At 41.5% G+C, this 1,153,433-nt stretch overlaps 2 protein-coding genes across 2 annotated transcripts; both read left to right on the forward strand.

Moving 5' to 3' along the window:
• Positions 1–150,629: 150,629 nt before the first annotated feature.
• MYRIP (myosin VIIA and Rab interacting protein) lies at positions 150,630–878,196 on the forward strand. The gene is made up of 18 exons (XM_063452086.1): positions 150,630–150,974; positions 276,767–276,889; positions 483,346–483,567; positions 688,489–688,625; positions 702,777–702,857; positions 719,636–719,733; positions 723,701–723,781; positions 726,180–726,329; positions 736,546–736,723; positions 760,764–761,398; positions 776,004–776,240; positions 804,966–805,028; positions 827,180–827,368; positions 864,520–864,681; positions 866,344–866,448; positions 871,405–871,465; positions 874,630–874,748; positions 875,711–878,196. Exons 2-18 carry the CDS (start codon positions 276,780–276,782, stop codon positions 875,741–875,743), a joined length of 2,661 nt encoding a protein of 886 aa, XP_063308156.1. The 5' UTR covers positions 150,630–150,974; positions 276,767–276,779; the 3' UTR covers positions 875,744–878,196.
• A 140,235-nt stretch (positions 878,197–1,018,431) lies between these two features.
• On the forward strand, positions 1,018,432–1,025,646 carry EIF1B (eukaryotic translation initiation factor 1B). The gene is made up of 4 exons (XM_063450643.1): positions 1,018,432–1,018,697; positions 1,023,336–1,023,499; positions 1,024,359–1,024,460; positions 1,025,313–1,025,646. The coding sequence occupies exons 1-4, from the start codon at positions 1,018,667–1,018,669 to the stop codon at positions 1,025,355–1,025,357; spliced, it is 342 nt and encodes a 113-aa protein (XP_063306713.1). The 5' UTR covers positions 1,018,432–1,018,666; the 3' UTR covers positions 1,025,358–1,025,646.
• Positions 1,025,647–1,153,433: the final 127,787 nt, after the last annotated feature.

The raw sequence follows: 1,153,433 nt of genomic DNA on the forward strand, positions 1-1,153,433 counted from the left end.
TTGTCCCAGTAGTAAAAATAAATATGTGAGTCCTAGATGCCCAAATAGAGAGTATAACTTTTGCCCATATTGGTCTTGTGTGGGGTGGGCGACTTGGGGACAGACAGTAGACAAGGACATGATAGTGACTAAGTTGCCGACTAGCCCATATTGTAAGTCTATGGAATGCAACCCAGTCCATATACTTATAAATAACCCCGACAAGTTCTTAGATAAGTATGGCAATTTATTTGGGTTTCAAATATACGGGACAGGTTTAGATCCTGGGACAGTATTATTTATAGGGATAGAGACTGATACGGTATCCTCCCAGACTCATCAAGTATATCATTCCTTTTATGAAGAGATGAGTATAGATAATAAGATCCCCCATAATGCTAAAAACCTGTTCATCGATTTAGCTGAAAGTATTGCCGGTAGTCTTAATGTTACCAACTGCTATGTGTGTGGAGGTACTAACATGGGAGACCAATGGCCTTGGGAAGCAAAGGAGGTAATGTCCGGTTCTGAGGCAGTTGACCAACTAATATCTACACAAGCCGATTATCATATGAGTGTTAGAGGTAAATCTGAGTGGAGATTAAAGACCTCCATCATAGGTTATGTTTGCATAGCAAGGAAAGGAATAATGTATAATACTTCTGTAGGAGAATTAACTTGTCTAGGGCAAAAAGCTTATGATGATGATACTAAAAATACAACTTGGTGGTCGGCTTCAAATGTCTCAGAACCATCTAACCCGTTTGCTAGATACGCCAATTTAAAGGATGTGTGGTTTGACCTATCTATCACATCTACCTGGAGAGCCCCAGCAAATTTGTAATGGATCTGTGGTAAGAAAGCCTATTCGGAGTTGCCACAGGACTGGGAAGGGGCATGTGTGTTGGGTATGCTCAAACCATCCTTCTTCTTGTTACCTATTGAAACAGGTGAGACTTTAGGTGTTAAAGTATATGATGTGAATCATAGGAAGAAAAGGGGACCCATAGAGATAGGCGCCTGGGAAGATAATGAATGGCCTCCCCAGCGTATTATAGATTATTATGGGCCAGCCACGTGGGCAGAAGATGGTACCTTTGGTTATAGAACCCCTATTTATATGCTCAACCGTATTATAAGATTACAGGCGGTGGTTGAGATTATTACTAACGAAACATCACAAGCGCTCAATCTCCTAGCGAAGCATAATACCAGGATGAGGACAGCAGTATACCAGAATAGATTAGCCTTGGATTACCTTTTGGCAGTAGAGGGAGGTGTATGTGGGAAGTTTAACCTAAGCAATTGCTGTCTTCAAATAGATGACGAAGGGCAAGCAATAGCTGAGCTTACTAGCCATATGGTTAAACTAGCGCATGTGCCTACTCAGGTATGGAAAGGGTACAATCCAAGTAGTTGGTTTGGTAGCTGGTATGAATGGTTTGGAGGGCTTAAGGCAGTGGTAGGTGGAGTCCTACTGATTTTAATGTTGTGTCTACTCCTACCGTGTCTTATACCCTTAGTAGTTAGGTCTGTGCAAAGCCTGATAGAAAATATAGCAGAGAGGAAGGCTGCTGCACAGATAATGGCAATATATAAATATAAGGCTCTAGATCAGGGAGAACCAATGCAGGAAGATGAATGTTGAAGATTCACATCATAAGATAAGTCTGGTCTGGTTCAAGGTAACTTGCGGTGTAAGCAAACTAAGGTTAAGTGATGCCTCAAGTAATTGTAAAATATCAAGAGGCATCAAAGGGGGGAATGTGGTGGAATCTCGGTAAAAATAAATTTAGTAGGCCGAGATTACCACGTGGCATGTGTACGTGCATATGCTGACGTATCGATCAGTTGGTTGCACGTGGCAAGATACGATCAGTAGTGTACGGAGCATGTGCAAGAATACAGGATATAGTATTCCCCTCCTCCATTGTGCTGGACAGGCCATGCGGTCAAACAGGAAGTTAATTCTTATTTGTGTTGATTGGTTAAGAGAATGTGCGGGTGGAGCTTAATATGGGAGGAGTTATGTGCCTATATAAGGAGCCTGCACTATTGTCCGGGGCTCAGAACTTGTGGTATTTTGGTGACGCTAGTCCCTCTGAGTCCCGATCGGTGATCCAATAAAGAATCTCTTCCTTCCTGAAGAAACCTGTGTCCATCTCTCTGTGCTTGGCTTCCGTCAGTTTCTCCGGTATCAAACTACCAAATTATATTCCCTCTTGTTAAAGAACTAGTGAAAATTGTGGAACCTATATGCTAACTTTACCTGAATTATTTACTAAAGTGAGAATTCTTTAATTTTATTTTATTTAAAGTTTTTATTTGGTTTTGATAAGAAAAAAATAATTACATACATTATATATTTGCCATGTAAATCATGTAACAACAAACCTGACAATGTAACACGATATACAATTCAAAGTACAAAGGTACAATTAATGAAAGTACAAAAAATGGACACGGTTCTTCAGCATTACAGACATGGACATGTTACACTGGAGATTGAAACAGAATGATGGATGACCATAGGGGACAATCATAATAGGCATCATGAGTATTTATTGGTATAATTCCACTTTACAAATGGTGTTCTACAATAACTCACATGAGACTCGGCTTACAAAATACAATAAAAAGCACAAACAGATAAATCTATCATAAGGCAAGAGCTTTCAGACATCACTATGTTGTGTGTGGTGAAATGTGCACCCAAGGTTAGATTTGGTCAGGAGTAGGGTCATGCATTAAGGGGCTTTGTGGAGAGTCCCTCCTGTACCTGTCCCAAGGTTCCCATATTTTTACTGCTTCTACTTCTTTTTTTTTTTTTAGATATATATTCTTTATTTACATTTTTTCTTTTTGATTACACAAAAAAAGAATAACAACAAATATTACAGGACCAGACATCGACATAAAATGCACCTTTTCTTCAATTAATCTATCTTCCTTTTAGTGTGCATTATAACAAATATCAAATACAGACAGTAATGAAAGAAAATGTCAGTCAGAGTCCACATAGTCTATTATGTTATAGTTATTTTTCAAATACAACAAATAGAATAAAGAACAACATTTTTTTCATTTGCACAAGGGCGAGGGGACCATTGTTTGAGATTGCTTATCCAAATATCTATTTAATTTTTTTGAAAAGGGAGAGGTTATTCAAATGTAAATCTTTGCCAAAGACACTTGCATTATGATTTGGCTTTTGACATGTGCCCAAGAAGTAGCTTGATTATCTTTCCAGGAGCGGGCAACTAGTATTTTACCAGCAATAAAACAATGAATAATTAAGTATTGATCTAATTTTCCTAAATTGGGCCAGTCTAGATGGCGTAGGACCACTTTTGAGGTTTTAGGGAGATTTTTGATACCCATATCTTCCAGAAAAGCAAATACCCAAATCCACATGTTCTGAATCCCTATACAGCTTCACCAGATATGTCTGTAAGTACCCACCGTGTGATTGCATCACCAACAGATGTTAGAATATGTGGGATAGATCCTATGCAATGTTTATGAATAGATTTCCAGATAATGGTTTGTACTGGCCCCGAATATATTTGTATAATGTTATCATATCCCCTCTCAGGCGCCGTTTTTCCAAACTAAAGAGATTTACATTTTTCTAACCTTTCTTCATAACTAAAATGCTCCGTTCCTTTTATCAATTTTGTAGCTCGTCTCTGCACTTTTTCTAGTGCCATGATATCTTTCTTTAGAACAGGTGACCAAAATTGCACAGCATATTCAAGGTGTGGTCTTACCAGCGATTTATAAAGAGGCAAAATTATATTTTCATCTCGAGAATTTATGCCCCTATTTATACATGACAAAACCTTACTGGCCTTAGCAACGGCAGATTGACATTGCATATTGCTACCTAATTTGTTGTCTATAACAATTCCCAAATCCTTCTCGTGTGTGGTTATCCCTAGATCACTACCATTTAGGGTGTAAATTGCTTGTGCATTCTTAACCCCGAAGTGCATAACTTTGCATTTTTCTACGTTAAATTTCATCTGCCATTTTAGTGCCCAGTCCCCCAATCTATCCAAATCCCTCTGCAGCAAGGCAATATCCTGCTCACATTTTATTACTTTACAAAGTTTTGTGTCATCTGCAAACACTGATACATGGCTTTCAATGCCCATTTCAAGATCATTTATAAATATGTTAAATAGAAGTGGTCCCAAAACAGAACCCTGAGGGACACCACTTACCACTTTTGTCCAGCTTGAAAATGTACCATTTATGACAACTCGTTGTACTCTATCCTTAAGCCAATGTTCTACCCAAGAACAAGAATATTCATCTAGACCAATTTCTTTTAGCTTGAAGACTAACCTATTGTGAGGAACCGTATCAAATGCCTTGGCAAAATCCAAGTAGATCACATCCACTGCAACACCCTGATCTATATTTCTACTTACTTATTCGTAGAATGCAATTAGGTTAGTTTGACATGACCTATGTTTCATAAAACCATGCTGATTATTGCTAATAACACAGTTCTTCCCAATGAATTCCTAAATATAATCCCTTAATAGCCGTTCAAATAATTTCCCAGTCACAGAAGTTAAGCTCACAGGTCTATAATTTCCAGGAAAGGATTTTGAACCCTTTTTAAATATAGGAACAACATCTGCCTTCCTCCAATCCTCCGGTACAATACCTGAAACAAAAGAATCTTGAAAAATGAAATACAGAGGTTTACTTATTTCCCCACTTAGCTCCTTAAGTACTCGTGGGTGGATACCGTCAGGCCCCGGAGCTTTATTTACATAAATTTTCTTTAATAGCTGTAGCACCTTGTCTCGATTTATCCAATCACAAGTTATCTGCAAGTTTGTTGCAGCAATCATTTGCATATCTCTTGCCATAGGATCCTCATTAATATATACTGAAGAAAAATAGTTATTTAAAATGTCTGCCTTTTCCTGGTCTTCATTGACCAATAGACCCATCTCTGTTTTCAGTGTACCTACACTTTCATGTTTTTTTTTTTTTTTTTTAGAATTAATGTACTTGAAAAAAATTTGGGGTTGGTTTTGCATTCTTTGGCTATCAATTTCTCCTTTTCTAGTTTAACCACTTTAATTGCCTTTTTGCAAGTATTATTGGCTTCCTTATAACTTATATAGGATGCCTCTGATTTGTCCGATTTAAATGCTTTAAAAGCCCTTTTTTATTTTTAATCTCTTGTTTTACTTCTCTACTAAACCACAGTGGTTTTAATTTGTTTCTTTTATATTTATTACCCAATGGTACATACTGTGAAATGTACCGTTCTAATATTTGTCTGAATAGTTTCCATTTATCCTCAGTGTTTTTATCACTAAGGAGTTTATGCCAGTCGATATGTTGTAGAGCCGCCCTAATCTTATTAAAATTGGCTTTTTTAAAATGATATGTTTTAATATACCCACGTGCTTTTGCTTTTTTGAGTTTATTTGAAAAGTTACCATATTGTGATCACTATTTACCAAATGCTCCACTACTTGAATGTTGGCTAAAAGATTAACATTGTTTGTTATAACGAGATCCAGACAAGCATCCTTTCTAGTTGGTGCTTGTACCAGTTGTGACATAAAGGTGTCATTAAACACATTCAAAAAACGGATTCCACTAGCTGAAGTACTAGTCCCTCTATCCCAATTTATGTCCGGGTAATTAAAATCTCCAATAATTAACGTGTTACCCCTATTTGCAGCTTTACCAATTTGCTCTAACAGCAGTTCTTCCTCATTAATATTTACATTTGGTGGTTTATAACATATCCCAACCAATAACGTATTTCCCTTTGTTTTCCCCAAGCAGATATCTACCCATAAAGCTTCCACATTTTCCTCGTCACACTCCACATGCCTAAGATTTGACTTTAACTCATGGCTGACATACAAACATACCCCACCCCCCTTTTATTTCCTCTCCTTCCTAAATAACGTGTACCCATTTAAGTTAACTGCCCAGTCATGTGTCTCATCCCACCATGTTTCTGTTATGCCTATTATATCGTATTGTTTAGTGTATGCTAATGCCTCTAGTTCCCCCATTTTGTTATATAGGCTCCTTGCATTAGTACTCATACATTTAAGATTACCATGAGTCATTTGTACTTTTTGTGAATTATCAATATTACATACCTCCTCTGTTCTGAGCCATAGGCGTGCGCAGCCTATTGCCTTAGGGTGTGCACCCTAAAGCACAAACACACACCGCATGTATGTATATATATATATTTTTTTTTTTTGTTCTGTTTTGTTTTATATATATATATATACATATACATACATACACACTGCTATGTGTGTTTGTGTGTGTGTGTGTGTGCTGTTAGTGCGCTGTGTGAGGGTGCTGGTAGTGTGCTATGTGGGTGAGGGTGTTGTTAGTGTGTTGTGTGTGAGGGTGCGGTTTGTGTGTGAGGGTGCTGGTAGTGTGCTGTGTGTGAGGGTGTGTTAGGGTCCTGTTAGTGTGCTGTGTGAGGGTGCTGTTTGTCTGATGTGTGATATGTGTGTGTGTGTGTGGGTGGGTGCTGTTTGTGTCGTGTATTTGTGAGTGTGCTGTTTGTGTGAGGGTGCTGTGTGTGTGAGGGTGCTGTTAGTGTACTGTGTGTGAGAGTGTTGTGTGTGTGACGGTGCTGTATGTGTGCTGTGTGTGTGAGGGTGCTGTATGTGCGCTGTGTGTGTGCTGTAGTAAATATCCCCCCTCCCTTCTTACCTTATGATAGGGAGGGGAGATCCTTGCTGCCATGTGCCATCCCTGGTGGTGTGGTCCAGTGTAGAGTATACTCTAGCCTGCGGGGCTAGAGTTCACTCTCGCGAGATCTGAGCGTTGCCACGGCAATGCTCAGATCTCGCGAGACGAACCTGGCAAAGCTTCTGTCTAGAGCTCCCCGGGTCCTCTCCTGCCTCCCTCTATGCTGCTGTGGGCCGGTGAGGTAGATCTTTGATCTCCCCGCCGGCCCATGGAGGCTTAGAGCAGAGCCGGCACTCAAATAGTGCCGGCTCTGCATGAGCCTACAGGGGAGATCCGGAGATCTCTCCTGCCGGCAGGGTCAAGTCCTGGGGAATAAAGTGTAAGAACTCTCCCAAGATTCCCACCCCCCCAAAAAAATTATATACACTCGTGTGTATATATACGTGCACACACACACTGACACACACACATATATATACGCGTACACACATACTCACAGACACACACACATACACTTACAGACACACACATACTCTGACACACACCCACACATACATTCACAGAAACACACACTCACACAGACACACACTCACATACTCAAACACACACATACTTAGACACACACACACTCACAGACATACTTAGACACACACACAGACATACTTAGACACACACACAGACATACTTAGATACACACACAGACATACTTAGACACACATACTTAGACACACACACAGACATACTTAGACACACACACACACACACAGACATACTTAGACACACACACACACACACAGACATACTTAGATACACACACACAGACATACTTAGATACACACACAGACATACTTAGACACACACACACAGACATACTTAGACACACACACACACACACAGACTTACTTAGACACACACACACACACACACATACACACACACATACCTAGACACACACACACACAGAGAGACACTCACAAATTATTATTTTTTTAATTAAAAATTGTCCACCCAGCCTCCCTACCTGGAGTGCTGGCGTGGACTTGTCCCTGGGGTCCAGTGGGTCGGGTGCCGGTCTCCATCTCAGCCGCGTCATATTCCGGCTCCGGCATCAGCAAACGGCGCGCGGCGAGAGGAAGCAGACAGCACACAGCTCTCTCGCCGCGGCTGAGATGGAGACCGGCGAAGGGGGGGGGGGGGGGGGGGTCCATTACCTCTTGCCCTCCCCCCCATGACAGGGGGAACTCGGAGGGCATTTGGGGGTGGCAGAGTGCCTGCAGGAACGCGTGGGAACATTGTTCCCACGCGTTCCTGCAGGACTCACAGGCGTGCCGCGGGGATTAGGGTGTGCCTAGGCACACCCGGCACACCCCGTGCGCACGCCTATGTTCTGAGCTTACCCCTTCCCCCATCTCCACCCCCTTTGTTCTGAGCTAAAGCCCATCTCATTTCTATCCTATCTCCATTTTCTAGATTGCTTTGACCCTCGCCCCCACTACTAGTTTAAAATCTCCTCCAACCTTCTAGCCATCCTATCCCTCAGCCCAGCAGACCCTCTTCCGTTTAGGTGCAATCCATCACGACTATACAGGTTGTACCCAAGTGCAAAATCGGCCCAGTGCTCTAAAAACCCAAAACCCTCTTTCGTGCACCAAGACTTCAGCCACGCATTGACCTCTCTAATCTCCCGCTGCCTTTCTGCTGTAGCGCGCGGCACAGGTAATATTTCTGAAAATATTACCTTGGAGGTCCTTTTATTTAGCTTACTTCCTAGATCCCTGAACTCACTCTTTAGGACCTTCCATTTTCCTCTGACTTTGTCATTGGTACCAATATGGACCATGACAGCTGGGTCATCCCCAGCCCCTCTCAATAATCCCTCCACTCTGTCGGCAACATGCCGGACCTGAGCTCCCGGGAGACAGCAAACTGTCCGGTTGAGTCGATCAGAGTGGCAGATTACCCTATCTACTCTCTTAATAATAGAGTCCCCTACCACCACAACCTGTCTAGACTTCCTTACCCTCTCAACCCCACCTGTACTAGAGGGGCTGTTCCCACGGCTGTTAGAAGGAACATCTTCCTGCAGTACAGCTACTCCTGAGCTGATGCTCCCAACATCTTCACTCAAACGGGCAAATCTGTTAGGGTGCACTAGTTCAGGACTAGCTAAACCTTTCCTCTTCCCTCCCCTTCTGCTTCCTCGCCCCACTGTTACCCAGCTATGTGCCTGTTCTCCAACTGTCTCATCTCCTCCCACTCCACTACCTGCACCCACTAAACTCTGCTCAGTGAGCAGCAGACTCCTCTCAAGATTATCAATCTCCCTCAGTGTTGCAATTTGCCTCTCCAGATCTCCAATCCGAGCTTCCAGAAAAGCCACTCGCTCACACCCACCACAGAGGTATGGACCCTGGACAGATTTATCCAGGCATGCATACATGCAGCAGGATACACTGAGTAAAACTTGTAATCTTGCTAGCAGTCATCCCAGTTACAAAAAACACAAGTGAGCAAAAACAATATTTACCCTCTTGATTTCAACTCCTGTTGTTTTAACTCCTACTTTAACCCCTTAAAGACAGAGCTTCAGAAGCTTGACTTTCACTTAATGACACAAGCATTTTTTGCATTGTTTTGCTGTTTGCGTTCAACTGCAACTTGCATTTTAATAATTTATTGCACCGACGCATATTATATACCGTTTTTTAAAGGACAGAAAGGGCTTTAATTTGATGTAACATATATTTACATAAATGCTTATTTATTATAAAAAAATACAGAAAAATGCAAAAAAATGAAAAATCTTGATTTTTTTAAACAGTTTTTGCAATAATAATGTGTGCACAATTAGTGCAGGTTAAGGAAAGTAATTAAAAATAAATTCATTTAGTTGTTCTGATTTACAGAATATATAATGTGTCTGGGATTTTACGTTTTTTTTTGGTAGTTACAGGTCACAAAGCACAAGGAGTAAAATAAACTTTTAATGTGGAGCGATTTTAGAATTTGGTATGTTTCTCTTGTAAGCTTAATAGCCATGAAAGACAAAAACAAAATTGCCACACAAAAGTATATATTTATATAAAGGAGACACCACAGGCTATTTACCTAAGGTTGTTTTGACACTTTCTACGTAGCCATTTTACCGCCAACCTCTGCTAAATATTGGAGTAAAATTGTGTTTTTTGGGGGTTTTGGCACAGAAATTTATAACAAAGAATTTCTCATGTGTATTTTGTAAAGTTGGTGTGTGCTATTCCTGTACAAAGTTTTATTATGTGTTCAGTTACTTCTGCTGAGTACAACGGTACCCCCATTGTATGTCTTTGGCACTATTTTGTGAAGCTACAGTGCCATATAGGAGACCTGTCCTTTTCAGTATTCACAGTAGAATTTTGAGAGACGGATTTAATGAGCCTATGCTTCCATTTGGGGTATTATAACAGTTTGACTGTTCAAAAAAAGCCCACAAAGGCCTACCATTTGTAAAAGTAGACACTCCAGGGTATCTCATAAGGTGCATATTGTGCCTTAACATGCCCCCATTTTTTTACCATTACATGCCAAAGTATGTGGTAAAAAATAATTGTGTGCATTTTTTACATACGGATTGCATTTTTGCTGGGCATTTTGTATATTTCATATGTGCCACTAAGTTCAAACCCCCCAAATTATGCTCAGCTAAGTCTTCTGAGTAAAAGGACACCCCCATTGTATGTCGATGGCACTATTTCGTGAAGCTACAGTGCCATACAGGAGACCTGTCCTTTTCAGTATTCACAGTAGAATTTTGAGAGACGGATTTAATGAGCCTATGCTTCCATTTGGGGTATTATAACAGTTTGACTGTTCAAAAAAACCCCACAAAGGCCTACCATTTGTAAAAGTAGACGCTCCAGGGTATCTCATAAGGTGCATATTGTGCCTTAACATACCCCCATTTTTTTACCATTACATGCCAAAGTATGTGGTAAAAAATAATTTTGTGCATTTTTTACATACGGATTGCCTTTTTGCTGGGCATTTTGTATATTTCATATGTGCCACTAAGTTCAAAACCTCCAAATTATGCTCAGCTAAGTCTTCTGAGTAAAAAGACATCCCCAATTAATGTATTTGGCACTATTTTGTGGAGCTACAGTGCCATATTGGAGACCAAGCCATATCAGTTTTTACAGAACTTTGGATTTTGACGCTGGGCCTATGTGCAATTTCCAAGCATCTTCGCAGGTTTTAAATTCAAACTACCCCACAAAGGCCTACCATTTCTTAAAGTAGACACCCCAGGGTATTTCAAAAGGCATATTTTGAACCTTAGCGTGGGATAATTTTTCCGCTAGCTTGTACCAGGTGTAGTGGTCATAAGCGCTTTTTCTGCCTTTTTGACACACAAAGTGAGTTTGCACAGTATATTTTGCAAACCTTATGTGTGCTACGACTGTATAATACTTCATATGTTGCTCAGCTATGTCAGCTGAGTACAAAAATACCCCGTATGTACCTTTGCCAGGTATATGTGGACATCATAGAATCTATAGACAAGTATATAAATATAAAGAAATCACTACAATCAATAATATATAAGTGACAGAATATATACTTATCTCAGTATTTCAAATGAGACAGCCTCCCAGGTCATCACCCAGATCGGATGACCTTTACACAGCAAAATATAGAACAACAGGAATATTTGGGATACGGCTGAGAGATCTATAATTGAAACATAAAAGTGTACATAGTGTAAATCTACATAGAGTAATTAGTAAGTGATCATGAAATGCACTCACGAGATGTAGATGAAAAGATAGCGTTTCAAAGGTGCCTCCCCCGGTAATGATGGGGGGCTGATGCCTTTCTCCACTTGCTCCCGATAATAGATGAGAAAAACAGGACTTCCAGGTGGTGGAAAAAATAAAACAATTTATTTAGGATGAAAAAAATCCCCCAGCAATAAAAATAGGAATACAGGCTTTAAAAAGAGGTCCTACGCGTTTCGTTCACCAATTGGAACTTCCTCAGGGACCAAATAAATTAAAATTACATGTAGAAATCACAGACATGAAAAAATACAGCCTACTCCCACCCTCCCACCAGTCCTGTTTTATAGGGCTAATCCCTGAGTTGATTGATGATCATCTGGGCGTTCTCCTTTCTTTCCTCCCTCATTGGTGGAACAGTGGGTCATCTCCAGCTGATTTCTTTCAGTATTAGTTGAATTTCCCGGGTTCTGTATCGGCCGAAAACCGGAACCGGAAGTGGACCTTCACTTCCGCGTTCCACTGAATCATGCGTTCCAGCAGTGGAATTCAAAGAGGTTAGGATATGTAATAGTGTGGCCATCTAGTGGTCGCCAGAAGAACAGTCCCAGAGAATAGGATTTTTAAATAGATATGAATCTAACAAGAAAAAACATAATGATATCGGCAGCAAAAAGTGGAAAATAGATTTATGCAACGTACATTGCTTATACACCATGAAAATCAGTACAAAACACAATTCATATATAATTTAATATTGGAATATATAGATTTGAGAGAATAGTACTACATCTATGTAGATAATATTTACTAAAGTGCCCTATTTGTGCTCAAATGTATTAGATTTTATTTGGTATTGTTTAAAGTTATAAGATATACAGTTTGAATTTAAAGTTATAAGATATACAATTTGAACAATACTATATGTAAATTTAGAAGATAATATTTGTGATATACACATCTACCCTCAGGATACTCTTTATATATAAACGTGTATTAGTCCCGGTGAGACACCATTAATTGGGAAATAAGAAGTAGTGGTGATAATAGATATCTCCTTATCAAGGAGGTATATGTAGAATTATAATGTAGGGGCTTAAATCAGATGCCCCCATAGGTGTCAGTGCAATTTTAATATAGGTTTAATAGGAATAGCCCAGAAATATACTATATATAAATGAAAAATATATTGAATGCATCTACCTTAAGTGTGTCTTTCACACTGATGATATTATGGATTAAGAGAGATAAACAGATATTAATCTATGAACCACAAAACCACTGTACTTTATAGGAAACAGATAAGATCTATGTCTACGTTCAATCCCATAGGTTCTAATGTTTGTAATTGATGAATCCAAAAGGTTTCCCTTTGGGATAAGTTCTTAATCCTATCGCCCCCACGCCAATGGTTCTAATGTTTGTAATTGATGAATCCAAAAGGTTTCATGCCCCATTGGCGTGGGGGCGATAGGATTAAGAACTTATCCCAAAGGGAAACCTTTTGGATTCATCAATTACAAACATTAGAACCTATGGGATTGAACGTAGACATAGATCTTATCTGTTTCCTATAAAGTACAGTGGTTTTGTGGTTCATAGATTAATATCTGTTTATCTCTCTTAATACATAATATCATCAGTGTGAAAGACACACTTAAGGTAGATGCATTCAATATATTTTTCATTTATATATAGTATATTTCTGGGCTATTCCTATTAAACCTATATTAAAATTGCACTGACACCTATGGGGGCATCTGATTTAAGCCCCTACATTATAATTCTAAATATACCTCCTTGATAAGGAGATATCTATTATCACCACTACTTCTTATTTCCCAATTAATGGTGCCTCACCGGGACTAATACACGTTTATATATAAAGAGTATCCTGAGGGTAGATGTGTATATCACAAATATTATCTTCTAAATTTACATATAGTATTGTTCAAATTGTATATCTTATAACTTTAAATTCAAACTGTATATCTTATAACTTTAAACAATCCCAAATAAAATCTAATACATTTGAGCACAAATAGGGCACTTTAGTAAATATTATCTACATAGATGTAGTACTATTCTCTCAAATCTATATATTCCAATATTAAATTATATATGAATTGTGTTTTGTACTGATTTTCATGGTGTATAAGCAATGTACGTTGCATAAATCTATTTTCCACTTTTTGCTGCCGATATCATTATGTTTTTTCTTGTTAGATTCATATCTATTTAAAAATCCTATTCTCTGGGACTGTTCTTCTGGCGACCACTAGATGGCCACACTATTACATATCCTAACCTCTTTGAATTCCACTGCTGGAACGCATGATTCAGTGGAACGCGGAAGTGAAGGTCCACTTCCGGTTCCGGTTTTCGGCCGATACAGAACCCGGGAAATTCAACTAATACTGAAAGAAATCAGCTGGAGATGGCCCACTGTTCCACCAATGAGGGAGGAAAGAAAGGAGAACGCCCAGATGATCATCAATCAACTTAGGGATTAGCCCTATAAAACAGGACTGGTGGGAGGGTGGGAGTAGGCTGTATTTTTTCATGTCTGTGATTTCTACATGTAATTTTAATTTATTTGGCCCCTGAGGAAGTTCCAATTGGTGAACGAAACGCGTAGGACCTCTTTTTAAAGCCTGTATTCCTATTTTTATTGCTGGGTGATTTTTTTCATCCTAAATAAATTGTTTTATTTTTTCCACCACCTGGAAGTCCTGTTTTTCTCATATGTGGACATCAGAGGGGCACATTTGGGACATAGTCATTCCAGTTTTTTTCAAACTTTACATTTTTACGCTGTGCCCATGTCCCATTTTAGAGTATTTTACCAGGCTATATAATTCAAACTACCCCACAAAGGCATACCATTTCTTAAAGAAGACATCCCAGGGTATTTCAAAAGGCATATTTTGAACCTTAGCGTGGGATCATTTTTCCGCTAGCTTGTACCAGGTGTAGTGGTAATAAGCGTTTTTTCTGCCTTTTTGACACACAAAGTGAGTTTGCACAGTATATTTTGCAAACCTTATGTGTACCACCACTCTATAATACTTTATATGTTGCTCAGCTATGTCGGCTGAGTACAAAAATATCCCTGTATGTACATTTGCCAGGTATATGTGGACATCGGAGGGGCACATTTGGGACACAGCCATTCCATTTTTTTTCAAACTTTAAATTTTTACGCTGTGCCCATGTCCCATTTTAGAGTATTTTACCAGGCTATATAATCCAAATACCCCATAGAGCCATACCATTTCTTAAAGAAGACATCACAGGGTATTTCAAAAGGCATATTTTGAACCTTAGTGTGGGATCATTTTTCCGCTAGCTTGTACCAGGTGTAGTGGTAATAAGCGTTTTTTCTGCCTTTTTGACACACAAAGTGAGTTTGCACAGTATATTTTGCAAACCTTATGTGTACCACCACTCTAATACTTTATATGTTGCTCAGCTATGTCGGCTGAGTACAAAAATACCCCCGTATGTACCTTTGCCAGGTAAATGTGGACATCGGAGGGGCACATTTGGGACACAGCCATTCCATTTTTTTTCAAACTTTACATTTTTACGCTGTGCCCATGTCCCATTTTAGAGTATTTTACCAGGCTATATAATCCAAATACCCCATAAAGCCATACCATTTCTTAAAGAAGACATCCCAGGGTATTTCAAAAGGCATATTTTGAACCTTAGCGTGGGATCATTTTTCCGCTAGCTTGTACCAGGTGTAGTGGTAATGAGCGTTATTAAATGTATTTTTTTACTTTTGAAAACTTTTTTTACTTTTTTTTTTTTTTTAAATTCTTTATTTTTGCGTGCAAGAGATAAGCAGATGCGATTACATTTGCAGTGCCCCAACGGCATACACTCATTGTTATACATAGGTTGTTAAGTTAAGAGGCATAGCATAGAGTTACTGTGCACATTTTTATATTGTCACGATATATAGTCGAGTATGTGTCGCTTGTGTGAACTTGGTGTAAGCATGTAGTGAGTCAGCGCTTGAAATCAGTCACCCCGAGCCATCAGAGATTGGTACTCCCATGTGTGCATAGCAATAAGTGGTCGAGTATAGTGCTGTGTTGTATGCATGGATACGGCCTTGTGTAGGCGTTTAATGTGAGAGTGTTCCCCCAGGCTGTGTACATATGAGGAGACATGTCTGCTGTCTTGAGGGTAAGGAAGAGGTCATCAGTGACATGCAATATCAGTCCTCAAGCACTCTGTGGTCCCCACATGGTACGGGAGGCATAGAGACTGTAGTGGATAATCAGCAGTTAGCGTCTCTGAGCATGTTCAGGATGGTTGTTGCCGGTATATCGGCCTCGGCTTGGCATGTGGAAGTCCTTAAATGTGGGTGCATGAGGTGACATTAGGTTGCTCACGTGAGGCATATTCGCCCATAGTCCCCTTGATCTGTAGCTTGTTGTTCTCCCTCCATGAGCCTTTCCCCATCCTGCTGCGTGTCCATAGTCGTGGCTTGTTGGTGGTCTTGGGCTGCTGCTGGATATGGGATGCTGTTTGGTGGGTTGATTGATGGAGGGGGGGCGTTGTGTTTAGGGTTCCGGCCCTCGGTTCTGGCAGAGGGAAAGTAGCTCTGCGCATGGCGCAGGTGGTAGTAGCTATGGTGCCGCTTTTCGCTGTGCCTCTCCCCCCTCCTTCTCCCATCTGCCACTGGGGGTAGGTGTCTCTTAGGGGCCCCGCTCTGCCTACTCACTGTGAGGTGCCTGGCATGTCTGTTCTGCGGGGATCAGCAGTCTGTGTCAGGCGCCATGAGGCAATGTTGTCACACGCGGCCTCCGCCATCTTAGATTCCGGCCGTCTCTGCGAGGACTCTGAGTGCGGCCACGGGGGGCGGACCGGGATTACCCCCCCGGTCCATGGGGGGGGGATCAGGGCCAGGTCCGTTCCAGTGCAGCGTGGCTATCGGGCTCCGGGTGGCAGCATAGTGGAGCGGCGGCCGTCCACTCCACCCACCGCCCAGAGAGCTCCCGCCCGTTGCGGAAGAGAACTCCCCTCCGGGGGACTAAAACCCATCAGGCAAGCCTCTCCCCGGTCCGGTGGCCCCCATCCATCGAGGGTCGCAGTGATGGGTACGTTGGATGAGTTTAATCTGCAGTAGTAGTGGGCTTATAGGGTCATTGTGTGCGGGAGCTGATCTTCCCTGCGACCGCTCCGCTCGGCGGTCCGGCCCCGCCCCCTCGGCGGTCCGGCCCCGCCCCGAAAACTTTTTTTACTTTTTAAAACTATTTTTTAAACTTTTGTTATGCTTATTAATTTTTTTAAAGTTTCTTAAACTTTCGTAAAGCTTTTTTTTACAGATTTAACATTTTTCTAAGCTTTTTTTTTTTTACCGTTAACCCCTAACTAGCAGTAAGCAGCACTAACAGTAAATTCCCCATTTTCCCATAACTCCCACCCACCCCAGCTAGCAAAATATTTAATTATACAATATTTAAATTAGTTAATTAAATAAATTTAACCCCTGAGGGTTAAAAAATAAATAAAAGTTAATCGTCAGGGGTTAAAAAAAATTAGATCACAGTATAATACTATGATCTGTATTTTGATCACTGTAGGCAGTGATCGACTGGCAGGGAAGGGGTTAATTTTTATTTGGACTGGGTAAAGGGTTTATTTTTTTTAATTTTTTACTTAAACGTTATTAAAACTTTTTTTAACTTAATTTTTTAACTTTTTAAAGCTTATATTAAAACTTTTTTTAACGTTAACCCCTAGTTAGCCTAATACTAAATCCCCCAATTCCCCACTAACTTCCACCCTCCCCAGCTAGCTAAATTTATAATTTTAAAATATTTAAATTAATTAATAAAATAAATTTAACCCCTGAGGATTAAAAAAAAAAGAATTAACCCTCAGGGGTTAAAAAAAAAAAATCAGATCATATTAAAATGTAATCCCTGCCAATTGATCACTGTAGTCAGTGATCAATTTGCAGGGAAGGGGTTAATTTTTTATTAAAATGGGTAAAGGGGGGTGGGATTTTAAATTTACTTTATTTTTTTTACACTAGGGGGCAGGATCAGCACTGATCCGTCTCCCTGCACTTCACAGTGAACCCGTAAGTGCAGGGAGGCGGAAGGTAAGTATACACAGCACATGTGCTCGCTCTGACATGCTGTCAGAGCGGGTACATGTGCTGGGGCAGCCGGATTCGGCTCCCGGTCTGCCTCTAATACAGAGGCAGACCGGGAGCACCATTAACCCCACGATCGCCGCGATTGCGGCGATCTGGGGTTAATTTTACCGCGTGACGGACGAGGTCCGTCACCCGTCGTTAAGGGTATCCCCTGGATGACGGACCTCGTCCGTCACCCGTCCTGAAGGGGTTAAAGAGACTACTTGAAATAGCCTACTTTCAAGCAAACTCCAGTGAGCAAGCTCTGTGAGTCAGTAGTGGGTTTATATTGGCAATACAAATCCCACACAGGTGGAAATTAAGGGACACTCCCCCTAATTAGCTCAGCAGCAGCACCCACAAGGAGGGGAATAGAAACAACAAGAGAGGGGAAAAAAAGGAGGGAAAACGTTTTAAATAAAATCAGCAAGGAGAAATTATAGAAGAAAAAAAAAAGGGACAAAGTTTAAATATATCCAACAAAGAAAAAAAAATATATGAAAAGGGGAAAAAAGTTACAAAAAATTAAAATAAATCAAAACAGCAAGGAGAAAAATTAATTTAAAAAGGGTAAAAGTTAAAAATAAAATACAATAAAAAAAATAAAAAAAATGTAAACCTGCTTTTTTCCACTTGGTATTGACTAATACCAACCACAGTCCACCAGTTCTCCAACAAACTCATGTTGTTTTAACTCCTACTTAAAAGAGACTACTTTAAATAGCCTACTTTCAAGCAAACTCCAGTGAGCCACAGTACTATGTGTGTAGATTGTGAATAAAAGAGGCTGTATGTGCCAGTACAGTTAGTTCTGCTTGACCTCAAAACGGAGTGTCGTCTCGTTATTGGGGGAATTGGATTGTATGCTGATTGCCAGGGGTGTAAGCTGATTGTATGCTTTTCCTGTTCAGCTGTTTACAACATTCATATGCTTGAGAGCATTCATATGCTTCTCCGGTTCGGTGGTTGTCGTGTCTGCTGCAGTGCTTGGAGTCCTCAGGAAGCGCTAGGAGCATCCTTCAATGGAGGTACCCAGTCGGGGTGCCCATTGATCCGTTACAGTAGTACTTAGGAGCTGGTGTGTTTCTGGGTGTAGTGTTAGTGTTTGTATAATATTTTAGCATTTTAATACAGGGATGTGCTTGCATGTAATGTTTGCATTTGTGTGCAGAGGTGTGTTTGGATGTAGTGTTGGATTTTAATTACAGATGTACATTTTTGCATTTTGAGTGTTTGTATATAATTTTGGAGTTACAGTTAAGGGGGGGGTTTATGTCATGTTTGTATTTGCAGGAGTGTGTGTTGTGTGGGTATTTGATTGCTGGGATGTCTGTACATGTACTGCCACATACATACTTACACATTAACAAACAAAAACACACCGACACATACACAGTCATATACACAAAAACATACACACACAGACACACACACTGACACAGATACACACACCGTGACACACAGATACACACACTGTGACACACAGATACGCACACTGGCACATACAAACACAGATATACACTGGCACATACACACAGACATACACAACTTGACACACAGATACACACAATGACACATACACACAAAGATACACACACTGGTACACAGATACACACACTGACATACAGATAAACAAACCTTGACACACAGATACACACACCTTGACATACAGTGTGTATCTATGCGTGTATGTGTTTATGTATCTGTGTGTCAAGGTGTGTGTACTCAGGTTGTGTGTATCTGTGTGCCTGTGTGCATCTGTGTGTCAAGTTTTTTTTTCTGTGTGTATGTGCCAATATGTATCTATGTGTCAAGGTGTGAATCTGTGTGCCTGGGTGTATCTGTGTGTCAATGTGTATATCTGTGTGTATCTGCCAGTGTGTATATTTGTGTGTCAAGTTGTGTATCTGACGGTGTGTATCTGTGTTTGTATGTGCTGGTGTGTGTCTGTGTGTCAAGGTATGTGTATCTGTGTGTGTGTGTGTGTGTATCTGACACACATATACACACACACTGGCACATAGTGGCACATAGATACACATACTGACAGATACAAACACCTTGGCACACACTCACAGATACACTGACACACCCATCCACACAAGCTCATACACACACTGACACACACAAAAACAGATACACACATAGTGACACATACATACAGCTTGACACACAGATACACAAACTGGCACATACACACACATTCACACACATTAATAGATATACACACTGACACAGATACACACACACACACACAGACACACACACACACATAGACATATACACACATTTTATATTTGCTGTTCACTTACCTTTTTTCTTCCTTCAGTGCTGCAGGCTGCTGGTTGAGGATGGTGTGCCAGGTTGCCAGCTGCTCACTCCCCGCTGTGCTCCCTCTCCCTATGGGATTCTGTGGAACACCAATTGGGAAATGTTGCCCTAGATCATGATTGGTACTTTCCATGCAGCACCAAACGTCATAGAGACACATTCTTTGAATGTGTGTGTGCCAACCCCAGAGAACAACACCTGAACGACACACTATACATCACTGGCAGGGAATGTAGACAGACCTTTGAGTTCCACTTTAAGCATGTTTTGTTAGTTTGATATATTAAACAAATTGTTTCACGAATGATACCCATGCACTACAACCACCTCTATAAGCTGAAGCAGTTATGGCAACAAGAATGCCCTTTAACCCTTTCCCCTCGACTGTCCCACAGGGTGAGACATTTTAATTTTCTCATTCCGATCATATGTCCCACCTGGTGAGCATATGAGTAGCATACAAGTTTGACGATCGTACGGCTCACCCAGAGGAACATAACTTTATCCGATAAAGGTGACTTGAAAAAAATGCACCCACGTAGTGATTTCTATAAATAAATTTGGTGAACGACACTGAAATGTTATCCGAGTGGAAAGGGCTAAACAGTGGGCCTAATTAATACCATTGTCTATCTATTGTCCTTTGGGTGTCACTTTTTGATGGTAATGGATTCCATGCAGTCATCACAATTTTTATACTTGCCTTTCCCACATATATGAGAAAAGAAGACTAAACTGATCTCAACATCAGTTATAATTGTAAATATAAGTAATTTCAGAAGAATTGGTCCAAGCATTGTATTAAAAAAAATTGCACTTGCAAATAAAAACAAACTTATAATAACACACACTTCACATTTTGAAAAATTGAAGACTTGTTTACATCAGTCACATTTATGTTGACTGATAAGCCTCCAAACTTGAAATCAATATGTTTTGTAAGATATCTTCTGTAAATGCTATACTATTATAAAATGACAATTACAAAAGACAAGTATTCATATCTTGCGTTATACCACAGCACTTAGTTAATATATCAAGCCAGCTTCCTTCTGGTAGTTATAATTTTTTTTATTCAAAAGTAAAAACATGTTTACTAAAATGAAAAAGGATGTAGCACATATAATTAATAATATAGTTAATTAACAGCTGGCATCTTTTTTCCCTTTTATGAATACACATCTTAACACACAACATAAGAACCTGTGCTTTAAAAACAAGATACACAAAAACCTTTGATAAAAGTACTCCTATTTGATGAAATTCATTGGGTATAATTTCTCAGTCATGATAAAGATACAAAAAGCTTCAATTCTTCTGATGGACAGATACGGAAAATGAAAAACATTTCAACTGTAATTACAATGCATAAAATATTGAGTGTACTGCTTTCAGAGTTGAAAATGCTATGAAGAGCAATCTGCATCTCCTCTGCATTTTCCATAATTTTCAAAACTACAGAAGTATAATGACATATTTGTTCTTTTTGTTATTCTGTAATCCTTTGGTTCTTTTGAAACCAGTCATCCACAGCTTGTGTTTATGTAAGCCATTCAATATTAGGACACTATGTCCAACAAATACACTTTGTATTAAAATATAGAATACATTTGTGTACATGAATACATGTAATTTTCTCCAATTTTTATATGAGAAACAGAATCAAATAGTTAAAAGTCCCCTAATGTATACTTAACCTTTATTGCTTATTATCAAACTCAGTTTTACTTACTATTCAGCTTTTAACACAAAAATAGCAGTAAAGCGCTGGAAGTTTTAGTGCAGGTAGCAAACTCTGAAATTAGGGATCCCTCTAAGCCCCAACAAGAAGTGAACAAATAGTAGAAACAACAACTTGCTCTAATATAAAAAAAGACTAATAAAACAAATTACTAAAATAAAAAAGGGAACAAAAAGATACTATATAGATACTGTAGAATATATAAAATGAAATAAAATAACATGCAATAAAAATAACCAAAGGAATATAGTCCACAAATTCTTCTAATGGTCTGAGTTATTTTGCAGCCTTTGAGGATAGAAGAGAGAGAAAGAGGAATACTAATAGTGTAGTATTTAGTATACTTTATTACTGGCAAACAACACAGTGCTTAAATGTCAACTCACATTTTTTGGAGCTTGCTTACCAGCTCCAGTTATATCAGCATGTAGCTCTAATAATCCCACTATTGGATATAGGTGTAGGCAGAGACATTCATGTAGGCCCCAGTAAAACATAGAATGGCAGAATAAAATCCAATAGTGCAATATTATAACTACAGGGTACATAAAGTGTCAAAGTATAGAAATCGTACACTCACAACTGTAGAGCATTGTATTAAAGCTACAATTTTCAGGTATAAGATGGTGTAATCCCCACCCATGGATATAGCGTAACATTTTTATCCTTACCAGCGGCCATGCGTCTGTGTACCTGACTCCTGCAACATGTTGGTGGACACTGGCCGCTGAGGATCCATGCCAAATTATAGCCCAACGTCCGCCCACGGTGGTGACAAAGTCGGAGGGCGTGTGACGTGCGGGCACATTCTGGGTTCAAAAGCCGATTTCGGCCAATCGATGTGTAAAAGGTATATTTAAACGCATTTTTACTTCTCCTCTTTGCCCTGTCGTGGTTTCCCTTAGTGGTTGCCCGAGAATGTGTTCCTGAGCATTTATTTCTGGTTATTGACTTTGGCTTTGTTTTGACTTCCCTGTATTCTGGTATTCTTGACTTTTGGCTTTCCCTCATCGCTGTGTCTCTTTCTGTGTCCCCGACCTCAGCAAGTATTCTGACTATTCTCTGGTAAGTTAAGTCTGGCCATTCTAAGGCCTGGTAAGACTTTACCTTTTAATCCTAGGTGTGCTGGATCAACTAGTAATCCTGACATATAGTTAATACACTTGCTCTTCACACATATAAGAAAAAGGAGATGGAATATAGTGCTCTCTGCATAATATTATATATGGATAGAATATAAATTATACTCACAATTTTGTGAGCAATGGATTTGCTCAGTGTTTGCAGCATAGATGGAAAAATTCCCACCAAGGATTTTGAAAGTAATAGCCCAGGAAGTTGTGCTTCAGGTAATGCCAGGAACAATGAAAGAGCAAAATAAATAAAGGCTAGCAGATTCAAAAATAGAGGAGCCTCAGTGCTTTATTGATAATAACAATACAAATAATTCACCAACGCATTTCACCAATAAGGTCTTTTCAAGTAGCTACTTGGAAAAGTCTTATTGGTGAAACGCATTGTTGGATTATTTTATTATATAATTTATATTGTTATTATCAATAAAGCATTGGGGTTCCTCTATGCCTCCGTCTCAATATGGTTTAAATGCCAGGTCTTAAAACCTTTGTTGCTCAATTCATTGATACTGGAAAGGAGATGCTCTGTTCTTTCTCATTATTGCTTTTTTGGTCTACAAGATTTGTAGGCACCTATGATAGACACTGGGACAAAGCCCAGGAAATGTTCTGATCGAATTGGCCAATACTTCAACATGACCCCCTTCTGAAAGACAACATTTTTACACATCCTTCAATGACTTTTTGAGGGCCCAAAATCTTGGGGATAACTTAACCCACAGTCACTTGCAACCAGAACAACCCACCACTTTGTGGCTTCAAACAACGAAAGGAATTTATAAATGTGGGCATTGCAAGGCGTGTGATTTCATAATCCCCACAAAATTGGTAGTCAGCCAACACACTTCCAAGGAAATTATCATCAATGCCTTCATTTATGGCAGCTCCACTTACGTAATTTACCGCATTACATGTATTTGTGGTTAACAATTAGTGATGTCGCGAACATAAAATTTTCGGTTCGTGAACCGCGAATGCGAATTTCCACAAATGTTCGCGAACCGGTCGAACCACCATAGACTTCAATAGGCAGGCAAATTTTAAAACCCACAGGGACTCTTTCTGACCACAATAGTGATTGGGGGGGGACTACTCTCCTTCCCCCCCCACCCAGCCCCCACCCCTGAGCGGCGGGTGGGGGCCATAAAGATAATGAGGGGGGGACCTACTGTCCTCCTCCCAGGTCCCCACCCCTGTGCGGCGGGTGGGGGCCATAAAGATAATGGGGGGGCTACTGTCCACCTCCCCCAGGACCCCACCCCTGTGCAGCGGATGGGGGCCATAATGATAATGAGGGGGAAACGACCTACTGTCCTCCCCCCCAGCCCCCACCCCTGGGCGGTGGGTGGGGCCATAAAGATAATGAGGGGGACCTACTGTCCTCCCCTCTCCGGCCCCCACCCCTGGGCAGCGGGTGGGGGCCATAAAGATAATGAGGGGGGGACCTACTGTCCTCCCCCTCTCCGGCCCCCACCCCTGGGCAGCGGGTGGGGGCCATAATGATAATGAGGGGGGACCTACTGTCCTCCCCCCCCGGCCCCAACCCCTGGGCGGCGGGTGGGGGCCATAAAGATAATAAGGGGGGACCTACTGTCCTCCCCCCCGCCCCAACCCCTGAGCGGTGGGTGGGGGCCCAAAAAAAAACAATAAGTGGGGGACCTACTGACCCCCCGGCCCCCACCCCTGAGCGGTGGGTGAGGGCCCTAAAAAAAACAATAAGGGGGACCTGCTGGCCCCCCTGCTCCCCACCCCTGAGCAGTGGGTGGGGGCCCTAAATACTAATAAGGGGGGGACCTAATGTCCTGCCCCCTGGCCCCCACCCCTGAGCGGCGGGAGGGGGCCCTAAATACAAATGGGGGGACCCTAGTCACCCCCCCCAAAAAAAATGATCCCCCTACCTACCCCCTCACCCTAAAAATAATGAGGGGGGACCTTTAACTAAGAACCTGTAAAAAAAATTAGAAAAAACAACTTACCATTCGATGTTTTATTTCTTCTAAAATCTTCTTTTTTCAGCCCCAAAAAAGGGCAAATAAAAAACCATAACAACCGACACAATAAAAAAAAGAAAAAAAAGAATCCATCTTCACCCATGGAGGGCTCCGCGCAGACTGAGCTCTGCAGGGCGGGGGAAGGCTTATAAAGCCTTGCCACGCCCTGCAATTAGGCTAAGAACACTCTGATTGGCTGGTTTAAGCCAATCAGAGTGCCCTTTGTCATTTTACACAGCGTGGGAAAATTCCAAAGAACTTTTCCACGCTGTGTAAAATGACACAGAGCACTGTGATTGGATGGATTTCAAGCCATCCAATCACAGTGCTCTGTGTCATTTTACACAGCGTGGGAAAGTTCTTTGGACTTGGTTCTTTCAAGCCATCCAATCACAGTGCTCTGTGTCATTTTACACAGCGTGGGAAAGTTCTTTGGAAATTTCCCACGCTGTGTAAAATGACAAAGAGCTCTCTGATTGGCTTAAACCAGCAAATCAGAGTGTTCTTAACCTAATTGCAGGGTGTGGCAAGGCTTTATAAGCCTTCCCCCGCCCTGCAGAGCTCAGTCTGCGCGGAGCCCACCATGGCTGAAGATGGATTGTTTTTTTTGCGCTCGTTTTTTTTTTTTTTAATTGCGTCGGTTATTATGTTTTTTTATTGGGTCTTTTTTGGGGCTGAAAAAAGAAGATTTTAGAAGAAAGAAAACATCGAATGGTAAGTTGTTTTTTTCTAATTTTTTTACAGGTTCTTAGTTAAAGGTCCCCCCTCATTATTTTTAGAGTGATGGTGGTAGGTAGGGGGATAATTTTTTTTTGGGGGGAGAGGGTGACTAGAGTCCCCCATTTGTATTTAGGGCCCCCACCCACCGCTCAGGGGTGGGGGCCAGGTGGGGGACATTAGGTCCCCTCCTTATTAGTATTTAGGGCCCCCACCCACCGCTCAGGGGTGGGGGCCGGGGGGGACAGTAGGTCCCCCATTATTGTTTTTTATAGGGCCCCCACCCACCGCTCAGGGGTGGGACCGGGGGGGGACAGTAGGTCCCTCATTATTGTTTTTTTTAGGGCCCCCACCCACCGCTCAGGGGTGGGGGCTGGGGGGGAGTAGGTTCCCCCCCTTATTTTTTATAAGGGGCCCCCACCCACCGCTCAGGGTTGGGGGCTGGGGGGAGGACAGTAGGTCTTCCCCCTCTTTATTTTTATGGCCCCCACCCAACGCTCATGGGTGGGGGTGGGGGGGAGGACAGTAGGTCCCCCCATTGTGATTTATAGCCCCCACCCACCGCGCAGGGGTGGGGGCCGGGGGGAAGGACAGTAGGTCCCCCCTTATTGTTTTTTTAGGGCCCCCACCCACCGCTCAGGGGTGGGGGCCAGGTGGGGGACATTAGGTCCCCTCCTTATTAGTATTTAGGGCTAGTGTTGTCGCGAACCCGAAATTCTCGGTTCGCGAACGGCGAACGCGAACTTCCTCAAATGTTCGCGAACCGGCGAACCGCGCAAACCGCCATTGACTTCAATGGGCAGGCAAATTTTAAAACCAACAGGGACTCTTTCTGGCCACAAAAGTGATGGAAAAGTTGTTTCAAGTGACTAACACCTGGACTGTGGCATGCCGGAGGGGGATCCATGGCAAAACTCCCATGGAAAATTACACAGTTGATGCAGAGTCTGCTTTTAATCCATAAAGGGCATAAATCACCTAACATTCCTAAATTGTTTGGAATAACCTGCTTTAAAACATCAGGTATGATGTTGTATCGATCAGGTAGTGTAAGGGTTACGCCCGCTTCACAGTGACAGACCAAACTCCCCGTTTAACGCACCGCAAACAGTCCTCTATATACAGAGTAAACATGGCTCCCTCTATATACAGAGTAGCATGGCTCCCTCTGTATACTGTGTAAACATGGCTCCCCTCTATATACAGTGTAAACATGGCTCCCTCTATATACAGAGTAACATGGCTCCCTCTATATACAGTGTAACATGGCTCCCCTCTATATACAGAGTAACATGGCTTCCCTCTATATACCGTGTAGACATGGCTCCCTCTATATACAGAATAACATGGCTTCCCTCTATATACCGTGTAAACATGGCTCCCCTCTGTATATAGAGGGAGCCATGTTACTCTGTATATAGAGGGAGCCATGTTTCCACTGTATATAGTGTAACATGGCTCCCCTCTATATACAGAGTAACATGGCTCCCCTCTATATACAGTGTAAACATGGCTCCTCTCTATATACAGAGTAACATGGCTCCCCTCTATACAGGGGCGTACCTGGAGCATTTGGCACCTGGGGCGGATCCTTTATTTGGCACCCCCCTCCCCAACTTTGAAATGTAAAAAACAGCTGCAATTTTTTTAAATGTATGTTTATGCAGTGTGTATAGTGTGTAAAGTGTGTGTATATTGTGTGTATAGTGAGTGTGTATAGTGTGTACAGTGTGTGTATATTGTGTGTATAGTGAGTGTGTATAGTGTGTGTGTATAGTGTGTATAGTGTGCGCAGTGTGTGTATAGAGTGTGTATAGTGTGTGTATGCAGTGTGTGTGTATAGTGTGTGCATAGTGTATGCAGTGTGTGCATAGTGTGTACAGTGTGTGTGTATATTGTGTGTATAGTGTGTGTAGTGTGTGTATAATGTGTGCAGTGTGTGCAGTGTGTATGTAGTGTGTGTGTATAGTGTGTGCATAGTGTATGCAGTGTGTGCATAGTGTGTACAGTGTGTGTGTGTAGTGTGTGTAGTGTGTGTATAGTGTGTGCAGTGTGTGTATAGTGTGTATGCAGTGTGTGTATAGTGTGTATGCGGTGTGTGTATAGTGTATGCAGTGTGTGTATAGTGTGTGCAGTGTGTGTATAGTTAGTGCAGTGTGTGTATAGTGTATGCAGTGTGTGCAGTGTGTATGCAGTGTGTGTAGAGTGTGTATAGTGTATGCAGTGTGTGTATAGTGTGTGTATAGAGTGTGCAGTGTGTGTATAGTGTGTGCAGTGTGTATAGTGTGTGCAGTGTGTATGCAGTGTGTGTAGTGTGTGTATGCAGTGTGTGTAGTGTGTGTGTGCATAGTGTGTACAGTGTGTGTATAGTGTGTACAGTGTGTGTGTATATTGTGTGTATAGTGTGTGTATATTGTGTGTAGTGTGTGTATAGTGTGTGCAGTGTGTGTATAGTGTGTATGCAGTGTGTGTCCCCAAGCCCCTAGTCACACAACCAAATCAAAAAAAGCCCCTACCTACCCCCCTCACCCTAAAAAATAGTGAAGGGGAATACAATTACTACCCTGTAAAGTAAAATTCAACTTACTATTCAACGTCTTCTTCTTCTAAAATCTTCATTTTTTTAGCCCCAAAAAAGGCCAAATAAAAAGCCATCATACCCGCCGAACTTAAAAATAAAATAAAAAACCCGAGCACAAAAAAAAATTAATCCATCTTCACCCATGGAGGGCTCCGTGTCAGTGTTTATCAGGGATCCTTAGGATAGGTGTCAATCCATATCTGCCAAGTGACCCTATGTAGGGGGAACAGTCCCTATTCTGCTCTGTGTCAGTGTCTGGAGGGAGTATCTGCAGTAACACAGAGTGTCTGGGGGGAGTATCTGCAGTAACACAGAGTGTCTGGGGGGAGTATCTGCAGTAACACAGGGTGTCTGGAGGGAGTATCTGCAGTAACACAGAGTGTCTGGGGGTAGTATCTACTTGTAACATTTATATGCACTAAAAAAAAAAAAAAAAAAAAAATTAAAAAAAAAAATGGTTGCAGCTTCCGAATTAATCTAAAATGGATGCTGTCCTCCCCCTCATTATTTTTATGGCCCCCAACCAACGCTCATGGGAGGGGGCGGGGGGAGGACAGTAGGTCCCCCATTGTGATTTATAGCCCCCACCCACTGCACAGGGGTGGGGGCCGGGGGGGGGAGGACTGTAGGTCCCCCTTATTGTTTTTTTTAGGGCCCCCACCCAATGCTCAGGGGTGGGGGCCGGGGGGGGAGAGTAGGTCCCCCTTATTTTTTTTTAGGGCCCCCACCCACCGCTCAGGGGTGTGGGCCAGGGGGGAGGACATTAGGTCCTCCCCCTCATTATTTTTATAGCCCCCACCCACCGCTCAGGGGTGGGGGCCGGGGGGGACAGTAGGTCCTCCCCCCTCATTTTTTTATGGCCCCCACCCACCGCTCAGGGGTGGGGGCCAGGGGGGGACAGTAGGTCCCCCTTATTGTTTTTTGGGGGGCCTCCACCCATCGCTCAAGGGTGGGGGCCGGGGGTACAGTAGGTCCCCCCATTGTGATTTATGGCCCCCACCCACCATGCAGGGGTGGGGGCCGGGGGGAGGACAGTAGGTCCCCCCTCATAATTTTTATGGCCCCCACCCACCACGCAGGGGTGGGGGCCGGGGGGAGGACAGTATGGCCCCCACCCACCGCTCAGGGGTGGGGGCCGGGAGGGACAGTAGGTCCTCCCCCTCATTTTTTTTTATGGCCCCCACCCACCGCTCACGGGTGGTGTCGGGGGGTAGGACAGTAGGTCCCCCCATTGTGATTTATGGCCCCCACCCACCACTCAGGGGTGGGGGCCAGGCAGGGGACAGTAGGTCCTCCCCCATCATTTTTTTATGGCCCCCACCCACCACTCAGGGGTGGCGGCCGGGGAGGACCCCCTCATTATTTTTATGGCCCCCACCCACCACTCAGGGGTGGGGGCCAGGCAGGGGACAGTAGGTCCTCCCCCCTCATTATTTTTATGGCCCCCACCCACCGTTCAGGGGTGGGGGCCGGGGGTACAGTAGGTCCCCCCATTGTGATTTATGGCCCCCACCCACCATGCAGGGGTGGGGGCCGGGGGGAGGACAGTAGGTCCCCCCTCATAATTTTTATGGCCCCCACCCACCACGCAGGGGTGGGGGCCGGGGGGAGGACAGTAGGTCCCCCCTCATAATTTTTATGGCCCCCACCCACCGCTCAGGGGTGGGGGCCGGGAGGGACAGTAGGTCCTCCCCCTCATTTTTTTTTATGGCCCCCACCCACCGCTCAGGGATGGGGGCCAGGGGGGACAGTAGGTCCCCCCTTATTGTTTTTTTGGGGGCCCCCACCCATCGCTCAGGGGTGGGGGCCGGGGGTACAGTAGGTCCCCCATTGTGATTTATGGCCCCCACCCACCACGCAGGGGTGGGGGCCGGTGGGAGGACAGTAGGTCCCCCCTCATCATTTTTATGGCCCCCACCCACCATGCAGGGATATGGGCCGGGGGGAGGACAGTAGGTCCCCCCTCATAATTTTTATGGCCCCCACCCACCACACAGGGGTGGGGGCGGGGGAGGGAGGACAGTAGGTCCTCCCCCTCATTATTTTTATGGCCCCCACCCAACGCTCACGGGTGGTGTCGGGGGGTAGGACAGTAGGTCCCCCCATTGTGATTTATGGCCCCCACCCACCACTCAGGGGTGGGGGCCAGGCAGGGGACAGTAGGTCCTCCCCCATCATTTTTTTATGGCCCCCACCCACCACTCAGGGGTGGCGGCCGGGGAGGACCCCCTCATTATTTTTATGGCCCCCACCCACCACTCAGGGGTGGGGGCCAGGCAGGGGACAGTAGGTCCTCCCCCCTCATTATTTTTATGGCCCCCACCCACCGTTCAGGGGTGGGGGCCGGGGGGGAGAGTAGGTCCCCCCTTATTGTTTTTTTAGGGCCCCCACCCACCGCTCTGGGGTGGGGGCCGGGGGGGGTGCAATGTTTGGCATTTAGTGAATATTCCCCTATGTAACAATGTTTGGCATTTAGTGAATATTCCCCTATGTAACAATGTTTGGCATTTAGTGAATATTCCCCTATATACCAATGTTTGCCATTTAGTGAATATTCCCCTATATACCAATGTTTTGCATTTAGAATAAAAAAAATAATAATAATAATAATAAAAAAAAATGATTGCAGCTTCCGAATGAATCTAAATTGTATGCTGTCTAGTAGGTGGGAGGGTCTGCTATGGAGGGTCTGCTGCTGATTGGCTGTAATGTGTCTGCTGACTGTGAGGTACAGGGTCAAAGTTTACTCAATGATGACGAATAGGGGGCGGACCGAACATCACATGTGTTCGCCCGCGGTGGCGAACGCGAACATGCTATGTTCGCCAGGAACTATTCGCCAGCGAATAGTTCGGGACATCACTATTTACAATACATTGGTAAGACTTACCAACAAGTGTGTTGTAGGATTCTGCAACATGTCAACTCTGTGACCAATTTTAATATGGACACCACTGTGGCTAGACATTTACAACTCAAACATGCAGCAGATTCAGGAGTACTTAGGTTTCAAGCAATTAAAAAAAAATCTTTGAACCACCGTAAAGGTGATATTAATGTAGCTTTCTTAAGGGCTTAGTCACGTTGGATTTATTATTTTAAGACCCTTTCCCCCAAAGGATTAAACAAAGAGTTTAACTTTACTTTAATCCATCCATGATGAGTCCCCCTTATTTTTAATTTATGTTTTTCACCCCTCATGGGCATTGTTACATATCATTTAGGCCACCACCTTTTTTCTCATTCCCCTTTGGTACGGTTATTTTACCATCTTATCAGTTGGGTCATAAGGTTATTATCTTAGGATCGTTATTAGACTTGATCCAACAATTTAATCAGTTAGTGATGCTATCAGTAATTGTTATCCTCCACCTATGGGGCATTGAAAACCCAGTTGCTATCACGTGAAGTGTATATATAGCATTATGAGACACCACATGCGTTATATACCCCATAAATGTGGGCTTTGTCACAGACGTATTTAACATTAACAATGAGGAACCGTGGGAGATAGAGGGCAACCCTACCTGGTACCATTGTGTATATCGGACTGGCTGGAGATGAAACCAGTGCTAAAAACGGACGGGCAGTGGTATAACGCCATTATGCTTGATTTGAAAGCAGGTGGGAATCCCATCTTCGTGAGTGTAAGTAGCATATATTTCCAGTGTAGCCAATCAAAATCCTTTTCGGCATCTAGTGCTAGCAGTATACCTGCTTGGTGTGATTTGTTAGCCCTAAATAATGAATACATAACTTTTAATAATATGTTAAAAAGTGGTCAACCCACCAACATAAATAAATACCAATAGAAACTTGTTATAGTTCCGGTGAGAGACAATGTCCAACACGATAAAGTGTCCTAAATATAGTGGTCTCAACAGGAATGTCTATAACAGATATTTCAGCGTGAGGGGGGATGTAAAACCCAAACCTGTAGACCCCCACCACGTCTACTGGTGGGGGTCTACAGGTTTGGGTTTTACATCCCCCCTCACGCTGAAATATCTGTTATAGACATTCCTGTTGAGACCACTATATTTAGGACACTTTATCGTGTTGGACATTGTCTCTCACCGGAACTATAACAAGTTTCTATTGGTATTTATTTATGTTGGTGGGTTGACCACTTTTTAACATATTATTAAAAGTTATGTATTAATTATTTAGGGCACTCATCTCTTTCTGTTTTGTTCCTTACTACCCTGGTAGTTCTTTTAGGCTTCCTCTCTTCCTCCTTTTTTGTTTGATTTGTTAGCCCATTCCACTAAGTTTAGGAAATGCCCAGTATTGTCCCCACCCTGTCTCCCTTGTACAAACTCTGCTTGCTCCTTCGAGACGAGGTCTGGGAGGATTGTTTTGAGTCGGGAAGCTATGAGTTTAGCATAGAGTTTTGTGTCTGCATTTAATAAGGAAATTGGTCACAGGTTTGCGCAATGTGTGGGGGGTTTGTTGGGTTTGGGTAATGTCACGATATGCACTTCTAACATTTCTTTGGGCATAATTCCAGATAATTTTATGCAGTTAAATAATTTAGTAAGGGGTGAGGTTAGTTGGTTCACTAATTTAATATAGTAGTAATTGGAGTGACCATCTGGCCCAGGGGCCTTATGCTTGGGGAGGGAGTTTATCGCTGCTGAGACTTCTTCCTCTGTAAATTGACTTTCGAGGGAGGAACATTGTGCTTGTGTTAGGCTAGGCAGAGGGGCCTTCTCTAGGAAGAGGCAAATCTCCTCCTCGGTTGGTTGGTGTGTATTGGGGTCTGTCTCTAGTTGGTATAGTGATGCATAATAATTTGCCAGTTCGTTCACTATATCTTAAGGATTGTACAACTTATCCCCACTTTTAGAGGTTATGTAGGGGATTTTAGATTGCAGTTTTGTTTGTTTAGCTTTCCTGGCTAAAAGTCTGCCTGCTTTGTTGCCCATAACGTAATAGGATTGTTTTAAAAATCTCAGATGTTGTTCTGTTACTGTTAAATGTAAGTTGTGTAGGGCTGCTCGTAGCAACATTAGTTGTTTGTGTCTGCTTGACGTGGGAGCTGCTTTGTGTGTGGTCTCTACCTTAGTCAATTCTTGTTCCAGTTTGCTCAGCTCCGACTCACGTGAAATCTCCACAGATGAATGTGTGACCTTCTTTGTGTTGTTCAATTTTCCAAAATGCCATGGTAAGGAAGGATTTTTGTGCGTAGAGTGAGACTATTGTAACTAGTGATACATTTAGTGAGCCCACGATATCAACAATCTCCCATCCTTTCTAGCATATTGTTTGGATGGGGTGAATACCCAGTCGCTGTAAAAGTATATTGATACCCCTTTGGCCTTGGTTTTGGACATTGCATGGTAGCATTAGGGGTATAGTTTCATATTCAATTCAGGGGGATTCTTAACACAGAGGTGAGTCTCCTGTAAGCACACTACTGCTGCCTTGGATTTTATCATATCCTGTGCCATTAATCTCCTTTTGTGGGGACTATTGAGGCCTTTGATGTTTAATGTAAGTATGGTAAGAAAGTTAACCATTCTCCCAAGATGTGAATACGCTGTAGAACACCCATATCTTGGGGTAGTGTCCGTGGCTCATGAGAGAGTGGACGGATCCAGGGGGGGATAAGGAAGAAAGGAAACGCTGAACTGGGAAAGAATTTTAGAGGGGGAAAAACTAAAGTATGTACAAAGTGCTGTAACATCTTTTAGTGCTATACATGGATGAGGAGTGAGCAGGAAAATAGTCCCAAACCCTCTCTCATTCTGGGGTCGCACCTGGTTAAATGAGCCGAGTCTGTACAGCCTTCCCATTATACATTTATACATATATTGTCTCACCCCGATAATCTTGTGTCTGTTATCTAACATGAGTTTGGTTATTTATGGTTGCAGCTCTTACTGACACCCATATTATTGTACTAGCAATATCATGTGCTCTATTGCTGCCTGGAGGTTGATGTATAGACCGCATCATAGGGTTCCCCCCTCGCACCTTAATGGTGGTAAGTGAACCGGTCTCCCGCCATCTGTCCACCGTCTCACCTCGGTTCCCCATGGGGCCATGTTAGTCTCCCTTCCCTACTAGCTTCTATAGGTAATTATATGGAGTACATGTAGTGCAGTTTACATTATATACTTATAAGCAATACCAAAATCAGTTTTCCTTCATACTCACTGTAACGGATCACCTGGCACCCCGACTGAGTACCTCCGTTAACCCCTTAAGGACACATGACATGTGTGACATGTCATGATTCCCTTTTATTCCAGAAGTTTGGTCCTTAAGGGGTTAAAGGATGCTCCTAGCGCTTCCTGAGGACTCCAAGCACTCTGGCAGACACCACAATCACCGATGCAGCATATGAATCTTATCAAGCATATGAATGCTGTAGACCGTTGAATAGGAACCATACGAATAGGCTTACACTCCTAGCAGTCAACTGGAACAGCATGCAATAAATCTTTCCCCCAATAATGAGACGACACTTCACTTTGAGGGTAAAACAGGAACTCTGGACTGGCTCATCCAGCCTGGCTTTTATTACACTTGTACACTTACAGGCCACAAACAGGGGGAGGCATAAAATAACCAATCACATACATGGTTCAACCCACACATCCCCTCCCCTCAGATAACAGTAAACCCAATTATACGGTACACATTTTTAGCCAAGTTCTGGATGTACCCCAAAACAGGGGGTACACCTTTAAATCCAGCATCGCTGGATAGCCCTTATTCAGGGAGACAACATATCCAAAAATCAATTCATTCGGATAAACGGTTCGGGAGATATGGGGTTCCAAAGATTTGACCGACCGCATGGGTAAAGTATCCGAAAACAGTTCCATGCATTTTGGCCCTGCGGTCGGTCACAGACAAGGGAATGAAAACAGACGAATTGCCTGGGTTATGGAGCCTAAGGGGGATTCGAATGAATCCCCTAGTTCGTGGCGTTCTTTCTACCGAACGGCGGGCCGTTCGGTAGTTCCCATACGAACTTCTGGAAGTATGGAGGTCTCAGCGGTGTTTGCCTAGTCGAGTGTCCGATTTTAGTTCCAGACACTCGACGGCAAAACACCGCTGTTCAGGAGTTTAAGATGGCCGCCGCCACGTGTTCGTTTCCCGAATGGCGGCCACCCAGAGGACAAAGAATACATTACACTGATTGCCAATTACCCGTTTGCAACATTGTTCCAAACGGTAATTGGAGGCACACTCATTCCTGGGTGGTCTGGTTGTTCGGTAGTTTCACTCAGTATAATGAATGGAGTGATTCTACCGAACAATCAGGTGAATGCTGCATACATATAACCCAGGTTAACTGAACACATTATAACATATGTAATATTAAAGGCAGTATACTGTAATATGCTCGACAGTCATAAAGGGATAGTAGTCACAATATGTCCACAGATGATTTTAAAAGGGCCAGCAGCAGCAATATAAAGTACAACATGCCCAAATATAGTTCTTTAAACGTACCAATTTTCCAGGGGCCATAGTCAGCCGGTAGGAGGCAGGCAGCCAGGCCCCTCCAATGTCCAGTGGCGAGGCGGGTTCCGCCACATTTCTCCCCTTTTCCATTAAGACTATCCAGACTCCAGACCTCCAGTCGGTCTGGGGCTCTGATAGTCGGACGGCCTTTCTCACAGGGTATAGTTGTCCATATGGCCCCCTGCCACTTGTGCTCAGTTGTAGGTCCATGCCTTGGGGAAAAATTACCCAGGGTTTCTTCTCCCCTGGTTAAACAAAGCTGCCGCTGGGGAGAGGGGGTAACAAACTCCTCTCCCTTACACACTTTCAGCCGCTGGGGAGAGGGGGTAATAGGTTCTTCTCCCTGCGACACCCTCTCTTGTTGTAGTGGAAAACCGACTGTTCCCCCTTCCAATACTTTGCCTTGCTGTGGGGGACCAGGGCAGACTGTCCCTATCCCCAGTGGTGTGGGTGCAGAGACTACGGTCCCATCTGCACAGTGGTGGGGCTTACTGTCTCCCCTTGGTGTGCTAAGCTGCCGCTGGGGAGAGGGGAGGACAGGCTCCTCTCCCTGAATCGTAGACTGCCGCTGGGGAGCAAGGACGGCCCCTTCAGTTCCCTGTAACTTGGGCACAGAGACCACGGTCCCATCTGCGCTGGTGTGGGGCTTACGGTCTCCCCTTGGTGGGTTAGACTGCCGCTGGAGAGAGGGTGTAACTGTCAGGATCGGGACAGGGATCCAACACGCAGAGTACAAACAGGTACAGGATACGTATACCGGACCTTAGAATGGCCGGACTAACGTACGGAGAATATAGAGAAAGTCAAAGACAAGCCGAGGTCGAGGGAACGAGAAGACAGGTAAGCGAGGAACAAGCCGGGTCAAGGGTAACAGAGATAAACAGAGTAAGTCAAACAAGCCGGGTCAGAACCAAAGGGATAACAGAAATACAAGAGCACTGTGTGACTAGGCAGACTAGAACCACGACAGGGCAATGAGCAAATGGGAGAAGCAAGTTTAAATACCCTGGCTCGGAAGGGTAGACACGCCTCCGACAAGTCCTGATTAGTCTCTGAAGGATTGACTGACAGGTCGTTCCGGGTTGGCGTCATGACGTCGGTTTCCGGACGTCATGCTAGAAAAGGAAGTGAGTCCCTCGCGGCCGGCGTTTACGTGACCGGATGGACCACGAGGAACAGAGGAAACAGCCCGTCCGGACGGATGGATGTCTAAGTCTCTACCTCTCTCGGAGGTAGAGACTTCAGGTACCCTGACAGTACCCCCCTCTCAGATACGCCCACCGGGCGGAAGGAACCGGGACGAGATGGGAAGCGGGAGTGAAACGCCCTGCGGAGACGAGGAGCATGAACATCCTCCTGAGGTACACAACTCCTCTCCTCAGGACCATATCCCTTCCAATCGACCAGATATTGTACTCTCCCCCGGGAGATTAGAGAATCGATAATAGAGTTAACCTCATACTCCTCCTGACCCTCCACCTGAACAGAGCGAGGAGAGGATGATGTGGAGGAAAATCTGTTACAGACTAGTGGTTTCAACAATGAAACATGAAATGAGTTAGGGATGCGTAAGGCAGTTGGAAGAGCTAGACGATACGCAACTGGGTTAATGCGAGTTAGCACCCTGTAAGGTCCAATATAACGAGGAGCGAACTTCATGGAAGGCACTTTTAAACGGATGTTTCTTGTACTCAACCATACTCTATCACCTGGAACAAACACCGGAGCCGCCCTTCTACGTTTATCAGCGTGTTTCTTAACCAGCATAGAATTGTGCAGAAGAATCTGTCGAGTCTGATCCCACAACTTCCTCAAATTGGCAACATGAACATCAACCGACGGCACCCCCTGGGAAGAAGAAGCCGAAGGGAGAATAGATGGATGAAAGCCATAATTCATGAAGAAGGGGCTTGAACGAGTAGAATCACAAACGAGATTGTTGTGTGCAAACTCCGCCCAAGGAATCAAACCAACCCAATCGTCCTGGTGTTCGGAAACAAAACAACGTAAATATTGTTCAATCTTTTGGTTGGTGCGTTCAGCAGCTCCGTTAGACTGAGGATGATAGGCAGAAGAGAAATTCAATTTGATACCCAGTTGAGAGCAGAAGGACCTCCAAAAACGGGAAACAAATTGGGAACCTCTGTCAGATACAATTTGGGAGGGTATCCCATGTAATCAAAAAATCTCCCTTGCGAATATCTCCGCCAATTCAGGAGAAGACAGGAGTTTAGGCAGAGGAACGAAGTGAGCCATCTTGGTGAATCTGTCAACCACGGTGAGGATAACAGTCTGTTTTTTAGAGATAGGTAAATCGACAATAAAGTCCATAGCCAAACAGGACCATGGCTTCTCTGGAACCTCTAAGGGGTGCAGAAATCCACAGGGAAGGGTATGAGGTTGCTTAGTACAAACCTCACATGCACCAATGAAATCTTTAATATCCTTCCGTAAATCAGGCCACCAGAAGTCCTTAGAGATCAAAGCACATGTCTTGCGAATACCAGGATGTCCAGCCACCTTGCTGTTGTGGAAACATTGCAACAGTTCCAGTTGTAGAACAGGAGGAACGAAACGTCGACCTTCAGGAGTCTGTTTAGGAGCTAGATGTTGCAGTTTAATGATCTCGGCAAGTAACGGAGAGTGAATCCTGAGATTCGTGTTGGCGATAATATTGCATTTCGGAACTATAGAGGAAAGAACCGGTTCAGATATAGTAGAAGGTTCATATTGGCGAGACAAAGCATCGGCTTTGGAGTTCTTAGAACCAGGTCTATAAGTAAGCACATAATTGAAGTGGGTCAGGAATAAGGACCAACGAGCTTGTCTGGCGGACAGTCGCTTAGCTTCCCCAATATAAGACAAGTTCTTGTGATCCGTTAAAATAGTAACAGGATGTAAGGTCCCCTCCAATAAATGTCTCCACTCCTTTAAGGCCATAATGACCGCTAAGAGTTCCCTGTCGCCAATGTCATATCTACTTTCAGGGCCAGACAGTTTCTTAGAAAAAAAACCACAAGGGTGTAGTGGTTTATCCACCCCTAACCTTTGCGACAGAACAGCCCCTACGCCTGTCTCAGAGGCATCGACCTCGAGTAGGAACGGCAGAGTCGTATCAGGATGGACTAGAATTGGAGCAGAAGCAAAAAGATCCTTGAGAGTCTTGAAAGCAGCGAGAGCTTCATTAGACCAAGTCTTAGTGTCAACCCCCTGTCTGGTCATATTGGTAATAGGTGCAATAATAGAAGAGTATCCCTTAATGAAGCGCCTATAATAATTGGAGAAACCAATAAACCTCTGAATAGCCTTGAGTCCCTTAGGCAAAGGCCACTCTAAAATGGACTGGAGTTTGTCAGGGTCCATCTTAAAGCCTTCCCCAGAAATCACGTATCCAAGAAAGTCTATCTGAGACTGGTCAAAGCTACATTTCTCCAATTTACAGTATAAGCCATGTTGCAGGAGTTTGTGTAATACCTTTCTGACCTGTCTGTGGTGGGTCTCAACCTCTCTAGAGTGTATCAGTATGTCATCCAGGTATACAATAACACAATCATGTTGAAATTCCCTAAGAACCTCATTAATCAAATCCTGAAATACTGCAGGTGCGTTACAAAGACCAAAAGGCATGACCGTGTATTCATAATGCCCATAACGGGTATTGAACGCTGTCATCCACTCGTGTCCTTGCTGGATTCTCACCAAGTTATATGCCCCTCTGAGGTCCAACTTGGTGAAAATTTTAGAGCCTTTCAGACGATCAAACAGCTCGGTAATCAAGGGAATCGGATAGGCATTTCTGATGGTTATCTTATTCAAACCTCGGTAATCAATGCAAGGTCTTAGTGAACCATCCTTCTTTTTAACAAAAAAAAAACCAGCCCCGGCAGGAGAAGAAGATCTCCTAATGAATCCCTTGTCTAGATTCTCCCGAATATACTCCTCTAGAACTGAATTCTCCTTAGTGGATAGGGGGTATGCATTGCCCCTCGGAGGCATGGTACCAGGTAGTAAGTTAATTTTACAATCAAAGGTCCTGTGTGGAGGTAGAGTATCAGCATTCTTTTTGTCGAATACTGCTTTTAAGTCTAGGTACAGGGGCGGTATCTGTATCTCTGTAGACTGGGTAGAACTACCTGGTGTGTTAATTACACCCAATGGGGAAACCCTCCGTAAACAATTCTCCTGGCAACCCTGGCCCCATGAGAGTATCTCCCCTAACTCCCAATCAATAATAGGGTTATGTCTTTTTAACCATGGGTAACCCAGGACTATGGGAACAGAAGGGGATGAAATAAGCATAAGCGATAAGTTTTCCTCGTGTAAGATACCAACAGTTAAGCTAACTGGGATGGTCTCACGAGAGATAACAGGCTCAAGTAAAGGTCTACCATCTATGGCCTCAACGGCCAAGGGTGTATCCCTTAACTGGGATGGGATAGTGTGTTTAGTAGCAAAGGCTTCTCAGCAGCACCGGAATCTATCAAAGCCATGGTCCTTAGTACTCCCCTTTCCCAAGTTAAAGAAACTGGTAGCAGAAGCCTGTGATCTTTATAATTATGCGTAGAGGACAAAATAGAAACACCCAAGGCCTGTCCTCTAGAGAAACTTAGGTGCGAGCGTTTCCCGAACGATTAGGACAATTCAGGCGTAGGTGACCTCTGACTCCACAATACATGCATAATCCCTCCCTTCTCCTGTACTGCCTCTCCTCCTCTGAGAGGCGAGTATTGCCTATCTGCATAGGTTCAGGACATAGTGAGGTAGTGGAATCAGGACTTTGAAATGCGGGAGCTAATTTACATGAAGGTCTAAGGTTCCTCTCTCGAGTGTTCTGTCTCTCTCTTAAACGCTCATCAATACGAGAAATGAATGAAATTAAATCCTCCAAATTTTCAGGAAGCTCTCTAGTAGCAACCTCGTCGAGGATTACATCTGATAGCCCATTCAAAAATACATCTATATATGCCTGCTCGTTCCACTTAACTTCTGCCGCCAAAGACCTGAACTCTAGTGCATAATCCACAAGAGTTCGGTTCTCTTGTCTCAGGCGCAACAGTAATCTAGCTGCATTGAGCTTTCTACCAGGAGGGTCAAAAGTTCTTCTAAAGGCAGCTACAAAGGCATTATAATTATATACCAAAGGGTTATCATTCTCCCATAATGGGTTGGCCCATCTCAGAGCTTTCTCAATGAGTAAGGTGATAATAAATCCAACCTTCGCCCTATCTGTAGGATAGGAGCGAGGTTGTAATTCAAAGTGGATACTGATCTGGTTAAGGAAACCACGACACTTCTCAGGTGAGCCACCATAACGTACTGGTGGTGTAATAAGGGAAGAGGCACCTACAGTGGCTACCTCTAGGCCTGAGCTCACAGGAGAAATAGAAGTAGTACGCGTCTCCTCTGGCAGGTTATTAGCATGAGACAATAACGCCTGTAGTGCTAGCGCCATCTGATCCATTCTGTGCTCCATGGCTTCGAACCTAGGATCAGAAGGACCAAGCTGACTGTTTGTACTTGCAGGATCCATTGGCCCTGTCGTAATGTCAGGATCGGGACAGGGATCCAACACGCAGAGTACAAACAGGTACAGGATACGTATACCGGACCTTAGAATGGCCGGACTAACGTACGGAGAATATAGAGAAAGTCAAAGACAAGCCGAGGTCGAGGGAACGAGAAGACAGGTAAGCGAGGAACAAGCCGGGTCAAGGGTAACAGAGATAAACAGAGTAAGTCAAACAAGCCGGGTCAGAACCAAAGGGATAACAGAAATACAAGAGCACTGTGTGACTAGGCAGACTAGAACCACGACAGGGCAATGAGCAAATGGGAGAAGCAAGTTTAAATACCCTGGCTCGGAAGGGTAGACACGCCTCCGACAAGTCCTGATTAGTCTCTGAAGGATTGACTGACAGGTCGTTCCGGGTTGGCGTCATGACGTCGGTTTCCGGACGTCATGCTAGAAAAGGAAGTGAGTCCCTCGCGGCCGGCGTTTACGTGACCGGATGGACCACGAGGAACAGAGGAAACAGCCCGTCCGGACGGATGGATGTCTAAGTCTCTACCTCTCTCGGAGGTAGAGACTTCAGGTACCCTGACAGTACCCCCCTCTCAGATACGCCCACCGGGCGGAAGGAACCGGGACGAGATGGGAAGCGGGAGTGAAACGCCCTGCGGAGACGAGGAGCATGAACATCCTCCTGAGGTACACAACTCCTCTCCTCAGGACCATATCCCTTCCAATCGACCAGATATTGTACTCTCCCCCGGGAGATTAGAGAATCGATAATAGAGTTAACCTCATACTCCTCCTGACCCTCCACCTGAACAGAGCGAGGAGAGGATGATGTGGAGGAAAATCTGTTACAGACTAGTGGTTTCAACAATGAAACATGAAATGAGTTAGGGATGCGTAAGGCAGTTGGAAGAGCTAGACGATACGCAACTGGGTTAATGCGAGTTAGCACCCTGTAAGGTCCAATATAACGAGGAGCGAACTTCATGGAAGGCACTTTTAAACGGATGTTTCTTGTACTCAACCATACTCTATCACCTGGAACAAACACCGGAGCCGCCCTTCTACGTTTATCAGCGTGTTTCTTAACCAGCATAGAATTGTGCAGAAGAATCTGTCGAGTCTGATCCCACAACTTCCTCAAATTGGCAACATGAACATCAACCGACGGCACCCCCTGGGAAGAAGAAGCCGAAGGGAGAATAGATGGATGAAAGCCATAATTCATGAAGAAGGGGCTTGAACGAGTAGAATCACAAACGAGATTGTTGTGTGCAAACTCCGCCCAAGGAATCAAACCAACCCAATCGTCCTGGTGTTCGGAAACAAAACAACGTAAATATTGTTCAATCTTTTGGTTGGTGCGTTCAGCAGCTCCGTTAGACTGAGGATGATAGGCAGAAGAGAAATTCAATTTGATACCCAGTTGAGAGCAGAAGGACCTCCAAAAACGGGAAACAAATTGGGAACCTCTGTCAGATACAATTTGGGAGGGTATCCCATGTAATCAAAAAATCTCCCTTGCGAATATCTCCGCCAATTCAGGAGAAGACAGGAGTTTAGGCAGAGGAACGAAGTGAGCCATCTTGGTGAATCTGTCAACCACGGTGAGGATAACAGTCTGTTTTTTAGAGATAGGTAAATCGACAATAAAGTCCATAGCCAAACAGGACCATGGCTTCTCTGGAACCTCTAAGGGGTGCAGAAATCCACAGGGAAGGGTATGAGGTTGCTTAGTACAAACCTCACATGCACCAATGAAATCTTTAATATCCTTCCGTAAATCAGGCCACCAGAAGTCCTTAGAGATCAAAGCACATGTCTTGCGAATACCAGGATGTCCAGCCACCTTGCTGTTGTGGAAACATTGCAACAGTTCCAGTTGTAGAACAGGAGGAACGAAACGTCGACCTTCAGGAGTCTGTTTAGGAGCTAGATGTTGCAGTTTAATGATCTCGGCAAGTAACGGAGAGTGAATCCTGAGATTCGTGTTGGCGATAATATTGCATTTCGGAACTATAGAGGAAAGAACCGGTTCAGATATAGTAGAAGGTTCATATTGGCGAGACAAAGCATCGGCTTTGGAGTTCTTAGAACCAGGTCTATAAGTAAGCACATAATTGAAGTGGGTCAGGAATAAGGACCAACGAGCTTGTCTGGCGGACAGTCGCTTAGCTTCCCCAATATAAGACAAGTTCTTGTGATCCGTTAAAATAGTAACAGGATGTAAGGTCCCCTCCAATAAATGTCTCCACTCCTTTAAGGCCATAATGACCGCTAAGAGTTCCCTGTCGCCAATGTCATATCTACTTTCAGGGCCAGACAGTTTCTTAGAAAAAAAACCACAAGGGTGTAGTGGTTTATCCACCCCTAACCTTTGCGACAGAACAGCCCCTACGCCTGTCTCAGAGGCATCGACCTCGAGTAGGAACGGCAGAGTCGTATCAGGATGGACTAGAATTGGAGCAGAAGCAAAAAGATCCTTGAGAGTCTTGAAAGCAGCGAGAGCTTCATTAGACCAAGTCTTAGTGTCAACCCCCTGTCTGGTCATATTGGTAATAGGTGCAATAATAGAAGAGTATCCCTTAATGAAGCGCCTATAATAATTGGAGAAACCAATAAACCTCTGAATAGCCTTGAGTCCCTTAGGCAAAGGCCACTCTAAAATGGACTGGAGTTTGTCAGGGTCCATCTTAAAGCCTTCCCCAGAAATCACGTATCCAAGAAAGTCTATCTGAGACTGGTCAAAGCTACATTTCTCCAATTTACAGTATAAGCCATGTTGCAGGAGTTTGTGTAATACCTTTCTGACCTGTCTGTGGTGGGTCTCAACCTCTCTAGAGTGTATCAGTATGTCATCCAGGTATACAATAACACAATCATGTTGAAATTCCCTAAGAACCTCATTAATCAAATCCTGAAATACTGCAGGTGCGTTACAAAGACCAAAAGGCATGACCGTGTATTCATAATGCCCATAACGGGTATTGAACGCTGTCATCCACTCGTGTCCTTGCTGGATTCTCACCAAGTTATATGCCCCTCTGAGGTCCAACTTGGTGAAAATTTTAGAGCCTTTCAGACGATCAAACAGCTCGGTAATCAAGGGAATCGGATAGGCATTTCTGATGGTTATCTTATTCAAACCTCGGTAATCAATGCAAGGTCTTAGTGAACCATCCTTCTTTTTAACAAAAAAAAAACCAGCCCCGGCAGGAGAAGAAGATCTCCTAATGAATCCCTTGTCTAGATTCTCCCGAATATACTCCTCTAGAACTGAATTCTCCTTAGTGGATAGGGGGTATGCATTGCCCCTCGGAGGCATGGTACCAGGTAGTAAGTTAATTTTACAATCAAAGGTCCTGTGTGGAGGTAGAGTATTAGCATTCTTTTTGTCGAATACTGCTTTTAAGTCTAGGTACAGGGGCGGTATCTGTATCTCTGTAGACTGGGTAGAACTACCTGGTGTGTTAATTACACCCAATGGGGAAACCCTCCGTAAACAATTCTCCTGGCAACCCTGGCCCCATGAGAGTATCTCCCCTAACTCCCAATCAATAATAGGGTTATGTCTTTTTAACCATGGGTAACCCAGGACTATGGGAACAGAAGGGGATGAAATAAGCATAAGCGATAAGTTTTCCTCGTGTAAGATACCAACAGTTAAGCTAACTGGGATGGTCTCACGAGAGATAACAGGCTCAAGTAAAGGTCTACCATCTATGGCCTCAACGGCCAAGGGTGTATCCCTTAACTGGGATGGGATAGTGTGTTTAGTAGCAAAGGCTTCTCAGCAGCACCGGAATCTATCAAAGCCATGGTCCTTAGTACTCCCCTTTCCCAAGTTAAAGAAACTGGTAGCAGAAGCCTGTGATCTTTATAATTATGCGTAGAGGACAAAATAGAAACACCCAAGGCCTGTCCTCTAGAGAAACTTAGGTGCGAGCGTTTCCCGAACGATTAGGACAATTCAGGCGTAGGTGACCTCTGACTCCACAATACATGCATAATCCCTCCCTTCTCCTGTACTGCCTCTCCTCCTCTGAGAGGCGAGTATTGCCTATCTGCATAGGTTCAGGACATAGTGAGGTAGTGGAATCAGGACTTTGAAATGCGGGAGCTAATTTAAATGAAGGTCTAAGGTTCCTCTCTCGAGTGTTCTGTCTCTCTCTTAAACGCTCATCAATACGAGAAATGAATGAAATTAAATCCTCCAAATTTTCAGGAAGCTCTCTAGTAGCAACCTCGTCGAGGATTACATCTGATAGCCCATTCAAAAATACATCTATATATGCCTGCTCGTTCCACTTAACTTCTGCCGCCAAAGACCTGAACTCTAGTGCATAATCCACAAGAGTTCGGTTCTCTTGTCTCAGGCGCAACAGTAATCTAGCTGCATTGAGCTTTCTACCAGGAGGGTCAAAAGTTCTTCTAAAGGCAGCTACAAAGGCATTATAATTATATACCAAAGGGTTATCATTCTCCCATAATGGGTTGGCCCATCTCAGAGCTTTCTCAATGAGTAAGGTGATAATAAATCCAACCTTCGCCCTATCTGTAGGATAGGAGCGAGGTTGTAATTCAAAGTGGATACTGATCTGGTTAAGGAAACCACGACACTTCTCAGGTGAGCCACCATAACGTACTGGTGGTGTAATAAGGGAAGAGGCACCTACAGTGGCTACCTCTAGGCCTGAGCTCACAGGAGAAATAGAAGTAGTACGCGTCTCCTCTGGCAGGTTATTAGCATGAGACAATAACGCCTGTAGTGCTAGCGCCATCTGATCCATTCTGTGCTCCATGGCTTCGAACCTAGGATCAGAAGGACCAAGCTGACTGTTTGTACTTGCAGGATCCATTGGCCCTGTCGTAATGTCAGGATCGGGACAGGGATCCAACACGCAGAGTACAAACAGGTACAGGATACGTATACCGGACCTTAGAATGGCCGGACTAACGTACGGAGAATATAGAGAAAGTCAAAGACAAGCCGAGGTCGAGGGAACGAGAAGACAGGTAAGCGAGGAACAAGCCGGGTCAAGGGTAACAGAGATAAACAGAGTAAGTCAAACAAGCCGGGTCAGAACCAAAGGGATAACAGAAATACAAGAGCACTGTGTGACTAGGCAGACTAGAACCACGACAGGGCAATGAGCAAATGGGAGAAGCAAGTTTAAATACCCTGGCTCGGAAGGGTAGACACGCCTCCGACGAGTCCTGATTAGTCTCTGAAGGATTGAGTGACAGGTCGTTCCGGGTTGGCGTCATGACGTCGGTTTCCGGGCGTCATGCTAGAAAAGGAAGTGAGTCCCTCGCGGCCGGCGTTTACGTGACCGGATGGACCGTGAGGAACAGAGGAAACAGCCCGTCCGGACGGATGGACGTCTAAGTCTCTACCTCTCTCGGAGGTAGAGACTTCAGGTACCCTGACAGTAACCAGCTCCTCTCTCTGAACTGTAACCTGCCGCTGGGGAGAGGGGGTAGCAGGCTCATCTCCCTGACACTCTTTCTGCTGGTGGAGAGGGGGACCAGCTGTCTCCCCTTTCAATATTTTGTCCTGCTGCTGGGGTGCGAGACTGACGGTCTCTGCTCCCTGCAGGACACTCTGCCGCTGGGGAGGAAGGATGGCACCTTCTGCTCCCTGGGGTACACACTGCCGCTGGGGAGCGAGGATGGCCCCTTCAGCTCCCTGTAACTTGGGCACAGAGACCACGGTCCCATCTGCGCTGGTGTGGGGCCCTTGGTGTGCTAAGCTGCCGCTGGGGAGAGGGGGTAACAAACTCCTCTCCCTTACACACCTTCAGCCGCTGGGGAGAGGGGATAACAGGCTCCTCTCCCTGCACCGTAGACTGCCGCTGGGGAGCAGGGCTGACCCTCTGTACTCCCTGTAGGCAGAGCGCAGAGACCACGGTCCCATCTGCGCTGGTGAAGGGCTTAATGTCTCCCCTTGTTGGGTTAGGTTGTCGCTGGGGAGAGGGGGTAACAAACTCCTCTCCCTTATCACCTTCAGCCGCTGGGGAGAAGGGATAGCAGGTTCCTCTCCCTGAACCGTAGACTGCCGCTGGGGAGGAAGGACGACACCTTCAGCTCCCTTTTTGTCCAAATCTGCTAGGCGCTGCAGGAAATCTGCCGTTGATTTCCTTATGAACTGCACAATTTTCTCAGAGGGGTTGGGTCCAAAGAAAGCCAGCCGTATGGCAACCTGTCTGTCCAACCGCTCCTGAGTGTAGCCAGGCGCCATGCTTGCTCTGCTAAAGTTGCTTCTTTTGTGGATAGGGGCGCTGTACGGGTACTAGCGTTGCCCTCACTTTGTCCAAGCGAACTGTGTCTCCGAGCTGCTTTACCTCACACTAGGACGCCATCCCACCGCTTGCCACCAATGTAACGGATCACCTGGCACCCCGACTGAGTACCTCCGTTAAAGGATGCTCCTAGCGCTTCCTGAGGACTCCAAGCACTCTGGCAGACACCACAATCACCGAACCGATGCAGCATATGAATCTTTGAGGGTAAAACAGGAACTCTGGACTGGCTCATCCAGCCTGGCTTTTATTACACTTGTACACTTACAGGCCACACCCAGGGGGAGGCATAAAATAACCAATCACATATTTGACCAACCGCATGGGTAAAGTATCTGAAAACAGTTCCATGCATTTTGGCCCTGCGGTCGGTCACAGACAAGGGAATGAAAACAGCCGAATTGCCTGGGTTATGGAGCCTAAGGGGGATTCGAATGAATCCCCTAGTTCGTGGGGTTCTTTCTACCGAACGGCGGGCCGTTCGGTAGTTCCCGTACGAACTTCTGGAAGTATGGAGGTCTCAACGGTGTTTGCCTAGTCGAGTGTCCGATTTTAGTTCCAGACACTCGACGGCAAAACACCGCTGTTCGGGAGTTTAAGATGGCCGCCGCCACGTGTTCGTTTCCCGAATGGCGGCCACCCAGAGGACAAAGAATACATTACACTGATATTTGCCAATTACCCGTTTGCAACATTGTTGCAAACGGTAATTGGAGGCACACTTATTCCTGGGTGGTCTGGTTGTTCGGTAGTTTCACTCAGTATAATGAATGGAGTGAATCTACCGAACAATCAGGTGAATGCTGCATACATATAACCCAGGTTAACTGAACACATTATAACATATGTAATATTAAAGGCAGTATACTGTAATATGCTCCACAGTCTTAAAGGGACAGTAGTCCCAATATGTCCACAGATGATTTTAAAAGGGCCAGCAGCAGCAATATAAAGTACAACATGCCCAAATATAGTTCTTTAAACGTACCAATTTTCCAGGGGCCATAGTCAGCCGGTAGGAGGCAGGCAGCCAGGCCCCTCCAATGTCCAGTGGCGAAGTGGGTTCCGCCACACTCACGACCTGATTGGTCCGAGCAGACATAATAGCCATATTGTATTATCAGTTTGAGTATATTCAGGATGACACATTGGTGTCCTTTCAAGGCCTTGGAGGATGGCATGAAATCAAGTCCTGGAAAACTTATCAGTTTGAGTATATTCAGGATGACACATTGGTGTCCTTTCAAGGCCTTTGAGGATGGCATGAAATCAAGTCCTGGAAAACTTATTGGGCTTTGTTAGGCGAGCCCGGCATCTGCCACTCTCCGTGCATGCGTTTCGGGGATGCAGTTGTTGATCCACTCGGGGTCCCCATTGGGAATAGGCCCTATTCTTTTAGTAGTCGAATTCCCACCTCTAGTTCATTGGCAACGTGGGTTTTGTTGTTGCTCCAGATGAGTAATTTAGTCGGGTAGCCCCATCAGTATTGAATGTCATTATTCCTGAGAGTTTTAGTGATGTTAATAAAATCTCTTCTCCTGCTCATTGTTGGTGCCGATAGATCTGCATACAGCTGAATGCCAGAGTAGGGTTCAGGCAGGTTAGGTGTTTTTCTTGCCGCCAAAAGCAATGATTCTTATGTCTTGTAATAATGGAAACGTGCAACCACATCACGTGGTGTTTCTGAGCGTAGTCTCTGCGGTCTTGGCAGACAGTGGGCTCGGTCCATGACCCATTGAGAGTCAGCCAGACTGGGTACCAGGGACTTGCCCATTGTTGTTAGGTATCCTGATAGCTGGTCTCTTGTCATGTTCTCTGGGATTCCGCGGAAGTGGACATTGTTCCGCCTCGAGCGGTCTTCCATGTCCACTAGTTTCCTCTTTAAGAATTGGTGTTCCTCTGCTAATGACTGAACGGTGTCCGCTAGGGCATCGTGCACCGAGCATATGTCATCAGTGCGGGCTTCCAAATTGTTTGTCCTTTCTCCCAGATCAGCAATCTCCTTTTTATGTCATTAGTTGCTTTCCTTTAATCTGATTGAAGAGTAATTCTGAACTCTTGTAGCATCGCATACATCTTTTTTTTCTGTGACCGGGACATCCGTGTATTGATCTACATTAATGGTCTTGTTGTGAGTTGGAGGCCTGCGAGCCATCCAGACCCTCGCCGCCATCTTGCGCTGATCGCGGCTTGTCTTTTTAAGCGTGGCGGATTTGATCTGTCAATTTAGTTTGCTTCGCCGGAGCCATTGTAGGTAGATTGGGGTATCAGGTAATTGACTTGCCATTTTTCAGGGTTATTTGCTGCTATTAAGTCTCGCTCTGGCTGTTTTAGATCGGGAGCTCTCACTCCATGTGTCCGTTCACCTCAGCCCCTGGCCACGCCCCCCACTAACATTTCATAAGAAGTGACAGAGTTCAAAGTGGTTGTTTAACCCCTTAAGGACCAAACTTCTGGAATAAAAGGGAATCTTGACATGTCACACATGTCATGTGTCCTTAAGGGGTTAAACCTTTTTGATGTGGAGTGTCTAAATCAAATATCCATTTCATTTCTGTTTGCCCCATTATTTTTTAACTATATCGTTTCCCCTCCAATTTGTGACAACTTTTTGAATTTCCTTAAACTGTATTTGCTTGGGGTCACTGTTCTGGAAGACGATATAGTTTAAAAAAAATGGCGCAAACAGAAATGAAATGAATATTTGATTTAGACACTCTACATCAAAAAGGTTTAAACAACGACTTTGAACTCTGTCACTTCTAATAAAATGGTAAAAGTCAATTTGAAGGAATTTTTCTTTTATTTCCAGTGAGGTATTGTGATAGGATATATATATCTTTATGTACAAATTTTTATTCATATACACTGCTCAAAAAAATAAAGGGAACACTTAAACAACACAATGTAACTCCAAGTCAATCACACTTCTGTGAAATCAAACTGTCCACTTAGGAAGCAACACTGAGTGACGATAATTTCACATGCTGTTGTGCAAATGGGATAGACAACAGGTGAAATTTATAGGCAAGTAGCAGGACACCCTCAATAAAGGAGTGGCTCTGCAGGTGGTGACCACAGACCACTTCTCAGTTCCTAGGCTTCCTGGCTGATGTTTTGGTAACTTTTGAATGCTGGTGGTGCTTTCACTCTAGTGGTAGCATGAGACAGAGTCTACAACCCTGTCAGGGACCAGGAACCAGAGAGAGACAGAACTAGATGCAAAAACACCTTTATTATTAAATAACAAATACATAACCAAAAAGCAAAGTCCAGGAATCAAGCAGGGGTCAGTCACCAGAGCGGGTAGTCAGACAAGCCAGGATCAGGAGCACGGAGAGCAGCAGAGTCAGGAACAAGGCCGGAATCAGGAACCAGGAACAAACAGGAAACACAGGAACAAGGAGACTTCTGGGGAACAGGAAACCACGCAAGGGCAAGGAGGTTCTGGGATTTGCTGCTTAAATAGGCTGAACTGATTAGCAGCAGGGTTGATTACTACTCTCAGGTGAGTAACCGTGGCAACATACTGAAGGAGCTGATAGTAATTACAGCTGCAAACTCAGTCACTGAAACAGAAAGGATTGCTGTTTAAAACAGCAAAGAAACCCTGACAAACCCACACAAAAGGCTCAGGTAGTGCAGCTCATCTAGGATGGAACATCAATGTGAGCTGTGCCAAGAAGGTTTGCTGTGTCTGTCAGCGTACTGTCCAGAGCATGGAGGCGCTACCAGGAGACAGGCCAGTACATCAGGAGACGTGGAGGAGGCCATAGGAGGGCAACAACCCAGCAGCAGGACCGCTACCTCCGCCTTTGTGCAAGGAGGAACAGGAGGAGCACTGCCAGAGCACTGCAAAATGACCTCCAGCAGGCCACAAATGTGCATGTTTCTGCTCAAACGGTCAAAAACAGGCTCCATGAGGGTGGTATGAGGGCACAACGTCAACAGGTGGGGGTTGTGCTTACAGCCCAACACTGTGCAGGATGTTTGGCATTTGTCAGAGAACACCAAGATTCGCAAATTCGCCACTGGCACCCTGTGCTCTTCACAGATGAAAGCAGGTTCACACTGAGTACATGTGACAGACGTGACAGAGTCTGGAGACGCCGTGGAGAACGTTCTGCTGCCTGCAACATCCTCCAGCATGACCGGTTTGGCAGTGGGTCAGTAATGGTGTGGGGTGGCATTTCTTTGGGGGCCACACAGCCCTCCATGTGCTCGCCAGAGGTAGCCTGACTGCCATTAGGTACCGAGATGAGATCCTCAGACCCCTTGTGAAACCATATGCTGGTGCGGTTGGCCCTGGGTTGCTCCTAATGCAAGACAATGCTAGACCTCATGTGGCTGGAGTGTGTCAGCAGTTCCTGCAAGACAAAGGTATTGATGCTATGGACTGGCCCGCCCGTTCCCCAGACCTGAATCCAATTGAGCACATCTGGGACATCATGTTTCGCTCCATCCACCAACGTCACGTTGCACCACAGACTGTCCAGGAGTTAGCAGATGCTTTTAAGTCTAGGTACAGGGGCGGTATCTGTATCTCTGTAGACTGGGTAGAACTACCTGGTGTGTTAATTACACCCAATGGGGAAACCCTCCGTAAACAATTCTCCTGGCAACCCTGGCCCCATGAGAGTATCTCCCCTAACTCCCAATCAATAATAGGGTTATGTCTTTTTAACCATGGGTAACCCAGGACTATGGGAACAGAAGGGGATGAAATAAGCATAAGCGATAAGTTTTCCTCGTGTAAGATACCAACAGTTAAGCTAACTGGGATGGTCTCACGAGAGATAACAGGCTCAAGTAAAGGTCTACCATCTATGGCCTCAACGGCCAAGGGTGTATCCCTTAACTGGGATGGGATAGTGTGTTTAGTAGCAAAGGCTTCTCAGCAGCACCGGAATCTATCAAAGCCATGGTCCTTAGTACTCCCCTTTCCCAAGTTAAAGAAACTGGTAGCAGAAGCCTGTGATCTTTATAATTATGCGTAGAGGACAAAATAGAAACACCCAAGGCCTGTCCTCTAGAGAAACTTAGGTGCGAGCGTTTCCCGAACGATTAGGACAATTCAGGCGTAGGTGACCTCTGACTCCACAATACATGCATAATCCCTCCCTTCTCCTGTACTGCCTCTCCTCCTCTGAGAGGCGAGTATTGCCTATCTGCATAGGTTCAGGACATAGTGAGGTAGTGGAATCAGGACTTTGAAATGCGGGAGCTAATTTAAATGAAGGTCTAAGGTTCCTCTCTCGAGTGTTCTGTCTCTCTCTTAAACGCTCATCAATACGAGAAATGAATGAAATTAAATCCTCCAAATTTTCAGGAAGCTCTCTAGTAGCAACCTCGTCGAGGATTACATCTGATAGCCCATTCAAAAATACATCTATATATGCCTGCTCGTTCCACTTAACTTCTGCCGCCAAAGACCTGAACTCTAGTGCATAATCCACAAGAGTTCGGTTCTCTTGTCTCAGGCGCAACAGTAATCTAGCTGCATTGAGCTTTCTACCAGGAGGGTCAAAAGTTCTTCTAAAGGCAGCTACAAAGGCATTATAATTATATACCAAAGGGTTATCATTCTCCCATAATGGGTTGGCCCATCTCAGAGCTTTCTCAATGAGTAAGGTGATAATAAATCCAACCTTCGCCCTATCTGTAGGATAGGAGCGAGGTTGTAATTCAAAGTGGATACTGATCTGGTTAAGGAAACCACGACACTTCTCAGGTGAGCCACCATAACGTACTGGTGGTGTAATAAGGGAAGAGGCACCTACAGTGGCTACCTCTAGGCCTGAGCTCACAGGAGAAATAGAAGTAGTACGCGTCTCCTCTGGCAGGTTATTAGCATGAGACAATAACGCCTGTAGTGCTAGCGCCATCTGATCCATTCTGTGCTCCATGGCTTCGAACCTAGGATCAGAAGGACCAAGCTGACTGTTTGTACTTGCAGGATCCATTGGCCCTGTCGTAATGTCAGGATCGGGACAGGGATCCAACACGCAGAGTACAAACAGGTACAGGATACGTATACCGGACCTTAGAATGGCCGGACTAACGTACGGAGAATATAGAGAAAGTCAAAGACAAGCCGAGGTCGAGGGAACGAGAAGACAGGTAAGCGAGGAACAAGCCGGGTCAAGGGTAACAGAGATAAACAGAGTAAGTCAAACAAGCCGGGTCAGAACCAAAGGGATAACAGAAATACAAGAGCACTGTGTGACTAGGCAGACTAGAACCACGACAGGGCAATGAGCAAATGGGAGAAGCAAGTTTAAATACCCTGGCTCGGAAGGGTAGACACGCCTCCGACGAGTCCTGATTAGTCTCTGAAGGATTGAGTGACAGGTCGTTCCGGGTTGGCGTCATGACGTCGGTTTCCGGGCGTCATGCTAGAAAAGGAAGTGAGTCCCTCGCGGCCGGCGTTTACGTGACCGGATGGACCGTGAGGAACAGAGGAAACAGCCCGTCCGGACGGATGGACGTCTAAGTCTCTACCTCTCTCGGAGGTAGAGACTTCAGGTACCCTGACAGTAACCAGCTCCTCTCTCTGAACTGTAACCTGCCGCTGGGGAGAGGGGGTAGCAGGCTCATCTCCCTGACACTCTTTCTGCTGGTGGAGAGGGGGACCAGCTGTCTCCCCTTTCAATATTTTGTCCTGCTGCTGGGGTGCGAGACTGACGGTCTCTGCTCCCTGCAGGACACTCTGCCGCTGGGGAGGAAGGATGGCACCTTCTGCTCCCTGGGGTACACACTGCCGCTGGGGAGCGAGGATGGCCCCTTCAGCTCCCTGTAACTTGGGCACAGAGACCACGGTCCCATCTGCGCTGGTGTGGGGCCCTTGGTGTGCTAAGCTGCCGCTGGGGAGAGGGGGTAACAAACTCCTCTCCCTTACACACCTTCAGCCGCTGGGGAGAGGGGATAACAGGCTCCTCTCCCTGCACCGTAGACTGCCGCTGGGGAGCAGGGCTGACCCTCTGTACTCCCTGTAGGCAGAGCGCAGAGACCACGGTCCCATCTGCGCTGGTGAAGGGCTTAATGTCTCCCCTTGTTGGGTTAGGTTGTCGCTGGGGAGAGGGGGTAACAAACTCCTCTCCCTTATCACCTTCAGCCGCTGGGGAGAAGGGATAGCAGGTTCCTCTCCCTGAACCGTAGACTGCCGCTGGGGAGGAAGGACGACACCTTCAGCTCCCTTTTTGTCCAAATCTGCTAGGCGCTGCAGGAAATCTGCCGTTGATTTCCTTATGAACTGCACAATTTTCTCAGAGGGGTTGGGTCCAAAGAAAGCCAGCCGTATGGCAACCTGTCTGTCCAACCGCTCCTGAGTGTAGCCAGGCGCCATGCTTGCTCTGCTAAAGTTGCTTCTTTTGTGGATAGGGGCGCTGTACGGGTACTAGCGTTGCCCTCACTTTGTCCAAGCGAACTGTGTCTCCGAGCTGCTTTACCTCACACTAGGACGCCATCCCACCGCTTGCCACCAATGTAACGGATCACCTGGCACCCCGACTGAGTACCTCCGTTAAAGGATGCTCCTAGCGCTTCCTGAGGACTCCAAGCACTCTGGCAGACACCACAATCACCGAACCGATGCAGCATATGAATCTTTGAGGGTAAAACAGGAACTCTGGACTGGCTCATCCAGCCTGGCTTTTATTACACTTGTACACTTACAGGCCACACCCAGGGGGAGGCATAAAATAACCAATCACATATTTGACCAACCGCATGGGTAAAGTATCTGAAAACAGTTCCATGCATTTTGGCCCTGCGGTCGGTCACAGACAAGGGAATGAAAACAGCCGAATTGCCTGGGTTATGGAGCCTAAGGGGGATTCGAATGAATCCCCTAGTTCGTGGGGTTCTTTCTACCGAACGGCGGGCCGTTCGGTAGTTCCCGTACGAACTTCTGGAAGTATGGAGGTCTCAACGGTGTTTGCCTAGTCGAGTGTCCGATTTTAGTTCCAGACACTCGACGGCAAAACACCGCTGTTCGGGAGTTTAAGATGGCCGCCGCCACGTGTTCGTTTCCCGAATGGCGGCCACCCAGAGGACAAAGAATACATTACACTGATATTTGCCAATTACCCGTTTGCAACATTGTTGCAAACGGTAATTGGAGGCACACTTATTCCTGGGTGGTCTGGTTGTTCGGTAGTTTCACTCAGTATAATGAATGGAGTGAATCTACCGAACAATCAGGTGAATGCTGCATACATATAACCCAGGTTAACTGAACACATTATAACATATGTAATATTAAAGGCAGTATACTGTAATATGCTCCACAGTCTTAAAGGGACAGTAGTCCCAATATGTCCACAGATGATTTTAAAAGGGCCAGCAGCAGCAATATAAAGTACAACATGCCCAAATATAGTTCTTTAAACGTACCAATTTTCCAGGGGCCATAGTCAGCCGGTAGGAGGCAGGCAGCCAGGCCCCTCCAATGTCCAGTGGCGAAGTGGGTTCCGCCACACTCACGACCTGATTGGTCCGAGCAGACATAATAGCCATATTGTATTATCAGTTTGAGTATATTCAGGATGACACATTGGTGTCCTTTCAAGGCCTTGGAGGATGGCATGAAATCAAGTCCTGGAAAACTTATCAGTTTGAGTATATTCAGGATGACACATTGGTGTCCTTTCAAGGCCTTTGAGGATGGCATGAAATCAAGTCCTGGAAAACTTATTGGGCTTTGTTAGGCGAGCCCGGCATCTGCCACTCTCCGTGCATGCGTTTCGGGGATGCAGTTGTTGATCCACTCGGGGTCCCCATTGGGAATAGGCCCTATTCTTTTAGTAGTCGAATTCCCACCTCTAGTTCATTGGCAACGTGGGTTTTGTTGTTGCTCCAGATGAGTAATTTAGTCGGGTAGCCCCATCAGTATTGAATGTCATTATTCCTGAGAGTTTTAGTGATGTTAATAAAATCTCTTCTCCTGCTCATTGTTGGTGCCGATAGATCTGCATACAGCTGAATGCCAGAGTAGGGTTCAGGCAGGTTAGGTGTTTTTCTTGCCGCCAAAAGCAATGATTCTTATGTCTTGTAATAATGGAAACGTGCAACCACATCACGTGGTGTTTCTGAGCGTAGTCTCTGCGGTCTTGGCAGACAGTGGGCTCGGTCCATGACCCATTGAGAGTCAGCCAGACTGGGTACCAGGGACTTGCCCATTGTTGTTAGGTATCCTGATAGCTGGTCTCTTGTCATGTTCTCTGGGATTCCGCGGAAGTGGACATTGTTCCGCCTCGAGCGGTCTTCCATGTCCACTAGTTTCCTCTTTAAGAATTGGTGTTCCTCTGCTAATGACTGAACGGTGTCCGCTAGGGCATCGTGCACCGAGCATATGTCATCAGTGCGGGCTTCCAAATTGTTTGTCCTTTCTCCCAGATCAGCAATCTCCTTTTTATGTCATTAGTTGCTTTCCTTTAATCTGATTGAAGAGTAATTCTGAACTCTTGTAGCATCGCATACATCTTTTTTTTCTGTGACCGGGACATCCGTGTATTGATCTACATTAATGGTCTTGTTGTGAGTTGGAGGCCTGCGAGCCATCCAGACCCTCGCCGCCATCTTGCGCTGATCGCGGCTTGTCTTTTTAAGCGTGGCGGATTTGATCTGTCAATTTAGTTTGCTTCGCCGGAGCCATTGTAGGTAGATTGGGGTATCAGGTAATTGACTTGCCATTTTTCAGGGTTATTTGCTGCTATTAAGTCTCGCTCTGGCTGTTTTAGATCGGGAGCTCTCACTCCATGTGTCCGTTCACCTCAGCCCCTGGCCACGCCCCCCACTAACATTTCATAAGAAGTGACAGAGTTCAAAGTGGTTGTTTAACCCCTTAAGGACCAAACTTCTGGAATAAAAGGGAATCTTGACATGTCACACATGTCATGTGTCCTTAAGGGGTTAAACCTTTTTGATGTGGAGTGTCTAAATCAAATATCCATTTCATTTCTGTTTGCCCCATTATTTTTTAACTATATCGTTTCCCCTCCAATTTGTGACAACTTTTTGAATTTCCTTAAACTGTATTTGCTTGGGGTCACTGTTCTGGAAGACGATATAGTTTAAAAAAAATGGCGCAAACAGAAATGAAATGAATATTTGATTTAGACACTCTACATCAAAAAGGTTTAAACAACGACTTTGAACTCTGTCACTTCTAATAAAATGGTAAAAGTCAATTTGAAGGAATTTTTCTTTTATTTCCAGTGAGGTATTGTGATAGGATATATATATCTTTATGTACAAATTTTTATTCATATACACTGCTCAAAAAAATAAAGGGAACACTTAAACAACACAATGTAACTCCAAGTCAATCACACTTCTGTGAAATCAAACTGTCCACTTAGGAAGCAACACTGAGTGACGATAATTTCACATGCTGTTGTGCAAATGGGATAGACAACAGGTGAAATTTATAGGCAAGTAGCAGGACACCCTCAATAAAGGAGTGGCTCTGCAGGTGGTGACCACAGACCACTTCTCAGTTCCTAGGCTTCCTGGCTGATGTTTTGGTAACTTTTGAATGCTGGTGGTGCTTTCACTCTAGTGGTAGCATGAGACAGAGTCTACAACCCTGTCAGGGACCAGGAACCAGAGAGAGACAGAACTAGATGCAAAAACACCTTTATTATTAAATAACAAATACATAACCAAAAAGCAAAGTCCAGGAATCAAGCAGGGGTCAGTCACCAGAGCGGGTAGTCAGACAAGCCAGGATCAGGAGCACGGAGAGCAGCAGAGTCAGGAACAAGGCCGGAATCAGGAACCAGGAACAAACAGGAAACACAGGAACAAGGAGACTTCTGGGGAACAGGAAACCACGCAAGGGCAAGGAGGTTCTGGGATTTGCTGCTTAAATAGGCTGAACTGATTAGCAGCAGGGTTGATTACTACTCTCAGGTGAGTAACCGTGGCAACATACTGAAGGAGCTGATAGTAATTACAGCTGCAAACTCAGTCACTGAAACAGAAAGGATTGCTGTTTAAAACAGCAAAGAAACCCTGACAAACCCACACAAAAGGCTCAGGTAGTGCAGCTCATCTAGGATGGAACATCAATGTGAGCTGTGCCAAGAAGGTTTGCTGTGTCTGTCAGCGTACTGTCCAGAGCATGGAGGCGCTACCAGGAGACAGGCCAGTACATCAGGAGACGTGGAGGAGGCCATAGGAGGGCAACAACCCAGCAGCAGGACCGCTACCTCCGCCTTTGTGCAAGGAGGAACAGGAGGAGCACTGCCAGAGCACTGCAAAATGACCTCCAGCAGGCCACAAATGTGCATGTTTCTGCTCAAACGGTCAAAAACAGGCTCCATGAGGGTGGTATGAGGGCACAACGTCAACAGGTGGGGGTTGTGCTTACAGCCCAACACTGTGCAGGATGTTTGGCATTTGTCAGAGAACACCAAGATTCGCAAATTCGCCACTGGCACCCTGTGCTCTTCACAGATGAAAGCAGGTTCACACTGAGTACATGTGACAGACGTGACAGAGTCTGGAGACGCCGTGGAGAACGTTCTGCTGCCTGCAACATCCTCCAGCATGACCGGTTTGGCAGTGGGTCAGTAATGGTGTGGGGTGGCATTTCTTTGGGGGCCACACAGCCCTCCATGTGCTCGCCAGAGGTAGCCTGACTGCCATTAGGTACCGAGATGAGATCCTCAGACCCCTTGTGAAACCATATGCTGGTGCGGTTGGCCCTGGGTTGCTCCTAATGCAAGACAATGCTAGACCTCATGTGGCTGGAGTGTGTCAGCAGTTCCTGCAAGACAAAGGTATTGATGCTATGGACTGGCCCGCCCGTTCCCCAGACCTGAATCCAATTGAGCACATCTGGGACATCATGTTTCGCTCCATCCACCAACGTCACGTTGCACCACAGACTGTCCAGGAGTTAGCAGATGCTTTAGTCCAGGTCTGTGAGGAGATCCCTCAGGAGACCATCCACCACCTCATCAGGAGCATGCACAGACGTTGTAGGGAGGTCATACAGGCAAGTGGAGGCCACACACACTACTGAGCCTCATTTTGACTTGTTTTAAGGACATTACATCAAAGTTGGATCAGTCTGTAATGTGTTTTTCCACTTTAATATTGAGTGTGACTCCAAATCCAGACCTCCATGGGTTGAAACATTTGATTTCCATTTTTACATTTTTGTGTGATTTTGTTGTCAGCACATTCAACTATGTAAAGAACCAAAGTATTTCAGAAGAATATTAAATTCATTCAGATGTGTTATTTTTGTGTTCCCTTTATTTTTTTGAGCAATGTATTTTAAATACTGTTCTCTATATGCCCTTCTCTCTAAACAATTGGTTTGTTTTAAGTTATATTCCTGACCTCTTAAATGCACAGTGCTTTTTATACTGAGAGCCCAGTTATCTTTGTCTCTCAAGGTGAACAAGCACTTGCACTATTCGTTATTGGACGATAACGAGGATAACGCACTAGGAATTTGCTCCATTTTCCTTTCTCTTTCTTGAGTATCTGGACGTCCACATAGAAGAAGTTTGGTATTATCTATAAATACCCCTGCGTTTCGGACTTGAACCTATCCTCCCCAGGCTCTAAGCCATGTGAGTTTGTTACATTTGGGCTTCTCTACTATTTACAATATTTAGATATACTACACCATATTGTGCCCATTTATCTCTTTCTCTAGATATCAGACATATAGAATTTTTGTTTCCATTATTTTAAGGGTAAGTGTTCTAAAATCAGCGCTCCACTGGGTTTTCTTTGTTGTGACAGATTTCTTTCACTCAAATCACTCCACACTTTTGCATGTATTTTAAAATTAATATATATATATATATATATATATATATATATATCTCAAAATACACGTAGAACAAAATAATATATCAATATACATAAGTATATACGTATATATCACTATATATATACCTATATATAAATAAAACTAATGTTAAAAAATGATATACATATATATATGTGCGTATATATATATATATATATATATATATATATATATATATATATATCTTCCACTGGTACCCTGCACACACACTTCCAAGTATAGAAAATTGCCTGGTGCAATATAGCCATAGCCAAAATATTACAGAGATTAATGGAAATAAGGCTTGCACTCACGGTCTTTTAAGGATAAAATGTTTCTTCTTTATTCCAAAATAGTTAAAACATGTTAGTAGTCATGTTATATATATAAAAAAATACAAAAAGTGCTGCACTCACTGTATCAACAGGTTAATGCCCGGTGCTGATCGGCAAAAGTCCTGATGAAAGTCTAAATGTTTAGACTGAAATGTTGAAGTCTTTTTACTTGGAGCATTAAAAGTAAATTTTTACTTAAAAGAAGACCCTGGAGTGCGATCTACTTCCTTGTCTATATATATAATTCCCAAGTTTATCAAGACATTTTGCAGAAGAACTTAAGGCCATCTGTCTACCAGCTGAAGCTCAACAGAAGATGGGTGTTGCAACAGGACAATGACCCAAAGCATAGAAGTAAATCAACAACAGAATGGCTTAAATAGAAGAAAATACGCCTTCTGAAGTGGCCAAGTCAGAGTCCTGACCTCAACCCGATTGAGATGCTGTGGCATAACTTCAAGAAACGATTCACACCAGACATCCCAAGAATATTGCTGAACTGAAACAGTTCTGTAAAGAGGGATGGTCAAGAATTACTCCTGACCGTTGTGCACGTCTGATCTGCAACTACAGGAAACATTTGGTTGAAGTTATTGCTGCCAAAGGAGGTTCAATCAGTTATTAAATCCAAGGGTTCACATACTTTTTCCACCTGCACTGTGAATGTTTACATGGTTTGTTCAATAAAAACATGGCAACATTTCATTATTTGTGTGTTATTAGTTTAACCCCTTAAGGACACATGACATGTGTGACATGTCATGATTCCCTTTTATTCCAGAAGTTTGGTCCTTAAGGGGTTAAGCAGACTGTGATTGTTGTGACTTAGATGATGATCAGAACACATTTTATGACCAATTTGTGCAGAAATCCATATCATTCCAAAGGGTTCACATACTTTTTCTTGCAACTGTATATTTATAATGTGTGTGTGTGTATATATATATATATATATAATAATTCTACATATATATTTATGTAATCATTTTACATAATTAGGTCATTTTATTAATTACAATTTTACCACATGACAGGAGGCATCCTATTTTGCATTAAACTCTCTTTACTAACTCACACAGCAGTAAAGAAAAGTGAACCATTAACCAATCAAAATGCAATAGGAAGCATAGTATTCACAGTGATAAGGCTCCTCCCCCTCTTTCTTTACTGCTCCATCAGCAGACAGGTCAGAGTTTTTGGCTCTTCCCTTAATTGTATTGAATTGTGTTACCTTTTATGATTTCTCCTTATCTTTGGATGTTTATCTAATAGGGTTTCTTTTCCCTGTCTCTTAGGACTTTCTGTTCCCCCCTTTTTACATTATACTGTCTCCTCTCAGGAATTCTTCCCTGCTGTTCTTTCCTTCCCTGCCCTCAGGGACTTGTATTTGTATTTTGGTATCTTTCCCTCAATATATATTTTATTTATATTTTATTTATATTTATCTTGACTTTATTTTATCTTTGGTTATATTATTTTCCATCCGTTTTTACTGGTCCCACGGCACTTTCCAATCTCACTTTCCCCGAGATCGGATCATTGGTTTTATTCATGAGGGTAACACTCACCCTCCACCCTAACCATTCTCCTCGCGGCCTCTCAGCCGCAATCACTAGCCGTCACGGCGGGAATCCCCTTTCCCGTCTCTCCGGCGGCCATATTGGATCTCGCGTCTCACAAGATTTACGTCCGCCATCTTAAGAGACCCGTGATCTCCGTCATTTTGGCTCCCGACCGCAAATACATAGCACACCATCCAGGCAGGGGTCAGCAGGTTAGTTTTTTTTTTTTTGCATATCTAACCTACTATAACGGCTGTCAGTCCCATACAGTGGTGGACCACTATACCCTTACTGATATTAGGTGGATTTTGTGCCACCTTCCTATATATATAACTGGGTGAGGCCCTTTCAGTATTGCTGCTTTCAGGTGGATTTTGTGCCACCTATATATGTATATAATCAGGGGAAGCCCTGTAATCTTTTATACAGGTGGATTTTGTGCCATCCTCATATACATATACATACCTGGGTGAAGCCCAGTGCAAGAACCCAATCTACCCTGCTGGGGAAGCTGGTATTCTTATACCACACACTTGGATTTTACATACCCACCCTGCTGGGGTGCTTACAGTCTTATTTTATATATACTTATACCCTGCTGGGGTTCTACAGGTACCACTGGTGCCATCTCCTACTGTGATCCACACCACAGACTGACCCCTAGCCCAACGTATACCCTGTGCCAAACAAGATTCTAATCTATACCGGTCCTGCTCCTAAAACACTATGGAAACTTCCCAAAACCCTGCAGATTTTCAGGCTATGATTACTGAAGCTGATACCGGAGAAACTGACGGAAGCGAAGCACAGAGAGATGGACACAGGTTTCTTCAGGAAGGAAGAGATTCTTTATTGGATCACCGATCGGGACTCAGAGGGACTAGTGTCACCAAAATACAACAAGTTCTGAGCCCCGGACAATAGTGCAAGCTCCTTATATAGGCACATAACTCCTCCCATATTAAGCTCCACCCGCACATTCTCTTGACCAATCAACACAAATAAGAATTAACTTCCTGCTTGACCGCATGGCTTGTCCAGCACAATGGAGGAGGGGAATACTACATCCTGTATTCTTGCACATGCTCCGTACACTACTGATCGTATCTTGCCTCGTGCAACCAACTGATCGATACGTCAGCATATGCACGTACACATGCCACGTGGTAATCTCGGCCTACTAAATTTATTTTTACCGAGATTCTACCACATTCCCCCCTTTGATGCCTCTTGATATTTTACAATTACTTGAGGCATCACTTAACCTTAGTTTGCATACACCGCAAGTTACCTTGAACCAGACCAGACTTATCTTATGATGTGAATCTTCAACATTCATCTTCCTGCATTGGTTCTCCCTGATCTAGAGCCTCATATTTATAGATTGCCATTATCTGTGCAGCAGCCTTCCTCTCTGCTATATTTTCTATCAGACTTTGCACAGACCTAACTACTAAGGGTATAAGACACGGTAGGAGTAGACACAACATTAAAATCAGTAGGACTCCACCTACCACTGCCTTAAGCCCTCCAAACCACTCATACCAGCTACCAAACCAACTACTTGGATTATACCCTTTCCATACCTGAGTAGGCACATGCGCTAGTTTAACCATATGGCTAGTAAGCTCAGCTATTGCTTGCCCTTCGTCATCTATTTGAAGACAGCAATTGCTCAGGTTAAACTTCCCACATACACCTCCCTCTACTGCCAAAAGGTAATCCAAGGCTAATCTATTTTGGTAGACTGCTGTCCTCATCCTGGTATTATGCTTCGCTAGAAGATTGAGCGCTTGTGATGTCTCGTTAGTAATAATCTCAACCACCGCCTGTAATCTTATAATACGGTTGAGCATATAAATAGGGGTTCTATAACCAAAGGTACCATCTTCTGCCCACGTGGCTGGCCCATAATAATCTATAATACGCTGGGGAGGCCATTCATCATCTTCCCAGGCGCCTATCTCTATGGGTCCCCTTTTCTTCCTATGATTCACATCATATACTTTAACACCTAAAGTCTCACCTGTTTCAATAGGTAACAAGAAGAAGGATGGTTTGAGCATACCCAACACACATGCCCCTTCCCAGTCCTGTGGCAACTCCGAATAGGCTTTCTTACCACAGATCCAGTACAAATTTGCTGGGGCTCTCCAAGTAGATGTGATGGATAGATCAAACCACACATCCTTTAAATTGGCGTATCTAGCAAACGGGTTAGATGGTTCTGAGATATTTGAAGCCGACTACCAAGTTGTATTCTTTGTATCATCATCATAAGCTTTTTGCCCTAGACAAGTTAATTCTCCTACAGAAGTATTATACATTATTCCTTTCCTTGCTATGCAAACATAACCTATGATGGAGGTCTTTAATCTCCACTCAGATTTACCTCTAACACTCATATGATAATCGGCTTGTGTAGATATTAATTGGTCAACTGCCTCAGAACCGGACATTACCTCCTTTGCTTCCCAAGGCCATTGGTCTCCCATGTTAGTACCTTCACACACATAGCAGTTGGTAACATTAAGACTACCGGCAATACTTTCAGCTAAATCGATGAACAGGTTTTTAGCATTATGGGGGATCTTATTATCTATGCTCATCTCTTCATAAAAGGAATGGTATACTTGATGAGTCTGGGAGGATACCGTATCAGTCTCTATCCCTATAAACAATACTGTCCCAGGATCTAAACCCGTCCCATATATTTGAAACCCAAATAAATTACCATACTTGTCTAAGAACTTGTCGGGGTTGTTTATAAGTATATGGACTGGATTGCATTCCATAGACTTACAATATGGGCTGGTAGGCAACTTAGTCACTATCATGTCCTTGTCTACTGTCTGTCCCCAAGTTGCCCACCCCACACAAGACCAATATGGGCAAAAGTTATACTCTCTATTTGGGCATCTGGGACTCACATATTTATTTTTACTACTGGGACAAATATATTTATCGTTAGACCCATACGTCCTCTCCCATCTAAGATCCCCACATACATTCCACGGCTTTCTACCACTTGATATCGCCTTACACGCATCAAATAGCAGAACACCCGAAGAATGTACGGATTCTAACACCGTCTTATTAATTAGGGTCCCCTGAGGATCTCCATTCCTGAGAGTCAACCAAATTGTACGAGGTTGATACTCTGGACTGAAGCACTTAGGTTCTCCTACTCCTAAATGGCACACACTATATTCTATATTAAGGTATCTACATCTTGATACATCTCCTTTACACTCGTATTGTGAATGCCAAATTAGGGTTTGGGAAATATGGTTACCTGTTCTCGTAGTCTTAATGCATACCTCACAGCTAGGAGTGTCGGTACCTCTACCTTCCTGAATATAAAAACACACATAAATAAACACTATCAAAAACACATCTTTCGTCGTCATCCTCAGTCTTCGTCCGTGCGAAGGCACCTCAGCTTCCAGGATGTAAGGGCTGCAGGGAATGGAGTTCTGCTCGTCTTCACAGGAGTCCCTTCGAGACTTTCCCTGGCTTATACACTATATGTCGGTGAGCGGACAGGCTTTATTATGGCCGTCTAAACACTCACTTCACCAAATCCCTGTAACAATAAAATTTATAATCCACAAGGTTCCTCGTTACTCCGACTGAGTAGTGCGTTTTAACCGGATCTTGCAGGGATTCTCTGGATCTGCTGTAACTTGCCAAGAATCGACTGCTGCTGGTTTAACCCTGGAGTGATGTATCCACGGAGTCACTTCGGCTACTTTTATCGCTGTAGGGGTAGACAAAAGAACAACATAAGGACCTCCCCACTTGGGCCCTAACGGTACATTATTCCACTCTTTAATCCACACTTGGTCTCCTGGATGGTAACTATGAACAGGGGGATAAATATTTACAGGTAATCTATCTTGTACCCATTTCTGTACCTCCTCCATAGTCTTACCCAACTCTACAACCTGCTGCCGGGTAATTCCTTCTCCCAACTGACTCAAATCCCCCCTTAAGTTACCAAGTACGGGAGGTGGTCGCCCATACATGATTTCAAAAGGAGAGAGGCCCATCCTTCTGGTAGGGGTACTGCGGATTCGCAATAGAGCTATGGGTAAGAGAACGTTCCACTTAAGTTGGGTTTCCTGACACATTTTAGCCAACTGATTCTTAATAGTTCTATTCATTCTCTCTACCTTACCAGAACTCTGGGGTCTATATGCAGTATGAAGCCTCCACTTTATACCAAGCATATGAGTCAGTTGCTGTAGGCACTGGTGAACAAAAGCTGGACCATTGTCCGATCCTATAGAGCAGGGTAGTCCATATCGGGGTATTATTTCTCGTAACAGGAATCTCACAACTTCTCCTGCTTTCTCAGTACGAGTAGGACATGCTTCTACCCAGCCTGAATAGGTGCACACAATTACCAGCAGGTAACGATGTCCACCCGACTTAGGCATCACTGTAAAGTCAATTTGTAAATCGGACATGGGGAGTCCCCCCATAAACTGGACTCCTGGTGGCTTTACTGGTCCTTGTCTTGCATTATTTTTAGCACACGTTACACATCTTTGTACAATGGCCTGAGTCAAGTTGGACAATCTTGGTATGTAGAAATGTTTTCTGAGAGATTCTTCTGTGCTGTCTCTCCCAGAATGTGTCCCGTTGTGATAGTTTTGGACAATTTCTACCGCTAGTGATGCTGGAATGACTATTCTTCCATCTTCTAACTGATACCATTTGTTCTCCAAATACTTTCCAGGTTCAGTCTTTAACCACTCCTCTTCTTGAGCTGTATAAACTGGAGTCCATTGAGACAGTGGAGTTGGTATTAGAGCAGCTATATGCCCTACATACTCCTGTCTTCCTGATTCAGCGGCACGCTTAGCAGTACTGTCTGCCATCCGATTTCCCTTGGTCACATCACCATCTCCTCTCAGATGCGCTCGACAATGTATGATACCGACTTCTTTCGGCTCCCACACTGCTTCCAATAGTTGTAGGATTTCAGCTGCATACTTGATTTCTTTGCCTTCTGAATTCAATAGTCCTCTTTCTTTATACAAAGCTCCGTGGGCATGAGTGGAGTCCGTGTAGATGTTCACTCTTAAACCTTCAGCCAATTGTAACGCTCGTGTCAGTGCTATCAATTCTGCTTTTTGTGCTGATGTTCCTTTCGCTAGTGGCCGAGCTTCTATCACCTTGTCTATTGTTGTTACTGCATATCCTGCATAGCGGATCCCTTCTTTCACATAACTACTGCCGTCGGTGTAATATTGAACATCGGGGTTCTGGATGGGAAAATCACGAAGATCTGGTCTACTTGAAAATACTTCATCCATTACTTCCAAACAATCATGTTGACTTTCAGTAGGTTGTGGCAAAAGGGTAGCTGGATTTAAGGTGTTTACAGTCTCTAAATGCACTCTTGGGTTTTCACACAACATTGCTTGATACTTGGTCATACGGCTATTACTAAACCAATGATTTCCTTTGTAATCCAACAACGTCTGTACTGCATGTGGAACTCGTACATAAAGTTTTTGACCCAGAGTGAGTTTATCGGCTTCAGCTACTAGCAGGGCGGCTGCAGCTACGGCTCTTAGACAAGGTGGAAGTCCGCTGGCCACTGCATCCAGTTGCTTAGACATGTAGGCAACAGGTCTTTGCCATGATCCCAAGTACTGTGTCAATACTCCCACAGCCATTCTTCTTTGCTCATGTACGTACAGGTAGAATGGTCGTGTGTGATCAGGTAGACCTAATGCTGGGGCACTCATCAAAGCCTTCTTCACATCTTCAAATGCCGTTTGCTGTTCTTGAGTCCATAAGAAGGGGTCGTGCTCTGTACCTTTGATAGCTGCATACAGAGGTTTTGCCAGTATCGCATAGCTGGGAATCCATATCCTACAGAAGCCTGCTGCCCCCAAGAATTCTCGCACTTGTCTTCTATTCTTGGGTATCGGTATTTGGCACACAGCTTCTTTTCTCTCTGGCCCCATAATTCTTTGACCTTCAGAGATATGGAATCCCAGATATTTGACAGTTGGCAAACACAACTGAGCCTTCTTTCTAGACACCTTGTATCCTGCCTTCCAGAGAATGTGTAGTAGATCGTGCGTTGCTTGCTGACATATTTCCTTTGTAACTGCTGCTATCAACAAGTCATCTACATATTGTAACAATACACACTCTCCTGGGATGGACTCGAAATCCAGTAGATCTTGACTTAGAGCTGAACCAAATAGGGTAGGTGAATTTTTAAACCCTTGGGGCAGTCTTGTCCAGGTCATTTGGCGTTTTGAGCCCGTTACAGCGTTCTCCCATTGGAAAGCGAAGATACATTGACTTTCTGCGGCAATTCGGAGGCAAAAGAAGGCATCTTTGAGGTCTAAGACTGCAAAGTAAGTAGCCCCGCCCGGAATTAAAGCAAGCAGGTTATATGGATTGGGCACGACTGGATGTATACTAACAACCGCATCATTGACTGCTCTCAAGTCCTGCACAGTTCGATACTCATCTGTACCGGGCTTTTGAACAGGCAGCAATGGGGTGTTCCAGGGGGAAGTACAGAATTTTAGGATACCATACCGTATGAACTTATCCAGATAAGATTGGATGTTCTTCTTAGCCTTCTGCGGGATGTGATATTGTCTTAGGCTCACTGGATAAACCCCAAGTTTTAGTTCGATTTTAATAGGTGGAATATTGCGGGCCAGTCCTGGTGGGTTGTTCTCTGCCCAAACTCCTGGTATGTTGAATAAGGATTCATCACTCCTAGGGTTTTGGATAGTCAACGCTGTATAAAGTCGCCACTCTTCTTCCTTTGGTACGGATAAAGTCATAATACCTGAAGGTCCATTAAACTTTAAAGATGTTGTTCCATTTGGTAGGAACGTAATCTGCGCTTGTAATTTAGATAGCATATCACGTCCCAGCAATTGGACTGGACATTCAGGCATATAAAGGAATTGATGTTTTACTACGTGGCCTCCCAATGTACAGAGTCGACTTTTAAGAACCGGTTTTTCAGCACTTCTTCCAGTTGCTCCTATCACAGTAATAGTCCTTCCAGATGGAGGAGCAACTAGATTAGTCACCACCGAATGTTCAGCACCAGTGTTGATCATGAACGCACTCCTTTTTCCCCCTATTGATACATCGACCATAGGCTCCGCTCGACCAAGGGGGATGGAGCCCGGTCGGTATCAATAGTCCTCCATGACCGTGTCAGCCAATCCTACAAAGTCCCTGCCTTCTCTATCGCGGGACCTTTGCGCTGCTGGGAAATACCTATCTTCCTGTCAGGGTACCTGTGGTCTCTACCTCCGAAAGAGGTAGAGACTTAGCTGTTCCCCCATCCAGACGGCCTGATGGCTCCCTTCCCCGCGGTCTATCCGGTCATGCTAGGCCGGCCGCGAGGGAGTGACTGCCTTTTACAGCATCTAGGCAGGAAGTAGTCATCAGGACACTCCCCCGGAACGACCTGTCAGTCAATTGCTGCAGAACCAATCAAGACGCCTTGGAGGCGTGGTTACTGCTCTGAACAGGGTATTTAACAGAGCTTCTTTCAGTAGCTCATTGCCCTGTCGTGGTTCTAGCTTGTTCTAGTCACTCAGTGCTTGTGTATTCTATTATCCCTTTTGGTTTTGACCCGGCTTGTTTACCTTACTCTGCTTATCTCTGTTACCCTTGATTCGGCTTGTCTCTCGCTTACCTGTCTTCTGTTACCCTCGACCTCGGCTTGTCTTTAACCATTCTATACTGTACTACTTACGTTAGTCCGGCCATTCTAAGGTCCGGTATACGTATCTGGCTACTGTTTGTACTCTGCGTGTTGGATCCCTGTCCCGATCCTGACATTACGACAGGGCCAATGGATCCTGCAAGTACAAACAGTAAGCTGGCTGCTCCTGATCCTAGGTTTGAAGCCATGGATCACAGAATGGATCAGATGGCGCTTGCGCTACAGGCTCTATTAGCTTGTGCCAATAACCCACCAGAGGAGATACGTAATACCCCTGTTTCTCCTGTCGGTTCAGGTCTAGAGGTAGCCACAGTGGGTGCTTCTTCTCACATTACCCCCCCAGTACGCTATGGTGGGGCTCCTGAGAAGTGTCGTGGTTTTTTAAACCAAATTAGTATCCACTTTGAATTGCAACCTCGCTCTTATCCTACAGATAGGGCAAAAGTAGGATTTATTATCACCCTACTCATTGAGAAAGCTCTGAGATGGGCCAACCCACTATGGGAGAACGATAACCCATTAGTTTATAACTATAACGCATTTGTAGCTGCTTTTAGAAGAACATTTGACCCTCCAGGTAGAAAGGTTAATGCAGCCAGATTACTGTTGCGCCTGAGACAGGAGAACCGAACACTGGTGGATTATGCACTAGAGTTCAGGTCTCTGGCGGCAGAAATCAAGTGGAATGAGCAGGCGTATATGGATGTATTTTTGAATGGCCTATCTGATGTAATCCTTGATGAGGTTGCTACCAGAGAACTCCCTGAGAATTTAGAGGATTTAATTTCGTTCATCTCTCGTATAGATGAACGTCTAAGAGAGAGACAGAACACTCGAGAGAGGAACCAGAGACCTTCTTTTAGGTTAGCTCCCGCTTTTCCAAGTCCTGACTCCACGATATCTTTGTTTACTGAACCTATGCAGAAAGGGTATACCCGCCTCTCTGAGGAGGAAAGACAGCACAGGAGAAGAGAGGGTTTGTGTATGTACTGTGGGGCCAAGGGTCATTTACTCTCGAACTGTTCTAACCGTCCGGGAAACGCTCGCACCTAAGTCTCTCTAGAGGACAGGCCTTGGGTGTTTCTATTTTGTCCTCTACTCCTAATTATAAAGATCACAGGCTTCTGCTACCAGTTTCCTTAACTTGGGGGAAGGAAGTAGTAAGGGCTATGGCATTGATAGATTCCGGTGCTGCTGAGAATTTTATCGACCAAGCCTTTGCTAGTAAGAACAATTTCCCATCCCAGCTAACGGAGACACCTTTGGCCGTTGAGGCCATAGATGGTAGACCACTACTAGACCCTGTTATCTTTCGTGAGACCATACCCATTGAGTTAAATGTTGGTATCCTACACGTGGAGAAGTTATCTCTTATGCTCATTTCGTCTCCTTCCGTTCCCATAGTTCTGGGGTACCCATGGTTGAAAAAACATAACCCTATTATCGATTGGGAGTTAGGAGAGATACTCTCGTGGGGCCAGGGCTGCCAGGATCGGTGTTTGTGCAAGGTTTCCCCATTAGCTAATATTAACATACCGGAGAATCCCACTCAGTCCACAGAAAGACAAATACCAGACCTTTACCTAGACTTAAGGGCAGTGTTTGACAAGAAGAATGCCGATTCTTTGCCTCCACACAGGTCATTTGACTGTAAGATTAAGCTTCTACCCGGCACTATGCCTCCGAGGGGCCATGTATATCCTTTGTCTGTTCAGGAAAACTCAGTTCTAGAGGAGTATATTCGGGAGAATTTAGAAAAGGGATTCATCAGGAGGTCTTCTTCTCCGGCCGGGGCTGGGTTCTTTTTCATTAAGAAGAAGGATGGCACGCTGAGACCATGTATCGATTACCGAGGCTTGAATAAAATAACTGTCAGAAATGCCTATCCTATCCCACTGATTACCGAGTTATTTGATCGTCTTAAGGGCTCCAGAATCTTCACCAAGTTAGATCTCAGAGGGGCTTACAATTTGGTGAGAATCCAGCAAGGTCACGAGTGGATGACGGCATTCAATACCCGGTATGGCCATTACGAATACACTGTTATGCCATTTGGACTCTGCAATGCGCCTGCAGTATTTCAAGATTTGATTAATGAGGTACTTAGGGAGTTTCAGCATGATTGTGTTATTGTTTACCTGGACGACATACTAATACACTCTAAGGAGATTGAGACTCACCATAGACAGGTCAGAAAGGTATTACACAAGCTGCTGCAACATGGCCTATATTGCAAATTGGAGAAGTGCAGTTTTGATCAGTCTCAGGTAGACTTTCTTGGATACGTGATTTCTGGGGAGGGTTTTAAAATGGATCCTGTAAAACTCCAATCTATTTTAGACTGGCCCTTGCCCAAAGGACTCAAAGCTATCCAAAGGTTTATTGGTTTCTCCAACTACTATAGGCGCTTCATTAAAGGATACTCCTCTATCATTGCGCCTATTACCAATATGACCAAACAAGGGGCTGATACTAAGTTCTGGTCTAAGGAAGCTCTTGGTGCTTTCAAGACTCTCAAGGAACTTTTTGCCTCGGCTCCCATTCTAGTCCATCCTGATACGACTCTGCCTTTCTTGCTTGAGGTCGATGCCTCTGAGACAGCAGTTGGGGCTGTTCTGTCTCAAAGGTTAGGGGTGGATAAACCGTTACACCCTTGTGGTTTCTTCTCTAAGAAATTTTCTGGGCCTGAGAGCAGATATGACATCGGGGAAAGGGAACTGTTAGCAGTCATTAAAGCCTTAAAGGAGTGGAGACATTTGTTGGAGGGGACCCTACACCCTATTACGATTTTGACGGAACACAAAAACGTGTCCTATATTGGGGAGGCTAAGCGCTTATCCTCTAGACAAGCTCGTTGGTCCTTATTCCTGACTCACTTCAATTATGTACTGACTTACAGACCTGGTTCTAAAAACTCTAAAGCCGATGCATTATCTCGCCAATATGAACCTTCTACTGTACCTGAACCAGTTCTTTCTTCTATAGTTCCGAAATGCAATATCATTGCTAATACGAATCTCAGGATTCATTCTCCATTACTGGCCGAGATCATTAAGTTGCAACATCTAGCACCTAAACAGACTCCTGCGGGTCGTCATTTCGTTCCTCCTGCTCTTCAACTGGAACTTTTACAGTGTTTACATAATAGCAAGATGGCGGGACATCCTGGTATTCGCAAAACTTACGCGTTGATCTCTAAGGACTTCTGGTGGCCTGCTTTACGGAGGGATATTGAGGAGTTCATCGCTGCATGTGAAGTTTGTACTAAAACCAAACAACCCCATACGCTTCCATGTGGATTCCTGCACCCCTTGGAGGTTCCAGAAAAACCATGGTCCTGTTTGGCCATGGACTTTATTGTCGATCTACCTATCTCTAAAAGACAGACTGTTATCCTCACCGTGGTTGACAGGTTTACTAAGATGGCACACTTCATTCCCCTGCCTAAACTCCCGTCTTCTCCCGAATTGGCAGTGATATTCGCTAAGGAGATTTTTCGCCTACATGGGATACCCTCTCAAATTGTATCGGACAGAGGCTCCCAATTTGTTTCCCGCTTTTGGAGGTCCTTCTGCTCTCAACTTGGTATTAAATTAAACTTTTCTTCTGCCTATCATCCTCAGTCTAACGGAGCTGCTGAACGTACCAACCAGAAAATTGAACAATATTTACGATGCTTTGTTTCTGAACACCAGGATGATTGGGTCGGTTTGATTCCTTGGGCGGAGTTTGCACACAACAATCTCGTTTGCGATTCTACTCATTCAAGCCCCTTCTTCATGAATTATGGTTTTCATCCGTCTATTCTTCCTTCGGATTCTCCTTCCCAGGGGGTGCCGTCGGTTGATGTTCATGTTGCCAATTTGAGGAAGTTGTGGGATCAAACTCGACAAATCCTTGTGCACAACTCTATCTTGGTTAAGAAACACGCTGATAAACGTAGAAGGGCGGCTCCGGTCTTTGTTCCAGGTGATAGGGTATGGCTGAGCACGAGGAACATCCGTTTAAAAGTGCCATCCATGAAGTTCGCTCCTCGTTATATTGGACCCTACAGGGTGCTGACCCGTATCAATCCAGTTGCGTATCGTTTAGCTCTTCCTAATACCTTACGCATCCCGAACTCGTTTCACGTTTCATTGCTGAAACCACTCATATGTAACAGATTTTCCTCCACAATAGCCCCTCCTCGCCCCGTTCAGGTGGAGGGTCAGGAGGAGTATGAGGTTAACTCTATTATTGATTCTCGAATCTCCCGGGGGAGAGTACAATATCTGGTTGATTGGAAGGGATATGGTCCTGAGGAGAGGAGTTGGGTACCTCAGGAGGATGTTCATGCTCCCCGTCTCCGCAGGGCGTATCACTCTCGCTTCCCATCTCGTCCCGGTTCATTCCGCCCGGTGGGCGTATCTGAGAGGGGGGGTACTGTCAGGGTACCTGTGGTCTCTACCTCCGAAAGAGGTAGAGACTTAGCTGTTCCCCCATCCAGACGGCCTGATGGCTCCCTTCCCCGCGGTCTATCCGGTCATGCTAGGCCGGCCGCGAGGGAGTGACTGCCTTTTACAGCATCTAGGCAGGAAGTAGTCATCAGGACACTCCCCCGGAACGACCTGTCAGTCAATTGCTGCAGAACCAATCAAGACGCCTTGGAGGCGTGGTTACTGCTCTGAACAGGGTATTTAACAGAGCTTCTTTCAGTAGCTCATTGCCCTGTCGTGGTTCTAGCTTGTTCTAGTCACTCAGTGCTTGTGTATTCTATTATCCCTTTTGGTTTTGACCCGGCTTGTTTACCTTACTCTGCTTATCTCTGTTACCCTTGATTCGGCTTGTCTCTCGCTTACCTGTCTTCTGTTACCCTCGACCTCGGCTTGTCTTTAACCATTCTATACTGTACTACTTACGTTAGTCCGGCCATTCTAAGGTCCGGTATACGTATCTGGCTACTGTTTGTACTCTGCGTGTTGGATCCCTGTCCCGATCCTGACACTTCCCTAACACTTCCTCTGTTCCCATTGCTCCCTCTATTACCATTACTCCCTCCGGGGCCTCCTCTACCTCTCGCTCTGCCTCTAAAGTTTCCGTAACCTGCCCTGGGTTGGTCTCTCTCGTACTGCTCTCTTTGCGGACACTCGTTCCTCCAATGCCCTTCTTCCTTGCAATACGCGCACTGATTCCTACTCAAAGGCTCCCTATTCCATCTACTATCGCCTCTATCTGGGCCCCGTCTATCTACGCCTGCGATCGCTACAGCTAACATATCAGCCTTTTTACGCATCTTGCGCTCTTCCTCTTTCTTACTTTCTGTTTCCCTATTCATATACACTTTATTCGCTACCTCCATTAGTTGGGTGATAGACATTCCTGCAAACCCTTCTAACTTTTGTAGCTTGCGCTTAATATCTCCGTAAGCTTGGCTGACAAAGGCGGAGTTCACCATTCGGGAATTATCTGCGTCTTCCGGATTAAAGGGGGTATACAAGCGGTATGCCTCCAATAATCGGTCATAAAAGACACTGGGCGCTTCATCACTTTTCTGAATCACCTCAACTGTCTTCGACAAATTAATGGCTTTCTTTCCTCCGGCTTTCATGCCAGCAATTATAGCGTCTCTATAGGCTCTGAGTTGAAACATATCAGCACCATTTACATTCCAATCGGGATCGGTGTTGGGATAATGTGTTGCGGCCCATGCTGATGGATTGGCTTGGTTCAAAGTACGGGCTTTATCCTCTAGCGCTTTAATGGCCGCTTGATTTATTCTTGTCCTTTCCTCATTGTTAAACAAAGTCATTAATAACTGCTGGCAATCAGCCCATGTCGGGTTATGTGTCTGTACTATTGAGGTGAACAGATCAGTCATAGCTTGTGGTTTCTCAGTATACGAGGAATTGTGGGTCTTCCAATTTAAGAGATCGGTTGTTGTGAATGGGACATATACAAAGACTGGGTCAGCATGTGCCATTTGACCTGCGGCATCGATATAGGCTGACCCGGGATTCAGACGAAGAGGCATCTGATAGTGCTTTAATTGTTGGGTACCGGTCAGTTGTCGGGTTTGTATGGGGCTACGTAGAGGGGCGTCAGTTATGGGTTCCGGTCGGGGAGAGATAGGGTATGAGGATGTGGGAGCTTGGTTTTGGGAAAAGGTAGTAAATAAAACACTTCGGGTCGAGCTAGAAGAAGCTTGACCGGAAGTCTGAAGTGGCGCCAAATCAGGATATTCAGATCTAATGGGGGTTGGCTCTGATTCCGGAAGGGGAGATTTAGTACGAGAGGGGGTGGATCCTGTACTGGAGGAGGAAGCGGAAGTGGATGAGGGCAATGAGGGAAGGGTTGCAGGACTTCCTGCATTTGCGTCACTTCCTCTTAAAGGAAAGTAAGGGGGCGGCAAAGGGATCTCGGACTCAGGGGGCGTGTCCAAAATGGGCCTAACACCAGTCCTAGTGGACAAACAAGTTCTAGCCACCATGAGGCGACACTGCTCCTCGTGGCACGTCTGGATCCATTTTGGCGAGTCATTTACGGCCTGTCTCCAACAATCAATATAAGGAAACTGGCCGTAAAGTTCAGGCCTACCCGATACAGCCACGTGTAAGCGCTGTACCAGAGTTGGATCCAAACTGCCACGTGGCGTCCATGCCGCAACCAAAGTAGGCCACTCCCTAGTACACAAAGTGACCAAACGTACAGGAGACATTTTAACCCCAAAATCACAGGTTTTGAATCCCTTTTTAAAATTCTTCACCATACAACCTAAGGGATCCGGAATCGTTGACTGCGACGCACCCATACTTAACAATGGAACGTCGTCGACAACGAATACTATACACCCGTACTATTCAACAGTCACACCCGTTTCCTCTGGCAACAGCACCACGTGGTACGGTTACCAAGTGAAACGTATACAATAACACAATAAACACTCAGGGAATTCCCGTACACACACAGCTGTTACACCAGTCACTAGATAATCAATATTATGCCCTTTGGCGAAACTATACAGTCACCCACGCTATAATTCTCTATATACGAATTACCCGTCTATAACACACCCCAGTAACATCGTCTTTTACAAATAGCGGTTACAGTACGGTTAGCATAGGTCAAAGCACAAGTTAAGGTCACAATACAATTATTAGTGGTTATGGTGTTAAACATGCAATAGACGACAATGATTAGTACTTATATACAGTGTCAGTAAATATACAGGGTTATGGTACCGTGCACTATAATACAGCAACACACTATTAACACTCTCGCTAGACGGCTGAGCTCGCGCTATCTAACAAGATATACACTTTACTAAACAATCTTTATCACATTTACAATTCCCAACTAAACTATTGGCCAGTACCTATATACACCCGTTTTGGTTAGCCACACTGCCCAAGCACCACATATAGCGAGCTAGAGGACCGAATTTACACAGGCGCCTCTTAGTCGATTACTATCAAAAGTCTAGTGGGTTCCAAATTTACACGCCTTCCCACTTAGCCAAGATAGGTTGAGAGCTAGCGAACCGAATTTACACAGGCGCCGCTTAGTCTCCCGGTCCCTCCGACCTAGCGAACGTAATATACACCCTAGAACGCTAGTCTAGACAAGACACCGGTGTCCGGCTAGGGCTATTTACACAGGACCCCGCCTGACTAACCAAATCAAACGGTCTGACTAAAGAGCGTTCGATTGAGCGGTGCGCCTTCGCTCCTTCCCTCCGACAGAGGGGGCAGATTCCATACACAATTCAAACCCCTTTTGGGCCTACCGCACAATCGGTATACCCCTAGTGGGTCTGCCGTCTAAACAGCAGTTGTCTTACCTCCTCGTTCCTGAACCTGAGTTCACACTCATCGACGGGGACACCCCAGCACTTCTTACGTAGAGGCCGATGATCTCCTGGACAACAGACCAGTGGCGCCGAGACGAAGGGAGGTCCACGCAGAAGTTCAGGGGTGCAGCCGTAGAGAACGTGGGCAAAGATAGACCGTCTCACGCCTCTGCCTCTCAGCTACCGTTGAACGATGAGCTTCCCGGCCAATGCACCAAATGATACCGGAGAAACTGACGGAAGCGAAGCACAGAGAGATGGACACAGGTTTCTTCAGGAAGGAAGAGATTCTTTATTGGATCACCGATCGGGACTCAGAGGGACTAGTGTCACCAAAATACAACAAGTTCTGAGCCCCGGACAATAGTGCAAGCTCCTTATATAGGCACATAACTCCTCCCATATTAAGCTCCACCCGCACATTCTCTTGACCAATCAACACAAATAAGAATTAACTTCCTGCTTGACCGCATGGCTTGTCCAGCACAATGGAGGAGGGGAATACTACATCCTGTATTCTTGCACATGCTCCGTACACTACTGATCGTATCTTGCCTCGTGCAACCAACTGATCGATACGTCAGCATATGCACGTACACATGCCACGTGGTAATCTCGGCCTACTAAATGTATTTTTACCGAGATTCCACCACATTGCCATCTACGCATCTATGGAGAAGGCGCTTTACAGGGTCATGACGGCATCAGCTGATCTTACCATGTCTTCCACTAAAACCCCACAACATGACTACGATTCTGAGGCTTCAGAATCGCAGACACAAGCTGACCCACGACCTATCAAACGCCACTGGAAGGGTGAAAAGGGGAATGTTGTCCCGGGCAAAGGCAAGGCCCCAACCAAAGGCCATAAGCCGAACCGACCTACCCCCGCCCCACAACACTGCTACTCCTCAGATGAGGGGGAAGATCACTCGCACTCCATGGCTGTACTAGACGAGTGGAGGGTTGCAGATTCCGACTCACATGACGATGAGTGGGGCTCGGACGCCGGATCCCATACCGGTTTTTTACGAGGCACATTCCTGGATGACATCCAACTACCAGATGACCTTGCGTCTGCCCAGGAAGAGGGGGAAGCCATCCTGGACCCCACTGGGCAACGCCTCTTTGACCCTTGTAATATCAGACATCCACGCTTGGCGGACTGGACCCCCCCCCAAACACCTCTCCAAATTTATGCACCTGTGGCTCCGCAAACCGCTGTACAAAACGGTGCGTAACCGCCTACGCTCAGAATGCCCTCGCCCTTCGCTCCCTGACCATGTAGCTCAGACCCCCGAATTTGACTCATGACCACCTTCATGTCTCGGTGGTGCCGTGACCCCCGAAGAGGCGTGGAAAAAGGATTCCACGGAGTCCAGGACAAATTGCTGGACTCCATTGGCCCTCTACGCTAAAAAAGACTGGACATACCCCATTTGCAATACTTTGGGTTGTCTACTATTGCAATTGGTATGCCATCATGGGGGTAATTCTCATTCCTGGGCTACCAATACGGTCTCAAAGGCAACGTAATCAATCTGGCGCATTACAATGTGAAAAAACTGAAAAATTTAACACGCTATATTTGACCCTGTAACATCTCAAAACATCATAAAACCTGTACATAGGAGGTGCTGTTTTACACATGAGACATCGCTGAATACAAATATGTGTATTTTATTGCAGTAAAAGCAAGCAGTATTATGACATTCACAGTTAAAATGTCACGTAGAACTAAAAAATGTTTAAATATTCTTATTTTCTCCCATTTTTTTTAAATTTTATTCATATTCAATTATGTTTCATACCTAAATATTTGATGTTAAATGAAAGCCCTGTTTCCCCTCAATAAAAATATATATAGTAAGTGTGGGTGCACATAATATGAAAGAAGTGAATTACGCCTGAACAGACATATAGCGCAAATTCCAGGTTTTGTTTACATTTTGTTTTGATCACAACGTGTACATTTAGCTCAGTCCTTAAGGGGTTAAAATGGCTTGTGTGAGTGCTCACTTTTCTAGATATAGAGGACAAAAATACAAACTATGTAAACCATAGTAACATCTTCAGGACTCTCTAAAACTCATTATATACTGAGATATTAAAACCGTTTTATTTGTTACAGATTATATATATTGGAAAGAAAATAATCTGTGAAAAAAAGAATAATTTATGTAGCAATACCCTACATTATCCAAACAAAATGTAATTTAAATCAGTATGGTTCAATAAAACAAATAACAAAAAGAAGAATGCCAGCACAAAGCAACAAACAAATAAATAAACCGTGAAACTTGTTTTCATTATGCAGCATATTAAGCACATAAATATTATATGAACCAGCTCCAGAAATCTAGGCTACAATATGTTGCCAGATTAGAAAACAAGGAACTAAAAAGAGACTAATTTATGATCTATGTAAAAACATATATGAAAATTGTATGCTGAAGGTACGACAGACAGTCTTGCAAAGGGACGATAATCCAGAATCAAAACGAGCCCCAATTTTCCGTAACATATTTAAGAAACCAGTGCTAAATGTGTTATAATGAATTTATTATTATTATAAATATATATTAAGCACCAACAAGTTCCGCAGTGCTGTACAATGGGTGGACTAACAGACACATATTTGTAACCAGAATAGTTGGACACGCAGTAACAGAGGGATTGAGGGCCCTGCTCAATGAGCTTACATGCCAGAGGGAGTGGGTTATAGCTACACAAAAGTTGTAGTTGTTGAATAAAATATTGTATTTCCGTAGAACGTAATATTACAATATAGCCTAGAATATTTGAATACTGATGTAACAAGGAACAGTGATCACAGGCACATTTTCTTACTCTTGCTTAGAAAACGAAGAAATACTGTCAAATACCTTAAATATAGAGATTTTTTGCACTTGCACATTTAACTTCATATTGGATTGACAGCGTGTATGTTTGTGAGTTCCATATTAATGTAATACTGACATAACTAGAAAACATATCAGGACCCCAGGCTATGTTTGGCTGTAATGGAATTGCTTGCAAGGTCACTGCCAAAGAATCTTTTCCAATATCTAGACCATGGGTCGTCAACCTGGTCCCTACCGCCCACTAGTGGGCGTTTCAGGATTCCAGGTGGGCGGTAGGGATTTCCAGGTTGATCGGGCGGGCGGGCGCGAGCCGGCGGTACCCGTGCGACTGGGTACCGCCGTGACCATTTGCGGCCCCGGCCCGCGCGGCAAACCGCCGGGGCCGCCTTCCAAAGTGTCCATCGGGTGGCCCATGCTGTCAGGGCCACCCGATGGATGCGGATTGTAAGGGGGCCCGGTCAGCGCTGGGCGCTTTAACAGCGCGACCGGGCCCCCTGTGATGACATCAGAGCTGGGAGGAAGTGATTCCCCGGTCACTCCTCCCAGCTAAAACTGAGAGCCGCGCGGGAGGAAGCAGTTCCCATCCACCTGAGCCACCACTGGACCCCAGCAAAAGTCACCCTCCTGCACCTTAAAGGTAGGAAACAGGAGGGTGACTTAAATATAATGTGTGTGTGTGTGTTTGTAGGTATGTCTTGTGTGTGTGTATGTCTTGTGTGTGTGTGTCTGTCTGTATGTGTCTTTGTATGTATGTCTTGTGTGTGCATGTGTCTGTCTGTATATATATGTGTGTGTGTGTCTGTATGTATGTATGTATGTGTGTCTTGTCTTTGTATGTATGTGTCATTGTATGTGTGTCTTGTGTGTCTGTATGTGTGTCTGCATGTGTGTGTGTCTATGTATGTCTTATGTGTGTGTCTGCATGTGTGTGTGCATGTCTGTGTGTGTCTGTTTGTATGTGTGCCTGTCTGTTTGTATGTATGTGTCTTGTGTGTGTGTGTATGTGTGCCTGTCTGTGTCTTGTGTGTCTGTAGGTGTGTATGTGTGCCTGTCTGTGTCTGTATGTGTGTCGTGTGTGTGTCTTGTATGTATGTGTGTGTCGTATGTGTGTCTTGTGTGTGTGTGTGTGTATGTGTCTGTCTGTATATATGTGTGTGTGTGTGTCTTGTCTTTGTATGTATGTGTCATTGTATGTGTGTCTTGTGTGTCTGCATGTGTGTGTGTGTCTATGTATGTCTTATGTGTGTGTTTGCATGTGTGTGTGCATGTCTGTTTGTGTCTGTTTGTATGTGTGCCTGTCTGTATGTATGTGTCGTGTATGTGTGCCTGTCTGTGTCTTTGTGTGTGTCTTGTGTGTGTGTGTGTGTGTGTCGTGTGTGTGTCTGTATGTGTGTCTTGTGTGTATGTCTGTATGTGTGTCTTTGTGTGTGTGTCTTGTATGTGTGTCTTGTATGTGTGCCTGTCTGTTATAGTGGACTATAGTAAGTGGGCTACCTAGCTCAGCCTTCCTACTGGGCATTGCTATAAGGACGGTTAAAAAATAGAAAAAAGGGGAAAAAAAGGTGGGGAGGGGAATTGAGGAGGGAGAGGAGATGAGCTGATGCACAAATGAGAAATCATATTATGCGCAAACAGAGAAGTCGTCTGAATATCACTGAAAGAGACCTTCGTTTGTTCCTTACGAAAATCGAACCAGATATCAAATATTTAGTCTCGCAGCATCAACCTCAAGGATCTCATTAATCACTAGTAAAGGTAATTTCAATTTACTTTATTGTTTTCTCATGAAACTTTATAAAGTTAAAAACCTTATAAACCTGCATTAAGTAGAAATAAAAAGATAAATGTACGTACATTTATTTTTTTTTTTAAAACACCCTCCTTTCTTAAAAATATTCCGCATTTGCGCGAAAACTGGTGGGCGGTAAGGAAATTTTTTCAACCAAAAAGATGCATTAGTGGGCGGTAGGTAAAAAAAGGTTGACTACCACTGATCTAGACTGATTTTTTTTCTCCGTAGAAGTGGAGTTCAATTCAAAGTCTCTGAAAGGAATGGAAAAAAAGCAGACAAACAATGTAGTAGAATGAACAGCATGATTAGCTTTTATTATATATTTAATCACTGCTGTTAGCACATATACATGGTACTAAAACACCTCCACAGAGATCAACTATATTGCCTAATCATTTGCCATTTAAATGCCTTCATTAGCACAGTTCCAGATCTACGTAAACTAGTATAATAAACTATTGTTGTTCTAGGCAATCTCTTTAAAATACAGTAATATATCCATATATAAGGTGCAGAATAGTGATTAGCCCTTTCTCCTCCCTGTAACTAGACAATACATAGTTCTAGGAATACAACTGATTTTAATGGGCCAAACTCTGCCTTTTATGCACAGACCCCAGCAGGGGGGTCTCTATTGTATTCAGCACAAGCCCCTCCATGGAATCTCTGGGCCTGGGAGATAATTGCGTTAAAGACTGGTATGCTAATTATCTCCCAGGAACAGAGAGCCAAACACAAAAATATAAAAATCAGAAAAGTACCCCCAAAACATCATAAAAACATAAAACAACCCCACAAATAATACATCCACAAATAGCCCCGGTGTGAGTTCCCATGTTCTCCAAATAGCGCTCAGATCCATGCAGTGTAGGGGAAATGCCACCATGTTAAAGTTCTAACCAGTTGCTCACATGGCCCTATGCCCAAAATAGTTCCAGGGCGATTGGCGCTTTTACAGGTCAACTTTCGGGAGCTCAAGCGGCCACAATACGGGGTGCTCCATCTGGCTACTAGGTAGCACCCAGGGAAAGCTACTAATGGCAGCTGGGCAGGTTAGCTCCAAAATAGTGTCCCAGACATAGTCGGTGGGTAGAAGGCTGGCTTCCACACTCCTCTGCTTTTCACAGTCACCTATCTTGCTCCAGGATGGAGAGGTTCCAGGAGGACCCCAGTCAAGCCACAACGGCTGGGGCAGAAATGCTGAGGTTTTCCCTTGTTCCAGCTAGGAAGTGGTCCTTGGCGGGGGTACCTAGCCATGGTACAGGGACCTCCGCTACAGATGTAATCATGACAAATTGCAGGGTATGTTCCTGTACCCATGATAAACTCTATATAACATGTCTTTAACTAGTCAGAGGACAGATACATCAAAATTTTAATATTCTTAAGGGAGGTATACAGCTGCATTAATTGGTTGCATAAAATACTCTACGTTGGGGAGTTTTTACAGAGGTCACCCCTTAGGCCAATCAGAGTTACTCACCTATTTAACTTATCCCTGTCTTAAACACTTAGCACAGTCACATATATGGTGAATGTGATAAACAGATTAATATATTGAAATATTAGTACATTGGTATTGTAATAATAATTGTTTTCCTTATCTCCACCATTAGCCAAGTGTACCAAATATCCCTTGTTCTTCCTGTTGGTAGGTTGTATGTGTATATTTTATGCAAACATATAAAGTGAAAAAGAAATTAATCCTATTTAATAAGCTATAACCTATATTCATTATCATAAAAATATTCATTTTATCCATGCAGTCCCAAGGCTCAGCTAGGTTGCTAGTTTTGTACTAGTTCAGTTATGAAATGTCTTAAAATTTGGAGATTTATAAGATGAAAGTTGGAAGGAATTATTTATTAATCGGCACATTCTCACAGAACATGATCATTGCAGAAGGTGCTTTTCTAAGAATAATTTTTTTCCTAATAACAAGCTGAAATCAATAATTCAGCTTCCACAAACAGCCTTGACTCCCATACTCCCAAAAACAACCACAGCTTTTACATACACAGCCTTGCACGCACGCACGCACGCACTCACGCACATACACAACCTTCCAAACACATGGCTTCCACTCATACATTCTCCACACATAAAACCTCATTACACATACACAGAATACCCACGTGCAACCATCAACGCATGCAGATTCGTGGAGAGATAGTGGGGAATTTTAGTCAAGTTGAAAATGACACAGGAAAATAAAAATGGCAGAGAACTAGTGAGACAGAGACAATAAGTTAAATAACAGAGACACGCATGTATATGTCAGATAGAAAAACACTGAAAGAAAGAAACTTAGAGAAAAAGGAAGAGATATTGTCAAATGAAGAAACTAGGCGAATGAAATAGGAAGAGGCTAAAGAGACACGTAGGATGCATGAAGGTGTGGCAAATTCTATTTTTGCCTACAATGATAAAAATCCTTCTATCAGGCCTGTGTAGTGGTACTTATGATTGTTTTCCTGAATTTTGATTAAAAACATCACAATGTTAAAACCAGCTCAGAATTATCATTTGTGAATGCCTTATTTTTTTTTCACCTCAGTTGTCAAGTCTAATTAGAAAAATGAAAAGTAACAGATCAAAGAACACGGTGTAGTTAATAACAAAAAAGTTAAGTGGGCAGCAACATACATATACAAGCGACTAAATTTGAGTGTAAGCTCACGATATAGAATGCATGTGCGCTCCTAAATAAACAGTAAAAATAACCAAAATTGTACAAATATAAATATATTTATTATTAAATAATAAATAAAAAGATAGCTAGATAGATCTATAATTGATTAGATTAATATAATATATGATATAATATAGCTATCTAAGTATGTAAAAAACACACAATGATATAAAAATGAAACAGAATATAAATGAGAGAACTCAATAAAAGTACCTTACCTCGGTGGGGGCCCCCACCGAGGTATAAACAAGAGGAATACTCGGGAGCAGGACGAAGTCCGACGTGTGAGGTGTGTAGTGCTGGACCGCGGTCGGTATCTTCTAAAAAGACCGCGGTAAGCAGAAAAGGCACTCCAACAGGGAACACGTTGCACCACGGTCGGTGCCTTCAAAAAAGACCGCGGTGTACGGAGACCGGCCGGCGGCAAAACACGCTTCAAGTTGACAATCACGGGGATTCCTGCACCCAACCTCTTCCTGCAACAGCTGATCAGGGTGTCGAGCTAACAGCTGTGGCTTATCGACGCGTTTCGTCCCGCCCACGGGACTTTCTCAAGATGCAGAAACAGCCACAGTTCGAACTTTAAATACACCCATCAATTAGCCATTAAGTATAGAATAAGTAAACAAATAAAATTAAATAAAGATGAATAAAGATAACAACGAAAATAATAAGTGAAGCTACCCATAAAGCACACAGAGGAAAAGGGTAAACCCCTAAAACATCTATATACAAACATAAATTTATTATATAAAAGGCAAAAATGTACCAATAAGCACCTATAGTACAGAACCCATGTTACTTAAAGGGACAGATACTGATCGTGTATATAAATGACAATAAGCTTCAAGAGCGATCTAAAATCACCAGTACTTGTAATATGTAATATATCTCTCATGGTATTTACACAAAAATATCTGTACCAAACCAAAGAACCGACATAGAAATATGCAGATATAAACAAACAGACGAACCGGATGGTAGAGACCTTAGAATAAATCTGACTCTTCATAGAAGACACAGAAGAAAGGTATAAGCCCCTAAAAGTTATTTCTACCTTTTCAAAAAGGGGCCAAAAATTACAGCAATAAATGACTATAATACAGAACCCATATTATTTATAGGGGCAAACATACGTTGTGCATAGGGGTTTAGAGGTTTAGAGCGCGATCTATAATCGCAAGTGCTTATGGTATATACCCCATAGTATTAGCACAAAAACATCTGATCAGGACCCAAAACCACAGAACCAGCATAAAGGTATACAAATGTGAATGAACAGAAAAAAAAAAACAAAAAAAAACCTAATAATAAAGCCCTTAGAACAAATCTAACTCCTCATTCAGGCCGTTAGGTGTCATGGTATTCAACCTAAAAATCCACATGGATTCGCATTTAATAAGTTCCCTCTTCCTTTTAGCCATATCCTGGAATGGGGGAATATGCGTTAGGCCCAATAACCTAATGCCAGAAGGATTATTATCGTGAAAAGTAGAAAAGTGTCGAGCTACTGAAGATTTGCAATTATTACGAATTATAGCTGTTCTGTGTTCACGGAACCTGCATTTCAAGGGTCTTATTGTTTGGCCCACATACTGCCGATCACAGGGACAAATTAACAAGTATACCACAAAGGAGGTGTTACAGCTGATATCCGATTGAACAAAAAAGTATTCAGAACTGTTAAAGGGGCTGAAACTCGAGGTAGAATGCCAAATATAGCCACATGTCAAGCATTTAGTGTGACCACAGCGTTTACTTGTGAAGCCCTTTTTTGTCAGTGTCGTTTTCCTCTCTTTGTGGCATTGCAATTTGGAGGGTGCTAGAGTATTCTTCAAGCTAGGTGCCTTCCTGAATGTGACTCTTGGTGAATCCGAAATGCAAAAAGATAGCCAAGGATCTTTCCTCAAAATGGGCCAATACTTATGAAAAATCTCGATGATATCATCAAATGCTTTACTAAAAGAAGTTGTAAAGATAGGTGTTGTACCCTTACCCACTTCCTTGGTGCTGATGTTAAACTTAGCTGTCTTACATTTCAGGACTCGAACATTGTCCAAAAGTTGGAGAATCATATAGTGCTCATCTGTGTGTGATTTCTGCTCGTGATATGCACTTACGAGGGATTGCTTAGGGCTGGGAAGATCCATAACATGATTCCCAAGGGTGGAGGTATCACCATAATTATGCCCTTTCAGATAAGCGTTCGTATCTTATGCGATGGATAGGACTTTTCAACGAAACGTTGACATAGAACAAAGGATTCTCTTTCATAATCAGACAAAAACGAACAGTTCCGTCTGATTCTGATGAATTGTCCCAGGGGGATGTTATGTATCCATGTGGGATGATGACAGCTATTGGCATGTAAGTAACCGTTCACATCCACACTCTTTTGGAAAGTTTTGGTAATGATTCTGTTTCCAAGACCTGTAAGAGTTAGGTCTAGAAAATCAATTGTGGACCTGTGTTTCTTATGCGTGAAAGAAAGACCCCATCTGTTGTTGTTAATGTAGGTCATAAAGTTGTCTATATCTTTCCAATCACCCCTCCAGACAATTAGAATGTCATCGATAAATCTTCGATACAGGGCGAGCCGCTCCATCCAGTGTGGTTCCGCAAAGATCATTTCTTGTTCCCAGTGGCCCATAAACAAATTTGCGTAGGAAGGAGCGAAACTCGCCCCCATCGAAGTTCCCTTTTTCTGTATGAAGAACTTTCCATTAAATTCAAAATAATTGTGTTTCAGCATGAATTCAGTGAAACTAATAATGAATTGTGATTGTTTCTCTGGAAGGAGTGGATCTGCTCCTAGATAAAGAGAAAGGGCTTTTAGGCCCAAAGTGTGGTCAATGTTTGAATAGAGGGCTGCTACGTCTATCGTTAGCCAACAATATTGTTCAGACCATTCAATCTCCTTAACTAGGGACAACACATGTCCTGTGTCTTTCACAAAAGATGGCAAATGGGGAACATATCTTTGTAGATGGAAATCAACCCACTTGGAGATAGGTGAAATCAATGAATTTATACCCGATATTATAGGGCGGCCTGGGGGATTGGTAAGGGACTTATGTACCTTAGGCAGGTAGTAAAAAATAGGAATCTCTCCTTGTGCTGAAAGAAAAAAGCTCCTTTCTTTTTTGTCAATAGCACCACTCAGTGAGGCTGCTTCTATGAGGTCTCTCAGTTCACCCCTAAAGCGCAAAGTGGGATCACTTCCCAAGACCTCATAATAATCTCTATTTTCGAGTATTCGCTCTGATTCCTTTAGATAAGCAGCTCTATCCAACAAAACAATCCCCCCTCCCTTGTCCGCCCCTTTAATGATGAGGTTGTTATTAGTTTTCAAACTAGTGATAGCTGCTAATTCAGCTTTATCCAGATTACTGCAAACTCGATCTTTTCTCTTTTTAAGGTTATTACAGAGAATTCTCAGGTCGTTCAAGACCAAATCATAAAACATTTGGATATACGGCCCTTTATCTATCTGGGGATAATACATAGAAGGGGGTTTAAGGCCAGATGGAATAATGGCCTCTATAATGTTCGATGTATCCTCATACTGGCTTGATGGCCCTTCCTGTTCATCCAGAAGAGAAATTAAATTATAGAAGACAATTTTATCCTGTGGGGTATTAAAGGTTTTAGGGCAAACCTCCACGCCTTTAGAATCTCTGATGTTGAAGGATCTAACTACAGTCAGTTTCCTGACAAAGTAGTTAAGGTCCTTAAACAGATCAATGATATTAGGTAATCTGTCTGGGGCATATTTCAATCCTTTGTTAAGCAAGGAAATTTCTCCTATGTTGAGAGTATGGGAGGATAGATTGAACAGACCTCTCAAAGACATCTCATTTTGGCTGGACTGTTCCTTCCTTCCTCTTGTTCCCCTATGGGGGCCCCCCTCTTTTTGTGCATGTTTCTGAACATTGGGAAAGTTCTCTCCCCTACTGTTTGAGGGGGGGCCAGCTCTAAAAAATGATCACGTGTACTAGGACCATTGCTCCTATAAGGGAGATTTTGCTTGGGTTTGGCACCTAGATCAAGAACCTGATCAACTCCCCTCCCAGACCCCTCCTCCCTAGTGTTATAATGTAGATTATTTCTTCCCAACACAGTATGGTTCGGGTTGGGTGATTCGCCTTTATTACGTGAAGACGTGGGGCGGTGACTCTTCCTATATTCAAACTTAGTCCCAGTGGAAGTAGATGAACTCAGGTCATTTTTAACTGTATCAGCATAGGACCTATATTTCTGTCTCTGAATCCCTTTAGAAGGGGAATATGAGTGGTGGAAACTGGAGCGTTTTACTGATGACATAGGCTGACCCTTATTAATAGGGGTATGCCTAGAATTGTGTTTTCTCTGCCAGTTCCTTATCTGCCCATTTTGGTAATCAAGCTTATCCCTTTGGAACTTTTTGCTTTTACGTTCAGTGAGATCTTTCTCAAAACTGATCAGTCTACGATTAGTATCCTCATCTAATTTTGAGATAGCGGTAGGCTGTTGCTGGGTAGAACTGATCTTATCCTGGAGGTCATTTATTTTATTTTCAGTAATAGCGAGCCTCGACTCCCTATATCTGATAAGAATATCTATCAGTACGAATGAACAAGAATCAAGGGCGTTCAACCACTCCTGTTCCAGAGGGGTATTGTCGTTAAAAAATGGTTGTTTGTCAAATCTTAAACCCCTGGGGATACATTTATTTTCCACATATTTTTTCAAAAGAACACTATCCCACCAATCCCTCATCTCGGTCTTGAGAGTCTTCTCTAATTCAAAGAAAAGTTTATGTATATTAACCTCAGTAATTGGGGCAGTTTCTACATTCTCTGGATCTCCTACATTTAAGAGATTAACTCTCCTATCAATCCTATCTTTGACACTATGGAGATTCATTATAGAGTTCTAAATAATATAAATAAAAGGAATTGAATAAATCCGTATACGAAAAGAAAATTATATATCTAAATGGGTAGCTAAACAATACACCTCGAACATGCGCTTATATAGTAATATATGAAAAGTAACAGATCAAAGAACACGGTGTAGTTAATAACAAAAAAGTTAAGTGGGCAGCAACATACATATACAAGCGACTAAATTTGAGGGTAAGCTCACGATATAGAATGCATGTGCGCTCCTAAATAAACAGTAAAAATAACCAAAATTGTACAAATATAAATATATTTATTATTAAATAATAAATAAAAAGATAGCTAGATAGATCTATAATTGATTAGATTAATATAATATATGATATAATATAGCTATCTAAGTATGTAAAAAACACACAATGATATAAAAATGAAACAGAATATAAATGAGAGAACTCAATAAAAGTACCTTACCTCGGTTTTTTATATCATTGTGTGTTTTTTACATACTTAGATAGCTATATTATATCATATATTATATTAATCTAATCAATTATAGATCTATCTAGCTATCTTTTTATTTATTATTTAATAATAAATATATTTATATTTGTACAATTTTGGTTATTTTTACTGTTTATTTAGGAGCGCACATGCATTCTATATCGTGAGCTTACCCTCAAATTTAGTCGCTTGTATATGTATGTTGCTGCCCACTTAACTTTTTTGTTATTAACTACACCGTGTTCTTTGATCTGTTACTTTTCATATATTACTATATAAGCGCATGTTCGAGGTGTATTGTTTAGCTACCCATTTAGATATATAATTTTCTTTTCGTATACGGATTTATTCAATTCCTTTTATTTATATTATTTAGAACTCTATAATGAATCTCCATAGTGTCAAAGATAGGATTGATAGGAGAGTTAATCTCTTAAATGTAGGAGATCCAGAGAATGTAGAAACTGCCCCAATTACTGAGGTTAATATACATAAACTTTTCTTTGAATTAGAGAAGACTCTCAAGACCGAGATGAGGGATTGGTGGGATAGTGTTCTTTTGAAAAAATATGTGGAAAATAAATTTATCCCCAGGGGTTTAAGATTTGACAAACAACCATTTTTTAACGACAATACCCCTCTGGAACAGGAGTGGTTGAACGCCCTTGATTCTTGTTCATTCGTACTGATAGATATTCTTATCAGATATAGGGAGTCGAGGCTCGCTATTACTGAAAAGAAAATAAATGACCTCCAGGATAAGATCAGTTCTACCCAGCAACAGCCTACCGCTATCTCAAAATTAGATGAGGATACTAATCGTAGACTGATCAGTTTTGAGAAAGATCTCACTGAACGTAAAAGCAAAAAGTTCCAAAGGGATAAGCTTGATTACCAAAATGGGCAGATAAGGAACTGGCAGAGAAAACACAATTCTAGGCATACCCCAATTAATAAGGGTCAGCCTATGTCATCAGTAAAACGCTCCAGTTTCCACCACTCATATTCCCCTTCTAAAGGGATTCAGAGACAGAAATATAGGTCCTATGCTGATACAGTTAAAAATGACCTGAGTTCATCTACTTCCACTGGGACTAAGTTTGAATATAGGAAGAGTCACCGCCCCACGTCTTCACGTAATATAGGCGAATCACCCAACCCGAACCATACTGTGTTGGGAAGAAATAATCTACTGTTACGGTACCACCTTCCGAGCTCCAGACACAGTCGTTAGTCACTTGTATTCCCGGTTCCCCCAATAACGAGACCAAGCTCCATTATGAGGGTAAAACATGAACTGAGGACTGGATCAGCCAGCCTGCCTTTTATTTGCATTTCACACACACAGGCCACACCCAAGGGGAGGCATAAAATAACCACTGGCATCGATGGTACATCCCACACATTCCCTCCCCTTGGTGTGACACATAATCCTATTATACATACAGTTTGAAATATACTTTTATCAACTTTCATAACTTCAAATCCATCCATCATATTCACATAAGAGGCACATATTCAGATTCAGCATACTTAAAACATAAACATTCTCAAAAATCACATCAATCCCTTCAGTGAATAAAAAGTTACGCGAAAGTCCGTTTATGACCGACCGCAGGTACCTTTTCTTGCCCAAAATAGTTCCCTGGATTCGGGCTGTGCGGTCGGTCACTTGCTGGCCTAAAAATGGCTAAGTCCCGTTCGAGGTGGGTCGGTACTTCGACTTTCGTTGAACTGTCGAAGTATCGTCGATAGTACTGGTCGGCAGGTTCGAAGTTAAAATGGCCGCCGCCACGTGGTCCTTTGTCCGATGTCGGCCACCTCGAGGACTTTGGTAGCTTGGGCGCTTCATTAGTTTCCGCTGTACTTGAAATGTCATTTGTACAAAGTCACAACCCTTCGCATAGTCTCTCAGGGACCATAAGTACTGGGCAAATCAGACGAACCCAGTAGGTTTAGTCCAGACGGATGGGTCTGTCACATGGCTCCCTCCTTGTGGAACACTCCGGCAGACCCGGCTTGACCCTGTGGCGGGTCAACTTGGGGATGACCGGACTTAGGGAGAATAGGGACGTCGGTTTGCCGGGATAACCCATCCGCATTCCCATTCTGCTTACCGGGCCGGTAGCTGATAGTGAAATTGTAAGGCTGCAATGCCAAACTCCACCTCAGCAGTCTGCCATTGTCCCCAGAGACCCGGTTAAGCCAGACAAGGGGGTTGTGGTCTGTTACGAGGGAAAATTCTTGTCCGTATAGGTAAGGGCTCAGTTTCTTCAGTGCCCAGACCAGGGCTAAACACTCTTTCTCTACTGCCGCATAACTCACTTCTCGAGGTAGTAACTTTCTGCTGAGATATGCGACAGGGTGCTCTCCTCCATCCTCCCCGACCTGGCTCAGCACAGCCCCCAGTCCATACATGGAAGCGTCTGTGTGGACAAGAAAACGTTTGTTAGGGACTGGGGCAGCCAGGACAGGGGCATTCACAAGAGCCTGCTTCAGGGCCTGAAACGCGGCTTCACAAGCTGGAGACCACAGGACCTGCCTAGGTAAGTTCTTTTTAGTCAGGTCAGTCAGGGGCTTGGCAATCGTGCTGTAGTCGGGGACAAAACGTCGATAATACCCTGCTGTCCCTAGGAAGGCAAGCACTTGGGTCTTGGTGATAGGTGTGGGCCAGTTAGCTACCGCTTCCACCTTAGCAGGTTCGGGTCTCTGGCTCCCACAACCCACCCGGTGACCCAAGTACTGCACTTCTGCCATGCCTAAATGGCACTTGTCTGGTTTCAGAGTCAGGCCGGCGGCCCGAATCTTGTCCAGCACTACCCCTACGTGTATTAGGTGGTCTTCCCAAGACTCACTGTAGACCGCGATGTCGTCCAGGTAGGCACATGCAAATCCCTGGAAGCCATCGAGGAGCCTATCCACCATACGCTGGAAGGTAGCCGGAGCATTCTTCATCCCGAATGGCATAACCCTAAACTGGTATAGGCCAAACGGGGTGACGAATGCCGACTTGGGGATAGCATCCTCGGCCAGGGGGATCTGCCAGTACCCTTTACATAGGTCAATGGTGGTCAGATAGCGCCCCCTGGCAATGCGGTCTAGTAACTCGTCTATCCGGGGCATCGGGTAGGCGTCAGTGGTAGTCCGCTCGTTGAGCCGCCTGTAATCCACACAGAACCGGGTGGTCCCATCTTTCTTGGGTACTAGGACTACGGGCGACGCCCACGGACTATCTGAGTGCTCAATAACCCCCAGCCGGGTCATCTCCTGTATCTCCTTCCGCATTCCTTCTCGGACTGCTTCCGGGATACGGTATGGGGGTTGTCGTAGGGGGTTTTGTCCGGGTGTCTCGACCTTGTGTATAGCTAGGTTGGTGTACCCGGGTTCTTGGGAGAACGTCGCCTGTTTCTCCCACAGAAGCTGTCTGGCCTGGGTTTTCTCGGCCGGGCTTAGTCGGTCACCTAACTGTACGAGGCTAGTAAGGTCGGTCTGGGGATCCCTTTCTAACAGGTCAGGTAAAGGTAAGTTCTCTGGGTCGTCAGTAGCTGGGGCACAAACTGCTGCAACATCCTCGGGTCGTTCCTGATACTCCTTGAGCATGTTCACATGAAAGGATCGTTGTACCCTTTCATCCGAACAGCTGGCTATAAGATAGGTAGTATCACATACCTGAGCTAACACCTTGTACGGGCCCTGCCAAGATGCTTGCATCTTGTTTGCCTTCACAGGTTTGAGCACCAGGACCTTCTGCCCAACCTGGAAGACCCGCTGTCGAGCGCCCCGATCGTACCATCGCTTCTGTCTCCCCTGGGCCGCCCGGAGATTTTCCCTTACCATCAGGGATAGTTTCTCCATGCGGTCCCGGAGTTCCAGAACATATGGCACTATGGGGGTCCCTTCTTGCTCCGTCTCCCCCTCCCAGTGTCCTCTAATGAGATCTAGGGGTCCACGAACCCTTCTCCCATAGAGTAACTCAAAGGGGGAGAACCCAGTCGATTCCTGGGGCACCTCTCTGTATGCAAATAGCAGATGAGGCAGGAATCGCTCCCAGTCTCTGCAAGTGTCAGTAAAGGTCCTCAGCATCTGTTTGAGGGTGCCATTAAATCGCTCGCAGAGACCGTTAGTCTGTGGGTGATATGGTGAACTAAGTAGCGGGTTGATGCCGCACACCTTCCACAGTTGCTGGGTGAGCACAGCGGTAAACTGGGTTCCCTGATCAGAGAGGATCTCCTGAGGGAACCCGACCCTAGTAAAGACTTTAACCAGGGCATCAGCAACCGTCTCTGCCTCTATATTAGACAGCGCTATGGCCTCTGGGTAACGGGTGGCGTAGTCTACCACAGTAAGAATATATTTCTTACCAGATGGACTAGCCCTGGCCAGTGGACCCACAATGTCAACGGCTATGCGGGAAAAGGGCTCTCCAATGATAGGCATCGGCTGTAGCCTAGCTTTTGGATGATCTCCTCGCTTACCTACCCGTTGACAAGTGTCGCACGTGCTACAATACATCCGCACATCTCGGTTAAAATTGGGCCAGAAAAAGTTTTGGGTGATTCTATGGGCTGTGCGGTGGGAACCTAGGTGACCTGCCAATGGTACGTCATGCCCAATCCGCAGAATCTCCTGCCGATACTTTGCAGGTACTACTAGTTGTCGTTTCTGCGGAGGGGCATTCGGTTTCGGGGAAGGTTTCGGGATCCTGTACAGCCTATCCCCCACCCACTCGTAGTGTTCCCCACCTACTCCTTCTTCCCCAGCGTCGGCCCTGGCTCTGTACTTGGCTAACGTCGGGTCCTCCCTAGTTTCTTTCCCGTACATTTCTGGGGTATCCCAGCCGAACGGGGCCTGGTCTAAGGTACAAGTCGGGGTAGAGAGTCTTACCTGGGTCTCAACAGCAGGTGGGCCGGCCTCAGTGGCACGGGTCTGGGCACGGGTCGTAACAGCGTCCACTGCAGCGGGGCCCATGGGAGCAAAGGCCGAAACCAGGGGGGCCAAGTCGTTGCCAAGAAGAACATCAGCGGGTAAATCCTTAATGACCCCCACATTCACGTGTCTAGCGCCCACTCCCCAATCCAAATGTACCCGGGCCACGGGTAGACGAAATACTGCACCCCCGGCTACTCGTACTGCCACGGTATCCCCGGTATGTTGAGCTTCGGACACTAGGTGCTTTTGGAGCAAAGTCAGGGTTGCACCAGTGTCTCGTAGCCCACTGGCTTCCTTTCCGTTGACCTTTACACTCTGTCTGTGGTGTTGTCGATTGTCCTGGTGGGCAGCCTGAACAGGGTCCGCCTCATGTAATATGCCCCAGCATTCCTCTTCCTCTACACAGTGGACTGCTGGAAGAGGTGCTGGGGAAGGGGCCCCCGTGGGTTTCCTCCAGGACTGGTTCCTGTTGGCACGGTTCATCGGGCACTCCTGTCGCCGGTGCCCTAGCTGATTGCACAGGAAGCACCGAAGGGGTTCAGAGTACTCTCGGGCGTTAAACCGGGGTGGACGTTGGTACTGGGCAGCCGGAGGGGGTGCGGATTGTCTGTTTATGGGAGGCTGATACGTGGCAGCGGCTGGTTGGTATTCCGCTCGGGCTGTGGCCTTGGTGATGGAATTGTCCAGTCTGCGAGCGTCAGTGTACTCATCGGCCAAGCGAGCCGCCTCGTGTAGAGTGGAAGGCTTACGGTCTCGTACCCACTCTCTGACCCCTGTCGGCAATTTGTCGAAACAATGTTCCAATAAAAACATCTGCAGCACCTCTTCTCCCGACACCGCCTGGCATCCTGCCATCCAGTGGGCGGCTGTGCGATGTACCTTGCAGGCCCATTCCACGTACGAGTCCCCAGTTGTTTTTGCAGTGTCCCGGAACCTCCTCCGGTATGCCTCGGGTGTAACGGCATACCGGGCAAGTAAAGCTTCCCTGACGGTAACATAATCCCCGATCTCCTCATCCGGAATAGCCCGAAAAGCGTCGTTGGCCCGGCCGGATAACTTGCCGGACAGTATAGCAACCCAGTCTGCCGGGGGTACCTTGTGCAGAGCACATTGTCGCTCAAAATCCGCAAGGTACCCGTCAATCTCTCCTTCGGTCTCACTGAAGGCTTTGAAGGCCGCAAATGGCACTTTCTGTTTGTCCCCCGGGTTTGCTGTGACTGGGGCCGCTGCAGTACCGTTTTGGCGTAGCAGGCTGGCCTCCACAGCGGCTTGAACCTGGGTGATGATCTCTGCGGAGGGGTTGGGGCCATAATGGGCCAGCCGAATTCTTACCGCCCGGTCAAATCTTGCCTCCTCGGGGGTTCTGTCGTCTGGGCTGGGTCCATTGGTTCCCTCTGCCGCTGGTACTCCATCCATTTCCAGCAATAAAGCAATAATGTCCCTCTTCTTGAGGTTACTGGCCTGTCCGCCCCTTTGTTCCAATAAGTCTTTTAAGGTAGCTCTTCTCAGGTTTTGGTATTGTAGTTCCATTTTATTCTTGGTCGTAGCGGTTTCTTTGGGCGTTGAAGATCATCCCGTCGCTTGCCACCAGTTGTTACGGTACCACCTTCCGAGCTCCAGACACAGTCGTTAGTCACTTGTATTCCCGGTTCCCCCAATAACGAGACCAAGCTCCATTATGAGGGTAAAACATGAACTGAGGACTGGATCAGCCAGCCTGCCTTTTATTTGCATTTCACACACACAGGCCACACCCAAGGGGAGGCATAAAATAACCACTGGCATCGATGGTACATCCCACACATTCCCTCCCCTTGGTGTGACACATAATCCTATTATACATACAGTTTGAAATATACTTTTATCAACTTTCATAACTTCAAATCCATCCATCATATTCACATAAGAGGCACATATTCAGATTCAGCATACTTAAAACATAAACATTCTCAAAAATCACATCAATCCCTTCAGTGAATAAAAAGTTACGCGAAAGTCCGTTTATGACCGACCGCAGGTACCTTTTCTTGCCCAAAATAGTTCCCTGGATTCGGGCTGTGCGGTCGGTCACTTGCTGGCCTAAAAATGGCTAAGTCCCGTTCGAGGTGGGTCGGTACTTCGACTTTCGTTGAACTGTCGAAGTATCGTCGATAGTACTGGTCGGCGGGTTCGAAGTTAAAATGGCCGCCGCCACGTGGTCCTTTGTCCGATGTCGGCCACCTCGAGGACTTTGGTAGCTTGGGCGCTTCATTAGTTTCCGCTGTACTTGAAATGTCATTTGTACAAAGTCACAACCCTTCGCATAGTCTCTCAGGGACCATAAGTACTGGGCAAATCAGACGAACCCAGTAGGTTTAGTCCAGACGGATGGGTCTGTCACATCTACATTATAACACTAGGGAGGAGGGGTCTGGTAGGGGAGTTGATCAGGTTCTTGATCTAGGTGCCAAACCCAAGCAAAATCTCCCTTATAGGAGCAATGGTCCTAGTACACGTGATCATTTTTTAGAGCTGGCCCCCCCTCAAACAGTAGGGGAGAGAACTTTCCCAATGTTCAGAAACATGCACAAAAAGAGGGGGGCCCCCATAGGGGAACAAGAGGAAGGAAGGAACAGTCCAGCCAAAATGAGATGTCTTTGAGAGGTCTGTTCAATCTATCCTCCCATACTCTCAACATAGGAGAAATTTCCTTGCTTAACAAAGGATTGAAATATGCCCCAGACAGATTACCTAATATCATTGATCTGTTTAAGGACCTTAACTACTTTGTCAGGAAACTGACTGTAGTTAGATCCTTCAACATCAGAGATTCTAAAGGCGTGGAGGTTTGCCCTAAAACCTTTAATACCCCACAGGATAAAATTGTCTTCTATAATTTAATTTCTCTTCTGGATGAACAGGAAGGGCCATCAAGCCAGTATGAGGATACATCGAACATTATAGAGGCCATTATTCCATCTGGCCTTAAACCCCCTTCTATGTATTATCCCCAGATAGATAAAGGGCCGTATATCCAAATGTTTTATGATTTGGTCTTGAACGACCTGAGAATTCTCTGTAATAACCTTAAAAAGAGAAAAGATCGAGTTTGCAGTAATCTGGATAAAGCTGAATTAGCAGCTATCACTAGTTTGAAAACTAATAACAACCTCATCATTAAAGGGGCGGACAAGGGAGGGGGGATTGTTTTGTTGGATAGAGCTGCTTATCTAAAGGAATCAGAGCGAATACTCGAAAATAGAGATTATTATGAGGTCTTGGGAAGTGATCCCACTTTGCGCTTTAGGGGTGAACTGAGAGACCTCATAGAAGCAGCCTCACTGAGTGGTGCTATTGACAAAAAAGAAAGGAGCTTTTTTCTTTCAGCACAAGGAGAGATTCCTATTTTTTACTACCTGCCTAAGGTACATAAGTCCCTTACCAATCCCCCAGGCCGCCCTATAATATCGGGTATAAATTCATTGATTTCACCTATCTCCAAGTGGGTTGATTTCCATCTACAAAGATATGTTCCCCATTTGCCATCTTTTGTGAAAGACACAGGACATGTGTTGTCCCTAGTTAAGGAGATTGAATGGTCTGAACAATATTGTTGGCTAACGATAGACGTAGCAGCCCTCTATTCAAACATTGACCACACTTTGGGCCTAAAAGCCCTTTCTCTTTATCTAGGAGCAGATCCACTCCTTCCAGAGAAACAATCACAATTCATTATTAGTTTCACTGAATTCATGCTGAAACACAATTATTTTGAATTTAATGGAAAGTTCTTCATACAGAAAAAGGGAACTTCGATGGGGGCGAGTTTCGCTCCTTCCTACGCAAATTTGTTTATGGGCCACTGGGAACAAGAAATGATCTTTGCGGAACCACACTGGATGGAGCGGCTCGCCCTGTATCGAAGATTTATCGATGACATTCTAATTGTCTGGAGGGGTGATTGGAAAGATATAGACAACTTTATGACCTACATTAACAACAACAGATGGGGTCTTTCTTTCACGCATAAGAAACACAGGTCCACAATTGATTTTCTAGACCTAACTCTTACAGGTCTTGGAAACAGAATCATTACCAAAACTTTCCAAAAGAGTGTGGATGTGAACGGTTACTTACATGCCAATAGCTGTCATCATCCCACATGGATACATAACATCCCCCTGGGACAATTCATCAGAATCAGACGGAACTGTTCGTTTCTGTCTGATTATGAAAGAGAATCCTTTGTTCTATGTCAACGTTTCGTTAAAAAGTCCTATCCATCGCATAAGATACTGAACGCTTATCTGAAAGGGCATAATTATGGTGATACCTCCACCCTTGGGAATCATGTTATGGATCTTCCCAGCCCTAAGCAATCCCTCGTAAGTGCATATCACGAGCAGAAATCACACACAGATGAGCACTATATGATTCTCCAACTTTTGGACAATGTTCGAGTCCCGAAATGTAAGACAGCTAAGTTTAACATCAGCACCAAGGAAGTGGGTAAGGGTACAACACCTATCTTTACAACTTCTTTTAGTAAAGCATTTGATGATATCATCGAGATTTTTCATAAGTATTGGCCCATTTTGAGGAAAGATCCTTGGCTATCTTTTTGCATTTCGGATTCACCAAGAGTCACATTCAGGAAGGCACCTAGCTTGAAGAATATTCTAGCACCCTCCAAATTGCAATGCCACAAAGAGAGGAAAACGACACTGACAAAAAAGGGCTTCACAAGTAAACGCTGTGGTCACACTAAATGCTTGACATGTGGCTATATTTGGCATTCTACCTCGAGTTTCAGCCCCTTTAACAGTTCTGAATACTTTTTTGTTCAATCGGATATCAGCTGTAACACCTCCTTTGTGGTATACTTGTTAATTTGTCCCTGTGATCGGCAGTATGTGGGCCAAACAATAAGACCCTTGAAATGCAGGTTCCGTGAACACAGAACAGCTATAATTCGTAATAATTGCAAATCTTCAGTAGCTCGACACTTTTCTACTTTTCACGATAATAATCCTTCTGGCATTAGGTTATTGGGCCTAACGCATATTCCCCCATTCCAGGATATGGCTAAAAGGAAGAGGGAACTTATTAAATGCGAATCCATGTGGATTTTTAGGTTGAATACCATGACACCTAACGGCCTGAATGAGGAGTTAGATTTGTTCTAAGGGCTTTATTATTATTTTTTTTTTTTTTTTTTTTTTTCTGTTCATTCACATTTGTATACCTTTATGCTGGTTCTGTGGTTTTGGGTCCTGATCAGATGTTTTTGTGCTAATACTATGGGGTATATACCATAAGCACTTGCGATTATAGATCGCGCTCTAAACCCCTATGCACAACGTATGTTTGCCCCTATAAATAATATGGGTTCTGTATTATAGTCATTTATTGCTGTAATTTTTGGCCCCTTTTTGAAAAGGTAGAAATAACTTTTAGGGGCTTATACCTTTCTTCTGTGTCTTCTATGAAGAGTCAGATTTATTCTAAGGTCTCTACCATCCGGTTCGTCTGTTTGTTTATATCTGCATATTTCTATGTCGGTTCTTTGGTTTGGTACAGATATTTTTGTGTAAATACCATGAGAGATATATTACATATTACAAGTACTGGTGATTTTAGATCGCTCTTGAAGCTTATTGTCATTTATATACACGATCAGTATCTGTCCCTTTAAGTAACATGGGTTCTGTACTATAGGTGCTTATTGGTACATTTTTGCCTTTTATATAATAAATTTATGTTTGTATATAGATGTTTTAGGGGTTTACCCTTTTCCTCTGTGTGCTTTATGGGTAGCTTCACTTATTATTTTCGTTGTTATCTTTATTCATCTTTATTTAATTTTATTTGTTTACTTATTCTATACTTAATGGCTAATTGATGGGTGTATTTAAAGTTCGAACTGTGGCTGTTTCTGCATCTTGAGAAAGTCCCGTGGGCGGGACGATAAGCCACAGCTGTTAGCTCGACACCCTGATCAGCTGTTGCAGGAAGAGGTCGGGTGCAGGAATCCCCGTGAGTGTCAACTTGAAGCGTGTTTTGCTGCCGGCCGGTCTCCGTACACCGCGGTCTTTTTTGAAGGCACCGACCGTGGTGCAACGTGTTCCCTGTTGGAGTGCCTTTTCTGCTTACCGCGGTCTTTTTAGAAGATACCGACCGCGGTCCAGCACTACACACCTCACACGTCGGACTTCGTCCTGCTCCCGAGTATTCCTCTTGTTTATACCTCGGTGGGGGCCCCCACCGAGGTAAGGTACTTTTATTGAGTTCTCTCATTTATATTCTGTTTCATTTTTATATCATTGTGTGTTTTTTACATACTTAGATAGCTATATTATATCATATATTATATTAATCTAATCAATTATAGATCTATCTAGCTATCTTTTTATTTATTATTTAATAATAAATATATTTATATTTGTACAATTTTGGTTATTTTTACTGTTTAATTAGAAAAATGTCCTCAACTCCTGTGTCTCTGAAAATATTTGCTGATAAATAAATTATTAGTTTGGCTTTTTTACATTTTAATAACGCATAAAGCCGAAACTTAAAACTAATTTGTATACAATGTGTAAAAACTGCACTCGCTGCACAGAAAATCAGAAATAATCCTTAGACAAGTGCATTGTACATGGATAAACAAAACAACTCTGACGTATTATCTTCAATGAAGGTTATTGACTCAATTCAACACAAAAATTATAATTTTACATTGAGACGGAATTTTATTGGAAATAAGTAATCTCAATAGGAAATAAGTAATACATCTCTTTTCATAACACAGGTTAATAATTACCATTGAATAATTTAACATAAAACGTTTGTAGAAAATTGCTATGTGAATACAAAGACAATGGGAGTAATACACTAAGGTCAAAATTAAGAGAAACTAATTTAAAGCAAATCAAGTACTAGAATTTGGAAGAAATCCTCAAAATTAATAAAACCAAAATTTGCCTTAACCCCTTAAGGACCAAACTTCTGGAATAAAAGGGAATCATGACATGTCATGTGTCCTTAAGGGGTTAAATAACTTGAGTTGATATGATTTAGAGATTAATTGGCACAAATATGACCCAAAATGGGTGGACTTGCTAAGAAATTACTATGGAGTGAAATGTGAAAAATTCCCAAATTAGTGTCACAGTTTAAATTTAAAAAAAGCAAATGGCTTTGGGATGTATTCACAGTGATCAGGCACTGTTTTAAATACACAAAATAAGAAAAGTAATTAGGAAATCCTAGGATTACCTATTAACTAGAGCCAAGAATATGTTGAAATTGATCTCTCTAACCCATCAATCTCCACCCAATGTTCGAATAGTTCCTGGCCATATGCGATGTTCGGTCCGCCCCCTATTCGTCATCATTGTGTAAACTTTGACCCTGTACCTCAGTCAGCAGACACATTCCAGCCAATCAGCAGCAGACCCTCCCTCCCAGACCCTCCCACCCAGGGCTGCCATCAGAAATTTCGGGGCCCCTGACACAGCTCAAGGTCTGGGCCCCCCGGCGCCTGCACCCGAGCCCCCCCCCCGAGTCCGCCCACAGGCATGCAGTGTCTGCAGGGCCGGTGCAAGGATTTTTGCCGCCCTAGGCAAAAGTAAAGTTTGCCGCCCCCCCATGTGACATCACAGTGCGCCACCCATATGATCTGCCATGTTAACTAACACAGTGCTGCAGTGCCGCCGTGTTTACATTAAAAGGCCTGCAAGGACAGGCTATAGACACCAGAACCACTACATTAAGCTGCAGTGGTTCTGGGGACTATAGTGTCCCTTTAATGTGAGGTAAATTAGAGATTAGTGCCACGAATAATATACTAGATTGCCTACTTACAACCAGATGAGGATGATGATGGGCTTCAGCTGCCGTCTGGCTCCACTGGTCTGGTGTAGAACAGGCTCTCTGGAGGCGGTTTGTAACTGTGGTCACAAAAATCAATGTTCTGGGAGAATGGGAAACAGCTCCATTTTTTGAGGGCCCTTTACACAGGGGGGGGGGATGTCCTGATGTGTGTAAGGAATGCATTGTGTGAATCTGTGTTTGTATGTGTAAGGGCTGCAAGGTGAGTTTGTGTATGTATGGGATGCAGTGTGTGTGTGTGTCTGTAAGGGATGCACTGAGTGTGTGGAAGGGGTGCATTGTTTGTTGCTGTGTGTAAGGGATGCATTGCTTGTGTATGTGTGTCTGTGTGTAATGCATTGTGTGTTTTTCTGTGTGCAAGGGGTGCATTGTGTGTGTGATGGATGTCAATCTCTCCCCATACCCCCGTCAATTTCCTTCTTCTCCCCCTCCCTCTCATTGCCTTCTCCCCCCTCCAATTTCCTTCTTCTCCCCCTCCCTCTCATTTCCTTCCTCTCCCCCTCCAATTTCCTTCCTCTCCCCCTCCAATTTCCTTCCTCTCCCCCTCCCTCAAATTTCCTTCCTCTCCCCCCTCCCTCAAATTTCCTTCCTCTCCCCCTCCCTCAAATTTCCTTCCTCTCCCCCCTCCCTCAAATTTCCTTCCTCTCCCCCCTCAAATTTCCTTCCTCCCCCCTCAAATTTCCTTCCTCTCCCCCTCCCTCAAATTTCCTTCCTCTCCCCCCTCCCTCAAATTTCCTTCCTCTCCCCCCTCCCTCAAATTTCCTTCCTCCCCCTCAAATGTCCTCCCTTCCTCTCCCCCCACTCCCTCAAATTTCCTCCCTTCCCTCCCTCTCCCCCACTCAAATGTCCTCCCTCCCACTCCCCCCCTCACTCAAATGTCCTCCCTCCCACTCCCCCCCTCACTCAAATGTCCTCCCTCCCTCTCCCCCCCACTCACTCAAATGTCCTCCCTCCCCCCTCACTCAAATGTCCTCCCTCCCTCTCCCCCCTCACTCAAATGTCCTCCCTCCCCCCTCACTCAAATGTCCTCCCCCCTCAAATGTCCTCCCCCCCCTCAAATGTCCTCCCCCCCTCAAATGTCCTCCCCCCCTCAAATGTCCTCCCCCCCACTCAAATGTCCTCCCTCCCCCCCTCACTCAAATGTCCTCCCTCCCCCCCTCACTCAAATGTCCTCCCTCCCCCCCTCACTCAAATGTCCTCCCTCCCCCCCTCACTCAAATGTCCTCCCTCCCCCCCCTCACTCAAATGTCCTCCCTCCCCCCCCTCACTCAAATGTCCTCCCTCCCCCCCCTCACTCAAATGTCCTCCCTACCCCCCTCACTCAAATGTCCTCCCTCCCCCCCCTCACTCAAATGTCCTCCCTCCCCCCTCACTCAAATGTCCTCCCCCCCCCTCACTCAAATGTCCTCCCCCCCCTCACTCAAATGTCCTCCCCCCCCTCACTCAAATGTCCTCCCCCCCTCACTCAAATGTCCTCCCCCCCCCCTCACTCAAATGTCCTCCCTCCCCCTCACTCAAATGTCCTCCCTCCCCCTCACTCAAATGTCCTGACACCCGGCGGGCGCGCGAGGGAGCACTCTCCCTGGCTGAGTGCTTCCTCTTCAGCTCCCTCGCGCGCCGCGTACTGATGCCGGAGCCGGAAGATGACGTCATCTTCCGGCTCCGACATCAATACGGTGCACGAGGGAGCTGAAGAGGAAGCACTCAGAGGAGAGTGCTCCCTCGCGCGCCCGCCGGTTGTCAGCAGGGTCAGCCTCTGGGGGGCCCTGAGGTGACCGGCTGCTGGGCCCCCCAGGAGAAGAGGCTGGCCCAGTGGGTACATACCGGGGTCGCAGGGCCCCCTGCGACCCGGTATGTTCCCACTGAATGTGGGGCCCGGACGACCTGAGCAGTCCGGGCCCCCCAGGACCGCCGGGCCCATGACAACCGTTGCGGTTGTCATGCCCTGATGGCGGCCCTGCTCCCACCTCCTGGACAGCATCCATTTTAGATTAATTCGGAAGCTGCATTCTTAGTGAGAGGAGGGACAGGGTAGCTGCTGCTGATTTAATAGGGAAATTGATAGCTAGGCTAGTGTATTCAGTGTCCACTACAGTCCTGAAGGACTCATCTGATCTCTGCTGTAAGGACAGCACCCCAAAAAGCCCTTTTTAGGGCTAGAACATCAGTGTGCTTTTTTTTCCCTGTGTAATCTAATTGCAGTTGCCTGTCTGCCAGTGTGTGTGTCAGGCTCACAGCATATACCGTGCCCACTTGCCCAGTGCCACCACTCATATCTGGTGTCACAATAGCTTGCATTTAAAAAAAACAAAAACATTTTGGACTGTAATATAATAGCAGTCAGTTTCCTTCACACGTCTGCATTTCAGGGCCTGCCAGGGCACAGTGTCACACCAGTGCAACTCATATCTGGTGTAACAGTAGTGTACATTTAAAAAGAACAACACTTTTTTGACTGTGAAATAATAGCAGTCAGTTTCCTTCACACGTGTGCGTTTCAGGGCCTGCCAGGGCACAGTGTCACACCAGTGCAACTCATATCTGGTGTAACAGTAGTGTATATTAAAAAAAAATAGAAATTTGACTGTGAAATAATAGCAGTCAGTTTCCTTCACACGTGTGCGTTTCAGGGCCTGCCAGGGCACAGTGTCACACCAGTGCAACTCATATCTGGTATAACAGTAGTGTACATTAAAAAAAATAGAAATTTGACTGTGAAATAATAGCAGTCAGTTTCCTTCACACGTGTGCGTTTCAGGGCCTGCCAGGGCACAGTGTCACACCAGTGCAACTCATATCTGGTGTAACAGTAGTGTACATTTAAAAAAAATAAAATAAATTTTGACTGTAATAGATTGAATAGCAGTTAGTTGACTGCAAGCGTGTGTGTCAGGCATACAGCGTCTACTCTGCCAACTTCTGCCAGTGCACAGTGCCACTCATATCTGTCGTCACAGTTGCTTGCACCCATAGTACCACTTATCGAAAAAAAAATGACAGGCAGAGGCAGGGCACCCCACAGGGGCCGTCGTGGTCGTGGTGCTGTGATTCCCTTTGGCCCTAGAATAATGCCCAGTGTTCAAAGGCTACAAACCCTGAACTCGAAAAGTTCTGAGGACATAGTTGACTGGCTAACACAGGACACCCAATCTTCTACAGCTTCCGCTCGGAACCTTGACGCACCATCCTCCTCCAGCTTAGCTTCGGGCACCTCTCAAGTTACCACTCGCCCGCCTGCCGCCACCACCAACACTAGCACCACAGCCGCTTCACTTGATCTGTCAGAGGAGTTATTTACACATCAGTTGGAAGAAATGAGTGATGCGCAAACATTATTGCCAGAGGATGTAGATAACAGGGATATGTCTCAGTCAGGCAGCATGACACACATGGACGTACGGTGTGATGATGATGATGTTGTACGCGCTGCTGCTTCCTTTGCTGAGTTGTCAGATACAAGTGAAGTGGTTGATGATGACGATGCATCCGTGGATGTCACGTGGGTGCCCGCTAGAAGAGAAGAATAACAGGGGGAAAGTTCAGATGGGGAGACAGAGAGGAGGAGGAGACAAGTTGGAAGCAGGTGGAGGTCGTCGCAAGGAGCTAGTGGCACAGTCAGACAGCATGCATCGGCACCCGGGGTCAGCCAGACAGCACGCGAATCAACGCATGCTGTTGCCACCACCAGAATGCCGTCATTGCAGAGCTCAGCAGTGTGGCATTTGTTTTGTGTGTCTGCCTCTGACAACAGCGATGCCATTTGCAACCTGTGCCAAAAGAAACTGAGTCGTGGGAAGTCCAACACCCACCTAGGTACAACTGCTTTGCGAAGGCACATGATCGCACATCACAAACACCTATGGGATCAACACATGAGTACAAGCAGCACACAAACTCAAAGCCGCCATGCTCCTCCTGGTCCAGCATCCTCAGCCACGTCAACCACTGCTGTCCTCCTTGCCCCCTCTCAACCATCCGCCACTCCGTCTCTCACCTTGAGCAGTTCCTGCTCATCTGCCCACAGTCAGATGTCTGTCAAGGACATGTTTGAGCATAAGAAGCCAATGTCACAAAGTCACCCCCTTTCCCGGCATCTGACAGCTGGCTTGTCTGAACTCTTAGCCCGCCAGCTTTTACCATACAAGCTGGTGGAGTCTGAGGCGTGCCAAAAATTTGCAGTGGAAAATACCCGTCCGAAATTTCTTTGCACAAAAGGCAATCCCCAACCTGTACTCGATTGTGCAAAAGGAAGTAACGGCATGTCTTGCACACAGTGTTGGGGCAAGGGTCCATCTGACCACGGATACCTGGTCTGCAAAGCATGGTCAGGGCAGGTATATCACCCACACTGCGCATTAGGTAAACCTGCTGATGGCTGCCAAGCATGGAATGCATGGCTCTGCAGAGGAGTTGGTGACACCGCCACGACTTGCAGGCAGGCCTTCTGCCACCTCCTCTACTCCTCCTACTCCATCCTCTTCCATAACCTCCTCTGCTGAGTCCTCTTCTTCTGCTGCGTCTTGCTCCATATCAACGGCACTCCCCCAGCTCCCCAGGTAATATTCTACATCCCGGATACGGCAGTGTCACGCCGTCTTGGGGTTGACTTGCCTGAAAGCAGAGAGTAACACCAGACCAGCACTCCAGTCCGCCCTGAATGCACAGGTGGATCAGTGGCTGACTCCGCACCAACTGGAGATCGGCAAAGTGGTTTGTGACAACGGAAGAAATTTGTTGGCGGCATTGAATTTGGGCAAGTTGACACATGTGTGTAATCTGATCGTACAACGCTTTGTGCATAAGTACCCAGGCTTACAGGACGTTCTGAAGCAGGCCAGGAAGGTGTGTGACCATTTCAGGCGTTCCTACGCGCCCATGGCGCACTTTTCAGATATCCAGCGGCGAAACAACATGCCAGTGAGGCGCTTGATTTGCGACAGCCCGACACGTTGGAATTCAACACTCCTAATGTTCGACCGCCTGCTCCAACAAGAAAAAGCCGTTAACGACTATTTGTATGACCGGGGTGCTAGGACAGCCTCTGCGGAGCGGGGAATTTTTTTGCCATGTTACTGGACGCTCATGCGCAATGACTGTAGGCTCATGCGTCCTTTTGAGGAGGTGACAAACCTAGTCAGTCGCACCGAAGGCACCATCAGTGACATCATACCATTTGTTTTCTTCCTGGAGCGTGCCCTGCGAAGAGTGCTGGATCAGGCCGTAGATGAGCATAAAGAGGAAGAGTTGTGGTCACCATCACCACCAGAAACAACCTTATCAGCATCGCTTGCTAGACCTACGGCAATGCTGGAAGAGGATTGTGAGGAAGAGGAGTCAGAGGAGGAATGTGGCTTTGAGGAGGAGGAGGAAGACCAACCACAACAGGCATCCCAGGGTGCTCGTTGTCACCTATCTGGTACCCGTGGTGTTGTATGTGGCTGGGGGGAAGAACATACCTTCAGTGAGATCACTGAGGACGAGGAACGGGACATGAGTAGCTCAGCATCCAACCTTATGCAAATGGGGTCTTTCATGCTGTCGTGCCTGTTGAGGGACCCTCGCATAAAAAGGCTGAAGAAGAACGACCTGTACTGGGTGTCCATGCTACTAGACCCCCGGTATAAGCAGAAAGTGCCTGAAATGTTACCGAATTACCGCAAGTCGGAAAGGATGCAGCAGTTCCAAAATAAATTAAAAAGTATGCTATACACAGCGTATAAGGGTGATGTCACAGCACAACGGGAATCTAACAGGGGAAGAGGTGAAAGTAATCCTCCTCCTCCCACGACCACGTCGGCAAGGACAGGATGCTTTACAGACGTGTTGTTGATGGAGGACATGCGGAGCTTTGTAAGTCCTACGCATCACCACAGCCCTTCGGGGTCCACACTCAGAGAACGACTAGACCGACAGGTGGCAGACTACCTCACCCTAACTGCAGATATCGACACTCTGAGGAGCGATGAACCCCTTGACTACTGGGTGTGCAGGCTTGACCTGTGGCCTGAGCTATCCCAATTTGCGATAGAACTTCTGGCCTGCCCCGCTTCAAGTGTCCTGTCAGAGAGGACCTTCAGTGCAGCAGGAGGTATCGTCACTGAGAAGAGAAGTTGCCTAGGTCAAAAAAGTCTAGATTACCTCACCTTTATTAAGATGAATGAGGGATGGATCCCGAAGGGACTGACAGCGGGCGATACATTCGACTAAAAAAGGCCTGATGAGGGGGACGTAACAGGGATTAAACTGATAAGAATAGTACTACTTTACACACCACTCCTATCTGGTGGCATATTAGATTGTATGCGCAGTGCCCCAAATTTGAAGTAGGAGGACCAACCAAGCATCTTTTTCCATCTCCCGGTTCCTAAAATCGATGCCATATACATGTCCCCTGATAGGGGACGTAACAGGGATTAAACTGATAGGAATAGTACTACTTAACACACCTTATAATAACGCAGAGAGAGGCAACGCAGAGAGAGGAGTCTGAAGAAGAGGAGTCAGAGGAGGAAGGTGGCTTTGAGGAGGTGGAAGACCAAACACAGCAGGCGTCCCAGGGGGCTTGTTGTCACCTTTCGGGGACCCTTGGTGTTGTACGTGGCTGGGTGGAGGAAGAGACCTTCAATGACATCAGTGAGGACAAGGAACGGGACATGGCTAGCTTGGTATCCAACCTTGTGCAAATGGGGAGTTTGCGGTTGTGCAAATGGACTGTTTGCGGTTGTTTGCGGTGCGTTAAACGGGGAGTTTGGTCTGTCACTGTGAAGTGGGCATTACCCTTACACTACCTGATCAATACAACATCATACCTGATGTTTTAAAGCACGTTATTCCAAACAATTTAGGAATTTTAGGTGATTTATGCCCTTTATGGATTAAAACCAGACTCTGTATCAACTATGTAATTTTCCATGGGAGTTTTGCCATGGATCCCCCTCCGGCATGCCACAGTCCAGGTGTTAGTCCCCTTGAAACAACTTTTCCATCACTATTGTGGCCAGAAAGAGTCCCTGTGGGTTTTAAAATGTGCCTGCCTATTGAAGTCTATGGCGGTTCGCCCGGTTCGCCCGGTTCGCCCGGTTCGCTGGTTCGCGAACATTTGCGGAAATTCGCGTTCACCGTTCGCGAACGGAAAATTTTATGTTCGCGACATCTCTAATGAGGATACCTGCAGGTTCCTCACTCTAAATCCCTAGTTAATAATAGATGCTGAGTACTGAATTGATTTAATTTTATTTTAGTAAATTATGGAGAAAGAGATCATGTAGGAAACAGGTATGCAGCCGTGACTTACCAACCCTGTGTTGTCATGAACTGGGGCCTCACAGCCATGTTCTGTCTCCTTATTAGTTCTATGGTATTTCAAAGCTGTGCTAAGGAGAAAGATAGCAGATAATAAAAGGATATTGACAGGGTATGGGGTTGAGTGTACTCACACTGATCTTTGGCTGAGCTGATTATGTTGTCAGTGTACATCTAACAAGGAAGTTTCTTTGTGAAAAGATGGTGTGTGGCTAAGGGGGTGGAGTTACACTGCAAACCTATTTTATTTTTTAATCATTTTTAGATTTACTAAAGAGTCTTCATTCAATCTTTTCATTCAATATTTTAAGACACCTATGGCAATACACCTCAATACAGAATGCACTTGTCATGGTTGAATATATTTATCACGTGTTATGTGTTAAACTTATATACGTGTGTATGTGTATATATATATATATATATATATATATATAAATATATATATATATATATATATATATATATATATATATATATATATATGTGTGTGTGTTTGTATATTGTATTTTTTGTAATATTGTATCCTATTGTAAATGGCAATGTTTTGTGGACCCAGGGCATACTTGAAAACAAGAGAAATCTCAATGTATCCATCCTGGTAAAATATTTTATAATTAAAATAAAATAAAATAATTTGTGAGAACAAATACAGCATGAATATGAGGCAAAAACATATATGAGGCAAACATACATTCTGTAGGTGTGAAAAGTGCCTGAACCTTTTACTTACAAAGTTTTTTGGGTTTTTTTGTTGTTGTTGTTTTTAATTAGTATAATATGTATTTGAAATATTTGATGCATGGTTAGCCTTTATAAAAAGTACATTTATGTTTAAATTACTGTTTAAAATAAAATAAGAAAACAAAACTTGTGCGGGTCTATTTAGTCATATTTTTTTTTTATTTAACCTTTATGATTTTAAAAGAATACAGTAGAAGCAAAAAAAAACAAAACTATTTTTGTTACATACATTAGGTACAGAAGTTGCAATTTTAAGAATACAGCTTCTAAAAAATGTTTTATATAGTTAATACAATAATTTGTATTTGGGGACATATCCCTTCCAAACACAGGTAGTGAGTATGCAACTCCTAAAGGGCCTTCAATATATACAATGTATTACACACAGATTGACGCAGGGGTCAAGTCCTGGGTAAAAAAGTGCAGGAACTCACCCAAGATCCACTCCCCGCCCCCTTCCCCCCACCCCAAAATAATGATACGCTTGTATGCAGGGGCTGAGTAAGGGCACGGGGCTGAGGAGGGGGACAGGAGCTGAGGAAGAAGGACAGGAGCTTAGGGGGGGGGGGGGCATGGGCTGAGGAAGGGGACATGGGCTGAGGTAAGGGATAGGGGCTGAGGAAAGGGACAGGAACTGAGGAAAGGGACAGGAACTGAGGGGCTGAGGAAAGGGACAGGAACTGAGGGGCTGAGGAAGGGGACAGGGGCTGACAAAGGGGGCGGGGGCTGACAAAGGGGGCAGGGGCTGACGAAGGGGGCAGGGGCTGATGAAGGGGGCAGGGGATGACGAAGTGGGACAGGGGCTGAGGAAGTGGGACAGGGGCTGAGGAAGGGGGACAGGGGCTGAGAAAGGGGGACAGGGACTGGGGAAAGGGACAGGGACTGAGGAAAGGGACAGGGACTGAGGAAAGGGACAGGGGCTGAGGAAGATGGGCAGGGGCTGAGGATGAGGGGCAGGGGCAGAGGAAGAGGGGCAGGGACTGAGGAGGGGGACAGGGGCTGATGCTCGTATGCAGGGGCTGAGTAAGAGCACTAGGCTGGGTAAGGTGGACAGGGGCTGAGTAAGGTGGACAGGGGCTGAGGAGGGGGACAGGGGCTGAGGAGGGGGACAGGGGCTAAGTAAGGTGACAGTGCTGTGGAAAAGAGACAGGAGCTTAGGAGGAGGAGGGAGGCATGGGTTGAGGAAGGGGCCATGGGCTGAGTAAGGTGGCAGGGCTGAGGAAGAGGGACAGGAGCTTAGGAGGGGGACAGAGGCTGAGGAGGGGGGCAGGGGCTGATGAAGGGAGCAGGGGCTGAGAAGGGGACAGGGCTTGAGGAGGGGGACAGGTACTGAGGAGGGGGGGGGCAGGGACTGAGGAATGGGACAGGGACTGAGGAGGAGGACAGGGACTGAGGAGGAGGACAGGGACTGAGGAGGGAGACAGGGACTGTGGAGGAGGACATGGACTGAGGAGGAGGACAGGGACTGAGGAGGGAGACAGGGACTGAGGAGGGAGACAGGGACTGAGTAATGGGACAGGGCTTGAGAAGGGGGACAGGGCCTTAACTAGGGGGACAGGGACTCGGTAAAGAGACATGGACTTAGGAGGGAGACAGGAACTGAGGAGGGAGACAGGGACTGAGGAGGGAGACAGGGACTGAGGAGGGGGACAGGGACTGAGGAGGGGGACAGGGACTCAGGAAAGGGACAGGGACTGAGGAAGGGGGGCAGGGCCTGAGGAAGGGGGACAGGGCCTGAGGAGGGAGACAGGGCCTGAGGAGGGGGGCAGGAACTGAGGAAGGGGAACAGGGCCTTAAATAGGGGGGCAGGGACTCAGGAAAGGGACAGGCCTGAGGATGGGGGCAGGGAATGAGGAGGGGGACAGGGACTGAGTAAGGGGATAGGGCTTGAGGAGGGGGGCAGGGACTGGGGAAAGGGACTAAGGAGGGAGACAGGGACTGAGGAGGGGGGACAGGGCCTTAAATAGGGGGACAGGGACTGAGGAGGGGGGCAGAAACTGAGGAGGGGGGACAGGGCCTTAAATAGGGGGACAGGGACTGAGGAGGGGGACAGGGACAGGCCTGAGGAAGGGGGACAGGGCCTTAAATAGGGGGACAGGGACTCAGGAAAGGGACAGGCCTGAGGAGGGGGACAGGGACTGAGGAGGGATAGGGCTTGAGGAGGGGGACAGGGACTGAGTAAGGGGATAGGGCTTGAGGAGGGGGACAGGGACTGGGGAAAGGGACTAAGGAGGGGGGCAGGAACTGAGGAGGGGGGACAGGGCCTTAAATAGGGGGACAGGGACTGAGGAGGGGGACAGGGACTCAGGAAAGTGATAAAAAACAAACAAAAAAACCTAAAGTGCCCCCCCCCCCCTCCCTGAGGCTTACCTTGGGCCAGGAGGGGTGGGACAGGATCTGGAACCTGCAGACTGCAGTCAGTGGAGTAAGCCGGCCTCTCCTGATGATGTCAGGAGGAGGGGGCGTGACTTCCTCTGCTCCCCAGCGGTCCTGTGAGAAGAGCAGAGAAAGTCACGCCCCCTCCTACTGACATTATCAGGAGAGGCCGGACGACTCCACTGACTGCAGGGGGAGAGGTGAGTTTAAAAATCCGAGTCCCCAGTCAGAGGCAGGGGATTCGGATTTGTCCTCCCCCTGCTCTGGCAGCCGCTTGTGCCAGCCCTGGGTCCTGCAGGACTAGTAATGGGAACGGCGTTCCTGCTGTGGAAAAAGTGCAGGAACGCCATTCCCACGCGTTCCTGCAGGACTCGAGCCCTGGATTGACGCAACAAAAGGCGTAGGGGACAAGGTAAATTAGGTTTAACAAGTTAAATATCATTTTGATTTTGAGTTTGGGAGAGATCATTTACAAAACCTGTTTGCACTTTGAACATTTTATGGTATTAGCTTCACAAACAGACTTGAAAAATGCAAGCCAGAATTAATTTGAGCTCACAAATAGATTTTTAGAGCAAAAACAGGTGCTATGCCATGGCAAATTGCTATAAAAGTAGCAATCACCATAGAACCAAGTTGAATGCGTCTTAACTTTTAACTCTTCGCCCCAGACAAAGCACTTGTTATGCTTTGATGAACCTTCAACATAAATAAACTCTTAATTCTTTGAACATGTGATTGCAAATCTCAAAAGAGTTCTAGCTCATTTAGAATCAATACTGTGACCTAGCGTACAGCTTAAACAGGTCAAGAATCCTTTGTAAGTCGTTCAAGAATTCTTTTGGCATGTGATGCATTGATTCCAGAAAGAATGTGATCTTCAGAGCAAACATGTTTAAATTACATCTCCATGTTTGCTTTGTAAAAGTTTTCTTTATAACCTAGAAGTTAGCATTTTAGATATTAAGAAATTATGTTTTAACTGAATAGATTATTCATTGAATATTAATTATAAATAATGTCTAAATATAAATAGTTTTTTAAATAAAATAACTAACATGTCACATATGTCATATGTAAAACCTATTATGAGACTTGCCTTTCATCCACCTTACCAGAGGTAGATGTTTTTCTATTAAAAAAGCAGATGCAAGCTGCATTGAGTGAGGAAATGAACACAAAATAAGTGAAATTAAATGCATACAGGATTATGTACTATAAGGAGAATTCAAACTGAATTCAATCAGATGTAAACAGAAAAAAGTATAATCACTAAAGATATAAGAAACGTATAGCTAGAAGTGATCCCAGGTGTACTTCACAACCACCTAGAAAAATATACAACTAAACAAAAAAGTGGAAAACACCCAGAATACGTAATATAAATATAAAATGGAACAACCTGAATTCAAGTTGAATATCCGTGAATATGGTCTGTATAAAAAAATCAGACAGCTAACATAGCGTAAAATAGTATAAAGAGAATAATATAAATAAATGTTAATATAGATACACTCACAAACAAATGTGAAATCAGGCTTGTCACCCTCTCAGGGGTAATATGATGGATATGAGCTTGTATATCTTCCAATGAAGCCAATGAAGCATATAGAAATAAAGGAAATCAGATATAGTGAAATTTGTTATAATAATACAAAATCACATTTATTGGTTGCCAAACGCGCATGCATGAACGTAAAAGACCGAAACCTGGAAAGGGCAAAAAGCATAGGGCGAAAATCGCCTGAACAACTGGCATATATGAAAAAATATAATGATATAATATATAGTGTGGTGCCATCAGGGTAGTATATACACTATGCAACAAAACCTAATAACAGGGTAGATACAAAAACTGTTTAATGTAGATAAATTAAAATATCTATACATATGAAAATGAAGTGCATATGCATAGAGAATACCTGTATAGAAAATTACTGAAATATTTTCCACTATTAAATGGATTGTAAAATTATATAATAAAATTAATATAACTCTCCATACATATAAAAATATATAAAAAAAAATATTCTGACATGTATATAAACATATTCACATGTATGTGTATTAAATATTCTAACATGTATAAAAATATATATTCATATGCATGTGTATCATACTCTGCTGCACCACACTAAGTAATACATACCAACACCCACTTAAGAAATATAGTCATAACATCCATAATATATAAAAATATATTGAACATAATCGTGAATAAAGTTAATATATATATATAATGCATACTTATTAGAGAAACAAAAAAATAAAGTATATACACTAAGAGAATACACGTATACTGAGATAGTTCCAGGTGAACTTCACAACCACCTGTGGAAATATATAGCAAATAGACAAAAGTGGAAACCACCCAGAATACGTATAGTGGATAAAATACAAAAGGACAACCTGATATAGGTCAAATTTCCTTGAATGGAATCTGTGTGAAAATTGAAAACACTTTCATAGCGTAAAAAAGTAAATATAAGTAGTGTTTAAAGTGAGATTAGAAATGCACTCACAAACAAACGATTATTCAGGCCTTTCACCCTCTCAGGGGTAGTGTGATGAGTAAAGATATCCTCCGACACGATATATGTGGATGTAAAAAATGCAATATAGTGAAGTATGTTTAGAAATATATAAATTCACATTTATTCATTGCACTTACAAATTAGCAGCATAAAAAAGGCATCTCTCCATAAACATATGGAACTCCTGGTGATGATAGTCGAGTATCCACAATCCAGAGTCAGGGAGAAGATACAGCATTCAGATAAAAATAAATAAAAACAAATATAAGTACATCAGAAGTATGATAATATCCAACGCGTTTCGTCCTATTGGATGTCGGACTTCTTCAGGGATAATTGTGGATCCACTTCTGAGGGTCTTTATACCCTTCAACATCATCTTCTTGATCCGGTACACATGTAATCAAACATGCGTTTCACTGTGAACCGCAGAAATCCAGCGCGGAATACAAGGAGCTTCTCAAACAGTTCCGGGTAATAGTGCGCATGCGCGTAATGACCGCGCATGCGTCAACTAAAAAGACCATTGCCTGTAGGGGACAAAAGGCATAGAAAGGCGAAAAAACGCCTGAGAACAAAACCGAGCACATATTGCTACAAATTCTAATAGAGTGGCCAAATTGCCTAAATATTACAGCATACATTCTAGATATATCTCTGAATCTCAATATATATACACATTTTATTTGTATTACGAACATGAGCACAAGATTAATATAAAATATACTGCATAATATAAATTATATATGTATATACAATCATATGTAAATATAAGGTTATAGATAAGGATGGATATAGAATCCAACTAATATGAACCCAATTAAAGGGACATATAGCCCCATAATAAGTTATTGGTGTGCAGGAATTAATGAATGTAAATTTAATTATAGGGTTCTTATATGTGAAACAGAGTTGGGCTCAATTAAAGGGTCAATTAAAGGGTCATGTATACCCGTCATATGTTATTGATGTGCAAGGAATTATGGGTGTAGATTAAATTGATTGTAGGGCTTCCTATAAGTGAATCAGGAAATTAAACTATAGTAAGGTATAAACATAAAAAATAATAAGCATAAAAAATATAAAAAATATAAAAAATATATATTCCACATATTTACATATAGGTTAATATATACATATAAACAAAGAAAAGAAAAACCATGGCATCTTATTGAAGAGACTTCGACCACGAAGAGAACCCTTAAGGAAAAATGATTAGATGAGACCCTGTAAATCTATTTCTTGGTTAAGTCCCACATTCAAGGTTTTTAGATTGAAAATCCACCAAGCTTCCTTCCTAATTAGCTCCTGCAGTTTGTCTCCCCCTCTCCATCCTAGTTGAACTGAGTCTATTCCATAAACTTGCAGAGTGTTCCAAGAGAATGAGGGACAAGAATTACAGTGTCTTGGTACACTATGGTCAATTTTATTTTTGCGTATGTTGTTGTGGTGTTCCAATATTCTGATGTGTAACTTTCTGGATGTGCGTCCGACATATTGGGCACCACAGCCACATTGCAACAAATAGATTACAAAAGTAGAAGAACAATGAATATAGTTTTTTATTTTATATGTTTTTTTCGTGTATGTACCAGTGAAATCCTGGATTTTCCTTTTGAGGTGTTTACAAGTAGAACAGTGGCCACAGCTGTAAAACCCTTGTATTTGGGTCTTAAGAAAGTTATTACAAGAAGGAGTGGTGGGCAATAAACTGGGTGCCAATTTGTTCTTTAGATTGCTAGATTTTTTATAGATTACTGTAGGAAAATCCGGTAATACATCTTTTAGGATCTCATCTCTCTTTAAGATGTACCAATGCTTTTTAAGGATTTTTTCTACCTGTCTAGCTTGGGAGTTGTATTGTGTGACAAACGCAAATTCAAATTTGCTATTAGTATCTTTTTTGTTGCTATTATTCTTTCCTCTATCTGTATTGTCACTTTTCTCCTTATTTTTATTTTTCCATCTGAATCTATTTTTTATTTTTTGCTCAGCTGTTAATAGTTCCAGACCCTCTTCATTTTTGTTAGTTAGCAATAATAATCTGTCAGAATTTAGTACTTCAGATTTAGATGTCTCCATTTTTTTCACATTATACCCTTTGTCAGTATATCTTTGTTGTACAATCTTAGACTGTTCTAGGAACATATGGTTGTCTGTACAGTTCCTTCTGAGCCGGGTAAATTGGCTCTTAGGAATGTTGGAGAGCCATGGAGGGTAATGAGTACTGGAGTTCTCGATGGCTGTGTTGCAGTCTGTGGGCTTGAAATACGTCTTGGTTTTTAGTTTATTTTGTTCTACATATATAGTTAAATCCAAGAAATTTATAGTGGAGTTACTGGATATCGAAGTGAATTTTAAATTATATTCATTGTCGTTAACTTGACCCAAAAATAAATTAAGGTCTTCTATAGAACCATCCCAGATGATCAGGACATCGTCGATGAAGCACCGCCACAGGACCAAACCACCCCCACCATGGTCCGCCAACTTGATGTGCTGTCGCTCCCAATGGGACACATACAAGTTGGCAAAACTGGGGGCAAATTTTGTTCCCATGGCGACGCCGCACCGCTGAAGAAAAAACTGACCATTGAACCAGAAAAAGTTTTTGGCGAGTACAAATTGAATACAACTCACCAGAAACTCAATCTGGGCTTCCTCTAAAACTTGTGGTGATCTAAGGGTATCTTGAATGCAAGCAATACCTTTCGCGTGGGGTATATTAGAGTATAGGGCTGTAATGTCTGCTGTCGCTAGAATATAAGAGGATTTCCACTCCATAGATTGTAAATCTTGCAGAATATGCCTGGTGTCTTTGATAAAAGTATAGTGTAATGGGACATAAGGCTGTAAAAATAAATCCACATATTCTGATAATTTGCATGACAAGGAATTGATTCCACTGATAATGGGGCGTCCTGGGGGTTTTTGAGTGTTCTTGTGAATTTTTGGCAAAAAATAAAAAACTGCCACTTTGCAATTTGGGTTAAAGATGTATTTAAACTCATCCTGGTTTATAATATGATTATTAAGACCGGTGGTCAATAGTGTATGTAATTCTGCCAAAAATTCAGAAGAAGGATTTTTTTCCAAAATTTGATATGTGTTAACGTCATGTAAGATATTATAAGCTTCCTGTAAATAATAAGTTTTGTTCATAATAACAATCCCCCCTCCCTTGTCAGCTTCTTTTATAACCAAATTGTGATTTTCTGTAAGTGTGGTTAGAGCTAGCTTTTCTTTTTTGGTAAGATTGGGTTTAAATTTACTGTCCACAATTTTGTTTAAATCTTCCTGTACCAAGTCATTAAATACCTCCAGGAATTTCCCCTTGGCCGCCCATGGAAAAAAATTTGATTTGGGTTTCAAAGAGGTATGAATGATTTTCGATTCCGTATCTGGTACCTTGTTCTCTATATTTGAGTCTAATGGAGTTTTACTTAGATATGGCTCTGAGTTGATCAAGTTCATTTCCTTACTTTTAAAGAATCTCTTTAATGTTAATTTTCTTAAGAATTTCTGGTTATCTAGATAAAGGTTAAAGGGATTACAATTGGAAGACGGGGCAAAATTCAAGCCTTTCTTTAATAATGACAGTTCTTGCGGTGAAAGGGATATGTCAGAAAGATTAAAGATGCCTTCAAATTGGTTTAATTTTGTCTGTGTGAGAGGTGGAGATGAGGGTCCTCCTCCTCCACCTCCAAGTGTGGTCTTTTCTTTGTGGGAGATTTTAAGTGCTGGAATCTGTTTTGAGTGTGTATAGAAAACTGGGTTGGATTTAGTTTTTGGTTTGGCTCCTTGCCTAAAAAAACTTCCTGGTTGTTTTTAGAATATCTGGAATGATTGGGAGAATAGCTACCTGCTGTTCGTGTGGGGTATTTTTTATACTGTGTAGGATTGACATTATCATGTGAATTTTTTCTAAATTGAGGTTTAGAGAATGAATTGGAATTAGAGTTGGAAAAACGTCTTGTGTTTAGTCTTTTTGGATTGGGATCTTTGAATCTAGAGTTAGGTTGATTTTTATACGAGTATCTAGAGTGCCCCTGTTCAAGTTTTTGCCTGGGCCAATTTCTTTGATTGCCTTTTTGGTAATCATCCTGATCCCTCCTAAACTTGGTGGACTTAGTGTTTGAAATTTTATCATCAACAGCTTTTATTTTCTCTTTTAAAATTGTGTAGTTGTTTTCTACTGCTTTAAGTTCTACATGCAAAGAGAGTTCATTCTCTATTTTGTTAATTTCATCCTCTAGTGATTTCAAAGATCTTTTTTGGTAATTAATTAGACCAGTCATATATTTTTTTGAGCATTCATCATTGGCATTATGCCAGTCCTGCATTAGTAATTTATCCTCTAGGCCAAAAGCTGGCATTTTAAGTATTCTTAAACCACGTGGGATGATATCGTAAGCTAAATACTGTTCTAAAGATGTAATTTCCCACCATTTGCGAGTTTCTTTCTCTAATAGACGTTCCAATTGGATAAATTTGTGGTTTAGGGAACTGTCTATAGATTTATTCCCCCCTCTAAATAAGGTATCAATCCTCAGTTTTCTGTCATGTCTCATCTCATCATAAACATTTTGTGCGGTTGTGAAGTTCACCTGGAACTATCTCAGTATACGTGTATTCTCTTAGTGTATATACTTTATTTTTTTGTTTCATTATTTGGTCACTTCACTATTGTATATCACTATTGTTATGGCCGCACAAAATGTTTATGATGAGATGAGACATGACAGAAAACTGAGGATTGATACCTTATTTAGAGGGGGGAATAAATCTATAGACAGTTCCCTAAACCACAAATTTATCCAATTGGAACGTCTATTAGAGAAAGAAACTCGCAAATGGTGGGAAATTACATCTTTAGAACAGTATTTAGCTTACGATATCATCCCACGTGGTTTAAGAATACTTAAAATGCCAGCTTTTGGCCTAGAGGATAAATTACTAATGCAGGACTGGCATAATGCCAATGATGAATGCTCAAAAAAATATATGACTGGTCTAATTAATTACCAAAAAAGATCTTTGAAATCACTAGAGGATGAAATTAACAAAATAGAGAATGAACTCTCTTTGCATGTAGAACTTAAAGCAGTAGAAAACAACTACACAATTTTAAAAGAGAAAATAAAAGCTGTTGATGATAAAATTTCAAACACTAAGTCCACCAAGTTTAGGAGGGATCAGGATGATTACCAAAAAGGCAATCAAAGAAATTGGCCCAGGCAAAAACTTGAACAGGGGCACTCTAGATACTCGTATAAAAATCAACCCAACTCTAGATTCCAAGATCCCCATCCAAAAAGACTAAACACAAGACGTTTTTCCAACTCTAATTCCAATTCATTCTCTAAACCTCAATTTAGAAAAAATTCACATGATAATGTCAATCCTACACAGTATAAAAAATACCCCACACGAACAGCAGGTAGCTATTCTCCCAATCATTCCAGATATTCTAAAAACAACCAGGAAGTTTTTTTAGGCAAGGAGCCAAACCAAAAACTAAATCCAACCCAGTTTTCTATACACACTCAAAACAGATTCCAGCACTTAAAATCTCCCACAAAGAAAAGACCACACTTGGAGGTGGAGGAGGAGGACCCTCATCTCCACCTCTCACACAGACAAAATTAAACCAATTTGAAGGCATCTTTAATCTTTCTGACATATCCCTTTCACCGCAAGAACTGTCATTATTAAAGAAAGGCTTGAATTTTGCCCCGTCTTCCAATTGTAATCCCTTTAACCTTTATCTAGATAACCAGAAATTCTTAAGAAAATTAACATTAAAGAGATTCTTTAAAAGTAAGGAAATGAACTTGATCAACTCAGAGCCATATCTAAGTAAAACTCCATTAGACTCAAATATAGAGAACAAGGTACCAGATACGGAATCGAAAATCATTCATACCTCTTTGAAACCCAAATCAAATTTTTTTCCATGGGCGGCCAAGGGGAAATTCCTGGAGGTATTTAATGACTTGGTACAGGAAGATTTAAACAAAATTGTGGACAGTAAATTTAAACCCAATCTTACCAAAAAAGAAAAGCTAGCTCTAACCACACTTACAGAAAATCACAATTTGGTTATAAAAGAAGCTGACAAGGGAGGGGGGATTGTTATTATGAACAAAACTTATTATTTACAGGAAGCTTATAATATCTTACATGACGTTAACACATATCAAATTTTGGAAAAAAATCCTTCTTCTGAATTTTTGGCAGAATTACATACACTATTGACCACCGGTCTTAATAATCATATTATAAACCAGGATGAGTTTAAATACATCTTTAACCCAAATTGCAAAGTGGCAGTTTTTTATTTTTTGCCAAAAATTCACAAGAACACTCAAAAACCCCCAGGACGCCCCATTATCAGTGGAATCAATTCCTTGTCATGCAAATTATCAGAATATGTGGATTTATTTTTACAGCCTTATGTCCCATTACACTATACTTTTATCAAAGACACCAGGCATATTCTGCAAGATTTACAATCTATGGAGTGGAAATCCTCTTATATTCTAGCGACAGCAGACATTACAGCCCTATACTCTAATATACCCCACGCGAAAGGTATTGCTTGCATTCAAGATACCCTTAGATCACCACAAGTTTTAGAGGAAGCCCAGATTGAGTTTCTGGTGAGTTGTATTCAATTTGTACTCGCCAAAAACTTTTTCTGGTTCAATGGTCAGTTTTTTCTTCAGCGGTGCGGCGTCGCCATGGGAACAAAATTTGCCCCCAGTTTTGCCAACTTGTATGTGTCCCATTGGGAGCGACAGCACATCAAGTTGGCGGACCATGGTGGGGGTGGTTTGGTCCTGTGGCGGCGCTTCATCGACGATGTCCTGATCATCTGGGATGGTTCTATAGAAGACCTTGATTTATTTTTGGGTCAAGTTAACGACAATGAATATAATTTAAAATTCACTTCGATATCCAGTAACTCCACTATAAATTTCTTGGATTTAACTATATATGTAGAACAAAATAAACTAAAAACCAAGACGTATTTCAAGCCCACAGACTGCAACACAGCCATCGAGAACTCCAGTACTCATTACCCTCCATGGCTCTCCAACATTCCTAAGAGCCAATTTACCCGGCTCAGAAGGAACTGTACAGACAACCATATGTTCCTAGAACAGTCTAAGATTGTACAACAAAGATATACTGACAAAGGGTATAATGTGAAAAAAATGGAGACATCTAAATCTGAAGTACTAAATTCTGACAGATTATTATTGCTAACTAACAAAAATGAAGAGGGTCTGGAACTATTAACAGCTGAGCAAAAAATAAAAAATAGATTCAGATGGAAAAATAAAAATAAGGAGAAAAGTGACAATACAGATAGAGGAAAGAATAATAGCAACAAAAAAGATACTAATAGCAAATTTGAATTTGCGTTTGTCACACAATACAACTCCCAAACTAGACAGGTAGAAAAAATCCTTAAAAAGCATTGGTACATCTTAAAGAGAGATGAGATCCTAAAAGATGTATTACCGGATTTTCCTACAGTAATCTATAAAAAATCTAGCAATCTAAAGAACAAATTGGCACCCAGTTTATTGCCCACCACTCCTTCTTGTAATAACTTTCTTAAGACCCAAATACAAGGGTTTTACAGCTGTGGCCACTGTTCTACTTGTAAACACCTCAAAAGGAAAATCCAGGATTTCACTGGTACATACACGAAAAAAACATATAAAATAAAAAACTATATTCATTGTTCTTCTACTTTTGTAATCTATTTGTTGCAATGTGGCTGTGGTGCCCAATATGTCGGACGCACATCCAGAAAGTTACACATCAGAATATTGGAACACCACAACAACATACGCAAAAATAAAATTGACCATAGTGTACCAAGACACTGTAATTCTTGTCCCTCATTCTCTTGGAACACTCTGCAAGTTTATGGAATAGACTCAGTTCAACTAGGATGGAGAGGGGGAGACAAACTGCAGGAGCTAATTAGGAAGGAAGCTTGGTGGATTTTCAATCTAAAAACCTTGAATGTGGGACTTAACCAAGAAATAGATTTACAGGGTCTCATCTAATCATTTTTCCTTAAGGGTTCTCTTCGTGGTCGAAGTCTCTTCAATAAGATGCCATGGTTTTTCTTTTCTTTGTTTATATGTATATATTAACCTATATGTAAATATGTGGAATATATATTTTTTATATTTTTTATATTTTTTATGCTTATTATTTTTTATGTTTATACCTTACTATAGTTTAATTTCCTGATTCACTTATAGGAAGCCCTACAATCAATTTAATCTACACCCATAATTCCTTGCACATCAATAACATATGACGGGTATACATGACCCTTTAATTGACCCTTTAATTGAGCCCAACTCTGTTTCACATATAAGAACCCTATAATTAAATTTACATTCATTAATTCCTGCACACCAATAACTTATTATGGGGCTATATGTCCCTTTAATTGGGTTCATATTAGTTGGATTCTATATCCATCCTTATCTATAACCTTATATTTACATATGATTGTATATACATATATAATTTATATTATGCAGTATATTTTATATTAATCTTGTGCTCATGTTCGTAATACAAATAAAATGTGTATATATATTGAGATTCAGAGATATATCTAGAATGTATGCTGTAATATTTAGGCAATTTGGCCACTCTATTAGAATTTGTAGCAATATGTGCTCGGTTTTGTTCTCAGGCGTTTTTTCGCCTTTCTATGCCTTTTGTCCCCTACAGGCAATGGTCTTTTTAGTTGACGCATGCGCGGTCATTACGCGCATGCGCACTATTACCCGGAACTGTTTGAGAAGCTCCTTGTATTCCGCGCTGGATTTCTGCGGTTCACAGTGAAACGCATGTTTGATTACATGTGTACCGGATCAAGAAGATGATGTTGAAGGGTATAAAGACCCTCAGAAGTGGATCCACAATTATCCCTGAAGAAGTCCGACATCCAATAGGACGAAACGCGTTGGATATTATCATACTTCTGATGTACTTATATTTGTTTTTATTTATTTTTATCTGAATGCTGTATCTTCTCCCTGACTCTGGATTGTGGATACTCGACTATCATCACCAGGAGTTCCATATGTTTATGGAGAGATGCCTTTTTTATGCTGCTAATTTGTAAGTGCAATGAATAAATGTGAATTTATATATTTCTAAACATACTTCACTATATTGCATTTTTTACATCCACATATATCGTGTCGGAGGATATCTTTACTCATCACACTACCCCTGAGAGGGTGAAAGGCCTGAATAATCGTTTGTTTGTGAGTGCATTTCTAATCTCACTTTAAACACTACTTATATTTACTTTTTTACGCTATGAAAGTGTTTTCAATTTTCACACAGATTCCATTCAAGGAAATTTGACCTATATCAGGTTGTCCTTTTGTATTTTATCCACTATACGTATTCTGGGTGGTTTCCACTTTTGTCTATTTGCTATACTTATTAGAGAACCTACAAAGAAAACAATGCTGTTAAATAAGACCTTGTAGATCAATTTCTTGGTTAAGTCCTAAACTTAAGTTTTTTTAGATTAAAAATCCAAAAAGCTTCCTTTTCAGCTAACTCCTGCATTTTATCTCCTCCCCTCCAACCCAATTGGACCGAATCAATTCCAAAGGCTTGGAAGGTATTCCAGCAAAATAAAGAACAAGAATTACAGTGTTTTGGTACACTGTGGTCAAGTTTGTTTTTCTTTATATTATCAAAGTGTTCTAGAATTCTGATATGCAATTTTCTGGACGTGCGGCCCACATATTGGGCCCCACAGCCACATTGTTGCAGATAGATAGCAAAAGAAGAAGAACAATGGATATGTTTTTTTATAGTGTAGATTTTTTCAGTATATGTTCCCACAAAATTATTAATTTTCCTTTTTTGGTGTTTACAGGTAGAACAACGGCCACAACTGTAAAAACCCTGTATTGGGACTTTTAGAACATTATTATAAGAAGGTGTTATAGGCAATAAACTGGGCGCCAATTTGTTTTTTAAGTTAGTTGATTTCTTGTAAATTACTGTTGGAAACTCAGGTAACATATGTTTTAAAATATCATCTCTCTTCAAGATGTACCAGTGTTTTTTAACTATTTTTTCTACCTTTTTTGCTTGGGAATTGAATTGTGTTATAAAAGCAAATTAAAATCTGTTGTTAGTGTCTTTATTTCTATTTTTTATGAATTTATTTTTCAATTTATTTTGAATAGTTGTATTTTCGCTCCCATTTTTATTTTCCAAAAATAGTAATCTATCCGAATTTAATATCTCGATTTCTGTTTTTTCCATTTTTTTAATATTGTAACCCTTATCTGCATATCTTTGTTTAACGATTGTGGATTGTTCTAGGAAAACTTGGTTGTCTGTACAATTCCGTCTGAGCCGAGTAAGCTGGCTCTTGGGGATGTTGGAAAGCTAGGGGGGATAATGAGTACTTGAGTATTCAATTGCTGTGTTACAATCGGTGGGCTTGAAAAAAGTGTTAGTTTTTAACTGATTTTGCTCTATGTATATGGTCAGGTCCAAAAAGTTTATGGTTGAATTACTAGACACGGAAGTAAATTTTAAATTATATTCATTATCATTGACTTGACTTAAAAACAAATCAAGATCCTCCAAAGTACCATCCCAGATGATTAATACATCATCTATGAAGCGCCGCCATAGGACCAAACCGCCCCCATCGCGATCCCCCAATCTAACATGTTGTTGCTCCCAGTGGGATACATACAGATTGGCGAAACGGGGGGCAAATTTGGTTCCCATGGCGACGCCACATCGCGTGAGAAAGAACTGACCATTAAACCAAAAGAAGTTCCTCGTAAGAACAAACTTTATACAGCTAATTAGAAACTCAATTTGGATATCCTGTAAGCCTTGTTGGGACTTAAGTATGTCTTAAATACAAGAGATAACCTTTTGATGAGGGATGTTGGAATATAAAGCTGTAATATCTGCAGTAGCTAGAATGTATGAGGGTTTCCAACATATAGTTTGTAAATCCTGTAAAATATGTTTCGTGTCCTTAATGAAGGTGTTGTATAAGGGGACATACGGTTGCAGGAACAAGTCCACATACTCAGATAAGTTGCAAGACAGAGAATTAATACCGCTGATAATAGGACGGCCGGGTGTTTTTTTTAACATTCTTGTGAATTTTCGGTAGAAAATAGTAAACTGTCACTTTGCAGTTAGGGTTATAGATGAATTTAAATTCATCCTGGTTGATGATTTCTTTCTCCAAACCTGTTGTTAATAATGTGTTTAATTCTACCAAAAATTCAGAAGTTGGATATGTATTTACATCATTTAAGATATTGTAAGCTTCTTGTAGGTAATAGGATTTGTTCATAATAATGATACCTCCTCCCTTGTCGGCCTCCTTTATAACCACATTATGGTTCTCTGTCAAGGATTTTAATGCTAATTTTTCTTTTCGAGTAAGATTGGGTTTAACTTGTTGTCTGAAATTTTATTTAGGTCCTCCTGTACTAGATCATTAAATACTTCCAAAAATTTACTCTTTGCTGCCCAAGGAAAGAAATTAGATTTTGGTTTTAAAGAGGTATGTATAATCATGGGTCCTGTATTAGTAACCTCATTAACATTATTAGTTATACTTGTAGAACTAGGTGTATTTAACTCAGCATTAGTCATGTTTATTTCTTTACCTTTGAAGAATCTTTTTAATGTTAGCTTTCTAAGAAATTTTTGGTTATCCAAATAAAGATTGAAAGGGTTACAATTAGAAGCGGGGGCAAAATTTAAACCTTTTTTCAATAATGACAATTCTTGTGGTGAAAGAATTAAATCAGATAAATAAAAAATACCATTCGAATGATTTAATTCTGTCTGTATGAAAGGTGGAGTGCAGACTCCTCCTCCTCTTCCACCTCCAGGTGCGGTCTTTACTTTATAGGAGATTTTAGATTTTGAAATCTGTTCTGTGTATGTATTGAATATTGAGTTTGGTCTAGTCTTTGGTCTCGCTCCTTGCCTAAAAAAACTTCCTGATTTCCTTTAGAATATCTAAAATCATTTGGAGATTTTTTTGATTGATGACTGTTAGAAGTGTGAGGGTGAGATTTTGAATTATATGTAGAGTTAGAACTATCTTGTAGAGTTCGATTAGAATAGGAATTAGAGTGGGAATAGGAATTAGATATCGAAAACCGTCGTCCAAAAGATTTATTTGGCTGAGAGTTTGTAAATCCAAAGGTTTTTTGATTTTGGGCAGAATAATTATTAGAGCGCCCAAAATCCTTTTTAGATTTGGGCCAATTTCTTTGGTTTCCCTTTTGATAATCATCTTGATCTCTCTTAAATTTAGTAGATTTTGTATTTGAAATGTTTTCATCCACAACCTTTATTTTATCTTTTAAGATTTTGTAATTATTTTCCACCGCTTTGGATTCTGTATGTGTAGATATATCAATCTCCACTTTATTAATTTCTTCCTCTAATAATTTTAAAGATCTCTTTTGATAATTAATTAGGCTAGTCATATACTTCCTAGAACACGCGCATGCGTTTTTCAACCCGGCACTATTGTGAACAATCTCGGACATTTTCGCGCTGTTTATGCGCTCCACGGATGAAATGCATGCTAAACGCCAAGTGTTCCGGATCAATGGAGATTAGTTACGGTATTTATACCAGTGAGGATGAGTATGGAGATATTACTGAAGAAGTCCAGCACCTTATCGGACGAAACGCGTTGGATCTATCTCCTGTGTATTTTATTCTTAATTTTATTTGTATTTTATTGTTTGTCCGGTTTTTGTCTGCCTCTATATTATTGCTCCTGGATTCCTACTGCAAGATATCTAATACCATCATTCAGGAGTTACATGATTATATGGAGACATGCTACTTTTATACCTTCTATGTCTAAGTGCAACCAATAAATGTGATTTTGTATTATTATAACAAACTTCACTATATCTGATTTCCTTTATTTCTATATGCTTCATTGGCTTCATTGGAAGATATACAAGCTCATATCCATCATATTACCCCTGAGAGGGTGACAAGCCTGATTTCACATTTGTTTGTGAGTGTATCTATATTAACATTTATTTATATTATTCTCTTTATACTATTTTACGCTATGTTAGCTGTCTGATTTTTTTATACAGACCATATTCACCTATATTCAACTTAAATTCAGATTGTTCCATTTTATATTTATTTTACGTATTCTGGGTGTTTTCCACTTTTTTGTTTAGTTGAATTCAATAAGAATTTTACATTTAAGGCCAGAGTAGACAATATTAAAGCATAGCTGACTTAGAGAATGTTTTCCAGTTTGCTATTTTCACCTTAAATTTGAAATTCTATTTGAATTCACTTTGGATTTTCCCTTTAGTGAATAACCCTGATATTCTTAATAGCTGCTTGTTGTTTTCTTCCAATAAGAAGACATTTGCAACTGAGTTCATGGTAATTTGCAGAAAATACATGAGATATATGAAATACATGAGACTGTGCTTGAGACTCCTATAAAACATACTTTTAGGAGTAATATGCTCTATAAATTCCCATAACATAGCTCATCTTCTAGTTTATCCACACACATCCCCCATAAAGGTTGCATTAAGTATAGTGATTAAAGTCTTAAATATGTATAGAAATGCATGCAGGGGAGGTCATCCCTACGTGGGGATGGTGTCCTCAAGGAGGGCAAATGAAAGAAGACTGGAGACAGAGGATTGGCGGGCCAGAGGTGGGTGTTCAGAAGAATAAAAAAGATGAGGGCATGGCAGGATCAGAGGTGGCCGGAGTATATTATGTATTTTAGGTAAGAATATTTTAAAACATTAGATTGAATACATTAGAGTTTAGCAACCGGTGTGCCACAGCACTGTGCTAGGAATGCCGCTACCACCAGATGTTCTGGATGTCTCGCTGTGCAAGAAGAATGGCTCCTGTGAGCAGTTCTGTAGTTCTGTGCTAGTTGTACCTCTGCTGTGCAAGAAAAATGGTTCCCAAGAACAGTTCTACGGCTCTGTTAAAAATTGTTAGACCTAGTACCGGGAACACATAGTATACACATAGTATTCTAAGTGCACATTCAAGACAGGTAAGGAGTTCACAGCACTTTTCCCAGGACTAGTTGAATGTTGTGTAATATGTATTAATGGGCACACTGACTTGACTGTGATATTTATTAATGGGCACCAAAAATTTGATATTTATTAATGGGCACACTGACTGTGGTATTTGTTAATTGGCAAACTTTTGGTGGTATTTAATAATTGCAAACTTACTGTGGTATTTATTAATGGCCAAACTGACTGTGTGATATTTATTAACTGGCAAACGTACTGTGATATCTTTAATTGGCAAACTTACTGTGGTATTTATTAATGAGCAAACTCACCGTAGTATTTTTTTATGGGCACCTGGCTTGGCATATGTTTATGGTAAAACTGCCTATGGCATGTTCTGTGGGGCAAAGTGACACTATTAATCCTATTTTTATATATATATTTATATATTGTTTGTGGAGTGGAGCAGAATTTTGGAAAGACTTTTGGTGTGCCTTGGGTGAGAAAAGGTTGATGAGCACTGGAATACATAATGTATCTCTGTGATATATGATGTAGTCAATGCATTTGCAAGTGATTTATGTTAAAGGGACATACATCCCTTGACAATTTATTTTTAAACCAACAAGCAAAAGCTTTTACACAAATATACAAACTAAAATAAAACAAAAATGTTTGAAAAGTATGCAATAAATGTTGATGAACTTACTATAAACTTTGTCAGTTTGCTTTTTCTGGCATGCCTATAAGCTAGGGGAGTTTCTTCGGTTTCCCTTCCTTATATCCTCCCATTCCACTCCCATTTCCCCATCTATTCATGCTCTAGTGTCAGTTCACATAAATTTACATGGGCGCTCGTGGCTTTTGCAAACAGGAAAACAAAGGTACTAGGAGTTAGGTAAACAATAGTAGCGAACTGCTTCTCTGCATCTTTTTTTTTTTTTTTTTTACCCGCAGTCTTGGTCTTTGAAATTACTGTATGACCTTTTAATTTGCTGTTTCAGTCATCGTTACTGTTCCATTTAGGAATTTTCTTCAGAATTATTAATAATTTTTAATAGTCCTGAAGACTATATGAACATTTGTTTAACCCCTTAAGGACCAAACTTCTGGAATAAAAGGGAATCATGACATGTCACACACGTCATGTGTCCTTAAGGGGTTAATACTTCAGAGACATGCTATGCATCAAAATGTAGGTCTGGGTCTTGTGATTCTCACAATATAAAGCTCTATAAAGCTCTTTTTAAATACGACAGTTTAAAGATGGCAACCGCCAAAATACTCTGACCTGTGCCCAGGCTGCAGCAGCAAGTGATGTCATAGACAGGGCCTGCTAATGTTTTTATAAATGTATGTTTTAACCCCTTAACCCCTTAAGACCGCAGCCAAATGTACAAGTTGTGAACCAAAAAAAATGTAAACAAACCACAGATTTTGACTATATGTCTGTTCAACAATAATTTACCTCTTTCATATTAAATGCACCCACACTTATTATATATCATTTTGTTCAGGGGAAACAGGGCTTTCATTTAACATCAAATATTTAATTTCTAAACTGCGACTGTGCCTTCATTTTTAACCCCTTAAGGACCAAACTTCTGGAATAAAATGGAATCATGACATGTCACACATGTCATGTGTCTTTAAGGGGTTAAAAGTGTTTGTGCATGCTGGTTTAAAAAAAACAAAAAAAAAAAACAACTGTCAAGTGATGCATGTCCCTTTAAATATATATGTATATGGAAATCATTATTATCTAGAATTATTTAGTACAAGACAGCAAAAGAACAAAATTATTTATATGAGTTGAATGATTATTGTTATGCATTTGCTTTATGTAAAAATATAATGTGTTTTTAACCATGTTATTTTAAATTCAGACGTTATTGTAGAACACTAAATAAATGCACATGATGCAGTAAAACAATGATTATGTTGCACAGCAGGTTTACTTGCTAACACCATTTTTTATGTTGTTTACATTTATTAGTCTAAAAAAGGCAATTATTCTCTTATTTTATTAACTTATACCAATTCCAAGAAAGAGCTACTTTCTTTTCTGGATGCAAATTTAATCTAATATAAAAGAGATTTTATGGAATCTATTACAATCTATTACCGTCAGTAATGTTCTTACCGTGCTGTAACCAATAGCAGATTTTTAATTTCTTCCTAGAGACTACTGTCTAATAAAACAAATGTTTATTGTTTTCATTATACCATCAAGAAGTCTCTAATTGCTTGAGTTTGGTGACAGAGTTTGCATTTGTAAAGCCACCTTAGGATAAAAAACATTTTATGAAATCATGTGACAATGGTTGTGTTATGGATTTTCAAAATAGCATATGGTTTATGGCAGGGAGAGAACATCTTTATGGTTCATCTTGTTAAAGCATCTGACAAAAATCCATGTTTCATTATTTCAAATTGGAAAATATCAGTAAGGAGGCTTGCTTCCTGATGGTTTGTTTGGCAAGCGAAATAGCAGGTGTAAAATATTTTCTCATGAGATTGTCAAAATTACCTTGTACAGATGCAAAAAGAAGTCAATGTTCAAGAAATACTTTTTTCTAGACTGGAAATTGGAAGAGGATATTAACAAGAGAGAACCCCCCCCCCAGAATGAATAAGTTAGTTTTAGAATAAGTTAGTTTTAGAAGAATGAAATATGATTAGAATAAAGCGGTCATAATAAATTTTTGATTTAGAATTTTTTATTGGATTTGATCTTAAAGGAACACTATAGCGTTGGGAAGGCAAATTTATTTATAACTCTCTAGTGTCCCCTTACCTATGTTGGTGTCCCCTTTGTAGGTGTCCCCCCCAAGGTAAGCTTTACTCACCATATTCCCGTGGCATGCTGGGCTCCATGTCGACACTTCTCCTCTTCAGCTGTGATCATCATAGTTGATATCTCAACCTTTTCAATGATTCAATCAATGATTCATCAATCAATTATTCAATCAATGATTCATCAGGAAACTTACACATTGTTGTTACTCTACTTATTTAGACAGATGCTGGTACTGAGGTGACTTACCCCTCTCCCCAAATAAATTACTTTCAAAAATGTATCGCAAAAAACAAATCAAAGGGCTTTGAAGGGACACTCATAGTCCTGAGCGTGCACCCCGGTCTGAACATCAAGGTGAACCCCACAGAAGATACTCCATTCTGGGACAACAGGCACAAGCACCAAGCCTACAGATTTTCAAGAAACACCAGGGACTCCATTTACACCCAAGCCCACAAAAGGGGTGATATTATTCGGCTGAGATATCATTCAAGGACTATTTAAAAAAAAAAAAATATCCTTTTTATTTTCAATTTTTGTGATACCTTTTTCGGTTCGGATCGGTACAGTTTGGAAGGTTTTGAATGGTCCAGCCTATTCCAGCGAGCGTTTCCACTGCAAGTTGGAACGCCTGGAGGCTTTGCGTGGTTTACGCCAAATGCCTAGTGTGGCATCACACTAGGGCGACAACATACGTGACGCTACAAATAATAATAATGGAGGTCATCCAGCAGCTCGTCTTTGCTCTATTTGGCTTTTGGTCCTTTGAAATCAATGTACATGTTGCACTTTATGAGAGAAGGTTGCGAGCGGCGAAGAGAAACACAGCAGAAAAGAGAAGAAAACTTATGGCTTGGGTCTTGAGCCGGGAGGAGAAGTACACCTTTGTGTGGCAAAGACAAAGACGGCAGCGCTATAGGGTAAGCAACTTTATGCCATTTGTCATGTAGTTCTGCACGCATTAAAAAATAAAAATAATACAGAATATGTAAAAAATCGAATATAAGATGGGAAGGATATACATTATGTATTTAACAACATACATGTTGCACACATTTGTAAAAATCAAGAATTACACCTTATACATAAATACTCCTTATGTTATTTATGTTGCTCGCTTTTATACATGATGCTATCTGTCCGTGTAAAGTATTTTATGTTGTATTATTAGTGATATGGTAACATCTGTCCTTTTTTTTTTTTTTAGATGCTTCTCCTTTTGTCAAAACAGCGCCGCCGACCAGTCATTTGGGTTCTCCGCTGCGCCAATGAGTGGTGGGATGTGACCGTCCCTGGATTCACACACACACAGTGGGTGCACAATTTCAGAATGTCGGAGGAAACATTTTTATACCTTTGTGCAAAGCTACGTCCAGCGATGGAGAAGCAAACCACCAACTTCAGAGCCTGTTTGCCTGTGAGGAAAAGAGTTGCCATTGCACTGTGGAAGCTGGCTACCAACAGTGAATACAGAAGTATAGGTCATCCTTTTGGTGTCAGTAAATCATCAGTGTGCCGGTGTGTGCAGGACTTCTGTAAGGCTGTATGCACATTGCTAGCTCCTGAAATTATTCATTTTCCGGACTGGCAAAAGCTTAAAGACATGGCTGACTACTTTGAGAACAGGTGGGGCCTTCCACAGTGTGTTGGTGCTATTGATGGGTCACACATACCAATAATAGCCCCACAAGAATACCAGACTGACTACTTCAACAGAAAAGGCTGGCATTCCATCATCCTCCAAGGAGTAGTGGATGGAAAAGGACTATTCTGGAGTGTGAACATAGGAAAGCCTGGGAGCTTGCATGATGCTCGGGTTCTACGACTGTCCACATTTTGGGATTGGGTTGGCCAGGGAGGCCTGTATCCTGTTTGCACTAAGAACATTGGGGGGGGGGGTGAATGTTGGCTATTATGTGCTCGGGGACTCTGCCTACCCTTTACTGAATTGGCTCCTGAAACCATTTCCTGACAATGGCCGCCTGACACCAGAACAACAAACCTACAACAAGAAAACATCCAGGGCACGGGTCGTAGTTGAAAATGCATTCGGAAGACTTAAGGGTAGGTGGCGTTGTCTTATGAAGAGGAATGACAGTGACATTGCACTTGTCAAATCCATGGTGCTTACTTGCTGTGCTCTTCACAATCTTTGTGAAAGACATGGAGAAGACTTCCACCAGGATTGGAATACGTCTGCAGAAGAGTCAGGACGGGTAATTACACAGGATAGCGAAGAAGAGTGCAGTGAAATACGTCAGGCTCTCATGCGGCACCTCAACATTTAATTTCTTACCCTGGTTTTATTAACGTTTTATTACGGTTTTATTAAAGTTTTAAGAACGTTTTAATAAAGTTTTACATTTAATCAGACACACACAAAAAGTCTCTCCTGTTTTTATTCAACTAAAAAAGTGATCTTTCAAAATATACTTACAAGTACAGAGTAAAACAATATATTTACAAATAAACCTTTTTTACAAAAAACAAAAATAAAGAAGTGTACAGGTCCTGTGCTAGCTGAAAGGCACTACTGCCTGGGCGGTGACCTGGGATCACGACTGCCTCCCAGCACTTGAACAAGCTGCCCAAGGACACCAAGGAAGGCCTGGTTGAAGGTAGCCAACTGCTCCATTTGCTGCCGGGTGATTTCTGCCTCCTGGCGCCTCGCTTCCTGGGCATCCTGACGCAGTGCCTGAAAGTGCCGCTCAGAAAGGTTCTCCATCCTTTCCTGCTGCCTTTCCTCTGCTGCCCGCATATCCTCCATGACTTTGCGCAAATCAGGCTGAAACCGTCTCCTATCACCTGGAATATACAAAAGACCATAATAGTGTTTTTTTTTTGTAGCAATTGGTACAAAAAACAGGTGGATATATATTATTTAACGTAATGTAAATAAGGAAAAGATGTAACACATAAGAACAGTATAAGCACAAAGTAAAATAAACACACTAAACACAATATACTTAAGATAAGCTCAAAATACAATGCAATTTAAATAGCAGTATATACAGACAGTGTACAATTATGATTATGGATTTAATTATGCAAACAAACATATGCTTCTACAAATGCTTCTACATATAGAAGCATTTTGAGTGAGTTCACAGTTTGCTGTAAATTAAAAGTTAGGAAAATGCACAATTACAATTTTCACTCTGAACATCACGTCTTACCAGTGTGCCGGGGTGCATTGGGCATACTCTGTGTTTGGGTCTGTGGTTGGGTCGGTGTTGACGTCATCGTACTGGTGCTGCTGAACGACGTTGATGGACCATCGTCAGAAACATAAGAAAAGCTTGAGGTATCATTGGAGAGTCCTTCAACTGTATCTGAAAATGCACAGATCAATAGTTCAGTACACTGTACAAATAAAATGTGTTTTTTGGTGCAAATAGTTAATGGTTTTGTGCAGTGAATCTATAAATGGTTAGCAGAGCGAAAGCCAATGCAAAGTAGGAAAAAAAAATCTTACCAATGGGTTCTATCATGGATTCGAGAAGTGCAGATGCAGAGTCCAGACCTCCCTCCCTGCCTTGGTTTGCCGGCCTATGACCGTAAATGGCATCCATGGCGTCGTACCAAGTACTTCGACTGTTTCCACTACGGCTGTTGGCATTTTGGATCTGGACTACCCGTATGGGTGGGAACAGTCTGATATGTTTCAGATAATGGCACAAGATGAGCTAAAACCAGCTTGAGATCTGAGCGGGGACCCACCGAAGGGCAGACTATTTCAGCTGCTGCCTGTTCTCAGTATACTTTTGCTCCCTGTTTTTTTGCTCTCCAGGAATATAATATGTATACCAAGATACAGTTTAATGTCTTCAGAGTACACTAGGGCTTTAAGAAGCTTGGAAATTTCCATCCACACACAATTAGGTAGCCTTTTATATACCGTATATACTCGAGTATAAGCCGACCCGAATATAAGCCGAGGCCCCTAATTTTACCCCAAAAAACTGGGAAAACTTATTGACTCGAGTATAAGACTAGGGTGGGAAATGCAGCAGCTACTGGTAAATTTCTAAATAAAATTAGATCCTAAAAAAATTATATTAACTGAATATTTATTTACAGTGTGTGTATATAATTAATGCAGTGTGTGTGTGTGAGTGCTGTGTGTGTGTATGCAGTGTGTGTGTATGCAGTGTGTGTGTATGCAGTGTGTGTATGAGTGCAGTGTGTATATAATGAATGGAGTGCAGTGTGTGTGTATGAGTGCAGTGTGTGTATAATGAATGCAGTGCAGTGTGTGTGTGTGCATGAGTGCAGTGTGTGTGCATGAGTGCAGTGTGTGTGCATGAGTGCAGTGTGTGTGTAGGAGTGCAGTGTGTGTGTGTAGGAGTGCAGTGTGTATGAATGCAGTGTGTGTGTGTATGAGTGCAGTGTGTGTGTGTATGAGTGCAGTGTGTGTGTGTATGAGTGCAGTGTGTGTGTATGAGTGCAGTGTGTGTGTGTATGAGTGCAGTGTGTGTGTGTATGAGTGCAGTGTGTGTGTGTATGAGTGCAGTGTGTGTATAATGAATGCAGTGCAGTGTGTGTATATGAGTGCAGTGTATATGAGTGCAGTGTGTGTGTGTATGAATGCAGTGTGCATATAATGAATGCAGTGCAGTGTGTGTATGAGTGCAGTGTGTGTGTATGAGTGCAGTGTGTATGCAGTGTGTGTATAATGAATGCAGTGCAGTGTGTGTATATGAGTGCAGTGTGTGTGAGTGCAGTGTGTATGAATGCAGTGTGTTTATAATGAATGCAGTGCAGTGTGTGTATGTGCAGTGTGTGTATGTGCAGTGTGTGTGTATGAGTGCAGAGCATTGGTGGGGGGTGGGCATTTTATTAATTATTATTTAATTATTATTTTAATATTTTTTTTAAATGTTATTTTTTTTTATTTTATTATTATTTGTATTATTATTTTTATGTTATTATTTTAATTATTTTTTGTTTTATTATTAATATTTTTTCGTCCCCCCTCCCTGCCTGTTAGCTGGCCAGGGAGGGGGGCTCTCACTCCCTGGTGGTCCAGTGGATGGGCTGTAGGAGGGGGCTGTCAGGAAGCTGTTACTTACCTTCACAGCAGCTCCTGTCAGCTCCCTTCTCTCTTCTCCGTCCGTGCAGCTCCCAGGTCAGCTCCCTCTGCAACTCTCGCGGCCGCGCGGAGCGTTGCCACGGTAACCCGTGGCAACGCTCTGACCCCGCGGCTCTCGCGAGAGTTGCAGAGGGAGCTGACCTGGGAGCTGCACGGACGGAGAAGAGAGAAGGGAGCTGACAGGAGCTGCTGTGAAGGTAAGTAACAGCTTCCTGACAGCCCCCGGTCCATGTCTGTATTATGGCAATGTAAATTGCCATAATACAGACAACTGACTCGAGTATAAGACGAGTTAGTGTTTTTCAGCACAAAAAATGTGCTGAAAAACTCGTCTTATACTCGAGTATATACGGTAGTTTAAATGGGGATAGGCAACTTTGGCACTCTATCTGCTGTGGACTACATCTCCCTTGATCCTTTGCCACCATTATGGCTTTAGAGCCTCATGGGAGATGCAGTCCACAAAATCTGGAGTGTGAAAAGTTGTCTACTTCAATCTATGCTATCATGACAGTCTTGTCTGTTAGATAACTATCCCAAAATGTTAAGCCTCTTCTTTAACAAGCAGGATTTTATTGTGCTATTGTTGCTAAAATTACTACATATTGATATTTTGAGCTGCATGTAAGTTAACATTCAGACATTCAATATATGCTGTTATTTTATCTGGATATTTAAATTTTTATATGCAGCTTCAGGAACACATACCAACATCTAGTCAAAGTCAAACCATTTCAGTGTGTGCTCATTTAAAACTGGCTCATTACACTGAAAATGAGCAAACGTGTATATCTTGCAAAGCCTAGCAATAAAATGGCTAATTAGCTGAAGACAGTCTGTGAAAATGTCACCCAAAAAATAAACAATAACAAGTGAGACAAATAATAATATAACAACATTCTGATTAACAACTGATTAACACCTACTAATTAAATATTTTGTTCATATATGATATATATACATATATCAAACTCAGGCACCTGTGGGAAAACCTCCGGACAAACTGTATGTGTCACCTCAGTTTCGAAAAAAGGTATTAGATATGTTCCATGACAACCTCACAGCGGGCCATCCTGGAGTCCATAAAACTCTCTCTGCCATCTCCAGGAGATTTTGGTGGCCTGCTCTTAGAAACGATATAAAAGATTATGTTGGGGCATGTCAAATATGTGCCGTTTCTAAAGTTCCTCCTAGGTCACCTCCTGGACTGTTACAACCACTGCCCATACCTAGTGCTCCATGGACCCACTTGGCCATGGATTTCATTGTGGATCTACCCAGTTCAAACGGGTTTAAAACAGTCCTTATGGTTATTGATAGATTCACGAAGATGGCACATTTTGTCCCACTTAAAAAATTACCATCTGCTCAAGATCTAGTTCAAATATTCTTGAGAGAGATCTTTCGGTTGCACGGTGTACCCAAAAGCATAGTATCTGACAGAGGTACCCAGTTTGTTTCTAGGTTTTGGCGTTCCTTTTGCAAACAATTGGGCGTCGAACTCTCCTTTTCGTCAGCATATCACCCTCAAACAAATGGAGCAGCAGAGAGGGCGAATCAGTCTTTATAAGCCTATTTACGCTGCTTTATAAATGCCAATCAATCTAACTGGTATGAGCTCTTACCCATGGCTGAGTTTGCCAGGAACAACGCCACTCATGAATCTTCTAATCATAGTCCATTCTTTGTAAATCAGGGTTATCACCCCGCTGTTTTTCCTTCTGCATTCTCAGACACGGAAATCCCTGCTTTGAACACCCGTTTAGAATCGATTCATGATACCTGGGATTCCGTCCATTCAGCTCTGCAAAAAGCCTCATTACGAGAAAAGGTCCAAGCTGACAAGAAACGGGGCGCTAATCCTGTCTATCTTCCAGGTGACAGGGTGTGGCTCTCCACAAAACATATCAAGCTTAAGGTCCCGTCCATGAAATTTGCCCCTCGATACATAGGTCCCTTTCGAGTTACCCAACGTATTAATCCAGTGACCTATTCTTTGGCACTACCGGCTCATATGAGAATAGCGAATACTTTCCATGTGTCTCTGCTCAAGCCCCTTACTTGCAATCGCTACACCAGGATATCCACTCCTCCTCCGCCCTTGGTAGTGGGTGATCAAGAAGAATACGAAGTCCGTTCTATCATGGACTCCAAATTATCCAGAGGTGTCTTGTCCTATCTCATTGACTGGAAGGGTTATGGTCCCGAGGAACGTTGTTGGGTTCCTGCTGACCGGGTCCATGCGCCCCGTCTTATCCGGTCATTTCACAACCGCTTTCCTCTTAAGCCGGGTCCTTCCCGCCCGGTGCGCGGTCTTCGAGTGGGGGGTACTGTTGCGGTCACCGGCCCGCCGAGCCTCACGGTCGTGCCCGACCGGCACGACCGCACCGACTACACGAGCTTACCTGCTCGTCGGCGAGCCGGGAACCGCGCACTTAGTTCTTCCGGGCATCACGCCTGAATCCAATATGGCGCCGACCACGTGGTCGCGTCTATGGATAGCCCCGCCCCCGAGAATTATACTAACGTGTGCGTGACGTCACGACGTCAACGCACACGCACGTTTTGGGGTCAGAGGTCGCCCTCTGACCAATCACAGCCTAGAGAGGGGTATTTAAACCTCTAGCTTTTCCCAGTACTTTGCCCTGTCGTGGTTTCAGTTTCCTGGTTTCCTGAAAGTGCTATTTTCGTGTTTCTGATTTCCTGGTATCCTGATCCTTGGCGTTTCCCTGGTTATTCTGATCTCTGGTTTCCCTGACTTGGCTTGTTTAATCGGTATTGAGTATTTTCTGGCTTCCTTGACCTCGGCTTTCCCTTTGACCATTCTCTGTCTCTAGCGTATTAGTCCGGCCATTCTAAGGTCCGGTTTACGCTCTATCCTGTTATTTTTCTTTTTCTTACTTATGTATATGTTTACATAGTTTCTGCGTGCTGGACCTCATTACTAGCCGTGACATTAATCCTGGTTATTCACTAAAGTGAGAATTCAAAGACAATTTCAAATTTAAGGTAAAATAGTTACTCTGGACTTAAATTTGAAATTCACATTGAATTCCCTTTGAATTCTCACTTTATTAAATAACCCTGAATGTTTGACTCAGCTATGGAAGTTGGGCAATGACAAGCCGGCAAACTGTGAACACGGTAATTGATCAAAACATAATTGTGCACAGCGAAAAAATTATTTTTAGCTGAACCATTTTCTTGAAAATAGATGCATTCTTGGAGGGAATCCAGAATTTCGTCTGTTTGTCAGTTTGGCTTTGCAAAATTTTCTTACCGAAAACCACATTTAGAAACAAATCAGACAAACCAAAATGAAACGAAAATGGATGTATATATTTTGCAGCACTCTGACAGAAAATTTTTCCAGCAATTTGGTTCATAGATCAAATGAGGAAAAAGTAACCAGCAGAGAAAATAACATGAGTATAACAAAAAACAAAACAAAAAAAACCTATATTTATATTTGTATTAAATATATCATATACAAGTATAGAAATATTGCAATGTTTTTCTACTCATTAATTTATCCCTCTCTTGCTCACTTCTCACTTAATCCAACTAAAATTAACATTTAGTGACTGTCCCCTAGCCATCAATCATGTTTTTTTACCCATCAATCATCTTTTCTGGAGTCACGGATGGAATTCAGAATCATGAATCATATGTTTGGTCATTGCACAGCTTGTTTGGCTTGTGATTTGGCTACATTTCAGCCTGAAGTTCAGGAATTTAACTGATCGCCTGATTGGACAAGATTTGAACCAATTACAGTACAAACGAAATGAAAGTCCAAGTTTAAATCACAATATGGTGGTCAATAACCTTAAGTGTATCTGTTCTGCTTCATGTGCGTAGGTAGAGGGTAACTGTGTATAGGCATAAAACCGTTACCATTGATAAACCCACCACTTATTCACAAAATGAACCACAACAGAATTGCTTTGGAGTAAATATGCCACAGCTTTATTATAAATATATAAATATTAAAACTTCAACTTAACATAAACACTATATTCATAATTACTCAGTAAATAGATATGTTACTGAGTACTACCTTGCCAACCAAACATAACTTAGGGCAGCTGCCCCTCCCCCCTTGTTCCAACCGGTACAAGGTCTTTTCTTGGGCCTTCCATTTCATAATGCTAACCACTAGCCACTTATTATGTTACGTAATGTGACCCACGTACCTCTTCCTAGAACGTCCGTCTTGGATTTCCGAATTAAAAACCTCACTGCATCCACTTCGCCAAAGACCTCACCAAATAACAAACCCCCAGGGACCAATTTGGATGGGCTCATAAGCTCGCCTACCCACATGACCCCGAAAAAGACGAAGGAGAACGCCAACCGAAATAACACGACCTTAAATGGGGAGAAACAAACTAGTGGCAGAACTGTAAACAAGCCCACCATAAGAGTGCCTGAAACCGACCTCCGAGAATCCGAAAGCTTGGGCCGCTTACGCCATCCCCTCATAACCAATGAAACCAGAACATCCTTTGTGATTTCCGAAACCCTTGCGAGCTTAAACCAAAGGCTCAGTCCAAACAACTTCCCAAACACAGCCAAGGAGGAACATCCCGAAGCTTCCAAGAACCAAATTAGCTGTAACAAACCTTACACACGCTCACCATCTAACCAAAAACAACCGAGCTGCCTCTCAAATTCTACCCACTCTCTCCATGCTTTACCATAATGCTGCCGAGTAGATTCTGAGACCAAAACCCAGATCCAAGGCAATATTCAGTCAGCCCAAGGCCCCACATGTCCACTGGGCATGGAAAGCCTACCTCGTCCACCCCTGGCGCCGCCGCCATAAATTCCGCCACCAAAAATGAGAAAGAGCATACACTGTAACATTAACAACCCCAGGCACATGCACAGCCCTACAATACACATTCAGAAGCAAACAGCGCAGCACCTGGCACCGTAGAAGACGAACTACTGGAGGGGAAGAAGCAGACAAATTGTTGATGGCCTGCACGACCCCCATATTATCACATTGGAAGACCCTCCTTCAATCCCTGAGAAGATCACCCCATGATAGGAAAAGCTCTAAGAAAACAAAGTTCTTAGTCAACCCTGCCGAATACCAAGATTCTAGCCAAGATTCGACACACCAAAGATGGCCCTGAAACTCAACGCACCTGTGGCATCGGTGAACAGATGGAGTTTGGCATTGGGCACCTCAGGTGCCTGCCAATATGACAGACTATTAAACCCGTCCAAGAAAATGGACCAAACCTCGCGCAATGGGCAAGTGATATGCAAATAATAAGTCCACCCCTGCGGTCCTTCCAATAGGGATAGATGGGCACACAAATTGCAGCTTACCCAAGAGCGAATGCAGGTGTCATAAATCAAATCTCCCAGAGGAACCCTGCGGCAGAAACCAAGCCGCACAGTTCCAAAACCTTATCCTCTGGCAAACGACATTCCCCAGCAACTGAATCAATTTCAATCCCCAAGAAGCTCAAACAAGTGGAACGACCTGCCGTCTTGTCCGGGGCAATTGGGACCCCGAAGAACCGAGCAACCGATTTCAGTTTTCGGAGAAGGTGTGAACACACATTCGAACCAGCAGGACCAGCACACAATAAGTCATCAATATAATGCAACAGCGAGTTACACGCTGCCCCTTCCTGCACCACCCATTCCAAGAATGTACTAAAGCATTTAAAATAGAAGCAGGAAATCAAACAACCCATGGGCAAGCACAGGTCCATATAATAACAATCCTGGAAGGAACAACCAAATAGGTGATGGCAATCAGGGTGGACTGAAAGCAGCCGAAAGGCAGCCTCTATATCCACTTTTGCCATAGGAGCCCCTGGGCCTGCCACCCGAACCATACGAACCTCCGTGTCAGTTGATGCATATGACACCGTACACAGCTCCTCATCAATATCACTATTCACCGAACCTCGGAAGAGGCAAGACAAATGGTGAATCAGCCAAAACTTACCCAGCTCCTTCTTAGGCACCACCCTCAATGGGAAGACACATAGGTTAGGGAGTTGCGGGTCCGAGAACGGGCCAGCCATCCATCCAAGAGACAGGTCCTTATTAAGCTTGGCAACCACCACCTCGGGGTGATCCTGAACCGACAAATCCCAGAAGAATCCCTCACCCGATGGGGAATCCAAAACCCATCACGGAAACCCCTGAGGAGTAGCTTTGCTGCCCTGCAGTTCCTATAACGGCTTAGCCACGGGAGCATCGTGTTGGCGTCCACTGGTGTCCTCGCCTTTCGAGACCACGGTATCCCCATGCTCACCGGCCTTACCCCTCTTGAAACTGCAGGAGGTTGAGTGAGAACCCCCACACCCGGAGAATTCATGCTTAAACTTGCAACTGCTCCCACATTTACACTGACTTTCATTGTATTGCCAGCAGCAACCAGTGCGCCTGGGCAAGGCCGATGCAGAGGAGTGTCCCACTTCGCCACCCCCCCTGAGAAAGGATGACATAGCACCCTGATGCGAGCCCGGGAGACTCATAATGGCCAGCCATAAACCAATATCCATTTGATCCCAACCAACGGACGGGCGAAACTGCTTATCATTGAGGTGATGGCAATCAGGGTGGACTGAACCCTCCATATACCCAACATGCAGTTCAGACCGTCTCCCGATAACAAAACAGGGCAAAGCATTTTTCAGGTGCCTTTTCCTCTATAATACTGGAACGTTCTGGGGATCTTCCGATACTGGAACTTGTCCTTGTCGGAGTCCTTAGACTCCTTATCAGGAGGGGGCCTGACCAGTACATATAGGCCGCACCACGGGAGCGAGAGATTCTGAGACCACTGAGGCAGAGGCTAATGGCGTCCCACCCGGAACGGGCTCCCCCCCAGAAGAAGTAACCAAAGAAGGGTCCCACCCCGCCCTAACCTGCGCAATGAAGGGGCCACTGAATTACTCTCCCATTTATCCAAGAGCCCCCTCAGACACCTCATCAATGAACCACAAGCCTCAGAACTGACCGGAGTTGCAGAGCCATAACCACCTCCATCGGGAGCGATACCGGTGTAGCACTTAATGAGGCCTGGAACATGACCCGGTCGGGAGCCACCTGGGAGAAAGAACAGGTGAAATCACATTCCTCCCCCCTGACCCAGAATGGCAGGCCCACCCCAGGAAGGCAAGGGATGCCGATAGGTCCAGTCAACACCCACCAGGGAGAGAAGGAGGCTAGCAGAGCTACTACAGGAAGAGGTAGGAGACAGAGGCCTCAAACTACTCCCAGCCACCACTCCCACTTCAGGAGGGGAGGCCTCTGCCCCCCAGGAGACACCCTTGAGCCTACTCACCTGCCTGGAGGCCATTCCACCACTCCGCCCGCCTGGGCCCGGGGACCCATGTTGAGGGTCCGCCAATGAAGACAAGGCCTCCGGAAAACCTGCAGCAGCCGCGGAAGGAGATTCAGCCTGCACAGGAGCACTACCAGTCTGCATAGGTGCGGGCCCGCTGGCCTGGGAAGAAGGACTGCGTGGGGCTGGAGATGCGGAGGATAAGCGGCCGCGGACAGCAGCACACAAGGGAGGTGAAGCACTCCTGAGCCCAGGAGGTCCCGTAGCTTCTCCTTGAGGGGCAAAACGTTCCGGTGGCCAAGTTCGCCTCTGGGAACATCCGCTACCGCCGGAGGCCTGAAGACAAGCCAGCTGAGCCTGCAAGTGCAGACCCCATCTTATAAGGCCTCAGACCTGAGGGCAGAGAGGACAGCTTCGATATCCACACCCTGGAAGGTATAACAAGTGCAGGAACCAGCAATTACCAAGCTGCTACCAACTGATAATTAATATGGCTGCTATCCTGTAAGATGGTAACCTATTTAAACTATCCCACCCATCTACCCCTTACTACTCCACCCACTGTCCTAGGACCACTTTACCACATTCCTCTGTATACACTACCCTCACACTCACATGTCCCTGTTCTTCCTAGGCCTTGCCTGGCTCCTCATGGTCTTACAACTTATTCTGCTAAAGAGTGTACAATTCCATATTTATATTGTGCTAGCAAAATTGGTAGCAAATGTATCGAATTTTGAAAAAATTCTAAATACAAAATGGCTCCTCCAACACCTGTAAATCATTGCCTATATACTGAGGATAGGTAAGCTTATAAAACTCTGAAAAACCTCTCCGGGAGTTCTCCTGTTTAGTTCAGGAATTTTGTAGGCAGTAACAATGCTACCAAAACTACTTGATAATAGTGCTGTTTTCTATCTGGTTCTCACAGCAATCAACCAGACACTTGATGGAGTGAGCGAGGAATATAACTTTATTGGGAAACACCTGATACTTGTACACACTCTGGTCTAAAATGTATATACACGAGAACCACTCACATATTGCCCATATTGCCCATTTGTTCTCTATTGTTCCTATTGTTCTACTGTTCCGTGGCATTTGATAGTCTATTGTGTTCAGATTGTGTAATTTGATAGATATAATTTCACTCTCCCCTTGGCTACCCAGTTATTTCCCTTAATAGTCAATTGAACTCCCTTAAATCCTATTCTACATGTTATTGGATAGTTTTCTTTCTGCCTCCTCCATGGTGTGAGTGTCAGGATTACAAGTTGATCCAGCACGCAGTACTGTGTCACACTGAGGACTAAGGATAATATATAACCAGACCTTAGAAGGGCCGGACTTAACATCTCCAAGAATAGTCAAAATACTTGCCAAGGTCAGGGACACAGAATCAGACACAAAGATGAGGGAAAGCCAAACGTCAAGGAAACCAGATATCAGGGAAGTCAAAATAAAGCCAAATTCAAATACCAGAAAATCAAGATCATGAACGCACTCTCGGAAAACCATAGGCATGAAACCATGACAGGGCAATGAGCAAGAGGAGAATTGGGTTTAAATACCCCTCCTGTGGATCTGATTGGCTGTAACCAGCCTTTGACCCCAAAGGCAATTACCAGGTTTCCATGTGAATGATTGCTGCTCAGCACAACTTTTCCTGTCAGGACAGTAAATGCCATTAAGCACATTTTTATGTGCGGATGAATACGTGACAGTAAGTTTGGAAAATTCTGGTCACCAGGAGTAGAAGCGACAAATTATGAATTTGCCACCTGATGCCACAATGTCTCACTAGCCATGGTAGGTGGGGAGCTAATGTGGCTACATTAAAACCTTCAAGTGGCGGGGAAATGCACCAGGAATTTTATGTTTTTGGGGGGGAAGCAGAGGACAACCATTATAAACAAACATTGTTTTTCATTAGTAAAATAACAAGAAACAAGAGCTTTTAAATAAAGAATATAAATGTAATATGGACTGGTCTAGCACTGGTCAAACTTACCATTTCCATGCAATTCCAACACTCATGCACATCCAAATCATACATTATCTTCAAATGCACCTCGAAAACTTACACCCTATATAAAAAAAAAAAAGTGACATAACATTCCACTAATCATATTTTAATGGTATTTAAAATCTAGTCTTCCTAACCTATGGACATTTTTACACATGTACATAATTTAGAGAGGTGATGTGCTTTAAACCAGGAAACAACTGTGAAAGGAGGACATGAGGTAAACACAGAATTAGAGTACAAACATACACATAACTAGAGAAATAGGTCCACAAGACTGGGAGAGAAAATGAAAATAAAGAATTTTAAAATAAAACTTAAAGCGTTGAGGTGGAGACAAAAAAATGTGAGTAGGTAAGTCAACTTAGGATGAAGGGCTCACTGAAGATCTGTAATGTGTTCTACTATGGAAGCTATTCATTCCTCCCTAACTGGACCACAATGCCTAGAATTCTACGAAATGGTGATCCATTCCCTGGCCACATTCATCCTTTTGAAGGTGGCCCGAGGGCACCTGTAATCCTGCTCCCCTGAAAAAGTATTTCCCCTGATGTGTGTGTGGGGATGTATGAGTAGGTATATATATATATATATATATATATATATATATATATATATATATATATATATATATATATAAGTTTTTTTTGTGGAGGCTTTAACTGTATAGATGTACATGGCCAGGAGTTTATATAGGGTGTATGCATTTGTCACTATGTGTGTTTTGCAGGGTATGCATCTGTTTATATCTGTTTATATATGCAGAAGTAAAGAGTATTGTGTAAGTTGATGGGTCTATTACTTATCTTTGCTGGATGGATGTAGGGTCTATGCAAAACTATTTTGTGCCCTAGGCAAGACTAGCCACTTACGCCACCCACCCAAAAACAAAAATTGCCAACTTTGTCTCTTTCTTCCCCTAGCCCTTTGTGTGTCTCACTTTCCATTATTCAGCCAACTTTGTGAGTCTCTTTTTCACCACAGCCTTTCTGTGTAGCTCTTCTCTTTCTCTTCACAGCCCCTCCATATGGCTTTTAGTCCCTTTCAGCCCCTCTGTGTGTCTTTGCCCCCCAGCCCCTCTGTGTGTCTCTTTTTCCTCCCCAGCTCTTATATGTGCCTTATTGTCCTCCCCAGCTGCTCTCTGTGTCTCTCTGTTCCTCCCAGCCTCTCTGTGTGTCTTTGTCCCCCTAACACCTGTGTGTCTCTTTTTCCCCTTCTCCTCAGTGTATCTCCCCCCCCCAACCTGTGGTTTTTTTCCCCCCAGACCCTTTGTGTATCTCTCTTCTTTTCCCAGCCCCTCTGTGTGTCTCTTTGTCCCTCCCAGCCCTGTGTGTCTTTTTGTCCCCCAATCTCTTTGTGTGTCTCTTTTCCCTTCTACAGTTCTACAGACCCTATGTGTGTCTCTTCCCCCAAGCACAATTGAGGGTCTCTTTCTCCCGCCCAGCCCCTTTCTGTGTCTTTCTTCTCCCCCAGCCCCTCTGTGTATTTCTTTGTCCTTCCCCCAAGCCATCAGTGTGTCTCTTTGTCATCCTGCTAGACCCTCACCATGTCTATTTCCCCCCTAGCCCATCTGTGTGCCTCTTTGCTCCCCCTCAGCCCTCTCTGACTCTCATCCCCCCTTAGCCCTCTGTATCTTCCAACCCCCTGAGCCATCAGTGTGCCTCTCCCTCCAGCCCTCTGTAGGCCTCTCTCCCCCCAGCCCTCTGTTGGCCTCTCTCCCCACCAGCCCTCTGTGGGCCTCTCCCCCCCAGCCCTCTGTTGGCCTATCCCCTCCCCCCCAGCCCTCTGTTGGCCTCTCCCCCCCCAGCCCTCTGTTGGCCTCTCCCCTCACCCCCAGCCCTCTGTTGGCCTCTCCCCTCCCCCCAGCCCTCTGTTGGCCTCTCCCCTCCCCCAGCCCTCTGTTGGCCTCTCCCCTCCCCCCCAGCCCTCTGTTGGCCTCTCCCCCCCCACCAGCCCTCTGTTGGCCTCTCCCCCCCCACCAGCCCTCTGTTGGCCTCTCCCCCCCCCAGCCCTCTGTTGGCCTCTCCCCCCCCCCAGCCCTCTGTTGGCCTCTCCCCCACCCCAGCCCTCTGTTGGCCTCTCTTCCCCCAGCCCTCTGTGTGCCAACTGCATGTTGTGACCAGCAGTAAGGGAGCGCCATGTTGTAAGCTCCCCTGCTGCAAATCACCCAGGCATTGCAACATGCAGGCTAGTCCGCCCTATGCGGCTGCCTAATCCGTCTAGCGGTCATGTCGCTCCTGGATGTCTGGCTGAATGTCTGGTTTGCTATCCATATACCATGATTATCAATCTTACATCGCACATTCCCATGGAATGCATTATACCTACAGTAGTATAGATATAGTATAGTATATTGAGTATAGTATGATACAAATGTATTTGTTTGTTTAATAGAATCTTTATGGTAAATTAATGCGAGTTAACAAGACATAAAAATACACACAGGTGGAAGTACAAAGTACAACAATATCCATGTACAAAATTCAAGAAGATAAAGTCAAACATATGTCTTTACAAAACAGTAAGCTGGTGAGCATTCTCCCAGTCATATAGCTAAAGCATTGTAATATTCCCAATAAGCAAATGATAACAAACCCAATAAAACACGATGAAATAGTAATAATTATAATAAAAACTAAACAAGAGTAAGTAAATGAAGAAATTGTCAAGTGGGTGACAATTCTAGATGTTGATGAGTACACAGAGCACAGAGGATGTGCAGAATATCTGTATAAACACACACACTTGTAGATAGAGAGTTAGAGATATATAGAGAGAGAGATAAATAGATAATCAGTTTAATGAAACTGTAACTCAGACACATCTCACTCACATGAAATCCATAATTACAGTATGGATTTCAATATGTTATTATATAAGACAACGATTATAGATTGCCCTATTATATTGATTATGTATAGATTATACGTCACATACACACATCTATTAGTATAATACAGAAATAGTATATATCCCTTAATCTCTATCACGTTATCTGTTCCCAGCCCAGTGAGATGTACAGAGCACGAGTCTCTCCCTGCACAGGGGTTGGCACTGACTGTCTGGCACATCCCACTCTTCGTACTTTCATACCAGCCGCAGTGATTGGACGAGGGTAGCCAGCGGGGCGACTTCCAGTAGCCGGCCGGCCACCGCTGTGACTCAGCTTGGGAACTTGTCTGCACCCCCCAAAACGCTGACCCGGAGCAGTCGCCAGCCTCGGGGACAGGGCGAGAGAAGGCAACGCAGTGCGCACACACACAGCCTTTGCACAGCCAGCCAGCCAGCCTATAATCTGTACCCAGCACAAACCAAGCCTGCTGGGAGAGCTGTAACCTCCCTACCATCCATCCCTTCATCCAGCTGCAAGCCTCTGTCTGTGGAGTATAGAGCTCAGCATCCTTCATCTGCCCAGGATTTCAGGACTGCATTTATAAGCCATTCTAACCAAGGTTCATCTGCTGACTAGAGCTGGCACACAGGTACCATTTTCATTTTGCCTTATCCCTAGGGATATCTGCATGCAGAGGGGCAGGTGTCACCGCTCACCAGTCCTCAACAGGGGCTGGCAGACCCCAAATGTTTGTGATGTTTACTTCCCTTCAGTCGCGTTACATGGTAAATATATCTTAGTATTTTACACCTTTAAACCATCATTTACATTATAAGGTTAAATACATTTTAGTTTATTAGAACCCTAAACCATCAGTCACATAACATTTTTAAAATATGTCCCAGTGTATTAAAACACAAAACCATAATTTACATTAAAATGTTAAATATATACCAGTGTATTAGAACACCAAACCTTTTTTCTTATAGAATGAAGCCATGTTGCTATGTCAAAACAAGGCTAAAATTTGCCATTTAATTTAAATTTTTTACAATTAAAACAGTGGTGGGTTCTGCAATGCAACACACAGCCCTCAACATTCACTATGGCTTTATGCAGCAATGCACAACTTCAGGAATTACCAAGAGGTTAACCCATTCATTGCCAGACCCTTAAGCAATACCCCAGGCAACTGAATAGTTCAGAATCAATACTAGAGAATCAGAGTAGAATTGCAGACTGGAGTAGAAAATATATTATTAATATTATTTTTATTATCAATACTATTATTATTATTGTTGTTATTATTCACTATTACAGTATGAGCCTTATTTTTAATTGCTGCACAGATAGGTTATATTGTTAGAGGTGTAAGTTGACAGTGCTGGCATAGTGAATGGCTGTCTGGAATCTGCATTCAGACCAGTGCTGTAACATGACAGAGGACAGAGATGGATGAAACAGGAATATAATATGGTGATGATTTTAAGTAGAACAGTGTACATTTCAGTAACAAAACACAAACCGCAGTCACTGGCAGCTGTTTCAATTTGTAAACAAACAAAACAGTATTTAATATTGGTTTACTACATACCATAGGGCAAAGGATATTTTTGTTTTATACATTTATAGTTATATTCCTCAATTTGTACATCATATCAAATTTCAGAATTTTATAAATTAAAAGCGAGCATATGCTAAAATATGGGTCATAGTGATTGTTGCAATTTATATTTGTATATATTGCCACTGGTTTCTATAAGATACATTGCTCTAATATATGCTACAGCTGGACTGACTAATTATCCATTACTGTAATTCTTTTAGATTGTAAGCTTCTTTGAGCATGGTCCTCAATAAACTCTTATCTCCAGTTACCATTTGTTCTAGTTTGTAACTTGATGTTATACCTTTATGTTATAATTGTAAAGTGCTGGATAATTTGCTAATGATATACTAATAATAACGATGAGTACTATCATTAATCTTTATAAAGTGCTAACATATTTTAGAGCACTCTACCATAATTGAAAGGTGTTAATAGTCCTATTGATTAGAAGTACTGATAGAGCACCTGCTTTTTGCTTATGCATGGCGTTTTCTAAACTGGTGAAAGGTATCTTAGGCTATCGGTTTAAGACATGATATTAGTTGTGGCAAATTCTACTATAATTATTATTATTATTATTATTATTATTATATTATTTATAGAGCGCCGTCAAATTCCGCAGCACTTTACAATGGGTGGACGAACAGACATGTAGTTGTAACCAGACAAGTTGGCCTCTTGACAAGTTGACACACAGGAACAGAGGGGTTGAGGGCCCTGCTCAATGAGCTTACATGCTAGAGGAAGTGGGGTAAAATGACACAAAAGGTAAGGATAGTATTAGACTAGTGACAGTTGCAGAAGAGGAATCAGTTGGGAGCTATTAAGAGTTTAATTGATACGCTTTTATGAAGAAGTGGGTTTGTAATGATTTTTTGAAGGAGTGGAGACTGGGTGAGCATCTAACAGAGGAGGGAAGCAGTGTGTGCTTGTAATGGAATAGTTTTCACATTCATTGAAATCAAGAATGAACAATGAAATGTAGTATATAAATTTACTACCCTCAAATAGTACTCTGGAGGCCTTTAAATATTGACATCTATTGTTCTCTGTATAGATTATTTGTCATCGAGAGCAGTCCTGGTTAACTTTTCCACCATATCAACCATAGATCTCTAAGATTATTTTGTGTAAGGTCTCAGTTTAAATTAATTACCGTATATACTCGAGTATAAGCCGACCCGAATATAAGCCGAGGCCCCTAATTTTACCCCAAAAAACTGGGAAAACTTATTGACTCGAGTATAAGACTAGGGTGGAAAATGCAGCAGCTACTGGTAAATTTCTAAATAAAATTAGATCCTAAAAAAGTTATATTAACTGAATATTTATTTACAGTGTGTGTATATAATGAATGCAGTGTGTGTGTGTGTATGAATGCAGTGTGTATATGAATGCTGTGTGTGTATGCAGTGTGTGTATGAATGCAGTGTGTATATAATGAATGGAGTGCAGTGTGTGTATATGAGTGCAGTGTGTGTATGAGTGCAGTGTGTGTATAATGAATGCAGTGCAGTGTGTGTATGAGTGCAGTGTGTATATAATGAATGCAGTGTGTGAGTGCAGTGTGTATATAATGAATGCAGTGCAGTGTGAATGCAGTGTGTATGTATGAGTGCAGTGTGTATGTATGAGTGCAGTGTGTGTGTATGAATGCAGTGTGTGTATGCAGTGTGTGTATGAATGCAGTGTGTGTATATGAGTGCAGTGTGTGTATATGAGTGCAGTGTGTGTGCATGAGTGCAGTGTGTATATAATGAATGCAGTGCAGTGTGTGTATATGAGTGCAGTGTGTGAGTGCAGTGTGTATATAATGAATGCAGTGCAGTGTGTGTATGAGTGCAGTGTGAATGCAGTGTGTGTATGAGTGCAGTGTGTATGTATGAGTGCAGTGTGTATGTATGAATGCAGTGTGTATGCAGTGTGTGTATGAATGCAGTGTGTGTATATAATGAATGCAGTGTGTATGCAGTGTGTGTATGAATGCAGTGTGTGTATATAATGAATGCAGTGCAGTGTGTGTATGAGTGTGTGTATGAGTGTGTGTATGAATGCAGTGTGTGTGAGTGCAGTGTGTGTGTGTGTGAGAGTGCAGTGTGTGTGTGTGAGTGCAGAGCATTGGTGGGGTGGGCATTTTATTAATTATTATTATTTAATTATTATAATATATATTTTTTTAATGTTGTTATTATTTTTTTCTTATTATTATTTTTTTATTTTCTTATTATTATTTTTTTATTATTTTTTCGTCCCCCCTCCCTGCTTGTTAGCTGGCCAGGGAGGGGGGCTCTCACTCCCTGGTGGTCCAGTGGATGGGCTGTAGGAGGGGGGCTGTCAGGAAGCTGTAACTTACCTTCACCGCAGCTCCTGTCAGCTCCCTTCTCTCTCCGCCGTACGTGCAGCTCCCAGGTCAGCTCCCTCTACAAGTCTCACGGCCGCGCGGAGCGTTGCCACGGTAACCCGTGGCAACGCTCTGACCCCGCGGCTCTCGCGAGAGTTGCAGAGGGAGCTGACCTGGGAGCTGCACGGACGGAGGAGAGAGAAGGGAGCTGGCAGGAGCTGCGGTGAAGGTAAGTTACAGCTTCCTGACAGCCCCCGGTCCTTGTCTGTATTATGGCAATGAAAATTGCCATAATACAGACAACTGACTCGAGTATAAGACGAGTGAGTGTTTTTCAGCACAAAAAATGTGCTGAAAAACTCGTCTTATACTCGAGTATATACGGTATATATTTAAATGTTTTTAGAGTTTAGAAGCTAAGCAGACCTGTTTTAAGGTCAATCTACACTTAAAGAACTAGGAAAATGGAGTGAAAATCCAGACTACTCAGAAAGGTTAGGCACTAGTGAACTTAAGTTTTAGGAGCTGCAGTGTATTGGATCTCTCAAACTCAAGGTACTAGAGATCTCAGATTGGTGTTGTAAGACACCTGCTAATGACTTGGGATGGTCGAAAAGTTTATACTTGAAACCTTATTAAAAAAAAAAAAAAAAAACTATAACAGGGCATAGTAGTGTTGAGAGGTATCTCCCATTGATATATGAATACAATTGCCATAATTTCCTGCCTGGGATTATGTGAGTTGTAGTTCAAGATCCATAACCGTAAAAATATTTTTGCTGCCTCTTGTCTCATATGTTCAGAATGCAGACACTTGTAAAAAGAGCTGGGATCTGTCACTTCTCTGGAATTTTACACTATTGAATAAAACATAGAAAATTGTCTTTAACATGTTAATATTTTTTTGGTTTAACTTTTGCATGCTTTGTATTCTTTTAAATTTATTTTAAATATTTAGAAACGTGCTTAATCCAGTTCAGTTCTGGCACAGTCAAGCACACATTGCTCTGGAGCACGAGAAACAAAAACAATGGGGATTTATGTATAAAGAGCATTTTGTACCTGCTTATGTCTTTTTGTAATGTGTTTCAATTTTGCTCCACTTTTAAAAAACATTTTTTTGTGTTACAAATTTCCTCTTCCTCCGATAGCATCACTTTCATTTTTTGCTTTTTTTGTTTTCAGTCTATATATAAAAATAAAGGGTCAATTTCACACCCATATTTTTCTAAAATGTTGTAGTCAATTTGGTGGACCCAGGAAAAAAAATCTTTATTTTTTTAAAAAAGATTTTGAAAATTAAAGTACAATACAGCAGTGTATTACTGTATAATAATATGAATATGAACTTAATTAATAGATACACTTGTGCACAAACAATAACAAAAAAACACCCATCATTAAAAATCAAAGTGTTTGCTGGAGAACTGGACTACATTTATAGTTATATCAATATTGAACTTAATCCTTAAATTAAGGCCTTAATATAAAGCAAGTGCAAGTGTATGAGTCTCCTCAAGGCAATAATGGTTGAGCCTCCTAATATCTAAATTCCAGATAAATGTCCTACTCAAAGGACCACTATAGTGCCATGAAAACAAACTAGTTTTCCTGGCACTATAGTGTTAATAGGTCCCCCCCACCCTCATGGCCCCCCTCCCGCCGGACTCTAGGGGAAGGAAGGGGTTAAACGCTTACCTTTCTCCAGGCTCCCTCTGCGCTGGGGACTCTCCTCCCTCTTCCGACAAATGCACATGCGCGGCGCGAATTCAATTAGTCCATAGGAAAGCATTTCTCAATGCTTTCCTATGGACGTCAGTGTCTTCTCACTGAAGCGTGGAAGCGCCTCTAGTGGCTGTCAATGAGACAGCCACTAGAGGCTGGATTAACCCTAATGTAAACATAGCAGTTTCTCTGAAACTGCTATGTTTACAGCTGCAAGGTTAACACTAGATGAACCTTGCACCCAGACCACTTCATTGAGCTGAAGTGGTGTGGGTGCCTATAGTGGTCCTTTAAACTTGATTCCCTAAATGGAGAGGTGCCTAGAGGCTATAATAAAGAAAATGGAAAACATTGTTTCGATCAGTGTTTCCCAAACCGCAAGACCCATCAACAGTCCAGGTTTTGAATATAATTGGTAAATACATAAATCCTGTACTGTTGGTGGGCAATGAGGACTGGTTTGGGAACCACTGATTTAGACAATATGTCCCTTATGGTATGCACCCAAAATGCAGGAGGTTGACACCATCTTTTAATTTCCAGTATCATTGACTTATAAGATTTAATAAGTATTGGCTTTTTTTTTTTTTATAAAACCACAAAGGGAAAAGAATGGCTAGAGCACCAAACTAAAATTGCCTACTCAATTTGAGTTCTTAGCTCTGCCTTACTTGGTAATACCTTAGAATACATAATCTAGTTGCTAGTTGAAACAATGTATCCAGAGCATTAACAATGTAGGACTGAAAGGGATAGGAAGCACAGATGGGTCATCAAAGTATGCAATCCTTTAATAGTTGAATCCATGAGGAGTACAACTAAACAATGCTTCAGTCATATGCGTTTGAGCATCCACCTATCCTGCAGCTATCTGCAATTACCTTATAATCCCTAGTATTAATGATCAATAAAATAAACGTTTGGTAGATGTTAACTTCATCACTCAGCATGAGATAACAAGGAAATGGATGAACCAAACTAAAGCAGCTAATTTATAACTAGTATCATACAATAACACATAGTTACATAGTTTCATAGGCTGAAAAAAAACCATGTGCCCATCAAGTTCAGCCTTCCTCACATCTGGCTTTTGCTGTTGATCCAAAAAAAGGCAGGGGGAAAAAAAACAGTTTGAAGCACTTCCAATTTTGCAACAAACTAGGGGAAAATTCCTTTTAGATCCCAGAATGGCAGTCAGATTCATACTTGGATCAGAAGCTATTACCCTACAGTTGAAAAATGTTATATCATTGTCCGAGAGTGTGTTCCTGAGCGTTTATTTCTGGTTTTTGACTTTGGCTTTGTTTGACTTCCCTGTATTCTGGTATCCCCGACTTTTGGCTTTCCCTCATCGTGGTGTCTCATTCTGTGTCCCCGACCTCGGCAAGTATTCTGTAATCCTGTTTGTGAATATATTTCCACACAATGTATTGCCCCCTGATATATTAGTATAATGTTATCATATCCCCTCTGAGGCAACGTCTTTCTAAACTAAGTGGTTTAAATTTGTTAACCTTTCTTCATAGTTAAAATGTTCCATTCCTTTTATAATTTTGTAGCCTGTCTTTGCATTCTTTCCAGTGCCAAAATATTCTTCTTTAGAACAGGTGCCCAAAATTGCACAGAATATTCAAAATGTGGTCTTACCAGTGATTTATAAAGAGGCAAAATGATATTCTCATCCTGAGAATTAATGCCTTTTTTATGCATGACAATACCCTACTGGCCTTAGCCACTGCTGATTGACATTGCACATCGTTGCCTAGTTTGTTGTCTATAATAAATCCCAAATCCTTCTTGTGTGTGGTTATCTCTAATTCACTACCATTTAGGGTATAAGTTGCTTGTGCATCCTTTACCCCGAATTGCATAACTTTCTCCTTTCTACATTAAATTTCATCTGGAATTTGAGTGGCCAGTCTCCCAATCTAAATCCTTCTGCAGCAAAGTAATATCTTGCACGTATTGTATTACTTTACAGAGTTTTGTGTCATGTGCAAACACTGAAACATAACTTTCAATGCTTTTTTCAAGATCATTTATAAACATGTTAAAGAGAAGCGGTCCCAGAACAGAACCCTGAGGGACACCACCATTAATGTTAAAATGTACCATTAATGACAACTCTATGTACTCTATTTTTAAACCAATGTTCTACCAGAGAACAAGAATTGTCATCTAGACCAATTTCTTTGAATTTGAACACTAATCTATTGTGTAGAATGGTATCAAACGCCTTGGTAAAATCCAAATAGATCACATCCACTGCAACACCCTGATCTATACTTCTACTTACTTCTTCGTAGAACACAATCAAGTTAATTTGACATGACTAGTGATGTACCCAACCGTTCGCTGGCGAATAGTTCCTGGCGAACATAGCGTGTTCGCGTTCGCCACGGCAGGCGAACACATGCGCGGTTCGATCCGCGCCCTATTCGTCATCATTGAGTAAACTTTGACCCTGTACCTCACAGTCAGCAGACACATTCCAGCCAATCAGCAGCACACCCTCCCTAGCAGACCCTCCCACCTCCTGGACAGCATCCATTTTAGATGCATTTGGAAGCTGCATACATTTTTTTTTTTTTTTGCAGTGCATGGACGTATAACAAATGAGCATGTGGCACCCCAACGGCATTCCTCATGCTTTTCAAGTAACAATTGTAACAATAGGGTATGTTAATACCCTAGTCTGCGCGGAGCCCTCCATGGGTGAAGATGGATTAATTTTTATTTTGCGCTCGGGTTTTTTTATTTTATTTTTAAGTTCGACGGGTATGATGGCTTTTTATTTGCCCTTTTGCGGCTGAAAAATGAAGATTTTAGAAAAAAGAAGACGTTGAATAGTAAGTTGAATTTTACTTTACAGGGTAGTAATTTTATTCCCCCCTCACTATTTTTTAGGGTGAGGGGGGTAGGTAGGGGCTTTTTTATTTGGATGTGTGACTAGGGGCTTGGGGACCCCTAGTCACCTTTGATGGGGGAGGGGGGATTTTCATTTAGGGCCCCCACCCGCAGCTCAGGGGTGGGGGCCGGGGGGAGGACAGTAGGTCCCTCCCTCTTATTGTAACTTAGGACCCCCACCTGCCGCTCAGGGGTGGGGGCGGGGGGGAGGACAGTAGGTCCCCCACCCATTATTCTTTTATATGGCCCCCACCCGCAGCTCAGGAGCCATGTTACTCTGTATATAGAGGGAGCCATGTTTACACTGTTTATAGAGGGAGCCATGTTACTCTGTATATAGAGGCAGTGGCGTACTAAGGGGGGGCGGCGGGGGCGGTCCGCCCGGGTACCACTCACTAGGGGGGTGCCCGGGGCGAACTTTCACAGGAGTGGTGAAATGCCGCCCTGTGTCTTGTGTAAAGGGACCGGCCGCTAATAAGACTATCTACCCGAGTGTCAGGATCGGGACAGGGATCCAGCACGCAGAGTACAAACAGTAGCCAGATACGTATACCGGACCTTAGAATGGCCGGACTAACGTAAGTAGTACAGTATAGAATGGTCAAAGACAAGCCGAGGTCGAGGGTAACAGAAGACAGGTAAGCGAGAGACAAGCCGAATCAAGGGTAACAGAGATAAGCAGAGTAAGGTAAACAAGCCGGGTCAAAACCAAAAGGGATAATAGAATACACAAGCACTGAGTGACTAGAACAAGCTAGAACCACGACAGGGCAATGAGCTAATGAAAGAAGCTCAGTTAAATACACTGTTCAGAGCAGTAACCACGCCTCCGAGGCGTCTTGATTGGTCCTGCAGCAATTGACTGACAGGTCGAGTGTCCTGATGACTACTTCCTGCCTAGATGCTGTAAAAGGCAGTCACTCCTTCGCGGCCGGCCTAGCATGACCGGATAGACCGCGGGGAAGGGAGCCATCAGACCGTCTGGATGGAGGAACAGCTAAGTCTCTACCTCTTTCGGAGGTAGAGACCACAGGTACCCTGACAGTACCCCCCCTCTCAGATACGCCCACCGGGCGGAATGAACCGGGACGAGATGGGAAGCGAGAGTGATACGCCCTGCGGAGACGGGGAGCATGAACATCCTCCTGAGGTACCCAACTCCTCTCCTCAGGACCATATCCCTTCCAATCAACCAGATATTGTACTCTCCCCCGGGAGATTCGAGAATCAATAATAGAGTTAACCTCATACTCCTCCTGACCCTCCACCTGAACGGAGCGAGGAGGGGCTATTGTGGAGGAAAATCTGTTACATATGAGTGGTTTCAGCAATGAAACGTGAAACGAGTTCGGGATGCGTAAGGTATTAGGAAGAGCTAAACGATACGCAACTGGATTGATACGGGTCAGCACCCTGTAGGGTCCAATATAACGAGGAGCGAACTTCATGGATGGCACTTTTAAACGGATGTTCCTCGTGCTCAGCCATACCCTATCACCTGGAACAAAGACCGGAGCCGCCCTTCTACGTTTATCAGCGTGTTTCTTAACCAACATAGAGTTGTGCACAAGGATTTGTCGAGTTTGATCCCACAACTTCCTCAAATTGGCAACATGAACATCAACCGACGGCACCCCCTGGGAAGGAGAATCCGAAGGAAGAATAGACGGATGAAAACCATAATTCATGAAGAAGGGGCTTGAATGAGTAGAATCGCAAACGAGATTGTTGTGTGCAAACTCCGCCCAAGGAATCAAACCGACCCAATTGTCCTGGTGTTCTGAAACGAAACAACGTAGATATTGTTCAACTTTTTGGTTAGTGCGTTCAGCAGCTCCATTGGACTGAGGATGATAGGCAGAGGAGAAATTCAATTTGATGCCTAGTTGGGAGCAGAATGATCTCCAAAAACGGGAAACAAATTGGGAGCCTCTGTCAGAGACAATTTGGGAAGGTATCCCATGCAACCGGAAAATCTCCCTGGCGAATATCTCCGCTAATTCGGGCGAAGATGGGAGTTTAGGTAAGGGAATGAAGTGAGCCATTTTAGTAAATCTGTCTACCACAGTGAGGATGAAAGTGTGCTTTTTAGAGATAGGCAAATCAACAATGAAGTCCATTGCCAGACAGGACCAAGGCTTTTCAGGAACCTCTAAAGGGTGCAGAAATCCGCATGGAAGCGAATGGGGTAGCTTGGTCTTGGTACAAACTTCACATGCCCCGATGAATTCTTTAATATCCTTGCGTAAGTCAGGCCACCAAAAATCTTTAGAGACCAGCGCATAAGTCTTGCGGATACCAGGATGCCCAGCCACCTTGCTGTTATGGAGACAGCGTAGCACCTCCAGTTGGAGAGCGGCAGGAACGAAGTGTCGATCCCCAGGAGTCTGTTTGGGTGCCAAATGCTGAAACTTCATGATCTCAGAAAGCAATGGAGAGTGAATCCTGAGATTCGTGTTCGCGATGATATTCCCCTTAGGAACTATGGAGGACAGAAGTGGTTCAGTTATAGTGGATGGTTCATATTGACGAGACAAAGCATCGGCTTTAGAGTTCTTAGAACCAGGTCTATACGTAAGTACATAATTAAAGTGAGTGAGGAACAAAGCCCAGCGAGCCTGCCTGGCGGACAAGCGCTTAGCCTCCCCAATATAAGACAAGTTCTTATGATCCGTTAGGATAGTAACAGGGTGTAGTGTCCCTTCCAGTAAATGTCTCCACTCCTTTAAAGCCTTAATGACCGCTAACAGTTCCCTCTCCCCGATGTCATATCTGCTCTCAGGCCCAGAAAATTTTTTAGAGAAGAAACCACAAGGGTGTAACGGTTTATCCACCCCTAACCTTTGAGACAGAACAGCCTCAACTCCTGTCTCAGAAGCATCGACCTCGAGCAGGAAAGGCAGAGTCGTATCAGGATGAACTAGAATGGGAGCTGAGGCAAAAAGTTCCTTGAGAGTCTTAAAAGCACCAAGAGCTTCCTCAGACCAGAACTTAGTATCAGCCCCTTGTTTCGTCATATTGGTAATAGGCGCAATGATAGAGGAGTAACCCTTAATGAAGCGCCTATAGTAGTTGGAAAAACCAATAAACCTTTGGATAGCCTTGAGTCCTTTGGGCAAAGGCCAGTCTAAAATAGATTGGAGTTTACCAGGATCCATTTTAAAACCTTCCCCAGAAATCACGTACCCAAGAAAGTCTACCTGAGACTGATCAAAACTGCACTTCTCCAATTTGCAGTATAGACCATGTTGCAGAAGTTTGTGTAACACCTTTCTGACCTGTCTATGGTGAGTCTCAATCTCCTTAGAGTGTATTAGTATGTCGTCCAGGTAAACAATAACACAATCATGCTGAAACTCCCTAAGTACCTCATTAATCAACTCTTGAAATACTGCAGGAGCATTGCATAGTCCAAATGGCATAACAGTGTACTCGTAATGGCCATACCGGGTATTGAATGCCGTCATCCACTCGTGACCTTGCTGGATTCTCACCAAATTGTAAGCCCCTCTGAGATCTAACTTGGTGAAGATTTTGGAGCCCTTAAGACGATCAAATAACTCGGTAATCAGTGGGATGGGATAGGCATTTCTGACAGTTATTTTATTTAAGCCTCGGTAATCGATACAAGGTCTCAGCGTGCCATCTTTCTTTTTAATGAAAAAGAACCCCGCCCCGGCCGGAGAAGAAGACCTCCTGATGAATCCCTTTTCTAAATTCTCCTGAATATACTCCTCTAGAACCGAGTTCTCCTGAACAGACAAAGGATATACATGGCCCCTCGGAGGCATAGTCCCGGGTAGAAGCTTAATTTTACAGTCAAATGACCTGTGTGGCGGCAAAGAATCGGCATTCTTCTTGTCAAACACTGCCCTTAAGTCTAGGTAAAGGTCTGGTATTTGTCTTTCTGTGGACTGAGTAGGATTCTCCTGTATGTTAATATTAGCTAATGGAGAAACCTTGCACAAACACCGATCCTGGCAGCCCTGGCCCCACGAGAGTATCTCCCCTAACTCCCAATCAATAATAGGGTTATGTTCTTTCAACCATGGGTACCCCAGAACAATGGGAACGGAAGGAGACGAAATGAGCAGAAGAGATAAATTCTCCACGTGTAGGACGCCAACATTTAACTCAATGGGCATGGTTTCACGAAAGATAACAGGGTCTAGTAGTGGTCTACCATCTATGGCCTCAACGGCCAAGGGTGTCTCCCTTAGCTGGGATGGGAAATTGTTTTTACTGGCAAAGGCTTGGTCGATAAAATTCTCAGCAGCACCGGAATCTATCAATGCCATAGCCCTTACTGCTTCCCTCCCGCAAGTTAAGGAAACTGGTAGCAGAAGCCTGTGATCTTTATAATTAGGAGTAGAGGACAAAATAGAAACACCCAAGGCCTGTCCTCTAGAGACTTAGGTGCGAGCATTTCCCGGGCGGTTGGAACAGTTTGAGAGTAAATGACCCTTAGCTCCACAATACATACACAAACCCTCTCTTCTCCTGTACTGTCTTTCCTCCTCAGAGAGGCGGGTATACCCTATCTGCATAGGTTCAGGAAGCAAAGATACCGTGGAGTCAGGACTTGGAAAAGCGGGGGCTAACCTAAAAGAAGGTCTCCGGTTCTTCTCTCGAGTGTTCTGTCTCTCTCTTAAACGTTCATCTATACGAGAGATGAACAAAATTAAATCCTCTAAATTCTCAGGGAGTTCTCTGGTAGCAACCTCATCAAGGATTACTTCAGATAAGCCATTCAAAAATACATCCATATACGCCTGCTCATTCCACTTGACCTCTGACGCCAGAGACCTGAACTCTAGTGCATAATCCACCAGTGTTCGGTTCTCCTGTTTCAGACGCAACAGTAATCTGGCTGCATTAACCTTTCTACCTGGAGGGTCAAATGTTCTTCTAAAAGCAACTACAAAGGCGTTATAGTTATAAACTAATGGGTTATCGTTCTCCCATAATGGGTTGGCCCATCTCAGAGCTTTCTCAATAAGTAGGGTGATAATAAATCCTACCTTTGCCCTATCTGTAGGGTAAGAGCGAGGTTGCAATTCAAAATGGATACTAATTTGGTTTAAGAAACCACGACACTTCTCAGGAGCCCCACCATAGCGTACTGGGGGGGTAATGCGAGAAGAAGCACCCACTGTGGCTACCTCTAGACCTGATCCGACAGGAGAAACAGGGGTATTATGTATCTCCTCTGGTGGGTTATTGGCACGAGATAATAGAGCCTGTAGCGCAAGCGCCATCTGATCCATTCTGTGATCCATGGCTTCAAACCTAGGATCAGGAGAGGCAAGCTGACTGTTTGTACTCGCAGGATCCATTGGCCCTGTCGTAATGTCAGGATCGGGACAGGAATCCAACACGCAGAGTACAAACAGTAGCCAGATACGTATACCGGACCTTAGAATGGCCGGACTAACGTAAGTAGTACAGTATAGAATGGTCAAAGACAAGCCGAGGTCGAGGGTAACAGAAGACAGGTAAGCGAGAGACAAGCCGAATCAAGGGTAACAGAGATAAGCAGAGTAAGGTAAACAAGCCGGGTCAAAACCAAAAGGGATAATAGAATACACAAGCACTGAGTGACTAGAACAAGCTAGAACCACGACAGGGCAATGAGCTAATGAAAGAAGCTCAGTTAAATACCCTGTTCAGAGCAGTAACCACGCCTCCGAGGCGTCTTGATTGGTCCTGCAGCAATTGACTGACAGGTCGTTCTGGGGGAGTGTCCTGATGACTACTTCCTGCCTAGATGCTGTAAAAGGCAGTCACTCCTTCGCGGCCGGCCTAGCATGACCGGATAGACCGCGGGGAAGGGAGCCATCAGACCGTCTGGATGGAGGAACAGCTAAGTCTCTACCTCTTTCGGAGGTAGAGACCACAGGTACCCTGACACCGAGTTTCCCATCCAGCAGCAGCAGGGTCCTCTGTTCTCGCGATCCGCGAGAGCGTTGCCGTGGGTTGCCATAGCAACACTCTCGCGGATCGCTGCATACACTCTACACACACTGCATACACTGCACACACACTATGCACACACTGCACACACTGCACACACTCTACAAACACTGTACACACTTTGCACACACTGCATACACTATGCACACACTATACACACACACACTACACACACTGCATACACACTGCACACAATATACACACACTACACACACTGCATACACACTGCACACACTATACACACTGCACACACTATACACACACTGCAAACACTATACACACACTGCACACACTGCATGCACTACACACACTGCATACACACTATAACACACACTATACACTATGCACACACTATACACACACACTATACACACACTGCATACACTATGCACACACTGCACACACTGCACACTCTATACACAGACTGCACACACTATACACACACTGCATACACTTCATACACTATACACACACTGCATACACATACATTTAAAAAAATTGCAGTTGTTTTTTACATTTCAAAGTTGGGGAGGGGTGCCAAATAAAGGATCCGCCCGGGTGCCAAATGCTCCAGGTACGCCCCTGTATAGAGGGGAGCCATGTTACTCTGTATATAGAGAGGAGCCATGTTTACACTGTATATAGAGGGAGCCATGTTACTCTGTATATAGAGAGGAGCCATGTTTACACTGTATATAGAGGGGAGCCATGTTACTCTGTATATAGATGGAGCCATTTTATTCTGTATATAGAGGGAGCCATGTTTACACTTTATATAGAGGGAGCCATGTTACTCTGTATATAGAGAGGAGCCATGTTTACACTGTATATAGAGGGGAGCCATGTTACTCTGTATATAGAGGGAGCCATGTTATTCTGTATATAGAGGGAGCCATGTTTACACGGTATATAGAGGGGAGCCATGTTACTCTGTATATAGAGAGGAGCCATGTTTACACGGTATATAGAGCCATGTTACTCTGTATATAGAGAGAGCCATGTTACTCTGTATATAGAGGGAGCCATGTTATTCTGTTTATAGAGGGAGCCATGTTTACACGGTTTATAGAGGGAAACCATGTTACTCAATATAGAGAGGAGCCATGTTTACACTGTATATAGAGGGAGACATGTTACTCTGTATATAGAGAGAAGCCATGTTTACACTGTATATAGAGGGGAGCCATGTTACTCTGTATATAGAGGGGAGCCATGTTACACTGTATATAGAGGGAGCCATGTTACGCTGTATATAGAGGGAGCCATGTTTACTCTGTATATAGAGGGAGTCATGTTACTATCTGAGGTGGTTAACTATGATTGGCCCTGGCATGTTTGTTAGTCTGGCCTGCATGGTTGTCTGGCATGAATAAAAGTAGCATGTTTCAACTATATTAGTAGTTAGACTAGTGTGCACTAAAACATGTGCAAATGGGGAGTTTGCGGTTGTGCAAATGGACTGTTTGCGGTTGTTTGCGGTGCGTTAAACGGTGAGTTTGGTCTGTTACTGTGAAGCGGGCATAACCCTTACACTACCTGATCGATACAACATCATACCTGATGTTTTAAAGCACGTTATTCCAAACAATTTAGGAATGTTAGGTGATTTATGCCCTTTATGGATTAAAACCAGACTCTGCATCAACTATGTAATTTTCCATGGGAGTTTTGCCATGGATCCCCCTCCGGCATGCCACAGTCCAGGTGTTAGTCCCCTTGAAACAACTTTTCCATCACTATTGTGGCCAGAAAGAGTCCCAGTGGGTTTTAAAAATCGCCTGCCCATTGAAGTCTATGGCGTTTCGCCCGGTTCGCCCGCTGGCGAACATTTGCGGAATTTCGCGTTTGCCCTTTCGCGAACCGAAAATTTTATGTTCGTGACATCACTAGACATGACCTGTGCTTCATAAAACCATGCTGATTTTTGCTGATAACTACGTTCTTCTCAATAAATTCTTGAATATTATCCTTTAATATAGTTTCCAGGCCAGGATTTTGAACCCTTTTTGACATAAAGCTAGTTGTTACAGACTGTCCTGATTGCTCAATAAAACATTGCATTCAGAGCAATATTGGTCTATATTGGGGTCTTTGAAAACAATACAGGGGGACCTAGAGTTCAACTCAAATAAGCTATCCTAGAGCAGCTGAATAAATCTAAATTGAGATCTAATATCTGACTATCACAGATTCTGATCTGCTCTACTAGGTCCTCAATTAAAGGCCTCTGCACAAGTCCATAACCAGCCTATCCAATACCCTTATAACACCCACATTACCTCACAACATGCCCAAATGTGATAACGTGAACGGTATGATCAGCCCGATGCTCATTTTGGCACTCAACTATGACTAATTCAGTCATAAAAGTGATCTAATGTCATGTAAGAATGATAGTTCAATAATTTGAGACAGATGCAATAAGAAATCCTATCTATGATACATAGTAGGCAATGATGAAATACACACAGTCAGTTAGGTGCAGTGCATGTATACAATAAGAGGAAACTAATTTTGGAAGCTGCCCCAGGGAGAGACTGGTCACTGTTAAAAAAAATAAGCAGTGACAATGACCACAAACCAGAAGGTGTACTGCTCAGCACGCTGTAGAAGTAGTAGAATATTTTAAGCTGACTAAATATTTAAGTATATTTGATAATTATCTGATAAAGAAAAATGCATCTCCTCAAATACTCACAATAACCATTTGTACCAAATCCCTTACTTGTTGTTTTCCCAAACAAAAATGGAATTAATTGATTAGCAGCAGTTGATCAGTGTTTTAAATGAGAGAGCAGAAATGGAAACAGGTAAAATAGTACTTCTGTAGGTGTAAAGGGAACTGAAAAACGTAATCAAATTAATAAAGCTTATATTGACTTTCTTAAATTTCCTGTAATGGGACATGACCACCATATGTCAACTGGGGTGCTTTTGCCAGACTCCGCCAGTGGTCAGAAGCATGAGGACAAGGTATCTGTAAATGAGAGGAAGTCATATCCTAACTGAAGAGTAAATTTTTAAAGGGACACTCCAGGCACCCAGACCACTCCTGCCCATTGGAGTGGTCTGGGTGCCAACCCCCACTACCCTTAACACTGCAAGTGTAATTAGTGAAGTTTTTCATTGGCGGAGCCTGATCCAGCACCGAGGGATATCGGCGCTGGATATAGGTATATCACTGAAGGGGTTTTAACCCCCTCAGCAACCTGAGATGGGAGGTGGGAGGGAGAGGGGACCTGCACTAACAGGAAAACAATCAGTTTCCTGGCACTGGAGAGTCCCTTTAACAACTACTACAAATGTGGTATTTTGAGTTATTTGGTGTTCTTTGGTGTAACCACTTTATATAGGCAGGGCTTAAAGTAAACAGAAACAGGCCAAGGTCATGGGAATCAAGAAGTCAGACTAGTCGCAGTCGGTAAAATGAGCCAATAGGTTGATACAGGCAGCTAACAACGCTTAGTTAGGACAAGCCGAGGTAAAAAATCAAACAAACAGACTGACAAAGTCCCATGCAGAGTAATTTAATTCAAGTTCAGCTCTGCTTGGTAGATATTGAAACAATTTGTTATGCAGAGGGCAGGTCAGAATGGGCAGGAAGGACAGTAATAACTGGTGATCTATCCCACTCCTTTCTTGCAGCAAACATGACACTTTCTCTGGGTCTTCTTTTTACATGGTGTGGGGGGGATTCGGGAAGGAAAATGTTTGTCACAAAGACTTTGGACATCTCCTGATTTAAAGTAGGAGGATTGGGGAGGTGGGTAAATAACATATGGGATAAAAGTTTCAACATAAATTCAAGGTAGGGTAGGGTTTAGTTATGGCTTCTTTTTTGTAGAGCGCATAGGAATTTAAAATTGCAGTCTTGCTCATATAGATTGCAATTTTCTTGTACCAGGTCCTACTTTTTCGGTTCACCAACGGCTATTCAATCTTTCTAATTTGCCTGCTGCTGCAGGTTCACAAAGAGCACACAATGCAATTGCAGCAGCAGGCAAGTTGGTTGAGCAGTAGTTGGTCAGATACAAGTAGAATCTGACCTAATATTGCTGCAGCAGCCAGATGAAAGAAGTGAAACCTTCTAAAAAAAAGATACACCATGTAAGCAATAATTGAGTTTCATTAAATATAATACGATTTTAAAAAACAAGAAGTGAAAATGTAATTGCAGTTATCCTTTAAGACTGAGAATGTTTGGGAAGCCCTAAAATGAAGGGACAATTGTGGCTATAGTGCAAAAAAAGCCAACTGTCAAAATCATTTTTTTTTTTTATCAGAGTTATATTAAGTGGCAGAAGCTACCAGACTTGTGCATGGAAAACATTTTTTCGGTTCTTTCAAACATTTTAGTCTCTGTAGAATTTCAGTTTAAGTCCGATTCCAAATTCTGTGAGGTGGTCAAACTTGCTCAATTTGTCAAAGGCATTTGATTAGCAGTACACGTCTGCTACAGAGTCTCATGGCTGGACTGGGGATACAAAATAGCCTTGGAAAAAAATGTGTACCAGCCCCATAAGTCATTGTGCCATGTAGTGTGGGTATGTCTGTATGTGTGTGTATATATATATATATATATATATATATATATATATATATATATATATATATATATATATATATATATTGTCTTTATTATCTTTTTACCTTTCTGATGAATGGTCCTGTAGTGAACTAAAACGTCAACCTTTTTGTATTGGACGACCTGGACATACACACACACACACTTTTTTTTCAATCCAATACAAAAAAATGCTTTATTATATATATTATTGGTATGTTTATTTTTTACACTATATAAATATTGGTCCTTTTAGGATAAAAATAAATCCATTAACAGTAAGCATACATACATGCAGGTACAGACAATGTCACTGCCACAAGTTAATTTATACACAGGCTCACAGACAGACAATCTCATTGATACACATAAGCTCACTGACAAAAACACAAGCTCGCTGATGCACACAAATAGGCTCACTGACAGATCATCTCACTAACAAACAGGCAAGCTTACTGGTATACACACAAAAACTTACTACAGACAAACTCATTGATATACAAACAGAAGCATACTACAGAAAAACTTACTGTCACATACACACATGACCACTACAGACAAGCTTACTGAGACATACAAGCTCACTACAGACAAGCTCACTGTGAGTGACGCACATGCTCATTAAAGACAATCTAACTGACACACAAACACTGATACATACATGCTCACTACATACAAGCACACTGACACTCTTACATGCTCACTGCAGACAAGCTCTCTGATACACTTACAAGCTCACTGCAGACAAGCTCACTGACACACACATGCTCACTGTCACACATGCTCACTACAGACAAGCTCACTGATGCACACAAACTCACTACAGAAAAGCTCAGTGACACACACATGATCACTACAGACAAGCTCATTGACACACATAGGCTCACTACAGACGAGCTCACTGACACAGATATTCTTACTACAGACAAGTTTAATGTCACACACATGCTCACTACAGACAAGCTCACTAAGACACACACACATGCTCACTACAGACAAGCTCACTGTCACACATACAAGCTCACTACAGACAAGCTCACTGACACACACATATTCTCACTACAGACAAGTTCACTGACACACATACAAGCTCACTGCAGACAAGTTAATTGTCACACATGACCACTACAGACAGGCTCACCGACACATACAAGCTCACTACAGACCAGCTCAGTGACACACACTTATGCTCACTACAGACAAACTTACTGATACACACACATGCTCACTACAGACAAGCTCACTGACACATATGCTCAGTACAGACAAGCTCACTGGCACACACACACAAGTTCACTCACTAGCAGGCAAACATACAAAACCACTATCATGGGCTGAAGCTTACCTGGCACTGAAGGCTGTGGGAGCACTGGTAGGTGAAGTTGCTATTTTCTAGCCTCTTACTGTCAGCGAGGTCAGCAGATTGAGTGTGAAGATGAAGCTTAATTGTGAGGGTGGAGCTTGCATGTGAGAGGCAAGGGGTGTAGCATGGGCACCAAATTGCTGGGAATTGTGAAGAGAGACTTATAGATCCCCCTTTGCCCATAGGGAGCCTAAATGTAACCGCACCAGTCCCCAGGCATATCCCTCCTTAATTCCCTTAGACTGACACAGGCTTTCACAGCCGAGGAGGAAATCATTTAAAGGGCATTAACATAATGATAGGGCCATCTGACTGGCCCCAGGTGCTGCAGTCCACCGGGAAATCTCCCGGTAACCCGATGGGCCAGTCTGGCCTTGCTTAGCCTCTGTGTGTATGGTATGTATTAGGCAGCGTGAATGTATGTATTGGGCTGTGTGTATGGCTGCATGTATTGTATGTGCGTTTTTATATTGGGCAGTGTTTCTCTTTTTTCCCCGTAATGTCTGCTCATTGTGTCTCTCTCCTAAAATATCTCTCAGTCTGTCTTTGCTTTTTATCCTTTCCAGAATTGTCTCCTTGGTCTGTTTCCATGCCCTAAATGTCTCCCTTGTCCATCTCCTTTCACTAAATGTCTTCCCAGTCTCACTTGTCCATCCCTCTTCTCTACATTTCTCCCTAGTCTGTCTCTGCTTCCTAAATGTTTTCCCAGCTTGCCAGACATTTTCCACTAAATGTCTTGACCTGTCTCTCTTAAACAAGAACAGGCAAGTAGACACTTGAGAGTCTATTCACTAAACACTGATTTGAAAGAGCTTTTAAAATGTAATTCATAATAGAAGAGTTGAGATGGTGACTTCATGCACTTCTTCTTTATTGGCCTAATTGTTGCAAGTCACATTTCAATTCATTAATGAATAGACAGGAAAGAGAAAAGAATAGAAAATGACAAAATACATTAACAAGATTGATTTGTCACTATGTGAGAATTGTTGGAGATTCAAAATTATTTCAAAGTTAATTTCAAATGTTAGGTCAAAGTAGCCAAATGTGGAGAAGGTTTCCATTTTTATTTTTGTTTGTTTGTTATTTTTTTGTTTGGGGGGCGGGAGTGGGGGGGGGGGGGGACTGTTACATGACAAATTCACTTTTAATTCCTAACCATCCTTACTTTAGTGAATAACTATATCTGAATAAATAGAGACAGGCTAAAGGGAATCAGTGGCATAGCATGAGCAGAGAAATCCTGAACATAGAGATTGCAAGCTTCAGGAAAGAGAACCAGAGGAGAATGATTGGGATAAAAGCTAATGAGAGAGAGAATACACAGATTGTCAAGAGAGAAGAATGAGCACTGTGGAGAAAAAAAGGAAAGACGAAATAGCTGATTTAAAAGAATTCTCCAACACAGCTACAGTCACAGTTCAGCGATTGTTGCTTACACTTTGCAATTTGTTTTTCAGTTCACTGCGGTCCCGAGTTTCGTGAATAAACTTCGGAGAGAATGTAGTTGGAAAAATTAATCTTTGGTTAAGGCAGTAGGAAGGAATGCCTGCACACCAACATTGGGAGGTGTGAGATGGGATGGTTGGGTGAGCTTGAGACAGGGCACAATGTGTGTCACCAGAGTAATACTCAGGGCTCGAGTCCTGCAGGAACGCGTGGGAACGGCGTTCCCGCACTTTTTTTTAGTGCAGGAACGCCGTTCCCGTTTATGGTCCTGCAGGCACTCAAGGGGCGGCAAAATATGCCGCCCCCAAATGTCCCCGTGTTCCCCCTGTGGCCGCCTAATGGCCACCTGAAGGACCCCCCCGGCCGGCTCTTGTCTCGCTGTCAGACGCGGCGAGGGAGCTGTGTACTCTCTGCTCCCTCTCGCCGTTTGCTGATGCTGGGAGCCGGAATATGACATCATTTCCGGCTCCCGGCATCAGCAGGCAGCCCGCGCGGCGAGAGGGAGCATAGAGAACACAGCTCCCTCGCCGCGTCTGACAGCGAGACAAGAGCCGGCCGCACTGAAGCCCCACTGGACCCCAGGGACAGGCCCATGCCAGCTCTCAAGGTAGGGAGGCTGGGTGGACATCTTTAAATAAAAAAAAAATATACAGATAATTTTTGTGTGTGTCTGTGAGTGTATGTGTGTGTGTCTGTGTATGTGTCTGTGAGTGTATGTGTCTGTGAGTGTATGTGTGTGTATGTGTGTGTGTCTGTGTATGTGTCTGGGAGTGTATGTGTGTGTGTCTGGGAGTGCGTGTGTGTGTGTGTATGTGTCTGTGAGTGTATGTGTGTGTGTCTGTGTATGTGTCTGGGAGTGCGTGTGTGTGTGTGTATGTGTGTGTGTCTGGGAGTGTATGTGTGTGTGTATGTGTCTATGAGTGTGTGTGTGTATGTGTCTGTGAGTGTATGTGTGTGTGTCTGTGTATGTGTCTGGGAGTGTATGTGTGTATGTCTGTGTATGTGTCTGGGAGTGTATGTGTGTGTGTCTGTATGTGTGTCTGGGAGTGCGTGTGTGTGTGTGTATGTGTCTGTGAGTGTGTGTGTGTCTGTGTATGTGTCTGGGAGTGCGTGTGTGTATGTGTGTCTGGGAGTGTATGTGTGTGTGTGTGTATGTGTCTGGGAGTGTGTCTGTGTATGTGTCTGTGAGTGTGTGTGTGTGTGTATGTGTCTGTGAGTGTATGTGTCTGGGAGTGTATGTGTGTGTGTCTGAGTGTATGTGTGTGTCTGAGTGTATGTGTGTGTGTCTGGGAGTGTATGTGTGTGTGTCTGTATGTGTCTGGGAGTGTGTGTGTCTGGGAGTGGGTGTCTGTGAGTGTATGTGTCTGGGAGTGTGTGTCTGTGAGTGTATGTGACTGTGTGTGTGTGTGTGTGTCTGAGTGTATGTATGTGTGTACGTGTGTGTCTGTGAGTGTGTGTGTGTGTGTCTATCAGTGAGTGAATGTGTGTGTGTGTCAGTAAGTGTATGATTGTGTGTGTTTGTCGGTGAGTGAGTGTATGCCTGTCTGTCAGTGAGTGTGTATATATGTCTGTCAGTGTCTGTGTGAGTGTATGTCTGTGTGTGGGTGTCTGTCAGTGAGTGAATGTATGTCTGTCAGTGAGTGAGTGTATGTCTGTCAGTGAGTGAGTGAGTGTATGTCTGTCAGTGAGTTTCTGTGTGTGTCAGTGAGTAAGTGTGTGTCAGCTTGTGTGTCTGTCAGTGAGTGAGTGACATGAGAGGGCAGCAAAATGGATCTTTGCCTAGGGCGGCAGAAATCCTTGCACCGGCCCTGCCAGAAGGTGGTCCTCGAGGAGTGAATACTGTAAGAAAAGCTGGCAATATGTTCTTAATGTGACAAATGTTTTGACCAGGGCTCGAGTCCTGCAGGAACGCGTGGGAACGGCGTTCCTGCACTTTTTTTAGTGCAGGAACGCCGTTCCCGTTTATGGTCCTGCAGGCACTCAAGGGGCGGCAAAATATGCCGCCCCCAAATGTCCCCGTGTTCCCCCTGTCATGGGGGGCCCAAGAGGTGGCCTAATGGCCACCTGAAGGACCCCCCCGGCCGGCTCTTGTCTCGCTGTCAGACGCGACGAGGGAGCTGTGTACTCTCTGCTCCCTCTCGCCGCGCCGTTTGCTGATGCTGGGAGCCGGAATATGACGTCATTTCCGGCTCCCGGCATCAGCAGACAGCCCGCGCGGCGAGAGGGAGCATAGAGAACACAGCTCCCTCGCCGCGTCTGACAGCGAGACAAGAGCCGACCGCACTGAAGCCCCACTGGACCCCAGGGACAGGTCCACGCCAGCTCTCCAGGTAGAGAGGCTGGGTGGACATTTTTAAATTAAAAAAAATATATACAAATAATTTTTGTGTGTGTCTGTGAGTGTATGTGTGTGTGTCTGTGTATGTGTCTGTGAGTGTATGTGTGTGTGTCTGTGTATGTGTCTGGGAGTGTATGTGTGTGTGTCTGGAAGTGCGTGTGTGTGTGTGTGTGTCTGGGAGTGTATGTGTGTGTGTATGTGTCTGGGAGTGTGTGTGTGTCTGGGAGTGTATGTGTGTGTATGTGTCTGGGAGTGTGTGTGTGTATGTGTCTGTGAGTGTATGTGTGTGTCTGTGTATGTGTCTTGGAGTGTATGTGTGTATGTCTGTGTATGTGTCTGGGAGTTTATGTGTGTGTGTCTGGGAGTGCGTGTGTGTGTATGTGTCTGTGAGTGTATGTGTGTGTGTGTCTGTGTATGTGTCTGGGAGTGCGTGTGTGTCTGGGAGTGTATGTGTGTGTGTGTGTGTGTCTGTGTATGTGTCTGGGAGTGTGTCTGTGTATGTGTCTGTGAGTGTGTGTGTGTATGTGTCTGTGAGTGTATGTGTCTGGGAGTGTATGTGTGTGTCTCTGAGTGTATGTGTGTGTGTCTGAGTGTGTCTGGGAGTGAGTGTGTGTGTCTGTATGTGTCTGGGAGTGTGTGTGTCTGGGAGTGTGTGTGTCTGTGAGTGTGTGTGTGTCTGTGAGTGTATGTGTCTGGGAGTGTGTGTCTGTGAGTGTATGTGAGTGTGTGTGTGTGTGTGTCTGAGTGTATGTATGTGTGTGTACGTGTGTGTCTGTGAGTGTGTGTGTGTGTCTGTGAGTGTGTGTCTGTGAGTGTATGTGTCTGTGAGAGTATGTGTGTCTGTCTGTGAGTCTGTGTGTGTGTCTGTGAGTGTATGTGTGCACCTGAGTGTGTGTGTACGTGTTTATATATGCATACAAGTTTTGTCTTTTTCTGTTGGTGGGGTGAGGGTGGAACTCAAGTGAGTTCCCACACTTTATTCCCCAGGACTTGACCCCTGGTAATACTCATCCCTTTTTCCACTGAAGGAGCTTGTCTGACTGGCTCCTAACCTACAGGATCTTGCAGGTAGCACTACTGAAGCACTCTCTGCAGGGTCCTAGTTTATGCTGCACTGCACAAGCGCATTGAATGATCACTGTTGGAAAAGGAGCAATGATGGATTGTCAGTTTTCACGTGATGAACACAGGGATCGTCTGGTATTTAGCTTTTGCTATTTTGAAAGCTTTATACCAATATTTTATTATGCTGCAGGTGTAAATTTACTATTCTCCAATACCACAAGCCAAACAAGTAAACCTCACAGATCTTTTAAAAGAAACACAAGCGTAAATCTTTTTCTTGCTTGTGCTGGTATTTACATGCTTATAGGGTGCATTTGTATATACAGACACTCCTCACTTGCCGACCGGATTCCATTCCTACAACCCGATCTTAGAACTAATTGGTCGGTAAGTGAGGAGGTAAGGGATTCCCTGCTCTGCTATGTTCTTCTATGTTCAGGGAAATGTCCTTGAACATAGACAAACTCAACAGAGATGGGAATCCCTCTAATCTATGTTTGGGGACATTTCCCCGAACATAACTTAAGGGATTCCCCGCTCTGGTGAGCATGTCTGTGTTCAGGGACATTTCTCCGAACATAGACGAACACACAAGAGCAGGGAATCCCTCTAATCTATGCTAAGGGAAATTTCCCCGAACATAGATTAGAGGGATTCCCTGCTCTGTTGCGTTCGTGGATGTTCGGGGAAATATTCCCAAACATAGAAGAACGCAGCAGAGCAGGAAATCCCTCTAATTCCCACGACGGCTCGCACTTATCACCCAGCGAGAGAGCTGGTCGTAAGTGCAAGCCGTCGTAAAGCAGGTAGGTAAAACGAGGACCACCTGTACTTTATATGTGAGATTCATGTGCTTCTAATATTTATTAGTCATCTCCAGAATCCCAAAGCAGCTACTAGGATCCATTCATTTTAATTTTTTTTTGCACTGACACATTTATTCACAAAAATGAAAATTCTAATTAATTAAAATCCAAATTGCAAAATCTAGGCTAAAGTAGTCAAGCTGTGCCTCTAGATAAGAGGGGTAGTATTTACAGATCAGCTTTGTTTGCCTACATTTTTCTCTGTGAGACAAAATTATCTGCAATTCAGTTTAGCAGATATTCCTTAAAGACTCCATGGATTCTATATGCTGCCACATAAACAAAAATAGAAAGCCCAGCATGACAGAGTGCATAATTCATAACAATTCAGCATAACATCAGCCTTTAGTATAGCTGAGATAAAAGCCAAACAAGGACATAATTTCCTTTAATCAGGTTGTTCTAGCTCTAGCACATACAGTGATTGTGCAACTACTTGCAAAGAGAGGATTGTTACATTAAGAGCAAAGGTTCTTCAAATGATGTTTTACATTAATTCACCCTCTTTCCAGGTTGTAAGTTAGGTTGTAAATTACCACAGATCATATATTTGCAAAATATTCTACAATAATAGGTTCACTTTAAAGAGGGACTGTCACATCCTTACTGTTAAATTTATACTCAATTGGCAATTCATTAATCCCAGTTTGTAGTATAGAAAATAAGATAAAAAGAAGTGTTTATTATATATAACAAATAAATAAAAAAAAATATTTAAAAATATACATTTTTTCACCCCTCTTGGGTGGTATATATTCGTTTTGTGTTCCTTATTCTCTGGTCCTCTACCAGAGGCCTGTGAGTCGGAGGGTTCTTTCTGCACAGTATCTTAGCTGTTCCTAGAACTACACTTCTTCTGGTCAGCGATCTCAGATGTCCCACCTGGAATCTGTTGAAGCCACTGCCTCAACTTGAGGTTCACAGCTCTGAGCGCTCTGTTGTGGCTGTGACTGAAAGATCAATATTAATATTTTAATTAATATATTATAATAATTAATCAGTAATTAGCAACATTAATATTTTTTTATAATTCTTGGTACAGTGGTCAAATATGTGGATAGAAAATATACAAAACATGTAATAGAAAATGTATATTTAATATAATTATAATAACAAGCAAACAGATGCTTGCAGAATGTCAATTTACTACAATAATTATACAATACAAAACTACAACATATTACTTACAAAAGGCTGGAACAGTTGCTAAATGTTACAATGGAATCACATTGGTACAATACAGAACATGAACAAACTTACACAGGCCCCAGCCTCTTGGGCTGGGGCTAAACAGTCAGCTGCTACATTCTTAGGCAAGGGAAAAGCAAAAAATAGACTGAATCCTTCCTACATCTGGTTTTTATTCATTGTTTTCCTAAGTAGGCAGGCCTGTAATGTCACTGCCAGAAGCAGATGGCTTAAAGGGACACTATAGCTCAATAGCTCAATAAAGTGGTCTGGGTGTCAGGTCCCTCTAGGGTTAACCCTGCCTGATGTAAACATAGCAGTTTCTGAGAAACTGCTATGTTTACATTTGGGGTTAAGCCAGCCTCTAGTGGCTGTCTTGCGGACAGCCACTAAAGGCGCATTGGCAATGATTGAGGCACATTATGCCTCAATCACGCAGAGCGTCCATAGGAAAACAATGAAAAATGCTTTCCTACGGACACTTTGAATGTGCGCTCGGCAGTGCCGGCATGCGCATTCGGCACCGGTGACGTCAGACAAGAATGCTGACGTCGGCGGGGGAGGAGAGGTAAGGGAACCCGGCGGGGGAAAAGGGTGAGTAGCTGAAGGGGTTTTAACCCCTTCAGCCCTGCGGGAGGGGGATCCTGAGGGTGGGGGCACCCTCAGGGTACTATAGCGTCAGGAAAACCAAGCGGTTTTCCTGACACTATAGTGTCCCTTTAAGGAATCCTACACACTGCTCCTAATGGTGCCTCTAAAGCATTAACCTCATTATGCTTTATTTTATAACAAAAATCATTATATTAATACCATTACATGCTCCTATCACAACTGGGACTACTACCGCTTCACTTTCCACATCCTTACTAGCTCTTCTTTCACTGTTTGGTATTTGTGTACTGCAGTGGCAAATGGCTGCAATGTTGCTTTGCCAAGCATAATGGCTGCTGAATATCAGGCATTTTTTGCAATACCAATTGTGAGTTAAAATTACATTATTAAACCTACTTTTTTTTTCTTTTTTTCTTAAGGTGAGAGAATTTAGCTTTATAATGATTGTTTTTCCTTTTGCAATCTTGTGTTAATGAAAAAAGGGTATATGCAGGAGTAGATGTGATTTTTAAGTTGCAAAAAAATGATTTAAAAAAATAATAATTACTTAATAGTGAGTGGGCAATTGAGACCCGTTCCACCAAGAGAATTAGGAAGCTTTCCCACATATCTAGTCTGTACCATCTTTCAGTGTGAAACAACTGCCCTATCTGCTTATACCTAATGCGTGTGCATAGGTAGCGGTATAGCCAAACCACAAGATGTCTGGCAGAGCAAAACCACTTCAATGAAATGCATTCGAATAAAGTACAACCACCACCACATTTTAGAATACTTTTAAAAATTTGGAAAAAATATACTTTGCATTTGTAGAGGCACGAGACATAGTCACACAGCAATACTCTGCCAGGTAGGGCAAAACCACTACAATAAATGGCATTTAAAAAAAAAAAAATGGTGAGCAGCAGCAGGAGTAATTTTAATTTGAAAAAAAGGAGATTTAAGTTAAAGGAAAAAGTGAGTGGGCAAATGATAACCCACTCACCCATTTCACCCTGAAAAGAACAAAGCTTTCATGCACATCCATCAGTGTGGAAAAACACATTTACCTGTAAGTTTATAGTAAGTGTGTCTGCAAAGGTAGCAGGCTTTGCAACACTACATGACTTAGGAAGTCAGCGTGAAACCACTACAATGCATCACCACCACATTTTGGAATAGTTTTTTTTCTCCTACAAATAGTTAAAAAAACACCTGCCTCTAACAATTTGCAAAACATAAGCAGTGACACTAAAGCATACTGCTTATCAAAGATACTCTCTCTTTCCCAAGAAATATATGAAAAAAATCACAAATCAGTAAAACAATCCTAAATCACTAAATCAAATTTTGTGTAAGTGGCACTGGCATTAGCTGGAAAAGAGTAACTTATTTATTTATTTATTTATTTATTTATTTATTTATTTTTTAAATCACCGGTAAGGAGCCTGACTGTCCTTGTCCAACCTGCCTCTGTAATCTACTAGCACTATCCTTATCAACCCTGACACTCATTGCTTTGCCTAAGGGTGGTAATAGTGGAGGAAGTACCGTTGGTGGGAAGTGGTGCCGATTTAGATAGAGGACCAGTGGACCTTCTGCCTGTGATAGTACTTTTTTTTTCTGCTTCTTCTCTCGGTAATACAGACTTTCAGTGTCTTTTCAGATGTACATTTAGGTTCATACTAGCACTAGTGAGATGATCCACCACTGTTTCCTAACTCACTTCATTGCTGCACAATTTGCACCTTGCAAATTTCCCTTCCCGGAGATACTCAATATGATCCCAAACTTTGCCTCGGCACAATACATTAGTCTCAACCCAAAAGTGAACAAAACACTTGCCCCCTGGGTGTTGAATCTGACATAATGGACATACTATTCTTACTATCCTTAAACTAAATACTACTACTTATTGTGGTCGTACTTCTGTTGATGGCAGGGGGCGTTAACAGTCTTTATGGGTGAGGAAGAGGTGTTAAAAGATGAGAGGCCATGAGACTATTGCTAATGATAATTTAAAGAGCACAACTCTTACCCTCCCTAAATTTCTTCTTGGGATTACGACAAACTTTTGACAATGATGGGGTTGTTTTAATAATAATATACATGGGGTATGAATGTGTATTGTGTAAAAAAAGCTAACACAACTTTAAACCAAAATAGATGTTTGTGTTGAAAAATGTGTTATTTCTTGGTGGATTTTCTACTGCCGTAACAAGATTGTGCTTGATTTTAAGATTAAAAGCTACACTACCCACGGCACACAGTAGACAGTACACAGTTAAAGATTAAAAAAGACTTTAAAAACGAATTCTGCAATAATGCTTTACCTTGAAAAAAAATCTCCAAGTCAGCAATGTTTTCAGTTTGGGTGTTTTGAGCTAAGATTTAAATTTATTTTATTATTTTATTTTTAATTAAATTATTGAATTGTTCTCACTTTACGATTAACCCTGCAATTATATCTACTAATACAATGGGATTTATGTGCTTGAAGGTCTACCAAAAGATAAAAATAGTATTTCTTTAATATAAATTATCATTGTCATATGTCATACAATGTTTCTGCCCCTCTCTAGGCACCTTCAAGATCTTACCACAATTCACCATTTTCCATTGCCAATGTTATTTCACAAACGAGTCACGCTTATCATTTTTCAAAAGACAGTTGTGACAGAACAGAGTGAAGTTCTATTAATCTATCTATATGAAACAAATATGTTAGAAAATAAATAAGAATTGCAATTGCTACTTTTGTTTGTTTGACTAAAGATGTTCTCATCTCATTTATGACAAATTCCTGTGAAAGGTCTGATGTTTTTTTGTAGTTCACCACCGTATAAAAAAATCACATTCTTTGTAGACCTTGTTTAAACTGTCCAGCTATTATTTTGCTTTCTCAATTATGCTTAGTTGATAGTTATTAATAATGATATAAATTATATAATTTTAAAGACTCAAGTAAACTTCACTGTAGATACACACTTAGCGTTTTCAGGCACTGTTTGATATTTGACGTATATTTTGGTCTTTTCTTATCATGAACCAATAGTCAACTTTTCTTGTCTCTCTGAGTAATAAAAGGACATGTAACTGTGAACTGTGTAGTATGGGAAAAGAAAATGTTTATTGGTCCTAAAGAGTTGTTTCTGTTATTGTCGTTTCTTTCTCTATTATTGTTCATTATCAGTTTCATCTTCTTTATTCTTATTCAACCCCCAATCACTAAGAAAGTATTAATAATTTTAGAGCTAAAAAATATCACCTATCGGCAGCAATCAACAGAACAACAATAAAACAAATCAAGACAAAAATAATAATAATTAAAAAAATTGTCTTGGCGGTCTAACAAATCCTAAACAAAGCTTAGGAGGCAGAGACATGAGAACAGGAACCATTTTCTATGTACAAGGAGCTTCTCTCTTTCCTTTCCTTTTATTTCCTTTCCTTTCCTTTCACTTCTTCTTCTTAAAATAAACTATTTAGTTATTTTAATATTTCTTTAGAGTTTTAGATATTTTTTCTTATGAAAATAATCTTTTATATTACACTTTGTAGATGATATTGGTAAATTATACAATTGTTGATAATATTTATTGAATAATTGGCCTATGTCTTCTGGATTTAGATAAACTATATCTTCCTGTTTAATCGTGGAAATGGTTCTCTATTTTCTTTTTTTATGAAGTTTATTTGATAGTATTTTATCCCCTTTATTTCCTTTGTATACCAGGATATTTTCAAGGCCTGGATTGTTTTATTTATTTTTTCAACTAAAAGTTTATTTATCCTTTTTTCAGATCTGATATGTCATTTGATCTGAGACAGTTGGGTTTTGTTTATTTAAATAAATTTGTTGATATAATTTGATATGAAGATCTGTTAGTTTTTAGTTTGTGCCCCTAATTTTATAAGGTGTCCCCTTATTACTAATTTATAAACACACCAGATTAGAAGGTAAGAAAGTTTTTCAGATTGAGTTTCTAAAAAATAATATTCTGTCATCTTTTTAGTGTATTCATAGTTACATAGTTACATAGTTACGCAGTTACATAGCTGAAAAGAGACTTGCGTCCATCAAGTTCAGCCTTCCTGACATTTGCTTTTTTCTGTTGATCCAAAAGAAGGCAAAAAAAAAACCAGTTTGAAGCACAATTTTGCAACAAGCTAGGAAAAAAATTCCTTCTTGACCCCAGAATGGCAGTCAGATTTATTCTTGGATCAAGCAGTTATTACCCTACATTGAAAGATTATATCCTTGAATATTCTGTTTTTGCAAGTATGCATCTAGTAGCTGTTTGAACATCTGTATGGACTCTGATGAAACCACTTCTTCAGGCAGAGAATTCCACACCCTGATTGTTCTTACAGTAAAAAAACCTTTCCTGGGGGGCGGGGCCTGACCGGGGAGCTGAGCAGACACGCTCTCTGCGAGCTCCCGAGCCTGGGCCCGATTTTCGGCGACAAACAGAGGAAATCCTGCCTGAATCGGTCCTGCCTGCACAGCAACCGGCACTATGCAAGCTGGGGTACAGAAGGACACCTTACAAGCCTGTACACACGCTGAGAGACCGGGCCGGGAACTTGGGGCCTACCACGCATGGGGGATGGGAGAGACGGCCGCTCTCCCGACCCGCCAAAACAAGCAGCCCCCGCAGCATCGGGCCTTCCAACCCCCCCCCCCCCAGGACCAGCGGGGGTTATCCTGGTCCACACAAGCGTGTACCCGAAGCCTGAACTAAGCGCAATGGGTGAGAACAGCCGAGAGCGCGAAACACGAAACCAAGCGACCGCACCTAAGATGGCGACAGCAGGCCCAATTATGGAACAAGTCTTCACCCAGCCTCTACATGAGCGGCTAGACGCACTGCTCGACCGGTTCTGGAAGACATTGGACGAACGGATGGCGCACCAAACCTCTAAATACACGGAAGAGGTGAGGCAGCCCCAAACTGCGAGGCAGAGTGGGCAGACCCCAGGAACAACCGCCACACACCGACGGGCGGTACACCCACCCGGGCAGGGGAACGTTAGGAGACTCCCTCCTATACACCGACCACATCGCCGGAGAGCCGCCCGCCGCAGGCGGCGGATGACCACCAGGACCCTCCAGAGGGCCCACCATGGGAAAGACCCGGCCCCGAGAGGCTACCGAGTCTGTGGACACAAGGTGCCAACCCCACACTAGGGGGAAGCCCCCTGCAGCAACCACTTCCACTCCTCGTTGACCCATCTGCAGACGCTGCCGGCAATCCTACCCAGAGGGAACCGGTGCGACTCATGCTTACCCGGTCATGCAAGCAGAGCTGCCAGGACGGGCATCGGGTGAGGAACCCCAGGAACCAGCAGGCTGCGGCCCCCACTTAACAATCCAGCCCGCGACGCAGAAACTGCAGTTTGACCAACCGAACTATGGACTTTAAAGCATCTACTAACATATATTAGCATGACACAGTACGTAATCTAGCTCTGTCTCAGCAACCATAGTGGCCATGCAACCTGGCATAGAGCAGTGAGCTTTGTTCGTTTTTAAGTGTGATAAAATATGCAGTGGTACTAACGAGACGCACTAAAAGATTATCCAACCAAACGCACAACAGTAGGGTTATGCTACAGTTATTATATATATTTGCATGTCTATAACTTAAATGTAGCCTTATCGTTTTAGTTTTACACTGTCTCCTGCTACCCAGCATGTACAGCTCTTACTTAGTGGCAGCCCAGAGAGTTAATTCTCAGCTAATCGCATACGGTCATATCTCTACTCAGCCGATGCTGATATAGACAAGCTAGATTAACCTATTGGCATCCTTTATAACTATAATCTGCAAGGAACTCATGCAACATGATGTTTTACCTGTTCTTTACACTATACAAATTAGCCTTACTGTGCTTTTTACATTATAATAAGTGCTTATGGTATTGCCGTCTATGTTACCACTATGCATGCCACTCTGCTGTCTCTTATTCTGTAACACTCTTGGGCTCGGATAATTATCCTCATGATGATCCTTAAGATTTTCCTGTTATTAAGCCTGGTGCAAATTCCCAGCGTGTTTTTACCCATGTTTTACTATACCAATTATTCGCCTGATACTGCCTAGAATCTGCGCTATTACGCCATGTATATCATCTATAATGTCCATCACCTTGACTTCCTCACTTTGTTCTGTACCCTTTAAGTTAAGCTTGTTTATACAATATAAAATGAGGCTGTTAAATATTCTGCAACTGAATAACCGTTTGAAGCAACCTTACCAATATAAACATAAAATGAGGCTAGCACCATCTAGAGATGATTTACCATGCATTGTATTACTCCCGACTTGTTTGAAACTTTATTGTCTCCCTTCTTACATTCTGTATCCACATACCTTTATACCTCAATAAAAAAGAAATTTACAAAAAAAAAAAAAACCTTTCCTTTGCCTTAGACAAAATCTTCTTTCTTCCAGTCTAAACGCATGACCTTGTGTCCGGTAATGTAAAGTCCGGTTTGTAAATAGATTTCCACACAATGGTTTGTATTGGCCCTGAATATATTTGTATAATGTTATCATATCCCCTCTCAGGCGACGTTTTTTTAAACTAAATAGGTTTAAATTTGTTAACCTTTCTTCATAGCTGATATGTTCCATTCCTTTTATTAATTTTGTAGCCTGCCTCTGCACTTTTTCTAGTACCATAATATCCTTCTTTAGAACAGGTGCCCAAAATTGCACAGCATATTCAATATGTGGTCTTACCAGTGATTTATAAAGAGGCAAAATGATATTCTCGTCCCGAGAATGAATGCCCTTTTTCATGCATGACAATACCCTACTGGCCTTGGCCACTGCTGATTGACATTGCACATTGTTGCATAGTTTGTTGTCTATAACAATTCCCAAGTCCTTTTCGTGTGTTGTTATCCCTAATTCGCTTCCATTAAGGGTATACATTGCTTGTGTATTCTTTACGCCGAAGTGCATAACATTTTTCAACATTAAATCTCATCTGCCATTTGAGTGCCCGGTCCCCCCAGTCTATCTAAATCCCTCTGCAGCAAAGTAATATCTTGCTCACATTGTATTATTTTACAAAGTTTTGTGTCATCTGCAAACACTGAAACATGACTTTCAATGCTGTCTTCAAGATCATCATAAACATGTTAAATAGAAGGGGTCCCAGAACAGACCCCTGAGGGACACCACTTGCCACCTCTGTCCAGCTTGAAAATTTACCATTAATGACAACTCTATGTAGTCTGTTTTTAAGCCAATGTTCTACCCAAGAACAAGCATTTTCATCTAGACTGATTTCCTTGAGTTTGAACACTAATCTTGTGTGGAACTGTATCAAATCCAAATAGATCACATCCACTGCAACACCCTGATCTATACTTCTACTTACTTCTTCGTAGAACTTCATAAAACCGTGCTGATTTTTGCTGATAACCATGTTCTTCTCAAGGAATTCGTGAAAATTATCCCTTAATAACCTTTCAAATATTTTACCTGCCACAGAAGTTAAGCTCACAGGTCTATAATTTCCAGGCAAGGATTTTGAACCCTTTTTGAATATAGGAACCACATCTGCCTTCCTCCAATCCTCCGGAACACTTCCTGAAAGAAAAGAATCTTGAAAGATTAAAAACAGAGGTTCACTTATTTCTACACTTAGTTCCTTAAGTACACGTGGATGGATACCGTCAGGCCCTGGAGCTTTGTTTATATTAACGTTCTTTAGTTGCTGCAGCACCTTGTCTTGAGTTAACCAATTACAATTATTCTGCAAGTTTTTAGTAGCAATCATTTGCACATCTATTGCCATGGGTTCTTCCTTTATATATACGGAGGAGAAATAGTTAAAATTCCTGCCTTTTCCTGGTCTTCATTAACTAACACCCCCGTTTCAGTTTTTAGTGTACCTACACTTTAATTTTTTTTTTTTTTTTAGAATTGATGTACTTAAAACATGCTTTGGGGTTGGTTTTGCTCTCTTTAGCTATCATTTTTTCATTTTGCAGTTTAGCAAGTCTAATTGCCTTTTTGCACGCATTATTTTCTTCCTTATGTCTTTTGTAAGATGCATCTGATTTGTCCGATTTAAATGCTTTAAATGCCCTTTTCTTATTTTTAATCTCTTGTTTTACTTCTCTACTAAGCCACATTAGTTTTAATTTGTTTCTTTTATATTTATTTCCCAATGGTACATACTGAGTAATGTACCTTTCTAATATTTGTTGGAAGATGATCCATTTATCCTCAGTGTTCTTTTCACTAAAGGGTTTATGCTAGTCAATATATTGTAAAGCTTCCCTTAACTTATTGAAATTGTCCTTTTTAAAATTATATGTTTTAGTATACCCCATGTGCTTTGGTTTTTTTGAGTTTATTTCAAAGGACACTATATTGTGATCCATAGGCGTGCGCACGGGGTGTGCCGGGTGTGCCCGGGCACACCCTAATGTAGGGTGCCCACGTGTCTCAGATTGCCCAGACATTCTCACATTTTGTGGGTCCACCTTAATTTTAGGACAATGCTATGTCCCTGAAAGAGCTGGACTCATTATAAGTGAAGAGGGGGCCCGCTGGCTTCCCCACTATGCCAGCGCCGCGGGCCCCCATTTGCTGCCCGCCGGTGGAGATATCCCTCTCTCCCTCACCTCCCAGCGCTGCAAGGAAGTGAGGTCACACGTGATGACATCACTTCCTCCCAGCGCTCTTTGCAGACGGCCGCGTGGGAGGAAAGAGAGAGGAGCTCTCAGGACCAGGTAAGTACAGATGTAATGCGGAATTAAAGTTCAGATCAGTCTGTCCTTTTAAAAGGAGATTTACTTTTACAAGGTTGTTTTAAAGATAAGGCACGTTATTTCGTAAGATAAATTGTTTATGAATCTCAAACAAATTGTTTTTTTTTTTCTTTGTGTAATTAAATGCTCTTTGGTTTCCTGCAACAGACTGTGAGAAATTAGAATTATTTATTAGATAACATGAATTATGTACCTCAATGTGATATAAATACTTAGCTGGGCAAGGATTTGAGTGAGATTTTGAGGAAACTAGATCACATGTGATCCCTATGCAACAGGTTCTCAAAATACCTGACATTTAGTGTGAAACTCTTTTAAATATAAGTTGCTGTGTTTTATAAGCATATGATTCATTATTCTGTGAAAAGAACATCTTTATATTTTTTTGCCCACAGTATTTTCCTTACAAGTGTACATGGTGATGGAGCTTTTTCTACTGTCTAAAGGAGTATTGTAGTTTGGGTTATATATATATATATATATATATATATATTTAGCCTGTTTGTAAGTGAGATTTGTGTGCTCATTCTCATAATGAGCCCAAGTTAGAGTCTCTTGCATGAAAATGTGAAGTTTGACAAATTGCATTTAGCATACGTGTTGCAAAGGGGAGGCTTGATGGGCTGAAGACCTGGATATGTACAATTTGTATATTTTATCAGGCAGGCACTTATCAAAGCAGCCACCTTTTCACACACGACGTGATTGCTCACAAAAGCCACAGAAGCTGTTCAGAGTTTTCTGGTACACAAACAGATTAAAGTGAAAGGGAGCTGTTTGTGGTGTAGTCTGTGTGTAAAAAGGTCTGTTTGTGGTGTACTATGTGTGACTAGGAATTGTAGTGTGTGTGTTTGTATGCACTTCCATGTACAAGAGCTATAGAGAGAGTGTATATAAGGGGTTTGAGATTTTGTATATATGAGGGTGTGTGTGTGTGTGTGTGTGTGTGTGTATGTGTGTGTATGTATGTATGTATGTATATGTAAAAAAAGGAAATTAAGATAGCACTCTCAGGACTTTTCTTGTTGTATGTATATGTGTGTATATGTGTGTATGTGTATATATATATATATATATATACACGCGTGCCGCGTGTGTGTTTGTACTTTAGGGTGCACACCCTAATGCTATAGGCTGCGCACGCCTATGTTGTGATCACTATTTCCCAAGTGCTCACCTACTTGAATGTTGGTCAAAATATCAACGTTGTTTGTTAAAACCAGGTCCAGACAAGCACCCATTCTAGTTGGTGCTTGTACAAGTTGTGACATGAAGGTGTCATTTAACAAGTTTAAAAACCTAATTCCCTTTGCTGAGCTACTAGTCCCGCTGTCCCAATTTATGTCCGGGTAATTAAAATCTCCAATAATTAACGTGTTACCCAGATTTGCAGCTTTCTCAATTTGCTTAAACAGCTGTTGTTCCTCGTCAATATTAACATTAGGTGGTTTATAACATATCCCAACCAATAGTTGATTTCCCTTCTTTTCCCCCAAGCAAATATTTACCCATAAAGCTTCCACATTTTCCTCATCGCATTCCATTTGCTTAAGATTTGGCTTTTATTCAATATCTTTTTAATGTTTTAAGAGATTATTATTTAAGCGCCAGTCGGATGTAAATTTTTTAAAATTTCTAAAGGATTTTTCTCTTTTGGGTAATTTTGTATTGATTTCTCCAGTTCTGTATTAGTGGAATGTGGTGAAAAAAAGGACAATTGCTTTTCAATCTTGGCGTCTTTTTTATCTTTTTTTGTGGGAAGTTTTTTTCATCCGTTCTTTTGGATGCCATTTTTATTTGTATTTTTAAATCTCTATTCCTCTTGTTTGTTATGCTATTTGGTTAGTCGCTGGGGTGTAAAAAAATGCTTTTTTTCCTTTTTTTCTTTCCCTTTCCTTCTTCATTATTCCCCCTTTTCCCTTCTCTTTCTGTCTATCGTTCCTTTCCCATTCGTTTTTTTTTTCTCCTTTGCCCTTTCTTTGTAATTAATTCCTTCCTTGCTTTTTATGGCAATGTAAGGATTAAAAAAATCAAGAGGAAATAATTATTTAGATATTATATTTGGTTAACATTGCAATTTGAATTAATACTTCTCTATATTTTTCAGATCTTTCTTTTTTGCCTCCTTTATCTTCCCTTTCTTTCACTTTAAGGGAGGATTATTCAGAGGTCTATTTCAATTAGCTCCTTTAATTAATTTTTCCTAGATCTAGATTAACTCTTTATATATATATTTTTCCCCCTATGGCTTATGCTTTGTTAATCTAGTTTCAATTAATGAGTTAATTTTTCATTTGCAGTTAGATTTTTGCAAATGCATTTATATGGGAAGAACATAAATTATACAGAGAAAAAAAATCCCCCCTCTCCCTTTTTATATATATATATAACAGGAATGTATCAGTTTGTATTTAGATAGATTAAGATGTTCACTTTTTTTTTTTTAGAGACCAGTATGTATTCAGTGTTTATGTTTAATTAAATTGCACATCTGTAACCTTGTGACCTCGGGTATTGCTCAATCCGCGTCACTCCTTTCGTCCCTGTCTGACACCGTCCTCACAATTTCCTAGCACCAGGGGGAGTATTCATCACTTCAGTTCCACCCCTCCACGGGCACGACGGCGTCACGTCATCGCTCCGACCCCTGGTCCTAAAGAGTATTAAACAGTGAGAATGAAGATCAATTGATTTATGGATGATTATTATTGATGACTATTATTATAGTGCCACCATAACCCAGTTTTATATTAAACCACTCAGCCAATAACTCAATAACTCAGCCAAGTTGTACAAAATTATAGAAGTGTAACTTCCACAATAGCATTATGCTGAGCCTAGGAGACCCCAATTTGTGTCAAATTTCTTTAAATCAATTTAACAAAGAAAAGTGGGATAGCGTTAAGGGCATGCTTGCACCATAACCACTACAGTTGGCTCTTTGTTCAATTTATTTTACAAAGCAACAAAAGAGAGATACAAGCCAAGAGAAGGATTGTAATCAGGACATAGACTGTCCCCATCTTTAAAGCAAAGGAAGCTCCTATGAAAATGAAGCTATTGATTTAGTTTGTTAAATTAGAACAACTGATCAAAGCGCCATCTGAGAAAAAGGAGCGGCGCCCAGGTCAGAAATCAAATTGTTTAAAAATGGTTTGACTACTTATGATGTGAATGGTGAAGGGGCTCTTGGCACTCCTGGCACCATGATGACTACAGCAAGCTGTAATGGTTAGAAACACACAAAGCACCATAACAACTTATACTGATTATGGTGCTAATGGGCTGTTGGTGCAGCTCTGCTAGTTTTGTCACTGTTTTCAAGTAGTTCAATAAAAGCTTATTGTTTCCCTGGCACTATAAATCTACCCACTTTGCCATTAATATAATAATATGGTTTCCCTTGTTATTTAGCAAAAACATTTGTATGGGTTTAGTGACCACTCCAAGGACCATAACTAGTACAATACATTGTTGTGGTTATGGTACCAGGAGTGCCCTGGCACCTCCTCATTGTAAGAAGTCATAACATTTTAGAATTGTTTGATTTCTTACCAGAGTCTGCCAAGTGTGTCTCCCCATCACTATTTTCTACAGAGAGCCGAAGGTTCCTTCTTAGTAGCATTCATTAGCTATCCTGAGCTAAGTCCAAAGTTCAGGACTGGATTACAGGCTAGCATCAGCTGTTCACGTTCAGCCAAATCAGCTAAGCTATGTGTCACCGGCTGTAGCTCAGACAGAGAGCTTCTAGCAACTTATAGGGAACAGTGGAGGCAGGGAGCAACATCGATGGATCCCAGGTAAGAAGTTAAACAATCATAAAAGGACATTCCTGGCACCATAATCAAAACAGCACACTGAATGGATTGTTCTTTTAACATGATTTACAAGTGCTGAATAAACATTAACTCCTGATTGACGTGACAATAACGTTGTACAGTTTCCTATCTTGGCCAAAAAGTGCAGTTATCCAGGACCAGAAATGACCAAGTCAGAGTCAAAGTTTCAGACTCCCAAGACAGACGTCTAGTAACAGCTCACAGAAGCAGAAGGACACAGGCGACACTCCAGGATCAAGAAGGTAAATTTATTTCTGGATACACCACCTCATAAAGTGCAAAAATGCAATGTTTCGGCTCAACAGAGCCTTAATCATGCATGTTGCACTTTGCACTTTATGAGGTGGAGTATCCAGAAATAAAGTTACTTTCTTGATCCTGGAGTGTCGCTTGTGTCCTTCTGCTTTCTAAAACTATAGTGACCTTGTGCCACCGCTCCCCCCCCCCCCTACTCTTTTTCTCCCTCTTCCATGGAAGTTAAAGGGTTACAAACTCATCTTATTCCAGTGCTGATGTCTCTTCACACTGGCTCTGTCTCTGCCTCCGCTGACATCAGCACAGAGGGGGAGTAATGCGTATGCACGGCAAGCGCTGCACCCCATATGAAGGCATTGAATCTGTACTTTCCTATGGGAGATTTGAAGATGCTGGATGTCCTTATGCAAAGCGTGAGGACATTCAGTGCTGTTATATGGAGTTAAAGGACCACTATAGTGCCAGGAAAACACTTGTTTTACTGCTACTATAGTGCCCTGAGGGTGCCCCCACCCTCAGGGTCCCACTCCCGCCGGGCTGGATGAAGAGGAAGGGGTTAAAAACGTACCTTTCTCCAGCGCCGGGCTCCTTCAGTTCTGGAGACTCTCCTCCTTCGGTCGTCATCGGCTGAATGCGCATGCGCAGCAAGAGCGTGTGCGCATTCAGTCAGTCCATAGGAAAGCATTCTCAATGCTTTCGTATGGACGCTGGCATCTTCTCACTGTGAAAATCACAGTGAGAAGCGTGGAAGCACCTCTAGCGGCTGTCAATGAGACAGCCACTAGAGGCTGGATTAACCCATAGGTAAACATAGCAGTTTCTCTGAAAAAAGGTTAATCCTAGGTGGACCTGGCACCCAGACCACTTCATTAAGCGGAAGTGGTCTGGGTGCCTATCGTGGTCCTTTAACCCCTTAAGGACCAAACTTCTGGAATAAAAGGGAATTGTGACATGTCACACATGGCACGTGTCCTTAAGGGGTGAAATAGCAGGAAGCACTTCGAATTTCTTTGAAACTGCATTGTTTTAGATTGCAGGGTTAAGGAAACAGGGATACTGCACCCAGACCACTTCAATGAGATTAAGTGATATGGGTGCCTATAGTTTCCTTTTACCAATACTTATTTATGAAATAACAAATTGACATTTTGGTGTTAGCATTAGACCTTTAAACACATATTGATTGCATATATGCTCTACTTAAAGAAAAATATATTTTTTTTCTGACTAAGTAACCAAATGAATGTGATTTATTGCACAGCCAGAGTATTGTTATATGTCTATCAACAAACATAATTTCACAAATCACAAAATCTACAATAGATAATATAGCGTGACTGTAACAACATAAAAACAAACATCTAAAAAAGTAATCTTGGGGTTAGAAAATAATAACATCCTCTCTAATTGAAGTGTTCAAAAGAACAAGTCAGCTAGAATGTTCTTGGTATTTCAATAGACTATACAGTAATCACTTAGGTGGCCTGTAAATCTATATCTCTTATTTAAAATCTGCATGCGTAGCAGCAAGTCTGTGAGTTTGATTGCCCTCAACAGTGCTCTATTGCATTTATGTAATAAAAAGAAGTGAAGTAATTGTGAGATTGTGAAGAATTATAGCTTTTTCAATTTCTCTCTAAAGGTCAAAGTCTCAGTTGCCTGTTCATTCTACAATAATCAATCTTTAAGCTACTTAAAGAATAAAGAATAACTGTCACCAAAATAGTTTTTTTTTTTTTTAAATTAAGAATCCTTCCATTCAGTGAATGGAACCCATAATGTATCTTAAGGCTTTCTATGCAAATTAGACACAGATACACACATCTACACAATGTATCTTACAAATATACATAGTCACATCATACAAAAAATACACATGGTTTAGTTTATAAACAAACTAACACAGTTACTTAATCCATATTACAAACACACAATCCAGTTTACAGATACACTCACTCGACGTTATTTAAAAGTTGTCTCTTTTAAATTTGCAATTTTTAAGTAGGAATCTAAAACAGGAGTAATCCTTGGAGCACTAAAAACTGTGGACAAGAGATTGGTATCTGTTTATTAATTGAAAAGGTTAAAACCAGTTGTTTGTTTTTCCCCCCTGTGTGCTGCTGACGTGTTAATTAGGGGATTGGTCCCTTAATTTCCACGTGTGTGTTTTTTTTTTATACCTAAATAAACCCAGACCTGACCCACTGAACTTACTCACTGAAAGTTGCTTAATTAAACAATGGCATTAGGGCGTGCTATTCCATCCTGCAAAAGTGCCCTAACAATTGTGCCCTCTCGGGAGCCAGTGTACTTACCCTCTGTGGCGGTCCCAAAATTTTGTTATTTTGAATGTTCTGCTTGGCATTTTAACTATGAATGTCACAATACTGTTAGCTTTTACTACAATAATATACACATATTTATGCTGAGATGTTCCATGAGTACAACAATGCCCCCATGTACATGTTTCATACTGTTTTGGAAATTTAAAGGTTAGATTTTCATTGTTTTTCACATTAAATTTTGCTAGAGAGGTTTTCTGGGCCCATGTAGCCTCTGAGACTACATGGCAGCCCAGGAATGAAAATTACCTCCATCATGGACACACCATTTGCAAATGTACACAACCCAGGCTCTTCAAAGTATGATATGTCCAGTTTTTTTAGTAACCACTTAGTCAGAAAAACTGGCCAAAGTTAGTGTTTGTATTTGCTTTTTGCATTTTATTACAGAAAAAAACACACTTTCTTTTATGATATATAAAGTTAATACATTGCTAAACACAAATACACACACCAATCAAGCCATAAGACTTGCTTGTTCCACAGAAATCTCACTTCAACAGTGCTCTTACTACTGCAAGGGATTCTGGGTAGGTGTATGCAAATGAGCTCAACAAAGAACCCAATTTTTGACTCATAATTCCTCATTATACATGAATTCCTTGGAGAATGTGTCTGCTGTATACAACAGCTTTGAAACACAAATCAGGAAGAGAAGCAAAGCCAGCGCACCACTCGTGGACAGCTGTTTCGTTGTTAATCAGCATGAGGCTGGTTACTGCACCAGGGTCTGACCCTGGAGTGCGGTAGCGTTTAGCAGCCCCAGTGGTTCTCCTGAAGACAATGGGAGACTGTAAAGGTTCTTCGCCATTGTTTCCTGCATGAAGGAGAGGAGGTGGGTGGCCAAACCACAGCATGCATGGATTGGTGCTTGTCTGCAGTCAAGTATTGTGGTGTGTGGTTGGTCAAATTCCTATTTTTTATCGCTGACTCTGCTTTGTAGCTAGCTTCTGCCAGAAAGCGACAAAGATCTCATCCAACCGCCTCAGGCTAGTCTCCAGCCAATCTCTTGTGTCCAAAGCTGATAGCGCGTCCGCCAGCTTGAGTCAGGTTACAAGGTAGGCTTTAGTGTGTCAGGACACTTGCAGTGTCCCAGTAGGGAGTATTTAAGGCCAGTGAATAGGTATCTGGCTGACCCTCACTGGCAGGGGGGGGGGGGGGGAGAGGCAACAGGCCCCTTTGGCCATTTCCTCCCATCCACAGACAGGCCCCAGAGGAGTTCTGAGTTTAGTGCACCGATCGGGAAATCGGGAAGCGGGATGTCTCAGTTTGTACATGTGGTACTTGCTGATTGTTGCAGGCACTGGTAGGTCAAGATTATTTGATGAGGAGTCGGTAAATTATTTGATTTTTGGAGCTTTCTCTTGGAGCTCGCTCCTAGTGCGTCTGCTCAGAGTGGTGGCTTGACCCCGCCTCCCTAAAAAAATGTAAATACATTTATTCTTAAAAAATAAATACATTATAGTTTATGTACACTGAAAACAGAGATGGGTCTGTTAGTTAATGAAGACCAGGAAGAGACAGAAATTTGAAATAACTATTTTCCCTCAGTATGTATTAAGTAGGAGCCTATGGCAAGAGATATGCAAATGATTGGTGCAAATACACATGAAGAATAATTGTGAATGGATGACTCAAGACAAGGTGCGGCAGCAATTTAAGAAAATTAATGTAAACAAAGCTCTCGGGCCTGACAGTATGCACCCACGAGTACTTCAGGAGCTAAGTGGGGAAATACGTAACCCTCTGCTTTTAATCTTTACGGAATCTTTTTTCAGGAATTGTACCAGGGGATTGGAAGAAGGCAGGTGGGGTTCCTATATTCCAAAAAATGGGTGCCTCAAAATTATAGACTTAACTTCTTTGGCTGGGAATATTTTTGTGTTGGGTATTTGAATGGTTATTAAGGGATAATATTCAGGAAATCATTGGGAAGAACATTATTATTGTTATTAGCAAAATCCGCATGGTTTTATGAAAAATTTCATACTAACATAATTGCATTCTATGAAGATATACAGGGAGTGCAGAATTAGGCAAATGAGTATTTTGACCACATCATCCTCTTTATGCATGTTGTCTTACTCCAAGCTGTATAGGCTCGAAAGCCTACTACCAATTAAGCATATTAGGTGATGTGCATCTCTGTAATGAGAAGGGGTGTGGTCTAATGACATCAACACCCTATATCAGGTGTGCATAATTATTAGGCAACTTCCTTTCCTTTGACAAAATGGGTCAAAAGAAGGACTTGACAGGCTCAGAAAAGTAAAAAATAGTGAGATATCTTGCAGAGGGATGCAGCACTCTTAAAATTGCAAAGCTTCTGAAGCGTGATCATCGAACAATCAAGCGTTTCATTCAAAATAGTCAACAGGGTCGCAAGAAGCGTGTGGAAAAACCAAGGCGCAAAATAACTGCCCATGAACTGAGAAAAGTCAAGCGTGCAGCTGCCAAGATGCCACTTGCCACCAGTTTGGCCATATTTCAGAGCTGCAACATCACTGGAGTGCCCAAAAGCACAAGGTGTGCAATACTCAGAGACATGGCCAAGGTAAGAAAGGCTGAAAGACGACCACCACTGTACAAGACACACAAGCAGAAACGTCAAGACTGGGCCAAGAAATATCTCAAGACTGATTTTTCTAAGGTTTTATGGACTGATGAAATGAGAGTGAGTCTTGATGGGCCAGATGGATGGGCCCATGGCTGGATTGGTAAAGGGCAGAGAGCTCCAGTCCGACTCAGACGCCAGCAAGGTGGAGGTGGAGTACTGGTTTGGGCTGGTATCATCAAAGATGAGCTTGTGGGGCCTTTTCGGGTTGAGGATGGAGTCAAGCTCAACTCCCAGTCCTACTGCCAGTTTCTGGAAGACACCTTCTTCAAGCAGTGGTACAGGAAGAAGTCTGCATCCTTCAAGAAAAACATGATTTTCATGCAGGACAATGCTCCATCACACGCGTCCAGGTACTCCACAGCGTGGCTGGCAAGAAAGGGTATAAAATAAGAAAATCTAATGACATGGCCTCCTTGTTCACCTGATCTGAACCCCATTGAGAACCTGTGGTCCATCATCAAATGTGAGATTTACAAGGAGGGAAAACAGTACACCTCTCTGAACAGAGTCTGGGAGGCTGTGGTTGCTGCTGCACGCAATGTTGATGGTGAACAGATCAAAACACTGACAGAATCCGTGGATGGCAGGCTTTTGAGTGTCCTTGCAAAGAAAGGTGGCTATATTGGTCACTGATTTGTTTTTGTTTTGTTTTTGAATGTCAGAAATTTATATTTGTGAATGTTGAGATGTTATATTGGTTTCACTGGTAAAAATAAATAATTGAAATGGGTATATATTTGTTTTTTGTTAAGTTGCCTAATAATTATGCACAGTAATAGTCACCTGCACACACAGATATCCCCCTAAAATAGCTAAAACTTAAAACAAACTAAAAACTACTTCCAAAAATATTCAGCTTTGATATTAATGAGTTTTTTGGGTTCATTGAGAACATGGTTGTTGTTCAATAATAAAATTAATCCTCAAAAATACAACTTGCCTAATAATTCTGCACTCCCTGTAAGTAGAAGTAAAGATCAGGGTGATGCAGTGGATGTGATCTACTTGGATTTTGCCAAGGTGTTCAATACGGTTTACCGCAATAGGTTAGTGTTTAAACTAATGAAATTGGTCTAGATGAAAACTCTTCTTCTTAGATAGAATACAGCTTAAAGACAGAGTACAGAGAGTTGCCATTACTGGTAAATGTTCAATCTGGGCAAAAGTGGTAAGTGGTGTTCCTCAGGGTTCTGTTCTGGGACTGCTTCTATTTAACATATTTATAAACGATCTTAAAATAGGCTTTGAAAGTTATGTTTCGGTGTTTGCAGATGACACACATGAAAAGTAATAAAATGTGAGCAGGATATTAGTTTGCTGCAGAGATATTTAGATAGATTGGGGGACTGGGCACTCAAATTATAGATGAAATTTAATGTAATGTAGGTAAAGAATGCACAAGAAATGTATACTGTAAATGGTAGCAAATTTAACAACACATGAGAAGGATTTGGGAATTGTTCTAGACAACAAACTAGGCAACAATGTGCAATGTCAATCAGCAGTTGCAAGGTATTGTCATATATAAAAAGGAGCATTCATTCTCAGCATTAAAATATAATTTTGCCTCTTTATAAATTAGTAGTAAGACCACTGTTCTAGAAGGATATTATGGCACTAGAAAAAGTTCAAAGGCGGTTATAAAGTTAATAAAATAAATTTAACATTTTAGTTATGAGGAAAGATTAAGAACTTTAAATCTGTTTTATTTAGAAATATGGTAGCATTATTTAAATATATTCCGGGCCAATAAAAACCATTTTCTGGAAATCTATTCATAAACATGACTATACATATGACATGCATTTAAGCCACCTTTCTAGTGGGAAATATGCACCAAATCAACCCAAACGCTGCAGATCGACAATTGGAAACCTCACCAAGTTCGCAGGTGCCCTTTTTATTCCCGGCGACCACAAAACCGGCGCCGAGGATCTTGGGCCTACCACGCAGGAAGTCCGCGGCTGACACGAGACGTAAGCTTAGAATCAGCCGTCGACTTTTTTACCATGAGCCTAATCAGTGAACCTCCCAAAGATACGATGGGTCGCAAAAATCTACGACTAACCAGCCGACATCCAGAGACAACCAGGACATCAGGCAAATGCTTACCTCGGTGCCGCGCACAAAAGAAATAGCGCCCTCACGGCCTGAGGCCCAACTCACTCCACCTGTGGAAAGAATCCAAGATCTGGGGTCCCTGCTATCAGCGGACAGCAATGCTCTGTCCACAAAGGGGGACATATACAACTTGTTCCTTCACATGCAGAAGCTATTTACTACTGATATAACAGCAGTGAAAACCGAGATACAAACGGTAACCACCAGGCTTCACATCTCAAGGCCGACATAAACACCTTGAAACAGGGCATGGACAGCCTTGGGGACACTGTCCAACATCTCAGCTCCTCTTACTCCCACTTATCAAGCTGAATGGAGCAACTAGATGACAGAAGCAGGAACAGAAACATTAAGATACGGGGAGTCGCTGACACGCTCCCCCCTGAGGAACTTCCACATTTCATCAGGCGCCTGACTGCCTTTCTGTTACCTAACAGATCAGCCAAACAATTCTCCTTTGATGGAGTGTACCGCATTGCCAAGTCTCCCCAAGCTCCAGTTGCCTCGACCCAAACTTCATACTATGTTCTCAGTCATATGCCGATAAACAAATAATTCTTACAGCCCTGAAGGAGAAAATGCCACTGCAATTCGAATCACACTCGCTCACCCTCTTCCAAGATCTCTGCAGAGCCACGCTACTCTGGAGAAAAACAATGCAATGCCAGAGCCATCACAGTCACTAAGGTTGGGAAACACTTCAAGGCCACTGGTCCGTCGGACTGCACAGCCTTCCTACAGGCACTGGGCCTATCAGCACCACCTGCAACGCAACCATCACCGCCTACCTGGGATGAACAACATTACCCCGTTCGTACCCGAGACAAGGCAGGATACTGACACTTGACTGTCATCATATACCTTTAATCGCTAAGTTTTCTTTTTTTCATTTTTGCCCATTTTAGCCCACACAGAAAAAGGGTTTTTACTGTATGTTACTACACAGAATTCGGGTTTTATGCATTTTATTTACTTTTGCTATACCAGTTGTTATCCGTAGATACCTATCTGCTCCCCTTTGTGCCACATTGGTCCGCTCTCTGCTGAGCGCACTTAATTACACTTGACGAGAGGTTGTAGCCTCCTTATCTGTCTATACTTTCCTTAAATCTGTTTATTGTGCTGCCAAACTCTGAAATATCTCCACCTTCCCCTCCCCCCCACTCCCCCAATCCCCCATAGGTTAGGGGACCCATAGATAGGTCAGGAAAATTATAACGGCACCTATCGCTCCGACTAATATGCCATCCTGACTCGATGATAGCCTACGACTAGTCATTACTTTTAAATAGGGTGTCCATCATTGACATGTTATAAACCTATATGTATATGATGTACCGTTGAATATCATTATGTCACTTTGTCTTGTTGATTTATGCTTCAGACCCGCGAAAATAAAGAATAAAAAAAAAATTCTAGTTTAGAAACAAAAAAAGCATCCAGATTTTTTAAAATTGAAGCAGAATGTGACAGAACAACAATTTAGTCAGAGCATTACATAGATATTTTACTGTATCCTTTTTTACAATTCTTTTGGTACATCATTCATTAGTTGTGAGCTATAAAAGTGTACTTAAAAGATTACTCCACACACTATGACCACCTTTAGTGATTCAAATTGGTCATGGCGACTGGAGTCTGGATGTGCAGAAATTTGCTATGAAAGGAAGTTAAGAAGTTAATCCCTCTGTTGCTGGAGGTGTATCTTACTTCTGGTGGTGTTATTTGGGTGTCATTAGCCAGTCTGAATCTAGAGTTCCTGGCTGGATCATGGATTACAGGCATATGTTTATGCACATACATTCATTGTCTGAAAGTGTGCAGCCAGTTAATATTTGCCAGGATCACAGCATACATCGTGTGCAACTAACTCTACAGAAGCCGGATGTCATAAATCCTGCAGGACCCAGGTAAGAGGGCAAATTGTTGCAAAATGTTTTTCCCTATTACAGGGAAGTTGGGCCAGGGTACTCTTCACATAATGAACACTACAGCGGGCTGTTGACAGCTAATTCACTAATTAAAGGTCAAAATCATGTATATTGTTTGGCGTAAATTTTACTAATTGATTTTGATTTCACTACATTTCACTGTTTAGTGAGTAGAACACTAAATATATTATGTCATACTGTTACATTGTTCTGGGCAAACGTCCCAGAAACTAATTGCACTCAATGATATCAGAATTTTATAATTAATTAATACAGTTAAATTAACATTGGCAGAATGCTACTATGCAACTCTGTAAGAAAACAACAGGCAAAGTATTATTCTGGGCATTTAAGTTTTATCAAGAAGATATTGATTCTTAAAGCAAACATATTTTTTTTTTTAGGTTTCAATTTCTTTTCAATAGATTCAGTGGTGTGAAATGATGTTTCTTAAATGTCCCTGGTCTCTCTCATCTTCTTTTATTCCTTTGCCCTAGTTAGAACAATACATGGATTCTCTCTGGAACCAGGCCACTAAATGCATTGGGAACATTTCATATTCAGTTCTTACAGCTTACTGATTGACTTAATTCTCTCTGAAACAAAATATAGATACTAGAGAAGAATTCTATTGTATTGAGTCTAATAGTAATTAATGAATCCAGCGGCAAGTTGTTACTGGAAGTCAAATCTGTGCTAGTTTATTTACAAATTGGAATTATCATAGAAAATTTATTAATTTCCCACTAAACACACAAATTATTGTATTTTTATTCTGTGGTTATAAATGCACACCTTTCTCAAACACTGTATATCACTGCACAATGGTCGGTGTCACGAACGCACTCTACTCCAAGAGTGTGCGTGACGTAGTTGTGGTGGTAAAAGGGTTAAAGTTCACTATTTGTCTGCACTAGACCGGAAATAATGACAAAATCCCCCTTAACACTACCCACACTTAAACATAATAATATAACTAATACTATTTTAACGCTGCCACCACCAAGAAAATTTATAAATGGGGTGCCTTGGTCCCGCAGGTAAATCAATAATAAAAACCCACAAAATATTACTTATCACAATATATATATGTAATTGCAAAATATCAATTATTCTCTTCAGGTAATGCGATTATTAACCAGACAAAGGCAGAATTTAATAAATGAATGTTTATTATAAGCAAAAAATAGTCACAGTGCATATAAAAATATATGCTAAACACATTATTTACGCCAACAACAGATACAAAAGGATAAAATACAGAAGTCCTACTCACTTAGGTTTTCAAAGTACAACTTCTTCCCAATGGGTCTCTGGCAAGGAAGGATGATTGTGACTGACTCAAAATTAGATCTTGGCCCCATGCAAGTACACCAACACCCCTCCAAATAATTGGATATATACCCTGTGGATTATCAAGTCTTACCCAGGGGTGGAGTTAAGGCGTACTTACAGAAATAATAAGTGACCACCTCCTTTGTTCCAGACCAACGTCAGTCCAAATGGAAACATTTGGATCTATCTTCTCTTATGTACCCGCAACAGAAATAATAATTGCCTCTATGAATTTGTTATTATTTTCCCATTCTGTACATATGTTGCATGCCGACCTTGCTATCCAATATGATGAATATCACAATTCCTTCCCCTATGGTCAAGTAAGGCCACTCATGTTTGGGCGTGTTTAGAAGATGGCGTTTGTCACATTCCAAATATAACAAAAAAAAAGGCCTACCGGTAATTATTATTCTGTGGTGTAAATACCGTATATACTCGTGTATAAGTCGATCTCATGTATAAGTCGAGTGCAGTTTTGTGACCAACAATTGTGAAATATGCTATGCCTCGTGGATAAGTCGAGGGTAAAACTTGGGGCTATGAAATTCTGTGATTTTTATAATTATATACACACACACTCATACAAACACACACACACTCTGCATTATATATACACACACTCATACAAACACACACTCTGCATTATATAAACACACTCTGTGTGTTTGTGTGAATGCAGAGTGTGTGTTTGTATGAGTGTGTGTGTATATAATGCAGTGTGTGTGTAGTGTGTGGGGGGAGGGCATTTTTATTATTTTAATTTTTTTTTTATTTAAATATTCTAATTTTTTTATTTTAATATTATAATTATTTTTTATTTTAATATGTTTTATTACATTTTTCCATTTTATTTTATTATTATTTTTTTTTTTTTTTCATATTAATGTTTTTTATTTTCCAATGAAAAGATAACGTAGGGATACAGAAAAAAGAAAGGGGAAGAGGGGGATGATGCATGACAGAGGAATATCGTACATTGGACAAGTTATCACATTCGAGAAGTTATCATATGAATTCGGAAACAAATGGATGCCATAGTACATCCCATTACAATGATACATCATGTTATACCAGTGCATATGCCTATTTGAGTTACAAGTCCAGGGTGAGTTTCAAGTAGGTTATGTAATTTATTCATCTACACGGTCGTCCAACCTCGCCAGTCGAAGTTAAATAGATAACAAGTTAACAAGGTTGACAGGTGTTTGTGTAGTCAAGTGTAGTATGAGTACTAGATCTTTGTGAGTCAGGTGAGTCAGGTGGTCTATCACCATGTATGTGAAGTCTAAGCTACTGTCTTGAGGGCAGACCTTTTATATCGGTGTTCCGTATGTATGTCGAGATTCTTAAAATCTCAAGTGATGTGTTGAGTGTAGCAGCCAGGCCAAGCCGACCATGTCTCTTCCAGTTGTTTCCTCTTCTGGTATGTTTCAGAGGATAGTAGTTCAAATCTGTAGTATTGGGGTGTCTTCTCCATTAGTTCTCTTTTTGTAGGGCAGTATGAACTTTTCCAATGCGTTGCTAATAGATTTCTGGTTGCCAAAATGAGTATAGTAGCTATTCTTCTGGTGTCTATGTCCCAGGAATCCGGGAATAGTAGCAATAATCCTATCAATGGTGTGATGAGGTGCCTGGTAGGTGTCAACTTGTTCAATAGAGTTTGCGTATGATCCCATAAAGGTTTGATATCTGCACATTCCCACCATATGTGGGACATAGTGCCAGTTGAGTTGTTGCATCTCCAGCATAGGGGGCTAACATTGGGGAATATAGTATGCAGCCTGTGAGGGGTGAGGTACCACCTATATACAATTTTTTTTATGTGCTTCCACATGTGATCCGCATGATGTAATACCTTTTAGGGCTAATAGAGATTTCAACCATTGTTCGTTGGAAAGTTTTGGCATCTTCTCCTTTACCCATTGTGTAACGTACTTAAAGGCTTGGGGTGGAGAGTACTCTAATAGGCTTTTATAGCATAGGGACAAAGTTTTAGGTTTTGTCGGTGTATAGTGGCATCTCTTAATCAGCATTTGTGTCAGATTATTAGTCGCAGTTTTGGTTCTTGGAGTCGTAGCTACTTTAGTAAGGATGATGCTTTTCAACTGTAAATATGCGAAAAGGAACGAGTTTGGCAATTGGAACTTTTGTTGTAGATCTGGGAAGGGCATTATTGCTGAGTTAACGCATTTTATTTTATTATTATTTTTTTTATTATTTATTTATTTATTTATTTGGTGTGTACTGTGCAGGATGGGGGCTGGCAGGAAGCGTTTACTTATCTTTCCTGCAGCTCCTGTCAGCTCCCTTCTCCTGCGTTCCGGTCAGCTCCCCTGTAAGTCTCGCGGTCTGCGTGCCGCGCGGAGCGTTGCCACGGTAACCTGTGGGAACGCTCTGACTCCGTGGCTCTTGCGAGATTTACAGGGGAGCTGACCAGAATGCAGGAGAATGGAGCTGCAGGAAAGGTAAGTAAATGCTTCCTGCCAGCCCCCAACAGGACCGCCGGGCTTGTAATGAGCCCGGCGGTCCTAGTCTGTATTATGGCAATGTAAGTTGCCATAATACAGACATTGACTCAAGTATAAGTCGAGTGGGGGTTTTTCAGCACAAAAAATGTGCGGAAAAACTAGACTTATACTTGAGTATATATGGTATGAATGTTTTTTTCCTTCCTTTGCATGTGATCCTGGAACAAGGCTAATGGTCATTAGCATATCACAGAGAAATTAATTCATCAATTCAGGCATACAAGTGTAGAATCTCACACCTTGCAGAGCCTTGATGAATCACATCCATATGGTAAAATCCTTTTCACATTGCTATGCCATTCATACTACCCCTTCTGTCATCTGACCTCTGTGGGGGTCCCAGCTTCAAAAGATATAACCCCTTTTGACCTCCATACAATCAGATTACCCCTTTTGACATCGACAATACCACCTCTGCCAGGTCGGCAGGTCATTAATGCACTACACAAATTACATTAAAGTACAATATTCCATAGTGTAATAATACATTATGCACCCATGCCGTGACAGTTAGTACCGCATAATTGTCGCCACCACATAATCGTTGCACCCTGGTTTTTCAGTAAAAAAAATTCATCGAGTAATTGTCACATGATATATTTCTGTTTTTCACGCTGCTTAAAATAAACAGAGCAGCAATGTATGTATTTACCAGTGGCTAGTGATGTCCCGAACAGTTCGCCAGGAACTGTTCGCTGGCGAACATAGCTTGTTTGTGGCGAACGTGGCGGGCGAACATATGCAATGGTCGGTCCGCCCCCTATTCGTCATGGAGGTGGGAGGGTCTGGGAGGGGGGGAGGGTCTGCTGCTGATTGGCTGGAATGTGTCTGCTGACTGTGAGGTACAGGGTCAAAGTTTACTCAATGATGATGAATAGGGGGCGGACCGACCATCGCATATGTTCGCCCGCCACGTTCGCCACGAACAAGCTATGTTCGCCGGCGAACGGTTCCTGGCGAACTGTTCGGGACATCACTACCCATGGCATATGGATACGCATTTACTACCATATCTTTCGCGCATTGTGAGCCTAGAATTCTCTGTGTACGCACATTGTCAGTCACAATTGGGAGACCGAGATCAGAATCAGAATTTATGTAATGCATTAGAAAATATGTATGTTCTCAGCAATTATGTGATGATATCAGTAACTATAAGGTTATCCGCAACTGTTAAAAGTCGTACCCCACTTTATCCAAATAAATTTGGCATAAAATCTGCAACTATTATGCAGTGAAATACAATTTGTCAATGGAGGAAGAAGTGTCAGTGTTATTAACTACAGTGAGCATTCTTGGGAATGCAAATTGAATTTATAATATTAATAGCACTAATTGAAAAATTATATATATAAATAAAAGGGGGGGGGGAGAATTCAGAAAAGTTAAAAAAAAATCATCTATGTCCTGCGTACAAAGAGGCAAAAATGCCTCTATGTAGAGGCATTTTAAAAATGTCTCTATGTCCGAGTCAGTTGGTTGAGTGCCATCCTGCTCTTCTTTTAAGTTATAGAATTTTTTGTAGTAATCAGCAAATTCATTTGCTATGTCTTTTGGGTTTGAAAGTTTGCCTTTTTAAGCTGAAGTGACATATGCTATTTTAGAGTTGAAAGTTCTGTCCCTACTCTATTGCACTGATTAAATTGTCTTTGTTTAAGTTTGTGAAGTAGAAAGCTTGTTTTCTAAATTTCTAGTTCCCATAAGCTCTCCCTAAGTTTTGTGATTTCTTTTTCTCTTGTTAGCTACAACGATTTTGGTAGGAGGCACGTTTTATCAGCACTCCCCAAATATACGTTTTGTGGGCTAACCAGTAAGTGTAAATAGAGATGTCAGATATTTGTTCAGTTCAAAGTAGTCGATTAGTTCTTCTTCTACATCACACTATCTCAGAATCTGTTAAAAGGTTTTCATAAATTCTCCTTTCATGGGGAATGATTTGTGAATGGTGAGGATTATAGGAGCATGGTCTGACCATGAAATTAGCTCTACCAGTAGACTTCTCCAGTAGCTGCAGGGAATTGGAATGAACCAAGAATTAGTCGGTTCTAGAATACGAGTGATAAGTATTACGAGTGGTATGTATAATCTATTTTGGACAAATTCTGCATGCATCTACCAAATCATTAGCGTGCAAAACCTGCTGTGCTGTGCTGTGGCTACCGCCTGTCACTGTGTTTAGTGGCGGAAGTAACACAGAGAGGGTACTGGTGCGATCATTTTTGACCCTTCTATCCCAAGGGTGGCCGAAAGGTAGATAGCCAGGTGGCATACAACTCCCACTATGCTTTCCAGCTGGGGCTCTGCAATTTTTCCATCCTTGCAGGGTTGTATTTATTACTGAGTAATGTTTGTTTTAACGTAAGTGTGACGGACCGCCTACCACTCCAACTGGGTGCCTCTGCCAATCGATGCTTCCTAGGATCCCCGAATACTTTCAAGCACTCCACCAGACACCATAGTCACCGCAGACCCTTAGCCGACGTAGCTTGGCTGGGGTCTCGCCGTCCTCCACCCACCCTGGACCCAAGTCAGGGATCCAGCTTCCAGTGGGTAGACCTCTCCTCCTCCAGAGAGTATAGCAGGATAGCTCTTACAAGAGCTAGTGATATAGCTGGTATAGCTGTTCCCTACAAGCTCTGTGTTGAGGGTGAAGTAGTACTGTTTATTGGCTGCCACAACTGGCCTTATATGCAAGCCCCCATGCAAGGGGTTTTCCATAACATATTCCATGGGCATTCCCCACTGGACCGGAGAGGTGATTCTGACAAAGTACACACTGCAATTACATTGGCTCTCAGGTCCAGGACACTCCGACACAAACAAGATAATCCCTCCCCTGTGCCTGAGAGATAATTGAGTCAGGAACTGTACTAAACTCAATTATCTCCAGGCACAGAAAACATACATTTTACAATAACCTGTAAGTACCCCCAAAATACATGTAAACCCCACAAATATCCCCTGATAGCCCCGAGCTGGGGGACCAACATATCCAAAAATCACCCAGATCGGTTCAGGGGTTTGGGATTTCCATGGAAGTCATAATTTTGATTGACCGTGCACATGGTCCTATGCCCAAAGGGAATTAGGGCCAATGGTCGGTCTCTCTGGCATGCAGGCCCCTCCAAGAACACGTGGCAGAGGCATTTCTGCCACACTAAGAATGTTTGTGTATGGAGTATATGTATTAATGTAGGGGTGTACGAATGTTGGCATTTGAATGCAAGCATGCCTTTATGTGTCGTGGTGGTGTTTTAATACAGAGGTGTATTTGTATGTAGTGTTGACGTTTGAATGTAGTGTTGACGTTTGGATGCAGAGGTAAATTTGTGCATAATGTTGACATTTAAATGCAGAGATGTTTGCACATATACACATACTCTGATACACATATACACACACACAGATACACACATATGCAGATATACAGACACACACATATACATACACACACTGACACACATGCAGACACACAGATACACACAGAGAGATACAGATATACATACTAACACATAGATACAAAGACACACACATACAGATACACACTCATTTACACATTCAGATACACACACTGATACACCAACATATACAGATACACTGACAGATACTTATACATGCAGATACATACACAGACAGATACATACAAAGATAGGCACAGATACACACACACACACACACAAATCACAGTCTGTCTCCACCTCTCCTCAAGGCTCCAGCTCCTCCCCTGCATGGGCTGTAAGCAGTGATGAGGAATTCGCAAGGCAGCAAAGCTGTGGGAACTTGGAAGCCTACTCCAAAGGGAGTAGACAATCAGACCCCATTGTGGCCCAGTCTGTTGGCTCTGCCCCTGCTTCTTTCTCTGTGAGAAGAATGAGGTGGGGGCCTGATTGACCTCCTGCTTGTCTGCACTGACACAGCACTTGCCTGACCCATCATGATGAAACTCCTGGCCCTGTGCTGGGCCCCCCTAGTGCTCTGGTCCCTGATGCAGTAGCAATGGCTGCACTGGCGGTAGTTTCACCAATGACTGTGTTAGTGTGGTAGGCACTATAGTATCAGCTGCTGAGAAGTCTAGCCCTGCATCCAGCAGAAAGTTGATGTCATCTCCTATGACCAGTACTCCGACTACTGAAAGACCAATTAAAGCTTAGATTCATGTTGAGCGCTTGGTTGTCACGGGGTCCAAAAAGGTGTATCACTGTGTATGGCAAGACATTTATATAAAGCTGTAACATCAGGTACCTGCCTTCTTTGTCTCTTTTTTAAAGTTACTAACGAATCAATGTTCCCTGTTTCTTTTTTGAAGTGCAAGAGTGGAAATCAAATTGAAGTGTACAGACTTTTTGGTCTATGGCCCCACTGAAAGTGGGTTTTCTGGGAAAAGACAAAAAGTGCCAAAGCTTCAGTTGCCTCCTATAAGGCTAGTCTCCCCTACTGTGGTGGATTTAGCCCTTTAGCATTAAGTGATGCATTAAAGTATTATCCGTCATTTCCATTTGCTGAGCCCTGGCTAGGTAGTCAAGTATATGAGGAGTCACAAGGCTCAAAAAAAAATTGGATGTCCCCACGCCCACTGGGTTTGTCTCTGACACAGAACAGTAAATATAGACTTTTCTGATATACAGTTTCATATATCTGTGGACATATACTTGCCATATACTATGGTGTGTTAATTAAAAGTTTATGGCCAAAATAACCACACTGGAAATAACTCTCCATGTTGGCTTTCAGTTCAGCTACATTACGTTTGAAATTTGCGTGGAATTCCTGGCAATTTTCAAACTAGTGGATAATTCCGTTTGTTTTATGCGGCATTGTGTCAAGCTCCATTCATCGAAAAAACAAGAATATAGTAACATACCCCCAACAACAGCATCCCAGCATCACACTGGTGGGAAGGGTGGTGATCGTCTGAAGAACTGGCAGGTCGGCCTAGCATGAATGAATACCAAACTGCCTGCCAATTAAACAGTACAGTCCACTAAGGGAGGATCAGGCCGTGAGCGCTTCTTCATCACCCACTGCAGAGTCCTAGTGCCCTGAGTGTAGCGTAAGGGCATCGAATGACACGCTCACACTTTACTTTTTGGAAACAGATTTTGTTGTTGTGGTGTTTAGGCATTATTGTATATTTCCTTAACTGAGAGATTTACAGTTTGGCAAAGTATGAACATAACATTGCTCTCTCCGTAAGGAAGAACTCCTCTGCCATTAAACAGTTGTGCAATAGCGATAAATAAATCAGTACATAAATTATCAGAGACTACATAAATTATCAGAGAGAGGCGATACAAAACAAGCTTAAAAATTGCGAAGGAATGAGTATGAATGTAGGGGACTGTAAAATGCGTAACTATGCTTGCCATTATCTATTCAAGGAAATTTGGGGTTGATTGACATATTCAAAGTAGATATGTTACATTTATGCACATTTATGCAAATAAGGTTGCAATCATATGACACATAATTCATTAAATTAATTGGAAAACACAACCTGCTAGATAAAACTATTCAGGTTTAACTTATTTATAAACAGCAGTCATAGGGCAAATGTCTCAAAATAAAACCTTCTCCATGAACATTCATTTTTTTTTTTTTTTTTTGTAAATCTTTCTTTTATTATGGCATATGCGTTATGGGATACAAAATAGAAAGAGGAGGCATTTTGGGTTACATAGGTTAATAATGACAGGTTCGAGCGTGGTGCACTCCTAAGAAAGATTGCCATATTTTTGTGTTTTATAACGTCATAGGAACAACATAGTAATACAGGCTTGGTAACATTTGTGAATCATATGAACACACAGAGGGTTATTAAGGCTCAACAGAGCTGGTATAGTGGGCAGGTTTGTCCACGCAAAAACATTCTGTTTGAGAGTGACCCTGATTGCAGCTACTGGGCAGTTTTGGCTCTCAGGGTTGGGTACACAGAATAATATCGTGATCTGGCATAAACATTTAACCCATTCAGCAGTACTGTGTCAGGAAGGTTAAACATGAGTTACAGTCTTCAGCTTAGCGTTTGTTATGAGTCAGTAGCGGAGTCGCCGTATTTAGGGGGTAACAGGGGTATCTTAGCTTAATCAATACACAGGTTATTAGTGTTTAACTAGATAGAAGGCACAAAGACTACCCTAACTGCAGGCATATAACGGTTTCTATTAGTACCGTTATGACAGGCTAGACAAGCTAATCAAGCTAAAAGGCATGTTGGACTAAGTTGGATGCGACCCTGCCGGGATAACAATCCTGCTACCCCTAGCCGGATCAGTATCAGTAGTTCTATAACTTCATGTTAGAAAAGCTAATTTGTGCAGACTGCACTACAGCACCCGATGCATGATAGCCTTCGTTGCTGAATCGCCTATCTTCGATGGGGTTTGCGGATGCAATGCGTCTCTAGATTATACGTTAAACATACATAAAACAAGTTAGTCAAAATGCTGGGTCAGACAGTACAGTATCTTAATTGCATTATAGCTAGCAAAACCAAGGTAAGGGATTAAACCGAAGCAGATTAAAGGTAACGTTAGCGACTCTAGACGGCCATACAATTACAGCAGTGTTAAAGCATCCCAAGTACTGTTCGGTGTCTAGACTGGTGGCTGGGATGCGGGTTGTTGAGACATTTCACCCGATGCCACTGGGATGTTTCCGGAGGCAGACCACCCCGTGGTCCGGCGCGGTGCTCTCAGCATCGTGTCTCCCCGGATTCTCCTGATTCCCTGCTCTCCGCCCGCTCCGTCCGGGTGCTTGGTGTCTGGGGACCGTGTGTCTTCGGCCCGAGGCCTTAGTAGGGGTTCTTGCCACAAGTACATTGACCCCATCAACAGGGAAGTGGGCCTGAGGGTTTGTCTGTGCTCGGCTGTCCCCTCGGGTGTATGGGTGGCGTGGGAGGGTTACCTCTTGACGAACCCCCAGCTCGGAAGAAGAGCATGTGGCCCCTTTGGTGGCTGGGTGCGTTTGGTGGTTTGTCCGGAATGTGCTCAGGAGCTTGCTTGGGTTGGGTCCTGCCTCCGCCCCGTGTTTGCCGACATGGTTTGGTGAGGCCTCGCCTAGGCTGTGTTTCCGTTGGGAGGCCGCCTTTACTTTCCATGGGGGGATCACCCACATATGGCGCCGGGTAGCCGGGCGGATCCAGGCCGCCAGTTCTCTTATTTCTCGTTTGTAAGGCTGTCCCTTGGTATTGTGCCCCCTCCACAGGCGTGTGCATAGCTGGTGTAGGAACTCCAGGGCGTCCCTGGGTGGCTTAAGAAGTGTGCACTGCGAGGTTCCTGCCATGTGGCTGGGCCCAGAACATCCGGAGTCCAGCCTTGAGTGGGTAGCTGCAGTTGCTGAATCTACGTATGTCCCGTTGGTGGGGACCGGGATAACCCCCGCCGGTCCATAGGGGGGGGAACGGAGGCACAAACCTTGTCTCGTATCTTGCTTCAGCGGCGAGAGAGCGGCCGTCTCCCTCACCGCCGCCATGCTCGTAGGCCGCAACCTCATGCGGGTTGGGACCGGTGCAGAGATCACCTTGCTTGGTGTCTACACGTAGGTCTCGGTAGCCCCAGTCGTTTGGGAGTCGCTAGAATGTGGTTCACAGCCTCAGTTTGTCGGTAATCATCGGTGTGCACGGTGAAAAGCTGGAGCAGCAGCGACATGCGACTGCTCCGTTCCGCAGTCAGGCCCCGCCCCATGTGATGCTTGCTTTGCTTATATGTCTTTTCCTACACCTGCCCTTTATATAAAACAATTAATTTAATCCCTTCCTGACATTAGGCATCCATTTTTAGTGCCCCCAAACTGACATTTGAGCTGGATGCAGTGCTCAAACTGAGCGGTTCATACAGCTCTGAAAAAGGGAATTATATCTTCAATTGATTGCATTGCACTGTGAGCAGGTTTATTGTCTGGACACACAAATAACAATAGATACCTGGGCCTCCCCTCTGTCCGCTGGGGACATTATTAGGGGCCACAGACTAACAGATGAGCTGTACTCAATGCTCAAGCTGAGTGGTGCACGTAGTGCTTTAAAAGGAAACTATATAGTGTTAGTAAAACTTGTTAGTGTTCTTCTACCCCTGCATCCCCTTGTGGCTATCAAACGGTTAAACAAAACTTTTTTCACTAAACTTATTCCAAGGCTGAGGTCCCATTGCTGGCTCCGTCATCGCCTTCTCATACACCATCGCAAGGGGGAACCTAATGTGTGGCGAGTGAAACAATGCTTTGCTATAGGGATTTAGAAGACATTGAATGTCATCATGCAAAGCCATCCAGCAGAGGAAAGCCAGGTAGCGCCTCTAGCGACTGTCTTAAACCTGCAATATTGTGGTTTTTCTGAAAATGCTAAGTTTTCAGCTGCAGGATTAAGAGGACTGGGACACTGCACCCAGAACATATCAATGAGATGAAGTGGTGGGGGTGTCTATAGGAATACGTTATAATGTGAACAGTTGTGAAGTGTAAATTTAAAGTGCAAGCTCTACCACCTAGGTGGAATCCCCACAATCACACCAAATCCCCACAATGAACCATAAATCATACATGTATACATAAGGTTGAGCAAAAAAGAGGAGACAATTACAATAAGTCTGAAAGGAAGCACAAGGAACAAAATAATAGTGCAGTATTGTCTGTGTGATATATATATAGATAGTGGTAGGAATGACACTCACAAGTGTACAGCCAATATAAACATATGGCTCAAAATGTAACTGCAGTGGGGCATTTAGCAGAATGTCCCCAATCCTACTTCTGCCTGACTTTATATAACTACAATGCCATAGAGCAGCAGAGTATAGACCACAGAAGTTAGACAAAAGTGATACACTCACATGGTCCGAGGAGTAATAGTGCCCTTCAGAAATACACTTGGAGCACTCTGGAGTCTTGATTGGAGATAAAATATTTCTTCTATATTCAGTAAAAAACAAGAGCGAACAATAAATTACAAACAAATTCTTCCTGAATTCTTCCTGAACTACTGAAAACAGCCAGTAAATGACAGCAACATATCGCTTGCTATTGTATTAACTAGGAAATCGATTTGCTGATATCAGTACTGATATTAGCAGAGGGTTTTCTTAGGGTTAGGGGGTGGGATATTGCTTATGGGAAGGGATAGGGTTAGAGTTAGGGTAGGGTTAGGGTTAGTTTTAGGATTGTGTTAGAGTAAGTAATGCTATTTTAGGGTTAAGGATAATGTTAGGGTTGGTATATGGTTAGCATTAGTTTAAGCATTGGGCTAGGAATAGGGATACTATAGCATTAGGTGGGAGTTGGTAATGGGTAAACACTACCTGGCAAAATGTAATTTAAATTTTAGACTTTTGAGGCATTTAACGATCAGGAATGTATTTCAAGTTATTTTCAGGAATACAGGAATGTATTTCAAGTTATTTTCTTTAGTTGCACTGGTTGTGTAAACATTAATATAAGTAAATATGTGAAAAAAATATTTTTGTCAATTTCTTTCCCATTTTTACTATTTTATTCACATTTAATGTTGTGTTAGGTATACATATCGGATATTAAAATAAATAATTTTTTATTTTTTATTTTAAATCAATATATTATATGTATGAGGCCCTTAGAGAGTAACTTTTACATTGTGGTGGAATAAACACAAAGTGCAGATTTAGGTTTTGTAATGGTTGAGAACTTTGATAATTTCCACTGTTGATAAGGGCTTAAAACTTGATGTCTGTGATAATTTATTTGCAAGAAAAAAAGATACCAGTAGTCTACCAGCATTTTCTATTCACAATTGGAGTACTCTCCTTTACTGCCCAGAGTCAATGCAAAATCAGTATTAGCTTGGTATTAACTTTTGAGGGTCAGAGGAGGTAAAGAGGCAATTATGAACCTCAAATCAACTCATTTCAGTTTAAGTTGTCTTGGTGTTTAGTGGATGTTACAGACGCTAGCTTAGTGATTCACTTTATGACTGAAAAGGAAAGTGCACAGCAAAAATACATTTCAATGCCTCACCTCTAGAAGTAAGAAGGGTAGGTGCTTGGTGTATGAGTTTACCTTTGACACAGATCTCTGCAAGTATCTTCTTGCTTCCTGGGTTGTGATTTGTAGGGTAATACATTTTGATGCAGTACTCAGTCTGCAGTCTGGCTGTACACCCACTGTAAGAATGGTAAATGCCATGCCCAACCTGTTAAGAGACACATTAAATGGTTAAAACGCAGTTAAATAAAGATCCAGTTATACCAAGGTTAGCCAAACTAGGTATAAAGGTAAGACGATCAGTTATCTCAAGTCGATGGAAAAGTCATGGAAATTATATTTGCTAATGTTATGCTAGAGAGAGAAAGTAAAAGGGAGTGAGAAGTATAATTTCTGTTGACTGCTTAGTCAAGAGATAATCCGGATTGGGTAACGGGAATAAAATATTTGCTGAGAAAATAAGTTAAAAAATATTGGAAGATAGACGATTAGAAGTTAGTTTTGAAGGCTGGATCAACATTTGTTTTTCTTTTGAAGAGTGATAATTGCAACTTACATGTGATTATTCTTTGTATTCAAGCAGAACAGCTGTTCAGTTTTTTTATCCATGCAGATTACTCTATATAATAAGCATTTACAAGATGCAGAACTATTTTTGTTAGTCTTTTAATTTACTGAAAATTGTACACCAAATAATACATTTATCGCCTCTATACTTTTGATTAGAAAACACAAGGAATACTGGGAGTCAAGAAACCAAAACAGAAAAGGAAAAAAAAAGGGGTGGTGATAAATTAAGGGGAAAACCAATGGGGAGAGGTGCCCCCATCCCATCTATAAATATTCAAGCATTAGACATCTAAATATTACAAAAGTTAATATCTGATTCATGCTAGTTGGTAATAAACTCCAATTATAACATCAAAAGCTTATGAGAAGATTGAAGGGAAGCCCTCACCTTGTCATTTTTTCCATTAGACACGTGTCTCTAACCCTATGTTCCACAAAAGAGCAGTGATTAGGCTCTAGTTATTGCCTCATCTCAGCTTTTGCCCTCCTTACTGTTGGAGTGCATCTTAAAATGTAGTTTATCCAAATTGTTAAGGAACATTCATGGTGACATTTTGGCAGGTTTGTGGAGTAGTTCACCCAACAAAATCTTTACTGTAGAACACAAAGATTTCTTAATCTCCTATTGTGCCCATTAGAAAAACACTCCATCCCAGTAGCTCTGTCTTACGTTCAGAGATTTTCTAACACATAGACCCCAAAGTCAGTTCACCAATGTTTGGATTCTCTGCATTCTCTCTTTCCTCTGGCCACCTTTTACTTCAAGAAGGTTTGCCATGGTGGCCGGTAATAGACTAAGAGCATATAATAGTAGTAGTTATAGTATGTGGGAGTGTTCCTTTAAATTCATATTGTACTGGTTTCTTTCATATAACTTTCTTGTTTCTTTCATATAACTTTCATTTCCATACATTCCAGTGATACGATAACTTTATTTCAGTTACTTGTTAAAAAGAGTAGATAATAAATAATAAATTGGGGGTGAAGCCGAGCCATCAATGGTGCCCAGACCTGAGCTCTCTCTCCCCTGGGTATTGAATCAGTTAACAGCAGCTCTAACCAGAGAGCATTGATCCCCAAAAAGCTCCTACAACAATGAGACATCGTCTGCCCTTCCTCCTTGCACCATGGGAGGCACCAAAAAGCACAAATAGCTTACCCCATCGGTAGCCACGCTCTTCCAGAAATGGGAGCATGGTCGGCCATCTTCCCCCCACAGCCTACCTGACACAAGCTCAGACAGCGAGGCACCTGTTGACCCCACAGCTCCCATTACCAGGGGTGATTTGCAGAGGCTGCTAAAAGAAACATCAGCTGACATAAATGCTTAGACGGCCTCCGAGCTGGAAAATCACATTGCAGGCCAGAGAGGCAACGTCAAAGCCCTATCCACTCGCACCAGTAAGGCCAAAACACACATCACAGGCCTCACCCATACTACCAAGGCCCATCAACAAGAGATACATGCCATGCAAGACAGGATCCTGCAGTTGGAAGACGGGCTAGAGGACTTGAATAACAGATCATGCAGGCACAATTTAAGAATTAGGAACCTGCCTGAAACTGTAGCGCCAGACGCCATCTTACCAAATGTCATGGAAATCTTCAGATCTCTCCTACCTGATGCTTCAGAGCAAGAGCTTGTTGTTGAAAGGGCGCATTGGGTCCTACGTCCTCCACTACCTGGCTTTACCATCCCAAGGAACATCATGGTAAAACTGCTCCTCTTCCCTATCAAGGAGAAATTAATGGCTGCGGCACAATATCACCCACCGACATACCAGGGCCTACCCCTGCATTTTTACTTGGACCTGGCCCCATCCACTCTGCGCAAACGGAGGGAACTCAAACCTAGCACGCCATGGGGCCATTCCTTTAAACTGATGGGGAAGAAGGACACGACCGAAATGTCAGACTTCGAATGCCATCTTTGACTTTCTCTGATCCACCATCCTTCAACGGAAGCCGCGGGCCTGAGGCAGAACCACTGCCACCTCACCAGGCTCAGAGGAAGCACAGTGTCACACTATTCACATATAACTTACTATTATTGTATTAATCATATATAGTTAGTACTATGTTTATAATATAGAATATTCATGGATATAATATCAATGAAGAAAAGTCATATTATTTACTGGTTAATGTCGGTGGAATATGTGTAATCATAAAGGACCACTATAGGCACCCAGACCACTTCAGCTTAATGAAGTGGTCTGGGTGCCAGGTCCACCTAGGATTAACCCTTTCTGTTGTAAACATAGTAGTTTCAGAGAAACTGCTATGTTTACTTTAGGGTTAATCCAGCCTCTAGTGGCTGTCTCATTGACAGCCGCTAGAGGCACTTCCACACTTCTCACTGTGATTTTCACATTGAGAAGACGCCAGCGTCCTTAGGAAAGCATTGAGAATGCTTTCCTATGAGACTGGCTGAATGCGCGCGCAGCTCTTGCCGCTGACGGGGAAAGGAGGAGGAGAGTCTCCAGCACTGAGGGAGCCCAGCGCTGGAGAAAGGTAAGTGTTTAACTCCTTCCTCTCCATCCAGCCCAGTGGGAATGGGACACTGAGGGTGGGGGCACCCTCAGGGCACTATAGTGCCAGGAAAACGAGTATGTGTTCCTGGCACTATAGTGGTCCTTTAACTACAGTTTCACACAAGAAAACCAGACAGGATCACCAATGACAGATAACACTTAATAACACTTAATAACAGATAACACAACAAGTAATTCATTTTACTTTCTAAAAACTAATGGAATCTTACAAAGTTCCATTGTAAAGAAGGGTGAAATTAAGGTCAGGACGTGTCAGGAAACTAACATATGGCCAATAGTGATGTCCCGAACGGTTCGCTGGCGAATAGTTCCTGGCGGACATAGCATGTTCGCGTCCGCCACCGCGGGCGAACACATGCGGTGTTCGGTCCGCCCCCTATTCGTCATCATTGAGTAAACTTTGACACTGTACCTCACAGTCAGCAGACACATTACAGCCAATCAGCAGCACACCCTCCCTAGCAGACCCTCCCACCTACTGGACAGCATCCATTTTAGATTTCGGAAGCTGCAACCATTTTATTTATTTTTGTCAATTTATTATTATTATTTTTTAGTGCATATAAATGTTACAAGCAGATACTCCCCCCAGACACTCTGTATTACTGCAGATACTCCCTCCAGACACCCTGTGTTACTGCAGATACTCCCTCCAGACACCCTGTGTTACTGCAGATACTCCCTCCAGACACCCTGTGTTACTGCAGATAGTCCCCCAGACACTGACACAGAGCAGAAAAGGGACTGTTCCCCCTACATAGGGTCACTTGGCAGATATCGATTGACACCTATCCTAAGGATCCCTGATACACACTGACAAGGAGCCCTCCATGGGTGAAAATGGATTATTTTTTTTGCGCTCAGGTTTTTTATTTTTTTTTTAAGTTCGACGGGTATGATGGCTTTTTATTTGGCCTTTTTTGGGGCTGAAAAATTAAGATTTTAGAAAAAAGAAGACGTTGAATAGTAAGTTGAATTTTACTTTTCAGGGTAGTAATTTTATTCCCCCTCACTATTTTTTAGGGTGAGGGGGGTAGGTAGGTGCTTTTTTATTTGGTTGTGTGACTAGGGGCTTGGGGACCCCTACTCACCTTTGATGGGGAGGGGGGGAATTTTCATTTAGGGCCCCCACCCGCCGCTCTACACACACTATGCACACTCTACACACACTATACACACTCTACAGACACTGCATACACTGGACACACACTATGCACACACTGCACACACTCTACACACATTGTACACACTATAAACACACTCTACACACTATGAACACACTATACACACACTGCACACACTCTACACACACTGCATACACTATACACACTCTGCACACACTGCATACACTATACACACACTGCACTAACTATACACACACTGCACACACTATACACACACTGCATACACCCTATACACACACTGCATACACACTACACACACACTGCATACACACTATACACACACTGCATACACACTATACACACACTACACACACTATGCACACAATATACACACACACTGTGCACACACTGCACACACTATGCACACATTATACACACACACTACACACACTGCATACACACTGCACACAATATACACACACTGCACACACTATGCACACACTGCACACACTATACACACACTGCACACACTACATGCACTACACACACTGCATACACACTATACACACACACTATACACACACTGCATACACTATGCACACACTGCACACTCTATACACACACTACACGCACAATATACACACACTGTACACACTATACACACACTGTACACACTATGCACACACTGCATACACTATGCACACACTATACACACACACTACACACACTGCATACACACTGCACACAATATACACACACTGCATACACACTGCACTCACTATACACACTGCACACACTATACACACACTGCACACACTATACACACACTGCACACACTAAATGCACTACACACACTGCATACACACTATACACACACACTATACACACACTGCATAAACTATGCACACACTGCACACTCTATGCTCACACTATACACACACTGCACACACTACATGCACTACACACACTGCATACACACTATACACACACTGCATAAAGTATGCACACACTGCACACTCTATACTCACACTGCACACACTATACACACACTGCACACACTACATGCACTACACACACTGCATACACACTATACACACACTGCATACACACCATATACACACTATACACACTCTGCATACACACTATATACACACTATGTACACTGCACACTCACTATACACACACTGCATACTCACTATACACACACTGCACACACTATACACACACTGTACACACTATGCACACACTGCATACACTATGCACACACTATACACACACTACACACACTGCATACACACTGCACACAATATACACCCACTACACACACTGCATACACACTGCACACACTATACACACTGCACACACTATACACATTGCACACACTATACACACACTGCACACACTACATGCACTACACACTGCATACACACTATACACACACACTATACACACACTGCATACACTATGCACACTCTATACACACACTGCACACACTATACACACACTGCACACACTACATGCACTACACACACTGCATACACACTATACACACACTATACACACACTGCATACACTATGCACACTCTATACACACACTGCACACACTATACACACACTGCACACACTGCACACACTGCACACACTCTACACACACTGCACACACTATACACACACTATACACACAATATACACACACTGTACACACTATACACACACTGCATACACATACATTTAAAAAAAATTGCAGTTGTTTTTTACATTTCAAAGTTGGGGAGGGGGGTGCCAAACAAAGCATCCGCCCCGGGTGCCAAATGCTCCAGGTACGCCCTGTATAGAGGGGAGCCATGTTACTCTGTATATAGAGAGGAGCCATGTTTACACTATATATAGAGGGAGCCATGTTATTCTGTATATAGAGGGAGCCATGTTTACACGGTATATAGAGGGAAGCCATGTTACTCTATATATAGAGAGGAGCCATGTTTACACTGTATATAGAGGGAAGCCATGTTACTCTGTATATAGAGAGGAGCCATGTTACTCTGTATATAGAGGGAGCCATGTTATTCTGTATATAGATGGAACCATGTTTACATGGTATATAGAGGGAAGCCATGTCACTCTGTATATAGAGGGAGCCATGTTATTCTGTATATATAGAGGGAGCCATGTTTACACTGTATATAGAGGGAAGCCATGTTACTCTGTATATAGAGAGGAGCCATGTTTACACTGTATATAGAGGGAGACGTGTTATTCTGTATATAGAGGGAGCCATGTTTACACGGTATATAGAGGGAAACCATGTTACTCTGTATATAGAGGGAGCCATGTTATTCTGTATATAGAGGGAGCCATGTTTACACGGTATATAGAGGGAAGCCATGTTACTCTGTATATAGAGAGGAGCCATGTTTACACTGTATATAGAGGGGAGCCATGTTACTCTGTATATAGAGAGGAGCCATGTTTACACTGTATATAGAGGGGAGCCATGTTACTCTGTATATAGAGGGGAGCCATGTTACACTGTATATAGAGGGAGCCATGTTACTCTGTATATAGAAGGAGCCATGTTATTATGTATATATAGAGGGAGCCATGTTTACACGGTATATAGAGGGAAGCCATGTCACTCTGTATATAGAGGGAGCCATGTTATTCTGTATATATAGAGGGAGCCATGTTTACACTGTATATAGAGGGAAGCCATGTTACTCTGTATATAGAGAGGAGCCATGTTTACACTGTATATAGAGGGAGCCATGTTATTCTGTATATAGAGGGAGCCATGTTTACACGGTATATAGAGGGAGCCATGTTATTCTGTATATAGAGGGAGCCATGTTTACACGGTATATAGAGGGAGCCATGTTTACACGGTATATAGAGGGAAGCCAGGTTATTCTGTATATAGAGGGAGCCATGTTATTCTGTATATAGAGGGAGCCATGTTTACACGGTATATAGAGGGAAGCCATGTTATTCTGTATATAGAGGGAGCCATGTTTACACGGTATATAGAGGGAAGCCATGTTACTCTGTATATAGAGAGGAGCCATGTTTACACTGTGTATAGAGGGAGCCATGTTACTCTGTATATAGAGAGGAGCCATGTTTACACTGTATATAGAGGGGAGCCATGTTTTTCTGTATATAGAGAGGAGCCATGTTTACACTGTATATAGAGGGAGCCATGTTACTCTGTATATAGAGAGGAGCCATGTTTACACTGTATATAGAGGGGAGCCATGTTACTCTGTATATAGAGGGGAGCCATGTTACACTGTATATAGAGGGAGCCATGTTTACTCTGTATATAGAGGGAGCCATGTTTACTCTGTATATAGAGGGAGCCATGTTACTATCTGATGTGGTTAACTATGATTGGCCCTAGCATGTTTGTTAGTCTGGCCTGCATGGTTTTCTGGCATGAATAAAAGTAGCATGTTTCAAGTATATTAGTAGTTAGACTACAGGGAGTGCAGAATTATTAGGCAAGTTGTATTTTTGAGGATTAATTTTATTATTGAACAACAACCATGTTCTCAATGAACCCAAAAAACTCATTAATATCAAAGCTGAATATTTTTGGAAGTAGTTTTTAGTTTGTTTTTAGTTATAGCTATTTTAGGGGGATATCTGTGTGTGCAGGTGACTATTACTGTGCATAATTATTAGGCAACTTAACAAAAACCAAATATATACCCATTTCAATTATTTATTTTTACCAGTGAAACCAATATAACATTCTGACATTCAAAAACAAAACAAAAACAAATCAGTGACCAATATAGCCACCTTTCTTTGCAAGGACACTCAAAAGCCTGCCATCCATGGATTCTGTCAGTGTTTTGATCTGTTCACCATCAACATTGCGTGCAGCAGCAACCACAGCCTCCCAGACACTGTTCAGAGAGGTGTACTGTTTTCCCTCCTTGTAAATCTCACATTTGATGATGGACCACAGGTTCTCAATGGGGTTCAGATCAGGTGAACAAGGAGGCCATGTCATTAGATTTTCTTATTTTATACCCTTTCTTGCCAGCCACGCTGTGGAGTACTTGGACGCGTGTGATGGAGCATTGTCCTGCATGAAAATCATGTTTTTCTTGAAGGATGCAGACTTCTTCCTGTATCACTGCTTGAAGAAGGTATCTTCCAGAAACTGGCAGTAGGACTGGGAGTTGAGCTTGACTCCATCCTCAACCCGAAAAGGCCCCACAAGCTCATCTTTGATGATACCAGCCCAAACCAGTACTCCACCTCCACCTTGCTGGCGTCTGAGTCGGACTGGAGCTCTCTGCCCTTTACCAATCCAGCCACGGGCCCATCCATCTGGCCCATCAAGACTCACTCTCATTTCATCAGCCCATAAAACCTTAGAAAACTCTAAGTCTTGAGATATTTCTTGGCCCAGTCTTGACGTTTCAGCTTGTGTGTCTTGTTCAGTGGTGGTCGTCTTTCAGCCTTTCTTACCTTGGCCATGTCTTTGAGTATTGCACACCTTGTGCTTTTGGGCACTCCAGTGATGTTGCAGCTCTGAAATATGGCCAAACTGGTGGCAAGTGGCATCTTGGCAGCTGCACGCTTGACTTTTCTCAGTTCATGGGCAGTTATTTTGCGCCTTGGTTTCTCCACACGCTTCTTGCGACCCTGTTGACTATTTTGAATGAAACGCTTGATTGTTCGAAGATCACGCTTCAGAAGCTTTGCAATTTTAAGAGTGCTGCATCCCTCTGCAAGATATCTCACTATTTTTGACTTTTCTGAGCCTGTCAAGTCCTTCTTTTGACCCATTTTGCCAAAGGAAAGGAAGTTGCCTAATAGTTATGCACACCTGATATAGGGTGTTGATGTCATTAGACCACACCCCTTCTCATTACAGAGATGCACATCACCTAATATGCTTAATTGGTAGTAGGCTTTCGAGCCTATACAGCTTGGAGTAAGACAACATGCATAAAGAGAATGATGTGGTCAAAATACTAATTTGCCTAATAATGCTGCACTCCCTGTAGTTTGCACTAAAACATGTGCAAATGGGGAGTTTGCGGTTGTGCAAATGGACTGTTTGTGGTGCGTTAAACGGGGAGTTTGGTCTGTCACTGTGAAGCGGGCGTAACCCTTACACTACCTGATCGATACAACATCATACCTGATGTTTTAAAGCACGTTATTCCAAACAATTTAGGAATGTTAGGTGATTTCTGCCCTTTATGGATTAAAACCAGACTCTGCATCAACTGTGTAATTTTCCATAGGAGTTTTGCCATGGATCCCCCTCCGGCATGCCACAGTCAAGGTGTTATTCCCCTTGAAACAACTTTTCCATCACTTTTGTGGCCAGAAAGAATCCCTGTGGGTTTTAAAATTCGCCTGCCCATTGAGGTCAGTGGCGGTTCGCCCGGTTCGCCGGTTCGCGAACGTTTGTGGAAGTTCCCGTTCGCCGTTCCCAAACCGAAAATTTTGTGTTCGCGACATCACTAATGGCCAAAATTGCAGACGCTCCATCTGGCTGAAACCAAAGAAAACCTTTGAAAAGTGACATGTCTGTGATGGACGGTTAGCCATAAAGATATCCCAGATGACGTCAAACGCATCACGAAATACAGTTAACCCATTATACAAAAAGGTAAATGGACCTCCTGACAAGAATTGTCAGTGATGTATTTGCACCATCTACTGACCAAAATCTAGATGATAGAGGGAAGACACGCCCACATTTCTCGATTGGTCACTATCAACTAGTGACGTATTGGAATTTCTCCTTTAAAAATTAAGGACAAAGAAGAGCAGGGACTCATATTCAAACTCTCAAAGACTCAAGACTCACCCTCACTGAAACTCACATCTGGAGCCAAAGCTGGACATACCTAATTCTTAGTATTTTCTTTTACAACGAACACAACTTCAGAACTCTGAAAACTTTTCTATTTTCATACAATTCTCTCATCATACTTGCATTCAAAATTCCCAGGACATATCTACACATCTGATAGAAAATCTACAACCTAACTGGTAATTATGCTAGTTTTTATTTAATTCAATTAAAATGAAATCAATTGATTTTACTATAAGGCAGAACATACTTGGATAAAAGCTGGTGATTCCAAACATTAAGGAGTCATGATTCGTTAATAATATATAGAATTCGGAATTCCATTCCTGCAGTTGGAGCAATGAACTCTATATTACTTTTAACTTTAAAAATAGAATACCAGGCAATTATCCAGATATATTAGCCTATGTAATTTAGAAATAGTAAGTCTTAATTAGGAAAGTTAAAATTCAGCAAATGTAAAATCTGGTTAGAATTAGTTGTAAAATTGCAATTTAATAGGATATCTTGTCTATGAGAATTGTAGCCAGCAGTGGAAGAGTTAATTTAGTGTGATTTGACAGTCACCCAAAGTTTTTATTGCTTTACACTGTGCTGTTGTGAGATGCTGTTTTCTGTGTTAAGTTGATTTCAAAGTAAAATGTCCTGTCGTAAATCTTGTTGAAAACTGCATACAACTGTTGCATAAAACTGTTGCTATTTAGCTGTCTAATTGTGTTAAACCACTACCATATTGTATACTTATGTTATACCTAAATATTCAGTGATATTATCACGCATGTTACATATTATTATTATTATTGTCACAATAAATAATATTTTTATAATTAATTTGTGATTAATGTGTGAAATAAAATCTTCTAATGAAACGTACTCCAGGATCTAGGAGAATTAAAATAGTGGGTAATTCTCAGCTTTAAATCATTAATCAGGGAAACAGTGCCAATATATCATTTTTTTAATATAATAAAAATAATTACATTAATATTTGATAATTTTTAGGAAAATATTATTTTTAATATTTATCACCCCCTAAATATCCTCACAACAGGGGGCCACCTGAACTTACCTGACACAGATATGGCAACCCTTCACTGGACTGGCAGCTCAAACTGTGACCCTAGTTCAGGTTATATGATCCCCCTATGACAATGTATCTGCCCTTTCACTATTAAGCTATGGTTATGGTTTTTGTTCATGGTTACTATATATGCCCATAAGGGTAACACCGGGAGTACATACCCCTCATGGCCCTGGAGCTTCTTACCTATGCCCCATATGTTTTACTTGCTGGATGGTGGGACCCTATAGAGGGTCCACCATCCACTGCCAACATTAGTTCGCGAGGCTATCACCCGCTGCTGGCCCCACAACCCGAATCCCCTTACCATGTACTCCCCCAGGTATCACATTTCATACAGGCCTAATAGGGCACCACCATGGGGACACTCACCACTAACCAATACCGGCCAAGGCAACCCCCCTATGGGTTAAGGAGCCCCTAGCCTGAGCTGTACCCTAATGACCACCCAGGTACTTCCGTACACCCGCAAACTCAGTAAGGGCAAGAACCACTGCAGGATGCACTTGGCGAGGGCAACAGAATTTTACCACAGGAAGGAAAATGTAGCATATGCCTCTGTGAATGATTTTTGATGTTTATTGTCCTCATCTCATACGATTGACATGGTTATGTGTGCACCACTTACCCCGTAGGGTAAAGGCTTGGTGCAAATGGTAATCCCGCACCCACGGTTTAGCAACCCTCACCGGTGACCCTTTCCAATGATCGCGAGATTAAAACCCCCTTTGGAAAGTGGAGATAGGTCCAGAGGGACAACGCGGAGGTCCCTACTTAACCCTGCCCGCCATAACTGCAGGTTAACGAGGCCCTAAAACAGGCCTACACACGCTACTAATGTTAAATTGCTAGACCATAAAATGAATCGCCATGACAACTTGACATATCTTGCTTCCAATGGCTATTATGTGACAACCCCACACAGGATGACTCTTCTCCATCAACTCTACTAGGAAAGACGCAATCCCAGGGGGGAGGGAAGGGATCACTACGTGCCTTACTTTGAGTATTTGATGAGTGTGGTGCAGACGGGGAGAAGGAGTATTGGTATGTACAAACAAACTACTTTCCGGCCGGCATTACTCCGTCCTTACTAGACCTGGCTACTCTGTTACAAGACCAGGTACACCCCTCTGACTTCCTGCTACCACCACCTCTATAACCCATCTCTGTTCTACTCTCTTTCACCTCCTTCCTCCCCTGCCTGTCCTCTCTTCTCCCTCTTCCCTCCACCGCCCCAACCACTTCACTTTCTACCCCTTCTGGACTGCCTCGGCACCAGAACATCTCAGACCTCTCACTGCAACACATAAATGGCCACAGCCCAACCCAGTAGGAACACACCACCTAGCGTGTCTTCCCTGCGCTGTGTATCTATTAACTGTAAGGGCTTAAACTATCCATCCAAAAGGCACCAATTGCTACGTTGGGCAAACAGAACTAGGGCACACATTATCCTGCTCCAAAAAACTCACTTTACCCAGGCCAGACTGTTCCTTCTCCTGAGCCGATATTACAATAAATACTTCTTGGCCAACTCACAGAGTGGCAAACAAAATGGTGTGGCAATCATGCTCCATAAATCTTGCCCCCTGGCGGTAGAAAGAACTATATCGGACCCACAGGGATGCTATGTCACCATAGCGGGCAGGATAGGATCCCACAAATTTACCTCCATTTATGCACCATCGAGCTCTTTCTGGTAGAACATACAAGCCCATGTCCTGCTCTTTGCCTCACACCACCTCATCGCAGGACACCCTCTCCCCTTCCACAGATGGGCTCGAGGCCCAAATACATCCTCTCTACCAACCCCCCACAGCTAAGGCGGTAAACTCCTCCATAACTTTGTGTCTCGCACGCACCTGATAGACGCAGATCTCAACACCCTACTTCACTAGATTACACCTTCAATTCACACCCTCACCAATCCCACTCACTAGAGGCTTCTTTTTAATCTCCCCCTTGTTGGCATTGTTGCTCAAATCCACCTCCATAGGCTCCATAACTTGGTCGGAGCACGCCGACATAACCATGCAAATCACGTTACCCAACATGGCAAAAACATCCTGGCACCTCAAACTTACACTACTACATAACCCGGCAATCCGGGAATCCATATCCCAAGCCATCTCAGACTATTAAAATCTGAACAAAAACTCAGTATCCTCTAAGAGCATTCTGTGGGCTGCCCACAAATCAGTCCTCATGGGCACCCTGAGTAGCTTAGCCTCACACAACAAAAAGCAACGTCTAGAACACCTTAAAAAATATTTTGTTTGAGCTTTGCACCCTATGAACCAAATTCAAGCGCAACTCTACATAAATAACCAAATGCCAAAACACTATCAAAGAGTTCATGGCAGCTGACTCTGCAAAAGCTCTCCAGTGGACAAAGCAGCTCTACTATAAAAAAAATCCAACCTCAAACATAGAGCAGCTCATAAACACAGACAAAATCAAATCCCCTGAGGGCAAAATTCAAGAACTACATTTTTGAATATTCAGTTTTTCATGGCTATGAAACTGGTTATTTCAAGAATGTGGAAGAAAAAAACAGAAATCCCTCTGATAGCGGTAGTGAATCAAATACATTTTTAGTGTCTGATGGAAAAGGGTTATTTCTTGGCTTTTCAAAAATTCCTTGGCTTAGTTTTATCCTGATAGGACTGATGTTTAATTATTTATCTTTAAAGATATTTTAACATAATGTGAAGGGACCCACACCTGGTTGCGCAGGTTTTGTCTTTGTTTTTGCCTTTTGAGAGAATATTGCTTCATATGTAAGTTATAATATAAGATTATATCTTGATCATTTACAGATGAAAAAACAGTTTATGGATCTTACTTATGAATTATGTATTTGTGTTGTGTGGTTGGATGACTTTGTTATCCAACTTTGTATGTGAAAACGTAATTAGAACAATTACTTGATAAAACCCTTTCCTTCCCAAGCTGATACACCCCGACCAAGTGGGGTTCATACCCACAAGACAGGCTAACAACAATACCAGACGGATGTTTGACCTCATATGGTACGCAGACTTCTGACTCATCCCCAGTAATCCATTCCATCGACGCTGAAAAAGCTTTTAAAAGATTACTTTGGCCCTTCCTCTTCGCAACCATCAAGAATCAATCTCTCATCAGCCCTTGCTAAGCTTTAACCCCATGGTGATTTTATTCTGTTCGTGGGATCTGGGGATAGTTTGAATTTGCGGGTTCTGTTCAGTATAATAGGAATTATGTATTTTTATGTATTTTTACTGTTGTTGTAAATGGAGATATTCCCTGTACCTGGAGATAATTACGTTAACACACCCACTTAAGCCAATTATCTCCAGGATAGAGGAGAAGATAGACCGGCTGCACAGCCTAAATCTGTGGAACTGTTTTGGGCAGGAAAGCTATGCTTGCAATCATTCAAATAGGACTTCCATCTATCTTTTGCACCATTGGCCCAATTTGTATGATTTTTACATATGTTTGTATACTGTTTATGCTGGTTCAGAATATATAATGTTTTATGTGAATTGCATGTATGGTTTGGAAGTTATGAATATTGTGTAAAACTGTATATTTTCTGCCTATGATAATTACGTTAACCCATTGTGTTCAGTAATTATATCACAGGCAGAAGGGAGTGTTTGTGTGCCTTAGCTGGGAGTGTCTGACTGTGCTGTAATGTTTTGATTGGCTATTGTAACTGCATGTCCTGTGTACCACAAGGTCCACGTGGGTGGTAACCTTGTGGGAACACTTGTATATAAATGCCAATAAACCCTCAGACTGCTGAGTTCCTGTTTTACCCTCAACATAGAGCCTCGTCTCATGTGTGGGGGAAAAGGCTGCATCTACACTGGGGATTGCTATACACTGTATACTCCCTTGGCTATAATCACTAAGCTCTTTTAAGAGCTTGTTTCTGCTTCGCTCTCTGAAGGAAGAGAGATTCGATCTGCAGTGCTTATGGTGTCAAGTGGAGTGTTTGGAGCCCTCAGGAAGCACTAGGAGCATCCATCAATGGAGGTACCCAGTTGGGGTGCCAGGTGATCCGTTACAGCCATCCATTCTGTGACACCCTGGCGCCATTTCTTTATCAATTCCCTTCTATGCCCATATCCATATCCTCTGTTTCCCTAGCCGGCATACGCTGCTTTCCCGTTTTGCCTACTGCTTTCTTATGATGTGTATTCAAAACATTCTCTGCTCCCCCTTACATGGCCTGGTTACCCATTCTATTTGCTCTGTATTTTCTGTCTTTCAATAACCACCATCACTGCTGCCATTTTGTGTCCATGATCATTTGTCCCGCATTGTTTAACCATGGCAGCATGTCTGTGCTTAAATCAATACAATGCTGTTAGAAGGGGACGTTACACCACAGAGTTGCATATTTAAACCAGTCATGGAGTTGGTGCATACCTCTCAGCATGTCAAATGGACTAATTTTAGGGGTGTGAGTGGGGGTGTGGCCAGCAGTGGCGCTATTTTAGGTGACTTACTAAGAACAATTTATGCAACTAAAATGTCAAACAAGAACAATGTATCTTATATATACAAAATGGTTTTCTGCATATATTTATTGTCGTTTTAATACTGCGAGTATTAATGCTACAGAGCTCTGGTATATACTCATACAACCCAAGAAAAGAGGGACAGAGGGATAGAAAATAGGGACAGATGGATTTGAGCCCAAAAATATTGACTGACCCTCCTAAATAAAGATACTTGATAGGTAAATAATGTAATGTAATCAGCTTGTCTGCCATATGAAATAGCACTATGACCAACAATTCAAAATAATGTGCCTGTGACCCATGGACCTGCAAGCATTTGTCTCCTGAGACTGTGTGGAATTATCTAAAAAAAACTTGGATAAAAACCTTTTGAAGAAAAACTTGTTTTTCTTTTGTGTGCCTTCCTTTACAAATAATCATTCATTCAACATGCAGTGAGAGGCGAGAAAGCAAATCTCATCTTCCTGTATGTTTAACCCCTTCAGGACCGCTGACGGTTCAGGACCGTCAGCGGTAAAACGTGCGTTTGGACCGCTGACGGTCCTGAACCGTCATAACGGTCTGGGGCTACTTACCTGATCGCCGTCGGTCCCCCGGCGGCGATCAGCGCTCCTCATGGTCCAGGGGGACTGCCTGTCTGCCCGGGCAGTCTCCCCTCGGCAGATCAGGACCCTGCGGCCATGTGATCACTCGATCACATGACCGCAATAGGTGTCCATGTGTCTGTAGGCAGGGGGACTGTCTGCGCTGACAGGGAGTCTCCCTGCAAGTGGAAAATAAAAAAATAAAGTTAAAAAAATAGCAATCAATGTAAAAAAATAATAATATGTATATATATATATATATATATATATATATATATATATATATGATATATATACATGTATATCTATATATAATATATGTATATGTATCATATATATAATGTCATACTAAGTGTATTTTTATATTTATATATACGTATATTAATATAAAAATACACTTATATTTAAATTTACACACAAATATATACAATATATATAATTACTATATATATGGTATATATATATATATATATATATTATAAAATACAAATAATATGTTAATAAAAATAAATAACAAAAAATGTAAAAAAATTTAATAATTAAAAAAAAAATATATATATGCAATTTTATTCTAACAGTATTTTGATATTGATATATATATATATATATATATATATATATTTATATCAAAATACACTTAGAATGTAATGATATATATATCTATGTATAAATAAATAAATAAAAATAATATGAAATATACATATGTCCATATACATAATTACATAAATAATGTCATAAATATACACGTAGACGTCAAATATATAAATATGTATATATATTAAAATTCTACGTGCGTATTTATGTAATATTTTTACCTAATTAAGTAATTTTAATGATTGCAATTTGAGGGACCTGCCTGCCAACCCAGGCCGAAAGTCCAGATAATTTAATTTGCTAGCACTGTGTTTAACCCTGTAACTTTCTATGACACCCTAAAACCTGTACATGGGGGTACTGTTTTACTCGGGAGACTTCGCTGAACACAAATATTAGTGTTTCAAAACAGTAAAACATATCACAGCGATGATATTGTCAGTGAAATTGAAGTTTTTTGCATTTTTCACACACAAACAGCACTTTCACTGAGGATATTATTGCTGTGATACATTTTACTGTTCTGATACACTAATATTTGTGTTCAGCGAAGTCTTCTGAGTATAACAGTACCCCACATGTAGAGGTTTTATAGTGTTTGTGAAAGTTACAGGGTCAAATATAAGGCTTGATTTTACTTTTTTTTTTTTATTGAAATTTGTCGGATTGGTTAGGTTGCCTTTGAGAGCGTATGGTAGCCAAGGAATGAGAATTAGCCCCATGATGGCATACCATTTGCAAAAGAAGACAACCCAAGGTATTGCAAATGGGGTATGTTCAGCCTTTTTTAGTAGCCACTTAGTCACAAACACCGGCCAAAGTTAGCGTTTTTTGCATTTTTAACACACAAACAAATATAAATGCTAACTTTGGACAGTGTTTGTGACTAGGTGGCTACTAAAAAAAACTGGACATACCCAATTTTGAATACCCTGGGTTGTCTACTTTAAAAAAATATGTACATGTTAGGTGTGTTTCGGGGATTTATGACAGATAACGGTGTTACAATGTCACTATTGATACATTTAAAATATATATATATATATTGAAACAGCAATTTCCTACTTGTATTTATAGGCCTATAACTTGCAAAAAAAAGCAATAAAGCATGTAAACACTGGGTGTTTTTAAACTCTGGACAAAATTGTGAATCTATTTAGCAGTTTTTTTCATTAGCTTTTGTAGATAAGTAAAAGATTTTTCAAGTGAAAGTCCAAAAACATGTTTTTTTTTTTTAATTTTTCACCATATTTTATTATTTTTTTTTTAAATACAATATATGACATAATACAAATAATGGTATGCAAAGAAAGCCCCTTTTGTCCTGAAAAAAACAATATATAACTTGTATGGGAACCGTAAATGAGAGAGCGGAAAATTACAGCTAAACACAAACACCAACTGCTCTGGTCCTTAACGTACAAACATCGCAAAAACAGGCCGGTCCTTAAGGGGTTAATACAATTGTTGTGTGATCTGACCAGGCTACAAATTCTGTCCATGCCTCTCCACATCTAGAAATCAATTGTAATCTAACAAAAATAAATTTGTTTGTAAAGTCTTTATTCATGGGGTTTTGACCTTAACAGATATAATAGACTTGTTTCATGTTTAGAGAGCCTTGAAATGATGTCCTAGTAAATTAGAAAACCCATGCAGTGCCCTACATATGGCTTATATGTGTACGTAATTATTTAAGGTATGTACAAATGTGCATACCCATGTGCAGCATTTGTTTGTAGTTGCTTGAATACATATGAGCAGGGCCAAACTTGAAAAAAAAAAATTGGCCCGGCAATTTTTTAAGTGTCATAGTTCTGCTTTAATATATATTTAAAGGTACACTATAGCATTAAGAATATCAACATATATGTGTAATGCTATATTGCTCGCCTACACTTTTAGTTTGATGGAACACTATAGTTAGTGTTACCAGAACCACTACAGCTTAAAGTAGTATTTCTGGTGTCTATAGCATGTCCCCACAGTCATAGCATTGGAAACACTGCCTCTTCAGAGAAACGGCTAAAAACACCTCAATTTGATTTCACTAGAGGTGCTCTGCATGGAGACACTGAACTCTCCCCAAAGAGATGCATTAATTCAGTATGCGAAAGCGTTGAATTGACTGAGTTAATCGAGTTTAATTATCAAAATCACTTTTAATCTCCAAAGAGAGTGGGTGCTGGTTCCCTATTGTATTCCAGCACTACAGCACTATAGTGTTTGTATTCATGACACTATAGTGTTCATTTAAGATCCCTCCAAATCTAAATAAAATATGGACAGAAAGCTTTTATTTTTTTTATTTTATTTTAGTCTGTAAATGGCATTATATGGCATCAGTCTATATTTCTCTTCTCGGTACTATGTGTGCTCCCTTTTTCTTTTTTTAAATCTCCAATATTTTGACTACTCTAACCTGTGGTGAGTTTATCTGTTACTTATTTTTCTTAAATGCGTTACATCTGATATGATTGTAATCTCCAATTTAATGCAAAGTAGGTTAGTTTTGCTTTATATTCCCATTCTGTCCTTGGTGCTAAATATTTTAGAAAAATAAATATTCATTTACTGTAGAGAATGAATGCATCATTTAATGTATCAAATGTTAAATAATATTCTGCACAAGAAAATCAGACATACTTGAATAGGCAGTTTAGTATAAACACATACTCTTATAATATTGTATATTCTATTATTTTATAGATGTGTTGCTAAGATATCAGGTACTTATTCAGGACACAGGGTTGTTGCATAATATCTAAGACCTTATGAGAGTTACAGTGCCCTGTCTTCCAGTAACGAAGCCCACCTGATCATTGTGGATGATGTGGGTAAAAATTGACTCAACCTCTTGGCGTAGATTTTAGCAAAAATTTTTGTGTTTTTGTTTAGGAGCGTAATTGATCTAAAATTGTGTCTAGATATGCATTAATATTATCTTCTAGAGGTTGGTGAATGGTTACATCTTTGTTAAGATTGTAGAGGTCAGCATAGTACCTGGCAAACTCATTACTGATTTCTCGAGGTATCATGCATTTTTCCCCATTTGGTTTAAGGAGGTATGCTATTTTTTGTTTGGCCTGTTGTTCCCCTAGCCTAGAGGCTAAGAGCCTGCTTGCATTGTTGCCTTGCGTGTAGTTTGTGGCTTTCATTTTTTTAAGATAAAAGTTTGTGCGCTCTAGAGCATGCTGGTGGATTTTCCTGGTAAGGAACAGAATTCTATCTCTCATCTTAGTATCGGGAGTTATTTGGTTTTGCATGTTTAGGTGACACAGTTCTTGCTGCCATTGTAATAATTGGGTTTGTGTTTTTTTGGTTTTTTTTAAGTAGGACGCCTGCCTAATGAGCAAGCCTCTAATTATTGATTTTTGTGCGACCCAAAGGATACTGTCGGGAGTGTCTAGTGTAGTGTTTGAAATAGTTTTGGAGGGCTGTATTCAATTAATTCCTGAATTGCGTGTTGTGGAGTAAAGAAATGTTTAGGCACCATTGGCTACTGTGTTTAAATTCATGTACACTTATGTACACTTAAAGGACCACTCTAGTGCCAGGAAAGCATACTCGTTTTCCTGGCACTAGAGTGCCCTGAGGGTGCCCCCACCCTCAGGGACCCACTCCCGCCCGGCTCTGGAAAGGGGAAAGGGGTAAAAACTTACCTTTTTCCAGCGCTGGGCGGGGAGCTCTCCGCCTCCTCTCCGCCTCCGTTCCTCCCCGTCGGCTGAATGCGCACGCGCGGCAAGAGCTGCGCGCGCATTCAGCCGGTCACATAGGAAAGCATTCATAATGCTTTCCTATGGACGCTTGCGTGCTCTCACTGTGATTTTCACAGTGAGAATCACGCAAGCGCCTCTAGCGGCTGTCAGTGAGACAGCCACTAGAGGATTAGGGGGAAGGCTTAACTAATTGATAAACATAGCAGTTTCTCTGAAACTGCTATGTTTATAAAACAATTAGTTAACCCTAGCTGGACCTGGCACCCAGACCACTTCATTAAGCTGAAGTGGTCTGGGTGCCTAGAGTGGTCCTTTAACAATCTGGTTAAGGGAATTCCTTTGCAGGAGGAACCCATCTAACCTGGAATAGGAATTATGTATTAGTGAGAAGAAGGCATAGGATTTTTCGGTTACGTGTATAAGTCTTCACACATCAAAGTAATGATGCATAGCTAGGAGTTTTTGGATTGCCTTGCTTTGGCATTTCAGGGTTTGGTATCTAACACTATGAGGTGAGAGAGTGGTGTCCATCTGGGGGTTCAGAACGTGATTAACCCCTTCCCGACCACAGACGGATCAGGTACGTCTGGCAGAAAACGGTCCATAATGACCTTGGACGTACCTTGTACGTCTGCACCTATTTTGAGCTCTGGAAGCTCTGATAGTATAGCAGTGATGCTCTGCATGTGCTGAGTGCCTTGAGGGGTCCTGGCACTCAGTGCATATATAATAATAAATATAAAATAAATAAAATGATCAATATTAACTCCCCCACCTCCTTTTTCTAAAGGCAGTGAATCATGGGGCTTCTGGGGGCGTCCCTAGCATGCCGCATCATAATCACAGCTTGCCCCATTAGCAATTTCATCCCAAGTGTGTTTCCCATTTCTCTGATTAGTGTGGATCTGCCTCCCTCTCTTCACTTGTGTTTTAGTGAGAGAGGGATAGAGATCTGTGGTTTAGCTAGAGAGATTTAGGTATTTATAGGTAGGGATTTGTAAAATCTTGAGACCCAAAGGCTCTTTTCAGAGCCATTAACCCCTGTCTTGCCAGTGATCACTATAATCACTGGCTCTTGCACAGCAGCACTTTTCTGCTGTTTGTGCCTTTTTTTAGGGGTTCATTTTTTGTGATCTTTTTTCTTTTTTGAGACCCAAAAGCTCTTTTCAGAACGATTAACCCCTGTCCTGACAGTGATCACTATACAGTGACAGGTCACTAAGTAAAGTGATTGTGATCATGTCACATGGGTCACGGAAGTAAACCAGCGCTGAGCAATCATATGCCACCCTTGCGCTAGAGTCTGATGCGTCTATGTCAGACTCTGACCCTGATTCTGACCCTGCCAGGTGCTCAGATACATCATCACTAGATACAGTGTCTACTGCTAGTGATGTATCTGGTGATGTCGTATCTGTGCCTGCTAGTCCCCTGCCAGAAGGAGACGTGCTGCTCCAGCTGGCAGAACTGCTGAGGAGTGGGTAGTGCCTCATTGCCAGAGGCCAGACATCCCATCCTTTACTGCAAATCCTGGCATTAATTTGGATGTCACAGGATTTAGCCCTCAGCAGTTTATGGAGGTGTTTCTGGGTGATGATGTATTGGGGAACATTGTCGCCCAAACTAATTTATATGCCCATCAATTCCGAGCTACAAATCCGGACTCTTTTTTGGCAAAGCAGCAATGGGCCCCCATTGATGTGCCAGAATTTAAAAGATTCTGGGCATTGACTATGCTGATGGGCATCATAAAGAAGCCTTCCATCTACTCCTACTGGAGCAGTAGCCCCATCTGCTCTACCCCCATTTACTCCCAATGTATGGCGAGGAAGAGGTATGAAATGATTCTGCATTTCATCACTTCAGCGACAACAGCCTGTGTACCCCTAGGGAGCATCCCCAGTTTGACAGGCTGTATAAAATCCGCCCCCTGATTACCCACTTTGCTGCCAGGTTTGCAGAGGCTTATACACCTGGAAGGAATATATGCGTGGATGAATCCCTGATGAAGTATAAGGGAAGGCTGGATTCAAGCAGTATGTTCCTTCCAAGCGCTCTAGGTATGGTGTAAAGATGTATAAGCTCTGTGATAGCGAGACTGGGTATACTCAGGCCTTCCGGGTGTACGAAGGAAAGGATAGCCACCTTGACCCTCCAGGTTGCCCCGAACATATGGGAAACAGTGGTCCATTTTTTATTTATTTTTTAACATTTGCCATTCAGTTTTTTTTTTTGGTGTCTGTTTTTTTTTTGGTGGGGGTTTGTTACATTTACCCCGTGTATTTACCCCGTGCATGGGTGTCCTTAGGAGGCCTTGCAGAAAACAACCCTGGGGTGTTTTCTTGCAACAACCAACAACGGGCTCTCCTAAATCACAGTTAAAAAGCGGTGTTACCTCCACACACGTTCTTCAACTTTTTTTTATTTTTTGTCTGGCTAAAAAAAAGTTGCATCAAAGCACTCCACATGCAATACCTTGGGGTGTCTACGTTTCAAGTATGTACCCTTTCGTGGCGATATATAAAACTGGGGTATGTGATAAGCCCCAAGCTAAAGATAGGCCTATCAGAAGAAATACTCTCAATTTCAACGCAAATTGCAAGTCATACAATTGTAACCGTACCTCCCAAAATCCTGGCAGACCTATGCATGGGGGCATGGGTGTCCTAAGGAGGCCTTGCAGAAAACAACCCGGGGTGTTTTCTTGCAGTAACCAACAACGGGCTCTCCTAAATCACAGTCAAAAAGCGGTGTGCGTGTGTAAAATTGAGGATTGAACAGTTACCTCCACACTGTGAACAGTTACCTTTTTCACTGTTAAATGATGGTATTTAAATTGTTTGGAAATGGCCTTATAACCCTTCAGAGTTTGATGGGCAGCAATAACTGCTTCTCTAAGATCATTGCTGAGGCAAACTGCTAAAACTTTGGCTTTTATAGAGGTTGTCACACGTGCTGATTCAACTACTGTGGGGTGTCAACTTTTCAAATATATGCATGCTCATGGCAAGAAAATACATTGGGATATCTGATAAGGCCAGCAACAGGAAGATAGGCAAACAAGATATGTAAAATTTGAAAAACGCATATCAGACATTTTGCTTTGCATGGGTGGTATCGCTGTACTCGGGAGATGATGCCGAGTACATATTGGGGTGTTCTTTGGCAGTAACACCTAACAGGAGCTTAGAATCTATGCCCAAAGTAGAATGTGTGAGTGAAAAATAACACCACAAAAACGTTTGACAGAGACTGGTGGTAGAATTAATGCATGTAAAGTGTTGCAATGCCACCATGTGAAATGCCCTAGGGTGTGTACTTTTCAAAAACATACAGTTTGATGGAGGTGAATTACATTGGCCGGCTTCAGACATGTTCCAACTGGGACATGGGTGCATTATGGCCAGCTGTTTTTTTTTTTCATCACATTTTACTTTTTTTATTCTAGTAAATTATATGATATGATGAAAATAATGGTATCTTTAGAATGAACATTTAATAGCGATAAAAAATGTATATAATATGTATGGGTACAGTAAATGTGTAAGAGGCAAACCACTGCAGAAATTTAAAAAGAGCCCTGGTCCTTAACGGTAATAAAATTGAAAAATGGCCTGGTCACTAAGGGGTTAAAGTCACCACAGATGACAATTATTCCCTGCTGTATCACAGACACTTTTTGCAATATCTTGTGTAGGAAATTTTGTTGGTTCGTGTTGGGGGCATACAGATTTACAATGGTGTTGTCAGGATCGGGACAGGGATCCAACACGCAGAGTACAAAGAGTGGAAAGGTACGTATACCGGGCCTTAGAATGGCCGGACTAACGTACCGAGAGTAAAGAATAGTCAGAGGCAAGCCGAGGTCGAGGGAACGAGAAGACAGATAAGCGAGAGACAAGCCGGGTCAAGGGAAAACAGAGAAACAGGGTAGTACAACGAGCCGAGTCAAAACCAATGGAGCAAACTAGAATACCAGAGCACTGAGTGACTAGACAAGCTAGAACCACGACAGGGCAATGAGCTGAAGTAAGGAGTAAGCTTAAATACCCTGGCTCTGGATGAAAATCACGCCTCTGACAAGTACCGATTGGATATCGGACACTTGAGTGACAGATTGCTCGTGCTAGCGTCATGACGTCACGTATTGAGCGTCCTGCTAGAAAAGGACGTGGATTCCTCGCGGCCGGTGTTTAAGTGACTGGATGAACCGCGAGGAACGGAGGAAACAGCTCGCCTGGACGGATACACCACCAAGTCTCTACCTCCCTTAGAGGTAGAGGCCTCAGGTACCCTGACAGTACCCCCCCTCTCAGATACGCCCACCGGGCGGAATGAACCGGGGCGAGATGGGAAGCGAAGGTGAAATGCTCTGCGAAGGCGAGAAGCATGGACGTCCTCCTGAGGTACCCAACTCCTCTCCTCAGGACCATATCCCTTCCAGTTGACCAGATATTGCAATTTTCCCCTTGAAACTCTGGAGTCAATGATGGAGTTGACCTCGTACTCCTCCCGACCCTCCACCTGAACAGGACGAGGCGAGGAGACCTTAGAGGAGAATTTGTTGCAAATGAGGGGTTTCAACAAGGAGACATGAAAAGAGTTAGGAATGCGTAAGGCAGGTGGCAGAGCAAGGCGATACGCAACCGGATTGATACGAGTGAGAACCCTGTAAGGGCCTATGTAACGAGGAGCAAATTTCATGGACGGAACTTTTAGGCGAATATTCTTAGTACTCAACCATACCCTATCCCCAGGAACAAAAACAGGAGCCGCTCTTCTGTGTTTGTCAGCGTGTTTCTTGAACAGCGAGGAACTATGTAATAGAATTTGTCGAGTCTGGTCCCATAATTTCTTCAGGTTGGCGACATGATCATCAACCGACGGTATCCCCTGAGAAGAGGAAACCGAAGGAAAAATCGAAGGATGAAAGCCATAGTTCATGAAGAAAGGGCTAGAGCGAGTTGAATCGCAAACAAGGTTATTGTGTGCGAACTCCGCCCAAGGAATCAGACCGACCCAATCGTCCTGGTGTTCGGAAACAAAGCAACGCAGATACTGTTCGATCTTTTGATTAGTACGTTCAGCAGCTCCGTTAGACTGAGGGTGATAGGCAGAGGAAAAGTTCAATTTGATGCCCATTTGAGAACAAAAGGATCTCCAGAAACGTGAGACAAATTGAGAACCTCTATCAGAAACAATCTCTGAAGGGATCCCATGTAGACGAAAAACTTCTCTCGCAAAAATCTCCGCCAATTCAGGAGAAGTCGGAAGTTTAGGTAGTGGCACGAAATGGGCCATCTTGGTAAATCTATCCACCACCGTGAGGATAACAGTCTGTCTTTTGGAAGCAGGCAAATCAACGATAAAGTCAATGGACAAACAGGACCAAGGTTTCTCAGGAATGTCCAAGGGGTGTAACAGGCCACATGGGGGTGCATGAGATAGTTTAGTCTTGGCACAAGTCTCACAAGCTGCAACGAACTCCTCAATATCCTTACGAAGTGAAGGCCACCAGAAATCCTTGGATATCAGAGAGTACGTCTTGCGAATACCAGGATGACCAGCTATTTTACTTTCATGAAAACATTGTAAGAGCTCCAGTTGAAGTTCAGGGGGAACAAAGTTTCTTCCCTCAGGAGTGTTTCCGGGAGCTAGATGTTGTGACTTCAAGATCTGGTCAAGTAGCGGGGAATGAATTTTGAGACTGGTATTAGCAATAATATTGCATTTGGGTACAATGGAAGACAAAAGTGGTTCAACTGAAGCAGAGGGTTCATATTGGCGAGATAGCGCATCGGCTTTAGAATTCTTTGATCCAGGTCTGTAAGTCAGAACGTAATTGAAATGGGTAAGAAACAACGACCAACGAGCCTGCCTGGAGGACAGACGCTTGGCCTCTCCGATATAGGACAAGTTTTTGTGGTCTGTCAGGATGGTAACAGGATGTAATGTACCTTCCAATAAATGTCTCCATTCTTTCAAAGCCTTGATAACCGCTAGTAATTCTCTGTCACCAATGTCATACCTGCTTTCAGTACCGGTCAATTTTTTAGAGAAAAATCCACATGGATGTAATGGTTTATCAACACCCAACCTTTGAGATAGAACAGCACCTAAACCAGTCTCTGATGCGTCTACCTCGAGCAAAAATGGCAGAGAAGTGTCAGGGTGAACTAAAATTGGAGCGGAAGCGAAAAGCTCCTTGAGAGTCTTGAACGCAAGGAGAGCTTCAGTAGTCCAATTCTTAGTGTCAGCCCCCTGTTTGGTCATGTTAGTGATGGGTGCAATAATGGAAGAATAGCCCTTAATAAAGCGCCTATAATAATTGGAAAAACCAATAAATCTCTGTATGGCTTTAAGACCTGTGGGTAAAGGCCACTCTAGAATGGATTGGAGCTTATCCGGATCCATCTTAAATCCCTCCCCAGAGATCACATAGCCGAGAAAGGTTACCTGGGTTTGATCAAAGCTACATTTCTCCAACTTGCAGTACAAGCCATGCTGGAGAAGCTTGTGCAAAACCCTCCTGACTTGTTTGTGATGAATCTCAATGTCACTAGAATGAATGAGTATATCATCTAGGTATACAATGACGCACTCTTGCTGAAATTCCCTAAGAACCTCATTAATCAGATCTTGGAATACTGCTGGCGCATTGCATAACCCAAAAGGCATGACAGTATATTCATAGTGGCCATATCGAGTATTGAATGCCGTCATCCACTCATGTCCCTGCTGGATTCTCACCAAGTTATATGCCCCTCTGAGGTCTAACTTGGTGAAAATTGTAGAGCCCTTCAAACGATCGAAGAGTTCGGTGATCAAGGGAATCGGGTAGGCATTTTTAATGGTTATCTTATTCAAGCCTCGATAATCAATACAAGGTCTCAAAGAACCATCTTTCTTTTTAACAAAAAAAAATCCAGCCCCGGCAGGGGAGGAGGACCTCCTGATGAATCCCTTGTCTAAATTTTCGTGAATATATTCCTCTAGGACTGAGTTCTCCTTTATAGATAATGGGTATACATGACCTCTGGGAGGCATGGTACCAGGGAGTAGGTTAATTTTGCAATCAAAGGACCTGTGTGGGGGTAAGGTATCGGCTTTCTTTTTGTCAAATACTGCCTTTAAATCTAGATACTGAGACGGAATTTGTGTCTCTGTAGGATTGTCAGAGGTATTAGATGTATTAGTTAATCCAAGAGGTAAGACCTTCCGCAAGCATTTTTCTTGACAATTCTCTCCCCACGAAACTATCTCCCCTGATTCCCAATTAATAATAGGGTTGTGTCTCCTCAGCCAGGAGTACCCCAGAACTATGGGAATAGACGGAGAAGAAATGAGCATCAAGGATATATCCTCTTTATGCAGGATGCCAACAGTCAAGTTAATCGGTATGGTCTCATGAAAAATAACAGGCTCAAGTAACGGTCTACCATCGATGGCCTCAACAGCCAGAGGTGTCTCTTTTAACTGGGATGGAATAGCATGCTTGGCAGCAAAACCCTGATCTATAAAGCTCTCAGCAGCTCCAGAATCGATTAGTGCCATAGTCTTAACTACTCCCTTCTCCCACTTTAAAGAAACGGGTAACACAAGCCTGAGCTCCTTGTAGTTGTGAATAGAGGACAAAGTAGAAACACCCAAGGCCTGTCCTCTAGAGGAACTTAGGTGCGAGCGTTTCCCGAACGATTGGGACAATTTAGGCGTAAATGACCCCTGACTCCACAATACATACATAAACCCTCCCTTCTCCTGTACTGTCTCTCCCTTTCAGTGAGATGAGTACTGCCTATCTGCATAGGTTCAGGAATACGTAAGTCTTCGAACTCAGAGATTTGAAAGGTAGGCGCTAGTTTAAAGGAGGGTCTACGGGTCCTATCTCGAGTGTTCTGCCTCTCTCTTAAGCGTTCATCAATACGAGATATAAAAGAAATTAAATCCTCCAAATTTTCAGGGAGTTCTCTAGTAGCGACCTCGTCAAGAATTACATCTGATAACCCATTCAGAAACACATCTATATAAGCCTGTTCGTTCCACTTAACTTCTGCCGCCAAGGATCTGAACTCTAGTGCATAATCCACAAGTGTTCGATTGTCCTGTTTAAGGCGCAACATTAATCTAGCTGCATTGACCTTTCTGCCAGGAGGGTCAAAAGTTCTTCTAAACGCAGCTACAAAGGCATTATAATTATAGACGAGTGGATTATCATTCTCCCATAAAGGATTGGCCCATCTCAAAGCTTTTTCAATGAGCAGAGTAATAATAAATCCAACCTTTGCTCTATCTGTAGGATAAGAGCGGGGTTGTAGTTCGAAATGGATGCTAATCTGGTTTAGAAAGCCACGACACTTCTCCGGTGACCCGCCATAACGTACTGGTGGGGTAATACGGGAAGAAGCACCTACAGTGGCTACCTCTAGACCTGAGACTGCAGGAGAGATAGAAGGAGTACGTGTCTCCTCAGGTGGATTACTAGCACGAGACAAAAGTGCCTGTAGTGCCAAAGCCATCTGATCCATCCTATGTTCCATGGCGTCAAACCTGGGATCCGAAGAACCAAGCTGACTGTTTGTACCTGCAGGATCCATTGGCCCTGTCGTAATGTCAGGATCGGGACAGGGATCCAACACGCAGAGTACAAAGAGTGGAAAGGTACGTATACCGGGCCTTAGAATGGCCGGACTAACGTACCGAGAGTAAAGAATAGTCAGAGGCAAGCCGAGGTCGAGGGAACGAGAAGACAGATAAGCGAGAGACAAGCCGGGTCAAGGGAAAACAGAGAAACAGGGTAGTACAACGAGCCGAGTCAAAACCAATGGAGCAAACTAGAATACCAGAGCACTGAGTGACTAGACAAGCTAGAACCACGACAGGGCAATGAGCTGAAGTAAGGAGTAAGCTTAAATACCCTGGCTCTGGATGAAAATCACGCCTCTGACAAGTACCGATTGGATATCGGACACTTGAGTGACAGATTGCTCGTGCTAGCGTCATGACGTCACGTATTGAGCGTCCTGCTAGAAAAGGACGTGGATTCCTCGCGGCCGGTGTTTAAGTGACTGGATGAACCGCGAGGAACGGAGGAAACAGCTCGCCTGGACGGATACACCACCAAGTCTCTACCTCCCTTAGAGGTAGAGGCCTCAGGTACCCTGACAGGTGTATAGGATGTCATTTATAAGTCCCACAATTATTACATACTGTCCATTGGTATCAATGTCTTGTGTAACCAGGGAGAATGATACAGCTGCACTAATCAGTATGGCAGTACCTTTGGATTTTGTTGCGGAAGTAGCATTGAATTGATGTGGATTTGTAGGTTGTAGTATGGCCGGGTGGTCACCAGTTCGAAAATGTGTCTCCTGCAAACATGCTACATCAGCTCCCTGAGACCTAAGCTCCCTAGTAAGTACATGGCTTTTATGTGGGACATTCAATCCTTTAACATCAAAAGAGCAAAATCTCATGGAGGGTTATAGCAAAAGTGTTTTAGTAAATGTGTGTGCGGCATAGCTTTGATGGGGTCCGTTGCCCATCCCAGCTTTCTCCAGCTAGGCAACAGGGTCTCCCTGTGTATCATAGGTAGCACTCGACTTCTGACGTGTGTCACAAATAGTTGAGTAGCGTTATGGACTGTACAGTCATTTTTGGTGTGACAATCAATCAGTGAAGGGCTCCCCACATCGGGAAAGAAACAGTTTCTTTCTCAAGGGAAAGAAACAGTAAAAAACATGACATTGTGGCACAGTTAAAGTATGCAGCATATTGTAGCATGTGACAGCATAAGTAAAAATGAAGAAACATAAACATAACTGAAACAATAGTAATGCCAGTAAGATGGCTTGGCTCTGCCTGGCAGTGCCATGGGGGATAAAGCTTATGGCTTCAACAGGATTCAGGCGCCCCGCCGCACCGGCCCATTGAGCAAAGATTATTTTATGTGACCCATTGCAGTGACTGTAAAGGGGGAAGTTGGAGGTGAACTACTTAATAGGCACAATTTCAGTGGAATAACAAAAACATATCAGTAATTGCATTTAGAAGGGTATCCCCAGTCACATTTACACATAACATAATAATGGAACTATGCGTTCAGTGTTGTGTGTTTCTTCTTGTTTTTTTCCCGTTTTTTTTTTCTTATTGTGTTCTTAGTGTTTATGGTCCCCTTGTTGTTTGTCTGTATATATATATATATATATATATATATATATATATATATATATATATATATATATATATATATATATATACATATATATATATATATACATATCGTGTTTTTTTTTGTTTTTGTGTTTTCCCCCTTGCAAAGGTGTTCCGTCAATATTAATACCAAAAAAGGAAAGGATAGAAAGAAACAGATTGTAAGCCCTGGTACAAGAGCCCATAGAGTGTTATGGAACCAAGTAGGAAAACTGAGATAGTCAATGGAAGTGTACCCTTAAGTGTATTTTGGTTACTTGCGGGAACTGAGCCTGTTGCCGGTTATTTCCTAGCTCTCTTCCACTCCGGGGATAGTCGCCTTGCCTCCGGTGATCTTCTTTGTGGGGATGGGACGGCTATACCCCAATCTCATAGCAGGAGTCCTTCCACCGGTGTTGATACGGTGAAGTTCTTGCCTCCGCGTTGTAGCAGTAACTTGACTGGATATCCCCAACGGTAGGCAACATGTTGATTGCGTAGTTGTTCTTTGATGGTGTGGAAGTCCCTCCAGCATTTCAAGGTTTCTGGAGAGACTGCTGGGGACACAAACAAGGACATCAGGTTCTCCCATTGTTTTGCAGGCCCCAACTCTATGGGATGGGACTTTTTTTAGCAGTCTCTAGCGTTAAGTTACAGTGAGCAGCTACTGGTTTCTCACTGTGTAGTATGTAGGCCCCCATTCACAACATTGCAGCTGGTGGCATAAGAGCATTTTTAAAAAATTGGCCATTTAAAATGTGTGTGTAACCCTGTTTATAACAGCATAGTGCGTTATTGCACCTCTATCAGGAAGTAACATTCCAAATTTTTTGTTATTATAGGAACAGAGGAAGAAAAGATGTTTGAATAAATATATATATATATATATATATATATATATATATATATATATATATATATATATATATATATATATAAATTAATTACTTATCTAAGTCAGCTACAGTCATTGGAGAAAGGTACATAATATCAAAATATAATAGTACAAAATATCAGGACATGATAACAATCATCTATTCCTTAACAGGTATTACATTTAGGTAAATACAACCTCAGATGAACAACAACACTTAACATATTACACTGTTTCATGATTTATTTAATAAAAATAAAGCCAAAATGGAGAAGCCATGTGTGAAAAAAAGTACACCTTATAAATCAATCGATTTTAGAACCACCATTAGCAGCAATAGCTTAAAGTAATCTTTTTCTGTATGACATTATCAGTCTCATATCGTTGTAGAGGAATTTTGGGCCACTCTTTTCTGAAACTTATTTATGCAGAGCTCTCTTAATATCCTGCACAGCATTTAAATTGGGTTGAGGTCTAGACTTTGACTGGGCCATTGCAACACTTTGATTTTTCTCTTTTTCAGCCATTCTGTTGTAGATTTGCTGGTGTGCATGGAATGATTGTCCTGTTGCATGACCCAATTTCAGCCAAGCTTGAGCTGTGGGACACGTGGACTGTCAAGGGTCTGGTCGGGAAGTGGTGCTGACCAGAAACCCAACCTCTATAGGTTGGAACCCATAATACTAAAAAAAAAAAAAAACACAAATCAAGGCAAAACATTGGTGTATTGATATTTACAAGGAAGACAAAATCAAAAGGGAAGCAGTTAGCTCATGTACTTAGACTGTATGTAGGACAAAAGGACCAGACAAACAACATATTATCAATGAACTGGCAAACAAGAAGGGGTGAGGCTCAACTAAATAGGGAGAAGATAATTGCAAAGTAAGGCCAGATGGGAACTGAGACAGCTATTGCACCAGTCTGTGAGATACTGCACAGTGAGGTGCATTGTGAGATACTGCACCAGACTGAGAGTAAATAGAATTGTGACATGACCTTACATTTTACGCTAGAATACTATAGTATACAGAGGAGTTCATAGTTGACTCAATGCCCTCAAGGTTCCCAGGTCCTGTGGCTACAAAACATTCCCAAATCATCACACCTAAACCATGGTGCTTGACACTTGGTATGAGTTGTATGCTGTGTTTGATTTTTGCATTGTAGGCAGACATCTCCATTTTGGTCTCATCTGTCAATTTACATTATTCCTAAACCTAAGCCATGCTGCCATGTTCTAATTAGAGAGAAGATGCTTTCTCCTGGCTACCCTTCCAAACAAACCATACTTGTTCAGTTTTTTTCTAATTGTAATGAAATGAACTTTACAGGCAGTTAGCATGCTAAATGTTAGAGTCTGAGATGTAACTCTTGAGTTTTTTTGCAATTTCTCTGAACATTGCATGGTGTGACTTTCAGGTGAGTTTGCTGGGATGTTCACTCCTGGGACGATTGCCCACTGTCTTGAATGTTTTCCGCTTTTGAATAATATTTTTCACTGTTAAACGATGGGATTTAAATTGTTTGGAAATGGCCTTATAACCCTTCAGAGTTTGATGGGCAGCAATAACTGTTTCTCTAAGATCATTGCTGAGGCAAACTGCTAAAACTTTGGCTTTTATAGAGGTTGTCACACTTGCTGATGAACCATTCATCAAGGGAATTTGATTGGCAACACCCATCTGCTACTAAGCCTCCTACTTCCTATGGAAGCAGTAAGGGTGTACTTTTTCACATGTGCCTTCTCCATTTTGGCTTTATTTTTGTTAAATAAATCATGACGCAGTGTAATATGGCATGTCTTGTTCGGCTGAGGTTGTATTTACTAACTTTTAATATCTTCTAAGGAGCAGAAGATTATGTCCATATATGTAAGACCATAGAATTCAAAGAGAGTGTACTTTCTTTTTACCTTGACTGTATGCATTCAGCTCAGCTACTCTGGCTTTCAAATTGACATTCACTTTGAATTCTCTCTTTAGTTATTAGCTCTGTATATGTTTGCATCTCCCTGATGACGGAAATAACATTAAGGTTCTTGAGTGTTACATACAATTAAGAAATAAAAAAAAATGGTAAGAATTAATGGCAAACTAGACAACAAAAAATATAAATGCAAAAACACATTTTATGTTCGTTACATCATAAAAAATGAAAGTGTTTTATTTGTTTGCTTGTAACTTTGCTTGTAGAAAGAATAGAGATCCATTGCCAAGTTTGCAAAAAGCTGTTGAAAGGTAATTGTTTAATGTAATACTATTGCACACGCATCTCTAAAGTATTGGGAAAGCAATCAGATCTCCAAGATGCCCAGGAGGCTAAGCTTGATCTATGGAAAGAATTATATTTTTTACACGTTTTGGTTTTCACTTCGCCCAAGTGTTTTCACTATATTGCTACTGTAATGTATATTTGCTTTAGAGCTTTATTACTTTGTGTATATAGTAGCTTGGAAGAAATAGATGAAGGACCTATGAGTATACTTTATCCCACATTAATTCACTATACTGGAGTACATCTTGAACGGACTCTGATACAATTAAATAGCCAAATCAGTGTTGCAGTGGGCACAAAAACACAACTTATTTTCTCATTTCTAAAATTGTATATAGGCAATGGTATACATAAAAACATAATACACAATACATAACATGAAAAATATATATATATACATTTATTTATTTTATTTCTTTAATTAAATGTCATCATATAATGGGATAGGCATAAATCTATATTAGCTATAAAATAAGGCCAGGGACTAATTAAAGTATTTAGAAAATTGGGCAAACTAGATGAACCGAATGATTCTATGTTTCTATATAATTGACAACTTTTAACATGTATTTGTTGTTTGTGGCATTTAGGTACATTACAGGCACCAATACACTTTAGGTGTAATTTGAATGTTGATGTTGATTTCCCAGGGGATCCCAAACACAGAGATGTGGTCTGGGTGTCTATAGTGTTCTTCTAATGATGTTTTTTTTTTCTTGCAAACTGGAAGTGTCATATAGTAGCAACAGTAGAATCAATTAACAAAGTAAAATTAATTGAGGTAGATTTCAAAAGAAAAGAAAAGATAATCTGCTTAACCAACAACATGTTTCTATGTGTGTACTACTTACTTTTTTTTTCTTTTCAAAAATCAAGTTGGGTCAGTATATAGAGATACTTGATCAAACCTCTTTGAAATATCTCTCTGTCATATCTTCTATCATTAGTTACCCAAAAGCCATATGGTATGTTTTACGGTACATTATATTAGTCGAAGTTGCAGAACCAATTAATGTGTCGATAATAGATCCTTGTGAATTTCTCGTGTCAAACCATATGTCAGAATGTCTGTGGTAACAAGAAGCAGTGGCCTTGTTTGATTTGTTTTTTCTGTCTTTTTTTATTTTTTTTTATTATATTTATTTATTGTGCTTGGTCACTTGATTGATGTCCTTGTAAACGCAATTTGTTATTAAATTGTCCGGTATTTTTCAGCACCACTGTCCTTTTCAGCATCACTGAGTCACTTCCACTCGCCCCTACATTTATTATAGGTTATAAATATTTTTATAAAATATGTCATGTCACTGTCAGTATTGTAAGGCATTTATTTATTGATTCTCTGGAGGCATCATTGATAATTCAAACTCAATATCAGCAGGTTGAGCGCTCTTTTTATGACCTGTGCATAGATGGTAGATGATAAATTGTGCAAAATGCTGCATGAAACTATGTGGGCTAAAATTAATTCATCATCAAAGTCAGGCCCATATATATATATTTTATCATTAATTTTACACTGTATTTTTATTTATTTATTGCATTTTCTTCAGAGACATTGCTAGGTGGGGGGAAAACAGGGACTTCATACTAAGGATAAATTGTATGGCTTCTCTGACACATATTGACTGAAACACCTCTTAAAATTGCTCCCTAACCCCTAAGGGGCACATTTTCAGTTTGCTTGTTTTGTACTTATAGGGACACTCCAGAACCATGAAGCACTGTTTGCTGAAGTACTTTATGTGTGAAGAGTGTGTCCCCTTTTTTCATTTTACAAAAAGTACAGAAGTTGCATTCAATTAAACAACTGGTTGTCTGGTTATGTTACTTTGTGGTTTGTTTTTTTTAGCTCAGTGGAGCTAAATTTAAGAGGTAGGCAATTGATCTGAGCAGCTGCCTTGCAAAGACTTCTCATTGAGCAGTATTGTAAAGAATGCAATTGGACAGCCACATAAACCTATTTAAATTGAACTAAATTGGAGACTAAATGAGAACATTTTGTCTGACGCAGAGAGTGTAGCGCTTTCTGCACAAGTACTTACCCAATATTTCGAAACCAATGTTTCCCCTGATATATCCCCACTAATTACAAGGGAAGCGCATAAGTGCATCATCAGAGGACATTATATCATGATCTGCACACAACGTATAAAAAGAGAACACCAGACACGGAAATTACCAGACGAATAGCGGGCTTAGGGACTAAACACAAACGAGAACTGACAGAGGAGGTATATCTACAACTGGCTGATGCACGCAGACAACTCAGAGACCTGCTCTCCCAGGAACTTCTCCATATGATTCGCAAGCTCAATAGATACTTTTTCGAGTACTCTAACAAATGCTGCAGACTCTTGGTGCGCACCCTGCAACAGAGACAGAGGCAACGCAATATCCACAAAATTAACAACCACGATCGGAGAGAAACGATATTTCCGGGCGAGATCCTATGGGCATTTAGGGAATATTACACTGGCCTATACAATCTGGCCAAAACACCCAGGGAACCCACATCCTCGCAACATCGGCACAAGGTTCTGGGCTTTCTCTCCCGGCATGTCGTGTGTAAGCTCACCCCAGAAATGACTGAAGAACTAGAGCCACCCCTGACCCCTGAAAAACTGTCCGCAGCCCTCAAACTATCCAAAGCCAACAAAACATTGGTTTAGACACCCTATACGCGCCTTCTCAGATACCCTATTACCACACGTACTAGAGGGTTTGAACTCTATCCTGACCGGGCTACAGTTATCAGATGACTCACTTCAAGCAATAGTAATGGTTATACTGAAAGAGGGGAAGGACCCCGCTTGTTGTGCAAGTTACCGCCACATATCACTTGTGAACGTAGAATTATTTGCGAAAGTCATGGTCTTACGCTTGTCTAGGGTGATGCCTAGTCTTGTCCACCCAGATCAGAGAGGCAAGGGATAACACCATCAGAGCCCTCAACATCATTCACTCTGCTTGGTTGCGGGGAAGGGGGCTGGTCCTCTCCACTGAAACATAAAAGGCATTTGACCAGGTGGGCTGAACCTTCCTGTCAGGATTACAGTTGATCCAGCACGCAGAAATGTGTCACACCTAGGACTAAGGGTAACATCTAACCAGACCTTAGAATGGCCGGACTTAACGTACCTAAGAATAGTCAATATACTAGCCGAGGTCAGGGACACAGAATGGGACACAGCGATAAGGGAAAGCAATAATCAAGCATACCAGAAGTCAGGGAAGTCAAAGCAAAGCCAAAGTTAATAACCAGAAACACACGATCAGGAATGCACTCTCAGATAACCATTTAAAGGAAACAATGACAGGGTAATGAGGAAAAGGAAAAATGTGTTTAAATAAGCCTCCTTCAGATCCGATTGGCCGTAACCGGCCTTTGACCCCAGAACGTGTGTGCGCGTCTTTTGCGTGATGTTGTCACGTATTCATCCGCACATAAAAATGTGGTTAATGGCATTTACTGTCCTGACAGGAAAAGTTGTGCCGAGCAACATTACTGTCCTGACAGGAAAAGTTGTGCCGAGCTGCAATCATGCTCATGGAAACCTGGTAATTACTTTTGGGGTCAAAGGCCGGTCATGGCCAATCAAATCCACAGGAGGGTTTTGTGCTAAACAGCAATCAAGTACATGTAAACCTGGTAATTGCCTTGGGTCAAAGGCTGGTTACAGCCAATCACAGCCAATCAGCTCCACAGGAGGGATAATTATGGTTTCATGCATATGGTTATCCTGATATCAAGTGCATTCCTGATCTTGATTTTCTGGTATGCTTGACTTCTGGCTTTCCCTCATCTTTGTGTCTGAGTTTGTGTCCCTGACCTCGGCTAGTATTTTGACTATTCTTGGAGACGTTAAGTCCGGCCATTCTAAGGTCCGGTTATATGTTATCCTTAGTCCTAGGTATGAGACAGTACTGCATGCTGGATCAACTTTTAATCCTGACAGATGTCACATGCATGTTGACATCGTCATTACCGTGAGTGGACATGGGGCTATGAAATGACGGGGATCCGCAGTGGCCGGTGTCGATCAACATGTTGCAGGAGTCAAGTATACTGGCACCGGGCTGCTGAGCGGCACTTCCGTTATTGTGACGAAGGCAATTACTATCGCAGATATCACAAGGTGAGGATGATTATGTGACACTTCCTCGATGTCACTTTACAACATATGAGATTCAGTTCCCATATGCGCATCTTGATATCCTCCTTCTATATGACCCCATCTGCACGAGGGGTCAGAAAGCAGAAGAACAAAATTTGGGTGTGACAGTTATTTTACTTATCTAAAATTTGGGTGTGACAGACAATCTATAAATGTAATAATGAGGGGTGGTGAGGGGACAGGAGGGCGGGTATCAGACTTTCTTAGCAATATTAGGGCTTGAAAGTTTGGAAATCAGGCTGTTGAATAAAGATATGTGAGTGTCAGATAGGCTTGCAATAAAGCTGAGGGAGGGGGATATGTATCTAGGCACAGAGATGAAGGGATGGTAATTCAAATAGAAACAAACATATTAATAAAAGAAGGGAGGGGTCAGAGGTCAGTCAGAAATCAGAAGGGAAATAGAGGAATGCATATAGGTGAATAAAACAATTATATACAGGGCTAGCAAAACTACACTTTAGCATGACAGACAAGATATAAAGGCAAGAAAATATACAATGCACACAGGGTATATAAAATAAAATAAATGCACAGGGTGGTTAAATTAAATATAAATGATGCTGTGCAGGATAGAGTCTTAGTGTGGTCTTCCAGAACGCTACCTTTGCTTATTGCAGACAATCAGCTGATGGAGCACTGAGTTTCTTACAGTAATATTGGGGCTTGAAAGTTTGGAAATCAGGCAATAGCACCCCATTTACAAAATAGAGTGAAAAACATGCATATTACCTGTTTATAGCCTTTATTAAGTAGTTACTGTGCCTGGAGTGTCCCTTTAAACAATTGCATTGTATCCCATTTTCAACTGGAATCCAGCAGAGTATTTTAATGCTTGCTAAACCCTCAATTGTGAAGGTTATCAACCCCGATTCATACCCTTGTACTGCATTTTATGTAATAAAAAATATTTTGCACTCTTTAGGAAGCTTGTTTTCCTCAAAATTAAAGTCATTCCAATAGTTTATTAGCTGAAGCTTCAATAAATTAGTGCTTGGATCCCATGAGGCTAGTTAATTTCAAATTAGAGACTAATTCTAATAATCTAGGAAAAATATATGTACTGGCTGCTAGTAGAAGAAATTTGATTCATCCTTGATTGCCCTCTTGGTGTGTTTATCTATCAGGTTTATTCACTAAAGTATTAAATAATTTATAGTAAATTAAATGTGAATTTATCCATTTAAACCAAAATAGCTGAATTTCAAAAAAATATTCCAAGTCAGCTATGTTTTAGTTTAGTTATTTGGCTTAATATTTGAAATTCTCTTTGAATTCCTTTATAGAATGCTGCATACCCCTATGTGCCATGCATTTGTATTTAATATTGATCAAAAATAATGAACTAAGTAAAAAAAAAATTTTTTACAAATGTATTTGTGTTAAAGTCAAATATACAATTAGGCAGTAAGGGTACCATTGATAGTTTTGCAATGGGACATTGTGTGATAAAACAGTGGCTATACACATTCAGTTTCTTTGTTGCACGTTTCATAAGAGAAACAGATACTGCACTTAGTTGCTTTACAATTAAAATAATAATAGCATGTGCCTAGTACTCCAAGTAGTTATCAATACATGTTTAGTGATTTTCTTGGAGATGTGGGTAGAGTTAATTATATCATGTATCTTCTGACCTGGTTGAATAGAATTATGTCCAGTATAGTGGCCTGTCGGTCTCTCATTAAAGTTTTCAGTGGGGCAGATTGACCTTCAATTAAAACCTGACATTGACGGAAATAAGGAGAGTGTGGGAGAACGTCAAATTTCAATCTCCCCGAAAGTAACATTGGATTATATGTCACAATGTATTATAGGGAGATCTCAGATGAGAGTTGATATTTGTGTTTAATGTTCCTCCACAATTGTAATGTGGGGTATATGGTTGGGTGCCAGTCCCTACATAATTTTGGTATAGGGGCAGTTTGCCAGGGTAGTGAATTTAATTGAATGGCCAGGTGGGACGCCTCTGCATGTAGCCAAATTTTTAGTGTGGTTTATTGTGAGTTCTAATCTTCCAACAAGTTATGTATCCCCAGTCCACTCCTTTCCGTTGATAGTGAAATCACTGACAGTTGAAATCTTGGTTTTCTTCCTGCCCAAATGAAGTTGGAGAGAATGGAATTTAGGGAGCAAAATAAGGAATTTAGGATGTAGATAGACAGTGCTGAGAACAGGCATAACAGTTTAAGTAAACTGTTGAGTTTTAGTTCTGCCTATACATGAGATTTTCAATGGTCTCCAGCCTCCCAACTCAGTTCTCATAGATTGTAGTTTAGTGAAATAGTTCATAGAGCTTGGAGGTATCTTCAGTTAATTTTATACCTAGATAGGAAGATAGTTTTTCGATAATTGTATTTTGTCCCAAAACATTTTCATCTCTCTGGGGCTTTACAAAGCGTTATATATTTTGATTTATCATAATTGATCAAGAAATTAGAGTGGAAGCCATATAATGTCAACTCTTCGATAAGTGCTGGAAGGATACTAATGGATTGGTTATATAAATGAATAAATTGTCAGCTTAAGCTGAAACTAAACATAGTGACTTAGCTCCCTGTATATCATATATGGAGGGATTTGATCTGACCGTGTTTAATAGTGGCTACAATGCCAATACAATTAATAATGGTAATAATGGGGGGCGTGGCCTGGCGGTTGAGGAAGATGGCTGCTTAATTCATGTACTCCCTGCTGGCTCTGCTTTAATCCTCGTCTGAAACAATCACAGACCATTGAAATTGGTAACACTCACTGGGCTTCGAATGCCCAGAGGGGCACAGGACACCCTGAGGGGCTCTGCTACCTCCTTGCTCCAATAATATTTGGTAACCCTGGCGGACCTCATGTCACAGGCCTTAACCCCTTAAGGACACATGACGTGTGTGACACGTCATTATTCCATTTTATTCCAGAAGTTTGGTCCTTAAGGGGTTAAATGACTTGAGAGGCCACAGTCTTTCCTGTCCCCCGTCCCCGTCGTGGGATGGTGAACGCTCAGAACAACAACACGCTGCTTATCCCCTTCAAGGTACAGGGGACACGCAACTGGATTGGGTCATGCTGCTGAAAAACTTACCAACAAAAGCTGACCTCCGACAAGCTAATACAGACATGTGCAAGTCTATCACGGTGGAGCTGCATGCGCTCCGTGAGGATATACAAGGCCTCAACCAAAGAGTCTCCCAAGTGGAGGTGGACTGTGACCACTTTTCCAGTGCACAAGCTGCCAACACTGATGCCCTGTGGCTGCAGAGGGCCCAAATGCGCCAAATGTCCCACCACATCGAGGATCTTGACAACAGGGGCAAGCAACAGAATATACGGGTCAGCGGCCTACCAGAGGAGCTGGACTAGGCCATACCAGTTAAAGAAACTCTGAAGGCAGTCTTCAATGGACTGCTCGGTAGATCACCTGATAGCCCTATGGAATTTGTTCAGGCACACAGAGCACTCCGGCCCAAGGGCCCTCCTGAAGGCCCACCGCGAGATGCCATATGCTGCTTGGCCAACTTCCAATTGAAGGAAGACATTTTGCAAAAGGCCAGGGTAGCCCTGCGGCTTAGACATGAGGGGGCTGACATTCAACTGTTCCCAGACTTGGGTCCTGCCACCTTGACCTACAGGCGAGATTTACTCCCCCTAAACAGGGTTTTACAATCTAATAAAATCTGCTACCGCTGGCAATTTGGTGAAGGATGTCGGGGACATGGTGACTCTTATGGATGAATTACAACTCCCTGCGGTTTCCTCTCCATGGCCGGACCATCTGACATTTTACTTACCTGCTCAGGATACCACCGCAATAGCGACAAAAACCACCTTGGATACGGCAGTCATGAAGTCAGGCTGCCCGACCCACGGGTGCCCCTTAAAGTGCTCCATTCTATGCACGGACGGCACCACCCTGGCGCCACCCTGGCACCACCCTTCCCCTCCCCTGCGGGTTATTTCATTCCAGTCCTCTGTCAGGATCGGGACAGGGATCCAACACGCAGAGTACAAAGAGTGGAAAGGTACGTATACCGGGCCTTAGAATGGCCGGACTAACGTACCGAGAGTAAAGAATAGTCAGAGGCAAGCCGAGGTCGAGGGAACGAGAAGACAGATAAGCGAGAGACAAGCCGGGTCAAGGGATAACAGAGAAACAGGGTAGTACAACGAGCCGAGTCAAAACCAATGGAGCAAACTAGAATACCAGAGCACTGAGTGACTAGACAAGCTAGAACCACGACAGGGCAATGAGCTGAAGTAAGGAGTAAGCTTAAATACCCTGGCTCTGGATGGAAATCACGCCTCTGACAAGTACCGATTGGATATCGGACACTTGAGTGACAGATTGCTCGTGCTAGCGTCATGACGTCACGTATTGAGCGTCCTGCTAGAAAAGGACGTGGATTCCTCGCGGCCGGTGTTTAAGTGACTGGATGAACCGCGAGGAACGGAGGAAACAGCTCGCCTGGACGGATACACCACCAAGTCTCTACCTCCCTTAGAGGTAGAGGCCTCAGGTACCCTGACATCCTCCCAATGTAACCACTATCTCCCCGTCCTATTGCTTACTCAATGCTGGAGATTCGGGGATATTCTCCTGCCTTACAGTACTGAAGCTGACCCCTGGGGACACTAAGCAGGTACCATGTCTACATTCCTAACTCAAAAGGAGGATTGCCTCTCCTCTTCCTCTGTCTGCACTGCACTCTTTAGGGGGCTTATCAAGTTCCTACGTATTATGTATCTCCTAGGGGCACCCTGCTTATTTCAGGTGGTGCAGGTTTAGCGACCAATGGCCCCTTCTAAGGCAAGGTTCATAGCTGGATCTCTCCTACACACAGGGTTGGGGGGGGGGGTCGGGTCAAATAGATTGCAGCCAAGTAGCAGGGTGGCCTCACTAGACATACTGCCCACATGTTGAGGGCCCTACCCTTAGATCTGGGACTAGTTGGTGGGAGTGGGAGTGGGAGTGGGGGTAGGGGTGGGGGCGATCCAGCCTGCTCAAATGATCCTGGATATGGGCAGATGGGGGAATCCTATATACCTTACATGGGTTATGTACTCACTTTAACTGGGATCTGGGACTGAGAGGGTTGCAGCACCTGCCTAACGTCCTTATTTTGCCACATTTTCTCAATTTTTCCTGTAGTTTCATGTTTACCTACATGTCTATTTTTACACTAGTTATACTATTGAGGTTGAATTTAGCACTGTTGGGCCCTAGGGTCATTTTACTGTGTTTAGACGAAGATTAACGATGTGACTTACAGTTTGAACAGAGAGCCGCAATAAGGAGTCGTGCATGTACCGACTGGACTCCGCTTGCTCTGGACGGGACCCCTTTATGATTGAAACAGAGTTGGGAATGCCTGTCCCAGTCGGGGATTTCTGACCCCAGACACCTTCTCCCATTGGAGCTAAGCGTCATTGACCAGGTGCGCGACACTCACTGACCACTGGTGGTCTCGGAGTTCACTGCTCCTCAATGCTTCTACTCTCACTGCTGCAGTGGGTGGCTGTGTGCTGCCAGAAGCGCACTTAAACACTGTACTATTCCACCTCATTTACTTCCTTGGTCTATTTCCCTACTGTTCTTCCCCCCTTTCCCATTCTCCCCTGCTCCCTCCCCTTCCCACTGCCCCCCTGACCATCCGACTGACACGTACATTCCTCTTGCAGCTGCTCTCATGTCACTAACACCAGCTTCCTTAACCATATTGTCCATAAATGCTAGGGGTTTGAATAAACCTGAGAGACGGACGGGGGCGCTAAGGGATTTCCACAACAGGCGAGCCTCAGTTGACTTTCTTCAAGAAACACACTTTTGGGAGGAAATCAGACCCAAAATGACAAATCACCATTTCCCACGGGGATACTTTAGCGACTTTCAAGGGGGCAAAGCCAGAGGCATGGCAATCCTCATACACAGGCGGATACCATTTGTGGAGGAGGCGGTTATGACGGATGGAAACGGAAGGTTCCTATTCCTGAAAGGCACAATAGCGAGTCACAAATACACTTAGGTTCTTCTTCCAAACTCTTTGCCGGTTACACTGAGGGTACCCTGATAGTGGGGGGGGGATTTGCCCCTTGACCCAAGATGGGACTCGTCATCGTGGGTCTCCCATTTTCCAACCCAACACCTAACAACCATTAGGGCCCTTCTAGCTAGACATCACCTAATTGACTGTTGGAGAGCTCACCACCCAGACGAAAGGAACTACTCCTTCTTCTCTCACCCCCACAAAGTTTACTCTCTCTTGGACTATTTTTTAATGACGCACTACCACCTCCCGACCTTAACTCACGCTGACCTGAATTTCAGACCATGCCTCGATGACGATCACACTCACATCCCCCTTATTTAGACACACTAAGACTAAATGGAGGCTGAATAACTACCTGCTTTCCAGACAGGACATTCTGACGGATGCAGGGCAAATGCTTCAAAACTATTTTACAGACACCCCGGACCAGACCTCCCCCACGCTCTTATAGAAAGCGCACAAATGTGTGATGAGGGGCTTTTTCATCTGCAAAGGTGCTGAACTAAAGAAACAAAACGAGGCGAGCATGACGACCCTCATACAGCACATCAGACAGTTGGATACCCTCGATAAAAGGCTTCAGACCCCAATGCAACAGACACAAGACACAGCTCCTACAACTGCGACGGCACAAGACTTTCTTTTCCCTTCATGGGCATAAGAGTGGGAGATTACTGGCCAGGATGCTGCAAAAACGCAGACAGCTCATGTACATTAGAGACAGATCAGACACGCTCCACCACATACCGAGTATGATCCAAGAGACGATTCGGGCTTACTACTCCGATCTATACAAAACCTGGTAAATGCCCAGGTCCTGATGGCCTGCCTGTAAGATATGATAAATGCTTTGCTGAAACAGTATATCCACACATGCTCAAAGCTTTTAATGCCATAAGAGAGGGTCATCCCAAGCAATCCCTTGCCACCGATTCCCCAAGCAATCCCTTGATGATCACGATCATCCCAAAGGAGGGCAAAGATGAAGAGCACTGTGGGAGCTTCAGGCCAATCTCTTTAATTAATTGCAATCTAAAATTACTAGCTAAGATGCTTGCTATGAGCCTTGCCTGCAGCTGCACCTACCCTCTCTAGTTCACCCGGACCAGGTCGGGTTTGTGGCGGGACAAGAGGTCCGTGATAACACCATCAAGGTGCTCACCCTACTGCATGGGAAACGGGATGCTTCGGAGGGCCTTCTTTTGCTGTCCACGGATGCGGAGAAGGCCTTTGACCGGGTTTTGTGGGACTACTTAGTCCGCACTCTGGCTCACTTGGGCTTGGGGCCATAGAAGCACTATATGAAAATCCAACCGTGCAGATATTAGTGAATAGGGCTTTGACATCGGATTTCTTGATACACAATGGCACGCGCCTGGGATGCCTCTTGTCACTGTTGCTCTTCGTCCTTGCCCTAGAGCCGTCTTTGATGGCCATAAGACATAATCCAGACATCCGAGGCGTAGGCACAGGAGACACACAGCACAAGATAGAGGCCTATACTGACTATTTCCACGTTTTTGTAACAAACCCAGAGGTCACCGTGCCCAATGTCCTTAAGGCCTTGTGGGAATTTGGGGCACTCTCAAACCTGAATATTAAGTTCTCCAAGTCCCATATATTAAATGTAAATATCCCTGTGGAGTGAGTGGAACCGCTTAGACAGAGCCACTTGTTCCAGTGGATGGACCATAAGATCCGTTACCTGGGCATCTGACTAACGAGGCTTGCGAACTGACCTGTTTAAGGAGAACGTTTCCCCAATGTTGGACAGGTTTATAGAGGAAATGAAGGAATGGGCATATCCACACATCTCTTGGTTTGGATGGATACAGGTCACAAAGATGAACTTTCTTTCCAGACTGTTATACTTATTTCAGACTATCCCGGTACTGATCCCTAGACCCTTCTTTAACAGTCTGCGAACTGCTTTAGGGACTTATGTATGGGATTGGGAGGAGGCATGAACTTCGATCGACTCACACAACCCAAAGACCGGGGAGGAATGGCCCTACTGGACTTTCATCTGGATTATCAGACCTGCCACTTACTGAGAGTGGTCGAATGGTCTCAGCAGGTAGTCTCTAAGCTGTGGAAGGGGCTAGAGATGGATGAGGCTAGGAAACAGGTTGCTTTAATACCTTGGCTGCCAAGATCAGAGGATGAACAGAGATACTCAGCATGCCCAAGAGACACTCTTCAGGTCTGGCGTTGCATGCTGCCTAAATACAGCCTTGGATTTCCTGTCCCCATTACTACGCCTGACATACAACTCAGACTTTCCACTGGGACTCGATCCTAAGGCCTTTAGAGATGTGATTAGGGACCCCCTTCCCAGACTCCACCACATTACTTCACCAGACGGACTTAATACCTTAACCGACGTGACACAACCCACCTCTCCAACACCATTACAAGCCTTTAAGTACAACCAGATCAGGAGCTACGTGGATACTCTCCCAAGAGGGCAAGCACACGTAAGAGACCCAAACTTTTTGGAAAATTATGCATGGCTTCGAACTCCTTACGTCATCATCATGGGGTATCTTTCCTATACTCCATGCTACAACTCTGAACCCGCGCTGAACACCCTAAATTTATGAGCAAATGAAAGACAATACTGAATCGCAAGTTCAGTGACGCCGACTGGGAAAAAATTTGCTATCTGACGCACCACTGCTCGGTCTTTAGCAAGACCCAGGAGACTGCCTACAAGCTCCTGACAGCCTGGTATCGAACCCTGGAGGCCCTGAGGCAGTGGCGTACACACAACCCATGGGGCCCCGGTGCGAAAACTGATCCGGGGCCCCCCCTCCCCCCTCCCCCCTCCCCCCGCGCGAGCGCTTACTCTGTGCAGGCTGAGGCCGCAACACATGGCGGCGGGCACCTGGTCGCAGGGCTGCGACCCGTGCGACCGCGGTATGTATGCCAGTGCATGCATAAACACATACACTTAAAGTACCACTACAGACACCCAGATCACATCAGCTCAATGAAGTGGTCTGGGTGCCAGGTCTCTCTAGTTTTAACCCTGCAGCTGAAAACATAGCAGTTTCAGAGAAACTGCTATGTTTCACTGAGGGTTAATCCAGCCTCTAGTGGCTGTCTCATTGACAGCCGCTAGAGGATTTTCTGCGATTCTCACTGTGAAAATCACAATGAGAAGACGCTGAACGTCCATAGGAAAGCATTGAGTAATGCTTTCCTATGGGCGGTTTGAATGCGCGCGTGGCTCTTGCCACGCATGTGCATTCGAAGCTGAGAGGTGGATGGGGACGGAGAGATCCCCAGCGTTAAGGGAGTCCGGCGCTGGTGAAAGGTAAGTGCTTAAGACACACACACACACTCTCACGAACAGACGCACACATTTACTGACAGACACACACTCAGTGACAGACGCACACAAACATACTCAGTAACAGACACACACACTAACACACACACTAACACACACACTCTAACACTAACACACAAACTCACTAACACTAACACACACACTCACTAACACTCTAACACTAACACACACACTCACTAACACACACACTAACACTAACACACACACTCACTAACACTAACACACTCACTAACACACACACTCACTAACACTAACACTCACTAACACACACACTCACTAACACTAACACACTCACTAACACACACACTAACACACACACTCACTAACACACACACTCACTAACACACACACTCACCAACACTAACACACTCACTAACACACACACTCACTAACACTAACACACACACTCACTAACACTAACACACACACACACTAACACACACACTCACTAACACACACACACTCACTGACACTAACACACACACTCACTAACACTAACACACACACACTCACTAACACTAACACACTCACTAACACACACACTCACTAACACTAACACACACACTCACTAACACTCACACTCACTAACACTAACACACACACACACACTAACACTAACACACACACTAACACTAACACACTCACTAACACACACACACTCTAACACTAACACACACACTCACTAACACTAACACACACACTCTAACACTAACACACACACTCACTAACACACATACTCACTAACACACTCACTAACACACACACTCACTAACACTTACACACTCACTAACACACGCACTAACACACACACTCACTAACACTAACACACACACACTCACTAACACTAACACACTCACTAACACAACACACTCACTAACACTAACACACTTGATGTAGATTAATTTAGAAATAAACAAATATGTTTAAATGTCTATCTGTTCCTGTCCAAATCTGAGATGATTAAATTGCGTATACGCAGAAGTAAGTTCACACTGACACATGGAGTTCAGGTTAAAAGCACTTCAGAAAATTTAATGCCATCTGGTTGGAAAACAGTTATGCAGACCTTTTTATTATTAATTGGCTCAGGGATTTGAGTGACTAGCTAGGTGTCCTCCCACCGGGAGGTGGTAGGTTTACTCGGTGGAAAGGGGGGCTTGAGCGTCATTTTACACAGTCAGTGATGTCAGTCTCATGATCAGGTGCAAGGTTCTTTTATGAATAGAACATTTCATTAGTACAGTGTTCTCATGGCCTTGGCTCTGGCCTTGGTTATACTTTGTTGCATGTTACAGGAGATTCAATAATTCCGGAGTCAGCTATGTCTTTATAGAAAATACAGTCTCTGTTCATTGTATTAAATGTTGCTGGGAAATTCTGTCATGTAATGTAGTTTAAGATGGAGAATCTGTCAGGTAATGAGGACAAAATGGAGGGTTTGTTACAGTGTGAGGTTAAAATGGAGTTAGTACAATAATTCAGTACAAGTTCAATAAAGATTTTTAATAATTCTACATCAGTCCCCCCTATGAAATGTTAATATTCTAAAAGATAAACTTTATTGGTTAGTTTCAGAAGACAGGTTAGCCCAAAGGCACAAAACCCTATGAAGTAACGGTTCTTAAAGTCTTCTTAGTTCTTCAGAGGGACATCATAAATAGACAAGCTTACATTACCATATGGTCCTGTGTTATCTGGAATATAGGCACAACAAGTCATGGTGACAGGTAAACGTTGTTGGTTGCAATAGATATAATAAATGCAAATCAAAATATTATTATTATTAGCAGTGACGGTTGGGAAAATGGACTCAAACTTTCCTTTTACTGCAAAATCATCTGGTACCCCCCTTGGCACACCTATGGCATCAATATATATATATATATATATATAAACTTTCCCTTTAGAGGGGTGCTCCTCTTTATGTTCTGAAGCATGAATGTGGTGTGTCAAGAGTACCTTGTCATGTATTATGTGTATGGACATAATAACCTTGGCTAGGGCGCATTTGCTTATGCATTGTAGTATTAAACTTGTCCCACGCTACATCAGCGTGGGTGGACTCGGATCATTTAGTCAATATTAATATCACCACAAACTCAGGATGGGCAAATAATCCTGAGGGAGCTTGGCGTTTGGATCTCTTTAGCTTCACGAGGTCTCCTTTTGGGGTCCTCGGCTTTCCATCGATGGCAGGTGGTCAGGCATTATTATGGCCATCAAACACCTACTTGTTGGTATCTTTTTTTATTATTTTTTTTTAACAAGTCATTTTTTCTTTAGAGTCAAAAGTGTGTCAAAATCAACAAATGTTACTTCTCATGTTGCAGAGAGAGAGAGAGAGTCTTGAATCTGGAACAATGAATCCACTGAGTGATCTCTGCAACTTTCACAATGCACTATTGGGTATATGGTCTTGGTTGTCACATTGATGACTGGCTAGGCTTCTGGCCATCCTGACAAAATGTCTATTATAACTAGTGCATATTTGACCCAGCAGCTCTTTGTCACCTGGATTCTTGAAAGGGATATTGAGAGTTAGCTAGGTGCTAAGGATTCTCCTCCTCTTCTGCCTGAGCTGTCCTTGGCACAAATAATACAGGATCGGCAGTAACTGATGATTAGAGGAGTAATTCTAGGTGCTTTAGAGTATTTAGAGATCAAAGAGTTCATGAGAGTCTTGGATAGGTATAAAGTTCCATGGGCTCACTGCCCAGTACATGTTTTTGGGTAAACAGAGCTTGAGAGTGTTGGAGTACAGCCCATCTTCAAGGGTTGCCCCTTTCTGTTTTTCCAGCTTTGTATTTCTTCAGGGTCAGCAGCTGCTTGTCATTCTTTCAGAAGCTTGAGATCTGTAGGTAGGATCTACATGGTGAGTATAGAAGTTTCTTTAGCGGACACCATTCTGTCCACTTCCCTTGGTGCACTTGTGGCTTGGTTGGCAGCTTTTAGTCAGCTGAGTGGTGCTTCTTATCTTCCAGATTGATCCAAAATAATGTGCTGCACCCAGGGCATATCTTGAGTCAGTGTAGGTATTGGCATGTCTTCCTTCAGGCATTTTGTATGCCACTGAGAAGGCTGTCAATTCAGCGTCTTGAGCAGATGTGGGTGAGGAAAGTGAAGATGCTTGACGTACCTGATCTTCTGTAGCAACAGCAAATCCAGTATGGTACCTTTCCTCTTTATCCGCAAACAGAGTGGAGTCAGGATCTGGTAAAGCTACTGCATGCTCTGTTGAGAGGTGTCTTGTTTCTTCTTTCATCTGTTCAAAGCAACCATGAGGAGCAGTAGAAGAGGTTTCCTCACCTATTTCTGTGTGAGATTGGGGGGTATTTATCTTTCTATTTACAGTTCTCTTGCTGACCCCCCTCTGTAGAGAGTTGCAAATTGATTGTGTTTCATGTGTTCTAATGAGTCAGGTTCCTTTCATGAGATTTCTGGGGACTTAGTGAAGAAAAAACATGAGGGACAGCCACCTCCCTTACAGGTGTCTTACTTCCATGGGAATCTGGGTCAGGACCGCACTATTTCCTTGAGAGTGCCCAAAACAGTTCTTTCATGTCTGAATAATTTTTCGTTAGTGTGGTATTCCCCCCTGGGAAGTGGCGGAAGAGTGGCCAGAGCAACTTTTCTTCAAAATATAATGTTGTCAGGTAGAGGCAGAGTTGTCTATGAGCGGAGGAAGTTGGTAAGGAATAAGAAGGGAGGAAGCATATAAAGGATATAGATATGGTGGTGGGGAGATGGAAGAATGAGTAGTGGATAGAGTGAGAGGGGAAGAAGGTGGAGTAGGAGGAGAAGGTGGAGTAGAGGGAGGAGTAGGAGGAGGAGAAGGAGGAATAGAGGAGAAGGTGGAGTAGAAGCAGAAAGTGGAGTAGAGGGAGGAGTAGGAGGAGGAGAAGGAGAAATAGAGGGAGGAGTAGGAAGAGGAGGGAGGAGTAAGAGCAGGAGGAAGGAGGAGGAGGAGTAGAGGAGGAGTAGGAGGAAAGAGGAGAAGGTGGAGTAGAGGGAGGAGTAGGAGGAGGAGTAGAGGAGAAGTAGGAGGAGAGAGGAGAAGGTGGAGTAGAGGGAGGAGTAGGAGGAAAAAAGTGGAGTAGAGGGAGGAGTAGGAAGAGGAGGGAGGAGTAAGAGCAGGAAGAAGGAGTAGGAGGAGGAAAAGGTGGAGTAGAGGGAGGAGTAGTAGGAAGAAAGTGGGGGACTGTAGATGAAGGGGAGGGATCGGTGGGAGGAGTAAGCAGGGGTGGGCAGGTAAGGGAGCAGACAGGTGATGTAGCAATGGAGGGTACATCAGAAATCAAGAATAGGTAGAAATGCAATGGAGGCTGCAAATAGCCCATGTACAACAACTATTAACTGGCCCTATGCTTTCCCTAGAGAAAAATAATAAAAGGCTAACATGCTCATCTTGTCTCCACAAGCCTCGAACGTTTCACTCCGTGGGTGTCCAGCAGCGGCTAGCCCACCACATCTCCCACACCAGACTTGTGCCCGTGGAGACAGACGCTATCCCTGACTCTCGTTCTTTATTTTATTAATTTATATCTAACATCTCAAAATGTAATTCCTACTTATATCACAAATATACATTATCACAATTTTATGTCTCGCAAATGGGATAAACTTTATTCTACTCTTCACTGATAATGTATATTTAAAACATACAAAATAGACAAATAACATTGCCTTCTGCAAAATAAATGGAAAAGATAATGGAGATTTTGTTAAGCTTATAAATGGCTATACATTAATTCACATTTCTTGTTCTCCAGTTTCTGGCTGTTAATGACAATGTACAATGTAATAGAGCAGCAGGGAATGCTAGCAGAATGCTTGGTTGCATAGGGAGAGGTATTAGCAGTAGGAAGAGGGAAATGCTCATGCCATTGTACAGAACACTGGTGGGACCTCACTTAGAGTACTGGATACAGTACTGGAGACCATATCTTCAGAAGGATATGGATACCTTAGAGAGAGAGTTCAGAGAAGGGCTACTAAACTGGTTCATGCATTGCAGGGTAAAATTCACCAGGAAAGGTTAAAGGATCTTGACAGGTATAGCTTGGTGAAAAGACGAGACAGGGGAAATATGATAAAAGTATTTTAAATACATAAAGGGAAACAACACAGTAAAAGTGGAGACTATATTTAAAAGAAGGAAAACTACCATAACAAGAGGACATAGTCTCAAAAATAGAGGGACCAAGGTTTAAAAATAATATCAGGAAGCATTACATTACTGAGAGGGTAGTGGATGCATGGAATAGTCTTCCAACTGTAGTGGTAGAGGTTAACTCAGTAGAAGAGTTTAAGCATGCGTGGGATAGGCATAAGGCTAAGCACTTGCTGCTAGTAACAGATCTAGAATTAATATACTATAATGCCCAAAGTCTCAATTCCTATGCATATGCAATAATAAAATATCTGGGCTTACAACAAAAATTATGTTAGTCAGTCTTTAAACTTGGCTTATTCATTTGTTAATAGTTATGCTTATAATGTTAACAGGTCAAGAAATCTTTGTTTATTAGAAACTTTTTATAGTAAATGTTCTTTAAGATAACCCCTCTTCCAGCATTGCATAGTAATGCAACAAATCACACTTGCCTTTAAATTTTTAACTCGTCCAAATTAATTCTCTATTCCTGCATCAGATTCACTTTCCTAACCTTCGTAATCAACACTGAGCTACATCGCCGACTCCCTATCTTATACACCAGTCTTGGAGAAAATACTTTGCACCGCGAAAGGAAATACAGCCTCAGAAAGGTGGAATGTAATCTTGTGAGCTAGTCTCCCACACGATCCTATCAACTTCAATTGAAATAACAAAATACACAATTAGAATATTTTCTAGCAAAAATTCCATTGCTAAGTTCTGGATAACTCTACGGAACACAAATCTGAATCGCACTGAGTCGCAATCACGCCCCCCCCCCCCTCCTCCCTCCCTTGTCTCACAGAAGGCAAAAAGGGAGGGGGAGAAACAAGAGGGACTGCAAGCATGACATTTTAACCATGTCAGTGCTGGAAAGACAGTTACGTTACAATTATTGCAAAGCAAAGAGACTCAGTGAAACTCAATACAAAACCCCCACCCTCTACCAGGGTAATGGCTAACACAAAATACAAAAACAATTATTATAATATACATATATTCCTAACCCTTTGTGATTTAGTTCTTCCTCAACCCAACCTTCTTGCTGAATAGCCTTCGCTACTCTGTACCATGCTTCAGCTGTCTGTAATAAATCATTATTTGCAAGCTTGCCTTTCTTCTCTGTCAGTAACCTACACCAGCTTTCTGGTTGCAATCTTCCACATGTAGGCACAGCAATTTTACATACTTTTGCAATCTTTTCAACACCTTTAACCATCTCCTCACCCTCTCTGTCTTCAACTAAATCACATGCTAGCCAGCCCTTACTGGGCTTACTCAAATCCTGCCCCATAATCCCCTTTCCCCTACACCAGCGTCCTAGATATAGGGAAAGATAAGGAAAATTGAACAGGAATGTCTACAATGCTCGACTGCCACTTTAATGTAGGTGGGTCCTACTCAAGTGCGTCTTCCCAAAATGTAGACTAGTCACTGAATCCGCCTACCCGGGGTGGTAGACACGGATTGGAGCGAGGTGAGAAGTGTGTGACCAATCACTTCTCTGTTAAGAGGAATGGGAGTGGATAGTATAATAGTATAGGAAGTGTAGAAAAGATAAAAAGGTAAGGAAAATCCTTAGAGACAGACACAGGAGTTTGAATGACTCCTAATTAAACAAACAAGACAACAATACAATTGAAATACAGTGCATGCATCACAGTTCAAATAAAATCAACAGTAATCCCTTTCCTTTACTCGTGTGCTTACTCCAAAGTCACCTCCCTCAATCTCGTAGTGTCTCACTACCAGCGGCCAAGGATAACAGCTAACACCGGTCCGAAATCCATATGCCTCCCTCGTTACAGCAGTCCACTAAAAGTGTCTGCGCTACCCTCACCCTTGTAGTGCCCCTATGAGACCCACTCATAAGTCTCACTACTCCGTGGTGATGAAGACAGCAATGCCTGCCCGAATTCACGCACCACAAATAACAATTGGAATGACTCCAGCCTAGCGCTCAAAGCTGGAGGGTACCACCTCTCTGCAAGCAGAGTTATGTGCACAATGAGGCTAGCTAGGCTATCAAAGTGACACCAGAAGGATCCCCAGGAAACTATGAGTCTACACAATCTCCACAGATCCAACACCCCTCTTTTTCCATACAGCCACAGCCACGAGGCTCCTAAAAGAGGTAAACAGGCAAAGAAGACCCCCAGGAAAACTTCCACAGGTCCACCCCCCTTTTTCCCTACAACCACAGCCACGTGGTTCCTAAAAGGAGTAAACAGGCAACAGAAGACCCAGGCAAATCCCCTCAGGTCCACCCCCCTTTATCCCAAAAGGGGTAAAAAGACAAACAGACAAACAGAAGACCCAGGCAAGTCCCCTCAGGTCCACCCCCCTTTATCCCAAAAAGGGGAAAACAAGCAAACAGACAATCAACCCGGGCACTTAAGCTAAAATAGGCCAATACAAACACACCCAGGCAACAGATAGACTAAATGCAGGTAAACAAGTGAGTAACGAGACACCGGGCAAGATATTACCTGTCTTTGATGTCCTCCCGGGAAGCAGTCACAGACACGTGGACGGGTCAATCAAAGGGGCCGGAACATACCGGTGGCTCTGCAGAAGTCTCTACCGTGTACTTGGAGGTGATCAGTCTCCTTTCCTACCCCCAGGATTCCCCCGTCCAACAGCATCTTCCTTAGGACGGCTCACCGGCCAGACATAGCCCGATGCCCCACGTTGGGCGCCAAATTGATGTAGATTAATTTAGAAATAAACAAATATGTTTAAATGTCTATCTGTTCCTGTCCAAATCTGAGATGATTAAATTGCGTATACGCAGAAGTAAGTTCACACTGACACATGGAGTTCAAGTTAAAAGCACTTCAGAAAATTTAATGCCATCTGGTTGGAAAACAGTTATGCAGACCTTTTTAAAGGCAAAATGACATCATCATTGAATATCAGATAATAACAAATAAACATCATTAATTTGATTAAATGTTATGTGACTATATCAGTGTCCACCCATCAATGTTATTAATTGGCTCAGGGATTTGAGTGACTAGCTAGGTGTCCTCCCACCGGGAGGTGGTAGGTTTACTCGGTGGAAAGGGGGGCTTGAGCGTCATTTTACACAGTCAGTGATGTCAGTCTCATGATCAGGTGCAAGGTTCTTTTATGAATAGAACATTTCATTAGTACAGTGTTCTCATGGCCTTGGCTCTGGCCTTGGTTATACTTTGTTGCATGTTACAGGAGATTCAATAATTCCGGAGTCAGCTATGTCTTTATAGAAAATACAGTCTCTGTTCATTGTATTAAATGTTGCTGGGAAATTCTGTCATGTAATGTAGTTTAAGATGGAGAATCTGTCAGGTAATGAGGACAAAATGGAGGGTTTGTTACAGTGTGAGGTTAAAATGGAGTTAGTACAATAATTCAGTACAAGTTCAATAAAGATTTTTAATAATTCTACATCACACTCACTAACACTAACACACACACTAACACTAACACACTCACTAACACTAACACACACACACTAACACTAACACACTCACACTAACACACACACTCTAACACTAACACACACACACTCACTAACACTAACACACTCACTAACACACACACACTCACTAACACTAACACACACACTCACTAACACTAACACACTCACTAACACTAACACACTCAAACGTTTTTTTTGTGTTTTTTTTTAATCCCCCCAGCCTCCTTACCTGTGGGAGAGCTGGGGGGATTCCCTGGGGTCCAGTGGTGTTGCTGGCCAGGCTGTCACCCGGCTGGCGGGCGCGCGAGGGAGCACTATCCCCTGGGTGCTCCCTCTTCAGCTCCCTCGCGCGCCGCGTACTGATGCCGGAGCCGGAAGATGACGTCATCTTCCGGCTCCGGTTTCAGTGCGGTGCGCGAGGGAGCTGAAGAGGGAGCACCCAGGGGACAGTGCTCCCTCGCGCGCCCGCCAGCCAGCCAGGTGACAGCAGGGCCAGCCTCGGGGGGCCCGGAGGTGGCCGGCTCCTGGGCCCCCCAGCAGAAGAGGCTGGCCCTGTGGGTGCATACCTGGGTCGCAGGGCGGCCGGGCCCCCTGGTGGGCCGGGCCCGGTCGCAGCCGCGACCCCTGCGACCCTGGTATGTACGCCACTGCCCTGAGGTGTAAGTACCCAAATCATTCAGACCGGTGCTGGATATGTGGTTAAGAGGCCAGAGTTCTTTATCACATCTGGTGAGAGTGTAGGAGGATTAGACCATTCTGGAGGCTGATCCAGGACATGATAGAACTCTTTACAGACGAGCCTCCCCAACATGACCTAGTTTTTCTATTGCTACACCACACTAGGGCCCCTAAGTCAGCATACAATAAATCAATCACGATCAGGAACCTGAACATTGCTAAACAAATCATTCCCCAATTGAGAGTTGTCCATTCACCCTTATTTGAGATATTGGGTTAGAATATAGTGCTCACATTCAGCGTCTTCACCTCTCTGCAAACCCTGAAGTCTGCAAGAGCGTGTTTTAGATATGGCTAGTCCACCCGGTCAAAAGTATTTTCTGCATCAGTGGATAGAAAAAAAATTAAATAGAATAGAAATAAAATGTTAAATGATTTCACAAAAATCATATATGAACTAAAGGGTGAAAGGATATATACTACTGATCAAAATGTTGGCAGCAACACAAAATAAGCAAGCGACTTCAATGTAAACTACAACTTTATATATCAATCTGTGTGCACTCTGATAATACTCCAAACACAATTCAAAAATAAAAAACATTTAATATATAAGTATAAGGAAAGGTTAGTGTAAAACCAAAAAGACCTAAAAATAAAAGGTCTATGTAAAAACATATACAAGTTATAAAAAACATAAACCACATATAAATTAACAAACAAAGCTCCTGTGCTACTGAAAAATGTCTAAGTAAGTAACAATCCGACAGTCCAGGTGGAGCTACAGTATTAAATAAATTGAAACAGCATATACTAGCTCCACGTGGGCTGTAATCAGGGCTTAAATACTAAACATCAAAACCAGTAGATGTGTAAAATAAACACACATAAAAACAGTAGATGCTGACACTGTCCCCAAAGTACCTCCACGGAAAAAGTTTGGGTAGGCGTTAATGTAGTTATGTAGTAGATACCATGGACCACAAGGTTATGTAGCTTCACTGTAGATAAAGTCAATACGTCCAGACAAGATCTATGTCTGACTGCTAAGATGCTCCAACAACAGGACCAACCGGGGAAACCATATATACATACAGCATTCTAACTGTTATAAAGCAAATGATACGGCCGGTAACTTCGCAAAAGGCCACAGCACTTATCTAAAGGGAACACCAACCAACCAAATTACAAAAATACTTAGATCCAAAAGAATGTCTACATGTTTCATCTCTGTAGCGAGACTTTATCAAGTCCGGGCACAATTGGGCTCTAGTATATCCCTGCATGGGTACTTCTCGAACCAAAAAAAATAAAGACAAATAAAACAATCAATCCTGACCAACAATAAAAAAAACTCATATAGATCATAACAACAAATACTCAAATTAATCCCATTGCTAAAACCGTTATGAAGGAATACATATTTAAATCAAGATTCAAGACTGCGTATTTACTGCTTTTTTCTTAAATGAAGGGCACTACAAAAATTAACAAATCATGAGTACCAAATGCTCAAATAGGTCCTACAGATATAGATAAATATTCACAGCTAATCATGTGTTAGGAGAGGAGTCTTCAAGAGATAAACTCTTGATATAAGAATATTGGCAAGGCCCCTTTTATATTAAAAATTGTCTTCACACAATAAAAACTACTGCCTACACTCAAGGTTAGATCTGATCTAACTCTTCATTAAGGCCATTAGGACTTAAGGTGTTAAGTTTCAGGATCCACTTTGACTCTGCTCCAATTAGTTCTCTTTTCGTTTTTGCTGTATCTCCCAACACGGTTACCTATTTGATCCCCATTATGGGAAGATTCAAAGTGTCAAGGCACTGAAGACCTTCTGTCTTTATGCAGAATAGCCAGGTAGTGCTTTCTGACTTAGCATTTAAGGGTTCTAAAATTCTTTTTGTCCTTAGTATTATATAGGATGATGTAATAATCCTTAAAAGCCATGCTAATATCATTGGTTTCATGGTATATGTGATCCTCAGTTTTATGATATATTTGACCCTTTTTGTTTTGAATTTTGGGTATAAAGATGAGTTGGTAATGTTGCTTAAGCAAGGTCTTTAGCACAGTTGTTTCCTGATCTTATGTAGTTTGTTTTTGTGATGAAACAAGCTTGTGTTGCCCGTTGTCCAAAATGTGGTTCAGGGAATTATGCAATGCTGTCAATTTTGCTAAAGTGTCATTTGTAAAGCACTTATTGTGGTGTTCTAATCTATGTATCTGTGAAAATATTTTTTGAGTGTGCTGTATTCGTTTTTTTTTTTTGTGTTCTGACCCAAGTTCTATAAATACTCCTCTGATGACACTTTTATGTGCCTCCCATAATAACATGGGTGAGATATCCACTACATAATTTTCAGTAAAGTAATTGTGAATAGCTGTTTGGACATTGTCTCGGGTGGCAGGTAATGGTAAAGTATATTCATTCAAACACCATAAATTCATGTTATGTGGGGTTATTTGAAGGGACATCATCGTCATCATGGTTCTAACTGCATGGTCTGAATGCACAATGGGAAGAATAGTGTGAAGTGTAGAAGGTTTAAGTAGTAATGTGATAACATTAGCATGTCAATGCATGAAAATTACTTTTGAGCATGAGAGTAAAATGTGGAATCACATGTGAATGGGTGCTGCTTCCTCCATATGTCTGTGAGCTGTGATGTATGAAAGAGATGTCTAAGCTTGTGTTTCTGATGTGCTTCTCTGTGCAAGGACCCTAAAGATTTATCTATTGGTTGTCAAGATGAAGTCTCCTCCTGGGATCAATATACTGTAGTGAAAGTATTCCACAGCTTAAATAATATTGTAAAGCGCTACGGAATCTGTTGGCGCTATATAAATGGCAATAATAATAAATAAAATAAATAAATGATTTTCCTAAACAGGAGCACTTATTAATATGAGGCAAATGTATATTTACAAATGTACTACTGGGAGGCATGCAGACTTTAACCATAACATAACTGCCTTTGCTATTTTTTAGCTAGTCTCAGTTAAAAAGGTGCTGAATGTAAAAAGAGAATTTGTTTTTGTTAAGAGAATATTGCTATAATATCCCGTTGGGAAGTCTTGATTTTGAATGAGTGGCGCTGTTGTGCCTCTAAAATCACAGATGCATCTGTTAAACCACAGATGCCTCTAATATTTAAAATTCTCCTAGGGCCTTTGTTCTCTTTTCAGGTTGATTTAAACATAAAATAAACATATTCTGCATAACAACGTCCTCTGTGAGGACCTCCAGCGTTGCTCAATTCCCCATAGGAAAGCATTGAAAGCATTTTCAATGCTTTCCTATGGAGAGGTCTGATGCACATGCGCATTAGGCATGCACGCTTGGTCTCCCCCGCCGGATGACGGCGGGGGAGGAGCGTGAACAGACCCAAAACCACCGCCGAGGGACATCGGTGCATAAACCTTCTATTCGGCCACCACTAACCAATGCTCACAAGCAGAAACAGCTGCATTGGGCAGAAAAATACATGAAGACTAATTTTCATACAGTCCTGTTCACTGATGAGTGCCGTGCTACCCTGGATGGTCCAGATGGATGGAATAGTGGATGGTTGGTGGACGGCCACCCTGTTCCAACAAGGCTGCGACATCAGCAAGGCGGTGGTGGAGTCATGTTTTGGGCCGGAATCATGGGAAGAGAGCTGGTCGGCCCCTTTAGGGTCCCCGAAGGTGTAAAGATGACCTCTGCAAAGTATGTGGAGTTTCTGATTGACCACTTTCTTCCCTGGTACAGAAGGAAGAACTATGCTTTCCCTAATAAAATCATCTTCATGCATGACAATGCACCATCTCATGCTGCAAAGAATACTTCTGCATCAATGGCTGCTATGGGGATAAAAGGAGAGAAAGTCATGGTTTGGCCTCCATCCTCCCCTGACCTCAATCATATTGAGAACCTTTGGAGCATCCTCAAGCAAAAGATCTATAAGGGTGGTAGGCAGTTTACATCCAAACAGCAGCTCTGGGAGGCTACTCTGACATCTTGCAAACAAATCCAAGCAGAAACTGTCCAAAAACTCACAAGTTCAATGGATGCAAGACTTGTGAAGCTGCTATCAAATAAGGGGTCTTATGTTAAAATGTAACGTGACCTGTTAAGATGTTTAAAAAGTTAAAATGTTGTTATAAGTTTGATTGAAATAGCTTTTGATTTCAGTAAATATGCTGCAAACACAACAAATGACAATTTTCAGTTCTTTACAACCTATAATAAGTGTTTTGAAACTTACTGTGCATAATAATTTGGAACAGTGCCTTGTGGGCTTTTTATGTTTTCAAAAAAATACTGTTATCATTAGGAGGTTTGTTCAATAAAATTTCAATTGTACTCTTAATAGTTAATAACATGAGAAATATGCTGACTGTTATTTACATCAATTATTTAGGTAAATGAGAAAAATATAATTTGCACAATAATTTGGAACGGTGTATACATTTATTAAAACAAAAAGCATAAAAAAACCTTACATGTAAGCAGGCAATATGCTGTGAAGATAAAATTCTTTAGAATCAGATAAAACATAATGCGTTTTGGCTATTCAGCCTTCCTCAGGTGTAGATTCTTGCTGTCCATACTCCCACTATTTAAATCCAAATTGTTTGTCCCAAACAATGGTAGTCCACTGACTCCTCCTTCCTCCTTTCCCAGAAGGATCGTCGGTTTCCGGACACCATTTTGGTATACCCGGAACTCCTTTGTCTCCCCTGCCTAGGACCATTTCCCTCTTTGGTTGCATTTCTGCATGTTGCGGATCCAACAGAATTTGCTTCATTGTGTCCTGTTCTGGAGAGTTAGCTCAAGGCTTTGTTTGTTTTTGTGTTTGTGGAGCAGAGTCTCTCATTCTCTGCCGCATATTCTGCCTGCGTTAAGCTTCTGGTCACTTTATTGACCTCCCACTTGAAGCTACAAAATTAGTTTGCTATTACGTTTAGTGTTGGCCAGGCCCCTCCATCCTTTATCTTTTAATTTGTGAACACTGCCTAATTAAGACACCATATTAGAACCATTCATTTCTGTTTATTTTTTTGAAAACTAATTGAAATCTTGATTCTTGAACAATAACTCCTAGAGAGCTGTCACACAGATTGTATGTGATGGATTGACACTTTTTTTTAATCAAGTCAATTTCAAACCTTATAAAATGGATGACTTGATCACAAAATAACTTCACAATGAAAGCATTTTTTTTCATTAACCCAAAGATCTTTTACATATATCTTATTCTGGGTAATTAATAAGGTAGAACTATGCATAACAATGTTTCTTCAACATACTAAACAAGCAGGATTGACTTGATAAAGCACACAATTCCCTAACTCCTTCTACAATGTGGACTAGGCTAACCAGAGCTAGACTTTACCACAATAGAGAGACGTCTGTTAGAAGCTGCTTTGTTAAACAAAAATACTCGTATTTATGTACCACAAGTAATGTTGTTTCATGGTGCCTATGTCCTAAAGTGCCAAACTTCTCCATAATTTACTCCTTTATGTGTGATACATGGAGTTGGTGCTCAAAGAGTGCTTGTGACTTCAGTAGAAGGGCACTACTGACGTCTGGAGATTTGCAGAAATAATTTTTTCAGTTATCAACTGAATAGATGATCAAATGTTATCACATTTTTGCTTTAGTAAAACTGTGTATCCAAATTGGAAAATTAATATTGAAGGGTAGTAGTATTTAATAATTTGATCTCTAACAAAGCACACCAGTCTAAGAAAAAAAAGAAATGAGAAATCTGACATTCAAGCTATTTTTGTGGCTGCTAATGGATTTGATTGTGCAATATATCTCATATCCATTATTTATCATGTCTAAAATTAGCAGAAGTATTTTTGTTTTTCTCAAGGTATGCACAGCTGATGGTAGAATATATCCAAGTGTGATTTACACGTTCTCTTAATTGCTTTGCTTTTAGGATCACAGTAGACATGGGTAGGAAACTGGATCTTTCTGGGCTGACAGAGGATGAAGCTGAGCATGTCCTTCAAGTCGTTCAGCGAGACTTTAGCCTTAGGAAAAAAGAAGAAGAACGATTAAGGTATGATAATTTAAAACTTGTGTCCTTAGTTCTTTGCTCTAGACCAGTTATGTTCAAATGTGCTAATCCAGCTGCTGTGCAAATATACTTTTCGTGGATATCACAGGATTCTGGGTAATGTCTATAAAAAGGACCGCAGTTGGGCATACCGGATATAGATCTCTGCTTAATAAGTATATCATGAAAAAATGCACTGAAAAAAATCTACAAAGTATAAAATCTATGTATACTGCTCTATGCGTTGACAACAATCAAAATCTTTGTCTTTGTAAATGTTTGTGCGCATAATGATTCTGAATATTTATTTTGACCATTAATTAGAAGACACACTTTTATTGAAACAATGTTAAGAGATGACGGTATCACAGGCAGATAATGGTCATAAAATCAGTTGGGGTGCCATGATGTTTACATCCATAGAATATGAAAAAACACTTCATAAATCTTGTTGGTGGTTAAAAACAAACTATTGCTATTTATCAAATGTATAGAGAAGCACGGTGTCCAGAGGTCAGTTTAACTCTTCATCAGAAGACTCTTAATTTTTTTAAAGAAAAGCAATACATATACTATATACAGATTTTATGTATAATTGACATCATGACATAGCATGCAAACTGATTTAAGGTGTGATGTGCTTAAGAGCCATGAGGGCTCATGCATGTGTAAACTATTTTAGAAGGAATAGCTTAGTATGCATGTGTTCCTAAGGAATTTCTCTGCAGATGCATGATCATGAGGGCACATGAGCATCATAGGGCAAATTATGCCGCCTTGGACCCAGAAGTTTACTAAGGTGTGGGAATGAGGTACTGGCACTTTCAAAAAAGTGACAGTTCTGTTTAAAAGAGCTATTGTAGTCAACATCTAAATCAGTTTTATCTAGAACAGTGCAAAGTTAAGGTCATACAGTACTTTAATGCTATACTTTATCTTCTCCTTCTTTTAACATAGCACTGACCGAGTTACTAATAATGAATAATGGCTATATGGATAAGATGTTGAGAACAAATGATCATTTGTAAAAAAAAAAAAAAAGAAATGCCCTGACTGAGTGTATCTCGGATATGCTCAATCTGATAGAGGTGATTTGTGAAGTGTCTTATTTAATCTCCACTATGAGGCCTGGGCTGGATGTCCTGTGTATAATAGTTCAAATGTTTGACATTGTCATACTCAGTCACTACTCAAAGTAAAGGTAGGGGTCTGACTTTGTAATGAACAGCTTGTGAGTTATATACCTGCATGGTGATATGTTTTCTTATTGTGCTAAGCAAATCAAGTAGGTTGTTAGTTCAAATCCTATATTGCAACGTTTTTTCTGATCTTTATATTTCCACACATGTATTGCAATTCATAAGTATGTTCCAATTTAATTTATATTTATATAATATTATTATTTATTTTGTAAACGTTCTTATTGATAGTTGGACAAGCTTCACAAATTTCACCTACTGAGTTTCTGTGAAGTGATCATGCAAGAACAAATAGGTTTACCTACTTTTGTATTAGACCATGTAAAATAATATAGTTACTGTATGTGACAGCTCAAACGTTGTCCAAAAATCATAACAAAATATGTATATATATATTTTATGCTCATACAAAGAATGGAACATCGGCTTCCGCGATGAAAAACAAAAAAACTTAACCAGTAGACTATAAAGAAACTTGTATAGCAGCAATTCTTAGTTCCAATACCAGTACTGTGCACCTGCTGATAATGTCATCCAATACTAGCACTGTGTACCTGCTGAAATATGTCTTCCAAATCCAAAGCACTACCTGTATGCTAAAAGTGTGTACTTTGTAGCACTATATTCCTGCTAAAAATGTATCTTAATCCAAGCAGTGTAAATTTCTGCTGAAAACTTGTCCCACAATCCCTGCACTGTGTATGCTGCCAGACTATCCCATGTTTTTAAGTACAGTTGTATTATTTTCATCTCCTGTATCCTCTAATCTTTTTTGTGGGTTTCCATTTGTGCTAATATCATATTTTGCCAAAATGTATTATACCCGAGCAGTAATAGTGTAACTCATAAGTGCCCTATAATCTTAAAACGTCACCAGCACCAAAGGTTCACATAATAATTTTAACACAAGTTTATAGTGTATGTTTCTAACTACTACCAATTTGAATGCAAAAATTACATTATCTAATTTAATTACACCATTAAATGTATTTAGCCTTTATTTTAATTCTACTCCTTTCCCCAATATTCAACCACCTACCAGAGCTACCTAAACATGCCTTATGAATCATACATTTATAAAATGTATTCTTAAGGTTGAAAGAAAAATGAAAAAAAAAAAAAATCAAAACAGCTAGAACAATCTCTTTGTCTACTGTAGTCCAAAGTATAAGTGGATAAAATAGCACTTTCATTAAAAAATAAATTAAATTAAAAAAAACAAATGTCTTTTTAATGTAATTGCAGAACTCAATAAGAACTGCATCAGTCCAGGAGTGGTTACTTCCACTGTTTACTTATTGATTGTACTATGTTCAAGGGTCATGTATTCATAAAGTATTTGCTGCCAGTGGATTCTGAAAGTGAGTACTCATTTAATGCTTTGACTAATAACTAGTGATGTCGCGAACATAACATTTTCGGTTCGCGTAACGCGAACGCGAATTTCCGCAAATGTTCGCGATCCGGGCGAACCGCCATAGACTTCAATAGGCAGGCGAATTTTAAAACCCACAGGGACTCTTTCTGGCCACAATAGTGATTGAAGGGGGGGGGGGAGACCTACTCTCCTTACTGTCCTCTCCCCAGGCCCCACCACTGTACGGCGGGTGGGGGCCATAAAGATAATGAGCGGGGGGAACCTAATGTCCTCCCCACCACGCCCCCACACCTGTGCGGTGGGTGGGCGCAATAATTATAATGAGGGGGGGGACCTAATGTCCTCCCCCCCGGCCCCCACCCCTGGGCGGCAGGTGGGGGCCATAAAGATAATGAGGGGGGGACTTACTGTCCTCCCCCTCTCCTGCCCCCACCCCTGGGCGGCGGGTGGGGGCCATAATGATAATGAGGGGGGGGACCTACTGTCCTCCCCCCCCGGCCCCCACGCCTGGGCGGCGGGTGGGGGCCATAAAGATAATGAGGGGGGGCCTACTGTTCCCCTGGCCCCCACCCCTGAGCGGTGGGTGGGGGCCCTAAATACTAATAAGGGGGGGCCTAATGTCCTCCCCCCGGGCCCCCACCCCTGAGCGGCGGGTGGGGGCCCTAAATACAAATAGATTGCAAGCCATCCAATCACAGTGCTCTGTGTCATTTTACACAGCGTGGGAAAGTTCTTTGGAATTTTCCCACGCTGTCTAAAATGACAAAGAGCACTCTGATTGGTGGGCTTGAAATCCATCCAATCACAGTGCTCTGTGTCATTTTACACAGCGTGGGAAAGTTCTTTGGAATTTTCCCACGCTGTGTAAAATGACAAAGAGCACTCTGATTGGCTAAAACCAGCCAATCAGAGTGTTCTTAGCCTAATTTCAGGGCGTGTCAAGGCTTTATAAGCCTTCCCACGCCCTGCAGAGCTCAGTCTGCGCAGAGCCCTCCATGGGTGAAGATGGATTTTTTTTTTTGCGCTCGTTTTTTTTTTTGCGTCGGTTATTATGGTTTTTTATTTGGCCTTTTTTGGGGCTGAAAAAAGACGATTTTAGAAGAAAGAAAACATCGAATGGTAAGTTGTGTTTTTCTAATTTTTTTTACAGGTTCTTAGTTAAAGGTCCCCCCCTCATTATTTTCTGGGTGAGGTGGGTAGGTAAGGGGATAATTTTTTTGTGGGGGGGGAGGGGGTGACTAGGGACCCCCCATTTGTATTTAGGGCCCCCACCCGCCGCTCAGGGGTGGGGCCAGGGGGAGGACATTAGGCCCCCCCCTTATTAGTATTTAGGGCCCCCACCCACCGCTCAGGGGTGGGGGCGGGGGGGGACAGTAGGTCCCCCATTGTGATTTATGGCCCCCACCCACCGTGCAGGGGTGGGGGCCGGGGGGAGGACCTGCTGTCCTCTTTTTATGGCCCCCACCCACCGCGCAGGGGTGGGGACGGGGGGGGGGGGGAGGACAGTAGGTCCCCCCCTCATTATTTTTATGGCCCACACCCAATGCTCACGGGTGGGGGTGGGTGGGACAGTAGGTCCCCCCTTATTGTTTTTTTTAGGGCCCCCACCCACCGCTCAGGGGTTGGGGCCGGGGGGGGGACAGTAGGTCCCCCCCTCATTATTTTTATTCCCCTATATAACAATGTTTGGTATTTAGTGAAAATTCCCCTGTATAACAGTGTTTTGCATTTAGTGAATATTCCCCTATATAACAATGTTTTGCATTTAGTGAATATAGGGGAATATTCACTAAATGCAAAACATTGTTATAGAGGGGAATATTCACTAAATGCCAAACATTGTTATATAGGGGAATATTCACTACATGCAAAACATTGTTATATAGGGGAATATTCACTAAATGCACAACATTGTTATACAGGGGAATATTCACTAAATACCAAACATTGTTATATAGGGGAGTATTCACTAAATGCCAAACATTGTTATATTCCCCTATTTGGCATTTAGTGAATATTCCCCTATATAACAATGTTTGTCATTTAGTGAATATTCCCCTATGTAACAATGTTTGGCATTTAGTGAATATTCCCCTATATACCAATGTTTGACATTTAGTGAATATTCCCCTATATACCAATGTTTTGCATTTAGAATTAAGAAAAATAATAATAAAAAAATAAAACAAAAATGATTGCAGCTTCCGAATGAATCTAAATTGTATGCTGTCCAGTAGGTGGGAGGGTCTGCTAGGGAGGTTCTGCTGCTGATTGGCTGTAATGTATCTGCTGACTGTGAGGTACAGGGTCAAAGTTTACTCAATGATGATGAATAGGGGGCGGACCGAACACCGCATGTGTTCGCCCGTGGTCGCGAACGCGAACATGCTATGTTCGCCAGGAACTATTCGCCAGCGAATAGTTCGGGACATCACTACTCATAACAAATGAATGTTATTTAACATATTCTTACTCTTGGTTATTTTATTTTATCTCTCAATTTCAATATCAAATATTCATGAACATATGATCAATAATCACATGTATTTATAGTGTATTTTTCTGTCATACACAGGATCTTTATCATGCAACGCTTCCTTTTACATATAAAAATATTAACCCGAATAGATGATCATGATAGACTGAAAAAAGAAACGTGCTATACTACGAGTTTATTTAATAAGCACCAACTTGTAGTTAACTAAACTTAACTTTGGTTATCTCCCACAGCTGATATAAACTGCTTGTGGCATTTGTTCATGGCCCATTATTAGAAAGTCCAACTTGCAGTTTCCAAACCATTTCTGCCACTACCACCCATTCCACTTATTCATGTGGTATTACTTGCAAAGTATACATGATTGGAAGTGAAGACATGTTTTTAAATTATTTTAGGTATTAATATTTGTAACAGGCTTATTCAGAACTTCCCACACTGTTTGCAACCATGGAATTCTTAAATAAAGATGCTCTAGAAAGTTTATGGACATTCTGTGTAGATCCGAAAAATAAAGACTAGAGAAGATCAATAAAGAAGTAGACGAGGAGGTGGAGAAAATTGAAACCTTTAAAACAGAAAGCAGCTTTGAACAGCTGGAGGTCAAACTAAAAAACCAACTGGATAGGTTTCAGTCCGCAATTAAAACTCGCAAACACTCTAAGTTTATACGGGACACCAAAGACTTTCAGACAGGGAATATCTATCAGAGATCTAGACAGAATAGAAGGGTGGAGTTTGACCAATTTTCCACCTCTGAATACGATTCCAGTGGCTCTGAACCTGAACCTAGCTCAGATAGCTCCATTACTGCATCAGATTCTAACCCCAAGAGCATCTTAAAGAAGGGTATCAATTTTTTAGACAGGACCAACCAGGACATAAGACCACAAAGAAACACAAGAAGCAGATCCACAAGAGGGTTCCAACGGAGGAAAGCTTATTGACCCAGGAGAGTCAAATTATTAACCTTTCCTCCTATCAGCTCACTACTATAGAAACGCAGCTTCTGAAAAAAGGTCTATCTTTTGTCCCCACACCTAAGTTCAACAAATTTAACTGGACTAAAGATATCCATCTGTTCGCTAGGAAGCTAGCCTTGCATAAGTATCATTGCATACAAAAAACTAAACAAGCAACAAGACTAGGCCTAGAAGAAAGAGATATGAACTTGCTAGATAATCTGGTGGAATTACTCAACAGCAACGATACCTCCAGAGCACATTTAGCTCCATACACTAACCTGAAACCGAAAAGCAAATTCACACCGTATATACCGGAATATAAGTATATCGATCTATTTGTTGAACTGTCCTGCAAAGAAATAGAGACTATGGATATTGAAGTACAACCAGGACCCCAGTCCAGTAATCTAAGTATCCAAGAGACCAGAGCATTAGCCAAACTTAGAAAGAATGACACCATAATCATTAAACCATCCGACAAAGGAGGCAACCTGGTAATTCTAAATAGGACGGAATACGTCAAAATGGTACATAGACTACTGGATGATAGGGATACATACGTAGCATTAGCTGCAGACCCTACCAATAGATTCCTGGTGGATCTTAAGAATATTCTTGACCAAGCTCTTCAAAATAAACTTATAAGCTTAGATGAACACAAATTTATGCTAAACAAAAAACCTACCATAGCCACTTTCTATGCATTACCTAAGATACACAAGCAACAGGAAATACTCACTGGGAGACCGATTGTATCGGGTAACAACAATCTGACCCAGAACTTCAGTGTATATGTTGAACGTATTTTAAGTGGTCTTGTCAAAATTCTCCCTTCTTACCTAAGAGATACAAAACAAACACTGAAAGCACTTAACAGTCTGACACTGCCCACGGGGGCAAAGCTATGTAGCCTGGACGTAGAAGGACTCTACAGCTCTATCCCTCACAAAATAGGCCTGAACAATGTTCAATACTTTCTCCAGACACGAGATACATCTCTGGGTGACCATAACCAATTCGTACTACAACTCCTACAATTTATCCTTACGCACAATTATTTCCTCTTTGAAGGTACCCACTACCACCAGGTGAGAGGAACTGCTATGGGGACGACCTGCGCCCCCTCATATGCGAACCTCCACCTGGGGTGGTGGGAGGAAAACATCGTGTTTAGCCAGCAGTTTTCGGATTATCATGCATACATCAAACTCTGGAAACGTTATATTGACGATGTGCTGATTGTGTGGACAGGCTCAATAGAAAAGTTTGAGGATTTCGTGAAAGCACTGAATATTAACAATCTGAACCTTGGACTGACATATGAGGTGGGGGGGAAACAAATTAACTTTTTGGACCTGACTTTAAAAACCACCGATGAAGAACACCATATCTCTACGACCCTGTTCAAGAAACCCACAGCCACTAACCTCCGTATATATTAAAGAAGAACCCATGGCAATAGATGTGCAAATGATTGCTACTAAAAACTTGCAGAATAATTGTAATTGGTTAACTCAAGACAATGTGCTGCAGCAACTAAAGAAAGTTAATATAAACAAAGCTCCAGGGCCTGACGGTATCCATCCACGTGTACTTAAGGAACTAAGTGTAGAAATAAGTGAACCTCTGTTTTTAATCTTTCAAGATTCTTTTCTTTCAGGAAGTGTTCCGGAGGATTGGAGGAAGGCAGATGTGGTTCCTATATTCAAAAAGGGTTCAAAATCCTTGCCTGGAAATTATAGACCTGTGAGCTTAACTTCTGTGGCTGGTAAAATATTTGAAAGGTTATTAAGGGATAATATTCAAGAATTCCTTGAGAAGAATATGGTTATCAGCAAAAATCAGCACGGTTTTATGAAGCACAGGTCATGTCAAACTAACTTGATTGCGTTCTACGAAGAAGTAAGTAGAAGTATAGATCAGGGTGTTGCAGTGGATGTGATCTATTTGGATTTTGCCAAGGCATTTGATACAGTTCCACACAAAAGATTAGTGTTCAAACTCAAGGAAATCGGTCTCGATGAAAAGGCTTGTTCTTGGGTAGAACATTGGCTTAAAAACAGAATACAAAGAGTTGTCGTTAATGGTAAATTTTCAAGCTGGACAGAGGTGGCAAGTGGTGTCCCTCAGGGGTCTGTTCTGGGACCCCTTCTATTTAACATTTTTATAAATGATCTTGAAGACAGCATTGAAAGTCATGTTTCAGTGTTTGCAGATGACACAAAACTTTGTAAAATAATACAATGTGAGCAAGATATTACTTTGCTGCAGAAGGATTTAGATAGACTGGAGGACTGGGCACTCAAATGGCAGATGAAATTTAATGTTGAAAAATGCAAAGTTATGCACTTCGGCGTAAAGAATACACAAGCAACGTATACCCTTAATGGAAGCGAATTAGGGATAACAGCACACGAAAAGGACTTGGGAATTGTTATAGACAACAAACTATGCAACAATGTGCAATGTCAATCAGCAGTGGCCAAGGCCAGTAAGGTATTGTCATGCATGAAAAAGGGCATTCATTCTCGGGACGAGAATATCATTTTGCCTCTCTATAAATCACTGGTAAGACCACATATTGAATATGCTGTGCAATTTTGGGCACCTGTTCTAAAGAAGGATATTATGGCACTAGAAAAAGTGCAGAGGCGGGCTACAAAATTAATAAAAGGAATGGAACATATCAGCTATGAAGAAAGGTTAACAAATTTAAACCTATTTAGTTTAGAAAAACGTCGCCTGAGAGGGGATATGATAACATTATACAAATATATTCGGGGCCAATACAAACCATTGTGTGGAAATCTATTCACAAACCGGACTTTACATAGGACACGAGGCCATGCGTTTAGACTGGAAGAAAGAAGATTTCGTCTAAGGCAAAGGAAAGGTTTTTTTACTGTAAGAACAATCAGGATGTGGAATTCTCTGCCTGAAGAAGTGGTTTTATCAGAGTCCATACAGATGTTCAAACAGCTACTAGATGCATACTTGCAAAGACAGAATATTCAAGGATATAATCTTTCAATGTAGGGTAATAACTGCTTGATTCAAGGATAAATCTGACTGCCATTCTGGGGTCAATAAGGAATTTTTTGTCCTAGCTTGTTGCAAAATTGTGCTTCAAACTGGGGTTGTTTTTTTTTTGCCTTTTGGATCAACAGCAAAAAACAGGTGTGAGGAAGGCTGAACTTGATGGACGCAAGTCTCTTTTCAGCTATCTAACTATGTAACTATGTAACTAACAGTTTCCTGAACTGGCAAAGCCACCACCCTGGGCCTCTGAAGTATGGGATACCAGTAGGACAATACCTTTGTGTTAGACGTAACTGTTCCACTATAGATGAGTTTAAAACCAAAGCTAGGTCATTGAGGGTACAGTTCAAGGCGAAGGGGTATTCTAATAGATGCCTTAAAACCGCCTATAAAAGAGCACTAATGACCGATAGATCAACTCTCCTAGAGGACAATACTACTAAGGACACGACACAAAACCTGATTAGATGTATTGGTACTTTTGATAATGGATGGGACCCAGTGAAACGGATACTGGAAAGGTACTGGCCCTTGATTTATCAGGACCAACATCTTAAAGAGGTTCTAACCCCACATGTGTCACTTACGGCCAGAAGAGGTCGTAACTTGAAGGACCTATTGGTACCAAGCCATCTTTCACTACCAAAAGTAGAAAACACATGGCTAAGGACTCCAGCAACCGGCACTTTTCAATGTGGAAGATGTAAGGCCTGTAAATACATCCGTAAGAAATCAAAGACTTTCTCGGATTCAACTAATACACAGACACACACAACTGAGACCTTCTTTAACTGTCAAACAACAGGATTGGTCTATCTCTTAACCTGCAGTTGCAATCTAAAGTATGTGGGCAAGACCTTTAGACCATTTAAGAAAAGAATTCTAGAGCACGTAAATTCCGTAAACCCCTCTAGACAAACTGATACGGTCATCTCTCGACATCTTAAACTAAGACATGATGGCTCAGCACACGGCCTACGTTTCAATGGCATTGAAAAAATCAAACTAGGACCTAGAAAGGGAGACATAGACGTTAAACTACTACAACGGGAGAGCTACTGGATTTTTACATTGAAAACCTTATCTCCCAATGGCCTAAATGAAGGCTTTTCCTATACCCCTTTCATCTGATATATGAAGTATGGTCAGGGAGAACCCCAGTTTCGTATTTTACGAATTAAATGGGTTCTTCACTCTAAACCATGTATTCTCCAATTTATCGCCTATTTCTATTTTTTGAGCTTGCCTTAATAATAAGATTATTATTAAAATGCAATCTGTATATATTGTAAATTTTGTAAATATGTATATACGTTCTACCATAACCACTGTTCCTCTAAGATCCACAACTGGCATGTCCCTAGAAATAGAACCACATTAAACCCCTCCTCTATATTAATCCTTAGCCTCCACACAATCCACTTACCATATAAGCTTAAAATGACAGTCGAAACCTGAGGACCAGTACATGACAGGAAGGATTAGGCACATACTGTCATAGTGATAGCAACCTAAATTCATTGAGGCATTTAGATCTCCACATGCATAAACTCGTCGTGACTTCTTTCCCTAATATCCTGAAGGGTTTGAACTATCGACATAATGATGCCGACTATCCCAAATGACCTTTCTCCTGGTCTTTGCTGATCATAGGCCAATTAGGCCATGTGACGACCTATATCACCTCCCGCAGTAAATAAATTTCGACCGGAATAGCATTGGTACCTGCTAGCCCCATCGAAACCGGGACTCTCAGCCGAGCTTTCCAAGCTATACATAGCCATGAAATAATTGTATCCTAACAATAATGCGAACAGCTAACATCGTTATAGCTGTTACGACTTTTAGCAATAAAAATCGCTAGTTCATGACTATTTTGAATCACAATGATATACACCAAGCTACGAAGTCTCATTAGTCTTCAGAGATGTGCTCTGCTAAAGCCACATCGGACCTATTTAAATCTGGGTGCCTAGGAACCCACTCGACACCCAGATGGTTAATCGATACGGAAAGGCTCATAATAACCCTTATCATGGGCGTGCAGACTACGGGAGTTTGTCACAGATACCTTAAGGGATGCTAACTACCATCACCATAAGTACTGGGTGCCTGGGAACCCACTCGGCACCCAGATGGTTAATCCATACGGCAAGGCCCAAAGTGAACAGGTCTTGGCATCTCGCTAACAGATACCTTAAGGTGATTTGAACTTATTATCGTAAATACTGAATAAGGCTCACTGGGCATTTCTCTATCACGTATAACCCATCACCTCCTATATTTTACGTTTAGGCTTTATGAAGAACTTCTATCTCTTATTCATTCTGGGATGATAAACATCATTTTTCACGCTCGGCTTTTTAGCAACAATGCAAAGATACATAATCCGTATCTTCATAATGCACACCGTAAGAACGGAGCCGACCATGTTCCCAGAGTTACGATATGTGAGTCCCAATATTCACTGTAATGTCGTTATACAGCCACCTTCTCTTAGAGACCTCTGTATCAGGGAATTTACCCGGCACTGAGAGTGTTAATACAGGCTGTTACCGAGATAGATCAACACTGACATTGGATTGGTTAAGGGAGGCAGCTCATTTACATACCACCACGTGGGGTTTTGGCGCCGGAATGGTCGGACTACCGGCTTTCTGATTGGACACAGCTTAGAGGTTCAAGTAATCGACTACATATAAAAGGAGACTATGGACTAGTCTCCAGTCAGCCCCTGACGAAGGTGCATCTAAGACAGCACCGAAACGCGCGTCGGGCTCTTTGGGCTCTTTTCTCACGTACACAATTTGTTTTCACCCTTAGCTATCTATCACCATGTGCAGGCAACCAACATTCTAAGTATGGTTCTGCACATGGAGGCACTTTAATTATTTCTTTCACCTCCTTTCTCTGTTGGGTCACTATTGTATATTAGAGTCTACCCAGGGATTTCCTCTGGGGGTTATGGGAAGAATTTTTTCAAGCATGTTGAACTCATCTTCTCTATAGCTATGTTAACCATATATAGGTTAGCACTATAGTGTAATAGCAACTAGTTATAGGTGCAGTTACATGCTATCCCAAATGCCGTATCTGGGCGTATGTTTGATTTAACCAGTTACCCGTAGCCGTAATATTTTAGGCTCTGTCTGTACTGGCATCAACCAATAGCCACACGGCATTTACCCATATGACAGACTCTTCAGTGACCTCTCTTGAATACCTGGGTCAGCTATCTGACAAATTACCTATGGTTTACACTCTAATCCACTGGACTTGACCATGCTAAATTGCCGATTAAAGTCAGTATCCAGTTGTGTTTGTGAGAGTGATTAGGATATTAGGTATCTTGGGAACTAATGGAGGTGAGCCATTAGGGCTAGATAACACTGTGTGTTGGTTTAATCAACCTATCCTATTTCAGAGTACACGGTAATCAATTTGTATATATATTCATTTATTCATTGATTTATCTATCGACTTTCTCTCCAGGAATATACTCGACTAGTCTGGTTCATTCCAGCCTCTTCGAGTATTATCTCCCTTTTTTCTTAAATAAAGGATCATGGATAGATCAAACGATGAATAGATCATTTTACTCCATTCAGCAATCCAGGTTTTTGCCATTTAAAAAAAAAAAAACAACAACTTTGTGCAGTGTTGGCAGGGAGAATGGTTTGTCTTAATACATTTTTATTCACATATATAATAAAAAATAGAATTTCCACTTTTTTATTTATTTATTATTTTATACATCAAAGGGGATAAATTGTGCAAAATATTGTCAGACTTATAATAGACTGATCATTGACATTAGTAAAAATTCACAGAAAAAGAGCAGACTAATCATACCTCCCAACATTGGGAGGTATGGAATCTGGATGGGCAGGCTGGCCTTCAGGAGCATTGCCAATGATACAACTTGTGCCACTGGCGACATCGATAATGGGTGGACCTGCCTAGAAAGTGAAGGGACTGAGGAGACAGCCTGGGATCAAGCAGTACAAGTGTCTGATGATTCACTCACAGTTTGCTGCTAAAGGACAGTTTCCTGGTGTCCTTCGATGTAGGTCATCAGGGAACAAAGTCAGAACAGAGTGACATGACCCTGAAATTGGGACTGTCCTGACAAAAACTGGAGAGTTGGCAGGACTGACATTATTCGGTGACACGGATAAATATCCTCTCTTATGTCTTCTTACTGCCTTGCAGTGTATGAGACGCTCTTGGAATTTGAGTCTGGTTCTAGAATAACATGACTATGCAATCCAAATTTTCATTCCATTTACTTATAAATAACACCAGTTTTTGATTATCGCATAGTAATGAAAAATGTTGTGGATGAATGTTGCCGTTTGAGAATGTAGCAAGCTTGACACTCGTGTAGACATGAAGACAATATTTATTTTTAACTCAAAATAAGCTTCATGTCTGCCACTCACTCTTAGCACTGAATTGTGAGAAAGTGGGGACATTAGAGATCTGTCAAATAATAATTGCTGTTGAGCAATATTTTAACATATTCTCTGCAATGTGTTGCGTCAGTGAGCATGCTATCTGTAAAAAAAAAATGTTTTAATCATATGTATTCTGCATCCGGGAAGTGATCAGTAAGAAGAAAATACTATACTAGTTAACCTTAAATGTTACTTATTAATCAAATGACAAGATTATAATAAGTGGCTTACACAATAGTCTAATTGGTCGACAAAGAGTCAGTGTCAGTTTCTGAATTCATTCACTGGTGCATAATTAATTGCGGTGTAATTTATACGATTATTGGAAAATGCTGGGATTTATACCATGCAAGTGATTATTTTTCTTTTATTTAAACTGTATTGGGCAAGGAGTAATAAACAGAAGATACATTCTAGAACAGCACAACATTGAGATTTGAAAACCTTTAAGAAAATCCAGTTCAATATCTCTGAACATTATAGTCATCATCAGTTCAGTTTCATGCCCTTTGCTGGCCTTCCTTAAGCCTTCGTGTCATGTACCTCTATGCCTGTTTCAGCTTAGCAAGAAGGCAAGGGGTAGATTTGATATAAATTTAAGATGACATTAAAGTCAATGATGCTAAAACATTTTTGTTCCAGAACAAAAAGTATTTTAGACAGCAGAAAATCTTTTATTATTCCTTATATCAGTTTAATGCCAATCTTTTAATATATTATGTTCTAACATATATACTAATTAGTTTATTGCACTAAACAAAATTGTAGTGAATTGAATACCAAATGGCAACATTTAGGCTAAGCTTTATAATGTGTTACTATAGTTGAGTTTAAGAATATATTCAAATACATTTTTTTAGCCTTTATTTTTCAGTTTGTTTTATTTGTTCTGTTTATAAAATTACCAAATTGCCAAAATGTTTTACTGTGCATGACTCGATTTGCCAAGGCTTTATTTACACCAATGACAAGTGGTGTGTTTTATGAATGTCCTAAGCACTGTCTTATCTTGCACTCACTTGCAGGGAGGTCTGGTTAGGACTGTATATGTGAATGGTGAATGGTCACTCTAAGCCTATCATAACTTTGCATAATTGGAAAGTTAATGGTGCTTAGATTACCCATTAAGAGTGATTTAGAACTGTAACAATTTGTATAAAGGCAGCCCTTCAAAGGTGGCCTCTCAAAAATGTAAATTACTTAACAGGAATGCTCAGTAGTACTTCTTGCCTGATATAAATTGTCTACAACTTGTGCACACACCAGACTCACAGCAGTTTAACTTATCCTAAATTAAGATTCTAACTGCTCCTTGTGGTTTATGGGATCAGGGTCAGTGCAAGGATTTTTGCTGCCCTAGGCAAAAAACATTTTGCTGCCCCATTCGCTTCACAGTGGTCCTGTAGGTTACACTGAAAGCCACTTGCAGTACCTTTGCCATTGGAAGTGCATAGCACTTGCCACTTATGCGCATCAATGAAGAACATTGGATTGGACCAGCATTGCTCCATCAGTGATTTTGTGCAAGGTAAGGAGGAAAACAGTGGTTGGAAAATTTCAATAAATGTAAGTGACCCCCCCCTCCCTTTTAATTTTTTTTGTAAAAATAATAATTTCATGGGTGGGGGGGGGGGGGGCTTTAATCTATGTAGGGACAGAGACACTATAGTATTCATAATACAGGTTTATATTCCTAACAGTATAATGTTAGTGTTTGTTTCTTTAAAAACAAACTTATTCACTCACTCACACTCAATGGTCCACCAAATCCGTGACCAACGCACCCACAAATCCACTGACTCATGTAGAGTGAGACACACACTGACTCAAGCAGACATACACTGACTCATGTAGACTGACATGCACATTGGCCCGATCAGACACACACACACTGGCCCAACTAGACACACACATACTGACCAATGCAGGCGCACACACACTAACCCAGGTAGACACACACAAACACACACACACACACTAACCCAAGCAGACACACACAAATAACCCACGCAGACACACACACACTGCCCATGCAGAAACACACACACTGTCCCATGCAGACACATACTGACCCAAGAAGAGACACACACTGACTCAAGTAGACACTCACACACACACTGACCCAAACAGACACACACACACACAATGACCCATGCAGACACACGTACACACTAACCCAAGCTGACACACACACTGACTCAAGCAGAGACACAAACACACACTGACCAGAGCAGACACACACACTGACTGAACCAGGCTGACACACATTCTATAAAACACACACTGCAAGGTCCCCCCTCTAACGTTAATTTAATTTTGGCTCTCAATGTGTCTCAGGCTTCTTCAGTGCGTCTTGCTGCCTTCACTCTCTCAGCTCCGCCCCCGATGGAATGTTACTGCCATGTTAGATATGTGTGGGGGCGGGCTCTAACTATGCACACTGAGGTCGATGCCATTGGGCACTTTTCTGTAGCTATGTAAGTGCTCCCTAGTGCCCTGTAGCATGACCTGTGACACACAATGCATAATAAGTCCCACATAGAGGGGCTCAAACCAGCATTAAAGCTGCTGCCAGTGGCCCCCTTAAGCAGTTCCCTTGGTGGCTGCCTAGTTGGCCTATAGGATGCGCCTGCCCTGTATAGGATTATTAGCATTTTTTTACAATAAAGACATTTTGACTGGATTGATGATGGAGGAGCTGTCTGTGGCTGCAGGTACACTCGCTAAACAATGCACATTCAGGGAACTTTATACATAAGTACGGTTTTATTTTTCAAATGTGTTCTCATGCATTATCTATATGATGTATTTAAAAATATGGGATCAAATATAGGCTTTTTACACATTCTGATTTTCTTGATTTTTAAGTTGGGTGCTTACATGTATTTGGTCTGTTTTCCAGTTATACATAATTAAAAAAGGGGCCCATTTTCACATTCCAGTTTAACTTTCTTTAACACCTTCCAACATTTCAAATGGACAGATAGACACTTTAATTGAGGGATGTGAATGCTGGTGTGGCCAAGGACAGTGCTGTTCTGAGAAAATGTAGGTGTCTTACTAATAACAATTTATGTCACAAAAATCTAATTTAAAACAATGTATCTTATTTAACGATACTCATTACTAAACACATTAACTGTGGTATAAAGGGACACTATAGTCACCAAAACAACTTTAGCTTAATTAAGCAGTTTTGGTGTATAGAACATGCCCCTGCAGTCTCACTGCTCAATTCTATGCCATTTAGGAGTTAAATCACTTTGTTTATGGACTCTAGTCATACATCCCTGCATGTGACTTGCACAGCCTTCCTAAACACTTCCTGTAAAGAGTCATCTAAAGTTTATCCTTCCTTTATTGCATGTTCTGTTTAATTTTGATTTTCTTATCCCCTGCTATGTTAATAGCTTGCTAGACCCTGCAAGAGCCTCCTGTATGTGATTAAAGTTCAATTTACATAGCAAGAGATAAAATTGTTTCAGGTAAATTACATCTGATTGAAAGTGAAACCAGTTTTTTTTTTTCATGCAGGCTGTGCCAATCAGAGCCAGGAGAGGTGTGGCAAGTGCTGCATAAACAGAAACAAAGTGATTTAACTCCTAAATGGCAGTGTATTGAGCAGTAAAACCTGAGAGGCATGATCTATACACTAAAACTGCTTCATTAAAGGGACACTATAGTCACCTGAACAACTACAGCTTAATGTAGTTGTTCAGGTATTATCTATAGCTCCCTGTAGGCAATCTGATGTAAACACTGTATTTTCAGAGAAAATACAGTGTTTACATTGATTGATAGGAATACCTCCAGTGGCCGTCACTCAGATGGCCACTAGAGGGACTTCCTATCACGCAGGGCCCTAAAAAGGCCCTGTACACGTCAGACGTATTAAAATACGTCTGACGTGTTCAGGAGAGAGAAGGCACTGTGTGCGCGCCTTCTCTCTCCAGCCTGTCAGCGGAGGAGGGGGGCGGGCAAAGACCGCGAGCTGAGCTGTCACTCAGCGGCATGAATGGACAAAGGGATTTCAGCCAAATAAACAGGGACACTTTGGATGTATGTGTTTCATAAGCACTACATTATTGGCATAGTAAGGGAGTTGTAGTTCAAGTATCACCTTTCTATTGTAGAATGTCCTATCACACTTGCGCATCTGTTCTAAACATTTTAAATACATTGTAACAAAATGGCTGCCATGGTTAGATTCCATAATCTACCAGACACTGTATAATGTCATATTTTTTTCCACACGCACAGGAAATGCTGCATTAGCATGAGACTGCTTTTTAAATTGATCAGTGTGCTGTCACAATCGAATCGGGGATGTAGATTAAAATATGACAGAATCATATGTCTGTGAGTCACATACTGTAAAGGAGACCAACAAACAGCTTTTGTTTTTATGACCTGTTATCTAAACAGATAATTAGTCTACCAATTTCCAGAGCATCAACAACTGCCATCCATTCTGTTCTTCTCTGAGTAAATGTTTAACATTCATATGCTGAACGATTAGAAAATTGTTTCAGAGAAATTGGTGCACCAGTGCTGAACAAAATACTCAATCTTACATTGAAATTGCAAAAAACTAAACATATACTGAGGTGGACAAATGAGAGGGGATTAAGCACGAGTTTTTTTTTATGTCATTTATTCCTCACTTTTCTGTATCAAATCATCTTTGTGACATCATCAGTAAGGTATAATATGTGTTATATTGTAGTAGTATACACCTCCTGACAATTCTATTACCTATGGGACCGTACCAGTTTAGAGTGTGATTCATCAGTGATACATGTGAGAGTATGGGGGGAATGGGGGGATACCTCCCCATAATCCTAGATTTGATGGTTTGTGTCCTGTTCTGCTATTTTAAGAGTTGTCCCCTGATATCCCTCATCTCGTGACATTAAATGGGGTTGGACTCTGCACTCCCATTTACAAGCTACACAAGGTTGTGCTCTATCTGGTTTTCCCTTTTTTGCAAAGATACAAACTATGATTAGCCTGTCCTTTTTTTGTTAAATATATTTTATTTTGGCAAAATGAAGAAGAAACTAATAGTGTAACATATGAAAAGCACAAAGTAAATCAAAATACATGCAAAGTGGAAAACTTTACAGTATAGAAAGTATATATGAATTAATATAAATAAGGGATAACCTGCACTAGATGTTTTGGACTACATCTCCCTTGATGCTTTGCTAGCATTATGCCTGTAAGAGCATTATGGGAGATGTAGTCCAAAACATCTGGAGGGCCGAAGGTTCCCCACCCCATAGGTGAAATGTGAAAAAAATGTTTACAACAGTGTAAACTTTGTTTTTGTCAATCTGGGCACTGTCATGAGAGGAAAAAAACAACTAATATGCAGCCACTCACAATACTTTATAATGAACTCCTAGTTTAGTTATTATTGACATTTTCAGAGGATTACATTTTCCTCTTTTAACGACAGCTTGTTGAATTATGATATGGACCTTTCTGTTTACCAAATATGGTTTACTGATAACAAACGTATGCTATACATGTGATTCAAGAAAAAAATCAATGCACTGCAGGCTGTTTTACTGACAATTTAATTATATAATGCTTTAAAATGTTGTTTTATGATGGGATTACAATAGCCAGGGAATGCTGCGAAGGAGTAATCTCTGCTATAGATGGTTGCAAGGACTTTGTGCAATTAATTCTGCCTCAAGAGTTTCTGTTTGGTTTGTAAAGAACACAATACAAACAAAATTCTGAGCACTGCTGTTCTTGGTTTCCTGTGCCACCATATGCAGCAATGTCTGCTCATAGTCATGGCAAACAGGAAGCAGCACATTTCCTTTTCCCAAAATTCTTTTGTATTTATTACTGTTTTTGTTGTGTTTTTATATACATCGTGAATTGCTGGTAGGAAAGCAACGTAAAAAAACAACAAAGAAAACAATGGAACTGTAAAGAGTCTCTATCATAATTTGCAAAGACCCCTGATGGTGACATCGCCACTGAGAATCCAGTGGCCTGGAGGGGGTGGGGCTGGTGGAAATGACAAGGATTGATACTGGTAGCTCCCCCTAGTGCCAACTTTGACAGATGTAGGAAAAATACTGAGACAAAGAAGTCCCTAATTTTGTTTCAACATATGTTTTGACTGGATTGAATTTATAGAGAATTTCCAACACAGTCAATCTGAGTATTTCAGAAATATTAATCTTAATCTTAATAAAATACTAATTTTGGTGGTGGGCTGTGGAAGGGGGGTGGGTGGGGAAGGTGCAGCTTTAATGTACAGATTGAGTAAACTGAGATTGTATTTTATTGATAATTAATACATTTTGTGAGTGGGCTTCTGGACCCCATAAAAAGCGATAGAAGTATGTGGTTCGAATGGGAGGGTCTATCACTGCTGCTTGTCATGAGTGCTGCATATTTTCTACTGCTGCTTGATGATGCTTCAGCAGATGCTAACACTCCCATTGTTGTTGCAGACTAGAGATTGATGTTAATAGATACCATAGGTTACTAGAATAGGTTAAGATGCTACTTTGCAAATCCTAAAAAAATGTAACACATTGTCTCCTTTGTTCTAAAGTAGCATATCTTCCCACTCGAACACTTCTTTCATAGGGATACAAAGATCCATTTAATCTTTTCTGGCTCTTATACGTGAATTGGGTGTGGGTAATATTGTGTTACACATTTTATTTTAGTGTGGTACTTTCACTGCTGATGATGGAGAGCCAGCAGCTGCCTAGTAGAAGCTTCTATTAGCCCTTCTGAGCTAAGCTGTGCAATGTGTGGCTAGCTCATGGGCATCAGCCAGTGAGCTAATTCCAGCACTGCAGAGCTTAGCTCAGACAGAGAGCTTCCAGTTCTCCATCATCAGTAGTGGAGGCAAGGGTGGTGCTCAAAACCCCCCAGGTAAGAAAACTGTTTTGAAATAGTTTGACTGCTTAAAATGGGGGTGGGACACCAGGGTACTCCTTGCACAACATGTAGTAGTGGTTATGGTGCTTGGAGTGTTCCTTTAAGCAACACTTAATGGCTGTTACCTAACATCAGTCTTAGCTATCCTGTGACAGGATTGGACCCAGGACTGTAGAAAAAATAATGGACAAGTCACTTATCAATTCATGATTGTCAATAAAGGAGCTGGTTAGCCATGAATCAACAAATCAATGAAAATTAAAAGCAGGTCTATATAGGACCAAGTTACCAATTTAGTACCATCTAAGTATTTATTCCATGCCTATTAAAATAATCTGATTAGAAAAAATAGGAAGCCACTGTATATCATCTTTCAATGAGTTATTCATTGTTCGAAAAAAATCATCCTATTTAATTAATTAACCAGTGATGCAGATAGTTATGCAGTGTTGCTGAAGAACTTTTCTATGCTGCCTTTTTGTCCCTTTATCGTGTAAATATTATAATGGTAGTCTGACTCTTTACCTTGCCTTGTATTTGTGTAACCCCAGAAGACACCTCATTAAATATTCAAAGCAGCTTTAATAAGCACATTTCACATTCATTGACATGTTAATCTAATTATAAGCATTCACAGACCCCAGTGGGATATGCTTAACTGTGCAAGGCCTTAGCAATGTCATACAGTGTGGCACTGATCTCCAAGAAAATTCATGATAACTCTTACCTTCCTTATTAAAACACATAGAATTAATATTTTCAGTGCTAGTGGAGTGATGAAAGCATTAATGCATGAGTTGTATTTGAGGAATTTAAGAGGTTTGTCCTTTTACAGTAGTATTAGCAGGAGTTACACAAAAAAATATTTCCAATCCCAGTTATGTTTTCTCAAACGTTTGTACGTTGTCCCTTTTATAGCACTATTTAAAATCTATGGTAGTAGATGTGCTAACGTCACATATAGCTTTTATATATACAAATGTTTAATTGTTTTTGGTAGTGGGTATTAGTTCTTTTATTTACATGTTGGGTTTATTCATTTTCTATTGATGCCCTGTTGTAGGTTACAGCAGTGCTCCCCAACCTTTTTATCGCCGCGGACCGGTAAACATTTGATAATTTTTCCGTGGCCCGCTTGTTTTGATTTAATAAGACAAAAAAAAAAAACCAGTCACATATATTAAAAAAACACGCAGACACATACATAGTCAGAAAATCACAAACACAGTCACATAAAGACATAGACTCAAAATTGTGTGTATGTGTGTGTGAGCGGTGCAGTGTGTATGTGAGGGTGGCAGTGTGTGTGAGAGTTGCAGTGTGTGTGTGTTTGGGGCGGTGTGTGTATGGGGGGCAGTGTTTGCGGGGCAGTGTGTGTAGTGTGTGTATGGGGCAGTGTTTGGGGGCAGTGTGTGTAGTGTGTGTATGGGGCAGTGTTTGTGGGGCAGTGTGTGTAGTGTGTGTATGGGGGCAGTGTTTGCAGTGTGTGTATGGGGCAGTGTTTGGGGGCAGTGTGTGTATGGGGGCAGTGTGTGTAGTGTGTGTATGGGGGCAGTGTTTGGGGGCAGTGTGTGTAGTGTGTGTATGGGGCAGTGTTTGGGGGCAGTGTGTGTAGTGTGTGTATGGGGCAGTGTTTGTGGGGCAGTGTGTGTAGTGTGTGTATGGGGGCAGTGTTTGCAGTGTGTGTATGGGGCAGTGTTTGGGGGCAGTGTGTGTATGGGGGCAGTGTGTGTAGTGTGTGTATGGGGGCAGTGTGTGTAGTGTGTGTATGTGTGTATGGGGCAGTGTTTGGGGGCAGTGTGTGGTGTGTGTATGGGGCAGTGTTTGTGGGGCAGTGTGTGTAGTGTGTGTATGGGGCAGTGTTTGCAGTGTGTGTATGGGGCAGTGTGTGTATGGGGGCAGTGTGTGTATGGGGGCAGTGTGTGTAGTGTGTGTATGGGGGCAGTGTTTGGGGGCAGTGTGTGTAGTGTGTGTATGGGGGAGTGTTTGGGGGCAGTGTGTGTAGTGTGTGTATGGGGGCAGTGTGTGTAGTGTGTGTATGGGGCAGTGTTTGTGGGGCTCTGTGTGTAGTGTGTGTATGGGGCAGTGTTTGTGGGGCAGTGTGTGTAGGGCTGTGTGTGTAGTGTGTGTATGGGGCAGTGTGTGTAGTGTGTGTATGGGGCAGTGTGTGTAGTGTGTGTATGGGGCAGTGTGTGTAGTGTGTGTATGGGGCAGTGTGTGTAGGGCTGTGTGTGTAGTGTGTGTATGGGGCAGTGTGTGTATGGGGGCAGTGTGTGTATGGGGAGTAAGGAGGGTAGGGAGGCTTATTTTTATTTATTTAATTAAAAATAATATATTGATGTCCCCCCTCCCTTCTTACCTTTACTGGGAGGAGGGGGGACATTTCTTAGTCCCTGGTGGTCCGGTGGGGATTCCCTGGTGGTCCGGTGGTGGTGAGATGAACTCTAGCCCAGTTACAGGGCTAGAGTTCACTCTCGCGAGATTTGGAGCGTTGCCGTGGTTACCGCGGCAACGCTCCAAATCTCGCGAGAGGAGGACCCGGAGGAGCTGCAGGTAAGAGCTCCTGGGTCCTCTCTCCCTCCCCTGCCGGCTGCCAGCACCGTGCCTGCGGACCGGGGAGGGAGATCTCTGATCTCCCCTCCGGTCCGCAGGCACATTGCAGGGCTGGCACTTGGGCAATGCCAGCCCTGCATTAGCCGGCAGGCTCACACACCCCTGGGCGGCCCGGTACCGTTTGATCCACGGACCGGTACCGGTCCGCGGCCCGGGGGTTGGGGAACACTGGGTTACAGGACAAGTGCTACTCAATGTGGTCAGTATTCAGTTATCTGGTTTTCTGAAGCTGGAGACATTAAAGAAGAGTGCTCACAAAATTATTTTAAAATATCCCTCACCTCGGCTCTGCAAGGCTATGTGATCTAGGACATTTCAGCACTCAGATTATGGGTAAAGCTGGGTGGCTTCCTTGCTGGGCTGTTTGTCAACCTTTATGACAACAGGAATCACCAGTGATCCATGTACATATGCTGGTACTGTAAATTTATTATTGGTCAAAGTAACCGACTTTTTACAGAATATAATGCATTTTATTAAAATAGATAACTCATTATATTTACAACAATTTTATTACAGATATATTGCCAACATGTGTAGCAATTTTATCTTAGATGTATTTTTTTACAACTAAAAATAAAGCTGTTGAGAGCCCCAGCATTAGGGTTAAAGGGATGAGAATAACTTTAGCTTAATGAAGCAGTTTTTGTGTATAGACCATGTCTCTGAAGTCTCACTGCTCACTTTTATGCCATTTAGGAGTTAAATCACTTTTGTTTCTGTTTATGGAGCTCTAACTACACTTCTCCTGGCTTTCATTGGCACAAACGTCATAACAAATACATGGTTTAATTTTCAATCACATGTTAACATACTTTTTGTTTAAAGTTTTTTTCTCTCCTACTCTCCAAATTGAATTATAAAACCCACAGAAGTATGGTCCGGCAAGCTATTAGCAGTGCAGGAGATAGGAAATTCTAAATTAAACAGTATTTGAAATAAAGGAAGTATAAACATTAGATGTCTCTTTACAGGAAGTGTTTAGGAAAGCTCTGCAAGTCACATACAAGCAGGCATGGCTAGGGCTGTATTAACAAAGTGATTTATCTCCAAAATGGCAGAGAATTGAGCAATGAGACTACAGGGCCATGATCTATATACCAAAGCTGCTTCAATTAACACATTAATGTAAGAAGGGGCCCAGGATACTCCTTCCCCATAACAATTTAAATGAGTCAAATTATGGGGGTAAGGGTATTACTGTATAGCCTGATGTGTTGCTCTGCAATATATAAAATCTGTGTTTAGCTATACCCCCTGTGTGCAACAATTATCTACATGTATAGATTTGCCATTATTTGTGATGGGGTCAAATTTGGCTAAATTATGTTACATTTGGCAGTTTTAGTATACATACTTTTATATAAACTAAAATGGCTGCGCCCGTGTTGCTTTTTGGGTCAGTTTATGAGCTCACAAATTCAAATTAAGCCCTTCACCAATTCCTGTCATAGTTTGTTGTAATATCTTCCCATTCAGCTATTTTCCTCAAGTGATGAAATACCTACCGGTCAGTATTACACTGTTGATCTTCTTCATCACTAACAAGCAACAATAATAAAAAAAATGTTATAGTATTTATCTGTTTACTTTGTGCCTTTTTCTCAAGCTCACAGTAACAGAGATGTGCGGAAAACGGACATTGCTAGCTTTCTGATTGCTGTCTATTTTAGATGATTCAATATTTGCACTGATTTGTGGTTAATTTGACAATGTGCTGAATAAGAGGTCTAAATATTCTGTCCCTGGACAGTCAGTTAGCAGTTAGCTTTTACCTAGTGTTACCATTGTGTGGTGCAACCTGCCACATTGTTTCTCCTTTTTTGCTATTGAATTGAGTTCTGTAACAGATGGTCACACAGATGTATCTGCGTATTTGATCATACACAATACACAGATGCTGTCTCCATGCAGATCACAACACCAGCAAACACTAATAGGTATACTAAGGAGACCCAATTGCTGCCCCCGCTCAATAACCCTGGTACAAGCAGTTAGCCCCCCCATGACATTAGTGATGTCACAGAGGTATGACCAAATACAGAAGTTCAGCCATGCTTTTTCAATGCTGTGCGACAGCTCCTATTTAAGTATTGGACCTGTAATTGTGGCTCCAGCCAACAAAGGCGATTGTTTTTTTTTTTACCTGTTTCTCTCCATTGCCATTTGGGACATAGCCTGCTGGTGTTAAAATGCTATAATGTTCTTTACTGTCATGATGCATGAAATACATTATTACATGGAGCAAGGGTTTAAAAGTCAAAAAGAAAAATCAACTCCGATTTTTGTTGTATTCTTGGTATTCAACTAACATTTTTTCTTTATATTCTTGCTGGTACTGGAAGAGGTTTTTTTTTTTCCCCATCCTTCCTAATCATACTTGTGAGTGGGTGCATCCTTATTCTTTAACCATAAGTAGATTTCAGTTGTGTGAACTCTGATTGAGGGTCATGAACGTTCCATGAACATTATAGAATACAGTAAATAGAACAGGAAAGTCAGAGTATATAATAGAAGCAATGTTGTACAAGTGAGATCAACAACATCTGCTGTAACTGAATAATTACCTCTAATGTGAGAAAAGAATTATTTTGTAGCTTCATGTTTCTTTTAAAACTATATGTTGAAGGGAATGCGGCACCAAAAAGTGGTAGATTTATATTTGACATTAAAACTGGTATAGCTCATGAAATTAGTCATACTAATAAGTCACAAATAAAACCAAAATGATTTACTAGCTTGTGGTTCGAACACTTGGCACTATGTACCTCATGCCAAAAAATGTTATGCAAGCCTAATTTTCATGAGAGAAAAGTTGAAGGAAAGCACCAGTTGAATGTTGAAGTTCAAAAGTTACCTGCTTTGTTAATCTACATCACTAACTGATGATCAAAATTCAGTATAAAAAGTCAGATACATTAGTTACATTTTATATCACTTTTGTCAGCCTAAATGCCAGGGTTTAGGAGTGGATGGTCATAGATGAGAGCACATGGTGTGAATTTGAGATATAGTTTAGAGAAGTGAAGTAGAGAACACTTACACATCACACTTTTCCCACATGACCACAAATACCCACATGCCTTATATACCTCTAAATGTTCACAGTCACCTGTATACATTTTGTTTTTGCATTTGAAAGGTTTGAGTCTATGAGAGCAAAGACAAAAAGCTGGATTAATAACTGGGGAACTGAGTATGAGTGACTCTTGTTTAAGTGTCTAAAAATATAGTAGGATGGCAAAGAGGTCCAAGGGGACAGGAAAAGATGGAGAACCGCAGACAGATTTAATAAAGAAAAATTACTGGGCAGTCTATTGCCCAATCAAATTAGGATTTACTCATCTGGTGCAGATGTCAGCCTTAAAGGAACACCTTGAGCACCATAGCCACTGGAGCCCCCTATAGTGCCAGGAGTGCGCTGGTGCCCCCTAAAAGTAGTCACACCTTTTTAGAACAGTTTGACTTTTAACACGAGGTCCACCAGGCACAGCTCCCCATCACATCTACTACAAATAGTATTCAGTTTATGTTTAGGGAAACCTAAAGCATGTAATTAAACTTTAATCACCAAGATACAGAAAAAAGATTTCAGGCCCAATGGGTGTTGCCACTCCTTGGGTCTTCTATCTTTCAGAGTGCAGCGCTGTATTGAGTGTGAGAACACAGTGGATTACCTGTGATTCAAAAACAATTATCCTTTGTATTCTCCAATGTGGTTTACATACAAAAGAAAACAGAAACAAATACAGATAATTGTGTAGTATATTAGATAATGTAGTGAAGACTTTAGTGAGTAACAGATATATCTACACTCACATTTTTTAGAGCCTTTTCAAGTAAATTAGGCTCTAAACTTCTGCACGTCTGTGTCTTTAAAGGTAGACCACACAACCCCTCTCTCCAAGGTAAAGTGTGTATTTTCCTCTCCTCAGCGTATATAAAAGACACAGAATTATCGAACTAAGTGTAGCATCCTTTGTAATATCTCCATATATTTAGATAATAGGTTAAAATGCTCACCTTATTTAGAGCCTTTTGGTAACTGGCTCTAAGTATGTAGGCCTAGTGTCAATTTGTGGGGTGACACTGCCCCTTCCCTGGAATCACTGGTGCTGGATACAGTGGATTGTATATAATAGGAAATTTATTACAGAATATATAAAATCAGTATAAAAATATATTGCTAGAAAATAAAAAATAAATAAATAAGAACAAAGTATTTTCAAGTATCAGTGGTTTGGGAAAAATGATGAGTCCACTTTAAAAGCCAAAACGCGTTTCGCCGGTAAAAACGGCTTCCTCAGTCAGCTTGTGAGTGTCCTCTTGGTATTCCTTGTTTTAAACGTCCAAAAAACGCCTAAAATGTCTTCCTCCAATCGGAAGGGTCCTTTGTATCACGTGACCAAGAGGACACTCACAAGCTGACTGAGGAAGCCGTTTTTACCGGCGAAACGCGTTTTGGCTTTTAAAGTGGACTCATCATTTTTCCCAAACCACTGATACTTGAAAATACTTTGTTCTTATTTATTTATTTTTTATTTATTTATTTTGTATTAGATTAAGGGGCAGTGTATTAAATTGGGTGGAGAGGGCAGTGTATTAGAGTGGAGGGATGGGGGCAGTGTATTAGATTAAGGGGCAATGTATTAGATTGGGTGGAGGGGGCCTTGTATAAGAGTGGTGGGAGGGGGACAATGTGTTAATTTGGGGAAAGGGCAGTGTATTCAATAAAAGTTGAGGGGGGAGGGGCAGTATATTACATTAATGGGTAGTGTATCAGATTGGGTGGAGGGGGTATTGTATAAGAGTGGAGGGAGGGGTAAGTGTATTGAATTTGGGGGAAATGTATTGGATTTGTGGGCAGTGTATTAAAATGGAGATGGGGCAGTGTATTAGATTGGGTGTGCATGGAGGCGCTGAACGCTCCCCATGGAGATGCTGATTGGCCGCGTAGCTTTGTGCTATAAATGCACAATAGCCTCCCAATCAGGGGCATACCTAGAGCATTTGGCACCTGTGGCAGACCCTGTGTTTGGCCTCCTCCCACCCACCCTACACATCAAATTCAAAAACCCTGCACCCCATCACATATAGTTTATACACCCCCCTACACATAAAAACCCTGCACCTATTTCACAAAGTTCATACAGCTTCTACACATAAAAATTCTGCATCCCCCCTACACATCAAATGTGGTAAATGTATCATTTGTTACCCAGTCATCCTTAGCCTTACATTAATATTTTCAATCACTTTGCATTTCTGATAATCTATCATCCAAGTTCCTTTCTATCATTTTTTTTCATGACTAAGCACATGAATAAAGAAATAAGACATGTTTGGACTATAAAAGAAATTCTTTCATACATCAAGGAAAATTATGCTATAAAGCTTTCATGTCTTCTTTCTTTCCCTGTCCTTTATTACTTCATCAATTGGCCTTAACTTCAACCATGTCTGAGCTCTGCCAAGACCAGGCTGTCTTCATTCTTTCTTTTTTTTTTGTTAAATAAAAAAGATTAGACCAAATTATAAAAAATATAGAAAATAACTATAATGTAGCAATGCAGTCACAGAAACATGCTCAGGATCATATTTAACAGTTCTATCATGGGCACTGTGTAAATCATTTTAATACTAAATCCTGTAGCTGATATATTCATAAATTCATACCTATTTGTTCCTAGTCAGTCATGTTTTTACATTAATACTGTATGCTTAGTACGCCACTGCTCCCATTCTTTCCTATGGGAAAGCATTGGATTGGCTGAGATCTTTAAGCGAAGGACACACTCATAGGACTTCAAAATCAACAAGATAACATAATTTGGTTTTTTACAGCTGTGCAACAGCATTCATTCACCATTTCAGCCCCATTACCAAACTTTTCTTAATATGTTAAGGTAGTTTGACTGGAACATTGGTTATATGCAAATGCACGTCTCCTTAAAATAAATTTGCTCTTGTTTATTTTAAAGCACTACGAGCGTGGGACGCCCAGTGTCAGTTAGGCGATTTTTTTTATACTGTACTTTTCAAAATGAACCTACGTTTCTATGAAAACTGAAGTTTTTGTTTTTTTGCGGGCCACATAAACTTAAACCTGGTTTATTTGGCCCATCTTAGCCTTTGAGTTTGACATGCTTACTTTAAGAGCAGCATTGCTGGCTTTAGCAAGTCTGAAATCATGAATTACTACTTTTCTTTAAGTTTATATTAAGCCATTCAGTGCTAGGTAGGCGAGAATAGCATTCCATACACTCTTCCCCTAAAAGGGCTAAAATTAGAGTCTTTTAGTTTAACCATAACGCTTTACAAAATATTACTCAATGGAATTCTAAAGGCTGCTCTAATACTGTAATTGCCATTATCTGCAAAGTTACTAAGGAGATTTGTTTGTCCTCTGCTTGCCTGTGATTTCTACATCAGTAGTGCATATAATCTGTGCAATGATAATGCAGTTTTTCAAAGACAAAAAGTGGAAGCCAGGCACACCCTAGTCATCTGGTTGCACAGTCTGTTCCAAAGATTTTTGCTTCAGAATCCAGAGAAAACCCAGAAAAAAACATTTCCTTAACCTCATCATTCTTCAAACGTTTAATGTCAGTAGGAATTTGAATTTGTTTTCCTTTACCAAGAAGATTCAGATTTACTGTAGTATAGAACAATAGAGGTCTCAAAGGCTTTTCATTTTTATTTATATGTGGATATTGCATTTGGCAGGGACTGGTCTTTTGAGATTTCAATTATATTTTGTTTCACTCATGCATACTTGACTAGCCATATAAAATGTAATTCTTCATATGGCATTAAACCTACCAGTGCTTTATTGCGGATTATTTGACCTTCCTTTTCAAGCATGAATAATGTATTTCTTTTCATAGGAAGTCCGTTTGATTATTCAAATTAGTTTGGTTTTAATAGTTCTAGTGAATTAAAATACAAAACTAATAATAAATCTTTTCCATATTTAATGTTCAACATGCATTTTTGTAATTTTAAATTAGCACTACATAAACAGTTAGAATTCTATCTATCTATCTATCTATCTATCTATCTATCTATCTATCTATCTATCTATCTATCTATCTATCTATCTATCTATCATATGTACACATTCCACACCCTCACCATAAAGTGCCTAGTGCAGTACAATACAAATAACTTATCTTGATATACGTAGCTTTCCCAGGGGGTCTTCCCACGGGGCCTTCCTTAGAAACAAGAAATATAGGCAGTAGTTAGTTAAGATATGGCTGTGGATCTACACAGGGCCATCTTTAAAGGACCACTCTAGTGCCAGGAAAGCATACTCGTTTTCCTGGCACTAGAGTGCCCTGAGGGTGCCCCCACCCTCAGGGACCCCCTCCCGCCCGGCTCTGGAAAGGGGAAAGGGGTTAAATCTTACCTTTTTCCAGCGCTGGGCGGAGAGATCTCCTCCTGCTCTCCTCCTCCGATCCTCCTCTTCTCCTCCCCGTCGGCTGAATGCGCATGCGCGACAAGAGCTGCGCGCGCATTCAGCCGGTCACATAGGAAAGCATTCATAATGCTTTCCTATGGACGCTGGCGTGCTCTCACTGTGAAAATCACAGTGAGAAGCACGCAAGCGCCTCTAGCGGCTGTCAATGAGACAGCCACTAGAGGACATAGGGGGAAGGCTTAACCCATTCATAAACATAGCAGTTTCTCTGAAACTGCTATGTTTATGAAAAAATGGGTTAACCCTAGAAGGACCTGGCACCCAGACCACTTCATTAAGCTGAAGTGGTCTGGGTGCCTAGAGTGGTCCTTTAATATTGATTGGATTGGATTGCATTTGCTTGGGCCCCCTGGATCCTGCCCCACTTCAACTCCCTGGCATGCAGTCACGCCCTCCACCAAAAGCAGTGGCAGGTCTTAATAGTCCTGGTGCAAGAATTTTATTGGGTTCCCCAATTGCACGGATGGACAAAGGTAGAAACTGTCGTGCAACTCATGTTTGCAGGGCTGTATTTAGCACTGAGCTGTGCTTGTGTGTTTAAATGTAAGCATGTTTTTGTATTATGTTTGTGTGAATTTGTTTGTATGTAGTGTTGGAGTTTAAATGCAAGCGTGCATTTATGTGTAGTGTTTGTTTTTGAAGGTAGAGGTGTGTATATGTATAATTTTGATGTTTAACACAGAGGTGTGTTTGTATGTAGTGTTCATGTTTCAATGCAGGAGTGTGTTTGTATGTAATGTTTAAATTTGAATGGAGGGGTGTATTTGTATTTAATGTTGGTGCTCAGGTGCTCAGACACACAGATATACACACTGACACATGCAGATACACAGATACACACACTGAGTGCATACAGACACGAACACACACTGGCAACATATAAATACACAGACACATACACTGACAGACATACTGACACACACAGATACATACACTGATAGACATACTGACACACACACCCGTACATATAATGACAGACATACTGACACACAGGCACATACACTGACAGACACATACACTGATAGACATACTGAAACCCATACTGACAGACATACTGACACACAGACACAAGCATATACACTAACAGACATACTGGCACACACATACATTCTCATACACTGACAGATATACTGACATACACACAGATACATACACTGACAGACATACTAACACACACAGGCAGATATAGTGACACACACAGACAAACATACTGACACACATGTAAAATATGTCAAATTTACATTTTTAAACCCACCCTCCAGTTTCCTATCTTTTGCTGGAGGGTGGCTTCCATGGGGTCTCCATCCTCACTGCCTTATCCTCCCTCCCACACTGATGACAGACATTCTGACACACACAGGCACATACACTGACAGACATACTGAAACACACACTGACACACATACTGACACACAGACACAGACATATACACTAGCAGACATACTGACACACACATACATTATCATACACTGACATAAATACTGACACACACACAGACACATGCACTGACAGACATACTGACACACACAGATACAAACACTGATAGACATACTGACACAGATACACACACATACATACATGGCATACACACACAGGCAGATATACTACACACACATACAGACATACATACTGACACATATGTAAAATATGTAAAATTTTACATTTTAAACCCACCCTCCACTTTCCTACCTTTTGCTGGAGGTGGCTACTCTTGGTTCCCCATCTTCACTCCCACATGGCACAAGGGGCACAGTGCCCAACCGAGACCCTGCTGCCTAAGTGCGTGGGCCACCCAGTGGTACTCTTTAGAGTGCAGGCTGCATCGGCGGAAAACAAAATACATTGTTAAGGGCAGCAAGGCACACGGGACAGCTGCCTTGGCACCCCCAGGAATAACTGGGCCTTGGGAAGTTTGGCCCTGGATCTACAGAGAAAGATAATAATATAGTGTAGTACAAATGAAAATATTTGAACTGCACTTTTTAAAATATACTCACAAGTTGTAATAGTAAACAGGGCTGGCGCTTCCTATAGGGGACTTAGATAGTCGCCTAGGGCACCCCTTTAGGAAGGGGCGCCGCCAGGAGCGCCGGCCCCCTCATGCTGCAGGCACCTGAGCGCTCTATAGAGAGCCTCAGGCGGCTGCAGCACTGCCCAGGAGGGCACACCGGCCCAGGGGCGCAAGATATGAGGGATCGGCAGGAGGGAAGCCCACAGCGCTCTCTCCTGCCAGTCCCTCAGTGTAGCGTGGCCGAGCTCCGGTCCGTGGTACAGGAGCATCCGTTTCCTGTATCTGGACGGACTGACAGGAAGATCTCACTGTACCGCGGACCGGAAACTCCTGTACCACTTTCAATCCCTTACACAAAAACAAACTGCATCCACTACACACATACACACTACATCACCTACACAAACTGGTATCCCTATACACTACATTTCATAAGCACACACTTTAGATCATCTACACTAACACGTAACACATCCCGTACACACTCCACTCCCTGTGAGCGAACTCATGGGTGGAACATGTAGGTGGACTTATAGGTGGGCCTTATGGGCATACTCACCTTTAGGCCCAGGGGGCCCAGACCTTGAGCTGTGCAAGGGGCCCCCAAAAATGGAGCTGCTTCACGTTCCCCCAGAACATTGATTTTTGTAATCACAGTTACAAACAGCCACCAGAGAGCCTGTTCTACACCAGACCAGTGGAGCCAGACTGCAGCCAGAGCCCATCATCATCCTCATCTGTTTGTAAGTAGGCAATCTAGTATATTATTCGTGGCACTAATCTCTACTTTACCTCACATTAAAGGGACACTATAGTCCCCAGAAGCACTGCAGCTTAATGTAGTGGTTCTGGTGTCTATAGCATGTCTCTGCAGGCTTTGTAATGTAGACACACACTGTGTGCAGCACTGGTGTTGGTTCATATGGCAGATCATATGGGTGGAGCATTGTGATGTCACAAAATCCTTTCACCGGCCCTCATAGTAAAGGAAGTGTTTCAAGGTGCCTCCCCTAAACATCCTGGGGGGGGGGAGGGGGTTAATGGATATCACATCTCAGACTGTCCACACCAGAAACAATTATGCCAGGACTCACAGTGACAAATTGTCAAATTCATTTATTTGAAAATGTTACAACAAATAAAATCTGAATAAAGTGTTGAGATCCTACACTGAATTGGACTTCCCAGTGGTCAATTGTGAATAAAAAAAAAGAAAATACAAATAATAAACTACCGCAATATGCAACCTAAGTTCCCTCCCTTCAGAGTCCCTCATTTATAGGGGTAATCCATATATCTGATTGGTGCTCCCAATTAGACAGGCACCCAGTGGTGCCTCTGCCCGACAGCCTTATTGTGCAAGGCATTTTGAGGGAGCAATAGTCAGTATTACTCCTTTGCTATTTGTCTGGTCGCAGAGCTCTTCAGCTGGCTATAGCCAGACCCAAAACAGAGTGGGTTGCCTCTAGGGGTGAGAGTCGTATAACTCTCAGAGTTTGGTGGTATGGGTTACAGCAGTTATACATACCATGATCAGTGATCAGCTTTTTATTTTATTAGACAGCCCTGAATCTGGTAAAAAATGTATGCTTTCTAGAGAAACAAGAATCTAAAATTATACAAGTTCCATATATTTTTAAGCATTACTTTTCTTAGCACATAGAAGAGTACAAGTTAGGTAGTGAGTAGGGAGTTTAGAGAAGTAGTACTCAGTAATGAGTTTAGTAGAGGTTAGCTGAGCAATAGAAGTAGATACTTTTAATAAGCCTTTGAATGCATATTATACATATATATTATGTGGACTGCTGACCCATAGAACCTTATACCCCCGTTAATAAGTTGGATAAGGGCAAGGGCCACAGCTTTATTTAACCATAAACATGTTGCCAGCAAATTCCTCTGTCAACTGTTGCGGTGTTCTCCAACAGACATCTCTACACCTTTCTCCTAGAGTCCAGAGCAGCCTGCCTCCCACCATCAACTCCCGGCAGGCTTTGACTCTCCAAGCTGCCTTGGCGTTTTAATCCCTTGTATCTGCGCTGGCCAGGAAGAACTGCAAGCTGTGACAAAACAAAACACACAGACACCGACACCAGAAAAAGAACACAACCAAACCTACTACTAGGCGGAAGGGCGGGAAAGTCAGGATCCCTCAACTTGTCTGCCCTGACTGGTAAGGCCCCTCCTCCCTTGCCCCCTTTTTATCTCCTGCCCCACATTATCTTTTTTTGAAATTCTTTATTTTTGGTGCAAAAGGTTTTACAGACAGGCCCGTGGTGCCCCGACAGCAGGCACAGGCATGGTAACGCAGACATAGTTATGACAGTATACAGTTGCACATTTTTTAAATGAAATAAGACAGGTTATAAACATTAGTGAGATCGTAACTATTAAAATATTTGTAGTGGCATTCATGAAATGGCTTTAGAAAAGAGTGTCTGATGTATAGAATGTATATTTTGCCAATATATCGTTAGTGTGCTTGAGAGCCTATGTTGAACTAAAGGTTATAACGATATCGATTCGTGCCTAGTCATCCGGGAGGTTTATCGTGAACACGGATATCAAATATATACAACTGGTGACATAGGCTGTTTAAGATTAATAATTAGGCCTGGCTGTGTGTTTTATGTAGAGTGTAGTGTATTAGAACCAGCATGTAGTCAGACCTGGCAGGAGCGCTGTTAGTACACCTCTGCACGGTGTCAGTGTGTAAGATATGCTGGTGTGTTGTTAAGCAATATATAGAGGTTGGCAATAGGTATATTAGTGCACGCATTACCTTTTATGCAAGACATGTTAAAACACAAAATAATCAAAGATAACAGTAAAAATGTTGAACAGCAACTTAAGCCTGACTGGCAGGGAAGTCAAAAGCGAGACACAGAGGGAAGGCTCTGCTTTTGTGGTGAAGTACTGCTGCGGTGAGGCAAGGCAATGTTGTAGGTGTACAGATAGAATATTTTAGGCTTGCGCATTACTGACTGGATTGGGCGAGTAGGTAAGACAGTTGGTAGGTGGCTTATAGCGACCCTGTTCCAGTAAGGTATGCTAGGTTGCACATGTATAAAACAATGCCAGTTGGGCTAAGAGTTAGAAAGGTTTAGCTAGTAGTACATTACGTTTTAGAGAATTACATGCAGGCAATAACGTCAATGGTTTAGCGTGCGTGGGACAGTGCTGTTCGTATAGCTCAAGTACTGTCAGGTTCACACTCCGTGTGCTCTTGTAGTGAGCTAGGAAGGACCTATATAAGTCTGTGTATGTGGGGGTTCGTGGCTAGTGTGGGGTGTCTGAGTGTACAGCTTGGCTTCAGTTAGCGTAATTCGTGGGTGGTAAGGGGCTTGGGAGCAGGTGAATTTAGTAAGGGTCAAGCTCTGGTAGCGTTGTGTAGTGTCGTTCTGTCAGTCCGGTGAGTGACTGTTGAGTGTGTGAGGCTGTGTAGGCTATGTGCAGTTATTGGGTGATAAATACGTCAATGTGCCACCGCGCGCCAGCAGTCAAGACAATAGATGGGAGCTTAGTAGATAGGCACAGGGGTGAGCAACAGTATTGTAAGCAGTATGAGCCATATACAACACACAGTGTCCCGGTATAGGGGCAGACGGGGTGAGAATCCGCTTCAGGGCTGTGCAATATTCCCAGGCAGCTCGTTGGTTGAGGCATGGTTGGCAAATTGAGTTGTCACGACCACTCGTAGAAGTCTGTCCCCCGTGTAAGAGACTTTGGCTGGTTGACTGGCTTGTGGTATTGTCTCTTGATAGCCGTGTTGGTGCCCAGCAAAGAGAGGAACAATAAGTCATTAGATGGTTGGTGAAGTCCCCGTTGTTCTAGGTGGTACGGTAGAGGTGAGTGGCGCGGTCCGATGCAGTCAGGGGATGGCGACATCTGAGTGGGGGTGAAGGTGCCTCGTTTCTGTTTAGGTGGTGACCGCGGCATATGTGACTGGCGTGAGGTTTCGAGGTACGAATGGGGCACTGCCCACCGGGTTCCAGCTGTGATTCGGTGTGGTGGAGGCTTTGGGGCCCACCTGGAGGAGTGAGTCCCATGTTAGGCCCAAGGTCTGTAGTAGCTCTGCTGCGTCTTGTGGGTCGTGAATATGGTGGGTTGCTTCACCGCGCTGCACATGGAGTGAGTTGGGGGACCGCCAGCGATATGGAATATTGTGTTGCTGGAGTGTGGTGGTGAGGGGTCGGAGTGACCTACGCCATGCCAGGGTACCCCCTGACAGGTCGCCGTAAAATGTCAGCTTTGCACTCTCAAATTGTAAGGGGGGGTTTTCCCCGGAGGGCGGTAAGGACTGTCGCTTTGTCTGCACCGTTTTTAAAGGTGAGTATAGTGTCCCTTGTGGCTGATTTAGGGGCTTTGGCAGATTTAGGGATCCAAAATATATTTGTGGGCACGACAGGTATAGGATTACCTGAAGGTAGTATGCTGGTCAGAAGGCGTTCGATCTTGCGCGGGACTTCTGTCTCCGGCAGCTCTTCTGGAAGCCCTCTGATCTTAACATTGTATCGCCTTTTAGCGTCCTCGTTGGCATCCAAGCACTGTTCCAGCAGCGTGTTTTTGCGGTGCAGCTCCCGCAGTTCGCCTTGCAGTGTGGCGATAGTGCTCTCGTGTTCTTGAGTGGAGGCCTCTAGCACCGTAATGCGGCCTGTCAGGCCCTGCAATTCACCCCTTAAGGCCGCGGCGTCTGTGAGAATATTGTGTTGCAGATCCGTCAGTAGGGCTTTTAGCACCCCAGTGGTCACGAGGTCGGCATCAGAGTCTTTCCTCGTGGTGTTTGGGGTTTGCTTTGGCTTCGGGTCTGGAGTTGGGAAGTATTCCTCCTCTGCTTCTTCGGAATATTCGTCCGAGAAGTCTGTGCAGCCTCCATGGAGCGCCGCCATATTGGCTTCACTAGGGCCGCGTGCTCGCCTCCACATCTCCCCGATTGTGAGCCCCGGGGCTGTTATTTCTGTCGCCTTCTTCTTGTGTTTACGTCCCATTTGTCATGTGGGATACCTGCGTGCCTGCAGCGGGTAACGGTGGTAAGTTTGGCGTCGATTAGGCGTGATTTTCCCGATTTAAGCACGGAGCTCCTGAGTAGTGTGTCTGTCCGCCTCGATCCGTCAACCGGAAGCCCTGCCCCACATTATCAACCATGTATCAACCTTGGGCCAACCCCCCAACCCTGGGCATCAGTCATGGTCTCCCTTCCTTATTTTCTAGGATAAACCTTACAGGTATCACTAAAAAAAAAAGGTCCCTGTTTGGACCTAGTTTTGAGAAACAACCAACCAATTTTTAGATGTTTTATGTTCTGTAACTATGGTAATGGTAGTATATAAATATGTGAACCTAAAACCTGACAACATAAAGCATGGGAAAAACAAAACAAAACAGCAGCATGATTTCAGAATGTGAGTCACTCCTTATCTCTTGATAAATAAATGCCTTGTAGTAGCATATTTGGATCCTGTTTGTAAGCTTTTAATACCTGCTGGCATCTATTTAAGTGTTCTTGCGTATTGTGATTCTTACAATATAAAGCTCTTTGCTGTAGGATTTATAGTTTTTAAAATACGACCGTTTGAAGATGGCTACCGCCAAAATACTCTGACCTGTGCCAGGCTGCAGCAGCAAGTGATGTCATAGACAGAGCCTTTTGTACACCTGCTAATGTTTTTATAAATGTATGTTTTAATGTAAGTGTGCAACAACGTTGCAATTAAATGTGCTATATAAATGATAACAGTTGTAGACTACTGGTGGAGGCAAGAACACTTCACACAATTTCTCCAGATATTGTAGCTTTTCTAGTTAAGTGTTCTTGCATAGCAAGACCACTTAATGTTATCTCACATATATATTATTATTCTTATTATAGCCAAATTTGCCACCCTAACTCCTCCCACAGTTTTTACACTACATAGACAAAAATATACCAAGACGTGCAGATTGTTCCCACAAAGATTGCTATTACTTTGTGGAACGTTTCGCCGAATGGTTCTCGGAATATCGTCGTTCTTGTGGTGAAATTTGTCCCATAGGAATGAATGGCAAAGCTAGAGTGGGAGCTGGCAAAAGCTGAAAAATCAGGACATGATTTCTAAACTCCCACCACTCCCTCATTTTCAAGCCCACCTACACAAATATTATATCAAAACTTTCAGCTATCCCTGCTGCCACTAGAAATGTCCACGGCTAAGCCATAGTCCTGATAGTTTTCACAATATGACCATTTGTTTGCAACTCACGCCTTCCATTGACATTCATTGAAACTTCACTCAAGCCAGCTCAAACTTGAAGGGCAATTTCTAAACTGCGACTGTGCCTTCATTTTTAACACTTCAGAGACATACAATGCATCATAATGTGGTCTGGGTCTTGTGATTCTCACAATATAAAGCTCTTCGCTGTAGGATTTATAGTTTAAAAAATAAGACCGTTTGAAGATGGCACCCGCCAAAATACTGTGCCAGGCTGCAGCAGCAAGTGATGTCATAGACAGGGCCTTTTGTACACCTGCTAATGTTTTTATAAATGTATGTTTCAATGTAACTGTGAAGCACTTTGGTCAACAATGTTGCAATTAAATGTGCTATATAAATAAATAATAACAGTTACCCCGCCCACTCCAGTTGTAGACTACTGGTGGAGGCAAGAACACTTCACACAATTTCCCCAGAAATTGTAGCTTTTCTATTTTATAATGCAATTCAAATTCATCATTACAGGAGGCTCCCTTCTGGCTTTTTTTTATTCTAACAGCCAAGTAAATTTATGCAGCACAGTTCAATATGTCATGTTAACAATCGGAATACATTGGAGAAAAACACCTAGGCATTTATTCCAGAATAAATGTAAAGGGAAAACATTATTCATTCAGTGAGCAAGTTATTAGTTGGTAAGTGTCTGAGGGTTAATTGTACCAGAGGGGTGAGTGGTATACATACAGACACAGATAATACTGGCAATGAATAGGTAAAATACTTGCTACATTGTTTTATATGAACACATTTTTTTCACTCTATTGTTGCATTTGAATCATTTCTGCCCCATGATCCAGTTGGGTATGATGCTCACCATCTTGAGGGCTTGTGTATTTATACCCTTTATATATGCCCACTTACAAACCCACTCTTTCTTTTAGAATGGAGTGCATACACAACAAACCTCAGCATTCAGAGGTATATAATTGGAACAGGAAGAGGCAGGCCATAATGGAAGCAAAAAATATGTATGCCAACTCTTATACACACTGTGAAAACCTTTGACCTATGAGGGCATGAGTGCCTTTATTTACAAAGGAAGTGATTACGCTAGAAAGCAGAAGACAGGAAGGGGTTTCAGGTGGTCCAATAGTCAGGGCTGGATGCAAAAGAGTGAAGTCAAGAGTCAGAAGCCAGAAAATCTATGAATTGGGAGAAGGATGCCAGAGGTCAAGAAGCGAGGTCAGGATTGAAGCCAAGGGTCAGAAACCAAGAGAATTTTACTGCGAATCAGAAACCAGAAACAAGAGCCAGGATCAGGAATCATGATCAGGATGTTAGGAGACTAGGGCAAGCACCAGAACAATCAAGCTCAAGTGCTTGGATATATAGGGAGAGCTAATCATGTGATCAGCCCCACCTCCCTGTAGGCAGAGCCCCAGTGCCAATAGAAGAGGAGCTGGGACCGAATGCCATGTTGGTTGCAGCAAGGCTCTTCCCACCTGTTTATCAAGCACCCCCTGCTCTGTCCCAAAATGCTCCACATGCCACATGGGCATCTGACATCCTTCCGTGGCAGCACCATCGTGGAGCATGGTACTGACTGAGAACACTGTACCAGACTGCAGGAAGCACAGCTAGAGCGTCAGCTCTGGCAGACCAGTTCCCAGGATACGGTGGGCATGCTGGAGCAGGTAAGTGCAGGGCTCCATGACACACACAACCTACCACCACCATCAAAATTAGATGTTTTCATCAGGCATAATTGCCACCTGAAGTAGAGTGCTGCTAAAGCACGCATATGGACAGATATCTCCTGAGGTCAGGAGCCTTGCTATATGGCAAAAAAAATCAGAGGCATCAGCAAAGGGGTAAATCATATGTCTCCTTCTACCTTCTCCTTGTTTGCTAATCACAGTTATGCATCTTTTATGCTAAATCATTACATTATTTGTAATTACATAACTGAGTGGCTCAGAAGAAGTTGTTATTTCAATTGTAATATTGAGAGAGAAATGTTGAACATTATACCATTGGCTTTTCTAGATCCCACTTCAGTCTCTAACTTGGGTCAGCATCCCATCAGTGCTCCTCCTTAGTTTGCTTAGCATATACTGGGATACTCAGAATTCTCGTGTGCGCAAAGAACAGGCTCTAGAGTTAGTTCTGCATGGCTTTCTGAACATTTGCAGAAACCCTCTGGAGGTCAGATTTTTAGAAGTACTCTCCAGGAAATACTGCAGGGGTGATTAGAGAGATCAATAAAAAAAAGGACACTGCTGAAAATCTGACCATCCTATGTTGAGAGCACATGCTTCATTCACCATCAACCTTTAATTTGTACATAATCTCATTGATAAAAAAAAGCCTAGCGAATAAGTCAGTCTCTGCATGATTCTAGATGGCAATTATCAAGCGGTTGGTAGAGTTGTAATTATGTTTAAGCAGAATCACAAAACCGATTGCCTTTCTCAGACTTGTGGTTTCAGAGATCACTCACAGAGATTGCCGTCTAAGTGCACTCTGTGTATTATTGAATTCTTCAATGAAGAGGATTTCCTTCCTCTATTATTTATATATAGCATGATCACTACTCAAAACCAGAGTGACATGCTGACTAAGGACAGTGTTTTTTGTTTGGCAGAGATATTTTTTATCCATTATATTTTTTGTAATAGACGAAAGCACTAATTTGAAGAAAATTGGAAGAAACTTTTTTAAGCCGGTGATGTCCTACAGAAGATCTGAAGTCAGATTTTATTACTGCAGAATGCCATCATTCTCAGCAGGTTTTACCTCCACTTAAAAGAACTACACAATAAACAAATAAGATCCCATATTATACTGGAAGTATCAAGAGGCTCCTTTCAGCTTTTCTGCTGTGGAAATTTTTGTTATCCTATTATGCTTAATATTATGTGCTTACATTGAAAGTTCCTTTATGAGTACTGTGTAATAGCTCTGTGTTTACTGTCTCAATGGTAGTATGTCTTCAATACACTAAGTTTCATTCTTGGCACAATCAGATCATTCTTTCCATTTCAGGAAGACCTACTGAGTTTGGTTATTGTAGTATAATTATTTCAATGCTAAATGTATATTTTTTTTACATTCTTTATTGTTATTTTATACAGTGTAGATGTTATAGTACAGATTGCAAATCATCATAACAAGAAGTTTAGCGACAATGAAAGGTTTCCGCATTTGTCAAACATGCCATCAGTTTTTGTTTGTTTGTTTACATAACATGTAAAAAAAAGAAAGTGGCTGCTTTTGTCTGATCAGGTCAGGAAAACAATACACAAGTACAACTTTGAAATGAAACTGTATTATTATTTTAAAAGTGGTTATTGCGTGCACTCACCAAATCATAACATTTTAGACAAAACAAAAATAGAAAAAAGGTAAATAGTAAGCAAAATAAAGAAGGAATAAGAACAGACTTGAGTCATAAGTGAGCCCCATATAGGTAGTTTGAGTGTTCTCCCACAAAGCTGGTAGTTCTAAGGAGGTCCCTGCAAGTACAGCGACCGCATGTTCACCCCAGCTCTGGATCCTCTGTCCTGTCCCTTGGTAAGATTGTCTTTAGCCAGAGCTGCAGGGCATTCAGGAAGTCTGCCAGGTCCTCATCAGCTAGTAGGGTCAGCACTTTGTCCTGGTGATCCCAATGCTCCCCATCTGTACCGAATGCTGTGCTCCCTCTGAAGCTTTGTAACTGGCATGAATCTGTACCTCTCCAGATCCTGAGAGGGCAAATTTCCATTTTAACAGTTGGGTTTCACTTTAACAGTTTCCTGGCTCTGGCCAGTATGTCAGTCCTGACCGTGATGTTCCTGGTAAGTTTTTTCCTGCAATCCATGAACCAGTTTAGTAGCCCTTCTCTGAACTCTATCCAAAGTATCAATATCCTTCTGAAGATACGGTCTCCAGTACTGCTTGGTCCTGAGTTTAGCTCCACTGAGCAAGACAACCAGTTATCTGATTGACAGGCATGTGAGTGCAACAATGTTAATTTATAAATGTGCAAATTTCTATTGAAATCTCCACTTTTTGTCAAATAAGAAAAGAGGGCACAGTTAAAAAGTGCTTTAGGTGTGCCTTTAATATTTTTGGATACACTTTTCAAATATATTTTTTTCTACAATATATAAACATGTATAAAACAATATATCATATATATATATATACATTGGTTATATATATATATATATATATATATATATAAAGCAAAAATTCTTGCACTCCAACTTATAAATATATAGCCTGGTGCCCAGCAGCAATAAAGTATAAAATAGAAAAATGCCGGCACTCTAGGTCTTCCAAACAGTGTAGTTTATTTTCAGTCAATCCAAAAGGTCAACGTTTCAGCCCTAGTGCAGGGCTTTCATCAGGACACCTTAAAAACATTTAACAAAATGACAGGCTTATATAGGACTGAAAATCACATTGAACACTCACCAAGTCAGCTGTTTCTAATCCCTCCTGATGTTCGGCGTCTGTTTGGCGTGATTGCGCATGCCTGCGACCATAGGAATACCCTCCCTGTCACCGATCAGCTGGGGTGCCTCACGTGACGCGGCTACGTCACATTGCCCTAGAAACCGCACAAACATTGCGGCTATGGGCAGTACTATTGTGCTTCCGCATACCGTCGGGAGAATCCCTCCTCTCGTCCGTGATAGGTCAGCCCAGCGGATGACGTGGGAGGCATTCTAATGCCCCCAACTTTCGAGATCGCCGTAAACAAGGAGATAAAATCATAAGAGCAAAACTCCAGGTTGAGCTCTATACATATATATAGCATCATCCTTCAGACAGCCATATAAAGAGCTTATATTGTGCAATAAAAATTAACTGGTAATTCTCAGTAAGACATGCATATATCAGAATAAATAATAATCAATACATTATTCTATCGAAAAAAATCCTAAAGAATAAAAATAAGAATGGAATAAAAGAAGAAAAAATATGTCTATGTTATATAATATCAAGCAGATGCCCAATAAATGGTGTATAGTGACCAAAATGTATCTTGTATATAATAAGGTATATTTAAAACCTGAATGTCAGATATATGTGATATTTAGAAGAGTGGCCATTGTATATCATGCTGTGTAAAAAAGGTTATAGAGACATCATGGTGTGAGTATCTTAAAGTTAATATCAGGTGTATATGGTGTAAAAAAAGTGACCATAGTGTATCATTTTATATAAAAAAGTGATAGATGCATATTAATAGAAGTATGAGAATCTACAGTGTTATAATAAATATATATATGTATAGAGCTCAACCTGGAGTTTTGCTCTTATGATTTTATCTCCTTGTTTACGGCGATCTCGAAAGTTGGGGGCGTTAGAATGCCTCCCACGTCTTCCGCTGGGCTGACCTATCACGGACGAGAGGAGGGATTCTCCCGACGGTATGCAGAAGCACAATAGTAATGCTTGTGCGGTTTCTAGGGCAATGTGACATAGCTGCGTCACGTGAGGCGCCCCAGCTGATCGTGACGGGGAGGGTATTCCTATGGTCGCGCGCATGTGCAATCACACCAAACGGACGCCGAACATCAGGAGCGATTAGATACAGCTAAGATGGTGAGTGTTCTTGAGGAAACAGTTCTTGAGGAAAGTCCCTTGTAGTGGACTGAAACGTCGATCATTTTAAATATGCTTTAATAAAATTTGGATTTTTTTATCTGGACCGTGAGTGCTGCTACCTCTTTGGATTTCTTGGATATTTAAAGCCTTGGCTTGGCACCCGGCACACAAGGGACATTTAAAGTGAGTACGTGAGTGCAAGAGCATTTTGTCTTTTTTCTTTTTTCTATATATATATATATATATATATATATATATATATATATATATATATATATATATATAATAAATATATCAGATATAAAAATATATCAATATATCAAAAAATATCACCATATCAACAAATTGTTTTTCCAGTGTTCTGTACAATGGCATGAGCACTTCCCTTTTTCTGACCTGACAGAGGTACTCAGTTGGAGTGCAGAAGAACCATTACATATTGTATCCAGACTTACACTGAAATGATTAGAAACTTTATGATGCAACTATAATTACATCAAATTATTTAGTCATCGGGGGCATGGAAAGCCATGAAACTGATCAGATGTGCATATGTGGAGCTCCGGTTTCACATCTAGAAGCTTACTTTTACTGCCACAAATAATCTTAGCAACTACCACAAAAACACGACAGAGAACCTCCAGCTGTGTGATGGGGTGCAAACACTGCAAATTTGCTCTAAATCACTTTTGTTTTTGTTTATGCACCTCCCCTGGCTGTGACTGCATTCTGCAAGGGTAAAAAAAAGTTTCACATTCAGTTGTTAACTTGCTTTATAAGTTTGTATCTTGTGCTCTATAAATTGAACTTTAATCACAGTGATAGAAAGCTTATTAACAGAGCAAGAAATTATACGTTAAAAAGAATGTGCAATAAAGGAAGTTTAAAAATTAGATATCTCTTTACAGGAAATGCATAGGATGGCCTTGCCAGTCATATGCAGGGAGGTGTGCCTAGGGCTGCATAAACAGAGTTATTTCACTCTTAAATAGCAGATAATTGAGCAGTGAGACTGCAGAGGCATCATTTATACACCAAAACGATTTCCATAAGCTAAACCTGCTTTGGTGCCTATACTGTACCTATAGTGTAACTTGTAATAGAAATTGCTATGTTACTTAGTGGAAGTATCAGTGAAATTAAGTTCAGACCGTTTTGCCAAAGATGTGCATTTATATAGTCTTACATCTTTTTGTTCTGAACTCTGTGGAAGCCTTGACCTAAATGTAGTGTGTGCTTTGTTTGCACTGTCAGACCTTTGCTGCATTTTATGTGTAATGAGATAAAGGCTTCAATATCTATCTTGCTGTTCCTAGGAAGGAAGTCTGGCTGTATTTAATGAGGCTAGAATGTTTGTGTTGGAATAAGTGGCATATGTTGAAACATGATTAGAAACAAATAGAGCTTTTGTTTCTATGATTGGTGAATGTCAAATCCACTTTTAAACAGGAATAATACATGATGTCAGTGGCGTACACACAACCCATGGGGCCCCGGTGCGAAAACTGATCCGGGGCCCCCCCCTCCCCCCGCGCGAGCGCTTACTCTGCGCAGGCTGAGGCCGCAACACATGGCGGCGGGCACCTGGTCGCAGGGCTGCGACCCGTGCGAACGCTGTATGTATGCCAGTGCATGCATAAACACATACACTTAAAGGACCACTACAGACACCCAGATCACATCAGCTCAATGAAGTGGTCTGGGTGCCAGGTCTCTCTAGTTTTAACCCTGCAGCTGAAAACATAGCAGTTTCAGAGAAACTGCTATGTTTCACTGAGGGTTAATCCAGCCTCTAGTGGCTGTCTCATTGACAGCCGCTAGATGATTTTCTGCGATTCTCACTGTGAAAATCACAGTGAGAAGACGCTGAACGTCCATAGGAAAGCATTGAGTAATGCTTTCCTATGGGCGGTTTGAATGCGCGCGTGGCTCTTGCCACGCATGTGCATTCGGAGCTGAGAGGCGGATGGGGATGGAGAGATCCCCAGCGTTAAGGGAGTCCGGCGCTGGAGAAAGGTAAGTGCTTAAGACACACACACACACACTCTCATGAACAGACGCACACATTTACTGACAGACACACACTCAGTGACAGACGCACACAAACATACTCAGTAACAGACACACACACTAACACACACACACACACTCTAACACTAACACACAAACTCACTAACACTAACACACACACTCTAACACACTCACTAACACACACACTCACTAACACACACACTCTAACACTAACACACACACACACACACACACTAACACTAACACACTCACTAACACACACACTCTAACACTAACACACACACTCACTAACACACTCACTAACACACACACTCACTAACACTAACACACACACTCACTAACACACTCACTAACACACTCACTAACACACACTCACTAACACTAACACACACACTCACTAACACACTCACTAACACACACTCACTAACACACACACTCTAACACACACACTCACTAACACTAACACACTCACTAACACACACACTCACTAACACACACACACACACTCACTAACACACACTCACTAACACTAACACACAAACTCACCAACACTAACACACACACACACTCACTAACACTAACACACTTACTAACACTAACACACTCACTAACACTAACACACACACTCTAACACTAACACACACACACACACTCACTAACACTAACACACACACTCACCAACACTAACACACACACTCACCAACACTAACACACACACTCACCAACACTAACACACACACTCACTAACACACTCACTAACACACACACACTCACTAACACTAACACACTTACTAACACTAACACACTCACTAACACTAACACACACACTCTAACACTAACACACACACACTCACTAACACACTCACTAACACACACACACTCACTAACACTAACACACACACTCACTAACACTAACACACACACTCACTAACACTAACACACACACACTCACTAACACTAACACACACACTCACTAACACACACACTCACTCACACACTCACTAACACACACACTCACTAACACTAACACACTCACTAACACTAACACACACACTCACTAACACACTCACTAACACACACACACACACACTCACTAACACACACACACTAAGACACTCACTAACACACACACACTCACTAACACTAACACACTCACTAACACACTCAAAGTTTTTTGTTTTGTTTTTTTTTTTAATCCCCCCAGCCTCCTTACCTGTGGGAGAGCTGGGGGGATTCCCTGGGGTCCAGTGGTGTTGCTGGCCAGGCTGTCACCCGGCTGGCTGGCGGGCGCGCGAGGGAGCACTGTCCCCTGGGTGCTCCCTCTTCAGCTCCCTCGCGCGCCGCGTACTGATGCCGGAGCCGGAAGATGACGTCATCTTCCGGCTCCGGTTTCAGTGCGGTGCGCTAGGGAGCTGAAGAGGGAGCACCCAGGGGACAGTGCTCCCTCACGCGCCCGCCAGCCAGCCAGGTGACAGCAGGGCCAGCCTCGGGGGGCCCGGAGGTGGCCGGCTCCTGGGCCCCCCAGCAGAAGAGGCTGGCCCAGTGACCTACATACCTGGGTCGCAGGGCGGCCGGGCCCCCTGGTGGGCCGGGCCCGGTCGCAGCCGCGACCCCTGCGACCCTGGTATGTACGCCACTGCATGATGTTAATTATTACTTAACTAGATTTAACTATACATAAGTAACACTAGATATGACAGAATATTGCCATCCACATGTTTTACCACTTAAAATAGTTGAGTATGTTACTGTGTATAATATAGGGTTAAAGGACAACTTTTATCAACATTTATTACATTTGATGTAGCAATGATTTTTGTTTTCTTTCTTAGACGTGCTTGCAACTGATATTGCTCTGTATGATCTGTGTGCTCTGTGTGAACCTGCAGCAGTAGGCAAGTTGTAGGCCTCCAGTTATTATTTTTGTATAAGCTTTTTAATTATGTATTAATTTTATATGAATGTTTACATTAATGTTTTAATATTTTGAAAAAACATTTTCATATGGTGATATTTTTTGGGTATATTGATATATTTCTTTATATATATATATATATATATATATATATATGTTATATTGTTTTTTACATGTTTATATTTTGTAGAAAACAATTATTTGAAAAGTTTCTCCAACTATATTTAAGGGATACCTAAAGCACTTTTTAACTGTGCCCTCTTTTTTTATTTGACAAAAAGTGTAGATTTCAATAGAAATTTGAACATTTATAAATTAACATTGTTGCATGCACATGCCTGTCACTCAGATAACTGGGTTGTCTTGCTCAGTGGAGCTAAACTCAGGAGGCAGGCAATTGGGAAATCCTTAATTGGACAGCCACAGAAAGCTCATAACCAGCTCCCAATGTAATAGTGTGCAGTGTTCCAATTGATATATTTTTTTTAAAGCTAGGTTTCTTGATATGCAGGGATGGAGTGCAGTGATTTGTGAAAGAAAGGTGAGGGTATAATGGTGTAATACTGTTATTAAAAGTTAGTAAAATATAGATGGCAAATAAGGAGCTTATAACACAAGTCAGGTGTTGGGTGGTACAATACCCACCTTAATTGATCTCTTAATGTCAAAGTTGCAAATTCCAAACTTTGAAGCTGTGTGTCACACCTGTAAGTGTTCATTTAAAGGATTTTAGGAGTAGACTTTTCCACAGCTTCAAGACTCCTGGGCAAATTATCCTTGGTGTGAAATATATCCACATGTTGGAAATATTCAGCGGTTTTACGGCTCTCAAAATTTTTTACTTACACACTCTACCAGAGAGCAGTATTGTTTTTCCTGGTTGTTATATTTTAAGCTCCTGCTGACAAAGAGGCTGTGACATTAAGACATCCATTAAGCTGAGGATTATATTGTGGATGGTGAATGATCTACAAACAGCCATAAGGGCAGACTTTAATCTACTCTCAGCAGATATTGAAGCAGAACTGAAGGCCTTAGGAGACAGAACCTCATACCAAATTTGAAGAAGTTCCCTCGTGGACAGGGCCGGATTAAGAGCACACTGGGCCTGGTGCTGACAATTATGATGGGCCTAATTACGGAATCTTATTGACCAAAAACACTAAAACAGTCATACCTCCCAAGCGTCATGTATCTGATAGAGATGGTGCTGGAGGGAAACTCATAGGATGCGGCTATAAGAAAACACATACTCTATTCTAATCTCTCTCTAATTTTTGCTTTCATCTTTCAAGTAAATCCATAACCCCTAACAGCAGTGTCCAGTGAAGCAGGAAGTCAATGGGCGGGGTAAAAGGTGGGCCACTGGTGCGAATCACGTGACCAGACCTGCCAAAAGGGGAGAACATGCCCAAAAAGGGGGCATGTCTGTCCAAAGAATTTGAAGGCCAGCCTGGCATGAATGCATGTCAGGCTGCCCGCCAATCCTGCAGGCTTTCCAACTAAGGGCATACTATGCAGGCAGCACCCTAAGCTTGACATAAATGCGTCTAATGTTGCGCTCACTCCATGCTTTCTAAGGACTGTCCCCTAGCACTCACATGTCCACTTGTCTCCTTACCTTCTTACTGGCAGGCAGAAGTTCCTGGTATATAGTCTGAAACAGAGAAAAGGTGTATGTAGTGAGTGTAGAAGAAAGGGGACATGCCACAGTGTTAGAGAGACCAGCGTCTGCATTACCTAAACTAATTTTATTGTCAGCCAGTCCACACAAGTTTTGTTCCCATACATCCCTCTTAAGCTTTCAAACTTAAAGGAACACTATAGTCACCATAACAACTACAGCTTATTGTATTTGTTCTGGTAAGTAGAATCATTCCATTCGGGCCTTTTGCAGTAAACACTGTCTTTTCAGAGAAAATAACTCCACTGGCCACTCCTTAGATGGCTGCTAGAGGTGCTTCCTGGGGCAGTACTGCCTAGTGTGCAGCACTGCCATTCAGTGTCTCCACCCTCTGCATGCAGACACTGAACTTTCCTCATACAGATGCATTGATTCAATTTATCTTTATGAGGAGATGCTGATTGGAATTGTGCTGGCTCTGCCCCTGATCTTCCTAGTTGACAGTCTCAGCCAATCCTATGGGGAAGTATTGTAATTTGCTCAGACCACCACTTCTGATGATGTCAGCAGACAGTCAGTTCAGAGGCAGAGCCAGCAGCTGCAGACTTGAATACAAGTTATATTTTACTATACTTAGGCAGGCAAGAAGGGGCCAAGGTGGTGGTTTTAACATAATAAGGTCAGAAATACATGATTGTGTTCCTGACCCTATAGTGCTCCTTTAAGCAAGAGTATGTGAAGAGTAGTTAGGGTTGCCACCTTTCTTGGAAAAAAATACCAGTCTTAATCATTTGTTTAATCACAAGGAGTGACATCAGAGAAAATTCTGTAAAATCACCAACAAACTACTCACAGTTTGATTCTGCTGTATAGATGGATTGCTCCCAGTGTCTCAGTCTCGCAAGTCACCCAGTGTCTCAGTGTCCCTATGTATAACAGTGTCAGTGTCCCCATGTCGCCCAGTCCCCTAGTCTCTGTGTCCCCATTTCTCCCAGTGTCCCAATGTCTCAGTGTGTCCCCATGTCACTAGGATACTGGGGACACTGAGAGACATGGGGACACTGAGAGACATGGGGACACTGAGAGACCCGGGGACATAGAGACATGGGGACACTGAGAGACATGGGGACACTGGGAGACATGGGGACACTGAATCATTTAGGGAAACTGGGAGAAATGGGGACACTGAGACAATAGGGACACAGACACTGGGAGACATGGGGACACTGAAACATTTGGGGACACTAAGACACTAGGGACACAGAGACATGGGAACAGACACTGGGAGACTAGGGGACACTGGGAGACTAGGGGACACTGGGACACTGGCTGGGAGACAGACACTTGGGGACAATGGGAGACATGGGGACAGTTGTGGACATAGACATGGGGACACTGGGACATATAGGGACACTGGGAGACATGGGGACACTAGGCACACTGAGACACGAGGGACACAGACACTGGGAGACATGGGGACACCGAAACATTTAGGGACACTAAGACACTAGGGACACAGACATAGGGACACTGGGAGACATAGGGACACTGGGAGACTAGGGGGACACTGGCTGGGAGACAGACACTTGGAGACACCGGGAGACATGGGGACAGTTCTGGACATAGACATGGGGACACTGGGACATATAGGGACACTGGGACACATGGGGACACTAGGAACACTGAGAGACATGGGACACTGGATGGGGGAAATGGGGACACTGGGAGAAATGGGGACATAGTGTCTCCGTGTCCCAATGTCTCAGTGTCTCCCAATGTCCCTATGGCTCACAGCATCCCCATGTGTCCCCTAGTGTCTCAGTGTCCCCATGTTTTCCAGTGACCCCTACTGGCCGGTGCTGGTATTGCAGAGTAATCTCCATTTATTCTGAGAAAAATACCTGTATTTATACCTGTAATTTGTATTGCCAGTATTACTGCAATACTGGCACGGCCAGGCAGCCTCAAATACCAGTCAGGTGGCAAACCAGTAAAATACCAGTCAGATGGCAAACCTAAGAGTAGTGTGTGTAAAAAAAAAAAAAAAAAAAAAATTTTTTTTTTTTTTTTTTAATGGGCCTATTCCATGGGCCTTGGCCTGGAGCTGCAGCTCCATCAGCCCCTATGTTAATCCGGCCCTGCTCGTGGATGCCTATACCTCAATAGATTCACGCTTATTCCAAATGGAGAATAAAGTTGACCATAACAATCGAGAAAGATGGAATAACATCCACATAAGGGATGCTGGTGAGGAAGTTAAGCAGCAAGAATGAACAAATTACATAAAATATATTTTCCAAGCATCTTGTTTTTCACATATCAAGAAAAAGAAGACATAAAATACAAACAAATAAAAATACAGTGTCCTGGGAACATATGGCTCACTAATGGGATGAGAAATGGTTGGGAAGATTAACCGAGGGGGGGAGGGGCAGGGAGATGGGAGACTTTTCACATTCCTTAATACACTGTTAGTTGTTACTTTTCATGCACCAGTTGGAGTGTGCCTTGTCATGGAATCCTTCATGATGGCCCATTCCACATATGGACCTCCGAAACAGATTGCTTCTTTGGCAGACATACCCATCCTTATTGAGTGTTTATACATAGTTGATTATTATTATTTGTATTTTTATTTGTTGTTTTTACTTTGCATACTTTGTGTATCATCAGTGGTTTACTAACTGGGGGGGCACGGTCCGCCCCGGGTGCCATCAGGCAGGGGGGTGCCACCAGGGCTGGCCAGGCTTGCTATTCTGTGAGCTGTGTGGCTGCACCGGGTGCCATAGCAGCAGGGGCGCCGGGCAGCCGACACAGCTCACACGCAGGGGCTGGGACTGGGAGCAGAAAACCTGCACGGAGATTTGGGGGTGGAGCCAGATCAGCCATGGGGTGGAGCCAAACTGGAAGTGTGGGCGGAGCTAAATGCAGCCTCTTACTGCTGCACACAGAGGGGAAGCAGGAAGGAGTCCCTGCTTCCCCAACTACAGCACAGGAGGGACTGAATCCACTCCTCCTCCAGCCCAAGCTTACAGTAAGTGAGAGAGTGTGTGCTGTGTGTAACTGTGATTGTGACTGTCTTTGACTGTGTGTGTGAGTGTGTAACTGTGATTGTGACTGTCTTTGACTGTTTTTGTGGGTGTGTAACTGTGATTGTGACTGTCTTTGACTGTGTGTGTGAGTGTGTAACTGTGATTGTGACTGTCTTTGACTGTTTTTGTGGGTGTGTAACTGTGATTGTGACTGTCTTTGACTGTGTGTGTGAGTGTGTAACTGTGATTGTGACTGTCTTTGACTGTGTGTGTGCGCTGTGTGTAACTGTGATTGTGACTGTCTTTGACTGTGTGTGTGAGTGTGTAACTGTGATTGTGACTGTCTTTGACTGTTTTTGTGGGTGTGTAACTGTGATTGTGACTGTCTTTGACTGTGTGTGTGAGTGTGTAACTGTGATTGTGACTGTCTTTGACTGTTTTTGTGGGTGTGTAACTGTGATTGTGACTGTCTTTGACTGTGTGTGTGTGAGTGTGTAACTGTGATTGTGACTGTCTTTGACTGTTTTTGTGGGTGTGTAACTGTGATTGTGACTGTCTTTGACTGTGTGTGTGAGTGTGTAACTGTGATTGTGACTGTCTTTTACTGTGTGTGTGCTGTGTGTAACTGTGATTGCGACTGTCTTTGACTGTGTGTGTGATTGTCTGCCTGTGTGTGTGTGACTGCCTGTGATTGTCTGCCTGTGATTGTCTGTGTGACTGTGTGTGTGATTGTCTGCCTGACTCTGTGTGTGTGATTGTCTGCCTGTGATTGTGTGACTGTGTGTGTGATTGTCTGCCTGTGTGTGTGTGTGACTGCCTGTGATTGTCTGTTTGACTGTGTGTGTTATTGTCTGCCTGTGGTTGTCTGTGTGACTCTGTGTGTGTGATTGTCTGCCTGTGTGTGTGAGACTGCCTGTCTGTGTGTGTGTGACTGTCTGCCTGTGATTGTGGGTGTGTGTGTGAGTGACTGTCTCTGACTGTGTGTGTTTGTGACTGTCTGACTGATTGTGTGTGTGTGTGTGACTGTCTGCTTCTGATTGTGTGTGTGTGTGACTGTGATTGTGTTGTGTGTATGTGTGACTGTCTGTGACTGTGTGTGTGTGTGTGACTGTCTGCCTGTGATTGTCTGTGTGACTCTGTGTGTGACTGTCTGCCTGTGATTGTGGGTGGGTGTGTGAGTGACTGTCTGTGACTGTGTGTGTGTGACTGTCTGCCTGTGATTGTGGGTGGGTGTGTGAGTGACTGTCTGTGACTGTGTGTGTGTGACTGTCTGCCTGTGATTGTGTGTGTGTAACTGTCTGTGAATCTGTGTGTGTATGTGTGACTGTCTGCCTGTGTGATTCCCTGCATGTTTGACTGTCTGCCTGTAACTGTGTGTGAGTGACTGTGTGTGGGACTGTGTGCATCTGACTGTGTCTGACGGTCTTTGCCCTGCAGTGAACCGGAAGCCAGGATATGATGTCATCGCGGCCTCTGCGTCATCACAGGGCGTGCGATGGACCTGTGCAGAAAGAGCACAGAGATCCCAGCAGCAACCACTGACTACCAGCGACGGAGGATCCACTTCAGCCCTTCTAGAGCAAGGTAGGAAGGCTGGGTGGACCTCGTAATTATTAAAGGTGTGTATGTATGTGATGTTTGTGTGTGTATGCGATTGTGTGTCTGTGATTGTATGTGTGTGGGTCAGTGATTGTGTTTGTGTATCTCTATGATTATGTGTGTGATTGTGTGTATTCTGCGTATGTGTTTAGTAGCTCCCTTATTTCCTGTCCTTAAATATTGCAATCCCACATAAGGATAACAAATAAGGGATTTATCTACTAAACAACTGAAAATAAGAAAAGGGCGTTTTTTTTAATCCTTTAGCTGTTTAGTAGATCATTCCCTGAATTGGTGCCCTTATGTGAGATATCCATATTTAAAGATACTAAATGAGGGTGCTGTTTAGCAGATAGCACCTTTTTTGGTGTCCTTAAATATGTATATGTATCTGCATGTGTGTATGTCCGTGTATGTGTATATGTGCAGACATCTAAAAATCTCGCCAACACTACACACAAATACACTCATGCATTTCAACGTCAACACTACATACAAACCCCACCATTATATATAACCATACCACTGCATTCATACCACACAACACACAAATGCATGCTTGCAATCAAACGCCAACACTACATACAAACACACCGCTACATTCACTCACATATACTCCATACAAAAACATGCATACATTCAAACACACAAACACTGCTTAGTGCTAAATACATAAAAACAGTTTTTGGTTGTTTTTAAATTTAAAGTTGGGGAGGGGGGAGGAGAAAATAGGACCCGCGCCGGGTGCCAAATGCTCTAGGTACGCCCCTGTGTATCATATATAATGTTTGCACAAAGTGTAACTTTGGATTTGGGAATTGTTATAGTCAACAAATTAGGTAGCAATATGCAATGTCAATCTGCCGTTGCTAAGGCCAGTAAGGTTTTGTCATGTATAAATAGGGGCATAAATTCTCGAGATGAAAATATAATTTTGCCTCTTTATAAATCGCTGGTAAGACCACACCTTGAATATGCTGTGCAATTTTGGCCACCTGTTCTAAAGAAGGATATCATGGCACTAGAAAAAGTGCAGAGACGAGCTACAAAATTGATAAAAGGAATGGAGCATTTTAGTTATGAAGAAAGGTTAAAAAATTTAAATCTCTTCAGTTTGGAAAAACGGCGCCTTAGAGGGGATATGATAACATTATACAAATATATTCAGGGCCAGTACAAACCATTATCCGGAAATCTATTCATAAACAGGGCTATACATAGGACACAAGGTCACACATTTAGGCTTGAAGAAAGGAGATTTCATCTAAGGCAAAGGAAAGGTTTTTTTACAGTAAGAGCAATAAGGATATGGAATTCATTGCCGGAAGAGGTGGTTTTGTCAGAGTCTATACAGATGTTTAAATTGCAATTGGATAAATACTTGCAAAAACATAACATACAGGGATACAATTTCTAATTAGTGGGCTAATAGCTGCTTGATCCAAGGAGACATCTGACTGCTATTTTGGGGTCAAGAAGGAATTTTTTCCTAGTTTTTTGCAAAATTGGAAGCGCTTCAGACTGGGTTTTTTGCCTTCTTTTGGATCAACAGCAAACGCATATGTGAGGAAGGCTGAACTTGATGGACGCAAGTCTCTTTTCAGCTATGTAACTATGTAACTATGTAACTATGGACACTCATCTATCCTATCACTTACAACTAGATTCCTTCCAATACTATCTCTCAAACTGCATGCTAGTGAGACACTAACAAAAACACGTGTGATATCAGTTTGAATACACTTGACAATCATTATTCTCTTATCTTTTTGTGAAAATAAACAACGCTAACACAGAAAGAGAACAAGAAGAGAGAATAGTTCTAAAACATTTTTTTATGATTTAACTAGAAAGGAAAAACAAATAAAGATAACCCAAATGATCCAAATGATCCAGTGTAGCAGATGAATAAATACATATTCTTATATCTGCAATTGCAGATTTGCAAATATATTTGCATAGCGTAAGAATTAAATAGAAAAAAGTAAAAAAAAATATGCAAGAGGTTTTTCTTGGCATAGGTCACTAGATAATTGGAACTGACTGATATTACCAATATCTAACTTAAATTTTTTCATTGTTTGTGGGCAAATCATTGTCTTGTCCCATATTTCACGAAATTCAATTTGCTGCACATCACCTATGTTCTGGACAGAAATAAGGAATGCGACCTCTAGGTATTTCTAAGCTGCTTTGCACTGTAATCACAGTGACACCTTTCTGTTCTTGTTATATTTATATTCTATTCTGTAAAATAGCTGACTTTCTACATGTTTTGTAGATGATCTATAAATGGTAAAAAAAACATTTAAAATCCAAATTGTGAATTGAAAAATGCAAAATGTTTGAGATGCCCTACAACATTATACTATCAGAATACTAGAACATATCCAACAAATGTTTGAAGAAAAAAATACTTTATAAAATTATATATACGAAGTCTGTCCTGAAAAAGTCCAGCTATTGTTAATATAACGAGAGTGGATTACGCAACATTGATGTAACTTGGCATCCAAGGAGAGTGGATTGGAATGTCCATGCGTAAACATTGACAACTTAACTGTACTGGTCAGTGGGGTGCTAGACGCAGTTGAGTGAGCATGTGCACTCTGTGGCCATTGCATTCAAAATGACTGAGCGAAGTAGAGCAAAGAATATGCATCCAATTTTGCATTAAGCTTGAACATTCCTCCATGGAAACTTATTCAGATGATTAAGGAAGTGTTCAGGGACAATACAATGAGTGCAGCACAAATAAAAGTGTACAGGCACCAAATGTTCCTAGAGACACAGTTAGAAGCATAGTTAGCAAGTTTAAAGTTGAAGGAACAGTGGTTACACTATTACACTACCTGGACGGAACACCAAAAGGAATATTTTGATTTCTGAGAAGGCAGGTTGTGAATAGAGAGAGAGAGATTACAAAAAGATCTTCAGCGAGACTTGGTGGCAGCAGGCACTGTGGTTTCAGTGAGCACAGTAAGGCTCATACCAAATGCAGAAGGTTTCCATGCCAGAACTCCAAAACCTGCACCACTACTGACCTAAAAGCACATGAAAAGTTAATATGCGAGGAGTGTGTCTTGGAGCTGTTGCAAACACCCGCATGCTGTAAAGGCTCTGTGCTGAGAAGGCCAGAATATGAGCAATTTGGACCCAAAACCACACCCTGAACATCATGTCACAGCCTAAATCCAAGATGATCACAGAGAGAATGGAAAAATCTAATTATTTTGCGCCACAAGTGGGACAAGCCAAAACTCTGGTGCTCTCAGAGATGGCCCAAGGTTGCATCGAAGAGGAATTGGAGCGCTCGCAGAAATCTCAGATTCCAGACTCCCCACTGACTCAAGGATTGCTGCAGAGCATATTGGATGAAATGTCCAAGCGAATCTTACAAACCCTACAGTTGTCTATAGGAGATCTATGAAAAAACCTACAAGATTTAGGGTCTAGAACCAATGGCAGGCTATGAGGAAGCACACTACGACATCACAATGAAAATGGAATGCCTATTTTCCCAGATGGAGAATTACGCATTGAAATTGGCCGATATAGAGGACAGGGACCAATGCAACAACCTCCAAATAAGAGGCGTTACTGAAACTGTGAGCATGAATGAGCTCTCTGTCATTGTTACAGAATTACCACACAGCATCGCGCCAGAGCTGCCTCAGATTATCTTGCTTCTGGACCGCATACATAGAATGGCCAGACCAAACATATTGCCCCCTGACACCCCAAGGGATGTACCGCTTTGTTTACATTACTACCACACCAAGGAGGAAATGCTTAAACAAAGTGGATCCCAGAAAGAATGGCCAGAGATTCCAGGGCTTTGCAATCTATGCACACATCTCGGCGTTCATCCTCAAATGATGCCGAGCCTTCCACCCTGTCACTGAACACCTCAAGGCCCACCACATAATATATTGCTGAGGATACCCCGTGAAACTATTGGTGAAGCGTGAGGGGAAAACGAGGGTAATACTCACCCTGAGGCACCACGATCTTCAGAAGGCCTGCAGCGACTTTCTCCAGACATGAAGAGACCAAGGAGGTGTTGAGAGACCCTTGCTGAAACCAGAGACTGTGTTATTTGTCGACATCATATGATACTGCAACTTGTTCCTAACCACGAGATCCACAGTATTTTGCTTGATCACATTAGCAATATTTTATATCTCCCATTGGTTTACTATTCTGTAGTTATGCCATTGTTCAATAGCTTTGGAAGACCGTATGCCACACGTTCACCTTTAAGTATAGATATTAAGCAACTTCACCAAACCAATCACAAAGAAGGGAAAAAATAAAAAAGACAAAAACAAACAGAGGTTCACTTATTTCCACACTTAGCTCCTTAAAGGGACACTGTAGGCATCCAGACCACTTTAGCTCATTTATTACCCAATGGAGAAGATGAAGATATTCCATTTATTCTCAGTGTTTTTTTCACTAAGGAGTTTATGCCAGTCAATATGTTGTAGAGCTGCCCAAATCTTATTAAAATTGGCTTTTTAAAAATTATACGTTTTAGTAAAACTAATGATCTCAGGCAATCCAGGGCTTCTCTGTAGACTTCTGCATAAGTCAAATATATCCTTATGGACGATTGTGAAAAGAAAAGGCAGCATTTATATAGTAACTTATTTACATCGGCTAAAAAAACAGGACTCCATCAAATTTAGCCTCTCTCACATTTGTTTTTGCTGTTGATCAAAAAGAAGTCAGAAAAACCCAGTTTCAACCAATTTCTAATTTTGCAAAAAACTAGGAAAATATTCAATCTCGACTCCGAATAGCAGTCAGATCTCTCCTTGGATAAAGAAGTTGTTACCCCACATATTAAAAACTATATCCCTAAATATGGTGTTTTTGCAAGTATTCATCCAGTTGCTGTTTAAAAATCTGTATAGACTCCTTATTGTTTTTAATGTAAACAACCCTTTCCTTTGCCTTAGCCTTAGACTAAATCTCCTTTCTTCCAGTCTAAATGCAGGCTTAATGCATGACCTCATGTCCTATAGTTCTGTTTATGAATATATTTCCAAACTATGGTTTGTATGATATTGTTATATAATGTTTTGGAAGGCTGTGTAAGTCGCATGCAAGGAGGTGTGTCTGGGACTGCATAAACAAAGTGAATTAACTCCTAAATGACAGATAAGTGAGCAGTGAGACAGCAGGGGCATGATCTAACACCAAAACTATTTCATTAAGCTTACATTGTTTTGGTGCCTATAGTATCCCTTTAACACTAAAATGTAAACGTTGCAGTTTTTAAAACAAAACTACAGTGTTTTACATTGCATGGTAAAGGAAAGGACACAATGAAATGAAGTCGTCTTGGTGACCCTTTAATACCAAAAACCAGTACATTAAACCATTGGGGTTTCTAGTGCTTAGTGTCCTTTCATGCTAGCTCCTTCTAGCTGCAGAAAACAAATTGCAGGTTCAGTCACAGAATGATGTTTTATTGGCACTGTGAATGCAACATCCTGGCATGCCCTGTGCTGTCAGGAGTTTGTGGGTAGAGTTGGTAGATGTTCTTTCATGTTTGCATGTTTCATGTGACTAAGACCATCCACACCTAGACTGGTTTTGTTTATAAATTACTTTTAGTTCCCTTAATTTTCACATTTATGAGCATTCCCTTCTGCAGCTGATCCGTTAAAGAAAATGGCTTTAATCCCACACGTTTATATGCTACGGTACTTCCTAAATGTGAAACTAAATATAAATATAAATATAATGTAATTTCCATCAAATTGGTATTTTATTTTATTTTCATTTTAAAATCTCTCATGTTTGTCATTGGTTTTAGTGCAGCATTTCAGAATTGGATATGATTATTTTAAGGAACTTCAAAATCACTTTAACCACTACGGCCTATTGTAGTACATATGATACTTAGAAAGCTGTTGGCTCGTCCCTCAGTTCTCTGTCAAATGACCCTCTTCTATGTTAGCAAAGTTTAATTTAGGCCATATTGGAGCATGAATGAATGTTCAGCCAATCAATGTCATTCAAATATTGCTTAAATTGGCGTTGCTAATGTGGAATATAGCAAGCAAAGGGCCAGGGCACTCACTTTCACTCTGTCCACTCGAAACCAGTTTGACAAAGAATCAGGGGATCATGCCGGCTGCCTGCTAGCACCATAAACACTACAATAATTAACTACTAACAATTGTAACCACATCCTTAAATGTATCATAATTCCCAAGCTGGATTTATAGCAAGTGAATCATTGGTATGCTAACAATGTTTCTCTGCATGAAAGAATAGAATATTATTTTTCAATTTTCTTTCTTTTTTTTTTATATTTCTTTTTATTAAGTTATTTATCAGTAAAATAACAATTTTATAAATATACATACATTTACATAATGAGTATAACAAAACTCATACATATAAACAAAAGAAAAAAAATCAGAATATAACCATAGGGCACATTTTATATGTCTTCATATAGCAGACCTCAAACTGGCTTTATAGCATGTCAATAACTTGTCTTATATCAACTATGTGTGATATTATATTGATTGCTTTTATAGCATTCTATGGTTAATTTACAATCATACATCCATCCATAAATAATAAAACCTAGGTTGGGATTATCTCTATATGTATCAAACAATAGAAAGTTTATGTGATTTATCATTTAATTATTTTGTTTTAATTTATCACATGATTAATTTCCTCAATTAGAGTGTTATATATCTGTTTCATTGAATTATTTCTGTGCACATTATACTGGATTATACCTTTTTCCATCTCCAATTGAGTTATAATTTGGGCCTTTAGTTGACAAAAATTTGGGGTGTCTGTTTTTTTTCCATGATCTGGCAATCAAAAGCTTAGTAGCAGTAAGGCAATGGGTGACCAGGGTTTCGTTTTTTTTTTTCTAGCTTATTGTTATACAAATGTAATAAAGCTATTTCTGGAGTAAAATTTAATCTAACGTTACTTATTTCTGTTATTTTTTTAAATGTGAGATCCCATGTTGGTTTGATACTTGGGCAGTTCCACCATATATGTCTCATGGAACCGTCCAAGTCAAAGCATCTCCAGCAATTTGGAGGATTGCTTTGGCAAATTTTGTTTAACCACCTTGGAACCATATACCATCTGTAGCTAACTTTGACAAAGTTTTCCAGTATATTTAAACAATGGAAATGTTTTTTTTATTTTAAGAAATGTAAGACACCAGGAGTTGAAATCTATCTTAATATCAAGATCTCTCTCCCAGTTTTTAAATGCGGTAGAAGTATTAGTTTGGTTTATAAGATTCAATAATTCAAGTATAATAGAGTATTTCTTGTTCATAGTTTCTATAGAGAGAATCTTTTTAAATAAATTTCCTTTTTCTCCGTTGTAATTCATAAGGTGTATTTTTAAAAAGCTCTTTAAGCGCAAATAGTTAAAGATTTCCCTCGGAGGTAGAGCCAATCGAGCTTTTACAGTGGGGTAATCCATTAGTTGGTCTTTCTCATATATGTCCTTAATGCAAATATCCGCTTCGGTATACCAGTTTTTCAAGGTTATATCTTCCATAATATTTTCTATAATTTTAAGAGATGTTGTTTCTGGGATGTGATCTGTAATTCCCAACTTTTTTTTTTTACGCTATACCATTCTATTATTGTTTGCGAAATAATCGTTGTTTTACATTCTGGTATATTAACCTTTTTTTTTACATTAGCCCAGAGTCATATTTCTAAATTTGGCATCTCTTCTCTGTATGCTTCTAATTTGTACCATGCTTGTTCTTTACAATCTGCAGCTTGTATATTTAGTGCATGGGACATTATAATTGCTTGATAAGTATTTTTAATCAAAGGGTATCCTAAATCACCCCGATAGGCTTTATTCGTGTCAGGGTACCTGAGGCCTCTACCTCTAAGGGAGGTAGAGACTGGGTGGTGTATCCGTCCAGGCGAGCTGTCTCCTCCGTTCCTCGCGGTTCATCCAGTCACTTAAACACCGGCCGCGAGGAATCCACGTCCTTTTCTAGCAGGACGCTCAATACGTGACGTCATGACGCTAGCACGAGCAATCTGTCACTCAAGTGTCCGATATCCAATCGGTACTTTTCAGAGGCGTGATTTCCATCCAGAACCAGGGTATTTAAGCTTACTCCTTACTTCAGCTCATTGCCCTGTCGTGGTTCTAGCTTGTCTAGTCACTCAGTGCTCTGGTATTCTAGTTTGCTCTTTTGGTTTTGACTCGGCTCGTTGTACTACCCTGTTTCTCTGTTATCCCTTGACCCGGCTTGTCTCTCGCTTATCTGTCTTCTCGTTCCCTCGACCTCGGCTTGCCTCTGACTATTCTTTACTCTCGGTACGTTAGTCCGGCCATTCTAAGGCCCGGTATACGTACCTTTCCACTCTTTGTACTCTGCGTGTTGGATCCCTGTCCCGATCCTGACATTACGACAGGGCCAATGGATCCTGCAGGTACAAACAGTCAGCTTGGTTCTTCGGATCCCAGGTTTGACGCCATGGAACATAGGATGGATCAGATGGCTTTGGCACTACAGGCACTTTTGTCTCGTGCTAGTAATCCACCTGAGGAGACACGTACTCCTTCTATCTCTCCTGCAGTCTCAGGTCTAGAGGTAGCCACTGTAGGTGCTTCTTCCCGTATTACCCCACCAGTACGTTATGGCGGGTCACCGGAGAAGTGTCGTGGCTTTCTAAACCAGATTAGCATCCATTTCGAACTACAACCCCGCTCTTATCCTACAGATAGAGCAAAGGTTGGATTTATTATTACTCTGCTCATTGAAAAAGCTTTGAGATGGGCCAATCCTTTATGGGAGAATGATAATCCACTCGTCTATAATTATAATGCCTTTGTAGCTGCGTTTAGAAGAACTTTTGACCCTCCTGGCAGAAAGGTCAATGCGGCTAGATTAATGTTGCGCCTTAAACAGGACAATCGAACACTTGTGGATTATGCACTAGAGTTCAGATCCTTGGCGGCAGAAGTTAAGTGGAACGAACAGGCTTATATAGATGTGTTTCTGAATGGGTTATCAGATGTAATTCTTGACGAGGTCGCTACTAGAGAACTCCCTGAAAATTTGGAGGATTTAATTTCTTTTATATCTCGTATTGATGAACGCTTAAGAGAGAGGCAGAACACTCGAGATAGGACCCGTAGACCCTCCTTTAAACTAGCGCCTACCTTTCAAATCTCTGAGTTCGAAGACTTACGTATTCCTGAACCTATGCAGATAGGCAGTACTCATCTCACTGAAAGGGAGAGACAGTACAGGAGAAGGGAGGGTTTATGTATGTATTGTGGAGTCAGGGGTCATTTACGCCTAAATTGTCCCAATCGTTCGGGAAACGCTCGCACCTAAGTTCCTCTAGAGGACAGGCCTTGGGTGTTTCTACTTTGTCCTCTATTCACAACTACAAGGAGCTCAGGCTTGTGTTACCCGTTTCTTTAAAGTGGGAGAAGGGAGTAGTTAAGACTATGGCACTAATCGATTCTGGAGCTGCTGAGAGCTTTATAGATCAGGGTTTTGCTGCCAAGCATGCTATTCCATCCCAGTTAAAAGAGACACCTCTGGCTGTTGAGGCCATCGATGGTAGACCGTTACTTGAGCCTGTTATTTTTCATGAGACCATACCGATTAACTTGACTGTTGGCATCCTGCATAAAGAGGATATATCCTTGATGCTCATTTCTTCTCCGTCTATTCCCATAGTTCTGGGGTACTCCTGGCTGAGGAGACACAACCCTATTATTAATTGGGAATCAGGGGAGATAGTTTCATGGGGAGAGAATTGTCAAGAAAAATGCTTGCGGAAGGTCTTACCTCTTGGATTAACTAATACATCTAATACCTCTGACAATCCTACAGAGACACAAATTCCGCCTCAGTATCTAGATTTAAAGGCAGTATTTGACAAAAAGAAAGCCGATACCTTACCCCCACACAGGTCCTTTGATTGCAAAATTAACCTACTCCCTGGTACCATGCCTCCCAGAGGTCATGTATACCCATTATCTATAAAGGAGAACTCAGTCCTAGAGGAATATATTCACGAGAATTTAGACAAGGGATTCATCAGGAGGTCCTCCTCCCCTGCCGGGGCTGGATTTTTTTTTGTTAAAAAGAAAGATGGTTCTTTGAGACCTTGTATTGATTATCGAGGCCTGAATAAGATAACCATTAAAAATGCCTACCCGATTCCCTTGATCACCGAACTCTTCGATCGTTTGAAGGGCTCTACAATTTTCACCAAGTTAGACCTCAGAGGGGCATATAACTTGGTGAGAATCCAGCAGGGACATGAGTGGATGACGGCATTCAATACTCGATATGGCCACTATGAATATACCGTCATGCCTTTTGGGTTATGCAATGCACCAGCAGTATTCCAAGATCTGATTAATGAGGTTCTTAGGGAATTTCAGCAAGAGTGCGTCATTGTATACCTAGATGATATACTCATTCATTCTAGTGACATTGAGATTCATCACAAACAAGTCAGGAGGGTTTTGCACAAGCTTCTCCAGCATGGCTTGTACTGCAAGTTGGAGAAATGTAGCTTTGATCAAACCCAGGTAACCTTTCTCGGCTATGTGATCTCTGGGGAGGGATTTAAGATGGATCCGGATAAGCTCCAATCCATTCTAGAGTGGCCTTTACCCACAGGTCTTAAAGCCATACAGAGATTTATTGGTTTTTCCAATTATTATAGGCGCTTTATTAAGGGCTATTCTTCCATTATTGCACCTATCACTAACATGACCAAACAGGGGGCTGACACTAAGAATTGGACTACTGAAGCTCTCCTTGCGTTCAAGACTCTCAAGGAGCTTTTCGCTTCCGCTCCAATTTTAGTTCACCCTGACACTTCTCTGCCATTTTTGCTCGAGGTAGACGCATCAGAGACTGGTTTAGGTGCTGTTCTATCTCAAAGGTTGGGTGTTGATAAACCATTACATCCATGTGGATTTTTCTCTAAAAAATTGACCGGTACTGAAAGCAGGTATGACATTGGTGACAGAGAATTACTAGCGGTTATCAAGGCTTTGAAAGAATGGAGACATTTATTGGAAGGTACATTACATCCTGTTACCATCCTGACAGACCACAAAAACTTGTCTTATATCGGAGAGGCCAAGCGTCTGTCCTCCAGGCAGGCTCGTTGGTCGTTGTTTCTTACCCATTTCAATTACGTTCTGACTTACAGACCTGGGTCAAAGAATTCTAAAGCCGATGCGCTATCTCGCCAATATGAACCCTCTGCTTCAGTTGAACCACTTTTGTCTTCCATTGTACCCAAATGCAATATTATTGCTAATACCAGTCTCAAAATTCATTCCCCGCTACTTGACCAGATCTTGAAGTCACAACATCTAGCTCCCGGAAACACTCCTGAGGGAAGAAACTTTGTTCCTCCTGAACTTCAACTGGAGCTCTTACAATGTTTTCATGAAAGTAAAATAGCTGGTCATCCTGGTATTCGCAAGACGTACTCTCTGATATCCAAGGATTTCTGGTGGCCTTCACTTCGTAAGGATATTGAGGAGTTCGTCGCAGCATGTGAGACTTGTGCCAAGACTAAACTATCTCATGCATCCCCATGTGGCCTGTTACACCCCTTGGACATTCCTGAGAAACCTTGGTCCTGTTTGTCCATTGACTTTATCGTTGATTTGCCTGCTTCCAAAAGACAGACTGTTATTCTCACGGTGGTGGATAGATTTACCAAGATGGCCCATTTCGTGCCATTACCTAAACTTCCGACTTCCCCTGAATTGGCGGAGATTTTTGCGAGAGAAGTTTTTCGCCTACATGGGATCCCTTCAGAGATTGTTTCTGATAGAGGTTCTCAATTTGTCTCACGTTTCTGGAGATCCTTTTGTTCTCAAATGGGCATCAAATTGAACTTTTCCTCTGCCTATCACCCTCAGTCTAACGGAGCTGCTGAACGTACTAATCAAAAGATCGAACAGTATCTGCGTTGCTTTGTTTCCGAACACCAGGACGATTGGGTCGGTCTGATTCCTTGGGCGGAGTTCGCACACAATAACCTTGTTTGCGATTCAACTCGCTCTAGCCCTTTCTTCATGAACTATGGCTTTCATCCTTCGATTTTTCCTTCGGTTTCCTCTTCTCAGGGGATACCGTCGGTTGATGATCATGTCGCCAACCTGAAGAAATTATGGGATCAAACTCGACAAATTCTATTACATAGTTCCTCGCTGTTCAAGAAACACGCTGACAAACATAGAAGAGCGGCTCCTGTTTTTGTTCCTGGGGATAGGGTATGGTTGAGTACTAAGAATATTCGCCTAAAAGTTCCGTCCATGAAATTTGCTCCTCGTTACATAGGTCCTTACAGGGTTCTCACTCGTATCAATCCGGTTGCGTATCGCCTTGCTCTGCCACCTGCCTTACGCATTCCTAACTCTTTTCATGTCTCCTTGTTGAAACCCCTCATTTGCAACAAATTCTCCTCTAAGGTCTCCTCGCCTCGTCCTGTTCAGGTGGAGGGTCGGGAGGAGTACGAGGTCAGCTCCATCATTGACTCCAGAATTTCAAGGGGAAAATTGCAATATCTGGTCAACTGGAGGGGATATGGTCCTGAGGAGAGGAGTTGGGTACCTCAGGAGGACGTCCATGCTTCTCGCCTTCGCAGAGCATTTCACCTTCGCTTCCCATCTCGCCCCGGTTCATTCCGCCCGGTGGGCGTATCTGAGAGGGGGGGTACTGTCAGGGTACCTGAGGCCTCTACCTCTAAGGGAGGTAGAGACTGGGTGGTGTATCCGTCCAGGCGAGCTGTCTCCTCCGTTCCTCGCGGTTCATCCAGTCACTTAAACACCGGCCGCGAGGAATCCACGTCCTTTTCTAGCAGGACGCTCAATACGTGACGTCATGACGCTAGCACGAGCAATCTGTCACTCAAGTGTCCGATATCCAATCGGTACTTTTCAGAGGCGTGATTTCCATCCAGAACCAGGGTATTTAAGCTTACTCCTTACTTCAGCTCATTGCCCTGTCGTGGTTCTAGCTTGTCTAGTCACTCAGTGCTCTGGTATTCTAGTTTGCTCTTTTGGTTTTGACTCGGCTCGTTGTACTACCCTGTTTCTCTGTTATCCCTTGACCCGGCTTGTCTCTCGCTTATCTGTCTTCTCGTTCCCTCGACCTCGGCTTGCCTCTGACTATTCTTTACTCTCGGTACGTTAGTCCGGCCATTCTAAGGCCCGGTATACGTACCTTTCCACTCTTTGTACTCTGCGTGTTGGATCCCTGTCCCGATCCTGACAATTCGCCAATGTTGTTGTGTTAATTCTCGGTTTCTTACCCTTCCATATAAAATCTGTGAAGCTGCTCTGTATTAAATTTAGCCAATGCATTGGAACCTTAAGGGGAATCATACGGAACAGATAGATCCATTTTGGGACGATATATGCTCTAATCGTATTAATTCTGCCCCACCATGATATTGCATGGGATCTCCATTCTTTAAGCAATCTATTCATTTCTTTTAGCTGTAAGAAATTAATTTGCATCAAACGAGCAACATCTGCAGTCAACAGAATACCTAAGTACGGAAGCTGAGTAATTGACCAACTGAATGAGTAATTTTCCCTTAACCTTTACAGTTTTTTTTTCTCCATGTTTGTTGTTAATGTAAGTGTTTTGTTAATATTCATTTTAAAGTTTGAAACTTCCCCATATGTTATTATCTTTTGCATTAGCAGTGGTAGTGACTGTTCAGGATCTGTAATAGTTAATATAACGTCATCTGCATATAAACAGATCTTAAGTTCTTCATTAGGGATAGAGATCCATTTAATTCCTATATTTTGTCTTATTAAGCAAGCCAAAGGTTCCACTGAGATAACATATAAGAGTGGTGAGAGTGGGCAGCTCTGTCTCGTTCCGTTAAGAATTTCAAACCATTCGGATCTTGGATCCCTACCAATTACTCTAGCTGACGGCACCGAGTATAGAGCCTCCACTGAGCCCATGAACCACCCATCAAAACCCATTTTCAGCATGGTCTGTTTTAAAAAATCCCAGTTGACCCTGTCGAAAGCCTTCTCGTCATCAATCGACAGGGTCAACAGGGGCACCCTAGTTTTTTGGGCCCAATCCATTACTTCTATCAATCTTCGAGTATTGTTATTTGATTGCCTCCCTGCAACAAAACCTATTTGATCTTTATGTATAATATCCGGCATAACTACTTGAAGTCTTTTTGCCAATATAGCTAAGTACAGTTTAACATCGACGTTTATTAACGATATAGGGCGATAGTTTGATAATTCTGTTGGAGATTTACCAGGTTTTAATATCGGACTAATATGTGCCCGCTGAAGATCTACCGAAGCATGGCCTGCTTTTGATATTTCATTAAATGTTTCAGTTAGCATGGGAATAACTTGCTTTTTAAAAGTTTTATAAAATTGGTTGGTATATCCATCAGGGCCTGGAGCTTTTTGTTTTGCAAGATTTTAATTGCCATTCTAATTCATCTGTTGTAAAAGGCTTATTTAGATTTTTTTATCTGGTCTTTTGAGATTTTAGGCATTTTTATATTTGATAAATATCTTTTCATGACTGTTATTGGGGGATTAAGGTTTAGATTATATAATTTACCGTAGAACTTCCTAAATGCTTCAGCTATATCTTCAGGCTTAATAATATTTTCATCGCCTACTAAGATTTTATAAATCTTTCTTTCTAGGTTTTGTTTTTTCAGTCTATTTGTTAACATAGAATCTACTTTGTTATTTTTATAATAAAATTTTATTTTCAATGTATTTACATTTTTTTGAATTCTTGCTTCAACTAATTTGTTTATATTGAATTCGCAAATTTTTATCTTTTCTTGCCTCTCTCTTGAAAAATTATCTTTATTTAGTGCTGATAAATTGTAGAATTCTATGTATAAGTCTGACAGTTTTATCTCTCTATTAATTTTTTGTTGACTCGCCAATTTGATCCAGTAGCCTCTTATCACTGTTTTGAAAGTGCACCAAAGACATTCTTTAGTTATTTCATCTGTTGCATTTTCTTTAAAAAATAAATCCATCAAATTAGTCATATATTTGATATTTGGTTTAGCTTCTAATAGATGGTCATCTAGTCTCCATATTGGCGGTATTTTTTTTATTCTTTCTGTTACTTCAGCAATTATTAGCTCATGGTCCGACCATGTATTTTCTTTTATATTGACTGACATAAGGCATTTGGAAAAAAATTAAATTACCAAGAATTAAGTCGATTCTTGCCGCAGAGCCATGAGGGATCGATCTATGAGTATAATTTTTTTCATTAGGATGTTTCATTCTCCAACAGTCAATCAAGTCAAATTTATTGATTTTATTCATTTCTTTAGCCTGATGAACTAAGTTTTGATTAATTTTTTGGTTGATTTCTACTTGTTTATCCATAATGGGGTCCAGTATACAATTAGAATCTCCTGCTATCAGAACTAACCCTTTTTTAACCTGTTCAGTAAGTCTCAAGATCTTATTTAATACTTTAATCGGGTGTTTGTTTGGTAAATATACATTTACAAGTGTATACATTACTCCATTCAGTAGGCCAATTAGTATCAGAAATCTACCCTCCGAATCTGCATTTTGATATTGACATTCAAATATTGTGTCTTATAATAATAATAGAAAATAATAGATACCCCACTTTTTTTTTCATTTGTTGTGATGCTGTATAAATTAATGGGAAATTTTTATAATGCCATAAGCGTTTATTTAATTTTTTTTCAAATTTTCTTTCTATTAAAAATAAATTGTTTTTAGAAAACACTTGCAGCTGTCACCTCTAACCCACACATTTACAATACATGCACTTTCTAAAGATTTGAAAAGCTACTTAAAATATATTCTGACATCTTTTAAAAAGCCAACATTTATTATAAACATTTAATGGCAAATCCAACAACAGCAAGTTGTGCGGGAAATATATATTTAATTTATTTATAATCTCTGAAGATGTTAGAAAGAACAAATACACATTCCTCCTGTAACACATATCTACTGGTAAATTAGTTTTAGCTATTTTTAAACGTTTGTGCGCTGATGATAAATATTTCCATTCGAGTTAGTTAATAGGATTTCCATTTCATTTCACACACGTGAAAGCGTGTTATCTTGCATACAGCTTGTCATAGACTATTACCATAGTCGTTATTATCACAACACAACCCACCCTGCAGTGTTTTTTTTAATGCAGCCACTAAAATAAAAACAAACTCTAGTTCTATTTTATATATCTTTAGAGCACAGAAGATAACTGATAGTTAGATAGTATTTAACCCTTTGCAGTACTTTGCTAGTACCATTGACCGTAAGTATAATGAATATTACTGCATTGCTTTTAAGTACTAAATTTGTTCATGGAAGGCATAGATATGTATAGCATAAATGCATTCAAAGTGCATCTGCCATTAGTATAAATTTCCAGATGTCTTCTTGTACATATGTTACAATCTGCATAATAAAATTAGTCTTACTTTACAATATACTAGTAACTCCCAGTGAAATTCCATCATGAGATTGCCTCATTTGCATGTATATTAAATCATACTGATGTATAAAACCAGAATAGCATTCTATTCAAGAAGCATCCTTAATATCTTCATCCTCTTGTCTTCTTTTGATTTACAGTGAAAGTGAATCACTTAAAATTGAGCTGACTGTTTTTGGAAAGACAGTCCTGATTTTAGGCTGCTGTTCCATGATACCATTTTTTTCCCTTGTGTCCTACATTGTGATTGTTTTATTAGACAATTCCCAGATTTTACTATTAACATGACGTAAAGTCATGATTTTATTAAAGACACGGAGGCGAGTATTATGCATATCTCTTTCTTTATCACTCTCAGCAGCAAAGATAGAGAAATATAAATATATCAAAATGAAAGAAAAAACTATATAGGCACACAGGCAACCAATCACATAACAGAGGAAGTGACTATAAAAGGCCTGTGTCTCCCACAATCCCCTCTTTCTTGCGAACCGAAGACCAGGAAACATGAACCGACATCACACACACTGGTAAGAACAGGAAACAGCAACAAACCGAACTTCAAGCTACAAAAGAGAGAGAAATATGGTAAAATCCAAACTGAAACTCACCAAATAAATTCGTCAGGAGCAAACCTAGGAACTCAAACCTAGAATATAGAAAATTACCATTAGTACCAAACCATGGAAAATTTAAACTTCTTCAGTAAATATACACAATAAACACATACAATAAACAGACTGGATTGCAACATACCTGAAAGTCCAACAGCATCTCATCCCAAAACCCAACACCGGGAGGGTGGGTGGGAATAATACTCACCTCCGTGTCTTTAATAAAATCATGACTTTACGTCATGTTAATAGTAAAATCTGGGCATTTTATTAAAGACACGGAGGCTCCTATTATGCCAGTTCAAAGCTGAGCCACCATATGAGATATAATGTGATCAACGGCCTGAAATAGAGAATCACGAAACTCGACATTTGCCACCGGACAACAGCCCGTAAGGTTTCCTCCAAATGACAACCGTCCTCTGAGGCCCTGGGCGTCATACCTCCATGTACCAAGTGGGATGCAACAAACGACATGTCGATACCAGCCAACATAGTAGTCATTAAACCCATTTTGCAAATGTAGGAGTGGACACTGGTAGGTGGGGAGCGCCAGAAGGAAAGAACAAAGTGCACGGTCCGGAGAACGTAGTGGCTGCATAACCTCCAGGTAAGTCTTCAGACACCCCACCAGCCATAGCATCAAAAATGTCCTGAACGTAGTGTAAAATTTCTAGCTCCAGGTGGCCTAGCAAGGTGAATCCTCTACATAGATGATCTACGAAAGGATATTGACCAACTAGGAAAGAAAATCCCAAAATCCAATGTCGAGGCTTAGATACGGAAACCAGTGTTAGTCCCACGCATCAACCAGACCACACTTGTCATGGTGACCGAAGGCCGATCGATTACCCAGCGTCCATGTGTTACAGAGGAGACGGGGAGTCAATCGCGGAACGTCCGAGATAATCCAAGCTCACCGAAAGGAGTCACGTCATCCGGTCTAGAAGGCCTTGGTCCACTAAGTGTGTTCCCATTCGGTCTAGAAGGGTTCTGAATGCTTGGAATCAAACCTGGGCAAACTATCGCCATTCTCCGAAATCGAGGGAACCATGGATGCGCCCTTCGCAGAGTAGCAATCAACACCAACACAACCTAGTGCTGGGCCAAGTGCAAAAACCTGCGAGCAACCAAGTCGAACGGAGGGAAGGCCTACATCCAAGTATCCGGTCAATCCTGAATGAACGAGCCAATCGCTACAGTCGATAGGTACCGCCTTCCAGCCCTAAAAACTTTGGCAACTAGGTGTTAAGGCAAGATGCCAACAGATCAACCTCGAACAGCTTCCACAATCGTTGCAAAACGTGAAAAAACACAGAAGCGTGTACGCGCCACTCTCCAGAAACTCTTGAATAATCGTGAATTCCAATCGGCCCTAGAAATGTCCAGGCCTGGAGTGTGTTCTGCTGTCACCGAGACTTTGTGAAGACAAAGTCTCCAGAAGCCTTATGTCACGAATAGCCACGTGCGCGATTTCGTGCCCTTTAGCTGGTCGATGGAATTCATCGCTGACGTATAGTCCACTCAGAGCATAACGCAGTCGTTAGTGCGACCGGGGCAACACTGCAAAAAGCAAAAGGTTCCCGCCAAGAGTTACAAACAGTTGATGTGCAACATCTTCTCGGACCACTCGTCTCTGGAAGAAAAAAGATTCACAGCTCACAGAGGGTCCTGCTGATCCAGGCCTACCTATGAGCCAAGCCATTGGATCAGATAGTTTCTGGACCCATCATCCAACTTCCGCCTTGCCTCATAAGAGTGATCCGGACAGAGATAGGGATCCTTCTGACTTGAATGGATCGAAAGTGAAGTGCTCCTGGAGATGTAGTCTGGATGGAAGCCATAGGCAGGTCTGGTACCCTCACGAAATGTCTGATCACAAGGTCCTCTGTTCTAAAAGTCCACATGACTACCTTCGTCATGGTTTTCATCTTGGAGCCAGGCAGGAACAGGAACAGCCTGATAGAATTCCATCGTGAAACCCAAGAAAAACTCTGTCTGTGAGGGATACAGAAAACCGACTTCCAAACTGCTCATAATAAATTCAAACTCTGAAGCAGCGTAAACGGTTAGTTGACATGCAACCGTAACTGGTACCTGGACAGGGACATGACCAGGACGTTGTCTAGGTAGATATTCAGACAGGTATCCCTTGTACCTCTTGGTGGGACACCCAGAAGCCGATGAGAGACCGAACAGTAGCCCTAGAAAAACCTTGAACGTTTCCTTCGCCAGGCAAAAACAGAGAAAAACCCCTGTATTCCGTGCTTATAGTAACCGTTACAGGATATTCCTTCAATTCCAGATTGGCCATCCAATCTGATGCCTAGAGATGATCCCAGAGGCAGTGGATTGCCATCAATAGAAGTGTTGGTACTAAAGGAAAAATAGAGAGGTCGGGAAAGTAGCGAACCCCTCCCCGCTGTTGAAGTACCAAGACTAGGCTGACCTGAAGCTCGAGCAGATCGCGGATCTCCGTGGAGAGCCACGATTCCGGTCCCCCTGACAGGCAAGTGCAATGGGGCCAAAAATGCTGAACAGGCTAAGATAGAAAAAACTCTAGGCGGTAGCCCCGCACCGTTTGGAGAAACCATGAGCCTATAGTCAAGGCAGCATCCGTAGTAGAAACTGGGCCAAACCTGTCCGCCACCCGTCCTTGAGGAGGAGGGGAACAATGGGTATTCGTCCGTCCGACGTGTTACCACGGGGTGGTAGGGACTTAATATATATTCTCCCCCTTGCTGGGGAGGAGTGTGGAGGCTAGAGTTCGTGGAAATCCCGCATAGGGAAGAAGGAGCTTTGGCATGTTCGGAACGAGTCCTGTAAATCACGGCCAGACGGGCGGCTCCCATTACGCCCGGCCCCATCAAAAGAAACCATTCTTATTTTCTTGGGGCTTATCAATCGCCGTGAAAGTCTTCACGTAGAACCCCAGTTCCTTGACAAAAATTCTGCACCTGAAGAACCTCCCTTCAGCTGAGGGACCGGTTTGGAGATGGCCGTATTCGTTAATCGGGGGTCAACCTTCAAAAGAATCACCTTCTGGCGTTCGGCCGTTATGGCCATAGCAATCGTGCCAATAGTGCCAATAGGTGATGCAGCCGACTGTTCAGATTCCCCGCTGTAGCGGAAGCAAGTAGAACATACACTGTGTACAGAAAAAATGGGGGTGGGGGACCCAGTGCATCCATAAGTAAATCCTGAAATTCTCCAGGGAGAAGCCCAGAGCTATCAAGGTTATCAGCCCGATTTGTTAAGAAAAACTGGGGACTTCCCAGAGGACCCAGAAGGGGTCGGACCCCTGACACCCGCCTGAGCGGGAGTACCTGAATGGGCAGTAGCCCCAGTAAGGGTCGCCATGGCGGGGGGGGGGGGGTGAACCATCCTCCCCCGAACCTAACCTCGCCATGGAAAGGCACCTACCATAACCTCATAATCCTTCTCACTCCAGTCGGTAACCGACCTCTCAGTATGGGGTCTAACCCGAATCCACAGTTTGGTCTTTTTTGCCCTACCAGGGGCTCTTATGCGCGGTGGGAGCACGCCATCTTTGACCGCCTCAGCGAGTCCGTCATAGCAGGCAGGACCTGCATCAGTGAGTGAGAGATGAGGTGATAAGCCTTTGCCTTAGCCTTAAAGGGACACTATAGTCACCTGAACAACTTCAGCTTAATGAGGTTGTTCAGGTGAGTGCTACAGCTACCCGGAGCCTTTTTCTTGTAAGCACTGTATTTTCTGAGAAAATGCAGTGTTTACATTGGAAGCTTGGAACACCTCTTGTTGCAGTCAATCAGACGGCCACCAGAGGGACTTCCGAGTTCAGAGGCCCTAAAAAGGCCTCTCGTCCGATGCATTCTGGGTGAATGCATCAGACGGGCTATCAGCACACAAAGCACTGTGAACGCGCTTTGTGTGCTGATAGCCTGTCAGCACTGCTGTGGGCGTGGCTTCAGCTGACAGCTTCAGCTTCAGCTGACAGCTGAAGCCCGAACCCACAGGGACGCTTACTGTCCACAATAGTGGTTGAAGGGGGGGGGAGACCTACTCTCCTTCCCCCCCCGGCCCCCACCGCTGTGCGGCGGGTGGGGGCCCTAAAATTATCAATAAGGGGGGGGACCTACTGTCCCCCCCCCCGGCCCCCACCCCTGTGCGGCGGGTGGGGGCCCTAAAATTATCGATAAGGGGGGGACCTACTGTCCCCCCCGGCCCCCACCCCTGTGCGGCGGGTGGGGGCCCTAAAATTATCAATAAGGGGGGACCTACTGTCCCCCCCCCCGGCCCCCACCCCTGTGCGGCGGGTGGGGGCCCTAAAATTATCAATAAGGGGGGGACCTATTGTCCCCCCCGGCCCCCACCCCTGAGCGGTGGGTGGGGGCCCTAAAATTATTGATAAGGGGGGGACCTACTGTCCCCCCCCGGCCCCCACCCCTGTGCGGCGGGTGGGGGCCCTAAAATTATCAATAAGGGGGGGACCTACTGTCCCCCCCGGCCCCCACCCCTGTGCGGCGGGTGGGGGCCCTAAAATTATCAATAAGGGGGGGACCTATTGTCCCCCCCCGGCCCCCACCCCTGAGCGGTGGGTGGGGGCCCTAAAATGATCAATAAGGGGGGGACCTATTGTCCCCCCCGGCCCCCACCCCTGAGCGGTGGGTGGGGGCCCTAAAATTATCAATAAGGGGGGAACCTACTGTCCCCCCCGGCCCCCACCGCTGTGCGGCGGGTGGGGGCCCTAAAATGATCAATAAGGGGGGGACCTATTGTCCCCCCGGTCCCCACCCCTGAGCGGTGGGTGGGGGCCCTAAAATGATCAATAAGGGGGGGGACCTACTGTCCCCCCCGGCCCCCACCCCTGTGCGGCGGGTGGGGGCCCTAAAATTATCAATAAGGGGGGACCTACTGTCCCCCCCGGCCCCCACCCCTGAGCGGTGGGTGGGGGCCCTAAATACAAAGGGGGGGGACCCTAGTTAACCCTCCCCCCCCAAAAAAAAAAAATTATCTCCCTACCTACCCCCCTCACCCTAAAAATAATGAGGGGGGGAACTAACTAAAAACCTGTAAAAAATAAAAATAAAAAGAGATAAAAAAAACTTACCATTCGATGTTTTCTTTCTTCTAAAATCTTATTTCTTCAGCCCAAAAAAGGCCAAATAAAAATCCATAATAACCGACGCAATTAAAAAAAAAAAAAGAAAGAAAAAAACGAGCGCAAAAAAAATAATCCATCTTCACCCATGCAGGGCTCCGCGCAGACTGAGCTCCGCAGGGTGGGGAAGGCTTATAAAGCCTTGCCCCGCCCTGCAATTAGGCTAAGAACACTCTGATTGGTGGGTTTAAACCAATCAGAGTGCTCTTTGTCATTTTACAAGCGTGGGAAAGTTCTTTGGAATTTTCCCACGCTTGTAAAATGACACGGAGCACTGTGATTGGATGGATTTCAAGCCATCCAATCACAGTGCTCTTTGTCATTTTACAAGCGTGGGAAAGTTCTTTGGAATTTTCCCATGCTTGTAAAATGACACAGAGCACTGTGATTGGATGGCAAACCCATCCAATCACAGTGCTCTGTGTCATTTTACAAGCGTGGGAAAATTCCAAAGAACTTTCCCACGCTTGTAAAATGACAAAGAGCACTGTGATTGGATGGCTTGAAATTCATCCAATCACAGTGCTCTGTGTCATTTTACAAGCGTGGGAAAATTCCAAAGAACTTTCCCACGCTTGTAAAATGACACAGAGCACTGTGATTGGATGGCTTGAAATCCATCCAATCACAGTGCTCTGTGTCATTTTACAAGCGTGGGAAAATTCCAAAGAACTTTCCCACGCTTGTAAAATGACAAAGAGCACTGTGATTGGATGGCTTGAAATCCATCCAATCACAGTGCTCTGTGTCATTTTACAAGCGTGGGAAAATTCCAAAGAACTTTCCCACGCTTGTAAAATGACAAAGAACACTCTGATTGGCTCAAACCCACCAATCAGAGTGTTCTTAGCCTAATTGCAGGGCGGGGCAAGGCTTTATAAGCCTTCCCCCGCCCTGCGGAGCTCAGTCTGCGCGGAGCCCTCCATGGGTGAAGATGGATTATTTTTTTTTGCGCTCGTTTTTTTTTTTTTTTTTTTTAATTGCGTCGGTTATTATGGATTTTTATTTGGCCTTTTTTGGGGCTGAAGAAAGAAGATTTTAGAAGAAAGAAAACATTGAATGGTAAGTTGATTTTATCTCATTTTTTCTTTTTTACAGGTTTTTAGTTAATGGTCCCCCCTCATTATTTTTAGGGTGAGGGGGGTAGGTAGGGAGATATTTTTTTTTTGGGGGGGGGAGGGTTAACTAGGGTCCCCCCCCCTTTGTATTTAGGGCCCCCACCCACCGCTCAGGGGTGGGGGCCGGGGGGGACAATAGGTCCCCCCCCTTATTGATAATTTTAGGGCCCCCACCCGCCGCACAGGGGTGGGGGCCGGGGGGGACAGTAGGTCCCCCCCCTTATCGATAATTTTAGGGCCCCCACCCACCGCTCAGGGGTGGGGGCCGGGGGGGGACAATAGGTCCCCCCCCTTATTGATCATTTTAGGGCCCCCACCCGCCGCTCAGGGGTGGGGGCCGGGGGGGGCAGTAGGTCCCCCCCTCATTGATAATTTTAGGGCCCCCACCCGCCGCACAGGGGTGGGGGCCGGGGGGGACAGTAGGTCCCCCCCTCATTGATAATTTTAGGGCCCCCACCCGCCGCACAGGGGTGGGGGCCGGGGGGGGGGACAGTAGGTCCCCCCTCTTATTGATCATTTTAGGGCCCCCACCCGCCGCACAGGGGTGGGGGCCGGGGGGGGACAGTAGGCCCCCCCCTTATTGATAATTGTAGGGCCCCCACCCGCCGCTCAGGGGTGGGGGCCGGGGGGGACAGTAGGTCCCCCCCTCATTGATAATTTTAGGGCCCCACCCGCCGCACAGGGGTGGGGGCCGGGGGGGGGACAGTAGGTCCCCCCCCTTATTGATAATTTTAGAGCCCCCACCCGCTGCTCAGGGGTGAGGGCCGGGGGGGGCAGTAGGTCCCCCCCTCATTGATAATTTTAGGGCCCCCACCCGCCGCACAGGGGTGGGGGCCGGGGGGGGACAGTAGGTCCCCCCCTTATTGATAATTTTAGAAAGCGAGCTGAGCTGTCAGACAGCTCAGCTCGCGAACGCGCATTCCGCGCACATGCGCGGTAAAGCGCTCAGGTTCTTCATAGGGCGGCATTCAATGCCGCTCTATGAAGAACGCGATTGGTGCAGCGCGAAGCCGTCCCATTGGGCCCCGCGATTTCGGCATTTTGACGAAAAAGGGGGCGCGGCCTAGCGGGGAGCTCGGCGCTGGAACGGAGGTAAGTTTTTAATATAAAAACACCGAAATTTTTTTTTTTAATTAATGAAAGTTCATATAAAAGCAAGAAGAAAGGCTGGGGGACCTGTCTTTCTTGCTTTTATATGGTGACTATAGAGTCCCTTTAAGGGCCCCGGGCGAGGCGGGGCAGCAGGGGGGGGGGGGGGGGGCCCATACCCAGTAGAGTAGGGGAAGCCGCAGGGGCACTAATGGAGCATGTGTCAAAAAAACTGGGAAAGCGAAGACGACTCCGCTCCCAGGGTAGAGATAAAAATGTTATGGCATGGACTACGCCATACTGGAGACTAGAAAGGTCTGACAAAAGCTCCCAGGGGTCACAGACTGCTCTGTTGCCCCTGGGGCAAAAATCATTAAATCGGCCCCTCAGCCTGCATAGCAAGAAGGGTTAGTATATAAAATGAAAATGCATTGTCTATTCGACAAAAACAGACTTGCAAGCCTGCAATAACACATATAGATCTAAAGGAAAAATATATAATTTATTTAAAATTAATGAAATAAACAGTTAGATATATACAGCAAGATCAGGTCCCTCTGGTAAGAAAGTTAACTTATAAATTAAAAAGCCCATGTGCTCTGGACACATCCATGCAATTCCTATCACTATAGATGGCAAAGTGCATATGCACAAACAGGGAGATTGTATGAGAAAATCTTAAAATGTACGCTGATGCCCAATAAGAAAATAAAAGTATGAACCTAGCAGGACAGGGTTGAGTAACCCACAGGAGAAAAAACGGTTAATTAGACAATATATATATATCAGCAAACAAAGTACCTGAAGGGTGGTGTGCCCAGGAAAAAGAACCCCAGAGGCTGACAGGGAAAGGGGAGGACGGCCGGGTAAGAGGAGAAGGAACCCAGTAAGCCCGCGGTAAAATCGCGGCAAACCCCGATCCAAGATGGCCGCCGCACGGCAGTGGCAGGAGCACCTCGTGTACAGCAAAAACTGCAGCGGAGGTACGCGTGCACAGCACCCACGCGCTCCAACCCGTCTGCACCCAGGGAGCCACCGCTGTTAGGAGCGGAGGATCGCAAGTGCCTCCCCGTCCGCAACACACATGGCCACCCACCAGGAGGCCACCCACGATAAGAGGAGAGGGGTATGAGAGGTAGGAGAACGGCAGGGAAAGCCTGACCGGATGGCAGGGGAGAAACCCAGCGGGGGCACACCACCCAGGCACAGGATAGGGCAAAGGTAAGCAAAAGCCCCAAACAGCACAGTAAAACATATAAGATACACAATTAAAGAAATTCGATAAATTAAACATTAGACATAGAGTTGAGCAAATGAGTACTTAACTGGTCTGAGAGCAGCAAAGAAAGAGGGGGATTGTGGGAGACACAGGCCTTTTATAGTCACTTCCTCTGTTATGTGATTGGTTGCCTGTGTGCCTATACAGTTTTTTCTTTCATTTTGATATATTTATATTTCTCTATCTTTGCTGCTGAGAGTAATAAAAAAAGAGATATACATAATAGGAGCCTCCGTGTCTTTAATAAAATCTTGCACTGTTAAAAAGTGTGCTCAAGGCATTCAGCCACTGTAAGGTAGTGCTCTGTGAATTGGTAGCCCATACACTGTTTTCCAGCATACTCCTTAGCAGGCTAGTAGCTAGGGATGTGCATGGGCAAAACATTTGGTTCGGTTCAGAAATTCAGGTAAGTAAAAAAATTTGTCTGTTCGGCAATTCGGACCTATGGCATTTGGTTTGGTTCAGCACTTCGGAAATTCAGCACTTCGGCAATTCAGAACTTCGGTAATTCTGACCCTAACCCTAAACCGAACCCCTAACCCTAACCACTTGTTTTGCCCCTAATCCCTTACCCCTTAACCCTAACCCCTAACCATAACCACTTATTTTGCCACTTTTCATAAATCCAAAGCACTTCAGAACTTCGGCAATTCGGAACTTCAATAATTCGGTTAGGTTCGGAAATTCGCAATTCGAGCTTCGGACATTCGTGAGCATCCGAATGTCTGAATTTCACGAAAATTTGTCAGAATGTACATTTGGAATGAAACAAATTCTACATGTTTACTAGTAGCTCTCCATGATGGATACAATCATCGACATGGCTGCAGGCAATGTTTCATGGAAGGTAGAGTTGGACTGACACACCAGGTTTGCAGCAGGGGCCTGACCATTGCATTTCATCTTCTTGATTACAATACAATAGTTGAGACAACCCTCATGGAATAAACAGCCTTCTTTTTAGATTAAGATTCTCTATATCCCCATAGTGTGGCCTCTTGAGATACTACTGGCTTAGATATTCTCCCAGAAAGGGCTTATAACTAGTTCTAATGGCAAGCTATGTGTGCAGAAAAGCAGAAACATGATATTGCATCATTTCACCTCCTCCTCACACACTGTACCAAGGGTGTGAATAAGAGTCAACAAGGACCAATACTGAAACATTGTTTAAAAAACAACACATATCTCATAGGACAGAATGTTATGAATACAGTGTTGCTATATTAATCTATTCACATACATAGTATGTGTAACTGTGGATATCTCCCCTCTCCAGCGACCATGTTTCAGTGATGTCTCCTATCCCATCCATGTTCTGTTCATATTCCAAAGTGCACAACTTAGACAAATTATACATGTAGAGATAAAAAGACTGTTTATTGCAGCTAATAAAAATATCACCATTAATTTAAATACCTAGGCTTATACAGTGCCTTGCAAAAGTATTCACCCTCCTTGGCAATTTGCGTGTTTTGTTGCTTCACAACCTGGAATTAACATGGATTGTTTGAGGATTTGCATAATTTAATTTACAGAACATGCCCACAACTTTGAAGATTTTTTTTATTTTTTTTTGTGAAGCAAACAACGAATATGACAAAACAACAGAAAAAGTCAATGTGCATAACTATTCACCCCCTCTAAAGTCAATACTTTGTAGAGCCACCTTTTGCGGCAATCACAGCTCCAAGATGCTTTGGATAAGTCTCTATGAGCTTGCCACATCTTACCACTGGAATTTTTGCCCATTCCTCCTTGCAAAACTGTCCTCCTTCAAGTTGGGTTGTTTGCGCTTGTGAACAGCAATCTTTAATTCTGACCACAGATTTTCTATTGGATTGAGGTCTGGGCTTTGACTAGGCCATTCCAACACATTTACATGTTTCCCCTTAAATCACTCAAGTGTTGCTTTAGCAGTGTGTTTGGGGTCATGGTCCTGCTGGAAGGTGAACCTCCGTCCTAGCCTCAAATCACGCACAGAGTGGTACAGGTTTTGCTCAAGTATATCCCTGTATTTAGCACCATCCATCTTTCCCTTAACTCTGACCAGTTTCCCAGTCCCGGCTGCTGAAAAACATCCCCACAGCATGATGCTGCCACCACCATGTTTCACTGTGGGGATGGTGTTCTTTGGGTGATGTGTTGGATTTGCGCCTGACATAACGTTTTCTTTGATGGCAGAAAAGTTCAATTTTAGTTTCATCAGACCAGAGCACCTTCCTTCATACATTTTGGGAGTCTCCCACATGCCTTTTCACAAACTCAAAACGTGCCATTTTGTTTTTTGCTGAAAGTAATGGATTTCTTCTGGCCACTCTGCCATAAAGCCCAACTCTATGGAGCATACGGCTTATTGTCGTCCTATGTACAGATACTCCAGTCTCTGCTGTAGAACTCTGCTGCTCCTCCAGGGTTACATTAGGTCTCTGTTCTGCCTCTCTGATTAAAGCCCTCCTTGCCCGGCCTGTGAGTTTTGGTGGGCAGCCGACTCTTGGCAGGTTTGCTGTTGTGCCATGTTCTTTCCATTTGGTTATGATAGATTTGACGGTGCTCCTGGGGATCATCAGAGATTTGGATATTTTTTTATAACCTAAGCCTGACTTGTACTTCTCAACAACATTGCCCCTTACTTGTTTGGAGAGTTCCTTGGTCTTCATGGCAGTGTTTGGTTAGTGGTGCCTCTTGCTTAGTGTTGCAGCCTCCGGGGCCTTTCAAAAAAGGTGTGTATATGTAATGACAGATCATATGACACTTAGATTGCACACAGGTGGACATAATTTCACTAATTATGTGACTTCTGAAGGTAATTGTTGCACCAGGGTTTTTTATGGCCTTCATAACAAAGGGGGTGAATACATACGAACATGCCAATTTTCTGTTTTCTATTTCTAAAAAATAGTTTTATGTATATGCTTATCTCATTTCACTTCACCAACTTAGACTATTGTGTTCTGATCCATCACATAAAATTCAGATTAATAAAACATTGAATTTAAGGCTGTAATGTAACAAAAATAGGTAACAAGTCAAGGGGTTGAATACTTTTGCAACACACTGTATGAAGAAATTAACATTTATAACCATTAGTTTCAAAATGAGAATTTTATTTTTACAATAATATTGTTTGGTCCTTTTATTTTGCATGTGTATAAAATGAGGTAAAGTTTTACAGGGCCCAAAATCTCCCCTGAATCTGAGGATCTCCATGCTGTTTGAAAACCACTTATTGTGGCACTGGCTTATAACTGTGGCCATTGGCATTGAACCACAGAGTGGGGCACCGGACGTTTGAAGCTCTATAGGCATGGTAGAAAACTGCAGTTAGTCACTAGCACTCATCTAACTTGGGCACCAAGCATACATTTTAGACAAACTAACAGAATTTTAAAGAGAAATACCTTTCCTTTCTCCTTCTCATACATGCCATTACCATAGCAGTAAAATCAACAAATATGGAGTTCTCGGGCATCTTCTGAATGTTTTCTGTACCCACAGGTTAGAAAGTGTTTTAATTATAGCATTTTGTGGGCATAGTGTGCTGCTGCTCTGTGCATTCTCAGAAGTCATGTATTATGAAATTTGCAGAGGCAAGTACGTTTTAGGCCGGGCTAGTAACATAGTGAAGTATAATACAGGTGATTCTCGAAAAATTAGAATATTGTGCAAAAGTTCATTTATTTCAGTAATGCAACGTAAAAGGGGAAACTAATATATGAGATAGACGCATTACATGCAAAGCAAGATAGTTCAAGCCGTGATTTGTCATAAGTGAGATGATTATGGCTTACAGCTCATGAAAACCCCAACTCCACAATCTCAGTAAATAAGAATATTGTGAAAAGGTGCAATATTCTAAGCTCACAGTGTCCCACTCTAATCAACTAAGTAAGCCATAACACCTGCAAAGGGTTTCTGAACCTTTAAATGATCTCTCAGTCTTGTTCAGTAGGAATCACAATCATGGACTGCTGACCTGCCAGTTGTGCAGAAAACCATCATTGACACCCTCTATAAGGAGGGCAAGCCTCAAAAGGTAATTGCGAAGAAAGTTGGATGTTCCCAAAGTGCTGTATCAAAGCACATTAATAGAAAATTATGTGGAAGGGAAAAGTGTGGAAGAAAAAGGTGCACAAGCAGCAGGGATGACCGCAGCCTGGAGAGGATTGTCAGGAAAAGGACATTCAAAAGTACTGGGGACTTTCACAAGGAGTGGACTGAGGCTGGAGTCAGTGCATCAAGAGCCACCACACACAGACGGATGTCGTATTCCTCTTGTCAAGCCGCTCCTGAACAACAAACAACGTCAGAAGCGTCTTAGCTGGGCTAAAGAAAAACAGACCTGGTCTGTTGCTCAGTGGTTCAAAGTCCTCTTTTGCATCTCATTTGAAAACCAAGGACCCAGAGTCTGGAGAAAGAATGGAGAGGCACACACTGCAAGATGCTTGAAGTCCAGTGTGAAGTTCCCACAGTCTGTGTTGATTTGGGGTGACATGTCATCTGCTGGTGTTGGTCCACTGTGCTTCATTAAGTCCAGGGTCAACGCAGCCATCTACCAGGAGATTTTGGATCACTTCATGCTTCCTTCCACAGACGAGCTTTGTGGGGATGCTGACTTCATTTTCCAGCAGGACTTGGCACCTGTCCACACTGCCAAAAGCACCAAAGCCTTGTTCAATGACCATGGGATTACTGTGCTTGATTAGCCAGCAAACTCGCTTGACCTGAACCCCATAGAGAATCTATGGGGCATTGCCAAGAGAAAGATGAGAGACATGAGACCGAACAATGCAGAAGAGCTGAAGGCCGCTATTGAAGCATCCTGGCCTTCCATAACACCTCAGCAGTGCCACAGGCTGATAGCTTCCATGCCACGCCGCATTGAGGCAGTAATTGCTGCAAAAGGGGCCCAAACCAAGTACTGCGTCCATATGCATGCTTATACTTTTCAGAGGTCTGATATTGTTCTATGTACACTCATTGTTTTATTGATTGCATGTAATATTCTAATTTACTGAGATTGTGGATTTGGGGTTTTCATGAGCTGTAAGCCATCATCATCACACTTATGACAAATCATGGCTTGAACTATCTTGCTTTGCATGTAATGCGTCTATCAGTTTCCCCTTTTACGTTGCATTACTGAAATAAACTTTTGCACCATATTCTAATTTTTCGAGTATCACCTGTATAAACAGAAGAATTGTGGTTCTTTAAAAAAAACAGCTGAGTAGCTTAATATGGTACACTATGCATTTACCTTTTCCAATATAGATGAGACTGATTTTCATTGTATTATTCGGACATAGTTGTGAGTCGTGCTATAATCTCTGTTTTACCCAGTTAGTTACGGGGCTGTTTTAATAAGAGATCAAGAGTTAATGAAGTCATCAAATATTTAAAAGAAAGCAATACAAATCTTGCACTGAAAGTAAATCATTCCATGTTTCAGTTTTTTCTGCTTTTTAAATCAGTTATGGATCAAACAGTATGTTTTATTGTAAAAAGTTGGCATGCTAATGTTGTTTTTGCTGCATTTTGAGGTAGACAAAGCAGATGTTAACAGCAATCACAATACAGTTTTTCCAAATTGATATTATTCTTGAACAAGTTTTAGGTTAGTTATAGATATAAAGTGAAACCAACAAAGTTTTATGCTCTATGTAAGGCTTTAATTGTTTCCATGCGGGCAGCTTAGTATACTTTGATTAGAAGCTACAGTGTCACAAGATTATGAGCTGAACAGAAAAGTCATCAGAGCATCATATTTGGTTAACTGAGGTTACATTTCCTCTGCCTGATTATGCTAATGGTAATGAGCTTTGCAGATCTTTAGGTGTCTCTCTGAACAGGATAACATTTACTGTATCTTCATAAATCTCTTGTATTGATGTCAAATAACATTTGCTGGCATTTTTTTTTCTCTCTTGCATTAGTCTCTGCAGCTTTGAGTAGCATTATGTCAACTACACAGCGACCCTTTGATGCATTTAACTGTCAGGCTCAGAGCCAAATTTACATCACATTCAGCACAAACACTCTGACATCCTTGACCACAATACTTTGAATGCCTTTTCAAAAACAAATATCCTGCACTCTGGGGTATCTGCTGACACTGTCCATGGGGTTGCAATGAGACAATGTGTATAGGCAAAGTCAATCTTAGGCCTTGTTCATATCAAAAAAATATTCCAAGGCACTTATGCTCTCTTGCCTTATCCTGTGGATTTTTATGTGTATGCACTAACATTTTTTTAAATCCAGTTTGATACAATAGGACTAATGAAAGGGACTAATGAAAGTATTTAGAAAACTGGGCAGACTAGATGGGCCGAATGGTTCTTATCTGCCGTCACATTCTATGTTTCTATAATACCTAATTAACAATACAAATTATTTTTGATTGCAATAGTTGCCAAATCTACATCTCGAATCTGGCCTAAAATAACATGTTGAGTGCCGAATCTCCTTCAGTAGCAAATGACTCTGATTCTTGACATTTGACAAATGACTGAAGCCTTGCTGGGTCTAACTAATGGGATGAACTTGATTTTGAATACTACTTCCCACTTAGTAAGTGAGATTTCATGGGAAGATTTAATTATTCACTGTCATATAGAAATTTTTTTTTTTTGTCATCATGCTTCTTACTAGAGACTAAATTTATGAAAATTTGGTGATCTAAGTATCCTTTCCATGTCTCATTCATTGTATACAATCTGTGAAAACCTGAGTTTTATGATACATGTAGTCTCATAATATCTGTAGAAATGTAGTAGCCCAAACCTGGGCATATACATTTCCTATGCTATTTTTTGCACAGGTGAATCAATTTGAAATTCAATTGTTCTCTGAACAGTCAAATCTTCTGTTGGTTTTGCTGAGCTCCAATTTATTTAATCAATTAAATAATCTACTTTAATGGCCAAAGATGCTTTACCTCATTTTAGTATCTCAAAAATATTTCATCAAAATTCAGTTTCACTAACTTTAGTAAAATTTCAATAAAATTCATATCAAACAATTTAGTTTCCGTTGAATAGGCATATTTTCCATTTCTTTCATATGGATTGAACCATTAAATATTATATGAATTGTGAAATGATGCCCCTTATCCTTTGCATGCTCTTATTTGAGAAACATTACTTTAAGTGTAACATGGATCAATTTAATTAGCGAGATCTAGGCTGGAACTCAAAAACCGTATAATGTAATTTACCTCCTCCCTACTAGGTTATTCTGCTGATGTGTCTGAAACGTAACTATTTTAACCTAATATACTGAATCAAAGACTATGGGGAAGGTTTATCAAGGCAACTACAGGTTCTTTTCTGGGGCAAAGCGCTAAATAAGGACTAATCACCATGGAAACCTAATGAAAATCTCCCAACATTTAGCATTTTGCACCCAAAATAGCACCTGTTTGTCTTGATAAATCTCCCCCAATTAACACTTTTTAATATAGCTGTTTATCTGTTTCCATGAAACCGGGATGACTTTGACTTCATATAAAGGTGTAGCTGGAAGAAAGAATTAAATACATCATGTTTGTTGAATATCTCATAGGAACAGACAATAGTAGAAATAATATTGTTGCATTGTCATTTTAATTAAAGGCTTCTTCCACAGTCTTCCACTTATTTATTTACTTTTAAATGTCATAACAGTACATGTAATTCAGTTGGCCATTTTTATTTACCTATATTGAATCTTTCATTTTAATGTTAGAATTTGCATTGGCTAATGCATATATCCATTATTCTACAATTACATCAAATGTAAAAATAATAATTAAATACAGGTGAGTGATCGCAGTAGAACCGATAGGTGGTCTATAGCCCTAGATCTTAATGTTACAAACCAAATCTACAAATTAAAGGGGTATCACTTTATGAACCATCATTTTGATTCCTGTCCATGACTGTTTCATGTTTTGTAGAACTGGAAGATAAATATCCAAATCCATTCATCAATGTTTCTGTACAAAAGTCTAAAGAACTTCTGGTTCCCCAAACTGAGTGTTTATGTCAGCATTATCTTATGTACACTTGCTTAAGATCCAGAAGAAGCAGAGATGTCCAGTGAGATCTGACACCAGTAAAAATACTAGAGGTAGTTTCAAGTCAGAAACCTTGGAAACACGTGCTGCAGTAAGTGAAGAATATTTTCCCTCATGAAACAAAATTGGAAAAAGCTTAAATACAAATGTGATAGATGCACTGTGTGTATCTCTTTACCCTTATCAGATGCATTACTCTTAATTAAATCTGACACAGTGTCACAGATTTTGAGCTTTCTTCATATGATCTTTTCTCATGGTAAATTGCGATTTAAACTGTAATAAAAGTGTGCGCAGAGAAAATAGGAAAAAAAACAATTATTTGTACATATAAAAGTAAAATTGGTGAGAGCACTCAATACATGCAATGTTATCTTTTTACCAGTACTGTCCTTGGTATGTATCTAAAACAATACAACATAAAAGAGAAGAGACATAGGGTAATATTGTCTTGAATAAATAAATGACCTTGGTTAAAAGGTAACACTCACATGGTTCTGAGTCACTTATAAAAGCTGACTCAGACTGACTCTGTATGACGGTCTGTGTATGTACACAGGATGGCTAAAAGATAGATCCCCATCTGTCGTGCAACTTCAACAATGCTTTGAAAGCTGGGGCTCTACCGATTCCCCATGCTTGCAGGATTGTATTTAGCACGGAACAGTATTTGTGTGTTTGACTGTAAGCATGTGTTTGTATGGAGTATGTTTGTATGATTGTAGGGGTGTGTTTGTATGTAGTGTTTACGTTTGAATGCAAGCATGCATTTATGTGTAGTGTTGCTTTTTGAATGCAGGTGTGTGTTTATATATAATTGTGGTGTCTTTTACAGAGGTGTGATTGTATGTAGTGTTGACATTTGAATGCAGGGCTGTGTTTGTATGTAGTGTTGACGTTTGCATGCAGGTGTTTATTTGTGTGTAGTGTTGGTGTTTGAATGCTGAGATATATGCACATATACACATACACTGCCACACACGCACACACTGTGATACACATACACAAAGATACACACACAGATACACATATGCACAAACGGATACACATTCAGATAGACAGACACACAGATACACACACATATACAGATACACACAAACACTGACAGACATACAGACACATAGATACACACTGACAGACATATAGATACACACATACACAATGATAGACATACACAAACACACAAATACACTAACAGACAGACATACACACACACACTTACAGACATATAGATACACACAGACACACTGACAGACCGGCATATACACACATACACATTGACAGAAAGACATACACTGACAGACAGACATATACACACACAGACATATACACACACAGACACACTGACAGACAGACATACACACATACACAAACTGACAGACAGACATATACACACACACACACACACTGACAGACAGACATATACACACAAACTGACAGACAGACATATACACACAAACTGACAGACAGACATATACACACAAACTGACAGACAGACATACACACACACACACACACACTGACAGACATACACACACACACTGACAGACATACACACACACACACTGACAGACACTGACAGAGATACATATATACACACACACACACACACACACACTCTGACAGACAGACATATACACACACAGACAAACTGACAGACAGACATATACACACACACTGACAGACAGACATATACACACACACTGACAGACAGACATATACACACAGACACACTGACAGACAGGTTCAGGAGGGTGGCTTACTTGGGATCCAAAGTGCTGCCTGAGGTAGTTGGGAGTTGGAGGAGCTGGTCCTGCCCAGCCTCCCTTCTCTCTGCCTTTTCCTGCTCTCTGCAGTCTTCTTGGGAGGAAGTTCTCCCATGATGACTAGAAGGGGGCCGGCGGTAGCTCCGCCCCTGCTGGACGCCAGCCGCGCTGTGTGCTACAGAGGGAGCAGGGATATGGCGTGTTCATATCCCTGCCCCCTCCACACAGTCTGCGGCACTGCAGGTTGGCGCTCGGCCAGGCTACAAGAAGTGACCGTGAGGAGAGGGGCGCTGTGCGCTTCCCTCCTGCCGGTCACCCGGATATTTGAGACAGACATATACAGACACAGACACACTGACAGACATATACACACACAGACACACTGACAGACAGACATATACACACAAACTGACAGACAGACATATACACACACACACTGACAGACATACACACACACTGTCAGGGTGGTAGTCCGGTGCCCGGAACCCAGACACAGTGTCCAGGTGGCGGGGCATGGACCGGGACCCATAATGCCTGATGAAGTGGGAGTCTTCAGCGTGGAGGTGGATTAGCAGGGTCTGGTGCAGGGTAACCGCACGCCCCCTGGTGTTGAGCACCAGCGTTTGTGCAGCCACAACCAGAACCCTGATTCAGCTTTTGCGGATCCAAGGAACTAGGAGCTAGGAAATAAGCAGACCTCCCAGGAGCTGTATAGGGAGGCTCTGCAGCAAGGGTGTATCCAGTACTAGAAACAAGACAAAGCTAGAACAGGCACCAAACATGAAAACAAGACATAACTAGTAGAACCCAGAACCAGAGAAGGATAGGAAGCTAAACCCAGAACATGACACAATACATAAGGGAACATTAACTAAACATGGGCATGACGGGACAGGGCTGAACATGGACAGGTATATACAAACTAAGACACGACAAGATAACATAGGCAAAACAAGAGGAGAAATAACTAAGTACTACATATGGAAATCATGGGGGTTTAGTCACACTATATGATCATACATTGCATAAGCCTGCCAACAACGCCAATGTACCCCATATCTGGCAGGTCCTACACTGCCTAATGTATGCTAAAACAACCACAGATTAAGAACACATATATAGCACTTACCTGCAAGAAAAGACAGAAGCTTTGAGCTGCTGCCTGCAGGAACTCCAACACATAATGAAAGCTGGAAACATAAGGGTGTGGCACATAAAACAAACATTTAAAGGAAACCTGGAGACTGGGAAATCCAGGGACGAACTATAGGAATGAACCCAGAAATCCCAGCATAAAGAAAACCAGACACAGAATAGAAAACCAAAAACCAAGAAATATTAAACAAGAATAGCAAAAGGAGTACTGGATACCAGAAGCCATTACCAGAATGATCCGCAACCAGGAACAGAACGTGACATAACTCCCCTCTTAAGGAGCGAACTCCGGACGCTCCAAACAGCTCCCAGGCAGAGACCAAGAACAAAAGCGGATCCTGCAACGAAGTCCTCTTGACTTCCACGAAGGCAAGGATCCCCCAACCAAAAGGTCTCCTGCATAGGAACCACCAGAAAGGAATGTCCGGATGCTCCCAACAGCTCTCAGGCAGAGACCAGGAATGGTGAGCGGATACTGCAACGAAGTCCTCTTGACTTCCACGGAGGCAAGCATCCCCCACCGGAAAGGCCTCCTGCAAAAGAGCCTCCAGCAATGAATGAAGATCACCACCAGAAAAGGAGTATGTCAGCAAACAGGAACGAGGCATCACAAGAGAACACCAGAATCGACCAACGAACAGCTTAGCAGATCGACCCCCTCCAAAACAGAAAACAGGAATGAGGAAGTCATCTCCAGCAGACTGGTCCAGATACAGAATCTCTTGCATGCCGGAAAAACAGGAACAAAAGCAGAACAAGATGAAACCTGCAGATACAGGTACCCTTGAATGCTGCATAATCCAGACTGAACAGGATACAGTCAGGCCAGGCCAGGAAAGCAGGGCAAGACAACCACTGCGGATACAGGTACTCTTGATGCTGCGAAATCCAGGCAAGACATGACACAGAACAGATCAGGAAAGCTGCAGGGTCCACTCCACGAACTCCATTGTACTTACGGCCATATGTCAGGGTGCACTCCACGAACTCCATTGTACTTACGGCCATATGTCAGGGTGGTAGTCCGGTGCCCGGAACCCAGACACAGTGTCCAGGTGGCGGGGCATGGACCGGGACCCATAATGCCTGATGAAGTGGGAGTCTTCAGCGTGGAGGTGGATTAGCAGGGTCTGGTGCAGGGTAACCGCACGCCCCCTGGTGTTGAGCACCAGCGTTTGTGCAGCCACAACCAGAACCCTGATTCAGCTTTTGCGGATCCAAGGAACTAGGAGCTAGGAAATAAGCAGACCTCCCAGGAGCTGTATAGGGAGGCTCTGCAGCAAGGGTGTATCCAGTACTAGAAACAAGACAAAGCTAGAACAGGCACCAAACATGAAAACAAGACATAACTAGTAGAACCCAGAACCAGAGAAGGATAGGAAGCTAAACCCAGAACATGACACAATACATAAGGGAACATTAACTAAACATGGGCATGACGGGACAGGGCTGAACATGGACAGGTATATACAAACTAAGACACGACAAGATAACATAGGCAAAACAAGAGGAGAAATAACTAAGTACTACATATGGAAATCATGGGGGTTTAGTCACACTATATGATCATACATTGCATAAGCCTGCCAACAACGCCAATGTACCCCATATCTGGCAGGTCCTACACTGCCTAATGTATGCTAAAACAACCACAGATTAAGAACACATATATAGCACTTACCTGCAAGAAAAGACAGAAGCTTTGAGCTGCTGCCTGCAGGAACTCCAACACATAATGAAAGCTGGAAACATAAGGGTGTGGCACATAAAACAAACATTTAAAGGAAACCTGGAGACTGGGAAATCCAGGGACGAACTATAGGAATGAACCCAGAAATCCCAGCATAAAGAAAACCAGACACAGAATAGAAAACCAAAAACCAAGAAATATTAAACAAGAATAGCAAAAGGAGTACTGGATACCAGAAGCCATTACCAGAATGATCCGCAACCAGGAACAGAACGTGACACACACACACTGACAGAGAGACATACACACACACACACACACACACACTGACAGACAGACATATACACACACACTGACAGACAGACATATACACACACAGACACACTGACAGACAGGTTCAGGAGGGTGGCTTACCTGGGATCCAAAGTGCTGCCTGAGGTAGTTGGGAGTTGGAGGAGCTGGTCCTGCCCAGCCCCCCTTCTCTCTGCCTTTTCCTGCTCTCTGCAGTCTTCTTGGGAGGAAGTCCTCCCATGATGATTAGAAGGGGGCCGGCGGTAGCTCCGCCCCTGCTGGACACCAGCCGCGCTGTGTGCTACAGAGGGAGCAGGGATATGGCGTGTTCATATCCCCGCCCCCTCCACACAGTCTGCGGCACTGCAGGTTGGTGCTCAGCCAGGCTACAAGAAGTGACCGTCAGGAGAGGGGCGCTGTGCGCTTCCCTCCTGCTGGTCACCTGGATATTTGCGCCCCCGGGTCGGTGCGCCCTAAGGCGGCCGCCTGTGCCACCTTATGGATGCGCCGGCCCTGACTATGGGACAGACTTCCATACTTCTTAGAGTATTGTTCTTTGTCCCAGTGTCTTATTCTGATAAGTTCACCTGAACTAAGGACATCCACCTTTGCGGGAGAAGATTAGCCTTACATAAACATCACTCTATCAAAATAGAATGTAAAGTTAAGGCATTGGCCCTTCTGACAAAAGACTACATGTTTACAGATGTTGGTAGATGTTTGGAATCAAAATGATGGGGCTCATATTGACCTCAACAACCTTAAGAAAAAGAGTAAGTTTATCTCCAACTTTAAAGAATACAAAAACATTAATCTTTTTGTGGAGTTGGTATGTAAGGCAATTAAAGAGACTGACTCAAAAATGGATGTTATAGTCATCTAATGTTTACACTTTGTTTATTGCAAATTCAGTTTAATTTAGAATTTCTTATCTCCTGCTCTATTTATAGCTTATTGTGCCCGGCAGGAGTGTCCTGTATGTACTTAAAGATCAATTTACAGAGCAAGAGCTAAAAGCCTCGAAAGTCAGTTATATCTGATTGAAAATAAAACGGTTTTGTTTTTATAGAGCCTGTGTCAGTCACACTCAGGGGAGATGTGGCTAGGTCTGCATAAACAGAATAAAAGTGATTTAACTCCTAAATAGCAGTGAATTGAGCAGTGAAACTTCAGAGGCATGATCTATACACAAAAACAGCTTCATTAAGTTAAGTTGTTTTGGTGACTATAGTGTCCCTTTAACTTACTCAGAATAAGGAGCCCTCAAACAACTTTTGGAAAACATACCTTGTTTTGACTTCCGGGTCATTGTAAAATATTACCACAAGGTGAGGGGGGATGCCATGGGACAGCCTGTGCCCCCTCATATGCCAATTTACATATCCACTGGTGGAAACAGGAGGTAGTTTTCATGAATGATTTATACGATTTATTGCCCTGTAGAAGAGATACATTGACGATATTGTCCTTGTATGGGATGGCATAAGGTCACTCTTACATGAATTTGTACTAATATTAAATGCAAACGCTTTAAATCTAAGGTAACTTTTTCTTTCTTTTCTGGACTTACGGGTCTCATTATATATAGAAGGACGAGTAGCCTCAACCTTTTACTGTAAATCCACAGTGAACAATAATTTGCTAAGGTGAGAGAGTTTTCATCATGTCCCCCTCAAGCATGGAATTATTGTGAGACAATATTTAATATTGAGAAGAAACTGCCCATCAAAAGAGGATTTTATGACAAATTCACAGAAAACTAGTTAAAAAGTCTCAAGATTACTTATAAAAGAACATTAGAGGCAGATAGAGAGACTTTTATTACTTATAAAAGAACATTAGAGGCAGATAGAGAGACATTAGAGGCAGATAGAGAGACTTTGATTAAGGAGGATATGAGAAAAGGGAATACATCTGATACAAGCAGGTATATCGCATATTATGACACAGGATTGAACAATGTGAGGAACATTTTGGATTCATTTTGGTCTTTACTCACTTAACCGCTTAAGGGGAGTAATGATCCCCAGAGCTTCTATAACTGCTCGTAGGTGCAAGAATCTAAGGGACCACTTGGTGACAAACCACTGCTTGACCAGATCCAAAAATACCTCACGACTACAAAGAACCTGTATGGAACATATAAATATGGATCATGCAAAGCATGTGAGTTTATTGCTAGAAACTCAACACGTTTCTTTGATAGTGACAATTATGTTACAATAAAAAACAAACTCTTCAGCTGTAAAATGGCTTTAATGTAGACTTACAACCACATACCATATGTGTCATGAAAACTTTCCAGCATTGGATTTCAAACATTAAAATAATGTTTTGCAGGAGGCGTGTCCTAGCCGCACATGTGAGCGGACGTGCAAACCGGAGCTCTCCCGGACCGCGGCACTAAAACGGCTTACACAGCGTGGAAAAACCTGCGAACATCGCGAAAAAACCCGCACACTGAAGGGTAAATACCCCTGTACCCCATGGCTACCAAAAAATTGAAACAAAAAACGATAAACTCTCACTTAGAGAGGCCACAAAACGCGGAGCCGAAAAATCTAAATGGCGCCGACGGACAGCACTCACCAGCCCATAGCTCTGAGGCAGGAGACAGCCATCTGGAACACAACAGCCCAGCAACAAACTCCTCCATCAGACTAATAATGCAAGAGCTGCAAGCCTCCTTTAAAGCAGACCTTATGCAGATGACTGCAGATATTAAAGCAGACATACACAGCATGGGGGAACGCACTACCCGTCTGGAAGACAGGACAGAGGAATTAGTGGAGGCACACAACTCCATGACAGATGCTTACTCATCCCTAGAAAACAAAATTAAAGCACTTGAAGAAAAGGTGGCCGATCAAGAAGAAAGAAGTAGGAGAAACAACATTCGCATAAGGGGCATACCAGAAACTATCACACCACAAGATCTCCCCAGGTATGTCAAAGACCTGTTCAAGGCCTTAATCCCCTCCTTGTCTGAATTTGACTTAATTTTGGACGGAACGCACCGGCTCCCCAAGCCTAAACACCTTCCCCCTGACACCGCAAGGGACACCATAACCAGAGTCAATCATTTCACTGTCAAAGACAGAATTATGAAAACTACCAGAACCATGAGTAAATGGCCGGAACCATACAACAGCATCAAGCTATTTACAGACCTCTCCTCAGCAACCATGACCAAACGCCGTACTTTTTCACCGATAACAGAAGCGCTGGGAAACGCAAATATCCCCTATAAGTGGGGTTTCCCCGCGAAACTACTGATCAAAAGAAACGGCATTGACAAACCCATTATGAATCCAGAAGACGGCAAAAGAATACTGCAAGAGTGGAACATACCGCTCCCATCCAGCAGCCCTCGGAAAAAACAAGCAACGACCCAGGCTCCAAAGACGCTCTCCAAAGACTGGTCACAAATGCCCAGAGCATCTCGTGCAACAGCCGATCCAGAGACATCACGAACCTGAAAGGCCCACAGAACGATGCCACACCACCAATATTCACATGGACTTATTGTACAGGTTTACACCAATTTTATGTTTTTGGTTTATATGTGCAAATGTTATTTACCTTAGGATACATTGAAAAGGTTTACTAGAAGGCCAAAAGCCTTACCCGCGGCGGGTGGATTACACCCGGATGCACTATGCTCAGACTCAGACTATTGTTGATCCCTTACTTTTCGGGATCTCAGTACTCTAACCCTCAGAGGTATACCCCCAAGGCTCCAGTAGCCCTATTTCTCTGCTGCCTAGAGCATCATATGTCACTGAGAAGTGACTTACGGAACACTGTATATAGTTTTTCCCCCATTCCCTTGCCCTACCCCCCACTGAGTGTGTCGACTCATCAGAAAACACCTACAATGCTAGTTTACCAAAAACTTGGGATACCCGGGACCACAAAGCCCACTGGCCCCAGACAGGCCAAACGTAACAGTACAAATACCGAAATGCAAATATTTAACACAGCACATACCACACTAACCCATTGGTTATCAAAATTATGTCATTAAATGCCAAAGGGCTTAACTCCCCTAACAAACGGCGACTGACCATGCAGGAGGCTAAGAAATGTGGGGCCCAGGTTGCATTCTTTCAGGAGACCCATTTCACATGGAACTCCAGACCCAAATTCTCCTTGAAATGGTATCCACACGATTTCCACACATGTTACTTAGCAAAAAAAAGGGGAGTATCCACCCTAATAAGTAAAGATATCGCATTCTCACTGGTGCGGAAAATAAGTGATAAAAAGGGTCGATATTTAATTTTGCAATGTATGTTAAACAATGCACCATATACTTTAGTCCACGTATACAGTCCAAATGAAAATCAAAATGAATTCCTGCAAATGATCCTAGCACTAACAGATATGTACAAACATGAGGAGGTAATCATTGGAGCCGACACCAATTTTTTACTTGATAGTAGAATGGACTCCTCTACCACTGCACAGATTGCCAGTTGCACGCTCAAACACAGAACAACACTTACAACCAAAATATGCTCTACTCTCGCAGCCAACCACATAGTAGACCCATGGCGCATTCTTCACCCAACAGAAATAGACCATACATGCCATACAATGGCTCATAACAGCTACTCGCGGATAGATTCCTCATTCCTGCTACATCAATGCCCCTGATAGAAGACGCTACAATTGGGATAATGACGTGGTCCGATCACGCTCCCATCACACTTAGCTTCAAGGAATCATTTACTAATAAAGGGTCGGGCACATGGAGACTTAACAAATCTCTCCTAACGGACCCCTCTATAGTTTCCCGAATAACAAAAGATCTCCAGAATTATATTGCTGAAAACACAACCGCTGACTCTTCCATCAAACAAATTTGGCTAGCGCACAAAGCGGTCATACGGGGCAGCTTTATAAAGCATGCCTGTTATGCTAAGAAACAGAGAACCGCGGAATACACTAAACTTTTAGAAGATATCCAAACCCTAACACACTCTAATAAAAGAGAGCCAAAATCTACTACGAAAACAAAACTACTGGCCCTCCAAAACAAATTAAAAAACATCGAACTGGCCAAAACAACGTACCTACTCAGGAAAATCAAACATAACTTCTTCACAAGTGGTAACAGAGCGGGTGCTATCCTAGCATCGCAACTTAAACAAAGGAATGTCGCCTCCAGGATTGCCTTCCTAAATGATTCTAAGGGCAAGAAAATAACAAACCCTCAAAACATTGTAGACTAATTTGCATCATATTACAGCGAATTATATAATCTTAAAAACGACCCTAACATCATAATACCGACCCAAGACAGGATAGACAAATTTTTAACCAACTTAAACCTACCCAAACTATCAGAGGACGACCTAATACCCCTGAAACAACCCTTTTCCCTTGCCGAACTCGTGATGGCAATTTCACAACTCCCAGCACACAAATCACCCAGGCCCGACGGTCTAACGAACGAATATTACAAAACCTTCTCCTCCACCATAGCGCCACTACTCCTACAATTAGTAAACAAATGTGCCGTAGAAGGTGCACTGCCAAAGGAAATGCTCTTGGCTCACATCTCCACCCTCCCCAAGCCATGCAAACCTCCTACACTATGCAAAAAATTTCGGCCTATCTCCTTATTAAATGGAGATGGTAAACTATACGCGAAACTGATCAGTAACCGCCTTGCCCCCCTCCTCCATAAAATAATCCACAATGACCAATCTGGATTTATACGAGGCCGCCAGGGCTCGGATAACACCAGGAAAATCCTAAACATGATATCCACAAGAGAGTCCAAAGGATCAGCGGGCCTTCTCCTCGCCTTGGATGCGGAGAAGGCCTTTGATCGCTTAAATTGGGCTTATATGACCAGGGTCTTATCGCAATTCAACTTCCCCACTTCTGCCATAATGAGCATCATGGCATTATACCACCACCCAGCCGCAAAAGTCTCACACGGAGGGTTCCTATCTACACCATTTTACATCACGAATGGAACCCGCCAGGGATGTCCCCTGTCACCCCTTCTGTACATACTCGCCCTGGAACCCCTAGCTCAAAAATCAGATCACATCCCGAGATAGTAGGTGTCAATATCCGCGACAAGATGTATAGCCTAGCTTTATTTGCGGACGACATCTTTATAGCACTATCAGACCCTAAACGCTCCCTGGATACCCTACTTGATTTGCTACACCAATTTGGTAACATTTCCTACTATCGCCTAAATCAGGATAAAACACAAGCCCTACCTCTAAACCTGCCAAAACCCCTGCTAGACACACTGCATACCTCATACCCATTTGACTGGAAAGCAAACTCAATTACATACTTAGGGGTGAAGATAGCACCCTCGATTTCTACCACCTCACAGTTAAACTACAACCCCCTTATCACACTATGCAAGTCCGAGATGAACAAGTGGAAACACACAAAAATATCCTAGTTGGGGAAAGTCAATACGTACAAAATTATGATTCTCCCCTGTATCCTTTACATTTTTAGAATGATACCCCTTGGAATGACACCTCACTACTGCAAAGCGCTACAAAAACTATGTGCTAACTTTGTCTGGGGCGGTAAGAGACCCAGGGTGTCCTTGGCACTCCTCCAAACCACACCAAGAATGGGGGGAGTGGGACTTCCGAACATTAAACAATATCACAGAGCAGCGATACTCTCAACTGGCATACTCCTCCATGCCCAACCCGGCGCGCTCCAATGGGTTGACATGGAAAGAGCGCAATTCAAAGACATGTCCTTAATTGATTACCTATGGACACCTAAGAAATTCAGAACCAGACGCGCTGACCTATTCCCAACCACACATCTCACAATATCTCTGTGGGACACCTTCATGGATGCAATAGGCCACAAAAACACAGTATATGCCAAATCGCCAATCACAGTCCTTAAAGCAATTGTACCAGAAATTCCCCTCAAAGATTGGACTGAGGCAGGGATAACAACAATATAACAATTACTAGACACCAAAGGTGTAATCCCATTCCCAGTCTTGCAATCGCAATGGCAAGTCCCAAACCGAGCAATTTTCTCCTACTTACAAATAAAAAGTGCTCTACAGGCACACGCATCTCCACCACAAAAATCTAAAGACCCAGCTAGAACCACCTCATACTTAATTTTAGATAGATGTTGGGCATCACCCAACAAACCCAAATCACTCACATCATGCTATAAGGCATGGCAAGAACTCTCAGCATCTAAGACACACACACATATAAAGCTCAGTGGGAGACAGACTGCGGAGTGACACTAACAGACGACGACTGGTTACGGGCTCTCAACGGCATGTCCAAATGGATGAAATGTTACACACACATCGAAGCCCACAAAAAGCTCCGATACCGCTGGTACATGACCCCACAGAGACTCCACCGCATATATCCCAATACGCCCCAAACTTGTTGGAGGTGTAACACATCTACGGGCACGTTGGAACACCTGTGATTATCATGCGACAACATCCAACCCCTTTGGACAGCGGTAACCGAAACGCTGGAGCAATTGGGAATACCCACGTTCCCACTAATTAAAACCTCATGCCTCTTGTTGCTACTCCCAGATTGCCTAACCTTCGGGCAAAAGCAAATAGCAGCCCTTACCATATTAGCTGCGAGAAACAAGATAGCTCTGCATTGGAAATCTCAGACCTGCCCTTCCCTAGCTCAACTACAAACCAAACTCACCCAGTACAAAATATACGAAAGAATGGCGATTCTATCTCCACAAAAGAAACTCGAATTTGATGAGAGCTGGGGGGACTAGGAGGGAGAGGTGGATGAGATAACAGGTCAGACTTGACTAACTAATGTACCGATGACAAAAGGACAGGTATAAGAAACCACCCCCATTACGAATGTACCAAAGACCCGGGTTCAGACACTGGCAAACCCCACAAGTAAAACTGGCACACTCTTCCCCCCCCCCTTGCCCTACCAATGACTCAACTCCCCCCTTCCCCATCCCATACCAAGTTTAATCCCTATATGGGGGACCACCCAACAAATTACCCACTGGGTCCACCGAGACTAAGACAAACCAATGTACACCACTAACTCACATACTCAGGGGTAAACTACTCTGAGAATAATAACAAGGTGATGCACTATATTAATAAGTGGCGGCCAATAACGCACTACCACCGCGCCAGAAAACCACTTATGGTAAACAAGAGTACATCTTACTTCTGCATTTACCTAGCCGTTTTTATAGCACGAGACTAAAAGCAATCGCACAACCGTGCTCAAAAGAATACATGTTGTACAGATGTGTAAATATTGCTATACCAAGCGTATATATGTAACTAAATGTCCTTTGTTCTACCAACTGTTAACCATTGTGAACAATACAGACTGATGTGTACCCCCATTAACCTCCCCTTTTTCCTTCTGTATCCCCTTTTTGCCTTTTTGCATTGGAAAACAATAAAATATGAATAAAAAAAATTAATAAGAATGTTTTGCATTTGGAGCATACTTCATCCGTAGCCCATTTAAAGTCACTGCTTAACAGATCAACCACCTTTTTACTTTTTTATTTTCTCAGATTACCATACTACATAATTATATGTATTGCATTGTATGCACCATTCACTTTTTAGTTTTTTTGCAAACACCTGATAATCATTTAGGGCAACCTGTACGAATATTTTCTGCAAGACTCTTACACATATATATATATATATATATATATATATATATATATATTAGATATAGATATTAGATATAGAATCTAATATATATTAGATATAGAATATACTCCATTCTGATCTATACACTGTGGGGTTAAAACTCTACCATGATGGTATTAAATGTTTACACTCCTGGTGGTAGAATAACAGCTCATGATACCTTGTCCATAACTAATTTGCCTAACCCAGGGTGGCCTGGATGGAATAAGTAAAGGAGCCATTATTAATGGTTTAGCAATTAAAGGTGGCTTTTGGTCAGCTTCGGTTTAAGTCCATGACAAAGGTGCTTAGTGTAATGTTTGTGCATGTTTATATATGAAACTTATGACATCACTTTATGAGCACTCTTTTATTAATTGTTTGGAATAATGCTTCATTTAGTTTATATAAATACACACAATTAAGTTCTGCTCTCAAACTCCCACTACTTCTTTGCGGCAGCAATGACCATAGCACATATCAGCCCCAATACATACAAAACAAGCACAGAAAAAAAAAAGAGTTACCCAGCACACTAGCCCAAATTCCTATGCATATTTAAATAAAAGGAGGTAATTTAGTAACTCCAATGGCCATTAGTGTCACGATTTGCAGGAGAACCCAAACACACAGACAGATCACGGACACACAGATATTGCAATACCGGTCCCTAGAATGGTCAGGCTATGCAAAAGAGATAGAGTAGTCAGAGTACAAGCCGAGGTCAAGGATAACAGAAAACAGAGTAAACAAGAAACGAGACGAAATCAGTAACCAGAGAATGAACCACAATACAAACACGCTATGGGGCTATGAAAGACCACAACAGGGCACTGAGGCAAGGGGGGGGGGGGGGAGGTGAACTTATATACACACAGGGTGTGTCTGATTGGCTAGCTTTCAATTAGTGTTAATTACAACACGTGGGAGGTCATCACTGTGTGCCGGGTCACATGACCGGGTCTGACACACATATAAGGAAGCTGCCTTGGAGCGTGCAGCGTCAGAAACACTGTCAAGTTGGGGAGTGGCAGCAGGGACAGCCGCAAGCTATGGACAGGAACCGGAAGACGACACTCACGGTGATGGGGTAAGCAAGGACGCTGCGAGTGGCGCAGGGGAAGGGAACCTGACAATTAGATGTAAGCCCATCTGCCACATCAAGGCAAAGCTGTCAGGTGGGTCCTACACTAAAAATTCACCTTGCTTCCTTGAGCTTCAGGCAAATAAATCTCTAATGAGACAGAGAGGGGAACTTTTCTAAACCCCTACATACTTATAAACCCATGATAGGGAACACATGGGATGGGGGGCAACATTGTGTACAGATTCACAAAAATAAGTCCTGTGCTCAATCGCCACATGTTACATGTCATGTTACATGTTACATGTCATGTCATGTTACATGTTACAATGCTACCACCCAACCCATGTGTTCCCTATTAAGGGTTAATAGGTATGCAGGGGTTTAGGATAAGTCTTGTGTAGAGTTCCCGGTATACAGGGATTATTGCCTACCAGACATGGTGCAAGGAAAAACAAGCAGTAAACCAGTGTCAGGATCGTGGGCACCCAAGGCTCATTGATGCACTTGAGGAAAAAAATTAATGCAGGCCATAATAGAAAGGTGTCAGAACACAGTGCATCTCAGTTTGCTGTGTATGGGACTGCATTGCCTCAGACCACTCAGAGTGTAATTTCCCCCTGCCCATCACTGAAAGTGCCTTCAATGGGAACATGAGCATCAAAACTGGACCATGGATTTATAAAAAAAAGGGTTTCCTGGTCTGATGAATCCACATTTCCTTTTATATCAGCTGGATGGTTGAGTGTGTATGTCATTTATCAGGGGGCCGGCCCTTTAAATGCTGCAGCCGCCGAGCGCTCTGTAAAGAGCGCTCAGACGGCTGCAGCTGCTTCTCCCCTCCCCTGTAGGTGGCTGAGCTGAACTCCGGTCCGCGGTCCCGGCCGGAGTGATGGGAAGGTGCACACTGAGCACCTTCCTATCACTCCGGCTGGGACCGCGGACTGGAGTGCAGCTCGGCCACCTACAGGGGAGGGGGTAAGAAGAAGGGGGGGGGAGAGAGTAAAAAGAGGGGAGGGGGGGAGAGAGTAAAAAGAGGGGAGGGGGGGAGAGAGTAAAAAGAGGGGAGGGGGGGAGAGTAAAAAGAGGGGAGGGGAGAGTAAGAAGAGGGGAGGGGGGAGAGTAAGAAGAGGGGAGGGGGGAGAGTAAGAAGAGGGAAGGGGGGGGAATAAGAAGAGGGGAGGGGGAGAGTAAGAAGAGGGGAGGGGGGAGTAAGAAGAGGGGGGAGTAAGAGGGGAGGGGGGAGTAAGAGGGGAGGGGGGAGTAAGAAGAGGCGGGAGTAAGAGGGGAGGGGGAGTAAGAAGAGGGAAGAGAGGGAGTAAGAAGAGGGAAGAGAGGGAGTAAGAAGAGGGGAGGGGGGATAATAAGAGGGGGAAGTAAGAAGGAGGGGAGATAAGAAAAAGAGGGGGGTAAGAAGAAGAAGGGGGAGTAAGAACAAGAGTGGGGAGTAATTAGAAGAAGGGGGTAAGAAGAAGAAGGGGGAGTAAGAAGAAGAGGGGGGAGTAAGAAGAAGAAGGGGGGTAAGAAGAAGAAGGGGGTAAGAAGAAGAATGGGGTAAGAAGAAGAAGAATGGGGTAAGAAGAAGAAGAATGGGGTAAGAAGAAGAAGAATGGGGTAAGAAGAAGAAGAATGGGGTAAGAAGGAAGGGGTAAGAAGAAGAAGGAAGGGGTAAGAAGAAGAAGGAAGGGGTAAGAAGTAGGAGGGTTAAGAAGAAGAAGGGGGGTAAGCAGAAGGGGGGAGTAATAAGAAGAAGGGGGTAAGAAGAACAAGGGGGGAGTAAGAAGAACACAGGGAGGAGGGGGGTAAGAAGAACACAGGGATGAGGGGGTAAGAAGAACAGGGGGGTGAGAACACACAGAGGGAGGAGTGAGAAGAACACAGGGAGGGTGGAGAGGGGATGAGAAGAGCACAGGGAGGGTGGGTAAGGGTGAGAAGAGACCGCTAGGGGAGGGTGGGGGAGAGGAGAGACCACTAAGGGACAGGGGAGAGCTCTAAGGGACAGAAGGGACAGCTCTATAGGACAGGGGGCAAGACAGGGAGCTCTTTAACACTACGCGCACACACACACACAATGCACCCCTATACATACACAGAAACACACAATGCATCCCTATACATACACAGAAACACACAATGCATCCCTATACATACACAGAAACAGAACATGCTTCCCTTACACACAGTGAAACACACAATGCATCCATTACACACACACACAATGCAACCCTTACACACAAAGACAATGCATAATTTGCACATATACACAGAAACATACAATGCAAACCCTTACACACACATGCAAACACACACACTGTTTTTCTTACATACACACAGAAACACAATGCATCTCTTACACTCAATGCACACACATACAGACACACACCTTGCATCCCTTATGCATACAAACACAGATTCACACAATGCATCCCTCACACACAACCAGAAACACATAATACATCCCTCATACACAAATACACACTGCTTCCACTACACACAAACACACTGCATCACACTGCACACACTGCACAAACTGGTATCCCTATACACTACATACCATAAGCACACATATTAGATAACACATAACACATCCCCTACACACTCCACTCCATGTGAGCGAGCTCATGGGTGGGTGGAACATATAAGTGGACTTATGAGTGGGCCTTATGGGCATACTCACCGTCAGGCACTGGGGCCCAGACCTTGAGCTGTGTAAGAGGCCCCCCAAAAATGGAGCTGCTTCCAATTCTCCCAGAACGTTGAATTTTGTGACCACAGTTGCAAACAGCCTCCAGAGGTCCTGTTCTACACCAGACCAGTGGAGCCAAACTGCAGCCCATCATCATCCTCATCTAATTGTAAGTAGGCAATCTAGTATATTATTAGTGACACTAATCTATAATTTACCTCACATTAAAGGGACACTATAGCTTAATGAAGTGGTTCTGGTGTCTATAGCTGGTCCCTGCAGGCTTTTTAATGTAAACACACACTGTGTGCAGCACTGGCGTTAGTTCATATGGCAGATCATATGGGTGGGGCATTGTGATGTCACATGGGGGGGGGCAAATTTATATTTTGTCTAGGGCGGCAAAAATCCTTGCACCGGCTCTGATCCTGGGCAGGTGCACCCACAGGAGGGGAGTGCACTGATTGCACTGCACTCTCCTCCTGCCCAGACCCGTCTTGACCGCAGTGCAAGTGCCCTCTGCCCCTAATTTACAGTGGCTCACACTCACAACAAGCAGTGCCTGGAGCCCTTTGCAGAGACGGAAACAAAGAGGTTCTGCGGCAGCTGGCCGTCCTGCAAGCATTACATTAAACAGCTGTTCCCCATGCAGCCACAGGTGGCGTTGTGCTGGGAAACTGTGATTACTCTTCACTTCCTCCCAGCCTACAGAGCAGCACATGGGGGAGAGAGGAGGAGGCATGATTTAATCTTGAATAAATCCTCTAAGCAAACCTTTATAAATTTGGGGGGATCAGCTCTGTTTCCACAGTTTATTGATGTTTACTCTGATGTCTGTATTAATATTGAGGGATGTCTAAGTAGTAACATCAGTGTGTGTCAGCAGGGCCAGCCGTTAGGGTGGGCAAGCTGTGTGGTCACGCAGGGTGCCATGACAACAGAGGCGCCCGGCGGCCAACACAGCTCACAAGTTGGGTACACCAGCATATTTAATTTAAACGATTCGCTGGTGGTCCACTGGTGCGCACCAGCAGTAGGTGCAGTCAGATCATATCCTCTCCCTCGTGGTTCCGGCGCTCAGTTAGTGAGTCAGAGCACAGGCTCAGAGATTCTCATCCTGTGCTCTGACAACATTGAAAGTCAGAGCCGTGAAGGAGCAGGTATGGCAAAGAGCTACTGATTAGCATAACATCAATATCCGTTATAAAACCAGAAAAAGGTGGGCATGGATGGTGAACTGATTTGGTGGCGCAATGGGCCACTTGACTGGTTTTGCCCCCCAGGCCTAAGGCTGCCAGTCCTCCCCTGATTGGCAGTGCTCACCGAGCATGTGTATTAGGCCCCCATTGCTACTCTATAAGGAGCATTGGATTAACTGGGGAGGAGAGCTATGCAGCAATGTGGGAGCCTCAAACCTGTAACAAGGTAAGGGAAAAAGGCAGTATTTCTAACCTTCTATATGTCGAATGGGAGGGGGGCACCTTATACCACTAGGGGCAGGGGCACGATAACATTAGGAATACAGATTTGTATTCCTAACGCTATAGTGTTCCTTTAAGGAAAATTATCATTAATATAAAAGAACACTAATCTAGAGTCTCCATCTGTAACTCGGGGGGGCCCGGCCACCCTGCGGACCCCTGCGACCGGGTGCTTGCCGCCATGTGTTGCGGCCACAACCTGCGCAGCAAACCACAGGGGCCAGATGTTCAGGGGTCCCATTGGGTGGCCCATGCTGTTAGGGCCACCCGATAAAGATACATTTACAGGGGGCCCCAGTCAGCGCTGGGGTGCTTTAACAGTGACGACATCTCAGCTGGGAGGAATGGACTGCCCGTCACTCCTCCTAGCTATCAGTGAGATCCTGCACGAGAGGAAGGAGAGGGAGTCAGAGTGGGAATATTTTGTATATGTGTGTTTTAGTTTGTATGTATGTGTCTATGTGTTTGTGTGTCTGTCTGTGTGTATGTGTCTGTCTCTATGTGTCTGTGTGTATGTATATGTCTGTGTGTGTGTGTGTCTGTATTTATGTATGTGTATGTATGTCTGTGTGTGTTTGTCAGTATGTATGTGTCTGTGTGTCTCTCTGTATGTATGTGTTCCTGTCTGTCTGTCTGTATGTATGTGTGTGTCTGTCTGTATGTATCTTTGTATAAACCAAAAAAAGTAGGTGCGCAAAATAAATTTATCACTTCAACAATAAAATGTGCAAAGCATGCAAACTTATCTTACAATAAGCTGTAGAAACGCAGGTATATCCATATATTCGGAAAACACCATATATCAGGTGACCAGCTATAGAATTGCAGGTCTATACATAAATTAGGAAAAACACCATATATTGAGTGATTTGTGCAGAACAATTACACACTGATCAAAAAATAGTGAATAGTAATAAATAATACTTGCACAGGTCAGCTCAGATGGTCCAATCTGAAAATATAAACAGACACAGACCTAGTGCAACACTGTTAAAACGAATAGATATAGCTGGAGAGGAATATTTCAAACTCACAATTGTGGAGTGGTTGTAGTACCACTCCCGACTATCTGGCTCTGGGGGGGATCAGTCCCCTGTAATCGTGGGATCCGGTGGGTAGACAACTGGAAGCAATCACTCGGTAACCGGTCCGTTTACAATTAAAATTCCATTTTATTTCCACATAAAAATTATGTATAAAAATAACATAAAAGTTAAAAATAAGTCTTCCTGTCGCTAGTATGAGAGTTCAACAAGTCCAGAGTTGCACTTACTGCATAAAACGAAAGTAATAGTTTTCTTACTCTGTCTTCGAATTCTCCCAGCCAGTGAAGATACTTCCGGCTTCCGGTTTCCGGTATCACGCAACGCGTTTCACCCCGCCTCTTGGGGCTTTCTCAAGCGTCCGTCACTCCTCCTAGCTATCAGTGAGATCCTGCACGAGAGGAAGGAGAGGGAGTCAGAGTGGGAATATTTTGTATATGTGTGTTTTTGTTTGTATGTATGTGTCTATGTGTTTGTGTGTCTGTCTGTGTGTATGTGTGTCTGTATGTATGTATGTGTATGTATGTCTGTGTGTGTTTGTCAGTATGTATGTGTCTGTGTGTCTCTCTGTATGTATGTGTTCCTGTCTGTCTGTCTGTATGTATGTGTGTGTCTGTCTGTATGTATCTTTGTATGTATGTGTGTGTTGTGTGTGTGTGTATGTGTCTGTGTGTCTGTCTGTGTGTATGTATGTGTCTCTGTATGTATATGTGTCTGTGTGTATGTGTCTGTATGTCTGTGTGTGTATGTATGTCTCTCTATGTATGTATGTGTCTGTGTGTATATGTATATGCCTGCATCTGTATGTATGTGTGTGTGTGTCTGTGTGTATATGTTTGTGTGTGTGTCTGTCGGGGGGGGGGGTTGCACATGGATCAGTTTCGTACCGGGGCCCCATGGATTGTGTGTACGCCACTGGTCTCTATCAGTATCATCAAAATAGGCATTTATCAAATTTCAACCCCCTTGGAATAAAACTATTTTACCAACAAAATGCTATTCCAGTCTCTAATTTCATGACATTTCTAATTTCTAATTCTCTCAATAGGCAATCTTTTTGAGGTTAGGACACTTTCTTAGTTACATAGCTGAAAAGAGACTTGTGTCCATCAAGTTAAGCCTTCCTCACATTTGTTTTTTGCTGTTGATCCAAAAGAAGACAAAAAGTCCAGTTTGAAGCACTTTCAATTTTGTAACAAGCTAGGAAAAAAATTCCTTCTTGACCCCAGACAGCTACTGTATTCATGCTCAGGAGAAGTCTACAGTTTTCATTTAACAACAGTAGATGTATACTGCATTGGATAATTTAGTTGTATGAGGTTATTATTATTATTTATTTTTGTAGAGTACTAGTGGATGCAGGGATGTATTTACCACAAGGCAAACAAGGCATTTGCCTGGGGCGGCACTTTCGGGGGGGCACCAAAAAATGCCATCCCAAGCTCCCAGATAAATGCCTGGTTTGCCTCGTGTTCTGGGGCTGTCCACCTTACTGTGAGTGAGTGAGTGAGTGTAGCTGTCAGTGTGTGTCTGTGAGTGAGAATGGGTGTGCCTGTGAGTGTGTGTATGTCATTTTATGTGTATCTGAGAGTGTGTGCCTGTCAGTGAGTGGGTGTGTCAGTGTGTGTCTGTCAGTGAAAGTGTGTGTTGGTTAAACAGTGTGTGCCAATGACTGTATATGTGTGCCAATGACTCTGCATCCGTCAGTGAGTGTATATCAGTGCATGTATCAACGAGGGCAAGTGTCTGGCAGTCAAAAAAATGGCCTTGACACGAATTGGGGGGGGCAAATTTAGATTTTGGGGGTGCCCGAATTTAGTCGTGCCTAGGGCAGCACAAATCCAAAATACACCACTGAGTGGATGGGTGGATGGGATGAAAAGGATGGGTGCATTCACGTCACACCATGTACCATGTGATAAGGAAGTGTCACTCATTTTGTTTTACAGTTACCAAGGGGTTTGTTGGAGGACTCTCAGACTGTGCAAATCTCTGTCTCTGGTCCGATAAAATGGATTGGCGTGTGCTATGCAGGCACAGTAGGCCTTCCAATGGCATGATGTCAAGGGAGGCGATTGCTCCAGGGACCTCTGCACTGGAATAAAGGATAGTATTATGCATGGTGTGGACCTAGTTAAGAACATGGGCATATTACAGCATTAGGGATGCAGTTTTGTATTCCTAATACTACCGTGTTACTTTAAAGAGGAGCAAATACTTATTGCTGTAGATTCTATATATGTCGCCTTTTGAAGTATTTGAGGGGGTGATTTATAATTTGGATACAAATATAGATCACACCTCTATGTTCTATTTAGATTTAAATCTAATAATACAATTACGTGTCACAGGTGCCAGAGCCCTAACTTTGGGGTTAAACCCTTGCACAAGTCCAGTGCCCTGACACTCCTTCCCCGAAATAACAAGTTAAATGAGTTTAAGTCATATGGCCAGGAACAGGGCCGGCCTTAGGCCTTTAGGCACCTTGTGCGAAACATCTTCACAGCGGCCCCCTCTCCCCTGTCATCCATGTATAGTGTGTGTATAGATGTGTAGTGATTGTATAGGGGATTTATTAAATTAATAATGATTTTAAAATAAATATTCATTATACACACACATACACACACACAGAGTTAAAGGCAACAGTCACACACACACACACACAGTTACAGGCAGACAATTACAAACACACTCAGGTACAGATAGACAGTCACGTACATACAGCCACATACACAGTGTCACACACACACACACCGTTACGTGCAGACAGCCACACACACACAGGAAGACACAGTCACACACACACACAGGCAGACAGCCACATACAGCCACACACACGCACACAGGCAGACAACCATGCACACAGGCAGACAGCCCCCCCCCCCCCCACACACACACAAAGGCAGACAGTCACACACACACTCAGGCAGGCAGGCAGTCACACAAAAACACACACAGAGGCAGACAGTCACACACACACACACAGGCAGTCACACACAGGCAGACAGTCACACACACACCCACACACACCCAGGCAGTCACTCACAGACAGACAGACACACACACACACACACAGGCAGACAGACACACACACACACACAGGCAGACAGTAACACACAGACACAGGCAGACAGTAACACACACACACACACACCCAGGCAGTCACACACAGGCAGACAATCACACATAGTTACCTCTATTCATTATGGAGGTGGAAGTAGTGCAGTTCCTGGATTCTAGTTGTTGGGGAAGCAGGGACTCCTTCCTGCTTCCCATGCAGCAATTCCCCGGCACTTCCAGCCCCGCCCCCACAGTTAAATAGCCCCACCCCACCGCACGCTAAGCCCTGCCCCGATGCAATGTTTTTTGGGGTTTTTTTTAATCCTGGGTGGAGAATAATGAAATCCTCCACCCGGGTAGCTGGCAATGTGTGAGCTGTGTCGGCTGCAGGGCGCCCCCTGCTCCATGGCGCCCTGTGCGGCCGCACAGCTCGCATACCCCTAAGGCCGGCCCTGGCCAGGAGTGTTCCTTAAATGGCAGCTTGCAAAAACAGAATTAACTTATTGGAAAAACATATGAATAATGGAATGAAATGGAATGAAAATCAGAATTCATATTTTTACTTGGTACCATTTTCTCAGTATAGACGATATTTCAAGAATAACCCCTCTGTCAAATCTTTGGCAATTTGGAAAAGTAAATTAAAGAATAAACATTTTTCACAATGAAGGCAAAGATTGATGTTTTGATCTATAGCTATAAGCTACTGCATAATAATAATAATAATAATACGTGACTCATCTATCATAGGCAGAATAATTCTGATTTATTTATTTGCTAAAATGATTGCCTATTGATTATATACAAAATAATAAAAATAATATTTATAGAGTCACTTGAATGCTATATGTATTCATTTACATAAAAATATTCATTCAGCACCACAGCAACACATTCAGCACCCCCGCAACACAATTTAGCAAACAATTAGAGAAGGTTAAATATTTAAAAGATTCCATGGTTTAAATATTTGGTGATACAAGATTATATTGCAGCCTTGAAACACAATCGCGTTATATTGATTAATTTCAGTCCAGATAGTTATTTTCTGTAAAGTAGAAAAATGGCCACTGCTGCTACTTCATCTTGTTGAACACTAATATTACATGACTTGTGAATAATAAAGTCTTTGTGATCTTTTCTCAAACACTTCATCTATCCGGACTAAGCAGGATTTATTTTGGGTCATGAAGTTTAACGTTTCACTGATAAAGCTGAAAATCTAATTCATTGAGTTTACTCGCCCAAAACAATGTCTTTTTTGGTTGTTTTTTTTTATACGTACATGTAAAGAGGACATTTGACATGCTTTGTTTGATATTCCTTTTGACCATTCTGCATCACCTACCTTTTCACATGTTAAGTGTACCTTATGAGAAGGTCTCTCAATGAAGCATTTGAACCTAACAGGTTTGTCAATTATCACTGATTGTGTTGATTCTGAAGCTCTAGTGGTAATTTCTAAAGTAACCATCCATGTTCATGGATTTGAATATAAAATGGTAGAATATTTTTACGACATATCTGTTGTATCTCTTTAAAATCTTCCAGTTTATTTATCTTGATCTTTATGGATATGTTTAATATGTAATACTATAACTGTATAATTGCTTGCTTCACGCTCTCCAGAATATATTTGAAAATATGAGAGATCTAAATGTATTCTTCTGGTTAAATCACTTTCTAAATAAGTAAACTAATAAATTCATGCCTACAGGCTTTCTGCATTTAGAGCTGGGCTTGAATATGCAGCGCTTAATGTTGATCTACTGATGCATCGCTAACAGTTGTGTTGAATTTTATGGTTTTATCTGCTTCTGAATTCTAAAGAAACAAACAAGCATGCGCTATAAAATGTAATATTTGAATTTGTCCAGCCTATATATACAGACTTTTTAACACACTATTAACACAACTGGTGGGATTTTTTGGATTAGAAATGCATCATTTCAAGCACCAGTTACCCCGTAGGGTTATATTCCAAGACACATAGGTGTACCAAGGTTACATAGCCAGGTTACATAGCCATACCCAGGACAGAAATGTATTTTGGCACCCCCACCCCCTAAGCTGTAGAAAAATAAGTGTGTCTCATTTTGCCCCTCCAAGCCCCTGGTAGGGAAATGGCATGCACAAACTTGATTTGTGAATAAAATCAACACTTAGTGCTGTGTGTTTGTGTGTAGTATTGACATATTAATTTAAATGTTCCTTTAATTTAAGTGCTCCTTTAAATGATCTTAATTGTTTAGCTGTATTATTCAAATGAGCTCACATGTCATGTGTTCTGACAGTCGACCAGATTGGTCTCACCTCAAATGATTTGGTATAGATAGATAAACAGACAGACATTGTAGTAAAAAAAAATAAAAGATGAAGTGTCATTTGAGCGGTACTCCTCTAAAAACTGATAGAAGCCATGTCCCAGGTGCTATCAGTTTACAGTTTAATTTAATTGTTTAGAACATGCAAGCATAGTCCACAGTTTGTTTCTCTCTCTCACTCCATGGGAGGAGAGTCTTAGTCCAAGTTGTGGATGCATCTAACAAAAGTAATGCAGGCAGCCCAGAAGAATGGCATTCCGGTTGCTTGGTTACATATCTGGGGGTAGAATTGTAGATTTATGTCACTCTCAGAGCTTACTCTCTGTGGGATATTCTCTGCAAAGTTGTTGTTGTGCTTACAGTTGTACTTTGTGGAACCTTAATATATACAAATCTAAATATGTTTTTTAAAAAATGGAATTAAAATTATATTTCTTTTCAGCAGACTTGCATGACAATAATTTAGGTAACATTTTTCAATGTTCTTGTTATGTGATTACAGTGCATTATTGAGGATTAAAGTCTAGTTATGCAATTAAAATCCTATTGACTCCAAAGGGAATCTTTCACCATTAATTTGTAGTGTAATTTAAACAAGTTGTCATCTGCAAGTGTCCCATCATTCTTAGGAAACAACTATCATATGCCCAGAAGCATTCTGTTATCCCGCAGTCCACATATATTAGAGGATATATTAGATGTGTCTGTGAATCAGAAACATTCATTTAAGGCTGCTTAAGGCTGAAAAATAAGGTTTGTTTTTTTTGCATTGTAGTTCTTCCATATATTTTTCTTATCATGTTTATGTATTTCATTACATTTTTATCCAAGTTTATCTTTTGTATACATTTTCTATACATATGTATTTGAGAAGCTTATGTATTTTATAAATTAACAGACATTTTACGTTTTTGGTATTTTTAGTTTCACATTTTACATATTAGTATCTGATGAAGGAACTACAGGAGCTGGTGGAACGAAATTCAATAGCTAGTCTACTAGCTATGCAAGGCAAATAACTAAGAAATCATGTGACTGCTGCTTAGTATGCAAAACATGCATACTTAGTTGAGATCTTTGTGAACGGTTTTCTAATAAAAACAGATAAAAATGTGGGCCATGGCTTTAAAACTGTGATATAAATTGAACACCTAAACCCTTATTTGTGCACAAATAGCAATAATTAATGTATAGTGCAAAATACAATTTTTATAATAATTTCAGTGGTGAGTGATAAAATACATATAAAGTGCAATGTGTTTAGTATAGGTGCCTAAGCAGTGTAAACCAAACACTTGATAATATATAAACATTAATACCTTTTTAAATTAACTTGTATAGAGGTATCCTCACGAGGTATAACATATTCATACATACATAATAAAGAAAGGAGAAAAAAAAGGAAGAAAAAGATAGTATAATATTGCTTAAATGATGGTAAGTGTATATATGCTGAAAAATGTACACTCACAAGTGTAGAGCAGATGAGTCTGCTCTAACTATAAAGGCTCCAATAAGTAGTCTTGACCTCCCAGGGCTTCCACAACCTTCAGTGCCAGATAGGCTTCAAATACATTGCAGCTATTGTGTGTCAGTGAGCATGTCTATAGTGAGATTGTATGTGTGTGTCAGTGAGCTTGTCTGTAGTGGGATTATATGTGTGTGTCCGTGCACTTGTCTGTAGTGATCATGTGTGTGTTAGTGAGCCTGTCTGTAGTGAGATGTTATGTGTCTGTCAGTGAGCTTGTCTGTAGTGAGCATGTGTGTATCAGTGAGCTTGTCTGTAGTGAGTATGTGTGTGTGTCAGTAAGCTTGTCTGTAGTGAGCATGTGTGTGTCAGTGAGCTTGTCCGTAGTAAGATTGTATGTGTGTGTCAGTGAGCTTGTCTGTAGTGACCATGTGTGTGTCAGTGACCTTGTGTTTAGTGAGCTTGTATGTGTGTGTCAGTGAGTGCATATGTATGTCATTGACTTTGTCAGTACTGAACTTGGGTGTGTGTCAGGGAGCTTGTCTGTAGGGAGCTTGTATGCATGTGTCAGTGAGTTTGTCTGTAGTGAGCTTGAATGTGTGTGTCACTGATAATTTCTTTAGTGAGCATGTATGTATGTATTAGTGAGCTTGTCTGTAGTGTGCATGTGTGTGTCAGTGACCTTTTCTGTAGTAAGCATGTGTGTGTGAGCTTATCTGTAGTGAGCATGTGTATGTGTGTCAGTGAGCTTGTCTGTAGTTAGATTGGGTATGCGTGTCAGTGAATTTGTCTGTAGTGAGCATGCATGTGTCAGTGAGCTTGTCTGTAATGGCGTGTGTATGTCAATGAGCTTGTCTATAGTAAGCATGTGTGTTTTAATGAGCTTGTCTGTTGTGAGCTTGTATGTGTATGTCAGTGAGCTTGTCTGTAGTGAGTGTGTATGTGTGTTAGTGATCTTGTCTGTAGTCAGTGTGCATGTGTGTTTGTGATCTTATCTGTAGTGAGGGTTTATGTGTGTGTTAGTGAGCTTGTCTATAGTAAGCATGTTTGTATGTATGACACTAAGCATGTTTGTTGTGAGAATGTGTGTGTGTCAGTGAGCATCTGTGTGTGTCAGTAAGCTTGTCTGTAGTGAGCATGTGTGTGTCAGTGAGCTTGTCTGTAATGAGCATGTGTGTGTCAGTTAGCTTCTCTGTAGTAAACTTATGTGTGTATACCAATGAGTTTGTCTGTAGTAAGCTTCCGTGTGTCAGATAATTTGTCTATACTAAGTTTTTGTGTGTACCTGTAAACTTGTCTGTGTGTGCCAATGATCTTGTGTGTATCAGTAAGGTTGTGTGTATGTGAGCCTGTGTACCAGTGAACGTGTGTGCTTGTGTCAGTGAGATTGTATGGGCCTGCATATGAGTATGCTTATTGTATAATATTTTGAATTAAAAAGGAACATACCAATAATAATCTATCTATCTATCTATCTACTCCTAATCAAACATGTGGGTGGGAGAGGACAATGAGGGTAATGTGTCAATTGTCATAGCTTTTGGTTGTGTATGCCTTGAAGTTCTGGAATGGAAACCTTATGTGTTTAGTATGTGCCTTACTGTATGTGCCTATAGACTGTAAGCTCGTTTGAGCAGGGTCCTCTTCAACCTAATGTTCCTGTAAGTTTTCTTGTAATTGTCCTATTTATAGTTACATCCCTCCTCTCATAATTTTGTAAAGCGCTACAGAATCTTGCGCTATATAAATGGCAATAATAATACTGTGCTCACTGAAACCTCAGTGCCTGTTGCCACCAAGTCTTGCTGCAGGTCTTATGCAGTCACTTAAGGGTTTTTCACAACCTGCCTTCTCATAAATCTTGTTGCAGCCATTAATAGCTTCCCTTTTACAGCCCCGTCCAGGTAGTGTAACCAGTGTTCCATAAACTTTGAACTTGCGAACTATGCTTCCAACGGTGTCTCTAGAAACATGCAATGTCTTCTCTATCTTTTTGTATCCTGTTCCTTATTTGTGAAGGGCGATGATCTCTTCTCTTAACTTTGTGGACCATTCTTTTGACTTATCCATATTTCTAACATACAGTGAAATGTGACACTCAACAAACCCCTACCCAGTAGTTCAGGTATTTCAAGTGTTTTAGCTGAAGCACATGTGGTGCAAATAATGAAACCCTTGATTAGTTGAGTTACATCAGGTGTGCTTGAGACAACAGCAGTTTGCATATTTGTGCTGTTGTTAGGGATTCTATTCACGGTATTGAATAATTTTGAGACTGAAGATGTCATTATAAGTTACATTTTTAGTTGAATTTGGGGAAACGACTTGAAGCATTTGTTTTGTTGAGCTATTTCAATTGCTGTTGTTTGATTTGTTTATTGCAATCTGCTGAGAATTTACATTTTGACAATAAACCTGATTTTCTAGGGGGGTTGAATACTTTTGATTAGAACTGTAAATTGCCAGATCACAAAAAAAAAAATAATCTGCTCTCTTTAACCAATTCACTTGATGCCCATCTAGTCATTCTACACTGTATGCACCTGTGCTACCTGTGTATTCCTTAAATAATCAGCAGTACATCATCACATATCACTCTGGTACTTAACCAAACTGCTCTAGCTACCTCCATTACGTAAAATACACTATACAGTCTGTCTGTCAGCCAAAGAAGCCAGAGGAGCCAGTTTTAGTAATATGTGGCATGGAAAATAATTCACTATGCTAAGTAGTCTCATCCATCAGGATATGAGATACACTAAGCTAATTGCTATGTGGTTTGTGTCTGTTGAAAAATCATTGAAGACAAGGTGACTTAACAGTGCAATTGTTTAGATGGACCATGATGTCAACAAACACAATGTCATTCATACATGACATTATTGTCTTCTTGTAAATTAATTATACAATTCTTGATGGCTTGTGTGAACATTATAACATTAACATAACACATTTAATAGCTTCATTAATTACATTTTTAGCAAGCTAGGAATAAAATTAGACCCTTTGCATTACAATTGTCATCCAGTGCAAATCAATGTTAATGCATTTAATGTGAATTTCCCATTTAAGGTCAATATAGCCTAAATGCAAAAATTCTGTTAGTTAATAATACTTTCATTTCAGCTAGTCTAGCCTTAAATTTTAATTAATTTTAGTAAATAACATAGTTATTAATGTTATATCCCATTTTCAGTACAAATGTGTACATTTTATTACAGAGCCGGATAAAACAATTTCCATTAACATATTTGCATTTTTATGTCTATTTATGTCTCTTTTACCTATCTAAAATATTTTATTTATTTGTTCTTTTAAATATTGAGCTTATATTTCTGTTTAGCTATTTGTATGTATGTCTATACATTGTCCCAAAATATTTTTCAAAACATATTTTATTTAGGCTAATAACCACCAAAGGACTTCAGAAAGCAAAATTCTGGGGTCCAAGCAGGACGGCATCAAAAAGTCTAGAAAATAGTAGAAAAGACACACACATAAAAATTTTTTTTGAAACTTCAAAATGCTCACCAATTCAAAGGTAGTGGAGCCTGGCTTTCAAAAGCAGAGATGGTCAGGCCAGGTAATACAAATACAGCACAAAGGTGGATATGCCTGCTAACACTGATCACTGAGCAGAAATGTTCTTAACAAAAGTAATCCATAGTTCATTAATTCGATAAAGTATAACATTTATTTAAAAATATATATAAAAAATAGGGACAAATAGTAAACAAATCAATCAAAAAAAAAAGAAAAGCAGGCATATCCACCTTCCTGCTGTAGCTTTTTATTTAGGTGCTTAAAGTAAAAACCTGTAATGTTTTGGCTGATAACACAGTCTTTATCAAGTCAGACTGGGATACAAATTTGGCATGTCAAATTAATGCTCCTCCAAGGCAATCCAAGCACAGAGCTGAAGAACTCTTGCATGGAGAAAAGACCATGTGTTTGTTTTATGTAGTGCAAGCAAATGTACTGGCATGCTTGCGTTGTGTTTGCTAAGGGATTTGTGTTACCAGAGGACAAAAGAGAGACAAGGTCCAGAAAGGGTGTTTGGAGGCTGCTTTTATAATGGTCATACAAAATGAAGATAAGAAGAGGGGAGAGGACCAAATAGTGCAATATGTCTCATATAAAGTGATTATAGTGGAATAATAATAATGCACTTACATTTGGCAGAGCTATGGCCAGCTCTAGCATCTAGTGGTTTTAGTGGTACAATCCCCACTTTGGGATATAGTGTTGATATCCTCAATATTTGGGTTACTTGGAGCTCAAATGACAATAAAGAAAGGCAAAAAATAGTGCTTTCAATAAGATAAAACCAAGTCTAAATATATATATATATATATATATATATATATATATATATATATATAATATACTCACACAGCATAGAGCAGGCTGACTGCTCTGTAGTATCGGCTGATGATATGATCCCCACCTCGGATTTCTTGAGAATGGTGATAAAATAAGGTCAGGTAAAAAAAAATCTAAAAGAAAATAATATAAAGGAAATTGGCACAAACCTAGATGTATTTGTCCAGAAGGGGTTCCTTTATTGCAGTACAAAGTAAAAACATCCAATAACGCATTTTGCCATTGTGGCTTTCTCAAATAAATATTTGATGTGACATGAAAGCCCTGTTTCTTCTGAACAAAATTATATATAATATGTCTGAGTGCATTTAATATGAAAGAGGTGAATTACGGTTGAACAGACAGATAAAAAATTCCAGGTTTTGTTTACGTTTTGTTTTGATAACAACTTGTACAATTGGCTCAGTCCTTAAGGGGTTAATATTTTTGCAATCACCCAGACATGTAGCTTTAATTTGAGTTGGATTGTTGTTTTTTGTGCAGCACATAGTATAACAAGCTAAAAAAAAGCAATAAAAGAGAGAATTAATTCAAAACATGGCATTATGTCTCTCACTTGGATTGTAATACATTTTTTATTATTATTGTTATTGGTATTTATATAGCGCCAGCTTGTACCGCAGCGCTTTACAATAAGAGGGAACTTTACCAAATGAGACAATAACAAAATGTAATAGGAACAATAGGTAGTTGAGGACCCTGCTCAAACGAGCTTACAAGGATTTTTACAATGTATGTTTACGGTTGACATACTGTATCTCATATAAGCAGTGACTTTAATTGGATTACATGCTTAGAATATTTCTTCTAAGACTGACAGATCATTATATTAATTATATTAAGAAATGGAAAAAGCTAGTGAAATAATGCAGTTTATTCTCATTAGGAACTTTTAAGTTCATTATTCAGGGGTTTAAGTTCATTATTCAGGGGTTAAATTTATTTTATTAATTAATTCAAACATATTACAATTATATATTTATTTAGTTGGGGTGGGTGGAAGTTAGTGGGGAATTGGGGAATTTGGTGTTAGGCTAGCTAGTGGTTAACGTTAAAAAAAGGTTTTAAATTTTTTTTTAAAGTATAAAAAATGTTTTCATAACATTTAAAAAAAAATCACACCCCCTTTACCCAGTCCTAATAAAAAATTAACCTCTTCCTTGCCAGTTGATCACTGTCTACAGTGATCACAATACAGATCACAGTATTGTATTGTGATCATTTTTTTTTAACCCCTTAGGGTTAACTTTTATTTTTTTTTAACCCTCAGGGGTTCAATTTATTTAATTAATGAATTTAAATATTTAAAAATTATATGCTTTACTAGCTGGGGTGGGTGTGAGTTATGGGAAATTGGGGAATTTACTGTTAGTGCTGCTTACTGCTGGTTAGGGTTTAACGGTAAAAAACAGTTTATAAAAATGTTAAATGTGTAAAAAAAGTTTTAAGAAAATTTACAGAATTTAATAAGCAAAAAAAGGTTTAAAAACAAATTTTAAAAAGTAAAAAAGTTTAAAAAAGTAAATAAAATACATTTAAAAATGCTCATTACCACTACACCTGGAACAAACTAGAGAAAAAATTATCCCACGCAAAGGTTCAAAATATGCATTTTGAATTACCCCGGGGTGTATTCTTTAATAAATCCTATGTGTTTGTGGGGAAGTTTGAATAACCAACCAGCTAAACTACTCCAAAATGGAACATGGACACAGCGTAAAACTTCAAAGTTAGAAAAAAATGCATGGCTGCGTCTCAAATGTGCCCCTTCAACATCCAAATGTACCTGGCAAAGGTACATACGGGGGTATTGCTGTATTCAGATGACATAGCTGAGCAACATATGTAGTGTTATACAGTCGTTGCACACATAAGGTTTGCAAAATATACTGTGCAAACTCACTTTGTGTGTCAAAAGGCAGAAAAAACGCTTATTACCACTACACTTGGTACAAGCTAGTGGAAAAATTATACCACGCTAAGGTTCAAAATATGCCTTTTGAAATACCCTGGAATGTCTTCTTTAATCAATGGTATGTCTTTATAGGGTAGTTGGATTATATAGCCTGCTAAAATACTCTAAAATGGGACATGGACACAGCGTAAAAAATCAAAGTTTGAAAAAAGCTGTAATGACTGTGTCTCAAATGTGCCCCTTCAATGTCCACATATACCTGGCAAATGTACATATGTGGGAATTGCTGTGCTCAGACGCCTTTTGAAATACCCTGGGCTGTCTTCTTTAAGAAATTGTATGCCTTTATGATGTAGCTTGAATATGTAGCCTGCTCAATTGCTCCAAAGTGGGACACGAACGCATCAAAACCCTCCATGAAAATTCACATTTAAAAACCTGAACTTGTCACGTCTCTTTTACAGCACTGTAACTTCACAAAATAGTGTCTAGGTCATACATTGGGCATATTGTTTTACTCAGAGGATGTAACTTAGCATTATTTGTTTTTTTTATGACAGTTGTTAATTTCAAGTATAAGAAATACTCAGCAAAATTGCAACATACCTCAATGGGACTGGCACACCAAGGGACTTCAAGAACTTGTTTTGGCACAATACTGCTAAAAGGTTGCCTACTCAGGGGCAATTGAAGCGACTTTGAGAGGGAGATAGGAGATTGACATTTTGTTATTGAAACAAAAACCATAAAAACAAATATATTTTTTTACTCATGCCTAGCTGCTCCCACATTGTCACTCTCACAAACTTTTCATGGTAGAAATAGCCTGCTACATTCGACCTAATGTGACACTATTGTTTACAGTTAGTGCAATGTCATCCTGCTTGCCACTGCCACTTAACAGCAACTTAAAATCACAAACTTACAGTTGTTAAAAGTTGTTTATTTTTCTTGTTAACTGTTTGCATAAAGAAGATCCTTTTTCAGATAGTGTGTTGTTCAGTAAAAAAATAAATAAAAAAAAAGCAAAATTACCTTGTTATTCCCACACTGTAAACCACATAAACTGTGTGTGGTAGCTTGCTTCATTTATTCTAATGTGAGACTGGTGGTTACGATTAGTGTAATGTCCTACTGCTAGTCATTGCCACTTAATATGAACTGAAACTGGAATCACCAATTTACAGTTTAATACGTTTTTTTTTTTTTGTTTTTTTTTTGGTTAAGTGTGGAAAAAGAAAATCTTTTAAAATGTTGTTAGTGTATTCAGTCCAGTGTGTGCAGTGTAGTGTTTCTCAAAGTCAAGAACAATAATGTCACAGCAGTAAATTCAACAAGCGACGTAAACACACTTTTTTGCTAAATAAAGGTATGTTAGTTTATATAATATACAATCATTCATATACCAAATTTATTGTAATACAAAATAAGACAAACCTCCCAATTTCAAGCAATGACCAATTATGCCAAGAAAAGAAAAAAAAAAAACATTCTTGACTCCATAAACTCAGGTTTCTCCTTGAATCAATACCAGACATCCATTAGAAACACTTCCTGTAGTTTCACAGAGTTCGACTAAATGAAACAATGCTGGATGTCCTCACGCTGTGCATAATGACATCCAGCATCAAGCAAAACCCCATAGGAACCTTATTCAATGCTTTGCTATGGGGAAGGTCTAATGTGCTCACCGCACATGTACATTAGGTCTCCCCCATTGGCTGATGGCGGAGGAGGAGCGGAGGAGGCGCTGGAATAATGTAAGTAATATATTTAAAAATAATCACCCACCTGATTGCCTAGCTGATCACTGTAGGGAGAGCTTAAGCAGTTGGTCACTATACCATTCCTGCCTTCTGCTACTGAAGGAGCAACTGGTTCACCATATATATGCTTCCAGTGGTTAGCATCCCTTCCTCTCCTTGACAGCACACTGGTGGCAGCCAAATGTGCCTGGGCATGGTGGTGGCAGTGGAAGAGATCCAGCTGTAGCTGCATGGCAGACTATAAATGGATCTGTAGGGCAGCAGGGCTGTCGATCTCTCTTGCTACATGCTTAAATATGGACACAAAGCACATTTCAGAATTGGAGACAAGCAGACAATCGGTGTCAAATTGGCTGTTAGATTATGCAGCAACCAAGGTGCACATTGGGTTCATGGTCACCAATGGACATGGTCAAAATCCTGCTCTGTACACATCATAGATCTTCTAGTGAAGTGTGCAATTCAAGAATCCAACACAAAGGTGGCAACCATACTTGTGCATTGCACGAGGCTTGCCAGACATGTCCACCATAGTGTGAGGACTAGCCAACTTTTGAGGCATGAGCAAGAGAAAACAGATTTATTGTGATTTAGAAGGTATTTTTTTTCCCCTTAACCCCTTAAGGACACAACTTGGATGACGGAATATTTCTGTCATGTGTCCTTAAGGGGTAATTCACTCATTTCCACTGGTGTGTTTGAGATGTATCCCTGTTTGTTTTTGTGATTTCCATATTTATTCCTCCACTAAAGGTATTTACACCACTTTAAATATGGCCCATAAAGGGAGCACTTTATCCTATCTGAGACAATTAAGGAAAGTTACATTTGATTCAATATTTATGCAAAACTTGGACCATTCTCCTCATTATAATATGGATGAGTACTTAAACACATTGGAAAGGTTGTTCACTAAAGAAAGTGGGTGATTTTTTTTCTTAGAAACTTATGTGAAAGAAATTAATACCAAGTTGTTTAAAATTGGGGGGAAAAAATAAACAGCAAATGGAATTGAACATTCAATTTATGCAAATCACTGGGATTCAGCATTGGAGTTGTGCTCTCTTACCTTAAAGAAAATCATTATAGATTATGAAATAGATCATTTAAAAGTTGTCTCTAAAGAGATTGAGAAATTGGAGCTAAGAACTCAATTAGATAGAGGAAATTTAGAATTTAAAAGAAAGGAGAAAATGCTCTGTGAAAGGATTGGAAGATTAGATGAGAAATTAGCAGAAACAAAAAAAAATTAGAAAATACACAAGAGACAAAATTGATAAACAATGATGCTCAATATTCTATTAAAAATAAAATGTCTAGGACCAAATACACATAAGAAAGATAGTGAGAATGTTTTTTTTTTCTTCTTTTTTTGGTAATTATAATAGCATATATCATTGTAAGCTTAGACAACCAATCATAAACCAAGAAAGAGCTTACGCTTAACGATCCTAGAGTCAATAGAGGATCTTTTGTTGAAAGACAAAGAGAATTTGGTATATTTAATGCATACCAGATCTCTTTATCTTTGGAAGAAGGGACTTAAAGAGACTTCACATTGGCTCCCAGTTATCCATCAACATTTCCAATTATATAATAATGTTCATAATAAACTAAGATATATTTTACCCATGGAGGGCTCCGCGCAGACTGAGCTCTGCAGGGCGGGGGAAGTCTTATAAAGCCTTGCCACGCCCTGCAATTAGGTTTAAGCCATTCAGAGTGCTCTTTGTCATTTTACACAGCGTGGGAAAATTTTACTTTCCCACGCTGTGTAAAATGACACAGAGCACTGTGATTGGGTGGATTTCAAGCCATCCAATCACACTGCTCTGTGTCATTTTACACAGCGTGGGAAAGTTCTTTGGAATTTTCCCACGCTGTGTAATATGACAAAGAGCACTCTGATTGGCTTAAACCAGACAATCAGAGTGTTCTTAGCCTAATTGCAGGGCGTGGCAAGGCTTTATAAGCCTTCCCCCGCCCTGCAGAGCTCAGTCTGCGCGGAGCCCTCGATGGGTGAACATTTTTTTTTTTGTGCGCTTTTTTTTTTTTTTATTGCGTCGGTTATTATGGTTTTTTATTTGACCTTTTTTGGGGCTGAAAAAAGAAGATTGTAGAAGAAAGAAAACATTGAATGGTAAGTTGTTTTTATCTAATTTATTTTTTCACAGGTTTTTAGTTAAAGGTCCCCCCACTCATTATTTTTAGGGTAAGGGGGATAGGTAGGGAGATAATTTTTTTGGGGGGGGAGGGGTGACTAGGGCCCCCCCCTTTGTATTTAGGGCCCCCACCCACCGCTCAGGGGTGGGGGCCAGGGGGGACAATAGGTCCCCCTTATTGTTATTTTTAGGGCCCCCACCCACCGCTCAGTGGTGGGGGCCGGGGGGGACAATAGGTCCCCCCCTTATTGTTATTTTTAGGGGCCCCATCCCTTTTTTTTCTTTTAACAGTGAGCAGCCACTGTCTGCTCACTGTTTAATAGACATGCCCCTACTCGCGGTATTGCGAGTAGGGGCACAATTTACTAATACTAAGTAATTTTTACTTAGTATTAGTAAATTAATAGGGGGCGGTCCGAACATCGCATATGTTCGCCATCCGTGGCGAACACGAACACGCTATGTTCGCCAGGAACTATTTGCCAGCGAACCGTTCGGGACATCACTACTTTGAAGTAGTGGTGGGCTTTGAAGCAATATGGCCATATGAATCCCCATATTTGTTAGCTGAGATAAGTGATTTTAAGTAGCCTTAAAAAATGTAAAAATAAATTTTTATGTGTGCGCTGTTCTTTAATCTGTATTATGTATACATTTTAGTCACTACAGCAGCACCATTCCTGCAAAATGCATGTTCTGTATGTGCCCTATTTTTTCTTTACTATGGCGTGAATACATGTCAGGCTGTCTGGCAATCATGCAGGCTGGCCACTAAGAGCATACTCTGCAGACAGCACTGTTTAATCACTGGTAAAAATGCCTCTAGTGATGTGCTCGCTCAATGTTTTTTGGGGCTATCCCATAACACTCACTTGTCCATATGCAGGCTGAGAAAAGGTGGATGTCGTAAGTGTAGATGAAAGGGGACATTCCACAGTATTTGAGAGACTGAAGATGCAAGAATATTTGCACAATGTGCAAAGTCATCTTTACCTTAACTAATTTTATTGTCAGGAAATCCACAGTTTTTGCTCCCTCACATTCCTCTTACGTTTCCATACTTAATTCCCTCAACACAAAGCATGAGAATCTGAAGAATAGTTAAATCAGTTGATACATGGGACTTCCCTCTGTCAGCTGGGGCCATTTTTAGTGACCCTAAATGTTTTTATGAGCTACTTCCAGAGCTGCAAGCGGCACTTTAAATAGGCATTTAAACGCCTATACAGGCTCTTCTCACTTACCGACTGTGTTCCGTTCTTACGACTCGGTCGTAAAACGAATTGGTTGGTAAGTGAGGATGCGCTACAGAGCATGTGCACCAGTGAAGGTCTATGTTCGGGGAAATGTCCCTGAACATCGACCAGCTCTCTAATGCGGGGAATTCCTTGAATACCTGCTCTAGAGAGCTGGTCAAATCTCTCTAATGTATGTTCTGAGAAAATTCCCAGAACATAGACCAGCTTTCTAACACAGGGAATTTCTTGAATAACCGCGCTAGAGAGCTGGTCATAAGTCTGAGTGGTTGTTAAACAGGTAAGTCGTAGAATGAGGACTGCCTGTATAGACATTGCAGTGTGAAAAGGGTTTAATTTCATGCTTACCCAGAAGACCCAGATATCAATGGAAACCTGTAGCTCTCCTTTGTCAGCTGCAGCCATTTTTCGTCACCACAGATTAACCAATTAGCTCTAAGCAGCCTGTCCCCAGCCGGTTGTCATCAATGCTGGGCTTTGCCATCTGCCCAGCACCGGTGGTTTTATTTTATCACTGAAATGTACTACATAGTGTGTCTCTCATTATGAATCCCATTATAAATTATTATTCAGATGGTACCTAACCCCCTAAAAATTATACAAATTCAAATTATTAAATTCAAACAAATGTTGGAGGTAATGTGGGTAAGTAAGGTACTTAGGCCATATTTCTGGACGTGCCCTTTAATAAAACAATATTGGGACTTGATTCATAAAATAATTAACACAATTACAGATACAATTATAATCCTAACCCCTGAAATTTATTTATTTAAAACACCTCCCCTATATTTACCCAAAAACAAATCAATTATATTAAAACATTTATCAATTGCAGCCAACTCTTTAATACCCAAATATTGTAAATCTACAAATATCCCATCCATTAAAGCAGTCTTAAATTTGGCAATCATAAAACAAAAGATGGGAATTGATTTGTAGACAAAAAAAGTATTAAAAAAATATGAATTTACATATTGAGTGGGCAATGTGGGAAGAGGACATAGTAAGAGAAGTACAGTTTGGGGTGATGCCCCCCAGTTGGCCAACATGATTTTTTAAAATGTATTGCTATTTTTATTATATTGCATTTTTATCTAGTTCTATTATCTTCTGTACATATATTTATGATATCATATTAGTTTTTATATTTTATGTCACATTACACATTATCTTTTCACTCAATAAAAAAAATTTGAAAAGAAAAAAAAATGTAATATCGGAATTGTTACTAGCAAAGGGTTTGGGATAAGTGGTGGGGCTAGGTTTAGGAGAAAGATAGGGATAGAGTTAGAGTTAGGGTGGGGATATGGTTAGGGTTAGTGTTATGGTAAGGTAAGTGTTAATTCTGTGTTTGGGTTATTGCTGTTGGGTGTAGGGTTAAGGTTAAGATTAGGATAGGTATACAGTGAGGGAAAAATTTATTTGATCCTCTGCTGATTTTGATCGTTTGCCGACTGACAAAGAAGTGATCAGTCTATAATTTTAATGGTAGGTGTATTTTAACAGTGAGAGACAGAATAATAAAAAAAAAAACACATGTCAAAAAGGTTATAAATTGATTTGAATTGAATCAGCAAGATTTCTGGCTCCCAGTTTTCTCTTATACAGGTAACGAGCTGAGATTAACAGCACTCTCTTGAAGGGAGTGCTCCTAATCTCAGCTTGTTACCTGTATAAAAGACACCTGTCTACAGAATTCAATCAATCAGATTCCAAACTCTCCACCATGACCAAGACCAAAGAGCTGTCCAAGGATGTCAGGGACAAGATTGGAATGAGCTACAAGACCATCGCCAAGCAGCTTGGTGAAAAGGTGACAACAGTTGGTGCGATTATTCGCAAATGGAAGAAACACAAAATAACTGTCAGTTTCCCTCGGTCTGGTGCTCCATGCAAGATCTCACCTCAGGGAGTTTCAAAGATCATGAGAACGGGGAGGAATCAGCCCAGAACTACACGGGAGGATCTTGTTAATGATCTCAAGGCAGCTGGGACCATAGTCACCAAGAAAGCTATTGGTAACACACTACGCCATGAAGGACTAAAATCCTGCAGCACCCTCAAGGTCCTCCTACTCAAGAAAACACATATACAAGCCTGTCTGAAGTTTGCCAATGAACATCTGAATGATTCAGAGGAGAACTGGATGAAAGTGTTGTGGTCAGATAAGTCCAAAATTGAGCTCTTTGGCATCAACTCAACTCGCCATGTTTTGAGAAGGAGGAATGCTGCCTATGACCCCAAGAACACCATCCCTACCCTTCAAACATGGAGGTGGGAAAATTTTTCTTTGGGGGAGTTTTTCTGCTAAAGGGATAGGACAACTGTACCGCATCAAAACAACAATGGACAGGGCCACGTACCATCAGATCTTTGGTGAGAACCTCCTTCCCTCAGCCAGGGCATTGAACATGGGTCGTGGATGAGTATTCCAGCATGACAATTACCCAAAACACACAGCCAAGGCAACAAAGGAGTGCCTCAAGATTAAGCATATTGAGGTCCTGGAGTGGCCTAGCCAGTCTCCAGATCTTAATCCCATAGAAAATCTGTGGAGGGAGCTGAAGGTTCTAGCTGCCAAATGTCAGCCTCGAAACCTTAATGACTTGGAGAGGATCTGCAAAGAGGAGTGGGACAAAATCCCTCCTGAGATGTGTGCAAACCTGGTGGCCAACTACAATAAACGTCTGACCTCTGTGATTGCCAACAAGGGTTTTTCCACCAAGTACTAAGGTGAAGGGGTCAAATACTTTTTTCACTCATTGACATGCAAATCAATTTATAATTGTGTCTTTCACTGTTAAAATACACCTTCCATTAAAATTATAGAATGATCATTTATTTGTCGGTGGGCAAATGTTCAAAATCAGAAGGGGATCAAATACTTTTTCCCCTCACTGTAAGCTTTGGGTAAAGCTAATGGTTGGTAAAGCATTAGAGTACAGAGTTAGCGTGAACTAGCAAAAATTAATTTAGATATATTAGGCATTTAAGAATCAGAAATAATATATGAATCTATTTTGAGTTCTCTTTATTTAGATGCACTGTATGTATAAAAGGTATTCTAAGCGAAAATGTGAAGAAAAAAATAAATTTGCAATTTTTAACATTTATTTCACATGTAATGTTGTGTTAGGTTTATAAAAAAAAGAAAGCAATTTATGGCCTTTAAAAAACAATAAATAATATGTATTGGGCAATTGAAAAGAACATCTTAAGTTACAGTGGAACAAAACACATAGCTCAAATTGAAGGTTTATTTTGGTTCAGAACATGGACAATTGCCTCTGTCCTTAAGGGGTTAACCTTTGATAACCTGTCATAGAGGTAAGAGGGACAAACTCCTAGACCCTTATAGTTTTACTTATTTTATTCTTGTTAATTAGCTGTCTTCAAACTATCTTCTCAGTTTGTCTAATGATTAATGGTCTGGGAATTTAATTTATCTCTAATCCAATTTGTATGGAGGACCAAGGAAGGCCAAATGCCATATGTACTGTGCAAATCAAAGAAAAGATTCAAAGGAGTAAAGTAGTGTAGGAGCTTGAGATAGATTTTAGTAGTAGTCATATAAATAATAGTTTAGTATGTCAGTACTCTTTAATATATACATTTACAAGTAAGTAGTCTGTGTTATATGTCAGTACGTTTTGTGTTAGTTTGCACTATTTTTGCAACCTAAGTCCTTTTGATGATCCTTGGTCTATGTGATAATTGCCTAAATATGCTCTCAAACTATCTCTGTGCTGTACTGTTCACAGCTTGTCATAGAGAAACCCATGAGGAGAAATGGGTTGATCAATCACCCTGAAGGCCCTGAAGTCTGGGGATGGGCCAGGCAGGCATCAGAGGGTGGGCGCCATTTCTGGGAGGGCCTGCCCATTATTGCTGCTGCTAGTGATGCAAGATCTTGTCACTTGTGACACCGGACAAGGGGCCAGCACACCCCACCCTGCCCTGATTCTGCATGCCTTTGTGTTGAAAGACAGGTGTACATCAAATTTACAGCAAATATATTGGGAAGGTAACATCTTAGATGCTACAACTGACCTAGATTATATAGGTTGCATTTGCCTTTCTAGTTTCTTACCATCATAATGTAATAGAGCAGCAGGAAATGCTAGCAGAATGCTTGGTTGTATAGGGAGAGGTATTAGCAGTAGAAAGAGGGAAGTGCTCATGCCATTGTACAGAACACTGGTGAGACCTCACTTGGAGTACTGTACACAGTAATGGAGACCGTATCTTCAGAAGGATATTGATACCTTAGAGAGAGTTCAGAGAAGGGCTACCAAACTGGTTCATGGATTGCAGGATAAAACTTCCCAGGAAAGGTTAAAGGATCTTAACATGTATAGCTTGGTGGAAAGACGAGACGGGGGGATATGATAGAAACATTTAAATACATAAAGGGAATCAACACAGTAAAGGAGGAGACTATATTTAAAAGAAGAAAAACTACCACAACAAGAGGATATCGTCTTAAATTAGAGGGACAAAGGTTTAAAAATGATATCAGGAAGTATTACTTTACTGAGAGGGTAGTGGATGCATGGAATAGCCTTCCAGCTGAAGTGGTAGAGGTTAACACAGTAAAGGAGTTTAAGCATGCGTGGGATAGGCATAAGGCTATCCTAACTATAAGATAAGGCCAGGGACTAATGAAAGTATTTAGAAAATTGGGCAGACTAGATGGGACAAATGGTTCTTATCTGCCGTCACATTCTATGTTTCTATGTTTCTTTAGTGACCAGACCGTGTTTCAATTTTCTTACCGTTAAGGACCAGGGCTCTTTTTACATTTCTGCGGTGTTTGGTTTAGCTGAAATTTTCCTCTTACTCATTTACTTTACCCACACATATTATATACCATTATTTTCATCATATCATTTACTATTAAAAAAATTCTAAAATATGACGAAAAAATGTAAAAAAAACACCTTTTCTAAATTTGACCCTCAAAATCTGTTACGCATCTACAACCACCAAAAAACATCTGTGCTAAATAGTTTGTAAATTTTGTCCTGTGTTTAAAAAGGCCTAATGTTAACATGTTCTTAGTTTTGCTATTTCCAAAACATTTTTTTCAAAATCCACGCAAGTTACATTGTAACACTGATATCTGTCAGGAATCCTTGAATAACCCTTCACATGTATATATTTTTTTTAAAAACAAGACAACCTAAGGTATTATATTTTGACACTTTTAATGCAACCCTTTTACCACCAATCTATGCCAAATTGAAAAAAAAAATAATTGGTGATTTTTTTGACACGCTTAGCTATTTAAGAATACATGTACCGAAAACTTTAAGGGTTACTGCCAAAGAACACCCCAGTATGTGTTCAGCAACATCTCCTGAGTACAACAGTGCCCCCAATGTACAGGTTTTATGGGCTTTGAACTTTATCCGTCTGTGATGTCGCTTCCGAAAGAGGAGGAGGGGACTATTCACTGTGGATACTATACTTCCCATTGCATTGTGATTGGTTCTTGTTTACACTTTTCTTTGCTTAGTAAAGAGAGTTTAATGCAAAATACTCGCCTCCTGTCATTACTAAAATTAAGATTATAAATACACTAAAGCTAGCATAATCTTCAATTTAACTTCCATCTTTGCAACCAAGAATCTTCATTTAAACACTGCATTTTTAAGGTATGGACTGGGATTCAGAAGATACCTCACTGGATTCCTTCCACCTTTTTGCTACATATCAATTTACTATTACAATGTTACCATTTTCACTTATCGTTTACTACTGTAATATGTGTACTTGCAGTTACCTATGGTAATTAATAATCTAGCTGATAGGATTTAACAGGCAAATATTTAAATATGTGCAACAAATGGCTTGTCTGTTCCACCACTCCTCCACCTCAACTCCCTCCCTTGTTGCCCCTGTTTTCCACTCCTAGCTGTAAATTCCTTTATATAACTGTGCATCCTTCTTCCTCAGGCCCAATTTAACTTCCATCTTTCCATTAACTTCCACTAAGAATCATCATTTGAACACTGCTATACCCATCCACCCTGGTTCCTTCTAACTGTATAGCTTGACTCCTGCAGCTGTTTCCAACCACAGTCAATCACATCCTCATTTCCTTCACTTGTTATCAGTCACGGCAGTCACACTAGAAATTCTTTCTGCCATCACTTTCAATTTCCTCTGCTACCTCTTGTCTCATTTCCATTTTTTACCTTTGGATCACGGGCAATCTAGCTAAGCACTTTGTATAAAAGCGCTTCAATGACTAGATATCAACTTATGGGCAGGGCCCTCTCTACCTTTTGTATTTGTCTGTCATTATCTTGCTCAGATAGGTGGCTTTGGCCTGAGTTAACTATAGAGGCTTTATTGGCAGGTTAACTTATAGAATGAAATAATAGGGAGAAGTGAGAGAAATAAATGTTAAGGCAATATGCCCTATAAAGATGATAAACGGTTTGCAAATAATAAGAAAGCTAGAGATAACAGTATAGGAAGAATAATAGGACCGGTATGAAGAACAATAAGGTTTCAGGGTAAGAAAACACATTGTAAATAAGAGTAAGCAACAATGTCCAGATAGGGGTTATGCAGGTTTGTATAAATTAGGTAGGCAGGATAAGCAATCCAGGTGGGATGGAGCAGGGTTGGAAGTAAACGATGTAGGCAGGATAAAGCAGAGTTGTGAGCAATCCAGATTGGTATGGAGCAGGGTTGGAAGTAAACCAGGTTGGCAGGATAAAGCAGAGTTGTTGGCAATCCAGGTTAGTATGGAGCAGGGTTGGAAGTAAACCAGGTTGGCAGGATAAAGCAGAGTTGTGAGCAATCCAGATTGGTATGGAGCAGGGTTGGAAGTAAACCAGGTTGGCAGGATAAAGCAGAGTTGTAGGCAATCCAAGTTGGTATGGAGCAGGGTTGGAAGTAAACCAGGTTGGCAGGATAAAGCAGAGTTGTTGGCAATCCAGGTTAGTATGGAGCAGGGTTGGAAGTAAACCAGGTTGGCAGGATAAAGCAGAGTTGTTGGCAATCCAGGTTAGTATGGAGCAGGGTTGGAAGTAAACCAGGTTGGCAGGATAAAGCAGAGTTGTAGGCAATCCAGGTTAGTATGGAGCAGGGTTGGAAGTAAACAAGGTTGGCAGGATAAAGCATAGTTGTAAGCAATCCAGGTTGGTATGGAGCAGGGTTGGAAGTAAACCAGGTTGGCAGGATAAAGCATAGTTGTAGGCAGTCCAGGTTGGTATGGAGCAGGGTTGGTAGTGAATCAGGTTGGAAGCAATGAAGGCAAGTCACAGGCTGCTTCTCAGGAGCCAGGATCTGAAGTCTTTCAGTAAGAACATTAACTTCAAAGTAAAGGCCATTTGGTTTGTCGAGTGTGGCCTTTTATAGCATACTTGATTCATGCTATGCAGGTGTGAGACTGAGGTGGCTAGTGGCTAGGGAGGCTACTAGAGGCGAGAAACAGGTACTGGATTTAAAGGAACAGAAATAAATTAAGATAAAACATATCTGTCAGGATAGGATCCTGACATTGTCTTTGTATATTGTATGTCCTCCACTTATTGTACAGTGCTTTTATTCCATTTTGAAAAAGCCCTAGTGGCGAAACGCGTAAATGGTTTTAATATTTGTGTATCTATATAATTAAAGATTTTATGGTCACTATTTGTGCCAACCATCTTTTGATACACATTTTTTATCTTCACCTGGCTTTTTACTAATTTTATTGTGTGCTTACAAGACTATCCGAGGTGGGGTTCATACCACCAATGCTGTCATCAGAGTGCAGTTGGTCTGCACTACACTTGTAAGTACATTTTTATTTATCTTACAAATCCATACCCTGTTATAACAGAGAGCACTATTAGCTGTCTTTATATATCCCTTTCCTGAGAGCTGGACAACATTCCCTCCAGAAGACAACCACCTATATATCCCATAAGCCGGGATCATACCGCTGTACGCCTGTTATACCTGAGCTGGCTATAGCTCTTCTAAATGTGAGTTTAATATATATATTCATATTCTCACATACATTGACCCACTCAGTCTATACGATCGGTCTCTTATTTGTGTCTTCCATATCATGAGAATAATCGAACTTCTATAAACAGTGAGGACACCCCATCACCAAAAGCACCTTAAAAGACACTCGTCGCTAGAGTGCAACTTGAAATTATCTTGGACTGATTTATATGCACTTACTTTTTATATATATGCTCTATCTATATTCTTGCTTTTATTTCCTATAAGTCTACATTGATACATTTTGGCGCAGCCTTGCACTACTGTTGTTGTTGTTTTCTACTCTTATGGTAGAGGGTTAGAGGGTTACCCTCTGCCAGGCCGCTGCCTACCTATTCCTTATTATTATTATTAGCGCTGACCTCTTTTAACTTTTCACATTGTACAGTGCTGCAGAATCACTTTATAAATACCAGTAATTAAAAAAAATTTAAAAATTAAAAATAGTAACCACTGATATATAACTAAAGCTAAGTATAATCCAACTAAAAACAGGAAATATTGATTTGGAATGCTAGTCTAGATATAAGTACTTTCTTTCTCAGTGCCTTTGAGGGCAACCCACTCCATAACCACATCCATTTTCTTCAGCCTTCTAAACTATGTCCTACCAAGACATAAAAGAATAGGTGTTAGTAGTAAATCATAATCCAGAAATTGCAATTAATGAAAAAAATATATCAACATAAAATCATGCATAAACTTAGTGCTTGTTCTGAAGGTACCATCTCTAATATACTTGTATGAAAGAAATAATGTCTGAAGATATCATTCCTCATACAATCAGACACGTGTACTAAGTTTGTACTAAGTTTGCTACTGTCGCAACAACTGGGCTCTTCAAGGGGTATTACTAACACCTATCCTTTTAAGTCCTAATTGGGTGACACATTTTCAAAAGAGTCAACTCACAGAGCATTCATTTTCTAGGGGCCCATTTAAAAAAAGACAGAGACAAGATGTTTTTGTCAAGGGAAAGAAAGGAACGTCTGTTACTTAAGATTCATCAGGTTAGAGAACCTGTCTCCATTACAGCAAGAGAGTCTGCTGGGTAAAATGTCCTCAAGCATTGGTGAGAATATTGGGGAGACCGGATGTGGACCTAATAGCTTCTGCCTTAAATTACCTAGTTCTAGCACTCTTTTCCCGTCAATGTCATCCTTTAGCAGTGAGCATGGATGCACTCTCTCACGTTTTTTCCTCCAATTCCCCCGATTTAGTGAGTCCTGAAAAAGATAATCACTGAGAAGGCAGAAGTGATAGCCACAATTCCTTTTTGGGCCAAAGGGCAAGGTTTCCACTTGTGTACAGACTATCAATTGTAAAAAAAAATATCTAAAAGATCCTTAGATCCTTATTTTTTATTTTTTATTTTTTTGTAATAATACATATAGCCATTAGCCTGTAGAGTGAATAGATACCTTTGTTCTATAATGTCTTGTGAGAGCATGGTCGGGGCACTGACTATAGACACCAATGGAAGACATAATTATCTGTGTGTGCCATCAGTACTAATCAATCAAAAAATTTGCTTTTAAAAATAAATACTAAGTTATTAGTATGAAAAGAAGTATAGAAGTGACAAAACTGGGAAAATTAAAGTCAACAAATATAGACAATAGTGGTTAAGATATCATATCATAAAAATTAAACACCAATCCTCTGTGCAGCAGACGAGCTCAAGGTTTCCTGTTAGAAGTTATATCCAGATGCTATGTGTACCACCAGCTGTTACCCAAAACAAATATACCAGTGATGAGCAAACAAGGCAAGCGATCAGTTAATATCGACATCCTTATTTTCTAAACAGATCTCTAAGTGTAATTTATGTTCTAGCAGGACCTTCAAGATTGAGTTCTCATTAAGAAAATCTATAATTGAGGTGTCAACAGTGATGTACGGTTAGAGAATATAAATACAACAAATGACTTTGTAATTCTAAACTTGGGAAGGGGTTATTCACTAAAGTAAGAATTCAATGTGATTTCAAAGTGAATTTCAAATGATATATGAAAATAGCCAAAGTGTAAGCAGTTCTGGCCTTTGAATCTTTCAATTCTCACTTTAGTAAATAACACTGTTGGTGCATCAACATAATATTCACAGAGTAAAATTTGGTGTTCTATTGCTTTTTTGTTTTTTTTACTGAATTATGTACTGTGTTTTAAAAGTAATATCATTATAAAGGACAATCCATATTTTATTTGGAATGATGTCTTAAACCACTCAATGTTTGCTTTAGTGGTTTGTAATCTCATTAGAGCAGTTTGATAGATGTAACTGTCAATAATAGTGATTGCTTATATCATATTCCATTCAGTCTCTTGGTATGTTTCTTTGCCTATGTTCTTTTGCTTCCCTGGCTTTTTTTTTCCAGTGTAGACACATTGCAGTAAAAACACCATGCCCTTCCAGGAATAAAATATAGAAACACCCGTTGTTAATGAGTGTCAGGAATGTTTTCCTTAACACAACATATTGTAGCAACAAGAGTATATATATATATATATATATATATATATATATATATATATATATATATATATATATATATATATTATATGATCTGCCCATTATTTCATGTTTTAAAAGCCTGTGCTGCACAGATGGTGTTGTTATCCTGGCAATTATTTTCTGAAATGAGCGTCTGTTAATACACAGATCATCTCCATCCAGTCCTAATCTCAGGCAGAACCAGGGACATATATGTTGTCCGTGACAGGCAGCTGTTCAGAGTCTACTCCAAATGGCTCTAAATTACAGTTCCTACTGAGAAATAGAGAATAAGACATCAGTAATAAAGATTAGAGAACCTGCTCATTTAATACCTCAGCTGTCCTGTGATTGCATACCATACTTCAGAGAAGATCTGTCAGTTTTGGGAATTTTTGCATATTTTGTAAAGACCCAGGACTTAAGGTCTGATGCGGGGAGGTGAGTTTTATTTTCTTAAGGCTGTCCCTCGGGACTGCTGCTTTCTTCGTGCGGCTGTTCCTTTTGGCTCATAGTGCTTCAGATGTCGGGAGCCATTCGCGAGAGTACAACACAACCACTTATCCCAATCACACACCTTTCCTAACGTCCTATCCCATTAAAAGCATATTACCGTGTATTTAATAAAACAGACCCCCTACTTCATCCAGGTTACAGATCAATGGTTCGATATTCTGAGCCCTCTCTGATTTACTGTACACGACTATTCGATATTCCCACAAATTTTATATAGCATTTTATGTTTGTTTGAGACCACCTTAAAAATATTGGATATCGCAAAAAATCATGATCACTATATACTTTCTCTACAAACCTCTAAAACGAACCAAACTACTCATCCATCCGCTATACCACTTTATCCCACCTAGAACTAGTGCCCAGTTAAAATACTTGACTCTTACTTAGCCACACTCAGTTATGCCACACACATTTCACCACTACTCTCACTGAATCCCTCTGACTACGGCTAAATTCATCTTCTACATCAGAACACTACTCCTAAGATTGGGTTGTATCCATGTCTCGGGTCTTTCATTTAGAATAGGGGCAGCTTCGGTCTCCTTCAACACTGACACTCCAGTGCATATTATTAAAAGATTGGGTAGATGGAAATCCGCAGTCTACAACCGATATATTCCTCATCCCGAGAAAGAAATGAGGAAAGCTTTTAAAAGTTTGGCTTTGTAAATTTGATGCAATAAGTGTGTTTTTCTTTAATACATTTTCACCCTCTTTGCATGAATCCGATTTACATATATTACTAATATGTTTCTGAACATATATATTATATTATTAACTCACTCACTCACTCTCTGGGCCGGCCTAAGACATCATGCTGCCTAGGTCCAACGATAAATGACTATGGGGGATAATGTATAATAAACACAGGTTACTGGCTATGGGGGGGATAATGTATAATAAACACAGGTTACTGGCTATGGGGGATAATGTATAATAAACACAGGTTATTGGCTATGGGGGATAAAGTATAATAAGCACAGGTTACTGGCTATGGGAGTATAATGTATAATAAACACAGGTTACTGGCTATGGGAGGTATAATGTATAATAAACACAGGTTACTGGCTATGGGGGGATACTGTATAATAAACACAGGTTACTGGCTATGGGGGGATAATGTATAATAAACACAGGTTACTGGCTATGGAGGGATAATGTATAATAAACACAGGTTACTGGCTATTGGAGGACAATGTATAATAAACACAGGTTACTGGCTATGGGGGATAATGTATAATAAACACAGGTTACTGGTTGTGGGGGATAATGTATAATAAACACAGGTTACTGGTTGTGGGGGATAATGTATAATAAATTGGTTACTGGCTATGGAGGGATAATGTATAATAAACACAGGTTAATGGTTGTGGGGGGATAATGTATAATAAACACAGGTTACTGGTTGTGGGGGGATAATGTATAATAAACACAGGTTACTGGTTGTGGGGGATAATGTATAATAAACACAGGTTACTGGCTATGGGGGATAATGTATAATAAACACAGGTTACTGGCTATGGGGGGATAATGTATAATAAACACAGGTTACTGGCTATGGAGGATAATATATAATAAACACAAACAAAAAAAAAGAAAAAAAAAGAATGCAGCTTCAGAATTAATATAAATTTTATGATGTCTAGGAGGTGGGGTCTGCTGCTGATTGGCTGGAATGTGTCTGCTGACTGTGAGGTACAGGGTCAAAGTTTACTCAATGATGACGAATAGGGGGCGGACAGAACATCGCATATGTTCGCCATCTGTGGCGAACGCGAACAAGCTATGTTCGCCAGGAACTATTCGACAGCGAACCGTTCGGGACATCACTAATTGTGAGCATATCCATCAAATAAATATCGCTTTGGTTTTGATACTGTATTTTTTTTACTTGTGCTTTTTATCACATTAATTTTCTATTTTATATATTCAATATATACACTTTAGTTTATTTAGCACTAGCACTAATAAATGTGTCTCTCACATTGGAATTAGTGTTGCACCCTCCAATATTGGGATACTGTGGAGTAGTTCAGGGCTTAGAGAGATACAATAGGCACCCAGGCCTCATCATCTCGTTGAAGTGGTCTGCGTGTAATTTACCTGTCCAACTTAGTCCTGCAATGTAAAACATTACGGTTACTTAAAAACTGCAATGTTTACATTGCAGTGCTATCAGACAGCAACTAGAGACCCTTCTGGGAGTTTAACGGACTCTATGTCGCCTAACTTGCTCTCCATGAGGATACCCAGGATACCCAGCTTCCGTGAAATCCCCATAGGAAAGCATTGATTCAATGTATAGGTGGAGGCGGAGTACCAATCCAGTGTTGATTGGCCCCCATTGGTGTTGGGTGGATGCACTAAATAATCAAGTGGAGGTTGTCCCACCCAGTTCCCATCCATTGGCAGTGGGTGGGGACCCTAAATAATGAAGTTGGGTGGACGTATTGTTGCCCACAGCCCCCACCCTTTGTTGGTAGGGGGGTCCACAAAGAATAAAGGTCAGGGGTGGACCTTTGTCTCACCCCAGCTTCTACCCATTGGCATTGGGTGGGGCTGATAATAAAAAGTATTCCTTCCAAGCCCCTAGTCACAAACCCCCTGAACGACTAGGGGCACCAAGCCACTAGTAACCCCCTTAAAAATACCTACCCACCTTTATCAGAATAATAGTTTATTTATTTTATTATTTGATTAGGTGCCCTATTAATACCTGCCCAGTCACTTGTCTTTTTTTTATAACAGTGAGCAGCCACTACTCATATCATGGCTGGTAGGGTGCAGGTGGTAGGATTTAACTTTCATATTGACCCCCGTAGGGTGAGGCGGCTATTGGGAGATTTATGAAGCATCAGGGAGCTGCTTCTGTTTTAAATATTTCATGGAGATAGCTGCAAGCCTCCTTGTGCCTAAAAAGAATGAATGAAAGAACATATTGCACAGACAAAATATCATCCCACAAGCTATTTGGTTGTTGTTTCATTCGTTTTCATTTGGTTTGTTCATTTTGTCTTTAGGACAAATGTACCCTTTTGTTATATTTGTCAAATGAAAGAAAAATACATAACACAAAGTATTTTTTTAAAAAGAAAAACAGATCAGAAATTAAGAAAATGTTTATTTCTCTTTGCTATTTCCTAGCTTGCTTTTTAATATCAAGTTAAAAGGGCAAAACATATGGTCCCTTATTAACAGCATAGAAGTGTGTATGGCATTGAAACAGCAATAAAGGGTCATTATGTTCTCTGTTATGTTACCACAGTGACAACAGTATATTATTAAAAGTGGCAAAGTCTAAAATCACATAATACATTCTGTAAATAGCAAACAATAGAAACTGCTTTGAGAATTGCTTTAACCCATATTGTACAAGCATTGCTAAGTTACATGATGAATACTAGTGATGTACCGAACTGTTCGCTGGCGAATAGTTCCCGGCGAACATAGCGTGTTCGCGTTCGCCACGGCGGGCGAACACATGCGCGGTTCGATCGGCCCCCTATTCGTCATCATTGAGTAAACTTTGACCCTGTGCCTCACGGTCAGCAGACACATTCCAGCAAATTAGCAGCAGACCCTCCCTTCCAGACCCTCCCACCTCCTGTACAGCATCCATTTTAGATTCATTCTGAAGCTGCATTCTTAGATAGAGGAGGGAAAGTGTAGCTGCTGCTCATTTGATAGGGACATTGATAGCTAGGCTAGGGTATTCAGTGTCCACTACAGTCCTGAAGGACTCATCTGATCTCTGCTGTAAGGACAGTACCCCAAAAAGCCCCTTTTTAGGGCTAGAACATCAGTCTGTTTTTTTGGTTTTTTTTGTGTAATGAAATTGCAGTTGCCTGCCTGCCAGCTTCTGTGTCAGGCTCACAGTGGATACTGTGCCCACTTGCCCAGTGCCACCACTCATATCTGGTGTCACAATAGCTTAAGCTTTTTTCACTGTAATAGATTGAATAGCAGTTAGTTGTCTGCAAGCATCTGGGTGTCAGGCCTTCAGCGTGTACTCTGCCAACCTCTGCCAGTGTACTTTGCCACTCATATCTGGTGTCACAATAGCATGCCTTTAAAAAGAAAAAAAGTTTTTCACTGTAAGCTAATAGCAGATAGTTGTCTGCAAGCGTCTGGGTGTCAGGCCTTCAGCGTGTACTCTGCCAACTTCTGCAAGTGCACTTTGCCACTCATATCTGGTGTCACTATAGCATGCCTTTAAAAAGAAAAACAGTTTTTCACTGTAAGCTAATAGCAGTCAGTGTCCTTAAAGCGGGTTTCAGGCCTACAGCGTGTACTCTGCCAACCTCTGCCAGTGCACATTGCCACTCATATCTGGTCTCACAGTAGCTTGCACGCATAGTACCACTAATCGAAAAATAAATGACAGGCAGAGGCAGGCTACCCCGCAGGGGCCATCATGGTCGTGGTGCTGTGATTCCCTTTTGCCCTAGAATAATGCCCAGTTTTCAGAGGCCACGTACCCTGAACTTGAAAAGTTCTGAGGACATAGTTGACTGGCTAACACAGGAAACCCAATCTTCTACAGCTTCCGCTCGGAACCTTGACGCACCATCCTCCTCCAGCTTAGCTTCGGGCACCTCTCAAGATACCACTCACCCGCCTACTGCCACCACCAACACTAGCACCACAGCCGCTTCACTTGGTATGTCAGAGGAGTTATTCACACATCCGTTTGAAGAAATGAGTGATGCGCAACCATTATTGCCAGAGGATGTAGATAACAGGGATATGTCTCAGGCAGGCAGCATTACACACATGGACGTACGGTGTGATGATGATGATGTTGTACCCGCTGCTGCTTCCTTTGCTGAGTTGTCAGATACAAGTGAAGCGGTTGATGATGACCATGCGTCCATGGATGTCACGTGGGTGCCCGCTCGGCAAGAAGAAGAACAGGGCGAAAGTTCAGATGGGGAGACAGAGAGGAGGAGGAGGAGACGAGTTGGAAGCAGGGGGGGTCGTCGCAAGGAGCAAGTGGCACAGTCAGACAGCATGCATCGGCACCCGGGGTCAGCCCGACAGCACGCCAATCAACGCATGCTGTGTCCACCACCAGAATGCCCTCATTGCAGAGCTCAGCAGTGTGGCATTTTTTGTGTGTGTCTGCCTCTGACAACAGTGATGCCATTTGCAAACTGTGCCAAAAGAAACTGAGTCGTGGGAAGTCCAACACCCACCTAGGTACAACTGCTTTGCGTAGGCACATGATCGCACATCACAAACGCCTATGAGATCAACACATGAGTACAAGCAGCACACAAACTCAAAGCTGCCATCCTCCTCCTGGTCCAGCATCTTCAGCCACGTCAACCACTGATGTCCTCCTTGCCCCCTCTCAACCATCCGCCACTCCGTCTCTCACCTTGAGCAGTTCCCGCTCATCTGCCCACAGTCAGGTGTCTGTCAAGGACATGTTTGAGCGTAAGAAGCCAATGTCAGAAAGTCACCCCCTTGCTCAGCGTCTGACAGCTGGCTTGTCTGAACTATTAGCCCGCCAGTTTTTACCTTACAAGCTGGTGGAGTCTGAGGCGTTCAAAAAATTTGTGGCTATTGGGATACCGCAGTGGAAGGTACCCGGACGAAATTTCTTTGCACAAAAGGCAATCCCTAACCTGTACTCGATTGTGCAAAAGGAAGTAATGGCATGTCTGGCACACAGTGTTGGGGTAAGGGTCCATCTGACCACTGATACCTGGTCTGCAAAGCATGGTCAGGGCAGGTATATCACCTACACTGCGCATTGGGTAAACCTGCTGACAGCTGCCAAGCATGGAATGCGTGGCTCTGCAGAGGAGTTGGTGACACCGCCACGACTTGCAGGCAGGCCTGCTGCCACCTACTCTACTCTTCCTACTCCATCCTCTTCCATAACCTCCTCGGCTGAGTCCTCTTCTGCTGCTGCGTCTTGCTCCACATCAATGGCACCACCCCAGCTCCCCAGGTACTATTCCACATCCCGGATACAGCAGTGTTATGCCGCCTTGGGTTTGACTTGCTTGAAAGCAGAGAGTCACACCGGACAAGCACTCCTGTCCGCCCTGAACGCACAGGTGGAAAAGTGGCTGACTCCGCAGCAACTGGATATCGGCAAAGTGGTTTGTGACAACGGAACAAATTTGTTGGCGGCATTGAAGTTGGGCAAGTTGACACATGTGCCGTGCATGGCACATGTGTGTAATCTGATCGTACAACGCTTTGTGCATAAGTACACAGGCTTACAGGACGTCCTGAAGCAGGCCAGGAAGGTGTGTGGCCATTTCAGGCAATCCTACATGGCCATGGCGCACTTTGCAGATATCCAGCAGCGAAACAACATGCCAGTGAGGCGCTTGATTTGCGACAGCCCGACACGTTGGAATTCAACACTCCTAATGTTCGACCGCCTGCTCCAACAAGAAAAAGCTGTTAATGAATATTTGTATGACCGGGGTGCTAGGACAGCCTCTGGGGAGCTGGGAATTTTTTTGCCACGTTACTGGACGCTCATGCGCAATGCCTGTAGGCTCATGTGTCCTTTTGAGGAGGTGACAAACCTAGTCAGTTGCACCGAAGGCACCATCAGCGACATCATACCATTGGTTTTCTTCCTGGAGCGTGCCCTGCGAAGAGTGCTGGATCAGGCCGTAGATGAGCATGAAGAGGAAGAGTTGTGGTCACCATCACCACCAGAAACAGCCTTATCAGCATCGCTTGCTGGACCTGCGGCAACGCTGGAAGAGGATTGTGAGGAAGAGGAGTCAGAGGAGGAATGTGGCTTTGAGGAGGAGGAGGAAGACCAACTACAACAGGCATCCCAGGGTGCTCTTTGTCACCTATCTGGTACCCATGGTGTTGTACGTGGCTGGGGAGAAGAACATACCTTCATTGAGATCACTGAGGAGGAGGAACGGGAAATGAGTAGCTCGGCATCCAACCTTGTGAAAATGGGGTCTTTCATGCTGTCGTGCCTGTTGAGGGACCCTCGTATAAAAAGGCTGAAGGAGAACGACCTGTACTGGGTGTCCACGCTACTAGACCCCCGGTATAAGCAGAAAGTGGCGGAAATGTTACCAAATTACAACAAGTCAGAAAGGATGCAGCATTTGCAAAATAAATTAAAAAGTATGCTTTACACAGCGTATAAGGGTGATGTCACAGCACAACGGGAATCTAACAGGGGAAGAGGTGAAAGTCATCCTGCTCCTCCCACGACCACGCCGGCAAGGACAGGACGCTTTAAAGACGTGTTGTTGATGGAGGACATGCGGAGCTTTTTAAGTCCTACGCATCGCCACAGCCCTTCGGGATCCACCCTCAGAGAACGACTCGACCGACAGGTAGCAGACTATCTCGCCTTAACTGCAGATATCGACACTCTGAGGAGCGATGAACCCCTTGACTAATGGGTGTGCAGGCTTGACCTGTGGCCTGAGCTATCCCAATTTGCGATAGAACTTCTGGCCTGCCCCGCTTCAAGTGTCCTGTCAGAAAGGACCTTCAGTGCAGCAGGAGGTATTGTCACTGAGAAGAGAAGTCGCCTAGGTCAAAAAAGTCTAGATTACCTCAACTTTATTAAGATGAATGAGGGATGGATCCTGAAGGGACTGACAGTGGGCGATACATTTGACTAAAAAAGGCCTGATGAGATGAGCTGCCTTGGACTAAAAATGGTCCACACGCTGCTGTATTTTAGCTCTGAAAGCCGGTTGACTTGCGTGACTTATGCGCCACCAACTAGGGTTCAAGCCGCAATGTTTCAGGGCACTTTCTGCCTGGGAAACAAACATCAATTTTTCTGGCCACTGCTATAGCAGCGGCTGCAACAATACCTAATTTTTCAGGCATGTGTACATGCCTAATTTTTCGGGCCTCTGGTGCTGCACTATGGCTTCAAAAACCAAACCAAAAAAAAGGCACATAACAGGGATTAAACTGATAGGAATAGTACTACTTAACACACCACTCCTATCTGGCGGCACATTAGAGTGCACGTGCAGTGCCCCAAATTTGAAGTAGGAGGACCGACCGAGCATCTTTTTCCATCTCCCGCTTCCTAACATCGATGCCATATACACGTCCCCTGATAGGGCGCCAGCTCGGTTTTCTCTTGGGCGCCAGCTCGTTATTTTTTTTTTCACTTCACTAGGGACACTTTACTGCACTATGGGCACTTAGACCCACTCTTTGTCTTGCACAGTGTTATTCCTAGCCAGCATCTGTGATGGGAAATCAGGCAGTCATCTAAACGTTTAGATTGAGCTTTAGCTTAGAACACCCTTGAAGGTGTTTAAGGATATAAGGGCTAGTTTAGAGGATTCTTCTTAGACCTCTCTGAGTCTTTATAGCCCTTCTACCTATCCAGCATTTCTGGAAACTAGCTAAGAGAAAGGGTGGCTGTGTGTCTGTGATACATTTAACTTTATATCACCTTATTGACACTTTATCACTCCGGTCTCCATACTCTCTGCCTATACCCATCTATTTAGAGGGAATTTCCTTGCCCCTGCCAATATTATATAATAGGTAATAATATTACCATTATTACACAATTAGCCACTATAGGGGAATGAGTATAGCATCCCTTTGTTATTTATAAATGATACAATAACGACTTTTGTCCATTACTCAATTTACTTTAACAAAGGGTACTAACCACGGTATTAGGAAGCATTACTCTGTGTTCCCTTTTTCCCTCTATTATACACCTATGCTCACTAGGATTTGTAGGTATCACTTTATTATAGTTGTCTAACCTTTTCCTATGCCAGTTTTAGATCTCCTTCTTGGGAGATTTTTTTTCTTTTTTCAGTTTATTAGCATACTTTCGGGGACCCTTGGTGTTGTACGTGGCTGGGTGGAGGAAGAGACCTTCAATGACATCAATGAGGACAAGGAACGGACATGGCTAGCTTGTGCAAATGGGGAGTTTGCGTTTGTGCAAATGGACTGTTTGCGGTTGTTTGCGGTGCGTTAAACGAGGAGTTTGGTCTGTCACTGTGAAGCGGGCGTAACCCTTACACTACCTGATCGATACAACATCATACAGTAGGTCCCCCCCTGATTATTTTTATGGCCCCCACCCAGCGCTCACGGGTGGGGGCGGGCGGGGGACAGTAGGTCCCCCCATTGTGATTTATGGCCCCCACCCACCGCGCAGGGGTGGGGGCCGGGGGGAGGACAGTAGCCCCCCCCACCCTTATCCTTATTTATTGAATATTCCCCTGTATAACAATGTTTGGCATTTAGTGAATATTCCCTATTCTGCTCTGTGTCAGTGTGTATCAGGGGCTCTGAGGACAGGTGTCAATCCATATCCCCCAAGTGACCCTATGTAGGGGGAACAGTCCCTATTCTGCTCTGTATCAGTGTGTATCAGAGGCTCTGAGGACAGGTGTCAATCCATATCTGCCAAGTGACCCTATGTAGGGGGAACAGTCTCTATTCTGCTGTGTGTCAGTGTGTATCATGGTCTCTGAGGACAGGTGTCAATCCATATCTGCCAAGTGACCCTATGTAGGGGGAACAGTCTCTATTCTGCTCTGTGTCAGTGTGTATCAGGGTCCTTGAGGACAGGTGTCAATCCATATCTGCCAAGTTACCTTATGTAGGGGGAACAGTCCCTATTCTGCTCTGTGTCAGTGTGTATCAGGGGCTCTGAGGACAGGTGTCAATCCATATGTCAAGGTGTCAATATGTCAGGTGTCAATCCATATGCCAATCCATATATCCATTGTGATTTAGGAATGTTAGGTGATTTATGCCCTTTATGGATTAAAACCAACTGTGTAATTTTCCATGGGAGTTTTGCCATGGATCCCCCTCCGGCATGCCACAGTCCAGGTGTTAGTCCCCTTGAAACAACTTTTCTATCACTATTTTGGCCAGAAAGAGTCCCTGTGGCTTTTAAAATTCGCCTGCCCATTGAAGTCTATGGCGGTTCGCCCGGTTCGCCAGTTCGTGAACGTTTGCGGAAGATCGCGTCCGCCGTTCGCGAAACGAAAATTTTGTGTTCGCGACATCACTAATGAATACATATACAATTAAACTAATTTCTCTTTGCAATGCAGATTTTAATGAATATCAAACAGAATATGATGATCCAAAAGGATTTACATCAGTGGTAGAACTATAGCCGGTGCAACTGCATCAAGACCTGAATGCTTTATGGGCCCATCAGGTGGCCCATGCACTTAGGGCCACCAGATGGGTATTGCTGAGCCCAGTAGTATCAGCCAGTTGAGGGGAAGTGACAGCTAGTGACTTCATAAAGAAAGCAACGTGATGGAGGGAGGAGGCGGTGGAGGCACAGGCATAGGCAGCATTCAGTATCCTACTCTCATATGTTTATATGTGTGTGACATACTGCAGAAGAAAATGATAAAAAAATTCAACAACTTATGTCTACAGAAAAAGTTATTTTATAACATGACAGGAGGCTTCATATTTGCTTAAGTCTCTCTTTACTAGAACTCCACAGCGGCACATTAACACAGAGAAAAAACAACCAATTAGAAAAAAGTTAGGTACAATAAAACTCCCCTCCCTACACATAACTCCCTCTTTCTTTGCTGCTCCACATCAGTACAGGTCAGAGTACTACTGCCTCCTGCTCTTGTGGGTGGCTGTGAATTTTAACTTATGCCTACTTTAATTGTGGATTGGTTTAATGGTTTTGTTTTGCTTTCCTCTCCCCTTTTATTCCATTATTTCTACCTAGTTTTTCCTATCTATTTTTTTTTACCTTTCTAGCCTTTCTCTGGCTGGCATGATCTACCCTTTCACCCTTTTGTTCTTCACTCCTGTTTTCGGTAATTGTTGTCATATAGCTGATGTCTTTTCCCCATTATTTTATTTGTGCTACTGGGTGTTAGATAGTCTCAGGGGTTTCTGCCTTGCTGCCCCTTTCGACTTCCAGAGCACCGGGACCACAGAGTTTATCTCCGGTGGTTCCACATGTTTTTCCCCGCGGCCTCCTTGGACCTCACGCAATTGTGCAAGATCCCGATGACCGGACCCCCTCCCTCACTACATCAATTTTCTCGGCTCCATCGAGCCACGGTTGGCTGTTGCCATGGCCCATGTGCGTCCGGTCAACGGGGGAGAGTATGAGTGACCGCTGCCCTTCCCACGTTGTTGGAACTACTTCCGTGGGGTAAGCAGCTCCCTGTCTTTCCCCTCTGATGCCAGGGTTCCCTGAGGTGGCCGTTATAGCTAACCTTATATCTAAAGGTTCATGCTCCTTCTGCAGTGTCATAAAGTTCAGGATTGAGACACTCTAGGGGTTAACTCCTTCCATTCATCTACTTTTACCAAGGAACGTTGCATTGTGTGGTATTTTTATAATACGTCCTGGTTAGATGGTGGGAGTTTTGGATTTCCCTTATACTGTTTATAGTCCTTCCATTCATGCAAGTAAGATGGTTTATGTGTTTTAGTATCCCTATATAAATTGTCTTTGCGTGGGATTCTATTTTATTAGCTTTTTTTTGTATTATACTGGTATTTTCTCTTCCTTTTACTCTCCTTGTGTGGCACAGGCTGTATTTCAGGCCTCTACCCCTCCTTCTCTCTGTGATCTGCTCCTGCCTGCCCTATGTGGCATATTTTGGTCGGTTTAGTGTATATTGCCTCACTGTAGTGGTGCAGGCTGAGCCTCTTTGGTGGTTGATGAGCCCAACAGGTTCTCTGCCATGATGTCAACCAGGGGGCTTCAGTTTCTGTTTGCATTGTTCTGCTTCCTAACCACCTTGCTCTGGATTAAGCAGCACTGATCCACCTGCAGCCCTTTTCCAATTAGGGTCAGCTGCACCTGTAAAAGCCAGCCCTGCTTGAAACCTAGTATCTGGTCATTTTGCCTGTTTGGTGTTTCCAGCCAGATGTTTGATTTGCTACTGACTGATTTCCTGGACTCTGACCTCTGCCTGATTTACCGACTTTGTTACTCCGCTGCCAGCCCTGGCTTCTGCTTCTCATCTGACCCTGCCTTTGGATTTCCCCTTAATCTGTACTGTGTTTTGGATTTTGCCTGCTTCCTGTGCCATCTCCTGTGACTGGGCTCCAACTCCTGGTAAACTGTTCCATAAGTCCCCTGGTGACTGTTACAGTCAGTCAGTGTGTGTGTCTGTCAGTGTGTGTGTGTCTGTCACTGAGACTGTGTCTGCCAGTGAGTGTGTATGTCTGTCAGTGTGTGTGTGTCTGTCAGCTTGTGTATGCATGTCTGTTAGTGAATGTTCATGCCTGTCAGTGTGTGTGTCTCTGACACTGAGTGTGTGTTTGTCTGACACTAATTGTATATGGTTCTGTCAGTGAGTGTGTATGTGTGTTTGTCAGTGAGTATATGTGTGTCTCAGTGTGTGTGTGTGTATGTATCTGATTGATTTGGTGTGTGTGTGTGATTCTGATTTGTTGTGTTTCTGTCAGTGAGTGGGCATGTGTGTCTGTGAGTGAGTGTGTGTGTGTGTATGTATGTGTGTCTGTCGGTGACTGATGTGTCTATATATACACCCCATATGCCCCCCACCCAAGATAATACAGTACCCTACATTCTCCCACACAAGATAATACAGCACCCTATATCCCCCATTCCAGATAATATATCACCTTTAATCCTTCCCTCCCTAGATAATACAGCACCCTATACCCCACCCAATGCTGTATTTAGTGCAAGCAGACAAGGCATCTGCCTTGAGTGGCACTTTCAGAGGGGCAGCAAATAAAGCCGCCCTGCCAAACATCCTGGCAGATGCCATGTCAACCTCTTGTCCTGGGGGACCCAGGAGATGACCGGCTGGACACATCAGGGCTCCCCTGGGGCAGGCATCTACTCATGTGGGAGGCGAGAGAGAATTCTCCCCTGAGCTCTTCCTGCTCAGTTCCCTCGTGCGCCCCGCAGTGATGCCAGAGCCAGAATATGACATCACTCTGGCCCTGGCATCAGTAAGGGGTGCGCGAGGAAGCTGAGTAGGAAGATCAGAGGTCCCTCTCCACCTGCATTGACTGCATGCCCAGCCGCTCAGCCCAGCAGGCCCACTGGACACCAGGGAAATAAAGACTCCATGCCAGCACTTCCAAAGGTAGGGAGGCTGGGTGGAGTGAAATAAAAAAAAAAACAAATAATAAAAATTGTGTGTGTGTATGTTAGTGAGTTTGTATGTTTGTCGATCAAAGAGTGTATATGTGTTTGTCAGTGAGAGTGTGTGTGTGTCTGCCAGTGAGTGTGCATGTCTGTCTGTCACTGAGACTGTGTCTGCCAGTGAGTGTGCATGTCTGCTAGTGAATGTGCATGTCTGTCAGTGTGTGTGTCTCTGACACTGAGTGGGTGTTTGTCTGACACTAAGTGTATATGTTTCGGTCAGTGAGTGTGTATGTGTGTTTGTCACTGAGTATATGTGTGTCTCAGTGTGTGTGTATGTATCTGACTGATTTGGTGTGTGTGTGATTCTGATTTGTTGTGTTTCTGTCAGTGAGTGTGCATGTGTGTCTGTGAGTGAGTGTGTGTATGTGTGTCTGTCAGTGAGTGTCTGTGTCCATAAGTGAATGTGAGTGTGTGTGTGTCTGTCAGTGAGTGTGTGTAACTTTGAGTGAGTGTCATGCCTAGGGCAGCACAAAACCAAAGTACACCACTGCCCCATCTTATCTTAACATCTTAACCTATAGTAAGCTTGCAGGTGTATCTTCATGTTCGGGCCTTGCTCTAAACTAAATTTCACTATAACTACGCACTTCAAATTAATATGCATGCGCACTACGAATTAAAGATATTTACTACTCAGTTCTAAATTACACATTACAATGCAGTTATGATCAAAGGAAGAAAAACAAATTAATATGCATGCGCACTACGAATTAAAGATATTTACTACTCAGTTTTAAATTACACATTACAATGCAGTTATGATCAAAGGAAGAAAAACAGGAAATAAGGCCAACAGACAGAAACATACAGGATAGAACACCTGTTACTTTTTACACAATGTTCTACAGCACTTGTCTAGGGGTATATTCACTAATTATTGGATATAGATAAAGTATATTATTTCAAATAGCTGACATGTTAACCAATTGGCCAGCCGGTCATCTGTATCTTAAGCCCTGGGTAAATATAGGCATTATTCCCAATAGTTTCCCTCCTCCGTTCACAATGTGAACGCATATAGTCAAAGTGGGAATAATACCTATTCCCCGTCTGTGGACCAGAGTCTAGGATTACCAGCCCACCTGGTGATCTGGGGCCAGGCAAAAAAAAAAACAGTGGCAAAACTCATATTTGATGAAAAAGCACATCTGGGGAAACCCTGAGTGGGGGCAGCGATGATGTTAGACAGGTCATCCCCTCACGTTGACACCACTTGGGACTTATAATACCCGCATCTGAGATTATCTAGCTCGGGTATTGGGAAGAATTGGGAAAAACTTCTTGAGAATGGAGGAAAAAGCCCACTTGCATATTATAATCATTAGGTATATTATCAGCAAACTTCAAATTATTACAATAATTGTAACCAGGACCTTGTGTCCTATATCTGCTAACCATGTCCCTATTCCAAAGGTCCAGTCAAAACCAGTCATATCCTCACTCAGTTCCTCAAAACAATGGAATCAATCCTTGGCGCGCTCAAAATATATCAAAGACACACAGATTACACTCCTCCCTGGGTCATCTAACACTTCCTCTCTCTCTGGCTAACTCTACAAAAATACAAATAAACAAAATAATTCAATAGTTCAGAATAGTTCAGAAAAATAGAATAAGTCTTTCAAGGAGTATAAAGAAATCAGTTTAGACACCATAAATTTTGTTCCATAAAATAGCAATATGGCTGACAGCTTCTACATAGTTCTAAGTTATTCTTTTGTTTGCTGGATGTTCACCACAATGCTCTGTGCAACACCCCAATTGTTGAAAGGGTTAATACAGAACCAGCAGCATTAGACAGCACTGCACCTTCAGGACTTTCCAGGTTCTTGCGTACAAAGGTTATGTCCTCATAAGTAAGTATCTCAGTTTCTGCGGCCTGCATGGATTTTGACCAAACAGATTTAATTGCAAAATAGTTAGTGCAGGGTCAACTGGAGAGAAATTGATGTGCAGTCCCAAGAATCAGGCGGCACAAACACTTCAGGACAGTCTCTACAATCATACAAACACAAGGATCAATACGACATGAACAATTCCTAATTTATCAATTACCTAGGCTAAAAGTCAAATTAGAGACTAAAATTAAACTCTCAACTTGTGTATCATGTACTTCTCTAAGCTTTGCTTATAATTCATGAAATTTGTCTTTTATGACATTTTACATAATTTCCCTTTGGAATGCCTTTGTACAGACGAGAGAAACACTCACTCTATATAAATGCTTGATTGGACAGGATGAGTATTAAAACACTTTCTCAAGCAAGTGACTAACTGACGAAATCTATATATATAAACTTAACATACACATATGGGGATAATTCCTAATAAAACTCTGTTCCTAAACTTAAACCTTGATTTGATACTCCCAATTAATTACTTTAATCTTGGATTAACACCCAAAACTATATATAAAATATTAAAAACATGAACCATCTAATTCAGAATTACTCAAAAAGTATCAATATGTTCCTATAAAATCCTAATTTATGGTCGTTGTTCCCTATAATGAATAATGCTAGGGGGGCGGGGCCGGACCGCCGAGCTGGACGGTCGCAGGCTACAGAGGCTCCTGCTACACAGCTTAAACTACGCAAAAAAAAAAATATTTTCTTTGAAAAACTAACCGTAAACCACACAGCCCGAAGCAGCGGATCTGCTGGTGCCAGGGTGAGGCTGGCCTCTCCGGCTACAGTCCCCTGGAGGAGGAAACTCTGTCCCGACTGAGGCTTCTCCGGCGGTGAGCGGGGCGGACGGCCGCCGCACCGCTATCCTGCCACACAGCACCCTGACCGGGGCTCAGGCTCGAGCGGACCCGGCCCTGTCCCCCCCCCTATGGACCGGGGGGGTGATCCCGGTCCTCGCACGAGGGCATGACAACTGAAACACCAAGGTGCCGCCGGCACACTCGAGGGCCTCACAGCACCACGCAAGATGGCGGCTGCCACGCGCCCGGCAGTAAGCAGATGGTGCACATAACTGTAGAGCACTGAACACACAACATCACGACCTGACTCGGGCCAGAGAGGCCAGAGGAGTTGAAGGCTCCGCCACACCGATGCCCCTCAAACGAGCTCCAACAAGCGACAGTAACCTTCCACGAGATAGGCGGGCAACAATGGAGGCCTACCAGACCCAAAGCGGCGGATACACCAGTACGCACCACACTCACAACCCTGCCGCTAAGCGAAGAGGGCAGCATAGGGAGGCGATGGACTCAACACTGCTCCTGGAGAACATCCTTACTTCGGTCCCCAACAGAGACTAACTTAAGAGCCACATCTGGAGAGACAATGCTAGCACCTAAGCCTAAAAGGACGTTTGCACCAACTCAAGCCGACAAGCTGGGGCAGGCCACGCAGCGACGGACCCACCAAGACGGCGGCACCTGAAACATTTACAGACTTACGAACTGTTGATCTATCTAGGTGACAGTATGCTATACATGTTGATCGATGTCTGGCCTGAGCACACTTAAGTTTGTACACTGAGCCACAGACCACAGCTTGTATCTCTCCCAATGCAACCCATAACTAAGCTAGCATAAAGGGCACACTAAAAATGCAGGGTTTACCAACCCACTTTCACTCCTGTCTAGCTAACAAAGGAAAATCTCCAATCCAATGTGTAAACTGTGTGTATACCCACTGTAGCGGGCGCAATCCCAGATAAGAGACACCATCACATAAAATAGCACATGCTCTGGCTACCTCTTACAGCACTACACTAGGAATTGAGTTGCTTAGGGCAATAGTGATATTTACTAGCTATTGGGACACTGCTGTTAATCTTTATTTAACTTGATATATCAAAACAATGTTTATATGTCCACATTGCCCAGCAGACCTTTACATGTGTCCTTAAGACTCACTAGCAAGGTTTAACAGCTTGCACTAAGCAAGCGTAACTTAATGTAAGAGACAACAGCTAGACGTCGCCTGTATTACTCACCTTATATGTGATGTTTTTATGTTTCACAAGCGTGTTTGTTATGCAGACAGGTGGAAACTTACTGGCTTATATACCTATATATTTTATATGATAAGCCTAAGTTTGAGTTCCCCTTAGCTACGCGTTTACTTTTTACTTAATCTTCCTATTGATTGTTATAACATGCCCAGACTTATATCGGTATATTAGATCGTAGGCGGCATATGTCTGTACATGTCTCAACTAATGGGCCTTATCTTTTCATGTCTTTCATTATTTCTTCCTATAAGCGAGGATATGCAATAGAAATGTTCACCATAATCTACTTTTCAGAAGCGAAGATGTAACTCAATATAATTAATGCGAAGAAACTACGTATGACTAGCCTGTTTTACTAATATAAAAATGTGTATGTTCCAACTAAATGCTACATAACGTTTAACAAATCTGTATGTACAAAATGCTGGATTCTGCTGTTGTGGCATTACTGACAAGCGATTTTTCTTCATGCACAATAAAAATAAAGAATTAAAAAAAAAAAATAATGCTAGGGTGAGATTACCTAACCCACACACCCCCTCCTTGTGTACCACACAGATGTAGCAATAATAAGCTTTTCAAGGTTTATGTATAGTTAGTCTAGGGGTGTATACATAAACAGTGAAAGTATAGCCTTCATATAGGGTTTGCAATACTGACAGTCTGGGTCATGTGCATAGTGCAGGCATGCGGTTTTGTACTTTTCCATTGTCCGAATATATTGAAAACACTAAGATATTGCAAATATTAAAAAGCATATTGCTTCCTTTACCTGCAAAAGATGTGGTTGGGACATAGTTAAAATTTCTAACCACAAAAGCTAAATTTTATATGCTTATAAAAAAAACAGAGTTTAACCCATTAGCGCGTTCTTTGGATGGCCTCTTCCCATAATTTGGCTCCTTTTGTAATTATTATATTATTTATTTATCCTCTTCTGGGTCTGCAAAATGCTTTCAATTTACCAATACAAAAATAATACAGTAGTTTAGTAGATTAGATCTCTATAAAAATACAATTTCATAATTACCCTATGATCAATGAGGCATACTAGATGAATCTTACTTTGGAAAAAAAAACCTATCCTATACATCCATACAATTATTATTATTTTTTTTTAAAAAAAATTTCAACAGTTAATATGGATAACATAATTCATCTTTGCCACAGAAAAATTCAATGCACTTTAAAAGTAGATTTAAAGGGACACTATAGTCACCTGAACAACTTTAACTTAATGAAGCAGTTTTGGTGTATAGAACATGCCCCATGCAGCCTCACTGCTCAATTCTCTGCCATTTAGGAGTTAAATCCCTTTGTTTATGAACCCTAGTCACACCTCCCTGCATGTGACTTGCACAGCCTTCCATAAACACCTCCTGTAAAGAGAGCCCTATTTAGGCTTTCTTTATTGCAAGTTCTGTTTAATTAAGATTTTCTTATCCCCTGCTATGTTAATAGCTTGCTAGACCCGGAGATTGAGATACAATTATTTAAGGTAAATTACATCTGTTTGAAAGTGAAACCAGTTTTTTTTTTCATGCAGGCTCTGTCAATCATAGCCAGGGGAGGTGTGGCTAGGGCTGCATAAACAGAAACAAAGTGATTTAAGTCCTAAATGACAGTGAATTGAGCAGTGAAATTGCAGGGGAATGATCTATACACTAAAACTGCTTTATTTAGCTAGATTAATTTAGGTGACTATGGTGTTCCTTTAACTCTGAGGTGGACAATACGCCCCTAATAGTACTCCTTTATGAGGGAGAGCCGTCTTCTTGTCCTTCCAATCACTTTTCAGTTAAAGAATCACTTTCAGGTTAAGTCAATTTACAAAGGGAAACGTGGATCCACGATTTGAACAGCAGCATTTTACGGAGCCCCTTTCACGTGATGTAACAAGAGCTTTTCATTGCAAAATTTCCTATTTTTAAATAATCTCCAGGAGTGATAGCATGCAATGGTTTTATTCTTGCCCGCTGTACAGCATTTCACCTGTTGTAAAAAACACTAAAGGCTTGCGTTAATGAAATGTAAACATCCTTCACTTTACTATTTAAACTCCTACACAATGGACAATAAAACACATAGCACACCAATTCATTACAAACCATATAACTCATACTCACTAATCATTGTAATATCACACAGGTTGTCATCTCACAAAACATAGCACAACAGACATAGTAGATACACATAATGGATACCCAGCAGACGTGCCAATACAAAAAGCATATTCAGGGACACGCAACTAAACCATAACCAATCCAAAATAAGTTAATAAAATAAGTAAATAAATTTAACACTCTGTGTCCCTCAGAAGAAACACAGTTAGACCAAATGTAGGTTCCTATGCGTGTGATAGATTACAAATGCAGGCAAACTAACACTTCCAATTAAAGGATCATTATAGTGTCAGGAAAACAAACTCGTTTTCCTGACACTATCAAACTATTAAGTCCCCCTCACCCTCAAGGGCCCCCCTCCTTTGGCATTGAAGGGGTTAATACCCATTTAGTTACTTACCTTAACCCCTTAACGCCGTTACGGCGTTCTATGCCGTCCCGGCTTTAAAGGGCTTTAAAGCCGTTGCGGCGGCATAGAACGCCGTAACGGCTTTCTGCCCCAGGAGGAGAGATGTACTCACCTCCGCCGCGATCCTCTTCTGGAGGGCTGCCTGACAGCACAGGCAGCCCTCCCCCGGCAAATCAGGCCCCCGGGGGCCATGTGATCCTTTGGCCCCCTATAGCTGGCTGTGGATCTGCCAGCAGGGGGGCTGTCTGAAATATCAGACAGTCCCCCTGCTGGTAGGTAGTGTAAAAAAAAATATTAAACATGTTATAAAATAAATTAAAAGCATTTTATATATATAATATATGTAACGTCATACAAAGTGTATTTTAATATTAATATTAGTATATATATTAATATTAAAATACACTTAGAATTATGTTACATATATATAATATGTATATATATTATATATAATTGATATATACACATATATTATATATATATATATATATATATATATATATATATATATATATATATAATTACAATAATAAATAAATAAAATAATTACAATAATAAATAAAATATTGAAACAAAATTTTATATAAATTATATATGCATATGTAATTTCATTCTAACTGTATTTTGTTATTAATATATATATATATATTGGTAACAAAATACACTTAGAATGACATTCTATATATATCTATCTATATATAAAATGCAAATAACCGCAAATATATTTATATATATATATATAAATATATATAATTACATAAAAGATTACATTAGTATACACGTAGAATTTAAATACCTATAAATGCATATATATTAAAATTCTACGTGTATATTTAAATAATATTTTAACATAATTATGTGATTTTATGAATTAAAATTTGATTGACATGCCTGACAACACAGGGAGAAAGTGCAGATAATTTAATTTGCAAGCACTATATTTGACCCTGTAACTCTCCAAGACACCATAAAACCTGTACATAGGGGGTACTGTTTTACTCGGGAGACTTCGCTGAACTCAAATATTAGTGTTTCAAACTGGTAAATTGTATTACAATGATGATATTTTAAGTAAAAGTGAAGTTTTTGCATTTTTTACAAACGAACTGCACTTTTATGGACTATATTATTGTTGTAATATGTTTTACTGTTTTAAAACTAATATTTGTGTTTAGCGAAGTCTCCCGAGAATAACAGTACCCCCATGTACAGGTTTTGGAAAGTTAGAGAGTCACATATAAGGCTTGCATTTCATTTTTTTGACATTGAAATTTGCCAGATTGGTTATGTTGCCTTTGAGAGCGTATGGTAGCCCAGGAATGAGAATTACCCCCATGATGGCATACCATTTGCAAAAGTAGACAACCCGAGGTATTGCAAGTGGGGTATGTCCAGTCTTTCTTAGTAACCACTTAGTCACAAACACTGGCCAAATATTAGTTTTTTGCTTTTTCACACAAAAACAAATATGAACGCTAACTTTGGCCAGTGTTTGTGACTAAGTGGCTACTAAAAAAGACTAAACATACCCCACTTTCAGTACCTTGGCTTGTCTACTTTTTCAAATAGTTGCCATTATGGGGGTAATTCTCATTCCTGGGCTACCACACCGTCTCAAAGGTAATATTACTAATCTGGCAAATTTCAATTTGAAAATGGAACGTTCTATATTTGACCCTGTAACTTTCCAAAACACCATAAAACCTGTTAATGGGGGGTACTGTTGTACTCGTGAGACATCGCTGATTACAAATATGTGCATTTTATTGCAGTAAAATCTAACAGTATTATGACATTTACAGCTAAAATGTGAGGCGGAACTACAAATTTTTAACAAAAATTAAAATTTCTCAGTTTTTTTTTATTTTATTCATAATAAATTATGTTTCATATATAAATATTTGATATGAAATGAAAGCCCTGTTTCTCCTGAACACAATTATATATAATAAGTGTAGGTGCATATAATATGAAAGAGGGGAAGTACGGGTGAACAGACATATAGCGCAAATTCCAGTTTTTCTTTACGTTTTGTTTTGATCAGAACGTGTACTATTGACTCCATCCTGAAGGGGTTAATCCGGGCTCCCTCGGCGCTGGTGACCTCTCCTCCCACTCCAACACCAGCTCCCGAGTGGAGCGGAATGCGCATGCGCGGCCAGAGCCAGACGTGCATTAAAAACGCCCATAGGAAAACATTTCTCAATGCTTTCCTATGGACGTTCTGCACGACAGCCACTAGAGGCTGGATTAACCCTGCAATGTAAACATAGCAGTTTTTCTGAAACTGCTATGTTTACATCTGAAGGGTTAAAACCTTCACAGGCCTCGCCCCCAAATCAAGCCCCGTCTCCTGCACATAAGCCCCGCCCCCATCATTAAGCAGCAGACCATGCTGCTGGAAAGAATGGAAGATGGCTTCCTGACCCCCAGCAACAGGTAGGCTTGACATCCTCAGGTGTGTGTGTCTGTGTGTCTGCTAGTGAGGAAGCTTGTTTGTGTATGGACTCAGCAGTCTCTGTGTGTGTGTGTGTGTGTGTGTGTGTATGGACTCGGCAGTCTGTGTGTGTGAGTGTATGGACTCAGTAGTCTGTGTCTGTCTGTCTGCTAGTGAGGAAGCTTGTGTGTGTATGGACTCAGCAGTCTGTGTGTGTGTGTGTTTATGGACTCAGCAGTCTGTGTGTGTGTGTGTATGGACTCAGCAGTCTGTGTGTGTGTGTGTATGGACTCAGCAGTCTGTGTGTGTGTATGGACTCAGCAGTCTCTGTGTGTGTATGGACTCAGCAGTCTGTGTGTGTGTATGGACTCAGCAGTCTGTATGTGTGTATGGACTCAGCAGTCTGTGTGTGTATGGACTCAGCAGTCTGTGTGTGTATGGACTCAGCAGTCTGTGTGTGTATGGACTCAGCAGTCTGTGTGTGTATGGACTCAGCAGTCTGTGTGTGTATTGACTCAGCAGTCTGTATGTGTGTATGGACTCAGCAGTCTGTATGTGTGTATGGACTCAGCAGTCTGTGTGTGTATGGACTCAGCAGTCTGTGTGTGTATGGACTCAGCAGTCTGTGTGTGTATGGACTCAGCAGTCTGTGTGTGTATTGACTCAGCAGTCTGTATGTGTGTATGGACTCAGCAGTCTGTCTCTGTGCGTGTGTATGGACTCAGCAGTCTGTGTGTGTGTATGGACTCCGCAGTCTGTGTGTGTGAGTGAATGGACTCAGCAGTCTGTGTGTGTGTGTGTGTGTGTGTGTAGCGGAGAGCCGATCTTGCACAGCTATTCTCCACTAGAGATCCCAGTGAGGCTCAGGAACAAGGTGATGTTAAGTCCATAGGCAAGGTTTCCAGCAGGTAAAGTAATACAGCAGTATCCCCATCGCAATCCCAATAACTGGACGACACACAGTTTCAGGAGTAGAACTGACAAGCTTTATTCCACAGTTCCTTATAAAGCCCTCTCCCATGCAAGGGAGGAGGTTCTATCACTTAAGACATTATCCAATCTCTAAGGAGTAACCTCCCACAGATCTCCTCCCCTCCTCTAGCATCATAATCCCCTTATCGTGTACACAGTTTTCCCCGAGTTTTGGATGTACCCTAAATACTTGGGGTACATCCACAAATCCAACATCCCCAGATAGCTCTATTCTGGGGGACCAACATACTTAAAAATTAGCCCATTCGGATGAAGCGTTCGGGAGTTATGGGACTTTGAAGTTTGGACCGACCGCAGAGGTAAAGTATCCGAAAACAGTTCCATGTATTCTGGCCCTGCGGTCGGTCACAAACAGGCGAATGCAAAGGGGTGAAATATTACTGCTAAGTGGCCTGACTGGGATTCGGATGAATCCCCTAGTTTGTGGGGTTCTTTCTACCGAACGGCGGGCCGTTCGGTAGTTTCCCCACGAAGTATTAGGAGTCTGGAGGTCTCAGCGGTGTTTGCCTAGTCAAGTGTCCGATTTTGGTTCCAGACACTCGACGGCAAAACACCGCTGTTCGGCAGTTAAAGTTGGCCGCCGCCACGTGTTCGCATCCCGAATGGCGGCCACCCAGAGAAAAAAGACCACACTGCAGGAATAGGTAATTACCCGTTTGCAACATTGTTGCAAACGGTAATTGAAGGCACACTTTACACGGGGTGGTCTGGTTGTTCGGTAGTTTCATTCCCTTGTTTTATTTGAATGATTCTACCGAACAACTAGAGGAATACAATTCTTTACATACATTTAACTGTCATTATAACCGGATACCATGATTTCTATACATGTACATACACATTAAACCAGCCATATGACCAAATACACTTATTCTCATACATGTCGTGGGACAGCCCGGTACCAATCCGCTACACTGCTCCCCCTTGCCCACAAGCCGGCATACACAGTCTGATCCAACACGGATCGGCTTGGGGATGTCCGGGGGCTCACGGATCATTTCTCTAAGTCAGTTTGTCTTGACAACCCGTCAGCATTTCCATTCTGCTTACCCGGCCGGTACTGGATATTAAAGTCAAAAGGCTGTAGCGCCAAACTCCAGCGCAGCAGCCTGGCGTTGTCTCCAGCCACCCGGTTCAGCCAGACTAACGGGTTGTGATCCGTGAGCAAGGAAAAGGGCTGTCCATATAAATAGGGTTGTAGCTTCTTTAGGGCCCACACCACAGCCAGGCATTCCTTTTCGATGGCGGCGTAGCTTACTTCTCGAGGTAACAGTTTGCGACTGATGTAAGCCACTGGATGTTCTCCGCCATCGGCCCCGACTTGACTCAGTACTGCCCCCAATCCAAACATAGAAGCGTCTGTGTGAACAAGAAAACGTTTAGTTGGATTGGGAGCTGCCAAGACAGGGGCATTTATCAGTGCATTTTTCAATTGTTGGAATGCCTGCTCACACTCCGGGGTCCAGTTTACTTGGCGGGGAAGGTTCTTACGGGTCAGGTCAGTGAGGGGTTTGGCCAGGGCGCTATAATTGGGAACAAACTTCCTGTAATACCCTGCTGTCCCTAGAAACGCTAAAACCTGGGTCTTAGTCCTAGGGGTGGGCCACTGGGCTACAGCCTCTACTTTGGCGGGTTCGGGTTTCTGTTTACCGCACCCTACTCTATGTCCCAGGTATTGTACCTCAGCCATGCCGATACTACACTTGGCCGGCTTCAAGGTCAGACCTGCTTCCCTTATCCTATCTAGTACAGCTCCGATGTGAGCTAAGTGTTCCTGCCACGTATTGCTAAAAATAGCAATATCGTCCAGGTAGGCACATGTATAGTCCTGGAATCCATCTAGGAGTCGATCCACCATCCTTTGGAAGGTGGCTGGGGCGTTTTTCATCCCAAATGGCATGACCTTAAACTGGTACAAGCCAAATGGGGTGACAAAGGCCGACTTCGGGATGGCGTCTGGGGCCAGGGGGATTTGCCAATACCCTTTACACAAGTCAATAGTGGTGAGGTATTGGCCCCTGGCCATTCTGTCCAGTAACTCGTCTATCCGGGGCATCGGATAGGCGTCAGATACAGTCTTCTCGTTCAATCTCCTATAGTCCACGCAGAAGCGGGTCGTACCGTCTCGCTTTGGTACGAGGACTACAGGAGATGCCCAAGGACTGTCTGAGGGTTCAATCACCCCCAGTTGGAGCATTTCGTCGATCTCCTTACGCATGTTTGCCCGTACCGCTTCTGGAATGCGGTATGGTGTCTGGCGCATGGGTAGTTGCCCTGGGGTCTCGACCCGGTGAGTTGCCAGAGGCGTGTATCCAGGTACATTAGAGAACGTGTCGCGTTTCTCTTCCAATAGTTGCTGTACCTCGATCCGCTCCTGTGGGCTCAGCCGATCTCCCAGCGCAACCTCCCCTAAATCCCCGGACAGCTGCCCATCCCCCAGCAAATCGGGGAGGGGTAAGCTGTCAAACTCTTCCGTGTTAGGGGCACAGATGGCGGTTACCTCCTCAGTACGCTCGTGGTAGGGCTTCAGCATGTTCACATGGAGCATGCGTCGCCCCCCAGTCCCTGTGCAGGGGCCGATAATATAGGTGGTATCGCATCTTTGCTCCACCACCTTATATGGGCCCTGCCAGGCGGCCTGTAACTTATCATGTCGGACAGGTTTTAAAATTAGTACCTTCTGCCCGACCTGAAAGCTACGGTCCCTGGCTCCCCGATCATACCATGTACGCTGGCGGGTCTGGGCCTCCTGAAGGTTTTCCCTTACCGTCTTGGTCAACGCTTCTAGGCGGTCCCGAAAGGCCAACACATATGGTAGGATGGGAGTGCCATCTGTGCTCCGGTCTCCCTCCCAATGCTCTCTAATAAGATCCAATGGGCCTCGGACCCTCCTTCCAAACAATAATTCAAACGGGGAGAACCCTGTGGATTCCTGCGGCACCTCCCGGTATGCGAATAGGAGGTGCGGCAGGAATCGTTCCCAGTCCTTGTGGGTCTCTGCGAAGGTTCGGAGCATCTGCTTCAAGGTACCATTGAATCGTTCGCAGAGCCCGTTCGTCTGGGGGTGGTAAGGGGCACTGATAATAGGCTTAATGCCACAGATCCTCCAGAGGTGTTGGGTGAATTCTGCGGTAAACTGGGTACCCTGATCCGAGATAATCTCCCTGGGTAATCCCATCCGGGAGAATATCCGCATGAGGGCATCCGCGACCGTCTCAGCGTGGATGTTGGTCAGAGCCACTGCTTCTGGATACCTGGTGGCATAATCTACGACCGTTAAAATATACCGTTTTCCTGACGGGCTAACTTTATTGAGGGGGCCTATCAGATCCACCGCTATTCGGCTAAAAGGTTCCTCTATTATGGGTAAGGGGTGAAGTTTAGCCTTCCTGCGATCCCCCCTTTTTCCCACTCTCTGGCAGGTATCGCAAGTCGTGCAATATCTGCGTACTTCCTGGCTAATCCCTGGCCAGAAGAAACTCTGGGTTAGTCTGTACCTGGTGCGACTAACCCCTAGATGTCCGGATAGCGGAATATCATGCGCTATCCGGAGTAATTCAGCCCGGTACCGCTGTGGTACCACTAATTGTCTCCTCGCTATCGGGTCTAACCCCGTAATCTGTTTGGTTGTTTCCCTGTACAAAAGTTGTTTATCCCAGATAAACTTCTCTCCCTCCGCCCCGGGGGAACCCGTGCCAACCTTGTCCCTATACACCTGAAGCGTGGGGTCTGTTGCGACTTCAGCTACAAATTCATTAGGTGGAGCCCAGGGGACACATTCTAGAGGGGGGGTAGGGTTGCTTACCTGGACCTCCGGCAGTGTGTTGTGGTCCTGGGTGCGGGCCTGTTGTCGGGTGACTACAGGGTTGACCTCTCCTGTGGTGGGCGACTGGGGCTCAAAAGCAGAAGTGAGCCTCCCCAGATCGTTCCCCAATAAAACCTCCGCCGGTAAATGTGGCATCAACCCCACCTCCACTTCCCCTGCCCCCGCTCCCCAATGTAAATGTACCCTTGCTGTAGGTAGCCGGTACACTGCTCCCCCAGCTACCCGGACGGCAACAGTTTTGTTCAGTTTTGCCTGATCTGAAATCAGGTGGCTCTGTACCAAAGTGATGGTGGCTCCCGAATCTCGTAATCCCCGGACTGCTGTACCATTCAGATATACCGTCTGTCGATGGTGCCGTAGATTATCCACATTGGCCTGGACCGGATCTGCCTCGTGTAGTACCTCCCATTGTTCCACAGTAGTAATGGGGACTGCGGAACCATACGGGGTGGTGACTAGGTCCTGGTAGTGGTGGGCTGCGGCCGCCCTGGGTGGAGGTGGGCCTGGACGAATCCAGGTGGAACGGTCCCGTAGCTGTGGGCATTCCCTTTTATAATGTCCCCACTTCTGGCAGTGATGACAGGGGCCAGCGGTGGGTTGTCGGAACCGGGGCTGTGCAGCGGGTGGTGGTGGTGGTGGTAGTGGTCTCGGTGGAGCTGGGGTGTAGGTGTTTCCCCCGAATGTTTTAAAGGTTGCTTTTGGAGCTGCAGGTTTTTGTGACCTGCGTGCATCCAGGTAGTCATCTGCTTTCCTAGCAGCCTCGGTAAGGGAAGTAGGGTTTCTGTCCCTTACCCATTCCTGGACCTCATTGGTTACTCCCTCATAGAACTGCTCCATCAGCAACATCTGTATTACATCCTCCATAGAACGTGCCTTGCTAGCTTGCACCCACCCGAGCGCTGCCCCCTGTAATCGGCATGCCCACTCTGCGTGCGAGTCCTTCTCTGTTTTCTTTAGATCCCGGAACCTCCGCCGGTATGCCTCGGGTGTTATAGCATACCTGGCGAGTATAATTTCTTTCACTTTACTGTAATTCCTTATTTCGTCATTAGGTACAGTCCGATATGCCTCTGCTGCCCTCCCGGTTAACCTTCCGGCCAAAATAGGTACCCAGTCCTCTGCGTTAATTTTATGCAGTGCACACAGTCTTTCAAAGTCTTGCAGGAAAGCGTCTATATCTTCCTCTGCCTCCACATATGTTTTAAAAGCCTGGTATGGTATTTTAGGCTTACCTTCCTGTGGCACATTAGTTGCAGAGCTTTGTTCTGGTGCCTGTGTCCTTAGGATGAATTCTTGTACCTCGGCCATTGTCCTGGTAACAATTTCTGTTGGGGGGTTTTCCCCATAAAAGGATAGCCTGAACTGAACCTGCCTCTGGAATTCCGATCCTTGTGGTGTTCCTCCCGGCTCCCTCTGTGCCGGAACTGAATCGCCCTCCATTCTGTACTCTGCCATGAGTTCTGTAACAAGTACCGCTTTCTTCTTATTGCTGGCTTGTATACCCCTTGCCTCTAGGAGGTCCTTTAGCGTGGAGCGTTTTAGCGCAGAAAAATCAATCTCCATCCGTACTCCATTTACGCTTGTTCCTCTGTGAGTTTGGATCCCAGCGCTGCCAACCAATGTAGCAGAGAGCCGATCTTGCACAGCTATTCTCCACTAGAGATCCCAGTGAGGCTCAGGAACAAGGTGATGTTAAGTCCATAGGCAAGGTTTCCAGCAGGTAAAGTAATACAGCAGTATCCCCATCGCAATCCCAATAACTGGACGACACACAGTTTCAGGAGTAGAACTGACAAGCTTTATTCCACAGTTCCTTATAAAGCCCTCTCCCATGCAAGGGAGGAGGTTCTATCACTTAAGACATTATCCAATCTCTAAGGAGTAACCTCCCACAGATCTCCTCCCCTCCTCTAGCATCATAATCCCCTTATCGTGTACACAGTTTTCCCTGAGTTTTGGATGTACCCTAAATACTTGGGGTACATCCACAAATCCAACATCCCCAGATAGCTCTATTCTGGGGGACCAACATACTTAAAAATTAGCCCATTCGGATGAAGCGTTCGGGAGTTATGGGACTTTGAAGTTTGGACCGACCGCAGAGGTAAAGTATCCGAAAACAGTTCCATGTATTCTGGCCCTGCGGTCGGTCACAAACAGGCGAATGCAAAGGGGTGAAATATTACTGCTAAGTGGCCTGACTGGGATTCGGATGAATCCCCTAGTTTGTGGGGTTCTTTCTACCGAACGGCGGGCCGTTCGGTAGTTTCCCCACGAAGTATTAGGAGTCTGGAGGTCTCAGCGGTGTTTGCCTAGTCAAGTGTCCGATTTTGGTTCCAGACACTCGACGGCAAAACACCGCTGTTCGGCAGTTAAAGATGGCCGCCGCCACGTGTTCGCATCCCGAATGGCGGCCACCCAGAGAACAAAGACCACACTGCAGGAATAGGTAATTACCCGTTTGCAACATTGTTGCAAACGGTAATTGAAGGCACACTTTACACGGGGTGGTCTGGTTGTTCGGTAGTTTCATTCCCTTGTTTTATTTGAATGATTCTACCGAACAACTAGAGGAATACAATTCTTTACATACATTTAACTGTCATTATAACCGGATACCATGATTTCTATACATGTACATACACATTAAACCAGCCATATGACCAAATACACTTATTCTCATACATGTCGTGGGACAGCCCGGTACCAATCCGCTACAGTGTGTATGGACTCAGCAGTCTGTGTGTGTGTGTGGACTCAGCAGTCTGTGTGTGTGTGTGGACTCAGCAGTCTGTGTGTGTGTATGGACTCAGCAGTCTGTGTGTGTGTGTGTGTGTGTGTGTGTGTGTGTGTGTGTATGGACTCAGCAGTCTGTATGTGTGTATTGACTCAGCAGTCTGTATGTGTGTATGGACTCAGCAGTCTGTATGTGTGTATGGACTCAGCAGTCTGTATGTGTGTATGGACTCAGCAGTCTGTATGTGTGTATGGACTCAGCAGTCTGTATGTGTGTATGGACTCAGCAGTCTGTCTCTGTGTGTGTGTGTGTATGGACTCAGCAGTCTGTCTCTGTGTGTGTGTGTGTATGGACTCACCAGTCTGTCTGTGTGTATGGACTCAGCAGTCTGTATGTGTGTATGGACTCAGCAGTCTGTATGTGTGTATGGACTCAGCAGTCTGTATGTGTGTATGGACTCAGCAGTCTGTATGTGTGTATGGACTCTGCAGGCTCTGTGTGTGTATGGACTCAGCAGTCTGTATGTGTGTATGGACTCAGCAGTCTGTATGTGTGTATGGACTCAGCAGTCTGTGTGTGTGTATGGACTCAGCAGTCTGTGTGTGTGTGTGTGTGTGTCTGTGTATGTGTGTGTGTATGGACTCAGCAGTCTGTCTGTCTGTGTGTGATTGGACTCAGCAGTCTCTGTGTGTGTGTGTATGGACTCAGCAGTCTCTGCGTGTGTGTATGGACTCAGCAATATGTGTGTGTGTGTGTGGACTCAGCAGTCTGTGTGTGTGTGTGTGTATGTATGTACTCAGCAATATGTGTGTGTGTGTGTGTGTTTGGACTCAGCAGTCTCTGTGTGTGTGTGTGTGTGCGTGTATGGACTCAGCAGTCTCTGTGTGTGTATGTCTGTGTGTGTGTGGGTGTATGGACTCAGCAGTCTGTGTGTGTGTGTGTATGGACTCAGCAGTCCATGTGTCTGTGTTTGTATGGACTCAGCAGTCTCTGTGTGTGTATGGACTCAGCTGTGTGTGTGTGTATGGACTCAGCAGTGTGTGTGTGTGTATGGGCTCAGCAGTCTCTGTGTGTGTATGGACTCAGCAGTCTCTGTGTGTGTATGAACTCAGCAGTCTGTGTGTGTGTGTGTGGACTCAGCAGTCTTTGTGTGTATGGACTCAGCAGTCTGTGTGTGTGTAAGGACTCAGCAGTCTCTGTGTGTGTAAGGACTCAGCAGTCTCTGTGTGTGTGTGTGTGTGTGTGTGTGTGTGTATGGACTGTATCAAGGGAAATGTGTTTGTTTTTAATAATCCTTGGTGGAAAATAATGAATTCTCCACCAGGGTTTATTAAAAAATCTAAAAAAAAAAAAAACACATTGTGTCGGGGGCGGGGCTTAACATGCGGCAGGGGCGGGGTCAAACTGTGGCGAGGGCGGGGTTAAATGTGCCAAGGTTAACTAAAATGTAGATCCCCAGATGTTGTAGAACTACAACTTCCATGATGCTTTGCATGCCATTAGAATGCCTTTAGAATCTATCTTTTCGGTACCCCTGCTTTAGATTTTCTGCAAAACACAAAATGTAGTTCTTCTAAAACTGGTGATAAAAATCAGGTTTCCCTGTAGAGTTAACATATCTGCAAAATATTAGTTTATGGAATGTAGAGTATAGTTTAGTGTAAATTAATATAGCAAGTTAAACGGCACTGTTAATTGCAAAAAGAACAGCTAAAACTGTTTCACATTTAGACTGTACACGTTTATATATCACATTAACACTTTTAAATTTTTTTCTCTTTTTGGGAGTGATGTTTTAAAACCATTTACAAGATTTTTTTTTTCTTTAAATACCATCAACATTTTAAAACACCCCATCTGTCCTTGTGTTTCATTTGACAAAGTGACACTCTTATTTCTTAGCACATTTATTTTGGTGTGTTTTGTTGTCTATTGCAATACTAGCAACATTTGTTTATTTGCTTTAAAATATTATCAGACAATTAAATGGAGCAGTCGCATATCTCTTGAGCTCCGACCACAAGGCCTTAATATATCGCATAAACGAGCATTTACCCCCAAAATCACAGCCCCCCTGAACCCCCAACCAGCTCCAATAGTCATGTGTCGAAAGACCTAGAAACAAAAAGCAGGCAAGCCGAGAACGGAAGTGACCATAGGGGACCTATGGCGGCAGGCACATGGTGCCCCGCAATCCCAGCTGTCACACTACCTGGGAGAGAGCTCCGACTTCTCCGATTACCAGACCTTGGGGTCAGAAGACTTTCGCCTACCTGCACCACGGGCACCGACACATCGCCGGAAACCAAGGCAGGTATGCAGGAGATGCTGGCGGACCTCCGGCGCGACATCCACGCAGATGTAGCCACGCTCCGAAAGGACCTGTTGGCCTCATGGGCCGCATTGGCACATTAGAAGAGACTTCTCTTACCTCCACAACGCAAATCACTTAATTGCAACAGGAGATGTGCATGCTTCAAAAGCAACACACAGCCCTTGAGCAGCGGTATGCAGCAATGGAGGACTCCAGACGGAGTAAAAACCTCAAGACCAGAGGGGTGGCTGAGGCTGTCCCAGATGTGGATCTACAACACTTCATCAGACGCCTCCTGTGTGCAATCCTATCTCCCAGACAACCAAGTCAGTGGCAATAGACAGAATATTTCGGATCCCCAGACCAGCCCGGGCCCCTGTCACAGCCCCAAGGGACTTGATTGTACGATTCCAGGCTGGACAGGACAAGGCCACAGCGATGGGCGCTCTCAGGGTTCAAACACAATACAACTTTGAGAACTATCCTCTTACCTTTTACACTGACCTTTTCAAGGAGCACCCTAGCATGGCGAAAAACGTTGCAGCCCTTCATCTTGCTTCTTCAAGCGCTCCAATTCAATCCACGACATCGAAGTTGCAGAGGCGATGCTGGCGAAGCTGGGTCTCCCGCAGGACTCACTCCCGAACAGACAATCGCACGTGGCCATCCAACTGCGCACCTGGGACCCACTTGACACAGCCCCTTTCATGCCAAGGAGGCCTCCAGCAGACACCTTTGCTGCGGACACTAGATGAACCCCCACTGCAGGTCTACAGCGCTTGACCGTTCACATTATGCTTACCACTGACCTGTTCGAGCTGAAGCTTCACCGGACGATGTTTCGTATTCCCTAATGTTAAAACCAAGTTTCTTAGTTTATGTTATTTTAATCATTTGATTTGTGTACACTTGGAAATTATGCCACACCACTAGACCTCTCATTCATACAGCCTCCGCTACGGAGGTGGCAGGGCAGGGGATGCGGGCACGGAGTTTGGGCCACATGGACCTCCCTGAGGTTTCCCACGCACACTACTCCCCACCAGAGGATCAAGGTTCATACATCTAGGGCAGTGCTCTCACAAGATAGGGGATAACTGGCTCTATATTGTTAATCCAGCTCCTGGGCTCCCAGACCCCAGTAACCATGCTATCCACCCCCATACTATAGACACGCCACAATCACACACCAGACCTCTAACCAACAGCTCTCAGAGACTTCCCCCCCTCAGTACCAAGGGTAATCGTACTGTCATCAGGACTTTCACTAGAGCTAGAGCTCTACACTTACAACACTTGTTCGTTAGCGAACACACAACCCTAATAGCTTAGCTACTGAATCACATTACCACACTTGTTAGGCACACTGCTGTTGTTTAAAGGTTGTGAGATGCTGACCTCTAAATGCTTACTGGGCATGTGACCCCCTCTTTACCACTGCAATGCACACCAAAATAAAGATTTTAAAAAATATATATATATATTATCAGTTACCCTTTAACACAGCAAAAAAGAAAAGAAAATAAAAGAGAATTAAAATACATGTATGTGTGTGTATATATATATAGTATATATATATATATATATATATATATATATATATATATATATATATATATAAATATATTTGTAGTGCTTTTCACATGAACAGTGCATGCTATAGCTATTGTGATGTGTCCTCACAATGAACTGTGCACTTTACAGCTAACGTGATGTGACCCAGAAATATAATTCCACTCTGCACAATGTTTGTTACTGCAGAAACACAAATCTGCCTTCTATCTAACTATGGCCTTGATTTAATATTTTTGGATACATTTTGAAAAATGTAAATATAAAAAATATATCATAGATAAAAATATATATATATATATATATAAAATATGTAAAATATTAAAAGCATTTTCAAAATATTTAATCATTTGAAAATCTTATCTAAAAATATTAAAGGAACACTATAGCATTAGGAATGCAAAAGTTGCCTAGTCAACTTTTAGGTTACTGACCCTCAACCCCTAGATATATTACTTACCTTCTAACCCATCCTGTGCTTCTCTACATGACCCTATCTCCTTGGATGAGATCATCAATCTTCATGATCTCAGCCAATCCAATGCTTTCTTATTTCTTATAGGCTAGTACACATGTGCGGCATAGCGCTGCACTGTGCCAGTCAGATTGTCTCCAAGAGACCTTCTGATTGAAATTGTTTAACTGGGCTATTACTGCAGAAGCCCCTCCAGTGGCTGTCAGTATGAGGCATCTAAACCCTGCAATGTAAACATTTCTGTTCCAGAAACATTTCTGGGTTAAACCGAGAGGAACATGGCAACCAGACCACTTAATGGGAACCTACCCCTGTATATGGTGTTTTTTTGCCACACCATAATTGCAAATTAAAGGAGCACTCTAATTTTATAAATACACATATTTGTAGGCACCAACATCATTACATTAAACTGCAGTGGTTTTGGTGTTTAGATTGTCCATTTAAAGCTTACTGCATATGTTCTGGTGAGTGGAATCATTTCCTTCATGCTTTTTGCTGTAAGCCCTGTCTTTTCTGAGAAAATACAGTGTTTACTTTACAGGCTAGTGATAACTCCACTGGCCATTCCTCAGATGGCTACTAGAGGTTCTTCCTGGGGCAGTGCTACCATTTAGTGTCTCCATCCTCTGCATGCAGACATTGCACTTTCCTCATAGAAATGCATTGATTCAATGCATCTCTATGAGGAGATGCTGATTGGCCAGGGCTGTGTTTGACTTGTGCTGACTCTGACCCTGATCTGCCTCCTTGACAGTCTTAGCCAATCCTATGGTTGAAGCACTGCGATTGGCTTAGACCACCACTTCTGATGATGTCAGCAGACTGAGGCAGTTCACAGGCAAACAGGGGCAGAGCCAGGAGCTGCAGACTTGAATACAAGTAAGATTTTACTATATTTAGGGAGGCAAGAAGAAGCCAGGGGGGCTAGATGGTGCTTTTGCCACTATAGGGTCAGAAATATATGCTTGTGTTCCTGACCCTATAGTGCTCCTTACTCTCTTAATGACGGATGACGGACCCAGTCCATCATGCTGGGGAAGCACTGAATGACGGATGACGGACCCGTTCCATCATGCACCAAAAAGATCACAGCGATCGCAGGGTTAACGATCCTCCGGTCTACCTTCGTATCCCTGCAGGCTGTCAGAGTGAGCACATGTGCTGCAGGGACTCCTGGTCCGCCTCCCTGTGCTTCCGCATTCTGTGTGAAGGGCAGGGAGACAGACCAGTGCTGATCTTTTCCCTGCAAAAAAACCCCTAAAAGTTAAAGTTAAATCCCACCCCCTTTCCCCTGCTTTAATAAAATGAACCCCTTCACTGCCATTTGATCACTGACTACAGTGATCAAAATACAGATCAGGGTATTTTACTATGATCTGATTTTTGTTTTTATCCCCTGAGAGTTAACTTTTATTTTTTATTTTATTAATTAATTTAAATATTTTTAAATTATATATTTAGCTAGCTGGGGTGGCTGGAAGCTAGTGGGGAATTAGGGTATTTGGTGTTAGACTAGCTTGGGATTAAGGTTAAAAAAAGTTTTTTAAAAAGCTTTCAAAAATGAAAAGTTCAAAAAAAGTTTTAATAACGTTTAAAAAAGTTTTAAAAAACACCCCCTCTTTACCCAGTCCTAATAAAAATGAACCCCTTCCCTGCCAGTTGATCACTGCTTACGGTGGTCAATCTGTATTTTGATCTGATTTTTTGTTTAACCCTCAGGGGTTTAATTGATTTCATTAATTAATTTGAATATTTTAAAATGATATATTTTGCCAGCTGGGGTGGGTGGGAGTTATGGGAAATTGGGGAATTTACTGTTAGTGCTGCTTACTGCTAGTTAGAAGTTAACTGTAAAAAAAAAAATAGGTTTATAAAAATTTAAAAGTGTAAAAAATGTTTTAAGAAAATAAAGAAAAAGTTTATAAAATTTGAAAAGTGTAAAAAAACTTTAAGAAAGTTATAGAAAATTAATAAGTAACCACAAAAGTTTAAAAACACGTTTTAAAAAGTTAACAAAGTTTTTAAAAAAGAATACATTAAAAAAATTCTCATTACCACTACACCTGGAACAAACTAGCAAAAAAATAATCCCACGCTAAGGTTCAAAATATGCCTTTTGAATTACCCCGGGGTGTGTTCTTTAATAAATAGCATGTGTCTGTGGGGAAGCTTGAATAACCAACCAGCTAAACTACTCTGAAATGAAACATGGACACAGCGTAAAAATTCGCCCCTTTAACAACCACATATACCTTGCAAAGGTACACATGGGAGTATTGTTCTACTCAGACGACATAGCTAAGCAACATATGAAATATTATACAGCCATTGCACACATAAGATTTGCAAAATATACTGTGCAAACTCACTTTGTGTGTCAAAAAGGCAGAACAAATTCTTATTACCACTACACTTGGTACAAGCTAGCGGAAAAATGAACCCACGCTAAAATTTGCCTTTTGAAATACCCTAAGATGTCTTCTTCAAGAATTGGTATGCCTTTATAGAATAGTTGGAATATATAGCCTGCTAAAATACTCTAAAATGGGACCTGGATACAAAATAAAAATGTAAAGTTTGAAAAAAAACTGGAATGGTTGTGTCTCGAATGTGCCCCTTCAATATTCACATATACCTGGCAAAGGTACATACGGGGGTATTGCTGTACTCAGACGACATAGCTGAGCAACATATGAAGTATTATACAGTCGTAGCACACATATGGTTTACAAAATATACTGTGCAAATTCACTTTGTGTGTCAAAAAAGCAGAAAAAATGCTCATTACCACTATACTTGGTACAAGCTAGTGGAAAAATGGTCCCACGCTAAGGTTCAAAATATGCCTTTTGAAATACCCTGGGATGTCTTCTTTAACCCCTTAAGGACCAAACTTCTGGAGTAAAAGGGAATCATGACATGTCACACATGTCATGTGTCCTTAAGGGGTTAAGAAATGGTATGCCTTTAAGGGAAAGTTGGAAAACATAGCCTACTAAAATACTCCCAAATGGGACCTGGACACAGCGTAAAAATTCAAAGTTTGAAAAAAAACTGGAATGGCTGTGTCTCAAATGTGCCCCTTCAATATCCACATATACCTGGCAAAGGTACATACTGGGGTATTGCTGTACTCAGACAACATAGTTGATCAATATATGAGGTATTAAACAGTCATGGCACACATAAGGTTTGCAAAATATACTGTGCAAAATCACTTTGTGTGTCAAAAAAGCTGAAAAAATGCTTATTACCACTACACTTGGTACAAGCTGGCAGAAAAATGATCAAACGCTAAGGTTCAAAATATGCCTTTTAAAATACCCTGGGATGCCTTTTTAAAGAAATGTTATGCCTTTATGGTGTAGTTGAGATATGTCGCTTGCTGAAGTGCTCCAGATTGGAACACGGAGCCATCAAAACCATCTATGAAAATTCGCACTTAAAAACCTGAACTTGTCACGTCTCTTTTACAACACTGTAACTTCACAAAATAGTGTCTAGGTCATACATTGGACATATTGTTATACTCAGGAGATGTAATTGTTTGGGTGATTTTATGACAGTGGCACATATCAAGTGTAAGAAATACTCAGCAAAAAGCAACATATATGTAAAAAGTTATATATTTTGTTTCCTCACCACAAACATTGACATAAATTGGTGAAAAAATGGTGACAAGTTAAGGCACAATATACACCAAATGAGATACCTTGGGGTGTCTGCTTTCTCAAATTGAAGCCCTTTGTGGGTTTATTGTAACATTTAAACTGTGATAATGCCACAAAAAGAGACATAGGCCCGTCAAATCAATCTATGAAAATTCTAACTATTGAAACTGAAATAGCATTGTCTCTTTTATGGCATTGTAGCTTCACAGAATAATGCCAAAGGCAATGGGTGTGTCGTTATACTCAGCAGATGTATAATGGGGGTGTCGTTATACTCAGCAGATGTAGCTGAACATAATATGGGGTTCTGTGCAGGAATAGCACACACCAGCTTTGCAAATACACATTTAAAAAAAACCTTGTTATATGTGTATATGCCAAAATAGAGAAAAAACACAATTTTACTCCAATATCTAGAAGAGATTAGCAATGAAATAGCCACGTAAAAAGTTTTTTAAATAACTTTAGGTGAATAGCCTGTGATGTCTAGTTTATATAAATATATACTTTTGTGTGGCAATTTTGTTTTTTGTGATTGTTACTAAACTTACAAGACAAACATACCAACTTCTAAAATTGTTTCACATTGAAATTTAATTTTAGTCCTTGTATTTTGTGACCTGTAACTATCAAAATAGGCTGAAATCCTATACATATTATGTACTCTATAAATCAAGACATGTAAATTATTTTATTTTGAATTACTTTTTCTAAGCTGGACATATTATGCACATGTTATTATTGCCTAAACTGTGAAAAAAAATATTTTTTTTTGTTTTTTTCCCCATTTTTTGGCTTTTTTTTATATAATTAATGAGAATTTATATATGTATATGTGACATCAAATTAAAGCCCTTTATGTCCTCCTCTAAAATATATAATATGTGTTGGTGCAATAAATGAAAGAGATGCAAATTGTTTTTGAACACAAACAGCAAAAAATGCAAAAATTGCTTGTGTCCTTAAGGGTAAGACAAGCTTCTGAAGCTGTGTCCTAAAGGGGTTAAAGCATGTTTTGAAACTTGTAAGTTTGTGGATTGAGTTGGTGAGCTTTAACTTAATATTAGTTTTAGACACTGCTTGGCTATTTTAGCCTAATTTTGCAATTCAGGTTTTAATTAGATCCAAACTAGACTTTTGTGAATTAACTACTTAACGTTGCAACAGTGGAATTCATTCCTAGGCTGTTTGCTATTGTTGCAAGTGCCCTGAATTGAACAGATATGTCGTAGTTAAACTACATGGGAGTAGATTTAACAATTATCATGCTAGTGATACCATAGTCATGTACCTACCAACCTCTGATCTCAGAGTTTGATTATCTTACTAGCTGTTACTTGGGTTCTTAACATTCTCCTAGGGATGTTCAGCAAGCACAGAATTGTCGCTGATGTCTGCTGAGAGGATTATGTGTTTGATACATGTCTTCTCTCTAAGAATCTCATTAGAACTGTGAATTATTCTGCAATCTCTGCCTGCTATCTGCTCCGAGCACCGTTTGTCACATTTATTTTATAGGAACTATGAATAATAGAGTTACAGAAAGGTTTGTTTCATTCCATTCTTTATTCCCTATGCTGGATAAACTCTATTTTAGAAATATATTTTGTATTAAAAAAAAATGGTTGGAGACACAATATACATCCTAAAGGCAACACATTAACTTTATCTTTGAACACAAACACGTGTCTGCCATTAGCAAGCATGTGTTTAATGGTAATTCATTGCTACGATCCAATTATGACCGTGTTAATGGCTTCAAATATGGCACTGCAGAAATAGCTGGAAAACTCTTAAAGGGGAACTGGTGTAATCTGTTTTTAAGTCCACAGCTATGTGTGATCAGTATGGCATCAAAGGCAGAGGCGACTCTCTAATTAGGCGGTTTAGAGGCCGCCTAAGGCCTTGCGCTGGCTGGGGCCTCGCGGCTGCCTAAACCACCTTAGGGCAGACTGTGTCAGGTCCTCGATCAGCAACCGAGGACCCAACGCCTGTGTCAGGTCCTCATCCCTCCGTGCCTTCTGTCCGGGAGGAGAGCACTTGTGGCCGCCGGTCTCCAGCTCCGCAGTGTGCAGAGCTGCAGACGATGTGTTTTGCGAGAGCTGACCAATCAGAGCGTTACCACGGCAATGCTCTGACCGGGTCTCATAAAATACATGGTCTGCAACTCTGCGAACTGCGGTGCCTCAGACTGGTGGCCATGGCCACCAGGGAGCCCACCCAACCACCAGGGAGCCAAAAAGGTATTCAGTCCCTTATTCCCACTCCCTCCCAGTATACCTCCTCCCTCACAACTTAATCCGCCTCCCTCCCAGTATATCCCCTCTCTCACAACTTCACCCACTTCCCTCCCAGTATACCCCCTCTCTCAAAACTTCCCCCTTCCTCCCAGTATACCCCCTCCCTCACAACTCCTCCCCCCTTCCTCCCAGTATACCCAATCTCTCACAACTTAACCCGCCTCGCTCCCAGTATATCCCCTCTCTCAAAACTTCACCCCCTTCCTTCCCAATATACCCCCTCTCTCAAAACTCCCCCCTTCCCCCAGTATACCCCCCTCACAACTCCTCCCCCTTCCTCCCAGTATACCCAATCTCTCACAACTTCACCCCCTCCCTCCCAGTATACCCTTCCCTCCCAACTTCACCCCCTCCCTCCCAGTATACCCCCTCTCTCACAACTTCACTCCTTCACTCCTTCCCTCCCAGAATACCCCCTCCCTCACAACTCCCCCCTCCTCCCAGTATATCCCCTCCCTCACAACTCCCCCTCCCTCCCAGTATACCCCTTCCATCACAACATCACCCCCTCTCTCCCAGTATGCCCACTCCCTCACAACTTCAAACCCTCCCTCCCAGTATACCCCTTCCCTCACAACTTCACCCCCTCCCAGTATACCCCCTCCCTCACAACTTCACTCCCTCCAAGTATACCCCCTCGCTCACAACTTCACCCACTCCCTCCCAGTATACCCCTCTCTCACAACTTCACCCCTCCCTCCCAGTATACCCCTCTCACACACTGTCAGCCTCCCCAAACACTGTCACCACTCACCACACTGTCATCCCCCCACACTTTCAGCCCCTTCACGCATCTACACTCACATTAACCACTCCTAATCCCGTCACACTCGCACCTGCCCTCACTCTGCCACACTCACCCTGTCAAATTAACCCCCTGAATTCTGTCACACTTACCTTCTCTTGCTCTTTCACACTCTCCCCCATCCCTGCCACACTTATCCTGTCACATTAATGCCTCTAATCATGCCACACTCCCTCCTCCAACTATGCCACACTTACCCTGTCACATTAACTCCTCCAATCCCGTCATACTTGTCCCTCCAACCATGCCACTATTGCTCTGACACACTTACCTCCACTCGCCCGTCACACTCCCTCATCAAGCCACTCACCCTATCACAGTCACCAGCTGAAGATCTACATCAGGCTTCCCCATACTCTGGTCCTCCAGATGTTGCTGAACTACAGCTCCCATGATTCTATGAATGAAATAGATAGGCTGAGAATCATGGGAGTTGTAGTTCATCAACATCTGGATGACTGGAGTTTGGGGAAGCCTGATCTATATCATACACACTTTATTTGGTAAATTATTTTTTTTAAAGCTATTTTTCTGAAACAAAATTTTCATTTTTGTTTCCAATAACTCATTCACACCAGTACTTATGTATACACGACTGCCAGGCTATGCAACCATACCTCACACTTGTGTATAAACGATTGGCATACTTGCAAATTAAATGTATTTATTGCAAATTAATTTTGTTTGCAAATAATGCTACAACTACAGCCAGAGAGCTCACAATGCAGAGGCACAGGAAGCCGTTACACTGCAAGCTTCTGAACAATGAATGCAGAGACTAAGTCTCTGTATCCAGCGCTGCAAGCCTGCCTTTCAATATAGCGACTGCTCCTTACACACATGAAATGCAATCCCATTTTTTTTACACTTTGGGTGTTAGTGGGGCCTCATGTTTGAGTTTTGCCTAAGGTCTCATAAAGTCTAGAGCCTCCTCTGATCAAAGGTTATTTAAATCACATTAGCAACTATGTCATTTATCTGATTGCATGTCATGCATCCCAATTACAGAATGTGGGGAGGACAGAGACCCCTTAGAAATAGATTAAAATAGATTTTCTTCCCCCTCCCATATGTTGCCCCCCTCCCACACATGCAGATAAACAGATACACATGCAGGCACACACATAGACATACACACACATACATACACACACCTACATACAAACACATACATACAGGCACACAGACAGACATACATACATACATAAACACACAGACATACACACACACAGACATACACACATACAGACACATACACAAACACACACACAAACATTTTTGTCACCCTCCTGTTTCCTACCTTTTAGGTGCAGGAGAGTGACTTTCCCTGGCGTCCAGTGGTAGTTCAGCCTGATGGGATTCAGAGTTCCCACTCTGACTCCTTCCTCTTCCTCCCACAGGGGTCCTTAACACTATAGAAACATAGAAACATAGAAACATAGAATGTGACGGCAGATAAGAACCATTCGGCCCATCTAGTCTGCCCAGTTTTCTAGATACTTTCATTAGTCCCTGGCATTATCTTATAGTTAGGATAGCCTTATGCCTATCCCACGCATGCTTAAACTCCTTTGCTTAAACTACAGATGGAAGGCTATTCCATGCATCCACTACCCTCTCAGTAAAGTAATACTTCCTGATATTATTTTTAAACCTTTGTCCCTCTAATTTAAGACTATGTCCTCTTGTTGTGGTAGTTTTTCTTCTTTTAAATATAGTCTCCTCCTTTACTGTGTTGATTCCCTTTATGTATTTAAATGTTTCTATCATATCCCCCCTGTCTCGTCTTTCCACCAAGCTATACATGTTAAGATCCTTTAACCTTTCCTGGTAAGTTTTATCCTGCAATCCATGAACCAGTTTAGTAGCCCTTCTTTGAACTCTCTCTAAGGTATCAATATCATTCTGAAGATATGGTCTCCAGTACTGTGTACAGTACTCCAAGTGAGGTCTCACCAGTGTTCTGTACAATGGCATGAGCACTTCCCTCTTTCTACTGCTAATACCTCTCCCTATACAACCAAGCATTCTGCTAGCATTTCCTGCTGCTCTATTACATTGTCTGCCTACCTTTAAGTCCTCAGAAATAATCACCCCTAAATCCCTTTCCTCAGATGTTGAGGTTAGGACTCTATCAAATATTCTGTACTCTGCCCTTGGGTTTTTACGTCCAAGATGCATTATCTTGCACTTATCCACATTAAATGTCAGTTGCCACAACTCTGACCATTTTTCTAGTTTACCTAAATCATTTGCCACTTGGCTTATCCCTCCTGGAACATCAACCCTGTTACATATCTTAGTATCATCCGCAAAAAGACACACCTTACCATCAAGACCTTCTGCAATATCACTAATAAAAATATTAAAGAGAATGGGTCCAAGTACAGATCCCTGAGGTACCCCACTGGTGACAAGCCCAAGCTTCGAATATACTCCATTGACTACAACCCTCCGTTGCCTGTCACTCAGCCACTGCCTTACCCATTCAACAATATTGGAATCCAAACTCAAAGATTGCAGTTTATTGATAAGCCTTCTATGTGCAACAGTGTCAAAAGCCTTACTGAAATCTAGGTAAGCAATGTCTACTGCACCACCCTGATCTATAATTTTAGTTACCCAATCAAAAAAATCAATAAGATTAGTTTGGCATGATCTCCCTGAAGTAAGCCCATGTTGTCTCTGATCTTGAAATCCATGTGTTTTTAGATGTTCAACAATCCTATCCTTTAACATGGTTTCCATCACTTTCCCCACTACTGAAGTAAGGCTTACTGGCCTATAGTTGCCCGACTCCTCCCTATTACCTTTCTTGTGAATGGGCACAACATTCGCTAACTTCCAATCTTCTGGGACTAATGTTTATGTAAGGGGTGTTGATTGTTTTTGTCTTCTCTGTAGAAGATATTTTTTTTTGAGAATGTGTACTTTATCACTTAGAATGCCACTATGAATAGGGAATATGGTGTTGGTTTCTATTTGGAGTGCATTTATTTTATGCATGGGTTTTAGACTTTTTTTTTTTTTTACTTTATAAAAATTGCAACGTTGATTCTATTTACATTTGGATCTGTTACATGTTGTTTCACTGTGTATCAAATTCATATGTGCAATGCTGTCACTATAATGTATTTTAAAAATGTGATGTTTTTATTCTTTTTTATGCGGCAAGGAAGTATTTTTATACTATTTTAATAGCATTGGGTTATTTGTAAAACTTTTGTTTCAAATGTTTCTCCTATTGTGAAGGGATCAATTCAGGACCCACACAGTTTTCACGGAGGGGTATGGATTTTCAGGAATTAAGTAGACAGAGAAATGTCCTATTTGTTTGGGCAAAATGTGCCGTAGTGGCACTTTTTTACTTTTGCTAACAAAAAAAGAGGCATGAAGTAACCAGATTCTCACTTTCACAATTTGAGTGCTTGGGTTTATATATTTATTTTGTTTATTGTAATTGAAATAGCATAGAATTGATTAAAAAGTTATGGCTTTTTGGTGCTAGGTAATTATTTTATCTTACAGTCTGAGGCACAGTTGGATCATTTGTTTGGAACATATAAAGCAGATTGACATTTAGTGGATATAGGTGAACTTTTAAAAGGCTGGAGGAGGGAATTAAAACTCTTAATATATTTTAAAAGAATGCCCCATAATTCTTAAAATAAACATATCATGGTACTTACTTAACTCCTTAACTTCCAAAATTAAGTATAAATGTTTCTACTTGCATGTACTCTGCGGAATAAAGTTTTGTCCACAAAGCCCAGGTCATCCTTATTTATACTCTAGTCAATTAATGCATGTAAGTGTGCTGAAAATGTCACAAATGCTGGGTCATCTCCCTTCCACTTGATACTTTATACTGTCATGGTGATAGAACTAGTATTGGTTCGGGGTCACATCATTCTGACATTATTATTGATGTAGTTCCAAGGGTCTATACTGAGTTGTGCCATTCCTGCATCAATATTGACATGACTCAACCCATGCCTATCACGCCATTCCTGTGTCAATATGGACATAACTCACTATAACATCTGGACGCATTCTCAGAACGTCACTGCTAATGTGAAACCAGCCATCCATGTAGCTTCTGGCACACAGGAATGACATGCATCAATCATCTTAAGCATATTTTAACCTCTCCTGATGTTCCCTAGGTGCCCTGTTGTGGTTCTTCCTGACCCAGTGGCACATTACCTTGCAGTTGTGTTCATTTGGGTTTGACTTTTGCTTGTGTAGCCAATTATCCTTATTTCTGTGGCCTGACCTTTTTGCTTGGATGTTAATTCTTCTGTTTTATCCTGTCCTTGGCTTGCTCTATGACTCATCTCTCCATTAAGTCTAACAATTTTATGGACCAGTAATAAGGGCTATGCTTGCTGTCCATTTCTGTGTCCTTGGAATTTTCATGTTAGGGTCCTCTGCTGCCATGACAAAATGCCTGCTCACCCCCTCCTTCCAAACAATAAAGGAAGGTTTATTTGGTCCTACCATACCTAAATTAAGGAAGGGGGAGGAGTGAATTTTCTCTACCATTTCACTTTTAGGATAACATTAGCATTCCAGATTATTTTATTTTACTGTGTGTGGGCATTATGCTGAAATTAAGATATTCTTTTCACATTATGTTGCCATTACTGTCAGGATCCCGCGGGCGGCTGCGAGGGGAGGCTTCAGTCCGCTCACGGCACTCATCCTCCAGCCGTCCGTGGTCCCCTTCCCGGCGTACGCTTGTCGGGTGGCATCCTCCCGAGTATAACAGTACCCCTCATGTACAGGTTTTATGGTGTTTTGAAAAGTTACAGAGTCAAATATAAGGCTTGCGTTTCAGTTTTTCACATTAAAATTCGCCAGGTTGCCTTTAAAACTGTACGGTAGCCCAGGAATGAAAATTACCCCCATGATGGCATACCATTTGCAATAGTAGACAACCCAGGGTATTGTATATGGTATGTTCAGTTTTTTTTAGTAGCCACTTAGTCACAAACACTGGCCAAAATTTGCGTTCAAATTAGTTTTTTGCATTTTCAAATATCAACACTAACTTTGGCCAGTGTTTGTGACCAAGTGGCTACTAAAAAAGACTGGACATACTCCATTTGTAATACCTTGGGTTGTCTACTTTTGCAAATGGTATGCCATCATGGGGGCATACCATCATTCTTATTCCTGGGCTACCATATGGTCTCAAAGGCAACGTAACCAATCTGGCGAATTTCAATGTAAAAATCTGAAATATGTAACACGCTATATTTGACCCTGTAACTTTCCAAAACACCATGAAACCTGTACATAGGGGGTACTGTTTTACACGTGAGACATCGCTGAATACAAATATGTGTATGTTACTGCAGTAAAAGCAAACAGTATTTTGACATTCACAGTTAAAATGTCACGCGGAACTTTTCATTCATTTATTTATTCAGATTCTGGTAAAATTTGGGTATTTTCCTCAAATCTTGCAATTCAGTGTGAATATGCATTATGAATATCTTAATGCGAATAACAACTACAATGTCAAGGACAATGCTTATATGTTACATTTTTTTTCCTTTTAAACATATCCCTGCAGTGGTGTTACAAGTCATAGTAATAGCATTAGCCAGTTTTAGCGCGATTAACTTATCCCATGAGTCACATTACTCTGGATGATTGATGCTATGTCCTGCCTGTTATATTGACTTGAGTTACCAACTGAGGTTATTGCTGCATACATTCTAATATTCATTAACTGCTGATTTATTTGACTTTGATTTGGTGGTAAAAAATAATCACACTAAAGACTCGGAAGTCCTTGGTGACTGGGTTATGAAATTGCTTTGATTTGTTAGATGTGAATGCTATTTACACAGACCCATCTGCTTTACCAAACTGCTCTTCAGCATAACAAATTTAAAGAAAATATTAGACACATTTTTATTTTCTCAGTGGATCTGGTACAACTGATGTGAAAGATATTGTGCCAAAATATATTTCAGGCATTTCTCTCTGAATAATGAGAGAAAATGGTGCAAAGAAAAACAACAAATTTGGCACAATGGACCTATTATATATTTCCCTTTTTAAGAGTATACATGGTATGGACAGCACATTACATTATGATGTACATACAGTGAAAATTACCATCGGAACTTTACTTAAAATGTCTTAATTTACTTTTTTTTTGTTTTCAATGACTAAACAGTAGTGATGTCCCAAACAGTTCGCCGGCGAACATAGCATGTTCGCGGTCGCGAAACACGCGCGATGTTCGGTCCGCCCCCTATTCGTCATCATTGAGTAAAATTTGACCCTGTACCTCACAGTCAGCAGACACATTCCAGCCAATCAGCAGCAGACCCTCCCTCCCAGACCCTACCACCTCCATGACGAATAGGGGGTGGATGGAACATTGCGCGTGTTCGCGACTGTGAACACGCTATGTTCGCCGGCGAACAGTTCCCGGCGAACTGTTCGGGACATCACTACTAAACAGTTATCTACAGATAAATCTTTGACTTAATAATAAATAGTTGAAAAACAAAACAAGCCCAATCTCTTGCAAAGGGGGACATTGAGTACACATTTGCCATCTTTATGAGGCATATCCAATGCACAAGCATTTCATTTTATATATTGCTTTTGATTTTCTGTCTATTCTGTATAGAACTTTTTTTTTCTGCCAATAAATCTGAGTTTTTATTCCCTACTTAGCTTATTGCTTATATGTTATAAAGTATGTTAATTTTTTTGTCACTTTTTAGAATTGATACATCAATTGTCTGATGGAAAGCATTAGGGCAGTGTCCCTTTAACTTTTGTATATAATAATTGTTTTATTAGCAGGTAGCAATCTTTAAAAAAAATAATGGAAGTCCAATTGGAAACTCAGAGCCACCAGTTTTGGTTGGATTGCATCGGCCTGTTGCGCATCACCAGCTGAGCTGATATTAAGCATTACAGGCAATGTTGCTTTGCTTTGCAAGCATTCCTTAGCCAACCATTTACCAATATATGTGCAATGTGTTGGTTAATGTAGCTGCTCATGAGCACAATAGCTAAAACTAGCTATTATGCACATGCATTAGAAATATTTCCTGTTGACATGTTTTTAGTAGATGTGGTTCTAGAGGTCATATATATATATATATATATATATATACATATGCCCATTGAAAACACAGCAATTGGATTTACATATTAAAGGAACACTATGGGCACCATAAAAATGTAATCTGAATTAAGTTGTTTTGGTGCTATGAATTCCATGACACTTTTAAACTTTAGGGGTTAAACCGCTGATAAATGTTTTATCCTCAAAGGTTTAAATCTAGCACTCTACGGTTCTATCAATTTCTTTCAGATTCTGTCCTTGGCTTGAATCATAAAGCCTTGGACTGTGCTCTCTATTCACATAATGGCATGAGAAAAATATGTACATTTTTCAAGCTGCTTTGTGAATGGGGAGCTACTGACAGGCTGAGAATGTCAGCTGATGCTCTCAAACTAACAGCAGTGAATGTGCCCGAGGCTTCCTGATTCAAACCTTGAACAGAAGTGGAAGGAGATGGGCAGAGCTAAATCGTGCTGGATTCATCACTTTAGGGATACACCGTTCCTTACCCCTGATCAGAGCCAGAGAGAATATAACGTGCACCTCACTGTTCACCCACACCTCAGACATAAAATTTGTGCATGCGCATGGACTTTGTCTGTAATAAACATCATCTTGCCGTTTGGAACATAGTATGATAGATGTGAATTTATAGAATGCGTGTACAAAATACATAATACATACCTTCTGATAAACAAACTGCCACATTCATGTCAAATGTATATATTATAAATAATAAGTCTTTCAAACCATTATAAATTCATATAAAATGTATTTACTAATGCACAATATGGCAATAGATTCATCCGTTTAACATTTCAATATGTCTAATTGTAAAAAAACACATGAAACCAAAAAATGGATGTACAAAGATGTCCAAAAATATTCAAAAATGTCAAAAATTATTTCACAATTGATCTCGTAAAAAAGATAAAAATGAAAAAGATAAATATAAAAAGGGGGGTGGGAGATGAAAAATAAAAATGAATTATTTAAAAATCACATAAAAGCCATAATATTCAAATCCATATTTAAACTAGTACTCCCAAATGTTTTTAATTTAAGTATCCACATTGTTTCTCGCTAGCACACTTTTTCCGCTAAACTCCCTTTATGTTTATCACTTACGGGATCAGAGAGAGCGCAGCTATTACAGTGTCTTGGGACACTGTGTTTCATGTCTTTGTTAGTTATAGCTCTTAAATGTTCTAAAATCCATTCCCTCAATGTCCTAATAGTCCGCCCCACATATTGTGCCCCATATAAGCATTGTAATAAATAAAAGACATTTCTTGTGGAGCAATTAATAAAATCTTTTATCTTAAAAACTTTTCTTGTGTTGGTACTGATAAATTCTTTAGTGGATGTTGGCAGATGTCTACGCATTTTGCCATGTTCACATTTGTAAAAACCAGCATGATATATGATATCATGATATAGGACTCAAATTAAGATCATAATACTTGCCTATAAATCTCTACACAATGCTGCTCCGACCTACTTATCCTCACTATTACACAAATATGTCCCACCAAGGCCCCTACACACTGCCATAGACCTATGTCTAACCTCTGTCCGTACTCCTACCTCTGACGCTCAACTTAAAGACTTCTCTAGGGCTGCACAGTTCCTATGGAACACCCTTCCCCTCTCTGTTAGACTTTCACCCAATCTCCACTCCTTCAAAAAATCTTTGTAAACTTACTTCTTTAGGAAAGCATAGTAATTAAACTGTGAACAGCTTTCCCTCCCCACACCCTGACTCCTCTCCTGAAACTGTCATCAAAACTAAACTATAAGTCCTCAATGAACACTATCCTAGCAACCTACTTTTCTACCCTAAATAACAAGAAAAAGGAAACTCAAAAGGCTGGAAAGTGGGGGGGGGGGGGGAAAGACACTCCCGTATCCCACTGCCGAGTCTCCAGAGTATAGAGGTCACCTGGACTGGTTAAAAGGGGGTAACCCTGGAAATTGTAGAAAAAAGGAAGAAAAAAACCCAAAAAGGGATGTCTTATATAAAGACCGCCCAGAGGGTAAATACCCAGTCCAATCTCAACAGTAGTATAGTTGCCAAAAAAATAAAAAAGCCTTTATTGAAATCTATTAAAAACCTGGGTTATCAGTGATGGACAGAATAATATAGGGAGAAATATGTATGGTAGGAACAGGGCTAGTCAGGAGCCTAATAGCCAAAAGGAACCCTCACAAAAAACGGAGAGGGGATAGAAGGCAATATGTACTCCCATACATAACTCAGGTAACAAAGCAGTAGGAGAGAACAGGGAAAGGGAGAAACACACACTCCCAACCAAACAGTAGTGCTATGCTAATACCCTATCTCCTATAAAACACCTTCATGGGTGTTCTAATCTAAATGCTGTCATAACATCTGAATCCCCAGGTTACACACACATGCTAGAAAAACATAAATGAAAAAGGTGCTCAGAGCAAAGTGCTCAAAGAGTATTAAAAACACAGAAGAACCCGACGTACGTTTCGGCGTGACCACACGCCGTCCTCAGGGGTATCAGCAGTGAGCAGAAACTGTCCGGGTGGTAAATTTATACCTTAAGCTCATAAGCTTTATTGTAATCACCTGTGATTGTGTCTAAGCTGCTCTGGTCCTCCTGCGAATGGGGCTGTGGGGGTGTGGTGTAACACACCATAGTGTCAGCCCACATTTCTATGTCAGAGGTGGCCAGAACAGAAAGCTGAACATAATCAGGTGGAAGGGAATTAACCCTTTGAGTGCCCCGCCCGGAACAGATATAAATGGATACTTACTATGTCTAAAGTGCAGTATCCATAGCTTAACAATTAACCCTTGGAATGTCCAAATTGTGTCATATAGGTCAAGTATGTGGATTGATTCTTATGGCTGTATTGTGTAGCTATTAGTACAATTAAAGAAACAACTTATAACCGTTGTAAACCAGTAAGGGATAAGTACAATGGCTATATGGGCAATCATACACAGAAGCCGACAATTATTTTTGTTTTTGCCACTGTAAATAGTAACCCATTAGTTTTGCAAACACAAAACAGACCCCTAAACTCTTAGACCTATAATACAAGTAAAGTGAATGGACATATGAACACCAAATATTAATATAAATAAATAAAGAATATATACATATATACAGGCATAACTTAAGATACCATTTATTATCAGAATTATTGCAGTACTTTAAATAAACGGGGAATATGAAAACCCTTCGTTTAACCCCAGAGGAGATAGCGTTTTGAGATGGTAAATCCAAAACGCCTCTCTTTGTCTTAGTTTTAGGTCCCAGTTTCCTTTCCTAGGAGGCTGTGGTACATGTTCAAGACCCATGAACCGGATGCCTGCCGAGGAGTGATTGTGATGTAGATGTAAATGCCTTGAGACGGGTGTTTCCAAACGTCTCTTGACAGAATTTACATGTTCACGTATCCTTAGCCTAAAGTGGCGAAAAGTCTTGCCTACATATTTTAGGCCACAGGAGCAAGACAGTAGGTAAACTACTCCTGTTGTGTTACAATTAAAGAAGGAACGTGGTTTGAAATTCATTAAGCCCTTGCTGTCAGAGGCCCTCTTGGTAATAAACGGGCATGCACTGCAGTGACCACATTGGAAAGAACCCATTGGTAGGTATTTTTGAAAATAACCTGACGGGGACGTAGTTGAGAGGTGACTAGGTGCTAGGATATCTCTCAAGTTTTTGCCCCTCCGTGCTGTAATTGAAGGGAGTGATGGCAGAATTTCCTTCAGATGCTTATCTGATTGGAGGATAGGCCAAAATTTTTGAAAGACATTCAGCATAGTGTCCCATCCTGCATCATATGTACCGATGCAGCGTATTTAATTTTCCTCAGTCTTACGACCCCCATCTGTAATTAGGGTTTCCCGTTCAGTGTGGATTGCCCTCAGATAGGCTCTTTTCAGAACCCTATTTGGGTAACCTTTGGCCTTAAACATGTGACGCAGCTCATTTGCTTTTAATTTGAACTCCTCCATCGTGGAGCAGTTTCGTCGAAGTCTCAAATATTGGCCTATTGGGATACCGGATTTGAGTGATATGGGGTGATGACTAGACCAGCATAGCAGGTTATTTGAGGCTGTCTTCTTTCTGTACTTTGCTTTCTAGATCTAGCACTACAGGTATCTAAAGAAGGCAAAATTGAAACAACCTTGTACAGAAAGAAGACAGCCTCAAATAACCTGCTATGCTGGTCTAGTCATCACCCCATATCACTCAAATCCGGTATCCCAATAGGCCAATATTTGAGACTTCGACGAAACTGCTCCACGATGGAGGAGTTCAAATTAAAAGCAAATGAGCTGCGTCACATGTTTAAGGCCAAAGGTTACCCAAATAGGGTTCTGAAAAGAGCCTATCTGAGGGCAATCCACACTGAACGGGAAACCCTAATTACAGATGGGGGTCGTAAGACTGAGGAAAATAAAATACGCTGCATCGGTACATATGATGCAGGATGGGACACTATGCTGAATGTCTTTCAAAAATTTTGGCCTATCCTCCAATCAGATAAGCATCTGAAGGAAATTCTGCCATCACTCCCTTCAATTACAGCACGGAGGGGCAAAAACTTGAGAGATATCCTAGCACCTAGTCACCTCTCAACTACGTCCCCGTCAGGTTATTTTCAAAAATACCTACCAATGGGTTCTTTCCAATGTGGTCACTGCAGTGCATGCCCGTTTATTACCAAGAGGGCCTCTGACAGCAAGGGCTTAATGAATTTCAAACCACGTTCCTTCTTTAATTGTAACACAACAGGAGTAGTTTACCTACTGTCTTGCTCCTGTGGCCTAAAATATGTAGGCAAGACTTTTCGCCACTTTAGGCTAAGGATACGTGAACATGTAAATTCTGTCAAGAGACGTTTGGAAACACCCGTCTCAAGGCATTTACATCTACATCACAATCACTCCTCGGCAGGCATCCGGTTCATGGGTCTTGAACATGTACCACAGCCTCCTAGGAAAGGAAACTGGGACCTAAAACTAAGACAAAGAGAGGCGTTTTGGATTTACCATCTCAAAACGCTATCTCCTCTGGGGTTAAACGAAGGGTTTTCATATTCCCCGTTTATTTAAAGTACTGCAATAATTCTGATAATAAATGGTATCTTAAGTTATGCCTGTATATATGTATATATTCTTTATTTATTTCTATTAATATTTGGTGTTCATATGTCCATTCACTTTACTTGTATTATAGGTCTAAGAGTTTAGGGGTCTGTTTTGTGTTTGCAAAACTAATGGGTTACTATTTACAGTGGCAAAAACAAAAATAATTGTCGGCTTCTGTGTATGATTGCCCATATAGCCATTGTACTTATCCCTTACTGGTTTACAACGGTTATAAGTTGTTTCTTTAATTGTACTAATAGCTACACAATACAGCCATAAGAATCAATCCACATACTTGACCTATATGACACAATTTGGACATTCCAAGGGTTAATTGTTAAGCTATGGATACTGCACTTTAGACATAGTAAGTATCCATTTATATCTGTTCCGGGCGGGGCACTCAAAGGGTTAATTCCCTTCCACCTGATTATGTTCAGCTTTCTGTTCTGGCCACCTCTGACATAGAAATGTGGGCTGACACTATGGTGTGTTACACCACACCCCCACAGCCCCATTCGCAGGAGGACCAGAGCAGCTTAGACACAATCACAGGTGATTACAATAAAGCTTATGAGCTTAAGGTATAAATTTACCACCCGGACAGTTTCTGCTCACTGCTGATACCCCTGAGGACGGCGTGTGGTCACGCCGAAACGTACGTCGGGTTCTTCTGTGTTTTTAATACTCTTTGAGCACTTTGCTCTGAGCACCTTTTTCATTTATGTTTTTCTAGCATGTGTGTGTAACCTGGGGATTCAGATGTTATGACAGCATTTAGATTAGAACACCCATGAAGGTGTTTTATAGGAGATAGGGTATTAGCATAGCACTACTGTTTGGTTGGGAGTGTGTGTTTCTCCCTTTCCCTGTTCTCTCCTACTGCTTTGTTACCTGAGTTATGTATGGGAGTACATATTGCCTTCTATCCCCTCTCCGTTTTTTGTGAGGGTTCCTTTTGGCTATTAGGCTCCTGACTAGCCCTGTTCCTACCATACATATTTCTCCCTATATTATTCTGTCCATCACTGATAACCCAGGTTTTTAATAGATTTCAATAAAGGCTTTTTTATTTTTTTGGCAACTATACTACTGTTGAGATTGGACTGGGTATTTACCCTCTGGGCGGTCTTTATATAAGACATCCCTTTTTGGGTTTTTTTCTTCCTTTTTTCTACAATTTCCAGGGTTACCCCCTTTTAACCAGTCCAGGTGACCTCTATACTCTGGAGACTCGGCAGTGGGATACGGGAGTGTCTTTCCCCCCCCCCCCACTTTCCAGCCTTTTGAGTTTCCTTTTTCTTGTTATTTAATTAAATTGGTGTTATTCACCGTGTGGTCACCACCATTACTATTATCAGTTTTTATAACCGTTTTCCAAACCACAATGGCAGGCTTTCTGTCTAATAAGCCCAGCGCAAGTACGTGGTGTGCGGACGCTGATTCTGTGTTCAGTACTGAAAGTACACTAGATACACTGTCTCCCCCTAATATTCACACCAGCTTTAATAAGCTTACTAAACTCTTTAAACAACAAATTAAGATAAGCTGGGAAGTCTCCACTCTCGAGAAATACATCTCTAAAAATATCATCCCTAGAGGGTTAAGAGTTCAGACCTCTCCATCAAGACAAGTCGAGATGGAAGATTTCTATAAAGAATGGGATGAGGCAGCTACTAAATGCTCAAATACGTTCATGAGTATTATTTGTAAATATGAGTCTATTAAACTATCCAATGTCCAACTAGAACTGGATAAAGAGATTGAGGTGGTCCAGGGTTTTAAAGTAGAACCACAATTTGAATCACTAGAGATAAAACTCAAATCCAATCTGGACAAATTCTCTCACATTATAAAAGTGAGGAAACACCAGAAGTATATGAGAGATACAAAGGACTTTGAACAAGGTAGAATTTACCGTTCTTTTAAAAAGAGGTCCAAAGTAGACTCTGACCAATTCAGCACATCTGAATACGAATCAACCGATACTGAAACTGAAAAACCTCAAACCCCTACTCCTAAGAATCCAACTAAAAGTATTCTTAAAAAGGGGGTGGATTTTTTTGAGGATTAAGACAAGCGGATCTAACTCAGGGTCCGCACACCAGATACAGGGGCAGAAGTCAGAGACGACGCAGGGAATGAGAGCATCCTCTCTGCGTATCATTAATCTCTCTGATACCATCCTTGGTCAGACCGAACTTAGCGTATTGGAGAAGGGTCTTTCATTCGTACCCATTCCAACATTCAGTAAGTTCAACTGGACTAAGGATGTAAACCTTTTTGTGAGAAAGCTTGCCTTGCATAAATACCATGCAGTACGTAAAGAAACTAAGGCCCAAAGCTTGGGTCTATCACCAAACGACTTGGAGTGCTTAGACACTCTGGTGGAATTACTTAACTCTGGGGATGGTACTATACAATCTGATATACCACATACTAATTTAAAACCCAAGAGTAAGTTTACCCCTCATTTTCAGGATTATAAAAATTTGGAGGTATTTTTGGAAATGGTTACCAGGGAAATAGATAAGATAAAAATGGATGACTTAGATCTATCCCCTAATGGCAACCTTAATACTCAGGAACTAATAGCCCTGAAAAAACTACAGAGCTATAACAATTTGATTTTCAAACCCTCTGATAAAGGGGGCAATGTGGTGATACTTGACAGAGACCACTACATTCGTATAGCTGAAAGACTTCTATCTGATAAAAATACTTACCGTATACTAGCAAAAGATCCTACAAAAGCGTTCCAAGCTGAGTTAAAAACTATGCTTACTAAGGCTGTGAATCATCAACTCATTAATCAGGATGAGTTTGAATTTATGTGCACCAAACAACCATGTCTATCTACTTTTTATTGTTTGCCTAAAGTGCACAAATCCCTAACCGATCCGACCGGTAGGCCGATAGTTTCTGGTTGTGCTAACCTAACTCAGAATGTAAGCATTTATGTGGATAAAATTCTGTCCCCAGTAGTACAGAAGCTACCATCTTTCCTTAGAGATACTAAACAAATGTTGCATTTATTGACCAACCTTATTTTACCCCCAAACGCTATCCTGTGCAGCCTTGACGTGGAGGCCCTTTACAGCTCAATTCCTCATAACCTAGGCATTAAACATACCCGTGAACTATTAAATCTTGAAACTGACCTACCTGAACATTATGTGAATTTTGTGATGGAATTACTTGAATTCATTTTGACTCGTAATATCTTTCTGTTCAATGGCAAAATCTTCCACCAGACCACTGGTACAGCTATGGGGACGTCTTGTGCGCCCTCATATGCCAATCTCCATCTAGGCTGGTGGGAGAGGTGTATTAGGGCAGATCCCAAGCTGAAATCATACACTAATCAGATCTTCTATTGGAAAAGATACATCGATGATGTGTTTTTGATTTGGCTTGATACATCAGAGAGATTCAAAGAATTTGTATGTCTGCTGAACAGCAACGATTTTAACTTACGATTCACTAGTGAAGTAGGGGGTCAAAACCTTTGCTTTCTAGATCTAGCACTACAGGTATCTAAAGAAGGCAAAATTGAAACAACCTTGTACAGAAAGAAGACAGCCTCAAATAACCTGCTATGCTGGTCTAGTCATCACCCCATATCACTCAAATCCGGTATCCCAATAGGCCAATATTTGAGACTTCGACGAAACTGCTCCACGATGGAGGAGTTCAAATTAAAAGCAAATGAGCTGCGTCACATGTTTAAGGCCAAAGGTTACCCAAATAGGGTTCTGAAAAGAGCCTATCTGAGGGCAATCCACACTGAACGGGAAACCCTAATTACAGATGGGGGTCGTAAGACTGAGGAAAATAAAATACGCTGCATCGGTACATATGATGCAGGATGGGACACTATGCTGAATGTCTTTCAAAAATTTTGGCCTATCCTCCAATCAGATAAGCATCTGAAGGAAATTCTGCCATCACTCCCTTCAATTACAGCACGGAGGGGCAAAAACTTGAGAGATATCCTAGCACCTAGTCACCTCTCAACTACGTCCCCGTCAGGTTATTTTCAAAAATACCTACCAATGGGTTCTTTCCAATGTGGTCACTGCAGTGCATGCCCGTTTATTACCAAGAGGGCCTCTGACAGCAAGGGCTTAATGAATTTCAAACCACGTTCCTTCTTTAATTGTAACACAACAGGAGTAGTTTACCTACTGTCTTGCTCCTGTGGCCTAAAATATGTAGGCAAGACTTTTCGCCACTTTAGGCTAAGGATACGTGAACATGTAAATTCTGTCAAGAGACGTTTGGAAACACCCGTCTCAAGGCATTTACATCTACATCACAATCACTCCTCGGCAGGCATCCGGTTCATGGGTCTTGAACATGTACCACAGCCTCCTAGGAAAGGAAACTGGGACCTAAAACTAAGACAAAGAGAGGCGTTTTGGATTTACCATCTCAAAACGCTATCTCCTCTGGGGTTAAACGAAGGGTTTTCATATTCCCCGTTTATTTAAAGTACTGCAATAATTCTGATAATAAATGGTATCTTAAGTTATGCCTGTATATATGTATATATTCTTTATTTATTTATATTAATATTTGGTGTTCATATGTCCATTCACTTTACTTGTATTATAGGTCTAAGAGTTTAGGGGTCTGTTTTGTGTTTGCAAAACTAATGGGTTACTATTTACAGTGGCAAAAACAAAAATAATTGTCGGCTTCTGTGTATGATTGCCCATATAGCCATTGTACTTATCCCTTACTGGTTTACAACGGTTATAAGTTGTTTCTTTAATTGTACTAATAGCTACACAATACAGCCATAAGAATCAATCCACATACTTGACCTATATGACACAATTTGGACATTCCAAGGGTTAATTGTTAAGCTATGGATACTGCACTTTAGACATAGTAAGTATCCATTTATATCTGTTCCGGGCGGGGCACTCAAAGGGTTAATTCCCTTCCACCTGATTATGTTCAGCTTTCTGTTCTGGCCACCTCTGACATAGAAATGTGGGCTGACACTATGGTGTGTTACACCACACCCCCACAGCCCCATTCGCAGGAGGACCAGAGCAGCTTAGACACAATCACAGGTGATTACAATAAAGCTTATGAGCTTAAGGTATAAATTTACCACCCGGACAGTTTCTGCTCACTGCTGATACCCCTGAGGACGGCGTGTGGTCACGCCGAAACGTACGTCGGGTTCTTCTGTGTTTTTAATACTCTTTGAGCACTTTGCTCTGAGCACCTTTTTCATTTATGTTTTTCTAGCATGTGTGTGTAACCTGGGCATTCAGATGTTATGACAGCATTTAGATTAGAACACCCATGAAGGTGTTTTATAGGAGATAGGGTATTAGCATAGCACTACTGTTTGGTTGGGAGTGTGTGTTTCTCCCTTTCCCTGTTCTCTCCTACTGCTTTGTTACCTGAGTTATGTATGGGAGTACATATTGCCTTCTATCCCCTCTCCGTTTTTTGTGAGGGTTCCTTTTGGCTATTAGGCTCCTGACTAGCCCTGTTCCTACCATACATATTTCTCCCTATATTATTCTGTCCATCACTGATAACCCAGGTTTTTAATAGATTTCAATAAAGGCTTTTTTATTTTTTTGGCAACTATACTACTGTTGAGATTGGACTGGGTATTTACCCTCTGGGCGGTCTTTATATAAGACATCCCTTTTTGGGTTTTTTTCTTCCTTTTTTCTACCCTACCCTTACCTTTTGTGTCACATTAACCCACTCCCTCTAGCATGTAAACACATTACCCCACTCCCTCTGTTCCTGTGTGGTAAACTCGTCTGGTTACAAATACGTGTCTATTAGTCCACCCATTGTACAGCGCTATGGAACTTGTTGGCACTTTATAAATAATAATAATAATAATGGTAAGCTAGTGCCAGGGACCACCTGAACAATTAAAGAATATACATGGGTTAATTTCCAAGATACATATTATATATTTTTGATTGAACCTATAAATATATCGTTTTGATTAAACCTGTATTCTGCAAAATATTATCTTAGAATAACCTGTTTTGTCTGGTTGTATTGTATTTTTAGTTCACAATTAGTGATATAACTAAAATACTACAGATTGTGTAACAGTAGGGTACAACAGCAAAGCTTTATTATATCCTCTGGCAAGGAAACACATTTGCTAGTCCATACAATGGTTAAATCAGATTGAGCTCTAGAGGTTGGGCATTTATACTTCCGTCACAGTCATTCTGAGAAACTATTCAATCCAATTCCCCTTGCTTTATAGCAGAATGCATTTGCAAGAATGCTGAACACATGGAATTTTCTTACCAGTCTAATCTTTGAGTCCATATTAGCATGCTAATAGGATTGTCATTTCCCAAAAGAATATTTGTTTCTGAATAATCGTTTAGATAAAAACTGGATAGAATGTTAACCATTTATTGCTAATATTTAATTAAACAGCAGCAAAAATGTATTGTGATATAATAGGGGATAAGTACCATTTTGGAATGGATTAAAAATTAATATTAAAGTAATCTTTAAATTTGTCATTGTTATTTTTCGTGAGGATTAAATTATTGAGCAGAATAGAGAGACTAATATTTTAAATTTCTACAATTTATCTGTAAGTCTTTAACTTAAAATGTGTGTTTCTGCTGATATGATTCATATGATTCATAACTATTTTTAATTCTGAATATGTTTGAGGTTCCTTGGCTGAATAAGAGAGGGACATATAAAGCCCATGGCAGTTGAAATATAAAGAACATATTGGAGATGTCAATAGGGATTGCATCAAGGAGATTGAGTCTTGAATGATAACAAGGTTATGCAGCTAAAGTTAAAAGGGTTGGGTTTTCTGTTGAAATGAAAAGAAGTACTAAGGATAGCATCAATTTAACTATATAAAGGCAAACAAGAAAAGCTAGGCAAGTTTATACAGGCTAGATATTAGGTGCAAGGACCACTTTATCTAATCTTGAATTTATTAGAGTTTCTGCAAATGAAAAAATAGAATCTGAAACCAAGACTATTTAGAAGCAAACAACAAATCTTCAGGGTATCCAAATGGTCCAGACAAGTGTTAAAATAGAAAGGACACATTCAGAAAGGGTCAGTGTCGTTATTTAGCAATGGTAACTTGTCTGTTGGCTAGGCAACGTAATGTATATTCTAATATTCATGTTACTTTGTTTAAAATTCTGTATTAGAGGTTATTTGCCCAAGACAAGAGAGAAAACTACATTAGAGGAAATAAATAACTTAAATAAAAGGGGTAGGAATAGGAAGGCAAGGGGCTTGATCAATGGGGAAAGCATGGTTAATAATCATCTTTCTGAAGGGGAGGTGGCTTTACTTGTTACTCTATTAAAAAAAAAAAAAAAAAACATTTATCTCCCAGTGAATAGATCAAGGATACTAGAAATAAGAATAGTCAAGAACAAGCCAATGTCAAAATAGAATCACAATATAAATGCGCACGCTGGTAACGATTAAATGGGAACCACAACAGGCCACTGATAAAAGGCACTTTAAATAACCGTAGGAAAATAATGATTGGTCAGAACTGACCTTGTGTTCCCAAAAGGTGTATGTGTATCGATGACATGATGATGCACGTAATTTTTGTAATGTTCCGTGGCAGGGTTATAATGCCTTGTGGATTCTTAGCTGCCGGCTTCCTTCTGAATGCCATTTTGCCCGGGAGTTGCTGTGAGAGTGGACCAGATGGCAATCTGCCCTGGTTTAGGTAAGTGTATACTTGTATCATGGCTGCCTGGTGACATTACAACGAGAGGGACATACACGACACTAGGCAAGTGGTCTTAATATCTTAATGTTGTGGCTGATCAGTGTTTAATGCCACATTGCAAACATAATGAAAAATCTTAACTAGTCAAACCTTGGCTTTGTGTCGAGTCATCTTTGGGTAGGTGAAATCCAGGATATGCACCAGCTGACTGTAGTTGTCAATATTGTCCACAGATTAACATATCCCAACTTCCGATGTGACCTGTTCAGGGCAGAACCTGTGGTCTTGAAGCCTTGTTGTCCTTGTTACAGTCCTGGCTGTTGTAATTAAGGAAATATACCATCTCAGTCCTCACCTGCTATTGTCCAAAGGGGACTGTGATAAAGGTGACGAGGTCAATCCCTGGGATATCCATCAGAACGGGTTTAGTCAGGAGAAGTCAAGCAACTTAACCTTTTTGCCTTGAACTAGTCTGGGGAACTCAAAAGTTGTATGTTTAAACCACTGTATTTTAGATTATAGACTTAAACATGAATTTTAAATTAAATTCTTACTTTCACCAGCACCAGAACAGTCTCCTCTTGGCAGCAACACTGTCTCTGTTGACATAATCAATCCAGATGACTTATGTTCAATTTAAAGCATTGGGGACATAGGACAAATGCATGGCAGTCAGTGTACTCTGCCAATTTGATGATTCATGTGGAGCAGCACTAAACTCAATGCTTCTCTATGAAAAACTTTAGTGCCATTCTGTATCCTCATGCTGATGCCTCGGAACCTGAAGACCTTCTATTTTTGAAAGTCTTAAATAGGATGTGCCCCTAATGGCTGTCAGTTTGAGAGCAACTAGAGGCATAAACAAGTAAGCTCTGCTATTTTCCAGAAATTACAATTGTTTACATTGCTTGTATAAACTGGCAGCATCAATGCACCAAAAATACTATATAACAATGAAGATCTTAGATTGTCCATATAAATATGCTCCACGTATAACTCTTTGGGAGAAAACGTTTCTATTTTTTGCCTAAATTGCTATCACCATCTTTCTATCCTTACAATTCTCTGAGAGCCTTATAAGCATACAAGAGAACAAAGAGGAACAAAAGAGGCAACTAAGACTGGTGAGACATAGCGTAAACATAAAGTGTTTTAAAACTCAATATTTTAATAAGTAAGCTAAAAAGTTCAATAGGACAAGCAAGAAACAAAATGGACCACACACACAAATACAAATAGTATTATATATAATACCAAAAAATACAACCAGTAATTGATGAAAAAGTCTATAATGTTTATGGCTAAAATAGCCTATATAAAACAATAAGGATAAAGACAAGCACCTTAATCCACTGTCGTGAAAAATATGGATTAGGTAATGAATGGAGAGAGGTATCAGACCTCTGTATTTATAGACATGTTATGCTGTGTCTATAAAAATATGTTATACTAGGGGTAATGCTAGCAACAGATTATAGGAAACTAAATGCCTGCTTAGATATTACTGCTGGGTGTTGCATACTCTATATTTCTATACCAACAATGGGATCCAGTGTGAGATCAAATCTGCAGCTGATACTCGTACTAACCGTATCTAAAGCTACACAAGTAGCAGGCTGATTGTACAGAAAGATGTGATAAAAGTATATGCACCCTATCCCAGATTAAGAAATATTTCTAGGAAAGGTATGTACACATATAGCTACAACTGAAATGCAGTTAGTAGCATGATCACAAAGTACTCATGCAATATTTGGCAGCTACAATGTTGCAGATAGCTTGTTATAATACATAAGTTATACAGTAAAAAAGTTAGTAGGTTATTAACTGTATACAGATAAGTACAGAATATAATTTATGTATATTATCAGCCTGTTTGAGGGAATTAACCAGGGTACCACTTTACGATATACATTTGATAAGTTACATTTCTCTTAATTATGCCAACTACCACAATCTTGCAAGGCATACACAGCATGGATTAGTGTCGTGGCAATATATATATATATATATATATATATATATATATATATATATATATATATATATATATATATATATATATATATATATATATATATATATATATACCTTTTTGATTATATGAAAGATTCTCTATATAATTATAACCATCAAAACCATATGTACAGAGAAGTTCATTTACAGTATTATCAATAGAACCAACGGTTCTGTGAAGGTCACGAAAGGCACTACATTAGGCGTGTCTGTTCTTAAGTTCACTAAGAGTATAAAAATTAAAGCACCTATAATGGATATGCCTACAAGTTAAATGGCCATTTATTATCATTTCCTCTGAAAGACTCTCTTTTTTAGGATCTGTAATTCTTCAATTTTGATTTTGATTTTGTATTTTCATCTCTTTACCATACTTGACAGGATCCCGGTGGCAAAAATTGTATTTATACTCAATTTTACCTGAGTAATATGCAACAGAACTGTTTGCTCACAGAAATCCATTTACAGTATTACAAAAAATTAAGGCATCTATAACGGATGTACCTACAAGGTAAACGGTCACTTATTAGTATTTCTTTTGACAGGCTTGTTTTCATGGTCTGTAATTGTGTATTTATTATTTTGTATTATTTTTTAGTTTCATTTCCTAACTATACCTGACAGAACAAAGTTTGCATATTGTCAGGATATTTATATCGGCAGACATTTTGTGCTAAAATAGAAATTAAAAGTGTATATTGCCTGAGTCACTCAGAACAGAGCGAACTCCATTTTGGATTTCAGGATAACAAAGACACATCATTTCCTTGCTTTCACTAGCCACTGAGCCTGAGTTAAGGAATGCATTATATAAACAAGCCAAGTGATAAGCAATGAAGCAGTGGGGTGGAAGGCTCTGTCTAAATGTTAATGGAATAGAAATAATTCTAAACACAGACACTAATGACAGAGAAGACAAGTAATTAATATTGTTTTCTAAATTTTACAAGGTCCCATTGTAACTAAGGGGTGAAATTTAGTTTAGAACTGTCAATTTTAGAAATTACAACAGGAATTGTCGACGCACTGTCTGGAGAAAATCCAAAGAAACGCTTTGAACTGACAAGTAAATTTAAGTTATGGTAGTCATATAGATAAGCCAAATGACGTCAAAATCGTCATCCGGAAAAGTTAACTCTTTCCTGGATAGGAAGGTTTAGTGAGGCGAGACTGCCCTCTATGGACCAAATACCTAAATTGCAATCTGCAGGTTGACCACACCTTCAGTTTCCTATTGGCCTTATCAACTAATGACGTACAGAGAGTCTGGCCCTTTAAAAGTTAGGACAAAGGGAAGAGAGAGTTAGTTGAAGAGAGTTGAAGTTGGAGAAAGTTTGGGCTTTCAGATTCGGACATGCAGAGAGATCCATGACAGATATTCACTCTTGGACACAACTCAAGAAACACTCCTGGACACTTAGAATTTTTTTCCAACCAACACTTTTTTTTACTATTACTTACATACCTCCATACAACCAATCATACATGCATTCAAGTTCCTGGGACTACCTACTCATCTGGTGAGAACATCTACTTAACTGATAATTATGCTGGTTTTATTTAAATAATCTAAATTAATTAAATATCTAATAGCATGATATATGACTGGATAAATCACGGTCAGATTTCAATATTTAGAAATCTTAGTTAACTAAAGAATATATAGTTATAAACATTCCATTCTGCAGGTGGAATTAAGAATAATGATATATTAGTGTGATATTATCACATGTGAGCATACCGCTGTTTTTATCCAGGTGTATTGATTTGCTCTAAATAAGATAAGATATCTTGTTAGGCAAATTAAAATTCGGCTTATAGAATCTGGTAGATTATTCTTATTGGATGGTTCCAGGAAATGATTAATGAGCTGGTTTGAATGTTATTTTAATTGAAAATTACATGAGAATAGGATATTATATGCCTAGGAGGATCTAGCCAGCATTGGAAGGGTTACTCAGTTGAGTTAACTGTTAGCCAAGGTTTTATGGCTTTTTGCTGTGTGAAGTTTTGCTTTTTCTGTCTGTGAAGCACCCTCATAAATCTAAAATCTGGATATCTGTATGGAATACATTTCACTTACATGATAACAATCTCTAAGATCTAAGAGAATTGAAATAGTGGGAAATCGTTTAATATTATCATCCCATAAATATCCCCACAATATATATTCAGTATCAATTTAGTAATATTAAATAGTGGTTATCATGGATCTTTCACAACTACCGTATTTTTCGCTCCATAAGACGCACTTTTTTTCCCCCTCAAAAGTGAGGGGAAATGTATGTGCGTCTTATGGAGCGAATGTGTGGTACCTTGAGTCAAAACGCCAGAGTGCAGTGATGAAATGTGGATCGTGGAGGCTCCTGGGGTTCCTGTGCGGCTGAGAGGAGGCTCATGGGGTTCCGTGCTGCAGAGAGGAGGCTCCTGGGGTTCCGTGCGGAAGAGAAGAGGCTCCTGGGGTTCCGTGCGGAAGAGAAGAGGCTTCTGGGGTTCCGGTATTGCGTCTGTCCAGCACCGTGCTTCTTCCCCACTCGCTCGTAGCCGGGATCTACCGCCACCTAGCTTACCTCACTTGAACAGCAGTGGTCTTGCTGGGATCTATCGCCACCTAGCTTCCCTCACTTCAACAGCAGTGGTCTTGCTGGGATTTGAGGTAAGAGCTCTATCGCCACCTAGCTTTCCTCACTTAAACAGCACTGTTAGCAGTGATCAAAACCCATAGCTGATTAAACACTGTTATATTCCCACAAAATGTTGTAATATATTACAACATATTACAACATGTACGGTAATTACCGTACATTAATATATATTGAATATAATATTAATTTTATTTAAATTGTCAGGGATCAGATTAATGGGGCAGTTCTCTGAAAAGTGCAAGTTGAATTTGCACATTTATTTTCCTTGTGGAATTTTATAGATATCACTTACGGTACTACGTATGTTTGCTATGATGCCATTATTTAAAGGTACGGTCAGCACTCAGTGGTACACATTGGAGATACGGTACATTACTGACAGTTCCTTCATCACTGTATTTTCTTGCAGAAACCTTCCCCCATTCTACATACAAGGATGAGCAAGCAGAAAAGACTAGCATATAAGATTCCTTTTAAACTAGAGGTAGTAAAGTATGCTAAGGAGCATGGAAACAGAGCAGCGGAGAGACATTTTGGGCCACCTCCAACTGAAAAAATGATAAGAGAGTGGAGGAAACAGGAGGATCAGCTGCAAAAAGTGGATAAAAGTAAGCACACTCTTCGTGTACATGCTGCAAAGTGGCCACAGTTAGACGTGGCCATGAAAGAATGGATCACAAATCACCGGAATAATGGCTTCTCAGTCTCTACAAAAATGATAATATATGAAGCCAAACGCATTGCTGTAGAGAAAGGCATTCACGATTTTATTGGATCACCATCGTGGTGCTACAGATTTATGAAGCGATGTGGCCTTGCTATGCGCACCAAAACCAGAATTGCGCAAAAAATGCCAAAAGAATATGAATCTAAGATTCTTTCTTTTCATAAATTTGTCATTGATGCTAGGAAGAAAAATGGGAATATGGATTGGGAATATGGATGAAGTCCCGCTAACCTTTGATGTGCCATCTAATAGGACTGTTGATCTGAAAGGTGCCAAAACAATAACCGTGAAAACCTCCGGACATGAGAAAACCCATTACACGGTTGTGTTGTCTTGCTGTGCAGACGGCACCAAATTGCCACCCATGTTGATTTTCAAAAGGAAAACGTTTCCAAAAGAAGCGATTCCAAGAGGAGTTGTTGTTCATGTTCATGAGAAAGGATGGATGGACGAAAATGGAATGAGAGTATGGATTGAAAAAGTGTGGTCCAAACGTCCTGGAGGGCTTCTGAAAAAACCTGCCTTATTAGTACTTGACCAGTTTAGAGCACATATTAGTGAAACTACAAAAAAGTGCTTTAAAGAAGTGAAGACTCATCTAGCTGTAATTCCTGGAGGTCTTACCAGCCAGTTGCAACCTCTCGACGTTTCCATCAACAAACCATTTAAGATCTTTATGCGAGAAGAGTGGAACAAATGGATGGCTGCTGGCAATCATGATCTGACACCTGCTGGACGAATGAAGAGGCCCACTATCACTCAAGTTTGTGAATGGGTGAAAACTTCATGGCACTCTGTGAAGGAGGAAATTGTTGTCCAGTCATTCAAAAAATGTGGCATTAGCAATGCTTTGGATGGAAATGAAGATGATATCTTATATGAAGATAGCGAAGAAAGTGATGTCAGTGATTGTGAGCAACTGAGCTTCCTAAATTCTGACTCTAGCAATGATGAGTTCTTGGGGTTCACAGAAGACTAGAAGAGTACTCAAACCTTAAAGTCTCTCTTCATTTGTTAATGACAGTGATGATGGTTCTTAATACCACTGTTGACTTAATGCCACTGTTCACTTTACATGGTTGAAATATTATTCTGATATACTGGTAGTTTATACTGGTAGTTTATTAAATAGTTTAGTACAACATTTGATTCAGAATATTTTTTTTCTTGTTTTCCTCCTCAAAAAACTAGGTGCGTCTTATGGTCAGGTGCGTCTTATGGAGCGAAAAATACGGTATATACTGAACTTTTCTATATGTACATCTGTAAATATTCAATTTATTTAATTATATTGTAATCCAATTCATGACAGTTTCTCTATAAAATACTTCTAATTGTTCAATAATATATCTAATATTTAATGTATGAATTCCTTATTGGCATATTATATGATACAGTTTTTGTATTTCCCTCTCTCCGTGTATATATATCATTATTCCATTGTACATTTTGGATCTAATTTTTCCGTTGTAGTTATATCACATCATTAACCCCTTAAGGACCAAACATCTGGAATAAAAGGGAATCATGACATGTCACACATGTTATGTGTCCTTAAGGGGTAAAGGTTTTGGTATAACATTTCTTACAATAGCTATTATAAGTATATTTTAGGACACTTTCACTTCCATTTTTTCCATGTATTCACACTCTCTCAATCATTAAGAGAGATGATTGGTACATTCAAATACCTTTTAGCCAATGCGATCGCTGTATCCCTCTTTTAAAACCGGCAAGTGTCAGTTTCCCGGTTCCCATCTGATGAGCTAAACAGCGAAACGCGCATCAGTGAGACTCGGCGTATTTCACCCTTACTAACAACACTATTTTGCTGCTACCAGGCTTTTTAGGTATTGGTTGGTTACAACTCATCATTTATTCACTCAGTGCTATTAGGCTACTATAGCTAATAGATTAGCAGTAATTTACTATTAACATTTCAAGCTACCGTTACCAACTATGTTAATTTCTCAGTAATAATTATCAGTATACCACTTTCGTTACATTCTGGGTGGAGAACTTTGGTATATAATGGTCAATAATAATTATTGTGTTGGCACTCTATTACAGGATGGTGCAGGTATTAGAGGTAACCCCCATAAAGACCTCAATAATATATACAAATAAATAACTATTAATACCGCACTCAATAGCATATAATATGCACCAAAAAGAATCAATATGTTGAAATGCAAAAATTAATTTATTATACACTTAATGACAAAAAGCTGAACAAAGATGAAAAAAAGAAAAAAAGAAAATAGCTTCTTGATCCAAGGATAAATCTGACTGCCATTCTTCCTAGTTTGTTGCAAAACTGGAAGTGCTTCAAACTGTTTTTTGGTTGTTTTCTTTTGCCTTCTTTTGCTTCAACAGCAAAAAACAAATGTGAGGAAGGCTGAACTTGATGGACACATCTCTTTTCAGCCTGTGTAAAAAGGTAACTCAGCAGATAAAGCACACATGATTGGGAAGGCATAAATTAAATTGTGGCAAACTCTATTTGTAATCATTTATATAGAACATTTTGTAAAATGTAGCTGCCAAGCTGGAAAAAATGTAATAGACATTAACAAATATTTATGTGCAGTGTCAGATTCCATATATTTTTGTTATTTGAGTATATTTTAATTTATAGTATATAATATTTATATATATTAATTTTATCAATAACAACACGCACTGTTTCTTATTTCAGTGAACTGCGGCAAAAACTGGATGAAGAAGGTAACAAATGCTCCATCCTGTCGAAGCAGCAAAAGTTTAATGAGCACTGCTGCATTCGATGCTGTTCCCCCTTCACGTTTCTCATCAACTCCAAGAGGCAGTGCCTGGATTGCAAGTTTAATATCTGTAAAAACTGCAGTGCCTATCAAAAGAAAGAAAAGGCTTGGATCTGCAATGTCTGCCAGCAAACAAGGTAGATTTTCTATTAGACACAGAATCTTGCTAAGGCATTCTATTACATTGAGCATTAAAAATAGGGTGGTATATAATTTTGTAGAATCATGCCAAATGAAATAGCAATTTACTTTTTGTAACCTTAAACTCACTCTACCTGAAAAAAAAAAATCAGCTTTATCACTGCTAATTTCACATTTGTTCCACCTGCAATATTCATCTATTTTTTTCTAGTATTGACCATAAATGTATTCAGGATCCTCTTGATCTACCTGCTAGTTATGCCTTTGAAACAACCTTAAAGGGACATATAGGCACCCAGACCAATTCCTCATATTGAAGTAGTCTGTGTGCACCATCCCTGATGGCGGCCGCAGGGGAAGCTCTTCTGGCGGCCGCTGGGGGAAAAAGGCTGTTCTGTCTCTGCTCCCCCTCCCTCGCGCGCAGCTTAATGAGACCGGGGCCGGAATATGACATCATATTCCGGCCCCGGTCTCATTAAGCTGCGAGCGAGGGAGTAGGAGCAGAGACAGAACAGCCTGCTCCCCCAGCGACCGCAAGAAGAGCTTCCCCTGCGGCCGCCATTCAAGTTCTCCCTGCGGCCGCCAGCAGACCTATCAGTCTGCCCACCCACACAGGTAGCAACATGTATGTATGTCAGTGGGAGTGTGTCTGTGTCATGCTGTGTGTGTGTGTGTGTCTGTCATGCTGTGTGTGTCTGTCTGTGTCATGCTGTGTGTGTCTGTCTGTGTCTGTCTTTGTCCTGTGTGTGTGTGTCTGTCTGTGTCATGCTGTGTGTGTGTCTGTGTCATGCTGTGTGTGTGTGTCTGTCTGTGTCATGCTGTGTGTGTGTGTGTGTGTCTGTGTCATGCTGTGTGTGTGTGTGTGTCTGTCTGTGTCATTGTGTGTGTGTCATGGTGTGTGTGTCTGTGTCACGGTGTGTGTGTCTGTGTCACGGTGTGTGTGTCTGTGTCACGGTGTGTGTGTCTGTGTCATGTGTGTGTGTCTGTGTCATGGTGTGTCTGTATCATGGTGTGTGTGTGTCTGTCTGTGTCATGGTGTGTGTGTGTGTGTGCGTGTGTGTCTGTCATGGTGTGTGTGTGTGTGTGTCTGTCATGGTGTGTGTGTGTCTGTCTGTGTCATGGTCTGTGTCATGGTGTGTCTGTCATGGTGTGTGTATGTCTGTCATGGTGTGTGTGTGTGTGTGTGTGTCAGTCGTGATGTCTGTGTTTGTTTTTAAAAATAGTGTTTTACTCACCTTTTTTTTCCCAACGCCGTGCTGGTCTCTGCCTCTATGACTGAGATCATCAAGTTTGATGATCTCAGCCAATCCGCAGTGACACAGGAAGCGCCTCTAGTGACCGTCTGAGTGTCTGTCTGTTATATATATATATATATATATATATATATATATATATATATATATATATAAAATGAAATAAGGCTCCTGCACTCCAACTAAATAGCAATTAAATAACCGGTGCCAAGTCAGATAGATACAGAAAAATCAAAAAAATACCGGCACTCTAGGCTTTCTTCATCCAATTTATTGTATGAATCCCAAACTGTCAACGTTTCAGCTTTCATCAGGACACATGAAATCGGGAGCTGAAACGTTGACAGTTTGGGATTCATACAATAAATTGGATGAAGAAAGCCTAGAGTGCCGGTATTTTTTTGATTTTTATATATATATATATATATATATATATATATATATATATATATATTACTCAATCATCTGGGGTGGCAAGGCATAGCCTTACATATTACATGCGACAATATATGGCGCAATGACTTATGGGGCTGGCATAGATTTTTTTTTCCAGGGCTGCTTTGTATCCCCAGTCCAGCCCTGACCCTGTAGTCTGCAATCTAAATCTGAAACTGCATTGTTTATGTTTCGGGATTAAGACTACCTTTAGTTGCTGTTTACCAGACAGTCACTAGAGGCGCCTACTGCTGTTTCATGGAGTTAACTCAGTGAAATGATGTTGGTCATCCTCACAGTAGGAATACCCAGTAGAAAATAATTGCTTCAAAGCATTTCTGCAAGGAAGACCTAGTGAGTATGTGGCATGAGCATTAAGTCCCCCCTCAGCAATGACATTGGAATAGACGGACACACACTCTGATACACATGCAGATACACACAAGCAGATGTACAGAGATACATACACTGACACACATACAGACACATACCCTGACACACATACAGACACATACCCTGACACACATACAGACACATACCCTGACACACATACAGACACATACCCTGACACACATACAGACACATACCCTGACACACATACAGACACATACCCTGACACACAGATACACACCTTGACACACATGCAGATACACAGACACACATATACATACACTGACACACATATTGACACACATATACTTTAACGTATTCCTAATCACCTTATGGTATTTGCGTCCAGCGGCCGTGCGTTTGTGTGACTGACTCTTGCAGCATGTTAATGGATGCCGGCGCTGCGGATCCACGGCAAATTATACCCCCACGTCCGCCCACGTTATTGACGACGTTGGCGTGCGCGTGACGTCCTGCGGGAGACGCACATGGGTGAGGGGGTAGGTAGGGGATATTTTTTTGGGGGGGTGAGGGGGTGACTAGGGTCCCCCCATTTGTATTTAGGGCCCCCACCCGCCGCTTAGGGGTGGGGGCCAGGGTGGGACAGTAGGTCCCCCCCTTATTGTTTTTTTTTAGGGCCCCCACCCACCGCTCAGGGGTGGGGGGCCGGGGGGACAGTAGGTCCCCCTCTTATTGTTATTTTTTGGGCCCCCACCCACCACTCAGGGGTGGGGGCCAAGGGGGACAGTAGGTTCCCCTCTTATTGTTATTTTTAAAGCCCCCACCCACCGCTCAGGGGTGGGGACCGGGGGGGGACAGTAGGTCCCCCCCCCCTTATTGTTATTTTTAGGGCCCCCACCCGCTGCTCAGGGGTGGGGGCTGGGGGGGACAGTAGGTCCCCCCCTTATTGTTATTTTTAGGGCCCCCACCCGCTGCTCAGGGGTGGGGGCCAGGTGGGGACAGTAGGTCCCCCCCTTATTGTTTTTTTAGTGCCCCCACCCGCCGCACAGGGGTGGGGGCCGGAGAGGGGGAGGACAGTAGGTCCCCCCTCATTATCTTTATGGCCCCGCCCACCGCCCAGGGGTGGGGGCCAGGGGGGGAGTCCAGTAGGTCCCCCCCCTTATTATCATTATGGCCCCCACCGCCGCCCAAGGATGGGGGCCGGAGAGGTGGAGGACAGTAGGTCCCCCCCTCATTATCTTTATGGCCCCCACCCGCCGCCTAGGGGTGGGGGCCAGGGGGAGAACAGTAGGCCCCCCCTCATTATCATTATGGCCCCCACCCGCCGCCCAGGGGTGGGGGCCGGAGAGGTGGAGGACAGTAGGTCCCCCCCTCATTATATTTATGGCCCCCACCCGCCGCCTAGGGGTGGGGGCCGGGGGGAGAACAGTAGGCCCCCCCTCATTATCTTTATGGCCCCCATCTGCTGCCCAGGGGTGGGGGCCGGGGGGAGGACAGTAGGTCCCCCCCTCAATATCATTATGGCCACCACCCGCAGGTCCCCCTCTTATTGTTATTTTTAGGGCCCCCTCCCACCGCTCAGGGGTGGGGGATGGGGGGACAGTAGATCAGGGGGCCGGAGAAGGGGAGGACAGTAGGTACCCCCTCATTATCTTTATGGCCCCACCCGCCACCCAGGGGTGGGGGCCAGGGCATGGAGGACAGTAGGTCCCCCCCCCTCATTTTTATTATGGCCCCCACCCACCGCCCAGGGTTTGGGGCCGGAGAGGGGGAGGACAGTAGGTCCCCCCCTCATTATCTTTATGGCCCCCACCCGCCGCCCAGGGGTGGGGGCCAGGGGGGAAGGAGAGTAGGTCTCCCTCCCCCTTCAATCACTATTGTGGCCAGAAATAGTCCCTGTGGGTTTTAAAATTTGCCTGCCTTTTGAAGTCTGTGGCGGTTCGCCCGGTTCGCCCGGTTCGCGAACATTTGCGGAAGTTCGCGTTCACAGTACGCGAACTGAAAATTTTATGTTCGCGACATCACTAGTGAAGAATGATGTTGCTATACCAACAACAAAAATCATCAAAGCCATCACATTATTTAAAGGGATACTCCACTGCCCTAATACAAAAAAATTAAAATCACTGTCTGCCTCTAGAGTTTAGTTCCGCTGAGCAAAACAATCAGAAAGTAACCAATTTGGTTGTCTGATTGACAGCGAGGGAGTGTGTAACAGAGTTAATTCATAAAAGTGTATATTTATGATAAATCTGCACTTTTTGTAGAATGATGACACACTCTTCACACATAAAACATTGCAGCAAGCGAATGTGCTTCAGGGGTCTGGAGTGTCCCTCTAATTTCTTAAGGAACAGTCTTGGGTTAAAAAATATACAATTATGCTTCTAAATCTCATAGGTACCTAGAACTATATCTAAATATATATGTATTTTTGGTGGGGCCACATTTTGTTTCCTTCCGGGGGCATGTTTTGTTCTTCTTTTTAAGTTATGTTCACAAATAAAACATTTACATGTTAACCATTGTTTGATATTATTTTCTGTTTACTCCTTTGGTTTTGTAATGATGTCATTATTGCTTTATTAATCCAATTTAAAATAGAATTTCAAAATAAATAAATCTCAATCCAATCCAGTGCTTCACATTGGGAACCTACTGCACATGTGCAGCAATGTATGGGAAGCATTAACAGCCCTTAATTTCATTGTGCTATGCGTGATGAGGCCTAATGTAAGTACCTTGGATTTTAAAAGGTGTTCTCGAAGAAGTGCCTCCACTGGCTGTTACTTTGATAGCCACTTCAGGTTTTTTTCCAAAACAGAAATGTTTTAATTGCCTGAGAAAAAGCATACAGTCCATGCACGAAAGCTGCTTCATTAAAATGATTTTTTTGTGCTAAGAGTTTCCTTTTAAATTCATTATAGTGGATTAATAGAGGAATCCATTTAAAACAAAAAAAAAAAAAAACTTGAAACATAAACTGAAATATAAAAAAGCACCATTGATTCAAATGTTTGAGCCCTTCAACTTCACCATTGACTGATCTTCAGAGATTAATTATTTTTCCCAAAAGCTGGCATTGGACATAGGACTATGTGAGAATAGCAAGTGTACACATGGATCTCTAACTGATCATAATGTCTTGTGGGATGACTTCTTTGCATTTTATTTAGTCATGGCACATGCAATGGGGAAAAAGCAAGATTTTATAGGAAACTGGCAAGGGAATTGGTCACAGAGCCACTAACATAAAGGGGTTGTGGGTAACAACCTCACATCGTGCTGATTTAAAGCTTTAGTTTATTGGTGATTGACAGGTTACCCCGGGATTGAGATAGGAGGAAAGAATTGTGAAAGACCTTTGCTAACCTAGCACTGTGTGAATTTATCATTAGGGTGGTTGCCTACATGTATCTGGGGATTAGCAGGTTATAAGACTGTAAAGAGCATATATATTAAGGTTGTGTTGAGTTATTTTCAAGGGCATTCAGAGTGAGAAGAGGCAGTGCTCAAGACATTTATCACATGCATGTTTTCATTGATCGCGATGTAGTCCCTGGAAAAAGAGTATATGTCTTTGGAATGCTCAGATCTCTGTGAATGCACTGTCATGCTGCACAGGTCATATTGATTGCAGTGATATATATCCAATTGAATTTGGTTGGCTTTTTACCAGATTTTGCTGGTTAGCATGTGCTTTAGGGAAGACCATTCTTTTCACAGTTAGTATGGTTTGGAATTTCGCATTGACTCCTACTTCAAGCATCAACTGACCTGAAATTACTTTTACTACGATCTGTCTTTAAAAAAAATACAGATAAGAATGTTGTAGTAAAAAAACATGAAAAAGATCTTGGAAAATTAAGAACACAGTGGAATTCTTCATTCAATAAATTGCTGAGAATTGCATATACATATGTATTATAAACACACTTATCTTTCAGCAACCTGTGTTGGACAGCACGTTATGTGGGGCAAATTTTTAAACTCACTTTATCTTGAAATATTATAAGAGCTGTATTTTCCTTTATATATCTTTACAGTATATTCACTTCCGTTCACCATATGGTTGTTTTGTATGTTTATCAAGGATGATACGATTTCAGATGTCTGCTTCTTCACACCCTGAATGTGTAGTAGGGATCAATTATCATATGGAGGTACTAAGTACTTCAGCAAGTCCTTTTCATCCATTACGTCCTCTTCATACCAAACTTACCTGCTCCACATGCCTGGGGTACTCTCCTCGTTGCACGCTGCCACTTTGCTCTCCTCTTCAAGTCGCAGCCACAGTCATTACTTTCCTCCATAGTCTTAGATGCTGCCCGCTTGAATGGTGTGTGTTTTATTTGTTCAAATAGTGTGACATCAAGCTCTCCCTTGAAGTGATCACGTCATCCAAGTGACCACATTATCAATCTTTTTGTAGTTGCAGAGATGACGTGGACCAATCAGAACTCATGTAAGCCTATATTATGCTAATTTGGGCTCTATAATTGTTTCTGTCTCGATACACGTTTTGTGATTATAGTAGATCTCTCTTGATATTTGTTATTGACCATTTTATTAGAGTCTATACAGATGTTTAAACAGCAAATGGATAAATACTTGCAAAAACACAATATACAGGGATATAATGTTTAATTAGGTGGGTAATAGCTTCTTGATCAAAGGAGATATCTGACTGCCAATCTGGGGTCAAGAATGAACGTTTTCCTTGTTTGTTGCACAATTGGAAGCACTTCAGACTGTTTTTTTTTTGTCTTCTTTTGCATCAATAGCAAAAACACATATAAGAAAGGCTGAACTTGATGGACGCATGTCTCTTTTCAGCTATATAACTATGTAACCTTATTGTATTTGACTTAGTGTATTTCTGGTATCCTGACCTGACTTATTTGTTCACCGTATTTCTAATATCCTGAGCTTGGCTATTTACTAGCTTTGTCTTTATCTTTCTTACATTAAGTTCGACCACTCTAAGGCCCGATGATACATCTTTTTTAATACCTCTTTTATACAAATTAAAGGTACGGCCATGGAGACCATGTTTGCGTCTAGCTATGCAAACCTCTTTATGTCTAACTAGGAGGAGTCTTTTTTTATAATGAACATAGCTATTAAGATTCATGACGTATCGAATTAAATACTATATAGAGCAAAACAGAAGTAGTGTTTTTAGATTTACAGATTTTTATATATTACAACGAAGACTTATTTTAAACCATTGATGCCAACAGCTTTATTGGAAGAGATAGTGGTCACTACTCTCCATTGCTAGAAAATGCCCCTAAGGGCCAGTTTTGGAGGATAAAAAGGAACTATATGGATGTAACCACTTATGAAGAACAAACCTTGAGTATTAAACAGGACTTCTTACAAAAAAGGCTACGATGAGAAAAAAAATTGGAAAAAGATAGAAAGAGAAATAAAACTGAGAGATGATCTTTTAAAATATAAATCAAAAAGAAAAGAAACAGATGGACCAGATACCCTTTATATGCGATTATATTGATATTTAATACCTTTGTTTATGGGATTCACCATTTACTGTTAGTAGGGGTAAGACCCCATGACACTGAGAATGGATCAAAATGCTTTGTTTCCTTGGCTTTCTTGTTTAAGTCTCTGATTTGACAAGCGTATTCCTTGACAAGTAAACTAGTACCTGGCAGGATTATTGCTCATCCTCTTTGAGTGGTGGCTACCTCTTAAACTTTTCATCTTGGGGTTTCCATGAGGTTGATTTGTAAAATGGACACCTGGTCCTCTTTGCACATGTTTGGCAAATGTTTGATATTTTGATATTAATTTTAATGTTTTTGCATACTTGCTTGATTTGGCATGAAAAATTCAATAGTCGGGTTTTGCCTTTGCCTTTCATGGACCATTTTACATGCCCATTCTGTCTTTGTATGGCTTGTGTCCATGTTGCTTGTGTATACATATCTCACAGTTAATGGATTCTTGTAGACTGTGACCATATTATCATGCTTATAGGTAAATTTATTTTTATATATGTGATCATGCTTCATGAGGCACCTCATGTTTTTTAGGGTGGTGGAGCCAGAGCTTAGATCTGTTGTGCTTTATGTTCCTGCTGGCCTCCTTCCCCTTTGGTTGGTTAAATGGCTAACAGGAGAATTTCCCATTGGAGAAGTGTAAAGAAGGAGGTGTATACAAGGCTTTCTGGGATTGAGTCTACCTCACCGGGGGACTATACAATTTCCTACAAGTCATTAATTCTCATAGACTGTGACAATGCAAATGAAAATGTATTTATTGGTTTCCGTACATTTCTTTTTTGCTGACATAGCAGATATTTGCATTTGGGCTGAAATTTGCTGTGAAGCCAGAAAAAAATAGATTTGACATATTGTAAATACACCCTTTGGTGATCACTTTTTATTAAATATACAATTTTAACCTTTAAGAATTTCCATGCATATTAATCTTTTTCCTCTAGTTATTTGTGTGCAGATACAAATGTAGAAATTGATTTATCTTGAGGTCACTCCAATGAAGGGCAAGTTGCGCTAGAATAACAATTGCCCGGTGAAATAGCTTTCGTGGGCATTGCTGTTTTATGCTAAATGTGTTTGCTAACTGTGCAACACTATGAGGTTCATATAAATGTTGTTGTTGGGATTTTTAATAGTGAAAGTGTTAAGAGGATAATTGTTTAGTAACTTGTGCCAATTTGCCATTAGTAAATGTGCCAAGTCAAAGCATTATTAAATAGTTTGACAGTTTACCATCGGACTTTGCCATGGGACTTCTGGTGCCATAGCCACTGGAGCTTGCTGTAGTGGTCATGGTCTTAGAGTATCCCCTTAATTTTAAGGGGGTTACAATGGTTGCATACACATTAAAGAGAATCATAACTTCTACAGTAATTGCATTGGAAGTAGTGAAATAGTTTTAGAATGGTTTGACTACTTATCTGGGGTTCACCAGACACCACTCATGCTTCCATTATAGGTGACTGAAAGTCCAAAGCTCTCTTCACTGTGCTAATTCCAGTGGTGCAGGGATTTGCGTAGGAGAAGTAACCAAAGCTACTAAACAGGACCTTCTGGCTTTCACTAAGCTGCACCAGAGGCAAAGAGCAGTACCCTACAGACCCCTCACGCCTGGCTCCAAAACCACAACATTACACTTGTAGTGACTATGGTGCTTGGTTGTTCCTTTAAAACATTTTGTGCTCAGACAGCAATCAGCATAACAGCAAAGGACTTAACATAGCTTACTGAATATTCATTGTATTTGAGAGCTGTTGATTGTCCTAGAATTTGAAGACTTATTATGCTGTCTTTAGAATTGATTGAACAAATTAGATGGTTTTATTATTTGTAACACTGACTTCGTGTTCTCAAGGCATCATGAGTAATTTTCTTTGGAAAGTTTTTGAAATCATGCTTTTTACTTTGCATAGCAATATTCCTTGGGCAGTACAATACTGAGATGAAAACATGCACAATAGATTGCAAATGTTAAACAGACTCTAAGTCATTGTATGCAAAATTGAATTTTAGCTATTATAAAGCCGAAAAAATGTACAAACGAGGCGTATAACGTTGTGGCTGTATGGGTGTTACAGATATAGCTACCGAAAATAAATGACGCTTCTCAGTCATAAGAACAGAGATACAATGATGCTCATAAGACTACATTTGCTGGTCTAGAATGAACAAGAACATCCATGAAAAACACAAAAGCAATATCAATCTGCTCTCATGGGGCACTATCGTAAAAAGTAGCATATATGGAAAATGTAGCTAGCTATGCTCATAAGTCACAAAAAAGAGCTGTGATATTTACTAACGTTCACAGAGTTTCCACAATGACAGGAAAAAGAAATGTGAACATTTGGCAATTAACAGCTGCTAACAGCTGTGAAACTATTTAGCTAATTGTTTCTTTCATTTTCTGTAAAAAAACATATTTATTTTAATTTGTGGGGTGAAAAATTGCATGGTGAAAAATTGTGAAACATCAAAACTAAATATCAATACTTGATGATGAATTAGAACAAGATGTGTGCAAGTATTCAGCAGCAATATGGAAAAAAGGGATAAGATACACCAGCAAACATAAGCTATTAAAGGGAACCTCTAACATCATAAAAAAAAAAAAAAAAAAAGTTGGGTTGAGGAGCAGAGAGTGGTTTAGTCTTATGTATCCAATGGCTCATCGTCATCTTCTCAGAGAGAGTGTAGAGGTCACCCTCCTGGATACTAACATAATTAAACCGAAAGTGCTACTGTTTTAGGGGAAAAAGGTCAGGCCTACAAAATAAAATGTTCAATATTTGTATGAGGATGCACAAAGTATAAAAAGATCAGACTTAAAGCTATCACAAAATTACGTACAGCTCTGTGGAAAACCACTGCCTCTGGTGGTTAAAAGTAAAACATATTCATATAACCATGATCTTGAAAAAAAGCATTGAAAGTCATGTTTCAGTGTTTGCAGATGACACAAAACTCTGTAAAGTAATACAACGTGAGCAAGATATTACTTTGCTGCAGAGGAATTTAGATAGACTGGGGGACTGGGCACTCAAATGGAAGATTAAATTTAATTTAGAAAAATGCCAAGTTATGCACTTAGGCGTAAAGCATGCACAAGCCTCTTAAGTTTAGAAAAACATCGATATGATAACATTATACAAATATATTCAGGGCCAATATAAAACATTGTGTGGAAATCTATTCACAAACTGGACTTTACATAGGACACGAGGTCATGTGTTTAGACTGGAAGATAGAAGATTTTGTCTAAGGCAAAGACATTTTTTTTTTACTGCAAGAACAATAGGGGTGTGGAATTCTCTGCCTGAAGAAGTGGTTTTATCAGAGTCCATACAGATGTTCAAACAGCAACTAGATGCATACTTGCAAAAGCAGAATATTCAAGGTTATAATTTTTCAATATAGGGTAATAACTTCTTGATCCAAGGATAAATCTGATTGCCATTCTGTGGTCTAGAAGGAATTTTTTTCCTAGTTTGTTGCAAAATTGGAAGTGCTTCAAACTGGGTTTTTTGCCTTCTTTTTGATCAACAGCAAAAAACAAATGTGAGGAAGGCTGAACTTGATGGACGCAAGTCTCTTTTCAGCTATGTAACTATGTAACAATGTAACCACAGCAGCACTCAATGCAATACAATGCACTCAAAATCTACCTCATTGATATTAGAAGATATATACATCTATTGTGCTGAATATACATGCAAACAAGAAAAAAAAAGATGGAAAAAATGAAATGAACTGAACACATGTTTGCATTCCTAATGCTACAGTGTTCTTTTTACAGCCTTTATCAAAGGGTTGGAGGTCCATCTACATACAAACCATATATATATATATAGCTCCAAAAAACACCAAACAAAGGTAGAAAGAGAGTGGTCATTAGACAAAGAGGGGGAGTAAATGAGCGCATACTCAATCCTAAACAACCACCAACACCCAGTTGTGTTGATTACTGAATCCAGGATTAACTAGTGCATGTAAAAAAAAAAAATCCAGAAAGTGCACATAAATTTCTAAAAATAATAAGAATGAGCAAAACAAGCCTCACAGATGCGATGAAGTTGGGTGGGAAAGTATGTCTCAGGATCCATGATCGGATTGCTAGAGAGAGGCCCCTAATTGCACACATGCGCAGCTGGAGACTGCCAGGCTGGCAAGTTAGGCCCAGAGTCTTAGAGGGAAAATAGTAAGCCCCGCAAGTTGTAGGCAAAAAAACTCCCAAAATCTAAAGTAGTAAAAAAAAAACAGGAATCAGGACAGGACAAATGGACAATGGATTATTCTAATGACAATATAAATATCAAACAATTGAGGGGCCTGAAGTACCTATGTAAGAAAGCGGGTATATAGATCTATAATGAGAAATACAAAAATTGCAAATTCAAAACATAATTAAACCTCTAAAACAAGATGGAATATCAAAAAGGACCAAACCATAGCTTCCCATCTATGAACCCCAAAAAATGATGCATACTTCTCTCGATTTATAAGATGGAAAGAAAAGAAAGAATTACTATTATAGGCATTTCTATAGTGGTAACTTATTCCACAGCTCTTTGCAATGTTAGAAAGGGGAACATTGGAGTGAAAGATCCTCAAATATTCAAAGTCAACAAATTAACTTGTTTAAGGAAGAGCGCAACAAATGCACATGTCTACTGGATACCATTATCATCCATTTCGGGTGAATGTTGCATGGTTGCCATGTTTGATGTATACTTTTATTCTGCTTGTGCCTTTAATACTTTCACACTAGAGGTATTTTCACCTTGGGATATTACATATATATTGATGTTGCTTAGTTATGATACCTTTAGCTTTTTAATGAATACTTTATTCTTCTGTCTATATTTTAAGACATATCGTTCAGGTTGCTTCTTCCTTTCTGGTATAGCCCTAGTAATTATAACTTTGATATTACCCAGTTGTATATGCTGTCACATTTAGCTAGGAATAGGAAAATACACAAGCAATTTTCTTTTCCAGGCTATAATCCATGGCAGCATATGTTTTCCCTCTCCTAACTAGGCTTATATTTACTGTTGTATCTTTGGAACACAAACTGCTGAGTATCAGAAAGACAAGGAGGCCTTTTTCGTAAAGATCTATTTTTTTCCCCCTAACTCAATTGTATATGCTCCCATGCAAAAAAAAAATCAGGAAAACAACAGTTACAGCAAGTATAAAAATATCCCTTTTAATGAACCTCAATTATTTTTATTAACAGACATCATTGCTGAGTTGAAAAATATTTGACGCCTTTTATTTTTTAAATAAATAGTTTGAGAAATTTCACTCCATTTCAATTAATATCTCCTGTGCTTGTGCTCCCATATATATATATATATATATAAAACAAGCATATGTTTTAATATATTCTAGATGTTTTAAATAAAACTCATGAGCTAAGTTAGCTACTGTATACATTATGCATCTGTGCAATGCCCTTTTTAATTTAACATGACTGCTATTGTTCACTTGGTTTTCTAAAGACATAATCAATGTTGTTTGTCTCCATAACCATGACTAATGATAACAAATTAGTTTCTGCAAGAGTGACTTGATGTCTATATGCACTGATTTCTGGCTCGAACATTGGCAACAAGCTCATTAAATTCATTCTATTTAGGATGTACCTGGCTGTGCTCCTTCGTGAATGAAGTCATTGCATTGAAAGCTAAATAATCATGACATATATGATAGCAGACTTTGTGCTTTTTTGTACAGGGCATTTTATTTTATTAAAGCAGTTTTCCAGTGACTTTTTATTTTTGAATCCACATTTTAGTCTGATCTAATCTGTCAGATCCAACCAACCCTGCAGTCATTGAACAGAAACATCAATGTGGATAGACTTGCATACAATGAGAAAATTTGGCTCGGCGGAACCGTTTTTTTCCAAAAACAGGAAATATGTCAGGACACCTGAATGTTAGCCAATTGAAAGTTTGCTATCTCAGAATTTTGTTATGGAAATCGCAGTATGGGAACCAAAACAGAGGAGCCAAAAGGGTGTGAAAATATGCCAATCAGTGTACTGCAAAATATATACATTATATATGTATATATGTGTGTGGGTGTGTGTATATATATATATATATATATATATATATATATAAAAGAAATCGTAACCATTAGCTTGTAAATTTCAAAATAAAAAACTGCACTAAATATGTTCTCTGTTAATCTAGCATTAGAATTAGAAATGATCTACAAATATTGTCTTAATAATGTTATAATCAAAGTTATTTAAGAAGAATTATTTTCAAAGGCATCATATAAGCCATTTGCACAATTACAAAATAGAACAGATTCATAATGATACAATGGCAAAATCATATATATATATATAGGGGGGGGGTGGCTGCACTCACCTGAACATGCATAAATGGGGTGCTGCTGGGGGCCAAATAATACAACAAGAGTGAGTGCGCTGGATCTTGTGCATATATATATTTGTAGTCAAGGCATAAAGCCGAGTTAGTAACTTAAAACAAACAGGAAATGAAAAAGTCAGTTGTGGTGTGCTGTAACTGATGACACAGTAGGCCTGAAATAAAAGAAGGCCTACCTCAAGAAATGATTAAAAAGGAGTGGTGGTGGGTGGGACAAATCTCTAGACCTGAGACGGTAGTGAGTGAAGGGCTGGATCTCCTTAAGAAGGGGAACCAAGCCCCTCCCACAACTTCAGGCCCTGCCTTCCATTTGTGGTCAAGGCATAAAGCCGTAGAGTTAGCAACTTAAAACAAACAGGAAATGAAAAAGTCAGTTGTGGTGTGCCGTAACTGATGACGCAGTAGGCCTGAAATAAAAGAGGGCAAAAAGATTTAACCAGTTTATTCAGCCTACAATACAGTATAAGATTATCACACAATTATATTCTTGAATGCTAGGCGTACTTCTTGAACTGGCTGGGGAATGTATCGGGTGTAAGCTGTGGACTTCCAGCGGCCCATTATTTTAATGATGTGTGCCGGGATATTCTTCTTTGAAGCGGTAGTAGCCGCTCCTATTCGAAATGAATGACCGGAATATTTAGCCGGGTTTAATCCCAAACGTACTAACAATGTTCTTACGTAGAGCATGAACTTACTGATCGTCAGAGTATTACCGTATAATGCCAGTAGTGGTTAATGTGGTGTTAGTGAAATGGAAGAAAGGTACTGGTCGAAGACTACAATGGGGCACCATTTATTGTCAGTAGGGTAATAGGTAATAGTGACAGTCTGTCCCTTCATACTGGTTTTTGTATGATGTAGGAACAGTGAATAGTGGTCGTGTGTTTTAACTAGGTTGGCTCTTGTGAGGAAGTTTGGGGTGTTATAATTAGCGGTGGTAAACTCTTTGGGCCAAAGGAACCCATAGAACGCCAAGTAGATGGCCGTTTTAATGACCTGGTTTGTGTGAGTTTCAAAAGGTGAAGTATCTAAAAGATTCGACAGTGACTGGAATAGAAGATCGTGTATAGGTAGTCTGGACGGCGTGGGTGCCGGGGTGGAGTCCTTGATACCTTTCAGTATGGACTTTACCTGATAAGAGGACAGGAAACGTTGTTTATCAGGCCACATGGTGAGGATGTGGTGTTGAATACCAGTGATATATAATTTAATGGTGTTGAAAGATAGTTTTAGGTGAAGGTGGCAAAAATAAATGAACGCAATCATTTGTCTGAAATGTTGTAGTCTATCACAAATCTATTGAAAATATGAAAAGCCCTGCCATAAACCTTTCTAGTGTTAACAGAAAGCCCTAATTTTGCGAGGTGAGACCCGTGAGTGAGTAACCTGTTTAATCCAGGACCATCTCCGGCCACTGTGGTACTGGAGTAGGTATTAGGGCCGCTGTGGGTAGTGACGCCCGGAATTCTTGAAAACGAGATCGGGATAAATGGTCAGCGGCAATATTGAGAACCCCAGGAACATGTATGCAATTTAGAAAAAAACTGTGTTTTGCTGCTTGCCATGTGAGATTCCTAATAAATCGCATGATGGCCAGGGAAGAGGAATGTCCTTTGTTAACAATATGGCATGTTGCCATGTTGTCCAAGAAGCAGCGCACCGACTTCCCTGACCAGACAGCTCCCCATTTAACAGCTACTGCTACAATGGGATAAAGCTCAAATAAAGCGGATGTGTCCTTGAATTCTGGAATCTCAGCAATTTCCTTTGGCCAGTTGCACCACATCCATCCATTGCCAAAAATAGCGGCAAATCCGGAAGTGGCCGCAGCATCTGTCCAAATAGATACAGACTTATCTGTCAATACCAGTACGAAAATGCTCTTCCCATTCCAGTGCAGCAAAAACTCCCTCCACATGCGTAAGTCAGCGGTGGCATGTACATCTATCGTTATGCGGGAGGAATCGGTCTGAAAAGGAGGAAATAAACTGAGCAGCCGGGATATAAAAGCCCGCCCTTAAGGTATAATTTTCATGGCAAAATTAAGTGAACCCAACAGGGATTGCAACTCCTTTCTATTACATGAGTGTCCTGCTAAGTAAAGGTCAATGGTGGCCAGTGTGTGTTCGATCTTCTCCCTGGGGAGGCTAGCCTGCATATGTACAAAATCAAGCACAACCCCCAAGAAGTTGATGACCGTATCGGGACCTTCAGTCTTAGTAGGTGAAATAGGTACTCCTAGTTGTGTGAACAGTCGTGTCGTAGCCAGGAGGCTACTGGGAGGTAAGAGGTTACTTTCTATGGAAAGAAAGTCATCCAAATAATGAATAATGGTGGGGCATCTATGGGTCTTAAGCAATATCCAACACAACGTCTCGGCAAACATATCAAAAATACGTGGGCTGCTCTTGGAACCGAATGTGAGACGTGTAAAAAAATAATATACCTCTTGCCATTTAACACCATGTAAATGCCACAGGGATGGATGAAAAGGGAGTAGCTTAAATGCATTCACTATGTCCGTTTTACTAAGCCATGCGCCCACTCCTGCTGAGAGGATGGCCGTGATGGCATTATCTATAGTTGCGTATTGCAGAGAGAATTCTTCTGACGGAATGAGTGAGTTAAGACTTGGTGTAGATGATGCATGGGGAGCAGAGAGGTCAAGAATCAACCTTTGCTTGTTAGAGGATTTACCCGTGACCAGACCTATGGGGTTAGTTCTCCATACCGCAAAAGGTGGAGAATCAAAAGGGCCAATTACAAACCCTTGGTCAATTTCTTTCTGTAGTAGTCGGTCAATAGCGTCAGGGTCCGCTACGGCTGTTTGTAAGTTCTTACATTCTAAGACCCCAATAGGCATGTGGATAATACCTGTGTGAAATCCCGACGTGAAACCTGTCACCAAAAATTCCACTAGGTGTTGAGATGGGTGATCACATAACAACTCTCTCAGCAGTGAGACATCAAGAGACGATAAGTACTGCTTGGGGTATAATTTATTTGGGCACATTGCTTTGGAGTGAGCACGGAAACATAGGGAACAAACATGAAGTAGCCTACAGGCACTGTACCCACAAGTGCCTGTATTAAAGTTGTTGCATACTTGCGACTTCCCCAGAAATACTATATCGCGGCCCAGTTTATGCTTAAGGACCTTGGCTGTTCTCCCTGTGAGTATCATATTGGGAGGGGGGGTAGAAGGTATTTACCTCCGGGGTATTGGGACATAGATTTGCCGTGTGAGAATTGGAAGCACAAATGGCACAAGCTGGTGTCTTTAGGCCCGCAAAGTGTCGACTAAAAAGCTCCGTATCCAGCACACTCCAGTCTACTTGATAACTAAACTGGGATAGAGCCGCCGACGCCTTTTCGGCGAAAGCACGGTGGTAGTCGTAAAAAGACGTACCACCGTACTTGTGCCCCAAATCCACCAGCTTGTGGAGTTAGAGATCCAATTCCTCCCTCCTATTTTGATGCACTGAGCATACTACATTCCTGTAGATCCCAAAAGCCAATACGAATTCAGGGATGGACAGCTTACGATTCAGTCTGGGATCCCAAGCTTTAAGTACCACCGATACGTCACCATAAGCATATGTCTTATTTTCCAGGACATCTTGGGAGGCAATGAGTAGTGATACCAAATTTACATCCTTCCCCTCCAAGATGTCCTTTTTTAAATTAGCAGGCACCAAGTGTGCCGGGTTAATAATATGAGGATCTCTAGGACCAGTTGGAATATTACTATGGGAAGGGCCGGGGACAACCGCCGTGTCATTATTACCCAGAGCCTTTTATGAATGCTGTTGGCTATCTGTGTCCATTTTATCCAGCCTCTCGGTAAGGAGGTTATGACTGAGGACAATACCGCCTGCAGATCAGAAGACTGACCGCTACTAGACCCTTCATCAGCCCCTGTATTATCAGTTTGAGTGTTCAAAAGTCTATATAATTCGGCTTTCCTAGCCGTAGCTGGGTATGGAATATTCCTTTTCCTCAATTCGGCGGTGATCCTAGGAATGGTCCAGGACCGGAGAGATGAAGGGCTTGCATTGTCGCCTCCCCGAGATGGAGTGACTGATCTAGCTGGTGTACTAGGGATAGATAGTTCTTCCTCGCCTTCTGGTAGTTGTGACATGCTATAAAATAAATTAGAAGTTTTACCTAGGGTAATATTTCACTGGCTGACTTAACTAGTGCCAAGCGGCGAAACAATTAAGACGATAGGTGACAGGTGAGGCCCTGCTAGTTGCCAAGCGGCTGTGAGAGGCACTACCTATGAATTGGCCTGAGTGGGGTACGAGGCCATTGACATTATGGCGGGGAGTTGGCCCCTCTGTGACAAGAAACAGCAAAAGACAGAATGGGAGTGACAGGTGAGGCCCTCTCTATGCAACCATGCGAGGCGGCTAACTATGATTTGGCCCGAGGGGATGTCGTAACACCGATTTGAGGATGGGTGTTGGCCTCACGGGACCACTAACGTAAGGCATAGAAGGCCAGAAAAACATACCTAGAGGCTTCTATGCTTCAATGCTAGTGTATAACTAGATTATGAATAGACGGTGACGAGGAATCGTGTGAAATTGCGAAATAGGACGTACCTGATGAGCCAAGTATTTAGCCGGATAAGGTAATATAGGTGATCTGTAGAACCTATGAGATTAATAGTGAGTTTTTAAATGTAATTATTAATTATATAAGGGTTATATTGATATGTACCTTTAAATCCCCTCCTGCAACCAAGATACCTACCAGGTAGATTATCCTAATGTGGAAACTGGAACCAAAGAACCAAAGGTTGCAAGGATGGCCTAACCTATAAATGTAGAAGTTACACGTAAGACCCCAAGTGGCCAGTTTAGAACACTATAAATGATATGTGTATCTGTACGTGTTTAGATATCTATGTGCTATAAACAAAAGTGCATTATATTGATTGCAGGTAGTATTTAGAATTCGGAATGTATCATGCCAGACATATATGTAATTAGTCTGAAATTCAGGTCCAAAGGCGAGTAGACCATTCCTGAATTAAACACTCCAATACAATATTTAACCTAAATATGCTTTAAACTAGTACAATAAGTAATAATTAGTCTGACCACCAGGGGCCGATATAACCAACCTAAATACACCATTTAAGTTAATCGACAGTTTAATACACGAATATAGAGCGTTCGGTAACATATATGAACATTCCCTTAGCAAAGCTATGCGTGCGTATAACCGAACGATATGCTATTTAACTAAATCATACAAATTTAGTTTGTGAGTTTGAACAAGCGTACGTGCGATTGCTCCCGAAAGCCCGCCAAACTGATCAAATTGTAACGAAATGTATAAGCTAAGCGTTCTTATGCTAAGAATCATATGAACAACAAACCCGAACGGATGGTTATAGGAACTATATGGCTAGCCCATGATGATTCGAAGCGACCGCGACTGCAGCACGACGGGCAGCCGTGACTTAAGGTTTGTTTTGAGAATGGCACCAGTCGGAGGGTGTTTGTGAAGACAAAAAGATCCGCTGAGTCTCCGAGGAGTCAGGAACCAATGTGCGAGCTGATCAGGAGTAGTAGGACCAGGTAAGTGTTTCCACGAGATTCAGAACAGCAAAATGGCGATTTGCACAGACCGGAAGTTTGGTTATGCAAATCTCCTTAAGAAGGGGAACCAAGCCCCTCCCACAACTTCAGGCCCTGCCTTCCATATATATATATATATGTATGTGTGTATATCTATCTATCTATCTATCATATATATATATATATATATATATGTGTGTGTGTGTGTATTTTACAGTACACAGATTGAAGCATTTTACTGCCATTTGGTTTATAGATCAAGTGAGGAAAAAGTAACCAATAGAGAGAAAAACAGGAGGAGCAGTAATAAAAAAAATCTATATTTGTATATGATATACATAAAATATATACAGTTGGGCTCAAAAGTTTGCAAACCCTTGGAGAATTGGTAATATATGTACCATTTTTAAAGAAAATATGAGTGAGCAGGCAAAACACATTTCTTTTATTTATTTTGGATTCACATTCAACTGTAGGTTATAACAGAATGGCACAATCATGAAACAAAACATGGCAAAAAAAAAAAAAAATGAAATAACCCCTGTCCAAAAGTGTGCATACCCTTAGTTCTTAATACTGTGTATTTAGCATCCATACCCTTTAGCATTAATGACAGCGTGCAGTCTTTTGTAATAGTTGTCTATGAGGCCCCTAAATCTTGCAGGTAGTATATCTGCCCTTTCGTCTTGGCAATATTCCTGCAGGTCATGCATGGGCATCCGCAGGAATTTTTCCGGGGGGAGGGGGGAGCATAATTGTAATGCCAGGCTTGACTTCCAATTCTTTGGGCAGACGCTCCTCCTTTTTGGGTATGTTTGTCCTTTTCGGGAGTTTTGGTTACATGATCCGCGTCAGTGGCCCACCCTTTTACACTGTCCATTGATGGTGTAAGAGGGTGTAAAAAGAGCTTCTGTCTGCTAGTAAGAATGTAAGAAGACAAGTGGACATGTGAGTTCTAGGGGACAGTCTTTAGAAAGCATGGAGCGTGCACATCCTTAGAGGCATTTATGCCAAGCTCAGGATGCTGTTGGCCAGCATGCATGATTGGCAGGCAGCCTGACATGCATTCATGCCAGGCTAGCCTTTCAATTCTTTGGGCAGACACATCTCCTTTTTGGGCATGTTCGTCCATTTCAGGGGTTCTGGTTAAATGATCCGCGTCATACACCGCCCATTGACTTCCTGCTTCATTGGACACTGCTGTTCGGGGATATGGATTTACTTGAAAGATGAAAGCATGAATTAGAGAGAGATTAGCATATTTTAAGAGAATTTGAGTTTTTTTATAGCTGCATCCTATGTGTTTCCCTCCGGCAACATCTCCACATCTTGGCACTTGGACTAGGGACATTGGATTGGTACCTTTATCAGATTAGATTAGCCACTCCGCCAAGATATACCTTCATTTACTTTTTATTTTTATTTTTTTGTTGTATATTTTGTTTTGTTATGTGTTGCTGAGGGTAATGGAAGTAGTGCTTTCTTTGATTTCGACTTGGAAGCCCTTCAGGGGGGAATGTGGGAGGAAGTTTGAGCCTTAGACCTTTTTTAAGGGGTGCCCTCAAAGGCACGATAGGGCACTAGCTGGTTAGGATCGGTTTATCTGTTTTTGGCTTTTTCCACCCTTAGCATTCCGTCAGTGGCTATTAAACAGACGGACCCCTGCTGTCATTTTTAGTTTTTGCTCTCCACCCATAGCTATTATTCTATACCTGCATATATACACAGTGAACGAGTATGCATTAGGACGTCTGATTAATATTTTCACATCCCTGTTTTTTGGGGTATTTTAATTAGAATTGATTAAAAGTGACGTTTTAAATTTTCATTAAGGGTTGCTCTCCTTTTTCTTAGAGGGAAGACTTGAGGAGTGTGGGCAATTTATCATCTCCCATTCTCTCCTACAGTTATCTTATTAATTTTGTATTTACGTATAGGGGTTACCCCCCATTCCTACGAGCAACCTCTCCCTGCCTAGTTCTTTCTCTTTAATGGGTAACAGAATCTTCATCTTTCATGCACAGATCGCTGAGAATGACCCACACTGGTTTCCAGGTTTTTCAAATGGAGGTTGCATAGTATATTATGTCATACATTGCAACTCCGTTTCAGCTAACATAATGGCATCCACTGTAGACAATGGATAGAAAATGATCAGTGATATTTTGAATAGTACTAGGTTTCAGTACTAAGCATTATGTTTAAGCATAGAAGTGGTAGCCTAAATGAGAGACACAATAATGGGGCAGTGCCCCCATACCAACCGGTCAGACAAGAATGCATACTTAATTAGAACATGGACACAAACAATTAGTCATATTCATTCTTAATTAGCTACATATATAACACTTAATGATCTGCACAATCACGCATACCTTAACACAAAACGATGCATACTTAATAATTGCATACATGTATACAAGCATTAGCAATGGCTATAACGATCATCGCCCCAAATAATTATAAAAAATAAGTTGCACATTATAGAAGTATAATAATTATCTAACAATTACATGTAAAAAATTTTTTTTACATTTTAATGTTTTTTTTTTACATGGAATGCCTGTTCGATTATGAGAAAAAGCTAAATGTATCAATAACTTCAGAAGACACTAGATGGCGACAGTATTTCATCTTGTTCCAGCAAATCTTTCTGGTATATTTTTGTTTCAATAACAGCAAATAAAAGTTACATTCTCCTATATAATATCATTTATAATATATAAGAAATCGGAACCATTAGCTTGTAAATTTCAAAATATAAAATTGCACTAAATATGTTCTCTGTTAATCTAGCATTAGAATTAGAAATGATGTACAAATATTGTATTATTAATATTATAATCAAAATTATTTAAGATTTTTTTCCAAAGGCATCATATAAGTTATTTGCACATTTACAATATAGAACAGATTCATAATGATACAATTGCCAAATCATAGAAAGTAGAAGAATGACCACAGATAAAGCACATCAAGCTCTCCAATTGTAAGCATTCAAACTCAGGTATTCTGCATATACATACTTAATTTGGCACAATGTGCACTGGGCAGCACACAGGTGCAGACTAAGGGGGAGGGGGCAATGATCGTCCCAAGAAGAGAGCCTACCTGTACAGTTAAATCTTATGTTTGCTGTGACAGTTAAGGAACAATACAACATAGCACCAGAACACTATAGAGTCATGAATACAAATGTATATTTCTGACCCTATAGTGTCAAAACCCCTATTTAGGTGGCCGGCCTCTCTTTACCCTCCTTAAAAATTGTTAAAACTTACTTTTATTTCAGCATTGTGCAGCACTGACTTATGAAGCACTTCTAGTGGCTGTCTGAGTGACTGCCATTAGAGGTCTCCCTAGGCCCTAATGTAAACACTGTCTTTTCTTTGAAAATGGAGTGTTTACATTGAAATGCCCAAAGGGACAGACAGACACCAGAACAACTACATTAAAGGGACACTATAGTCACCAGAACAACTACAGCTTATTGCATTTGTTCTAATGAGTAGAATCATTCCCTTCAGGCTTTTTTTCTGTAAGCACTGTCTTTTCAGAGAAAATGCAATGTTTACATTATAGCCTAGTGATACCTCCACTTGCCGATCCTTAGATGGCTGATAGAGTTGCTTCCTGGGGCAGTGGTGCAGACTAAGCAGCACTGCCATTCAGTGTCTACACCCTCTGCATGCAGACACTGGACTTTCCTCATAGAGATGCATTGATTCAATTCATCTCTATGAGGAGATTCTGATTGACCAGGGCTGTATTTGACTTGTGCTGGCTCTGCCCCTGATCTGCCTCCTTGACAGTCTCATCAAATCCTATGGAGAAGCATTGTGATTGGCTTAGACCACCGCTTCTGATGATGTCAACAGACAGAGGCAGTCCACAGGCAGAGGCAGCAGCTTCAGACTTGAATACAAGTAAGAGTTTACTATAGAGTTTACTATATTTAGGTAGGTAAGAGAGGGCCAGGGGGGCTAGATGGTGGGTTTAACACTATAGGGTCAGGAATATATGTTTGTGTTTCTGACCCTATAGTGCTCCTTTAAGCTGTAGTTGTTCTGGTGACTATAGTTTCCCTTTACGATTAGTAGAGCTTGTCTGCTGCTCACATTTCCTCCTCATTTAGCCACTCTCCCCTGTGGCCATAAAATTGTGAGATTAACCCATAGAGCCTCCTGTAATCTTGAAGCTGAGTGCATACAAGAGCCAATTCCAGCACTCAAGCTCCACTTGGAAAACATGTATGAATCTCCTGTCTTCCACAGCAAGGGTTGAGTAACAGTGAGATTGTGTGTATAGGGAACTTAGGTGTGTATGTAGTGAGCCTGTATGTAGTGAACTTTCTGTAGTGAGCTGTGTTTAGTGGGCTTGTGTGTATCAGTGAGCTTTCTTTAGTATCATACAACAAAAAAACAAAAACAAAATAATACTTATATACTTATCAGAATAAACAGAAAACAGCTTTCCACCGAACACTTCCCAAATAGTGTTACGTCTGAACAAGCCGAAATATAAATATACATTGGATTCAGCTGATAATTCTAAAATGACCTTTTTAATTTTTTTCTATTTTTTTCTTTCATTGACTGCTTCATATATAGTTTGTTTGACTTTATCTTTGTAATACATGCTTTGTCAAATGTAAATGTTACATTTGCTTACAACTGTTGAAAATACATTCTACACGCAATGATTCTCTGTATATCGCACTTGTTATAAATTTCCCTATTTTTATTCCCCTCAGTAAAACTTAATTATAAAAATAAATCCTTCAAGTAGGAGTGTCAAATGATTCAGAGGACCAGACTGGTACTAGTCATCTTGCTATTTTGTCATTAGAAGATAATAAACTAGATGACCTGCTACTGTTGTTGTAGTACTAAATCATCTCATCTTAATCCTAACTGTTATGAGACATTAGTGCTATTTGATTTCTCAATGACCTCCCACAGACAGGAATAAATTGAAGACAAGTTCTCAGATGAGGTAGGAAGCCTTTCTTTAAAACTCCCCAATCTCCAAGCTTGATGAAGAGATTCACTTGACAGTTCAATACATATAATTGCAGTCGAAGATAGAAGCTTTTCAGATAGTCAGTTTTTTTCTAATGAAGGTCAAAAGCAATGCTAGACAGAACATCGGAATAAGCATATATTATGGGCGCATCAATTGCTCTCGAAGTTGAAACTACAAACATTAAAACACCAGGAGAAATTTTTTTCTTTTTTTAGCAGTCTGGTAGAATAACATTTCCGTTAGCCAGTAATTAGCCCACTAGAAATCTTATGCGATACTTATTATATGTTATATATTATTTTATTCCATATTATATCTATATCTTTATCTCTCTCTCTCTCTCTATATATATATATATATATATATATATATATATATATATATATATATATATATATATATATATTTATATATATATATATATTTATATATATTTATATATATATATATATATTTTTTTTTTTATTAAACCACAGATGGCTAGGGCTGCACTCACATGAACATGCATATATTATAGAGTGATGCAGGGGCCAATATATACAACATGCAAAATAGACAATCCAGCGCACTCACTTATTCACTAAACAGTGATTTCAAATCTCACAGATTGTTATAGTTTAATTTAAAAACACCTCACCTAGGCAAAAGATGAAGGGGGATTTAGTTACATTATATGATCTTATATTGCATAAGCCTGCCACAGTGTCAATGTACCCCATTCTTGGCAGGTCCTATCCCAGCAGCCTAATGCCTGCTCTTATGAGATGAATCCACTTATGTTACCCTCCTCTTTCAGCACTTGGTACTGGTCCGCATTTTCATGTTCTAGATGATATGGCCACTGGTTATTGCTACATCCACCACCACTGCAGTCTTCCATTCTTTGTCCATGACAATGATATCTGGTTGGCTGTACGTTTTTTTCTATATGGATAGTAAGGCTCACATGATCTTTCCCTGTCCTTCTCAACAACCCTTTGTGGCATCTCCTATTTGGACTCTGGTAGGTCCATCCCCTATTCGGTGCACATGTTTCAGTACATAATCTTGGCAAACTAATGGTTACTCAAAGTATGCTGTTGCCATAGAATTTCACGCCAGGCTACTATAAACTGTATTGTTCCTTATACCTCTTTGCACAGTCTGCACCTTGTGTCCTGGTGTTGCAAATATTGTAAAGCTGTAGAGGAACAAATGGCAGGGAACTAAACTGATGAGTGGTGCCATATACAGAGTTCCCTCTTTTAAAGGTTTTGCAGTAAAAAAGTGTGTCTGGCAGCAGTGACCAGAACGAAAGGCAGAAATGCGTATATCTCTTGTTCTCACCACTGTCAAAGAAGAACCATTGTCATTGCAAGGATAGGTGGGCATCCTGGCAGTGGCCAATAAGTATAAAGGAAATAAAAAGGATTAGGGTGGGAGAATGACATAGGTTGGATTGCTTGGAAAAAAAATAAGAATAATAGTTGTTTAATCATTTTAGTGCAAGGGTATTTTCAGGGAAATAAATACTTCAACTGTCTAAAATGAAATTGACAAAATCATCTCCTAACCAAATTCTTGGTACTAAACAGACTAAATATTTACACACCTGAAGTATTAATTTCTATCACATTATCATATCATCCCAGTGCTGCTTCACAGTTTAGTCTAATGCAATCCAATTTGGTTGGATTCATATATTCCAAACCACAAAGCAATAAAGGGCCAAAATGGGCCATGCCTTTAACAGAGGAATATCTATATCCCAATGTTTAAAATATTACCACACTTATCGGTGATACAACAATTATAAAAGTTATTATTAACAAAAATAAAGCCAAAATGGAGAAGGCATGAAAGTCTGAGTGTTGCGCACAGTATCTTAGCTGTTCTTAGAACTGCACTCTTCTGGACAGCAATCTTAGATGTGAAAACTGAAATTTGTTGGATCCACTCCCCTTACTTGGGGGTCACAGCCCTGAGTGCTCCTATCACAACTGGTACTACTACTGCCATTACTTTGCACTTCCTTTATAACTCATCTTTCAATCCTTGGTATTAGTCCATTTTCACATGTTCCTTCTTCCTGATGGTCACTTTGTTCTGCCATGTTCACCACCACTACAGTATTCTGTTCCTTGTCTACCACCACAATGGCAGGTTCATTGGCCACTACTTGCTTGTCTGTCTGGAACTGAAAGTCCCACAGGATCTTAGCCCTGTCATTCTCAACTACCGTTTATGGTATCTCCCACCTGTGCAGATATTTTGGTACACAATCCCAGCAACTTGATTGTGCCTCTCAGTGTATGCTGTCCCTGCTAACACGCAGCTAATATGTGCTGGATTGTCTCAGAGGCCTATTTGCACAGTCTGCACCTTGGGTCTTGTCTGGTGTGGTAGACCCCTGCTTTACTGATTTAGTGCTGAATGCCTGTTTTTGTGCTGCTAGAAAATTCCTGCCTTTTCCACCCACTGGTAAGATTTTGTAATGTGAGCCACATCCGCTATATGCTGGCAGTACACCCAATGGAGAGGTTTGCCTTGCCATGGAACCTGCATTCTCTATATGTTGTTGTCTCAGGCATTCCTTTAACAGTTCATCTTTGGGAGGCAACTTCATGATGTACTTGTGGATGCTCTGTGTTTCATCCAGGACTATGTCCTTGACACTCCTCCGGTCCTGGTGTACAGTCTCTTTCAGGTACAAACCATCATTCATAGTGAGTAATTTCCAGCTCTTGATATCCATGGTGAGCAGCTCTTCTCATGGCCAGATTATTATTCCAGTTGGGTACCTGATGACTGATAGAGCATATGTCTTGACCATGTTCTTACCATTTAGCTAGGACTTTAGGACATGTCTGACTCTCTGGATATACTTGAATGTTGCTATTCTCCTTGCCTCTTCCTCATGGTTGCATGTGTTTGCGGTATTCCCCAGGTACTTGTAGCTGTTCTCTTCATCTCCTTTGGTCTTCTGGAACTTGAACTTCTGTCCTGACCCTTTGTTTGCTATCATCCGCCCACACTTATCTAGTCTGAACCACATTCCAATCTCCTTGCTGTATATCCTAGTTAGGATATTATATACTAGTTACTATATCTTGCTGTATATCCTAGTTAGGATCAATAGGTCAATGTCCTGCTCACTCTTGATGCAATACATGTAGAGTAGGTGGCTGATTGGAGCAACACTCTTAAAACCTATATCCATATCCACTCTTCATGATGATCTGGCTTAGGGGGTTGAGGCCTATGCCAAAAAGCATTGGATTGGGGAAAGTGCATCACCTTGGTATACGGAACATTTGATGTTCATGTGTGTCATTGTCCTGGAATTAGGACTTTGACATAGCAATACCAGGGTACTCTTTATATAGAAAAGGCATGGAAGGCAATCAAGGGGGATAAGTGACCTTTTATGTGAAGGATAGCATAAAATCTAGCCTAATAAAAGTTAGTTAGAGTCCGTTTGGTTTACGTTAGAATTTGGTAATCACACAGTAACTCGTTTAGGTGTCATTTATAGGGCCCCTGAAGAAGAGTTAGATAATCTACTAGTTGAGGAAATATCTCCCCCCTTCATTGTCATTTTAGCTATCATCATGGGTGACTTTAATCTTTCCGATGTGAACTGGAAAACCAAAATAGCACACATATGCTAAACTACCTACTTGGATTGTCTCTAAAACAAGTAATTGAGGAGCCAACTAGTAAGGGGGCTATTCTAGATTTATAGTTAACAAATGGAGATTTGGTATCAAATATTACTGTAGGTGAAAGTTTAGGATCCAGTGATCCTCAGTCAATGTTGTTTAATATAAGAACAGTGACTGAGTCACACCACACAAAAACAAAATTGTTATAAGAACTGTGACTGAGTCAAAAACAAAAATGTTGGACATTAGAAAAAATAATTTTCTAAAATTAGAATATGTGTAAAGGAGTCATTGTCAGACTGGGGCCGTTTAAATGGAGTCCAAGAGAAATGGGATAATTTAAAAGTTGCACTACTGAAGGCAACAGAAAATTGCATTAGCCTTGTCAGTAAAAACAAAAAAATTAAGAAACCACTGTGGTACTCTACAGAAGTGGCCAAAATAGTAAAAAACAAAAAGTTAGCATTTAGTAATTATAAAAAAAACCAGAGTAAAGTAGAAAGACAGATTTATAAGATTAGACAGAAAGAGGCTAAGCAAGTTATAAGAGCTTCCAAATCACACACAGAAGAGAAAATAGCACAGTCAGTAAAAAAGGGACAAAACTTTTTTAGATACATAAATGAGAAAAGGAAAGTAAAACGAGGATTAGTTAGATTAAAAACAAAAGGAAGGTATGTAGAAGAGGATAAAGGTCTAGCTGACTGCCTCAATAAATATTGTTGTTCAGTATTTACAGATGAAAATGAAGGAAAGGGACCTCAGTTAGGAAAAAGGACAAATTAGTAATTTGTTACATGTGAGTTTACAGAGGAAGAGGTTATATTTCAACTGTCAAAAGTAAAGACAAATAAGTTAATGGGGCCTTATGGATTACACCCAAAGCTATTAAAAGAGCTTAGTGGTGTACTAGCAAAACCATTAATGGTTTTATTTAACCAATCATTGCCAACAGGAGTAGTCCCAGAAGATTGGAAGTTGGTGAATGTTGTGCCCATTCACAAGAAAGATAGTAGGGAGGAGTCTGGCAATTATAGGCCAGTAAGCCTTACTTCAGTAGTGGGGAAAGTAATGAAACCCATGTTAAAGTAGACATTGCTTACCTAGATTTCAGTAAGGCATTTGACACTGTTGCACATAGAAGGCTTATTAATCAACTGCAATCTTTAAATTTGGATTGCAATAATGTTGAATGGGTAAGGCAGTGGCTGAGTGACAGGCAACTGAGGGTTGTAGTCAATGGAGTATATTTGAAGCATGGTCTTGTTACCAGTAGGGTACCTCAGGGATCTGTACATGGACCCATTCTCTTTAATATTTTTATAGTGATATTGCAGAAGGTATGTCTTTTTGCTGATGATACAAAGATATGTAACAGGGTTGATGTTCCAGGAGGGATAAGCCAAATGGCAAACGATTTAGGTAAACTAGAAAAATGATCAGAACTGTGGCAGCTGACATTTAACATGGATAAGTGCAAGATAATGCATCTTGGACGTAAAAACCCTAGGGCAGAGTATAGAATATTTCATAGAGTCCTAACCTCAACATCTGAGGAAAGGGATTTAGGCTTAATTATTTCAGATGACTTAAAGGTAGGCAGACAATGTAATAGAGCAACAGGAAATACTAGCAGAATGCTTGATTGTACAGGGAGAGGTATTAGCAGTAGAAAGAGGGAAGTGCTCATGCCATTGTACAGAACACTGGTGAGACCTCACTAGGAGTATTGTACGCAGTACTGGAGATCGTATCTCCAGAAGAATATTGATACTTTGAAAAGAGTTCAGAGAAGGGCTACTAAACTGGTTCATGGAGTACAGGCTAAAACTTACAAGGAAATGTTAAAGGATCTTAACATGTATAGCTTGGAGGAAAGACGAGACCCGGGGGGGGGGGGATGATAGAAACATTTAAATACATAAAGAGAATCAACACAGTAAAGGAGGAGACTATATTTAAAAGAATACCAACTACCACAACAAGAGGACATAGTCTTAAATAAGAGGTGCAACGGTTTTTTAATTAATTTTAGGAAGTATTACTTTGTGGAATTCTCTGCCTGAAGAGGTGGTTTTATCAGAGTCCATACAGATGTTCAAACAGCTACTGGATGCATACTTGCAAAAATAGAATATTCAAGGATATAATCTTTCAATGTAGGTTAATAACTGCTTGATCCAAGGATAAATCTGACTGCCATTCTGGGGTCAAGAAGGAATTTTTTTCCTAGCTTGTTGCAAAATTGTGCTTCAAACTGTTTTTTTTTTTTGCCTTCTTTTGGATCAACAGCAAAAAACAAATGTAAGGAAGGCTGAACTTGATGGATGCAAGTCTCTTTTGAGCTATGTAACTATGTAACTATGTAACTTGTTAAGAGGGTAGTGGACACACGGAATAGCCTTCCAGCTGAAGTGGTAGATGTTAACACAGTGAAGGAGTTTAAGCATGCGTGGGATAGGCATAAGGCTATCCTAGCTATAAGATAAGGCCAGGGACTAATGAAAGTATTTAGAAAATTGGGCAGACTAGATGGGCTGAATGGTTCTTATCTGCCATCACATTCTATGTTTCAATATTTCTATCTATTAAATCCCCAATTCTCAACCATACTGCTCTTACCCCCAAGCCCCAATGCCCCACAGTATGGCACCTATCCCACAACACTAAAGCCCCAATACTCCCCAATACTGACCCTACCCCCACACCTTTTAATGTGCGCTGCATTAAAGCCCCTATTCCATCACACTACATCCCCTATCACCAAACAATACTGACCATATATCCCACCATACATCTACCCAAGCACGACAAGCCTCTACCATAATAACAACACACTGGCTGCATTGTCAGTATGCTGGCGTCTGCACCTATATTTCCTAACAAGTGCTCGCAGCAACAGCTAGGGAGGATCCATAGGAACCAAAGCTCATGCACTGTGTTTTCTGTGCTTAGAGAGCAGGGTGTGTTTCTCCTGCTCTCCCTGTAACTCAAGGAGTAGATGCCAAAGAATTGGTTGATATATGAGAGAAAGACCTCTTCTTAAGTCGTTTTTTCCCCAATCTATACATTTTATCTATACTCAACAGTTGTAATTTTGTAATTCATGTGGTTGCTGAAAGCATTATGCATGTGTTAATATATATATACATATTATGCCTATAATCTTTACACATATATCCATATACATGTATGCATAATACACTCAGAAACATGTATGTAATGAACATTTAGTGGCCCACTCTTGTTGCAAGGTGCACACGATAAACAAATCATTTTCAATTTCAAGTTGTCTTTTGCCAGTATATATTTGCAAACTATGCTGAAGTGATGCATATTTAAGGTGGTACAGAATTTTTTTTCCAGGGCTGCTTTTAGTTCCAGTACATCACAAATCCTTCATTGATCATCTCTCAAACTGCCAATGGTATATTCATCAATTTTATAATGTAAGCTTGTTGACCTGGTGTCATTGACGCCTTTGACTCTAAAGCCAGCAGTCTTCATCTTAAAAATTTAACAACTGATCTTTCCTGACACAACGTATGTCACTTTATCACTACAAGAGCTTTTCTTGTATACTTTCTTATTTACTCATTCTACTGGAACACAATCCTTAATCATTTCAACTTTTTTAATAACTATTTTTTTCTGTAGAGTCCAAGTCAAAATAATTTATTCAGAAGTTTTTCGAAATCTTTACAAATTATATTTCATCTCTTCATAATCGTATAATATTAATGCAGTAACGATACTGTAACACGATTCTCTACTCTTCTACTGCCATTACCGATCTTTAAAAGCCCTGAAAGCAATTTCAATAGAATTACCAAGTAATTAAGTAATTCTATGATCATTTCCAAAGAGGGTCAAATTAGATCACAAATTACAGTGTGAACTCTTGTTTAGCTGGCCAATTTGAAATCTATTTAACGGCATCTAGGCTTTGCCATGGTCCTTATTGATAGCAAATAGTGATGCTATTTTTATCTTTTGCTTTGTGTAGTAAATTATTATATGTTATCATGGAAGTCCATCTAATGCAGTGCTGTCCAACTGGTGGCCTGCATAGCTCCTGCTTGTAGTCAATGTCTGCCAGCAATTTGTTTGGAAAAACTATTTGTATGTATACCATTGATTCCTTTTCCCTTATACACCACTCTTACACAGCCACGTGAAGAAAGGCGAAATGACAGCAGAGATAGAAAGGATAATATTGCAGGTAAACATCTAACATGAGGCCTTATTGTATAATTTGGTGCCAGTCATCACGGAACTTGATGAGGAATAACAAGAAGTTGAATTTTGTGAATGTAGAGATTGAAATAAAAGAGGAGACAAATGCAGAAAAGGAGATCACATTAACAGATGTAAACCAGAAGACTTAATCAATAGGGGGATAGGGTCTCGAGTTCAAAGATCCATCTAATCTCAGATTAATTGAATTTCTTTAAAAAAATCTCCCCCTCTCCATGATTTCCTTACATTGTGAATTCCCATAAATTGGAGGCATTTTGGATACCCATTGTGTTTTTGTGCGAAATGGTCCGACACTGAATGGTTTAAAAATGCTTTCCTAATGTTTCGTATATCTTCTCCCATTCTGTTTTTTAAAGGTCTTGCAGTCCATACATAATAACAAAAAAGTACTGAAAATCCCAGTGGGGAAAAAATGATGTTTGTATTTGATTTTTTTTTTTAAATTTAAGATTTTTATTTTCACAAAGTTATAAAGGGTAGGGATACAGAATAAAGAAAAGGGGTGGGGTGGGGAGGGGTGAGGTAATACATCTTTGACAACAAATCACATAAGTTTACAGTGTTTTATATAATAAACCTTATATAACGTATTATATGACATACATCTCAATTAACGATATCCTTTGGGTGGACATCTAAAGTTAAGTGCAGTGAGGCATTTAGGCAATAAAGCAATTAGGCAATGACCCATTCTCGTACCTATTCAACAGATATTTACAGGGTAAGTAGACATTTTATCCACTGTGTCAAGTTTCATTTTCTTTTAAGACTTCTGATTAGCAGTCATTCCGTATGTCAGTAACGTGGGGGCGTACGTGCCAAGTCGGGCGGAGTACTGTTCCTCTGATCCTAACAGGATCTTAAGGACAAGTTATGAGCCTAATGGCTGTCCAGGAAGTCTACCCAGGGATTCCACAGTCGCTCTATCTGGTTCCTTTCAGTATAAGAGTCCGCTGAGAGGATCTCATATTTGTAGAACATGTTTACCCTGTCTATGAGTTCCCGTCTCGGGGGGCAAACAGTACTTTTCCAATGTTGAGCCAATAAATGGCGGGCCGCTAAAATTATAATAGAGGCTATTTTTTTGTCTGCCTTAGTCCACTGAGCGGGGAAAAGGAGCAGAAGCGCTAGGTCAGGTGTGAGGGATGTTGTGTGTTGTAGTAGTTGGTGCAGTATTCGCTGGACTTTCGCCCAAAGCGGTTTGATTTCTGGACATTCCCACCAAATATGTAACATAGTGCCTGTAGTAGACAGGCATCGCCAGCAAGTGGGGTTTGTGCTAGGGTAGATTTGATGGAGCCTTTGGGGGGTAAGATACCATCTGTAAATAACTTTTTTATGTGCTTCTACGTGGGAGTAACAAGACGTAAGGCCTCTTAGTGCATTTATAGCTAGAAGCCATGTTTCGTTCGATAAGGTAGGGATTCCTTCTTTTTCCCATTGATGTATAAAGCTGAAGGAATGGGGGGTATGGTAATCTAGAATAGTTTTATAACACAATGAAAGGGATTTGGGTTTAAGTGGTGCGTTATGACAGCGAGACAGAACCGCAAGTGTGCTTTTTACTCTTTGAGGTAATAACGAGTGATGCCTGGAAACTTGGGATGCTATGATACTTTTCAATTGGAGGTATTGGAATATGAGGGAGTTCGGGAGGTTAAATTGTTCCTGCAAGTCAGGGAACGGTTTGATAGACCTTGCTGAACAAAGATCTTTAATGTATCTAATGCCATATGATGCCCAGGGTTTCAACGACAACCATGGCGTTAGGTGCAGTAGTGCCTCGATAGGGGCCTCAATGCAATATTTCCCTTTTTCTGCTGCAGAAAGTAATAGTTTATCCCAGTATTTCAGCGTTAGTTCTGAGGTCGGGTATAGCGACAGTTTTGGGGGACGGTGTGTCCTAGGGGACCACATGATGTGCAGTAATGAGTGCGGTTTAGATTTGTCTGATTCCATATCCGCCCATTGGAATGTGTGCCTATTGGCATGGATGCGGATAGCTGATTCCAGTATAGCGGCTTCGTAATAAGCTGATATTTTAGGTGCCCCTAGTCCTCCCTCAGATGGGATCTGTTGGAGCAAAGCCACGGGTAGGCGTGGTTTTTTCTTGTTCCAAATATAACTCGATAATATGGACTGGAGGGTTTTTAGAGTACGTGGCTTTACTTGAAGCGGTAGCATGCGAAAGATATAGATAATTTTTGGTAATAAGATCATTTTTATTACATTGATACGTCCTAGCCAAGATAGGTGGACGTGTTTCCAGGACTGGAAGAATGAAGTGCATATTTGTGGTAATGGTCCGTAATTCAGGGATATAGTAGTGTGGGAATGTAGTGAGAGCTTCACCCCAAGATAAGTGATATATTTCTGTCTCCAGTCGAAACGGTATGACTGGCGTAACTTTTCAACTGTTGTTGCAGGTATGTGGAGTGGCAAAGCTTGTGTTTTATTTTGATTCAGCTTATAATAGGATATCTCGCCGTATACCTTTAGGAGGTGCAGAAGGCGTGGGATAGAGGTTTCTGGGTTGCTGATGGTAATAAGAATGTCATCGGCAAACATTGAGAGCTTGAAATGTGAGCTCCCAATGGTTATCCCTGAGACAAGAGGGTCATTTCGGATTTTCAGTGCTAGGGGTTCTAACGCTAGGATGAACAGGAGGGGAGACAGTGGACAACCCTGCCGTGTGCCATTTGACAGAGCAAACGGTCGGGAAGTGAATCCAGAGTTGGATACTTGAGCTTGCGGTTCGCTATATAGTGCCATAATACCTCTAGTTATCTCTTGCGGAAAGCCATATTTGAGAAGGACTGATATCATATACTTCCAATTAAGCCTGTCAAATGCTTTTTCCGCGTCCAAAGCTAACAATAGGCTCTCCGATTTGGCCGTGGTAATGTGGGATAGTATGTTGAGAATTTTTCTGGTGTTGTCAGTGCCTTGCCTGCCTCTGACGAAGCCTGCCTGATCATTGTGAATTATTCGTGTCAAAATGGGGTTAATCCTATTCGCTATCAATTTGGCGTAGATTTTTGTGTCGCAATTTAATAACGATATTGGTCGAAAGTTAGAGCATTGGGTTGGAGATTTCCCCGGCTTGGGTAAGGTCGAAATGTAGGCTTGCAACATAGCTTTAGGCATGGTCCCTGATTGAAAGCAGTGATTATACATTTTTGTCAAGTGTGGTACTAAGATATCGTGAAAGGTGTAGTAATACATGTTGGTAAACCCGTCGGGGCCGGGGGATTTATGTTTCGGCAGTTGTTTGAGGGTATGCGATATTTCTTGGTCCGTAAAGGGCTGGAGTAGTGCTTGCTTTTCTTCTAAGGTGAGAGCGGGTAAGTGGATGTCGTTCAGATAATTATCTATGTCGGTTTGTGTGGAAGCGGGGCAGTCGGGCGAGTTCGCTAAGTTATATAGGCCGCTATAGTAGCGGTTAAATTCTTCCACAATTGCTTGTGGGTCGGTAATTTTGTCCCCTTGTCCTGTGGTGAGGAATGCGATTTTAGATGATAGCGATTTAGCTTTAAGTTGTGCTGCTAATGTTTTCCCTGCTCTATTCCCGTCTCGAAAGAATTTGTGTTTCGATTTTGACAGTAAATACGTTGTTTTGGCCATTTCCATTTCTTTTAGTTTCGATTGTAGGACTCGTATTTGGTTCGTGATGTCATGTGAAGGGGCTTGCTTGTTCGTTTTTGTAAGAGTGGCTAGTGCTTTGTGTGTGTCAACATAAGCCTTGGTCCGTTGTTTTTTAAGGTGGCTAGCATGTTTAATAAATTGGCCTCGTAAGACCGCTTTGTGGGCTTGCCACAAGGTCTCAATTCCTACCTCGCCTGTATCGTTCAAGTTAAAGTATGTGTTTAAGTCCATTGAGATTTGTGCCACCAGGTTGTGGTCGGCCAGGAGAGCGTCATTCAGCCTCCAGGTACGATTACCAGTCGTGGGGTGTTGCGTTGTGATTTCCAGTGTGATAGGAGCGTGATCAGTCCATGTGATGGTGCCTATGTCAGTTTTGGCTATTTGTGATGCTAGTGAGGATGGTATGAGGAAGCGATCAATCCTGGAATACGTGCCATGAACTAGGGATTGGTGTGTGTAATCTTTATGTAAGGGATGTAAGGCTCTCCATATATCGATATAGCCATGTGTTTGTAAAGAGTTTTCAAGACGGGAGATGGAATGGGACCTTTGTTTTGTAGTTTTAAGTGAGATCTTGGAGGAGGAGGTCGTGTCTAAATTTTGATCCAGAATGAAGTTCGTATCCCCCCCCATTAGAACTGTTCCAAATTTGTGAGCAGTTGACAGGGCGAAGATGTTGTCCAGGAAAACATGGTGATTATTGTGTGGGCCATAAATGTTAACTAAAGTATATTGCGCGTTATTGATTATACATTGTAGCAAGAGGTATCGACCTTTCCTATCACTGACTTTTTTTATCAGTTGAAAAGACACATCTTTACTGATCAGGATAGACACACCTCTTTTCTTTTTTTTATAAGTGCAATGGTAACCTATCGGGAAATGTCTAGAGTAAAATTTGGGCGTTTTAAGTGTTTGGAAGTGTGTTTCTTGGTAGAATGCTATGTGAGTGCATTGCTTTTTAGCTTCTAATAGTGCCAATCGGCGCTTATGTGGTGAGTTGAGCCCTTTGGCATTTATTGAAAGCAGGTTAAGAGTCATTAGGTATCCAATGGAGGGTTGCCATATGTAGCCAGCCATATATTGCAAGGGTACCTGGGAAATGAAGATTAGGGTATGTTATAGTATTAGGTCCATGTAACTCCGGATGGAGCAACCGAAGCTCACTTTGACAACTCTGCAAGCTATTGGCCTTTGTTGTCAGTAAGCCAAAACATGTCATGACGGTCACTGTATTGCGGTAGGATGTATTCACCTTGGAAGAGGAAGGGGGTGTGGGGGGGGGGGAACAACGAAAGGGGATTTAACCAACTATATACAAAATGAAGGTCCACTGGGTGGAGCCTGATTTTCCTATTGTGTTGGGCACTGAAGCCCTTACATGGGGGTTGAGAGAACCCATTAGTGCAGGGGAGAGATTTCACTTTCGTAGGCCAAGAGGACAACGCATGTCCCGTATCTTAGTTAGGGGTGCGTAATATGATGCATCGAGAAAGTCATTTCTTGTACATTGACCCTTTTTAGAAAGTTCCGCCTACTTTACATGGTTAAGCCTAGATACTCTAATATTCAGGCAGCTGGCTTGAAACACATAAAGAATCGCTAGTATGAATTCAGAACCCTGTTGTCTTAACCTATCATATTATACAATGTACCTTTCCCTTTTTTTTTTTTTTTTTTTTTTCCTTTCTTTCCTTTTTTTTTTATTTTTTATTTTATTTTCCAGATCGCCACTCTGGTGTATGCCTCCGTTGCCTGTAGTATCTGATATGTTCGCGGGAGTTTCTATATTATCTTTGTGCGTCATATACTTTCCTCTATGGGAGGGCGTAAAGTAGCTTAAGTTGCAAAAGGCGCACCAGAGTGCGTGTAGTAGTGGCAAAAACCTTGCATGTCAAATCATTATGTTCACATGAATTAGTTTGGGACATAAGTGGGTATCCGGTGGCAGTGGGTTTATTTGTGTGGGTTGCTGCTGTGGGCAGGAGGCAGAGATGTTAAGCTCGGTCAAATCTAAGTTTGTGTTAGCCCCCCTGATGTTAAGCAAGCAGCCTATGCCGATTATGGTCTGCTTCTTGCGGTCTATAGGGACATTGCACAACAGCTGAAACCCTTAGGTGTAGGGGAAGAGGTCGGTACAGTGTCGTGTAGCTTTGGTAGGTGCACCCAGACCGCTCCCAGCTCAAAGTTTTACATATAACAGTGTATATCCCACCTGCTAAATACAGAAAGAGCAGGTCGAAGCAGGTATAAACATAGAAATGAAAGGAAGCAAGAAAAAAGTTAACATTTAACATTTGTCAAGGTACTTGTTACCGGTACTAGTCACCCTCGTGTCGTGGTGGAGTGCCGGTATCGTTGTTATACAAAGTCCCGTAAAGCGATTTCGGAGAGAGTCATTTAATCTTTGCTTGTGATTCCCAGGCATGCGGTACTTTCAACGGTGATGTTGCTGCAGCGGTAGCCGTGCGTACGTTGGATGATGAAGGGTTGTGCTCCTCAACTTCAGCTATCGGTATGTTCCACTCTGCCAGGGCGCGTTTCCCATCTTCTGGTTCAGTGATGTGCCTCTCGACGCCATTTCTCCTGATGATAAGGCGTGCTGGGAAGCCCCATTTGTAAGGTATAGTTGCTGCTCGTAATGCGCTAGTTATCTGGGCAAAGCTTCTTCTTGCACTCAGTGTATGTGCAGAAAGATCTGTATAAATCTGGATTTTACTATATTCCTCCGGCAAGGTAGGGTTTTTTCTGGCAGCCGCCATTATAATTTCCTTGGTAGAGTAGTAGTGCATCCGCGTGATGGTATCTCTCGGGGCGGACTGTGGAAGGTGCTTCGGCCGGGGTAATCTGTGTGTTCTATCAAGTAGTAGTGCGGTAATTGGTAGCTCCGGTGCCAACAGGTGGAAAAGTCGACGTACAAAGTCACCCAGGTCGTTAGGGCCTACACCATCCGGTATGCCACGGATGCGTACATTGTTCCGCCTGTCCCTATCTTCATGGTCAGCTAGTTTAGTGAAGATGGAATTTATTTTGGCTTCCATGCTGTCGTATGCGGTCACCACATTATTGTGTGCGGATATGATTTCTTCTGTTTTATTTTCTATGTAGTCCATTCGCTCGCCTAGCGCCTTGACATCATCCCTAATTTCCTTGGCTATTATTGCAAAGTCGGCTCTCAGCGATGTTTGGAGGCTGTCCAACATTCTCTGTATCGCCGATTCTGTGGCCGGTACTTCCCTGCGTGAAATAGAAGTGATGTCGCTCCGTTCAGAGCTCGAGGCCGGGGATGTAGGCCTCTTGGCGCCATCTTGCGCACGGCGTGGCGGCGAAGTCATAGCCGAGATTTGCAGTGAAGGTGCCTCTCTAGGTTTGTTTTTTTTGGACATACGTTGTGTCATAATGTCCGATGTAGATATAGATTCGTTTGTTGGGTTTAGTTTCTCAATATACGCTAGAATAATCGCTGTATTACAGGGATCTCTCACGGAGCTGATCGTTCACACGTCCATCTCCTTGAACGGTCAGGCCACGCCCCCGTTTGTATTTGATTTTAACTCTCAAAGTCAGTTTCTAAAAAAAGGTTTTAACCAAACATTGGTACATTTTAAGACAAAATTAAGATTGACATCAATATATAGGTGATAGACCTAAGTATATAGAGGTGAGAGAAATTTTAAGCAAATTCTAACAAATAGCTGTGTCCTAAAAGAACGTAAGGACATAGATCTGTTTGGCACCCGATTAAAAGGTTTCGTTAATTGTGGTCATTGCCAAGTTTGTAAAGAGACTGTCATAAATAAAAAAACTATGGACTTTAACTCTAGAATTACTGGAAAAAACGTCGGTATATGTATTGCAATTGGATATTTGGCGCCATTTGGACATATTTAAAAGGGATCGCCACAGAAGATGAACCTATGCACCTAAAGGAAGGCGGATTAAAGCCAAAACGTGTTGTGCTGAATCTAAATGAGACTATCTTTACTGGCTGCACAAAGTTTTATGTAAGGATATAATTTGTTTTACCCAATACATTTGTGATTTTTTTTTTTTTAATTTGGTGCTTATTTTTCCCTTGATATTTTGGGAGCATTGAAGAATACCACAAGTGGAAGTACCAGGATATTTACATCCCACCTAAAGCTGTTATACTTGAGCCAGTGACACACAGGCTCATGAAAATGTGAGTGGGCTGCTATAAGAACTATATATTATTTAGCAATTGGTACATACTATATTTCCCTATTGTGAGCATTCTATTTTTCAGGTCTATAAGGATATTCTGCTCTTTTGGGGTATATTCCTATATCTTTTTATCTATATATGTATGTAAGTTTACACTACATAATGATTACGATTTAGATCACCTATTAGTGCACTATTCACTACTGTGTGTTGTATATTTGGGTTTATCTGGTGAAATTTAGTGATTGGTTTCACTGTGGAATTGTAGCAGCACTTAAATAAGTGCCCGGTTGTATCACACGCTCTGTATTTTGTTAATGGTTTTATTTTATGATTAAACCTAGTAGAGAGTCTTTGTGGAGTTGAGCTGTCCCTTTTCGTCATTACTTAGTATCTCATACTGCAAATTGAGCAGACACACTTGCATTGCCAGGTAGGTAAGTAAGAAGATGACTTTGATCATCATGACGAGTAACCAAAACAGTGAAGCCACTGGTAGCAGTATCATTGGTTGGCACAGCTAAATCCATTACCTAATGACAGTATTTTTTAGCATGATTTACTTTAAAATATGTTTGCCAACTTGCCTCATGAGGTTACCTTTAGATGTAATAAAATAATTGCAAGAACTCAGGGATTGTTAAAGTGTCTCTTTAATGAGTAAAAGTGACAAATGAGATAAACAAGTGTGCCACTAAAGTCATAAGAAATCTAATTAGATCTAAGGAAATTCCAAAGTAGGGAATAGCTGCTAGGCCTTAAAAAATATAAATTAATAAGGAGATGGATTGGTAGTATTGTTCTTGGGAATAAATAACCTTGAAGCTTGTCATTTTTGTAATTGAGCAAAATCAACTAAGCCGTAAATGAAAAATGTGCTCTAGGGACCTGTGTATCTGGAAACACAGCTCAGGGAAAGCAAAAAGGAATTGATTGATCAAGGAACTCATGAAATTGCTCAAATGTAGCTTATAGTTCCTCTCAGTCCTCAATCTTCACATTGGTATTGTGTGATAAAAGCAAGCGATTGTTCTGCAGTTTTCTAGGAATTATGTTACAAGCATAGCAGTGAATTTGATATTTTTATTTAATTCTGAATTACATTTTTAGTGGATTTAATTTTCCAGTATTGTAAATCATAAAACAGGCATCTCCACCTTTTCAACAGAGATCTAACATTACACGTTAGACATTAGAACAGAGATTTAACATTAAAGTGACAAAGCATAGGTATGGGAGCTAATTAACAGAGTTTAGGAGATTGTGTGCATAGGTAGGGAAGGGCCAACACTCTTGTCATAAGGAAAATAACAATTATGGCAAGAACTAGCAAATTAGTCATATTTTGCTGCCAATTTCAGTGTAATTGAATAATTTGAAGAAAAATCATTTAATTCTGGTATTTACAGAATGCAGCTTCTAAATATAAATTGATCGCATATAAATTATGTATAAGTGATGTACTAGTGATTAAAAAAATTTACTTATAACCTATTTTTGTTAAAATATTTTTTATTATCATGTTTTTAGAACAATACAATCAGTGGCATACACACAATCCATGAGGCCCTGGTACGAAACTGATCCATGCCCCCCACCCCTGACAGACACATACATACAGACAAATACTTACACACGTACACACAGACACATACATACATACAGACACATATACATACAGAGATACATACACACACACACACACATACATACAGAGACACACACATACACATACATACAGACACATACACACATACATACAAACAAAAAACACATATACAAAATGTTTACATCACCCTCCTGTGTCCTACCTTTTATGTGCAGGAGGGTGACTTTCCCTGGGGTGCAGTGGTGGCTCAGGCTGGTGGGAACCAGAGTTCCCACTCTGACTTCCTCTCCTTCCTCCCGTGTGGGTTCTCACTGATCGCAGCTGTGATGTCATCACAGGGGGCCCGGTCGTGCTGTTAAAGCGCAGCAGTGCTGACCGGGGCCCCCTGGAAATTCATCTGTATCGGATGGCCCTAACAGCATGGGCCACCCGATGGGCCCCTTGAACGTGCGTTCCCTAGCGGTATGCTGCGCGGGCTGGGACCGCAACACATGGCGGAGGACACCCGGTCGCAGAGGTCCGCAGGGCGGCCGGCCCCCCTGGAGTGATGGGCCCGGTTGCAGCTGCGACCCCTGCGACAGAAGTATGTACGCCACTGAATACAATATTGGAATAAAATAGAAATTTAACAATTATAATATGGAGTAACAAGAAGGGAAGGGGAAAAAAATCTAATTACAAGGGTGAAAAAAGAGGTGGATTCCATCCTTATCTATCAAAATTGGAAATGACAGGTGTTTAAAGTCGTTATGTATAATAGAGAGTACACTGAAGTACATAAAAAGAAAATTCAATAGTTACCATATAAATGGTATTGCAGGATATGTGAGATTAATTATATCCAATATTTTTTCTTTATATCATCTTCCCAAGTGTCCCAGTGAAACCGTAATATAGCATTGTTAGGGGATGGTTGCCTCAATATCTTTTGTTTTCCAATACCAAAAGAAGTAATTCCTTTATGGAATGGAAGGGTTGGCGACTTCCAGTAGCAGGGTATGATTTACGTTGTTGCAACAAGGATGCGGCCTATCATGATCTTATCTATTCTATTGGTTGCATCAGGGAATATCTTAAACAATCCCAAGTCTGGTGTTAATGTCACAATGGATGGATCTATCATTTTAATTAAGGAATGTATACTCTTCCATAAATGTTTTATTTTTTCACAGTGCCACCATATGTGAGACAGTGTCCCAAGGTCACCACAGCCCCTCCAGCATCTATTCGAAAAATATTTATTCATTATGTGTAACCTCAAAGGTGCCAACGGTACAAGATCACTGTGTTATACCTTTAAGGGATGTAGGTATCCTAAACCATTCTTCCAGTTCCCACTGAAGGTCCATGCCAACATAACGTCCATTTTGCTTGTATTGGTTGGAAACAAATAAGAGTAGCATAAAGAAATTGTATGCTTCTGATTGGGGTTAAATAAAAAAAAAATCCAAATTCGAATTGTTCAATTTTTCTAATTTTTTATCTAATTGGGAGATATCAAATTTTTCTTCCAAGGCTTTAGAAATCACAGAGTACAGGAGTGCCAGATCATCTTCCAAATCATATTTTGTTTTTAATTTGTTAAATGTCATCAATGAGTTCTTTTCAAAAAAATTCTCAATACTATAAATTTATTTCACATGCCATTCATTTAAATCCAATAGTGGCAGATAATGTTTGAAAATGGAAAGCGGCATGGCCCTAGATCAATTTGAATTGGGTTTTATAGTTTTAAAAATAACATCCCATGCAACACATTTTTGTGGATGTAAAACATTTCATATAATTTTGGTCTTTTTGAACTGGGAAGCCAAATTAAATCTATGACTGATTGTGGATATAATATATAGTATATATAATAGTTTCTATTTAAAACCATTTTGGTTTAATAAAGTCCAGATTGATTTGGATAGCTGCAGCCACAAGGACTAGGTGAGATTGTCCTTGTTGTGGCTCTGCTGGCCATCTTTATTCTACTTTTCTGTCTTTTTTTTTTGTTTTCATTGTTGATGTGCACCAATATTTTTGTATAAATTTTTCCCCTTTTTACTTTTTTTTTTTTTTTTTTAGGTAAACTACAGCAAAGCTATTTGTATGCAAATTGGGATATTTGTCTGTAAACATTTTTGCTTTTTTAAACTACCCTATGAGCAGCATTACAATGTTATTAGTAAGGAATCTTAGATATTCACAGGTACCTGCTAAAAAAATAATTTATATAGCTAAAACTTAGCACTTTGTAATTGATGACATTTACACTGACAGCATTGACTGACATGGGCACCGAATTTTGTTAGTATCCCTCACTGACATTGATGTAATACTAAAATATATTTCTCATACTTACTCTTTAATAAATCATTAGCAAACTACTCTTTTGTGTGCAGATTCTATAGTATATTTTGTATGATGTTGCCTTTGCCAATTGTTTGCGGAGTTGAATTGCCTGAATTAGTAATTCTACTAATTAATTTAGTAATTGTGCAGTATAGAATATATTTTTGTTTTTTAATCCACAGTTAACTTTGGCTTCATTACAGACATAAATATATAATTCCAAATTAATTGCAATTTAACAAAAAAAAGTACATTGCCTATACAGCTGAATAAATACATATAACATGTATCAGTTATCTTCAGCTATAAGGCAATGTATAACGTCTTAAATAAAAGTTGAATTTTGCTAAATTTAATTTATACTCCATAACAATTGAACTTGATGGACGCAAGTCTCTTTTCAGCTATGTAACTATGTAAAAAATGTTAATTATAAATTAGTATACCAAATATATATACACTATACCCCTATTTTGTAAAAACTCGAGTCAATTTTTAAAGGGACATTTTTAAAGGGACATTTTACTTAATTTTACTTCTTCTAAGTTACATATTGACCAACATACATGGGCTATAACTGACTCTCCATGAGGTAAAATTTAATAATACAAGTAACAGGAAATAAAAGAGAAAGGGACATATTCCCCCAGCAAGGATACTATATAACGTTGACTTAACACTTTGAAATAAACTGATATTTTAATCATGATATTCTCAATATGGATTAGTTGAAATATTTTATTTTCAATTTGTCAATAAAGGTTACATTTTGGTACTACTGGTCTCATAGATGACCGTGCAATAAGCCCTTATTGACTGTGGCGAAAGTAACCTCACCACTGTTTTTTGGAGGGGCCTGTTTGCCAGCCTCCTGCCCTGCGACTATGGCCCTGGAATGTATTGCCCTTTAGGAATTACATTTGGGCATAATGGATTTTTGTATGCTGTTCCTGGCCCTTTAAATACGTGGGAGCAGTGTTACAACTTTTAAACTGGCACTTCGAATGCAGTCAAAGTGCCGAAGTCGTCGAAGTGTCGAAGTCGTCGAAGTGGCCGCCATTCGACAAACGAACACGTGGCAGCGGCCATTTTAACTTATTGGAACGCGGTCAGTGGTGTGTGCAGCCAAATCTATGAACACCGCTGACCCGTACCTTCTTCGACACCACGGCTGGAGACTAAGTCCGGTTCGAAGATTCGAATGCTCGTTCGAATGGGACTTAGTCATTTTCTCGGTGTAAAATAGACTGACCGCACAGCCCAAATCCATGGAACTGTTTTGGGCAGGAAAATGTGCTTGTGGTCAGTCATAAAGGACTTCCAGCTAACTCTTTAACCCCTGGATGGAATTGGCTGAATTTTGGACATGTTTGTAAGTAAAGTATGCTGATTATTAATATGTGTTTTTTATGAAGATTGAATGTATAGTGTTGGAGTTATAAAAATGTATAAAAATGTATCAGTTTTAGCTTGGAGATAATTGAGTAGATACCATAAGAAACTCAATTATCTCCCAAGCAGAGGGGAGGGAATTTGTGGGATGTAACCATTATCTGGTTGGTGAATGCCTAATTGCCTGTGGGCGTCTCCCTTGCAGGGGAGCACTGCATAAAAGCAGAGTACCTGCCATTAAACATCAGAGTTCTTCTTCACCCTCAATCTAGAGTCCTGTCTCTTATTGGGGGAATTGCTATATCACTACAAGGGATTGCTATGCTCTGCATGCTCCCTTGGAGAATCACTTCTAAGCTCTTGTAAGAGCTTGTTCCTGCTTCACTCTCTTGGAGGAGAGGTTCACCCACTGGAACCTGGAGCCTGGTCGTAGATCCAGGGTGGGTAGGAGACGGCGAGACCCCAATGGTTCGTGGGGTCTGCGGTGGTTGTGGTGTCTGCGGAGCGCTTGGAGCCCTCTGTAAGCGTTAGGAGCATCCTTCAACGGAGGTACCCAGTCGGGGTGCCAGGTGATCCGTTACAGTGGTGGCAGCACTGCGCAGCATCCCTACCTACAGCAGCATGGAACGAGCATGGATAGAACCCTGCGAAGAGCACCTCAACCTGATACATCGCTACGAGGACGACGCTTACATTGAGGAGGTAAAGAGGCAGTTGGTCTGCTATGGCCCAGACCCTTCAAATGAGGTGGTCACCCAAGTAATGCGCCAGTTGAGTGCTGAAAACAGTGCGGCAATGGCCTTTGAGCAAAGACTGTGGAGCTTGAGGATATGGACACCCAATCTCCAGTGGCAGTTGGCGCCCCAGGGAGACGAAGGTGGCGTCCTTCCTCCCCATCGGCAGTGTGAGTTACAGGGAGCCGAAGGTGTCGTCCTTCCTCCCCAGCGGCAGTGCGAGTTACAGGGAGCCAAAGGTGCCGCCCTTCCTCCCCAGCGGCAGTGTGTGGTACAGGGAGCCGAAGGTGCCGTCCTTCCTCCCCAGCGGCAGTGTGTGGTACAGGGAGCTGAAGGTGCCGTCCTTCCTCCCCAGCGGCAGTGTGTGGTACAGGGAGCCGAAAGTGCCGTCCTTCCTCCCCAGCAGCAGTGTGAAGTCCATGGGGCCGAAGGTGTCGTCCTTCCCCCCCAGCAGCAGTGTGTCCTACAGGGAGCAGATACAGTTGGTCTCTCTCTCCAGCAGCAGGACAATGTTATGGGAGTGGAGACAGGCGGTCTCCCTCTCCAGCGGCAGCCTGTGTTTCAGGGAGAGGTTGTTCCTGCTTCACTCTCTTGGAGGAGAGGTTCACCCACTGGAACCTGGAGCCTGGTCGTAGGTCCAGGGTGGGTAGGAGATGGCGAGACCCCAACCAGGCTGCGGCGGTTCGCGGGGTCTGCGGTGGTTGTGGTGTCTGCGGAGCGCTTGGAGCCCTCTGTAAGCGCTAGGAGCATCCTTCAACGGAGGTACCCAGTCGGGGTGCCAGGTGATCGGTTACATTGACCACCTTTGGACCTTTTCTTTGATCCCTTCTGGTAATAAGAACATGCTCCTCCATGTGTGTAACTGACTAGTTGTGCCGCCCAAATATTGAAGGCGGCACGAGCAAGACAGGATATAAATAATTTTACAAGTAAAGCAGATGTATGTATCTTATTGGTTTGTCCACTCAAATTCCTTGATGATGCTTTTTGCTTTCCATATGCTGGGTCATTAGCTACATTGTAAAAAATTAAAGATTAAAGCTATTTTTTCCTAAAACTACTATTCACCAGATGAGTTTTAAAACATGGAACCCTATAAATTATTCTCGGTTTCTGAGGAACAGAGCTCTTCAGAAGTGGATTAGCACAATAAAAACCCACCAATATTTATCTACAATACATTTAAAATCCTATTTTTACAAGAAAATATTAAATATTAATGCCAGGTATTTATCCTTCTTGTCCTGTAACCTTTTCCTCCACTTAATTTAAATTTCTATTAATTCTTCCCTTTCTATTATACACACTTTTTAAATGCTCATTATAAAACAAAGTCACTATATTTGTTTTCTTAAAAGTCGCCCATTATTTTTCTTACCTGTTTTTTTTTTCTAGCAGTTCCTTTTCATTCCTGAAGTTGTCCTTTAGGGATATTTTTCAACCATGGTTCATAGTGGCAACTATCAAACATTTTAACACTTTTACTATGTGCTTTCTTAAAGTGTTTTTATTTAGATATTCTAAAAACATATTTAACTCCCCCTTGGACTCCCTCCAGATCTAAAACAAATGATCAATGGCAATGAGGCATTGTGTCCTGACTCCTGCTATGCTATCCATACATACATTCTGAGTAAGACATGCATAAATATGCATAACTGGGTGCAAATCTGTTCTCTATCACTGTTCTTAGGACCTAGAGGTAAAATTGCTCCTTAATTTCTGTAAAATTAAATTATTACCTTCTAAAATATATTTCTTCTGAAACTGAGGTAATTCTGAGGGTTGTAAAATAAGAAACCTGCTTCCAGTTCCAGAGCAAATATACTTTATTGGTAGTGGTTACCAGGATCAGGGCCGGTGCAAGGATTTTTGGGTACATAGGCGAAGATGCATTTTTCCGCCTCCCCCTCTAAAATAACATCTTCACCTATGTGCCTCCTAACCAGCCCCTCCCTCTTCCCCGTCCCTTAGTGTTCCTCTCCCCTCCCCCTTCTTTTCCCTGTCCCTTGGTGTTTCTCTCCCCTCCCCTCTCTGTCCCTTGGTGCACCCCCACCCTCTTAGCGGTCACACTCCCCTTCCTGGTGTGCCTCCTACCTGTCTTGTAGCATTGCGGAGGAGCTTCAGTTTTCTGTACCTGGCTGGACTGACAGGAAGTCCTCTCTCAGTGAGCACTTCCGGTCAGTCTGGCCGGGTACAGGAAACAGAAGCTCCTGTACTGCGCTCCGCTCCGCCACACTACACTCAGTGGTGTATACACACGAACAGCCACACACACTCAATGACAAACACACAGACGTCACTGACAGACACAGACTCACTGATCTGACACACACTCATTCATTGACAGACACACACTCAATCACAAACATACTCTCACTGATTTGACAGACACTCACAAACACACACTGATAGACACTCACACTGACAAAACACACTCAAACACTGACAGACACACATTCATACAATCATTCACAGACACACACACACACACACTCACTCACTCACAAATGCATAAACACACGCACACTTACAGACACACACTCACAGACAAACACATACACCCACAGACACATACACACACACTCACAGACAAACACATACACAGACACACACACTCACAGACACACACATACACAGACAAACACATACACAGACACACACACTCACAGACAAACACATACACAGACACATACACACACTCACACATACACACACTCACACATACACACACTCACAGACACATACACACACTCACAGACAAACACACTCACAGACAAACACATACACAGACACACACACTCACAAACACATACACACACAGACACATACACAGACACACACACCCACAGACAAACACATACACAGACACACACATACACTTTCAGACACACACAAATTATTAATAATATCCACCCAGCCTCCCTACCTGGAGAGCTGGCGTGGATCTGTCCCTGGGGTCCAGTGGGGCTTCAGTGCGGCGGGCGGCAGTGTTCTAATGAGAGGCGGCGAGGGAGCTCTAACCTGTCTGCTCTGCTCCCTTGCAGGCTGTCAGCTGATGCCGCGGGAGCCGGAATATGACATCATATTCCGGCTCCCACGGCATCAGCAGACAGCGCGCGAGGGAGCAGAGCAGACAGGTTAGAGCTCCCTCGCCACCTCTCATTAGAACACTGCCGCCCGCCGAGGGTCCAGAAGGTGACCTGGCAGGAGGGAGTACTTCCCTCCTGCCGGTCACTGGAATCTTGCGCCCCCAGAGATGGTGCGCCCTAAGGCGGCCGCCTGTGCCGCCTTATGGACGCGCAGACCCTAACCAGGATGTCTCCCTACTTTCAATCCCTTATAATATATTTAGAATGTTGGTATTGTCTCCCCTCCAGTAGCTGGGGAAACATGTCAATATATTTAGACATAGGGGCAGATATTGATCTTGTGTCATTTAGTGAATCTTGGGTAAGATGTAATATACAGGGAATATAGAGTAGACTACTGATAAATATTTTTTTGGGTCAATATCCCTTCACATAAGCCTCAAAGAATAATTTCCTCATCTGTGTAGTTGGAAGCCTTTTTAATGTAACATATGTAGTCTCCATTGCCAATCTCTTGGTAGAGGAGATCTAAGACCTCTCTTTCTTTAAAAATGTCAAGGACTATGATTTTAGTCTCTTCCATACTTTTTCCTCCATTGTGTGAAATGTAATTCCTTTTCTAATACCTCCTCATTCATCTCTTCTCCTAGTCCCATAGCCTTCCCCTTTATTGTAAACCTAGTGGGTTTCTACTTTTGAATATGGTCCTCTTCTTTGTTTTCCTTCGCATTGATTTGCTTGCTTTGAAATCAATCTCTTGTTATCAACAGTTCTCCTTTTCACATCCCATCTCTACTCACTCAAAAAATGTCCTCATAAAAAAGTGATTTTGCTTAAAAAATATTTTGATCTTATCTATCTGGTAATCTGCCTTATCCTTAAATAAAAGTTTTTGTTTTTTGGTTTTTTTAGTCCCACCTCTTCCACTTGACCCATTTTTTTTATAATGTCTGCAGAGAATTGTTCCATTACCTTTGATTCTAAAAAACGTAAAAATAAGTTAAAAACCAAGAACAGAATGAAATATCATGGTGCAGTATTTTAAGCATAACCTTTTAAAATTAAGTATATAGCTATTACACTCATATGTTTTAGAGCCTAGTTTTGGCTCCTAGAGTACAGCACGAATGGCCACTCCAGGGCATATAGATGGCACAGATCTTTTGTGTCTATGAAAATTAAAAAAAATAATATAGTGCACACATAGGTTTTAAATGAAATAACATAGTGCGGTATTTTAAGCATAACATTTCAAAAGTATGTAAGTATATAGCTGTAACTCTCACATGTTTTGGAGCCTTGCAATGGCTCCTAGAGTACAGCATGGAATGGCCACTCTGAGGCATGTAGGAGGCCAAGATCTTCTGTGTGTATGAAAATAAAACAAAATAATATAGTGCACACTGTAAAATAGGAGTGTAAAAAGAAGAGGAAAACTTACTTACATGGAATAGAGCGCACTGCAGGTTGCTCAATCCTATGTGTGTAGGTGGTATTTTTCCCCACCAAGGATGTGAAGATCAGGAGGAAAAGCAACAGAATGTAAGGTCCAGAATAAAAAGTACATTATGGGCAAAAAAACTGTATGGTAAAACATGTTAGAGACCTACTTTTATTTCTGCAAGAGAACACCAGAGGAATCCTACTGAGGTTGAACCTTCTTCCCTATTTGAATTAAACCCTAAAGCAGTTATTGTGTAAATTTTACCTGTTTATTCATCTACCTACCATTCATCCACTGTGCTCAAATGCACATTAAAAACATAAAACTAAAATCTCATAAGAGCATAAAACAAATCAATAAAATACAGAACATCACTTCAGCATTACACTATGATTTTCATAGAATGAAGATATGGGCACAAATGGTATACACTACAGATGGATAACTTCACCACAGCAGTTCAAACACTGATCGCTCTTGGATTCCTAAATTAAAAAATAGAAATCTCATGTGTGCCAAATAAAACGTCCTCAATGGGGCATTTTTCTACTGAAGTAAATCGCATGCCAATCATCACTAAGGGGTAATTTAAATAAAATACTAGAAAAGTATGCTGTCACTTATCATGAATGTATGTTAATTAACACAGCTTACATTTATATGGATGCATTTCTTAAAATATACATCCTGCAGGGTAAAAATTATTCAAATGTTGTACTAGTTTAGGCTTCACAGTTAAATGAAGCATCTGATCAGCCTAAGGTTAATTCTTTATCTATTATCTAAAATAATGTGATGTTCTTCTATGTGACAATTCTATATTAAACTTCGAAGTGGGGCCATTTCAACATGTCATTACAGTAGTTTATAATGTTTGCAGAACTATTTAAACATCCAATGCTTGTGCCATGGAATATCATCTAAAGAAGGGGTCAACAACCTATAGTGCCTTTGCATGGTACACAAGGCTAACCGGCCCAGACAGGCTCTGAAGATCTGAGGATCTCCCCCAGAGCTGGCCAGCCAGAGGTCCTAGTAGGACTTCTATAAGCGGACAATGCCTGACTGTAGTGGGTGGTGAGCCCTCAATTCACTTCTGACTCCACTGGGAGGAACTGATCTCAGATCACGTCCTCCCAGCCTTGGTGATGGAGAACTTGCCTGCCATAGCCCCTTTCCTTACCCTGTACCTGGTCAAATCCCAGGGAAGCCACCCTCCTGCAACTATATGTTAAATAAAAAGGGTAGCTAAAAAAACTGCTTTGCCAATCTGCGAGTGCAGTAGTGTGTGTTGTAGTGCGAGTATTGCAGTAGTGTGATTGTGTGTTTACCATTGTGTGTATGAGTATAGCAGTGTATGTGTCATTGTGTAATTGTGTGCATTGTAAGGGTTCCACAAGTACCACAATACAACAAACTGCTCATTCAAATAAACATTATAGCACAGCCGACATACACATAAATACAGCTGTGCAAAGCAAATGCAATACCTATACACATCACCAGCATCATATGGTAACATACACACAAGTTAATTAATTTAAAAAAAAATATAGAACCAGCATGTTAAGGGACTTCAAAATCTTTTTCTGGGACAACCCTGCTAAACGGTTGCCTCCCCTGATCTAAATGTTAATTGTATTTATTATTATTAGTATTATTATTCTTTATAAAGCGCCCACAAATTCTGCAGAGCTGTACAATGGGTGGACTAACAGACACATATTTGTAACCAGATGAGTTGGACACTCAGGAACAGAATGATTGAGGGCCCTGCTCAATGAGCTTACATATTAGAGGGAGTGGATTTGTTTGCATATTGTATGTATCCTCTGTAGATTACCACATTTTTGTCATAACCTATTTACATGGAAGCATAACTGCAAATCATGTTGGATCAAAATCTGACAGCTCACTTTCTGGTCTTTGGAGCCAACATCTCCCGGTGGGTGAATGGCATTTAAAGTGGTCTTGTAACTAATGGGATCTCAGCATATTTTTTTCAAAGACATAATGGTTGCACCTCAGGAGTGAAATGAGGATATACTCCAGAGTCCCAACTCCTTCTTTAACTCTTTTGGGCAGGTGTAAGAGTATAAAATGGGTCAACAGATGATCTCACTAGAAAGATCCTTATATTTTCTCTTTAATGCAAAAGGAAATGTGCTGGAAATGTAGTGTGTATCAAATAAGCATCATATGAAGTTACAGGGTCACTATGCTGAAGCCTATGTTTTAACAATCTATATTGACCATTGTCTAGAGTTGAACTATTCTTTGAAAATGCTTTACATAGATTTGAAAAGTAAATTTGTATTTACATATAAAGAAGGAAAACCTCTCTGTTAATAGTAAATTGTATAATTGCAACAACATCCCTCTCACACACCTCAAATCTAAACTGAACAGATTGAATAAAGACACACAGGGTCATTCACTAACATGAAAATTCAAGGTGAATTCAAAGTGATTTTAAATTTTAAATTTAAAGAAATTGCAAGCTGAAAACAAACTGGCAAACTTAAATAACCCTGAAATTTCATCTCCCACAATGCTCACACAGCCATAATTTTGGAAAACCATCAAGGGAGATTTAATCAACAATATCAGGAGTGACAAAGTTTGCCTACTCCTGTCCTAAGGTATCTGCTTGGTAAATGCCATGTCTTCTCATTAACATTTATTAACAAATTGATAATGATCAGATAATGATTAAACAAATAACCACTTTGGTATTGACTGGAAGTAATACGGGACTTTTGTTAATCTGAAATTGGCAATACAGCCTATGAGGAACCCTCAACAGCTGGTGCTTTGCATGCTGCAGCTAATTAGTGATGTTGCCATGGTGGCTGGAGTAACCCATTAATGAACACAGCAAAAATTTATGGGAATTGTAGTGCAATTGCAAACTTTCTATTTTGTAGAAAGCTAACAGCTGTATCTACAAGAAACAGTTTGAAACAAAAAAGGGAGAACACTGCAGATTGAAAAGGAATAATATAAACTGCGGGCTTAAAGACAAAATAATCTTTTTTTTTTTTTATAAATCGTAATGCAACAATACAGGCTGCAGTCTATCATACACCTTGCATCTGAAAAGATTGAATAAAGAATTCAAGGTGAATTTAAAGTGATTTTCAAATGGAATGTCAAAATAGCTGACCTGGAAAAATGATGTGAGTCAGCTATGCTTCTAGTTCACCTTAACTTTGATATTGACTTTAACCCCTTAAGGACACATGACATGTGTGACATGTCATGATTCCTTTTTATTCCAGAAGTTTGGTCCTTAAGGGGTTAAAGTCTCAATTTAGGTGACTTACCTTGACAATTCTGAGGGAGTGAACTTGGGAAAAATCAAACATTGAAAACAAAATGGCTAACTTAATAACTCTGAAGCTACATATTTTATGCTACCAAGGCACAGACCTCCATTTTGACTAGATGTTAATGAACATGTTGTAGTTTGAATGTATTGGGATGATGATAGGCAATGCTTGTAACTATATGTGGATGCCCATGACTGTTGGTAGCAATCCATTTCTCACTCTGAGGCAGGGTAGGCAACCTTCTGCACTCTAGATGTTTCCTGTTCTGTTTGTTGGTTGTTTTTCTCTCTGTGCTGTTGTTACAACAGCGGAAGGTGGGTCTTACAATATTAACTGGATAAACTGCTACAGGAGTGGGCTGTGAGAATATGTGTCTGTCCCAAAAAGAAAAAACGAGGACAAGAACTCATGTCTCTTTTATTGAGGGCTGTTTATGAGATTATTTATTAATAAAGTCAGGGCCTATGCCTTTTGCTAAAAGTGTGTGTGTGTTGCTGTACTTATTGGAGGGAGTGGGTTTTATAGCAATCACGACTATAGTTAAGTCAACCGATTAGTTGAAAAGCATATTGCAGCCTGTCTCTTGTAAACTATTTGCATAAAAGCATACACAGAAGATTGTCAAGTTTTTATAAAAATATTTACTTCGTGATGTTACCCAAGATTTAGCTGTAATTCAGTAATTGAAGTTTAAGGCATACAGAAAATTATTTTTTAAAAGGAACTGCCAATTCCAGAGAAGTGAAGAAAATGTTTTTCTTCACCCAATTAGAAGGTATTCCAGTGTTTACTGAGGTTTAGAAAGCAAAGAAAGTACTAAAACAACTTTCTTAGGTCAGTTGTACTTATGCATTCTGAGTGGTAGAGTGTAGCAATGTGCCATTGCACAATTGTACTTCTATCAAGAAATTCCAAACAAGCACTAAGTGCTTTCTACAACAGCCCCATATGCACATGTGTGCCACGTACATTGCACTGCAGGGATTCATTGATTTGCTTGCTTTGTATGCCCAGAAAGCTTGTAAATTCATATTAGATTAATATATAAAGAGTTTAAAAAAAAAAGTAATAACAACCAACTTCTACAAAGTTATTTTCTTGTGATAACATTTTAGAAGTGATAGTGCCCCTTTAAAGTATTCTTGATATACAGAACTGTCATTTTCAGAAACAAGTCCCTACATCTGATATTTTTATCTGTATTAATTTTACTGCAGAGACAAAGTTTTAGATCAAGCAAGTTCTCAGCTTTCAGCAGTTTGTAGAGCCCTTTTTCAACAGCATTAAATTAGTTCTTAGATAGTTTGCTTTAAATCATGAACTCAGCAAGCAAAAATGATTGATTTACATAATTTATTTTAACATTGTTTATATTTGCAATTTTAATCACAGTAATTTATTTCATGTTTGCAAATTGTTTAATTGGAAGCATTGACATCTCATTCCACATAGAGAAAAAATTCAAACCAATCTACATAAATTTAGCTGCCTTTGAAATTGGATTTAAATGTAAGATACTGCAAATTACATTCTATTCTTGTAATATTTTCATGATACAAAGTATTGTTTTGTGGTACTTTTAGAAAAACTTCATTTGGAACCCAACTGCAGATGAATTAATACATTTGATACTGTCACTTTAAGAAAGTTGGATTTATTGAAATACATTATATTTGCTTTAACAATCTTTTGTGGTAATATAGAATAAAATGAATATTGCATTTAGCAATGGAATCTTGCTTAGAATTGTTTAGCACAAATGAAAGAGGTTAACTCCTTGATTGGAACAATTAATACTGTCCATTAAACTTAAAACAAAAAATTGAGAAACAGGTAATTCCTCTTTTAGGAAACTAAGTCATTAAATAAATGTTGAAAATAAATAGATCTTGAATTGGATAGTGGTTATAGTCCTTTAGACTCCAACAATTATAAAGGAAACAAATTAGGAACGAGCAATCAGCTGTAATGGACTTTCAGTAGTGCAAATAAGAAGTTATTGAATCCCAGAGGGCAGACATTAGTATTCCCTTAATCCTTCAAAATAACTATAAGGTATGATCCAATTGCTAATCCTATTAACTGAAGAACTTATCTTGAATCCTTTGGATGCTGAGAATGGAAGTCCTTTCCCGTATGTTAATGAGGATTGTGGATCCCTGCAGTATACTGAGGATTAGAGGAATTTGTGTTGATGTCTGTTCCTAGTTTGGGAGTGGAGAAGTCAGCGTAGTCAGGATCAAGCAAGAGAGGTTCGGTACACAGGTAATCAATAGAAGGAGCTCCGACGGCAATCGGCAACAAAGTAACAAGGTGTGCGAGAGGCACAAATTGATTGAGCAATCTGGATGTGGCCGCGGCTTCCTTTTGAAAGGGAAGCGCATGGTGCGACTGTAAGGAGTTGAAACCTATGAAACTAATCCTAGCGGAATTGGTAGACTTTATGTTCGAGGTTAGGACTGAGATCACGCCTCAAATGTTTTTGTTTCATTTAGATTTACCAAAAAGTAACATAAAACTAAAAATTCTTATGATTCACATCTGTATGGCAATAAAAATAGTTATGGCCAGAAATTGGAGAAATATGGGTGCGTTAAATTGGCAGGATATATGTACGGGGGCACCCCCTGCCCCCCCCCCCCCCCACATAGATAGCTACCCGTAGGCAGTAGAGAGAATGGGATGTATGGTTAAGATGTATGGTATGTTTATATGGCTGTAGATACAGTAGAATATTGGTAGATGTCGATTAGAAACACGGTCCTATTGTTAATTATAATTAATATTATTATTATTGTATCACTATTGTAAAGATATCTTTTGTACTGTGTTTAAAATTTATAGTGGAAAACTGTATCCGTACTTGAATGAAATTTTTAAAAAAAAGGAAAATAAAGATTTATATATATAAAAAAAAAGAAAGGGAAGCGCGTGACGTCAGATGCATGGGAGGAGTCGGATTGGCGTAACCCGGAAGTCATACGGGTAATGCCGATCAGAAGGAAGATATGGAGGAATCCTGACACTTTTCTTACAGTGACAAAATGTTATATGTGTAAAAAAAAGGAAATATTTTATTTTTTACGATGTATAGTTCTGAAAAAAATTACAAAATTAATTTGTGTTGTCATATTTTAATAAATTGCCCACTCTAGACTATATCCAAGATGGCCGCTGTCAAATATTGTGGTTTCATGAAACACAATCAGGGCCGGCCTTAGGGGTGTGCGAGCTGTGCGGCCGCACAGGGCGCCATGGAGCAGGGGGCACCGTACGGCGCACAGGGATTTAAAAAAAAAAAAATTTTTTTTTTTTTTTTTTTAAATTTGCAGCGGGGGCGGAGCTTACCGTGCGGCGGGGGCGGAGCTAAAAGCGCCGGAAAACTGCTGCAGGGGAAGCAGGAAGGAGTCCCTGCTTCCCCACCAAACAGTCACCAGGAGCTGCACTGCCTCCACAATGAACTCCACAGGTAACTGTGGGATTGTCAGGTGAGTGTGACTCTCTGCCTGTGTGTATTATTGTCTGTGTGTGTATGACTGTCTGCCTCTGTGTGTCTGTGTGTATTACTGTCTGTGTGTGTGTGTATGACTCTCTGCCTGTGTGTATTACTGTCTGTGTGTATGACTGTCTGCCTCTGTGTGTCTGTGTGTATTACTGTCTGTGTGTGTGTGTATGACTCTCTGCCTGTGTGTATTACTGTCTGTGTGTATGACTGTCTGCCTCTGTGTGTCTGTGTGTATGACTGTCTGCCTGTGTGTGTGTATTACTGTCTGTGTGTGTGTGTGTGACTGTCTGCCTCTGTGTGTCTGTGTGTATGACTGTCTGCCTCTGTGTGTCTGTGTGTGTGTGTATGACTGTCTGCCTGTGTGTGTGTGTGGATGTCTTCCTGTGTGTGTGTGTATGGCCGTCTGACTCTGTGTGTGTGTGTGTGTGTGTGTGTGTGTCACATACAACCAATACACGCATATCACACACTGTTAATACACCCATTACAAATATCACACATAGCATACATATCACACACAGTCATCACACCTACTATCACATACACAGACAACACAAACATTAGAGCATACATGGATGACGGGGGGGGGGGGGGGGGGGGCGCTGTGAAGATTTTTCGCACAGGGCGTCTAAATGCCTAAGGCCGGCCCTGAACACAATATCACAGATCTTAAACTTCTCTTCTTTATTCTTTATTTCCGAGGTAGATAAAATGAGTACCATTAAATTGGGTGATAGTAACAACCCCTGGATGTTGGGCTAAGGTAACATCCCCAGGACGTACTTGGAAACCAGAGTAATCTGACTGTACCTTTCCTGGATAAATACTTTGTTATTATTATTTAGATATGGCTTCAAGAAACCAGTGACAAGAAAGTCTCACACATTTCACAAGGGGCTTCGTCATACACCTCAATATTCAGATTACACATGTTCTAATAATATGCAAATTAACCTTTGCTTGATCAAATTTAAGTCCATAATTACCCATTTTATATATGAAGCTTTGTTAAAATAACAAAAGCATTTTAAATGGATACTTCAATCAAAACATTTTTTTTTTATTGAAATACAATTTTTGGTTGTACTAACTCTTGCTGGTTTGGTCCCCTAAAAAAAAAAAAAAAAAAAGTAAACTTTTTAGCCCAGTTCTCCTCTAGTCATGTCACTGTACCTCACTGCAGAAGATATAAGCCAGTCTGGAACTCTAATTTTGGGCTGGTTAATGATGCTGCTGGCAATGGAATTATACCCTTGTCAGTAATGCACTATATCTCGTTTTGTACATAATTTCAAACTGAAAAGCTGCATCTAAGTATTATGACCACTTCAAAACAAAGGAGTGGTCATGGTATTTGGTGTAACCCTTTAAAGACATTCATGTCATCAAAAATATGTTAAACTTAATATAATTTTGTAATTAGTAACAATATTTTAAGAACCCATGTGTAAACATATGGAATCAAATATAATAAAAAATGGCAAAAATTTTATCTAAATGAAAGTAAGATTGTATACCATATTTAGGAAAATTATTGCCCTCACCTTTGTACAGACTAAACTTTATTGACTTCACATCTACTATTCAACCTATTAGACTTTTTCTTTTGAAAGAGCTAAAAATATAAATTTTGGGGTTGAATCAGAAGTTGTATAGTTGTTCTATAGCGCCAGTAAATGCTGCAGCGCTGTATAGATATACAACCTAGACATTTTGACTTGCCTTGGAAAAATACTGAAATATTAAGGGTGCCTTGAACCTAAAAAGCTTGGGAACCACTGTGTTAACTTGTTTAGAGCTTTTCATCTCCTGCTCTGTAAAGTGAACTTTAATCACACATGGGAGGCTCCTGTATTTTCTAGAAAGCTATTAACAGAGTTGGAGATAAGAAATTCTAGATTAAACAGGCTGTGCAATACAGGAACCCATGATGTCTCCTGCTCTGTAAATCTAACTTTAATCACATCCAGTGTTTAGTGTATTACCTGTTAGTGTTGCACATTGAGAAAAAAATGTCTTTTGTAATTTCTGATTGGATGAATCTGACACATCATTTAACCGCCCAAAAACATTTTGGGCGGTTTTTTTTTTACCAGTTCTTACAAATATGTATTAGGGGGAGGGTGTAATAAGTCTCAGGTCTCCATATGCTTTACAAACACTTATGTTTTCAAATTACACTACTTACGCTTCTATACGTTCTATTAGATCTTCTAGGTTCCACTATCCTGCCATTAGGAATCAATTAATCGTAAACCTATGCAGTTATTATGTAGTAGGTTATTGGCAAACATTTAATGCCCTTTTATGTAAGAGTTGGTTGTGACAAGCTGCATGGTGTTGTCTGTGATGACATATATATTTCATCTAGATTTTCTTAGAGAGGCATATGATGTTTAACCCCAGGGGGAGTATGTCTTGTGTGCAACATAATGAGAACTATAGCATGGGTGGGCCCTGGGGTGGAGCATGGGGGAGAGAAGGGCGGGCCGGTGTTCCTATCCTCAGTATACAGACAACTGAGAGAAATAAAGTTCAGGCCAGGAGTTCAGACTGTCTTCAACAAACTGCTCAACTGCAAGTAATTAGTAGCAGTACATAAAACAAATCCCTCACTGGTAGACAGGCAAGTAGAGACTTTTATTTAGTTTTTCCTTTGAGGGCTAGAATCAACATGCTACACTGCAAGCAAGGACTTGGAAAAATGGGTAACAAGAAGAAACCCTCTATGTCTTAGGACACTGCTGGTCTGGGTTCCAGCAGGAACCTCGATAAATATTTCAGGGATAAGGTGAGAGCCAGACGAGATTGAGGCGTCACCATCTTTATCATGTTACACTCCGTCTGAAAGTCTGATGGGCTCGGAGCAATCCTTTCCCACTGGGGTCTCAGATTTGAGGGAGATCCTGCAGAACCTGCCATCGAAGGAGGATCTTGCCTCTGTTGGCGAAATTGGAGACTTCAATGCAGGAAAGGCTATCCTCCATTACCTCAAAAGTCCGGCAGACCGGGAGGGGATTTAGAGGAGGACAGAGACAACTTGCAACTCAGAGTACACCAATTAGAACAAAGACAAGATTCACTGGTGGTAAAAGTCTCGCACACAATGAGGCATGTGAAAGACCTCGATAACCAAAGCAGAATAAATAATCTCGGCATTAGAGGCCTCCCGGAGGCTCAAGAGGCCACAGAGGATCTTACAGGTACACTACAAACCCTGTTTAACAATATCCTAAATGAGCCATCGATACGCCATACAGGGTGCACAGCGCGGTGAGGCCTAGGGGCCTGTCACAGGAGGGGCCACGAGACATTGTCTGTAGATTGCATTATTACACACTTTAAGTTGATATATTGCGACAGTCCTGGAATTCTCTGGTTCTCACTGCACCCAGTGTGAGGATTCAGATACTCCCTGACTTGGCTTGGTTAACACTCCAAAGCAGGAGAGCACTTAGGCCCATTATACAAGCACTACAAGCCAAAGACCTTCGTTATAGATGGGGATACCATTTCTTATTGACTGTGAACCATCATGATATCCAGTCCTCTATTTCTATGGTCCTAGATGTCCCGGACCTTCTAAAAGCACTTTCTAAAAGCCCTCTCCAACCTGGATAGACCAGATTGGTATGATCATTCGTCGCAGGGTGTCCATCAAGCTTTACCGCAGAGGAATCGATGGAAGGGACTGACCGATAGACATTAAGAGACCGCCTGGGAGACTTCTTCCATTCTCACCGCCCTCCAGAACAAGCCTTGCCAGACATTTGACTCTGTGAAATATCCGGGATTGTGTATTTGACCCACATGCTGTGGATCGATTACAAAGAATGCAGGTGACAGGCACAAAACTCTTGTTCCATACTTTTTAAATACCAATTGGTCTCCCCCTTTTAAATCCCTGCTGTCACGCAGACTGAGCATCAACACAACACAGCTGAATGACACAAGTGACTGTGTTGTGTTGTTGCCTGACATCCCTGGCCATATTAAACCCTATAACTTTCCAAGACACCATAAAACCTGTACATGGGGGGTACTGTTTTACTTGGGAGACATCGCTGAACACAAATATCTTCATGTCTTACAATGATGATATTGTCAGTGAAAGTGATGTTTTTTGCATTTTTCACACACAAAAGGCACTTACACTGACGATATTATTGCTGTAATACTTTTTACTGTTTTGAAACACAAATATTTGTGTGCAGCAAAGTCTCCTGAGTATAACAGTACCCCTCATGTACAGGTTTTATGGTGTCTTTAAAAGTTACAGAGTCAAATATAAGGCTTGTGTTTCAGTTTTTTCACATTGAAATTCGCCAGGTTGGTTACGTTGCCTTTGAGACCATATGGTAGCCCAGGAATGAGAATTACCCCCATGATAGCATATCATTTGCAAAAGTAGACAACACAAGGTATTGCAAGTGGGGTATGTCCAGTCTTTCTTAGTAGCCACTTAGTCACAAACACTGGCCAAATATTAGTTTTTTGCTTTTTTCACACAAAAACAAATATGAACGCTAACTTTGGCCAGTGTTTGTGACTAAGTGGCTACTAGAAAAGACTAAACATACCCCACTTTCAATACCTTGGCTTGTCTACTTTTTCAAATGGTATGTCATTATGGGGGTAATTCTCATTCCTGGGCTACCACACCGTCTCAAAGGTAACATTACTTATCTGGCAAATTTCAATTTGAAAATGGAACGTTCTATATTTGACCCTGTAACTTTCCAAAACACCATGAAACCTGTTGTACTCATGAGACATCGCTGATTACAAATATGTGCATTTTTTAAAAGTAAAACCTAACAGTAATATGACATTTACAGCTAAAATGTGAGGCGGAACTACAAATTTTGTAAAAAATATAAATTTCTCACTGTTTTTTTATTTTATTCATAATAAATTATGTTTCATATATAAATATTGATTGATTGATCTACAAAAAGATTTTTAGCCAAGGGGTATTCAACAGACTTACTCGATAAAGCATCCCAACAAGCCCTTGATCTACCAAGAGAAGCTATCCTGGGTACAAAGAAAAAAGACTCAGCAGACTCCTTCACACAACCCGCATTCATTACGAATTACAGCAATCAAGCATCTCAAATCAAAAAGATCTTCAACAAGAATTGGACCATTTTGAAAGGTGATCCAAGCCTGGAGAAGATTCTGGGAGAGAAACCAAGAATGATATACTCCAAGGCTCCCAATCTCAAGACTTTGCTAGCCCCTACAGTTAAGAATAAGAAGAAGAGCTTTAAAGGCACAGAATGTGGATTCACTTACTGCGGCAAATGTATAGGCTGCAAACTCAACACCAACACAAGACAAACTACAAAGGAGTTCCAACATAAAGAAACAAAAGAGACGTTTAAGATAAAGACAATGCTCAACTGTAACTCTATAGGGGTTATCTACCTACTCAGTTGTCCATGCAATAAACAATATGTGGGCAGGACAAAAAGAAAATTCAAGATCCGTCTATACGAACACATTAGAAATATCAAAAGAGGATTCCAGAACCATAATCTATCACGACATTTTAGCGAACACCATCACAGCAATCCCATCGGCCTCAAATTCCTAGCAATTGAGAAAGTCGAGGTACATTGGAGAGGAGGCAACTTAGAAAAGGAACTGAACAAAGTAGAAGCTAAATGGATTTTTAATTTAGACACACTAGAACCGAAAGGCCTAAACAAAGATTTTGAGCTGAATGCCTTTCTATAAGCAACCCCTACGAGCCAATTGTTTTTTCCATTTACTATTCACCCCGCCATATCTATTTATTATTTTTATTTCTATTTCTATTTCTATTTTTATTTTTATTTTTATTTTCATTTCATTTTTACATGTATTTTGATTTTTATTTTGATTTCTATTTTGATTTTGATTTCTATTTTGATTTTGATTCTGATTTTGATTTTGATTTCGATTTTTATTTTATTAGTTTTATCACTTTCTATTACGTTTACATTTATCTGTTTTTATTCCACTTTATTTTATTTTATTTTATTTTCATATCCATTTTCATTTTTATTTTCATTTGTATTTTTTTTTTTTTTTTCATTTATGTTTCACCACAATTCTTCCTAATGGAATCCTATTTCATCCATGTCTATATATATATCACATTCCTTTTTCCCTACTGCTGTCCCGATTGCTGTCCCCAAGATGTTTTATCTGCTATCTATTGTCATGTCTTACCACTAGAATTTTGGTATGATATTATGTCGGGATTAATTTTGAGTGTTTTCAGTCTGTACAAATGTATGATGAACTGATAGTTAAAATTTACTTTATGATATTTTTCTCTCTAGATTAAGGTTTGTTTCGCATCCTGATTGTATGTTGATAGCAATCCAGTATCCTGCAATGTCTCGATATAAATTTGTAATCCTACTGAAAAGTCTCTTTCTACAATGTTCTGTGCCTCTATAAACATTTGGATGAAGTTCAAGCTATATATTTTTATATTTTTTTATCTATTTATTCATGTATCCATGTAGACTTAAAATCTTGAATTGTAAATATTAACCCCATAGAACTAGTGGAATCAGCAGTGTTTGAAAATGAATATATGTTATATCTTGATTCACCCTGCTTTTTAATTATGTGGTTTTGTAGTATTACTGCTTCACAGTTATACATTTACACAAGGATCGATATTCTGCATTTCAGATGTGTGCGTTTCACTTGTGCTTTTTTACATGTTATTTTTCTTTGTGTTTCTTTTCATTTATTCATCAATTTCATTTTTCCGTTATCCTAACATTACAAGATCACGGATAAGGTGACTAACTGGATTAAGACAGTCCTGTCAGGGTACCTGAGGTCTCTACCTCTAAAAGAGGTAGAGACTTAGTAGTTTATCCGTCCAAACGAGCTGTTTCCTTCGTTCCTCGCGGTTCATCCAGTCACTTAAACACCGACCGCGAGGAATCCACATCCTTTTCTAGCGGGACGCTCAATACGTGACGTCATGACGCTATCACGAGCGACCTGTCACTCAAGTGTCCGATATCCAATCGGTACTTGTCAGAGGCGTGATTACCATCCAGAGCCAGGGTATTTAAGCTTACTTCTCACTTCAGCTCATTGCCCTGTCGTGGTTCTAACTTGTCTAGTCACTCAGTGCTCTGGTATTCTAGTTTGCTCTATTGGTTTTGACTCGGCTTGTTGTACTACCCTGCTTATCTCTGTTATCCCTTGACCCGGCTTGTCTCTCGCTTATCTGTCTTCTCGTTCCCTCGACCTCGGCTTGTCTCTGACTATTCTCTATTACTCTCGGTACGTTAGTCCGGCCATTCTAAGGCTCGGTATACGTACCTTTCCACTCTTTGTACTCTGCGTGTTGGATCCCTGTCCCGATCCTGACATTACGACAGGGCCAATGGATCCTGCAGGTACAAACAGTCAGCTTGGTTCTTCTGATCCCAGGTTTGACGCCATGGAGCATAGGATGGATCAGATGGCTCTAGCACTACAGGCACTTTTGTCTCGTGCTAGTAACCCACCTGAGGAGACACGTACTCCTTCTATTTCTCCTGCAGTCTCAGGTCTAGAGGTAGCCACTGTAGGTACTTCTTCCCGTATTACCCCACCAGTACGTTATGGCGGGTCACCGGAGAAGTGTCGTGGCTTTCTGAACCAGATTAGCATCCATTTCGAATTACAACCCCGCTCTTATCCTACAGATAGAGCGAAGGTTGGATTTGTTATTACTTTACTCATTGAGAAAGCTCTGAGATGGGCCAATCCTTTATGGGAGAATGATAATCCACTAGTCTATAATTATAATGCCTTTGTAGCTGCGTTTAGAAGAACTTTTGACCCTCCTGGTAGAAAGGTCAATGCAGCTAGATTACTGTTGCGCCTTAGACAGGACGATCGAACACTTGTGGATTATGCACTAGAGTTCAGGTCCTTGGCGGCAGAAGTTAAGTGGAACGAACAGGCTTATATAGATGTGTTTCTGAATGGGTTATCAGATGTAATTCTTGACGAGGTCGCTACTAGAGAACTCCCTGAGAATTTGGAGGATTTAATTTCTTTTATATCTCGTATTGATGAACGCCTAAGAGAGAGGCAGAACACTCGAGATAGGACCCGTAGACCCTCCTTTAAACTAGCGCCTACCTTTCAAAATTCTGAGTTCGAGGACTTACGTATTTCTGAACCTATGCAGATAGGCAGTACTCATCTCACAGAGAGGGAGAGACAGTACAGAAGAAGGGAGGGTTTATGTATGTATTGTGGAGTCAGAGGTCATTTACGCCTAAATTGTCCTAATCGTTCGGGAAACGCTCGCACCTAAGTTTCTCTAGAGGACAGGCCTTGGGTGTTTCTACTTTGTCCTCTATTCACAACTACAAAGAGTTCAGGCTTCTGTTACCCGTTTCTTTAAAGTGGGAAAAGGGAGTAGTCAAGACTATGGCACTAATCGATTCTGGAGCTGCTGAGAGTTTTATAGATCAGGGTTTTGCTGCCAAGCATGCTATTCCATCCCAGTTAAAAGAGACACCACTGGCTGTTGAGGCCATCGATGGTAGACCGTTACTTGAGCCTGTCATTTTCCGTGAGACCATACCGATTAACTTAACTGCTGGCATCCTACATAGAGAGGACATATCCTTACTGCTCATTTCGTCTCCGTCTATTCCCATAGTCCTGGGGTACTCCTGGTTGAGGAGACATAACCCTATTATTAATTGGGAGTCAGGGGAGATAGTTTCATGGGGACAGAATTGTCAAGAGAAATGCTTGCGGAAGGTCTCACCTCTCTGCTTAACCAACACCGCGACTAACTCTGACAATCCTACAGAGACACAAATTCCGTCTCAGTATATAGATTTAAAGGCAGTGTTTGACAAAAAGAAAGCCGATACCTTACCCCCACACAGGTCCTTTGATTGCAAAATTAACCTACTCCCTGGTACCATGCCGCCCAGAGGTCATGTATACCCGTTATCTACGAAAGAGAACTCAGTTCTAGAGGAGTATATTCACGAAAATTTAGACAAGGGATTCATTAGGAGATCCTCCTCTCCTGCCGGGGCTGGATTTTTTTTTGTTAAAAAGAAGGATGGTTCTTTAAGACCTTGTATTGATTATCGAGGCCTAAATAAGATAACCATTAAGAATGCCTACCCGATTCCCTTGATCACCGAACTCTTCGATCGTTTGAAGGGCTCTACAATTTTCACCAAGTTAGATCTCAGAGGGGCATATAACTTGGTGAGAATCCAGCAGGGACATGAGTGGATGACGGCATTCAATACTCGATATGGCCACTATGAATATACTGTCATGCCTTTTGGGTTATGCAATGCACCAGCTGTATTCCAGGATCTGATAAATGAGATTCTTAGGGAATTTCAGCAGGATTGCGTCATTGTATACCTAGATGATATACTCATACATTCTAGTGAGATTGAGACTCATCACAAGCAAGTCAGGAGGGTTTTGCACAAGCTTCTCCAGCATGGCTTATACTGCAAGTTGGAGAAATGTAGCTTTGATCAAACCCAGGTAACCTTTCTCGGCTATGTGATCTCGGGGGAGGGATTTAAGATGGATCCGGATAAGCTCCAGTCCATTCTAGAGTGGCCTTTACCCAAAGGTCTTAAAGCCGTACAGAGATTTATTGTTTTTTCTAATTATTATAGGCGCTTTATTAAGGGTTATTCTTCAATTATCGCACCTATCACCAATATGACCAAACAGGGGGCTGATACTAAGAATTGGACTACTGAAGCTCTTCTTGCGTTCAAAACTCTCAAGGAACTTTTCGCTTCCGCTCCAATTTTAGTTCACCCCGACACTTCTCTGCCTTTTCTACTTGAGGTAGACGCATCAGAGACTGGTTTAGGTGCTGTTCTATCTCAAAGGTTGGGTGTTGATAAACCATTACATCCATGTGGATTTTTCTCTAAAAAATTGTCTGGTACAGAGAGCAGATATGACATTGGTGACAGAGAATTACTAGCGGTTATCAAGGCTTTGAAAGAGTGGAGACATTTATTGGAAGGTACATTACATCCTGTTACCATTCTAACGGACCACAAAAATTTGTCTTATATCGGAGAGGCCAAGCGTTTGTCCTCCAGGCAGGCTCGTTGGTCGTTATTTCTTACCCATTTCAATTACGTTCTGACTTACAGACCTGGGTCAAAAAATTCTAAAGCCGATGCGCTATCTCGCCAATATGAGCCTTCTGCTTCAGTTGAACCACTTTTGTCCTCCATTGTACCCAAATGCAATATTATTGCTAATACCAGTCTCAAAATCCATTCTCCGCTACTTGACCAGATCTTGAAGTCACAACATCTGGCACCCGGAAACACTCCTGAGGGAAGAAACTTTGTCCCCCCTGAACTCCAACTGGAGCTCTTACAATGTTTTCACGAAAGTAAAGTAGCTGGCCATCCTGGTATTCGCAAGACATACTCTCTGATATCCAAGGATTTCTGGTGGTCTTCACTAAGAAAAGATATTGAGGAGTTCGTCGCAGCTTGTGAGACTTGTGCTAAGACTAAACAACCTCATACATCTCCTTGTGGTCTGTTACACCCCTTGGACATTCCTGAGAAACCTTGGTCCTGCCTGTCCATAGACTTTATCGTAGATTTGCCTGCTTCCAAGAGACAGACTGTTATTCTCACGGTGGTGGATAGATTTACAAAGATGGCCCATTTCGTGCCATTACCTAAACTTCCGACTTCTCCTGAATTGGCAGAGATTTTTGCGAGAGAAGTTTTTCGCCTACATGGGATTCCTTCGGAGATTGTTTCTGATAGAGGCTCTCAATTTGTCTCACGTTTCTGGAGATCCTTTTGTTCTCAAATGGGAATCAAATTGAACTTCTCCTCTGCCTATCACCCTCAGTCTAACGGAGCTGCTGAACGCACCAATCAAAAGATTGAGCAGTATCTACGTTGCTTTGTTTCCGAACACCAGGACGATTGGGTCGGTTTGATTCCTTGGGCGGAGTTCGCACACAATAACCTTGTTTGTGATTCAACTCGCTCTAGCCCTTTCTTCATGAACTATGGCTTTCATCCTTCAATTTTTCCTTCGGTTTCCTCTTCTCAGGGGATACCGTCGGTTGATGATCATGTCGCCAACCTGAAGAAATTATGGGATCAGACTCGGCAAATTCTGTTACATAATTCCTCGTTGTTCAAGAGACACGCTGACAAGCATAGAAGAGCGGCTCCGGTCTTTGTTCCTGGCGATAGGGTGTGGCTGAGCACTAAGAATATTCGCCTGAAAGTTCCATCTATGAAATTTGCTCCTCGCTACATAGGTCCTTACAGGGTTCTCACTCGTATCAACCCGGTTGCGTATCGCCTTGCTCTGCCACCTGCCTTACGCATTCCTAACTCTTTTCATGTCTCCTTGTTGAAACCTCTTATTTGCAACAAATTCTCCTCTAAGGTTCCCTCACCTCGTCCTGTTCAGGTGGAGGGTCGGGAGGAGTACGAGGTCAGCTCCATCATTGATTCCAGAATTTCAAGGGGAAAATTGCAATATCTGGTCAACTGGAAGGGATATGGTCCTGAGGAGAGGAGTTGGGTACCTCAGGAGGACGTTCATGCTTCTCGCCTTCGCAGAGCATTTCACCTCCACTTCCCATCTCGTCCCGGTTCCTTCCGCCCAGTGGGCGTATCTGAGAGGGGGGGTACTGTCAGGGTACCTGAGGTCTCTACCTCTAAAAGAGGTAGAGACTTAGTAGTTTATCCGTCCAAACGAGCTGTTTCCTTCGTTCCTCGCGGTTCATCCAGTCACTTAAACACCGACCGCGAGGAATCCACATCCTTTTCTAGCGGGACGCTCAATACGTGACGTCATGACGCTATCACGAGCGACCTGTCACTCAAGTGTCCGATATCCAATCGGTACTTGTCAGAGGCGTGATTACCATCCAGAGCCAGGGTATTTAAGCTTACTTCTCACTTCAGCTCATTGCCCTGTCGTGGTTCTAACTTGTCTAGTCACTCAGTGCTCTGGTATTCTAGTTTGCTCTATTGGTTTTGACTCGGCTTGTTGTACTACCCTGCTTATCTCTGTTATCCCTTGACCCGGCTTGTCTCTCGCTTATCTGTCTTCTCGTTCCCTCGACCTCGGCTTGTCTCTGACTATTCTCTATTACTCTCGGTACGTTAGTCCGGCCATTCTAAGGCCCGGTATACGTACCTTTCCACTCTTTGTACTCTGCGTGTTGGATCCCTGTCCCGATCCTGACAAGTCCGCAGCTGTCCGGGATATTCTTGTTAATGTGAGCTATAAAAGCACATTGATTGCTCCCCTAGGATTACGAGCCTCTGAAGAAGTGACATCATTCAGTCACGAAACGCGTAAGGCAATTTACGGCAGGAGCCGCATTTTCACCGAGATCCAGTGGAACGCAGACCAACACTGAGTGAGACGCACGCGAAGACTTTGAAAACTAACTTCCCGGCTTTTCTTCCCACTGCTACCTCTTGACCGGCCAGAGGTTCAGTGAGCAACCGCTCAACTTGGATTCTGCTTATCCCAAAGGACTCTGTAAATATACTGAATTGACTTTTCTGATTTTTTATTTACGATTTATCACGTTTTCATTTTTTCTACTATTGATGATGCTGTTAAAATAAATTTTATAGATTTTTTATTGAAAAAACGGGTGTCTGTTGAAGTTACTAAGTACTAGAGGACACTTACTTTTATCACTCTAGATCTATGCCAGTGACTTAGTGCGTGATCAGTAGCCCAAACTGAAAGACATTTGTCTGGGATCATATAGATACATTATTACAGATAGTAACACAGTGCAGCTGGAACATATATACATTTCATTGCTGGAAGTCCATATTCACTGTTACATTTATACCAATTTGTACTCAGTACATGGATTTAAAATAACTTCACCTTTTTATTTTTATTTTTATTTTTACTTTTTATTTTGATTTTTACTTTTTATTTTTATTTTTATTTTTATTTATTTTTTTATTTGCATTTTTATTTTTAGCTTGTTTAACACATTACTAATCCCAGAGATTACAGTTTGAAATTGGGAGACGTTTAGACAGTTTACATACTCCAGTGTGTGTTTTACGTATTGGGTTCAGTTCTGGACTAGCACTGCTGTTTTTCTTTTTATGGTTAGAAGATCTCCTGGTACGTTTAGGGTTAATTCCCCTTATACACAGTTTCATTGTTCCAGAGCTCTAATGGGGAGCTCCTTTACCAGTTGAGAACTTCTTCCTACTATAAACCATTTGTATCATTTGAGTTTGAGACAATAATTCAATTGACCATTTTCTCCACTCATCCAGGGTAGATTTTTCCACCCATATTTATATATAAATATTTGATATGAAATGAAAGCCCCTTTTCTCCTGAACAAAATGATATATAATAAGTGTGGGTGTATTTAATATGAAAGAGGTGAATTACGGTTGAACAGACATATAGCGCAAATTCCAGTTTTTGTTTACATTTTGTTTTGATCAGAACTAGTGATGTCCCGAACTGTTCGCCGGGAACCATTCGCCGGCGAACATAGCTTGTTCATGGCGAACGCGGCGGGCGAACATATGCGATGGTCGGTCCGCCCCTTATTCATCATCATTGAGTAAACTTTGACCCTGTACCTCACAGTCAGCAGACACATTCCAGCCAATCAGCAGCAGACCCTCCCTCCCAGAAGCTGCCACCTCCATGACGAATAGGGGGCGGGCCGACCATCGCATATGTTCACCTGCCGCGTTTGCCACGAACAAGCTATGTTCGCTGGTGAACGGTTCCTGGCGAACAGTTCGGGACATCACTAATCAGAACGTGTACTATTGACTCCGTCCTGAAGGGGTTAAGGGGTTAAACTATTACATGTCTGCAGTAAATAAATTTGTGTACAGTTGTTTAGCGTGAATTTACACTGCAAGCTCAAACACCTAGGTGGAATCCCCAAAATCACACCAAGGGGCGGAGCCTGGCTTCCTAGCAGAGTGGACGTGCTACACGACAGCTCCTGCAAACTAGCCGCAATAATGGGGAATACACCTCGAATTATTGCACACACACCGCTGGGAAGGTGACTACAGAGTGGGGGAGACCCAGGCAAACGTATTGATACCACTCATGACCCCGCGACTCACCGGGTCCCCTCGAATCCAGCTTGAGGCCTACCTGCAAACGAGCCAGGGAGAGGCGGCCGCTCTCCTCGTTGGTAACCCTGCAGATGCCGACCTCCACGTACTCACCTCTAACCCCCCCCCTCTGGACCGGCGGGGGTCATCCCGTTCCTCGCTGGGGACGATCACCCCCAAGCCACGACCAGCACAGGTGACAAGACCTCATGCGAGCAGAAGCGACCCAGGCACAAACAAAATGGCGGCACGGACACGGTCCACAAAGAACCGCACACTCAGCAAGCCCCCCATGTGCACGAGAGAATTCTATAACCGGCTATGTGCCAATCTGTGGACCAAGCTTCACGCCCTGGGACAGGCATTCAAGCGGGCAATAAAAATGGTAATGGCATGGATCCGCCCGGCGACACGACGCCAAATAAACGGGAATCCCCACCATACCTCCACAGCAGTCCCTCGACGAAGCAGAACCCACAAACCGACACGGAGGGCCAGCAACTATACCCTCATGCCCCAGCAGGCGACTTACCGACGAGCAAGTTCTGCTCGCACCTCATCGACTCCAATACCTCTCAGCATGAAGTGCACGGCTCCACACACGAGCACCCACAGTGCCGGCCACGATATTGACCAGGGGACAGCACAACACCATACCAGCAGGACACACGGACGGAGATCCCCCCCACAGCCCGCAAGAGAGAAAGCATGGAAGATTGGGAGAGGGGTGCCAACAATGAGACCTTCACAGCGGGACTTTGTGCAGAGGCATCACCTACCGCAGGGAATACTCACCCAACCCCGTCAAGGCATCGGCTGACTCCACAGGGACTGACACTCTAACTCAGGCATAGTACCATCAGACACTTGCCTTTCTTTACCCTTATGGAACTCACACGAATGTCTGCTGACATATACCATTTATTTTTTGATTTTTACTATGTTCAGCCTTGTTTTCCTACATATCCCATCACTCGCAGCCAAAACGGAGGCTATTAAGCTAAGATGCTACTGTAGCTAGGGGGGTTTTACTTATGACTTTTACTTTACTTTTCTAATCGATGTTTTCAACTCATGTCCCACACAGTTAACCCTCTAGTACTGCTCTTGTCTAGCTTGTTTATTTTCCATAAAACGCGCAGATTAAGCTACTGAGTTCATCTATAATCTGTAGTCAATAGACGTCTTTGTTTGCATGCCTAATTTAAAATGACCTGCGCTCGCCAATGAGACTAAGCATTATGAAGCCTGTTTACTTTGAGCAATGCCATTTCTAGCCTGGCACTCCTACAGTCATAGAGGAGACAACTCGTTATAACGCTATAGCCCACTATATAAAAAAATTTGTTGTGCATAGTTACTTTCACTATACCCAACGACTTGTAACTCAATATGGTATCTTTACTGCAAAGTATGCAAAGTCTTTTATTGTTATGCCTATATTATGATGTGTTTATATGCCTGCCTACACCTGCTGTTGTGGCGATGTAGGCATCTCTGTTCTCTCTAAGCACAAATAAAATAATGATTGACAAAATCACACCAAAAGAACAATAACTCAAACGTACACAAGGCGGAGTATTTACAATAAATCTATAAAGAAGCAAATACAAAGAAATAGTGCAATATTGTTTGTATAACACACACAACATATATATGAATAATAGTGCCCTATTATAGTGCCCTATTACTTGCCCTAATTCACTCCTCCCCTAACCAACCATTTTTTTCGCTTCACTGCTCTATTCTAACTACCACCAAATGCATGCTGTGTATAAGAATTTCACTGATTAGATTAAGTCTGAATACAACACTTTATTTGGGACACTTATTCCAGATGGGGCAGCATCTACTGCTTCTAGTAAAAACATTCCAGTCCATATTATTAAGAAATTGGAGCAGTTGAAATCTTCAGCATACTGTTATATTCCCCAACCTGAAACAGAACTCAGACAAGCTTTCCAAGGTTTAATGGAATAATTGTCATTTGTTGTATCTTGTTGATCTAATAAATGATGTATTTAGCGTTTAATTTTGCCTTCTTTATTTGACAGGACTTTTATTGATATTTTCCCTATACTATATTTTTTATGTTATGCTTATTACTTGCAGTTTACAGCCTTTTGTGTCCCGACCACACACATATATATTTAAAACTTTTTTTGTAAATTTTAATTGAGCGTTGGTCATGTTTTTCTTATACACATTTTTAATGATGTGGGACACCTCCCATTAGGCCATATATAGTTTTTAGAAAAGAAGGGGCAAACTGCTCCCCGTGGAACTGCCACAGTTATGTTTTGCCAAACAAATGCCAGTTATTATTCAACAGATAATGTATTGCTTTCACAATTACATTTTTCATTCTTTTTTTTTTTTAATCCCATCGTGACCGCGGACGTGGACGTATTAGGTACGTCAGACAAAAAACAGTCCTTAAGGACCGTAGACATATCTAATACGTCCATGGGGAATTAGAGTGCTGAAAGCGATCATGATCGCTTCCAGCAGCTCTAGTGGTATTGCAGCAATGACGTAGAGGCATCGCGCAATACCCCCCTCACTGCTGGGCCACCAGGTAATCGCTCGTGTTTTTTTAAATTTGGCATAGTTTGGTGGTAAAATGGTTGCATGAAAAGAGTCAAAATACCCCACGTTTAATACCTGTCACGTTTAAACATTTGTTATGAAGGAACACAACTGCAGATTTCTTATAGTTTGAATATTTATTATAAAAAGTAGAAGATATTGTGACGTTAAGTCCAATTTACAGGTACTGTAGCTTTAATTAGTAAACGATAACTGAAGTCCACAATTACAGGCACTGTAGCTTTAAGTAGTAAACGATAACTGAAGTCCACAATTACAGGCACTGTAGCTTTAAGTAGTAAACGATAACTGAAGTCCACAATTACAGGCACTGTAGCTTTAAGTAGTAAACGATAACTGAAGTCCACAATTACAGGCACTGAAGCTTTAAGTAGTAAACGATAACTGAAGTCCACAATTACAGGCACTGTAGCTTTAAGTAGTAAACGGTAGTAATTAGCAGACACTGAATCAGAAAGAGTCTCTTAGTAGTATTAACGAATTAGGTGATAAGAAGTTACAATAGCTGTTCCATAGCATTTAACTGAAGCAAGACAGATGCAGCTAAAATGAGTTGAAGATAGCTGTAACTGGGTTGTTTTATAGAAGGACTTTGGAGACAGGAAATAACAGCTTTGTGATGTAACGCTTATCACAGAGGTTTTACTTAGCTTCCGGCACATAGAACACTGGTTCCCGAGATCTCCTCAGAGGCGGTTATCATAAGTGAAGAGAGTTCAGCTTTAGTCGTGGATGAGGAGAGGTGAAGGGAACTTGAAGTGTCTTCCAGTCCGGTCCGGTAACAGAAGGCTTTCACAACGAAGTTGTAGCCGGTTCGTGAGTACGGAACGTAGTTCAATAATCCAGCGTCGATCAGCTGGTGCGGTCGGATTAAATAAGGAGACCGTGTCATAAAGGGGTGTGGCTAGGCTCCGTGGAACCAGGAAGTAAGAGGATACCATAGTTAAGGCATGACAATACCTTAGGTTGTCTTCTTTTAAAAAATATATACATGTGAAGGGTTATTCAGGGATTCCTGATAGATATCAGTGTTACAATGTAACATTCATTTTGAAAAAAAAAATGGTTTGGAAATAGCAAAGTGCTACTTGTACTTATGGCCCTATAACTTTCCAAAAAAAGCTAAGAATATATTAACATTGGGAATTTCTAAACTCAGGACAAAATTTAGAAACTATTTAGCATGGGTGTCTTTTGGCAGTTGTAGATGCGTAACAGATTTTGGAGGTCTGGTCACTAAGGGGTTAAATATTCATAAATTGATTCTAAATGATATCCAAAAGATGCAAACATTCAAGGAAATGATACATTAAATACACAAGTAACTTGTTTTTCATTTTAGACTTTCAACAATAACACACTGGGCAACAAATGAAGTTGTTATGGTTTCAGGAGGTGCTTGGGTTAAACTGTTCACAAATGGTTTAAACCAAAGGTTTGTTCTCCAGTACCATTTTGCAATGTCCCCATCAGCATACAGTGCCTGAAATTCAACTGGAGGAAGCAGGGACTTCCTCGGGGGAGGGTGCCACTGATTGCCTGAGAGAATAAATGTTTTGTAGCATTTTGTATCTTAACCTCTGTTCCACCTGCTCTATTCTAAAATAAATCCTTCTTGCTAATTATTGTACCTGGTACTAGATGTCACGACTACATTACAGTCTGCCTTGAAAATTGACGTGTTTCTCCAGCCATTTATACATTCAATTTAGGAAGTACAGTAACACATTTATAGTAGTTATAGTTTTCTTCACTGTGCCGAGTATTGCTGGATAAATCAGTACTTTATTGGTGCATCATGATTGGCTGATCACTTCCTTGTCTGAGCAGTGAAACCCGGTTGAAATTAAAAAAAAATTAATTTATTGCAAATGCAGTATCTTCAAATGTGAATGTTTTTTTTTTTATGTCTTCTATTATTTTGTATTTTTTTATAATGCATAAAAAAATTTATTTTCAGTCTCGAGTGTCTCTATAAAGCAGATGGGATGACATGAGTTAGAGAGTGCCTTTACCTGTTTATTTGATAACAGGTCGCAGACCAAACTTGTAATTGGACAGTCCGTATGGAAGGAAAAGAACAATCTAAGAATTTATAAATCACATGTTTATATGCCACTTGCATTCATTGTCTGGTAATGGCTGCATGCCGAGGGGGAAGCAGAAAGGAGTCCCTACTTCCCCACCACTCGATACCAGAGATTATATGTGACAGAGTGTATCTGTTTGTATGTGACCATGCTCTAGATATATGTATAAATGACTGCATAATTTTGTGATTATGTGTGTTTGACTGAAAGTGATTGTGTCTTTGTATGTGACTTTGCATGTGCCGATGTTTGGATGTGAGTGCATGTATGTCACCCTGTGTGTTTGTGGGTGAACAAAAAATGGTTAGAGGGTAAGAGGTCAGTATGCCATTTGCATATAGGGGGATTTAAACCTCTCTTTTGCTCTTGCTGCCATGCAAAGGCTGCCTATTTAAACCACAAAAGAAAGGGCAGACATTTCTGCCCAGTTGCAAAAAAAAGTCCCACTGTATGGGGAAACAGACGGAAAATATCAAGGGGGTGTCTTGCACAGGCCCCCCTTGTGTCCCACCCATGTGCACCAGGTGAGGGATTAAAATGCACTGGTCACTGTACCACACCCCCTCCTCTACCCACACTACCTGGGGGGCTCTGTAAAAAAACTAAACATTACTGTGGATGGGGCCTACTAATATAATAAGCACTTTCCACTTCATCCCCTACTCATGTGCAGTGGGTGGGGGACTGTGGCGGCACTCGTGCGGTCACAGGGGTCGCAGCTGCGACTGGGCCTGCTACTCCAGTGGGCCCGGCCGCCCTGCAGACCCCTGCCACTGTGGTGCCCGCCGCCATATTTTGCGACCCTGGGCCGCGCGGTAGAACCACCGGGGCCGGACATTAAGGGGTCCATCGGGGGCCCCATGCTCTTAGGGCCACCAGATGGAAATTAATTTCCAGAGGGCCCAGTCAGCGCTGTGATGACATCAGAGGCTGGGAGGAAGTGACTACCCCGGTTGCTCTTCCTAGCTTACACCGGGAGGAAGAGGAGGGAGTCAGAGTGGGAACTCTGACTCCCATCAGCCTGGGCCCCAGGGAAGTCACCCTGCTGCACCTAAAAGGTAGGAAACAGGAGAGTGACTAAACATTTATACATGTATGTGTTTGTTTGTATGTATGTATGTGTGTGTGTTCATGTATGTGTGTATGTGTCAATGTTTCTCTGTGTGTCTGTCTCTGTGTATGTCTGTCTGTGTGTATGTCTGTGTGTCTGTCTGTGTATGTGTGTTTGTATGTATGTGTGTGTCTGTCTGTCTGTTTGTGTGTATGTATGTGTGTCTGTATATCTGTGTGTGTCTGTGTGTTTGTCTGTCTGTATGTGTGTCTGTATGTGTGTCTGTATGTGTGTCTGTATATGTGTGTGTTTGTATGTATGTGTGTGTCTGTTTGTATGTGTGACTGCATGTGTGTGTCTGTGTCTATGTGTGTGTCTGTGTCTATGTGTGTGTCTGCATGTGTATCTGTTTGTCTGCATGTGTGGGGGGGCAACATATGGGAGGGTAGACATATGGGAGGGTGGTGGGGGTAGACGTATGGGGGTGCAGGGCAGTTTTCGCAACGGGGCCCTGTGTTTTTTAGTTACAGATGCATGCCTCTGGTGGGGGATATTTAATAATCAATGGGGGATGGGCATGTTAATGTCCACCCCCACCCTTGGGCTTAGGGGGAAGGAATTAAATGTGATAAATAGGAGTAGACAATGGCTCTCTAGTGAGGAACATTGAAAAGATAGGATATAACGAGGAGGAAATAAACTGTAGTTACCAACAGATTTGAATTATGGGGCAGACTAAGACGGTATTTCTGGAACAAATGGACGTATCCCCTGGTTATTAAATGAAAGCCCTCACCCAACATTCATCGGTGGTTGCTGGGGGGCACTTTTCCAATTCCACCCCATAAATTTTCATAGAGCCGAGAACTGCTAGCTATGGGCAAGGTGTATCCATACCCTACTTTTGAAGTTTAGCACCCACCAGATGCCCACAGATGGTGCCTGGTTTCTGCTGGTAATTTACAGGCATGGGGCCTTTCCTTCTGCCAAGTCATTATTATTTTTTACAGTGTGATTACGGTACCAGGAGTGTTCTTGCACCCTAGTGTAATTAGTCAAACCATTTAGTAACACGTCTTCCTGTGATCTTCCAGGTCCGCCCTGCCTCCTCTCTAGCTGAAAGCTTTCAGCTCTTAGCCCAGCCCTGTTCTCAGCCAATGAGCTGGCCTTGCACTGCAGGGTTTTGCTCTGGAGAGCTAAAAGGGAGCTCCTAGCTATTACTTCCCAGGTAAAAACCATTACCAAACTATAGGTTTAACTACTTACACTGGGGGGAGGGGCGCCAGGACCCTTGTGGTACCCTAACCAATATAGTGTACTGTAGTGGTTATGGTGCTTGGAGTAGTCCTTAGAAACTGTGCCTCTACTATCATGCAAAGTTATCTGGACAGTTCTTTCATGAAGCTATTTGAGGCAGAGGTTTGTAATTTTATTGTATTCATTTCTGCTGTCCACATGAGATTTAATATTATCCTTTCAGCTGCACAGGTGATTTATTCCTTCTGCTGCTAATTTATGTGAGCAAAGCTAAAGGCTCTTGCTGATACTCCTTACATGATTGCCTCCTTCAGCTTTCCCTGTATTGATTACAAGCTGTAAAAAGACTAAAGCAGAATTCCTTTATTTCCATAGGTAAAATGTTCTAGCAATATAATTGTGTGGCAATTTCACGTTGTAATAAATGAATGTGAATAAAAATAGAAAAGAAAATGTTACTTGCGCTTTCTCCTTAATCCCTATGTATATTTAGACAAATGGAGGTCATTTAGTTGCTCCAATGGCCATTGGAGGGAATGCCCGCCTGCCAACGTCAAGGCAGACCCCCCTAAGCGGGTCCTAACACTGACCCTTCAGCCTGCTTCCTTGAGCTTCTGGCAAAGATATCTCTAATGAGACAGAAAGGGGTATTTTTTATATACACCCCTTTACTTATTAACCCTTAATAGGGAACACATGGGATGGGTAGCAGCATTGTAACCAGGCTGTGTGATGCAAAGTAAATACAAATACAAAAAGAGAAGTCCTGCGCTTAAGCAGCAAGGACTACAACACACATCAGCCCCAATATATAGTAAAAACCAAAGAAAAGAAAATGTTACTTGCGCTTTCTCCTTAATCCCTATGTATATTTAGACAAATGGAGGTCATTTAGTTGCTCCAATGGCCATTGGAGGGAATGCCCGCCTGCCAACGTCAAGGCAGACCCCCCTAAGCGGGTCCTAACACTGACCCTTCAGCCTGCTTCCTTGAGCTTCTGGCAAAGATATCTCTAATGAGACAGAAAGGGGTATTTTTTATATACACCCCTTTACTTATTAACCCTTAATAGGGAACACATGGGATGGGTAGCAGCATTGTAACCAGGCTGTGTGATGCAAAGTAAATACAAATACAAAAAGAGAAGTCCTGCGCTTAAGCAGCAAGGACTACAACACACATCAGCCCCAATATATAGTAAAAACCAAAGAAAAGAAAATGTTACTTGCGCTTTCTCCTTAATCCCTATGTATATTTAGACAAATGGAGGTCATTTAGTTGCTCCAATGGCCATTGGAGGGAATGCCCGCCTGCCAACGTCAAGGCAGACCCCCCTAAGCGGGTCCTAACACTGACCCTTCAGCCTGCTTCCTTGAGCTTCTGGCAAAGATATCTCTAATGAGACAGAAAGGGGTATTTTTTATATACACCCCTTTACTTATTAACCCTTAATAGGGAACACATGGGATGGGTAGCAGCATTGTAACCAGGCTGTGTGATGCAAAGTAAATACAAATACAAAAAGAGAAGTCCTGCGCTTAAGCAGCAAGGACTACAACACACATCAGCCCCAATATATAGTAAAAACCAAAGAAAAGAAAATGTTACTTGCGCTTTCTCCTTAATCCCTATGTATATTTAGACAAATGGAGGTCATTTAGTTGCTCCAATGGCCATTGGAGGGAATGCCCGCCTGCCAACGTCAAGGCAGACCCCCCTAAGCGGGTCCTAACACTGACCCTTCAGCCTGCTTCCTTGAGCTTCTGGCAAAGATATCTCTAATGAGACAGAAAGGGGTATTTTTTATATACACCCCTTTACTTATTAACCCTTAATAGGGAACACATGGGATGGGTAGCAGCATTGTAACCAGGCTGTGTGATGCAAAGTAAATACAAATACAAAAAGAGAAGTCATGCGCTTAAGCAGCAAGGACTACAACACACATCAGCCCCAATATATAGTAAAAACCAAAGAAAAGAAAATGTTACTTGCGCTTTCTCCTTAATCCCTATGTATATTTAGACAAATGGAGGTCATTTAGTTGCTCCAATGGCCATTGGAGGGAATGCCCGCCTGCCAACGTCAAGGCAGACCCCCCTAAGCGGGTCCTAACACTGACCCTTCAGCCTGCTTCCTTGAGCTTCTGGCAAAGATATCTCTAATGAGACAGAAAGGGGTATTTTTTATATACACCCCTTTACTTATTAACCCTTAATAGGGAACACATGGGATGGGTAGCAGCATTGTAACCAGGCTGTGTGATGCAAAGTAAATACAAATACAAAAAGAGAAGTCCTGCGCTTAAGCAGCAAGGACTACAACACACATCAGCCCCAATATATAGTAAAAACCAAAGAAAAGAAAATGTTACTTGCGCTTTCTCCTTAATCCCTATGTATATTTAGACAAATGGAGGTCATTTAGTTGCTCCAATGGCCATTGGAGGGAATGCCCGCCTGCCAACGTCAAGGCAGACCCCCCTAAGCGGGTCCTAACACTGACCCTTCAGCCTGCTTCCTTGAGCTTCTGGCAAAGATATCTCTAATGAGACAGAAAGGGGTATTTTTTATATACACCCCTTTACTTATTAACCCTTAATAGGGAACACATGGGATGGGTAGCAGCATTGTAACCAGGCTGTGTGATGCAAAGTAAATACAAATACAAAAAGAGAAGTCCTGCGCTTAAGCAGCAAGGACTACAACACACATCAGCCCCAATATATAGTAAAAACCAAAGAAAAGAAAATGTTACTTGTGCTTTCTCCTTAATCCCTATGTATATTTAGACAAATGGAGGTCATTTAGTTGCTCCAATGGCCATTGGAGGGAATGCCCGCCTGCCAACGTCAAGGCAGACCCCCCTAAGCGGGTCCTAACACTGACCCTTCAGCCTGCTTCCTTGAGCTTCTGGCAAAGATATCTCTAATGAGACAGAAAGGGGTATTTTTTATATACACCCCTTTACTTATTAACCCTTAATAGGGAACACATGGGATGGGTAGCAGCATTGTAACCAGGCTGTGTGATGCAAAGTAAATACAAATACAAAAAGAGAAGTCCTGCGCTTAAGCAGCAAGGACTACAACACACATCAGCCCCAATATATAGTAAAAACCAAAGAAAAGAAAATGTTACTTGCGCTTTCTCCTTAATCCCTATGTATATTTAGACAAATGGAGGTCATTTAGTTGCTCCAATGGCCATTGGAGGGAATGCCCGCCTGCCAACGTCAAGGCAGACCCCCCTAAGCGGGTCCTAACACTGACCCTTCAGCCTGCTTCCTTGAGCTTCTGGCAAAGATATCTCTAATGAGACAGAAAGGGGTATTTTTTATATACACCCCTTTACTTATTAACCCTTAATAGGGAACACATGGGATGGGTAGCAGCATTGTAACCAGGCTGTGTGATGCAAAGTAAATACAAATACAAAAAGAGAAGTCCTGCGCTTAAGCAGCAAGGACTACAACACACATCAGCCCCAATATATAGTAAAAACCAAAGAAAAGAAAATGTTACTTGCGCTTTCTCCTTAATCCCTATGTATATTTAGACAAATGGAGGTCATTTAGTTGCTCCAATGGCCATTGGAGGGAATGCCCGCCTGCCAACGTCAAGGCAGACCCCCCTAAGCGGGTCCTAACACTGACCCTTCAGCCTGCTTCCTTGAGCTTCTGGCAAAGATATCTCTAATGAGACAGAAAGGGGTATTTTTTATATACACCCCTTTACTTATTAACCCTTAATAGGGAACACATGGGATGGGTAGCAGCATTGTAACCAGGCTGTGTGATGCAAAGTAAATACAAATACAAAAAGAGAAGTCCTGCGCTTAAGCAGCAAGGACTACAACACACATCAGCCCCAATATATAGTAAAAACCAAAGAAAAGAAAATGTTACTTGCGCTTTCTCCTTAATCCCTATGTATATTTAGACAAATGGAGGTCATTTAGTTGCTCCAATGGCCATTGGAGGGAATGCCCGCCTGCCATAAAAATAGCCCATAGCTATAATAAATGCTTATTTGGAAAGTGGCTCAGAGAAACAGGACAATGATACTAGTTAGCTATGAAAATTAAAAAAGACTATCTCCACAACTTTGTGAGAAGTCACTGAGGCTCCTGAAAAGCTGTTCTGGCCCTTGTAAATAAGTGGGCAAAGCATTATTCTGTTTATTTGGCTTGGTAATTTCTAATTTCTTACTTATGGTCTACAACTCTGTAGGATTGCAGTAATATATTTTTGTGTACCACTTTGATGGCATGTGCAGAAGCTGTCTTTCAAAATCTGAGAAATGTTATGTCATTTCTAATATCAATTATCCTTATAGAAGTGTTCTAACTGTTCTAACATTAAACTGTTACAGGTATCACCTTACTGTGCTGCTGCATTAGTTCTCCAACCTGTTTGTCTCAGTGGGCCTATTATTGGCAGTCCTCAAGCAGCATATCAAATAGGTTCCTGCGTTTGTGTTGACAAGCATAAATTGGACAATACACATTTGGTTACATCATTGCATTGCATGTGCTGTTATCTTACGGTGTTGCAGAAATGGCAGAGTTGACAAGTAAGACTATGTAAACCCACTAATTTTGGTCTATGATACCATATTATTTTGGGTGCCCAGTGTAGTGCATCACTGTCAATTACCTGTTATAATGTTGGTTTTGAACTTCTCTTTTTTTCTGGTGGTATTTAACTTCAAAGTTCCAGATCTGTCTTTCCCACCCTCTTGCCCTCTGATGTCCTGACCTCCTACTAATTATTAGGTTTACAATTTGATGTGCTCTGGAATCTTTTTATTTGTCTTCTTTGAAGTATTGTCAGGGTACCTGAGGTCTCTACCTCCGAGAGAGGTAGAGACTTAGACGTTTATCCGTCCGGACGCCATGTTTCTCCTGTTCCTCGCGTTCGACCCATTCACATAGACGCCGGCCGCGAGGGAGTTACTTCCTTATGTAGCATGGTGCCCAGAGACCGACGTCATGACGCCAATCCGGAACGACCTGTCACTCAATCCGTTGGAGACCAATCAGGACTCGTCGGAGGCGTGTCTATCCTCTCTAGCCAGGGTATTTAAACATACTTCGCCCTGTTGCTCATTGCCCTGTCGTGGTTCTAGCCTGTCTAGTCACACAGTGCTCTGGTGTTTTCAGTTATCCTTTTGGTTACGACCCGGCTTGTTTGACTTACTCTGTTTACCTCTGTTATCCTTGACCCGGCTTGTTACTCGCTTACCTGTCCTCTCGTTCCCTCGACCTCGGCTTGTCTCTGACCATTCTCTATACTCTCTGTACGTTAGTCCGGCCATTCTAAGGTCCGGTATACGTACCCTGTACCTGTTTGTACTTTGCGTGTTGGATCCCTGACCCGATCCTGACATTACGACAGGGCCAATGGATCCTGCAGGTACAAACAGTCAGGTTTGTCCCTCTGATTCCAGGTTTGATGCCATGGAACACAGAATGGACCAAATGGCCTTAGCACTACAGGCGTTATTATCTCGTGCTAATAACCCACCAGAGGAGACGCGTACTACTCCAATTTCCTCTGTAAATTCAGGCCTAGAGGTAGCCACTGTAGGTGCCTCTTCCCGTATTACCCCACCAGTACGTTATGGTGGTTCACCGGAGAAGTGTCGTGTTTTTTTAAACCAGATCAGTATTCATTTTGAATTACAACCTCGCTCCTATCCTACCGATAGGGCAAAGGTTGGATTTATTATCACCTTACTCATTGAGAAAGCTCTGAGATGGGCCAACCCATTATGGGAGAACGATAACCCATTGGTATATAATTATAATGCCTTTGTAGCTGCCTTTAGAAGAACTTTTGACCCGCCTGGTAGGAAGGTCAATGCAGCCAGATTACTGTTGCGCCTGAGACAGGAGAACCGAACACTTGTGGATTATGCACTAGAGTTCAGGTCTCTGGCGGCAGAAGTCAAGTGGAATGAGCAGGCTTATATAGATGTATTTTTGAACGGGTTATCAGATGTTATCCTTGACGAAGTTGCTACTAGGGAGCTGCCTGAGAATTTAGAGGACTTAATTTCGTTCATTTCTCGCATTGATGAGCGTTTAAGAGAGAGACAGAACACTCGAGAGAGGAATCTTGGACCTACCTTTAAGTTAGCACCCGCATTTCAAAGTCCTGATTCCAATACCTCACTGTTTCCTGAACCTATGCAGATAGGCAATACTTGCCTTTCAGAGGAGGAGAGACAGTACAGGAGAAGGGAGGGATTATGTATGTATTGTGGAGTCAGAGGTCACTTGCGCCTGAATTGTCCTATTCGCTCGGGAAACGCCCGCACCTAAGTTTCTCTAGAGGACAGGCCTTGGGTGTTTCTATTTTGTCCTCTACTCATGATTATAAAAATCACAGGCTGCTGTTACCAGTTTCTTTAACGTGGGAGAAGGGAGTGCTAAAGACCATGGCCTTGATAGATTCCGGTGCTGCTGAGAATTTTATTGACCAAGCCTTTGCTACTAAACACACTATCCCATCCCAGTTAAGAAAGATACCTTTGGCCGTTGAGGCCATAGATGGTAGACCGCTACTCGAGCCTGTTATCTCGCGTGAGACTATACCTATTAACTTGACTGTTGGTATCTTACACGAGGAGAACTTATCACTTATGCTCATTTCGTCTCCCTCTGTTCCCATAGTTCTGGGGTATCCATGGTTAAGGAGACATAATCCTATTATCGATTGGGAGTTAGGGGAAATACTCTCATGGGGTCAGGGTTGTCAGGAGAGGTGTTTACGCACGGTATCCCCATTGGCTGTAATTAACACACCAGACAGTTCTACCCAGTCTAAGGGGATACAGATACCCCCTCTATACCTGGATTTAAAAGCAGTGTTCGACAAAAAGAACGCTGATACGCTACCCCCACACAGGACATTTGATTGTAAAATTAATCTATTACCTGGTACCATGCCGCCCAGGGGTCATGTATACCCTCTATCCACTAAAGAGAATGCTGTTTTAGAGGAGTATATTCAGGAGAATTTAGACAAGGGATTCATTAGGAGATCTTCCTCTCCTGCCGGGGCTGGATTTTTTTTTGTTAAAAAGAAGGATGGTTCACTCAGACCTTGCATCGATTACCGAGGTTTGAATAAAATAACCATCAGAAATGCCTATCCTATTCCCCTGATTACCGAGCTCTTTGACCGGTTAAAGGATTCTAAAATTTTCACCAAGTTGGATCTCAGAGGGGCATATAACTTGGTGAGAATTCAGCAAGGCCACGAGTGGAAGACAGCGTTTAATACCCGCTATGGTCATTATGAGTACACGATCATGCCCTTTGGTCTTTGCAACGCACCTGCAGTTTTTCAAGATTTGATTAACGAAGTTCTTAGGGAATTCCAACATGATTGTGTTATTGTCTACCTGGATGACATACTCATACACTCTAGAGAGATTGAGACTCACCATAGACAAGTCAGAAAGGTGTTACACAAACTTCTGCAACACGGTTTATACTGTAAGTTGGAGAAATGCAGTTTTGACCAGACCCAGATAGACTTTCTGGGATACGTGATTTCTGGGGAAGGCTTTAAGATGGATCCTGACAACCTCCAGTCTATTCTAGATTGGCCATTGCCTAAGGGACTCAAGGCTATTCAGAGGTTTATTGGGTTCTCCAATTATTATAGGCGCTTCATTAAGGGTTACTCGTCTATTATTGCGCCCATTACCAATATGACCAAACAGGGGGCGGATACTAAGACGTGGTCTACTGAAGCTCTCGTTGCTTTCAAGAATCTCAAAGAACTTTTTGCCTCTGCTCCAATTTTAGTCCATCCTGATACAACTTTGCCGTTTCTACTCGAGGTCGATGCCTCTGAGACAGGAGTAGGTGCGGTTCTGTCACAAAGGTTAGGGGTGGATAAACCACTACACCCGTGTGGTTTTTTTTCCAGGAAACTTTCTGGGCCTGAGAGCAGATATGACATTGGAGACAGGGAACTGTTAGCGGTCATTAAAGCCTTAAAGGAGTGGAGACATTTATTGGAGGGGACCTTACACCCTATTACTATTTTGACGGACCACAAAAACTTGTCCTATATTGGGGAGGCCAAGTGTCTGTCTTCTAGGCAAGCGCGTTGGTCCTTATTCCTGACTCACTTTAATTATGTGCTGACTTACAGACCTGGTTCTAAGAACTCTAAAGCCGATGCTTTATCTCGCCAATATGAACCTTCTACTATACCGGAACCGGTTCATTCTTCTATAGTTCCGAAATGCAATATTGTTGCTAATACGAATCTCAGGATTCACTCCCCGTTACTGGCCAAGATCATTAAGCTGCAACATCTAGCACCTAAACAGACTCCTGCGGGTCGACATTTCGTTCCTCCTGCTCTTCAACTGGAACTGTTGCAGTGTCTCCATAACAGCAAGATGGCAGGACATCCTGGTATTCGCAAGACGTATGCTTTGATCTCCAAAGACTTCTGGTGGCCTGCTTTACGTAAAGATACTAAAGATTTCATCGCTGCTTGTGAGGTTTGTACTAAAACCAAACAACCCCATACACTCCCTTGTGGATTCCTGCATCCCTTAGAGGTTCCAGAGAAACCATGGTCCTGTTTGGCCATGGACTTTATTGTCGATCTACCTATCTCTAAAAAACAGACTGTTATTCTCACCGTGGTTGACAGATTCACTAAGATGGCTCACTTCATTCCTCTGCCTAAACTACCGTCTTCTCCCGAATTGGCAGAGATATTCGCTAGGGAGATTTTTCGTCTACATGGGATACCCTCCCAAATTGTATCTGACAGAGGCTCTGAATTTATTTCCCGATTTTGGAGGGCCTTCTGTTCACAACTAGGTATCAAGTTGAACTTTTCTTCTGCCTATCATCCTCAGTCTAACGGAGCTGCTGAACGTACCAACCAGAAAATTGAACAATATTTACGATGTTTTGTTTCCGAACACCAGGACGATTGGGTCGGTTTGATTCCTTGGGCGGAGTTTGCACACAACAATCTCGTCTGCGATTCTACTCATTCAAGCCCCTTCTTCATGAATTATGGCTTTCATCCGTCTATTCTTCCTTCGGCTTCTCCTTCCCAGGGGGTGCCGTCGGTTGATGTTCATGTGGCCAATTTGAGGAAGTTGTGGGACCAAACTCGACAAATCCTTATGCACAACTCTATGCTGGTTAAGAAACACGCTGATAAACGTAGAAGGGCGGCTCCGGTCTTTGTTCCAGGTGATAGGGTATGGCTGAGCACAAGGAACATCCATTTAAAAGTGCCCTCCATGAAGTTCGCTCCCCGTTATATTGGTCCTTACAGGGTACTGACTCGAATCAATCCAGTTGCGTACCGTCTAGCTCTTCCTGCTACCTTACGCATCCCTAACTCGTTTCATGTTTCATTGCTGAAACCACTTATATGCAACAGATTTTCCTCCACAACAGCCCCTCCTCGCTCTGTTCAGGTGGAGGGTCAGGAGGAGTATGAGGTTAACTCTATTATTGATTCTCGAATCTCACGGGGGAAGGTTCAATATCTGGTCGATTGGAAGGGTTATGGTCCTGAAGAGAGGAGTTGGGTACCTCAAGAGGATGTTCATGCTCCTCGTCTCCGCAGGGCGTATCACTCCCGCTTCCCATCTCGTCCCGGTTCCTTCCGCCCGGTGGGCGTATCTGAGAGGGGGGGTACTGTCAGGGTACCTGAGGTAGAGACTTAGACGTTTATCCGTCCGGACGCCATGTTTCTCCTGTTCCTCGCGGTCGACCCATTCACATAGACGCCGGCCGCGAGGGAGTTACTTCCTTATGTAGCATGGTGCCCAGAGACCGACGTCATGACGCCAATCCGGAACGACCTGTCACTCAATCCGTTGGAGACCAATCAGGACTCGTCGGAGGCGTGTCTATCCTCTCTAGCCAGGGTATTTAAACATACTTCGCCCTGTTGCTCATTGCCCTGTCGTGGTTCTAGCCTGTCTAGTCACACAGTGCTCTGGTGTTTTCAGTTATCCTTTTGGTTACGACCCGGCTTGTTTGACTTACTCTGTTTACCTCTGTTATCCTTGACCCGGCTTGTTACTCGCTTACCTGTCCTCTCGTTCCCTCGACCTCGGCTTGTCTCTGACCATTCTCTATACTCTCTGTACGTTAGTCCGGCCATTCTAAGGTCCGGTATACGTACCCTGTACCTGTTTGTACTTTGCGTGTTGGATCCCTGACCCGATCCTGACAAGTATTTAGTTAGACCTTACAGACCAGTCACATATCTTTGGGGTTTAGTCCTTGCCTATATTTTGTGAGCAAGAATCCCTAGAATCCATGCATATCCTGACTCTAGCTACTTTACTGAATCCAGTGCCTAAATCAAAAAAGATGTGCAAAGGAGATAATCACCACAACCGACAGCTCTATGCATTGGAAAATGAGAATTTAAGTCTGCCCCCTAGCATTGCCCATTATTTTCGGTCTAATTCCTCCTAGTTTAAGAGGAGAATCGCCTAGACCTAGGAGGTAACTGGATTTGGTCCTCTTCGACAATTAATAATGTTTACATGTTTTTTCTCTTTTTGGATTAAAAAATTATTTTTTTAAATGTACTATATATATGAAGCAGCTTTTTTTTTTTCTCTCCCTGATCGAATATGCACACTGGAGCAATTGATATAGTTAGCAGTAATTCCACCTCTTTGGATGTAGTTTATAGAACTCTACAAATAACAGCTGATTGATGTGGCAAGTGAAGAAAAGATGAAGCAGCTATGTTACAGGCTGGTGCTGGCTCACAGTGGAGATGAATAAAGTCTACAACATATTATTTTTAAGGTATTAGAGGAAATCTGTCTTTCCTGTCTACCTTTAGCATGCTATGTTTTAGATTACATGATCAGGCCTTTATTTCAATAGGCATATAATCCTGGTTTTTAAATTAACCGTGGATTGTAGAGAATTCACCTGGGAATAGAAAACCTAAGGGAAAAGTAACTGAACTAGAAACAAAGCAGGACAGTTGGCAAGTAAGAATAACTTGGTAAATGTCTACAAACCGTGTTTAAAAGGGTTCTGTCACTTCCCAGGATTTTTAATATGCTATTTACCGTTACTTATTTATTTTAACACATATGTATTTGTGAGGTATAAAAAATTAAATGTAAAAATACACAGATCTTTCTCAATATTGGCTCCCTGTTTTTCATTATTATAAGCTCTCTGCTTTCAGGGCTGGTGCAAGACTATTTTGCACTCTAGGCAAGACCAGCTATTTGCACCTCCCTACCCCCCCAAAAAAAATTGCAAACATTGTGTGTCACTATTTCCCCTTCCCAAACCCCTTTGTGTGTGTGTCCCTGCAGCCCCTCTGTGTGTCGCTTCCCCCAAGCCCGTTTGTGTGTTCTTTTTGATCTTCCTTCGCCCCTCTGTGTGTCTCTTCCCTCTAGCATCGTTATGGGTTTCTTTCTCTGTCCCAGTCCCTCTGTGTGTCTTCTCCCAGCACTTTTGTGTGTCTCTTCCCCCCACTCCCAGCCCCTCTGTGTGTCTCTTCCCCCAGCCCCTTTGTGTGTCTGTTTCTCCCCTATTGCCTGAGCTGGATTATGGTGTAATGTGCTAAATCTTGAATCCTGGTGTAATTTGATTTAACCCCTTAAGGACACATGACATGTGTGACATGTCATGATTCCCCTTTATTCCAGAAGTTTGGTCCTTAAGGGGTTAAAAGAAGTCAAAGCATCTTGTGGAAAAAGCGATGTCAATACTTTGTGTAATTATTTAAACTTAAGAGGAGTGACATTTCCCCTGTAAATGTACCACCTAGAACTTGGGAAAATACAATATACAATAAAGTTAGTAAATCAATTGAAACCAATAATTTCTATATAAAGCAAACTATTTACAAAGAATTAAAAAATCAATAGATATAGAAATGGCATTGGAAAATTAGCAAATAAATGTCCATACTCTCAGGATTACAAGTTAATCCAGCACGCAGAACTGTGTCACACCTAGGACTAAGGATAACGTATAACCGGACCTTAGAATGGCCGGACTTAACATATCCAAGAATAGTCAAAATACTTGCCGAGGTCAGAAACACAGAATCAGGCACAACGTTGAGGGAAAGTCAAAAGTCAAGGATACCAGAATCCAGGGAAGTCAAAATGAAGCCAAAGACGAAAATACCAGAAAATCAAGATCAGGAACGCACTCTCAGATTACCATCAGGATGAAACCACGACAGGGCAATGAGCAAAAGGAGAATTGGGTTTAAACACCCCTCCTGTGGATCCGATTGGCTGTAACCGGCCTTTGACCCCAAAAGCAATTACCAGGTTTCCATGTGCATGATTGCTGCTCAGCGCAAACCCTCCTGTGATTCTGATTGACCATTACTGGCCTTTGACCCCAAAAGGGCACCTGAGGAAGACCTATTTGGACTAGGTCGAAACGCGTTGTGCTTTATATATACTTTTTATGTTTTAAATTAAAGTATTTACCTTTTACTCACCTGGTGATCCTGGTTCCTGATTTCTTCTATACAAAGAAGGCGGTTGGCGTTTTTCCCAAGGGACCTATACTGCATTACCTGCACCAGATTGATCACACTGCTTTAAAAGTTTAGAGCCAACTCAGAAAGGCTCTAAATATTGTGAGTTTTCCAAGTTTTTATACTTTTATTGTGTCTAAGATGTACTGCCCTATGTTGGTTTTTTATATTTACAGAACCTAGGGGTCTACACTTAAGACTAAGGATATCATTTACTGTGTGCGCAACCACCGCCCTTTCTCCATTAGTTTCAGGAACCCACCTGTTTATTTTGGCTGCACTACTTCACTACTGCAGACTAAACTATGTCTTTAATAATGTTAATATTGGCAATACATTATAGGAGTTGGGATTCCAAGACCACTACCTACTCGTTACCTATATATAAGTAGTGATAGAGATGAAAAAAATTGACACAAAAAGTGTAGATGGAAAAAAACATAAGTAAAGATAGACACTATTAACTTCTATTTGAATAAGTATTTTGAAAACATTGCCAGTTCGGATTGGGTGACTGAAGGAATAGCAATAAAGCCCAGGAAGGTCGAATTACATATACTATGAGATCATTTTGAATAATTTGATCTATTCATTTGCTACCAGTTGGCTAGAACAATATATGAATGGCTTTTTTTTTTTTACAAGTGGCTCCAAGTCATGTTAGGCATGATGGAGCACTTTGAGTACCAGTCTGCCAATATTTTAGAATATATATAACAAAATAGAAATGCTGTGTTTTGTTTCTAAATAAGCAATGTGCTCGACGTGTGATAAAACGGCAAATTCAGTATATTATCATTCCTGAAAGATATGCGCTGGTCAACAACACCATACGCTTATCTCAGAAAGGAATGCCAAGCAGGGACATTTTGAATGATGTGCATTCAGGATCAGTAAGCAAATTCACTTTCACAAACAAAAAGACAGGAGTTTCATCTCATTACAAATATGACTAAGCACTTATTTCCTATGACTCTGGACCACGTGCCCACGCAACACATTAAAAATGACAAGAACAGAAGGAATCGTATTTTAGATTACACTAAATACTAAGCATATGTTCTAAAAGTGACTTCGGAGAGATGTTTATTGAGCCAAATGCAATTAAAGGATTCTTTGAACGTGGAAACAGAAATCAAAATTGTGTAGCCTACTGTTATTTCCTTTCATAAAACAAAATTACAAAAATGGAACAAATAATATTGAGTTGATAAACTGTGCCCGTTTCCATTGCTGCTGTGCTATTCCATAATTCTCTAGTAAGCAATGCTTGGCAGGGGCACAGTAGAGAGAGACCCAATTTAGTTATAAGTAAGTTTCTAATTGGATAAGTTGTCAAGAAAAGAAATACATTGGTTCTATACATTATAAATTTAGTTTCTTGTGGTTTGAATGCTGGAAATGAGTTATTGCCTATATTTTTGTATATTTTAACATATTGTGGAATTTCCGTATGTTTGGAAAAATGTAATTGTTAAAATGCATTTTGTAATTGAGAATGTAGCAATAGGTTCATGTGGATATTTCTGAATTTTAAAGTAACACTCCAATGTAATATGTATTTTAAAGATCTTTTTAAGATGTGCTGTCATACAAAATATGATATAGTCTGGTTTTAGTCTGCTACATTGTGCTAGCATCCCTTTGCTTTCAGGCAAAGATTACACAAGATGCCGTATGATGGTACCTCGAGATTAAAAGACGTAACAGATTCATTTTACAGTTTCTACCATTTATACTTTTGTTAGCCCAATGATTTGCAGAATGTATATTTAGCAATCACTTGTACTCATAGGGCTGCTTTACTTCCTCTCACCATAAATATATCTTTGTTAGTAAGGGACACTTTCCACACTTCTGAGGATGGAGTTGAATTTTAACAAGGGGGTACGTATGAGAGAACATATCTTTTATAAAAGTATAACATAGTTAGTTTTATCATGTTTTTGTTTTTTTTAAATGTAATCTAAGACATTTCTATTAAGGCATTTGATGCAATTTATATTGATTCTAAAATAGTGTTCAATGAGTGAAGTCCATAGGATAATAACATTTACATTATTGTAAAGTGGCTGCATCCACACCCATATTTGTGTATGATTAGTACGTGTATTTGTACTCACCACCTGCTGATTTTACTCCTAAACTGCTTACTTGAGTAAATAAAATGTAAACTGCCATCAAGATGACTATCTTAAAATATTTGTACCCATTAAGTAGATACAGTTTTTAGGTTAGCTTTGTCTGCCTTAGGCAAACTGTTTTGCAGAAAATAATGAAGCAACGTTGTAAAAAAGTGGATACATGTACAATGGTTGCTTATTGAAGGCAAATGTCAGAATTACCCTCAGGTGTGCTGAATAAAATAAATGGACTGGGACTAGCAATATTAATTAATCATCATTAATCACTTTTTTTCACGAGGCTCTGTCAATATGTCCATTTTAGCACATAGTAAATCTCACTTCAACCATTAAATCATTGGATGAACTACATAGCTTGCCTGTGAATCACAACTTCAATGTCAAACATTAATGTGACATATAAAATTAAATTAATAAAGCATTTATAACTGCGTTGGATCTGTAAGAAAGCCTTTGCCACATTATATAAATGTGTACAAAATATTACACAATATTTGAATTTTACAATAGTGAAAAAAAAAAAAAAGGACTATTCTGACATTAGGGTAGATTTATAAATTGGGGTCAGTATATATATTTCTGGACACCCTGTATATTATTTGCTTGTGATTATCTAGCCAGTGAAATTAAGTACTCATGTCAGTAGAAGTTCCCTCCAACCATAGCAGCACATAATAACCACAGTGCCATAAACCATTCACTAGATGTCATTGCAGGTGTAGAATTTTCTGTTGGAAGGACCAGATACAGGACTGGAACTATCAGCAGAGCAGCTGTGGTTTTGGAGTAAGTGATTACAATTCACTTCTTCTTGGTGCACACACAAAGCTTCATGGGAGGAGAGACAGGAGGCAGGATAAAGAAAAGAGCTGAAAATTTTGATAAGCCCCAGTATGTAACTGTCAGACACCGCTGACCCCAGGAAACCTTTTTGCACGCTTACAATTTCTTTACTTATTAATTTCTGCATTTTGTATAAATGCACACTCTGTATTTATGTGTATGGATCAGCATGTGGGCAAATGATTGTGTCAATGTGAGAGTGTGTCTATGTTGTGTGTCAGAATTATGTAAACTCCAACATGCACAACCTAAGGTAGCAATAAAACTGAAGGATGAGAAAGGTAAAAAGATATTGTTGTGCTATATTTGTATTAACATAATAAAAGAGGTGTAGAATAGTGATGTCCCGAGCGGTTCGCTGGTGAATAGTTCCTGGCGAACATAGCTTGTTCGCGTTCGCCACGGATGGCGAACATATGCGATGTTCGGTCCACCCCCTATTCGTCATCATTGAGTAAACTTTGACCCTGTACCTCACAGTCAGCAGACACATTCCAGCCAATCAGCAGCAGACCCTCCCTCCCATACCCTCCCACCTCCTAGACAGCATACAATTTAGATTAATTCTGAAGCTGCATTCTTTTTTTTTTTTTATTTATTTATTTATTTTTTTAGACAGAAGTGTGTTATATTTGAGAATGCTAGGCTGAATGTGCGTATATCATGGCTAGTTGTACTAAAAATATCTACCTAAAGGCTGAAATACCTAAATTGGTCTTTCAGCCAAATTTACTAATACTAAGTAAAAATTACTTAGTATTAGTAAATTTTGCCCCTACTCGCTATACCGTGAGTAGGGGCATGTCTAGTAAACAGTGAGCAGCCTGTGACTGCTCACCGTTTAAAAAAAAAAAAAAAAAAAAAAGGTCCTCCCCCCTGGCCCCCACCCCTCAGCGTCGGGTGGGGGCCCTAAAAACTAATAAGGGGGGGACCTAATGTCCTCCCCCTGGCCCACACCCCTGAGCGATGGGTGGGGGCCCTAAACCAGAATAGGGGGGGACCTAGTGTCCTCCCCCCTGGCCCCCACCCCTGAGCGGTGGGTGGGGGCCCTAAACAAGAATAAGGGGGGGACCTAGTGTCCTCCCCCCTGGCCCCCACCCCTCAGCGGCGGGTGGGGGCCCTAAATACTAATAAGGGGGGGGACCTAATGTCCTCCCCCCTGGCCCCCACCCCTGAGCGGCGGGTGGGGGCCCTAAATTGTAATAAGGGGGGGACCTAGTTTCCTCCCCCCTGGCCCCCACCCTTCAGTGGCGGGTGGGGGCCCTAAATACAAATAAGGGGGGACCTAAGGTCCTCCCCCTGGCCCCCACCCCTGAGCGGCAGGTGGGGGCCCTAAAAAAAAATATCCCCCCAGGTGACTCGGGGTCCCCAAACCCCTAGTCACCCCTCCCCCCCCAATAAAACTTATCCCCCTACCTACCCCCCTTACACTAAAAACTAATGAGGGGGGGACCTTTAACTAAGTACCTGTAAAAAAAAAACCAAAAAAAAAAAACTTACCATTCGATGTTTTCTTTCTTCTAAAATCTTCTTTTTTCAGCCCCAAAAAAGGGCAAATAAAAAACCATAATAGCCGACGCAATTATATAAAAAAAAACGAGCGCAAAAAATAATAATCCGTCTTCACCCATGGAAGGCTCCGTGCAGACTGAGCTCTGCAGGGCGGGGCAAGGCTTATAAAGCCTTGCTCCGCCCTGCAATTAGGCTCAGAGCACTCTGATTGGTGGGTTTAAGCCATCCAATCAGAGTGCTCTGACAGGTAAATGAAGAGACTGACAGATAAGTCTCTACATTTACCTGTCACAGCACTCTGATTGGTTGGTTTGAAATCCACCAATCAGAGTGCTCTGTGTCATTTTACACAGCGTGGGAAAGTTCTTTAGAATTTTCCCACGCTTTGTAATTTGACTCATAACTCTCTGCTTGGTTACTTAATCCACCAATAAAGCAAAAATGCAACTATCATGGAACACACTTGCAGGCAAGGAAACCACAACAGAGCACTAAAGTGAGGGTGCTGAGAGATTATATAGCTTGTACTGGTATCCTACAGTTTTGCATCATTATTGTGATGCTGAATGTGTGTGTACCCTAACGCTGAAATGATGGAAATGTCCGTGGCTCAGTATTATGAAGCACACTAAAGGAGGCATAAATGGACAGCTGTGTGCATGTGGCAGTGTATGTGTGTGTGGCAGCATACCTCCCATGTGTCCCCTGTCTAGGAGAGACAGTCCCTATTTTGAGCCTAAATCAGATTGTCCTTATAGGAGCTCCATATTGTTGGTTTGTTATTGTATAACGTGCCTTTGAACTACAATAAATGTTCTTAGAAAACAGTCTATACTAAACAGTCAATACTATTGATCTTGTCCTAATTGCATTTTTAGTTGCATAAATTATTATTATTAAGTCACTAAAAGGAACACTATAGTGTCAGAAATACTGACAAATATTGTGTATCCCTGACACTATAGTGTTTGAATGCCGCATTAGGTCCCTGACAGCCCCTCTCTCTGGAAATGAATGGTTATATACTCACCTTTTTCCCCACGCCACGCTTGCCTTGCCACAGCAGGCCTCGTCTGGGACCACCTCCATGGCTGAGATCATCAGTTTTGATAATCACAGCCAATCCATTGCTTTCCCATAGAAAAACATTGGAAAGCTATTGTGCATGTGTGGTAAAATGCCACACTGGGCCAATAAGCATCTCCTCATAGTGATGCACTCAATCAGTGCATCTCAATGGTGAACATTCAGAGAAACTGAATGCCAATGCTGCAGCAACACTGAGACAGGAAGCACGTCTAGTAGCCATCTGTGTGACTGTCACTAGACATGTAACTAACCAGCAGTGTAAATTTTCTTTTTTGAAAATACAGTGTTTGCAGTGCTAATGCTGCAGGTACATACTATAGACACTAGAACAACTACATTAAGCTGTAGTTTTTATGGTGACCATAGTGTCCCTTTAAAAAATTTCAGAACAGCCCTGCACCTGACCATACTCCCACTTACAACCCTAGAGAGTAAGTGTTTCTCTTTGTCAATTTACATTTTGGAAAGTATGCTGCAGTCAACCCAGCACTGAATGGTAAGTGCTGTTTATCCACATATGGTGGGAGTGCTGACACATTGTGCCATTTGGTGGAAAATAGCCTCTATCACCAAGAATTCACCGGTAGCATTCCACATGGATCCTGGTGCCATTTACTCGGGATATACCCTAGAACAACTACCACAAGCCCCCACGTATGTTTTCCATTCACCCGCCCCCCCCCTTTTTTTCTTTTCTTCTCTTCTTACACCTTTGAAGACACTCCATCCCCTTCCTACTGGTATAAATTACCTTATCATATTTTTAATAACATCATGATTAAGTCACGGCATTTCACTACTTTATTGTCATTACGGTCATGACATTGACTCTAAGTCATACTATGCATATTAAATACATGTGATTTTATACTGACCGGTAAATCTTGTCAAGCATGATATACAGTTATTTACATGATATTTCTTTGGTTTAAGAATATTGAAAAGTCTTAATAAAAAAGAGATGTACCAAGAAAAGGAAATAATAATAGAGCAGCAGGAAATGCTAGCAGAATGCTTGGTTGTATAGGGAGAGGTATTAGCAGTAGAAAGAGGGAAGTGCTCATGCCATTGTACAGAACACTGGTGAGACCTCACTTGAAGTACTGTACACATTACTGGAGACCATATCTTCAGAAGGATATTGATACCTTATAGAGAGTTCAGAGAAGGGCTACTAAACTGGTTCATGGATTGCAGGATAAAACTTACCAGGAAAGGTTAAAGGATCTTAACATGTATAGCTTGGAGGAAAGACGAGACAGGGGGGATATGATAGAAACATTTAAATACATAAAGGGAATCAACACAGTAAAGGAGGAGACTATATTTAAAAGAAGAAAAACTACCACAACAAGAGGACATAGTCTTAAATTAGAGGGACAAAGGTTTAAAAATAATATCAGGAAGTATTACTTTACTGAGAGGTTAGTGGATGCATGGAATAGCCTTCCAGCTGAAGTGGTAGAGGTTAACACAGTAAAGGAGTTTAAGCATGCGTGGGATAGGCATAAGGCTATCCTAATTATAAGATAAGGCCAGGGACTAATGAAAGTATTTAGAAAACTGGGCAGACTAGATGGGCCGAATGGTTCTTATCTGCCGTCACATCCTATGTTTCTATGTTTCTAATAACTTGTTCAATGCTACAGAAGATGGCAGCACAATCTTCTCTTACCCCAGCCCCGATGCATGAGGGTGAGGGGTTTAAAAATTAATATGCAGAACCAGAGATTATTTGTGGCCTCCCATTCCTCCACACCTTGTGTGTACAACGCTAACATAGGCTTTGATTTAATATTTTTGGATAAGCTTTTCAAGCATTTTATATCTTTTGGTGCATTTTTTTAAATTATTTTTTCAAAATATAAAAATATCAAAAAATATATAATTTATAAAATAAATATATTAATATATCATGAAATATCAAAATATTAAAATATTTTTCAAAATGTTAAATAATTTCTAAACTGTATCCAAAAATATTACATTGAGGCCATAATGTGCTGCAAATTATATTCAATATCATATAATTATGGGGAATAAACTTTAAAATTACAATAAAATAATTAGGAAGGATTATGCAAGCAACAGTGAAATCTGATCTATAGCCAATTAAGCATGTTATGCAACTATTAATTTTATGTCAAACATGCTGTCAGCATTACTTGTGGGTGAATGCATTAATCAAACCTATTGTGTTTCGTGAGTATTTCATCCGTTAAAATCGTTAGATTAAAAAGGGTCAAAATACTTGTTAGAAACCAGGAAATGTGAAGGCAAAATCATTTATAATACATACTTATTTCTTAATGGACTAGCCATATGTAAAGCCTTATGGCCTTAATGAAGTTATGAAACTAAATTAACAGTACTAAAAATAACAGATGGAATAAAAAACACATTTGATTTAAAGGGAAACTCCAGTGCCAGGAAAACAATCCGTTTTCCTGGCACTGGAGGTACCCTCTCCCTCCCACCACCAATCCCCGGTTACTGAAAGGGTGAAAACCCCTTCAGTCACTTACCTGAGGCAGCGGCGATGTCCCTCGTCGCTGTCTCCTCCTCCGCGCCGCTCCTCCTTCTGATTCCGTCGGCTGGTGGGCGAGACTGATCCCGCCCCCCGGCCGAGGAGACCTAATGCGCATGCGTGGCAATGCCACGCATGCGCATTAGCGCTCCCCATAGGAAAGCACTGAAAAAGATTTTCAATGCTTTCCTATGGGGAAATGAGCGACGCTGGAGGTCCGCACACAGCTTGAGGACGTCCAGCGACGCTCTAGCAAAAATCTAGTAGACAGCCACTAGAGGAGGAGTTAACCCTGCAAGGTAATTATTGCAGTTTATAAAAAACGGCAATAATTACAGTTGGAGGGTTAGGGGTAGTGGGAGTTGGCACCCAGACCACTCCAATGGGCAGAAGTGGTCTGGGTGCCTGGAGTGTCCCTTTAAGTGTTTTCCAAAGCTCTTAATTCACCAAATTAGACACCCTAAATTATAGCAATGTAAAATTAAAATGGCAATGCTTAGACTAAAATAGGTAATCTTGAAAAAAGTCTAATTTCAGTTCACAGCTTAGCTATTTTTGCATCCGTTTGGCCATTGGATTTTAATTCACTATACTTCTGAGTTTATAGATTTGTCCTGCAAAAGAGATTGTGTTGCTTACTTTTTCCATTTGATGGATTAAATGTAAAATTGCCTATTGTTGCCACCTATGGTTAGACAGGAGCTTTGATACCCTGAAGATCTTGGTCCCATTCATTATCCTATACTAAAATAATGTATATATAGAATCTTAAAGTTTCAATGTCACTTTTAGGAATCTGTCTCCCATTAATCTTTTAAAGGACACGAATGTCTCCAAAAGTACTTTGGCTTGCTAAAGTCCTTTAGGAGATAACTGCATGTCCCTGTGGATTTATTTTATAGAAATGCCTATTTCAAGAGAAATCAACACTTTTACAAATTCCCTTAGAATCACTTCCTGGCTGTCAAGTAGACCTCCAGGAGGGTTTCCTTCCCTCAATCACTTTGAACTATAGTTGAAAGTAGATGTGAATGCTTCCCATAGAGAAGTAGTTGATTAATTTCTTTTCTATGAGAAGCAATATTGGTATATCAAAGGATGACCACTGGAGGCCAATAGGAGCTGTGGGGAGGACTCTCGCTCAGAGTTGAATGAAGGTGTGTTAGATTGTTTATAATCATTACAGTGCCTAATCCGGGAGTCTAAGGAGAAGCCCGATAATATGTATATTGTGTAGTATGTGATCATAAATGGCATAAGCCTGCCACAATGGCAATGTACCTAATTTTTTCCAGGTCTTATCCTAGCAAACTAATGCCTGCTCTATGAAACACGTCAATTACATCTATGTATCTATATATAGATATTTGTTTTTTATTTTTTATTAATTGAAATGTTCCTTTAACCCCTTCAGGACGGAGTCAATAGTGCACGTTCTGATCAAAACAAAACGTAAACAAAATTAGAATTTGCGCTATATGTCTGTTCACCCGTAGTTCCCCTCTTTCAAATTATATGCACCCACACTTATTATATATAATTTGGTTCAGGAGAAACAGGGCTTTAATTTATCATTAACTATTCATATATGGAACATAATTTATTATGAATACAATTAAAAAAAATGTGAGAAAATAAGATTTTTTTTAATATTTGCATTTCCGCCTGACATTTTAACTGTGAATGTCATAATACTGTTAGGTTTTACTGCAAATAAATGCACATATTTGTAATCAGCGATGTGTCACGAGTACAACAGTACCCCCCGTTAACAGGTTTTATGTTGTTTTGGAAAGTTACAGGGTCAAATATAGAACATTCCATTTTCAAATTGAAATTTTCCAGATTAGTAATGTTACCTTTGAGACGGTGTGGTAGCCAGGAATGAGAATTACCCCCATAATGGCATAGCATTTGAGAAAGAAGACAAGCCAAGGTATTGAAAGTGGGGTATGTTTAGTCTTCTTTAGTAGCCACTTAGTCACAAACACTGGCCAAAGTTAGCGTTCATATTTGTTTTTGTGTGAAAAAAGCAAAAAACTAATATTTGGCCAGTGTTTGTGACTAAGTGGCTACTAAGAAAGACTGGACATACCACACTTGCAATACCTCGGGTTGTCTACTTTTGCAAATGGTATGCCATCATGGGGGTAATTCTCATTCCTGGGCTACCATACGCTCTCAAAGGCAACATAACCAATCTGGCAAATTTCAATGTGAAAAAAATGAAATGCAAGCCTTATATGTGACTCTCTAACTTTCCAAAACACCATAAAACCTGTACATGGGGGGTACTGTTATTCTCGGGAGACTTCACTAAACACAAATATTAGTGTTTCAAACTGGTAAATTGTATTACAACGATGATATTTTAAGTAAAAGTGACGTTTTTCGCATTTTTTACAAGCGAACGGCACTTTTATGGTCTATATTATTGTTGTAATATGTTTTACTGTTTTAAAACACTAATATTTGTGTTTAGTGAAGTCTAAAACAGTAAAACATATTACAACAATAATATAGACCATAAAAGTGCCGTTCGCTTGTAAAAAATGCGAAAAACGTCACTTTTACTTAGAATATCATCGTTGTAATACAATTTACCAGTTTGAAACACTAATATTTGAGTTCAGCGAAGTCTCCCGAGTAAAACAGTACCCCCTATGTACAGGTTTTATGGTGTCTTGGAGAGGTACAGGGTCAAATATAGTGCATGCAAATTAAATTCACTGCACTTTCTCCCTGTGTTGTCAGGCATGTCAATCAAATTTTAATTAATCAAATCACATAATTACGTTAAAATATTATTTAAATATACATGTAGAATTTTAATATATATGCATTTATAGGTATTTAAATTCTACGTGTATACTAATGTAATCTTTTATATAATTATATGTATTTATCTATATATATTTATTTGCGGTTATTTGTATTTTATATATAGATAGATATATATAGAATGTCATTCTAAGTGTATTTTGTTACCGATATATATATTAATAACAAAATACAGTTAGAATGAAATTACATATGCATATATAATTTATATTAAATGTTTCAATATTTTATTTATTTATTGTATTATTTTATTTATTTATTATTTTAATTATACGTATTTATATATAATATATATATGTACATCTATATATATATATATATATATATATATATATATATATATATATATATATATATATATATATATATATATTTAATTTATTTTATAACATGTTCATTTTTTTTTTTTAACACTACCTACCAGCAGGGGGACTGTCTGATATTTCAAACAGTCCCCCTGCTGGCAGATCCATAGCCAGCTATAGGGGGCCATGTGATCGCTCTTTGATTTGCCGGAGGGGGGCTGCCTGGGCTCTCAGGCAGCCCCCCAGAAGAGGATCGCGGCGGAGGTAAGTACACCTCTCCTCCTGGGGGCTTAAGCCGTTATGGCGTTCCATGCCGTCGCAACAGCTTTAAAACACATTTAATGCAGGACGGCATGGTACGTCGTAACGGCGTTAAGGGGTTAAGATTAATGACTATTATGCCCTTTAATCATGTGTTCATATGTAGCATTACCAATAAAGATATTGTGTCTCAAATCTTGTGTGCTTTAATTAGCAGCTAAAGGCACTTTAAGCATTGGACCAAGAATGAAGTAACACCTGGTTTGCATTGTAAATAGGTGAACATTTTGTAATCATATTTTTATTTAAATTCAAAAGGAAGCTTTACTTGTCAACATTCTAAATAAAATTCCCTAATCAGAATTATTTTTGACAGCCAAAACAGATTTCATTATAAGCAGATTGTTTACTGCTGCAAAATGGATAAAAAAAAATGTAAGTTCACAATCTGGATCAAAGGCTTGAAATAAATACAGAAGTGTTTACAGTTAATTCTTGAACAGAGCCAAATAAAATAGACTCCATAATATGCACAATTGTGCTTAACAAGGTGGCACCCCACCTTTCTTTTTGCGCAGAGACTTCCAACTCAGAGAGAAAACAAGGAAAGCATCATAGGGCAATACATCCAATATAAATCCAATAAATATAGGGGAGGATAGCATGCAAGCTTATCTTGATTAGAGCCTAATTGTTAATTGGCTCTAAGGTTAATGACCTGGAGTCAGATTCTGGGGTGACACCTCCCCAACTGCATGGTGGGGGATCCTATAACAGAACAGCTGGAACCAGTACTGTAGCTTTAAAATATATTTAAGCAAAGCATAGAGAGTTGTAGCTTTAAGTCTCTATACTAGAAGAAAGGTGGGGTGCCACCTTGTTAAGCACCATTGCGTATATTAAAGAGCCTATTTTATTCGGCTCTATTCAATGTGAGTGTTTATTTACTACATCACTATTGTTTATTTTCATTTTCTTTTCGTGTATTGCTATTGCTTTCCCTTATGGGCAAGAGGGAAAGAAATGATTTGATGTACACAGCACTCCACTTCGATGTTCTAAGTTTATGCATTTATAATATATTTTAACCATAATTTAGTTTTATCACTTTTATTTTAAACACATTCTATATTTTTCTTCTTGTGTATTATATGTACATTTGGCCCTTTAAAACGTGCTCTATTATAAACTGTTTAAGATATGGGAAGCATGGGAACTCCAGTCTCTGATAAAGTGACCCTTGAAACGTTAGGCAAGTTTCCAAATCGTGAGCAACTGCAAGCTGCCGTCAGGTGGGAATTGCATCCCAGTACAAGCCATAACCTAGTGTAACGGATCACCTGGCACCCCGACTGGGTACCTCCGTTGAAAGATGCTCCTAGCGCTTCCAGAGGACTCCAAGCACTCTGGCAGACACCACAATCACCGAATCCGAGAAACCTTTAAATTCTCCCAAGCGTATGAATGCTGTAGACCATTGAATAGGAACCATACGAATAGGCTTGTACTCCTAGCAGTCAACTGGAACAGCATACATTAAATCCTTCCCCCAATAATGAGACGACACATCACTTTGAGGGTAAAACAGGAACTCTGGACTGGCTCATCCAGCCTGGCTTTTATTACACTAATCCACATACAGGCCACACCCAGGGGGAGGCATAAAATAACCAATCACATACATGGTTCATCCCACACATCCCCTCCCCTCAGATAACATTAAACTCAATTATCCGGTACACTTTTTCAGCCAAGTTCTGGATGTACCCCAAAACCCGGGGGTACACCTTTAAATCCAGCATCGCTGGATAGCCCTTATTCAGGGGGACAACATATCCAAAATTCAAGTAATTCGGATGAATGGTTCGTGAGATATGGGGTTCCAAAGATTTGACCGACCGCAGGGGTAAAGTATCCGAAAACAGTTCCATGCATTTTGGCCCTGCGGTCGGTCACAAACAAGGGAATGAAAACAGGCGAATTGCCTGTGTTATAGAGCCTGGAGAGGGTTTGAATGAATTCCCTTGTTTGTGGGGTTCTTTCTACCGAACGGCGGGTCATTCGGTAGTTTCCATACGAATTTCTGGAAGTATGGAGGTCTCAGCGGTGTTTGCCTAGTCAAGTGTCCGATTTTAGTTCCAGACACTCGACGGCAAAACACCGCTGTTCGGTAGTTTAAGATGGCCGCCGCCACGTGTTTGTTTCCCGAATGGCGGCCACCCAGAGGACAAAGGATACATTACACTGATTGCCAATTACCCGTTTGCAACATTGTTGCAAACTGTAATTGGAGGCACACTTATTCCTGGGTGGTCTGGTTGTTCGGTAGTTTCACTCAATATAATAAATGGAGTGATTCTACCGAACAATCAGATGAATGCTGCATACATATCCCAGGTTAAACTTAATACACATATAATATTACAGGCAGTACACTAGAATATGTATCACAGTCTTAAAGGGACAGTAGTCCCAAAAGTCCCAATATGTCCATAGATGCTGTTAAAAGGGCCAGTAGCAGCAATATACAGTACAATATGCCCCAAATAACCCAGGGGCCATAGTCAGTAGGTAGGAGGCTAGCAAACAGGCTTCTCCAGGGCCCAGTGGCGAGGTTGGTTTCGCCACATTTCTCCCCTTTTCCAAACATACTAACAGGGTACCTGACCTCTTGCCGGTCAGTGCCCTTGTTAGTCCAGCAGCCCACCCACAAAACAGAAACAGCAGTACAGTCCACCCACAATGAATGGTTACTACACCTGAGTAATGGAAAAACTTGTCCAGGTCCAGGTGCCTCACCCCGGCTGTGTGGGGGACTGGTAGGCTGTTTTGGTGGGTTGCTGAGTGGGCAGAGACCAGCGGTACTCTGCCCTGGTGCCAGCACTACTACAGGAGTAGTCTGGTTGGAGCCTGGTTGCTGGAGACCGACTGTCTCCCCTTTAGCTGCGCAGCTCTGCTGCTGGAGACCGACTGTCTCCCCTTGAGTTACACCGCTCTGCTGCTGGAGACCGACTGTCTCCCCTTGAGTTACACAGCTCTGCTGCTGGAGACCGACTGTCTCCCCTTTAGTTACACAGCTCTGCTGCTGGAGACAGACTGTCTCCCCTTTGGCTAAACAGCCCTGTTGTGGGGGGGCAGGACCGACCGTCCCTACCCCCTGTGCTGGAAGTGCAGAGACCACGGTCCCATCTGCACAGGTGTGGGGCTTACAGTCTCCCCCTGGTACATTAAGCTGCCGCTGGGGAGAGGTGGTAACCAGCTCCTCTCCCATTAGAACACTCTGCCCATTGATGATCCGCCGCTGGGGAGAGGTGGTAACAATCTCCTCTCCCATTAGAACACTCTGCCCATTGATGATCTGCCGCTGGGGAGAGGAGGTAACAATCTCCTCTCCCATGCCTACTTTCAGTCTTTGTGGAGGGAGACCGACTGTCTCTCCTCCCAATTCAGTGTCCTGCTGCTGGGGAACGGAGACTGGGCTCTCTATTCCCAAAAAATCACGCTGCTGCTGGGGGGTAGGACCAACTACCTCTGCCCCCTGTAACTCAGCCTGCCGCTGGGGAGGGAGGACGCTGCTCTCCTCTCCCTGCACTTCACACTGCCTTCCCGGCATATCACTCTGCTGCTGGGGGGTAGGACAAACTACCTCTGTCCCCTGTAACTCAGCCTGCCGCTGGGGAATGGAGACTGGGCTCCCAATTCCCTGCAATTCACACTGCCGCTGGGGAATGGAGACTGGGCTCCCAATTCCCAACAAATCACACTGCCGCTGGGGAGGGAGGACGGCCCCTTCAGCTCCCTGTAACTTGGGCGCAGAGACCACGGTCCCATCTGCGCTGGTGAGGGGTTTACTGTCTCCCCTTGGTGGGTTAGGTTGTCGGTGGGGAGAGGGGGTAACAAACTCCTCTCCCTTACACACCTTCAACCGCTGGGGAGAGGGGATAACAGGCTCCTCTCCCTGCACCGTAGACTGCCGCTGGGGAGCAAGAACAGCACTTTCAGCTCCCTGTAACGCACACTGCCGCTGGGGATCTGGGCCGACTGCCCAGCATCCCTGTAGGGCCGGTAGAGAGACCGCAGTCCCATCTCCACCTGCCATCTTTGGGTCTTCCCAGGACCAATCCGTGAGGCCCCTCAACATTTGTGAGTAAGGGCCACCTGCTTCCCCACCTGGCAACTCTGGCTGCTGCTGGGGATCTGGGCCGGCTGCCCAGCATCCCGGTGGGCCCGGTGGAGAGACCTTGGTCCCATCTCTACCTGCCTGTTGTGGTTCCTCACAGGACCAGTCTATGAGGACCCCAACTTTGGGTTCCTCCCGCCGCCTCAGGGAAAGACGGCTAACCTCCTCGGATGCAGCCTCTACTCGGCTGCTGTAACGCTCCTGCTGCTGAGCATACTTCCTCTCTTTCGCCAACCGGAATTCTCGGTCCAGCCTTGTGTTTCGCTCGGCCATGACCTGGTTCCAGATCACCCGGCGTGTCTCCATGGGTATATCATCCCCATACTCGGCCACTCGCTGCCTCACCTCGGCCAGCCAATCATCTCCAGAGCCAGAACCTTCCATACTAGTCTGCTCCCAGGGGCGCTGCACGACTGCTAGCATTGCCCTCAATTTGTAAATCCAAACGTACTGTGTCTCCGAGCTGCTTTACCTCGCACTAGGACGCCATCCCACCGCTTGCCACCAATGTAACGGATCACCTGGCACCCCGACTGGGTACCTCCGTTGAAAGATGCTCCTAGCGCTTCCAGAGGACTCCAAGCACTCTGGCAGACACCACAATCACCGAATCCGAGAAACCTTTAAATTCTCCCAAGCGTATGAATGCTGTAGACCATTGAATAGGAACCATACGAATAGGCTTGTACTCCTAGCAGTCAACTGGAACAGCATACATTAAATCCTTCCCCCAATAATGAGACGACACATCACTTTGAGGGTAAAACAGGAACTCTGGACTGGCTCATCCAGCCTGGCTTTTATTACACTAATCCACATACAGGCCACACCCAGGGGGAGGCATAAAATAACCAATCACATACATGGTTCATCCCACACATCCCCTCCCCTCAGATAACATTAAACTCAATTATCCGGTACACTTTTTCAGCCAAGTTCTGGATGTACCCCAAAACCCGGGGGTACACCTTTAAATCCAGCATCGCTGGATAGCCCTTATTCAGGGGGACAACATATCCAAAATTCAAGTAATTCGGATGAATGGTTCGTGAGATATGGGGTTCCAAAGATTTGACCGACCGCAGGGGTAAAGTATCCGAAAACAGTTCCATGCATTTTGGCCCTGCGGTCGGTCACAAACAAGGGAATGAAAACAGGCGAATTGCCTGTGTTATAGAGCCTGGAGAGGGTTTGAATGAATTCCCTTGTTTGTGGGGTTCTTTCTACCGAACGGCGGGTCATTCGGTAGTTTCCATACGAATTTCTGGAAGTATGGAGGTCTCAGCGGTGTTTGCCTAGTCAAGTGTCCGATTTTAGTTCCAGACACTCGACGGCAAAACACCGCTGTTCGGTAGTTTAAGATGGCCGCCGCCACGTGTTTGTTTCCCGAATGGCGGCCACCCAGAGGACAAAGGATACATTACACTGATTGCCAATTACCCGTTTGCAACATTGTTGCAAACTGTAATTGGAGGCACACTTATTCCTGGGTGGTCTGGTTGTTCGGTAGTTTCACTCAATATAATAAATGGAGTGATTCTACCGAACAATCGTATGAATGCTGCATACATATCCCAGGTTAAACTTAATACACATATAATATTACAGGCAGTACACTAGAATATGTATCACAGTCTTAAAGGGACAGTAGTCCCAAAAGTCCCAATATGTCCATAGATGCTGTTAAAAGGGCCAGTAGCAGCAATATACAGTACAATATGCCCCAAATAACCCAGGGGCCATAGTCAGTAGGTAGGAGGCTAGCAAACAGGCTTCTCCAGGGCCCAGTGGCGAGGTTGGTTTCGCCACACCTAGGTTGGTAGAACGCAGGAGGACTTAGTGTTGGAATGCACTCTGGTTCTGATCACAGAATTCTACAGTTTTCCCATGTCCTCTAAACACCGAGCTGGCATGAAGGGAATACAGCTTTAAAAAAGTATTCTTGTAGTGACTGTGCTCCCTGACAAGCGATCTCTGAATTTCGTCATCGTGAGTGATTTTAATCTCACTAATAATAAATCAAGTGATGCATAATGACATAAATCAAGTGTTTTTACAGAGCGCACTGTTTTCCCTATATATTTATTTTCCCAAATATTTAACACAAAGCTGATTCTCTGGTGTTTTTTTCACTACCTATGATATGATTCAATGTGATGCGTATCTCTAATTTGGAATTTTATGAACCAATTATTTGTATTTTCCTTTTGAGTTACTATAATATTCAGCAAACTGCTTTTTTTCTACAGTTTAGATCTATTTGGTAGCACAAGGTACAAACTGCAACATTATTTCTGTTTCAGCAAATTGCTTATCTTATTTTCCATTATTAAACTCTAATTTGAACTGCTTTTTAATGTTCACTGAACATAGAAATGTATGATATCTGCATATATGTATGTATTTATTGTATTTGCATAGTGTTAATTTTTACTCTTATTTTAGTTAACCTGGTATCAATATCAGTTTTCACTGGTTTTACCATGTGATTTTTCAATTCTAGAAGGTTGTAGTAACCCTTTGACCAGTTTCTAGAGCAATATTTAGTTGATTTATCCCCATTTTTCTCAAAGGGTCCTTTCTGCTTATTTTGTTATTCAAAAATGTATCTTTCTTAGAGGTTTAAACATCTGTTTCATATTTAAAGTGTTTAAAATGTAGTGTGAGAGTATCACCTTTTTCTTTGTATATTCTATACACTGAACAACCACAACATCAAAACCATTGACAGGTGAAGTGAATAACATTGATTATATTGTTACAATGGCACCTGCCAAGGCCTGGGATATATTAGGTAGCAAGTGATCAGTCAGTTCTTGAATTTCATGTGTTGGAAACAGAAAACATGGCAAGCAAAAAAAGCAGAGTGATGTTGTCAAAGGCCAAATAGAGATGGTTAGATAACTGGGTCAGAGTATCTCTAAAACAGTGGGTCTTATGGTGTGTTCCCAGTATGCAGTGGTTTGTAACAACAGTGATTTGTTGCCAGGGGGCAGAGCCTGAAGCTTATGATGGATAGATGCATTCTGATTGAGCACCAGCACGTAACATAGTAAGAGCAAATATTGTTATTATTTGTGTCCCATTAATGATTCTTGCTCACCCTGGGGTGTTCCTGAGCCACTTGGGATTCCACGGAAATGTGTTGTGTTGTCCTCAGATGTCCACACTGCGAGAGGATAGAGAACAAGCTTGGCAGCCTGGGAATGGAGAAGCATCTGATCTCCGCTACTGACTCCTGCAGATGACTGGTGCCCCAATCTTCTTCCCTTGGATAGTTGGGGGTGATCCCAGCTTGCTCTCTGGAAGCTCTCTATTATCACTGAGGGTGCGCAGCATACCTGCTCAACAACTAACTGGTACTCCAGCATACACAAAATGGCGGGCGCAGTATGCTTCCCCAAATCCAGCAGCGATACTAGCAACATCCTGCGTCCCTTACACAAAACTTGAGTCTTTCTGGGCAAAGCTGATGGAACACCTGAGTACTGCTGTTCCAGGAGATCGGACCACTGAGTACTCACTCTGTGTTGTCATGCAACTGGAGGGTGGTTACTACCAAGCCCAGACCCGAATGGCACGCAGACACACTCTATGACTCATCATGGGGTCGGTGGCACTAGTGATGGGTCTGTCTCGAGTGTAGTGTAAGTGGCAATTGGGTAAGTACTATGATTGCACAGTACGTACCATTTTTCCACACGGTGGCCGTGCATCACTATTCATGTGGGCTTATGAGCCTACTACCAGAACTCCCGCAGAGGGTCTAGGTTAGGCCACTATAAGGCATAGGGTGATATCGCAGATGGAACCAGGTCTACTATATGTTGGTGTGATGCCTTAGAGAAACCTCGACAGCCATCATTTAACTAACAGTTTTCTTATTTATATGTCCCTATCTCCTTATCTCCTGCTTGGCTTATGTGACTGAGGGGCCTCTTGGGAGCTTACACTCATAGACAAGCTGTATGTTTCACTCTACTTTTATTCACTATTTACACTCATGCTTTCTACCACACAGCTGTTGTCGCACATTACATTAATTTTCACCCTGCTACTCACATGATAGGCTGTGAATATTGCTTGTTATACTAAAACACAAAAAGTGCATTACCTTCGACATACCTTCTACAAATGCTCGCAGTTTAGGGAATAAGATCCATGAACTTGTGGCAATAATGGCAACTGATAGTGTAGATTTAGTCGCTGTTACCGAGACATGGTATAATGAGAAAAATGACTGGGACATAGCAATACCAGGGTACTCTTTATATAGAAAAGACAGGGAAGGCAAGAAAGGGGGAGGGGTGGCCCTGTATGTAAAGGATAGCATAAAATCTAGCCTAATAAAGGTTAGTGAGGCGAACATAGAGTCCGTTTGGGTTACGTTAGAATTTGGTAATCACACAGTAACTCGTGTAGGTGTGATTTATAGGCCCCCAGGACAAATTGAAGAGTTAGATAATCTACTAGTTGAAGAAATAGCTAAAATGACAATGAAGGGGGAAGTTATCATCATGGGTGACTTTAATCTTCCTGATGTGAATTGGAAAACAAAAATAGCTACTTGTGCCAGGAGCACACATATTCTAAACTCCCTACTGGGATTGTCTCTAAAACAAGTCGTTGAGGAGCCAACTCGTAAAGAGGCCATACTAGATTTAGTGTTAACAAATGGAGATTTGGTATCAGATATTACTGTAGGTGAAAGTTTAGGATCCAGTGATCATCAGTCAGTGTGGTTTAATATAAGAACAGTGACTGAGTCACACCACACAAAAACAAAAGTTTTAGACTTTAGAAAAACAGACTTTTCTAAAATTAGAATATGTGTAAAGGAGTCATTATCAGACTGGAGCAATTTATATGGAGTCCAAAAGAAATGGGATTATTTAAAAGTTGCACTACTGAAGGCAACAGAAAATTGCATTAGGCTTGTCAGTAAAAGCAAAAAATTCAAGAAACCACTGTGGTACTCCGCAGATGTGGCCAAAATAGTAAAAAACAAAAAGTTAGCATTTAGTAATTATAAAAAAACCCAGAGTGAGGAAGACAGAATGACCTATAAGATTAGGCAGAAAGAGGCTAAGCAAGTTATAAGAGCTTCCAAATCCCACACAGAAGAGAAAATAGCACAGTCAGTAAAAAAGGGGGACAAAACTTTTTTTAGATACATAAATGAGAAAAGAAAAGTAAAACAAGGATTAGTTAGATTAAAAACAAAAGAAGGAAGGTATGTAGATGAGGATAAAGGTCTAGCTGACTGCCTCAATGAATATTTTTGTTCGGTATTTACAGATGAAAATGAAGGAAAGGGACCTCAGTTAAGAAAAAGGATAAATGAGTCATTTATTACACGTGAGTTTACAGAGGAAGAGGTTCTATTTCAACTGTCAAAAGTAAAGACAAATAAGTCAATGGGACCTGATGGAATACACCCAAAGCTATTAAAAGAGCTTAGTGGTGTACTAGCAAAACCATTAACAGATTTATTTAACCAATCATTGATAACAGGAGTAGTCCCAGAAGATTGGAAGTTAGCGAATGTTGTGCCCATTCACAAGAAAGGTAATAGGGAGGAGTCGGGCAACTATAGGCCAGTAAGCCTTACTTCAGTAGTGGGGAAAGTGATGGAAACCATGTTAAAGGATAGGATTGTTGAACATCTAAAAACACATGGATTTCAAGACCAGAGACAACATGGGTTTACTTCAGGGAGATCATGCCAAACTAATCTTATTGATTTTTTTGATTGGGTAACTAAAATTATAGATCAGGGTGGTGCAGTAGACATTGCTTACCTAGATTTCAGTAAGGCTTTTGACACTGTTGCACATAGAAGGCTTATCAATAAACTACAATCTTTGAGTTTGGATTCGAATATTGTTGAATGGGTAAGGCAGTGGCTGAGTGACAGGCAACAGAGGGTTGTAGTCAATGGAGTATATTCGAAGCTTGGGCTTGTCACCAGTGGGGTACCTCAGGGATCTGTACTTGGACCCATTCTCTTTAATATTTTTATTAGTGATATTGCAGAAGGTCTTGATGGTAAGGTGTGTCTTTTTGCGGATGATACTAAGATATGTAACAGGGTTGATGTTCCAGGAGGGATAAGCCAAATGGAAAATGATTTAGGTAAACTAGAAAAATGGTCAGAGTTGTGGCAACTGACATTTAATGTGGATAAGTGCAAGATAATGCATCTTGGCTGTAAAAACCCAAGGGTAGAGTACAAAATATTTGATAGAGTCCTAACCTCAACATCTGAGGAAAGGGATTTAGGGGTGATTATTTCTGATGACTTAGAGGTAGGCAGACAATGTAATAGAGCAGCAGGAAATGCTAGCAGAATGCTTGGTTGTATAGGGAGAGGTATTAGCAGTAGAAAGAGGGAAGTGCTCATGCCATTGTACAGAACACTGGTGAGACCTCACTTGGAGTACTGTACACAGTACTGGAGACCCTATCTTCAGAAGGATATTGATACCTTAGAGAGAGTTCAAAGAAGGGCTACTAAACTGGTTCATGGATTGCAGGATAAAACTTACCAGGAAAGGTTAAAGGATCTTAACATGTATAGCTTGGAGGAAAGACGAGACAGGGGGGATATGATAGAAACATTTAAATACATAAAGGGAATCAACACAGTAAAGGAGGAGACTATATTTAAAAGAAGAAAAACTACCACAACAAGAGGACATAGTCTTAAATTAGAGGGACAAAGGTTTAAAAATAATATCAGGAAGTATTACTTTACTGAGAGGGTAGTGGATGCATGGAATAGCCTTCCAGCTGAAGTGGTAGAGGTTAACACAGTAAAGGAGTTTAAGCATGCGTGGGATAGGCATAAGGCTATCCTAACTATAAGATAAGGCCAGGGACTAATGAAAGTATTTAGAAAACTGGGCAGACTAGATGGGCCGAATGGTTCTTATCTGCCGTCACATTCTATGTTTCTATGTTTCTATGTTTCTATGTTTCTACTCGTTACTCTTTCTTTGTTTTTTAATGCATTGTAATGTCCTTAGCCTGTCTGTTAAACTATGCACTGCAAAAATAAAGAATTATAAAAAAAAATTAAAAAGTGTTGACAGGAAGGGCAACCAGTGAACAAGAGTCAGGGTCATGGGTATCCAGGGCATCTTTGATGCATGTGCGGAGCGAAGGCTCACCTGTCTGGTCCAATCACAAAGAAGAGCTACTGTAATGCTGGCTATGATAGAAAGGTGTCAGAACACACAACTCACAATTTACTCCTCACAATTTACTCCTCCAATGTCCTATTCGCAGGTAACTACAGACTGCTAGAGTGCCCATCATGACTCCTGTCCACCACCGGAAGCAAATATGCACTACTCTGCTGGGAAACATGGGGTCCTGGCATTCATGTGGATATTACTTTGACAAGTACCAACTACCTAGAGACTGTTGCAGACTATGTACACCACTTTATGGCAATGGTGTTCCCTGATGGCAGTGGCCTCTTTCAGCAGGATAATGCACCCTGCCACACTGCAAAATATTGTTCAGGAACATGACAAAAAGCTCAAAGTGTTGCCAATTGAGCATCTGTGGGGTATGTTGGAAAACAAATACGATTAATGGAGGTCCAACCTCGCAACTTGCAGGACTTAAAGAATCTGCTACTAATGTATTAGTGCCAGATAACACAGGATACATTCAGAGGTCTTGATGTTTTCTGGTGAAAAAAAAACAGACTTATAATAAATGGAAAGTTCTACACAAAAAAAACAATGCAAAAGAAAAACATGACAGATGCAAAAGTAACATATGGTGCAGTGGTTTCCACACAAGTCCTCAAGGCAGGCATACTAGTCCAGGATTTAGGGATTACCCAGTTGTGTTTAAGGTGTTTCTAGGAAAGAAAAAAAAATACCTTGACACAAATGGGTAATACCTAAATCCTGGACTGGTAGGCGTTCCTTGAAGACTGGTTTGGAACCCACTGATATGGTGGAGTATACCATCATATCCAGGGCTCGAGTTTTGCAGGAACGCATGGGAATGGCGTTCCTGCACTTTTTCCAAAGCAGGAACGCTGTTCCTGCTAGTGTTCCTGCAGGACAAGCCCTGCTATCCGTACACAGGGGCCATCACAAGCTGTGTTCCCTCTACGGCTCCAACTCTCTTGAGACCCGCTCCGCACAGGCAAGTCTCGCGAGAGTTAGAGCTGGAGAGGGAACACAGCGTGTGATGGTCCCTGTGTGCAGCGGCTGGCTTCCTCCACCAGACCACCAGGCGATCTCCCCCCTCCCTGACAAGGTAAGAAGCAGGGAGGGGGGAATAAAAAAAAAATTAAACACTTAAAGTTTAAAACAAAAGATGCTTCTCCCACCCATCATCCAGCACACCAACACACACACACATCATCCAGCACACACACACACACATCATCCAACACACACACATACACACACACCATCCAACACACACACACACAAACACACATCATCCAGCACACACACACATCATCCAGCACACACACACACCATCCAACACACACACACACACCATCCAGCACACACACACACACCATCCAGCACACACACACACACACATCATCTAGCAAACACACACATCATCCAACATACACACACATCATCCAGCACACACATCATCCAGCGCATGCACACACATCATCCAGCACACACACACACACACACACACACCATCCAGCACACACACACACACTTCATCCAGCACACACACACGCTGCATTCATTATACACAATCTGCACTTAATACAAACACACTACATTCATTATACACACTCTGCACTCATTACAAACACTCTACATTCACTATACACACTCTGCATTCATTATACATACTCTGCACCCACTACAAACACATTACATTCACTACACACACTGCATTCATTATACACACTCTGCACTCACTACAAACACACTTCATTAACTACACACTACATTCATTATACACTACATACATTATACACACTGCACTCACTACAGACACACTGCATTCATTATACACACTCTGCACTCACTACAAACTACATTCATTATACACACTCTGCACTGACTACAAACACACTACATTCATTATACACACACTGCACTCACTACAAACACACTGCATTCATTATACACACACTGCACTAACTACAAACACACTGCATTCATTATACACACTCTGCACTCACTACAAATACACTACATTCATTATACACACTCTGCACTTACTACAAATACACTACACTAATTATACACACTGCACTCACTACACACACTGCATTCATTATACACACTCTGCACTCACTACAAACACACTACATTCATTATACACACTCTGCACTGACTACAAACACACTACATTCATTATACACACTATGCACTCACTACAAACACACTGCAGTAATTATACAAACACTGCGCTCACTACAAACACACTGCATTCATTATACATACTCTGCACTCACTACAAACACACTACATTCATTATACACACTACATTCATTATGCACAGTGCACTCACTACAAACACACTACATTCATTATACACACTCTGCACTTACTACAAACACACTACATTCATTATACACACTCTGCACTTACTACAAACACACTGCATTCATTATACACACTCTGCACTCAATACAAACACACTGCATTCATTATACACACTCTGCACTCACTACAAACACACTACATTCATTATACACACTCTGCACTGACTACAAACACACTACATTCACTATACACACTCCGCACTTACTACAAACACACTACATTCATTATACACACACTGCATTCATTATACACACTCTGCACTCACTACAAACACACTACATTTATTATACACACTGCACTCACTACAAACACACTACATTTATTATACACCCTCTGCACTCACTACAAACACACTGCATTCATTATACACACTCTGCACTTACTACAAACACACTACATTCATTATACACACTCTGCACTCACTACAAACACACTACATTCATTATACACACCCTGCACTGCACTAAATGCATAGGAGTGTATATTTTTAAAAAACATTTAAGGGTGGGGGTGGGAATCATGGGTGAGTTCCCACACTTTTTTCTACAGGACTTGACCCCTGATCATAACTGAGCATTCAGGCCAGAATAACATGCCAGAAAAGTTGCAGATTATTAACTGACACTTTGATAAATCTATCCCATGGTGTTCTTCTACCAGATAAAAATATATATTGCAAGTATGTTCTGGGGATTATGTCCAAACAGATAATGCTAAGAAGCAGATGTTTTCCAGTAATATAGACTAGCATTTAAGTGCTTTAGTATTACAACTAGATACTATAGAGCAGGGGTAGTCAATAGTGATGTCGCGAACATAAAATTTTCTGTTCGCAAACGGCGAATGCGAACTTCCACAAATGTTCGCGAACGGGCGAACCCGGCGAACCGCCATAGACTTCAATAGGCAGGCGAATTTTAAAACCCATAGGGACTCTTTCTGGCCACAATAGTGATGGGAAAGTTGTTTCAAGGGGATTAACAACTGGACTGTGGCATGCCGGAGGGGGATCCATGGCAAAACTCCCATGGAAAATTACATAGTTGATGCAGAGTCTGGTTTTAATCCATAAAGGGCATAAATCACCTAATATTCCTAAATTGTTTGGAATAACGTGCTTTAAAACATCAGGTATGATGTTGTATCGATCAGGTAGTGTAAGGGTTACGCCCGCTTCACAGTGACAGACCAAACTCCCCGTTTAACGCACCGCAAACAACCGCAAACAGTTCATTTACACAACCGCAAACTCCCCATTTGCACAAGGTTGGATACCAAGCTAGCCATGTCCCGTTCCTTGTCCTCACTGATGTCATTGAAGGTCTCTTCCTCCACCCAGCCACGTACAACACCAAGGGTCCCCGAAAGGTGACAACAAGCCCCCTGTATTTTTTTTAAAATGTACACTACTGTTACACCAGATATGAGTCGCACTGGTGTGACACTGTGCCCTGGCAGGCCCTGAAACGCACACGTGTGAAGGAAACTGACTGCTATTATATTACAGTCAAAAAAGTTTTTTGTTTTTTTTAAATGCAAGCTATTGTGCCCCCAAAACGTTCATGTGTGGGGGTGCTGGAATGACGTGGGCCAATGGGAGCCTGAACCAACTTTTAGCTCCCACTGCCCCTTTAAGAGCGAGCTCATGACTCGAGCCGTGCTCCTAGTGCCAGGCGGGCCACGTGACCGATCACTGCGGTCAGTGCACGCGGCTAAGTCAGAAGAGGAGATCAAGCCGCATGCGGCTCGTGTGGAGACAGGAGTGATCCAGCCACGCACGGCTCAAGCTTAGCAGCCAGGTCGGTCCCAGGATAAGGTAAATACAGCCTACACCACTTATCCCAATCACACACCTTTCCTAACGTCCTATCCCATTAAAAGCATATTACCGCGTATTTAATAAAACAGATAGACCCCCTACTTTATCCAGGTTACCGATCGATGGTTCAATATTCTGAGCCCTCTCTGATTTACTGTCCACGACTATTTGATATTCCCACAAATTTTATATAGCATTTTATGTTTGTTTGAGACTTAAAAATATTGGATATCGCTAAAAATCATGATCACTATATACTTTCTCTACAAACCTCTAAAACGAACCAAACTACTCATCCATCCGCTATACCACTTTATCCCACCTAGAACTAGTGCCCAGTTAAAATACTTGACTCTTACTTACCCACACTCAGTCATGCCACACACATTTCACCACTACTCTCACTGAATCCCTCTGACTACGGCTAAATTCATCTTCTACATCAGAACACTACTCCTAAGATTGGGTTGTATCCATGTCTCGGGTCTTTCATTTAGAATAGGGGCAGCTTCGGTCTCCTTCAACACTGACACTCCAGTGCATATTATTAAAAGATTGTGCAGATGGAAATCCTCAGTCTACAACCGATATATTCCTCATCCCGAGAAAGAAATGAGGAAAGCTTTTAAAAGTTTGGCTTTGTAAATTTGATGCAATAAGTGTGTTTTTCTTTAATACATTTTCACCCTCTTTGCATGAACCCGATTTACATATATTACTAATATGTTTCTGAACATATATAGTATATTATTCACTCACTCACTCTCTGGGCCGGCCTAAGACATCATGCTGCCTAGGTCCAACGATAAATGACTATGGGGGATAATGTATAATAAACACAGGTTACTGGCTATGGGGGGGATAATGTATAATAAACACAGGTTACTGGCTATGGGGGGATAATGTATAATAAGCACAGGTTACTGGCTATGGGAGGATAATGTATAATAAACAAAAGTTACTGGCTATGGGACGGATAATGTATAATAAACACAGGTTACTGGCAATGGAGGGATAATGTATAATAAACACAGGTTACTGGCTATGGAGGGATAATGTATAATAAACACAGGTTACTGGCTATGGGAGGGATAATGTATAATAAACACAGGTTACTGGCTATGGGGGGGATAATGTATAATAAACACAGGTTACTGGCTATGGGAGGGATAATGTATAATAAACATAGGTTACTGGCTATGGGAGGGATAATGTATAAAAACACAGTTACTGGCTATGGGGGGGTAATGTATAATAAACACAGGTTACTGGCTATGGGGGGATAATGTATAATAAACACAGGTTACTGGCTATGGGGGGATAATGTATAATAAACACAGGTTACTGGCTATGGGGAGGATAATGTATAATAAACACAGGTTACTGGCTATGGGGGGGTAATGTATAATAAATACAGGTTACTGGTTATGGGAGGATAATGTATAATAAACACAGGTTATTGGCTATGGGGGGATAATGTATAATAAACACAGGTTACTGGCTATGGGGTATAATGTATAATAAACACAAACACAAAAAAAAAAATGCAGCTTCAGAATTAATCTAAATTGTATGCTGTCTAGGAGTTGGGAGGATCTGGGAGGGAGGGTCTGCTGCTGATTGGCTGGAATGTGTCTGCTGACTGTGACGTACAGGGTCAAAGTTTACTCAATGATGACGAATAGGGGGCGGACCGAACATCGCATATGTTCGCCATCCGTGGCGAACGCGAACAAGCTATGTTCCCCGGGAACTATTCGCCAGCGAACCGTTCGGGACATCACTAGTAGTCAACCTTTTTCTACCTATCACCCACTAATGCATCTTTCTTGATGAAAAAAATGTCCTTACCCCCCACCAGTTTTCGCGCAAGTGCAGAATATTTTTTTAGAAAAGAGGGTGTTTTAAAAAAAAAAAGTACGTACATTTATCTTCTTATTTCTACTTTATGCATGTTTATAATGTTTTTAACTTTACAAAGTTTAATGAGAAAACAATAAAGTAAATTGAAAGGACCTTTACTAGGGATTAATGAGATCTTTGAGGCTGATGCAGCGAGATTAAATATTTGATATCTGGTTCGATTTTTGTAATGAACAAACAAAGGTCTCCTCTTTTGGTGATATTCAGACGATTTCTCTGTTTGCTTTTTTATTTTCCTTCTTTTTCCTTTTTTACAAGTACTCTGTTCCATCTTTCTCCTTTCTACAAGTACTCTGCTCCTTCTTTCTCCTTTTTTCAAGTACTCTGCTCCTTTTTTCTCCGACTTTCCAAGTACTCTGCTCCTTCTTTCTCAGATTTTCCAAGAACTCAACTCCCTGCTATCGTGTATCCCCCTACCTACTCCAACTCCTCCCCTTCCTCTACACTTGTTCATGAGCGCAGGCATTCATACGTGCATACGTGCGTACGCACGCGCGATATGGGAGCACATGCGCATTCAGGCACACACGCTCGCGCGTTCTGCAACCTCGCACTTACTGCGCGGGAGATGAACAGAGCGTTCACCTCTGTAGATGGAGGGAGGATTCTGCTACCGCCCACCTGAAATCCTAAAACACCCACTAGTGGGCCTCAGGGACCAGGTTGATGACCCATGTTATAGAGTAACAGATTTTATATTATCTTGTGGGCTTTTCCACAAACTTGTTTTAACACAAAACAAACTACATAAACCTTGGGACTATAATAGAGAAGAGAACATATTAAAAAACAGCATACATATATACCTGGACTTCAAAATGGATGAGGGTAAAAAATCAGCTCTTTTATTGTTTAAAATATCCTCTGTTATTTTACACTGTGTAACACTGTGTTTTGATTTTATTGTTACTGCGGTCCCTGAGGAAGTTCCTTGAGGACCGAAATTCGTGGGACCTACCACTTCCTTTTTTATCCTATGATAATTGGTGATTATTCACCTTTTTAAAAAATAAAAGAGCTGATTTTTTACCCTCATCCATTTTTAAGTCCTGCGTACCATTGGCCATCCTGCAGTGAGAAGGGGAACTTTAGCCCCTCACATCATCGGGGAGGCACCCTATGATCGCTTCACTCATCCTTATCTTGTGAGTGCATTCTTGTACAGCGCATGATTAATTGTGCATACTGTATCACACTATTTTTCTTTCTATGTTCCTTTTTTAGATTTGTTCAGCCGTATCCCGCATATTTGTTTCTGGTTTCCCCTCTAATTTAAGACTGTCCTCTTGTTGTGGTAGTTTTTTTTTCTTCTTTTAAATATACTTTCCTCCTTTACTCTGTTGATTTCATTTATGTATTTAAATTAATTTAGCATATCTCCCTGCCTTTCTTCCAAGCTATACATGCTAAGATCCTTTAACCTTTCCTTGTAAGTTTTATCCCGTAATCCATGAACCAGTTTAGTAGCCCATCTCTGAACTCTCTCCAAAGTGTCAATATTCTTCTGGAGATACAGTCTCCAGTACTGCGTACAATACTCCAAGTGAGGTCTCACCAGTGTTCTGTACAATGGCATGAACACTTTCCTCTTTCTACTGCTAATACCTCTCCCTATACAACCAAGCATTCTGCTAGCATTTCCTGCTGCTCTATTACATTCTCTGCCTACCTTTAAGTCATCAGAAATAATCACCCCTAAATCCCTTTCCTCAGATGTTGAGGTTAGGACTGTATCAAATATTCTGTACTCTGCCCTTGTGTTTTTACGTCCAAGATGCATTGTCTTGCACTTATCCACAGTAAATGTCAGCTGCCACAGCTCTGACCATTTTTCTAGTTTACCTAAATCATTTGCTATTTGGTTTATCCCTCCAGGAACATCAACCCTGTTACAGACCTTCTGCAATATCACTAATAAAAATATTAAAGAGAATGGGTCCAAGTACAGATTCCCGAGGTACCCCACTGGTGACAAGACCTCTGTTGCCTGTCACTCAGTCACTGCCTTACTCATTCAACAATATTGGAATCCAAACTTAAAGATTGCAGTTTATTAATAAGCCTTCTATGTGCAACAGTGTCAAAAGCCTTAATGAAATCCAGGTAACCAATATCTACTGCACCACCCTGATCTATTATTTTAGTTATCCAATCAAAAAATGAATAAGATTAGTTTGGCATGATATCCCTGAAGTAAACCTATGTTGTCTCTGATATTGAAATCTATGTGATTTTAGATGTTCAACAATCCTATCCTTTAAAATGGTTTCGATTACTTTCCCCTCTACTGACGTAAGGCTTATTGGACGATAGTTGCCCGACTCCTCCCTACCTTTCTTGTGAATGGGCATAACATTCGCTAACTTCCAATCTCCTGGGACTATTCCTGTTAACAATGATTGGTTAAATAAATCTGTTAACGGTTTTGTTAACTTTGGTTGTATTCCACCATTGACTTACTCATTTGTCCTTTTTCCTAACTGAGGTCCCTTTCCTTTATTTCCATCTGTAAATACTGAACAAAAATATTAATTGCCACTTGGCCTTCCACACACCGGACCCACTGGACTCCTTGCTTACCTCTGACTCTGGGACTCTCGTCCGCTTGGGCTGGGATGGGCGGAATCCCCTTTTATACTACCAATCCCAACTATACCACCTACCTCGCTGAGGTATTGGCTAGGAAACCAATGGCTTCTCACCCAGGACCTCTCTCTATTTCTACTATCAAATTCCTCTCCTGGAATGTAAAAGGGGAAAACACATAAAGAGAAAGAAGATTTTGACATATTTAAATAAACAGCAACCACATGTTACCCTTCTACAGGAGACTCATTGGTCACAGCTTAAAGTGCCTTGGATTCAGTCCTGTATTACAGCTAAATATAAATCCAAAACACGGGGGGTGGCGATCTTACTGCACTCAAGCCTTCAATACGCAATACACAGATGCAAGGTTGACCCGGAGGGTCGATATGTAATATTATCTCTTACTATCAACTCAATCTGTTACTGCATTGTGAATGTTTATGCCCCTAACTCTTCATCAGGCCCTTTCTTTACAAAACTCCTAACCCTGCTTGCTCAGATAGATGTAGATTAAGTTATAGTTGGGGGGGATTTCAATACGGTAATGGAACCGGGCAGGGACAGATCTTTAAGAGGTGCGACTCCTCCCACAGACAGTGATCGCAGTCTCTCCCAACTCGTATCCACCTATAACTTACATGACCCTTGGAGGATACTCCATGGCAGTGACCACTCCCTGGTGCACAATTCCTTCTCTAGAATAGATATGTTTTTAGTGACCCCAACACTCCTACCTTATATATCAAAAACAACCATTAAATCGATAATGATATCTGATCATGCACCCATCACAATAGCAATATCCACCCCTCCGACTCCCCCACACACTAGACATTGGCGCTTCCCTGCATATCTCACGACTCAGCAACCCTTCCAGATTCACTTACAGACCCACTGGGCAAACTTTCTGGATGACAATCTGGAACACATGGACGAACCAAAATTACTCTGGGAGACTTCCAAGGCAGTTATGAGGGGACAGATCATTTCCTACACTTCCTCTGCTAAGAAAAAATGGCAAAAGGACTACGCGGTCCTAGAAGCAGATCTCAAACAAGCTCACACGAGATATTTAGCTAATCCATATGACGTAAACAAACAAACCTACCTTGACGCTAAGTCCACCCTAAACACTTACATAACTAACTACGCCCAATCACAACAGTTCTTCAGATGGGGGGGAGGTCCGGGAGGTTGTTGGCCCGTATGGCCAACCCTAAAACCAGGTTCAAACCAATAACGGCAATACAATCACCAGAGGGAATCCGGTCCACTGCCCACGCAGCAATCAATAAAGCTTTTTATGACAACTTCAAAAAAATATCGACAGCCTTGACTGATCAACATGCTCAGGGTATGGCTTTCCTAAAAAAATCTGAACCTACCCCACATAGACGAGGACTCCCGGGAACTACTTAGCGGCCCCATCACTGAAAAAGAAATTCATACAGCTATCGCTTCTCTTAAATCGGGTAAAGCCCCAGGCCCGGATGGCTATACAGCTGAATACTATAAAAATCTGAAACACCAGATCAGCCCCACCCTTAAAGCCCTTTTTGACCAAATCTATCTGAAAGGACTCTCAATAGACTCACTTAACCAAGCACGTACTGTGCTAATACCGAAACCGGGTAGGGATGTGGAGGATTTGGCATCTTATCGCCCTATATCGTTACTCAATTTGGACCTTAAAATACTCACTAATATCATTTCCTCAAGAGTTCAATCATTTCTACCCGGGGCCCTCACAGGTCACCAACTGGGGTTTGTGGTTGGAAGACAAATGGTCACGGGTGTCCGGAGGGCATTGGAGGCTGTGACGGGTGTTATGGGGGGGAAGGTGGGCTCCCCCTCGTCTTCCCTCATCAGCCTCGACATTGAGAAGGCATTTGATAGCATCATGTGGCAACACTTGATACGCGTTCTCAAACCGCGCTACTTCGGGCACGTCTTTGTGACCTTTGTTAAAAACCTACAGCACAACCCAACTACTTGCATCACAACAAATGGACTAGATTCCCCATATTTCATGCTGGGACGAGGGGTATGACAGGGATGCCTGTTATCACCCCTATTATTTAACCTGGCCATAGATCCCCTCTTGCGAGCCATTGAATCAATGCCAAGCTTCAAGGGCATCCCGTTAGGAGATGTCACTATGAAGGCCTTTGCCGACGACATACTCCTATATACATCGAAGCCGACCTCCTCCATACCACCTATCCTTGACCTACTTGACAAATTCCATGCCCTGGCAGGACTCAAAGTTAACTGGTCAAAATCCAGTGCACTACATCTGGGGAGGGAACCGCCTCCTAGGCTGCCAAGGGATGTCCTACTGAAATGGCAAACCTCGGCCTTACAATATCTAGGAATCAAGATCCCAAGAAACCTTGGCCAACTGTACGAACTGAACATTCCTCCTGTTCTCTCCTCCATCTTTAATGAATTGGAACACTGGCACAAATTGCCACTCTCATACATAGGACGGGCCAATCTTTATAAACTAGTTAGTTTCCCAAAGCTACTATACCCACTTCAAGTACTCCCAGTCTTACTCTAAAAAAAAGATGAATGCCTTCTAAACCAAAAATTGAGGCACTTCCTCTGGCAGGGGTCGAGGGCCAGACTGAGCCTAACTAAACTTCACCAAACCAAATGCAATGGAGGACTTAATCTCCCAAATGCCAGTGAATACAGTATGACGGCTCAACTCTAGCATGCGCTCGATTGGATCCAATCGCAGTCACGATACTCAGACCTAGCCCTGGAATCCTTTCTGGCACAGCCGTATTCCCTGCCAATGCTCCTACACACACCACACAACCTACTTTCGGATCACATTCTCTCAAACCCTCTCTTGGCTGTCATGACTAAGGCCTGGAAGATGGCTCGGGCCAGTTTGGGGGCAAGTCCGCTAGCTCCATACACCTACCCCTGCTCCGGAACCCCGGGTTCCAGGACGGATCCAGCACATACCCATTCACAATGTGGTCAAGGCAGGGTCTCGGGTCTCTGAGTTCCTTTGTAGATTTTAACACAAACAAATTTCTCAACATGGGGTGCCTCAGGGGGCGCTTCCCGGATCTTCCCATACCCTGGTACGCATACTTTCAAATACGACACTATTTTCACAAAGTCAGTAAACGCCTCACGCCCTCCGACTGGAGTAACTCTCTGGATCGTCTTTTATGTACCACAAACCCAGCATTTTACTCCATCTCTACCCTCTATGCCCTTCTACGATACACGCCCGATTGTAACACACTTAAAACAGGTCTGGGGAAATGGTAGACTCATTTCCCCGACATCACACCTAAGAACATCCTCAACTCACACTACACTCAAAGTCAACTACTCCCCATGGTTTTGTATCGAGACATGTTCCTGAAAACCACACACTATGCATACTTCACGCCACATCGACTGCATCTGATGGCAAGGAAGGACTCCTTTACCTGCTTTAAATGCACCCACAACAAAGCAGATATGTATCACTGTCTGTGGGTGTGTCTCATGATCCAGACTTTCTGAAGAGAGGTTACACAATACTTAACGAACAACAACATGACGCCCATACCATTGAATCCCAGTTTCCTACTGTTGGGACCCGTACGCGGTGACCCCATACCTAATAGACGCTTCTCTATGATCATAGCAGCAATGGGCCGCAAAACCATTCTTCAGGTTTGGAACCAGCCGGGCAGTCCAACATTCACTTTATTATTAACCAAACTTAAGTTCCTTTTTAAAATGGAATGGCTTCATACCCTAACCAACAAGGAACTTCTCGTGAAAAAAAATCCTCACGTGGAAATGCTACATTTCTACACTTGACACCTCCTTCCAATCTAGAGTTAGAGCAACTTTGGAGTACACGGCATGGTTCTCGACCAAGGTGGTGGTGGGAAGGGATCAATTGGGTGTGCTGCCCAGTGGCACTTATCCATAAACCTATACACGGCTCCTGGGGGCGGGGATGTCCAGTGGACCGGTAATTGTAAATAGTTATTGACGTTGGAAAAATATGAGGGGGGGAGGGGTGAAAGGCAAACCTATATAGATTCGGGGGATGCAGAACGATCAAAGTAAGGTAGACATAAAGAGCACTAGATAAACATACCTAAAGCAAATCTGTTAAATGTAGTAAAGTAGCTAAATTTGTATGACTTCCAATACAAAATGTCATTCTGACATGTAACGCCGACTACATAACCACTCTTTCATTGTTCTACCAACTCAACACACTCAGATGCTGATCACACCTCACGATAAAAACAGCTAACAAAGCCCTTGAATAGCACTGCAACAAACACAACCCCACTCCAACACAACATGTTGAAAGCAACACTCCCCAAGGTTATTTGTTTGTTTTCTGTTATTGTTCTCCTTTGACTACAAAAACTAAACTGGCAGAGAGCAACCATGTCAACCACAACAACAGGAAGAAAACCCTCAACAAAATAACTCTCTACTGTCTTTTCCTTTCTGTAATATATAATTGACATATTTACTATCATATGGCTTTTGCATAAGCCAAAAAATGTTACTTTAGCATACGATCTGCCATTGCAAAAATAAAGATTTAAAAAATATATATATATATTAATTGAGGCAATCGGCTAGACCTTTATCCTCTTCTACATACCTTCCTACTTTTGTTTTTAATCAAATTAATCCTTGTTATACTTTCCTTTTCTCATTTCTGTATCTAAAAATGTTTTTTTACTGACTGCTATTTTCTCTTCTGTCTGTGATTTGGAAGCTCTTATAACTTGCTTAGCCTCTTTCTGCCTAATCTTATAGTACTCTGTTGTTTTTTTATAATTACTAAATGCTAACTTTTAGAGTACCACAGTGCAGAGTACCACAGTGGCTTCTTACATTTTTTGCTTTAACTGACAAGCCTAATGCAATTTTCTGTTGCCTTCAACAGTGCATTTTTTAAATTAATTCCATTTCTCTTGGTCTCCATTTAAACTGCTCCAGTCTGATAATTACTCATTTACCCATACTCTAATTTTAGAAAAGTCTTATTTTCTAAAGTCTAAAACTTTTGTTTTTGTGTGATGTGACTCTGTGTGGTCTGGTGTCACTGTTCTTGTATTAAACCACACTGACTGATGATCACTGGATCCTAAACTTTCACTTACAGTAATATCAGATACCAAATCTCCATTTGTTAACACTAAATATAGTATGACCTCTTTATGAGTTGGCTCCTCAACGACTTGTTTTAGAGACAATCGCAGTAGGGAGTTAAGATTATGTGTGGTCCTGGCACAAACAGCTATTTTGGTTTTGCAGTTCACATCAGGAAGATTAAAGTCACCCATGATGATAACTCCCTATTTTCTCAACTAGTAGACGATCTAACTCTTCTATTTGTCCTGGAGGCCTATAAATCACACCTACATAAGTTACTGTGTGATAAACAAATTATAACGTAACCGAAACGGACTCTATGATCGCCTCAATAACTTTTATTAGGCTAGATATTATGCAATCCTTCACTTACAGGGCCAGCCCTCCCCCTTTCTTGCCTTCCCTGTCTTTTCTATAAAAAGAGTACCCTGGTATTGCTATGTCCCAGTCATTTTTCTCATTGTACCATGTCTCTACTACCTTCCTTTGCTTACTAATGTCCTCTTATTTGTCAAATAAGCTTAGTTATGCAAACCTCTATTCATATTTAACCCGGCAAGTCTACTAAATATTATTAAGTATTGGATAAAATTGTTGAACCATCTGTTTAGACCCATGGTAGTTAGATGCAGTCTTGTACACTGTATGTTGAACTTAACTAGAATTAAGTCAAAGGATTGTGGGCTTATATCTCTTCCTCATTCAATTCCTAGCAACAATGCTGTAAATCCTATTCCCCCTGTGTATTTTCCCTAATATTTTCTCCTAAAAATGATCACTGTCCCTTTTCCTGATATTTGTCTGGATCCCCTCAAACAAACTGCTCTTATAGTTTACTCCCCTATTTCTTCTATTTCTCAAAAATCCCAAATGTCTTTCTTTTCTACTCAAATTATTTTCTCAATAACCATTTCTGTTGTTTTTCTGTAACTGTGATTTTCTCAGTTATTTTCTCTCCTTTTCTATTTATTCCAGTTGTAAGTTCCTCAATTTTGGTTTCTTTGTGTCTTATCCTATCTCTCCAGTTCCCTTCTATATTTCTTCCCAACTCCACCTGAAATGTTTTAACAACTGAAACTGAGTAGGTTTGCTCTGTATATGGATGCCATCATACCATTTATCTGCCCTTGCCAGTACCAGTATTAAATCATTTGGTGTTGGATCAAACAGCCTTATAAACTCCTAGCAATCCCTTGGCCTATTGGCAATATGGCTTTGGGAACCAAATACCACCGCTTGTTGTGACTGGTGCAGATTCCACAAGCATATTATTCGTTGAAATACTTCCCTTGGACCATCTACTGGTCACATGGTAATATTTGTAATTTATTTTTTAACACTCACCAAGTATAAATTATTGGCGGCTGATCACACACATTTCCATTAAATCCTAGCAATTTGCTCGTTGGAGGACCCATGTCATACTCTAAAAAGTTCCATTTACTCCTCCAAACTCAGAACCCCTCCTCCCTCTTTAAACTTGTATGTGAAATTATTATAATTGTTTTTTGGTATACTCCCCCACAATTTCTGATAATTATCGTTGTCACTCATTGGCATTGGTCTTCTCTGTGCAAAGAAACCTGCAGGTATGTCTATCTATTGCATTAAACAATTCAAATAAAAGTACAGGGTCCTTTGGTACACAATCCAAATGTGACCCAGTAAGACATGTTTCTGGCATCCTATTTTAGATTTTCCTCTTTAGTTTTAAGTTTGTATTGCATTAATAAGGTTTAAAGATCAGTGATTTTTGCCCAAGCATCTTCCATTTTATTTGTTGCCTCCTCATTAACTTGTTTTTGTTCAAGTACCAAATTTATCACCGATTGTGGATACAATAAGCTTTTCCTTTTTTTTATATTATATTTGTTGTTACTGACAATTTCCTTTCGAACATTCATAAATCCATGACATTTTCCAAAGTCAGTATCTATTGGCCCTGAAAGCTGAGACACTGTATTATTATATAAATCAATAAAACTTTTAAACAGATATTTCAAAATCCTATAAAATATTTTGGCTAACTGTCGCAGCATGATCATTCCCTCCATCAATTCATTATACGTGATAAGTATTGTACCTAGTCGCAAATCTGTTGCTAATATTGACCATATGGCAACTGCCTGGGAAAAAGCTGAGAACATTCCAACTTAAATGTTTTTTTGACAATTTTTATTTAAGCCAAAACAACATATCGGAAATAGAAGGACAATATAATCTTGTCAAAATATTTCAACAACATTGACAACATAAATCCTGACATAGATCACATAATTTTTTTTTTTTTTTTTAATAATGCATTTCTGTTGTAATGCGTAACCCATAGTGATCAGGCCATTTTTCAATTTTATTACCGTTGAGGACCAGGGCTCTTTTTACATTTCTGCAGTGGATGTGTTTAGATGTAATTTGCCTCTTACACATTTACTGTACCCATACAAATTATATACCATTTTTCTCGCTATTAAATGTTCATTCTAAAGATACCATTATTTTCATCATATCATATAATTTACTAGAATAAAAAAAACAAAAAAAACACAGCTGGCCATCATGCACCCATGTCCCAGTTGGAACATGTCTGAAGGCGGCCAATGTAATTCACCTCCGTCAAACTGTATGTTTTTGAAAAGTACACACCCTAGGGCATTTCACATGGTGGCATTTCAACACTTAACATGCACTAATTCTACCACCAGTCTCTGTCACACGTTTTTGTGGTGTTATTTTTCACTCACACATTCTACTTTGGGCATAGATTCTAAGCTCCTGTTAGGTGTTAATGCCAAAGGACACCCCAATATGTACTCGGCATCATCTCCTGAGTACAGTGATAACACCCATGCATACGTTTGTCGTGTTCACTGGGGGGTGCAAAGCAAAATATCTGATATGCGTTTTTCAAATTTTACATATCTTGTTTGCCTATCTTCCTTTTGGGGGCCTTATCAGATATCCCAATGTATTTTCTTGCCATGAGCGTGCATATATTTGAAAAGTTTACACCCCACAGTAGTTGAAGAACGTGTGTGGAGGTAACTGTTCAATCCTCAATTTTACACATGCACACCGCTTTTTGACTGTGATTTAGGAGAGCCCGTTGTTGGTTATTGCAAGAAATGTAACAACCTCCCCCCCACCCCACCCCAAAAAAAAACTGAACGGCAAATGTTACAAAATAAATTAAAAATGGGCCAGCGTGTGGTATCGTTTGAAGCAGTCACCAATGCAGAGTCCAGGCTGCCCAGGGCAATCAGGACAGTAATATACACTGTCTTTTCTCTGCCCCCTCTTAGAACAGACCCTGCATCTTTTTTGGGGATTCTGCTTTGCCGCAGTAGGGGGAATTTTAAAAATAAAATGTGTAGCCCCAACTCTACTCTCTCCCATCACCGCCCGGGGAGCAGGTGCATCATGGTACAAAATCCCCGAAATGATCTGGAGCTGAAACTGTAAAAAGTTGCGTCCCGGGGTTTGCTTTTTTGAACAACAAGAAAGCGTTGTGGGTTGCAATCTGCATTAGGTAGATTGCAACCTTTTTGTACCAGGCCCTTGTATTTCGTATAATTAGGTAGGGCTGCAGCAGCTGATCTGCCAGATCAACCCCACCCATATGACGGTTATAGGCCTTGATGCACACTGGCTTCCTCGTTCTCTCAGCTCTGCCACATACAGGGACCTCCACAGTCCCCTCAGTGTGGATGGTGGTAAGAAGGTACACATCCTTCTTGTCTCTGTACTTAACTGCCAACAGCTCCTCTTGGCGCAGAGCTGAGGTCTCCCCCCTTCGTAGCCGGGTGCGTGCAAGTTGTCCTGGGAAACCTGTGCTGTTTTTTTTTAATTGTGCCGCAAGCTACTGTATCAAAACAGTACAGTAGCTTGAACAAAGGGACACTTGTATAAAAATTGTCAGTATACCAGTGGTACCCTTTGTTCATCAGGGGGAATATCAGGTCCCAGACAATCTTGCCACTGGTTCCCATATTTTCTGGGCAACCTGGAGGGTCAAGGTGGCTATCCTTTCCCTCGTACACCCGGAAGGCCTGAGTATACCCAGTCTCGCTATCACAGAGCTTATACATCTTCACACCATACCTAGAGCGCTTGGAAGGAACATACTGCTTGAATCCCAGCCTTCTCTTATACTTCATCAGGGATTCATCCACGTATATATTCCTTCCAGGTGTATAAGCCTCTGCAAACCTGGCAGCAAAGTGGGTAATCAGGGGGCGGATTTTATACAGCCTGTCAAACTGGGGATGCTCCCTAGGGGGACACAGGCTGTTGTCGCTGAAGTGCATGAAATGCAGAATCATTTCATACCTTTTCCTCAACATACATTGGGAGTAAATGGGGGTAGAGCAGATGGGGCTACTGCTCCAGTAGGAGCGGATGGAGGGCTTCTTTATGATTCCCATCAGCATAGTCAATGCCCAGAATCTTTTAAATTCTGGCACATCGATGGGGGCCCATTGCTGCTTTGCCAAAAAAGAGTCTGGATTTGTAGCTCGGAATTGATGGGCATATAAATTAGTTTGGGCGACAATGTTCCCCAATACATCATCGCCCAGAAACACCTCCATAAACTGCTGAGGGCTAAATCCTGTGACATCCAAATTAATGCCACGATTTGCAGGAAAGGATGGGATGTCTGGCCTCTGGCGATGAGGCACTACCCACTCCTCAGCAGTTCTGCCAGCTGGAGCAGCACGTATCCTTCTGGCAGGGACAGATACAACATCACCAGATACATCACTAGCAAGAGACACTGTATCTAGTGATGATGTATCTGAGCACCTGGCAGGGTCAAAATCAGGGTCAGAGTCTGACATAGACGCGTCAGACTCTAGCGCAAGGGTGGCATATGACTGCTCAGCACGGGTTGACTTCCGTGACCCATGTGCCATGATCACAATCACTTTACTTAGTGACCTGTCACAAAAAAAAATAAAAAATAACCCCTGAAAAAAATGAACAGACAGCAAAATAAGTGATGCTGTGCAAGAGCCTGCGATCTGTATAGTGATCACTGGCAGGACAGGGGTTAATCGTTCTGAAAAGAGCTTTTGGGTCTCAAAAAAGAAAAAAAGATAAAAAAAAAAAATGAACCCCTAAAAAAAAAGGCACAAACAGCAGAAAAGTGCTGCTGTGCAAGAGCCAGTGATTATAGTGATCACTGGCAAGACAGGGGTTAATGGCTCTGAAAAGAGCCTTTGGGTCTCAAAATTTTACAAATCCCTACCTATAAATACCTAAATCTCTCTAGCTAATCCACAGATCTCTCTCCCTCTCTCACTAAAACACAAGTGAAGAGAGGGAGGCAGATCCACACTAATCAGAGAAATGGGGAACACACTTGGGATGAAATTGCTAATGGGGGAAGCTGTGATTGGATGACCCCAGCCTGCCCCTTATGATGCGGCATGCTAGGGACGCCCCCAGAAGCCCCATGATTCACTGCCTTTAGAAAAAGGGGGGGGGGGTAGTTAATATTGATAATTTTATTTATTTTATATTTATTTGTTTATATATATTATTATATATGCACGGAGTGCCAGGACCCCTCAAGGCACTCATCACATGCAGAGCATCACTGCTATACTATCAGAGCTTCCAGAGCTCAAAATAGGTGCAGACGTACCAGGTACGTCCAAGGTCATTATGGACTGTTTTCTGCCAGACGTACCTGATACGTCCTCAGTTGGGAAGGGGTTAAAGGGGACATGGAAAAGGATTGAAGAGGTAAACAGGTCAAATAGAGGAAGAGAGTTGTGATTATCATAGTAACATTATTAGTTATATGAAGACATGGGTTAGGGATACCACTGTGGATTGACAATGGAATAAAAAGTATATGGGGTAGGGAGTGAAATAAGTATTTGATCCCCTATCAATCAGCAAGATTTCTGGCTCTCATATGTCTTTTATACAGGTAACAAGCTGAGATTAGGAGCATTCACTTAAAGTGTTAGAGTCTTAGAGTGCTCCTAATCTCAGCTCGTTACCTGTATAAAAGACACCTGTCCACAGAAGCAATCAATCAATCAGGATCCAAACTCTCCACCATGGCCAAGACCAAAGAGCTGTCCAATGATGTCAGGGGCAAGATTGTAAACCTACACAAGGCTGGAATGGGCTACAAGACCATCACCAAGCAGCCTGGTGAGAAGGTGACAACAGTTGGTGCGATTATTCGCCAATGGAAGAAACACAAAATAACTTTCAGTCTCCCTCGGTCTGGTGCCCCATGCAAGATCTCACCTTGTGGAGTTTCAATGATCATGAGAATGGTGAGGAATCAGCCCAGAACTACACAGGAAGATCTTGTTAATGATCTTAAGGCAGCTGGGACCATTGCCACCAAGAAAACAATTGGTAACACACTACACCGTGAAGGATTGAAATCCTGCCATGCCCGCAAAGTCCCTCTGCTCAAGAAATCACATGTACAGGCCTGTCTGAAGTTTGACAATGAACATCTGAATGATTCAGAGGGGAACGGGATGAAAGTGTGTGGATGAGATGAGACCAAAATCAAGCTCTTTGGCATCGACTCTACTCACCGTGTTTGGAGGAGGAGGAATGCTGCCTATGACTCCAAGAACAGCATCCCCACCGTCAAACATGGAGGTGGAAACATTATGCTTTGGTGGTGTTCTTCTGCTAAGGGGACAGGACAACTGCACTGCATCAAAGGGATGATGGACGGGGTCATGTACCGCCACATCTTGGGTGAGAACCTCCTTACCTCAGCCAGGGCATTGGAAATGAGTCGTGGATGGATATTCCAGCATGACAATGACCCAAAACACACAGCCAAGGCAACAATGGAGTGGCTTAAGAAGATGCACATTAAGTTCCTGGAGTGGCATAGCTAGTCTCCAGACCTTACTCCCATAGAAAATCTGTAGAGGGAGCTGAAGGTTCAAGTTGCCAAACGTCAGCCTCGAAACCTTAATGACTTGGAGATAGTGATGTCGCGAACATGAAATTTTCCGTTCGCGAACGGGCAAATAGGCACTTCAATAGGCAGGCGAATTTTAAAACCCACAGGGACTCTTTCTGGTCACAATAGTGAAGGGCCCCCACCCACCTGAGCCGTGGGTGGGGGCCCTAAACAAGAATAAGGGGTAGGGACCTAATGTCCCCCCCTTGGCCCCCACCCCTGAGCGGTGGGTGGGGGCCCTAAATACAAATTGGGGGGGGCCTAATGTCCTCCCCCCTGGCCCCCACCCCTGAGCGGTGGGTGGGGGCCCTAAACACAAATTGGGGGGGGACCTAATGTCATCCCCCTGGCCCGCACCCCTGCACAGTGGGTGGGGGCCCTAAATACTAATAAAGGGGGGTCCTAATGTCCTCCCCCTTGGCCCCCACCCCTGAGCAGCGGGTGGGGGCCCTAAATACCAATAAGGACCTATTGTCCTCCCCCCAGCCCCCACCCCTGAGTGGCGGAGGGGGGCCCTAAAATAAATGTCCCGTCCCCCCAGGTGACTAGGGGTCCCCAAACCCATAGTCACCCCCTCCCCCCCCCAAAAAAATGATCCCCCTACCTACTCTCCTCACCCTAAAAATAATGAGGGGGGGGGACATTTAACTAAGAACCTGTAAAAAAAAAATAATAACTTACCATTCAATGTTTTCTTTCTTCTAAAATCTTTTTTCAGCCCAAAAAAGGGCAAATAATTATCCATAATAACCGACGCAATAAAAAATAAAAAATAAATAAAATAAACGAGCGCCAAAAAAAAAAATCTATCTTCACCCGGCGAGGGCTCCGCGCAGACTGAGCTCTGCAGGGCGGGGTAAGACTTATAAAAGCCTTGCCCCGCCCTGCAATTAGGCTCAGAGCACTCTGATTGGTGGGTTTAAGCTATCCAATCAGAATGCTCTGACGGGTAAATGAAGAGACTGACATGTAAGTCTCTACATTTACCTGTCACAGCACTCTGATTGGTTGGTTTGAAATCCACCAATCAGAGTGCTCTGTGTCATTTTACACAGCGTGGGAAAGTTCTGTGGAATTTTCCCACGCTGTGTAATTGTCAGGATCGGGACAGGGATCCAACACGCAGAGTACAAACAGTAGCCAGATACGTATACCGGACCTTAGAATGGCCGGACTAACGTAAGTAGTACAGTATAGAATGGTCAAAGACAAGCCGAGGTCGAGGGTAACAGAAGACAGGTAAGCGAGAGACAAGCCGAATCAAGGGTAACAGAGATAAGCAGAGTAAGGTAAACAAGCCGGGTCAAAACCAAAAGGGATAATAGAATACACAAGCACTGAGTGACTAGAACAAGCTAGAACCACGACAGGGCAATGAGCTAATGAAAGAAGCTCTGTTAAATACCCTGTTCAGAGCAGTAACCACGCCTCCGAGGCGTCCTGATTGGTCCTGCAGCAATTGACTGACAGGTCGTTCCGGGGGAGTGTCCTGATGACTACTTCCTGCCTAGATGCTGTAAAAGGCAGTCACTCCCTCGCGGCCGGCCTAGCATGACCGGATAGACCGCGGGGAAGGGAGCCATCAGGCCGTCTGGATGGAGGAACAGCTAAGTCTCTACCTCTTTCGGAGGTAGAGACCACAGGTACCCTGACAGTAATTTGACTCATAACACTCTGAATGGTGGATTAAGTAACCAATCAGAGAGTTATGAGTCAAATCTGTGCCAACAGGCAACGAGCAGCAGACATGCAGAGAGCTGGGCAGCCCCACAGCTATACAGCTCCTTAAAACACACAAGCAACAAACGAAGAGCTGAAGCGAAGGGGGAAAAGCACCTACACCTGCTACGCCCACAGAAGCGCAGGATCACCCGCTGGAACGGCACACAACACCAAGACTCTATGCATACTCCAGGCGGAGGAAGGACTTGGCCCCACAAGGTTCCCAGGTCAGCGGCATGAAAACAGGCTTTCACACAAGCCGGGGGTTGGAGGTGCATGCTGTTCTACTACGATGCCTCTGCTATACACCTGAACTCTCCCGTGTACAACACATCCTTGCCTCTGGCGAGGATCGGCTGAGGCGCCCAGCAAGCAACAATGCACCCAAATATGGTGACAGTGGAGTCAGAGGCCAGAGAAAAAGCTATATACAAGCATTTCTTTATATTCGATGTTGATTGATTTTTTTTGCTTTGCTTTTGTTTCTTGCAGACCTCTGCTCCCAATCACATATATTCAACAGTGCACTGAACCCCTTTTAAGCTTGAGAGAACCGGAGTCCACGGTCTTACCCACTTAGTATATAATGTCACTCTTAAAATAAGTACACTCATGTAAATACATAGCATGATGTGCAGCAGTCAGTTGTTCGACTAGCCTGTTTAGTTTATGCCTTATCTATATGTTATTGAAAGCACATACACTAGGATTACCATGCTATGCAGCACTTTGATCGAGTTTAACGTAACCTAACATGATAGCAAGTCACTAGTATTTTTTTGTTGTTGTTTTTTTTTAAAGCATGATATCTTTCATTACGACGCTTGTTTAATTTTATATACCGTACTTAACCCGAATCTACTGTTTAATCTTGTTATTATATGTATAAAAAAGGTGCCTTGTCATAGAATCACTAATGCACACCTATTACAGCCAATGTACAGCTAAACTGTAATGTGATACCTTGTCCTTGCTATGCACCATCAAAATAAAGAATAAAAAAAACCAAAAAAAATTATATACTGATAATTTCTTTGTGAGTGGGCAAACGTTCAAAATCAGCAGGGGATCAAATACTTTTTTCCCTCACTGTAAATGTTTCACTTGTTTGTTCTGTATGTATTTGCACATATATATGCAGAATGTATATAAATGTGAAACACCAGTGTTTTGCATATAATACTAGGGAACATTTTACTGTAAATGTAATAATCATTAACTAGATTGCAGTTTGCTCTGAAATTTATTGGCATTGGTTGCGGAAAACTGCACTACTGTTGCCATGGAAACTCATTTTAAAACGTGGAAAAAAAATGCAATTCCTTATAGAATATTTTTTGACGTTTCTGGTTTATTTATTTATAATATTTTTGCTGACATACCAACTTTAAAAATATCACACGATGAACTACATCGGCGCACAATTTAGCAAATTCCCAATGGATATTGGATAATAAGACAGGAGCAGTTTTAGCATGTGTCAGTTTTATGGTAAAAGCACAGTAATTAAAGCAAGCACATGCAGGCTAACACTAAATGCAAGATAAACTGGCTGCTGTTCAACATTAGCTATTCAGTCGTAGAACCTGAGCAGAATGACAGCATTTGATTAAATAACAGAGAGAGGCATGGAGCTTTATTGATCAGGTTGGATTGAAATGAGTTTCTGATTTTTTTTGTTTTTTTTTATATGGTGGAGGTTACTGTGAATCTCTCTGCTGTTATGAGATCACAGCTGCTTCCCAGCATTTTAAAGCCAAGATAGGAGCTCACAGGCATATCCTCGGCAAGCTGCTGTTTTAATCCCCTTTCTGATATCTATGATTGGATGGATCACCTTTTTTTAATCAAGGATACCATAAATTGATCTTCAGTTTCCTGATTTACAGAAGACATAGGTAACCTGGAAATGTTATATTACGATTGCCTATATTTTTCCATAAGGACAGTATACCAGGTATTCATTTAACTTAATGTGATGTATGTAATATAAATAATATAATGTATACTTTGTGACCATCTTACTGTGTTAGCAAGTCATTATATGTGATCACCATAGTAATGCTATAATGAGACCTCTTTATACTTCATACAATGTTTGTTCTGTTTAAGGAGAAGAAGCTTTTGATGTTACTATGAATGCATTCATGTCATAACCTGAGAAGCAGTGTGTTGGGATTAGTGTGGGTTTATATTATTAAAATCCATAGCTATATGTAACCTTCTGAGTTTCACTGAAGAGTAGGGCATCCCATCTTACTCTGGTACTTACAGAGTTAATATACCACCTTGAATCTGATGATTTTATATGGTAATTTAAAAGAAGGCTGTTTTGCTAAGGATGTATGGAATCTATTTATATGACACATAACTATTTTTATTAATGTATCCATTTTATACTGTTTGTGTTTGTGTGTGTGTGATATTTATATTTATATTAAAATATTTATTATATAGTTATTTATATTATTTTTAAAACTATTATTGCCAACGGGATAAAGGAATGTAAAGATGTGAGAGAGGGAAAATTCTGATGAAGTTAAATCTTAATAATGTTTCATCACAAGGACCTTGCCTAGGGTGTGTAATTAGAGTCTCAACTAAAAGCCAGGAGAATTGCCTCTCATCCTTTGAGAACAGAACAATATTAAATGCCTAAGAAACAGTGACAGATCACAGAGCAGATTAGTTGCATTCACACCAGCAAGACCCTAATATTAAAATGAATTAAATGATTAGATATTTAATTGAAGACTATTTTAAAGTGCGTTATGGCTTTGCATGCATCTTATTCTTCTTTGACTCCAAGTTAATCAATAATTTAAATGCACTCCCTCCCTGAACCTGTTTGAAAAATACCTAATAAAAAGATAGAGGTTGTGGTATGTTAAAGAGTCAACATTGTTTTGTTTTATCTATCTGCCTACATTTGTCTGGGTGTACACTTATGCCATTTGCTCATATAATATACATTAGAAAGTATAAATATTTAAAGTGAAACCTATTATTGTTAGCTCGCCTCATTAAATTTCCCTTTTTTTTATTCTTTTTTTATGTGTTATATGCATTCTAATTTACATTTGGCAGTTGTTAAGTGAACCCATCCAATTTCCAATCCTAACAGAAAGCTTTTGATTTCAAAGATATGAAAAGCGAGAATCTAAAATATTGGGCATTCCTGCTCTTTCCATGAAACCAAATGAGGTGGACCCAGGTTAAAGCTGTCTGTATATAACCTGTTAATAGACATTAGTCAGTGCAGGTGAAGGAGACGAGGCAGGTTTGAAAAATACACTGAAGCTTTGACATAATTGAGACATTGAATGTGAATGTTTGGCATTCTTATGGTAAAATGACAGTGCAAATGATTTAAGTTACTTGACACTCACCGCGCAAACACAGGGACAGCTTTAGTATGAATTTAATTTGATATGGCAACTTTGTATTCATTGTGATATACTTGTCATTGGCTCCAATGTGAATAAGAATGACCAACATCATATATTCAAATATGAACATTTCTTCATAGTTTTATTCAGTCAACAGTCTGAGCTACTGTTTTAATGTAATATATTTTATTTTAAAGTTAACATTATACAAAGGCAACAGTAGGACTAAGAAGTAATCTGCTAAAATTGGCAGTGAATTATGCAAGCTTTACCAAAGTGTTCAAAATAAATGTGTATGGACCTTAAAATGTGGATTCATAAATTAGGTGTAGAAATGACAGGTTATTTTACTCAAAGTAAAGGTAAAAATAACAAATGGAGAGTCGAGTTTGCAAATGAAATGCACACTGTCAGATGAAATATCTTTAAACTTGCTGTTTACTCAAGACAAGTCAGTTCCAAAGTCAAGTTACTGAAATGCACTCACGCCCTCTGACTCAGTAAAAGTTGGGAAGAGCAATAAATAAACGCTAGTTTGATATCGGACATTTTGCAATTTGGTTATGTACTAACATCCTATAATATTCTTATCGCATATACATTATTTTCATACACACACATATACAGTATATTTATACATTTATTTATAATATACCCTATGTATATTAAAAACATGGAGCACATTGAAGCCATGTTGACTATTTGCACACACATACACCATTCACATGCAAACTGATGCACAGAGATCCACGCTGACACACACATACTGACAGAATGTGTCTAGCAGTGTGTATTAGTACCTACGTGTACATCTGGCATTGTGTATCTGTGCATATGTCCGAGAGTGTGTGTCTGGCAGTGAATATTCTTGTATGTATGGGTCTGTCAGTGTAGTGTATGCGTATCTATGAGTGTGTTTGGATTGTATATCTATTTGTGTATGTGTCTGTGAATGTGTACATCTGTGTCTAGGTGTGTATCTGTCTGTGGATGCTGCTTGTGGTGTTTTGTGTGCATGGGCGCTGCTTGTTGTCATGTCATCTGGGTAGTGTTTTCTGGCAAGGCTGTGAGTGGTGTGTTACACTGTGTGTGTAGGTGACTGTGTATATGTGAGGATGACTGCATAAATATAGGGGTTACTGCATATGATCACCTCCTCCATATCTTTTCATTGATTGACATTTCTTTTGTCCCCTCCCCCCTTTTCATTGCTCTTTACACCTCCGTTTGGCACCCATTTCCCTCATGAAAAAGATTCACTAACCTGAGTCCTGGCTGCTGCTGGAACTACTGTTCTCTTCACTCTCCTTGCTCTTGCTGGATATCTCCAGTCTACTGAGGGCACTGATGGTGAGGTTCTGCATCCTCCATCTCCCTACAGCTCTCTACCTTGGCATGCAACGTCCCTGGTGGTTTTTATAGTGCCGGTGACAATGCAGCCATGCTGCCTTCCAAATAAGTGCAAACCAAAATTGTTTGCACAAAACAATATTCAATTGCAATGTTAAAACTCATGTATACACGACTCTGTGGTGAGGGTGCATACTTGGAATTAAGTATATATGAGTTCCAATGTGAAAGGGTTAATGGATAACTCTTAAATTGGACAAATGCGATAACTGGAGAACCTCAAATTTCTGTTTTGGGGCTTCTTTAATATTACTAATTGATTTAGTAGTTGGCATTGAAAGTTACACCTCAATACGTTAAGATGACATAACATATGGCAATATAATAGTCTTAACAGTATGTAACACCTACCTCTAGTAATTTGGACATGTCAGTAAACTGATCAATTAAATTACAGATGACCTTCAATATAGACAAATGCAAAGTAATATACTTGGGAAATAAAAATAAACTTGACCGTAGGGCCTTAATAAGAGCTATATTAGCCAAATCAATAAAAAAGAAGGATTTGTAAATAATTGTTGACAGTAGTAGACTTCAGTATTGTGCAATGGCAGTAAGTAAGATATTATGCATAAAATGGGTGTTTCCTAAAAACATGGTGAAACTATAATATGATATCTTTACATACTGCATCTTATATGGTCTGCAATTTGGGCAATGAATATTAAAAACTGCAAAAAAAAAAAAAGTGGACTTCAAAATTAGCAAATAGTATGAATTTAAGCATGGCTGGTAAATTGTTCATTAAAAGACTGGACAAGGAACACTAGGTTGTCCTTTGAGAATTGATGAAAATACATTTCAACTGCAACAGTGCAAAGAGGAGTTTTTTTTTTGTTTTTTTTTATAAATCTGATTTAGTAGTTTTCTGAATGGCACTACGTTTCAGTCCCTTTATCAAGCAAGAAATGTTTACAATTGCAAACTATACCCCATTCGATTATCCACTCTAGCTCACTATAGTTTGTAATATAATAAAAAAATATAGAATAATGAATAAATGGGATAGGTGGTAAAAAAATAAATAAATAAGAATTAACATTTAAATTATACCAGGGACAGGCACAGGGCACAAGGTCTAAGTATCACAGTCTCTAATCTTAGTGCCATAGCTGGATTGATATGGTATTCAATAGACATGTGCAATTCGTTTCGGTCCGAATATGAATTCGGACGAATTTCGGACAATTCAGACATTCGGGTACTCCTAATGTCCTCCGCCCTTGCCCCCACCCCTGAGCGGCGGGTGGGGGCTCTAAATTGGAATAAGGGGGGGGGACCTAGTGTCCTCCCCCCCTGGCCCCCACCCCTCAGCGGCGGGTGGGGGCCCTAAAGTACAATAATGGGGAGGGGGACCTATTGTCCTCCCCCCGGCCCCCACCCCTGAGCAGTGGGTGGGGGCCCTAAATACTAATAAGGAGGGGGTACCTAATGTCCTCCGCCCTTGCCCCCACCCCTGAGCGGCGGGTGGGGGCTCTAAATTGGAATAAGGGGGGGGGGGGCTAGTGTCCTCCCCCCCTGGCCCCCACCCCTCAGCGGCGGGTGGGGGCCCTAAAGTACAATAATGGGGAGGGGGACCTATTGTCCTCCCCCCGGCCCCCACCCCTGAGCGGCGGGTGGGGGCCCTAAAATCAATGTCCCCCCAGGTGACTAGGGGTCCCCAAACCCCTAGTCACCTCTCTCCCCCCCCCCCCCAATAAAAAATATTTCCCTACCTACACCCCTCACCCTAAAAATAATGAGGGGGGACCTTTAACTAGGTACCTGTAAAAAAAAATAAAAAACTTACCATTCGATGTTTTCTTTCTTCTAAAATCTTCTTATTTCAGCCCCAAAAAAGGCCAAATAAAAAACCATAATAATCGACGCAATTATAAAAAAAAAAAAAAAAACGAGCGCCAAAAATGGCCCTCTTTATCTGTAGCATTATGTACAAGAATATAAGTAACTTGTAAACAGTTTCCCGGACCCTGCTGTAGGAAAGGTATATCCCATGACTCTTTCCCACTTCCCAAAGTATACAGATGGTTGGAGTCTGGTCTGTAAGTTGTTTATTAGTATGCTAAGGGATCAAGCCCCATACAAAGAGTTACAAAGGAGGGAAGAGGTCGGTAAAGTAGATGTTGTTGGGGTGTAATAAACAAATATACCTGAAGTTGGTGATAGCGTAAAATAGACATGAATGTTTGGGATGCTGAACACATCAGGGTCTGTATCTCTGCAAGCTTAGAGCCATCATTGAGGTGATGTACCTTAGGAAAGGAGACCATAATTTGAGGTCTAGTCCTGAAGGAAAGGACCGGCAATAAGTCAGGGGAAAAAAGCTCCATACACTGGGCCAAGTGTGTGTAACCAAGTGATAGAGTCTGAAGTCAGGAAGTGCCAGGCCACCCTTTGGTGAGGTGTTGAAATTTCATGCGTGATGAGGAGGAATCTGAGTGTGCTAGAGAAGATATTAGGCAGCAAAATCGGTATGGTGTCATACAAATAAAGTAGTTGTGTATTGTCCTGTATTGCGTGGAAAAATGCTTCAAGAGCATGAAAGAACAGCAATGACAAGAACGGTCATCCCTGTCCATTTTGCATATCAAAGGGCTATATAAAGGCGCCGTTCATGTAAACTCATGCAGAAGGGAAGGTTGATTTCTTATGGGTGAAGAATACACGTTTGTATTCCTGACCCTAAAGTGTTCCTTTAAAATAACTGAGATATATAAATACATATACTATATATATATATATATATATATATTGTGACAGAGTCTATGGGAGGGTAATAGAAGGAAGGTATCTAGGACCCAGAATCCTCCATAGTCTATACTCATTCACCTGCCCAATTAGCAACTGCTGAGGCTTTAATTAGCAGGTCTCAGAGCAGAAAGAGTCAGATACAATCTAACCTGCAGAGAGAGCAGGTCTGTGCAGAGCAGCATCTAAACAATGGGCTAAAGGTTGGTGAAACCAATGCTTATTTTTGATTTGTGTAGTTTATTACCCTGGTTAGTAAGGGACATTACTTTATGTTTAGTTAGTGCTCAAATTTGAGCTAGGATTTATTTTGTAGATTTTCCTTTCTGTTGTGCTGCAGTTTTTGAACAAACTGATTGCTGTATGGATTTTGTGCACGCTCTAAATAAACCACACTATTTTTGCACCAGAGACTGTTGTTCTATGCCTGTTACCCTAGAGGACTGTGTTGCTTTGCCCATAAAGGTCACAAGATGGTGGAGGATGCGGGCATTTAAAGCACATTTATACGGTCTGTGGGTATAGAGGCCTAAGGTACTGCGACTCTGCAAGCTGAGACTGGTTGTTTGAAACAGAGGCCTGCAGGTGTGGTGTGTGTGGTATTTACCAAGTGGCTGAAAAAAAAAAAAAAAACAACAAGCAAGATGGAAGAGTTAGTAAAAGCCTTGGTACAGGCTACTACTACCCAGCAAGACACAAACCGTGTAATAGCGGCGCAGATCAGTAACCTCATGGAGACACAGCGACAGGCTGTTGTGGTCCAACAGGAGACAAACCGCTTATTGGCCACACAAATAGACTGCATTATGGAAACTCAGCGGGAAGACAGAGACAGACTAACAAGTGCTTTGCAACAAACCATGCTGTCAAGTGTAACTACCCCTACTATGGATAGGGGGCGCCGGATTAGAGTTACTGACTTTTTACATAAAGTGAGTGAGGTTGATGACATGGAGGCTTACCTGACAACCTTTGAAAGGATTGCTACCCGAGAAGGATGGCCTCCAGGTCAGTGGGCAGGATTATTAGCCCCTTGCCTCAGTGGAGAATCACAAAAAGCGTATGATGATTTGCCTCTCAGCCAAGCACAAGACTATGACAGATTGAAAGCGGAAATACTAACACGGCTTGGAGTTACGCCTGCAGTGCGAGCCCAAAGATATAATGCTTGGGTTTATGATACCGAGAACCTACTAGGTCACAAATGTATGACCTCTTGAGACTTGCCCAGAAGTGGCTACAGCCAGAAATCAACTCTGCTGCAGTATTTATTGAGAAGGTGGTTATGGATCGCTTCCTCAGGAGTCTGCCGATAGGGCTACGGAAATGGGTCAGTCAAGCGGATCCAAAGGACCCTGAAGAAATGATGAACTTGACAGAGAGATACCGGTTTGCTAATGAAACTCAGAGTAAAGAACCTTACCTCAATGCCAAATTGCAAGGTAACAGGATACCTTCAAAGAAGTCTGGTGGGTTTAAAGAAACCAATGAAAAAAAAGATTCTGTACAGACCCATAGACAGACTGACTACCTGGAAAATTGGGTACCCAGGTTCCCAACCTGGCCACAAGGCCAGACTGAGAAAGAGATGAAGTGTTATAGATGTCAGGAGATTGGACATATTGCACGTAACTGTCCACAAACTGATGAACCTATGGAATGTAATTTGGGGAGGGGGGAGAAACATGGTGCAATGTTGGTATACACACAAATGTCTGCTTTAACAAGTACTGGTGGTATTAATCATGTCAAATCTGTAAATATGGAGGGGAGGAGTGTGCAAGCACTCTTAGATTCTGGGAGTGAGGTTTCATTGGTAAAGAGATCTTTACTTCAGAGTGAGCAAGTAGATAAAATTCACGGATATAATATGCATACATGGTGACACCCACATGTACCCCACGGCCGAGGTGGAATTTGCTACCGCGGTAGGGGTGATAAAACATAGAGTTGGGGTGGTACCATCATTACCTTATGATGCTGTATTGGGGCGTGATTTTCCCCTCTTTCGGAAAATTTGGGAAGATACTGTAATAAAACAGGATAAACGTACAGAGGTAGAGGCAGAAACAGTGGGGTTAGAGAATGGTTTCCCTTTTTCTACGATTGATTTGGAGCAATATAGTGAAAATGAACCCACTGTCGTATGTTTGGGTGAGGAAGGGGAACACAATGAAAGTGATTCCTCCCAAGTAGACAATCTAAGGGAAGAGGTGGAGTTCCATTATCTAGGTATTAGCTCAGGAAATTTTAGGGCTGCCCAATGGGAGGATCAAACATTGGTAGCTGCCCGTAACAATGTTCAGGTAGTGGAAGATACTCCTGTTAACCCGGAAACCCAATTGTCCCTTCCCTATTTTGCAGAAAAAAATAATTTACTTTACCGAGTAGAGAGGAGGGGGGTTGAAGAGGTTGAGCAATTACTGGTACCTCAATCCCACAGAAACCTAGTCTTAAAACTAGCTCACAGCCATGTATTGGGGGGGCATCTTGGGATTGAAAAAACCAGGGAGAGAGTACTAAGAAGATTTTACTGGCCAGGAATTTACTCTGCAATAGAGCGATTTTTCAAGTCATGCCCAGAATGCCAAAGAAAGGCTCCATTCCAAACTTTCCGTAATCCCCTCATTCCTCTTCCCATTATAGAAGTCCCATTTGAAAGAATTGCTATGGACCTGGTTGGTCCTTTACTTAAATCCGCTAGGGGGCACCAATATATATTGGTAGTACTAGATCAGGGGTAGGCAACCTACGGCACTAGTGCCATGCACGGCACTCGAGGTGTCTTTGCACGGCACTCAAGGCTGCTAGAGTCAAACAGGCTCTGGCCTATCAGGAGTCCCAGTAAAACTTCAGATATCTGCTAATCCGAAAAGGTGGTGAAGGACAATCCTCAATTTATGCATTGCAGCACGTAGAGGTAGTGATCTCAGATCACTTCCTCCCAGCACTTGTGAATAGGAAGCCACACTGCAGTAGAGCAGCTCGCAGTTGCTGTTGCAGCTCCTGTCCTTGACATGTACCTGGCCGGACTAGTCCCTACTGGAACCCAGGGAAGCCACCCACACTGCTAGATATACACAGAAATGCAGAATAACCCTCCCCTCATACAAATAATACGGACAGCCCACACACAAACATACACACAATCTGCACAAACGAAACACCACTAACAATCCACATACATGCACACAACCCCACATGCAATACCCCAAACAGCCCCCACACACTACCAAATGCACACTTTCACATATCCATCCACACACACACACAATACCACAAGCAGCACCCATACACAGCTTACATTCATATGTATCATACACAATACCATAAACTACTCATGAACATAAACAATATAATAGCTCATATACGCAGGGCCTTCTTTAACGCGGGGCAAACTGGGCAGCTGCACCGTGAGCCCTGCTGGCCTCAACTATTTCTAACCCTCTGGCTGGTAATCTGCACACTAAGGAGGCCCACCGGGTGGCCCATGCACAAAGGTCAGCAGGGACCCGGCACACGCTGAGGTGCTTTAACAGTGCGAGCGGGCCCCTTGCTTTTCGGCAGCAGGCTGGGAGGAAGTGACGGCCACGCATCACTTCCTCCCACAAAGAGAGGAGCGCGCAGGAAAGAAGAGTAGGCAGATTGGAGGGGGCTGGCCAAGAGCTCTAGACCCCGACTCCCAACGCCTTCAGCCACTAACAAGAAAGGTAGGAAACTGGAGGGTGAGTTTTAAAGTGTATGTCTGTGTCAGTATGTCTGTCAGTGTGTGTGTGTGTCATATCTGTGTGTGTCAGTATGTTTGTGTGTCAGCATGTGTATGTGTCAGTATGTCTGTGTGTGTGTCAGTATATCTGTGTGTGTGTCAATATGTTTGTATGTCAGCATGTCTATTTATGTGTCAGTATATCTGTGTCAGTATATCTGTGTGTGTGTGTGTCAGTATGTTTGTATGACAGCATGTCTGTGTGTATGTCAGTATGTCTCTGTGTGTGTGTGTGTGTGTGTGTGTGTGTGTGTGCTTGCAATCACGCCAACACCACATACAAACATATTCCACAAAAACACACAAAAACTGCTTAGTGCTAAATACAGACCTGCAAACATGAGTAAATGGTAGAGCCCCAGCTGTCAATGCATTTCTGGAGTTGCACGACAGATGGGGATCTACCTTTTAATCACCCGTGCAACAGGGAGACCGCCAAGAATTCTTGCACCTCTCTACTTTAGGTCCACCACTGTGTTGAGGTGTAGAACGTGATTGCATGCCTGGGAAGGGGGGGGACAAGGTCCAGGGGGCCCTAAGCAAATGCTTTGCCCAGGGTCCAGTCATTATTAAAGACAGCCCTGCATATATACGCACAAATACAATGATACAAAGCAATTACAGTACAAACACAAGCAGAATACAGCAGCACACACACCTCGATTTATAAAAAAAATAGGACGGGCACGCTACAGGACATCACAATCCTATATCGGCACAGTGCTGCTAAAAGGTTGCCTACCCCTGTACTAGATTATGCTACCCGGTATCCCGAAGCTATACCTTTAAGAAATACCTCAGCTAAAACCATTTCCAGAGAGTTAATGTTTACGTTCAGCCGGGTTGGACTACCTAGAGAAGTTCTTACAGACCAAGGTACTCCTTTCATGTCACGAGTGATGAAAGAGCTATGTAACTTATTGAAGATTAGACAATTGAAAACTTCAGTGTATCACCCACAAACTGATGGGTTAGTGGAAAGATTTAATAAGACCTTAACCCCTTAAGGACCAAACTTCTGGAATAAAAGGGAATAATGACATGTCACACATGTCATGTGTCCTTAAGGGGTTAAAAGCAATGCTCCGTAAGGTAATTGATAAAGATGGTAAGAATTGGGATCGTTTGCTCCCATATCTAATGTTTGCTATCAGAGAAGTCCCCCAAGCTTCCACAGGGTTCTCACCTTTGAATTATTATATGGCAGACATCCTAGAGGTCTCCTTGATGTTGCGAAGGAAACATGGGAACAGAAACACACGCCTCATAGGAGTGTTATTGAACATGTGGCACAAATGCAGGATCGCATTGAGGCCATAATGCCAATTGTCAGGGAAAATATGGAGAGAGCTCAGGAAGCCCAGAAAGCTAGTTCTAACAGGAATGCTAGACTTAGGGTCTTTCAACCTGGAGACAGGGTTATGGTACTAATCCCCACAGTAGAAAGTAAATTCCTGGCAAACTGGCATGGCCCATACGAGATCATTGAACGAGTCAATGAGGTTAATTATAAGGTGAGACAACCTGGTAGAAGAGAGCCCGAACAAATATACAACATAAATTTACTTAAACCCTGGACAGACAGAGAGGCCTTGATGGCCATGACAGATAAAGTTCCTCTGACTAAAGTAAACAAAGTACCAGAGGTTAACATTGCTGACACTCTAGCACCTCATCAGAGAAATGAGGTCCGAGAGTTTGTTCTTAGAAATCGGGATGTGTTTGCTCCAGTACCCGGAAAAACTCATGTTATTAAACATGACATAATTACGGAACCTGGAAAAAGGGTTAACTTAAAACCCTACCGAATCCCAGAGGCCAGAAAAGAAGCCATCAAAGCAGAGGTCCGAAAGATGCTTGAGCTAGGGGTTATCGAGGAATCACAAAGTGAATGGAGTAATCCTATAGTGTTGGTACCCAAGCCAAATGGAGAAATCAGATTCTGTAATGATTTCAGAAAATTAAATGAGATATCAAAATTTGACGCTTATCCCATGCCTAGGGTTGATGACCTAATAGAGAGATTAGGACGGTCCAGATATCTGACTACATTAGATCTGACTAAAGGTTACTGGCAAGTTCCCTTAACGGAGCGGGCCAAAGAAAAAACAGCTTTTTCCACACCAGATGGTTTATTTCACTATAGAGTCTTACCTTTTGGGTTGCATGGTGCACCTGCCACCTTCCAAAGAATGATGGATAGAATCCTTAGACCCCATAGTGAATACGCGGCTGCCTACCTTGACGATGTGGTTATACACAGTACAGATTGGGAAACACACCTTCCCCGAGTTCAGGCAGTAATAAAGTCTATACGAGATGCAGGTCTAACTGCCAATCCATCCAAATGTACGATAGGTTTGGAGGAGGCTAAGTATTTGGGCTACACTATTGCCCAAATTTTCATGGGTCTCCTGAAACCACAGAAAAGTAAGGTAGATGTGTAACGGACCGTTTCAGCATAAAAGGGGAAAAATCCGTTTAGGCGATAATCCCCTTTTCTAGAGACAGGCACAGCTACTGCAGAACACCAAACTCCCGATCTGGATACGAAATAACACTCCGAACTAGAACAGCTGAACAAGAAAAGCATACAATCCGCTTACACTCTTGGCAGTCAGCTTACAATCCAATTCCCCCCAAGAACGAGACGACACTTCATTTTGAGGGTTAAGCAGGCACTGTGGACTGGGACACCCAGTCTGGCTTTTATTACAAACAAGTACATACAGGACACTCCCAGGGGGAGGATGAAATTAACCAATCACATGGATGTACCTCCCACACATTTCCTCCCCTTAGATTAACACTTAACACAATTATACCGTACACCTTTTTCCCCAATTCCTGGATGTACCCCAAATACATAGGCTACACCTCCAAAACAGGTATCCCCTGATAGCCCTTATTCAGGGGGACAACATATGCAAGAATCAGCCCATTCGGATAAACGGTTCGGAAGTTATGGGACTTTAAAGTATTGACCGACCGCATGGGTAAAGTATCCGAAAACAGTTCCATGCATTTTGGCCCTGCGGTCGGTCACAAACAAGGGAATGAAAACAGGCGAATTGCCTGTGTTATAGAGCCTGGAGAGGGTTTGAATGAATTCCCTTGTTTATGGGGTTCTTTCTACCGAACGGCGGGTCATTCGGTAGTTTCCATACGAATTTCTGGAAGTATGGAGGTCTCAGCGGTGTTTGCCTAGTCAAGTGTCCGATTTTAGTTCCAGACACTCGACGGCAAAACACCGCTGTTCGGTAGTTTAAGATGGCCGCCGCCACGTGTTGGTTTCCTGAATGGCGGCCACCCAGAGGACACAGAACACATTACATGATTGCCAATTACCCGTTTGCAACATTGTTGCAAACGGTAATTGGAGGCACACTTAATCCTGGGTGGTCTGGTTGTTCGGTAGTTTCCTCAATACAATGAATGGAGTGATTCTACCGAACAATCAGATGAAGGCTGCATATATATATATAACCCAGGTTAACTGCATACATAAATACATATACAATATACAGGCAGTACAATAGGATATGCTTCACAGTCTTAAAGGGACAGTAGTCCCAAAATGTCCATTGCTGATTTTAAAGGGCCAGTAGCAGCAATATAAATTAGTACATGCCCAAATATAGTCTTTAAAGTGCAATATGTCCAGGGGCCATAGTCAGCGGGCAGGAGGCTAGCAGCCAGGCTTCTCCAGCCCACAGTGGCGAAGTTGGTTTCGCCACAATTCTCCCCTTTACCAATTAGACTAACAGGGTATCTGACCTCCTGCCGGTCGGTGCCCTGGTTAGTCCAGCAACCCACCCACAGAACAGAAGTAGTAGAGCAGCCCACCCATAATAAACAGTTACCACATCTGGGTGAGAGAGAATTTTGTCCAAGTTCAGGTGCCTCCCCACGGCTGGGTGAGAGACTGATAGGCTGCCTTGGTGGGTTGCTGAGGGGGCAGAGACCAGCGGTACTCTGTCCTGTTGCCAGCACTACCACGGGAGTAGTCTGGTGGGAGCCTGGCTGCTGGAGACCGACTGTCTCCCCTTTAGATATATTGCTCTGTGGCTGGGGGACAGGACCAACCGTCCCTACCCCTGGGGCTGTAAGTGCAGAGACTACGGTCCCATCTGCACAGATGTGGGGCTTAACATCTCCCCTTGGTGGGTTAGGCTGCCGCTGGAGAGAGGGTGTAACAAGCTCCTCTCTCTGGACGGTAAACTGCCGCTGGGGAGGGGGGTTAGCAGGCTCCTCTCCCTGCCACTCTCTCTGCTGGTGGAAAGGGGGACCAGCTGTCTCCCCTTTCATTCTCTTGTCCGGCTGCTGGGGTGCGAGACTGACTGTCTCTGCTCCCTGCAGGACACACTGTCGCTGGGGAGGATGGACGACACCATCAGCTCCCTGGGATACACACTGCCGCTGGGGAGGAAGGGCGACACCTTCTGCTCCCTGGGACACACACTGCCGCTGGGGAGGATGGACGACACCATCAGCTCCCTGGGGCACACACTGCCGCTGGGGAGGGAGGACGCTGCTCTCCTCTCCCTTCGCTTCACACTGCCTTCTTGGCATCTCACTTTGCTGCTGGGGGGCAGGAACAACAACCTCTGCCCCCTGTAACTCAGCCTGCCGCTGGGGAGGAAGGACTGCACCTTCGGCTCCCTTGGACACACACGGCTGCTGGGGAGGATGGACGACACCATCAGCTCCCTGGGGCACACATTGCCGCTGGGGAGGGAGGACGCTGCTCTCCTCTCCCTTCCCTTCACACTGCCTTCTTGGCATATCACTTTGCTGCTGGGGGGCAGGAACAACACCCTCTGCCCCCTGTAACTCAGCCTGCCGCTGGGGAGGAAGGACTGCACCTTCGGCTCCCTTGGGCACACACGGCTGCTGGGGAGGATGGACGACACCATCAGCTCCCTGGGGCACACATTGCCGCTGGGGAGGGAGGTCTGCAAACCCCCTGGCCCGCTCTGATTCCCGCGGCAAGTACTCTCGCACTGCTTTCTTCACCTGCTGTATTAGATCCTCTGAGAGGTTGGGTCCGCATATAGCCAGCACCGCGGTGACCTCTCTGTCATACGCCTCTTGAGTGTAGCTGGGTGCCATGCTTGCTCTGCTGCAGTTGGTTCCTTGTAGATAGGGGCGCTGTACGGGTACTGGCGTTGCCCTCACTTTGTAATCCAGGAATGGTGTTGTCTGTAGCTGTCCCTCTGGTTGTAGGAACGATCCCGCCGCTTGCCACCAATTGTAACGGACCGTTTCAGCATAAAAGGGGAAAAATCCGTTTAGGCGATAATCCCCTTTTCTAGAGACAGGCACAGCTACTGCAGAACACCAAACTCCCGATCTGGATACGAAATAACACTCCGAACTAGAACAGCTGAACAAGAAAAGCATACAATCCGCTTACACTCTTGGCAGTCAGCTTACAATCCAATTCCCCCCAAGAACGAGACGACACTTCATTTTGAGGGTTAAGCAGGCACTGTGGACTGGGACACCCAGTCTGGCTTTTATTACAAACAAGTACATACAGGACACTCCCAGGGGGAGGATGAAATTAACCAATCACATGGATGTACCTCCCACACATTTCCTCCCCTTAGATTAACACTTAACACAATTATACCGTACACCTTTTTCCCCAATTCCTGGATGTACCCCAAATACATAGGCTACACCTCCAAAACAGGTATCCCCTGATAGCCCTTATTCAGGGGGACAACATATGCAAGAATCAGCCCATTCGGATAAACGGTTCGGAAGTTATGGGACTTTAAAGTATTGACCGACCGCATGGGTAAAGTATCCGAAAACAGTTCCATGCATTTTGGCCCTGCGGTCGGTCACAAACAAGGGAATGAAAACAGGCGAATTGCCTGTGTTATAGAGCCTGGAGAGGGTTTGAATGAATTCCCTTGTTTATGGGGTTCTTTCTACCGAACGGCGGGTCATTCGGTAGTTTCCATACGAATTTCTGGAAGTATGGAGGTCTCAGCGGTGTTTGCCTAGTCAAGTGTCCGATTTTAGTTCCAGACACTCGACGGCAAAACACCGCTGTTCGGTAGTTTAAGATGGCCGCCGCCACGTGTTGGTTTCCTGAATGGCGGCCACCCAGAGGACACAGAACACATTACATGATTGCCAATTACCCGTTTGCAACATTGTTGCAAACGGTAATTGGAGGCACACTTAATCCTGGGTGGTCTGGTTGTTCGGTAGTTTCCTCAATACAATGAATGGAGTGATTCTACCGAACAATCAGATGAAGGCTGCATATATATATATAACCCAGGTTAACTGCATACATAAATACATATACAATATACAGGCAGTACAATAGGATATGCTTCACAGTCTTAAAGGGACAGTAGTCCCAAAATGTCCATTGCTGATTTTAAAGGGCCAGTAGCAGCAATATAAATTAGTACATGCCCAAATATAGTCTTTAAAGTGCAATATGTCCAGGGGCCATAGTCAGCGGGCAGGAGGCTAGCAGCCAGGCTTCTCCAGCCCACAGTGGCGAAGTTGGTTTCGCCACAAGATGCTATTATGGATTGGCCACGTCCTGTGACAAAGAAACAAGTTCGGGCATTTCTGGGCTTAGTGGGCTACTACCGTAGATTCATACCTAACTTTGCTACGATCGCAAACCCGTTGACAGAACTAACTAAGGCAAAAGGCCCAGTTATGATCAAGTGGACTCCCGAGGTAGAGAAGGCATTTAATACCCTGAAGGAGGTTTTGTGTGCTGACCCAATTTTGGTTGCCCCTGACTTTACAAAAGAATTTGTGGTACAGACAGATGCGTCTGATGTGGGCCTAGGAGCAGTTCTTTCTCAGGTACACAGGGGAGAAGAACATCCCATTATGTACCTGAGCAAGAAGCTGAATCCCCATGAACAGAGATACTCAGTGGTTGAGAAAGAATGCTTGGCCATAAAATGGGCACTGGAAACACTTAAGTTTTATCTGTTGGGGAGAAGGTTCAAACTTGTCACAGATCATGCGCCATTGACGTGGATGAGACATAACAAGAAAACAAATGCCAGAGTAATTAGGTGGTTCCTTAGTCTTCAGCCATATAACTTCTCTATGGAGCATAGAGCTGGTAAAGACCAGGGGAATGCAGATGGTTTATCCAGAGTCCATTGTTCGTTGTCAAAGGTCGCTACGACCGATGGGTCTAAGCTGGCGGGGGGGATATGTGACAGAGTCTATGGGAGGGTAATAGAAGGAAGGTATCTAGGACCCAGAATCCTCCATAATCTATACTCATTCACCTGCCCAATTAGCAACTGCTGAGGCTTTAATTAGCAGGTCTCAGAGCAGAAAGAGTCAGATACAATCTGACCTGCAGAGAGAGCAGGTCTGTGCAGAGCAGCATCTAAACAATGGGCTAAAGGTTGGTGAAACCAATTTTTGATTTGTGTAGTTTATTACCCTGGTTAGTAAGGGACATTACTTTATGTTTAGTTAGTGCTCAAATTTGAGCTAGGATTTATTTTGTAGATTTTCCTTTCTGTCGTGCTGCAGTTTTTGAACAAACTGATTGCTGTATGGATTTTGTGCACGCTCTAAATAAACCACACCATTTTTGCACCAGAGACTGTTGTTCTATGCCTGTTACCCTAGAGGACTGTGTTGCTTTGCCCATAAAGGTCACAATATATATATATATATATATATATATATATATATATATTTAATACATTGCTAAACACAAATACACACACCAGTCAAGCCATAGGACTTATTTTCACACAGAAATCTCACTTTAACAGTGCTCTCATTACTGCAAGGGATTCTGGCTAAGATGCTTACTCACTTTGTTTATGCAACCCTAGCCACACCTCACTGCATGTGACTTGCACAGCCTTTCTAAACACTTCCTGTAAAGAAAGAGAGTTTTACCTTCATTTGTTGCACATTCTGTTTCATTTTGAATTTATTTTCCCCTGCTGCTAGGTTCCCTAGGGACACCTCCAGTGACAGTCAGTCACTCAGATGGCCACTAGAGGTGCGTCCTGGGTCAGAACTGCACAGCGTGAGATGCTGATTGGTGCAGCATGACGTTTTGCCATGCGTGTGCATTAGCCTCTCAAATGCTTTCCTAGGGAAAAGCATTGAATTGGCTGAGATCGTCAATTCTGATGATCTGTGCCAAGAGAGAAGGGGGTGGGCGAAGCCAACATCAATTTACCAACATTAGTTCAAACTATTTTTTTCTGCGGTTATTGCTGGGTATCAACAGGGTGGGTTGCAGAGCAGCAACCCTGCCCATAAGTGACTCTGTTCTATCATCTGACAATTCCTAAAATGTGGGTGCATGTGGACTTCATATGTCAAAGGGACACTCCAGGCAGCTAAACAGGTTAAGGGTAAATTAAAGCTAACAAGCTCAAATACCTGTGGTTAGATTATTTTAATTCAATTTGGTGTCGTTTTCCTGTACTGCTGTAAATGTTTTGCTGATTTCAGCAATATAATCCAGCCTCTTTAGCCACCCTTCGAATTTCAACATCTTACTGATTCACAGTCTCTAAAAGAAACCTATATCTTTCAGCAAATGAAAATGGAAGCATGTATTTTGTAGTGTAAGGAAAGTTCACAGCACAGACGGCACTGCAGTATTTAGGGAAAAAAGCATCTAGTGGCAGTAAGTTTACTATTATGGGGGGGGGGGGGGGGTAATAAGGATATGCATTTTTATTTACCTATTTAGTTCCTTTAGGTCTTTACAGATATGCCAATGATACAGGAAATGAAAACCAGAAAACTAAACTAGAACTAATATTACAATACATTTGCGGGCAATTAGGCTAGTATCATGAATATTGTAATTATGCAATAAATGATTTAGGTTAATCACAGTTAAGTTAAAGTACCAATCCATTAATAATTTCTCTGTGATTAATCCTTACCTTTTTAGGTGTCTCAGCATATCTAAGAAGAGAGAGACACTTGCTATTGATCTCTCTCTCTCCTATAAATGTCATCCTTTGTGGATCATGCAGTGTGTTCATTGTAGCCTTTAAATACGGTCTACAAAAAAAAATCAACTTGGCCTGGAACCACGTGCCAAGCTTTCTTTCTTTTGGAATTCACAAATCAATACTCCTCCATTAACATGCAGAAATTCCGATTCCCAGTCACTCCCAATACTCCCAGTTACACTCACCGCTGCACACTCCCATAAACACAAAACCACAGCTGCACAATTTTATACACATGCAGACAATACACGCTTCCCTATCCTTTTTAGTGCTTGTAGAGTTCATATTCATAAGATCTCACGGAAAGCTGTTTACTTGCATTATGTGCATTGGCCGGTTTAATCACTGAAGTTCTTGCATGTGATTATAAAATGCTAGAACTTTAGTAATAAGGCTGACTAAAGCACAGAATGCCAACAGCCACTTCTTCCAAGCCAGTCTTTTTAATCACATTAAATAAGGACGCCATTTTTATTATATATATTTATTACATTTCCTGTTAAGATCACACCTTGAAGTGTGGCCATGGACCACATGGTAGTATTTACACTGAGACGTTGAGTCTGTGTTCGATAAAGGCTGGTGGCTGCTCTGAAGGCTTCTGCAGAGGTTTACACTGGGTCATTGTGTCTTCTTCAAAAATGTCTTGGCTAGGGCCAAGCTGCTGTACACTCCCAAGTGCAGGAAAAAGTATTTCCCACAAGGGACTGCCATAGTGACTGCCTGGTGCTCAGGAGAAAAGGTGGAATAAGACTTTCAAACATTACTGACAATCTCAGGCAATTTGGGGCAGTCACACTCTCCAAACCTGAATTTCCACTTACATATAGCTAGGGGTTAAGTGGAAATTTAGAGCCCTTAATAAATCAATTAAATGTTGGGTGAGAAAAACCTCAAGAACCACCAACAAACGAAGATAATACAGGTCATTGTTAAGTACTCTCATAAGCACAACACAGGAATGTGGTTTATATAGCTTTATGTTATAAAGCGAATATATGTTATAATGTCTTTATTAGCTAACATTCACGCTTTCTGACATTTGATTTACCTTGTAAATACTCAAAGGTAATGCTTTCCTTAGAAATCAGTCAGAAATGACAATCGCTTCATTGAACAATTGCATTACGCAATCAAGCATAAAATTTATTTTAAACACTGGTTACACAGCACAATACATTGGGTTACAAGGAGGATATCAGGTAAAATCCTGTATAAACATAGATCAAAAGGGCATATATTTATATTGGAATATGCAGTAAGTGGAAAACTACAGTGTAAGTAAATACATTGAATTTTACTGCTTGTATTTATAAAGAATTGGTTGGTATTCAGTGGCATGCAGAATCAAAAAATGCCAGTAGAATCTAAACTTTCTGACTGCAACATAAATATAATGTACACATACTATAGCATTGTCTTAAAAAAGGGTCTATATTGCAGGCAAATATCTCCAAGAGGAAATATGGCCGGACATATTCAGATCCTTTCCTAACTTTTCCTACCTCATAACTGCCATCCAGAAGCCCTGTACATACTGCTTTAAAATGTGAGAAGAGAAAGAACTGATATCATTTAAAGTTCCTCTGGTGGTTGGGAATGAAATGGTTGACTTGCTGAAATGGTTTCATTAATTTGACACTCCTACAATTAGGTATATGGGATACTTATTTATTGCACGGGAGCTCTGTTAATATACGGTTTTAAAAAAAACAAAAAACAGATGTATCCCATAAGCCCCTTTGGACTATATATTTAAAGAGACACAATAGGTACTCAGATCAGATCTCAATGTAGTGGTGCCAGGTCCCTGTGTTTTTGTCCCTTATGTGTAAAACATTACCATTCTGCAGGAACATTAATGTTTTCTTTGCAGGATTTAAATGTCTTTAGTGGCTGTCACTCAGACAACCACTTGGGGCACTGCCAAAGAAATAGCAGAACAAAACTGCTATTTCAGTCAGTTGATGTCATAGAGGCCTCTTGATTGGATTGACTAGGTACAGCAAGTTATATCTTTTAAAAGTGCTCACAAAGTCACTTAGATTGTTCATAACATTAGTTAATGTTTGAGGCTCTAGCACTCGAATTTCTACATGTGTATTCTCCTTGAGCTGCTCAAGTGAACGCGGTTTGTTCACATACACCTGCTTCGTCAGATATTCCCACAAGGAAGTAATTAGGAGCTTAAAGCTTGGCGAACGTAATGGCCAATTAACCTGGGAATTTCTTGAAATTATCCACTGGCCAAATAGTTGTCATTTTGAAAATAAATTGATCTTCATGATCTCAGCCAAAGAGGCAGGACGACAGTGGGTAGACTGGCAAAGCGAGGGAGAAAAGGTAAGTAAATCTGCATTTTAACTCCTCATAAGATGGGTCACTATCGCGTTAGGAACTCCTAACAATCTAGTACTCCTTCAAGGAAAACGCAGTGGTGTTAGTTTTCTTACCACATTCAAGTGTATCTGCATCATGCAAAAAAAAAAAATGTATCCTCAATCATTCTTTCAGAATGAGTTCCTTGCGTTTGGAATGTCCCTTTAAATTACAGTGTTAGCAATGTATTGTAGAAGCATTATAGTTTATACATATAAAATACTTTTCTTTACTGTTTAGTTCAGAGAATTGCATTGTTATATTAATCTCCAACCTCATATTAATCTGTGTTTTGTTTTTCTTCATATTTGCCTATGGTTCTGTACGGTTCAAATATAATGATCTGTGAACTTTAAGAACATTATCACAGGGCTAAATGTGTTTATTTTATGTAATATTATGCTATCTATTCCATCTCAAAACATCAACTATTTATTTTGGTTTCAGGGTCCTTGTAATGCTATTTATCCTCTGTGCAAGGAACATTTAATTTGGTTTAATCATTGACCCTCATTATTCAGTCCTGTCGTCAATCTCCAGCAGCCCACAGGAGAAATATTGCTCTGTGTATGGCAACTATGCTAATGGCATATGCTCACATACCGCTGATTGAAATCTCTGTGTGGGAGACAGAAAGATACAGTGAGACTGCAGACAACACATTGTACTGTATTTGTAGTCATAGAGGATCTCTTGGAATATTTAATATGTCCACATATTACAGAGTCACAGAATCACAGTTACTGCAGACACATTATTCTCTTACAAAATGTGAACACCCAAACTATTACTAAATGTAAAAGAGAAACATATATAATCATGAATAGATGCTCTTTATTTAATCGACATAAATGTCACATTTGAAGCATAAAATCAACATATGCTTAACCCCCGAGTATTTTGGGTGTCCTGGAATGCAATGTTTAACCCCTTAAGGACCGGACTGTTTTTGCGATGTTGCACATTTGCGACCAGGCATCTTTTTACACTTTTGTGGTGTTTGTGTTTAGCTGTAATTTTCCGCTCTCTCATTTACTGTTCCCATACAAATAATATATTGTTTTTTTCAGGACAAAAGGGGCTTTCTTTACATACCATTATTTATATAACCTCATGTAATTTAATTTTAAAAAAATGAAAAAATATGATGAAAAATTGAAAAAAAATTTTTTTGACTTTTATGTGAAAAATCTTTTACTCATCTACAAAAGCGAATGAAAAAAACTGCTAAATAGATTCAAAATTTTGTCCTGAGTTTAAAAATACCCAGTGTTTACATGCTTTTTGCTATTTTTTTGCATGTTATAGGGCTATAAGTACAAGTAGGATATTGCGGTTTCAAAACATACATTTTTAAAATGTATCAATAGTGACATTGTAACACTATTATCTGTCATAAATCGCTGAATAACACCCCGCATGTACATATTTTTTTTAAAGTAGACAACCCAGGGTATTCAATATGGGGTATGTCCAGACTTTTTTAGTAGCCACTTAGTCGCAAACACTGGCCAAAGTTAGCGTTCATATTTGTTTGTGTGTGAAAAAAGTAAAAAACTAAATTGAACGCTAATTTTGGCCAGTGTTTGTGACTAAGTGGCTACTAAAAAAGACTGGACATACCCCATTTGCAATACCTTGGGTTGTCTTCTTTCGCAAATGGTATGCCATCATGGGGGTAATTCTCATTCCTGGGCTACCATACGCTCTCAAAGGCAACGTAACCAACCTGGCCATTTTCAATGTAAAAATATTTGACCCATATATTTGACCCTGTAACTTTCAAAAACGCTATAAAACCTGTACATGGGGGGTACTGTTATACTCGGGAGACTTTGCTGAACACGAATATTAGTGTTTCAAAACTGGAAAATGTATCACAACAATTATATCATCAGTAAACGTGCTGTTTGTGTGTGAAAAATGCAAAAAAAGTCACTTTCACTGACAATATCATCGCTGTGATATGTTTTACTGTTTTGAATCACTAATATTTGTGTTCAGCGAAGTCTCCCGAGTAAAACAGTACCCCCCATGTACAGGTTTTAGGGTGTCGTAGAACGTTACAGGGTAAAATACAGTGCTAGCAAATTAAATTCTCTGGACTTTCGGCCTGGGTTGGCAGGCAGGTCCATTAAATTGCAATCAATAAAATAACTTAATTATGTAAAAATATTACATAAATACGCACGTAGAATTTAAATATATATACATATTTATATATTTTTTTTTGTAAATATGTTTTTATTTAGTATTTTCAATAGCAAAGTGTACCAGTGTTCATAGTACGGTATAGACATGTCGTTGGTGGTGACACGCAGGTCGCCGTCTGGCACTTGTGTAAGCAATATTCGAGCAAGTAGATAGAGGTGACACGCAGGTCACGTCGTGGCTTTACAGGAAAAATGTATGGGCAAACAGGTAATGGTGACGCGCAGGTCACAGCCTAGCATTTCTAGAAGCATCTTCTGGACATGGAAACGGGGTAGATATATGTGTCCCTGCACAATATGCGTATAATTTCTCCACCTGCACAGTTCAGCCTCAGTCCAGGGGAACGAGCGCAGCCCGGGCGGTGGCGGCTCTGGTCAGGGCACTCTAGGTTTGTATTGCATCCTATATATACCGGCCTCCCCTGCTGCGCCCGTCCCCATGCGCCGGTTGTGTTCTCGTGTACCGTGTCCGGTCGTATGGCTGCGGGGTGTCGGTCAGGTATCCCTCCTGTGAGGCGCTCTGGTGTCGTGTCAGAGTGTTCAATCGGTCACAGTGTGGCCCTGCAGGACGTCCAACCCCCGTTGTCTAGGGTCTGTTTGTGGAGGTGCAGTTACTGTGGTCACCCCTTAGGGAAGTGAGTATCGTCGTATGAGCTGTTCATGTCCGCTCTGTTGGCGCTCCAGCTGTGAGCCATGCTAGTGATCAGTGTGTGTGTGCCTGGGGGTAGGGGGGAATCGGGGATGGCTTGTCAGGGAGGGTAGGGGAAGGGTGCGTCTGCTTCCAGGTCTCTTCTGTCTGGGTCTGTCCTGTAGTTGTCCGGTCTGTTCGTCTCCTCGATGTGTCATTATGGGTCGTGTTGAAGTCTGGTCGCAAAGTCTGCCCTTGTGGTGGTCAGTATCCATTGGGTCCATATTTCCATATACCTGGTCGTTGTGTTTGATGTGGTCATAATGAGTTCCTCTGTCGCCCTAAGCTCCTCCATTTGAGAGAACCAGGATGTTAGCGGAGGTGTCATTTGCCGTTTCCAGAATTGGGGTATTACCTGCTTGGCAGTATTTAGAATCCTGATGGTCAGTGAGTGTTTGTAGCGTGTTCTCGGGGTCTGTGTGTGGTGAAGGAGCATGTGTTCTGGGAGGAAGGGGGGTGGTATGTCGGTGAAGGTTTTCAGGATGTTGTGTATGCCCCGCCAGAATGGCTGCACCAGTTCGCAATCCCACCATAGGTGGAGTGTAGTGCCGGTCTCCCTATTGCACCTCCAACAGAGGTCTGTATGTTCAGGGTCCATGGCATGTAGTACCGTTGGGGTACGGTACCAGTTCGTTAGCAGCTTAAACGCTGTCTCTTGGGTTCTGCTGAAGACTGAGCAGTGGTGTGTCAAGTAGCACATCTGTTCCCAGTCTTCCTCCGTGAAAGTCTTCCCTAATGCTCGTTCCCATTTCCCCATGAATTTAGGGGTCTCCCCAGGTGTTTCCCTTTGTAACATGGCGTATATGTGTGAGATTCCGTGAGGTTGCGGGTCTGGCTCCATACAGAGCCTCTCGAATGTGGTGGGGTCACGTTTCCTTGCCATGCCCTCTGGGAGGGTGTGCACAAAACTCCGAAGCTGTCTGTGTTTAAGGTGGTGTAAGAGGGTGGGGGCGGTCTCTCCCAGTAAGGTCGGGAGTGTCTTGCATTCCGTCCCCGCCAGGAGGTGGTGTAGTCTTGGGATTTTATGTCTGAGTAGGTCCCTGAACGCGTTGGGGTCAAGCCCCGGGGGGAAGCTGTTGTTGTGTGTGAGTGGGAGCAGGGGAGATGGGAATGGGGCCAGTCCACTTCTCTTCGCTACTCTCTCCCACACCCTCAGTGTTGCGGTCGTGTATGGCGTGCCCAGTCCTCCATAACCCCCTCTCCCTGTCCACGGGACCGTGGACAGTGGTGTCCCCGTGTCCGCCTCCTCTGCCTCCTTCCATCGCTTGTGAACACTCTCTTTTGTCCACTCCATGACTCGTTGGAGATGACATGCTTCATAGTACAGGGCGAAGTCCGGTATGGCTAAGCCCCCCCTGTCTTTTGGCAATGTCAGTGTAGTTAGTTTGACCCTTGGCCGTTTGCGGTCCCATATGTATTTCCCGATGTCTTGTCTCAGGGTTCGGAAGAATGAACTGGGGATGGTGACCGGTATGGCTTGCATTAGATATAGCAGGCGCGGGAGAAGGTTCATCTTTATAACTTGAACCCTACCCAGCCATGAAATGTGCGGGTATGCCCATTCAGAAAGGTCTTTCCGGAATCTGTCCAGTAGGGGTGTGAAGTTGTGTTTGAATAGGTCAGTATCCTTCCTTGTTAACCAGGTGCCCGAGTATTGTATGCGGTGTTGTGCCCATTGGAAGGTATGGCTCTGTCTTAGAGGGGAGGCTCTATGTTCCGATAGGTTCATGTTCAGGATGTAAGATTTCGTGTAGTTGATCTTAAGGTTAGCAATCTCCCTAAAGGTCTCAAAGGCCTTCAGGATATTCGGGAGTGAGACCTCCGGGTTGGAGACGAAAAAAAGGAGGTCATCGGCATACGCCGCGATTTTGTGTTGCGTGTCCCCAGATCCTATTCCCCTGATTGCTTCATTGTGTCTTATGTGCGTCAGGAAGGGTTCGAGCGTCAGCACGAAGAGCAGGGGGGATAGGGGGCATCCCTGCCGCGTACCGTTGGTGATGGGGAAGGCGCTCGTCAGGGCTCCGTTCACTATGACGTGTGCGGTGGGCCCGTCGTACAGCGCCTCGACCCACCCCCGGAAATGCGGCCCCAGTCCGATGTGTGTCAGTGTGTGGAACATATATTGCCAGTCGACTCTGTCGAAGGCCTTCTCTGCGTCTGTCGACAGCAGCAGAAGGCCCTCGGTCCCGCCATGTCGTCTATGCATGAGTGTTAGCGCCCTGATCGTGTTATCCCTTGCTTCGCGTCCCCTGACAAAGCCTACCTGGTCAGGATGTATGAGGGTGGGGATGTGTGTCTGGAGTCTAGTGGCTAATATTTTAGCCAGCAGTTTGACATCGCAGTTAATCAGTGAGATGGGCCTGTAGTTCCCGCAATGTTCCCTATCCTTGCCTTCCTTGGGGATGAGCGCGATGTGTGCTGTTAGCGACTGTTTCGGTAGGTGGTGGCCCTCCCTGAGTGCGTTTAAGGCCTCTAGAAGGGGTGAGTATAGTAGGTCTGCGAACGTAGTGTAGTATTTGAGAGGCAGCCCGTCTGGGCCGGGACTTTTGCCTTGTTTCATCATTTTAATGATGCGGGCCAGCTCTTCTATAGAGATCGGTTCGTCTAGCCTGTCCGCGATTTCCGGTGTCAAGGACGGGAGGGAGTGTTCTGACAAGTAGTCCTGTATTTTCGTATGTAGTTCTTCCCCGTGTTTGTGTTGGTGGGGTCTGGGAAGGGCATAGAGGTTCGCGTAGTAATCCCGAGTTATGTCAAGGATCTTAGAAGGCAGTTGGTGTAAGGTGCCCTTAGAGTCTCTCATCCTATCTATATATGTCCCCTGTCGCCTTTTGGCTAGCATTCTGGCCAGTAGCTTTCCACTTTTGTTGCCGTGGAGCAGGAAGAAGGCCTTGTGTCTAAGTGCATCCCTGTGGTGTTGTCTGTGTAGGAGGCCCGTCAGGTCGCGTCTAAGTTGCAGTAATGTCGCCTGGTGTGTCGGTAGTTGTGCGGTTTTATTGAGTGTTTCCACCTTGTGTATTTCTGCTACTAGGTCTGCCATGCGACTATTGGTCTGTTTTTTGAGTGTGGACCCCTGACGGATGAAGTGGCCTCGTATCACACTTTTGTGTGCCTCCCATCTGATGGTAGGTGAGGTGTGGTCTGTAGTGTTCGTCTCAAAATATTCCTTAAGTGTGCCTGAGATTTCGGACGTAAAGTCGGGTCTGGTCAGTAGGTAGTCATTAAGTCGCCATTTGTTGTGGCGGGGCCTGAACATGGGTGAGGTGAGTGTCAGGGTCACCGGTGCGTGATCCGACCACGTCGGCACCCCGTGTTCCGCCGCGCTCGTGGTCGGTAGATTATAGTGAGAGGTGAAAATGTAGTCTAATCTGGTGTAGGTGTTGTGGACCTGTGAGAAATATGTGTAATCCCTCTCGTCAGGGTGGTAGGCCCTCCAGCAGTCTATCAATTGAGATCGGGTCAGGAGGGTTTTGATCGCATTCAAGTGTTGCGACGGGACCCCCGATTTCCCGGTCGAGGAGTCCCACCTCGGGTTGAGCGCGACATTGAGGTCGCCCCCTACTATGAGGATCCCTTCCGAGAAGGGCTTGAGTATCCTAAGTGTGCGTGCCAGGAACCGGTATTGTCGTGTATTCGGTGCATATATATTTGCGAACGTGTAGGCCTGGCCGGCTATTGTGCCCTTAAGGAAGATGAATCTGCCCTCTCTGTCTGTTAACTGTCCCGTTACTACTAGTGGTATGTGTTTCCCAATTAGAATGGCCGTCCCTCTGGACCTCCCCGCGTGGTAGTCACTAAAGTATCCAGTGGGATAGTGTTGGTTCGTCAGTTTGGGCCTAGACCCTTCCCGAAAGTGCGTTTCCTGAATTAGCACTATTGAGGCTCTGTGGGTGTGGAAGTCACGGAGCGCTCCTGAGCGCTTCTCCGGTTTATTAAGACCTGTGGCATTGATGGAGAGGACCGTGAGGCAGTCCGGCACAAGTGCCTTTGTGTCCGGGTGTGAGGGTGGCTGTGTCATTTCGTCCGTGGGTCCCAGTCCAGTCCAGGGGTCTGTGGTCGTCCGCGTCTGCTAGTTACGGGTCGGATGGGGTATACAGGGAAGGAGGGGGGGGGAGGGGGAGGTGATGTGTGGAGTGTATGTAGGTGTGTCTTCGCCTCTGTGAAGAGACGGTGAGGTGGCAGCGACGGGGAACGGATTGGTCAGCGGCCACCTGTGGCCCGCTGATCCCGTTCACCTTGCCTTGGTCGCTGGGCCCTATAGGGCAGCAGAAGGAAGTCGAGCGACTTCGGGTGGAACCAGTCCTCCCCGCGTCTGTGCGTCTGTCTGTGGTAGACAAGTGGGTACCTGATTGTGTAGGTCGGTTTGTAGGGTCCGCGTAGTTTCTCTGTCGGCTGTGTCAGCTACAGTCGGGTTTGTGTTAGCGTCCTCCTCGGTTGAAGTCGTAAGTAGTAGGCTCCGGGTCTTGGCACTAGTCGCCGTCTGGGGTGCCTGTCTTGCGCACGTGGAGAAAAAGCAAATAACATAACAGTTACATAAACACTTGCCATATAACTCTCTCAACATTAAACATCAAACAATAAACTGTGTAGTGTTGTACATCCGCCTGCTGCGTAATTCAATTCTTATCATAGTTACGTACCTAACTAACGTGCCCCCTCCTCCCCCTCCCGCCACCCGTGTCCCTGCCCATTCGCCATTTTCCCAGCCCTCCCCAAAGGGGTTCCTATTCCCCCCCTATGTCAGTATTCTCCATATTCGTGTCTCACCACGTGTGTGTGATGGGGGAGCGGGAGTCTAGGCCGCTGAACAGTGTGGCACTTTTCTCCAACCCTTAAGCTATATGTGAGTGAGACCCCCCGGTGGAGCCCGCCCCCCTGCTCGTTTAGGTCATCACAGGGCAGGCCGGGCTCCAGCGGCGGGCCCCAGTCCTAATAGGGCTCCGCTATCATGACTGCGCCGGGCCTAGTGGGCGCCTCTCTCCCCCCCCCCCCCCCACCCTCTCCAGCGGTCGTCAGATGGTTATTGTGGATAGCTATGAGTGCCCATTGTATAAGGGCGGGTGGCTGCCTCAATGGAGCGAGTTCTGTACTTTTTACTCCTTACGTAACCCCCCAGTGCTTGCCTCCCCCCATGTGTCCGGGCCGGGTGGGTCCCCCCTGCATCCCCAGTCTCCCCTTGCGTAGAGCAGTGTGTCTTTGTGAGATAGTCTGAGAACCCCCAGTGTCTCTGGGGGGACTAAGCCCCGTTCAGGGGAGTGAGTCCCGTCAGTTGGTACTTGCGATTATATACTGCAGCAGTCAGTGGTGTGTACTTAAACCGCCATCCCGGAGGGTCAGATGGCCTGTTGTCTAGTCCCTCTGCTCCTGGGCTGCTGTGGCCGAGGCCCTGAAGTCATCTGTAGCGGTGCATAGAAGGCGAGAGGGTCCGGCCATTGCAGGGTGATAGGTGGGAGGCGTAGTTCCATTGCTAAGTCGCTCAAGTCCTCCGGGTTTCGGATAGCAAAAGGTCCTTGCTGGGTAATGACTTGGAGTCCGGTCGGGAAAGACCACCTGTATCTAAGTCTGTGATTTTGGAGAAGTCTTGTAAGGGGCTTCATAGCCCGCCGGTAGGCCAGGGTGGCCGGTGAGAGGTCCGGGTATAGTTGTAATTCCACGCCGTTTAGCTGCACCTTTTCAGTGTTGCGTGCTTTCTGCAGGATTTCTTCCTTCAGCTTGAAGTCGGCTAGGCAGCAGATGGTGTCTCTTGGAGGAGCCTCAGGAGGGCCTCTTGGTCTCAGGGCTCTGTGGGCTCTAACGAGCTCTATCTCGGAGTGCTCAGGGCGGCCCAGGATCATGTTGAACAGGTTCACGAGGGTGTCAGCTATCGGCGTCTCCTGGTCAAGGTCTTCTGGGATGCCGCGCACCCGAATGTTCTGGCGCCTGCCACGGTTGTCCAAATCTTCCATGTGCAGGGCCATTTGTCTCATTTGTGCCGTGTGGCGGCGTACTGCGTCTGTGGTTGCAGATTGAGCAGAGGTTAAATGGTCGGTGTCTGCTTCGAGTTGGGCCACTTTGGTGTGTAGGCCCTGAATGTCCTCCCTGAGGGAGTGCAATTCAGCTGTGATAGAGGCTTTCAGCTCGGAGTTGGCCTCCTTCAAGTCTTGTCTGGTAGGCAAGGCTTTAATTAGTTGGACCCAGTCTGGGTGTTGGTCCGGAGGGGTCTGGGCAGCAGTTGTTGGGCCCTCGCCTCGTGGCGACGCTGGGCGGGAGGCGTCCACATGCTCTTCATTGGCGTAGGCCTGAGTGGCCGCTTCCGCGGGAGCCACGAGGAAGTGTCGTAGCGATGTCGTTGCTGTGCCCTTCGGCGTGTCCGCCGGCTTGGTAGTGCTCGATGCCCGGTGGGATTTACCCATTTCTGCCCGCGGAATCAGTGCTGTGAGGAGGATTAGTGCTCAGCCTGTAGAGGAGCTCCGGGTCTACGCCGCCATCTTCCTCGGCTTCCAAGCCACGCCCCCCATATTTATATATTTGAAGTCTACGTGTATATTTATATAATTATTTATGTAATTTTGTATATGGACATATGAATAGTTCGTATTCTTTTTATTTATTTATACATACATAGATATATATATATATATATATATACACAATTTCATTCTAAGTGTATTTTGATATAAATATATATATATATAAATATCAAAATACAGTAAGAATAACATTTCGTATAGATATAATTTTTTTTTAAATGTTTATTATTATTTTTACATGTTTAATTTAATTTAAATTACTTATTATTTGTATTTTATAATAATATATATACAATATATATAGTTATTATATATTTTATATATATACGTGTGCAATTTAATTATAAGTGTATTTTTAGATTAATATATGTACATATTAATATAAAAATACACTTAGCATGACATTATATATATGATATATAGACATATATTATATAGGTATAATATATGTCTATATATCATATATATATACACATATATAATAATATTTTTTTTTTATTAACATTAACTTCATTTTATTTTTAGGATTTTACACTTGCAGGGAGACTGCCTGTCAGCACAGACAGTCCCCCTGCAGGCAGACACATGGACACCTATTGTGACCATGTGGTCGCCCTGTTGAGCGATCACATGGCCACAGGGGTCCTAATCCGCCATGGGGAGACTGTCTGGGCTGCAGGCAGTCTCCCCACAACGGGAGCACCGCCGATCGCCGCCGAGGGAACGACGGCGATCGGGTAAGTACATTTTAAATTTAGGACGGTTCAAGACCGTCGTCGGTCGGCAAGGGAAAAATGCCGATGACGGTCCTGAACCGTCTAGCGTCCTCAAGGGGTTAAATGTATTTTTTCATTTCAATATGTATAAATAGCACAATATTTATTGCAAACAAAAATGAAAATTTTGGTTGGACAGTAAAATGTTTTAAAAAAAATCATGTACCAACTAATGAAGGTGAAACTGCAGTGGCTGCTTCTTGAACCATGACCAATTCAGTAAGCATAAACGACCTTGGTGCTAGGGGTTGCAACGGGCCTATATAAACCCACTACTTAACTCCATACCTTGCTGACAGCGCTTAGTCACTTCCGGTTCCGGTCCAGACGGCGGGAATCACTAAACCAAACTCCAGTCCAGCCAGGCTATTCAGCCTCCACTCCAACAGGATAATCAGCCACTAAACAGGCCACACAGACGGCGGTAGCAGGTAGCCTTTGTTCGCGGCGAGAACGCAGAGTGGCGACGGCACCACAGCTGCCGGAACGTCGGGTCACACTTCCGGGGTCAACATACCGGTCTAAAATACACGAATCGACGGCAAACACAACACGAATAGGGGGGGGAATACCGATTACAAGGTTCTTACATTCAGACGTATGGACAACTAGACGAACGGGAATGACGCACGAAACAGATAACCGAATGACGCGGGCAGTGGGAGCACATACAGACAATTTTCAAGCCACGAACACCGTATTTTCGGTACTAACCCACAAGGATCTAACTAGTCAAACGCACGAACATGGAATTAAAACACACGAATCGCAGTACGGATAAATCATTCATAAAGTAAAAATATATATATATATATATATGTTTACAATACTGCCACCTACTGACGCTTTTGACATATGACATGCTATGTATGTAACTGTGATATTTTTAGTTTGGCAATTAAATGTAAACATGTATTAGGGGAGTAATGTATAAATATATAGACCGGATAACTCTGCCACTGTTACATGTTAAGAGGATACGTCACAAGGTTTAAATTACTTCAAGGGGCTATCCACAATATTATTTCTTTATGCACATCGGTAAGAGATGCATATGAATGCGGAGCAGATAAAGTAAATTAAATAGGTATGCGGATACATTCCAGTCTGGTTACAACTGTAGGTAATTTAAATAGATATAATCATGTATAGTTTCGGGGGAAACGGCAGGATAAAGGGGGCAGGTAAAGGGTATCGTAATTTCAACATGCGGCATACGGGTAAAAGTAGGCATACAGGTAAACGAAAAAAATAAATTGTATTATCATGTCCTTACAGGTGGGTTTTGTTCTCAGTTACAACACACGAGCATCCCAGCACAAGGGAGAGCTGGTAAATATGGTACGTTCATTATGGATAACTCAGGTGACACTTATATATACGTAAAGCTGCTCTGAGGTAGAAACACCATATTATCATGATACATAGCCCAAACCGGTAAATGGCTTATTGTTACATCTTAGCCTCGTAGGTTACAGAGTCGTCAAGACCAACGCGGGTTATAACAAGTCGACAGAGACATAGACCGCACCTTACATCTTGTCTATAATAGGATTTAATAAATAGGATCAAACGCTTAGTTGCGGTACAGGTAATAAATATATATTTATATATTTGGTAAGGGGAAGGGGTACGCCTATTTTGGGTGCTTTACTTTGATTATTTTCATCTTAGGCCAAGCAAACTAAGCATGTACAAGTACAACCGTAGCCTAAAAACCGACTCATCAGGTACGTATTAGTCTAAGTAAAAAATTAACCATACCGGAGTTTGTCCTAGCTTTTGGCATATATAGAGACGTAGTATGCACCAGTTTTCCCCATCATAGAGAAGAACTGGATTTGTATTTGCACAAATTGGTGGATCTGGGACACAAGTACGGTGGCTATACCTTTCTTGATTATCACAAGTCTTTTTCGGCTAAAGCAGCAGCAGCTTTGGTACAATTCAATATAAGAACAGATTGGAGGCATTTAGATACCAAACTTTTCTGCCGTCATTTTGCCGGACTCATACCACCGTCTTGCGCAATCTGTTCATCCAATTCCCACGCCACCAATTTGTGCCCAAACGAACCAAGTCTTCCAACTACCAGCTACGCAGCTACGGGCACCAGTAGCACTGACCAAAGGACATTTAAAGACAAATTAGGTAGGCCAATAGTTTTCTTGGGGAAGGCGCAGATATGTAATAATTTGAATGCAGGCGGTTGCAGCTTCAGTGCTTGCAGATTGTTACATGTCTGCACCATCTGCCACAGAGCCCACGCTAAAACGATGTGTCCTAACAGATTGTTCCCCAAGAAATGACTGACGGAAGTCAATGTCGATACACTGGCCTTTTACCTTAGTTCGCATCCATCTAGGGATCTAGTACAATTTCTGATTTCATTGACTAACAGACCCATCTCTGTTTTCAGTGTACCTACACTTTCATTTTTTGTTTTTTTGGAATTAATGTACTTGAAAAAATGTTTGGGGTTGGTTTCTAAGTTAAAATCCACTAAATGCTCTTTGCAATGTAGTAGTTCAATTTAAGCATAGCTTTTCTTCAAACACAATGCATTACTATCCATTACATATTTTGTATTTAGCCATAATGACAGCTGTCACTGGAAAATGTAGTGTAGGAAGGCACTGACAATGTTTCTCAAGAACATGTCAACTTGCATTGTGTATACCTGTACTGATTTATGCACAACTCTGTCAGCTTGTTTTGCTGCATTGTGTTGTAAACAACTGCTTTCAAAATAGTATGAGCTTTTGAATGTGCAAAAAGAAGAATCTTATGACAACTTAAGCATATCTGCATGTTTACAGAATGTTGCAAAAATGGTTATTTTTCGCTGGTGATTATGTATCATATTTCTTTCTTTTTACCTTTAGTTATTTAGTTTCATGGGGCTTTGAGGGTTTGAGTTATTATTATTATTATTAATATTATTACTGGTATTTATAAAGCGCCAGCATATTCCGTAGCGCTTTACATTATCAAAGGGGGTGATTTAACAATAAATTACAACAACTTACAGGAACAACAGGTACGATCTTACAATCTATATAGTATATATAAATGAAAAGTTTTACTTGTTTTCAATACTGTTTTGGTGAAGAGAAAATAAAATAATAAAATTTTGTGGTAAATTCGTGGTTAGTTATGATTAAAAAATTTTTTAAATTGTGCTAATTGATTATATTATTATTTTCATGTTTACTTTGCTTATACATTGGCTGTAGGTTATGCATTTATTTAATTTTCAACAAAGCACCAGCATATTGCATTGTTCTGTGCAGGTACACAATTTATAAAGGACTCTTACAGGGTAATTTACTAAAGTGAGAATCACAGTTTCTTTTTTGACTTTAAGATTGAAGTAGATGAATGGAAAGCATAGCTGATTTAAAGATTTTTTCTAGTTTGGTTATTTTGACTTTGCATTTTAAATTCACGTTCAATTCACTTTGAATAACACTGTGACAAAGTGCCCTTCACCACTTATTTTTGGAGAGGCCTGCTTGCCAGTCTCTTGCCTTGTGACTATGGCCCCTGGGAGATATTGCCAGTTAAAAACACTATTTGGGCTTATTGGTGTTTAAAAGACTGCAGTCTTGTCTCTTGATTGGAGGGGAACTGCTATAATCACACTGGGGATTGCTATACTTGGTATACTCCCTTGAGCTCTAATCACTTAGCTCTTTTAAGAGCTGTTCCTGATACACTCTCCTGGAGCTGAGGTCTTTTCCACATGGTCCTGGAGGACAGAAGCTGATCCGGGGTGGAAGGAAGACGATGAGATTCCAGTTAAGCTATGGCGGTTGTTGGGTTTGCGGTGGTTGTGGTGTCTGGAGCGGTGCTTGTGGTCCTCGGCACAAACTAGGAAGCGTCCATCAACAGAAGGTACTCGGTCAGAGTACAGGTGATCCATTACAAACCCTGTAAAGGTTTAGGAAACAGAAATGAAAATGTTGATTGATTGATAACAAACGCTTGAGTTGCAATTAAGAAACCCAAATTACTGTTACAAAATGTAGTTCAAGATTAATCTAGGTGTGCCTCTTTTGACCTTACTAGTCTATTCTGGACTCAGCACAACTCAGTATCTCACTCACTCAAAGTTTTTAATATCAGTTATATACACAAAACACACTGCGTGCCAATGTTTCACCACAACACGGAGTATATGGGCCTCACGTTAAGGTTGGAATCTTTATACAGAACCAACTAAACTGCCTAATTAATGGCAGTCTATCACCAATGCACTGTTAATTTATTTTTTTCAACAGGTATATATGTATAGATCTAATTACATAGTTAATCTGACCAAAGGGCAAATATACTGATAGATGTCATGACTTCAACTAAGGGATTGTGATATTAGTTCTATAAACTTGGCATGTTTAAAACAACACTAGCATTAAAAATAAGATACTCAATTCCTTGTTGTGGATTAATTGTAGGCCTCTGCCTCCCCCCCCCCCCCCCTTCTCCCACTCCCCTATTTTCATTGTAAACCTTTTCTCCAATGCAGAACCCATTCAGTGCTGCCACCTGTTCATCCTTGAAGGCAGCCACTAAAGTTGTGTTTAACAACATTGCAGCTTCCTTTGTTTTACAATGCACGCAGACTACTTAATTGAGATTAAGTGGTCTGGGTTACTCTAGTGGTTCTTAGATAGACGATTGTTTGGCTTTCATATTACCTGCTCTGTAGGTCATAATTCCATTATCTATTCATAGATTGTTGGTGTCACGTATTCTTCGTCTCCATGTGACAAAAACTGAGATAATTACTTTCCAAAGATAGAGGGGAGTGCCGCTATCATTCCTGGCTTTTGCGGCATGTCCATGGATGCAGGCCGCTGCGGACCCACACAATTATATAGCCCCACGTCCATCCACGGTAAAGACAACGTCGACGTGCGGGTGACATCACGCAAAAGATGAACATGCACATTTTTGGGTCAAGGGCTAGGTACAGCCATTCGGATCTGCAAAAGGGTTATTTAAACTCTCATATTCCCTTAGCTCATTGCCCTGTTGTGGTTTCCCCTATATGGTTATCCGAGAGAGTGTTCCTGATTGATGTATTTCTGGTATTTTAACTTTGGCTTCGTTTGACTTACTTGATTTCTAGTAACCTTGACTTTTGGCTTTTCCTTATCGCTGTGTATCGTTCTGTGTCCCTGACCTCTGCTAGTTTTCTGACTATTCTCGGGTACGTTAAGTCCGACCATTCTAAGGTCCGGTAAGACGTTACCCTTAGTTCTAGGGTGTGATACTATTCTTCGTGCTGGATCATTATAATCCTGACATTACGACATGGCCATGGATCCTGCAGATATGTGTCAGCACATAGTAGCTTGTGAGAGAAAGCTAGAGGAGAATGATCAAGCTTTCAATACGCTACTAATACGTACGGCTCATTTGCAGCCTAAGATTCCTTTCGGCAGGTACCCCCCACCTACCTTCTCACCCCATTCTCAGAGGGATTATCCAAAGCTATCCTTGATGAGATTGCAGCCAAAGAACTACCAGAGAGATTACATGAATACATCACTTATGTGATGCATATAGATAATCGACTTAAGAGCAAAAAGGAAAAGAGGACTGTCCCTCAATAATGAAAGGTATCTTAGAAAATACTTTAATAAATCGAACTAAAAACACACACAAAAAGACTGACAGAGTTACTGTTCACTACTGCCTCAATAATGGATAATTGGGGCAGAAAAAGTGACTGCAACTGCACATACTAAGTGTACACAGACGGAAAGGTGGTGAACAAACAGATTGGACACTAATAGGGCAAAAAAGTCTCAACAGTAGTTAAGTAAATATGTCCCTGCAGTAATGGCTGCACGATAGCCTTGTACCAGTTGCCCAGGGTGAACTTAATATTCGGATACTAATACCATGTAACAAAATAAATGGTAAAAGTAAGAACAAATAGGCTACAGTGTGCTATGTATAACCCTGCAAATCCAGGAGTACGGGTGCCTTGTGGGACCTGGAGAAAACTGCAAGGTAGTAACTGCTGAAAAGAAAAAGTTGCCCAGCATAAAATAAATATATACATAAGCTAATATCCCCCTAGGGAATACCCCTGTGTTGAAAAAAATGTGTGTATACAACAGGGTCCCAATAGGTGTATCGGAGGATATAGCCAGGAAGCAGCACGTTGCTAACAGGAGATGGGCATGATATCGGTCTAAGCAATACCCATAGTACGTACCCAAGCAATAAAATTAATAGCTAGTATGTGCCTTGGTGGGCACTTGGCTGGGATAGCGGCAAAGCTGTACAGTTACTAGCAGATATCACTAGCTGCAAGAGCTAATATCCCCCTAGGAAGTGTCCCTGCGTAGCAATCAGGTACAGCAGGGTCCCAATGGGTGTACCGGAGGATATAGCCAATGATAAGTGAGCAGCTAGTAATAGGTCATAGAGCAATGAGATTGCTAGCTAGTATATGCCTTCATGGGCACCTGGCTGTAATAGCGCTGGATGCCAAGGCTACAAACCCCCTAGGAAATACCACTACGTAAAAATAGAGTACAGCAGGGTCCCAATAGGTATAACGGGGGGTATAGCCAATGATAAGAGGGCAGCTAATGATTGGTCACAGAGCAATAAGCTTGCTAGCTAGTATATGCCTTCATGAGCGTCTGGCTGTGATAGCGACACAACTGTACAATTGCTAGCAGCTATCCTAAACTGTGCCTTCGTGGGCACCTAATGAAAGAGAAAATCTTACTAGCAACTACCCTAATCTGTGCCTTCGTGGGCACCTAGCAATAAGGATAATAAGCCTACTAACGTGCTGAATAAAGTCTCTGAACTCTTAATCTAATGTCATGAGATTAAGAGAGGAGAGGTCCAAAAATCCTGAGTAGAACAAAGATAAATGCAATGTCTATATGCAGGGTAGCACAAAACTCAACACGAGGTGAGTTTACACAGGACCAAACGTCGAGCCCCGACGCGCGTTTCGCCAGAGACAGGCTCATCAGGGGGAACCGACTCTCCAGAGAGGGTGAGTTTAAATAACCTGCCAAGAGTCATCACTGGACCAACCAAAAATGTGATGTCATCAGCGGTAATCAGCCGCTACGGTGGCAGGCGCATTCAAAAATAGAGGTATAGCGCTAGCCAACGAATAAGTCGTGATCTACATATCTAATCACAAGCAAAAAAACCCTGGTATTGTGCTGACATGGAGAAGGGGAGAGAAGAAGTTAGGATCTGCCCCTTACCAAAAAAACGGTAGCTACGACCATATACACAAATTCATAATTATTGCCAGCCTATTGATAGTGGTAAGGAGTGGGTCGTGCTTGTGATAGAGGGATGATGCATATTGATGCTGTGGTTGGTGGTCTATCAAACAAGATAGACCTGTCATTTTAGGTGTGAATTAGAACAGTTATATTAACTGACACATGTCAAGATAGTAATAATGCAACAAAGGTGCTAATCAGTTCAGAGTAAGTTGTTAACAGTGCTTGTCATCGGTGAATGAATGCGGTATAATTAAATTCTTCATTCAATCCCGATGGGGCCAACGTCTTAAAGAGATAAATCCATTTTGATTCTTTTTGTAACAGGGTCCGGTTGAAATCTCCTTTTCTAGGATTGGGCAATAATTTTTCTATTGCCTGAAATCTTAGATTATCAGATTTGCCTTCATGAAAGTTGGTGATGTGTCTAGCCACTGGTGTAGGGGTGATGGTGTTTTCAATTGAATTAATGTGCTGTAAGATTCTCCTACGGAACTGCTGAAATGTCTTTCCCATGTATTGTGCACCACAACTGCATGTTATTAGGTAGACAACACGGGTGGTGCTGCAGTTCACCAGTGCATTAGTGGCTATGGTGATGTTGGACTGTGTTGACTGGACAGTCTTGGAGGGTGTAATATATCGACATGCCTTGCAATGTCCGCACCTGTACGTCTCTTTGGTACTGGTTAACCAATTGCTGGGTGAGGATGGTAATGACAGGTGGCTATGGACAAGAAGGTCCTGTAGGTTGGTGGGTCTACGTGCTTAAGAGGAGGGTAGTTGGGGAGAATGTCTTTCAGAAAGGGGTTGTGGAGTAAAATTGGCCAGTTCTTGTGCAGTATATTAGACATGGTGTTCCAGCCTCGGTCGAAAGTGGCGATACATCTCGGTGTCTTAGAATCTGCTTTAGGTTTACTAGTGGTCAAGCTCACATGTCTATTGATCCCACTTGCTCTTTGGAATGCCTGCTTGAGAATGCGGTTCGGATAACCTAGCTCTTTGAATCTAGATCTTAATAGTTTGCATTCATTATTGTATGTGGAATCTTCAGAGCAATTTCTTCTCGCTCTTAGGTATTGGCTGAAAGGGATCGACGCTTTTAGCTTAAAAGGGTGATGGCTATCCCAATGAAGAAGACTATTGGTCGAGGTGGATTTTCGAAATAATTCGGTTTGAATACTGCCATCTTCTGTGAGGATTATTTTGAGATCTAGGAACACTAATTCGTGTTCGTCGATCACGTGTGTAAGCTTCAAGTTGATCTCGTTGTCATTAAGGGTTTGTACAAACTGCTCAAAAATCTGAACTGGACCAGTCCAGAAGAGGAGCACATCGTCGATGTGTCTATGCCAGTTTAGAATATAACCTTGAAACTGGTCAAATTTCGCTGAGGTAACGATGTGCTGCTCCCACCATCCCAGAAAAAGGTTGGCATATGTGGGTGCACAAGTAGTGCCCAAAGTGCACAAAGGCACATTCCCACCACCAGGGAGACCCATAGTATCTGGGAATAACTGTCTAACTGAGCGTCTGAGTCAATATATGGAGAAAATTTTACATCCAATTGTACTAAGGTTACCCTCATACCTTCAAGACACTAAAACCACCCTGCAACTCTTGCACGACATGTCAGTTCCTCCATATACCATGCTAGCTAGTCTTGATGTGGTGGCTCTGTACACCAACATACCCCACCAGATGGGTCTCCTAGCCTGTAAATATTTTTTGGAGAACACCTCGTATAGCGATTCACAAACTACGTTCTGTATTAATGCCCTTCAATTCATTTTGACCCACAACTACTTCACATTTAATGGGCAGTATTATCTGCAAATCTCAGGGACAGCCATGGGCACTACTTGTGCACCCACATATGCCAACCTTTTTCTGGGATGGTGGGAGCAGCACATCGTTACCTCAGCGAAATTTGACCAGTTTCAAGGTTATATTCTAAACTGGCATAGATACATCGACGATGTGCTCCTCTTCTGGACTGGTCCAGTTCAGATTTTTGAGCAGTTTGTACAAACCCTTAATGACAACGAGATCAACTTGAAGCTTACACACGTGATCGACGAACACGAATTAGTGTTCCTAGATCTCAAAATAATCCTCACAGAAGATGGCAGTATTCAAACCGAATTATTTCGAAAATCCACCTCGACCAATAGTCTTCTTCATTGGGATAGCCATCACCCTTTAAGCTAAAAGCGTCGATCCCTTTCAGCCAATACCTAAGAACGAGAAGAAATTGCTCTGAAGATTCCACATACAATAATGAATGCAAACTATTAAGATCTAGATTCAAAGAGCTAGGTTATCCGAACCGCATTCTCAAGCAGGCATTCCAAAGAGCAAGTGGGATCAATAGACATGTGAGCTTGACCACTAGTAAACCTAAAGCAGATTCTAAGACACCGAGATGTATCGCCACTTTCGACCGAGGCTGGAACACCATGTCTAATATACTGCACAAGAACTGGCCAATTTTACTCCACAACCCCTTTCTGAAAGACATTCTCCCCAACTACCCTCCTCTTACAGCACGTAGACCCACCAACCTACAGGACCTTCTTGTCCATAGCCACCTGTCATTACCATCCTCACCCAGCAATTGGTTAACCAGTACCAAAGGGACGTACAGGTGCGGACATTGCAAGGCATGTCGATATATTACACCCTCCAAGACTGTCCAGTCAACACAGTCCAACATCACCATAGCCACTAATGCACTTATGAACTGCAGCACCACCCGTGTTGTCTACCTAATAACATGCAGTTGTGGTGCACAATACATGGGAAAGACATTTCAGCAGTTCCGTAGGAGAATCTTACAGCACATTAATTCAATTGAAAACACCATCACCCCTACACCAGTGGCTAGACACATCACCAACTTTCATGAAGGCAAATCTGATAATCTAAGATTTCAGGCAATAGAAAAATTATTGCCCAATCCTAGAAAAGGAGATTTCAACCGGACCCTGTTACAAAAAGAATCAAAATGGATTTATCTCTTTAAGACGTTGGCCCCATCGGGATTGAATGAAGAATTTAATTATACCGCATTCATTCACCGATGACAAGCACTGTTAACAACTTACTCTGAACTGATTAGCACCTTTGTTGCATTATTACTATCTTGACATGTGTCAGTTAATATAACTGTTCTAATTCACACCTAAAATGACAGGTCTATCTTGTTTGATAGACCACCAACCACAGCATCAATATGCATCATCCCTCTATCACAAGCACGACCCACTCCTTACCACTATCAATAGGCTGGCAATTATTATGAATTTGTGTATATGGTCGTAGCTACCGTTTTTTTGATAAGGGGCAGATCCTAACTTCTTCTCTCCCCTTCTCCATGTCAGCACAATACCAGGGTTTTTTTGCTTGTGATTAGATATGTAGATCACGACTTATTCGTTGGCTAGCGCTATACCTCTATTTTTGAATGCGCCCAGCCACCGTAGCGGCTGATTACCGCTGATGACATCACATTTTTGGTTGGTCCAGTGATGACTCTTGGCGGGTTATTTAAACTCGCCCTCTCTGGAGAGTCGGTTCCCCCTGATGAGCCTGTCTCTGGCGAAACGCGCGTCGGGGCTCGACGTTTGGTCCTGTGTAAACTCACCTCGTGTTGAGTTTTGTGCTACCCTGCATATAGACATTGCATTTATCTTTGTTCTACTCAGGATTTTTGGACCTCTCCTCTCTTAATCTCATGACATTAGATTAAGAGTTCGGAGACTTTATTCAGCACGTTAGTAGGCTTATTATCCTTATTGCTAGGTGCCCACGAAGGCACAGATTAGGGTAGTTGCTAGTAAGATTTTCTCTTTCATTAGGTGCCCATGAAGGCACAGTTTAGGATAGCCGCTAGCAATTGTACAGTTGTGTCGCTATCACAGCCAGACGCTCATGAAGGCATATACTAGCTAGCAAGCTTATTGCTCTGTGACCAATCATTAGCTGCCCTCTTATCATTGGCTATACCCCCGTTATACCTATTGGGACCCTGCTGTACTCTATTTTTACGTAGTGGTATTTCTTAGGGGGTTTGTAGCCTTGGCATCCAGCGCTATTACAGCCAGGTGCCCATGAAGGCATATACTAGCTAGCAATCTCATTGCTCTATGACCTATTACTAGCTGCTCACTTATCATTGGCTATATCCTCCGGTACACCCATTGGGACCCTGCTGTACCTGATTGCTACGCAGGGACACTTCCTAGGGGGATATTAGCTCTTGCAGCTAGTGATATCTGCTAGTAACTGTACAGCTTTGCCGCTATCCCAGCCAAGTGCCCACCAAGGCACATACTAGCTATTAATTTTATTGCTTGGGTACGTACTATGGGTATTGCTTAGACCGATATCATGCCCATCTCCTGTTAGCAACGTGCTGCTTCCTGGCTATATCCTCCGATACACCTATTGGGACCCTGTTGTATACACACATTTTTTTCAACACAGGGGTATTCCCTAGGGGGATATTAGCTTATGTATATATTTATTTTATGCTGGGCAACTTTTTCTTTTCAGCAGTTACTACCTTGCAGTTTTCTCCAGGTCCCACAAGGCACCCGTACTCCTGGATTTGCAGGGTTATACATAGCACACTGTAGCCTATTTGTTCTTACTTTTACCATTTATTTTGTTACATGGTATTAGTATCCGAATATTAAGTTCACCCTGGGCAACTGGTACAAGGCTATCGTGCAGCCATTACTGCAGGGACATATTTACTTAACTACTGTTGAGACTTTTTTGCCCTATTAGTGTCCAATCTGTTTGTTCACCACCTTTCCGTCTGTGTACACTTAGTATGTGCAGTTGCAGTCACTTTTTCTGCCCCAATTATCCATTATTGAGGCAGTAGTGAACAGTAACTCTGTCAGTCTTTTTGTGTGTGTTTTTAGTTCGATTTATTAAAGTATTTTCTAAGATACCTTTCATTATTGAGGGACAGTCCTCTTTTCCTTTTTGCTTGCATTCTCTACCTAGGGTTATCCCCTGTACTGTCCCTTCATTTCACAATTGATTACTATAGGGCTTATCTTCCATTATAGATAATCGACTTAGGAACAGGGAGATAACTTGAAATAGAACCAGACTTATGAATATGTCACTGGTGCCTCGCTTCTCTAGTCCTGTTGTTTCTGACCCTCCTCGGCAGTCTAAATCCGAACCTTTGCAGTTAGGGGTTATGAGACTGTTAGAGGCAGAAAAACTGTTTAGGAGAAAAGAGGGCCTTTGCCTTTGCTTATACTGTAGCAAGAAAGGACATATGAGAAATGCTTGTCCCATACGTCTGGAAATGCTTGTCCCATATGTCCGGAAAACTTGCGCACCTAAGAACCATAAGGGGACCGGTCTTAGGTGTGATGGATATGTCCCCTGGTACTACCCAAAGTAGATTTTTTTCCTTTATATTACTGCTCGATGCAACAAGAAAAGTTTTTCATGTAAAGCCCTGATGGACTTGACATGCAATTTTCCAGTAAGCACCTCCCCCCAGCATGGGGAGATCATCACCCTTGGCCATCAAGGCCACTGATGGGAGACCTCTCTCTCAACCTCTAATTACCCATGAAACACTGCCTATCACTGTTACTATAGGAGCATTACATAAAGAAATCATTACATTTCAGATAATTGCTTCCCCTTCTTGTCCCATTATACTAGGATTCCCATGGCTTGTTAAGCATAATCCTCATATTGACTGGGCTAAGGGGGAAATACTGGAATGGGGTAAAGAGTGTAGTGAGAGATGTATTTTACCCATTACTAAGAGAGTGGGCATCGTTGCTCTACCTACTCCTACGCCTCAGCCTACCGAAATTCCTGTGCAGTACTGGGAGGTTAAAGAAGGGTTTAGTAAAAGTCACACTGATACACTTTGTATCTATAGATTTGTTACCCGGCACTATGCCCCCTAAGGGAGCAGTAAATGCCTTGTCACCACAGGAAAGTAGGATTATGGAAGAATACATTAAAGAGTCTCTACTAGACATGTGCAATTTGTTTCGTTCCGAATGTGAATTTGGACAAATTTCTGGCAATTTGGACATTCGAATGCTGCCGAATTGCCGAAGTTCCGAAATTGCAGAAATTCTGAAGTTGTTGAAGTGCCGAAGTTCCGAAACACAGTATTGCTGAAGCACTAATATACCCAGTGGAAGAATAAAGAATGTTACACTGTATACCAGTTTAAATAAAAAGTATACAGACATAGTCAGGATTCAGCTGTAAGCATTTGCAACACTTACAACAATCAAGTAACACATTCATATAAAATGTAAGTTACTTAGCCAGTCAATGGATGGGCATGAATAAGTAGATACCTCCCTAATTCCCACTTTATTGGGGTGCTATCTACTAAAAGGTTTAAAGACCTAAATTGGTCTTTCAGCCAAATTTACTAATACTAAGTAAAAATTACTTAGTATTAGTAAATTCTGCCCCTACTCGCTTTACCGCGAATAGGGGCATGTCTATTAAACAGTCTGCTCACTGTTAAAAAAAAACACAAAGAAAATGTCACCTTCCGTGCCCTTTTGACCCCCCGTTCCCCACCCCTGAGCGGCAGGTGGGGCCCTAAAGTAAAATTAGGGGGGGGACCTATAGTCCTGCGCCCGGGCCCCATCCCTGAGTGGGGTGTAACCCCCCCAGGTGACTAGGGGTTCCCAAACCCCTAGTCACCCCCCTCCCAAACAAAATGAATTAACCCTACCTACCCCCCTCACCCTTAAAATAGTGATGGGGGACCAATAACTAAGTACCTGTAAATATATAAATACAACTTACCATTTGATGTCTTATTTTTTCAGCCCCCAAAAATGCCAAATTAAAAACATAATAATCGTTGCACTTTGAAGAAACAAAACACAAAGCCCAGAGCGCAAAAAAAAAAAAAAAACGCTGAAAAAATAATCCATCTTTACCCATGGAGGGCACCATGCAGACTGAGCTCTGCATGATGGGGGAAGGCTTATAAAGCCTTGCCCCGCCCTGCAATTAGGCTTACAGCACTTGGGTTGGTTGGTTTAAGCTATCCAATCAGAGTGTTATGACAGGTCAATAAAGAGACTGACAGGTAAGTCATTCTTGTTCTTTGGAATTTTCCCACACTGTGTAATTTGACTCATAACTCTCTGGTTACCTTCAATCAACCAATCAGACTGTTGTTATGAGTCAGGGGTGCGGCATGTTATTATGAGTTAGGGGGGGACATTTTTTAAAAATGTATTTAAACAGGCTGCTCACTGCTTAATAGATATGCCCCTACTCGCGGTATAGCGAGTAGGGGCAGAATTTACTAATACTAAGTAATTTTTACTTAGTATTAGTAAATTTGGCTGAAAGCCCAATTTAGGTCTTTCAGCCTCTTGGTAGATGGCTCCCTAATACCGTGGGAATTAGGGAGTTATCTACTAAGGGGCTACAAGAGAACAGCCGATGTCCCGAAGTCTCGAAGTGCCGAAGTTCCGAAGTCACAAATTTTGGAATGCCGAACCGAACCGAATATTTTCCCCATGCACATCCCTAGTCTCTACAAAAAGGTCACATACGTAAATCTTCTTCACCTACAGTTGTTCTTTTTTGTACGACCATGTATTGATTATAGGGCATTGAAAAAGATCACCATCAAAAATGCTTATCATATTTCCCTTACCTCAGAATTGTTTGACAGACTCCAGGGCGCTAAGGTGTTTACCAAACTCGACCGTAGGAGTGCTTACAATTTGGTAAGGAATAAGGAGGGTCATGAATGGAGAACTGCATTTAACATGAGAAGTGGTCACTATGAATATCTTGTCATGCCCTTTGGCTTATGCAATGCTCCAGACTTATTTCAGGATTTTATTAATGATGTTAAGGCATGTGAAGCAAGTATTGCAAACTTTGCTTAAAAATTGGCTATTTTGAAAACTTGAGAAATGCATATTTGACCAGACGGAGGTACAGTTCTTGGGATAGAATATTTCAGCCTCTGGTTTGCAGATGGACCCTAGCAAACTAGAAGCTGTTCTACACTGGCCATTACCTAAAAAGTTTTATTGGGTTTGCTAATTACTATAGGAGATTCATCAAAGGTTTCTCTACTGTGATAGCCCCATCACCAATTTGACACGTAAGGGAGTTAGCTGTACTATATGGTCTAAAGAAGTTAGAGAGGCTTTTGAGCTTCTTAAGAAATTATTAGCCTCTGACGACAGGCTTTTGAGCTTCTTAAGAAATTATTAGCCTCTGACGACATATTGGCACACCCTGCCACTAGCAAACCCTTCATACTAGAGGTAGATGCCTCTGAGCCTCTGAGACTATGGGCTGTTCTTTATTAGAGGGAGAGTCAGGATACCCCTTTGCATCCTTGTGGGTTCTTTTCTAGGAAGTTGTCACCAGTGGAGCTGATATTGGTAATTGTTGGCCGTGATTTTAGCTCTGAAAGAATGGCAATATCTTTTGGAAGGTTCCAAGGATCCTCTCCTGATCATAACTGATTACAAAAACTTGCCATACATTGGAGATGCTAAAAGGCTGTCTTCTAGACAAGCTAGATTGTCATTGTTCTTGTCATGCTTTAACTTTATCATCACGTACCAGACCAGGTCCTAAGAACGTTAAGGCTGACGCCCTATCTAGGCAATTTGAGGTAGAATCAGAAAAAGAACAGGGGACCTCCCCTATCGTTCTACCTGAGCATATCATTGCCTCTACTGTCCTTTCCTTGTCTTCTCCTCTTCTTTGTGATATCATGTGGGCTCAGTCTCAGGCACCTAGTGATAAACCTCAAGATAGATTGTTAATTCTGTTAGAAAGAAAGGAGGTACTACTAGTGTTCCACAATAATGTGACAGCTGGACATTAATAACACTGTATCTGCTGTCTCCAGACCATTTTGGTGGCCTTCTCTTAGAAACGACATCAGAGAATATGTGGAGGCTTGTACTGTTTGTGTGGTTTCTTAGGTTCCCCATAAATTACCATGTTGGTTATTACAACCACTTCCTATACCCAGTGTCCCATGGTCTCATTTGTCTATGGACTTCTTTGTGGAACTCCAATTTCTATATCACCATCCTAATGGTGTTTGATCAATTTTCTAAAATGGCACACTTTGTTCCGCTCAAAAAGTTACCGTCTTCCCGAGAGCTAGTTTATATATATTTATACGCGAAATTGTCAGATTACATGGTATTCCCAATTTATGTCACGATTTAGGAGAGCATTTAACAAACAGTTGAGTATTGAATTATCATGTTCGTCTTCATACCTTCCTCAAACGAATGGTGCGGCTGAGAGGGCCAACCAGTCTTGAAACTATATTTGCAATGTTTTATTAATGGCACTCAGGAAAACTGGTCTGACATACTACCTTGGGCTGAATTTGCCAGGAATAATGTTGCTCATGAATCATCTGGACATTTTTTTTCAACAACGGTTGTCATTCTACTGTTCTTCCTGCGGTGTTCTCTGACACTGCAATTCCTGCTCTGGATGAGCATCTCACATGTATACGTGAGACTTGGAATAAGGTCCACACAGCTCTTGAAACTGCTGCAGCTCGTTTCAAATTTCATGCTTATAAGCGGCATGGTGCCAACCCTGTTTACCAGGTGGGTGATCGGGTATGGCTCTCCTCGCGAAATATCAGACTCAAGGTTCCTAGTATGAAGTTTGCACCCAGGTTTATTGGTCCTTTTCATATTCTTTTCGTATTATTCGGAAAATTAATCCTGTTTCCAGGGGCGTACCTAGAGCATATGGCACCCGGGGTGGGTCCTAGTTTTGGCACCCCCCCCCCCCACTTTAAAATGTACAAAACACCCACATTTTTTTAATGTATGTAGCATTGAGCTGTGCTTGCATGTTTCAATGTAAGCATGCTTTTGTATGGAGTAAGTGTGAGTGAATGAATGGGTGTGTTTGTATGTAGTGTTGGCATTTCAATGCAGGCATGCTTTTGTGTGTAGTGTTGGCGAGATGCAGTGGTGTGGTTATATATAATGGTGATGTTTTAATACAGAGGTGTGTTTGTATGTAGTGTTTGCACTGGAATGCAGGGATGTGTTTGTGTGTAGTGTTGGCAAGATGCTGAGATGTGGGATTGCCATATTTAAGGACACCAAATAAGGGAGCTATCTGCTAAACAGCACCCTAATTTGGTATCTTTACATATGGAATCTCACATAAGGGCACCAATTTAGGGAATTCTCTACTAAATAGCTAAAAGATCAAAATTTAAAAAGCCTTTTTCTTAATTTTAATCTTTAGGTTGTTTAGTAGATAACTCACTTATTTGTTATCCTTATGTGGGATTGACATATTTAAGGACACCAAATTAGGGAGCTATCTACTAAACATATACACAACCACATATATACAAACGCATTTAGTTATTAAGAGGTCCAACCAAGCTCCCTACCTTACTCTGGGAGTGACAAGCGGTTGCTGCTGGGCTGGGATCTCTGTGCTCTTCCTTCACAGCTCACTTGCACGACCAGTAGTGATGCCGATGCCAGGATGATGTCATACCCCGGCTGCCGGCTTACTGCAGGGCGTACACAAACTCCTATATGGTCCATAAAAATGTTTAATCTCACTGCCTTCCAGTATATATCTGTCCTATCTGTCTGGGGGAATGTGACAACATGGATGTATATGTAAGTGGGTGAGTATTACTATCAGGAGAAAGGTAGATGGCAGGGTGGGACAGTGTGGTGGATACTATGACAGTGTGTGCCATTGCACACAGTGGATTAAAGGAGGTGACTGCAGGTGAGGTGGTGAGTATATGGTGTTTTATGTCACGGGTGGGAACAATGGGATTGGGTGTTATATGGAAGAGAGGATATTATGTCAAGGCAGGGCCAGGGTGTATGGCAGGGTGTGTATTATGATGCGGTGGAGGTATATAGCAGGAAGGGGATTATGGCAGTGTGGGTATTATATGACATGTTAAAGGGGTATATGCCAGGGTGGGAATTATGACCAGGTAGTGGGTTTATAGCAGGGAGGATATTATGACAAGGCAGGGTTGTATATGGCTGGGGTGTATATGGCAGAGAGGGCAGGGGTGTTGAAATAAAAAAAAAAAAAACTACTTGTCCAGGGACTAAAGTGTTTGCCCAATCTACTTGTCTGCCGTGACAATCTACTTGTCCTGATACAAATCTTTATTGACAGTAATTTAGGAGACAGACCTGGTATAGGGGTGATAGGGATGTAGTATGGGTAAGACACATAGTGTGGGGGTGGGATGTAGTGTGTGTAGGGCATTGTAAGGCACATAGTGTGCTGTGGGATAGGGTTGGCAGAGTGAGGAGGGGACAGGTGGCAGAGCGTAGGAGGGAGGGGCTGACAGATTGTGGGAGGGAGTGACAGGTAGCAGAGTGAGGGAAAGAGGGGTTGATTGGTGACTGAGGGAGGGGGTGACAGGGTGACTGAGGGAGGGGGTGACTGGTGACAGAGTGACGGGGTGACAGGGTGACTGAGGGAGGGGGTGACTGGTGACAGGGGGGTGACTGGGGGGGTGACTGGTGACAGAGTGACGGGGTGACAGGGTGACTGAGGGAGGGGGTGACTGGTGACAGGGTGACTGGTGACAGAGTGACTGAGGGGGGTGACAGGGTGACTGAGGGGGTGACAGGGTGACTGAGTGGCTGAGGGGGGATGACAGGTTGACTGGTGACAGAGTGACTGAGGGGGGGTGACAGGGTGACTGAGGGGGGTGACTGGTGACAGGGTGACTGAGGGGGGGTGACTGGGGGGGTGACTGGTGACTGGGTGACTGAGGGGGGTGACTGGGGGGGTGACTGGTGACTGGGTGACTGAGGGGGTGACTGAGGGGGTGACAGGGTGACTGAGTGGCTGAGGGGGGATGACAGGGTGACTGAGGGAGGGGGTGACAGGGTGACTGGTGACAGAGTGACTGAGGGGGGTGACAGGGTGACTGAGGGGGGGTGACAGGGTGACTGAGGGAGGGTGACTGGGGGGGTGACTGGTGACTGGGTGACTGAGGGTGGTGACAGGGTGACTTGGGGGGTGACTGGTGACAGGGTGACTGAGGGGGGTTACAGGGTGACTGAGGGAGGGGGTGAGAGAGTGACTGAGGGAAGGGGTGAGAGGGTGACTGAGGGAGGGGGTGACAGGGTGACAGGGTGACTGAGGGGGGTGACTGGTGACAGGGTGACTGAGGGGGGGTGACAGGGTGACTGAGGGAGGGGGTGAGAGAGTGACTGAGGGAGGGGGTGAGAGGGTGACTGAGGGAGGGGGTGAGAGGGTGACTGGGGGGGGTGACAGGGTGACTGAGGGGGTGACAGGGTGACAGAGTGACTGAGAGGGGGTGACAGGGTGACGGGAGGGGGTGAGAGGGTGACTGAGGCAGGGGGTGAGAGGGTGACTGAGGGAGGTGGTGAGAGGGTGACTGAGGGAGGGGGTGACAGGGTGATTGAGGGGGGTGACAGGGTGACTGAGGGAGGGGGTGACAGGGTGACTGAGGGAGGGGGTGAAAGGGTGAGGGGGGGTGAGAGGGTGAGGGGGTGACAGGGTGACTGAGGGAGGGGGTGAGAGTGAATTTACAATAATATTTTCTTACCATGATTCAATGGCTGTCTCTCTCCATCCCAGGCAGTGCAGGAGGTGCAGGCAGAGTGGCCGCAGGGGAGAAACCTGGCAGAATGCACGCTCTGCGCCCCCTGCTGGCACACTCCATAACAGCATCCCTGGTGCTCAGTGATGACTCAGAACACAGGCTGGGAATCCCCTCCCTGTGCTCTGACTCACTCACTGAGCGCCGGAGCCACGAGGGAGAGGACGACCAGCAGGAGGGACAGAGTGTGGCACCCCCCTACTGGATGGCACCCGGGGCGGACCGCCCCCCCCCGCTTTCCTTAGTACGCCACTGCCTGTTTCATATTCTCTTGCACTTCCTGCCTCCTTGCGTATACCTAATTCATTTAATGTATCTATGCTTACGCCTCTTATCTGAAATAGGTATCCTTACTACTTTTGTCCCTCCTCCTCCTTTGGTTATTGCTGGACGGGAGGAGAATAAAGTCTCCTCCTTAATTGATTCCCGATTTTCTCGTGGTTCTTTGCAGTACTTAGTTGATTGGAAGGGTTTTGGGCCTGCCGATCGTTCTTGGGTTCCTGCTTCTGATATACACGCTAGCCACAAAATCCGTTCTTTCCACACCAAATTTCCTCTCAAACCTGGTCCTGTCCACCTGGTTGGCGGTCTTCCTGTGGGGGCTAATGTCACTTATTCTTCATCTCCATGTGACAAAAACTGAGATAATTACCTTCCGAAGATAATGGGAGTGCCACTCAGCGGTCTTCTGCTATCATGCCTGGCTTTTGCAGCATCACTCTGGACGCCGGCTGCTGTGGACCCACGCAATTATATAGCCCCACGTCCATCCACGGTAAAGACGACGTCGACATGCAGGTGATGTTACGCAAAAGAAAAACATGCACGTTTTGGGGTCAAGGGCTAGGTACAGCCAATCGGATCTGCAAAAGGGTTTTTAAACTCTCATATTCCCTTAGCTTAGTGTGTTCCTGATGATGTTTTATTTATTTTTTGGTTTTCAAAAGAGTATGAACAGCTGTACTGAGATGTGTGGAACCCATGCTATTTTATGCATGTCTCTTAGAAGAAAAGGGAAATAATATTCAGTCAGGTTTGGGATATATATATATATATATATATATATATATATATATTCCCTTACATGAAGCAGAGATCAATGCATCTCCTGCAGGTTTCCTGCATAACCCTTTTGCCTTGTTATATTTATAATAGTAATACTTCATTGGATAAGTTTTACAAATGATTTCATAATTTTGGATAAACATTTAAAATATTTTTTTCAACATATTAAAATAAAGGTATATAAAAGATAATCAATATATTAAAAAATATAAAAATATTAAAAAAATTTAAAAAAAATTCAAATATGAAAATACTTTTTAAACATTATCCAAAAATATGAAATTATTTGGAAAGCTTATCCAACAATAATAAATCAAGCCTAAATAAGGAAGACAGGTATTATTTAAAGACCAGCTAAAATGTATGCATATAAAACATCTGTGGGTTATTGCAATCCTCATTTAGCCTTTCATCTTTCAGATGAAATGAGTATCAAATTATCGTGATGTGACTTAATCTAATGGCATAGATGTGCAAAAGTGATGGGCCAAAATTCAAAGTAGGATTTGATAGGTAAATATTTGTTAGTATTTGTTAGTAGTTCCATTTTTATGTTGCAGGTACCTATTATCACTGGGTCTTGGGAGATTCATTATGGGTAATTTCTCAGCGAGTGCATCATTTCAAAAAATTCCCAGATTAATTGGCCGCCACAGTCGCCCGACCTTCCAGCTCCCAATTATTTCCTGAGGATCAGGTGTACATGAACACACTGCATACACTTGAGCAGCTCAAGGAAAATATACATGTAGAAATTCAAGCACTAGAGCCTCACACATTAATGTTATGAACAATGCAATCTAAAGAACCCAACTTTGCGAGTCAGCAAATGGAGCTCATTTAAAATATGTCATCTTCTGTACCTAGTCAAACAAATATCCAGATTATTAACGTCTCAAACCCTACTCTGAATTGTGGCCCACTCTGTAAATGCTGTACCTTGTTTTTTAAATTACTGTTATAAGTCAAATTTACAAGAGTACAAAAAGTATAGTGAGTCTCCTAATTATCACCAACACCCCGGTTAAATCCAACAACCATGATATACACAAAAAACAAATGGAATGGTGTGGTATTCTATGTAAACATATGTGAAGATCACCAATCGATTAGTATACATACATTACCAGTATATTTTGGGAGACCTGTAACCAGTGTATGTATATTAATCGATTGGTGATCTTCACATATGTTTAAATAGCACCATTCATTTAGTTTTTTGTAGTCAATTTTAGATTAAATATAATTTACTGTGTGCGCCTTCTAATGTAATGTGCTGTGCAAGCCTATGTCTAAAGCGTTTAGATGTGAAAAAGATTCATAAATTGCTCTATATAAATGTGCCAATTTTGTTAGTTACATTATAGGGAGAGGTATTAGCAGTAGAAAGAGGGAAGTGCTCATGCCATTGTACAGAACACTGGTGAGACCTCACTTGGAGTACTGTACACAGTACTGGAGACCATATCTTCAGAAGGATATTGATACCTTAGAGAGAGTTCAAAGAAGGGCTACTAAACTGGTTCATGGATTGCAGGATAAAACTTACCAGGAAAGGTTAAAGGATCTTAACATGTATAGCATGGAGGAAAGACGAGACAGGGGGGATATGATAGAAACATTTAAATACATAAAGGGAATCAACACAGTAAAGGAGGAGACTATATTTAAAAGAAGAAAAACTACCACAACCAGAGGACATAGTCTAAAATTAGAAGGACAAAGGTTTAAAAATAATATCAGGAAGTATTACTTTACTGAGAGGGTAGTGGATGCATGGAATAGCCTTCCAGCTGAAGTGTTAGAGGTTAACACAGTAAAGGAGTTTAAGCATGCGTGGGATAGGCATAAGGCTATCCTAACTATAAGATAATGCCAGGGACTAATGAAAGTATTTAGAAAACTGGGCAGACTAGATGGGCCGAATGGTTCTTATCTGCCGTCACATTCTATGTTTCTATGTTTCTATGTTTCTTATTAATCCGTGCAGGATTCAAAGGGTTGTTCTTCTTGTTGTAGCTCTGTTACAGGAAAACATTTGCATTGTCAGCACTGCAGGAAATGTGCTGTGAGTTGAAGATTTGTATATAATAAATGAAATCACTGTTCATTAATTCATGTTGATCCGTGTTTATCTGTTAACACAGAGTTATTTTATTTGTCAATAGATGTTATAAATTCAATTATATTATGTAGCCAATAATTATCAGCATTATTATTTGATGATTTGAGAATCCCTGGTGATTTGTATATAAATATAGAGGATGCTTTCAACATTACATTAAACTCCCATAATAGATAATAATGAAACCGATGAATTGGTTTTGCTATTATGGTTTATGTGGCTCAGGTGATAATCCTTATTAAGCATTCGCTTGCAAAGAGGTTTCTGTATCTAGGATTAATGGTACATATTTATGGTCTGGTTTATAACTATTGCAGGACTTGGGCCTATCATATTTCAAAATAAGTAAATACCTGCTGGGACATACCAACTATCAAATTCATTATTTATTCAGAAAATACATGCAAAACACTTATTTGTATAATAACATCTCTTATGTTATCATAGGTTGCTCTTAATAACCAATGCATCGCAGTATTTTGCTGTTCCAGGAGATTTAACTTCATGACCTACTCATAGCCATTTGATTTACAAGACTACAGTGTCATATTTTCACAGACTAATAAAAGTAAACATTTATTTTAGTGTACGGATGTGCTCTCAAGAGTTGTATATCTGTAAGAGCTTGTTATACACTAAATTACAACAATAATATGGAGCTTAATAAAACTTGGTTATCCGAGAGAGTGTTACTGATTGTTGTATTTCTGGTATTTTGACTTTGGCTTTGTTTGACTTCCCTGATTTCTAGTATCCTTGACTTTTTGCTTTCCCTCATCATTGTGTCACGTTCTGTTTCCCTGACCTTGGCAAGTATTCTGACTACTCTTGGATAAGTCTGGCCATTCTAAGGTCTGGTTATACATTATCCTTAGTCCTAGGTGTGATATTATTCTGCGTGCAGGAGGTATATTTAATATCTCTGGGGAGGTACTTACTAAACAAGAATTAACCCTTCTGTCAAAAGGATTAAAATTTGTGCCAACAACAGGTCTTAAACCTTTTGATTTGTTTATAGATAACTATGAAGTTGTACTTTGTATCTCTCTCTTGTTAGGGTGGATATGTTAATCATATCAAACTTTATAGATGTTGAGTATATTATATCTTAGAAAGCCTCCTGCTCTTGGATCAGTTAGCATGGATTGTGCTATTGGTTGGATAATTGGAAGAACAATTAATTAAATTGGACATGATACCCTCAAAAAATCTTTACTCCCTTCCCCCAATAATGTCAATAAACCAATTTCAATGCTATCATGGTATAATGAAGTGGTGAGTTGTTTAAATGCACATAGGAACTTAAATCCAAAGGTCACTACTCCATATTAATTCTCCTTGACCTCTCTGCTGCTTTTGACACCGTTGATCATGCTCTCCTCCTTCAAACTCTTCAATCGCTCGATCTCTGTGACTCTGTCCTCTCTTGGTTTTCCTCCTATCTCTCCCAACGCTCATTCAGTGTCTCCTTTTCCAAGGATACCTCCTCCCCTCATCCTGTCTCTGTTGGAGTTCCCCAAGGCTCTTTCCTCAGTCCCCTTCTATTTTCTCTTTATACTGCCTCTCTTTGAAAACGTATTGCCTCTTTTGGATTCCACTACCACTTGTACGCTGATGACACTCAGATATACCTCTCCTCCCCAGACCTCTCCCCTGCCGTCCTGCAACGTGTCACTGCTTGCCTTTCTTCCATCTCTGACTGGATGTCGTCACGCTTTCTCAAACTTAACCTCTCTAAAACTGAACTCCTTGTCTTTCCTCCTCCTAATACTGATCCTCCTCTCTCACTCTCCCAGTCAGTGATATCCACATAAGTCCATCCCTGCAAGCGCGCTGTCTTGGCGTCATACTTGACTCTGGTCTCACCTTTGAGTCTCACATCCAGTTTGTTGCCAAGTCTTGTAGGTTCCAACTCAAAAACATAGCCCGCATCCACCCCATTCTTACGCAATATGCTACCAAGGTGCTTGTCCATGCTCTAGTAATTTCCCGCATGGATTACTGTAACCCTCTCCTGATTGGTCTCCCCAAAAGCCGTATTGCCCCGCTACAGTCTGTAATGAATGCTGCAGTGAAGAGATATAAGAGGGGCTGGAATTGTTCAGTGCTTTAAATGTATGGGTTAGCACTTTGAATTGACTCCTATAGGATACAGGGAGCCAATGTAAGGACTGGCAGAGGGGCGAGGTGTGAGAGGACCGACTAGAGAGGAACATTTATGACTTCCTTACATAAGGACCTATATTCTACCATTTAATGACAATTAATGAACTTCATATTCACACACATATATTCATTGTGAGAAGACTATTGACTCTGTATAAAGACAGAGGACCATTAGCTCATTCTTATTACTCAGGATTGTTTTTATAATGCCTTAGATATTTAATCTTTGTATATAATAGCAGTGATATTATAGTATGGGAAATATATTTCCATAAAGCAAAAGAGTATGTCATTCCCAGTATAGCATAATGAAATGGACATTGGCAGGAGTATGGGAAACAGGAGGACTGAAAAAACTGCAGGCAGCCAGGAGACCACAGACTTATTACTTATACTTATGCAGTGACTAAAGCTGCTAATAGGCAAAGTAGATGGTGGGAACCGCACTCAATCCCAGCGGCCAAGGGTGCTCCGGATCAGGACCAGCAATCCAAGAATTATACACTGTAACGGAGCTCCGTGTACCCCGACCGAGTACCCTCCGTTGATGGATGCTCCTAGCGCTCTCAGAGGACTCCAAGCACTGCAGACGACACCACAACCACCGCAGGCTCCACAACCGCCGTAGCTTAACTGGAGCCGCGCCGTCTTCCTTCCACCCTGGATCGGCTTCTGTCCTCCAGGACCGTGTGGGGAAGACCTCTCCTCCAGGAGAGCGTAACAGGAACAAGCTCTTAAAAGAGCTAAGTGATTAAGAGCTCAGGGGAATATGCAGAGCATAGCAATCCCCAGTGTGATATAGCAGTTCCCTCCAATAACGAGACACGGCTACGTATTGAGGGTCAGAAGAGGTCTGAGGACTGGAACACCCAGCCTGCTTTTTATTAGGATAAGGTACACACAGGACACTCCCAGGGGGAGGATGAAATTAACCAATAACAGCATAGTACAGCCCACAGGTTCCCTCCCCTCAGATAAACAGTTAAACCAATTATTACATACAATAAAAATACAGTTTTTACACACACACTGTAACTTTAAAACCATACATTCAATTTCAATAAAAGTTGCATATTCAGACTCAGCATACATCAAACATAAACCCTTCCAAAAATCAGCCAAATCCCTCCAGTGGATCAAAAGTTAGCTGGAAGTCCTTTATGACCGACCGCAAGCACAATTTCCTGCCCAAAACAGTTCCATAGATTTGGGCTGTGCGGTCGGTCAATTTCATGCGAAAAAACGACTAAGTCCCATTTCGAACGGGACTTAGTCTCTGGAGCTGCAAGTTCCGTATGGGAGAAGGTAATGGTCAGCGGTGTTCGGCAAAATGTGTAGCCGATTTCAGTTCCACAGAATCTTTAGCATACACCGCTGACCGCATTCGAGGAAACCAAGATGGCCGCCGCCACGTGCAATTGACCGGCAGTAACCTCACAGCCTGGGAGGTAAATTGCCTGCACACTTTAACTTCTGGGTGGTCCGCCTGTGTGGTACTTGGTTCAGTAAGCCCTATTTACTGAACCAAGTGGGGGAAAGCCAGGAACAAGTTATTTTACCGGTCTGGGGACATAGTCTTAAAGGGGCATTGTTCAGCAAAGTCACAATATGTCCCCAGACGGTTCTTAAAGGGCCATACACACCCAATAAATGTTAATAAGTTTTCAGGGGCACAATCTTCCAGGGGCCATAGTCATGAGGCAGGAGGCTGGCAAACATGCTTCTCCACAATCCAGGGAAGCAGGGCAATTTCTCATTTAAAGGGCCAGTTACAAATAGCGATTTGTAACACATCTCCCCTTTGGGGGGAAGACTAACCAGGCACCTGACCTTCTGTCGGTCAGTGCCTCCGTTAGTCGATCCACCAACCCACAATAAACAGATGTCCGAGTAGCCCCCCCACAACATCAAAGTACAGGAACAGCCCACCCACAACACACAGTCACTGCACCTGGGTATTTGGCTGTGGTAATGAGGCCACATGCCGAGGGTACTTGAAGGGCAGAGGCCAACTGCACTCTGCCCAGATGCCAGCTCTTCTGCTGGGGTAGCCTGCAGGACATCAGGCTCTGGACCAGGGACAAAGGTAGGGCAGAGGCCGACTGCACTCTGCCCAGCTGCCAGCTCTTCTGCTGGGGTAGCCTGCAGGACATCAGGCTCTGGACCAGGGAAAAAGGTAGGGCAGAGGCCGACTGCACTCTGCCCAGCTGCCAGCTCTTCTTCTGGGGTAGCCTGCAGGACATCAGGCTCTGGACCAGGGACAAAGGTAGGGCAGAGGCCGACTGCACTCTGCCCAGCTGCCAGCTCTTCGGCTGGGGTAGCCTGCGGGACATCCGGCTCTGGACCAGGGACAAAGGTAGGGCAGAGGCCGACTGCACTCTGCCCAGCTGCCAGCTCGTCTGCTGGGATGCTTGGGACATAGTCCGGCTCAGTAGCCAAGGGAACATGGACGTCAGTAGGGGTTAACATTGCCTCTGTTAACTCTGGTGCCACGCTAGGAGTTACCTGGGGAGGGGAATTTGTACTTACCCCCTACTCTGGGTGTCCCGGTGAGGGTAGTTGGGGATCTGGAAAGGCTGTCCAGCATCCCTGTAGGTCAGGCACAGAGACCACGGTCCCATCTGCGCCGTCTGGGGGATTGGTGTCTCCCCTTGTTAGGGTAAGCTGCCGCTGGGGAGAGGGGGTGCTGTGCTCCTTTCCCGGAAACACAGGCTGCCGCTGGAGAGGGAGACCGCCTGTCTCCACTCCCGTAACATTGTCCTGTTGCTGTAGAGAGGGACCAACTGTCTCTGCTCTCTGTAGGACACACTGCTGCTGGGGGGGAAGGTCGGCACCTTCGGCCCCCTGGGGTACACACTGCCGCTGGAGAGGGAGACCGCCTGTCTCCACTCCCTTACCATTGTCCTGTTGCTGTAGAGAGGGACCAACTGTCTCTGCTCTCTGTAGGACACACTGCTGCTGGGGGGGAAGGACGGCACCTTCGGCCCCCTGGGGTACACACTGCCGCTGGAGAGGGAGACCGCCTGTCTCCACTCCCTTACCATTGTCCTGTTGCTGTAGAGAGGGACCAACTGTCTCTGCTCTCTGTAGGACATACTGCTGCTGGGGGGGAAGGACGGCACCTTCGTCCCCCTGTAACTCCCACTGCCGCTGGAGATCTGGGTTGGTTGCCCAGCATCCCTGTAGGGCCGGTAGAGAGACCTCGGTCCCATCTCTACCTGCCATCTGGAGGGCATCGCCGGACCAGTCAGGGAGGTCTGGTTCTGCTTGTCGGGTAGGTTGGGGCTGCACGAAGCTGAGCAGGTGTAGGTAGTCCTGCTCCAGCTCCCACTCCCTTGTTGCCAGGTGGGTCATGTCTTTTCTCACCTCTCGTTCGTCAGCCCAGACATACATGCCCATCCGGTAGTCGTAGATGTCCCAGAACCTAGACTCCTCCGTGCTGCCGAAATCAGGCTCCTCCTCCATGGCGTCCAGAAGTAGACCAGGACCATCATAATCATCCCCCTCCGGTAAGTCGTGCTCGGCTGTCCAGGGAGTAAGTCGAATGGTATGCCACCAGAGGGCCTGGTATGCGTTGTCTAACCCGATCTCTCGCCATACCAGGGTCTCTAGTCTTGCCACCCATTCATCCAGGGGCTGCTCTCCCAATAGACACATTCGCATTGCCACACGCTTCTGTAGCCGCTGCTCATCACTGGGGAGACTCTCACCTCGCCGCCACTGGGCGTCTTCCAGGGCATCATACCAGAGTTCCTTTCTGGCTGCATCCCTGTAATCTGCGGCCTCCTTCTCCTCCTCATCATGGAACGCTGTCCGCAAACCAGCTGATTCCATCCTGTTGTAGCCAGGGGCGCTGCCCAATGGCTAGCGTTGCCCTCAATTGTAACTCCAAACGTTACCAGTGTCTCTGAGCTGCTTCTCCTCGCACTAGGACGCCATCCCACCGCTGCCACCAATGTAACGGAGCTCCGTGTACTCCGACCGAGTACCCTCCGTTGATGGATGCTCCTAGCGCTCTCAGAGGACTCCAAGCACTGCAGACGACACCACAACCACCGCAGGCTCCACAACCGCCGTAGCTTAACTGGAGCCGCGCCGTCTTCCTTCCACCCTGGATCGGCTTCTGTCCTCCAGGACCGTGTGGGGAAGACCTCTCCTCCAGGAGAGCGTAACAGGAACAAGCTCTTAAAAGAGCTAAGTGATTAAGAGCTCAGGGGAATATGCAGAGCATAGCAATCCCCAGTGTGATATAGCAGTTCCCTCCAATAACGAGACACGGCTACGTATTGAGGGTCAGAAGAGGTCTGAGGACTGGAACACCCAGCCTGCTTTTTATTAGGATAAGGTACACACAGGACACTCCCAGGGGGAGGATGAAATTAACCAATAACAGCATAGTACAGCCCACAGGTTCCCTCCCCTCAGATAAACAGTTAAACCAATTATTACATACAATAAAAATACAGTTTTTACACACACACTGTAACTTTAAAACCATACATTCAATTTCAATAAAAGTTGCATATTCAGACTCAGCATACATCAAACATAAACCCTTCCAAAAATCAGCCAAATCCCTCCAGTGGATCAAAAGTTAGCTGGAAGTCCTTTATGACCGACCGCAAGCACAATTTCCTGCCCAAAACAGTTCCATAGATTTGGGCTGTGCGGTCGGTCAATTTCATGCGAAAAAACGACTAAGTCCCATTTCGAACGGGACTTAGTCTCTGGAGCTGCAAGTTCCGTATGGGAGAAGGTAATGGTCAGCGGTGTTCGGCAAAATGTGTAGCCGATTTCAGTTCCACAGAATCTTTAGCATACACCGCTGACCGCATTCGAGGAAACCAAGATGGCCGCCGCCACGTGCAATTGACCGGCAGTAACCTCACAGCCTGGGAGGTAAATTGCCTGCACACTTTAACTTCTGGGTGGTCCGCCTGTGTGGTACTTGGTTCAGTAAGCCCTATTTACTGAACCAAGTGGGGGAAAGTCAGGAACAAGTTATTTTACCGGTCTGGGGACATAGTCTTAAAGGGGCATTGTTCAGCAAAGTCACAATATGTCCCCAGACGGTTCTTAAAGGGCCATACACACCCAATAAATGTTAATAAGTTTTCAGGGGCACAATCTTCCAGGGGCCATAGTCATGAGGCAGGAGGCTGGCAAACATGCTTCTCCACAATCCAGGGAAGCAGGGCAATTTCTCATTTAAAGGGCCAGTTACAAATAGCGATTTGTAACATACACGAAAGAAGAAAGGACCACAGGCACTCCAAATTGAAACCGTATGCAGATTTATTAGGAAAAAATGCAATGCCAAGCAACGTTTCGACCAACAAAGGTCTTTTTCAAGCTGCTAATAGAACATACCGTATTTATCGGCGTATAACACGCACAGGCGTATAACACGCACCTCATTTTTAGAAAGAAATTCCAGGAAATTTCCCCCCCATGCCATAGTATTCCCCCCCCTCATCCCATAGTGTCCCCCCCCTTTCCATAGTATTCTCCCCCCCTCCCATAGTATTCTCCCCTCCTCCCATAGTATTCCCCCCCTCCCATAGTATTCCTCCCCTCCCATAGTATTCTCCCCCCCTCCCCTCCCATAGTATTCTCCCCCCTCCCCTCCCATAGTATTCTCCCCCCTCCCCTCCCATAGTATTCTCCCCCCTCCCCTCCCATAGTATTCTCCCCCCCTCCCCTCCCATAGTATTCTCCCCCCCTCCCCTCCCATAGTATTCTCCCCCCTCCCCTCCCATAGTATTCTCCCCCCCTCCCCTCCCATAGTATTCTCCCCCCTCCCCTCCCATAGTATTCTTCCCCCTCCCCTCCCATAGTATTCTTCCCCCTCCCCTCCCATAGTATTCTCCCCTCCCCTCCCATAGTATTCTCCCCCCCTCCCCTCCCATAGTATTCTCCCCCCCTCCCCTCCCATAGTATTCTCCCCCCTCCCCTCCCATAGTATTCTTCCCCCTCCCCTCCCATAGTATTCTCCCCTCCCCTCCCATAGTATTCTCCCCCTCCCCTCCCATAGTATTCTCCCCCCCCTCCCATAGTATTTCCCCCCCTCCCCTCCCCTAGTGTACTTCCCCCCCTCCCATAGTGTACTTCCCCCCTCCCCTCCCATAGTGTACTTTCCTCCCCCTCCCCTCCCATAGTGTACTTCCCCCCCCTCCCCTCCCATAGTGTACTTTCCTCCCCCTCCCCTCCCATAGTGTACTTTCCTCCCCCTCCCCTCCCATAGTGTACTTTCCTCCCCCTCCCCTCCCATAGTGTACTTTCCTCCCCTCCCATAATTACTTGCCTGTCCTGAAGCGTGGGCCGGCTTCACAGCGCGCACCGCGGTACAGGAACTTTAATTTAAGGTTCCGGTTTCCGGCGGGACTGAAAGGAAGTGTGCACAATAGTTTGCACACTTCCTTTCAGTCCCGCCGGAAACCGGAACCTTAAATTAAAGTTCCTGTACCGCGGTGCGCGCTGTGAAGCCGGCCCACGCTTCAGGACAGGTAAGTAATTATGGGATATCGGCGTATAACACGCACCCACGATTTTTCCCCTATTTTCAGGGGAAAAAAGTGCGTGTTATACGCCGATAAATACGGTATTATTTGTGTCTTTGCAAATTTACATCACTTTTTTCTCTTTTTAAAAAAAAAACAAACACTTTTCCACACATACCTAGTTTTATCTGTATCTCTGTTCCACATGCAGGCTCTATATATTCAGTGGTGATTATTGAATGAAGAAAAAGCGGAAAACCACAAAATGACTGCCCGCTAAGGATGACTGAACAGTTTGCAGTTTTTAAAAAAGAGAGGAAGAGTTTGTGTATAAAGAAAAATAGACCTGGATGTTCGTATAAGCTCTGTGGATGTTATTAGGCTAGACTCAGGCATTAGTTTTCGGACTAACACTTTTTCGTAAGAATTTTCGGCTATTCAGTAATTTGTCCTAAAGACAAATGAACAAATAGAAATTACAACAAATGAAATATAGAAGAAATGGCTTGTTGGACAACAATTTTACTGTGCTTTTCATTCTTCCTTTGTTTGTTTTAGTTTATTACAATGGAGCGGTTACCTCCTTGCAATATTTAAAAATAGAAGCTGCTCCTATTCGCTTTCTATGTCCCCCATTCCCCCCCACCCTTGGCATCTGGGGGTCAATATTTTCCCCACATTAGTATATGGTAGGTCAAATAGCTGCCCAGTCACTTGTCTTTATTTATAGCAGCGAAAAAACACTTACTGTATAGTAGACATGCCCTACTAATGGCATGGTGGGTAGGGGCAGGAAGGAGGATTTAACCTCTCTTATTTACTAATACTAAGTAATTTTTACTTACTTTAAGTAAAATTGTATGAAAGGCAAACATTATAAAGTAGCTAACTCCCTAATCCTTGTGGGATTGACTTAAAGATGCCAAAAAGGACTAAACCATTTCCTAATTTGGTACACTTAAATATAGCAATCCGACAAGGGTACGAGTTTAGGGAGTTATCTACTATATGGCTGCAAGATGCACTTATTATATATATACATATGTAAACTCCCAGTATGCAATTTTAAAATGCACAAATGTGTTTATGGAAATTACTCTAAGCTGTCTCTATGTCCCACATAAAAGGCTAGCAGCTACTAGTTCTACTATATTTATAAGCGATTCTGACCATGTTATTTCCTTTAGTTTATTTTAATATTATTTTTCACAGATTCCTTTACTAATGGTTATTATTTATGTAGCTTAGTCATGTTTACCTATACAGCTTACATTTAGTAGAATGCATGCTGGCTGTTACTCACTTGACATTATGTGTTTGTTTTGCAGACAATTTCTCAAAGACAAATTAATTGCATTTTCATTTCAGCACAATTGTTCAGCATAATTGGATGAGTTACAATACAAGTAAAACATGAACATATTCGTGCTGACTGATGGCCCACTGGCCTTATGCAGACTGCATCCATTATACGCATGGATTCATTAACGATTCTAGCCACATATTGTCTGATTATGACAAAATAACAATATACAAAACAGAAGCTAAAATGCTAAAATTCATCATCCAAAAGCCCATATATTTGGTTAATACCAAGTACAATGGTTACACTTAATGTATAGGCAATGTGCCAAAAAAAATTAACGGCTCTGTTTGAAAATGTATTGTAAAATAATAACTTAGAGTCATATATTTTTAAAACTCCTCTTTGTGTTCACGTTGATGATACATCTTAACTGATTATTATTAAAGTTCCAACAAATTCCACAGAGCTCTACAATAGATGGGCTACCAAACAAAAAGTTGCCACAATACAGGTCGGACATATAGGAACAGAAGGTGTTGAGGTTCCTGCTCGAACATGCTTACATTCTAAGAGGAGTGGGGTAAAATGCCACAATGCAAAGGGTAGTAGGTTGCACGAAGAGTTTACAATGAAGGCTTAATTTTTTTAGATGCACAGTTGCAGGAGAGGAAGCAAAGTGGGTTCGTGAGGTGTGGGAAAGGAAACCTGTTAACAGGTTATTGTTATTGTTATTATTATTATTATTATTAATAACAATAATAATAATACAGCTCCAACATAATTGATATGCATTCTTGCATATGAATGGACACTGAGCATTTGCTGTTTGACTATTAAATGAAGATTGCAGTCCTGTTGCCAAATGTAAACAGCCACCAGGGTAGTCTAGCACAGTGCACCCCAGATAAACTCAAAACCATGGTCACAGTGTCTAAAATGTGCTTTTCAAAGACAGGATAATTCACTAAAGTGTAAGTTATATGGGTATCAGAGTGAATTTTACATTTTAGGTCAAACTAGTAGAATTGGAAAAAAGTCAGCAAAGTTATTATTTTGGGATATTTTGGGGGCCACACGAGATGTTGGGAAACTAGGTTGTTAGGACAGTGTCTCCAATTTAGCTCCTTCGGCATGCATTTTGCAATTCACTCTTCCGTGAACAAAGTGAGGTAACATGGCACCATCTAATAGAAGGCCCTCTTTTCATATCAAAAAGGTTTATACAGATACTATATAATAACGGTGTGAAAGTGCACACGAAAAACAATACTAAGTATTGCCCCCCCATAATAAAAAGTGTTTAACCCCTTAAGGACCAAACTTCTGGAATAAAAGGGAATCATGACGTGTCAGACATGTCATGTGTCCTTAAGGGGTTAAATGCTTTTAGTAAAATTCTACTTTTCAAAAATATACTTGCTATACTGGAAATATGCTGCACTGCCTAAAAAGCAAATATATCACAAGAAAAGTTTAGAAATTGCAATGTTCCACAAAATATGTTATCAGAACATGCACATGGGGCTATTGCTGTATTCAGAAGATTAAAACGAAAAGGCATATTTTTGTTTAATTGTGCTTAACCCCTTAAGGACCAAACTTCTGGAATAAAAGGGAATCATGACCTGTCACACCTGTCATGTGTCCTTAAGGGGTTAAGTATGTTATATATGTCTCACAAAATAGTGAGATTTTATAAATGTTTTATATTTAAGATCATATATATTTAATATCCGCATACTATAAAACTATAAAATGTATGGATAAAATGCATTTGCCATTTAGATTTAAATTTTCTATCATTGGGAGATTAGCGAATAAAAGTGTATGTTTGTTTCTTAGCTGTTTGTAAAATGTATTGTAAAAATAATGTGTGGTTATTTTGTAGACTCTGAAATTGAACAGGAGTGTTTGGAACCGAAACTATTCCACTGAGTTCATTCTACACAGGCTGTGATATTTAAAGCCAGCTAATATGATATGTAGACCATTTTCATACAAATATCTTTTATCATAATCAGTTCTCGGGTACCGATTATTTTACTTTGTTTTCTTTCCTAGACTTTTGAGGACTCAATCTCTAGAATGGTATTACAACAATGTGAAGAGTCGATTCAAGCGTTTTGGTAGCGCCAAGGTTCTAAAGAATTTGTACAGGAAGCATAGATTGGAGAGTGGCGCCTGCGCAGACATTACAGGTAAGGTGTTTTTTTAATACTCTTATTTTTTTTGTTGTTCTGTTAAATAGATCAACTAAATATATGTAGCGTTATCAGCTACATCTTCATTATTGCTAATTCCCTAAATAATAATCCTTAAAGGGACACTCCAAGCACCCAGACCACTTCTGCCTATTGTAGTGCTCTGGGTGCCAACTCGCATCACCCTTAACCCTGCAAGTGTAATTATTGCAGTTTTTATAAACTGCAATAATTACCTTGCAGGGTTAAGTCCTCCTCTAGTGGCTGTCTATCAGGAGCCTGGGGAGGAGCGTGGGCAGAGCCTGACCCATCGCCGAGGGACATCGACGTTGGATTCAGGTAAGTCAGTGAAGGGGTTTTAACCCCTTCAGCAACATGGGATGGGGGACGGGAGGGAGGGAGTCACTGCAGGATTCTGCAGTGCCAGGAAAAAGTATTTTTTTTTTCCTGGCACTGGAGAGTCCCTTTAACCCCTTAAGGACCAAAGTTCTGGAATAAAAGGTAATCATGACATGTCACACATGTCATGTGTCCTTAAGGGGTTAAGGACACATGTCATGATTCCCTTTTATTACAGAAGTTTGGGCATGGGATTGGCGAATGCCTTAATCCTCGAATATTACTGTGCCTTTAAAACTCGGTTCATAACCTCTGCCGTAGAATATAACAATATAGTGAAACAGCAGTTTGACACATCTTGATATGATAAATACCAAATGGAAAAGTAAACTTTCCTGGTTTCTGTGCCTCAGTAGCTCATAAAGTTTAATGTCCATATCCGATCCAATCCAAAGGTACATGAAGCCAAGCTACAGCCTGTGGTATTATAGACACTCATTGTTTGAATAATGCATTTCCCATGTTCAGTGCCATTACTCATTGACTAGTTGTTATAAATATGGTAACATTATTGGCTGCCCTTTACAACGACTTAGGACAAAACAAAAAAACAACAATAATGCTGTAACCAAATCTCCCAAAATCCCAACAGTTTGTAAGAATCAAGCATATTTGCCTCCTATTTTATATTTTTGCATCACATGAATAAATCTGAAAAATAAGCGATTTTAATAAACAAGCAAACCTTCTAAAAGATACATTTATTGAGAAGAATTATTAAATTGAACTCACGGATACTATTGAAAATATCCCCAAAAAAGATAGAAATTAACTTTTAAAATACAAGTTGAAAAATACTGACGATCTCATGCCCTTACCTATTATTTTTAATTATAATAATAAAAGTAGCAATGTAAAAAAGATTATAAAGAAACACTGACATATTCTGAAACAAGACGAAACTCTCAATAAAATTATACCAGAACGTCCGAATATAGTATTTAGGGAAGCACCAAACTTCAAATCAATATTAACTAAGAATTTTACCAAAGAAGTAATAAATGCACCCCCATTATCCTTTTCTCCACAAATCAAAGGTTTTTGCAAATGCAAAATGTGTATAGTTTGTAGAAGCACTGATCCCACTGTTCCTCATAAAGTAACTCAATTTATCTCAAGAATGACAAATCAGGTTTATAAAATTAATGTCTTCATTAACTGTTCAACGAAAAATGTTATTTATCTGCTTGAATGCCCCTGTGGCCTCCAATATGTTGGAATGACTACATGGTGCTTAAAAATGCAATTAAGTGAACATTGCAGAAACATTAAAAATGGATACTTAAACCATTCAGTATCCAAACATTTTATTAAACATAACAAAGACCCAAGATTGCTGAAGTGTATTGGAAAAAAAAAATGTACTATTCCATGGAGGGGCGGTAATATTAAAAACATTTTAGGCAAAACTGAAATGGAATGGGTGTACAAACTTCAAACTCTCACACCCCATGGTTTAAATGTTGATTTTGATTTGTTCAGTTTCTTGTAATTATATGCTTTTACATTGTTTTTATTCATTCTTAAATAGATGGACTATATGTTTCTTTTATTCTTTGCACCATCAATAGATGGGATATGTGCTGCTCTATTTACAAATTGTAATTTTTATGTCTTGTACTATTCTTTTTTTATTGTTTCTCTTTTAGGACTATGCCTGCTGACACTTTTCAGTGTATCGGGCATACTCCTTTATCTTAACGTCGGCCACATCTTTGTGTGAGCCGAGGTTTTTTTCATTTCCATGACGACGGCCGCAGCTTCGTGCGGGCCGCCGGCTTTGAGATTTAGTTTATTCTCCATGACGACGGCCGCGGCTATGCGCATAAACACGCCCCTCCCGTCTGACGTCAGCCACAATTATATGCGAGCCGACGTCCAACTTCTATCCACTGGTTTAGACGCCGACGTCTTCTTACTACATGTCCCAGCATACTATGCGGTTGATATGCCGGTCACATGACTGCATTACAAAGTTATTTTTTAATCAAAATAAACCTTGTTTACAATGTTTTTAAGCCTAATAACGTTCATAAAGCCTATTATATTGTATGTTCATTATGAAAATTTTATTTTTATATGTTTAATTTTGATTGTTTATTACTGGAATTTTGATTGGCTGTTTCTAATTTTGGCGCCATATTTAAAGATTTGAATTGTTATTTAAACTTTCTCTTGCCAGGTATGAGGTCCTTATTCCATATTGATAAAGCCGTATTGCCGAAACGCGTTTGTGGATATTTTATTGTGTATTTGAATATATTAACGATTATTTGGTCACTTTTTATTGGTGCCATTTATCTTTTGATAAACTGTATATTGTTTTTTACCTGGCATTGTTATCACCCTGGACTCCAAGTAATCTGAGGTGGGGATAATACCACCAGCGCTATCTTCAAGTAGCAGTTGGTCTGCTCCTCCCTTGTGAGTTCCATTTTATATATTTTATTTCCAGTATTTTATCCAGTGAGCACTATTGGTTGTCTCTCTTTTATCTTTGAGTGTGGAACATACCATTGACAAAGGAAATTTTCCCTATATCCCATAAGCGGGGATTGTACCGCTGTACGCCTTCTACACTAGAGCGAGTTATAGCTCTTGCAATTTTTATACCAGCTTTTAATATTTTATTTACTCCATAATTAGACTTATTGCACTATTTGGTTCTCTATTTGTTTTATCTCTTACATATGAGTGAATCTACACGAAGGAGAACAGCGAGAACACTTGTTCCTGACCAAGCACCTATAGACCTATTTGGACTATTTGTTATTAATATATCAATTCTCTTTGGCGCAGCCCTTACTCTCTATTCCTTTTTCTTTCATTATACTTTAAAGGTGTTTGAGGGATTCCCTTATAGGGTTGCTGCCCATTTGTTATTTAGCGCTTACCGTATATACTCGAGTATAAGCCGAGTTTTTCAGCACATTTTTTGTGCTGAAAAACCCCAACTCGGCTTATACTCGAGTCAGAGTCTGTATTATGGCAATTTGCATTGCCATAATACAGACTGGGGGGAGAGGGGGGCTGGCAGAGCTGTACTTACCTATCCTGCAGCTCCTGTCAGCTCTCTCCTCCTCCGCGCCGTCCGTTCAGCACCTCGGTCAGCTCCCAGTGTAAGTCTCGCGAGAGCCGCGGCTCTCGCGAGACTTACAGTGGGAGCTGACAGAGGGAGCTGCACAGACCGCGCGGAGGAGGAGAGAGCTGACAGGAGCTGCAGGAAAGGTAAGTACAGCTCTGCCAGCCCCCCTCTCCCCCCCACTGAACTGCCAATGACACTGGACTACCAGGGAAGGAGCCCCCCCCCCTGCCATATATCAAGCAGGGAGGGGGGACGAAAAAAAATATAATAAAAAAAAAAAATGTATAATTCAGTATAAATAATAAATAATAATAATAAACAAATATGATAATATTACAAAATAAAAAATAAAATAATAATTAATAAAAAAATGAATAATATATCAAAACGCCCACCCCCACCAACACATACACAAACACACACTGCATCACACACACTCACACTTCATTCATATACACACACACTGCACTCACACACACTGCATTCATACACACACACTGCATTCATACCCACACACTGCACTCATACACACACACTGCATTCATTCATACACACACACTGCATTCATACACACACACTGCACTCATACCCACACACTGCACTCATACCCACACACTGCACTCATACACACACACTGCACTCATACACACACACTGCACTCATACACACACTGCACTCATATACACACACACTGCACTCATACATACACGCACTGCACTCATACATACACGCACTGCACTCATACACACTGCACTCATTATATACACACACTGGAAATAAATATTCAATTAATATATACGCACACACACTGCACTCATACGCGCACACACTGCACTCATACACACACACTGCACTCACACTGCACTCATACACACACACTGCATTCATACACGCACTGCACTCATACGCACACACTGCATTCATTATATACACACACTGTAAATAAATATTCAATTAATATAATTTTTTTAGGATCTAATTTTATTTAGAAATTTACCAGTAGCTGCTGCATTTCCCACCCTAGTCTTATACTCGAGTCAATAAGTTTTCCCAGTTTTTTGGGGTAAAATTAGGGGCCTCGGCTTATATTCGGGTCGGCTTATACTCGAGTATATACGGTACTCTTTTCTTCTGTTACATGAATAAATCTGTCCATGATTCCTAGAAAGAAATAGGACTACTAATGCACTGTTCATCATCACAGCTCTTTCATTACTCTTTCATTTAACTGGGGGAAAAAACACACACAACAGCCAGGGTATAAATTATTCTACACAACATTAAGGTTTCTGAATATTGGTGGCCTAATGGCCTAAAGTAAATTAATTCCCATTGATGTAAAAAAAATGCTGAAATAATATAGATATTTTTAGCATCTTTGGACTCGACTGTCAACTTGGCCTTGTGCTTAGGGTCATCGTCATGCTGGAAAGTCCAAGAGCGTCCCATGCTCAGCCTTCGTGCAGAAGAATGCAAATTGTCTGCCAATATTTTCTGATAACTTGGTACATTCATCTTGCCATCAATTGTCACACGATTACCCATGCCTTTAGAGATCAAACACCCCCAAAACATCAGTGAGCCATCACCATGCTTCACAGTGGGGATGGTATTCTTCTCACTATACGCCTCGTTGACCCCTCTTCAAACATAGCGCTTATGGTTGTGACCATAAAGCTCTATTTTGGTCTTGTCACTCCAAATTACAGTGTGCCAGAAGGTGTGTCAAGGTGTTGTCGGGCATACGGGCATAGGATTTTTTGTGGCATTGCGCAGTAAAGGTTTCTTTCTGGCAACTGGACCATGCAGCTCATTTTTGTTCAAGTATCGTCATATTGTGTTCCTTGAAACAACCAAACTATCTTTTCTAGAGCAGCCTGTATTTTTCCTGAGGTTACCTGTGTGTTTTTCTTTGTATCCTGAACCATTCTTCTGGCAGTTGTGGCTGAAATCTTTCTTGTTCGCTCACTCATGCAGATAAACACGGTCCAAGGTGGGGGCGGAGCCAGCAGCGCAACGGAGCGGACGCATCTCTGTGAGCTCCGACTCCAACTTACCTTTACTGACCTTAATCGGGGGGAAAATACCTGCAAAATACCTGCAAACCCGACCGCAGAAGCAAGGAGTAACATGGGCAGAAAGTCTAAAAAACCAAAGGCTGACAGAAGCCCTCCCGGACGGGATATCGGCGAAATGCTGCGGAACACGCAGCAGGCCGCATGGTCCAAGATGGCGCTGGAGGAAGATATTGCCTCGTACTCATCGGGTGACTTTGACACAGACCTCATGGAGGCCTCAATACAGACCTCAATACAGGGCCCAAGACACCCGGAGACCCGGTCACAGCGAGCCAAATTAAGGAAATGCTGGCTGAGTTGCGCAAGGACCTTTCTGCTGACATGGCCTGCTACAAAGCGGCCATGGAAGGGGCAAAGACAAAAATCGCCCAGCTGGAGGCCTGTACGAGCACCCAGGACTCCAGATTAACAAAGGTGGAACGACAATTAGCTGAACTGGCAAAACAGCAACATGACACAGCAGACCGCCTGGATGTCATGGAGGATCAAAGGAGACGCCACAATCTAAAAGTCCGAGGTATACCTGACTCAGTCAGCTTCACCGAGCTACCCCACTACATCAGGCGCCTCCTGGGCGCCCTGCTCCCGCCAAAACAGACAAAGTCCCTGAGGCTCGACGGGTTGTTCAGACTGCCGAAGCCGACCCGAGCTCCAGCAACTGCTACTGCAGACCTCATCTTGCTATTTCAGAGCATGTCAGACAAAGCAGCACTCCTGACCGCACTGAGGGGCAAAACTCCCTTCTCGTTTGAGGGCAGCAGCCTAACGTTTTTTCAGGACATCACCAAGAACACCCTTACCTGGTGGAAATCATTGCAACCGTTATTGCACCACCTCCACTCCAGAGAGCTGCCCTACCGCTGGGGGAACCCGAGAGCGGTATCGTTGACTTACCATGGGACCACACATAAAGCACAGAGCTATCAAGAACTGGCTTCACTCCTAACATCCACGGGTATACTCCAAGCTGCGCCCGCAGAACAGCCAGGACTGTCCAGAATCAACCCGGCTACCATAAAGGAGTTCACCCCGAGGGAAACTCTGAGATCAGCACCGGCCAGTCCGCCAACTTGAATCGGTCAAGGCTTTATCCTGATCCGCTGACCCACCATCAAAGATAACCTTACTTTAAGTTGTCTGAGACTCCTACAAACACAAACCGTTGATATGATGTGAAATGTTTTAGTTTGTTTCAGTTTAGATGCTTCGGTAGTTCACTCCCGATACCCCCCCTAGTGGTTGACATTAATAATGCGCCCCCCCCCCCCCCCGCCGATTCATAGTTGAGCCCCTTCGGGCAAGCATAAGCTCCAAACGGCAACGCAGGGGTGGATCGCTCCTATGTAAGGACACACATGTTTAACCCTACCCTACCTGCACACTCACATAGGATCTCACAGTCGAGCACCAAGTATGTTCTTAATAATACATCCTTACCCAGAATGTATGATACATATATATGCCCATTATTGTTTTTATTTACCTTTTACCTTTTAGTACCTTTTAGTACCTTTTCATTAATTAGTTATGTTTATCACTGACTCAGCTCGTGCGGCGCCGACTGCCGCCACAGTCTCTGTAACCACGATCACAGAAAGATTAGGACCAACTGATGTACAAACTGAGATATGTTATTACTTTGTTCATGAATATTGTTTTTCACTTTTTTACCCTTAAAATACCAGCGCAGTATGCTTTAAACTATGTACACACCAATACTGTATATTACCTGCTGTAGATGTATCCTATCCTTGTCATTACCGAATGATGTATTTACTACTGCACTGCCAATATGCCCATTATTGTTTTTATTTATATTACCTTTTCATTAATATGTTATGTTTATCACTGACTCAGCTAATGCGGCGCCGACTACCGCCATAGTCTCAGTAACCACGATCACAGAAAGATTGTGACCAACTGATGTACAAACTGAGATATGTCACTACTTTGTTCATGAATATTGTTTTTCACTTTTTTACCCTTAAAATACCAGCGCAGTATGCTTTAAACTATGTACACACCAATACTGTATATTACCTGCTGTAGATGTATCCTATCCTTGTCATTACCGAATGATGTATTTACTACTGCACTGCCAATATGCCCATTATTGTTTTTATTTATATTACCTTTTCATTAATATGTTAGGTTTATCTCTGACTCAGTTAATGCGGCGCCGACTGCCGTCATAGTCTCAGTAACCACGATCACAGAAAGATTATGACCAACTGATGTACAAACTGAGATATGTTACTACTTTGTTCATGAATATTGTTTTTCACTACTTTACCCTTAAAATACCAGTGCAGTATGCTTTCAACTATGTACACACCAATACTGTCTATTACCTGTTGTTGATTATCTTATCCTTGTCATTACCGAACAATGTATTTACTACTGCACTGCCAAAAATAAAGAATTAAAAAAAAAAAAAAAAACACGGTCCAAGGTGACCAGGTAAGAAGCCACCTGGAATGTGAATCTGTGCACGGGGCTGTGCAGGAAAGGTGCTGCAATATGCAGTACAGACAAGGTCACAAGCAGAAGTCAGAGGAAAGTCAGAGATCAAGTTAAATGGAGGGTGGATCCAAGGTCAGAAGCCTGGGTCTATCTGGAGAACAAGTTCAGGAGACAAGAAAACAGGAACTACTCACGATCACCAGAGTCCAAGAACTGACCAAGTTCCCAGGGCGAGGCAGTCCTTAAATACCTGGTTGATGAGCGATCTGCTAAGCTAAAGCACAGGTAATAGCCCCAGAAGAAGTCCAGCCCCCAGTGCTGCAGACATAGCCAGGTATAACAAGGATAGAATTACTCAAAAAAATAGAATCTGCTGTGGCTTAGAGGCAGTATAGCAGGCCCAGTGCCCATCTGGCACCTGTCGGGTGGCCATGCCTGGACGTCTGGATTTCACAGTGAGAACCATGACAACCTGACCTTGGCTTGTTATCAAGAGTTCCCTTAATTTTCCACTACTTAATAAGTGAATGAACAGTACCGACTGGCATTTTCAAGGTTTTGGATGTATTTTTATAACTTTTTCCATCTTTATAAAGTTCCATTACCTTCTTACACAGTTCTTTTGACAGTTAGTTTCTGCTCCGCATGGCTCAGTATCTAGCCTGCTCCGTGCATCCTTGTAAGAGCTTACAAACTCATTGACTATTGATATACAGACACTAATTGCAATTTAATAAGCCACATGTGTGGGAAATTGATCATTAATTGCCATTTTAACCTGTGTGTCTGTAACAGGGCTAAACATTCAAGGGTATGTAAACGTTTGATCAGGACCATTCGGGTGATTTATGTTATCATTACGATTTAAAAAGGAGCCAAACGAGGGTGGGGCCTGACAGCCATGCTAACCGGTCGTATGCTGGAGAGGCTCCTGCAGAATGTGGTCTTTTAAATTGAAATTCTGGACTCACGGCTAACATCCAAGCAGTGTAATTTAATGAAGTGTGCAGGCAGCTGTTGGTGCTACCGTGGACTCCAAGATCGGGAGTTTTGAGGCCCCTGTGGGTGCTACAAAGCTTTGGAGCATGCACCCTACTTGGGAGAGGAGTGGGGCAGACGTTCATATACCTGGCTGCCAAATAACAGCCCTGTGACACCCCTCACAGGCCCTGATCCCCCACCCTATGGTCCGGCTGGGGTAATCCTGGTCCCCACTAGAGGGAGCCGTTGCTATGCAGACCATCCATGCAGAGCTTACCTAGCGTTTGGACTACTGTCCTAAAACGACAAAATGGTGGCTGCGTGGCCTACACTGGGCACAGCTGAACTAACTACAAACAGACAGCCTTTACATCAGAGACATTCCAACTCCTATCACCTAAACAACGCCGACAACCAACGGAGAAACTATGGCTACCCTGGCCTTCGTACCTGTACCCTAGGCCCAGTCTTCACGACTGCCTTTCTGGACTTTGGGACCCCAGAGGACACTCCTCGAATCACAGCCCCACTCCTGGGCACAACACCCTAGCCAGGATCTCCATTTTCAGCCATTAGTGGTACCTGAACTGGGAGCACAAGTGGTAGGCTGATGTAATGCCCGGGGCCGGCGGAATGGCACCTTAAAGGACTCTGCATTCACTTCACCTCAGTCAGAGGCAGGAATGAGCCGAACCCAGAGGACTCAACAAGCCCATCTGCATGCCTTTTCAAGCAAGTCTGTGGAGCAGGCTTTCCTTAAGAAACTCCAGTGGCATATATTAATCTTGGTTTAACATGTTGTTTTTATGCTTACTTTATTCAATTTTATTTAGGTGGTTTTTTTTTAGCACACTGTTGGGCATCTGACATTTTGGCAATTGATATATCTAGAAGTTGTATACTGCATGTGTTATCTATTAGAACTAAGCACTCAGTGATGACAGCATAATATCACTACTGTTGGTGAGATCCACCCATAAATAAAGCAATTTTCAGTGCACTAGTCTTCATTATTGGACTGCTTTACAGACATTTTTCCTTTTTTCTTTTTACTTTTTTCCGTTTTGGTTATTTTCATTTTGTTTTTAAGACAAAGTTAATTGCTTGAATTACAACTGTCTCAATTTCAGCAGTATTGTCCCTCCAGATGCCCTGAGTTTGTTCTCTGGTGTCCCACATTTGTCCCTGCAAAGTTTTTTATTATTTACCAATAATAGCAATTTTTCTTTTTTATTATTTTTTTATTATTTAAATTTGTTGCCTTTTTTCTTCTCTTTTTCTCTTAAGGCCTATCAGTACATTAACAGGTGGTGGATCCACCTAGGATATCTTATCCCCACACGTATGGGATATCAGGACTGTAATTAGTTGTAAATAATCATTGTACATGCCATGAACTTGTGCTTGGTGTATGATATATGAAATAAGAAAGGGATGGCCAGTGGTTGTAAATATTGTGTATATATTATGAATTTTCTCGATGTGTATGATATATCAATTTAGGATAAGATCACCAATTAACTTGAGCAACTTTTTGAATTACACTGGGTTATTGTGCGGCCGGTCTATCTACTCCTCTATCCTGGAGATAATTGACTTAAGTGGCTGTGGTAACTTAATTATTTCCAGGTACACTAAGTATCTCTAAGTCAAAAACTGTTACAAAAACCACATAAAAATGCATAACTCTTATAATACAATGTTTAACCTATATGTCCAACATATCCCCAGATAGCTTGGATCTGAGCGCTCAATATGTCCGAAAAGCGTTCAGATCTCATGAATACAGTTGGATTGCCATGGGGTTAAACAATGGCAAGGGCTGATGGGAGATTGAGGAGGGACAAAGCAGCCAGTTTCAACTGGTCTGGCAGTGTCCCTGGGACAACGCCCTGCTGGAAAACAATAGGACAGGAAAAAGGGGGCGGGGAAGAGGCACATTTTCCCATGGAAGTCATTTTTATTTTTTTTTGGTCTGCCATTTTGCAGGGCTCATAATCCTGGGGCAAAAGGCTGGCAAACAGGCCCCTCCAAAACCCAGTGGCGAGGTTATTTTCGCTAGACTCCTCTACTTAGCTTAGCCATGTTTAAAGTTGATTAGGTTGTTAACGTTTAAATGCCAGCACAGGGTCAAACAGGAACATAGAATAGAGTGCCTACTTTGCAACAACTTACCAATGCACACCCCTAACCTATACACCAGTACAAGAAATACAGTCAAATGTTAAATGTAACAATGCCTGTATAGCCAGCTTATACCTTAATTCATAAAATGAGGCAGATTCACTAAGGAGGTATCCACATTTTGCATTTCGTACATTTCTTCTTGTCATGCTAACATATGTCTTAACTCTGATTTCTACTTTTTGTACTACAATATCTATGCCTCAATAAAATAATGATTGACATTTATTAGGTTATAATACCTCTATCATTGTACACTTATACATACACACACCATTGCTCCCTTTTGCCCATATCAGTTTTACCCTGCACTGGGAGAAACAGAATGTATATTTTTTTCCCTGTTTATCATTTATTCTATGGGAACTTGTGTGTGAGTTTGGATTAACTGAAGTAAACCTCTGTGTGTGTGTGTGTGTGTGTGTGTGTGTGTGTGTGTGTGTGTGTGTGTGTGTGTATATATATATATATATATATATATATATATTTATATATATTTTTTTTTTATTTTTTTTACATTTTGCAAAAAAGAAGCCAAACAACTATGTGATAATAAATGGCTTCATATGATCAGTATACTGCAATAAAATACATTTTTTTTGCATGATCAGTCATATTTTCAAAATCAATGCCAAAATTTCACAATTTCTGCCAGGGTATGCAAACTTTTGAGCATGACTGTAAATACAACTCTAACCTCAATTGAAACCATGCATCCACAGAGTAAGAGGGACGACTCCTTCTTCAATTCCTCTATACAAATAGAAACCCAGTCGGTATGACACCCAACAGAAAAAAAAGGGGTGGAAAGACCAGAAACAATCTGTAGAATTTGGCAAGACAGTGCAAATAGTAAACATTTTAATATACAATAACAATACATTGCACACAAAAATAGGAGAGTCCTAACCTAAGTTTACAAAACACGGTTGGTTTACCACCTGGATTTCTATTTGTATACTCTTACTTCTCTAACTTTCTATTACGATGGAGGTATCATGTTGTAGGTATAATTCAGCTGCTAATTTGGCACACTTGTCACCCTAAATAACCTGATAAAACATTAGAGATATTACCTGCGGTGGAACATATCCACTGCAGGTCCACTGTAGATCAGCAACAAGCCACATCAAATGTGCAATTTGTACAATTATAGGCATTTCTTGGAACCTTGGCATTTAACATTGTAGCAGTAGAACATGTCAGCCATAGAAAATTATCAAGATAAGAGGCCCTGTCGAAAATATTGGCTTTTAGAGAACTTCTCCACTTTATGCAAAGATTACTTGTTGTCCTATTATCCTATAAGCAAGCAAATGGGCTACGTCTAGATTGGTTTTCTAGTGTTCCTAAATCACTAAGGGCATATAAATTGGTCTCTATTACATGTGCTATGCTATATAAGGGACACAACTCTTTTTGCATTCATATCTTATAATTTATTGTGTGATATGTAGTTGAATTTAGTAGTTACTTACCTGCTTACCTGTTTAATTTAAAATAAAAAATGCGAGGAGTTCTACAATTCATCATGCCTCTTTTATATGGCTTTACTTGCCATTAGGATACTTAATAAATGCTATGTAGGTTTAGCCTCTTTAAATAATTACTCTAAGCACCATAACTATTTAGCATCATTGCAAAGATAATGGTGTAGAAAGTACCTTGTCTTTCTAACCAGAGGGTTTTAACCCCTTAAGGACCAAACTTCTGGAATAAAAGGGAATCATGACATGTCACACATGTCATGTGTCCTTAAGGGGTTAAGTGTAGTGATTTGTAATAATATACTTTGTTGCCCAAGATTTACCCCATGTGCTTGTGAGCTATATAAATAGTGTGTATTATAACTAGATTTACCCAAACCCGTGGCCCATCTGTTTTTTAAGACAAAGTTAATTGCATGAATTACAACTGTCTCAATGTCAGCAGTACTGTCCCTCCCGATGCCCTGAGTTTGTTCTCTGGTGTCCCACATTTGTACCTGGGAAGTGTAGCATGAGCACTGAAACAGCACATGGTCTGCCTTTTGTGGTTCAGTCTGCTTGATTGACCAATGCCCTCTGTATAGGAGAAACCACCCCTCTTGAGTAATGCCATTGACACAGTTTGCTCAATTGGCCCCACTCCATTTTATATCTTCAATAAATGCTTCCTTTTTTAAAAAACAAAACAAAAAAACATGTTGATATTTTGTTTGGTAAACTAACATTCCTTGTTAGAATTTGTGGTAAGATATATGAAGTTTTGGAGGCTTAATGTCTTTACATTCAGTTAAAAGTTTCTGTGAGGTTTAGACTGTACATACGATTTAGATTGTGTTGTCATTTTCTAATCGTTTCTGTGTATGGAAATTGTGCGAAATTTGCTAATTTTGGCTATAAATTGTGAAATTGATTGCTAAAGCACACATAGTGGGAATACTCGACTTATGGCACACTTGCATAGCACATTGGGCATATGGCACATTTGCTTGGCAAATTGGACATATAGCATACTTTCTGGGCCAATGGGCTTATGCCACAAGGCTTTTTGGCTGGGCTGAATAGTGTGGCATAATTAGAATTAACATTTTATGCTGTGCCATACTTGCTGGGCACAATTACTGGGTACAAATCAGTCAGGAGCAAACTGCATAGTAGTAGGGCACCAAACATGACTATGATTTTTAAGCAAACAGACACTGGGTACAACTTTGTAAAATTTTGCTATTTTGAAGTTTGTCCTTTGTGTATTACTGAACTGCTCTGAGCTAACTTTTAAATCGGGTTTTTTTTTTTTGTTTGTTTTTTTTGCTACCAAGACATTTTCTGAGCAATCTGTGTAATGTTTGTGAAAGATTGTGGTTGGAAACAATTTTGATCACTGTTTTTGTTTTGTTTTTTTACAAATATTCCATGACTCCACTTTATTATAAATATTTTGCTTAATAAAAAATTTTGTTGAACTTTTTCACAGAAGGAAGTTACATTGATGAAAGTTTAGAAAATGAAGGAAGTATTTGTGGAAGTGACTCCACATTCTACAGACAAACGCAAGGTAGAAATGATGTGTTTTTAATTACAATGTCAACATTTGCAAAACAACAACAAAAATACATAATGAAAGCTTTATTGCACCTTTACTTGTCTTGTTTCTACTTGTTGTTATGTTAAATTGCCATTTAAGGCTATATGTGCTTACCTGTTAGTTTCCTATTGATCTATTTCACATTTAGAACAACTGCAAACAATTTTTAAGCATGTTTCCATTTTCTTACTACACTTTAATTCTGTCATACAATCATTCCTAGAAAGTTTGATTTTCTTCACTAGCCTTTCTGTAAGCCTTTTTAAATGACAAATATTCATACCTGGGATTTTTACTGATTTGCCCTGTTACATAGTTATAAAGCTGAAAAGAGACTTGCGTCCATCAAGTTCAGCCTTCCTCACATTTGTTTTTTGCTGTTGATCCAAAAGAAGGCAAAAAACCCAGGTTGAAACACAATTTTGCAACAAGCTAGGAAAATGGCAGTCAGATTTATCCTTGGATCAAGCAGTTATTACCCTACATTGAAAGATTATATCCTTGAATATTCTGTTTTTGCAAGTATGCATCTAGTAGCTGTTTGAACATCTGTATGGATTCTGATAAAACCACTTCTTCAGGCAGAGAATTCCACATCCTTATTGTTCTTACAGTAAAAAAACCTTTCCTTTGCCTTAGACAAAATATTCTTTCTTCCAGTCTAAACGCATAACCTCGTGTCCTATGTAAAGTCCAGTTTGTGAATAGATTTCCACACAATGGTTTGTATTGGCCCCGAATATATTTGTGTAATGTTATCATATCCCCTCTCAGGCGACGTTTTTCTAAACTAAATAGGTTTAAATTTGTTAACCTTTCTTCATAGCTGATATGTTTCATTCCTTGTATTAATATTGTAGCCCGCCTCTGCACTTTTTCTAGTGTATAATATCCTTCTTTAGAACAGGTTCCTAAAATTGCACAGCATATTCAATATGTGGTCTTACCAGTGATATAAAAAGAGGCAAAATGATATTCTCGTCCTGAGATTGAATGCCCTTTTTCATGCATGACAATACCTTACTGGCATTGGCCACTGCTGATTGACATTGCACATTGTTGCATAGTTTGTTGTCTACAACAATTCCCAAGTCCTTTTCGTGTGTTGTTCGCTTTCATTAAGGGTATACGTCGCTTGTGTATTCTTTACGCCGAAGTGCATAACTTTGCATTTTTCAACATTAAATTTCATCTGCCATTTGAGTGCACAGTCCCCCAGTCTATCTAAATCCCTCTGCAGCAAAGTAATATCTTGCTGACATTGTATTATTTTACAGAGTTTTGTGTCATCTGCAAACACTGAAACATAACTTTCAATGCTGTCTTCAAGATCATTTATAAACATGTTAAATAGAAGGGGTCCCAGAACAGACCCCTGAGGGACACCTCTTGCCACCTCTGTCCAGCTTGAAAATTTACCATTAATGACAACTCTTTGTACTCTGTTTTTAAGCCAATGTTCTACCCAAGAGCAAGCATTTTCATCTAGACCGATGTCCTTGAGTTTGAACACTAATCTATTGTGTGGAACTGTATCAAATACCTTGGCAAAATCCAAATAGATCACATCCACTGCAACACCCTGATCTATACTTCTACTTACTTCTTTATAGAACACAATCAAGTTAGTTTGACATGACCTGTGCTTCATAAAACCGTGCTGATTTTTGCTGATAACCATGTTCTTCTCAAGGAATTCTTGAATATTATCCCTTAATGACCTTTCAAATATGTTCCCAGCCACAGAAGTTAAGCTTACAGGTCTATAATTTCCAGGCAAGGATGTTGAACCCTTTTTGAATATAGGAACCACATCTGCTTTCCTCCGATCCTCCGGAACACTTCCTTAAAGAAAAGAATCTTGAAAGACTAAAAACAGAAGTTCACTTATTTCTACACTTAGTTCCTTAAGTACTCGTGGATGGATACCATCAGGCCCTGGAGCTTTGTTTATATTAACTTTCTTTAGTTGCTGCAGCACCTTGTCTTGAGTTAACCAATTACAATTATTCTGCAAGTTTTTAGTAGCAATCATTTGCACATTTATTGCCATGGGTTCTTCATTAATATATACGGAGGAGAAATTGTTATTTAAAATTCCTGCCTTTTCCTGGTCTGTTGTAACAGCTTATTTCAAGCATTCCAAGATATCTCTCTATTCTTCAAACAAATATATAGTTCTATATACTCCTATTCTGTCTGTGACTTTTACCAAGCAGTCATTGCTCGCTCTCTAAAACAGCTGTCACTGTCGCTAGCCTAAGCAAATTGCGGCTGTTTCCCAACCATTAAATCTCACCATTAACAACTCAGAATTACCGGCAGACATTACTGTTAATGGCTCCCATAGCATATAATGGTAGCCATAATATTTAGTTAAGACCTGGTTTCCAACCTTTTCTTAGGAGCATTTTACGCTGTTTACTAAATAGTAATAAATAGTGCTCCACTGAAGTGTATGGGAAAATTCAGTAAGCAGAGTAAACTCTTAATTTCCTAACAGAATACAGTCTTTTTTCATTATTGCCAGCTGGTAACATTGAAAGTTTAAAACATGCCAATACCAGATGTTAACAAACACAATTAAGTCTGTTAACGTCCCTTCGCCCCCACCCCTTTGCATCATATAGACAGGTCCTATAATCTAACACAGACAGCCAGTTTGTCTCTCTCAATTAATATGATTATTATTAAAATAAATTAAAAGTGTAGGGGATACCTCAACCCAAATAATACCTACTCTACAGTATCTTTCACCCCACTCTACAGAGTAATAACTGAGCCCAAGAAATGTTCAGTCTCCTGGTCCCTAATGACAAACTTAAATGTTTTCAATTGCAATGTTAACATTTGTAAAACAACAACAACATAAATGCACAATAAAAGCTTTATTTGTGCATCTTTACTTGTCTTGTGCCCCAGAAAATGCCCAGTCTCGAAGGTTCCATTATTGGAATATCGGGGCAGTTATAGTGGTATTTCCTGGATCCGTATAACTATTTATCACAGTCTGTCACTAATACTCAATCCAGACACCATGTGAATATGTGAACGGAATATGTAATATTGTACATGCCCATTATAGGAGTATCATAGGGGCCCATCCAATAATTACTCTTCACACCACCACTAATGTGATGAAAGATGGGGTAGGGGCCGCTTAACTGTTGTTATTGCTGTTGTTATTGCACATGTTTAATTTATTTTTTCTGTGCTTGTTGTAGCGGCACTGAAAGAGTTAACTTTGTTCTGACTTGTGGTTGCTATGGCAATTTATTATTACAAGCTCTTAAATGCGAACATATTTCATATAATTAAATGAAAGTATAATCTTTGATGGATGTGTGGTAAGTGAAAATATCCAAGGATGCCGGAAGCTAAGGATGCTGGAGGGGAATCGCTAAGAAATAGTAACGTCCTGGCTTCTAAAATACTAACTCTTTTTTATATTTGATTGCATCTATAAATTAATACCTGTTACCTCTATCCGGTACATGCAATTACAGGCTTATACAGGAAACTAATTTGCATTTTTGGAGTGCAGTGAGAACCTTTAACAGTTTGTGTTGGACTTGTGGCACACACCTTACACTAGTGGCAGAACTAACGAGTGGGCCCTGGTGCAAGAATTTTTTTTTTGTGGCTCCTCTAGTGCAAGTGTGGCCAAAAGGTAGAATATTGTAATTTATTTGTGTGTAGTGTTGTAGTGTTTGGGTTTGAATGCAAGGTATATTTGTATATAGTATTGGATTTTAAATGCAGGTATACTTTTGTTGGTGTTTGAATGAAGGAGTGTTCATATATAATTAAGGTGGTTTAATCCAGGGATGTGTATGTATATAATAATTGTTTTTGATTGCAGGAGTGTGTTCGTGTGTAATGTTGGCTTTTAAATATTACCGGTATTACTGGAGAATGGTCAGGGGCCACAGTCCTTTAACATCAGGACCTTATTCAGAAATACCCATTTGGCCCTAAGTGCATGGGACAGCCAATAGCCCCCCTCGCCCCCTGCCAGTGGGCCCCAGCAGTGGTAGTTACGCCACTGCCTCACATCTCTGACAAATAGCAAATTACATGCACAAAGTTTATAGTGCTGGTTTTAACTGGTCACGCTATGTATCATAATCACTGCTTACTGAAGTGATGATGGTGCAAAGACCCTGTCAATGCATCTTTTCTTTTTAAAAATCATTCTGGAGATAAAAAAACAACAACTTTCCCTCCCCCTGTAAGCCTGTCTCTCCAGAGGAATATAGATACATCAAGTATAACATTTTAGGGATCAAGACCAATATACATTGGTGGTCCTTTTCTCCTTACTACACAAGGGCCATTCTCAGGTGCATGGTCTGTGCAATCACACATTCACAGGTGATATGCTGTGCTGCTAAAGCTATTTGTTGAAAATATGCTCTGTAATGGTTGTCAGATTGAAGGAAGAATAGATTAGTATGTGTGCCAATATCAAATAGGCACTCGCAATTGTGAATACGTATAAAAGTGATGGCTGTCTGGGTATAAAGGAAAACATAGTTTTTAACAATTGGAATGCCAGAGGTTGGCCATTACGTCTCTGTTCTATTAAGAAGACAATTTAGAAAATCATCGCTAGTGTTATTAGTAGGAAAGTTGTATATCAATAGTATATGCTTTATATGCATAAATCAATGCTACTCCATTAAACAGCATTCACCATTTTACAAATTGCTTTCTTCTGTTTCAAAGACAGTTCACTTTAATAAATGTGCAGATGCAAATGGAAACATTTACATTTAGAACAATTTGCACCAATTAGCACATCAGGATGCCATTATGGTCTACCTCCCATAAGTAGATATATTATTACTATTTGAGAGCTCCATTAACTTCTTAAAAGCTAAACTATGTGCAGTTTCACAGCTCTATGGTGTATTGTGTTGGTACTTTTTATTATTGCATTTCTGAACAAACTGGCCTATGTTGTGGAACATATAGTGAAATAAAAATGCTTGAGTGAAATACAGCATTTGTTTGAATTCTGATAGTATTGGTTTAGTTCATGAATGCAATGTCCTAAATCACATATCAATTCCAGGACAATGTATAAAAAGTATTTAAATACAGTTTTAGGCATCTAATATCTATGTTGCAAGACATTTGAACTGGAAGGTGACCAGGACCATATTTACATCTTAGCTGTCTATAGACACAGGACACAAACACCCACAGATAGATCAACACTGCCAGATACACATTTATACACCCTGTCAGACACAAAAACACACAAACATGGGGGCGGGGCCTGACCAGCATGGCCGCCGGACGTAGATTGCAAGAGCTCCTAGCCTGACACGGGAGTTTCTTGTGCTAACTCCCAACACCCCAATCCTCCTGATCTGGGGACTGATTATCCCCCAAACAACCCTGACAGCTTCCACAGAGCTTCCACAGCTTACCTGTCCGGTGAATCCAGTTGGATGGGGAGGCGGACGCTCTCCCGCTCTGCAGCATTGAGCCCTCAGGGACCTCATCTTCTTAACCAAACTCGCCCCCCTCTTTGGACCAACGGGGGTCATTCCAGTCCCACTGGCCTGCACAAGTTCCTCTGCAGACCACACCAATTGTACCAGGGTCAGCCCTGCAATCCACTCTCCCAAGAAGGCGGAGGAGCAATCACCTCATGGACTCAGGCAAACACAACCTGCACTGAACCGGCATTACTCTGTGGAGCAGTTGCTATTGCGGCTGGATGACATTTTTGCTCACTTCTGGGCTACTATTGTGACCTGCTCACCTACACCACTTCCTCAGCAAACAAGGGATGCCCAGAAGGGCAGCGGTCGGGAGGTGAGTGGGACACCTCTGGGCAAAGCCTCTATTCAAAAGCCTGCTACACTTAAAGTGGGTGGGCCCATCTAGGCAGAGGACCCTTAGGGGATCAACCCCATGGCGAAGTACCACCAAGGCCTCCTGCTATTTCCTCCATGAGCCCCCGAGTCAGTGGCTACACGATGCTAGCCCTCATCCAGGCCTGGAACATGAGGATTGTCTCAGCTTGCTTTTACCCTGCCGCTGTCACCAACAACCTCTCCATGACATTGTCAAGATTTCCAGAAATGGGCTTAGGCTGACTGAGTCTAGGGATGGCCCATGTCTGCACCCAGTCCGCAACTCTCCATTGATCTGTGGCTGCTAAGAAGCAGCCGTTGGGAGCTTTCAGGCCTCCCATTGCCTCCAAGTTGATTAAAGTAGATGTACTGTATGCACATTTTCCTTTTATTATGATTTTTCATTTCTATAGTACACCACCCATCTGCTGACCACTAAATACAAATGTCTTGATAGCACTGCCTTTCAGCATACACTGCAACACTTCATGATTAAGCTGTGGTTCGGGGTAGTCCTCTGTTGTATGCAATGTTTGTTTCTGTAGTTAATGGTGTAATGCAGCAGGTCAGTGACAATTAACCTAGCCTATGTAAGTCCTAACCATTACCCATGTATTACTTAGCATGATATGTAGTGATGTACCGAACTGTCCGCCGGCGAACTTAGCGTGTTCGCGTTCGCCGCGGCGGGCGGACACATGCGCAGTTCGACCCGCCCCCTATTCGTCAACATTGGGAAAACTTTGACCCTGTGCCTCTCGGTCAGCAGACACATTCCAGCCAATCAGCAGCACTCCCTCCCTTCCACACCCTCCAACCTCCCTCCCAGCATCCATTTTCGATTCATTCTGAAGCTGAATGCTTAGTGAGAGGAGGGAAAGTTTAGCTGCTGCTGATTAGATAGGGAAATTGATAGCTAGGCTAGGGTATTCAGTGTCCACTACAATCCTGAAGGACTCATCTGATCTCTGCTGTAAGGACAGCACCCCAAAAAGCCCTTTTTAGGGCTATAACATCAGGCTGCTTTTTTTTTTTTTTTTTTTTCCTGTGTAATGTAATTGCAGGTGCCTGCCTGCCAGCTTCTGTGTGAGGTTCACATTGGATACTGTGCCTACTTGCCCAGTGCCACCACTCATATCTGTTTTTACAATAGGTTAAGCTTTACATTTAAAAGAAATAATTTGTTTTCACTGTAATAGAAGAGCAGTTGCCTGCCTGCCAGCTTCTGTGTCAGGTTGGATGCCTTGCCCATTTGCACAGTCAGTGCCACCACTCATATCTGTTTTAACAATAGGTTAAGCTTTGACAGTTGACAATCATATCTGGTGTCTCTATAGCGTGCTTTTACAAAGAAAAAAGGTTTCTAGTGTAAGCTAATAGCAGCCAGTCAGTGTCCTTCAAGCGGCTGTCAGTCCTTCCTTCAGCGTGTGCTCTGCAGACCTGTGCCAGCGTGCTTTGACAGTTGCCAATCATATCTGGTGTCTCTATAGCGTGCATTTACAAAGAAAAAAAGGTTTCTAGTGTAAGCTAATAGCAGCCAGTCAGTGTCCTTCAAGCGGCTCTGTCAGTCCTTCCTTCAGCGTGTGCTCTCCAGAACTGTTCCAGTGCACATTGCCAATCATATCTGGTGTCTCTATAGCATGCTTTTAAAACCCAAATTTTTTTTTCACTGTTATAGATTGAATAGCAGTTACTTGTCTTCAAGCGGGTGTGTCAGGCCTACAGTGTGTGCTCTGCAGAATTGTTCAAGTGCACATTGCCAATCATATCTGGTGTCTCTATAGCGTGCTTTTACAAAGAAAAAGGTTTCTAGTGTAAGCTAATAGCAGCCAGTCAGTGTCCTTCAAGCGGCTCTGTCAGTCCTTCCTTCAGCGTGTGCTCTCCAGAACTGTTCCAGTGCACATTGCCAATCATATCTGGTGTCTCTATAGCGTGCTTTTAAAACCAAAATTTTTTTTCACTGTTATAGATTGAATAGCAGTTACTTGTCTTCAAGCGGGTGTGTCAGGCCTACAGTGTGTGCTCTGCAGAACTGTTCAAGTGCACATTGCCAATCATATCTGGTGTCTCTATAGCGTGCTTTTACAAAGAAAAAAGGTTTCTAGTGTAAGCTAATAGCAGCCAGTCAGTGTCCTTCAAGCGGCTCTGTCAGTCCTTCCTTCAGCGTGTGCTCTCCAGAACTGTTCCAGTGCACATTGCCAATCATATCTGGTGTCTCTATAGCGTGCTTTTACAAAGAAAAAAGGTTTCTAGTGTAAGCTAATAGCAGCCAGTCAGTGTCCTTCAAGCGGCTCTGTCAGGCCTTCCTTCAGCGTGTGCCCTGCACAACCCTGCCAGCGTACTTTGACAGTTGCCACTCATATCTGGTGTCTCTATAGCGTGCTTTTAAGACCAAATTATTTTTTTCACTGTTATAGATTGAATAGCAGTTACTTGTCTAAAAGCGGGTGTGTCAGGCCTACAGTGTGTGCTCTGCAGAACTGTTCAAGTGCACATTGCCAATCATATCTGGTGTCTCTATAGCGTGCTTTTACAAAGAAAAAAGGTTTCTAGTGTAAGCTAATAGCAGCCAGTCAGTGTCCTTCAAGCGGCTCTGTCAGTCCTTCCTTCAGCGTGTGCTCTCCAGAACTGTTCCAGTGCACATTGCCAATCATATCTGGTGTCTCTATAGCGTGCTTTTAAAACCAAAATTTTTTTTCACTGTTATAGATTGAATAGCAGTTACTTGTCTTCAAGCGGGTGTGTCAGGCCTACAGTGTGTGCTCTGCAGAACTGTTCAAGTGCACATTGCCAATCATATCTGGTGTCTCTATAGCGTGCTTTTACAAAGAAAAAAGGTTTCTAGTGTAAGCTAATAGCAGCCAGTCAGTGTCCTTCAAGCGGCTCTGTCAGTCCTTCCTTCAGCGTGTGCTCTCCAGAACTGTTCCAGTGCACATTGCCAATCATATCTGGTGTCTCTATAGCGTGCTTTTACAAAGAAAAAAGGTTTCTAGTGTAAGCTAATAGCAGCCAGTCAGTGTCCTTCAAGCGGCTCTGTCAGGCCTTCCTTCAGCGTGTGCCCTGCACAACCCTGCCAGCGTACTTTGACAGTTGCCACTCATATCTGGTGTCTCTATAGCGTGCTTTTAAGACCAAATTTTTTTTTTCACTGTTATAGATTGAATAGCAGTTACTTGTCTAAAAGCGGGTGTGTCAGGCCTACAGTGTGTGCTCTGCAGAACTGTTCAAGTGCACATTGCCAATCATATCTGGTCTCACAGTAGCTTGCACGCATAGTACCACTAATCCCAAAAAAAATGACAGGCAGAGGCAGGCCACCCCGCAGGGGCCGTCGTGGTCGTGGTGCTGTGATTCCCTTTTGCCCTAGAATAATGCCCAGTTTTCAGAAGCCACGTACCCTGAACTTGAAAAGTTCTGAGGACATAGTTGACTGGCTAACACAGGACACCCAATCTTGTACAGCCTCCGCTCGGAACCTTGACGCACCATCCTCCTCCAGCTTAGCTTCAGGCACCTCTCAAGATACCACTCACCCGCCTGCCGCCACCACCAAAACTAGCACCACAGCCGCTTTACTTGGTATGTCAGAGGAGTTATTCACACACCCATTTGAAGAAATGAGTGATGCGCAACCATTATTGCTAGAGGATGTAGATAACAGGGATATGTCTCAGGCTGGCAGCATTAAACACATGGAGGTACGGTGTGATGATGATGATGTTGTACCCGCTGCTGCTTCCTTTTCTGAGTTGTCAGATACAAGCGAAGCGGTTGATGATGACGATGCGTCCATGGATGTCACGTGGGTGCCCGCTCGGCAAGAAGAAGAACAGGGCGAAAGTTCAGATGGGGAGACAGAGAGGAGGAGGAGACGAGTTGGAAGCAGGGGGGGGTCGTCGCAAGGAGCTAGTGGCACAGTCAGACAGCATGCATTGGCACCCGGGGTCAGCCCGACAGCACGCCAATCAACGCATGCTGTGTCCATCACCAGAATGCCGTCATTGCAGAGCTCAGCAGTGTGGCATTTTTTTTGTGTGTCTGCCTCCGACAACAGCGATGCCATTTGCAACTTGTGCCAAAGGAAACTGAGTCGTGGGAGGTCCAACACCCACCTAGGTACAACTGCTTTGCGTAGGCACATGATCTCACATCACAAACGCCTATGGGATCAACACATGAGTACAAGCAGCACGCCTACTCTAAGTCGCCATCCTCCTCCTGGTCTAGCATCTTCAGCCACGTCAACCACTGCTGTCCTTCTTGCCCCCTCTCAACCATCCGCCACTCCGTCTCCCGCCTTGAGCAGTTCCCGCTCATCTGCCCACAGTCATGTGTCTGTCAAGGACATGTTTGAGCGTAAGAAGCAAATGTCACCCCCTTGCCCAGCGTCTGACAGCTGGCTTGTCCGAACTATTAGCCCGCCAGCTTTTACCATACAATCTGGTTGAGTCTGAGGCGTTCAAAAAATTAGTAGCTATTGGGACACCGCAGTGGAAGGTTCCCGGACGGAATTTCTTTTCACAAAAGGCAATCCCCAACTTGTACTTGATTGTGCAAAAGGAAGTCATGGCATGTCTGGCACACAGTGTTGGGGCAAGGGTCCATCTGACCACTGATACCTGGTCTGCAAAGCATGGTCAGGGCAGGCATATCACCTACACTGCGCATTGGGTAAACCTGCTGACGGCTGACAAGCAAGGAATGCGTGGCATTGCAGAGGAGTTGGTGACACCGCCACAAATTGCAGGCAGTCCTGCTGCCACCTCCTCTACTCCTCCTACTCCATCCTCTTCCATAACCTCCTCGGCTGAGTCCTCTTGTGCTGCTGCGTCTTGCTCCACATCAACGGCACCCCCCCAGCTCCCCAGGTACTATTCCACATCCCGGATACAGCAGTGTCACGCCGTCTTGGGTTTGACTTGCTTGAAAGCAGAGAGTCACACCGGACAAGCACTCCTGTCCGCCCTGAACGCACAGGTGGAAAAGTGGCTGACTCCGCAGCAACTGGATATCGGCAAAGTGGTGTGTGACAACGGAAAAAATTTGATAGCGGCATTGAAGTTGGGCAAGTTGACACATGTGCCGTGCATGGCACATGTGTGTAATCTGATCGTACAACGCTTTGTGCATAAGTACACAGGCTTACAGGACGTCCTGAAGCAGGCCAGGAAGGTGTGTGGCCATTTCAGGCGTTCCTACACGGCCATGGCGCACTTTGCAGATATCCAGCGGTGAAACAACATGCCAGTGAGGCGCTTGATTTGCGACAGCCCTACACGTTGGAATTCAACACTCCTAATGTTCGACCGCCTGCTCCAACAAGAAAAAGCTGTTAATGAATATTTGTATGACCGGGGTGCTAGGACAGCCTCTGGGGAGCTGGGAATTTTTTTGCCACGTTACTGGACGCTCATGCGCAATGCCTGTAGGCTCATGCGTCCTTTTGAGGAGGTGACAAACCTAGTCAGTCGCAACGAAGGCACCATCAGCGACATCATACCATTTGTTTTCTTCATGGAGCGTGCCCTGCGAAGAGTGCTGGATCAGGCTGTAGATGAGCGTGAAGAGGAAGAGGAAGAGTTGTGGTCACCATCACCACCAGAACAGCCTTATCAGCATCGCTTGCTGGACCTGCGGCAACGCTGGAAGAGGATTGTGAGGAAGAGGAGTCAGAGGAGGATTGTAGCTTTGAGGAGGAGGAGGAGGAGCAAGACCAAACACAACAGGCATCCCAGGGTGCTCGTTGTCACCTATCTGGTACCCGTGGTGTTGTACGTGGCTGGAGGGAAGAACATACCTTCAATGACATCAGTGAGGAGGAGGAACGGGAAATGAGTAGCTCGGCATCCAACCTTGTGCAAATGGGGTCTTTCATGCTGTCCTGCCTGTTGAGGGACCCTCGTATCAAAAGGCTGAAGGAGAACGACCTGTACTGGGTGTCCACGCTACTAGACCCCCGGTATAAGCAGAAAGTGGCGGAAATGTTACCCAATTACAACAAGTCGGAAAGAATGCAGCATTTGCAAAATAAATTAAAAAGTATGCTTTACACAGCGTATAAGGGTGATGTCACAGCACAACGGGAATCTAACAGGGGGAGAGGTGGAAGTCATCCTCCTCCTCCTCCCACGACCACGCCGGCAAGGACAGGACGCTTTAAAGACGTGTTGTTGATGGAGGACATGCGGACTTTTTTAAGTCCTATGCATCGCCACAGCCCTTCGGGATCCACCCTCAGAGAGCGACTCGACCGACAGGTAGCAGACTACCTCGCCTTAACTGCAGATATCGACACTCTGAGGAGCGATGAACCCCTTGACTACTGGGTGTGCAGGCTTGACCTGTGGCCTGAGCTATCCCAATTTGCGATAGAACTTCTGGCCTGCCCCGCTTCAAGTGTCCTGTCAGAAAGGACCTTCAGTGCAGCAGGAGGTATTGTCACTGAGAAGAGAAGTCGCCTAGGTCAAAAAAGTCTAGATTACCTCACCTTTATTAAGATGAATGAGGGATGGATCCCGAAGGGACTGACACTGGGCGATACATTCGCTTAAAAAAGGCCTGATGAGATGAGCTGCCTTGGGCTAAAAATGGTCCACACGCTGCTGTATTTTAGCTCTGAATGACGTTTGACTTGCGTGACTTATCCGCCACCAACTAGGGTTCAAGCCGTCATGTTTTAGGGCACTTTCTGCCTGTGAAACAAACATCAATTTTTCTGGCCGCTGCTACAGCAGCGGCTGCAACAATACCAAATTTTTCAGGCATGTGTACATGCCTAATTTTTAGGCCCACTGGTGCAGCACTGTGGCTTCAAAAACCAAACCAAAAATTAAAATCCTCCAAGATGGCACCAATATACCAGTGGTCTAAGCATCTTCCCACCTTGGCCTAAAAAGGGGAGGTGATTCAACAATTAAAAATCTCTGCCATTTACACGTCCACTGATAGGAGACGCGGAATGTATTAAACTGATATGAACAATACTCCACTCCTATCAGTAGGTCCGTCCCATTGTGATTTATGCCCCCCACCCACCGCGCAGGGATGGGGGCTGGGGGGAGGAAAGTAGGCCCCCCCCATTGTGATTTATGCCCCCCACCCACCGCGCAGGGTTGGGGAGGACAGTAGCTCCCCCCAGTGTGTATCAGAGGCTTTGAGGACAGGTGTCAATCCATACCTGCAAAGTGACCCTATGTAGGGGGAACAGTCTCTATTCTGCTCTGTGTCAGTGTGTATCAGGGGTTTTGAGGACAGGTGTCAATCCATATCTGCCAAGTGACCCTATGTAGGGGGAACAGTCCCTATTCTGCTCTGTGTCAGTGTGTATCAGGGGTTTTGAGGACAGGTGTCAATCCATATCTGCCAAGTGACCCTATGTAGGAGGAACAGTCCCTATTCTGCTCTGTGTCAGTGTGTATCAGGGGTTTTGTAGGACAGGTGTCAATCCATATCTGCCAAGTGACCCTATGTAGGAGGAACAGTCCCTATTCTGCTCTGTGTCAGTGTGTATCAGGGGTTTTGAGGACAGGTGTCAATCCATATCTGCCAAGTGACCCTATGTAGGGGGAACAGTCTCTATTCTGCTCTGTGTCAGTGTGTATCAGGGGTTTTGAGGACAGGTGTCAATCCATATCTGCCAAGTGACCCTATGTAGGGGGAACAGTCTCTATTCTGCTCTGTGTCAGTGTGTATCAGGGATCATTAGGATAGGTGTCAATCCATATCTGCCAAGTGACCCTATGTAGGGGGAACAGTCCCTATTCTGCTCTGTGTCAGTGTGTATCAGGGGTTTTGAGGACAGGTGTCAATCCATATCTGCCAAGTGACCCTATGTAGGGGGAACAGTCTCTATTCTGCTCTGTGTCAGTGTGTATCAGGGGTTTTGAGGACAGGTGTCAATCTATATCTGCCAAGTGACCCTATGTAGGGGGAACAGTCTCTATTCTGCTCTGTGTCAGTGTGTATCCGGGGTTTTGAGGACAGGTGTCAATCCATACCTGCCAAGTGACCCTATGTAGGGGAACAGTCTCTATTCTGCTCTGTGTCAGTGTGTATCAGGGGTTTTGAGGACAGGTGTCAATCCATATCTGCCAAGTGACCCTATGTAGGAGGAACAGTCCCTATTCTGCTCTGTGTCAGTGTGTATCAGGGGTTTTGAGGACAGGTGTCAATCCATATCTGCCAAGTGACCCTATGTAGGGGTAACAGTCCCTATTCTGCTCTGTGTCAGTGTGTATCAGGGGTTTTGAGGACAGGTGTCAATCCATATCTGCCAAGTGACCCTATGTAGGGGTAACAGTCCCTATTCTGCTCTGTGTCAGTGTGTATCATGGTCTCTGTGGACAGGGAACAGTCTCTATTCTGCTCTGTGTCAGTGTGTATCAGGGCTGGGCTTTGAGGACAGGTGTCAATGTTAGGTGATTTCTGCCCTTTATGGATTAAAAGCAGACTGCTTCTTCTGCATCAACTGTGCAATTTTCCATGGGAGTTTTGCCATGGATCCCCCTCTGGCATGCCACAGCCCAGGTGTTAGTCCCCTTGAAACAACTTTTCCATCACTATTGTGGCCAGAAAGAGTCCCTGTTGTTTTTAAAATTCGCCTGCCCATTGAAGTCAATGGCGGTTCGCGCGGTTCGCCGGTTCGCGAACATTTGCGGAAGTTCGCGTTCGCCGTTCGCGAACCGAAAATTCCGGGTTCGCGACAACATTACATTCTACCTGTGTATGATTTACTGAGAAGATTATAGGCTTAAAAAGTAACTTTTAATAAATAAATCTAAAATAAAAATATATTAAAGAAAAATCATATGAACAACAGGAGTGGGTGGAGACTATACAGTGAGTAAAACTCTGACTACTTATACAAGCTGTACAAGTGTATACATAACACTAATGCTGAAGCAATACTGTTTTGCTACAATATAACATCGGTGTATTCCCAAGTAATAGAAGTGATACTATATTATATATCAGCTATTAGTGATATATTTTACAGCTTGTATAAGTAGTCAGAGTTTTACTCACTGTATAGTCTCCACCCTCTATGATATTAACTATCCACATACTTCAGGTGGAAGGGGTTTTCAATCACAATTTTTCCCCACCATAACCTATTTGGATTTTGCTTCCCAAGCACTACCAAGCCTCAATAAGCAAACCAGTAACCAACCTCATGCTGAAGAGTTGCATTAACAACGAAACAGCTGTCCATGAGTGGTTCACTGGTTTTGCATCTTTTCCTAAATTGTGTTCCAAGCAGTTGTATACTGCAAACACAAATTAAAAGGAATCCATGTTTAAAAAGGAATGAGGCAAAAATGTGATTCTTTGTTAAACTAATTTGCATATGCCCACCCAGAATCCTTTGCGGTTGAAACATCACTGCAGATTTGGGATTTCTGTGGGAAAAGCAAGTCTTATGGCTTGACTGGTGTGCAGATTTTTGTTTAGCATTGTATTAACTATCCACATACTTCAGGTGGAAGGGGGTTTCAATCACAATTTTTCCCCACCATAACATATATATATATAATTTTAAATAAATGTTATGTTTTATTGAATTAATGAACTATGGATTACTTTCATTAATAAAATGTTTGCACTGTGATCAGTGTTGGCAGGTGTATCCACCCTTGTGCTGTCTCTTTGTCTATTTGGAGTGATGGGAGGTGTGCTCCTATTTGCCTACTCTTTGTTTGCACCAAGGTGGCTTCCTTTGGGTCTAATGGGAACCTGTGCTGCAGGATCTCTTCACTCTGATATCCAGGGCCACAATCAGGGGGGTACAGGCAGTACCGGAGTAAGGGGTCCCACTGAGTACTGGGGCCCTGGTAATATTTAGCAGTTGAGTAGGGCGAAGAACAAACTGTATATGAATAGAAAGGGTAAACAGACTTTTGGTTATGGATGTGCGTGTCTGATAATTTGTGCATATGTATGTCTCTGACAGCGTTTAGCTTGTGCCTATATGTCTGACAATGTGTATCTATATGTTTGACAGTGTACATCAGTGTGTCTGAAATTGTGTAGCTGTGTGTCTGAAAGTCTGTGTAAAAGTAATAGTTTTCACAGTGTTTCAGAGACATGCAATGAAATCTGATGGGGTACACAGATATTTGTATTCCCCCAACCAAACCATATAACATTGCCATGTAGGCCCCAGTGCTCAGCTGGACTGCCGAGCATTGGCTGAACACCCTAATGCTGGCCTAATAACAAAAAAAAAATAAAAAAAAAAATGCAGATTTACACACATGCAGACATGTACACACCTATGCACACACAACAGGTTTATAAATGCCTCCAGAAACCTAACATGGTAATATTTCATTTCTTGCACACTTCACTTTTATGTATCTAGTATATTTTGTGAAATTGTTAGGTTATATTATTGCAAGTGTAGGAGTTAACATTAAGTATTTGTGTAGTGTAGACAGTATAGTGGGCAATATTAATTTAGGGTTTAATGTTTACTGTAGAATAATGTTTTGTGTTAGAGTAATGTATGAGTTAATATGTAGTGTGGTGTTTTAGGGAAGTATAGAGTTTTTACAGGAGAACTATACTGTAAGTTTAGAATTGGGATATATATCTTCCACCACTTTGAGATTAGTGCTCTTAAGATATATGCTCCATCGGCTGCTGTGCTAAGGCCATTAAAATTACATAGCAGCTTAGATTGAAAGTGTGTGAAATAATTTTGAAAGGAGTGAGGTTGATAATAAATTAGTGGAGCTAAAACCTTATTTAGGAATAAAATGGTGTTCTCTATAAGCCCAGAAAAACTTGGGTATTCGAATATAGGTTGTTGTTTTATCAAAAGTATAACTTGAATACATTTATGAACTCTGAATTCTTACTATGTCTTTGTGATTGTAGGGCACAGTATGATGGATACCCTTTCAGTGGCCTTGCGTGTGGCAGAAGAAGCTGTAGAAGAAGCAATTGCCAAAGCTGACTCCTGTAGTGATAGTCTGGTAATGTTCCATTCCTTGCATTACACAATACAGTAAAGAGATTATAACTATGTCACAATGTCAGGTAACTTTTTTTTTTTTTTTTTGGAATAACACGCGTCTAAAATGTTTGCTTTAATATCTTCTCACAACATTATGTAGTTACTTGCTACTTCGTTTTTCATTTGTAACTTCATACCCTTCTGTCAGTACAGCTTACCTCCCAACATTGGGGGTTATGCAGTTGAGACAACTTTGAATGGGCATGCCAGACTGAAAGACCGCATCCTAGCTGGCCCGCAACCAACAGGACCATGCTGATGAAGCACTCTCTGCATGGTCTTAGTGCTTAGAGCCTGCTGCACAGCATGAGTGTGTATAATATTACGCAGAAGCTGTACTGCCCAGGGTGGCGGGGCAGTACCCCAAAATCATGACTGCCCCACCAAAAGTTGTATTTGGGACATTGGGGGGGCCCTGGTTCAGTTCTGAATATTCAAATATAATAAAATCTCAGTATTACCTGCCATGATCTGCACTACTTTAAAATGGGTAAATAATTTATTTTGTGATGCACATTTTTAAAGCAGTGCTCCCTTGCAAACTTAGAAACCCATCATAAATACACTATTACACATAGTTAAGGCAAGGGCTGGATGTGCACTACACAAGTTTAAATGATTATTCTTTAACATGCAAATCAAAAAATTTTATGAAGAAACTGTATAGTTGTAATTTTTTTCTTTCTTTATATTTTACTGTTATTTTGTGTAATATTTTTAGTACAGTAAAAGTGATTCCCCTGCATGTAAATCTAGAGCATTGTGTTATGAAAATGAATGTTCTTTGGTCACATTGAAAACACTGTTAATTAAAATGCAAGAAGCAGTGCATATGCATTAATTTCTGCACCCTCTGAATTAACAGTGTTATGGACATCTTTGTACATTATGATCTTTGATTATCACATGATTCTTGTTTACTTTGTTTTGTTCTTTTTTTTGTTGTAAGTAACAAAACTTTCTTTCACACTTTTGTAACAGATACAAATTAAAGTTTAGTCATCTCAATATCTTATTTTCTGCTTGGTGGTATTTTGTGAAGATAGATCTGTCATTCATTGGTCTTTTTTGTAAACTGCAAGCTTCTCTCTAATGCTCTCCTTTCATAAGAAAAAAATGACATAGAAAGCTATAATTTAGTTAATTTTAGACAACATGCTGTAGCGAGCCACACACTTTTATCATAGAAGTAGCAAGTAGTTATTTGAAAACATTCCTCTGGCATCATCAGATGACAGATTGTTTCACCACAGTAGGTAGAATTGCCCATATGACTTGACAAATAAGGATATTTATCCTTCACAGTTGCGCATAGTGTCGGTCTGTATATAAGCAAAAACTAGAGCATCTAGACATTTTCTCAGTGACCTAATCTCCTAATATGCAATAATACAAACTAGACTTGGAGATTTGTTTCTGACGGAACTGCAATTTGGATGCATTCAGGCCAATCGAGTGATCAGAAGAAGTTCCACATTTTTCCACACTCCAGAATATCAGTGAAACTGTCTTGTGCAAGCTCGAACATGCTTGGTTCGGTTCTTGAAAAAAATAAGCTGCTTAATCTCCCATGATGGACAAGAGGCCTGTCCAATCTTGTGGTGGAAAACAAAAGATGATTGATGGTTAGAGGACACACACTAAATGGTTAAAATATTTAAATACAAAGTAACATAGAAACATTCGGCCCATCTAGTCTGCCCAATTTTCTAAATACTTTCATTAGTAAAGTGAACAACAGAGTAAAAAAAAAAGAGGAGTGATAAAACAACTATATTCCCAAGCAGAATTCTTCTAGACACTTTGACTGTAGCTGTTGAGGTATTTTTTCATTCTTTCTATTGACATATATTACCAAGATACAGTTGTTAAAAGTTACTTTTATTTCTAATAAAAAAAATCCTATTTTTTTTTTCTTGAGTGTGTTCAGTCCTGTGTGTGCGATCACTGTGCATTGTTTCTTAGTATCAAACACAATAATGTTACATGAAATGCATTAAATTCATCAAGCACAAACATATTTTTTGCAACGCAAACACCTATTTTTCCTGAATAACGTTGAGTTAGAATACACAATCATTAATGTTGGAAGATAAAGAAATCCAACGTCATTAAATTTAAAAGTGTTATTCCTAAACCAGAATTGAGGTAAGGTAGGGAAAGGGTTCCTGTTTCCCAATCCACCATCAGCAGTAGTGGCAATGCTTCTGAGAGGAACAACTCAGCCATGAGGACTGCTGACACCTCCACCACCACAACTGTTTGCAGGATTCAGCCTTAGTATTTCGGGATTAATATCACATCTTTTTAACACTCATTAGGCAATTGTTTTTATCTGGTCTTGGTGGTGGTGACAGTGATGAATCCTGCAATGATCAATAAGTTTCCTGCAACTCAACAGAAATAGCACTTTTCGCTCTGTCCCTGGAGCTACTCGACTATAAGAATTGTAGCCAGAGGAAAGTGTTGAGAAGACAAGCAGCCCATTATTTATTCTGGCAGGTCGTGTGCACTCACCTCCTGCATCTTGTCCACCATCAACAAATTCATCTTTATCTGCTATAGAATTGCTTCATCCAACGGAGACAGCTTAGACAGCTATGTCTGCTACCACTGGCACAAGTAGCTCACCCACTGTCAATGTTACCACAATTGGCACCATCACTAATATCAGCACCATCAACATTTCAATTAACGTTAGTAAACCAAGCTGGTGTACAGACTAGTGTTGAGACAGTTTCCAGTGCCACCAATACAAATAATCCACCCGCAAACAAATGCTCTTGTCAAGCTGCTACTGTCAGTTACACAAACATTCATTCACTGATTTAGAATCGTTTTACTGATTTGCTATATATATATATGTGTATATATATATATATATATATATATATATATATATATATATATATATATACATCGAAATGTATATATATGTACATACATACACATATATATATATATATATATATATATATATATACAGACACACACACAGGTTATCCTCTTGATCACCCACCTAAAAAATTATTAAAATTTAATTACTCCTGCCCCTTTTTTTTTAAAATGCCTTTCATTATGGTTTTGCTTTTCCTGACTAAATCTTGCGTTGCCTGTTACCTGTGCAGACGCAGTTGGGAGAAGCTAATAGGGTATTTTTTTAGTGAGTGGGCAATAAATAATTGTCCACCCACTCGCCCCTTCCACCCTGAAAAGAACAAAGCTTTCCTACACATCTAATCTATTTAACAAACCTATTCCACTATTATTTTCTAATGAATTGTGATTCTACACTTTTGCTTACCTTGTGGATTTTTGGTCCCTTTTGATTATTTATCTTTATTTTTTAATTTTTTTATGTATTGCTCTTTTTTTAATGTATTTCTTTATTAATTTGCTTTTCCCTTTTTTTTGAATCCGTACGTTACAGTATTGCACACATACATCCTTTGTATGTATACAACAGGGAAAGAACGTAGAGTTCAAGCACAGATACTGCTTCATTCATTAAAATAAAATAAACCAGTATTTTCTTTTTAAATTAGCTTGCCAAATTATTTATTTTTTTAAGAAAGATTATTCAATTTCTTGACTGTTACTACTATATTTCTATATAAAATAGGTATGCTCAACCCCATATATTCTGCTATGTGAATTTCATTTTCCAAGCATAATATTCAATCCTTTAATTAGGTTCTATAATATTCCACAACATCTAATGTCAGATCAGAGCTGGGTGTTTTCAAATACACTCTGTTTTCTTAATTCAATTTATTTAGCTGCTAGGCAGGATGGAAACAGCTGGTGGTATCCAAGAATAGAGTCATAACCTTCTAAAACCCTGCAGAGAGATTTTGGTTAATTTAGTATTATGTCCCAGATTCCATCAAGCAGTAACTTACTAGCAAATTTCCTATTTCCCCCAGGATAAACAGAATGAGGCATGTTATTTACGAGAACATAAGGAAGAACTCATTGAAGAACTTGCCACAACCATCGTACAAAAGGTAAGAGTTTTCAAATTTACCATGTTTGTTATGTTTTTCAGCAAATACAATTATGCCCATTTGTTTTTCATTAACATTCTCTTTTTCATAATAGGTGTACATCTGGTGTCTGCAATCACCTCCAGGTGATAGCCTGGATAAAAGATGTAATGTCTCTAGTTGCCAGCTTAGAGTACATTATATTATGACATAGCCAATGTCATATAAATCAGATAATACAGCAGGGCTTACTTCAAAAAGGTGATAGGATAGTGTGAATAATATTATCGTTAGTTAGTACCATGTCTTTTACAAATATATGTAATTCAAATGCCTGATTCTCAGCTTATTCTCTGTTTTATAATCACCAGCAGTTCCTAAAAGCACTTATGCCTGCTAGAGTGTCATTAACACCTCCCACTCAAAACATATGGGTGGGTAAGTAGGGGGTGGACAAAGTCATGTCCTCCCCTCTTTTGATATTTTTTAAATAGCCCCCAAGGGATGCCTATTAAATGTGGCAGTCATATTAGGCTTTTTATTATATTTTTTTAATGCTTTTTATTATATTTTTTTATTATATATTTTTAATGTAATCAACAACTGCAATAAATGTGCTTCCAATGCACAATTATCTGGTTTACCAGAGGTTTTATTCCAAGCACTATGTTTACTGAGTTTGGCTGCTTGAATTGTAGAATTAAATCCAGACAAAATTTGAAAAATAAATTAACCGAAAAAAGTTGATAAATATTGACTGCTTTTAACCAGTAGAATTAAATGAAGGCCAAATCGTTTGTGAGGTAATTGATTAATTAATTTCAGAATAAATGTTATACTATTATTAAAACAAATTAAACACTGGTTGCATGCATGGGCATGGTTTTAATATAGGTAATAAAAATGTGTGTGCATTTCAGGGCCCATAATAATCATGGTGCCAATATGAACTTCCTTCACCTTCATCAACCATGTCAGCAGAGTTAATATTAAGAACGGAAACACCCTTTCATGAATAATTTCATAGAGTAGGTAAAAATAGAGGTGGGATTCCTTGTAACCAGGGACAGTTGGTAGTATAACACAAATGATTTGCTCACCTAATAATATGCAGGAGAGTTGTGCCTTTCTTCCTTATCTAATTAAATGGACTGCCTACTCCTTGTCTATTGTATCATGTTTAAAATTGTGCAGAGTGTTCCCAACTCTTTTGTCAATAGCAGTTCCACAGAGGTCGTTTTATATTTTATATACCCGGTATATATGCTTGATGCGTCTTGGGTTATACACACAAATTTAAATTTTTGCTGAAGAACTATTATATTTTTTATTGTTATTAGTAGTAGTAGTAGTAGTATTTATATAGCGCCAACATATTCGATAGCGCTTTGCAATATTATAAGATGGGGAAATTTAATAAATGAGCCAATCACAAAAAGTTGCAGGAACAATAGGTGATGAGGACCCTGCTCGAACAACCTTATAGTCTAGAAGAGGTGGGGTATAAAACACAATATGACAGGGGATAGCAATCAAAAAAGGTGGGAGTGAGGCAGGAGGAGAGAGTAGAGTGCTGCCCTTTAGGAGAGTGCAAAGGACAGGTATTTGAAGTAGAGGTTACTCTGGGAGGCCATAAGCCTTCCTGAAGAAATGGGTTTTGAGGCACTTTTTAAATGATTGGAGATTAGGGGAGATTCTGATGGTGGTAGGCAGGATATTTCGAAGGAAAGGAGCCGCCTGTGAGAATTTCTGCAACTGTGAGTTAGCCGTAAGAGTGCAAGCAGAGAAAAGGAGAAGGTCAGAGCGGAGAGACTGAGAAGGGGCATACCTGTGAATCATTGAAGAGATATAACAGGGGGTAGAGTTGTTTAGTGCTTTATAGGCATGGATTAGTACTTCTGGGAAGACCAATTAGGAGAGAACTACAATAGTCAATGCGGAAGATTACTAGAGCATGAACAAGCTCATTAGTAGCTTCTTTGGTAAGAAAGGGGTGGATGCGGGCAATGTTTTTTTAGGTTGAATCAACATGCTTTGGCAACCGACTGGACGTGAGGCTCATGTTCTCACATGTTCTATATAAAGACCTGAGACTGGATGCATCCTAAACTTTAACTGTTTATAACAAATGGAATAATACACTACATTGAGAACAATATAAAAATTGTAGGGACTGTAGAAGCACCTAATTAACATGACACGTGTATAACACACTTTACATGGTCTTAGTCATAACCACCACTGTAAAACATTTGAGCGTTACACAATTTCTGGATGTGATAAATAATATGTAACTCAGCAGCTGTGAGAATAAATGTAAGTAGATACTAGTTTAAAAACAAATTATTGCCAGCCACGTGGTTTGTATTTCTGCGCAATGGTTTATAATTTATGCAATCAGCTTTATTAATTCATTCAGATTATTAAGAGGAAGAAAAGCAAAGCTGACCAGGCTGAAAATATTTACGAATGGCAGGAACAAAGAAGCAGTGTATTAACATCACCATCTGTGTCTGACCGGAGTATGCTCACCCTTCACGAAAACAATAGAGGTTCAGAGGCATTGTGGGTAAGTAATATATGAATTTACTCCTATAAAACCTGTAAAGCAAACAATAATTATACATACATAATGGATTCAGCTTCTATCCATTCATTCTTACTAGCAGGATGATTAGTAAGCTTTACAGACATGACCCGAGTCATGCCCTTGGCTCTTGAATTTGATTAATAAGTACTAATTCATTGCGCTTCAAGGTTGCTGGCATTGCCCTACTCTGGCTCTTCTGAAGGGGATGGATACTAGTTTGAAACATAAAACACAATTCCACTACTGCCATCAATGTGATGTTTCTAACTGTGCTTGTTCCATTGATGATTTGTTTTTTAAGGACCGGAGAGAATACTTTAGGGTTGCTAGTGCATACATAAATCATAGCTGATTGCTTTTATGAAAGACAGGATTGTGATGTAACTAACTTATCCATTTAGTAGAGACAGGATTAGGAACCAGAAGTGACCAGAAGATCTTAATTCTTCACCTTGCATAATTGTCAGAAACATCATACTCTGTGATTCCGATAATGATTAGTCATACACCACTCTTTCTGTCCCAAAATGATCACTGCTAACCAAGAGGGAGACCCTCTGTCCTGGGTTCTTCTCCATCTCTTGGCATTTATGGTGTCTTAAACTTTTTGATACAGTTCTGCCAATATATACATGCTCATAAGCTGCAATGCATTTTAAGTGACTTAGCACATGGATTTTATGTGCAGAATAGATTGTACATGCACAAAGTGACTTGTAATCTGCAATCAGTGACACACAAGGCCACTGAAAGGGATATACATAATATATTGATCAGATGTTAGTCTAGCATTTTATTACACTAGCTTACACTGTCAGTGACCATCTCATATATATTTTTGGTTTGACAGTATATATGTGTGTGTATATATATATATATATATATATATATATATATATATATATTACAGTGAGGAAAAAAAATATTTGATTCCCTGCTGATTTTGAATGTTTGCCCACTGACAAAAAAAATGATCAGTCTATAATTTAATCGTAGGTGTATTTTAACAGTGAGAGACAGAATAACAAAAAAAAATCCAGAAAAACACGTCAAAAAAGTTATAAATCGATTTGCATGTCAATGAGTGAAATAAGTATTTGACCCCTTTGACTTAGTACTTGGTGGCAAAACCGTTGTTGGCAATCGCAGAGGTCAGACATTTCTTGTAGTTGGCCACCAGGTTTGCACATATCTCAGGAGGGTTTTTGTCCCACTCCTCTCCAAGTCATTAAGGTTTTCAGACTGACGTTTGGCAACTTGAACCTTCCGCTCCCTCCACAAATTTTCTATGAGATTAAGGTTTGGAGAATGGCTTCTTCTTGTGCCACTCCTTTTTTGCCTTGGCTGGGTGTTTTGGGTCATTGTCATAATGCAATACCCATCCACCACCCATTTTCAATGCCCTGGCTGAGGGAAGGAGGTTCTAACCAAAGATTTGACAGTACATGGCCCCGTCCATCGTCCCTTTGATGCGGTGCAGTTGTCCTGTTCCCTTAGCAGAAAAACACCCCCAAAGTATAATGTTTCCACCTCCATGTTTGATGGGTGGGGATGGTGTTCTCGGGGTCATGGGCAGCATTCTTCCTCCTCTAAACACGGCGAGTTGGGTTAATGCCAAAGAGATTGAGTTTGGTCTCATCTGACCACAACACTTTCACCCAGTTCTCCTGACCACAACACTTTCACCCAGTTCAGATGTTCATTGGCAAACTTCAGATGGGCCTGTACATGTGCTTTCTTGAGCAGATGGACCTTGCGGGCGCTGCAGAATTTCAGTCCTTCACGGCGTAGTGTGTTACCAATTGTTGGCACACCTTTCCAATAATCATGCTGTCTAATCCGCATCTTGATATGCCACACCTGTGAGGTGGATGTATTATGTTATATATTGTTATATATTATGCAAAGGAGAAGTGCTCATTAACACAGATTTAGACCGATTTGTGAACAATATTTGAGAGATATAGGCCTTTTGTGTACATAGAAAATGTATTTGAATTCAGCTCATGAAAAATCGGGTCAAAAACAAAAGTGTTGCCTTTATAATTTTGTTCAGTGTGTGTGTGTGTGTGTGTGTATATATATATATATATATATATATATATATATATATATATATATATAAACTCTACTTTTCTTTGTTAGTTACTAGACACAGATACACTATTCACTGAGTTGTTTCTTAATATTTTATAAAACTTGCACAAGCCCAACTTGTTATTTATAAGCTACTAGACACGCACACAGCTTTGCAGCAGTTTATATATACACCCCACAGTTCAAACTAATTGGGAGACCTTGTTATCTCTGAGTTCAAATATCAGGGCTGTCAGATTCATGCTGCGGCTGAATAATTTTCTATATTCTCCCTTTATTGCTGTCAGTATAATTCTGATACCATGAAAAGTAAGAAAAAAAAAATAAACAGGAAGGAACAATAACCCAAATCTGGTCAAGGTAATTACACATTTTGAGTAGGAAAGGTGGCAGAGAGACAACTGTGTGATAAAACAACATCATGGTGGTGCAGAGAGAAGCCATGTACCGGCAAATAGGACATAGATAAAGTAGGGCAGTTAATTATAAATATTATTTTACCTGTAAATTTGATGTTTTTTTTTTTTACCTTAGCAAAGTGTTTTGTTTTTTTCATAAATTAGCTTTACTTTTAAATATTGATAATTTTGAAAAAAAAAAATTTACGTCTAGTGTTTATTTTCTATAGCCAGAAATGAACCACAGAAGGCTGTGTTAGGTTTCTTAATCAAAACCTACAGCCTAATGTGGGCAATAAAATCTGTGTTTGTAACATAACCATTACTTTTATAAAATAAATTATTTATAAAAAATATTCATAAAAACATATACTATAAATATTATATAATATACATATTTTAGAAACATTACAAAATATTAATCATATTTTTGTTCATTAAACATTAATATTGAGTCCAGCAGGGCCAAGTCAATCAATTTCAAAATGCAGTCTTGTTTTACACTATGATTCATATACCTCCTATAGATTTTACAACATGCTTATAAACCTTTAGTGTTCTATCGGTCATCCAAATACATTGTCTGTTACTATTCCCAAGTCCTTCTCATGTGTTCTCACTTCCATTTAGGTTGTAAATTGTTTGTGCATTCTTCAACACAAAGTACATAACTTTACATTTCATCAGTCATTTAAGTGCCCAGCCCTCTATTTAAATCCCTCGTATTGTATTGCCTTACCTAGTTGTGTCTGACACATGATTTCAATGCCTATTTCAAGTTCATTTATAAATAGATTGAATAGAAATTGTACCAGGACAGACCCCTGAGCGACACCACTTACCACTTTTGTCCAGCTTGAACATATAACATTAATTGCACTCTCTGTAGTCAGTCTTTAAACCAATGTTGTAGCCAAGAACAAGAATCCCTTGCAACACCCTGATCTATACTTTTACTTATTTCTTGATAGAATGCAGTTAAATGGACACTTCAGCTTAATGAGGTTGTTCATGTGAGAACTATAGCTCCCTGCAGCCTTTCTCATGTAAACACTGTATACATCAGGGACAGAGCCAGCATGATTCAAACACAGCCCTGGCCATCATCTTCTCATAGAGATGAATTGAATCAATGAATCTCTATGAGGAAAGTGCAGTGTCTGCATGCAGAGGGAGGAGACACTGAATGTTTGGATGCATTTTAGGCAGCCATGACCCAGGAAGGATCTCTAACCATCTGAGGAAGTTATCACTAGGCTGTAATGTAAACACTGCATTTTCTCTGAAAAGACAATGTTTACAGTAAAAAGCCTGAAGGTAATGATTCTACTCACAGAACAAATTCAATAAACTGTAGTTGTCCTGGTGACTATAGTGCCCCTTTAACTTAGTTTTACATGATCTATGTTTCACAAGCCATGCTGATTTTTGCTCATGACAATGTTATACATTAATGACCTTTCAAATATTTTACCAGCCACCAATCCTCTGGTGCAATTCCTTAAAGAAAAGAATCCAGCATGAATAAAACAGAGGATTGCTTATTTCCACAAATAGCTTGATAAGTATATGTGGATGAATACCATTTGGCCTTGGGGCTTTGTTTACATTCTTAGTTGCTGAAGAACCTTGTCTTGAGTCATCCAATCTTTATCAAATTTACTGTACATTTTTTTTTACCAATGATTTGCATATCTATTGGCATAGGTTCCTCCTTGATGTATACTAAAGTAAAATAATTATTTAAAATTACTGTTTTTTTCTTCATTTACTAAAACACCTAACTCTGAATTCACCAGACCTACACTTTCATTCTTTTTTTTTAATTTTTTTATTTATATATTTAAATACTTTGTACTTTGTGGTTGATACCCTTTGGGTATCACATTTTCATTTTCTAGCTTAGCTTTTTTTAAGGGGGACTTGAAAATGTCATTGAATTTTAAAAAGCACAATACATGGTAATATGAAAGAACAGTTGATACTAGAAAAGAAAGGGGAGGGGGTAAAATAGCACATGTGGATGAATTTAATATGCATTATGCATTCACGCATCAGGCATAGACAAATTCCCAGCACAGTACAATATATCATTTTCAAGTGAGACTTCAAGACAAGCTGCCCTGATCCCTAGAAATGTGTCCCACATATTCCAGGCTTACTTGTCACCTTAATTACAGACAATTGAGTGTGAGACATATTTTCATATGATCAGTTGAGAGATATAAGATGAAGCAATTAATGGATATTGGGACATAGCCATAAATACCATTTTTTTTTATTTTTCATGTTTTGCCTTCCAACAAAGCCACATTGGTTTTAATGTGTTTATTTTATATTTATTACCCAATAGTGTAATGGATCTACAGTAATCTGAGTACCTCTGCCGAGTCTGCTACCTTTTAGTTATCAGGGACTCTGGAGCACTTCATATACAGTCACCGAGGCTTGTCTGGGATTAGTGAGGGACTTTTCCACCCTGGACCAGGTTCATGTACTTACAGCCCTGGACACCCTTTCCACCAGCAGATTATATCCCTTTCCCCAAACACCAGATGACACATGGTGAAGGTTAAAACAGCAACTGACTTTACTAGACATAGCACACATCTATTAAGCCCCCAACAGCCTCATTTGCATACAATGGTGCATAAAGTACTATAGTATAAGGAAGGGTGGGGTCAGACAATAGCAAGAGCTGTTGGGAGATTGAAGAGGGACAAAGCAGCTAGTTTAAACTGGTCTGGCAGTGTCCCTGGGACAAGGCCCTGCTGGGGAAACAATAGGACAGGAAGAAGGGGGAGAGGCACAGACAAGAAATACATTCAACATACCCTGCACCAATAATGGGCACAGGGTGACCAAAATACAAAAGAAATCTGGGGATCCACACATAGTTGGTTCGGTAAATGAACGGGGGGTGAATGGACAGCCGAACAAAAGGGAAAAGGGAATAAAAGTGTAGCTAGAGCATCCATTCCACTACAAATATTATAAATTGAAAGTGTATCTTTCTAATATTTTTTTTAAAGATATTCCATATATCCTTTGTCTCTCTGTGTATCATTGCCATTGAAGATTATTTTATATCTTTAAGTCAAACTTTTGACTGTAAAAAAATAACTTGTTTTAAAATGATTTTTTATCGTAAATTTGGAGGAAAATATTGTATTTGCAACTGACTTACACTGGCCAACCATTTTACTGAGAATTGTTGAAAAGATTACCTTATTGCTATACAAGTATTTCAAGTGAACCTGGCTCCGAAAAGCCTTCTGGATCCATTATTCAAATGTGGCATTGCAAGCACTTCCACAGCACTGATGCCCCCATAAGATGCATTGATTATTCTCTACGAGGAGCATTTAATTGGACCATGTGAGAGGAGGTCATGCTTCCTCTATGATGTTGTGGGAGGTGGAGAGGTAAGCATTCCCAAGGGAGCCTCGGTGATGGGAAATGGTAAGTAAGAACCTTTATTTTATGATTTTCTATTGCACATCAGGGGGGGGGGGGAGGGATTGCAAAATATAATATAGGACCTAAAAGTGTTCTTTTAACTGCAAAGCTTGTTTGGATCTTGAGGGCATGTGCTATGATGCCCATTATTAGGTGAGATGCATTTACAGCTTGTAATCAGCTTATTGTTACATTTTTTTTAGGATTTTACTGGCATGCAATGTGTACACAGAATATTATTATAATAAGATATGCAATGTTAAAAAAAAAAAAACAACAACACGTTCCCATCCAAGTATATAGCTCAGTATATTTAGAGATTTATCACATGACTTGTGTATAAGGGATCAGGTACTTTTGTCTTATTTTTAAGTTGCATCTTGTAATACTAAATGACAAAGCAAAACGTAGTCATTATGGACTAGCCACTAGTACATAAACACTTAAATACATACATAATTATTTAACCCCTTAAGGACACATGACATGTGTGACCTGTCATGATTCCCTTTTATTCCAGAAGTTTGGTCCTTTAGGGGTTAATAAGGAGTTATGTTGTCCCTAATTGGTCATTAAATCTGTAAATCTATATAATGCGTTTTTTTATTTTTACAGAGATACATATGTGATTAGTGCAATAACTGAAGCCAAGAAAATAATTCTGTAAATAGTAATTGCAGTTGAAGCCGTAGGAAATTTTATTTTAGAAGATATTTTGTTTTTTAATTGATTTATTTGTTCATTGCCAATAAAAGTGTCTTTATAACTCATGGTCTATAGGGACATCATTTTTCATGCGGAGATGCATGCATTAACGTCAAAGAAAACTGATGCTATGATGTCTGTTTGAGTTGACTGATATTGCCACCTACTGACTTGATTTGCATCTTCAGGTGCTGAATAATTCATTGCTTACAAGCATAGATTCTGATACATACAACTGATGCCATTTGATAAATGTAAGATAATTTGATCTAAAGATAGCTTCCATTCAGGTGTGGAAAATGCAGCTCTGAATACTAAATTAGGAAAATTCTTCTCAATTTTAAAATTAGTGTTTTATAGAATACAATACAATTTAGAGGATTATGTTAGTTACATGGCAAAAAAAGAAATTTATTTTGCTGGTCCCCACCCTCACACTATTTTTTTTTAATCTCTCACTCTCTACGCCCTCAAAGCTTTTTTTTTTTTTTTTGGGGGGGGGGGGGGGGGTAAATTACATACACACATGTAAATATATAAGCACATATAAATTCATATAAACACATATATACGCAGACACACATTGATATACATATACACAGACTCATACACAAACACACATACACAAACATACACATATACATTCATATACACTCACAGACTCATACAGGGGCACACATTCATATGCAGAAAGAGATTGATACACATACATTTATACACAAAGACCTAATTTATTTATTTATTTTTACAGTGAAGTACTGATTGCTCAGTTCCATGCCACTAATTCTGGTGTTAGGGTGATGTAAATTCCAGATGGTACCATCAGTACAGGATATCTCAGCAACCAGTACAGAGAGATCCCAACCCCTCCTTCACCGCCTGCTCTTCAAACAGTTACTGTTAGACAGCACTGACAATGTCAAGTGAAGTACCATGTAGAATATTGCATATTCTATGTTTCTATTGATTATGCATGGATGTCTGGCTTTCTTTGTCTGAGAAGTCTGGGATGTGGATTGGGGGTCCTTACATGGCTAGGGTTATATTCTGATGTCATTATGGTCATATCTATATAGATTAGTGAACAAAGGACCACAAGTTCTTGGTCTCGCTGTTGCTGCTTGCTGCACGAGGTTGTTCTTCTTGTCTGGTTGTCTAGCTATGTAATGATGTAACTTTCCCTTCAGAAGTCCAGCAAATACCATCTGCTGTTTAACATCCATGATGATGTAACATTCTTTGTTGTTTTATTATGTATCAGTAACTAAGAATAAACCGTACGTCAGATTGCGTATTAGTACTTTTCATTAATATTGACGTATATTAATGTAGCGAACCTTTCATCCAAGACTATATATACAAAAGACATACATATTAACAAACTGGAAAAAGACATAGAAGAAACGAAAATTATTAAATACCATCTACAGAATTCAATATTCTCACGTTAGCTATGATGTTTCTTGGAATGTTATCTCTCAAAGTTCAATTTAAGCTGTAAAGTAAAACCAAAAACTTTATTTTTTATTAAGGATTTTATTGAATGAAATATATCTCATAAATAGCTGATCTAACCTAACTGCAGAAAAGTAAAGTCCCAGTGTCGTTATGCAAATAGATTTATGAATAAGTACAAAATGAGCTATGCAGTCTGTTTTTTCCTCTTCCATAATGTGTTTTTACTTATCACTATAAATCGAGTTTTACAAATATAGCACTGGATAGCATAATATAAAAGTTATTAACAACCTCACAGATACTGCACTGAATATCACAGTCCACTAAATCATCATTTCACCAATATTACATTGGTCAGCACAAAGCAATTAAAGTGGCTCTCTCATCAGAATTAGCATGTGAACATTTACCTTCTGTTAAAATCTTCTGAATCTAGTCAACATTTTGATTTTCTAAACAGATTTTGTATTTGTTAATTGCAGCTTACATCTGGGCACAGAGCTTTTTGTCAGAGAGTTTACAGAATTATTTTCCATACAATGCGTAATGGAAACCTACTTTAGAAATCTCAAACAAAATTAAATGTTTTCTGCAATCTTTAAATTTTTTTTTTTAGCAGTAACAGTGTAATTCCAAGATGTTTGTGTGCAATTCCAAGATGGCAGTATCCACTCTAAAATACTGATAGATATTTAAACGCTAATTCTAGCAATTCAAACACTGCTGCCTGCGTTCATGCGAACCAGATGGCCGCCACCTCGTGAATGTCTGTAGGAATTGCGGCCACCCAGACGAACAATTAGAACACTGCGGTGAGAAATGTTCCAAGTTGTTAATAGATGCTAACATATGGTTCATATGGTTGTTTGGTAATGGAACCATATAATCCCAATTGCACGAACAGAGACTTTAACATTACATTTCACAGGGTCCATAGTCTGTGGGCAGGAGGCTGGCAAGCAGGCTCCTCCAGGAGCTTGCTTATTACATGTGGCAAACACATGTAAAAAGGGGAATTTGTCACATATATAATCATAAATGGACAGTAATGATTTAAAGAATGAAATTGTCACTTTAATAAAATCTCACTGACTTTACATTGTACATTATTACGGTACATAATTAGTGGAATCTCTCATTCAATACCCTGTGCTATAAAATTCAACTAATAATCTAATCACACAAGCTGTATTGTATATACTAATACCGCAGTGGTTAATATCGCTGCACATCATCTTTACTGTATTAATAAACTATAACTTCAGATCTACTCAATAATACCAAAATAATTAATACAGTCTCACAGTTATTGTCACTGCAGATCACAATACCACAGTAATTATAGTAATCTCAAAAATATTGCACTGCATTAGTGACAGGTTTTCCAAACAAGGTCGGGAAATTTACATTCTTTTCAACAGGTAACCCTAGCAACCATTTCCACCAAATACTTCTTAAATTAATCAGGCATTGAAGTTTGGGTTGCCGCAGTGGCATTTTAATCAGGTTGCTCTGATGAAAAAATATCTATAATTCAGAGCCGAACTCTGCAGTCTACATTTTGTGTGTGTGTTCATAAAACAAGTATAATAGATGAGCTAATGCAGACGTTAGAGAATTAAATGCCAAAATCCTATCCCACTCTTGCCAAAGTGTACCAAAGTGGATGGTCTAGATCAGTGTTTCACAACCCAGTCCTCAAGGCACACCTACCAGTCCAGGATTTAAGGATTACCCAGTTTTGTCTAAGGTGTTTTTAGAAAAAAAAATGAAAAAACACCTTAGACAAAACTGGGTAATCCTTAAATCCTGGACTGGTAGGTGTGCCTTGAGGACTGGGTTGGGAAACACTGGTCTAGATCGCCATAACTACTAGATCACTAGAAGAGCTGTAGCAATTATGGTGCTTAAAGTGTCTCTTGATACGATAACCAATGTTTTTTTAAACAAGTAAAAATGATCATTGCATGTTATATTTGTGCTCTGCTGCAACTGGAAAAGCCAATGTTACCGAATAATTTAAAGATAAGACAAACATGCACTTTTGTAACTTCTCTAACCTAATTTATTTTAATCAGAGATCTCACTCTGCATTTTCTCTGATGAGTGAAGACATGGCTAGCAACGGGGCTGATATGAAATGTGTCACACCTGAAATCTTGTGTCGACCACCTGGAAGCCATAATAAAAGACTGAAAGAACATAGACCCTCAACACTACCCAGCTGGAAAAGTGTGGACAGCCTATACGATTCAAGTAATGTATATTAAATATAATACATAATGTTAATTCCATAGCTCCATCGTTCATCCACTGTACATTAAATTGAGGTTTATATATTGTCTATCTTCCTGTCTATAGCAGAATAGTATTTCAGATACTCCCCGGCATACTCAAGGACTGCATGCCACATGTGTCGCCCAATGCTTTCCTTATTTACTACCCTGATTGCAAGTTATGGGTGACCTTAACGTTAGTAAAACTGGGAAATCTTTTTGGAAGTGTACAAATCTAGACATAAATGAGATCAACTGCAGATTCCCTGTGATTATATTAGGATGATGTATTATCCACAAAATGCTGTCTAAGCTCAGCAATTTTGTTTATGGTGTGGTGAATGCCTAACCCCTTCATAATATTAGGACATTTTATGCAGCATTAAAAATAGTGGGCTTTAAAGGCATTAGGACAACAATAAATGTTCTGTAGCTCTGGTGTGAGCAGGATTAAATCCAGATAACAATACCTTGGGCTTTCCACTTTCAGCTGGGGCCAGATTTAGTGACCCCAGAATGACATATAAGATGTATGCAGCTCTTAAAGTGTGCATTGCATAAAACCATTTAATTCTATTTAAATCACTCTGGTGATTGTCAGCCTGCTCCCAGTCTAAGGGAAACCCCTCAAAAGACGATGATACAACTCCTACATGCCCCCACTCCCCATGCTGATAGTGACCTTGATTTAATATTTACGGATAAGCTTTTCAAATGATTTAATATTTTTGGAAGATAAACTTTAAAAAAAAGATTTTCAAAATACAAAAAATTATCAATATATCGAAAAATATTAAAATATTTTTCAATATATTAAATAATAAAAAAAAAAACGTATCTAAAAATTTAATTAAGGTCATTGATTGGTACCGGGCTTTGCCAGCTGACCAGCGCTAATCACTGTGTGATCAGCAGAGATAGGATGCAGGAGTTGCAGTATACAAGGGGGATCTCCCTTTCATGCTGCATTACCCCAGTGCAGAGCACTAGCAGAGTGCTCCGTACTGTGTGAGCTGGGAATTTCCTCTGCAGATATCCATACTGAGATAGGTTAAGGGTTATCATTAGGGTTCATTCAGGGAGGGGTAAGGGATACGAGAAAGAAAGAAAAAAAACGTGGCAGTTACTAAGAAAATGTTTGTTTTATTATTGCTAGGGTGATGACTTTACAAATAATAACTTATGTTTAACCCCTTCAGGATGAAGTAAATAGTACAAGTTCTGATCAAAACAAAATGTAAACAAAAACTGGAATTTGCGCTATATGTCTGTTCCACTGTAATTCACCTCTTTTCTATCAAGTGCACCCACACTTATTATATATTGTTTTGTTCAGGAGAAACAGGGCTTTAATGTATCATGAACTATCCATATATGAAACAATTTATTATGAATAAAATAAAAAAACTGAGATTTTTAAATAAATTTGTAGTTCCGCCTGACATTTTAGCTGTAAATGTCATCATACTGTTAGCTTTTACTGCAATAACATGCACATATTTGTGTTCAGCAAAGTCTCACGAGTACAACAGTACCCCCCATTAACAGATTTTATGGTGTTTTGGAAAGTTACAGGGTCAAATATAGCACATTCCATTTTTTAGTCCGGTGGCCATAACATCCGGTATGCAGCGCCACAGAGCTGCAGACCATGTATCTTGCGAGATCCAGTCAGAGCGTTGCCGTGGTAACCTGCGGCAACGCTCTGATTGGCCAGATCTTGCGAGACACATGGTCTGCAGCTCTGCACATTGTGGAGCTGCAGACCTGTGTCTGCGATTGGCGCTCTCCGGCCAGGCAGACTGGACATACAGAGCAAGCCTCAGGGTGCTGGTGTCAGGCCCTCGGTCAGTGACCGAAGACCCGACACAGTCTGCCCTAAGGTGGTTTAGGTGGCTGCAAAGCCCCGGGCAGCGCGAGGCCTTAGGCAGCTGCCTAAATCGCCTAATTAGACAGCCGCCTCTGATCACAGTCTAGCACCTGGTGTTAAAACAGTGATAATATTAAAGCAGGAGTGCAAGGCAAGATTGAACTGTAAATGTATATGTATGTGTGTAATGTAAATATATATATATATATATATATATATATATAGGAACATGGAAACATATATATATATATACACACATACACATTACGTGGCACAAGGACTTATGGGGTTGGCATACATTTTTTTTCCAGGACTGCTTTCAATTCCCAGTCCGACCCTGTATATATGTAACTTCATTCTAAGTGTATTTTAATACTAATATATGTACTTATATTAACATTAAAATACATTACGTATGATGTTACATATATATATACACACACATTTATTTTATTTTTATTTTTTTCCAATGTATTTTATTTTTGTTCACACAAAATGTGCATAACGGAATGGAATACAGAAAAGAAAAAGGGAACAGGGAATGGGGGACAATGGTACATAATACATCATGCATCACATATCACATAGGTCCCAACAACCGGTTATACAAAAGTCAATCCATGGTACATTAATCAACCCGTATCATGTGCTTGTGGTCACCTGTCTGTCCGGGCTCGAAATGTGAGATCCTCTGAGTTGTGTACCTTATTACTAATTATTTGCAGCATCTCTGTGACAGTGAGGCATAGTAAAATGTTGGGGAAATGGAGAGTATGGGGAGGGGGGGCAGCAATCGGTATATCGTGGGCCAATAAGTGGAGGGCTTCTATAGTAGCGTAGAAAAGTTAAGTTGAGGTTTATTTTTTATATGATTTCCATTTTAATTATTCTTATTCCTATTTTTTTTTTTTCTAGTTAATTTTGTCTTAGTCAATGTGGTATTAATCCTCCTTTTTATATACCACCCATCTGTGCAATCTTGTCCTGTGTTTATGCTGGTTGCCGTTAAGTCGGCTTGCCATAGTTTCGTAAGCGTGCGCAAAGTCTATTCTGTCTAGAATTTCAATCATTGTAGGCGCTGGTTCGGCTTTCCACTTGTGGGCTATAGCTGTTTTGGTTGCCATGAGGAAATGAATCAATAAGTAAATCTCGTCTACGGGTAGGGATACGGGAAGATATGTAGTAAAAAGCATTCTGGTCTCAGTGGGACCGTGATCCCCAACTTGTTGTTCATGTGCTGCGCTAAGGACTGCCACATCACAACAATCTTGGGGCACGACCAAAATATATGGTAGAGGGTCCCTATCTGCTCGTGGCATCTCCAGCATAAGTTATCCGTCCCCGGATAAATATGAGCTAGCCTGGACGGGACTAGATACCATCGCATGGTTAATTTGCAAAATGCTTCCCACAGGGAAAGACTTTGGGATGCCTGTTTTTTTTTTTTTTGAGCCAGATACCACGAGACGACTGGGAATTGTTTCCCTATGTCCGCTTCCCATTTCGCCATATACGAGGATTTGGATGCTATGTCTCAGAGAGAGAGTGTGTTATAGCACATGGACAGAGCTTTTACTTTTGGTAGATTCCCCATGCATTTATGAAGAAATGTTGGTAGTAGATTGGAATCTGGTAATCTGAGCTTGCGTTCCTGTACAATATTCCTAATTCTCAAGTATGGGAACAGTTCCCTTGGTGGTAGTTGGTATTCCCTAGCTAGAACCGGGAATGGTTTGATACCCGTAGTGGTCAGTATAGAGCGCACAGTATGAATCCCCTGACGTAGCCAGGGTTCAAGCTGCAGGTTGGTCGTTCGGGTAGTTAATGCCCGAAGTGGTGCTGCAAGGAGCATGTCGGTACTTTGTAGAAATAACGGGGTAGTCTGCTTCCACGTTCGGAGCAGTGTTTCGGTAGTAGGTAGTACAAAACCGGGTTTATGGGGTTTCAGTCCTGCCCATAGAGCTAGTGGGAGTGAACCGGTAGTTATACATGCATTTTCCAGCGCAAGCCATACCTGAGGAGATGGTCGTTCAAGGACTGTGATTCCCTGGGCCATTAGTGAGGCTCTGTAATACAATTTAATATTGGGTATGCCCAGCCCACCTTTTGTAAAAGGACACCAGAGCGATCTCTGCTCTATCCTTGGGGGTTTCCTTTTCCAAATGTGTGCGTTAATTATGGCCTGAAATTGCTTTAGAATAGAGTTGGGGATGGAGATGGGCAGAGTGCGAAAAAGATATAATATATGTGGCAGCGTCATCATTTTGACGGTATGGATCCGTCCCAACCAGGATATCTCTTTTCCTTCCCATTCCTTAGTTTGTTGTTCTAATTTGCGCATGAGCGGGACGTGATTTTCCCTAATTACCGCCGAGTGAGTTACTGGAAGTTTAATGCCCAGGTAGGAGAGGAAGGTTTTCCTCCAATCGAAGGGGTATTGCAGTTTTATTTGGGCAAGTGTGGAGGAGGTGAGCCCTATCGCTAGTGCCTGTGTTTTTTTGGCATTATTTTTATAATATGATACCCTCCCATATTTTTCCAGCAAGTCTAGTAGTTTTGGAATGGTAGTTTCCGGTTGTGTTAGAAATAACAGAACATCGTCCGCAAAGAGGGCTATCTTTTGTGCCCCTATCGGGGTATTTAGGCCTGCTATCTCGGTTTCTAATTTAATGCGTCTTATTAGGGGTTCCATGCATAGGATAAATATTAATGGAGACAATGGGCACCCCTGCCTTGTACCATTCGTTATCCGGAAGGGTCGTGACAAAAACCCAGAGTTGAATATTTTGGCTGCGGGTTTGGAGTATAAGACCATAATGCTGGTTAAGAATGTTGGTGGGATACCCATATTTGCCAGCACAGCTTTCATGTATGTCCAGTTTATGCGATCAAACGCCTTTTCTGCGTCTAAGGCTAACAGTGCGCCCCTTTGGTGAGTAGTGTGGGCCCATGAAAGTAGGTTTAAAAAATGGCGGGTATTGTCCCCCGGTTGCCGGGTTGGAACGAATCCTGCCTGTTCTGGTGAGACTAGGTCCAGCAAAACAGGTTGTAATCGCATAGCTAAAAGTTTGGCATATAGTTTTGTATCTGCATTTAGTAGCGAGATGGGCCGCAGATTCGCGCATTCAGTGGGCGGCTTGCCTGGTTTAGGTAGCGTAACAATGTGGGCTAGCAACATCTCCTCCGGCATGGATCCCGTTTCCGCAAAGAAGTTAAAGAGTTCTGTCAAATGCGGTGTTAATTGTGCCTCAAATGTGGTATAAAAGTAGTTGGAAAACCCATCTGGGCCCGGTGCTTTATGTTTGGGGAGTTTGCGTATTGCGTTACGCACTTCCTCCTCCGTAAACCTAGCCGTCAACAGGGAGCATTGACGATCATTCAGACGTGGTAAGTCCGCTTCCTGTAGGAAGGTTTCTACGTCCAACTCAGTTGGTTGGTGTACACTTTTGTCCTGCTGAAGATTATATAACCTATCGTAAAAGGATGCTAATTCATTTACTATTTCCTGCGGGTTAAATAATTTGGTCCCTGCGGCTGATGTCATGTATGGGAGTTTGGATTGTGTGTATTGTAACTTTAGACGAGCAGTTTGCCTACCTTGTTCCCTTGCATGTAGTGGGTGAGTTTCAGTTTACGGAGCCGTCGTTCTATAGCTACTAAAGAGACTGCCTGTAGCTCTTTCCTTATGTTCGCAATTTGTCGGGATAGCATTTTTTTTGGCCTGAGTTTATTTTCGCTGTCTAATGTTTTGAGTTGTGTCGTCAGTTCTTCTACCTTGGTTCACACCTTTCGTTTAGTTATCGACCCTATTTGGATTAGGAGACCACGCAATACGGCCTTAAGGGCCACCCACTTAGTACCAATCTGTGAGGGGTCATGTCGATGATCAGCATAAAAAGCCTCTATGGTTGCGCCCAATTTGGCGACCGTATCCTCATTGTCTAAAAGGGATTTGTTCAGGCGCCACGCACTCCGGCCTCGTGCTGGGTACATGGCTCTGAACGTGGTAATTACTGGAGCATGGTCAGACCAGGTCCTGTCACCTATTTCCACGTCCACGATATTTACTATGGAGCTTTTATCCACCAAACACATATCAATACGGGAGTAGGTGTGGTGTACCTGCGAAAAATAAGTGTAGTTTACGTCCGATGGGTATAGGGTGCGCCATGTATCATAGAGATCGTTACTGTGGAGAAGTGAGCTAAATGTGTGGCTCATTACTGTGGCTTGCTGTAGTGGGGATTTCCCTTCGGTTCGCTTAATATCTAGGTCAGGATTCAGCGTGCAGTTAAAATCACCACAAATTATGGTATGTCCCACATGTAGTTTGGTTATTTTTGTCAGTGCCCTCTTCATAAAAGCGGTTTGAGAGTTATTAGGTGCGTATATGGATGCGATCGTAAGTTGCATACCATTCAATGAACCAACTACGATTAATAATCTGCCTAACTCGTCTTTATACATCTGAGTAAGCTGGAAAACCCAGTCTGCATGAAACAGGATGGCTACTCCCCTTGTTTTAGAAGGTGAGAGGGCATGGAAAACTTGGGGGTATTTTGAGGAGTTTAGGTTAGGGGGGTTTTTCATGCACATATGAGTCTCCTGTAAGCATACTATGGCTGCGTTGGATTTATGAATTTCTCTCTTACGCTTAAAAGGGCTGTTTAGGCCATTCACATTCATACTGAAGCATTTAAAGTGTTACGACATTGTTTAATAGAGTTATGCTTGCTATAGAGCTTGTTGGGGCGGACCGTTAAATATTGCCGGGTAAGGCCCATGAGATAGTGAGCGGTAGTACCTTAATGTGGCTTTGGACCTTGCTAGGTTTCAGATAGACATAGGGGATTGCTGCCATCGGGGGATGGGATAGTAAGACAACAGGGATAAACAGTGGGATAAACAGTGGCGTACACACACTCTATGGGGCCCCGGTGCGAAACTGATCCGTGGGGCCCCCCCTACCGTCAACCTCTCCCCCCTGACTGTGGGCCCCTCCCCCCCCGACACATACATACAGACACAAACACATACCCCCGACAGACACATACATACATACACACATGCAGACACATACATACAGAGACACACACGCAGACACATACATAGACACACACACATACACAGACATACAGAAACAGACACACACAGACACACAATCATACATACACAGACATACATACAGATACACACACACACACACAGAGTCAGACAGACACACACAGAGACACAGACACACATATGGATATACACACACACACACACACACACACAGAGACACAGACACAGACATACATACACACACGCAGACACATACATACAGAGACACACGCAGACATACATAGACACACATACACAGACATACAGAAACAGACACACACACACAGAGACACAGACACACAATCATACATACACAGACATACATACAGATACACACACACACACACACAGACAGACACACAGAGACACAGACACACATATGGATACACACACACAGAGACACAGACATACATACACACAGATACAGACATACACACATACACAGACATAAATACACACAGACACATATACACAAAATGTTTCCTACCATGTGTGGGTCCAGTGGTGGCTCAGCCTGATGGGAGTCAGAGTTCCCACTCTGACTCCCTCCTCCTTTCAGTTTCCTCCCGCGCGGGCTGTCAGTATGCTGGGAGGAGTGACGTGCGGTCACTTCCTCCCAGCGTGTGATGTCATCACAGGGGGCCCGGTCGCGCTCTTAAAGCGCCCAGCGCAGACCGGGCCCCCTTACAATCCATGTCCATCGGGTGGCCCTGACAGCATGGGCCACCCGATGGACCCCTTGACATGCGGCCCCGGCGGTTTGCCGCACGGGCCGGGGCCGCAAAGCGTGGCAGCTGCTACCCGGTCGCGGGAGGGCCGCTGGGCGGCCGGGCCCCCTGGAGTGCCGGGCCCGGTCGCAGCTGCGACCCCTGCGACCGCGGTACGTACGCCACTGGGGATAAACCAAACTTAAGTATGTACATTTCCTCTCGAACATGAGAGTATATCATGGGGTACAATGGGGAGCCTGTGCGCTCCATGTCCATTGAAACTCCCGTGGGGGTGCGTGCGGAGCGGGTCCGCATCCGTGCCAGAATTTTGTAAAGAATCACATCTCCCTTTCAGTTCCAGCAATTAGTAGGGGTTTTGGGTGTGGACAGCAGCCTTCCTTCGTCTGCAGGCTGTCGAAATGTCAATCAAGGGAAATTATATATCACCAGCTACATAGCCGCGTTCAGGACGCCCCACCAGATAATGGGCTCCTCAGCTTTCTAACTATTATGTGTTCCCTGAAGTCGTTGGGGAGCCCACGCTACTTCTCCCTTGACAGTGTCGGTGTACCCTCCCAAGACCCAAGGGATACGCTGTCGGTCACATTCAACTTTTTACAGATTATACCATATTGTAAACATATATATCACACATCCCCTCACCCGCTATTATACAGTATAGTAGTATATGCAGAGAGAAACACCCCCTAAGACATTTATGTGGCATATTGAGTAGAATCAGCCTATTGGCATGAAACGTTATCCAGATAAATACATAAATTGGGGTCCCCAGGCCCTGCATGGAGGGTACTCTGTGGGGCGGGAGGAGGCACACATATAGTAAGCATTGGTCATTATAGGAGACAGTTGCCAAATCGCTATTAAACAAATCTATGCATAATACTATGTGGTTGTTTTTTTTTTTTGTTTGTTTGTTTTTTTACTTTTGTGACTTTTTTTTTTCTTATCTATTTTTTTATTTTTTTGTGTTTTGTTTCCCTCATTAACTGTTTACAATGGTTCATTCATCATACTAATACCACTCCCCACGTCTGTCGACAACGATCATCAGCGACTTGAAAGTGAGGAGTCCACACGGAAAGCAGGTGTACTGTAGGTGCTAGTCCTTGGTGCAGGTATAGACCCAAACCGCAGCAAAGCGTTCAGTAAAGGAGACATCTCGTAGTCTATACTATAGGATAATTAGGCAAATTCAGAAGGCCGCTGTTCTTCTCCGTTTGTTAACGAGGTGGAGGGCCTACCATCTTCCATTCCGGCCGGATATGTTTCAAGGAGGCCGCCTTCTCTGCAGGCTCAGGGGGGTTCCCCTGTGCGTTCCAGAGGCCCCAGGACTTCAGTGTAGCCAAGCCCTCGGTCGGGTCTGGCACAACGTGTAGTTTGTTGTTTCGCCATATGAGGAGCTTCGTGGGGAAGCCCCACCGGTATGCCTGCCCGTGATTCCACAGTGTTTTGGTCACTGAGGAAAATTCTCTTCTCCTGGCCATGGTCAGGGCTGACAGGTCGGCAAATATCGAAATCTTATCGTATGGCTCAGGTAGCATCGGGGTGGACCTTGCTGCCTTTAGGAGTGCTTCTTTGGCCTTGAAATAGTGGAAGCGAACTACAATGTCGCGCGGCACCTCTGCGGCGAGTCGGGAGGGCTTGGGCGTGCAGTGGACCCTGTCCATTTCCCACGTGGCAACAGTTATATCAGGTACTAGTGTGGAGCACAGTTCTGTGACATAGGGGGTTATTTGGTCCGCACTCACCGTTTCCGCTATTCCCCAAAACCTCACATTGTTCTGGCGGGAGCGGTCCTCCATGTCCGCCATCTTGTGCCATAATTTAACGTTTTCTTCCTCCAGATTATGTATTTTGTCCGCCATTGTGTTGTGGGCAGAGCTCAGCTCCTCCGTCCTGCGTTCAATCTGATCTGTGCGGTCTCCCAATTCCGCCAGTTCTTGATGAATGCCAGAGATTATAGCCGTGACGTCTTCTTTTAATGAGGTCCTCAGGTCCATGAGCATTGCTTTTAGGTGCTCTTTGGTCACAAGTCCGCCATCCGATGGAGGTGGCCCGGGCAGCTCATTGCCGGAATCGTGCACAGGAGACTGTGTCCTGCTGTCGGCGCCATCTTGGGCTTGTTTCTGTCGGTCTCTCTTGTTCTGGCGGACTGTGTCCGTTAGTTTCATTTGTTTCGATGGCGACATGGTCGTCTGGTAGTCCACTCAGCTTACCCCTCTGTTTGCAATGTTTAAGATCGGGGAATTGCCGTTTTAAATCGGTATTCTGGCCCGGTGTATGCGGAGCTCCTACTCCATGCGTCCGTCCATGCCGGGAGTTGGACACGCCCCTCCACATTTATTTTATTTTAAGCATGTTTAATAATATATTTTTTCATACTTCCCACCAGCAGCAGGACTGTATGATAGTCCAGATCGTCCCCCTGCTGGCAGATCCACAGCCAGCTTGAGAGCGATCACATGGCCCCGGGGCCTGATTTGCCATGGGAGGGATGCCTGGGCTGTCAGGCAGTCCTCCCGAAGAGGATCGCGGCAGAGGTAAGTACCGCGGACCTCCAGGGGTAGAAAGCTGTTACGGCGTTCTATGTAGCCGCAACAGCTTTAAAGCCAATTATAATGGGGACGGCATAGGGGTTAAATATAATTTTAATTAATGTTTAATTACAAATAGTTACTGGTGTTTTGAAGAAAAGGTATAAATTAGTGAAATTGTAAAACAAAGTTTAGATCTAAGCAAAAAGTAATAGCATAACTAAATGTATATAGTGTGCTCCATTACTAACTCTAGCTTTTGTTTTAGTTCAGAAGTTGCACAGTTGCCCTCATCCTTAAAGGATTAAGATCTAGAAAATTAGCTTTCTAATTCAGTCAGAAGCTGACTCATACATGAGGTGTATTTTTTATTTTTCTAGTCAGGTTTTCCAAAGAGCTTGTCATTGAATAATAAATGTATTACTGATAAGTATCTTTTGGTATATTTTAACAGCCAACAGGTGTTTTCAACCTGTCTTCGAAAGAGACACTCTAGGTACAATAACAACTTCATCTCACTAAAGTGGATATGGTGTCTGGAGATCTGTGACAACAATCTACATTTTGTGTTAAACCATTGTTGAACAGTTTAGCACTGAATAAGAGTCTCCAACAGCTCTGGCCTAGCCCCTCTGAGAGTAATGATGGTGGCCTGCGATAGACTGAGAGAGGTGACTGAGGTGGAATGGACAGATAACAATGATAGCAATGCTTATCAGGGAGCCAAGATGGAGGCAGCTGCAGGAAGATGTAGCCTAAAACAGGCTTGAATTCCTGTTGGGTAGCAGCCAACCCCATCTACAGCACAAAATTCTAAAGTTCCAGTGCAAGTACAAAACAATCCAAAGTGAAGAGTAGAAAATAAGGTGCATAAACAGCCACCTGTTTACAAAGTCACAGGGTCTTCTCATTAAGGCTCTACGCGTCTCGTCGATCCGACTTCTTGGCTCCTTGATCAATCTTCTGGGAACATTGCAGATGATAAAATTAAGTAATGTAATTTAACGTGGCGTCTATTAATGCACAGGGTCTAAATACCCCAGTAAAAAGGGATATTCTCCATAGAATTCTAATTGATGATAACATTGATGTGTGCTTCGTACAAGAAACTCACTGGAAAAATAATGAAGTATATTGGAAATTTTCTAAATTTCCTTTCATCCTAAGAGTCATTTTTTTGGGATATAAGAAAAGAGGAGGGGCTAATGTTTGCTTAGGTAAGATTACATTCGAACAGATCTATATAGAAAAAGACTCGCTAGGCAGATTTTTAATACTTGTCTGCAAATTAAATAAATCAATCTACACAATAGTAAATTGATACGCTCCCAATGAATTTTCACAAAAATTCTGTAAGAAAATACTTAGGAAAACTGGAAAAAATAAAAAAGGGGTCCTACTTATTGAGGGAAACCGGAACACTATTCTGTATGAAAAACTTGATAAAAACTCTAGAAGTTCTAAATGTATGACCAATATCTATAGATCACATTTAAACTGGTTACAAGATATTTTCTCTGAATATAATCTCTTTGAGGTCTGGAGGGTACAAAATCCAAGAGAGATTTCACTTTTCTATCTAAAGTCCATCATAGTTATTCAAGAATTTGTTATTTTTGTAACTGATTTGGCAGAATGAAAAAAGTTTTTAAATTCAGAAATCGGCTCTATTGTATGTTCGTATCATGCCTGTATTAACGTATCAAAAGATAATAACCCATAGTATAATTTTAAACCACATTGGAAACTAGACACCTCTATTCTCTTTTCAGAATAAAATAAGGATCATTTGTAATTTTTGGCAAAATAATTTCTTAAGATAAATGATAATGGACACGTTTTTCTAATGCGACTCTTTGGTCAATGTTTAAATGTGTCATTGGAGGCTATATAATTCAACAAGGAGTCAAACATAGGAAAGTTAGAGAAGCAAACTTAGCAGATCTCGATATGCAGTTGACATAATTGGAACAATGCAATAAAAAAAAAATCCAACCCACTCTATTTACCTTCAAATCAAAGCAGTTCAGCTTCAGATCAATTTGCTTTTAGAAGAAAAAGTTAAAGCAAAAAATGTGCTACAATAAAGAAAAATACCAAAACATCTGGTCCAGATGGATATACAGCACACATTTATAAATCCTTTGAACCAATTATTACTCCTCTTTTATGTAAACTATTTGTTGAAAAAGAACATTTTAATAGCTTTTCGTCGGAAATGCTTAGTGCTGCTGTTTCTCCAATTCCATAACCTGGTAAGGATCCTTGCTATGTTAGCAATTATTGCTGTTGAGTTGGAATTTCTTGTCGGGCACCCTCTCTGCTTTTGTAATTGTGGGAAAATTTAAAGATCTGGCAATGTCTCTTTATTCTCTTCCTTTGGCGAAGGTCTACAGTAACAATCTGGACTCTCAATGGTTTTTCTATTAGAAATGGTACTCAGCAGGGTTGTCCATAATGCCCCTGCTTTATACTCTTTCTATTGGGCCACTGGCTATATTAGACATGTAAGTAAAATTACTGGTGTTTTTTGGGATTGTCAAGTACACAAAATAACAATGTTTGCTGATGATATAATCTTGACTTTGACTCATCCAGAGGTCTTAATTCCAGCTGTATAGAAGAATTTAATTTTTGAAACTATACAGTTAATATACAAAATACTCATCCATTGCAATCTCTCCCATATACAGGAGGAAACATTATCGGAAACCTTTATGTTTAATTGGTCCAATAAATCTATTTGTTATCGTGGTATTAAAATTAATTTTGATACTGAAATCTGGATGGGTAAAAACTATAATGAGTTTATACGTTTGATAGCTAAATTGAGTAAGCTTCAAATCTCATGGCTTGGGAGAATAAATATTCTTAGAGCATATTTGCTTCCCAAGCTGGAATATCTTTTCCGTACAATCCCTCTCAGAGTACCTAGAAAATTGTTATGCCTATTTCATAGACTATTTTTATTATCTGTTTGGGGAGGAAAGAAACCCAGAATTGCGTTTACTTTAATTTACTGTGCAGGTGAAATTAGTAAAATCTCACAGTGACAATCAAGATTAGGACTTACCAATAAAGAATATTTTGTGTAAATTAGAATAGCAGATTTCTTTTACGTAAGGCTATGTAAATAAAGAATCACCCCTAGATAAGATCCTGTTTGGGGAACATAAAAAGTTATCTTCTATGACTAGACAAGTTATTAACACACTTAACTAAGATATGAAAAAAGATCAATCTCATTAAGAATTGGAAAAGGATTTAAGAAAGTTCTTTTTTTTCTCTGGTCTGGTTGAACTCTTTTAAAGCTATTAGAAAGTCTATACACTGTATAAACATTCGAGAGACTTTCCTCAAACTTATGCATAGATGGTACATGGCTCCCACTTCTCTGTGTTAATTTTAAACAAATTCCTCAGGCTACTGCTGGAGATGCAATATGGAATCAGGAACTTTAAGGAATATATGGTGGGGTTGCACTAAATTGGACAATCTTAAACTTGAGGTCTCTAAACTATTTGAAGACTTGAAATTAAATATTATTTTAACTTCTAAACAGTTCCTTTTTTATCTGGACTACCCTAGCATATGAAAACCAAAGCTATATCTTAAAATCCATGTTTTATTGGCTGTAAAACTTGGCATGTCCAGATACTGGAGAAAGGAGGAGGCCCCAAGCTCATATTAAATTACCAAGGTATAATGGAAAAAGCAATGTACTTTAGCTATTGTAATATCAACTAGAAAAGCTAACATTTCTGGGGAAATTGTGTGAAGTGTTCTTGCCTCCACCAGTAGTCTACAACTGGAGTGGGCGGAGTAACTTTTATTTATTTATATAGCACATTTAATTGCAACGTTGTTGCCCAAAGTGCTTCACAGTTACATTAACCCCTTAAGGACGGAGCCAAATGTACACGTTGTGAACGAAACAAAATGTAAACAAAACCTGGCATTTGCGCTATATGTCTGTCCAACCGTAATTCACCTCTTTCATATTAAATGCACCCCCCCTTATTATATATCATTTTATTCAGGGGAAACAGGGCTTTCATTTAATATCAAATATTTAGCTATGAAACATAATTTAATATGGGAGAAAATAAGAAATGTTATTTCTTTAGTTCTACATGACATTTTAACTGTCAACGTCATAATACTGTTTGCTTTTACTGCAATAAAATACACATATTTGTATTCAGCAAAGTCTCACGTGTAAAACAGTACCCCCTATGTACAGGTTTTATGGTGTTTTGGGAAGTTACAGGGTCAAATATAGTACGTTACATTTTAAAATGAAATTCGCCAGATTGGTTACGTTGCCTTTGGGACTTTATAGTAGCCCAGGAATGAAATTTACACCCATAATGGCATACCATTTGCAATAGTAGACAACCCAAGGTATTGCAAATGGGGTATGTCCAGTCTTTTCTAGTAGCCATTTGGTCACAAACACTGGGCAAAGTTAGCGTTAGTATTTGTGTGTGAAAAATGCAAAAAACGCCAATTTTGGCTAGTGTTTGTGACCAAGTGGCTACTATAAAGACTGGACATACCCCATTTGCAATACCTTGGGTTGTCTACTATTGCAAATGGTATGCCATCATAGGGGTAATTTTCATTCTTGGGCTACCATAGGGTCTCAAAGGCAACGTACCCAATCTGGCAAATTTTAATGTGAAAAAAATGAAACACAAGCCTTATATTTGACGCTGTAACTTTTGAAAACACCATAAAACCTGTACATGAGGGGTACTGTGGTACTCGGGAGACTTTGCTGAACACAAATATTTTCAAAACAGTAAAAAGTATCGCAGCAATAATATTGTCCGTGTAAGTGCTGTTTGTGCGTGAAAAATGCAAAAAAAACGTCACTTTTACTGGCGATATCATCGTTATAATACATTTTACTGTTTTGAAACACTAATATTTGTGTTCAGCGAAGTCCCCCGAGTAGAACAGTACCCCCCATGTACAGGTTTTATGGTGTCTTGGAAAGTTATAGGGTTAAATATTGTGCTAGCAAATTAAATTCTCTTTACTTTCGGCATGGGTTGTCAGGCAGGTCCCGCTAATTGTAATTAATTAAGATACCCAATTATGTAAAAATATTACATAAATATATATGTTAAATTAATATATGTGTATATATATACGTATGTGAATATATATGTATATATGTATATATATATATATATATATCATTTTTTAAAAATATTTTTATTTATATATAGGTATATAAAGTGATATATATACGTATATATTTATGTATATAGATATATATATATTATTTAGTTCTACGTGTTTTTTAATATAAATATATATATATTAATATCACAATACAGTTAGAACGAAATAACACACATCTATATATTTTTTAATTATTTTTTTTAATTATTTTATTTATTTTATTTTTTAACGTATTTACATATTTAATTTTTTTATATTATATATAAATATATATATATATATAACAATAATTATATATATATTTAATCAGTATCAGTCTACGTGTAATTTGATATTAATATATATATAATAATAATAATAATAATATATATATTAATAGTAAAATACACCTTTACAGTATACGTGTGTGTATGTATATGTGTATATATATACTTAGATCATATATATATATAAAATATATATATATATGATCTAAGTATATATTATTATTTTTTTACACTTTTAACATTTATTTTATTTTATTTTATTTTCAGCCAGCAGGGGGACCACCTGTCATTACAGGCAGTCCCCCTGCTGGCAATACAGAAGCCAGCTATCCCTGCCATGTGATTGTGAGGTCCTCGCAAGGACCTCACTCTCACATGGCCGGGGGGGACCGGAGGAGGAAGATCTGCCGCGGGGGGGCTCCCTGGGAGTCCCCCCAACCGCGATCGCATGCGTGGGACCGCCGGCGACCGGGTAAGTAAGGAAAGACCGGAGGGCATACTATTACGCCCGGCGGCGTTTAGAGCCGCCTATAATAGGACGTAATAGTACGCCCTCCGGTCTTAAGGGGTTAAAACATACATTTATAAAAACATTGGCAGGTGTACAAAAGGCCCTGTCTATGACATCACTTGCTGCTCCAGCCTGGCACAGGTCAGAATAATTTGGCGGTTGCCATTTTCAAACGGTCGTATTTTAAAAATTATAAGTCCTACAGCAAAGAGCTTTATATTGTGAGAATCACAAGACCCAGACCTACATTATGTCTCTGCAGTGTTAAAAATGAAGGCACAGGGGGCGTGGCCTGGCAGCTCGAGGGAATGGTTGTGTGAGCCGTCAGCTCCAACGAGGGTATCAAACTTACAGCGATTAGAAGAGCATTACCGACCTTTACCAGCCTCCAAACATAACCACCCGTTACCTGAACCGCCATGGCACAGAGATCTGTGAAAAAGAACAAACTGCGCCCGGCTACACTGAAGATCGCGGCACTAACATCTCCGCGACGGTCTCCGCAAAATGGCGCCGGCGGCCCTTCCTCGCCCACAGCGTGCTCTGACAGGAGCGACAGCACTTCTATATCACTGGGAACGGCTCTCCCTGCGTCGGAAACAACTCTCCACAGAATGCTGCAAGAGCTACAACAATCTCTGCAAGCAGATTTCTCTAAATTGGCCCGTGATGTAAGGGCAGATATCCAGGCAATTGGTGAGAGAACTTCTTTATTAGAAGACAAGTCTGAGGAGATCATTGAGGCCCATAACACCCTGGCAGGGGCCCATGATTCCTTAGAGGATAAAGTCGCCTTCCTCACAGCTAAAATAGCAGATCATGAGGACCGAGACAGGCGCAACAATATTCGACTAAGAGGAATACCTGAAGACATTGGACCGTCTATGTTACGGGACTACGCCATAACATTTTTCAAAACCCTTTGCCCGGAACTTACAGATCGGGATCTCTGCCTAGACCGCATACACAGACTACCGAAACCAAGATTCCTGGCGCCATCTATACCCAGGGATGTGATCACCCGGGTGCACCATTTTACGGCCAAAGAACAGATAATGCGTATGGCGCGGATAGCCAATAATCTACCGGCGCAATATATGGGAATCAAATTATTTGTGGACTTATCAGCCGCCACCCTTACGAAACGTAAAGAATTTATACCGATTACCAAGGCACTGAGGAATGCCGAAATCACATATAAATGGGGCTACCCCACGTGTCTTCTTCTCAAGAAGAATGGTTCGGAGCACCAGATAAAGTCAGTACCGGATGGGCTGAAATTACTGAAAGACTGGGACATTGCCATTGAACACGCGGAAGATACTACCCACAAGAGTGATATACGCAAATCGCCCACGAAAATCTCTAAGGACTGGTCTCAACTAACAAGACATAAATGAGACTGTAACACACTAGTTGCCGGCTGGTGCAGTGTAATCCTTACCCTCTTAAATGAGGCCGCACGGAGACACGTGAGATTGATCATATGCAATAATTTAGTTATTTTACATATGCTATGCGCTGTTTAGAATGTTTTAATATGCGTTATATGTTTATGTTTTCCCCTCTATGACACACCTTTGATTGCTAGGTAACAAAGCGGTGACGTGGTTTCTCATTTTAATTGTAACCATGATATGAAGGCCGCATGAGATAGATCGATAACCACCCAAAAATGGCTGGAATTATTATTATTAATATTTTCCAAACACACTCTAAAGCATAAGAGGTTAACCATATTATCTACAATTGCCCTCCCCCACTCTGGCTCCATAGGGCCTATATTTTCTATTTTGACTATGGACACTATGTCCTGGTCTGTCTTTCTGTATATAGTTGCCTTAGGGCAGAAAGTTCTTTACCTATTCCCTCCGTACCCTACCCCCCCATCACGGACTCCATTTTCATGTACCAATGAAAAGCAGCTCTTATTGAATGTCATTAACCCCAGAGGTTCACAAGCAGGTTTACGCCTAATAGTTCCAATTATCCTAAGCAAGTACTCACAGACGCCATATAAGAGGCGGCCTGTAATTTGTAATAGATCAGAATATGGTATTCCATTTCATCTACAATGTTTAAAGGTGACGATGTATATAGTACAAGTAGACAGGGACAGTGTACAGGTCGAGATCCCTCTATGGGCACTTGACACACCAACCCCAACCCAGGACTGGCCATGGCTTTAACCATATTATCCCTTAACGCCAAAGGCTTGAACTCCCCTCACAAAAGGAGGCTCGCCTTAGCAGAAGCAGTTAAATCGAAGGCGGGTATTGCCTTCTTTCAAGAAACCCATTTTTTGAAATCTAATATGCCTAAATTTTGTTCCAAATCGTTCCCGCTGGGATTTCACACAGCGTATGTTAAGAAGAAGAGAGGGGTGTCAATATTGATACATAAAGATGTGGCCTACTCGACCCATAAAATAATACGGGATAAAGAAGGTAGATTCCTCCTCGTACAATGTCTCATAAATAATGCACCATACACACTTTTAAATGTATATGGTCCCCACGATAATCAAGTGGACTATGCAAACAAAATAATTTCCTTAGCTCAATCCCACTCGTTCGGGACACTAATTATAGGAGGGGACACAAACTTTGTCCTAGATAGTGGATTAGATACAACTTCTGAGAAATCGGTCGCAAGAGCATCAGCTCAAAAGCGCTCTAACATAGCAGCACAACTCAGGACAGCAATACATACAGCAGGACTATTAGATATATGGAGGGTCTTACATCCTTCAGACAAAGACTACACGTTTCACTCCCAGGTTCATAACTCATACTCACGTATTGATCGTTTCCTGATTCACGCATCCACAACACCGAACATACAAGCAGCACACATAGGAATTATAACATGGTCTGACCATGCTCCTATCACCATATCAATACAAGAGACATTTTCTAATATAGGTCGGGGTACATGGCGTCTTAATGAAACACTCCTGAAAGATCCCCATATACTAGCCCAAATTAAAGAAGATCTTGACTCCTATTTCGAAATAAACAACACTCAACACTCCTCCATAGATATGATTTGGCAGGCTCATAAGGCAGTGGTCAGAGGGTTATTTATTAAACATGCAAGCCGCGCAAAAAAGAAAAGGGAAGAAACATATAATAACCTTATCAAAGACATAACAGCCCTCACACACGCCAACAAAACAAGCCCTACACTGAAACAACAGAGTAAACTGAGGGACCTCCAACATAAACTGCATGAAATTGACCTAGACAAAACCAATTATATACTACAGAGATGTAAATATAAATTTTTTGCCCACGGGAACAAATCTGGTTCCGTACTGGCGTCCAAGCTAAAATCACGCATGGCCAACTCCCGAGTGGCATGGCTACTGTCCTCAAGCAACTGCAAAGTGACTAACCCTCAACATATTGTAGACGAATTTGCACAATACTATAAAAAACTATACAATCTCCGAGAAGACGCTAACACACATACCCCATCTGCGACCCAAATACAAAAATTCTTAGCCTCGATCCACACCCCCACATTAACACAGACAGAAATTGATCTTCTCATACAACCAATCACCGAGACAGAACTGTTAACAGTGATTGGCCAGCTACCAGCACATAAATCACCGGGCCCAGACGGCCTTCCCAATATTTATTACCAAACCTTCTCTAAAAATCTTACCCCCTCTCTCACAAAACTCCTGAATCACTGTTTTCTCACGGGCACCATGCCACCTGAGATGTTACAGGCCCACGTCTCCACACTGCCGAAACCGGGCAAACCACCCACACTATGTCAAAACTTCAGACCCATATCGCTTCTAAATTGTGACACGAAAATTTATGCTAAAATCCTGGCTGAGAGAATGAAACATATCTTGACGCGTATTGTACACAACGACCAATCAGGATTTGTTAAAAATAGGCAGGGTTCGGACAATACGAGAAAAATTCTAAATGTCCTTTCCCATATGGAATCAAGACACATGGAGGGCCTTCTTTTAGCGCTGGACGCGGAGAAGGCCTTCGACAGACTGAACTGGTGCTACATGACACAAGTGCTAGAAAAATTTGGATTTCCTACTGCTTTTATACAAGGCATTTTAACGTTATATTCCAGCCCCACAGCTAGAGTATCGAATGCGGGATTTTTATCAACGCCCTTCCCAATAACGAATGGCACCCGCCAAGGATGCCCCTTATCGCCCCTATTATTTGTGTTATCATTGGAACCTTTAGCATACAAAATCCGACACAGCAAAGAAATTACAGGGATACATGTATCTCAGAAAGAATACAAACTATCTATGTTTGCAGACGACGTCCTGATCTCTCTGTCCAATCCGACACAATCGCTCTCCCACCTCATGCGCATACTAGATGAATACAGTGCGATCTCGTACTATAAATTAAATCAGACTAAGACGCAGGCATTACCAATACGACTCACATCGCACGAGGTGCACACACTAAAAGAGAGATACTCCTTTGATTGGAGGCACACACACATTACATACTTGGGTATTAAAATAGCAGCTACCCTTAGGGGAATCATCACACATAACCTATCTACCCTGCCGCTAATGTGTAAAAACCTACTTCATAAATGGAAAGGAGTTATGCTTTCATGGTTAGGGAGAATAAACGCGGTTAAAATGGTAGTTCTCCCGAAACTGTTATATGTGTTTAGGATGTTACCGATTCCGCTCTCACCCACTCTAAGCAAACATATACAACGCATAATAACTATGTATATATGGGAACAAAAAAAACCAAGATTGCCGTTGTCCCCACTCCAGACCCCAGTGAAAAACGGAGGACTTGGAGTCCCCAATATTTTAAACTACCAGAGGGCGGCTATACTGGAGACAGCAGTTAAACTCCATGCCCCCAAACTTACTATACAATGGGTAGACTTAGAAAATGAATATAACCCGAACGGTTCAGTAACAGACCACATGTGGACTCCCAGGTATCTCAGGGACAATACATGCCCCATATTGCCATTGTCTAAATTTTCAGTCCAAGCATGGGATTACCTACACAGGAATAGCAAGACAGAACATAAATTTTTACCCTGGGCTCCACTAACTGCGCTCAAATCGATCTCACCCTGGCTATCGCTGAATAAATGGAGAGATTTGGGAGCCCTACATATTACTGACCTATGCAGACGAGATAGTATCATACCATTCCCGGAATTACAATCCACCCATAAACTACCTCACTCCTATATCTTCCCCTATTTGCAATTAAAAAGCATAGTAGAAGATAAGGTAATGAAGTATGTGGACAAGGAGCAAGCCCCCAGTAAACATACACTTATACTGTATAATAGATGCCAGGGAACTCCAGTAAAAGCCAAGACTTTATCTATAGGTTATTCAGCATTGCACGAACAACTCCCTATCCAAGACTTTAAATTCAAATCCCAATGGGAAAAAGAACTTCACTTAAATTTTACGGATGACCAATGGTTAAAATCGTTACTAGCGTTAAAAGGCATTACTTCCTGCTACTCCCACATAGAAGCCCATAAGAAGTTAGTATTTAGGTGGTATATAACACCGGATAGGCTTCATAAAATTTACCCGGGCACCTCGGATCGGTGTTGGAGATGTGCCCAAGGCAATGGCACCATGTCCCACATTTGGTGGGATTGCACTCTTATTATCCCCCTTTGGGAAGAGATTAAAGCACTATGGAACAAAATTCACTCTCAGACACTAAAACTTACACCGAGGGTGTGCCTCTTTCTCTTAATGCCGGACGATATCTCCCAACCTGACAAACAATTATTGGCAATAATAATAATGGCCGCACGTAACCTTATTGCCACTCACTGGAAACAAAACACATGCCCACCATTACCACTGTTGCACCAAAATATTCGAAAGTTTTTGAAATATGAACTGATATCGGCACAAACAACCAAACAAATCAGGAATGCTCATTATAGCTGGCAGCAATGGATCACCACACAAGCCGAGTAAACAGGCGATAGGGATGAGGTCTACCTTTCGGTGGGCTACACCGTAGAAATTTCCATATGATACACCACAAAATGCTGTTCCTAGGATGTAGAATAACATGTGGCATATGTGTATAGTGTATATGTATAATAATATGTGGCACTGTGTACAGTACAGTATGAAATGTATAATTGTATAAAATCTTGTGGATCCGTGATTACCTCCTTTATGTCCCCCTGCCCCCCCCTTTTTCCTTTCTGTACCCCTTACCCTTTACTTGTTGAGAAAAATGAAAAATCTTTCAATAAAATTCAAATTTGAAAAAAAAATGAAGGCACAGTCGCAGTTTAGAAATTGCCCTTCAAATTTGAGCTGGCTACAGTGGAGTTTCAATGAGTGTCAATGGGCGGCGTAAGTTGCAAATGGTCATATTGTGAAAACTATCAGGACTATGGCTTAGCCATGGACATTTTTAGTGGCAGCAGGGATAGCTGAACATTTTGATATAAGATTTGTGTAGGTGGGCTTGAAAATGAGGGAGTTTTGGCAGTTTAGAAATCATGTCCTGATTTTTCAGCTTTTGCCAGCTCCCTCTCTAGTTTTGAACATTTTGCCATTCATTCCTATGGGACCAATTTCGCCACAAAAACAATGATATTCCGTGAACCATTCAGCGAAACGTTCCACAATGTAATATCGGGAACAATCCGCACGTTTCGGTATATTACTGTCTATGTAGTGTAAAAACTGTGGGAGGAGTTAGGGTGGCAAATTTGGCTATAATAATAATATATATGTGAGATAACATTAAGTGGTCTTGCTATGCAAGAACACTTAATAAATACAACAATATTTGGGCCAGCTGGTTTGCTGACTAGTACAACTGTTGAGAATTTACTATATGGCTCATTTAATACCCTGACATTAATGATCTTTTTCTTTCCCGAATTGATCCGGGATATATTACGTATGCTTTTATTCTCTATCTTATAGTTCAGGCTCGACCAATAGAATCTATTATCCCAGTTTTCTACACGCATCTCCCAGACTTTTATGTATTTTATATTATTTATTTATTTATTTATTTTTAGCTATATAATACGCAGTTTATTTCATATATGTAATATGTAGAATTTAATTTTGTATGTTATGGATATTTTTGTATGTTTTTCTCTGTAAGGATTATTTCTATGTATGGTAATATTTTATAATGATACAGGTATAGAAGACTTTATTTCTAAAAAAATATATCTGAATATCTGTAAAACTATTACATTTTGATAAATATATTTATGCTTAAATTCAAATAAAAATACATAAAAAAAATTTAAATAGGAAAAAAATTTAATAGGAAAAGGAGAGGAAAGAGGAGGGAACCACCATGCACAATTTACCCAGAGAGTTACTTACAGCTATTTTCAATGCTGCATGTGATTGCCTGACCTTTGAGGTCAGTCCACTGACCTTTGAGGTCAGTCCACATTGTCTTCGATCTTTGTAATAACCTCTTGCAATGTAGACTTTTCTTATTTAAATTACCAGTATTATGACTTCTATTTTTCTAGATTATATTACCAATAGAATATAGTGTATAAAACATGTTACTGAACTTGTCTTCTCTCTCCAATAAACATTTACTTTATTAAATATATCTGGACAATACAGTTTTGTATAATTACATAATACATACATTATTATGTAATTGACATTTGGCATTTAAAGTGTGACCTTCGAATGCTAATGCAAATATAGATAGGCATTTTTGTTGGACATAAAATCTGAACGTATGCCACTAGGTAATAAAATACACAAAAAAAAAACTAACATAAATATTGATGTTTGCTTTATAGGTCCATCACCTGTCCTACAAAGCTCAGATGGAAATTGGGTAGCATTACAGAGTATAACTTTGCCTCCACCCAGAATGCTAGCACAACCAAAAAGTCAAGTGTTTAAGTCTTTAGAAAATGAGTCAAGTGTTGTATCAGCTTATGATGAGATGGGTTCTGATAGTGGTGAAGAGGTTGACTGGGGCATGGCTCTCAATGCCTATCGACATAGAACAAGACACATTTCTGATGACTCATGTTATACAGTCTCCCAATACAATGCCGAATGGGCATGCAGCAATGACTATTATCATCCTGTGACATCCCCATCATCCGGGCTATACACGAACACTGAAACTGTATATTCTGATTCAGAAACCTCCTCAGTTAATTCCATAAAGGACGTTAGGCAATCAGCAAGGTCTATCTGGCCAAACAGGAAAGCTCCAGGTGAACAGATGCATGGAAAGATGGATATTAACTTTAACCCACAGTCCATGAGTATGGAATTTTCAGACAGTAGTGAGGCTGAGAAAACCCATTATGATGTGGAGAAAAGATCCCGGAGGTGGAGAAAAAACAAAATGACAATGGAAGAGATAAGTGAAGGAAGTAATTTACTTAAAATGCAGAAGAAAACTGTGGGGCCTAATAAGGTAAGATATTTTATTATGTATCTTTTTTTTTTTTTTACATCATATTGGCAACTTGTTTGTAATTTCTTTATGACACGCATGTCATTGTCAATTTCTCAATTGTTTCTTTGTTGAGTTGGGCTTATTTCACCAAAAGCATATTGTTATTTTATGGTTTTGAGATTTTCTGGATTAAGCTATTACCCAAGTCAGGGTTACAGTTTTAATGAGCAATTATTTGAGAACAAAAAGGCAAAAAAAATGTTGTAACCACTTCATTAGGCAACTTGCCTGTGTTAATGAGATTACGATTGTTTTAAATTTATCATGATTAATTGTTGTAGTTATTCTGCATTGGATACAAGGATGCATTATTTAAATAAGAATCAATGAGGGATATTTACATTTAGGTTTACTGAAAAATGGCAGTTAAATACCCTTCACTATATATTTATTGTAGATATTCATTATTTTGATAGAAAAAAAATACAGTTTTTTTCATAGTAAATTCTGCCAGTTTTTGCATCAATTTCTATTTTCGAAGACTGATAAATGTACAGTGGGGAAAAATTCCTCCACTTCCCTTATGGAAAAAGTTGCACAGATATTGATAAATATGTTGACTCAGATAAAAATTGTGCATATTAAAAAAGAAAGATTGAATGAAAGATTTAATAAATTGCGCCAAACATGACAATTAGATAGAAAAGTGTCAGCAATAAATGTTTCTATAGATACTGAAAACAAAATACATGACCATACTAGATATGCATGTGACACAACTTTGCAAAAGGACAAAGACATTAGTGCCATGCAGGTGCTATTGCAACTAGGGCATCAGCCTAAAAAATAATGGAGCTTTTTTACTACACCTCGAATTGAAGCCGAAATGGCAAACTTAGGCCAGAAAAGCTGACGTGGAAACATTCTCCAACTCATCTTTAATCATAGTTTGGTTGTTTAGACTGAATTTTTACATTTGGATAACAATGTGCTACTTTTCAAAGTTTAGTGAATAAATCCCAATGTCAGTGTATATCACACATGGGCAATTTAAAAGGACACTCTAATGGAAACAAATAGAGTGTATTTTATTGACAATTGAGTAGATCTACTCCACAATGAAAACATGCATGCATTTAATTATGCATTTTTTCATTGGGTTAAAACAGCTTTCAAAAAGCTGCAAATCTATTGTCTGCATTTTTTTGCAGGCCATCTCCTTTTTCCCCAGCCCAGACTTCATGTGGCTGTCCAATAACAGACTTCCTAATGCAGCTCAATGAGAAGTCTTTGCAAGGCAGGTGCTCGGGACAAGTGCCTGGTGAATGTAGCTCCAAATCATTTATAAAGTAATTAAACTCTCTAGATAACATAGTATAGACAGCCTCTCACTGTTGTTGCCAAATAGCATCTACCTGGTGGACTCATAATATGTACCTATGCATAGCAGAGGAACTCTTTTTGACTTGTTATATCTAGCTCATAGTACCTGTATTTATTGTATGAGCATCTGCAATGTACTGTGCTTGTTGACACTGATTTATCTGTTTTCATATACTTGTCACCACTGTATTTCCATGCCTTATCTTGGGCCTCAATAAAAAAAAAAGAAAAAGTGTACAGACAATGATAGACAGACACTTCCCATAAAGAAAAATGGGAGCCACTAGCCGCAGAGACTGGCTTTAAATTGTGGCACCTATTAATTACGATATAATAGGCATAACAGAAACATGGTGGGATGAGACACATGACTGGGCAGTTAACTTAAATGGGTACACGTTATTTAGGAAGGATAGGAAAAACAAGAAGGGTGGTGGGGTATGTTTGTATGTCAGCCATGAGTTCAAGTCAAATCTTAGGCATGTGGAGTGTGACGAGGAAAATGTGGAAGCTTTATGGGTAGATATCTGCTTGGGGCAAACAAAGGGTAATATGTTATTGGTTGGGATATGTTATAAACCACCAAATGTGAATATTAATGAGGAAGAACTGCTGTTAGAGCAAATTGGTAAAGCTGCAAATCAGGGTAACACGTTAATTATTTTAATTACCCGGACATAAATTGGGATAGAGGGACTAGTACTTCAGCTAGGGGAATCCGTTTTTTGAATGTGTTAAATGACACCTTTATGTCACAACTGGTACAAGCACCAACTAGAAAGGATGCTTGTCTGGATCTCGTTATAACAAACCATGTTAATCTTTTAACCAACATTCAAGTGGGGGAGCATTTGGGAAATAGTGATCACAATATGGTAACTTTTTAAATAAACTCAAAAAAACAAAAGCACGTGGGGTATATTAAAACGTATATATTTAAAAAAAGCCAATTTTAATAAGATTAGGGCAGCTCTACAACATATCGACTGGCATAAACTCCTTAGTGATAAAAAGACTGAGGAAAAATGGAAACTATTCAAACAAATAGTAGAAAGGTACATTTCACAGTATGTACCATTGGGTAATAAATATAAAAGAAACAAATTAAAACCAATGTGGCTTAGTAGAGAAGTAAAACCAGAGATTAAAAATAAGAAAAGGGCTTTTAGAGCATTTAAATCGGACAAATCAGAGGCATCCTAAATAAGTTATAAGGAAGGCAATAATACTTGCAAAAAGGCAATTAAAGTGGCTAAACTAGAAAATGAGAAATTGATAGCCAAAGAATGCAAAACCAACCCCCCAAATTTTTTCAAGTACATTCATTCTAAAAAAACGAAAAAATGAAAGTGTAGGTACACTGAAATCAGAGATGGGTCTGTTCGTCAATGAAGACCAGGAAAAGGCAGAAATTTTAAATAACTATTTTTCTTCAGTATATATTAATGAGGATCCTATGGTAAGAGATATGCAAATGATTGCTGCAACAAACTAGCAGATAACTTGTGATTGGATAACTAGAGACAAGGTGCTACAGCTATTAAAGAAAATGAATGTAAATAAAGCTCCGGGGCCTGACGGTATCCACCCACGAGTACTTAAGGAGCTAAGTGGGGAAATAAGTGAACCTCTGTATTTAATTTTTCAGGATTCTTTTGTTTCAGGTATTGTACCGGAGGATTGGAGGAAGACAGATGTTGTTCCTATATTTAAAAAGGGTTCAAAATCCTTGCCTGGAAATTATAGACCTGTGAGCTAAACTTCTGTGACTGGGAAATTATATGAACGGCTATTAAAGGGAAACTCCAGTGCCAGGAAAATGATCCGTTTTCCTGGCACTGGAGGGTCCCTCTCCCTCCCACCCACCAATCCCCGGTTACTGAAGGGGTGAAAACCCCTTCAGTCACTTACCTGAGGCAGCAGCGATGTCCCTCGTCGCTGTCTCCTCCTCCGCGCCGCTCCTCCTACTGGCTCCGTCGGCCGGCGGGCGAGACTGATCCCGGCCACCGGCCGAGGAGACCTAATGTGCATGCGCGGCAATTCCGCGCATGCGCATTAGGTCTCCCCATAGGAAAGCATTGAAAACGAATTTCAATGCTTTCCTATGGGGATTTGAGCGACGCTGGAGGTCCTCACACAGTGTGAGGACGTCCAGCGACGCCTAGCACAGGTTTCCTGTGCTATGGACCAGGAAGAGACCTCTAGTGGCTGTCTAGTAGACAGCCACTAGAGGTGGAGTTAACCCTGCAAGGTAATTGTTGCAGTTTATAGAAAACTGCAATAGTTACACTTACAGGGTTAAGGGTAGTGGGAGTTGGCACCCAGACCACTCCAATGAGCAGAAGTGGTCTGGGTGCCTACAGTGTCCCTTTAAGGGATAATATTCAGGAATTCATTGGGAAGAACTGTGATTAGCAATAATCAGCATGGTTTTATGAAACATAGGTCATGTCAAACTAACCTAATTGCATTCTACGAAGAAGTAAGTAGAAATATAGATCAGAGTGTTTCAGTGGATGTGATCTACTTTAATTTTGCCAAGGCATTTGATACGGTTCCTCACAATAGGTTAGTCTTCAAACTAAAATAAATTGGTCTAGATTAATATTCTTGTTCTTGGGTAGAACATTGGCTTAAGGATAGAGTACAACGAGTTGTCATAAATGGTAAATTTTCAAGCTGGACAAAAGTGGTAAGTGGTGTCCCTCAGGGTTCTGTTTTGGGACCGCTTCTATTTAACATATTTATAAATCATCTTGAAATGGGCATTGAAAGCCATGTATCAGTTTTTGCAGATGACCCAAAACTTTGTAAAAATAAAATGTGAGCAGGATATTGCCTTGCTGCAGAGGGATTTGGATAGATTGGGGGACTGGGCACTAAAATGGCAGATGAAATTTAACGTAGAAAAATGCAAAGTTATGCACTTCGGGGTTATGAATGCACATGCAATTTACACCCTAAATGGTAGTGAACTAGGGATAACCACACACGAGAAGGATTTTGGAATTGTTATAGACAACAAATTAGGTAGCAATATGCAATGTCAATCTGCCGTTGCTAAGGGCGAGTAAGGTTTTGTCATGTATAAATAGGGGCATGAATTCTCGAGATGAAAATATAATTTTGCCTCTTTATAAATCGCTGGTAAGACCACACCTTGAATATGCTGTGCAATTTTGGGCACCTGTTCTAAAGAAAGATATCCTGGCACTAGAAAAAGTGCAGAGACGAGCTACAAAATTCATAAAAGGAATGGAGCATTTTAGTTATGAAGAAAGGTTAAAAAATGTAAATCTCTTCAGTTTGGAAAGACAGCGCCTGAGAGGGGATATGATAACATTATACAAATATATTCGGGGCCAGACACATTTAGGCTTGAAGAAAGGAGATTTCATCTAAGGCAAAGAAAAGGTTTTTTTTTTTTACAGTAAGAGCAATAAGGATATGGAATTCTTTGCCTGAAGATGTGGTTTTGTCAGAGTCTATACAGATGTTTAAACTGCAATTGGATAAATACATGCAAAAACATAACATACAGGGATATAATTTCTAATTAGTGGGGTAATAGCTGCTTGATCCAAGGAGACATCTGACTGCTATTTTGGGGTCAAGAAGGAATTTTTTCCTAGTTTGTTGCAAAATTGGAAGCGCTTCAGACTGGGTGTTTTGCCTTCTTTTAGATCAACAGCAAAAGCATATGTGAGGAAGGCTGAACTTGATGGACGCAAGTCTCTTTTCAGCTATGTAACTATGTAACTATGTAACTAATTCCTGTCACTAGTGTCGACATTTTGCATTTTGTAACCGCAGAGACAGGAATTTTCGCGAATAGAAGCTGGCAAAAGTGAGCCTTGAGTTTTCAAATATATTTACTGTACAATTTCAAATTTTTTGATTAAGACATTTTTTTTAACAGTAAAATGATCAGTGCTGCATACCTTTCTGACCACTAGATGGCACTTGTAGTTTGTTGTTCTACAAAGCCTGATCTGAGTTATTTGTGTAATCTAATGCAGGAAAGCTTAAATAAGAAAAAAATAAAATAACTGAAATACTGGTGAAAAATAAATTTTGATGATATAAATGCTTAGTAAAAAGAAATGAAAAGAGGAAGAAAATATGAGAGTAAAGACAATTAGTTTGCATTTTATTCACATCTGTACAGGTTTATGAGAATGTTGAAATACATGTTTTGTTACAAAATATATTCATTCACATTTTATCCTGTATACTAAGTTTATTTATTGTTAGTTAATTTTAATTATTATTTGTAATTATTATTTAACAGTTAGTTTTAATTAGTTATTATCTTTTTGAAGAACAATGTGGACAGCAGAAATTATAAATAGTATTTAACACTTACAGGGTTATTCATTAAAGTGAGAATGTAAAGTGAATAGAAAGTGAATTTAAAATTTAAGAGCAAAATAGCTGAACTGGAAACATTCTCTAAGCCAGCTATGCTTTCAGGTTGAATACTCTGGCCTTAAATTTTAAATTCACTTTGAAATCATTTTGAATTCTGACTAGTGAATAACCCTATAAAAGGACACATGTGTGTGAAAATACCACCTGTTTTAATGAAAATTTAAAGTGAATGCATTAGCCCCCCTGTTGCCCCTTTACTACCAATAACATATATTTTAATTATTGATTTTGATCTGCATTGCATTACAATGCAAAGTAAAATCTATTTCAGTAAATCTCACTTACTTAAAATAGCTACCTGAAATTCCTCTTCAAATCCAGATATTTACTTTTATCCAGACCTCTGAATTCACCATATTTCTTTTATGGCACATAACCCCATAATGTTTGCGTTTTGCTGACTTTTTTGGAATCTGCATTCCCAAAACTGCAAGCAGTGTACTTGCATGTATGTGTTGTTTTCAAATGTATTATCTATACATTTTGTCACATCTACTATACATACATTATGATGAGCTTCTGCTTATGTACAAGGCACATTATGCAGCTTCTAATGCTTAAATAATATTATGGTCATGTAATTACTATAACCCACTCTCCCCTGTTCTCAAATTTAGGACAGAATAGCTTATGTGGAAAAAAAATATTTCCAACTCATCTATAATCATAGATTGATTACTTAGACTGAATTTTAACATTTGGATTTTAATGTGCTATTGTATTAGACACATTATACTACTTAATGAATGCTGGTGACCTAACCTGTTACTATTCTCACACTTTACCAATTTGACGGTTTATATCAGGGGTAGTCAACCTTTTAATACCTACTGCCCACTTTTGTATCTTTGTTGATGGTAAAATTTCCTTACAGCCCACCAGTGATGCAGTAACTAATTTTATAGCACAAGTGCGATTTTTCTTTATTTATTTCCTAGAAATTAGTTTTTTTTTTTTTGTTTTTTTTAATATGTGTGTCTGTGAGATGATGTGTGTGTGTGTGAAGGGTGCTCTGTGTTTCTGTGTAAAGGGTGTAGTGTGTGTGTGAGAGGTGCAGGGCGTGTGTGAAGGGTGCTGTATGGGTGTGAGAGAGATGCTGTGTGTCTGTGAAGCATGCTGTGCGCATGTGAAGGGGGCAGTGCGTGTGTGTAGGGTGCATAGGGTCTTTGCTGTATATAGGTGGGTAAGATGTGAAACTTTATCTTAATGTCTCCCCCTCCCTTCTTCTTACCTTTGACCAGTGAGGGTGTACATAATGCTGCAAGCCCTGGTGGTCCAGTGGTGGTATTTTTACTTTAGCCTGCAGGCTGACTCTCCTGTCCTCCTGCGAACACAGCACTGTATTGTCACACGCGGCAATGCTCTGTCCAGCCTGCTCACAGGAGGAACACAGAGCCTCCCAGGCCCTTCCCTCCCTCTGCTGAAACTAAGTGCCAGCGGACCAGTGAGGTAGATCTTACAAGCCCAAGAGGGCTTACAGCAAGGCTAGCTCTGCATGGGCCGGCAGGGGACATGAAAAGATCTCCCCTGCTGTCCTTGGTACATGGCCATCGAGGCCCACTGGGCTTTTTCTGCATAACCCACCACCGCCCACCTGAAATCCCAAACCGGGTAGGGACCAGGTTGACTACCACTGGTTTATATCAGTATCTTCAATCATGGTGCATAATTTGGGTTTTAATATCAAATTATATTTATTTATTTTTTACCTACAAAGCGTCCTAATTATATCTATACCCAAAATGACATATATTTTTTAAATTGTCACATATCATCTGAGACGGCTCCAGTGCAATACTAGCAACCATTGTCTGTCTTTTTACTGTGATGATCTATAGCAGAGGTGCCCAAAAGGGAGATTCTCAGATGTTTAGAACTACAACTCCCATGATGCTTTGCATGCCTTTGCATACATTTTAGAATGACAAAGCATCATGGGAGATGTAGTTTAACACATCTGTGGATCTACCGTTTGAAAATAAACATACTTATGCACCTCTTTTTCATACATTAGAAACAAAAAAATGTTTACGCCAAAAAGAACCAAAATAGAACAGGAATATGGCTGTAAAGGTGCAGAGATTAATATTTTGGAGTAGAAAGGGAAATAAATAGGCTCAGAAATTCAACATAAAAAGTGAGCACAATACTTTTTAATACTAAACCCCATTGTCTGCTCTGTATGCTAATTACCAGGTGCAAAGGACAGCATATATATCAGTAATGACTGACAGGGATTGGGTCGGTTGGTTGCGGGATAAAGAGATGTGGATTTCTATATATATTTGTATTTTTCACAACTCAAATACCTACCACATAATATTGTATGGTGAAACATAATGATTTGTAGTAATGAAACAAAAATCTTGGAGCAATAATTAGAGAATAATTATGTGAAAAGATAATAAGATTGCTTTCTGGAAGAGTCTCTTTCTTAACCACAGAGAATACTATCAATTCACGTCAATAATACATCATCAAGGACATGTGCAAGAAATGCTCTGATCATTGTAAACATTCATTAAGACATACAATAGTCAGAACCAGGACAACATTTCACATCAATAGCACCTCATCAAGGACATGTATAATGAATGTTATAATTCCAAATGCCCTTAAGGAAAAAACATAGTCAGCTGAGAGCATCATTAAAAAGGCACAACATGACTTTATAATTTAAGGAAATAGTACTTCAAAATCCTTACTATTGCTTTTAAAAATCATTTAAATATACATGCTTTTATTATTGAGAATTATCTCCATCAGCTAGCAAACTGGAAATAATTGGGGCTGTTTATTTAAAATACTAGTGTTAAATATGTTGTGTTAGTTATCTTATTTTGAGATCTACATTCCTTAATAGTTTGTTTTGTACACAGTACAAGCACTCTTTTAGTTACGACATATTGTTGCATGTACAGAAGGTGTGTGCATAGTGTTATAGATGGTATACTCTGATTGCTTGCAGTGATTAATTTCACTACTTAACTTAAATCCTCCTTCACTATAACAGCATTTTTAAATACCCATTTAACCTAGCAAGAGTAGTCAGGATATTCTCTGATATCTCTTTCACTTATCCAGTGCAGGATTAGAGGGACACTCCAGACCCCTTAAGGATGTTAGCTTGTTTAAATGATTTATGTGTGAAGAGTCTGTCCTCTTTTTTTTATTTTACAAAATGTGCATATTTCACAAGCAAAAAAGAAATGTGTGCAAAACGGCGATGAAAAGTGAAAAAAGGGCAGTTACGTTCACTGTGAAATCAATCACTCCAATTACGCCATGAGTACATACAGAATAAATTAAAGTGCACAGTGCAAATATAATTAGACCATAAAATCACACACTTAAAATACCTTAAGTGTCAATCACATGCACCATGTGTATATATAAAAGTGATACAAATGCGTACATATATATACTTAATTGGAGGTTATATGTCACTGCAGTTGGAGAGAAAACAGAGAAAACTCTCAAATGGTAGTACAGTAAAAGATCACTATTAAAAGGTGAGTAAAAAAAAATAGTATCACACTCACATTTTCATGAGCCTGTTCCTTTAACTGGCTCAAGTAAAAAAGCATGAGTGTGACACTTGTGTCTTGATACAAGGATAGCAGCAACTGTTTCCTAAGGTATAACACAGGAGAGAGACAGAGTACATCAAAGTAGCATCAAATGCATTTATTAAAAGAAAAAAGAAAGTAAAACCTTATATCATGGTACACAGAATGTCACCATGTGACTAAAATGCTCCATTCCTTTTATCAATTTTGTAGCCCGCCTCTACACTTTTTCTAGTGTCATAATATCCTTCTTTAGAACAGGTACCCAAAATTGCACAGCATATTCAATGTGTGATCTTACCAGTGATTTATAAAGAGACAAAATCATATTTTCTGATTGACATTGCACATCGTTGCCTAGTTTGTTTTCTATAACAATTCCCAAATTCTTCATATGTGTTTTGATCCCGATTTTCTACCATTCAGGGTGTAAGTTGATTGTGCATTCTTTACCCCAAAGTGCATATCTTTGCATTTTTCTACATTAAATTTAATCTGCCATTTTTAAAAAATATTTGGAAATCCCCCAATCTATTTATACCCATCTGCGGCAAAGCAATATCATGTTAACATTGCACAAATCAGTGCTATGCAAAATATATTTATTATATAATAATATGTTTACATTTTGCAGTACACTAATTGGAGCCTTTTCCTGCCATTTGGTTCAAAGATCAAGGGACAAAAATTAACCAAGTAGTATAATATTATGTATTTATTAAATATATATGTACAAATTATATATTTTATAGCACATATCTTTTCATATGTACTTACTTCAAGATTGAGCTATCCAGTTAGTTTTTTCCTTGTTTTGAATAGATGCAGCTTATTATCATTTAGATGTAGAGAACAACGCTAATTACATTCTAAAAGAGAGGAAACGAGGGTGGGGGAAGTTCTCATAAACTGTGAGAATTCTAACCATGTAGGGAACAGCAAAGATAATTTATACCTCCCTTGTCTTCCCTAGTGCATCCTTGCTTTCAAGTCACTCTGATAGCTTCTAGAAGAAAAGGTGCAGCTATGGAATTGTTACATCAATTCTAAAAATGTACTTTCCTGACGTGAGCATGGCGTACTCGGCTATCCTGTGCTTGCTCAAGTGTCTCCTATGATGCACTAGCTCCATTTATAACTCCATTGCAGCTTACTTCATGACAGGTGCATAGTTGTACCCTTGGGCATTAAGAATAAAAAAAACATACATACCCAATAATGCACGGACACCAATATTTTGGGTACAATTATATCCACAGCTTTTAATATAATATCAATTTTAATACAAAAAGTCACTGTCAAACAGACCCTATGACACAGTATATAACTAGCCCCCAAAAAGAAAAGAAAAATGCAGACCATCTTCGGATATACAACAATCCTAGGCTGAATGCATTACCTGGAAGAGATATATCGTACAGTAGCGTGAAAAATAAAAAAACAGATAAACTGGCTATCCAATGCCAGAATAGAGACAGAGAGCGTAATGTGAAGTTGGTATATGTTCAAAACTGATATTCCTCATGCCATCTGCAAAGGGGGTATATAGGATATCCAAAATGTGGCATTGTATAGTCTAATCACCAGTCCTATATAGCAGCTTTATTTAAATTTTATAGGCAGAAATAGGAAAGGATCCGATATATACTATACTCCAAATACTACCCTCCTATAGTATATATTCTGGCATTGGATAGCCAGTTTATCTGTTTATTTATTTTTCATGCTACTGTACGATATATCTCTTCCAGGTAATGCATTCAGCCTAGGATTGTTGTATATCCGAAGACGGTCTGCATTTTTCTTTACTTTTCCTTTTTCTGTGGTATATTCGGGGTTAAGCCCCTTTGGAGACCCCTGGAGTCTCTATACGGTACATAAGACTCTGGTGTGCAGATGTTTCTCCCCCTGTTCTTACTTGGGTTGGAGTATACAGATACACACACTCTGTCTTATTAGCTTTCTTTTTTTATAACTAGCCCCCCACAACATTACAATGACCCCAAAATTAACCACATAACACTATAACAATATAACATAAATACCTTCATGAAACATACTAAAGTGCAGACAACTTGCCCAAATGATCCAATGTAGGGGTATACCGAGATACCCCTACACCCCCAGGTTCTGAGCCACAGGCCAGCTCAATACTTACCATGCTAACTTGACTGAATAATCCAATGTAGGGGTACACCAAGATACACCTACACCCCCAGGTTCTGAGCCACAGACCAGCTCGAAATCTACCATTTTAACTTTGAAACCACATACCAACTTTTAAAACACATACCAACTTTTAAAACACATCTATCCTATCCTATACCTATCCAGCCCCCCGTCGCTGTGACCAGACATAGGATAACCCCAAACCCAACCAAAATCAGGGAGGCTGGGAGGGACAACAACAAGGTCAGTGAGAACAGGAAATTTTTTATATGGCTGACCATCCCATATAGCTAGCCAATCCAAACAGACTAACTATGAATGCCCACCTTCTAGCTCTGTCAAGGCCCTATTCCACTAAGCTGTGCTGCTCATAGGACAACTGAATTGACATGAACATGCCTACGTCATTGGTGCAACACTGCACTCTATCTTTCCAGCATCGCACACAAGACATGGAAAGTCCCTGTGCCTATATAAGCCCCTACTTTTGATGCAGTTCTTTGCCCTGTCATGGTTTTCTTCTGGTTGATGATTCTCACATTTGTATTCCTGTGTAAATATCTGGCAATTTTACCTTTGTTTGCTTGCGATGCTTTGTATTTCTGTAATTCTGACCTTGGCTAGTCTCCCCATGTATGTGCAACTATGTAATACTGACCTTGGCTTGTTCTCTTGTTTACAATTTTCTAACTTTATTGCAAATAGCTCATCCACCTCTAAAGATTGGTATTATTCACTTCTCTACCTTTTGGGTTTTGACTAGTGCTGCAAGGTGGGATATGGTTATCCTGACAATATCTCCAAATCTGAGAGGATTCCAAAGTTCTTAGTGACAGAGGGAGAACCATGGGGTCTGCCAACTGTTATCAACAGTGGGTTGTGCCTGCTGTCCAGCACTGATCACGTAGTGATCAACAAGGACAGTATGCAGGGAGATATCCCTATAATGCTGCAATCACACAATTTGCAGCACTCTGTACTGTATAAGCTGGGAAATAATCTCTGCTAATGTCAGTACTCTCTTAGTTGGGGTTACTGTTGTGGTTAGTGCATGTTCAGTGTAAGGGTAGGCTTAGGGTTAGTGTAAGATTAAGGGTTACTGAAGGGTTTTGTGTAGAGTAATAATTAATGCTCGGTTAGTGATAGTGTAGGTTTAAGGTTTGGATAGGTGTATGGTAAGAGTTGGTGTATGTACAGGGTTTGGAATGGTATGGACATATATGGCATTTAACAACTAACATGTGAATCTATCTTGAGTTATTTTTCTTTAATTGCACTTGATGTATAAAAAGTATTAGAAGCAAAACATTCCTTTATTAAAATTGTATTCACATGTAATGTTTTGTTAGGAATATTTATAGGTTATTTAAAAAAGCCATTTCTATAAAACCATTTTGGGAGGCTATTCACACTGTTCTTCATAAATGCTCTGACAATCTGACCAAACCTTCAACCTACACTCTTTCTATTCCAACACACCACAGGCCAACTTCAGGTCAGGGTGCTGGATAGTTTATTCAATCCCTAACAGACTGACATGGTGGATGTGGGTAGACCACCTTGGGTGGTTCTGACACTTCTGTCACCAGAAATATACATATTTTCTACTTATTTGACACCTTTTGATAATTTTGTAAAAACTTCTGATTTTCATTGTCTAAATTCACACATAATTAAATTTAAATTAATCTAGTTGCCTTTCAATTATAGGAACTTGTTGTGTCAGGATCAGTGAGTCCTTTATTATACTGTTGCTGATTTTTTGCAAGAGGTCCTACAAAATTAAATACCGGTGCTTGAATCAGGGACCTGCGTGTCCTACTGTGCAAAACTGCAAACTTTATGAACCTAGAAAAAAAAATTATATTCACAAAAGAAACACAAAAAGCGATTTCTGTCTTTTAAAACACAGTATACAATAGGCTTGGAGATTAATTTAACTGCAAATAGACAGAATTTGTCAAGTAAAATGTAGCCAAATCACAAACCAGCTGAGACTTGCAATGGATGAGCATTTTCGCTTTGAATTGTGATTCTGAATTCTTCCCATGGTGCCAAAAAGAGAGATGATTGATGGGAAAAAAAGATGAATAATGGATAGGGAACAGTTACTAAATCTTGGTTACTTCTCACTTGATCTATGAATAAAATCAATAGAGGGAAATAAGGAAGTGGAGTAAAAACAATTCCGCATATGGATAAAATTTGGCTGTCCCAAAGAAAATTTTATTTTCAGAAAAAATGGTTCGGCCAAACTAAATATTCTTCCCATGCACAAGTCTAGTACACAATATACAGTTGCAAGAAAAAGTATGTGAACCCCTTTGGAATGATATGGATTTCTGCACAAATTGGTCATAAAATGTGATCTGATCATCATCTAAGTCATAACAATAGACAATCACAGTCTGCTTAAATGAGGCAGACTGTGTTATTAGTTTAAGCAGACTGTGATTGTCTATTGTTGTGACTTAGATGATGATCAGATCACATTTTATGACCAATTTGTGCAGAAATCCATATAATTCCAAAGGGTTCACATACTTTTTCTTGCAACTGTATATGCATACACTAAAATATAAATAATGGTGGAACAAACTCTCAAATCAAGGCACACATTCTAGGTTTTGTTTTGGTCCAGAAGTTGGACAATTGCCTCCATCTCTAAGGGCTAATGTACAAGAGAGCTAATTAAATATCTAATAGTGTGTCTAGGTGTAAGATTTCCATATGGCCAATATGACAAATAACACTGTCACTGCTAATCCTACTAAAACGGGTAACTATGAAGCTAAAAAAGGAGGATAAACCAGAAACATGAGAAAAACACAGTAACATTGAAAAATTACAATAAATTAATTAACAACAAATAAATACACCCACATTAAAGCTGTTTTCACTTTATCTGGTTGTCGTTGTTTTATTTCAAATCCAATTTGCTAACGTATGAAAGCAAAAATAAAAACTTGTCTAAATTCTCATTGTATACATTGTGTATTCATGTGTTTTTACTATATGTGTGTGCATATATGTCTAATATAAGCTGTGCTAAAATAACCTTTCCTTTCTAGGGTTTCAGTGACTTATCAGAAACAGATATGAGCAGTGGAGATCAGCAACATAGAATAGAGACTGATAATCTTGAACAAAAACTCAAGACACGATTATCTGAATTAACATCAAAGATGAGTGACAAAGAAACTTCTTCTGGGGAGGATCAAGATTTTGAGCCAAGAATAGACTCTTCAAACCACGAGATACTGTCATCCGAAGAACATAGCATGTGCATACAAGAAGAGCTTAAGAAGGTAAAATTAATAATATTGGTTAAAAAAACACATGTGCCATTACAGAAGAACTCTTTCCATGAGCTAGTTAAATCAGTCCACTCAAAAGTAAGAAGGGCAGCTCCAAAATCTTGTTAAATTTCCGCTCCCATACACAAACTACCATTACAATATTATTAGTAAAGTTACAAATGCTATTAAAGCAAAAAATAAATGTACAGAACAGAAAGAGAAAATGAACAAAAAGGAACAAAAGTTTGTAAAGTGTAAAAATAAATATTGAAAATCAATTTATTGTTTAAAGGGACACTATAGACACCTAGACCACTTCATCGCTCCTCTGCATCGGAAAAAAATTAAGTTTTTGAGAAATTATGTTTCACATATTTTAACTCCATGAAACGACACTGGACATCTTCACACTTGCATGAGGATGTCCAGCTTATGTTAAATTTCCATAGGAAAGGCCTAATGTTCATGCCTGGCTTGCAGTACATGAGCATTGGGTTCCCCTTTGCACTGACGTCAGAGGATAAGGTGGAGACAGAACTGGCGCAGAGGGATCTCGGCGCTGTAATGCGCTGAGTCTTTAAAGGCTGTTTTTAACCCTTTATTTACAATGGGAAGTAGAAGCAGAGGGACACTAATGTATTAGGAGTACTATAGTGTTCCTTAAAGGAACAGAACACTGCCCCACAAAAAAATTAAATCTCTGTTTATTAGATATACCACAATGAAAATATGCATGCATATTGTCTGCTGCCATTGCCAACCCTCCCCTTCTAACTTAGCACAGACTTTTAAAATTACAGACTTCCCAATGCAGTTTAATCTTAGCATTAGGCAATTACCTGATTTTTTTTTAAAGGTTTACTTTGCATTTATCTACATTAAATTTCATCTGCCATTTGAGTGCTCAGTCCCCCAATCAATCTAAATCCCTCTGCAGCAATGTAATATCCTGCTTACATTGTATTACGTCACCTAGTTTTGTGTTATCTGCAAACACTGAAACATGGATTTCAATGCCTATTTTAAGAACATTTATAAATTTTTATATGACTTTTGTCCAGCTTTAAAATTCACCATTAATGACAACTCTCTGTACTGAATAGTCACCAGAACAACTACAGCTTATTGAATTTGCTCTGGTGAGTTGAATCATTACCTTCATGCTTTTTGCTGTAAACACTGTCTTTTCAGAGAAAATAACTTCACTGGCCACTCCTCGGACAGCTGTTAGAGATCCTTCCTGGGTCATGGCTGCCTAAAATGCATCCATACATTCAGTATCTCCTCCCTCTGCATGCAGACACTGTACATTCCTCATAGAGATTAATTGATTCAATTCATCTCTATGAGGAGACGCTGATTGGCCAGGGCTGTGTTTGAATCATGCTGGCTCTGCCCCTGATCTGCCTCTTTGTCAGTCTCAGCCAATCCTAGGGGGAAGCATTGTGATTGGATCAGGCTACTACTTCTGATGATGTCAGCAGAATGATTGTTTGAGTCTAACAGCATGCATAGTTACAGCTTCAGGCTTCAATACAGTAAGATTTTGCTATGTCAATGGAGGCATGAGGGTCTCAGGGGGGCTAGATGGTGGTGTTAACACTATAGGGTCAGGAATACATGTTTGTGTTCCTGACCCTATAGTGATCCTTTACGCTTGTTTATGTTGCAGGGATAATCTGCATACATTATACACATACTTACATAGTTATATAGTTACATAGGCTGAAAATAGACATGTGTCCAGTACGTTCAACCTTCCTCACATTTGTTTTTTGCTGTGGATCCAAAAGAAAGCAAAAAAACAACAACCCAGTTTGAAGCACTTCCAGTTTTACAACAAAATAGGAAAACTATTTCCTCTTGACCCCAGAATGGCAGCAGATTAATCCTTGGATCAAGAAGCATTTACCCTACATTGAAAAATTATATCCTTTAATATTCTGTTTTTGCAAGTATGCATCTAGTTGCTGTTTAAACATCTTTACAGACTCTTATAAAATCACTTCTTCAGGCAGAGAATTACATATCCTTATTGTTTTTACGGTAAAAAAAAACTTTCCTTTGACTTAATCTTCTTTTTTCCAGTCTAAATGCATGACCTCGGGTCCTATGTATAGTCCTGTTTTTGAATAGATTTCCACACAATTGTTTGTTTTCGCCACAGATATATTTGAATAATATTATCATATCCCCTCTGAGGCAATGTTTTTCTAAACTAAAGAGGTTACATTTGTTAAAGGGACACTCCAGGCACCCAGACCACTTCTGCTCATTGGAGTGGTCTGGGTGCCAACTCCCACTACCCTTAACCCTGCAAGTGTAATTATTGCAGTTTTTCATAAACTGCAATAATTACATTGCAGGGTTAACTCCACCTCTAGTGGCTGTCTACTAGACAGCCACTAGAGGTCACTTCCTAGTTTCTAGCACAGGTTTCCTGTGCTAGAGCGTCGCTGGACGTCCTCACGCTGTGTGAGGACCTCCAGCGTCGCTCAAAACCCCATAGGAAAGCATTGAAATGATTTTTCAATGCTTTCCTATGGGGAGACGTAATGCGCATGCGCGGCATTTCCGCGCATGCGCATTCGGTCTCCTCGGCCGGTGGGCGAGATTAGTCTCGCCCACCGGCCGACGTAATCACAAGGAGGAGCATCGTGGAGGCGGAGACAGCGGTGAGGGACATCGCCGCTCTCCCAGGTAAGTCACTGAAGGGGTTTTCACCCCTTCAGTAACCGGGGATTGGTGGGTGGGAGGGAGAGGTTCCCTCCAGTGCCAGAAAAACGGATCGTTTTTCTGGCACTGGAGTTTCCCTTTAACCTTTTTTTTTATATCTAAAATGTTCCTATTTATTTTATTAATTTTGTAGCCTGCCTCTGCACTCTTAGTGCCATAATATCCTTCTTTAGAACAGGTTACCAAAATTGCACAGCAAATTCAAGATGTGGTCTTACCAGTGATTTATAAAGAGGCAAAATGATATTCTCATCCCAAGAATTAATGCCCTTTTTCATGCATGACAATACCTTACTGGTCTTAGCCACTGCTGATTGACATTGCACATTGTTGCATAGTTTCTTGTCTATAACAATATCCAAGTCCTTCTCATGTGTGGTTATCTTTAATTTGCTTCCATTAAGGGTATAAGTTGCTTGTGCATGCTTGATGCAGAGGTGCATAACTTTTATATATTACATTTGATCTGTCATTTGAGTGCCCAGTACCCCAATCTATCTAAATCCCTCTGCAGCAATGTAATATCTTGTTTACATTGTATTACTTTACAGAGCTTTGTGTCATCTGCAAACACTGAAATATGACTTTCAATGCTTTTTTCAAGATAATTTATAAACATGTTAAATAGAAGGGGTCCCAAAACAGAACCTTGGGGCCATAGCCGTGTGCACAGGGTGTGCCGGGTGTGCCTGGGCACACCCTAATCCCCGCGGCACGCCTATGGAGTGAGAACGGCAGGGGAAATCTCAGGATCTCCCCTGTCAGCTCATGCAGAGCCAGCACTATCCGAGCGCTGGCTCTGCTCTAAGCCTCCCTCCCCACTGCAGCATGGAGCAGTGAATGTATGTATGTGTACATACATCAGTGTATGTATGTGTGTGTGTATATATATATATATATATATATATATATATGTGTGTGTATGTATATATATATAAATACATACATATACACGCAGCGTGTGTTTGTGCTTTAGGGTGCACACCCTAATGCAATAGGCTGCACACGCCTATGCATGGGGGACACCACTTGCCACCTCTGTCCAGCTTGAAAATGTACCATTAATGACAACCAAAGAACAATAATTTTTATCTAGACCAATTTCTTTTAGTTTGAACACTAATCTATTGTATGGAACTGTATCAAAAACCTTGGTAAAATCCAAATAGATTCCTTCCACTGAAACACCCTGATCTATACTTCTAGTTACTTCTTTGTAGAATGCAATCAAGTTAGTTTGATATGACCTGTGCTTCATGAAACCATGCTGATATTTGCTGATAACCATGTTCTTCTCAAGGAATTCTTGAATAGTATTCCTTAATAACCTTTCAAATACTTTCCCAGCCACAGAAGTAAAGCTCACAGGTCTATAATTTCCAGGCAAGGATTTCAAACTGTTTTGAATAAAGGAACCACATCCGCCTTCCTCCATTCCTCCGTATCACTTCCTGAAAGAAAAGAATCTTGAAAGATTAAAAACAGAGGTTCACTTATTTCCACACTTCCTTAAAGGGACTCTCCAGTGAGAGAAAAACAATCAGTTTTCCTGGCACTGCAGGTCCCCTCTCCCTCCCACCACCCAATGCCCGGTTGCTGAAGGGGTGAAAACCCCTTCAGTCACTTACCTGAGACCCCCGCCGATTTCCCTCGGCGGTGGTTGCGGGTCGCCGCCACTCCTCCACTTCATTACGTCGGCTGGTGGACGAGACTGATCCCGCCCACCGGCCGCGGAGACCTACCTCGCATGCGGATTAGAGCTCTCCATAGAAAAGCATTTAAATGGGGAATTGAGTGACGCTGCAGGTCCTCACAGGTTTTCTGTGCTATGGACCAGGAAGTGCCCTCTAGTGGCTGTCTAGTAGACAGTCACTAGAGGTGGAGTTAACCCTGCAAGGTATTGGGAGTTGGCACCCAGACCACTCCAATGGGCAGAAGTGGTCTGGGTGCCTGGAGTGTCCCTTTAGTTACTTGTGGATAGGCATGTGCATGGGGAAAATATTCGTTTCGGTTCGGCATTCCGAAATTCGGGACTTCATTAATTCGGGACTTCATTAATTCGGGACTTCATCAATTCGGGACTTCATCAATTCAGGACTTCATCAATTCGGGACTTCGGCAATTCGGCACTTCGACACTTCGGAACTTCGGCAACTTTGGAACTTCGGCACTTGAACACTTCGGCACTTCGGAACTTCGCCACTTCAGCAACTTCGCCACTTCAGCAACTTCGGAACTTCAGCAACTTCGGAACTTCAGCAACTTTGGAACTTCGGCAACTTCGGAACTTCGGCAACTTCGGAACTTCGGCACTTGAACACTTTGGCACTTCGGCAACTTCGGCACTTCGGATCCTAGACACTTCGGTACTTCGGCACTTCGGATCTTAGACACTTCGGTACTTCGGCACTTCGGATCTTAGACACTTCGGCACTTCGGATCTTAGACACGGTACTTCGGCAACTTCGGAACTCCGGCATTTCGGGACTTTTGTTGCAGCCGCTTGGTAGATAACTCCCTAATTCCCACGGTATTAGGAAGCTATCTACCAAAAGGCTGAAAGCCCTAAATTGGTCTTTCAGACAAATTTACTAATACTAAGTAAAGATTACTTAGTATTAGTAAATTATGCCCCTACTCGCTATTCCGCAAAGTCAATTTCTGAAGCATTGCTCATTAAGGGAGTCCAGTGAAAGGCTGATATGGTCAGATGACACTTTCAGCCTATCACTGTTGCTCAACAAATGCTTCCACACTTGCTAGCAGCTGGCAAAACTGGCAAAGAGGATGCCAGACTGACATCTGGGAGGACTTCATTTAAGAGTACCACTTGATGGTAAACAGGGCTACCATCACTATGGTAATTAGTGAAGTTGAGCTTCAGACACCTTAACCACTTCCTTAACATTAAAAGTGGCTTTGGTGCTAGTGTGTTCTTTTAAGGACAACTTACTGTAACGACCTGCCTGGTCAATTATTTACATCACCAACTATCTTACCAGAAAAGCAACCACGTACAATGTCACTTTAAGTTACATTTATATCCAAATTTGTATATTCAAATGTGTTCTAATAAACAAAAAACAAACTAATTCAGATTAAATACAAAACAAAGTATTTCAGATTAATTTGTTTTTATAAGGATAGCAAATTAGGAACATATCTACTAAGCAACTGAAACAACAAAATTAAGAAATGGGGATTTTTCTTGATTTTGCTCTTTTAACTGTTTAGTAGATAGCTCCCTTATTTGGTATCCTTTCTTGGGATTGCCATAATTGAAGATAGAAAATTAGGGACCTATCTACGAGGCAACTGAAACAGCTAAATAAAAAAATAAAAAAAAGTATTTTTCTTACTTTTCCTCTTTCAGCTGTTTAGTAGATAGCTCCCTAATTTGGTATAATTCTATTGGATTGCCATAATTAAGCATAGCAAATTAGAGACGTATCTACTAAGAAACTGAAACAACAAAATTAAGAAAAAAAAACATTTCTTACTTTTGCTCTTTCAGTGCTCAAATTAGGGAGCTATCTATTAAACACAACAGTTACCTAATGTGGCAATCCAATGTGAGATTGCCCTGTGTAAGGGTACCAAATTAGTGAGCTGTTTAGTAGATATTGAAACAAAAAAGTGGAAACCACATCCAATCAGCATACAATATAAAGATACAACCTGGAGAAGAGGAACCAGAGCTGAAATATTCTATATAAGAATAATATTGAATCTAAAATAATAAAAAAAATACAAATCATAGCGTAACACAGTATGATAATAGTGAGAAATATGGTGCTGGTAGCAAACTCACAAACAAAAGTAGAAATCAGGCCTCTCACCCCCCCTGGGGTATATGTAATAATGAGCTTGATAGTAGATTCAGGCAATGTAGATGTCTTCAAAGGAATGGATAAAAAGAACCATACATAGTGAAGTATGTAGGAAAAATACAAAATATATTTATTAGATTGCACTTACAAACATAGAGATGTAACAGGCATATCTCCACTCCAAGTGGAACTGAATAGCAGCGTGGTGGGAACTGGTAAATTGGAGCAAAATTCCACCTTAGGCAGCATAGCAAAGAAAAGAAAAAAATGCATAAAATATTAAAAAGTAAATAAAACAATAAAGAGTCCAATATCCAACGCGTTTCGTCCAAAATATGTCAGGGACTTCTTCAGGGATATATACTGGATCTTTGTAGACGAGCTTCTTATACCCGTGGTAATTCTTCTTGATATCGTTCACCGGCGGCGTGCGTTCCAGCCTGGAACGCAATGACACACTTCCCGTGACATCCATCCGGTGATAGGTGCATGCGTACAATGAACTAGAGTCCCAAACACTAAAGCATAATATTCATTGAGCATGCTATAACACACGCAAAGGGAGATCTATATGATAAAGAGAAAATGCACAGAACAGGCAATCTGACGCCATACAGACATAAGAGAATATAAAATCAGAAGTATAACCATTATAATAATACAATATAAATAATAATTAAAAAATGATATCCAAATATAAAAAACGATGAAATTAAGATTAAGGTAATAATAAACCAAAGAAATAAAAATAAACATAAAAAATAATAATAAAAATAACTGTTAAAATAAAATTAAAAATAAAATAATAATAAAATTAAAACTAAAAATATAAAAATAATAATAAACAACATAAATGGAAAAATAAATAATAAACGGTTAATACATAAACTCCATAGATCTGTATAATCAAAGTTATATAAACCCAAAAACTCATAATTTAAATATGTACAAATTAAATAAATGACAATGTAATACCCCTTAGTGGTATATATGGAGATAAGAGGAAAAAGAGCTAATATATAAAAAGAACCAAAGAACAAAACCGATGCTTTAAAAATGTAATTCATATCAGACCTTGTAAATCTATTTCAGCATTAAGGCCATGGTGTAATGTTTTGAGGATATATATCAAAAAGGCCTCTTAGCGAATAAACTCTTGGAGTTTATCGCCTCCTCTGCAGCCCAATACAATATGTTCTATACCAAAGGCTTGAAAATTATCCCAACAAAAGAGGGGACATGCACTACAATGTCTAGGTACACTGTGGTCAAGTTTGCCTTTTTTAATATTGTTAAAGTATTCCAGGTTAAGTCTGATATGAAGTTTTCGTGTAGTGCGACCCACATATTGGGCCCCACAACCACATTGAAGTAAATAAACCACAAAAGTTGTAGAGCATTGGATATGTCTTTTGATTTGATATACTTTCTTTGTATGAGTACTAACAAAACTAGTGATTTTCCTTTTTTGATATTTACAAGTGGAACAATGTCCACAACAGAAAAAACCTTGTAAAGGTTTAAGAAAAGTATCCGACATTGAGGGAGGATGTTTAGGGAGAAGGTTGGGAGCCAATTTATTTTTTAAATTGGCTGCTCGTTTGTAAATAACCGTGTTTTTTGGGGGGATAACGTCTTTGAGTACATTGTCTCTTTCCAAAATATACCAATATTTATTCAGAATCGTTTTGATTTGTTTTGCCTGTGGGTTTTATTGAGTTATTAATGCAAATTGAAATGTATTATTTTGAGTACCAGGATTATTTTTAACTTGTTGTTTATTATAATTGTTCTTTAAAAATTTGATCTGTCTGTATCCAATATAGTTTGTATATCTATATTAATTTGATCCTGATCATAACCTTTTTCTGAGTAACGTGTTTTAATTGCTTGTGCTTGTTGTAAAAATATTGTGTCATCTGAGCAGTTTCTTCTAAGGCGAATAAGTTGACTTCTTGGAACGTTAGAGAGCCAAGGGGGATGATGAGCACTGGATAGATCTATAGCTGTATTACAGTCAGTTGGTTTGAAAAATGTTTTAGTTTTCAGTTGATTTTGATCTATATAAATAGTAAGATCCAGGAAATCTAAAGATACTGAACTAACATTGAAAGTAAATTTGAGATTGTAATCATTTGAATTAATATATTCAAAAAAGAGATTTAGACTTTCAGTGGAACCTTCCCATATAAACAATACATCATCTATGTAGCGTCGCCATAGGACCAAATTGCCCCCCGAATGGACACCTAGCCTAGCATGACATTGTTCCCAATGGGAGACGTACATATTGGCAAAACTGGGGGCAAACTTGGTACCCATGGCGACGCCACATTTCTGTAAAACATACCGTCCGTCCAACCAGAAAAAATTCTTTCTCAATACAAATGACATACATTGTGTCAAAAAATCTATTTGAATAAATGAAAGATGTTGGTGATCATTAAGTATATCTGTTATAGCTAAAATGCCCTTTTGATGTGGGATATTAGACTATAGGGCTGCTATATCTGCAGTAGCTAAAATGTATGTAGATTTCCATTGGATTGAAGTTAGATCTTGTAAAAATCTGTCTAGTATCTCTGATGTACGTATCACTAAGAGAAACATAAGGCTGAAGAAAAAAATCTATATACTCAGACAGATTACAAGACAAAGAATTAATTCCACGGACAATGGGACGACCAGGGTTTTTTTGGAGATTTTTGTGGATCTTTGGTAGAAAGTAAAAAGTTGCTGTTTTGCAATTGGGATTGAAAATGAAATCATATTCCTTTTTAATTAAAATGTATTTTTCTAAACCGAGATCTAACAGTTTTTTTTAAGTCCTGCAAAAACAAAGAAGTAGGATTATATGATAAGGTCTCGTAAGTGTTGATATCATTTAAGATGTTATATGCCTCCTCCATATAGTAAGATCTATCCATAATCACAGTGCCTCCTCCGTTGTCTGCCTCTATTATGATTATATTAGGATTGTTAGTTAACGTTTTTAAAGCTACTCTTTCTTTTTTATTAAGATTAGATTGATATCTATTATTGGTTAATTTATCTAAGTCTGCTTGAACCAATTCGTTAAAGATATCTAGATATTTACTCTTTGCGGACCAAGGATAAAAATGAGAATTTGGTTTAAATGGAGTATGTAAAATATTTTGTACAGAATTTGAATCATTTCTTAGTTTGTCTTGAGTTGGTGTAATCTCTTGAGAGTTATTTATATCTCTATTTTGAAAAAATCTTTTAATGGTTAATTTTTTTCAGAAATTTTTGATTATCCAAATATAAATTAAAACCATTTAAATTTGTTGTTTTTCAATTCTGTCTGTATGGGAGATGTGCTGATATAGTCTGATCCTCCTACACTTCGGAATGGGGTCTTTTTTTTATTGGGGATCTTAGTGTTTGAAATCTGTTTTGGGTTGGAAGTGTGTACGTTCGTTCTGGTTTTGGGTCTCACCCCTTGTCTAAAAAAATCTCTTGATTATCATTCCTAGAATGGGTATCATTAGGAGACAAGGGAGGGCTGCATTTCCTTGAAATAGACTTGGAATACGAATTAGAGTTGGCGTTAGAATAACTTCCATAATTAGAACTAGAATTAGAATTAGAGTTGGAAATAACTGGATGTTTATAGTTAGAGATAAAATTTGAATTGAAAGAATTACGTCTGGAACGCACACAGCCGAAATACGTAAGGTGCATTCTGGACTTACTATTTATGGGACTTTCCTTGGACTTTGTTGTTTTTAACTTATTTCCTGTTATTGGAGAATAAAAAGTTTAGTAACCCCCTAACCTGCGTTCTGGAGGTACATCAGACACAATTTTGGGAAGTGCCCAGCTGAAGTCCACATGTGATTTATTCAAGGCATGCCGTTTGAGCCAGCTTTTAAAGTGGCTACATCTATGTGAGTGAGACCAACACATTACTTTTAAGTTTATAGTTTAACCCCTTAAGGACACATGACGTGTGTGACACGTCATGATTCCCTTTTATTCCAGAAGTTTGGTCCTTAAGGGGTTAAACTTTATTACCCTATGTCTTCTCTATTTATGTTTATTTGCAGAGATTGACTTCAATTTGGGTAATATCAATTCTATTTATTTGAAGTGCTCTCACCATCTTTTCTTTTTATTGTTCGTTTTTAGTGGTTATTGTGGCCCACTAAGGTGATTGTAGCACTAGCACTTTCTCTTTTTAGGAAATTTCACTTTTATATTGTATTTTATCTAAAGTAGTAAGTGTACAGCCTGTATAACAATGTAAGTTTGCTGTCCCCTCAAAATAATTCAACACACAGCCATTAATGTCTAAACCATTGGCAATGTGGAAATGTCCAAATTGGGCCTTATAAGCCATTTTACATCCCCGGTGTCATGTGACTTGTTAGTATTACAAGGTCTCAGGTGTGAATGGGGAGCAGGTGTGTTAAATATGGTGTTATCGCTCTCACACTCTCTACTGGTCACTGGAAGTTGAACATGGCACCTCACGACAAAGAACTCTAAAGATCTGAAAAAAAGAATTGTTGCTCTACATAAAGATGGCCTAGTCTATAAGAAGATTGCCAAGACCCTAAAACTGAGCTGCAGTATGGTGGGCAAGACCACACAGCGGTTTCACAGGACAGGTTCCACTCTGAACTGGTCTCGCCATGGTCGACCAAAGAAGTTGAGTGCACATGCTCAGCGTCATATCAAGAGGTTGTCTTTGGGAAATAGACGTATGAGTGCTGCCAGCGTTGCTGCAGAGGTGGAAGGGGTCGGGGGTCAGCCTGTCAATACTCAGACTATACGCCACACACTGCATCAAATTGGTCTGCATGGCTGTCGTCCAAGAAGGAAGCCTCTTCTAAAGATAATGCACAAGAAAGCCTGCAAACAGTTTGCTGAAGACAAGCAAACTAAGGACATGGATTACTGGAACCATGTCCTGTGGTCAGATGAGACCAAGATTAACTTATTTGGTTCAGATGGAGTCAAGCGTGTGTGGCGGCAACCAGATGAGGAGTACAAAGACAAGTGTGTCTTGCCTACAGTCAAGCATGGTGGTGGGAGTGTCATGGTCTCGGCCTGCATGAGTGCTGCTGGCACTGGAGAGCTACAGTTCATTGAGGGAACCATGAATGCCAACATGTACTGTGACATACCCAAGCAGAGCATTATCCCCTCCCTTCGTAGACTGGGCTGCAGGGAAGTATTCCAGTATGATAACGACCCCAAACACACCTCCAAGATGACCACTGCCTTGCTAAAGAAGCTGAAGGTAAAGGTGATGGACTGGCCAAGCATGTCTCCAGACCTAAACCCTATTGCGCATCTGTGGGGCATCCTCAAACGAACGGTGGGGGAGCACAAGGTCTCTAACATCCACCAGCTCCGTAATATCGTCAATGGAGGAGTAGAAGAGGATTCCAGTGGCAACCTGTGAAGCTCTGGTGAACTCCATGCCCATGAGAGTTAAGGCAGTGCTGTAAAATAATGGTGGCCACACAAAATATTGACAATTTGGACATTTCCACTTAGGGATGTAATGGCTGTGTGTTGGAGTACTCACTTTTGTTGCCAACGGTTTAGACATTAATGCCTGTGTGTTGAATTATTTTGAGGGGACAGCAAATTTACACTGTTATACAGGCTGTACACTTACTACTTTACATTATAGCAGAGTGTAATTTCTTCATTGTTCTCACATTAAAAGATAATATAAAATGTTTACAAAAATGTGAGGGGTGTACTCACTTATATATGTGTGTACATGGCCATTGGAGTGACTAAATGACCTCAATTTGTTTGAATATACATAGGGATTTAGGAGGCTGATGTGTTCTGTGGTCGTTGCTGCCGCCCAGGAGTGATGGGAGTGAGCGCAGGACTTGTTTTTTTTTGTATTTGTATTCTCTTTTTGTATCACACAGCTGTGTTGCAATGCTGCCACCCATCCCATGTATTCCCTATTAAGGGTTAATAAGTACAAGTGATACTCGAAAAATTTGAATATTGTGCAAAAGTTAATTTATTTCAGTAATGTAACGTAAAAGGGGAAACTAATATATGAGATAGATGCATTACATGCAAAGCAAGATAGTTCAAGCCGTGATTTGTCATAAGTGCGATGATTATGGCTTACAGCTCATGAAAACCCCAAATCCACAATCTCAGTAAATTAGAATATTGTGAAAAGGTGCAATATTCTAGGCTCACAGTGTCCCACTCTAATCCGCTAAGTAAGCCATAACACCTACAAATGGTTTCTGAGCCGTTAAATGGTCTCTCAGTCTGGTTCAGTAGGAATCACAATCATGGGGAAGACTGCTGACCTGACAGTTGTGCAGAAAACCATAATCGACACGCTCCATAAGGAGGAAAAACCTCAAAAGGTAATAGCGAAGGAAGTTGGATGTTCCCAAAGTGCTGTATCAAAGCACATTAATAGAAAGCTATGTGGAATCGAAAAGTGTGGAAGAAAAAGGTGCACAAGCAGCAGGGATGGGCGCAGCCTAGAGAGGATTGTCAGGAAAAGGCCATTCAAAAGTGTTGGGGACTTTCACAAGGAGTGGACTGAGGCTAAAGTCAGTGCATTAAGAGCCACTATACACAGATGGATCCTGGACATGGGCTTCAGATGTCGTATTCCTCTTGACAAACCGCTCCTGAACAACAAACAACATCAGAAGCGTCTTACCTGGGCTAAAGAAATACAGACATGGTCTGTTGCTCAGTGGTCCAAAGTTCTCTTTTCTGATGAGAGCAACTTTTGCATCTCATTTGGAAACAAAGGACCCAGAGTCTGGAGATAGAATGGAGAGGCACACACTGCAGGATGCTTGAAGTCCAGTGTGAAGTTTCCACAATCTGTGTTGATTTGGGAAGCCATGTCATCTGCTAGTGTTGGTCCACTGTGCTTCATTAAGTCCAGGGTAAACGCAGCCGTCTACCAGGAGATTTTGGAGCACTTCATGCTTCCTTCCGCAGACAAGCTTTATGGGGATGCTGACTTCATTTTCCAGCAGAACTTGGCACCTGCCCACACTGCCAAAAGCACCAAAGCCTGGTCCAATGACCGTGGGATTGCTGTGCTTGATTGGCCAACAAACTCGCCTGACCTGAACCCTATAGAGAATCTATGGGGCATTGCCAAGAGAAAGATGAGAGACATGAGACCGAACAATGCAAAAGAGCTGATAGCCGTGCCACAGGCTGATAGCTTCCATGCCAGGCCGCTTTGAGGCAGTAATTGATGCAAAAGGGGCCCAAACAAAGTACTGAGTCCATATGCATGCTTATATTTTTCAGAGGTCTGATATTGTTCTATGTACACTCCTTGCTTTATTGATTGCATGTAATATTCTAATTTACTAAGATTGTGAATTTGGGGCTTTCATGAGCTGTAAGCCATAATTATCGCACTTACGACAAATCACAGCTTGAACTATCTTGCTTTGCATGTAATGCGTCTCTCATATATTAGTTTCCCCTTTTACGTTGCATTACTGAAATAAATGAACTTTTGCACAATATTCAAATTTTTCGAGTATCACCTGTATATAGGGGTGTATATAAAAATACCCCTCTCTGTCTCATTAGAGATATCTTTGCCAGAAGTTCAAGGAAGCAAGGTGAAAGGTCAGTGTAAAACCCACCTGAGGGGGTCTGCCTTGACGTTGGCAGACGGGCATTCCCTCCAATGGCTATTGGAGTAACTAAATGAACTCCATTTGTTTAACCCCTTAAGGACACATGACATGTGTGACATGTCATGATTCCCTTTTAAATATACATCGGGATTTAGGAGAGAGTGCAGGTAACTTTTTCTTTTTTTTTTTACTGTATGTATTGGCAACCCTTACAAAACAATTCACGCCCCCTTGCATTCCAGCCGACTTCCATACAGCCGCTGTAATGCATTCAGGCTACAGCAGCAACACAGACAGCTGCAAATCTATCTTAAACCAGGTCAAATTTACCCGCAAATTCGGGCACTCAGCCATGGCAATCACAGGGGGCAAAGGGTACAATGTGTACATTGTACACGAAAGTTCTGTACTGGAACTGAAACGTTGATCACTGTGGCATCTTGCTGAATAAAAGCTAAGTTTTTTCACCTTATTATCTAGTCCCTGGAGTGCTATCTTCATATACATTGTTATATTTTTTGCTGACAAGCACCTGGCGTTTATTATATGTGCAGGAGTGCAAGTATTGGATATTTATATATATATATATATATATATATATATATATATATTATATATTTATTAAAAAATCCAAGTAGATGGCTGCACTCACGGTTTGGTAAAATTCCAAAGTTTAATGAAAAAAGTTTAAAAAAACAGCGCTCAACGTTTCAGTCCTGCTTGGAGGACTTTCATCAGGATCATAAAAACAAATGACAAACATTCAAAGCATTTATACATGACATTATTAGATAAATTAGCTTACCCCCAGATGAAAATCGCCGTCTAACTGGCGTCCTAGCGTGTCCTGTGCACATGCGCGAGCGTGCCCCGCCCCCTTTAGTGACGTCATAACGTGATGACGTTTCCGTTTGTTACCATAGCGACGCGGAGACATAATGCGTCGCTATGGAGATAGAAAAGAACGGACATATTAAGTGTGGGTGAATTAGGGTACATAGTGATAATAAATCCATATACAATAGATGAACAAATCAAAGTGAGCTAAATTAAGCTGTGTGATAATCTGAAGTAGTGAGCAATATACTATTGCCAACTACTAATTTAGTATGGTTACTGTAAAGTGCATAATTAAAGTGCTAGTCCTAAAGGTACATTGGAATGGCAAAATGCCAATTTAATATGAATAATGTAAAGTGCATAATATAAGTGATGGTACTAGAAGAAATTGATCAGTAAGAGGCCAAATAGACTTTGGTCCGTATGTAAAGTGACATGTGCTGGAAATAAAGTGCCAAAAAAGTGACAAATTAATTATAAAGTGCCATACGTGTAAAAAGTGCAATAGCTCAAAATTCATGTCAAATACATTACTAACAATCTGGGCTACTACTATGTAGCTCAGTATATATATATAACATTTACATAAGAAAGACTAACCACATATATTCTAAATTACAAAATATACACATATCAGTATACACACAGACAAACATTCTGAGATAAATGATCAGAAACCACAAAAAGGCATAATTATAAAACAAAGAAATATATTGTATATGCTTATATATTATGGTATTAATCTAAACTAGATTACATGTCTTAATCAAGTATCTTTGTGTTAATTTTGTTGTATAAACAACTGATATGACATAAATCTCAGAATGTGTATATTAAAAACTAATAAGTAAAAAATAAATCCTAGCTAAAGCGCTGTTCCCATGTTTCTTCTGAGGACATTACAATTCAGTAAGCAGCATCATTCAAGGTAAAAGTGACAGAGAGTTTATTGCATACAAATTCATTTATGAAGAAAAAAAAAAAACACTTATACGGAAAAGTCTTATGTAAAAAAGGCTACGACAAGAAAGACTACTACAAAAAAGACTTTACAAAAAAGAATGGAAGGAAATATTCTCATTCAAGCCTTTTGGGGACACCGTGTCCAATTCATAAATCCAGAAAGTTTCTCTGTTCAATAACAACTTTCCCCTGTCTACAGCTCTATTTGATACTGGGATGTGATCAATGGCTATAAACTTCAACGTAGTTAACGGATGTTTCAACTCCAAAAAATGTTTAGCTACTGGTTTGTCGGATGTCCCGTCCCTGTATGCCAGACTAATGCTAGAGCGATGTCCTCTGATCCTCTCACATAATGCGGTTTCGGTCTTCCCTATATAAACTAAGCCACATGGGCATGTTAGCTTATATATAACGTGTGTGGTTTTGCACATAATAGTACTCTTAATAGAATATTCCTTATTTGTATGTGGATGTAAAAAGGTTCTCGATGGCGTCATATGTCCATACGTTACACAGCCGAGACAGCGGACACTGCCCCGGTTCTGGGTAGTGATTTTATCCGTATAACTTGAGACAGGATCTGTGTGGACCAAGAGATCTTTTAGATTCTTATTCCTCTTAAAACAAATAAGCGATTGTTCATGGAAGACCTTAGGGAGAGTGTCATCTGTGGACAAAATTCTCCATTTTTTTCTGATAGCTGAAGAAATTAAATTAGTGGATTGATGAAACGTGGTAGGAAAAAACAATCTTTGAACTGTTTTTCGAACTGTCGCTTCCTCCTTAGGTGCTCGAGGTTTCTTGGCTTCCTCTAGAGCTTTGTCTAGGATGGAGCGCTGGTACCCACGTTCCAAAAATGTATCTGTCATTTCTGGCCAATGCTAACCAATTTAAGTGGGAGGTAAAATGGTTCAAGTTTGGTAGGAATCTTCGCTTAAAGGAATACTTCAACAAAAGCAATGCTATTAATACCACAGCCAATAATGAAATAAAGGATAAATTTCGTCTCAAATCAACTTTCAATCCATCGACTAACAAATCTTCAAGAAAGACCTTCTTATCATTGACCAATAAAGATGCACATGTAGCAATGTCCAAACCCATGAGTAGAAGACAAAATGTCACAAAACATCAGCGCCAACTTATAAGAAATTTGGCAGAGGACCAATCCATTATTATACGCTCTGCAGACAAAGGAGGGGGCATAGTTATAATGGACTATACTGACTATGCTGATGAGTTGAAGAGCCAATTACAAGACACAAATACTTATCATCTTTTGGACCATGATCCCACTGTAGCATTCCAATGTATAATTCATGATACACTCTCTATGGGTTTAAGAGCAGGCTTCATTGACTTCGATTTATTTCAATTTCTTAACCAAAATAATCCACGTAGTCCTATTATCTATAGCATTCCGAAGATCCACAATAATGCCCAAAGACCTCCAGGACGTCCAATAGTGTCTGCAATTAAAGGAATTCTTGAGCCTTTGGCCAAATGGCTTGATTTTTTATTTAAAGAGCCAATAGAACAACTGGAGACTTGCATCAAAGATACACCTACACTATTAAGTAAGATCAAAGACATCAGATTTTTGGATTATAAACCACTACTAATTACCATGGACATGAAGAGTTTGTATACGGTGATTTCACACGAAGGAGGGATAGAAGCCATGCGCCAAGTCCTTACAGCTTCAACAGTGTACAAAGGGCCTCCTATCGAGTTTGTCCTGGAAATTCTGGCATTAACTTTGGAACGGAATTATTTCCGCTTTGAAAATCAATGGTATTTACAAGTATCTGGCACATCGATGGGGGCAGCTATTGCCCCCATGTATGCTAATGCATACATGTACACATATGAACAACACCATATCTTGACACCATATGGCCATTTAATACAGGGGGATTATCGCTATATAGATGACCTCCTAATCATATGGAAAGGTACTGTATCAGAAGCATACACCATGGTGGAAGAACTCAACAAGCTACTAGTACCCATCAGAATGACGGCAAATATTAGCCCTGAAAGGGTTCAGTATCTAGATGTTGAACTATCCGTCGGTACAAACAGAATAGAGTATAGCTTGTAAACGAAGATGACTGATCGTAATACACTACTACATGCACATAGTGCTCACCCTCAAGCATTAATAAAATCCCTTCCAAAGGCTCAGTATTTAAGAGTGATGAGAAACAATTCTGATGACAATACTAAAGAGAGACAATTGTCGGAAATGACAGAGAAATTTTTGGAACGTGGGTACCAGCGCTCCATCCTAGACAAAGCTCTAGAGGAAGCCAAGAAACCTTGAGCACCTAAGGCGGAAGCGACAGTTCGAAAAACAGTTCAAAGATTGTTTTTTCCTACCACGTTCCATACAATCCACTAGCTTCAGCTATCAGAAAAAAATTGAGAATTTTGTCCGCAGATGACACTTTCCCTAAGGTCTTCCATGAACAACCGCTTATTTGTTTTAAGAGGAATAAGAATCTAAAAGATCTCTTGGTCCACACAGATCCTGTCTCAAGTTATACGGATAAAATCACTATCCAGAACCGGGGCAGTGTCCACTGTCTCGGCTGTGTAACGTGTGGACATATGACGCCATCGAGATCCTTTTTACATCCACATACAAATAAGGAATATTCTATTAAGAGTACTATTATGTGCAAAACCACACACGTTATATATAAGCTAACATGCCCATGTGGCTTAGTTTATATAGGGAAGACCGAAACCGCATTATGTGAGAGGATCAGAGGACATCGCTCTAGAATTAGACTGGCATACAGGGACGGGACATCCGACAAACCAGTAGCTAAACATTTTTTGGAGTTGAAACATCCGTTAACTACGTTGAAGTTTATAGCTATTGATCACATCCCAGTATCAAATAGAGCTGGAGACAGGGGAAAGTTGTTATTGAACAGAGAAACTTTCTGGATTTATGAATTGGACACGGTGTCCCCAAAAGGCTTGAATGAGAATATTTCCTTCAATTCTTTTTTGTAGAAGTCTTTCTTGTCGTAGCCTTTTTTGCATAAGACTTTTCCGTACAAGTGTTTTTTTTTTCATAAATTAATTTGTATGCAATAATCTCTCTGTCACTTTGACCTTGAATGATGCTGCTTACTGAATTGTAATGTACCCAGAAGAAACATGGGAACAGCGCTCTAGCTAGGATTTATTTTTTACTTATTAGTTTTTAATATACACATTCTGAGATTTATGTCATATCAGTTGTTTATACAACAAAATTAACACAAAGATACTTGATTAAGACATGTAATCTAGTTTAGATTAATACCATAATATATAAGCATATACAATAAATTTCTTTGTTTTATAATTATGCCTTTTTGTGGTTTCTGATCATTTATCTCAGAATGTTTGTCTGTGTGTATACTGATATGTGTATATTTTGTAATTTAGAATATATGTGGTTAGTCTTTCTTATGTAAATGTTGTATATATATACTGAGCTACATAGTAGTAGCCCAGATTGTTAGTAATGTATTTGACATGAATTTTGAGCTATTGCACTTTTTACACGTATGGCACTTTATAATTAATTTGTCACTTTTTTGGCACTTTATTTCCAGCACATGTCACTTTTTTTTACATATGGACCAAAGTCTGTTTGGCCTCTTACTGATCAATTTCTTCTAGTACCATCACTTATATTATGCACTTTACATTATTTATATTAAATTGGCATTTTGCCATTCCAATGTACCTTCAGGACTACCACTTTAATTATGCATTTTAAATTAGTAGTTGGCAATAGTATATTGCTCACTACTTCAGATTATCACACAGCTTAACTTAGCTCACTTTGATTTGTTCATCTATTGTATATGGATTTATTATCACTATGTACCCTAATTCACCCACACTTAATATGTCCGTTCTTTTCTATCTCCATAGCGACGCATTATGTCTCCACGTCGCTATGGTAACGAATGGAAACATCATCACATTATGACGTCACTAAAGGGGGCGGAGCACGTTCTCGCATGCGCACAGGACACGCTAGGACGCCAGTTAGACGGCGATTTTTCACCTGGGGGTGAGCTAATTTATCTAATAATATCATGTATAAATGCTTTAAATGTTTGTCATTTGTTTTTATGATCCTGATGAAAGTCCTCCAAGCAGGACTGAAACGTTGATCGCTGTTTTTTTAAACTTTTTTCATTAAACTTTGGAATTTTACCAAACCGTGAGTGCAGCCATCTACTTGGATTTATGGATACTATAGCTGATTTTTGGCTTGCACCCGGTCACTAAGGGACATTTAAGCGTGAGTGCAGGAGCAATGTCTATTTATATATATATATATATATATATATATATATATATGTGTATATGTATATATGTATGTGTGTGTATATATCACATAGTATATACAGTGCAGACACACACACTGACGCACATACATTCAGATACAGACACACATATAATCAATGACACATACAGATACACATAGTGACACATATACAGATCCACAGATACACACACTGACACACATGCATATACACAGACACACAGATGCAGATGCACAGACACAAATACACACTATAAAACACGTACAGTTGCACAGAAACACTGATACACACACTGGCACACATGCAGATATACAGATATAAACACTGACACATATACAGATACAGACACACAGATACACAAACTGATACAGATACAGATGTACAGACATACAGATACAGACACACAGATACAAACACGGACATACATGCAAATACAGACACTGACTCACATGCAGATACACAGACATACAGATACACACACTGACACATATATATACAGAACAAAACACAATATTCATATATGCAGATACACAAAAACACACATGCTGGTCAAAATCTTAGCCCCCCTTGAGTTTCCTACCATTTTGGAGCAGCAGGGTGACTCCTGCTGTTTCCCACATGTTTATTCACCAAAGTGTGAATTATTGGGAATGTGATACAACCTCTGATTTGCGAAAGGGCACATAACATTACTTTAAAATACATCAAACTGCCCATAACTCCCAAATAATGACTTCTGAATAAATGTCTGGTGATAATTATTTAAGTTGATGATTGCATTGAGTGGGGGCAATCTCCTGTGGGGATCATCTCCTGTCACCAACAAAACTACTCCCAAAGTCAAGTCATTATACTGTTTGACTGATATTGTATATAATTTGTGTATGAGTTTAGGGGCTTGCGCATCACTCAATGCTGTTCCGCTTCTGCAAAGCATTTCTTGTGTGAGAAGGTTAGCTGGGACAGCATTTTGTTTTAAAGCGTCTATGTTCATGTAGCTCTGTTATCAAGCATTGGAGGCTGACTGAACTACAGGGGACAATGGAAAAAGCGCTTGGTATTTATCTCTCCCTACGAGCCCACCGGAGCTCCAAATAGGCACATTATAAGTGCTGTAAATAGGCGCCCCTATAGGACATGCAGCTGCAGGCAGATATCTACTCTGTCTAATAGATAATCTGACCCTGGAAGTACCAGAAAGTGTGCAGCGCTATTAACAAATATACAAAAAATATGGTGTATTCACCCAATGTGCATATATATATGTATATATGTGTGGATGGAGCCCAGACACGTCCCGGTGAGTCTGCCGCCGGTTTAAATACCGGGCGGCAAGGAAAGGCACTGGGGATGGGGAAGGACGGGCTGACACCACCTCAGAGGGCAGCAAGGGATTCCAGTGGAGGGGGACTTGATCATGTGGGCGAGACAAGGCCCAGGCAAGGCAGCGGGGGGACAACAGGACAGGTCACCCAGCTAGGGCAGCAGGACCAAGTCAGGGCGACAGCGGAAGGGGCTTCCATTTGTCAGGGCCAGCGCAGCGCTTCCCCAGTGGACAGAGGAGCGGACAGTGAGGGATTGTCCCAGGGGTATGACACACACTCTGACAGCGGGGTTAGGAGTGTACGGGAGGGCCATAAATGTTGCTCCTGGGGACGGCATGAATACAGAGACAACCCTAGGCCTGCGGATTACAAGAGGCGGCGCGGGGCAGGCGCCAGGCAAAACCGGGCAGGGTGTGTCTGGGAGAGGAGCCCGTCTACTGACGGGTACAGTAGGCGGGGATCAGTCTGCAGGGCCAGGAGGAGAAGGGAACGGCGCAGCGAGTCTGGGTCCTCCAACGGGAGCACCCAAGGACGGCCGGATAGTTCTTACGGCCCAGAGGGCCTGGCTACTAGGCGGGAGAGGCGCAGGGTTGACGACAGGGAACGTAAGGAGGAAGGGCGGGTAGATGGGCACTCGAACAGACTACCCAGGTGTTCTTCTCCCTACAGGTCGCGGAGCGGTACACCTACGGTCCCACGGCGGGATCTGGCGGAAGGGAGTCGGCGTCAAATGTACACCCCGGGGCCGCACGCGGCGGAGGGAAGGAAAACGACCCCGCGGCCTTCCGCGGCCGGAGGCTCTGGCGGTGAGTTGCCTGTTACATCACATTCTGATTCCATGTTAACTTGCCTAAAATCATTGTTAGATTCATGGGGCGGTGGGGAGGGGGCTTCACCGCAATTTGCGAGGGTATGGGTTCCGGAAGTAGGTTCCGGGACGACGGGTCAGGCTCAGGGGGCGGTGAGTGGTGTCTCCGGACGGAGTACGCCCGAAACAGGTGAGAGGACAGGCTTAGGTTCGGTAGGAGGAGGGGAGGTTTCCGACGCGGCGCGGCAGAACGTACATGTCTCTTTCGCGGGCCCCTTGGGATGTCACCTGAAGTCTGAGGTGAAGGACAGGATTTGGAAAGGTGAGTTCGTAGAGGTTTTTTCTCTCCTTCCTCTGGAGGAGTTCCTCGATCTAAAGGATGAGGATAAAAAGGATGCGAAGAAGGAGGAAGAAGAGAAGAAGCGTAGGTATCGGAAGATACCCAAGACGTTTGCGAACTGGTTGCGGGCTTTTTGCATACTGGCCAGCGTCATCGGGGAAAAGTTTCCTGATCGCTGTTCGCAGCTTTTTTGCTACTTGGACGGGATAGGGGACGCTTACCGGACGTACGGTGGGATTGCTTGGTGGAAATACGATGAGCAATTCCGCCAACGTTTAGCAGCGAACCCGAGCATGAGATGGGATCAGATGGATCTGCCCCTGTGGATGCGGCTCATGATGGCGCAGAAGGCTGCGCCCTTTCACGGGGCGGCCGGTGCAGCACCTGGAGGAGCGGCGCCGGCCGGACAAAAGAAGGGTTTCTGCTGGCTTTTCAACGAGGGCCAATGTAAATGGGGCTCGTCGTGCAGATTCAAACATGAGTGTTCCGGTTGCGGCGGTACGCATGGAGTCAATAGGTGCTTCAAGAGAGGCAAATCGACTAGCGGGGGAGGTCCCAGTGGCGCCACGGCTCCTGCCGCTGCCACTGGGGGCAACTCCGGTGAAGGTAGGCGAGATGCTGCCGTGGCTAAAGCGCTACGCTAACCGGGCTGACGCGGAATTTTTGAGGAAAGGATTCACAGAGGGGTTTATGATACCGTTCAAAGGGAAGGGGCCAGGGACTTTATGTTTGAATTTACGATCCGTTCGGGATCACCCAGGGGTGGTGCGGGAAAAATTGATGTCGGAGGTACGGCTTGGCAGGATGGTGGGACCCTATGCGGTCCCACCTTTGCCGAACTTGAGGGTGTCTCCGTTGGGGGTGGCCCCCAAGAAGGAACCAGGCAAATTTCGGTTGATACACCATTTGTCTTACCCAAAAGGGGCTTCTGTTAACGACGACATTGACGCGGCCCTAAGCTCCGTGTCATACGCATCATTCGATCAAGCGGTCGAGTTGGTACGGAGAGCGGGGCCGGGAGCGTTGATGGCGAAGGTGGACGTGGAAGCGGCTTTCAGGTTGCTTCCTATTCACCCGACATGTCACCACTTATTGGGATGTTTCTTTGATGAGGGTTTTTTCGTGGATTTGTGTTTGCCCATGGGCTGCTCTATTTCTTGCTCATACTTTGAAAAGTTCAGCTCTTTCTTTGAATGGGTGGTGCGTCAGGAGTCGGCTGGGGGTGCAGTAGTGCACTATCTGGACGACTTTTTGTGCGTAGGACCGGCAGGGTCCGATCGTTGTGGGCAAGTACTGGGGGTGTTGCAATGGGTGGCACAGGTCTTTGGGATCCCGTTGGCGGCTGAGAAGACGGTGGGCCCGACGGTATGCTTGAGCTTCCTAGGGCTGGAAATAGATTCGGTGAAGGGTGAATGTAGGTTACCAGCGGATAAACTGACAGCGCTCCGCCAGCGGGTGGGGGTAGTCAGGGGTTCGAAGAAGGTGACCTTGAGGCAGTTACAGTCCCTGCTGGGGAGCTTGAACTTTGCTTGTAAAGTGATCCCTATGGGGAGGGTTTTTTGCAGGCAGTTGGCTCGAGCAACCTGCGGTGCGCGATTGCCAGGTCATTATATCAGAGTCTCCGCTGCGATGAAGGCGGATCTGGATGTTTGGTTGTGTTTCCTGCAGGAGTTCAATGGTCGGGTGTATTTTAGGGATGAGGCAACATCATCGGAAGCAATCGGCTTATATACGGACGCTTCCGGGAGCGTAGGTTTCGGTGCTTACCTGGCAGGGAGGTGGTGCGCGGAAGAGTGGCCGGAGGCGTGGGAGGAAAGCGCCTTGATCAGGAACCTGGCCTTTCTAGAGCTCTTTCCTGTGGTAGTGGCGGTATCTTTATGGGGCGAAGAGCTCGCGAACAGGAAGGTGATCTTTCATTCTGATAACATGGCGGTGGTACAGGCAGTTAATAATATCTCGGCCTCTTCTCTGCCTGTGGTACGGTTGTTGAGGCGCTTGGTGCTGCTGTGCATGTCTTGGAATATTGTGTTTAGGGCGAAACATGTCCCGGGATTGTTGAATGTTATTGCTGACGCCTTATCTCGTTCGCAGTGGGAGCGTTTTCGGGCAGCGGCGCCGGGAGCTCAGGAGACAGGTCAGGCATGCCCGGCGGAGATGTGGCGGCTCGGGACGTCTTGCTTGGGGGCTTTATAAGAAGTTCCCTGGCGGCCGGAACGTGGACAGCGTACACCAAGGTATGGTATGAATGGGAGGAGATGATGGGGCAGTCTGGAGGGGCGAATTCGCCGGCAGGTAGGTTGGACACGCTATTATGGTTGTTGTGTCGGTTATTCGCGGGAGGGGCTTCTCCCGCGAAGGTGGACCGTTACATGTCAGCATTAGCATTTTGGTTTAAATTCACGGGTAAAGAGGATATTACAAAAACTTTTTTGGTGAAGCAGGTGTTGAGAGGCTTTCGTAAAGGACGTAGGACTGTAGACTCGAGACGGCCTGTGTCGTTTAACATTCTACATGGCTTGACAGAAAGGCTGCATGACGTTTGTACATCTACGTTTGAAGTGCTCTTGTTTACCGTAGCTTTTGTTTGGGCGTTTTTTGGGGCGTTCCGCATCGGCGAACTGGTCAGCTCTAATAAGTCCGGGGCGAACGGGATCCGGTTCGAGGATGTGGTGCTGGGGCAGGACAAAGTCGAGATACGCCTGAGGTGCTCCAAGACGGATGTCTTTGGGAGAGGTAAGACAATAATTTTGTTTGCGTTGCCAGGGTCGGCAGTCTGCCCAGTAGCATGTGGGCACAAATACTTAGGCGTTCGCCCTCAAGGCTCGGGGTGCTTCCTCGTTCACGAGGATGGTCTTGCGCTGTCGCGCTTCCAATTTGTCAGGGTCTTTCGCATGGGGCTGCGGCAGTTGGGTTTGCATCCCATGCAATTTGGGACTCATTCATTTCGCATCGGGGCTGCAACGGAAGCAGCGCGGCTCGGACTCGGGGATGATCGGATTAAACAGATAGGTCGGTGGGAGTCCGCGCGTTTTAGGACTTATGTACGAACAGATAAGTTGGTTTGAAGGGGGGGTCTGGTTGGGGGGAGTGTGTGGTGTCGATGCTCTGCTAGTTAATAACTTGTGTTTCTTTCTAGGTCGGGTTGTATGGTTGGTGGGTCACTCCTACGTTTATTGGGCGCAGAAGAGGGCCGCAGTTCGGAGGAATGGAGCACAACTGGGCTTTCTTCAGGACACTGTACAGTTACAATGGTTTGGTTTTCGTGGTTTCAGCTGGCAGAGCATTAGTGGAGTGATTTTTGGTAAATTGTTGGAAGGAAATCCCCCGGACGTAATATTGATACATGGTGGGGGTAACGATTTGGGGCTTATCCCTCAGAGGGAGCTAATTCGGAGAATGAAGCGGGATTTGGATCGCCTTAGGGAGCGGGTGCCGGGAGTGGTTATAGTATGGTCTGAGATGGTTCCTAGATTTAATTGGAGACACGCCAGGGACACAGCTGCGGTGGCGAGATGTCGGGGGAAAGTTAACAAGGCCATGTCTGTTTTCGTTAGGCGGTCAGGTGGGGTCCCGGTCAGGCACTGGAAACTAGAGGGTATGTTACCTGGGTGTTATCGTAAGGATGGGGTCCACCTTTCGGAGGTTGGTTGTGACTTGCTTAACCTCGGTTTTCAGGAGGGGATATCCCGGGCCCTATTTCTGTGTGGTGGGGGGCGCTCGAGACATTAAGGGATCAAGTCTCGGGCTGTGGCGGGATAGGGCTAGGGTAATTGGGATGGAAGTGGATTAGCAAGTGGCTAGGCTAAGCTTAGGTTGAATTAGGCCAGAGTTGGAAGTGGTCTGTTGGTTCGAGCTCATCGGTGGCTCCGAACCTGGTGGTGTAGGGGTGTCTCGGTACACCCCTACAGTTAATAAAGTTATAATTATGGGGCCTCTTTGGTAGGCCGTGTGTTATATTTATGTGTTATTTATATTGTTATATATTGTTTATGGTATGGGGTCATTGTCTGGGTTAATGCTGTACGGATGGGGGTGGGGGTAAATTAATTTATTTGGCAATGACCCCAATTTGTTATCTTGTTTATTGAAAAATTTAAATAAAGCTGTGGACTTTTATTTTCCAACAGAAATTGGTGTCTGTGTTTATTGGTGGGTTATGGGGAAGAAAATGCCACAAGCCGAATAACGACTGTGCGCATGTCATGAAGCCCATGGATCAGCGCAGTCAGGGGAATGGGCCTTGACAGAGCCAAGGAGTAGGCAGGTGGAGCTATAGATTCAGGGGTGGGGTTTTAGGGTGGAGCATGTTAAAGGGTGTGGAAAGTGCGAGTATATTAAGCGGCCATTTTAGCAAGTGGCCATTTTAATTCAGAATCTGCACTTACCTGTTAATTGTCCCTCCCACCCTCCCTAGGTTTTAGCAGGTCCCGTTTGGTCACAGCGGCGGGATAGGGCTAGGGTAATTGGGATGGAAGTGGATTAGCAAGTGGCTAGGCTAAGCTTAGGTTGAATTAGGCCAGAGTTGGAAGTGGTCTGTTGGTTCGAGCTCATCGGTGGCTCCGAACCTGGTGGTGTAGGGGTGTCTCGGTACACCCCTACAGTTAATAAAGTTATAATTATGGGGCCTCTTTGGTAGGCCGTGTGTTATATTTATGTGTTATTTATATTGTTATATATTGTTTATGGTATGGGGTCATTGTCTGGGTTAATGCTGTACGGATGGGGGTGGGGGTAAATTAATTTATTTGGCAATGACCCCAATTTGTTATCTTGTTTATTGAAAAATTTAAATAAAGCTGTGGACTTTTATTTTCCAACAGAAATTGGTGTCTGTGTTTATTGGTGGGTTATGGGGAAGAAAATGCCACAAGCCGAATAACGACTGTGCGCATGTCATGAGTATTACAAATGGAACGCATGCAAACCCGGAAGTGCCAACGGTGGAACGCATAGATGCGGAAGAGAAAAAACCCAACCGCAACATGATCGGAGAATGAACAGACCGATATGATTGGTTTACGTGCAAAGGGGGCGGGTTGTATGTACCCGTTCTCCGCGCCAAATTTTCTTTTAAAACAGTGAGGGAGCTTGTTTGTAATATTGCACCTGAGGAAGACGTATCTGTGACGTCGAAACGCGTTGTGCTCGTGGCTGGCATCAAAATACCTTGAATGTAAGATTTTATATGCTTTTGTAATAAATGATACTTTTGATATATTCTTATTTGGTGTTTGCCTATCTTATCCATTATACTTTGGGAGGATCAAGCTCCATTCGTTTGAAAACTGGTGAAAGACTCCTTTTAAAGTGATATTACCTGAGCCAGTGTGATAACAGGCTCCAACCCATGTGAGTGAGACCATAAAGACTACTGCATTGAATTGATTTACTTATGCAGTATTATGCTATGGTTTTCCTTATCTTTTATGTATAGGAGTGATACCTACTGATATACAACCCACTGATATACATTACATTTGGGTATTTATCGTTTACATATATATGCACATTGGGTGAATACACCATATTTTTTGTATATTTGTTAATAGCGCTGCACACTTTCTGGTACTTGCTGGTACTTATTTCTGGTACTTATTTCTGGTACTTATTTCTGGTACTTATTTCTGTGGGACTTTTTGTGATTAAATCCCACTAGTGTGTTTCAGCAGCTGTTCTTTAGCGCCATAAACTATACCTCCTCTCTGATAATCTGGCCCTGACCACCTATAGGCCCATTATTATGTTTATGTAATAATCCAGTACTTAATAACACATAATTTATTTTTGTAATAGTATCTTGATGACTTTTTGCATGGGTAAGATATATTAATTCAGGGATAACCTTTTCTCTTTCTAACTGTTCTTCTTCTAACTCTCTCTTTGTTCAATGCTTTCTGAAAAACTAGGAAAAGCATCAGGCTTTAGAACATCATTTAAAACTACAGTTTTTGTCCTCCGCACTACAACAGGTGAGATGTTTCACTTTTATCTCTTCACTTTTTTTTTTAATTCTTTATTTTATTTTCATTTTCATTTATGTAAAGGTAACATAGGTGAACGTACAATAGCTAACAAGAAATTGGTATACAATATAGGCAAAGGTAAGAAACAGTACAGAACAGATCATAAGATTACATTGCAGGCCTGTTGTGCGCAGCACCCCTTTATTACTGTGGGGCGTCAGTGATCTATGTTTAAGGTTGCAATTGTAACATAGATACCCTTATTTGTTTCTAATGTTCCACAACCCTTGCGATTGGTCCCATGAGGAATGTTCGTATATGTTGTCATTAGGGTGTCACTATTGGGGGGGGTTACGTCCCGCTTGATCTTAAATGGGTTGTTTCATCCAGGTTAGGGTGCCTCCTTTTTGTGATTGGTGGTCCCCTGTGCTGTCACGTAGGATTTGTCATTGTGGGGGCATGGTTTTCTGGGTTATGGCCTGATGAGGATTATTGAGAATAGTGGTTTTCAGGTCGTAGGGAGTGAGAGTGTTTGTAGAACGGAGGAAGGTCTGAATGAGAGTGCGTAGGAGGCCGTGAGTGCACCCGGCCATTGGGCCCCGCTCCCCCTACCTCCTGTAAAAGGGGTGGAGGGGTGGAGAGGAGGAGTAAGGCCTGGGGGGAGGGGCAGCAGGAGAGGGAAGAGTCATGACCATAAGTATTCTGGGTTTATTTGTAGTCTGTGTTGCTGTAGTTTTGTATAGCTACCAATGGAGCCATGTGTCCCTTCCTTTGTGGAACATTTTGGGGGTTTCATGTATTTGTGTCATAAGTGTGTCCATGTCCAGGTTTTCTTGTATTTTCTTTAGTATCACTTTTTTGTAGGGGTATATTGGTGGATGCCCATACCTCTCCAATTGCCCTACGTGTGGCCAGGGCTACTCATGCTATTAGTTTATTTTCGGCTCTTGTGAAAGTGTCAAATGACTTTCCGCAGATTACCTAATTAACTTTCCGCGGATTACCGCTTTGTGTGCTGTCCATAGGGTTATAGGGGATATTTAATTTGTATTTAATATGTATTTCATTCAAAATAGTCTGTAATGTCTTTAGATATAGTCTTGGCTAGATCAATGTCGTGCAATAATAAGGGGTTCAATTTCCAAGTTTAGGTTATGAATGTGTCGTGTCAGGGATATGTCTGCATGGTCCGACCTTGTGATCAAGCCAATGCTGGTGGCAACTACTTGAGAGAGGTTATTTGGGGCCACCAAGAAGTGGTTCATTCGGGAATATGATTTGTGGGGGTGTGAATAAAATGTGAAATCTTTGGCGGATGGGTGTTGAGCCCTCCATACGTCTATGAAATTTCAGGAGGAGAGGAATTGTTGAAACAGGGTGTCACATCTTGACGGACGGCTGGGTTCCTGTGTGTGAAGAGACCTGTCTAGCAATGTAGAGTGGACCACATTGCAGTCCCCCCCCTAAAACGAGACGGGTGTTGGACAAGGTTGTGAGGTTCGTGAAGAGCTGGGGCCAGAACTTAGGGTCTGGGTAGATAGGTGCATAAATGGACCAGAAAGAGTAGCTGTTGGAGCCTATTTTCCTGGTTATTGTTATAAACCAGCCTTGAAGGTCGGCAGTCAAGATAATGTCAGTCAGTGGGCAAGTGGTGCCCAAAATGATAGCTACTCCCTTAGTCTTGGTATCTGGCGAGTTAGCCAAGTAGTGGTTAGTGAGAGGATTTTTCGTGGATGTGTTGAGGCCCTTAGTGTTTATGGATGTGCATTAGATTTGCAGTGGCATAATGGGTAGCAGTGGGAATCTGCTTCCTCGGTAGAACAAAGGGGGTAGGAGAGGGTGATGGAGGTGGGGATGCGAGGCCGCGGGACCCAGCGACCCGGACCAGCTGCGTCAGAGGACAGGGGAGGTGGCTACTGGGCTTACAGTCAAGGCCAGTAGAGTATGGGGAGTGTCGTCTGACCGCTCCAGGTATGTTGCGGATAGGGATGGTGGGGGAAGAGTAGTCTATGAAAGAGGAAAGGTAGAAAATAGAGGGTTCACAGGTAGAGTCACTTCCGGGCAAGTCTTTGTCATCATGCTACTGTAATACAGTCCTAATACATCTGCAGGCACCTGCGCCCCATGCCCTCCCCCCCACCCCAAACGACATAGGGGGGTTAGGGGGAGAGCAGCGGAGAGGGCCCAGGCACCCCACCCATCCCCCCGCACATCATGTACAGTTATGCATATTTATAACAATGTAACAGCAATTAAAATATAACAGCAATTAAAAGAATAGGAGAAACATAAAAAAAATGGGGGGGGGGAACACCGGGGTGAACCACTACTGTTCAGTCTATTCAGACACACCCAGAGCTGCAGCATTAGAGTTGGTTAAAGGCTTAAGCTATCCTGTCTAACAGTGCTCCCTGCGAAGATCCACTACATTGAAATAACAAGTTTGGTGCACTTTGTAGATCATAGGTTTCCAACTGAGATCATGGCTAATGGGTGGCTATGGGGAAGGGACATCATTCTTATCTCTGTGTGGATGGTATCTGCAATGGTCGCGTGGAGGTCTAGGACAGTCTCTTTGCCGCTAATTGTGTCCGGGAATCTTAGGTTTGTAAGTCGTCTGGTTACGGAGCCTCAATTAGGATTGGCAGTCTGGGAGAGTTGTTCTTCTGAGGTAGCTGACACATGAATCGGTGCGGCCCCAGTGGAGAATTTCTGTTAGAGTCCTTATGGGCATTGTAGCTCTCTTATAGATGGTCTGCGCCTCCGCAGTATGGCTGGTAAATTGTTAACTTCTGCAGGAGGCCCTTCTGGGCGATGACGGGTGTCCATATTAATGCGTGGTAATCCCAGCTGCGTTGCAAAGTCCTGTGTTTCAGAGTTGACATGTAGGATATATATCCTGTCCTCCTTGCAGACCATTAGCTTGAAGGAGTGACCCCATGCACATCTAAGCCTCTGCTGTTTAAGTGCTTGAGTTAAGGGTCTGAGTGCTTTTCCGTTTGTGCAGGGTGCTGGGTGCCAAGTCCTGAAAGAATTGGACCTGCTGGCCATCTATTTGTAGAGGGTTGACTCTAGCGGCTCGCATCAGTGCTTCCTTTACATGGAAGTAATGCAGACAGACTATTACGTCTCTTGGCTGGTTAGTGTTTTGCGAAGGAGCTTGGAGGGCTCTGTGTGCCCTGTCAATGATGATCTCTGCTGTTGGTGCTTCAGGCAGTAGGCCGCGGAATGTCTCTCGGAGCGCTGAGTTAAACATGTCCGGCGCAATGGATTCTGGCAGCCCTCTAATTCTAATATTGTTTCTGTGTGATCTGTTGTTTAGATCTTCATGCACTTCTACCAGGCTCGTACCTGGTCACAGATCTCTTGCAGAGCCTTGTCGTGATTGGCAGTGGTCGTGGAGATATCCTCCATCTTGTCTTCCACCACTGTGGTGTGCCTGGTTAAGTCTTCTAGGCCTTGCCGGATAGGGGCCAGATGTTTTGCCAGCTCCACTACCATGTTCAGCTTGATATCACGGAGAAACTCCTTCAGGTCCCCTCTGAAGTCAGGTCCTGACTGCTTCTTCCTGCTTTGCTGGCATCGGAGTCTGAGTTGGACTCAGTGTAACATATTCATCCTCACCTTGCGAGGTGCGGTAGTGCCATTCAGCGGCCATGCATTCATATGTCTGACCCCTGCAGCATGTTAATGGACGCCGGTCACTGCGGATCTACATCAATTAGTAGCCCCATGTCTGCCCATGGCATGGACGATGTTGGTGTGTGTGTGAAGTCACGCAAAGGACGTGCACGCACATTCTGGGGTCAAAGGCCGGTTACGGCCAATCAGATCCACAGGAGGGGTATTTAAGCTCATCTAATTCTTCAGCTCATTGCCCTGTCGTGGTTTCCCTTAGTGGTTGTCCGAGAGTGAGTTCCTGATTTTTTATTTTTATTTTTTATGGTTATTGACTTTGGCTTCGTTTGACTTTCCTGTATTCTGGTATCCTTAAATTTTGGCTTTCCCTCATTGTTGTGTCCCTTTCTGTGTTTCTGACCTCGGCAAGTATTCTGATTATCCTCTGGTAAGTTAAGTCCAGCCATTCTAGGGCCCGCTAAGACGTTACCTATTAGTCCTAGGTGTGACACAGTTCTACGTGCTGGATCAACTAGTAATCCTGACACTCAGGCGGGTCTCCTACCTGTGGCAGTCCCCTTGTCGTGTAGGTTCGGAATATCGGTGCTACAGTTGTGCTGTGTCTCGATTTTCTTCCTCATGATTATCGTTGGAGTGTGCTCGGGTAGACAAGTGGGGCAGGTTGTGGAGGAATTATTTAGCGATTCGTGCTTTTGTAAGCTGTTGTTTTGCCCGATAGAGTGCTTCTATCCGCACCGAAAGTCAGGCCATCTCTTCACTTTTAAAACTATTTATTTTCACTCTTATTATTGATATCCACGACTACATCTAAAAATTAAATAATCTTAAGCCACAAAACAGAGCCTGGGGCATGTGCACAGAGGAATATAATGTAATCATTCTATATTGGGTGAAGAGGTGGTGTGACATACAATAATTAAAGCACAATTAAAGCCAAAAAGTATGTGTTGCATGGAAAATGAATGGAGCTTGAACCAACCAGTCATCTCAATTTTTCTTTTACATTAAAGCGGGAGACCTTATTTTATACAAAAAATAAGAGAAAGAAGAGGGGTTATGGAGTAGAGAAACTACTACCACTGCCCCAAAAAGAGGTTACAGTAGGTATACGGGGCTTAACCCCCAAAGTTACATAGAAAAAAAGTGGAAAAAATGGAGTAGGGTGTCCACTCCCACAAGGTAGGTAGGACTCCGAATCCATTAAAAAGTACCTCCTAAAGTAAAGTGTCACATATATTGGGTAAACAACCTTTATTAGAAAAAATGCTAAAAGTAAAATAAAAATTAAAAAATAATAAATCCACCCAAAACAAAGGGGTGTATATACCGTGATAGAGTGAACACCAACACCTTTAACCCCTTAAGGACCAAACTTCTGGAATAAAAGGGAATCATGACATGTCACACATGTCATGTGTCCTTAAGGGTTTAAAAGCCTGGGTAAGCTTAGTCCTGTGTAGCCACAAAATAACAGAGTAAGTGAGTGGATACTATGAACCTCTAAAGAGAGCTCAAAACCACACTCGCTAAATAAAATAGTGGTAACCAGGACTAGTGTAATCCCCCAATAGGAAAAGTGACACTAATGGGATGGTTGGTAAATAGTAGTGGTTATGGTGCCGATAAATAGACGAACAAGGGAATGCACGTGTCATACAATGGTGGCGCGGTAATCTGTAATAGTAGGTTTCCGTCTGATACAGGCAGTAGGTGCAGAGATATTGTCACGTTCACATAGAGTAAGATGGAGCTCAACTGGGAGGTTCCATTGGAGAGAGGTCGAGAGGAGTCAAAGTACTAGCCGTGATCGAGGGAAGGAGAAGGAGGTCAGTCGAGTACAAGTCCGGTTCGGTACACAGGCAAATTGTAGAGAAGAGTGGCAGCCGGTTTAATTCCGCGGTACGCTGTTCATTAATCCAGCGTCTGTTGTCTGGCGCGGTCGCATTATGTAGCGTAATGAGACCGCGTCAGGGAGGGGGTGTGGCTACAGTCCGTCAACCCAGAAGAGACTGGTAACGGCCATGACAGTACCCCCCCTGTAAAAAGCACCCACCGGGTGCTATCCACGTGGTTTGGATGGATAACGTTTGTGGAACGCTGTAAGCAGCTTATCGGCATGAATCTCAGAGGAATCTTCCCATGAATCTTCATCAACTCCATAACCCTTCCATCTAATGAGGTACTGTAGAGAGCCACGATGGATCCTTGAATCAAGAATTTTTTGGACCAAGATAGGATCAGGAGAAGTGATTACATCTCTTTGAAAAGGGTCAGGATGATGGGGCTTGAGCAAGGATACATGAAAGACGGGGTGAAGTTTAAAAGTAGGTGGAAGCTTCAATTTCACAACGTTAGGGTTTATGATAGACAATATTTGAAAAGGACCAAGAAACAGGGAACTCAGTTTCTTTGAAGGTCTGTTGGTGGAGATGTTTTTTGAGGAGAGCCAGACAAGAATGCCAATTTTATAAGTGGGGGAAGGTTGTCTCTTAGCATCAAAAAACTTCTTCTGGTTAGAGGATGCCACTTCAAGATTTTCATGTAACTGTCAAAATAAGGAGGACATATGAGAGATTTGATCCGAGACAGCGGGGTTAGATGAAGGAATTATTTGAGAAGGAAATGAGGAGGGATGAAATCCATAATTGGAGAAGAAGGGAGTCATTTTGCTACTTGTATGAACTGAGTTGTTATAAGCAAATTCAGCCATGGGTAACCACGTCATCCAATCATCCTGTAGGTGGGAACAATAGCAACGTAAATATTGTTCTAGGCATTGGTTAACTCTTTCAGTTTGCCCGTTGGTTTGAGGATGATAAGCGGAAGATAGTTTACGTTGAATACGAAGAGAAGCACATAATGCATTCCAGAATTTGGAGGTAAACTGGGTTCCGCGGTCCGATATGATTTCATCTGGGAGTCCATGAAGTTTCACAATATTATCGAGAAATGTTTTTGAAAGTTCTGATGATGAAGGTAATTTCTTCAAAGGAATGAAATGGGACATCTTTGTGAATCGGTCCACTACTACTAAAATGGTAGAACGGTGTTGAGAAGGGGGAAGTTCCACCAGGAAGTCCATGGAAATAGATTGCCAAGGTCTTTCTGGAACTGGTAGATTCAGCAACTGACCAAAGGGTTGATGATGGTCAGATTTGGATCTTTGGCAGGTTGAACAGGTTTTCACGTAGGATTCTATGGTGATGTCCTGGCGCAGCCACCAATAATATCTTTTGGATAATTCAAGGGTCTTTTTTATACCTGGATGACCTGCCAGAGGAGAGTCATGAATGAATTCAAGTATTTTATTTCTAAATGGGTCAGGAATGTAAATTCTATCATGAAAATAATAGAGACCGTCTTTCAGCGATAACTTAGTTGATTTAGGAAGTTCAAGAGCATCTGGATGAAGGCCTTTTATGTCATCTATAAGGGATGTGGCAATTCCGATGACTGCATGTGGGGGTTCTAATTCAGGTTCTTGGTGAATTCTGGAAAGGGCATCCGCCTTTTTGTTCCTTGCCACAGGTCTAAAAACTATTTGAAAATTAAACCGGGAGAAGAAGAGGTTCCATCTTACTTGCCTCGCAGAGAGAGTTTTGTTGGAGTGGAGATATTCAAGGTTTTTATGGTCAGTATAAACTATTATAGGAGTTGGTGTTCCTTCTAGAAGATGTCGCCAGGTTTCTAAAGCTGATTTTATGCTTAATAATTCTTTTTCTCCTATAGGGTAGTTCTTTTCAGCCGGAGACATGGAACGGGAAAAAAAAGCAACAGGATGAAGAGGATCTTGAGGAGTTTTGTGTTGGGAGAGGACAGCTCCGATGGCAGTTTCTGAAGCATCTGTTTCAAGGACATATAGACATGTGGGATCAGGGAGTTGAAGGATAGGAGCAGTTGTAATTCTTCTTTTTAATTCATCGAAAGCCGTTTGGGCCTTTTCATTCCAATTGAAAGCATGTTTTTTGCTGTTAAGTGAATTAAGGGAATGAGTTACATCAGAGTAATTTTTAATACATTTTCTGTAGAAGTTAGCAAACCCCAGGAACCGTTGTAATTCTTTTACGTTAGAAGGAATGGGCCAGTTGAGGATACAACTGATTTTCGAGCTATCCATTCCAATCGAATGAGGAGTGATAACGTAACCTAAGAAGGTTATTTCATTGACGTTAAAGAGACATTTTTCTGGTTTAGCGTATAATTTATGAGTTCTAAGTCGGGATAACACCCATCTCACGTGTTTTTTGTGTTCCTCAGGTGTATTAGAATATATAAGAATGTCATCTAAGTAGATGATAACACAGACGTCCAGAAGATCCCTGAATATGTCATTTATGAAATGTTGAAAAGTGGCAGGGGCGTTGCAGAGGCCAAAAGGCATCACAAGATACTCGTAGAGACCATATCTAGTTCTGAAGGCAGTTTTCCATTCATCGTTAGCTTTGATTCTAACGAGATTGTATGCCCCACGGAGGTCAAGCTTAGTATAGATAGTGGCTGTTTTTAACCTTTCAATCAGCTCGTTTATCAGGGGAAGAGGATAGCGATTTTTCACTGTTATTTTATTTAAAGCTCTGTAATCTATGATGGGACGGATGGTCTGGTCCTTATTCCTCACAAAAAACATACTGGAGGCAGCAGGTGAGCTGGAAGGTCTAATGAACCCCTTACGGAGGTTTTCCTCCAAGTATTCCTTGAGGATTTTTAATTCAGATTCAGAGAGAGGGTAGATGTGCCCAAAAGGTATGGGGGCACCAGGTATGAGGTCGATAGGGCAGTCGTAGGGACGATGAGGTGGGAGTGTTTCAGCTTCCTTTTTACTGAATACATCAGAGAACTCAGAATAGCAGGAAGGTATAGTTGGCTCTTCAATAGTTTGGAGGAGTGGAATATGTTGTAAGCATGTTTCCTTACAGTACTCAGAGTTAAAAGCGAGAGAAAAGGGAGACCAGGTAATTTGAGGGTTGTGGTCCCTTAGCCAATTGATTCCTAGGATGACCCGATACAGGGGAGAAGAGATAACATCGAATATAAGATATTTGATATGAGTGTTAAGGGTGGTTGTTCGTACAGGAATAGTTTCTTTTGTGATAGGACCCGAGGCTATGAGGGAGCCATCAATTACTCCGACAGAAACAGAAGTGCTTTTACGGACACAAGGAATTTTATTTTTGATTACAAAGGATGAATCGATGAACACCCCGTTAGCCCCAGAGTCAATGATGGCTTCAGTCGTTATTCTTTCTTTGTCCCACTGTAATATGAGAGAAATGGAGAAAAATTGAGTGGTTGATTTGGAAGGGAGTGCACTCAGTATAGAAGTGGTATGAGCATGCTTACCACTCCGTGGTCGTTTCAATAGAGGGCAGTCCGGGATTAAGTGATCTTGTGAGGCACAGTACATACAAAGGTTAAGTAGTCGTCTTCTAGTTTTTTCTTCTAGTGTGAGAGGACTTCTTATAGTGCCAATTTCCATAGGTTCGTTAGGTGATGAAGGTTTTTCAGCTGGTTTTGGAGGAGCAGCTGGTTTCCTAAATGATGAACCTGAGAGAGCTTTTTCGGCCTTTCTTTCCCTAAGCCGTCTGTCAATACTGATTGATAGTTGAATAAGAGCGTTTAATGTAGCAGGAAGTTCAGTTCTAGAAAGTTCATCCTTTACTCCTTCGGATAACCCAATTCGAAATTGGTTGCGCAGGGTTATATCGTTCCATTGAGTTTCTATGGCCCATCTCTTAAACTCAGCTATGTAATCTTCGACAGGTCTATGTTTTTGCTGGAGGGTTCGGATGGTTAGATCAGCTGTAGACTGTTTATTAGGATCTTCGTAAAGGAGAGACATAGCTTCAAAGAACTCGTCCAACGAGTCTAAGATGGGATCATCATTTTCCAAGAAGGAGTGGGCCCAGGCCATAGGTTCACCTCTTAGGAAGGAGATAACAGAACAAACCTTAGATCTTTCAGTGGGATAAGATCGAGGTTTTAGAGCAATCAATAATTTGCAGGAATTAAGGAACTCCCTGTATTTTGATCTATCTCCAGAAAACTTCTCGGGATTACAGACAGCAGGGTCACTGGCTGAGTGCATAACAGTATGAGGAGTGTGGGTTTGTAAGTCTCTGACATAAGTAAGAATCCGTTCATTTGTAGCCTGGAGATCTTGCATGCCTTGAGCAAGTGTATCAACTCTTTGATTCAGCATAGTAAGTTTTGAATCGAAATCTGCTGGATCCATTACAAGGCTGGATTAATCTGTTACGTTCACATAGAGTAAGATGGAGCTCAACTGCAGATTTCAGTTTAAATAGATGTGAATGTGATATATTGAGGAAAATAAAGAGATGACAGTTCACTTGAGAATTCACTGATACTGTGTCTTTAATATTTTGATTGAAGAAAACATAGGTACTGTATCTTTAAATACTTCAGTATTGGTAAGTGGATTCTTAGACTATCTTATACAATTGAATTGCAGCAATAATTCAATGAAGAGAAGGTAATGGAGATTAACTTGCAGAGATTTGTTTTAGCTTAATTGGTAGAAAACATATCAGCTGGAGACTGAAGGGTTAATGAATAGGAATTACTCCTATAACGATAGGAGAACGTGCGAGCAGGCTAAAGCTTGTGTGCTCAGCTGTCAGTGGGAAAAGTTTGTATAACACAAGTAAAGTAACTTAGCTTCCAGAGGCTTTAAGTTGGTCCCAGAGTCCCCTCTGGGAGGTTCCGTTGGAGAGAGGTCGAGAGGAGTCAAAGTACTAGCCGTGATCGAGGGAAGGAGAAGGAGGTCAGTCGAGTACAAGTCCGGTTCGGTACACAGGCAAATTGTAGAGAAGAGTGGCAGCCGGTTTAATTCCGCAGTACGCTGTTCATTAATCCAGCGTCTGTTGTCTGGCGTGGTCGCATTATGTAGCGTAATGAGACCGCGTCAGAGAGGGGGTGTGGCTACAGTCCGTCAACCCGGAAGAGACAGGAATTACTGGTAACGGCCATGACAGATATATTCCGTTACACTCTAGATGAAAACTGTGCCACATGCAAAAGGGAAACTAGAAGCAGCCCCCACCACTACACAAATAGAGTCTGGCCATGTTCAAAAACATGTCAGTCTACTTTCTACATTGAATAAAGTTCAAACATCCAAGTTTTTTGACCCTCACACCCTTGTTTTGGCAAGACTGGTAGACAACAGGGTCACGTAACCAGGCGACCTTGGCATACTAGCCCCAAATCTTGTCAGCCTCCCGGCTTCTACATAGACACCTCAACAAGGTCACAATACAAACCTCAATGAAGTATCCAGAAGTTACTCAAGGATGTGGATGGTATCTGTTCGACTACGTTGAGCCTTCATGCTTTAATCCTTTCTTCTATTCTATCATCTGCAGGGAGACTTTCATTTTTTTTCTACAGAGCTGGACAACCTTGTTGACCAATTCCAGGATACTCCAGAAAAGTAAAGAGATAGACCATCAACTTTCATACCACTCCATGGCAATCGACGCTCCTGCCTCCTCTTTGCACCAGCGATCAACAATATTGCCTCATTCACAAAGAACTTCAAAAAATCTTCTTATAGGCACCATTAGAAAAGCTCAGAATACAGGTGATTTCTTAAGCAATGTTTAATAGTGAAGAAGAAGACTGGAGAGTACAGGCCAGTAATCTACCTACGTGCACTAAACTCATTTGTCAAATACTGCCATTTCAAAATGGAGGGTATTCATCTTCTCAGGGACCTCCTTCAATTAAAGGATTGGTTCACACATCTAGATCTCAGGATACCTACCTCTTTGTACACCTGCCCAGTCAGCATTTTCTCAGGTTCCTTCGGAAGAGAGAACCTTCCTTTCCGTCTCAGCCGCAAAGCTTCTAAAACCTGTCAATGCTCATTTGCTCTCCTATGGAATATGAGGCATAATATACCTAGACTATACGATCTTCAGGAGCCAAGAGACTCTCCTCCTATAACAAACAAATTATGCTGGTCATTTCCTAAAGGATCTAGGCCTATAAGTAAAAAAAAAAAAAATCAGCTCTATTTCCATCACATTCCATTCAGTTCCTCAAATTTGAAGTAGACTCAGAGGCATGTGTACTACAACTTCTTCAATCCAAGATCATCAGCATCAGGATTGAACTCCGGTGAGTATTTAATCTTACCACTGTCCCATTATAGCTACCAGCTTGAATTGTGGGACAGAGCAGATCATGCCACAGGCGGGATCTTGTCACAGAATGAAGTCACTTCACATCTGTTGCTTAGAATATACTGCAGGATCTAGCCAGAAACCTCTCCAATTGCTGTGCATGGACAATGTGTAAGTACTTCAGTACATCAACAGGCTTGGTGGTGTTCACTCAAAACTCCTCATTGATGTCATTAAAGACATCAATTCTGCTTTCAGAATATTACACTTGATGCAGAATACCTATCTGGAGATGAACCTAGTGGCGAACTGATTCTTGATACACTGGAGAGATGTCAGCAGTTGCATTCTGTCTTCACCTGTCTTGCAGATCTCCTGGGCCCTTTAACACTGGACTTCCTTGCCTCATGGACAAATCACGAAGTTCAAGCCTTCTTCAGGTAACTTCTGGATCTGGATTGCAGGGTGCTAGATGCCTTCCTCCAGGAATGTCTGGGAAATGGTGTTTATGCCTTTCCTCCATTAGCAAAGAACTCCAGAATAATCCACCACCTCTGGATTTAACAGACAGGCCTCTACAATTGCTAAGCCAACCATGGTTTCTGGATTTGATGGATATGTCTTGCCAATACCCTCTCCTATTCCTATGTTCTCATACCCTTGTCATGGATCTGAAAGGGAATCCTCACCTCCTCATACTTCAAGATCACCTATGGCTAGTGGCCTGGACAATTTCAGGGGCTTCTGGTATGGTGTGGACTTTTCGCAAATGGTTAGATCATTCATTGGGACTCATCACATTTATCATATTTATTACATTTCTTTGTGGATGGCAAGTCCCATCACACTGTCAGTCTTGAGAAGTCTGTTATTTTTTCACGAGTCAAGGAATACCAGTCATTAAAGAACCATTATTATGCCACCATATGAGTGGTATTCAATAGGCTCATCCTCCAGGTCTTAAATACTCCACTCTCTGGGATGTTTCGATAGTTTTGAATTTTTTGCAGATCTCACCTGAGAATGAAAACCTCTCACTCCACCAGCTATCCCACATTGTTATTCTGCTTGATTTCTTTACGATGTGTGGGGAGGTCAAGGATTTTGATGTAAAGAGATTATTCTTTACCTTGACTGACGTGATTTTTTTTTATAGTTCACTTTGGAATAAAACCAATACTTCTATTTTTAAAATGTTTTTCACAAGCTCCAAAGCTTTGCGTTGTCAACGCCCTCCGTCGTTATGTAGATCTTACTACTCCAGTGCGTTCCTCCCAGATGGATCAACTCCTTATCTTCTATGTGCATCCCATAAACTCATCACTGTAGCCATGCTGGTACATTGAGTTAGGTGGCTTCTGTCCTCAACAGGGATAGACCCTACTTTCAGAGTACGTTCTGTCAGGGATTCAGCTGCCTCCTCATCCTTCTTCTCAGGAGTTATCCCTCTCGGATATCTTTCACTCTTCAGATTGATCTCAAAAGGACATCTTCCTACCCCTCATGCTGTCTTTTCTCTCCTCTCAGAGCACTAAGACTGCAAATATGTCATGTCGTAAAATTGTAGATTATTCTAGCTTTAAATGACAAAAAACACCTAATTTTAATAATGACAGGAGGTGAATATTACCCAACCTTTTTAGGATCCTTTTAATTTCTTATGAAGATTGTCTTTTCTACATGTCAGTTAAGTCTATGTTATCTTGTTCTTGATGGTATATGTTTTCATTCATGATTTACTTAAACTCCTGTATTAACCAATGTCAGAGTACCCTTGGCCCCCTCTTCACTAGAGAAGCAAAGAATATATATGTATACACACACATATATATATATTTATATATGTGTGTGTGTGTGTGTGTGTGTATATATATATATATATATATATATATATATATATTTATGTGTGTATATATATAGTCTTTGCTTGTCTAGTGCCCCGGCTGTCAGAATGATGCCACGGGTTGCCATGCTCACAAACAAGAGAAGGAGAGGACCTGCTGCATGCTTGAGGTGACTGCAATCAATTAGAAAAGGGAAATAATAATGTATATAAACATTGGAGGCATAGAACCCAGGCTTGCCGTGCAGCTGTATTGGCTGTACTCCCCTGATGGCGGCCATGACAACATCATAAAGCTAAAATACCAGCCTCAATGTACACTGAATGGGTTCTGAGTTATATAATAAAATAATATGGTGAATTTTAATGTTTTTTTTGGAAATAAAACTGTGATGAACACTTTTATTATTACATTAGGCCAGACTACCTGAACCTGTGGTTTTAACTCATGCAGGCTGATTGTAGCTTAAAGTATACAGTTGTGCTCAAAAGTTTGCATACCCTGGCAGAAATTGTAACATTTTGTCATTTACTCATTCCACTAGTCATGCAAAAAAAGTCTGTTATTGATGGATAGTGATCATATGAAGCCATTTAATATTACATCATTGTTTGGCTCTTTTTTTAATCATAATGATAATAGAAATCGCTAAATTGGCCCTGTTCAAAGCTTTACATACCCTTGAATGTTTGGCCTTGTTACAGAAAGTGACAAACACCGGTTAAATGGCAATTAAAGGTTAATTTCCCACACCTGTGGCTTTTCAAATTGCAATTAGGATCTGTGTATAAATAGTCAATGAGTTTGTTAGCTCTCAAATGGATGCACTGAGCAGGCTAGATACTGAGCCATGGGGAGCAGAAAAGAACTGTCAAAAGACCAGCTTAAGAATGTAATGGAACTTTATGAAGATGGAAAAGGATATAAAAATATATCCAAAGCCTTGAAAATGCCAATCAGTACTGTTCAATCACTTATTAAGAAGTGAAAAATTAAGGGATCTCTTGATACCAAGCCAAGGTCAGGTAGACCAAGAAAGATTTTAGCCACAACTGCCAGAAATATTGTTCAGGATACAAAGGAAAAACCCAAAGGGACCTGAGGAGAAATACAGGCTGCTCTGGAAAAAGACAATGTGGTTGTTTCAAGGAGGACAATATGACAATACTTGAACAAAAATTAGCTGCATGGTCAAGTTGCCAGAAAGAAGCCTTTACTGTGCCAATGCCACAAAACGCCTGGTTACAATATGTCCAACAGCTTGACATGCCTCACAGGTTCTGGCACACTGTAATTTGGAGTGGCGAGACCAGAATAGAGCTTTATGGTCACAACCATAAGAGCTATGTTTGGAGAGGGGTCAACAAGGCCTATAGTGAAAATAATACCACCCCCACTGTGAAGCATGGGGGTGGCTCGTTTTGGGAGGGTGTGAGCTCTAAAGGCACGGGGCATCTTGTGAAAATTGATGGCAAGATGAATGCAGCATGTTATCAGAAAATACTGGAAAACAATTACAATGCCCAGCATAACAATGACCCTAAGCACAAGGCCAAGTTGACCCTCAAGTGGTTACAACTGAAAAAGGTGAAGGTTCTGGAGTGGCCATCACAGTCTCCTGACCTTAATATAATCGAGCCACTCTGGGGAGATCTCAAATGTGCGGTTCATGCAAGACAAACAAAGACTTTGCATGACCTGGAGGCATTTTGCCAAGATGAATGGGCAGCTATACCACCAAGAATTAGGGGCCTCATAGACAACTATTACATATGCCTGCATGCTGCCATTGGTGCTAAAGGGGGCAATACACAGTATTAAGAACTAAAGGTATGCATACTTTTGAACAGTGTTCATTTCATTATTTTCTTTGTGGCCATGTTTTGCTTTATGATTGTGCCATTCTGTAACAAACTACAGTTGAATATGAATCCCATAAGAAATAAAAGAAATGTGTTTGCCTGCTCACTCATATATTACCAATTCCCCAAGGGTTTGCAAACTTTTGAGGACAACTGTATATTGCCCAGAAACTTCTGTTTCCCAAACAAATGTTTAGTATTCTCTACAAATGTATTATTACCCTTTGGGACTCATTCCACCTGTATACTTGATCCGAGTCATGGCTACCAATATTTGACAGCTAGCTTTTAGAGTGGTAACATTTATGATCACCAGGCATAACATTTTTATATATTTATTTTATCTTTAAGAACATTTTATAAGAGAGCAGAAATGGCACAAACTGAAATCAACAGTAGTCTGTCTTTTCTAAGCTCATGTGATTTATGGTTTATATTTAGATTTCTACAGACGTTCTTATTTCTATTTTGCTGACATCAATGCAGTTTAAAATTACTATTCTGCATTATATTTTCCTTTTTCTATTGATTGCAGACCCAATTTGTTTCCTCTTTAAAAATAAATAATAGCTGTAAAGGAGAACAGTAATTTTCCAGGATTTTTAATATGATTATTTATCCATATATTTAACAAATATAGGTTTGAGAGATGTGAAAAATAAATCTTTATCCTGCTGCAGTATACTGCATCTTGGCTATGTGTCCATTATTGTTATAAGATTTGGAGCTGGCAGTCAGCATAGAGAAACATACAGAGAAAGGGAATTTGTATTTCTCATCTTCATTTGCATTGCTTGCCCTGGTTTTGATTATAATGTAATTTATATATAATGTAAGTTTCTAAGTGATTTTCAATGTTATATGCAATGATGGGGAAGTGCCAGTTCCCATGTAAGTTGCTATTTTGCAAGGGATCTCACAATATAATACAATATAATATAATATAATATAGTAAAATATAAGGTCAATGACTATTGGTGCCATTTTCAAAATGTCCCTTGCTATTGATTGCTTTACTACTGTGTCCAGAGTAGGGTACTAAACAGCTGAAGACATATCTATATTATATATGTTATGTATATTTTCTAATTTCTCATTTTAATTTATCATGTGTTACATTGTAAGTTTTTTTTATTTGTAATTTTTATACCTGCAAACCCTAAAAAATACCTGCAAACCCTAAAAAATGTTTTTCAATATCTTCTCTGCTCTAGAGTATACTGTATTTCACTGCATAATAGTTGCAGATTTTATGCCAAATTTATTTGGGAGAAAGTGGGTTGCGCCCATTATGCAAAGCTTTGTTTTCATTGCATAACATTAAATGAAGCTTTTTTTCTACAGCTTTTTAACAGTTGCTGATAACATTATAGTTGCTAATAACCTAGTTGCTGAGAATATGCATATTTCCTAATGCATTACATAACCTCTGATCCTTGTCCCCCAATTGTGACTGATGATGCACGTGTGTAGAGAATTCTAAGCTTGCAGCTCGCAAAGCGTGAGAGATACGGTAGTAAATGCATATCCATATGCTGCTAGTGAAAAAATACAATGTTGCACTGCATGTTTTAAGCAGCGTGACGCACAGAATTATACCATGCGACCGTTACGCAATGAATTGGACTTGAACCAATTTTTGAACTGAGAAATCAGGGTGCGACGATTATGCAGTGACGACTATTATGCAGTGAAATACGGTACTTTGTTAAAATATTCAAGTAGTAATTCCCTTATACGTTGAATATTTAGGCTGTCAAAATATATCTAATTATTGGAAGGGTATTACAGAGGAAAAATATATATTTTACTTTACTATAGTTTAGTATGTAATTATAATTTAAAAAAATTCAGACGCTAAACTGATTTTTAAAGCAACTTAAAGCAACATCCCATTAAAAGGTTTTGTTATCATACTTACAGTGGCTCTATGTACACCACATTTTAATCATTATACTCATATAGCAAAAGTACATTTCTGCATTTCCACTTCAACATTTATTGATACAGGAAATGAGGTGTTCCCTCAATAATATTTTCATGATAATATTCAGTTCTAGGACTAGAACAGATCGCTAAATGCTAAATAGCTACATATTAATATACTAACATGTCTAGCAGCAGCACTGGCTGTTTCAATTCCAGTCTACCATCTGTCTTATCAAACAATGCAGTGTGTTGATTCAGAAATCTCTTGACCAAGCATTCTGCCTAAATCTGTGATTGGTTCCCAGTAGTTTGTGTGAAAGGCTCAAGCTTTTCACTATTGCTCCTTAGCATTACTGCAAAGGTGATGGCACAAAGAGGACTCTAAGGCAACTCACAGCTCTGCCCCTCGTAACTGTCTGCCTCCGTAAACATACCCCTGAGAGCTCTTAATCAGACATACAGAGTTCCTTTTTCACTTGTATCATCATCTTTTCCAACCTATCTATTCCTTTTTCTTTAATCACTCCTTCCCTCTATTCCCACATTCTCTCATCATGCCATCTTCTCTCCCTCCCGACTATTCCTAATCCTTCCTTATCTTACATTCATTATGTAACTGTCCCATATCACCTTGTCATCAACTAGAATACCCTTGCAGGCCCATGTCTTGACCCTGTTTTCCCTAGCAGCCGGCTAGTCGAATTCCAGGCAGCAGGACTGAAACTATGCATTGTGGAGATGGTTATCAGTTGCGACGACTTGGTCAGTTGCTCAGTTATGCATACTGAACTGTACAAGAGCTCAATAATACACTGACATACCTACATCAAAAAGTATCCTCATTACCTTACAATCATTTTCACAACCAATGCCAACAGCCTAGAGATAAGGCAGAAACATGTGGAGAACCAGGAATATATCGCTTTGTAGCTCTTCTGATTACTCTTTTTTATCACTCTGGGGGAAATTGTCTCACTAGCCCCAGGACCAACTCCAAATAATCACCACAAGTGTTTGTTTATTCTGCAATGGCAGAAAAATGTTGAAGAGCTGTATTACATAAACACTTGCATTGTATCTATATATCTATATATATCTTATATATTCATTTATATATAGAAATATATATATTACCAGTTTTATATAATAATTAAAAAATATGTTTTGAAAAGGGTGGGAAAAAAAATTCCATGTGCATAGTAGAATAATTAATGTTATTGTCATTATAAAGCTCTTAAATGCAACAAATGAAGATTCAACACGACAAGACAAAAATGAATTGAGCTGACTTAAGAATAGGGAACGCTAAAACATGTCAGTTGTTATTCATTAGTGGCACAAAGGAGTTTGAACTCATAAAGCCTTATTTTAAATCCTAAGTAACATTGATTTCCCACACTTTTCCATAATGTTCTCCATAGATGTTTTTCAATCTAATTGGCACTTATGAGTGTAAAAAGCACTACATAGCTCAAGGGGCTACAAGTAACTCTGTCTGTGTTTCAGTAGCTTCTGATGTAAAGTGAACAGCTCTTGTCTATTTCCTAATGACTCTTTTCTATACTAAAATGGTCAAAGAGCAAAGTTTATGTTGTTTGCTGATTTGCTCTTTGGTTGTTTTTGTTCTTTCTTTGAAACATGGGTTTTTGTTCGCAAGTATCCCACCTCACAGGATGTATAATTTCCTTCAATAATTATTTCGTAGTCTAACTTCTTATCTTACCCCAGTTACAGAAATATTCAGGAAAACTAAATATATTAAAATTAATATTATTGTTCATATGACATTCACAAAACAAAATTACCAGCAAATGTATAGCTTAAAGAGGAACAGTAATTTGTCTGAAATTTACACCATTGAATAATTACACCATTGAATTGATTGATTAAAACATCATTTGCAATAATTGGAAAAACTACGATTCCTTTTCTCGGCAAGAGGGGGAAATGAAAAAATAATGGGAAAAAAGCAGATTAACATACTCCTGCGATTGTTATAGGTTTCAGTTGTGTACGGACCCTCCACCCTTGTTGGTGACTATCTAGAGAACATTTCTTGAGAGCAACTAAGCATGTACAAGTAATGGGACAGATATTTCATTTGTCCAGTTTCAGTGGGTTATGCAAATGCCATGTCTCCTTTACGAGGGAATTTCGAGGCTCCCATTAAGTTTCCATAAGAAGAGCAAAGCCAGCTTCCCATGAATGAAGGCATGCTATTGGCCTGTCTATTCAGAGGTCACGATTGGCTCATATCCCCAGGGTGTGGGTTACCGTGCACACAGGATAGAGCAAGTTATCTCAGAAGTAGCACAGACAGAGAGTACAGCATCAGCAACTTCTGGTCCCTGCCAAATGTAAGTGTAAAGTAGTATTTTTCTCTGGCCCCAATAACCTCAGTGTCTGATTAAGGAGAGTGAGAGTGGACAAGGGAAGGGAGATAAAAGGGCAGCACTATGCTGCTTGTCACAAATTATTTTATTCAGTCTTAGTGCACATTGAATAGCAAAGGCTCCACTGCCCAATGCCCACCATCTTCTTTAAAGTGCTCAGTCCTTCTGTAACTGCAACCTGAGGCTGTAACTGCAAGCTATGGCTAGTTGAAAAGTTATGAAACTCCACACTTCAGCACCTGGGCTGTGATTCTGAAGGCTGATTCTGATTTTAATCTGTTTCAGTCTTAAGTGATTGTTTCTTCAGTTAACCATGTCATCTACTTCTTGGCTCCATATTACTACTCCTGATACTCATATAGCCAGCTGCAAAGATAATATTTATTACTACTATAGTATAAGATAAGTTGTCAGAGTTAAGAGACACTACAGCACTTACAGTGTATATTGTGAGTTCAATAAAAGAGCTTTCCCTTAACATTTTAGTAGGATTTTAGATGTTACTTTGGATTGGGGCATTATGTATGAAATATGTCATACTTGCTCTCAAACTTATTGTCTGGATTAAAAGGAATGGAAAGACATAAACAGCAATGTTTTGACCTCCATTGAGATCTTCAGATTTCAAGATTGATGAAGACCTCATTGGAGGTGGAAATGTTGCTGTTTATCTTTGGATTCTACAATAAACCTGTGACCTTTTGTACCTTGAATGCCTGAAATACATTGTTCTTTCCACGTATTTATGAGGTTTTTCAGTCTCAGATCTGGTTCTGAACCTGGTGTTACTCAATGGGAACAACGGGAATAAAACTTTAAGAAAAAAAAACTAGAATAGCAACCTATTGAAGATCAAGAGGCTTATAGAAGCATAATTCCGGATCTCCAGTCATGTCAGGAGCTTAGCCGATGCCAACCAAACTGTGATTTATTCTGTGATAAGGTATGAGTCCAGCAGTCCCCAAAAGGATACCCAGCATTCCCCGACTCTATTACAATCCAGCGCATTATTATCAAAGTTCCAGTCACCTCTGATGACTAGTGCTGAATTTTGAGATCTTCCCACAGCGTGCTTCCACTGGTACATGTTGAGGGCTTCTAGAGGATGTGACCTGTCTAGAGGGATTCACCCCTGTTTTGATTGTGTCCTAGGGAAGTGGTGGTGAAGCTGAGAACTGGAACTCCGGTTTCCAGGTGCCCTCCGTGGTCTCTTCTTCTGCACCTTCCTTAGAGTTGTCTTATTAGGGTCATGCACGGTAAGTTGCACTCTACAGTGTCATCAGGGAGGTAAAGTGTAGCCTTTTGAACTTGTTGGTTTATCTAGGCCCAAAATTGCAATTACAGTCACAAGCCAGTATCAGTCGTTCCTCATGTGAGGTCAGTGTAGCAAGGGTGTGTAGAGATGTAGACCTTTGACCGACAGCCATCTTAAGGAGAAGGCTTCAAACGTTTTATCTTGCAGGGTCTGCAATGTCTTTTAGCAAACATCAGGTCAGCACACCAGTGGGGACCAGAATATCCCCCACTGGTACAAAGGGGGCTGGGGACAGGCCCCAAATACAAGCCAGAACAACTATATGCAAAGTTTCAGATGATTTACCCACCTAGAGTTCATCCACAGGCAATCAACCCTAAAAACGCTCAATGTGGTGAACCAGAGGTTATCAAACTGCAGGCTTATTCTTCTCCGATATATATATATATATATCAGGGTTTCCACTGAAAAAATCAAATTATTTGTTTATAGTGCTCAATTGCAAGCTTCCCAGAGGAGCACCAGCTGCATTCTTCCGTCTTGGTTGGAAGTCAAGCCGCCTTTGAGGGATTTAAAATTTGATTTGGGTGGGATAACCTAAGGCACCACATCTAAAAATGGTCTTGATGGTGGCAGCTTTTATGGGTATGGTGTTAAGAAGGATATTTTATCATCATTTTCACAATTTTTAACCCTTTCACCCACTGATACAAGTTGTAGTTTTTAACAGAATTTGAGCAGCAGTCATATAATCTGTTATACGATTAATCCATCTTTATGCTAGAATTCATGAAGTAAAGAATACATTGTGACTAGCTTAAAATTACGAAATGCTTAGGTATCTGGGAAAAGCACACTGCTAACACTTTACACTGAATAGAGTTACTTAGCTAGTTCAGGCAAAGTATGAAATCTGGACATTATTTACGAGTATGAACTTGTTTTTTCTGATTTAAGAAATACATTTAACATATTATCTGACTTGTATTTATGCCACCAAGACATTAACGTACTGCTCCCTAAGATTCCACCATTCAGCTTCTAACATTCTGCTGTTTTGTCCCTTATATGCTATTGCACAAAAACAGAAGTACTCTGCTGTGTCTCTCTGCAACATATCAACACAAGTCCTTAAAGTCATCAATGCAACTGAGGAACTGATAACTGGATCATCAGATCCGTGGGATTCCCAACCAAATACAAATGATCGAGGAGCTTTTCCTATAGGTGGTGACCCTGCCAGACTAGATGAACAACTCACCAAACTGGAAGAAAATGTAAGGAATTTTTTTTTGTAAATGTGTTTTTACTATTTCCTATATTTTTATATATTTAGAAAAGCTATAGAATATGCAGGTGTAGAGTAGTTGTATGTATAACAACAAAAAGTTCCCTCCTTTGGCAAAGAAATACTCCTAGACCCTTAATTTAAAAAAGAATGTGGAACATTTAAATGGAAAATAATTCATGTACAATTCACATGTACTGTTTTAATTTGGACTAGAATATAAATTTAGTCTTTTGGTTGTTTAATTACTAGTTTGAAAAAATGTATCTGTATTTATAAATCACGCATTAACTGAACAGGGGAATAATTAACATCTATGGCTTATTGTCTGTCTATTTATCTCTGGGTATGTCTATCTGTGTCGATAAAATATGAAACATTGAATCTTGCATTATAAGAGAAAAATGCCATTGAGGTGTTTTGCAGACGCCATAATAAACCACAAAACTGGTCAAGTGGTTCAAAAATGTCTCCAGAGCCCAGAGATGACTTTCCTTTCCCCCTAATACATGATTCTCCCTCTTTTCTCCTACTTTTATGGAACATATTTAAAGGTTAGGGTTAGCATTAGTATAAGTGTTGTGGTAGTAGGGGGTTTAAATGTTTTTGTATGGATTAAGGGGAGGACTTTACTGTAAGGGCAGCACTGGAAAACACATCTGCCTGTGATTAGTGAAAGTTACAATCCCAGGTGCAACTATTTCAAGAGCCTCCATTAAAACGGTGTTAGGTGCCATACTAATCTTTGGCAGGCATATATGTCCCATTCTCTCCTCCTCAAACTGCCCAGAGGTGACACCACCACCTGTGTAGCACAACATTTTAAAACATGATCTGCACATAACATTAAACACAATATATGTCCCATTAAACACAATCTATGTCTCAGTCTGCCTGAGATTAGTGCGAGCCACACTCCTGAGTGCACCCCTAAGACAGTCATGTTCATACATTTACAGTCACCTCTTACTCTCAAAACACATCCTCTCAATAAACACATTACATAAATAAGGACTACAAGCAGCCCCCCATATTCACAAGACACCCCAAGAAGCTTTCCAACCCACATATGCACACTGACATACACATTCACAGACACAGAAATATACTTTCACGCACACAAGGATACTAACTGCCAAACACATCTTCTCAGGCATATGCACAGATACACAAAAATAATCAGTCAAAAATAATCAGAGCCACATAGATCCTGTCAGACGCACACTGTGACTGAATGTTTGTATCCCTGAACATATGTGTTTGTGTATGCATGAGGGTGTGTGTATTAGAGTAGGTATATGTGTGCGTGTATCATATATATGCGTGCATGCATCACTGTATGTGTATATTAGTGTGTATGTGTATACAAGCTTAATATGAGAACATATTAATATTATTTTAGTATTTATATAGCGCCAGCAAATTCCATAGTGCTGTACAATGGGTGGACTAACAGACACGTAATTGTAACCAGACAAGTGGATGCACAGGAACAGAGGGGTTGTGGGCCCTGCTCAATGAGATTATATGCTAGAGGGATGTAGTATAGTGACATAAAAAGTAAAAGTAGGGTTAACAAAGTAGGTTGCTAGACAAGTATTCACTGAGGGCTTAGTAGGTTATTTTTAATAGTTACAGTAGAGGAGTCATATGGATGGGGATGGGGGATAAAAACCTGCTAACAGTTTAATTGAAACATTTTCCTGAAGAAGTGAGTTTTCAATTTTTTTCAATTTTTTTAATTCGAAATTTTATTGGTTTTCAAGTTTTTAGGGTACAGAAAAAAAGGCGAACAATATAGCATTACAATTGTTCAGTATGCGTGTGTGAGGGGGATGAGGGAACATAAAGGAAAAGGGTGGTTAAAACATCACAATGCGTAACATAATGGCAGGTAGAACTGTGAGGCATTGCAGTGCCGTTATTAGTTGGTTTGCGTAGTTTGTCATATTTTGTCAACCTGTTACATGCGGGGGGGGGGGAGGGGGTAATCCCTGAGCTTGATTCAGCAAGTTCCTGAGTTACACAGTATATAGGTATTCGTGAGTGAGAAAGCAAGCCAGGGTCTCGGGGTGGTATTGGAGAGTTACTATCCATAGGGGTATTTCTATCACACCTATGAGTTCACTTTTAAGTGTGTGCAGCATTTGTATGGCGATCCACCCAGGGTTTCCAGGTGATTTGGAATTGTTGTGTTTCTGCACTATTGGTTAATATATGGTATTGCTGTATCTTATCCCAAAGCTGGGTTTTGGATGGGCATATTTGAGATTTCCAGTTTAGGGCCAGTAGATTCCTGGCGGCCACTAGTATGATGGCACACACCTGTCTATGTGCTTTGGTGAGATCTACGGGGAGTAGAAGCAGTAGGTATGTCTGCGGATTCTTTGGTAGGCTCGGTATTCCTAATTTGGTTAGTGTGTTTTGGACCTCTGTCCATAGGGATTGGATGGCTGGGCAGGTCCATCCTATTTGTAGGAATGATCCCACTGCTGTTGAACACCTCCAGCCTGTGCCGGAGAGTCCGAGGGAGCAGTCCTCCTCCCATTTCTCTTCACAGAGCGGGGTTTGTTTCGGTAACATATGTTCCCACATCTTATAGAAAAGGGATATGGCCTTTGGTTTTCCCAGGATGGCTACGGCTGGTAGTGATTTGTCAGTGGGTTTGGTTTGGTGGAGTTGTACATGTGTTAATACAATGCCTTTTAGTCTCATGTACGTGAATAGTTCAGTGGCTGGTAGATGCCTTTGGGTTTGTAGGTCTGCAAATGGCATTACACCTCTGATATCTATTAATTGGTGGATATGGGTAATTCCTGCCTTGACCCACTTCTTCAGTGGTATGTCTGGGATTGTAGCTTCTAAGGCAGTCAGGGGTGCCTGGATGTGAAAGGTGGTTTTGCAGTCTAGTGTGTTCATGAACGTATCCTATATGCTAAGCGTAAATGTTGTGGTGGGAAATAAGCCTGTTTTGGGAGTTCTGAGGTGTTTGGGTGTCCACAAATAGTCAACAATATTGCGTTCCAGCAGTTGTGCACTCTCCATGTCTATCCATTGTAGTTCCCCTGCGGGTGAGCGTAGGAGTATGCCCCCAGCTAGTGCAGAGGCTCTGTAGTATTGGCTGATTTTTCAATGATTTTTTGAAGGAGTGGAGAATGGGTGATTGTCTGTCAGGATCGGGACAGGGATCCAACACGCGAGTACAAAGAGTGGAAAGGTACGTATACCGGGCCTTAGAATGGCCGGACTAACGTACCGAGAGTGATAGAGAATAGTCAGAGACAAGCCGAGGTCGAGGGAACGAGAAGACAGATAAGCGAGAGACAAGCCGGGTCAAGGGATAACAGAGATAAGCAGGGTAGTACAACAAGCCGAGTCAAAACCAATAGAGCAAACTAGAATACCAGAGCACTGAGTGACTAGACAAGCTAGAACCACGACAGGGCAATGAGCTGAAGTGAGAAGTAAGCTTAAATACCCTGGCTCCGGATGGTAGACACGCCTCTGACAAGTACCGATTGGATATCGGACACTTGAGTGGCAGGTCGCTCGTGATAGCGTCATGACGTCACGTATTGAGCGTCCCGCTAGAAAAGGACGTGGATTCCTCGCGGTCGGTGTTTAAGTGACTGGATGAACCGCGAGGAACGAAGGAAACAGCTCGTTTGGACGGATAAACTACTAAGTCTCTACCTTTTTTAGAGGTAGAGACCTCAGGTACCCTGACAGTACCCCCCCTCTCAGATACGCCCACCGGGCGGAAGGAACCGGGACGAGATGGGAAGCGGAGGTGAAATGCTCTGCGAAGGCGAGAAGCATGAACGTCCTCCTGAGGTACCCAACTCCTCTCCTCAGGACCATATCCCCTCCAGTTGACCAGATATTGCAATTTTCCCCTTGAAATTCTGGAATCAATGATGGAGCTGACCTCGTACTCCTCCCGACCCTCCACCTGAACAGGACGAGGTGAGGAAACCTTAGAGGAGAATTTGTTGCAAATAAGAGGTTTCAACAAGGAGACATGAAAAGAGTTAGGAATGCGTAAGGCAGGTGGCAGAGCAAGGCGATACGCAACCGGGTTGATACGAGTGAGAACCCTGTAAGGACCTATGTAGCGAGGAGCAAATTTCATAGATGGAACTTTTAGGCGAATATTCTTAGTACTCAACCACACCCTATCCCCAGGAACAAAGCCAGGAGCCGCTCTTCTATGCTTGTCAGCGTGTTTCTTGAACAACGAGGAATTATGTAACAGAATTTGCCGAGTCTGATCCCACAACTTCTTCAGGTTGGCGACATGATCATCAACCGACGGTATCCCCTGAGAAGAGGAAACCGAAGGAAAAATTGAAGGATGAAAGCCATAGTTCATGAAGAAAGGGCTAGAGCGAGTTGAATCACAAACAAGGTTATTGTGTGCGAACTCCGCCCAAGGAATCAAACCGACCCAATCGTCCTGGTGTTCGGAAACAAAGCAACGTAGATACTGCTCGATCTTTTGATTGGTACGTTCAGCAGCTCCGTTAGACTGAGGGTGATAGGCAGAGGAGAAGTTCAATTTGATTCCCATTTGAGAACAAAAGGATCTCCAGAAACGTGAGACAAATTGAGAACCTCTATCAGAAACAATCTCTGAAGGAATCCCATGTAGGCGAAAAACTTCTCTCGCAAAAATCTCTGCCAATTCAGGAGAAGTCGGAAGTTTAGGTAATGGCACGAAATGGGCCATCTTAGTAAATCTATCCACCACCGTGAGAATAACAGTCTGTCTCTTGGAAGCAGGCAAATCTACGATAAAGTCTATGGACAAACAGGACCAAGGTTTCTCAGGAATGTCCAAGGGGTGTAACAGACCACAAGGAGATGTATGAGGTTGTTTAGTCTTGGCACAAGTCTCACAAGCTGCGACGAACTCCTCAATATCTTTTCGTAGTGAAGACCACCAGAAATCCTTGGATATCAGAGAGTATGTCTTGCGAATACCAGGATGGCCAGCTACTTTACTTTCGTGAAAACATTGTAAGAGCTCCAGTTGGAGTTCAGGAGGGACAAAGTTTCTTCCCTCAGGAGTGTTTCCGGGTGCCAGATGTTGTGACTTTAAGATCTGGTCAAGTAGCGGAGAATGGATTTTGAGACTGGTATTAGCAATAATATTGCATTTGGGTACAATGGAGGACAAAAGTGGTTCAACTGAAGCAGAAGGCTCATATTGGCGAGATAGCGCATCGGCTTTAGAATTTTTTGACCCAGGTCTGTAAGTCAGAACGTAATTGAAATGGGTAAGAAATAACGACCAACGAGCCTGCCTGGAGGACAAACGCTTAGCCTCTCCGATACAAGACAAATTTTTGTGGTCCGTTAGAATGGTAACAGGATGTAATGTACCTTCCAATAAATGTCTCCACTCTTTCAAAGCCTTGATAACCGCTAGTAATTCTCTGTCACCAATGTCATATCTGCTCTCTGTACCAGACAATTTTTTAGAGAAAAATCCACATGGATGTAATGGTTTATCAACACCCAACCTTTGAGATAGGACAGCACCTAAACCAGTCTCTGATGCGTCTACCTCAAGTAGAAAAGGCAGGGAAGTGTCGGGGTGAACTAAAATTGGAGCGGAAGCGAAAAGCTCCTTGAGAGTTTTGAACGCAAGAAGAGCTTCAGTAGTCCAATTCTTAGTATCAGCCCCCTGTTTGGTCATATTGGTGATAGGCGCGATAATTGAAGAATAACCCTTAATAAAGCGCCTATAATAATTAGAAAAACCAATAAATCTCTGTACGGCTTTAAGACCTTTGGGTAAAGGCCACTCTAGAATGGACTGGAGCTTATCCGGATCCATCTTAAATCCCTCCCCAGAGATCACATAGCCGAGAAAGGTTACCTGGGTTTGATCAAAGCTACATTTCTCCAACTTGCAGTACAAGCCATGCTGGAGAAGCTTGTGCAAAACCCTCCTGACTTGCTTGTGATGAGTCTCAATCTCACTAGAATGTATGAGTATATCATCTAGGTATACAATGACGCAATCTTGCTGAAATTCCCTAAGAACCTCATTTATCAGATCCTGGAATACAGCTGGTGCATTGCATAACCCAAAAGGCATAACTGTATATTCATAGTGGCCATATCGAGTGTTGAATGCCGTCATCCACTCATGTCCCTGCTGGATTCTCACCAAGTTATATGCCCCTCTGAGGTCTAACTTGGTGAAAATTGTAGAGCCCTTCAAACGATCGAAGAGTTCGGTGATCAAGGGAATCGGGTAGGCATTTTTAATGGTTATCTTATTTAGGCCTCGATAATCAATACAAGGTCTTAAAGAACCATCCTTCTTTTTAACAAAAAAAAATCCAGCCCCGGCAGGGGAGGAGGACCTCCTAATGAATCCCTTGTCTAAATTTTCGTGAATATACTCCTCTAGAACTGAGTTCTCTTTCGTAGATAACGGGTATACATGACCTCTGGGCGGCATGGTACCAGGGAGTAGGTTAATTTTGCAATCAAAGGACCTGTGTGGGGGTAAGGTATCGGCTTTCTTCTTGTCAAATACTGCCTTTAAATCTAGATACTGAGACGGAATTTGTGTCTCTGTAGGATTGTCAGAGTTAGCCGAGGTGTTGGTTAAGCAGAGAGGTGAGACCTTCCGCAAGCATTTCTCTTGACAATTCTGTCCCCATGAAACTATCTCCCCTGACTCCCAATTAATAATAGGGTTATGTCTCCTCAACCAGGAGTACCCCAGGACTATGGGAATAGACGGAGAAGAAATGAGCAGTAAGGATATGTCCTCTCTATGTAGGATGCCAGCAGTTAAGTTAATCGGTATGGTCTCACGGAAAATAACAGGCTCAAGTAACGGTCTACCATCGATGGCCTCAACAGCCAGTGGTGTCTCTTTTAACTGGGATGGAATAGCATGCTTGGCAGCAAAACCCTGATCTATAAAGCTCTCAGCAGCTCTAGAATCGATTAGTGCCATAGTCTTTACTACTCCCTTTTCCCACTTTAAAGAAACGGGTAACAGAAGCCTGAGCTCTTTGTAGTTGTGAATAGAGGACAAAGTAGAAACACCCAAGGCCTGTCCTCTAGAGAAACTTAGGTGCGAGCGTTTCCCGAACGATTAGGACAATTTAGGCGTAAATGACCTCTGACTCCACAATACATACATAAACCCTCCCTTCTCCTGTACTGTCTCTCCCTCTCTGTGAGATGAGTACTGCCTATCTGCATAGGTTCAGAAATACGTAAGTCCTCGAACTCAGAATTTTGAAAGGTAGGCGCTAGTTTAAAGGAGGGTCTACGGGTCCTATCTCGAGTGTTCTGCCTCTCTCTTAGGCGTTCATCAATACGAGATATAAAAGAAATTAAATCCTCCAAATTCTCAGGGAGTTCTCTAGTAGCGACCTCGTCAAGAATTACATCTGATAACCCATTCAGAAACACATCTATATAAGCCTGTTCGTTCCACTTAACTTCTGCCGCCAAGGACCTGAACTCTAGTGCATAATCCACAAGTGTTCGATCGTCCTGTCTAAGGCGCAACAGTAATCTAGCTGCATTGACCTTTCTACCAGGAGGGTCAAAAGTTCTTCTAAACGCAGCTACAAAGGCATTATAATTATAGACTAGTGGATTATCATTCTCCCATAAAGGATTGGCCCATCTCAGAGCTTTCTCAATGAGTAAAGTAATAACAAATCCAACCTTCGCTCTATCCGTAGGATAAGAGCGGGGTTGTAATTCGAAATGGATGCTAATCTGGTTCAGAAAGCCACGACACTTCTCCGGTGACCCGCCATAACGTACTGGTGGGGTAATACGGGAAGAAGCACCTACAGTGGCTACCTCTAGACCTGAGACTGCAGGAGAAATAGAAGGAGTACGTGTCTCCTCAGGTGGGTTACTAGCACGAGACAAAAGTGCCTGTAGTGCTAGAGCCATCTGATCCATCCTATGCTCCATGGCGTCAAACCTGGGATCAGAAGAACCAAGCTGACTGTTTGTACCTGCAGGATCCATTGGCCCTGTCGTAATGTCAGGATCGGGACAGGGATCCAACACGCGAGTACAAAGAGTGGAAAGGTACGTATACCGGGCCTTAGAATGGCCGGACTAACGTACCGAGAGTGATAGAGAATAGTCAGAGACAAGCCGAGGTCGAGGGAACGAGAAGACAGATAAGCGAGAGACAAGCCGGGTCAAGGGATAACAGAGATAAGCAGGGTAGTACAACAAGCCGAGTCAAAACCAATAGAGCAAACTAGAATACCAGAGCACTGAGTGACTAGACAAGCTAGAACCACGACAGGGCAATGAGCTGAAGTGAGAAGTAAGCTTAAATACCCTGGCTCCGGATGGTAGACACGCCTCTGACAAGTACCGATTGGATATCGGACACTTGAGTGGCAGGTCGCTCGTGATAGCGTCATGACGTCACGTATTGAGCGTCCCGCTAGAAAAGGACGTGGATTCCTCGCGGTCGGTGTTTAAGTGACTGGATGAACCGCGAGGAACGAAGGAAACAGCTCGTTTGGACGGATAAACTACTAAGTCTCTACCTTTTTTAGAGGTAGAGACCTCAGGTACCCTGACATTGTCTTACAAAGAAGGGAATGGAGTTTCACAGAAAAGTTGCAGCACTGGAGAAGTCTTGAAGGCGAGCATCAGAGGTGGGAGTACAGACAGAGGATAGACGTAGGTCTTCAGCAAAGCACAGGGGCCTCGACGGGACATACTTGTGTATTAGGGAGGATAGGTAGGTTGGAGCAGCATGTTGGATAATATATACAGGGCTCAAAATTTACACTTACTAATAGTCATTGGAAAGTAAAAATTTAGCCCTGGCGTGACAAGTCCTGATATATATGTGAGAGGATCATAATATATTTTATAGAATGTGGGGAAGAATGTCTATGCCACATATTTAACCGCTTCGCGGCATTCTATGCCATAACGCATTCCCTGAGCTTTAAAGCCGCTGTGGTGGCATAGAACTCCTTAATGGCTTTTAGACCTGGAGCCCTGCAGATACTTACCTTCTTGGTGATCCACTTCAGGAGGCCTGCCTGACAGCCCAGGCAGTCCTCCCACACCAAATCAAACCCCCGGTGGCCATGTGATTGGTCTTAAGGAATAGCTGCATGTAGATCTGCCTGCAGGGGGACTACCTTTTTTTTTTTTTTAACCAGCTTATTGACTCTCCTCTGTTTATTTACTTTTTTGGCTATTCTCAGCCAACCTGCAACTTTCACTTTCAGGCACATCTTCTGCTATTTATGACACCCCACTCACCACCATCCCTCCCCTTTTCAGTCAGTTGTTTTAAATGTTAAAATCAGATTGAGCTGTATTGCTTCAGACCTAAGGAAGAGAGCAAAACTCTTGAAAGCTTGTCTTTGAAATATTATGCTAGTCAAATAAAAAAGGTATCATTGTATACTGCAATACTCTGGTATTTTTGCATCTTATATTTATATATTTTATTTTTTTAAATATATATTTATGTACATATAATTATAGTATTAAATAAATAATAATAAAAAATAGATTTTTAAAAAATAAATTATAGATACATATGTAATTACTTTCAAACTGTATTTTTATATTCATATATATATTAGTAACAACATACACTTAAAATGAAATTCTCTATATATCTATCTATATAAATAAATACATTAATAAAAATAATTGCAAATATATATAAATATATATATATATATATATATATATATATAATTACATAAATAATTACATAAGTATACACGTAGAATTAAAAAAAAAAAAAATATATATATATATATATATATATATATATATTAAACTTCCTTGTGTATTTTTATGTAATCATTTAACATAATTATGGGATTTTATTAATTAAAATTTTAGGGACGTGCCTCACAACCCATGCAGAACGTCCATAAAATTAATTTGCAATCCTTATATGTAACCCTGTAACTGTTCAAAACACCCTAAAACCTGTACATGGGGGGTACTGTTGCACTTGGGAGACTTCACTGAAAACAAATATTGAGTCATCAGTGAAAATGCAGTTGTTGTGTGAAAAATGCTAAAAACTAATATAAACGCTAATTTTGGCCAGCATTTGTGACCAAGTGGCTATGAAAAAAGACTGGATATACCCTATTTTGAATTTCCTTTGTTGTCTACTTTTTTAAATGATAGGCCATGATGGGGGTAATTCTCATTCCTGGGCTGCTATACTGTCTCAAAGGCAACATAACCAATCTGGCAAATGTAAATGTTCAAAAACAGAAATGGGCAAGTCGTAACGTTTCAAAACACCATGAATCCTGAACATAGGGGGTACTGTTGTACTTGTGAGACATTATTGGGCACAAATATGAGTGTTTTAGAGCAGTAAAACATATAATGCTGATGATATCATCGGTAAAAGGGCAGTTTAATTGTGAAAAATGCAACAACAAAAAACCATGAACGCTAATTTTGGCCAGGGTTTGTGACGAAGTGGCTACTAAAAAAGACTGGACATACCCGATTTTGAATACTATGGGTTTTCTACTTTTGCAAATGGTATGCCATGATGGGGGTAATTTTCATTCAAAAAGGGAACATGCTTTATTTGACCCTGTAATTTTGCAAAACCTCATAAAACCTGTACATGAGGGGGGGGGGGGGGTACTGTTGCACTCGGGAGACTTCACTGAACACAAATATGTGTATTTTATTGTAATAAACATGAACAGTATTATGACATTCACAGTTAAAATGCTATGCCAAGCGTTAAAAATAAAAGTTTTTTTTAAATGTTATTCTTATTAAATTATATTTCATATATAAATATTTGATATGAAATGAAAGCCCTGTTTCTCCTGAACAAAATGACAACAAAATGTGGGTGCACTTAATATGAAAGTGGTGAATTACGGTTGAATAGGCATATAGCACAAATTCCAGGTTTTGTTACGTTTTGTTTTGATCAGAATGTGTACAATTGACTCCGTCCTTAATAAGTTAGCAATGCTGTTGATTTACAATACTGCTTTCTTATCTGTATCTTCAATATTTGGTAAATGATTTTTTGAAAATTTTTTATGTCCAGCCAATTTGTTTCATTTTTTTATTAATGAATTTGCTATCTATGCATACTGAAATAAAAATACATGTAAACATTTCTTTCCAGGACACTTTTTTCCACTTATTACTAAATAGTAAACCGGAGTGCCATGATAACCAAATTTCAATGTTTGTACTGAAGTTTCAAAATCAGAAGTTTAGTACATTTTTTGAAGGTAAAAACGATTAATGTAACAATTTATCTTACCTTAATTTATATTAGAACAAATTAATGGAAGTATCTGTACTTTTAAATATACATCCCAATAAAACATAAAGCTGAGCCTGTATCCATATAGGTCAAAACCTTTTATTTTAAGTAGCAAGTGTCATATTAATACCTTGTATAGACTCTCTGCCATCCCATTTAACTGGCATCTCAAGCTATTATAGTTATCTTGAAAATGAAGATATATAACCTTGTGGCTTAAAATTTTCGATCTGAACATTTTAAAGTGGTACTGAAACAGAACAGCCATGTAGAAAACTATGTCAAAAAGTCCTCACACAGTGAAGAATAGTAATGGTACCTTAAACTTAACATCAAATACTGGTTCATTCATACAATATCACATAGAAAAAGTAAAATATGGAGAAAATTTTCTTTATGAACTTTAAAGTACAATAAATTATTGTTATACTTAAATGGACAGCTGAAAAATCAAAGCCACTTCAACACCCCTGGCACCATAACACCTCAAAGTTGTTATATTGTCTGCAGGTCCTGGATTCTTTCAGATATTAAACTGTTTAATCCAAACGTTGTCCAGACAGTACCCATTCACTCTATCTATCTTTCTCTGCCTCAGTTCCCTATTTTAATGCAGACGCCTTCAACTGGGCACCAATGATAACCTTGTAAGCTAAGATGACACTGAGTATCTTCAGGAACCATAACAACAATATTGAAATTACATTGTTATGGTGCCCAGAAATTTCATTTTATGAAGTAATTTTGGGGTGTAGGCACTGCCCTCCAGCATTGCAAATGAAAACAGTGCCTTTTCTTAGAAGGCCTGCTAGTTGTTGTCATTCAGGCTGACTAGGGTTTTCAGAATAGCCAAAATTATATTATTGCATCATTACCAATGCCTCTCATATTGTATCCCCAGTGCTTCTCTATGACTAGACAAGAGTCTTGATGATGACTTCACAGGTAAAGGATCAGGGTGCGGAGAGGAGACATATCTTTTTAATATAAAATATGTCTTTAATAAATGCCAATATTTTTTACAGTTCTATTATAAGGAGGATGATGTGTGTCAGTATATTCTACAGTGCTTTTGGATTGTCAGAATTGTTTTATCCATCCACTTGCTGCTACCTACTTTTTTTTCTGTGGGACTGCCAGATTTCCATTGAATCTTGAGCTCTTCTGTTTGTGGAGATATGTTTATTAAATTGTTCTTGTATACAACAGTATTGGATAGAATACAAAAAATGGTTCAGCGCTAATCAACAAAAAAAAAGGCAGCAACCCTAAAAGGGGAATCCCTCTAAACAGTTTGGAGAATATAGAGAAATAAATGGATTTTTGGAACCAACAAGAAATAAGTCAATGTGATAGTCCTCACAAATAATAGTCTCTTGATAGTAGATGTTTTAGTCTTTAGTACAGCAAGGACTTTTCTCTCGGTAGGGCAGCTGTCTTTATTATCTTGTTGATGTATAAAGCAAGGTGAAAGCAGAAAGGGTGGAAATAGTGTAATAAGTCAAATCTAGTTTTGTAATAAAAAAATGTGACCATTTCACACTCACATTTTATAGAGCCTTAGACAGCTCTAGCATGTATAGTGTGCGGTGGTATAATCCCCACTTATAGGATATATTGGAGGTGTCCGTTTGGTTCACGATGACAGGAACCCAGGGAGAAATAGATAAGCCGACAGATAGTGCTCTCAATAAAACAAGTGATGTATATTATAAAAATAGTTAATATATACTGACAAATATAGAGCAGACTAACTGCTCTATGATGACCGCGTTGGTGGTTTGATCCTCACCTAGGATTGCTTTGGAGAAGAGATAAAAGATGCCAGGACATATGAAAACAGTTTTAAAACTAAATAAAAAAGTATAGTGACCAAAATCCTTTAATAGCTAAAATACAAAGTAGTAACATCTATGCGTTGTCACCAGTATAGCTTTTTTAAATGGAGTAAAAACATGCACCTGGCTAGAGAGGGTTATTATAGGCTTAAAATTGGCACCAAAAACGCAGTGTAACAAGTGGGCCAATCAGCTGTCAGCATAGTTTAAACATAGATTAAATAAGAATAAAATACATATGTATGTATTAAGAATAGTAAAACGGGCCCACATATATAATTTGTTATTAAAAATGAGCATTAGAACAAATAGGAGTTAAGAAACAAACAAACAAAAAATCTATATATATATATATATATATATATATATATATATATATAATTTTTTTTTTAAACCCCAGGTGCACAGCCTTATGGGGGCTGTAGTCTTAGGGAATGTGCATCCTTGCAGTGGGCTTTGGTAGAGTGACGACTCTTGCCAACGCCCCGGGGGGCGGTAACATATGAGCATAGCATGTGAGCCCAAATGATGGGCGTCAGCAAAGTAAGAACTAAGTAGAAACAAATATTGAAAAAACAGCTAAATGGCTGTCACATCATGCCATGTTCTGCGGAGATGTCTGGCTTTGGCTTCTGGTATCCAGTACTCTTTTTATATTTCTTGTTCAGTTTTTCTGGTTTTCTATTCTATGTCTGGTTTTCTTTATGCTGGGTTTTTCTGGGTTCATTCCTGTAATCTGTCCCTGGAATTCCCAGTGTCCAGGTTTCCTTTAAATGTGTGTTTTGTGTTGCCACACCCGTTTGTTTTCCATTTTCCTTTTGTTTCATTCTGGACCTTCAGCAGTGTTTCAAGTATCTGCCCTTTCTTGCAGGTAAGTGCTATATATGTGTTTCTTATGGTTCTTTTAGTATACATTAGGCAGAGTAGGACCTGCCAAACATGGGGTACATTGGCGTTGTGGCAGGCTTATGCAATGTATGATCATATAATGTAACTAAATCCCCATACTTTTCATATATAGTGCTTAGTTATGTCTCCTCTTGTTTTGCCTATTATATCTTGTCTTGTTTTAGTTTGTTTTCCCAGTCCATGTACAGTCCTGTCCTGCCCCTGTTTAGTTAATGTTCCATTATGTATTGTGTACATGTTCTGAGTTTAGCTTCCTATCCTTCTTTACTTCAGGGTTCTACTAGTTCTGTCTTGTTTTCATGTTTGGTGCCTGTTCTAGTCTTGTCTTGTTTCTAGTACTGGATACATCCCTGCTGCAGAGCCTCCCTATTCATATCCTAGTTCCTGGGATCCGCTGAAGCTGCATCAGGGTTCTGGTATGTGGCCACACAAATGCTGGTGCTCAACACCAGGGGGCGTGTGGTTGCCCTGCACCAGACCCTGATAGTCCTCTTCCACGCTGAGACTCCCACTTATCAGGCACTCAGGGGTTCCGGTTTCCGTACCGTCACCCCGTGACAATGGCCATCTTGCTGGGGGAATAGAGGCCAATAGTAGTGGCCATATTAGAGGGGAAGTACAGAGAAAAAAAAAAAATATATATATATATATGTGTATATATATATATATATATATATATATATATATATATATATATATATTAGGAAAAATCCTTGCACTCAGGCTGTAGAATTATATACTTGCCGGGTGCTTAGCCTGGCTTTACCAAGGTAGTAGTAGAAATGGCAGCACTCACGGTCTTCACTAAAAATCTTCTTTTATTAGCAAGGTTAAAACATGGGATCGACGTTTCAGTCCCTGTATGGGACTTTCATCAGGCAGTTAGTTGGTTTGATGATGTTATTGCACTGGAGGAAGTGAAGCGAGGAAAGACCACATAGACTAACTGACATTTTTCAGATAAGTAATAAAACCAGCTGAATTACAGGAAAAATCTTTCTTCAGTTATTTTTTGCCGCAACTCCAGTTCCACAGGGGAATTAAATATGTAACACAATTTGGACACACACTTACATGATTTAAATGCATCCCAAATCCTAGTATTGGTGCTGGATTAATGACATATGAACAGGGCCGGATTAAGAGCCTATTGGGCCTGGCGCTGACAATTATGATGGGCTTAATTACATAATCTTATCAACAAAAAACACAAAAACAATCTTACCTCCCAAACGTCATGTATCTGGTGGAGGTAGTTCTGGAGGTGCTGGATATAGCGATAAGAAAATACATACTCTATGCTAATCTCTCACTTTCATCTTTCAACTAAATCCATAACCTGGGGTTAAAGTACTGATGTTAATCATGTAACCAGAACTGCCTAAAGGTGCGAACATGCCCAAAAAGGGGGCATGATTGCCAGAATAATTAGATGGTCAGCCTGGCGTGAATGCATATCAGGTTAATTGCCAATCATGCAGGTTGGCCAACAAATGGCATACTATGTAGACAGCACTCTGAGCTTGATATAAATGTGTTCGCTCCATGCTTTCTGAGGACTGTCCCCTAGCACGTGCTGCGTGATTAAGGCTCTATAGAGCCAAAACATCACATTGCACTTTTTTGTGAGGAGACTTACCCAGTGGCATCTCCAGGATTCATTCTTAGGGGGGGGGGGGTGGGACGGACACATAAGGGGATACAAGTAGGGGGGCAGTTATAAACCATGTGTATATTTGTGTGTGTGTGTGTGTATATATTTATTTGGCAATAAGGATATGGAATTCTCTGCCTAAAGAGGTGGTTTTATCAGAGCCCATACAGGTGTTTAAACTGCAATTGGATACATACATGCAAAAACATAACATACAGGGATATAATTTCTAATTAGTGGGGTAATAGCTGCTTGATTGAAGGAGACATCTGACTGCTATTTTGGGGTGAAGAAGGATTTTTTTCCAAGTTTGTTGCAAAATTGGAAGAGCTTCAGGCTAGGTTTTTTTCCCTTCTTTTGGATCGACAGCAAAAGCATATGTAAGGAAGGCTGAACTTGATGGACGCAAGTCTCTATTTAGCTATGTAACTAATATATATATATATACACACACACATAGATAGCTTGGCACTCACCCTTTCTTTCCATACAAAAGTAAAAATTGATGCCCTGGTGCAATCCCATGTTGAAAATATTGAAAAAGAGATGCACTCTGTGGTCAAGTGAAGTGATATTTTAATCCACTTTTTAATCCAAGTTTACATACATCTGATCAACGTTTCGACCCGTTCGGGTCTTCCTCAAGATCACTTCACTTGACAAATACTGCAGAGTGCATCTCTTTTTTAATATTATATATATATATATATATATATATATATATATATATATATTTTTTTTTTTTTTAATATGCAGCTCCATCAGCCTCTATGTTAATTCGTCCCTGCATATATAGAAATCACCAAAACTATCCAAAGAGTCAGCACTCATAAGGATCTCAGGATAATCCACAAGGGAGATTTGTTGTTGATATATCTTGCAGTCAAGGAAATGTAACTATCTCAATCATTGAGAACAGCATACAAAAACTTATAATTTAATGCACATAAAAATATGTTGTATATTCTTTAATGATGAGACTTGCAGGGGAAGGGGTGGTTAGAGGGCAGATACTCTTGACCAGTGATTGTGCTACATGTATCTTGACTACTCTCCTAACAAAATATAGAAAATGTGTTGTTTTTCTCTCTGCTAAAAAAAAGTTTGTATAATTGTAGGTTGGTTGGTTGATATATTATAAATAAAAAAAAATTGATATATTATAAATAACTCAAATATAAACTTAAATGACAACTTAGAAGTAAACATGCAAAAAAGACCTGTCTCAATTGATTGAGCAATTGACTGCTAAATTGCACAGACTAGTTGCTAGCTAAAGCATTTTTTGCATAGAAAATAAGCTCTTTGTTGTTAGCCAAATGTTTTGTTTGAGGTTTTAAATTTTTTATTGCTTTGTAATAGTGTTCTGTATAATTTTTTTCTACATGTTGGTTGTGTACAAAATATTTGTGTTGATGTAGGTTTTATTTACAATTTAGGAGTGCATGACTGTATTATATTAAATATAGCATGCATGTTCACCTAAGAATGCTTCAGTACCTTTTAGTGCTGATTAGTGATGTCGCGAACATAAGACTTTCGGTTCGCGAACGGCGGACGCGAACTTCCGCAAATGTTACGCGGACTGGCGAACCGGGCGAACAGCCATAGACTTCAATGGGCAGGCAAATTTTAAAACCCACAGGGACTCTTTCTGGCCACAATAGTGATGGAAAAGTTGTTTCAAGGGGACTAACACCTGGACTGTGGCATGCCGGTGGGGGATCCATGGCAAAACTCCCATGGAAAATTACACAGTTGATGCAGAGTCTGGTTTTAATCCATAAAGGGCATAAATCACCCAACATTCCTAAATCACAATGGATATGGATTGACACCTGACATATGACATATTGACACCTTGACATATGGATTGACACCTGTCCTCAGAGACCCTGATACACACTGACACAGAGCAGAATAGGGACTGTTCCCCCTACATAGGGTCACTTGGCAGATATGGATTAACACCTGTCCTCAGGACCCTGATACACACTGACACAGAGCAGAATAGGGACTGTTCCCCCTACATAGGGTCACTTGGCAGATATGGATTGACACCTGTCCTCAGGGACCCTGATACACACTGACACAGAGCAGAATAGGGACTGTTCCCCCTACATAGGGTCACTTGGCAGATATGGATTGACACATGTCCTCAGAGACCCTGATACACACTGACACAGAGCAGAATAGGGACTGTTCCCCCTACATAGGGTCACTTGGCAGATATGGATTGACACCTGTCCTCAGGGACCCTGATACACACTGACACAGAGCAGAATAGGGACTGTTCCCCCTACATAGGGTCACTTGGCAGATATGGATTGACACATGTCCTCAGAGACCCTGATACACACTGACACAGAGCAGAATAGGGACTGTTCCCCCTACATAGGGTCACTTGGCAGATATGGATTGACACCTGTCCTCAGAGACCCTGATACACACTGACACAGAGCAGAATAGGGAATATTCACTAAATGCCAAAATTGTTATACAGGGGAATATTCAGTAAATAAGGATAAGGGGGGACCTACTGCCCCCCCCCTGACCCCCACCCCTGCGCGGTGGGTGGGGGCCATAAATCACAATGGGGGGACCTACTGTCCTCCCTCTCGCCCCCACCCGTGAGCGGTGGGTGGGGGCCATAAAAATAATGAGGGGGGGACCTACTGTATGATGTATCGATCAGGTAGTGTAAGGGTTACGCCCGCTTCACAGTGACAGACCAAACTCCCCGTTTAACGCACTGCAAACAACTGCAAACAGTCCATTTGCACAACCGCAAACTCCCCATTTGCACAAGGTTGGATACCAAGCTAGCCATGTCCGTTCCTTGTCCTCACTTATGTAATTGAAGGTCTCTTCCTCCACCCAGCCACGTACAACACCAAGGGTCCCCGAAAGGTGACAACAAGCCCCCTGGGACGCCTGCTGTGTTTGGTCTTCCACCTCCTCAAAGCCACCTTCCTCCTCTGACTCCTCTTCTTCAGACTCCCCTCTCTGCGTTCCCTCTCTCTGCGTTATTATAAGGTGTGTTAAGTAGTACTATTCTTATCAGTTTAATCCCTGTTACGAGTAGAGGACTATTTCCTTGTTTCGCCAAACCCCTTCAAAGATGGAAAAAGCGGTATGAGTGGAAGAAACGAGGAAATGTGGTCAGGTGGTGGTGCCAACCCCACCGAGGGCTTGTACCCAGGTATGCTAATGAACTGAAAAAAGAAAAAATCTCCCAAGAAGAAGATCTAAAACTGTCATAGGAAAAGGTTAGACAACTATAATAAAGTGATACCTACAAATCCTAGTGAGCATAGGTGTATAATAGAGGGAGAAAGGGAAAGCAGAGTAATGCTTCCTAATACGGTGGTTAGTACCCTTTGTTAAAGTAAATTGAGTAATGGACAAAAGTGTATACATTTATATTTATAAATAACAAAGGGATACTATACTCATTCCCCTATATTGGCTAATTGTGTAATAATGGTAATACTATTACCTATTATATAATATTGCCAGGGGGAAGGAAATTCCCTCTAAATAGATGGGTATAGGCAGAGAGTATGGAGACCGGAGTGATGCTGTCATAAAGTGTCAATAAGGTGATATAAAGTTAAATGTATCACAGACACACAGCCACCCTTTCTCTTAGCTAGTTTCCAGAAATGCTGGATAGGTAGAATGGCTATAAAGACTCAGAGAGGTCTAAGAAGAATCCTCTAAACTAGCCCTAATCTCCTTAAACACCTTCAAGGGTGTTCTAAGCTAAAGCTCAATCTAAACGTTTAGATGACTGCCTGATTTCCCATCTCAGATGCTGGCTAGGAATAACACTGTGCAAGACAAAGAGTGGGTCTAAGTGCCCATAGTGCAGTAAAGTGTTCGTAGTGAAGTGAAAAAGAGAATAACGAGCTGGCGCCCAAGAGAATAACGAGCTGGCGCCCTATCAGGGGACGTGTATATGGCATCGATTTTAGGAACCGGGAGATGGAAAAAGATGCTTGGTCGGTCCTCCTACTTTAAAGTTTGTGGCACTGCGCGTGCAATCTAATGTGCCACCAGATAGGAGTGGTGTGTTAAGTAGTACTATTCCTATCAGTTTAATCCCTGTTATGTGCCTTTTTTGGTTTGGTTTTTGAAGCCACAGTGCAGCACCAGAGGGCCGAAAAATTAGGCATGTACACATGCCTGAAAAATGAGGTATTGTTGCAGCTGCTGTTGTAGCAGCGGGCAGAAAAATTGATGTTTGTTTCCCAGGTAGAAAGTGCCCTAAAACATTGCGGCTTGAACCCTAGTTGGTGGCAGATAAGTCACGCAAGTCAACCGGCATTCAGAGCTAAAATACAGCAGCGTGTGGACCATTTTTAGCCCAAGGCAGCTCATCTCATCAGGCATTTTTTAGTTGAATGTATCGCACACTGTCAGTCCCTTCGGGATCCATCCCTCATTCATCTTAATAAAGGTGAGGTAATCTAGACTTTTTTGACCTAGGCGACTTCTCTTCTCAGTGACAATACCTCCTGCTGCACTGAAGGTCCTTTATGACAGGACACTTGAAGCGGGGCAGGCCAGAAGTTCTATCGCAAAATCAAGCCTGCACACCCAGTAGTGAAGGGGTTCATCGCTCCTCAGAGTGTCGATATCTGCAGTTAAGGCGAGGTAGTCTGCTACCTGTCGGCCGAGTCGTTCTCCGAGGGTGGATCCCGAAGGGCTGTGGCGATGCGTAGGACTTAAAAAGCTACGCATGTCCTCCATCAACAACACGTCTTTAAAGCGTCCTGTCCTTGCCGGCATGGTCGTGGGAGGAGGAGGATTTCTTTCACCTCTTCCCCTGTTAGATTCCCGTTGTGCTGTGACATCACCCTTATACACTGTGTAAAGCATACTTTTTAATTTATTTTGCAAATGCTGCATCCTTTCTGACTTGTTGTAATTTGGTAACATTTCAGCCACTTTCTGCTTATACCGGGGGTCTAGTAGCGTGGACACCCAGTACAGGTCGTTCTCCTTCAGCCTTTTTCTACGAGGTTCCCTCAACAGGCACGACAGCATGAAATACCCTATTTGCACAAGGTTGGATGCCGAGCTACTTATTTCCCGTTCCTCCTCCTCAGTGATCTCAATGAAGGTATGTTCTTCCCCCCAGCCACGTACAACACCACGGGTACCAGATAGGTGACAACGAGCACCCTGGGATGCCTGTTGTGGTTGGTCTTCCTCCTCCTCCTCAAAGCCACATTCCTCCTCTGACTCCTCTTCCTCACAATCATCTTCCAGCGTTGCCGCAGGTCCAGCAAGCGATGCTGATAAGGCTGTTTCTGGTGGTGATGGTGACCACAACTCTTCCGCTTCCTCTTCACGCTCATCTATGGCCTGATCCAGCACTCTTCGCAGGGCACGCTCCAGGAAGAAAACAAATGGTATGATGTCGCTGATGGTGCCTTCGGTGCGACTGACTAGGTTTGTCACCTCCTCAAAAGGACGCATGAGCCTACAGGCATTGCGCATGAGCGTCCAGTAACGTGGCAATAAAATTCCCAGCTCCCCAGAGGCTGTCCTAGCACCCCGGTCATACAAATATTAATTAACGGCTTTTTCTTGTTGGAGCAGGCGGTCGAACATTAGGAGTGTTGAATTCCAACGTGTCGTGCTGTCGCAAATCAAGCGCCTCACTGGCATGTTGTTTCACCGCTGGATATCTGCAAAGTGCGCCATGGCCGTGTAGGAATGCCTGAAATGGCCACACACCTTCCTGGCTTGCTTCAGGACGTCCTGTAAGCCTGTGTACTTATGCACAAAGCGTTGTACGATCAGATTACACACATGTGCCATGCACGGCACATGTGTCAACTTGCCCAACTTCAATGCCGCCAACAAATTTGTTCCGTTGTCACAAACCACTTTGCCGATATCCAGTTGCTGCGGAGTCAGACACTTTTCCACCTGTGCGTTCAGGGCGGACAGAAGTGCTTGTCCTACTCTCTGCTTTCAAGCAAGTCAAACCCAAGACGGCGTGACACTGCCGTATCCGGGATGTGGAATAGTACCTGGGGAGCTGGAGGGGTGCCGTTGATGTGGAGCAAGACGCAGCAGCAGAAGAGGACTCAGCCAAGGAGGTTATGGTGTCAGGGTATTTATATCGGCAGACATTTTGTGCTATGATAGAAATACAAAGTGTATATTCTGAAGTCATTGCTAAAACAGACCAGACTCCATTTTGTATCTTCAAGCTAACAAAAGAGACACAGAATTTCTTTCCTTTCTCTAAAACTGACCGCTTAGCCAGAGCTGAATGGAATGTCTTGTATAAGCAAACCAAGTAATAACAGACCGTCTAGGTACTAATGGAATATAATAAATTCTAAAAACCCAGACCTGGGTGACAGAAGATTAAATAATTAAATGTTACTTTCTATATGTACAACATCCCATTGTATTAAAGAAGTTCATCTATAGTTTAAATGTCAATTTTAGGAATTATAGCAGAAAATGGAGACGCATAGTCTGAAGAAAACTCAAGAAAACTGTGTGATCTGACAGAAGATTTGAGTTAGGGCAAACATAGAGATAACGTAAATGACGTCAAAAATAGCCACCAGGAAAAGTTAACTCTTTCCTGGATAGGTATGCTTAGTGGGACAAGACTGCCCCCTTGAGTTCAAATAATAAATTTATGATTAGAAGATAACCACGCCTACAGTGTTTTGATTGGTCATAAATCACTGACGTACTGAGCAAAATTTTCCTTTAAAAAGTAAGACAAAGGAAAGTTTGGGAAGTCAGATTGAGAGTCAGATTGGGATGCAGATTCAAATTCGGAGAGATGCAGAGAGCAGGCTCAGAGAAAGAGACCCATGACACTTAGCTACCTGGGAATATCTGATGAGAAAATATCTACATAACTGGTAAATATACTAGCATTTAATTAATTAATTAAAATTAATTAAAATTAATAGCATGATATATGACTGAATAATTCACGATCAGATTTCGATTTAGAAATCTTAGCTAAATAAGAAATACATAATTAAGCTTTTTATTCTGCAGATAAAAACAATAATAATGTATTTATGTGATTAATCACATATTAGAATATCGTGATATTATCCAGCTGTGTTGATTTGCTATAAATAAGATTAAATATCTGTTTAGACAAATTAATAAAATATCAGCTAATATAACATAGTAGATTTCTCTCATTGGATAAAATCAAGGAAATGGTTGATGACTGGTTAAATGTTATTTTAATTAAAATCACACAAGAGTAGATCTTAACTACTTAGGAGGTCTAGCCAGCATTGCAAGGGTTATTTCTAACTGCCAGCTGAAAGCTAAGTTTTTATTGCTTTACGCTGAGGAACCCCCTCCTCCCCGTGAAACTTTCTTTGTCTCTGTGAAGCCTATCGTAAATCAGTCTTGACAGCTTGTAGATTCAATGTTGTATTAACCAGGAAGTAAATTGCCTATGGTATTGCATATATACCATTTTTATACTGCATATTCATTGATTATTGCCATATTGTATTGCATATTCATGTTACACTGAATATTCATTGACTATTATCATGCATGTTACTCATCATTATTATTAAATTGTTAAAAATAAAAATTATATTTTTATAACAATTTGTGATTTTAATTACCGGTATATGGTTATACATTTCACTTATAACGATAAACGTTCTTAGGGATCTGAGAATTTAAATAGTGGGAAATTCTCAAACTGTTACAATTATTATCCCATAAATATCCCCACAATGGAAGAGGATGGAGTAGGAGGAGTAGAGGAGGTGGCAGCAGGCCTGCCTCCAAGTCGTGGCAGTGTCACCAACTCCTCTGCAGAGCCACGCATTCCATGCTTGACAGCCATCAGCAGGTTTACCCAATGCGCAGTGTAGGTGATATACCTGCCCTGACCATGCTTTGCAGACCAGGTATCAGTGGTCAGATGGACCCTTGCCCCAACACTGTGTGCCAGACATGCCATTACTTCCTTTTGCACAATCGAGTACAGGTTGGGGATTGCCTTTTGTGAAAATAAATTTCGTCCGGGTACCTTCCACTGCGGTGTCCCAATAGCTACAAACTTTTTGAACGCCTCAGACTCCACCAGCTTGTATGGTAAAAGCTGGCGGGCTAATAGATCGGACAAGCCAGCCGTCAGACGCTGGGCAAGGGGGTGACTTTCTGACATTGGCTTCTTACGCTCAAACATGTCCTTGACAGACACCTGACTGTGGACAGATGAGTGGGAACTGCTCAAGGCGAGAGACGGAGTGGCGGATGGTTGAGAGGGGGCAAGGAGGACAGCAGTGGTTGACGTGGCTGAAGATGCTGGACCAGGAGGAGGATGGTGGCTTTGAGTTTGTGTGCTGCTTGTACTCATGTGTTGATCCCATAGGCGTTTCTGATGTGCGATCATGTGCCTACGCAAAGCAGTTGTACCTAGGTGGGTGTTGGACTTCCCACGACTCAGTTTCTTTTGGCATAGGTTGCAAATGACATCGCTGTTGTCAGAGGCAGACACACAAAAAAATGCCACACTGCTGAGCTCTGCAATGATGGCATTCTGGTGGTGGACACAGCATGCGTTGATTGGCGTGCTGTTGGGCTGACCCCGGGTGCCGATGCATGCTGTCTGACTGTGCCACTAGCTCCTTGCGACGACCTCCCCCTGCTTCCAACTCGTCTCCTCCTTCTCCTCTCTGTCTCCCCATCTGAACTTTCGTCCTGTTCTTCTTCTTGCCGAGCGGGCACCCACGTGACAGCCATGGACGCATCATCATCATCATCAACCCCTTCACTTGTATCTGACATCTCAGCAAAGGAAGCAGCAGCGGGTACAACATCATCATCATCACACCGTACGTCCATGTGTGTAATGCTGCCTGACTGAGACATATCCCTGTTATCTACATCCTCTGGCAATAATGGTTGCACATCACTCATTTCTTCAAACGGATGTGTAAATAACTCCTCTGACAGATAAAGTGAAGCAGCTGTGGTGCTAGTGTTGGTGGTGGCGGCAGGCGAGTGAGTGGTATCTTGAGAGGTGCCCGAAGCTAAGCTGGAGGAGGATGGTGCGTCAAGGTTCCGTGTGGAAGCTGTAGGAGATTGGGTGTCCTGTGTTAGCCAGTCAACTATGTCCTCAGAACTTTTCAAGTTCAGGGTACGTGGCCTCTGAAAACTGGGCATTGTTCTAGGGCAAAAGGGAATCACAGCACCACGACCATGATGGCCCCTGCGGGGTGGCCTGCCTCTGCCTGTCAGTTTTTTTTTGGATTAGTGGTACTATGCGTGCAAGCTACTGTGAGACCAGATATGAGTGGCACTGTGCAGTGGCAGAGGTTGGCAGAGGACACGCTGTAGGCCTGACACACCCGCCTGAAGACAACTAACTGCTATTCAATCTTTAACAGTGTAAAAAAATGTGGGTTTTAAATGCACGCTATTGTGACACCAGATTTGAGTGGCAATGTGCACTGGCAGAGGTTGGTAGAGTACACGCCAGTGGCCTGACACACACCCGCTTGAAGACAACTAACTGCTATTCAATCTATAACAGTGAAAAAAGTTTTTTGGTTTTAAATGCACGCTATTGTGACACCAGATTTGAGTGGCACTGTGCACTGGCAGAGGTTGGCAGAGTACACGCTGTAGGCCTGACACCCGCTTGAAGACAACTAACTGCTATTCAATCTATTACAGTGAAAAAAAATGTTTTTAAATGCAAGCTATTGTGACACCAGATATGAGTGGTGGCACTGGGCAAGTGGGCACAGTATCCACTGTGAGCCTGACACAGAAGCTGGCAGGCAGGCAACTGCAATTAGATTACACAGGAAAAAAAAGCAGACTGATGTTCTAGCCCTAAAAAGGGCTTTTTGGGGTGCTGTCCTTACAGCAGAGATCATATGAGTCCTTTAGGACTATAGTGGACACTGAATACACTAGCCTAGCTATCCATTTCCCTATCAAATGAGCAGCAGCTACACTTTCCCTCCTCTATCTAAGAATGCAGCTTCAGAATGAATCTAAAATGGATGCTGTACAGGAGGTGGGAGGGTCTGGAAGGGAGGGTCTGCTGCTGATTGGCTGGAATGTGTCTGCTGACTGTGAGGCACAGGGTCAAAGTTTACTCAATGATGACGAATAGGGGCGGATCGAACCGCGCATATGTTCGGCGAATGCGAACACGCTATGTTCGCCAGGATCCATTCGCCAGCGAACAGTTCGGTACATCACTAGTGCTGGTATTGAACAGAGGTGAGTGTTTATAAATGATTCATAGGAATCATTAACCCCTTAAGTGCAAAAATATTTGAAAGTGCACTTAGAATATTAAACAAATTTATACATACATATATGCGTCCTCTCCAATAGTAATGAACATATGAAAGGGAGAGATAAAAAACAATAATAGTGTAAATCTATTTAAAAGCGTATAAATACGGTGTGATAAGAAAATTTTCACTCACAAAGATAGAGCAGTAAAAGCCTGCTCTAGCTGTATCAGCTTCTTCAAATTTTTCCTTTAAGGAAAATGACAGCACGGACAAACGATTCTTTTCATGGATATTTAATGCCCAACTTAGCACAGGTACTCCACCTTCCTCTGCAAACAGTGTACAGTCAGACGGAATAGCTTTCGTTTACTTTGGGGTGTCGACAAGTCCCTTAGTAATCCGCCGCTGTTTTTCACCGCTGTTGCTGGTTCCAACTTCCGGGAGGAGGGGCTTCCAATCGTGCGTAACACGTGGTGCGTAATTTGCGTGATGACGCGTTTCGCCGTACTCACGGCTTCATCAGACGTGATGAGTACGGCGAAACGCGTCATCACGCAAATTACAAACCACGTGTTACGCACGATTGGAAGCCCCTCCTCCCGGAAGTTGGAACCAGCAACAGCGGTGAAAAACAGCGGCGGATTACTAAGGGACTTGTCGACACCCCAAAGTAAACGAAAGCTATTCCGTCTGACTGTACACTGTTTGCAGAGGAAGGTGGAGTACCTGTGCTAAGTTGGGCATTAAATATCCATGAAAAGAATCGTTTGTCCGTGCTGTCATTTTCCTTAAAGGAAATATTTGAAGAAGCTGATACAGCTAGAGCAGGCTTTTACTGCTCTATCTTTGTGAGTGAAAATTTTCTTATCACACCGTATTTATACGCTTTTAAATAGATTTACACTATTATTGTTTTTTATCTCTCCCTTTCATATGTTCATTACTATTGGAGAGGACGCATATATGTATGTATAAATTTGTTTAATATTCTAAGTGCACTTTCAAATATTTTTGCACTTTATCACATATTGCACTTTTGGCACTTATAAGATTTTGGTCTTAAAGACACAGCGCACCTTTATTTGGGATTGTTTATATTGTAAGAGTGTTGTGTTGGAGCTTTACACTTGTTAAGGTGCAGCTTTTTCTATATTCTTTTAATATTGATATTTAAGACTATTTTTACCAGCGCCTATTTTTACTTGTTTTTGGTGTATTAACCCCTTAAGGACACAGCTTCAGAAGCTTGTCTTACGCTTAAGGACAAAGGCATTTTTGCATTTTTGTGCTGTTTGTATTCAAATGCAATTTGCATCTCTGTCATTTATTGCACCAACACATATTATACATCGTTTTTAGAGGGCAAACAGGGCTTTAATTTGATGTCACATAAATAGATACATAGATACATTCTCATTAATTATATAAAAATGCCACAAAAAATAATAAATGTTTTCACAGTTTTGGCAATAATAGCATGTGCATAATATGTCCAGCTTAGAAAAAGTAATCCAAAATAAATTCATGTATGTGTCTTGACTTATAGAGTACATCATATGTATATGATTTCAGCTGATTTTGAAAGCTACAGGTCACAAATTACAAGGACTAAAATAAAATTTCAATTTGCAACAATTTTAGAATTTGGTATGTTTGTCTTTGTCACGGTAATATACCCCAACACGCAAGAATAGTCCAGATAGTCTAGAGGCAAGAAAACAAGATACGTCTTACTGGACCTTAGAATGGCCGGACTAGACGAGGCCAAGAAAAGACAGTCCAGAACAAGCCGAGGTCAAGGGGACAGAGAGACAGCGAAAACTAGAACAAGCCAAGGACTGGTACACAGGAGAGCAAACCGGCGAACAAGACAAGCAAGGATAAGGAGAAAGCGGAGTCAGGAACAAAGCCAAGATCTAGCACCAAAAAACCAACTGAACGATACAAGCACTAAAGGGAACTGAACAGAAACCACAATAAGGCTAGGTACTAAGGAACAGGTGAGTATAAATACCCTAGATTTCACTTTGTTTGGCCCCTGTCATATCCACGCCCCCAAAACGTGAGTGTATGGGGAATGTGGCATGACAGGGGCCAATGGGAGACTGTTTCCAATTTCGTCTCCCACTGTCCCTTTAAGAGGACACGCCTTCCTGATTTCGCCGTCGGATGAGCCGCGCGCGGCCGCCCCCTGGAGAGGGTAAATACCGCTACAGTCTTGTAGGTTTAGTAGCCATCACAGAATGCAAAATTGACACACAAAAGTATATTATTTATATAAAGTAGACATTAAAGGCTTTTTACCCAAGGTTAGTTTGACACTTTTAACGTAGCCATTTCATCGCCAATCTCTGCTAAATATTGGAGTAAAATTGTGTTTTTTCTTTTTTTTTGGCATGTACACATATAACAAGGTTTTTGTAATGTGTATATCGTAAAGCTGCTGTGTGCTATTCCTGCACAGAACCCCATATTGTGTTCAGCTACATCTGCTGAGTATAATGATAACCCCATTGTATGCGTTTGGCACTTTTCTGTAAAGCTACAGTGCCAAATAAGAGACAAGGCTATTTCAGTTTCTATAGTTAGAATTTTCGTAGATGGATTTGATGGGCCTATGTCTCATTTTAGGGTATTCTAGCAGTGTGACTGCTCAAATAACTCCACAAAGGGCTTTTATTTGATAAAGCAGACACCCCAGGGTATCGGATATGGTGTATATTTTTCCTTAACCTCTCACCATTTTTCACCAATTGAGGTCAATGTTTGAAGTGGTGGGGGGGGAGAGGGGAGTGTCATTTTTACATATACGTAGCATTTTTGCTGAGTATTTCTTACACTTAATATGTACCACTGTCATAAAAATCCCCAAATTATACTCACACCTTCTGAGTAAAACAATATGACCAATGTATGACCTAGACACTATTTTGTGAAATTACAGTGCTGTAAAAGAGACGTGCCAATTTCAGGTTTTTAAGTGTGAATTCTCATGGAGGGTTTTAATGCGTCCGTGTCCCACTTTGGAGCACTTGAGCAGGCTACATATTAAAACTACACCATAAAGGCATACCATTTCTTAAAAAAGACATCCCAGGGTATTTCAAAAGGCATATTTTGAACCTTAGCATGGGATAATTTTTCCGCTAGCTTGTACCAAGTGTAGTGGTAATAAGCGTTTTTTCTGCCTTTTTGACACACAAAGTGAGTTTGCACAGTATATTTTGCAAATCATATGTGTGCTACTACTGTATAATAATTCATATGTTGCTCAGCTATGTTGGCTGAATACAGCAATACTGCCGGATGTACCTTTGCCAGGTATATGTGGATACGGAATGGACACATATGAGACACAGCCATTCCAGTTTTATTTCAAACTTTAATTTTTTACACTGTGCCCATGCCCCATTTTAGAGTATTTTACCAGGCTATATAATCCAAATACCCCATAAAGCCATACAATTTCTTAAAGAAGACATCCCAGGGTATTTCAAAAGTCATATTTTAAACCTTGGCGTGGGATCATTTTTCCGGTAGCTTGTACCAAGTGTAGTGGTAATAAGCGTTTTTTTCTGCCTTTTGACACACAGTGAATTTGCACAGTATATTTTGCAAACTTTATTTGTGCTACAACTGTATAATACTACATATTATCAGCTATGTTGTCTGAGTACAGCAATACCCCCATATGTACCTTTGCCTGGTATATGTGGATGATGAAGGGGCACATTTGAGACACAGCCATTGTTTTTTTCTAACTTTGAAATTTTACGCTGTGTCTATGTTCCATTTTGGAGTAGTTTAGATGGTTGGATGTTGAAACTTCCCCACAAAGACATACTATTTATTAAAGAATACACCATGGGGTAATTCAAAAGGCGTATTTTGAACCTTAGCGTGGGATAATTTGTTTCTCTAGTTTGTTCCAGGTGTAGTGGTAATGAGCATTTTTAAATGTATTTTTTTTTCTTTTTTTAAACTTTTTTTTTTACGTTTTAAATCTAGTTTTGAAACTTTTTTTTGCTTATTAATTTTGTTAAACTTTCCTAAACTTTCTTAAAACTTTTTTTTACAGATTTAACATTTTTATAAACTTTTTTATTACCATGAACCCCTAACCAACAGTAAGCAACACTAACGGTAAATTCCCCAATTTCCCATAACTCCCACCCACCCCAGCTAGCAAAATATATCATTTTAAAATATTTAATTAATTAAATAAATTGAACCCCTGAGGGTTAAAAAAAAATAAGTTAACCCTAAGGGGTTTAAAAAAAAAAAAAATCAGGTCACAGTATAATACTGTGATCTGTATTTTGATCGCTGTAGGTAGTGTTCAAGTGGCAGGGAAGGGGTTAATTTTTATTAGGACTGAGTAAAGGAGGGTGGGATTTTTTTACTTTTTAAAAAAATGTTATTAAAACATAAGAGGTGTGGAGATGGACAATGGTTGTCGTGTGAGGTGTCTTCCTGCAGCTACTGCTCACAGAGACAGGAGACGTATCTGTAATATTGTTAAGCGAGCAAAGCAGGAAGGCGAATTGGATGTACTTGTCCATCTAGGGACAAATGACTTGGCTTGCAATGAGGTTTCAGAGGTTAAGGACGTTTTTAGTGTTTTTGCCAATGATATACGGCAGGTTGCTTCCACACTGTCATTCTCTGAAGTTCTGCCTGTGCATAACACTCAGAACGACAGGCGGATGCGTATTAGGGACTTTAACTTGTGGCTTGGTGAATGGTGTCGGGAGCAAGGATTTGGCTTTATTTCTCATGGTAGCTCTGTTTGGAATGGAAATAAACTGTACAAAAAAGATGGTTTGCATCTTTCTGAAAAGGGAACAAATGTTCTCAGTGAGCAGTTCAGAGGTTTTGCTAGGATGTATTTAAACTAGGAGGGGGAGGGCAAAGGGGTGATAAAACATCAATCCAATTGTCCCCCAAAACAAGGACAGAAGGTGCCTGTAGCAAGTGTGTTAAAAAATGATAAGCTTAGAGTCATGTCTACAAATGCTCGCAGTTTAAGGAATAATATCCATGAACTTGTGGCAATAATGGCAACTGATAGTGTAGATTTAGTCGCTGTTACTGAGACATGGTATAATGAGAAAAATGACTGGAACATAGCAATACCAGGGTACTCTTTATATAGAAAAGACAGGGAAGGCAGGAAAGGGGGAGGGTGGACCTGTATGTGAAGGATAGCCTAAAATCTAGCCTAATAAGAGTTAGTGAGGCGAACATAGAGTCCGTTTGGGTTACGTTAGAATTTGGTAATCACACAGTAACTCGTGTAGGTGTGATTTATAGGCCCCCAGGACAAGTTAAAGAGTTAGATAATCTACTAGTTGAGGAAATAGCTAAAATGACAATGAAGGGGGAAGTTATCATCATGGGTGACTTTCATATTCCTGATGTGAATTGGAAAACAAAAATAGCTGCTTGTGCCAGGAGCACACATATTCTAAACTCCCCACTGGGATTGTGTCTAAAACAAGTCGTTGAGGAGCCAACTCGTATAGAGGCCGCCATACTAGATTTAGTGTTAACAAATGGAGATTTGGTATCCGATATTACTGTAGGTGAAAGTTTAGGATCCAGTGATCATCAGTCAGTGTGGTTTAATATAAGAACAGTGACTGAGTCACACCACACAAAAACAAAAGTTTTAGACTTTAGAAAAACAGACTTTTCTAAAATTAGAATATGTGTAAAGGAGTCATTATCAGACTGGAGCAATTTAAATGGAGTCCAAGAGAAATGGGATTATTTAAAAGTTGCATTACTGAAGGCAACAGAAAATTGCATTAGGCTTGTCAGTAAAAGCAAAAAAATCAAGAAACCACTGTGGTACTCCGCAGTCGTGGCCAAAATAGTAAAAAACAAAAAGTTAGCATTTAGTAATTATAAAAAAAACCTGAGTGAGGAAGACAGAATGATCTATAAGATTAGGCAGAAAGAAGCTAAGTAAGTTATAAGAACTTCCAAATCACACACAGAAGAGAAAATAGCACAGTCAGTAAAAAAGGGGGACAAAAATGTTATTTAGATATATAAATGAGAAAAGAAAAGTAAAACAAGGATTAGTTAGATTAAAAACAAAAGAAGGAAGGTATGTAGAAGAGGATAAAGGTCTAGCTGACTGCCTCAATTAATATTTTTGTTCGGTATTTACGGATGAAAATGAAGGAAAGGGACCTCAGTTAAGAAAAAGGATAAATGAGTCATTTATTACACGTGAGTTTACAGAGGAAGAGGTTCTATTTCAACTCTCAAAAGTAAAGACAAATTAGTCAATAGGACCTGATGGAATACACCCAAAGCTATTAAAAGAGCTTAGTGGTGTACTAGCAAAACCATTAACAGATTTATTCAACCAATCATTGATAACAGGAGTAGTCCCAGAAGATTGGAAGTTGGCGAATGTTGTGGCCATTCACAAGAAAGGTAATAGGGAGGAGTTGGGCAACTATAGGCCAGTAAGCCTTACTTCAGTAGTAGGGGAAGTGATGTAAACCATGTTAAAGGATAGGATTGTTGAACATATAAAAACACATGGATTTCAAGATCAGAGGCAACATGGATTTACTTCAGGGAGATCATGCCAAACTAATCTTATTGATTTTTTTGATTGGGTAACTAAAATTATAGATCAGGGCGGTGCAGTAGACATTGCTTACCTAGATTTCAGTAAGGCTTTTGACACTGTTGCACATAGAAGGCTTATCAATAAACTGCAATCTTTGAGTTTGGATTCCAATATTGTTGAATGGGTAAGGCAGTGGCTGAGTGACAGGCAACAGAGGTTTGTAGTCAATGGAGTATATTCGAAGCTTGGGCTTGTCACCAGTGGGGTACCTCAGGGATCTGTACTTGGACCCATTCTCTTTAATATTTTTATTAGTGAAATTGCAGAAGGTCTTGATGGTAAGGTATGTCTTTTTGCTGATGATACTAAGATATGTAACAGGGTTGATGTTCCAGGAGGGATAAGCCAAATGGCTAATGATTTAGGTAAACTAGAAAAATGGTCAGAGTTGTGGCAACTGACATTTAATGTGGATAAGTGCAAGATAATGCATCTTGGACGTAAAAACCAAAGGACAGAGTACAGAATATTCGATGGAGTCCTAACCTCAACATCTGAGGGAAGGGATTTAGGGGTGATTATTTGTGATGACTTAAAGGTAGGCAGACAATGTAATAGAGCAGCAGGAAATGCTAGCAGAATGCTTGGTTGTATAGGGAGAGGCATTAGCAGTAGAAAGAGGGAAGTGCTCATGCCATTGTACAGAACACTGGTGAGACCTTACTTGGAGTATTGTATGCAGTACTGGAGACCGTTCATGGTTCATGGATTGCAGGATAAAACTTACCAGGAAAGGTTAAAGGATCTTAACATGTATAGCTTGGAGGAAAGATGAGACAGGGGGGATATGATAGAAATATTTAAATACATAAAGGGAATCAACACAGTAAAGGAGGATACTATATTTAAAAGAAGAAAAACTACCACAACAAGAGGATATAGTCTTAAATTAGAGGGACAAAGGTTTAAAAATAATACCAGGAAGTATTACTTTACTGAGAGGGTAGTGGATGCATGGAATAGCCTTCCAGCTGAAGTGGTAGAGGTTAACACAGTAAAGGAGTTTAAGCATGCGTGGGATAGGCATAAGGCTATCCTAACTATAAGATAAGGCCAGGGACTAATGAAAGTATTTAGAAAATTGGGCAGACTAGATGGGCCGAATGGTTCTTATCTGCCGTCACATTCTATCTTTCTGTGTTCTATTGTAGGGCTTTAGCTGCATCGGCTGCCATTGCGTTCTTGAGGGCCTGTCTTTGGTGTTGGAGTTGTGTTGTGAGGTCAGGGGTGGGGGTACGTTTGTGTTGGGATTAAAGGTTCCTGTGCGAATGCTTTCTATGTGTGCGAGGCATCTTTTTATGTGTGCAGTAGCTATGCTTATGAGGGAGCCCCTGATTACTGTTTTGTGGGCTTCCTGGGATTGGACTGAGTCCTCATTTGTGGTGAAGTAGTTTGTGAGTTCAGTCTTGAGTTGTTGTATTGTTTGCAGATCATGGAGTAAGATTGGGTTGAGTCTCCAGGACCATGGTCTGGAGATTTGTGGTGGCTGGAATGTCATCGAGATTTCGGCGTGGTCACGTTATGCTGCCGAATGAGGTTGTTGTCGTAAGCGGGAGGAGAGATGGGGAGACAAGGAAGTAGTCTATGCCAGAATAGGTACGGTGTGGATGTGAGTAGAATGTATAGTCCTGTGTTGTTGGGTGGTACAGTCTCCATATGTCTATCAGCTTGGTCTGTGAGATGAAGTCTGCCATGAGTTTGTCTGATCTGGAAGGTTGGGTATGTGCATTGGTCCGCGGTGGCTGTCTTAGTCTGTCTATCGTTGGGGTAAGTGTGGCGTTGAAGTCTCCGCCTATGATTTTGTGGCAGTTTGGGTGTAGGCTGAGATGGGCTTGTAGAGTGAGCCAGTATTCTGGGTGTGGGATTGAAGGGGCATAGATGGACGTAATAGCATATTTGGATGGGCCTATTGTACCTGCTACCGTGAGGAAGTATCTGTGGGGATCTTTGTGTATGGAGGTGACCTGGAGGGGGCATGATTTCCTTAAGAGGATTGCCACTCCATTGTGTTTACCTGAGTTTGAGTTGGCTAGGTGGCAGGCCTTAAAGTGTCTGCTCAGTAGAGGGAAGGGACGCGGGTCGATGTAGTGTGTCTCCTGTAGGAGGATTATGTCTCCTTTGGTACGGTTGATCCATCACATGAGTTGGTGTCATTTTGTGGGGTTATTTAGCCCTTTGCAGTTTATGGAGATGTACGTCAAGCTAGTTGGCATGGTAATGTGGCTGGGGGAACCTGCCCCCCAGCCGTGTATAGTTCTTTGTGTCCTCAACTAGAGGGTCTGTCACTTAGTCTCCCGATGAAACCAATTTAAAACTGGGGTTTCAGGGCCTTGTGTGCCTGGTCTATCGCCAAATCTTGTGGCATCGCTTCTGAGAGGATTGTAAGGAAAAGTTCACTCAGCGTGAAGGGCAGCGTGTCTGGAGTGACAGTTTCAGGGAGGCCTCTTATCCTTATGTTATTGCACCGTGAGCGGTTGTTTAAGTCCTCCATGCCAGTTTCCAGTGTCTCCACTCTGTTTCTCAGTGTGGTGAGGTCTGATTCGTGGGTATTCAGGGTTTCCAGGAGCTAATCAGCTCTTTGTTCCACTTGGCCCTTTCTTTCCCCCAGGTCAGCTATTTCCACTTTCAGGCTGTGGAGCTGTTTATCAAGTTCAGCAGCCATGTGTTCTTTGATGTCTGTTGCAGCTTCGCGTAATAGGAGTTGCAGGTCCCTTTTGGTTAGTGGTGTGGATGCCGAAGTGGTTGCCTCGCTGTGTTTAGAGTCTGAGGTTGATTTTTCCGTCTGTTGTGGGGAAGATGGCGCTGGAACTCGTGGAGGCTGGAACAGAGGGCGGTAGGTCGCATTTCTTGCGGTTCCCTCCCATGTTGGCGGGTGGTTGCGAAGGTCCTGGCTCGTGTGGGGGTATTTTGGGAGGTCTGTGCACTGCTTGTGACTTTTAAAGTGGCTAATTTTGGAGCCCGTTTGCGGGAGCTCGCACACTACGCGGCTATCTTGGGTCCCGATCAGGATCCGCCCCCCCAACTTTATAGTTTTACAATTCCAAAATAAGAATATGAAAAATAAAAAAAACTGTAGTCCCCCCTTTTTGTCACTTAGGGTCACAACAACACACAAGCAGCACATAGGAACCCTAAGTAACAAAGGGGGGGGGGACCCCCGGTCCCCACCCATGAGCGGCAGGTTACCCCCCCAATAAAATAAAACCCTAAAATCCCCCCCAGCATAATATTAGTGAAGGGGGCAGTAATAAACTAAAAATCAGTAAATGTAAAAAATAAATCATACTTGCAATTAGATGTCTTCTTTTTTTTTTTATTAAAAAACTTTTTTTAGCCCCAAAAAAGGCCAAATAAAAAGCCCTAAATCCCGTCTAACTAATAAAATAAAAATAAAAAAAATGACAGAAAAAAAAATCCAGATGCTAAAATAGAAATTCGTCTTTACCCAGCAAGGGCTCCTCACAAAACCTTCCCACACCCTGAAACTTGATTCAGAGAGCTCTGATTGGTTGGTTTAAGACGACTAATCTGAGTGCTTTGACAGGTAAATCTTGAGCCCTTAGGACACCACCATGAACTGACACAAACACAAGTTGTAAAAAGTGACTTATGAAATTGTATTGCATATCACATATATGGTATTCTTTAACAGGGCATGCTTTTATTCTTTATCCATTCTAACAGTTCCACCTGGTCTTAATGTATAGAGAGAGTAGTAAAAGGGGGGTGATTATTTGGGTGTTTATAGCTGTTAAAAGGCAGATAAGCAGTAGGGGGGTTATTAGGGTAGGGGGGAGGAAAGAAGGTATTAAGGCAACACTTGTAAACCCCTAGGGATTTATTCACTAAAAGTCTCTAAACACAAAACTAAAAAAAAATAGATACCTTCATGCAGTGTCTAACAAACAAATGCAGTCCAATGGGCAACATCAGTGTATAACATTATAAAAAAAATCTCCACAAGTAATTGTGGTAATTCTGAGCTGTTTCCTACTTGCTGTATTTCTCTATGCTGATCTACTAATGGCTGCTTTTTTTGTTTTTCCTCCATGCAAATTGGCTGATGGCTTCTTCCCCTGCTGCTAGCCACACTCTCACAGTCTCCTTTGAGTTGCTGCTGTATTCACCAAAATACATGTAGTGTCACCTTATTACCTTTACTTTACTTAATAATGTAAAATAAACGTTTTACTGAGATTGTACAGTTTGCTGATCTCTTCATTGAGCCTGAAGTGCTATGCTGTATTGTAGGCGTGCAGAAGTACACTGAAACAGCGAGTATATGGACACATGCGTAAACATAGTATATGTCAAATATGAGAAATAAAATACAACAAATAGAACATTGTAAAATGTAAAGGGTGTCCCTTTAAAAACATTGTATACAACAGATTATTTTGTGGCATCGTTGTTATGCATTTATTTTCCAAGAGAGTGTTACCTATTTCTAAATAATATACAACATTATTAATTGTGCTGTTCTTATTAAGGTGTACCTCACTGCTGGCACAGTGTATGGGTTAGAAGGACAACTCAATGAGATTGAAGACTCAGCACGTAAAATCAACAGTGTTACCACTGAATTAGAACTTGCCGACCTTGAAGATCAAGTAGCAACAGCAGCGGCTCAAGTGCATCATGCTGAGCGTCAGGTGATTCAAATTAATATTTTGATGCTAACTAAAAGGACACGGGCAAACATTCACTTTTCAGTGATGGGTCAGTTAGAAGTGTATATATATATATATATATATATATGTATAAAAGTATACTCTTTAGATTACCCTTCAGGTAGCAGTATGAATTAGGGATATTCCAATTTTGTAGCCATGTAAAAGACAAAAATCTTGAATTTAATGAGGAATTCATCAGAAGCCAATTGCTATGATAATTTTGTCTGTTTAACACTAAAGGAATTTAGAAATTAGCATTTTCAGGATAGATTTAAGAAGGACATGAGAGCTGTAACTTTGTTCCTGTCTCAAAGGTGTATATGCTGTGAGTTTTGGGGAAGATAATGTGACGTTGCTTTATACACAACACACGCAAGCAGCAAACAGATACCTTATATGGAGTACCAAAAATGCTTTATTCTTAGATGTAATAAACAGAGCGAATAGGGTAAGGAGGAGAACCAAATTCTGACATTTTTTGTGCAATTTATCAAGTACCCTGTTGTCTTAAGCATTACGACTTGGAAGATTAAAGGTTACAGTTTAAATTAGTAAATTATTTTCCCTTAAATTAGTTTCAAGAGACAATTTGGAGATTTCACTTTGATGTATATTGAGGTGTCTAATTAAGCACTGGAATAACTAAATAGTCTTTATTTAGCTATTCACGAGACCTGGTCTACACTTAAGAAATAATTGGAAAAGAAACAGTGGTAGTTCCACAGGCCCCCTATAAACTAAAGGCTATTCCTTTCCTTTCCCAATAAACAGGTGACCTTTGTGGTTTTCCAGAGTATGATAGTAGGTGACCAGTGTAATAACTGTGGGTTCTTCACCTTACCCTGTGAATTGAGCATGCGTTAATAATAGGCCTGTGTTATGAATCCTTTTGAAAAAGGGACAGTGTAAGCATCAAATTCAGTTTAACGTAACGTAGTGGTTTTGTGACTGTCACAGTTTGTCACAATTCAACACAGTTCAGTTTGTGAAAAACAACACTGTTTGCATTTTGCAATGCCCACACCGTAGTAGTTGAATTCTATTTTTATTGTGTGTTCATCCAGTGCTTCTGTACATGAAGCATTTGATGCTTCTTGAAAAGCATTGGATTTGTCAACCACAATGTTAGCATGTATGTCTGCAATGCATATGGTTGGTCACAAATTATTTAGTTTGATGACTACGTGGTAGTAGGATTGGCCTGCAGTGTCTATAAGCTTATTATTGGTAAATCTAATTAATTTAATTAAAAAATAATAATACAATGCAGATGCCCCTAATTTAAATGTATAAAGGAACACAAGAGATTGCACAATATATGTATTTTTTAGACTGTTCCTATAACACTTAAAAATAAAATTATGAGGGTGACCAACTCCTTTGTCACACATATTTCCCAACATTGCCTTATAAAGTGCTAGGGGAATGCTAGAACATCAAGATATCTCACTTGTTCACTGGGGGGGAATACGTTTGCTTATGTGTATAAGTGAATATTAAAATAAAAATATAGGAATTGGTTCTGATGTTGCAATTATTTTTACATATTTGATCAATTTATACTGCTTATTGTTAAAACTAGATGATGTACAATAAATGTATCAAATCGTGCTTATTTTTAGTTTTTATTTGATATTTTAGATTTCAGATATTGAAAGTAGGATATCAGCTCTTTCAGTTGCTGGATTAAATGTTACACCTTGCGTGAGGCTGACAAGAAGACGGGAGCAGAACAACACTAATCAGGTATTAGTACATTAGTTGCAATAATACACAGGGCATGAAACACAAGATATAATAAACTAGCATCAAAATATACACAGATTTAACAGAAAAAAAATATATATCATGAAGTGCACTGAGTGAATAATAGTGAGAGTACAACTAAGCTACAGAGAAAAAACCAAAAACAAAGCATAATACAGGGTGCAACAGAACCGATTAAGTAGTTTTGAGGGGTTATAAAAAATTAACTGAGATATATAGAAAAAAACTGTTTTTATTTTCAAATTCAGCAGTAAATACCATTTTATATTCATTACATTTTGAAAATAATGTCCTCGAGAAGGCGGCCATTAGCAGGAACACACTATTGGAGACAATCTCTGAAGTTTTGTACAGCTCGTTCACACATATCGCTAGGTATAATCTGCTCCCTTAACTCTGGTAGGATGTGAGAGTGATGTTTGAACACTTTTTCCTTCAGATATCGCCAAAGAAAAAAATAGCAAATGCTCAAATCTGGTGACCGTGCCGGCCATCTCATATCACCCTCAGAGAGACCAGACGTCTGGGAAACATTTCTTTCAAAACATTGAGTGAATTTTGGGCTGGTGGGCTGTAGCCCATCCTGTTGGAACCAAAACTCCCCCTGGGAGTTTTTTATTCCTCTTTAACAATCTCTTCCATTCTGGGCTGCAGAAAATTTTCCAACATTGAGAAAACGTTCAGAATTCATGGTCACACCTTCCTCCTCAAAAAAGTACGGGCCTATCACCACAATGTTAGTTTAGGGGAATGTAGCAGCCTTTCATGAATAATTCGGGGGTTATTTTAAGCCCAGTAGTGGAAATTTTGGTTATTCACAGCTCCACTGAGATGAAAATGTGCCTCATCGCTACTGAAGAAAGCTGCTGCGGGAGGGATCTGTGCAAGCATTTGCTCACATGGATTTCTGTGGTTGGCGTAATCTGCTACACTCAATTCCTGAGCCAACATCATCTTGTATTAATGAAACTGCAAATCTAAATGAAGAATCCTCCTCAGACTGCGGTCTGACATAACAAAAGCAACAGCATGCTTTCAAGCAGAACGTCCTGGCGACTGCTCAATTGCTGCTCTAACCAGCTGCACATTTTCCGGTGTTCTTATGGACCTATGGACCTATTCTTATAGTCTATTTACTATACCACCAGTGTATATGGCGATACCATAAAGTCAAATAATAGGAAATAAACGGGATCTTTTAAAGGGTAAAACAACTAACATTAACTGGGTGTGACTGCAATTTTCAAGGAACTAGTGCTCTGCATTGGTGAACCACCTGGGTCCCTACTATATCCAATCCAAACAGACAGATGGTCACACCAGGAAATCCTGGAATAATTGCTCAAATCTCCCCCTCCTCCTACCACCCTGTCCACCTCAAACTTTGAAACTTACTTCACTGAGAAGATTTCTACAATCAGGGAAGAGATCTCTTACCTCTCTCCCTCCCCTTCCAATACATCACCCAACCCCACTCCCTCCGTTGTTCTATGCTCATTCGTACCTACTACAACGGAAGAGGTTTCTGCTCTGCTCCAGTCCTTCCGCCCCACCACCTGTTCCCTCGATCCTATTCCGTCATATCTCATCCGCACTCTGTCTCCCTCTCTTGCTCTTCCTCTCACTAAAATTGTCCATCTCTCCCTTTCCCCTGGCACATTTCCCTCACCCTTTAAGCATGCAACCATAACACCAATTCTAAAAAAAAAACAACAACCTTGACCCCAACTACCCATCCAGTATATCAGTACTGCCATTTGCCTCCAAGATCCTTGAGAGAGTTGTGTATGTGAGATTGACAGACTTCCTCAAATCCAACTCTCTGCTTGACCCACATCAGTCTGGATTCCGCACTCATCACTCTGTTGAAACAGATGTGACCAAAGTATCCAGCAATTTAATCGCTGCCAAATCTAACAGCCATTACTCTATTCTTATCTTTCTGCTGCCTTTGACACTGTTGATCATCAACAGCTTCTTCTCATTCTTCGTGATCTCAGTCTATGGAATACTGCTCTCCCCTGGTGCTCCTCCTTCCTCTTCCAACGCTTTTTCAGTGTTTCTTTTTTTGGCTCTGCCTCTTCTCCTCAATCCCTCTCTGTTGGCGCTCCCCAAGGTTCTGTCCTTGGTCCCCTACTGTTCTCTATCTATACTGCCTCCCTTGGTAAACTCATCTGCTCCTTTGGTTTCCATTATAATTTATATGCAGATGACACACAAATCCACCTGTCCTCTCCTGATCTCTCTCCACCCATCTTGACCATCTGACTGCCTCTCTGTGATTTCCAACTGGATGGCTGCTCACTTCCTTAAACTCAACCTGTCCAAAACAGAACTTCTGGTCTTTCCTCACTCTAGTGTTGCTACTCCCGTGTCTGTCTCCCTCCAAGTCAATAGTGCCACCATCACCTCTACCTCGCAGCCTACGTGTTCTCTTTGACTCCAATCTCTCCTTCACCACTTATGTCCAGTCGATCATCAAATCCTGCCGCTTCCATCTCAAAAACATAGCTTGCATCTCCCCGTATTTAACACTAGATGCAGCTAAGGTGCTGGTCCATACCGTTGTTCTTTATCGCCTTGACTACTTCAATCACCTTCTCAGTGGTCTTACGTGTTCCAAGCTTGCACTGCTGCAATCTATAATGAATGCGGTGGCAAGGCTCCTGTAATGGATCGACGGGCACCCCGACTGGGTACCTCCATGGAAGGATGCTCCTAGCACTTCCTGAGGGCTCTAAGCACTCCAGCAGACACCATAACCACCGTAGACTCCTCCAGAGAGCAAGGCAGGGACAAGCTCTTACAAGAGCTTAGTAGTGATTTAGCAAGGGAGTATGACAAGCATAGCAATCCCTTGTAGCAGATTCCCCCAATAAGAGACGGCACTCCAAATTGAGGGTGAAGTAGAACTGTTTTACTGGGGCTACCTGCCTGGCTTTTATGCAGGTCCCCCACCTGGTGGACACTCCCCTAGGGGACCAGATGGAAGACTGGGATACAAAGGGTAAAAAGACCAATCACAAGCTTACACACTTAAACCAATCCCACAATGCATCACAATCCCTCCTCTCTGTCATGGAGATAATGGGGTAGTAATCCTATTAACTCCAAGGACAGAGGCAAAACTCCATTAAGCACATGTTACAAAAAAGACATAAAAATATACAAATATTACACAGAACATATACATTCAACATATCCCCAGATAGCTTAGATCTGAGCACACATTATTACGAATGGTGCTCAGATCACATACACATAGTTGAATCGCCATGGAGCCAAAGTCTTTCATACAGTCTTTCGGTATACGAATGGGCTCCATGGCATAGCTATCTGGGGTAACCTTGTTCACATAATGAAAGTCCCGAATGAACCGGTGTTTGTATGAATTGCAGGAGAAGGGAGGTCGGCAGCTCAGCGGTGTTCGTGCAAATAAGTGTTCGTTTTGAGTTCCATAGATTTGGAGCTGAACACCCCTGGCCATTTGGGAGTTTAAAATGGCCGCTGCCACGTGTTCGGCAAACGAACAAAGGCCACCCAGCGTTCGTCAATTAAGCTGCGGTTAACCGCAGCTTCTGGGCGGTCAATTGACAGCACACTCCAGTTCCCAGGTGGGCGATTTGTTCGGTAGTTTGTTCAGTAGAATCAATCTACCGAACACCCAGGCAGAAAAGCACAAACAAGCCTTTCTGCAGGGAGAATAAAAGGTTTTTAACATGGGGCCATAGTCCAGCGGCAGGAGGCGGGCGACCAGGCTCCTCCAGTTGCCAGTGGCGAGGTTGGTTCTGCCACAGCTCATTTTACTGTTCGCCTGCACCTCCCACGCCTCACCCCTCTGTCAGTCCCTACATTGGCTTCCAGTTAGATATAGGGCTCAATTTAAGATTCTGGTGCTTGCTTACAAGTCCCTACATAATGCTGCTCCAGTCTACCTATCCTCCCTAATACACAAATATGTTCCGTCGAGGCCCCTGCGCTCTGCCAAAGACCTACGCCAATCCTCTGTCCATATTCCCACATCTAATGCTCGCCTCCAAGAGTTCTCCACGGCTGCACCTTTTCTGTGGAACTCCCTTCCCTTCTCCGTTAGACTGTCACACAGTCTCCACTCCTTAAAAAAATCTTTGAAAACACACTTCTTCAGGAAAGCATATCGTCTAAACTGTTAGCGGGTTTTCATCCCCCCCCCCCCTTTCCTGCAACTGTCAAAAATAACCTACTAAGTTCTCAGTGATTACTTTTCTAGCAACCTATTTCATTACCCCTACTTATACCCTTTGTGTCACTATATCCCACTCCCTCTAGCATGTAAGCTCATTGAGCAGGGCCCTCAACCCCTCTCTTCTTGTGCATCCATTTGTCTGGTTACAGTTACGTGTCTGTTAGTCCACCCATTGTACAACGCTATGGAATTTTCTGGTGTTATATAAATAATAAAATAATAATAAATATAACATTTATCCCACCATGCAGAAAGACATGGCCAGGTTACAACAACATCACTTGCATTTTGTGTTGCTCTGAATACTTACTCATAAGTCTTGTGATTTGTGGGGGTTTTACGGGGCAGGGGGTTTTGGTTGGAATTTGGATACGTTATATACCATCACACACTATGATCTTGTAGCATTAAAATTATTTATTTAATTCAGCATGATCTGTGCATTAACTATTTATATCAACAGTCAAACAGACAGATATATGTACTTTTAATCAGCATCTTATTTCAGCGTCTGAAAAAACACACAAATTATATCTGCTGATGTAAATTTTATTACGTTACATTAATCCTCTGGGTTTTTATAGGTGATACAGTTAGACAAAGGATCAAGAGCAGTAAGGGCATACAGAGTCACATACATAGTTGTTCAGATTGTTGCATACCATAACTCAAATAATGTTGTATTTTTTTTATATTATTCAATTTTATAGATACAAACAATAGACTCATCTAGACAACAGAGGCGAAAGTTGCCCGCAACTCCCCTGCAAGGTTTGTATATCTATTAATGTTAATATATATATATGTATATATGTGTGTATATATATATATATATATATATATATATATATATATATATATATATATATATATATATATATATATATTTGTAATAAAGTTATAGCAGTTATACAAAACAAAAGTATATATGTTAAATATAGTGGCAATTCGTTAATAATAAGGAAATAATTAACTAAAGGGAAGTGTCCTCTCCTTGGGATTTGCTTTTCCTTTGATTTAAATCAAAGGATTTCACTCAGTGTCAAGTAGTTCCATTATTGAAACATACTTCCAAAGTCAACTTAAATATATGATGTGGGAAAAAACATGAACTTCAGAAAAGCAGGACCACAATTTCCTCTAGAACAGCTTTAGTTCCTCTTGTAACACAACATGTGTACGATTTGCAGTGGGGAAATTTAATCATTTATCTAGTATGTATGAATTAGGTAAAACATATACTGCGAAATGTGTACTCCACAACCTTCCTTTAAATGGACACTGCAAATCATGACACTTCATCTCTATTATGTTGTTATTGTGGCTGGAGTCATTGGGTGTTTTTTTTTTTTTTGCCAAAAATATTTAACCCCTGAAGGTAAGATGACACTCAGTGATTCCAATCCCCATAGCAAATGTTTTGAGATGAACTTGTTATGGAAGCTTGTGTAACTTGGGAATGGTTTTTAAAAGTTAACTTAATCTGGGGGCGTGGCTAACTAAGCGACTACACAGACGTCAAAGAGAGGAGCTCCGCTAAAACAGCTCAAAAAAAGCAAAATAATATTAACAATCCCGCTCCCAAACTTTGTCATCCCACAGCCCCACACCCAGAGACGACCATGGGGCGAAAAAACAAAAAGAACAAACAGCCAGAGTCCTCGAAAATGCCAGACATCAGGCTCTCGTTCGAGAGGCCGACTCCGCGCGCGCCAGCTAAGATGGTGCCGGAGGCTCCGAGCGATGAAGAGGCCTCAATGGAATCTAAGGACGAGCAAGAAGAACGAGCTTCCACATCGGGAAGTAGCAGGTACTCGGAATCAGAGGCAGAGGGGGATTCGCTACCGGCGACACGGGGTGATATCAGAAACCTCCTGCAAGACTTCAGGAAGGTATGGAAAGCAGACCTCAAAGAAGCCCAAGCAGATATGGGTAAACTCGCAACCAGGGTAACCGATCTAGAGTCCAGGGAGGCGGCACGAGACACTCGAGCACAGGCCACCCACGATCAGCTGGAGGCAATGAACACCCAGATCCAGAAACTCACCCGCATGGTGACCGTGCAGGAGTCCAGGCACAGACACCGCAATGTCCGAGTCAGAGGGGTTCCTGAGCATATCGGGGGACCAGAACTACTACCCTTCCTGCAACGAATGTTGACAACCATGGGCATAAAGAGAGGGGAGAACAACCAGTTGCTGATGTCAGCGTTCAGGATACGCAAGTCGGCATCAGCTCCCACGGAAGCCCCCCGAGACCTCATAGCGGTAACATCGGATGTGGCAGCAAGGTCTGCAATTATGGCATATTCCGGAGACACTGGCAACATCCACTTTGAGGGCAGCTCGATTACGATCTATGCAGATCTGCCGTTCGCGGTACTGGCTGAGAAAAGGAAGCTGGCCCCAACTGCAAAACGCCTACGAGATGCACAAATTAAATACCGATGGGGGCTGGATGGAAAATTAGAGGTCCCAGGAGACAACACAATGACAACGCTGGATTCAACAGGGGACCCAGAAGCCTTATTTCAGACTGCACCAGTCAAGGCCACCTCAGATGACCACACAGCTGACGGGAACAAGAGATCAGGGCACTCCTAGAGTCCCTGCCCACAGACTGCACAACTTTACACCAGGAGAACAGGCTCAACGCAGGAGAGGGGAGATAAAATGTCTAGCTCCGATATAGGGGACTTTGCTCACCTTGCCTACCTTACAAGACACGTAACATCATAGTACAAGTAGTTCTACACATAGGGCCCATAGTCTGCACATCACACACTCGACCATCACCAGAATATTTAAGGCACAGAGACCTGTCCCTCCTGATACCTCCGATGAAACTAGAGACACCATACCAAGTCTCATAAATATACTACAATGTCATGATGTATATATGTTTGGTAAATGTTATGTTCTACGAGACTCATTGAATGTTATAACCCATACGAGAAGGCACTATAGTGTCGCGATATTAATACTCATATACCGGTAAAGTGTGTTATTGTACATAAAACTCCAATAAAATATAAATTTAAAAAAAAAAAAGTTAACTTAATCTATGTTTTTGCAAAACAGTTACTGAATGTGTTTGGCATTGTGTAGGGGACATTATTATTCTGAAATATGGGTACAACATGGGGGAACAGTGCTTACCAGGCATAGGCAACCTTTGGCACTCCAGATGTTTTGGACTACACCTCCCTTGAAGCTTTACCAGCACTATGGGTGTCAGAGCATTATGGGGGATGTAGTCCAAAACATCTGGATTGCTGAAGGTTGCCTATCCCTGGCTTAGACCATAGGGTGCAACTAGTCCTGAAAATGTGCCTTCTTCCTCAGCCATTATACAACCTAACAGAGCATTCATCAGCGTTTATGACTTACAACAAAATGTCTGTCCATATCCTTATAGCACCCTACTAAATGTAAAAGCTGTCATCAGAGATGGCCATCCCTTGATTTTGTCTAGATTTAAAACTTGATCATCATTTTATATTTACATTGTTCAGTGGTCTCATACACTGGCACGATTCTTAAGGGAACATGGGTATAAGAGTTAGGGAGACTTTTATACTTTTAGGTATTTATATGATAATAGAATATTGCAACAATATTCTTGCACATGTATGTTCAATATTGAGTTTTATACATTTGATAAATAAATATATATATATATATATATATATATATATATATATATATATATATACTATTTTGTTTGTAATCTTTCAAGTTAGGTGTCAATTCAACAGTACTCACTGTTAAATTGCTAAATGTATCAGTAACTAGAATTCTACAATAGTCCATGTACATTTATTGTATCCACTCAATTTCAAGGAAATTCCCAGGTATTTTATTTTGTAAACTAGATTGTATTTTTAATATATGTATATGTGATTATGTAAAGTTTTTCTTCTTTATTGCAAAAAGATGAAGAACCTGAAATCCCCACAATCACTGTAATGAGAACATTTAATAGGAACTTTGTGCTGCAAGGATCCTTGACTCAACGAACTAAAGAACGGAAAAGTACTGCCAAGGACATCATGGTAATTACCTGGAAATCCCTAATTTACTGTGATACCATACCTGACAGTGCCAACAAACACGATTCCTATTAATTTATATATCTATAAAGAACGTTATTTATTGAAAAAACATATCCAATGAAATAGTACCAATAGCTTAGAATAGTATCAAGAGAATTATTTATGAACTCGGGTTATTTATTTTTCTATTGTAGCGTAAGAAAGATTTCCATTTTTTAAAGAACAAAGATATGTTATAAAATTAAGGTGGTGGCAGCATGCCTATTTGGGGTGATTCTTTTAGAATTGTTATTTTATGTTATCAAGAAAGAAAATTCAGAAATGAGTTTAAACATATCCTTGTACATAACATAATTATTCCCGATTAACTATAATTTAGACTATAAGCTCATCTGTGCAGGGTCCTCGTTTACCTATTGTCCCTGTAACATTTTGTCATTGTCTCATTTATTGTTAGATTTCCCCCTTTCATAATATTGTAAAGCGCTACGGAATAAGTTGGTGCTATATAAATAGCAATAATAATAATAATTTACAATGACACAGTGACTTCATTTGAAAACATACACAACATGACCATTTGTTTGAGTTTTAAATATCTAATATAGGTTTCTGCCTCTAGTCTCCATGACAATGAATAACTAGCTTTTCGTGTAGATTTTGATATTATTAAAATGTGTCTTCTCTTTTAAAGTACTTGGTGTGCTGAAATATACACATTTTTCATATTGATTATTTCTTTGCCATGTCAAAAGGAAAGGATTATGTTTCAATCATTTAAAGAAGTGCAGATCTCATTATTTTACCTTATAACACAGATTTATTTTTGATAATTTTATATATTTAATCCAAGGTGAAAGCAAAAAAAAAAAAAAATAAAGAAGAATGAACAAAAGAAAAGCAGAGTCAGGTAGTGTTTTGGGTCCTATTAAAACTCAGATATATTCTTCATCTCTTTACAGGAACCAACTAAAGGCTCAAGTGTAATGTATTAAAGACATGGTTAAACTGCCAATAGTATGTTCCTAAAGCTGTACACAAGAGTGCCTTTATTTAACAGCCATTACGATCTCCGAGAAATGGATCCTTGTGTGAAGCTACAATGCCTTGGTAGCAACGCTTTTTTGTTCCGATACCTCATTGGAAATTGTCAGCATTACGGTCGATTTACTGAAACTCTGCCTTAAGTTTTTAGGTGACACCATAAAAGGTTATTGAGTTTCACAAGAAAAACTTTGTTTTATGATGCACTTTTTATTTCTGTCCAAATTCTTCTTTAATGTGTCAAAAAACTGTTTTTTATATCTTTTTTTTCAAATGTATCCATATGCCAAATTAAATGTCAGGTCTGAAATATGATGCAATTGTTCTTGTTGTGGAAATGTGTTCTAAACATTTGTTAGTGTGATAATCGAGACAGATATTATATGGTAGCTGTGCAGTTCTTGTAACAGTTTCAATTTTAATTACTCCTATAAAACATCTAACAAAATAAAGATCATGCAATTTTACATTTATTCAATTGTACTTGCCATATGAACCATTTTATATTATTGATACCTAATAGAAAATTTAGAAACTGTAATTTTACAAAATGATATTATCCATGAAATCTTCCCTTATGCCTAAACCCTGCTTCCCCAATATAAGACATACTATCTTATAAAATGTCTCTGATTCTATAAAATATTGGAATCAGATGTATATTACATCTGTAAATTTTGTAATATCATACAGACCTAGGTGGCAGGATGAGTGTAAAACAAAGAAAGTTGCCATGTGGCTATTAAAGAGAGATAGAAAAGGGAGTTTCAAATTTTCTAGTGAATTGATCATTCCGAATTTAAGGTATTTAGCACGGTTTTTCTTTGGAGAACATTAGGGTAAGGCTGTTAGAAGACTATAAGTGAATTATTTTAACAATGTTATTATTGTCTAAAAGAAACACCAACACACTGCCTCTTGAAGCTATGTTAAACAAAGCTTCCTTTACTTCCATGGAAATTAGAACATTTTTAGATTTCTCTAATGCTACTTCATCCAGAAGTTGTGAATTTACATTTCTATCCATAAACCCGTTATGTGGTAGAATAGATATTTATGCCATTGAAGAGATTAACATGTTATAAAATAATATTCCTAGCTGCCAATTAGGTTTGCATTTGTATTTCCTCATTTTGTTTTTGTTTGACTGAGGTAAGGAGAGAAGGGCAGGTATAATTGAATGGCTAGTGTTAAAGCTTGCTGTAGTGGTTATAGTCCCAGGAGTGCTCTGGCGTCCTCCCAGAGTCATTTGTCAAAGTGTTTTGGAATGGTTTGACATCTTACCTGGGTTCCCTTGGGGCCCATGTTTCCACTCTTAAATCTGGACAAGCTGGATATCTTCATTGAGCTATGCAAACCTGATACAAGACAGTGATGTTTGACTGAGAACACTCAGAGCTGACACACTCAAGCAATGAGAGCAGCTCTGCTTGGTCTTGCATCGATCAGAGGAGCTAACTAGTATTTCAGGAATGGAGAATATGGAAGCAGACTATGTGGCTGGTGGGACAGTGGGTAAATTGTCAAATTGGTCTAAAATGATTAAATGGATTACTCGGATTGGGAGGGTGCCAGGGCATTTCTGGAGTATTTATTTAACCAACACATTTTACTTTTCTTAAAAGCATACTGCATTATGCATGATATGTTTACATGGTTTTGTTTGAACAAGTTGCTGACATTAAAGGGACACTATAGTCAATAAAACAACTTTAGCTTAATGAAGCAGTTTTGATGTATAGATTATGCCCCTGCAGTCTCACTGCTTCTCTACCATTTAGACGTTAATTCACTTTGTTCATGCAGCCCTAGCCACACCTCCTTGCATGTGATTTACACGGCCTTCCTAAACACTTCCTGGATAGAGTAATCTAATGTTTACTCTACCTTTATTGCAATTTCTTTTTCATTTAGAATGTATTATCTCCTGCACTGTTAATAGTTTGCTAGACCCCGCATGAGCCTCCTTTATGTAATTCAAGTTTAATTTACAGAGCAGGAGTTAAAAGCATTTAAAATACATTACATCTGATTGTAAATAAAACCATTTTATTTTCATGCTGGCCCTGTCTGTCAAAGCCAGGGGAGGTGTGGTTAGGGCTGCACAAACAGAAACAAAAGTGAATTAAATCCTAAATGGCAGTGAATTGAGAAATTAAACTTCAGAGGCATGATCTATACACCAAAAATGTTTCATTAAGCTAAAGTTGTTTTGGTGACTATAGTGTCCCTTTAAATAGAGTAGCCCTATGTTACTTTATTATAAGTGTACTGCACTCATGTATGAAATATATGAACAAAACTTCATAAAGTATAAAAAGGGGGCACAGTAATAAAATATACACATCTTTATTGATAATTTAAATGTAAATATAACGCAACAAAAATAATAAAAATATATGAACATGCATTTGGCTAGATAAATGTATATAATACATAACTTTATCAATCTATGCTTAAAGTGTTACTCATTAAACTTCAAAATAAAACTAAAATCTGTATTGCTAAATTTTGGCTAGAATAATAAAGCTGTGAATGTAGCTGGAAGAATGAAGAATGTTTCCTAACCAGCTAAATTAGTAGTCTGATAGACTTGTACTTTCGTTGATTAATTTTTCTCAAAAATTACATTTTCTTCTGGTTGTCCGAGGTTCATGTAGCAGCTTGGTTCAGCCAAATTTCATCTATGAGAAAATATTTGGTAAAACATTAGGTAAAACAAAAACGGACTCAAATATGGGCAGTAAACGTCAGTTTACTGTAAAATAAATACATAAAACCAATATTATGTATACATTTTGCAGGAAAATAATTGATCCATTATCCTGACATTTGGTTCACAGATCAATTGTGGAAAAAGTAACCAATAGAGGGATAGAAGATTATGAGCAGTAAAAAAAATAAATAAATCTATATTTATAAATTATATATCTTTTCTTAATATATGATGTAAATATATATATTTTTACTGCTACTCCTTTTTTCCCTGTCTTGGTCACTTTTCCCTGGACCTGTGAATAAAATCAACATTTAGTGGTTGTCCCCTAGCCATCAATCATCTTTTTTCTCACCAATCATCACTTTGTTTTGGCACAATTGGCAGAACCCCATAGTATCTGAGGATCTTTTGCTTGGTTTTTCATCCTCACGGTGCTTTAGAAATACAGAATTTTTCTGAATTGTCAGTCACCCAAAGTCAGCCTAATCTCAGTTTGGATGAAACGGAATGATCAAGTCTATAGTATAAAAAGCAGTTCTGTACTGCATTGAATTCAACAAAGTCTGTGTAATGTTACCAATGTCACATGCGGATTGGGTGTGATGCACTATGACAGAAGCCTATAACCATCTGTTAGCTTGTGTGCGTGCATCAATGAAATAGTTATATACACCAACCTTGTTGCCAATGTGGAGTTATCCTCCTAGAATTTGTCACTTACTAACTTAAAAGTTATTTTATCCATCAAGTGTGTTGCATGGTTTGATAGAGAAAGAAAATATAGAGTGAGCTGTAATTCATCTCTACCTTGCTTAACTTTATCTAACATGGTATATATTTCATATGCTATAGCAGCAGCAACTGGCATCATTGGATGCAAAAAATTAATAAGGATGTAAAACGGAAAGAAAACCACATAAATATTAGCATTATAGTCACCCATGCCATATTTTATATATATTATATTTCAAAATATCACAGAATAAAAAGAATTAATGATATTGCTATACTTTGAAATCACTGTCGAATAATATGTGAATTAACACTAAATAATTCCCTACTAGATGTACCATATTGACCTATCAGCTCGTTGTCTTCATTGTAAAACTACATTGCTAGATAAACTGAAAATGTTTCTTCATCCTGCAGTTACTAAAAGTATTTTGTACAGTGGCTTATTTCGGCTTACTTTCTATTCTGGGCTAAAAAAAATTTAAAGCCCCAAATTATAATTTTTTAAGCAGTTTCCCTTGTTAGCTTTTTATGAAATATAAACAATCTTTTCTTTCCCAATTTATAAACTCCAAAGGTTTTCAAAGGTATATGAAAACTGTATGGAATGAAATAATAGATTAATTCTATGCCTTCTATGCCCTTTGTTATGTTGGTGTATTTAAGATGTTACAAAGCGTTAAATGTGATGTAAACTGGTCAACCATAGAAGCATGAGATGCAGCTATTGTAGTGTACTAATGTTGAAATATTCAGTCTTCTGAAATGAAAAATATGTACTGTGTAAGCACTGCAAAAAAAGTCATTCATTATTGTCATCTTTTAGTTGAAATACATTTTGTGCCAAATATGTGTAAAAAGAGTTTACTGTACAACACAAATAGTATATATAACACCAATAATTATTTTACCATTGAGTGGTTGCAATTTTTAGTTTTAATATTTATATTCAAATTACTTTTTTTACAAATGAAAGTATTTTATGGTTAAATATATTAAAAATATAGTAAAAATGTATTGCATTTGATCTTAAAAGATAAATGTGCATTCATGTCATCCTCTGCATACGTTTAGAAAGATATTTGAAATGGTATATACTGGAAAACAGTTTATCAAGTGTGATGTAATTACAATAAAGTGCATGTCTGTTTAAATTATTCTGGAAACGTTAAAGGCCTTGATTACAGAAAAACAAACTTGACAAAGATAAAAGTTATACACCATCAATATGCCTAATTTCTTTATTTTGTAAAATAATATTTTTGTGAATTTTATTTTTTTTACACTGTTTAGCCAATTCGCATAATATGATTTATGCCATACAGAAATGTTTATAACTTTGAAGTCGGTATGGATCATGATATCCCATGTTTTGCAGACATTTAAAATAGGGTCAAGATAAATAAGTGCATCAAGCCCAATGTAGATGGTCATTGCAGAATGTAGACCCTGGGGCAGGTAACTAAGACACTTTAGTTAGACGTTCAAGGAAAGTTTAGGGTCAATAGTATGTGAATCGGTCTAGCAGAGAATAGACTAGAATAGATCATGGTTAAATAGGTTATTCCATTTAACACATACAATTAAATGTCAAGCATCAACAAAACCACAATCTGATAAAAGTCAATTGCAAGGATTCAATGACTGAGTTGAAAATTAACTACAACAGTGTTTATTTATGGATGCTTCCAAATAATATGCTTCTGTTTTAAACACTCCATACACTCCACAGCTTTCCCTTCTAATTGCCCAGAGAGGAATATTGACAGGAGAATAGTTTTAGTAAAGATTTACAGATGATGTGCAAAAATTTATGTATTGCTAACTATCAACCTTATGCTGAGGTAGCATCTCTGAAAGATCATCTCAAGATTACCTGCAGTATCTATTTTTTATCCCTGTTTTTTTAATTTACATTTGCTTTCCTATTTACATCCCTCCCCTGTAGTTTTTCTGCTTAATTGATAGCTTAAATTGTTTTTGTTAATGTTAGTTATTGCACTAATAGCCCTGTTAATGTATGTTCAACCTATCTGATCTTCATCATGCCCTCCTAGATTTAAATATCAAATGTCCTCTCCTCTGCTTTCTTCTCTTAATTGCCCTTTCTCACCTCAATATCTGCATGTCTCTCTCCGCCCATAATTGATGTTTTTTTTTTTATCTAAACCCAGACTTTCTATTTCAGTCTGAGCCCCAACAAACAAGTTTAAAGATTTCTCCCAGAACTCACAGCTAGCAAGTCTTGCAGCTCAAAAGCTTTATGCTGAGGTAGCATCTTTGGTAGATTTTTCACCCTCACTTCTTTCATTACTAAAATCTCTCTATCTCTCTGCTTACCTGTTCTTCTGACACCATCTTCATTGCTCCTGGTATTCTTCCCTCCTCTCTCTGTTTATCCCATATACTATACTCATACCTACACCCTTTCTCCTCCAACTCCTTCTGAAAACTCAAAATACAAACACTCAACCAAAACATTTAAATCTTACTCCCACCTTCTCTTACTTTCTATTCTTCCGCTCCTGGCCGCTGGCGATGTCTCTCCAAACCCTGGTCCCACCTCTACCTATTAATATTTACCTTGTGTCCAACACAGAAACTCTCCAATCTTATATCCATCCCATGTAACTCTCCCTTTAAGCTCTCCTTCTATTCTGCCCTCTGGAATGCACGCTCTCTGTGCAACATAACTACCGTATATACTCGAGTATAAGCCGACACGAATATAAGCCGAGGCCCCTAATTTTACCCATAAAAACTGGGAAAACGTATTGACTCGAGTATAAGACTAGGGTGGAAAATGCAGCAGCTACTGGTAAATTTTTAAATAAAATTAGATCCTAAAAAAATATATTAATTGAATATTTATTTACAGTGTGTGTATATAATGAATGCAGTGTGTGTGTGTATGAATGCAGTGTGTGTATGAATGCAGTGTGTGTATGAGTGCAGTGTGTGTATGAATGCAGTGTGTGTATGAATGCAGTGTGTGTGTGTGTATGCAGTGTGTGTGTGTGATGGAGAGCATTGGTGGGGGGTGGGCATTTTTTTATTATTATTTAATTATTATTTTAATATTATTATTTTTTTATTTTTTTTTATTTTATTACTATTTTTTATTATTAATATATATTTTAATCAGATCAGCTCCCTCTGCAAGTCTCGCAGCCGCGTGGAGCGTTGCCACGGTAACCCGTGGCGACGCTCTGACCCCGCGGCTCTCGCGAGACTTGCAGAGGGAGCTGATCTGGGAGCTGCACGGACCGGAGGAGAGAGAAGGGAGCTGACAGGAGCTGCAGGAGAGGTAAGTTACAGCTCTCTGCCAGCCCCCGGTCCTTGTCTGTATTATGGCAATGTAAATTGCCATAATACAGACAATTGACTCGAGTATAAGACGAGTTGGGGTTTTTCAGCACAAAAAATGTGCTGAAAAACTCGTCTTATACTTGAGTATATACGGTAAATTTACTTCTATCCCTGACTTCATCTCACTCTCCCTAAACTTACTTGCTTTAACTGAAATGTGTCTCTCTACTTCTGACACAGCAACCCCTGTCTCATTATCCTGTGTTGGTCTACAGTTTACACACAACCCAAGACAGTCTGAAAGTAAAGGTGTAGGGTTTCTCCATTCTCCCCACTGCTCCTTCAAACCTCTACCCACCCCCTTCCCTCTCTTTCCCCTCCACTGAAATTCACTCAATTTACTTAATTAAACCCACATCTGTAAACATTGCAGTTATTTATTGGCCCCCATGTTCTCCTCATCTCTTCCTTGACCATTTTGCTGCCTGGCTTCCTTACTTCCTCTCAAGCAATATCCCATCTTTAATTCTCTGGGATTTCAACATTTCCATTAACCCACCTTGTCCTCAGTAGCCTCAAAACGTATTTAAATCACTACCTCCTTTTGGCTATCGCAATGGGTTAATTCACCCACACATGTAGCTGGCAATGCCCTAGTTCTTGTTTATTCAAATGCATGCTCAGTCTCCAATCTCTGTAATACTCCATTATTTCTATCAGACCACCACCTCCTATCATTTGTTCTCGAGTGCCCCCACACACAATACCCTCAGCTTCTCAAGGATGGCACGCATCCAACCGTGGCACACTAAGTAAACCCGCTACCTGCAGAGATGTTCCGCTCAGCTGAATGCTGCTGGAGGAAGTTTCACACCTTGTCAAACTTTCTACACTATAAATTTGTCTTCACCCTTCAGCCCCCACCCTTGCTAAACAGTCTTACTTTTCTTTTCTCATTAGTTAATGCTCCTGCAATCCTTGGCATCTCTTTAATACCGTTAACTATTTTCTTAGCCCTGCTGTGGCCACCCCACAAACTTATCTTTCAGCTGATAGCTTTGCATTTTTTTTTACTGACAAGATTTAACAGTTAAGGAATTAATTCTCCCCTTTCTATCTCAACCTCACTCACCATCCAACCCTCCAAGACTTCCCTCCAGCTACTGAACAGGAGGTGGCTGCGCTTCTCCTCTCCTTTCGTCCCACCACATGTCCGCTTCATCCAGTACCTTCCCACCTCATCAGCGATCTCACCCATTGTCTTGTACCATCCTTAAAACACATCCTAACACAACGGCTAACAAAACACAACGGCTCTTTTCAGCTGGTGTTGTTCTTGCTCCCCTTAAGCATGCTACTGTCGTATCCATCCTAAAAAAAAAAGCCATCCCTAGACCTGTCTTCTACTTCTAACTATCCATATCCATATCCATATCAATATCCCTGCTTCATTTTTCCTCAAAGCTTCTTGAAAGACTTGTCTTTACTTGTATGACTCACTTCCTAAATTCCAACTCCCTCCTCGATCCTCTTCAATCTGGCTTTGGCCCCCTCCACTCTACTGTGACTGCTCTTACTAAAGTTACAAATGACCTAATCACAGCTAAATCCAAAGGTCACTACTCCATACTAATTCTTCTTGAGCTCTCTGCTGCCTTTGATACTGTTGATCATAGCCTCCTTCTTCTAACTCTTCAATCTCTTGGTCTCTGTGACACAGCCTTTTAATGGTTCTCCTCCTATATCTCCCAACACTCCTTTAGTGTCTCTTTTCCAACAGCACCTCCTCTCCTCATTCTGTCTCAGTTAGAGTCCCTCAAGGTTCAGTCCTTTTGTTCTCTCTCTATACTGCCTCTCTTGGCAAACTCATTAATTAATTTGGATTCCACTACCACCTGTACGCTGACGACACCTAAATATATCTCTCCTCCCCTGACCTCTCCTCTGCTGTCCTACAACGTGACACGTGACAATTGTCTTCCTTTTTTCTCTGACTGGATGTCCTCCAGCTTTCTGAAACTCAATCTCTCTAAAACTGAGTTTCTTATTTTTCCTTCTCATAACACTGAACCTCCTCCTTCACTCTCCTTGCAGGTTGATGGTACTTGCTTCAACCTTTCAAGCTAGCTGTCTTTGTTCCACTTTTGATCCTGGCCTCACCTTTGCGCCTCATGTCCAGTCTGTTGCTAAAACCTGTTGATTCCAACTTAAACACATTGCCCGCATACACCCCTTTTTTTATGCAAGATGCTGCCAAGGAGCTTTTTCATGCTCTAGTAATCTCTCGCATCGATTACTGTAATTCTCTCCTAATTGGTCTCCCCAGAAGCTGTACTGCCATCCCTACAATCTGTGTTAAATGCTGCTGCCAGGCTGATCTTTCTCTCCTATCGCTCCTCTCACACCTCACCCCTCTATCGATCCTTACACTGGCTTCCTGTACCCTACAGGTGTCAATTTATAATACTAATCCTCCATAGTGGAAGAGGCTGGGGGAGCAGCGGGAGTGTAGTGGTAGGTGGGGGAGCAGGGCAGTGAAGTGGTATGTGGGGGAGCAGGGGGCACAGTGGTTGTTGCTGGGGGCACAGTGGTGGTGTATTGGTAGGTTAGGGAGCAGGGGCACAGTAGTGGGAGGTGGGGGAGCATAGGTAGTGTAGTGGTAGGTGGGGAGCAGGGGGATCATTTGAGGAGGGTGGGGGAGCAGCGGTAGTGTAGTGGTAGCTGGGGGAGCAGGGGGCACATTTTTTTAGCTGGGAAAGCAGGGCACAGTGGGCAGCTGGGGAGAGGGGGCACAGTGGTTGGTGGAGCAGGGGGCATAGCGGTGGTAGCTGGTGAAGAAGGGGCAGTGTATTGGTAGGTTGAGGAACAGGGGCACAGTGGTGGTAGGTGGGGGAGCAGAGGTAGTGTAGTGGTGGGTGGGGGAGCAGGGGGCACAGTGGGGGAGCAGGGGTAGTGTAGTAGTAGTAGTAGTAGGAGAGCAGGGGCACAGTGGGTAACTGAGGGAGCAGGGGCACGGAGGGAAGGTGGGAAGCAGGGGCACATAAGGTAGCTAGGGGAGAGAGGGCACGGTGGTGGTAGCCAGGGAAGCAAGGGGCACAGTGGGGGAGCAGGGGTAGTGTAGTAGTAGGTAGGAGAGCAGGGGCACAGTGGGTAACTGGGGGCGCAGGAGCACAGTGTGTAGCTGGGGAGCTGGGGAGCTGGGGCACAGTGGGTAGGTGGGGGAGCAGGTGGCACAGTGGGTAGGTGGGGGAGCAGGTGGCACAGTGGGTAGGTGGGGGCACAGTGAGGCTAGGTGGGGAAGCAGGGGGTACAGTTAGGCTAGGTGGGGAAAAGTGGCACAGTTAGGCTAGGTGGGGAAGAAGGGGGCACAGTTAGGCTGGGTGTGGAGGCAGGGGGCACAGTTAGGCTAGGTGGGGGAGCAAGGGGCACAGTTAGACTAGGTGAGGGGGAGCAGGGGCACAGTTAGTCTAGGTGGGGGGAACAGGGGGCACAATTAGGCTAGGTGGGGGAGCAGGGGGCACAGGTAGGCTAGGTGGGGTGGCAGGGGGCACAGTTAGGCTAGGTGGGGGGCAGGGGGCACAGTTAGGCTAGGTGGGGGAGCAGGGGGCACAGTTTGGCTAGGTGGGGGGAGCAGGGGCACAGTTTGGCTAGGTGGGGGAGCAGGGGCACAGTTAGGCTAGGTGGAGGGGCAGGGGGCACAGTTAGGCTAGGTGGGGCAGGGGGCACAGTTAGGCTAGGTGGGGCAGGGGGCACAGTTAGGCTAGGTGGGGGGAGCAGGGGGCACAGTTAGGCTAGGTGGAGGGTCAGGGGGCACAGTTAGGCTAGGTGGGGGAGCAGGGGCACAGCTGGGCTAGGTGGGGGGCAGGGGGCACAGTTAGGCTAGGTGGAGGCAGGGGGCACAGTTAGGCTAGGTGGGGGAGCAGGAGCACAGCTGGGCTAGGTGGGGGGGCAGGGGACACAACTGGGCTAGGTGGGGGGCAGGAACTGCTTCCTCTAACTCACCAGGTAGAGGGTTCGCCTGCATGTAGCTCCGCCCCCACTTGCCATGTAGCTCCACCTCCGATTGCCACTTAACTCCATCCCCTTTGCCCTCACTGATAGACACAAGTGGGGTCTATCAGTGAGGGAAGAGTTAAGAGGCGGGGGGGCGGAGCACGGCCACCATACACAGTGCAGCCTGTGTTAGGGGAGAGCTTTGAGCACTCCCTCATAGGCTGTCACTGGGAGTGTGAAAGCTGTGTCAGCCACATGACGCCCCCTGGCCAATGGCGCAGCTCGCACATCCCTAAGGCTGGCCCTGGTTACATGTTTGCTATTTCTAATATCTGTTTTCTTTTTTTTTTGTTCCTCATAAAAATGATTTATCAAAAATATGTTTATTCATGGCTGTGATTCTCATTGTGTTTTTGCTAAATTATTTAATATGCTAGGATTAGATGTTGACAGTGCTATGGCTGCAATCAACGGCTGCGCCAGCAAGTAGATATATTGAATCTAAATATTACCACAAATATAATTAGAAATGGGTGTCAGTGCTAACCATTAATGACTTATAAAACCACACAAAATGGTAGATACAGTATGGCATGCAGGAAAACAAAAAATCTAAAAGTTTAAAGCAATGCTAAAAATAGTAAAAATATAACTTGCACCCATATTATAGTAACGTAACTAATCAAAGTTTTGGATAATTAAACCATATCTTCTTCAAATAAATGATTCATGGTTTGAAGGCTCATATAGAGATTTATTACTAGAATGGTCAAGATTATGTGATATATGATACTTCAGCCAATTCAAGAGAATAATGTAATTGAGCCATTATAGATGAAACACTGCTATTTATTGTATTTGTTTTTCTAAGGTAAATTACCTCCTAATAATATAGACCTCAGTGTACCATTTAGGGTTGCCAGCTATGAATATATTTCTAATTGACACATTGGTAATTGCTCCACCAGTGATGTAAAGATATTGTGGTATTTATAGGAGTGCATTGCTAATTTATTGCTGTTGTATGGGCATCTTAGAGCTTATTTAAAAGTATCAATAGCATGTCAATTTGAGAGAGATTGTTAATGCAATTAATAATATTCTAAGAATTGTGGGGAAAGGTTTTTTTTTTTTTTTTTTTTTTTAACACATAGTGATGTTGAAAGGAGGACAAAATAAATGTTTCACCGAAGATCAGATTAGCTTAATATTTGCTGAACAATTTTTATACCATCCACAGGTCATATTTTTACGTGTGAAGTTTATCTTTAGTTTGCAATCAGCCAATCACCTTTTCGACCATTAACTCTAAAGGAAATATTACAAATTCTATGAATGCCACATGGCCACTTTCCCTTTATGTAGCATAAATGAAAATTTATTAAAAAATTGTTGTTGTGAGATAGAGAGAGAGAGGGGTAGAGAGAGAGAGAGAGGGGTAGAGAGAGAGAGAGAGGGGTAGAGAGAGAGAGAGAGGGGTAGAGAGAGAGAGAGAGGGGTAGAGAGAGAGAGAGAGGGGTAGAGAGAGAGAGAGAGGGGTAGAGAGAGAGAGAGAGGGGTAGAGAGAGAGAGAGAGGGGTAGAGAGAGAGAGAGAGGGGTAGAGAGAGAGAGAGGGGTAGAGAGAGAGAGAGAGGGGTAGAGAGAGAGAGAGAGGGGTAGAGAGAGAGAGAGAGGGGTAGAGAGAGAGAGAGAGAGGGGTAGAGAGAGAGAGAGAGGGGTAGAGAGAGAGAGAGAGGGGTAGAGAGAGAGAGAGAGAGAGGGGTAGAGAGAGAGAGAGAGAGAGGGGTAGAGAGAGAGAGAGGGGTAGAGAGAGAGAGAGAGGGGTAGAGAGAGAGAGAGAGGGGTAGAGAGAGAGAGAGAGAGGGGTAGAGAGAGAGAGAGAGAGGGGTAGAGAGAGAGAGAGAGGGGTAGAGAGAGAGAGAGAGGGGTAGAGAGAGAGAGAGAGGGGTAGAGAGAGAGAGAGGGGTAGAGAGAGAGAGAGGTAGAGAGAGAGAGGGGTAGAGAGAGAGAGAGAGGGGTAGAGAGAGAGAGAGAGGGGTAGAGAGAGAGAGAGGGGTAGAGAGAGAGAGAGGGGTAGAGAGAGAGAGAGAGGGGTAGAGAGAGAGAGGGGTAGAGAGAGAGAGAGGGGTAGAGAGAGAGAGAGGGGGTAGAGAGGGGTAGAGAGAGAGAGAGGGGGGTAGAGAGAGGGGTAGAGAGAGGGGTAGAGAAGGGTAGAGAGAGGGGTAGAGAGAGAGATAGAGAGATACTTCCAATGTAAATATTTTGGACAAAACTATTAACTTGTTGCTTCTCCACAATATTCCAATTTCTTTAGTTGTAATGTCAAGATGCATCTGGACTGTAACACATGTATTATCTGTTATAAGCATTCAAACAATTCTAAGCAAACCAATGGCAACACTTTGTATATTGCATATTCTAAATTTATTTTGAAATGTATTTTCTAGACAGATTATTTGCACCTCTGCTACTTTGGTCACTGCATGGTGATGTTCAATTCACCATAACTTAATATTTAGCAAATATGTAGAGCTTTTGTATAAATCTGATAGAATCCCATTTACCATATAAATATATATTAGATATCTCTTTCCTTTACTAAGGAAAACTCATTTACATTTATAATATGAAATGAAATGAGAAAACAGAGTGTTTATGGTACCCACAGTGGATCCAATATCATGTAATCTGACCTGCTGAATATGAAAACGTTTTGATTATATAATTAACAGTAAATAAGCAATACATAGAATTTTTAGAAGCAAAACTATAATGTAAAAAAATAAGCAAATAATTTTCCAACAATGAGCTTAAAGGCTTAAACCAGACAAATATCACCAGTTTTTAGCTTCAAATACTTTTTCTAAATCTAGTCTTTCGTGCTTCTTCAGATGCTTCAGAATCACTGCAATTATAGAACTTAGTTGTGGCTGTAAGTTGGTCATGTTCTTTAGATGCCTTTTTCCAAATCGGCCAATTGGCCTAACTCCACGGCCCACATACCAATAAGGGTCAATGTCAGGACCTGCAAATGTCAAAAATTATTACAAAAATACATGTCTTTAATGCTACTAGACATTTATATGTATATTTTTTATGTCACATTTTATGCAAAACAGTTCCGTTTTGATAATTTAGTACATTCATTCTGTAACAAATTTGAAAATGTACATTTTACATAGTTCATCAACTATTATGTTAATTTTGTTTAAAAACGTTTTTAAAAAGTTAAATTGATCATTTATCTGAAACATGTAAAGGATGAAAGAGTAACTGTATATTTTTGAAAGCATACTTCAAAATTTATTAGATTTACACGATTTTTATTTGTTCTTTCATATTTAAAGAAATAGCAAAGGGATAAAAATAAATAGAAAATATGTGTTTTTCTAGCAAGCATGGAAGGACAGGACCTTAGAACATTGCTTGTATATCATGAGGTCAATTGTACTATACATCTTGAGTAAAGGGCTTAACAATAAATGGTGCAATGGCACACAAAACTCCTTGGATATCTACTGCAAAAAGTTGTGGTGTTTATAATACTTAGTTTGCCCCTTAAGACATAGAACACCTTAATTGTCTTTACGTTAGTAGAAAAGTGTAGCATATTTTACTATAACTATACTTACCACACCTATGAGTAAGTATTTTGAAGTGTGAAGTGCATGATAAGTTATAGGTATATGATTCATACCCTTGTGCCCTGGCCATATAACTGTGTTGCATCTTAAAGTGTTACTCTAACCACCATGACCACTTCTGCTCTTTGAACTGGTCGTGGTGGTAGGAGTCTAGATTGCCATGATTCCGCTTGAAGCACTGCACATCCAGAATACATTTTAATTGTGTGCTAGAGAAAGTCCACTCCCAGCACACATGTCTTAGGCAGCCCATATGTTGGGCTGCCTAATGTCAATTCTGTGCCTAAATCGTGTCTGTTGTTAGTACGCACTGCATGGCACTTGTCCCACCTCCCTCCCACACAAAGGTTAGCCCTTCCTCCTCCCAATACCATTCACAAATTATTTTAAGATCCCCGTCCTCCTCACCTCCCTCTTTCTTTGCCGATTCAGAGTGAGTGGCTCCCGTGAACTTTGACAGGGGTCACCGAGTAGCCCCGGGGAGCTTTGCCCTACTTTGGATTAAGGCAAGTAAACTAGTGAAAAAACAATGTTTGAGCTTTTTGTAGGGGGCGGGGACTAAAAAAATAATGCCAGTGTGGCATTAATCTATCATCAGTGAAAAAGACTTGGAGAAACCCTTTAATACATTCATACTCATCAAGCAGTGTTAAGTATTATGGGTCTGTAGTTAATATTCCAGTTTCTTTCTTATCACTTTTTTTTCCCTCCATATTGTAACATAGTTAAACAAGCAAAGCTTTTATTATGCTGATTAATTTATTTCTTAATTGACTAAGCTAATCTTTTAATCCTTGTCTGTTTTTCATTGAGCATAGTGGAACTGAGATCAAAATATGAGGCTACCTTTTATGGTGGAAAAAGGATTGCATAGTGTGTAAACATCATTTTGTAAACCAAGTGTTAGTTGTAAATTGTGCAACTAACCCTAAGGTTATAAAAATACAACTAATGACATGATGCCTACAAAACAACTCTAAATTTAAAATTATATCATTCTAACATTTACAGTGATAAACTATCCCTAAAATATTAATCTATATGGTCAAAATGCACAGTACTGATTGCTGAGGTTATGTGCAGATAGTGGTCTTTTGTTCTTTTGTAGAGACCTGTTTATGAGCAGGTCACAACTCACATTTTTAGAATGTCCTTAAAATATGAATACAATAATTGTATGGATTAAAATATAAAGAACTAAACAACCTAAAGATAAACTTGTGAAGCTGCAATCTCAAACCAAAGGGAAAAGGATTGGTGGTCTCTGATATTTTAACGTTTAGATATTTTCAACGGCATCTTAAAAACATAGCAAATGGCAATCACCAAATCTGTCCTTCAATTTGCCTTGCTTCACTTTGGGGATCATGTTTTCATAAACTAACTTAATTTCTGGGGGAAAAACGACTTTTCAAACAAAAGACTTTTCATTAGAATCTGCAATATATACAGGTCTGGCCAAAGACATTTTGCTGCTTGGGTCCAAGAATAAAATGCTGCCCACCCGCCTACCTAAGTCAAACATTTACTAATCACTAATATACAACTAACAAGCAACACACATACACACATTTGGTCACATGGACATATATTATTAGCCACTTGCCCCAAACAGAATAACTAACTAGCCACTGGCACCAATCTAATTTATCTAATTGACACATACATAGAAATACATACAAACATCTAATTAGCCAAACACACACATCTATATAATGAGCTTCACACTTAGACAATACACACTAGCAAACATACAAAATCACACATACACACAAAGACAGACACTTACAGATGCAAATATCATCTATACAAGCAAAAATGTATGCACAAATATTCATAGTATATATTCAAGTCACACATATTCAAGTCACACATGCACAAAGACTTCCTTACATACATAGAAACACACAAATTATGCCCCTCTTTACCCCAACGTTCAGCCTAATCGTTGGCAGTAAGGAGGGAAGGAGAGTGGCTTTAGTTTGCTGGCCCTGAAGTCTATTGGCAGGGGAGCAGGAGAGTTAAGCCTAACTTCCTGCTTCCTCTCGGAGGACCATACATTAATAGGAAGTGGTGCTGGGGTATGATCTAACATCTTGGCACCTGCTTCCTGTAAATTGAAGATTCAGTAAATGCTACATAAAAGTAACCCCACTAACCAAGCTGTGATTGAACCACTAGCTGTTAGTTACCTGCTAGTAATATTGCTAGGGAGGCTTATTGGGAGAGGTAGGGAAGAGAACTGACAGTATATGAACAGTATATTTATTTATTTAATTAAATTAACGTATAAGCCTTGACTCACTGTAGTGATCAAAAAGTTTGGTTCTATAGTAATACATGTAAACTGTATCACGCTATTAAAAATATATATTTTATGGTATCTTGGGTTATTTTGGATAGATTTTTCGAGGTGAACTAGTATGAGCATAGTACATTTATGTATGATTTAGTTTAGAGTTAAAATTAGCTTGGTAGCTATTATTGTACTTCATTAGCCAAGTAAGCAGTTTTATGTTAGGTATATTTATTTAAGTTAGCAGACTTAAAATAGCTGCATAAAAAGTCTAAAAATGCAACTTGCAAACCACCAATGATTTTTTTTCAAAGACATACTTACTTCTGACTTCAATCTCATGGTGAAACGATCTGCTATCGACAGATATTAGGCTATGTAATAACAGTAGCAGCAATATGTAGATGGTGCCAAACCTGGGTCTCAACGAACATCGGTATGCACTTAGCCATGGATCTGAGAAAAACATGTTGTACGTATGACAGAGTCCTAGGAATGAATACATAGAGAGATTGTATATCTAACAGCATATTTTTTTTAAAATTTGTTTTCAAACTTTCTAGAATGCATATTTCTATAAGAATAAACCCTTACTCTGCTAAGAAAATTCATCCCTATCTATTTTCCTTTTTCCCCCCAGAACTTTGCTGAAAAAAATACTTCCTGTTTATTATGGTCCATCATCAAAATAGTATCCAGTGGACTTTACACATTCTCTTTCAACAGTTTACACATGATTGAAGTGAATACAGTGTTAAGGAGAATGTTAAAACCTATAGGATATGCATAAATGTCTTGAATAAAGTTCTGAAATAAAAATCTTGCTAATTCAAATTCTTTATAATTATCTTTAGGTCAAATATTCAATACTGTAAAAATCATTTTTGCAAATTACTTTTTTTAAAACTTTTTTTTCATGTATCTATCATGTGATTCACAACATTTAACAGTTTTAGAAATGTTCAGATTTTTACGGCAATCAAAATATTTTGCCTCTTAACAAAACGCACAGACACAAATCTATCTATCTATCTTTCTAACAATCTATCTGTCCATCTATCTTTTTAGGATGACATAATTGAATACTCACATATAAACCATATAAACACAAACACACACACACATATATATTATATTTGCATAAAACCAAAAAATAAAAGTGCCCTCACTGGACTATTTTCAGTTGCATGCAGTGCTACCCTTATTTATCCATGGCAATAAGAAGTGTCACAGTGGTCATAAATATACTAAGATGTCGAGTGCACAGCCCTTATCAATATACACACAAATGTGCATATAATGATGACAGATTTTTAAACTGAAATATTGATAAACTTGTAAAGTCAATCTTTTACAGCTGAATAGATTATTTTCTAAGTTGGAAAACAGTGTTTCTTACACATTAATATGAGTATTTTATAACATTAATACATCTACTAATCTAAATCAGCTTCATTTCTAGTTACACAGTTGTCAAGTACTTCACAAACACAGACACCAATAGATATAATAGAGCTGGACCTGGTGAGCTTTGATTCAGAGAATTAGGTTACTGCTTAAGTACTTCTTTGTGTCTTTTATGTGCGTTGTTTTTATTATTTGTGAACGTGTTCATCAGGAATTGTCCTAGTGATCTTTACTCAAACAGTGATTTAAGTAATTACTTGAAATATTTGCAAGATTATTCACTAAAGAGAGAATTAAGAATTAATGTAAAGTGAATTACAAATATAAAACAATTGCTTTCAGTTTGGCTAATCTGGTCTTAAATGTGCAATTCCTTGTAATTGTTAACTTTAGACTTAAATAGCCAAAAAAGTTTCAATCTCCATGGCAACTCCCAAGTTGATTTCCTGAGACATCATAGCTCACTATTTTAGTGAATAAATCTTAATTTCATAGTTTAGAAGAATGGCATATGCATTTCATCTTAAAACAAAAAAAAAGTGACTCTTCCTAATTTCGCTTTAACCACTTAGGGACACATGACATGTGTGACATGTCATGATTCCCTTTTATTCCAGAAGTTTGGTCCTTAAGGGGTTAAAAGTCAAACCTTTCACTATAGATTGAATAATATGATGTAAAGCTTTTAAATATTTTAATATAAATAGATACATTTTCTAAGAGGTTTCTAAGACGTTTTTTTTTCTAAATTTCAGGTCTAAATTTCAGAGCAAACTAATACTTTTAGGAATTATATGTCCAATGAATATGATAATAAAAAAGTAAAAATGTATAAATGTACAAAAAATCCTAATCTAAAATGTATAATCTAAATAATAGATTAAACAAAAATTGAGGTTAAACATTAAAATATTAGCTTCCAATTGGTATGCCTTTTTTGTATTCATTATTTAACAAACAATTCTAAGATCAACCTGACGAAGACTATCTGTGCTTTATAATACATTCATAGAAAATAACATTCACATCACCCTGCCATATAAAAATAATAGAAGAATTTAGTCATAATTACAAGTAGAGTTAAAGTAGATCCAAAATGCAAATGGACATTTATACAACATCAAAAGATACTTGCAGTCAATAAACTCACCTCTTCCTTTATATTTGTCTTGTTCAGTTACAAGTGAAGAATGAAAGAACCAGTGTGCTAGACTACCTCTTCTGAACAATGTGGATTATTTTTCCTTTTATATAGTTAGTTTGTCTGGTCGATGACAGATTGAAAGGTACGTCATTTGTAATTCCGGAGAACAGAAAGCCTGGATATTAAGAGAAATAGAGTGTGTGTAAAGGTGAAAAAAAAACAAATGTTCCTTCAGTTCAATTAAAAAAGACTGATCAATGATGGAGAGTTCCTTCTGCCTCCCCAGCACGTCCCTGTACACTTTGTCAGAGAGAATCGACAGCTATACAGCATCAGTAGGCAAGTGGGTCTTTGGCATTCTGTTCACTGGACCCACTTATAAGGAACTAGTAGGAGTCTTAGAGGTGGATCTTGCGTCAGCACTCAGCTGCATTATTTATGCCATTAAACAACATTGATTAGGGAAAGTCACCTATTTTACTAGTTTAGGCTAGAATTATCCGTTGACTTTTTTTAAAAGACTCGTAAACTATAAACTGAGACAGTAACCTTCATAAAAAGAAATGGCTTCCGGTATTGTTTTACTTACAAATTTGCAAGATATTTTATATGAGCTTTTTATTTTTATTTATCTTTTTTTAAAAGAACAAAAGAAAGAACATAAAACAGTTTTTATTGTTTTATAGTGAATCAGTCATGTATTTTAACTATAATTTCATGTTTTACTTTCAAGATCATAAAAACTTATGGAAAATGTCAACTTTCACTGTTTAATGCCCATCGTTATTCTTATTTATTTGTATTTTTGTAGGCATTTGGTTAATATGTATATATATATATATATATATATATATATATATATATTAACCAAAGCCAAATCCATATAAAAAAAACAAAAATAAAAAATAAAAATAAAAAATATATATATATATATATATAGTGAAACCTTGGAACTGAAATGCTCCCTTATCCGAACAATTCAGAAGTCAAACATAAAAATTGAGAAAAAAATGTTTCTGTACACGAACAAATTAACCTTGTTGGTACCTCATTCGTATGATGCATCAACTCCTAGTGCTAGACAAAGAGAACAGAGCTCCATTCTGTCATAAAATAGCGCCATTCTATCAGCAAAAAGAATTGACAGAGTGAAGTTAAATTGTAATTTCAGTAGTATTTTGTTTGTTGTTTTTCTGTACGATTTTATGTATGTAAGGTATTATTAAACTGTAACATTTATGTTGAAATTCTGTAATTTTGTGGGGCCTAGAACATATTAATCTAATTTACATTAATTCTCATGGTAAGTTTTGATTCAATTTTCGAACAAATCGGATCTCAAACAGTCTTCTCGAGTGGATTAAGTTTGAATTTCGAGGTTCCACTATATATATATATATATATATATATATATATTTGTGTAAGGGGCAAATAACCATATATGGAGTAAGGATCCAGCATAAGCGTAGAATAGTATAAAGGGAGCAAGTAGGTTGTGGTGTGCCGAGACCGACGATACGGTAGGCCTGTAAATAAAGAGGGCCCAGCAAGGAGTAAGAAAGTAAAGTAAATGGAAAGAAAAGAGAAAGTGTTGAAATGAGGAGTGGGTGGGAGGGTCATTCTGATGCTGACCTCAAGCGATATGAGTCAGGTAAGGGGTGTCCCTTATATAGGGGAGTGAATTAATTTAAGCCTCTCCCACAAATGCAGGCCAAACGGCCTTAACACTTGTGTAAGGGGCAAATAGCCGTATATGGAGTAAGGATCCAGCATAAGCGTAGGATAGTATAAAGGGAGCAAGTCGGTTGTGGTGTGCTGAGACCGATGATACGGTAGGCCTGTAAATAAAGAGGGCAAAAATGAATAATCAAAGATTTAATACAGTCAACAAATATATACAAATTAACCAGACATTTCCATCAATGCATTACAGTATTTAATTCCTGGAAGGATTTTGAAGGTAGGAATCTAGGACCGAAAGTGGACACCATTTGTTGTGGGTAGGATAGTATGTTATCTCTACTGTTGGTGCGTGTTGACTCGTTTCGGAATGTGGTAGAGCCAATAGGTAATGATATATGTGTTTACGTACGTGGGATCGTTGAAGACAATGATCTGTCTGAGTGATGGTGATGGTAGTGGATTCTCTGGCCTGAGAAAGGCATAAAAGGCAATGTGCATGGCTGGTAATGGCCAACTTGGTAGTATAATTAAATGGTTGTAGATCTAATAGGTCCGATAAGTATGAAAAGTTGGATGGCTATTGGTAATCTCTGAGAGGAACGTGTGGGAATGGATTCCTGAAAACCTCTGAGTATATTATTGTCTGGTATGATAGCATGAAGGTATGGTAGTTTTGGCCATAGGTTATCCTGTGTTGTTGAATGCCTGTAAAATATATAATTAATGGTGTGTGAGAGTTTACGTTTAAGGTGGCAAAAAGAAGCAAAACCTAGGAGAATTGTTATGACACAGGTTGAGCTATGTCATGTTCCAATGAGATTCTTTAAGCCAGGTGAAAAGCTGTGTTATGCGTTCTACAAGTATGGGACAAAAGTGCTAGGTGGGATAGTGCATGCTATGCTGCATGAGTATGTCTAATCCATGCTTTTGTCTCTGGAACGAAAGAGTGGCCGTCACTGTATGGGCGGCTGTAGGAAGCGTATGATGAACATGCCTGGAATATAAATGAGACAATTGTCGGCAGGGATGTATACCCCCACCTGGTACATGAAAGTAAAAGAAACGTGAAGTTGCCAACCAAGTGAGTTCCCCAGAAATATCATGAACTTATGGATGAGTAGTGGCGTTTGTTGATGATATGACATGTGCTTAGTTGTCTGAGTAACAACGGATTGATGATCCTGACCATGATTTACCCCATGCCACGGCAGCTGCTACAATGGGGTAGATCCCCCAAAGGGGCTGAGGTGGTGGAAACCTGGATGCCATGGCCAACAGCTCCAAAGCATTAGTTCCCAGTAGATCGCTGCAAAACCCGTGGTAGATGCCACGTCTGACCATCTAGTTGGAGAAGTGTCAGACATTCCTGGAAGGAACATGCTTTTATCATGCGAAGTGGTTAAGAAATCCCCCCCCCATGTGCAGGTCTGCTGTTGCTGGGGTGTCTAGGGACATCCTCTGATCGTCATGTTGGAAGTGTGGAAAAAAGGGGAAGTACTCTGGATGTGAAAGTGTGGTCCTGTGGTATGATTGGCATGGCAAAATTAAGGAACCTGGTAGGGATTGTAGTTCCTTGCAGTTGTAAGTACTAAGCAGGAGGTAGTGATTGATGTAGTTGAGAATGTTCCCTATTTGTCTTCTGGTAACTTGCGTGTATGGATGCCTTCTGTTTCTTATGGGGTACTGGGACGCCCAAGTGGTCAACCAGACTAAGCTGCCGTGAGGCTTCTAGTGAAATTTTTTATCTTTGATCTTTGATCAACAAGAAGTCTTCTAGATAGTGTATGACTGTAAGGCCTCTGGATATGTTATCATAACCAGCACAGAGTATCTGCGAATATCGATAGTAGGCTAATCTGTAGCCAGAAAGTTGAGCGGTGAAATGATTGCCCATTTTATGCCATGTAAGTGCCAGTGTGTAGGGTAGATGGTAGCCGTTTACTGCGTTGATGATATTGGTCTTACTTAACCAAGCTTCAACCCATGCTTGAGTGATAGCTGTAAAGGTAGATCGATGGTGTTGTATAGTAAGGAAACTCCTCGGACGGTACGAGGGAGTTGAGACTTGGGGTAGCGGAGGTGTGTGGTGCCAATAAGTCTATGGTTAGTCTTTGTTTAAGGGAAGATTTCCTTGTGAGAATACCAATGTGTTTGTGTTTGGTGCCATGCTGTAAATGGTGGAGATTGGAAGACCCCTCTGCAAATCTTGGCTATGAGTGTGTTTACAGCCAATGGTTCTGTTGTGCTGACTGTAAGTGAGGGCATGCTATATTCCTTGAAGGTGTATTTATGATACCTGTATGGGAGCCCTTTGGAGCTCCAGAGCTTTAGTAAATCTACTACAAGGGTGATGAGTCAAGAGTGTTGAAAATGCATTGGTGTGTACAGATGGTGAGTACGTTATTTGTAAGTTGTATTGGGACACAAGGTTTGTCATGTGCCCTGAACCATTTGAACATATATGCAACAGTCTATATGCAACGCAACTACTCATATCAATTTGTCTCTGGTAGTTCAGAGGTGCTGGTACCTGGAACCTGAGAGTGCTCATCCATTTGTTTTGGACAAAATCCCTTCTGTATGGGTACCTGCACAAATAAACATCTCTACATATTCCAAATGCCAACCCAACCAAGGGATGGTCAGTTCCCGATTTACCTGGAATCCCTGAATCTGACCATCACAGATACATCATCATACATATATATGCCTTGCTTCCCCAATGTGCTGGGATCATACGTGCAGGGTTAACGTCTTGTGTGTCATAAGAATGGATTGTACCAGGTAACCGAGTTTCGGTTGGTGCTGGTAGTACAGTAGCATGAGGCCCAGCCTTGTGAGGGCTGTGGTGACCGACTCGAGATTGCCAGTCTGTCATGAATTTTTTGGCTCATGAGTTTGAGTGAGGCTAACATGGCCTGGGTGTCACCTGAGTTGGTGTAGCTGGGCCTTTCTCTGCCTCCGTGTTGTCCGTTGATGTATGGAGGAGTTTGAATAACTCTGCTTTCCTTGCTGTGGCAGGGTAGGGGATCCTTAGGTTGGTGGTAATGTGTGGGATCGTCCAGGATCTGATTGCTGCTGGACTAGCAACATCTCCTCTGCTTGAAGGTGTATCCGTTCTAGCTGGGGTGCTAGGTAAAGGTGATTCTTCACCATCTTTTTGAGAAATACTTAAATAACAATAAAGATTGCAATTATTATTTGTACCCAGGGGTCTTGTACTGGCTTGCTAGCTAAGCCGTAAGGCGAAACGATTAGGCTTGGTGTTTTTTGGTGACTAGTGCTAGTTGCCAAGTGGCTTGAGAGGCTCTATCTATGCTTGGCGCGAGGTGATTTTGTTTGGCCACCGAACGTTGTGGCAGGATTTTGGCCTCTCGGTGACAGTAACCAGAAAAAAGGAAGGGGAGTGACAGGTGAGGCCCTCTCTATGATACAATGTGAGGCGGCTAGCTCACGAGTGGCCCGAGGGGTGTATGCCTCCGAGTGTGAGGCGGGGTATTGGCCTTGCGGGACCACTTAGCGAAGCATAATGCAGAGAAAAAAAAGGGGGTAATACCTATTGGTCCCTAGAACCCTAATTGCCAGTACACTATTACTATTCCAGGGAAGGTAAGAGATGGATAACTACGTGAGCAGGTGTATGTACCTGGTAGTATGGTATTGAACCTGACAATCCGTATAGGTTTTTTAGTAGTAACTGTAACCTGAATGGATAAAACCGTATGGCATAAGGTAATATGGCATAGACCAAGCTTATCTTAATACGTACAGTATATGTGAAAAGTAAAGTGCCGTGATGTGTAAATATTAAACATCGTAGACTATATTATCAGTTACGTATATACAGATGCATCTGCTAATGTGTAATAATATATGTATTTATACCAGATGTTTGATATAGTACTTGCTATGTGAATTGTTGTATGTCTTATTGAATGGTAGGGGTCAGTGAACATGGTGTTGCAAAATGCAAGTGCACTGGAGATCTGCCGAGTGCCCTATAGGTGGCAGTGTAGTTGGATACTGATTGGTATGTGAAATGTTGTTTGTCTATTGACCTATAAGTGTCAGTGTTTTGGTGTTTGTAAAAACCCCATGAAAATTGTCAATGTACTTGACATACCTGTAGGTGGCAGTGTTGATAGAACCACTGTTGGTCTTGATGTGAAATGTAAATTATTGTGAATTAAACCTGAAGTTGAGCCCGTGCTGGAGTTTAAGTTATGGTTTATGGTTATGTTTAATACAATCTTATGTGTAATTAATATTGGCTGGTAAATTGTATATGACATGTAAAGACAGTTTTGCTGTTGACCAGTAGGGGTCAGAAATGCTGATTGTATGGTAAAAATTCCCTTTAATCCTACCGTTTGACAGATAGGAGTCAGTATAAAAGCGAAAATGCTGTAGTTAGTTTGTTTGCTTATGACGTGAAATAAAGTCTGAGAAGCCTGTAGTATACCGATTGACCGGTAGGGGTCAGCATGTAGGCGAAAATGCCGTGGTTCGTTGGTTTGTACATGAAATGCAATAATGTCTGAGAAGCCTGTAGTACACTGAATGACCGGTAGGTGTCAGTATGTAGGTGAAAATGCAGTGGTTTATTGTTTTGTACATGAAAAGCAATAATGTCTAAGAAGCCTGTAGTACACCAAATGACTGATAGGGGTCAGTGTGTAGGTGAAAAAGGCAGTGGTTTGTTGGTTTGTACATGAAATGCAATAATGTCTAAGAAGCCTGTAGTACACCAAATGACCGGTAGGGATCAGCATGTAGGCGAAAATGCCGTGGTTCGTTGGTTTGTACATGAAATGCAATAATGTCTAAGAAGCCTGTAGTACACTGAATGACCGGTAGGTGTCAGTATGTAGGTGAAAATGCAGTGGTTTATTGTTTTGTACATGAAAAGCAATAATGTCTAAAAAGCCTGTAGTACACCGAATGACTGATAGGGGTCAGTGTGTAGGTGAAAATGCAGTGGTTTATTGGTTTGTACATGAAAATGCAAACAACGTCTAAGAAGCCTGTAGTACACCGAATGACCGATAGGGGTCAGTGTGTAGGTGAAAATGCGGTGGTTCGTTGGTTTGTACATGAAATGCAATGTCTGAGAAGCATGTAGTACACCAAATGACCGGTAGGGGTCAGTGTGTAGGTGAAAATGCAGTGGTTCGTTGGTTTGTACATGAAATGTGATAATGTCTAAGAAGCCTGTAGTACACCCAAAGACCGGTAGGGGGTTTAAACGAATGATATGCATGAACATGCAATGGTTTTAGAACAGACTTAGACAAAATGCAGTCGTAAAGTGAGGACCTGACCCGTGCATGGTGCCGTGGGACTGATGCCTGGCGTAACGGGTAGGTCGACTTACGGTTTGTGAGTCACTTGGACATCATCCACGGTGATGGATTGAAGAACAAAGGTGGTAGGCCGGAAAAGCCTGTGGCTTGATTCCTGACACAGCTCAGCTTAGAAAACCTCATGGAGTCATCAGGTAAAATGGCGTCTGGATGACCCGGAAGTGGAAATCATTCTGATGCTGACCTCAAGCGATATGAGTCAGGTAAGGGGTGTCCCTTATATAGGGGAGTAAATTAATTTAAGCCCCTCCCACAAATACAGGCCAAACGGCCTTAACACATATGAAATATAAGATATCTCTTAGAGAAATGAAAGTAGTTATGAAATCTAGACATCTAGACTAGGGGGTTAAACCATTTGCAAACAGTTTATGTTTAAGCTGAAAGAGGCCCACACAGTTCCTATATGCTTGATCTTCTTTCTCCTCCTCTGTCCCTGTCTTCAATGTGGAAGCCTCGGGATATGCTGAGAGTGTCAGCTGATGCACTTAGCCTGTCACAGGCTTCAAAAGAAGAAAAATTAATTGGAAAAGTACATATCTTTCTCATTAATTTTTCGCAATGGGTAAGTGATTTAACCCCTGAAGGTAAGAAGGTGTTCAGGAACTCCAGGCAGCATAACAACTTCATTGAGATGAAGCTCTGATTATGCCCAGAGTGTTCCTTAACACTGAGTGATATAAGGACATCACTTATGCTTTATGCTTTCATTTCTTACTTTTGTTGTTAATATTTTATGTACAGTATACACAAAATATTCTCCATTTTGGCTTTATTTTTTTTTTAAATAAATCATGACGTGTAATATGTTCATCTGAGGTTGTATTTACCTACTTTTTAAACCTGCTAAGGAACAGGTGCTTGTTATTATGTCCTCATATGTAAAAACATGCACTTTTTCCCCATGTCTATATATAAATATATATACATACAAAAATGGTGTGTTGTGTTACTGTGTAAGCAATATTCTTACCATGGTTATGGGAGGGGGAATGTTGAATACAGATCTCTTTTCCTAATGTTTTTACAGGATTTTTGTCACAAGCATGGAAAAAAAAAATGTCCCACAAGGAAATCAACATGAAAAATGTGTAGCATTTTCATGATTTTGTATTTGCTTTCTTGTAAATTAAATAATGTAATTTTAAGATGTTGTCAAAGCCAGGGCACACATTATCAATAAGTAGCAAATGAAATTTTTTTTTAATTTCTTCTAATTTCTGTATCCTTTATGCTGATCATCAGGTGTAAAGGACAGAGCTTATAGCAATAATTGACAGGGAGCCAAGATGGAGGTGCTCATATGCATGGTAAACATATGTGAATATTTACATTTAACTTTATTTTTCACACCTGAAAGTTATAAAAACAAATAAACAAAATCTAATATATATATATATATATATATATATATATATATATATATATATATATATATATATATATATATATATATATATATATATATATATATATATATATACAAAGTGAAAATACCGGCACTCAAGGTTTTCCAGAAGATAACTTCTCCATTTATTGCGGAAGCAAAATTCGACGTTTCAGCTCCACTGGGGAGCTTTCATCAGGACACATGCAACTGTGAAAACGTCGAATTTTGCTTCCGCAATAAATGGAGAAGTTATCTTCTGGAAAACCTTGAGTGCCGGTATTTTCACTTTGTTTATGATTAAGCCACCAGAGCACCAGGTACTATTTTTCTTTTTTTAGTTGGAGTGCAGGGGTATTTTGTATTTTATATATATATATATATATATATATATATATATATATATATATATAAGTTCCAGTAGACGGACAGCACTCCAGGGACTTTCAGATGCAATAAAATGTAACTTTTAACTCAAATTCAAAAATAAAAAATACACTTTTAGATCCTGCTTTCGTATCATATGGAAAGGGGATGAGAACTCTATCAAGAACATCATTCAGGATATTAATTATTTAAAGACACCTATCCAACTGACCATTATGACAAATATGGATAGTGTTGATTTTCTGGATGTCCGCATACGAAAGCAGGATACATACAGTCTGTACACGAAACCCACAGACAGAAATACACTCTTACATGCGGATAGCTTCCATCCGGAACATCTTAAAGCTTCCCTTCCTTATTCACAATTCCTATGAGCTATTAGGAATAATTCAGACCCTAAAGTCACTCAACTAAAAATTGGTGGAGATGTGGAGGAAATTTAAAGAAAGAGGACCAGGTGTTATTACAAGCATGGATCAGGTGCAATAACACCAGAGAATCAAAGAAAGCAAACAATAAAGAGAGACTAGTATTTCCTATTTCCTACTCCACTGCCTCGGCAAAAATAAAGGCCTCTGTGACATTTAACTGGCGGATATTATCTAATGATCCCTCTCTACCAAATGAGTTCCGCAGTCCCCCAATGATGTGCTACAAACAAGGAAAAAATCTTAGGGAGCTTCTGGTGAGAACAGACCCAACTCATTACTACTCCACCAAACCAGCGACAATTAACTCAGGATGCTCTAGGTGTCTTGGCTGCGTCACGTGCAGCCATATGATTCCGGGTAAAACGTTTTCACATCCACACAGTGGTAAATTGTTCAAAATTCGACACAGACAAACATGAATATCTGACCACGTAATCTACAAACTTCAATGCCCGTGTGGTCTCTCTTATATAGGCAAAACGGACTTACCATTGAGAGAGAGGATAAGAAATCATCGCTCTAACATTAGGATTGCATATAGAGACAATAAAGCCGAACTACCAGTTGCCAAACATTTTTTGGCACTTCGCCATCCTCTGTCATCACTAAAATTTATGCCAATAGATCCCAAATTCTCGCCAAATTCTTTTACAAAGAGAGACATTTTGGATCAGAACTTTGGATACTGTTTGGCCTAAAGGTCTTAATGCGAAAGTAACCTTTGCCATGTTCCTTTGAATATGAAGATGTTAAAATTTATTATATTTGGCAACCATACCATGCTTTCTCCTCTCTATATTGAACAAGGGCAATACACACTCTCTCTCTATGTACACATGGACAGATTGAATTATTTGTATATAGTGAAGCCTAATAGACCCTAGACCAGGGGTGTCAAACTCAAATTCATCGGGGGCCACATCAGCAGTTTGGTCACCCTCAAAGGGCCGGTTGTATCTGTAGGACTATGTGTCCACTCTTTATTATCATAAATTATTACACACACACACTGACAGAGACATACACACACACTGACAGACAGACATACACACACACACACAGACTGACAGACATACACACACTGACAGACAGACATATACACACACACACACTGACAGATACATACACACACACACACACACTGACAGACAGACATATACACACACACACTGACAGAGACATACACACACACACACTGACAGACAGAGACATACACACACACACTGACAGACATACACACACAGACTGACAGACACACACACACAGACTGACAGACACACACACACACAGACTGACAGACATACACACACACTGACAGAGACATACACACACACACACACACTGACAGACATACATACACACACACAGACACACTGACTGAGACATACACACACACTGACAGACAGACATATACACACACACACACACACACACTGACAGACATACACACACACACTGACAGAGAAATACACACACACACTGACAGACAGACATACACACACGGACATACACACACAAACTGACAGGCATACACACACACTGACAGACAGACATACACACACACACACACACACACTGACAGAGACATACACACACACACTGACAGACAGACAGACATATACACACACACTGACAGAGACATACACACACACACACACTGACAGACAGACATATACACACACACACTGACAGAGACATACACACACACACTGACAGACAGACATACACACACACACACACTGACAGACATACACACACAGACTGACAGACAGACACACACACACATACTGACAGACATACACACACACACTGACAGACAGACATATACACACACACACACTGACAGAGACATACACACACACACACTGACAGACATATACACACCCACACTGACAGAGACATACACACACACACACACACACTGACAGACATACATATACACACACACACACACTGACACACACACACTGACAGACATACACACACTGACAGACACACACGCACACTGACAGACAGACATACACACACACATACACACACTGACAGACACACACACACTGACAGACAGACAGACACACACACACACACTGACAGACAGACACACACACACTGACAGACAGACATACACACTGACAGACATACACACAGACAGACAGGTTCAGGAGGGTGGCTTACCTGGGATCCAGAGTGCTTCCTAAGGTAGTTGGGAGTTGGAGGAGCTGGTCCTGCCCAGCCCCCTCCTCTCTGCCCTCTGCTGTCTTCTTGGGAGGACTTCCTCCCAGGCTGACGTGAGGGGGCCGGCGGTAGCTCCGCCCCTGCTGGGCACCAGCCGCGCTGTGTGCTACAGAGGGAGCAGGGATATGACGTGTTCATATCCCCGCCCCCTCCACACAGTCCGCGGCACTGCAGCTTGGCGCTCGGCGACGCTACAAGAAGTGACCGTCAGGAGAGGGGAGCTGTGCGCTTCCCTCCTGCCGGTCACCCGGACATTTGCGCCCCCGGGCCGGTGCGCCCTAAGGCGGCCGCCTAAGCCGCCTTATGGACGCGCCGGCCCTGGGTGAAGGCTGGCGGCCGGCGGCGGCTACACGGGCCACATGACGAGGTCTGGCGGGCCGGATTCGGCCCGCGGGCCTTGTGTTGACACCCGTGCCCTAGACCGTGATATCTGTCTGTATTCTATATGAATTGCCCTTTCTATTTCAGCACCTTCTCTGGTTGTTAGCATGGGATTGTCTATAACTTTTTATTTTATTTTTTCCATATACAAGATGAGCACTGTTATATCCCTCTACCTCTATAACAGTTCGTATTACACTCACTGCTCTGTGATTTATCTCTTTGAGGGATTGATACTGTATCACTGCTGCCTTCCTTGATGTAATACTCTTTGTACCTTTTTTGCAACAATAGTAGGTAGTTTTGTTTCCTTCTGATTATTGTGACAGTGGACGCTACTAGTTGCTCATACATGTATTGTAGTCATTATTTCCATTTCTTATCTGTCATCATCATCTTTTCTTATTACTCTGACAATTTGAGCATATGCATTGAAACAACTATAGAAGTAAACTTCTATGTTTTTTTAGTGTGAAGCTTCTCATAATGTGTAATATCCATACTGGCACTAGACCTACACCGGTCTATTTTATTTTTATATTCAGGTGTGAGTCAGCAATAGAAAGAAGCCCTTCCCAGCACCAGCGGTTAGCACTGGCTGAGGATGATTGCTTTGTCAATCCGGTTCTCCGCAAACAACCGCTCAGCAAGCTATTATGCGCTCCAGCCGTTGCTTAGCAACGGTGGAACGCAAGCAGCAGAGGAAAGAACCTAGTTCTCGGCAGTCTGGGCGGATCGGTCTCTATCTCGTGGATTTGTTGGTGGGCACTATCTCTGACTCACATGGGAATGGTAAGCACATAATTTTTCTATGTATATATGTAGGCACTGTTTTGTTAGTAAATGTTATGTTTGTCATCCTGAAGAAGGCTCCAAAGGAGAGCCAAAACGTTGATGTGTATTTTTTATTTTTGAATTTGAATTAAAAGTTACATTTTATTGCATCTGAAAGTCCCTGGAGTGCTGTCCGTCTACTGGGACTTTTGCATCTCTTTGCTGGATCAGCACCGGGCAAGAACTATATTGGTACCAGGAGTGCAAGCATTTTTGTTTTTGTATATATATATATATATATATATATATATATATATATCATGGGAAGTACCAGTTTAGCTTTAATTAAACTTTTTTTTAGACCTGAGCGGGTAATAGCCAAAGGGCAAGCTACTGAGTTTTTGCCTATTCTAAGAGCTATCATATACTCTGTTGTCGTTTCAGTGCATTTGCTTAGGCTCTTCCTAAGATAAAAGGGTAATCCAGACATGGACCCTGCACTCACTGTACCTAGAGAGGTATCAGCTACATCTCTCTGTGAGGCCTGAACATCCAGAGTTGCCATATCTCTCGGGCAGAGAGAACTTGCCGGCATTTCAGTTCTAGACTGCCCTTATGTATGGGATCAGTTTGAAATGCAAATAGATAGGATAGATAAAAGATGTCTGGCGCTTGTTTCTTATGTGTGTGGCATAAACTAACCAAAATACTAACAATGACCGTAGCGCCTCCCCCCCCCCCCCCAACACAACATGTACCAAATATACTCATTTAAAACCTAACTCTACCTTCTACCCCTCAAATCACTAATCCAGTAGTTTAGAAACCTTCGAAAGACTGGTAACCAGAGACCTGTTGTTTTTTTAACCAAAAATTCAAAAGAACGAAACTAATCCTCTTATCCGCCCTATAGTGTCAGGCATTAACTCTATCCTATCCAACATATCCAAATACCTTCATACATGCCTTCAACCCAATGTTTTAAGTATCATACTTAAAAGATAGTATGAATCTCTTAAAAATGTAAAAAAAATATATATAGAAAACACCATTTAGCCACAAGTGATGTCCAGTCCTTCTATAAGATTTTTCCTCATGATCTGGGATGTGCCGCCATCAAGCTAGTTCTTGAAAAAGATGGCTGCACTCCCACGGCTCTTATTGATTTTATTTTAGAGGGCCAGGACATCATTCTAAGAAATAATTACTTCTGGTGTTATGATTCTTTTTATCTACAACTCCAAGGCACTGCCATGGGTACTAGGGTAGTGTCAAGTTATGCCAATCTATTTATGGCAGACTGGGAGGACTCTTTTATTTAGTCTTATTAGACTAAAACAAAATTGCAAGTATTTACACAACAAGCTTGTGACCTTAATGAAAAACCTAAAGAAAAGAATTATAACGAACAGGAAATTGACACTCTAATAACAGAAACAAATCAGCTTGATAGAAACCAATTGCTGCAATATCATAACCCTGAAAAGAAGAATAACATCACTCTACCTATTGTTTTCGATTTTAATGATAAAAGTGTGAAAATGAATAAACATTGGTATATCCTAGGAAGACAAGATTTTAAAAAACATTTTACCCTATACACCCCAAATTTAGAGGAGCCCCTAACCTTAAAATGTGCCTCACCAACAGCTATATAAAGAAGGTTAGCTCTAAAATATTTTTTTATTTTAGCCAAAAAAAGCTGCTTAGCATGCAGAAGCACTAATAATGAAAATGCAAAAAACCTTAACGTTTAAATCCAAATACTCTCCTCAGCAATTTAACATAAACAAAGTTTTATCACCTGCCCCTCAAAGGATGTTTTTTATTTATTAGAATGTCCCTGCAAACTGCAATATGTTGGCATGACTAATAGATGCCTTAAAACTTGCATTGCTGAGAAATCTAGAAATATCACAAAGGGTTTTATTAACCACTCAGTGTCCAAATATTTCTTTAACTCACAATAAAACCCCCAAATACTTATAATTTTGTGCCATAGAGAAGGTCCCCCTCACTGCAAGGAGGATACCTCCCCCCCAAAAATAGGTAGAAAAGAGATGAGCTGGGTCTTTATACTAAATACTTTGGCACCTTATGGGTTAAATGTTGATTTTGATATTTTTACTTTCCTCTAATCTCTTTTTCATGTGGTGCAGTCCGTGACGCCATGTTGGTACACCCAGTTAGGTGTTCTTCAAGGCGATTCTCTGTCAAAACCGTTGTAGGTGGTAAGTGGTATCACTCACCTCCCCACATCTTACTCTCCCAGACCATACCATCCATGATTGTTTTTAGGGATCTCCCCATGCCGACCACTGTGTTTCAGCTGGCAGTGGCCATATTTGAATCCCTCTATTATCTGATGCGGCAGCCATCTTTGTAGCTCCTCAAAATAAACACTACACATTTTTTTTAATTTAAATGATCACCATAGGGTCAGGAACACAAACATGTATTCCTGACCCAATAGTGCTAAACCCACCATTTAGATGGCATGCCCCCCCTTATTCCCCCTCTAAAAGTATAAAACCTTATTTCCAGCATTGGCTCGGGCCCCCTTTGTGACATCATCGAAAGGACAACTGCATCGCATCAAAGGGACGTCATGTAACATCAAATCTTGGGTGAGAACCTTCTTCCCTCAGCCAGGGCATTGAAAATTTGTGAGGGATGGGTATTCCAGCATGACAATGATCCAAAACACACAGCCAAGGGAACAAAAGAGTGGCTCAAGAAGAAGCACATTAAGGGCCTAGAGTGGCCTAACCAGTCTCCAGACCTTAATCCCATAGAAAATCTGTGGAGGTTCGAGTTGCCAAACGTCAGCCTGGAAACCTGGAGAGGATCTGCAAAGAGGAGTGGGACAAAATCCCTCCTGAGATGTGTGCAAACGTGGAGGCCAACTACAAGAAACCTCTGACCTCTGTGATTGTCAACAAGGGTTTTGTCACCAAGTACTAAGTCGAAGGGTCAAATACTTATTTAACACATTGACATGCAAATCAATTTATAACTTTTTTGACATTCATTTTTCTGGATTTTTTTTTTATTATTCTGTCTCACACTGTTAGAATACACCTACCATTAAAATTAAAGATGGATCATTTCTTTGTCAGTGGGCAAACTTTCAAAATCAGCAGATCAAATATTTTTTTCCCTCTCTGTATGATGATTTGAGCTTATCGTTTCTTTTATGATGCTTTTGTGAATTAAGGAATCAGGTAGTGCTTTCTGAGAGTAGGATCCAATATTAATTGCATTTATAGTATACAATGAGATTCACTGTACAGTGAGATGGCTCTATGAACAGGAACCCAGTTGTAATTTTCATTGTAGGTTCCTAACATTTTTCTATGATTGAAAAAGTGAAAAACAATAAATTGGGAAATTATAACATTTAGACTCCAAGACATACTTGGAGAAAACTAAAAAAAGCTCAACACAATTTTCCCTATCAAATACTTATATATTGTCTTTGTACATACTAAAATTGTAAGGGAATAATAACTTTCATCAAGTATTGGTGAAGGTGTTTCGACAAAACTGTCCTTCTAAAAATGGCAGAATCACTGGATGATGTGGTCTGGATGATGTTAGTGGTCCTTTAAAGGGACACTTTCGTCACCAAAGTAACTTTAGCTTAATGGAGCTAAGTGCAGTCCCACTGCTCAATTCAGTGCCATTTAAGAGTTAAAGGATCACTATATGGTCAGGAACACAAACATGTATTCCTGACCCTATAGTGTTAAAACCGCCATCTAGCCACCCTGGGCCCCTCATGCCTCCATAAATATAGTAAAATCTTGCTGTATTCAAGCCTGAAGCTTTAACTCTGCATGCTGTTTGTCTCAGAAAAATCATCAGAAGTGGTGGCCTGATCCAATTATAATGCTTCCCCATAGGATTGGCTGAGACTGACAAAGAGGCAGATCAGGAACAGAGCCAGCACAATTCAAACATAGACCTGGCCAATCAGCATCTACTCATAGAGATGAATTGAATCAATGAATCTCTATGAGGAAAGTTCAGTGTCTGCATGCAGAGGGAGGATTTTTTTTTATTATTATTTATTATTATTATTTTTTATTTAGTTTAATTATTATTATTTTTTATTATTATTTATTATTTAATTTAATTATTATTATTTCTTTTATTATTACTATATCTTTTGTTCTTCCCCCCTCCCTGGTTGATATATGGCAGGGAGGGGGGCTCTCCTTCCCTGGTGGTCCAGCATTGGTAGTTCAGTGTGGGGGAGAGGGGGGCGGTCAGAGCTGTAACTTACCTGTCCTGCAGCTCCTGTCAGCTCCCTCCTCCTCCGCGCCGTCCGGTCAGCTCTTCTGTCAGCTCACACTGTAAGTCTCGCGAGAGCCGTGGCTCTCGCGAGACCTACACTGGGAGCTGACCGAGGTGCTGAACGGACGGCACGGAGGAGGAGGGAGCTGACAGGAGCTGCAGGGCAGGTAAGTTACAGCTCTGACAGCCCCCACAGCCCCAGTCTGTATTATGGCAATGCAAATTGCCATAATACAGACTATTGACTCGAGTATAAGCCGAGTTGGGGGTTTTCAGCACAAAAAATGCCCATTCCTGCTAGGTTGTATTTACAATTGAGCAGTGTTTGTGTGTCTGAATGTAAGCATGTTTTTGTATGGAGTATGAGTATGCTTGTGCACTTTGTCGTATAAGCAGGCTTCTTTCAGACCGTGGAAGAAAATATATTGTCTTTGAGCTTGCTTATCTATAGCCTCATATGATACCAACATAGCCACTCTATATGACCTTGAGTGAAGAACATCGTCAGCATATGTTTCCACTATATGATCTGTGTATGAGTTGGTGTGAAGACACAGTCTTAGTTCATGTGTCCAATATATAGACTCTCTATATGAGCAGATGTGAAGATATTGCTTCACTATACACTGATCAGCCACAATATTAAAATCACCTGTCTAATATCAAGTAGGCCTCCCTCATGCTGCCAAAAGAGCTCTGATGCATCAAGGCATAGACTCCACAAGACCTCTGAATGTGTCCTGTGGTATCTGGCACCAAGACATTAGCAAACAAAAACAGTGTAAAAAGCAACCGTGTTTAATAAATTATAATAATATGTTCTCCAAGCAATTGTCACTCACACTTTGTGTGCCAAATTATGCCATGTAAGTAATTTTGGATATGTCTTCAAAATTTCTTGCAAGGCATTATTTGGCATACAAAGTGAATGGCCAATTGGAGAAACCCACTATGTTGCTTTCATTCATTAAAAAAAAAAAAAATCAAAATGACCCCTATTTTTGCTTGTATTTGTATTTGGAGACCAGAGGAAGTCTTCGGGGGACTTTCTTCTATTTAAAGGGAAGTTTTTTTTATATGCATTTTTTTAAATTTTCAATTCTTTTCGCTGATGTGCACGTAAGCTGTGATTATCACATTGTATTACATTGTATATATACATGTAACACAATTATAAATGCAACACTTGATTTTGCCCCCATTTTTCATGAGCTAAACTCAAAGTTCTAAGACTTTTTCTATGTACACAAAAGGCCTCAAATATTGTTCACAAATCTGTCTAAATCTGTGTTAGTGAGCACTTCTCCTTTGCCGAGATAATCCATGCACCTCACAGTTGTAGCATATCAAGATGCTGATTAGACAGCAAGATTATTGTACAGGTGTGCCCTAGGCTGGCCACAATAAAAGGCCACTGTAAAATGTGCAGTTTTATCACACAGCACAATGCCACAGATGCCGCAAGTTGTGAGGGAGCGTGCAATATGAGGGGAACTACTGTCCACCTCTCCTGCCCCCACCCATGCGCGGCGGGTGGGTGGCCTTAAGTTACAATAGGGTCCCCCCCTGTTGTATTTTAGGTTGACTTCCTGAACATTTTTTGCAGTGTAGTAGGGTGAATTATCCTGTTGAATGTGACCACTGTGATCAAGGAACACCATTGGCATGAAGGGGAGTACGTGGTCTGCAACAATCTCTAGTAAGGTAGTATGTGTGAAAGCTACATCCACATGAATGCCAAGACCCAAGTCCCAGCAGAACATTGCACAGAGTGTGAAACTTCCTCTGCCAGCCTGCCTTCTTCCCATAGTGCTGCCATCTCTTCCTCGGGTAAATGACACACATGAGTGCAGCCATCCACCCGATGTAAAAGAATATGTGATTCATCAGAGCAAGCAACTTTCTCCTATTGCTCTATGGTCCAGTTCTGACGCTCTCGTCCCCATGGCTTAATAAAGGTACATTTCTTTTCAAGACAGTTTTATAAATGGGGAGTCAATGATTGGCTGAGAGCTTCAGATGACGTGATTCTGTAAGAGCCTTCCAGTTTAGAGATTTTTAGAAAATGGAAGGGCAGAGTGGTGAGGAGATTCGGCACTGGAAAAAAAACTTTGGAGTTTAAGAACGGTTTAACCCATTAAGGTGAGAACGCATTTTGATGAAGTTATTATGGTGCATAATTGTTTTCCTTTAAACCATTTGCTAAACGGTAACCTTGGTTTGTCAATCAAGTGAACTCGACTGATATTTACCTATGGTTCTTCACTACTCCACTGCACAAAGCTGGTGGTTAGCAGTCACAATCATTCATTACCTCATCCATGAGAGCTGAAAACTCTCTCACATATTTTAGCAAAGCCAGGCATGTGCAGGATATGATTGGATGTTCTTAGCTAAAGAGCTAAACACTGCACAACAGCATGGCAAGGACTGAAGGAGTCTGGATGCTCTGCCCTAGGGATGAAACAGGTAAGTGGGTTGCCAGTTGTCCTATTATTCCCTTTACCATATTTTTGCTTGTATTTGTATTTGGAGACCAGAGGAAGTCTTGGGGGTACTTTCTTCTATTTAAAAGGGAAGTTTTTTTTATATGCATTTTTTAAAATTTTCACTACTTTTTGCTGATGTGCACATAAGTTGTGATTATCACATTGTATTACATTGTATATATACACTTAACACAATTATAAACGCAACACTTTTGCTTTTGCCCCCATTTTTCATGAGCTAAACTCAAAGATCTAAGACTTTTTCTATGTACACAAAAGGCCTCAAATATTGTTCACAAATCTGTCTAAATCTGTGTTTAGACAGATTTCCTTTTCTGCTATTGGTGGTAGAAAAACAACATCTCTTTTCTCATTCCTTATTCTTTTTCATTAATCCCCTTTCCTTTTCCCCTAATGCCCAAAAATCTCCTCAATGTGGTACTGGTTTCTCCCCTCTGGCTGCAACTGTCTGCAATGTGGCAATCCTTCCTAGTACCTCCAGTGCAGCCAGCTAATGCTAGGGCATTGTCTTTGAGCTCTGGAAGTCCGCTCCCCATGTCAAGGACTGAAGGAGTCTTGCCAGGGGATGAAACAGATGAATGAGGCAATAATTGCCCTCCTCTTTAACATTTTTATTTAATTTTCCTTCCCTCACATGCCTAGTAGATACAAACTCAGGAGGATACATTTAGAAATGTGATATAGTGAGAAAAAAAGACCACAAAAAGTGGAGGGCCTTGTGTGGGTGTTGTGCTTGGTGTTAATGTACTGTTTTTAAGATAATGTATGTGATGTTTTTAAACTAAACTTTATTTTTTTTTAAATTGAAAATCTACGATTGGAACTGTGGGAAATATCCATATAGTTATGTAACGCATAAATGTAAACCAGCATAATCCAACTAATATATTGGATAAGCTTGCTGTCTAGTTATTGAAGGATTCATAGGCAAAAGTGTATGATTAGCAATGCAATTTCAACTTGTTGCTTATTGCCACTCAAGGCCAACTGATGTTACTGCTCTTCCTCTCTTACCCTCCTTGCAAGATAAGTGCTAACAATGAATATTTGTATGGTGAGAAATGGTAGAATCTAACATTACTTTGTTTGTAATTGATAAATGCAAAATTTCAAACTCTATGCCTCAGAATCAGTTTTTCTCTGCTTTTCTCACTATTGCACTCCCCCCCCCCCCTCATTATTAATTAGAACTATCACCCACTGCTAATGGATGGAGGCTGGTGGACCTCCAATTGTCATTTAGGGCCCCCACCCTCTAGGGCCCCCGAACCTTAATTTTATAGGAAAACCCCCTTTATTGGATTACGGAGTTGTCTTTATTTACAACAGTGAGCAGCCACTGGCTGTAGTAGGCAAGTCTCTACTCGTGGCACAGGTATTAGGGGCAGGAGGGAGACTCCCTAATGCTAATATGGGGATCATAATGACCCCCATAGAGTGAAGAGGGCATGGGGGGGACTTAGGAAGTGGCAAGGAGCACAGCTCCCTGCCGCTTCTATTTTTTAAATATTGTAAGGAGGGAGCCACAAACCAGTATCTCACTCCTTATAATTAGCAAATGAACTAAGACTAAATTACAAATCAATCTTAGTTCTTTGTAATTTCTATTCGTTCATTCATTTTTCTGATGCATGACTGTAGAAGAAGAGGAACATGAATGTCAGAAGAATCAACCGTGGACCTTTCCTCAGGACCATAACCCTTCCAATCAACCAAATATTGAAGACAACCCATGGACAGATGTAAATCAAGAATTTACTGAATTTCATATTAAACTTGGATAGAGGAGAGTGGCATAACACAATTAGTGAACCTATTACACACCAAGGGTTTTAACAAGGAAACGTGGAAAGTATTGGAAATATGCAAAGCAGGATTCAGTGCCAGGTGATTGGCCACTGGATTAGCATGCCTAATAACTTTATAAAAGCCCACTGGGAGCAAATTTCATTGAAGGGACTTTCAAGTGTACATGTTTAGTACTTTGCCAGAGCTTATCTTCTGATTGATATATAGGAGCAGCACTCCTATGTTTGTCACCGCTTGTCTTGTAAAGACTGGATTTCTGTAACAGAATGTGTTTTGCATATTCCTATGTTTTCTTTAGATTTTTAGTGTGTTTATCAACCAACGGCATTGGTTGTGAAGGAAATGTGAAGGGAAGAACAATAAGGTGAAAATAATAATTAAGAAAGAAAGAACTGTATTGAGTGGATTCGCAAACCACATTATTATGTGCAAATTCAGCCCAGTGAATCAAGCTAACCCAATTGTCCTGATGAGCATAAATAAAAAATCTTAAATATTGTTCAACTTTTTATTGGTGCAATATGCTACCCCATTAGATTGAGGGTGATAAGTCAATGAGAAAATGAGTTTTCCCATGAGTACCCATTTGCACACAGAAAGCCCTGCAAAATCAGGAAACAAATTGGGTACCTCTGTCTGATTCCATAGGTATGCTATGTATATGAAAGACTTCCTTTGCTAATATTTCAGCTAATTCAAGTTATGTGAGTAGCTTTAAAATACAAAATAAACTGCAAGCAGTAGGTGTGTTGGTGCTTAAAAATATCACCTTAAGTCAATGTGTGTCAATAAAAATGTACCAACACTTGAAGAATACATGTGTAAAATAACACTAATAGTGAACACCACCCAGTAGATACACAATTATACTTGTCTATAGTGATGTCGCGAACATAAAATTTTCGGTTCGCGAGCGGCGAACGCGAACTTCCGCAAATGTTCGCGAACGGGCGAACCACCATAGACTTCAATGGGCAGGCGAATTTTAAAACCCACAGGGACTCTTTCTGGCCACAATAGTGATGGAAAAGTTGTTTCAAGGGGACTAACACCTGGACTGTGGCATGCCGGAGGGGGATCCATGGCAAAACTCCCATGGAAAATTCCATAGTTGATGCAGAGTCTGGTTTTAATCCATAAAGGGCATAAATCACCTAACATTCCTAAATTGTTTGGAATAACGTGCTTTAAAACATCAGGTATGATGTTGTATTGTTTAGGTAGTGTAAGGGTTACGCCCGCTTGACAATGACAGACCAAACTCCCCGTTTTACGCACCGCAAACAACCGCAAACAGTCCATTTGCACAACCGCAAACTCCCCATTTGCACAAGGTTGGATCCCAAGCTAGCCATGTCCCGTTCCTTGTCCTCACTGATGTCATTGAAGGTCTCTCTTCCTCCACCCAGGAAGCGGGAGATGGAAAAAGATGCTTGGTCAGTCCTCCTACTTCAAATTTGGGGCACTGCGCGTGCAATCTAATGTGCCACCAGATAGGAGTAGTGTGTTAAGTAGTACTATTCTTATCAATTTAATCCCTGTTACGTCCCCTATCAGGGGAAATGTATATAAGGCATCAATTTTAGGAAGCGGGAGATGGAAAAAGATGCTTGGTCGGTCCTCCTACTTCAAATTTGGGGCACTGCGTGTGCAATCTAATGTGCCACCAGATAGGAGTGGTGTGTTAAGTAGCCCCCCTTATCAGGCCTTTTTTAGTCGAATGTATCGACCACAGTCAGTCCATTTGGGATCCATCCCTCATTCATCTAAGTAAAGGTGAGGTAATCAAGACTTTTTTGACCTAGGCGACTTCTCTTCTCAGTGACAATACCTCCTGCTGCACTGAAGGTCCTTTCTGACAGGACACTTGAAGCGGGGCAGGCCAGAAGTTCTATCGCAAATTGGGATAGCTCAGGCCACAGGTCAAGCCTGCACACCCAGTAGTCAAGGGGTTCATCGTTCCTCAGAGTGTCGATATCTGCAGTTAAGGCGAGGTAGTCTGCTACCTGTCGGTCGAGTCGTTCTCTGAGGGTGGACCCCGAAGGGCTGCGGCAATGCGTAGGACTTAAAAAGCTCCGCATGTCCTCCATCAACAACACGTCTGTAAAGTGTCCTGTCCTTGCCGGCGTGGTCGTGGGAGGAGGAGGATTACTTTCACCTCTTCCCCTGTTAGATTCCCGTTGCGCTGTGACATCACCCTTATATGCTGTGTAAAGCACATTGATTTTTAATTGATTTTGGAACTGCTGCATCCTTTCCGACTTGCCGTAATTCGGTAACATTTCAGGCACTTTCTGCTTATACCGGGGGTCTAGTAGCGTGGACACCCATTACAGGTCGTTCTCCTTCAGCCTTTTTATACGAGGGTCCCTCAACAGGCACGACAGCATGAAAGACCCCATTTGCACAAGGTTGGATGCCGAGCTACTCATGTCCTGTTCCTCGTCCTCAGTGATCTCTCTGAAGGTATGTTCTTCCCCCCAGCCACGTACAACACCACGGGTACCAGATAGGTGACAACGAGCACCTGGGATGCCTGTTGTGGTTGGTCTTCCTCCTCCTCCTCAAAGCCACATTCCTCCTCTGACTCCGACTCCTCTTCCTCACAATCCTCTTCCAGCGTTGCCGCAGGTCCAGCAAGCAATGCTAATAAGGCTGTTTCTGGTGGTGATGGTGACCACAACTCTTCCTCTTCACGCTCATCTACGGCCTGATCCAGCACTCTTCGCAGGGCACGCTCCAGGAAGAAAACAAATGGTATGATGTCGCTGATGGTGCCTTCGTTGCGACTGACTAGGTTTGTCACCTCCTCAAAAGGATGCATGAGCCTACAGGCATTGCGCATGAGCGTCCAGTAACGTGGCAAAAAAATTCCCAGCTCCCCAGAGGCTGTCCTAGCACCCCGGTCATACAAATATTCATTAACAGCTTTTTCTTGTTGGAGCAGGCGGTCGAACATTAGGAGTGTTGAATTCCAACGTGTAGGGCTGTCGCAAATCAAGCGCCTCACTGGCATGTTGTTTTTCGCCGCTGGATATCGTCAAAGTGAGCCATGGCCGTGTAGGAACGCCTGAAATGGCCACACACCTTCCTGGCCTGCTTCAGGACGTCCTGTAAGCCTGTGTACTTATGCACAAAGCGTTGTACGATCAGATTACACACGTGCCATGCACGGCACATGTGTCAACTTGCCCAACTTCAATGCCGCTATCAAATTTTTTCCGTTGTCACACACCACTTTGCCGATATCCAGTTGCTGCGGAGTCAGCCACTTTTCCACCTGTGCGTTAAGGGCGGACAGGAGTGCTTGTCCGGTGTGACTCTCTGCTTTCAAGCAAGTCAAACCCAAGACGGCGTGACACTGCCGTAACCGGGATGTGGAATAGTACCTGGGGAGCTGGGGGGGTGCCGTTGATGTGGAGCAAGACGCACTCATGTCCTCATGTTCTCATGTTCTTCCCCCCAGCCACGTACAACACCACGGGTACCAGATAGGTGACAACGAGCACCCTGGGATGCCTGTTGTGGTTGGTCTTCCTCCTCCTCCTCAAAGCCACATTCCTCCTCTGACTCCGACTCCTCTTCCTCACAATCCTCTTCCAGCGTTGCCGCAGGTCCAGCAAGCAATGCTAATAAGGCTGTTTCTGGTGGTGATGGTGACCACAACTCTTCCTCTTCACGCTCATCTACGGCCTGATCCAGCACTCTTCGCAGGGCACGCTCCAGGAAGAAAACAAATGGTATGATGTCGCTGATGGTGCCTTCGGCTTTTTCTTGTTGGAGCAGGCGGTCGAACATTAGGAGTGTTGAATTCCATCGTAAAATAGAAACATAGAATGTGACGGGAGATAAGAACCATTCGGCCCATCTAGTCTGCCCAGTTTTCTAAATACTTTCATTAGTCCCTGGCCTTATCTTATAGTTATGCCTATCCCACGCATGCTTAAACTCCTTTACTGTGTTAACCTCTACCACTTCAGCTGGAAGGCTATTCCATGCATCCACTACCCTCTCAGTAAAGTAATACTTCCTGATATTATTTTTAAACCTTTGTCCCTCTAATTTAAGACTATGTCCTCTTGTTGTGGTAGTTTTTCTTCTTTTAAATATAGTCTCCTCCTTTACTGTGTTGATTCCCTTTATGTATTTAAATGTTTCTATCATATCCCCCCTGTCTCGTCTTTCCTCCAATCTATACATGTTAAGATCCTTTAACCTTTCCTGGTAAGTTTTATTCTGCAATCCATGAACCAGTTTAGTAGCCCTTCTTTAAACTCTCTTTAAGGTATCAATATCCTTCTGAAGATAGGGTCTCCAGTATTGTGTACAGTACTCCAAGTGAGGTCTCACCAGTGTTCTGTACAATGGCATGAGCACTTCCCTCTTTCTACTGCTAATACCTCTCCCTATACAACCAAGCCTTCTGCTAGCATTTCCTGCTGCTCTATTACATTGTCTGCCTACCTTTAAGTCATCAGAAATAATCACCCCTAAATCCCTTTCCTCAGATGTTGAGGTTAGGACTCTATCAAATATTCTGTACTCTGCCCTTGGGTTTTTACGTCCAAGATGCATTATCTTGCACTTATCCACATTAAATGTCAGTTGCCACAACTCTGACCATTTTTCTAGTTTACCTAAATCATTAGCCATTTGGCTTATCCCTCCTGGAACATCAACCCTGTTACATATCTTAGTATCATCCGCAAAAAGACACACCTTACCATCAAGACCTTCTGCAATATCACTAATAAAAATATTAAAGAGAATGGGTCCAAGTACAGATCCCTGAGGTACCCCACTGGTGACAAGCCCAAGCTTCGAATATACTCCATTGACTACAACCCTCTGTTGCCTGTCACTCAGCCACTGCCTTACCCATTCAACAATATTGGAATCCAAACTCAAAGATTGCAGTTGGGCTGTCGCAAATCAAGCGCCTCACTGGCATGTTGTTTCGCCGCTGGATATCGGAAAAGTGCGGCATGGCCGTGTAGGAACGCCTGAAATGGCCACACACCTTCCTGGCCTGCTTAAGGACGTCCTGTAAGCCTGGGTACTTATGCACAAAGCGTTGTACAATCAGATTACACACATGTGCCATGCACGGCACATGTGTCAAGTTGCCCAAATGCAATGCCGCCAACAAATTTCTTCCGTTGTCACAAACCACTTTGCCGATATCCAGTTGGTGCGGAGTCAACCACTGATCCACCTGTGCGTTCAGGGCGGACAGGAGTGCTGGTCCGGTGTGACTCTCTGCTTTCAGGCAAGTCAACCCCAAGACGGCGTGACACTGCCATATCCGGGATGTGGAACAGTACCTGGGAGCTGGGGGGGTGCCGTTGATGTGGAGCAAGATGCAGCAGCAGAAGAGGACTCAGCCGAGGAGGTTATGGAAGAGGATGGAGTAGGAGGAGTAGAGGAGGTGGCAGCAGGCCTGCCTGCAAGTCGTGGCGGTGTCACCAACTCCTCTGCAGAGCCACGCATTCCATGCTTGGCAGCCGTCAGCAGGTTTACCCAATGCGCAGTGTAGGTGATACCTGCCCTGACCATGCTTTGCAGACCAGGTATCAGTGGTCAGATGGACCCTTGCCCCAACACTGTGTGCCAGACATGCCATTACTTCCTTTTGCACAATCGAGTACAGGTTGGGGATTGCCTTTTTTGCAAAGAAATTTCGGCCGGGTACCTTCCACTGCGGTGTCCCAATAGCTACAAATTTTTTGAACGCCTCAGACTCCACCAGCTTGTATGGTAAAAGCTGGCGGGCTAAGAGTTCAGTCAAGCCAGCTGTCAGACGCCGGGCAAGGGGGTGACTTTGTGACATTGGCTTCTTACGCTCAAACATGTCCTTGACAGACACCTGACTGTGGGCAGATGAGCAGGAACTGCTCAAGGCGAGAGACGGAGGGCGGATGTTTGAGAGGGGGCAAGGAGGACAGCAGTGGTTAACGTGGCTGAAGATGCTGGACCAGGAGGAGGATGGCGGCTTTAAGTTTGTGTGTTGCTTGTACTCATGTGTTGATCCCATAGGCGTTTGTGATGTGCGATCATGTGCCTTCACAAAGCAGTTGTACCTAGGTAGGTGTTGGACTTCCCACGACTCAGTTTCTTTTGGCACAGGTTGCAAATGGCATCGCTGTTGTCAGAGGCAGACACACAAAAAAATGCCACAGCTGAGCTCTGCAATGACGGCATTCTGGTGGTGGCAACAGCATGCGTTGATTGGCGTGCTGTCTGGCTGACCCCGGGTGCCGATGAATGCTGTCTGACTGTGCCACTAGCTCCTTGCGACGACCTCCCCCTGCTTCCAACTCGTCTCCTCCTCCTCCTCTCTGTCTCCCCATCTGAACTTTCCCCCTGTTCTTCTTCTCTTCTAGCGGGCACCCACGTGACATCCACGGACGCATCGTCATCATCAACCACTTCACTTGTATCTGACAACTCAAAAAAGGAAGCAGCAGTGGGTACAACATCATCATCATCACACCGTACGTGTGTAATGCTGCCTGACTGAGACATATCCCTGTTATCTACATCCTCTGGCAATAATGGTTGCGCATCACTCATTTCTTCCAACTGATGTGTAAATAACTCCTCTGACATACCAAGTGAAGCAGCTGAGGTGCTAGTGTTGGTGGTAGTGGCAGGCGGGCGAGAGGTAACTAGAGAGGTGTCCGAAGCTAAGCTGGAGGAGGATGGTGCTTCGAGGCTCTGAGCGGAAGCTGTAGAAGATTGGGTGTCTTGTGTTAGCCAGTCAACTATGTCCTCAGAACTTTTCAAGTTCAGGGTACGTGGCCTCTGAACACTGGGCATTATTCTAGGGTCAAAGGAAATCACAGAACCACGACCACGACGGCCCCTGCGGGGTGGCCTGCCTCTGCCTGTCATTTTTTTTTCGATTAGTGGTACTATGCGTGCAAGCTACTGTGACAACAGATATGAGTGGCACTGGTGTCACACTGTGCCCTGGCAGGCCCTGAAACGCACACTCGTGAAGGAAACTGACTGCTATTATATTACAGTCCAAAAAGTTTTGGGTTTTTTTTAAATGCAAGCTATTGGGACACGAGATATGAGTGAGTGGTGGCACTGGGCAGGCCCTGAAATGCACACTAGTGAAGGAAACTGACTGCTATTATATTACAGTCCAAAAAGTATAGTTTTTTTTAAATGCAAGCTATTGGAACTCCAGATATGAGTGAGTGGTGGCACTGGGCAAGTGGGCACAGTATACGCTGTGAGCCTGACACACACGCTGGCAGACAACTAACTGCTATTCAATATATTACAGTCAAAATTTAATTTTTTTCAAAAAATGTACACTACTGTTACACCAGATATGAGTTGCACTGGTGTGACACTGTGCCCTGGCAGGCCCTGAAACGCACACTCGTGAAGGAAACTGACTGCTATTATATTACAGTCCAAAAAGTTTTGATTTTTGTTAAATTCAAGCTATAGTGACACCAGATATGAGTAGTGGCACTGGGCGAGTGGGCACAGTATACGCTGTGAGCCTGACACATACGCTGGCAGACAACTAACTGCTATTCAATCTATTACAGTCAAAATTGTATTCTTTTTTTTTAAATGTACACTACTGTTACACCAGATATGAGTTGCACTGGCGTGACACTGTGCCCTGGCAGGCCCTGAAATGCACACTCGTGAAGGAAACCGACTGCTATTATATTACAGACCAAAAAGTTTAGTTTTTTTTAAATGCAAGCTATTGGGACACCAGATATGAGTGAGTGGTGGCACTGGGCAGGCTCTGAAACGCACACTCGTGAAGGAAACTGACTTCTATTATATTACAGTCCAAAAGTTTTTTTTGTTAAATGCAAGCTATTGTGACACCAGATATGAGTGGTGGCACTGGGCAAGTGGGCACAGTATACGCTGTGAGCCTGACACATACGCTGGCAGAAAACTAACTGCTATTCAATCTATTACAGTCAAAATTGTATTTTTTTTTTAAATGTACACTACTGTTACACCAGATATGAGTTGCACTGGTGTGACACTGTGCCCTGGCAGGCCCTGAAACGCACACTAGTGAAGGAAACTGACTGCTATTATATTACAGTCCAAAAAGTTTTTTTTTGTTAAATGCAAGCTATTGTGACACCAGATATGAGTGGTGGCACTGGGCGAGTGGGCACAGTATACGCTGTGAGCCTGACACACACGCTGGCAGAAAACTAACTGCTATTCAATCTATTACAGTCAAAATTGTATTTTTTTTTTAAATGTACACTACTGTTACACCAGATATGAGTTGCACTGGCGTGACACTGTGCCCTGGCAGGCCCTGAAATGCACACTCTTGAAGGAAACTGACTGCTATTATATTACAGACCAAAAAGTTTAGTTTTTTTTAAATGCAAGCTATTGGGACACCAGATATGAGTGAGTGGTGGCACTGGGCAGGCTCTGAAACGCACACTCGTGAAGGAAACTGACTTCTATTATATTACAGTCCAAAAAGTTTTTTTGGTTAAATGCAAGCTATTGTGACACCAGATATGAGTGGTGGCACTGGGCAAGTGGGCACAGTATACGCTGTGAGCCTGACACATACGCTGGCAGAAAACTAACTGCTATTCAATCTATTACAGTCAAAATTGTATTCTTTTTTTTTAAATGTACACTACTGTTACACCAGATATGAGTTGCACTGGCGTGACACTGTGCCCTGGCAGGCCCTGATACGCACACTAGTGAAGGAAACTGACTGCTATTATATTACAGTCCAAAAAGTTGTTTTTGTTAAATGCAAGCTATTGTGACACCAGATATGAGTGGTGGCACTGGGCGAGTGGGCACAGTATACGCTGTGAGCCTGACACACACGCTGGCAGAAAACTAACTGCTATTCAATCTATTACAGTCAAAATTGTATTTTTTTTTTTTAAATGTACACTACTATTACACCAGATATGAGTTGCACTGGTGTGACACTGTGCCCTGGCAGGCCCTGAAATGCACACTTGTGAAGGAAACTGACTGCTATTATATTACAGTCCAAAAAGTTTAGTTTTTTTTAAATGCAAGCTATTGTGACACGAGACATGAGTGAGTGGTGTAACTGCGCAGGCCCTGAAACGCACACTAGTGAAGGAAACTGACTGCTATTATATTACAGTCCAAAAAGTTTAGTTTTTTTTAAATGCAAGCTATTGGAACTCCAGATATGCGTGAGTGGTGGCACTGGGCAAGTGGGCACAGTATACGCTGTGAGCCTGACACACACGCTGGCAGACAACTAACTGCTATTCAATATATTACAGTCAAAATTGTATTTTTTTCAAAAAATGTACACTACTGTTACACCAGATATGAGTTGCACTGGTGTGACACTGTGCCCTGGCAGGCCCTGAAACGCACACTCGTGAAGGAAACTGACTGCTATTATATTACAGTCCAAAAAGTTTTTTTTTGCTAAATGCAAGCTATTGTGACACCAGATATGAGTGGTGGCACTGGGCAAGTGGGCACAGTATACGCTGTGAGCCTGACACACACGCTGGCAGACAACTAACTGCTATTCAATATATTACAGTCAAAATTGTATTTTTATTTTTTTTAATGTACACTACTGTTACACCAGATATGAGTTGCACTGGTGTGACACTGTGCCCTGGCAGGCCCTGAAATGCACACTCGTGAAGGAAACTGACTGCTTTTATATTACTGTCCAAAAAGTTTTTTTTGTTAAATGCAAGCTATTGTGATACCAGTGAGTGAGTGGTGGCACTGGGCAGGCCCTGAAACGCACACTAGTGAAGGAAACTGACTGCTATGATATTACAGTTAAAAAAAGTTTTTTGTTTTTTTTAAATGCAAGCTATTGTGACACCAGTGAGTGAGTGGTGGCACTGGGCAAGTGGGCAAAGTATGTGCTGTGAGCCTGACACACAGACTGGCAGGCAGGCAACTGCAATTACATTACACAGAAAAAAAAGCAGACTGTTCTAGCCCTAAAAAGGGCTTTTTGGGGTGCTGTCCTTATAGCAGAGATCAGATGAGTCCTTCAGGACTGTAGTGGACACTCAATACACTAGCCTAGCTATCAATTTCCCTATCAAATCAGCAGCAGCTACACTGTCCCTACTCTCACTAAGAATGCAGCTTCACAATGAATGTAAAGTGGATGCTGTCCAGGAGGTGGGAGGGTCTGGGAGGGAGGGTCTGCTGCTGATTGGCTGGAATGTGTCTGCTGACTGTGAGGTACACGGTCAAAGTTTACTCAATGATGATGAATAGGGGGCGGAACGAACAGCGCATGTGTTCGCCGTCCGTGGCGAACTCGAACAAGCGATGTTCGCCGGGAACTATTCGCCATCCTGATTGTTTGAGCTTACTTCTGCTTCTATGGACCTGCATTCTAAATTAAAACATAAACATGGGATTGAAACATTTACTACATTTTTGTCAGAAGATAGAGATATTCCAAAGGATAGAGCTGATTTCATTTTTAGTAACTGGAAGCACCATGGGAACCAAGTTTGCTTCCAGTTATGCCAACCTCTTTATGAGGAAATGGAAGGACTAATATAGTTAGTCTAGACGTGGCTGTGAAGTGAACCTGGTCCTATGGCGATGTTTCATATATGACATCCATATAATTCGGTAAGACCCTTATTCTAATTTGAATTTTTTAAATTATATTAATTCCAATGAAATTGTATTGATATTCACTCCAGTATGACATAAATAATTGACTTCTTAAATGTGACTCTTTTCATAGAAAAATAACTAATTAAACCAAATTATTTATTTCTTTCAAAACAAATGAAAATGGTTATGTTTATAACCGAAGTGCTCATTGTAAACCTTGGCTCCAGGACATCGCCAAGAGTCAATTTACAAGAGTTAGAAGGAATTGTTCTGATTTGAAAAATCAGTCAAATCAATTAAAAAATAAGTTAACTGAATGAGGTTATACCAAGAATGCTTTGGAGAAAGATATAAGAAGCATTAGTGGAGTGGAAAGACAGAAACTATTGAAGATTTAAAAAAAAAAAAAAAAAAAGAAAGAAAGAAAGAAAGAAATTAAGCATGACTTCCATTATGATTTTGTTAGAAATCAGAATTCAACACTTTAATATAAAAATATTAAATATCTTTAAAAAAACATTGGCCTATTAAATGCTCTCTTCATAAACCTCCTATTGTATATAGAAGAGGGAAAAAAGTCAAAATCTTTTTTTGCAACAAGCTTTGTACAAAAAAAAGGAAAATTTTAAAAAGAAAGAACCTCCCCAGAAATGGAATACAGACATATTTAGAATTGTAAGGCATGTATGTTTAAAAGTACAGAGAGAATTTTGCCTAATAGTATTAACACAGGGAAATGTTTTTTCAATCAAATCTGTTATTGAATGCAATTATAGAATTGTGATATACCTGTTACAATGTTCCTGTGACAAACAATATCAAAACAGATTATCTCAGCCAGCTCAGTGGAGTGTGGGTGCACTGCGGTGGAAAAACATAGGCAATTTATCTTTTTCACGTAAGCGAGGGTAATCTAAATGGTGTTTGACACCTATAGTGTCAGGAATACACATTTGTATTCTTGACACTATAATGTTACTTTAATTTTTAAATCAGAAGTCATGTTACAGGAGGACCCCAACTCATTCTGTTTCTCTCTCCATTCCCAAAGGTCTCATAGAAGTAGGAAGTTTGAAATTGTGAATCCTTATTCAATAATAAATACTTATAATACACTCATGCACACCTTCTCATTAGCACATGTATCCAGACAAAACATTAGCACATAAAACCAACGTGTGGATTCAGCTCATTATATATATATATATATATATATATATATATCAGATCAATTAAATTGTCTGTACATGATCAATTTGTCAGGGTACCTGTGGTCTCTACCTCCGAAAGAGGTAGAGACTTAGCTGTTCCTTCATCCAGACGGCCTGATGGCTCCCTTCCCCACGGTCTATCCGGTCATGCAAGGCCGGCCGCGAGGGAGTGACTGCCTTTTACAGCATCTAGGCAGGAAGTTGTCATCAGGACACTCCTCCGGAACGACCTGTCACTCAATTGCTGCAGGACCAATCAGGACGCCTCGGAGGCGTGGTTACTGCTCTGAACAGGGTATTTAACAGAGCTTCTTTCATTAGCTCATTGCCCTGTCGTGGTTCTAGCTTGCTCTAGTCACTCAGTGCTTGTGTATTCTATTATCCCTTTTGGTTTTGACCCGGCTTGTTTACCTTACTCTGCTTATCTCTGTTACCCTTGATTCGGCTTGTCTCTCGCTTACCTGTCTTCTGTTACCCTCGACCTCGGCTTGTCTTTGACCATTCTATACTGTACTACTTGCGTTAGTCCGCCCATTCTAAGGTCCGGTATACGTATCTGGCTACTGTTTGTACTCTGCGTGTTGGATCCCTGTCCCGATCCTGACATTACGACAGGGCCAATGGATCCTGCAAGTACAAACAGTCAGCTGGCTTCTCCTGATCCTAGGTTTGAAGCTATGGATCACAGAATGGATCAGATGGCGCTTGCGCTACAGGCTCTATTATCTCGTGCCAATAACCCACCAGAGGAGATACGTAATACCCCTGTTTCTCCTATCGGTTCAGGTCTAGAGGTAGCCACAGTGGGTGCTTCTTCTCGCATTACCCCCCCAGTATGCTATGGTGGGGCTCCTGAGAAGTGTCGTGGTTTCTTAAACCAAATTAGTATCCACTTTGAATTGCAACCTCGCTCTTATCCTACAGATAGGGCAAAGGTAGGATTTATTATCACCCTACTTATTGAGAAATCTCTGAGATGGGCCAACCCATTATGGGAGAACGATAACCCATTAGTTTATAACTATAACGCCTTTGTAACTGCTTTTAGAAGAACATTTGACCCTCCAGGTAGAAAGGTTAATGCAGCCAGATTACTGTTGCGTCTGAAACAGGAGAACCAAACACTGGTGGATTATGCACTAGAGTTCAGGTCTCTGGCGTCAGAAGTCAAGTGGAATGAGCAGGCGTATATGGATGTATTTTTGAATGGCTTATCTGAAGTAATCCTTGATGAGGTTGCTACCAGAGAACTCCCTGAGAATTTAGAGGATTTAATTTCGTTCATCTCTCGTATAGATGAACGTTTAAGAGAGAGACAGAACACTCGAGAGAGGAACCGGAGACCTTCTTTTAGGTTAGCCCCCGCTTTTCCAAGTCCTGACTCCACGGTATCTTTGCTTCCTGAACCTATGCAGATAGGGTATACCCGCCTCTCTGAGGAAGAAAGACAGTACAGGAGAAGAGAGGGTTTGTGTATGTATTGTGGAGCTAAGGGTCATTTACTCTCGAACTGTTCTAACCGCCCGGGAAACGCTCGCACCTAAGTCTCTCTAGAGGACAGGCCTTGGGTGTTTCTATTTTGTCCTCTACTCCTAATTATAAAGATCACAGGCTTCTGCTACCAGTTTCCTTAACTTGCGGGAGGGAAGTAGTAAGGGCTATGGCTTTGATAGATTCCGGTGCGGCTGAGAATTTTATCGACCAAGTCTTTGCTAGTAAAAACAATTTCCCATCCCAGCTAAGGGAGACACCCTTGGCCGTTGAGGCCATAGATGGTAGACCACTACTAGACCCTGTTATCTTTCGTGAGACCATACCCATTGAGTTAAATGTTGGTATCCTACACGTGGAGAATTTATCTCTTCTGCTCATTTCATCTCCTTCCGTTCCCATAGTTCTGGGGTACCCATGGTTGAAAGAACATAACCCTATTATCGATTGGGAGTTAGGGGAGATACTCTCGTGGGGCCAGGGCTGCCAGGATCGGTGTTTGTGCAAGGTTTCTCCATTAGCTAATATTAACATACAGGAGAATCCTACTCAGTCCACAGAGAGACAAATACCAGACCTTTACCTAGACTTAAGGGCAGTGTTTGACAAGAAGAATGCCGATTCTTTGCCGCCACACAGGTCATTTGACTGTAAAGTTAAGCTTCTACCCGGGACTATGCCTCCGAGGGGCCATGTATATCCTTTGTCTGTTCAGGAAAACTCGGTTCTAGAGGAGTATATTCAGGAGAATTTAGAAAAGGGATTTATCAGGAGGTCTTCTTCTCCGGCCGGGGCGGGGTTCTTTTTCATTAAGAAGAAGGATGGCACGCTGAGACCTTGTATCGATTACCGAGGCTTGAATAAAATAACTGTCAGAAATGCCTATCCTATCCCACTGATTACCGAGTTATTTGATCGTCTTAAGGGCTCCAAAATCTTCACCAAGTTAGATCTCAGAGGGGCTTACAATTTGGTGAGAATCCAGCAAGGCCACGAGTGGATGACGGCATTCAATACCCGGTATGGCCATTACGAATACACTGTTATGCCATTTGGACTATGCAATGCTCCTGCAGTATTTCAAGATTTGATTAATGAGGTACTTAGGGAGTTTCAGCATGATTGTGTTATTGTTTACCTGGACGACATACTAATACACTCTAAGGAGATTGAGACTCACCATAGACAGGTCAGAAAGGTGTTACACAAACTTCTGCAACATGGTCTATACTGCAAATTGGAGAAGTGCAGTTTTGATCAGTCTCAGGTAGACTTTCTTGGGTACGTGATTTCTGGGGAAGGTTTTAAAATGGATCCTGGTAAACTCCAATCTATTTTAGACTGGCCTTTGCTCAAAGGACTCAAGGCTATCCAAAGGTTTATTGTTTTTTCCAACTACTATAGGCGCTTCATTAAGGGTTACTCCTCTATCATTGCGCCTATTACCAATATGACCAAACAAGGGGCTGATACTAAGTTCTGGTCTGAGGAAGCTCTTGGTGCTTTTAAGACTCTCAAGGAACTTTTTGCCTCAGCTCCCATTCTAGTTCATCCTGATACGACTCTGCCTTTCTTGCTCGAGGTCAATGCTTCTGAGACAGGAGTTGGGGCTGTTCTGTCTCAAAGGTTAAGGGGGGATAAACCGTTACACCCTTGTGGTTTCTTCTCTAAAAAAATTTCTGGGCCTGAGAGCAGATATGACATCGGGGAGAGGGAACTGTTAGCGGTCATTAAGGCTTTAAAGGAGTGGAGACATTTACTGGAAGGGACACTACACCCTGTTACTATTCTAACGGATCATAAGAACTTGTCTTATATTGGGGAGGCTAAGCGCTTGTCCGCCAGGCAGGCTCGCTGGGCCTTGTTCCTCAATCACTTTAATTATGTACTTACGTATAGACCTGGTTCTAAGAACTCTAAAGCCGATGCATTGTCTCGTCAATATGAACCATCCACTATAACTGAACCACTTCTGTCCTCCATAGTTCCTAAGGGGAATATCATCGCGAACACGAATCTCAGGATTCACTCTCCATTGCTTTCTGAGATCATGAAGTTTCAGCATTTGGCACCCAAACAGACCCCTGGGGATCGACACTTCGTTCCTGCCGCTCTCCAACTGGAGGTGCTACGCTGTCTCCATAACAGCAAGGTGGCTGGGCATCCTGGCATCCGCAAGACTTATGCGCTGGTCTCTAAAGATTTTTGGTGGCCTGACTTACGCAAGGATATTAAAGAATTCATCGGGGCATGTGAAGTTTGTACCAAGACCAAGCTACCCCATTCGCTTCCATGCTGATTTCTGCACCCTTTAGAGGTTCCTGAAAAGCCTTGGTCCTGCCTGGCAATGGACTTCATTGTTGATTTGCCTATCTCTAAAAAGCAGGCTGTCATCCTCACTGTGGTAGACAGATTTACTAAAATGGCTCACTTCATTCCCTTACCTAAACTCCCATCTTCGCCCGAATTAGCGGAGATATTCGCCAGGGAGATTTTCCGTTTGCATGGGATACCTTCCCAGATTGTCTCGGACAGAGGCTCCCAATTTGTTTCCCGTTTTTGGAGATCATTTTGCTCCCAACTAGGCATCAAATTGAATTTCTCCTCTGCCTATCATCCTCAGTCCAATGGAGCTGCTGAACGCACTAACCAAAAAGTTGAACAATATTTACGTTGTTTCATTTCAGAACACCAGGACGATTGGGTCGGTTTGATTTCTTGGGCGGAGTTTGCACATAACAATCTCATTTGTGATTCTACGCATTCTAGCCCTTTTTTCTTGAATTATGGCTTTCACCCTTCTATCCTTCCTTCGGAATCTTCTTCTCAAGGGATACCGTCGGTGGATGTTCATGTTGCCAATTTAAGAAAGTTGTGGGATCAAACTCGACAAATCCTTCTGCACAATTCTACGCTGGTTAAAAAACACGCTGACAAACGTAGAAGGGCAGCACCGGTGTTTGTTCCAGGCGATAGAGTATGGTTAAGTACTAGAAACATTCGGTTAAAAGTGCCGTCCATGAAGTTTGCTCCTCGATATATTGGACCTTACAGGGTACTGTCTCAAATTAACCCAGTTGCGTATCGTTTAGCGTTGCCTAATGCCTTACGCATTCCTAATTCATTTCATGTTTCCTTGCTAAAACCATTAATATGTAACAGGTTCTCCTCCACGATCGCCCCTCCCCGCTCAGTTCAGGTGGAGGGTCAGGAGGAGTATGAGGTCAATTCCATCGTTGATTCTCGAATCTCCCGGGGGAAACTGCAATATCTGGTCGATTGGAAGGGTTATGGTCCTGAGGAGAGAAGTTGGGTACCTCAGGAGGAGGTGCATGCTCCCCGTCTCCGCAGGGCGTTTCACTCTCGATTCCCTTCTCGCCCTGGTGTATTCCGCCCGGTGGGCGTATCTGAGAGGGGGGGTACTGTCAGGGTACCTGTGGTCTCTACCTCCGAAAGAGGTAGAGACTTAGCTGTTCCTTCATCCAGACGGCCTGATGGCTCCCTTCCCCACGGTCTATCCGGTCATGCAAGGCCGGCCGCGAGGGAGTGACTGCCTTTTACAGCATCTAGGCAGGAAGTTGTCATCAGGACACTCCTCCGGAATGACCTGTCACTCAATTGCTGCAGGACCAATCAGGACGCCTCGGAGGCGTGGTTACTGCTCTGAACAGGGTATTTAACAGAGCTTCTTTCATTAGCTCATTGCCCTGTCGTGGTTCTAGCTTGCTCTAGTCACTCAGTGCTTGTGTATTCTATTATCCCTTTTGGTTTTGACCCGGCTTGTTTACCTTACTCTGCTTATCTCTGTTACCCTTGATTCGGCTTGTCTCTCGCTTACCTGTCTTCTGTTACCCTCGACCTCGGCTTGTCTTTGACCATTCTATACTGTACTACTTGCGTTAGTCCGGCCATTCTAAGGTCCGGTATACGTATCTGGCTACTGTTTGTACTCTGCGTGTTGGATCCCTGTCCCGATCCTGACACAATTGTGATCAAATCAATTGCATCTACATGACTTTGACCATGGCATGGGATTTGGCATAATAGTACCAGAAAAGAAAGTTAATTTCACACATTACAGTTTCTAGATTTACAGAGAATGGTGAGCATCACATTTTCAAATACTTTGAAAATCTGATGTCAGTGGGTTGTGACCAGACTCATTCAAGCTGATAGAAAAATAACAATCACTCAGACAACCACTTCTTATAAATTTATGTTTTAGATGCAAACCAGGTCTACCTGGTACTGGACAAGAGTATCTATTAAAAAGGGTACATGTTGTAATTATGATAAGTGGTTTAATCTAAGTATTTAATTTTCCTTACCATGACCCAGTTAAATTCAAGCCAGGTAATCTACAGACTTTGCAAGTAACTAAAGTGTAATTACCTTCTATTCTTCATACAAGTAATCTCCCAACACACACACACACACAAAGTTCTCAATGGCATTTTTTTCTCATCCAACATTTAAGTTGATGTCAAACTCAACTGGGAAATGAAATGGAAGTTACCTACTATTACCTGGCTTGAATTTTACTGGGTCATGGTAAGGAAAAGAAAAAAAAAACTAACAAAAAAAAAAGAAGATTGAAATCATCCTACGTGTTAGCATAATTATATTCATTTGATGCTGTAAATGTTACATGCAAAAACTTTTATGTATTATGTCACAATACATTTTATAATCACGGGCTTCAAGTAGTGGGAAGTTATTTAAAACTTCAAACATCATTCTTAAGTTATACTATGTTTCCACATGATCTTGAGCTAGGTCCCCATGGATCATATGGATTCCATGTTATGCTGTGAATTAGCATGGAGAATGCCAATCATACTGATTACTATGTATGTTGTTAAAATGGTTTAATCTATTAAAATAAATCATCCTAAAACCGAGCAAGAAAGCAAGTAAGGTAATAATCTTGTAAAGTATTTTGTGAAAAAAGCTAATACAGAGTATTTTTATTATTATTATTATTATGACCCTCTTGGTCCTTTTGTTCATATAATCATGCTCTTCTCATCACCAAGAGTCTGATCGTTGGATGAATAGGTAAAAAATAGAATGCCTTTATTTTAAGCCATCCCTCCAGAAAATAGAACCCTAACAATGAAAAGGATGTTTATTGGAACAAGTGGATTGCTAATGTGAAGCAGTCAGCAAGCAAGTTTATTGATTGTTACTAAAAACATCTAATAGGACTGCTAGTGTGATCATGTTTTTTTTTAAAGTGGAATGGATGTGCATGTGTGGTGTCTGTGTCTAATGTGATATCCTCCCTCCTCTGCTCCCTATTCTTTGAGGATGAATTTCAAGAAAAGAAGAGTTTAATTATGAAGAAGGGCTAAAACAAATGAGCTTGTTTACTTTAGAAAAAAAAATGATATATAGGGTATATGATAACATTCTATTAATTTGTACAGGACCAGTTCAATCAGCTCTCATATAATCTGTAAATTAACAGGGCTTTAACAAGGGATTGCCCATTTAGAGATGAAGAGATGGGATTTCAACTACAGCAGAAGAAATGGTTAATTGCAGTAAGAACAACAATGATGTGATTACTCTGCCTAAAGAGGTTGTGTTATCAGATCGTGTACAGCTTTGTTTTTTTTTATGTATTTCTCTTTATTAAATTATTTGTCTTGAGACATTTTGTACAAATATACATACAGTAAAACAATGGTTCTGTTTAAAATCAAACATAAAAATATTCATACCATAGGCAAAGAAAGATAGTTTTTTTTTTGTTTTCCTTTCCTCTTTTCCTTTCTCTTTCTCTTTTTTTATATTCTTATATCTATACAATTACATTACTTTTGTTTAACTTGACACTTTACTCTTTGCATCAACAGTATAGACATTCTTGTTTTGCATACATTGTTCATCTTATCTATGATTAATCCACATTCACACAAACTTCAAAATACATTGAAACATAATATGGGTTATCTCTTGATCTTCAAATTATTAATCTCTTTTTCCTCTTTAGCTTTCTATATGGTTTATATCTACTATAAGGGTATTTTATATCTCCCTTATTGAGTTGTTTTTTTTTTTATTAGCATTATGCCAGATTATTCCTTTTTCCATCTCTAATTGATTCAGAATTTGGCCCTTTAAATTATGCATATTTGGAATATCTGTTTTTTTTTTCCATGATCTTGCAATCAGGAGCTTTGTAGCCATAAAACAATGTATAACTAGTATTTCGTTTTTTTTTTATCTAGCTTGTTTTTGTAATTATGTAATAAAGCTGTTTCTGGTGAAAAGTTTAGATGAATATTACTTATCTCAGCTATTATTTTATATGAAGGGTCCCATATTGGTATTATTCTAGGGCAGCTCCACCATATGTGTAACATGGAGCCGTCTAAGTTAAAACATCTCCAACAATTAGGAGGATTAGTTTGACATATCTTGTTTAATCTCCTTGGAACCATATACCATCTATAGCTGACTTTAATAAAGTTTTCATATATATTTAAGCAATGGAGATGTTTTTTAATTTTTAGAAATGCAAGGCACCACGAATTAAAGTCAACTTCGGTATCAAAATCTCTTTCCCATTTTTAAAAAGCTGTGGGGATGTTTGGTTGCTTTATAGAGTTTCACAAATCAAGTATTAGGGAATATTTCCTTTTCGCAATTTCTATGGATAGAATCTTTCTAAGTAGATTTCCTTTATCCCCATTATATTTTATAAGATGCATCTTTAGGAAACTCTTAATACGCAAGTAATTAAAAATTTCTCTGGGGGGTAAGGCTAGTCTTGTCCTTAGAGTGGGGTAGTCTTCTAAATGATCATTGTCACATATATCTTTAATACAGATATCAGAGTTATCATACCAGTTTTCCAAACTTATATCATCCATAATATTTTCCACCATTTTCAGAGATATAGTATCTGGGATTAAATCAACTATTCCCAATTTTTTTTTTTTATAGCATACCATTCATTTATTGTATGTGAAATAATCTTGGTTTTAAATTCTGGTATGCTAACCCTTTTACCAATATTTGCCCAGAGTAATGTTTCTAGGTTAGACAACTCCTCTCTATATAGTTCTAATTTATACCACGCTTGTTCTTTACAATCTGCAGCTTGTAAATTTAAGGCATGTGACATCATAATTGCTTGATAAGTATTTATTATTAATGGGTATCCCAGACCTCCCCGATAGGCTTTATTCGCTAATGTTATTGAGTTGATTCTGGGTTTCTTGCCCCTCCATATAAAGTCTGTAAAACATATCTGTATTAAATTTAACCAGTGTAATGGGATCTTAAGAGGGATCATGCGGAACAGATAGATCCATTTTGGGACTATATAAGCCCTAATCGTGTTAATTCTGCCCCACCATGATATTTCATGAAACCTCCTTTCCCTAAGCAATCTATTCATTTCTTTTAGTTGATTTAAAAAATTAATTTCCATTAAGCGAGCAACTTCAGATGTTAACAAAATGCCTAAATATGGAAGCTGTGTAATTGACCAGTTGAATTAATAATTTTGTCTTAACGTTTGTAACTGTGATTTCCCTATGTTTATAGTTAAGGCTAATGTTTTATTAATATTCATTTTGAAGTTGGAGACCTCGCCATATAATGTTATCTCCTGCAATAACAGTGGTAGCGAGTGTTCTGGTTCTGTAATAGTCAATATAACGTCATCTGCATATAGACAGATTTTAAGTTGTTCATTTGGGATAGAAATCCCTTTTATACCTATACTTTGTCTAATTATGCATGCCAAGGGTTCCACTGAAATAACGTATAAAAGCGGTGAGAGTGGACAGCCCTGTCTCGTGCCGTTAAGAATTTTGAACCATTCAGATCTTAAGTCTCTACCTACAATTCTAGCTGACCGCTCCGAGTACAGAGCCTCCACTGCCCCCGTAAACCAACCTTCAAAACCCATTTTTAACATGGTTTGTTTTAGAAAATCCAAGCTGACCCTGTCGAAAGCCTTTTCGGCATCAATCGACGGGGTCAGCAGGGGCACCCCAGTTGTTTGGGCCCAGTCCATTATCTCTATCATACTTCTAGTATAGTTATTGGATTGTCTCCCTGCTACAAAACCTATCTGGTCCTTGTGTATAATTTCTGGCAACACTGCTTGGAGTCTATTTGCAAAATTGCTGAATAAAGTTTAACATCAGCATTTATTAATGATATTGGGCGATAATTTGATAATTCTGTCGGGGATTGGCCCAGTTTTAATATCAGACTCATATGTGCTCTTAAAAAATCTGCTGAAGCATGGCCTACTTTTGATATTTCATTAAATGTATCTGTTAACATTGGAATAATTTGAAGTTTAAAGTTTTTATAAAACTGATTAGTATATCCGTCAGGACCCGGAGCTTTTTGTTTTGCTAAATTCTTAATTGCTCATTCTAATTCTTCTGTTGTAAATGGCTTATTTAAATTCTTTTTCTGATCAATTGAGATTTTCGGCATTTTTATCTTTGATAAATATCTTTCCATGGCTGTTATTGGAGGATTTAAGTTTAAATTATATAGTTTGTCATAGAACTTCCTAAATGTCTCGGCTATATCTTCAGGTTTTGTAATATTTTCACCTCCTACTATTATCTTATAAATTTTTCTTTCCAAATTTTGTTTTTTTAGTCTATTTGTTAACATAGAGTCTACTTTGTTGTTTTTGTAATAAAATTTTACTTTCAATTTTTTTAAATTTCGTTGAATTCTAGCCTTGATTAACTTATTTATATTTGTTTTGCAGGTCTTAATCTTTTCTAATCTTTCTCTTGAAAAATTACTTTTATTCAAAGTTGATAAATTATAATATTCAATATACATGTCTGATAATTTAACCTCTCTTTTTGTTTTATGTTGACTTGCCAACTTAATCCAATACCCTCTTATCACTGTTTTAAATATAAACCTAAGGCATTCTTTAGTGATCTCATCTGTTGAATTTTCTTTAAAAATAAATCAATCATATTGGTCATATGATCGATATTTGACTTTACTTTCAAGAGGCTATCGTCTAGTCTCCATAATGGTGGAATTTTTTATTATTCCTTCTGCAACTTCAACTAATATTAAATAATGGTCAGACCACGTGTTCTCTTTTATATTAACTGAGATTAGAAATTTAGAAAAATGTATATTTCCAAGAATCAAATCAATTCTTGCCGCTGAGCCGTGGGGGACAGATCTGTGAGTATAGTTTTTCTCATTGGGATCCAACAATCTCCAGCAATCAATTAAATCAAATGTATTCACTAATTTGTTCATTTCTTTAGCCTGCTTTGCTAAATTTTGGTTAATTTTTTTTATTTATACCCAGTTGTTTATCCATAATGGGGTCAAGTATACAGTTGAAATCCCCTGCTACTACTACTTTCCTTTTTTTCACCTGTTCATTTAATCTCAAGATCCTAGTTAATAACCTGATCGGGTGTTTATTAGGTAAGTATACATTTACACGTGTATACATTACCCCATTTAACAGGCCAACCAAGATTATAAATCTACCTTCCAAATCTGCATTTTGAAATTGACACTCAAATACTGTATCCTTCGAAAAAATAATAGATACTCTGCTTTTTTTTTCTTTTGTTGGGATGCATTATAAATTATTGGAAATTTTTTATAGTGCCATAAACATTTGTTACTTGCTAACCAATGAGTCTCCTGAATAAATCCCACTTTAACATTCTCTCTGGTCATTACATCATATAGAAAGCCTCTTTTAATGTGAGAGTTTAAGCCTTGCACATTTATGGAAATTAATCTAATCATATATCGTTTTATATATTAAACCGCTTAAGAGTTTAACCCAAATCATTCGGACATACTTTAAACATACAATAACATTTATCTCAGTCATTACCCCAAAAATACTCAACATTCTATTGGATAACCGGATGTGATCCAAGGTCTGGGTACCTTCTTGTGTACCCTATGGGGGAAGACAACCCAACCCGCAGAGAAGATAAGATAGAGACTTATGAAGTCTCTTTATTTAACTACTCGCTCTATGTCTGAATAGGAAAGGGGGAGAGGGAGTTGTTACCTGTTAGAATTTTGTCAATTGGTTATACAATTCTGACATTTTAATTCCAATTTCTGACTAGTTAGTTATTGAAAACGAGGAAGCGCAGTACATACTTATTCACATCTATCAAATATATACAATTACAAATCGTTTCGTTTTGTTAGATCTTTTTCTGTGTATATTCCCTAAGCTAGAAATTTAAAGACATGTACATCATCTCTCAATTACCAATTAAAGCTTTTGCCAACATATTATGTCGTTTCTTATTTTGTATTTAAAAATCTTGTGCAGTCTCAGTGTAAAGTTTAAACTCTAGCTTATAAACATGCCATCTGTCTTATTCAATAACTATTGCATACCATATCATACCAAAGGCTCCATCTACAATTTATATCTTAATTTCTATTTTAAGATTGATTATTTAAATGAAAAAAAAACCCAAAACTATCACTCTGTGATCCCCAAACTAGATGTTTAAAGACATGTAGTTTGTCTCATTAATTAACACCTATATCCTATAATAACTTATATCCAAACATAAAATCTTATCACACATTTTCTTAAGACTAAGTTTCATATGTGCAAAATCCAATCGTTAATTATAAACGTGCCTACTATCTTAATTAAAAAAAAATATCTCCCAATTATAAACTTTAACTTATTTTGAATTTCTTGTGCAGATTCAGTGCATACACTTAACTTTCATAATATCCAAAGCTGCTCTCATACTTGATTGCAAACCTATTCATACTAAGTGTACTATCAAAGTGTTATGTCATATTTCCCTTTTAGTATCAATATCTATTAAATTACATTAAAAAAAAATAAAAGAACTTATCATTTTGTGATCCCCAAACTAGATGTTTAAAGACATGTAGTTTGTCTCACTAATTAACACCTATATCTTATAATGACTTATATCCAAACATTAAATCTTATCACACATTTTCTTAAGACTAAGTTTCATATGTAGATTCAGTGCAGGATCCAATCGTTAATTGTAAACGTGCCTACTATCTTAATCAATTACCTACCGTTTCATATAATTCTAATAATTCACAAAAAAAAAATATATCTCCCAATTATTAACTTTAACTTATTTTGAACTCCAAATTTTAAGCCAAGTCATTAGCATTTAGCCATTCCAGTGCATGTTCTAGCGAATTGAATCCTCTCCATTCGTCTTTATATGAAATTAGCAGTTTAGATTGGGGGTTCCATTTAAACTTTAGATTATGTTTTTTCAAAATCGTAAAGATCGGTGCAAACGTTGCTCTTCTGGACCTTGTAGTAGCGGAAAGATCGTTCAGAATTCTTAGATTTTTTAATTTATCCTCTGTAATTGGCACATTTCTTGCTGTATAAAAGATCTGTGATTTAAAGTCTTGTGAGTATACTGCAACAATTACATCTCTAGGATACTTATGATCTTGTTTTCTTTGCGATAATCTATGTATCCTTAAAACTTGTAGCTCTAGTTGTTTCCTCTGTATTCCAATATGGTCCATAAAAGTTCCAAAAAATTATTTTAAATTGTTATCTGTTACTTCCTCAGGAATATTTCTGATCCTCAAATTGCATCTTCTTGATCTGTCTTCCATTATGCAGACTTTATCTTCCATTTCTTTTAATTTTATTATTGTCTTATTATGTGATTCTTTTAACTCTTTCATTTGAAAGTCTCTTATTTCTTCTCTGCTTTCCATGCTTTGCATTTTATCATTTAATGTTGCAATATCCAATTTTATATCTAAGAATTTTTCAGTTAGTTCCCTTTTAATATCTTTTACAGCTTCTTCCAAACAGGCTTTTAGTTCCAGTAATGAGACAGACTCTTTATCTATCATTATTTTTGGGGAAGGTGGTAAGGTAGAATGGGAGAGTTCCAATGTTGAAATCTCTAATGTTTCTTGACTTGACTGTGGTAAAAAAATGTAGAGAGCCTTTTTTAATTTTTTTGCCCTTTCTCAGATTTAGCTGACATTTTTTGTTCTTGTGTTTTTTTCTTTGATGCCATTTTAACCTGTTTTAAATTTTCTCTCCTTTTTTTTCCACTTTTAAGAGTACTAATCCAATATGTTGTACTTTTACTCTTTATAGATTGTTCTCCTTAACAGGAAAGATAATATTGCTGTTAAGGTCTAAATAGAAAAATATTAGATAAAATAAATGATTTTTTTTTCTTTTTTTTTTAGCGGATTTTCATTATTTTATTTTTTCCGCTTACAGGCTTCAGGCTTCAATCATGGCAACCTTGTCAGTGCTTCTATGAAACAGCGGTTTGAATACCAACTGTCATACCCATCAATGGTTGCACTTAGCTTATAGAGCTTATAATGGACTTATTGTAGGATATTGGAATGGTAATAAAAAAATACCTGGTAACAAAGTAAGGCATTAAAATATTAGAGTGACAATGAGAATGCCAGGTACAAGTACTTAGCTTATAATAATTTTGCACTTGTTTCCTATTTTCTTTTTCTCAGCACGTTCGCTACATTTGTTTGTATCAGTGACTACCAGCACTACTTTCCTCGGTTTCCGAGTCTGTCCTCGCTTAGCTTGTTTCCTTTGCACTGCTCGCTGCTTCACTTTCCCGCCAAACACTCAGCCGCTTCTTCCCCGCAGGCATTGTCTCCTCCACTCACGGCGTGCGCGTGCACGTCCTCGTCACGTGTCTTCCGACATCACGCCCCCGTGTACAGATCGTGTACTGCTTTGATGCTTTTTCAGAAAACCAGTATATTTAAGGATATAATAGTAAATATGTGGGGTGACAGCTTCTTGATAAAAATTGAAATAAAACTGCAAATTAGGAGTGAAGATTTTCTTACCCAATATGACACATTGTTATACATCAGATGGTGAATTGATTGAAAGACAAAAGAATACATGTTAAACAAGGACATCCAAAATGTTATAGGTCAATGAACAAACACACAGTAAAAAAAAAAAAAAAAAAATCAAATTAAACAAATTATTAAAAACCACACTCTAAGGAGATGAGCTTAGAATTGTGTAGAATACAATTAGTTTTCAATACAATGAAAGAGACAATCTAAACAACACAATCAGTACAGCCCAGATGATGAAAGGGAAGGGACCATATGGGAGTATGATACTCTCAGTATTTTATCACAACTTCCAGATTTGAATATGTGGGAGAATAGAGGGAGCAATGTGTCAGCTACCTCTTGGAAAACTATTTTTTTTCTTTACCAATCATCTTTTCAATAATTGTAGTTCAAGGAATTGAGTTACATCGGTTTGTGTATGTTAGCATATTGTTATGTTTTTGTTTGTTTGCAGGTCCTCTATCCTTCTATCCTTATTTTATCTAATATTTTTCTTCTTTTTGCACTCTTGTCAAGCAGCTAAAAGGGGAACAATTGCATCATGGACACTTCTAGCCTTATATAGATACCACATTGTGAGGAATATATAGAGACCCAACACACAAAGTGTAGTAGAATAGATAACGTATACCATACCTTACAAAGACAGAGAGTAGTCAGGGAGAAGCTGAGGCCAAGGAAGCCAGAAATCAGTAATAACTAAACGTTTTGGCGGGCCGAGATGGCAATGCGCATGCATTGCATCATAAAAGGTGTTTTGGTTCATAAAACAGACAACGGGAAAGGTCCCTCTCCACATGCTGGACGTCCCCAGGCTGGGCAACAACACAAGGTACCCTAACACCACATATTATAACAGGAATAATAAAACTTGAATCTCCTTCTATATTAAGTTTTATTTTATTAAAATAATTATTATTTTTCCAAGGTAAAAATGTCCTCATATGATTCTCTAAATTATTTTTTCTGCAGAAATTTTAAATTGTGCTTTGTGTGAGGTTAATTTTATGAATTTATTTATTTTGTATAAATGTATTTAATTGTATAAATTTATTTATTTTAGCGTTAGTTGAACAAATTACTGTTTACCAACACCTTATTTAAAAAATATGCATAATGCTCAGACTGACGTCAAAGGAAAGATTATGTTGTTTTACTTAGTACTGACACCTTGTGTGACTTGAATAACTTAAATTGATCATGTATCGACAGACAGAGCACAAAAATAAATTACGGGACAATAAACAGATTAAATGACACATTCTAAAGGTTTTCTAGTGGGTAGAAAACAGAACAAATTGAATTCTTTGAAAAAAAAATTCTGAAGGAAAATGTCTACATGTTGGTATTATATGTATTTAAAGGACCACTATAGTGCCAGCAAAACATACTCGTTTTCCTGGCACTATAGGGTCTCTAGGTCCCCCCCACCCTTAGAGTCCCTCTCCCGCCGGGCTCTAGGGTGAGGAAGGGGTTAAACACATACTTTTTCTCCACCACGGGCTCCCTCGGCGGTGGGGACTCTCCACCTCATTTCCCCATCATGGGCTGAATGCGCATGCGCGGCACGAGCTGCGCGCGCATTCAGCCAGTCCATAGGAAAGTATTCTCAATGCTTTCCTATGGATGCTGGCGTCTTCGCACTGTGAAAATCACAGTGAGAAGCGTCTCTAGCGGCTGTCAATGAGACAGCCACTAGAGGCTGGATTAACCCATAGGTAAACATAGCAGTTTCTCTGAAACTGCTATGTTTACAGCAGAAAGGGTTAATCCTAGAGGGACCTGGCACCCAGACCACTTCATTAAGCTGAAGTGGTCTGGGTGCCTATAGTGGTCCTTTAACCCACTAAACTCTATGGCTTTATATATGTTTTTTTTTTTCAGATGGCAATCATAACCATATACATATTAACAGACATTGATTCCTTTGAAGTCCAGTGAATGCACTCCTGCCTATTAACTAGAAACATTAAATGTGATGGCAGATAAGAACCCTTCGGCCTATATAGTCTGCCCAATTTTTTAAATACTTTAATTAGTTCTTGGCCTTTATCTTTATAATTTTTAAACCTTTGTCCCTCTAATTTAAAACTATGCCCTCTTGTTGTGGTAGTTTTTCTTCTTTTAAATATCTCTATCGTCTTTTAACTATATTGGGTGTGACAAAAGTACTTCTTTCCCTTGGTACCTTGTCCTGGGATTGGGGTGTTACACACAGTCTTTTCAGGCTTTAGAGACACTTCACACGCAGGTAAAAGGACTTGCTCTTTTTATTGTGGTACCAAAATAATTGCACATTAAGGTATAAAAGGTTGTAACAAAATATATAAAACAAAATCCTTGCTCTTCTGAGCACTAACTAAGCAAAATAATTAGCTAACTGGGTTGGATGGCTTGTCCATTTCCCAACATAAACAACAACCTTACTGTTTCAGGGTTTTTCAGCTCTCTGTTTCCACTCACAGAAATCAAACATAATCTCTCTCCTCATTTGGCAGGGGAGTACTTAATAGCACCTGTAATTAACAATTCTTTTCAGGTGAGGTAAATTAGAATTGGAACTCTAGAACTGGACTTCTCACCTGTAGGTTACAAACAACTTCCAAAATGTGGAGTGGAGCACTGGCCCACCCTACTCTCTAAGTGCTCCACCCCAGGGCCCAAATATACACATATTTAACCCCTTAAGACCGGAGGGCGTACTATTATGTCCTTTTAAAAGCGGCTCTAAACGCCGCAGGACGTAATAGTACGCCCTCCGGTTTTTAGTAACTTACCCGGTTGCCGGCGATCCCACGCCGGCGATCGCAGTTGGGGGGACTCCCAGGGAGCCCCCCGCGGCACGTCTGCTCTCTTCAGCCCCCCCGGACCATGTGAGAGTGAGGTCCTTGCGAGGACCTCACAATCACATGGCCGGGATAGCTGGCTGCAGCAATGCCAGCAGGGGGACTAACTGTAATGACAGTTGGTCCCCCTGCTGGCTGAAAATCAAATTAAAATAAATTAAAATAAGTGAAAAAAAATATATACTTAGATCATATATATATGTTATATATATATGATCTAAGTATATATATACACACACACACATACACCGTTTAGGTGTATTTTAATATTAATATATATCTAATTATATATATATATATATTAATATCAAATTACACGTAGACTGATACTGATTAAATATATATATAATTATTGTTATATATATATTTATATATAATATAAAAAAAATGTAAATACGTAAAAAAATAAAATAAAAAAATAATTAAAAATAAAATATTAAAAAATATATAGATGTGTTTTATTTCGTTATAACTGTATTGTGATATTAATATATATATATATTTATATCAAAATACACGTAGAACGAAATAATATATATATATATCTATATACATAAATATATACGTATATATTACTATATATATACCTATATATAAATAAAAATATTTTTAAAAAATTATATATATATATATACGTATATATACACATATGTATATATATACATATATTAATTCTACACATATATTTATGTAATAATTTTACATAATTAGGTATCCTAATTAATTACAATTAGCGGGACCTGCCTGACAACCCATGCCGAAAGTATAGGGAATTTAATTTGCTAGCACTATATTTAACCCTATAACTTTCCAAGACACCATAAAACCTGTACATGGGGGGTACTGTTTTACTCGGGAGACTTCGCTGAACACAAATATTAGTGTTTCAAAACAGTAAAATGTATTACAACGATGATATCGCCAGTAAAAGTGACGGTTTTTGCATTTTTCACGCACAAACAGCACTTACACGGACGATATTATTGCTGCAATACTTTTTACTGTTTTGAAACACAAATATTTGTGTTCAGCGAAGTCTCCCGAGTACAACAGTACCCCTCATGTACAGGTTTTATGGTGTTTTCAAAAATTACAGCGTCAAATATAAGGCTTGTGTTTCATTTTTTTCACATTAAAATTCGCCAGATTGCTTACGTTGCCTTTATGACCCTATGATAGCCCAAGAATAAAAAATTACCCCTATGATGGCATACTATTTGCAATAGTAGACAACCCAGGGTATTGCAAATGGGGTATGTCCAGTCTTTTTTAGTAGCCACTTAGTCACAAACACTGGACAAAATTGGCGTATTTTGCATTTTTCACACACAAACAAATACTAACGCTAACTTTGGTCAGCGTTTGTGACCAAATGGCTACTAAAAAAGACTGGACATACCCCATTTGCAATACCTTGGGTCGTCTACTATTGCAAATGGTATGCCATTATGGATGTAAATTTATTTCCTGGGCTACTATACAGTCTCAAAGGCAACGTAACCAATCTGGCGAATTTCAATTTCAAATGTAACACGCTATATTTGACCCTGTAACTTCCCAAAACACCATAAAACCTGTACATAGGGGTTACTGTTTTACACGAGACTTTGCTGAATACAAATATGTGTATTTTATTGCAGTAAAAGCAAACAGTATTATGACATTGACAGTTAAAATGTCATGTAGAACTAAAAAAAATCAAAGAAAATCTTATTTTCTCCCATTTTTTTTCATATTAAATTATGTTTCATAGTTAAATATTTGATATTAAATGAAAGCCCTGTTTCCCCTGAATAAAATGATATATAATAAGGGGGGGGGGTGCATTTAATATGAAAGAGGTGAATTACGGTTGGACAGACACATAGCGCAAATGCCAGGTTTTGTTTACATTTTGTTTCGTTCACAACTTGTACATTTGGCTGCGGTGTTAAGGGGTTAAAGTGCAATATTCATTTTAACATAACACATTTCCCTGGGGCTAATTACACAAAGTAGGAACCTTGCAAAATCTGGGGAGATATATAGATTCCCTCCAGCACAATTCCTTGCTTTCGGTCACATGGGCTAGCATCTAGACTTGGGCCATATTGGTCATATATATTTTTGACAGCATGTATCAAGCTATTGGACATGATATATATTCTTACACATGTTAATTTGACTGGGAATTTCCCATTCAAGGCCAAAGCAGACAAACTGGAAGCAGTACTAACTTAGAGAAGTTGGCTATTTCGAGCTTAAATTTTAAATTGATTTTGAATTCCCATTTTAGCGAATAATCCTGAATGCTTAAGATGGAACCCATTGACAATAGTATTTACCTTTTTGGATATGACCCTCATTAGAAAAGAAATGGCAGTATTTTTCTGTTTATCTTTAGGAGTTCTTCACTAAAATTCAACCGCAATGGCAATTCTCATATTTACTAAAGCCAAATACTGTCAAAATACAGTCAGATTCTGTTTCCCTAAGCGAATCTGCAGCAACTATCCCAATGCATTCAGTGTCCACTTTAGTCAGGGCTGTCACCTCTGAATCCTATTGTAAGTAAAGGATTGGAAAGATCCACAAAGCACCAATTTTAAACTGAATAGGGACTGAAAGCATCCAGTAGATGCACATTTGCAAAATTATCATTCACTTGATTTCATGCAAGTGAACAATATTTTTTAGTACTATGTGCCTACTGGCAGTGCTTGCAGCCATAGTTGGAATATTTTTTAAAAAATCCTAGATTTGTACCCTCTAGTCCAGATTTCAGCCATCTGGTGGTGTTCGATCCAGCTGAAATCCAAACCAAGTTTGGGCCAGTTCGGGGCCTGAATTGCAAAATTTGTTAAATACTGTGAATAATGTCCAAATTTTCCAGCAAGTTTGGAATTTAGTAAATAATCCTGTGTATCTTTTCCTATTTATGAAAAGAACAGACTATACAAGCATACTGGAATGTTGGAGCTTTCAACTACTAAACACTGAAAGGTCATTTTAAACAAGTGAAGGTGGTGTAATTGTCTCCAACCTAATAGAACCAGAGAATTGATTGAAAGACAAAAAAAAGCATGTATCCATGTTAATCATGGATATCCAAAATTTTACAGGTCAATGAACAAACACAAGTAAAAAAAAATGTCAAAAGAAACAAATTATTAACAACCACACTCTAAGGAGATGAGCTTAGAATTGTATAGAATACATTTAGTTACAGAATACTAAGCTTTTCCTAAAGTAAGAGGATTGAAAGAGACACTCTAAACAACACTACCAGTACAGTGTAGTACAGTACAGTACAGTGTAGTAGTGTAGTTATATTGCCATATTGGTTATATTGCCAAAAGTCTATGGGTTTTGGTTAAATTGTTTGGGATGATTCACACCAAATGGACAAATCTGGCAAAAATGACTGAATTCCAACCATTCGGCACATTGATCCTGTCACGACTGCTAGTGTGGTTCAACACGCAGAACTATGTAACATCTACATAGAAAATAGAAAGGAAATAAAAAGGATAGAACGTAAACTGGTCCTTAGAATGGCCGGACTAATACGTTAGAGACAGAGAATGGTCAAGGGATAGCCGAGGTTAAGGAAGCCAGAAATACACAAATACCTTTTAACAAGCCAAGACAAGGGAACCAGAAATCAGCGTAGTCAGAAATAGCCAAGGTCAAAATACTGGAAATCACAATAACAGCAAGGATAAACGCACTCTCGGGAACCAGGACAGGAAACACGACAGGGCAAGGTACTGGGGTGAATCAGGGATTTAAATATCCCTCTCTAGGCTGCTATTGGACAGAGGGTATTTATTTTCAAATTAAGATTTTTTTTAATTTTTAATCAAGACACGAGTATGGAATATATTTTTACAAGTGGATTTTTTTTTCTGCATTGTTATCACTTATGATTCACTGCTTGAGCTCAGTTACGTTCATAAGCCAGCCTCTAGTGCATGATAGTAAATATCTTTCAGTTGAAAGATATTTACTATCATGCACTTGAGGCTGGCTTCCAAGCATAAACAATTCCAACAGCAGCACATCTATTTACCCTGGCTAGTAAATCAACATGATAACGATAAAATATTTTTTGTCTCATATTTTAGATTCAATTACAATTATTTATACAGAACATAAACAAGTAATTCTAACAAAAAACACGTATATTATATGGGAATAGTAGGTGAAAAGGGCACTGCCTCAATGAGCGTACAATCTATAAAAAAAATTGTAACGTCCATGTTATTACAGATTAATGTGTTATTTTATTCTATTAGAAATAGTGATGTCCCGAACGGTTCGCTGGCGAATAGTTCCTGGCGAACATAGCATGTTCGCGTTCCCCACGGATGGCGAACATATGCGATGTTGGGTCCGCCCCTATTCGTCATCATTGAGTAAACTTTGACCCTCGCAGTCAGCAGACACATTCCAGCCAATCAGCAGCAGAACCTCCCTCCCAGATCCTCCCACCTCCTAGACAGCATACAATTTAGATTAATTCTGAAGCTGCATTCTTTTTTTTTTGTGTTTGTGTTTATTATACATTATCCTCCATAATCAGTAACCTGTGTTTATTATACATTATCCCCCCATAGCCAGTAACCTGTGTTTATTATACATTATCCCCCCATAGCCAGTAACCTGTGTTTATTATACATTATCCCCCATAGCCAGTTACCTGTGTTTATTATACATTATCCCCCATAGCCAGTAACCTGTGTTTATTATACATTATCCTCCCCATAGCCAGTAACCTGTGTTTATTATACATTATCCTCCCATAGCCAGTAACCTGTGTTTATTATACATTATCCTCCCATAGCCAGTAACCTGTGTTTATTATACATTATCCTCCCATAGCCAGTAACCTGTGTTTATTTTAAATTATCCCCCCATAGCCAGTAACCTGTGCTTATTATACATTATCTCCCCCATAGCCAGTAACCTGTTTATTATACATTATCCACCCACAACCAGTAACCTGTGTTTATTATACATTATCCCCCCACAACCAGTAACCTGTGTTTATTATACATTATCTCCCCATAGCCAGTAACCTGTGTTTATTATACATTATCCCCCATAGCCAGTAACCTGTGTTTATTATACATTATCCTCCCATAGCCAGTAACCTGTGTTTATTATACATTATCCCCCCCATAGCCAGTAACCTGTTAATTATACATTATCCACCCACAACCAGTAACCTGTGTTTATTATACATTATCCCCCCACAACCAGTAACCTGTGTTTATTATACATTATCTATAAGATTAGCCATAAAGAGGCTAAGCAAGTTATAAGAGCTTCCAAATCACACACAGAAGAGAAAATAGCACAGTCAGTAAAAAAGGGGGACAAAACTTTTTTTAGATACATAAATGAGAAAAGAAAAGTAAAACAAGGATTAGTTAGATTAAAAACAAAAGAAGGGAGGTATGTAGAAGAGGATAAAGGTCTAGCTGACTGCCTCAATGAATATTTTTGTTCGGTATTTCCAGATGAAAATGAAGGAGGGGGACCTCAGTTAAGAAAAAGGATAAATTAGTTATTTATTACGCGTGAGTTTACAGGGGAAGAGGTTCTATTTCAACTGTCAAAAGTAAAGACAAATAAGTCAATGGGACCTGATGGAATACACCCAAAGCTATTAAAAGAGCTTAGTGGTGTACTAGCAAAACCATTAACAGATTTATTTAACCAATCATTGATAACAGGAGTAGTCCCAGAAGATTGGAAGTTGGCGAATGTTGTGCCCATTCACAAGAAAGGTAATAGGGAGGAGTCGGGCAACTATAGGCCAGTAAGCCTTACTTCAGTAGTGGGGAAAGTGATGGAAACCATGTTAAAGGATAGGATTGTTGAACATCTAAAAACACATGGATTTCAAGATCAGAGACAACTTCGGTTTACTTCAGGGAGATCATGCCAAACTAATCTTATTGATTTTTTTTGATTGGGTAACTAAAATTATAGATCACGGTGGTGCAGTAGACATTGCTTACCTAGATTTCAGTAAGGCTTTTGACACTGTTGCACATAGAAGGCTTATCAATAAACTGCAATCTTTAAGTTTGGATTCCAATATTGTTGAATGGGTGAGGCAGTGGCTGAGTGACAGGCAACAGAGGGTTGTAGTCAACGGAGTATATTTGAAGCTTGGGCTTGTCACCAGTGGGGTACCTCAGGGATCTGTACTTGGACCCATTCTCTTTAATATTTTTATTAGTGATATTGCAGAAGGTCTTCATGGTAAGGTATGTCTTTTTGCTGATGATACTAAGATATGTAACAGGGTTGATGTTCCAGGAGGGATAAGCCAAATGGCTAATGATTTAGGTAAACTAGAAAAATGGTCAGAGTTGTGGCAACTGACATTTAATGTGGATAAGTGCAAGATAATGCACCTTGGACATAAAAACCCAAGGGCAGAGTACAGAATATTTGATAGAGTCCTAACCTCAACATCTGAGGAAAGGGATTTAGGGGTGATTATTTCTGAGGACTTAAAGGTAGGCAGACAATGTAATAGAGCAGCAGGAAATGCTAGCAGAATGCTTGGTTGTATAGGGAGAGGCGTTAGCAGTAGAAAGAGGGAAGTGCTCATGCCATTGTACAGAACACTGGTGAGACCTCACTTGGAGTATTGTACGCAGTACTGGAGACCGTATCTTCAGAAGGATATTGATACCTTAGAGAGAGTTCAGAGAAGTGCTAAACTGGTTCATGGATTGCAGGATAAAACTTACCAGGAAAGGTTAAAGGATCTTAACATGTATAGCTTGGAGGAAAGACGAGACAGGGGGGATATGATAGAAACATTTAAATACATAAAGGGAATCAACACAGTAAAGGAGGAGACTATATTTAAAAGAAGAAAAACTACCACAGCAAGAGGACATAGTCTTAAATTAGAGTGACAAAGGTTTAAAAATAATATCAGGAAGTATTACTTTACTGAGAGGGTAGTGGATGCATGGAATAGCCTTCCAGCTGAAGTGGTAGAGGTTAACACAGTAAAGGAGTTTAAGCATGTGTGGGATAGGCATAAGGCTATCCTAACTATAAGATAGGACCAGAGACTAATGCAAGTATTTAGAAAATTGGGCAGACTAGATGGGCCGAATGGTTCTTATCTGCCGTCACATTCTATGTTTCTATGTTTCTATCCCCCCATAGCCAGTAACCTGTGTTTATTATACATTATCCTCCCATAGTCAGTAACCTGTGTTTATTATACATTATCCCTCCCATAGCCAGTAACCTGTGTTTATTATACATTATCCTCCCATAGCCAGTAACCTGCATTTATTATACATTATCCCCCCATAGCCAGTAACCTGTGCTTATTATACATTATCCTCCCATAGCCAGTAACCTGTGTTTATTATACAGTATCCCTCCCATAGCCAGTAACCTGTGTTTATTATACATTATCCCCCCCATAGCCAGTAACCTGTGTTTATTATACATTATCCCCCATAGTCATTTATCGTTGGACCTAGGCAGCATGATGTCTTAAGCCGGCCCAGAGAGTGAGTGTGTGAGTGAATAAGATAATATAAATGTTCAGAAACATATTAGTAATATATGTAATTCGGGTTCATGCAAAGAGGGTGAAAGGGTATTAAAGAAAAACACACATATTGCATCAAATTTACAAAGCCAAACTTTTAAAAGCTTTCCTCATTTCTTTCTTGGGATGAGGAATATATCGGTTGTAGACTGAGGATTTACATCTGCCCAATCTTTTAATAATATGCACTGGAGTGTCAGTGTTGAAGGAGACCGAAGCTGCCCCTATTCTAAATGAAAGACTCGAGACATGGATACAACCCAATCTTAGGAGTAGTGTTCTGATGTAGAAGATGAATTTAGCCGTAGTCAGAGGGATTCAGTGAGAGTAGTGGTGAAATGTGTGTGGCATGACTGAGTGTGGGTAAGTAAGAGTCAAGTATTTTAACTGGGCACTAGTTCTAGGTGGGATAAAGTGGTATAGCGGATGGATGAGTAGTTTGGTTCGTTTTAGAGGTTTGTAGAGAAAGTATATAGTGATCATGATTTTTAGCGATATCAAATATTTTTAAGGTGGTCTCAAACAAACATAAAATGCTATATAAAATTTGTGGGGATATCGAATAGTCGTGTACAGTAAATAAGAGAGGGCTCAGAATATCGAACCATCGATCGGTAACCTGGATGAAGTAGGGGGTCTATCTGTTTTATTAAATACGCGGTAATATGCTTTTAATGGGATAGGACGTTAGGAAAGGTGTGTGATTGGGATAAGTGGTTGTGGCTGTATTTACCTTATCCTGGGACCGACCTGGCTCCTAAACTTGAGCCACGCGTGGCCGGATCACTCCTGCCTCCACACGAGCCGCATGCGGCTTGATCTCCTCTTCTGACTTAGCCGCGTGCACTGACCGCAGTGATTGTTCACGTGACTTTCTTGGCACTAGGAGCACGGCTCGAGTCACGAGCTCACTCTTAAAGGGGCAGTGGGAGCCAAAAGTTGATTCAGGCTCCCTTTGGCCCACGTCATTCCCGCACCCCCACACACGAACGTTTTGGGGGCACAATAGCTTGCATTTAAAAAAATATATATTTTTTTGACTGTAATATAATAGCAGTCAGTTTCCTTCACACGTGTGCGTTTCAGGGCCTGCCAGGGCACAGTGTCACACCAGTGCAATTCATATCTGGTGTAACAGTAGTGTACATTACAAAAAAAAACTAGAAATTTGACTGTGAAATAATAGCAGTCAGTTTCCTTCACATGTGCGCATTTCAGGGCCTGCCAGGGCCCAGTGTAACACCAGTGCAACTCATATCTGGTGTAACAGTAGTGTACATTTAAAAAAAAAAATACAGGGGGCTTGTTGTCACCTTTTGGGAACCCTTGGTGTTGTACGTGGCTGGGTGGAGGAAGAGACCTTCAATTACATCAGTGAGGACAAGGAACGGGACATGGCTAGCTTGGTTTCCAACCTTGTGCAAATGGGGAGTTTACGGTTGTGCAAATGGACTGTTTGCGGTTGTTTGCGGTGCGTAAAACGGGGAGTTTGGTCTGTCACTGTGAAGCGGGCGTAACCCTTACACTACCTGATCGATACAACATCATACCTGATGTTTTAAAGCACGTTATTCCAAACAATTTAGGAATGTTAGGTGAGTTATGCCCTTTATGGATTAAAACCAGACTCTGCATCAACTATGTAATTTTCCATGGGAGTTTTGCCATGGATCCCCCTCCGGCATGCCACAGTCCAGGTGTTAGTCCCCTTGAAACAACTTTTCCATCACTATTGTGGCCAGAAAGAGTCCCTGTGGGTTTTAAAATTCGCCTGCCTATTGAAGTCTATGGCGGTTCGCCGGGTTCGCCATTCGCGAACATTTGCGGAAGTTCGCGTTCGCCATTCGCGAACGGAAAATTTTATGTTTAATTAGAAACTATAGACATTTCATTGGAAAATAAAGCACATACAACAATGTCATCATACATAGTACAAATCTTTACAACAAGTACAGAGTAATATAAATGAGCTTGAAGCATAAAATAAAATGTATACAAACATAAACAAGATCACAAAGGCTGACATTTATGGGTAATTTTTCAAACTATGAATAAAAGTAAAGTGAAAGAATAAGAAAGGTATGTAAAAAGACAATGAGTTAAAGCATTGTCAGTAATAGGTTATCTATTTATTTATTAACTTTTTCCACTTTTAATTTTGGTTACAGTATTTGGATTAGCAGTGAATGATTTTACTATAAATAAGTTTCTACTTTAGTACATTTAATTAGATTTTTTAGTTGGTCTAATATTTTAGCTTTACTTTTCTAAACTCTGTAATCATAAAAAAAAATGTAAATGTACATTCTCTTTGCATATTTGTTCTATCAATGGTCATAATATACACTTAACTTACATAGAATGTATCTTGATGAACTTGAGCCATGATTCAATCTAGGGCCCGTGCAAGGATTTTTGGTGACACAAGCGAAGATGCATTTTTTCACCCCCCACCGACCCACTAATCCCAAGTTGGGATCTTTACCTGTGTGTCTCATAACCCCCCTTCTGAATTTCTTACCTCTTTAGTATTTCATATCCCCTCTCTTGAATGTCTTACCCCTTTTGCCCCTTTATGCCTTGCCCCCTTTAGTGTATTTGTTCCCCCGTTTAGTGTGTGTTACATCCCCTTGTGTGTCTTTCTTACCCCCAGACCCTTTTTGTGTTCTCCCATATAGACATATATATACAGGCAAACATAAATATATACACACAAAGACACAAACATACAGATAAACAACCATAGAGGCCCACAGACAGCTATTCAGGCACACAGTCACAAAGATATACAGAGTCGTAAAAGGCACACAATCAAACAAACGCAGACAAACAGGCACACAGTTGTACAATCTACACATACAGGTACACTGTCACGCAAACACAGATATACAGTCATATAGACACAGTCATTCAGAGCCGATGCAGGAATACACAGACATAGAGTCACAGACATACAGTCATACAAAGACATACAGACATAAAGAGACATACTGTAACAGTCACCTGGACCTCTAGATCTTCTCTGTGGACCATGGTTCCATTGGATGCAATTACACAGTCTGGGGACAGAGTTTCTGTGTTGGAGCAGGTGACCAGGTGACCCTTTTTTTCAATTAGATGAAAAAAATAGATATGTTTAGCCTTGGAATAGTACTTCATATGAATGTGTCCATGGTGGAACGCATAGATTTGATACTATGCGTTCCAGCGACGTCATAAGTGTGTCCCAGGACCAAAAAACGGAAGTGACGCGCACAAACAGACGGAGGATGGCCATTGGCTCAACCCGAAAACAGGAACCGGAAGTGACGCGCACGGAACCGGTGGTGGAACGCATGATGCGTTCCACACGGATAAAACCCGGAAGAAGAAAGAATTTTGAGTATATAAAGACGCTAAAAGGCCCACCATAGGGCGAAACGCGTTTTGGACATTTACAGTCTACATTTTGAACTTTGAACTGGACAATATTGTCTATTACAGATTTATTATTTTATTTTACCTTTTATATTCTGATTTTTGGGAAAATGTATTTCCATCTTTTGCAATAAAGTCTCCTTATTGGATCAACATATTGGAGTATTGCTATTTCCTACTACTGCCTGCCTACCATTCAAGGAGGAATACCAAGAAGGATGGGGACATCCTATTAAGAGTCCCACTGCGCTGCACATAAGAGCCATATGTCATATTGGCTCCAGGCTTGTGAGTAATATTGCTCTGTTGCTGTTCATTGCACCTTAATTTTACATTTTACACTATGATGCTTTGTTTTCTCTTTTAGAAACCTACTGATGTGTGCTCCACCTATTGTATGTATTAATGGTAGAGAACCTGACTGGGCCGGGCTATACCCTTCCCTTCTGCAGGTCACCATAACCACACTCTCCCACGAACCCAAATATTTCACACATTTAACTATCTTCTTCACCCTATTGCTCCTCCTCCACCTACTAACTTCACCGCCTCAGACTTTGCAACTCACTTCACTGACAAGATCTCTACAACCAGGGAAGAGATCTCTTATCTTTCTTCTTCCCCTTACAATACTTCCCCTAACCTCACTCCCTCTGCTGTTCTATGTTCATTCACACCCGCTACAGCAGAAGAGGTTTCTGCTCTGCTCCAGTCCTCCTGCCCCACCACCTGCTTTCTAGATCCAATTCTCTTGCATCTCATCCATACTGTGACTTCTCTACCTCTTACTAAAATTCTCAATCTCTCTCTCTCCTCTAGCATATTTCCATCACCCTTCAAACATGCAACCCCAATCCTAAATATGCCCACCATTGAACCTAACTCCCCATCAAACTACCGTCCTATCTCACTATTGCCTTTTGCATCCAAGATCCTTAAAAGAGTTGTGTTTAAAAGATTGACACACTTCCTCGAGTCCAACTCTCTGCTAGACACGCTTCAGTCTGGTTTCCGCGCTTAGCACTCTGTGGAAATGGCACTTACCAAAGTATCCAGTTGATCTACTCGCTGCAAAATCTCATGGTCACTAGTCTATCCTAATTTTCCTTGACCATTCTGCGGCTTTTGACACTGTTGATCATCAACAGCTTCTTCTCATCATCCGCAATATTGGTCTACAAGAAATTGCTCTCTCCTGGTGCTCCTCCTACTTCTCACAGCACTCTTTCAGTGTTTTTTTCTTTGGCTCTACTTCTTCTCCCCAACTCCTCTCTGTTGGTGTCCCCCAAGGTTTAGTCCTTGGTTCTCTATCTATACTGCCTCCCTTGGTAAACTCATTAGCTCCTTTGGCTTCCAATATCATTTCTATGCAGATGACATGCAAATCTACCGGTCCTCTCCTATTCTCTCCCTATCCCTTTTGACTAGTGGCTCTGACTGCCTCTCCGCTATTTCTAACTGGATGGCTGCCCACTTCCTTAAACTTAACTTGACCAAAACTGCAATTCTGGTCTTTCCTCCCTCAAGTGTTGCTACTCCTGTGTCTCCCTCCCTCCAAGTCAACGGTGCTACCATCAGCTCCACCATGAAGGCTCACTGCCTAGGTGTTCTCTTTGACTGTGACCTCTCCTTCATGCCTCATGTTCAGTCTATCGCCAAATCCTGTCGCTTCCATCTCAAAAACATTGCGCGCATCCAACCTTACTTAACAACAAATGCGACTAAGGTGCCGGTCCTTTCTCACCTTGACTACTGTAATCCATTTCTCAGTGGTCTTACGTGCTCCCAACTTGCACCATTACTGTCCATAATGAATGCAGCAGCGAGGCTCATCTTCCTGTCTGCCCACACCTCCCACGCCTCACCCTTCTGTCAGTCCCTACATTGGCTTCCTGTGAAATATTGGGTTCAATTTAAAATTCTGGTTCTTGCTTTCAAATCTCTACATAATGCTGCTCCCACCTATCCTCCCTCATCCACAAGTATGTCCTGTGTAGGCCCTTACTCTCTGCTGAAGACTAAAGTCTATCTTCTGTCCGTACTCCCACCTGTGATGCTCGCCTTCAAGACTTCTCGAGGGCTGCACCATTCCTGTGGAACTCACTTCCCTCCTCCGTTAGATGCTCACCCAGTCTCCACTCCTTCAAAAAAAATCATTAAAAAACACTTCATAAAAGCGTATTAATTAAACTGTTAATAGCTCCCAACTGATTTCTCTCTTGCAACTGTCATTAGTCTAATAATATCCTTACCTTGTGTCACTTTACCCCACTCCCTCTAGCATGTAAGCTCATTGAGCAGAGCCATTAACCCTTCTGTTCCTGTGTATCCAACTTCTCTGATTACAACTATGTTTGTTCGGCCACCCACTGTAAAGCGCTGTGGAATTTGTCGGCGCTATATAAATAATAACATAATAATAATACAATAAAGAAAACCATCACAGATCTTGGAGTGTCGCCTGTGTTCCTTGTTGTTGCACTCTGACTTCTGCAGATTGCAGTGTCTGCTATTTTTACAGAGCACCTCCCAGATAGATGACCGGATTGTTGAGTGCGGGGTAAATAGTTTCTTGGGATTCAGAGATGACATCAACATGCTCCACTTTCACAGGGTTTCAAGGAGTAGCGGGAGGATCCGATTTGGCACAGGGTGCGGATGACGCCATTTGGGGTATACCAGAGACTGGACTCCGGAGTTGCATACTGGCAGCAGCAATGTGAGTGGAATCTGCTTGCTGGCTTTTATATTTTTTCTTTTTTTTTAAACAGGGGCCGGGGTTTAGTAGAGGGGGTTGCTGGGATTTAGTAAGGGGGTGACTGGGATTTAGTATAGAGGGGGGTCAGGGATTTTGTATAGAGGGGGGACTGGGGTTTAGTAGAGAGGGGGCTGGGGTTTAGTTGAGGAGTGTGCTTGAGTTTAGAAGAGGGGGATGCTGTTTTTTTTTTTACTGTACTTTTCAAAATAAACCTTTGTTTCTATGAAAAGTTGTTGTTTTTTGCGGCCCACATAAACTTAAACCTTGTTTATTTGACCTGTGCTAGCCTTTGAGTTTGACATGCTTGACATAGGGAGAAATATAGTAAAGATATCACTATCTGTTTGTAGTTTCTCTGTCTGCTGCTAGATTGTGAATTAAAAACAGGGCTAAGACTGTGGGCATACCTTTGATAAGGAAGTCTTTTTGCCTAATAAAGGATTCTGAACAATAGATTTTCTATCCCTTCCTCAGTGAGTACAGTGAGTACAACCATAACCAGGATAACTAGGATAAACAGAAGTGCTGCTAAGTCTACGTATCACTGTAGTTGTCTTTAAGGGTTTAGAATGTGTGATTCAACTTCCCTGTTTAAATACAGGCAGGAACTGCAGAATTCTAGATGGATTTACAGTTATATTTGCTATATCTTGGTTAGATCAAAATAATGTTATTCTGTTATAAATATTTTTTTTAAACCTATCAATTCTAAGCATATTTTGTATATTTCAAATAAGATCTTCAATGATAGAGCCTAAAATGTTTTCCAAGAACTCCATATTTTTTTTGTAGGGAGACGTTCTATTAATCAATTTGATATTCTTAATTATATTTTTAAGTGTGATAAACACTTGTAACCTGTAAATCAATGTATCTTTTTCCATGTTATATGTGTACGTATTTCCAAGTAAAGTATAAGTGCTTAAAATATTTTCAATAAATAGATTTCTGTTAAAATGCAAACAAGACACACCAATGTACAGGTGATTAGAGCCATAATATTGATAATTTATATACATGTAGGAAATGTGGCAATCATTTTACTTTCTGAAGTGAGCATTAATGATAACTTAAAATCTATTATTCAAGGAAAGCACATAGGATTTATCTCATCTCCTCTTAATGTACTGGTGAAATGTGAGAGAGGATCAATCAATATGAACTGATAAGATATTTTACCCAGTGAATTAAGATTCAAGAGTAAAACTTAAAAATCATTTCATATTTTGTATATGTTTTTCATATAATTCTACAAGGTTGTCACCATTAGCTGTTTTTCAATGCTTCAACGATCCATTAAAGGGACTCTATGGTGTTAAGAATACAATGTTGTAGTCCAAACATTATAGTGCCCCCTGGTCCTCCTTTCCCTCTAACCCCTTCCCTCCCCTCTGCCATAGCAGATAAAGGAAAAAACATTTATTTACTCACCCAATTCCAAGGCCGATCTCCCTTGGCGCTGGGTTGGCACTCCACCTTTTCCAACGTTTTCTGATGGGGGACAAAATGCACATGTTTGGCAAGTGCCGCACGCGCATTAGGCCTTCCCCATAGGAAAGCATTAGATTAGCAAAGCATGCTGGAATCCAAAAAGATGCTTTTGAAAGACTTTGGATGCACCTATGAAGGTGATGCAAGAAAAGACTTTGCCATATAGTTTATCATTGAATGACTACTGAAAACAGCCTTCTTATGCTGAATAGAAGTGCTATGCTAATTCTGGACATTGCTATTATGTTTCCAGACAGAAGATAACAGGAAAAAAAAGAAAGGCAGATAACTGCCTATTTCTCAAGATGAAACATAGTACTGAGAATACCTGATTGACTATCAAAGCACCTCACAGTACAAGACACAGATTGTTACACACAAGTGGTTAATAGGAAGAAGCAGAAGAAGAGGAATATAGATTTCCTACTGGAGTGAGAATCTATATTGGAAACATATTCTGTAATAATGGACTTTACAATGACATTCGGTGGCATGTGAATTTGAATTCGGAAGAAACACATCAATTAATGAAAGAAACCTTGATGCAATTAATACATAATAACAAGACTGGCATACTAAGAGCAGAGGCCATGCTAAGAGAATAGAATATAAAAGGCCAAAATTATCTCTTCCAATTTGTCGAGCGGTGTGTCATGATGAAAGACGATGAGTGGGCGGAGCGTCTGAGAAACCGGCGGGTGCAGAAGTTTCCCTCGGGCAAGCTGGCAGAAGCCCCAGAGAGCAAGCCAGCAAACGAAGCTGGCATATCATTAAAGGACCACTCTAGGCACCCAGACCACTTCAGCTTAATGAAGTGGTCTGGGTGCCAGGTCCCTCTAGGATTAACCCTTTTTATTATAAACATAGCAGTTTCAGAGAAACTGCTATGTTTATAATAGGGTTAATTTCAGCCTCCAATCCTCTAGTGGCTGTCTCACTGACAGCCGCTAGAGGCGATTGCGTGATTCTCACTGTGAAAATCTCAGTGAGAGCAAGCAAGCGTCCATAGGAAAGCATTGTAAATGCTTTCCTATGAGACTGGCTGAATGCGCGCGCAGTTCTTGCCGCGCATGCGCATTCAGCCGAAAGGGAGGATCGGAGGCGGAGAGGAGGAGGAGAGCTCCCCGTCCGGCGCTGGAGAAAGAGGAAAGTTTAACCCCTTCCTCACACCAGAGCCCAGCGGGAGGGGGTACCTGAGGGTGGGGGCACCCTCAGGGCACTATAGTGCCAGGAAAACGAGTATGTTTTCCTGGCACTATAGTGGTCCATTAACCGGTTCCCCAGACCAGTGAGATGGCAAAGAGGTCAGAGGAGGAAGAGCCTGACAAGCTTAGAACAGTGCATGCCCGAAAGGGTTTTGTAGCGGAGTGCAGTATTAGAGTCCACGATCTCCGCAGGTATCACAGGTAAATCCACAGTCAGCGCTGAAAAGTAAGGCAATATCCCAATCCTCCCAATAACCGGACGAAACACAGTTTGGGAGTCAACTAACTGGCTTTATTCACAAGCTTGCATATTTATACAGTTCCCCATGCAAGGGGTTTCCTTACAGAGGTTTCAGGGGATTTATCCCATCATGCAACATAATTCTCCCAACAGGCCTTGCTGCACGAGAAGGATACTCCCACTAAAATGGACGATTAAGTGGATTATCCCCTCATGCAGCAAAACTGTCAATTTACTTTAAAATACCGTTTCTGCGTTTTATTCGGTATACAGAGTTAACCGAACGTTCGGTAGATAGCTGGGGGCTGAGCGCATCTTTTGAGAAAATACCGCTCAGTTCCCAGCTGAACTGACCGAACGCCGCAACAAATACAATTATATATGGAAGTTCCCCTCAACCTGCCGATTGCACTTAGGGGAACGATCCTACCGAACACCGGGCTCCCGAACGGTCTGGAAGTCCAGCGGTGTTCGTGTCATCGAGTAGCCGATTTCGGTTCCAGGCGCTCGACGACCAAACACCGCTGAAGAATAGACGATCCAAGATGGCCGACCGCCGCATGGCCGGTAGCCGAACGACGGCCACCTAGGAGAGCCTCTAATTACCGATTGCAACATTGTTGCAATCGGTTAACAAGCGCCACACGCCTCTAAGTGTGTGGTCTATCAGGGGAGCCCTCATTCGTTCCACGAACAGCCCGGATAGCCGCTGTTCGTCGAACAAAGTGCTCGCATGCTGGTAGCTTACGGCTGCCAGCAGGCGAATTACCATAATCCCAGATACACAGTAAAGTTACATATACCACACAGTACACATAGCAGAATACACACAGCACATAGTACAGACAACCTTTCTACAATACAGTCTAGAAGTGGCTAGGTTTGCCACAGGCTTAGCAAACGGATGCTGAGGTTTGGCACTCGGGTAACCGTGAGTACAGCCCTGAAAGGGGGTTTCCGAGCAGAAGCTGCTGTGTGTATAGAATAAGTGAAGAAAGCAGGAAAAGGATAAGGGAAAAGAAAACCTATAAGAAAAAGAGTGGAAAAAGAGATTTAAAAGGAGTGAAAATGGAAGAAAAGGGGAAAGAACAGGAAAGAATAAGGAAAAAAATAAATAATGATGAAGAGCTCCAGGATGACTCAGTAATTTCAGTAGGAGGAAAGGCAGAAATATTGAGAAGAACCTCCCTAAGTACCTCAGTATAGAGTCTAGATAATAATATTGAGCCAATAAAAACAGAATTGAAATCCCAATATTCTGATTTTAAGGAAAAACTAATAAAAAAATGGGCTCAAAGATTCATAGTCAGGAGGAAAAAGGTGAAGGATTACATTTTGATCTTCAACAAGCTAACACAGAAATTGTGGGGCTACAGAAGAAGATAAGTGAAATAGAGGATAAATTAACTGATAATGAAGACCGTAGCCGCAGAAAGAATCTAAGGATAATAGGGGTTACAGAGAAAACTGAAAATCAGCAGCTTAATAAATTCCTTCAAACCAAGAGTTATTCCTGAGAAGCTACCTAGTGTTATAATCATACGCTTTTCCTCTTTTTACATTAGACAAAAAAATTTCAAGCAGCCAACAGACAAAATTTCTCTCCAACAGACAAAAGATTCTTAAACTTGTCATTTTTTCAAGACCTATCAATTATGACAAGACAAAAAAGGAGAGAATTTGCAGAAATCACTACCTGCCTCAGAGAAAAAAATATTAAATATGTATGGGGCTTCCCGGTGAAACTAATAATATGGAACAACAATAAGTCTTTCATATAAGAACGTAATGATGAGTCTGGTGGAAAGGCAAAATAAGATAGTATACTTAAGATTTAACAATCAAAGAGAAAGGGAAAGGGGAAGAAATATAAATATGATAAGCACATAAAATTTAAAGAGAAAGAAAAAGTGGAAGTGAAAGGGGTGGGAAAATAATTAGATATGATATGCACATTATGTATACACATATAAAAATTATCACATGACACAGATAAAAACATTTAGCAGGATAGGCTAAGGATAACACTTTAACATTGAAATTAAGTTAGGGAAACCTAAATAATGTGAGAGAAGGAGATGCACAGATAGGAAACACTGGCAGAGAAGAGAATGGTGGAGGAGTATTCATATATACACAAAAGAGTTAAAGGGTGATTTTCCTATCCCCCCTTTTTTTTTGGTTTCTCCCATAATAGATACATTTCCACAAAAGTATGCTGCACCCCCAAAAGTTTCTCTTTGGGTCGATGACAGTCCGTTTTTTTTAAGTTTTTGGGATATATATGGGGAAAGTGGGGTTTCCACATGCCCATTTTTTTATTTTTGGTTGGAGTCAATAAGAAAAATGTGACTCCTAATCAGAAGTTGACTCCTAATCAGAAGATTTAAGTACTTTAAGTTAGGAAATGTAAGTTTGTATGGTTGTTTGTGGGTGTGTTTTTTTTGTTTTTCTTTTTTCTCTAACCTTTTTGCTCCATGCGGTGAGGGAGATGAACAGGCAAACATTAGATATACGAAGAAAGATAAAGGATGAATAACTTAAAGGCAGGCCCGGACTGGCCATCGGGCATACCGGGCAAATGCCCGGTGGGCCGCGATGGCCGTGGGGCCGAGGCCGGCAGGGGAGATCACAGGATCTCCCCTGCCAGCCCCTGCAGGGCCAGCGCCGGCCCTGCTGTGTGTCTCCATGGGCCGGTGGGAAGATCAAAGTTCTCCCTCACCCTCCCAGAGACCCTGTTACATGCGGCCGCTTGCTAGGGTGTGAAGGAGGGAGGAGAGGACTGGCGGAGCTCTAGCCAGCAGCTCCGCCAGGTCCTCTCGCGGGATTCTGAGCGTTGCCGCGGTTACCGCGGCAACGCTCAGATCTCGCGAGAGTGAACTCTAGCCTGCAGGTTAGAGTTCACTCTCACCACTGGACCACCAGGGAAGGAAGCTGCAGAAAGGATCCCCCCCATTCAGAACAACTCCTCCCCCCTCCCAGGCAGAACGGCTCCCAGGCTAAAGGTAAGAAGGGAGGGGGAGGGGGGGGTATAACTTTTTTTTTTTATTTACTAAAAAAATATATTTCAATAAAAATACATTCACACCCACACACAGCACACAGACACACACAGCACCCTCAGACACACACAGCACCCAGACACACACAGCACCAAGACACACACAGCACCCTCAGACACACACAGCACCCAGACACACAGCACCCTCAGACACACACAGCACACAGACACACACAGCACCCTCAGACACACACATAGCACCCTCAGATACACACAGCACCCAGACACACACAGCACCCAGACACATAGCACCCTCAGACACACACAGCACCCTCAGACACACACACAGCACCCTCAGACACACACAGCACCCCCAGACACACACAGCACCCAGATACACAGCACCCTCAGACACACACAGCACCCAGACACACAGCACCCCCTTTAGACACACACACAGCACACACAGCACCCTCAGACCCACACAGCACCCCCAGACACACACAGCACCCACATACACACACAGCACCCTCAGACACACACAGCACCCTCAGACACACACAGCACCCCCAGACACACACAGCACCCTCAGACACACACAGCACCCATACACACAGCACCCTCAGACACACACAGCACCCAGACACACACAGCACCCAGACACACACAGCACCCCCAGACACACACGGCACCCAGACACACACAGCACCCAGACACACACAGCACCCTCAGACACACACAGTTCTCAGACACACACAGCACCCAGACACACAGCACCCTCAGACACACACACAGCACCCTCAGACACACACAGCACCCTCAGACACACACAGCACCCCCAGACACACAAAGCACCCTCAGACACACACAGCACCCAGACACACACAGCACCCTCAGACACACACAGCACCCAGACACACACAGCACCCAGACACACAGCACCCTCAGACACACACACAGCACCCTCAGACACACACAGCACCCCAGACACACACAGCACCCCCAGACACACACAGCACCCCCAGACACACACAGCACCCAGACACACACACAGCACCCTCAGACACACACAGCACCCTCAAACACACACAGCACCCACAGACACACACAGCACCCAGACACACACACAGCACTCAGACACACACAGCAACCCCAGACACACACAGCAACCCCAGACACACACAGCACCCTCAGACACACACATATACAGCACACTCCCACACATATACAGCACACACACACACACACACACACACACACATATAATATATAAAATAACCCTCAGTGAGTTAACAGACAAAGAAAATTAGAAACCTAGAATGTGACGGCAGATAAAAACACCCTCACACACAGCACCCCTCTTACATACAATACGTTAAAATCTATCTATCTATCTATCTATCTATCTATATATATATATATATATATATATATACACACACACACACACACACACTACAGCACCCCTCACACTGCACCACTACACACATTACGCTCCAGATACACACTAGATCCCTATATGCACTCTTAATCCTCTACACACACACACAATCTCCTATACACACTCTGGGTCCTTTACACAGTAGATCTCCTACACACACACACTGCACCACCTACACACACACTACATTCCTTGTCAGCAAACACATACAACATTCTCTAAACACACCCTCTCTACAACCCCTACACACACTACGTCACCTATACACACACACTACAGCCCGTATGCACACACTCGCTACATCCCCTATAACACTATGCCCCCTATACACACTCTCTACAGCCCCTAGCCACACATATTACACCACAAACACAAATGAAATTGACCTATTTACACAATACCACACCATACTCTACACACACGCAATACCACAAGCAGGCTCCAAATGCACCATGCATTTTTCTGGCCCTTTTGTCCTCTGGTATCCCACTTGTGGAGACACCAGAGACAATTTAAAAGCAAACACAGCACAAGCATGTTAATAAATTTGCTTGCGCTGCGCAGAACAAATTCAGGGCCTTTTTCTAATGCCAGAGCTCTTCAGCGGGGCTCTGCGCATTGAACCAACATGCTCACTTTGAGAGGGGGCGTGCTTGTCATTAGTGATGACAAAACACACCCTCTCTGGCCCCGCCCCCTTCTTAGGGGGCCGCTCTGATTAAAAAATGCCCGGGCCTAATTTTTTTCCCAGTCCGGCCCTGCTTAAAGGTGATTACTCTTAATGTAAAAGGCTTATATGTACCCCAAAAAAGAATCATGTTATATGATATGCTGAAAACAGATAGAATTGATGTATGCTGCCTTCAAGAGACCCATTTAGAGGTTCAAGACAATAAACGTTTAATTAACAAGGGTTATCCTAATGTAGAATATGCAGCATTACAGAAGAGCAAAAAGAGATGGTGGCAATAATGATATCTAGCAAGATAAAATATGATATGAAAATGCAAAGAAAAAAAGGGTAAATTAGTGATATACTATTTCACTACAAAAAGGGAATCCTTTGTAAAAATAAATTGACTTTATTAGAATCTTAGCTGAAAGCTAAGTATCAATGTAAAAAACTTCACATAAATTAAAATTGGAATTAAAACAAACTCCAGATATCTTTAAATGAATAATAGTAAGGCTTCGTTATGATATGCCTACTAGTTAGTACAGAAAGTACTGGGTGCAGACCTTATGCTGTTCTCGGCGTCCCGAAATCAGCAGTTCAGATGTTAGTTTGATGGTAACAGTGAAGGTGAATGCTCCCCAGGCGCTGGCTTTCTGTGATGTGAGTTGTGTCCCTCCAAACGCGTTTCTCCGTTCCAACGGCTTTATCAATGGATCAATTGAAATTCAATACAAACTTATCTGATTTGGTTAAAATCAAAATAGATCAGATTAAAGAGGAGATTAGAAAACAGCTATTAGAGAACGCGAATAAAACCTTATTAAGAATGAAACAAAAATGGTACTATATGAGGAACAGACCTAATAGATTGCTGACTAATAGAGATGTCCCGAACAGTTCGTCGGGAACTGTTCACCGGCGAACATAGCTTGTTCGCGGTCGCCGCGGCGGGCGAACATATGCGATGTTCAGTCCGCCCCCTATTCGTCATGGAGGTGGGAGGGTCTGGGAGGGAGGGTCTGCTGCTGATTGGCTGGAATGTGTCTGCTGACTGTGAGGTACAGGGTCAAAGTTAACTCAATGATGATGAATAGGGGGCGGACCAAACATCGCATATGTTCGCCCACCGCGGCGACCGCGAACAAGCTATGTTCGCCGGCGAACAGTTTCCGGCGAACTGTTCGGGACACCTCTACTGACTAATAGAGATGTCGCGAACATAAAATTTTCCGTTCGCGGACGGCGAACGCGAACTTCCGCAAACCGCCATAGACTTCAATAGGCAGGCGAATTTTAAAACCCACAGGGACTCTTTCTGGCCACAATAGTGATGGAAAAGTTGTTTCAAGGGGACTAACACCTGGACTGTGGCATGCCGGAGGGGGATCCATGGCAAAACTCCCATGGAAAATTACATAGTTGATGAAGAGTCTAGTTTTAATCCGTAAAGGGCATAAATCACCTAACATTCCTATATTGTTTGGAATAATGTGCTTTAAAACATCAGGTATGATGTTGTATCAATCAGGTAGTGTAAGGGTTACGCCCGCTTCACAATGACAGACCAAACTCCCCGTTTAATGCACTGCAAACAACCGCAAACAGTCCATTTGCACAACCGCAAACTCCCCATTTGCACAAGGTTGGATACCAAGCTAGCCATGTCCCGTTCCTTGTCCTCACTGATGTCATTGAAGGTCTCTTCCTCCACCCAGGCACGTACAACACCAAGGGTCCCCGAAAGGTGACAACAAGCCAACTGGGGCGCCTGCTGTGTTTGGTCTTCCACCTCCTCAAAGCCACCTTCCTCCTCTGACTCCTCTTCTTCAGACTCCTCTCTCTGCATTGCCTCTCTCTGTGTTATTATAAGGTGTGTTAAGTAGTACTATTCTTATCAGTTTAATCCCTGTTACGTCCCCTATCAGGGGACGTGTATATGGCATCGATTTTAGGAACCGGGAGATGGAAAAAGATACTTGGTCGGTCCTCCTACTTAAAATTTGGGGCACTGCGCGTGTAATCTAATGTGCCACCAGATAGGAGTGGTGGCACTGGGCAAGTGGGCACAGTATACGCTGTGAGCCTGACACACACGCTGGCAGGCAGGCAACTGCAATTAGATTACACAGAAAAAAAAAAAGCAGACTGATGTTCTAGCCCTAAAAAGGGCTTTTTGGGGGTGCTGTCCTTACAGCAGAGATCAGATGAGTCCTTCAGGACTGTAGTGGACATTGAATACACTAGCCTAGCTATCTATTTCCCTATTAAATCAGCAGCAGCTACACTGTCCCTCCTCTCACTAAGAATGCAGCTTCCGGGGGGCGGGGCCTAGCTGTCATGAAGGAAAGACGCACTTCGTGTGAGCTCCCTCAATATCTCACTTTAAGCAGCTATCAACAAGCGAATTTCCCCCCAGAAGCGGATGACCCAGCAATGTTGCTCCTACCTGACCAACCCGACATGCTTAATAGTGTTCAGCAACTCGACAGAGTCTTACTTACCTCCGCGTGGCAAGTGTGGCCTGGTGCTCACCAGGCAGGAGAGGCGGCCGATCTCTCGATCCTGGGATGCCCAGGAGCAGCTACTTCCTGGCAGGAGCTCCGTTACCCCCCCTCGGACCGGTGGGGGTTATCCCGGTCCACCCCTGAGAGGCTGTCTGGAGCTAATGGACGCACAGAGCACAGCCGCGTGTCCTCCTGGTACCAGCAAAGCATGGCAGGATATTGAGTCTAAGTTGGACAGACTCTTTAATCAATTTTGGAAGCAAATAACAAGCAGGAAGCCCCAACAAGCTCCACCACCGCCCCAACAAGCTCCACCACAGCTAAGCGAAGCAGTCCCCATTAAAATCCACCAACACAAAAGGCGTTGAAGACGGGACCGGAGGCACAAACAGAAATGCAGAGCCTGCCCCACGTCAAGCACTCACCTCCACCTTAAGCCACCACAATCCCACACCGGACGTGAAGCACCACTGGGACAGATCCGACCACCCGACAAAACAAGCTTCCACCACCTCAAGCCGCGAACCCGGCACTCAGCCAGAGACTTGCCTTTGTTGTTCCAGGTATCAGGGACTCCTAGGGTCTGCACCTGGCACCCAGAAGGGATCTGGCACAAGCAGTAAACAGCAGCCTGCCAAGCATGTCCCACTATAGCCGAACCTCCACACCATGCCTTTGATCACATGAACTGCTCTCTGCACATTAACTAATCATAAAGTAGCAAGCGTTTAAACATGTCATTATTTCACCTCCTAAAGAGTTTATTGTTGTAGTTCCTTACATGCCTTTACCTTAACCGTTCATGTATTATGTTATTCACTAATCTCATCTCATGGGGTGACTCACACTTGATTTATAACTAGTGGTGGAGCTGCTGATATAAATACACAGTTGATAACGTGCAAGCTACACCCTAAACATGACAGTCATCTTTCACAACAATGTACTGCTATATACTCATACCCTCAGTGCAACTAGCCATGATATACGCACGTTCAGCCTAGCATGCTCAAATATAACACACTTCTGTCTAAAAAAAAATTATAATACAAAAAAAAAGAATGCAGCTTCCGAATGAATCTAAAATGGATGCTGTCCAGGAGGTGGGAGGGTCTGGGAGGGAGGGTCTGCTGCTGATTGGCTGGAATGTGTTTGCTGACTGTGAGGTACAGGGTCAAAGTTTACTCAATGATGACGAATAAGGGGCGGACCGAACATTGCATATGTTCGCCATCCGTGGCGAACGCGAACAAGCTATGTTCGCCAGGAACTATTCGCCAGCGAACTGTTCGGGACATCTCTACTGACTAACCAAGTTAAGAAACAGAATTTTAAATTTAGAATGTTTAAAATAGTAGATAATAATGAAGTCCATAACTCCCCAGGGAAAATTGGAGCTGCATTTAACAATTATTACAACGCTTTATATAATATTCCCCAGCAAGAACAAAATAGACAGAATTAAAGAGTATTTAACTACAACTAAGTTACCGACAATAACACAGGAACAAAGAGAAATCTTAGATGCTCCCTTTCAAATAACAGAAGTCAAAAAGGCTATAAAAAAATTAAGAATGAATAAAGCCCCAGGACCGGATGGAATGTCTAATATACTTTATAAGGAAGTATCTGAAATATTGTCCCCTCATATGACAAATCTTTCTAATGAAATAAAACAAAATAAAAGATTTCCATAAGAGATGCTTCAAGTATCCATCCTGCCCATTCCAAAGCAAGATAAGGATCCCACATGGGTAGCAAACTACAGACCAATATCATTAATAAATTCAGACACCAAGATATACTCGGCTATATTGGCTGAGAGAATTAACACAATTCTGCACTTGATAATTGGAACAGATCAAACAGGATTTGTGTGATCCCGTCATTCAAACAGTAATATAAGGAAGATACTGCACCTAATTGATTTTACAAAACAAAAACAACAACCAATGTTAATGTTGTCTATTGATGCATAAAAAAGCGTTTGACAGGGTCAATTGGCTGTTTCTCAAAGAAACCATGAGAGCATTTAATCTGGGGGACGGTTTCATTGACTCTGTCATGGCTTTGTATGCATCTCCATCTGCTAGAGTTGGATGAATACGAGACAAGGATGTCCGTTAACCCCAATACTTTTAATTATGTCTCTGGAACAACTAGCTAATATTATACGTAACAATAAAAACATTAAGGGTATAAAAATAGGCACAATAGGGTGCAAGATAACCATGTATACAGACGATGTGTTGGTGACTCTTAGTTCCCCAGAAATAGCATTATCTTATTTGTTTGAAGAGATAGATAAATATAGTTCCCTGTCTCATAATAAAGTCAATAAAAACAAATCCGAAATTATGTCAATAGCAATAGAAGAAGAAACTATACATAAAATTCAAAGACAATATGGGCTTTTGGTGAATAAAACAGGGATTACCTACTTGGGGATAATTTTAACAGACAATGTTTAAAATATTTGGAGAACTTATTATCTGGCTTTAATTAAGGAATATGAAAATAATTTGGCAAATTGGAAACATCTTTTTGTTTCATGAATGGGTAGGATGAATATAATAAAAGTTTACGCATTCCCCAAGTGGTTATATCGCTTACGTATGATTCCCCTTAAAATCCCCATAAAATATTGTGATTATTTTCAAAGGGGACAAAAACCTAAAACCTTTAGAAACATATTATTTACTATGGTTCATCAAGGAGGGTTTAGCCTACCTAAAATGGAAAACTATGCTAATGTAGTGATGGTTACTCAAGCTCATAAATTTCAAATAGATAATTGTAAACAAGAAGATTGGTACTTGATAGAATCTGAATTACTAAAAATCAAGAATGTAGAAATTAATTCTATGGGTTCATCACAATGAGATTTAAAAAATATCTAGATACAATACTTCAATTATTCTTGATAATATTATTAACGGATGGATGAGGTTTAAGAAAAAACTTCTAATAAAAGATAAAGTTATTAAAAATACCTCTTTTGTAAGTCTAGAAAAGAATATTCAAAATATAGCGGTAAAAACTCCACATGATAAATATAAAATCAAAATCAGAGAGACAATTAACATATTATGTAAATAATTGGATCTTTTGAATCCTCCGTACTTTTCTTGGATAAGAATTAATAACTATATCGGAGCACACTTATATAGAGAGGATGAAAATGGAGTACATGAGCATTTAAACAAAATCTTTAATAATAAACCTCAACCAGGTATAATTAAGATGATCCATAGATTAATGCTTACCCTAAAACAAGGGGCAATATCAAACATTAGACAAAAATAACACCCTATAGAGTCCTTGGCTAAATAAGTATCAACACACTTAAGAGGGTAATGAAGAGCAATAGGAAAAATAAGAAAGAAAAGAGAAAGCGGGATAAAGGGGTAGAGAAAGGAGAAAGGAAGAAGGCAGAGAAAATGGAATTAACAAAAAGAAAAAGAGTAATGGTAGCGCTTATTCATCACAATATAGTGCAAGAGATAGGAAATAGAACAAGCAATGAAATGTAGTTAAGGACCAAAATGTTGTTCTTCTTTTTTTCTTTTGTGTCCGGTGTGTATGAGTGAGTGATATTTTTTTGTTTGAGGTAGAAATAGAACACTGAAATAATGAAGTAAAGGTAGAATAGATTAAAAGATTGATATTAACAAATGATGAACATGGTATGAAAGTAAAATCTAATATTGAAAGATGGTGATATTCATACCTAGCTCTGATGTTTAAAAAAAGAAAAAGAAAAAAAAATTAAAAACAAAGAAAAGAAAAAAAAAGAATATAAAAGAATATAAAAGGCCAGCAAAACCTTTCAGAAACTTGACATCATGGGACACTTGTACTAAAGCACGATTTGCAGCTTTTCTTAAACTCTGCATATTATGTACATACCTGCAAAGCAAGGAACTAATGTAAACATAAACACAGAGACATTGATACAACAAGGAATCTGTAATGGTTCTATTGCAGATGTGATCTACCGATGTACTTCTTGCTCTTTTGGAATACCTATAGCAATCAAAATGTTAAATGGCTCCATAGAACCATAGACAAAGGATTCTTGCTATATTCATGGACAGAAAAATTATAATTACTAAAGAAATCATGCTATTTTTTCCCCCTGTATCAGAAATGTGTCAGTGACAATGTGTAATATAATACAGATACTATAATAATTGGTATAAAAAACACATAATATGTTAATTACAAAGGTGGATAGACTTTGTGAATATCTGAAATGTAATTGAAAAATATTGTTAAAATGCCATATGCAGCTGCGGTCTGGCCTACATACAAATATATAAGACAAAGTATAAGAGCATGATTATCCAGATAAATGTACATTAATGCCTGTGTCTTGCAGCGAAAGGAAATAGCTAAACAATGCAGATTCCTTTATATCTACTGGACATGTACTTGTAGATTTCCTTGTAGATTAAATCCAAGCAGTGGCCAGATTATCTGATATTAACCCCTTAAGGAGCAGGACGGTTCAGGACCGTCATCGGCATTTTTCCATTGCCGACCGAGGACGGTCCTGAACCGTCCTAACTTTAAGATTTACTTACCCGATCGCCGTCGTTCCCCCGGCGGCGATCGGCGTTGGTCCCGGTGTGGGGAGACTGCCTGCAGCCCAGACAGTCTCCCCATGGCGAATTAGGACACCTGTGGCCATGTGATCGCTCAAAAGGGCGACCACATGGTCACAATAGGTGTCCATGTGTCTGCCTGCAGGGGGACTGTCTGTGCTGACAGGCAGTCTCCCTGCTAGTGTAAAATCAGAAAAAAAAATTAAAGTTAAAGTTAATAAAAAAAAAATATTATTATTATATATGTGTATATATATATGATATATAGACATATATTATACCTATATAATATATGTCTATTTATCATATATATATAAATATTAATATAAAAATACACTTATAATTAAATTACACACGTATATATATAATATATATAATAACTATATATATTGTATATATATATTATAAAATACAAATAATAAGTAATTTAAATTAAATTAAACATGTAAAAATAATACTAAAAATTTAAAAAATATATATATATCTATACGAAATTTTATTCTTACTGTATTTTGATATTAATATATATATATATTTATATCAAAATACACTTAGAATGAAATTGTATATATATCTATGTATATATAAATAAATAAAAAGAATACGGACTATTCATATGTCCATATACAAAATTACATAAATAATTATATAAATATACACGTAGACTTCAAATATATAAATATGCATATATAATTCTACGTGCGTATTTATGTAATATTTTTACATAATTAAGTTATTTTATTGATTGCAATTTAAGGGACCTGCCTGCCAACCCAGGCCGAAAGTCCAGAGAATTTAATTTGCTATCACTGTATTTTACCCTGTAACGTTCTACGAGACCCTAAAACATGGGGGGTACTGTTTTACTCAGGAGACTTCGCTGAACACAAATATTAGTGATTCAAAACAGTAAAACATATCACAGCGATGATATTGTCAGTGAAAGTGACTTTTTTTGCATTTTTCACACACAAACAGCACTTTTACTGATGATATAATTGTTGTGATACATTTTCCAGTTTTGAAACACTAATATTTGTGTTCAGCAAAGTCTCCTGAGTATAACAGTACCCCCCATGTACAGGTTTTATAGAGTTTTTGAAAGTTACAGGGTCAAATATATGGGTCAAATATTTTTACATTAAAAATGGCCAGGTTGGTTACGTTGCCTTTGAGAGCATATGGTAGCTCAGGAATGAGAATTACCCCCATGATGGCAAACCATTTGCAAAAGAAGACAACCCAAGGTATTGCAAATGGGGTATGTCCAGTCTTTTTTAGTAACCACTTAGTCACAAACACTGGCAAAAATTAGCGTTCAATTTAGTTTTTTACTTTTTTCACACACAAACAAATATGAACGCTAACTTTGGCCAGTGTTTGCGACTAACTGGCTACTAAAAAAGTCTGGACATAGCCCATATTGAATACCCTGGGTTGTCTACTTTAAAAAAAAATATGTACATGTGGGGTGTTATTCTGCGATTTATGACAGATAATAGTGTTACAATGTCACTATTGCTACATTTTAAAAATGTATGTTTTGAAACCGCAATATCCTACTTGTACTTATAGCCCTATAACATGCAAAAAAATTGCAAAAAGCACGTAAACACTGGGTATTTTTAAACTCAGGACAACATTTTGAATCTATTTAGCAGTTTTTTTTATTCGCTTTTGTAGATGAGTAAAAGATTTTTCACATAAAAGTAAAAAAACATGTCTTTTTTTCAATTTTTCATCATATTTTTTCATTTTTTTAAAATTAAATTACATGAGATTCTATAAGTAATGTTATGTAAAGAAAGTCCATTTTGTCCTGAAAAAAACAATATATAATTTGTATGGGAAAAGTAAATGAGAGAGCGGAAAATTACAGCTAAACACAAACACCACAAAAGTGTAAAAAGATGCCTGGTCGCAAATGTACAACATCGCAAAAACAGTCCGGTCCTTAAGGGGTTAACAATGTATCTTTACATAATTGAATCATGATAGTTAAAGATCATATGATTACAGTAACAACTGCAATAATGAATAATGTTTAAATTTTAGAAGAAAATTTAAAATGTTGTTAAATCAGAAACTACTCGATATTCGTTTAAGTTTGCAGAGTGGTCTAATTAATATAATCTAATTAATATAAGTGAAGTACTTCAACAGTTAAAATGTAACTGAAAGACAGGCAGAAACTTTACTTCACTTACAACAAACCTTTATTTATAATGATAAACATGTTCTTTAGGCATGTGCATGGGAAAAATGTTCAATTCGGTTCGGCATTCTGAAATTCGGGACTTTGGTTAGGCACTTCGGAACATTGGTACTTCGGAATTTCGGAACTTCGGCATTTCGGCACTTCTCTTGCAGCCGCTTAGTAGATAACTCCCTAATTCCAGTGGCCTCAGGCTGCTCACTGTTTAATAGACATGCCCCACATGCCCCTAATCCTGGCTATGTTTGTATACTTTTTATTTAAACTTGTATACAGTGTAACATTCTTCATTCTTCCACTGGGTAAGTATATTAGTACTTAGGCAATACTGTGCTTCGGAACTTAAGCACTTCGGCACTTTGACACTTCAGAACTTCGTCAACTTCGGAACTTCGACACTTCGGAAATTCGGCAATTTCGGAAATTCACTGGGTAAGTATATTAGTACTTAGGCAATACAATAATTCACTGGGCAAGTATATTAGTACTTAGGCAATACTGTGCTTCGGAACTTCAGCACTTCGGCACTTTGACACTTCAGAACTTCGGCAACTTCGGAACTTCGACACTTCGGAAATTCGGCAATTTCGGAAATTCAGCAATTTCGGAACTTCAACAATTCAGGACTTCGGCAATTCAGCTATTCAGAAGTATCCAAATGTCCGAATTGCCTGAAATTTGTCCGAATTCGCATTCGGACCGAAACAAATTGCACATGTCTAATGTTCAGTCTGCCAGAGCAGGTCAGACAATGGAAGGTAAAAAAGTATTATGGATAAACCTTTCCAGGTGATATACATGATACATTTGGAAATTTATAAATTAGGTCACCTATTGCAAAAAGATGTCAAAGATATAAATTCAACATCCATACCACTAAATGTATATATATTAAAATACATGTGATCAAATATTTTATTCATGTTTTTCAAATACCAACAATATGTTATTTGGTTTGTGATGATTAAAGGTACATATAGCTTGTGGTAATGATCTTGCCACATCTATTGGTTGTTTAATCAATACATCATACATATGAGTATTAATTCATGTTCTGATTGTAATTGTAATATACCCCTACTTCAACCAGTTATAGTTAAAACAGATTCTGATCTATTATTGTTTTTATTTTTTAAAAGTGTTAAAACTACTTATACAAAGGAACAGTTAAAATATAAAAACCTTCAATATTGTATCTGAGTTCTTACTTAACTCACTTTTAACAAATAATAAAAAAAAGTTCAAATCACTTTAAGCTCCACCCAACAGCCGCTGGAAAATATACTTAAACAAATAAGATTCACATTGTTAAGCATCCAATCTCACAAATGTAACTTTCCACAATGGCTGTCAGATATTGGTAAAAAAAAGGTTTTTATGACAATTTTTGGGTGTTTTTGGTATTTTAAGACACTAATAACTGTAGTTATTATATTTACTAATTTTATAACATGACAGGAGGCTTCGTATTTGCTTAAGTCTCTCTTTACTAGAACTCCACAGCAGCACAGAAAAAACAACCAATCAGAAAAAAGTTAGGTACTATAAAACTCCCCTCCCCATGCATCATTTCCTCTTTCTTTGCTGCTCCGCATCAGTACAGGTCAGAGTACCACTGCATCCTGCTTATAGTGGGTGGCTTTGGGTTGTATTATGACTTATTAGGATTTATATCTGATATCTTAGTTTATTTCCTTATTTGTTATCTGTACCTTTTATTTAGTACCATGTTATTTTTTGTGTTATTGTCTGTTTATATATATTTACTTCTTGCCTTGCATTTGCTGCTATGTCTGTGCCCATAAGAACGGCCTGCTATGTCTGTGCCCATAAGAACGGCCTGCTATGTCTGTGCCCATAAGATCGGCCCGCTATGTCTGTGCCCATAAGATCGGCCTGCTATGTCTGTGCCCATAAGAACGGCCTGCTATGTCTGTGCCCATAAGAACGGCCTGCTATGTCTGTGCCCATAAGAACGGCCTGCTATGTCTGTGCCTATTAAGACGGCCTGCTATGTCTGTGCCTATTAAGACGGCCTGCTATGTCTGTGCCTTTTAAAACGGCTTGCTATGTCTATGCCCATCTGTATGGCCTGCTATGCCCGTGCCTAGTTGCTTGGCCGACTATCCTGCGCCCATTCGTTTGGCCTGCTGGGCCTATGCCCTTCTGACGGGCCTGCTCTATTGGTCCCGAACCCCTTCTAGACCACAGGCCTGGGGGAATATCACTGAGGAAATACCGGTGCCCGCCAGTGACATGGAAATAGGCAGGTGTCCAGACAGGCACCATTGCCATACTATCCAAGAGGACACCAGTATACGGCCATCTGAATATGGTGGGTAGGGTGAAGGCCCTAAACCTCATGCCTGAAGGGCAGGGTTTTTTATAAGGACCACGGTCATACATCTCCAAGGAAAACTTCGCACAGGCAAGGATCGGTGCTCAGACACCTAGGGAGAACGCGGTGTTTTTCCTTGTCTTTTACATCTACCTCCGTATCTGCTTCCCGGTATCCTTAGAGGTATCGGTAGTTATTTCCCACGTTAGGTTAGCTCCTGGCTCTGTTCAGTGGGGCTTACCTGTCTTACCTTCCGGCCCGCTATTTGCCTTCTATCTGATCTAGAATTTATGCATCTTTCTCTTGTCTACGTTATTTTTTTCGTTTTCGCGACTTCCTTTTCCTTTCGCTCGGGTCATCGAGAGGCCTGACTTGACCTCCCCCGACCTCCTGGGCGCTTGTGGATTGCAGAGAACGTCTCCAGCTTTCCTCAGGCTACCAACGGTCGTCCTGGACCCCGCGCGCGCGCACGGATCCGGGCGGTCAGTTGGTAGTTTTCTTCTTCATTGTTGTTTTTTTCCGTAGATTGCCATCAGCCTTATACTGATATTGGTATTCGGTGTACCCTACATTTGGTCACCCTGAGTCTCTAGGGACTCTAGTTTGGAACACAGGAGGGTGCGACCCTCCATCATCTCGGCTCTCTCATATACTCGACACTCTACGGGGCCGGCCATTTGCTCATCAAACAGGCTTGTACCTGTGCGAGTGTCAGGATCGGGACAGGGATCCAACACGCAGAGTACAAACAGTAGCCAGATACGTATACCGGACCTTAGAATGGCCGGACTAACGTAAGTAGTACAGTATAGAATGGTCAAAGACAAGCCGAGGTCGAGGGTAACAGAAGACAGGTAAGCGAGAGACAAGCCGAATCAAGGGTAACAGAGATAAGCAGAGTAAGGTAAACAAGCCGGGTCAAAACCAAAAGGGATAATAGAATACACAAGCACTGAGTGACTAGAACAAGCTAGAACCACGACAGGGCAATGAGCTAATGAAAGAAGCTCTGTTAAATACCCTGTTCAGAGCAATAACCACGCCTCCAAGGCGTCCTGATTGGTCCTGCATCCATTGACTGACAGGTTGTTCCGGGGGAGTGTCCTGATGACTACTTCCTGCCTAGATGCTGTAAAAGGCAGTCACTCCCTCGCGGCCGGCCTAGCATGACCGGATAGACCGCGGGGAAGGGAGCCATCAGACCGTCTGGATGGAGGAACAGCTAAGTCTCTACCTCTTTCGGAGGTAGAGACCACAGGTACCCTGACAGTACCCCCCCTCTCAGATACGCCCACCGGGCGGAATTAACCGGGACGAGATGGGAAGCGAGAGTGATACGCCCTGCGGAGACGGGGAGCATGAACATCCTCCTGAGGTACCCAACTCCTCTCCTCAGGACCATATCCCTTCCAATCAACCAGATATTGTACTCTCCCCCGGGAGATTCGAGAATCAATAATAGAGTTAACCTCATACTCCTCCTGACCCTCCACCTGAACGGGGCGAGGAGGGGCTATTGTGGAGGAAAATCTGTTACATATGAGTGGTTTCAGCAATGAAACGTGAAACGAGTTCGGGATGCATAAGGTATTAGGAAGAGCTAAACGATACGCAACTGGATTGATACGGGTCAGCACCCTGTAGGGTCCAATATAACGAGGAGCGAACTTCATGGAGGGCACTTTTAAACGGATGTTCCTCGTGCTCAGCCATACCCTATCACCTAGAACAAAGACCGGAGCCGCCCTTTTCTAAATTCTCCCGAATATACTCCTCTAGAACCGAGTTTTCCTGAACAGACAAAGGATATACATGGCCCCTCGGAGGCATAGTGCCGGGTAGCAGCTTAATCTTACAGTCAAATGACCTGTGTGGAGGAAAAGAATCGGCATTCTTCTTGTCAAACACTGCCCTTAAGTCTAGGTAAAGGTCTGGTATTTGTCTTTCTGTGGACTGAGTAGGATTCTCCGGTATGTTAATATTAGCTAATGGAGAAACCTTGCACAAACACCGATCCTGGCAGCCCTGGCCCCACGAGAGTATCTCTCCTAACTCCCAATCGATAATAGGGTTATGTTTTTTCAACCATGGGTACCCCAGAACTATGGGAACGGAAGGAGACGAAATGAGCAGAAGAGATAAATTCTCCACGTGTAGGATACCAACATTTAAATCAATGGGTACGGTCTCACGAAAGATAACAGGGTCTAGTAGTGGTCTACCATCTATGGCCTCAACGGCCAAAGGTGTCTCCCTTAGCTGGGATGGAAAATTGTTCTTACTAGCAAAGGCTTGGTCGATAAAATTCTCAGCAGCACCGGAATCTATCAATGCCATAGCCCTTACTACTTCCTTCCCCCAAGTTAAGGAAACTGGTAGCAGAAGCCTGTGATCCTTATAATTAGGAGAAGGAACCGGGACGAGATGGAAAACGGGAGTGAAAAGCCCTGCGGAGGCGAGGCGCATGCACATCCTCCTGAGGTATCCAAGACCTCTCCTCAGGACCATATCCCTTCCAATCAACCAGATATTGTAACTTCCCCCGGGAGATACGAGAATCGATGAAGGAATTGATTTCATACTCCTCTTGTCCCTCAACCTGAACAGAGCGAGGGGAGGATGCAGTGGAGGAAAACTTGTTACATATTAGGGGTTTTAACAAGGAAACATGAAAGGAGTTAGGAATGCGTAAGGCAGATGGAAGAGCCAGGCGATACGCAACTGGGTTAATTCGAGTCAGGACCCTGTAAGGTCCAATGTAACGAGGAGCGAATTTCATAGAAGGAACCTTCAAGCGAATGTTTTTGGTACTCAACCATACCCTGTCCCCTGGAACAAAGACTGGAGCCGCCCTTCTATGTTTATCAGCGTGTTTCTTGAACAACATGGAATTATGCAGAAGAATTTGTCGAGTCTGATCCCACAACTTCCTCAGATTGGCAACATAAACATCAACCGACGGTACTCCTTGGGAAGGAGAAACCGAGGGAAGAATGGAGGGATGAAAGCCATAATTCATGAAAAAGGGGCTAGAACGAGTAGAATCACAAACGAGATTGTTGTGTGCGAACTCTGCCCAAGAAATCAGACCAACCCAATCGTTCTGGTGTTCGGAAACGAAACAACGCAAATATTGCTCGATCTTTTGATTAGTACGTTCAGCAGCTCCGTTAGACTGGGGATGATAGGCAGAAGAGAAATTCAATTTGACACCATTTGAGAGCAGAATGACTTCCAAAAACGGGAAACAAATTGGGAACCTCTATCAGAAACAATTTCGGAAGGTATCCCATGTAAACGAAATATCTCTTTAGCGAATATCTCAGCCAATTCAGGGGAAGATGGAAGTTTAGGTAAGGGCACGAAATGAGCCATCTTAGTAAACCTGTCAACCACCGTGAGAATCACAGTCTGTTTTTTAGAAACAGGTAAATCGACAATGAAATCCATAGCCAAACAGGTCCATGGTTTCTCGGGAATTTCCAAGGGATGCAAAAGCCCACATGGAAGCGTCTGAGGTCGTTTAGTCTTCATACAGACCTCACATGCTTCGATGAAATCCCTAATATCTTTACGTAAGGTGGGCCACCAGAAATCCTTGGCTATTAAGGAGCATGTCTTACGAATGCCAGGATGCCCAGCCACCTTACTGTTGTGAAAGCATTGTAACAGTTCTAGTTGGAGTTCAGCAGGAACAAAATGCCGTGACTCAGGACTCTGTCTAGGAGCCAGATGTTGTAGCTTCATAATCTCGGCAAGCAACGGAGAATGAATCCTGAGGCTAGTGTTGGCGATAATATTGCACTTGGGAACTATAGAAGAGAAAACCGTCTCAGATATAGTAGAAGGTTCATGTTGGCGAGACAAAGCATCGGCCTTAGAGTTCTTAGAACCAGGTCTATAGGTGAGCACATAATTGAAATGGGTGAGGAACAAGGACCAACGAGCTTGTCTGGCGGATAAGCGCTTGGCCTCCCCAATATAAGACAAGTTCTTGTGATCCGTCAGAATAGTAACAGGATGCAAGGTCCCCTCCAATAAATGTCTCCACTCCTTTAAGGCCATGATAACAGCTAGTAGTTCCCTGTCACCAATATCATATCTGCTTTCAGTCCCAGATAATTTCTTGGAAAAGAAACCACATGGATGTAATGGTTTATCCACGCCTAACCTTTGAGACAAGATGGCACCTATACCTGTCTCTGAGGCGTCTACCTCGAGTAGGAAAGGTAAAGTTGTATCGGGGTGAACTAAAATCGGTGCAGAAGCAAAAAGTTCCTTAAGTGTCTTGAAGGCAACGAGAGCTTCAGTAGACCAAGTCTTAGTGTCAGCCCCCTGTCTGGTCATATTGGTAATAGGAGCAATAATGGAAGAGTATCCTTTAATGAAGCGCCTATAATAATTGGAGAATCCAATAAACCTCTGAATGGCCTTGAGACCCCTAGGTAATGGCCAATCTAAAATAGACTGGAGTTTATCCGGATCCATTTTAAAGCCTTCCCCAGAAATCACGTAACCAAGAAAGTTTATCTGAGATTGATCAAAACTACATTTCTCCAATTTGCAGTACAATCCATGTTGTAGGAGTTTGCGCAATACCCTTCTGACTTGTCTGTGGTGGGTCTCAATTTCTCTAGAGTGTATTAGTATATCATCTAAATACACAATAACACAATCCTGTTGAAATTCCCTAAGAACCTCATTGATCAGATCCTGAAATACTGCCGGTGCATTACAGAGCCCAAAAGGCATTACCGTGTACTCATAGTGCCCATATCGAGTATTGAACGCTGTTTTCCATTCGTCTCCCTGCTGAATTCTCACCAAGTTATACGCCCCTCTGAGATCTAACTTGGTGAAAATCTTGGAACCCTTTAAACGATCAAAGAGCTCAGTAATCAAGGGAATTGGGTATGCATTTCTGATAGTTATTTTATTCAAACCTCGGTAATCAATGCAAGGCCGTAACGTGCCATCCTTTTTATTCACAAAAAAAAAACCGGCCCCGGCAGGCGAGGATGATCTCCTAATGAATCCCTTGTCTAGATTCTCACGGATATACTCCTCTAAGACTAAGTTCTCCTTAGTGGATAAAGGATATACATTGCCCCTCGGAGGCATAGTACCAGGTAGGAGATTAATCTTGCAATCAAAGGACCTGTGTGGGGGTCAAGTATCAGCATTCTTCTTGTCAAAGACTGCCTTTAAATCTATGTATCGAGACGGTATTTGTAAGTCTGTAGACTGGGTGGGGTTGACCGGTGTATTACCTACGCAAAGTGGTGAGACTTTCTGTAAACACCTGTCCTGGCAACCCTGACCCCATGAAGTTATCTCCCCTAGCTCCCAATCAATAATAGGGTTATGTTTCTTTAACCATGGATACCCCAGAACTATAGGAACAGAAGGGGAAGAGATAAGCATAAGGGATATATCCTCCTCGTGTAAGATACCAACAGTCAAAATAACAGGAATAGTCTCATGAGAAATCATAGGTTCAGATAATGGTCTACCATCTATGGCCTCAACGGCCAAAGGAGTATCTCTTAGCTGAGATGGGATAGAGTGTTTAGAAACAAAAACTTGGTCGATAAAGCTCTCAGCAGCTCCGGAGTCTTTCAATGCCATAGTCTTTATTACTCCCTTCTCCCATGCTAAAGAAACCGGTAGTAGAAGCCTGTGATCCTTATAATTGTGTATAGAGGACAAAATAGAAACACCCAAGGCCTGTCCTCTAGAGAAACTTAGGTGCGAGCGTTTCCCGGACGATTAGGACAATTTAGGCGAAGGTGCCCTCTTACTCCACAATACATGCACAATCCCTCCTTTCTTCTGTACTGTCTCTCCTCTTCTGAGAGGCGAGTATTGCCTATTTGCATAGGTTCAGAAAAAACTGGGATAGTGGTTTGAGGACTTTGAAATAAAGGCGCTAGTTTAAAGGAAGGTCTACGAATATTATCACGAATGTTCTGTCTCTCTCTTAAACGTTCGTCAATACGAGAAATAAAAGAAATTAAATCCTCCAAATTCTCAGGGAGCTCTCTAGTAGCCACCTCGTCTAGGATTACATCAGATAATCCGTTTACAAATACGTCTATATAGGCCTGTTCATTCCACTTAACTTCTGCCGCCAAAGACCTGAACTCTAGTGCATAATCCACAAGGGTTTGGTCATCTTGTCTAAGGCGCAATAGTAATCTAGCTGCATTGACCTTTCTACCTGGAGGGTCAAAAGTTCTTCTAAAAGCAGCGACAAAGGCATTATAGTTATAGACTAACGGGTTCTCATTCTCCCACAGAGGATTGGCCCATCTCAGAGCCTTATCAATGAGGAGTGTGATAATGAATCCAACCTTTGCCCTATCTGTAGGGTAAGAGCGAGGTTGTAATTCAAAATGAATACCAATTTGGTTTAAGAAACCACGGCACTTCTCCGGAGAACCACCATACCGTACAGGAGGTGTAATATGGGAAGAAGCACCTACAGTGGCTACTTCTAGACCTGAACTTGCCGGAGAGATGGACGTAGCTTGCATCTCCTCCGGTGGATTACTAGATCGAGATAGTAAAGCTTGCAGCGCTAGAGCCATCTGGTCTATTCTGTAATCCATGACCTCAAATCTAGAATCGGAAGAACCAACCTGAGTGTTTGTACCTGCAGGATCCATGGCCCTGTCGTAATGTCAGGATCGGGACAGGGATCCAACACGCAGAGTACAAACAGGTACCGGACCTTAGAATGGCCGGACTAACGTAAGAGTAGTAAAGAATGGTCTAGAGACAAGCCGAGGTCGAGGGAACGAGAGAGCAGGTAAACGAGAGACAAGCCGAGTCAAAGGGTAATAGAGGTAAACGAGGTAGAACAGACAAGCCGGGTCAAAACCAAAGAAACTAACAGAATACAAGAGCACTGAGTGACTAGACAAGCTAGAACCACGACAGGGCAATGAACAAACGTAGAAAGCCCTCTTTTATACCCTGATTCTAAACAGGGAATCACGCCCCGACGAATCCTCATTCGTGCTTGGGGCTTGATTGACAGATCGGGTTGGGTTGTCGTCATGACGTCGGCTACTGAACGCCGCGTCATAAAAGGAAGTGGATCCCTCGCGGCCGGCGTGTAAACGACCGAGGGAACCGCGAGGAACGAGTGATTCAACCCTTTTGCGAGGAAGAACGTCCAAGTGTCTCACCTCTACAGAGGTAGAGACAGCAGGTACCCTGACAGCGGGGTCCTTGCGACCACATGGCCAGAATAGATGGCTTATGCCGTGCCATCTCTCAGGATGTCCCCCTAAAGCAGGGGTAGGCAACCTTTTAGCAGCACTGTGTCGATATAGGATTGTGATGTCCCTTAGCGTGCCGATCCTATTTTTTTAAATTGAGGTGTGTATGCTGCCATATTCTGCTTGAGTTATTTTTACTGTAATTGCTTTGTATCGTTGTATTTGTGCATATAGGAGCTATTTTATTGTATATGTTCATTAGTACTTTATGGTATTGTGTATGATACCTATAAATGTGGGCTGTGTATGAGGGCTGCTTGTGGAATTGTGTGTGGATGGAAATGTCACCTTGTGTGTTTGGTAGTGTGTGGGGGCTGTTTGGGGTATTGCATGTGAGATGTTGCATGCGGGGTTGTGTGCATGTATGTGGATTATTAGTGGTGTTGCATTTGTGGGGATTGTATGTTTGTGTATGGGCTGTTAGTATTATTTGTATGAGGGTTGGGTTAGCAGTATGGGTGGCTTCCCTAGATTCCAGTGGGGACCAGGCTGGCCAAGTATAGCTCAAGTATAGGAGCTGCAACAGCAGCTGCAAGCTGCTCTGCTACAGTGTGGATTCCCATGCACAAGTGCTGGGAGGAAGTGATCTGAGATCACTTCCTCTATGTGCTGCAATGCATAAATTGAGGATTTTCCTTCACCACCTCTTCGTATTAGCAGATATCTGAAGTTTCACTGGGACTCCTGATAGGACAGAGCCTGTTTGGCTCTAGCAGCCTTGAGTGCTGTGCAAAGTCACCTTGAGTGCCATGCATGGTACTAGTGCCGTAGGTTGCCTACCCCTGCCCTAAAGCAAGCATGTCAAACTCAAAGGCTAACAGGGGCCAAATAAACAAGGTTTACATTTATGTGGGCCGCAAAAAAACAAAAACGACAGTTTTCATAGAAACGTAGGTTTATTTAAAAAAAGTACAGTATAAAAAAGTTGCCTAACTGACATTGGACGTTCTCAGGCTTGTAGGGCTTTAAAGTAAATAAAAGAGCAAATTTATTTTAATTAGATGTGCATTTGCATATAACCAACGTTTCAGTCTAACTACCTTGACATGTTAACAAATGTTTGGTAATGGAACTAAAATGGTGAATCTTACTTATTTTGAAGTTCTATGAGTGTGTTTTTAATTTTGGCTGAGATCATGAAACTTGATGATCTCAGCCAATCCAATGCTTTCCACTAGGAAAGCATTGGGAGGCTATTGTGCATGTGTGGCAAAAAGCTGCGAGGCCAAACAGTATCTCCATGGGGAGCGTTCAGCGCCTCCATGCAGACCCAATCTAACACACTGCCCCTCTTCCCAATCTAATACAATGCCCACAAATCCAAAACATTGCCCCCCTCCCTCCACCGTTATACACTGCTCTCTTCACCCAATCTAATACACCATGCCCTTCCTCCTTTTCTAATCACTGCCCCTCCCTCTGCTTTAATTGAATAGATTGCCCCCACTCCACTTTAATACACTGCCCTCCCAACCCTAATTTAACACACTGCCCCCCACCACTCTATTACACTAGCCCCCTCCCTCCCTCAAATAAAGAAAATACACTGCCCCCCTCCCTTCCTCCAATAAATACACTGCCCCTTCCCAATTCAATACAATGGCCCCCTGACTTCCCCAATTCAATACAGTGCCCCCTCACTCAAATTAATACACTGCCCCCTCCCTCCCATTAATGCACTGCCCCCCTCCCTCCCATTAATACACTGCTCCCCTTCCCTCCCATTAAAATACTGCCCCTTCCCTCCCATTAATACACAGCCATCCCTCCCCAATGTAATACACTGTCCCTTCCCTCTCTTAAATTAATACACTGCTCCCCCCATTAATACACTGCCGCCACCCTCCCATTAATACACTGCCCCCCCACCACTCTAATATACTGCCCCCCCTCCCTTCCTCAAATAAATACACTGCCCCCTTCCCCCAAGCCCCTCTTCTCCTACCTTACAATTTGCTGTCTGTCCTCCAGCTCCAGGTGCTCCTCTGGCACTGCAAGCAGGAGGGAAGAGGGAGTGGCTGCTTTGGTCTGCTCAGCAGACACACAGCCACTCTGCTCTCTTGTGGACAGGAGTGCAAGAATCAGGAAATATTTTTTCCTGTCTTGCTGGTTGCAGCAACACAGCTGAAAGGGGCCCCAGGGCAGCCGGGACACAAAAATAAGCATTGTGGGCCGCATGCGGCCCGCGGGCCGAATGTTTGACATGCTTGCCCTAAAGCCTGCAAAGAAGTTTATAAAGTTAAAACAAAAGTTAATAAAAAGTTTAATAAATAATAAATTAAATAAATGTACTTGGATCATATATATTTATTTATATATATACATTTTTGAAAATTCCTTGCACTCAGGCTATAAAGATAAATACCTGCCGGGTGCTTAGCCTGGGGCTTTAATATCCAGAAGGTAGTAAAAATGGCAGCACTCACGGTCTTCAAATAAAATTTCTTCTTTATTCAGCAAGGTTAAAACATGGGATCAACAAAATACTATTGATCCTGATGAAAGTCCCGGAGAGGGACTGAAACGTTGATCCCATGTTTTAACCTTGCTGAATAAAGAAGAAATCTTATTTCAAGACCGTGATATTAAAATTCTACAAATATATTTATATAGTATTTTTACATAATCAAGTCATTTTATTAATTACAATTTGAGGGACCTGCCCGACAACCCAGGCTGAAAGTCCACAGAATTTGGCTTGCAAGCCCTATATTTAACCCTGTAAGTTTCTAGGACACCATAAACCCTTTACATGGGGGAGGAGGGGGTACTTTTTTACTCGGGAGACTTTACCGAACACAAATATCAGCATTTAAAAACAGTAAAACATATCACAACGATGATATCATGAGTAGAATGTATTTTTTTTTGCCATTTTCACCCACAAACGTTACTTCCACTGACGATATCATTGTTGTGATACATTTTACTATTTTGAAACACTAATATTTGTGTTCAGCAAAGACTCATGAGTATTACAGTACCCCCCTGTATTACAGTACTGAGCATGTGCTGGATTTGAAAAACCACATTGAATTCTCCTAGTGCTATACTGCCTATCCATATAACGTAATTCTGTAAATATTGTTTGTTGATTGGATTGGTGTAAGGGTACAGATGGGAGATGAATAGCTTATAAAAAGCCTGTGCTCCATGTGCTCAGGGCTCAGACATTTTGGACATGAGTTCAGCTGAGACCCGATCGGGGAGAATAAAGACCTTTGCTTCCTGAACTGACCTGGGTCCGGACTCTCTGTGCGTGGCTTCTTCACAGTTCCCCTATAACATTATATTTGACCCTGTAACTTCCAAAAACTCATAAAACTTGTACATTGGGGGTACTGTTTTACCCGTGAGACACCGCTGAATACAAATAGGTGTACTTTATTGCAGTAACAGCTAACAGCATTGTGTCATTCACAGTTAAAAGCCATGCAGAACTTGCAGCCATGCAGAAAAAAATAACGACATTTCTTATTTTCTCACATTTTGCATATTTTATACATATTTAATTATGCCTAATATACAGATATTTGATGTGATATGAAAGCCCTGTTTCTCTTGAACTAAATGATATATGATAAGTGTGGGTACACATAATATGAAAGAGGTGAATAACGCCTGAATAGACATATAACGCAAATTCAAGGTTTTCTTTAAGTTTTGGTTTGATCACAACTTGTACAATTGGCTCAGTCCTTAAGGGGTTTATTTAGAATTCACTGCCCTATTAATAGCTTGCTAGACCTTGCAGAAACATCCTGTATATAATTAAAGTTCAATTTACAGAGCAGAAAATAAAAACTAAATAACCTCCATTTGTTTAAATATAGATTGGAGTAACTAAATAACCCCCATTTGTTTAAATATACATAGGGATTTTGAAAAGAGCGCAGGTAATTTTTTTCTTTGTTTTTTTACTGTATGTATTGGGGCTGATGTGTACTATGGTCGTTGCTGCCGCCCAAGAGTAGTGGGAGTTTGAGCGCAGGACTTATTTTTTTGTATTCACTTTTGTATCACACAGCTATGTTACAATGCTACCGTCCATTCCATTTGTTCCTTATTAGGGGTTAATAAGCATGTAGGGGTGTATATAAAAAAATACCCCTCTCTGTCTCATTAGATATATTTTTGCCAGGAGCTCAAGGAAGCAAGGTAGGTGAATGGTTAGTGTAGGACCCATTTTATTGATGTCAGCAGGCAGTGGGCAGGTCTAAAGGAAACAGGCACAAAGCATGCAGCTGCAGACTTGGATACAAGTAAGATTTACTATATTTAGGGAGGCATGAGGGGACCAGGGTTGGCTAGATGGTGGTTTTTACCCTATAGGGTCAGGAATTCATGTTTGTGTTCTTGACCCTGTAGTGCTCCTTTAAAGTTCAATTTAGAGAGCAAATGATAAAAACGTATAAAGTATGTTACATCTGATTGAAAATTAAACCTTTTTAGGTAGTGAACTGATTAGTGAAACTTCAGAGGCATGACCTACATACAAAAACTGCTTCATTAAGCTAAAGTTATTTTGGTGACTACAGTGTCCCTTTAAATTTCAATTAGACCAGCTATTTACAATATTTATTATTATTATTATTATATTCCTTTAAATAATGAAGTGACTCATAACACATTACACTAGGTTGGTTAGTCTCACATCCTACACAACATCCACTTAGCACATAAACAATACAACTGAAATTATTAGACAGATGGAATGTTTGAGTGTTATGAATGTGTTGTAAATCTGTAACGGTGTAACTTTTTTTACTTTATTCTTCTGTTATATTAAATTGTTATTGAATTTTTTAGTTCTTGGAAGCGGTGATAAAAGGGATATTACATTTAATATTAATATACAACGCAGAGTGGATTACTCTCAAGGGATACCAACTGGAAGTATTGGTGGTAAGAGAAGAATTATACAACAGTCACTGTCAGCCATGTTCTGCAATGCCAATTCTAAGTTGTCAGCTTGTCATAATTACTATTAGATTATATCTCTGAAAAAAATTTAACTTAGTTTAAAGGGACACTCCAGGCATCCAGACCACTTCAGTTCATTGGAGTGGTCCGGGTGCCTTGACCCTCTACCCTCAACCAAGTTAGTCAAAACACTGTGGTTTTTGATAAAATTGAAAATCCCACCTCTAGCTGCTGTCTCTCAGAAAGCCGCTAGATGGTGCTTCCGCGTCCATAGGAGATAAAAGGTGAGTTACGACGTGCGACACCCCCACGCACTGTATGAGGACGTCGCACGTCACGTGGGTCTAATGCAGGGAGCTACGACATGAGAGAACCTGCATTAGACAGCTGAGAGCTGTGAGCCCGCTAGAGCGCGTTCACATCTTACACAGACTCCTCGGAGGCCATTTGTGGCTGAAGAAACGAAGATCCTGAAGATTTGAAGAAAGAAGTACTCCTGGGGTTCCTGAATCGGTATTCACCTGGAGAGGACCCAAGCTTTATTTGACAGTAAGTTTTTTTGTTTTTGTTTTTATAATTAACTGTCTTTAAATTGTTTTAAAATGTAATTTAACAAACAAATATTCCCATGCTTTCACAATCTATCATTTTTTTTCTTAATAATATTTTCAATAATAATTACTATAATAATTGTATTTATCTTTAATTATTACCTTTATTGTTCCTAAAGTTATTTTACATTATTATTTATTATGATAATGTATATTAATGTATTTCATTCAAAAATAGTTTTTAGCTTATTTAAAAACTACGGTAACTAATATTATATATGAAATCTTCAATACTCCATATTTGGTGAGTGCATTACTAACATCTAATTTATTTTAAAGTCTTAACTATCAAAAACACTACATTTGTTTGTTGTGGTTCTGATATTTTGATAATTATTTATGTTTATTCACAATTTTTCAGTTGTGCACGCTTGTTTACCTCCCCCCCCCCCCCCCCCCAAACTCCAGTAAGGGTGCTCAGGAGCGGAGCAAGCCGGTGTCTTGTGCAGCAGGGTACCGCTGGCTCCTCTCCTGTGCGTGCCCTTTGTGATTGTCCCAAAATGTCACTGCTGCACCAAATCTCTAGCTAGATTTGAAGTATCAGACTCTCTGTTGCTCAGCGCATGAAAACTGCTGCCCAGGATTCTCAGAAGTCCAGTGCAGCCTTTCCCAGGAGAACTGTCACTACTGGCCATGTGTTTTTTTTTTTTTATCTTCTTTTCTAATTCTCATGTATTAGAGCAGAAATAATATTAAAGGAACACTATAGTCACCTGAACAACTTTAGCTTAATGAAGCAGTTTTGGTGTATAGAACATGACCCTGCAGCCTCACTGCTCAATCCTCTGCCATTTAGGAGTTAAATCCCTTTGTTTATGAACCCGAGTCACACCTCCCTGCATGTGACTTGCACAGCCTTCCATAAACACTTCCTGTAAAGAGAGCCCTATTTAGGCTTTCTTTATTGCAAGTTCTGTTTAATTAAGATTTTCTTATCCCCTGCTATGTTAATAGCTTGCTAGACCCTGCAAGAGCCTCCTGTATGTGATTAAAGTTCAATTTAGAGATTGAGATACAATTATTTAAGGTAAATTACATCTGTTTGAAAGTGAACCCAGTTTTTTTTTTTCATGCAGGCTCTGTCAATCATAGTCAGGGGAGGTGTGGCTATGGCTGCATAAACAGAAACAAAGTGATTTAACTCCTAAATGACAGTGAATTGAGCAGTGAAATTGCAGGGGAATGATCTATACACTAAAACTGCTTTATTTAGCTAAAGTAATTTAGGTGACTATAGTGTTACTTTAACATTGTTAACGGATACCATTGCAAGATATTTCAACAGTACCATTGTATCCATATTGCTAAACACCCTCCCTCTTACACTCAGAATAGGTAAACTTAGCAACCTCAATCAGCATCCACTGTGGACTCCTGGCCGAGGATTATTTCTGTGCTCTAGTCTAGTGGACCCGTGAAACCGTTCGGGCCCCACTGGCAGTACCTCGTGGGTTGTGAACAGCTATATGCTGGTATATACTCTGGACACTCCAATTGATCCATGAAAAATAGATTGTGTATCTGTGTTGATCAAGGCACCCTTCATGTGTAAAATATTTGCATTATATTTCAAGAGATATAGGCAATTAGATTTTAAACTGTTCAGTTTCTTTTACCATTTGTTGAACAATTATGTATAGCTTTAGAAATAAAACTTTGGAAATGCAAAATTAATTAATTTTCAATTAATTTTTTGAAATGCAAATTATTATGAATAACTTTCAATGTAGTATTCCTTTAAATCATATTTTAATAAAAAATATTTGCTATTCTAAACGGATATTTAACTGCCCTAGGCATGCCCAAACCCTTCAACCCAGCCCCACACACAAAACCATTCAAATTGTGCCATCATGAAAGACACACGCTCTCAGTGATGCTTGCACAGACATACACTCCCACATAGATACCCATTCATTGTCACCTACAGTTTTTTAATAAACACACAATTACACTAAAAAAAACACATCCAAATGCATACACACTAACTCACTCACATTTATACATACACTCACATTCAATGACAGACACACATATACACTCAATGATGACACACATGCATAGTCACTGACAGGGGCGGACTGACAGGTCGGGCAGATCGGTCACTGACCGAGGGCCCGAGTAAGTCAGGGGGCCCGGCAGCACAGCCATGCTTCTGCTGTGGAGATCAAAGATCTCCACAGTAGAAGGAAGTTAAAGAAAGTGCTGTAAGAAGGTTGCAGGGGCCCATAATGACTCGAAGGGCCCCTGCAACCCATCAATTTGCTAATACCTCCCCCCCCCATCATTCAGTGAGAGACCTGGCAGCATACCTCTCACTGCCACTCTATCTCTGCCTGCTCAGTGCTCCGTGTGAGGATGGGAGGGGGGCAGGAAGTGACATCACCCGCTGCTTCCCTCTCACATGGAGCACTCACAGCATGGATGGAGGGTGAGAAGAGGAGCCGGGCCTGACAAGTGCTGCTTCAGGAGATGGAGGGAGAAAACATCAGATTTTACAGGTAAGCAGGCCCATACACACACTGCCCCCCCCCCCCATACACACACTGCCCCCCCCATACACACACTGCCCCCCCCCCATACACACACTGCCCCCCCCATACACACACTGCCCCCCCCATACACACACTGCCCCCCCCCATACACACACTGCCCCCCCCCATACACACACTGCCACCCCCCCATACACACACTGCCCCCCCCCCATACACACACTGCCCCCCCCCATACACACACTGCCCCCCCCCATACACACACTGCCCCCCCCCATACACACACTGCCCCCCCCCCATACACACACTGCCCCCCCCCCATACACACACTGCCCCCCCATACACACACTGCCCCCCCCATACACACACTGCCCCCCCCATACACACAATGCCCCCCCCCATACACACACTGCCCCCCCCATACACACACTGCCCCCCCATGCACACACTGCCCCCCCATGCACACACTGCCCCCCCCATACACACACTGTCCTCCCCACATACACACACTGCCCCCGCCTATATACACACACTGCCCCCCCATACACACACTGCCCCCCATACACACACTGCCCCCCCCAGATACACACACTGCCCCCCCACATACACACACTGCCCCCCCCATACACACACTGCCCCCCCATACACACACTGACCCCGCCTATATACACACACTGCCCCCCCATATACACACACTGCCCCCCCATACACACACTGCCCCCATACACACACTGCCCCCCCATACACACACTGCCCCCCCATACACACACTGCCCCCCCATACATATACTGCCCACCCATATACATATACTGCCCACCCATACACATACACTGCCCCCACATACACACACTGCCCCCACATACTCACACTGCCCCCACATACTCACACTGCCCCCACATACTCACACTGCCCCCACATACTCACACTGCCCCCCCATACACACACTGCCCCCCATACACACACTGCCCCCCCATACACAAACACTGCCCCCCCATACACAAACACTGCCCACCCATACACATACACTGCCCACCCATACACACACACTGCCCACCCATACACACACACTGCCCACCCATACACACTGCCCACCCATACACACTGCCCACCCATACACACTGCCCACCCATACACACTGCCCACCCATATACACACACTGCCCACCCATACACACACACTGCCCATCCATATACACACACTGCCCACCCATATACACACACTGCCCACCCATATACACACACTGCCCACCCATATACACACACTGCCCACCCATATACACACACTGCCCACCCATATACACACACTGCCCACCCATATACACACACTGCCCACCCATATATACATATACACTGCCCACCCATGTACATACACTGCCCACCCATATATATATACACTGCCCACCCATATATATATATATACACTGCCCACCCATATATATATATATATATACACTGCCCACCTATATATACACACTGCCCACCTATATATACACTGCCCACCCATATATATATATATATATATACACTGCCCACCTATATATACACTGCCCATCCATATACATACACTGCCCACATACATATATATATATATATATATATACGCATACACTGCCCACGCATATATACACGCACACACTGCCCACCCATATATATATATACACACACACACACTGCAGACACTGCCCACCCATTGATATACACACACTACATACACTGCCCACCAATATATATACACACACACTACATACACTGCCCACCGTTATATACACACAGACTGCATACGCTGCCCACACATATACACACACTGCATACGCTGCCCACACATATACACACACTGCATACACTACCCACCCATATATGCACATACACTGCCCACCCATATATACACACACATTGCCCACCCATATATACACACACATTGCCCACCCATATATACACATACACTGCCCACCCAAATATACACATACATTGCCCACCCAAATATACACATACACTGCCCACCCATATATACACATACACTGCCCACCCATATACACACACACACACTGCATACACTGCCCACCCATTGATATACACACACTACATACACTGCCCACCAATATATATACACACACACTACATACACTGCCCACCGTTATATACACACCGACTGCATACGCTGCCCACACATATACACACACTGCATACACTACCCACCCATATATGCACACACACTGCATACACTGCCCACCCATATATACACACACATTGCCCACCCATATATACACACACATTGTCCACCCATATATACACACACATTGTCCACCCATATATACACATACACTGCCCACCCATATATACACATACACTGCCCACCCATATACACACACACACACACACTGCCCAACCATATACACACACACACACACACTGCCCACCTATATATACACCATACACACACACGGCCCGCCCACACATACACTGCCCCCACACACACCATACACATACATACATTGCCCCCACACACTGCCCTCCCCATACACACACTGCCCCCACACCATACACATTCACACACTGCCCCCCATACACACATACACTGCCAAAACACACACACACCCTACACATTCACTCACTACACCCCCCCCCCCACACACACACACACTGAACCTTTCACACACACTGCACCACTCACACACACCACTGCTCCTATGCCCTACTACAGCCTCATGTCCCAGCAGACCCCAGGTAAGTTGTCAAACTGTTCTCACACGGTTTGACTACTTACTTTAAAATTCTTTTTAACATTTACTTAGTCCTTAAAGGACCACTATAGGCACCCAGACCACTTCAGCTCAATGAAGTGGTCTGGGTGCCAGGTTCCTCTAGTTTTAACCCTGCAGCTGAAAACATAGCAGTTTCAGTGAAACTGCTATGTTTCACTAAGGGTTAATCCAGCTTCTAGTGGCGGTCTCACTGACAGTTCGTTAGAGGCGCTTCCGCAATTCTCACTGTGAAAATCACAGCGAGAAGACAAGCTGGACGTCCATAGGAAAGCATTTAGTAATGCTTTCCTATGGGCGGTTTGAATGCGTGCGCGGCTCTTGCCGCGAATGCGCATTCGAATCTGACGTCAGCAGAGGAAGGAAAATTCCCCAGAGCCGAGGGAGCCCGGCTCTACTCTAATATTATAGTGCTACTTTAATATTTTGTCTTCGAAGGGCCCTGGACCTAATTTTGTCCGGGGGCCCAGAAGACTGTCAGTCCACCCCTGGTCACTGACATGCATATATACACTCACTGGCAGACACAAACATTCACTTACAGACATACACATTCACTGACAGACACACAATAACATTGACTGACACGGATACACACACACTGACACACGCATACATAAACACAATCAAAGAAAAAAAACATATTCACTCTCATTTACAAACACACAGTCACAATGATAAAAAAACCACCTATTCAATCTCAGTCAGCGACTGCAACCCCTTAGTGACAGTTTTTCTATTTTCTTACCATTGGGACCAGGGCTCTTTTTACATTTCTGTGTTTTTTTTTGTTTTTATGTAATTTTCATCTCACTCATTGACTGTACCCACACATATCATATACTTTTTTTCTCGCCATTATAAGTTCTTTCTAAAGATACCAATTTTTTCATGATATCACATAAGTTATTATTAAAATAATTGCCAAATATGATGCATTAATTGGATAAAAAATAACATTTACTAACTATTAACAACAAAATCTGTTACGCAACTATAAATTTGCCACAAACACCAGTACTAAGACTTTTTAGAAATTTGTTCACAGTTTATAAATGCACAATAGTAGTATTTTCTTAGTTTTTGTGGAAGCTTACAGGGCTATAAGCACAGGTAGCACTTTGCTATTTCAAAAACAATATTTTTGAAAAGTAAAGCAAGTTACATTGTAACACTGATATCTGTCATCAATCCCTAAATAAATCTTTACATGTATATTTGTTTAACCCCTTAAGACCGCAGAACGTACTATGCCGTCCTTATTTTGGTGGCTCTAAAAGCCGCAGGACGGCATAGTACATCCTGCGATCTTATGTACTTACCCGGGGGAGTCCCCCTGCGTCCTCTTCAGCCGCCCAGGGCCATGTGATCGCGAGGTCCTTGCGAGGACCCCGCGATCACATGGACGGCATAGCCGTCCAAGGCATTGCCAGCAGGGGGAGTGCCTGTAATGACAGGTACTCCCCCTGCTGTCTGAAAAAAAAATAAAAAATGTTAAAACAGTGTAAAAATAAATTATATATACTTAGATCATATATATATTTATTATATATATGATCTAAGTATATATATATACACACATATACACACATACACATAAATATGCATACACTGTCTACGTGTATTTTAATATTAATATATACATAATTATATATATATATTAATATCAAAATACACGTACAATGATATTGATTAAATATATATATAATTTTCATTATATATATATTTATATATAATAAAAAATAAATAAATATATAAATACGTTAAAAAAATAAATAAAAAAATAATAAAAAAAATAGATAAAAAATATATAAACATGCGTAATTTCGTTCTAACTGTATTTTAAAATTAATATATATATATTGATATCAAAATACATGTAGAACGAAATAATATATATATCTATATACATAAGTATATACGTATATATCAATATGTACATACCAATATATAAATAAAAATAATTTTAAAAAATTATATACATATATATATACACACATATATATATACACACATATATATATAATAATTCTATGCATATATTTATGTAATAATTTTACATAATTAGGTCATTTTATTAATTACAATTTGCAGGACCTGCCTGCCAACCCAGGCCAAAAGTTCAGGGAATTACATTGTCTAGCACTATATTTAACTCTGTAACTTTCCAAGACACCATGAAACCTGTACATGGGGGGTACTGTTTTACTCGGAAGACTTCGCTGAACACAAATATTAGTGTTTCAAAACAGTAAAATATATTACAACGACGATATCGTCAGTGACAGTGACATTTTTTGCATTTTTCACACACAAATGGCACTTACACTGACGATATAATTGTTGTGATACGTTTTACTGTTTTGAAACACTAATATTTGTGTTCAGCGAAGTCTCCTGAGTATAACAGTACCCCTCATGTACAGGTTTTATGGTGTTTTCAAAAGTTACAGAGTCAAATATAAGGTTTGCGTTTCAGTTTTTTCACATTAAAATTCGCCAGGTTGCCTTTGAGACCGTATGGTAGCCCAGGAATGAAAATTATCCCCATGATGGCATACCATTTGCAATAGTAGACAACCCAGGGTATTGCAAATAGGGTATGTTCAGTTTTTTTAGTAGCCACTTAGTCACAAACACTGGCCAAAATTTGCGTTCAAATTAGTTTTTTGCATTTTCAAATATTAACACTAAATTTGGCCAGTGTTTGTGACCAAGTGGCTACTAAAAAAGACTGGACATACTCAATTTGCAATACCTTAGGTTGTCTACTTTTGCAAATGGTATGCCATCATGGGGGTAATTCTTATTTCTGGGCTACCATATGGTCTCAAAGGCAACGTAACCAATCTGGCGAATTTCAATGTAAAAAAACTGAAATATGTAACACGCTATATTTGACCCTGTAACTTCCCAAAACACCATAAAACCTGTACATAGGGGGTACTGTTTTACACGTGAGACATCGCTGAATACAAATATGTGTATTGTATTGCAGTAAAAGCAAACAGTATTATGACATTCACAGTTAGAATGTCACGTAGAACTAAAAAAATTTAAAAAATTCTTATTTTCTCCCATTTTTTTAATATTTTTTTCATATTAAATTATGTTCCATACCTAAATATTTGATGTTAAACGAAAGCCCCGTTTCCCCTGAATAAAATGATATATAATAATGGGGGGTGCATTTAATATGAAAGAGGTGAATTATGGTTGGACAGACATATAGCGCAAATGCCAGGTTTTGTTTACGTTTTTTTGGATCACAACTTGTACATTTGGCTGCGGTCATGAAGACAACTGAAGATATGAACCATGTGTTATTTGGAATATTTTCATGCAGGCATTGTACCAACAATCTATACCAAATTAAACAATATAAATAATAATTGGTGATCATTTGAGTCACTTAGCTATTTAAGTATCAATGTACTGAGAACTTTGAGGGTTACTGCCATAAAAAACCCTATATGTGTTCAGCATCATCTCCTGAGTACAGAGATAACACCCATGTATAGGGGTGTTGTGTTTTCAGGGTGCTAAAAAACATTATTTGGAGGCTGCACATTCCACTTTTCCAAATTTGAATTCACACTGTTAGTCCTCATGCACCCATGTCCCATTTGGGACATTTTTGAAGCTGGACAATATAATTTTACCTCATCAAACCATATATTTTTGAATAGTAGACAACCGAGGACAAGCATGTCAAACTCGCGGCACACAAGGACCATCTTTGGGGACCGACGAGCCGCAAGTACATGCTGCTGTTATAGCAGAGTAGGCACCTGCTTTCCCAACATTGCAGGTGCCTACTCTGCTATAATTTACCTGGCCGCAGAGGAGTGGACAGTGGATGCAGCGGGGGAGCTCAGTGTTCTTAATCCTCACTGCTCCCTCGCGCGCGCCGTCTAAAGTGAAGACGTGCGCCGGATCATGCTGTCATATTCTGGCACACGGCATCACTAAACATTGCAAGGGAGCAGTGAGGAGCATGAAGGAGATCTACAGATAGAAGATCCCCACACCAGCTCTATAAGGAAGGGAACAATTAAGAAAAGTATGTGTGTGCAAGAAAGTGTGTATCTGTCAGTGAGTGTGTGTGTCTGTCTGTCAGTGAATATGTGTGTGTGTCAGTGGGAGGATCAGATTTGGCAAGGGGTTATAGAGGGGGTGCAGGGATTCAGTAATGTTTTTTATTTTTTTATTGTATACAGTACTTTTTAAAATAAAACAAATTTTCGATTCAAAACTAAATATTAATAGATTTCTTGGTGACCCACATAAACTTAAACCTTACTTATGTGTCCCAATACAGACTTTAAGATTGACATGCTTGCCTTGGGGTATTTAAAAGGGTTGGTTTTTAACACTTTCAAAGCACAAATTCTAGCTACAGCCTCTGTCAAAATTTTGGATAGTCGTTTTATTTGTGTTATTTTTATCTCACATTGTAGTTTATGCATTGATTAGTAGTTTCGTGTATGTGTTACTGACAAAGAAACCCCCAATATTTGTTGAGCATCATCTCCCGAGTACAACAATGCCCTCTAAAGTACAGGTTTTATGGCCTTTTGCAAACTTATAGGGGGTCAAAAGTATGGCTTTCCCCTTTTCAATTTTTGTACATTGAATATTGCACAATTGGTTTGATGGACCTATGTTGTCTTTGAGACCATATAGCAGCCCCAGAATTAAAATTAACCCCATCATGGCATACCATTTGTAAATGTTGACAAACCAGGTTATTCAATATAGGGTATGTCCAATCTTTTGTACTAGCCACTTTGTCACAAACCGTGGCCAATGTTTGCACTTTTATTTGTTTTCATATTTCACAAATCTTTATTTTAATATATATATATGTATATATATATATATATATATATATATATATAAAAGAAAATAATGATTTGTGAAATAATATATACACACACACACACACTTTTAATTCCAATATATGTGTAAGATATTTTATTTAACAAATTTTAGAATATATCATACATATATAAGTATCTATGATTTCATGATAAGTGTATTTTGAGATATACATCAAAGTACACTTAGAATGAAATCATATACATGCATTATATATGTATAATATATCATAAAATGATTTACTTCTTTTAGAATACATCACACATGTATAAAATAGACACTCCACACTTCTCAACATAATTCACTTCCTATGACCTGGTCGTATAACAAATTGGTCAGTAATTGAGGAGTTAAGAGATTTCCTTTCCTTGGTGCATTTGTCTATGTTCGGGTCCACGTTTCCAAACATAGACGTATGCACCAGAGCAGGGAATCCCTCATATTGATATTTTGTTAGCTTTCCATCTACTTAGATTTTAGGGATTCCAAGCTCTCGTACGTTTGTCTATGTTGGATGACATTTCACCAACATAGATTGGAGGGATGTGAGCAGTATATATACATTATATTTTGTCTACGTTATCACTGTGGTGTGTGTCAGACAGCTGTGCTGGAATAGCACAGGGGTAAATGCTCGCTCTCCACCCTCAACATCATGTCTCCATCTCTCTGGTTCCCCAGGAAAATAGTATGGACATGCATTTGCCAGGGCGTGTGGGTGCCTTTTTTTCTTAACAACACCCTTGAAGGTGCTGTCAAAGGCAAATGCAATGTCACCCATGCGCTAAATACTGCGATGACCAGAACAATGGTAGAGCACACATCATGTTAGCATCAACTTTGTTGATGCAGTCGGCAAATTTAAATCAAAATTGGGGGTGGACGTATGATTGATATAGGCAATGTCGCTTTGCTGCGGTCACAGGTCTCAGCATAGGCATGGGAGATGGGCAGCATAGACTTCTCTGCATACAGGTCTTAGTGGATGCAATTAAATCACAACAGGCTTGCTGTGTGATGCAGGAGCCTGGTCTAGTGCTGTGCAAGGGTCATCCATTTTGAGAATGACATGATTCTGCATGCCCTCTCCCGAGCAAACTGAATTGAGGATGGTGTACAAATTAGACCTTCCCATATAAAAGCATTGTACCAATGCTTTGGTTTGGCTGAAAATCTGACGTTTGAAATACAAATGCAGAGCGTAAGGACATCCAGAAACAGTTATTGGAACAAAGATTCTTTTCAACACATGTTGTGGTTCTAATGGATGTATTGTAGTCAGCCACTGGAGCCAGACTTAGTGCTGCAATTAAGACATTGCCTTTTTACGGGAAATGCAAAGTTAAAAATTTAATAACCAAGGCCAATAAGGACACCGCAAGCAGACCAATTAGGTGAGCTGAAGTGTTGGGGTCGAATCCTGTTATTCATTAAATAATTTAATTAATTTGTGAAAATGGTGCTTTTTCAATTACACAGACAACAGTGAACTGTGGCATTTGAACTACAATTTAGTATTCTATGCATTCTGTATTGTGACTTTTAATTACATCATAAAGTTAACTAAAGTTCACCTTCTTATCTTTAAATAGATCAAAAATGGAAAGGTGCCTTGTCATGGGCTGCAGAAACAGTCATGAACGAACAAAAACAAATTGCACATTCTTTAGTTTCCCAAGGAGTCCTGAGAGAATCAAAGAATGGCTTTTAGCAAGTGGAGATGAATTTTAAGATATTGAAGCTGCCATTACACTAATAATGGGAAAAAAAGATACATTTACTTTATGTTCAGACCATTTTGAGCCTGAAATGGTTTACAGCGGTTAAGTAAAGCGTAGAAAATTAAAGTTAATGGCCAAACCAACTATTTTCAAAAAACAAAAATCCTTTGCATACTTCATGATTGTGAAAAAAACAACATGGAAATATCAGACTGTGGAATTGCATCACATGTTGATGAACAAAGTGGCGAAGAAGAGAAGCCAATGGTCATAGACCATGACTACACGAAAATATTCAAATACAGATTGCCTTTGAATAAACAACTTTACAAACAAACACATCCATAGTGCCAATGTGCAGCAAAGGTACTGCAACTTTGAAACGCTAAGGTAAAAGAAACATAGCAATCCAAACAGATATAAACATTGATAAGAGAAATGTTTCAACATCCAGTTTGGATTTTATTTAAAAAGTACAATGAATGGACATGGACTGGTCTTCATGACCAATTTGATAGAATTGACAAAATATCAACCAAAACAGAGCTTGTAATGCCATATGACATCACTGAATACGGTCGAACAGAAATGGAGAATAATGCTGGAATGGATACATTTATGTCTCCAACCAGATCCAAAGAAGCTTCTATTGCAGGAATTCTGGATACTCCATTCTCTGAAATTTCCACTATATCCATAGCGTCTCTCATAGATTTTACATTGACGTCATTGGACCAAAATGATCCTGATTTCATTCCAGAAGATGAATTTACAGACATTGGGGAACAATCTTTTGATACAGAGCCCTCTGCTGAAGATTATGTCAGTGACAATAAATTTATTGTATTTGAAAAAATGCCTGGATGAACTATTATTTAAATTTTAGACCTGTAAACATTTGCCAGCATGCGATGCACCTGTCATTCGATCTGAAAAGATAATTTCAGGTATTGTATTTGGTTGTTTATACAATTTGTGAAAATAATCATCGTTGTGAACAGTGGAGAAGCCAGCCCATGATTGGCAACCGCGCATGCGGAAATTTATTGGCGAGCTCATCAGTTCTCTTCAGTGGTTCGCATTTTACTAAGAATGAATTCTTTAAGATATTTGGTATAGCATTCATTTCAGAATCCATTCATTATATTTATCAAAATAAATTTCTTTTTCCAGTAATCAGTCATCACTACACACAGCAAAGACGTCTCATGATTGAGAGCTTGAAGGACAAAGTGTTATGCCTTGCAGGAGACGAGCAATGTGATAGCCCTGGTTTCAGTGCAAAGTACTACACTTATTCACTTTTAGAGGAGAGTACTCAGAAAATCATTGAGTGCAACACTATACAAGTAAGTGAAACTACTTCCTCAGTTGCAATGGAAGCAAGGTCATTCACACGTTGCATGGATCACATTTTGAATGAAAACCTGATTGTCCAAATACTTGTAATGGACAGACATGTTAGCATAAGAAAAATAATGCGTGAAAAATATAAAAACATTAATCATCAGTTCAACATCTGGCACTACTGCAAGAGCATGTGTTCGAAACTGTCAGCAATATGCAGACAATCCCTGTACAAGGAGTTGGTACCTTGGCAGAAATCAATAATCAATCACATGTGTGCAGCATGTTCATCCTGTTAAGGAAGTCCTCAATTTTTAATGGAGAAATGGCAGTCGGTCCTTTATCACATCTTGGATATTCACCAATGAGACTCCGCAACACATTTCAAGAAGTGTGATCATGGAGAATATATTGACAATACACAAAGAAAAAAAAATGGCTCAAACCCGGTGGAATTGCATATGCAAAACTGCGCAGTTATGTGAAGGATGAAAAATTTGTGAAAGACTTCCCGCATTTGGTTGAATTTGGTCACACAGGCTCACTTGAAGTTTTTCACAGTTTTGTTTTGAAATATCGTCCAAAAAGAGTGCACTTCTCAATGGACGGCATGGTAGCCAGGCCACAATTGGCCGTGCTTGCACACAACGCTAATGTGGACAGAAAGCAAGCCACAATCCAGAAATCCATGGAGGGAAGTGGACGAATTGGAGATTTTCGTTTCAAACATTTTTTTCTCCAAGAGAAACAAAACATGGCAAAGTTAAAAAAATATTTGAGAAAACAACTATTGAGCATATTTTTCCAATGGTGGAAGACGTACTAAGACTGTCTTTGGATCAATTAGAAATAAATTGGGAGTCCCAGAGATGTCTATTACCATTAAACATATCGTCAACCCCTCGGCCATCCACCATGGAATTATTTTAAAAAAAACATGTGTCTCGTTTCAGACAAGAAAGACTATAGTTCTTCTTGAGAATTGTTATCTCTTGTTATAAAATATTTTAATATTTTCATTTTACATATTGTACTTGAGTATAAATTGTATTTATTTGATGACCTTATTTTTGTAAAAAAAAATAATTGAAACTATAGTGATTGTGAGTTAATACACATATTGAAGTAATTATTGTTTATCTTGTCATTTGACGAGTTATGTATTTTTTGTTAGCGAAATAAACTATTGATATAAAATAATATTTGAAATGAGTATTGTGAACCTGAATTTATTAAAACCTTTTGATTTATATTAAAAGAATTTTGAGAAACGTTTGTACTTGACATTATTTTAAAATAAATAAATGTAGACATGTTCTTAGGCAATCAGTGACTACACATCTCACTAATTGTCGTAAAGGTACCTATTCCACAGCATTTTTTTAAACGGAACTGTTGATGAGCCTTCTCAGCTATTTTATTTTGTGTTGTCCTTGCTCGGTGGCACGCTGCAAAGTCCTTTTTTTTCTTTTTTAAATTCTTTTTAAGGATGAAATCAAGGGAGGAGCATAGACTGGGGCAGGAGGGAACATAATATTTCCTGTATTGAACTCATGACACCACTTTGTTTTGAGGAAGTTGTATGTATGCCTGTGATAAGGCTATTATATCGTTCACAATATTGAATAAGATAATTATGGGCTAAATTACAACCAGAAACATGAGATTATAGATCACATCCAATAGATAATACTAAACTATTTTTTTCTTTTCTTTTTTTAAATTTCATAAATTTTAATTTTTGAAAAGTGAAATCCATACTAAATGTATTATTGTAGAGTAATGCAGCAACTGTAACCCATAACACGGTAATAATTAAAAAACAAATTAGACTGAGTGTTTCGTAGGATTATGTTATTGATAAATGTAAAATAGACTATGAATTAAATGCACCTAATGTAAAATTAGTGTTAAGATACAAACATTAATTGCAAGTGATGCTTTGTTTCAGTCATTTTTATGATAATCTTTAAATTATAAATTAATGGATAAATTCTTTAGCCAAAAAATTATTTTCAAAGACAAAATAAGAATGTTGAACGGTGTGCAATGAATGAAACTGTATGCAGATTGCAAGCCACAAAGTGTTGACACGTGGTGTCCATTAAACAAGATCCACAGCGATGGGGTCTTCATCAGCATAACAAAACCCCATGTAAGAGTTGTCCGGAGCAGGAAAGTGAGACCTAATCCATTTCACGGCACAGGAAGGAATAGGACGACGCCTTTTCGGTCCTAGGTATCCATATACCCACATAGTGAAGGACCTATATGCGGTCTTGCGATAATCACTAATCAAATTTTTTTAGTAAAAATAAAATTAGTATAGTTATAAATAAGGATTTCACAATGTTCAAAAAAAAAAAAACACCCGTGATTCCTAATTCCAACTTTCGTTTAGAAAACATACATTGTCTCACAGCTTAGTAATTTTGATAATTTTTAATATTTAACACAAGTGTATAATTATTTGAGCATAAAAGAATATGCACTAATTTTCATTTGATATTACATGTTTGAATTGTAATGTAATACAAGTTATTTTTTAATTAATAGATTTATGTGATCTCTCCCTTCTCCCTCTATGATCTAAATCAGGCGTCCTTGAACTTTTCAAACTGGGGGCCAGTTCACTGTCCCGCGGACACGGTTGTGGGTCAGACTAAGGTTCCAATAATTTTTTTGATATTCCTATATCCTAGATATTCCTAGAATATCATTTTGCCTCTTTATAAATCACTGGTAAGACCACATATTGAATATGCTGTGCAATTTTGGGCACCTGTTCTAAAGAAGGATATTATGGCACTAGAAAAAGTGCAGAGGCAGGCTACAAAACTAATAAAAGGAATGGAACAGATCAGCTATGAAGAACGGTTAACAAATTTAAACCTATTTAGTTTAGAAAAACGTCGCCTGAGAGGGGATATGATTATATATATTTATACAAATATATTCGGGGCCAATACAAACCATTGTGTGGAAATCTATTCACAAACCAGACTTTACATAGGACACGAGGCCATGCGTTTAGACTGGAAGAAAGAAGATTTTGTCTAAGGCAAAGGAAAGGTTTTTTTACTGTAAGAACAAACAGGATGTGAAATTCTGTGCCTGAAGAAGTGGTTTTATCAGAGTCCATACAGATGTTCAAACAGCTACTATATGCATACTTGCAAAAACAGAATATTCAAGGATATACTCTTTCAATGTAGGGTAATACCTGCTTGATCCAAGGATAAATCTGACTGCCATTCTGGGGTCAAGAAGGAATTTTTTTTCCTAGCTTGTTGCAAAATTGTGCTTCAAACTGGGTTTTTTTGCCTTCTTTTGGATCAACAGCAAAAAAAAAAACAAATGTGAGGAAGGCTGAACTTGATGGACGCAAGTCTCTTTTCAGCTATGTAACTATGTAACTATGTAATGTAACTATACATACTGAAAGCGACACATAGATCTATACAGTTTAACAGACACATACATACATACAGACATACACAAGGACAATACATACACACAAACACAGACAGGCACATACACAAACACATACATACAGACACATACGGACATACATACAAATACATACACACAGAGACACACATATATACATACTGACATACTAACATACATACTTCGACGCACAGACATACTGGCATACACACAGACTGACATACTGACATACATACATACACACAGACAGACATGCTGACATACATACAGACACATACAGACACAGACATACATACCTACACTCAGATATGCTTACACACAGACAGACATACTGACATACATACATACATACACACAGTCAAACATGCTGACATACATACACACAGACATACATACCAATTGTTCAATTGTTAGTATATATAATTCTATTGCTATTTCTATTTCTATATATATATATATATGCATACTTATATATAGTAGAGGTGCCAGCGGACATCCCTGTCTGGTTCTGTTACGAACAGAGATGCTGTTTGAAACAAAATTAGGGCAAATAATATTTGCAGTGGGATAGAAGTATAAATTCATTATATTGCTCTTAAAAATTCCAGCTGGCACCTCTACTATATATGCATACTTATATATAGTAGAGGTGCCAGCGGACATCCCTGTCTGGTTCTGTTACGAACAGAGATGCTGTTTGAAACAAAATTAGGGCAAATAATATTTGCAGTGGGATAGAAGTATAAATTCATTATATTGCTCTTAAAAATTCCAGCTGGCACCTCTACTATATATGCATACTTATATATAGTAGAGGTGCCAGCGGACATCCCTGTCTGGTTCTGTTACGAACAGAGATGCTGTTTGAAACAAAATTAGGGCAAATAATATTTGCAGTGGGATAGAAGTATAAATTCCTCATCTTGCTCTTAAAAATGTTATGTTATTTTTTTCAAGAACCAGATCAAGGAAATCCCAGCAGACCCTGTCAAAAGCCTTCTCTGCATCTAGGGCTAACAATACTGAACTAGTTTGTTGCGAGTTTAATCTGTGTAGAAGGTTAAGTATTCTACGAATATTGTCGGTTGTGCTCCTTCCCCTCACAAATCCAGATTTCCTCAAGAACCAGATCAAGGAAATCCCAGCTGACCCTGTCAAAAGCCTTCTCTGCATCTAGGGCTAACAATACTGAACTAGTTTGTTGCGAGTTTAATCTGTGTAGATGGTTAAGTATTCTATGAATATTGTCGGTTGTGCTCCTTCCCCTCACAAATCCAGATTGATCACCATGAACCAAGTCAGGCCTTACTATGCTCAGACGGTCAGCTAAGATTTTGGCATATATGTTTATATCTGTATTTATAAGAGAAATGGGCCTATAATTTGACGTTATTGAAGGATCTTTACCTGGTTTTAATATCAGAATTATTGATGCTTGTAACATTTCATGTGGTATTGTTTTATTACTAGATATTTCAATAAAAGTTTTCAGTAAAGGAGCTACAAAAGTACAAAATTTCTTATAAAATAAGGTTGTAAAGCCATCAGGGCCAGGTGCCTAACCCGATTTTAATTTTTTAATTGAGTCAATAAATCCAATCTAGATTGTGTAATCTTTGGGAGATTAAGTTGCTCAAGAAAAACTTCAATAGCTTGTGATGTTGGAGGAATATTTTGTAAATTATATAAAGATTTATAATATTCTAGAAATGTTTTGACTATATCTTCAGGAGTTAAATGTGTAGTACCATCAACTAGAATTTTTTTATTATCTTACTTTTTGAATTAAATTGTGGTCTTTTAGTTAATAGTTTGCCTGTTCTATTATTGCCATGGTACCATTTTTGTTTTAGTATAGTTATAGCTCTATTCATTTGTTCATATGTTTTCTCAACTATTATACTTCTGATCCATGTAATCTCAATAATTTGATTAGAATTTATCTGTATTTTATTTAATCTTTCTAGTTTTGCAAGTTCTATCTGATATTCTGAAAGATCCTTCTCTCTATTCTTTTTTAATCTTAAACCCACCTTTATTAATATTCCTAGGAAAAACACTTAAATGTGCACCACAATGTGGGAAGAGGACATATCCAATCATCATTAAATGATAGAAATTCTTCTATTTCAAGAGATATTTGATTTAAATGTGAAGTAGAATTTAATAAGATCTCATTCAATCTCCAGTTAGTCCTGGTCTTAAATTCTTGGTTGTTATTGAATTTTAAAAATAACGGAGCATGTTCTGACCATAAGATTGAGCCTATAGTAGTTTTTACTACTTGATTAAAAAATTTAGACCTAACAAAAAACATATGCAAGTAGGAGTAAGACTGATGGACTTGCAAAAAAAAAAAAGTATAGTCCCTTTCATTAGGGTGAAAGGTCCTCCAGCAGTCATATAAAGTATGACTAGTTATAATATCCTGGAAAGATTGGGAAGTAAATTTGTGACGTGGATCATATTTGGTGATACCTGTATTATTTTTATCTAATAATGGATTAAAAATACAGTAAAAATATCCTCCCAAGATAAGATGACCTTGAGAAATGGATTCAATTTCATCAATGGTATTACTAATAAACTTAGTTGGTGCTTGGTTGGGGACGTAGATATTGCTAGAGTATATGGGATGTCATTGATCTTTGCAATCAATACATGTAAGCTTCCTTTAATGTCCTTTATCTCGTGGATATATTAAAATTTTACTCTGGCTGAGATTATTTTTGCCACTCCTCTTTTTTTTCTTTTTCAATGAGATTAGAAACATAAATTTGTGGATAATCTTTTTTTTCTGGCATATCTAGTAAATTAGTTTCTTGAGTGAGCATTATATCGATTTTATTTTCTCTCATTAGTTTATATAGGCAACCTTGTTTTTGGGGAGAATTGAGTCCCTGTGCATTTAAAGTTGCTATTCTAAGAGTCATTCTCTATTCTGGTTATATCCATCCCCAATATCGCCCCATGGTCCACGCGATCCGGAAAGGGAAGAAAAAAAACACAAACATCCCATAGACCAACCATTCATTCCTTTTTGCATGGTGTAAATATTCATTAATTCTACCATGCTAGTCCTGCGCAGGAATTAGGTTCCTAGCTGTGAGGCATACATTTTAATAGATATTTGGAGGTAGTGAAAAAGTTTATTATTGAGTTATAATCATGGATTTTCTACTCTTTCATTAAACTTACATTTCTCCTCCCTTTTCTCTCTATCCGTCTCTTCGGAAGGGGGAAAAAAAAAAAAATTTTTCCCCTCCCTTCTCTCTCTTTTTTTTTTTTTTAAAAATAAAATTGTAATAAGTCTTCTTGTAATTAAATAATAACCATTATAGTCTATCACTCTAGCGTTTTTATATACTAGTCAATAAGATTGAAATCTGGGAAAAACTATATTAAAAGTGTCTAGTATACATTTTCATGTTTACATGTCCCCTCAAGATTAGGTAGGCATTAAATATAAGTCTAATATAAGATTTATCAATCCCCAAGTATATTATTTATATTTTCAATACTATTTAATAGTTAATTGATCTAGAAAACGGTCCCTTTTTCTTTGAATTTGTTATAAAATCTTCAAGGATATGGTTTGGTAGAATAGTTCTAGATAGGAACTAGAACTAGAACTTCTTAAAACTGCCAATTAACATTATTATGTAATCATTCAGCATTCCTACAAAGTTATAATAGGAAAGAGGCAATTTCAACTTTTGGAAGTTAGGTGTAAGGAAAAAAATAAGTAGATTAAATGCATTTGTGTTTATATACATGCGGACATACATGTACAAGCCTACATATAAATCTGTATTTGTGCAGATCCACATATAAGATTGCATGTAAGCATGCAGTCGTGTAATTGAGTATCGAGTTATAAAAGTAGTGAAGTGATTTATTCATATTAATAGGTAATTATACCACATATTTCAGTGAAATTTGTGAAACATCCCCCCCCCCAAAAAAAAAATATATATATATATTTCTAGGCACTTGTGTATGTGTCTTCGTATATGCTTATAGATATATAATTTAATGATCTCAAAAATAAAAATGCAGCTACATGAGTATACGAATATCTATAATGCATGTCTACAATTTCATATGCTTGTGACGTGTTATAATAAATTTAATTATTTATATTAATAGGTAATTATATCTTGTGTAGCGGTGAAATGTGTAAAAATATATATATTTTTTTAAATCAGAGTAGATAATTAAATAAATAAATAGATTGTCTACCTAATGGTGGTTATACATACTCCTAGACTTATATATTCAATTCAAATATAGATGACAAAATGTTAAGATTCTGGAAGTAATAATGTGATTTATCAATATTAAATAATTGATTTCCCATCTCTCTCCCTTCTCTCTATGAACATAGAATTATTTCTATTAATAAGTAGTTATATATTGTAAATCAGTGAGATTTATGGGATATAAATAGTTAAATAAAATAAGTAATTGTCTTTCTACTTAATGGTGCCTATGCATGCTCCTAAACATACATATTCAAATACAGATCTGAGAGTATCAAAATCATGGGGGTAATAATATAGTTTGTCAATGATAAGTAAACATTTCTCTTATCTTTCTCATCTCTCTATGGTCACCACAGGAGTTATAATATAGCAATACTCTTACGAGAAAAAAAAAAAACATTTTTAACTAAAAAAAAAATGTACATTTTCTAAATTCCAAAATCGTTTGTCCATTAACTCAGAGGGAGACTTAAAATAATAAGATGAATTCTCATAAAAAAGCGTATTGCTGGAGGAAAGAGCCATCTGTACTTGATTCCCTTGTTACGGAGGATTGTGCTCTGGTTAGTTAAATTCCTTCTCACTTGTCTAGTTGCCGCAGACATATCTGGAAAAAGCCGTATTTCTTTATATTGGTCTTCTTTTCAAGGGTTTGTTCTTGCTTCTTTTATGATTTACTCGTTTACAGAACTACGTGAGAATCTAATTATAACGTCTCTAGGTAGTGCATTGCTAACTTCTTTTGATATAGCTAACTTCTTTTATATATTCTGTGGTATCTGTCAAAAGGATTCGTTCAAGAATTTGAAGAGAAACATAAGTTAGAAATAGTTCTTATAAATAGTTATCAGGCTGATCGTGTAGAATTGTTTCAGGAATACCTCTAACTCTCATATTTTGTTGCATTGAGCGGTCTTCCATATTCGCAATTTTATTTTCCAATATTTTTACTCTGGATTTAGTAGTATTATTAAAAGATTGCATCATTTTCTGATCTTCTTGTATCTGTTGTAAGGTAGTCACCTGAGTCACTAGTGAGTCGGTCAGATGAGTCATTTCTTTTTAGAAGTTATCAATATTAAATTTGAAATCTTGTTTAATTTTAAGATATAAGTTGTCCAGTAAGCTTGAAATGGTTTTGTGTGTAAAAGGCTGTTCCGGAGAGTTAATTTCTTCATCTGATTGATCAGATATCTGTGTGCCTTTAAGTTCTTTTACATCTGTATTCAGAGATCTTCGTTGATTCAGCTGTACAGTAGAGCTGGTCTTTGGTGAGTAATTGGTATGAATTGATTTTTTTTTTTCAGTCTGTATACTTCTATCTCTTTCTTTGTCTTTCTCTTTTTATTTGTCCTTCTTTGGTCCCATTGTAATTACTTGTAATTGTAATTTGTAATGACTTAGATTTTACTTTAGTTAGAAAAAATGGGAGGAAGAGAGTGATTTCCCAAAAAAAGAAAAAAAAGAAAGGAGATCAAGATTTATGATAAGCAAATAATTTCCTTTTTTTTTCTCCTTCCTTGTAATTTCCAAAGGAATCACTCTTTCTTTTCTTTTTTTAAGTTCAGTTTCTCTTTCTCTCTCTGTCACTTATCTACTTACTTTGTATTTCCTTTTTTTGCTTAACTTGACACTGTTACAGTTTTATTAAACAATCAAAAACATAAACTAACAAACTGTCACGTATTCATCCGCTTATAAAAATGTGGTTACCGTATATACTCGAGTATAAGCCGAGTTTTTTAGCACATTTTTTGTGCTAAAAAACCCCAACTCGGCTTATACTCGAGTCAGAGTCTGTATTATGGCAATTTGCATTGCCATAATACAGACTGGGGGAGAGGGGGCTGGCAGAGCTGTAACTTACCTTTCCTGCAGCTCCTGTCAGCTCTCTCCTCCTCCGCGCCGTCCGTTCAGCACCTCGGTCAGCTCCCAGTGTAAGTCTCGCGAGAGCCGCGGCTCTCGCGAGACTTACACTGGGAGCTGACAGAGGGAGCTGCACGGACGGCGCGGAGGAGGAGAGAGCTGACAGGAGCTGCAGGAAAGGTAAGTTTCTCCCCCCCACTGAACTGCCAATGTTGGACCACCAGGGAAGGAGCCCCCCTCCCTGGTATGTATCAAGCAGGGAGGGGGGACGAAAAAAAATTATCAATAATAATAATTAAATAATACTAAAATAATAATAATTAAATTAAATTAAAAAAATAATAAATAATAATACTAAAATAATAATAATAAAATTAAATAAAAAAATAATAAATAATAATAATTAAAAAAAATTAAAATAATAAAAAAAATAAAAAAACATTGCCCACCCCCCACCAAGGCTCTGCAACACACACACACACACACTGCATTCATACACACACACACTGCACTCATACACACACATTGCACTCATACACACACACTGCATTCATACACACACACTGCACTCATAAGCACACTGCACTCATACACACACTGCACTCATACACACACACTGCACTCATACACACACACTGCACTCATACACACACACACTGCACTCATACACACACACTGCACTCATACACACACACTGCATTCATTATACACACACTGTAAATAAATATTCAATTAATATATTTTTTTTAGGATCTAATTTTATTTAGAAATTTACCAGTAGCTGCTGCATTTCTCACCCTAGTCTTATACTCGAGTCAATAAGTTTTCCCAGTTTTTTGGGGTAAAATTAGGGGCCTCGGCTTATATTCGGGTCGGCTTATACTCGAGTATATACGGTAATTACATTTACTGTCCACACAGGAAAAGTTGTGCTGAGCAGCAACCTAATCCACAGAAGGGTTAATGCTGAGCAGCAATTATGCACATGAAACCTGGTAACTGACTTTGGGGTCAAAGGCCGGTTACAGCCTATCAGATCTAGAGGAGGGGTATTTAGGCCCAGTTCTCATCCTGCTCAGTGCCCTGTCGTGGTTTCCCTTGTGGTTGTCCGAAAGCGTGTTCTTGTTTATAGTTTTCAACCTGGCTTTTGACTTTGGCTTTGTTTATTGACTTCTCTATATTCTGGTATCCTGACTCCTGGCTTTCCTCATCGCTGCGTCCCTTTCTGTGTTCCCTGACCTCGGCTACTATTTTGACTATTCTATGTACATTAAATCTGGCCATTCTAAGGACCGGTAATACGTTACTTATTTGTCATCCGTGCTATACAGTTCTACGTGCTGGATCATACAGTAATCCTGACACAAACATACAGACATTTGCTCGGTTCGCGGTGCCACAAAGGAAGAGGAAAAAATAAATTCCCATATCAGACTCGAAGGAGGGGGCCCATATATTTTCCTAAGCGGAGGGAAGCCATACGGCTAGAGAGAAAAAAAAAAGACAAGAAAAAATCCACTCTCTTTTTCAAAATAAGTCTGATTGAACAGTTGAAATAGTATTTCATATATCAGATTTAATGATATCTTCTAATAATAAATTCCATTAAAGTTGAGATTTCAATTAATTTCTCAATTGATGTATAGTGCGGTTATCTTATTAGAACATGTATTGCAGTGATTTCTACAATCTCAATTGAAAATGTATTTCTTCTTTGCTCAACATCCCATGAAAGATATATTCTTAGTATTATAGTAGGGATTTGATGATAATTATATTAGATAGATATATATTAAACAGGTGTCTGTTCAGATATTCAGAGAAAGCAGACTGTCACTAGTTCTCAGTATGATCAGATACTTAGATGTTTTTTGAGTGAGTGAGTAATAAACAGGTGTCTGTTCACATATTCAGAGAAAACAGACTGTTACTAGTTCTCAGTATAATCAGATACTTAGATGTTTACTGAGTGGGAGCAATACAGCTGATGTGTTCAATTCTGAGTATCAGTTCCAGAGAACACAATCTTATTGTGATATATTCAAATGCTATAAACAGTTTTGGCTGATATATAATGTAGAATTCTTGATGTTGCAGTAGATATTGTAAAAAACTATTCAGCAGTAATTAGGTTTGATAGCTATATTATCAAATATTTAAGTAAATCAGGCTATTACTTATATAGTAATCTGCTGAGAAATCTCCACTTAATATAATTAATGCTGAGAGCAATGCACCTATTAAATTAGGTTTTAGGTTTCCATTAATTTCAAAATAGCAACAAAAACAAAATATGTATAAATATTAATGAAGATGTAAATAATTTACAATTATTTTTTCTGTATTTTAAGTGAAGAAAAAACAAAGGGATATGTGGTTTAGAAAGTCTATCTTGATCTTTTAAGTGTAATTAAAGATAATTGAGCAGTAAATGTGTTAAAAGGGATTTACTCACTGTACCCTTGTATTGTTGTAGTATTGCTTCCCATCAAAAGGAAAAAAATATAATTTATGCTGGTTGTTATTAGGCTGTATGTAGTTTGATGCAAGTGTGTTTCATTTATCAAGTATAAGCATTAATTAGAAAAAAAGTCTCTCCTTTCGACTGTAGAGTCTCTCTCACTCAGTATAATAATGGCAATGCAGTAGTTGTTTTTTTCAGCGTTACTCAGTTCAAATTTCCTCCATGCGGGACATTATCCAAATGTACTCACAGCTAAATCTCATAAATTTGTTTACAAGTTGAATCTCATTTGTCGAATTCCAGCATTTATTAGTGCTCAAAGCTTCTCGTTCTCCTTATATGGCCTCTCCGTCTCTCACTTCAGTGTGCTGTTAATGGCGTTAGCAGTGTTTTCTCGGCGTTCTCCCAGCAGAACACACTACCTTCTCACAAAGCATTATCCAGACGGCATCACAGCTAAGAACCCACGCCAAGCGTGCGTGTGTCACGTCATGCTCACCCAAATACAAAATCTTGACCTGATGAATATTAGTTTGTATATTAAAATCATGGGAATGGCTGCAATCTCTTAAAATTCTTGTACATTGACCATTAGGTCTATTCGGTAGCCAGAGTGCGTAATGGCAACTGGTTGTTTCGATAAAGCTATTGACAACTAATTTTTAAAAATAAGTTTTAGTTTTAATATTTGAATTTTCCACAGAAATTTCCAAGTCTAAAAAAATGTACCCTGGAATTGCTATGTTCACATGTAAGGGTTATGTTCCTTTAGTTATTATTTAAGAATTCGAAAAACTGTTTGAGGGATGTCTCATCTTCCCTCCAAATAAAGAAAATATCGCCAATGTATCTGCAATAGAAGACCAAGTTCGCAATCCAGGCATAGTCCCTTAGGAGAAAAGACTCCTCCCAAAAGGACATGAGAAGGTTTGCATAGCTGGGTGCGAACTTGGTTACCACCGTATTACCGAGCAATTGTAAAAGAAAAAATAAAGATTTTTGTTACCCTGTCATAGCTGGGGGTGCTGGGAGGAAGAGGGACACTATAGTGTTAGGAAGGCAGTTATGTTGTAATAACACTATAGTATCCCTTTAAGATAATTTGTAATTCACATCTTATTCCTGATTCACACTTTAGTAAATAGGTCTTAAAAAAATTAACAACTGATGTAAAAAGTAGTTTTATAAAACTCTGTCTATGACCCCCATGAAGCTCAATAGCCTCATCTCCAGAAATCTCACATAATGTAACAGTTCTACACAACCACAACAACAACAACAACAAAATCTAAGAAGTCCAGGACTCCTATCCCGGCTACCCCTCCCAAGCACGCATAGCACGCTCTCGTCACGAAGAGAGGGTCATTTAGGAGCCGCTGCGGCAGCCTTTGCAAGCGCTTAGCTTTAAGGGAATTGTAGTTTTTCGTTGGGAAAGGAACCGTCACGTGACCCGCTTCTTCCGCGAACATCCCAGAGCTGGGAAAACTGCACTTCCCGGCGTCCCCTGCGACAGAGCGTATCGTCACGTGACCCGCCTTCCTTTCTAGCAGCTAAAAGCCGACGCTCTGCCATATTGTTGTGAGACTCTCCGCCAGCGGTGACGTGCAAGCTTTGGATCGGTTTACCGGCCAGTTCACCAAGGCTCCCTAGAGCTCGGCGTGTGAACGTTCCTGTTAACCGATAGCGAAACCCGCCGGCCCCGCCACACGCTCTCGTACGACTCGTCAATTTCCTCTGCACTTCGTGCTCGCAATAATATCGCATGTCCTCTATTCAGAACCTCAACTCTTTCGGTAAGCGTGTGCCCAGCCCTCACTGCTCGGTTTATAGTCCACTGGCTTCGCTTTCGCTAGGCGGTCAGTAAAGGGGTCTCTGGGATTCGCTAGGCGGTCAGGAAAGGGGTCTCTGGGATTCGCTAGGCGGTCAGGAAAGGGGTCTCTGGGATTCGCTAGGCGGTCAGGAAAGGGGTCTCTGGGATTCGGTCAGTAACTGGGATTCGGGGGGGGGGGGGGATGGCCTCAGATTCGTTTGGCAGTGAGTATGGGGCGGTCTCTGAGACTCGGTTGTGCAGTGAATAGGATGGGTACTCGAAAAACAAATGTCCAACACTGAGCTGATTCGGTCACTACAATCCGTTACTTAACTCCCAACTAAATACATAATACCGTGAATATGTATTTATTTGGTAGTTAAGTAACGGATTGTAGTGACCGAATCTCCCTCTATTCCGTGTAGTAGTCGGGTTGGTGAGTGTCCCTGGCCTGGAGCAGTGCAAATATCCCCGGCTCTCACTGCTTGAGCTGGTTAGTGCTCGCTCTCTTCCCTCATCCAAGGCTGAACTGACTGTAACAGTAGCGCTGTGCTTGGCTGCTCTGCTCCTGGTGCTTATCCAGACAGCGGACTGAGCACTCTAACACACATCTAGTCCATATCCACTACAAACATACATTTTAAGCAGTGCTGTGTCGTTCTATATAAAGGCGTTATAAACTCATTCCCTCTTCAATATCGAAGTGTTGCTGATCAATATTCTGGAGAGGGTTTGTACGTTACTGAACGTACAATCTCGCACTAGCTCTTGTTTTTACCAGCCTGCTCTTCGTTTGGTCTATTGTCTTTTCTCCCAGAAAATGGCGTCGGTCAGAGTGGGTGTAGTGGGAGGAGGCGGCAAGTCCGTTTATAGAGTTGTTGTTGTTGGAGATGTCTTAGTCTTGCTTATCGCTTGTGTGCACGTTCAATGTCCATCTTCAGAGCTGTTATCCAATAGTAACAACGCCCCAGGGGCTCCCTGTGTTTGACTGCCAATAAAACGTAAGGGCAGCTCAATGTTGGACAATTTACAATTTTTGCACACAACCCACAGACTTTTGTTTTTATTGATCTATTCTAGTTTATACTTGACAAGTATCATTTTTGCAAAGTTTTATTGGTGAGTGTATCAGTACTATAGGTCAATTATAGTACTCTTGTTTAACAGATCTCTGTGCATAAATCATTTTGTCCATAGCAGTTCGAAACGTGTCTTTTAAAACAACTTGTATGTGGGTTTTTCCCACAAAAGTAGCGTAATTTTATCATGTGTATTTTTTCTGTTTAGCGCCAACTTATTCCACATCGCTTTACAATATTATAAAATAGGAAAATTAACAAAAAAACTGCAATTACAAAATGTTGCAAGTTGGATGAGGACCCTGCTCAAATGTAGAAGTGCTTTGTAGAAAACGACTCGTTGTGTGGTTGGTAAAGGTAATTGAGCAGAAAGTACTCGAGACAAAGATGTGAACTACTATAGGTATTGCAGTATATTCTACAGAACTCTGATTTTATGCATGTCAGTATAACTGACAGGGCTCCTGGCAGACAGAACTGGATTAATAAGGTTGGCAGCTCCAGAGTTGGCGTTTTAGTCATGTGTTAGTGGGCATAACCTGTTGGGTATGGTAGCAGAAATAAAATATTAAAGGGGAGCTCTAAGCAACAAAGCAATTCTATGTTAAGGTGTTACTTTAAACACTCTGGAACAGGGGACCTTTTCTGTGTAACATGGGCTATTGGGCACAATGGAGGTCCCCCTGCTCACCTGGAATTTTTTTTTTTTTTAATACTTGATGTGCTGCTGAAGTCCCTGTCGCATACTGATGTCACCCGAAACAAATTAGCGATTTGGTGCACAATCTGGGCTGTCGAGGAGTGTTAAAAAAAATCTGTCAATGGTGGGAGCGTCTAAAAGATTAAAAGGGAGAGCTAGCTTTTGCTTGTAGACTTTCTGCTTGCAAGGGGAAGATTTTACCTTCTGTTGTCAGTGTACACGTTTTGGGCTGCCAATGTAATTTTTGCTGGGGATCTAACTAGCCCTCGGCACACAAATAAAAATCTCTGCAGTGTTTCAAGCAGAAACACTGCCCATACATACTCCTACCACCCTGACCACTTAAAATCATTAAAGTAGTCATGGTGGTTGGAGTAAACCTATGAAGCCATTTTAGGATTAGAATGTTTTATTGTGCATTGTTGAGGGGTAAAGCTTCCCTGTAATCCAGAGATGCATGACGCTCCTGGGAAGGATCTTCAGCTACTAATGCCAGAAGGGGCGTCTTGTGTTCCAATCTCACACTTCTTATAAAAAGTGCATACGTGTACTTTGAGCCAATTAAGTTTTTTCCTTTTTTTTTTCTTTGCTTTTTTTAAATATTTTTATTTTATTTTTTTGAAATTAGAAACCCAATGGATCGAGCGCACGGAGGGAGAAGATTGCCTGTCACTGCTGTGCATTCTGATGAAAGATGTAAAATATGCACAGAATTGACATTAAGAAGCCGGGATCAGAGTTCCGGCTGCTATAACACTGACCACTTCAAATCACTGAAGTAGTCATGCTGGTTAGTGTTTGAAAAGGCAAGTTTGACTAAGGCTGCATACACAATCAGATGTGGCCGCACAGTGTTTACTTCAGAATGTTTTTATCCCCTGCTGCTGAGCTATAATCCCAATTCTGCAGGCTAATGACAGCGGGAGGTAAGAAATTCTACATTTAAGGAACTCTATATAGTGTCAGAAATACAAACATGTATTCCTGACACTACAGTCCTGAAGTGGGTGTTTAAGTGACTGACCTGCTCAGATCTAAATAGAAAAAATTACTTGCATTTTCTCCCACACTGTGTCAGTGTCTCCAGGGCTGTGATCATCAATCATGATGACACAGCAAAATTAATTGATGCATCTCTATGCAGAGCGTGGAGGCACTAAAAATGTTGGTGCTGCACTCGCTGTCAGGGAGACTGCCTCTAGAGGCTGGATTAACCATGCAGTGTAAACATAGCTGTTTCTCTGAAACTGTTTTCAGCTGCAGGGTTAAAACTAGGGTGACCTGGCACCCAGACCACTTCATTGAGCTGAACTATCGTGGTTCTTTAACAGTGATCTTATAACATAATAGACTCCCAGATCCAAAGCATATTTAAAAAAAAAAAAATTATGGAACTTGCTTGCCACAATGGCTAAACAAGATGCATAGCATGAATGATAGTAGGTGGAAAAGCCTACACGTACTAGGAGATCTTACCGGATGCTACAAACTGTTAAGATAATCTAGACAGAACTGTAAAAACTTGAAATATACAATCAGAACTACTTATAAATACATTTGAATAAAATAGGGAAATACAAAGAATCTTAAAATGCAAAAAATCTTTGGTTGCAATATAAATAAATCCACTAGGTGGCAGCCTTGTATCAAAAGTTAAATGGTACAGAAAGAATCTTCTACTAAACAGTGAAAACTATTGATATATATTAAAAGTGGGAAGAAGCTTAGGATTAGTAGCTATTACCACAGTGATTGCAATTAAAGTATAAAAATAGATCATCCAATAAAACTTGATAGTCCAATAAAGTCCAGAACGGTGGAAAAATAAAATATTGTCACATCCCACACAGTGTGCTTCTGCTCAATAAAATAACAGAAGCAGTAAAGTGTCAAGTTGTGGTTATGTAACCAATGTTGGTATATATCAGTAGAATATCGGATAGCAGCAAAACACTAACAGTTACTCCTATACCACCAATACAGGTATATAGTAATACGATCTCTAGATTATCGGCAAATGGTAGTAATGGGCTCAAATGCTTATTTTCAAAACTTCACATTTATTGAGAATTAAATTAAAATCTCAAAAATGAAGTGTAGTATTCCAGCAAATGAGTCCTTTATCGGGTGATGGTCAGCAAACTGTGGAAGAACTTTCTCCGGCCGGTGAAATGATCTTACTGTGTTGGGAGAGGAGACACCTCTCGGTGCGTTCCACTCAGTGCGCCCGATTTGCGTTCCATGGTTGCTCGGTAGCTAGATCGATGTGTGGCAATACATTTTTTTCCACTCCTCCGGGTCAGTGTATTCTGCCCACTACGTATAAGATGCATAGCATGTTGCTCAATGTCCTACATCAGCCTGAATGAGGCGCATTCTACTGTCACATTTGCTTGTGGTTTGATACAGAATGAGTTAATCTCTTGGGTAGGAAGAAGGAGGAAATTGGAAAGAGTTGTGGGCATAAAATGCCTTTTTATTGACTATACTATTGTAAGAGGTCTGGGACCACCTGAGCTAGTGGAAGCAGCTCTGGATTTTTATTTTAACAAGTCCACTGCATTGGATTTTTACGTACGTTCAGATGTCTCCATAATTTTCAAAACGGTTGCCAGCTGATCAGATCAAACGTGCCTGTCTTTTACCTTACAAGATTTAGATTGTTCGATTCATGGCCAACAGCCATTTTTTTTTTTTTTTTTTAATTCTGCAGTTTAGAAAGAACAATGGTTGACCTTAAACATTTCCATATCACTTTTTATTAGTGTATTCAAAATAGCCACTCATGGCAAAGCCTGGTGACATGATCAAATAACTCAAGCACTTTTTATTTTATTTACAGACCCCTTTGCTGATGCAACTAAGGGTGACGACTTACTCCCGGCAGGGACTGAGGATTATATTCATATAAGAATTCAGCAACGAAACGGCAGAAAGACTCTGACCACAGTGCAAGGCATTGCAGATGACTACGACAAAAAAAAGCTTGTAAAAGCTTTTAAGAAGGTAAACTATATGAAATGTGTTTGCCATTAATATGTGGCTTTTTAATTGAACGAATTGTCACTTCTACAAATTCATTACTCCTACGCTTGAGTAAACGTTATGACACGGTGTACTGTGGCATGGGCATGGGTGTGAAAAGCGTATACGTAAACCATGAAGAAAAATAGTTAACCTATATTTTATTTTTATTTTTTTAGCCTGTAGTTTGACATATCCCTCTCCCTCAGGGGCGGGCGTTCTATGCTGTCCTCTTTGCGGCAGTCCTAAACGCGGGCAACATAGCACGTCCCCGCCGCCCTTACTATTTACCGGGTATCCGCCGAATCCATGCAGGCGGTCTCGATCCTGGAGTCTCCCTGTGTTTCAAAATGGTAAAACGTATCACAAGAATTTTTTTTAGACAGTGAAAGTACAGTTTGTGTGAAAAATGCAAAAAACCCTGCATTTTTACTGACTATATCATCGTTGATATATTTTACTAATTTTCCCGAGTATAACAGTCTCTTCCCATGGACACTTTAAATGCGCGTGACACTTACCGTGCATTCGCATTCGGCTTCGTTGACATCGGCGGGGGAGGAGAGGTCATCAGAGCCCAGCGCTGGATTAAGGAAAGTAGCGCCACGGGAGGGGGACCCTGAGGGTGAGGGCACTATAGTGTCAGGAAAACTGCTTTTTCATTACACTATAGTGCTTTTTAAAATACTATAAACTACATTAATGTGATCCTTACTTGAAACTGTACAACATTCTAATATTTATACTAACTTTTCATTTTAAGATTGTCTTGCTATTTTCATTCCACTAAGTTTGTGTATAAATGACAATTCACTGACAAATGTAAACTTTTTTCCTTCAGAAATTTGCTTGTAATGGTACTGTAATTGAACACCCAGAATACGGTGAGGTGATCCAACTCCAGGGTGATCAGAGAAAAAACATCTGTCAATTTCTTATGGAAGTAAGTGATGTATAACTTTCAGAATATAACTTTACTCTGAATTTGTGTTCCTGTTTTGTGCTGAAATTTGGTGGTTAAAAGAAAATCCAGTAGGTAGCAGAATCACAATTCACACTAGTGTATTAAATCTTGAAAGTAACATGCTTATTTATGTCTATGCCTGGCTTTTTTTTTTTTTTTTAATAATAGAGGGCTTTTGGTTCTTACCTCAAAATGTCACTATTGCTACTGACATTATTTGAAGCCTCGTTTAAACACATGACTGCATACAATTGCTTGATCTTTTTCTTGTATACAAATCTGTGGGAAGCCAAAGATCTGCAGATCTTCACTTTAATGAGATGTCAATCTGGAAATAATTTTAAGGTATGCAAAACTTCCACACTGTGTAAAAAAAGTGTCTCATACATTTGTCAAGAATTGGGTTAGATATTGATGTTTGTGCTCAAGGTTAAGGGGCCTGGGACAGTGCACCCCAGACCACTTTAATGAGCTGAATTGGTCTGGGTGGCTAGTGTCCCTTTGAGCAATTGAACTGGCCTGGCTTAATAGTACATATAAAGTACAGTCTCATCTAATTTTTATTACAGCATCTGTTATAATGGAACACAAGTATTCCTCATCCTATTGGGATAAAACTCTCGTTATTTCTAGCGCAGTGTGGGTCTGCCAGCACTGGCCCGGCCCTGATCCGCCTCCTCGTTGACATCAGAATCTCAATGTTTAGCCAGTCCAATGATTGTACTCACCAAAACTACATTAAGCTGTAGTAATTCTGGTGACTAGTGTCCCTTTAATTAGAAAGATCTAGTTTTATATTGTTCACTTTTTAAAATGTTCTTTTTCTTGCAGATTGGCATTGTTAAAGAAGAGCAGTTGAAAGTCCATGGTTTCTGAAATGTGGATAACCTAATCCCCTGTATTGGCAGTGCTGGCTTGTTTTGTGGAATACGAATATCTGCAGTACAAGGACTTTTAAGATGTTTGAACATTCAAGACTAGGTCCTTTTTTGCATGATTACCAAAAGTGTGTAATAAGTAGGCTAGTAACGCACAAAAAAATTTCTGTTAGATGGTGAATTTTAGCACACTTCCAATGGAAGTGTTTTAGTGAAGAGTTGTCACTTTTTTCACTTGATTTGATGTTTTTTTGTTTTGTTGTATTAAACATGTAAGTTGCTGCCTATCACTGTTGGTTTGTGTTTTTTTTTTTTTTTTTTTTTTTTTTTTAACTCCCTCTGGCATGCTCTTTCAGAACGCATTTTTGGTTGAGTATTTGCCCTATATGGATGGGTACCTGTAAAGGGACACTAGTCCATCTAGCTTAATGAAGCAGTTTTGGTGTATAGATCATGCACCTGCAGTCTCATTGCTCACTCTCTGCCATTTAGTGGTTAAATCACTTTGTTTAAGTGGCCTTAGGCACACTTTACTGCATGTGACTTACACAGAATTTCTAAACATGTACTGTAAAGTCGTCTAATGTTTACACTTCCTTTATTGCAAATTCTGTTTGCTTTAGAATTTCTCCTGCTCTCAATAGCTTGCTAGATCCTGCAGGAGCATCCTGTATAAATTAAGTTCAATTTACAGAGCAGGAGTGTTTTTTTTTTTTTAGTTGGTAACCTTTTGATTGAAAATGAAACTTTTGTTTTCATACATGCTGTCACAGCCAGGGAAAGTATGACTAGGGCTGCATAAACTGAAACAAGTGACTTAATGTCTAAATGGCAGTAAAAATTCAGAAGCATAATCTATACACCAAAACTGCTTTGTGCAGCTAAAGTTGACTTGGTGACTAGTGTCCCTCTAATACACTTTAAATTCCTTTTCATTAGCCTGGATACTTGAGGTAATTTCTTGCCTATCAAGGTGGGGGTAGGTCTCTGCTCTAGTAGGTCAATTCGGTGTCTGAGTTGGAAAAAGCAGTTGGTTGCTGCTAGCATTGATATGGAGATCCTACCCTGTACAGAGCACCAGGCAACTACACATTTAAAGTGATTTGCCTTTAGAATCAATGCATGGGTTGTGTAAGATCCACAGCTTGGCAGTGTGATACTACATATTTTAGGGGGTTAAATAAAAGTTAATCTCCCCCCTCACCAACTGCACCAGTCTCCTGCTTAATATCCACCTTCCTGGCCAAGAGCTTGATCTCAGACAATCGAATACTTTTTCCATAGGAAAGCATTCAGAGGCTAGTGTGCAGCAAAATGCTGCGCTAATCATATTTCCTATCTGACTCTAGTGTTTTCTTTAATGAAGTAAAAGCTTTCCATAGTAGTCAACAGAACGATCATGGGATCAGGAAACAGAATGATATTCATATACAACGCAAGCTAGTGAGCAGATTTCTTAAATAATCCAATACAGGACTTCCTACGACTCCTGATAAGAGAGGACTAACTCTTGGCAATCGCCAAATTTCTAATTTGAGGAAAAGATATGCGGTGCAGCTTTGTACTGTAAAGCTGCACCTCGCATCTTTGCTGCGAATGAGCCTTGACAAACCGTACAGGTGCTAAATGTACTGGGATCCCTCTAAACATGGTGAAATTTGCAGTTTAATTTTGCCGTGTTCTCATTCTCTAATCTGTACCTCTCATCTTTGCCACAAAAGTGAACATGGTGAAATTAAACTCTGCCATGTTAAGAGGCATCTCAGTACATTTAGTACCTGTATTGTTCATCATTTGTGGGTTTTCGTTCGTGGCAAAGATGTGAAGTACAGCTTTACAATACAAAACTGTATCTCGCATCTTTGCCGCTAATCTAACGAAATTGCGTAACTTCAAGCGGTCTTTGCGCAAGTAGGTTGTAAAATAAGGAGCATCTGTACAGAAAAAGGGTTTCCAGTACACACACAAATATGAAATGGTACAAAGGAATGGAAACCTTCTGAAAAGTAGGTTCTGTCTTTAATCTGTGGATGATGGCCCGAGTTTTGTGGAAATGCTCCCTCCACCCACATTTAGCATCTGCAGGGAAAACTACCTCTGTGAAAGAAACACACAGGTTGCTCTGTTTCCAATAACCACCTTTCCTTTGCTGTTCACTGGACCCCAGGGAAAACAATCCACTCCAGCTCTCCTGTAGGGAGAGAGGCTGGGAGGAATAGAATTGCATTAAAACAAAAAATGTGTTCCTAGTTTTTAGAGGAGAAAAAAACAAAATTCTGAATCAAATGTTGTACTAAACTATTTAATAAACTACTGGTATATCAGAATATTTCAACCACGCAAAGTCAACAGTGGCATTAACAAATGAAGAGACTTTAAGGTTTGAGTACTCTTCTAGGCTGCTCTGAACTCATCATTGCTAGAGTCAGTATTTTTGAAGCTCAGTTCACAATCACTTACATCACTTTCTTTGGTATCTTCATATAAGATGTCATCTTCCTTTCCATCCAAAGCATTGCTAATGCCACATTTTTTGAATGACTGGACAACGATTTCTTCCTTCAGAGTGCCATGATGTTTTCACCCATTCACAAACTTGAGCGATAGTGGGCCCCTTCATTTGTTCAGTAGGTGTCAGATCATGATTGCCAGCAGCCATCCATTTGTTCCACTCTTCTCGCATAAAGCCCTTAACCCCTTAAGGACCAAACTTCTGGAATAAAAGGGAATCGTGACATGTCACACATGTCATGTGTCCTTAAGGGGTTAAATGGCTTGTTGATGGAAACGTTGAGAGGTTGCAACTGGCTGGTAAGACCTCCAGGAATTACGGCTAGATGAGTCTTCACTTCTTTAAAGCACATGTTTGTTTCGTTAATATGTGCTCTAAACTGGTAAACTACTAGTAAGGCAGTTTTTTTCAGAAGCCCTCCAGGATGTTTTGGACCACACTTTTTCAATCCATACTCATTCCATTTTCCTCCATCCATCCTTTCTCTTCTTAGAATCCTCTTAGAATCACTTCTTTTGGAAGTGTTTTCCCTTTTGAAAATTAACATTGGTGGCAATTTGGTGCCGTTTTCACAGCAAGACAACACAACCGTGTAATGGGTTTTGCCACCAACAGTCCTATTAGATGGCACATCAAAGGTTAGCGAGACTTCATCCATATTCCTAATCTGGCCAATTTCTAACCCATTTTTCTTTCTAGCAACAATTACAAATGAAAAGACAGAATCTTAGATTCGTATTCTTTTGGCATTTTTTTTTGCGCAATTCTAGTTTTGGTGCGCATAGCAAGGCCTCAAAGCTGTAGCACCACGATGGTGATCCAGTAAAATCGTGAATGCCTTTCTTGACAGCAATGCGTTTGGCTTCATATATTATCATTTTTGTAGAGACTGAGAAGCCATTATTCCAGTGATTTGTGATCCATTATTTCATGGACATGTCTAACTGTGGCCACTTTGGAGCATGTACACGAAAAGTGTGCTTACTTTTATCCGCTTTTTGCAGCTGATCCTCCTGTTTCCTACACTCTTATTTTTTCAGTTGAAGGTGGCCCAAAATGTCTCTCGCTGCTGTTTCCATGCTCCTCAGCATATTTTACTACCTCTAGTTTAAAAGGAATCCTATATGCTAGTCTTTTCTACCTTATCATCCTTGTATGTAGAATGGGGGAGGTTTTCTGCAAGAAAATACAGTGATGAAGGAACTGTCAGTAATGTACCGTATCTCCAATGTTTGGTCGGGAAGTTGAAGTCTCTCCATGAGTCCAAGCAAGATAAAACCCCCACAATTTGATGCAGATAGTGAAAAAAATACTATTGTATATCACCTGCATATCTCAAGTTGGACTTTGGGACATTCACAGTGGATAAACCTGTTGGCTATTATTCTAGCTAACAATTCAGACATTGGAATTTCATAACTCCATAAGTGCTACCAATTTACTTAATTTAATCAGTTTTTAGTTACCAGAACAGGAAGGGAGAGGAGTGCAGGCAGGCACTTGTGGTTCACCACAGTGCCGAGGTAAACAGGGACAGGACACTCTCATTCGTGGTTTCTGTTTGGGTTCTGGTTTTGGGAAGTTATCCCCCCTTAAGAGGTATCTATACTGCTCTCATTCAGCCCAGTAATACTAGTTTTTCCTCTACCTACCTGATTTATTCTATCTATTAGCTTTGATCCAATGCAGCCCAGGATTAGCCAGGTTGTCTTTAGCTGGATATTGATTTGGTTTGGATGTGTTTAGATACATCCTTCCCATTACCTTAGACTCCCTATTTTTCCTGTTCATTTTATACTTGTTTTGCCTTAGGACTATTAAAGGTAGGGACTCCTCCCCACTTCTATTACTCTCCTGTCCAGGACCTCTCAGTCCTATTTTTTCTCTATATATTTTGCATTTTCTGTGGGTTATTCCCCATTTAGGGAGAGTAATTAGGGCCATTTTTGACACTGATCTACGGGTCAACATCGCGACCCCTGAATTAGAGCCTCCATTATTATCAAATTATTTGTGAGCACTATATGAAGCAGCTCATTATAGATTATCATATTTTTACATTAAGCAGTAAAAGGTTAAACAGTCTGTTGTTTTAATTAATGAGATTATCTGTAGGTCTTCCAAACTCCCAGCTGTCCCCCATGTGTACTTATCTGTCCAGCTAGAGACTCATGGCGCCAACCTCGGAGTATGCTCCCTTCGAGGTTTCATTAGATTGATCTCCTTGTGAGTTGTAAATTATAGCAGTTGCTCCTCTCTGAGTTTGCCATATAGGAAACTTGCTGTTTGTTCGCTTGTCAGTTCTATTAATCCGACATAGTCTTGTTGAAGTGAGAAGGGAGAAGCAGGCCCTAGCCCTCGGTAGCAAGCATGCCCACTCAGCTTCCTACGTCATCCCCCTAGCTGAGTTGCTTAGAATATTACAGCGATAATGGAGGCAAATTTCTTGTCTCTGCTAAAGTATACTAACAAAAAACTAAAAGGGTGGAAATCCTTGGAAGTCTCATGGTGGGGAAGAATCAACATTATTAAGTGCTATTTTCTCCCAAAATGGATTTATCTTTTCCGTATGATTCCCATATGTTGTCCAGACAGCTGGCTTGAGTTAACTGGTTCCTTTTTTAAACAAATGTATTTGGCAAGGCAAGTTGTTTAGCATTGAAAATAAACCAAGGCGGGTTGGGTGTCCCTCAGTTAAAAGACTACTGGAAAGCATGATAATGTTAAGGATGAAGTATGCTACAAGATGAGTATGACCAAATTAATATAATAAAATAGATATTTTGCTTGAGAACAATAGGGTTAAGAATTTTATTGCATTAAAAGGGGATTATGGGCTCCACAATAGAGAGATTTTAAATTATATCAGAATAACAGGTGACCTCCAAGATCACTTAGTTGCAGATAGTTCTAAACTCCAGAAACTGATTAAGAACATGAAAATGAATAAATTGGTGGCAGGCAGCTTGGACCAGATTAAGGGTGACCCTGACAAATTTATCCTACCGGTGGTAAAAAAGTGGGAGAGAGATTGAAAAATTCAGATCAGCTGTGATGAATGGGCATAATCTCTAACTAGAGTCCACAAAAAACTCCACTGTTTAAATTTGACTGAAATTCATTACAGACTCTTAAACAAATGGTACCTAATCCCAAGCAGATTGTCTAGGATTTACTCAAAGGCCTCAGATTGATGCTGGAGAGGCCTAGCCCAAAGAGTTTTTTTTTTTGCACATATGGTGGGATTGCCGTCCCATTCAATTATTTTTGAACATGATACATAATAAAATCCAAACTGTACTCTCAAAAACAATTGAATTTCGCCCTAGCCTCTTTTTATTACAATTAAACAAAATGTTTGGTACATCGGCAGCTATTGTTATTCACATTTTGGCTGCTGCCAAGATGTTAATTGCCAGAATCTGGAAGACAGTTTCAGCCCCTTCTTGGCATGCAGTCAGAGAACAGCTCATCTTCCAAATTAAAATAGAAATGGGCATATCTAGGTCTTGAGTGAGGCCAGTCCTATTAGCCCTGTACAATCAGTAAGTCTTCTTGGGTGTACATCGTGAATAAAAAGTTAAATTGGAAGATAATCAAATATAAGCTTTGTTTCTAGTTCTGAGATTGAGAGTGCTGGCATTCATTCCAAGAAGGTCATCTGCTTTTAACTGATGTGTCAGATAACCCTCTATGTGCCTGAGTTCTGCATTGTGGTTGTGGTGCATTCAGGCTTAAGTCCAGCAGTCCGAGCTGAGCAACGAAATGCTGGGCATCTAATACTTGAGTGAGGAGTTGTAGCTTTTGCCATTTCCTGAGTGTGACTTTGGCAAGATCTTGGCAGAATTGTACCTAGTGTCCCTATATTTGCAATAGGATCTCCCTGGCAGCTTTCATAAGGGCCTCTTTCACATAAAACTAATGGAGGCACACGATCGCATCCCTCGGCTGAGTATTATAAGCTGAAGAGGGGCAAATGGCCCTGTGTGTACTTTCTATTTCTGGTCGTGGAGCTTCAGGCAGAAGGCCACAGAAAGTTTCCCTCAGGGTAGAGTGGAGAGTGTCCATAGATATGGATTCAGTGAGCTTTCTGACCTATTGTTAAGGTCCTCCTGCAGTGATCCTTCATGCATTGAGGCTGTAGTAGAAGGGTACTCCATCTTCTACTTCAATAGTGCAGCTGGACAAATCCTCTAGGCCCTCATTAATAGAGGCAAGGTGTTTTGTGAACTCCAAGGCAATATTTGTTTTCATGTCTTGAAGGAGTCCTTCCTCGTTATAGAGGAAAGGTCCTTAGAGCAGCTGAAGTTACTGAGGTCTGTATCAGAGTGCAATGGTGGTGGTTCTGCAGTACGTGGGGGGTCCTTCTCCGCTCATGCATGGAAAATCGGTGGTACCACGGAGCCATGCCTAGATTTTCGACTGCCGCCCATGGTAAGTGCGCACCATAAAAGCAATCTGTGTGGGTTCATCTTCTACTGCCACTAATGACAGCAATTTGTTCGCCTGCTGTTGCAGAGCTCTAAAGAGAAGCAGCCATCTTCACCGGAAGTCATGCGCTGCCCCATGTGTAACCTTATTAAGAAAATTTGTAAAGTGTTACTACAGCTTGCTTTCTAGGCACAACACATTTTACTAAATTGTAAAAAAAAATTGTCTCTATGTACTCTCTCTTTAACACAGAAATACAAGTGGTTTGGATTCTTCTAATGTTCTTCTTTAAAATGTGCAGACGCCCTGTGACCATCAAAACCTCTTTTAATATTATAGGTGTGTTCTTTTTTAGTGGTCGTCCCGTCCGTCCAATAAACTAAAGTCCACATGCACAATATAATAAATTGATAACCCCTTTAGTATTGCATGTAATGACATGCCAAATTTTAAAGTCTTCTCTAGTGTGGTAGGTCTTAAATTGTATATAATTCCTATCCACATTGACTCATGTTCAGCATGCTTTACAAGCTCCACATTTATAAAACCCACTCTCGCAATTAAAAAAAAGGTTTTCCTATTTCTCTGTATCTCAGGTAATAGACTAGGGGCTCAAATTTCTATTCGTTCATTCGTTTTTCAGGCGAATGAATGAATAGCTGAAATTTTTGTCCGAATTTCGGACAATTGTGAATGCCAAAGTGTTAAACTGGACATGCGTGGGAATTTTAAAGCGCTATATAGTGTGGGCAGGTGAAGTGTCCCACAGGGCCTTCATCTTCCCACACAAAGATAGCGGTGCATAGAATTTAGGTCCGGGCAAGAAATCAACAGGTAAAAAGGGGTGAAATGGGGGACCTAGTGGCATTTGGGGGTGACTAAGGGGACAGTTAGACGTAGTGGAGTCGGGAGGGGGGTAAATAAAAAAACGGATGCGGCCATGAGAGTGACGCTTTAATAAGTCTGAAGTAGACTCAGACCTGGCCTGTAGCATGGTCAGTGCCAGCAAAAGTATTTCCTAAAGCACATGGTGACAGGCACTACACAGACAGTCACCTTAACTCCCATCAGCCACAGACAGACACCTATTCAACAACGGTACCCGTCATCTTATCTCACTGGATTCCTCCTAATCTTGTTAGAGCAGGCACCGCCCTAAGAGCGGGTGCTTGTCACATTTACTCCCTCACCTTGACTAGTTAAGGCAGGCACTGCATGGACAGTGAGTGCCTGCAACCTCCTCTCCCTGCTGAATACTAAAGTAATGTAAGCACACAGTATTTGAAGTAGTGTCTGCCTTACTTTCGTATTAAGTGAAATTTAAAGATTCCCACTCAGACCCTGACACCCCTATATTGCCAAATAGTGACAGACACCACTCCTAACAGTGGATGCCTGTAACTAAAGCAGCCTGACCACTGGGCAAGATGCTTTTTATTAATTTATTTAAAGTTAATTTCTTTTAGTTCTTTTAGTTATAAAGCGTGTTTTCTGATTAAATTCTCCTCAATAATGCACATTACTGTAAAAAAAATAATAAAATAAAAGTTATCCTTTGGCGGCATCTTGTGGCTAATCTCTGCATTACACATGTAATTTGAGTTTAGCTTCAAAAGCAGTCCATTTATTTTACTCATTAATAGGAATAGTATGTCTATATGATTTATTCCTTATATATGGGATCGTCCACATATTTTGGAAGTAGTAGCCCTATATAGACATATTCCTATTCATGGTAAAAAAAACTTCCCAAGGTGGAAGTGTGCCAATAACACAGTGCTTAAAGACAACAATAATAAATAGCAGCTCTTGTGTGGGAATACCCTCTCCACCACACTCAAAACTTTAAATACAAATTATATATAAATGATTAAAATCTATATATACTGAATACTGAAGTGCTTCAATTAATCATACAATCTTGCTTACCCTTATAATGTATGGGTAGGTGGGGATATACACCAATTAGACGTATAAATAAAACATACAAATACATATATAGTGCAGATAGTAATTTACAAAATGCTGGTGGTTGGCGATATTGAAAACCACTTACATGGACAAGAGCCTGAAAGTAATGGCTCTGTAGATACAACTTGAAATGTCACCAGCTGCCACTGGTTTACATAGGTTGGAAGGAGAATGACCTAAGAATCTGAGAAGGATCCCATCAAGCTGCTAGAGCTTGCTTCTGAATAAATTATAGATGCTTCATATAAAACGTTTAGATTGTCTGCAAGATCAGAAGGACAGGCTACAGGGGGGAAAAGAGCTAGGTAGTAGTTAGATTTTCACCCAGTCTCCACTCCTTCAAAAAATCTTTGAAAACACACTTCTTCAGGAAAGCATATCAACTAAACTATCGAAAAAGCTAAAAGGTATTCAGTGCTAAGCAATAACTGGAACAGTCACAACGGCAGCTAACCATAGTCTCTCGTAGGGCAGTGCTAAAGTGTCCTTAAAAAAAAAAAAAATATATATATATATATATATATATATATATAAAAGCAGGGAGAAAAAGAAAATAAAAATAGTGTAGTATGTCACTGTCCAAATAAATAGAAAAAAACAAAAGAAACACACTCACAATTTCCTGGAGCTACAATCAAAATAATGATTTTCATACAATGTTTCTTTAATAAATGACCTCTAACTCAATGTCAGTGCATTAGATGTTTAGACCAGGGGTAATCAACCTTTTAATACCTACCGCCCACTTTTGTATCTTTGTTGATGGTAAAATTTCCTTACTGCCAACCAGTGCCGCAGTAACTCATTTTAAAGCGCATGTGCAATTATTTTAGAAAGTAGATTGTTTTTTTTTTAAATATGTACTTAAATGTATCTATTTCTTGCATTTTTTTCTATTTTCTCTATTGACTCAACTCAAAACTCAAAGAAATTAGTCCAGATGAAAATCCTTGTTCTTTGGAACATTGGCTTAAAAATAGAGCACACTGTGTTGTCATTAAAGGACCACTATAGGCACCCAGACCACTTCAGCTTAATGAAGTGGTCTGGGTGCCTGGTCCAGCTAGGATTAACCCTTTTTTTCTATAAACATAGCAGTTTCAGAGAAACTGCTATGTTTATATTAGGGTTAATCCAGCCTCTAGTGGCTGTCTCATTGACAGCCGCTAGAGGCGCTTGCGTGCTTCTCACTAAATAAAAATTGGGTGGGGGGACCTAATGTCCTCCCCCCTGGCCCCCACCCCTGAGCGGTCAGTGGGGGCCCTAAATTAGAATGAGGTGGGAGGGTACCTAATTTCCTCCCCCCTGGCCCCCACCCCTGAGCGGTGGGTGGGGGCCCTTAATAGCAATTAGAGGAAGGGACCTAATGTCCTCACCCATGGCCCCCACCCCTGAGTGGTGGGTGGTGGCCCTAAAAAAATTAGGGGGGACCTAGTGTCCTGCCCCATGGCCCCCACCCCTGAGCGGTGAGTGGGGGCACTAAATTAGAATAAGTGGGAAACAAAGGTCCTCCCCCCTGGCCCCCACCACTGAGCGGTGGTTGGGGGCCCTAAATACCAATAAGGGGGGGGGGACCTATTGTCCTCTGCTGAGCGGCGGGTGGGGGCCATAAATAAAAAAAATAAACCCCCTCCCCCAGGTCACTAGGGGTCCCCAAACCCCTAGTCACCCCCCTCACCCCCAAAAAATTAACCTCACCCTAAAAATAATGAGGGGGACCATTAGCTAAGTACCTGTAAAAAATAAAATAAAATAAAACTTACCATTTGATGTTTTCTTTCTTCTAAAATAAAATAATAAAAATCCATAATAACCGACGCACTTTAAAAAAAAAAAAAAAAAAAAAAACGAACGCAAAAATAATAATCCATCTTCACCCATGGAGGGCTCCGCGCAGACTTTATAAGCCTTCCCTCACCCTGCAGAGCTCCGTCTGCGCGGAGCCCTCTATGGGTGAAGATGGATACATTTTTTTGCGCTCGTTTTTTTTTTTTTTTTTAAAGTGCGTCGGTTATTATGGATTTTTATTTGGCCTTTTTTGGGGCTGAAAAAAGAAGATTTTAGAAGAAAGAAAACATCAAATGGTAGTTTTTTTTTCTAAGGGTACTTAGCTAATGGTTCCCCCTCATTATTTTTAGGGTGAGGGGGGTAGGTAGGGGTTAATTTTTTGGGGGAGGGGGGTGACTAGGGGTTTTGGAGACCCCTAGTCACCTGGGGACGGGGGGTTAATTTTGTATTTAGGGTCCCCACCCGCCGCTTAGCAGTGGGGGCCAGGGGGGAGGACAATAGGTTCCCCCCTTATTGGTATTTATGGCCCCCACTCACCGCTCAGGGGTGGGGGCCAGGGGGGAGGACATTAGGTCCCCCACTAATTGCTATTTAGGGCCCCCACCCACCGCTCAGGGGTGAGGGTCAGGGGGGAGGACATTAGGTGCCCCCCCAATTTATATTTAGGACCCCCACCCACCGCTCAGGGGTGGGGGTCAGGGAGGAGGACATTAGGTGTCCCCCCAATTTATATTTAGGACCCCCACCCACCGCTCAGGGGTGGGGGCCAGGGGGGAGGACATTAGGTCCCCCCTAATTGGTATTTATTGCCCCCACCCACCGTTCCAGGGTGGGCGCCAGGTGGGAGGAAATTAGGTCCCCCCTTATTCTAATTTAGGGCCCCCACCCACCGCTCAGGGGTGGGGGCCAGGGGGAAGGACATTAGTTTCCACCCGCAACCGCAATTTTTATTTAGGTCCCCCACCCACCGCTCAGGGGTGGGGGTTAGGGGGAGGACATTAGGTCCCCTCCTAATTGGTATTTATGGCCCCCACCCACTGCTCAGGGGTGGGGGACAGGGGGGATGACATTAGGTTACCCCCAATTTTTTTTTCGGGCCCCCCACCCACCGCTCAGGGGTGGGGACCAGGGGGGAGGACATTAGGTCCCCCCCCTTATTCTAATTTAGGGCCCCCACCCACCGCTCAGAGGTGGGGGCCAGGGGGGAGGACATCAGGTGTCCCCCCTAATTGCTATTTAGGGCCCCCACCCACCGCTCAGGGGTTGTGGCCAGGTGGGAGGACATTAGGTTCCCCCTTATTCTAATTTAGGGCCCACACCCACCGCTCAGGAGTGGGGGACAGGGGGGAGGACATTAGGTACCCCCCTTATTCTAATTTAGGGCCCCCACCCACCGCTCAGGAGTGGGGGACAGGGGGAGTACATTAGGTTCCCCCCATTTTTAATTAGGGCCCCCACCCACCGCTCAGGGATGGGGGCCAGGGAGGAGGACATTAGGTCCCCCTCTTATTCTAATTTAGGACCCCCACCTACCGCTCAGGGGTGGGGGACAGGGGGGAGGACATTAGGTTACCCCCAATTTTTTTTCTGCCTCCCACCCACCGCTCAGGGGTGGGGGCCAGGGGGGAGGACATTAGGTCCCCACCCTTATTCTAATTTAGGGCCCCCACCCACTGCTCAGAGGTGGGGGCCAGGGGGGAGGACATCAGGTGTCCCCCCTAATTGCTATTTAGGACCCCCCGACCACTCAGGGGTGGGGACCAGGGGGGAGGACATTAGGTCCCCTCCTTATTCTAATTTAGGGTCCCCACCTGCCGCTCAGGGGTGGGGGCTGGGAGGGAGGACAATAGGTTCCCCCTTATTGTTATTTAGGGCCCCCACCCACCGCTCAGGGGTGGGGGCCAGGGGGGAGGACTCTAGGCCCCCCCAATTGGTATTTAGGGCCCCCTCCCACCGCTCAGAGGTTGTGGCCAGGTGGGAGGACATTAGGTCCCCCCCTTATTCTAATTTAGGGCCCACACCCACCGCTCAGGAGTGGGGGACAGGTGGGAGGACATTAGGTTCCCCCCATTTTTATTTAGGGCCCCCACCCACTGCTCAGGGGTGGGGGCCAGGGAGGAGGATATTAGGTCCCACCCTTATTCTAATTTAGGGCCCCCATCCGCCGCTCTGGGGTGGGGGCTTGGGGGGAGGACAATAGGTTCCCCCCTTATTGGTATTTAGGGCCCCCAACCACCGCTCAGGGGTGGGGGCATGGGGGGAGGACATTAGGTCCCCCCCTAATTTTTATTTAGGGCCCCCACCCACCACTCAGGGGTGGGGGCCAGGGGAGAGGACATTAGGTTCCACCCCCTAATTGGTATTTAGTTCCCCCACCCTTTGCTCAGGGGTGGTGGCCAGGTGGGAGGACATTAGGTCCGCCCCCTTATCCACCTACCGCTCAGGGGTTGGGGCCAGGTGGGAGAACATTAGGCCCGTCCCCTTATTCTAATTTAGGGCCCCCATCCACCATTTAGGGTGGGGGACAGGGGGGAGGACATTAGATTCCCCCCCAATTTTTATTTAGGGCCCCCACCCACCGCTCAGGGGTGGGGCCCGGTGGGAAGACATTAGGTCCCCCCTTATTCTAATTTAGGGCCCCCACCCACTGCTCAGGGGTGGGAGCCAGGGGGTGGACATTAGGTCCCCCCAATTGCAATTTAGGGCCCCCACCCACCGCTCGGGGCGGGGGCCAGGGGGGAGGACATTAGGTCCCCCCCCCCTTATTCTAATTTAGGGCCCCCAACCGCCGCTCACGGGTGGGGGCTGGGGGGAGGACAACAGGTTCCCCCCCATTATTTAACTTTAGGGCTATCAACCGCCGCTCAGGGGTGGGGGCCATGGGGGAGAACAATAGCCCCCCCCCCTTATTCGAATTTAGGGCCCCCACCCTCCGCTCATGGGTGGGGGCCGGGGGGAGGACAATAGGTCCCCCCCTTATTTTACTTTAGGGCCCCCACCTTCCGCTCAGGGGTGGGGGCTTGGGGGGAGGACATTAGGTCCCCCCCTAATTGCTATTTAGGCCCCCACCCACCGCTCAGGGGTGGGGGCCAGTGGGGAGGACATTAGGTCCTCCCCCAATTGTTATTTAGGGCCCCCACCCACTGCTCAGGGGTGGGGGCCAGGTGGGAGGACATTAGGTACCCCCGTTATTCTAATTTAGGGCCCTCACCCACTGCTCAGGGGTGGGGGCCAGGGGGGAGGACATTAGGTCCCCCCCTTATTCTAATTTAGGGCCCCCACCCACCGCTCAGAGGTGGGGGCCAGGGGGGAGGACATCAGGTGTCCCCCCTAATTGCTATTTAGGGCCCCCACCCACCGCTCAGGGGTTGTTCGTCAGGTGGGCGGACATTAGGTTCCCCCTTATTCTAATTTAGGGCCCACACCCACCGCTCAGGAGTGGGGGACAGGGGGGAGGACATTAGGTACCCCCCTTATTCTAATTTAGGGCCCCCACCCACCGCTCAGGAGTGGGGGACAGGGGGAGTACATTAGGTTCCCCCCATTTTTAATTAGGGCCCCCACCCACCGCTCAGGGATGGGGGCCAGGGAGGAGGACATTAGGTCCCCCTCTTATTCTAATTTAGGACCCCCACCTACCGCTCAGGGGTGGGGGACAGGGGGGAGGACATTAGGTTACCCCCAATTTTTTTTCTGCCTCCCACCCACCGCTCAGGGGTGGGGGCCAGGGGGGAGGACATTAGGTCCCCACCCTTATTCTAATTTAGGGCCCCCACCCACCGCTCAGAGATGGGGGCCAGTGGGGAGGACATCAGGTGTCCCCCCTAATTGCTATTTAGGACCCCCCGACCACTCAGGGGTGGGGACCAGGGGGGAGGACATTAGGTCCCCTCCTTATTCTAATTTAGGGCCCCCACCTGCCGCTCAGGGGTGGGGGCTGGGAGGGAGGACAATAGGTTCCCCCCTTATTGTTATTTAGGGCCGCCACCCACCGCTCAGGGGTGGGGGCCAGGGGGGAGGACTCTAGGCCCCCCCAATTGGTATTTAGGGCCCCCTCCCACCGCTCAGAGGTTGTGGCCAGGTGGGAGGACATTAGGTCCCCCCCTTATTCTAATTTAGGGCCCACACCCACCGCTCAGGAGTGGGGGACAGGTGGGAGGACATTAGGTTCCCCCCATTTTTATTTAGGGCCCCCACCCACTGCTCAGGGGTGGGGGCCAGGGAGGAGGATATTAGGTCCCACCCTTATTCTAATTTAGGGCCCCCATCCGCCGCTCTGGGGTGGGGGCTTGGGGGGAGGACAATAGGTTCCCCCCTTATTGGTATTTAGGGCCCCAACCACCACTCAGGGGTGGGGGCATGGGGGGAGGACATTAGGTCCCCCCTAATTTTTATTTAGGGTCCCCACCCACCGCTCAGGGGTGGGGGCCAGGGGAGAGGACATTAGGTTCCACCCCCTAATTGGTATTTAGTTCCCCCACCCTTTGCTCAGGGGTGGTGGCCAGGTGGGAGGACATTAGGTCCGCCCCCTTATCCACCTACCGCTCAGGGGTTGGGGCCAGGTGGGAGAACATTAGGCCCGTCCCCTTATTCTAATTTAGGGCCCCCATCCACCATTTAGGGTGGGGGACAGGGGGGAGGACATTAGATTCCCCCCCAATTTTTATTTAGGGCCCCCACCCACCGCTCAGGGGTGGGGCCCGGTGGGAAGACATTAGGTCCCCCCTTATTCTAATTTAGGGCCCCCACCCACTGCTCAGGGGTGGGAGCCAGGGGGTGGACATTAGGTCCCCCCAATTGCAATTTAGGGCCCCCACCCACCGCTCAGGGCGGGGGCCAGGGGGGAGGACATTAGGTCCCCCCCCCCCTTATTCTAATTTATGGCCCCCAACCGCCGCTCACGGGTGGGGGCTGGGGGGAGGACAACAGGTTCCCCCCCATTATTTAACTTTAGGGCTATCAACCGCCGCTCAGGGGTGGGGGCCATGGGGGAGAACAACCCCCCCCCCTTATTTGAATTTAGGGCCCCCACCCTCCGCTCATGGGTGGGGGCCGGGGGGAGGACAATAGGTCCCCCCCTTATTTTACTTTAGGGCCCCCACCTTCCGCTCAGGAACCTAATGTCCTCTCCCCTGGCCCCCACCCACCGCTCAGGGGTGGGGGCCAGGGGAGAGGACATTAGGTTCCACCCCCTAATTGGTATTTAGTTCCCCCACCCTTTGCTCAGGGGTGGGGGCCAGGTGGGAGGACATTAGGTCTGCCCCCTTATTCTAATTTAGGGCCCCCACCTACCGCTCAGGGGTGGGGGCCAGGTGGGAGAACATTAGGCCTGCCCCCTTATTCTAATTTAGGGCCCCCACCCACCATTTAGGGTGGGGGACAGGGGGGAGGACATTAGATTCACCCCAATTTTTATTTAGGGCCCACACCCACCGCTCAGGGGTGGGGCCCGGTGGGAGGACATTAGGTCCCTCTTATTCTAATTTAGGGCCCCCACCCACTGCTCAGGGGTGGGAGCCAGGGGGTGGACATTAGGTCCCCCCCAATTGCAATTTAGTGCCCCCACCCACCGCTCGGTGTGGGGGCCAGGGGGGAGGACATTAGGTCCCCCCCCTTATTCTAATTTAGGGCCCCCAACCGCTGCTCACGGGTGGGGACTGGGGGGGAGGACAACAGGTTCCCCCCCATTATTTAACTTTAGGGCTATCAACCGCCGCTCAGGGGTGGGGGCCATGGGGGAGGACAATAGGTCCCCCCCTTATTCGAATTTAGGGCCCCCACCCTCCGCTCATGGGTGGGGGCCGGGGGGAGGACAATAGGTCCCCCCCTTATTTTACTTTAGGGCCCCCACCTTCCGTTCAGGGGTGGCGGCTCAGGAGGGGGGACCTTTTTTATTTTTTTTTAGCAGTGAGCAGCCATAGGCTATACCGTGAGTAGGGGCATAATTTACTAATACTAAGTAATCTTTACTTAGTATTAGTAAATTTTGCTGAAAGACCAATTCAGGTCTTTCAACCTTTTACCGTGGGAATTAGCGAGTTATCTACTTATTCATTCCTGTCATTACATTGACTGGCCAAGTAACTTATATGAATGTATGTCACTTGATTGTTGTAAGTTTTGCAAATGCTTACAGCTGAATCCTGGCTATGTTTGTATACTTTTTATTTAAAATTGTATACAGTGTAACATTCTTCTTCTTCCACTGGGTAAGTATATTCGTACTTAGGCACTACATTTTACTTCCTTTTGCAGCCCTCTAGCCCTTTCCAGGACTTTTTTAGAGCCATTTTAGTGCCCAAAAGTTCAGGTCCCCATTGACTTAAATGGGGTCAAGTTCGAGTCCGAATTCAAACTTTTTGCTGAAGTTCGGCCGAACCCGGCGAGCCCGAACATCCAGATGTCCGCTCAACTCTAATTATGACACTGGAAAGAGTGCAGAGGCAGGCTAAGAAATTAACCCCTTAACACCATTACAGCTTTGCATGTTTAATGGGCTTTATAGCCAATGCGGCAGCATGGACTGTTTGGCATGCACTGTCAGATGTATTACTATGCAATTGTGGACTGTGGATTTACAGAATTCCAGGTGAATTATTTCTGTGTAAGCTGAAGCTGGGTCATTGGCACAATTTACATTTTTTATGCAAACAATATATTGGTCGAAACATAATTTGAATACAGTTTTATTCATTAACCTTGAACATTGACCCATTTTCCTTTTTACAATATAGATATCAGTTGATTAGTTGAAAAATTGGACTGCGGCCTCACATTTTCATATTCAGTTTATTTAATTTAATACAATTTTAATCTAGGTAATTTGATTAATTTATTTATTTTGGGGGTGGGGGTGGGGATTTTGGCACTGTTACACTGAAAATATATTAACTGGAATAACTTTGTCTCAATGTCAGTTAGTAAAATGTCTCATCTGAAGTGTGTGCTTTCCATAGGAAACCATCCTGATATTCTGCATTAGAGACCAGAACATCTACCTAGAACTGGTAAATAGGATGGGAGTAAGCAAGCACTATTAGAGCAAAGGTAAGAAGGCTTTTGGGGATGTTTACTTCAAGTGGCGTTATGGGACAGGAGGATCATCCAGACTAGTTGCCACTTAATAGGATTCTGACATTCCCTCTCAGTGTCTTAAGGGAATTACCATTTTATTTAATACAGACTTCACAAATATCTGATATCACGCTTAGAGGGTTTAACATTGCACTGACTTTAACAGCAAAAGTAGTTGGTTACCTTTCAGTTAATCAGATTTAACAAGAAACACGTGATCAATGATTTTGAAACAATTAAACTTTTTTTTACTTTAAAAGTGCAAAGTATTTACAAAGTTTTGTATTTTAAAACACTGCAGTATAATTTAACCCCTTAAGGACACATGACATGTGTGACATGTCATGATTCCCTTTTATTCCAGAAGTTTGGTCCTTAAGGGGTTAAAAAAATAACTATGTTAGGTCTTGCATTGCTTGAAGGTACTGGGTTATGTTGGCTGACAGCATCTTGCGGATCTCTCCAACAGAGAAGTCAAATATATTCACTTTGGCAGTAAACAATTGCATTCTGGCAACACAAGCACAACGTTGATGGATTAATTAATTTCCATCTGTCTTTTAAGCTTTAAGTCATGGAATCAAAACATGGAATAAAATAATATTTAGAGTTTGTTTCCTTGGTTTGCTGGCATTGTAGAAATTGTAGAATCACTTACTGGTTTTAGATAAATTTAGATTCATTCATAGTTAATGCATAATGTGCTTGACAAGTATGCAGTTCCTTGTCTACAATTTAATTTGTTCTCTTAAATAACAAGTACACAGAAGTTCAGTGGAAAACTACATGTATTGGATCCACGTCATTCTATATGACATAAAAGGCATCACATCCAAATAGTTCAATCATACTGTTGGGTTTATCCATAAAAGTTGACTAAATCCTGACTCAGGACTGACAGATTTGCTACTCAGCTTTCTTGAAGAAAAAGCTCCAAGTTGGCTATTCATTAACAGTTCTTTATAGACTGAACCAATCTGGTTATGTAAGAGTTACATAGGCGATTGGATGCTCCTTAAATCTTCATTCAAAGGAACACTCTAAGCATTATACTATTGTTTCTGGTTCCAGGAGCAGGACCGGGCTGGGAAAAAATGCAGCCCTGCAATTATTTTTATTTTTTTCATCAGCCCTATAATGCATCTTGTCACATAGCGATATACAAGTATAAAATTAAATTAAAATTGAAACTACTAACATAAAGTAGTGCACTCCAAGGACTTCTAAAAAGACAGACAACTGCTTTTTCTATTCATATTCTCCACCGCCGGTCCATGGGAGGAGGGGGGGAGAGGGGCAGGGCTGCGTTCTGATGGCTTTGTGACAGGTTGCTCTGCCCAAGCCGGGAGATCAGCCGCCTCTCCCTACTATAGGCTGGCAGTCTGTTAGGCCTCAGCAGTTGAAAGGTAGCTTAGACGTTTGCGATTTGATCCCGTGAGTGGTGGATCACTGTAAGTATAAGTAGCACAGAGTAAGCTTTGCTCAGTAAGCTTCTATCTTCACAAAAGTCACTGTATTTAAGTACAATAGAATTTGTAGAAAGTGTAAGTCAGCAGCCTAAAAAAGGAACAGGAAGTAAAGATAGACAGCTGTATTACTAGACCTTAGAGTGGCCAGACTTAATGCTTAGCTAAAAATAGATAGTATCAGTGCTAAATATTAACAGGCAAGGATAACTCTAGACACTAGACACTCTGGTACCCTAGTAATACAAGACTAGGCAAAGCTCAGAGTCAGGGTCATAGCGGGGTCAGATGGGGATTATATAATCCATGCACTATTCAGGCAGCTCTTCCAAATGTGAGTTCCTTACATCTACCATATTATATATTCTCACAGTGTTAACTTGTATTGCAGTATTATGTGTTATGCTTCAAATCTTTCTTGAGATTATTCTGGTTGGAATATTCTAGTGACTCATAAATATTAATTTACTAAGTGTACTTTGAAGGAACTTTGTTGGCGCTGTGCATACTTTTCTTTTTTTTTCTTGCTCGATGATACACGGTTTTAAGAATCATTGAGTGATATGAGCACTGCTGCTCATATTTTCTTATTGTGAACTCCTATAACTGTTTGATTTCTTCTATATCTTGTTGGTAAAAACCTGACAAGCACAGACAGGTATTGTTGTGAATTGCTGGAGTGCAGGAATAGTGGAAGATATATATATATATATATATATATATATATATATACACACTATATGAACAAAAGTATTAGGACACACCTCTTAATTATTTAAATCGGATGTTTCAATCACACCCACTGCCACAGGCAGGGACGGCCCATTAATTGGCCTCATCATGGCAATGGCTCCAGGCTGCACCTGGACAGGGGCAGCATTTTGCCAACCCAAGGTGGTTCTTCTGGTATATCGGTCAGTCTGGTCTCTCTGGTATGTCTGTCAGTCTTTTGTTTCCAGAGCTTTTGGTATGAGCACACCAGCATCCAGGACTAGTCCTTGATCGTTTCACCTCTGTGAGTCTATCCAGCTTACTAACTTTATTATGTATTTACTTTTTTATCCAGTCATAGTCTGAATGGTGAGCCTTTTTCTCTTTCAGCCTGAAATTGTAGTTAAGCATATAAAGGACCACCAATGCTGTGGCATATTCAAGCTTGTTTGTTTCTGTAATGGTTTTGGTTGGAAATGGAGATTCTCATTATCAACTTTTACTACACTGTCTGGTGGCAGTTTTCCATTGATCTTTGGTAATCTTGTTCGGTGGTCAAGAATTGCAAGCTTTTCTATGATCATCTGTGTAACAGATTTCAATTGTAACACATGTTTCCTTTATTACCACATAGTTGTTTGGCTCCTTTTTAAATCAGAATGATAACAGAAATCACCCAAATGGCCCTGATCAAAAGTTTACATATGCTTGAATGCTTGGCCTTGTTTAAGACACACAAGGTGACACACACAAGGTTAAAATGGCAATTAAAGGTTAATATCCCACACCTGTGGCTTTTTAAATTGCAATTGTAGATTATGCTAACATAGTGTACCTATAATCTTAATTTTAGTAATAACAGGAGGAGAGTATTTTGCATTACTTTCCTTACTCGAAACTCCAGCAGTAAATATCCATATAAAAGATAAACCAATAAAAACTCAGGAAAACACAGGAATCCACCCACATTCCTCTTCTTTCTTTGATGCGAGACGGATAGATGAACAATGAAATCCAAACAGTAACTCAGAACCATCGGAACCAATTCTAGACGTTAAAACTGGCGGATCTTGAAGCAACAATCAAACTTGTAAAATGATGATGAGTTTCACCCTGGAAAATACAGAAAGAAGTGAAATGCGAGAGCCATGGTGTCGTGCCAGCACAAATGACAGGTATCACAACTTTAATAATCGTTACATAACCTTACTACATGCTAAAGTGATACTAAGGTAAATAACCCCCAAACAATATGACTATGTCATTACTATATATTCCAAATAAACTAAACCATAAGCAAAATATAAATCCCAAGGCTGGGAAATAAAAACAAGCAGAGAAAAGGGGGAAAATACTCGCCTCTTGTCATTTCTAAAATTAAGATTATATGTACACTACGTTAGAATAATCTACAATTTTACCACATGACAGGAGGTTTCCTATTTTGCATTTTTAACGCTTAAGGAAGAAAAGCAAAAGAAGCATGAGGAAAAGGCCGAAAATAAAATACCCTGAAGTTATCATCACGTGACCAGTCAGCAGTTCTTGACCTGCACCTCAGCCGCGCCCCGCCGCGTACTGAATGAACGCCGAAACAGGATTCAATGCCGGCTAGAGATAGTAGCCATCATACCCATCTGGCTAAAGTAGTGGTAGACACCGGTTTGTGAGGTTGTACGTAGGAAATGAGCAACTGTCTCGTCTGAGAACGATGTAGTGGGGTACTAGACTCGACATAGAGTAGTAACGTCTTAACCACACACAAACAGGGCCGGCCTTAGGAAATTAGGCGCCCTGTGCGAAAAGTCTTCACGGCGCCCCCCCACCCCCCACCAAGTTGCCTGAATACAGTAACACACACAGGCACCAGGGTCGAGTGTATCACGAGGCAAACAAGGCATCTGCCTTGGGCGGCACTTTGCAGGGGGCGGCAAAAAAGCCGCCAAACCCCCAGGCAGATCCCTTGCTTGCCTCACGTCCTGGGGGGCTCAAGAGCTGGCCGGCTGGCCACTTTTGAGCCCACCGAGGCTGGCAGCGAAGGAGCATACTAACCTGAGCTCTTCCTGCTCAGCTCCCTCTGTTCCGGTTAATGAAGCTGGGAGATGGAATATGACGTCAGTCCGGCTCCCAGGATCACTGGGAGCCGCCTACTCAGCCTGTGCGCCCCCTGCCTGCCCGCCCAGAAGCCACACTGGACTGCAGGTAAGAATTCCACACTGGGAGTGAGCGGAGGACTTATTTTTTTGTATTTGTATTTACTTTGTATCATACAGCCTGGTTACAATGCTGCCACCCATCCCATGTGTTCCCTATTAAGGGTTAATAAGTATATAGGGGTGTATATAAAAAATACCCCTCTCTGTCTCATTAGAGATATCTTTGCCAGAAGCTCAAGGAAGCAGGCTGAAGGGTCAGTGTTAGGACCCGCTTAGGGGGGTCTGCCTTGACGTTGGCAGGCGGGCATTCCCTCCAATGGCCATTGGAGCAACTAAATGACCTCCATTTGTCTAAATATACATAGGGATTAAGGAGAGAGCGCAGGTAACTTTTTTTCCTTTGGTTTTTACTATATATTGGGGCTGATGTGTGTTGTAGTCCTTGCTGCCGGCCCAGTAGTAATGGGAGTGAGCACAGGACTTATTTTTTTGTATTTTTAAGAAATCCACTCCAGCTCTCCCAGGGAGGCTGGGTGGATTTAAAATAAAATTTAAAAAATATTAGTTTGTGAGTGTTAGTGGAAATGTCTGTGTGTGTGTCTGTGAGTGTGTATGTCTAAGTGAATGTGTGTGTGTATGTGTGTAAGTGTGTGTGTCTGTAAGTGAATGTGTGTGTGTCTGTAAGTGTTTATGTGTGTGTGTGTGTCTGTGAGTGAATGTGTGTGTCGGTCAGTGAGTGTGTATGTGTCAGTCAGTGAGTGTGTATGTGTCGGTCAGTGAGTGTGTATGTGTTGGTCAGTGGGGGCGTGCGTCTTTCAGTGAGTGCATGCGTCTGTCAGTGAGAGTGTGCATCTGTCAGTGTGTGTCCAAGTAATAGTGTGTGTGTATGTCATTGTTTGTCAGTGCATATGAGAGTGTGTGTCTGTCAGTGAGTGTGCGTCTGTCAGTGAAAGTGCGGCCTTGACAGGTAGGGGTGGGGGAAATTTAAACTCGGTTATAGGCATGTACACACACACACACTCAGTTAAAGGCAGTCACACATACAGGTAGAGGCACACACAATGGCACAGCTAAAGCGACACACACAGACAGACAATCACACACACACACACAGGCAGTCACACACACACACAGACAGACACACAGACAGACAGTCACACACACATAGACAGACAGTTATACACACACACACAGATAGTTAGTCACACACACAGGCAGGCAGTCACACAGAGAGACAGTCACACACAAGGGCAGGCAGTCAGACACAGACAGAGAGTTACAGACAGACAGACACACACAGGCAGGCAGGCAGACAGTAACACACACAGGCAGTCACACACACACAGGCAGTCACACACACACACACACAGGCAGTCATACATACAGGAAGGCAGTCACACACACAGGCAGTCACACAGACAGACAGTCAGTCACACACACAGACAGACAGTCACACACACACACACACACACACAGGCAAACAGTAACACACACACAATCACACACAGACAGACAGTCACACACACACACACACACACAGGCAAACAGTCACACACACAGACAGTCACACACAGACAGACAGACAGTCACACAAACAGGAAAACAGTCACACACACACTTACCTCCTTCCAGTGGATGCAGTTGGCTGTTGGGGAAGCAGGGACTCCTTCCCTCTTCCTGTGCAGCAGGGGCTTGCAGAGGTATTAGCCCTGCCTCCACCCCGTGATAAGCCCCGCCCCCTCTGCTGCGATTTAAAAAAAAATTTAATAGACCCGGGTGGAGAATAATTAATCCTCCACCCAGGTACCTGCTTTAGCTCCCGTCAGCCGGTCATGTGCAAGCTGTGTCGGCCGCAGGGCACCCCCTGCTCCATGGCGCCCTGTGCGGCCGAACAGCTTGCACACCCCTAAGGCCGGCCCTGCACACAAATTAGGGTCCGAAGGAAAAAAATGGGTAAAAAAAACTTTGAAGTACGCCAGGAGATCGAGAACAAGGCCCATTCAGGAGTGAACAAGAGGCCGTCCATGTCGAACTCCTGGATGTCCGCTACACGATGGAATGATACTAAACAGAGCAAACGTGTAAGTTTCACCAACAGCTGACGTAACAACAATAACAAGTTTGTCGGACAGTTTTGGAGAAAGTGTAAAAAAACACTTTGACGTCCCAGAGACACAAGTATTTCGGTGCATTGATGGAACAATAAGCCTGACTTGAAGAAAATAGGTAAGGCAAAAAAATTCAACACAAAAGGAACAGGTGCAGTAAAGGGATCGGAATCCCTCTCCATTCACCAGCTAGACCATCTATTCCAAGCTGTGAGGTAGCTACGTCTAGTACCAGGAGCCTACCAGTCCCATAACAAGTCATTACTTGTTTGCAAAGTTATCCAAGCCACGAGTTCCAGGCGGTCTAGGGGACGAGGGCACTAGTAAAGGATGGTCGGGTGATAATTCCAACAGGTCTGGAAACCAGGCCTGACTTGGCCACAACGGAGTGATGAGGAGTAGAAAGATCCCTTGGATCCGCACTTGGTGAAGAACTCTCGCTAGCATGGAGATTGGGGGAAGCTATCTGAAGAATCTGGGTAGCTGATGGTTGGTTCGAGATGCGAATAGATCGAGATGCATATGGAAAAGCCACCAACAGAGTTCTGTCCGTACTTCGGGAGTCAGAGGCACCTCTTGGTCATCCAAGAGTCCGGAGCGTAGGTAGTGCACTTTCAGTCTCAGCATGGCCCGGTAGTGTAGAGGTCCCGGGTTGATCGCCTGAATGGAAGCTGACAGGAGGCGTGTTCCACTTGAAGGACCTTACGAATCTCCTACCGAATGGCTTTGTTTTCGTGAGAGGTAGACGTAGAACACAAGCCTTGGAATCTATCTCAAACCCCAGGAACTGGACTACTTGAGTGAGTTTCAACACTGATTTTTCTTGGTTAAATATGAAGCCTAGAGATTCGATGAAGTTCACTGCAAAGTTCGTCTGAGATCGCGATACCGAGTTACAGAAAATCAGCAAGTCGTATAGATAGATGATGCATCTTACTCCCCAAGATCTTAGACGAGCCATAACTAGTTTCAGGAGCTTCGTGAAGCACCAGGGAGCTGAGCTGAGTCCAAAGGGGAGGCAGATGAACTGGCATGATGACCTAGCCAACGGAATCATAGAAATCCGCGACAGGAATGCTTGACCGAGACTGACAGATACGCGTCCTTTAGGTCTAACAGGGTGAATCCTTTCCATTTTGAAGTGTTTCAAGTTGATGACTGCGCGGAAATCTCTGGTCTTTTTCTGAACCACAAAGATGTTGCTAAAGAAACTGCCTTTGTCTCTGGCATACTGCACCGCGCCTTTGGAAAACTGAGTCTGGATTTCGTCATCTATTAGGCCCTCGTGTTCCATGGAAACCCAAAGTGGAGGTGGAGGGTGACGTTGGCGTGGAGGAGCATTGAATTCGATTACATATCCCCTCACCATCTGTAAAATCCATGCACCTGTGGAGATTTCTTCCCAGTTGTGTAAGAAAAGGGACAATCTACCTGCAGTGAAAGCATCTGGTTGGTAAAATACAATGGGACCCACCTGTCGTAAATTATCCATGGCCGCTGCTTCTGGAGCCTCTGGGCCTGGTCGTGCCTCGATAGAAGGATGTATCTCAGGGCGCTGGGGGGAAGGGGGGGTAGAAAGACAATGATGGTGGGTTGGATCTGGAGCAGGTTAAACAGAAGCGACCAGCCTTTCCAAAAATACCTCTCCCATGAGGTGAGCGGAACACTTGCCGCATCGATGACTGTGCCTTGTTAAGGGTAGTGAACAACTACACATGCTTTTTCAACTCTGCAATAAATTAATCTCCAAACAGGAGGTCGTTGGCTGTTGGGCCCAGTTCGTTGGAGGCCATGTTTATCAGCTTGGTGTTGATGCACAGGGGGGCAGCTCTGCACCTTTCAGTGCAGAGGGCAGCATTTGTATTACCCAACATACATATGCACATCTGGGCCAATTCCTGGATCGCACTCTGGTCGAGCTGTGTGCCTTGGGCCATGGCAAGGTCCGCGAAGTACAGGATCTTTCCCAGTGGACTTAGCAGGTCTAACAACTTATCTTGTGTCACCTTGAGTCCATTTTTGATGCCCTTGTGAGTGTCTCGTCCCATCTGGGACATGAAGATGACCACTGTTTCGTCGAACACTGGTGTGACTGCAATTTTATCTGAGAGCTAGGGCCTGGGGCATTCCGCCCACATGTGAGTTCTTACGACAGCGGCTTTCGGAGTCAGAAGTGGATAAATCTGGCGAGACGAGTCAGTAGGCTCCATTCAGAAGACTGAGGGTGTCTGATGGTCCACGGGTTGAAGAGTGGGCTGCCATGGGTGTCAAGGAACAGTCCATCGCCTTCCGACGGGAAGGAGTCGTGCGTGCCATAAGGGAAGGAATCACCCTTGAAGGATTCCCTGTGGAGTGAAGATGGCACATCCTGCCAGTCGCCCTCTTGCTCCAATTCAGCGTCTTCCTCTCTTTTTTCATCCAGGATGTCAAGAGGCTCAGACTGGTATTCATCCTCCTTGTCCGTGGAGGGTATTGGAGAAAGGGGTTCAGCTGTTGCCATTTGTCTGGAGTGTTTGAGCAGTCCCTTCCCCTTAGGCCAGGGCCTAGTGGTGCCCTTCCTGTGCCGCTTAGTAGGGGCGGGAGGTCCTTTCCGGAAACCTCTGAGCCCAAGACATCCTCCGGTTCTGGAAGTGGAATACCCCTTTTAAATGGATATTTGCTGCTGGAGTTTTGAGTAAAGAAAGTAATGCAAAATAGGAAGACTCCTGTCATGTGGTAAAATTAGTGTCTGTGTATAAATAATCAATGAGTTTGTTAGCTCTCACGTGGATGCACTGAGCAAGCTAGATACTGAGCCATGGGGAGCAGAAAAGAACTGTCAAAAGATCTGCGTAACAAGGTAATGGAGCTTTATAAAGATGGAAAAGGATATAAAAAGATATCCAAAGCCTTGAAAATGCCAGTCAGAACTGTTCAATCACTTATTAAGTAGTGGAAAATTCAAGGATCTCTTGATCCCAAGCCAATGTCAGGTAGACCAAGAAAGATTTCAGCCACAACTGCCAGAAGAATTGATCAGGATACAAAGAAAAGAAGATCAAATAACCTGGAGGCATTTTGCCAAAACGAATGGGCAGCTATACTACATGCAAGTATTAGGGGTCTTGTAGACAACTGTTACAAAAGACTGCAAACTTTTGAGCACAACTGTATAACTTTCGGTGTCTTTCCCAGGAAAATTTGATAGTGAGGTAGTTTGACCGAGATTCAAATATTTGTCAAAAGGTGAGCCTCTGTTATGATTGCCAATTGCCAGTATTTTATCAGCTGATATTTGAGACTGTGAAAATAATTACAATGCAATTTTTCATTGACAGGACTCAACTGGGAGAGTGGTGAGAGAGGTTAAGCCAGAATAACCAGCTGATAAATGCACACTCACTCAGACACAGTATACACGCAATGACAAACACTGCCACACATAATCACAGTATACACACACTGACACACAACATCAGACACTGGGTGACAACATAGTGCTTAACATGTTCAATTTCCTAAGCATAAACCATCTTCAATTTTTATTTTTGTTGATTAATCAGCGGCTAGTTGACATAATAATAGCTGCTGGGCAGCAAGACAGAGAGTAGGCCACATAGTTTTATTCTCATCCCTGTAGCTCAGATGATTAGTAGTAGGAGGCAAAAGAGGTTCAGACAGGTAAGCTATAACCATTTCAGAGGCACAAGTCTTCTTTCGAATGCTTGCTGTTTCAATTGCTTCCACCACAACGTCAAGAGCCTCTACCCAAAATGTTTATGCTCAACTGTGCTATGCTGTACGATGCTACACATCAAAGAGAAAGGCTTTTGAAACATTTGCAGGTCTGCTTAACACCTATGCTGTTACCTGATTGGTGGTTATGGATGATATTGTTATCATTCAATATCATTCCAGGATCATTTCTATGCGGATGACACACAAATGTATCTATCCTCCCTGATTTGTCACCACCCCTCTTGACTCGTGTCTCTGGTTGCCTCTCTGCTATTTACAACTGGATGGCTGCTCATTTCCTTAAACTGAACCTGTCCAAAATAGAACTTCTGGTCTTCCCTCCCTCAAGTGTTGCTACTCTGTTAGTCTTTTACCCAATCTCCACTCCTTCAAAAAATCTTTGAAAACTTACTTCTTTAGGAAAGCATATGAATTAAACTGTGAACAGTTTTTCCTCCCCTCCTCCTCTCCTGCAACTATCATCAAAACAAAACACTCAGCCCTCAATGAATACTATCCTTGCAACCTACTTTTCTACCCTAACCTTACTTTTTGCATCACTATTTCCCACTCCCTCTAGCATGTAAGCGCATTGAGCATCAATCCTTCTGTTCCTGTGCGTCTAACTTGTCTGGTTATGAATACGTGTCTGTTAGTCCACCCATTGTGCAGCGATACGGAATTTGTTGGCGCTTTATAAATAAAAATAATAATATGAGTGCAGGCACATATGATATTATTAGTTTATTTATCAATGTTTCTGTTTTAAAACTGTTGCTGCAATTTGAGATACAAAGAGAAGCATAATACTCGCCTTTATGTCTTTAATAAAATCATGACTTTCCCTTATGAATTAGTAAAATCTTTTAATTTTAATCTGGACACAAAGTGAAACTAGGGTGATTTCCTCAGATTTACTTGGTCTGGGCAAAATTAGGTCATTTGCAGAGGATTTTTAGTGTTTAGTGAATAGCCATTTTAGTAAGTTCACAAATGTGCAAAACCATTTCGCGCCACAAGGTGTCAGTATACACATTTAGCAATTCAAAAGATTTTAGAAGCATTCAAAAAAACTGTGACGCTATTGAATAAACGTAATTAATTAAAAAAGCAAAAATAAAGTGCCAAGAATGTATTTTGCATTATTTGTATAATAAGTAATAATTATTGTTGTGTAATAATTCACAATTTTTTTTCCCCAAAAATTCAGGATTCTACTTTGTTTCCATTCCTCAGAAGATTGGATGGAATAGAGAAAGGGTTACTTGAAAAGGCCCAGTTTCTCTATCTTGTTTAGCTTACGGGAATACAATAGATTGCTTGCTGCAAACATGTTGTTTTTCTATATCTCACTTGAGGGCTTAAAGACATTTGAGTACAAAATTGTAAATAATAAAATTATAAATAATTATTTTCAAATTATATGTTCATCGCTTCTGCTTCTGGCCACAAGACCCGGCACCCATACGTATGTACACGTGGGAATAGACGTTTGGGCTTTGTTTTTATTGCGGCATGGATAAAACAGACAGTACATCATTAACCCCTTCCCTTAGTGACCTCAGACAAATCAGGTATATCCGACAAAAACTGGTCCTTAAAGACCTCGGACGTACCTGTTACGTCTGCGGCGAATTAGAGCACTGGATGTGATCATGATTGCTTCCAGCCACTCTGATGGTATTGCAGCGATGCCTCGATGTCGAGGCATCCTGCAATACCACCCCTCACTGCCAGGCCGCTGGATGATTGCTCCCCCAGAGCGATCACTCCCCTGGAGCGATCACTTCCGGATTGCCCCACATGGTGCCCGGCAGTGAGGCAGAGCATCGGAAGCCATCAGACAGGTATCCGAGCTCTGCCTGTGATGTGTCACATCACTATAACTACTATGCACGAGCTATTGATTATAAGTGCTCATATAGTGGTTGCTATACACCAATATTATATAGCAAATACCCTTAGAGAGAACTACTCATACTACAATGTTAAATGAAATAAAAATAAAGAACACTACTCATAACTACTTACATTAAAAATAAATTATATATTTTAATGTTAGTACTTATGAGTAGTGTTCTTTATTTTTATTTCATTTAACATTGTAGTATGAGTAGTTATCTCTAAGGGTATTTGCTATATAATATTGGTGTACAGCAACCACTATATGAGCACTTATAATCAATAGCTTGTGCATAGTAATTATAGTGATGTGACAGATTTAACCCAGTACCTCTAACTTAGCAATGTTTATGTATGTATTTTAGAACTAGATGCCATTATGGATAATGTGGTTCTCTTTGGCACTTTATTCTTATGAACTGTCTATCACTTTAAAACTTGGCACTTAGCACTTTTTTGCATGTTTGCACTTTTTAATATATTGGCACTTTAGACAGCCACTTTACTCCCTAGCACCTTAAATATTGGCACTTCACTATAATTCCATCCATAGTAACATTATACTTGTGTTTGCTTTATGTACTATGGACATTAGTGTTTTGTAACATTACAGTTCACGATCATCAATTGCTACATTTATTTTATTTTATTTTATTTTTTCGTCCACCTATCACCTCTGGGACGTTATGTCCCCTTCCTACATGAGCTGCTTTATATTACAGCTCTATTTACACAAGAGAGTAAAAATACAGGAAAGAGCTGCGCTTGGATAAAACTTTAAATAATACGAAAAGTCCGGATAAAATCAATGAATAAAAGGAAAGAGTCTTATCTGGCAATGTCCATTGAAATCGTATTGTGTGATGGTACTTGGTCTGAAACAGCAGTCTTGCTTATTATCTTCCTTATGGGACGTCTCATATGCAAGAGATAAGAACAAATACAGAGCCAAAATAGTGTAGTATATCTTAAAAAAAGAGGAATTAAAATGTAAAACTTGATTGCAAACTCACATTTGAAAGAGCTAGAACCAGCTCTGGTGTAGAGGGCATACAGCGGTTTAGATCCCCACTTGTAGGATATAGGATGGCTTTCCTTCACGTACTTCCTCCTTCCGTAGTGTGAAAGACACTCAAATGAAAAGAGACAGCCAATAGTGTTCTCTGCATAAAACTTTAAATTAAATATATAATAGTAAAAGTGGATACTCACAAGACAGGAGAAGATCAACTGCTCCTGATAGTTCGTGTTGGTGGTATAATCCCCACCTAGGATTACTTGGAGTCCAGTGGATAAAAAGGATTATTTACACATTTGTGGTCACTTGGTGTTGCTATACGTTGCCATGGCGACCTTTTCCTAGTTACTCGCGTCGCCATGGCAACGACGTTAGCCTCACACGATGACGTCACGGAAATGGGCGGAGCTAATCACACACATGCGCAAACAATCCGGCAGGATGCCGGTTTTCATACACAGCACCTGGGGTGAGTTACATTTCATTAATTGCATCTCTTATATATATTATATGTTTTTAACATGTATGTGTGATCCTGATGAAAGTCCACAAGATGGACTGAAACGTTGATCTGTTTTAAACCATTGGAATAAAAGTTATATTTTATGGAAATCCGAGAGTGCAACCAACTATTTTTCTATTTGGATGTTCAAGCCCTGGTGCTGCACCCGGTTTGGTTATTTTGGAGCCTGAGTGCAAGGTACAGTCTTTCTTTTTTTTATATATATGGAAATAAGAAAAACGGGAAGCACTCACAGGTCTTCGTATAAGTGAACAAGTGGTGTTTAATTAATCCATTAGATGTAAACAAAAATCGACCGACGTTTCGACCCTACCAGGTCTTTTTCAAGATCATTGAATACAAGACATACATGTGCTTATATACAAAATATGAAAAATAGCACTTACCAAACGGTAACGTGAAGTGTCTCTGCCCGTTAGTGAATGGGAGCCGCTGGTGGCGTCACGTCATCCAGACGCACAGCGGAGAAATGTGGTTGCCATAGTGACAGTGTACACAAACTGTGAACAAAGTACCGATCGGGTGAAAAAGATCGCTATGGAGGAGGACTGGTTATACAGACCAATAGTGACAGATAATGCCTTAATAAAGTGTTAAATAAAGAAGAGTAGACAAGGAACCCCTAAGTTTGAACAAGTGCAATACGTGCAAAGTGACAATGATACAACCGTGAAACTTCTGTTTAGTGACCAAGTGAGAAAATGTGAAGTCTACTCAAAACTGAATAAAACTTATTAAAGAAAAATAATGATTCTAAAAACAAAGCAAGATTTTTAAACGCAAAATACTAGATAAGATAATAATATTCAATTAACAGGAAAAAGAAGCGAAAATAAACAAAGTATATTGATATATTGCGTAGCTATAAGCAGATCACGGCACTTCAATAATGGACAAATGCTAGAAAATGAGCATTAAGCAGAACCATTATGTGACAACAGACCTATAAGATCACAGAAAAGAGAGACAACTCTACAATTACTACATACATCAGATGTGTGCAGAAATGCCATGGTAAAAAAATAATAAAATAATAAGAATGCAGCAAATGTTGAAACAAAATAATTATGTGACAACAGACCTATATTGCCACTAAAAAGAAAAAAACAACAACTATATAGCCATAGTATTTGATTGCTGCAAACATCCGGTGTATGTAAATGCTGTAGAGCACACACATTCTAGATAATAAAGGGAAACAGGCCAAATTAATGGCGAACTGCTGTAAAAAAAATTGTATATGTCGGAGGCCCAACCTCATATTAATAGCATATGCTATAAGCTAAAAATAGATAACACATAAAACATTAGGTATGTTAATCCAAAACTAATAATGGTGACTCCTTATATATACAAAAACCGCACACTGCTAGGCTCAAGCATATGAATATAATATATACTGAGACAATGTGTTATCATAGATATATTGACAGAAAATAGCAAAATATATATCAGAAAGTAATTACAAAAACATAGAATATACTATGTTTTCATTTAAGCCTTTAGGGGCTACTGTGTCCAAGTAATGGATCCAGTATGCCTCTCTCTGTAGAAGGATCCTGGATCTGTCACCCCCATGTTCCAAAAGAGGAACATGATCAATTCCAATGAATTTGAGCGTAGGTAAATGATGTTGCAAAGCCCAAAAATGTTTGGCCACTGGTTTTTTTTGTTGCTTGATCACGATATGCAGTCATTATCCCGGAACGATGTCCTCTAATCCTATCGCATAGAGTAAGGTCTGTCTTCCCAACATATGCCAATCCACAGGGACATGTCACCATATAGATAACATGGTCTGTGGTACATGTGATGTACTGGTTAATAGGTATGCGTTTACCGGTGTGGGGATGAGCAAAAGAACTACTTGATAGCATATGGCTACAAGTCACACATCCAGTGCACTTAAAGCTTCCCTTCTTTTTGATCCATGTTTTTTTCTTATAACATTGTGTGAGATCATTCCGTACTAATAAGTCCCTGAGGTTACGATTTCTTTTGTAACTAATCATGGGACGTTGTTGAAAAATCAAAGGAAGGTTATTGTCAGCCTGTATCATATCCCAATGTTTATGTATAGCATTCTCTATTTTCACTGTCCCTGTGTGGTAAGTCATGGGGAGAAATAAATGTGTCTTCTTGGCTTTAGCAGCATTTTCCGAATGTGGTGAATAGAAACGTTCTCTGGCCCTCTGTTCAGCGATGTCCAATATATGTGGGGCATAACCCCTGTCTAGAAATCGTTGCTTCATTTCATGAAGTTGAATATCCATCTGTGAGGTATCACTGTTGTAACGCAGGACTGTTAGGAACTGTGAAATTGGAAGGGAATCCTTCAAGTGCTGAGGATGAAAGCTGTTGGCTGACAAAGTAGTATTTCTGTCAGTTTCTTTACGATATAAAGTATATTCAATGCCTCCTGCTGTTTTGTATAGTAAGACATCTAAGAATTGAATTTGATCACAATTGTAATTAAGAGGAAATTTTATTGAAGTAGGAAATGTATTGAGTTCCTGAACCATCTCTTCTAGTTCTTCTTGCGATGTAGTCCATAGGAGAAGGATATGATCCACAAACCTGAAGTACTTCAGTATTTTACTATTATATGTGGAAAAAATATACTGTTGCTCAAACCATGACATAAAGATATTAGCATATGTGGGAGCCATAGTCGCTACCATGTTGTCACTTTGCACGTATTGCACTTGTTCAAACTTAGGGGTTCCTTGTCTACTCTTCTTTATTTCACACTTTATTAAGGCATTATCTGTCACTATTGGTCTGTATAATCAGTCCTCCTCCATAGCGATCTTTTTCACCCGATCGGTACTTTGTTCACAGTTTGTGTACACTGTCACTATGGCACCCCCATTTCTCCGCTGTGCGTCTGGATGACGTGACGCCACCAGCGGCTCCCATTCACTTCCGGGTTATAACGGGCAGAGACACTTCACGTTACCATTTGGTAAGTGCTATTTTTCATATTTTGTATATAAGCACATGTATGTCTTGTATTCAATGATCTTGAAAAAGACCCGGTAGGGTCGAAACGTTGGTCGATTTTTGTTTACATCTAATGGATTAATTAAACACCACTTGTTCACTTATACGAAGACCTGTGAGTGCTTCCCGTTTTTCTTATTTCCCTATATATATGACGCCAGGGATATAGCACCCAGGCAGGTTACCTTTATATATTTTTTATAAGGACAGTGCCAAGCTTTCACTTTATTATATATTTAGGTGTTACGTCACACCTACTTGAGCACCCCTATTTTATTCTACATTATTGTTTCATTGTACATGTCCTGCACCTTTTTTCAAGTTGCTACAATATGGAGGATTTTTTAGCAAGGTCAGGAGCTTTGGCTGACACGGCTGAAACATTATCTATTAGTGATGAACACGCTTTAGCAGTCCTGTGGCCTCGGACCACAAAAGATCTCTCACATACAAATACCCCTAAAGAATTGTACAATGATTTATAAAAGTTAAAAAGACGAGAGATAGATTTGGATCTGCACGGGATTTTCATCTTGGATTATTATCGTGCCAAAAGAATACCGAGAGGATTTAGAGTAAGAAATGCCCCCACCATTGGCAGACAGAACCCAGATTTTTGTAAACGGTGGATGAACATTGCCAACAAATGTTCATTGGATTGGATGGTCATCGTGGTTGAGGAGGTAGGCAAAGAGTTAATACAGATTAAGCAATCCATTCAGGAATTTGAAGCAACAAACGTTACCACTCTACAGGCACCTAGAGCTAACGAAGTCATGTTAAAATTACAGGATGATATTCAGAAGTACCAGAACGATTTAATTCGGTTCAAAAAACAAAAAGTAAATAAAGTCAATCATGACTATACACATCATCAGGTGTATAAGTGGCTTAGTGGCATGGATTCCAATACTAGAAACTTCCCTACCCGCTTTAGACCTCGAATCACACAACCTTCCATACAAACTATCGACATAAGCTCAGGTGAATCGGCTTCAGTCCAAATGATGCTGAGTCCAAAGAAATTGGGCAATCATCTGGAACTGTACCTTTTTTAGGAGCAGGTGCCCACCATCAGGATCCTCCAGGAACAAGCACGGACTCAAGCGGCACAGGAAAAAGAGACCTCCAAGGCGAGGGCAAAAGGGTCACCAGATACGCCAATACGGCTGGAAAACCCCCACCGTCCGTAGTATTTAATCTTTCGGATAAAATATTAACAACAGCCCACTACAGTATTCTAAATAAAGGATTGATGTTTATCCCTGTTAAAAAACCTCAGGCATTTTCTGTCGAGATTGATATGTACAAATTACAACGTACCCTTTATGCCAATGAACACAGAAAAGATAGTTCAACTTACCAGCCAAGTCCCTTCATCACAAGAGAGAAGAAAGACATTAAATCAAACAACATGACCATCAAAACTTTTGTACAGACTGCGCACAAAGGCGTGCTTAATATTATTAAAAAAACCTTCTAAATATAGATCCAATTTTACTCTGGATGAAAAATCTGCACTTAAAGATTTACGAGAGGACACGAATATTGTGATCCGCCCAGCGGACAAAGGTGGTGGAATTGTAATTCAATCCTATAAACATTATAAGTGTGAAATTATGCGACAATCTAGTGATACAGACACATATCGGAAACTCACATATGATCCAGTCCAGACATTTCAAAAAAAGATCAAACAGCTGATCGACATTGGTCTCCAAGCTGGTTATGTGGATTCTAACACAGCTAAGTACTTGCACGTTACTTATCCAATACATCCGGTCCTCTACACCTTACCAAAAATCCATAAATGCAGCCAGAATCCTCCAGGCAGACCAATAGTTTCCGCCAGAGGCGCTCTCTTGGAGCCAGTTGCCAAATATGTGGATTATTTTTTACAGTATTGTGTAAAAGTATTGCCGTTTTGCCTTAAAGATACGCCTCTTCATCAACTTAGAGAACTTGGAACTGACACACAGCAGACGTTCATTTTTGCTACCCTGGACGTTCAAAATTTATACACAGCCATTCCACAGAAAGAGGGTATAGAAGCAATTCTTTCCAAGTCACATGTATACAAAGGTCCCCCTATTGAGTTCATTTTAGAATTATTAACGATTGCACTCTCTTGCAATTATTTCAAATTTGAAGGCAATTTCTATTTACAAACATCTGGAACTGCCATGGGAGCGGCTATGGCTCCCTGATATGCTAACATCTCTCGGGGACTACTAAATTGTGGACACAAATTGTTCTCTCCTCATTGCACTGTAATATGTTTAATAGTATAAGTATACACCTTTAATAAAAGTATTTCATCACGGTGTTATCGTGTCTTAGTGTTATATACTGTGATCACTATATTATATTAACTAGACTATTTGGTCACTTTCTTTATGACTTGTGGCACTTGCACTTTATTATGATTATAAGTATAAGTATACACTTTTAATAAAAGTATTTAATCATGGTGTTATAGTGTTTTAGTGTTATACACTGTGATCACTATATTATATTATCTAGACTATTTGGTCACTTTCTTAATTTTCTTTATGACTTGTGGCACTTGCACTTTATTATTATTGCTTGCACTTTACTTAAGCACACACACAGTATGCTAGTGATCTTAATCGAACTCTAGCATTTAGTATTTGAGAGCTATATATTTGTATATTAGATACTTTTTCTGTCCTTGTCTTCTCCATATTTAGTATTGATATATACTTCTTGCATGTACAGATTATTTTTTTATATTTTTTTTATATTTTGTGTTTTATGTTGGAAATCATTTTCCTTCTATTTCTCTTTCTTTGTCTTTTGCTAGGATAAGTGTTAGATTGTTAAACTTATATTTTTAGTCCTGAGTGGCTCCTTTTGTACCTATGAGGAGGAGCATGTTTTTTTATTATTTTTGAATTGTTTGTATTTTTTGGTATTTTTCTGTATTTTTTTGTATTTATTTATTTTATTTTTTGTATTTATTTTTCTATTTTTTCTATTTTGTATTTTTTTATTTATTAGTCTATTATTCTTTTATTTAATTTTTATTTATATATTTTATTTATTATTTTTTTAAATTTTTTTACTATTATTATTTTTGTACTTTTTTACTATTACTATTTACTATTACTTTTATTATTATTTTTTTTAATTCTTTATTTTATTAGTGCATAGAGTAACATGTTTGCTTGTGATGCCACGACAGCATGATAAACATATAGCAAAATCACAGGTAAATACAGTGTCGTGACAAATGAAGAACTGCACATTTTTATGTTTTAAATAAACAGGCTGAATCATTAGTCTGGGCTTAGGACCTGAGAGACTACAGGAGGAAATATATACATATTAGCATACAATAAACAAGCTTGATGAAAAGATACTGACAGGCATAGACTTATATGTTTCTAGTGCAGGCTAACTAAAGGTCCACGCTGAGAGATTGCAAAGGTAAGAGAAAACAGTGCTAGCAATCAAGGATATCAACTATATGGTAGTCGGTTTTAAGGCTAAACAAAGTGAGTCGACATGTTAGAGGCAGATAGCCAGCTATGTGTAAGGTACATCATGCTATGGCAGGGGGTCCCCTCTATAAAGGGAGGTAGTGGGACAAAAACATTCACCCTATACCATGTTTCGTTCAAGTAATGTCCCCGTCTGTACAGGAGTGTACTGGATTTTGAGTCCCAGGTTTGAGGCTATGCTTTTCGGTTGTCAGGAACTTGGGTTTCCATGGCTGGCAAGGTTTGATGCAGGGTTGAGGTCTGCTCTTTGGTGGTTTCCCCCTCCGTGCTGTTGATAGCTTCGATGGGCTCTGCTGCTTGTGAACCGCCCATGTTAGAACCGCCCATGTCCTGTGTGCGTGCTGCTGCGCTTTCTGGCGCTTGTGTGAGGTATTGTAGAGGTTGGCGGTTGGCCAGTAGCTGACCGGTGGCGCCCTCAAACTCCGGGCTTGTAGCAGGGCTGGCATCCTGTGGCCACGGACTCGGGGACTTTTGAAGGCCGGGTCCTTCCCTTTCGGGACTGGTCTGGAGACCCTGGTGTTGGTGGCTTGCCATCGTCCGCAGGTGGGTCTCCGCCTGCGTGGTCGATGCTTCGGGGTTACTCCCCTGGTGGCCCTCGGCTCGGATGGGCTAGTATGGAGATGCTTGGACTGATTTTTTGCGTCTTTGCCCGAAGTCAGCCTGGTCCCACTCCGGTCTATGTTGCCTTGTTGGACCTCCGTTCTTCCATTCTCCAGCAGCTTTGATTGCTCTGCCTCGTGTCGGGCCGTTGTCCGTGCCCAGAAGGCCTCAAACAGCTCGTCCAGATGGGTAGTGAGAGAGTCCTTTGTGTTGGGGCTTGTGTGATAGCCCAGAATTTCCTTGAGACTGCTTGTCCGCCATTTTGATGTGGCGGGCTGCCTGCAAGTTTGGTGCGTGGATGGGGCTGATGTACGCTTTTAGGGTCTGCTGGGGCTTGCCAGTCGAGACGATTGGGACCGGGATAACCTCCACCGGTCCTGAGGGGGTGGGGGGACAGCCATTCGCTGCGGGTGCTGCGTGTCTTTATGGGCCGGGACAGCGGCAGCCGCTCCCTTGCCCTGGTTGGTATAGGCCCCAGGCCTCAGCTTGGTCATTCCGGCGGGTTTTCTGGGCATGTGAGGTAACCCCCTGTTTGCCAGTGTCTGCGGAGCAAGTTGTGGTGAATTGGGGTTCAGGATTATTTAGTTTGCCCCCGGATTTTGTCAATAATTGGCCCTAGGCCCAGGAGCTCTTGGATTGTGCGTCTGCACAGCTTCACAGTCAGGCCACGCCCCTACTATTATTATTTTTATTATTTATTTATTTATTTTCTTTTTTGTTCTTTTTTCCCTCCTTTTGGTTGGAGTGATTTAGTATTTATATTGACTCTGCTATGCTTAATTTGTCTTTTAAATTTCATATTGGCATGATTAACCATTATGTGTTTGGTTTATTATATCCTTGTTCATGATGTGCATTATAGATTTTGAACTTAACCTATGGTCTGTGGTAGATTCGTGTGTTTGATCACACGGACGCTCTGGGGAAATACATTATGTAGTACTTCTGCGCTCTGTGCCTTGTGGCACATTGCGCATGCTCCACTATGTTGTCTGTACGATCGAGCACAGAACCACGCTATTTTGGTCCTTATGCCGATCTGTCTTTGGGAGACTGCCTCGTTTGCGTTCCAGTGACGTCACATGCGGTTCACACACCCGGAAGTGAGCCGCGTTCGGACAGCAGTGGGGATATCTATTATGTACTTATTTTTTGTTTTGTTTTATTTATTTTTTCTGTTATCCTCTCTCCTCTATTTGGGCACTTATAGGTAAGCTATTCATTTAAACATTTGATTATAAATGATGATCTTGTATGCTGCAATGGGATGTTTATGTATATACATTCCAGACTATTCCTAGCAATTGTACAATTGTATAGTAATTTATGTTTTTTGTTTTTTTATTTAGTGATTGATGCATTACTGTTTGTTAAATTTGATATAATGAATATACTATGAGATTTGATACTTGTTTGTTTTGCAATATTATTTTTTGTATCAATTAACAACTCCTGTTAATTAGTTAATTGAATTATGAACTGATTTCCTGTTTGTCACTTTTTGCTATATAAGCACATTTTTCACCATGTGGTGTCAGCTTGAAAAAGACCTTTACGGTCGAAACGTTGCGTTGCATTTTGTTGCAATAAAACTGCCTGCGGCTTGAATTTGGAGTGCCTGTGATTCTTTTTTCTTTGCATATTCTATTTTATATACTTTACTCTACAAGTTGCTAGTTGCTCAGTCCAACGACCCCAGGCCTGGCATGAGTTCGCAGGGGATCAACTCTAATAGCTTGGGAGAAGTGCAGGGTATGATGTCTACAATTATGGCATCCCTCTAGGCTATCAATGAGAGACTTAAGAAGTTTGAAATGTCCAAGCCTGGTCCACTCAGTATCCCAAACATTCCAGCTCCAGCACCACCACTCTCAAACACGCAGGGTAGGGCTAATGTTTTTTCTCCCCTTCCTACCACTCTGCACGTCATTACCCCAGCACATTTGGTTCCCCCTTCTATTAGGAAGGATAGTCTAGATGGTAAAGTAGTATCTCTTCTTATTGCTTCGCAGGACCTCAAAAAGAGTGTTTAGTTATAGGGATAAATCCATGGTTCTCAAGGCTAGGGATCTACGGTTAAAGGGACTATCCAGGCAGAGGATTTCACTCACCTGGTTCCAGCGCCGGGAGCCTTGTGAAGCCGCGCCCCCTATTTCGTCAAAATGACGAAATAGGCGGGCGTGAGCAGGGAGCAATCGCCGCACATTCGCACATACTTCAGAGGGCGGCATTCATGCCGCCCTCTGAAGTCTTGAGCGCACTACCGCGCGTGCGCGCGGTGTGCGCGGCCGCGATCTGAGCTGACTGACAGCTCAGCTTGCGGTCTTTGCCTGCCCCCTCTCCTCTGCTGACAGGCTGGAGAGAGAAGGCGCGCACACAGTGCCTTCTCTCTCCTGCACACGTCAGACGTATTTTAGTATGTCTGACGTGTACAAGGCCTTTTTAGGGCCCTACATGATAGGAAGTCCATCTGGTGGCCATCTGAGTAACGGCCACTGGAGGTATTCCTATCAATCAATGTAAACACTGTATTTTCTCTGAAAATACAGTGTTTACATTAGATTGCCTGCAGGGAGCTATAGATCATACCTGAACAACTACATTAAGCTGTAGTTGTTCAGGTGACTATAGTGTCCCTTTAAATAAGATACTTTCAATCGCCGAATTTATCCTGGACTTTGGGTTATACAGGGATGTAATCTGCTAGCTGTACACACAGAGGCGGGAGGGATTGGGCCTCTATTTGCACAAGTTGGTGGATTTGGGACACAAGTATGGGGGTTTCACTTTCTATGACTATTACAAGTCTGTGTTGGCCAAGGCAGCGGCAGCTCTGGTCCAGTTCAACATCTGGACTTATTGAAGTCAGCTGGAAACAGAGAAGTTCTGCAGGAATGTCTTCGGTTTGAGGCTTATTCCCCCCACCATTAGTATTTTTTTTACATATGTTTGGATGATATGAAAAAAACTAGCTTACATTTAAAGCAGAACTAGTTGCTGCAGCTACTGTAAGCTCTCCCCTTTTAGTCCAGTATATACTTGCCTGACTGTGCTGTGGTTTGTCCAGTCAGAGGCTTCACATTGAACCAAATCTTCTCAAAAGTTTTTCATTCATAAAAAAACGTATGAATAACAAGTTCAGAGAACAGTGCACTCTATTTATTTCTGTTGTGAAAAATAGTTCAAATTAAAAAGCAGAAAACCCTCCCAGCTGCCTGGTTCACAACTGATAAGTTGTGACAAAGGTGTTTTTATAGAAGTATTGATTTATACTATAATAAACAATTCAAGTGGGGACAAACAATTTAAAGCACTTCACAGTTACATAGCTGAGAAGAGACATGCGTCCATCAAGTTCAGTCTTTCTCACATTTATTTTTGCTGTTGATCTAAAAAAAGGCAGAAAAAACTCAGTCTGAAGCGTTTCCAATTTTGTAACAAACTGGGAAAAATTCTTTCTTGACCCCAGAATGGCAGTGAAATATCTCCTTGGATCAAGAAGCTATTACCCCACTAATTAAAAATGTTTTCCGTGAATATTATGTTTTTGCAAGTTTATATCCAATTCATGTTTAAACATCTGCATAGACTCTGATAATGCCATATCCTTATTCTTCTTACTGTAAAAATCCTTTCTTTTGCCTTAGACTAAATCTCTTTTCTTTCAGTCTAAACACGTGACCTGGTGTCCTATGTATAGTCCTAAATTATAAATAGATTAAAAGACAATAGTTTGTATTGGCCCCAAATATATTTGAATAAGACTATCAAACCCCTCTAGTGCGTCATTTTTCCAAACTTAAGAAATTTAAGTTTATTAACCTTTCTTCCTAACCAAAATGATCCATTCCTTTTATTAATTTGGTGGCCAGCCTCTGCACTTTTTCTAGTGCCATAATATTCTTGTTGAAAATAGGTGCCCAAAATTGCATTGCATTCAATATGTGGTCTTTTCAGTTACTTATAAAGAGGCAAAATTATATTTTCATGCTGAGAATTAACGCCCCTTTTTATACATGACAATACCTTACTGGCCTTAGCAACTGCTGATAGACATTGCATATTGTTGCCTACTTTATTGTCTATAAAAAATCCCAAATCCTTCTGATGTGTTGTCATCACTAATTCACTACCATCTGGGGTGTAAGGTGCTTGTACATTCTTTACCCCGAAGTGCATAACTTTTCTTTTTTTTTTTGCATCTTTCTGCATTAAATTTAATCTGCTATTTGAATGCACAGTTCTCCAATCTATGTATATTCATCTGCAGCAAAGCAATATCCTACTCACATTGTATTACTTTAGAATGTTTTGTGTCATCTGCAAACACTGAAACATTGCCTTAAATGCCTATTTCAAAATCATTAAAGGGACACTATAGTCACCTGAACAACTTCAGCTTAATGAGGTTGTTCAGGTGAGAACTATAGCTCCCTGCAGCCTTTCTCATGTAAACACTGTATTTCCTGAGAAAATACAGTGTTTACATTGAAAGCTAGGAACACCTCCAGTTGCAGTCACATAATATGCCTCCATCCACTCAGATCTGCTGTGCACGAGCATCCTGTGATTCAGTATCTCCTCCCACTGCATGCAGACACTGAACTTTCCTCATAGAGATTCATTGATTCAATTCATCTCTATGAGGAGATGCTGATTGGCCAGGGCTGTGTTTGAATCATACGGGCTCTGCCCCTGATCTGCCTCCTTGTCAGTCTTAGCCAATCCTATGGTGAAGCACTGTGATTGGATCAGGCTATCACATGTCAGCAGGCTGCTTGTTTTTCCTGAGTCACAGCATGCAGATTTACAGCTTCTGGCTTGAATACAGTAAGATATTTACTATATTTATGGAGGCATGAGGGGCCCAGGGGGGCTAGATAGTCGTGTTAACACTATAGGGTTAGGAATACATGTAGTTGCACTGGTGACTATAGTGTCCCTTTAATAAATATGTTAAATAGAAGCGGTCCCTGAACAAAACCCAGAGGGACACCACTTACCCCTTTTGTCAAGCTTGAAAATGTGCCATTAATGACAGCTCAATGTACTCTATCTTTAAGCCAATGTTCTGCCCAAGAATTTTCATCTAGATCATTTTCTTTTAGTTTGAACACTAACCTATTGTGATGCCTTGGGAAAATTCAAGTAGATCACATCCACTGCAACACCCTGATTTATACTTCTATTTAATTCTTCGTAGAATGCAATTAGGTTAGTTTGACATGACCTATGTTTCATAAAACCATGCTGATTATTGCCAATAACAATGTTCTTCCTAATGAATTCCTGAATATTATCCCTTAATAACCTTTCAAATACTTTCCCAGCCACAGAAGTTACACTCATGTGTTTATAATTTCCAGGCAAACATTTTGAACCCTTCAAAGATTGAAAGATTAATAGCAGAGGTTCACTGATTTCCACACTGAGCTCCTTCAGTACTCATAGATGAATACTGTCAGGCTCTGGAGCTTTGTTTACATGAACTTTCTTTAGCTGCTGTAGCACATTGACCTGAGTCATCCAATCACATTTTTTTTTGCAGCAATCATTTGCATATCTCTTGTTATAGGATAAACAGTTATTTATAATCTCTGCCTTTTCCTGGTCTTTATTAATTAAACATACAAATGTCTGTTTTCAGTGTACCTACACTTTTTTTTTTTTTATGTGCTTAGAAATGTTTTGGGGTTGGTTTTGCTCTTTTGGCTATGACTTTCTCATTTTCCAGTTTAGCCTATCTAATTGCCTTTTTGCATGCATTATTGGCATTCTTATATTTTATCTAGTATGCCTCTGATGTGTTTGATTTAAATTCTTTAAATGCTTTTTTCCTATTTCTAATCTCTTTTATGGTTTATGTTTTTTTGTTTGTTTACTTTTCCACTAAGCCACACTGGTTTTATTTTTTTTTTATTTTTTTTATATTTATTGTCCAATGATACATACTGAGAAATGCACCTATCTATTATTTGTTTGAATATATTCCATATCTTTAGTGTTTTTTTTCATTAAAGAGTTTATGCCGGTCAATTTGTTGTAAAGCTGCCCTTATCTTATTGAAATTGGCCATTTTGAAATTATATGTTTAGTACACTCCATGTGCTTTTGCTTTTTTGAATTTATTTAAAAAGACACCATATTGTGATCACTATTTCCCAAATGCTTCCCTACTTGAATGTTGGTTAAAAGATCAACATTGTTTGTTTTAACCAGATCCAGACAAGCATCCTTTCTAGTTGATACTTGTATTAGTTGTGACATTAAGGTGTAATTTAACACATTAAAAAAAACTTCCTCTTGCTGAATTACTAGTCCCAATTTATGTTTGGGTAATTAAAATCTTTAATAATTAAAATGTTACCCAGATGTACAGCTTTCCCAATTTGCTGTTCTTCCTCATTAACATATCCCAACCAATAATGGATTTCTCTTCTTTTGCCCCAAGCAGATATCTACCCATAAAGCTTCCACATTTTCCTTGTTGCATTCCACTTGCTTAAGATTTGGCTTTAACTCATGGTAGAAAACCAAACATACCCCACCACCTTTCCTGTTTTTTATATCCTTCCTAAATAATGTGTAACCATTTAAGTTAACTTCCCAGTTATGTGTCTCATCCCATCATGTTTCTGTTATGCCTATTATGACATATTATATCTAGTTACCCCATTTTGTTATTTAGGTTCCTTGCATTAGTAAGCATTTAATAATAATCATAAGTGACTTCTATTTTATGGGAATTTTTATTACTGTGACATACCTGTATGGAGCATCAACCCGTCAACAGAAGAGACAGGCATTTTGTGGGGGTTTGTGACGCAGAGCTTGTGGAACCTTTACCAGAAAAATATGTATTTGACTCAAATAAATAAGTGCAAAATATGTACACACAATAAAGTGCAAATGTGTGCAAAAATGTTACGTTAAGAAATGGAGGCCGCTTCCCCGACCTTGCAAGCGAGGAGCGGAGACGCCATCACCCTTCCCCTGACCCCTCCTGTCTGCATTAGGCACTACAGCCTTTCAATAGAGGCCTTTCAGCTTGAATCCCTTGAAGCAGCATGGCATGTCCAAGATGGCCGCCACACTGACCATACAGCATGTGATGAAGGCCAGAAGTGGATGGACCACTTTAATGCCAAATTTGAAGCTATCTGTGGGGAGTTCTGGCACAGAGTTAACAGTGAACCTGTTGCTTTAGCTGCTCTATCTACACAGAGGAACCCTGTTACCGCTGTACCTACATACCTTGCTTCTGGGCCAGGGGCCCACGCAGGACTTTCTCAGCAATGCCATCTACACACCCAAGGGCACACTCGTGAAATTGCTTCTGCTGGGACACGGAAGACCTGTGGACACAGGGCAATAGCTCCCTATAAAGTCCGGAACCTAGGACGTGAGGACCTGTGGCAGAGCAACCGGCAGCATGTCAAGCAGTGGGGAACCCTTGAGCTACATAGTGATGCAACAGGGAAAGGAGGCATCGGCTTGAACATGGGGTCAGACTCCCTATCATGGCCTGCTAGTGGCATCGGATAAACAGATCTCATTACACCCCAGTATTGGCTAAGACACCATTCTCAACTTTATTTCAGAATCTACCACCGTATGATTAATTATAGGCTTCATGTATTCTCTACACATGTTTTGTACTCAGTAGAAATTTTTCTAAGGCAATATGTCAGTTTTTGTAGTTTTCTCTCTCTTCTGTCATTCTAGGATTCTTTACTGACATTGGTTTTCCTCCTGACTATACTACACTACTATACCACTAATGTTAACACTTACTTGTCTTAGGCAGCCTCTTATCTTCTATTATAATCTTGATTCAGTTCTCTGTATAGAAAGGTATGCTTAGCTTGACATATCTTTCATTACTTAAAATGTGTTGAAACCACATCCTGTATTATTTTGCATGCTTACCTAAGCTTTTGTGGCATTGTAAGCTTACATGTTACTCCTACACCTCAAAAATAAAAAACATTTCAAAATCTGAGGTAGCAATCACTCTCGGATAAGGTTTCCACCTGGCTGGTCTTACTATACTAAATAATCATTAATCCCTCTCCCGACAGGTTATACTTGAAGCTATGGAAATGTATATGCGCTTTATCTTTTGGGTTAGGACTCTTTTATTATATTATCCAGCTAACCCACTTCACTACAGAAAACCCACAAAGCTTGATAGTAACTGCACATTTGGAAGTAGTTCAGTGGTTCATTCCATTTGGACTTTTTCAAATGTGCAGGGGAGGATGTCATTGTGGCATAGTTATCACTGTTACTGAGAAAATAAATCTTATGCCTTAAGTCCATGACTTTTGATACAGTGTGTTATTACAAATTCTTTCCATCCTTTTCTTTTAATGTCTGTTGCTGTGTTTTTTACTTGAAAGACACCTTTTTCCAGTGCAAAGTTATATCTTAGGAGTCACAATATGTCGATCACGCATCATCCCTAGAGGGTTTAAAGAAGCTCAAAGAACCTTTGCGACATTGGGAAGATGGTCACATTGGGATCTTCAAGTAGCAATTACATCTAAACTTACTGTAGTTTGGTTAGATGAAAATAACTTGAATCTGTTCAAATAATTTTTTTGAGGTGATTTATGGAAAGAATATTTTAGAGACAGTGTCACTTTAATTTTGCATTTCATCTTTTAAGTAAAATTATGTAGGAGAGTAAGTAATGCTGGTCTCACACTGAATCATTCATGTTTGACTAGGTTACCAGGACAAAACTCAACGGAGATGTAATTGAAATCTTCTCTATTATAAATATATTTATATTACTAACATAAACATATATTTTTTAACTTAGTGTAATTGGCGAGAGTACTGTTTTGTACAAATGTTGACGTTCCATTAAAATTTTTATTTTATCATCTCAATTTATTTATTTTTATTACCCATCACAATCAAACATCAGCTAAAGAAATAATATGTTAGTAGCATACCTCCCACGGTGCAGTGAGTTTAATATTGCGTCATAGTTTTGGTTATCCAAATAGACATTTTGAGGCTCACAATATAACTACTTTTATGAAGTGTTCTGCAAGATGAATTACCGGAAATTCAGTAATATATTGTGAATATATGAAGCCACAACTCTTCCTTATGCCTCATGTTTTGTTTGTTCTTTGTGTGTTTTTGTCCTTTTTCAAGTTTTGGCATTAGAAATAATAGCACAGGAAAATGGGTCTCCTTCCATATTTAATTAGGCAATAAATTCACATTAACCCCTTCAGGACCGGCCTGTTTTTGGGATGTTTGTACGTTAAGGACCAGAGCAGTTTTAACACTTTTGTGGTGTTTGTGTTTAGCTGTAATTTTCCGCTCTCTCATTTACGGTTCCCATACAAGTTATATATTGTTTTTTTCAGGACAAAAGGGGCTTTCTTTACATACCATTATTTGTATTATGTCCAATATTGTATTTAAAAAAAATAATAAAATATGGTGAAAAATTTAAAAAAAAAACATGTTTTTGGACTTTTACTTGAAAAATCTTTTACTTATCTACAAAAGCTAATGAAAAAAACAGCTAAATAGATTCAAAATTTTGTCCCGAGTTTAAAAACACCCAGTGTTTACATGCTTTATTGCTTTTTTTTGCAAGTTATAGGCCTATAAATACAAGTAGGAAATTGCTGTTTCAATATATATATATTTTAAATGTATCAATAGTGACCTTGTAACACCGTTATCTGTCATAAATCCCCGAAACACACCTAACATGTACATATTTTTTTTAAAGTAGACAACCCAGGGTATTCAAAATTGGGTATGTCCAGTTTTTTTTAGTAGCCACTTAGTCACAAACACTGGCCAAAGTTAGCATTTATATTTGTTTGTGTGTTAAAAATGCAAGAAACGCTAACTTTGGCCGGTGTTTGTGACTAAGTGGCTACTAAAAAAGGCTGAACATACCCCATTTGCAATACCTTGGGTTGTCTTCTTTTGCAAATGGTATGCCATCATGGGGCTAATTCTCATTCCTTGGCTACCATACGCTCTCAAAGGCAACCTAACCAATCCGACAAATTTCAATAAAAAAAAAAAGTAAAATCAAGCCTTATATTTGACCCTGTAACTTTCACAAACACTATAAAACCTCTACATGTGGGGTACTGTTATACTCAGGAGACTTCGCTGAACACAAATATTAGTGTATCAGAACAGTAAAATGTATCACAGCAATAATATCCTCAGTGAAAGTGCTGTTTGTGTGTGAAAAATGCAAAAAAATTCACTTTCACTGACAATATCATCGCTGTGATATGTTTTACTGTTTTGAAACACTAATATTTGTGTTCAGCGAAGTCTCCCGAGTAAAACAGTACCCCCATGTACAGGTTTTAGGGTGTCATAGAAAGTTACAGGGTTAAACACAGTGCTAGCAAATTAAATTATCTGGACTTTCGGCCTGGGTTGGCAGGCAGGTCCCTCAAATTGCAATCATTAAAATTACTTAATTAGGTAAAAATATTACATAAATACACATGTAGAATTTTAATATATATACATATTTATATATTTGACGTCTACGTGTATATTTATGAAATTATTTATGTAATTATGTATATGGACATATGTATATTTCGTATTGTTTTTATTTATTTATTTATACATAGATATATATATCATTACATTCTAAGTATATTTTGATATAAATATATATATATATATATCAAAATACTGTTAGAATAAAATTGCATATATAAATATTTTTTTATAATTATTAAAAATTATTTTTATTTTTTGTTATTTATTTTTATTAACATATTATTTGTATTTTATAATAATATATATATACCATATATATAGCAATTATATATATATTGTATATATTCGTGTGTAATTTAAATATAAGTGTATTTTTATATTAATATACGTATATATAAATATAAAAATACACTTAATATGACATTATATATATATATGATACATATACATATATTATATATAGATATAATACATGTATATATATCATATATATATACACATATTATTTATTTATTTTTACACTGATTTTACACTGGTTTTTTTTTTTACTTTATTTTTTGGATTTTTTACTTGCAGGGAGACTGCCTGTCAGCACAGACAGTCCCCCTGCAGGCAGATACAAAGACCCCTATTGCGGTCATGTGATCGAGTGATCACATGGCCGTGGGGTCCTGATCTGCCGAGGGGGGACTGCCCGGGCAGACAGGCAGTCCCCCTGGACCGGGTGGAGCACTGATCGCCGCCGTGGGACCGACGGCGATCAGGTAAGTAGCCCCAGACCGTTATGACGGTTCAGGACCGTCAGCGGTCCAAACGCACGTTTTACCGCTGACGGTCCTGAACCGTCAGCGGTCCTGAAGGGGTTAATATGTTAAAGTATAAATAATGATAGACAGACAGACAAATAGACCTACATTGAAAGAAAATAAACAGCAATTAAACGGAACTAGATCAGCCGCTCTAGATGGTATAACTAATTATCTGTTTATATATACACTTACTCAAAGGAAATTCCTACCTGACCTTTCTATAAACAGAAGGCTGTTAGTTATGTTTGTTCTTCTTCTTAATCACTTCTTGCTCCTCTGTTCTTGGGTCATAAAATATACATACATTTAACAAGTATAATTTTTATCGACAGCTTCCATCAAAACATAGTATAAGCATAATGAATATGCATATTTTATATAAAACATTTTCTTATCGAGTTTTGAACAAGGATTATGATATAGCCTTAGCCCTAATGACATGATTAGGGTTTAAATGAGAACAGGCCCAAAATACACATGATTTAAAACAATATTAGAGATTGAATTCATGGCTTATAAATGAGATATTAGAAATTATCTTTTATCATTTAATGACTACAATGTCATTGGTAATGCTATATTAAACCAATTTTAGCTATATCAATGTAGAATGAATATGTCTTTCTGAGACCCAGTCGACTCATTTTTCATTAAGCAACAACACAATTATCTTAATAAATTTTGAGGAACGGAAGAATAAAGAAGAAAATTAAACATCTTACATAATGAATAAGATATTAAGAGAATGTCACTCCTAGGTTGTATAATCATTGAGTATGACTCTCTTCATCTCTAAGTTACGTTGAAAATGATTGTGTTTGTCAGTCACCTGCTCTTTTATTATGTTTGTTTTCATGATCATAGTGGTGCAGAGTATACTTCTTTTTATACCGGTAAATAATAATACTACCAATAATAATATTGAACCAGGAGATTGCAAGAATAATCCTCCAGATGCTTTTTTATTTCAATCTAGAGGCTTTTTGTGACTTTTTTGAACGTATTCTTGGAAGCTGTACCTATAAAAGTTTGACATAAAGCTGTTGTCATTTGTGATCTTCATATACTGAGAGCAAAATTTAAAGGACCACTATAGGCACCCAGGCCACTTAAGCTCAATGAAGTAGTCTGAGTGCCCGGTCCCCCTAGTTTTAACCCTGCAGCTGTAAACATAGCAGTTTCAGAGAAACTGCTATGTTTACATTGAAGGTTAATCCAGCCTCTAGTGGCTGGAAAGATCAAGAGTGCGTCGGGATTCCAGCAACAGCCAGTTTAGCTATTTTGACATGTCACAGTGGTGGGTAAAGTAATTACATTCTAGTACAAAGCAGCAGAACAAATTATATAACGTATTACGTTTATTAAGGTGGGTTTGCGATGCAGGTGCATAAACAACATCCCCATAACGAATGACCGGCATTAGCATTTGTTTCATTATCTGTTTCCTTACTGTAGGGCAGGATTTGTTTCTGTACAGGGCACCTAGTTGTGGGTAAAGTTTTGAATAAATTTTTTCAATGTGAAGACCAAAGGGTAGATTGGGGTCTAGCAACATACCTAGATATTTAAAAAAAAAAAAACAGAGTGCTGTCAGTGTGCTATTTGAGTTTGTTCTGATACATAGTTGTTGAATATGTGTGCACTTTATCGAACATATTTAAATATTTTATATTAAGCACTTTTGTGTTAAGTTTACATTGTATTTAATATATACACTGGATAGTGGCTTAAAGACACAGCACATCTTTTTTATACAGTATGTACATTCTGTATACAGGCTACATTATATATGTACGCATCACATACATTCTATATATGTTAATATATGGTAATTTATATGTCTAATTTAAATTTAGTCAGGTTTTCAAAAGTAAGTTCTTTTATTTATAATAATATACTGTACATTGCATGAAATATGGATTCTAGCAATAGCCCCATATATCTACAAATGTCGAAAAAGTAAAAAAAAAACAGAACTAAACTATAATACCCAGGTTTATTGTATATAGCTCACAGACACACATGCAATCAGAGTTTTGTTATGCAAGTCTAAGAGCTGAAAACTCGCTTTTATCTCTATAGAAACGATTAGTGCAATACATCTGGGACTTTTCATTTTATAGTGGAGCTCTAACACCAAAGAGATATTGAGATTATTATGTTTCAAATATTTTTTTTTTTTTTTTAATTCTTTATTTTTCTGTGCATGAGTTAGTATAACAGGCTTTCATGCCATGCCCCAACAGCAGTAGCATGTTTCAACATATACAGAGTATAACAGTTATGGCATATAAAATAAATGCACATTTTTTGTATGGTGGTTAACAAGAGAAAACAAGCTTAGTATAAGTATTTTAGTATGCGTAGCGTCTAGCTGACATTTAGCTGAAATGCATGGTACATGGTTACAAGGATGAGTGTAAGTTATCGAGCATTTACCTACAAGCTTGGTATGCTTATTATACCATGTCGAGATAGCCAAGCATTGTACCTCACTTTGAGACATGGTTTGCATCGTTACAGGCTGTAATAATAGGCTAATGAAGACGTAGTTAAGTACAAGCTGTTATTACCTCTGGGAGACCGGGCCCTGTTGCAGGAATGATTGGGTCACTTTCACTAAACAAAATAAGCTAAAACAGTTTAAACTAAAAACAACGCAAAATGATGTGGCTGGCAGAGGCTTACTGGCTGAGTTGAGTTAAACTGAGGGCACAGCATTGGTAGGTGTCTAACATATCACATCTGCATATTGTAACACATCAGGCCACAGTTCTACTTTGTCAGGTGGCTGGCAAGAGTAAAAGGTTTATGGGCAGAACTGCAACTTTGCAGTGGGGGGCAAGATGATCACCTCGAGGCCCTTGCGGCCGCGTTCTAGTTCGGTTGTTGAGGTCAGTTCATCAGTGGTGCTGGTTCTCGCCTGTGTAATCCCCAGATTCCGCAGGTTTATTTCCGTGGGCCACATAGGTAAAACCTCTGTGTGAGTCTCTGCTCCGCCAGTTTCCTCTGTGTGCTTCCCGATCTACCGCTGCATGCCGGCTGTCAGGTGTGTATCGCGGCGTTTTCGGCAGGGCTGTGCTGCTCTTTACGTTGGAGACCAGTTCTCTGCTCGGCTGAGAGGTAGGTGTTTGCTGGCTCGTTGTGCCCTCTGCGCTTCGCCTGCTTCTGGCCTGCTGAGGTGCTGCAATGCTGTCAGGCTTGTGCGTGGGTAAAGAATAGTCCTTCCCTCTGCCATTAACGCACATGGCGTCCGCCATTTTGGTCGAGGTGCAGAGGTCGCCGATCTGGGTGGTCTCATTTCTGGGCCCCAATTGTGTTGTAGCGGTCGGTGTCCCAGGGCAAGGACCGGGATCACCCCCCCGGTCCAGAGGGGGGGGAACAGGGCCGGATCCGCTCTGCTCTGGGTCTGCAGGTCAGGCACTGTTAGGCGGGATAGTGGGGCAGCGGCCGTCCGCCCCACTCACCGCCGGAGTAGGCCCCGTCTGGGGCATCAATGATTCCTCCTCCGGGGGACTGTAGCTCAAGGAGCCAGCCTCTCCCCAGATCCAGTGCCTCCTCTGGGCTGCCGGTCTTGCTGTCAGTCCGCTTTTAAGTCGGAATTTGTGGTTTTAGGGGCTGAAAGTTCTGAAAATTGCAGGAGCTGTTCATGCTTGTGACCGTCCAGCTCGGCGGTCCGGCCCCGCCCCCCAAATATTTGGTTTTAATATCATTAAAAGCACCTAATTAAACTATGTTTTAAATCCTGTAAAAGCTTACTTTTGTTAGCTTTGTTTTAGGTTTTGTTGAGATATAGTAATCATAGCGGGACATTAACCCCTTAAGGACACATGAAATGTGTGACAAGTCATGATTCCCTTTTATTCCAGAAGTTTGGTCCTTAAGGGGTTAAAGAAACCACATATAAGTTGGTTGGTGCAACGCACACGTGGGCTAATCTAAGTATGATCCTGTGACATAAGAAGGAGGAGACAAAATAGTTACTGACACACACACACAGTGTGAACCATGACTGAGGTCAAATTTACACACTATTTATATGTGGTAAGAGAAGTATAGATATTTTGATTTGTTTTTAACCCCTTAAGGACACATGACGTGTGTGACACGTCATGATTCCCTTTTATTCCAGAAGTTTGGTCCTTAAGGGGTTAAAGGAACACTCCACTGCTCAAATACAATATAAGTTAAAATCACTGTTTAGTAGATACACCCTAAATGAAAATGTTTTTTCATTGGGCTATATCTAGCCCAGACTTTCTGTGGCTGTCCAATCACAGAAGTCCCAATGCAGCTCAATGAGAAATCTTTGCACGGCAGGTGCTCTGAACAACTGATGTCTCTAGAGTTTAGCTTCACTGACCTAATTAAACCAGGAAGTAAGATAACATGTTGTCTGCTTGAAAGCTAGGAAGGTGTAACCAGGTTCATTTATAAATGTGTCAATTTATTTTGGAATCTGCACTTTTTGCAAAATGAAAAAAAAAATAGGCATAATTCTTCACACAAAGATTTTCAGCAAGCGCACGTGCTTTAGGGTGTCCTTTTAATGCTGTGCTTGAAATACCCTAAAGTACACAGATCTGATGAACAAAATGCATAGGGTGGAGTATATTCTCTAAGTGAATACATATGTTCAATGCTAATTTTTTTCACATTTACACAGTATATTAGCATTTTATATAGTGCCAACATATTACACAGTGCCTTACCCGTTCGCTTCCGGTTTCTGCCGAACTGTTAAAAGCTGATTGATTATAGCTGACATTTCAGGTGTTGATTCAAGCGTTCTCCAGAAGACAATGCAGTATCCAAGTAAATTCTCCCAGTAATCAGGCGCATACCCAAACATCAGCCTAAACTAGATGAAGGTTACAACAGGAATTAATTTATTCAGGCCTACTGGCCGGTTTATATGCAAGTCCCCATACAAGTGGTTTACTGTGACATATTCCAGGGGCATTCCCCACTGGACCTGAGAGGGGACTATGACAAAATACATGCTGTAAGTACATTGGCTCTCAGTTACAGGACACTCCCACATAAAATAGGATAATCCTTCCCCTGTGCATTGAGTCAAGGATTGTACTAAACTCAATTATCTCCAGGCACAAAAAAACATACATTTCGACAAAACCCAGAAAGTACCTTAAAACCCATGGAAACCCCCAAAAAGTCATATCCCCTGATAGAACACAAGGTACATACAGTAGGTGGAGCGGGTTGATTTTAAGTAGAGTAAACGTTTAGTTGCACTGGACCAAGATAATCGGACTCGTTACTCAAATACAAAAGTAACCATATCCTAGTGCAACACTTTAAGCTTTGATTATATCAATAGATACATTTCTGGTTAATGTACTCACAAGTAAAGAGCCAGTAATTTTGGCACAGTTAGTAGGTGTTCTGAGATATTTTCAGGGATCCCATCCCCTTCTCTGTGGCTGGTGATTGTTCCTTTGCCTCCCCTTATGAATCCACTGGATGCCAGGTATGGTCAAAGTATCACTTTATTCTTACAAAAAGTAAGGACAGAGAAAACAATAAAACAAAATAATGTTAAAAGTTAAAAGTCCTTACAATTAGGTCGTGCAATAAGCGTTTCGCCTCTTTCTGAGGCGTCCTCAGTTTCTATCTGTCCAATCTTCTATATTCTCCGGTTTTGACACTTGATTGTGTTCAGCCGGCTTCTGATGACTTCCGTCTTCTTGTCATGACCTCAATGTTTTGCATTATGTTGATGTTTGAACGCTCTGCGTCCCCGCTGGAATGCATTTCCATGTCCATTTCCTGTATTTCAGTTTCAGGGTGGAACGCATGTCTCACTCCATGCATAATAAGTCCTATATACTCTCCAAGATTCATTTTTAAACCAGTGGAGAAATAAGATGGCCAGATGTATATAAATAATATAAAAAGATCCCTATATGTACTTGTTGATATCTAAACCCTGATAGCCCTGATTTCTTGTTGATATCTAAACCCTGATAGCCCCGATCTGGGGGACCAACATGTCCAAAAATCACCCAGATAGGTTCGGGGGTTCGGGATTTCCATGGAGGTTATAATTTGACAGACCGCACACAAGATCCTATGCCCATAACGGTTCCACAGTTTCAGAGGTAGCGGTCAGCCCATTTCGAGAAGTCTAAAAACGGAATAAATTCATGAACTGTTCCCCTGGCTCATGGGTAGCATTTGTTCCCCTAATTCGTGGGAACTAAACTATCGAATAGCGCTCTCCTGGCTGTTTGGTGAAAAGAAGAAGGCGTTCGCGAAGCTGACCGGCGTTCGGCAAGTTGAGTGTCCAATTTTAGTTCCAGACACTCGACGACCAAGTCCCGCTGCCTCTTTTTGTGTGAACAAAATGGCTGCCATTTTCTCCAACATGTGGCGTTTGGCCATACGAACGGCGGCCACACAAGGAGAGCACTTAATCTGCGGTTCCCTTTGTAGTTAATGAGCCAGGGGGTGGTCAGCGTTCAATAGTTTTATCTAACGAACGAGAAAAATCCAAGTTAACAAACAAAACAATGTAGTTTCTTCACACTTGCAATCTATGAGTTTTTTTTGAGGTAGCAGATATATATCTTAGGTCACTTATTGGTGAGGTGGTCTGATTGAGATGTGAATCAAGGTATCCCAGTTTTTTTTTTTTAATTCTTTATTTTTGGCTTGACTTTGCAATACAGTGGTGTGATAGAGCGTACATTACATGGTATAGGCGTTAATCAACATCGGTTTGTAGACAGGTTATATTCCATTTTACATCTTATAGTACCACATCTTCAATTTGAATGTACTTGCTATTTAGTGTCATTTTTCTTCACTTATATTTTGTATAAAAAACAAAAAACAAAATAGAATAACTAAAACCAATACCAAACTCAAAATTATGAAACCTTGGTCGTTGCGGAGTGAACCGTTGGTTATGGACTTTGACCTCTTATGTTTAGGAATAGATAGTCGTGGTCCCTTCTCCGGCAGCGGTGATAGGATATGTTAGGGGGAAATAGAGCGGAGAGGAGGATGGGGCGGGGAAGGCTCCCTCATGGTGGAGTTCGGAGCGCCGTGGGGGGCTCCCTTGGTATCGATGTGAGTGTTGAACCCGTGGGGTATCCCTAGTGTGTTCCCCTCTCAGCTCTCCCAATACCCTGCCATCCACAGGTCCCAGACTTTTTCGTAAGATTTCATGGTGCCTCTCACCAGTGCCATAAGGTGGTCCATGACCTGTATGTCTTTTATTTTGTGGGTTACTGTGTTTACCTGGGGGGTTGCTGGTTTAAGCCATGCCAGTGCCATGGTGAGTCTGGCAGCAAGCGTGATTTTGTGCAGGAGTTTCTGTTCCCTCCTTGGCCAATCGTCTAGTGTTCGAGAGAGCAGAAAAACCCATGGGTCTAGTGTTACTTTCCTGTGGAATACCTTATCAAGAAGGTTCCCAACTCCCCTCCAGAAGGTCTGCGCTTTCGGGCAGTCATCTGGAGTTTTTCTCATACGGTACAATTTTACTGGGGTGGTATACCATCTCAGCATGGTCTTATTTCTCTCCATTCTGTGCCCTCTAGGGTCTCTTTGAGGTCTGTTTCCCCCTTTGTAGCATAGTGTAGGTCTCCCCAGTCGGTGCTGTTTGTGCATAGGTGTGTGTATAAGTGTGTGATGAGTCCCTTTGGGGGGTTTTCCTTGCGGCATATTTGTTCAAAACCCGTTGGTGTAGTATGTGCCGCCGTATTCGCTAGGTTATGTTGTGCGAAGTCTCTAATTTGAATGTATCTAAAGAAGTCTGGGGGTCGTAACCTGGTCCTTTCCGTCAACTTCTCAAATGGCACTATTTGGTTTCCTTCATATAGGTGTATCGCCCGCTGTAGACCCGCCTTCTCTATGTTTTTGAAATCTCGGGCCTTCATTCCCGGTGGGAATGCTCTGTTCCTCAACAGGGGCATCAGTGGAGAGGGTGAGGTGGTTAATTTGTGTTTAAGGGCCACTGCGTCCCAGACCCGGAGGGAGTTTAGGATAGCTGGACAATTAGTGCGTAGGATGGCCCTATGTTCCCTAGGTAGCCACATGTAGAATTGGGGCAGGTCAGCTCCCGTTATGCCGGATTCTAGGTCAGCACATCTGCGGTCGCCCGGTGTCGAGTGCCACATGGCGATTTGGGACAATTGGGCCGCTAGATAGTAGTTGTAGAGGTGGGGCAAGCCTTGCCCTCCTCCCTCTTTGGGCCTATACAATACGTTGCGTGACACTCTGTGCCGTTTGCGTTGCCAAATAAAATCCCCTATTGTACTCTGCAGGGGGGCCAGATCTGTTTTAGTGATAGGCATGGGAATTGCTTGGAAGAGGAAGAGAAGACTGGGGAGAATGTTTATTTTTATTGTGTGAACCCTTCCTATCCAGGATATAGGTTTGTCTGCCCATCTGTCGAGGTTGGCGCCAAGGGTCCTGAGAAGGGGGGTGTAGTTAGCCCCGTACAGCTTTTTGGGGTCTGCGGTCAGTTGTGTCCCTAGGTGTTTTATGGTGTTGTGTGCTATAGGTATGTGGTGCTGGTTCCTTATGTGCGTCGTGTCATTCGTTGTCATGGCTATTGGGAATGCAGTTGATTTGGACACGTTGACCTTAAAGCCCGATAGGTCTCCATATGCTGTTAATTCTCGATCCAAGGCCTTCATTGAGTTCCCGCCTCTATTTACCTCCTAGACCTCGTTATTCCCCCACCTGGGATGTCTCGATCATTTTATCGCTGTTTGACTCATGGCCGTCTAGTGAGGGCCTTTCCCTACGCAAGTTGTCGGCAAAATTGGACACTCTCTTCTGCCTGGTATCCTGTAAGAGGGTTTTGGATGTACGCCCCTTGGATTTTGATTTTAATATATCCAGATGCATGAAGACTTTGATTAGATCGGTATCGTAACTGGCTTTCCCTTCGGCTCCAGCGTTGTGGCCTGTTTACGCGAATAGGAGAGTCGCACTGGTCGGCATCTACTCCTCATCTTTTTATTTCCATTCAGCCTCCATATTCCATGGTGATGAGTACCACCCTGGTTCGTTGGTTGAAATGGGTATTGCAACAGGCAGGAGTGGACACTTCGGTGTTTGGAGCCCACTCTGTTCGGGGGGTACTTCGGCTTCGTCGATTTCCTCGGGGGCACGGTTGGAGGCCCTGATGAGGACGGCAGACTGGTCTTGGGAATCTACTTTCCGTGAATTTTATTTTTGACCGGTGACTCGTGTTTTTTCTATGGTTGTCAGTCAGCTTTAAACTTGCAATGTGAGCCTTGTAATAAAATTACATGATTTTGCTATTACATGACGAAAAGTCATGATTTTATTAAAGACACAGAGGCGAGTATTGTCCCACCCTAGATATACTTCTTAGTTGGTTTATATATTCCCTCACTGTTACTTTGGTGGTTGTATATGGTTTGTATTACAGTAAGTGGGGTGTTTATTACTCTATGCTTTGTGGTCAATGTATTTTGGATTGGAGGTAGTTCTCTATATGTCTTGTAGTAGCTGCCCTCGTATCCGTCAGGACCCGGGGCCTTTCGTCCCTTAAGGCGTGAGATAGCTCTGTCTATTTTGTCCACTGTGAATTCATCCCCCAGGGTCTCTATTGCTGAAGGGGTTAGTTTCGGGAGGTCAATTTTGCTAAGGTGTTGTCTGATATCGTCCCGCATGTGTGGTACATTGTCGGCGTCAGTGGGTGTGTGGTTGTATAGGGTATTTTAGAATTCGGTGAAGATCTGAGATATATCTGCTGGTGCTGTTTTAATCTGACTTGTATGGTCCCTGATTGTTGTGACGTGTGTTTGTCTTGGTCGCGGGCGTAGTGTGCGAGCCAGGAGCGTGTGCATTTTGTTGGCCTGTTCGTAGAATGTACTCTTAGACCATGTCATAGCCTTCGCGATGTCGTCTAACAGAGTCTCTTTAATGTGGCGTCGGGTAGTCTGTAGGGCTATGAGTCTGTCGGGAGTGGGGTTGGATTTGTGTCTCTGTTCTTGAGTGTGTAAGTCGCGTAAAAGGGATTTTAAGTGTTGTGTTTTTAGTTTCTTTTTTCTGGTAGCTTCCCTGATGAGGGTACCTCTGATAACCGTTTTGTGAGCAGCCCATATGGTTGTGGGTGTCAGGTAGACATGTGCAATTCGTTTCGGTCCGAATATGTATTCGGAAAAATTTCGGCTAATTCGGACATTCGGGTACTTCCGAATGTCCGAATTACTGAAGTGCTGAATAGCCGAAGTGCCGAATTGCCAAGGTCCCGAAGTTCCAAAATTACCGAATTTCTGAAGCACAGTATTGCCTAAGTACTGATATACTTACCCAGTGAAAGAAGAAAAATGTTACATTGTATACAATTTTAAATAAAAAGTATACAAACATAGCCAGGATTCACCTGTAAGCATTTGCAACACTTACAACAATCAAGTAACATACATTCATATAAAATGTAAGTTACTTGGCCAGTCAATGTAATGACAGGAATAAATAAGTAGATAACTCCCTAATTCCCACGGCATTAGGGAGCTATCTACTAAAAGGCTGAAAGACCTAAATTGGTCTTTCAGACAAATTTACTAATACTAAGTAAAGATTACTTAGTATTAGTAAATTATGCTAATTTTAATAAGGGGGGGACCTAATGTCCTCCCCCTGGCCCCCACCCCTGAGCGGCGGGTGGGGGCCCTAAATACTAAAAAGGGGGGTGACCTAAGGGTGGGGGCCCTAAATACTAATAGGGGGGACCTACTGTCCTCCTCCCTGGCCCCCACCCCTGAGCGGTGGGTGGGGGCCCTAAATCCTAAATAAAGGGGGGGACCTAAGGTCCTCCCCCCTGGCCCCCACCCCTGAGCGGTGGGTGGGGGCCCTCAATACTAATAAAGGGGGGGACCTAATGTCCTCCCCCCTGGCCCCCACCCCTGAGCAGCGGGTGGGGGCCCTAAATACTAATAAAGGGGGGGACCTATTGTCCTCCCCCCGACCCCCACCCCTGAGCGCAGTTGGGGGCCCTAAAAAAATGTTCCCCCCAGGTGACTAGGGGTCCCCAAACCCCTAGTCACCCCCTCCCCCCCCCCCCCCAAAAAAATGATCCCCCTACCTACCCCCCTCACCCTAAAAATAATGAGGGGGGGACCTTAAACTAAGAACCTGTAAAAAAAAAAAAAAAACTAACCATTCAATGTTTTCTTTCTTCTAAAATCTTCTTTTTTTGGTTACTTATTTCAGCGGGAGCGATTGGCTAGGTCTTCCAGGGCTGTTTCTGCTGCTATCAGCCATGTAGTGAGGTTGTTAATGTGTCTGGTTACCTCATTGTGTGCTATGACGGCTGTCTCCTGCCTTTGTTCCAGGGTGGTCGTGCTGTACCCAAGTGCCGCGATCTCAGCCTTAACCTCCGCCGTGGATCTGCTGATCTCCCCTGCCAGGTAAGTTTTCACCTCCATCAGTTTGGTTAGGATCTGGGAGGTATCCCCCTTTGGTGAGTTGGGGCCCTGGGGAGACTCCGGGTGAGCCGGCGTCGAGGTGGTTTTGGGGTTGTGACGGCCGCCATCTTGTTGCTCTGGCTTGGCCGCGTGGGATACCGCAAACATATCAGCCACTGAGGTGCCCGCATCTGACGGCTTCTTATGGGGTTTCCGCTGCATTCTTTTATCCATGCTGCTGCACGGGGTGCAATTTGGGGTGATTTTTTGCTCGTTTGTCGATTTTTGTGCGCTGTAGGGCCTATATTCGGCGGGAGCTCAGCTTACATGCGTCCGCTCAGCATCGCGGTCAGGCCACGCCCACTAGGTATCCCAGTTTTAAGGCAGTGTTGTTACCACTGCTCTAACAAAATTGGAGCAGTTCTAAGCACTCCAATGATATGAAGAAGACACTTCTAGTGCCACAATATGGTCTCTGTCTTGTAAGTGCAACTTAATCGATTATAAATAAAATATTACACAGAATATTTTCAAATGTATTACACTAGTTTTCTATTATAGGTTTCTGCATTTCTACCAGACAGCCACTGGGTACGCTTGCCGGAATCGTAACAGACTTTTGATCCGTTATCTGACACTGGGTGTCCTCACGCTCTGCATAGGAAAGCATTGATTTAATGTGGAGGTCTTATGCACCGCGCATTAGACCACGCTTGTTGCGGGATGGAGAAGGGGCGGAGCTTCGACCCAGCACCGAGGGACTTCAGCGCTGGGATAAGGTGAATAAATAAAGGAGTTTTAACCCTTTATTTACCGAGGAGGGAGGTCACGAGGGAATGGGGAGGCAGAGGGATCGGTAGTGCCAGGAATACAGTTTTGTATTCCTGGCACTACAGTATCCCTTTAATATAACATTATTAAATTCAAATGATCAATAAAGAATAGGCAATTATTAAAGTGTTATGTAATGGTAAAAAGGATATGTCTGATGACAAAGTTGAAATGCAGAAATGGTTGGATCTACCCATTTATGATTTATATTAATAGTTTATTAACAAGTCTTATTGTCACTGGAGGCCGCCCCTTTAAAACCCATTTAGCTTAGCATCTCATCTGTTGGACTCTTCGTCACTAATTGGATGCTATTTTATTTTATCTCTATTGACAGCTGATTTGTATGTACTCTCCTGTATCCCATCTGCTTCATGATCAAAACAAAATGCAAAGATGCTAGCTAAAAATCCCAGGGGACTTGAAAAACATACTGAAATTGTTGCCAAAACGTCTTCATGCCAGAACATCACATGATTAGTTTGCAGATGCATTTTTATCCTCTACATCGCTGTAGTATGTTGGATGATGTTTGTATTGAAGTATGTATTACATAAGAGGATACATGCAGATTCTGAATATTAATTTTAGTTGATGACAATTAAAATAAATGGGCAAATGAGGACAATTGTATCTGCAATATAAATGTAAGATATTGAAAGAATGCTGGGTAAAACAATTCTTTAATAATATTTCTTGTTATCAGCTTTTAAAAGGGAAACCTTAAACCTTAATTCATAAGTCAGGAATGTTTTAGTTCTGGGTATAGTAATCTAAAGTTGTAAATTCCCCGGTCAGTCCTCTACATATTTTTAAAAATCAGATTAGTAAATAAGCTCCAATGAAAAAACGTTACTAATTAGAAATAATTTCATGAAGTCAGTATATTTAAAGGGGAACTCTATGTTTCAAATGCATATTCTTTTTAATGTAAATCTGCAATTGTTACAAAATTATGCATTTACTAAAATTTACATATATATTTTCCAAGCCCTAAAACTTTAGTTTTCATTTTCTGCAGAAATGACCTCTAGCTAGAGAAGACCCATCCCCTTTGTGCCTAGTACTTTCTTCCTAGTAATTGCTGGATATTTCCCAATCATATGATTCTCATAAATCATACACATGGGTGGCTTTTTTGAGATTCATGGATACATATCAAGAATCATACTTTATCAAGAATCATACTTTATCAATAATCATACTTTAGATGTGGACCCCTTTGGATGATTATATGGACTCCGCTTAACACAATTACATTATCTTGCTTCATTGGCATTTTCTCAAATTTTCTCCCCCTTTTATTTCTATTTTAATTTACTATAATCTTTTATATGCAGGTGGAATGGATTTTTTATAAACCCACAATGACCAATTTATTAAAACATGGTGTAATTGTTTTATAAATTCCTGCAGCATCCACCTTAGATATGCCCATGGCGAGGGTTCTACATAAATTGTGGAATGGCCATATAGGGTACAGATTCCATTTAACTCATCCGAATCTTATGCTCTAGGCACATGAAGTTTATAATCCATCAATACTTGCAATTATCAATCCTGTGATGAGCAGATGTTTGGTGAACTATGTTGTGCTGAAAAGTCCTGTGCTGAATAGTCCCATAATACATTATTCTGTGATAAACACTCACAGGATGCACCATGAGCAATATAAGCAGTCCTTGTTAAAAAAAAGTTTTAAAAATTAAAAAAGGTGAGGGGGCGTGGCCGGACCGTTCAAGGGAATGGACGTGTGAGCGATCGGCTCCGTGAGAAATACCCGCAATACAGCAATTACACTAGCGTTTATTGAGAAAAAGACCCAACAGAACCTGCCTTGCCTAGCCTAGACATTATGGCACAACGTGTGACCAAAAAAACTAAACCCAGAGAGACACCATCGCTGCAAAGTGCGACCAGGGCCTCGCCGCCACGCCGAACACAAGATGGCGCAGACAGGCCTAACTCCCCGGCCTCGAGTTCAGGACGGAGCGATGTCACGTCTATATCCCACCGGGAGATACCAGCCACAGAATCCGCTATACAGAGAATGTTGGATAGCCTCCAGACATCCTTGAGGGCGGATTTCACTCTAATCGCAAAAGAAATTAGAGATGATGTCAGGGCGCTGGGGGAGAGAATGGACTATATCGAAACTAAGACGGAAGAGATCATAACCGCACATAATAACGTGGTAACCGCATATGACACCATGGAAGCTAAATTGACTTCTATATATGCTAAAATAGCCGACCATGAAGACAGAGACAGGCGGAACAATGTACGTATCCGAGGTATTCCAGACAGTGTAGGCCCCAGCGAACTGGGCAATTATGTATGCCGCATCTTTCACCTCTTGGCGCCAGACCTGCCGATCACCGCACTGCTGCTGGACAGAACGCATAGGCTACCCAGACCCAAACATCTCCCTCAGTCCGTCCCGAGAGACACTATAACCCGTGTACATTATTACACTACCAAAGAAATTATAATGGCGGCTGCCAGGAAAAGACCCACACTCCCTGAGGAATACAGCAAAATCCAGTTATACACGGATCTATCTGCACATACGTTGAATGCTAGGAGGAACTTTGCTCCCGTAACCAGCGCATTAAGAACGGCAAGTATTCCTTACAAATGGGGTTTCCCTGCAAGAATTATCGTCAAACGGAATGGCGTTGAGAGACACATTACCAACTTAGAAGAGGGGAAACGAGCTCTGGCTGAATGGAACATACCGATGACTGAAAATGGGGAACCCACGCCACCATCATCCACCCCACAACACGCTACCACAGTGACAACCTCGCCGATGAAAATCACTCGCGACTGGGCCACAAGCACGAAAATCAAATGACTTTTGCCACATTTGCAATCTGGGACAGTATAAGCCGATCTTGGCGGCAAAGAGCCGCGAAACGAGAAAGTCAGGCTCGGTGGATAAGTACCTTGTTACTTGCCTTACTTTCTGGTGCATATCCTACTGCATATCCTTATCTTTACTTCATCTATTTTCTATGTTTTATCTACTCTAATGTTAACACTGATGCCTCCCTCTGTTATATATGACCCTTCTACGCTGGGGCGCTGGGGTGTGTGGTGTTGGAGTTGTGGAGCCGCCAGTAGTGCATGGCGACTCCGCATCTGGTTCTCCGTTACACCCCAGAATATCAGAGAAGTTTTATGTGTATTTTGGGTTGTTTATGTTATGCGTTCCTTTTTACTCCTCACTTTTACGCTTTTTTACACATGGTGTATATTTGACCCCCAAGCCATTAGCTTACTCATGAACGACTGCATACCAAGACAATTTATTATTTCATGTACCGGGCCATAGAACTTCCTACCGAGGGGGCAGCAGAAGTTTCCCATGTGCTACCAAGATGGCCGCCTGGGCATGGGAGTTCCCACAAGTGGGGCCTCCTATGAGTAGCCGGCCATCACAAACAGTACTGTAATGTCTTACTCCCCTAGGGGAAATGAACGTATTGCTCTCTAAATTACGAACACTTAACCAAGATGGGGGACGAGGGTAACCTCTCGGCCTATTAGGGGCATCCTCTCTCTCACCCCGGCTAGCGGGTTTTCTCAACCCCCACGTGAGGGCTTCAGTGCCCATGAATATCTCGAAAACCGGGTCCTACACTATGGACCCTCCTTCTGTACATAGTTCGTTAAATTCCCTTTTGTTATTCTTCCCCCCCTACTCCCCTACCCTCGCCAAGGCAATTGTATATCGCCTTACACCTGTACCTGTGTATAACACTAACGTACACCAGCCAGCTTATCTTACCACAGACAGTCGCATTAATCTATCACCCCACCATTCGATTCTAAATGACACTTAATCTACTCTCAATAAATGCCAAAGGGCTTAACTCACCTCACAAACGCCGTATGGCACTGTTGGAAGCACAGAAACAGAAAACGCACATAGCATTTTACCAAGAGACTCACTTCCAAACTTATAAATCCCCTAAATTCTCCTCCAGATATTTCCCAATAGGATACCACTGTACGTACAAGAAAAAAAAAAGAGGTGTTTCTATTTTGCTCAGCAGGGACATAGCATTTCAGCTGATAAAGAAAATAAGCGATAGAAAAGGCCGTTATCTCCTATTGCAATGCATAATAAATAATGTTCAATACACACTGGTTAACATGTATGGCCCGCCTGACAACCATCACATTTTCCTAGACCAAATTTTGTCGTTAGCAAACGCCCATAAATTCGGAAATGTCATAATTGGAGGCGACACAAACTTCATCCTAGATCAAAACCTAGACACGACCTCCTCCTCCAAGATTTCAGGCAATACCACTAAACAAAGGACACGCTCCATTTCCCTTCTGGAAAATACTCTACAAACACACGGGTTTATTGATATTTGGAGAATTCTACACCCTCTACTTAGAGACTATACATTTCACTCCTTAGTTCACAGCTCGTACTCCAGAATAGACCGATTCCTCATCCCCCCCACACTCGCACCACAAATAGCTACAGCGGACATAGGCGCCATCACCTAGACAGATCATGCCCCTATCATAATGAAATTCGCAACGCAACACCCTACTAGTGGGAACCGCACCTGGCGTCTAAATGATACCCTCCTGACCGACCATAAACTAGTGACACAAATCACCAAAGAAATAGACACTTATTTTAGTTTAAATGACACTGGAGAAATCAGTATAGAAACTATTTGGCAAGCCCACAAGGCAGTCCTACGGGGCCAATTCATTAAACATGCTAGCCGCAATAAGAGGCTTCGGACACAGGCATATATCGATCTACACAAGACACTAGCTAACCTCACTCGCATTAACAAAATAGCGCCATCACATACCGTCACACGACAGATTCATGAACTACAGTCACAACTGAAAGACATGGAACTGGAAAAAACAACCTACTTAATGTCGAAACTGAAACACAAATTCTTTAAAGACGGAAACAGAGCAGGGAAGACGTTGGCAGCACAACTCAAAACTAAAACACTATCGTCCAAGATTGCATATCTCACTGCAAAGCAGGACGAAAAGATCACGGATCCACAAGCAATTGTGGAAGAATTTAGCCGCTACTATAGCGGCCTATATAACCTGGCAAAAGAGCCGGACTGCCACTCCCCTACGCAAAACGACATAGATACATATCTGAAGGATATCGACCTGCCGACCCTCACCCCAGAAGACTGTCAATCCCTAATACGACCCTTTACGCCCCAGGAAATAAAAGACGTTATTAGCCAACTACCAAAACATAAATCACCTGGTCCGGACGGGTTTACAAACTTATACTATTATACGTTCCAAGACCTTCTAGTACCCTACCTGACAAAATTGTTTAACCGCTGCTTTCAGGATGGTGCTTTGCCTACCGCTATGCTGCAAGCTTTCATCTCAACTCTACCCAAACCTGGGAAACCCCCAACCCAATGCTCCAATTTCAGACCCATATCGTTATTAAATTGCGACACAATGATTTATGCCAAACTTTTAGCAAATAGAATCAACCCCATCCTCACCCGCATAATCCATAACGACCAGTCAGGCTTTGTTAAAGGACGGCAGGGCACAGACAATACCAGGAAAATTCTTAATATACTATCCCATATTGATGCGACACACACAGAAAGCCTCTTGTTAGCTTTAGATGCCGAAAAGGCATTTGACCGTCTCAATTGGAAATACATGATTTCAGTTTTACATAAATTCGGTTTCCCACGAGAACTGACCCGAGGTATTATGGCTCTCTATAAGGAACGAACAGCTCAAGTATCCAACTCAGGTTTTACCTCACTGCCATTCAGCCTCTCAAACGGTACCAGGCAAGGCTGCCCGTTATCCCCCCTCCTCTTTATCCTAGCGCTAGAACCCCTAGCACAAAAAATTAGAAACGACCCACTTGTTTCAGGAATACAGATAGGGCAATCACAGTTCAAACTTGCAATGTTTGCTGACGACGTTTTAGTTACCATTAGTAACCCAGACACTTCTCTACCACGCCTTACACATCTCCTACGAGACTATGGCAAAATATCATATTATAAATTAAACCAAAGCAAAACGCAGGCCCTACCCATTCATGTCCAAGCATCAACAGTTGACAAATTAAAGAGGACATATCAATTTGACTGGAGACAGAAATACGTCACTTATCTTGGTGTAAAGCTTGCGTTACATCCGCACACCACCCTATCACTCAACTATGGACCTTTATCACACACATGCACCTCTTTCTTCCAATCATGGAAACACATCCACCTATCTTGGTTGGGGCGCATTAATGTAATTAAAATGATCTTACTGCCAAAAATCCTCTATATTTTTCGGATGCTACCAATCCAAGTACCACCACAAATGCTTAGAAATATTCAATCTACATTATCCCGTTACATATGGGATAAGAAAAAACCACGTCTACCCATGTCCTTACTCCAACAAACATCGCCTGAAGGAGGGTTAGGTACGCCTAAAATATCCGCATACTATGAAGCTGCGATATTAGAATCGGCCATTCGTATCCATGCTAATAAACACACGTTCCAATGGGCAGACATGGAACACGACAAGTCCACACCACACTCACTATTACATATCATGTGGTCTCCTAAGGTACACCGTCCCCCAAAACTCTCACTATACCCAACCTCAGCTTTAATGTTAAAATATTGGGACAAACTATTGTCAACAGTATCAGAAAAGGGAAAATACTGTGCAGAGGCTCCTATTGAGGCATTGACCCTACTGACTCCTTGGTTGTCACTGAAAACCTGGGCCAAATATGGGATTAAATATATCAAGGATCTATGCACATCCTACTCTATCGAACCATTCCCCGACTTACAGAAACGTTTGCATCTACCGAACTCCCTGATATTTCAATATCTCCAATTAAAAAGTGTAATAACCTCCCAAGTCTCATGGCATCACTCAATGCCCCCCCAACGTGTAAACAGTACTATTGCCATTATATCCAGGTGCCGAAACGCACCGTTAAAACCTAAATCTCTTTCGATTTGTTACAAATCTATCCTAGATTACCATACCCTCCACTCCTTTCACTTCACACGCCAGTGGGAAAAAGAAGGCATCTCTAACCTAACGGAAGATGCTTGGCTCAAAGCTACCAACGCCCTGAAAGGTATTACCTCATGCTTCTCCCATGTAGAGGCACACAAGAAAGTGATCTACAGATGGTACCTTACCCCTCACAGACTGAATCAAATATACCCTAACACAACTCCCATGTGTTGGAGATGCTCGAGCAACATAGGCACTATGATGCATATTTGGTGGGAATGTATAGATATTCGGCCGCTCTGGTCCAAGGTACAGCTAATACTAAACCAAATCCTACAACACGAAACACTCATTACTCCAGAGATAGCACTCTTGCTCCTCTACCCGGCACACTGGGATCGAGCAGACAAAAAACTAGCCTCTATTGTGCTCTTAGCAGCACGCCACCTAATAGCACAGAGCTGGAAGAGTAATGTATGTCCCTCTAGAAGGGAACTTATAGAGAGGGTAAAATTATTCTACAAGTATGAACTACTTACTGCAGACTCATATACGAAGAGATATCGGTTAGAACTAATGTGGAAACCCTGGGTTGCCCTCTTGGAGAAGGACAACTCCTAGGAGTTCACTCATATAAACTCCACAGCACACAACAGCATTACCTCCACTAACTGGGTGAAAAAGGGAGGGCCACACCGGAACAACACTACTCGATAAAGTTGGGTGACTGATATGCCAACATTTGTTATCACAAACTATTACATGTTATTTGTTCCTAGATTGGTAAAATTTTCCAAATACGAAAAGAACTGTATGAGTGCCCATTTACAACTGTTACATGTGGACCATCGAGTTTTGTGTATAAGCGATTTTGTACATACGGTACAGAATATTGTGAATGACAATGTAATGTATTGCAAACTATCGACACATTGTATGTATATATATATATGCACTGTTATTACAATTTGCTGCCTTGGTACGTACCCTCCCATACCCCACCCCCCCCTTTTTCTTTGTTCTGTATCCCACACCCCATAAGTACTTGAAAAATAAAAATCTCAAATTTCAAAAAAAAAAAAATTAAAAAAGGTACGTACATTGGTTGACATTTGCAGTGCCATACTTATGACACATACACATATGCAAAACTGCAAGAGAAACTGCTGAGTACACTCACTCATGTTTGGCATTTCTCCATTAAATCCCATCTCTTAAAGCAGGAGTTTCCAACCCAGTCCTCAAGTACCCTCTCCAAGTCCAGGATTTAGGGATCACCCATTTGTGTATAAAGTGTTTTTTCATCCTTTCTTTCTTTCTTTCTAAAAACACCTTAGACACAACTGAGTAATCCTGAAATCCTGGACTGTTAGGGATACTTGAGAATTGGGTTGCGAACCACTGTCCTAAAGTATTACGGGGAAATAAAGTCAACATCACACTGAAGAGGAATTATGCCATTTTTATTATGCATTATTCTCCCCAGTATACTCTGCAATCGTGTTTACTGGTGTGAAGGAACATGGGACAGTTAATCTTTAGAGATGTTTGTCTTTATTCTAGCTCCCAAAAGTAGAACTTCTTCAACTCAAATACTTTCCATCACAACAGCTGTAATGGCCTAAAATATACAATTCAATTGTCCAGAATTTCAAGTTTATTGAAAAAACCTTAATGTTAAATTTTAACATACTTTTTTTTAATTCTGCCTTCAAAATCAGTTTTTAAAACTCAACTACAAGAATTTGGATGGTTTCCATATTCTATTTAGACAGTGTATGTTTGAAATTGTTTGTGTGCAACTGCCTATCTAGTGTCTTTTACAGAAGGCACCTTTTAACATTTTTTTTACACACTCAAAGTTTATAGATTGTTTAAAATGTATCTCAGTAAGAAACTGAATTCCCACACTCCCCATTCTTCTAATACTTTTTTCTCTGTAACTGTATTGATGTGGCTTACTGTCTGCTCGCTAAATAGGCTCTGAGACATGGATGCAGCTAGGATAATATCACAAGGATTGTACTGGGAATTATGTTGGATTTATTTCCAAACTTTATCAGCAAATGTGGTAGTCATTAACCACATTTATGTCTAAAGGGACTAACAAACTCATTATTCTGCTTGTGACTGACATCCATGCATTAAGGGCCATGTTACCAGAAATATTCTACATACGTGAGAGAAGCTGAATTGGAAGTACAAGTACATTTCCAAGTTTTGGGGGGAATTGTATGTTATATTAATAATATTTTATGAAATGTTCAACAGCAATTAAAATGTAGATATTATTGATCTGTCGAACTGCAAAATGTGAATGTCCAAATATAAAATGAATAAAATACAACCATTATCAATATGACTAACAAATATAATATATACTCATCAAGTATATCATTTGTTTAGAACATCATTTCTACAAATAAACGTTTCAACTGGTGACATCAGACTGAACATTCTACATATCTTGGTATTTTTTCAACATGTGCATTTGTTTTCTAAAATTCAAAATGAGGTATGGTACAGATGATTTCTCCCTAGATCATACTGTATCTGTGATATGGTTATTTTTTGTAAAAACAATGTTTCTAAACAACAAGGTGCACACTGCATGGTATTTATGCCCACGGGAGGAGAGGTTGGGTAGGTAGTGCTTTATGGGGGAAAAAAAAAGTTTCCCTTTCTTATGTTGATGTTTTTCTTTTTAGATAATATACAGATGCTGGTATTTACTGTTAGGTGGGGGCAAGGGTGAAGAAAGAGAGGGGGTGGATAAAGCAGATATTTGTTGCATAAAATAATTGAAAAGTCTACTATCCAAATTCTACCACCCACAATATTAATAACTAAATTTACAAGAAATATTTGTGAAATACATTCACTGAAAATAACAAAGAAAAACTGCAAGGTATATTACAGGTAAAAATGGTAACATTGTAAAAGTAAATATAATAATTTGGTGACAGAGGGTAGAATAAATGAGAGTGAATATCTCCCAAGCTACAGTCTGTACTTTAATGTTTGTTGGTGAGATGAAAATTGAATGTTTTCCTTTTTTATGTTGATGGTTTGGTGGATGGATGGATAGATGGAATGATGGTTTGGTGGAACAGCTCCCCGTTTTCTGTTACCTTTTCATAACCACTACAATAAATAGAAGTGGGTATGGGGCAGAGAGTGTGTCCTTAAGTCAAACAAGCTAAATTAGGATGTGTCCTTAAGGGGTTAAGTCATTGCTGAAATTATAAATAGAAAATGTATGATGCCTCTGTTTTTGACTTCGTAGGAAAATATTGTCTTTGATTCTTATGAATTAATATAACTTTGTAATGCAATAGATACTATCGGAACCTAGCAAATCCACACTTTTGAAATGTGATCTTTAACCCCTTAAGGACCAAACTTCTGGAATAAAAGGGAATCATGACATGTCACACATGTCATGTGTCCTTAAGGGGTTAATGAACACATCTGTCAATAAACACACCTGTCACTCCTAGGTTGAAACAATATTGATATAATGTTTTATATCAATTCATTATTTTCTATTGTAAAATCTAATACCTTTTCCTCGAACTAATACAAAAAAAAAGACAATATTTATAAATGTTCCTAGAACTGCCATCTTATGGACAGAGATGTCAGATGTCATACCTGGAATATGCTGAAGTCACTCCCCTAACTTGAGTTTTTCCTTGAATTCTTCTATTACAGGTGGGACGACTATTGCCTTCACTTTCCACAACCTTTCTAGGTCCTCTTTCGGCTTTTAGCATTTGTTTATCTTCTTACGATCTTTCTTCTTGATGTTACAGTCGCTTGAAAACACAGAAGAACATATTCAAGGAGTGACTGTAACAGGGTGCGTACAGAAGTACTGTGACAGGGTTGAGTGGGTGTGTGACAGAATGAGGGAGGGTTAGTATGACATGTTTAGAGGAGGAAGTGTTACAGGATGAGTGGAAGTAAGGGTCACAGGATAAGTGGGGTTAATGTGACAGGGTTAGTGTGACAGAGTGACGAGGTGAGTGTGACAGGATTAGAGGCATTAATGTGACAGGATGATTGCGGAAGGGTTGGTGGGAGAGTGTGCCAGGGTTGTAAGTATGTGACAGGATGATTGCGGGAGGGTTTGTGGGAGAGTGTGCCAGGGTTGGGGGTGAGTGCAGCATGTTTGGAGGTGGTACTGTGACAGGGAGGTGAGTGTGGCAGGTTTGGAGGGCTTAATGTTATATGGTGTGTGTGTAGCAGGGTGAAGGGAGGTGAGTGTGACAGAGTGATAGAGGGGGGTTTGTTTGACAGTGTGAGTGTGGCATGACTAAATGGAATGAGTGTAGCAGGATTGGAGGACTTAATGTGACAGAGTGAAGGGGGTGGCAGCGTGCCTGGGGTTTGTGGAGAGAATGAAAGGTAGTCGATAACAGTGTGTGGAGTGGCAGTGTTTGGAGGGGGTGACAGTGTGTGAAGAGGGTGATAGTGTGGGTGTGACAGTGTGTGGAGGGAGTGACAGTGTGAAGGGGGCGTGACAATGTGTGGGGCTGACAGTGTGTGGTGGGGGTGACCATATGTGGAGGAAGTGACAGTGTGTAGTGGGGGTAACAATATATGGGGGTGACAGTGTATCAGTGTGTTGGGAAGCTGTGTTTTAGTGACACTGAACTACCATTTTTTTAAGTAAATGATTTCCTGGTGCAGTGTGGTCCAGTGATCTCCTCTCTGGTGGTCCAATGGTCTCCTCCCTAGTGATTTGGTGGGCTATTACTCTGTTCAGCAGCTCTTCCGGGTACAGAGTTGCAGGCCACGTGAGCTCTGGTACTTGAAGTGTCAGAGTGCTGCCATGCTAACCCGTGGCAATGCTTTGATTGGCTGGAAATCACACTTCACAGTCTGCAGCTCTGCAGCAACGCTGGACTCTCTCCCCCCTGGCAGATTGAGTGAAGGGGACCCACACTCCCTCCCAATGTCAGAAACACAGTCATGGACTGAGGGCCCAACAGGCCAACTGCCATAAGGTGAATTAACCAGCTACTAGTCCCCAGTCAGCGTGATATATATGTATATATACAATGTGCGATACATGTGTGTGTGCGTATGTGTATATATATATATATATATATATATATATATATATATATATATATATATATATATATATATATACAGAACATCCAAGCTATGTTACAATTAAATATAGAATAAATAGATATACATAATGAAAAGGATGGGGTATGGAGGAAAATGATCACAGGTGTGTGTTAAAGTGTCAGTGTACACATATACATATAATACATATCCCTAGAAGAAGAACTTTAGATGCCTATTGTAGGTTAGTCCAAGGTCAGTGAGCATCCCACATCCACATGAAGGATATAAAAAAAGAGTAATCTCAACAAACATCCAAGAACGTGTTGTGTAGAGGAGTAGTACTTGTAAATAACCAGGCCAGCAGAGTTAAATCATCTTGGATAGTGCGAGAGGAAGTGGGAAACAAAGCTGAACAGTTAAGCAGCTGGCAGTCCATAGATGTTAACAAATGAAGGGTTATTCAACCTGAGGTTATCTGTCCAACAGATCTTACTGGAGCTAACATAAGAATAACAAAGGCAAATTAAAATATTGAAATAAGTAAAGAATTAAGGTTCCCTATCCCTATGCCACTGTTTAGATCTGATCATCTAAGCAAGTTGTGCGCAAGTAAGACTTTTTGCCTTGCATTATAAATTGAGAAAAATGCCTTTGAAGGGTAACATTGGGGTAATACATATGGTATTGAGCAAACAATTTACAACATCCTTGGAAGGACTTGATTGTGTAAATATAACCCATCCAGAAGATATGGTATAAGTGTCATTTATGGAAATCCCAAATCATTTCTCTCCTCATAGAAGAGTAATTGGCACGATAAAAGTTTCCAAGATGAGCGAGAGCATAATTTCTAGGTGTTCTACAGAAACGAGATGCCATTTAAAAGCAACATTTTGAAATAACACACTAAAATAATCACAAGTGGAGCAGGATTGTATATATGGTATAAGGTATATACAACCATAATCTTTTAATACTCTAGTAGATGGCACTCAATCAGCATACATAGAATATAAAAGAAAAAATTGCAGATAGTATAGATCGTATAGATCGTTTTAAAAATAAATAAATAGTTATAGTGCACCACTATTTCTCACACAGTGTGTAATAATAAAAGAGTTATGTATATACTCTGTATCACTTCAACCATTAGTTAAGCCATTAAATTAAAGTGAGTATATACTGTATCCTGAGGAAGCTGTTACGTAATGGCGAAATGCGTAGACATCATTCAGAGGGGGCGGGGCTTACCGAGTTGAACCGCACGGCGGGAACTGGGGACCTTATGAGGATTTTATTCCCCATACAGAGACGCTTGCAGCCCATTGTACTGAGCCTTATGCATAATACATTTTTATTGTAAATACATATAGCACTGGCTTCTTACAGAGGCAATCTCTCTAAGTATATACACACTTCAATTTTATGGCTTAACGAATTGTTGAAGTGATACGGAGTATATACATAACTCTTTTATTATTACACACTGTGTGAAAAATAGTGGTGCATTATAGGAGAACTATTTATTTATTTTAAAACAATCTATACTATCTGCAATTTTTCTTTTTTATTCTATGTACACTGATTGAGTGCAATCTACTGGAAGATAAACAGATTACGGTTGTATATATCTTATATCATATATATAATTCTGCTCCACTTGTGATTATTTTAGTGGTCTAGTTTTTTCTTTGTGCAGTGGGATTGCACTTAAGTGTGTAGCAGACACCCATTTATTAAGTCACAAAGTGCTTTTTTATTGCTCAATTTAAGAGCAACATTATATTTTAAATTTAGCGCTCCACAAGTTCTCTAGAGAGAGGTTAATTTTAATGCCGAAAACACAATATCTAAATCATCTATGAGATAAAAGAAGCATTTTAAAGGCACACTATAAGCATCAAAACAACTTTAGCTTAGTGAAGCAGTTTTGGTGTGTAGATCATGCCCCTGCAGTCTAACTACTCAATTCTCTGCCATTTAGGAGTTCGGTGCCATTGTTTATGTAGCCCTACTTACACCTGCCCTGCATGTGACTTACACAGCCTTCCTACACATTTCCTGTAAACAAAATCTAATATTTAAACTTCCTTTATTGCACAGTCTGTTTAATTTAGAATTTCGTATCTCCTGCTCTGCTAATAGCCTTCTAGATCGGAAGGAGCCTCCTGCGTGTTAAAGTTCAATTTGTTGAGCAGGAGGTAAAAACATGTAAAATAAATGCACTGTGCTGTCACATCTGATTGAAAATGAAACTGTTTTGTCATGGTGGCTGTGTAAATGAAAGCTAGAGAACTGAGCAGTGAGACTTAAGGTGCATGATCTACACCAACATTACTTCACTAAGCTAAAGTTGTTTTAGTGCTTACAGTATCCCTAAGTTAAATTTAGCCTTTTTCGGGGCGTGGCTTGGAGGTCCGCGAAGATGGCAGCATAAACTGAGAGCTCCCCGCCGGCCTAACTTTCAACCTCACCGACCGCACTAACAATAGCCGAAAATGGGGAAAACACACCGCGCATCGAGCGCCCAAAGACCCGGGGACACCCCGAAACGCACCGTGACCCCCTCCGTGAAGCCATACCTCGTGGCACCGGCGGACCTGGACCAGGCCTCAAACGACTCCACGGCCTCCGGCCTTTCCCACCCGCGATCCCCGCAGGGTGACCATCAACTACCGACCTCCCAAGCTTCCCTACCCGACATAATGTCTATGCTGCAGCAACTACCCACAAAAGCGGATTTGAAGACTGCAAACGCGGAACTCCGCGCGTCCATTACCGCCGAGCTACATGCCATGCGTGAGGACATACAAGGCCTCAGCCAAAAGGTGACTCAGTTGGAAGCTGACAGCGACCACATGTCTGCGGTTCAGGCAGCAACCACAGACAGACTGCAATCCCATACCAAGATACTGCAACAAATGGCGCTTCACATTGAGGACCTGGACAACAGGGGTAGGAGACAGAATATTAGAATCAGAGGGGTGCCAGAGGCGCTGGACAAGAAAAGCCCAATCCAAGACACCTTGCCGGACTTATTTAATAAATTGCTGATGCGACCTCTCCAGACACCCATTAGCTTTGTAAGAGCGCACCGCGCCCTGAGGCCTCCGGGCCCCCCAGACGGGCCACCCCGTGACATTATTTGCTGTTTGGAAAGCTTTCCACTGAAGGAGGAAATCCTCCGCAAAGCAAGGGGCACGGATAAAATAATACTGGAAAACTCGGAAGTCCACCTGTTTCCTGACCTGTCCCCAGCCACGCTATCATTTAGACGAGCCTTGAAACCCCTTACAAGGCAGCTACAAGCAGCCCAAATGAGGTACCGCTGGTGCTTCCCCACGGGCCTACAGGTTGCTACACCCAACGGCCCCTTCACGATCCTAGGGGAAGAAGACGCCCAGGCGCTGCAAAGAGAGCTGCACCTTTCGCCAGAAACTCTGACATGGCCGAACCCACTCAATTTCTACGCTTTTGCCCCCAGATCACAGGACACGGGCCCTCGCCCTCAGAGAATTCGTCCCCCCCGTACTCAAACGACCAGACCAGTGGGGACACCCAACTGAAACCCGCTCCATTCCTGGGAGGTTGCCCCCCCCCCCCCCCCGGAACCGTCATGTTGGCTCCACTAGCAGACTATGAACTGTATCACCCACTGCAGACCACCCTTGGCGCTTCACCGCTATTGTGAACTTTGACTGTCATTTGATCACAGCAAGTATTATGGGAACTGAAACTCCACTTTGGGTGTGGGGGGGAATATTAGACCTAGCTAAGATTGCCCTGGGGGGTGAAAGGGGTACTATACCCACACTGCCGCAGAGAGGAAAGGGTCCCACGAAGGGCCTAGGCCCGAGAGGGAAAACAATAAGAGCAATGCACCTCATAGCCCCATTACGAGGCCCCCCACACTCTACTACTCTAACATTTAAGGGCCCTCTATATTAACTGAGATCGGTACATTAGGCTGGGGAAGGAGGGGATGTCTAGCTTTGGGAGCAGGAGGGGGGAAGGTGATGGGGACTTGGGAGGGGGGAGGAAAGCGGCATTGTAGGCCAGTAGACCTACTAGGCTCTACCGCACAGGGGGGTGGGGGGAGGGAGGGTAATCTTGAAATGTTGTTGTGTTTTGTGTTATGGCTAATACTATTGCTACTGTTTTTTTTACTGTATTATATGGTGAGGTTGACACTCATGCTGAATTTTATATTGATTGTGCCGTAAGTCGGGGAGACGATGGATCCTGACTGGGTGGTGCCCCGAGAGGTCACAGTGGTCTGTGACGACCTTTTTGAGAGCGCACTTGACCCCCTGGACCCTACTCACTTGGGATTCCCGGACCCCCTTCGACTGCCCTACTGGAGTGAGCGACCAGAATCAGGTGAGCGGTCCCCCTCCGCCCACTAGTGGATGGGGGGGTTCCAGCCCCCCTTCGCTCTTTTCCGATACCGCTGGTTATAGCGATTTTGTACAGACTTACCGACTGTGACTCTTGACTCCTGACTTTTTCCCTCCCCGCCTAACCCAAGCCTTCCTGTGCCCCCCCCTTTTCCCTACCCCACCCTCCCGCTTGTCCGCCGGACAGACAAGCCTACGCTGATACACGACTGCTAGAAGAGCACCGGTCATGTCCATTGCCCCGGCCCCCATCACGATACTTTCCCTGAACGCCAGAGGCCTTAATCAACCCGAGAAACGGTCGGGAGCGGTGAGGGAATTTCTCTCCCATAAAGCATCGATTGTGTTCGTACAAGAAACGCATTTCAGGGAGGGGTCACGTCCCACACTGACGAACCACCACTACCCCATAGGATACTTTAGCGACTTTCAGGGGGGAAAGTCCAGAGGAACTGCGATCCTCATTCATAGACGCATCCCGTTCACAGAAAAAGATGTACAAACCAACCCGGAGGGTCGATATACCTTTTTAAAGGGGGAGATAGCGGGCATGCTTTACACCTTCGCTAACATTTATGCCCCAAACCGCAGACAATACCGTTTCCTGGCCCGGACACTTCGCTCACTGCGGCGCTTCGCAGAAGGGGTACTGGTCCTAGGGGGAGACCTAAACGTAGCTCTAGACCCCAAATGGGACTCCTCCTCAGGACGCTCACCCGTCCCTACCCAACACATCGCGGCAATCAGGGCCTTACTGACGAGGGAGAGACTAGTGGACTGCTGGAGAGCACTACACCCTGACGAAAGGGACTATACCTTCTACTCTCACCCGCACAATTCCTACACTCGCATTGACTACCTCTTCCTTTCACAATACCACCTCCCACTGGCCCTCCAGGCTGACCAAGGCACCGCAACGTGGTCGGACCATGCACCGGTGTCGGTCACCCTGGAGTCTCCCCTTTTCAGACCTAGGGTCTCTAAGTGGAGGCTGAATGAAGCTCTGCTTGCCATGCCAGAACTGACTGCAGACATAGACACCACACTCCGGGACTACTTTACACACAATGGCGACCAGACGTCCCCCACCATACGATGGGAAGCACACAAAAGTGTTATCAGGGGGCATTTCATACAAAAGGGCGCTATCCTGAAACGACAGAGGGAGGCACGCATGACTACACTATTAGCAGACATACACCGCCTAGATACCCTCAACAAACGCCTCCAACTCCCTACCCACCAAGCCACGCTGATAGGTCTAAGGAGGGAACTGACCACACTCATACAATCCCAACATCACAGGGCAGTTCTACGACACAAGGCATTCTTTCATGTAAACGGTAATAAGAGTGGGAAGCTCCTAGCACGCATGCTCAACAAAAGAAGGCGGGACACATACATAGACCGCATTCGGGACAAGGACGGGAACCTCCACAGACACCCCACCAAGATACAGGAGATCATTCGATCATATTATGCAGACTTATACTCCCTACCACGACCGCACACTGACACACACACTATCAGACTCCGCGACTCTATAGATGAGTACCTCTCGGCCCATACACTCCCCGCCCTAGCGACTGACGTATCAAACCGACTAGAAGAACCCATTACCACGGAGGAACTTGCGCTAGCGATTAAAAGCTCCAAATCAGGGAGAAGCCCGGGCCCCGACGGGCTACCACTAAAATATTACAGGACATACGCTGACATACTTTACTCCCCATTGACAGACATGTTCAATGCGATCAGAGAGGGACACGAACTTCCCGGACAGGCTCTAATGGCGCACATTACTATCATCCCCAAAGAGGGGAAGGATCGAGAGCACTGTGGCGGCTACCGACCCATTTCCCTCATCAATACGGACATTAAACTCCTGGCAAAAGTCCTGGCGACTAGACTCCAGACGCACGTTCCCGGTCTGGTCCACGCAGACCAGGTTGGGTTTGTGCTGGGTCGAGAGGCTAGAGACAACACTATCAGGGCCCTGACACTAATGCATAGGAACACCGAGACGCACACGGGCCTTCTCCTACTCTCCACAGACGCGGAGAAGGCCTTTGATAGGGTCAATTGGGAATACATGTTCCGGACTTTAACACACCTGGGAATGGGACCACACCTTTTGGGCTGGATTAAGGCCCTGTACTCCAAACCGACAGCACACGTACTGGTCAATGGGGCCCTAACAGACCCGTTCCCTATATATAACGGTACGCGTCAGGGATGTCCCCTCTCCCCGCTACTTTTTGTCCTAGCGTTGGAGCCATTCCTGAACGCCATCAGACATCATCCCGACATTACCGGCATCCACACAGGAGACACGCACCACAAAATTGCCGCCTACGCGGATGACCTACTGTTTTTCCTCACACATCCAGAGGTCTCCCTGCCCAACCTAGTTCAGGCCTTCCACACATTCGGACTCCTCTCGGGATTGAAGATTAATTTCTCGAAATCCTATGTCTTAAACATTAGTGTACCTACACCTCGCGCAGACCAACTGCGCAGGAGCTACAAATTCCAATGGGCCTCGGACAAGATACGCTACCTGGGTACTTGGCTGACAGTGAGCGCAACCACCCTGTACGCGACAAACTTCACCCCATTACTGACCCAATTTCGGAAAGAGATGAGGGAATGGGCCTTCCCCCACATATCCTGGTTAGGTAGGGTGCAGGTGGTGAAGATGAATTTTTTGCCGCGTCTGCTCTACCTTTTCCAGGCTTTGCCTATCCTGATCCCAACCTCTTTCTTCACGACACTCCGGGGAGCACTGGGGTCCTATGTGTGGAATGGGAGGAGACCCAGACTGAAATACTCACTGCTCACACGGCCCAAAGACAAAGGAGGACTAGCCCTCCCAGACTTTCAGCTCTACTACAAAGCGTGTCACCTACAACGAGTAGTGGAATGGTCCAAACTAGGGGTACACAAGCTGTGGAAGTCCTTAGAGGGACACGCAGCGGGGGTCCCCGCCGCCCTACTCCCATGGCTCCCAGCGGGAGGTTCTGGGAGGGAAGCCCGTTACACACCCTACACAAAAGCGACTCTGACGGTATGGAGAAGGAGTATAGGGTGTCATGCTCTCAGTATGCACCCCTCCCCCCTTCTGCCCCTCACCCATAACCCGGACTTCCAACCAGGCCTGGACCCGAAGGCCTTGCAAATTTTAGTGGACGACCCCCTACCCCGACTGAGACATGTCTGTTCCAACCGGGGACTGAAAGACCTGACAGAGTTACGTGGGGTGACCCCTCAGTCCTTCCTGACGCGTTTTCGCTATGCACAGGTACGCAACTACATAAAACTCCTCCCTCAGGGACAGGCTTTGGGCAGAGATCTCACAACTTTTGAGAGACTAGGCTCAGCCCCTGACCCACTGCCACATGGAATTTCACACCTCTACTCCCTCCTCCAAATGCAAACTCCAGTAGAGACACCTAACTTTATGGGGAAATGGGAGGAATCCCTAAATAGGACGTTTAGCGCCCTTGAATGGGAAAAGATCTGCAATACTGTTCACCACTGCTCAACATTCAGCAAGAGTCAGGAGACTGCCTATAAACTGCTCACGAGATGGTACCACACACCAGCTACTGCGCACCACATAAACTCTCAAGACTCCCGCCTATGCTGGAGGTGTGAGAAGGAGATAGGCACACTCTTACACATTTGGTGGACCTGCGAACTGATTCAACCGTTCTGGCGCACTATCCACCAAATCATAGCCCGCTTCTCAGATAACCCCCCACCCCTTGAACCGGCAGCTATGCTGCTCCACCACACGCCCACCCCCACGTCCAAATATAAAAAGACACTCACGATCCGAATCATTAATGTAGCAAAACAATTAATCCCACAGTTTTGGAAGAATAAAATGGCCCCGCCCTTATCCCAGTGGTTTGCCCAAATGGAGGACCTCAGAGCAGTTGAGGAACTTATCATGTACGCGGCTGGCCCGCAAAAACAACAGCAGACTTACCTAGACATATGGACGCAGTGGATACTGACGACAACGAAACCGGAATTCCAGTCCATGCTAACGGACTACACGACCGATACCCCAAGACTAACAAAAGCAGAGACAGTAGACTAACCCTATCCCCCCTTCCCTACCTGGATCCTGCCCCCCTTTTTCCCTGACTCCCTTACTTCGGACCGACTAGAGAGACGGAAACCCGTAACCAAGAGCAAGCAGACACTTTAGGCTGCATGAACACGAGCATTGGGCACTGACGACTAACGTACACAACTATGCCCATCGGCCTCACCGACCTACACACCTGAAGACCTGGTCGGTAGCCGAACCCGCAATGCCCATTACGATCCTACATGCCACCAGACCTAACTCACGATAGCTACGGATCTGGCCAGACGAATATTGCTTGCAGACTTCTGAAGTACACCTGTGAGCTCTGAGCTTCATTGGGCCTGCGCGCCCACTAGAATCTGTTATTGTTTTTTTGTTTACTGATACTATGGTTATGTGAAGTACGACACAGCAATTTTGATCACTGACGAGGACCTGCGAGTCCACTACTACATGGGGCCTGCGCGCCCACAAGTTTATATTTGTGCTTTACTGTTTTCCTACGGTTGGACTCACGTTGAGTCCTAAATATTGCTAACAACTGTACGTGGAGACTTGCACGTCTCGGAATGATTCACATAATTTTGAAATAAAAATCATATTTACAAAAAAAAATTTAGCCTTTTTCATACACACAGCTAATTAAAGGCAACAAAGTTTCATTCTAGAAGGGTTTATGCTTCTTTTGGGCATTTTGATGAGATTATAAATAGAATATGTTTTGTTAAAGTAAGAAAACAGTTATCTTGATAGCCCTCCTCAGCTTTTTCGAACTTTAAAAAAAGGCAAAAATTTCCAATGATATAAAACAGATTTATTTAAATAGGGTAAATGTATAGTTCCAAGATAATATATGAACCATGCCATGTCAGACAAAGACATGTAGCTTTATTTTAAATCAAAATAGATATAAACTGGAAAAAAACTATTAATCTCAAAACATAAAAAAATCTCTAGCAGGTAGTGGGGGGTATAGCTAACCTTCTGTAGACGATACGTAATATCTACTAATGGCATTTCATTGAGAGGAACAATTTGCCAGTGACCACCATCGGATTTTCCAGAGGCCTAAGGGGCTATAAAGTGTCTCTTAGTTGTAATCTTTGAAATTTTTAAGCACCATGAGTGTTGTAAATTAAGAGACAGTCCCACTAGCAATATCCAGTCTGTGTCTGATATGCCATCTAGGCATATAAGACTTCAGTTGCCTAGTGGCTTGGTTTTCTGGGTTATCTCCAATTACAGGACCTCAAAGCAGTGACTTTTCCTTTGCTTATATTTCCAACAAAACATATACACATTTATGCTTATTTCAGACCACAGTCTAGCTTAGGGTAGGCAACCTTCACCACTCCAGATTTTGTGGACTGCATCTCACCTGTCACTTTGCCAGCACTATGTCCGTAAGAGCATTGTGCGAGATGTAGTCCACAAATTAAACATATGTAACACTAATACTTTTGTAAAACCAACTGCTTTTATTTTCATGTTTCATCAGAAAGTCCATATAGCAGGCTTTGTGGACAATGGCAGCATTTTTGTACTGAATAATCATAGAAAAAGATTTGTACATTAAAATGTTTTGCTAGAGCTTTGTAATCATGTTTTCATTTGGTAAAATATCATAAACACGATTAGCTTCTAGAAAATTCCCAGAAAGATCATAAATTTGGATGAAAAACGTCAAAAGATTTTAGCATCAATAGTTACTTCTGTCTCTGGTTCTAAGGCAAGAAGCTTGCTAAATTACAATTGGAACATATTGATTAGAAGGCCAGGTTACTTGGCTTTCCTTTTAGTCACGTCCCCAAAGGAAAAATGCTCTGACAAACAACCTTCTCTCTTTACCTGATCTATGAAGATATGAGAGCGATTTTATTGAGAACCAAAAAAGAAAAAAAAAGAAAAGAAATGTAATTCCAAAGATGTGATTTAAAATATACAAGTACATTTAATTTTAAAAAAAATCTTCTGTTTACTTGAGCATTTACTTATAATTACAAACATGAAATTTTAATTTGGGTGTCTCGTACTGAAGTAAATAATGCTGATGTAGAGGAACTGCTTAGCAAGCCAGACTTTTTGCAGATGAATTCTTTTCAGCTACTGCCCTCTGCCATGCTGAATTAGAGTAGAAATAACAAATCATCCATTTATGACACTTTCTTGACACCTAACATAACATTTCACAGTCTGATATGACATGATTTATGAGGACTCCAAAGTGCTCAACAAAAGTGTGTTCTGAAGGCTTCAAAATATATGAAGATTTCATAGAATGCAAAAGTATTCTTAGTAAATAGTGCCCAAACGGGATCAAAAGGAAAAAGATACAGCAGATTATGATTTGAACTTACAGTTTAATAATTGTATTCATTAAAATGGAAATACAGCATACATAGATATTTTTTTATTGCAGGAAACTTGGAAACCACCCAGAATACGTATATATATATATATATAGAGAGAGTAGAATAACCTGTATTCAGGTAGAATATCCGAGGATATGCTCTGTGTGGAAAAATCAAATAGCTAACACAGCGTAAAATAGTATAGCATTAAAATGTGAATAAGTGGAAATATGGATGCACTCACAAACGAATGAGAAATCAGGCCTTTCACCCACTCAGGGGTACTGTAATGGATATGAGTTGAAGTATCTTCCAAACAAGTATGTAAAATAAAGGAAATCAAATATAGCGAAGATTGTTATAAAATTATATAAGACACATTTATTGGTCGCACTTACACATAGAAGATATAAAAACAGCGTGTCTCCAAATAATCATGGGACTCCTGGATTATGTTGTCGAAATATCCACAGTAGGAGTCTAGGAGCAACAATATAGATACAGCAAAAAATCATCCCTGAAGAAGTCCAGCACCTTACCGGACGAAACACGTTGGATTTATTCCTTGTGTACTTTTTATACTTATATTTGTTTATTTTGATTTTTTGCTGTACATTTCTATGGGGAGTGTTCATCTCCATGCAGAGCGTTAAGACACTGAACGTTAGTCCTGTAATCTTTGCTGGACCGCATCCAGGAAGTTCCACTGTGTGTAAACCAGTAGAGTAATGTGTAGTGTATGAGTATGTTACAGAGCTCCACATCTATAAAACACGGAGTAATGTGCATTTTGTATGCCAGAGCTCCACTGTAATAAATCTCATTGTAAAATGATGTAATGCGTGTGTTATGTGTTAGGTGAGATGTATGCTATGTGTTGGCTGTGTGTGATATTTGTAACGGGTGTATTAAATGTGTGATATATGTGTACATTGGCTGTGTGATACTTGTGCTGGGCTTCTTGGCTGTGTTTGGTGGGTATTTAATTCAGAAAAAAATATGTATGAACGCCCATGTGTGCATACAGGTGTATATTTTGCAGAATCACATGCACACAGTTATACTTATATACTGTGAAATAGAGCCACAAAGTCCCAGGCACATGGTCACACACACAGTTACAGGTATATAGTCAAACACACATGCAGTCACAACACAGACAGGCATCCACACACAGTTACAGGCAGTCACACACATCCATAGGAACAGACAGGCAGTCTCACACACAGTTACAGGAAGACAGTCACACTCCAACAATAATAGGCAGTTAGACACACTCTTACACCGTTACATGCAGGCAGTCACACACACACAGGCAAACAATGACAAACACACACAGGTACAGGCAGACAGTCACATACTTACAGCCACACATACACTTGTAGACACACACACACACAATTACAGGCAGACAATCTCACACAGTTATATATATTTTCACTCACAGTTACAGGCAGACAGTCACACACATACAGTCTAACACACACACACATCCACACAGAGTTACATGCAGACAGTCACACACAGTTACAGTCATACACACAGGCAGACAGTCACACACACACACACACACAGGCAGACAGTCAGTCGCACACACGCTTACAGTCATACAGACTGTTACAATAAAAAAGAAAGAAAAAAGAAAATCCAGCGCACTCCATTATCCACTAAACAGCAATTTGTAACCTGAGATTTGACAGCTGAAGCATTTTTGCTTCCATTTATCCACTTTGGATTCCTTGAACAATGTATTAAATAAATAGAAGTATGCATGGTTTGAAATATATATTCCGTTTCAAAGATCTCAACGCTTCCAATTTTAACCTGCTCAAAAGTCCACTTCTAATACTGATGCATCTGCGTCTAAGTCTGGTAAGGATAGTTCCTATTATTTTACTACTGCACCCATGTCAAAACCAGGACTTAACCGCCGTTTTAGATATCGGAGTCATAATACGAGGGCATTGGTGCACCAGAGACATCTTGCCCTCAGCAGACTAGACAATCTTGTCAAAATCAGAGACTATTTGCTCTAGTTGCATCCATGTGAAATTTGCCCATACTGTTTCATCTGAGCACAGCATGATTGTGGCAAAACTAGCCACTTCTTTGTATAAGATACTGAGTTGGTTCGACTATTTCTAGTTCACAGACAGAATAGGGACATATTGTGGGAGACCACCCAGTGGAGTTGTGTGTCTGATGGTCGTTCGTTCCATTTAGTCGAATGCCGCTTCTCTTAGATGAAAAGATCTGCATGTACGAATGGGAGGGAAGTCCAGCCGTGTTCGCGAGGTCGAGTGTCTGAGTTTAGTTTCACGCACTCGACGACCAAACACCGCTGATTGTTATTCCAGACACTGAATTCTCCTTGCCCATTGTTACTGTTTTCCTGAGTACCAGACCTGGCTCACATTTATTTTGTTTTGTGTAACTGTTGACCTGATTATTGTGTTAATATTAGCACTGATCTTTCCCATTTCTGCTTAGCATAATGTCCAGCCATTCTAAGGTCCGGTAATCCTCCTGTCTATCTTTTCTCTATTGTTTTCTTGTTTGGTTAGGTTGCTGACGTATAACTTGCTTAAGATCGTTCAGTATTCTGACACATACTCTGAGATGTCTCCAATATTGCACATGTCTACAAACACAAAAACACTCAAACATGCCTCATCAATAAAGCAAAAAACAAACAAAAGTATAACAGAAAAAATAAAATAAAATGTTCCCTATTTCATTCTTTACTCTGCAAACATTTAGCTATATTTGATCTCTGCATTCTACAAAAGACCATAGCTCTCCCCAGGGCCGCCACCAGAAATTTTGGGGCCCCTAACTCAGCTCAGGGTCTGGGCCCCCTGGGGCCCGCCTCCAAATACCGCCCACTGGGTCCACACACAGACACAAACGCACACACTGATACAAAAGGACACAGTTACATACTAACAGACACACATACTGAAACAGACATACACGCATACATACTGACACACACATACTGAGACATACACACAGGCATACATAGTGACAGACAGACACATAATAACATACATACAGACACACATACATACAGACACCGACATACATACATACATACATACACACACACACACATTCATACATACAGACACTGACATCCATACACACATACATTCATAATGGCATACAGACATACAGACTGACATACATGCATATATACAGACATACTGACAGACATACATGCATACAGACATCCATACACACATACACACAGACCTACGTTCATAATAATATGCAGACATACATTCATACTGACATACAGACATACATATATAATGACATACAGACATACATATATACATACATAGACATACATACATACAGACATACATGCATACAGGCATACATGTATGCATACAGACATACACAAACATACATAGACAGACATACATACGTAGACATACATGCATGCAGTCAGACAGACATAGACATACACACAGACATAGACATACACACATACATGCATCCAGACATACATACATACAGACATATACATACATACAGACATACATACATACATACATAGACACACACACAGACATACATACATACATACATACATAGACATACACACAGACATACATACAGACATACACACACAGACATACAGACAGACATACATGCATGCAGATAGACATACATACACAGACAGACATACATACACATACATGCATCCAGACACACAGACATACATGCATACAGACAGACATACACGCATACAGACAGACAGACATAGACGTACAGACAGACATGCATGCATCCAGACAGACATACATACATACATACATAGACATACATGCATACAGACATACACATACAGACAGGCAGACATACATGCATACACATACATGCATACAGACATACACATACAGACAGGCAGACATACATGCATACACATACATGCATACAGACATACATACAGACAGACATGCATACAGACACACAGACATACATACAGACATACACATACATGCATCCAGACACACAGACATACATGCATACAGACAGACATACACGCATACAGGCAGACAGACATACAGACAGACATGCATGCATCCAGACAGACATACATACATAGACATACATGCATACAGACATACACATACAGACAGACAGACAGACATGCATACACATACATGCATACAGACATACATACAGACAGACATGCATACAGACACAGACATACATACAGACATACACATACATGCATACAGACACACAGACATACATACATACAGACACACAGACATACATACAGACAGACAGACATACATACACATACATGCATACAGACACACAGACATACATACAGACAGACACAGACAGACATACATACACATACATGCATACAGACACACAGACATACAGACAGACAGACAGACACACATACATACACATACATGCATACAGACAGACATGCATACAGACACAGACATACATACAGACATACACGCATACAGACACACAGACATACATACATACAGACACACAGACATACATACAGACAGACAGACATACACATACATGCATACAGACACACAGACAGACAGACATACACATACATGCATACAGGCAGACAGACAGACACAGACATACATACATACATGCACACACACAGCTCATTTTCCAGCCACCCTCCTGTCTCTTACCTTTTCTTTGCAGGAGGGTGGCTGGGGATGATGGGAGTCGGCGCTGCTCCCTCTTCATTGCCTGGCTCTCCCTCTTCACGGCTGGGCGGGCGAGCAGCGCTCCTCCCGCGCGGAGTGAGCTGGGAGGAAGTGAGCACTTCCTCCCAGCAGCACTTGCGGCTGCTTTTTTTTTTTTTTTTTAAACGGGCCCGGTCGCGCTATACAACGGCCACAGCGCTGACCGGGCCCCTGAAGGAGGGGGCTCATCGGGTGGCCCTAAGTGTGTGGGGCCCCCAGGGCCGCCGGGCCCATGACAACTGTTATGGTTGTCACCCCCTGATGGCGGCCCTGGCTCTCCCATTAACCATATGAACACTTGTAGTTATGATTTACCTATCTTCACAGGCAGCCTTTGATAATCATTGTCGTTATTTAATTCATAGTCATCTCATTGTCTGGCATTTCTTAATTCTCAATAATTTGTACCTTTGTTTCAAATTCTCCACCGTTTTCAACTGATCTTTAACTTGTGTCCCCCACCCTTCAAATAACCATAACCATCATCCTTTATTCTCCTATTGATCTATAACTTATTTTGCAAAAAATGTTTGTAGGAAATTTCAAATATCAAGAGAGATTCTTGATATCCTCCCTATATGCACCCCCATTGAGATAAGAAAGTTAAGAGCAAAGACTGATGTTATCCTTCCTTCATTGACTCACTGCCAACCAACTAATTAAATAGAGCTACAAAAAGGCAAACACACATACCAGATTTCCAGTTAGGTTTTGAAAGCCTTCACATTGCTATTTTTGGGTTCTATATGATTAAAGAGGTTTACAAACATTCAGACCATCATATGATTACCAGGACTGTAATTTATATGTATTACAAACATCATTGCAGTGCTATCTGTAAACAACATAAGAAGCACTTGATAAACTAGAAGCAAATTGGTTAATGGTTGAACTGAATGATTATGTACAATTGACCCCTAAGTCTTTCTTTTAGATTTTATTGGTAGTGACTTTTTCAATCTAGCTTTTAAAAATGTTAATTGTATATTTCCATATTTTTTTATGGAGCATAAATCCACAAACCTTTAAATGCTTAATACATTTCTTCATCATCAGATTACATGCTGTGTAGTGCATAATTTGTTTAGCAGATTTCTCATTACATTCTCTAGCTATAGCCGTCTAGAATGTTCCATTTTATTTATTTTTTACTTAGGTTCAGGACCACTGCAACATAAAAGTAATGAGGTATCTGAGACGAAGTCCAGGGGAAAAATACTATGTAATTGCATGTTAATATAACATTTCAGAAGAATTGTAAAGGATGATTATGAACCCTTAGAACATATGTAGAAGAACAAAGATAACAAATGACAATACTTATTTCTCCGATGTACATTACAGGTAAACTTTCATTAATTAGATTATATTAGTCAATAGACACTTACAATTATTGGTCACCATTCTGCTCAGGTAGGGAGGGAGCTTCCCAGAAAAGCTCTTAAACACAAGGCTGGAAAGATGAAGGGTGCGTATTGATTCCAGAGAAACCAGTTTAGTTATTTTAGCATGTCACAATGATGGGTTCTGTAATTACATTGTAGCACAAGTCGGCAGAACGAGTTATACAATGTATTGAGTTTATTAAGGTGGATTTGCGGTGCAGGTGCATGTACTACATCCCCATAATCAATGATTGGCATCAGCATTTGTTGTACTATCTTCTCCTTTACTGTAGGGCTTAGGCAGGATTTGTTTCTGTACAGGGCACCTAGTTTTGGATAAAGTTTAGATGCAAGTTTTTCTGTGTGGAGGCCAAAAGATAGATTGGGGTCTAACAACATACCCAGGTATTTGAAAGAGTGGACTGCGGTCAGTGTACTATTTGATTTTGTTTTGTTTAGGTAATGTTCCAAAGACCATTGTGACAGTTTTGTCAGTGTTTAGGAAGAGTTTGTTTTTTGTGATCCCCTTTTCTACCTCTGTGAACTGGTCTTGGAGCACAGCCTCAAGCTGCGGTAGATTGGATTTGCTTGCATAGAGTACTGTGTCGTCTGCGTACATGTGTACATTTGAGGATTTTCAGACATTAGGCAGATCATTTATAAGTAATGTGAATAGTAGGGGGCCGAGAATGGAACCTTGGGGAGCACCACACTTGACTGGGAGAGGCAGGGAGTCACTGTCAGAAATGGACACATATTATGAGCGATATGATACATATGATCGAAACCAGGTTAGTGGACAATCACCAATACTTGAGTTTTTGAGTTTGTGCAGTAGAATGTCATGGTCTACTGTGTCAAAGGCCTTTGCAAAATCAAGGAAAATAGCTCCAGTTAGGTCTTGTTGTTCCATGCCAGTTTGGATGTCATTGCAAACTTTTAAGAGGGCAGTTTTAGTGGAGTGATTCGGGCGAAAACCTATTTGATTCGGGGAAAACCCGATTGATCAGGGGTTAGATAGTTAGATTGTTGGTAATACTCACATAGTTGCGTATGGATGCATTTTTCTAAACTTTTTGACAATACTGGGAGCAATGATATTGGGCGATAGTTAGAAACCAAAGTAGTGTTACCACTTTTATGGATAGGCACTACTCTTGCAGTCTTCCAAAGTTTGGGTATGTATCCAGACACCAAGGATTTGTTATTTAGGGTTGCGACAGGTTTAGCAATTGCCAGTGCACTGAGTTTCAACCGCATTGCTGGGATTTGATCAGGTCCAGACTGGTTTTTCATTTTTAGATTATTAAGATGTTTCTTAATGACACTAATAGGTACAGGTCTAAAAATGAACTTGTCTATATTGGGTCTTTGTTAAAGGCATTTGGTACATCTAAGGGAAGTTGAAGGGTTTGGTTATCCACTTTGATAGTGGAGGGTTGGGAGTGGATTGGGGGAGTTTGTAATTTATCTATGACTTTCCAAAAGTTTCTAGGATTTGATAGGTTATTGTTAAGATTTTCACAGAAATATTGGGCCTTGGCCAATTTTGTTTGTTTTGTGCATATATTTCACGATTGTCTATATGCACAATGATCGTTCATAGAGCCAGTATGCTTGAACTTTGACCACAGTGAATCCCAAAACTGGTACATTTGTATGAGGTCAGCTGTGATCCAGTTCATATGTGCCCCTTTTAGTCTCACCTTACGCAGCGGGGCATGCAAATTCCAAACTTGTAGGAGTTCAGACTGAAAGAATTCAACTGCACAGTCTAGATCTGGGATAATGTTTAACCCCTTAAGGACACATGACGTGTGTGACATGTCATGATTCCCTTTTATTCCAGAAGTTTGGTCCTTAAGGGGTTAATCTGTGCCATATGTATGTAACTATATGTATGTGTCTGTCTGTCTGTCTATGTATGTATGTCAATATGCATGTATGTCTGTCAGTATGTATGTGTATGTATGTCAGTATATATGTATGTCCTCATGTGTGTGTGTCTGTATGTATGTTAGTATGTGTGTCACTATGTATGTCTGTGTCAGTTTGTGTGTGTCAGTATGTATGCCTGTATGTCTGTTTCAGTATGTGTGTATGTTAGTATGTATGTGTGTGTGTCAGTATGTATGTATATTTGTGTGTGTGTGTGTCTGTGTCCTTTTTGTATCAGTATCAGTGTATTCCTGTGGTGGGATTTGGGGGCTGGCTTGATGGCAGGTCCCTAGGGGCCTCAACATTTCTAAGGGCAGCCCTGATAGGAGTATTTGTAGAAACACAGCTGGGTCCAGGGCAGCCTACAACAACTCCCCTCTTTTGTTGTGTTTCTCATTGTACTTGGTATGTATGTTTTGTATCTTTTATCTCAGAATACTGACTGCTTCTGTTTCTTTCTATCCTTGTGTCTATCATACCATTTTTTGCTGCCCCAAGCTCTCTCTCTCTCTCTCTATCTTTATGCCAATTTCTTATTTTCGATGTCTTCTTGTTTCCTTATCCTTTTTTTGCAAACAGTCCCCAACCCAGGTAAGCATGGCATGTACACTGACAACAGGAAACTAATAAAACTGGAAAATCTAGAACTTAGGAGGGACCATCTAAATCAGTTGGGAAATAAAATCTATCCCAGAAACTGTCTGAAGGATCCTACGGTCCTGAAAGAGAAATTCTCACTGTGGGATAAATTTAAACAACCTGCCTGGAATAGGAATGTCAGGGAAAAGATTTGTGACTCTTACCTGAAGCAGACAAGGCGGTTCAGCTCTTTCAGGAATTTATCACGGGGTTGTCGTCATCCAACCATCCAACAGCTCATCCGGAGTATGGCGGAGACCCTGCTCCAAACCCTTATGGGATGCTGTGACAAAGACAGGGTCAAATTCCAGAGTAAGGGACACCTAGTCCAATAACGTAGGTCTAGTGCATTCTGCCTTTTCAATGGGCGGCAGAGCCAGTATTGCAGGAACTTCGCAATATGATTGGCAGTTTGGTGGGAGGCTTGCCCCTGTTTGCAGATGCACTGTGACCATTCCAAAGGTGCTTGCGGGAGGAACCCGAATGAACAGATAGGTGAGATCCACCAGAGTCATAGCCTCAATCTCCTGGTTTAAGCGGTCATTCAGTGAGGGTGCATGAGGAGGCATGTAGAAATTGGAGCACAATCAGCGAGTTAGACGTAGAATCATCTAAAGTTGCACATAACCATGACTGTTTAACAATTTCCCTCAAATGCAACTGAAGAACATATAAATGATAGTATAAGGAAGAAGGAGGAAGGAGCCATGGGTCACCCAGCACACTCAAGTAGGAGTCACCTATCAAGCCAGGACAATAGTCATCATATAGGCTTGTGCAATAGGAAGGCGTTGAGAAGGTCACGAACAGCCAAAAACACCTAGGTCAAGTTGGTACACAATGGATTTCAAAATATCCCATCCATGGAGGGGTTTATCCTCTACCCTAAAAACATGCCCAGAGTGACTCCAATATAGGCTACCCAGACAGAGGGCAGGACCACATGTTATAGTGCTGGACATCACCCAGAGTAAAGGGCAGGGCCAGTCACTACCCAGAGTGCAGGAAGGAGCAGGTCTCAATGGGGTCAAGGCACAAAATCTATCTCAGAGACCAGCAAGAGAAACCCTGCACAACAGAACAGTACCCTACACCTGTGGAGGGAGAGAGTGAGAGACAGGGAAGGGGAAAGATCATAAGGGCCTCCACCTAGGAGGGCGGACATGATCCTAAATGGCCCATGCAATGCTGTGGCAGGACGCACTGAGCATGCAGCAGACAGACAAGGGAAAAACCCAAGGGGCACTGCGGGGGACCTAAAAACAATAGGAACCCTGAAGGACTGGGAGGAAAAAATGGGGCGCGGGCATTGCGATTGTGGAGCAGGCGCTCACAATTGCAGAACTCTGAGACCCAAAGCTGACAGGGGAAGCAGGTAAACAAAAAAACAGGTGCATCATAATATATAGACGGCAAGAAATACAGTCTATATGCAGCATAAATACTAATTAAAGAAATTAGAATGACAATCAGAGCATAAGAAGCTCTGTAAACTCTCTGAGGCCCAAAGCTGAGAGGGGGAGCAGGGAAAACAAGAAACATGCAAAGCAAAAACTCCAGCAAAATATATAGACCGTAATAAAAACAGTCAATATGCAGCATAATCACCAATTAAAGAAATTAAAATGACAATCAGAGCTGTATTATGGAGATTGCTCACCTGGAGGCAGCAGCAAAGAAAGAGGAAGTGGATAAGGGTTTTATATGTCTAACCTGATGCTGATTGGTTGATTTATTTTGACTATGTTAGCTGTTTCTTTGCTGCTGGAGGTTTTAGTAAAGCTGGTAGAAGCAAATATCAAGCTTCCTGTCTTGCTGTAAAATTTGCATAGGATTCGCACACATCAGGTTAACATATTTAAAAAGAAAAACTTGTATTCCTGGCTAACCATGACAGCATCAATGGGGGGTTACGTTTCGCATCCCAGGTGATAGGAATGATCTTAAAAGCAAATGAATAAATAAACAAACAATGAAAGCCCCCTCCTTCCCTGTTTTTTTTCCTGTTCTCAGGTGACAGGCACCTAGTTTGTAGTTTTAACATTTTATTTTGGCCTCCCCTTACCATGTTTAACATGGTAACACCAGAGAAAGTTCAGCCTCTCTCTCTTTCTGAAGGACCCAGTACAACAACCTGCCTGGGCAGGACCAACAAGATCAGGTTTCATGTTAAACCTTTGTGGGATACTACATTGTGTACCTTAAAGCAGCTGTGGAGTTGGGAGCTCTTTAATCTCCCTGTCTCTGGTCTCCCTGCTGGGTAGGGGCAAGACATCCATTACTTAATCCGTTTTAGCCTCTATGGGCTTCTTGTCTTGTGGAATCAAGTCTTCTATGTATTTAGCCCTTGTGGATCTAATTAAATTACCGGGGCTTCGGACCGGAGTTGTCTTTTTCTGCTTTTTTTATTAATTCTTTATTTTTATTGTGCATAGAAGTACATAACGTCCTGCATTGTCACAACAACGGATGCAGGAACATGCAAAAGTCACAATGAAAACTGGTACATAAAGTTTTGAGATATGCAATGTATTGCTTTGTTCCATTACGTTATATCTGCACATTTTTATAATAAAGGTAAAATACGAGAGGTAACAGTTCCCATTTTCATGGGAAAGCTATCGAACTTGTTAGAAATGCATATGATAATACAGGCTGAAATAGGTTAAGTCCGACTATGCGAAGGCAACAAGTGTTATCGGGGTTTATTAGGTAGGCAGACATTAACAGCGTCAGGTAGGCTGGGGTAAGATTGGGTAACCTAACCATCTTTAGTGTAATCCGTGGCTTAGTATCTGCTGGGTACCCTTCCCAGGGGTGGAGTATGTTCAAGATGCTATTCGTAGGGGTATTGGTAGAGATTGCCTGTCCGCCCTGAACATGGGTTTATCCTCCTTTGTGAGAGGGGAGTCGGCTAGTTAAGCTGGTGGGCTTTGGGATTTATGCCTCCAAGGGAGGTAGCTCGCTAGGGCCATTCCGGTCACTATCCTACCAATTGTATAACTTATGCTCTTGTCGTGCTGTGACAAAAAAAAAAAAAAGGGCAGTTAGTAACTTGAGTTTACTTATCTGGCATGTAAACATGAGGAGTGGTAAATGAAATCTCCATATTTTAAATTAAAAGTAAAAATAAAGTAAATTAAATGATTGCGTACATGGCTAAAATAACAAGATGAGAATAACAAGATAGGAGTACCACTGGGTTATATTGGTCAAGCTACCTCCCAGCTTACACCATAACTGTATAGACAAGATGTCCGGCATATGTCTCATTTTGTGAGAGGACAAGAAATATCCCAGAGCTTTGCGTTTTCAGGCTTAATGTACGCACCGTATGTTACTCTGTAGGGCCTGGGAGTGAGTGATTGAGTCCCTATAGGTTGTGGACATAACATCTTGTCGAGAGTGCATGGTGCGAAGTAGATAGAAGTAGTATCAGGTCGTTAAACTGATGGGCCCTCCTGTGACAGTGTATCGGGCTTTAGATGGTAGTAAAACTCGTCTAGTGGCCTGCTAGAGGAAGGGGAAGTCCCCTTGGCGTTCTGCTTTGAGTCTGGGTAAGGCTTTCGCTTCTAAGCGTACGTCGACCTTTAGGCCAGGTAGGTTACCTCTGGCCAAAGGATGCTATATGGGTAGGTTCATGGTTAGGTCTGCTGTAGGATCCAAAGTATGCAAGTCAGGCTGCTTCAAGTGCATGAGGGGGTTATTGCAGGCAAAATAAAAGGGCGATGTCAGGGAGGGGTTAATATGTGTACCCCGACTCTTAGCCTTAGCCCAGAGAGTTAGGCTATACTGTTTGCTTTTAACTGCAGGGCGGCTGAGTGTGTGAGTGTGGCTACTGAAGCCGGGAAGACATTTAGCTGGCTGAGGGCAGGTCTTTTTCTGCTTTCTGTGCTCCTCTTCCCAGGTTAGTTTCGAGAAGGTGGTTGCATGCCCATTAGATTTTCTTAATACTTTTATATATTCGATAAATAAGATGGCCTCTTCTCCCACTTCTCTAGGGCATGACCTTGGAAGAATACACTGTGGTTCTTTATTCTGGGGGAACACAAAAAGAGTACATTCTGTAGCATAATTACAATGTATCTGTATGGCACTATCTTTTCAGCCCCAGACACTCTCATGAATCCTCTCTTAAGATAAAATAAAACTAACCGTAGCATGTGCTGTTGGTCAAAATCCCCATTGGGCAAGAACATATGCTATTCCTGCATGGAAGAAGTGACAGAGAGATCTTCTCATAAAAAGTCAACCCGAAAAGTACTTAAGTAATGTATTTTGCAAGGGATTGCAGAAGGCTAAAATGCAAACTAAGAAACAGCGTATTTCTGATGTTTCTTCAGATTCCAATTCTGACTTAGAACACCTCTAAGATTATCCTTCTGATGTAGAAGTATATAAGTCTGAAAGGGATTCTTTGACTCTAAAAATATTGAATATTAGAGGTAAAACCTTGGATATGGCCATTCAGAAGGTAGCAGAAGGGAAATGGCTTTTCTATCCACCTTCTTCTTGGCGAGATAAGTGTTTTGACATAGCAGATCTTATAGACCTGGCAGAGAATACTCCAGAACTGCTACTTGGAGAGGTTCCCAATCCTTTACCTCCAAAGCCATCTAGTGGAAGAGGATAGAGAACTAGTGCTAAACCTTTATGAACGTGTACAGATTCAGAATCTGAAGGTAGAGAGATTTCTTTTAGGTCTGGGCCAAAAGTATCTCAGGCAAATGGGCCATTTCCATAGTTAATATACGATGCAAGTTACAGTTTAACACTTTCCCAACATCAAGAATGTTCCAAAAATCCAAGGTTCACAACAAATAAAAACATCTAGCCATGAAATAGTGCATTTTCATGATCTTGAACCAAGGGTAATCTAGAGGTTCCTGTCAAGAATACAGAGTATTCTATTCAATGGTATTTCTAGATCCAAAACGTTTTAACAAGTGAAGAATGATTGGATCTAATGGATATCAATGTTTTCCTAAAAAGAAAGTCATTCTAGATGGATTCTCTGGCAATTAAAAAACAAGTTAAAAAACAAGGATAGACAGAAAGGACGCATATTACCAGATTCTGATTCACTATCAAGTGAGAAACTGACCCATTCACCCCAGCAGCGGATGTACGACCTCCATGTTTGAGGGGCCAGCGAATCTCTCACCAAGGGGAAAAGGAGGTTCCATCTTGACTCGTGTCTTTGACTGCCTCTCTTTGATTTCCAAATGGATGGCTGCTCACTTCCTTAAACTCAACCTGTCCAAAACAGAACTTCTGGTCCTTTCTCCCTCAAGTGTTACTACTCCTGTATCTGTCTCCCTCCAAGTCAACGGTGTTACCATTACCTCTACCTCACAGGCTCGCTGCCTGGGTGTTCTTTTTGAATCCAACCTCTCCTTCACCCCTCACCTCCAATCAATCGCCAAATCCTGTCACTTCCATCTCAAAAACATAGCGTGCATCCGCCTCTATTTAACCCCGGATGCAGCTAAGGTGTTGGTTCATGCTCTTGTTCTCTCTTGCCTGGACTACTGGAATACTCTTCTCCGTGGTCTTACGCGTTCCCAGATTGCACCGTTGTAATCTATAATGAATGCAGCGACAAGGCTCATTTTCCTGTCCGCTCGCACCTCCCACACATCCCCTCTCTCAGTCCCTGCATTGGCTTCCAGTTAGATATAGGGTTCAATTTAACATTCTGGTGCTTGCTTACAAGTCCCTACATAATTCTGCTCCAACCTACCTATCCTCTCTAATACACAAGTATGTCCCGTCAAGGCACACTCTGCCAAAGACCTACGTATATCTTCTGTCCGTACTCCCACCTTTAACGCTCGCCTCCAAGACTTTTCCAGGACTGCACCTCTTCTGTGGAACTCCTTTCCCTTCTCCATAAAATGTTCACCCAGTCTCCACTCATCATAAGCATATCAATTAAACTGTTAGCAGGTTTTGATCCCCCACCCCCATGACTCCTCTCCTGCAACTGTAAAAAATTACCTATTAAGCCCTTGTGACGAAATCCACTTCTCCACTTGTTTTTGGAGGGGCCTCCTACCCTTGGACTATGGGCCCTGTGATAACCCATGTTCAAAAGTACTGTTTCTGCCCCTTGGACTTTTAACTTTAACAGATTCAAACATGTGGTTAAATTGTCCAGCGGTGTTTTGTCGTTGAGTGTATGGAACTCTTTTGGGCATGGGGCCATGTGCACGGTGGGGCAAAAATAAGTCCTGAACCCCTGAACCGATCTGGGTGATTTTTGGATATGTTGTTCACCCATATCAGAGCTATCAGGGGATGTGGGGATTTGTTGTATTTTGGGGTACTTTTAGGGGTTTGTAAAAAATTATGTTTTTTTCTGTTTAGAGCTTATTCAGTTAGCCCATTGTCTTTTTTAATTGTATCACAGGCAGATGGGAGGGATTGTGTACACTGTAGGGGAGTGTCTGCATGTAAGACTCTGTTTTTATTGGTTTGTTAATTCTGTGTCCTGTGCCCTACAAGGTTCACCTGGGCGTCAACCTTGCAGGGAAAAACTGTATAAAAACTCAAGCTGTTCAATAAACTTTCAGACCTGCTTACCATCAACTCGCCACCTCGTCTCGTGTTGTAGGGAACTGCTATAGCCCTACCAGGGATTGCTATACTTATCAAACTTCCTTGGATAATCACTAGCTCTTGTAAGAGCTCTACAGCTGATCCTGCTATACTCTCTGAAGGAAGAGAGGTTTACTCACTGGAGCCTGGAGCCTTGTCATGGTCCAGGGTGGGTAGGAGACGATGAGACCCCAACCAAGCTGCGGCGGTTCGTGGGGTCTGCAGTGCTTATGGTGTCTGGTGCTGTGCTGATGGTCCTTGGTAAGCACTAGGAGCATCGATTGACGGAGGGTCCATCAGAGCCCTCAGTGAATACTTTTCTAACAACCTACTTCGTACTCCTACTTTTACCCTTTGTGTCACTATACCCCCACTCCCTCTAAAATGTAAGCTCATTGAGCAGGGCCCTCCACCTCTCTGTTCCTGTACGTCCAGTTGTCTGGTTACAATTACATGCCTGTTTGTCCACCCATTGTACAGCGATACAGAATCTGATGGCGCTATATAAATATTAAAATAATAATAAATAATAATAAGCCGAGAGAATCTAGTTTCAACCACCTCCATGGTTTTTTTAAATGCTCAGATCAATAAAGAAACAGCAACTAAGAAGTTGTCAGAAAAAAGAATACTTTGTTTGAGATACAAGATCCAGTCAGTTGTGAGCAAACCTCCCCCACCTACCATCTATCAGATAGCCACTAGAGGAACTTCTAGCTCGTTAGGTGTCTTTTGGTCACCTAACTGAAGCTGGACGTCCTCATGCTATGCATAATAAAAACTTGGAAATTACAGTTGTACACACATAGCAACAATATGTTTTTGCCGTTAAGTACTAAACAAGCACACTGAAGCAGTGTCACTAAAGGGTTAATATACATTTAAATAACACTTGTGCACTTCTGATATAAGATAGTATTCTGGTGCATCATTTATGCAAAGATTGCAGTTGGGAATTTTTGCACCTGTAAATTTGTAGTTTTTAAATCAACTTAAAAAAAAATGATTCCCATATATATTTAATAATTTTCATAAATTCAGAAGCTCATATTAATTCTAAAATGTTATATATTTTTTTAAACTACGGTAATCTAAACAGCATTACTGTTTCAAAATTAGCAAATTGCAAAATACCCTGGGAGCAAAAAGAAATCAGTAATTCAAATAAGATATTTTTAAAAGTACCCTACTCAAAATAACTACATTTAGTACACATATACATTGAATTTTTGTGTTTCAATAAAACTTTGCATGTTTTCTCAAAATTTGTATAAATTTATATTCCTGCTTGGCTACCATGATGAATCGACTAACTTGAATATGACCATAATGAAATGCTAGAGCAGAACCTGACAGCACACTTTACACTCAAAATAAAATATACATGGTACAAAATGGAGCCTAAAACTTGCCAATATGTTCCACTTTAGGTGAGTGCTTCAATTCCACTTTTTATTTTTAAACATACAATGCTTTGGACCAATATGTATATATCAAAACACTGATATAAATAAATGCTTCACATGGTGTGGAGCCATGCATTGCTTCTCTACAGTTACCAGTGATCAATGGAGGTATTTTAAAATGTAAGTAGAAAGAGAAGGTCAGATATAGTTCTGAATGACAACCTCAAAGATTTACACGTTCCTCTACATATTTCTAAGTTAGTCATCTCCTGTTTCCTATTTTATGCACTTCCTGCCACTGTGCTCTCTAGGCAAATATGGGAAAGGTATATACATATCAGCTTTCTATCTACTTAGCTTGTGTTCATGGTTTACAGATCTAAAACACATAACAGCATGTTCCTCTGATTTACTATTTTAGCAGTCCTCCTCTTGCCTCGTTTAGGCACATCTAAAAGTCCAGGATTTAGAAATTACCTAGGTGTGTCTAAGGTGTTTAAAAATAATAATTCCTAAATCCTGGACTGTTAGGTGTGTCTTGAGGAGAGGGTTCCTCACTGACTGCTGCCTGTATTCATCTTTTGGCTAGCTATTAATTTTGCCTGTCTTTTTGGTTTCCTTACTACCACTCACTCATGTTTATGCTTTGTGTTAGTTGTTACCAGGTAAATTGCAGTGTCTCTCTGAAATAAGGTTATCCACCTCTAAGTATCAGTAACAAATCTTCTCTTTTTCTGTATTATTCTGCATTTTGTAGGGATCTGGCTTTTCCTGCAGAACCTGATACTCACTCATGTTTACATATATACATACATAGCCCACAGACTATTAACCTGGTAAATTGTGATATAAAAGTCTCCGTTCATGTATTTGGACTATATGGTTCGGGAACCGAACAGCCGCACAAACCGGAGACCACCCTGGAGCTTGTTAAGCCTAATTGCTGCTTTGTAACAATTTCCACCTCAGTGTTCAGTGTTTGTCTGGGTGTCCGCAATTCCCATGGGCGACCACGAGGTGGTGGCCATCTTGTTCGCATGAACGCAGGCAACGGTGTTTGGGCATGAATCTAATGGAACTAAAATCTGACACAGAAACTCCCGAACATCGTTAGACTCCATCATTGCCTGCGCTCAGTTCTACACAAATTAGAAGGGCACTGTTCGGTTGAATCGTTTGTCTGAACAAGGGGAACAAGCTCCAGGGAAGACCATTGAGTATGTTTGGTAGTTTGTTTTTAAACTACCGAAGTAGACTGACCACTAGCCCTGATTCTATGGAACTGTTTTGGGCATGGGACCATGCATGCTGTCTGTCAAATAAATGACTTCAAGGAAATTCCTGAACACCTGAACTGATCTGGGTGATTTTTGGATATGTTGGTCACCCAGATCAGGGATGCAACTTTTGTGGGGGTTATATGTAATTTTAGGGTACTTTGGGGGTGTTTGGGAAAAATTATGTTTTTTCTGTGCTTGGAGATAATTGGATTATATTAGTACAGTCCCTGATCCAATTATCTCCCAGGCACAGAGGAGGGATTATCTGATTTTGTATGGGAGTGTCCTGGACCTGAGAACCAATGTAATTGTGTATTTGTTTCTACTGTGGTTTACTATCAGGTCCATGGGGGAGTGCCCCTTGCATGGGGACATGCATATAAGGTCAGTTAAGGCTGCCATTAAAGTATTCCAGCTTGTACTCCCAAAACTATATGTCGTCTGGTTACTGGGAGGGGAAAGGGCTACTCTTTAATCACTGTTCCAGTGTGGAGGATTCAACGGTGAAAGTCCTTGTAAGGACTAGAGGTCCCAGGACTGAGTGTCGTCCAGTGCCTGGGGGTGTCAAGAGCGAACTCCCCATTTGGCTCCAGGAGGGAGTGGTTCCAGGACTAGAGCTCCTAGGACTGAGTGTTGTCCAGTGCCTGGGGGTGTCTAGAGCAAGTTCCCCATTTGGCTCTAGGAGAGAGCGGTTCCAGGGCCCCAGTCAAGCCACAGCGACTGTGGGCAGAAGTGCTTTGGTTTGTCCCCTGTTCCAGCTAGGAAGTGGTCTTTGGCGGAGGTACATGGAGCTCCGTTACTTACAAACATATATATATATATAAATATACACACGGCAGATAAGAACCATTTGGCCAATCTAGTCTGCCCACTATTTCGAAATACTTTAAATTAGTCCCTGGTCTTATCTTAAGTCTAGGATAGCCTTATGCCTATCCCACGCATGCTTAAACTCCCTCACTGTGTTAACCTCTACCACTTCAGCTGGATGACTATTCCATGCATCCACTACCCTCTCAGTAAAGTAATACTTCCTAAAGTAATACACACATATATCCATATACACACACACACACACATATATATATATATATACACACACACACACACACACACACACACACACACACACACACATATATATATATATATATATATATATATATAAAAGCAGAGCAAGAATGAGAGCACTCCATGGATTTAGTAAATCAAAAAACTATATTTAAATAACACGCATATAAATCGACGTTTCGACCGTCTAGCGGTCTTTATCAAGATGCTGTGACATGAAAAATCCTCAAATAAATACATAAACCCATGTTAAACTTACCCAATCACCAAGTGCTCCCTGTGTGTCCAATCTGCCATGTGAATGGAGCCGCAAATCGCGGGCCGTTGTGTGAGTTGCCGTAAAGTAACGTGTGGTGAAATCACCCTGTGTTGCCTAGAAACGGCGAAGCTGTTTGAAAACAGAATTTCAAGCAGATTTAAAATCAATACGGAGAAGAAATAAAATTGCGTACTATGTGTGTATGTTCCTAAGTATCTTGGCAGCGGAATATCTACTCAACACACACCCTAAAATTCCGATCCTATACACACTCCCTAAGATACACAAGGACGCAAGGAAACCACCTGGGAGACCAATTGTTTCCGCTCGAGGAGGTTTATTGGAATCCATAGCGAAGTATGTGGATTTTCACTGCAAGCCCACAGTTTCTAGATTACCTACATGCCTAAGGGATACTCAAGATTTCCTTAACAAAATCACCAGCTGTGAATTAATTGACACACAGTACATCTTTGCAACGGCAGATGTAAAAAATGTGTATACAGTGATTCCTCATACTTTGGGGGTGGATGCGATGCGAACACTGCTCTCACAATCAGATGTCTATGAGGGTCCCCCCATTTAATTTTTGTTAGAAGGGTTACAACTCACATTGTCTAATAATTATTTTCGGTTTGAAAATTTTTTTTACATTCAAGAGACGGGGACTGCGATGGGATCGGCCATAGCCCCAACATATGCTAATAGTTTCATGTATGCATATGAGAACAGATACATTTTGTCTACATACAAGGAACATTTGACACAGTATCATAGGTTTGTGGACAACATTTTTATTTTATGGCAAGGCACGGCAGTGGAATTGGAGAATATGATTGAGGAACTTAACAATCTAGATTCTACCATTAAACTTACTCTGACGCACAGCACGGATAAGATCCAATTTTTGGATGTAGAGATATATTGAAAGGGTCGAAACATTGGATATCGATTATACAGAAAACCCTCAGACCGCAACACGCTGCTACATGCCAATAGTGCTCATCCTAAAGCCTTGAAGGAGTCTTTACCTATTTCTCAATACTTGAGAGTGTACAGAAATAACTCAGATGAAAGTACATGCAAGACTCAACTAGAAGACATGACCAGATCCTTTTTGGAACGGGGATATGCACATAAAGTGCTACAAGATTGCCGAATAAAAGCAGAAAACATTTTCAGGGGCATATCCACTAAACAACCACAAAATCTGCCCAAAATCACGATCCCTTTATTATTTCACGTGGAGAGTCAGAGATTCTCCCAAAGGATCAAAAGGAGATGGGACATTTTATCCAGTGACAAGACACTCAACCAGATTTTTCTACAGAAACCAAGAGTTGCATATTCACGCAACAGAAACTTGAAGGATATCTTAGTAAGAACAGATACACCGAGTCAATACATCTCACGAACACTGTATACCAAGAAAGGCTGCTTTAAGTGCTCAGGCTGTGTCACCTGTGGGCACATGCTAACAGGATCTTCCTTTGCACACCCGCACACAGGCAAGATAATCCAGATCAAACACTGGTTAACTTGCATGAGTGATCATGTGGTATACCTCATTTCATGCCCGTGTGGCAAATATTTTGTAGGAAAGACAGACATCACAGTGAGGGATCGCATCCGCGGCCACAGACAGGGCCGGCCTTAGGGGTGTGCGAGCTGTGCGGCCGCACAGGGCGCCATGGTGCAGGGGGCGCCCTGCGGCCGCATAGCTCACACGGCATGTCTGTTAGCCACAATGCTAACAAGACATTTGCCTTGGGCGGCATTTTCCAGGGGGCGGCAAAAAAAGCCGCCCCCAAATGCCCAAGGCAAATGTCTTGTTAGCCTTGCGGCTAACAGACATGCCTGGCTGCTGGGCGGTCGGGCGGCGCTGGCGGGCGGCTGGCGAGGGAGCACTTCCTCTGAGCTGTATGCTCAGCTCCCTCGCGCGCCGCAGAGTGAGGCTGGGAGCCGGAATATGACGTCATATTCCGGCTCCCAGCCTCACTCTGCAGCGCGCGAGGGAGCTGAGCATACAGCTCAGAGGAAGTGCACCCTCGCCAGCCGCCCGCCAGCGCCGCCCGACTGCCCAGCAGCCACTGGACCACCAGGGAGGAAGAGACCCCCCCCCCCAGCATTCCCAAAGGTAAGGAGGCTGGGGGGGGGGGTGTCTAAATAAATGTTAAAAAATGTGTTAATGTGGGTGTGTGTGTGTGTATGTTAGTGTGTGTGTATGTTAGTGTGTGTGTATGTTAGTGTGTGTCTGTGTCTGTTAGTGTGTGTCTGTTAGTGTGTGTGTGTGTATGTTAGTGTGTGTCTGTGTATGTTAGTGTGTGTCTGTTAGTGTGTGTGTGTGTATGTTAGTGTGTGTCTGTGTCTGTTAGTGTGTGTCTGTGTATGTTAGTGTGTGTCTGTGTATGTTAGTGTGTGTCTGTGTCTGTTAGTGTGTGTCTGTGTATGTTAGTGTGTGTGTGTGTATGTTAGTGTGTGTCTGTGTCTGTTAGTGTGTGTCTGTTAGTGTGTGTCTGTGTCTGTTAGTGTGTGTCTGTGAGTGTGTTTGTCTGTTAGTGAGTGTGTGTGTCTGACTGTGTGTGTGGCTGTCTGCCTGTGTGTGTCTGTTTGCCTGTGTGTGTGAGACTGTCTGCGCGTGTGTGTGACTGTCTGCGTGTGTGTGTGACAGGGTGTGTGGGAAGGGGTAAGAAGTGGGGGAGGGGGGACGGGAAGGGGGGGCGCTGTGAAGATTTTTTGCACAGGGCGCCCAAATGCCTAAGGCCGGCCCTGGCCACAGATCAGGAATAATGATGGCATATCGGGATGGGAAGACCGATAAACCTGTGGCAAAGCACTTCCAGGAATTCCAACATCACTTACCCACGCTTAAGTTTACGTGATAGACCATATTCCACCGTTAATTAGAGGGGGTGACAGATCAAAGCTATTATTACAAAGGGAAACCTTTTGGATTAAACATTTGGATACTGTCCAACCGAAAGGATTGAATGAATACAATTCATTTGGCTGTTTTTTGGATATCCGCTGATTATGCTGATTATCAAACTAACTGTGTAGATATATGAGACTTTGATTCAAAGTTTAATGGGTATTTTGTAGCAACGATGCAGCTGTGGACCATTCCTCTCTTGTTACTTTCTGCTGGGGGTTACAGTATGCAGTTCCAAGAATTGATTGTGGACTTTAAATGGGTGATTGGGGATATAGCATACACCTCTTTATCTCCGCACCTTCTATCTTTGTATAACATTTAGTGGCACAAGGTTCTCACAGTATGGCCCCTTTTCCTTTTTCCTTTTCCCTTTTTTTCTTTCACGACATAGTATCCTCAGTATTGAGGCTCATCTGGAATGTAGTTAGATTTATCATTTTATTAATCATTCTATTCTATTTTCTGACAGCGTATTCACATTTTTCACTGTTTATAAATGTACAGCACATATGGGCTTTCACACCACACTTTATTACTTGTTTTTACATCATATATTTTCCACATTTTTATTTCATTGTCTAGCTTTCAACCTTTAGAGGTCTGGCAGCAACATACTTTTTGCCATATTTTCACACACACACTGAAGATTGGTCTAGTCAACATGAGTTTCACGTTTCCACATTGCAGTTTTATATACTTTGAGGTTTCACCACTTGACTCGTTCACACACATTTTTTCGGCAAGAATAGATCAACATTTTTCATCACACGTATGCTGACCACTTTACATCACAAAGGATAGCGTTAGAAACCTGGTCAGTATTATACACATCTACTCGCTGCCACATGCTGGCATGTTTAGATCATGCTAAGCCAGCCCGTTTTATATTCATTTTTTATTTTTATTTTAGTCTCTTTGCTTTGTAAAGCACACTTTGCTCCAGTTATTGTCCTCCATTTATCAAGGAGTCATGCAGCATCTGAGTCCGCTGAATATGATCGTACATGTCCATAGATGCAGACGCACCAGATTCTCTGATATAGTCCCGGCAGAATTAGCCTTCCAAAGTTTACTGAAGTTTACTATGTCGTCTTAGCTATCATCTAGGCAGTTGCCAAGATACTTAGGAACATACACACATAGTACGCAATTTTATTTCTTCTCCGTATTGATTTTAAATCTGCTTGAAATTCTGTTTTCAAACAGCTTCGCCGTTTCTAGGCAACACAGGGTGATTTCACCACACGTTACTTTACGGCAACTCACACAACGGCCTGTGATTTGCGGCTCCATTCACATGGCAGATTGGACACACAGGGAGCACTTGGTGATTGGGTAAGTTTAACATGGGTTTATGTATTTATTTGAGGATTTTTCATGTCACAGCATCTTGATAAAGACCGCTAGACGGTCGAAACGTCGATTTAATTGCGTGTTATTTAAATATAGTTTTTTGATTTACTAAATCCATGGAGTGCTCTCATTCTTGCTCTGCTTATAGTTTTTGCACAGAGAAGCACCTGGTAGTTACTAGTGTCTGGGAAGAGTGCCAGAAATTGTATGGTTTCTATATATATATATATATATATATTTGTAGTCCGGGACAATAAGCTGAGTTATAGTAGTTGTGGTACAAGTCGGTTGTGGTGTGCCAAAACCGACGTTGGGTAGGCCTGTAAAAGAGGGCCCACTAAGTGAATGCTTAATAAAGGAAGCGGTGGGTGGGCTAAACCAGGAAGTCTCAGCCCAGAGGAAGGGGAGGCCTGTAAATTTATAGGCCAGACAAACCCCTGCCACAACTGCAGGCACCACCTTTCCATTTGTAGTTGGGGACAATAAGCCGAGTTATAGTAGTGGTGGTACAAGTCGGTTGTGGTGTGCCGAAACCGATGTTGGGTAGGCCTGTAAAAGAGGGCAAAAAGTTCAACAGTTTAATCCTTAGTAAGTGTTGACAAACATAACCAGTAACCAGTACTTTAAATGCCTGCCTCAGTTCCCTCTCCATTTGAGGGATATCTGGTTTATGCAGACAATTCCAATGTCCCAGTTTATGATGTGCGCTGGGATGCTTACTAAAGGCTGCAGAAGCAGTGCTTATTCTAAAACAATTACCTGAATATAATGAAGGGTCGTATCAGAGTTTTATGAATTCTTGATGTAGTGTATGGTTAACATGTAACCTTAAAAGAGAGCGCATGCCTGTGTAGTCCTTTGAGTGTAGGACAAATTGGTCTAGTATCATAATTAAAAAAATAAATAGCATTTGGGATATATCTACTAAGCAGTTTTTGTTTGTTTTATTTTTTGGGTATTGGAATGTCCCCAAGTGACAGACCTGGTTCATGGCATGTCTTCAATGAAGTGTGACTATAACATATTTAGGTGAGGGCCATGTATATGGCCGTATAACCATATAACAAATATGTAACAGCACCCCCAGGCATAAAAGGGGTTAAAAGCCATTTAGGAGATATTCCCTTCCAAATATACAGGCAGCTACTGTAGACACCAATCCACAGAACCGGAGAAGCATACGAATGCTCTCGAATGCTCTCAAACATACGAATGCCGAATAGGAAAAACCATACGAATAGGTTTACACTCCTAGCAGTCGAACTGGAACAGCATACAATAAGTCCCCCCAAGAACGAGACAAGGCTCCGTTTTGAGGGTCAAGCAGGAACAGACAGAGCTGTGGGTTTATTGTTCTTATCTACACATTCTTACACATTAGTACCACCCACAGGGTTTTGGAAAACAACCATTAAACACGTACAATACACTCAGACACTCCCACACAAAATCCTCCCCTCTGCCTGTGATACAATTACCTTACACAATGGGTAATGTAATTATCCCAGGCAGAGAAATACAGTTTTTCCACATTATTCATAACTTTAAAAGTATGCATCACATTCAGATAAAACTTACATTTTCAGAATCAGCATACTCCAATACAAACATATGTCAAAATCCAAATTGGTCCATTGGTTCAAAAGATAGATCAAAGTCCTTTGTGACCAAATGAAGCATGGCTTTTCTGCCCAAAACCAGTTCCACAGAGTCTTCTATCCTGGAGATAATTGAGAAGTAATCCAATTATCTCCAAGGACAGAGGCAAAACTCCATTAGCCACATGGTAGCAAAATACAGTAAACGATAAAATACACTAGGTTACATTTATTACATAAAATACAGGCATGCAACATATCCCTAGATAGCTTAGGTCTGAGCGCACATTATTACTGAATTGCGCTCAGACAACACACACATACAGTTCAATTGCCATGGAGTCAAAGTATTTTATAACACGAATAGGCTCCATGGCATAGCTATCTGGCTTAAATGAGTTCATTCAGTAAATCCGAGAATCTACCGAACGTCAGGTCAGAAATACATGAATAGACCTTTCTGCATAGAAAAATAAAGTATTTAAATGCCGGTCCATAGTCAAAAGGCAGCAGGCAGGCAACCAGGCTCCTCCAATGCAGATTGGTCTCGTCACAAAATATGATTATGACAGACATAATTTGACTGATGCCGTACAATTGACTGATCCCGTGCTGAGACCAGAAAGGGCTTAAAGCAATGTAAGTATTGACAGACAGTGAAATAAGACAGATTATTAACAGGCTGTACCATAAATGCTGAACACATGTATAGGCCTAAGTTTGGGTCTGACATGAATTTACACAGTCAGTAGAAACACTTAGCCACATAAAAACTAAACAGTGTAGCCCCATGAGTGCCTGAATACCAAGAGGGCAACCATGAAAAATACATATAGGTACTGAGGCAGTGGTGGATCCGGGGGGGGGGTCAACTGGGCAATTGAACCCCCGCCGAGAGTCTCCCCTGCCGGCTAATGCAGGGCTGGCATTGTCCAAGTGCCAGCCCTGCATGTGTCTGCGGACCGAGGAGGGAAATCAGAGATCTCCCTACCCGGTCCACAGGCACATTGCTGGCAGCCGGCAGGAGAGGAAGAGAGAGAGGACCTGGGAGCACAGCCTACAGCTCCTACGGGTCCTACTCTTGTGAGCACGGAGCGTTGCTGCGGTTACCACGGCAACGCTCTTGATCTCACAAGAGTGAACTCTAGCCCTGGAACTATGGGGTAGAGTTCACTCTAACAACTGGAACCACCAGGGATTCCCCACTGGACCACCAGGGATCAAGAAATGTTGAGAAAGTATATTTAATTTATAAAAATAAAACACATTATTAAAAAGCCTCCCTACCCTCCTTCCCCCCATACATACACTGCCACACAAACACTGCCCCACAAATACTGCCTCCCATACATACACTGCCCCACAAACACTGCCCCCATACACTGCCCCACAAACACTGCCCCCCATACACACACTGCCCCACAAACACTGCCCCATACATACACTGCCACACAGACATTGCCCCCCATACACACACTGCCCCACAAACACTGTCCCATACACACACACACACTACACATCCATAGACACATCGCCCCCCACACATACACTGTACACCCATACACACTTTTCCCCACAGACACATACAGTGCCCCACACCTTGTCCCCCCATACACACACTGCCCCATACACACATTGCCCCCATACACGCATTGCCCCCCACACACACACATACAGTGCCCCCGATACACACATACAGTGCCCCCATACACACACTGCCCCAAACACACATACAGTGCCCCCATACACACACAGTGCCCCCATACACACACTTCCCCAAACACACATACACTGCAATTCTCACACACACTGCCCCCTCACATACACACTGCACCGCTCACACATACACTGCAGTTCTCTCACACACACTGCCCCACACATACACTGCCCCCTAACACACACACTGCAACCCTGACATACACTGCACTCACGCACTCACACACACACTTCACCGCACACACACACACTTCATCCCTCACACATACCACTGCTCTTATGCCCTATATCCCAGCAGACCCCAGGTAAGTTGTCAAGCTGTTCTCAAATGACTATTTACTCTAGGATGGGATCCTGGCACTACTGGCACCATAACTACTACACTGAGCTGTAGTGGTTATTGTGCCTGGATTATTTCTTTAAATAATCTACAAGTGCCCCTCCTGAGATCAGGCTCTGGATCCGCCACTGTACTGAGGCCTGGTGAAAATAAGTAACAAAAGTTGCAAATATGAAAATGGAATATGGCGTAGCATCAGGGGCGTATTAACCGCGAGGCAAACAAGGCATTTGCCCCCAAATGCCCAAGGCAAATGTCTTGTTAGCCTTGCGGCTAACAGACATGCCGGCGGGCTGCTAGGCTGGGCGGGCGGCTGGCGAGGGAGCACTTCCTCTGAGCTGTCTGCTCAGCTCCCTCGCGCGCCGCAGAGAGAGGCTGGGAACCGGAATATGACGTCATATTCCGGCTCCCAGCCTCACTCTAAGGCGCGCGAGGGAGCTGAGCAGACAGCTCAGGGGAAGTGCTCCCTCGCAAGCCGCCCGCCCGCCAATGCCGCCCGCCCGCCAATGCCGCCCGCCCGCCAATGCCGCCCGCCCGCCAATGCCGCCCGCCAATGCCGCCTGCCCAGCAGCCACTGGATCACCAGTCCAGTGTCTGTTAGTGTGTGTGTGTCTGTTAGTGTGTGTGTCTGTTAGTGTGTATGTGTCTGTTAGTGTGTATGTGTCTGTTAGTGTGTGTGTCTGTTAGTGTGTATGTATGTCTGTTAGTGAGTGTGTGTGTCTGTTAGTGTGTGTGTGTGTGTGTCTGTTAGTGTGTGTCTGTTAGTGTGCGTGTGTGTGTCTGCTAGTGTGTGTGTCTGTTAGCGAGTGTGTGTTTCTGTGTATATATATATTTGTAGTCATGGCAATATTGCCTTGATGTTAAGGTAACATAACATATAATTCATAACCAACAAAACATAGTTAAAATAACACCAGTCGGTTGTGGTGTGCCGGAACCGACAATGCAATAGGCCTGCAATAAAGAGGGCCCACCTTAGAGTGTGATGTGAATACAGGGAGTGGTGGGAGGGGTGACTCGCCAGCCCAACAACGGTAAAGTGGGAGAAGATTGGCAGCCCCTATAAAGGGGATTCAAGCCCCTCTCACAACTACAGGCCCAGCCTTAAATTTGTAGTCGGGGCAACATTGCTGTGATGGTAAGGTAACATAACATATAATATGTAACCAACAAAACCTAGTTAAAATAACACCAGTCGGTTGTGGTGTGCCGGAAACGACAATGTAGTAGGCCTGTAATAAAGAGGGCAAAAAGAAGTGTACCATACAAAATGTATTCATATTACAAAATATCAGTTATTTGGACAAATCACAAAAAGCTTGCCATAACTCTTTAACTGGGTTTGGTATGTAAAGAGTTTCAAGCGTCCCATAGTTTTGATTATATGAGCTGGAATGTGGTTGGAGGAAGTGGATGATGTCACCCCTATGCAGAAGGAATGTCCTGAGAAATGGTTTGCATTTAGGCCAAGTCTAGTTAACAGCAAACGGACATAGAGCATAAATTTAGCTGTAGTGAGAATTGAGCCGTGTAGTTCAAATAGTGGTTGGTGTGGTTGCTTATGGAAAGTGTTAAAATAAGTGTCCAAAACCTTAACAGGGCACCATTTATTATAGGTAGGGGAAATAGGTATGTTGACCGTGGGTCTCATCTGGCTAGTTTTAGAGTGATGAAATGACAGCACGTAATGATCTAAGGACTTGTTGATATTGGCTATTTTAATGTAGTCTGTGGCCGTTACATTGCTGGTGGTGAATTACTTTGGACGTAAAAATCCATAAAAAGATAGATAGATGGCTGTTTTAATTGCCATATTGGTTAAATGTTCGAAACGAGCTGCATCTAACAAACCGGATAATGATTGGAATATTTTGTTGTGGATGGGTAGTCTTTAAGGTGGTAGATGTGTATCTATCTTTTGGATTCCCTTCAGTAAGGCCTTTATCTGATATGATGAAAGACATCCTATTTTATTAGGATGTTGTAATAGCATGTGGTGTTGGATGCCCGCAAGATAAAGCTTGATCATGTTAAAAGATAATTTTAGGTTAAGGTGGCAAAAAGAAGTGAATCCCAATATAGTTTCCAAAGCAAACATGTCCTGAACTTAAAATTCCACTATAAACTTGAAAATGTGAAAGGCCGTATCGAATGTTTTCCTAGAGTTATCCGAAAGTGCAAGGTGGGAAATGTTGCGTGCATGAATCAATAAGACATTTAATCCAGGAGCATGTCTTGGAATGACGGGACAGGGGTAGCTAGCCGGGAAGCGGTGGGCATAGTCTGGAGGAAAGCCTGAAAACGAAACCGAGACATGTGATTAGCTGATATATTTGTGATACCCGGAATGTGAATGCAGGTGATAAAAATTGGCAAGTGGCCGCTACCCATGTGAGTTTCCATAAAAATCTCATAATTACCAAAGATGATGCCTTTATTAACAATGTGACAAGTGGCTAGGTTGTCAGAAAAACATCTGACTGAGTGACCGGCCCAGGCCCCCAGGCAATGGCAGTCGCCACCATTGGATATAATTCAAACATGGCCGATGTAGTGGAGAAGCTAGGTAGGGACTTAACTTCTCTAGGCCATGGACCCCAAAGCCATTGATTCCCACAGATGGCTGCAAAGCCAATATTGTCTGCAGCATCTGTCCAGAGTGCAGGTGAGTTGTTGGAAAGAGGGGGGATGAACATGTGTGACGAAGTGCCCTTCGCCACTTGGTACTGGAGAGGCCTGCTTGCCCGCCTCCTGCCCTATGACTATGTCCCCTGGGAGATTTTACCCTTTAAAACCAGCATTTGGGCTTATGGACTTTTATTGACTGTGTATGGCCCTTTAAGAACTGTATTTGGGCTTATAAGACTTAATGGAACAATACCCCTTTAAGACGGTGTTCCCAGAGTCCCCAGACCTTCAAAATACTTTGTTTGTGCCCTTTAAATGGGGCTTACTGAACCAAGTACCACACAGACGGACCACCCAGAAGTGGAAGTGTGCTGTCAATATACCTCCCAGGCTGGGAGGCTGCTGTAGGTAAATTACCAACCGCTGGGTGGCTGCCATTCGTACAAACGAACACATGGTGGCAGCAATCTTACTTCATGCGAACGTGGTCAGCAGTGTGTGCAGCCAAATCTATGGAACTGAAATCGGCTACACATTTCAACAAACACCGCTGACCGTTACCTTCTCCTCCACTCAGTTTTCAGCCGCAGCGTCTTAGTCCGTTCGGTGATTTCAACACACAGTGAAACTAAGCTATTTGCACGAATGGTGCCCTGTTCATTGCATGAGAATAGGATTTAGTAATTTTTTTTAGTGTAAAATTGTCTGACCACACAGCTCAAATCTATGGAACTGTTTTGGGCAGGAAAATGTGCTTGTGGTCGGTCACAAAGGACTTCCGACTAACTTTTTATCTACTGGAGGGATTTGTATGATTTTTGAGAGTGTTCATACTTGAGGTATGCTGAGTATTAATATGTAATTTGGAGATTGGATGTATAGTTTTAAAGTTACAGTACATGTGTAAAAAGTATATTTGTCCTGCCTGTGATAATTACATTAATCCATTGTGTGCAGTAATTATATCACAGACAGAGGGGAGGATTTTGTGGGAATGAATGGGAGTGTTTTACTGTATATTACGTGTTTTATTGGTTGTTTTACAAAACCCTGTGGGCGGTACTGTATGTGTAAAACCTGCATAAAAGAAAGCCCTTTGTGGCTGATTAAAAGAGATCTTCTTGACCCTCAATACGTAGCCTTGTCTCGTTATTGGAGGGAACTGCTAAAATCACGATGGGGATTGCTATGCTCTGCATACTCCCTTGAGCTTTAATCACTTAGCTCTTCTAAGAGCATTTCCTGATGCGCTCTCCTGGAGGAGAGGTCTTCCCCACACAGTCCTGGATGTCAGTGGTTCATACAGGGTGGAAAGAAGAGGTCTTTCCCACACGGTCCTGGAAGACAGAAGCTGATCCAGGGTGGAAGGAAGATAGCGAGACTACCATTTAAGCTAAGGCGGTTGTGGAGTCTGCAGTGGTTGTGGTGTCCGGTGCAGTGCTTGTGGTCCTCGGCGCAAGCTAGGAAGCGTCCATCAACGGAAGGTACTCGGTCGGAGTACGGGGAGTTCCGTTACAACATGACTTGCCCATTCCAAGATGTGTGAAAAATGCGCCACATGAGTAAGTTAGCTGTTATACGTGATTCGTCTGAGGTGAGTTTCGGGAACAAAGAAAGTAGGCGGGAGATGAAGAATCTACCCTGTGGAATGATACTCATGGCAAAATTGAGCGACCCCAGCAGAGATTTCTTTCTGGTTACAAGAACCTAGCTGTAAGTACAGCTCAATATTCACCACGCTGCGCTCAGTCTTATCCTGGGGAAGACTTGTATGTGAATCGAGTCTAGTTGAATACCCAGGAAATGCATAACCGTGTCTGGACCTATGTTTTTTTTTGAAGGGCGACTGGTATACCCAGGGACTCAAAAAGAGCCAACATGTGTTTAAGGCTGCTAGGGGGTAGTACGTTGTTTTCAATTGTGAGAAAGTCATCTAAATAGTGAATTACAGTCGGACATCTGCACACATTAAGTAGTAACCAACACAAGGTTTCAGCAAAAGATATTGAATATTTTGGGGCTGCTCTTGGAGCCGAAAGTGAGCCGGGAGAAGAAATAATATAAACCTTGCCACTTAATGCTGTGCAGATGCCACAATGAAGGGTGAATGGGTAGTAACCTAAAAGCGTTGACAATGTCCGTTTTACTGAGCCATGCCCCTTTCCCAGCGGCCAAAATGGCCCAGATGGCATTGTCAATAGTGGCATATTGCAGGGAGAATTTGTCGGAGGTTATAAGGGAATTGATGCTGGGGATGGTGGAGGAATGTGGTGCTGATAAATCGATGATCAGTATGGGTTTAGGTGAAGTTTTCCCTGTGACGACCCCAATAGGGTTAGTTCTCCATGAAGTGAAAGTTGGGGAAACAAATGGCCCTAACACAAAACCCTGTTCTAATTATATTCTTATGAGATCACTCACTAACTCTGGATCTGTCATTGCTGTTTGAAAATTATTACATTCCAGTGTACCAGATGGCAACTGTATGATACCTGTGTGAAACCCCTCAGACAACCCTTTGGTGAGAAAATAACCCAGTGTTGTGAGGGGTGGTGTTGTAACAGCACAGCAAATAACGTGACGTTGATGCAAGTGTGATATGTGCTGTGGATGCACAAATTGCACAAGCCAGAGTCCTGAGGCCTGCAAAATGTCTGCAGAATACTCTAATCCAGGGGTAGGCAACCTTTTAGTAGTACTGTGCCGATATAGGATTGTGATGTCCTGTAGCATGCCGATCCTATTTTTTTTTAATTGAGGTGTGTATGCTGCCGTATTCTGCTTGTGTTATTTATACTGTAATTGCTTTGAATCGTTGAATTTGTGCGTATATGAGCTATTATCAGGGGTGTACCTAGAGTATTTGGCACCCGGGAAGGATCCTGGGCTTGGCACACACACACACACAGTCACAGGCAGAGAGTCACACACACATACACAGTTACAGTCACACACACAGTTACAGGCAACATCACACAGTCACAGGCAGACACACACACACACCGTTACAGGCAGACAGACACACACACACACTTACAGGCATGCAGTCACACACACACACACAGTTACAGGCAGACAGTCACACACACACAGTTACAGGCGTGCAGTCACACACACACACACAGTTACAGGCGTGCAGTCACACACACACATACACAGTTATAGGCATGCAGTCACACACACAGTTACAGGCATGCAGTCACAAACACAGACACACACACACAGTTACAGGCAGACAGACACACACACAGTTACAGGCATGCAGTCACACACACACAGTTACAGGCATGCAGTCACACACACACAGTTACAGGCATGCAGTCACACACACACACACACACACACACACACATACACAGTTACAGGCAGACAGTCACACACACAGTTACAGACATGCAGTCACACACACACATACACAGTTACAGGCAGACAGACACACACAGTTACAGGCATGCAGTCACACACAAACACAGTTACAGGCATGCAGACACATACACACAAACACAGTTACAGGCATGCAGACACACACACAGTTACAGGCATGCAGTCACATACACAGATACACAGTTACAGGCATGCAGACACACACACACACACATACAGTTACAGGCATGCACACACACACACACACACACACACACACACATACACAGTTACAGGCATGCACACACACACAAACATAGTTACAGGCATGCAGGCACACACACACACACACACACACACACACAGTTACAGGCATGCAGACACACACAGACAAACAGTTACAGGCATGCAGACACACACACACACACACAAACACAGTTACAGGCGTGCAGACACACAGGCACATGCACCGTTACAGGCATGCAGACACACAGACACAGTTACAGGCATGCAGGCACACACACACATACACAGTTACAGGCATGCAGTCACACACACACACTGACACACACACAGTTACAGGCAGACAAACACACACACACAGTTACAGGCATGCAGTCACACACACACACACACAAACACAGTTACAGGCATGCAGTCACACACACACAAACACAGTTACAGGCATGCAGACACGCACACACAAGCACAGTTACAGGCATGCAGACACACACACAAACAAACACAGTTACAGGAAGACAGTTTTACAGACACAGTCACACACACACTATTACTTACAGACAGGAGCTGGAGGAGGAGTGGATTCACTGGAGTTCTCCTGAAACCTGTTAGGTGGAGAAGCAGGGATTCCTTCTTGCTGCACCTCCATGTGCAGCAGTAACAGCAGCGGGTAAGGGCCCATTAAGCCCCGCCCCGCTGCCAATTTGACTCCGCCCCCGATTCAGCTTAGCTCCGCCCCCACTTTCCTTCTGTGCGGCCAGTGCAGCTGCTCCTTGCGTGTGTGAGCTGTTCTGGCCGCCCGGCACCATAACTACAATGGGGCACTGTGCGGCCACTGCTCACACAGCCCCCACACCAGGGTCATGCACCCCCACCCAGTGGCACCCGGGGCTGACCGCCCCCTCCGCCCCCCCTTAGTACGCCACTGGCTATTATATTGTATATGTTCATTAGTAGTTTATGGTATTGTGTATGATACATATGAATGTGGGCTGTGTATGAGGGCTGCTCGTGGAATTGTGTGTGGATATGTCACATTGTGTGTTTGGTTGTGTGTATGTGTGGTGGCTGTTTGGGGTATTGCATGTGAGAGGCTGCATGTGGGATTGTGTGCATGTATGTGGATTGTTAGTGGTGTTGCGTTTGTGGGGATTGTGTGTATGTTTGTGTGTGGGCTGTTCGTATTATTTGTATGAGGGGGGGCTTACTCTGCAGGTCTGTGTATATCTAGCAGTGTGGGTGGCTTCCCTGGGTTCCAGTAGGGACCAGGCTGGCCAGGTACAGGTCAAGGACAGGAGTTGCAACAGCAGCTGCAGGCTGCTCTACTACAGTGTGGATTCCCATGCACAAGTGCTTGGAGGAACTACTTCCCATACGCTCTGCAATGCATAAATTGAGTATTGTCCTTCGCTACCTCTTCGTATTAACAGATATCTGAAGTTTCACTGAGACTCCTGATAGGCCAGAGCCTGTTTGGCTCTAGCAGCCTTGAGTGCCGTGGAAAGACACCTCGAGTGCCGTGCATGGCACTAGTGCCGTAGGTTGCCTACCCCTGCTCTAATCTATGCTGTAGTAAAACTGAGTCAGAGCTGCAGCCACTTTTGCAGAAAATGAATGGTGGTAGTCATAAAAGGCTGTTCCACTGTATTTGTGCCCCAGATACACTTCTCTTCTCTTTTCTGAGGATATACAGAGCAATACACATCCCTATAAATCCCAAAACCTAACACTAATTCAGGTATAGACAGTTTCTTGTTTAGCCTAGGATCTCTTGCCCTCGGTACCACTAAAATGTCCTCATATGCAAATGTCCTGTTCTCAAGGACATCATGGGAGGCAATGAGGAGCGAGACTAGGTTAACGTCCTTGCCTTCCAGAATGTCTTTTTTGAGCTTAGGTGAGACCATATGCAATGGGTTGATACTCTCTTAATACCTTAAATGTGTCAAGAGAGTTACCGGGCGTGACAGCGGATCCTGCTGAATTAGGAATAACAGGACCGGCAGACGCATGGGAAGAACATACGGCTTCTAATTTCTCCAGTCTATCACTAATAGTTCCAATGAAAAACATCAACAAAGTCATCATAGCATGAAGAGCGGGAATCTAAGACCCACTAGGCCCTTCCCCTGCATGTAGGTGTTAGTATTGAGAAGTCTGAATAACTCCGCTTTCCTGGCAGTAGCTGGGAAAGGAATACATCTTCTTCGGAGCTCTGCCGTGAGGCGTGGAATAGTCCATGATCTAAGTAAAGATGGACCATCTTCACTTAGGGGTACCGGACCTAGTGGGGGTACTAGGCAGGGACAGCTCCTCAGGTACTTCAGGAACTTGAGACATACTGAATATATATACATACACTGTAATTACCATGAGTCTGGTACTGGCTGGCTAGCTAGTTGCCAAACGGCATGAGAGGCTCTAACTATGCGTTGGCACGAGGGGAGTTTGAGGCCACCGAAACGGTGTGGCAGGGTGTTAGCCTCTCGATGATAACTAAAGAATAAGATAGTATGGGAATATCATTAGAGGCCCTCTCTATGTGACCATGTGAGAAATATAGAAACATAGAATGTGACGGCAGATAAGAACCATTCGGCCCATCTAGTCTGCCCAATTTAAAATACTTTCATTAGTCCCTAGCCTTATCTTATAGTTAGGATAGCCTTATGTCTATCCCACACATGCTTAAACCCCTTTACTGTGTTAACCTCTACCACTTCAGCTGGAAGGCTATTCCATGCATCCACTACCCTCTCAGTAAAGTAATACTTCCGGATATTATTTTTAAACCTTTGCCCCTCTACTTTAAGACTATGTCCTCTTGTTGTGGTAGTTTTTCTTCTTTTAAATATAGTCTCCTCCTTTACTGTGTTGATTCCCTTTATGTATTTAAATGTTTCTTTCATATCCCCCCGTCTCATCTTTCCTCCAAGCTATACATGTCCTTTAACCTTTCCTTGTAAGTTTTATCATGCAATCCATGAACCAATTTAGTAGCCCTTCTCTGAACTCTCTCTAAAGTGTCAATATCCTTCTGGAGATACGGTCTCCAGCACTGTGTACAATACTCCAAGTGAGGTGTCACCAGTGTTCTGTACAATGGCATGAGCACTTCCCTCTTTCTACTGCTAATACAATAAAGCATTCTGCTAGCATTTCCTGCTGCTCTCTTACATTGTGAGGCGAATAACTATGTTTTGGGCCGATGGGCGTATACCTCTGAGTATGAGGATGGTCGTTGGCCTCACAGGACCACTAGCCTATGGTTTAAGACCAGAAAACAGAACCCATTCGGACACCTAAAATCCCTGATAGCCAGTACTATCTGCTAACAGGAGTAAGGTATAGGAGTTGTGAAAATCATACCTGAGATAGTTTGAATCAGAAATGATGATTCTTGCAAAAATTAGGGAAAAGAGGGTGGCAGTAGATACGTGCTGCAACCTATAGATAAGATGTAATAAGTATCTGAGCATATTGATATATGTGAGTGGGCCAGATTGTGGACCCGAGTAATAATAAAGGAACCTACCCCAAAACCTAGGTGCGAGGAGTGAAAGTTGACAGTAGCTAATACAAAATGAATGAACCTGTACAAATGCTACAGTCTGGTCTGACCAAGGCACCTAAAGGAATTTGAGATGTTAATGGAATATCAGAAGGGGTTATTTAGTTAAGTCAAACTTCAACCAAATTACCAAGCACAATTCTTATGACTAATCTTCCCACAACGTACCTGTGGGAAGAACATCATGATGACAAAATGTCAGCTCAAATGGCATTATGATATATCATAAGTAACCAATCTAAATAGCAATAATCATATACCAAGTATTTGTAGACCTATAATAACGTGTAACAAGTAGGGGGCACCATGAAGCAAAATGACAGGTATATCTACTATTCGTCTGAATTTGTGAAAGAGAGGAATCAGTAACATCTGTCAATGGGGAGAATCCTGCGAACAGTCTATTCCTTTACCCAAGCATTCACCTGTTTCACAACCAAACATACTGGAAAGGTTCGTATGAAAGTCTTCATAGCATGAAGAGCCGGAATCTAAGACCCACTAGGCCCTTCCCCTGCATCAGAGTTGTAGGTGTTAGTATTGAGAAGTCTGAATAACTCCGCTTTCCTGGCAGTAGCTGGGAAAGGAATACATCTTCTTCGGAGCTCTGCCGTGAGGCGTGGAATAGTCCATGTTCTAAGTGAAGATGGACCGTCTTCACTTAGGGGTACCGGACCTAGCTCCTCAGGTACTTCAGGAACTTGAGACATACTGAAAATATATACATACACTGTAATTACCATGAGTGAGACAATGTGGTCTGGTACTGGCTGGCTAGCTAGTTGCCAAGCGGCATGAAAGGCTCTAACTATGCGTTCGCACGAGGGGAGTTTGAGGCCACCGAAACGGTGTGGCAGGGTGTTAGCCTCTCGATGATAACTAAAGCATAAGATAGTATGGGAATATCATTAGAGGCCCTCTCTATGTGACCATGTGAGAAATATAGAAACATAGAATGTGACGGCAGATAAGAACCATTCGGCCCATCTAGTCTGCCCAATATAAAATACTTTCATTAGTCCCTGGCCTTATCTTATAGTTAGGATTGCCTTATGCCTATCCCACACATGCTTAAACTCCTTTACTGTGTTAACCTCTACCACTTCAGCTGGAAGGCTATTCCATGCATCCACTACCCTCTCAGTAAAGTAATACTTCCGTATATTATTTTTAAACCTTTGCCCCTCTACTTTAAGACTATGTCCTCTTGTTGTGGTAGTTTTTCTTCTTTTAAATATAGTCTCCTCCTTTACTGTGTTGATTCCCTTTATGTATTTAAATGTTTCTTTAATGGGTTTGGTGACATAAAGGTACTGTGACTGGGGAATGTATTTATAACGTGGTATAACGTGATATTGTTTGCCTGTTAGTCAGTTTTATTTCATTGTGCGCTACTATACGATTTAGGTGGCAAAAAGAGGTAAATGTCACCATAGTACCTAATGTCAACGGGTTTTTGATTAGGTATTGGGTAGGGAATCTGTTGAAGATGATGAGAGCTTGACTGTATGAGCGTCTGGTGTTTGCTGAAAGCGCAGTTTGTGCTAGTATTCTCCCGTGCGTACCGGGCAATCATAGCACAGCAGCTGATGCCCTCGCTCATTCTAACCTACAGGTTTTCTTCCAAGTTCATCCCACAGCCGAGCGAATCCCAAACAGACTACCGCAATTCCAGGAACTCATCGTGGACTAGTCTCTCTGTAGGTTAGAACGAGAGAGGGCATCAGCTGCTGTGCTATGATTGCCCGGTACGTGTTCACAATACAATTGAAAGTGTTGCTGCCAGCCATGTGAGGCTTCTGATGAGACTCATGATTGTTAGGGATGAGGACCTGCCCTTGTTAAATATTTTGCATGCTGTAGTGTTTTCTGTGTAGCATTCTGACTTTCCCTACCAAAGGTGGCCCCCCACTTGGCTGTTGCCACTATGGGGTAGATCTCGAAAAGGGGGAGGTACTGTTGAAAGATGGCCAATTTAATGTCTCTTAGGGAGAACAAGTTGGGTACTTCTATACCAACATCCAATGTGAGAGAAGTTGATTCCTTTAAGACCGAAAACGTAGAGAAAGAACGTAAATAAGCATGAAAAACATTAATTGATCGAAATGGTAGAATGTATACGTAGGGTGGACCATGCGTGGGTCAAGTATAAAGAGCCAAGCCTCTTGACGTTCCGAGAATAAGGGGTTATTGCGTACCCAATAGGTGTGATAAGGCCGAGTGATACCTGATTAATTGAACCTAACCTGTCGAGATATGCGTAGATGTCGTGAAGGCCTACTTACCTGTAATGAGGGTTGTATAGAATGGCAAGACTTGAGGATAGTGAACTGTAGGTGACCTCCAGAGGCCAGAGGAGTACATTGTACACTGAGAAAGGGTAGTCTGACGAACGCTTGCCCCATACTGTGGCTAAGGTAAAATTGTAGCAAAGTAAAGTAAACATCTTAGTGACAACCCAATAAATACGTTTACAAAACAATTTGGCGGTAAGTAAAGTAGCTAACTGGGGTAATACTGCTGAAAAAGGAAGATTAGAATAAATGACTAGAATTAACCAGGTGTCATACATATGTTTAACAGCATATAACCCAAGATGAAAACCAATACAGCATTATGTCATACACACAATTTTAATAATGCTAAACTGTAGATTGTATGTGAAATGGGAACCTGTAAAGAGACCGTGTTGTTGGCAGGTAATATGGCCTAATAGGAATTTGGATAGCACAGAGGTGGATAAGTGAGTAGTGGTATTTGAGAAGACAGAAATTTTAGGTAATTAAAGCGATGTCAATGAGAACCTATGATGAAAGTGTTTACGTGGAACGTAACGTGTACTGATAATTCCGGCACTATTCTAAACATGCTGCAAATGCATTGTAAGTAAACCAACACTAACAACCCTTATGTAACGAATAACTAAATCTAAAGCAAAATCAGATTTTTTGAAGAAAACCCCCCATCGGGAATTGATGTTAAATGTGTACGGTGAACGTTTATACCAGTTAAAATTAATGTTGTTTAACCGAGTGTATATACCCAAGTTTAAGCCTGATGAAACGTTAATCCAGTTGGTTGCGACACCTGGCCATACAGGGGACTAAATATAATTGTGTATGGTAAAAGTCGAAATGGCTTAGGGAGGACCTAGTATTGTATGTGGAAAGAGGCACCGTTGTGATGGTATGGCTGACTGAAATCAGTTGATTACTATAGTAAGTTAACTGAACTACTGGCGTGAGCCGCTCTAGGGCATGACCAACTTGTTCAGGGTATGTGCAGTGGTGTATCCTTGTTTTGTGCTGCCCTAGGCAGGACAAGACTCAGGTGTCCCCCTTCCCCCCCCCCATGCGCCACCCCCAACCAACCCTTCCCCCCGCCCCACCTTCTAAATACACACACACACACACATGACACTGACAGATACGCATACACTAGCTAACAGAAACACACATTAACTAACAGACACACACACTCACAGGCAAACACACTCATACTAACAGACACACACACTAACAGACACACACTCACTCACTAGCAGACACACACACTCACTAACAGACACACACACTCACTCTAACAGGCAAACACACACACAGTCAGACACACAAACACACACTAACAGCCACACACACACTAGCAGACACACACACACACACACACTCACTAACAGACACTCACACTAACAGGCACACACACACTAACAGACACACACACTCACACTAACAGGCAAACACACACACACTAACAGACACACACACACACACACACAGTCAGACACACACTAACAGACACACACACACACACACACACACACACACATTAACACATACACACTAACAGACACACACTCACTCACTCACATTAACACACACACACTAACAGACACACACTCACTCACATACATTAACACACACACTAACAGACACACACTCACTCACATTAACACACCCACACTAACAGACACACACACACACACACACATTAACACACACACTAACAGACACACACTCACTCACATTAACACACACACACTAACATACACACACTCACTCACATGAACACACACACACTAACAGACACACACTCACTCACATTAACACACACACACACTAACAGACACACACTCACTCACATTAACACATTTTTTTAAATTTAACCTCCCCCCAGCCTCCTTACCTTTGGGAATGCTGGGGGGGGGGGGGTTCTCTTTCTTCCTGGTGGTCCAGTGGTTGCTGGGCTGGTTGCAGGGTGGCCGTACTGGCAGGCAGCTGGCGAGGGAGCACTTCCTCTGAGCACTCTCCTCAGTTCCCTCGCGCGCCGTAGAGTGAGGCTGGGAGCCGGAATATGATGTCATATTCTGGCTCCCAGCCTCACTCTGCGGCGCATGAGGGAGTTGAGCAGACAGCTCAGGGGGAGCTCTCCCTCGCCAGCCGCCTGCCAGCCGCCCGCCAGCCGCCCACCAGCACCGCCTGCCAGCGCCGCCCGCCAGTGCCACCTGCCAGCGTCGCCCGCCAGCACCGCCCGCCCAGCAACCAGCCCAGCCGCCCGCCAGCCCAGCATGTTGGTTAGCCACAAGGCTAACAAGGCATTTGCCCTGGGCATTTGGGGGCGGCGTTTTTTGCCGCCCCCTGGAAAATGTCGTCCAAGGCAAATGCCTTGTTTGCCTCACGGCTAAAACGTCCCTGGGTATGTGTAGCCTTTCCAGCCGTGGCCGGGAAGATGGTGCCTCCAAACTTTAAGCTCAATTGTCATATTTAAGCAAGGTCCAAGGCCTTGGGAGTGGCGGGGACAGGAGTTTCTGTGGGGGACCTAGGATGACAGGGTTGGAGTGTCTTTTTAGAGATAGAATGTCCCCATAAACTATTTCTTGCAGCTTTTTGTAAGGGAACTTATAATGAGTAAAATATGCAAGGCTTTGATGCAAATTGATAATATCAATTGGATACAATTGGATAGAATCAAAAATAGAAGGACTGGAAAAGGCACCTGATGAAACTAGCGATTGTGATATGGACCAAAAAAATTAGAAGGGAAATGCAGTTACTAACAGAAGGGAAAAAATGTGTGCTTTGTGAGCTGAATGTGAAGAGGGGAGTCTGATTGTTGTTTAAACTTAAAAATGATATGTGTCTGTATGATACAAAATTTGTAATCGTTTACCTGTTAGGCTACGGATCGCAAATAGTCTATAACCTAAGATGCCTACAGGTGTAACACTTCTAGACCTAAAAACAGATAGCATGACAGAAAGTAAAAATCCCGATGGAAATCTTGAAACGTAAAGTAACATAGTTAAAATGTTTGTAATATTAAATTGTGTAACGTATGATTGAAAGCGCATGGAGGACCTTGTGAGGGTCAGGTGGGCAGAGGCAAGTCCCTAGTAAATGATAAGGGTTTGAATTGTATTCAGTGGTTGTAATGAGGGCGGAGTGAGGCCTCGACATTGATATGAAACAAGTGGGAAATAGTTTACCGTATCTTTTAGTAGACACGCTAATGGCTTAACCTGACCGCATTTGTAGTGATTGACATAGACGTGTTTGATTGGTAGTCAATATATTTTAAACGTGCCTAATGTGAGTTTAACATCGCCTGACGTTTGAAACATAGCTTTACTGTAACAGAATGATGATCAGTACTATAACCTGAATTGCTACCGAAATTAATGAAAGAATACACCTGGACGGATTAACTTGGAAGATACGATATTTAAGAGCTAGTATTAATCCCTGCATGATCTAATTAGAAACTGGATGTACTGTAATCCCACTTAAAGGGTCGCCAAAGTAATGTATAGTAAACCCCATTAATGAATTACCAGCGGCCTAATGGAGTAATTGTAAAAGCTGGAAAGCAGATAATACTACAGAAGTCACTATATGAACGTAAACGTATATGAGGACCTAAGGTTGGTCCGACGCAATGTCTAAATAAGCACAACGTGTGAACATAAAAATGGGAGTG

This window comes from Pelobates fuscus, chromosome 4, assembly GCF_036172605.1.
Source record: "Pelobates fuscus isolate aPelFus1 chromosome 4, aPelFus1.pri, whole genome shotgun sequence".
Classification (NCBI taxonomy): domain Eukaryota; kingdom Metazoa; phylum Chordata; class Amphibia; order Anura; family Pelobatidae; genus Pelobates; species Pelobates fuscus.

What these genes read in the sequence shown, in the direction of transcription:
- MYRIP (XM_063452086.1), top strand. Translation starts at nt 276,780, where the DNA reads ATGGGTAGGAAACTGGATCTTTCTGGGCTGACAGAGGATGAAGCTGAG. An exon ending in GAGGTTCAGAGGCATTGTGG is followed by an intron (nt 726,330 to 736,545) that starts GTAAGTAATATA and finishes TATTTTAATCAG; the next exon opens with AGATCTCACTCTGCATTTTC. An exon ending in AAACTGTGGGGCCTAATAAG is followed by an intron (nt 761,399 to 776,003) that starts GTAAGATATTTT and finishes TTTCCTTTCTAG; the next exon opens with GGTTTCAGTGACTTATCAGA.
- EIF1B (XM_063450643.1), top strand. Translation starts at nt 1,018,667, where the DNA reads ATGTCCTCTATTCAGAACCTCAACTCTTTCG. An exon ending in TTGTAAAAGCTTTTAAGAAG is followed by an intron (nt 1,023,500 to 1,024,358) that starts GTAAACTATATG and finishes TTTTTCCTTCAG; the next exon opens with AAATTTGCTTGTAATGGTAC. An exon ending in TCTGTCAATTTCTTATGGAA is followed by an intron (nt 1,024,461 to 1,025,312) that starts GTAAGTGATGTA and finishes TTTTTCTTGCAG; the next exon opens with ATTGGCATTGTTAAAGAAGA.